The 1,153,433-nt window shown below is 40.0% G+C and overlaps 12 protein-coding genes, 1 long non-coding RNA gene and 1 pseudogene across 17 annotated transcripts; 5 read left to right on the forward strand and 9 right to left on the reverse strand.

The window, feature by feature from the left end:
- Positions 1-246,279: 246,279 nt before the first annotated feature.
- LOC127659000 (cytoplasmic protein NCK2-like) lies at positions 246,280-823,204 on the reverse strand. Of its 3 annotated transcripts, XR_007972482.1 has the most exons (5): positions 823,026-823,204; positions 762,300-762,541; positions 750,206-750,996; positions 747,425-749,799; positions 246,280-246,301 (listed from the first exon to the last, which is right to left on the reverse strand). XR_007972482.1 is itself a non-coding variant. In XM_052148601.1 (4 exons), the coding sequence occupies exons 2-4, from the start codon at positions 762,523-762,525 to the stop codon at positions 749,605-749,607; spliced, it is 1,212 nt and encodes a 403-aa protein (XP_052004561.1). In that variant the 5' UTR covers positions 762,526-762,541; positions 823,026-823,204; the 3' UTR covers positions 746,674-749,604. The 3 variants fall into 3 exon arrangements, 2 of the variants coding, with proteins under 2 accessions (XP_052004561.1, XP_052004562.1); XM_052148601.1 differs by lacking the exon at positions 246,280-246,301 and having other exon boundaries at positions 746,674-749,799; XM_052148602.1 differs by lacking the exons at positions 246,280-246,301; positions 823,026-823,204 and adding an exon at positions 769,990-770,136 and having other exon boundaries at positions 746,674-749,799.
- On the reverse strand, positions 288,820-335,246 carry LOC127658998 (cholecystokinin receptor-like). Its single transcript, XM_052148599.1, has 5 exons — positions 335,099-335,246; positions 324,596-324,844; positions 300,868-301,129; positions 299,147-299,274; positions 288,820-289,352 (listed from the first exon to the last, which is right to left on the reverse strand). Exons 1-5 carry the CDS (start codon positions 335,244-335,246, stop codon positions 288,820-288,822), a joined length of 1,320 nt encoding a protein of 439 aa, XP_052004559.1.
- On the forward strand, positions 338,861-351,954 carry LOC127658994 (Na(+)/H(+) exchange regulatory cofactor NHE-RF3-like). Its single transcript, XM_052148593.1, has 9 exons — positions 338,861-338,940; positions 340,691-340,901; positions 341,210-341,438; positions 341,527-341,663; positions 344,591-344,786; positions 346,822-347,015; positions 347,512-347,736; positions 350,371-350,715; positions 351,304-351,954. Exons 2-9 carry the CDS (start codon positions 340,695-340,697, stop codon positions 351,346-351,348), a joined length of 1,578 nt encoding a protein of 525 aa, XP_052004553.1. The 5' UTR covers positions 338,861-338,940; positions 340,691-340,694; the 3' UTR covers positions 351,349-351,954.
- On the reverse strand, positions 352,345-365,962 carry LOC127659007 (Golgi pH regulator-like; annotated as a pseudogene).
- st6gal2a (ST6 beta-galactosamide alpha-2,6-sialyltranferase 2a) lies at positions 419,795-491,389 on the forward strand. The gene is made up of 7 exons (XM_052148594.1): positions 419,795-419,958; positions 462,326-462,381; positions 464,612-465,591; positions 473,032-473,129; positions 473,503-473,604; positions 482,443-482,617; positions 489,558-491,389. Exons 3-7 carry the CDS (start codon positions 464,664-464,666, stop codon positions 489,824-489,826), a joined length of 1,572 nt encoding a protein of 523 aa, XP_052004554.1. The 5' UTR covers positions 419,795-419,958; positions 462,326-462,381; positions 464,612-464,663; the 3' UTR covers positions 489,827-491,389.
- On the reverse strand, positions 488,327-520,961 carry tmtops2b (teleost multiple tissue opsin 2b). Its single transcript, XM_052148605.1, has 4 exons — positions 520,561-520,961; positions 510,452-510,777; positions 497,099-497,332; positions 488,327-489,053 (listed from the first exon to the last, which is right to left on the reverse strand). The coding sequence occupies exons 1-4, from the start codon at positions 520,928-520,930 to the stop codon at positions 488,847-488,849; spliced, it is 1,137 nt and encodes a 378-aa protein (XP_052004565.1). The 5' UTR covers positions 520,931-520,961; the 3' UTR covers positions 488,327-488,846.
- On the forward strand, positions 588,498-727,409 carry uxs1 (UDP-glucuronate decarboxylase 1). The gene is made up of 15 exons (XM_052148600.1): positions 588,498-589,237; positions 627,096-627,123; positions 627,942-627,990; positions 638,365-638,408; positions 652,616-652,676; positions 653,246-653,426; positions 659,614-659,718; positions 662,466-662,525; positions 669,445-669,566; positions 687,342-687,461; positions 692,840-692,883; positions 723,147-723,207; positions 724,579-724,636; positions 724,720-724,823; positions 725,868-727,409. The coding sequence occupies exons 1-15, from the start codon at positions 589,150-589,152 to the stop codon at positions 725,997-725,999; spliced, it is 1,257 nt and encodes a 418-aa protein (XP_052004560.1). The 5' UTR covers positions 588,498-589,149; the 3' UTR covers positions 726,000-727,409.
- Positions 727,531-732,874, reverse strand: ecrg4a (ECRG4 augurin precursor a). The gene is made up of 4 exons (XM_052148617.1): positions 732,707-732,874; positions 732,034-732,075; positions 731,093-731,256; positions 727,531-727,872 (listed from the first exon to the last, which is right to left on the reverse strand). Exons 1-4 carry the CDS (start codon positions 732,774-732,776, stop codon positions 727,723-727,725), a joined length of 426 nt encoding a protein of 141 aa, XP_052004577.1. The 5' UTR covers positions 732,777-732,874; the 3' UTR covers positions 727,531-727,722.
- LOC127659009 (otospiralin-like) lies at positions 738,541-740,187 on the reverse strand. Its single transcript, XM_052148618.1, has 2 exons — positions 740,114-740,187; positions 738,541-739,154 (listed from the first exon to the last, which is right to left on the reverse strand). The coding sequence occupies exons 1-2, from the start codon at positions 740,175-740,177 to the stop codon at positions 738,928-738,930; spliced, it is 291 nt and encodes a 96-aa protein (XP_052004578.1). The 5' UTR covers positions 740,178-740,187; the 3' UTR covers positions 738,541-738,927.
- A 27,986-nt stretch (positions 823,205-851,190) lies between the features above and the next one.
- Positions 851,191-870,927, forward strand: LOC127659003 (four and a half LIM domains protein 2-like). 2 transcript variants are annotated; one of them, XM_052148607.1, is made up of 6 exons: positions 851,191-851,316; positions 866,254-866,430; positions 867,668-867,842; positions 869,624-869,793; positions 869,945-870,131; positions 870,352-870,927. In XM_052148607.1, the coding sequence occupies exons 2-6, from the start codon at positions 866,275-866,277 to the stop codon at positions 870,501-870,503; spliced, it is 840 nt and encodes a 279-aa protein (XP_052004567.1). In that variant the 5' UTR covers positions 851,191-851,316; positions 866,254-866,274; the 3' UTR covers positions 870,504-870,927. The 2 variants fall into 2 exon arrangements, with proteins under 2 accessions (XP_052004567.1, XP_052004566.1); XM_052148606.1 differs by lacking the exon at positions 851,191-851,316 and adding an exon at positions 864,072-864,294 and having other exon boundaries at positions 870,352-870,926.
- Positions 870,928-873,690: 2,763 nt separating this feature from the next.
- On the reverse strand, positions 873,691-885,347 carry c18h2orf49 (chromosome 18 C2orf49 homolog). Its single transcript, XM_052148608.1, has 4 exons — positions 885,181-885,347; positions 884,850-885,007; positions 883,873-884,245; positions 873,691-874,991 (listed from the first exon to the last, which is right to left on the reverse strand). The coding sequence occupies exons 1-4, from the start codon at positions 885,316-885,318 to the stop codon at positions 874,935-874,937; spliced, it is 726 nt and encodes a 241-aa protein (XP_052004568.1). The 5' UTR covers positions 885,319-885,347; the 3' UTR covers positions 873,691-874,934.
- A 3,356-nt stretch (positions 885,348-888,703) lies between these two features.
- LOC127659001 (high-affinity lysophosphatidic acid receptor-like) lies at positions 888,704-894,208 on the reverse strand. Its single transcript, XM_052148604.1, has 3 exons — positions 893,835-894,208; positions 892,434-892,533; positions 888,704-890,393 (listed from the first exon to the last, which is right to left on the reverse strand). The coding sequence occupies exon 3, from the start codon at positions 890,273-890,275 to the stop codon at positions 889,154-889,156; it is 1,122 nt and encodes a 373-aa protein (XP_052004564.1). The 5' UTR covers positions 890,276-890,393; positions 892,434-892,533; positions 893,835-894,208; the 3' UTR covers positions 888,704-889,153.
- A 19,745-nt stretch (positions 894,209-913,953) lies between these two features.
- On the reverse strand, positions 913,954-916,972 carry pou3f3a (POU class 3 homeobox 3a). 2 transcript variants are annotated; one of them, XM_052148597.1, is made up of 2 exons: positions 915,119-916,972; positions 913,954-914,894 (listed from the first exon to the last, which is right to left on the reverse strand). In XM_052148597.1, exons 1-2 carry the CDS (start codon positions 916,346-916,348, stop codon positions 914,781-914,783), a joined length of 1,344 nt encoding a protein of 447 aa, XP_052004557.1. In that variant the 5' UTR covers positions 916,349-916,972; the 3' UTR covers positions 913,954-914,780. The 2 variants fall into 2 exon arrangements, with proteins under 2 accessions (XP_052004557.1, XP_052004558.1); XM_052148598.1 differs by having other exon boundaries at positions 915,079-916,972.
- Positions 916,973-1,127,846: 210,874 nt separating this feature from the next.
- LOC127659012 (uncharacterized) lies at positions 1,127,847-1,129,672 on the forward strand. The gene is made up of 4 exons (XR_007972483.1): positions 1,127,847-1,127,972; positions 1,128,944-1,128,998; positions 1,129,297-1,129,374; positions 1,129,525-1,129,672. It is a non-coding gene; the product is annotated as an uncharacterized LOC127659012 (long non-coding RNA).
- Positions 1,129,673-1,153,433: the final 23,761 nt, after the last annotated feature.

Here is a 1,153,433-nt window from a genome sequence, read left to right on the forward strand (position 1 = left end):
GAGAATTTTCAACCACTGCAAACCCTGCAACATTATTATAAATTATATTATATATTATATATTATAAATGTGACTCTTTTTTTTACAAACAAACTTACACATGTTGATATCAGGGTGTCTCCTTGAGGCAAACCAGAAATGATAATTCTCTCATCATTTATGCAGTCTTGTGCCATGTCAAACTCATTTGACTTTCTTCAGGAGAACACAAACAAAGATTTTTAATGGAGATATGATGTGTTTGTCCATACAATGGAAGTCAGTGAAGTTAAAAATCTTCAATAACCATAAACTTAGCATAAATGTTATTCACGACTTGGTTTGTGTTCCACAGAAGACAGAATGTCATATGAGTTTGAGAAGGCATAAAGAGAGTGAGAAAACTAAATGACAAAATAAAACGCATTTTTGGATGAACTACTAAAATTATTTGAAAAGTGAACATAAACCAACACTCAGCTAATGTAAGCTGGTTTCCATTTAAGACAAAGGGGTTCAATGAGACATTTGGATGGAAACATGTAGAAAAGTGATTTACTTGTTGAGTATTCTGTTGCCTTCTGAGTTTCTGCCGCGTGAGTGACGCCTGACCAGCAGTTGAAGAATAACCGTATCTCCGGTGAAAAATCTGCAGGAATTCTTCACCACTGCCTGACAATGAGAAAGCAGAGTATTTTCCCATGAGAAAAGTATGGTGCAAGCACCACATACAGAATATTAATTATTGTCATTGACAACCTCAATGTCGTTTAAGGCAAGTGGCAACCACCACAGTGAAACTCATTACAGGGACCGAAATGTATGTTTCACGTGATATTGATGCCTTCATTTATTCATGTTGTCTCAAACACTAACTGAGGCACGATTTAAAAGCATAACCTGAATGCTTAGACGGTACATAAAGCAGCTTTAGGGAGAAAGAACATTTAGCATTAAAACTGTAGATGCAATTGATGATGCTGGTTATAAACAAACACTCAGAAAATGTTAGCAGGTTTCAAGATGTACAATTTTAAGTTTACATTAAACACTTAAACTGGTGTATAAATTCAATTAATGTATTGGAATTACCTGTTGTTTGTTGAGTTTCTGCGATGCGAGTGAGGAGTTGTAGGTAAAGGCCCTGAGCAGTGGTTGAAGATGAAGAGGATCTGCCTGGTGAAAAACTGCACGGGCTCCTTTGTGTTTGTTCTACTGTGAAAATGTACACATCTAATTAGCCTCATTCAGACAAACTTTTAATATACTGTAGATTTGCAAACGTAACATAAGTTAACATAACATCTTTAAGTGAATAGAAACTTGAATACACAGAAAATTGATAGCAACAACAACAAAAACTACTGATTTCACACTACAGTATGTTTAAAGTAATTTACCTTTGAACATTTTGGCAAAAACATTGTGATGTCCACCACAATCTCTCCTCATCCAAAATGGCAGCCAGCCCCAAATATGCTTGCTTAAAATGCAGTCACATTCTGCATCACGTGGTTTGCCATGGACTCTTAAGATATTAGAATGGGTTTACTAAACTTCAGATTATTGTCTCTTCACTCAAAATAACTTGCAAAGTTTCTTTATTATTATGAGTACAGCATAATCTCAATATATTGTGTCACACATATAGTATATAATTAAGGAAAGTTGCCAGTATTACGGTTTCAGTAAAAAAAAAATATTTTAATGAGCAATATTTGCTGAAGCAAGGAATAATTTTTTCAGTGTACGACATCCCATCATCACCCAAATCACATCACATTATTTCCAATACCACGTCTCATTATTACAAATGAAAGCCAACATCATTGTGTAGTCATCGGAATAAAGGAGCACTTCAGTGTCTTGGCATCCTAAATCTCCTTCCTAATGGCAGAAGTTGATATTCAAAAAAGCACATTTTGGCTTTCACCAATGAAGTAACATGCTGGACAAAGCAGCATTACAGTTTTAAGTATTTGTCCTCCTCATCCATGCCCAAGCTAAACTCTTCACCACAATGTGAACCCCCAAAATTACAACATTACAGAAACTCTTCTTCTATAAATCTCAACATAACAAACATAATAATTATTCTCCCTGTGTATTCATCTCAAACAAAAACACAAAAAAATAACTCTTTATTTCAACATTTACTCTCTCCATTCAGTTTTGTGCAAAGCATGCTGGGAACTACAAATCATTGCGGTTTAAGTTAATGCCAACTAAATATGTATGTTGTCTTAACATAAATAGATTAAGTAAAGCACACAAAGCACTTTTTTGTTGAATCAACTTAAGTTCATTAAGTTGGTTACTCATTAAAGCTGATGATAGTAAAAGTTCATTTTTGGAGTGTACCTCTATGTCTAGCCTTGTGCTCTCTAGAACCCCAAACAGAATATGCGGGTCAAAAATGTTATGCTAAATGCAGTTTTGGAAGGCACACAAATATGGTTTGTGTGGATCTAGTGCAGAAACCTCAGCTGTTGTCATGGTGGTGCAGCTCTCCTTATGTCCAGATTATATTACATAAATTCTTCCTGAATTTTAGGGGAACTGCTCATCACTCATTAGTGAAAATCAGTTGGCAGAGCAAGCGGAAATCAAAGATTCACATGGAAAATAACAAGGATTAACAGTGCCAAGACACATCATCTGTCACCATTCTGAACAGAACTCACCCTCCCCCTTCCCAATATTTCAGAGATGGCAAGAAATATCCAGCTAAGATTAACACCAATAATTATTAGATGGCTTGAAACTCACCTGCTTCGCGGAAGAGTTTAAAAACTGCCTGTTCTTCACCTAGAATATTCCAATGCTCTCACTCAAGAATATTGGCATACTCATCAAGTATACCAATATATTATAATTTTCTCGTGTTGTTTCAAACCCATATGACTTTCTAACAAGATGTTAGGCAGAATGTTGTCTCATTCACTGTTCACTTTCATTGTATGGAAGTTAAATAAATATTCCATTAAAGTGAATGGTGACTGAGGCTGTCATTCTGCCAAACATATTCTGAATGGCACTTTTAGTGCTCATACCATCCCCTCCCCCACCTTCAATTTGATCATGTTTATGGACTTATCATGACAAGAGTTCAGTTTCGATGGCCAATCAATAAGTTATGCCAATGTTATCTTGTACCCAGTGGCAAGTAAAATCTAATGATATAACAGCTCAATGAATCCCCTTCCAACAAACATTCTCTAGAGGACAGCTATTTCACTACTGGGCACCGCACACACTGACGTGTTGAGGGGGAGGGATGTTCCCCTTTTACCCATCTGTCACCAGTTGCACGTTCTCTGTCAAACTTTAATATGGGAAATCAATTTAACAACCTCAAGAAACACATCTCTCTTGAGCAACTATTCATTGTAGCATTGAAAAAAAAATGAAATGACCTCTGTATTACCTCTCATTGTCATAGCAACAGCATAGCCCGTAAGACCTGAAAGAACCCCCTGAGGGTCCATATACAATGTTAGTGTTATTTGTCAAACAGAACCAAGGGTCCTCTAGTTCTGTGGGCCAACTGCACTGGAATAATTGACAGTCAAAAATATTACGTGAATGATGTGACTGAGTCTTGGCAATTTCTGCCAAGAGCTTGATCTCTGCCCAGAGAGAATTAAATATATCCAAGCATCTCTAACAACTTACTAGTCCACAGCAAAGACATTTATCCGTTCTACATAATGGAGTAAACATGAGCTATGATGCTACTGTGACGTACATTTTACTGCATTGAGAGATATACGATATTACACAACAATGAGCATATGTCCTGTACAGACCAAATCTCACACTGGATATGTGCCTTAATTTTGTTTTTTATTCTGCTTCAAAAAAAAAATACACTTGCATAAAAGTGTGTGTCAAATGCATGAATGCAAATGTTAAATTGCTTTTACAACTCCAAAGTCTGTTTAAAGATGAACAAATAAATGTGTATTTATATTTGAGCCAACATACAGTAATATTACTTTCACCACAATTAAAATACATTAATTCACATTGAATTATGCACAAGGAAGTCTCAATCAATTAGAGAGTATCATATGGGTTCTGTAATTAAATACATTATGAGTCTCAGGGTCCTCACACGGCCCCCAAGTCACCTGTTAAATAAATGAGCAGATCACAGTGCTGATAAATGAATGCATAATAACACAGAGAGGGACAGGACAGGGCTGCTGACTCAGTCATTCCTTCCATTTTACTAATAATAATGATTGCACATTCTTTCATCTAAAGTATGGCTTGCTTTAAGCTTGCACATATTTTTCATTTGTAGTGTGGTCACGATTATCACTAATAAATCACAGGTTCTTGCCCCATTTGGAGTGTCATAAGGCACATGTACAAGAGAGGCTTGTTTTGCTCTGATGCAGAATGGAAAGCAAGTTGTATTCGTGATCTACAGCACTACGAAAATAAATAGTAGAAGGCTTTTTCTGTGTTTGCAGAAGGCTTTCGTATCTTAATGAAGTTTTCCTGGATGGTTATAGTCATATGTTAATGAGTAGATGCATGGTGAGATATCAAATTATATATATATATATATATATATATATATATATACAGGTGAAACTCGAAAAATTAGAATATCGTGCAAAAGTTCATTAATTTCAGTAATTCAACTTAAAAGGTGAAACTAATATATTATATAGACTCATTACAAGCAAAGTAAGATATTTCAAGCCTTTATTTGATATAATTTTGATGATTATGGCTTACAGCTTATGAAAACCCCAAATTCAGAATCTCAGAAAATTAGAATATTGTGAAAAGGTTCAGTATTGTAGGCTCAAAGTGTCACACTCTAATCAGCTAATTAATCCAAAACACCTGCAAAGGGTTCCTGAGCCTTTAAATGGTCTCTCAGTCTGGTTCAGTTGAATTCACAATCATGGGGAAGACTGCTGACCTGACAGTTGTGCAGAAAACCATCATTGACACCCTCCACAAGGAGGGAAAGCCTCAAAAGGTAATTGCAAAAGAAGTTGGATGTTCTCAAAGTGCTGTATCAAAGCACATTAATAGAAAGTTAAGTGGAAGGGAAAAGTGTGGAAGAAAAAGGTGCACAAGCAGCAGGGATGACCGTAGCCTGGAGAGGATTGTCAGGAAAAGGCCATTCAAATGTGTGGGGGAGCTTCACAAGGAGTGGACTGAGGCTGGAGTTACTGCATCAAGAGCCACCACACACAGACAGGTCCTGGACATGGGCTTCAAATGTCAAACGTCTTACCTGGGCTAAAGAAAATAAGAACTGGTCTGTTGCTCAGTGGTCCAAAGTCCTCTTTTCTGATGAGAGCAAATTTTGCATCTCATTTGGAAACCAAGGTCCCAGAGTCTGGAGGAAGAATGGAGAGGCACACAATCCAAGATGCTTGAAGTCCAGTGTGAAGTTTCCACAGTCTGTGTTGGTTTGGGGAGCCATGTCATCGGCTGGTGTTGGTCCACTGTGCTTTATTAAGTCCAGAGTCAATGCAGCCGTCTACCGGAACATTTTAGAGCACTTCATGCTTCCTTCAGCAGACAAGCTTTATGGAGATGCTGACTTCATTTTCCAGCAGGACTTGGCACCTGCCCACACTGCCAAAAGTACCAAAACCTGGTTCAATGACCATGGTATTACTGTGCTTGATTGGCCAGCAAACTCGCCTGACCTGAACCCCATAGAGAATCTATGGGGCATTGCCAAGAGAAAGATGAGAGACATGAGACCAAACAATGCAGAAGAGCTGAAGGCCGCTATTGAAGCATCTTGGTCTTCCATAACACCTCAGCAGTGCCACAGGCTGATAGCATCCATGCCATGCCGCATTGAGGCAGTAATTAATGCAAAAGGGGCCCAAACCAAGTACTGAGTACATATGCATGATTATACTTTTCAGAGGGCCGACATTTCTGTATTTAAAATCCTTTTTTTTTTATTGATTTCATGTAGTATTCTAATTTTCTGAGATTCTGAATTTTTCGGTTTTCATAAGCTGTAAGCCATAATCATCAAAATTATATCAAATAAAGGCTTGAAATATCTTACTTTGCTTGTAATGAGTCTATATAAAATATTAGTTTCACCTTTTAAGTTGAATTACTGAAATTAATGAACTTTTGCACGATATTCTAATTTTTCGAGTTTCACCTGTATATATATATAATTTAATTAATATATACAGTACACAAATCTTTCATACATAAATTGCATATATATATGTACAAAAAATATGGAATCACCACACTTAGAGGATGTTCACAAAGCTTTTTTTAACTTACAAATAAACAAATCACATGACACACATTTGTTTTTGTTGCTGAACATTTTGGCTTTGTGATTCCCTTATTTTTTCCTCTACTTGATCTGGAAGAAATGTGCCATTCATTAAAATAATGTAATTACATTTGTTTGAGGGATGTTTCACGAAGCCAAAATGTTCAGCTATTAAACAAAAAGAGTTTTGTGTCATATCTGTGATTTGTTTATTTGCTACGAAGTAAAAAAAAATCTGGGTGAACATCCTCTAAGTGTATATATATATATATATATATATATATATATATATATATATATATATATATATATATACATATATATATATATATATACACACAACAATATATAATATACACTGTATATTTAATATATTCGAATGTAAATATACACTGTATATTTCAATTGAATAGTATTTTTACTGTTGTTCTGTCTTTAAAGTATAAAGTTTAAAATATGAAAAAGTAATACAGTAAAAAATTATTCTATCCTGAAAGAAAATACAGTCCAAAATACTATATTACAATAATGAGAATCTAAGGAGAATCGCTGTTGAAATGAATAAGGATTACAAAAAAAAAAAAAACATAAAGCCAAAATACAGCATGGTCTTGACATGTCATTCCTGTGATTCTCAAAGAACATTTCTGCAAATTTAAATGGATTGTATTAAAATTTAGCATAATACTAATGTGTAGTGTTGGTCCAGTCGTGGCACAGACCTCCACAAAACAATGTTTACTTCCTTTAGGCTACTGATTGTTAGAAAGCTCTCCTGGTGGGAGAGGCTCAAAGCATTGTCTGTTCTCTTCACAGCAGCTCCTACCAAACTGTGCTGCAGTAATTTGTCAGTGGAAACAGCAAGCATTCAAACAGAGCTTGTGAAAGCTCAAGGCTCAGCTATTTACTTCTCGAGTTCTGCAGGAAATATCTGAGTTGTGACTTTTGACCTGCCATCCTCTCAGCTCTCAAACACACTCTCACAGCATCATCACACGACTTCCCCTGTGTTTCATATCACAACTTTCAATAGCTAAATCACAGGTACATAATCACGCCATCTTGACTCTGGGCAGCAGTTCATAAAGTTCTCGCAGAGGAGCGATGTACCTGCTGAGTGCCTAGTATGTGAAGCACAGAGGGGTATATGTGTGTATGTGGAGCGAGACTGAAACAGAGTGAAATAAATTAACTTAGCCAAGAGTCCCCATAGCCAACTTGTCCTGAGACTTAATGATCTAACAAAAGCTGTCAAGTTTTGGTGGGTGAAGATGGTTCAGTTAACCCCTCCCTGTAGATGATGTAACTACACCAATGATTATATTTATCCATTGACAGCAATTCAGAAGAAGCTATGTATTCTGACAATATAAAGTGTTTTTGGATGAATGGGAAAGCATCTAGGTTACATATGTAACCTCCGTTCCCTGATGGAGGGACATTCACCTTCAGGGTGGAAGGGGACAGCCTCCCCTCCAGCCTCTCTTGTAGAAATAAGAGCACTGACCTAATTGTGCACCTCTGCAGGTCTTCGGACCGGGAAGAACACCAATTTGCGAACAAGCGCCACTTCAGGGCATACAGATGCCTGTTACAAGGGGCTCTGGCTTGGTTGATCGTGTCTACGACTATAGGTGTTAGACCAGCTAGATCTTCCACGTCCCATCCAGGGGCCAGACGTGGAGGTTCCAAAGGTCTGGGTGCGGATGACAGAGCGTGCCCTGTCCCTGAGAAAGAAGGTCTTTCCTCAGGGGAATTTGGCTGTCGCGAGGAGTACGAGGTCCGAGATCCAGGCCCGGGTGGGCCAATAGGGAGCCACTAGAGTGAATTGTTCCTTTTCCTCCCTGACCTTGCACAGCACCTGTGCAAGAAGGCTCACTTGGGGAAATGCGTACTTGTGCAGCCCCGCAGGCCAGCTGTGTGCCAGTGCGTCTTCCCCGAGGGCAGCCTCTGTTAGGGCATACCAGAGCGGGCAGTGGGATGTTTCTCGGGAGGCAAACAGGTCTATCTGGGCCTTGCCGAACCGTTCCCAAATCAGCTGGACCGACTGGGGGTGAAGCCTCCACTCTCCGCTGGGCAAGCATTGTTGTGACAGCACGTCCGCTATCGCATTGAGGTTTCCGGGGATGTGAGTGGCTCCAAAGGAGTAGACGACGGGCGAGTCGCGACATGTGGCGGGAGCTTACGCCACCTTGTCGATTTATGTACGCTACCGCGGTGGTGATGTCTGACCTGACTAGGAAATGTTTATCCTGAACTAACGGGAGGAACTTCCCAAGTGGAAGTACGCATCCTTCAGGTCTATCGCTGTGAACCAATCTAGATGCCGGACGCAGGTTAAGATGTGTTTCTGCATGAGCATTTTAAACGTTTGAGCAAAGCCTGGTTGAAAACTCGCGTCCAAAATCGGTCGTAAGCCGGCGTCTTTCTTGGGTATAATGAAGTAAGGGCTTCATTTCAGTTGGAGGGACAGGCTCTATAGCGTCTTTGAGCAAAAGAGTAGCGATCTCCACGTGCAGGGATTTGGCATGTTCACGTGCACTGTGGTAAAGCGGACGCCCGCGAAGTGGGAGTGGGGGCCCGGCAAACTGAATTGCGTAACCGAGTCGAATGGTCCGTGCCTGCCAGCGTGACGGGTTGGGAAGTGAAAGCCACGCATCCAAACTCCGTGCTAGGGGCACCAAAGGGACAAGTATTTTTGACGTACCCGGCGGGACTTCGCACCGGGGCAGAGCAGGTAGTACGGCGTTGGGAAGCAAGGGTGCATCCCGAGGCTCTAGTGCTGAGAAAAGACTCAAAGCACTTACCTTGCTCCGCACACAAGGCAAGGGGGCGGGATAGTGACTGAGGAGGAGGTCCGGTGTAGGCGTCCTCTGATCTCGTCGGAACCGGCCAGCCAGGGGACAGTCGTGGGGCTGAAGGCGGGGATCCACGTCCAGCATGCTGGGACTATTGAGATCTGGCGGCAGAGTGCTGTGAGAACAGCATTTGCGGGCCAGGTGACCTAGAGGCAAAGGAAATAGCTCTGTTATTGAGAATTTGGGTACCGCAGCCCCATGTGGGGGCGTGGCAAATTAAATTAATTCAACAAAAGATTCTCCTCCCGACACTCCAACGGGGAATGCAGTGGTCTTACCAGCTCCGGAGGTAACATCTTGGGCTCTGGTTCAAACGTCTCAGGAGCGCCTGGGAGCCTTCTGGGTCCTCGAGGGGGTACATGAGACGTGGGGCGTCTGCTTCATGCGGGGTGCTCGACGCTAGGGCTGAGAGTTGGGCCCAGGTTGAGGCGGAGCAGGGTGCTTCTTAACCACAGGAGGATGCCCTCGGCGAGCAGAAGGGGCATGGCCTATGGCTGCAGGCTTGCAGCAGGGCAGGATGTGAGAGATGGCCTCCATCTGCTTCTTCACCACGGAGAACTGCTGGGCAAAGTCCTCGACGGTGTCGCGGAAGAGGCCGAACTGGGAGACAGGGGCGTTGAGAAAGCGAGCCTTGTCGGTCTCACGCATCTCGACCAAGTTCACCCACAGATGACGTTCCTGGACCACCACAGGGCCATCGCCTGCCCGAGTGTCTGCGCTGTGACCTTCTTGGCTCTGAGGGCGAGGTCGGTCGCTGAACGCAGTTCCTGCAGCACATCGTGATCAGAGCTACCCCCGTGCAGATCTTTGAGCGCCTTGGCCTGGTGGACTTGCAGGAGGGCCATGGTGCGCAGGGTGGAAACGACAAGTCTGGCTGCACTGTAGGCTTTTGCGGTCAGTGAGGATGTTGTCCTACAGGTCTTGGAGGGGAGCACAGGGCGACATCACCAGGTGTTAGGGTTTCCGGGACACAGGTGGATCGCAACAGCCCTATCCACCTGGGGAATTGTACTCGTGGGCCGCTCCGCTGTCAAGGGTAACGAGAGCGGATGAGCGAGTGGCTTTGTGACGAGTGGAGAGGGGTGCTCTCCATGATGACGTCAGCTCATCATACACCTCCAGGAAAAACGGGACCGGGGGGGTGAGGCTATGAGCGGCACCCAGACCTCAGGAACCAGTCATCCAACCGCGATGGCTGTGGGGAGGATGGAGGGTTCCAATCCAGCCCCACGCTGGCGGCGGCCTGGGAAAGCATGTTGGTCATCTACGCATCAGCCTCAGCCTGGGCGTGCTGGCCCAAAGGCGGCAGCCCAGGGGAATCCATCGAGTTCCGGCGAGTTCATCCACCTCGAGCTCCAGAGGATAGGCAGGCTGGCTGTGAGGCAAGCCGCTGTTACCTCGAGCACGGACGGAAGTCAACAAACATGCTGGGGGGCGGGTGGTCTGAGAGGGAATACTCGGCGGAGCTGCACCCGCTGCCATCCCCAGATTGCCTCCATCACCAGCCGCATCGTCCTCAATCAAGTGGGAAGAAGGAGCAATGCGGGGGGCGGCTGGGGTGGCGTGCTTTCTGTTGAAAGCAAGCCGCGACCGCAACATTGCCATGGTCATGCCCTCGCAGTGAGAGAATGAGCCATCCACAAATGCAGCCTCGGTGTGATCGATGCCCAGACACACGAGACAACACCTGTGGCCGTCTAAAGCGGAAAGCACTCTACCGCATCCAGGAACAACACAGGGGCGGAAAGGCATCTTTAAAAAGACGTGTCCTGAAAAATACGTTCAACACCGCTGTGTACAGCTCTTTTAGTGAAATATACTCTTTTATCAAGAAAATCACTCTTTTAAACAACTCTTTTAGAGTTTTTCTGCACTGTTGAAGCGCCCAGGGGTATGCAAATACTGTCTGCCAACTTCTCATTGGCCTTTTTTCATAGATCAGAGGCATATTCAGCGCTCAAGAGAGACCTCTAGTGTCGCTTCTTCGAAACAACTTCGAAGTGAGTGACAGTCGGGGAACTAACAGATATCTGGTAGCAATTCACAATAAAGTGCCATTTGTTAACAATAGTTAAGAACATTAGTTAACGTGAACTAACAATGAACTACACTTTAACAGCATTTATTAATGTTTGTTAATGTTAATTACGACATTAACTAATACAGTTTTAATATCTAAAGTTGCATTTGTTAACGTTACTTAATGAAATATGAACTAACATTAACTAACAATGAAAATGTTTTATATTATTAGATAACAGTAGCAAAGCTTAATAAATACTGCAATACATTTTTTTTAATTGTTAGTTAATGATACCTAATGCATTAATTAATGTTAACAAATGGCACTTTATATTAAAGTGTTACCAGATATCTTTCTCTGGGTGTTAAAGATCTACTTGATCTCATATGCAATATGGGAAAATTCTGTGATCCTGTATTTGTTTCAGACAGATAGAATGTGTAAATATTCCAATTGTTATCGTGATGACATAAGAACTACCTTGCTAAGAATAATAATAAACAAAATTAAGTTTATTGTGTTTTAAAGTCTGGTTCACAACATTGGATTCTGGTTCGCTGGTGTTCCATCAAGGTTTTTTCACTGACCAGCAGGATTTACTTGGTTAACCAACTTTCCATGAAAACTAAACTGGTCAATTCAAAACCAATGTTGTATTATTGGCGAAAAAGCCAGATCTGCTTGATTTGTATTATGCAGTCATACCCAAGGGATAACCAGGGCTAAGAAAGCAATAATGTCAATTATATGATGCTATAAATCAGTTTGAAATTAATTGAGAGAGAGGTTGAGAGAGGTTTACTAAGAAAATTAGAGACACCTTTTAATGCTGAGAGACATAAATGCTGTTCAAGCCAGACATCTCTTGTTAGATCAGGTGTCAAGTTTCATGCCAATTCAGTTTCCCCCCCATATTTCATCATCAAGTCACTGTTACTCAACCCCTCAAGCCTCTCCACTCTCTTCTCACCACCATCCAATTTGTGAACTCGAACACATGCTACCAGCCACTATGTCTACCCACGTGCCCATTCCATTTTCCCATCCTGTTATAAACATATTACATATGAATATCAACACACATACACACAACCCACAACACCTGAAAGGTGGCCAATCATCAACATATGTGTGTGGGGTGTGCCAAAGCCAAAGAGGCATCTCTTTAATTAGCTGCCCGCTGCTTTCTGGCTGTGAGGTCATGCAGGGAAAGTGCCAGTGTTCACGTGTCCCCCATCTGAACTACTCACTGCAGTCTGGAGTTTTCTCCTTTTTTTGACAGGCATGACTCAGCCCCACCAGGAGCGTTGGTGATTTGCAAACACAAAGATGAGTAATGCTGAGATGCCTGATGGAGGGAAAGAGCCATAATGTTTGTATCTGTAACTCATGCAGTGCACTGTATCCTTGTCATATAAAATACAACACTAGAAGCAGAAGGGTTCTGTGGCTTTATCCTGAGATGGGAAAATAAGGATAACTTGGGTACAATTCAAAATGGACTATATGACTTAAAGGAATAGTTCATTAAAGATTGAAAGTTCTGAAAATGTTTTCACCCGCGTGTCGTTCCAAATCTAAGTGACTTTTTTTCTTGTAGGATACATTTTGAAAAATGTGCTGGGCTGCATTTCCCAAAAGCATTGCAAGCTTAAAGGAATAGTGTAGCAGGATCCTGAGTTCCAAGAAATGAGGAAGCGCAAGATGGCAATTCCAACACAGGAAAGTCTCTTTTATTCAATACAAACACATTCGCTCACACTCAAATAATTCAAGATATTTAATATATATAATAATAATGGCAGCGGCCACAAGACAGGTATTAAGCACAGGTGGAAATCATTCACCACGTATCTCACACTGCTTCACTCTCCACAGCACGTTGCTCGGCCACAGCCTGCCACTGACTAATCCCCCCCCCCCCCAATCGCTCCGAGAGAGGAAATCAGCCACAGCCATTTGCACCCCTTGTCTGTGGACCACCAGGAATTTAAAGGGTTTAAGTGCCAGATACCAATGAGTGATCCACGCATTGGTATCCTTCATGCGGTGGAGCCATTGGAGAGGGGCATGGTCCGATCACAGGGTGAAGGCCCTCCCAGACAGGTAGTACCAGAGGGTGAGGACCACCCACCTGATGGCCAGACACACCTTTTCTATCGTGCTGTACCTATTCATGGGGCACTCCTCCCCCTCCACTTTCTGGGACAGCCCCAACCCCCTGTCCAATGTGTCTGGCTGTAAACAAAAGGGACAGAGAAGTCAGGGAGTGCAGCTTTTACTTGTAAGAAAGCCTGTTGGCACAGCTTCATGTACTGGTCTGGTGCTCTCTTTATAGTGAGATCCATCAGCAGGCTGGTGATGTCTGAATAATTAAGCACAAACCTCCAATAATAGCCAGCCAACCCCAGGAACTGTCTCACCCTCTTTTGGACTTGGGCCTCGGACAAGCCGCAATGGCTGCTGTCTTATTAATTTGGGCCCAAGTGAAAGCCCAGATGCCATGCTTCCACATTGTCCAACTACTTCAGATTTGCAGTGACAAACGAAATGGAAGTTTAACAAACTGGTGTAAGCCAAACTGGAAAAGGCAGTGTTTTCTCAGGACTTGGGAGTCAAGGGAAACTGCCAATATCCATTTGTTAAATCCAATGTTGTATAAAAACGAGCCGCACCCAACCGATTGAGCAGTTTGTCAATGTGAGGCATTGAGTGTGCATAAAATGTAGACACCGCGTTTACTTATCTATAATCCAAACCCAACCATACCGTCCCGTCAATCTTGGGTACTAAGACTACCGAGCTGGCCCAGTCACTCTGGGATTCTTCTATTATCCCCATATCGAGCATAGACCTTAACTCTTCCCACACAAACTTTGTTTTGTATTTGGGTAAATGGTAGGGACAGCTGCATTCCACTACCCCTGGGGTCATTTCAATATGGTACTTTATGAGATTTGTATGCCCAGGAAGAGATGAGAACACATCAGAAAATTCTCCTTGCAAGCTGGCAACCTCCGCAATTTGGGATGGTAAGAGATGTTCTCCACATGCGACGGGGGTGACTCGATCAGTGATTTTTACGTTTACCTCCAGACCGAGCTCCTCCCTCTCTGGAACCACAATCACCAAAGTCATGGGGACTGCCTCTCTCCATGGTTTTAGGAGGTTGAAGTGGTAAATCTGATGTGCACCACCTCTATCAGTACGCTTAATCTTATAATCGATCTCCCCTACTCACCATGTGACCTCAAAGGGCCATTGCCACTTGGCGAGTACTTTAGAGCACAATGTGAGGAGTAATTAATATAATGAAGTACCACTATTATACAGCGTGCTTTGACATGCTTGAGCCTGTGGAGTTTTGCTGAAAGTTCAAGAATGTATTGAATTTCGTTTTTGCTGTTTGAAGGTCCCTCCATCCAATTTTCCCATAAGACGTTGAGCAGGCCACACGGTTAACGGCCATACAATAACTCAAATGGGGGGAACCCTGTGGAGCAGGGAACCCTTTTGGGACCTCTTGTTCTGCAAATAATAGGGGCTCGAACCACTTCGAGCATCTTCGTGAACTTCATGAACTTATTAATCATATTCTTTAGTGACTGATTAAATCGTTCGACCAAACTGTCCATTTGAGGGTGTTACATGCTTGTCCAAATCTATTTAATCCCCAGTAATTCTTACAGTTCGTGTTGTGTACATGACATAACTGCCATTCACTTATCAGTGAGGATTTATTTTGGAATCCCCATTTGGGAGATTATTCTGGAGAGTGCCTCCGCAACACTATGTGCTGACCACCTGCGAACATCCTGTGAATGCCTGGCCAATAGAAATGGGACATTAGATGGTTCAGTGTATTTTCTTGCCCTAAGTGACCCACCATCGGATTATGATTAGCCATCCAGATGGCTCTTCGGAATTAACATTTGGGTTATATCTGACTTTTTCTGAGCATCCTGCGTGACTCAATACAACAATCTTTAATAACTTTAATCGCATCCCACACACTGTTGGTTTATTGCAGGACCCCTCCGCACATATTTCCCTCAATAATGATTGAACTGCTGGCCAATTCGTACCCAAAATCAGTGGATGGGTGAGATGAGGAGTAACCACCACCTCAATTATATGTTTTTGCCACTGAAATTTAATAGAAATAGGCACAAAGGGTATTCGTGAACATCCCCATGCACACACCTCACCTTCACCCTACGTGCTGTACACCAACCTGGATACCAAGGCTTGGTAGGTACCCCCTTGAATCTTCACATGCTCTGAACCCCCCAGGTCCATGGAGCTTGTTTCGGGGGAATGAGCCCCCACCTCCAGGGATCAGGGACAGGATGAGGTAGAGGGGGGAAGAACAGAGGGAAAGAGAGAGAGAAAAAAAGCGAGAGAAAAGGCTTGGCGGTCTCCTGCATAAGCCGTCAAGTGGTCCTCAGCTAGCCAGACTGCAACATCCAGTGGTGTCAGGCGGTGGCACTGGACCCACTCCATGGTCCTTTTTGGCAGCCGGTTGATGAACAGTTCCAGTTCCAGTACCACCAAGTTGACAATCCCCCCTGCATTTCTGTCCTCTGCTAGTGACCATCTCCATCAGGCATCCCAGAGCTGCTGGGCAAAGGCAAATGGGCAGCCAAATTCCCGGCTCGCTTCAGGTCCGTGTACTCCAGCAGGTTATCCACAAACAGTTGTTGGGCCACGATCTAGGCCTCCCCCGATAAGAGCGGCAGCAGACGGACCACTCTCTGCAGCTCGACCCCGCAGCAGCCCGCATGAACAAATCCACAAATGCCTCTGAGTCTTCCTGAGGGCCCAATTTGGCCAGGGTGATCTGAGGTGGGGATCCCGTGGCCGGTGCTGTTGCTGGAGTACCCCCCTGCATCAGCAAGCTCTGGAATACCCACCGGTCCTCTGTCTGGGCACGCACGAGCACCTCGAGGTGTTGTTCCTTTTCTGTACAAAGCTCTAGTAGGGCCTGGTGTTGTGTCTGGTGGATGCCAGCGAGTGTCTTGATAATGTCAGCAAGCAGCGAGTACTCCATGATGACTATCTCCCTCAAACCTGGGTTTTGGCACCACTGTAGCAGATCTCTGCCTTCCCTATGAAGGAGGAAGCGGGAGCCAGGTGAACAGTTCATGGAAGACTTTAATTAGACACAGTTTCACATGGACACAACATAAAATTGCTTTTCAGCACACACACGCCGGTGCACACACACACACACACAGCTCTGTGTGTTGTTCATACTGTTGGCCTTCCCTTCCCAATGCAGAATGCACACGTTCGTCGGCTGCATGCATCTCTCTTCCTATGTCTCTTCTTCTTAAAAGCCCCTGTCACTCCTCACTGAAACACAAGACAGGTGTTAAACTCAGGTGGAAATCATTCATCACTCGTCTCTCCCCGCTTCACTCTCCACAGCATGGCACTCGTCCACACCTCTCTCTCATGATTTACTCACCATAATGGCATCCAAGATGTGAATGACTTTCTTCTGCAGAATTCAAATGAAGATTTTTAGAAGATCATTTCAGCTCTGAAAGTCCATACAATGCAAGTGAATGGGTGCTAACATTTTGATGCTCCAAATTCCACTCAAAGGGAGCATAAAAGTAAGTCTAGGTGGTTAAGTCTGGGTTCATAGTGGGTCAAGTATTTTGTAACGTTACTGAGTTGGCTGAAAACACAGGAGCTGATGAAGACGATGAAGTGTGAGAATCCAAGTGCAGTTTATTTACATGTAGTAATATATCCAAAAACGTGAATCAAAAACAAAACAAATATCAATGACTTGCCTCAACTTGACTTGACACAACGTTACATTAACACAATACTTGACAACAGACAATGGCAAACATGAGGGCCTAAATACATGAACATGGGTAACTACAAGACAGAGACAACCAATGACAAGACTAAACTAATAAACATGATAACAAGCCAATTAAACAAGAACCAATGATAAAACAGAACTGATAATCAGACTAATAAACTTTGTCCAATGAAGATACAGGACTAATAAACAGTGGAACAAGTAACAAGACAAGGAACCAATAAGAACAAAACATGTGAAAAAATGGCAGGGACAGGAAATCACATGACAGGAACAAGGAACTTAGTATTCAAATGAAAAGACATGAACAAAAGCATACAAAATCATGGCACCCTGTAAATCCTGTGAATCTCAGTATATGCTCTCGCACATGGTTTCACTTAGTACAACTTGTTTGGCTTGAATTCCTGACAGTCATATAGCCTATATATTTCTTCTAAAGAAAAAGCAAAAGAAGATAACGCAATGGCATTGCTCCGAAATAAAGGATGGTTATTTACTGCAGTAATGTTTTTTTTTAAATATGATTATTTGGAAAATATATATTTTTTTATTTTATATTGTTTTGAAATTGTTTTGGACTGTTATGGTTTATGAATGGCACTTAGTCTGTGGTCTGTGAAAGTTTCTGTTGTAAACAATGATGTGCTTCCGTTCTCCTCCTCCACACGGGTCCATACCAACAAGCTTACGTCATCCATCTCATGAGCGTACTTGTTAGTCCTAATTAAACTTTTATGGAAGCCAAACATTTAAAATATGTACACTTTAAAAAAATAAAAATAATTATTATATTCAATAATGACAAATGTACAAAGATATTTCAGGTAAAATTATGAAAGCACAAAATAAATAAATAAATAAATATAACCATCAGGATTCAAAATTGCAAAATGTAATTTCCACACATTAAATGTTATTTCTAAGCTGACCAAAACATATTCTAACACATGACCAATCAATATGTTCTGAGTTGTGTAGAAACATCCAGAAGATAGCCTGGTAACATATATGTTGCCATATATCAAGAAAATCTTTAGCAAATTTGTCTGACTAAAGTGGCACCTGCTGCTCACTGGCTCTGACCCCGACATCTCTTGGTGGTGGATGTGGCGTGCTGTAACTAGATCACGGAGCCTTTGATATGGAGCCGACCTCCAGATAAGCTCAACACTGATGTACAGCTGCAGAGATGCAACATGAAAGGACATAGCTGACGATGGTGGTGTGTTTGCAGAGGCTTGAGATGCACTCATATACGTCATGCACACACCAACACAAACATAGTTACATGTCAGAATTTTGTGAAGAAAATATTGCTCAGATTCTGTTTCAGACTGGCAAATATTAGAAATCTGTCACGCACTACCCAAATGAATATCCAACATAGTGATCAAACAGACAGGTCTAGTTCTAAATGGCCTAAGCCAGTCTGTCTGAGTGGCTGCATTTAGAGGAATAGTTTAGCCAAAAATGAAAATTCAGTCATAATTTACACACCTGCATGTTGTTTCAAACCTGTGTAAATGTATGCATTCAAAAGTAATTACAAAAAGAGTCCATGTGACATGGGTGTCATATTCCAAGTCTTATTTTTTTTTTATCTTGTTTGTCCATTGTGCTTTCATTTGAGTGCATGAGTTCAGCTTGTACACAGTCGCACACAAGAAATTGTGTTGATTTTAACACTAAACAAATTTTCTATGTACAGGACTTCAATAGTCATGGAAAACCTAGCAATATCAAGGAATTTCAAAATTGCAATTGCCATGCCTGGAAAACATAAATGTTTCTGGTTATACCCTGCTCTAAAATATTGAATTAGCTACATATTGCACTTTGCAGAGCAATTTGCCATTAACCACCATGAGAACATCATTCTGTCTGTTGAGGGCCTTATTGGAGACCTTTGTACTCTAAGAGGTATAATTTCATACATCTATTGATTTAAAAGCTTGGTTCCTAATATACAAATGAAACTCACCCCAGCTGACATCACCCTGCTGCATTTGGGGTACCGACCAAATTGCGTTAGTCCACAACTTTTAAACCATCTACAGTAGTCATTATGGAAATGTTCCCCATTTAAAATCTGGTCTGTCTTTGGCGGTGCCCAAACATTTAATTTGTTTCCTCCTCTTTCTTTTCTTACTGTGACTGCTGATCTACATGGGGCAATGGTAAATAGCTTATTCTCCAACCATGTATGAGATAAGTGTCAATAAACCTATACTTTTAATTTCAATTTGACTTTGTTGTCCTTTTCTCTCCTTTTAAATGTGTTTTACAGTGATTTTCGTTGTTAGTTGTTTTGTTTTCTGTGCTTTTCTGCCAAAAAGGGATAGTTCACTAAAAAATTTAAATTCTGCCTAACATCTCCTTTTGTGTTCTATGGAAGAAAGAAAGTAAGTCATACAGGTTTGGAACAACATGAGGATAAGTAAATGATAACACAATGTATTTTTGGGTGAACTATCCTGAACAGTGTGGATGCTAAAGCTTGTCCCAAATTACACCTGGTATCACCATCCATCGCAGGTGACCATATTACGGGTTATGAAAGACATATCGCCACTTTCACCATGTACTAACATGCTTCTCAAATCCGTCCCCTGTGACCACCTTTGAGCAGATTTTGAGGGGAGAGCTGTTGCTACTAAATGTTATTCCAAATTTTAATCTCACCCTAAACATGACACTTTAGCAGAATTGTTATTTCAACTGAAACCCTTAAAACCCTTGTTCTGCCACATAAAGATTTTGTGTTGAGTTGACAGTCTTTTGATATTGTTGGGGATGCATTAGGATAGATAAGTGTTTATACTGCAAATGTTATGTGGTTATACATAACAAGCATTTGTACCTCCCTCCAAATGTGGTTTAAGTGATTGGATGACTGTATTTAATGTGAACAAATCATTTAGCATATGTGCAGATGATTTTAAGCCATTTGTGTCAAACAAACAATAAAAGAGGCTCCATCTTTTGAGTCATTAGTGATTAAAGTATGGACATGTTTGTGCATGCATAAGTGCATGTGTGTTATTTGACAGATTGAAGTGTACATGCATTTAACACTCATTGTAAATGCATTACATGTCCTCTCTGAAGCACACTGCACACATGGAAGCTTCACATGGCAAATTACCTACGATCTCATGCAGTCAAGCCCTTTAAGCTACGAGGATCCCCTATTGGCTGTTGTGTTGATTTAGAGTGCTGTGATTGGGCAGATCGATAAGAAGATGGGACAGCAATGAAGGTTGAAGCAACAGGGATTACTCTCAAGCTCAAGCATTTCCGCTCCTCTCGCAGCCTTCCTCATTACTTGAATGCACCAGGTGTCTGTCTCCCTGATGTAGCTTGACGACTTGGCCTAGATTCCCACAATCCAATCAGGACCCTCTTCTCACTGACTCTGGTTTCAAACAGGGAGCCCACGCTGGTGCCGACAGTTCTCTGTTGTTCCTTTAGGAGGTCTGGAAGAGTTATTTACCTAGGTCTAAGTGGAGAATCTATGGATTTCTGATCTCTGGTAACCCGTCCAGATCTTAGTATCTGAGATTTGTCTGTTTTTGTTAATGATTTTAAAGGATATTCTGTGGTTGATGTCAATAGACTGTTTTATTATTCTATTCTATCATACTGTTCTCACTTTAAACCTGCCCTCCGGCTAGATTTAATCCAAGAAAGAAACCAAAACTGGCAAGAAAATTCCTTTCAATTGTTCTGGAGAGACTTTGTTCTTTACATTACTTTATAAATGCTACTGTTTACTATGCTTGTTAGGATTTCTATTATGAAATTTCCCCTACACAGGAAATCATTTAATTGCTTATATGTGCTTATTTTGGGTGAGGAAAGTACCTTATTTTTAGCTTGTTTTCCCAAAAATGGTACCTTCTTTCTCCCTTAGCACAGAGTACTGTCATTTTAAAAATAACTGTCTTTTTTCCTTTTAACTGGTAACCATTTAGAAAAGAGGCCGTGGAATGCCAGAACCACAATTAAAAAATACTGTTTCTGTTCAGAAAAAAACCTGAAATGAAATACATTTTGATTTTAATCCCTGGGTGTGACTCCTAAATTGGCTTGTTCATATAGCAGCTTCCAGTAGCAACTTGAATATCATCTGAATGAAAGAATAACCAAGGTCAAGCCCATTTTTTACTCTCACAATAGTGTGCAAAAGTTTTTGTTCAGCGATCTTGGTTCCGAAAGTATTTTTTCCCTTAATTTTTTTTTCCATAGGGATCTAAATATTTATTTCATTTAGTACTTCAACCAACTCCGATGTAAATAACATCTTTAATTTGAAACAAAGACGTATTTGACCATCATACAAAAGACAAAGTTACAAAACTGTAGTTCATTCCCTCGTGAAAGACAGTAAACACAATCACATGAATCATTGGGAATTACGTAATCGAATTAAGAACATTTGAAGTTGTTGATTTGTATTATATAATCAATATATTTAAGAATAGTTAAAAATATTAAAATTAGAGATGTCCTGATCAGCTTTTTTGGCCCCAGATCCCGATCCGATATTTAAATATTAAATATCTGCCAATAACGATTCCCGATCCGATACTTGTATTTGCCTAGACAATAGAGCTGCAGACAGTTTTTTTTTGTTTGTTTACAAAAATAACTAAGTAAACAAAGTAACTAAAAGATGTCTTCAGCTTAATGCATTTTACTTAGTGCAGCTAGCATTTTTATAAAACTCACAGATAAAATCGACTTCTACTTAGAATGGTGTAATAGCTTATTTTAACTTTAATATTCAGGTACAAAAATAAATCACAAATCCAATGAGTTCTTTATGGATGAATAGAAATCTCACATACACTTACAAATGGTGTAAACAGCTTGACTTGAACAGTCACAACAAAAAATGTATTTTATAAAAACAAATTAAAACTTTTGCAATTAGCTACTCTTAAAAGTGACGTAAACAGATACAATTGAACAGGCACAAGTTCAACAATAATGAATTCAATAAAACGAATTGAAAACATATTCCTTGCATCGTCATGCAAAATAACAATTACTTATTTAATACTGCATGCTTAATCAAACGGAGGAATCAATCCAGTGTGCAGTGAGGCTGAGCAATGACATGGGGCAAACGTCAGAGCTCCATATGTCAGTTATAAAACTAACAGCAGTCACATTATGTTTTAAGTCACCTCGTATGTTGTCACAAACCTTACTGTGCAGCTCTGGTAAGGTGGTGTCTGAAATGTAGTGTTGAGACGTGTTGTATTACAAATTTATAAAATGTTAAACACAATCATATATATAAACTGGGAAAGTAGAGTAGACTGCATTTAGCATTTAAGGTATAAATGATAAATATATCAGCTGTTAGAAAGAGTATTCCAGCAAGAGATTTCCTTCCAGTTCTGTTCTCTCTATTGTAAATTAAATTAGTCAGACTACTGACAATCTCATCCTTTGTCTTTTAATGGCTATTGGAGCCCCAGCCCCAGTTGTCTAAATAGTTAGGCTGATTGGATTAGCATCTCTGTATCTGAATAGTTATGCTGATTGGATTAGGACTGGTAACAATCTAGAGTCTAGGGTGGGTTTCCTATGCCTGTATACATCATTTGCATGCTTTAAAGTTATCACCTGGGTGCTTTGTGTCTATCTCTAAGCACTGCCCTCTAAATGCATGTATAAATTACAATGTAAAGTTCCCTTAGTTAGATGTTGGTCCCTGCAGCTGCTGACAGCACGAATTTCTCAATAAAGAATCCTGCTTGAAGATACAACCGAGTCTCCTGGTCTTACCTTCTGAGTCTCCCACTCTCTAGAAGGATAAAAAGTTTACAACAGACGGCAGCGCATAGAGCGGATCCAAAAGCTCCAAAAGATGGCAAAAACCTGCATTCTCTACCACAAAGATGGGCAGTTGTCCAGAGCTATGAATTCAACCATCTTTTTGGCATTTTTGCTCTCTCAATGATATTTTCCCTTCCTTTTTAAAGTTTTGTCGAGTGTTTGTTGCTTCGGCGCAGCAGCCTTTTCCTGTGTTGTTTTAGTGAACACGCCATATTCCGTTGCATGCTTAGTTTTAAGATGTCGTATTAAACTGGTCATATTGAAAGCATCTCTATTGCTATCGTCTTATGAAACGATCGGATAGCAGAAATTGGAAGTGGGTGTTGGACAGTTTTCACTTTCTTGTTTAAAATATTTCCACACTGCTGACAATTTAGCCACGGGGTTGCTAATTGTAAGTTATTTGTCAGTTTACGCTCTGCCACAAATTGTGCAAATTGTGAGTAAGGTGATCGGACTGTCTGCCGATCCCTGATCAGTTAAAAAATGCCCATATCGCTTACGATCTGATACTTGCGATCGAGATCAGGACATCCCTAATTAAAATATAAATAAGTATTTAAATCAGGTGATTTGCATGTGTAGGTCTATTGACTTGACTGCCTATTTCACAGTGTGTCATGATTGCCAGAATACCATCAGGCTCATGGGTGTTGTTCTTCACCAGGAACTTCGCTATTAAACACATTTTTTTAATAGGAAGTAGAAATAATGCTTACTGATTGTTTCAGCAGAAGCATATACAATCAGTTAACAACCTCAGACTTTACAGTAGGTCTGTCTGTTTATAAGTTGTTAATATTCAAATCTCCTATTAATACATTTATTTGATTTTTACTCCCAGGACCCGACTGCTGCACTACATAGCTGTACATAACATCTGTAATCGCAGTGACAGTGTAAATATCAAGGATGGATTGTCATAAATGACTCAACCTTTTAATAAACAAGTGTAATTTTTCATCCGTCAAACCTTAATTAACCGTCTGTGACTTCAAAAACTTATTTTCTTTAGTGGAGTGTTTGGGTAGCACAAAACTGATAAGAGCCTCTGGTGGAAAGACACCATCTAGAACTAAAACCTTTGGATGACAAACAGCTCATAACTCCGTCTCTGTTACTGGAACTACAAATGAAAAAAGAAAATGCAATACACAAGTGTGTGTGTGCAGTGGAGGGTGGCTATTGCACATTATGATGTAACTGGCAACTAGCTGTCCAGTGAGGTTCCATATACACAGTTCAAGTTTGGAATCAGTTTAGTTATTGAATGCAGTTTTCGCACTCACTAATCAAAGCGGGTGTGTATGTAACCATATTTAGCACTCTGAAACAGAACCGACAACCCTAATTTGCTGCTGTGTAGTCTCAGTGTGTGCAAGAGTGTTTAATTAATCCCTCTTCAAATAAGAGTGGGAAGCAATTTCTCATTCACCAAAGATCTCCACGTCTTTGCTTGTACTTTTGGAGGTTGACTTGAATTAATGAGACGTCCACGCCTACATCTCTGATATAATTTGTCTCTCATTTCTCACACCCCTTCTCCTGATCTCCTTTCTGCATCATCCTGTCTCTCTGGTACCACAGGGAGACTTAGCGGTGGGTCATGTCTCTGATTCCTGGCCAGATGGAGGGAGCAGGCCCCTGTTGCTGTCAGTAAAAGCTCTTGCATAAACAGCAGAAGGCTGGAGCTCCAGGGGACCTGGAGCTGAGAGTGTGTTTCAGAATCCCGGTCGAGAGGCCTGGATCTCAGCCCAGATCCTTTGCTCACCCCTGTCTCCTCCACTGGAGCTGTGGAACAGTGAATGCATGTCACCCAGAACACATCACATAATGTAAAGAAGTGAATACATGTGCACTTGCCAGGTTTCTTGAGAGGTTTGAAAATATATATGGCATTAGATTCTTTAACACTTAACACTCCATTCACTCCCATTCAGTCACTTCTGGATATGGGAGAGCAGAAAAAAAGTTTGGTAAACTCCGACATGAAAATCTGGTTGACGAGAAGACCTGTGACCAATAGAATATAGAAACATCACACACTGATGTCTCAATTCAAAGAAAACAATTTCAAAGAGGTTTGTTTTTATTATTGCTGGATATTGAGCAGATAGTGTATTCAACACATCTTTCATTCAAACATTGCCTTGTTAGCTCTTAAACCTTTGTCACACACATGAGTTTCTGCAACAGCCAGTTACGTTACAAGCTACCAGATTCAAATTGGCATTTGTGCAGACACAGGCACTAGTCAAGTGTAAATGTTATTTATATTCTCTCAAACAATTACTCATACAATCTTTCAAACCACAAAATAAGTTAATTGTTTATACATACATCCAAATCGTCACCAAAGTACTACAATAAAAAGTTTGCAGCTCTTATACACAGTCAATTCATCAAAAGCGATCTTCCTCTGAAATATGCTGAAATGTTTGTTTACATTAGTAAAGAGTACTTTCTCAAAGAGTACTTTCAATCACATAGTATGATTATTTTATGTAACAAACAGGAAAATTGTCACCAAAGTACCACGATAACAGTTCATAGCTTGTATATGTACAGCCATCATATCTAAATGCAATTTTCTAATCCTGCTTAGGTGAAGATGCGGTTTTCATCCACACAAAAAGCAACTCAAACAGTCTTTTCAGGCATATAATATATTTGTTTTCTGAAACAGAAAGCCAAACAATCACAAAAGTACCACAATAACAGTTCACAGCTTATACAGTATATGCATAGCCATCTTATCTAAACTCGACCTTCCCACGCACATTGCCAAGTTTGTTTAGGTGTAGATGCGGTTCCCCTTCTATCACTCACTCGAAATTGTGTCGATGTAGTGACACTAGGAGTCACTCTTGAGAGCCCTGAACACCTCCCATTCTTTGAGAAAAGGCCAATGAGAATTGGTGAGTGAAATTAGCATGCCACTTCTCCGGACATACGGGTATAAAAGGAGCTGGAATGCCACTCCATTCAGATTTTTTCTTCAGAGCCGAGCGGATGTACTATCAGCGAGCTGAATACTACCGCTGTTCCATTCACCTCTTAAGAAGAGTATGCTGTTGGATATACGGCACATTTCCAGCAGCTTTCTCTCCTTCTTGCACGACGAGTTCAGATTTCGCCCCCGGGCGCTTCAACAGCACTATAAGGGTGTATACTCCTGTATAAAGAGTATACAGTATTTTCTCTGCTTTTTCTCAGCACACACATTGACATTGAACGTCTTTTTAAAGACGCGTCTTCATAAAGATGCCTTTCTGTCTTTGTGTGATTCCTGGATGCGGTCATAATCTCTCCGCTTCCGATGGCCACGGGCGCTGCCACACGTGTCTGGGCAGCGATCAAACTGAGGCAGCATTTGTGGATGGTTCATGTACTCATTGCGATAATATGACCATGGCAACGTTGCAGTCGCGGCCACTCTAGCAGCCCACTGCGCTGCGCCTTCTACCCACGGGTATGAGACTGGCCCAGCTGGCGCTGGAGGTGCCCGCAAAACAATGCAACCTGCTTTGATCGACCGGTGCTCCCCTCCAGAGCCTGTAGGACTACGTCGTCTCTGGTGACCAAAGCCTACAGTGCTGCTGGACAGGCCGCCTCCGCCCTGCACACCTTGGCCATCCTGCAGGTATACCAGGCCAAAGCACTAAATTAACTGATAGTCCTGATAGTCTGTAGTCCTGATACTGATGTACTGCTGGAGCTGCGTTCGGTGACCGACCTCGCCCTTCGGGCGACAGAGGTCACAACGCAAGCACTCAGGCAGGCGATGTCCACCTTGGTCTAGTCAAGATGAGGGATGCAGACAAAGCCCACTTTCTCAATGCGGCCATCTCCTTTTCGGCGACACCGGAGGACTGAGGACAGATGGAGGCCATCCAGCATATCTTGTCCCAGCGCGGCTCAAGATCCCACACCCAGTCTGCTCACCGAGAGCGTTCCCCTGCGACGGCGAAAGCCCAGGCGGATCCGCCTAAACCCGCGTCTTCACAAAAGTTGCAGAGGTTGCTCTTGCCCAGTTAAGTGAAGTCAACTACCTCGACGACTGGGAGATTCTAGCAAACTCTTGAGAGTTGCTGGATTTGGTGCTCAGGCATCTCAGTCATCTAGGGCTTCGGGTCAACTAGGAAAAGAGCAAGCTCTCTCCGGTTCAGAGCATCTCTTTTCTTGACTCTATCTCAGTGATAACATGCCTCACAAGTGAGACCGTGCAGTCGTGTTGAACTGCCTGAAGTCATTTAGGCAGAGGACAGCGGTTCCACTGAAACATTTTCAGAGGCTCCTGGGGCATATGGCTTCTCGGGATGATGCATATGAGACCGCTTCAGCACTGGCTTCAGACTTGAGTCCCGAGATGGGCTTGGCACCACTGCACACTTCGCGTAGATACCACGCCGCTCTTCCACCACTTATTCAGCCCTTGGACAGATCTTGCATTTCTAGAGGCAGGAGTTCCCCTACAGCAAGTGTCCAGATGTGTCGTGGTCACCACAGACACCTGTGGACATATATGGGCACGCAGCTGCCGGTTCCTGGTCAGGACCGCGATTGCATTGGCACATCAACTGCCTAGAGTTGCTGGCTTTACTACTCGCCCTGCGGTGGCTGTTGCCGTTGATCCAGGGCAAGCATGTGTTGATCCGATCCGACAACACAGTGACAGTAGCATATATAAATCAGCAAGGCGGCATACGCTGTCATTACATGTCGCAACTCGCCCGCCATCTCCATCAACAGGGGCGACTGAGGTCACTGTAGTCCAATCATATCCCGGGCAGCCTCAACGCCACAGCGGACGCACTGTTGCAGCAAGCAACACTCATCAGAGAGTGGAGACTCCACCCCCAGGTGGTCCAGATGATTTGGAGTTGATTCGGCAAAGCACAGGTAGACCTGTTTGCGTCCCGGGAGTTCTCCCACTGCCTGCTCTTGTATTCAGTGACAGGAGCCCCCCTCGGGACAGACGCGCTGGCACACAGCTGGCCCCAGGGGCTGCACAATTATGCAATCCCCCCAGTGAGCCTTCATGCACAGACACTGTGCAAAGTCAGGGAGGACGAGGAACAAGTCACCCTCATTCTGGCCCACCCAGACTTGGTTCTCGGACCTCACACTCCTCACAACTGCACCTCCCTTGCAGATTCCTCTGAGGAAGGTCCTTCTTTCTCAGGTCCTTCTTTCTCAGGGATGGGGCATAATCTGGCACCCACTCTCAGACCTCTGGAACCTCAACGTCTGGCCCTTGGACAGGATGCGGAAGATCTAAGCGGCCTACCACCAGCAGTCATAGACACGATCACTCAAGCCAGAGGTCCCTCTACCAGGTAGCTTTATGCCCTGAAGTGGCGTTTGTTCATGAATTGGTGTTCTTCCTGACCCCCAGAGATGGGCAGTCGGGTCAGTGCTTTCCTTTATGCAGTAGAGGCTGGAGGGGTGGCTGTCCCCCTCCACCTTGAAGGTATACGTAGTCGCTATAGCCCCACACAATGACGCAGTGGATGGTAAGTCCCTAGGGAAACAGGACCTGATGATCAGGTTCCTCAGAGGTGCAAAAGTTTTGTTTTTAGTTGAGTTAAGGTTTTTTATTTTACTTTGCAGTTAACATACTTTGTGGAAAGTTAACTTAGTATTGTATTTTTGTTTAATACATATTTTCATTTTTATTCATAAAAATAATTGAAATTGGCAGACCACATGCTGTACCATTGTGACAGCCTTTTGAAGACCCCTGGACTAAATGAATTTCCCATGATGCTACATCAGCATGACATATAATGTAAAACATAAATGAGAGATCATTAATGGCTGAAATTGTACATACACATAAAAAATGCTGTTGAATTCAATCTGGCTAATCTAGACAGTCACAAAACACAATTTTGATGAAAAGATTTCTTATTCCACATCCAAAATAAAGATGAACACACACACACACACACACACACACACACACACACACACACACACACACACACACACACACACATGTTGTGTTTCCATGTTTTATGGGGACTTTCCATAGACATAATGGTTTTTATACTGTACAAACTTTATATTCTATCCCCTAAACCTAACCCTACCCCTAAACCTAACCCTCACAGAAAACTTTCTGCATTTTTACATTTTCAAAAAACATAATTTAGTATGATTTATAAGCTGTTTTCCTCATGGGGACCGACAAAATGTCCCCACAAGGTCAAAAATTTCGGGTTTTACTATCCTTATGGGGACATTTGGTCCCCACAAAGTGATAAATACACGCTCACACACACACACACACACACACACACACACACACACACACACACACACACACACACACACACACACACACACATTTCCTTTGAAGAACTGGGAACTCATTCAAGTCCTGCTTGGCATGGCAGACCAAGACTTGTTTGGAGTCAACCATCATCAAATTAAAATGTATTGACAAGTATAAAAAGTAACGGGGAGCCCATGTAAAGCTTCTGACCTCTGGCTGGAGGGGGGCCACACCCATCCTTCACTTTGAGGCCCACAAGACCATGTTTGAGGTCGAGTGGGTTTCCCCAACAATGCCTCGTATGCTAAGTACATGCAGGGAGGACTGGGAGAAGTTGTTTTCTTGGGCCTGGAGGTGGTCCCAGGATTTTCCCGTCATATACGTCCATCTCTTGGTCAGTGGCAATTTGTAGGGTTGGCCATTCGATATTGAGGCGAGTGGCCTCCCGCTCACAAAACTAGATGAGGACAGACTGGGGTAAGACCACGAGGATGTTAGCCTGGGGAGTCATGGAAGAAATTATTCCATCCTCATCCTCCGAACCCTCGAGAAGACCAGCATCGTCCTCGTCACCAGAACCAGCCGGCTCATTAGCGAATGATGAATCCCCTGAAAAAATTTCCTCAGAGCACGCTGGGTTGCTTTGCTCGGCCCAGCTGAGAGAGACTTTGATCGGCCCAGCCAGGAGGCCCCCAGGAGCGCGTCGTCGTCACATTTTCCCCCGTCAGAGTCAAAAATTTTGGGGTCGGCGCTCGGTAGCAGCAATATTGAGCCTTTTTGGCAGCACCAGGCAGCGGCTACTGTTTTACAGGAATTCTAGAGCCTTCTCCGCATGTTTGAGTCCATTGCAAATGACTCTGACGGCTATGAGGGTGCCACACACGGCTGGACAGGCACGTGATAGGTTGTCCTCGGGGGTAGCCTTGGGTTTGGCAAATGCCATACTAAAGAAAAACTCAGTAAAATCCGTGGCGAGCAGCAGGGAAGCAGGAGAAGTTGTGAGAGAGAAAGGCAGCCTGACTGGTAGGAAGTGAGCGTGGGCAGCTTGCAGCAAACATAAACAGCTAACCTGGCCGATGTAAGACAGTCACGTCTGGCGGAGGCTGATCAGAATGATGCGTCATCCTGTAGACAAAATTGTGAAAGTCCAATTCCAACCGAGCTGAGAGAAACAGAGGTTACGAGAAGCAATTGTCAAGGAACAGCAGCGCGTGTAAGTCCTTATATGCTTGTAAGGGATCAATGGAAAGGAGGAGGTGAGAACCGGCTTGTCAATATAAATAATATTTATATACAACTTTTATTCAAGACACAAAGGTCCATAGAGACAACACCGTACATATATATATAAATAAATAACAATACAAACAGTTAAAAATGATGCGGAAGTGGCATCATTTATAAAACATATACAGGCTTCGGGTCCAATGTTTCCAAAAGCAAGATGTATACCTTGTGTCACTCTTAGAAACATCAACTATGGACACAATGATCATATTCTTAGACCCTGTCAGTCTGCACATGAATCTATACATACAATTTCTTAAAACAGCATTAAAAGTGGGCACATTGTTAGACACAAACATTTCACAGGCACTACTCCACCTAGGAATTTTAAGCACAATTCTCAGCGCATCATTATAAGCCACGTGAAGTTTTTTCATTTTCGACTTACTAAAATTACACCACAGTTGGGCTGTATATAGTGAAGTGCAATAGGTTTTGAAGAGTGAGATTTTAACATCAGGAGTGCACATATGGAATTTACGTGCCAGCATGTTCACCTGCCCATACAGTTTTCCACACTGACGCTGCACATCATCATCATCACAGAGGTCATCTCTTATCACTTGGTCCAGATATTTCACTTTCTTTACAATGTCTAGGGGTTCACCTGCCAATAAGAAAGAAGGATAGACACATTTCATATCCTCCCTGGTTCTGGCGATCAGCACCACACTCTTCATTGAGTTAAATTTGATATCAAACAATAAACCATATTGAGAACATATTCCAAGAAGTTGCTGCAGGCCAGCACTGGAGGGAGACAGTATCATCAAATCATCAGCATAAAGCATATGATTAATGAGACTATCCCCCACCAAGCATCCAGTTCTACAGCCCTTTAACTCCATAGATAAATTATCCATGTACAGATTAAATAGCAACGGAGACAGAATTCCACCCTGCCGCACTCCATTGGAGACATAGAAAGGTGTTGACAAACTCATCCCCCACATGACTTGCATAGTTTGATGAGAGTACCAAAACTGCAGTATCCTAATTAGGTAAGAGGGGACACCACGCTCAAGTAGTTTACCGAACAGTTTCCCATGATTGATATGGTCAAAAGCCTTTGACGCATCCAGGAAACAAATGAAGACTGTGCTATTGCGAGATCTGTACCTATGTACAATTTCTTTAAGTGCATAAATACACATATCAGTTCCATGCTTGTTCTTAAAACCAAACTGATTATCTGTTGACGCTATGTATTCTGCAAGCCTATCCATAAGAATCCCTTCCAGCACCTTAGATAGTGTATTTGCAAGTGCAATAGGTCTATAGTTATCTATACTAGTTAATTTACCAGTCTTATTTTTGACTACAGGTACTAGCAAGACAGATAACATGGATCCAGGAAGTATGCCATGCTTCATTAACCCAGAAAAGCATACAGCAAGTAAAACTGAAATACTTTGACTAGCGTATTTCAGATGTTCTGCTGCTATTCTATCTTGCCCACAGGCTTTGTTCATTTTAAGTTTGTCAATAGCATAACATACTTCCTCTATATCATCACTGATATCGACTACATCATCACTGTGAGGTATCTCTCCTATGTTAAACACATCGCTCTTCACACAATTAAAAATGTTCTCATAATGACTCCTCCATAGCTCTGCAATGTTTTCAGGTTCAGAAATGCCCTCTATACTAGAAGGCAGTGGAATTTTGCTGTTGTTAACCACTTTCACCTCCTTCCAGAACTCATAAACATTATTAGTTTGTAACTTTCTCGCCATAGAGTTCGCCCTCATAGTCTGCTCATTTCTTTTTATAAAATGCACAGCATATTTAAACCTAGCATTAGACCGTACCTTGTGCTCACAGACTGGGCCATGCCTAGGTTTACCTGCTAAGACCCATCTTCTAAATGCATCTCTTGCCTCCATATGAACATCATGGACATAGTCATTCCAACATGGTCTTACGATATGTTGTTTCACCACTTTACTTCTCAGTGATTCACTTCCATCAACTAAGCAGTTCACAATTCTATCATACATTACACATAGGTCATTATTGTTACTTACATTCTTACAGCTGCTATCCACACACATAATTGCATCAACAGGTAACTCAATATTTCTCAAGTACACATCAGTCAATAACTTGTAATATTGCAGATCATCTTCTGTAAGCCTTGTCCAGTCCAGTATCTCACCTGATTTATGGCTATCACTATAGACAATCTCAGGTAAACCCTTAGTATTTATGAACATAGAGACAGGAATATGGTCTGCTGTAGCCAAACCATATAGGATCTCAGCCTCCTTTATAAAATCATGTGCATCAGCAGTAGATATACGATGGTCCAACCAAGATGTAGTATGCCAGGCTTCACTCACATGTGTATAGCTATCTGCTGGCAGTAATTCCTTAGTGGACAGAATAACCTTGTTATCTTCGCAGAACTGTGTCAAGTGTTGACCAAAAAGTGAATTAATATCTGATATATCAGCATTCAGATCCCCCAAGACAAATATGGATGTACATTCACTTTCCCTTATGTAAGACCCTATAGAAGCAAGCTTATTCAAGTACTCATTTTCATTTTTGTGACATTCATATGGAGTATATACATTTAAGATTATAAAAACATTCTTATTACGCACCACCTTAATTCCTATGCACCAGTCCACATCTAACCTGATCACAGTGACCAAAGGGTCAAATTTCTTGTGCCAGAATATGGCCACACCTCCTGGGATCCTACCATGCAAAATTCTGGTGTTTAAGTCTGTTGTGGATTCCCCTGCCCCATGAAAGTCATTGTCCACAGTGTTGAGTTTATCCAGATCTTGAATAGCTAAAAAAGTCTCTTGCAAACACACCACATCAGCATTCTCAAAGAGCTTGTCAATAACAGTGCGTTGGGCTCTCGCTCCAGCATCCTGCCCAATATGCAAACCACGGGAGTTATAGGACACAACTCTCATAGCAGTTTATCATTGTTTTACATGCAAGGGACGCCCTTTGGTTCAGACGCACTCATCTCTGTGTCAAGCGGTGCTTTAATACTTGCCCCTACCGCAGCCCTATGCTTGCGATTCTCATAGAAGCGCCTTACATAGGTCCCTTCAGGCCACAGCTGCGGCGCATACATCTCTGCTACTTCCTTGCATTCAGCTGTAACTTTGAAAGAACTGTAGCGAGTATACTCAGTGCCAGTCTTCTGACAAGTCACATCTCTGGAAAGCTGTTCTTTTAAATAACTAGCCAGCCTCTCAGGATCTAAGTCAGGATCAAGCTTTGTCACAAAGACACTCAGCAGCTTAGTTGTTACTGCATGTATGTTCTCCACTGCACCAGTTCCAACAATTCCATAGGCCTTCTTCTCTCTAGGAGGATTCATACAAGTCTTGTTCTGTACTGCAGCAGTAGATCGTTTTCCAAAACGTTGCTTGCGCTTGCCATGCTTTAATACACGACTCCATGCAGGGGACATCAGCACCTCAATCCCCCCGCCAACTGTCTCCTCAATGACGGACAACGCCGAGGGTCCTGGTGCAGGATACTTGTGACTTGGTCCATGGAGCTGGGCCTCCTCACTAGCCATGATTGTGGCAGCATTCCCCTTGCTAGCACTGGGTTGCTCAATCACACTCAGTCGTTTGCTAATATCTGTAGTTATTCCACAAAAGTTCTCACATTCAGTCGACTGCTTACACACAGTATTTTTCATGGAGACCAACTCTACATTTAGGCGTTCAGTCTTACTAACCAGGCAAGAGACATCGAGGCTATTAAAAGTCACTGATGGTAGATCATCCAAGTGATAGTACACAAAGCGAGGAACATTCTCACCAACCTCATTCAGTAGTTTTAGACAACTCTTAACATTGTTGACATCTTTCAGTTGCCCTTTGTGAGCTACACAACGCTGCCCAGTGCTAGGACACAGTTCAAACAGGACCTTCTTGGAGTTTTCAATCCACTCTGATCCAAAATGATTTACTGTCATCAGGATAATGTCATCCTGAGGTACAGTCTTCAGTTTGACAGAAAGGAAACTTAACAGTTCATCTTCCACTATAATCTTGCCATCAATAGTTGTGTAAATCTCAGGTTTAAGCCTTTGTTTGATAACATGCCGTGCGGCTCTGTCATCAGCGGCCATCTTCAATTCAAAGTTTATAGTTTAGTTAAACTCAAAACCAAAACACACAAACATAAACACACACATGACGGACATGCCCATAATTCTCTCTCTCTCGAACCACCTTTATCCCTCGCGCGCCCCATCAGGCCGATTGAGGAGCATCGTGCGACATTCTAGCCCGGCCCCACCCCCCTCCGCTCCACACTCCTCCCGGCGTTACCTCAGGCCGGGGTGCCACCGGCATGACCTACAACCCCCCCCCTTTCCCGGGGGAAGGTCGTGCTTTGCACCCCGTCAGGTCATCCCCGCCTTCCTCGACCTGGGAGGAGACAGGAGGGGAAAACAACAACAAAAAATAGGCGAGGGAAAAGGCCAACACGGTGCGACAGAGAGAGAGAGAGGAGAGAGAGAAGCTCACTCACCGGTTCTCTGATGTACCGTCGCGTGATCTTTGAACACTACACCACACTCTCCGGCGGACGACAGCCGCTCCTCTCCGGGCGAACCAGAGTAAAATCTCCAACCCCCAGCGGACAGAACGCCCCTCCACTTTTCTGGCGGCACCTGGGGACATTTCTCCGCCCCTGGCAGCGGCCCTACTGCTCCAGGAGATCGGGGAGTTACTTCCCTCCTCCCCTCGCAGATGGCAGTCTAACCTCGACCCCTCCGCATTTCTGGGGGACGGCAGGGCACTCCTCCGCCTCTGGCAGCGGCTCCATCGCTCCAGGAGGTCGGGGAATCCAGTCCCCACTCGCCCCGCAGACGGCGGCCGTTCCCCGCGTCTGGGCGGTCGGGTTACTCCGTCACCCGGCAGATGGTAGCGGCGCTCCCTTGGGTGGACGGTAGCGTCGAGTACTCTGCGAAGGGCATCCCTCCTCCCCCGGCAAAGAGGAGGTGATAACCAGCTTGTCAATATAAATATTTAATTAAACTCAAAACCAAAACACACACATGACGGACATGCCCGTAATTCTCTCTCTCTCGAACCGTCGTCACCGGCCGCCTTTATCCCTCGCGCGTCCCATCAGGCCGATTGGTGTCTGGGCGTGCGACATTCTAGCCCGGCCCCGCTCCCCTCCCCTCCGCTCCACAATGCTCTTAGGTAAGGGGGCGGGTCCTTATCTGGCATAGGTCACACACTTCTGTCTGTCAAGCCAGACTTGGTGCAATTGGATGATTCTGCAGAGGTCAGGTACGGATGACCTTCCCATAGGTGGATCTCAATCACAAAAGATGATGAAAAAGAACTGAGAGTGCATTCACATCTAGCATATCATAGTTAGAAATACTGTGAGAACCAGAACCTGGAACTCAAAGCTGTGTACCTATATATATATATGGCATGCCATCTGTTGCAGGGCTCCCTGTTCTTCTATTATATTTTATTTGCAAAAGGAACATTTGGGAGTCTAAAATGTATATTTTCTATTGACACACTAAAGCAGAAGATATAAAAAATCATCTTAAGACAAATGTTTGTGTGAAACATCTTATGTGCATAAGACTATTGAAATATATATACATATAGTGTTAGAATTATTTTATTTTCAGTGTAACAGTCTTTTAGTAGGTTATATAAGCATACACACACTTATTCTGCAAATGAAATAATATTAATTTCTCATACTATAGCAGCAAACAATATAGGTTATGTTCCAAAACACTGTGAGCTGTTTGCATAGGCATCATAAAGCACAGCAAAAGTTGCTTTGAGAAGTAAGCAGCATGATTAAGTTGCCTTCTAAGATCTAAGAGCCAAGACAAGCATACTGTAGTAAACAAATCCAATCAAGATGGCAGACAAAGTGATAATAATGATATGCTGTAATGTTCTGAATAGTTTTAAATATAGCCTATAATTAATTAGATAGTGAAAATTATCTATAAATGGTAGCTTAGTCTAATTAAAAATCTAAATATTTTACATAATGTTTGTGTGTTGTGGCATGATGAGAGTGTGTGCCATTGAGAGGCGATGTGTGCCATCAAGGTGGTTGCACCACAGGGACTACAAATCAAGATTGCAGCCCTCACCAAAACTACAATTCCCAGGTTCCCTCACAATTGAGCAAAGCTGTTGCCACTGAAGGAAGTTGCCCTATTTAGATTCAGGTTCTCAGAGGGAGAAAGGTCAAGTGGAAATGGGAGCAATGCCTCTAGAAATACGATGATTACAACTAAAAATGGTATATTGGACATCATTAAAAGGACATGAACTGCTGGGAGTATGAGTTTTCACAGTTAGAATGTTTTGGATGGACTACAAATAGAGAGGCTAAATGTATAGAAATATATATTGTTGATATTAGTCCTACAGTGGCTGTGTCAGTTTTACCTCCTTGGCATTTTCCGATGCCATCAGTCGATCTCCAGCTGCTTTATAAAATTAATGACAAACAAAGGTGTCTCTCAAAGGATGAGGCAGTGAAGCAAAATTTAAACCAGATGTATACTATTATTGTCTACAAATGTATACAGATGCAGCAGTGGTCATTCCTCAATATATATATACATATGGGCTTTAAATCATTTGTCAGTTTATACATCATAAATTATAGCAATTCATTTGGCTCTTCAGTGGGTGGAACAGATTCCTCCATAAAAAGTGGTGATCTGTTCAGACTCATTTTCTGCTCTTACGAGTTTAATGAATGGTAAATCTTCATCAAGACAATATGTTCTTTTGGATTTTCTTCAGATGTTGTTTAGATTACATCAGCTAGGAATAATAATTTTCTTTTTATGGGTACTGGCTCATGTTGGGATGGAAGGTAATAAGAAGTAGATGAAATGGCTAAGAAGGCTTTAAAGTAGGGATGTGCCCAAAGCTGAATACCTTATTCAGAAAGGCACAAATAATGACACTGATAACGAATAATGGATTCATCCAAATAATATAAAATATATTTGTGTGAATGATTATCCAAGAAGCACAAGGATAAAGACACATTTTAAATAAAAATATCAAAAATGTATGAACTTGTGCAGTCAATATTTCTAAAGTGTAAAACTAATTAATAAAAATGTGCAGTGTGATTTCAGATCAGTCTCGACTCCGTTTGTGGTCTATGTAAACTGTGCTCGTCTGGATCTTAAACTAAGATACGGCATCATATACACGTTCCACTTCTTAAAATGTTAATGTATCACACAATTCACATGTGATTGTCATACGTGTAGCCTAAACTTAAGCGCAATGTTAAATTCCTGACCTGAAGTAATTATTTCATATCGGAGCTTGTGATTCGTCTCATAAAGTTGACCACATTTATATCCATATCAGCAATTAAGATTTTTTTTGGATAAGATTTTATTCTGAAAAAAAGTTTAAATACTCCATAAATGTTTTAATGCTCCAGTGACGGGAAGATCAGATCATTTTACTGACTTGGATCTTTGAGTCTCGTTCAGCAAAATTAACTAATTATTTTCAAGTCATTTCGTTCATCATGTGGCATAGGCTCTACAGGAAACAGAACTGATTAGTTCACCTTACGAGTTGGTCTTCGGAGTTTGGATCTGAGTCTTCGTTCATTTGACACGTGACCTCCAGAATCACTCTCTGAGACAACTCGTTCTTCCGAGTCATATAAAATATTTGTTCAAAATGAACATATCATTCATGATCGACCCATCACTAAAATGCTTCGTACAGTATTCTTCAATTAGGAAAAGCCTATTCTTCCTTATGTAAAAAGAAGAAATTGAACATGCTCAGTCTTTTTCTTCTTCTACAATCTGTGATAAATTTGAGAATGTTAAGTGTTCTTGAACTCTGGAAAGGTGCTATATAAATTTAACAATATTATTGTTATTTAACTAAATAATTATGTCCTATCGTAAACATTCCTGATAAACTTAAATGGGACTTTCACCAATTTGTAGGCTATATTGGTTCTCTTACGAGAGGTTCTCTCGTATTGTGTAAGCTAGCTTATGCTACGGGAAAGATTCATCTTTTCTGAGATATTGAAGCCAAAAAATTGATCCTTAATTTTGTATCATTTGTCAACGCAGTGCAGCAACTGCAGACCTTGAGCGGGCTAGCTAGCGAGCTCATTGGTTGCTCTGCGGCAACTGCTGCAGCCTATAGACGAACTTGGGCGAACTCGCGTCCAATGAGAGGCGTCCGCGCGCTTACTGCATCAAAGCCCGCCAAAATGGGTGTGGCTAGAGTGCATATAAGCGTAGTTCGTAGGCTGGAACCCTGATTTTCATCTCTTCAGCGAAGCTCTTCGCATCTCTGAACTGGAAGCTGCGTCGCCATTCGAGGGGCATCTAGCAAGCTTGGACAGCGCTCGAAGAAGCCGGCCGTCTCCGCCACCTTCAGCCATCCTGCGAGCTACGCCAATCCGGCGACGTATCCTTTTTTAGAGCAAGCTAGTTCTTAACGAACTTCACAAAAGAGTAACGAGCGTCTTTTTTAAGATGCCTCGCACCACTTGCGCTTCATGCCGCGCCCCTCTCAGCGCCGGAGACCGCCACATCATCTGCGCTCTCTGCCTGGGACTGGGGCATGCAGAGCTCGCCCTCGCTGAAGGCGGATGCGGCCTCTGCGAGGAGCTTCCGATGTCGACCCTGCGGGCTCAACTCGAAGCGCTCAGAACCGAAGCCGCCGCGCCGCCTTCCGTTCCGCCGCGCGGGAAAAAGCGCCGCTCCCAAAGGCTGCCAGAACCGGTGATAGAAGCGACTGCCTCGCCGGAGCCTCTCCCTCGAGCATCGCTCTCACACTCCCCGCCCCCCCGGGACGCGCAGTTGCCGCCCAGCGGCCGCACTGTGGCCGTCTTGGACGACGAGGCGGAGGATAAGGGCTGTTCCATCATGGCTTCGGACAGCGAGGAGTGGTCAGGCTCCCACGCCTCCTCCTTGGCCCAGGAATCCAGCAGGACCCGCGCCGGAGTCGAAGGGGAACTAACACGACTCCTCACACAGGCCGTCGACCGCCTCGGGCTCGAGTGGTCACCGCCCCCTGAGCAGGCTCCCAACAGACTTGACGGCTGCTTTCTTCAGAGCCGTCGCCGCGCAACACCCGCGGCCCGGGCCGCAACCTTCCTGCCGGAACTCCACACTGAGCTTGCAAAGTCGTGGAACGCGCCTTTCTCGGCCAGGATCCGTTCACGTCTACACCCCTCTCGCTTCGGTGGACGGCGCCACCGAGAAGGGCTACTCCTCCATCCCCCCGGTCGAGGATTCGGTAGCAGCACACCTTTGCCCGCCCTCCGCGAGATGGCGGTCTAAGCCAGTGCTCCCGTCTAAGGCCTGCAGAGCGACTTCCGCCTATGTTGGCCGCGCCTATTCCGCCGCCGGCCAAGCCGCATCTGCTCTGCACTCCATGGCCGTCTTACAGATCCTCCAAGCGGACCTTCTTCGGGAGTGGGATGAGAAAGGCAGGCACCCAGAGGCTGTTACAGATCTAAGAAGCGCGACGGACCTTGCCCTTCGCGCCACCAAAGCTGCAGCCCAAGCTCTAGGGAAGTGCATGGCCTCGCTGACTGTGACCGAGAGACACCTGTGGCTAACGCTAGCCGACATGGGAGAAGCAGAGCACTCCACGTTCCTCAACGCACCGCTCTCTCCGACCGGTCTTTTCGGCTCCGCGGTGAGTGGCATTGTTGACCGCTTTTCAGAAGTCCAGAAAGCCACCCAAGCCATGAACCTCTTCCTGCCGCATCGCGCTAGCTCCTCTGCAGGCCGCCCACGAGACCAGCCTCCTGCACAAGCCTCTTCACAGCGCCCAGCTCAACAAAGTTAGACTTCTCAGCGTCGACAGGGCGGCCGCCCTCGATCGCGCTCAGACCGCCGCCGCAGACCGCCGCCCCCCCCTGCGGGCCTCGGTCTAAGGTTGCGCTGAAACCTGAGCAACCGAAGTCCTCCTAGCCTTGTTGAAAAAACTACGGCTCAGTCCCGCCGCGGCCGGACCACCGTCAAAGCTTCGCCCCCTGTCAGTCCCCCTCTCTCAGGCTACTACAGTGGTGGATTCAGCAGCCAACAAGCCGGTGATACTGCCCGCTTGCCTGCACTCAAACGCCGTTTTCACAGCGACCCAAAGAAATCTTGTAAAGAGCAAACATGCCTTATGTGTAGAAAATGTGCCCACAATCCAGTGTTCACCCCTACACACAAGCATTACACTTCCCGTGTTCCTATCAGAGCCCACTCACATAAAGCGGACACAGCCCGCTCGAGTGTTAGAGTCAATAAACGCGCCCACGAATCCGTGCGCGCGCCCTTCTCTGGCCGCTCTGTCACACGACCAGCCTTATGTGTAGAAAATGTGCCCACAATCCAGTGTTCACCTCTACACACAAGCATTACACTTCCCGTGTCCCAATCAGAGCCCACTCACATAAAGCGGACACAGCCCGCTCGAGTGTTAGAGTCAATAAACGCGCTCACGAATACGTGCGCGTGCCCATTCTCTGCCCGCTCTGTCACACGGCCAGCAAACACTTCTCTGTATGTAAGTCCCATGCCCATGACTATGCTCGCGCATCACTTAACAGATGTGACTCTTTCCCCATTCACCTCAATCGGGAAGTCACTCACAGAACAGCCTGTCCCTGCTGTCTGCGAGCAGTCATGCATAAGCACAGTAAGCGCGCTCACACATTCTGTTCAGCGCGCTGTGTGCAGCAATCAGGGCAATTTGGCCATTCACCCTCTAGCGTTACGCTTCAAAGCGTGGGAAGCTATCCGCTGCCGGGGACCAATATTAGATCTCAAGGGTTTGAACAAGGTGCTTGCAAAAAGACAGTTTAAAATGCTTACAATCAGGAAACTCCTCGCGCATACGCGCCAGGGGGACTGGTTTATCTCTCTCGATCTGAAAGATGCCTACTTTCAGATTCAGATAAATCCCCGTCACAGGCCATTCTTGAGATTCGCCTTCGACTGCCAGGTTTATCAATACACCGTCCTTCCGTTCAGCCTGTCTTTAGCACCCCGTACTTTCACGAAGTGCATGGATGCGGCGCTCGCACCCCTGCGGAGTCAGGGCTTGCGAATTCTGAACTATTTGGACGACTGGCTGATTATGGCACAGTCACATACGGAGCTTCTGTCTCACAGAACAGTTCTCCTCAGCCATCTGAACAGTTTGGGTCTTGCAGTCAATTAACCAAGAGCTCACTACAGCCCAGTCAGGCAATTTCCTTCCTTGGAATAGAACTAGACTCCGTGGCAATGACGGCTCGCTTATCTACACAGTGCGCGTGCCGTGTTCAGCGACTAGCCGCGTCCTTTCAGATGAACAGCCTCACGCCTCTGAAAAAATTTCAGAGAGTGCTAGGTTACATGTCCTCAGCCGCAGCAGTACTTCAGTTGGGTTTACTGCGCATGCACCTGCTTCAGCATTGGCTAAACACCCGCGCGTCTCGCCGGGCTTGGGCCACAGGCCGCCAGCCGATCAAGGTGACTCAGACCTGTATTTCAGCTCTGCAGCCCTGGACAGTGGTCGAATGGTATCAGCGGGGAGTGATGATGGGAGCTGTATCTCGCCGAAAAGTCATCTCGACAGACGCGTCCAACACGGGTTGGGGCGCGGTCAGCGAGGGCTCTCCGGTTTTTGGCCTATGGTCAGTTCAGGAAAAGCTCCTTCACATAAATTGTCTGGAAATGATAGCGGTCGAGTACGCACTTGTGCGCTTTCTCCCGGTCATTCAGGGTCACCACGTCCTGGTCTGTTCGGACAACAGATCTGTGGTATCCTACCTAAACCGTCAGGGCTGTGTCAGATCCAGGAACCTCTTCCATCTGACGAAACGCATACTGAGTTGGTCCCAGTGCCACCTGCGCTCGCTGAGGGCGACGCACGTGCCAGGCCACCTGAACGACGGCCCAAACAGACTGTCCAGAGACAATATTCAGGTAATGCAGAGGATCAGGGAAACGCGTCACTCAGTGCTCCTCATAGCCCCGCGTTGGGAGAATCAGACATGGTTCCCGGAGCTTACGCAGCTGTGAATGACAGCGCCGTGGCCCATCCCAGTGAGAGCAGATCTCCTCTCTCAAGCTCGCGGCACGATCTGGCATCCCCACCCAGAGCCCTGGGCGCTGCACGCATGGGTGATCAACGACTACCCGTCGCTCTGCCAGAAGGGGTAATAAACACCATCATACACGCTAGAGCCCCTTCCACGAGAAGACTCTATGCGTCAAAATGGTCTGTGTTTTCAAAATGGTGCACCGACAGAGACCTGGACCCACGGACATGTGGGGTGTCGTCGCTGCTCGTGTTTTTACAAGAGCTGCTGGATAAGGGCAGATCCCCATCCACGCTCAAAGTGTATGTGGCGGCCGTCGCGGCGTTCGCCGAACCCCTGCATGGCCAGTCACTGGGAAAAAACGAGCTGGTCAGCCGCTTCCTCAAGGGAGCTAGAAGGATGAACCCCCCGCGCCCCCCATCGGTTCCTATCTGGGATCTTTCTATAGTTCTCGAAACTATGAAAGCCCCCCCTTTCGAACCACTTCAATCCGTGGATTTGAAATACCTTTCACTCAAAACCGTTTTTCTGACTGCCCTGTCATCAGTCAAACGTGTGGGAGACCTTCACGCGCTGTCTGTCAGCGCTGCGTGTCTTGAGTTAGGACCAAGTGACTCCAAGGTCATTTTAAAGCCTAGACATGGCTATGTTCCCAAGGTGATTGGTACTCCTTTCACAGCACAGGTCATTTCCCTATCGGTGCTGCCAGCATCCGATAGCGAACGCGACGCCAATCTCCTTTGCCCAGTCAGAGCACTGAGATTGTATACTGCGCGCTCCGCCTCTTTCAGACACTCTGAGCAGCTTTTCGTTTCGTTCGGAGGGCGCACCAAAGGTCTCGCCGCCTCGAAACAGACACTGTCTAGATGGATAGTGGACGCTATTGCTGCCGCATACGCGTCAAAAGACCTGCCATGCCCGTTGGGCATTAGGGCTCACTCCACTAGAGGCATGGCCTCATCGTGGGCATGGTCCAGCGGGATTTCCATTCACGACATATGTGTGGCAGCGGGCTGGGCTTCCCCCTCCACCTTTGTCAGATTTTACAATCTGGAAGTGCCCGCCATGCAGGCAAAAATACTAGCGGTTTCATACGCTACAGCTCCCCTGGTGAGCTGCACTGATGGGACTCATTCCACACAGACCGGCACCGCCGCTCTGTCGTTCCCTTCCCACTATGTGCTTATGTATTACACACACACTGGCCCGCACTCTTGCCGGCCAAATATTATTTCCCCACTCACAAGGGCTCCCCCCGGGTCCCCCCACCCCCGGGGCTCATGCAGTGGATGCTTGGCGCGCACGGCGTTGACAATGGGTTCCCGTAGCGTAAGCTGACTTACGCAATACGAGAGAACCTCTCGTAAGAGAACCAATCGGTTACCTAACGTAACCTCGGTTCTCTCTAGATGAGGGAATGAGTATTGCGTAGCCGGCCGTGCTCGCGCCACCAGCGACTTTCGCTTTATTCAATGAAAACCAGGGTTCCAGCCTACGAACTACGCTTATATGCACTCTAGCCACACCCATTTTGGCGGCCTTTGATGCAGTAAGCGCGAGGACGCCTCTCATTGGACGCGAGTTCGCCCAAGTTCGTCTATAGGCTGCAGCAGTTGCCGCAGAGCAACCAATGAGCTCGCTAGCTAGCCCACTCAAGGTCTGCAGTTGCTGCACTGCGTTGACAAATGATACAAAATTAAGGATAATTTTTTGGCTTCAATATCTCAGAAAAGATGAATCTTTCCCGTAGCGTAAGCTAGCTTACGCAATACTCGTTCCCTCATCTAGAGAGAACCGAGGTTACGTTAGGTAACCGATTCGTTTCATTTTCATTTCTTTTAATGTTTGAATTTGTATATATTATTAAATGCAATATGTATGCTTGACACCTCCTGCCTTCAGAATAATGTTGTTATATATGCATAGACGATTTCTGTTCCATGCAGATATTAATACCAGGAGAAACCACAGCTAACAACATATTCCACAGATTATGTAGCCTATAAATTCAGCATCATCTGGTAAGAAAAAAAAGAATAAAATCTTATTTTTTTAAATAAAAATAGTATAATAATAATAATGATTATTATTATTAGGATAATATTATGAAAAAGCATATACAATCATATTTTATTAATAGAAACTATAAATGTATGAGTAACTTACCTTAGTAACTTAGTAACTTGGGCGTTTCAATTAGTTTTGACGCACTTTCGGTTTAAGCCCCGTCTGCACCCGGTTCTATCCGAGTACAGAGACAGATAATTTTGTCATATGAACAAAAACATATACAAATACAGATAATGGCTTTGCTGCACACCCCTACTTTGAAGCATACAAAAGTAGACAGAGCACTAAAGAGCATTTAAGCACTATTAGGTAAGTGTTAGGGTTACCTTGTCTTGTTTTACCGTTGCCCCTTTGGTTTCCATTTTTGTCCCTTTTGTTTTCCATAGGTTCACGTTTGTCCCTTGTTTAGCTCCACTGTCTCACTAGTCTATTGTTTAAAGAACTACACTTCCCAGTATCCACCTGTCATCATCACTGCCATTTTGTGTCATTGTTCACACCTGTTTATCATTTGTAATCATCCTGTCCTTGTGTATTTATATCCTGGTTTTTGGTTCAGTCCTTGTCTTTCGTTGAATGTTGTTAGCCCGGTGTGTGTTCCCTGCCTGTATTTTCTGTGTTATGTTTATTTCCCCATTGAGGGTTTTCCTTTGTGTTTTTGTGTTTCAATAAAGTAAAGCTTGCACTTAGATCCGCTCTCCTCGTCTGCCTTCGCTGTCTGCATTCGTAACAGAACGAAAGACCACAAATGGATCTAGCAGCTTACCTCATGGAACTGACTCAGGCGGAGTTGACCATCCACGAGTTCTCCCACTTCTTTTCGCTGTTGCCCTCCACACCGGCTTCGACGACGCATCCCTAAAGACCATCTACCAGCTCGGGCTACCAACATACCGGCTGAGGGAATTGCCGAACTCCGGAGACCTCACGTGGAGGAAATATGTGAGTTTAGTCTCGGGAGAACTCGCTGCCGGGGAACCACCTCTCTCGATCCCGGTTTCCGCCTCTGGGCTTTCCGTGCCTGCCACGGCCAACGAGCCGGCGTTGCCAGCTTCGTCCGCCCGGCGGAGGAGGAGAAGAGGAAAGGCTTCTGCTCCCCAGTCTCCGCCTGCCACGGCCAGCGAGCCAGAGCCCACGCCTGCCACGGCCAGCGAGCCAGTAGCCTCCGATGTCAGTGAGCCAGCGCCAGTAGCCTCCGACGTCAGTGAGCCAGCGCCTGTAGCCTCCGATGTCAGTGAGCCAGCGCCTGTCGTCTCAGACGTCAGTGAGCCAGCGCCTGTAGCCTCGACCGCTCCTGAGCCAGCGCCTGTAGCCTCGACCGTCCCTGAGCCAGCGCCTGTGGTCTTGTCCGTCCCAGTGCCAGTAGCCATGACCGTCCAAGAGCCAGCGCCAGTAGCCATGACCGTCCAAGAGCCAGCGCCAGTAGCCGTGACCGTCCAAGAGCCAGCGCCAGTAGCCATGACCGTCCAAAAGCCAGCGCCAGTGGTCGTGCCCATCCAAGAGTCAGCTCCTCCCGAGCCTTCCGAGCTTTCCAGAGCTCCGTCTTCCGAGCTTTCCAGAGCTCCGCCTTCTGAGCTTTCCAGAGCTCCGCCTTCCGAGCCTCCCGAGCTTTCCAGAGCTCCGCCTTCCGAGCTTTCCAGAGCTCCGCCTTCCGAGCTTTCCAGAGCTCCGCCTTCCGAGCTTTCCAGAGCTCTGCCTCCCGAGCTACCCGAGCTTTCCAGAGCTCCGCCCTCTGAGCTTTCCAGAGCTCCGCCTTCCGAGCTTTCCAGAGCTCCGCCTTCCGAGCTTTCCAGAGCTCCACCTTCCGAGCTTTCCAGAGCTCCGCCTTCCGAGCTTTCCAGAGCTCCGCCTTCCGAGCTTTCCAGAGCTCCGCCTTTCAAGCTTTCCAGGGCTCCGCCTCTCGAGCTTCCCGAGGCTCCCAGGGCTCTGCCTCTCAAGCTTCTCGAGCCTTTCAGAACTCCGCCTCTCGAGCCTCCCAGGGCTCCGCCTATCAAGTCTCTCGAGCCTCCCAGGGCTCCGCCCCTCAAGTCTCTCGAGCCTCCCAGGGCTCCACCCCTCAAGCCTCTTGAGCCTTCCAGGGCTCCGCCTCTCAAGCCTCTCGAGCCTTCCAGGGCTCCGCCTCCAGAGCCTCTCGAGTCTTCCACGGCCCTTCTCCCCGAGCCTCCTACGGCTCCACCTCCAGAACCCCCACCGGCTCCGCCTCCCGAGCCTCCTACGGCTCTGCTCCCAGAGACTCCAGAGCTTTCTAGGGCTCCGCCTCTCGAGCCTCCTACGGCTCTGCTCCCAGAGACTCCAGAGCCTTCTAGGGCTCCGCCTCTAGAGCGTCCTACGGCTCTGCCTCCTCAGCCTCCCTCAGCTCCGCCTCCAGAACCTCACGAGCCTCCTACGGCTCCGCCTCCAGAGCCTCCTACGGCTCCGCCCCCAAAGCCTCCTGAGCCTCCCACCGGCTCCACCTCCTGAGCCTCCAGAACGTCCCACGGCTCCGCCTCCCGAGCCTCCTACGGCTCCGCCTCCCGAGCCTCCTACGGCTCAGCCCCCAAAGCCTCCTACGGCTCCGCCTCCTGAGCCTTCCTCGGCTCCGTCTCCTGAGCCTTCCTCGGCTCCGTCCTCAGAGCCTTCCAGGCCTCCTGACCCGGCCCCTGTCCTGTGGCCTCCTCCAGGCCTCCTGACCCGGCCCCTGTCCTGTGGCCTCCTCCCAGGGCCCCTGACCCTGTTCCTGACCTGTGGCCTCCTCCCAGGCCTCCTGACCCGGACCCTGTCCTGTGGCCTCCTCCCAGGCCTCCTGACCCGGACCCTGTCCTGTGGCCTCCTCCCAGGCCTCCTGACCCGGCCCCTGTCCTGTGGCCTCCTCCCAGGGCCCCTGACTCTGTTCCTGACCTGTGGCCTCCTCCCAGGCCTCCTGACCCGGCCCCTATCCTGTGGCCTCCTCCCAGGCCCCCTGACCCAGTTCCCGTCCTGTGGCCTCCTCCCAGGCCTCCTGACCCAGTCCCTGTCCTGTGGCCTCCTCCCGGCCCCCTGACCCAGTCCCTGTCCTGTGGCCTCCTCCCAGGCCTCCTGAACCTGCCCCTGTCCAGTGGCCTTCTCCCCGGTCCCCCAGACCTCCCGACCTGTGGCCTCCTCCCAGGCCTCCTGACCTGGCCCCTGTCCTGTGGCCTCCTCCCGGGCCCCCTGACCCAGTCCCTGTCCTGTGGCCTCCTCCCAGGCCTCCTGAACCCGCCCCTGTCCAGTGGCCTTCTCCCCGGTCCCCCAGACCTCCCGTCCTGTGGCCTCCTCCCAGGCCTCCTGACCCGGCCCATGTCCTGTGGCCTCCTCCCGGGCCCCCTGACCCAGTCCCTGTCCTGTGGCCTCCTCCCAGGCCTCCTGAACCTGCCCCTGTCCAGTGGCCTTCTCCCCGGTTCCCCAGACCTATCCATGCCCTGTGGCCAGCCCCCAGACCACCTGAACCTGTCCTTGTCCTGTGGTCAGCTCCCAGGCCTCCTGAACCTACCCTTGCCCTGTGGCCAGCTCCCAGACCACCTGAACCTCTCCTTGCCCTCTGTGCCCCCTTGGACTTCCTGCCTGCCCTCTGTGCCCCCCTGGACCTCTTGTCTGCCCCTTGTTGCCCCCTGGACTGCCTGTCTGCCCCTTGTTGCCCCCTGGACTGCCTGTCTGCCCCTTGTTGCCCCCTGAACTTCCTGCCTGCCCTCTGTGCCCCCCCTGGACCTCTTGTCTGCCCCTCGTTGCCCCCTGGACTGTCTGTCTGCCCCTCGTTGCCCCCTGGACTTCATGTTTGCTCTTAGTTGCTCCCCTTGGTCTGTCTGCCCACCACAAGCCCCCCCCCCAGTCTATGGACATTTGTTCTTCCTGTTTTTTTTGTTTTGTCAATTTTTGATCATCTGGAATCCGATCCTTGAGGGGGGGCTATGTTAGGGTTACCTTGTCTTGTTTTACCATTGCCCCTTTGGTTTCCATTTTTGTCCCTTTTGTTTTCCATAGGTTCACTTTTGTCCCTTGTTTAGCTCCACTGTCTCACTAGTCTATTGTTTAAAGAACTACACTTCCCAGTATCCACCTGTCATCATCACTGCCATTTTGTGTCATTGTTCACACCTGTTTATTTGTAATCATCCTGTCCTTGTGTATTTATATCCTGGTTTTTGGTTCAGTCCTTGTCTTTCGTTGAATGTTGTTAGCCCGGTGTGTGTTCCCTGCCTGTATTTTCTGTGTTATGTTTATTTCCCCATTGAGGGTTTTCCTTTGTGTTTTTGTGTTTCAATAAAGTAAAGCTTGCACTTAGATCCGCTCTCCTCGTCTGCCTTCGCTGTCTGCATTCGTAACAGTAAGTCAGAATTTAAAGGGATAATTAAAGAGGTTGTTAATGCGATGTGGCAAGACAAATGGGCCAGGGAGGGAAAGGGTAGAAATCAGTACAGGATTCAAAGGGAAGAATGTCAGGAGAGAACTGTTTATGGCAATAAAAGGGGTAATAAACTTATATCAAGTCTTCTTATTGGGCACACTGCACTGAATCATTCATTTTATCTTATTGGTAAACATGACTCTGGATTGTCTAACAAAGGTGGATTACCTGAGACTGTTAAGCATGTGCTGGTAAAGTGCATTCGGTATGATGAAGACAGATACCAGCTCACAGAATTAAAATCATGATGTACAAGTGGATTGTCATTACAGAATGTATTGAGTAATTTCTGAGCAGTGTATGAGGCCTTGCTAGATTACTTAAAAGCAACAGATCTGCTTAATATAATCTAGTATTCGTTTGTTATTATTATAATTCATAATAATTTTGTTTTATATTTATTATTATTATTATTTTCTTTTCTTCAACATCAATGCCTCACACTCCATTTCCAGTAGGGGGGCAAAAAATGTGCCAAAGTTGGTTTGACAACTGACATAAAATTCAAAAAAGTAGAAGAGGGAAAGATTCGGCTGTTTGAATGAACTTGAATGAGTTTTTGGCTGTTTGAGTAATGCATTAAAATATCCCAGTTTGTTTAAATCCCTCTGGACCTGCTTTTTGTTGAAAAACCCACATTTGTTGATGACCGACCTCTCTTGATTTCACATATGGCAGAGAATGCATTTCCAGGTGGGTGACTGTTGATATCCAGGGGAGAAAAGTGTTAGGACCTTACGGCAAAATTCTCTAAGTACAAAAGACCATGACACTACAATGGAGGAATTACAATTCATACTATAACCCCCCCAATGTTCAAGCCAAATCTATGCCCTTGATGATAGCCAATGGCTATGACAGCCTAAAGAAAGAAATTCTTAGCAGAAATGGTCTCACAACATTTGGTATGGCCCAACAAGTCAACTCATGGACTTTTCAAAGACCAACCTCCATGTACAAAGTTGCATGTGCTGATGCGTCTCACCAAGAAATGGCTAGTGCGAGTTAAGATCACAGCTGCAGCTGTGGTGGAGATGTTTGTGGTGGACAAATACATGAGAGATCTGCCACATGAGGCTAAAACAATTGTTATCCAAAGCAATCCCACAACAGCTCAGCAGCTAGTTGAAGCAGTTGAAAGATATCAGGCCAATAAAGATAATCTAAATGACTGTACACAAGCTAGCCCTCGCCCACAGACAAGGAAGGCTCCCAAAGGTAAGCCATTACAATGGTTCAATCAGAGAAAGGGAAATACCAGTCAACATGAGCAACAAAAGGGTTTCTCAGACTACAGCCTTAGAACATGCTACAAATGTGGAGAGTTAGGTCACATCTCCTGGCAGTGTGACAAGCCAAATGAACCCATGATGACAGCATACTCCTCGAGTGACCAACAAACTAAACTTTTTGTGTCATTGATGGGAACCATGACCTTTCAAGCCATGGCATACTCTGTAAATGTAAATAGCCAGGATGTGGAAGATGTATTAGACTCAGGGAGCATGATTACCCTGGTTCACAAGTCACTAGTCAGCCCAGCAGAGATCTCTATGGAAATCTCACTGCCAGTTTCTTGTGTTTTCATTGTGTTTTCATTGAGACACCTATGTGTACCTAACCACTACACTTACACTTAACACCACCATGGGGAAATTTGATGTCAAAGCAGGAGTAGTGGACACATTGCCATTGAAAGTGCTTATTGGCAGGGACTGCCCAATGTTCCATGTTTTGTGGCAAGACATACTAGGGACAAAGACGAGGGAGACTCAAAGAGGTAAATCCAAACACAGGAGAGACTGTTCAGGAGGGTCAGGATGTACATTAAATGACCAAATATTGTTTCCCAGTCCAGACAATTGCAAACCCAGGGAGTGTTCCAGAGGAGACGGAGACAGCCTATGAGAGAATGGAGTCATCAAATGCGAGAGATAAGGGAAGTGAAGTCAAAGCACAACCTCTGCCTCTAGCAGGACAGTATAGTACGGCAAAGTTGCATGACCCAACACTGGCTTATGCATTGAGAAATGTTAGGGTGGTGGAGGGGTAGACAAGAATCAAGGTCCCCAGATACAGTATATCCCCACATTGCAGTCAAAAATAGCCTAATCTATAGGGTAAACAAAATGGGGGAGGACAACCTTGAGCAGCTGTTGGTGCCACAGCCATAGATCAACAGGGTTGCATCTAGCGCATACGCACCTACTCGGAGCCCACTTAGGTGTAGACAAAACTAAAGAAAGAATATTGCAGTGGTGCTTTTGGGTAAGAATTCATTATGAAGTAGAGAATTATTGCTGCAGCTGTCCAGAATGCCAGCAAGTGACACCAAAGCCCACACTGTGGAACCCTCTCATTCCTCAGCCAATTATTGAGACCCTATTTGAAAGAGTTTGAATGAACATTGTGGGACCCCTTCCCAAAAGTGCCAATACATTTTAGGGATGCTGGACTATGCTACACACTACTCAGAGGCAGTGCCCCTTCAAAAAACCACAGCCAAACAAGTGACCAAAGAGCTCTACCTCCTCAGTAGTTGGGTAAGTATACCAAAATAGATCCTAACAGATCAAGGGATCCTATTCATGACAAGAGTTGTCAGGGAGCTGAGTACCGTCTTGAAGATCAGGAATTGACTCCACTCTCTCCTCTTCACCAATATCTGGTGTATGGTAAGCACACAACACACAATGGCCCACAATGGCTGCTGTCATATCATCCAGCTGGATGCTGCATATTGGTGGTGGTAGAATCAGAAAAGCACTATATAAATGTAATGTTCATTCATTAATTCAAGATCAAACAGTTAAGAACCTCAGTCTACCATCCTCAAACTGATGGACTTGTGGAGTGCTTTACAAAACCCTTAAACACATACTTCAACAGCTCCTGCCCTACCTGCTTTTTTCAGTGAAAGAGGTGTGCCAGGCCTCTACTGGGTTCACCCCTTTTGAATTGCTGTACCCACACAAGCCAAGAGATCGGTTTGACCTTGCCAGAGAAGCTTGGGAGGAACAGCCTGTCCTCAAAGGACACTAACTGAACACAAGAGAACAATTTGAGAGAAGATGGCAGAGATGTATCCAATTATCATTGAGCATATGGAGAAGGCTCAGAGGCAACAGCAGGCCACATATAACTGCCCAGCACAGCACAGGGAGTTCCAGATAGGGGACAATGTGGTAGTTCTCATTCCCACAGTAGAATCTAAGTTTCTTGCCACCAGGCAAGGGAAGAGAATTGGGCAGGTGAATTACAGAGTGAAGCAGCTTGGTGAGTGAAAGCCAGATTAGATTTACCATGTAAACCTTTTGAAAAGATGGCATGAAAGATATTCTTTATTAGGTTGTCTCCTTCCCACAAGAAGGAGTGAGAGTGAGTACAGACCTGACACCACAACAGAGGCAGGAGACATGAGAGTTGTTAGACCGCAACAGAGATGCTTTCTCCTCCTTCCCCGGTCACACCCATGTGATCTAACATGAAATTCACACGTTACCTGGCAAAGTTGTAAACCAGCACCCCTACTAAATCCATGAAACATGTTGAGAAGCCATCAGGAAGAAGGTAAGAAAAAAGCTGGAACTGGGGGTCATTGAAGAATCTCAGAGTCCATGGTTGAGTCCCATTGTGCAGGTCCTCAAGCCAGATGGCACAGTGTGGTTTTGTAATGATTTCAGGAAGCTAAATGAAGTGTCACAATTTGATGCTTATCCAATGCCACATGTTGATGAGTTGATTGACCATCTGAGCAAGAGATTTATCACTACACTTGATTTAACCAAAGGGTATTGGCAAGTTTCTCTTTCTCCATCATTAAGGGAAAAGACTGACTTTGCTACCCCAGATGGGCTATACCACTATACGCCCCTACCATTTGGCCTTCACAGAGCCCCTATGAGCTTTCAATGGCTTATGGACTGTGTCCTCTGACCTCATCAAAGGTATGCTGCTGCTTATTTGGATGATGTGATCATCTATAACCCAGACTGGGAAAGCCACTTAACGTGTTCAGAAAGTTTAGGGAGTGAAATGGGCTTTGGAGGCACTTTGTTACTACCTAGGGCGGAAATTTGTGCTGGTGACGGACCATGCCCCTTTGCAGTGGATGGCCAAAAATAAAGAGACCAGTAGGAGTGTAACACACTGGTTCTTCAGCTTCCATACATTTAACTTCTCAGCCATTCAAAGGCCCAGCCCTTGACATGGCAACGCAGACGCACTCATACAAAGAGATGCCCTATACACATTCACCCTGCAACCTTGGGCCTCTGAGCAGAAAAGGGGGGTGTGTGGTATCATGAGAGGGTGTGTAATTGAGTGGAGATATGTGCCATTAAGGTGACTGCAGCATGAGGACTACAAACAAAGAAGGCTGCCATGACCAGAACTACCATCCCCAGGTTCCCTCACAACTGAGCACAGCTGTTGCCACTGAAGTAATTGGCCCTATTAAACGAGACAGGCTCTCTGAGGGAGAGAGTCGGCTGTTTGACTAAACTCTGAGTTGACTGTTTTGTATTGAAGCTTTTTGCTGTTTGAGATAAGCTTTAAAATAACCTAGTTTGTTTGAATCCACCTGGACCTGTATTTTGTTGAGAAATTCACACGTTTGTTGATGCCTTGCCTCTCTTTATTTACATGGACACAAGAAAACAGCTTATTGCAAGAAAGAGGCATTCCCATTTACATGCACTGAATAAGTGGTGTACACTTTACTCTCATATACATGCAGCTAGATCAGTAAGCAGATTTCTCAACAGCAACATCAATTCCAGGTGATGCTTGTATAAATAACAAACATGGCATCCGGGAAAGACTTCACTATTTTATTCTCGGTTGCTTTGCTTTATTACAAGATATTCCAGAGTTGTTGCTGTTTGGTTTCTTAAATTTCCACCTAGTCTAATAGAATACACGTTTCAACTACATTTTTGCAAAGTTTTACGTGCTGCATTCTAAGTTTCATCACAGTTTCCTCGTGAAATGAACACAAGAGGCGCGTGTGTGTTTTATTAACTTACACAAAAATAAAGACTGCAACGGCTGATTATGACTTTATGATCACTTGTTTTTGCAGTAATACACACTACTATGTTATGAAATCTAAACACTTTTACTCTGATGCACAATTTATAATATACAGACCCACCTATTTAGACACTTATTCCAATGTGATTAACTTGTACAGTATCACACCTGATAGAGTTCTGGGCTTTGGATTCAGTGACCTAAACATGAGCCCTTCCTTGTATGCTCGAAACAAAAGTGAAAGTGAAACGAAAGTGAAATAGAATTGATACAAAACTATGTGGTTGCTTCAGAAAATTAACTTTTCATGTTGCATTATTTGCATGTTGGTTTAAGGTAATGTTATCTGTTTTGTTTACCTCTCATTTATCTTTCAGGATACTTTTGGTTAGGTTTACGTTAAAGTTTATTTTAGGGAAATACATTTTACTCAATAAAACATACATAACAAGATTCACCTTAAAAACCTCACCCTATTTAAAACATCATTGCTTTTGGTGCCTCCCCCCACTGGACATTTCACTGGTAAACTGCAGCCAAACATGTAGCATGCAGCATATATCATGTGACATGCAGCATGTAATTTTGTTTTGAATTTCTTTTTGTCATGGTTACATACATTTCATGTGATCAGGCTATTAACTTTACATTGCGACCTGCAGAATAATTGCACTGCAATAGTAAGGTGTCCCTCTTATGTAAAACTCCGGGATTCCCCCAATGTACTTCAGCACATATAAGCAAACCTAAAAAACAGTCAATATTTTACATTGGTGTGTATAAATGGATATAGTTTATAGTGTATATGCTCCCCCCTACTGTACTCCCAGAAATGTTGAATTGTTTCCATGGTGTTGACTTCTTGATATGATGTGTGGCTCTGTCTTATGACGTTTTTTGTCCAGTATGTTCATGCACATGCACACTCCTCAGAAACCTGGAAGAACACCGCTTATACATTTACATGTCCACATAAGCCGCATTCTCTTGGAGAAACATAGGTGTGTTAAAGCACTTTCTCTTAATACCTTAAACGGCACAAGGAAAACAGCGTTCTCATTTATATGATTTCAGAATGCTTTTTCCCCATCAATATGTGTTGTTTTGCTTATTAAAGTATTGCATCCATAGCTTAGCATCTCCATTGAAATCAATTAAGTGAAGCCTTTTGTACACTCTTCACAAGGACGTAAATATGTTTTAAACACGCAATGCTGATCAAGCGACACTTCCTTGCTTTAAACGTAGGCATCGGTCATGGGATTTAGACTGTGTGTACAACCGTTGCCGCACATAGCTTTGATCTTCAGACCAGATATATTTCAACCACAGGAACAAATGACAGTGGGCTAGGACACAACCTCTTCCCTCTCTCCAAGCACATATTCTGCCTTTCTTTCTTGTTTCCTTTCTCCAGTACTTTGGCACTATGTAAATACCTAGCCCTGACAGAGTAAAGTCTGGAGCAAGGTCAAAAGAGATAAATATCATCTCAACAGCTGAGAAAAATGCTGGGAACACAGAAAGGCAAAAAGAAAAAAAGATAAATCATGTTGAAAGGAAAAGTGGTAAGAGAAAGGAGGTATGCAAAGATGACAGTGGGAAGGAGAGTGTCAGTAATGGATGAAAATGAGACTATGATGTTTTGCCAAGCATTACACTGTGGGTAAGATTAAAAAACAGAAAGAGGCAAGAGGTTGGCTCAGGTAAAGTAAAGAGTTGAAATGTGGTTGGAGGACAGATTGAGTGAGAGAAAGAGTGAATGGAAGTTTCAAATGTTTATTTTTTTACAGAGTCGCACAGCTGAATGGTTTTGGTGTTGCTCTTGAGACACATGTGACATTCACATCCACAGTGATCAGTCAAGTGTTTGCATGACCTATGGGGGTAATTACACTTGTTTTTTGCTGATCAAATAGCTATCCAGTCATGAAAAGACCCATGGTGATTTTGAGATGGAGGATGCAACCCGGCGAGGTGCAAATGCATCTGGTTGTTCAGACCACATACATATTACTCCTCCAAAACAGAACAAGTTCAGCATATGGATGTTTTGGAGCCCTGCTATCCACATGCAAGTGAGCAATCATGGATGAGACACACCCGAGAAACTCAAACACTAATTTACATATGGGGAAAATACAGCATTCAGCAAAACCTCTCTTGAAATTATACAGTAGAAACAAAATTGTCTCTGAAACCATGGCAACATTTAACTACATTACCATCATTATGGAAATTTTTTTATTTCTGTTTTGTGGAGATAAATTAATGTGTCCAAGTGTAAATAAAATGTGCATACCCAATCAGGTGACAATCCGATCGATCAAGATGCATGAAAAGTCTGTCTAAAATCTTATGGGATTCATGGTCAATATCCTCAGTGAATACCCCAAGTGTTCTAAATGCAACTCATTATTTACTGAAACATGTGACGAGGCAGGCAAAGAATGAGGATCTAAGTGCAGCTTTATAAAATAAACACAAAAACTCAGCATAAAGGAAAACACAGGGAACTAGCACAGCGCATAACAAAACATGCAAGAACTGACAAATTAACTGGGGGAAACAAGGGCTTAAATACACAAGGGAAAACAAGGAACACCTGGGGAAACCATCAGGGAATGAGAAACAATCAGGGGAAAACCAATCATAAAATGAAACTACAAAGAACTAAAAAACCTAACAGGAAACAGGAACTAAACAAGAACTTCAACATAAAAGCACAAAAACAAAAGACAACAGGGAATATGTGACACATGTTTAGTTGTTATTGGTAGTAAAATAATAAAACAGTAGTGTAATCTTTGAACAGCAACATCACTCCCTGTAATGACCAACACAAATATGTTATTGTTCAGCCTAGAACTTATAGAACTAAAGATCCTTAAGACCTGGTAAAAAGAGCATAAGACATGGCAGTATACTGCACTTCTACTGTATGTATGCTGTCTTTAATTGATCTTTATTTGTGCTTGAGGAATAGCCTACTGCCATAGTGAACTGTGTAAATTCTATGCCATTGGCAGCACCAAAGAAAGAAGATAATTGTATATTCCCTGCTTTAGAGCATTATGCTCCACAAGTCAGCTTATGGTTCTATAAACCTCTAAACACATTGGCAACATCACATAGCTTTTTATGTGTATATAACAGCGTTCTTTTAAATGTCTTTGAATTTAATTTCTTAGTATCCTTCCATAACAGAAATGAAGAAGAAAGAGGTAAAGAGAAATAGTGATGGGATTTGGAATGACATAGTGTAGGGCCACAGACCGTAAATCAATGTGGCCCTAAAGAAGTGGATGATCTAACATTATAAACTTCCATCAGATGCTGGGCTCTGATTTAAGGGATTGCTGGAGGTCAAGGTCATGCCTTTACTGGCTGCAATCTAGCAAAGTCCTCTGAGAGGCAGAAAGCCGGCAGTTTGTAAATCAACCTATACTCAAAGTGTAGCACCGCGGGGGGGTTGTAACACTTTGGGAAAAGAGAATGGCAAAGGGAATTAAAGTGAGAAAATGGAGAGGCAGAGGAGAGAGGTGGTATAGTGGCATGTGGCAAAGAATGAAATGGAACATTAGAGAAAGTGTGGGAGAAGTGAAAAAAAAAAACATCTTTCAACCCCTGGTGCCTTGATTTTTACTTTCAACAATCTCTGGAAAGGTAGTTCTCAAAAATAGCTATAAAAACAAGGAGGTATGCCACCCAAATCCCCTGTACCAACAGAAAACTCAGGTAGCTTGCTGAAAGTGATAGCTACTTTGAGCTGAAGTTTTGTTGTGCCTAGCCCTGTCAATCAATTAAAATGTTTAAGCGCTTAATTAAATGATATGCTGACTAATTTAATTAATCACAGTTAGTAACAAATATAAATATTTGCTGAAAAGGCCCTCACTTACCAATAACTCGATATATTGTGTAATACTGATTAGTGGTTTTAGAAGGCAATATTTTGTTTATTTCCATACTGTTAAAACATAAGCCTTTCATTGGCCTACAATTTCAATGGCCTACAATTTTGGAACTGAATTTGTCAATTTGAGTGTCTCAGTTTGATTGTGTTGCATCATAAACAGCATTTTTAGGTCACTGTGTAATACTAAATGTATTTTGAAGCATAAGTAAACATGTCTCGAGATCCCCTGTATTCGTAAAAATGTATTTAGCTGTTTAAACACAAGAATGCATTCTAATCTTGTGCTGTCCCTAGTGTCAAGCAAGTCTGATTGTGGTTTGTTATCTGTACAACTGTGTGTTGCCTATAAGCTGTAGTTTTGCTTACTGCCCCCTGCTGAAATCAAGTGGTACTTAAAGTTTGAATTAAAATTCACCCCCTCCTCATACTTAAAAGTACTGATTCAACAAATGGTGTGAGTTTTAGGAGGCACTATCTGTTTGTCCAATAGTGTGTTCTGAAAAAACATGTTTTGCTCCACAAGTGGTGCAGAAATAAGACACTTCATCTCTGGAATGCTCTATTACACAAACATGTCTTTCTCTTACACAAGCTTCATTCCAGACCCCTTACTAACAACGGTCATGCCCTGAAATCCCATTTCTTCACATTGACCTATTTTCTAACATTAAACCAGAGGTTCTCAAAGTGTGGGGCGTGCCCCGTTCTGAAATCGCTTTCACACATTCAGTAAAAATAGTGACAATACATGCAAGAACCAATGTGCGCAATTTCTACACCTCTGCTTTTATTATGCAAATAAAGAAGTCTCGCGCGCCAGTTTCAAATGAGGGAAACGGTCGGTCCCTCACACAACACTATCGAATTGCTTCAGAAGAATTGGCACAATAAGGCACAAGATTAAGGATGACTTGTATGGTGCTTTTGGAACATGGACAGCCTATCCCCATCCTCTCATCCCTCAGTCTTGTCGCTGACACCAGAGCCATATAGAGAGAGAGTTGCGACAACGGAAGTTCTAAATGCTTGATTGTCACGTGATTCACGTAGACTTCAGATAGTTCCAGGAAGTGCTTTGGCGGGCATTTCAAACTGTCAGAGTAGAGTGAGAGAACTGCGATTTCTGGTAATTAGTAGTCAATAAATGCATTTATTTTATATATTTATGTAACACACCGACATATGTATGTAGCATGAGTATGTTGTTACAGCGATGTTGTTTTTTAAAGATCAAATCAGCTAATATTTGAGGATTAGTGTTCAGCTACCGTTATTTGCCTCAACTTATTTCAGGCTAGGGTTTCTGTTGCCTTTTTATGTTACCTCATGTTCATTGTTTTCACTAATCTCATGGTAACTAATGTCATATTTATGACTTTTCAGATAGTACAGAGACAGGCTGGTGACAGGTGATTTCCAGCTCGCACCGCACAATGGGTCAATTAACTATTAACTATTAGCAGCAGTTACGTAAATGTAAAATTTAGTGAAATGAAGCTTATTGTTTACAATTCTTACAATTCTATATATAGTAATATAATTATTTATGTATTATAATTATTATATATCTAATGTATAATTCTTACAATACTTATTCATATACACAATATATTCAGCTTTAAAACAACTTAAGCATACTCGTATATAAACTGCCGTTCAAAAGTAATGAGGCTGAAAATTCAGCTTGGCATCACAGGAGTAAATTACATTTTAAAATACATTAAAATAGAAAACAGTTATTTTAAATTGTAATAATATATTACTGACATTACTTTTTTTAAAAAGCGATGGATGAAACTGAATCAAGAGAACAGATTTTACAATTAATAGGGTGTTCGTTACTAACTTTATCCAGCTCCAATCCTTGCCTACTCTGTTAGTTATCCGATAACATCCCTTATCTCCTAATTTAATGAGTAATACTCAACTATAAGGTTTTAATTTACAAGTTATTTTTATTTAGATGTACTGATAATATACAGAATAAGATAATATTATTCTTTAAACGTCTCACCTTTTAAAAGTGCGTCGCAAACGGTTTGTTCTGATGCATCTCTATGGTGTTTGCTGCTACTTCCGGGAACTATTGAGAGGCTCCACGAGCCGCCATTGCTGTAAAAAAAAAATGTTCCATTGGAGTCAATGGAGTTGTCGCAATTCTCTCTCTATATGGCTCTGGCTAACACGTAGTACCTGTAACCAATCACAGTCATGTATTCTTACAGGAAGTTTACTGGAATTTAAAAATTATTTTATAGATACTACTGAGGCAGATTAACATTCACAGATATGAATCCTTTCAATTATTATTATTATTATTATTATTATTATTATTATCTTTAAAACAAAAACAAAGAAAATCCAGTGTAAATGTCTCCATTGAGAGAAAAATGTTCTGCTATTTAAATGCAGATGAATGGAGGATTCGGTTTACAATGTGTTCATGCCCAGGAGTTGCTCCTGCAGCAGTATCACTTTTTATTAATTTATTTATTTTTCCTTCTGTTTTTGTATGGTTTGAAAGTGTAAATGCATAATTTGAAATATTTTATGTATTTATGTAATAAAGAAATTATACACAAACTAACAAAATAATGTTGGTTATGTGACCAATGTTCATTCATTCAGATAATTTTTCAGTTAGGTGTAACTTTTCATTCAGTTTTCATAGTATTTTAAAATTTAGTGATATGAAGATGTACATTTTGATCACCTTCGATTAGTTTTTTTTTTTTTTATGAAGGAGGAGAGTTTTTGCTGTTTCAAAGGGCAGCGTGACCAAACAAATTTGAGAACCCCTGCGTTAAATGCACAAACACATGCACATACATCACATTGCCTCAGGTAGCTGACACTACCTGTCACGGTGACCCCTAAGGTGATACTAAAGACTGGATCTATAATTTCAGGTGGAAGGAGGTCAATCCACACGGTGTATCCTTGCACATGAGGTGACTGGGCCATAAGCCAGGACTATTTTTCACTCAGACTACTGCGGCTGCTGCCTTAGCATTTTCGTCACCACTGATTTATACTAGACCTAGTCTGAGCCTTGGTGGGTGACAAATTCTATTAGAAGTTCACTGTTTCCTCCTAGAATGTATTTGTGCTGACTATGTTGGTTTGGAACTGGAGATAAATGTGTTACAGTGCAGCCAGGCAGAATGGAAATAGAAAGAGCTTTCCTGCAAAAGACAACATTATGACACTTCAAACCAGCATGTGTGCTGTCACATGTAAAGACATTGTATATTGAAGCTTGTGCAACTCTTTCCTCTGAGCTAATGCTAATGATTACTCTATGATTGACTAATGATTAGTCAATGTTTGTGTTAAGTAATTTCAAGCCATTGCAATATTGAAAAAGTAGAACCTTTGCATTAAAATAGTAAATAAGGATCAAGTCCAGCCCAAACAGGTATGATCTTAATTGCTTATATATTCTCTGAAGCACTCTAGCGTGTGGTAAAAACTGAACAGACTATCATAGGCACCAGTTTATATACAGGGATAATACACAGTCAGCCGGTTGTTATCGCACAATAAACCCTGACATGGTGATCAGGACTTCAACGCGAAGCGGAGGAGTCTTGTATTACCCTGAATGGGTTTATTTTGCGATAACATCCGGCTAATTGCACATTATCCCACTTTTTACAAGGCTAATAATCAAATAAATAAATACATAGACATTTAATATTGATATGCCTTGAAATTATGTAATTTGATAAGAAAGAAATTGCTGAACAGCCGTAATCAACCTCAGGTTTGCATCAGAATTCTGTTGGTGTTTATTTTGTGAAAATGACTGTCTGACTGACTCATTATTCAGCCTATTACAAGACTACTTACCAAATAAGCAAATAAATGGACATGAAAAATTAATTTGAGTTGAAATTATTTCATAAGCTCACTTGTAGAGTTCGCACAGTGATCCGAGAAGCAGGAGACATGGCTCGCAGTATCTGGATGAGTGGTCTGATATGTGGATGTACGATTGTTACTAAGCAATATCGTACCACTGAATGGCACCATTAACAAATCAGAATAGAGCATTCCAGAGAGCCGTGTAATAATGAACTACAAAAAACTGGCCTTTCACATGAATATCGAAATATATTTATAAGGTAAATTACTATCACCCAACACCTCTCCCCTCACAAATCCCCCCAACCAGTTACAAGCTGTGACATCTGAAAACATAGAACTTTGCACATAACATACATGCACATTTGCAATAAAAGGACTGAGCTTATATTGCACATTAATGTCCCTGTGAGGTGCCTTGACAAGCGGAGTCTTCTTTTTGTTGGTCTGTTGATACATATCTTACTGAAACATGAAGTTCCCTATCTGTCACTCACTCGACGTTGTGCTGATGTAGTGACACTAGACGTCTTGGGAGCCCGAGACACCCCTGATTTCTGATAAAAGGCAAATGGGAATTGGCGAGTAGTATTTGCATGCCACTCTCCCAAACATACGGATATAAAGGGAGCTGGCATGTGAACCGTTCATTCAGATTTCCTCTTCTGAGCCGGGCAGTCGATGTTCACTGAGCTGAATTCCCATGGCTTTCTATTCACCTCTGCTGGATCTGATGGCGCATTTCAGCGCCTTCTCCCCACTCTGCACTGGTGCACTGCAGAGATCGGCCCTGGGTGCTTCGGCAGAACAACTGAAAGAGTATATTCTAAAAGAGTATAATCCTGAAAGAGTATATTCTAAAGGAGCGGCACACATGGAAACGTCTTTTTAAAGATGCGTCTTTTTAAAGATGCCTTTCCGTTTGTGTGTTATTCCTGGTTGCGGTCATTATCTCTGTGTCTGGGTGCTGCCCACGTGGAGACATCCTTCGTGGATGAGTCATGTCCTCATTACGCGAACATGACCATGGCAACGTTGTGGTCGCGGCTTGCCTTCGTAAGAAATCAAGCCACCCCAGAGGCGCCCCGCCTCCGTCCTTCAACCTACAAGTATGAGGAAAGCACGGCTAGTACTTGGGGAGATTTGGGGACCTCAGTGGGACCACATCTGCAGAGTGTTTCTTCACAGGATTTTCAACTGAAAATCAGCTGTTGTATAATCCAGCAGAGTCTGCGTACTTTCTTGAAGATTACTGCCTTCCTGTAGTCCACACCCTAAAGCACGAATCTGTCTAACCCTACAGCACTTTTCACCAGACATCACTAAGTCAGGCTCTAAGGCTGTTCCTTTGTTTATTATATTGCATATGACAATACAGTAATCATAATCTGCATCATAAGGAGTGGCAGGCTCCCCTGCTTATGGCTGCCTAGAAAGGCCATCAGCAGATGCATTATGCTGTCCTGGGTGGTATTTCACCACAAAATCATAGACGGCTAATTGACCGATCAATCTTTGCTCAGTTGCACAGAGCTTGACCATTCTTAGATGGCACAGAGGAATGTTATCTGTTCTAACCACAAGCTTGGAACCCAGCAGATAACCACAGAATTTTTCAGAGATAGCCCACTTCAGGGCCAGTAGCTCAAGCTTCATGCTACTGTAAATTATTTCATTCCTTTCTGCTTTATGAAGTCTCCAACTGGCATAAGCTATGATTCTTTTATACTCACCCTGCTGCTGGTATAAGACAGCACCCAGGCCTTCAATGGTCGTATCAGTCTCCAATGTGAAAGGAAGATTGAAATCGGCATACCCTAACACATGATAGAAGTAATCTTCTCCTTTAGCAGCTCAAACACTGATTGGCACTCTAATGACCACCAAGCACTAAACTCTCATGTTTTGGTGCCAAACTGCTTCATACATAGGTTCACTAAATCATACAGAGGCCTGTCATTTCTAGAAAAACCCTCAATTAACTTTCTGTACTAACATTAGAACCCTAAGAACGAGCGTTATTCCTTAACTGTAATAGGAATTTTCCATTTCTTGACCGCTTCAACTTTATCTAGATCAGTACCAATACCTCGTGCTGAGATCTAATGACCTGAAAGTTACTTCTTCCTGCAAGAAATTAAACTTTTCTGGCTTAGCTTTGAGACCTGTTTCTTTTAGTCTGTTAAAGACTACTTCCAGTCTCTGCAAATGGTCAGGGAAAGTGTACCCTATCATAATATGAAAAATAAGATCACCCATGGAAGCCTGCATAAGACATTGAAACATATAAGGTCCAATTCAAAACCAAAAGGGTATACAAGAATTCTCCAAGATTCCAAAAGTTGTAAATGTAGTCTCACTATCAAGTATATACACTTGCTAAATCAATGGATTTACAGTACATTTGCTAATTGTTTTGCTTCAAAGCTTACATCTATCCTTAACAGAGGAAACACATCTAATTTGGTCTTTCAGTTCAGCTGCCTGTAATCGACACAAAGCCTGAGACTGCCATCAGTTTTCCTTTCTAGCATGATAGGTGAAGCATAAGCTCTAGTGCTTTCTTGGATCACTCCTTCCTTAAGGAGTTTGATAAAATTTTCTCTGACATCCCTATACTGAGTGAGTGGGATTCGCCTGTTATGCTGGGCCACCGCTACATCATCCACCATGTGAATCTCATGTTGCAATTTGTCTGCAAAACCGAAGTCTTCGTCCTCAAGAGCAAAAACATCAGAGTGCTTCATCAACAAATCACTCAGCTCTGCCAGCTGTTTAGGAGTACCACCAATGTTTAGCTTGTTGAGAAACTCTTTGGAACTGTCCACCAATAAATGTATTTTATGTTTACACTGATCTCTTCAATATCAGCTGAAATTCTCTTAAATCTTACCTCACACATTTCCTTGCACTTCGCACTCTTGACACAAGACAGAGTACCAAGTCTGATTCTGGCCTGTAACCAGATATCCTTCTTAAAGGAAGACCCATGAACCATAATTTAACATAGGCCTACTATTTGCTCACTTGACCATTACCATTGTAATTGATGGAGCAGGGATGTGTACCATGCCTTTTAAAGCTGCTTGGACTACGTTTCACTTCTCTAGACTGCTGGCACTCTGTATCTGCTGAAATACTTCCATCCAATCAGACTGCAACTCTCCACTTAGTGTAGTATCAAATCTGCATGAACCAGTTGTCTACATCTGCTAACGATGTTCATGCCAATGAGGGCTGGTACAGCCAAAGAGTTGTGCGTGTCTGTCATTACTAGAAAACCACATTCTGGTAGGGTGATACCCCATGGTTTCAACCTCCAACTCAAGTTAACTTAGGTAAGGTATGTCTAAACTGTTGGCAGCAGTAATCTTCAGCCAACCTGCTGTGGACATTATAATTTCATCCTCCTCAGAAAGGTGTTCTCTCAAGAAACTCTCAGAAATAGTTCTGACATGGCTTCTTGTATCAAGTAAACAAGAGGCCGTTACTCCACTAATCTTTAGATTAGCGACAGGTTATTTTCTCACAGCACAATCGGGTAGTCGGTCACGACAAGTATTGATACTGGATGAGCGTAAGGACTACCCTCGCACTGACGATTTAGCATTCTCTGTGATAGTCTGTTTGTTTTTTCTTTACACACCTCTTAGCTATCTGTCCTACGCTATTACAACAGAAACATATTGGCTGACCATTATCTGTAAACCTTGGCTGCATCTTGGCTTTACTATGAGCCATAGGTTCTGACTTAGTGCACTGCAAAGGGATTTTCTCGATAGCTTGTGTTAGCTCTCCTATAGATTAGAACTTCTTCAAGATTAGCAGGATTTTTTTCAGGTATTCCAACAGCAGCACACAGAGTTTCTGTACTCAGACTTTTTTTGTGACACGAGATTAAGGATCCTCTAGAGACCACATAAGGGCTTCATTTCACCCTTCAATTAGTGGTGACTTTTCTCTCAAGAACTAATGCAGCTTCCTTTTAAGGCCAGAGTCCCTAATCCCCTCAAAGCATTGATCTCAGATTGCCAAATTCACATTTGATATTTCATTAGATGAATGTTTCATGATTGGTCTCAGAATTTCAAACAAAGAATGAGAGTAAGTACAAACATCCTCACCTTCCATTTGTTTATGGCTATATAATGTTTGCAATAACTGAGACATACTGTGTCTTTCTTGAAAAAGCTTCTCTCAGAGAGGTCACATGTTCGCTTTGGTTCATTCTTTATCCATAATCTGACCTCTTCTAAGGCTGCACCCATTAAGAGGGAGAGTATGAGGTCTAACTGGTCTGATTTCTAGCATGTAGTGCCCTGTCTACTTCATCAATGAACTCAACAACATGTCTACCATCTTTGCTGAAATCACACTAAATGGTTGGATGTGATGTTCTCGTCATGGTCTTGAATCTGTCCCTTAACATCATGCATACTACTACCTACAACATGTTTATCATCAGTGTTCTGTGATACTAATCTATCATCATCAGATTGTGACATTTTTAAAAGTTCAAATATCTCAGTTCACTCAGTAATAAATTGTGTCAGTACTTGTGGGCAAAACAAAAAGTTTCTTAATCAATCTGTAATGTTGAAACCAAAGAATATGTTGCTGAATATCTCTATAATATACTTCTTTTCTTGCTTGTAGAAAGTCACTGGATTGGTGTCTCGTCAACAGTACCCATGTGGAATCAGGAAAAATCAGGTGCTCTCTCTCTCTCTCTATCTCTCTCTCTCTCTTTCTCTCTCATATCAAGCAGTCTTGTCACCTCCCCAGTCTGTATCCCACAGACACCTATCTTCACCTTTACCATATTTAAAAAATAACAATATATATATATATATATATATACACTCACCTAAAGGATTATTAGGAACACCATACTAATACTGTGTTTGACCCCCTTTCGCCTTCAGAACTGCCTTAATTCTACGTGGCATTGATTCAACAAGGTGCTGAAAGCATTCTTTAGAAATGTTGGCCCATATTGATAAGATAGCATCTTGCAGTTGATGGAGATTTGTGGGATGCACATCCAGGGCACGAAGCTCCCGTTCCACCACATCCCAAAGATGCTCTATTGGGTTGAGATCTGGTGACTGTGGGGGCCATTTTAGTACAGTGAACTCATTGTCATGTTCAAGAAACAAATTTGAAATGATTCGAGCTTTGTGACATGGTGAATTATCCTGCTGGAAGTAGCCATCAGAGGATGGGTACATGGTGGCCATAAAGGGATGGACATGGTCAGCAACAATGCTCAGGTAGGCCGTGGCATTTAAACGATGCCCATTTGGCACTAAGGGGCCTAAAGTGTGCCAAGAAAACATCCCCCACACCATTACACCACCACCACCAGCCTGCACAGTGGTAACAAGGCATGATGGATCCATGTTCTCATTCATTCTTTTTACGGTTGGTACCTGGTGGGGTCTTCTGCTTTTGTAGCCCATCCGCCTCAAGGTTGTGCATGTTGTGGCTTCACAAATGCTTTGCTGCATACTGTAAGGTATGGCGGAGGATCAGTGCCTTAACAGATTCCCGAACAAACAAGAACTTACTGTTAAAACCCCCCCCTAATTACTGAAATAGCGCCAACCAGCCTCCACAAGCACAATAAATGTATTGACAAAGAGACAATGAACTATTGACAGAGAACCGCATGTGACATCCGCATGCTCACCACGTGCTTATCATGTGGACAGGAAGGGGGAAACTTTAAACGTAAAAATGTGTGTGTGTTTTCCAGTTAAACACAGAACTGCATATTGCTAATGAAATACGTGTAATCCCTGTATGTTGTGTATTTCTGAGGTATATCAAACTCGTTAGAACTGTTTCGTTGTGTGTTTTAAACTCTGAGGCCTCATATTTAATAGCCTCAGTGTATATTCCCTTTCTAAGTGTACTAAATATACTTTTCTTGGTATCAAATTAAACCTTACGATTTGGCCTAGCTAAATTCGAATATAAGATCTTCAGTAGAATGATGCTACGTTATGTTTTGCCATCTTTTGAGTCATTCAGCCCAAAATCTCTTACCGTCATAAACCCAGCCAGAAACATGCAAATGAGCCGTGACGGAACAAAGGAATCATTCTCCTGCCCAGAGTAATGGAGGCCTTTACGACCTCCAAAGGAATGTTCAGAGAAGTGCTGACCCTCCCTTCATTCTCTTACTGAGAAAGAGAAATGAACCCTGTTAATCCTATATATATATTCTATATATCCATGTGATAAATATTGACATATATCTAGTGTGCCATCTCACATTTTCCCTTAAATGTGCTTGATCTATGTTTTCTTGCAAACTAATGGGTTAATGTTTCAGACTTTGCATACTATGGTTAACCAAAATCATATGTGTGGCATATTTGGTCTCTATAACTTGGTATTTTGAAGATTGAAATGACTGTGTACATGATATGTCGATAACAACAACATATTAGTATTAAAAGTATATTTCCTATTTTCTTTCTTGCACATGCAATGGGCAATTTTACAACAAAGAGCAATAAACCAAATTCCCGCCTGGAACCCAAACCCTTCTCATTGGTCGAGCCAATGAGAGGTGGGACCTGTTTCCCGAGGGTATAAAATTGCTGCGCCCACTTCCTCTCTTATCTCTTATCTTACCAACTCTTATCCTCTTCGCTGCTCTTAGCCTCTCTTGCTCTCTGAGCCTTGTGCTCTCTCACTCTCTCGCTGAATGATGCCAAACTAAAGGCCCCAAGGACTCCCAAGCGTGCGCCAGGCTACCTACGGCCTTGACTGCCCATTCACCAAGATCCTCTGACTCTCACTGGTTCTCTCTCTCATCAAGACAACATCAAAGATCAACTGGAGCCTCAACAAATTGCATCAGGACAGTTTATTTCAAATGGGACATGCAAGTATCAAACTTAGTCTCATTATTTGATACATTAAGTATCCTTAACCCCTTTCTAAAAAGGGCGTGTCAGAACTAATATGATGGTTTGCTCAGGCTGTTGATCTGCTGAACTTCAAACAATGCTATAACTTCTTGCCTTCCTGTATTCTGCTTCAGCCCTCTTTCCCTTGGTAAACTGTATGAATGTATGTATATGTATGTTAGAGTAGTTTAAATGTTTAGTCTAGTTAATAAAGTCTTGTTCATGTCACATGTAAAGTTGTCTGTGTCTCAAGCTCATATCTAAAGTCACTAATCATAGATTTTGACTACTTGCTCTTAATACTTAGTAAGAAAGACATTTCCCTTGCCCCGGAAATGTACATTTCTATTAATTAATTAATTAATTAATAACCAAAATTGAGTGTTCACGGGATGAACCGAGTATTTGGTTGTAATGTTAATGTAGCTACATCAAGTTAACCCGATTAACTGATCCAAATATTCATAATTGATTATAACAAGTTATGATTGATTATTAATATTTCATAGATCTGATTCGCTTCCTAATGGTGGAAGAATATAGAGCTGATTCGCTACATAATGGTGGAGAATGTGGGCATGATTAAACAAAGGTTATGAGCTTTAACCACTGTCAACCTAAAAGTGTGCATTGAATAATTCAGGTCAGAATAGGACATGACATGCGAAACGGCATTTGCTTCACTAGTTGCTGGCTTGTTTGGATGCGGATAAGGTGATGGCTTGAATTGACATCTCTACTGTAATTGAAAGAGTTTTAAAACATTTAAGCATATTTTCAAAAGGTATCAGGGTACGAGTAATATGATTTTAGCGGAGAAACCCTAATTTCAGTATTAAAGTGTAAGTCTGTTTTGATGAAGGAATCTCAGCTCAGCGGCATGTAAACTGTACCAGAATTGATTGCTTAACCTGTTTCTGAGGAAGAAATCTCAGTACAGTGTTATATAAATGTAGATTTGGGTGATGCTCCCCTTTTCACAGTATAAAGGCCTTACAAATTATAGTTAGATTGATGTCCTTCATCTAAACCTTATGTGTGCGTCTAAAAGCTTAGCTTCCTGGTGATCAGAACTGTGTTTCACTCACTGAAACTCTGAAGTGCATTGGTTCCCATGACAACGACTTGTCACGGGAAGTGCTCACTCCAGATAGCGCATGTGTTTCCTTCCGACGCCATTTTGTAAACAAACCAGCCTAGGTGGCTAAGCTAACCCAACTTAGCAGCCCCTTAGCTTAGGCTAAGCTAACTAATAGCTTCAACAGTTAGCTGCTAGCATAATTTACATGAAGCCTTTATCTACAGCTTGTGTGCATGCAGAGTGAAGTGATCTAAACCATTTTCCTTTAACCCCATTTCTGGTTTCTGAATTCGCACTTTCTCTTTCCTTAACTTTAATTCTTCTCATCTAACTTCACCTGCACCTTTCAGGTGCATCCCTTACTGAACGCTGTTCAGCTAAATTTGCAGTTACTTTGTTAATTAAATCTAAAAACTTAATTACATGTAAACTGTTTTAGATAGAAAATAATTTTTATAGTTATTGGGAACTTTCAATGGCACGTTGACTAAACTTTATGGAGGGACAAACACATTGTGTGGTCTTGAACACGCAACAGCTGTGACCAACTATAGAATGATGTCCAAAGCAAATCTAATTGCTGATCATAAGTGCTATTGATCATTCCCAATACAAGGTTATTCTGCTATTTTAATCACTTCTTCAAGTCTTTTTATTATTTTTACTAATAATAGAAGTCAGCTATTCATTTTCCCATTTAACCCTCTTGGGCTAGTGTGGTTTTATTTCCCCATAAAACTGCAAAAGTAACTAGACATACTTCTCGATTTTGTGTTTATTTGCAACAAGTTGCTTAAATTTTATGAGCCAGCTACACTAGTAATCTAGACGATTTCTATGGCATAATTTTGAGCACCACTAATAGATACAATCTAATAGGAAAGCTCTTTTCTTCCTCTTTCTTTCTCCTCTTCATGTGTTCAAAGATCAAGCCTGTTGTATGCTATCAGTAAGTGCTGATAAATAATTTGACCCAAAGAAACATCTTAAGTCATTTATTAAATCTAGGCTTACGCTCTTTTAGCAAAGCCACTCAGATTCACACAAATCTGAGCGTCCTGCTATTTGCAGCTAAGATAGTAATAATCAGGAACACATTTCAATTGTTAACCACACCTAGCAAAACCTAGCTGTACATTATACACCTTGCTGTCTCACTTTGCCTTTAGCTCCAAATTCTGTTTGATCTTGCATTAGTCTCTTGCCCTTACTCTCACCAGAAGTGTGCCAAAATGTTGCAGATGCTCAGCCTAACTGCCCAGATGGCAGGCCAAAAGGACTGGCTAGGTGTTTTGAGGAACACCCTTTTATCCATGGCTGCTGACGACCTTCAGCAACAGAACAAAAAGCAACTGGAAAACGAGGGAAAAGAACTAATGACAGACGACTCAAACCAGAGGTACGAGCACAAATATCTGACTGAGTTTATCGTCCTGGCCCACAACCTCACAGGTTTGAAACAGGAGGTAAACAACCTCAAACGCCAGATCACTGAGTCCCAAACGGAGCTGACACATGCTAAAAACTGCATAGACCAGCTAGAGATGGAGGCTCAGGACAGACACAAGGACCCTGGCAGAAGGGAGTCACAGGAGGTAATCCACAGACTTCAAACGGCTCTGACAGCTGCTAAACAACAAGAGCAGTTGGAAAAGACAGCTAGAGAGCACCTGGAAAAGGTACTTTTTCACAAAGATTCACTGTTAAAAACAGCAAATTCTGAACTCTTGGACAAAGATGCCAGAATCATGGCCTGTGAAGGTCAACTGAATGTGTCCAGAGCTGAAGTTAAAGTGCTGACTCAGCAGCTGGAAAACACCAAAGATGAACTTGACATGGTCCAACGAGAACTGAGACACTCTTACCTGCTGCAAAAGGAACCACAGCAGGAGAGACATCTCACTCCCCACTTGCAATCAGCAGAGAAACCTCCCCCAGCCAAGCACAGAGTTACAAAGGGGGAGACAAACCCCACTGCTTAACACGTCATCGGACAGTTTCCTTAAAGCTTCTGCAGCCGCAGAAGGAAAAGGATTGATTCAGACGAATCTTGAAACGACACGTGTAGCGACACTCAAAGACCTCAACCGAATGGCCAGACATATCCCTGCATTTACACCAGAGCTTGCAGGAGACCACGACGTCCACGCTTACCTGCGAGACATTGACTTTCACCTGCAGTCTTTGATGAGTGTGAACCATCAAGATAGACTCCATCTGATCTGGATCACGTCCAGCCCAGAGTTGCGACGCTTTCTGGCTCGACAGCCAGAAAACATCCAGTCTAACTACCAGCAGCTGAAACAAGCCATCATAAGGGAATTCTCAGAGTCTAAAAACGGACTGATCGCTGCCCTAGACACCAAACAGGGTCAGCATGAAACTCCCTATGTTTACTACCACAGACTCAGACGAGCTTACTTCGAGCTCGCAACATACCTGGGATGGAGGAGGACGCCAGCTTCAAGAGCCTTTTCCTCCGAAACCTCCATCCTATGGTAAGTCACCATTTAGGCATTATGGCCTGCCCCCACACAATGCCTATCCAACAACTGCGTGACCTGACACAGAAGGCCTTTAACAAACACAAGGCCTCACCCAGCAAACACCACAGGACGTCCCACAGCAGTCTACAACAACATCCTCCTGTACACCTTTCAAACAGGTGCCGAACAGAGGCTGCACAAAGACAGCTAGAAACGCCTGTTACTGAGTTACAAGAGCTGCTAGCACTAGCAAAAGAGCTCCTGGAACAGAACTCCCCTGAGGAGTACTGGGAAGAACAAACCTCTGACTCTTGCCCAACACCACTCAGGCAAGCTCAAGTCAGCACTGCTGCCAGAGCAGAGTAACACTGCAGACTTCAGACACCTGGTGACTGGGTGCCGAACCAAGGGCTGAACGGCCACCTGCTGCCCTTTTGCTACCAGTACTAGGTCAGTCTGAAACTCGCTCCACACTACACAATGCCCATAACCACTCCCTGCAGCCACAAACAAGCACCTGCCTCAAACGAACTGACTTCATAATGACAGGTGACACACTGTCAAGGCACCTGCTGCCTCTGCACCTGCTGCAGAGACCTGGATGTGGCTACTGTCTACATCACCCACCGTGGAACAACTACCTGCTACAAAACCCTCATGATTCACCTGCCATCCGCCATTGTGATGATTGTCGTCCGATGATGTCTCCAACAGGGACACCACCTGGCGAAAAAGGGGGACTGTAAGGTATGGCGGAGGATCAGTGCCTTAACAGATTCCTGAACAAACAAGAACTTACTGTTAAAAACCCCCCCTAATTACTGAAATAGCGCCAACCAGCCTCCACAAGCACAATAAATGTATTGACAAAGAGACAATGAACTATTGACAGAGAACCGCATGTGACATCCGCATGCTCACCACGTGCTTATCATGTGGACAGGAAGGGGGAAACTTTAAACGTAAAAATGTGTGTGTGTTTTCCAGTTAAACACAGAACTGCATATTGCTAATGAAATACGTGTAATCCCTGTATGTTGTGTATTTCTGAGGTATATCAAACTCGTTAGAACTGTTTCGTTGTGTGTTTTAAACTCTGAGGCCTCATATTTAATAGCCTCAGTGTATATTCCCTTTCTAAGTGTACTAAATATACTTTTCTTGGTATCAAATTAAACCTTACGATTTGGCCTAGCTAAATTCGAATATAAGATCTTCGTAGAATGATGCTACGTTATGTTTTGCCATCTTTTGAGTCATTCAGCCCAAAATCTCTTACCGTCATAAACCCAGCCAGAAACATGCAAATGAGCCGTGACGGAACAAAGGAATCATTCTCCTGCCCAGAGTAATGGAGGCCTTTACGACCTCCAAAGGAATGTTCAGAGAAGTGCTGACCCTCCCTTCATTCTCTTACTGAGAAAGAGAAATGAACCCTGTTAATCCTATATATATATTCTATATATCCATGTGATAAATATTGACATATATCTAGTGTGCCATCTCACATTTTCCCTTAAATGTGCTTGATCTATGTTTTCTTGCAAACTAATGGGTTAATGTTTCAGACTTTGCATACTATGGTTAACCAAAATCATATGTGTGGCATATTTGGTCTCTATAACTTGGTATTTTGAAGATCGAAATGACTGTGTACATGATATGTCGATAACAACAACATATTAGTATTAAAAGTATATTTCCTATTTTCTTTCTTGCACATGCAATGGGCAATTTTACAACAAAGAGCAATAAACCAAATTCCCGCCTGGAACCCAAACCCTTCTCATTGGTCGAGCCAATGAGAGGTGGGACCTGTTTCCGGAGGGTATAAAATTGCTGCGCCCACTTCCTCTCTTATCTCTTATCTTACCAACTCTTATCCTCTTCGCTGCTCTTAGCCTCTCTTGCTCTCTGAGCCTTGTGCTCTCTCACTCTCTCGCTGAATGATGCCAAACTAAAGGCCCCAAGGACTCCCAAGCGTGCGCCAGGCTACCTACGGCCTTGACTGCCCATTCACCAAGATCCTCTGACTCTCACTGGTTCTCTCTCTCATCAAGACAACATCAAAGATCAACTGGAGCCTCAACAAATTGCATCAGGACAGTTTATTTCAAATGGGACATGCAAGTATCAAACTTAGTCTCATTATTTGATACATTAAGTATCCTTAACCCCTTTCTAAAAAGGGCGTGTCAGAACTAATATGATGGTTTGCTCAGGCTGTTGATCTGCTGAACTTCAAACAATGCTATAACTTCTTGCCTTCCTGTATTCTGCTTCAGCCCTCTTTCCCTTGGTAAACTGTATGAATGTATGTATATGTATGTTAGAGTAGTTTAAATGTTTAGTCTAGTTAATAAAGTCTTGTTCATGTCACATGTAAAGTTGTCTGTGTCTCAAGCTCATATCTAAAGTCACTAATCATAGATTTTGACTACTTGCTCTTAATACTTAGTAAGAAAGACATTTCCCTTGCCCCGGAAATGTACATTTCTATTAATTAATTAATTAATTAATAACCAAAATTGAGTGTTCACGGGATGAACCGAGTATTTGGTTGTAATGTTAATGTAGCTACATCAAGTTAACCCGATTAACTGATCCAAATATTCATAATTGATTATAACAAGTTATGATTGATTATTAATATTTCATAGATCTGATTCGCTTCCTAATGGTGGAAGAATATAGAGCTGATTCGCTACAATACCTCGGTTGTAAGGAGTGGTTATTTCAGGCAAAGTTGCTCTTCTATCAGCTTGAATCAGTCGGCCCATTCTCCTCTGACCTCTAGCATCAACAAGGCATTTTCGCCCACAGGACTACCGCATACTGGATGTTTTTCCCTTTTCACACCATTCTTTGTAAACCCTAGAAATGGTTGTGCGTGAAAATCCCAGTAACTGAGCAGATTGTGAAATACTCAGACCGGCCCATCTGGCACCAACAACCATGCCACGCTCAAAATTGCTTAAATCACCTTTCTTTCCCATTCTGACATTCAGTTTGGAGGTCAGGAGATTGTCTTGACCAGGACCACACCCCTAAATGCATTGAAGCAACTGCCATGTGATTGGTTGATTAGATAATTGCATTAATGAGAAATTGAACAGGTGTTCCTAATAATCCTTTAGGTGAGTGTATATATATATAATAGAATAAAGAAAATACAAAAAAATTTAAAATGGTTCAACGAAATACAGTAGAGTCTAATGAAAAATCTAAGAAAAACAGGGCATTAGCCTACATATATGCTTCAGCATACAGCCCCTTAATGCATGCTTATATCATTTGCAGCATTTTAAACATTTAAGTACTTGCTTAAATCACTCAAAGCATTTTATGAATTTAACACATGCTTAAATCATTCACAGTATTTTACTTATTTTTAATAAGGCTTTGAAGACATGTATTGCAGTTTAAAACAATAGAATTCTCATTACACTTATTTTCACATATAACATGTATTACACTAAACTGGAAAAAAATCTGGCATATTAATCATTAAATAAGATATGAGTAATAATAAAATTACAGACCCACTTCTCGCATAAGCATAAACATGGTCAAACTCCACACATGCTATCCATGTGCATCCTTCAAAAATGATTCATAACAAACACTCAATTTTAACAAATAAAACTTGTGAACAAATATTTAATGCAATTTCTAATAATTTTGATAATTTTATTAACTGATGCAAAAAACCAAAGCTCTCCTGCACAATGTATGCCCTCGGGTCTTTAACACGAGAGAATGGTAGAAATCAGGTGTCGCAAAATTCGGCGGTTCTTAGAGTGGGCCACATCCAATTTATGTCTAGAGTTAAATTACATGAAATTTCTCCACTTGGCTACAAATATATTTCTTGGTGTAAATAGTTGTGATAATCAAAAATATATTTATTTATTTAAGATTTGTTGTCTTGCATAGTGCTATAGCTGCTACTATATAAACTCAATAAGACATTCAATGTTGTGCATTACAGTGATTTTACCATCCTTAAAAGTGAATTATCTGCTTTTGAAAAATATTTATTGTGAAAATCAATACAAACACAAAATAGGACTGAATTGAATTGGGAATTAATTCAAATAGAATCAAACTCAAAATGCTAGCTCATACTGTGAGTGATATGTATTAAACATTTCTGTTATATGACGAACAGAAATTCATAGCTTCTACTGCCCATGTTCATTCATAACTTCACCATAGAGAGGTCAGGTTGATAAAGAGATACACGCACATGTTTGCACACCCACACAAAACGTTACCTTACAAGTGCTGATATATCCTTTACTTAGAAATGTACCTTTAAGCTGTGTCTAGATTTAGAAATGTTTAGGAGCCATCTATGAAAAACTGTGCTGAGATTGAATTCAAGAGCATTCATTCAGGGATCCAATGATACACTTCCCACATGACAGGCTAATAATCTACATAATGTAATTTAATACATACATCATACATTTTAGCTACAGCTAATCATTGATTTAAAAAAAGTTATTCAAAATTAAATGCAACTACAGTAAGCCCCCCAATAAACATAATATAATTAAAAGATATTACATTATTGTGACAAATGAGTAAAGCATTGAACAAAAATGACCAAATGTGGCCTTAGAAGTAAAAATGTTTGTTTTATTTCCATATTACTGAGTATCTGTCCATGGTAGATTTTCAGTAGCAGCTGTCCTCACAGGAACTTTTCTTGCTTTCTGTTTGCTCTATTTTATTAATTGTTGGTCTATACACATGCATGGTGTTGCCTGCTTTTGTTAAAGGGCCATTCACACAGCTAGAACCAGCTAGGCTTTTGTGAGACGGGTTGCCTGTAGATGCAGCTGGGACTGGGCTGACTTCAGAAATGCAAAAACATGTTTTGCGTAAGGGTCATGGGGCATGTTAAAAGACATTTTTTATGGCATTTCTTTTCATATATAACTGTACCAAATTAATGTGTTCAATTGGCAACCCATGTTTTAACCTCTTCTATGCTATATACAAAACTATAGTCAGGGTTGGGGAGTAACGGAATACATGTAGCTGAATTACATATTTAAAATACAAAATACACTTTCTTATGATGTGTTACATTCATACGAGCAGACATAAAGGCAGAAGAAACAAAAGTTTGGAACAGAAGAAATAGAAATAAACCTTGTGTAAATGGTCAGCTTTACGCTATGCTACAATGCTATTTCTAGCCATTTTACGATACCATGCACGATCATATTTTTTTAATCAAGAAACTTCATGTTGTATCACAATTTCTTTTCTCTAGTAAGACCTTTGATATTAGGGCAAAAATGATATTCTTAATAATAACTTTTTTGTTGTTTTCCTGTAAAAAATATCAAAAAACACTGCATAAGATATTTAGGTTTTTTAGAGAATGCATTTTTAACATGTGAATTTTGCTCTGAATTTTGTACTGTGAATTTTGCTGTGAATTTCGTACTGGCAGTAACTGAAAAAATCTTCCACTGCTGAAGAAGTAATCCAAAGTATTTAGAGTACATTACCAACCTTGAGTAATCTAATGGAATATGTTACAAATTACATTTTAAAGCATGTATTCTGTAATTTGTAGTGGAATACATTTAAAAAGTAAACCCAACCCTGACTATGATATATTTCCATGTACTAGAAGAATAACACGGTCGAGTTGAATGTGTGAATTGAACCAGATAGATCATAAAAATGTATCTGAAAATTATTTTTTATAATTCTTGCATTTGTCTCTTAGAAATGTACACAGATGACACACATGCAAACAGCGTGGAACCATAGCACATCATATCATTTGTAAATAGGCTTATAGGAGATAATGAATGTGATTAGTTCAGGATTCAAGGGGACTGTAGCCATGGAGAGGCTGTTTTGGTTGGTCCTCAGGAATCCCTGCAGAATAACCGCAGCTCACATAAGAGAGTTGTGATTACACTGTGGTCAAATCATCTGGCACAGATAGCCATGATTCCATCTCATCACCCTCAGGGAGATTGGCTACATCACTACAGTACCTGCAGTGCAGTACAGATCATGGGCCTGTTACGGCAACATGAACATACACACACAAGCCTTGTTTTATATATATATATATATATATATATATATATATATATATATATATATATATATATATATATATATTACTTTTTAATTGACACTTGATTACCAAAAAATAAATAAACAAATAAAAACATGGCCTAGTTGTTAGACATGGTACCATGATAATACTTAAGTATTCTCTGAAGTACCTTGGAGTTGCATTTAAATATGGTATATAAAAAATATATGATGTTGATCACTCACTACTATGGTGTACAGTGGTGTCCAAAAGCCTTAAACCACATTGAAAATCTAGGATTTTCAAAGATTCAGACAATTTTAAAACAAAAGTATGTTCTGGCAAAAATGGAGAAGGAACAATTTGTCGGTCACTTATTAAATGTAAGGAAATTTGTGACAATTACCATTTTAGCACCTTACAAAACATATTTTTATCAAATTCAATTTCATCACTGTACCATGGTAATGCCACAGACATTTATGTTAGAGGAACGTAATCAGATTTTGAAATATTTTATTTACATTTTTATAATTAAGTAGGGATGTTCCTACACTGATTCTGGTATCAGAATCAGGTCCGACACAGCGCTCATGTACTTGTGCTCGTAAAAATGCTACAATACCAAAAAACTATATCATCTGACATACGAATGTAATTATGTTAATATTTGGCACACAAATTAAAATCACATTATTTCCTTGTGTGATTTTAAACTACAAAGTCTGTGACTTAAGGAGATAAATAAATAGTTTGCATGTGCTGCTCACTTAAAATGTGAACACACGTGAAGGTGTGGAGCCAGTGTAGTGTCGACTACATTGAGCCATCCATGGTCTTTCCTGTGGTAATGGCCTTATTATTATAAATGCCACTGTTAAACAATGTAACACAATGTTAAATTAAATGAAAGGGTTAAAACTTCCATAAATTATCTACAAATTATTGACCTGTTCTATCCTACTCCTGTTGTAAATAACCATGTTTGCCTTTAGATATACTTAAGGTGACTTAAATCATTAGGCCTGTGTCCTGCTAAACTAATATAATTCTCAATCAAATAATACGTCCATACAAATGCATGCAGTTACAGTCTCTGGTTAACTTTATCATCAGGGGCTGGTTTGCGATTTTTGAGGCCCCAAGCAACTGACCATCCTGGGCCCCATTTAAAAAAATGTGCTTAAAAATGATAGAAAATTGATTTTAAATCTTAATTTTAAATTCATCCAATCAGCCATTGTAGTGAAGTACATTCAAAATGTTTAATGAAATAAAAATCTATTTAAAGATGGTTAGTGCATGTTTTCCAGTTTTTCCACTGCACTTTTACCTATATACATTTTTACAAAACACTTTTGTTTTTCTTTTTTAATGAACAAGGTGTGCAAAACCTACAACTTCACTCACTAATATTTTGCAAATAAATGGTCTTTAATATTAATATAATCCAACAATATGTATTGTTGTGTAGTTGTCATTATAATATAGTGCAGTATACAGTATTACTTTGATGACTTCTGTCTTATTTACTTTCACCTGGAGCTTATATTCTGACCCTGCAGTGTATTGTTCGTCATGTTGTAAAAGGCTGTATTTTATGTATTTTATGTAAGCATTGTAGGCAACATTCGTTACAGTATTGTAACAGAAAACATACAAGGCACAACGGCCCCTCAGAACACTTAATATTATCAGGGGACATTTATCAAGCAATGAAACTTGTAAATCTGTGTGGGTGAAACAAGTTCGGAAGGCCTGTATATTTTTTATAAATTACAAACCGAACTTGAAAAACTGACCTGAACCCTATGGACCTCTAACATGAACCGCTCTGAGAGCACTGACAACAGCGTATTCACGCGTGTACCCAGAACAACATGTCACCTCCCAAATGTTTTTTGTGAAGCTTTCCTATCGGGGCAATGTCCGGGGTCCCATGCAATTGCGTGGTTTGCATGGTGGTTAAATCACTACTGTTTATCACTAGGGGGTGGAGGATATTTGAGTGGCTACTGACCTTGGAAACAATGAGCCAAAAAGTCAATTTCAAACACTGACAGAAATATATCACTACTGCATTGCTCACTGTAATACTACTATTAATAATATTATTATGTTAAATCAATAGTAATTGTATTATAATTCATCAATATCTCACATCTGTGATGCTCTTTTATGCAGCACTTTATGTGACTAAAATAACTCCAATGTTGTATTTTGAATTGTGCGGTGATGTTCTGTATTAAATCATGTATTTGGTAAAAATGAAACAATATTATGCTGAAACGAATTGTTCTATTTTCATTTAAATACATTTCTAATTAGTTAATTTACAGTGTTTATAACTGATTTTGTTGATAAGATTTGAAAAACTGTTGATATGTAATAAAAAAAAATATAGGTATCGGTGAGAACTGAAAAGAAAGTATCAGTGCTCATACTTGTTTTTTTTGTTTTTTTATGTTTTCGGGACATCCCTATTATTGAGTATATTCATTGGTGTTACGTCCCATTTAGGGGCAAGGACTCAACATAAACGTGACATCACAACCAGAATAATCATAAATCTGAATTTATTTAAAATGTTTGTTGAAAAGAAAGGAAGCAAAGACTTTGGATATAAGAATGACAAAAACAATAAACAATTTGTTTCCAATTCAGCTGAATGTAAGGCTAAACACTATTAAAGTGTGACGAGACTCGCGCTGCACATGCAAGTCATTTGCATATCACAAGCGATCAGCTATTTAGCCCTTTTCGGTGAATAGCATCTTCAAAATCCTAAAACATTATTTCCAGGGTTTATTTATATTTTGAATAGACTTCAAAATATAAATTTCTCTTTTAATCATTTAATGTTATTTTGAGTGTGACCATGGTTTAAGGAGGGTGTACCTGTATGCTGGTTTGGAAGTCTCAAAGATTAATAGTGGTGTTTCCTTATTACACCATGTGTTGTTCTGAAAGGGAAAAAGATACAAATGAAACACGGAATGTAGACTGTCATCCGTGCAGCCTGACCGAAGCACAGCATGCGCAGTTACTCGTGCGATAACCGAACGTGAAGTGCTGCCAGCCCGTGATGAGCGAATGGCTTGCACTAGTCTGTTGAGTATACTGCAGTCGTGTCACATTTTAACTTTTTGTTTAGCCTCCCATTCAGCTGATGAATACATGCTGCGTGATCATGAGGAAGGATTACATCAAGATGTAGATTGTAATGCAGGTGAGGAATTTATATAAATAAAATAGTCTACTCATCTCTCATCGTTGCTGGTGTGCCAGTGATTACCCCTCCACGTGCCAATGCTGGCACGCATGCCATAGGTTGCCGACCCCTGTGCTAGGCAAATGTTCCCTGATTAGTTAATGCCTGCTTTCACTTCACAGTAGGAGCTCTAATTGCCACTAAAGACATACAGCAATTTCCACCTAATTTATCCCTGGCAAAGCCCACAGAGGGCACCCACACATATACACACACAGACTACACAAAGCAGCCAAAGACACACACAGGGCAGCCCTCTCTGCCAGAGATATGTCCAATTATTACGTTCATCTAATTGAGCCCCAGCTTTGTGCTCAAATTAGTCATCCATGATTGACATGCAGATCAGAAAAATCCACATGCCAGGCCTGAAAAGAAATATGGTTTCCTGTCATTAATTAAACATGTTAGATCCCTAAACCTCTGTTTCACTCTCTCTCCCTCACAGATTACATTCAACATCCTGTCTCCTCTCCCATCTGTTGGACTTCTCCTTTCTGTCCTTTGTGTGTTTCCTTCCATTTTATACAGTCATTTGTTTCCTGTATAATCTCTTGTCCAATGTCAAGGGCACTGTGCAATGGGAAGGAAAAATAAATTGTAAAGTACCGTCTGTACACCAAAACCTGTACAGTCAAAATAAAAGGAAATTAAAGGAATAGATCACCCAAAAATGAAAAGTCTCTCATCATTTACTTACCCTCATGTCATCCCAGATGTGTATACTGTCTTTTGGAAGATTTGGAAGAATTTCAAAAGAAGATTTCATAAAATTTCAGCTCTGTTGGTCCATAAAATGTAAATGAGTGCTAAATATTTGAAGCTCCAAAATACATATTAAGCCATCATAAAATGAATCCATACGAGTGGATTAATTAATGTCTTCTGAAGTGAAATACCAGGTTTGTGTAAGAAATAGATCAATATTTAAAACTTGTTTTAAAGGGGGGGCCTGGGTAGCTCAGTGAGTATTGATGCTGACTACCACCCCTGGAGTAGCGAGTTTGAATCCAGGGCATGCTGAGTGACTCCAGCCAGGTCTCCTAAGCAACCAAATTGGCCCAGTTGCTAGGGAGAGTAGAGTCACATGGGGTAACCTCCTCATGGTCACTATAATGTGTGTTTCAAATCACTTTATTGTAACTCATCCATCTACACAAGTGCAACAGTGGGTGAAGGTCTTGGATGCAGATCCGAGTAACATAGCAGTCATGACAGTGATGAGACATGTACAAATCAACAATAAACATCATATTTACACAACACAATTTACATATCTTAAATACACATAATTACACACAACACAATATAAAAATATACAATTTACAGTATACAATACATATACACACAATAACAATAGTATATAAGTATATAAAATATACAGGTTGTATTGTGCTGTATTGACATTCAGCCAGTGTATTGTTAAGAGAGAATATAAATTATGACAGTCCTGTTTGATATTAATAAGATTAATAAAGTGCAGTGCTGATGTATTTTAATCGTGAGAGATCAAGTGTTCTAAAGTCTGATTGCTTGGGGGAAGAAGCTGTCATGTAGTCTGCTGGTGCGGGTCCTGATGCTGCAATACCGCCTGCCTGACTGTAGCAGTGAGAGCAGCCCATGGCTCGGGTGGCTGGAGTATCTGATGATCCTCTGAGATTTTTTCAGACACCGCCTTTTATAGATGTCCTGGAAGGAGGGAAGCTCACCTGCAATGATGTGTTTGACCACCCTTTGCAGGGCTTTGCATTTGAGGCCAGTGCTGTTGCCGTACCAGGCGGTAATGCTGCCAGTCAGGATGCTCTCAACATTGCTGGTGTAGGAACATGTGAGAATGTGGTGGTTCATTCCAAATTTCCTCAGCTATCTCACAATGGCCTCAGTGTGGACGGACCATGTGAGTTCCACTGGGATTTAGCCAGCAGCCTTGCCACCCTAAAGCTCAATACTGGTTGACCACTAAAGCTAAGCAGGGTTGAGCCTGGTCAGTACCTGGATGGGAGACCTTCTGGTGAAAACTAAGGTTGCTGCTGGAAGAGGTATTAGGGAGACCAGCAGGTGGTGCTCATCCTGTGGTGTGTGTGAATCCTAATGCCCCAGTACAGTGATGTGGAAACTATTCTTTAAAAAGCCACAGTTCTTTTGATGAGATGTTAAACTGAGGTCCTGACTGTCTGTGGTAATTAAAAATCTTAGAGCACTTCTCATAAAGAGTAGGGATGTAACCCCGGTGTCCTGGCTAAATTCCCACTATTGGCTCAATCATGGACTCCTAAAAGTCCCCATCCACTAATTGGCTCTATAACTCTACTCTCTCCTCTCCACCAATAGCTGGTGTGTGGTGAGCATACTGGCGCACTATGGCTGCCATGGCATAATCCAGGTGGATTCTGCACAATGGTGGTGGTTGAGGAGAGTCATCTGTTCAATGAGTAAAGCGCTTTGAGTGTAGTGTCAGAAAAGCGCTATATAAATGTAACGTTCATTCATTCATTCATTTAACAAAACACAAGCTCCTTGGTCTTACTGATGGTTAGGGAGAGGTTGTGCTCATCACACCAGAGTGTCAGAGTGTGCACCTCCTATCTGTAGGCTGTTTCATCATTGTCAGTGATCAGACCTACCACTGTCGTATCATCAGTAAACTTAATGATGGCATTGGAGCTGTGTGTTGCCACACAGTCATGTCTGTACAGGGAATACAGGAGTGGGCTAAGAACACGGTGGGGAGCGTGGTGAGTTGTGCATGGATGCCGTGGAGAATACCATAGGTCTCCACACACAGTGCATCTCTGCGGTAATGCGCTCAACAAGCCATGTGAGAAGATGCTCAGATTGATGGTCTCAGATGCAGAGGCAACTGAGATTCATCCTCCACCATCTGGATTGAGTCACTACGCCACCACGAGGATTTAGAGCGCATTGGGAATTGGGCATTCCAAATTGGGGATTTTCATTGTTGGGTGAACTATTCTGTTAATATTGCAATTACATTTTTCCTTTTTTAAGGGAAGTGAGGATGTGACGAGGAGGAGGCCGTGGCTGGGCCATAATTATGGATGCCTGGCCAAGCCCTCATCCTTGTCACTAACACCCAATGCCCGATTCATGACGGGGACCATCCGGCCTGACTAATCCCCCCCCCCCATTCCTGGAGGGGAGGTGTTGCCCTTCCGGTCGTTCCACCGCTGGCTGGTCTTCCTCGACTCCTGGGAATATGAGCAGGATGAGGGGAGGGAGATGGGAGAGAGTAGAAGAGACCGAGAGAGAAAGGAGAGAGAAAAGAAAAAGAAGAGAAGGAAAAAAAAACTCTGGTTCCCACCCACGCCTCCCACCCGGTCCTCAGCCAGCTGTGCAATGACGGGCGATGGCACTGGACTCACTTAGCCCCCCTGGGGAATGGTCGCTACCTCCTGGTGGATGGCAGCAGGCTCCTCCAACTCCTGGCAGATCACATTGGTAGCCTGCTGAGGAACCACTCCACTACCACCAGATCGTGTATCCTCAGCATTGCGTACTTGAGCCAGCAGCGAGGTCTCTAGGACAGCATAGTCGTCCTCCAAAGTCCTGGGTTTCAGCACCAGTACAATTAAATAAGTTTAATTGTTGGGTGGAAAGGAGGAGGCTGGGACAAGGTGAACAATCACAAAGACTTTTAATCAGACACAACACAAAACTCTTTTTCAGCACAACCAAATATTGACACACACACAGCTCCTCGTGCATCTCTCTCTCAAACTGGCATCTCCTGCTCCTCTTTATCCCCCTCCTGACTGATTGGGGTAACTCAGTTTTTTATTATAGAATTCACATGTGCATTAAATGAAACAGCTATACAATACATTGATGAATCCTGTCAACAGGGGTGTTTACAAATGTAAAATGCTCCTACTAAGCAGAAAGTAGCTCTGAGATACAGAATCATAAGCAAATAATTTAAAAAATCTAACTTGTAAGTCGATTTGACATTAAATCTGTCTGCTAATTTAATAAATGTGAATTTAAATTTGACAGCTCATTCCCCCATTATGTTCCATAGGAAATACAGTGGGGTTCAAGGGTCTGCACTAAACTAACTAAATACATAAATATGATTTACACATTTCACAACAAAATTCCATCAAATTATAATATTAGTTTTTAGTATAATTATTTAATTTTGTTAAACATTACACATACAATTTGGCTGGAATATACCTAAATCTTAAATAGGTTAATTGCACATCGAAAATCAAGGATTAACCTGGAAATAAACAAAGTATTAGGATTTTAAAAGATTTATGAATACAAAGTGTGTGTGATTCTGCACTATTTCTATGTAACTTATCAAATGTAAGCAAATTTGTGACATTGATTATTTTAACTCCTTTGTACAAAAGTTCCAATATCCATGGTTCCATTGAAGCACACAGGATACTCTTTGGAACATTTTAAAACCATGCTGGGACAGCATAGATCATAAGGTGGAGATCATAAACTTGTGGAGTCTATGCTAGCATGAGTGCGTTCTGTCATTAAAACAAAGCAGTGGACATAGTCAATTATGCTAATAATATAACTTGAAGAAAAACATGTTGAAAAATAAATTACACAAATGCAAATCAGAAACATTTTCATGCGGTCTCAGACTGCACTGTACATCAACACAGGGATGAACATTGCATTTTTATTTAAATCTATAAAATGACACCACCATTAAATTTCCATTAGTCTGGGGTCAGATGTTACACAGTTGTAATGTTGCATAGATTTACTGTACAGTAAAAACCAGAGAGAAACACAAGCGATTAGCCAGAAAGCCAGCAGCTACCCAATGGCGCAGAAATACACAAATACACACACATGGACATATGCTCTCTCAGTGGGAAAGGGTGATGGTGACTGGAGGCAGGTTTTGGGCTATCTGGCTGGATGCTCAGAAGCACTTATGTCCAGGGTAATATGGGTAGACAGATGAGTGGGCTGGTGTAAACAGTCCGAGCTGATTTTTGGCAGCTCAGTGACTGCAAAGCAATGATTGCTTCTCAAAGATGCCCATTAGCCCCAAAGCTTTCTATTACATCAGAGCTCTGCCTTGAAAAGTCATCCTCAGTAATGGGACAGAGCTCAATGGGGTGCAATTCATTAGTCCATCCCCAGCAAGGCAGCGTGACCGCTACATGTACGATATTGTGCCTTTAATCACAACACCAGAGAGAAGTCGCAGATGTCCCCCAAACAGTAATCAAGATAAACACACATGCACGCCAGTGGCTCCTTTCTACCATGCTAAGACTGTCTTTACCACATACATAATTAAGTGAGTTACTGTAGATTAAATGTACACAGACAAAGCAGTAGACACATTCACATGTTTTTTCACCTGCACACGTGCTTGCGAGGATACTAAAGCATTATACACTCACACACACACACACACACACACACACACACACACACACACACACATATATATTTACAGTATATATACTACCTTTCAAAAGGTTTTAAACACTCTTTATATAATTTTCTTTCACTTTTTAGAATAATAGTAAAGTCATCAAAACTATGGAATAACATACATGGAACTACAGGAATTATGTTGTGACTAAGCAAAATCCAAAATAAATAAAAACTGGGTTATATTTTAGCATCTTCAAAGTAGTCACCCTTTGCCTACAATTTACAGACATGTACTCTAGACATTTTCTCAACCAACTTCTTGAGGTTTCAGCCTGGGATGCTTTTTAAACAGTATTGAATGTGTTCCTACCTATGTTGGGCAATTATTGGCTTCTTTTCTTTATTATTTGTTCCAAGTCATCAATTTTAAAAACGTTTTATTTTAAATACAATTTTAGTTTTATAATGAAATAAATTAATATGATGGCACAATTATAATTTTTGTCTACAAAACTAATTTAAATTATTTAAACATAAGCCTTCAGATCAAAAGATTTTTAAGATCATGAGTATAATAATAATATAAACAGTATTATTAGACATCAATTTAATTTATTATTATTATTATTCTTAATAAAAACTATTTCTTTATAAAGAAACTCACACTTAAGCATAATTTACATATTGTCTATTATTCAAATTTCAGCATAAGCCTTAAATCAAAAGGTTTGTAAGTTTAGAAACATACACTCGGATGTGTCCAGATTTTTCAACTGTGTATAGGCCTATGAGTATTGCATATTTGAAGTTGCATTAAATAACATGTGTCACCCTGGGACTGTTTTTCATAGTGAATAAATGCTGTCAGAGAGTTTCGGAGCCCCTGGGCTGTGTGGACTGAACTGTCTGCTGTAATTGAGTTGTAGATATGGGAAGAGTGTGTTTGCCAGCTGTCAGTCTGCACTGCATATACTTTATCACTCTCTCCATCACATACACAAACTCATGTGGACAGGCCTGCATGCTTTTATTTCCATAAAGCTCTGAGTAACATCAGTCCGCATGAACGGGGCCCAACATACTATCTCAACTGACTGAAAAACAGACCCACTGTATAGATGCACCTGCTGAGAAAATGAACCAAACGGTTTGTTTGTGTGTGTACAGGTTTGGCAAAATTTGTGAGGGGCAAATGTTCAAAAATATCCACACAAATATAGAGAAACATATCTGAAGGAAAATTGACTACTGAGAACATTTGATGTTAAATGTCCAAATTATGTTATGCTTTAAATCTAATGATGTACCTACACATATTTGATATCTACTATATTTGATATGATAATATCTTATAACACTATAGTGTATATGAGACACCCACTCTAATACAGCTGCTAAGGTGTGTGTGTGTGTGTGTGTGTGTGTGTGTGTGTGTGTGTGTGTGTGTGTGTGTGTGTGTGTGTGTGTGTGTGTGTGTGTGTGTTTAGATAATTTATATCCACTAAAATGTTTCATAAAGTTTTATTGATATATTGTTTGTGCAGTGTTTGTAATATATAGCCTCATAAACGGTTCGTTAAATTTTAAGTAATACATCTTTGTACTGTGTGTGTATATATGTTTTGTTATCTCTGTGGGATGTTACACTTGCAACACATAATTTACATGTCCAGACATGTTATGACCAGTCCATCATTCAAAAACTATTTGCTGCACATCTGCATTATCGCACCAAGCAGAACCGGAAAGATCCCATTAGCGTATTGTAATACACAGATACAGTATGTATGACCCAACTCAACCCAACCTCAAAAAACATGACAATAACCTAATGCTGTCACCATGGTGACTGACTGATACCGTTGCACTTGCCAAGTGTCCAGTCACAGTTCATTATCCTTATGCTGACCTTACTTCAGTGTGCCAGCTGTGACTGCAGTGAGTGCATTTAGAATACTGCCTCACCATTGGCTGAGGTGCGGTATGGTTGTCATTGACTGTGCTGTAAGCAAGTGGGGGAGAGAGACAGCGACTCATGTGTCTTGAAGTGACCAACAGCTGTGTTGTTCTAAAGGTGACAGAGCCACTGAATTTGAGCTTATACTTTAACAGGGATCATCCGTGTCTTAAACTTCAAATGCTGTTGAAATCTTGTCAGTCAGAAATCTTAGAAAGTAAAATCATCACCCTCCTCCAATTGTTTGAATGCAGGATATACAACTCAGTGCTGTAAAAGCTGTGGAAATTGCTTTTTCTCTTTTTTCTTTGTTTGGCTATCACCTTATATTTGTTGACAAAGTCATGTTGCTTTTATATGCAAGCACTTAATAGCTCAAGGTGGCATATGATCGGTTCTTGAACTCACTGTATTGCAGTGGATCACTGATTCTCCTTTGGGAATGTGTGTTTGATTATGGTGATTGTTGGTTTATTTCAATAATGCATATCACAATACCAGGTGTAATTCTCTTGATTTTAACTGAAAACAAATATTTGTGATTTTTATATTATGATCCCCTCCCTTATGAATAGCAGATTAGACACAATATATGTGTGTGTGTGTGTGTGTGTGTGTGTGTGTGTGTGTGTGTGTGTGTGTGTGTGTGTGTGTGTGTGTGTGTGTGTGTGTGTGTGTGTGTGTACAGGGTTGGGGAGTATCAAAAAACATGTAACGGGATTACGTATTTAAAATACTAAATATAAGTATTCCACTACAGTTACAGTTTAAGTCACTGGTATTGACAATACAGTTACATTCAAAAAGCATTTGATTACTGAGATTACTTTGCATTTTATTTTCATTTGTTTCATTTAATATTTAGTCCTTTCAGATGTAAAACTATATAAATATAAATGATGCGATCCAAAGTGCATTTGAACAGCAGTGAAACACTTTCTTATGAAGTGTAACATTCATACGAGTAGACAGAGAAGTAAGTTTGAAATAAGTTTGAGCACAAGAAATATAAATAAACCTTGTGTATCATCTTTATGCTAAGCTAAAATGCTATTTGGAGGCATTTTATATGTACATTACAGACACGATCATATTCTTTATCAAGAAAATTCATGTTGGATCATAATTTCTTTTTTCTAGTAAAACCTTTGATATTAGGGAAAAATTTTTATTCTAGATAATAATTTTTGTATTGCTTTCCTGTATAAATATCTAAAATCCTTAAAACAAGATCAATCAAATTGATCTTGTTTTAAAAACAAGACTGCATAAAATATTTAGGTTTTTCAGAGAATTTATTTTGAATACATATTTTTTTGTTGTTTTTATAGACAAAACAAGCGAAAAAATCTACCAGTGCTAAAGAAGTAATATATATATATATATATTTAGCCAAGTGGAGAAATTTCATGTCATTTTACCCTACTTATAAATTGGATGTGGCTCCTTTAAGAGTTTTGCGATGCCCGCTGTGTTACACAAATGTGTGCTGGTTAGAATGGTTAGAATGACAGCAAATGCTGGGCAAGAGAGCTCCCGGTTTTGTTCATCGGTTGTTAATTCTTTGATAATTTTTTACACATCTATTTGGATTGCATGCAGAACTTTAGATGCTCTGAGGAGCACTTTGTCTGCTTTGGAGGACAACGGAAAGGGAGCACTGTCTCCTAACAGAGGATCACCCACTGGGTCATTGACACCATCGCTTTGGCATATTACGCCCAGGGTGTGCCACCCCCCTTGGGGCTACGAGCACACTGTACTAAGAGTGTGGCAGCCTCCTGGCTCTGATCAACTGTGCCTCTATAGCAGACATCTGCAGAGCAGTGGGCTGGGCAGCACCCAACACCTTTGCGAGATTCTACAATCTCCAGGTTGAGCCGGTTTCGTCCCGTGTAGTGTCAGGTATGAACAGGTAAGTTTGCGGTACAACTGGCAGGGTGTACCGCTTGCACATAGCACCTTCCCCCTCCTGGAGGTGGAGACGTATGCATTTACACCCTGGATGTCCTTCCTCCTTAGCCCTGTGGCAGGCGAGTTGGCGAAGAAACTCGATGCCGGCTGAGTATGTGTGCTAAATGGGCCCTGTACTGGGGTAGATGCTCCACATACACTGGTTGCCTGTATGTAACCCTGTGTGATTTATCTTCCGCAAGATGGTTTCCCCATTGGTAAACCCGCATCTTCCTTGGGCAGAGTTCCCTCTGCCACTGGTCGCCGTGTTTGTAGATCTCCTCCCCTCTCTAGTAGGACCTAGGAAAGACAATGTGATGTTTTTCCACACAATTACCTCCCCTTCATGTAGGCTGTGGTCTCCGCGGTGTCTTCCCCTTGGGAAGGGACACCTCCCTGACATGGACACTTATGGCCCCTAGCTATTTCCATAAATTTTTTGGGAAGAAAAAAGAGAAGAGGCTCCAGCTGGGCCAGCCTGTCCCTATTTTTTGGGCAGTCGAATTGTACCCAAGGTACGGGGGACCATACGACGCTCGTAGATGCGTTGTGGGAGGTTACGTGATGGTTGGGTGAGATGGCTACAATGCACACAACAGCTTGCCCATCCTGCACTGCCAGTTCATGTGACACAGTTCAGCTAGTTGTGGCATTTCGTATAGGGGCCCCTAGTGTCACTACATCGACACAACGTCGAGTGAGTAACAGATAGGGATCGTCCTGGTTAACCTCCGTTCCATGATGGAGGGAATGTGACATTGTGTCCATCCTGCCACAACCTTGTTTCGGCTCCTCGGCACAAAACCTGAATGAGTGGTTGCGAGCCAGCTCCTTTTATACATGTTTGTCTGGGGAAGTGGCATGCAAATTACACTCGCAAATTCTCATTGGCCTTTTTTCAAAGATCAGAGGTTTTTCTGCTCCCAAAAGTGATCCGTGTGTCACTAAATCGACACAACATCTCATTCCCTCCATCAGGGAATGGAGGTTACGAAAGTAACCAGGACTGTCTCAGTGCTGTCTTTGACACTGTCGACCACAACATTCTCATAGACAGATTGGAACACTGTGTAGGGTTCTCGGGGACAGTCCTCAGCTGGTTCAGGTCATATCTAGAAGGGAGGGGTTATTATGAGAACACAGGCAACTATGAATCTGAGTGGACATCCATGATGTGTGGAGTTCCACAAGGCTTACTTAATATATACCTGAACTAACTTAAAACAAAACAGATTTATTTGAGAAGGTAAAATGTATAATATATTTAGAATTGTTTTCAGATAAATATCTTGAATTTAAATATACTTTTCTTGTGTTAAGTGTAAATGTACTAACATTTAGAATACATATAATATTAAAAGACAGATTATTATTATCTTTCCCAATTTTGCTTCTCTTAGTAAAGGTATACTGATGGATGTTTAGATATTTTTTCACTGGAAAACAAGGTAAAATCCTTTTTTTTTTTCACAATTGCAGCATAACAGACTAAAACAACATGATATTTACATATTTGCATATATCTTTTGGGATTAATGCTGTGTGGGGATTAAATGATATTGCATTCAGCAACAGCATGATTTTATTTATGGCACTGTTTTGACAATGTAACTGTAGACAACAGAGTGATTTCTGAGCTGTGCTGCTGTAACCTTTATGTAAAGATCTCCTCTGATCTTTTAGGGTAACGCTTGCTCCTGCTGTCTCAGTCACATGTTTCTGTATTTTCGTCTGTTCCTCTTCCCCCAGAGGAAATTCCAGTTATACATTCTCTGATCTCACTTCAGTATATCTTTCTCTGGTACAAGACACAAGAGATGATACAGTCATCGAGCACCACCTACTGCTGATAGCATGTTTTCAAGGAACAAGTGAAATAATAATAATAACAACAGTATTAACAGTAATAATGATAATAAGAATAAGAAGAATGATAACAAGAAGAATGAGTGGTTGACCATTATGGATTTTTTTCAATGGCCTATATAATGAAATGTGTTATGGGCTAATACAATTTATTTATATAAATTGAAATGTACACATACTGTATACACTGAAAGCACAAGCCATTTGTTTTACACACATTTTCTTTGAATCTGATGAAAAAATTAAAAACAAAGTGCAGATTTCTAAATGGCCAAATATTTGCCAATGTATCAATCTGCCCAATAGCTGTTTATAAATATTAAATAATAATAATAGGCTTATGCACAACATCTTTCATAACACAATTAGATTGGATTCATGTTTGGCAATGGATTAATGAAGGTAAAGAGAAGGGACAGGAAAAGTAAATGCATTTGTTTAAGCAGTGGCATATTCTCAGGGCCAGCAAAGCCTTTCTTGCTGGCCTAACATGCCAATTAAAAACACATTTTTCATCCTTTCATTCTTAATCACTTTTTTTTGTGTAGAATGTATTTTTAATCGCTTTCCACTCTTAGTTAATCTACAAACAAATTGAGAAAAACTAAAAGTTCATCCAGTCAGAATTTATTCCTTGATGCTTACAAGCAAAGTGTGACCACAGTTTCACAAATCGCACGCCTAAATCCGAAGCATGATCATCCACTGATCTACACTCACCTAAAGGATTATTAGGAACACCTGTTCAATTTCTCATTAATGCAATTATGTAATCAACCAATCGCATGGGAGTTGCTTCAATTTAGGGGTGTGGTCCTTGTCAAGACAATCTCCTGAACTCCAAACTGAATGTCAGAATGGGAAAGAAAGGTGATTTAAGCAATTTTGAGCGTGGCATGGTTGTTGGTGCCAGATGGGCCGGTCTGAGTATTTCACAATCTGCTCAGTTAATGGGATTTTCACACACAATCATTTCTAGGGTTTACAAAGAATGGTGTGAAAAGGGAAAAACATCCAGTATGCGGCAGTCCTGTGGGCGAAAATGCCTTGTTGATGCTAGAGGTCAGAGGAGAATGGGCCGACTGATTCAAGCTGATAGAAGAGCAACTTTGACTGAAATAACCACTCGTTACAACCGAGGTATGCAGCAAAGCATTTGTGAAGCCACAACACGCACAACCTTGAGGCGGATGGGCTACAACAGCAGAAGACCCCACCGGGTACCACTCATCTCCACTACAAATAGGAAAAAGAGGCTACAATTTGCAAGAGCTCACCAAAATTGGACAGTTGAAGACTGGAAAAATGTTGCCTGGTCTGATGAGTCTCGATTTCTGTTGAGACATTCAGATGGTAGAGTCAGAATTTGGCATAAACAGAATGAGAACATGGATCCATCATGCCTTGTTACCACTGTGCAGGCTGGTGGTGGTGGTGTAATGGTGTGGGGGATGTTTTCTTGGCACACTTTAGGCCCCTTAGTGCCAATTGGGCATCGTTTAAATGCCACGGCCTACCTGAGCATTGTTTCTGACCATGTCCATCCCTTTATGGCCACCATGTACCCATCCTCTGATGGCTACTTCCAGCAGGATAATGCACCATGTCACAAAGCTCGAATCATTTCAAATTGGTTTCTTGAACATGACAATGAGTTCACTGTACTAAAATGGCCCCCACAGTCACCAGATCTCAACCCAATAGAGCATCTTTGGGATGTGGTGGAACGGGAGCTTCGTGCCCTGGATGTGCATCCCACAAATCTCTATCAACTGCAAGATGTTATCCTATCAATATGGGCCAACATTTCTAAAGAATGCTTTCAGCACCTTGTTGAACCAATGCCACGTAAAATTAAGGCAGTTCTGAAGGCGAAAGGGGGTCAAACACAGTATTAGTATGGTGTTCCTAATAATCCTTTAGGTGAGTGTATATATATAGATCAGTGGCTCCACTCCTTCATGCCTTCAGAATTTCTTCAGAATTCCTCAACAGTGCAAATGAATGGGCAACTAAAGTCAGGTTGTCAGATTCATCAGCCAATCAGATTGATTGATTTGTTCTTGGTGCGTGTGATCTTTTGGATATGTCCCTGTGGAGGCCTTCTAGCTGGCCTTGTGGGACGCAATCACATTTAACAGCGAAATGCATAAGAAACTGTCTGATCTGTCGGTTGTCATCACCGTGTGATTGCTTAATGAATTAAACTGGAAAGGACAATTCAAGTAAACTGGTAATTGCTTTTTGCATTGTTATAGCAACATCAGGATTTTTCTTGTAAATTATGCTGCTTGAGGATTCAGTGTCGGATCAAGTTTTGAAAAGTAGTGCTGCATTCCATTCAACTCGGAAAGTTGAATTTTAGAACTTCCTATTAGGAAAAGTGCAATGAAATGCATCATGAAGTCAGAATTACAACTTGTAGGCTCGTGCAGAAATTCACAACTCCAATTTCGATGAGATGCAGGTGCATGATGTCACACAAACATGTCCACACTCAGGGAGATATACAAAGTAAGTGATAAACATTCACTTTATTAATTAATATCGATAAATGAGTTTGTTTCCACATTACATGATATTAAAGCTTTATTAATAAACGACTGCTGCAGAAACAGCTGTATAAAACATTATAATCTCTTTTGATAATTGTACACCTGTAGCACAAATGCTACCGCTGCAGCATTGTTTATTAGTTGGTTGCTAGGAGACATCTCTAATGAGAGCCAAACCCCTGCTAAGCTAACGGGAGCATTGTAGTTTTGTTTCCTTAAACTTAATCTTCCGAATATTGGGGAATGGAATGCATTTATGATCGGAGATATCAAGTAGGAATTTCCCACATTCAACTTGAATAAACGTGTACCCTGATGGAACAAAATTCATTTCAATTAACATTTAAATCGAAAATATTATTAGATAGATTTTTCCAGGTATTATAGACCTCCTTGGTAGATTCATATGAAAAATTATGATTTTTGAATGTTTTTTCGGGAGATGTTTATTTCACAAAACAGTCATGCTGCAGTTAAAATTAGGCTTGCTTGTGTCGTTTCTAGCAGTGGTGGATGAAGTACACATACCATGTACTTGAGTTAAAGTAAAGATACTCAAGGTAAAATATTACTCAAGTAAAAGTAGAAGTGCTGCCTTTAAACATTCACTTGAGTAAAAGTACAAAAGTATTTGCCTTCAAATGTACTTAAGTATCCAAGTACTATGATTTTTTATGGCCATAATGTCCTATTATAATTTGTCACAAGACTCTTGCTTAACTCAGTCTACATGAAGACTAATGTCACTCTGGGCACACCAATCTATTAATAAAATTACATTAATTAGTCATATATATATATATATATATATATATATATATATATATATATATATATATATATATATTGAATTGAATACATTTTTTGTGTGTTTAATTTTGGAGGGAAGGGACTGTTCCCATAAGGTATAATACATTTACAGTATTTACTGTATATATTTTTCTCGAGTGTCTATGGTCATAATTATTAACATCCTAATGTTATGATACATTCACATAAACCTGCACAACACCATATATATATATATATATATATATATATATATATATATATACATACTGTATATATATACAGACACACGCACACACATATATATATATATATATATATATACACACACACACGCGCGTACACACATACATAGAATATATAAAAATATATATATATATTCTATGTTATGGGAGCAGCCAATTTCCCTCCAAAATTAAACACAAAAACATATTAATGCAGCGTTTCTGCTACTCCCCAGAAAAAAAATGCTATTATATGAGATCACTGTCGCAACCGTCTATGTTCGCAACTCTCATATTTAATGGCTCTGGGGTGCGTTTCCCGTACAACGACGTAACTTGCTGCTCCACTACCGTAGTACGATGCACTGTTGAAGAAATCAACTTGCTAGTCACGACTGTTTCCCGAAACCGTATTGTCGCAAATTGGTTGTTCAACCACGTTGGTTAATGATGTCACACATGTGGTGGAGTAAAAACTACTTTTAATGAATCTGTTTACGATCGAATTAATGCTAGATGTTTTGCTATAAATTACGGACATGTCATCTGAGGACTATCTCATATTTTTCTCAGTTATTTGCTTTATTTCCAGATTCAATCATAGGCTCGTTCTTACGCACTAGAGCACGTTCACACATGCGCACTCTTCAAAAACGGTGCTTTAAATCTATTGATAAACTATAAGACATAAAGGACATTTGTATGTCTTCTAAATAAATGATACTGATTGTACTGAATGTCATCTTGCTTATTTGGCTCAAGATAATAATTTATTAAGCACACATGTTATAATAACAAGAAACTCTGCTTCTAACCACAGGTCGAGAGCTGTCGTTCCAACCACACAACTGTGCGATGCTGTTTGCGAATGTTTGTTGGAACGATGGTTTCGGGAAACACCGACTCGTTGAACTATGATGATAACGACGGAACTTGCGACCATAGTTGGCTAACGATGCTTTTGGGAAACGCACCCCTGGTTCGCGTTTAGTAGATGCCGCCAAGGCAAGTTCAAAACAAAGCGTGCGCACTGTACTGTGATTGATGGCTGGTTTGACCAGTTACGTTTTTATCCACTCATAAATAAAAAGGAACGACTGATTTTGAAAATGTAGTAGAGTAAAAAGTAAGATATTTGACTTTGAAATGTAGTGGAGTTAAAGTAAAAGTCTCCCCAAATTTAAATACTTCATTAAAGTACAGATACGCAAAAAAGCTACTTAAGTACAGTAACGAATTACTTTACTTCGTTACTGTCCACCACTGGTCTCTAGTTTATGCTTTCGTGCATGGATGTGTTTTTAAAACGTAAATTGGTATTATTATTAGTTAGCTGCAACATAATATATGATGCCCAAAGGCATAGGGTGTCTTATTCATTGTGAAACTGTGTTTTTTTAATGGCATGAATCACACTGAAGGCCTAAAATGTAAATGCATGGCCCACCACTGGGTTTAAGGGTAACCCTAACACTAGGCTGGCAAACCATGCTATAAGATGCACACATACAAACTTAATTTACAGAACATTTAAGGGAATACGGCTCATACTGTATAATGAAAGATATCCTTGTTGGTTAGTTTACTTCAATGTGTAATCCTGCAGCTCCACCTGCTGGCCTGGCTGTGTATTTTCCAAGGCTGATCGAGAAGCCATTGTGAACTTGCAACGAACGTCTGAAGTTGTTTTAGCAAAACAAGGCAGGATATTTATTGACTACTTTTATGATACGTTTGGGTTTTTTTTTTTTAAGTTTCAAACTGGTGAACTATCCACAGTCCACTGCAATTGAATTGAAGACAGCCCATAATACACATTAAAACATTTCCTGTTGTATTCTGCATAAAGCAAATCTTAAATGTTTGGAACCAGGGGTGGATCTAGATCTTTGTTTATAATGGGGTGGCATGAGTGGCCTGCACAGACCTCAGCAGGGACAAGGGTGAAAGTATAAAAAACGACACTGATTTTTAATCATTTATGTATGTATTTTTATTATTATTTTTAAAGGTAACACATATACATTGTATATCCTTAACTTATTCTTTACTTTTTGAGTATTTAAGCTTTTTTCTTGTATTATAATTTTTTTTTCCTTATTTCCTTTTTTGACAAATAATTACCTATTCTGTTACATTCCTAACAAAAATCACCATATTTTACTTTCTTTTTTTTTCCCCAGACATGGTCTGTGATAATCCCATATTTTTGACATGTGTCATAGTAAAACCGTGGTATTTTTTTAAGTATCTTGGAGTAGTGCTACTATATCAGTATCATGAAAAATGAATATAATCATTCAGTACCATGGTATATACCTGATAACTGTACAGTGTCTTAATGTTTTATTTATGTTTTGTTATAGGGCTCCAAGCCTTTTCTTGTCTCATCACACTTTTCACTTCTCTCATCTCTGCACACTCTGTTTATCATTTTATTGCTGCTGTTTCCATTCTGATCTCGTCATGGATTTGAATGGGTAGCCAAGGCAAGGCAAGGCAAGGCAAGTTTATTTATATAGCACATTTCATACACAATGGTAATTCAAAGTGCTTTACATAGAAGAGATTAAAATAAGAATAAAAAAATACGAATAATTGAAACAGTTTAGAATAAAATAAAATAAAATACAGTACAAACAGTCGGATACACGGTGGCACAGTGCTCATTCAGTAAATGCACAGGTAAACAGATGTGTTTTGAGTCTGGATTTGAATGTGACTACTGTAGGAGCACATCTGATCTCTTCTGGAAGCTGGTTCCAGCTGCGGCTGGCATAATAGCTAAAAGCAGACTCTCCTTGCTTAGAGTGAACCCTTGGTATTTCTAGCTGATGTGATCCTAATGATCTGAGTGATCTGTTGGGTTTATATTCAGTGAGCATATCTGCAATATATTGAGGTCCTAGCCAATTGAGTGATTTATATACCAGTAATAGTACTTTAAAATCAATCCTAAATGTAATTGGGAGCCAGTGTAAAGACCTGAGGACTGGTGTGATATGTTCATATTTTCTGGTTCTGCTCAGAATCCTGGCAGCAGCGTTCTGTATGAGCTGCAACTGTCTTATGGTCTTTTTGGAAGGCCAGTGAGGAGTCCATTACAATAATCCACCCTGCTGGTGATGAAAGCATGCACAAGTTTCTCTAGGTCTTGACTGGAGACAAAGCATCTAATTCTTGCAATATTTTTCAGATGATAGTATGCTGATTTAGTTATTGCTTTGACATGACTACTGAAACTAAGATCTGACTCTAGAGACACACCAAGATTCCTGACTTGATTTTTAGTTGTATGACCCCTAGCGTCAAGGTATGCATTCACCTTGAGAACTTCATCTTTGTTTCCAAACACAATGACTTCAGTTTTGTCTTTGTTTAACTGAAGAAAGTTTTGGCACATCCAACTGTTAACTTCATCAATGCATTGGCACAGGGAGTCAATGGGGCTGTAATCGTTAGGTGATAGGGCTAAGTAGATCTGTGTGTCGTCTGCATAGCTGTGGTAAGCAATTTGGTTCTTTCTCATTATTTGGCTCATTGGGAGCATATACAGGTTGAACAGGAGTGGTGCAAGAATTGAGCCTTGAGGGACTCCGCATGTCATGGACGTCCACTCAGACTTATGGTCTCCTATACTCACATAATAACCTCTCCCTTCTAAGTATGACCTGAACCATTTTAGGACCATCCCAGAAAGCCCCACCCAGTTTTCCAGCCTGTCAAGAAGTATGTTGTGATCAACAGTGTCAAATGCAGCACTGAGGTCAAGTAGTACCAGTACTGATAATTTGCCTGTATCAGTATTTAAGCGAATATTGTTTATTATCTTTATGAGCGCTATCTCTTTGCTGTGATGCAATCGGAAACCAGATTGAAAATTGTCAAAGTATCCATTTGAGTTCAAGAATTTGTTCAGCTGATTGAAGACAACTTTTTCAATGATCTTGCCTATGAAAGGAAGATTTGAGATCGGCCTATAGTTGCTTAATATGGTCTTATCCAGATTGCTCTTTTTCAAGAGGGGCTTGACAACTGCAGTTTTCAGGGAGTTTGGAAAACTCCCAGAGAGAAGTGAAGAGTTTATCACTTCTAGGAGATCTGCTTCTAAACAGTTGAACACACTTTTGAAAAAAGATGTGGGAAGTGCATCAAGGGCGCAGGTTGATGTTTTGAGGTGCTGTACGGTTTCTTCCAAAATTTTGCCATCAATTTCTTTGAAATCAGACATAGTAACTACTTTCTCAGGTTGTGGTTTCATTTGAGTGACCCCAGCACAACTCAAGGATGTGCTGATCACCTTTCTGATATTATTGATTTTTTCAGAGAAGAAAGAAGCAAACTCATTGCACTTGCTGTCTGAGAGCAATTCACTGGGAATCTGGCTTGGGGGGTTTGTCAGTCTCTCTACAGTCGCAAAAAGAGTGCGTGTGTTGTTTAAGTTGCTGTTTATAATATTCGAGAAGAAAGTCTGTCTAGCATTGCCTAGTTCCATATTAAAAGCATGGATGCTGTCTTTGTAGATGTTATAATGGACTACAAGTTTTGTCTTCCGCCACATGCGCTCTGCTTTTCTGCATTGTCTTTTCATATTTTGCACTGCTGTTGAGTTTCTCCAAGGTGCTTTTTGTCTTCCACTCTTCTTCCTGACTTTCACAGGAGCAATATCATCAATTACACTTTTAACTTTTGAGTTAAAAGAATCAAGGAGAAAATCAACAGAGTCAGCAGATATACTTGGTGTTAAAGATATAGCCTTCATAAATAGTACACTAGTGTTCTCATTTAAGCATCTCTTCTTGACAAACACAGATCTTGCTTCAATGGCAGGAGAGATCAATATATCAAAGAAAACACAGAAATGATCAGATAGTGCTACATCCTTAATAACAATGGATGAAATGTTTAGACCCTTACTGATAAGTAAATATAGAGTGTGTCCATGATTGTGTGTGGGTCCATGTACATGCTGAGTCAGATCAAAAGTTTTTAAAACAGTTATGAGTTCTTTTGTCATATTGTTTTCTGCATTATCTATGTGAATGTTAAAGTCTCCAGCAATGGCAAAACAGTCAAACTCTGAGGTAATTGTTGATAACAGTTCTGTAAAGTCCTCAGCGAAGGCTGGAGAGTATTTTGGAGGCCTGTAAATAATGATAAGTAAAATGCGTGGAGCACCTTTTAACACACTACCCAGATATTCGAAAGACGGGTAATTCCCAAATGATATTTGCTTACATTGATAGACATCTTTAAAGAGAGCAGCTAAACCCCCACCTCTCCTTCCTTCTCTGCAGACACTCAAATAAGTAAAGTTAGGAGGGGATGTTTCATTAAGGACTGTTGCACTACAGCTGTCGTCTAGCCAAGTTTCATTTAGAAACATAAAATCCAGGTTGTATGTGCTTATTAAGTCATTGACTAGAAGTGATTTATTTTTAAGTGAGCGGATGTTTAAAAGTGCTAACTTAACAGTTTTTGTCCCCACAGCAATCTTAGTTTGGCGTGTAATAGGCACCAGATTAGATGGGTTTGCTGTACGGCTTTTGAAGGCCTTAGACATTCTATGATGTAATCGAACAGCAATAGAGATTGATACAGGCACACTGGGTTCCCGCTTGTTTTGTAAACATTTGAGAAAGTTACTGTTATCATAGCGGGGACCCAACACATATCACTGAGAGCTGGTATCAGTTGTTTTTGGTTCACCTCGAGCAGATGGAGGAGGGTGTGAGCCCTGGCGTTGTGGCAGAGGTCGAAGAGCTCTCACAGGAGGAGGGGAGGGCGAGCTGGGCCCGCAGGTGCTTGAGGGGCCTGACGTTTTTTGCTTGATATCTGGGGGCTTGCAGCAAAAGAGTGGGATAGTTTGGTTCCAGCATACACCAGTTCTTCCATTTTCTCTGAGAAACACAGATGTGGAGATGCTGGAGAGAGGGATAACGTGTCTGGTGAGAGGGGCTGTAATATGCTGTCCTGGTTTCCCTGGATGTTTTCCAGAAAGTCGTCCTTGGGTGCTGAATCTTGGAGCAGTTCTAATATGTCACAGTCTGTCTGTGGTGAACTTTGTGGGCAGGGCTCAGATGAGATTGTGTCCATGAGCAGAAATTGTTGTGGCTGAGTGGTGTTATCATTGTCCCTCTGCTCTTTTGGAGTAAGTAGCCCACACAGGGGCGTAGATTCCGGGGGAATCATAAATAAAATTTAATTTATGGATTCAAAAGTATTTATTAAATTATTGTAGCATCAAATATTTGTTAAAAGTATGTAAACATGTGAAGTTACAATTATTTACTATTCATGTTGCCTGAACAATAATACATAAACGTGTTACTTTTTACTTTATACTTTTGACCTTCCATGCTGATAATTAATATCTATTTGCCTCAATAACACAACATTGGTGTCATTTTAAAGACTTAACAATGCATATAGGCAATGTAACCAACTCTTGCGGCAGGTGTCAAATTAGGTGTCAAATCTGACAATTTAGAATTGTTCAGTTTCCATAATTTATGATTATTTACTCTAAACAAACTGTCAGACTTACGGTCAAATCATTGTGCCTATGGGAAAGATTGCGAGTAGAAAACAACACATTAATTCACATATTAAATTAATATCAAGCAATAGCCTGAAGAAAAAAAGCTTTTAGAGTGTATATGCTGTAAACAGATATCTTCTGTAACGTTTAGCTTTTAACTTCATGAAATTCAAACAGAATAAAAAAACAGCTGATGCTCCATGACGCAACTTTTTTGCTCCCTCAAAGGGCACTGCTGCGGGAGGGGACCCCACATGAAAGCTCGTTCTAACAAAGTGAGAAAATGAATCAACCCTTCCACAAGACGAAGGGCACATTCATACAGTAATTCTGTGTTCCCTTCAGAGTACCCACTTCAAGGGCTCTGCTCTTTGGAGTAAGTAGGGCGTAGGAAGGATCACTTGCGATTAGAATCTGCTATATCTGTACACATGGATGGAGAGTGCATGCATATTCAATGCTATTATGCTAATAAAGTCCTGTAGACGTATCCTGTAGACAGCTGGAATAAGCCATTTGAAAGCGAACATTAAAGTTAGTACGGAACTGTACGGAAATTGTACCATGGGCGAGTGCTGTAAAACTAATTAATATTTATAATGTTATGCACAGTAAAGGATTATTTTTAATGACCTGTTTTGATAAACAGACAGTCTTAATGACAGATTCAAGCACTTAAATAAATATTTCACATAATATAGTAATTTCATGTCTACATCTGCCACAATGTCTTGGTATTTTGTTTGTCAGTAGATTAATATGCAGATCAGCACTTTATTTTATGAACATGACTGATTTGTCTAGTGGTAACTTTTTTTTCTTCTAGTTTTAGAGGTTCCGGGTACTAATTTGCCCAAATATAACTTTTTATTTTAATAAATCTGTACGCCAGTGAATGAGTGTTACACTTTAAAAGTAAAATGCAATAAAAGAAACAGAGAGAGACGAGAGTAGCGGAAACACTGACACATTTAATGACAGTTCTGTATAAGATAAAACGGTGAACTCCGAAGTTCAGACAGCGACAACCACAAACTCTCCACTCTCGCAGAAGGAACCAGAAAAAAACTCAATATGTGCCTGAGCACCGGTGAATGAGATGCCGCATCTCAAGAACACCCATCTCCCATTGCACAACCCAGCCATGGAACACTCAGAAGGAGACACACTGCGCCCCATCAATAATCAGCACCTGGTTACCCCACACCTGAACTGAGAGGGATGAAGAGAGTAGGAGAGAAAAAGAAAAACAAGATTGATCTAATAATCATTCAGTGAAGACTTGGAAACAACTGAGAAAAGCATATTTTACCTATTTTTTTCCATGTATTTGTCCATGTTGTCATTGTTGTTGTAGTTGTTGAGAAAATGAGCTCGAAAATCTCAACCCACGAGTGCCCAAACTATGAAGTACATGCAGTAGCAAGTATGCGATTGGCCACTGCTGTAATCAATCACTCGATTGGCAGCTACTGTAATCAATCATGGAACTGGCTACTGCTGTAATAAATCATGCGATTGGTCTGTGTAGTCATTTATGTTTTTCGGTGAGGTGAGGCAGTTATTCAGACATGAAGAAACCCCTACACAATGTCAACGTCAACTTCAATATACTTACATTTATATTTTATACATTTGGGTTCTAATTCTGGGGTGGGAGGTGGCAATGCTTTTTGTTACAGTGGCATTTGCCACCTGATGCCAGTCCATTAGATCCGTCCCTATTTGTAACGACATAAGGACAAGTAAATTATGAACAAATTTTTATTTAGTGGGAACTATCCCTTTATTAAACTACGATAGCATGAGCTGAGGATTCACTTCACATTTTATACACAATACAATTAATTTGATTTAAGACTATATTATTTGTACATTGCGGTAGGGTGGAGGGTGGGGCCAGGTCGTGATGCTACACACCCGGCCCCTAATCTGGCTATTCAAGCCTCCGAGAGGGATAAAGGCCAACCGGAGGCGGCAGAGCAACAGAGAGAGAGAGACACATGTGTGTGTGTTTGTCTTTTTGGTTCAGTTTATTATTAAACTATTATTTATGTTTACTGCTCGTTCAGTCATTTGTCATAACTAGACTGGACTACTGTAACGCTCTCATTGCAGGCCTTCCTGCATGTGCTATTAGACCTCTCCAAATGATCCAGAATGCAGCAGCACATCTGGTCTTTAATGAACCTAAGAGAGCACATGTTACACCACTCTTTGTCTCTCTCCACTGGCTGCCGGTTCATGCACATACTAAATTCAAGGCCCTGATGCTGGCATATAAAACAGTCACTGGGTCTGCTCCAGCATACCTAAAAACATTTTTGCAGAACTACGTTCCCACCAGAAGCCTGCGGTCGGCTAAGGAACGTCGCCTTGTCATACCAAAACAAAGAGGCACCAAAACACTTTCAGTTTCATCATACCATGGTGGTGGAATGACCTTCCCACCTCAATCTGGGAAGCTAACTCACTCTCTATCTTCAAAAAACGGCTAAAAACACATCTTTTCCAAAAGCACTTAACCGGTCACAAAAAAATAAATAAAAATAAACACATTTTTTACAATTCTTGTTGCACTTAAATCTGTTTTGTATACTATTCTGATGGCATTGAAACTTTGTAGTATGGCACTTTTCGTACCACTGTCTCCTTAAGATGACTCGCTGATGTTTTCCTCTTTTGTAAGTCGCTTTGGATAAAAGTGTCTGCCAAATGAATAAATGTAATGTAAATGTAATGTAATGTTGTCAAGCCGGTTCTCGCCTCCTCCTTTCCCTTATACCCTTTACATACATTTTCTTAAGAAAACTCTGTTCAACCGTACACATCTTGGCACTACGATTCCAGGGTGACGCAATAGCGGAGATTATTTTATTTACTGAGACAACAACCCCGCTGCTTTATCATAGGATTTTTATGCTAAGCGTGTATGCTCCCCTTAGTAGAAGGGTTCTGGATATAGACTACTAGGCCTTTGCTAGGTGCTTGCAAGGTGTTAAAGGGATAGTTCACCCATAAAGAAAATTCTCTTATCATTTAATCACCCCCAATGTCATTCAAGATGTGTATGACTTTCTATTTTCAGCTAAACACAAACAAATATTTTTAGAAGAATATTTCAGCAATGTAGATCCTCATAATGCAAGTTAATGTGTACCAAAATTTGAAAGCTCCAAAATGCATATAAAGGCAGCGTAAATGTAATCCCACATGACTCCAGTGGTTAATTCTTATCTTCAGAAGTGATATTATAGGTGTTATAGGTGGGGAGTGGTGGTGGTGTAGTGGGCTAAAGCACATAAGTTAATCAGAAGGTTGCTGGTTTGATCCCCACAGCCACCACCATTGTGTCCTTGAGCAAGGCACTGAACTCCAGGTTGCTCCAGGGGATTGTCCCTGTAATAAGGGCTCTGTAAGTCGCTTTGGATAAAAGCGTCTGCCAAATGCATAAATGTAAATGTAATGTGTTGGTGGAAAACAGAGCAATATTTAACTCCTCCCTTCCCAGTATGTGGTGATATGCACGAAGAATGTGAATCACCAAAAACAAAAGAAGAAAGTGAAAGTTAAAGTGGACATTTATGAAAAAGGACTTAAATATTGATCTGTTTCTCACCCACACTTATCATATCACTTCTGAAGATGTGGAGTCTTTGTTTGTGTTCAGTAGAAGAAAGAAGGTTATGTGTATACACATCTGGGACACAAAATCGATGTTTAAACACTGACCCTTAACACTTACTTTTTTTTAATAATTTTAAACCATGACTTTAACTATACACAAGTAATATTTACATTATTTTCATGATGTTAGCCAGTGGGGAACTGGCCCCCACAGTGAGTCTGGTTTCTCCCAAGGTTATTTTTCTCAATTAATCTACATCTTATGGAGTATTGTGTTCCTTGCTACAGTCGCCTTCAGCTTGCTCACTGGGGTTATTAATACAATTATTATTTAATTACTAATATTTATACACGATTAACAAGCGTATTTTATCTAATTACACAATGATGATTCATCGACATTATAGACATTACAGTTTTATCATCTGTTAATGGTGATCTTCTGTAAAGCTGCTTTGAAACGATGTGTGTTGTGAAAGGCGCTATACAAATACAATTGACTTGACTTGGGATGGCATGAGGGTGAGTAAATGATGAATAGGGGGAACTGTCCCTTTAAAAGATGTTGTTTGTTGTTTGCTTACCTGGCCAAGGTCAACCTTTAAATATGCTGATCCCTAAAAATAGCTTGGGTCCTTCCTTTAAAGTAACTATTTTAAGCATCCACCAGACAAAAATGTGGAAAGTACTAGCACCCCTCCTTAAGATGCACAATGTAAGCTATAATTCATGTCTATAGAACACAAAGGGTGAACATTTTTTCAGAAAAAAAAAATGCCTACCTGTGTGGATCCCAATTCCCAGGCTGCACTATCAGCACAGTAAACTAGTATTTGTTATTTGAACGCAGGTGCTGTGTTCAATCAACTTGCATGCTGAAATTTGTAACAGACGTTTGCCAGTAGATGTCAGTGGAAGCAAAGTAAACATGTCCGCCACAAAGAAGCTTAACTTGAAAGAGCAACTACAGAAATATGAGAAGTTGCTTTTATCAGTTAGAATAAATCTTATAAAACAAAACACTTTCAGAAAATCAGGACATTTTTAAAAGATGCATTTTCTTTTGTTCCAGAGGTATAGAATACACGGAGCATCTGTTCTCTATGCAAAAGAGTATTATGTGGCAGGAAAGTCAGTTAACTGGCCATTGTATTAATATTCTGTATTAATAGAATAGAGTAGAGTCTTTATTACCACATCACATGAAATTGTTGGGATTAAACCTTGTGAGGTGTTACATTTTTCGACCCTTTTGTACTGTTCAGGTCAAATTGACCCAGGACATTATTGGCATTTTAAAAGCAATACAGAAAAAGAAAATTACATAAACTCCTTAACATATATAGTCTTTATCTTAATTCCAAACAATATAGATAACATGTATGATTAATGTTTGCAATTAATATCTGCTAGATCCCATTTAACAATGTTATTCATTTTTTGTGAACAAGAGAATGACTTAGGAGATTTGTGGATTACTGCCTATGAGTCAGATTAGTAAGCAGCCATTAAGAATCACTCTGTTTAATGGTTAATCCACTCCCTAGCAACCATTTAGATCTCCCTAGCAGCCAGCCACTTTAACGTCCATTCAAAAAGGCTGAGAGTGATATCTTCGGATCAGAATGTCCTAGAGACATGAGAGCTGGCATGTTTAACTTGGGTGAGCAATCAGTCTTCAAGTATCATCATGAAAACTACTCAGCCACACCCTAGCAACCATTTGGAGCACCCTAGCAACCAAATCCCATTGACTTCCATTCCAAATCGCTTAGATGTGTATCTCAGGATCAGAATGTCATAGAGACTTTATTGTTGGCTTGTATGACTGAAGACAGAAAGTAACCTTCTTAGTATCACCCTGGCACCTGCCTAGCATCCACATTGGCTTACCCTAGCAACCCAAATAGCAAAACACATATCTCTGCACCAGAAAATTTTAGAGACTTCGGGGTTGACTTATTTCACCAAGGATAGCAAGGAGCCTTGATAAACCAGACGTGGTTACCCTAGTAACCTTGGAACAACACCAATATCTCTGGACCAGAACATACTACTGTCATGTGGGTGGCCCTTTTCCACTTGGGGCAGTTGGTGGGACATCGTGGTGAGGAAAAGCACCACTCACATTTTCTTCAGGAATCTAGTGAGTGAGTGAGTGAGTTAGTGAGTGTGTGTGTGTATGTGTGTGCATGCATGTGTGCATGTTTCTGTGTGTCTGTCTCTGTGTCTCTGTAAGTTCCCACACTACAGAGGGTAAAGAGAGCAGGAAAGCTGGAGCAGACGGCTTCTCTGTGCTTGGATTGTAACATTGTAGCGGGTGTATGTCTCTCTCTCTATCTGTGTGTATGTGTTTGTGCTCTCTCTCTCTCTCTCTCTCTCTCTCTCTCTGTGTGGGTGTGTGTGACATTGACCCGAACATTGTATGTTGACATGAATGTGTGGGGGCATTGTAGCATGTGTACTCAGTAATTTTTTTTTCCTTTTACATGTTCTTCATCTCAGATAATAAGCCAAGGCCATGGAGTTTAAGTTTGAAAAATGTTATCCTTGTATCATTTATCTTTTAGTAAAAATTTGAAATTTGACACAAACACCACATAAAACAAAATAGAGCTATAGAAAATTTGGCATAGCATTTAAGGATACCATGCTTGTTGCTGTAACAATTTGTTAGCTTCTGACTGTAGTCTTTGCTTGTGTTAGTTTAACTTTTATAATAGAGAGAGTTTTCTCTCTCTCTTTTTCAAACACACAGACACACACACACACACATGCACGCACACACACACACACACACACACACACACACACACACACACACACACACACACACACAAAGATAAAGACAAAGATCCCCCATTTAGCCTTAACAGACTGTAGGGGCAAGTGCTGTTAGCAAGCACCTATGAAGGCCGGAACGGTACACGAGGGGGTGGGTGGCCAGCACCAAGCCCCACCGCCTTTGTCTCCCCAGTGGCGATGTTTTACACACCACACCAGGTACTCACTTTAGGCTGAGTCGACCTAGGGGAGGCCCCGAACCGGTTCAGATAATCGTCACTGGTGTTGGCCATGAGCGGGAATCGAACTCTGGTCGCCAGGTTCGTAGCGCTAACCGCTACACACACACACATTTGTTTTTTTCGATGAACTGTTTTTTCATATTGTTATAATACTGAGCTAATTAGCCTACATTTTCTTTCCCCTTACCCTTCCCTCACCTCTGAATCTAACCTTCAAACTATCCTTTTTTGAATTTTATATTAAGACATTAATTGCTATGTTTATTAAGCCATTTTCCTCGTGGGATCCATTGGCTCGCTGCTCCCCACAATGTAGGAAAAACCATCATCACAGCCTGTCATCACAGTGGTCTCATAATCACTCTAAGTGAGACACACAGACCAGGTTAACATTAGCAATTTGATTAAATTCATGTGCTGAGATTTGCTGTGGCAACTATATAGAAACATACACAAAAACTGAAAGAGTTTCAGAATCCCATTGTAAAAATAGAATGTGTGTGCTGCCAGACACTGATTAAGAGGAAAATGGATTGAAAGAAAAGTTTGTTAAACAAGCTGATTACTCGGCAACTTTGAAGAAGTGGAACAGGAAACATATATTATTAAAGTCTTGTGCAGGTAGGGAGACAGCTCTGCAGAGACACAATGTCTCTCTTAGCAATTACTTATTTATTATAACTTTATCCTGAAGAGCATTGGTTCACTTCAATAGAATGTCATAAAAAATTTCAATTTTATTTTGGATGGAGTAAACAACCGGTTCTCAACGCCATAACGTCAACTCTCTGAGCACCGACAATTAATCACACTCTGTGCTTGTGGTTCATTTGATTAGGTTCACCTGCGACCTCTTTTCCATTTCGTCATAAGGGCACTTACTGGACATATAATCTAAGCAACAATAAGAGAGTACATTTTGCTTAAGCAAACCATCCCATGTGACAGATTAGTTTGTCCGTGGAGATGACAATCCTTACTACTTTTCTTTTCACTCCTGTTCCAGACATGTTCATTCTTCAAGAGAGGGAGCCAAGAGAGTCTGACACTAATAGACAGGTACTGTACGTCATTCATTAGCAGAGAGCACAGCTCTTTCTCCCTCTGGTTTCCTCCTTCCAAATCCCATTTATGCTCTTTTCTCCTCTTAGTCTCAAGTATCTTAAGTCTTATGTGGCTTGTGGAGAATTTATAACTGGAGGTGAGCTCTTTATTTACAGCAAAAGCAAGCCTCTTGTGAAGGGTATGCCATGCCTGTGCACTCTATCCTTCAATAGTTCCCAAAGAATGATGTAATAACCTTATGTGACTTCTTATTACTTATCCATTACTTAAGAAATTTTCAGCATGAGGTTTCAGCTGTGTCGATTCACAGGATCCATATGCAGTGTTCACTGCTTCATATTGTCACCATTTCAATTACTTTTAAATAAAGTTAACTGCAATCAGTAACACTTTTTAATAATGGTCCGTCATTAATAGGTAACTATGCAGGAATTAATGCAGGATTAATGAGTAGAACTACATTAACACTTTACTTTACTACTATTAACTAATATGGAAAAATGATTAACCAATCAGTAAGTAATAGCGAACTGATGACTGAGGTAGTTCACTTTTAGGCAATCAATAATTACTGAATTAGATTTTCTTTGTTGAAAACTATCAACTAATTATGGCTAATTTAAAATAACTACTAATTAATTACTAATCAAAACATTAATATGTGTCTAAAATGCAGTGGTGATTTCTCAAGACCAGCAAATCCTTCTCTGCTGGCCTAACATGCCAAATAAATAAATATTTTTCATCCTTTCATTCTCAAATCACTTTTTTGCCAATGTTTTTTTAATCACTTTCTACTCAAACAAATCTACAAACAAATAGATCCAGTCAAAATGTATTCCTTGATGCTTACAAGCAAAGTGTGACAACTGCTTCACCAATAGCATGCCTGAAGTCAAGCTTGTTAGCTGAAGCAGCGTGTGAGTCTGAGCTCCACCGCCTCAGGCTTTCAGAATTTCCACAGAATCCCTCAACTGTGCAAATTAAAGGGAAACTAATGCCAGACAGACAGTCGAGGCCTTCTAGCTGGCCTTGAGTGATGCAATCACGCTTTAAGTGATGTACGTAATTCAAGAGTGAAAAGCGTAAGATCAAGCTGTCTGATGAGTTGGCTGTCATCACTGCTGGTATTACCTTTGAGTAAGAGATCCTTTTAAAACACGAGATGAGAAACGTAATGCTGCATTCCATTCAACTCAGAAAGTTGGATTTTACAACTTCCAACTTGGAAAAGTGCAATGAAATGCATCATGAAGTCAGAATTACAACTTGTAGGCTCGTGCAGAAATTCTAAACTCCAGTTTCGATGAGATGCAGGGGCATGATGTCACACAAACATGTCCACACTCAGGGAGATATACAAAGTAAGTGATAAACATTCACTTTATTAATTAATATCGATAAATGAGTTTGTTTCCACATTACATGATATTAAAGCTTTATTACCAAACGACTGCTGCAGAAACAGCTGTATAAAACATTATAATCTCTTTTGATAATTGTACACCTGTAGCACAAATGCTACCGCTGCAGCATTGTTTACCAGTTGGATTAATAGGAGACATCTCTAATGAGAGCCAAACCCCTGCTAAGCTAACGGGAGCATTGTAGTTTTGTTTCCTTAAATTTAATCTTCCTAATATCAGGGAATGGAATGCCTTTATGATCGGAGATATCAAGTAGGAATATCCCACATTCAACTTGAATAAACGTGTACCCTGATGAAACAAAATTAACATTAACATTTAAATCGAAAATATTATTAGATAGATTTTTCCAGGTATTATAGACCTCCTTGGTAGATTCATATGTCGTCTTTTCAGGAGACGTTCATTTCACAAACAGTCATGCTGCAGTTAAAATTAACATTAAGTGTCGTTTCAATTTTGGCTTTCGTGCGCGGACGTGTTTTTAAAATGTAAATTGGTATTACTAGTTAGCTGTGACATATATTTTTTATGTCCAAATGCATAGGGTGTCTTATTCATTGTGAAACTGTGTTTTCTTAATGGCATGAATCACACTGAAGGCCTAAACTGTAAATGCATGGCCTGCCACTGCTAAAATGTGAGCAATTATTTTTTTATTGTGAACATGATTATGAAATGTGCCTTCAGAGAAATATGTGCCTCACATGTAATCTTTGCTGGAATTAACTGATGAACAGTAGAGCTCACTAAATCATGGCTACAGTGTCTGCTAGAGTATTATTGTCAGCTTACAGATGTATATACCCAACATGTGTATTCCTTGGGATATCTCTTCTGTTCATTAAAAATGATTAACTTTGGCAGGTTTGATATTGCTGGAGGTCTTTTTAAAATAATTTTGGTAACCAATAAGTAATGTGACCACATAAACATGAAGGAATTACTAATTATTTTAATGAATTTTTTATACATTGATACTGTAGTTTAATCGTACAATAAGTGTTTAATTTTATGTGAACAGCATTTTATTTTTCTGAGTAACTTAATGGATCCAATGAAAAAGAAAGAATGAGTGTCACGTCCAGTGTAATCCAATCAGGGTTCACCATATACAATGCTCAAAATATACAAAGCTGAAACTGAAAGAAGAGCGAGTGCGATTTTGCTCCGCCCTCCCATCACTCCACCTGCACACAGTAAACTTTAATTTACATTCTGTTCTGTTCATAACGAACATGGCAAAGGAGAAAACATGTCAAATTAATATGATAAAAACTGTTCTGTATTTACAGAGTGGGCTGTCTAGAGCGGAAGTACACATGTGGAATCGGCCTCATGCTGCACGCCGGTTTTCTCCCAGTTTTCTTATTGAAGTCTTGTGGAGATCTACACATTTGTCCTTTAGACATATCATTTTATTATTTTACTTTATGTTAAGAGATAAGACTTTGAAAAAAATGTTGTAACCTTGAGCACCAACAATTAAAAGCATTATCCTGAAAAAGGTTTGTAGCCTATGCAATTATGGTCAATTATTTCAATGATGCATAATTCAATGCCAAATTCTTTTTTTAATTCTAATACTGTTACTAACTGACAAGTAACACCTCAGTTACTATTAATGGTTTATATTGTGTTCTCACTTTAGAATAATGGTTCAGACTACCAAGGAAGGAAATAGTAAGATCTCATTAATTAATAATGCGTTACCATGATCATCACTTTAAATAATGTTCCAGATCATTAGTGATTCCTTCATACTTATGTGGTAATGCTTGACTAATTACTTATGGGTTACCAGAATTATTTAGACCTTCAGCAATATCAAACATTCAGAAGTTAATAATTATTTAATGAACAGAAGATATATCCCATGGAATACATAGGTTGGGCACATTCAGTTGAAGTCAGAAGATTACACACACCTTAGCCAAATACATTTAAGCTCAGTTTTTCACAATTCCTGACATTTAATCATAGAAAACATTCCCTGTCTTAAGTCTGTTAGGGTCACTATTTTTTTTTTAAGAATGTGAAATGTCAGAATAGTAGTAGAGAGAATTATTTATTTCAGCTTTTATTTCTTTCATCACATTCCCAGTGTGTCAGAAGTTTACATACACTTTGTTAGCATTTGGTAGCATTGCCTTTACATTTTTTATCAAACATTTTGAGTAGCCTTCCACAAGCTTCTCACAAAAAGTTGCCAGAATTTTGTCCCATTCCTCCAGACAGAACTGGTGTAACTGAGTCAGGTTTGTAGGCCTCCATGCTCGCACACGCCATTTCAGTTGTGCCCACAAATGTTCTATCAGACTGAGGTAAAGGCTTTGTGATGGCCACTCCAATACCTTGAATTTGTTGTCCTTTAGCTATTTTGCGACAACTTTGGAGGTATGCTTGGGGTAATCATCCATTTGGAAGACCCATTTGCAACTGAGCTTTAACTTCATGGCTGATGTCTTGAGGTGATGCTTCAATATATCCACAAAATGTTCCTTCCTCATGATGCCATCTTTTTTGTAAAGTGCACCAGTCCCTCCTGCAGCAAAGCACCCCCACAACATGATGATCAATTTTTGTTTCATCAGACCAGAGTAAATTTCTCCAAAAATGAAGATCCCTTGTGCACTTGGAAACTGTTGTCTGGCTTTTTTATGGTGGTTTTGGAGCATTGGCTTCTTCCTGCTGAGCAGCCTTTCAGGTTATGTTGATATAGGACTTGTTTTAGTTTGGATATACATACATGTCTTCCTGTTTCCTGCAGCATCTTCATAAGGTCCTTTGCTGTTTTTCTGGGATTGATTTGCACTTTTCGCACCAAACAATGTTCATCTCTAGGAAACAGAATGCATCTCCTTCCTGAGCGGTAAGATGGCTGTGTGGTCCCATGGTGTTTATAATTGCATTCTATTGTTTGTACAGATGAACATGGTACCCACAGGTGTTTGGAAATTGCTTCCACAGATGAACCAGACTTGTTGAGGAACACAATATTTTTTTCTGAAGTATTGGCTGATTTCTTTAGATTTTCCCATGATGTCAATCAAAGAGGCTCTGAATTTGAAGGTAGGCCTTAAAATACGTCCACAGGAACACCTCCAATTGAATCCAATTAGCCTATCAGAAGCTAACTGGCTAGTTGTCTATAATGTATTTAGAATTTTCCAAGCTGCTTAAAGGCACAGTTATCTTAGTGAATGTAAACTTCTGACTCACTGGAATTGTGATATAGTCAATTAAAAGTGAAATAATCTGTCTGTAAACAATTGTTGGAAAAATTACTCATGTCAGGCACAAAGTAGATGTCCTAAATGACTTGCCAAAATTATAGTTTTCTAATATGAAATCTGTGGCGTGGTTAAAAATTAGTTTTAATGACTTCTAAGTGTATGTAAACTTCTGACTTCAACTGTTCTTCCCTATATTTCTGTAAGGTAAGTTGACTATGAACATGGCTGTAACCACCATAGACATTGTGGGGGACAATATTCATAATATTGGTCTACTGGGTTTTTCCATGCTTAGTTATTACATTATTAAATTTGGTCCCTATCAATCCTGAATATGTGGTTACATCCTTGACTGTGATACTCTACTAGACACTGTAACCTTGATTTAGTGACCTGTTACATTCATAAATTAATTCCCACAAAGAACCCATGCATGATCACAATAAAAAACATAATAATTCACATTTTAGACACATGTTAATGTTTTGATTATTAATTAATTAGATTTAGTAGTTAATTAGTAGTCTGACTTTGAGAACCCCGAATGTACTTTGTCTTGATATACCTTTGACCCTGTCTAAAGTTTAAGTTACCTGTTTGGGCACATGTTGGTTTGGAATTAACCATTTGTGGATCTGTGCCTTCTGCCTTCATTCACTGTTTGGCCAAAGACTGTGTTCAAAGACTTTTTACCTTACCTGAATACTCACCTCGCATTGCTTACCTCCTTTTCCTGTGTTCAGTGCAATGAACTCCCACATCTAGGTTCCCAGCTCCCATGTTGTGTCATTACTCATAAAATGCAATTTAATTTTTTACAGTGTAGAGGAGTCTAGCTAGTTGCCATAGGGGAAAGTTGAGATTTGGAGTCAAAATTGCACAAATGTGCATTTTCTCTAGCAGAGGTTTTGTGTGTTGGTTATAAACACCTATTTCAAATCCCTCTTAAATGATAAAAAACAATTCTGAGAATTCTAGTCTTTAAAGTAAATTTTATATAATATATTTTGTTATAGCTCTTAGTAAACAAGCGAATATACAGTATTCAAAACACACTGGCAAATATTCAGGCATGTGTCAACTGTATTATGAAGGCCGAAGTTTATTCTCAGGATATGTGTAAACGTCTGTTGTTTAAATGTTATCTTAGGACAAAGATATTTTTAAACATCAGTCCGTTTGAGGCATATGTTTATCTGGACAGGTTGTCACATGTGTTTTAAATGTCATAAATGAATGTAATTTATCAATTTCAATAATTGTTGGCTCTTACTATTTTTGTTGTTTCATGAATTGCTTTGTGCTTCAAATGTTTAATTTTTAAACTTTTGGTTGTGATGGCAATTAATTCATAATTACCATGAAAGTGAAACAATCTGTTAAATATTTAAGTTGTTAAAGGTTTAAAATACACTCTTATATTTTTAATAAATGTATCTGTTCTAATAGACCTTTTTCACAGACTGACATGTTTCCGCCTTATTATATATTATATGTTTTTAAAATATTGAGTGTAAATTTAAAGCATTATGATTTTTTTATATTACCCTGGAATTAGTTTTAAAAAATGAATTACCACAGCTGTGAGGGGGTTTCAATTTACAGCTGCTGAAAGAGTGACAGTACATTTGGCATCTTCTCCCATCTGACTCTCTTAATCCACCGATCTCTAAGTTTGAACTCTTCTGGAAAGTCATTAAGATGTAGTAATACAAATTTTTTTTTTTTGCTTTTGGTTTTGGAGCAAATAAGTAAGTGAAAATACTATTTGCTGTGATCTCCAATTCACTGCAAACGTTTACATATGCATCCCAGAACCTGGAGTGTGAAAAAGGTCTATAACACTGTATGTTTGAATATCTTTATCGAAAATAAATGATAGTGTTATTTATACAGTGATGGTGCTGATTAATAGCAGCTGCACTACAATGAGCGAGCTCGTTAACGTGTTGCGGGTGATTGAGTCTTAAGCAGGGGCATTGCTAAACATAAAGCTCTACTGGGGCACAGGCCCCCCATTACTCATATCCCTTTTTTTTTTTTCTTAAAAGCCTTCTGCATGCAAGAACTGTGCAACACAATGCACTATACAAACTTTCCTTGCTTAACCCACTATTGCTACACTGCAACAAGTACTAGGAAAGGTAAACATGTAGAGATATTAATCTTTATGAAAATATCTTCAACATACTGTACATGAACATTCTCAACATGTTTTATGGCATAAAATGCATACACTGTATATGCAAATAACAAAACTGGAGAAAACTTTCTAGCACATTTGCATTCTTCAATATTACACATTACACATCAGGAAAATCTCTGTCAAGTAAGTCTATAGAATTGCATTATCCAACATCAGGCAAAACGGCCTCAGACAAAACGGCTTTAGACAAAATGGATGAGTCTCAGAATGAGTAGATCAGTAGGCACAGTTGGTAGATAATCTGGCGGAGTTTGCTTACTAGCTTGCGAAATTAGCTGAGCTATCTCTGATTTTATAAATTCAGAAGTGGCGTTTCTATAAATTAATAACTAGCTAGCTAACATAATTGTTGTAAGTTTAAACAGCACAGCTGTCAAAGCCACAATCCTTAAACTTACCAGACTTTCCCACACAATACATATTTACAGTTTCACAACTGTGTAGGTTTTCAATAATACAATACAGTGCTGTTTAGATAGTTATGATGACCACACCAAGCTGAAAAGTTGCTTCATACTTTTAGCTTTTTACATGACAGATGAGCAACATAGGCTTGATGTTAACACATCATTTTGTTCAGCAGAATGGTGATGTAAGGGGTGACACGAAAGACATATATTGCAATAACTGATGTGTATTTTAAAACATTGTAAATACAAGTGTATGAAACAAGGATTTGCATTAAATGAGTGTATTAGATAGATATCAGTAAGGCATTAGTGTAATGCAGCACAATACAACATAATTTTAGGCATGAAAATCACAAAAACACAAACTAAGATTTTTAGAAGAATATTTCAGCTCTTTTGGTCCATTCAATGCAAGTGAATGGTGATCAGACCAGAACTTTGAAGGCCCAAAAAGCACAAAGGCAGTATAAAAGTAATCCATAAGACTCCAGTGGTTAAATCCATGTCTTCAGAAGCAATATGATAGGTGTGGGTGAGAAACAGATCAATATTTAAGTCCTTTTTAACTATAAATCTCCATTTTAACTTTCACAATTTTCTTTGGTTTTATGGCAACTTGCATTCTTCATGTATATCACCACCTACTGGTTAGGGCTGGTCAAAGTAATTTATAAAATTTATAGTAAAAAAGTACTTTATTTAAGTGTATTTATCTGTTTATCACCCTCACCTATCATTTTGCTTTTGAAGATTAAACCTCTGGAGTCGTATTGTTTACTTTTATACTACCCTTATGTGCTTTTTGGACTTTTAGTGTTCTGGTCATATGCACTTGCATTGTATGCACCTAAAGAACTGATACTCTTCTAAAAAAAAAAATCTTAATTTGTGTTTTTCATAAGAAATAAAGTCATACACATCTGGGATGGCACTGAACTGTCCTATTAATAAAATGCTTTTTGTGAATAACAGTCATATATAGTTGAGAGCAGTTACTTGTGCATAACATAATAACTTGGAACAGATTTCTAACCAGGTCTCAGAGCAAAAATGCCTCCAAATGTCAAACCGTGGCAGCAAATAAATACATAAAAAAAGGCCCCAAAACAATTGTGATGGTTAAATATTTATTCTGTGTGTATATGTTTTGCTTTTCATTGTTTAATAGATGAATCAATAAAAAATATGTATTACAAAAAAGCCCCAAAACGAGTTACTCTGTTTATTATTATTTAGAACACATGATATATTTCTGAATTATAACGTTATTACATAAATTAGGAATTTTTAATAAAAACACTAACAACAACAGGTCTTGACCACCAAACCTTTCAGAGAAACGTGTATTTGGTCACTTGTTGTTAATCAGATGTTTTTTTTCATCCAGAACGACTTATTAATCATTAATTGCATGCAATGTCCCTTGGGGTGAACTGAGCTTAAGTGCCTTGATCAAGGCACAATGCTGATACTGCTCGACTGTTAACTTAGTAACTCAGTTCCTTGTCACTTCCTAATGAACCTTAATTTGTGTTTACAACCTAGAATGTCAAGCATTAGAACAACATGACCTGAATTACTCTTTAATCAGTCAGTTTCCTGCTATCACGTATCAGACACCGTTTTGTCCCAGTTGTCACAGTCTTAATTTAAGCTTTCGATTCCAAACCAATATCTCCATTATTGGCGGCCATGGAGCTAACATTTAGGAGTGATGTCCTGTTGAAAGTCCACTCAACAGCCTCTAGTCAATAGCAGTGCCATTCCATTCTGTATTAAAAATGCATGATTTAATTTAAGGGTTTCCTTTTCAATGGCCTAACAGTCTCAGATATAGAAATACACACATAAGTCATCTTAATGCTGATGGCTTTTCTAAAGCAAAACATGAATCATGATAATACTACTTTTTTTTCCATATCATCTCCCCATGCTGCTGAGCGAATGATTACAGAAAGTCCACTGATGAAGACTCAAAATCTCTTTTTTGAAGTGCAAAAACATTTGTCATGAATAAGCTGGATAAGCTGAAATGTAAAGATGGAATGACCTTTCAAAAATTAATTGTATCCACCATCCATAAGTCATGGAGGACTCAGCCCTGATTTCTCTTTGTGCCACCCTCATCACCCTTTACATTCCTCTGTTCTGGACTGATGGTTTCAAGGTTTTAACAGGCTAAGCCATGGCTGATAGAGGTTATATGGCTTTGGATACATCATTGTTTATCTTCTGCTTTTTGTTATTTTAAATGCTAAGTGTTTTAATTTTTTTTCTGCTCAGTTTATTTTAAAGTGTTAAATACTCTTTTACAACAATATTATTCCATCTACAGTAGATTTAAAACAATCCCGCATTGAAAATCTGGATAGCGGCAAGCCATAATCGGAGGGGATTTGTTTTCTAAATGATATTTGAGTTACAATCATAATCACCTATGATGGCCTCTCGGCCATATTGTTTGTGTGTATTTAGTGTGTGTTTGTGTATATTGTGTATTTCTCTTTCTTTCCCTCTCTTTTAATCACTCTCAGGTGTGTGGCAACTAGGTGAGCTAATTGTTGATGGGGTGCACCAGCACGTAGTGTGTTTTGATCTGATATAAGTTGAGTGATCCATTGTAGGAGGGTGTGATGGATATTCGTGAGCTGTGCCATTTTTTCACGAGAGCTTGGGGCTTTTGGCTCTTTTCCCTGTTCTCGATGCTGGAGTGCAGAGATCAGGCTTATTGTTGTCTGAACTTCGCTGTTTTTTATATATACAGAACTGTCAATAAATGTGTCTGTGTGACCGGTACTCTCATCTCCAAGCATCGTTTGTTGCATTTTATTTTTAAAGTGCAACAAATGCGGGCTTGACCAGGATGTCTGTGATTTCATGTACTGATTTGGATGGGACCAAGAACTTGTGTTTATTGCAGAGGTGGGAGAGTCTGATTTCTAGATATCAACACATTGAATTAATTTAAGTGATAAAATGTACTTTCCTTTTAAACTTACTGATTAAACTACATGACTAATTATAAAATAAATAATAACTATTTAATTTATTTATTTTAATTAATTAATTGTACATTATAAATTACTTATTATGAAAACCCTATTAAAATAAACTTCACATGAGTTTATAGAAGTGGCTGTTTATAATAACTGTGAATTATATCATTATGTAATTGAGCTGAGAAGTTAAGGTGAGAAGTTAATTATCTTACCTGATGCTGATATTACAGTGGCCAATATTTGCAGTTTCTGGGATTTGTCTTTCCTTGTTGATTTAAATATACATTCGTATTGAAAGGCGCGCAACAGGATGAAGATTGGTCAATCTTAATGGTAGGTCATGTAGGTCAAAACACATTAGGAAAAGCATTGTGAAAATTCAATATCAGCAATCATTCACATTCAGACGGGATTCGATTTCTCACAGAGGAACCTTGAATTAGCCAAAAAAACAGTAGGTGATCTGCTCTGAATGTTTTTTACAGAGGTTGTGAGAAAAAAACAAACAAAATAACAGACTTGTCAGATTTGGACAGGATTAAAATCACAACATATGTCTGTGAAACGAAAATATTCCTAAACTCCTCACGGAAAATTAGTGCTGTCCAAATAGGGCTTTTGCTTAAGTTTTGTTTCATGTCTATTATTTTGATATGTCTGGTCTAGTCTTGTGTTTTTCCTGTATTGTCATGTGATTTAGCCATGTCATGTATTTCTCTGACCTGTCATGTGACCCTCATGTTCCATGTTCATTAGTCTTGTCTTTTGATTGGTTCTTGTTTCAGAGTCTTGATTAGTCTCATTATCCTGTTGATTAGTTCTGTCTTGTGATTGGTTTATGCTCATTTTAAGTCTTGAAATAATGTTTGTATTCAAGCCCACATGGTTGCCTTTGTCCTCTAACGTGTATTGATTTTGGGTGCATTCTATTTCCTTTGATGACTTTACTATCCCCTGTGAGAGCTTTGGAGGGTTAAAACGTGGTGTGGGGTTAAACAATACGTCATTTTGAATTCACTTTTTAAGTCATTTTAATTGGAAATTCAGTTTGAAATGATCTCACAGCATTACTTTTATGAACATTGTCTTCCTGGTTTGCTCTTGTTCATGCACATGTTTGAGTTCATGTTTTTGTTTTGCTAGTTTTACATTTTTGGATTCACTTTGCTTATATTAAACTGCACTTGGTATCAACATGTCTTCAATTATTCTGCTTAACATTACTACATTTCTATGTTTTCAAATTTTAAGAAATATTTAAGATTCTGATTCTGAATTTTAACTGTAAAATCAAAATAATTTTGATGTTACATGGATAGCTCAACCAAAAATGAACATTCTCTCATGATTTACTGCCCTGCCAGGCATCTCAGATGTGCATGACATTCTTTCTTCTGCAGAACGCAAATTATGGTTTTTAGAAGAACATTTCATCTCTGTAGGTCCTCACAATGCAAGTGAATGGTGAGTAAAAATGTGAAGCTTCAAATACCACTTAAAGGCAGCATAAAAGTAATCCATATGACTGCAGTGGTTAAATCCATATCTTCTGAAGCAGTATGATAGCTGTGGGTAGAAACAGATTCATTTGATGTCCTTTTTTTATCATAAATTCTCCTCCCTGTCCAGTAGGAGGCGGTATGCACAAAGAATGTGAATCACTAAAAACAGAAGAAAAATGTGAATATTGATCTGTTTCTCACCCACACCTATCATATCGCTTCTGAAGAAATGTGATTTAACCACCATAGTACGTTAATGTTGCCCTTATGTGGATTTTGTAGCATAAAAATTTTGGCACCTATTCACTTAAGTTGTAAGGACCTACAGAGCTGAGAAATTATTCGAAAAATCTTTGTGTTCAGCAAATGAAAGAAAAACATACACATCTGGGATGGCATGAGGGTGAGTAAATGCTTAGAGAATTTCCATTTTTGGGTGAACAAACCCTTTAATATCTTTACACTTGAATCGTAACGCTGATAAATTATTTTAAATTTTAACAAAATATACAAATTAAAATGGAAGCAGTTTCTCTGCTGGACCCCACTGTACTTCACCTGCATAATAATAATCAAAGCAATATCTTATATTCTTAAATAGGGGAGTAGAGCTGAAGATAGCTAAAGTAACAATACTTTATTATTCTGATGGAAAGTGGCAGCACAAAATATTGCAGGCAGCACCATGTGGCATACGATAGTGACTTTTAGCAGAAGTTGCACATTGAGATTAAGTTTCTTTAGAGCTTGGGGCAGAATTTTCTCATTTTCTGATAACGCAAGTGTTTAGCCATCCAGTTTGCTAAATAAGTGATAGTTTCTGCATGGTGGATCTGCTTCCCATTAAGCAGTTTCTTGAAAAACCTATAAGAATCCCCCATTGCCCCAATGATTAAATCCTGTAGATCAGGAACACGTTTGCTGATAGTAGGTTATACCTTGTCTTGCACCTCTTGGAAATATGAATGATTTTAAATGAATTCATTAAATGAATTAATTAAATGCAGTTCAGATTTTGACTTTGTCCTAAAAGATCCCATGAAATGGCTTTTGAAATGATTTTCTTTCCTGTGTTGGCATATTTCCTATTGAGACAGAAAGTTGAGGCAAGACATAGCGAAGGGCATGTCCCATTTTTTTTTCAATAGCAAATATAGCTTTAAGGTAACGTCACAGCCATGCCACTTAGTATTTGTAGTTCTTGACATGTGCTATTAGGGGCAGTGTTGTGGGTAACGTGTTATAAGTAACACATGTTTCATAATCAGATTACTTTTTTTGAGTAATGAGTGAAGTAATGAAATATTTTTATTTTATTTTAGACCATAATACCAGAGTTACTTTTTAAATAAGTAACACAATGCTTTTGAACCTTTCCCCATATTGCAATAAATCAGGAGTAAATGTGTGCAGACTTCGGGGAGGAGACGTAATGCATAATGGGCATTGTAGTTCTAGAGAGTGGAAGGCTTGATTACCAAAGATGCACAATGAAGTTGTAATAAGTGTGCATGAGGGGTATTGTAGTTCTAGAGAGTATGAGCCATGCTTATCAGCGATGGGCAGAGCACAACAAGTCTTCTTTTAGTCCACCCTGATACATATGTTTGAAAAACTGCAAAATATTGCTGGAAAAGGAATGTAAATATGAACGCTTCAGTGGAATCCAGTTTTACTCATCATCAGCATTGGATTTTTTCATGCACTGGAGCTTGTATGTGCAGCCATCAAAAACTTTGCCGTAGTCATGACAATCACAGCAAGAATTAAAAAATGTGTCCTCTTAAGGCAACATTTTGTCAAAAATGTAATATAAGTGAAACTTTGATTCTCACAAATGATTCAAGTAGGCTGCATTTAAAAGTGTGTAAATACATTGTTGTCATATAATATAGCATAGGCATAAGCCTGGAGAAGTATTCCCTTGGCCACGGCATGATTATACAGTTGCATACAATGTGGAATGATTGCTGACTTTTTGTGCATCCCAATTACTTTGTAAAGCTGCCCGGGATCAGGCTACTTCTCTAGGATCAGTTTGCATCAGAGCTGATCTGTGTTAAAGCATTTAACACAGGGCAACCGACTGTCATGAAATTGATACTGTTCTCACACCACACGTCTCTTTTCTCACTCAGTGAAAATGTTGCTGAGCAAAATGCACACTGACAGCACGCAGACAGACAAGACATAGCAGGCAGCACCGTGCAGTAGAGAGTTATTCAGACCAATCTGGGGAAAGTAGCAGCATCCCAATCCCTCCCATTCCACTCAACAGCTCTCGCTAGCACCCCCCAACAACAACTCTCACTCCAAGCTGAACTCAAAAGTCGCCAGCTTTGTTTAACATTCATTCCCCTTCTGTAACTCACTCGACGTTGTGTCGATGTAGTGACACTAGTGGTCTCTCTTGAGAGCCTCGGTTATCTCTATCTTTCAGAAAAGGCCAATGAGAATTGGCGAACAGAATTTGCATGCCCCTCCCCCGGGCATACGGGTCTAAAAGAGGGAAGCCTGCGAAAGACATTTTTTTTCCTTCTGTACTGAGTAGTTGTGTTTCAGCGAGCTGAATAAATCCACTGCTGTTCCACTCACCTCTGCAAGACTGTATGCTGTTGGAGATACGGCGTAAATCAGTGGCTTTTCTCTTCTCTGCACCCCAGTGCAGATTACGCCCGTGGGCGCTTCGACAGCCACCTAAAAAGAGTATACTTGGATGTTGAATGTCTTTTGAGACATTGATGCCCTTCCGTCCTTGTGTATTCCTGGATGCAGTCATTATCTCTCCACTTCAGACGGCCACGGGCGCTGTCTCACATGTTTTGGCAGAGAACACACTGAGGCACCGTTTGTGGATGGTTCATGTTCTCATTGTGAGAACATGACCATGGCAACGTTGCGGTCATGGCTTTCCTTCTTCCTTCTTTCTGGTGCGGCTAGTGCTGGGGGCGATTTCATGAGTTTAACAGGTGCGGTTCCGACAGGGAAATCCTCACGGACCACCTGTTCCCCAGCACGCTCTTCTGCTTCCGTCCGGGTCGGAGCTGAGACCGTTTTGCCTTACGGCCAGTGTGATGTCTCTTTTGGATCCCCCGAGCTGGATGACAGTTTCGCCGCTGCTTTGTAGAGCATCTGGCGGACTCCGATGCTGAGGACTCAACTGGGCTGGCACCTTCAGCTTGCCTGGGGCGCCGCGAGTGTTGGGCTGAAAAGGAACCCTCCGTACTCCCCTCAGCCCTCGTGGCTAGACGATTGGTTCCTGGGCACGAGATTCCGCTCACAGCCATGCCCCCCCCACCTGGTTACTTCCTTCTCAGAGATGCACGATGAGCTGACAAAGTCATGGAGGGTACCTTTGACTGTCCGAAACAGACTTCCTCGCTTGTCCGCTCTCACTTCCCTTGACGGCAGAGCTGTCCATGTGTACAAGGAACTCCCTCAGGTGGATTAGGCTGTTGCGGTGCACCTATGCCTGCAAAACGCCACCACCTGGTGGGATCGACCGTCACTCCCCTCCAAGGCGACATGCCTGAGTACGTTCATACTGTGCACAGCTCTTTCACTGTAACAATTTCAGAGGCTCCTGGGGCATATGGCATCCTGAGCGACAGTTGTGGCACTCGGGTTGAAGCAATGGAGACTGCTTCAGCACTGGCTTCAGACCCGAGTACCGAGATGGTCATGGCGCCAGGGCATATATCATGTGACCCTCACCCCTTCCTGCCATCACTTATTCAGCCGTTGGATAGACCTCTGTTTTCTACAGGCAGGAGTCCCCCTACAGCAGGTGTCCAGATGCGGCGTAGTTACTACGGACGCCTCCCAGTTGGGCTTGGGCACCTTGTGCAATGGGCACACAGCCATTGGCTCCTGGATGGGGCCCCGGCTGAGTTGGCACATCAACTCAATACAAGAGTTGCTAGCTGTATTGCTTGTCCTGCGCAGATTTCTGCCATTGATCCGTAGCAAGCATGTGTTGATTCGCTCAGACAACACAGTGAAAGTAGAGGATATAAATCATTGTTCACTCTCGTTGCATGTCTTAACTCACCCGCCATCTCCTCCTTTGGAGTCAGCAGCGACTGAGATCGCTTAACACCACTCATATCCCGGGCAACCTAAGCACCACAGCGGACGTGTTGTCACGATAGGTAACGCTCAGCGGAGAGTGGAGACTCCAACCTCAGGTGGTCCAGCTGATTTGGGCTCGGTTCGGCAGATCACAGGTAGATCTGTTCTTCTCCCGAGATTCCACCCACTGCCTGCTCTGGTACTCTCTGGTGGATGCCCCCCTCAGCACAGGCGTGCGCAGCCCCCGTGGCCAGCTGTGTGCTAGAAAGTATGCATTCCCCCAGTGAGCCTACTTGCACAAGTCCTGCGCAAGGTCGGGAAGGATGAGGAACAAGTCAATCTCGTGGCCCTCTACTGGCCAACTCGGACTTGGTTCTCAGATCTCACACTCCTCGCGACAGCACCTCCCTGGCAAATCCCACACCAACAATTTCAGAAACCTTTTGTTTACGCATTGTTTTTTTTTTATTATGTATATCCCTGTAAGCAAACAGGGACAAATCATATATTACGGGAAAACCTGCCATGGCAATAATCAGTTTCTCCTCCATTTTGTCTTCGGAACTATTGTTTGGTGGGAACCAAAGTTTACACTGTTGTGTTCTCTTGACTTCGCTGGAGTGGAGCACTTCTATACTCCAATAGGTTGCCGCCGAACCGCGTCAAAGCTCATTACCGTAATGTTGCCTGCACTTGAATTTTCCTCTGATGCCCACACCACCCAAGACGTGCTGCACCTCCAAGAGACACCATAGAAAATGAATGACTTCTGGTCGATTTGATGCTCTCGATGCTTCTGGTCTGAATGCACCATTAGAGGCACCCGGAGGCGAACCCTCCTAGGCCATGCCTGTTGCCCTCATCTCTCCAATGTTCTCTCAGAGCCTACGGGGAGCCCCGTTTGAGCCGCTAGAATCAGTCGAACTACAGGCCCTCTCCTTGAAGACGGGCCTCCTGATTGCGCTAACTCCATCAAGAGGGTTGGGGACGTGCAAGAGTTCTATTTCAGCGACCCTTGCATGGAGTCTGGTCCGACAGACTATCACATCATCCTACGTGCCCAAAGTTCCTACAACCTCTTTTTTAGGGTTCAGGTAGTGAACCCGCAAGCGCTGCCCTGGGAGGAGTCAGACCCAACCTTAGAGTTGCTGTTTCCAGTGCGTGCGTTGCACACCTACGTGGATCGCACGCAGAGCTTTAGACACTCTGGAAAGTTCATTGTCTGCTTGGGGAACAGCAGAAAGGGAATGCTGTCCCCAACAGAGGCTTTCCCACAGGATCGTGGACGACATTGTGTTGGCCTTCCAGACCCAGACTGTGCCGGCCCCCTTCTGGGTTTGAGCACACTCTACAAGGAGTGTGGCATCCTCGTGGGCACTGGCCATGGCAACTCTCATCTGCAGATCGGTGGGCTGGGCAACACCCAATATCTCACGAGGTCTTACAATCTCCGGGTTGAGCCGGTTGTTCTGTGTTTTGACAGGTCCGAAGAATTCGGTAATACGGTACGGCTGGCCGGGTGTATCACTTGCGCATAGCAACTTTCCCCTTCCCTGAGGCGAAGACGCACGCTCTACTCCACCAGTTAAATCCACAAGCCACAGATCCTGTGTGTCCTTCCTCCCTAGCCCTCTGGCTCCGAATTCAGCTTAGGAAGGTTGCAACCAGACCCACTGCAGCCATCGACTTGCCTGTACTGGAACAGATGCTCCACAGGTTCTGATTACTCCAATATCTCCTGTGATGTTTTTTCCACGGTATAGTCCCCCTGTTGGCGGACCTGTGTCTCGCTTGGGCAGAGTTTCCTCTGCCCCCCGGTCACTGTGTTTGCAGAGCTCCTCCCCGCGTAATGTATAATCATGTAATGATATAAATATGTATAATATGTATTGATATAAATATGTATAATTATTATATATTGAATTATTGTTATATGAGGGGCTTTCTCAGCAAATATTTGTATATGCGATTAATCGCGATTAATTAATCATGTAATTGATTCCATTAAAAATTGTAATCGATTGACAGCCCTAATTTATTTATTAGGCATGTTACGCCAGCAGAGAAGGCTTTGCTGGCCCTGAGAAATCGCCAATGTTAGGTTGGAATTCCCTAGTGAATTTTCTCCTGTCTTCTGAAAACCATCTCAAGTTGACTCTGGCATTGTTGATGGGCACAGCACATGATGGCATATGATACAGTTTCAGATGTTGAAATTGGCTGCTTGAGGTAAGACAGTGGTTAATCTTCATTATTCCTGTCGATGGAAAAACAAGTCATGCATATTCCTGTAATTGAGTCTTTATTATAAATATGACGTGAAGACCTACTGATTGTAGACTTTCTAAATATCTGTTTGTTTAGCATGTTGTTTTGACAAAAGTGTTGTAGAGTAGCTAGCATGATCTCTAATGTGTCTTGTATGAAATGCATGGCTTATTTGTATGGAACGGTGTTGTGAAAAAAAGTTATGCAAAAATGACATAAAAGTAACATAACGCTTTACTTTCCATTACAAGTAACTTTTTAATAAATTTTCGTAAGTAATTTTTTTCAGTTTCCTTGTGAAATGTCCAGCGGGGTTCCAAAAGCGAATGGAATGGCGTTGAAAACAGATAAGAGCTGTGTCCCAAATGACACACTATACACTATACTATTACAAAATGTACTATGCACTCAAATTGATTCAAATTGTAGTATCGTCCCAAATGGAACACGTTTTTTTACTACACGGAAGCATTCACCATTTAACAGCAAATGGAAGTGATGTTTCAAAACCAAGCGTTGTGTTGCCACTAGCTTTATCGCACTATCCACCTTTAATTCAACACTTATATCTCAATAATATACATATTCATACAGTATGGTATTATGGTAAAGCGTTTAATTCACTTTTGTAAGGTGCTGTCTTCACAGAAGTTTCGCTAGATGTCATATTCTCCATTTTTTACAATTGTTTTGCAAGACCACCATCGCTGCCGGTAACTCCGCCCCTTCCGCTTTGTTCGGCAAGCTGCATGCGCTGAGTGCACAAAGTGTCCAACATTCCAAACTCCATTTTGTTGGTTGAAAAAGTGCATCGTCCAGGTACTCGTAGTACCCTTCATTTTGTTGCATTTTCAGTGTAAACATACTACTCGCACTACTTACACTTCAAGATTACGTGAAATAGTGTGGAAGTGTGCGGTTTAGGATGCACCTAAGGTTTTTAAGGTTAATATTTTAAGGTTTTAATAAATAGAATGTACCTCTCTAACCAAAAACTTTAACCTAAATCTAAGCAATAGTGTTCTAAAATCAAATGAGAGGAAGCAAATTTGCCACTTATTATTTTCACATGCAGATGAGTTTGAAATTTGCAGACAATGTTTGCCAGAAGTTTGCAAATCTTCAACAGAAGTGGTAAACCTGCAGCAAATGGTTGGCAACAATGGACAAAAAATCTCATTTGCTTGTGAAAATTATCAGTGGCGAATTTGCTGAAAGATTGCTGCAAATTTGCCATGAATGCAGGTCCGGATGTAGGGATTAGCAGGGGTGGCTGAGTCCACCCAAAAGCAGGTCCGGATGTAGGGATTAGCAGGGGTGGGCTGAGTCCACCCGAAAGTGAATCTTGCCCATCCAATCAAAAATTGGGCAAACATGGTATTGAATAAAATATTAAAAAATGTTAAGATGTGTGTATTGATTAAAAGTAATTTGGGGCGGACTGTGTTGAAAACATTGAGAGCAACAGAAATGTTTCTATTTTTGTCATTGGCCAAAAGCAACAAAACACTCAAGAAGCAGCTGCTGCAAGACAGTCACGTATGTGACAAATGGTAATAAGAGATATTTTTGTGCAATGCATAGGTTTTTTGAGCCCATAAAAAAAGCCTGGCGGTGTCTCTAGCTGTGACTGTGTGGCTTCTGTTAATGTACCACTACCTCTTCCTGCTTATCAAATATCTTCCTCCAACTCAGCTCCCCAAAATCGCCCTGCGGGTGTTTATGAGATACTGGACTGGAATTGTAAAGCACCATCCAGGCTAATATTAGCTGATGGTACTGTTTTTGATCATGGCTGGATATTGTGTTTTGCGGAACAGTTTCCCCCAAATGTTGTCTTTACCTCACATCTCACACATTTTCACTTGGGCTAGAACTTTTTACAGTGCTGTGATAGTTTGTTGTTTGTCACTGCATTTTAAACTTCTCTGTTTTTGCCATAAAAATAACCATTTACATGGCATTACTTTCTATTAATCTATCTGTAAGGGTGCACATGTTGGTTAGATCAGTTTTACTATCAGATATAATTAATAATTAATGTTTATTAATTATTAATTAAATAATAGAATTTAGTTCGTTAAATTCTATCCTCGGGCCACCCCTCTTTGACAAGAGAAAAATGATAGTAAGTGACTGATCAAGTCTCATAAAATTCTACCCTGAAGATTGAGTATTTTGATTGATAATATACATTGTATACCAATGAGTGTTCGAGTTGTAATCAGAATCATTTCATTGTAAAATTCTCAGATGATACAACTGTACTTAGCCTTCTGTATGAGAATTCTGATCCGTCAGTATATTTTTTAGAGGTATCAAGGTTTGTATGTTGTTGTTGAGTTGTGTGATTTAAATCATCTTATCTTAAATACAAAAAAGACAGAAGAGATGATTTTTGACTCCACACATGAAACATCAGTAAAGCAAGTGTGTTCCTACAAGTACCTTGGTATCTACATTGATAATACACTTAGCTGGGGGATTCATGTGGACACAGTTTGCTCTTGTGTGCAGCAGAGACTGTATTTTATGTGTAGACTTAGGCTGTATGGAGTTGATCAGAAAAGTATGTGCTTATTTTATCGGGCAGCCGTAGAGAGCTTAATTAGATATGGCATTACAATATGGTTTGGTAACCTTATGGTTCAAGCAAAGTCTAAGCTTGGGCGCCTGGTTAAAATTGCAATGAAGATTGCAGGGAACAGGGAATATCAGGCCCTTGAGTCACTGTATTAACAGTTAATTCTCAGGGAAGCACATAAATTATAGCTGACCCACTGCATATATTGCACTCAGAGTATGAATTGTTACCCTCTGGAAGATGGTACAGATTGCCAATGTGTAGGTATAATCGTTTTAAAAAATATTTTGTACCTACCTCTATTAAAATGTTAAACAATGAGTAATTTTTATTAAATTTCTTTCTACAGTTAGGGATCTATGTTTTTATTGTATTTGTTTGGTGTATTTTGATCTATTTTATGATCCAATGTAGATGTCCAAAACAAATTTCCCTCTGGGGACAATAAAGTGTAAACAAACATTCTGTAACGAGTAAGCAGCGAGGCAGACGAGGAGGTGCGGATCCAAATGCAGTTAACTTTATTGAATGATCAAAATAAACAAATAAACACAAAGGAAAAACCCTCAATGGGGAAATAAACACAAAGCTGAACACACGGGAAGGGAAAACATACCAGCTAACAACACTCAATGATAGACAAGGACTGAACCAAAAACCAGGGCTAAAATACATGAACATAGGAAAAAGGGACCAATGAACAAACAGAACTCAAACAAGATGATAAGGTGATAAACAGAAACCAAAGAGAAACTAAACGAGGGCAGGTGAAAACAATGAACAGTGAACACGAGGGCTGACAGGAAGACTATGGAGGTACAAGGGTGACAAAAGTGAAAACTAAGGCATAACAAAAGTGACAAAAATGACAAACAAAAGGGCAACAGTGAAACAAGACAAGGTAAACATAACACATTCAATATTCTATCACTAACTTTTTAAACAGTTCGCATCTGTGTTCAAATTTTAGATTCTTAATCTTTTATGTTATTGATCTTCCTATCCAATAGATTTCCTTCCACTCCATCCTTGTAATTATCCTTCATAGTACTGTATTTCTGTCCACTACATCCTTGCATTTGTGGGTACTCTGATTTGTCTCTATAATTTACCTTAAATCTATCATTCTAATTACATATATGGGGAATATGTGTGAGGTATAGGTATAATGGGCAGAGGTGGGTAGTAACACATTACATTTACTCCGTTACATTTACTTGAGTAACGTTTTGGGGAAAATTTTACTTTTAGAGTAGGTCTAAAAAAAAGTGGGTACATTTTACTCTCACTCATGTAAATTTCTAATGATTTTTTTTTTTTTACTTTTACTTCTTTACAATGTGTGGCATTACTGTCTTACATTACTGGGTTTAATTTTAATTAATGTGTAATTTATTGAGATATTATTGAATGGGACTGTCACTCAAGTCATCAGTGCAGCAGCATCAAACTCTTCAAAGTGAAACACTTTCTTTGCTCCACACAGTGAAAAAAATTATAGTTTCATCATTCAGTGCCTTCTTTTAACACCAAGACAAGCTGATATTTCAAGATTAAAGTCACAGCTACAACTTCAGGCAGCATGCTGAGGTACATTTTAGCTCTAATTCTAACGCTGGCTTTTCTGTGTAATGAGATGTTCATTTTCAGGGTGATTCTGTAACTGTCATCAGTTGTTATGACATCAGTTTTAAAAATGTTTAATTAGTGAAGCAATATATCAGTGTGCTTAGTCCCGTGTGTCATAAGCAGTATTTATGCGTTTACTCCGCGCCCTCACGGGGGTAATGGAAATGATCGCAGCTACTTCAAGCAGATTAACTGTATAAATCCGCGTAAACTTCCAAGTTAAGTGTAAATTACTGCAATTCACGTGATCGACAACTGGAGCGTGAACAGAAAGCATTTCTGCGCGTGCACAGCGATAGTGAATGAGTGAACGATTGCAGATACAGCCACTCTTGTGGTGACGAGAGTGGCTGTATCTGCAATCGTTCACTCATTCACTATTTCCTATATAGTGAATGGCAGTTAGTGCACTATATCTCAGCAGTAAGTGAACGAAATGAGTGAATTCGGACGTGAGCTCTGGGGCTGGTGCAGAAACGTCACATGCAATTTTTTAATACTTGGGCCTTATTAGTTATTCTTATTAAATAATATATTAATACAATAAATCTTCATTATGTTTGTCATTTTTAATATATACTGTGTGTTAATATTAAGAGTAAACACATTTGATCAAATAAAGAGTACATTTTAAAATGTATCTGTATGTTTTGTCTCTCTATATGTTATTATGTTATTTTAATCCAGTAATGATTTGTCAAAAAGTAATTTACTACATTCAGTATAAAATAAAACATTGCAGGAGTGAAGGAAGCACTAAACTCCTAGCTCGTATGTCTTCCCCATGGTGGATTGTGGGCAATTAACCATCATCGAGTGTACTTGGCCTGCATGAACCTTTGATTTTGTTAAGGGTAACAACACCTAAACCTAACTGATAGTGTCCAAAAACAAAGTGAGAAATGAAAAGCACATTTTCTGAAGCAACCACGTCATCTCTTGTTGTTTCTTTTACATGTTTTCCAAGCTTACATCTCGAAACGCAGTCTAAGTTGAAAGTCCAACACTCGGGGGTGAGCTACTGTGGAAGCTAATCAAATTGGTAAAAGTGTGTATATGAAGATGGGTCTGTAATTCAAGAGTTAAAATTTATAATTTTCAAATGATGCGTTATAGCAAACGTATTTTAATTTCATAACATAACAGTGTGTGAGTAATAGTGCAAAAAATAAAGTTTATAATTTCATAAACAGCTGTTGTAGTCGTGATTTGCGTGTAAGTGAATAAAACGCACACATTTGTTACGTGGTCATAATGCCTTTAGAGTTCATTTTACCAGAAAACTGTGACTAAATGTAAAGTTTGCCACGTAAAAGTCAGTTTGCCAAAATGTACTTAAAGGTTCAATATGTAACATTTTTCATGTAATATTCACCTTTTTGTTGCCAATGTGTGAATGGCTTGTAATGCAACTTAAAAAATTAGCCCTTCCTGGGCTTCCTAGGTTGCCTATTAAAGACTGTAGACTGATTTTCTTGTGAAGGGAGCGGGTCACTTTTGCCGGGAAAATCCAAAGGATGTGACATTTATGCATTCTCCCGAGAGCCTTGCCTCAGACAGTAGCTTCTCTTCCGCTATTCAACAGCGACAATAAACTACAATACTAGGTAACGTTATCTTAGAGATGGAATCCAGCAAATGGCCGGCTCCCAGCACAACACCGACTCCTACACAAACTCTGAGTAAGCCAAAAATAAAAATGTATATACTGAATCCCTTCTGGCTAAACGGGAACGTGAACGTGGTCGACCGAAAGCCACAGTAAACATCGGCAGGTATTTGATTCCTGGAGGGAACTTCGTTCCTGAATTGGTGTTCTTCTTATTGGACAGGTAAGCTTTCATAACTGCAAAGCATATGAAATATAGTGCAATAAGGATTGATCTGTGTAATTTTAGTTCTAAACTTGTTCTTGCCTGCTAACGAATTGGAAGCTACCTTGCTTCGTAACTTTCAAATAATTTTCAAATCTCTTTATACTAAAAGTCAGGTTTTTGTCAATGTTAATCTGTAATTATTCAGCAAGTTAAACTACAATAACGCATGAAATGAATGCTTGACAACGTTCAAGATAATGCAAAAATCGCCATTCATTAGTGTAATGTAACTTGGTTATACAGAAAATATATACAATCTATTATTATAAAACAATAGCGCATCGATATATCAAAATGACAGTTGTGATGGAATCACGTCAATAATGAATTGTGTCAATTAATTTATAATGTACAGTCTATTTTATAAACAGCTACTGTCATCATCCACCAAATTTAGCTAACAGCTATTGATAAAGCTGGCTAGCTAGCTAACGCCGACATACGCTAGCACACGTTGATGGGATAATCAAATTTTTAGATGTGATCTTGATTATGATATTTGGATATTCTTATATTATATATTATAGATATTCAAATGTAGATATTGCATTCACCTCGTTGGGATATCATATTTTGCCACCCTCTTAGAATGGTGAAGGACATGTTTGAATGGAAGTCAATGGAGGAGATGCCTCAGGCTGCTGCACAAACTGCTTTTGTGTGGAAACGTTTGGTTACGTATGTAACCTCCGTTCCCCGAGGGAGGGAACGACACGTTGTGTCGGAGAAGCGACACTAGGGGTCTCTCTTGAGCGCCGATATTCACCTCTGACCTATTGAAAAGGGCCAATGGGAGTTGGCAGTCAGTATTTGCATACCCCGCCCCCGGACATACAGGTATTTAAGCGGGGCAAATACGGAAGTTTAGTCAGGATTTTTCTGAGGAGCCGGAATGGTCCGGCCACAACAGTGGCTCGGTTCAGTGACATGGCGGAGGAAAGACACAACGTGTCGCTCCTCCCTCGGGAATGGAGGTTACATACGTAACCAAACGTTCCCTTCTGTCGCTCTCTCCACGTTGTGTCGGAGAAGTGACACTAGGGGACCCATTCCAATCTTGCCATGTGCTGAACCATGTACGTGAACCGCCGATACAGAGGCGGGCAGGGATTTCATCCAGTGCCGCGCATCGTCTGTACCTGGCTGCACGCACTCTTCCCCAATGACCCCATAAGAACATCGGAGTCCTTCTAGTTACCCTGGGAGGGGAACAAGGCGATGTTTGCCAACATGGGAACGGGCCAGCCTGGCTGGGCCTCTTTTCTCTCTATGTTTCTCGCATAGAGCAATCACGGCCGGGGCCCTTACACGCATATAGGGAAGAGGGTCTTACCCAGACCCTGTGGAGACCACACCTGCCCTTTTTCTTGGGGAGGAAAAGTGGTAGACACATCACACGGCCGTCTTAGGGCTCGTGTGGAAAGTATGGTGCGGTGGTAGAGCCAGCCTCGAAAGGGGGGAGTTGCTACAGCATGGCGACCGAGGCAGCTGTAACTGCCTAATGGAGACACGGGGGTACGCTCGTAAGGGGACAGAACCGTGGAATTACACACGGGGGAGTCCGAGCAGGAGGCCTTACCTGCGGAGCACCTATACCAGTACAGGGTAGCCATCAGGGTACCCGCAGTGGCTTGGGTCGGCGAGTTCCTCCGCTGAACCGCGGACCCGGAGAGCTGGGGAGGAATCGACCAGGGGCCCGACTCGGAGTGGGGCGCCCTGGGAAGAAGGTGCACTACTTTACCTTGATGTCAGGAAAAGGGCGCTGGGCGCAAACGATCCACCCAGCCGGTCGGTCTCACGTGTTACCGAAGTTCTCACGGGCTCGGACCTGACAAAACACGAGACGCAACCGACTCAACGCGGAGGTTGTAAAACCTCGCGAAGGTGTTGGGTGTTGCCCAACCCGCGGCTCTACAGATGTCTGCTAGGGAGGTGCCCTTGGCCAGTGCCCACGAGGACGCAACACCCCATGTTGAGTGAGCTCGGACCCGCAAGGGTAGGGGCACGGCCTGGGTGTGATAAGCCAGTGTGATGGCGTCAACAACCCAGTGGGTGAGCCTCTGTTTGGAGACGGCAAACAGACGGCTCTTTTGCCGTCCCCCAAAGCAGACAAAGAGCTGCTCAGAGCATCTGGTGCTCTGTGTGCGGTCCAAGTAAATGCGCAGGGCGCGCACTGAACACAGCGACGAAAGGGCTGGGTCTGCCTCCTCCCGGGGCAGCGCTTGCAGGTTCACTACCTGATCTCAGAATGGTGTGGTAGGAACCTTGGGCACATAGCCCGGTCGCGGTCTTAGTATCACAGACGTATCTGCCGGACCGAACTCCAGGCAAGTGTCGCTGACAGAGAACGCTTGCAGGTCCCCGACCCTCTTGATGGAGGCGAGCGCGATCAGCAGGGCCGTCTTAAGAGAGAGGGCCCTGAGTCCAACTGATTCGAGCGGCTCGAAGGGAGGTCTCTGGAGTCCTGCCAGGACTACCGAGAGATCCCAGGGGGGAACTAGGCCTGGCCGGGAGGGATTCAACCTCCGGGCGCCTCTCAGGAACCTGAGGATCAGGTCGTGCTTACCCAAAGACTTGCCGTCTACAGTATCGTGGTGGGCGGCAATAGCGGCAACATACACCTTGAGGGTGGACGGGGACAGCCTCCTGTCCAGCCTCTCCTGTAGGAACAGAAGCACTGGCCTAATAGCACATCTCTGCGGGTCTTCGGCTCGGGAAGAACACCAATCTGTGAACAAGCACCACTTTAGGGCGTAAGGGTGCCTGGTAGAGGGGGCTCTGGCTTGGTTGATTGTATTCACAACGGTTGCCGGTAAGCCGGCTAGCTCTTCCACGTCCCGTCGAGGGACCAGACGTGGAGGTTCCAGAGGTCTGGGTGCGGGTGCCAGAGCGTGCCCTGTCCCTGAGAGAGGAAGTCCTTTCTCAGAGGAATTCGCCAGGGAGGAGCTGTCGCGAGGAGCCTGAGTTCCGAGAACCAAGTCCGAGTGGGCCAGTAGGGGGCCACCAACGTGACTTGCTCCTCGTCCTCCCTGACCTTGCACAGCACCGGTGCAAGAAGGCTCACTGGGGGAAATGCGTACTTGCGCAGCCCCGAGGGCCAGCTGTGTGCTAGCGCGTCTGTCCCGAGGGGAGCCTCTGTTAGGGCGTACCAGAGCGGGCAGTGGGAGGTTTCCTGGGCGGTGAACAGGTCTACCTGAGCCTTGCCAAACCGTTCCCAAATCAGCTGGACCGACTGGGGGTGAAGCCTCCACTCCCCACCGGGCAGGCGTTGTCGTGATAGCGCGTCCGCTACGACGTTGAGCTTGCCGGGGATGTGAGTGGCACACAGCGACTTGAGTCGGCGGGCGAGTTGTGACATGTGGCGGGAGCGTACGGCGCCTTGGCGATTTATGTACGCCACCACCGTGGTGCTGTCCAATCTCACGAGGACATGTTTGTCCCGAACTAACGGGAGGAACTTCTTGAGAGCAAGAAGGACGGTCAACAACTCCAGGCAATTGATGTGCCAACGCAGCGGGGCCCCTTTCCAACGGCCCGCTGCTGTGTGCCCGCTGCACACGGCACCCCACCCGGACCGGGAGGCATCGGTTGTGACCAGAACGCGTCGGGACACCTGCTGCAGGGGCACTCCCGTAGAAAGCAGAGGTCTGTCCAGGGTCGGAGTGTTTTGAGGCAGGCGGGGGTGATACTTACCCGATGCGTGCCGTGGTGCCATGCTTGTCTCGGGACTCGAGTCTGGAGCCAGTGCTGGAGTGGTCTCATATGCATCAACACCAGCGGCGCGACCGCCGCGGAGGACGCCATATGCCCCAGGAGCCTCTGGAAAATTTTAAGGGGACCACTGTGCCTGGCTTGAAGGAAGCGAGGCAGTCCAGCACCAACTGAGCACACTCGCTCGTGAGACGTGCTGTCATTGAGACTGAGTCTAACTCCAACCCGAGAAAAGAGATGCTCTGAACCGGAGTGAGCTTGCTCTTTTCCCAGTTGACCTGAAGCCCCAAGTGGCTGAGGTGCCGGAGCACCTGATCTCTGTGTGTGCATAGTAACTCTCGAGAGTGTGCTAGGATGAGCCAGTCGTCGAGGTAGTTGAGAATGCGGATGCTGGCTACTCGTAGCAGGGCAAGGGCCGCCTCTGCGACTTTCGTGAAGACGCGAGGGGACAGAGACAGGCCGAAGGGGAGGACTTTGTACTAAAACGCCTGGCCGTCGAACGCGAACCGTAAGAAGGGTTGGTGTCATGGCAGAATTGAGACGTGGAAGTACGTGTCCTTCAGGTCTACCGCTGCGAACCAATCTAGATGCTGATGCCAGAATATTTCTGGGAGCCAGGCAAACTGATTTGCGTAACCGAGTCGAATGGTCCGGTGCAGCCAGCGTGATGCGTTGGGAAGCGAAAGCCACGCTTCCCAGCTCTGCGCTAGGGGCACCAAAGGGACGAGTATTTTGGACGTACCCGGCGGGCCTCGCAGCGGGCGGAACAGGTAATGCAGCGTTAGGCGGCTTCGTTGCGGCCTGAGGCTGAGGTGCTGAGAATAGACTCAAAGCACTTACCTTGCTCCGCGCGCCCGGCAGGGGGCGGGTTCTTGACTGAGGAGGAGGTCTGATGTTGGCGTCCTCTGGACTCGTCTGAACCGGCCAGCCGGGGGACAGTTGTGGGCAGGCGGAAGGCGGGATCGCCGCGTCCGGTGTACCGGGACTGTTGTGATCTGAAAGCACATTGCCATGAAAACGGCATTTGCGGGCCAGGTGACCCAGAGGCAAAGGAAATAGCTCTTTTATTGAGAATGTGGGTACCACGGCCCCCGTCAGGGGGTGTGGCAAATGAAAAAACAAAGGTTGGCTGTCTCAGGAACGCTTGGGAGCCTTCCGGGTCCTGGAGGGGGTTCGTGAGACAGGGGGCGTGCGCCGCCTGCGGAGTGCTCGACGCTGGGGCTGAGAGCTGGGCCCGGGTTGAGGCGGAGCAGGAGCTGGTTTCCTCACGGGGGGATGCCCTCGGCGGGCAGACGGGCAGGGCCCGTAGCGGCAGGTCTGCGGCGGGGCATGATGTGCGAAATGGCCTCCGTCTGCTTCTTCACCGCGGAGAACTGTTGGGCGAAGTCCTCGACGGTGTCACCGAAAAGGCCAATCTGGGAGACAGGTGCATCCAGGAAGTGGTTCTTGTCAGCCTCACGCATCTCGACCAGGTTGAGCCAAAGATGGCGTTCCTGGACCACTAGGGTGGCCATCGTCTGTCCGAGTGCCTGCGCTGTGGCCTTCGTCGCTCTCAGGGCGAGGTCGGTCGCTGAGCGCAGTTCCTGCAGCACATCAGAATCAGGTCCACCCCCGTGCATGTTTCTGAGAGCTTTGGCCTGGTGGACTTGCAGGAGGGCCATCGCATGCAGGGCGGAGGCAGCGCGTCCAGCTGTAGTGTAGGCCTTCGCATTGAGCGAGGATGTTGTCCTACAGGGCTTGGATGGGAGTACGGGGCGACCCCGCCAGGAGGTAGGGCTACCGGGGCATAGATGGTGCGCAACTGCCCTATCGACCTGGGGAATCGCGTCGTACCCGTGGCGCTCTCCACCGTAGAGGGTGGAGAGAGTGGAGCGGGTGGCACCTAGACGAGCGGAGAGCGGGGCTCTCCACGTAGACGTCAGCTCATCATGCACCTCCGGGAAGAAAGGGACCGGGGGGATGCGAGGCCACGAACGGCTCGCTGCCCCCAGGAACCAATCATCCAACCGAGAAGGCTGTGGGGAGGATGGAGGGTTCCAATCCAACCCCACGCTCAAGGCAGCCCGGGCAAGCATGTCGGACAGCTGAGCGTCGGCCTCAGCCTGGGCCTGCTGGCCCGAAGGCAGCAGTCCAGGGGAGTCCTCTGCATCAGACACCGCACTCTCCGATGCAGCGGCGAGCTCATCTGCTTCGGACTCGGGAGGATAGACAGCCAGGCCGTGAGGCGAGCTGCTATCGCCGCTGAGCGTGGACGGAGACCAGCGAGCGTGTCGGGAACGGGAGGTTCGAGGGGGTTACCCGGCGAAACTGCACCCGCTGCCGCCCCCAAATCGCCCCCAGCGCCAACCGCACCATCCTCAATCCCGTGGGAAGAAGGAGCAATGCGGGGTGCAGCTGGGGTGGCTTGCTTTCTGTTGAAAGCAAGCCGCGACCGCAACGTGGTCATGGTCATGTTCTCGCAGTGAGAACATGAACCATCCACAAACGCCGCCTCGGTGTGATCACGGCCCAAATACACGAGACAGCGCCTGTGGCCGTCTGAAGCGGAGAGCACTCTACTGCATCCAGGAACGACACAGGGGCGGAAAGGCATCTTGAAAAAGACGCGTCCTTAAAAGGACGTTCAACGCCGCTGTGTTTGCTCTTTTAGAGGAAATTACTCTTTTAGTAAAAACTCTTTTAATACACAGTGTGTGTGTGTATGTGTCTGCGCTGTCGAAGCGCTCAGGGGCAACAATGCACGGCGTGCAATGAGAAGGAGAAAGCCGCTGTTGTGCGCCGTCAAGATCCAACAGCAAGCAGATCGTCAGAGGAAAACAGGAACTTTTGAGTGGTGTGTAACTCGCAGCAAACTGCAGACAGACCATCGGCTCCGAAGAAATTTTCTGACTAAACTTCCATATTTGCCCCGCTTAAATACCCGTATGTCCGGGGGCGGGGTATGCAAATACTGACTGCCAACTCCCATTGGCCCTTTTCAATAGGTCAGAGGTGAATATCGGCGCTCAAGAGAGACCCCTAGTGTCACTTCTCCGACACAACGTGGAGAGAGCGACAGAAGGGGAACAGTTCAACATATAATAAAGTCGCTGCCTAGGGGCTAATTTCAATATGTTTGCAATGACATATTCATTCATAGAGAACTTTATTTGGAGTTTGCTGTAGAAATATTGCTGTTTAAGAAAATAAGTAACTAAAATTTTGCATCAAGTATTAATCATTTACATTTATATTGCAGGTTATTGTTTTAAATATATATGAAAAGAACTTACTACAATATGTGAATGATTGGTGCTTGGGTAATTAATAAAAACTTGTATGATTTCAAAATATGATTTCAGAATAATATCATATAATTTACAATATTGTCAATATTGCAAATCAAATCTTGTGAAAATTGGCTGGAAAAGCCTACAGATAGCAGACCGCCTCTGTTAATTAAATTTTATATGCTTACAGACAGCTCTTAACATTTCCAATATGGCAAACACACTGACATATCGTGGTCCATAGGAACAGCTGCTAATGCGTCAAAGAAAAAAGTCAAAAGACCTGGCAGCATAGACACAAAGCTATAGTATTTACACTTTTTGGGGAAATCAACAAATAAATTACTTTCTTATAGCTAGGTGTGTCTGCATATTAAGCAGTATTTAAACATTGGAAAAAAATAAAAAATACACAGACCACCTAGAAATATCCAAAACATGACAAACATATCATCTAAATAGGGAGCTAAGGAATCATACCTCATATCAAATATCACTACGCATCAAAGACCCAAAGAGAAGCAATACAGAGCACCCTTACAGTCTCAAATCTTTTTAATGATCTACACAGCTGCTGTATAGGAATGAGACCATTGTACCAGTCTCAATGAGTCATTTTTAATGATAGCTTACATGAAAGGGCAAATCTCTGAAATCACAGGGTCAGAAATTACCCAGGGCCACTGAAAGTGATAAAACTGTCCCAGATATTTAAAATGTGAGCGCACAAAAATGCCTTTATTGTGAAGTTGTTATTTTTACAATATGTAATCTAACATTGTTAAATTTAAATATTTTGTATTCTATAAAATGCCTTGTTTATGGACCCTGTGGACCACAGGCATAACTGTGGTCTATTTTGAAAGTGGATACTTTTAAGTGTAATGAATTTTGAATACACTTAAAAAATAAAATTTAACCCTTATAAACCACCCCACTAAAGCCCAAATAAATGCCTTACCTTAAGTGAGAAAGGCGCTTATACACTAATCTCACCACATCAATGCACTTCAATCTATCTATATATACAGGGCCGCTATCGCGATTTATGGACAGGGGGACAACATTTTCCAAATTGGGCCCCCCATCCCAATGTGTGTGTGTGTGTGTGTGTGTGTGTGTGTGTGTGTGTGTGTGTGTGGAGATCTGTGCAGAGTGCTTTTACGTGCTCATTGCCAACCTGGATACAAAAAACTAATATTCTAATAAAGAACGTTGTCTTACTCTTAAAGATTTTAGTTTTTTTATTATTGATTTGTTACCCATCTCCCGCGACCCTGTACACAGTATAAGCGGTTGACGATGGATGGATGGATGGATGTTACCCATCTCCCACTTCCTCCTTGAGAGAGTTAAAAGAACCTTGTCACAGTGGTGCCGAAATCCACTGCCATGACATCCTCACCACTGGAAGAAGTCTTCAAGTCCTTTGCCAGCACCCACCAAGCACAACACCAGTATCAGGAGAAGCATTTGAGGTGCTCCTACAGGCCCAAGCGGAGGACTGGCAGGTGTTGCCTGGGGGCTTCAGCCATAACCCCAGCAGCAGCAGGACCCCATGTGACGCTTGAGAAGATGACACCACAGGATGTCCTGGAGGCCTTCCTGGAGCTCTTCGAGCACACGACCAGAGCCCTGAAGTGGCCACGCTCACAGTCAGTGGTCCATCTGCTACCGCTGCTCTCTGGGGAAGCCCAACTCGTGGCACAACAACTCCCGGTTGCTATCCTCCTGGTGTATCCCGATTTGAAGAAAGCCATCCTGCAATGGGTCAGCCACAGCCCGGAACAGCACCGGCAGTTTTCCACACAATGACGCTGAGCGAGATTGGTCACATGACACCTGCCGGCGGTGGTTGCCGGCTGAGGAGGAGGGCGATGCTGATGACATCATCAACATCGTGGTGCTGTAGCAGTTCGTCTCCCTGCTGCCAAAGTGGACAGCAGATTGGGTCCAGTGCCAATGTCTGGCATCGGTGGAGGAGGCTATCCAGTTGGCCGAGGACCATATAGTGGTGTATCCAGGGGACTGTGACCCTCATCCTGTTCCTGCTCCCCGGAAAGTTTTTGGATTCCGTGGGCTGTTCGTTCCACTGGCAGTCCAGTTCTGAGTGGATTTTAGAAAAGTCAATGCGGTGTCTACATTTTATGTGCATCTAATGCCTCAGATTGATGAAATGCTCAATCAGTTAGAAGTGGCTTGCTTTTATTCAACACTAGATTTAATGAAGGGATATTAACAGATAGTATTTACTCCCAGGACCCGTGAAAAAAAAAAGTGTTTTCCACACCGTTTGGCTTCCACCAATTGTCACCCTTCCTTTCGTTTTTTTGGGGGGGGGAATAAAAATGCACGTTGAATTGTTACCCATCTCCTGCTTCCTCCTTGAGATAGTTAAAATAACCTTGACACAGCTCCACTGGGATGTAATTATGGTAGAACTGGCAGGCAAAGACAGCAATGATGTTCATAGGCTACTGTGTACTGTTAGAATAACTCACTATGCACAGTGAACAAAGAGATGCAAATTTCACAGTGGTGCAGTCTGTTTGCTCGTAAGCTGATTAACATTTTAAACTCTGCTGACCAGCTACTTGATGGTGTGTTCCTTGATAGCCTAAGCAGTTACATACTATAGAGATTAATTTACACTACACCACTACAGCAATTGATTTGAAATCTAATTCTATCTATTTCAGTGTTTGCAATATGTTGGCCTTAAAAAATATGAATTAATCACAGTGGCAGCTGAAGCTTTTAAAGAGTGGGAAGCACAGGCTATGGTTTTTGATGTCAGCAGTGTTGCTTTCAAAGCTGCTATTTTTAAAACAGCTTCAATAGCACTTTAAGGGCTGTGTGTCCACTGACTTCAATGGACATATTCAAAGGCAGATGGCATTGCTTGAACAAACAGTATGATAATGATATGTTTCTCTTTTATTTGCTAAAATATTGAAATACACAAAGGGTAATATCTATATATTATTTGTGCACATATTAAACTTGTCATTGCCACATTTCTTTCACATTCAATTTGAGGGGGAGCCATGCTTTCCATGTAGTCATCAATAATGATTGATCATCATTAGGGTAAGGCCCTGGTGTCCTGGTATTAATATAATATAAAGTGATTCATTTAACTGGTAAGGTTTGTACAGACCTACATGGAAGCAGAGGGGTTGAGACATCTTAAAGATGATGTATGTAATTTTGAATGGTTAAATACGTTATCCTATCCTAAATAAATTATTAAACAAACCATTTGTACAGAAGATTGATTGGTGACACATTAGAATACTATTCTGTCATTAATGGGTAACTATGCAGGATAAATGCAAGACAAATCAGTTGCACAAACATTAACAATCGAATATTTAAAAAAATCTAGTTTAAAATGCTTGTGCAATTTCTTATAAGTATAATAGTTGTTTTCATGTTGGTTTCATACATTTTTAATACATTTATACACTTTTTACAAACAATTTGTGTTAATTAATCTAAATCTGTGAAGTGGTGTAACTGTCAAGTAAAAAGTAGACATATTAAAAAACTAGCATGAGTACGCATGAGTGTTCCCTATCAAAAAGCTACACTTTGATGCTGTGCTGATTTAACGCTTTGGGAACGTCTTTAGGAGTGACCAGCTGTGAATATGTGTGCAACATATATATAGCCTCCTCCGGTGACATCATCAGGATGTGCCGGTACAGGGGCTATAAATAGATGCGCCACAGGTGCATCGTCAGATCTTTTTTCTTCAGATCACTCTGTGTGTGTTGTGCTTCTTGACCTGTCAGAACTTTCTTCTTTCCTCTGTTAGGAGTTAGAATTTGTTAGGCAGTGTGCAGAAACCTTTCTCTTTAAAAGAAATAAAGAATGACTGATCAACAAGGCAAGCGGTTGGCTGCGAGGGACACACACCAGTTTTGTGTTGTGTGTTTGGGGGAAGAGCATTGCGTTGGGGCTTCGCACTCATCTTGCTTACTTCCAAGAGTCAGCGCCCATTCTTCCATCATGGGGCTCTTGTATGGATCTGGCTGAGGAGCGAGAGACTGGTCCGTCCCTTTCTCTCGCTCTCTCCCCAGATCCAATTGGTCCTTCTCCTGATCCTGAAGTGCGCTCCGGCACCTCTTCGGTTCATGAGGGGGACCTTGAATCTGTTGAGTCTGCTGACTTCGAGCAACCCACCTCTGAGCATTCAGCGCACGATAATAAAGTGCTGGTGGAATTACTTGAGGTGGTCACTTGTGCATTGGCCAGGTTTCAAATAGACTGGCCACGTGAACAAGAGACCCCAAGCGCTCCAAACTGGAGGACAGATTTCTGTCTGGTGGCCAAGGGAAGGGAACGCCTCATCAGTCCCTTCCTTTCTTTGATGACCTCCATGACGAGCTCTCTCGTTCATGGAGGAAACCTTATACTTCCCGTGTCTTCATGCCCTCGACGTCGACATATTCGACTGTCATGGGTGCTGAGACACGGGGTATTCAGTGATGTCTTGGGTTACTTAACTGTAACCCTTGTTCCCTGCTAAACGCGGAACGAGATGCTGCACTTCATTGCCGCACTGAGGATGCTCCAGGACTGCTCTTCAGACAAAATACCTGACAATACCTGTGGCGCATCTATTTATAGCCCCTGTATATATTATAGCGCATCCTGATGATGTCACCGGTGGAGGCTATAAATTCTAGTCAATTTCTCTGACGTGTTGCACACATATTCACAGCTGGTCACTCCTAAAGACGTTCCCAAAGCGCTAAATCAGCGCAGCATCTCGTTCTGCTTTTATCAGAGAACAGAGGTTACAGATAAGTAACCCGAGACGTACTTCTTCATTATTCTAAAATAAATTAATATGAAAACAATGTTTTATCATTTTTTTTTTTAAGTTAGAGAATTTGTGTGAATATGTTCATATAATATGTGTATTCCAATTATTAAATATGAAATATGGTGTGGTTGGTTCTGAGAAAACTATATGTATCACTGATGTTTTCCCGACTCTGGCTACTAACACAGAGAGAACAGAAGCAGTGTATGTGAGCAGAGAGTATTTCCCCTTCCTGCTTAAAGAATTCTTTAACTGCTCCGCTTGAACTCAGATCAGGGTTTTACATATCCCATACCTCACTATATTATTAAATGTACAAACAATGGCAAATCTCTATATAAATAGTTGGAAAATAAATAAAAATAGAAATAAAATGGATAAAACTTGACCATGGCTGTGTTTAACGAAGCAAGTAGAAGGTTATTAGCAGGGGCGGATTGGCCATCGGGAGAGCCAAGTGGGCCGGTGGCTCGACTGCGACTGCAGAATGGGCAGCGAAAAGCAAAAATGAGCCGCCACGTTTCTGGCGGCATGTGGGGACACTCCTCCACCCCTGGCAGCGACCCTACCACTCCAGGCAGTCGGGGAGTCCAGTCCTTCGGCTGTTCCCCGCGTCTGGGCTACTCTGTCCCCCAGGCGGATGGCAGCGGCGCTAACCTGGGTGGACGGCAGTGTCGAGGACCCTACGACGGGCATCCCTCCTCTCTTCCTGGTTTTGATACCAATGTAAAGGTGTTATAAGGGAAATGAGGGGGCAAGAACTGGCTTGACAATATAAATAATAGTGTAATGATAAACACACAAACATACACACATACAGGGCAGCTGCCTGTTGTTCTCTCTCTTTCTCGAACTGTCATCTCCGGTCACCTTTATCCCTTGCTCGCCTCATCAGGGTGATTGGGGTCTGGGCGTGCGTCATTCCGGCCCAGCCCCACCCTCCTCTGCAGTACAGTGCTATTACATACTAATGAGTAAATCACAGTTTCTTGTTAGGTAACAGTAGTAACTAAAATTTTAACACTACTCATTTGTTCCTGCGTAGTTAACAATAAATGATGGAACAGTATTCTAAAGTGTAACTGGTTAGTTCCCCTGAAAAGTTGTACACTTCACCTTAAAGCTTTCCCTCAGAATCCTGACAGCAGTAATGTCTATGTGGTAACCCTCTTGCTGCAAAAACTCTATTGACAGCGCACTTTCTGCAATCTAGACATGATTCTTAAATGCCAAGGGTTTACGATCTCACCATCTGAATGGAAAAAGAGTGTAATTTAATGTGACACATTTAACAGAACATTACGTGAACAATTACACATTTAGCTTTGTTTTGTGAGTTCAGTGTGACCTTAGGGTTTATTTGATTACTGTAAATATTGTTTTAACTTTAACTAGCTAATACCTATTCAGTGGGGGTGAGACGGAGAATGATAGTTTATGGTATTATTGATTAGCTGCAAATTTCGTGACAAAAGGTCAGATTTACAATGCTATTTGTTACCTATGCAGTGGAGGACTAACCAAAAAAACTCATTTTAATTGTGCTTAAAGCCCTCAGGGGATCCTATTGATTTAATATGATTGCAAAAGCAAAAACAAAATAAACCGAGAGATGTCAGACTGAAAGAGAAAAGAAAAGACATAACAAATATGAATGAAAAATATGAGTGAAAATTAGGGATGAAAACTTTGGGAGGATGAAAGTCAAAGACAAACAGAAAGAGATAAACAGAATAGATGTGGAAAAAAATTTAAAAACTTTCTATTCTGTAATATTATAGAACAAGTCAGTGGTTTGAAAATCATTGAAAATGTAATCAGTCTTAAAGTCACAGCCAGTAATAACTGTGCACATTTCATACCCATTATAACCTCATGTCAAATGCTTACATGAAAATGGAAACTGCAATGTATAATTTGAATTTCATTTTCTGTATACCGCTGTTCACCAATTCTGAAAAGGAAGAAGCAAGCCCATGTTATAAATAGATTTTCAGGTAAAGTTAATGTGCTTCCATTTTGAAAAATGGAAAAGTAATGCGAAGATATGTCTGAAGATTGTATTGCATGTTTTTTTTTTTTTTCCATTTAGTTGATTTACTTGTTTTGCTAATTAGAATAGACCTTAATTACAAGAAAATCCTAACTGAGCATGCATGTGTAGCTTGTGAGTGTTTCTTCAATGACAAAATAATCCAAAAGCGAGAAAATGCTGTAACACAAACTACAGACCCAACATTGATGTAGAAGATTGCTAATCCCATCTTTTTGTGGTGCCATATTCCATTATATGAGTAAATCCAAGTTCACCTCATAATCTATATATACGTAGCTTTGTGAGACTATTACATAATGCATGGATGGATACTTTATTTCCACCCTGGGGGTAAAAACCTTCCCTAGTGTCATCAAAGAGGCTCGAAGGTAAAATACAATATTAAGGCAGGCATCATGCTTGAGGAATGTCAAGACCACTTCTTTTTCTCATTATCTCTAGGTGTCTGCAGCCCAAGGTGGAGTCAAATAGGACCAGGGCAACAGCATGAAACAGAGAACAGGAAATGGAAGTGAAAAGTGTTGAGGTCCATATGAAAATGAGGGCACATAGGTGTACAACTGCATGCTTCATAAGTGACCAGAGTAAGTGATGTGTGAATGTCAACTGCCGATAGCTGCAAACTTCTGGAAAACATTTGTGTTGAACTGTAAGCTCATTTGCGTGAATTTGAGGCAAGTTTGCCAGAACTCTAGATTTTTTTGTAAGAGTCATTTCAGGAAGTTGACAGAAAATCTTTCTCTCCAGTCTTTCTACACCACCCTTACATGAGCTCAAAACTAAGTTTGGCTTAATAAATTATGTAAAAATTAGTTGAGGCTCTGGCATTTTTGTTCAGTTTAATTCACATCACAAATGGTTGCTAGGCAGTTGTATGTGAGTATACTGTAAAGCAGGCAATAACCATAATAGTGGTCAACTGATATTCTTTTCCCCCCATGGTTCATTATTAAGTTATTACATTTGGTCCCCCTAATCCTGAATATGTGGTTACATCCTTGGTAAAGTGCGCAAGATGTGATTGTTACAATGTTAAAAGTTGCATATCTATTGAGCAAATCACATTTACACTGTGTAGGGTCATTGTGAATTGTGAATCAGAGCTCAGCTTGCTATCTTTCTAGACAGAAGCTATACGCTATTCGCTCGGCCACCTAATGTATTTTTAAATTATAGCATCGATTATACTACATGAGGCAGTCGCAGTTTTTCAGCTGAAGGAAGCAGGGTTGCCAACTCACACATTTTCAGGCTCTCTCACGCCATCCATGTAAATATCACACCAAATACAAATCAACTTATCAGATTTTTTTTCCATCAGCATCAGACTTGGGCTGCCTTAGCAAATTGAGTTATATTCAGCTAACGTTTAGTAGTTTACAACCGTCTATAACCGTTAATATTCGTCAACAAACTGGCATGTTAGCCTTGAGATTTTTGTGTGTGAGTGTGTGTGTGAGTGATTTAGCCCATGTTATCTTAATCTCACTACAACCAAAGTTGGCAATGCTGAGGAAGTGACGCTTCATGTGCTGCATGTGTTGAAGTTAGAAATAACACATTACCCAGCCTCCTCAAACACTTCTATTTAAAATAATGTACACTTTGTATATTCACACAATATGGGGTGATGGTAAAGCATTCACCTGACATTTGTAAGGTGTAGTCTTCATAGAAGTTCTACTAGTTACCACATTTGCCATTACAATAATTAATTTGTCAGACCAGCATTGCAGCCAGATAACCCAATCCCTTTTGTTACAATGTGCATGCCGTGACCGTTGAGTGCATTAAGTGTCCAACATTCCACACTCCGTTATTGCAGTTAAACAAGCACATCATCTGGATACTCATAGTACATTTACATTTATGTAAAAATAGGCAGACGCTTTTATCCAAAGCGACTTACAGTGCACTTATTACAGGGACAATCCCCCCGGAGCAAACTGGAATTAAGTGCCTTGCTCAAGGGCCCAACAGTGGCATCTTGGTGGTGCTGGGGCTTGAACCCCCAACCTTCTGATCAGTAACCCTGAGCCTCAACCACTGAGCCACCACTGCCCCTAGTACTTTAAATTTTGTTACATTTTTTTCAGTGTGAACACACTACTTGCACTATTTACACTACAAAATGGCATAGAATGAAGAAGAAGCCTTTAGTAGAAGCCTTTTTGTCACACATTATACATTTGCACATATATACTGAAATTATTTTCCAGTGTAGACAGCATCATTGAAAATAATGGGGTTCTATTGCTTTGACACAACGCAACGCTCATGTCCGATGTAGACAGGGTGTAAGTGTGCTGACCTGAGGTCCATGTTAAAGCAACCTTATACTGTATATGATATCTAACCTTGTGGATATATATTCCCATCTCAGTGAAAAAATTTGTGTCATTTTTCTCAGCTATAACTGCAAAATAAAAATACAAAAAATAAACAGCTGTAAATGTTCCAGCGTATTGACTGAAAAATTTCTATCACCTCCCCAAAATTTTCATTATAGCAGAAGCACACTCTAGACACTAAAAAAGCTGTTTCTTATGTGTTTGATTGGAATAGTTGTCACTTGCTCATAGAGGTGGGGCAAAACTCGACTGGAGCAAATGAAGCCATAATCTTAATATGTCATATTTTGCATATCATTCAAGACATGTGAGGGATCTCAGAACTGTCAGCCACAGCTCTATGGCCCCCAGATGACATTAAAGATGGCCTATGGTAATATGTGAATGCCAGTTTACATTCGTTTTGATTTTAGTTCAAACGACTTAAATGCCAGCTATAATTCTATGAAAATGTGAGATAATTTGATATTCACTATCTTACTTTCAGACATGTCTAAGCACACATGCATTCACACAAAACATTAGCCATGTGTGCAAAAACACACTAGCCATTTTAGGATTACCATTTACCAATAGTGCATTTGTTCGATTCTCTGCCGATGCAACCAGTTGGTAGAAGTTTCCACTTCCTCTTTTTACAGTACATGGCTGGCTAGAATTCAGCTGCACCAAGACCTGCAAAAATGTATCTCTTAAATATATTGTGATTATTTCCCAAAAAGGGGGTAGACAACTTAGACATTTCTAAAAGTAGAGGGGACATGTCTTCAACATTTATAATGGTTCCTTTACAAAAATCAAGAGTTCATGGTAAATTTTCTGCAAACATGCCACAAATTCACCACTGATATGTAGGATCTCAGTAGTTAGGCAGAAGGAAATTAAGAATTAAGACAGAATTTCCCCAAGATGGCCTTTAATTCTGAGAAATTCCTCATGCATTAAGAAGCTAGAAATTTGGACTGGCGCCAAGGAGTCTGAGCTGACCTGCATCTGGGCAATTTAACTGTCACAAAACAAAGGAACCTGGGGTTTCCGGATATCAAACGAAGCTTCTTTGTTCCGTTCATTCTGTCAGAACACAAGATCACTTAAAATTATATAGTGAATGACCATCATGTGACAGCCATTATACCCATCACATGCTTAAAACATATTGTTCAAGACAACGAACAGACTCTCACTGGATCTGAACTATTGTATTCTATTTTTAGCTGGATACAAAACGTTTGGTTACGTATGTAACCTCCGTTCCCCGAGGGAGGGAACGACACGTTGTGTCGGAGAAGCGACACTAGGGGTCTCTCTTGAGCGCCGATATTCACCTCTGATCTTATTGAAAAGGGTCAATGGGAGTTGGCAGTCAGTATTTGCATACCCCGCCCCCGGACATACGGGTATTTAAGCGGGGCAAATACGGGAGTTCATTCAGGATTTTTCTGAGGAGCCGGAAATGGTCCGGCCACAACAGTGGCTCGGTTCAGCGACATGGTGGAGGAAAGACACAACGTGTCGTTCCCTCCCTCGGGGAACTGAGGTTACATACGTAACCAAACGTTCCCCTTCTGTCGCTCTCTCCACGTTGTGTCGGAGAAGCGACACTAGGGGACCCATTCCAATCTTGCCATGCGCTGAACCATGTACGTGGACCGCCGATACAGAGGCGGGCAGGGATTTCATCCAGTGCCACGCATCGCCTGTACCTGGCTGCACGTACCCTTCCCCAATGCCCCATAAGAACATCGGAGTCCTTCTAGTTACCCTGGGAGGGAACAAGGCGATGTTTGCCAACATGAGAACGGGCCAGCCTGGCTGGGCCTCTTTCTCTCTATGTTTCTCGCATAGAGCAATCACGGCCGGGGCCCTTACACGCATATAGGGAAGGGGTCTTACCCAGACCCTCGCGGAGACCACACCTGCCCTTTTTCTTGGGGAGGAAAAGTGGTAGACACGTCACACGGCTGTCTTAGGGTTCGTGTGGAAAGTATGGTGCGGTGGTAGATCCAGCCTCGAAGGGGGAGTTGCTACAGCACGGCGACCGAGGCAGCTGTAACTGCCTAAGGGAGACACGGGGTCCGCTCAGTAAGGGGACAGAACCGTGGAATTACACACAGGGGAGTCCGAGCAGGAGGCCTTACCTGTGGAGCACCTATACCAGTACAGGGTAGCCATCAGGGTACCCGCAGTGGCTTGGGTCGGCGAGTTCCTCCGCTGAACCGCTGGACCCGGAGGGCTGGGGAGGAATCAACCAGGAGCCCGACTCAGAGTGGGGCGCCCTGGGAAGAAGGCGCACTACTTTACCTTGACGTCAGGAAAGGGCGCTGAGCGCAAGCGATCCACCCGGCCGGTCGGTCCACGTGTTACCGAAGTTCTCACGGGCTCGGACCTGAGAAAACACGAGACGCAACCGACTCAACGCGGAGGTTGTAAAACCTTGCAAAGGTGTTGGGTGTTGCCCAACCCGCGGCTCTACAGATGTCTGCTAGGGAGGTGCCCTTGGCCAGTGCCCACGAGGACGCAACACCCCTTGTTGAGTGAGCTCAGACCCGCAAGGGTAGGGGCACGGCCTGGGTGTGATAAGCCAGTGTGATGGCGTCGACAACCCAGTGGGCAAGCCTCTGCTTGGAGACGGCATTCCCTTTCTGCCGTCCCCCAAAGCAGACAAAGAGCTGCTCAGAGCGTCTGGTGCTCTGTGTGCGGTCCAGGTAAATGTGCAGGGCGCGCACTGGACATAGCAACGAAAGGGCTGGGTCTGCCTCCTCCCGGGGCAGCGCTTGCAGGTTCACTACCTGATCTCGAAATGGTGTGGTAGGAACCTTGGGCACATAGCCCGGTCGCGGTCTTAGGATCACAGACGTATCTGCCGGACCGAACTCCAGGCAAGTGTCGCTGACAGAGAACGCTTGCAGGTCCCCGACCCTCTTAATGGAGGCGAGCGCGATCAGCAGGGCCGTCTTAAGAGAGAGGGCCCTGAGTCCAACTGATTCGAGCGGCTCGAAGGGAGGTGTCTGGAGTCCTGTCAAGACTACCGAGAGATCCCAGGAGGGAACTAGGCCTGGCCAGGAGGGATTCAACCTCCGGGCGCCTCTCAGGAACCTGAGGATCAGGTCGTGCTTACCCAAAGACTTGCCGTCTACAGGATCGTGGTGGAAGGCGATAGCGGCAACATACACCTTGAGGGTGGACGGGGACAGCCTCCTGTCCAGCCTCTCCTGTAGGAACAGAAGCACTGACCTAATCGCGCATCTCTGCGGGTCTTCGGCTCGGGAAGAACACCAATCTGCAAACAAGCGCCACTTTAGGGTGTAAAGGTGCCTGGTAGAGGGGGCTCTGGCTTGGTTGATGGTATTCACAATGGTCGCTGGTAAGCCGGCTAGCTCTTCCGTGTCCCGTCCAGGAACCAGACGTGGAGGTTCCAGAGGTCTGGGCGTGGGTGCCAGAGCGTGCCCCGTCCCTGAGAGAGGAGGTCCTTTCTCAGGAGAATTCGCCAGGGAGGAGCTGTCACGAGGAGCCTGAGTTCCGAGAACCAAGTCCGAATGGGCCAGTAGGGGGCCACCAACGTGACTTGCTCCTCGTCCTCCCTGACCTTGCACAGCACCGGTGCAAGAAGGCTCACTGGGGGAAATGCGTACTTGCGCAGCCCCGAGGGCCAGCTCTGTGCCAGCGCGTCTGTCCCGAGGGGAGCCTCTGTTAGGGTGTACCAGAGCGGGCAGTGGGAGGTTTCCTGGGCGGCGAACAGGTCTACCTGGGCCTTGCCAAACCGTTCCCAAATCAGCTGGACCGACTGGGGGTGAAGCCTCCACTCCCCGCCGGGCAGGCGTTGTCGTGATAGCGCGTCCGCTACAACGTTGAGCTTGCCGGGGATGTGAGTGGTACGCAGCGACTTGAGTCGCTGCTGGCTCCATAGGAGGAGACGGCGGGCGAGTTGTGACATGTGGCGGGAGCGTACGCCGCCTTGGCGATTTATGTACCCCACCACCGTGGTGCTGTCCGATCTCACGAGGACATGTTTGTCCTGAACTAATGGGAGGAACTTCCTGAGAGCAAGAAGGATGGTCAGCAACTCCAGGCAATTGATGTGCCAACGCAGTGGGGCCCCTTTCCAACGGCCCGCTGCTGCGTGCCTGCTGCACACGGCACCCCACCCGGACCGGGAGGCGTCGGTTGTGACCAGGACGCGTCGGGACACCTGCTGCAGGGCCACTCCTGCCTGTAAAAAGCAGAGGTCTGTCGAGGGTCGGAGTGTTTTGAGGCAGGCGGGGGTGATCCTTACCCGATGCATGCTGCGGTGCCATGCTTGTCTCGGGACTCGAGTCTGGAGCCAGTGCTGGAGTGGTCTCATATGCATCAACCCCAGCGGCTCGACCGCCGCGGAGGACGCCATATGCCCCAGGAGCCTCTGGAAAAGTTTTAGAGGGACCACTGTGCCTGGCTTGAAGGAAGCGAGGCAGTCCAGCACCGACTGAGCACGCTCGCTCGTGAGGCATGCTGTCATTGAGACTGAGTCTAACTCCAACCCGAGAAAAGAGATGCTCTGAACCGGAGTGAGCTTGCACTTTTCCCAGTTGACCTGAAGCCCCAAGCGGCTGAGGTGCCGGAGCACCTGGTCTCTGTGTATGCATAGTAACTCTCGAGAGTGTGCTAGGATGAGCCAGTCGTCGAGGTAGTTGAGAATGCGGATGCCGGCTACTCGTAGCGGGGCAAGGGCTGCCTCTGTGACTTTCGTGAAGACGCGAGGGGACAGAGACAGGCCGAAGGGGAGGACTTTGTACTGAAACGCCTGGCCGTCGAACGCGAACCATAAGAAGGGTCGGTGTCGTGGCAGAATTGAGACGTGGAAGTACGCGTCCTTCAGGTCCACCACTGCGAACCAATCTAGATGCTGAACGCCAGCCAGAATATTTCTCTGCGTAAGCATTTTGAACGGGAGTTTTAACAAGGCCCGATTGAAAACTCGCAAGTCCAGGATTGGTCGTAAGCCGCCGCCTTTCTTGGGTACAATGAAGTAAGGGCTGTAGAAATCCTTCCTCATTTCGGTTGAAGGGACGGGCTCTACCACGCCCTTGGCTAAGAGGGTCGCGATTTCCGTGCGCAGGGAACTGGCGTGCTCGCCGTGTACTGCGGAAGCGGACGCCCTGAAGGGGCGGAGCTGGGCAAACTGAATTGCGTAACCGAGTCGAATGGTCCGGTGCAGCCAGTGTGATGCGTTGGGAAGCGAAAGCCACGCTTCCCAGCTCTGCGCTTAGGGGCACCAAAGGGACGCAGTATTTTGGACGTACCCTGCGGGGCCTCGCGAGCGGGCGGAACAGGTAATGCAGCGTCGGGCGGCTTCATTGCGGCCTGAGGCTGAGGTGCTGAGAATAGACTCAAAGCACTTACCTTGCTCAGCGTGCCCGGCAGGGGCGGGTTCTTGACTGAGGAGGAGGTCTGATGTTGGCGTCCTCTGGACTCGTCCTGAACCGGCCGGCCGGGGACAGTCGTGGGCAGGCGGAAGGCGGGATCACCGCGTCCGGTGTACCGGGACTGTTGTGATCTGAAAGCACATTGCCGTGAAAACGGCATTTGCGGGCCAGGTGACCCAGAGGCAAAGGAAATAGCTCTTTTATTGAGAATGTGGGGACCACAGCCCCCGTCAGGGGGTGTGGCAAATGAAAGAACAAAGGATTCTCCTCCCGGCCCTCCACCGGGGGACGGAGCGGTCTTACCACCTCCGGAGCTAACGTCTTCGGCTCTGGGTCGGCTGTCTCAGGAACGCTTGGGAGCCTTCCGGGTCCTGGAGGGGGTTCGTGAGACAGGGGGTGTGCCCCGCCTGCGGAGTGCTCGACACTGGGGCTGAGAGCTGGGCCCGGGTTGAGGCGGAGCAGGAGCTGGTTTCCTCGCAGGGGGACGCCCTTGGCAGGCAGGACGGGGCAGGGCCCGTAGCGGCAGGTCTGCGGCGGGGCATGATGTGCGAAATGGCCTCCGTCTGCTTCTTCACCGCGGAGAACTGTTGGGCGAAGTCCTCGACGGTGTCACCGAAAAGGCCAATCTGGGAGACAGGTGCGTCCAGGAAGCGGTTTTTGTCAGCCTCACGCATCTCGACCAGGTTGAGCCAAAGATGGCGTTCCTGGACCACTAGGGTGGCCATCGTCTGTCCGAGTGCCTGCGCTGTGGCCTTCGTCGCTCTCAGGGCGAGGTCGGTCGCTGAGCGCAGTTCCTGCAGCACATCAGGATCAGGTCCACCCCCGTGCATGTTTCTGAGAGCTTTGGCCTGGTGGACTTGCAGGAGGGCCATCGCATGCAGGGCGGAGACAGCGCGTCCAGCCGTAGTGTAGGCCTTCGCGTTAAGCGAGGATGTTGTCCTACAGGGCTTGGATGGGAGTACGGGGCGACCCCGCCAGGAGGTAGGGCTACCGGGGCATAGATGGTGCGCAACTGCCCTATCAACCTGGGGAATCGCGTTGTAGCCGTGGTGCTCTCCGCCGTCGAGGGTGGAGAGAGTGGAACGGGTGGCACCTAGACAGCTCATCATGCACCTCCGGGAAGAAAGGGACCGGGGGGATGTGAGGCCGCGAACGGCGCGCTGCCCCCAGGAACCAATCATCCAACCGAGACGGCTGTGGGGAGGATGGAGGGTTCCAGTCAAGGCGGTGGAGCACCTCAAGGCGGCCCGGGCAAGCATGTCGGACATCTGAGCGTCGGCCTCAGCCTGGGCCTGCTGGCCCGAAGGTGGCAGTCCAGGGGAGTCCTCGGCATCAGACACCGCACTCTCCGATGCAGCGGCGAGCTCATCTGCTTCGGACTCGGGAGGATAGACAGCCGGGCCGTGAGGCGAGCCGCTATCGCCGCGAGCGTGGACGGAGACCAGCGAGCGTGTCGGGGAACGGGAGGTTCGAGGGGGGTTACCTGGTGAAACTGCACCCGCTGCCGCCCCCAAATCGCCCCCAGCGCCAACCGCACCATCCTTAATCCCGTGGGAAGAAGGAGCAATGCGAGGTGCAGCTGGGGTGGCTTGCTTTCTGTTGAAAGCAAGCCGCGACCGCAACGTGGTCATGGTCATGTTCTCGCAGTGAGAACATGAACCATCCACAAACGCCGCCTCGGTGTGATCGCGGCCCAAACACACGAGACAGCGCCTGTGGCCGTCTGAAGCGGAGAGCACTCTACCGCATCCAGGAACGACACAGGGGCGGAAAGGCATCTTGAAAAAGACGCGTCCTTAAAAGGACGTTCAACGCCGCTGTGTTTGCTCTTTTAGAGAAAATTACTCTTTTAGTAAAAACTCTTTTAATACACAGTGTGTGTGTGTGCGTGTCTGCGCTGTCGAAGCGCTCAGGGGTAACAATGCACGCCGTGCACTGAGAAGGAGAAAGCCGCTGTTGTGCGCCATCAAGATCCAACAGCATGCAGATCGTCAGAGGAAAACAGGAACGTTTAAGTGGCGTGTAACTCACAGCAAACTGCAGACAGACCATCGGCTCCGAAGAAATTTTCTGAATGAACTCCCGTATTTGCCCCGCTTAAATACCCTTATGTCCGGGGGCGGGGTATGCAAATACTGACTGCCAACTCCCATTGGCCCTTTTCAATAAGATCAGAGGTGAATATCGGCGCTCAAGAGAGTGTCGCTTCTCCGACACAACGTGGAGAGAGCGACAGAAGGGGAACTACTGCTTTTCTCCTATCTCCACAAAACCAACATTCCTTCTGCGTTAAAATGCATATACATATATCATGAACTTTAACACTATCACAAGACTCAACTGTACCATTATTTTACACTGCACAATGCACAGTCTATTTTCCAAAACCAAAAATGGACAAATTCATCTTAAACCGATGATTATAACCCGATTGTAACCTTTAAAATATGTTATGACTTGTAATCTTTTTTATTACTGATAAATGGGTGATTATGTTTTTTAATCTTGTACTATCCATGTTGAAATTGTTTGTTAACAATTATTCAGAGCAAATGTATCATGTCTGATATGTGAAGGTTTGACTTCTCATGAGGTGAGCTATGGGTGAATTAATTTATTGTTATAATTTGTTTTATATAAGATATTTAATGCATGATTAGAAAATGTACATTTTCGAGTAGGAATTTTAAGTAATCTTCACATAAAAAACTATAAATCGCCTAGAGACTGGACAGTGAGTTGAGCACTTCTGATAGCACTTAAATCAACTTGAGGGTGAGGCCAGACTCATCTCCACAAAACACCCTGCCTCAAACAACGGTTAGTTATTCAGTTTCTGCTCCTCGGGAAAAGGGCCTTGGCCTGGCTCTGGGGAGTTCTGCTGTTCCAGCAGATGAATTTGAATGTTGTCACCATGTTAATTTCCAAGGGAAACTCAAAACTCATTCATTAATCTGTGTACTATTACTATTTTAATAGTAATACTATTACTATTTTCTATGGCCATGAGAATATTATTACACTAAATGATTAACCATAATGTCATATCAGCTCCGTGCTGGCCACAGGTTGATCAAAAGTAAACATGAATTCGTTCAATATTTCCAGAATTAAGCATAATTTCCTTCTTGAGCTAATTTCCTTGCAAATAAATGATAAACAAATACAACAAGACTGTTGTATTACAAATTTAATGGTGGAGAATTTAGTTCAGATTTCCAATCTACTCATTCCAATCTACTCATTTATCCTGCATATATTTCCCTACATTATTTCAGTGGTCGAACGCGACCAAGATTACTAATTGTTTAAATATAAAATCATCAGTCAGTTTAATTTAAATTGTGAGCAGATTGCAAATCACTAAGTCGTTGCGTTGTATTTAATATTTTTCCTTTCATATAATTTTCACTTGCAAATGAGCTTTGTGGCAAACTTGCATCAAATTGTCCATTGTTGCCAAAGATTTGCTGGAGGTTTACCACTACTGGTGAAGAGCAGCAAACTTCTGGCAAACATTTGCAACGTATCACAAGCTCATTTGCTTGTGAAAATAATGAGTGGCAAATTTGCGGCACATTTGTGGCAAGTTTAGATTTTTGTAAGGGTTGCTATGGTAACCTGCAATTTTTTAGTTTTTTATAAAAAGTGATAATCTGCAATTGTTCCTTAAGGAGCTTTTTCTCCACTATCAAACCCTTAAAAAATGGTTTGCTGGTGTAACCTACAGTAATTTGACAACGTGTGTGGTCATGTAAATGCATTAAACAGCGTTCCCTTATTGTTGTAAGTTAATAAACGGTGTTGAATAAACCAATCAACACGGGTTGATTTTGCCCATTACTGCATGTTTTCATTGCATGTAAACACCTTAACAGACATTTATACCAGCTTATCCATTGTGTGCGCATTTTGTGTGCAGCCTGTTCATGGTTTGACATCAAAAGCGGGGAACTACATGATTATTCCAATTGTCCTATAAACGCAGATTTCTTGCATTTTCTGATTTTTTTATGAGTAATCAGCATATTGCTAATGGTGTGCATTTAAACAAGCTAAAAGTTTGTCCAGATGCAATAAGGGAAATTATTTTCTCATATATTTTCATTTTTTGTTTACATTGTTGTGCAAATTTTCCATCTTAGTACCTCTATGTGTTGCACCTTCTAAAAGACCCTACTGCTCTCCAAAGTGCTACATTCTCTAACCATGCACAGTACCTTTTCCTCTCTCACCCCTGTCATCCACTCCTGTTTCACTCTAATTCCATCTGTCCACTTTGGCTGGCTCCATTCCCATATGTCCAGTGATGGCCAGGCTCCACATTCTGGCTCCCTGACCCTGCACATCAAAGCCCCAATCGAAGCTCTTAGCAGAAGGTAGATGGCCCCAGCAGAGCCCCTTCAATCATGCATTCTAACATCACAGCTCACAGTGCCACCATTTATGTAAACAGGTAGACACACAGACTCACAGAAGAGGACATGGAATGGACTACTTTAAAGTTCAAAGCATGCAGGTTTAAAGGGACACCCATATATTAAAATTCTGCCATTAAATACTCACCCTAATGCTTTTTGAAACCTGCATAATATTACAAATGTAGCCAGTGGGTTAAGAAGAAACAACACAGGATACAAAAATATATTTTGGGAGTTTTATTCTGACAGCTGTTCAAAAAATTATGATAAAGCTCAGCAAACAAAACAGTCAAATGAAAAATGGAAATGGAATACATAAATGAAATACAGTAGACAATCTGTGTATCTTCAACTTGTCTTTTTATGTAGCAGTTATTTACCTTGGTAATTTATTCAATAAAACTGGGTTTTTATCTTTTAAAATATGCATTTGGAAAATTAAGTTTTAGAAAAATGATCTCAATACTGATTTTGTAATTCAAATGTTCCAATGATCTGTACCTCTGTAGGTTATTTCCCGAAATGTCCACAGAAGTTTGCTTAAAGGCTAACGAGGATTGACACTTTTAAACATAGATGCTGGATATTAATTTTGTTTGGGGGTCACGGGGAAAGGTTATAATTACCAGAGTTTCTCCCTGATTTTAATCCCATGCGAATAGGCCATGCCAGTCATTTTTATGGACTGCATGTTCACACGGTGATAAACATTGTAGCGTAACTATTTTACCTTCTTTAAAATGACCCCTGGTTATAATCCCATGACATGTTGGTAAAAAGCCAGTGAATCTTCACTATCCAATCTGTGAATCCTTTAACTTTCATTGTTTCTCAAGTTATTAAAGTGTCTGCAGTGGATGTTGGCCAATAGAAGACACCACTTCAGATGAACTGCAGATAATGCATTAGCTTAACCATATACTTCAACACATACTTGATTGCATTTAAGTACTTGCTTAAATAACTAAAAACATTTTATGCTTTTAACACATCACTCAAAGCATTTTATGAACCAGTATAACAGTAAACAATTAACATAATGTTTAAATTATACACACATACACTGCTTTATCAGTCACAGTACATGCTTTGATAGACCAGATCTCACATGAGTGGTGGGCTTTTGTTTACATTCCCAAAAAGTTCTGAAAGAACTGAGAGTGGGATCTTTCAAATAAAAAATCCTTCAGTTCACCTGTTGTATAACCCGGCAGAGTGGGTCATCTTTCCATGCGGGTTACTGACTTCCTCTACTCCACACGCTTATGCAGGAATCTGTTTAACTCTACAGCACTATTCACCAGCCATCACTAAGTCATTATCTATGGTTGTTCCTTTGTTTATTGTATGGCTGTTGGCAATACAGTCATCGTATTCTGCATCTTCAGGAGTGGCAGAATCCCCTGCTGATGGCTGCCTAGAGAGGGCATCAGCAGCTGTATTATGCTGTCCTGGATGGTATTTCACCTCAAAATCAAAAATGGCTAATTGGGCGATCCATCCTTGCTGAATTGCAATGAGCTTGGCCATTTTTAGATGGCACAGAGGGCTGTTATCTGTTATAACCACAAAGTGGAACCCAGCAGATAACATGTAATTTTTCAGAGATAGCCCACTTCAGGGCCAGTAGCTCAAGCTTCATGCTACTGCAATTTCTGTCATTCCTTTCTGCTTTATGAGACTAGCATTATCTATGACTCTCCTACACTCACCCTGCTGCTGGTATAAGACAGCACCCAGGTCTTCAATGCTCGCATCAGCCTCCAATGTGAAAGGAATGTTGAAATTTGCATACACAGGAGCAGAAGGAAGCTTCTCCTTCAGCAGCTCAAATCCGATGACCACAAAGCACTAAACTCTCTTTGTGGTGTCAAACTGCTTGATATTGTCATGGCAGATTCTTCAAAACAGCAATCGAAGTTTAGTCGAGTCAAAGACTTCTAGGAGGCACAAATTTTCTGATTCCAAAACTAGACTTTATTTGTAAAATAACAAAGCGAGACAGTTCATGAAGCATCCCAAATGATAATTTAGAACATGCCTATGTTAAACAGTTTCTATTCTTCTTACCTCTTTGAGTGATGTCCTCTTTATCCAGTAAAATTATCCATAAATTATCTCATAATTTAATCTAATAATATTATCCAATTAAATATTTTGCCCGCTATTTACGTCACATTAAATAAAAATACACCATAATACACAGATTCAAAAACCCTCAATTAACTTTCTGTAGTAACTACAGAACCCTAAGAACAGGTGTAATTCCTCTACTGTACTGGGAATTTTCCATTGCTTGACCACTTCAACTTTACCTGGATCAGTATCAATACCTCAAGCTGAGATCTGATGACCTAAGTAAGTTACTTCATGCTCCAAGAAATTACACTTTTTAGGCTTAACTTTAAGACCTGTTACTTTAAGTCTGTTAAAGACTACTTCCTGTCTATGCAAATGCTCAGGAAATGTTGGCGGCTACACTAGTATATCAAGGTACACTTGCATGATCTGAAAAATTAGATCACCCACGGATGCCTGCATAAGATGTTGAAATGTCGAAAGACAATTTCAAACCCCAAAGGGCATCCCAGAATACTCAAAATTCCCAAATGAAGACGTAAATGTCTCACTCATGTACAGCAACCTGATGACATCCACTTGCTAAATCAATGTAAGAAAATAACTTTGCTCTTTCTAGTGCATCAAATCTTTAGTCTCTCCAAGGCAGAGGAAACTTTTCACGTCTCGCTTGGCCTTTGAGTTCAGCTGCCGGTTATCGGCACAAAGCCTGAGACTGCCATTAGTTTTCCTAACTAACACAATAGTTGAAGCATTAGCACTAGTGCTCTCTTGGATCACTCCATCCTTAAGGAGATTGGTGACATGTTCTCTGACTATTCTATACTGAGTGGGTGGATACGCCTATAAGGCTGGGCCACGGTATATCATCCACCATGTGAATATCATGTTGCACTTTGTCTGTCAAACTGAGATCTTCATCCTCGAGAGCAAAAACATCAACAAATCACTCAGATCTGCCTGCTGTTCAGGAGTACCACCAATGTCTAGATTGTTGAGAAACTCTTTGGAGCTGTCCCCCAATAACTTATTTTGTGTTTACACTAATCTCGTCAGTATCAGCAGAAATTCTCTGAAATCTCCCCTCACACGTTCCTTTGGATTTAAAGTGGTCATGAATTGAGGAATACAATTTCCTTGATCTTTTGACATACAAGAGGTCATGGTACTATAAAAACATATTGTAAGTTTCAGCATTCAAAAGAGAGTGAAAAAGGAAAAAGTTAGAAAAAAAGGCATTATTGAAACCAATATTCTAAATGACTCACTTCCTCGTCTTTATTACGTAATAGAGATGAATACATCAGCACAAGTCTGCCTTTGCATAAACTGGTCAACGTCTACTTCTTCATCAATGACTCTTTGGCCCGCCCACAGGTTCATGGTTAGAGCAGTAATGAGACGAGTGTCCACACAGAAGGGATAAACACAGGGATTATTGGAGCAACAAGAATTTCGAGATGCCTGCAAAGTTTACAAAACGTTGTGCACTGCCAGGTTGTGGAAATATAGACCCTTTGCATTTGATTCCTAATGATCCTAACATTAGAAAAGAGTGGATGATGTTTATTTTTAATGAAGTCCCAGATCACATGGGTAAGGCAGTGTTTGTATGTTCACTATGCAGAGAGACGTCAATAAAAGTTGATGGCATGCCAACTATATTGGACCTGACAGTAATGACACAACAGACAACTGTGAGTATCCATGTTAATTGTATTGCTTAATATGTTACAGACTGTTAGATATGTACTGACTGTGAGTATTTGAATGTTTTCACCAAAATTTCCAAGCTTAATATTAGAACTTTTTATGAGAAACTATTCACTGGATTTATGTTGATTTGTTTTCTTTTGATTTGATCCTAGTGATTTCAGTCGAACATGTGTATTAGTTTTAATGCTTGCTTTGTGTATCTTCTCGCAGACAGCATTCAATAATAATTGCCCATAGCGCTTTCTCATTGTTTTACTTGAATATTGCTTTCAGAGTGCCACAGATGCACCCAGGGCTGGACTGGTAATCTGGCATACCGGGCATTTTCTTGGTGGGCCTTCAATGTGTTATTAATAGTGTTAATGTAATTCCCCACAAGCACGCAGGTAAATCAGACAATGTCACATTTAGACAGCTACACTGCACTTTTTATGTAGTGCAAGCACTTATTTGTTCAGATGTGGGGGTTGTATTTAAAATTTTTGGTTACAATGTTTTTTCAATACATTTTTGTGAAGTCTTTTCATAATCACACATGCAATATGACATAATATGGATAGAATAGGCTACATGGAATTTGTACATTAATTTGGTTAAATCTTGAAAAAACTAAATTTAAAATAAAATATAAATTTTCACAAATGATATAGCCTATACAGTTAAGTGAAGAAGTTTGCATACCCCATTTATTTTTCTAAGTTTCCACACCCCTATATAGCCTATAAGATATTATGTTTTTTATGTAGTACTACCCTTCAAAAGCTACATAACACAACATATTCTCTTACTTACACATCATACTGTTCAAAAGTTTACACCCCTTGGTTCTTCTTATGTTACCTTCTTGAAGATCTGTAATTGTTTGCACCTTTTGTAATAGTTCTGTATTAGTCCCTCAATTGTCAGAATCTGGACCTAATATATAGCCACTGTTGGGAAGAACTCAAATGTGCAGAAGATGCAGAGAAACCAAATAATTTTACTGAAGTTGTTTTTTTTCTTAAGAAAGGTGGACATCTTCACTGCTCAGGACAAAGCAGGGATTCATGAACAATTATTACACAGTCATTGATCATCAGAATGTAAACTTCTTAACAGGATCATGTGTGTAAATGCAGTTAGTATTTTGTCATGTGGATTATATTTGAGGATGTGTTATGTCACCCCCCCACACACACACACATTGAATTCTTACATTTTCATTAGTTGGTCTTAAAAAGGGTCTTAAAAGTCGTAAATTTTGCTTCATAATACCTCAGAGAGAACGGATCATTAGTGCGAGCTGGATCCATTACACGCGTGCAAAAGTACAGATGAGAAGCCTTTAGCTGATTGCAAGTGTATCATTAAATAGGCTATCACTTGGGCGGCCGCCGAAATATCTTCAATGGGAGAACCATGATATTATTCTTTTCCTGCTGTCCGCGACCCAGTCCGATTAGACCTGCGACCCACCATTTGAGAAACACTGCTTTAACTCACACACACTCACTCACTTAAGTCAGACACCCTTGCATCACTTCTCTCTGACATTTTCTCCGCTGCATGTGTGTGTGTGTGGCACAAGTTGATGAGTCTGACAGGCAGTTGAGGAGGAAAGGTGATGGGCATGCGCAGGTGAGATTCTCCGTTCGGTTGCATTTGTTTTTCCTCAATACCGTAGATAAGCATATGTACATGGTATAAAAACCATACATTTTCATACCGTGGTATACAGCAAACCTAGTCTATGGTTCTTCAGCAGTTTCAGTTATTTTTCATAACTTAATTAGTGTTCATTTAAAAAAAATTACAATAATCTGAATGAGTATTAGCTCGATAGCTTGAATGATTTCAAAAACTGTTTAAAAAAAGAGAGTGGAATATGTCAAATGATCACATATTAAAATGTAATTGGGGCAGAGCCCTCTTAAGATTGACAAAATTACTTTGAACCTTGCAACAAATGTGGGCAATATATGATGTCATGCTTCAGTGCTTCTGTTTTATTTGCTGTTTTTTCCAAATTATCTACAGAGGTGTCATGCACCTATAATTGAAATCCTATAATCGTCCCTGACATGTGCCCCCTAAGATGTTTGAGTCGAGTGGTTTTTAGACTGTCCGCAGTTGCAGAAATCACTTATATTTGTCTATATTTGGTCAGTAGAAAACAAGTCGATCTACCATGGTATCCAAGCGTTGTGATCAGAAATACAGTTGTAATTTTGCTTTAATATATATTTTAACCTGCATCAGTGTGGAGCGGAGGGGGGCGGGGCTGGGTCGGAATCGGCCTGATGAGGCGCGCAAGGGATAAAGGCCAACACGGAGGGACAGAGAGAGGACAGCGAGAAAAAGCTCACTCACCGGGTCTCTGATGTACCATTGCGTGGTCCTCGAACACTCTTCCACACTCAGGCGGACGACAGCTGCTCCAACCCCGGGCGAACCGGAGTCAAACCTTCGACCCCCAGCGGGCAGAACGCCCCTCCGCTTTTCTGGCAGCAAATGGGGACACTCCTCCGCCCCTGGCAGCGGCCCTACTGCTCCGGGCATTCGGATCGTTTCTTCCTCCCCTTGCGGATGGCAGTCTCCCTCGACACCTCCGCGTCTCTGGGAACGGCAGGGCACTCCTCCGCCCCCGGCAGCGGCTCCCTCGCTCCAGGCGGTCGGGGTATCCAGTCCCCACTTGCCCCTCGGACGACGGCCATTCCCCACATCCGGGCGGTCGGGCTACTCCGTCACCCGGCCGATGGCAGCGGTGCTCCCCAGGGTGGACGGCAGTGTTGAGGACTCTACGACGGGCATCCCTCCTCCTTCCCGGGTTTCGGCACCAATGTAACACAGTTAAAGGATGGGCAAGGAGGAGGCGAGAACCGGCCCCGCCCCCCTCTGCTCCACAATCGCTTTGCACACAAAATTTAAAACATATACCACTAAATTAACAAGTTTAAGTTCTTAAAAATGCGTTATGATCATATCTCCACTGTAAAAATGTGTACGTAAAATCAACAGTACCTTACTGGCAACAAATAGCCAGCAATCGTCTGCATTTAATTCCATGGTAAAATTACTAATAATAATAATAATAATACATTTTATTTGGCCAACGCCTTTCTAAATACCCAAGGACATCTTACATGTTTCGGAGGACTTAAAAATACAAATACATTTAAATTCATATTATGCTAATACATGTTACAAATATGACAAATCAACAAAATGCTAAGAACGCCCAAAGAAAGCACTATAAAGAGTGTCAGTAGGGTAACTATGACAATATAGAAAAAATGTTTTAAAGATTAAAAGCTTTCTTAAAAAGATAGGTCTTTAACAATTTTTTAAATGAATTGACTGTGTCTGCCTGTCGAATGTAGGAGGGAAGGGCATTCCAGAGTCTTGGAGCAGCGCAACTGAAGGCCCTGGCCCCCATGGTGGATAGAAGGAATTTAGGGGTGACAAGTAGGCCAGTTGAGGAAGAGCGAAGGGAGCGTGTAGGAACATATCCTGATAGGAGGCCATAAATATAGCTGGGTGCAAGATTATGGAGTGCTTTGTAGATGATGACGAGGATCTTAAAGTCAATACGGTAGTGCACAGGGAGCCAATGTAGAGTGATAAGGATAGGTGTGATATGATCAGATGGTCTGGAACCAGTGAGGATTCGAGCGGCAGAATTCTGAATAAGTTGAAGTCTATTTAACAGCTTTGAAGGAAGACCGATGAGTAGGGAGTTGCAATAATCCAGACGAGACGTGACAAGTGCATGAATTAATGTTTCAGTGCTGGCTTGTGTCAATGAGGGTCTAAGCCTAGAGATATTTCGGAGATGGAAGAACGAAGCCCGGGTAAGTGATTTAATCTGAAATTTAAATGAAAGGAAACTGTCCAGAATGACACCAAGGCTTTTGACTTGAGTTGACAGAGGGACCGTGGTCTCATCTATGATTAAATTTAGATTTTGCTATTTTGAAAGAGTAGATTTGGAGCCGATAAGCATGACTTCGGTCTTATTGGCGTTAAGTTTTAAAAAGTTTGTGTTCATCCAAGTTTGAATGTCTTGAAGACAGTTAGTGAGTGAGGTTGGTGGAAAGGGAGAAGAAGGTTTAGTTGAAATATAAAGCTAGGTGTCGTCAGCATAACAGTGGAAATGAATTTTGTGGTGTCTCATGATCATGCCCAACGGAAGCAGATATATAATGAAGAGTAGTGGACCCAACACTGACCCCTGGGGGACACCCTGAGGCACAGGCGCACAGGCCGATTTAAAATGTTTGAGTTGTACGAACTGCTGACGATCCATGAGATATGAACAGAACCAGGAAAGTGCATCCCCCATGATACCAATGCTGGCCAGCCGTTCAATGAGGAGAGGATGTGAAATGGTGTCAAAAGCAGCGCTCAAGTCAAGTAGGATCAGGATGGACAATAGACCAGAGTCAGCAGCACAGAGTAGATCATTGGTGATTTTAACCAGTGCTGTTTCCGTGCTATGTTTAGCACAGAAACCAGACTGGAAATGTTCATACAGATCATTATAGATGAGATGGTGATGTAGTTGATGTGCCACGACCCGCTCCAGTATCTTGGAGACAAAAGGAAGATTGGAGATGGGACGGTAGCTGTTCAGGTCATCGGGATCCGCGTTTGGCTTTTTAAGGACAGGAGTGACAGCAGCAGTTTTAAGGGTGGACGGTACAATGCCTGTAGTGAGGGAGGAATTAACTAATGTAGTGAGTAATGGTGCAATGGAGGACAAGCATGCTTTAAGAAGACTGGCAGGGATAGGGTCTAATTGTGAAGTAGATGATTTTGATTTACTGACAAGTTCATTGATCTGGTTCTCTGAGACCAAGGTGAAGTTTGAGAGGGAGATGATTGAAGCAGAGCCTTGCAGGGCAGTTATGTAGGTCAGGTTATGAGCTGGAATGCTAGGAATATTAAGCAGATGGTGATGAATTCCTTGAATTTTTGCATGAAAAAAGTTTAAAAACTTGTTGCAGAGATCCGTGGAGGGGTCAGAGAGTACATTTTCAGGTGGTTTAAGGAGCCGGTTTACCGTAGAAAACAGGAGCTTAGAATTGTTATTTCCAGAGGTTATAATGTTCGAATAGTAAGATGTTCTAGCAGCAGAAATGGTATTATTATATTGCAAAAGGTGATCTTTATAGGCCTGTTCATGAGATACAAGGCCTGTCTGTTTATACAGGCGCTCGAGGCGTCTCCCACATCTTTTTAACTGGCGGAGGTCAGGTGTATACCACGGTGCCGAGCGGTTGAAGGAAACAGAACGAGTGTGAATGGGAGCAAGGTCATCAAGAGAGGAAGATAGGCAGTCATTGTAATGAGTGATGAGGCTGGAGGGACAGAGGGAGTCAGTAGTCGAGTATGTATTTATGAGGCTCACAAGGTCCGAAGGAGTGATGTGTTTTATGTTTCTGTAGGCTATAGTGCGTTGATGTTTATACCTGGAAACTGGGACAGAAACTTCAAATAAAACAACTTTGTGATCAGAGATAGGTAAATCAGCATGTGTTACATTACAGGGAACAATACCAGATGAACAAACTAAATCTAGAGTATGACCTTTGTTGTGAGTGGGAAAATGGACATTTTGGGAAACATCCAGACCATCAAGTAATGACATAAAATCAGCAGCAAAGGAACAAGTAGTAGTGGCATCAACATGAATATTAAAATCACCAACAAGTAATACATTGGGAGAATAGACATTTAGCAAAGTCATTAATGCAGAAAATTCAGTTAAGAACACATCAGATGGTTTAGGTGGCCTATAAAGTGTTAAAATTATCAATGGTTGAATGCCATGAGTTTAACACAAACATTCAAGAAGAACATGGTATACGATTGTTTCACTTTGATCGTAGACAACAGCAACCCCACCCCCCGCCCACTAGAGCGAGGTTGGCTGATGTAAGTATAACCAGTGGGGGTTGTTTGATTAAGATGAAAATAGTCATTGGGCAGTTGCCAGGTTTCAGTGAGGCACAGAATGTCCAGTTTACCATCACTAATAAACTCACTTAGCAACAGACCTTTATTTGTAAGAGATCAAACATTAAAAAGACCACATTTAAAACAGTCAATAAAACTAGCATTTGATGTTGCCTTGGTAACTGGAATCAGATGATTTGGATTAACTCCACGGCCGGTGGAGGGAACAGGACGAACTTTAGACCAAATCAAACTAATAGTAGAGGATGACTTACTGGATGTATAAGATCGTCCCGATCTGCGGTGAATGTATCTCGGTCGGAGAAGAACATCACGGTGGGCAAACAGAGCCAGCGGAGTCCTGAAGATCATTGAGTTCAGACGCAATAGCTCCGCTGCCGAGTATTTTAGTGCTGAAGTGGCACTGACAGTAGAGCATAAAAGAATCCACCAGAGACACATATTAATCCTCATATTAATAGCAATATTTTAGAAAACCCCCTTGGTAGGTTGAATTTCGAACACACACAGTGATCCACCTCGTAGATGATCCGTTAGCAGGCAGAACACCACAGCAGGCACAGACGTCAGAGACAGCTTTCATAAACCACGGTCAAGGAATGGTAATATTTCAGTAGGAAGAACCAACAAGCTCAGTGCTGAGATGCCAGAGAGTATCGGCGCGTCACAACCGGCAGCACAGGGCGAACTGGGGAAGACACATGAGCTGCGCGGTGTACATGGATCAACCTCGTAGTTAGCCCGGTAATAAACAGGCCCTCCAAGGAAAGCAGGTATTACCACATCAGAGACGAACGGCACCAGTGACAGTTTTCTCAGACCAAGGACATAAAATGAAGACGTTACAACCGGAGCCAGGCAGTCAGCAGCACTTGTACGAGATGTCAGCAAATGCAACTGTTTTGCACTACTTTTTTGACTAGCGCAAATAAACGTCGCTAGTTTATTTTGTCAAATAAACGTCGACAAAATTAATATTACATCCAATAGTGTTAGATATACACGGAGGGCGAAGCGGTGACCAAACCGTGCCAGCGTGCTCTCCGACCGGAAGAAATCTTACTACAGTAGTTCACAGTATACTGTATAATAACTTACAGTATATTTATATTGTAAAATTAATTACATTTCCTGTTTTTCCTACTGTATTTTAAAATTCTGTAAAGTTACTATCCAGAATAATTGATTACGGTAGTTTTTTTGCTATATTTATAATAAACCATAGATTGTAACGCAATCTGTTAAACGTTTAAAAAAAGAATGAAATATAAAGGCTTGTCTGCAAACAATATTTTGCACAGTGATATTACTGAATATTAGATGTCACACGTCAATTACGACAACACTCAGAACTCCATTTACAAACTTTTATTCAAATTGAATTCATTAAATGGTAAAACACACTCCACACTTGGCAGGGCCATTGCAGATCACAGATTTTTGCTGCCTATAGAGAACAAAACACAAAAATGTAGTTGCACTACATCTTGACTGACATCAATGTGATAAACAGGTTTCATTTAAATTACTGTTTATGGAACCACAATGCACTCAACCAGGAGATGTGCCAAAACTATATAAATACCTTTAGTGTTGTTAAAGTTAAATGTGATTGAAACTATGTGACCAATTTTTCAGTTTTGGGTGTACTATCCCTTTAAACTAAATTCTAGCACCCTGATCTCCTAGATCTATGTTAAATCTGTGTACACACTGCCAGCGACATCGCGTGAGACAGTGACACCATCCCATTCATTTTTAATGAGAACTGTCAACTTCCGACCATTGGCGACCAGATGTGGGTGTGTCCAGCGACGCGACAAAGTTGAGACAAGTTTAACTTTATTCAAATGAAGAGCAACTTACGGGAGCGACAGCCAATACGAGAGAAGACGGTAGAGCTCACGTGATCCTTTTCTCTCTCTCAGCTCCTGCAGTAATAAAAGATCAGGGGACCAACCCTCTGCAGCAGCTCATCAAACCGGACTTCATCCAGCCGCAGCTCCTGCACCAGCCGGTGGTACTCACCGTGCTGACTCCGAGATTGAATGGTTTTGTGGACCCAGACAGACCAGCGTTTAAGTTTTCGCCTCAGATAAACAGCCGCTATGGCAAAGAGCACGCCTTGTTTCTCGTTCATCTTTGATATAAAGCATTTTATGTATTGATTCCATTTATATTTAGTCTTTCCCCTCCAAATTGTTTGTTTTTAGTGGCAAGAAAACTGATTCGCTGTCAACAGCAATGGAATGGCATTCGTGAATGTCATTTATAAATGTTACTAGGCAACCAATAGTGGGAACGCCCACTAGCGACCTAACCGTCAGCCACTGGCGACCTGCAGCAAAAAGTCACTAGGAGTGTGAACGCAGCTTAAGGCTGATTTATATTTCTGCGTTGGACCTACACCGTAGCCTCTACGCCATAGGCTATGTGTCTTTTCTGCGTTGTTGTCCGCATCAATGTGCAATTACACATGCAGACCGCTAGTAGCCAGTGGCCACGGGCATGTTGATGGTGTAACCCAGCATATCAAGGCAAAAGATGAAGAAGAAGCAGCTTATTGTGTATGTTGTTGGAGAAGAAGTAGCAGTGATGGTGGCAAATAGATAGCGACTTTTGTTGCAGCTTGAGTTGAGTTTTTGTATCTAATACACATTATGCATCTCTAGTTGACTAGCAGAGTTAAATAAGAGGCAATCTGGTGCTGGAATTCGTTTTTGAAATCATGAGCAGTGGCTCGTGTACAGACAAGCGCTTCAATCTATTGTCGTTGAAGAGACTCTCTATTTGTTCCATTGAAATCACAAAACAAAATGCACCCAAACGTGTACCTGCTCTTGATATACAATCACTGATGAACATCTTTGGCTTTAGTGAGAAATTCTTTTAAATAAACTATACAAGGGTGGATTAGAACCTAGAACCTCTGGCACGCTTAACAAAAGTCCTATCTGGTGGTAGTACAACCATTAGAACTCAAGTGCATTAACCACAGATCTATGCAGGGCCTAAAATTAACACTCGCCAAGTGCCAAATGTGAGTACAAATCTGCATAGACAAGTATATCACTCGCCAGTTGGCCGGTAACATTTTTATGAATTCTAACAATGCATGAACGTGATCAAATGTGAACGACCCTCGGGACAGTTGACAGGCCAACATGTCATTGTTACTAATGTTTAAGCTTTGACAAGAAGACGTGAAAGGGAGCTTATTTCGTTACTGGCACACAGCGTGCAAATACTAAACTGAGCTCTCGTTCATGTCTTGCAATTGAGTGGACAAATTCACACAAAATAATCAAAAAAGTTTGAGTATCATAAACATAGTCAGTTATGTCTTAAGTAAACGTACAGTATCATTATATTAGATCCGTACATTCACTCTTAAAGTGACAGCATCCTAATATTCCTGCTGCTGTCTCTTTTTAATGTTAATCAAACAACAAAGGACAAAGAACAAAATCAATCACTGCTCTTGACTGCATAACATTTGTAAGCTTAATAAGGATTAATTAATAAGTATATTTAATTTATACAGTGAAAGCTATGCAGTGTTTTTACATTTGCTTACTTTATTAAATGTTTTATTTTGTTAGACCTAACTGAAAAACATGAAAAGCACAGTTTAATTAATTTGTATCTTTGTTATATTGTATTTATTTGTGCTTTTGCTTGTAATTCTTATTCTATATTGCTTAGTTCATATTTTATTATTGACTGTTTACTTGGCTTTAATAATATATAATATGTATATTTGTTAGGCTAGTAGTTTTAGCTGTGGTATCGAAATTGGAATAGAGAATTGCAAATTTTCACTGGTATCTAAAATTTTGGTGTCATTACTGCCTGTTTTTACTGTAGTATAAATGTGGGTATACTAGTGAATGTCATGTGACTGGGGGTGTGTTCTGCACCTGAGGAACATGTATGTGAACGCATGTATGGTGGAAGTAAAAACCTGTTATGTTGTAGTTCAGCACAGCTCTCTTGTGTGTTTATTAATCTCACCACACGAACCCAAAGTACAACATGGTGTCAGAAGTGGCGAACTCCCCAGTCATTCCTGAAGGGAGTGAAGAATATGCCCTACGTGAGTTATAACTGATGCAAGCGAGCAAAGCAGTATATATCATTCAACGATAGATAGAGAGAAGATGAAGAAAAAAAACTTTCTCTTCGACGTGGTGGGTGCTAAAAATAGAACAGGACGATAGCGCTGAAATCGCGGGAGTACAACAGCAAATAGACAGTGAAAATAAAAGGAAAAAATACAGAAGTGCACCACGTGAATGAGAGCACAAAGAAGATAAACATGGATCAGTTCAAACCCCCGTCACCCCTCCTGCTAACGGGTAATATCAGTGAGAACTGGCGCCGATGGGAGCAGCGGTTTGTGCTGTATATGATGGCAACAGGATCGAATGGCAAAGATGAGAATATAAAGATCGCAATTCTGCTTCACACAATAGGAGAAGAAGCCTTGGAGGTATATAACACACTACACATTGAGCATGCCAATCGTGATCATCCTGAAATGAACGAAATCATCAAGTCATTTAGAGAGTATTGCAGCCCCAAGAAAAAAATTTTTTTGAGCGCCACCAGTTCTGGTCACTGACAATGACAGAATCAATGGGAATTGACAAGCTTGTCACAGAAATGCGCCAGAAGTGTAAACATTGTGAATTTGGGGCAGCTGAAAATTATATGATCAGGGACAAAATAGTTTTCAGTATTCCAGACACAAGGATGAAAGAGCGTCTACTTAGAGAAGCTGATTTAACTCTAGACTGATCTGTGGAGATATGCAGAGCAGCTCAGGTTGCAAAAACCCAGATACAGGCCATAGGAATACAGAATGACGCCACTGTTCATGCCATTAAGCATACAAAAAAAATAGATGCTAAACATGGTAAACAGCTGAGTGCAAAATATGTGCCAGCACAAAGAATTCAATTTTCAAAGCAGAACCTATGCAAAAAATGTGGCAAAATGCACGCCCCACGTGAGTGTCCAGCATATTGGGTTTTGTGTGGCACAAGTGTAAAAAGCATAACCATTTTGCTAAGGTTTGCACATCACTACAAAGCAAGGGCACAGCTACACACAAGCACACAGTCAGACAGCAGATGGAAAAAGGCTGGTTCACAATGGTCAATATAAGGAATGTTGCAGTAAAGTTCAAACTTGAAACCTGTGCTGAAGCCAATGTACTCCCGTTGTCAGTGTTCCATAGCATTCCGGGCCCAGTGCTTTTGCAGCCTACCAGCTCCATTTTAGTGGCATATGGCAGAGCAAGACTCAAACCTGAAGGGGTTGTTACATTGTCATGTGAAACTGCCAGCTCGAAGGCCAATATTAAATGTTTCGTCGCCAACCAATCACCTATGCCAATTCTCAGCCGAGAGGCCTGTGAGGAGCTGCAGCTGGTGAGGAGGGTGGAGACACTGAATACAACAGCCCCATCCACCAAAGAGGAACTTGTGGAGAAATACCCCTAGGTGTTCAATGGTCTGGGTGAGTTTCGAGGACAGCACCATATCCACATAGACCCTACGGTAGTTCCTGTTGTAAATGGCTGCAGAAAGATTCCACTATCAGTCATGAGCAGACTGCAAACCACGCTACAACAGCTAGTAGACAGGAAGGTAATTGCACCTGTGTGCGAGCCAACAGAATGGGTAAGTCTAGTCATAACAGAGCCTAGTCATAACAGAGAAAAAGGATGGATCACTGAGGGTGTGTTTGGATCCTCGTGACCTCAACAAAGCGATTCGTCGACAATATTATAGCATCCCAACGCCAGAAGAAGTCCAGTGCAAGCTTGCTGGAAAGTCAATTTTCACTATACTAGATGAGAAAGACGGCTACTGGCAAATAAAGCTTGATGAAGCATCCTCAAATCTCTGTACATTCAACTCAAAAGGTTACCATTTGGAATTAAGTCAGCCAGCGAGGTGTTCCAACAGAAAAACTGCGAGACCTTCGGAGATATTGAAAGGGTGCACATCATAGCAGATGACATGATCATCTCAGCCTATTCAGATGAAGAATATGCAGCCATCCTACACAAGGTAATGGAAAGAGCTAAAAAAGCAAATGTAAAGTTTAATAAAGACAAAATTCAGTACAAGGTGGACTCGTTACTAGTGGTTACTAGTAGTTACTAGGGTGGCGCTGCTCGGCGGCTAACACGCACACGGGAGCTCTGACTGTTTGGTTAATGTTTGTTAGTACGCTGTTTTATTTTCTTTTGTTTTGTCTGTTAAATGGCGGACCTTCTATGTTAATTCGGGTTTTTTGATTTGACTGGATTGCTTCGAATATAAACGCCGGCAATTGGATGTAAACAATCGACAGCAGCATGGCTTACTTGGAACTCTTCCTGGTGATTACTCTACTCTCTCTACTCCTGGCAAACGCTGAGCCATTTAGGATAACTTATGGCAGACATCAACTACTTCAGCTGGGCTTAGCAACGCAGCTGCAGTGGACACCTCCAACAGACTTTCCTTTGGAATGCCTACGTCCAACTGAACAGCGATTTGACAGGACAAAGAGAAAGCGTGGTTCGAGAGGAGGAATTAAACGCCGCGTTCGTGCAAGAGGATTTAAACCCCCACTTCCAACTATAGTCCTCTCTAATGTGAGATCGCTAAGGAACAAATTGGATGAACTCCATGCCTCTACGCAATACCGGTATGAATATAGAGATAGTTGTCTGTTATGTTTCAGTGAAACTTGGTTAAACAATACAGTGAATGATGACAGTCTTTCCCTACCTGGCTTTGGTACACTGTTGAGACATGATAGAGAAAAACAAGCCACGGGGAAATCGATTGGCGGAGGACTATGTATGTATATCAACAACAAGTGGTGTAGACATCATATCATTAGACACACTATCAATTCCCCAAACTTAGAACTCTTATCAGTTTCCCTAAGACCTACTTATTTACCACGAGAGTTTGGGCAATTATTTGTATGTCTAGTGTATATTCCCCCTGACGCAAACTACAAAGAGGCTGCAGATGCGATATATCACCATATACAAGACCTAGAGACAGCGTCCCCAGATACTCCCAAACTTATTCTGGGTGATTTTAACGGCTGCTCTTTGTCATCTGTATTACCTCAATACCAGCAATATGTGAAGTGTGCCACGCGTGGATCAAAAATAATTGATCTATGCTATGGAAACATAAAACATGCCTATAAAGCAGTTCACAAAGCAGCGATAGGCGGATCTGATCATAACATGGTTTTTCTGTTGCCCTCTTATCGACAAAAATTGAAAAGGGAAAAACCTAAAATGACATCGGTGCGTGTGTGGGATGATGACAGTGTGACAGCTCTTCAGGGATGTTTTGACTGCACAGAGTGGAGCGTTTTTGATTGTGCAGATCTCGACGAGCATGCGGATGTTGTCACGTCATATATTAATTTTTGTGTGGACAATGTGACCTCGACAAAACGCGTGAAACTATTTGCTAATTCAAAACCATGGATTACAACAGAAATTAAAAAACTGTTAGTGGATAAAGAAAGAGCATTTAAAGGAAATGATCGACGCGGAGGGAAGCTGATTCAGAAGGAAATACAGAAGAAAATTAAACAGGGAAAAAGACAATATAAAGATAAAATTGAAAGACATCTTCAGGAAAATAATTCGCGTATGGCATGGAGGGGCATAAAAACTATTATAAGTCAAAATCAACACACTAATAGTATGGTACATACAGTTGAGCAAGCAAATGCCATGAATGAACACTTTGCGAGATGCGAGAATGATATGCCAGCTAATCCAATCAGCTTTGAAGGAAGAGCAAGTGCCTCAATCAGGGTAAGCTGTGAGGAAGTGGGGTGGATTTTCTCCCATGTAAAGACTCGGAAAGCTGCCGGCCCGGATAGGCTGGAAGGCACCATCCTTAAGAGCTGCAAAGAACAACTGAGCCCGGTGTTCAGAGGGTTGTATCAGAAATCAATCGACACACACAAAGTCCTAAAGATATGGAAAACTGCAGAAATTGTACCATTTCCTAAGAAACACAAACCAGATGGACTGAATGATTTTAGACCAGTAGCACTCACTTCAGTTGCTATGAAATGTTTTGAGCGGATCATTTTAACTCATCTTAAAAAACAAACCAAAAAAACACATGGATACATTACAGTTTGCCTATAAAGAGAAAAGAGGTGTGGAAGATGCAGTAACAACCCTCCTGAATGGAATTTATAGACATCTTGAAACTCCTGCCTCTTATGTTCGCATCCTATTTGCAGACTTTTCCTCAGCTTTTAACACTGTTCAGCCACACATGTTATTAGAGAAGCTGACACTTATGGGTGTAAACCTTAATCTGGTAAAGTGGATTCAGGACTTTTTAACAGGCAGACTACAATTTGTGAGAGCGGGTCATAGTCAGTCAAAAATCATTATGACAAACACAGGAGTACCACAAGGTTGTGTTTTATCACCGTTGTTATTTATTCTGTATACAAATGATTGTGTCAGCCATCATTCCAAATGTTCATTGATTATGAGCAAATGTTCATGCTGCCTTGGTTGGGCTTTTAACAGATAATGAACAGGACTACAGAACTGAGGTTGACCACTTTTATGAATGGTGTAGTGAAAACTCCCTAATTTTAATAATTAGGGATTTCAAAAACAAAAGAAATGGTCATTGACTTTAGAAAAAAGCCCCCTCCATTGCAACCGGTTACTATTAATGAGACAGTTATTGAGATTGTGGAAGAGTATAAGTACTTGGGTACTATTATTGATCATAAACTCACTTGGTCAGCCAACACATTAGCAAGATACTCAAAAGCACAGCAACGGCTCTTTTTTTTAAGAAAATTGCGCAGCTTTAATGCAGAGACTAGCACCCTGACATTGTTTTATTTAACTTTTATTCAGAGTGTGGTGATTTTTGCCATCCAGTGTTGGGGGGGGGGGGGGGGCTCGGGGGTCTTTCTATCCAGAACAGGAACATGCTGGACAAGGTGACAAAAATGGGTAGGAAAATTACTGGATCAGATGTGAAAAGCATCACAAATCTTACTGACCAGCATACCCTCAATTTGGCACTGAGGATACTGGAGGATCCATTGCACCTACTTCGCACAGAATATTCCCTCCTCCCCACTGGATGTAGATTTAGAATGACCCGAACAAAAACTAAACGACATATTACATCATTTGTGCCGAGGAGCATTCAATTATTAAATGGATCATCTATGGGCACATAGATTTATTTTAAATGTGCATTATTGAATATATATCTATTTATTGATTCTTTAAGCTGTTGAACATTTTAGATGCGTATTATTGAATATATATCTATCTATTCATTCCTTAAGTTGTCGAATTGATAATTTTATGTCACTATTTGCTGTGTTATTGTTGTTCTATGTTTGTTGTGGTTATGTTTATTGTGGTTCCCATGAGTGTAAAACAAATTCCCCATGGGGTAATAAAGGTTTTCATCATCACTCTGTGAAATATATGGGACACATAATAACTTCTGAAGGAGTGAAGCCAGATGATGCTAAGGTTCGTGCCATTGTGGAAATGCCAGCACCTGAGGACAAGCATAGCCTCCAAAGGCTGCTTGGCATGATAAGGTTTCTTACACAATACATACCTGATGAAGCCACATTGACTGCACCGTTGCGCCAGCTCCTCAGAAAATACGTGATGTGGCAGTGGCACCTGGAACAGGATGTAGAACTTCAAAAGCTGAAAGTTGCTATCACTCGAGCACCAGTACTCAAGTTGTATGATCACACCAAGCATCTCACAATATAGGCTGATGCTTAAAAAGATGGCCTGGGTGCCTGTCTGCTGCAGGAAGGAATCCACTGTTCTATGCATCCAGAGCATTATCAGACACAGAGAGTAATTATGCCCAAATTGACAAATAATTGCTGGCGGTTGTTTTCGCTACATCAAAATTCCATCAGTACATCTATGGAAGGGCTGTCACAGTCCAATCTGACCACAAGCCTCTAGAGTTTATATTCACCAAGCCTCTTTGCAAAGCACCTGCGAGGCTACAGAGGATGTTGTTGCAACTGCAGCGATATGATCTACACATTACTTACACACCTGGTAAGGACATGTCCATAGCAGACACGCTGTCCCGAGCAATTGTAAAGGACCAGACAGATGAGGAAAAATCTGACTTGAGCAGTGATAGAGTTGTTTACGGCATCCAGGCAACAGACACACTGAGTGCAGACATGCTACAGCGCTTGAAAGATGCCACTCAGTGTGATGAAATTCTCAAGGCTGTGGTCAGAGTGCATAATCAGGGTTGACCAGTAAGAAGATGTCACCTTGAAAGCAAGCTTCATCACTACTGGCCACTGAGGGACACAATCAGCATCAGAGAGGGTGTGCTGATGACAAATGACAGAATTTTTATCCCTAACAGTGTCAAGCCTCTGATGTTGGAGAGGTTACATTTGGCTCACCAAGGGATGCAAAGAACAAAAGCACAGGCAAGACAGCTTATGTACTGGCCAGGCATGACAAGTGATCTTGAACAGCCAACACATTCTCACACCCCAACTCGTCACATATGGACGCTCGGGCAGGACCCCTTGGCGTCACTTATTGACGCGCTGGGTGTACCTTTGGTGTAATTTTACGATGCGTCCGGTTTTGCAACATAAAAAAACAGTTGGAGGGCCATTGTAGCCTATTCCTTTTTATTTGTATTTATTGCAGTCTTGACTCTCGACCCATTCGCAGCGTGAGCTTACCCAAGACGTGAAATTTCAACGCTACACGCTCCGGTTCAGAGATACATAGAATGGCGTCATTTTACAACGTGTCCGGGTTTTTAAACATCAAAAAACAGTTGGAGGGCCATTGTAGCCTATTCCTTTTTATTTTTATTTATTGCAGTCTCGACTCTCGACCCATTCGCGGCGTGAGCTTACCCAAGACGTGAAATTTCAACGCTACACGCTCCGGTTTAGAGATACATAGAAGTCTATCGGACTACCCTACGCGTTGAGAAATGACGCCAAAGGTATACCCGCCGCGTCAATAAGCGACGAAACTGCCCGAGCGTCCGTATGTGACGAGTTGGGTTGAGAATGTGTTGGAACAGCTGATTGGAGCATGTGAGGCCTGTCAAAGACTACAGTCCAAGAATCAAAAAGAACCACTGCTGTCACATAGCATACCAGAGCTACCGTGGATCAAAATAGGTGCTGACATCTTTGAGCTCAATGGTCACTCATACTTGGTGTTGGTGGACTATTTATCAAAGTTCCCTGTAGTAATGCACTTGTCTGACAAAACAGTACACACTGTGATTCGAAAGATGAAATGTGTGTTTGCAAGGAATGGTATTCCAAAAGAAATAGTGAGTGATCATGTGCCCTTCGCCAGCCATGAAATGAGGATGTTCACAGCAGAGTGGGGCATAACACTCATCCACTCTAGTCCTGGTTATCCACAATCAAATGGTTTGGCTAAGAGGACTGTACAAACAGTTAACTTTATGGACTGAGACAGCCCGCGGACGGGCCCTTAAATGTACAAAATAAAAGTATGCGATAAACAAAACTGCTGTGTGTACATTGGTACACATGCCACATATCTTTGGATAGCTACATTTCTTGATTTTCTATTGATATAAACCATTTTAAGATACAATCACAACAGTAGGTACAATCTATATCTTTGTCAGACCACCAACATATAAACAACCAATAACAAAATTTAGGCAACTCACCTATGAAGCCTCATAGTAGTCCACTGATCCATAACTTCCCGACAAAAACGGTGTTGTTTCATTGTCAAATGTCCAAACGATCAAATCAAGTAAAATGTTTAGTCCAAATCACATTATTACATCAATAAATATCCACAGACTCTAGTTGCATCATTTCAAAGCACCTGGCAGCTGTACCTAATCTTTCACATATTATCGGTAATAACTTCAGTTCAGATGTAAACATTTCCTGGAAGCACGGAATGGAAGCACGCACTCATTTGACACCTCATTTGACCCAATAGGAGCTTCCATTTCCTGTCCAAAGCCTTCAATAGCCAACCACTGTCTGTGTCGAATGTAAGGGACTCCCCACTTTCCTTTGTTCCCTGATCAAACCAATTACATCGAAGAGTGGAAATGACTGACGCATCGTATAGCCAATGAAATTCTGAAAACAGTGATATGCGGCTTTAGTGGGACGATTAGAGCACGGTTCTGTAATGTGTGTGCGCAATGTTGCCTTGCCATTACCGAGTGTTTTGTGCGTCCGTGCATAAAAGGTGAAGTGTTGTTTTGGAACTGTTTACACATTTGGAAATTTAAATATGGTCAAACGGACGCGAAAAACAGGATTTTCACCCCGGGATGTGATATAAGAAGGTTAAATTAAGAGTTTGGAGATGAAATTTCTGAAAACAATACGGATGATTCGGAGGCAGAGGAAATGTTTATGGAGAGATGAGACAATGCTCTGGACAAGTAAGTGTTTTCTTGTGTTTTATAACATATATTACTGTATATTCTGCATAAATAAGCTTTAGTTTGAATAATGAATACACATTTTGTAATTACCCTTTGTCGTGTGTTTCCTCAGTGAGTGTTTGAACCGTTTGTGCGTGTTTTCTGTATTTGTTTGTGCGTGTGTGAGGTTTTAGTTCATTGTTTGTTTCAGATCTATTGACATGCTATATAGATGTTTTGTATATTTACTGTAAATATGTATTTATATATATAAATGGACGCGAAATACATATATAAATAAATCAATAAATATAAGTTGAAAATAAGAATATATGTTGTGTTTGAGAGTCTATTTGTTACAATGCGGGGAGGTGGGGGAGGGGTAGGCCCATCTATTTGTTACAATGCTGAATTCATGGGGGGAGGTGTAGGCCCATCTATTTGTTCCATAGTACATTGGCAAAGTATACAGTATTTACAGTAAATATACATACAATAATACATATTTACACAGTCGAAAAGAAAAACTATATATATATATATACTTCTCCCCCACTCAGCAAGCGGCCACATAAAGTGGAGCAGCAGGACAGCACCTCATCAAGAGAGGAGCCCCATGAACCAGAAGGCTTTCAGAAAGACCCTTGCTGAGGAGCTGGCAGAGTTGGGGTCTCACTCCACAGCCAGACCCATATCTCCTGCTCCACGAAGAGCACATCACAGGCCGTTGCACATCACCAAATCTTGCACCGCTGGTCATCTGAAGTGCAGGCAGTGTCATGCAAAGACACCAGTGAAGTACTCCTCCTGTGATGTGCCTTTGTGCTTTGTACCCAAATGTGACTGCTACAATGACTGGCATGTTGCTAGAAACATGTACAATTTTATAATGGTTTGTAAATACTTTGTGTAAAAATTCATGTAAATAGTTTGTTGTGTATTTTTTATATAAACAAATTGTCCACCATAGCACTAGTTTTGACTCTTTTATATGCACAACATTTAGTTTCAAGAAGGGAAAGGCACTCTAATGTGTTTATGCATCAGTTACTCTGTGTCAGCAAAACTAATAGTGGATCTGGATATGGAATATGATAGCTCTAAGTGTCATCTTTCATTAGAGCCCAAAATTATGACTGTACGTTGAAGCGTTCAAAAGTAGTAGCCTTTTTGTCCTAGGTTACCAAAGGGTCCTTTTGGAGTATCCAAAAGGCACTTTTGTAAACGCCTGGGTGTACCCTTAGAAAAACATGTGTAAAATATTCATTTTTTATGGTATTGTTATAACATTTGAACTTGGACTAGGTAAGGCTTCATGCTGTGATCCCATTGTGTTCTCAAGCTAATAGCTACAAGTTATTGTCATCTGCAGGCATCTGTATGCAAAAAAAAAATTCAGGCGGAAAAACAAACTTCTATTTCATTGTGTTCAAACTTCTATTACTCAAAATCAGTAGCACTTACAGTAATTCTGGAAAAAACTTCAGAGTGTCCCCTTTCAAATGTGACCAAAACCATGCATGTACTCCAAAAGGTTCAAGAACAGCTTTAAATTTAATTTGGGTATGCCTTGATTAGGCGTTTTAGGCTAATTTTACAGGATTGGGAAGAGCAAGTATTAAAAAGGCAGCTTCAACTGGTGTAGATCCTCACCTAGCACTACTTTCGCTCCGCAAGACCCCTGTAACAGGAATGAGTTACTCATCTGCACAAATGCTCATGGGGAGAGTATTAAGGAGCACACTTCCTGGTACTGCTGCAGTGCTGAAACCAGCAACTCCTAAAGGTGTCCACAGCAGATTTATGCATCTTCAAGGCAAGCAGCACTGTTATTACAGTGCCACAGCAAAGCCTTTACCTAACCTGTCCGCAGGTAGTATGGTGCGCATGGAGACAAAGAAAGGGTGGATACAAGCGGTAGTTGTGGAGAAGAGAGTGGAGCCATGCTCAAACAATGTCATGGCTCAAACTGGGCAGCTCTACAGAAGGAACAGACGTCACCTAAGGTCAGCTATAAAAACATCAACAGACACTTTACGACAGCCTGAGTCACCAGAAAGTGCAGGAAGCCGGCTGGATCAGAACCTTGTGAGTGAAGAATGCCAAGAGTTTACAGCAACACCTGTGGCTACTACACATTATTACACTAGAAGTGGTAGAGAGATTCGTTCACCAGTTAAGCTGAAGGACTATGTAGTTAGCAAATCCTGAAGTATCCTTTTGAAACAAGTTAAAGAGTTGAGGATACATAAAACTGACTGTGTATATTTTGAAGCTGAAAGAAAACAACAAGGTTTCTGGTTATGTAGTTTATTTATATATAGACATATAATTTCAAGGACACTTCTAGTCTAAAATAGTGATTGTATTCTGGAAGAGAGGGATGTAGTATATGTAGGTATACTAGTGAATGTCATGTGACTGGGGGCGTGGTCTGCACCTGAGGAACGTGTATGTGAACGTATGCATGGTGAAAGTAAAAACATGTTGTAGTTCAGCACAGCTCTCACAGTTCAGCACAGTGGTGTTTTTAATCTCACCACACGAACCCAAAGTACAACATTTACAAAAACAGTTTCTTGGCAAAAAGTTAGTTTTTTGACCCTGGATCTATGCAAAAAAAAACAAACAAAAAAAAAAACACACTCCTATTGCAGATTATTGTCTACCAATCACAGCGCTTGCAGTCCACATTGTCACATTTTTGGAGAGGTGCACATCAAGCTACGCCGTACGTTTGACGTAGAAGTATAAATCAGCCTTTACAAAGCTAAAATTGCTCTCATTTTAGGATTTTTTATGTGTTCTTCAATCGTTGAACATTACTTACCTCTGTATTAACCAAAGAAGTGATATTCATCAACACTGCAATGTCGAACAACTACATGCATGCTGAAAGAAATGAAAAACACATTAAACACTGCTTAGACCTACCCAGAGATATTCGATTCATATTGCATCCCCTTTCTGAATGACCCTGATCCCTTTCTGAATCTCCTCAATCCATGTTACAAAGCTAAAACTGCTCTCATTTTATGAATTTTAATGCTTTTTTCAATAGTTGAACATTACTTACCTCTGTATTATCCGAAGAAGTGATACTCATCAGCACGCTGCAATGTTGAACTACATACACGCTGAAAGAAATGAAAAACATATTCAACAATTTTAACTATAGATACAGTACTTACCCATCCATATCTGGTGACTTCACCAAAGATTTTTACAAAAAACAATCAACCCGTGTCAATATATATATATATATATTCTTTTTTATAGATATGTAATAACACTCATTTTAACGAATTAAAAACATTAAAATTGTGCTTTGTATTGTATTTAGACCTTATTTAGCTCTAAATTACTAAATTACACCATTTCCATATAAAACAAGCACATTGTATGCTATCGTCACTTCAATAAAAAAATTTCTGGTGACATCTGCTGGAATAAAAAAAAATTACATAAAATAACAACTGTGGCCACTAGATAACTTCAGTGCTACATGTATTGGCTGATCTCTGTAAGCTCATGTTTTAACAAACTTAAGCCCTAGATATCATCACAAGTTATGCACTGGATATATATTTAGACATAAAACTATTAATTGTCATTGTAGCATTTTTTCTAAACCAATTGTTTGTCAACAGTGTCAGATTTTGCAATGATGCTCCAATATGCTGTCAAACATGACAATGCTCCACAATCAAATCTGATTGTGTAACACATAAAAGACTTGTTATCTTGTTACCTGTCATTTATTTCAAACATCCAAATTCAAGCATACATTTTGTCACACAGGGGTCAGACTCAGACTTCATCCTGTGACTTCATCCTGTGTGGAATGTTTGATATATATAAACCAATCAGCCACAACATTAAAACCACCTGCCTAATGTTGTGTAGGTCACCCTTGTGTGCCAAAACAGCACCAACCCGCATCTCAGAATAGCATTCTGAGATGGTATTCTTCCCACCACAATTATACAGCACATGGTTATCTGAGTTACTGTAGACTTTGTCAGTTCGAACCAGTCTGGCCATTCTCTGTTGAACTCTCTCATCAACAAGGTGTTTCCATCTGCAGCACTGCCCCTCACTGGATGTTTTTTTTTGCTTTTGGCACTGAGTAAATTCTAGTGGTCCAAATTGATGAAGTCTACGGTAACAGATAACCACTTTGTGCTGAGAAGAATATCTTCTCAGAATGCTATTCTAAGATGCACTGTTTTGGTGGCATGAGGGGACCAAGATAATATTAGGACAGTGCTTTTAATGTTGTGGCTGATCAGTGTATATAGGTTTGTCTACACCTGTGAGGGTCAAATGTCCTCATCAGAAAATAAATAAATAAATATATATTTGTGTGTTCAGTGATGTCATACAATGGCATTTATAGTAACCATCTCTTCAAGCTTCAAGCAAGCGTGCAAGCATGCAAAAGTATAATTCAGAAGTCTAATAAATTATTCCATGAGACTCACGGTTGTTCTGAAAGCATACAGTCAGCTTTGGTGAGAAACAAACCAAAATTTGACCAACTGTTGCTCTCCTCTGCGTGTACACAAGAGCATTATCACTTGTATGATGAGGCGTTAGAGACCCAGCGTAGCAGAATTGCAGCGTTTTTACAAAGCAATCAAATAATACATAATTGTCATTAAATACTGGTAAAAACTACATGTAACAGTAGCTGAAACGCAGAGCTTCCTCACTACAGTACATCAGTTTAGGTGGGAAAATATTGCATAATAACTGCCACAGTTTGCGTTAGTCAAAATAAAAAGGCTCCAGTTTGCTGACAAAGTTTAACACTTCTGGAACAAATTAAGCCATTTTTCAAGTACCGGTAAGTATTTGACATCAGATTTTTTTTTTATCATGTAGTGATTGAAAAAAGCTTACATGCCCTGAAATTATCAACTTAAATCTGAGACCACTTTTTTAAATGTAGCCAAAATGCAACTTTTTTTCTATATTTCTCACAAAAATAAACTTATTCAGTAAATCACATATAAACTATTCCAAAATATTCTCAGCTCTTTACTGTGCTCATTAATTCATTTGTTTTATTTAAATTGTACTACATATATTACAGTGCATACAGTTGGTAAGAGAAGTGCATATTCAATATCTTTTCAGAATGCCATTGACAAAAGGAGAAAGATGTTTTATTTTCAGGATGTGTTGGAGGCAATTGTTAATGGAGATACAAGTGATTTTGAAATTGAATCAGAGGGCAGTGATAGTGATGAAGAAAGTACTGAAAATTATGTAAGGAAACAGAATCATACTAATGAAAGTGAGGAAGAAGGAGAGGAAGAAAGTCAAAGTGAGGAAAATAAGGAAAGTGAGAATAGTTCCTCTAAAGAAAGGTGTGATTCAGCACGTAGCAAGCAGACATATGCCAGGTTTCGCTGGGACAAGAAACAGTTAATTTCTAATGACTCAACCTTTAAGGGGGCTGATTTGAAAGCTGCCTCATCCTATACTCCAAATGCCACTGCAGTACTTTCAGAGATTTGTGTCCCCAGAAATGCTCCAGTATGTAATGATAAACAGAAATGCAGTCTGCAGAAACATGGGAAAATGACTGATACATCTGTCCCAGAATTTGAACAAAAGATTTAAATGTATCTCAAGATGGGTATTGTTCAAATGCCAAGTGTGAGGATGTATTGGGAAAATGAGACACGCTATGCACCTGTTGCTGATGTAATGCCTCGCAACCGCTTTCAGTCATTGCTCTCCTCCATCCACTTTATAAACAACCTCACAGTAACAGAAGAACAGATGAAAGACAAACTCTGGAAGATTAGGCCATGGTTGAACACATTCAGAGAAAATTGCCTGCAGATATTCCCCGAAGAGCACAATTCTGTAGATGAAATTATTATCCCCTTCAAGGGTAAATTTAGTGGTATACAGTGGTATATGTGTGGGAAACCTCACCCTGGGGGATTCAAATAGTATTCATACTGTCATACTATGTGATATTGATTTGTACCAAGGCAGTGTGAATGGTCGGTGTGCAAACTCAGATCTCAGATTGTCTGGTGACGTGGTCATGAAACTTGCTTCAACACAACCAACAGGTCAAAACTACAAAATATGTGCTGATTATTTCTTCACCTCTGTGTCCCTGATAACCAAACTACTGGAACTCAGACTCCACTTCATAGGACAAGTATGCAATATGCCAAATGGAATCTATTGCTTTTGACGTGACGCGACAAACCACAAGCGCCATGTGTAGACAGGGTGTCAAAGTGTTCCTGTGCTCATCACAGTCCATAAATGATAACGGTGAATGCCTCAATAAAACAGAGATTGTTTTAGCAACAAAAATACACATTCAGCATTTATCCAAGTAACTAGCCTTATACAAACATGCCTGCTCTTTCTCCTGGATCATTGTCTTCAACATCCTCATCATCATCATCATCATCATCATCAGTGTTCATTGTCAAAGTCTCAATACAGTGCAGTTTAGAGTGCTCAAAACACATCACTTTAAACAATTCAAAGAATAAACATGAAAACTGTCTTCTTTATTGACTACTGTAGCAAGTACAGAACATTTTGAAGATGAGATAAGTTATGCTGATCGTTCGCAGTAGTCTCGCACGTGAACTTAAAGCACTTTTTGTCCCTTTAAGAGAGTCTACTAAATAAATACACAAAAATGTTAATTATCCAAATTCAATAAAATGTAATTAACAGTCCATTGTTTTGTCTGGGTTCAACAGCACAATTGCAACCCTCACGATCACACTGCATTAAAGTTGTTTTTTTATTGGACATTTGTTAGACATTTGGCAGGCAAAGTTAGGGACTGTCTAAAGCTTGAAACAGACAAAGGCTGGTGAAAAACAGTTTCCTCTGTGGCTATAAAAACGTGTAGCTTTATGTAACTTAATATTGTCAGACAAGTTAAGTAGAAATATATGGTACAAAAAAAAAAAACAGTTAAAGCCATAAACCGTTTATTCCCCAGGATATGTAATGATGTTGTAACTATGTAACGTAACTGAAAACGCATGTAACTTATCGCTTACAGAAATAGATGCATGTCCGACCTCCTATAGTACATACACCACCTTTCCACCTTACATTACTTTTATTGTGAAATTGAAACTTTTCTTAACTTTTTCATTTTTATTTTCAAATCTATATTTTACATAGGTATAACTTAATGGTCATGTGACCTGATCATGTCACACCGCCTGTAATGCATTCAAACACACCTGACACACATCTTACACAACTTGATTTTTAGAAATATGATTTTGTGTATTTTTAATGAATTTCTGAAATTTTCAAATCTATATAACTTCTTGGTGATGTGACCTAGTGATGTCAGACCACCTGTAATTCATTCACACACATGACACCCATCTTACATGACTTGGGTTTTAGAAATAAACGCAGCAAAAAGAAACAACCCTTTTCTGGACACTGTATTTTAAAGATAATTTAGTAAAAATGCTAATAACTTTACAGATCTTTATTGTAAAGGGTTTAAACTACGTTTTCCAATGTTGCAAACTATGTTTGATCAATGAACCATGAACCATTAATGAACATGCACCTGTGGAATGATCGTTAAGACACTAACATCTTACAGATGGTAGGCAATTAAGGTCACGGTTATAAAAACTTAGGACACTAAAAAGACCTTTCTACTGACTCTGAAAAACACCAAAAGAAAGATGCCCAGGGTCCCTGCTCATCTGCGTGTATGTGCCTTAGGCATGCTGCTTGAAGGCATGAGGACTGGAGATGTGGCATGGGTAATAAATGTGTACGTACTTTGAGGCACCTAAGACAGCAGTACAGGGAGACAGGAAGGACAGCTGATTGTCCTCGCAGTGGCAGACCACATGTAACAACACCTGCACAGGATCGGTCCATCCGAATATCATACCTGCGGACAGGTTCAGGATGGCAACAACAACTGCCCGAGTTACATCAGGAATGCACAATCCCTCCATCAGTGTTCAGACTGTCCGCATTAGGCTGAGAGAGGCTGGACTGAGGGCTTGTAGGCCTGTTGTAAGGCAGGTCCTTACCAGACATCACTGGCAACACGTCGCCTATGGGCACAACCCACCTTCACCGCACCAGACAGGACTGGCAAAAAGTGCTCTTCACTGACGAGTCGTGGTTTGGCCTCACCAGGGGTGATGGTCGGACTCGCTTTTATCGTTGAAGGAATGAGCGTTACACAGAGGCCTGTACATTGGAGTGGGATCGATTTGGAGGTGGAGGGTCCATCAAGGTCTGGGGTGGTGTGTCACAGCATCATCAGACTGAGCTTGTCATTGCAGGCAATCTCAATGCTGTACATAACAGGGAAGACAGAACATCCTCCTCATAACAGAACATCCTCCTCCCTCATGTGGGACCCTTCCTGCAGGGTCATCCTGATATGACCCTCCAGCATGACAATGCCACCAGCCATACTGCTTGTTCTCTGCATGATTTCCTGTAAGACAGGAATGTCAGTCTTCTGCCATGGCCCGGATCTCAATCCCATTGAGCACATCTGGGACCTGTTGGATCGGAGGGTGAGGGCTAGGGCTATTCCCCCCAGAAATGTCCGGGAACTTGCAAGTGCCTTGGAAGGTGGAAGAGTGGGGTAACATCTCACAGAGTGGGGTAACATCCCCCTTGTTTAGGGACACGTTATTCCATTTATGTTAAACACTGGGGAACTTGTTTTCATTGGGTTTTCAATTAATAGTAACAAAAATTTTGTTCAGTTCCTCACTCAAATATAAATACTGTATGCATTATATGGCTTTAGTGACTTGAGATTTATTGCAGAAGTTAAAAGGATAATGGAGTATTACTGTTTTGCTTCTTATGAGCATGACATCCACCAGCATCTGCTTTCATTGTGTGGAAAACATCTGCTTGGATATTCAACTAAATAACATGCATGCAATTGACTTTTGTGTAACATGGAGCAAGAACAACAAGAAGGGTTTCACATGCGCTTACAATGCTATTTATGACAGAAGTTTTAGTTGTGGGTAAACTGTCCTTTGAGTTAGTAATCCAGATGTCATGTAAGCCTTCCAGGTCAATTGGAGTAAGTCATGTAGGTCAATGGATATAGCAGGGACTTGACAACACCAAGAGCATTGGTTCAAATCCCATATCAGAGATCATCCAAACTACAAGTTATGGTTACTTAAATTAAAATACTTGATAACTGCACACTGAGTGACTCAAGCCATGTCTCCTAAACAACCAAATTGGACCAGTTGCCAGGGAGGGTAGAGTCACATGGGGTAACCTCCTTGTGGGTGATATAATGTGGTTCTTGCTCTCGATGGGGCGCGTGGTGAGTTGTGTATGGATGCCGTGGAGAATAGCACTATGTCTATGCAGTAATGTTCTCAACAAGCCATGTGATAAGATGCATGGATTGATGGTCTCAGATGTCTGGATTGAGGCAAGTCACTACGCCCAATGAGGACTTAGGGGCATTAGCGGGATTGGGCATTCCAAATTGGGGAGAAAAATCTTTTTCAATGTAATAATTTTTTCAATCAATTTAATCATATATTGTCATCAACATACAATAGTAAGCAACCATGGGTTTCAATACTAATAAATACAAATATTCTCCTGGTGCAAAATACATCCATTATTGACCCGGATGGGATATGTATTATCATCAATGTATCAATCAACCATGCAACATTTACATTGCCAACATCTATGGCCCCAACAATGATGACCCATCTTTTTTCACAAATTCACAATTATGTGGCACAACCAATATTATCATTGCTGGAGACTTTAATACTGTCATCAACCCCAAAATTGACCACTCAAACTCATCCAATAGTTAAAAAAAACTTGCATTCTACAGAAATCATAAAACAATAATATGACTCATTGTGTTCTTGGCAATAGTTGGAGAATAACACCCTTTATCCAGAGAATATACATACTTTTCACCCATTCATCACTCCTTTTCCCAAATGTACCTTCTCATTAGTAATTCACTCACCCAACATTAATAATAATAATAATCACCGATCATGCCCCCATTTCCCTCATGTTAATCACCTAATCTCTTATTAAGCCCCCTAATAGATGGCGCATCAACACATCATTACTTCAGGAACCAGACTTTGATATTTTAATTAAAAAGAGTGATAATTCTTTCTGGAGGTGAACGACTCTCCAAAAATATCACCATCACTGTTATGGGAAACAGGCAAAGCGGTAATTAGAGGAAAAATAATATCATACTCATCATACAGGAAAAAAACTACAACAACTGGAAAATAACTTAAGCAAATAATTAAACACCTAACAGATTCTTATTCCAACAACCCCATTGAACAAACACAAAGAGAACTGAGCCATATTAAAACACAACTTGAAAGTGTCATACACCAAACACAATACATTATCCAACAACTTAAATATGAACACTATAAATATAGCAACAACGTAGGTAAGTACCTGGCAAATCAACTACAATGTAAAAAGGAAAAAGCAATTATCCCATCCATACTCAATCCTTCAAGTGAAAGTTCAGAATCCACAAGATAATAATATGTATTTCAAACCTTTTATAGTAAATTATACATTTCCGATCATAACCCAAATCAATCAATTTAAAGATATAGAACTAGCGACAACATCAAAAGAACAGGCAAACTTAATAGATGCTCCCCCCACCCCTGATGAACTCCATAAATCACTAGACCAAATAACAAATCACCCGGACCTGATTGACTTCCAGACGAATTTTATAAACACTTCTGGCAAATTTTATCACCATTATTTCACAGAGTATCCACAGAAATCAAAGTTACATCCACAATACCGATACCTATGAATACCGCTGTCATGACACTTCTATTAAAACCCAACAAAACCCAACCTACCCTTCAAGTTATTGTCCTCTCTCATTGATAAACACAGACATAAAAATCATTACCAAAGCCCTAGCCACCAGAATAGAAATGTCTCAGTTACTGTTGTAAAATCCGTTCCCTGATGCCCTCCTCTTGGGAGCGACAAGCATCTCAGATCTTTGAGAAAAGGCCAATGAGAATTGGTGAGTGGAATTTTCATGCCAATCCCCTGGATATATGGGTATAAAAGGAGCTGGTTCGCAACCACTCATTCAGGTTTTGTGCTGAGGAGAAGCGACAGGGTCCCGCACATTTCAGCGGGTTGTACAGCATTGTGGCAAGGGGGACACAATATCTTATTCCCTCCATAAGGGAACGGAGGTTACGATAGTAACCGACATTCCCTATCTGTCACTCACTCGAAGTCGTGTCACTAGGGGTCACTATATAAAATGATACAACTAGCTGAACTGTGTTACACGAGCTGCTGATGCAGGTGCAAGCAGGCTTCTGCGTACGTAATAGCAGATGCACTCGGACTGCACATAGCCTCCCCCAACACCCCAAAAATGTTTGTATAGTTCCCCACATCCCTGAGGTGGGGGAGAGACGTATCTAGTATGTGAGCAGGCCACGCCAGCCGCTGCCTTCTCACTCTATGTTTTCTATCTATTTGGCTGAGGCCATTTAACGCTCAATATATGCACTTTTCCCATTTGTAGATTGTAAAATCTTTCAAATGCTGGCGTGGGTGCCAGATGGTGTCTTGTCCCTGAGAGAGGAGGTCCTCCCTCAGAGGAATTTGCCAGCTAGGTGCTGTCGCGAGGAGTGTGAGGTCCGAGAACCAAGTCTGGGTGGGCCAGTACGGTGCCATGGGGGTGACTTGTTCCTCGTCCTCCTTGACCTTGCACAGGTCTGTGCAAGTAGGTTCACTGGGGGGAATGCGTATTTGCACAGCCTCCGGGGACAGCTGTGTGCTAGCGCATCTGCCCGGAGGGGGGCTCCCTTCAGGGAATACCAGAGTGTGCCGTGGGAGGATTCTAGGGAAGCAAACAAGTCTACCTGTGCTGTGCCAAATAGATTCCAAATCAGCTGGGCTGCCTGGGAGGTGAGTTGACAACAGCGACCTGAGTCTCCAGTGGAGGATTCAACCAATCTTGATGCTGGACGCACGCCAAAATGCGCTTCTGCATCAGCATCTTTAACGAGAGTCTATGTAAGGCCCGATTCAGATCTCGCCGGTCCAAGATTGGCCGCAACCCACCACCTTTCTTAGACACGATGAAGTGAGGCTGTAGAACCCTTTCCTCCCCTCGGCCGGGCGCACAAAGGCAGAGGGACCGCGTTCGCGGGGCCCTGGCTGCGAGTGCTCGGTGTCTGGTCACCGTGATATCGCCGGCTGTGGGCACCAGCTGTGTCACCCATGGAGAGAGGAAGCCACTCTTTTTTATACAATGTGGGCAAACACAAAACAAAATGGAACACAAGATTCTCCTCTCGGCCCTCCACCAGGGGACGGAGTAGTCTGGTCACCAGCTCCAGGGTTCCGGCAGATGTCTTCCTCCTTGAGTCGTCCTCCTCAGGGGTGCTTAGGAGCCGCCCTCTAGGTCTTAGCACCAGGCCGTGAGGTGGGGCACATCAGCTCCTCTGGGGGGGGATCTACGCTGGGGTTGAGGACTCGCCTCGGCCTGGGGCGGAGCAGCCTGGGCCTTTTCCACCTCAGGGGGAACCCTCGACAAACAGGGTATGCACTCTTGAGCCGCGCCGGGGCAAAGTCCTCAATGGTGTCGCCGAATTGGCCGATCTGGGAGATGGGCGCATTCAGGAAGCATGCCTTGCGGAGGAGGCCTGTCCAGCGGCGCTGTAGGCTTTGGCCACCAGAGACGATGTAGTCCTACAGGCCTTGGAGGAGAGTGCCGGGTGACTCCGCCAGGTGGCAGCGTTTTGCTGCGTTTTGCACTGCGACTGCCTTATCCACCTGAGGAATCATTGGAATATCCTGCGGCTGCCACACCATTGAGGGTAGTGTGAGCAGACGAGCTGATGGGTCTGGTTCGGACAGAAAAAGGTGCCCCCCATGACCTCATCATCTTGTCCTGCACCTTTGGCAAGAAGGGGGTGGGGGCAGGGCCGTGGGAAGTAGGGGTGCTGCATGTGCTGCAGCACCCTCCATTGGAAAATGTAGACATTACAGCACTCTCTGACAGATGCAAAAAATAAATAAATAAACATATTAAAAAATATTTTAAATGCTCCTGGTTGTTATTAACCTAAGAAGTTTTAAGCATGAGGAAGTTTTGAGGAAGTTTTGAGCAAAACTAAACAATTATTAATAATTAAAATAACGCAAAGCATCATTGTCAATGTCAACTGATGTCACGTTGCAACCGTTGCAACAGTGAAGGTATCTAGATATCATAATGGCACAGAAACGAATTTTGGATTTCTTTTGTTCACCAGCTTCTAAAAAGAGCACAACGGAAGTCCAGAGAATACAGGAAAGCATCCCGACACCGACCAGCTCTTCACCAGCAGCACCTAGTAGGCCTGCTAGTTTTACCTCAGAGACCTGCGGTAATGACCCTCATGAGCCCGCCGCCATGGTGGTGGATTTAGCACGCTAGCTGCATTTGAGGAGCCTTTCCAGCCATCTAACTTTGTTTTTCCTAGTAGACATTTTGGAACAGAAACTTTCAGTCGTGTATTCACACCAGCTTGGTTTAACAAATGGAAGTGGCTGCATTACGTGACTGAGACCAATCGAGTTTTGTGTTTTACTTGTCTGAAAGCAATAGAAACAAAACTTATCAATCCAGACAGTTTTAGGGCAGACAACCTATTCGTGTCAGGCGGCTTTGGAAACTGGCGTAAAGCCACTGCAAAATTTAAGGAACATGAACGATCAAAGTTACACATGGATTCAGTTCAAAGACGCGCTGCTTTGGGTAATGTGCCTATCAATGCCCTCCTGTCTGCTGCTCTTGCCGAACAGCAGGGGACCGCTCGACATGTTTTGGAACTACTGTTTAGATCCATCATATTCCTGGGCAGCAAGGGCTACCGTTCAGGGGTGACACCACACGTGATGGAATCCTTTACGAACTGATGATGGAACGCACCTATGATCTCCCTAAAGAACGAGAGTGGGTGATGAGAAGAGACAACTGGATGTCCAACACCATACAAAGTGAAATTATCCAACAGTTTGCCCATGCTATTCAGAGGGATATTGTCGCCCGTTCATCGGAATCCAGATTTTATGGATTAACAGCTGATGGGACTACTGACGTGAGCACAACAGAGCAGTTCTCATGTAATTTGCAATTTGTTGACGGCAGCCTGGAGTCTCACTGTTTATTTTTAGGATTTTATAATGCACAGGACAGCACTGGACAAACTCTTTTCTCCTGCATCAAGGATGTGTTTTTGAGACTGAACATTCCAATCGAACGCCTTGTAGCATACTGCTTTGATGGAGCCAGTAATATGTCCGGGTGCTTTTCAGGAGTGCAGGCTCACCTCAAAGAATTGTGCCCTCAGTCAATGTATGTACACTGTAACAACCACGCGCTGGACTTGGTGCTTCAAGAAGTTGCAAGTGAAGTGAGACTTGTGGCTGATACTTTAAACTTTGTACGAGGTGTTGCTACTGTAATTGGAGAATCGCCAAAGCGTAAACAGCTTTTTGAGTCGCTTTTCGGTTGTGATGAGGTTGCGGTTAACATCCTAGGCCTTTGCCCGACGAGATGGTGCGTCCGCGCCACAGCCATCAAACGCGTCTGTTTCTCTTACAGTACTCTTCTGGCTACACTCAATTCGCTGAAAGATGACAAGAAGAGTCTCAGAGGGGATAGCAGATCAAAGATTGGGGTCTGTGGAACCAAGCCCGAAAAGGGAGAACATTTTTCGGTCTTCTCTGTTGCCAAGCACTGTTTGAACCCTGCGAGGCAGTGGCCCGGAGCCTGCAAAGCTCCAAAGCAAGTGCCCTTGGTGCACTTGAATGCGCAAATGTGCTCAAAGATCGCATAGCCGCACTTTGTGATGATGACATTGTAGAGGAGGTGGTCCACAAGGTTGAAGCATGTGCCTCAGAGATGGACCTGAAAATGCCAGACACCACCACAAGAGTGAGCAGAACCCCGGGCCGCTTTCGCCAAACCACGGAACCAGAAGCAGTGGTGCACAACGCAGCAACAGTGATTTGGCGACATGAGTTTTACCAGGCTGTTGACTTGGTGTCAGCGGAGCTGAATAGACGGTTTGATCAAGAGAGTATGACACTAGCAGCGAGCCGAGAGAGAGCAGTAATAGTGGCAGCAGGAGGAGGAACTGTTGATTTGGAGCCCCTTCAGCTTCCCAAGGAGCTGGACACAGACCGCCTTAATCTGCAGCTTAAAATGCTTTGCGATGTCACCAGAGAATCTCAATGTAGCACAGTGAGAGATGTAGCATCGTGCCTATCTAAGCTCCATCCTTAAACGAGAACTCTGTTTACTGAGGCTGAAAAGCTCATACAATTGTGTCTGTGTTTGCCTATATCAGTAGCCTCATCCGAGCGATCATTTTCCAACTTGCGCCGATTAAAAACATGGTTAAGGTCCACCATGACACAGAAGAGACTCACACACTTGTCCCTAATGAATGTCCACACAGACATTTTGAACGCTTTGGACATCCATTCCCTCATGAGAGACTTTATATACTCAACTCCTGAGCGCCAAGCCACATTTGGAGTAATGTAACGGGCTCCCTGCTCAAGGTAAAGCGTTTGGTTTATTATGAGCTTACGATGAGCAGTTTAACGTCACATAAATTACGCATTAATTTCACACTGATAATTTTGCTGCAAAAATGTATTTAGTTATATTATTGTGTGCTGTGCAAATTCGGCTTTTGAAAAAGTGAAAATGTGCCTATATTTGGATATTTTCGTAGCGCTTTCAGCCTGTGGACCGTTTTAATTATGCATAGGCTGAATTATTCTCATTAGCTGTGTTCTGTGAGTGTGTGTCTGCGCACTGACAGAGAGGAAGTTTAAATAATATATATGTGCTGTTAAAAATATAAATATCTGCTTTTGTTGTGAATATGTTCTTGTCCGCTGCCTGTCAGCTGCCTAGCTAACAACCTTTTGGACATGTTTAACTGTCTTGGCTATTTGTATGTGTCTGGCTGTGTGCAACGGAGTCTGGTTACAAGATAAATATGTTTGGTTCTTATTGGTGTGAGTTTACTTTATTATTAAACTATTATTAAGAGGTGTCCACCTGACGCAAAAAAAATGCACCTCCCACTACAGCACCCCCAACTTAAAACCTCTTCCCACGGCCATGGGTGGGGGGCTTGGCCATGAGCGGCTCCCCGATCCAGGAACCAATCATTGAGACTACATAGTGACAGATTGGGAACAGTTATCCCAATGTTCATCCACACAGATCAATGAAATAGATAGAAGTATAATAGATAGATAGAAATAGATAAAAATATCTTATAAATTAACTTAAGCATGTTGGCTCAGTGGTTAGCACTGTCACCTCACAGATTTGGTTTTAGAGAGTTGTTCATCCATTGGATAAGAATACTATACTGTACACTTCACCCAGGGCCACAACAACCACAAATGGATCACATCACAAAGTTTCACTCTTCACCGGGGAACCAGACAAGGATGCCCACTCTCTCCTCCTCTGTTTGCCATTTATATTGAACCACTAGCCGCAGCAATACGACAAAACAGTAAAATGAAAGGAATACAAGATACCAAGTCACAACATAAAATTTGTCTTTATGCAGATGTTTTATCATTATATTTAAAGGACCCCTTCAATTCACTGCAGGAAACCTTCAATAATATAAATATATTCTCCAAAATTTCAAATTACACAATAAACTGGAACAAATGAACCATACTACCACTTTCTGAGAATGCCTAGGATTCTACAGCTCAAAACACCTCTCTCCCACACCACACTGGCAACATTAAATATTTAGGTATCAACATTTCCCCCAGGCTGTCAGAGCTTTTTAACCTCAATTACACCCCTCTGTTAAAAAATATAGAAGATGATTTTAAATGGTGGACCAACCTTCCACTCATGCTCATCAGCCGAATCACTACAGTTAGAATGAAAACTAAAATTAACTGTCTGTTTTCAGTGCTCCTAACTATCCATATCCTAAATACACAATAATAATGCAGATGCATTTACCATTACACTGGAGGTGATCTTGCTAAATATCAAACTTAACCTAAAATAATGTCATCAATATCATACATAAGATGAAGTTCGCAAAACATCTTTGTGATTAGGGCGTGGCCAGAAGAGAGAGACGCATGCAGCCGCGTTACACCAATGACAGGCAATGATTGAGCACTTCAAGTCCATCTTCACAGGCCACTGGACACCAGAGGTGGTACGCTCAAACAATGGATCACAGTTTGCATCAGCATAATTCATATGTTTGCACAAGAATGGTGCTTCAGCCATGTGACATCCAGTCCTCATTCTCCACAGAACAACGGGGAGGGGGTTCAAGCTGTGAGGACAATCAATATCTTCTCAATAAGTCAAATGATTGATGGATCCACTGGCAAATGGATACAGCCCCACTGAGCTCCTAATGGGAAGAAAAATGTGAACACCAGTTCCTCACATTCCATCTCAGCTTAAACCAGAGTGTGCAGATATGGAGGGGCTGAAAAATGAAGAACTAACATACAAAAACAGCAACAAAATTACAACATGTTACAGCATGTGACATGACACACTTGTAACCTGGTGATCAGGTGTGGGTGTAAGACACACTTGAGAGGGGAACTGTTGTTTATACAGCAGGCAAACCCAGGTCTTAACTTATAGAGACGCCCTGAGGCACCTTGAGAAAAAATATATTTCATCTCTCGCCAACTTCAGGAGCACCTGAAACACCTACTAATCTACCGGAGATGTTGACAGAAGTAAACTCCAGACTCAACCAGTACTCTTGTCACACCAGAGATCCAGAAGAAATGCCAGCCATCTCTGGAGTGTGAGAGACAATATCCTTCCAGGGTTAGAGCACCTCCAGGGTACCTAAAGGGTGTCGTGGGCAGACACTGAGTGAACAATGGGGTAGAATAATACCCACACTCTGTTGAAGGCTTTAGATTGTTTACCCCATCCATCTAATTCAGGAAAAAAAAGAATAAAGGGTAATGTTCAAAGATTGATTTGTTGTTGTCTTGATGTGTTACAAGAGAAAAGAAAAAAAAAGTTTTGTTATATTGTTCCAAGTTTACTATATGGTTAGTTGAATCACTGAATGTAAGTTACTAGAAATATTGAAAAAAAAAGTCTGAATTAACATATAACTGGCTGTTGTTTCATCTCCATATTAATGGTTATCGTTGTAGGCTACCGATTAAACAAAAGAACACGACTGAAGTGCAAATAGTCACCGTTCTCCATTCTCTTAACCCTCTAAAGTTCAACGTCTCTGCCCCATTGCAAAAAATATTATAATATGCCCACCTTCATTTGACCAGCAGTTGACCCCTAAGAAATGTGTTGTGGCTTAACATTTTTGTTTGTGAGCTTGGTCTCTGCAACGGTGGTTGGAGTTAGTGTAAATAGTCTTTGCCAACCAGATGGACTACATTATATATCCATAGTAAAAATAGACACTCCATATTTTTGATCTTTATTAATATTTCATATATTGTATGTTATGTAATTATTTAACTTTAATATACAGTATATTAGCTATATGTTATGTATATTGTGACCATGACAAATGAATATTGGTCAAGCGATTGGTTTAAATTGGTTTCCATAAATATTAAATCATATAAAAGCCTTGTTTCTTTACACACAACAAAAATAGGACGTCAGTGAGGTGGGATGACTGGAAATACCCAGCCCTTCCAGTTTTGGGGTCGGAATATCCTATAACTAAAAATCTCAGTGCACCACAAGTGTTTGGATGTTTATGTGACTCTGCACACTTAATCAGGAAATTGCCACACACAGGCCGTACACCTTAAATGTGAAAGGAATTTACCATGTCAGTTTTATCTCAGAAATCTGCGTTTTCATGCAGTGGCTCAGGTGTAAGTGCCCTTACTGCTTCTCTCTCTCTGGATGGGCACTTGAACACACCCCCGCTGCCACAATGTAGTTTGGTGCGAAAAGTGCAAATCAATCCCAGAACAGCTAAGGACCTTCTTAAGGTGCTGTAAAAAACAGGTAGATAAGTATCTATATCCACAGTGAAATAAGTCAACAATTCAATCAACATTTCCCCGAAAGGCTGCTCAGCAAGGAAGAAGCCAGTGCTCCAAAATGTCATAAAAAAGCCAGACTACAGTTTGCAAGTGCACATTGGGGCAAATATATTACTTTTTGGAGATATTCCTTCTGGTCATATGAAAGAAAATTTGCATGTTTTGGCCATAATGACCATCGTTTTATTTGGAGGAAAAAGGGTGAGGCTTGCAAGCGAAGAATACCATCCCAGCCGTGAAGCATGAGGGAGGCAATATCATGTTGTGTGGTGCTTACTGGTACACTGACTGGTACACTTCACAAAATAGATGGCATCATGAGGAAGGAAACTGATGTGGATATATTGAAGCAACATCTCAAGATATCAGCCAGGAAATTAAAGCTCGGTCACAAATGGGTATTCTAAATGGACAATGCATACCTCCAAATTTGTGGCAAAATGGCTTAAGGACAACAAGGTACTGGAGTGGCCATCACAAAGCCCTAACCTGATAGAACATTTGAGGGCAGAACTGAAAAATCATGTGCGAGCAAGGAGACATACACACCTGACACAGTTATACAGTTCTGTCTGGGCCAAAATTCCAGCAGCTTATTGAGAGAAAGAAGATTGAGGAAGGCTAACCAAAATGTTTGAACCAAGTGAAACCATTTAAAGGCAATGCTACCAAATATTAACAAATTGTAGGTAAACTTGTGACCCACTGGGAATGTGATGAAAGAAATAGAAGCTAAAATAAATAATTCTCTCTACTACTATGACGCTGGCGTAACTGGCTGCCGCTGCCGCTGAAACCATTATTATTAAGTTGTTTGCTGTTTTATATATATTGAGACATGGTTTCTTAGGAAGCTCTTAATCTGTGTTTTAGTTGTTCTTATCTACGATGAGCAATCTGACACTGGATGATATTATAAGGTGACTTGCCTGCTTGATTGGGATGTTGGTGCTTTCTGTGGTTGCTGTCCTGCCTGGATTTATTAACTCTGAACTTTCTCTCTGAGGCTCTGGGTTCTGAGCAACAATGACAATTAACGAGCTGTTTGTACAGACTGTATTCTACTGTATCATCCTCTCTTCTATATACTATACAATGGTGTAGATTCTGCGTTATATGGAGGTGAACTTGTTTCACTTGCGCTCTTGCCTCTCTGAACCTCCACCAGCCTAACATCTCCATCTGGATTTTGTGTATAAACCTTGTAGGAAATACATTCACTGTGGGTCGACGACACCCAGCTCTACCTGTCTTCTAAGCACACTTCTTCCCTTCCTCCACCCTCTCTGTCCAGCTGTCTGAAATTAAAAACTGGTTATCATCTAATTTTCTCAAATTAAATTGTGTTAAATCCAAAATTGTCCTTGTAGGCACCAAATCTATTTTGGCAAAAACTGTCACAGTTTTTCTGTGACTATCAATCTGTCCACTGCTTTTCCTTCACCACAGGTTAAGAGTCTGGGTGTCGTATTTGATAGCAAATTATCCTTTAAAGCCCATTTTAATAACATAATTCACTCTGCATAATTTAATTTATGTAATATTAATCATCTTTGTTCCTCTCTCACATTGATCAGCACTGCCATTCTTATTCATGCACTGGTTACATACATACCGTATTGATTACTGCAAAGCGCTCCTCTTCTTGTCATACCATGTATTCTTCTGAACACTATGGGGTCTAGAGCCTTTAGTTATACTGCCCCTCACTTATGAAATTCCCTTCCTCTGGACATTCGTAACAGTGAAGTTCTTCATACTTTTAAATCTCGTCTTAAAACGCACCTTTTTAAACAGGCTGTTTTATGACTGTGCATGAATTGAGTACATACTTTGTATTTTCCAATGTTTTATTGTATATCATAGTATTGTTTGCTTAATGTTGTTATTGTTGATGCTTTCAAGGATGACATTTTTGTGTTCAGTTTGTAAGGTGACCTTGAGTATTGTGAAAGGCACCTATAAATAAAATATATTATTATTATTACTATTATTCTGACATTTCACATTCTTAAAATAAAGTAGTGATCCTAATTGACCTAAGACAGGGAAAGTTTTCTATGATTAAATGTCAGAAATTATGTAAAACTGAGTTTAAATGTATTTTACTACGGTGTATCTAAACTTCTGAAGAATAAGTAATAAGAATTTCAACCAGGGAATTTATCAAACAATTAGATGACAATTAACCCCAGAAAGGATCACACAGGTTCATTCCACCAATGAGAAACAAGAGCCATGGGTAAAGTCACACAAGGTTCTGCTTTTATTTAATAATATGCACAGATTATAAAATCAGTCAAATAAAATTGAAATAAAATGTCACGGTTACTTTTGTAACCTCCGTTCCCTGAGGGAGGGAATGAGACATTGTGCCGAATGAATGAAGCTTCCTTGGGAGCCTCGCGTACCTCTGAACTTGAGAAAAGGCCAATGAGAAATTGGCAGACATAATTTGCATGTCCCCGAACATACGGGTATAAAGGAAAGCGGACGTGCATCTGTCAGTCAGATTTTTGCACTGAGGAGCTGAGAATAAGGCATGGCCGTTTACAGTGGTAGGTCTAGTGCCATGGCAAGAGGGACACAATGTCTGAATGGAGGTTACAACAGTAACCGTGACGTTCCCCTTCTGTCACTCACTCAACGTTGTGTACCGGACACAGCAACTAAAGGGCTGGGTCTGCCTCCTCCCGGGGCAGCGCTTGCAGGTTCACGACACATAGCCCAGTCACGGCCTCAGGATAACGTGAGTATGTGCCGGACCAAACTCCAGGCAGGTGTCGCTGACAGAGAACGAAGCGGCTGGAAGGGGGGTCTCTGAAGGCCCGCGAGGACCACTGAGAGATCCCAGGAGGGGAACATTCTTGGCCGGGGAGGGTTCAGTCTCCGGGTGCCTCTAAGGATCCTGATGATCAAGTCGTGCTTACCCAAGGACTTGCCATCTACTGCATTGTGGTGGGCCGCAATAGCGGCTACATACACCCTCAAGGTGGAGGGGGACAGCCTTACCTCAGCCTCTCCTGCAGGAATAATATTTTGACTCATTGCTGTACCTACCCAATTGTCATTTAGAGATTAGTTTTTGTGTGTCCATGTCTAATACTTGTTCTCAATGTTTGGAAATGGATTGTTCCATTATCACTATTATTCACTTTGCAAATATTCTGTCCATTTTTCATTGATTTTGTTGCACTAAATAAACATTTACTCATACAAGTATATGGGTAGATGACATAAAATGTCAAACATTGTCAGCTGTGTCCTGCTGTGTGACATACTTTCTTCATCTAAAACTATTTTAAACAGCATTTTCTTATTTTACTTAAAGTATTTTATTGGGAAACAGTAACAGTAATTAAATATTTCAGTCACACATCTCTCTTGAATTATTTAGCATGTTAATGTGGGTATGACATATTGATAAGTCTAGGTGGACTTCATCTTCTAAGCTGCTGCAGAGCAAGTACAGAGACTTACTACTGCTAGAAAATACACAGACATGCTGTGTTAAGCTTGAGGACAAGATGCTGCAGCTGCACAATTAGACAAAACATGCTGGATTGAGCATTTATGACATGCTTCAGCACAAATAGACATACAAATAATCCCCATCTAGCAGATGTAGATAAATTGAGCTGGGATTGAGTTTGGTTTCAGACAAAACAAAGAAAAAAAAAAAAAAGAAACTCTCGCAATGCGCTGCAGTGAAACCGGCTTAGCTGCAAAACTGAGCAATTTAAAATTTAGACAAAGAGACGCAAGTTGATTGGTTACCCAATTACATGTAAAAGGATTAATCAGCTTCACCATGCAAGCTGATTGGCTTACCTTACAAAATTGAGAGTTCACTGCAAACATGCCACAAATTTGCCACAGCTAATTTTCACATGCAAATTAGGTCATCTTGATAGAAAATTGGTCTTGGCAGACTAGATCTGCTACCATCCTGCTGCTACTACGGAGCAAGTATGGAGACTTGCAACAGCTAGAAAATACACAGACATACTAATTTAAGCAAGCCAGTGCTGTACAATTAGATAAAACGCAAGACATGCTGCATCAAGCATGTATGACATTACTACAGAGCAAGTATCGAGACTTGCAACTGCTAGAAAATACACAGACATACTAATTTAAGCAAGCAAGTGCTGTACAATTAGATAAAACGCAAGACATGCTACATCAAGCATGTATGACATACTGCTGCACAAACAGACATTATAAACAATCCCCCAACCAAGCAGGAAAGCTGCACTAAACTTACAACACAAATACAAAAAACCCCAACCAAAAAGATCCATCACCAAGACTTGTGCACTGCTGCTGCTCCGAAGAGTGCACTGAGTGTATACTTGCTAGGTGTGCCTTGGTCACTGGCAATTGGCGTAACTCTTATTAACAAAATTTCTATGTGTCTCAGGCTGTTTGGCTGAATGGGAATGAGCTAACTCATAATGTGTAATTGAGCCAAGACAGTCTCACATTTATTTAACTAATGACTTAGATTAGCTATGTGTGGATTTATTTAATCCAATTACCTACATGTATGTACATAAAAACATGTACATACATACAGATTTTTTGAGACCTGGATCTTGTAGCCTAAAGTTTTTGCTACAAAATGTTGTGAAAATCATCCTGATCACTCATTCATACAAAACAATATAGTAATTTAACTTTTGTAAGACACTTTTAGTGTTAGAAATACCATATGTGATGAATGATCATGAATATTAATGTGATTCACACCTAAGGAGACATAGACCCCCTCCCCTGGGAACAGAATAAAATGTAATATCTGATTTAGGGCATATACATATTAAAAAAAAATTGAGGATAGAAAGGTAAAAATAACTGCATTTACCTTAACTGTCGCTTTTGATCGATATAATGCATCCTTGCTGAATAAAAGTATTAATTTATATCATGTTACCATTTGCATTGATCATCTCAGAACATTACCGTATGAATTAGCTGAGCCAGAAGAAACTTTACATTGCTTGGTTTCATACAGATTACATTGCAGGAGAATATGTGTTTTACATTTGAATTGTTTCATTTAAAAGTAGACATTTTAAGCTTTCTTTAGACATATATGTCATGTTTGTGTGATAAGTATTCGATGAGTTTCAGTTATTTTTGTAACGTGTTTCAGAAAGATGCTTGCGGAGACAGAGGCGGCTGAAAGCGCACCCTGTTTATTTTCTTTATTTTACAAAAGCACAAGGTTTTGTTGTTATTGTGAGTGTACACAAATAAAAGCAGACCCTTTATAGTTTCTAATGATGACTTACACTTATCCATATGCCCACAAATGCTGGAATATTTTAAGTTGTTTCCACTGTTATAAGGACACGCCTGCGTGTATATTTCTCTTTTCTATTTCCCGGAAAAGAGCCTGAGCTGCAGAAAAAACTGCTGACACTTAACGACATTGATAACAGACAAATATAATTAACTTCAAAATAACACATTCCAGCACCAGATCAGTAATCAAAACATGCACTGATCCGAAACAGAAACTCCAACTCAAGAACTGGAGATGTTTAACACATGAAATGAGAAATATAGTTAAGTGAAGAATGTAGTTACACACTCTTCAGTTAGCGTTACGTGAGAAAACACTTAACTTGTTCCCCAATTTCTGATTAGGTGGGCATACATGATAAATCTTTAGACATGTAACCTAACCATAATCCATACCAACAAACAACAATAGTTTATTTAACCTTATCTGATATGAAGTGTGCGCTGCAAACGCAATGATCGTTGATGATCGTTTCTGTCCAATCCGCTCATTTTATTGTGTTTAACCACAGCTGTCGTCTGTTTTTTGTCTCGCAGTGGCAGCAGGTATGTGATAAAATTTCAAATAGGAGCCTGTACTCCATCAATTCTGGCACCCAACAACACAACAAGATGACATTTTAAGCTCCTTAGTAATTGATTAAAGAAAGTCAGACTGATTTTGACAAACACAAAGGTGAGTAAATTATCGCAAAATTTTAATTTTTGGGCAACCTAAGAGATATTCCAAGTGAGGATTATTTCTGCCATAACCATAATATCACTCTCAGATTCTTTAAATTATTAAGGATGGATGCTCACAGGACAAGGAACATGAAAAGAGAACAAACTATTTTTTTTAACAACAATTGGAAATTCTTCAGCAGTCACTGATGCAATGTTAATTTAAAGATGCCTTTGTGCTTTTAAATGTTTCTGGAGGCTCCTTTTCATCCTGAGTGTTCCTTCACATATTTGTTTATTAAATCCAGCTTTAATTCCCTGCCTGAGGCCGTGTTCAACCATCCAGTCTGACTCTGCAACCATCCAGACATGTTAAAGGACAGCTGTCTGCAGACAAATAAACTGCCCCCTGGGATAAAAATCCTCTGCCAAAGCCTCTTATCCTCACCTGCGAGTCTATACATGGAGGATGCGAGAATCAGCATTGCCATCCAAGAGTAAATGTCCATAAGCCATCCTAAAGTTTGTATGGAAGAGCTGACATGTGCTCCTTAATTTATAACTGTGGTGGTGCCAAGTTTAGAAAATGAAGATATGGGCAGTCAAACATTTGGATGACTGGAGCAGTTGTTCATAGAAACAGAGCTACTGTACTTTAGTTGTAATGATAGTCCATAAATAAATAAAAACAACTAATGCATAAACTGTATCTTACTAATAGACCACACAGAAAATAGGTTTGGACAGCAGTTGGAAACAGATTAAATAATAATTAAAAATAATAGTAATAATAAATAGCATCAGGATATTTCATTGTATTTGTGGGTGGCTAAATAAATCAACATATTTATGGTAAACCTTATTCAAAGGTTATACTGAATGAATAATTAGGATACAACAGGGCATTTATGCCTAGTCTTGAGACCTTTTTGATGTATTGTTCTTCCACAACCCTAAATGATCAAAAATGATACACAGCAGCCAAGAATGTCACCAAAAAAACTCTTAGGTTAGCAAAGCGTAGAAATGTAGAATGCCTTATCTGCAATAATTTGTTTTGCATAAGTTTTCCATATGCTCCTGTTTCCCCCACTGTCCAAAATGATTTGGAGACTCTTAATTGCCCATAGGTATGAGTGAGAGTGTAAATGTTTGTGTGTGCTAGCCCTGCGATGGACTGGCCACCTCTCCAGGATGTTTCCCCGCCTTCGGCCTGAAAAAGATGAGATCCAGCACTACCCAGCCAATAATCCTACATAGATGGACGGATGGAAATTTTCCAAATGCTCATAATAGATGTGTTTTATGTCCTCCTGTCCTTCCGAGATTGTTCTTACAAGGTTGCTTGGCAAGACTGGTCTTCATAAGAACGCAAGTCAGTTCTTTGCATTCTGATAGGTAGCTGATAGGTTCTCTGAATAGTATCTTTTTACACTGCATGAAAAGGCAGTTTTCTCTTGATATTGCCAGGCTTTATAATAATTTGATTGGTGGAAAATAACAATTGTTTGTGCAATTCAGGTGCTGCCTTTACAATTGGACACTGATATAACTGTTCATGTTCATTATGTGCCTATAACACATTTTGTCTATAGAGCCTCTATGGTGTCTTTGTCCCCTTCTGTGAATTTTAGTTGACTGTAAACCCCGGACCTCATGCCCTAGAAAGCATCTCGGTTACGAACGTAACCTTATTTCCCTGAGAGGGAAGGAGACGTTGCGTAATGTTGCAATCATGCCAATTTACTGTCTAATGGCACTTAAAAAATCCTCATAGGGAGCCAAGTCACAGGCTCTATATAGGCGAGCACTTGGTGCCATCTCGATTTTCTGTAAAAGGCACAAGCCTATGCAGCAACTAGAGAGTATGGCTAGCTACGCAATGTCTCATTTACTCCCAGACAACTGAAGTTATGTTTGTAACCAAGACGTTCCCTTTCAAAGAAACACTGACGTTGCGTAATGACTCAGCTGGGATGAGATACCATCACGCCATGCAAACAGTAGCTGCCAACTCTCTAAGACTTACAGCAGTGCACAAGTGAGCTAAAGAAATAGAAATCTCAAAAACGTACTCCTGATCCAACAGAAAGAACTTGGGAAGCATGAGACAAACTTTCTTCCAAATTATAAAATATAGCAAAAGTATGCGGATAGGACCATCCTGCCACCATACAAATGTCTTCAATGTCCATGAGGATGGGCCCCTTGTAGGACTGGCTCAAATACCCAGCGGCGAAGGCAAACCACTTGCCTCATAAGCAATCGAGATTGCATCCACAATCCAATGAGACTGCTTGGACACTGAAACTGTTGCGGCCACCAAAGCACACAAAAAACTGCCTTGACTTACGCCATTGGCTAGTACGGTCAACATAAAACCTGCAGAGCCCGGTCTGGGCATAGCATATGTAGTCTCTTATGCTCCGACTCAAATGGTGGCGTAGAAAAGGACTGCAAATTAATAATCTGAGAGCAAAAGGATGTAGAGATGACTTTAGTCAAATAGTCCAAATAAGATCTCAGCACAACCTTAAATAACCCTGCAGCAAAATCCATAAACAAGGGATTGATCAACAGGGCATGCAAATCACCAACCCTCTTAAACAATGCCAATGCTAATAACAGGGCCATTTTAAGAGTCAGACATGTATCAGATACTGATGTTCAAAGCTCAAATGGAGCAGTCGAGAATGACTCTAACATCATAGATAAATTCAATAAAAGGGACGCAGACGGGATGAAAAGGTCCATGCCTCTGTGCTCCGTGCATAAAACGTGAGGCAAGAAAATGTCTTCAAATAGAAACTGCATTCACCAGTGCATGCTCAGCAGGTATAGTGGCCACGTAAACTTTAAGCATTGCTGGGGTAACCCCGGCCTCAAAACAATCTTGCAAAATAATCCAGATCTGAACCAAATGGGCATTTGACTGGATCCTCACTCTGTGCGCCACATCAAGAGGTGAAAATAAGGCACTTAAACGTATGTAAGCTTCTTGTTGACAGAGCATTTAAGATGGTATCAATCGCAGGTGGGGATAAAGCATCATTCAAAAAGGGCCCCATTGAGGGGCCAAACCCACAATTTCCATAAATTGGGCCAGGAGTGCCCAATGCTGCCCTGTGCCTGAAACAACTTATCCATTCTGACTGAAATCTCCCAAGGCATTCTATCTAGGACAGAGACCTATGGTGCCACTAACAGAAGGCGAACACGAATCTCCCGAAACCTCTGCAGAACCGAGTGTAGCAGGTTGATCAGTGTAAATGCGTAAAGATGTGCTGTTGGCCACTGATGTGCCAACGTATCGGTGCCCAATGCCTGGGACGAGAGAGAAAACCAGAGGGGACAGTGTGACTCAAACAAGTACACTTCCACTCTGTCGATCCTTATACAGATTTGTTCTACAATCTGCGGGTTTAATGTCTTCTCCAGGCATCCGAACCTGTCTAGCAGGAGATCCGCCCCCAAATTCAACCAGCCTGGAACATTTACTACTCGTAGAGACAGTACATTGTCCTGTGCTCACTGAAGGATGCCAGCCCTTGCATGGCACGAGAGTGCACCCCTCCCTGACAGTTGATGTATACACTACCGACCCTTTGTCCGATCGGATGAGAACATGACTGCCCTGAATTTCCAGAATGAAAACCTCAAAGCCAACAGCATCGCTAGCATCTCCAGACAGTTTATGTACCAATTCAGCTGCTGACCCATCCATACTCCTTGAGCAGTATGGTTCTCGTACACAGCACCACAACCCATAGAGGAGTTGTCTGTCATTATCATCTTACAGCGATTCACCTGTCCCAATGGAACAACTATATGCAGAAAGCAGTTCAGTTTCTATGGTAACGGAGCTTGATAACACACATGCGTCATTCTGAAATTCATGCGTCGGTGGTTGAAGTCCCTTTACAGAGTTCATCCAACACTGAAAAAGTCTCACATCCTACATGCCCAGGGGAATGACAGCGGATGCCGCGATCAAAAGCCCCAAAAGCCTGTGAAGCATTCTCACAGTGAAAATGTGTCCCACTTTTGAACATCGTTAGACACTTGTGGAATGACAAAATGTGAATTGAAGAGGCCTGCCTACATTGTCTGCGAGTCTAGCTCCACCCCTAGAAACAGCGTCTGTTGCCTCAGCAACAAACTGCTCTTGTCTAGGTTGACACAGAGCCCTAGATTGTTCAAGTGACTGAAAACAACATCTCGGTGTTGGGCAGCTAAACTCTCTGAGTAAGCTAATACCAAACAATCGTCAAGATAATTCAACATGTGTGAATTCTCTGAAGCCAAAAGGGCATCAGAGCTGCATCCATGCATCTTGTGAACATACAATGTATTAACGCAAGTCTGTAAAGAAGGATGCAAAATTGGTTAGCTTTGCACCAAAAGCAAACATGAGAAAATGCCTGTGCCTTGGCGTAATTTCAATGTCGAAATAATCATTCTTTAAATTTATTGTCACAAACCAATCCCCCTGTTGCACTTGTGACATTATGCAGTAAAACATAAACACCCAATTCGGAACGCCTTGTAACTGCTGCCAAACCGCCACACAGGAAGGCAGAGGTTTTAATGCATGATTCTATATTGAAGTACAACGAATATCCACAAGATGGCTCTCTAGGCTTACCTTTGGCAGGCCACCTTGCAATCAGTGGCACAGTGGAGGGAAGCCCATGCGCCTCCATAATTGTGACTGACTGAATGGGATTTAACAATGTTTGCCTTATTATTATTATTATTATTATTAGGCATAATGACATAAGTGTACTTGCAGCAGGAACTTATACATTAAAAAAATCTCTTTCCTTGTGTTTTGAAAGCGAAAGAGTGTATGAACATTGGGAAGAGCACTTGTGCTTATTATACATCAAATTCTGTTATGCCTGTCCCGAAACTCTAGGCCATGGGGACAGAGGCTGTATTCAATCAGCCTGTGATGTGCCTCCCAATAAGTGTCACTTTAGCGCCATCAGCCAATAAATTGCTCTGATTGTATACAGGCTTCATACCACGTGAGACCACTGACGTAGTCCCAGTTGTGTCAGTATGTGTATGTATGCAGTAAGTATGTTTCCTTGAAAGGGAAAATTGGGATCTATCAAATATTCAATGATTTTTATAATTCTTAGTTATGTAATTGTTTTTTGATCACACTAGAAATATAATGGACCTCTCTTGTGTATCTCATCAGAATTTGTTAAATATAACTTATTCATCTGCACACAACCACATTACAGTAACTATATAAAGACTGTTAAACTTTCACTGAGCTGCAGGTGTCCCTGCAGAGATGTGTTGGAGAGAGAGGAACTAAATTACAGAACCTGCAGGCTCCATCTGAGAGACTAATCATCTCTGATTTTCAAATGAGTGCCATCTAGATTTTCCTACATTGCGAATCACATCCCAGAAGTAAAGCTTATCTCTCATTTTGTAGAAATAAAAATGGAGTCAAAGGGGAATGCAAAATATATTCCCTTTATCCCTAATTTAAAGGAATAGTTCACCCCAAAATTACAATTCTGTTATCCTTTGCTCACCCTTATGTTGTTATGAAATTTGCATTACTTTGTCTTCTGTGGGAACAAAAAAGGAGAAATTTTGAAAAATGCACTGGTCGCTCTTTTCGGTACAATTTGCATTCCAAGGAATTTATATTAAATCTTACATAAGGATGCAAAATCAAACTAAAAGTTTAGTTGTGTGCTACAGTATATTCTAAATCACTAATATTCTAAAGTCATTAAAGAAGCAGACTAAAATTAAATGTGTTATTCACTAATAATATTGACAACTGCCCTATATTTCCTTCGTTTAGGAGCGGGTTTGGTTATTAGCAATAATTAATCATTATTATTAAAATTATATATTTCCTACTAAAAGAATGGCACTGACAGAGTGTCTTTTTAAAGATGCTTTACCGTTTATGTGTATTTCCTGGTTGTGGTCGTTACCTCTCCGCTTCCGATGGTCATGATCGCTGTCTCATGTGCTTGGGCGCCGGCCACGCAGAGATGACGTTCGTGGAAAGGCCATGTCCTCACTTAGAGAACATGACCATGGCAACGTTGTGGTCTCAGCTTTCCTTCCTTTGAGGGTAAGCTTCCCCAGTGGCTCCTCATGCTGGTCCTTCTACATATGGGTTTCAGGTTTGCATTGGGGGTGATTTGGGGACTCCAATGGGAGCCGCTCCACTGGGCATCCCCCCATGGACCTCACATTCTCCAACAACCTCGTTTGAGATGAGGCCTCCGGCTCATATTCCAAGGAATTTATATTAAATCTTACATAAGGATGCAAAAGCAAACTAAAAGTTTAGTTGTGTGCTACAGTATATTCTAAATCACTAATATTCTAAAGTCTCGTATTCCAAGGATAGGACTGCTGCGAGCGTCGGGCTGGAGTGAACCCTCGCAGCTTGATGATTGGTTCCTTTGCCCAGAGTGCCGTTCACGGCCACGCCCCGGTCCCTTTCTTCCCAGAGTTGCATGAGAACTCGAAGCTATATTAACATCTGAAGTCATGGTGAGCACCTTTTACCAACCAGTCTCGGTCTCTGAGCTCTTCCACTCTCGATACCCTCAATGGTGGGGCTGCCAGGGGGTACTCAGCGATTCCCCAGGTGAATAAGGTGGTTGGGGTGCACCTGTGCCCGCAAAGCGCCGCCACCTGGCAGAACTGCCTGAGACTCCGCTCCAGGGCCTATAGGCTCAAATCATCACTGGTGACCAAGGCCTACGGTGCCGCTGGACCGGCCACCTCCGCCTTGCACTCCATGGCTCTCCTGCAGATGTACCAAGCCAAGGTGCTGAGAGAACTGCATGAGGGTAGTTCTGACCCGGGAATGATTCAGCTCTGGGGCAGGCGATACCTTAGTAGTCCAGGAGCGCCACCTTTGGCTCAAACTGGTCGAGATGAGGGAGGCTGACAAGGTACGATTTCTTGATGCCCCATCTCCCAGGTTGGCCTATTGGGTAACACCGTCAAGGACTTTATCAGCAGTTCTTGGCGGTTAAGTAGCAGACGGAGGCTATTCAGCACAACCTGCCCCCGTCTGCCCCCCCCCGGTTGTGGCACAAACACACCTAAGCCAGGGCGGTTGTGATGGACTACGAGGATGATTTCCCCTCTCCCCCATCCCTGACTGGTCCAATGGTGGATGTCCAGAGCCAGGTAAGTGCTTTGATGTCCCCAGAAACAGCACGGTCGCGAGTTCGCGGTTTGAGCACCCTGTACGTGGCTCCGCCCCGCTGCAAGGGGGCGGAGCCACGTACAGGGTGCTCGAACCGCCCCACCCACCGGTATGTACGACACGATTATCCCCTTGGTTCCCCTCGCCCAGAGCTTGGAGGCATGGCTTGCGCTCTCCAAACCCGTCGCAGTGTCTTACAAGGACCGTCTGTCTCGGCTATGCGATTCAGTTTGCCAGGCGTCCGCCCGGGTTCAACGGCGTCCATTTCACCTCAGTGAAGAGCAAGAACGCCGCTGCCCTGCGTGTGGAGATAGCGGTCCTTCTCCAGAAGGACGCAATAGAGCCTGCCCCACCAGCCGAAATAAAGAAGGGGTTTTACAGCCCGTACTTCATCATACCCAAGAAAGGCAGTGGGATTCGCCCAATCTTGGGCCTGCAAGTACTGAACCGGGCCTTGCACAGACTAAGTCAGACTAAGATGCTGATGCAGAATGCATCTTAGTGAGAGTCTGGATTCAAGATTGGTTCACGGCAGTAGACCTGAAGGACCTGAAGTCTCGTTTGTACCTTGACACAGACCCTTTCTGCTGTTTGCTTTCGAGGGCCGGGCGTACCAGTACAAAGTCCTCCCATTCAGTCTGTCCCTGTCCCCTTGCATCTTCACGATTGAGTCGGAGGCAGCCCTTATGAAGTGGGCGTCCGCATCCTTTGTGCTACATAGCCCCCCGAACATGCTCTAGGTGGCGCCGAAGAGCCCCTTCTGCACCCCCCACCTGTAACTCTGCCACGCCCTAATTGCCAGCAACTCTGATGTGTGTGCAAACTTTCAAGAGTTTTCACGCATGTTATATACCCCAAAAGTACATCCCGAAAACCTTGAAAATAAAAAAATACAAATAATATTCCTTAGAATAAAAATAGGGCTGGGTACTTTCAGTGCTTGGGCTATAATAATAATTTCCATGTTTATTAGGGGCTACTAGTTACAAATCAAAAAGGCAAATGAAAAATGCAAACATAAACACAGACTCACATGCAACGCGGCCACGTGCGTTTCTCTCTTTCAAACCGGCGTGCGTTTCCGGTTGCCCCTTATAGCGCTCTCTCACTGATCAGCTGATGTAGCACAGTCACTGCCTGGCGACACCCTCCTCCTTGTTACACACACCCTTCAGAGTAATACTGAAGTTTTGTGCATGCAACTGGCTCTGGTACCATGAAATTCAGATATCATTTTCTTTATTTTTAATTGTGATGGTACAGTAAATGGTGTGTTATACTAATGTGCTAACTCTCTCTCTCTCTCTCTCTCTATATATATATATATATATTTATGTGTGTGTGTGTGTGTGTGAGCGTGTATTTTTCACTTTGTGGGGATCAAATGTCCCCATAAGGACATTTTTTGACAGTCCCCATGAGAAAACAGCTTATAAATCATACTAAATTATGTTTTTTGAAAATGTAAAAATGTAGAAAGGTTTCTGTGAGGGTTAGGTTTAGGGGTAGGGTTAGGGTATAGAATATATAGTTTGTACAGTATAAAAACCATTATGTCTATGTAAAGTGTGTGTGTGTGTGTGTGTGTGTGTGTGTGTGTGTGTGTGTGTGTGTGTGTGTGTGTGTGTGTGTGTGTGTGTGTTTTCTTATTTTTATTTTCAATCCCACTGGGGTTCTTAAAACCCCTGAAAATTTATTTTAAGAGTGTCTGGTAAATGAAAGGCCTTTAGTTGCTCTTGTCCCACACAATTACTGCTTGCCTTCTCTTAATTGATAGTCTATTAAAGGCACTCCAGGCCATGCAACCTCACAGCTCTCCCAAAGTGTAAGACTAATTTATGGCTGTGCCTCTCATAAAACACTATACAAATCTTTCAACATATCTCCTTTAGCCACATTTGAAACAAAATGTTCTAATGACTAGATTTAATTTCAAATATTCAAACACCCTTGAATATGCAATTGTTTATATTTGCAACAATGCAAGTTTAACACTTCATATGGTTGAGAAAGGTATAAATTGCATGTATAATTATTAATGGGATATTTCACGTGAAAATTAATATTCTGTTATCAGTGACCCACCCTAATACACAAATGGCTTTCTTTCTTCTGTGGAACACAAAGGAGATGTTAGCAGAATCTTTGCCTCAGTAGCCATTCTCTTTCATTATATGAAAATAAAATCTACTTTTTTGTTCCAAAGAAGAAAGTCACAGGGGTTCAGAACAACATGATATATATATATATATATATATAGTGGCAGGGTGCCCAAGAGACAGACACAGTGGGAGTGGCACCAAGGCATTTATTGGAAATAATAATAAACGTAACATAACGTAACGTAAAAGGGAAAATAAGTGTCCAGGGGAAATAGAGTTCATAATAAAGGGGGAATCTGGCATCCTCGCAGTGAGATGGGGCTCCGTGAAGGGCAGGGTAGTGTCTATGGAATAGCCAAATAGAATTTGGATCTCTGCTGTTCAGAGGACCACAGCCTTCTGGCCAGCTGAAGCCTGCTATCATGATTATTGATGGAGAGGATGAGCCCTCATTTAGTGGGTGAAATCGTTCCCTTGTCTGCCCTTCGGACATTATGTAGTCATGTTCATCATTCATTATGCCTCAAATGCTCCAAATTGAGTCTCAGTCGTCCTCCCCTCCTGTGAATTAAGTTGTGCAATTAGTATTGAGCATTCTCAACTAAAATCTCCGCCCCCCTTAACCAAGTGCCTAGTGGCACGCATAACTATCCCAGTGTTTGACCCTCTGTTCATACATTCTTTGCCGTTCAAAATGCCAGTGAAGAGGTTTTATCAATGAGTTTACCTGCTGTAAATTATCAAATTTCACTCTAATGAAATTCAGAATGCTGATACAAAAACAAATAATTTTACAAGTGCGGCTGGTGGAATAGTTTGTGACAATAGATTTGAAAGAAAACTTATATTCACATTCAGATTGCGCCAAAGCACAGGTGCTTCCTCGGATTCATCTTTGGGGGGCAAAACGTTCCAGTTTCGTGTCCTTCCTCCCATTCAAGCTTGCTTTGTCACAACGCATGTCCACAAAGCAAGCTTGAATGGGAGGAAGCGTTGTGACAAAGCAAGCTTGAATGGGAGGAAGGACACGCGTTGTGACAAAGCAAGCTTGAATGGGAGGAAGGAATGGAAGGACACAAAACGTTCCAGTTTCGTGTCCTTCCTCCCATTCAAGCTTGCTTTGTCACAACGCATGTCCACAAAATGCATGAATGCAGCTTTTATGACTTTGAGGCTTTAAGGCATCAGCATGTTGAATTATCTCAATGATTGGTGGCTGATAGCTCACAGAGTGTTTGGCTGCCAAGCATTAAGATGTCATTCTTAGCCATTGAAAAAAAAGTAGGGCTGCGAGTCAACCTTGACAACAGTGTCCTGTTGCCAAGGCAACAGACTCTGTTTCTAGATCTGGAGCTGGACTCGTTGGAAATGTGGGTGCTCCTGTCTCCAGCTCATGCTCAGTCATGCCAGTGTCTAGCAATGTTCAGAGTGGGACGTGTTCTCCCTTCGAGAACTTTTTACAGGCTGTTGGGGCTTATGATTGTGGCTTCCAATGTCATCCACTGGGCATGTTGCATGCAAGACCTTTCAAGTGTTGAATGAGATCCATAAAGGGACTTCAACAACTGAGGCATGCGTGTCATTCCTACAAAATGATGCATGGATGTTGCCAAGCTCTGTTACCATGGAAACTGTCCCGCTTTCTGATGTTGGGCATTCCATTGGGACAGGTGTGTCGCAGTAAATTGATAACAACAGACACCCACTCCTTGGGTTGGGGTGCTGTGTACAAAGGTCATCCAGCCTATGGAAAATGGATGGGCCAGTGGCTAGATTAGCACATAAATTGCCTGGAGATGTTGGCACTGATGTTGGCATTGAGAATTTTCCTTCTGGACATTCAGGACAGTCATGTCTTCATCCAGTCTGACAACATGGCTGTGGTGTCTAACATCAACCATCAGGGAGGGGTGCACTCTCGTGCCATGCTGAGGCTGGCACATCACACTCTTCTGTGGGCTCAGGACAATGTACTGTCTACGTACTGTACATATTCCAAGCCATTTTAATTTGGAGCCAGATCTCCTGTCCAGACAGGGTTTGATACCTGGAGAATGGACAATACATCCTCAGATTGTGGAACAGATCTGGATGAAGTTCAACAGTGCGGACGTGTACCTGTTTGCCTCGAGTGAGGCATCGCAATGTCCCCTGTGGTTCTCTCTCTCTCTCGCTCCAGGGCTGGGCATCATTGCACTAGCGCATCAGTGGCTGATGGTATGTCTCTATGCGTTTCTGCCAATCAACCTGCTGCACACAGTTCTGCAGAGCGTTTGGAAGGATAGAGTTTGGATACTATTAGTGGCACTGTAATTGCCATCTCACATATGGGTCTCTCTCCTGGTGTTAAAGGCACTCTCGGATGCTCCACTTGAGCCCTTAGAATTAGTTTCTGATATGTTTTTTACTCATAAAAATGCCTTGCTTTTGGCATTGGCTTTGATTAAGACTGTTGGTGATTTGCATGCCCTGACGGTCAATCCTTTGTGTATGGATTTTACACCAGGGTTATCAAAGTTTGTGTTGAGACCTTATTTGCGTATTTTCCTAAAGATGTCTGTACATACCGATTATTAATTTGCAGTCTTTTTCTCCTCTTCCATTTGAGTCAGATGAGAGTGAAAGGTTGCATATGCTGTGCCCAGTTAGGGCACTGCGGGTTTATGTCAACCGCACTAGCCAGTGGCATAAGTCAGAGCAGCTGTTTGTATACTTTGGTGGTGCAACAAGTTGTTTCGGTCTTTGATTAGAGGTATGTCTCATTGGCTTGTTGATGCAATTTTGAGTGCTTATGAGGCATGTGGTTTGCTTTCGCTTTGGGTATTCAAGTAGAGTCGAAGACGAATAATAGAATATCATATAATGGGGAAAGAGGGCAACCCTGCTGAGTGTTCCTATACAGAGTAAAATAATCTAAAATTAATCAATTTGTTTGTACCGCCACTACCATGTGTCTATAAAGTAACTCAATTCATCAAGTGAATCAAGTGAGATGGCAGTGACCACATGACATTGATGAAATGCCTAATGTTATCAGAAGAGATGCAGCCCCGAATAAACCCCCAACATTTTTGACAATATTTTAATGTCTAACTGGATCAGGGAAATTGAATGGTAACCCTTACACACGCTTGGATCTTTGTCCTTTTTAAGAATCAGAATTGTGTCATGGTTGGCGGAGGCTTTCCATTCTTTAATGATGCCATATAAACTTCTAGCAAAAGTGGAGCCAATTCTGTAGCATAAGATCTAAATGACCTCATGAAGCTCCTCCAATGCTATCTCAGAATCAAGAGAATTTTTTTGCTCAGTCATCAATTTAGGGAGTTCTAAAGGTTCCACAAAATTCCTAATATCTTCATCAGTAGACGTAGATGTGGAACTATAGAGATCAAGATATAATTTTTTAAAAGCATTATAATTATCAATAGCTGAGGTAAACATTATTGTGTTTCAAAAACAAAATTATAAAGACCAAATTCCAACATAGTGCAATAATCAAACCTTGAACTTCCCCCAGAACCAAACAATCCGAAAAAATAGAAATGTATGCATTAACCCCGCACACGACAACGCCAACCAGTGTCCATCCGTCTAAACTCAAAAAGTCCATGCACGCTTACGAGAGCCCCCCGCGACAAATTTGCTGCCGGATTGCTCAAGTCTGGTGTTTCTATACACATTTTGTGAGACAGAATTACATAAGAGAAGAAAATCTACAAACTCCAGCCAGTAGGCAAAATAAACACAAAAAATGTGTAGATTTATCCGCATATCGATGATCCGATTGATCAATGTACTACAGCAAGATTACTCTTTCCCAATTATTGTTCTGTCTTGCCCTGGAAACATTAGCAGCTGTGATAAGAAATCAGCAACGACCTTCATCAGCATTGTCGACATGCTCGACAGTTGATCCTGAATCGTTTCCACAGTACTGTCCAAATTGAGTCTTGGCCTCCAGAGGGGCTTCAGCTTGAGCTTGATAAGTGTCTTTTATTGTTTCCAGAGCCCAGGGATTTTGAATTCTTTGACATAGTGTCTTCCAAGAAGTTAAAAATCAGGGTGTATCTAATCTCAACAGTTTATGATGCAAAAAGCATTAAAACCAGCCAAGTGTGCAGAGCGTACACACGTCCGAACCTCGCATGGCATCCCGTGAATCCAACCAATTCAATACATTCTAGACCTTAGAGCAAACACTTTGGGGTAGGTAACACAGGAGAGAGCAAGCAAAAATGTGAACACTGACTGTATGACAGGGGCACTCGACTACATGAATTTGCACATGGAGATAAAGTGCTTGTATTGCTACCCACTTTAAAGTCCAAAAAACTCGGTAAGTGGCAAGGACCCTTTGAGGTCACACGACAAGTTGGAGATCTCAATTTTGAGGTTGGGCAAATGGATGGTAGGGGCCAGACGGTAGTTCCGGAGAGAGCCGGAGGTGACTCACAAACCAAATTCATTCAACCCAGTCCCTTGTGAAGACCACCTCTCACTGTTAGAGCTTACAGACATTGCCCGGTTGCAAGTGGAATTTGCAGATGTGTTTTCACTCCTTCCCGGTCACTCAAACCTTATAGAGCACCAAATTGAGACCACCCCAGGGGTGGTGGTATGTTGCCGCCCCTATTGTCTTCCTGAACACAAGAAAAGATTGTTCAGGAAGAATTAGAGGCAGTGTTTGAAATGGGCATATAACAAGAGTTGCGCAGCGATTGGGCCAGCCCAGTAATTCTGGTACCGAAGAGCGATGGCTCGGCCCGGTTCTTTGTTGACTACCAGAAAGTGAACGCGGTGTCCAAATCGGACAATTATCCAATGCTGTGAATTGACTAGTTACTCGACCGTTTGGACATGGTTCAATTTTACTCAACACTGGACTTAACAAAGGTTTATTGGCAGATCCCTTTAACTTCAATATCCCAGAAAAAAAACAGTTTTTTCCACACCGTTCGGATTACACCAATTCGTGACACTTCCGTTTGGATTGTTTAGAGCACCGGCCATGTTTCAGCGCCTCATGGACAAGATCCTCAGACCGCTTTCGGTATATGTCACCGCAAATCTAGACAATGTCATCATTTATAGTAATGACTATTACTGGTGCAACATCTGATGGCTGTCCTGAGAGTGCTGTGTCCGGTGGGACTCACGGCCAACACGAATAAGTGTGCAAATGGGCGGGTGTAAGTTAAGTATCTGGGGTTCCACTTGGGTCATGGACAGGTGCGTCCACAGGTTAACAAAGCAGATCTTGTTGTCCAGAGACTGATCATTTGCCAGTAGAATGCTGGGTAGCGGGGGTCAATTTGCACAATGTCTTAGTCTGACGAGAATGCCGGCTCTCCTTCCCCTTTTCCTGCTATGTTTTCATGGCCGGGCAGACCAGATAAAGGGCTCCGCTGTCATGTTTGAATACAGAGGGTCAGCATTGGGGTATTTAAAGTCTGGTTTTCGGTGTGCTATTGAAGAACCAACATCCAAAAGTGTTTGTCTATTATAGTACCTTTGAGAAGCAGTGTCTTGCGTTTAAGTGGGCTGTTCTTACCTTCCAACACTACATGCTGCGGCGGGCCTTCATCCTGTGTTCCGATCTCTGCAATGGCTCCACCGCAATGGCTCCACCATATGAAGGATAATAATGTGCGGATCACCCGTTGGTATCCGGCTGTTCAACCATTTAAGTTCGAGGTGGCCAACAGACCGAGGGTGCAGACTTTCTCTCCAGAAATGGTGAGGGGGAGTGGGCAGACCAGATGTTTCCCTGGCCTGAGTCGGTGGTGAGGGTATGTAGCATGGGGGGGCGTGGTCATGTGTCTGTCTGTGGGAGACTGAGAGCAGAAAGGCTCATTGCCTGGGTTGTAATTACTCTAATATCTGTCTCTCATTATAGTGATGGCGGAGGGTCAGTGTGGGGGAGAACCAGCAGAGAGCGAGACTGAGTTTATAGCAGTGGCGTGTTCTCCGAGTGTTAAAAATCGAATTAGTTTTTGCAGAGCCTTTTATGTTTATGATGGAAGGGAATTATTGCCTGAGTGGAAAATTAACAGAGAGTGACTGCCTTGTACACCAAGAGTGGAAATAAGGAAATAAAACACTTATGCTGACAGATTGCTGCATCCTGACTTCTCAATTGCCCCAAACTTAAATTTATCACAGAAATTAAATAGAAATGGAAAATGTGGATCACAACATTGGCCCCTGACATTTTGAGGTAACTTTTTTTACTTCAAGCGCATTCATCTCCCTGGTGACTTGGGCAAACAAGGCTTAAGAAGAATGGGACCTGAAAACAGGATTTATGTCCAAACACTTAGGTTACCATCACTGGCTTACAATCAGGCCTGGTCAAGGTTATATTTTCACATAATCCCAACTCTCTGTGTACTTGGATGTTATCAGGGATCAATCTGAGAGCATGGAAAGCCTCAGGGTCAGATTGTTATGTCTTGCTTAGAGTTACAGTGTCATTCTTGGCAGAACTAATGCTTTTTTAATCAGATATTCACCTACTACTGTTCCACCCAAACATATTTAACCTAAGGTCAGGGATACAACTTTACAATAGTATCCATCTTTATGTTGCTGTTTTGCTCAGTTTTCGAATATTTACCGTTTCAGATAGAGTGGTTAGAGTTAGTTAATTCTAATCAGATAGAGTGGTTAGAGTTATTAAATTTTTTTGACAAATTTGAACCAGGTTACCAGTTGAACTTGGTTCATTTTTACATGAAAGTGTTGAAAATTGGCAACATGGCAGAATTAGAATTTATAAAAAATAATAAAAAGATAATGCTAAAACTATAAAAAATTTCAGTTTTATGAGGAAAAACAAGATCAAATTGTTCAAATTGAACGGCGTGTTTGGGATGCCCTGGACCCCCATAAGAACAAAAACATTAAATTTACAGAATAAAGATTGAGTCCCGTTCTGTTTCACTGAATATAATATAATAACTCGATCAATCAATATATACATCAATAAAAGTATAATTTTTTTTATCACTGTTATGCTTGAGTAACGAGCCTGACGAAGAGATGCGGCTCCAAACGCAGTTTGAACTTTATTTAGTCAAGAAACACAAAGTAACAACCCACGATGGGGAAAAGAAACATAAACTAGTTAAGGAAACCACGGTAGACACAAACAGGGAACTCGGGAGGGAAAGATACACCGGGTTAACATCAAACAACGATAGACGAAGACTGAACAAAGACACAGGGTATAAATACATAAACAAGGGAAAAAGGGACCAATGAACAAACAGAACTCAAACAAGATAACAAGGTGATTAACAGAAGTAAAAGGCAAACTAATGAGGACAGGTGAAAACAATGAACAGAGGAAACACGAACGCTAACAATGAGACTATGGAGTTACATAAGGGACTAAAGTGAAAACTAAGAAATGCAAAAGTGACAACAATGGTAAACAAAAGGGCAACAGTGAAACAAGACAGGGTATTCATAACAATCACCAATTCAGAATTTGATATGAGCAAATGTAAGCAGCACAATAAACAAATCAAACACGTATCAATTTACATTGCAGAGGATCAATGCGAGAATTACAACTTGTCGGCTCATTTTTCATTATGCAGAAATCAATGCTCATTTCAGTCATTTAACAACTTCAATTTGCAATTGTCATTTATCATAATATATTGAGAATAAAGTAAAACTTACAAGAATAATGTCGAAGCATTATGAGATTAAAGTCATATTATTTTGAGAATACTTTTTATACTGTTCTCTGTCTGTGCATTAATTTTTTACAAAGATTGACAGCAAGCTAAACTCCATTAATAACAGAGTCAGGAAGCATGCTTAAGTATTTTGATGACTACAGAAATTCAACTCTATAATGAATCAGAGGAAAATTAAAACTAAGAAGTTTTCATGGTCACTTTTTTAACAGAATGTTTAAGGTTTTTAAACATACAAATAAAAATACAACTAATTTACAGATATTACTCTCTTACGACTTCAAAAGCATGAGGATTGATGAGGATTGATTGTCTGAGTGTCTGGCCATGTGGTCTTAATAACTACCTACTTTCTCTTATGCAACTTCTTGCAATGTTTTTCTCTAGATGGCGACAGACAACTAAACTTCTCATATTATTATTTACAGGGCCACATAACCTGATGTTATTAGACAACACTATAAATAATATTACATTTCAGTCCTCCTTAGGAACAGCAGAATGACCTCTGAATTTGGTCTAAAGAATTGTTTGGGAGTGCCTTGAGAGGTAGTCTTAAACTCTATGCTCCACACTTTACCATCAGCACTTGGAAAGGTTGCAGTGACCACTGCCATAGGCCACTCATTACGAGACAGGTTACTGTCCATCAAGAGAACGATGTCTCCAACTTGTAGATTGGGATATGTAACATTTGCATCGGTGTTGCAAGATGGGAAGGTACTCTCGCCTCCAGCCTGTCCAGAATTCATTTGCAAGAGCCTGAACCTGTCTCCATTGGCTCAGTGAAATTGCCAGAAGGAATAGTTGAACCAATCTTTTGAGTGAGCAACATGTTAGGGGTTAAGAGTAGTGGTGACTCTAGGGGGCCTGGGTAGCTCAGCGAGTAAAGACGTCGACTACGAACCCTGGAGTCACGAGTTCGAATCCAGGGAATGCTGAGTCTCCTAAGCAACCAAATTGGCCCGGTTGCTAGAGAGGGTAGAGTCACATGGGGTAACCTCCTCTCACTATAATGTGGTTTGCTCTCTGTGTGGCACGTGGTGAGTTGTGTGTGGATGCCGCGGAGAATAGTATGAAGCCTCCACACGCGTTATTTCTTCGCGGTAATGCGCACAACAAGCCATGCATGGATTGACGGTCTCAGACGCAGAGGCAACAGAGATTGCAAGTCACTATGCCACCACAAGGACTTAAAGCGCATTGGAAATTGGCCATTCTAAATTGGGGAGAAAAAGAGGAGAAAATAAAAAAGAGTAGTGGTGACTATGAATCAGAGGAGACTGGACAAATGGTCTTGCATTGATTATTGCTGACACTTCAGCCATTAATATGACCAGTACCTGATGAATAATTTGGGTATATTTGTTCTGCTGCAAAATACTGTCAAGGATTCTGCGTGTTATCCCTATCATCTATTACTACGCACCTCCCATGTGTGATGCGTGAGGGGGTTGAATTCCCATGCACAACCTTGTTCACTTAAGAACTTCTGAACATTGAAGTCTTTTGTGAATTTCAGTTCTCTGTATGGTCCAATGAAATTTGTTCCAGACAGATCTGAGCTGTTTTGCTGGTCCACGGATAGCATTAATCCTGTATCCATGACTTTGATGTGCACTGCTCTGGTGCTCATGCACGTAAAAAGGATTGCCCAACGTTTGCTGTTTGCTGCACCTCCTCTAGTGCGTCGGGGGATGACAGTTCATGGGCGAATACATCCAAACCCACATAGGTGAAAGAAGGAGACATGTCAAGACGTTCTGGAGGAAGATCTGCCACCTTTTGACATGCTACAAAGGGATGTACGATGGATCTGATGAGCCTTTTACCATTTATGTTCCACAAGCCTGCAACCCTGATGGCTCCTTCAGTAAACTGACGACCTTCATGTCTTACTTCTTGGTGATAGTGTCTCACTAGCAGTCTTATGATTTGGCTGTTCTTTGATGGGATGATAGGATTTCTCTCATCCTGCTTTTAAGGGAGCATTTTCTAGGCTCCCACCTAACTTTATAAGACTGTCTTGAATCAGAGGATTAAGTTTACTAAGTGAACTAAGTGTTTTTCAGTTCCGCCAATGCTCTTAGCTCATCACTATATGCTATATAGTGCACTATATCTCTTGAAAAAGATTTGAGGATAACATGACTTGCTGCTAATGGCTCTTCAAGAGTCTATGCTTATTTGCATAGGTGCTAACCTTTGCATTAATCTGGCAAAGCAGTTGAGTCTGACTTGTATGTGTGCACTATATAGATGAGAAGTGCAATGGCTCTCAGAAGTGATCTCCATGATGAGAACCCCTTAAAGTGTTATGAGGTAATATCCATTTATGTAGTGTGTCTGACAAGACTTGTAACTTGAGGCCTGATATCTACATACAGTTCTGGGCTTACCAACTCAAAGTTTTCCTGTGTGTCTTGGTGAGTTAGCATGGGCTTGTGCAAAAAAGCTGGACCAGTGAACCACTGTGTGTTGGCAAGCTGAGATGGTTGCATAATCAGCTGGGTTCTGATTTGTTCGCACAAAATGCCAATACACTGGAACTGTGCTCTGATGGATACGTTCCACTCTGTTGTTAAAATACACAAAGAAACGTCTGGTCTCATTGAATATGTTGACTTCCCCCATCTTCAGTAATGATTAAAAAGTTAGACTACTGCAGCTACCGCCTTGTTGGATATATCTGAGAACAGACAAAACTCTGATGATTAGATTTAGAGAATGAGTGTAGAATGTAGGTGTGTGGGATATGAAGGTTATTTTATTCCTGTAGTGAATGTCTCCATGTTTAACACTCCTCTCATTTTTCATCTGAAACTGGTGTGTCCCAGTCACCTTCTTCAAGAGAGATTCCTCAAGGTAGAGCTCTTCCCTTTATTGTCACTGGTGCTACCACAGTATGTCAATATTAAGACGGTCGAAAATGCTATTGATGACAGACAAGACTCTACGACGAGTGAAAGAGTTCTCTGTATTTGCTACTTTGAAGGTGAATGTATCAGAATCAATCTCCCAACATAATCCAAGATTCTCTGGCTTGGAAGAGTTTCATTAATGAGATCCAAGTGTTTTATACCTATACCTAGTTCCTCTGAAGGAAAGGCTTTCATCACTGTTAAGTTTGATTGGGCTAGTGCTATCTGGGTGCGCTTTAGCAGGTCATTGGCATCTGCTTCATTTGGCAAAGATATCAGCCCGTCATCCATATTAAAGTGCTGCCGCAAACTGACATGTATCCGACCCATAAATGTGCTAAACTTCTTGTGCAGCACGTCTCAGACCATAGATGTTAGGACTGTTACCAAAGACATGCACTCGCATCTGATACTCAGTGATCTCTGTTGACATATCATTGTCTTTGTGCCACCAAAACCTCAGATACTTCACCACAAAATAATAGAACATCTGCTGTTTTTTGGCAGTTATTGCTATTGGTTCTTGTCAGAAGCATACCAGCACACCCAGGACAGAACTGTTAAAATCTGGAATGAGGGAACTGCTATTTCTTTGAAAATGTGGGTACCGCAGCCCTTCGAGCATGTGGTGAAATCAAAATCAAAGGAAACAAAGGATTCTCCTCCTGGCCCTCACCGGGGGATGGAGTGGTCTGTTCACCAGCTCCAAGATTGTAGCGGGTCTCCATGTCCCTGGGTCACTCATCTCAGGGGTGCTTTGAAGCATTTCTAGGGTTCTTGGTGGCAGACAGTGAGACGGGGGGCGCAGGGGGACACCCCTGGCAATGAGCAGATGGGGTGCGGGACCCTGATCCGTGCCAGGTCAGGATGTGTTGGATGGCCTCTATCTGCTTCTTGACTATGAGAACTGCTGGCCAAAGTCCTTGACGGTGTTGCCAAATAGGCCTCATAGGACACATTGTCGGCCTCCATCTCGACCAGGTTAATCCACAGGTGGCGCTCCTGCAGAGTCCGTGCCCGAGAGTCCGTGCCGTGACCTTCGTCGCCCAAAGGGCGAGATTGGTTGCAGAGCGGAGCTCCTGTATCAATCCTGGGTCAGGACTACCCTCATGCATTTCTCTCAGAGCCTTGGCCTGGTGCACTTTCAGGAGAGCCATGGCATGCAGGGCCTGCCCAGCGGCACTGTAAGCTTTAGTCACCAGGGATGACGTGAGCTTACAGGCCCTGGATGGGAGTCTCGGAGGATTTTATAAGGTGGCGTCGTTTGGCAGGAACAGGTGCACCGCAACCGGCTTATCCACCTGGGCAATCGCTGTGGCCATCCCACCATAGAGAGTAGTGAGAGTGGAGGAGCTCAGAGATCGGGTCTGTGCAGTAAAAGGTGCCTGCCACAATTTCGTTAGTTTCAGTAAGAAAATGATCCATCCACAAATACTGTCTCAGCATGTGTGCGGCCCATGTAGGTGAGACAAAGATTGTGGCCATCAGAGGCGGAGAGGTAGCAACCGCAACCAAGAACTAAACTCAGACAGAAAGGCATCTTTACAAAAGCGCTCTCCATCAGTGCCACTCTTTTAGAGACAATATACTCATTTAGGCTGTCGAAACACCCAGGGGTGTTCGCTGCACTCAATCCATGCACTAGGGGGAGAAACCGCTGTAATGTGCCGTATATCGAACAGTGTGCAGAGGTGAATGGACCGGCAGTGGAATTGAACTTTGTGAATCAACCACTCGTCTCCGAAGAAAAAATCTGAATGAGTGGTTGCGAACCAGCTCCTTTTATACTCGTATCTGGGGGAGTGGTATGCAAATTTGCCAATTCCCATTGGTCTTTTCTCAAAGATCAGAGGTGTTTGGGGCTCCCAAGAGCAACTCCTAGTGACACAATGTTGAGTGAGTGACAGATAGGGAACTACAAAGTCCCTACTAAACCTTACCAGTGTGCAGAGGTGAATGGACCGGCAGTGGAATTGAACTTTGTGAATCAACCACTCATCTCCGAAGAAAAAATCTGAATGAGTGGTTGCGAGCTAGCTCCTTTTATACTCGTATCTGGGGGAGTGGTATGCAAATTCGCCAATTCCCATTGGTCTTTTCTCAAAGATCAGAGGTGTTTGGGGCTCCCAAGAGCAACTCCTAGTGACACAACGATGAGTGAGTGACAGATAGGGAACTACAAAGACCCTACTAAACCTACATTAAAAGTATCTACTAATACACTACCCATCCATCCATCCATCCATCTTCAACCACTTATCCGAAGTCGGGTCGCGAAAGTTGGGGCAGCTGCTCCAGCAGGGGGCCCCAAACTTCCCTATCCCGAGCCACATTAACCAGCTCTGACTGGGGGACCCCGAGGCATTCCCAGGCCAGTGTGGAGATGTAATCTCTCTACCTAACCCTGGGTCTTCCTCGAGGCCTCCTCCCAGCTGGACGTGCCTGAAACACCCCCCTAGGGAGGTGGCCAGGGGGCATCCTTACCAGATGCCCCCACCTCAACTGACTCCTTTCAACTGGCTCTACTCTGAGCTCCTCACGGATGACTGAGCTCCTCACCCTATCTGTAAGGGATAAGCCCACCACCCTTCTGAGGAAGCCCATTTCGGCCGCTTGTACTCGCGACCTAGTTCTTTCAGTCATGACCCAGCCTTCATGACCATTGGTGAGGGTAGGAACAAAAATTGACCGGTAGATCGAGAGCTTTGCCTTTCAGCTCAGCTCTCTTTTCGTGACAACGGTGCAATAGAGCAAGTGCAATACCGCCCCCGCTGCCCCGATTCTCCGGCCAACCTCTCGCACCATTGTCCCCTCACTCGTGAACAAGACCCCGAGGTACTTGAACTCTTTCACTTGGGGCAATACCTCCTTCCCTACCTGGAGTACACACCCCATTGGTTTCCTGCTGAGAACCATGGCCTCAGATTTAGAGGTGCTAATCCTCATCCCAGCCGCTTCACACTCGACTGCCAAGCGATCCAGTGAGAGCTGAAGGTCAAGGACCGATGATGACATGAAGACAACATCATCTGCAAAAAGCAGCGATGAGATCCCCAGCCCACCGAACCACACACCTTCCCCACCCAGACTACGCCTCAATATCATGTCCAAACAGGATTGGTGACAAAGCGCAGCCTTGGTGGAGACCAACCTCCACATGGAATGAACTCGACTTCGTGCCGAGGACCCGGACACAGCTCTCGCTTTGGACGTACAGGGATTGGATGACCCTAAGAAGGGACCCCCCCACCCCGTACTCCTGCAGCACCTCCCACAGTCTCTCCCGGGGGACCCGGTCATATGCCTTCTCCAGATCCACAAACACATGTAGACCGGATGGGCATATTCCCAGGCCCCCTCCAGGATCCTTGTGAGAGTAAAGATCTGGTCCGTCGTTCCACAGCCAGGTCGAAAACCGCATTGTTCCTCTTCAATCCGAGGTTCGACAATTGGCCGAAACCTCCTCTCCAGCACCTTGGAGTAAACTTTACTAGGGAGGCTGACAAGTGTGATACCCCTGTAGTTGGCACACACTCTCTGATCCCCCTTTTTGAAGACTGGAACCACCACCCCATTCTGCCACTCCTTGGGCACTGTCCCAGATTTCCACGCAATGTTGAAGAGGCATGTCATCCATGACACCCCCTCCACATCCAAAGCTTTCAGCATTTCTGGTCGGATCTCATCAATCCCCGGGGCTTTGCCACTGTGGAGTTGTTTGACTACCACAATGACCTCCCCCAGGGAAATAGAATCTGATCCCCCATCAGCCTCCAGCATTGCCTCTAGCATAGAGGGCGTGTTGGGATATAGGAGTTCTTCAAAGTGTTCCTTCCACCGCCCAATAACCTCCTCGGTTGAGGTCAACAGCGTCCCATCTTTGCTGTATACAGCTTGGATGGTTTCCCGTTTCCCCCTCCTAAGGTAGCGGATGGTTTTCCAAAAGCACTTTCGTGTGGACTGAAAGTCCTTCTCCATGGCTTCTCCAAATTTTCACAAACCCACTGCTTTGCCTCCCTCACGGCCGAGGCCGCAGCCCTTCGGGCCTGTCGGTACCTTGCAACTGCCTCCGGAGACCTCCGGGAAAACAAATCCCGGAAGGCCTCTTTCTTCAGTCGGACAGCTTCCCTGACCACCAGTGTCCAACACAGTGTTCGAGGGTTACCACCCGTTGCTGCACCTAAAAACTTGAGGCCGCAGCTCTCAACCACGGCTTCCGCAATGGAAGCTTTGAACATTGCCCACTCCAGTTCATTGTCCCCAACCTCCGCAGGAATGCCTGAAAAGCTCCGCCGGAGGTGTGAGTTGAATGTCTCGCGGACAGGGACCTCCTCCAAACATTCCCTAGTTCACCCGCACTACTCGCTTGGGCTTCCCAGGTCTGTCCAGAGTCTTTCCCCACCCCCTGACCCAACTCACCACCAGATGGTGATCGGTTGACAGCTCTGCCCCTCTCTTCATCCCAGTGTCCGAAACATATAGACTCAGATCCGATGACACGATTACAAAATCGATCATCGACCTTCGGCCTAGGGTGCTCTGGTACTTGTGCCTTAACTTTTCGACTTTAAACAAACCTGTTAAACATGTCTCTCATAAATATTCAGACAATCATTTCCCCCTGTGATGTGAGTTGGAGGATTTTGAATTGGTATGATTTACATAGTAGGTTTTAATTTTTTTTTTAAATAAAATACAAATACATTTGCCAATAATTAATGTTGAAAATGTATTAATTCATACATTATACAGAAATATATTTAAAGAAAGACAGTTTTCAATTTAAAAACATTTTAGTAACACAAACTGCTTGCCTTCAGCATGGTGCATGGAAGGCCTGAGAAACATTAGCTAGCTCCAGTAAGAAGGTATGTTTAATAATTCTTGTTTGTTTGGGTAATGACATGTGCTACTTGATATTGTTAAACATTGACAGCCATGTGATGATAATAATTGGTTGGAGGAGCATTATAGTAGTTTCTGAGTAGGCCTATAAATGTAGTGAGCAAGCTTGGAGCAGGTGCAAGAACAAGCTAGCTCATTTGTGAAGTTCACTAGTTATTTGTGTAACTGACAAACTTGATATTGAATATGGGGTGTTTTCATAATGTCAGTACAAAAATGTTCACCTGCAAAATGTGCTCACAAAAATGTCTCTAATGCATCTTTTAAGTGCATGTTACCTAATTGTATCAAAACTTTTATAAAGTTTGAAACTTTCAAAGCTCACACTTATCGACACAAAGATGGCAAATCAGATGTGAGGAAAGTGTTGTTTGCCACATTTGATTTAGCATGCCATATTAATTTATGCAGTGTCAAGTGTGAGAATTTGAAGAACTTAATATGTCATCTCATACATCAGAGAGGGGAAATCTATTCCTTGTCCATTTCAACAATGTGATAAATCCCCAGTTTTGTCCACTTTCATATCTCATATATCTAGGAATCGCATATTCTTCTGAGGTAAATCTGTCGGAGTCCATTGTAAATACTGCCTGTTATTCAGGGTATGTAGAACAGCAGTTTGATAAATAGCTGTTTGCTCAAAGCAACACTGAAAGTACTGAGGAATATATTTTACCAGAAATTGATGAAGCCCAGTTTTGAGTAGTGTTGCCTTGTTTTGTTTGAAATTGCAAAGCAAGTTGCTGCTTCCATCATCTGTCATGCAAACAATTGTAGAACATTTTCAAGAGCTTCATGAGATAAGCGAGTGTATTACACTTGGAGTTCAGGAGGAAGACATAAATGTGGTCACTGATGTCTTGAAAAGTGAAGATATGTTTTATGCTTCCAATTCGCATCTGCTTAAAACTGACCAAAGAAGGAAAACAGTTTTCAAGAGTATGTTTATTACATTGATCCAGTACCAATTTGTCTAGGGCAAAATGATTCTGGTAAAGAGTGCAGTATGGGCAAATTAAACAAACAATCAAATCTCTCTTTTGGATGAGGTCTTTGGGTTCTGGGAAGAAGCACAAGATACTTTCTGTAAATGCCACTATTGCAAATATTGCACCACACAATAGATCAAGCACTGACCAAAATGCAACTTGTGCATATGTGAGAAGGTTTTATATGATTTTATATATATAAATATATATAATATTTTTATTTTTTTTCAGAGACAGAGACCGTGTCTCTGCAGTTGACCTTTAGCTCATAATATTGGAGTCTTTGTTGAAAATTATAGTAAGAGTATGCACTTCTGCAGATATTGTGAGATTGAGCAGGCAACATTTCAAGTAGATCCTCTTGCCAAATGCTGTATTAAAACAGTGCAATGATACAGTGATTTTGCACAGGCTCAGAGTTGTGGTCGATCGTCATATGGCAATGGAGCTGTCAAATTTAATTCCATATTTAATGAGCTCACATATTTCCATGTGTGTCAGCCTGGGTTACCTCCATGTATTGGCCATGATCGTTTTGAAGGTATTGTGTCATCTGATTTGGCATTATATATCAAGCACCTTGCAATAGTGGAGAAGAATTTCACATATAAAGAATTGAATAGGCGCATCAATCATTTTAAGTACTTAGGCAATGATGCCAACAATAAACCTTGTGAGGTTCATTCCGGGAGTAAAAAACTCTCTGGCCAAGCAGTGCAATACTGGTGCTTGCTGAGAATGTTGCCAGTCTTGATTGGAGACAAAATTGTGAATCCTGGTGATGACAATATATGGCATCTTGTTTTGCAAATGAGACAGATAACAGAGCTCACATGTGCACCAGCTATCTCTGTTGGCCAGGTAGCGTATTTAATGATTTTAATTGAAGAGTATTTATTTCTTCTTTCCACATCATCCATTAAAGGCCAAACACCATTTCATTATTCATTATCCAGGGCTGATTGTTCACTTTGTCCCTCTCATCCATCTGTGGACACTAAGATTTGAGAGTAAACACACATATATCAAACAGTGTGCCCGGAAATTACACAACTTTAAAAATCTCTGTGGAACCCTGGCTGAACTTTTACAGGCTTTCCTCAGTGCTGGCAACATGTTCCCACCAAATTTGGTAGTGGAAAAAAAGCACAGATTGTTTTTTAGGAGACTACAATGATGACATTAAGCAATCAGCTTCTCATCTGAACTTTGAACCTTTGAACTCTCAGTTAGCACACAAGGTTACAGTAATGGGTACAAAGGTCAAAAAATACATGTTTGTTGGTGGTGAAGGTGATGAAGGGTTTGTAATTGGACAGATCAAAGTTGTTTTATAAAGGGTTTAGCAGTTTATTTTATTTATTACTGAGCAGTATAAGGCTGTTCGCTGTCCTGTCATGGGTGTTTATTGCCTTGCACCAATTCAGAGAATGCATTGTTGTGTTAACCATGAGCATCTACTTGATCACTACCCTTTACTCAAGTACAGACAAGTCCATGGCATCCCGCTGCTAATACTTCATAATTGTTTTCTCTTTTGTAGAGCAGTATCAACCTTGGATGATTAGCTAATTGACATCACTCGGAAGGCTTTGCCAAATATTGATGAAGAGACCCAAGTAAAGCTTATCTCACCACTAAGTGTGGTGTAGAATGCAAAGGAGACATGCAGTATGTACATCAAGAGGACGTTGATGTACATTGATGGACAGTTATTCAACTTTGCAAGCTACTGGATACATTTATATTAGGTAATTAGGTACACCAATCATGTTTTTCCCTAGTATGTTAGTATGCTATGAATGTTTTATATGATTTTATGATTATTCCTTTTTTTTTTTTTTCAAAGACAGAGACCGTGTCTCTGCAGTTAATTTCTTGCCCTTACCTGGTATGTGCACTATTTTTAAAGAATTAGGGAAGTAAAAACAGAGGGATTGAACCAGACTCACCAAATGACTTATTCCTGCACTATGTGTTGCATACTCAACAGTATTCAGCATGGTAATTCAAGGTTACCACAAAATTATTTTTTCTAAGATATATTGTTTAAAGTTTCAGGTAGACCAGATCAGTTCTGCATTGAGTGTTGGATGATCAGCTTCGAGGGGCTGGTCATTTGTGAGAGAAAACTTTTTTGACAAGCCTTGCTGCTGTGTTTTCAGTGTACTACATTTTAAGTGTACAGTACAAGGAGGAGGTATGCCGTACACTGGAATTCATTCAGAGGTAAGACATTTCCTATTCACCTCCACTTCAACTTTCATTTGGCACTCAAGCATATAATTCAAAAATGCATTAAAGCCGAAGTGTCTCATTTCTGCGGTACTAGTGTTACCAAACAAAAATGCAAAAATGATACATATCAGCTTCAACCATTATTTTGCTTAAACTCTAATCTAACAATAATTGTAGGAGCCATGAAATCGGTGTGATGACCGTTTAAATTCTAAATGTCATGTGACTGGGATCAGGGTGTATCATTGATTAGCCAGGTTTAAAAACACCTGTGGTTGTATGTGTAGGGAGGAGGAAGGGGGTGAGCTGGGAGCATGTATTTTTTGTTGACTGTACAAATGTTTCAAGGTATCAAAAATGTATTTTAATAACGCCAATCATCTGAATTCATGCTTTTAATTGCAACAAATCTTTTCATGTTGGATGACCATTAAATAAAGAATGAAGATGCAGACATTTTGGACTATCTTGTTGACGAGTCACAGAAGTTAACTCCTTGTTTAGCCCCTCAGCGGCAAATTGTTTGTTTTATTGAAGTCGCTATATCAATAATGTTTTAACAACACAGGTGCTTTATTGGTATAAACCCAGAAAAGGGGTCTAAAACCTGCTGGGCCAAAGTGGTCTCAAAGAGGACTGGAAAAATGGTCCTAAAGAAGACTGTCACAGTCAATCCCCATGTCTCCACCCTACTGAAGAAACTCATAGACTTTGAATGTAGTTTAATTTAGAGAAGTCAGCAATAAGTTCACATTCTTTCTCTCTCTCACACACACACACACACACACTTACCCACGCTATTCTCCACTGCATCCACGCACAACTCACCACGTGCCCCACCGAGAGCGAGAACCACACATTATAGCAACCAAGAGGAGGTTACCATATGTGACTCTACCCTCCAATTGCCAATTGCTATAAGCCAATTTGGTTGCTTATGAGACCTGGCTGGAGTCACTCAGCTTGCCCTGGATTCAAAGACGTGATTCCAGGGGTGGTAGTCAGTGTCAATACTCGCTGAGCTACACAGGCCCCCAGTGAACACTTATTTCTTGAATTTTATGTCAGTTTGTAATGCTGCCATTTTATTGTCACTTGTGCTGCTGGAATTTGATATCTAATGTGAGTCTTTCAGTTAAATGTAATATGGCAAAACTCTCTGTTTAGACTATTGAAGACTATTTGTTGACAACCATTTTTCTCAAATATGTGAATATTTTAGATAAAATAATGTTTTAAATAAAAATGTATACTCAATTTATATACAATTAATAAAAGACCCACGATCGCAAAATAACAATTCAAACTGTGTTTGCATATTAGAATATGCAAACAAAATTTTTTATTTATACTTCATAAAACCAGTAAACAGCTAGCAACCCTTCTACCAGCTCTATACTGTATTTTCATTTACAGTATTTACAGTGGGTACGGAAAGTATTCAGACCCCCTTAAATGTTTCACTCTTTGTTATATTGCAGCCAATAGCTAAAATCATTTAAGTTCATTTTTTTTTTCCACATTATTGTACGCACAGCACCCCATATTGACAGAAAAACACAGAATTGTTGACATTTTTGCACATTTATTAAAAAAGAAAAACTAAAATATCACATGGTCCTAAGTATTCAGACCCTTTGCTGTGACACTCATATATTTAACTCAGGTGCTGTCCATTTCTTCTGATCATCCTTGAGATGGTTCTACACCTTCAATTGAGTCCAGCTGTGTTTGATTATACTGATTGGACTTGATTAGGAAAGCCACACACCTGTCTATATAAGACCTTACAGCTCACAGTGCATGTCAGAGCAAATGAGAATCATGAGGTCAAAGGAACTGCCTGAAGAGCTCAGAGACAGAATTGTGGCAAGGCACAGATCTGGCCAAGGTTACAAAAAAATGTCTGCTGCCCTTAAGGTTCATAAGAGCACAGTGGCCTCCATAATCCTTAAATGGAAGACGTTTGGGACTACCAGAACCCTTCCTAGAGCTGGCCGTCTGGCTAAACTGAGCTATCGGGGGAGAAGAACCCAAAGATCACTGTGGCTGAGCTCCAGAGATGCAGTCGGGAGATGGGAGAAAGTTGTAGGAAGTCAACCATCACTGCAGCCATCCACCAGTCGGGGTTTATGGCAGAGTGGCCCGACGGAAGCCTCTCTTCAGTGCAAGACACATGAAAGCCCACATGGAGTTTGCTAAAAAACACCTGAAGGACTCCAAGATGGTGATAAATAAGATTCTCTGGTCTGATGAGACCAAGATAGAACTTTTTGGCCTTAATTCTAAGCGGTATGTGTGGAGAAAACCAGGCACTGCTCATCACCTGTCCAATACAGTCTCAACAGTGAAGCATGGTGGTGGCAGCAGCATGCTGTGGGGGGGGGTTTCAGCTGCAGGGACAGGACGACTGGTTGCAATCGAGGGAAATATGAATGCGGCCAAGTACAGGGATATCCTGGACGAAAACCTTCTCCAGAGTGCTCTGGACGTCAGACTGAGCTGAAGGTTCACCTTCCAACAAGACAATGACCCTAAGCACACCGCTAAAATAACGAAGGAGAATGGCCCAGGCAGAGCCCTGACTTAAACCCAATTGAGCATCTCTGGAGAGACCTGAAAAGGGCTGTCCACCAACGTTTACCATCCAACCTGACAGAACTTGAGAGGATCTGCAAGGAGGAATGGCAGAGGATACCCAAATCCAGATGTGAAAAACTTGTTGCATCTTTCCCAAAAAGACTCATGGCTGTATTAGATCAAAAGGGTGCTTCTACTAAATACTGAACAAAGGGTCTGAATACTTAGGACCATGTGATATTTCAGTTTTTCTTTTTTAATAAATGTGCAAAAATGTCAACAATTCTGTGTTTTTCTGTCAATATGGGGTGCTGTGTGTACAATAATGAGGAAATAAAATTAACTTAAATTATTTTATCAAATGGCTGCAATATAACAAAGAGTGAAAAATGTAAGGGGGTCTGAATACTTTCCGTACCCACTGTAACTGTGTAGTGAAAATACAGCAAGACGCTGTCAATGTAAAATGGTTCAAACCCTGCAGAAACACAGTATGATGCGAGCACCCCTGATACCAGTATGTTACTATTTATACATATATGTATATATATATATATATATATATATATATATATATATATATATATATATATATATATATTTATTTATTTATTATCATTTTTTTTTTTTTACTGTGTTGGAGATTTACAGCAAGAAACTGTAAATTAAAAACAGCACAATCACTGTAAGACAACAGTAAGGAGCTGGCACCTTTTCTGTATTTTTTCATTTACAGTACTCTACTGATTTTTATAACACAACAAAACACTGCTTGTTCAAAAACGGTACAACCACTGTAGAAAAACAGTTAAGAGCTGGCACCCCTGCTGCCAGCACTTTGCTGTTATTCTACAAGGCAATCTTTTACAGTGTGTACATAGCATCAATTTGAAATGAACAATAATCTGGATTTGGTTTAGTTTCACAATGAATGGAATTGAAGTAGCAGATATTCAATCACAATTGAAATCTGACACAGAAAACCTAATTATTTTTGACAGCAGTGAAGAGCAAAACATAGAGACCCTGTACGCAGAACCTTTGTTTAAACCTTCTTGCTGTATTGCTGGAATGAAACAAAAATGTGTATCTAAAATATGATTTGGGTTGCTCTGTAAGCCAATTCAATGTGTCAGTCCTGTGAGCTAACTTCCATTGTCACAGGCTTGTGAATATCTCCACACACATTTGGTGCAAGTATAGGTAACTAAATTAAAGGTGACAGAGGAGCCTGACCCCTGAGGCTAAGGCACTCTACTTTAGACAGAAATACCTAGACTCATTTTGCCACAATGTTTCATCACAGTTTTGCCAGTAAAAACAATTCTTTCAATCTTCCTGTTTATAAACATTTTTATAGATACCAAATCATGAATCACTGAATCAGGCCTGCGAACTGGTCTCCATCACAGGATTTTACTGTGTTCAAATGACTTGTTAATTGTTTTACTCACCCATTTTTAATATTTATTGGGGTTTTATTGTTCAAATGTTTATATTCATCCTGTTTTATTGTATTTATTGGTTTTGTTTTTAAATCTCATTTATCTCTTTTTCTTATGTATTTATTCAATGATATTGTGATTTTAGTGCAGATCAGATGTATGTTTTCCATTTATGGTGATGTCTGAAGGCAAAAGACGACGCTATTTGCTCCATGAATGTTCTAACTATAGGAGCTCACTTGGACATTATCTTTATACACTCTGTGTAAAGCATAATAATAACATTAAGGGTACGTTTACATGACAACGATGTACTAAAAACAGAAACGTTTTTTCTTTGCGTTTTTTAAAAGTTTCACGTACAGAAGAAAACATTGTCAAAATGATCCCCGTTCACACCGATCCATGAAAACAACTAAAAATGCTGTATTATTCATGCCAGGCCAGTAGTTGGCGATGTCACTTTGTAAAGAAACACTACGCACCTGCACATATAAGCATTCTTCCACAGAGCGGAGAATACAAACAATGAAGATGGCAAAAGCATCAAGCAATTTTGTCTGGACGGACGATGAGGTTGCTTTATTACTACAAGTGACCCTGGACTATAAAGCATGCCACCTTTTTAAGGACTCCAACTGGTGATCTCATGTTGGTCTGATCGCCCTGGAGGTAAGGACGAAGTTCTCGAAGTTCATGCCTATAGACTGAATACTAATACGCGTGCGCATGACGTCATCGTTTTCACAAATTCGCGTTTTTGCATGTTTACAAGGAGATGATATGTCATTGTTTTCGAAAACTTGCACTTTGTAACCCACTTTTAAAAGTTTGCATATTCAGGCCCAAAACACTGTTGTCATGTAAACTAACAGCCAAAACGCATAAAAAGTTTTCAGTTTTTCATTGAAAAAGTTGTTGTGTAAACGGCCCTTAAGACTGAGGAGAGATTTCGTGAATAAATAAATAGACAATTAAGAAAATATTTGGTTTGTCTGTCTTCCTACTATCATTGTTATTTTGTCATTGTCATTGTTATTGAGATCAGTAGAAGCTGTTATAACCACTTGATGATAATTGAAAGTAAGATATGCAGTAGATAATGTGTGATTTGTAATTGTACATTCTGCATTCATGGCACTAATAGCACTCGCGTTGGCCGTAGTATGCACCTGTTACCCTCATTTATTGTATTTTATGGTGGAATTTGTGAAAGAAGTCCAAGTAAGTTCATGAAAAAGTTTTTTACACTTTTTTAAGGAACACATTTGATGCTACTGCAAAGATGGTTTACATATATTTACATGTATGATATGAGTGTTACTATAGAGTGTTACTATGGCAGACAGATATGAGAGACTAATATGTTAGAATACAGACAAAATAATAATAATGAGATGCACATCAATGTGTCATGGGTGTGAGTGTCTTACAGACTGCTGATCAGTCTAAAATGTATGTATGTACAAATACAAATCTGTTAAATACAGATAGTGCAAGAGAATAAAATGGCAGATGAGGTAGGATATGTTTGATAAATGTAAATAGTCTAAGCTGTGTATTGCACATAATTATTACTCAATGGGCATTTTTAACTGCATCATGAACAATAACCATGTTTTCATTTTGTTGTTATTATGATTTTACTCCGAAGTACAATAGTTAAACTATAGTTACTCATGTAAAGCCATGGTCATTTTTGTGAGAGAAGTTTAAGGCCAGCATTAGGGTTAGGAGTTGGTGTAGGATGTCTGTGGGACTCTTAATGTACGCAATAAACATGCCATAGTGATGCCCCATACTGAATGTTAGTATTTAATTAGGTGTGCAAATAGTATCTACCACTATTTGCAAATAGGAGAAAAAAGTATCTAAAACTATTTGTACTTATTGCAAAGAAAATACTTTTGGTTGCTATTTACACTTAGTATAAATAGCCTTTTTGTTTTTTTTCTTCGCAATGTCTTCAACCTTTTTTTTATTATTTTTTTAAGAAAAGGTACAGTAGGTGTGTTATGAGCTACAAATGAGCTTTGCCTCTCACTGGCTATAATCCTTTTTGTGTTTCATGGAAGAAAGACCATTTTTACCTTATTTCCCCTAAAAGGTTTCACACACACACACACACACACACACACACAGTCACGATTCACTGTTGTCTGGCCTGTGTTTCTCCCCTGTCATCTGTTCCCGGACTACACTTCCCATAATTCCCTGCTCTCATCTCTGTCAGCTGTCCTTCATCGTCCTCACCTGTGTTTCATTTAGTCATTATCCTTTGTGTATTTAAGTCCTGTTGGTTGCTCATTCATTGTCAGTTGTTGTATGTACCTGTATGTATTTTGACCTCCGGTTCCCTAGCTGTTCCTGTTTTTGCTGTTTTTGTGTTTTTTCCCATCGTGGATGTTTCTTTTGTTCATTTTATTAAATACTTTAAGTTGCATTTAGATCCTGCTCCTGTGACCTCCTTCGATGTAACACATGCGCTGGTGTGGCTATTCTTATGAGAAACATAAGCACATCAAAAACTTTAGATAAAGACTCATACCAGTAGCCTACTGTCATGTTTAATGTGTTTTTGCTCATGTTTTGTGTTAATGTAACATGTCTAGTTCATATTTATGTTTTGTTTTTGTTTTTCATATTTATAAATAAACTGCACTTGGGTTCTTCACATCATCATTTGCTTTTGTGACATCCAGTTGCAACATAAAAAAAAAATACTGAGTGCTTTTTAAAGGTGTAAACCAATTCATGGGTGATAGTTTACACATTTGGCCTGATGTTTAGACTCGGCACAATGCCTAGGTTGTTTAAAGACACTGTTGCATCTGTGTACTTTATTCTATGCAAACTTGCCTTTTTAGTCTAATAAATGCATTTCAGGTTTTCAAATCAATCTTAAAATATAAATTCTGCTTTAACTAACCTGTTCTTATGGGGAAGACGTCACTACATTCACTTCAAGGAGCAGAATAGAAAAAATAGGGACTGGAAGATTTAAGACTGTGAAATGAGTATAATTATTTTAATTGCACCATTATTACCACAACATCACAACAGTGTGATTTTCCCTGTCTGATAACAGCCATACATAATTCATACTGGACAGAACAGGTCCTGACTGAATTTACAATCAGACACTCGATCATCTTAACTGAGCACATTACCACACAAGATCAGGCCAGAGATGTGGACCTCCTCACCTTTCTCAGGGCTCAAAGAACAGAACGAATGAGACAGTCCGTTGAGAAGTGACATCATGAAAGGTCACCTGTCAGTTTGGGCCACTGTGGATGAAAGGGTCCCCTGCATAATGAGAATTGCACTGCTTCACAACACCCACCCCTATCCTCAGAGCACTGGGCGTTAAATGAGAGGAGAGTGGAAAATGTCAAATTTGTTCCACTATCAGAATAACTCTCATGTGGAAGGCACCATCATGAATTATAATGAGTCTCATAAGTCATTAATAATTACACTTAACATCAAATTGGATGACCACACAAACTCCATTTAATGTTTTAATTTGTGACATGTAGAGCAAAGAGAGTGTGCAAACCTCACAAAAAAAAAAACGATTTTGCCAAACCAACCAACTACACCAATGTAAACTGTTGTAGAAACATCATTAAAACATTCAGTACATAAAGATGGTGTGTGAATTGGCATCTGCAACATCACACAGGAGGTCGGCATGTTGTTTCTGAGAGTTCCAGTACCCTTAGATCAGCCACATTATGCAGACTCACCGACAAGTGGCATCTCCTATAAAAATTGTTGTATAGGCTCCAACATGTTTCCCTTTCCCAGTGTTGCAACCGGAAGCACATTGCTTAACCCTTGCGCTGTTTTTAAATTTTCCCAAGTCAAAAATATTCAGCCTATTAAACACTGATTATAAATCTCACCATATAGTATATTATCACCAAAAATGGTATTAGATCTTTTTTTACTTTCAATTAGGATAGGTTTTGTATTTCTGTTTGGAACTTACTGATCGTGGGCCTCATTGACCTGAGGTTATGCACCTATTTTAAAAAAATTTTTAAAAGCATTATTTGTGGATAATGTTGGCAATATTATATAAAATATGAAAACCTGCTGTACTATATATCACATTAGTGTGCTTTAATGCTTAGACTTTTTTGCACAATATTGCACAAAGGCACTCTATTGCACAAAGTCACACTTGTGGTCTTCCCGGTCAAAAATGACCGGCCTTTTAAAATTGCTTATAAATCTGTCATTATACACCAAAACACCAAAAGTTTAACAAAGTGATTAACATTTTATTTTTATTTTTTATAAATTAGCAGTTTTTGAAGGGGACAGTTTGATACCCTGTGTGAACAAAGTCATAAAGTTTCAGTCCAATAGGATTACATTAACTAGCATTTTCAGGCAAAAGAAAGTTCTCTTTATGGTCAAAATGACCGGAAGACAACATGAGGTTTAAGCGTGGGAGATCCAGATTCAGATTCGGAGTTGAAACCAGAAGTAATCGCATTCACATAATCAGGGTTGAGCATGATTTGGAGGTTGCATATTTACATATTTACAAACATTTATTTTTACTCCACTGATGATTAGGTTTAGGTTTTGGATTTACAGCTTATAAAACATGCATTCCTCTTTACTAAATTACAGCATGTTGTCACGATTCCCTTGTTGTCTGCCCTGTGTTTCACTAGTATTTGTCAAAAACTACACTTCCCACAATTCCCGGCCCTCATCACTGCCAGCCCTGTGTCATTGTTCTCACCTGATTGTCGTTTGTTATCGTCATGTCTCCTGTGTATTTAAACCCTGCTGTTTCTCCACTCCTTGTTGATCGTTGTATGTTTCACTGTTTTGAATGTTTCAGATGTTTCTAGGTTACCTTTGCCCGTCGTGGATGTTTCCCCAGCCTGTTTATTCTTTTGATGTTTTTTGTTTTCCCACCGTGGATGTTTCATTTGTTCCTGTTTGTTTGTCTTCACTCTGATTAATAATAAAGAACCCGCAATTAGATCCCCACTCCTCGTCTGCCCTCGTCTGCATACGTAACACATGTACAGCTGAATACTATTTGCTTCACAACTCACCTTTGGTGCCACTCTGTGGATATTACACATTGAAAATTTTGCTCACACATGACCATATGGCCACTGGGGGCAGTGTTTTGAATTGCATGGTACACAGACCGAAATCAGCTAAAGAAAGTTAAGGTACTCTTTCCGATCTACTCTTTTTCAATGTGACATCAGTCTGGTATAGATACTATACAATACAATATATACAGTACTAAAGAATATCATACAATGTGCAATATACAACCACAGTTCCCAAAAAGTTGGGACAGTATGAAAAATGCTCATAAAAACAAAAAGGAGTGATTTGTAAATTAACACTACAACTGCACATTGTATGATGTTTTACCTTGTACCTACAGTCATTTCAAATCAGATGATTGAAACACTCTCCAAAAAAGTTGAGACAGGGGCAATTTAAAACTAATAACAATTTGATGAGTAAAAATAACAGGGGATGTGAAACAGGAGACGTTAGATAGGTGAGGCAATAAATTATATGTGTGATTTCTAGATTATATTCATCCTTTGCTAAATTGAAAACACCACAACTACAACTATTTTTATAAAAAAACATTATGTACAGAATTTCAAATCGGATGATTTCAACACATTCCAAATAAGTTGAGACAGGGGCAGTTTAAGATTAATAAAATCTGTGCTTCAACAAATAATACAGCACTTTGAGAATAATGTTCCCCAAAGACAAATCAGAAGTATTTTGGTCATTTCACCCTCTCCAGTGCACAATATAAAGGAATCTGGTCAAATCTTGGTGCGTAAAGGGCAAGACAAAAAGCACTTCTGAATATGTGTGATCTCTGATCCGTCAGACATCACTGTCTTAAAAAACATCATCCATCTGTAATAGATATAATGAACATGTGTTTGGGATAACTTTAGTAAACCTTTGTTAGTCAACAACACTCACCGCTGCATCCACAGATGTAAGTTAAGACTTTACTATGCAAAGCAGAAGCCCTACATTAACAATGTCCACAAGCACCGCCAACTTTTCTGGGCTCTGTCTCATCTTAGATGGAAAGTAGAACAGTCCATGTTTCAGAAAACCATGTTTTTTGGTGCGAAGAGTCCACATTTAACATAGTATTTGAAAAAAAAAAACACTGTCGTTTTCTACGGGCCGAAGAGGAAAAGGACTATCCTAGCTGTTATCAGCATATGGTCCTAAAGCCATTGTCTTATGGGGGTCAGGGTTGTGTCAGTGCCCATGGCATGGGTAACTCACACATCTGTTAGAGCACCATTAATGCTTTTTTAAACATTTTGGAGCAGCATATACAGCCATACAGCGCCATCATTTTCAGAAGGACAACTTCAAACCACATACTGGCCAAATAAGCAGAGAGTGCGGGTGCTAGATTGGCCTGCCTGCAGTTCTGACCATCTCCGATTGAGAATTTGTGGTGCATTATGAAGTGCACAATACAGTAACAAAGACCCCATACAGTTGTACAGCTGAATACCTTTATAATGGATGAATGGGGAAAATTCCACTTTTTAAATTTAACAAACTTGTGTCTTCACTGCCTAAATGTTATTAGAATAAATGGTGATGTTTCGCAGTGGTAAACACTCGACTCTCCCAACTTTGTGTGTTGTAATCATTTGGTTTGAAATTAATGTACATAAAAAACAATGAAATTCACAAGGTTAAACATCATATAATGTAGTTGTAGTGCTGTCAATATAGGAAGGGTGAATATAATTTACAAATAAATCATTTTTGTTTTTATTAATATAAAACAATGTTCAATATACAATCTAGGAAACAAACTTGAGAGTGTGTACAGTATGTATAGATTGTATACACTCTATCCCGTTAAGCTAAGATGAAACTGGTGTGCAATGTAAACATGGAACATTAAGTCTATCTGAGGTGCAATAGGAATGTATATTGAGAATTCTGACAGCTATTATAAAAAGCTGTCCTTATTTTCTACAGATTTAAACATCAGCATGTTTTTCAGGTGCTTGTGTCTCTTTATCTTGAGCCAATGGAATAGGTGCTCAGTGAATTCCGAAGTAGCCTGCTGCTGTATGTAGTTAATAATTTTTCCAATAAGTCACAAAGTATTGCTTTGGTTTGTGTTGATTACTTCTAACTCAACTAACTTAAGTATGCTATTTATTCTGACATTAGCAGAATTGATTTCACAGAATTATTAGTGTCATTCTATATATTCATATTGAGCCAAGTGTCCTGCTTAAAGAGTCATTTGACATCCTTTTGTTTATAATGCTTTCTGGTTTGTAAGATCAATATGGTGCCAGTAAAAGATCATAAGGAACATTTCAATGTTGTAGAGGCTGTGGAGATGGTTTGTTTGTGAATGTCCAACCTGAGGCAGTATTACTCATACACACTGGCAGAGATACAAAAGGAGATTCATCTGAGAATGTTGACTAATATTTCAAACTATGATGCTGGCATTTTCATTGAAATTAAAACATTTTTCATGTGATGAATGAGCGGAATGATATACTGTACAGTATAAAACATCTTTATGAAAAATAGCTATTATATAAACTATGTCGATGAGTCATCATTGTGTAATTAGATAAAATACGATTTAGAATTGTGTTTAAAACGCCTTGCCGATCCGATGTCTCGCCCACGACCACAACATAATACATATATTTGGAAAGCTGAGATACTCGTGATTCGAACGATGTAAACCTTTTTAAGATACAATCAACACAGCGGGTACAATCTGTCTCTTTGTCAGACCACCAACAGCCACATAAACAAACCCAAACTGGAAGAAACTCACCCATGAAGCCTCCTGTTAGTCCACATCCATTACATTCCAACAAAAATGTTTTGGTTACACTGTAAAGGGTCCATACAATCCAATTCAATGAAGTATTTATTCCATAACACATTTATATATCAATAAACATCCACGGAATATAGTAGTAGCATTTCGCGTTAGCCGACAGCGCTATCACAACTTCGACGCATTCTATGATCTAGTTTCATTTGAAAAGTAAACATTGAAGAAAATGTGATATCAAAATGGCCACTGACCCCTGAACTTTTGATAGACAGGTCATTTGAGCCAATCGATCCATGACACAGGGGTCACCGGGTATCAATAGCCAAAGAGCGCAATGATCAAGAATGGTACCTCCCTCTCTTTGAGTGACAGTAAATCGACCCAATTGCAATATTGAATGGAAATGACAGTCTTTTATGAATTTCTGTAAAGATTGATATGCAGATTTAGTGGGTCGATTCCTCAGGTCATGCGTGAAATTCATGCGCAAAGTACCATAGTGGTTCATGCGCCCGTGCGTAAACACAGCATTGTATGAGTTGACGAGAGAAAGTAGCTAACAGGTGTAAAATGGCAAAGAGGACTAGTAAAACACACTTTTTACTCGAAGAAGTGATTGAACAATGTACTCGCCGTGACAGTGACGAGTCAGAGGATGACATTTCTGATGAAAAGAGCGATGTTTCATCCATTGTAGCAGAGGATATATTTTTGGATGGTGGCGATGTCACTCTCGACAAGTACGTTTTATTATATTATACAACATAATTGACTGTATATACTGAGGTATGTGTTTGTTTTGAGGTGTATTTGTCAACTTATGTCGTGTGTTTGGTGTTTTATGTCGAGTGTGTGTGTTTTTTACGTGTAACGTTACATGCTAACTTCTTTCGTGTGTGCTTCTGCAGGATTGTTTGTTTATGTGGGCTCAAGCACAGGTGTGTGTGTGTGTGTGTGTGTGTGTGTACGCTCATGAACCGTATAACCTGATTGTTTGTGTGCATGTTGTTCTGTTTATATGCTTGAGAATACAGAAACAATGTAAATGTTTTGTAAATTACTTGTTTCTTTGTTGTTGTTGTTTTATATCACAGACCATCATCTGAAAATGAATCGGATGAAGTCTGGGAGCCTGTCAGAAAAAACAGCATACTGAGGGACAGAATGACAGCACCTCATCAGGAGAGGAGCCCCATCCTTCGCCTTCCCAGAGAGGTTGCAAATAGCCTCTGAAAAATGTTAGGTGGAATCTGTTTTAGAGCACGCATAGTTTTGTTTGAGAACCAGATGTGCCCCTGGAAGAGATATTTTCTTGGATTCTGAAAAAAGAATCATTTGTAAATAGTTTGAAATACATATACATACATGTGTATGTATATATATATATATATATATATATATATATATATATATATATATATATATATATATATATATATATTTTTATTTTTTTTTTTTTTTTATTATTGATTTTATATATATATATATATATATATATATATATAGTGTGAGTTCAAATATTAAAGTGTTTTAGTACCATAGCACTAGTTTTGTCTCTTTTGTAGAAAGTTTGGTTGCAGGAATTGAAAAAAAAACACTATAATGTGTTCATGCTTCAGTTACTTTATGTCAGCAATTATTGACAGTGAATCTGGAAGGAATATAATAGCCCTAAGTGTAACCTTTCATTAGAGCCCAAAATTATGACTGTAGAGTAAAGCATTCAAGAATGGCAGCATTTTATGTGTCTATGGTCACAAAGGGTCATTTGGAGTCTCCAAGTGGCCTTTTTTGAGAAGCGCCTAGACATACACTTAGATAAACATGTGTAAAACACTCATTTTCTAAGGTATTGTTATAAAATTTTAAACTGTGTTTGGTAAGGCTTCATGCTGTGATCCCGCTAATAGCTCCCAGCTGTAGTTATCTGCAGGCATCTGTTTACAAAAACAAATGTAGGCGGAATTTTTTTGGTCCTTTTTCAGTGTGTTCAAAGTTATATTACTCAATACCAGACTTACAGTGATTCTGACTATTTAGGAACAAACCTCTGAGTGTCACCTTTCAAAAGAGACCAGAAGCATGTATATACTCCAAATGGTTCAAGAACAGCATGCAATTTAATTTGGGTAGGCCTTTTTTAGGCGTTTTAGGCAAATTTTGCAGGAACGCTAACAGGTTAAAAATAAATAATTAAATAATAATTGTATTTATAACCCCAGTGAGCAAGCCGAATGCGACTGGCAATGAAAACAAACCTCCATAAGATGTTGGTTAATGATAGAAAAAAACATTGGGAGAAACCAGATTCAATGTGGGGGGGCCAGTTTCCCCTCTGGCTAACATCACAAATATAATGCCAATAATACTTATGTATAGTGCAAGTCATGGTTTAAAATTATTAAACTAAGTAGGTGTTAAAGGTTCAGACAATGGCATATGAAATATCCTGTGTCTTATAGTTAGAGTTGGCATTAGTTCATCCTCTGAAGTCCATCATAATAGACTGAAGTGGTGTATGGCTGGCACCGGCTGCATGTAGTCATCATCACTCAGAGACACGTAGCAGCGGAGTCCAACACGAAGTCCCGAGGTTGAGACAGGGAAACAAATTAAATTATGTAAGCATAGATGCCATTCAATTTATTGCATAGTTATAGATCATGATCAATGTTTCTGGTTTCTGGTTCCGGCAGACCTAACTAAAGCAGCCTAATTGTGTGTTGAAGGATAAATTAGGTGTGTGCCTGGCTTAATAGATGTGTCTTATGTCCAGACTTAAACTGAGTGTCTGCATCTTGAACAATGTTAGGGAGGCTATTCCATAGTTTAGGAGCCAAATATGAAAAGGATCTACCTCCTTTTGTGGATTTTGATATTCTAGGAACTATTAACATGCCCGAATTTTGCGATCGTAATGAACGTGATGGAATATAGCATGGTAGAAGGTCACTGTAGAGCGGAGGGGGCGAGAACTGGCTTGTCAATATAAATCATAATTTATTGAAAACTTAAACCAAAAGCACAAACATAAACACACACATGACGGACATGCCCGTAATTCTCTCTCTCTCGAACCATCGTCACCCGCCGCCTTTATCCCTCGCGCGCCTTATCAGGCCGATTGGGGACCGGGCGCGCGGTATTCCGACCCGGCCTCGTCCCCTTACGCTCCACAGTCACTTAAGTACTTTGAAGCTAGACCATTCAAAGCTTTGTATGTAGTTAACAGAATTTTTATAAAATGGTGCTATTATGATATTTCTTGGTTCTCGTTAGCACTCTGGCTTCTGTATTTTATTTATTTTATATAAAAGTTTATTTATTGATCTTGCTGGACATCATCCCAGTAATGCATTACAATAATCTAGTCTCGAGGTCATGAACACATGAATTATTTTTTTGGCATCAGCAACAGAGAGGATGTGCCGTAATTTAGTAATATTTCTTAGCAGTGGAAACTTATTCCACGATTCCTGATAATATCTCCCAGAGGAAGCATATACAAGGAGAAAAGCAGAGGCCCTAAGACTGATCCCTGTGGCACTCCATCTTTTAGTTTTGTTTGGTTTGACAATTCCTCATTTACATAGACAAAGTGGTAGCGGTCTACTAAATAGGACCTAATCCATGCTAATGCAGATACCAACATAATTCTCCAGCCTATTCAAGAGAATATCGTGATCTATCGCATCGAAAGCAGCGCTAAGATCTAAAAGCACTAGAAGGGAAATGCAGCTGCGGTCAGATGAGAAGAGCAAGTAATTTGTAACTCTGATAAGTGCAGTCTCTGTACTGTGATGAGGCCTAAATCCTGACTAAAATTGTTCATATATACTATTTTTCTGTAGAAATGAATATATTTGGGAGGATACTACCTTTTCTAGTATTTTCGACATAAACGGGAGATTTGAAATCGGTCTATAAGTAGCCAGTTCTCCCGGATCAAGTTGTGGCTTCTTAATAAGTGGTTTGATAACTGCCATTTTAAAGTTACTTGGGACATGTCCTAAGGATAGTGAGAAATTAATAATATTAAGAAAAGGTTCTAAGATTACAGGGAATACCTCATTTAAGAGCCTAGCTGGTATTGGATCTAATAAACATGTTGTGGCTTTTTATGTTTCGATTAGCTTTGTTAACTCTTCTTGACCTATGACAGCAAAGGATTGAAGTTGCATGTGCGGAAAATTATTAGACACTGAGGTGCTATTGCAGATGATTGCGTAACTCCAATTTTATTTCTGATTATTTCAATTTTATCTGTAAAGAAATTCATGAAGTCATTACTCTTGTGTTCCAACTTAATAGCTGGTTCTGTTGAGGCTTTATTCCTAACCAATTTAGCCACAGAACTGAATAAACACCTAGGATTATTGTGGTTATTTTCTATGAGTTTACTAAAATATGCTGACCTGGCAGCTTTTAGTGCCTGTCTGTAGCTATAGACACTATCCTTCCATGCACCACGAAATACTTCTAATTTTGCATTTTTCCACATTCGCTCCATTTTCCGAGCTTCTCTCTTGAGAGCATGAGTGTGATCTTTGTGCCATGGTGCAGGGCTTATTTCTTTAATTTTCTTTAATCAAAGGCAGGCGACACTATCGAGTTCTAGAGAAGACTGCATTTAATTTTTTGTTATTTCACCGTTTCGTTAAACGATAATTACATTTATTAATCGGACAATAATTTGTAACAATTGGCAGACCTAATGTGTATATATATATATATATATATATATATATACACACACACACACACACACAGTATATATATGCCAGTGGCATACTATTGCTCACACTGCCTTTCTAACCTGTTATTTTTCATGTTCAGTCCCGCAGAACCAGAAAATTCCAGGGAATCAGACCCATATTATTAGCTGTCAACAGTGTCAAACTCTTTGGATTGATGTGAGCCATGCATTGTTCAGAAAAACTGATGTGAAGATGACATCTCATTTTGCACATTCTGTGTTTATCAGCTGAGAGGAGATTTACTACAGCTCAGCAGGAAAGGACTAACACACACTGAAAAATCTGAGGTTTTACAGGACATTTAATAATGGAAATGTTGACTTCAGTTTTGCAGTAGTCTCTTCAATCTTCACAATGTTTAATATGGATCTAAGCTCGAAATACCATACATTTGTTATATAGTGAAAGAACATAAACATAGACAGGGGTCTAAATGAAGATCAATAGCAATAAATTGGGTTACATTGGAATAACAAGGGTCCAGAAAGTAAGAATAGTGGGACAATCCCAGAATATATGTAATAGGTGATATGTTCATCTTAAAGGGAGTATTCCAGGTTCAGTGCAAGTTATGCTCACTCGACAGCATTTGCAGAAAATTGATTACAACAAATATTATTTTGACTCCTCCCTCCTTTTCTTAAAAAAAAAAAAGCATAAATCTGGATTACATTGAGGCACTGTCCACTGTAAAAAAAAAAACTAAAATACTTTAATAAATACTTTTAATAAAAAAACGTCTCTGATGGAGTAAACGAGACATTGTGTCGATGTAGTGACACTAGGGGGTCGCTCTTGGGAGCCCGATTCACCTTCAGAACTGAACTGGTCATGTGAACTGCTGATGCAGGTGTAGGCAAGCTACTACGAACCCTCGTGTAGCTCTTTCAGAGCCTTGGCCTGATGGACCTGGAGAATCAGCAATGTAGGCTTTTGTCATCAGTGACGACATTGCTCTACAGGCTCGGGAGGGTAGTGCCGAGCAACTCCGCCTGGTGGTAGCGCTCAGCAGGCACAGGTGTGCCGCGATCGCTTTGTCCACCTGGGGTATCATGGCATAACCCTCAGCCACCACCCCATCGAGGGTAGTGAGAGTGGACGAGCTGAAGGATTGTGTTTGGGCAGTAAAAGGTGCCCTTCATGACTGCGTCAGCTCGTCGTGCACTTCCGGGAAGAATGGGACTGGGGGATGTGGCCGCGAGCACCGCACCGATCACAGGGAACAGTCATCAAGCTTTGACTGTTGAGGGGCGGGTGTAATTTTCCACTCAAGCCCACACCCGAAGGCGGCAGCCCGGTTGAGTCCTCGGCCTCTGACATCACCAAGGTGCTCTCCGATGCAGCGATCAACATCTTGTTCAGCTCACGAGCTCCGGAAGTGCAAGGCAGGCGGTGAGGCAAGCCTGCATCCTCCCAGTGTTGGACGGATGCGAATGAGCATAACGGGGAGTGGGCGGTCCATGGGGATTTACTGGCGAAAATTTGTAGGAGTATTTCTCTAACTTTGTTGGGGATACAAAATGTATATGGTAAGAGCCATGCTTTTTTTCCAGCTATATTCTCTATTAGTCAATTCCAAAAAGATTTCATCTGGGGGTGATTCATTTCCTTGAGAGAAAAACATTTCTTATACGTTTATTACTTCATATTGGGTCATAAATCTTATGACCCATCTTCTACTACAAATTTTTCTTCAGTCTATACAATCTCTCCAAATGATAAATGAGATCTCATTAAATGAACAAGACCACTAGGTATTGCATTTATCACTGTGAGAAATCCCTTATGAACAAGAAGAAAGCTGAGTTTAGACATAAAATCATAATAAGAGTAAATATTCCCTACTGGATCAAAACATATCACAAAGAAAATCTATTCCTTTATCATGCCAGTTCTTAAGGAAAATGTACTTGTTCTTTGCTATAATCATTTATTTATTCCATAACTTCACCTTGTGAGGGGAGAAATTGTGGACAAAACAAAGTTTCCATGCCAAGAGAGCCTGTTCATGGAATTTGGAAAGTTTTATAGGGAGCTTAGAAGGGGAAAAGTTACAAGTTAACAAGAACTTAAGCTCTCCCACCATTTAAAAAATATTTTGTGGGATAAAGTTCCAGATAGAGTCTGGTGAATGAACGCATTGTTTAACCCAATTCACTTAGTGAAAGTATTAATTTCATAAAATACATGTCAAAACCTCCATCAGCTTTTTACCACATAAAACCAGTTTTTTCAAATGTTGATGTTTGTTTTTCCAAAAGAAGTTAAATAATAATCTGTTAATTTGTTTACAGGTGTTATCATGGACAAATAGTGAAATAGCTGGGTATATAAAGCAAGATAGATATTCTGCTTTAGTTAAAATAACTTTACCAAGAAAAGTTAAATCTCTTTGAAGCCAATTGTTAAATCTTAGTTTTGCTTTTTTAAGACCTTAAGCCTTACAGCGTTTTTCTTAGAAATATGGATGCCAAGGTACTTCACACTATTTTGAATGGGTAAGCTATTAATTGAGGTTTCTAGGGTATCATATAAACAAAGCAAACGTTTTTATTAAGGAATATTACATTTTAGGCCAGATGCATCTGAAAAGAACCTTTTCAAGAACCTTTGTTTTCTAAAAACAGCGTTGTATCATTCACAAGTTGTGAGATTGACACACCTTTAATATCAGAGATGTTTCAAACACTCAGGGAGAGTAAAAAGTTAGGAACAGGAAAGGTGAAATACCACAACCTTGCCTATTAGTCTATTAGATGTATCAAATTGTAAGAGAACAGAACTATTAATATCCTTATATATAATTTTAACTAAATTTTAACTAATTAATTTTTCTCCAAAGCCAAATAGATCTAGAGTTGAAAATAGAAAATTATGTTTGATGGTGTCGAATGCTTTATAGAAATCCAAAAACAGTAGAATTGCATCCGAGTTAAAGTGATGTGCATAATCTATAATATCTAATACTAGTCTGATATTAGAGCTTATATGTCGTTTGGGCATAAAACCTAACTGAGTTTCATTAATTATTCCAGATAAACCTGTTTTTAATCTTTTTGCTTATACTAATGAGAAAATGTTTTAATCTATATTTAGTAATGTGATTGGCCTCCAGTTATCAAGGGAGAGAGGATCTTTTCCTGGTTTTGGTATCAGGGTAATAATACTTTGTTTCATTGTAGAACATAATTCTTCATTAATAATACATTCAGTGTACAGTACACTCTAAGCAATGGTACATTGATGATTTCCCAAAAGTGTGCAAAAAACTCAACAGTTAATCCATCTGAACCCGGGGACTTACCCTTCTTCATAGAAAGCATTGCTTTGGAAATTTCATCTAAAGAGAGGTCGTTTTCACAATAAATTCTAAATTGACTTGTATTCACTGGAGTGTATGTTTTGATTTTTTGTAAAAAATAATCTAGCTTTTCCATTATAATTTGATTTATATATTTTGTTAAAAAAATTATATACATATGTTGATTTGAGAGGGGTTCTTATTAATGTTATCATACATTTTTAAGGTTGTTAAAAAATTCATTTTATATATCTTTTTTCCAGAGCAAATAAATAGCTGGTATTTTTCTCTGCCATTTCTAACCATTTGGCTCTAGATCTTAGAAATGCACCTTTAGCCAAATCTAAATAAAGATCATCTATTTTGTTCCAGAGTTTAAATAAGTTTGCTTCCTCCTCTGTTCTAAGAGTCTCTTTGGACAGTAACTTGTCGAGATCATCTAGAATATCTTTGCATCTTTTATAATTGGCTACTTTAAGTTCTTTACGCAACACATTGCCAATTGTCTAACTTTAAATTTAAAGAATTCCCACTTTTGGGCATGACTCATAGAGACATCTTCTAATATAGAAGCAAATTTTGTAACAATTTCTACAAATTTAGCATCAGAAAGAAGCTTAATGTTGAATTTCCAATAACGTTGAATTCTCTTACATCTGTATTTCCATTTAATGAGACTGAGATAAATCTATGATCTGACAAAGTTCAGTAACCAATTGAAGTATCTGAGAAAAACTGAACTGCATTAGTAGATAAGAGCCAAAAGTCCATTTTTGATTTAAGAGTGAGAGCATTATTAGTCCAAGTGTATTCCTTTTTATGTGGATATAAGAAGCGCCAAGCATCAGTAACTTGTAAGTTAAAAACTTTATAGGTGCTATTTCTCGGAGGGAGTCTATCCACAAAGTCATTGGGGGCTTCGTTAAAGTATCCACCTAGCAGTAAATATGCATCTTTGTATTAACTTTTTAGGTCAAATAAGATATGATTAAGTTTTTTAAACATGCATACATTTAATGAGTTGTTATTATGTCCATAAACATCGAAAATAATACATTTCGTATTATCTATGTTTAAGATTTTTATAATCCATCTTCCTACCACAGAATAAACTGTTTCCAATATATCGCCTTTAAATTTATTTAAGAGAACAGCAAACCCTGCTGAATGGTTTGTGCCATGGCAGAAAAATGCTAAATCACCCCATTGAGATTTCCAAAACTTTGAGTCAGTGTCACAAGAGTGCGAAAAAAAATGATTGTTTAGTAAAAAGAAAAAGTGCCTTCCTTTTATCAATATTCCTTAAACTTCTGACATTAAGAGAAAGAAAATGTAGTTTCCCAAAATTAAAAAAATAAGAACAATAAGAACATACCTCCAAAGCTAGTTACTCATTAAAGTGCAAACCAGATAGACCCATCGGGATCTTACACATGCAAAAAGATATCAACAGAATTCTTACAAAACTGTAATATGAAACCTTAGAGTTTTAGAATTATCGACAGAAAACAGCAGCTGTAAATATCAGTGTGTGTCCATATTATCTCAGTATTTACTAAACGTCACTATTAACCCTTTTACTTTCGATGTAAGCAAAGGCACCACTGCATTATGTTTTTTTGCCTGCTTTTTGCACATTTTGGCCCGAGCCGCTCTTTCGTATGGTGACAGGTCTTCTTTAAGCGTAAATGGGCTTCCTCAAGGAATTTTTTACCTCTTGCATCTCTACAAAATATATCACGAAAGTATCGCATGCTGAACTGTAAGATTATAACTCTTACAGAATTACCTTCTTTTCACTTCCCAATTCTGTGCACCGAGTCCACCACCACAATCTTAAGGGAAATCTTGCCAAGAACTTTGATTACCAGATCCCGGGTGTCCTCCTGTTGATCTTTCTCCTCCATGCCGTGCAGCCTAAGCCCCCATCTTCGTCTGTAGCTATTTGCCTGCAGAAGTTGAAGTTTCAGTTGTTTGTTTTCTTCTTTCAGGTCTACTGTGTTCTTTGGGAATGCACTTGTGTAAGAGTTCAGCCACACACACACCCGACACCTTACCGAAATGATTGAACCTCAGCATTACATGAAGACAGCTCGGGACCCAGGTGCCTGCAGATGCGAGAGACAGACACGAAGACTGACATGGATTACAGACTCGAATGCACTGCACCCATGGCAATAACAGACAGACGAGAATGAATGAATGTCCGGGTCCCGACACAGACCAGAACCGATCTAGACAGGAAGTCAGGACCCAGACACCATACTCCAGACATGAAAGACAACAGACAGAAGAGTGTTCGGCTGGGAATAAAACAGGAGCTGTGCGCTCACAGACAGACATGGGTGGATAATTCCATGGTCCTGTCCGACTAAAACCCAGGCTGACAGAGAGATAGAACGTGATAATTACTCACTGTTTCAAAAGTTTAGACACAATATATGTGTTAATATGATTTTAGTGTGATAAAATCACTTAAAGGGCACCTATTATGGAATTTTTAAAATTACCTTTCATGTAGTGTGTAACATAGATTTAAGTGAACAAACACATCCTGCAAATTTTTATATATGAAAGTTCACCGTAAAAAAAGTTATTGTCTCTCAAAAGTAGGAGTCGACTCTGAGTCAATTTAATGAATCGTTTTCACAATGAGTCATTTTCATTTTCGTTGTGACGTCAAGACGAAAAATTATCAAATTGGCCGCGCCCACTCATTGCGCGCAGACACCAGGGAAAGCTTGAAAACATCATGTCGACAACAAGACGCTGTGTTCTCAAGTGCATATCAAAAGCGACCTTTATTTCACTGCCCAGGGACGAGCATGTGAAGAATCAGTGGTTAGAGTTTGTATTTACAACTTTACCACACAAGTATAGCCCGAACCTTGTGCTGTGTTCGCATCATTTAAATGACAATTGCTTTACGAACATGAATGCTTTTCTTGCAGATTAGCGTCTCGCAAAGGAGGGGTTTGGAAAAATGAGTCGTTGAACGAATCATTTGGGAGTCTGTGAGCAAATCAGGTAAACATAAATGCATATTATAAGACAACAAAAGTGTTTTTTGTCATTGCATGCATGTAAAACTGTTGTTGGGACTCCCAAAACAATATTAGGAACATTTTAAATGCCATAATAACTTTTTCTGTGTAATGTACAGACATCTAGTTATAGCCAATTTGACATCTTCATTGCCATGACGATGTAATGTCAACAAACCCTTAAATCCTGAAATGCCTGCAAAAATGATGATTTAAACTAATTTACTGCTCAAATAATAAATTAGTTTTAACAGAAGAATTAATGTAGGTACTTTTATAAAATGATAAGCTTCAGATTTCTGCTTTTAAACCATCAAGACAATTTCCCCTTTCACTTACTTGTCTCCATTCACTTCCATTTTAAGTAACTCACTGTAACCTCCTTTTTTATTGAAAAGGAGGGATGAGTTGAAAGTAATGAAGGGCACTCCATCTTATTAATTCTGTTGATATCTTTTTACTAAGATTTTTGTAACTTTCATGAATCATTTTGTAAAGAGATGTATAAATTTTTATACCCAAGTATGCAAAGGAGTCATTCACTGCGAGAAAGGAGGGTAGAGACATGCTTGCATACAATTCTGACAGACATTAAAGAAGATATTGAGAAATTAAACTTGTATCCAGATACATTTAAAAAAACAAAAAAAAAAAACAATTGTAAAACATGGGGAATACAACGTTTGAGAGATAAAGTAAAATATTGTCCGCATATAAAGAAATGTGGTGACGAGATACAACTAATGTAATTGGGGTGATTGATCAAATTGTAATGATTGCCTGAGCAAGAGGTTCAAGAGAGAAAGCAAAAAGTAGGGGAGAGAGAGGAAAGGCTTGTTACCTTGAGCTTTATGACACATCATATGTTACATTTCAGATTTTGATTTATATAAAAAGGTCCCAATTCATTATTTATTAAAAGTGAGTGTAAAGATCTCCTCCAAGGGATGACACTTGACGCAGTGGCTCGGAGGTGAGGTTCTTTATTATATTAATGTGCACACAGCACTTTTACAAAGAAAGCTTCTTAATAACACACAGTAATTCTTAAGTCAGTCTCTCTCTCCCCATGGAGGCCCTCTGGCTGCCTTTTATGCTGCTCTCCCCGTGCTCACTGAAATTAGAGACAGGTGTTAGACATAATTTAGCTCAGATGTAAGGACCCTAACCGCTTTTCTCTCCCGGTTTGGCGCTTGACCACGCCCCCGCTGCCACAGTGAGATAAAGATTTACACATATATTTGGCTTGCAGGAAGTCTTTGATGGATGAGCTGAGACTTGACCCAAACTCTTAAAGTGTTAGTTCAACCAAAAATGAAAATTATCCCATAATTTACTCACCCTCAAGCCATCCTAGGTGTATATGACTTTCTTCTTTCAGCCAATCACAATCAGAGTTATATCAAAAAATATACTGGCTCTTCCAAGCTTTATAATCAGAATGAAAGGTATTTTGAAGCCCAAAAAAAAGCGCATCCATCCATCAAAAAAGTCATCCATACGGCTCCAGGGGTTAATAAAGGCCTTAGGGAGGGAAGTGATGTGTTTTTGTTAGAAAAACATCCATATTTATAACTTTATAAACTATGATCACTGGCTTCCGGTAACGGCCGTCCATGCGTTCACTGGCTTCCTCTATCCTCTGCGATTTCGCGTTCCTCACATCTCACCGGAGCTTACAATACGCCTACATCATATGCCGGAACTCGATTCTCTCGTTAATGCAAGAGAATCGAGCTATTAAACAAACTATGGATCCAGCGGTTCAACGTGCAAACTACCAGCTGCTCAGACTGAAGCAAGAGGACCGTCCAGTGGAAGACCACATCCGCGACTTCCTCAACCTGGTGAATATCTCGGACTTCCCGGACTCATCCCTGGTGGTCTTCTTCAGGGGCAACTTGCATAGTTCGCTGCAGGAGCGGTTGCCACCGGCGACGCGCGGCTGGACTCTCCGTGACTACATGGAGGCGACTTTACGGGTCTGCGGCTCGCCGTTCACTGTGGCCGTCGTCGAGGAGGACACTGCTACTCCTCCCATAGTGGTGACTCTCCAGTCGTCCATGGAACTTCCTGTCACGCCAGCCCCACCTGTCAGCGAGCTAACCCCCACGCCTTTCGTTGTCCATGAGCCAGCGCGGTCAACTTCGTCTGCCTGGAGGAGGAAGAGAAGATGGGCTTCCCCCTCCCAGCCCACGCCAGCCACGGTCAGCGAGCCTGAAGCCTCGACCGTCCCTGAGCCAGCGCCTGTAGCCTCGACCGTCCCTGAGCCAGCGCCTGTAGCCTCGACCGTCCCTTAGCCAGCACCTGTAGCCTTGACCGTCCCTGAGCCAGCGCCAGTAGCCATGACCATCCAAGAGCCAGCGACAGTAGCCAAGACCGTCCAAGAGCCAGCGCCCCTCGAGTCTTCCAGGGCTCTGCCACTCAAGTCTCTCGAGCCTCCCAGGGCTCCGCCTCTCGAGCCTTCCAGGGCTCCGCCTCTCAAGCCTCTCGAGCCTTCCAGGGCTCCGCCTCTCGAGCCTTCCAGGGCTCCGCCTCTTGATCCTTCCAGGGCTCCGCCTCTCGAGTCTCTCGAGCCTTCCAGGGCTCCGCCTCTCAAGCCTCTTGAGCCTTCCAGGGCTCTGCCTTTCGAGCCTCCCAGGGCTCCGCCTCTCAAGTCTCGTGAGCCTCCCAGGGCTCCGCCTCTCAAGTCTCTTGAGCCTCCCAGGGCTCCGTCTCTCGAGCCATCCAGGGCTCTGCCTCTCGAGCCTCCCGAGCCTTCCAGGGCTCTGCCTCCTGAGCCTTCCAGGGCTCCGCCTCTCGAGCCCCTCGAGCCTCCTACGGCTCCGCCTCCCGAGCCTCCTACGGCTCCGCCCCCAGAGCCTCTCGAGCCTCCTACGGCTCCGCATCCAGAGCCTCCCGAGCCTTCCACTGCTCTGCCTCCTGAGCCTCCTACGGCTCTGCTCCCAGAGACTCCAGAGCCTTCTAGGGCTCCGCATCTAGAACCTACTACGGCGCAACCTCCCTTGGCTCTGCCTTCAGAGCCTTCCAGGTCTCCGCCTCTAGAACCTACTACGGTGCAAACTCCCTTGTCTCCACCTCCAGAGCCTTCCAAGCCTCCACCTCTAGAGCCTCCTATGACGTCACCTCCATCGGCTCCGCCTCCAGAGCCTTCCAGGCCTCCACCTCTAGAGCCTCCTACGGCGCAACCTTCCTTGGCTCCGCCTCCTGAGCCTCCCACGGCGCTGCCTCCTGAGCCTCCCACGGCTCCGCCTCCTGAGCCTCCAGAGCTTCCCACGGCTCTGCCTCCTGAGCCTCCCTCAGCTCTGCCTCCTGAGCCTCCCACGGCTCCGCCCCCTGAGCCTCCAGAGCTTTCCGTGGTTCTGCCTCCCACAGCTCCACCTCCTGAGGCCCCTGAGCCTCCCTCAGCTCCGCCTCCTGAGTCTTCTACGGCTCCGCCTCCAAAGTCCTCCTTGGCTACGCCCACCACGGTTCTGCCTCCTGGTCCACCCAAGGCTTACCACCTGAGTCTGCCATGGCTCAACCTGCCTCTGCTCCGCCCACAGTGTTTCTCACGGCTCTGCCTGCCTCTGCTCCGCCCCCAGGGTCTCCTGCGGCCTTGCCTATGCCTCCTTGGGCGCCGCCACCCAAGTCTTCGACTGCTCCACCTCAGAAGTCCTCCTTTGGCTCTGCCAGCTCCCTTAGTGGCCACTCCTCCTCCCAGGCCCCCTGAACCAGCCCTTGCCCTATGGCCACCTCCTAGGCCACCTAATCCTGTCCCTGTCCTGTGGCCACCTCCCAGACCTCCTGAACCGGTCCTTGCCTTGTGGCCACCTCCCTGGCCTCCTAAACCTGTTCCTACCCGGTGGAGGCTCCCCAGGCCACCTGACCCTGGCCCCGTCTCACACCCCCATAGACTGCCTGCCTGCCCTCTCGGCCTTCCTGGTCTACCTGTCGGCCCCTTGCGCCTCCGTGGACTGCCAGTCTGCTCTCTCGGCCTCCCTGGTCTGCCTGTCCGTCCCTCGTGCCTCCATGGACTGCCTAATTGCCCCTTGTGCCTCCTTGGTCTGTCTCTGTGTCCCTAGTGCCTCCTTGGTCTGTCTCTGTGTCCCATGTGCCTCCTTGGTCTGTCTCTGTGTTCCTTGTGCCCCTTTTGGTCTGTCTTTTCTCCCCCTCTTCTAGCCCCCCCTCTCCTGGAACATTTTGTGTTTGTTGTTTTTAGGTTTCTTTAGACCGTCTGGAATCCGGTCCTTTTGAGGGGGGGCTATGATACGATCCCGTGTTGTCCGCCCCGTGTTTTCTGTTTCACTCATCACTGTTCACATTTCATGTCACGTTTTCCTTGTTGTCCTCCCTGTGTTTCACTAGTCTATTGTCTTAAACTACAATTCCCACAATTCCCGGCCTCCCTCACTGCCTGCACTCATAATTGTTCTCACCTGTGTCTCGTTTAGTCATTATTGTGTTTGTGTACTTAAGCCCGTGTGTTTGTTCAGTCTCTGTCGATCGTTGTTTGCTCATGTTGAATGTTTACGTGTCATGTTCTTTGCCGAGGTACCCTGTTATTGCTGTCTTCTACTTTACCCTTCGTGGATGTTTTACCCAACCTGTGTTCTCCTGTGTGTCGTTTTGTATTTGAGTTAGTTTTCCCATCGTGGGCTTTTCCTTTGTTCCTGTGTTTTGTATTATTATTATTTGTCTGTTAAATAAACCGCGTTTGGATCCGCACCCCCCGTCTGCCTTCTCCTGCTTCCCACACACACATTACAAAGACTCAGACATACTCAGACATACAAGGTGAAGCATGGAGGATATGCTGCTGCTACTACAAGTAAGTGAGGATTAGAGATGATCCCCAAGCAGATCTAGACATGGGATTCTGGGGAGGAGGTGGGTTAACGTGGATAACTCTCTTAGTGTGCAGAGACCGGCTACAGAAGCTGACTGAGGTATGATTAATTTAAAGTGTTGACATAATGAGTGCAAGCAACTGATTGGCTACTGATATTATGTTGAGAGGGTCTATCAGCTGCAGCAGATTGAGTTACATGACTGAACTTGATACGTTTCAGTCATGACAACTCACAGAAATGGTTTTCGAATGCATTTTTTTATGAAAATGATGAGTTAATAAGTTGGGTCTTGGTGGACTAGATCTGGTTACGCTGCTGCAGAGCAAGTAAGAGGACTTGCTGCTGCTAGGAGTGAAACATGAAAGACATGCAGCTGCTGCTGCTGCTGCAGAGCAAGTATGAGGACTTGCTGCTGCAAGGAGTGAAACATGGAAGACATGTTGTTGCTTCTGCTGAAGAGCAAGTGCAATGACTTGCTACTACAAGACATACTCAGACATACAAAGTGAAGCATGGAGACTATGCTGCTTCTGCTACAAGCAAGTGAGGCTTAGAGATTATCCCCCAACAAAGTGGTCAAACACAAACAAAACATAAACCCCTCCCCCAACAATACAGATCTACCGCCAATGCTCAGATGAGCCATGTTAATCGATGTATATTAACTATTTTTGCCTTTTAATTCCCTTTTAAGACTATCGCAGGGGAAATAACTGAATAAGATAGCTCGCAATATAACTCAATATGATGTTGAGATCTCTCTGCATAATTAATGTTGATCACTGAAAATGAAATGCAAAAATCTTAGTGGATGCGCTAAGCAAATAATGATAGAATATGGAATGTCTGACAAATGTGAATAAATATTGGAGCGCCATGATTCAACCCAGCAACCACCTGAGCAAGTTTGATATTTATTACATGGTACTACAAATGTTAAGAACTAATAAACTTTGGAGCTTCGATGATATCTTTAGATTGTGTCTCAATAACTTTCAAAAGCTGCTGATGACCAACATCCCATTTCCTTTAGGGTAGCTGAAGGCACTTTGGGAGCGGCTGTGGTGGCTGCTCCGATTCTGAAGGAGTGTGGTGTAGAATTTGGGATTGAGCATTCTTTCATTTGGCATACTTATATTTTTTCATATATTTGAGAAAACTTGGTTGTTGACAAATTGTCTTCAGTAGTCTAAACAGAGAGTTGTGCCATATTACATTCAACATTAAAAATTCCAGCATCAAAAATTACAATAAAATGGCAGCATTACAAACGTAAATAAAATTCAAGAACAAAATGTTCACTGGGGCCCAGGTAGCTCATTGAGTATTGACGCTGACCACCAGCCCTGGAGATTCCTGGATTGATGATCTCAGAAGTGGAGGCAACTGAGACTGAGACCTGAGGTGAGTAAACATGCCACCACACAGACCTACTAAGTAGTGGGAATTGGGCATTCTAAATAGGGAGAAAAAAAACTAAAAAAGATATGACAATGGGGGTTCCTTTACTGAATTTATCAGATTTAGAGTGCTTTAACAAGAGAGTAAAATGGTTTTTGTCTAAGATAATGTCAGACATGGTGAGAGCATGGGTTGTATTGATTTACAAGTAAACTACCCACATCTTAGAAAACCATAGAAAGCCTGAATCCAGTAGAGTGTATGTACAGTATAAGAACCGAAAACCCCAAGTCTAAGATGGTGTAGCAATTTGTGTAAACGTGGTAATGGATGAGGTAAACTTTTATCCTTGCTTTCTGGAGAAGGCTTCTTATTGCCATTCATGGGCAGGCGTGGCAGGGCATGATTTGGAAGAACAGCCTCCCCGATCTGAACCCGAGTGGATGTTTGTTATTAGACTTCTGTGCTAGTAATGGATTATCTATAACCATGTTCGAACATAAGGATGCTCATAAGAGCACTTGGTACCAGAGCACCCTAATAATCGATTTTGTAATCGTGTCATCGGATCTAAGGCCATGATCACTCGGGTTAAGAGAGGGGCGGAGCTGTCAAACAATCACCATCTGGAGTGAGTAGTGCGGGTGAACTGGGAATATTTGGAGGAGGCCCCTGTCTGCGAGATCTTCAACTCACACCTCTAGTGGAGCTTTTCAGGCATCCTTGCAGAGATTGGGGACATTGAACCAGAGTGGGCAATGTTGAAAGCTTCCATTGCCAAAGCCGCGGTGGAGAGCTACGGACTCAAGGTCTTAGGTGCCTAAAGGGGCGGTAACCCTCGAACACCGCGGTGGACACAGGTGGTCAGGGAAGCCGTCCGACTGAAGAAAGAGGCCTTTCGGAATATGTTGTCCCGGAGGTCACCAGAGGCAGTTGCAAGGTACCGACAGGCCCGAAGCGCTGTTGCCTCTGCTGTGAGGGAGGCAAAGCAGTGGGTGTGGGAAAAGTTCAGAGAAGCCATGGAGAAGGACTTTCGGTCCACCATCCGCCACCTTAGGAGGGGGAAACTGGGAACCATCCAAGCTGTATACAGCAAAGATGGGACGCTGTTGACCTCAACTGAGGTGGTTATTGGGCGGTGGAAGGAACATTTTGAAGAACTCCTAAATCCCAACACACCCTCTATGCTAGAGATAGAGCCGGAGGATGATGGGGATCAGATTCAATTTCCCTGGGGGAGGTCAAAAACCTCCACAGTGGCAAAGCCCCAGGGATTGATGAGATCCGATCAGAAATGCTGAAAGCTTTGGATGTGGAGGAGGTGTCATGGATGACACACCTCTTCAACGTTGCGTGGAAGTCTGGGACAGTGCCCAAGGTGTGGCAGAATGAGGTGGTTCAAAAAGGGGGACCAGAGAGTGTGTGCCAACTACAGGGCTATCACACTTGTCAGCCTCCCTGGTAAAGTTTACTCCAAGGTGCTGGAGAGGAGGGTTTGGCTGATTGTCAAACCTCGGATTGAAGACGAACAATGCGGGTTCTGACCTGGCTGTGAAATGACGGGCCACATTTTTACTCTCGTAAGGATCCTGGAGGGGCCTGGGAGTATGCCCATCCGGTCTAAATGTGTTTTGTGGAGCTAGAGAAGGAGCATGACTGAGTCCCCCGGGAGATACTATGGGATGTACTGTGGAGGTACGGGGTGGGGGGTCCCTTCTTAGGATGATCAAATCCCTGTACGTCCAAAGCAAGAGCTGTTTCCAGGTTACGCTTTGGGCTACGCTTTGTTTCCAATCCTGTTTGTGATATTCATGGACAGGATTTCAAGGCGTAGTCAGGGTGGGGAAAGGGTGCGGTTCGGTGGGCTGTGGATCTCATCGCTGCTTTTTGCAGATGTGGTGTTCACATCATCATCTAAATCTGAGGCCATGGTTCTCAGCAGGAAACCGATGGAGTGCATACTCCGGGTAGGGAAGGAGGTATTTCCCCAAGTGAAGGAGTTCAAGTACCTCTGGGTCTTGTTCATGAGTGAGGGGACAATGGAGCGGGAGGTTGGGCGGAGAATCGGGGCACTCGCGCTATCGCACCATTGTCACAAAAAGAGATCTGAGCCGGAAGACAAAGCTCTCGATCTACCGGTCAATTTTCATTCCTACCCTCACCTATGGTCATGACCGAAAGAACTAGGTTGCAAGTACAAGTGGCCAAAATGGGTTTGCTCAGAAGGGTGGCGGGCTTCTGCCTTAGAGATAGGGTGAGGAGCTCAGTCTTCCGTGAGGAGCTCGGAGTAGAGCCGCTGCTCCTTTGCTTCGAAAGGAGCCAGTTGAGGTGGTTTAGGCATCTGGTAAGGATGCCGCCTGTGAGCCCCATGCTGGAGCTGCTGCCCCCGTGACCCGACTTCGGATAAGAGGTTGAAGATGGATGGATTGATGGATGGATGGATGGACCAGCAATTTGAGACTTGACTTGAACTGCATGAATCGACAATGACTTGAATGTTTTTTATTATTATTATTTTCAATAAGTTATTATAAACAGTAATGAAACGTGTTTAAAATATTGCAACATGAAATGTAAGCCTGCCAGCACCACTGATCTGCATCTGCAGTTAACACTGCACTCAAAACTCGCCAAAATGACAGCTAATTGTAGAGCTCTGTAACCAGGACACACACACATAAGACGAGACAGTCACAATGGAAGTCAAAATACTGCTTTTTATTCGTTAAAAAGCAGGCGAAGGTACAGTAGGGAAAATCCAGAGGGAGAATGGTCGAGGAATGCGTAGGGTCAAAGCCGGGGAATCAAAGAGAGTAAAGGGGGGCAAATCCGGGAGAGTAGTCGAGGGGAACGAGGGTCAAAGCCGGGGTAAACAGGATGTATACAAGAGGGGACTAGAGGGAGCAAAAGACAGGGGAACAAGAGGAATAGGTGGCTGGCAAGCTAAGAGGGAATCAAAGAGGAGTACAAAACTAGGCGAGACTAGCGAGGGGCAAAACACGGGAATCTAAATACAATAACCAACCAGATACAAACGGAAGGATAGTGTATTTATAGGGGCGAGTGCAGGTGTAAACAATGACAGGTGACGAGACGAGTGCAGGTGAAACTAATGTGTGGGGATAGGAAGCGCGTGAGTGCAGGTGGTCATAATGTTCAGGCTGAAGCGCGTGAGAAGCCAGCATGAGCCGGAGGGGGGAGATAGTTTACGAGCGAGAGCTCGTAATAGCAAAACCGGGTGTGGAAGCCAGAGGGAGGAAAAAGAGCGTACAAGCTCAAGGGGGTGGAGCGAGGGAGCGGGAAGCGAGCACGCTCGCGGAGTGTATGTGTGCGTGCTCGAGGAAGCGGAGATGGGGCAGAGGAAAGGGGTTCGTGACAGTACTCCCCTCTCTGAATAGGACGGCTCCTGACGGCCGTGCTCGGCTGCGAGGAGCCCGAGGGAACAGAACGAGCGTGTGAGCACGGGGGGACAGAACGAGCGTGTGAGCTCGCGGGGGGCAGAACGAGCGTGTAAGCTCGCGGGGGCAGAACGAGCGTGTAAGCTCGCGGGGGGCAGAAGGCACAAAAGGGAAATGAAACAGTCCATGGGGGTCAATGGGCAGTTAAAGGCAAGGTCAAGGGGAACATAGCGGACAGGCAGGTGGTCGGGAGATCTAGGGGCCAGCCTTAGGGCAGAGACTGGGTCAGGGGGTCTGGAAGGCGACTGGAGAACAGGGACTGGGTCCGGGGGTCTGGAAGGTGACCACCGGACAGGAATAGGGTCCGGAGGCCAGGGAAGAGGCCACAGGACAGGGAGAGGGTCAGGAAGTCCGGGCTGAGCCGTGAAAGGCGGAGCCGTCAGAGGCGGCACCGTAGGCGGCTCTGGAGGTGGGGTTCTGGAAGGCTCCGGAGGTGGAGCCAAAGGAGGCTTTAGGGGCGAAGGCCTGGAAGGCTCTGGAGGTGGAGCCGAAGGAGGCTATGGGGCGAAGGCTTGGAAGGCTCTGGAGGTGGAGCCGAAGGAGGCTTTAGGGGTGAAGGCTTGGAAGGCGCTGGAGGTGGAGCCGAAGGAGGCTTTAGGGGCGAAGGCCTGGAAGGCTCTGGAGGTGGAGCCGGAGGAGGCTTTAGGGGGGAAGGCCTGGAAGGCTCTGGAGGCAGAGCTGGGGGAGGTGGCGCCGTAGGAGGCTTGGGAGGCGGAGCCGCAGGAGGCTCGGGTGGCGAATCTCTAGAAGGCTCTGGAGTCTTAGGGAGCAGAGCCGTAGGAGGCTCAGGTGGTGGAGCCGTGGAAGGCTCGAGAGGCGGAGCCCTAGGAGGCTCTGGAGTCTTTGGGAGCAGAGCCATGAGAGGCTCGGGAGGTGGAGCCGTAGGAGGCTCTGGAGGGGGAGCCGTAGGAGGCTCGGGAGGTGGAGCCGTGGAAGGCTCAAGAGGCGGAGCCCTATGAAGCTCTGGAGTCTTTGGGAGCAGAGCCATGAGAGGCTCGGGAGGTGGAGCCGTAGGAGGCTCTGGAGGGGGAGCTGTAGGAGGCTCGGGAGGTGGAGCCGTGGAAGGCTCGGGAGGTGGAGCCGTGGAAGGCTCGGGAGGGGGAGCCATAGGAGGCTCGGGAGGCAGAGCCATAGGAGCCTCTAGTGGCCGAGCCCTGGAAGGCTCGAGAGGCTTGAGGGGGGAGCCATGAAAGACTCGAGAGACGAAGCCCTGAGAGGCTTGAGAGGAGGAGCCCTGAAAGACTCGAGAGGCGAAGCCGTGAGAGGCTGGAGGGGTGGAGCAATGAAAGACTCGAGAGGGGAAGCCCTGAGAGGCGGAGGAGCCCTGAGAGACTCGAGAGGCGAAGCCGTGAGAGGCTTGAGGGGTGGAGCCATGAAAGACTCGAGAGGGGAAGCCCTGAGAGGCGGAGGAGCCCTGAGAGACTCGAGAGGCGAAGCCGTGAGAGGCTTGAGGGGTGGAGCCATGAAAGACTCGAGGGATGGAGCCCTGAAAGACTCGAGAGGCGAAGCCGTGAGAGGCTTGAGGGGTGGAGCCATGAAAGACTTGAGGGATGGAGCCCTGAGAGACTCGAGGGGCGAAGCCGTGAGAGGCTTGGAAGGAGGGGGGCCCTGAGGGACTTGAAGGGTAGAGCTCTAGGAGGCTCGTGAGGAGGAGACCTGGGAGGCTCGTGAGGAGGGGCCCTTGGAGGCTCGAGAGGAGGAGCCCTGGGAGGCTCGTGAGGCAGAGCCCGGGAGGGCTCTGAGGGGCGAGCAGAGGCTGACAGAGCCGTGGTGGACTCTGAGAGTGGAGCAGAGGCCGGCAGAGTCGTGGAAGACTCTGAGGGCGGAGCAGAGGTCTGTAGAGCCGTGGAAGACTCTGAGGGCGGAGCAGAGGTCTGCAGAGCCGTGGAAGACTCTGAGGGCGGAGCAGAACCCGGCAGAGCCGTGGGAGACTCTGGGGGCGGAGCAGAACTTGGCAGAGCCGTGGAAGACTCTGGGGCGGAGCAGAACCCGGCAGAGCCGTGGAAGACTCTGGGGGCGGAACAGAACCCGGCAGAGCCGTGGAAGACTCTGGGGGAACCTCTGCGGTCTTGAGCACAAGACGAGACTGGGGAGAAGGGGCCCTCTTCCTTCTCTGACGTCTTCGGCCAACAGGGGATGTGGCCATGGGGACGGTCGAGGCTACAGGTGCTGGCTCTGGGGCGGTCGAGGCTACAGGCGCTGGCTCGCTGACCATGGCAGACATGGGCGCTGGCTCGTTGGCCGTGGCAGACCTGGGCGCTGGCTCGTTGGCCGTGGCGGGCATGGGCGCTGGCTCGTTGGCCGTGGCGGGCATGGGCGCTGGCTCGTTGGCCGTGGCAGGCATGGACGCTGGCTCTCTGGCCGTGGCAGGCATGGCCGTTGACTCGCTGGCCGTGCCATGCTTCGAGACTGGGGCCGTTACAGGCTTCGGGGCTAGGGCCGTGTAAGGCTTCAAGACGGGGGTCGTGTAAGGCTTCAAGACGGGGGCCGTGGTAGGCTTCAAGACGGGGGCCGTGGTAGGCTTCAAGACGGGGGCCGTGGTATGGAACGATAGTTCAGTTTCTGCCTCCCCCACGGTAAACGAGGAACCAGCGTACAGTAGGGCGAGGTCAATAAACTGAGCCAGGTTGAGGGAGCAACGACCACCTGGCATGAATGATGAGGTCGGCTCATTCAGTCCACATCGAAAAATGTCTTTCAGAGCCACCTCATCAAAATTCACCTGGTTAGCCAGGGCACAAAAGTCAGTCACAAAAACCTCCAAGGGTTGACTCCCCTGACGCAACACCAATAGTCGGGCCGCTGGCTCCACAATGTCAAGGGCGGGGTTATGCGCCACACAACCGCTGCCCTGCATAGAAAACCCTTGGTCAGCGTCCGAAGAGCCATAAAACCTCTCCGGGGATGAAGAGCATACGGCGCTCGCGGATGCGTGGAGAGCATCGACGGGCTCAGGGGCAGACACAGGTGAGACAGGGTGAAATAAACCAGACATAGTACATACCTGCTGCCCCTGGGCCGCGAGCGCTTGGTCGAGTTTCCAAATAGTAGCTCCTCGTGCTGAATGTGATGTGTATCTCCGCTCTAGTGAGCTGTGCGAATCCTTAGCGCGGGGCATTGTGACTGTCAACGGTATGGGGTTGGTTATTCTGTAACCAGGACACACACACATAAGACGAGACAGTCACAATGGAAGTCAAAATACTGCTTTTTATTAGTTAAAAAGCAGGCGAAGGTACAGTAGGGAAAATCCAGAGGGAGAATGGTCGAGGAATGCGTAGGGTCAAAGCCGGGGAATCAAAGAGAGTAAAGGGGGCAAATCCGGGAGAGTAGTCGAGGGGAGCGAGGGTCAAAGCCGGGGTAAACAGGATGTATACAAGAGGGGACTAGAGGGAGCAAAAGACAGGGGAACAAGAGGAATAGGGGGCTGGCAAGCTAAGAGGGAATCAAAGAGGAGTACAAAACTATGCGAGACTAGCGAGGGGCAAAACACGGGAATCTAAATACAATAACCAACCAGATACAAACGGAAGGATAGTGTATTTATAGGGGCGAGTGCAGGTGTAAACAATGACAGGTGACGAGACGAGTGCAGGTGAAACTAATGTGTGGGGATAGGAAGCGCATGAGTGCAGGTGGTCATAATGTTCAGGCTGAAGCGCGTGAGAAGCGAGCATGAGTCAGAGGGGGGAGATAGTTTACGAGCGAGAGCTCGTAATAGCAAAACCGGGCGTGGAAGCCCGAGGGAGGAAAAAGAGTGTACGAGCTCAAGGGGGCGGAGCGAGGGAGCGGGAAGCGAGCACGCTCACGGAGTGTATGTGTGCTTGCTCGAGGAAGCGGAGATGGGGCAGAGGAAAGGGGTTCGTGACAAGTTCCCAAAATAATCTCCTTTGGATATAAAGATTTCGTATTAGACAGTTTGAAGTAAAATAAGGATGAAAATATACAACGCAAAACTATCCGATCCAACCATCACAACCTCAAATTTCATCAGACATTTCAAAAACAACAAGGAAAAGTAAATCATTTTGTTATCATTTTATTATCCAGAAAGATTAATATGTAAAATCACTGTTCAAATGTTTAAGGTTTGTCAGTAAATTAAAATGATTCACAATTAATCTCATGTTTTGTAGCGCAACAAGTTTGAAATGACCCCTCTAAATGTGTGTCTTTTCTAAACCTTCTCAACATTCAACAATACACCATAACCATTTGTTGGCAACATAAAAACATAACAGGCAGATTTGCAGTCACAAAATTTAAAAAAAATTGACAAGTAGTTTAAATATACAGAATGACTCCTGATGAAATCCAAGTGCTCTCATAGTGATTAGGACTTTTGAAGACTTTAACTAAAGCCCTTGAATGCAATACCTTTATAATTATTTTGTCATCGGGAAAAGAAATACCTCTGAGGTCCATCTGAGCATTGCTTCCAGTGACTTTGCTTGCTGTACGTAGACACAGCTCAATGGACGTCGATTTTCCTAATAGAACAATCTAATAATGAGACTGTTATACTGTTTGGTTATTAGTCCCTGATTCCAGGGTGGTGCCCTGGTGATATTAATCCTCATTAATATTCTATTGATTATGATAATTAACAATTATCTTTGATTATGGTTGAATTTGAAGGATATATAAGCTAGTGTTAATTCTAATCAATGTTCCATTAATTTTAATAATTGATGATTATCTTTGATAATAATTAATATTCTACTGAATTTGATAATTGATGGTTGTCTTTGATGATTGTTGATGTAAAGGATTATAAAGCTAACATTGATTCTAATCAGTGTTCTATTGATTTTAATAATTGATAATTATCTATGATAATTATTAATGATTGGTAATAACCAAACCCACTCCTAAACGTATAGCCCTACATGACCAACAGAATTTTTTACAGATGTTACAGATCACCCACCTGTTGTGGGTAGATGAGCGAAATTACTTTGGGCTAGGAGAATGTGAACTGGATTGAGCCTTGTCACATTTTGCAGGTGCTACATCACACCCTGGGTGCACATAAAATATAACAAACATTCATAAAATTGCTCGTAGAAAATGCTCTTAACAGCTAAGATCAAAAGTTATTGGCAAATGAGAACTAGAACTCTGTGAATCTGCGTGTCTTGGAGAAGCTTTTCTTTCGTCTGTTCTTCACAATATAATCATGTTTCAGCAAACACATATCTTTCTGTCTAATTTCTTGTAATATATCATTCCTTACAGGTCACCTTCCACAGTGGCTGGTACATCAGCAAAATACTCTGCATGAAAAATCAACATTTGGCAGGTGTTCCTTTCAAACCGTTCACTAGGAGTAGCTATATGACAAATTCAGAAGATAGGAAATCAAAACTGTCATTGACTTCAAGCTTTGCAATCGTACCCACACTTTCTGTTGGAAAATTATCTCAAGAAAGTTTTAAACGTTCATGTGTCATTGAATGGTGAGACACCCGGTGAGCCACTTGATTTTATATATGGTATAATGCCTAATAAAATATTATTTATAAGCACAGGGCTGCTTTGAGTGCAGGCGTTACCAGGGTAACAGCTGTATTTCTGCTGCATAAGCACCACCTACTGTCAGAGAGCGAATTTGCATTTTCATTCAGCCCTTCTGCCATTTTTGTTAGATCAATGTGAAAATCTGACACGCTTTTTTACACAACATACATTTATACATTATACATGTTATACATTTTAGTTATTTCTAAAAATCCAAACATACGGATAATTAGGTATCTAGAAGTATTCACAGTATTTTTAAGTGCCCATGATAAAAATACAGTGCATGTTCATTAACACAAATTACTAATATATATATATATATATATATATATATATATATATATATATATATATACTGTATATATACACACATTACTGTTATACAATTCATATAAAACATTTATGTAAAGATATGTAAAAATAAATATTTTTTTCAAAAATGAACCTCTATTTATTTTAGTACTGTGGCTTGACTCGACTTGACTTGAAACTCATCAGGACTTGACTTTCTTGAGGTGAGTCACTGATTGACTTGCTTGATTTGTCTGCACTGCACTTGAGACTTGACTCGAGACTTGATGGTTAAGGCTTGAGACTTGCTTGTGACTTGAACATGTGTGACTTGCTCCCACCTCTGTGACATTGTGAGAAGTCATTCGGAGTGACTTCCTGGAGGTCTAGCAGGATAGCAGAGGATTATGCATGAGGCTGCGAACAAGGATTTTCCAGAGCTATGATTCTGTTCTCCAGCTTATTAGTGGACTCTTTAATCTCTATGAGTGCTGAAAACACCGGATCCTGGGCAAAAGGTGGAAAGACGCAGGGCCTTTTGTCTGACAAGGTTGAAGCAGATGCAGTGTTCGGGTGTGTACATTTAGCCTTAGCCTTGGCTGGGGTGGGGCCAGGCTAGGGAGGAGAGGGAGCCAAGTCGACCGAGGACAGGAAGAAGGTAAACAAATCTTCATGAGATAATCCAGCTGGAGGAGATATGTTACGAAGGACAGGCCACTTGGGTAATAAAGCTAGTCGATGGGCCAGGTGTAAACTTCGGAATTTAGAGGGGAGGTTACTAAGTTGGTCAACATCTGCAGGCAAAATACCCTGGGTTTCTGCAGATACCTCTTGGTCCAATCCTGGATCGTGAAGGGATAAAACTTTGTCCATATCGGGCTAAGACATGGTACCTCTTTGATTGAAAAAAGAGGCTAGTAGAAACACGACTGCAGTGAGGAGAACACTCACGGAAGCTGACTGAGGTACAATGCGTTTAAAGTGTTGACGTTATGAGTGTAAGCAACTGAGATTACACTTAGAGGGACTATCAGCTGCAGCTAATTGAGTTTCATGACTGAACTTGATTACATTCATGTCATGCACACTACAGGTATGAAATTATGCTTGTCGTTGGTCTATGCTTATGACTATGGAGAGGTGGTGGCGTAGTGGCTTAAGCACAGGGCTGTTAATCAGACGGTTGTTGGTTCAAACCCCACGGCCACCACCATTGCGCCCTTGAGCAAGGCACTTTACTCCAGGTTGTTCCGGGGGGATTGTCCCTGTAATAATTGCACTGTAAGTCGCTTTGGATAAAAGCATCTGCCAAATGCATAAATGTAATGCTTACAGACATTTGAACTGTTGCTCCCAGTGGCCAAAGCTGGAAGTTTTGTTGAATGTATGGGCAACTGTGAGATCCAGTTTCTATTTTTATTAATGCAGAGAGGTGCTAAAAGTGTGTTGTTAAATTAGTTGTTTTTATCTGTAAATTATGTTATACAGTCAAAAGGAATGCATATTTTTTCAAGCATATGCCCTAAACCAAACCATGACCCTAAACCTAACCATCAGTAGAATAGGAAAAATTGCCACATTTGAAATTACACACTATTGCTTATGTGACTGTAATTACTTTCTGGTTTCCATGGGACCAGAACCCATGTCTCTGAGGCTGCTGTCACAAAAAGCTATCAGTATTACCACGGGAACAGGTAAACCCATTTGAAATGAAGCAAAAATGTCTAATGGGAGATTGTGCTTGTCAGTACATTAGACAGAATGGGGTCGATATTCAGTAGCAAGATGTCAATTTCCCCTTTGATCTTGTCACAATGTTTGCGCATTTTCAAACAGATTCCAGACAACTCACATGTCTTCCATTGGTTGTACAAACAGCTTGTGCTGCCCCAAACTCACAGCATTAGTTGAGTCAATGAAGCTGTGTCGGGTTTGACATATTTCCAAAAGCACAATCATAAACAAAGGCATTTTAAATATTTCGCTTTTTTCTTTACTTTCTGAATTCTCACTATACCCTAGCTTTTGTACTACTGTAGCATACTCTTAAAAAAACTTGCCATTGTAATAGTGCAAACACTGTTGTCTGTTGTATAATAATTTGCTTCAGATGTTGCTCATTTGTAAGTCACTTTGGATAAAAGCATCTGCTAAATGATTAAATTAAAATGTAAATATCTTCTAGATCAGTTGTTCCCAAACTCTAGTACGCATACCAGCTGTAGTACGTAGAGTGGCCCAGATGCTTATTCTACACTGCTGTGCCAATTTAAATCTTCAGAAAATTCTTATGTCCACATTACCCAGCTGTAAAATATTCTTGAAATGTTCTTCTCTATGCTCAAATCTCACATCACATTGTGTTTAGACTGAGCAGCATGTTAGCAGTCTATGTTTTGGATATTGTGAAACATCTGTTTGCATTACATTTAATAATAAAAAAAAATTACAAATATAAACTTTTAAACATTTGTCCATACTGGCTGTTTGGACAACAGATAATTTAGATTCTTTGTGGCATCAATGTGTTTCATGGGTGGCCTGATTTGATTGGATGAGGTACTTGAAACCATTCTTCTAGATACGTAGCACCAGGGATTACCAGACACACGCTAGCTGAGTTGTGGGACTTCAGTTTTCTTGCACCTTTGCCACAAAAGATGAGGATGTATTTGGTGGATTGATATTATTACCTCATACTTCACCTCTGTCCCATTTCAGGTCTGAGACAATCACGAAAGCAGTTACACATGCATCGCTCTTTTACTTCTCAGACAGATGTCTCAAAATGAAATCCAATTGCTTTGTTTTCCATTAATTTAATGGACAAAACATTATGTTCCCTTTGTCGCTCAGAAGCTGTCAAGCCACTATAAAACTGTGTTACGTTGGCCCTTTGGCAATGTCACGCTATCTGGGATTTTCACTGGTGATTCCTGGGCATCTCTAGGTTGGATTTTTGTGCTCTGTCCTATATATGTCTCTCCTTGTTTCAACTGTTCACACCAGTAACATATTACCCTATTATCCCATGCAGAGGGTCACATCCTTGGTCTGGCGTAAACATTGTCTGATCCTGAATGTATCATGTTTTTCTCGAAGGTTTATGTCCCTGTTGTATTTTAGTTTTGTTAAATCATTGTTGTATTCCCTGCTGTAGATAGGTTATTTAGCTTAATGGGTTCTTAATGAGTTTAAAACATCTTTTTTACAGGCAGCCCATCAGCTAAAATTGGGTCAAATCTTCAGTCTGGTTATCAACCACATTTTAAATAACAGTGAATGACCAGGGTAAAATCTCGGATGGCTGGCTCCTTTTCTTTTAGACTAGCAACGCCCAATTCCTCATAACTTGGAGACAGCCTATGTGAATGCAGATGGCCTCCTTAAAATGTATGGGCTCAGAACAGATCTTTTTAGTGGTAATCCATTTTACCATCTTTTTTTCTGCTGGTGTCTGAATGTAATCATGAGAGTAGAATCGTAAATAGCACTGTGCACTATCCAGCATGGTTCTGTATTTCACACGTCTTCATAGTTTTCATCTTTTGAGGTCACTAACAAGGTGATTAGAGGACCTTTCTGCACAACTTTGATGTTTGTGATGTTTGTGACAGGTCATTTGATGTGTAGTCTTCCAAGCGAGGGAAGTTCAGTGATAAATAGAAAGAACACATTCTCATTTTTACTTTTGCTGATGTTTTCATCTCTGTGTCTGAACTCCATAAAGCTTGATAAAAACAAGTGTTTGATGTGTTTGCTTTTCTTGAACACCTTCAGTGTCATTACATTTCTAAGCCCCCTTGATGATTTTCAAGGTTTTCAACAACACTTGAAGGGGGGAGAAGAATATATTTATCTCACTATACTGATAAAGTATATTGAGATAAAGATTTAGAGTATCTTAAAGTTTTAGAACCTATTCAAACTTTAGAGAGTTTGTGAAAAAAATGTGGTGGCGTAGTGGGCTAAAGCACTAATCTGTTAAGCAGAAGGTTGTCGGTTCAATCCCCACAGCCACCACCACTGTGTCCTTGAGCAAGGCACTCAACTCCAGGTTGCTCCAGGGGGATTGTCCCTGTAATAAGGGCTCTGTAAGTCACTTTGGATAAAAGTGTCTGCCAAATGCATAAATGTAAATGTAAGTAAATTTCAGTCCCTTTACAAAAAGCTTCACTAGGATGCTGCGCTGAGAAAAGCGCTTTGGGAACAATCCTACATTGCGACCAGCAGTGAATATGTGTGTAACATGTCAATGAACATTGACCGGAATTTATAGCCTCGGCTGGTGAGATCATTGGATGCACCTGTGGCCAGGCAATAAATAGATGCGTCACCAGCGTGTCGTCAGATCTATTTTCTTCAGAGCCATTCTGTGTGTCTCACAAGCCTGTCACAAACTTTCTTTCCTCTGTTAGGAGTTAGAATTGGTTAGGCAGTGCGCAGTTAACCTTTTCTCCTTTCTCTTCTTTCTTAAAAAAAAAAAGAGAGAGAATGACTGAAAGTCAGAGCAAACGATGCGTTTTCCTTTGTTAACGCTCTATGGCCGAGAGGGACACGCATTAGTTTTGCTTTGTTTGTTTGGGGGAAGAGCATGCTGCTCTCGCGTTGGAGCGGGGCGGGTGCGAGCATTGCGATCTGCTTTCGGGCGGAATTCTTCGCGCTCGACTTGCTTATTTCCGGGAGTCAGCGCCCACTCTTTCATCGTGGGGCTCTCGCATATATCTGGCTGAGGAGCGAGAGGCGTGTCCGTCCCTATCGCTCGCTCTCTCCCCAGATCCAGCTGATCCTTCTTGTAAACCTGAAGCATGCCTCGGCGCCTCTTCGTTTCACGAGGGGGGCGCTGAACCTCTTTACGTTCCATGCATAATAATAAAGCGGCTGAGAAATTACTCAAGGTGGTTACTCGGGCTGTGGCCAGACTACAGCTAGACTGGCCACGCGAACAAGACACCCCCCCCCCCCCAAATGCTCCAAACTATAAGACAGATTTCTGTCTGGTGGCAAAAAAAAAGAAAAAAGGAAGGGAACGCTATATTAATCCCTTCCTTTCTTTGATGACCTCCATGATGAGCTTTCTCGTTCATGGAGGAATCTTTTTACTTCCTGTGTCTTCGTGCCCTTGATGTCAATATATTCGACTATCGTGGGTGCTGAGACACAGGGGTATTCAATGATGCTGCCGGTCAAAGACACGCTTGCGGGCTATCTCTCGCCGGGCTCGGAATCGTCATTTAAAAAGCCCTCTCTCCCCACAAAGCCTTGCAGGATGACCACCACTTTAGTGGGGAGGGCTTATCAAGCAGCAGGTCAGGCTGAAAAAATCTAAAGTTGCTTACTGCACACTGAATTGCAAACAGACTGAAAAGGGTCTATCAAAAGATATAAATTTATTAAAATTGAATCCTAAAAAAAAATTAACAAAAGCAATGTGCTAACTTTTTTTGGCTCTACAAACAGCTCAGACCTGATGCTCCTGGCAGTAGCCTGTCCTTGGCGTATTCCCCTGAGGCAGGACCTTCTCATTCAGGGAAAAGGCACAATTGGGCTCCCGTGGCCAGATCTCTGGAACCTCCACGTCTGGCTCCTGGACAGGATGCGGAACACCTAGCAGGCCTTTTGCCAGCGGTGTACACACGATCACTCAGGCTAGAGCCCCCTCTATGAGGCAGCTGTACGCTCTGAAGTGGCGTCTTTTCGCGAACTGGTGTTCTTCCCATAAAACGCTGCCTGCGTATGATCGCAGCCAGGCACTCGAGGCTGCTTTTATGACCATCACAAGTGGAGAGAAATCAACTGCATCCAGGAACTACACAGAGGCGGAAAGACATATTTAAAAAGACGCATCCTGAAAAGGACATTCAACGCCTGCTGTGACCTTTTCTCAGGTTCAGAGGTATGTTTGGCATCCCAGGAAGACCCCTTCATTCGACACAACGAGTGAGTGACAGAAGGGGAACCACCTTTTTTATTTGAAATAATTTCTCCATATTTTTTATTTAATTTATTAAGTCTATCATTAACTTTCCTCATCATATAGAAGCATTTCACTGTGTCCACTTCTCTTTAGTATCATCAATCAAATATTTGATTCTGGAACATGTAGATGGGCAAAACTGCTTAGACGGCAGAAAATTGATATGTGAATGCATTTTCCTCTTTCATCCTATGGGACATTTTAAACACAAGTTCAGAACTTTTAAGTACTTTGCTGTGAGAGGGAAGCAAGTAATCACCTATAAATGTGCAGAGATGCTGTTGGTTTGAAAGATTAATCAATATCCATCTGCATCTCTTCCTCTCTGAAAGGATTTGCTACTCCTAAGTAAAAACACATAAACATCTTCCTGATATGATGCTGACGCACTATGGAAAGTACTTTTTAATATCACATACCCGCTCTTGTCCCTTCAATTAAAGCTTATAAACTTATTGTTATGGTTTTTATCTTTATTTCAAAAGATGTAAACCAAGGTTCATGATGAGTGATGATAAACTACAAAACAGTATTTTGAAACTTTGTATTAATCTGTACTGAGCTGCTAACAACAATAACTCCCAAACAGCCCAGGAAAATACTTCTTTATGTACCTGACTCCTATATCTTGCAGGCCCATGACATCTTCTTGACAACATACCTTTAAACTAGTCATTGTGTTGTGAGTTTTTGATTATGATAATGTAGACAGCAGACACTACAGAGTTTATGAGCTTTATTATATGATTACCATACAACATCACATTACAAAGCATCACCAGTCCATCTGGGACCTCATTGGTTTACATACAGATTTAAACATTGCAAAAGCAACTGGCATCAGTCTCTTGAGCTTGCAAGCACATCATTTACACACAGTCTAGACAGAGGGAAAATGTTTTATCTGTGGGCGAAGAAAATTGATGTTTAGATGTAAGCCAATGTTGCCCTATAGTATTATTAAACAAGTTCCAATATACTGCCTAATATAGTGCCATAGATCCACTTATGTACTCCTTCATAGGAGTATATACTCTCAATGTCAATCATTGTCACATCCTACTCCCCTACTCCTAAATACTCCCCTACTGTATATACTTTTGTATAGTGTCATATAATCCATCATATGCTGTCATTTATTACACATATCCTCTTATACTCCCACATACTGTTGCCATAAATTATTATTTTTTTAAATGGCATTCTATTAGATCGAGCCCAATGATATAAAAAATAAGTACATAAAAAAATACAAATATTCACAAAAAAAAAAGACATTTATAAAATGAGATCCATTCTGTTCAATATTAAGACAAAGTATTTGGACACATATATTATGTTTGCTTAAATTAGCTTATATATTGTCTCTTTACATAAAATAATTACATACAAATATTAACACACACACACATATAGTTTTCAGGCATTGGTGGCCTAAAATCTATAACATTCCACTTTGTCCTGTAATTCTACTTGCTTTCTTTCTTTCTTTCTTTCTTTCTTTATTTATTTATTTCTTCCTTTTTAATTTTTTTAGCTTGGGTGTACATTACACTCCCATAAATCATTATTTTGTAATATTTGTTTACACAATACATACATTTTTAAATAGATTAATTTAAAATCCTTTTCAGGTTCTTACAGCAATACACACACATACACACTTGCACACAAATAATAAACTGTTACTACTGTACAGAAAGCATAACCATGTTCTACATTCATTGCTAAAAATACTCTGTGTCTATACCCTAAAATAATACTTTGTGTCTATACCCTAAAATAATACTTTGTGTCTATACCCTAAAATAATGCTCAAGGATATCATAATTGCATTGTATTAAATATGTGGTGTGTTATTTATAGTAATTATGACCTTCTCACAGTTGCTACTTAACTTCTTATATTTGCCATGCAATTACTTGTATACACATTACATTTTCTAATTAACATAATGCTGTAAGATGAAGACTTACATTAATAATTTTTTTATCAGCCATTGGTCAAGTTGCAGTTACAAAACTATAAAGTTGGAATAATGGCAAGTTTCCCAGACATAATTATGATATACAAAGTCACTACAATCACAGCATGTCAAGTCGCAATGACAAGATAGCATGCGCTCTAATTTTGTACAATATTTATTTATTTTAGCAACTAGATGGGGGCTTCAAAAAATTTTCCAAGTTGCTTTGTCAACAGCGGCTCATCTGTTGCAACACTAAGGCGGTGGCTGTAGACTTTTACAGTCTCCTCGGATCCCTGATTACATACCAACACAAAAAGGCCAGAGCCAACTCAATTTCATTACATGCGTGTAGCATTGCTGACTTTGTACAAGTTGGTAGCAGCATCCAATCTTTAATGATTTGTTGCATGGAAGATGTCACCACAATTGCTGAAGTTGAGACATCAATGCCTGTAGTAAAAACTCCAACTAGAAGGCTGGCTCAGTAATCTAAACCTCTGCAGGTGGTGGAAGCTCCCATCAATCATGAAAAACACTGCTTATCTGCCACACAAGACCTTTAAAGAACATATTTTACCACAACAATACATGGGAAGTTGATATGTCCTATAGTGTGACATGCTGTATACGATTTAAATAATATATAAACAATTAGCCAATTATAAATTGAAAGACTAAAATATTTGTAATTTTTAGAGTTTTAGAATTTTTCACACAACAGGACCATTTAAAATGAACTAGCAAAAGTAGATAATGTAATGAATTGGTGAATAGTGGTAAAAACAATTGTGAAAAGCTTAAAAGAAATAGCCAAAGCACCTAAACTACACACTTTCTCTAATATTTTCATATAATATTGATCTTTTAATGGTTATGTTAAAATATTGATTTAAAAGTTAATATAAAAGATCATACGTTTAAGACTGTATTATAATGTATGTAAATGTAACCGGTCCTGCTCGAGCTTTATAAAGCTCGGATTTAAACCAGCATCAGCCAGCATGTGAGGCAGGCACGCTAACGAGGAGGATAAAGGTTGCACCCTCTAGCTTCAGTCGCTAGTGCGCCTCTTGAAGCCAGGGAGTGAGGTTTTACACAGATATCATGTACAATCTTTACATAAAGATTCACTTTTAATTTGGGATTTTTAATTGGGTTAAATTCAGTTGTAATTCAGTTATTCTGTTTAAGATTAGCATATTTCTACTTAAAATTATCCTTAAAATATTTATGAACCAAGTATGATAATATGTTATTTCCTTGAAGCTGCTGGCGTCACAATAAAATGTATTGTTTGTTTGTTTAACTTGTTTTTAATAAGAATACATATCTTGAAGATGAAATTATTACAAAGGTAGATACGATTCTTCATTATGGAATCTTTGCAGTGATGGATCTCTCACCTGTGTCCTTGCTCTGCACAAATTAATTAACAATCATAATATGTAAATACCATAGTCTTTCTGATTTTTAATAACAGAAACTAAACAGATTAAAAAATATTAAACTCATATAAGCTCTTTAATCTATTTTATTAAAAAAGTGACACCTGTGTTTAGAAGTATTTCTCTAGTTCAGCCAATTATTGGAGTACATCAAGGGCATAGATTTGGCCCGAGGGGTTCAGTGTGAATTTACATGTTTCATTTATAACTGTAAAAATATTGGGGGGGGCTGTATTTTGATTAATGGGTGGGGGTTGCCATCCACCATATATATATATATATGTAGAATATATATATTTCTATAATACATATAATTATACACTACTTCATGCTGATTAACTGTATAAACCATTTAAACATCCAAGTTAAGTGTAAATGCCTTTTGCTCTGCCATTCGCATGATTGACAACTGGAGCGCGATTTCTGCATGTACACAGCGAGGGGCGCGAGGGCGATTATATGGCGAAGAGAGTGGCTCTATTTCACTATTTCCTATATAGTGAATGGCAGTTAGTGCACTATATCTCAGCAGTAAGTGAAAGAAATTAGTGAATTTGGATGCTGACATATACACTGAGTGTCGGAGCTCAATGAACCTCACATATGAACTTTTAAAATACTTGGGCCTTACATTTTATTCTTATTAAATAATATATTAATACAATAAATATTCATTCTGCTTATCATTTCTTATATATACTGTATGTTATTATAAAGAGAAACACATTATATCAACTAAAGAGTACATTTTAAATGTGTCTGTATGTTTTACCTCTCTATATGATATGTTATTTCATCATTATATATTGAATTATTGTTATTTGAGGGGCTTTCTCAGCAAATATTTGTATGTGCGATTAAATGCGATTAATTAATAGGGACACCATGTAATTAATTTGATTGAAATGTTTTATTGATTGACAGCCCTAATATATATATATATATATATATATATATATATATATATATATATATATATACATATATATATATAATTTCCTGTCTGATGCCTTTAGAGACATGTACCAGCCAAACAACTACCTTTGCAATGAATGGTAATGCTAATGAAAAGCTATCTCCAGGTATTGTAGATCTCTACTGAATAGAAAAACTGGATCCAATCCATATATTCCTACACATTTGACATCAGTGATTCCTACATGAGACAATACTACAGTATATTTTAATATTCAATAAGCACTCAATCTCAAATCCACCACTTTTGAGTTTCTCTCCTGCTTTTGGGCTCTAACCTCGAAACTTTATAGGAAAATGTGCTGGTCATTACTTAATATGCCAGTTGTTTTTCCCAGGAAACATATGTTTTCTCAAAGGATCCAAACCTGAGGCAGTCAGTCATCAGTCCTGTTTACAGCAGGATTTGTACCACTGACTATATTGGTTTCATTGGTCCCTCAATAAAAAGGAATAATCATATGTTTGGAAATGTCAGACCTAAATGCATCTGCTGACCTCATTTCTTATCTAATTAAAATAAAACTGAAACATCTGTGAAACAACAACCATTGCTTCTAACCTTTTTCAGGATTGGTTGATACGATGCAATTTAAAGACTGAATGATACTGCACCATGGTTTTTTGACCATTTCTCAAACAACACAATCAGGAACAGTTCAAATGTTACACTTGATTAATCTATGATCACCGTCACCCTTTTCGATCTTAAACCCTGAATGATTGGGCAGCTGAATCTAATGGAAGTACTGGTGTGATCCCATAAAAGTAATCATTGCATGTTATCTTGAGAACAGATCCTGAAAGCAAGAAATAAGCATCACAGGGGAAAGATGCTATTAAAACCCTAGCTGGTATGAGAAAGTTTGGATGACCAAGCTCCATGCATTTTATGGGGGAATTGGCTGTTTTTAAGGCATGCTGTTTGATGGTGGGTAATCAGGGCTGAGCCTCTTGAGGAGGGCCTGTGGAAGAGTGTGGATAAGATGCTGTCACTGTTCACTGGAAAGCAAGCTCAATGAGCAGATGCACATTGATTAGAAAGCTGTGTTTATCCAATAGAAGGACAGAAATAGGAAGTAAACAGACAATTCGAGAAGAGAAGAGAAGAGAAGAGAAGAGAAGAGAAGAGAAGAGAAGAGAAGAGAAGAGAAGAGAAGAGAAGAGAAGAGAAGGTGGTGAAATGATCAGGAAAGCAGTAGGAATACTTTGGGGAGGATTTGTGCTTGTTATTGCTTGGTTAGGAATTGAACCATTTAAGTCCTATCTGACCAATTGAAGCATGTTGTAATGTTAAAAGTATTAGGGCTGTTAAGTAATTACAAAATGTTAATAATTAACTAAATGCATAATATGTTGAACAATTAATCAAATTAACAGCAAATAATTGCATATCTACATTTGCTGAGAAAAGCCCCCAAAATTAAGCCCCCAAATGAAGATAATTAAAAGACATTACAAAATATGGCTTTAGAAGTCACTATTGTTTGTTTCCATATCCATAAGCATTATAACTGTGCATTTATTCAATTATAACATTGTTTACAGTCCAGAGCAATTTATTTTGCAATTGAGTGAATTGTGAATTGCCCTGATGGTAGGAATACTTATTTTTATGTAATTGACGTTCCTGTCAGCAGATGCTATTTTTTTTTAATTGTAATACATGAACCCTTTAAAATGACATCCCTATTGATTATTATATGTTTAGATGTGAGTATTAAAAACTCTTGAGGTAACATGAAAATTAATGGAGTTCCATGTGAATGAATGAAGGGGAAATGACAGCTTGGGGATCTGAATGTAGAGTAATATTTTACATCTAATCTCGGCTCTCTTTGCCTCTAAAAAATCTATTCTCTTTTCTGAAGGAGAAAATAAAACTCCAAATGACATTGCGTTTTAAAGTTTTTGAGCATTTTTTGATGAGGAACATCTGGGAGCATAACTATAAGCTTATAATTATGAAATTGACAAGGGTATGTACTGTGAATGCAACCATAAATCAACCTGTGATATTATGACAGATTGGCATGAGTTCATGCCTATCAGTGTTTTCATGCAACCATTGCTCGGATTTGCCACCACTCAAGAGGATAAGCCACAGACTGTGAGGGGTATGATGGACAACTTTAAAAACAAACAAGAAAAACTCTTTTAAGCCACATAAATGAGTATGAGGTCATTGGCTAATCACTGTCCTATATACCAACAGACATACACAACATTTCAATCATCATTAAAGTCAAAATGAAACAGCATTTGCAACCCATTTAACTTCCCAATTCTGATATAATCAGATTTAGAGTAAAACAGGACATTCAACAAGAAAAAACAAAGTATGGTGGGACATTTATACATTGCGAACTGTCTAGGTTTTGAAAAGTGGATGTTACATATTAGAATGGAGCCAGGTGGTTGGAGAGGACAGGATGAATCAAGGGATTTGTGACATCAAATAAAATAAAAAATAAGAAAGTCACTGATAAACTTTATAGTGCATATAAATACTAAGAAAGTGCATTACTAAAGTAAATATGGTCTAAATTGATTTCACATAGACTTAAATCATCTGATGTGGTCTACTTATTTTAATACTATGTAATAATTATGACTATTATATTAAATTCATAGCTACACTACAACATGTTCTAGGGTTCTAGATAGACAACTAAAACATTTTCTTTAAGTCTTCATATTAGAAAACCTTCACAATATCTCTCCTGAAGTAACAAACACAGAATTTTTTTTTTTAAATACTTGATATACTAAGCAGGATTACTCAACTTCATAAGATTAGCATCCCACTGCTCGATTTTCAGTCTTTAGCTTTATTTACTTACTGTAGTTGTTGGGGATTCAGATGGAGTCGGTGGATGCTAACAGCCCCAGCGACTCAACTTCAACCAATGGACTCTTTTGGTCTTGGAAGTGACCAATGAGCCTCTTCCCACACCAAAAAACTGACATGCCATTGTCCGGCATGGATTCAGCAAATGCAGAGTACATTGCAAACACTGATTGTTATCCATTGTGAATGTGTAACAGAGTGTTTTTCTGGGGTTCAGCTACACTTGAAAAATTACAACGAAACTTAACTCCATCTAATTCAATTGTTTATGTTCACATGGTACTCCTTTTCTTATTGCGGTGTGCTCCACAATGATTTGCTGCCAATTAGATGTTGCAATATGTAAAATGGAATCAAAATTAGATGTTGCAATATGTGATATGGAATAAAACAAAAATTGGATGGTCTGTCACCTATAAAAGGTGAGTTTGACAGACCTCCACAGAAGAGAGCGAGATTTTAGCAAAAACAGCCTGATGGTATGGCATCCCCTCACAAAATGTAGTCATTTTAACCCAGCTTGTGGGATGCTGTCTTTACAGTATACATTTATACAAGTCTCTGGTGAATATTTAACTACATGAGCCATCATGTTTGTTTCAGCCTACAGTAACTGTTTTCGTTTAAATACAGCGACTCACTTTATAAGCCTGTCAACAAAAGTCAAACCTTTACCATTTTGTAGGATACTGTTCAAAGCTGAGCGTTATCTATCAGTCCAAACCATTTGTCAATAACAACTTAAATTCTTCTTTGCCTATTTCAGCCAGGGTCCCAAAGGGGCCTTTGCTCTGAGAATTAGCATGTCCCCATGGTGCTTACAGTGGTATAGTTGAACTTGGACATGGACGCACCAGTACCAGTGACCTCATCATCACCCTCTCTGAAGACCCTACTGCGGCAGGACCAGCAGCAGCACCATGAAAAGGTTGTGAGAAGCACTTTGCGAAAGCGCTTATTCATAAAGCAGTAGATTATGGGGTTGACGCAGGCAGAAGTGTAAGACAGCAGGTGGATGAAAGAGATAGGGGCCCCTGAGAGAGCTCTGTGGGCTGATGGAAGGTCGAAAGCTTTCCAGGTGTTAACGGAGTATAGGGGCATCCAGCAGATGAAGAACATGGCCACGATGACAATGAGCATACGGATTACACGCTTCTTGGCCATTAGTTTGGCCTCTGAAGTGTTGCTGCGGGGTCGGTCCACCTTTGCAGAGCTGATTGGCGTGAGGGCTGACATCTCCATGGAGTTAGGTTGCTTGGACAACTGGATATAGCAGCCATCTCCGTCAGCGCTCCTAGATAAGCCAGTGGCACTGATGCCATTTTTCATTCCTAGAGAGGAAACATTGCATATTCCTCAAAAATAATTAAAAAGGCAGTCATTCATCCATACATCATTAGTAAGATTAAGGACAAGTAGTACAAGAGTAACATTTTAAACCAGGTTTGCATTTTGCTGATGAAAATCTCAATGATTGCAAGCAGGGTTTGAAGTTAACTTTTTGGCTCACCAGCTTCCAAGGTCACTAGCCACTCAACATTTTTACCAGCCAAATTCTCCCACCTTGCAATAAGTGATAAAGGTAACTGGAGACTGTTTCTGCATACATTTGTTTGGACATTACTTGAACAAGTATGATATTAGTTTAACAGTACACAGGCCCAGTGATTTAAGTTACCTTTAGAATAGGATAAAAATCTGTCAATAAGTCCATAATTCATGCAAGTTTTAATCCCTTAATTCTAAATTGTACTTGCCTATTTGAAAGTTTATCGTTGTTCTACCCTTGTTTCACAGTGACATTTGTAATAATAAAGCCATTACCACATGTAAGACCATGGGTGGCCTTATGGATATTCTGCAAGAGGCATGAGCCTCTGCATCAATCAAATCAAATCAATCAAATCACTTTATTGTCACACTACCATGTACACAAGAGCAGCAGTAGGTGAAAGTCTTTTGTGCAGTTCCGAGCAACATAGCAGTCATGACAGTGACGAGACATATACCAATTACAATAAACAACATATTTACAAAACAAAATTTACATATGAAATGTACACATACTTACACAACACAATATAATATACAATGTACAGTAAACAATACACACAATATAGAATACACATACAATAAAAAAAATAAAAATAAGAGTATATAAAATATATATATATTCAGTAGTTCTATTGAGGGGAATATATTTGACAGTCCAGTGTGAGATAATAAGATTAATAAAGTGCAGTGCTGATTGTTGATCGTGAGAGATCAATTGATCAAAAGTCTGATTGCTTGGGGGAAGAAACTGTCATGTAATTGATACCGCCTGCCTGATGGTAGCAGTGAGAGCAGCCCTCAGACTCTGATGATCCTCTGAGCTTTTTTCACACACCGCCTGTTATATATGTCCTGGAGGGAGGGAAGCTCACCTCCGATGATGATTCTGGCAGTTTGCTCCACCCTTTGCAGGGCTTTGCGGTTGTGGGCGGTGCTATTGCCATACCAGGTGGTGATGCAGCCAGACAGGATGCTCTCTACAGTGCTGGTGAAGAACCGTGTGAGGATGTGGTGGTTCATTCCAAACTTCCTCAGCCGTCTCATGAAGAAGAGGCGCTGGTGAGCCTTCTTCAAAACGGCCTCAGTGTGGACAGGCCATGTGAGTTCCTCAGTGATGTGGACACAGAGGAACTTGAAACTGCTGACTCTCTCCACCGGTGCTCCATTAATGGTGATGGCGCTGTGTTCTCTGTCTTTCTTTCTGAAGTCCATCACAAGCTCCTTGGTTTTACTGACGTTGAGGGAGAGGTTGTGCTCCTGAAACCAGCGTGTTAGTGTGTGCACCTCCTCTCTGTAGGCTGTTTCATCATTGTCAGTGATCAGACCTACCACCGTCGTATCATCAGCAAACTTAATGATGGCATTGGAGCTATGTGTTGCCACACAGTCATGTGTGTACAGGGAATACAGGAGTGGGCTGAGAACACAGCAGAACGGAAGAGTGGTTTGATTTGCCAAATGGTGGGTGGGGGAGGGATTTGTAGCCATCCCGGAAAGGAGAACAGCAATGGTCCAAAACCCAGTCCCCTCGTGTGTTGAAGCTGACGTGTTGGTGGTATTTTGGTGCGATTGTTTTAAAGTTGGCTTTGTTAATGTGGCCTCAGGCTGTGCAGTTTCCTGCTCGCTTATACTCCCATACAGTTCTTTGAGTGCCTGGTCTGTGTCGGCTTGTGGGGGGATGTACACAGCTGTGATAATGACTGCTGTGAATTCCCTCGGTAGCCAGAATGGTCGACACAGAAGCATGAGATATTCCAGGTCAGGGGAGCAGAAAGACTTGATAAAATGTATGTTCCTCTGAACACACCATGATTTGTTGATCATAAAACATACACCACCACCTCTGCTTTTACCTGAGAGGTCTTTCGCTCTGTGCACGGAGAACCCAGTGGGTTCGATGGCCGAGTCTGGAATCTCCGCAGACAACCAGGTTTCTGTAAGGCAAATAACGCAGCAGTCCATTGTTGGAAAGAGATCCGTGCTCTCAGCTCGCAGAGCTTGTTGTCCAGAGACTGAACATTTGTCAGTAGTATACTGGGTAGCGGGGGTCGGTTTGCACGACGTCTTACTCTGATGAGAACGCAGGCTCTTTTTCCCCTTTTCCTTCTGCGTTTCCGCGGCTGGGCAGCCCAGACAAAGGGCTCCGCTGGCGTGTTTGTAAACAGCTGGTCAGCATTGAGGAATTTGAAGTCCGGTTTACAGTGTGTAATTGTAGAACCAATGTCCAAAAGTGTTTGTCTGTCGTATACAATAAGGCAGACAACATCCAAGACCAAAAAACTAAAAACTGTAAACAAAACAAACAATAAACTGCAGTGTTGTGTCGGAGCTCGCAACGCAGCAGCCATACTTGGTGCCATCTTGTTCCCACTCAGGGAACCAAGGTTACATATGTAACCGAGACATTCCCTTTCATAGGACCTGCACACTGCGTGATGATGCAATGGGGAATGATATACCATCACACCATGCGAATAGTAGTCTAAGCTAATGTGCCAAGCATACAGGGGTGCAAAAGCAAGCTTAAAAATATAAAAACTATGTCTTTACGTTTGTTCTAACAGAGAGAGCATAGGAATCAGGAGACAAATTCATGTCCAGATTATAACATCTGTCAAAAGTATGTGGAGAGGACCACCCTGCCACCATACAAGAAGAACGAGCCAGAATACCCGTCTAAAGCATACAGACAGCTGTTCTGACTTACGCTACTGGCTAGTATGTGGTCATGAACCCGCATAGCCCCAATAGGGCACAGCACATGCAGCCTTTCACTCTCATCTGACTCAAATGGAGGAGGAGAGAAAGACAGCAAATTAATACTCTGTGAGCAAAAAGATATAGGTCTCAACACAACCATTGATAACCCTGGCGTAAAATCCATACACAAAGGGTTGATTGACAGGGCATGCAAATCACCAACCCTCTTAAACTAAGCCAATACCAAAAGCAATGCAATTTAAGAGTCAAAAACGTATCAGCCACTGATGCTAAGGGCTCAAACAGAGCACCAGAGAGCACCTCTAACACCATAGATAAATCCCATAATGGGATGGACAGGGCGAAGGTATGGAAAGGTATGGACAGGGCAAAAAGGCCAAAATCTACGCACTCTGCCCATAAAATGGAGACAAGAGATTGTCTACCAACAGAAACCCCATTCACAAGTGCATGCTCAGCCACTATAGTGGCAACATAGACTTAAGCGTTGTCGGGGAACCCCAGCCCTGAAACACTCCTATACAGCACTTCCAGCACTGAACCGATTGGGCAGTGAACTGGAACTTCACTTCGCATTGAACACCAAGAGGTGAAAATACGCCACATAAATGTATTTAGTATCAACTACAGTGGGGGATAAACCATCATTCATAAGAGCACCACACTGAGGGGCCAAACCCATAACTTCCTTAAGTCTGGTGAGGGTGCCAAATGCTGTTCCACACCTGACATTCTGACTGGAATCCTCCCGAACCCTCTGCAGAACTACATGCAGGCTAATCGGTAGAATGCATAAAGACACGCTGTCAGTGTTGCTATATAGGACAGTGATTTAGCCGGCGCATCGATGACAAGCATTGGCGGTTGCAAGACAGAGAACCAGATGGGACAGTGTGACATCATGCTCGAAGCAAACAGGTCCATGTCAGCTCTACCAAACCTCCTCCAGATCTGATCCACAATCTGAGGATGTAATGTCAATTCTCTGGGTATCAAACCCTGTCTGTACAGGATATCTGCCCACAAATGTAAGTGACCTGGGACATGCACGAGACCAGAACATTGTCCTGTGTCCAAAGAAGAATGCGATGTGCCAGCCTCAGCATCACCGTCCTGTTGTCAGACCAGAAGAGAATACGATTGTCCCAGATCTCTAGAAGGAAAACTGTCAATGTATATAGCACTGCCAACATCTCCAGACAGTTTTATGTGGCAATTTATCCGCTGGCCTATCCATATTCTGTAAGCTGGACAACCTTCGTACACAGCGCCCCAACCCATGGAGGAGGTGTCTGTCATTATCACTTTGCGGCAACACACCTGTCCCAATGGAATGCCAGACAACAGAAAGTGGGTCCATTTCTATGGTAACAGATCATGGCAACATCCATGCATAATTTTTAAGAGCACATGCCTCAGTGGTTGAAGATTGAAGAAGCTGAAGAGTCTGCAGATCCAAAATGTGGATGGCTTGAAGCCTCAAAGGCGTCAAAGCTGCATGAATGCATGAATGTGCATGGTGTCCAAAGCAAGCGTTGTTCGAAATTACACAATTTGGTATACTTTGCCCCCAATAGCAAATCTGAGAAAACGTCTGTGCTTTGGCGTGTTACAACCTGGCTCAGGAATGCAAAAAAAGAGAAGCCCAAATATAAAAGCCAAAATAAATAGAGATATTAATTAGTGTCTAGGGTTTTTTAAGAAAATTTGAAAATAAATGGAGAAAATTCAACATGATGTTAAGGGGCAGACTTCAGCAGCGGCACTCCCAAGTAGGGAAGTCAAGCCATTCAAACTGGCAGTCGTGCAGAGCCAGCAAAGAGAAGCCACTCGATTTGGAATTCCAACCATGGTAAAATAGGCAAGTCCCAATTAGCTACAGGTGTAGCCAATTTAATCACCTGCTGAATCAAAGAAAGACAAAGGAGTGGAACAGGAAAAAACAAAAGAGGTATAGCCATAACGGGTGCAGTCCGAATGTGGAAATAAGCGTCCTTGAATCTATTGTCACAAAAAAAGTCACCTGGCTGCACTTGTGACATCATTTGTTTTTGCGTCAGCACTCTGAATCCACATTTCATGAGAGTGAAATTGAAATGTCTCAAATCCAAAATGGGACGTTAGCAGCCGTCTCTCTTCGGGATCAGGAGATAACGGCTGTAAAAAATGCATTCTCTCCAAGAAGGGGAATCTCTCATATTGGCCTTTTCTGCAAGAGAGAGTAAATTTCTTGAATTAAGAACGTGGCTTTCTAAACAGAAACCACTGTAGGAATCACCTTGTTGAACAGTGCCGACAACACCTGAACTAAATGACATAACCATGCTTTATCGTTCAAATTACCCAATTCTATACAATCTGTAACTGCCGTTAAGCTGCTAGATACTCTGCTACTGCAGCTGATTGAGTGAGAGTTCATAATATTTTGCCTTTATTATATCTAGGCATGTACACTCACCTAAAGGATTATTAGGAACACCATACTAATACTGTGTTTGACCCCCTTTCGCCTTCAGAACTGCCTTAATTCTACGTGGCATTGATTCAACAAGGTGCTGAAAGCATTCTTTAGAAATGTTGGCCCATATTGATAGGATAGCATCTTGCAGTTGATGGAGATTTGTGGGATGCACATCCAGGGCACGAAGCTCCCGTTCCACCACATCCCAAAGATGCTCTATTGGGTTGAGATCTGGTGACTGTGGGGGCCATTTTAGTACAGTGAACTCATTGTCATGTTCAAGAAACCAATTTGAAATGATTCGAGCTTTGTGACATGGTGCATTATCCTGCTGGAAGTAGCCATCAGAGGATGGGTACATGGTGGCCATAAAGGGATGGACATGGTCAGAAACAATGCTCAGGTAGGCCGTGGCATTTAAACGATGCCCAATTGGCACTAAGGGGCCTAAAGTGTGCCAAGAAAACATCCCCCACACCATTACACCACCACCACCAGCCTGCACAGTGGTAACAAGGCATGATGGATCCATGTTCTCATTCTGTTTATGCCAAATTCTGACTCTACCATCTGAATTTCTCAACAGAAATTGAGACTCATCAGACCAGGCAACATTTTTCCAGTCTTCAACTGTCCAATTTTGGTAAGCTCTTGCAAATTGTAGCCTCTTTTTCCTATTTGTAGTGGAGATGAGTGGTACCCGGTGGGGTCTTCTGCTGTTGTAGCCCATCCGCCTCAAGGTTGTGCGTGTTGTGGCTTCACAAATGCTTTGCTGCATACCTCAGTTGTGTGTGGTTGGAGTGGTTATTTCAGGCAAAGTTGCTCTTCTATCAGCTTGAATCAGTCGGCCCATTCACCTCTGACCTCTAGCATCAACAAGGCATTTTCGCCCACAGGACTGCCACATACTGGATGTTTTTCCCTTTTCACACCATTCTTTGTAAACCCTAGAAATGGTCATGCCATGCTCAAAATTGCTTAAATCACCTTTCTTTCCCATTCTGACATTCAGTTTGGAGTTCAAGAGATTGTCTTGACCAGGACCACACCCCTAAATGCATTGAAGCAACTGCCATGTGATTGGTTGATTAGATAATTGCATTAATGAGAAATTGAACAGGTGTTCCTAATAATCCTTTAGGTGAGTATATATAGGTTGCCCTGATTATCTACATCAGGTACGATCATTGATAAAACACCTTCCCTGGCATTTTGAAAAGGGAAGAATGTGTGAACATTGGGGGAATTGGGAACAAGCTGGTTCACCATAACAGCCCCAGCATTATTGGGGGGTGTTTTGTGTACACTTGTGCATGTTGTACATTGAATTATGTTACGCCTGCCCTGAGACCCTTGGTCCAGGAGTCAAAGGCCGAATTTGAGAAAACTCACTACTCACAAAGCTCCATATTCGGAGGCCGTAGTACTGGAAAATCTGGGGATAGTGCCCCATGGCAAAAAAATCTGAGCCTCTATGAAGTGCCATTCTCCTCATAGTTTTTTTTTACAATGCAGAAATATCAAATTGATCTGAAAGTTAAGCTGTTTCCAATGACGTCCTTACATGTTGCCACTCAAAAGGGAGGAAACAATCCTTCAATGTGAGTCGCTAGAAACAACACAGGCTTAGACAAATTTGTACACAGAAGTAAGAAAATATGAGGGATGGCGCTATAGGCTGACACTTATAAGTAGCCCATGACGTAGCTCCTTAAGTGTCGCTTAAGCGCTATTAGCCAATGGATTGGCGTGATTGTATTAGGGCTTCAAACCACGTGACCACTAACATGTTCTCCATTGCATCATCATGCAGCGTGCAGAGTTCCTGTGAAAGGGAACCTTGTCTGATTACATTTCAAATGCTTTTGGCAAAATATGACCATGATCACATACATTTCAAGAAATCAGACTGAATAAATGGTACTTTAATGTAATAAAAATATTAGTATGTATTAATCTTTAAAATATAGTTAGGACCAGTTATTCCTTAAAAGTACTAAAATAATTGTGAATGGAATCCCTAGTGTTTTTCACAAACCACTAACCTACACAATACCGCACAACAGGTTGTATTTCTGCATTCATGATTTTCCATTTACACAAACTGTTACCAATAAAAATGGAAAAGGAAATGACATTTTGCTAATTTAGATGAAAACATCTTAATGGTGAGAGCGGTGACTCAGTCATTGATGGAGAGTTGTAATGCTAGATTGCTGAAGCACAGAAAAGATGTAGGTATATTTGTAACATTAATAGAATGATTTACCGGTACCTCAAAACAGTGGAATCCAGAATGGGACATAAAGCAATCTAGCAGATATTAACTTCTAAAGGGTTCTGCCACTGAGCAATTTAGAGTAATGTTCAAGTTTGTATTTGCTTGCTTTTTTTAGGGCAGTTAGGGAAATTATGAACAGCTGCATTTCTTTTTTTTAAATCATAGGTCACATTTCATTACTTACTAAATTGAGTCTCTGTAACACCTGAGACTTTTGCCCTAGCGGCCACCAGAGGTCGCTAGGAGTTTAAGAGTATTCCAAACTCCCCAGTGATGCTTCCCTTTTCCATGTTCCACAGTGAAATATTTTCCAGTGCCTTATTCCCTAGTGCCTTGCTCTCCGAGTCCCCTGCAGCTCTAACCTCTGAGCCTTTCATGGCTCCACCCTCCAAGCCTCCACCTCCTGCAGCTCAGCCTCCTATTGTTCTGCCTGATCTGCCAATGGTCTTCTGGCCATCTGCCTGATCTGCTCTGGTCTTCTAGACGTCCGCCTGATCTACTCTGGTCTTCCAGCCATCCATCTGATCTGCTCTTGCCTTCTGGCCGTCCGCCTGATCTGCTCCAGTTTTCCAGCCATCCGCATGATCTGCTCCAGTCTTCCAGCCGTCCACCTGATCAGCCTTGGTCTCCCGGCTGTCCGCCTGATCAGCCCTGGTCTCCTGGGTCTTCTGGTCATCCACCCTCTGCTCCAGTCTTTCGCCGGCCACCTGATCTGCTCTGGTCTTCTGGCCATCTGCCTGATCAGTCCTGGTCTCCCGGCCATCTGCCTGATCAGCCCTGGTCTCCCGGCCGTCCGCCTGATCAGCCCGGGACTACCGGCTGTCTGCCTGGTCAGCCATGGTCTCCCGGCCATCTGCCTGATCAGCCCTTGTCTCCCGGCTGTCCGCCTGATTAGCCCTGGTCTCCCGGGTCTTCTGGCCATCCACACTGGCCCTGACCTCCTTGGTCTCCAGGTCTTCTGCTAGAGCAGCCCTGGTGTCCTTGGTCTCCAGACCGTCCTCATGATCTGTCCTGGCCTGCTCGGTCTCCTGGTTCACGTCTGTCCTTCGGACTCCCAGTTCGCTCCATCTTGGCCGCCTGGCCTGTTTTGCCCTCTCGTTTCCCCTGTGCTTTCTTGGACTTTTGCCCTAGCGGCCACCAGATGTGCAAGAGACTTTTAGTTTGAAGTTTTATGTTTACCCTCTTCTCTGTTCCAGGTTCCTGCCCTAATGGTTCCCAGTTGTATCTCATTTACCTTGTTTTCCCCAGTGTATATAATGTCCTTGTGTTGCTCAGTCTTTGTGTTATTCCTGTTAACCCTTATGGATGTAACGTTTGTTCTATTCCCAAGTTTTGGTTTTGTTTTGTTCCTGTGTATTTCAAGTTTTGTATCTGAACTCCTTTTGCTATTAAATTTAAGCTGCATTTAGATCCTGCTCATTTCACTTCTTCCTGCAATCATTACAGTCTTGTTCACTTTTTTCTTTCTATTTGTCTTAAACAAATGGCCATGACTGTACACACAGACAATTAAATCCTCAAGGTAGGTCATCAAATGCATTCACAGGAAATAGCACAATTAATACAGTTTGTGATTGCCTGGATGGTGCATATTAAAATCAGTACAATAAAGTGGACTGTAGAATACAACAGTTCCGGTTCTCTAATCTGTTTGGACAAGCAGTGTTGATATTTAAAATAATAACTGTCATTAACACTTTGTGAATATGTTACTTCAAATTAACATGTATGTACAGTTACATGTATATGCATGTATGCCTTATATAAATTTAAATATGTGCCAGCCCGAGAAGGAGGGCCTCCCTAGCTGAATCCTGGGCCAAGTTCCAAGAAACCCTTTAGAAATCCCTAAGTTAAAATTGTTAGTGTATTGTCACCAAAGGGGTTTCTAAAGGTATTTCTTGCAACCAGCTTCTGGCTCCTCCCAAGGTTTCTACCTCAGGTAATGAAACGTTTTAGAAAGTCACCCGTTACTGTAACCTTTGGTTTGCTTAGTATGGGGTTTGAAAGGCCCTACTCTTTGCAAAGCTGGTTTTGAATAGCATGTGGTTTGAAAAATGCTGTAAAGGTGAATTTAATTATTTATATAGTTGACTTAAATGTCTCACCACACTGTCCCTTCTTCTGTTCCAATTCAAACTGTATTCCACGGTAGAGCTCTCGAGAAATGAGCCCATAAGCGATGATCATCACAACTCCAGGAATAAAAAATAGAACAAATAGCAACAGAATACACCTGAAACAGAAGGGGAAACACAAATAATAAGATCAACAGAGGCACAGTAAAATTGGATCTCTTTCTTTAAGGCACTACACTTGCATTTTTAATGTGCAATAAACCCCACACCAACAAATCCACAAATGCGCAGCCATTCAAGCCTAAGACAATTATCCAAGGTTGGCCACACTTTTAGACAAGAATAGTTCTGTTTTTATTCATATTTCAACTGCACATACTTTATATCTACAGTTCACATCTTTTTAAGGCTATTTGTCACATTCTGGTAGACCATGTTTTGAGGGTGATTTATAAATGCACTGCAAATATTTAGGCTAACTGTGCCAGGATGATAGTCATTCATAGTAAGTTATCTAGAGGCCATGCATTACTGACATTTTTCTGTCTGGTCTTGACATTACTCAAGAAAAACTATTTAAAAAAAATGTGTCAGGATATGTAACTTTTCATATGTCAAGAAAAGACAAAAATAACTTGTGATTTCAAGGAAACAAGACAGAAAAATAATAATGCATGACCTCAGTGGATTTGCATACTGTATGTTTAGAAACAGTTCATTTTTGCAATTCCAGATGGTGCTACTATGAGCTTCAATCTTATTTAATGTTCTAGGATGATACACTTATCTCACAACATAATCAGTGCTGCACAAGATGTCTCACGGCTTTAATCCATACATGCATACACATTTTTTAGTCTGCCTCTGTGCAGATCTTTTTTTTTTTCTGTCTGCACATAATCACCATCAGAGGTGTGCAGCTATGCACACACAGCTTAGAGGGAGCATTGTTGGTGAACCTAACAATAGCACATACCCATGGTAAAATCTCCGTAATGCACTGCCTCTGGTGGATAATTGAGTTGTTGTTGTCACTAGCTGTCTACCTACCAGTATGATAACTAGTGGATGTCATCAAACATGAATGTGCCACAGGAGGCACCTAGCTGATTTTTAAGACACCTGTTCCTGATCATAGCACTGCAGAGTGTCAGATCCTCTTTTTTTGTCTCCCTTTATGAGATAGACACAGACAAAAAAGCAATGCCATGAGAAATAATGGAATAAAAGGATGCAATTCTCATTAAAGAAGTGTTCTGTGTTCGAACAACTGTTTAACAGTACATCGTGTGTGAGCCATTCTTAAGCATAGACTTTCAAGTCTATGCTTTCAAAACACTATGTATTTCATGGTTTATCCCAGTGCAATGCCGTGTAAGTGCATTTCTCTACACATGTTTTTGTCAATTTTTACAAACTGTCTGACGAGTAAAAATTATTTTCTCTGATAATCGAAAGCATTCTTAATAGGTTGACTTTAATTGAATCCAGAACATTCCTTTAAGCCTACTTCATGCTTGGTGTAAATTCCCCTTTCTAGAACATGAAAGAAACAATGTTGCATCATAAAGTGGCATGGTTTGCCACTGATTCAGTGTTGTTTCTCATCAAAAGTGCTCTTTTTGTTTTTTTAAATAATCCTGTGATCATTTTATTTGATCAATAATTTATTACTCTGTTATTACTGTGTTATTACACATAAAATGGTTCTGGTTTGTTCACTAACCCCAAGATATATATGCATCACTCACCATGCTTTTTCCACCTCACTCTTCGGCCAGTCATGGCGACACATGTGAGCCGTGATGTTGTTGGGTTTAGTTAACTTGACGAGGGTGCTGAAGATGGGATAGGGTGTCATAATGAGGAAGGACAAAACCCAAGTCAAAGCGATGACTTTGTAGGCATGGGAGCGGGTCTGCCATGCCCGCGACTTCAGCGGGTTGCAAATCGCACTGTACCTCTCAATGGCTATAGCCACCAGACTGAAAGTGGATATGCACACTGAACTACCTGTTATAAGACAAAATATTATAGTTTTGATAAAGAACTGGGAACATTTATGGTTTGATCATATGTTGTACAAACTAGAGTCAAACAGAGCTCAAAAGCACAGATTCTCACAACATTTTACAAAAAGGGCATTAGAGGAGTGACATCCAAGTTATATCAAGGCATGACAAATGAATGCCCTATTCGGACAGCAATTATTTTACATGGGGACGTAAGGTAATTCCAGCATTTACAGGGGATAGTCAGTGATTTTATTCTGATTAAATTAAATCCGAAATGTCGGTTGTCTGAAAAGTTGGAGGATTGTGTAACATAATTTTTTTCAATAATTTACAATAATAAAATAAATGAGTGGGAACCCACAAAGGAAAGAAAAATGAGAGCCAGATCACATAAACTTTTGAAATGGCCCATTATTATGGCAGCAATGTAATCATATTTGAATATATAAAATTTGAATATAGAAACGTGTACTATATACATTTATATATGAGGGGCCGTACAAGACATTATTCATTCTGGCCCATTCACATACATAAATTCTCCTTTCACATACATATATTTTCACTCTCACATACATACATTCTCCTCTTACATACATGTATTCTGGCCCTCTCACATACATACATTCTCCTTTCACAAACATATATTTTCGCTCTCACATACATACATTCTCCTTTCACATACATATATTCTGGCCCTCTCACATACATACATTCTCCTTTCACATACATATATTCTGGCCCTCTCACATACATACATTCTCCTTTCACATACATATATTCTGGCCCTCTCACATACATACATTCTCCTTTCACATACATATATTCTGGCCCTCTCACATACATACATTTCCCTTTCACATACAATCATTCTGGCCCTCTCACATACATACATTCCCCTTTCACATACATATATTCTGGCCCTCTCACAAACATACATTCTCCTTTCACATACATATATTCTGGCCCTCTCACATACATACATTCTCCTTTCACATACATATATTCTGGCCCTCTCACATACATACATTTCCCTTTCACATACATACATTCTGGCCCTCTCACATACATACATTCCCCTTTCACATACATATATTTTCACTCTCACATACATACATTCCCATTTCACATACATACATTCTGGCCCTCTCACATACATACATTCTCCTTTCACAAACATATATTTTCAGCTCTCACATACATACATTCTCCTTTCACATACATATATTCTGGCCCTCTCACATACATACATTCTCCTTTCACATACATATATTCTGGCCCTCTCACATACATACGTTCTCCTTTCACATACATATATTCTGGCCCTCTCACAAACATACATTCTCCTTTCACATACATATATTCTGGCCCTCTCACATACATACATTCTCCTTTCACATACATATATTCTGGCCCTCTCACATACATACATTCTCCTTTCACATACATATATTCTGGCCCTCTCACATACATACGTTCTCCTTTCACATACATATATTCTGGCCCTCTCACATACATACATTCTCCTTTCACATACATATATTCTGGCCCTCTCACATACATACATTCTCCTTTCACATACATATATTCTGGCCCTCTCACATACATACATTTCCCTTTCACATACAATCATTCTGGCCCTCTCACATACATACATTCCCCTTTCACATACATATATTCTGGCCCTCTCACAAACATACATTCTCCTTTCACATACATATATTCTGGCCCTCTCACATACATACATTCTCCTTTCACATACATATATTCTGGCCCTCTCACATACATACATTTCCCTTTCACATACATACATTCTGGCCCTCTCACATACATACATTCCCCTTTCACATACATATATTTTCACTCTCACATACATACATTCCCATTTCACATACATACATTCTGGCCCTCTCACATACATACATTCTCCTTTCACAAACATATATTTTCGCTCTCACATACATACATTCTCCTTTCACATACATATATTCTGGCCCTCTCACATACATACATTCTCCTTTCACATACATATATTCTGGCCCTCTCACATACATACGTTCTCCTTTCACATACATATATTCTGGCCCTCTCACAAACATACATTCTCCTTTCACATACATATATTCTGGCCCTCTCACATACATACATTCTCCTTTCACATACATATATTCTGGCCCTCTCACATACATACATTCTCCTTTCACATACATATATTCTGGCCCTCTCACATACATACGTTCTCCTTTCACATACATATATTCTGGCCCTCTCACATACATACATTTCCCTTTCACATACATACATTCTGGCCCTCTCACATACATACATTCTGGCCCTCTCACATACATACATTTCCCTTTCACATACATACATTCTGGCCCTCTCACATACATACATTCCCCTTTCACATACATATATTTTCACTCTCACATACATACATTCTCCTTTCACATACATATATTCTGGCCCTCTCACATACATACGTTCTCCTTTCACATACATATATTCTGGCCCTCTCACATACATACATTTCCCTTTCACATACATACATTCTGGCCCTCTCACATACATACATTCCCCTTTCACATACATATATTTTCACTCTCACATACATACATTCTTCTTTCACATACATATATTTTCACTCTCACATACATACATTCCCCTTTCACATACATATATTTTCCACTCTCACATACATACATTCTCCTTTCACATACATATATTTTCACTCTCACATACATACATTCCCATTTCACATACATATATTCTGGCCCTCTCACATACATATATTTTCACACATTCATACTTTTCCTCTCCTGCAAATGCAGTCAATATATACATGTAATATTATATATAATGTATGGATGTGAGAAGAAAACATATGTATGTAAGAGAAGAATGTATGCATGTGTGAGACAGAGTATAGTGGAAACGGAAGGAGTATAGTGGAAACGGAAGCAGGACATTTATCGTGCTGTGATTGGTTGAGAAGCTTGTACTGGGTCATGTTCAGGACACGATCAGCATGGAGATGAGACGTGAATACTGTAGCAAGCCATCGGGGTGTTACGAAATAATATTTTATCATCCACTGAAACTGTCACATCCTGTCCTCTTCCCTTGAGCGGTGGGGGACAGTCTCATCTGCACCTAACGTTACTCACAGCACGGCGGAAAGTGAGATGAGAGAACTTTTCAGACCTGGCAATTCCCGAGTCGCTTCAGCAGGACAAGAGGTTCCACAACACTAAGCTGGAGGATTACAGCATCCTTTGCGTTTTCAGACTCAGCAACACTTTGGCAACTGGAGCTCCCGGTCAAGGAAAAGGTGAGAACAATGTACATAGAAACTTAACTGACGGTTTGGAACTTAACTTAACTTTGGAAAAAAATATGTGTAGTCTACAGACTGTATAAAAATAAGATGTAGCCGTGGTGTTTCTGTATATCAGCACTGTGCTGGCTGGGCAGGTGATTTTTACAGGGTTTGTGTGCTCTGAAAGACGTAACAGCTAACACACTGTTAGTTTGTCACGTTCACTGTTGTTCTGTCAGGTTTTGTCCTGTTATTTTGAAGTTTAGTTTAGTTCCTGTTTTGGTTTTGTAGTCCTTTTGTAGTTTCTTTTATTCTGTCATGTTCACTGTTGTCTTTTGTTTTGTACTGTTATTTTGAAGTTTAGTTTAGTTCCTGTTTTGGTTTTGTAGTCCTTTTGTAGTTTCTTTTATTCTGTCATGTTCACTGTTGTCTTTTGTTTTGTGCAGTCATTTTGAAGTTTAGTTTAGTTCCTGTTTTGGTTTTTGTAGTTTCTTTTATTCTGTCATGTTCACTGTTGTCTTTTTGTTTTGTGCTGTCATTTTGAAGTTTAGTTTAGTTCCTGTTTCCTGTTTGGTCTTTGTAGTCCTCTGTAGTTTCTTTTTATGATTAGTGTTCCCCTGATTGCTTCTCCTTCCCTGATTGTTCCCCCCAGGTGTCCCTCATTCCCTTGTTTGTTCCTCTTGTATTTAAACCCTGGTTCTTTGTTCAGTCCTTGTCGATCGTTGTTTGATGTATGTTGTAAGTTGAACGTTATCGTTGCATGGTCGCTGCTCTTGTTCCTCTGGTTATCTGTGTTCGTTCGAGGTCTCCCTGCCCTTCGTGGATGTTTTCCCCAACCTGTGTAGCCCCTTTATGTTTTCCCGTATTTAGTTCTTTTTCCCATCGTGGACTTTTCATTTGTTCCTGAATTTGTCTATTTCTTTATCTGTCTCATGATTGTCGTGCTGGAAAAGGGGCGAAAATTAGTGTGTCCACACCGGTGTCATGTTGGCTATGAGCTAATGTTAACACTAGCTCAAGCAGGTAAAGTGAAGAGCTTAAAGCAGTAGCGGGGTCAAAATATTGTCAGAACTTATGTTTAATGCAATGTAGATTACAACTATAGACCATTGTCATGTTGTTCAGCCCTACGTGACAGTAACATTAGCAAACATCTTAAGATATTGACAGTACCTAATTTTAAGTAAAGAAAAATAGTGCTATTGTAGTTTGTTGTAGGACAGCCTTTTCTGTTTTCTAGTTCTGTTCTCGCTTGTTCATTTAAATGTATCAAATGGTTTGATGTACTCTGTCATTTGCAATGTATGCATGATGAAATTAATGAGCCAAATATTTTGAAAAGAGCTGTGGTAAGATTCTTGAAACACAACATTTTGCCATGTTTTATGGATTGCTCAGAATGCAAGTAAGGATGAACAAATATAAAATATAATGTCTGCTTTGTCTTGTAGGTCCAAAACAAGTTATCACGATATTTTCAACAAAGACTTTCTTCCAAGGCCATCAAGCAGCCTTGTCGTAAAGCACCACACAAAGTAACAATTACATGAAAAGGGACATATATTGTTCTGCATTACTCTCTACCTCAACACAACATCAATCAGCAAACTATGATAACTACCTTTCAGTAATGGCTGCACTGTCTGTCATGTCTTCTGATGATTAAGGGTAACTAAACCCTAAACCAACTTTTTTTAGTTAATGATCTGTAAGAATGGGGCTTTATTAGTACTGGTCATTGATTCAAGTAATTTTTTTGACATTTGTGTATAAAGTGTTTTAATTCTACAAATTAACGTGTAAAAACGTCTGAGTGCTGCCCTCTTCAGGTTGAACGGTGGCTACTACAGTTGAATTTTCCTATTGGCTGTTTGCAGTACTTCGTGACGTAAGCGGTGACAGCTGACATAAGCAGGTTCCAGCTCACCACGCCCTTGGTACGAGCTACCACGCCCATGGCAGTATAAAAACCATCTCGTTTCGTCAAAACCACTGTAGCGAGTCAGGAGTTGGAATTGTGAGTATTGAAAACGATCAGGATAGAGTATTTTAGCATCTATTTAGCATAGCATTTATATAGTTATTTAGATTATTTTGTGTAGCCTAGGTAGTTAATTAGCATATTAGTTAGTGTAGTATTGTTAGAAGCATAGTTAGTTAGTAGCATAGTAGTGCGTCAGTTAGGATAGCTTCAAGTTAGCGTAGATTATCTGTATTTAGTACAGTGGTCAGGATGGTACGTAGGTGTAATGTTGCTGGTTGCAACAGCACTGCTGGACTGTATTGCTTTCCATATAGACTTGGAAATTAGGCGCCAGGGGTTGCACGTCCTTGTTCTGGAAGAACGCGAGTTCCCGCCTAGAGCTGTAGGAGTGTGCAAACTGCATTTTACGCTGGATTGCTTCTCCAACGCAATGGAGGTGGAAATGGGCTTCTCCAAACAGCTTGAGCTGAAAAGCTTACGCAGTGCCAAACGCTGCTCCTCCTGCATGGACTCCACCACCTCAGCGGCGCCTTGAGGTGAGTGATCATATATATTTGAATCACAATTTATGGTTAGGCTAAAGTTAATCCTCTGGGGCCGACAAACGCTGTTCGCGATGGCGCGGAGTGTTAAACGTATTGCAACCTTATACATTGTATTACGGTATTGACTACCTGTATAGTTTTATTTGGAGGTATATGGTTTTGTACATGATGACGTTACGCTTTATGTCACATTCTTCTAAGTTGAGAGAACAGCTAACTGATGTTATGTTCAAGTGAAGCTTGCTAAATAAAAATCCTGCTAAAAGGATAAACATCACTGAACAGCGTTTCGTTTGTTTTTTCTGCACGCGAGTGAAGGTGAATGCGCACTCGGATGCTCAACAGGGAGTTAAAACCGCAGATTGAGCCAGCGGCTCGAATTGATATGGCTCCGGCCCTGTGTCCACAGACAATTCACCCTCCTCCACTTCAGGTGAAGGTGGGGGAGAAAGGTCCTCGACTTCAAAAGACCGCTTCGTGGCAAAGCTACTTGTGTCACTCCAGTCACTCTCCATTTTAGAGTCTGACAGCAGCTGTCAATTAATCTGTCACTACGGGTCTCAGGTGCACGCCCCCGATCATCCCCGCCCTCGGTTCGTCCCCTCTATCCCCGCTGGGGTCTGCCCACTTTTCGAGCATTTTTCAAATATTGCTAGTGGGTGGAGTCAGACTTTGAGCAGGGGTTTAGTTACCCTTTAGGAACTGAACCAGGCTATATTAGCAAGCTTACAGAGTGAAAGGTTAGTACAAAATGCAAATTATTTATGGTAGCCAATTGCAAAAATGCAGTTCCCCGTCTGTCGCTCACTTCGACGTTGTGTCAAGAAGCGATACTATGGGTCTCTCTTGAGTGCCGAATATGCCTCTGATTTATGAAAAAAGGCCAATGAGAAGTTGGCAGACATTATTTGCATACCCCGCCCCCAGACATATGGGTATAAAGGCGGGTTCATTCAGAAATTTCTTCAGAGCCGATGGTCGCGTATGCAGTGAGCTGCGAGTCACACACCTGTTCCTCTACCACTGAGCGATTACTGCTGTTGGATCTACGGCAGAGCAGTTTGCCCCTGGGCGCTTCAACCGCACAATACTAAAAGAGTGTTGTATAAAGAGTGATTTTCGCTAAAAGAGCGATACACAGCGGTGTTGAACATCCTTTTCAGGATGCATCTTTATAAAGATGCCCTTCCGCCCCTGTATAGTTCTTGGATGCGGTAGAGTGCTCTCCACTTCAGACGGCCACAGGCGTTGTCTCGTGTGTCTGGGCTGCGATCACACCGAGTTGAGGGTTCACAACATCGAAGTGAGCGACAGACGGAGAATGTCTAGGTTACGGATGTAACCTCCGTTCCCTGATGGAGGGAACGAGACATTGTGTCCTCCCGGCCACGTCGCTGAGCCGAGCCACTGTTGTGGCCGGACCATTTCCGGCTCCTCAGAAAAATCCTGAATGAAGTAGACGTATTTCCCCGCCTTTATACCCGTATGTCCGAGGGCGGGGTATGCAAATACTGTTTGCCAACTTCTCATTGGCCTTTTTTCATAGATCAGAGCTATATTCGGCGCTCAAGAGAGACCCCTAGTGCCGCTTCTTCGACAAATTAGGAGATAGATTTTATCTTCCAGTCTAAGAAAGGGAACGCCTCATGAGTCCCTTCCCTTCTTTGAAAACCTCCATTGTGAGCTTTCTCGCTCATGGAGGAACCCCTAAATAAAAAATATATATAAATATTTTCTTCCCGTGTTCACATACCCTCAACGTCATTATATTCGACTATGGTGGGTGCTGAGGCATGGGGGTATTCAGTGATGCCGCCGGTCGAAGAGACGCTTGCAGGCTATCTCTCGCCTGGCTCGGCATCGTCACTTAAGAAGCCCTCTCTCCCCTCAAAGCCTTGTAGGACAACCTCCACTTTAGTGGGAAGGGCTTATCAAGCAGCAGGTCAGGCTGGTGCTGCTCTGCACAATATGCTGTTTTACAGGCGTACCAGGCTGACCTCCTGGACGACCTGAGTGTGGGTTCTGCACTTGACGAGCAAGCCTCAGACACGCCTCGGTCCTGTCTGAAGGGGGGCTCAAAAGCAAAGCCTGGCGAGTCGTGCTCCTCCTCCAAGGGATTGGGGACAGTCTCGCCGCCCTCGCCAGCCCCCGAAGCAAGACCTCAGGACTATAATTTCTAGTAAGAGAAAACCCTGATGGTCTTGCGCCTAGATTAGGGGGTAGCTCCCCTCGGGACAGTGTTTTCACTGTTCCTGCATTTTATTCAGGACGCGAAACACTCAAACCCCTCAACAGGAAGTGTTAAAATATAATACCCATCTCAGAGATCCTGGCAGCGTGGAAACTTCTGCCAGATATATTCTTTTCTGTGTGTCTTATAAGGGCGTCAGGATTTAATTCGTAAAAAACTCAAATCTCCTGGTTAAAGGGGCCATGGTATGTGTTCCCCTTCCAGAGAGAGAGTTAGGTTATTACACTAAATACTTCCCGTTTCCCATGGAGGGTGGGGGGTGTCATCTGGCTTAGATCTTAAAGCTTGAACTACCCGTGGTGTTCAAGTCCTAGATGATGCCTATAAGACGGTCGTGTCTCAAGCCCTACAACTCGTTTGGCTGGTCACCATCGATCTTATGACGCACTTCTATACTTCATTTAGAAGTTCTGCCACAACATGGAAAGTTCCTGAGGTTCGCTTCCGGGGGCGAAGTCTTCCAGTTTCAGGTTCTTTCACTCGGCCTAGCCCTTTTTACCCGCACATTCACAATGCATGATGTAGCGCTGACTCCTTGTGACTCCGGGGCATCTGCATTCTGAATGATGTAGACGACTGGCCTATCATGTGGCAGTTCAGCACAGGGACATCATCTTAGCTCATCTGTTTCTCTGGGGTTGAGGCACAAAGCCAAGAAAAGCGTCCTCTCTCCCACTCAGAACACTGTCTATCGGGGCATCATATGGAGTTCAATCACAATGTGGGCACAACTGTCTCCCGCTAGGATTGAGTCCATTCAGATCACCTTGAGCAAAGTCAGGCTAGGTCAAGGTTGCAGAGTATCAACGATTTCCAGGTCTCAGGGCGACCACGTCCTCGGTGATCCCTCAGGACCTTCTGCTCATGAGACCCAAAGCCAGGGGATTTCTTCAAAGGGCCAAAACCCAAAGGCTAATAAGGGTTACGTGTCTCAGGCTTCTTCCCTTTCTATGTGGTCAGACCCCGGTTTTCTGCCTTGGGTCCCACTCTAGGTGCATCTTGTTGTCGCAGGCTGCTAACGACAGACACCTCCCTGACGGGTAGCAGCCTTAAGTGGTCGTCCAGCTTAAGGGGATAGGAGGGTCATCAGCTTGGTTGTCACAGTCACTGTCTCGGGTTGACGGCTGTATTTCTAGCCCTGAAATACCTCCTCCTGAGGCTGCCATGTCTTGGTGTGGGTGGACAATACAGTGGTAGCCTCTTACATAAATCATCAAGGAGACCCACGTTCTTGTCAGCTGTATTTATGACCTGTCAGATTCTCCTTAGGGCCCAGGGCAAGCTCCTGTCACTCAGGTCAGTTATATCCCTGGATGCCCGTATGTGGGAGCAGATTTACTGTCCAGACAGAAAATACCAACGGGGGAGTTAAGAACTCCACCCTAAGGTAGTAGTTGCCCAGAGTTCACCAGCAAGGGTTTTTGCCTCTTATTGATAGCACAGCGCTGGCCGAACAGGGCTTGGTTCTCGGAGCTAATTTCTTCCCTGCTCGCCTTGGCCGATTCCGAACAGGAAGGATCTTCTATCTCAGGCACAGGGCAATATTTCATCCCTGCCCCGAATTGTGGAATCTTTCATGTTTGGCCCCTAAGGGTACCAACTGAGGGACACAGGGCTTTCTCCTGAGGTTATCGAGACCTTTTTAAATGCCTGCCGTTTTCCACTTGGAACAAGTTTGGGTGAGATCTTAGGGCAGAAGAGGACCTCTTTGCCTCTATGAATAGCGCAATGTCTCCTCTACTTCTCCCTGAAATCACCCAGCCCCCTTGGGTCTGGATGTTAAGACACATACATGACCCACAATGCATCTGTATGAGTTTCTTTCCCTGGTTTCTCTGCTCCCGGGAGTCTTGGCAATGTTCACCAGGAAGGGTCTTGCCTCCTATTAATGGCGCTGCGCTGGCCGAACAGGATATGTTTCTCGGAGTTAATACCTCTCCTCGACGGCTGGCCTTGGGCGATCCTGAACAGGGAGGACCTTCTCATCCTTGGCCCGAATTGTGAAACCTTTCATGTCTGGCCCCTAAGGGTACCAAATGAGGTTCACAGGGTTTTATCTTGAGGTTATCGAGACCATTTCAAGTGCTAGGGCTCCTGTTGATAGCGCAATGTCTCCTCTACTTCTCCCCGAGTCGCCCAGCCCCCCCCCTCCCCCCGGGGGTGCTGAGCGTGGTGATGCATACACAGCTCAAATGCGCCTGCATGCGTTTCCTTCTACTAAAGTTCATATTACAGAACCAGCTAACTGCCAGTTTGCTTCAGTTCTGGATTTTCTATAGAAAGAACTGTCAGCAGGCACTTGCCTCGCCACTGCCAGGTTCTATGTGGCCACTGCGGTTTGCCACGGCTTGGTGGGCAGGGTGCCCTCTAAGAGGCATCCTCATTATTGCCCGGGCCTACGAGGCGAGCGGTCAAGCTTCGCCAGTAGGTTTTAGGGTGCACTCCACCAGAGGGCTCTCCACCTCTAAAACCTTGGCTAGAAGTCACCCTCTGCAGCAAGTTTGTGATGCGGCAGGTTGTCCTCTCCACACACATTCATTGGACTTTTATAGTTTGGATGTTCTGCACTCCGGGCTCTTATGCCCTTGAGTTGACATCTCAGCTCATGCCTGAACAAGTTTGTGATGCGGCAGGCTGGTCCTCTCCGCACACATTAATCAAAATTTTATGGTTTAGATGTTTATGCTACTCTGGGCTCTTATGCCCTTGAGTTGACATCTCAAGCTCATGTCTGAGACCTCTCGCGTTTTTGTGAGTACACTGCACAACCATAGGGGTCCGGACAGCCCCCAGTGCGGCGGCGTGGGTATTGCGTTCTCCATAGCGCTTAGCAAAAGCGCAGCATCATAGTGAAACTTTTTGTAAAGGGAACATCTCGGGTTACATGTGTAACCCTTGTTCCCTGAAAAAAGCGGAATGAGATGCTGCGCTTCTTTGCCGCACTGGGACGTCAAAGGACTGCTCTTCAAAAAGAAGTATCTGACGACACCTGGTGACGTATCCATTTATAGCCTGGCCGCAGGAGCATCTAATGATTACATCAGCTGAGGCTTTAAATTCCGGTCAATGTTCATTGACGTGTTACACACATTATTTCAGCTCGGTCACAACTAGAATTGTTCCCCATAGTGCTTAGCAAAAGCGCAGCATCTCTTTTTTCAGGGAACAAGGGTTACACATGTAACCTGAGACATTTTGTTGTGTTATTGCAGATTTTATTTAGGTTTTACAGTTGGAACCTTTCTCATTTTGATTGGTTGACTGGTCTGTATCAAATGTAGTGAAGGGGCCAGCTCGCATATGCATATATAATGTGTATATTGGCCCTTGACAGTATATATTATATACACATTTAAAGGATAAGACTGGCAATTTTCTACATTTTTTATATTGTTGAAACTGAGCTTATTGCGCCACATATCACAACCTCTTGATTTTCTACTATACTAAATACCTACAATATACTTTGTACGTAATAATTATGTAGAAGTTCAAAATTGTCAATGATCATGAACAACACACACATAATGCCACCCTTTTAAAACTAGTGTGTATCTACTATTTGTCTTGTTTTCTTTTCCTTTTTTTTTTTCAGAAGGACCACATAAATCTCTGTGCCAGCAAGAGATATTTAGCATGATCTTGCAACAAAAATAAATCATCAGATGAAATGCATGTTTAACATTAACTGATCCACAATCCTGGATGGAGCCATCAGAGGTTTTAAACGAGGGACATATGATCCATGTCACACCATTTATGTCAGGTTTTCTGATGATATGGATGTACCTGAAGAGGCTGTGGACTTTGGTGGACCAAGAAGGGAATTTCTAAGACTTCTAATGGAAGCGTTTCCCTAATCTCAAAGAAGGCAAAATGAATTTGGCCCTTGACAGTAATGGTATACTGACTGTAATGCTGAATGCCAGATAATAATTTATTTAATTTATATCACAACATTTTATATGATGGTATTTGTCAAGTCTTTGTATGCACTGTCAAATAAATAATTTTATTTTAATTTTATGTATTGACTGATTCTCTATTTCTTGAACAAATTTCTCCATACAGCCTCTCGTGAACGAAAAAAATCTATAGCTTCTCTTTGAATTTGTTCGGTACATTGTAAGACATTATTTAAAAAAATTCTAATTTCATTTTCATTGCTACTTACTCCCAAATTGAAAAACTGCACTTGATAAAAGAACAGGATGAATTTGAATAACATCATTGTAGTTAAAGCTGTTTAACATCATGTTAGGATAAGCTAAGCAAGTCTTGCACACATATTTCCTGGTTTGGGAGCGACTTCCTGCTTAAGTAGGAACTTCCTGTGTCAGTGAAAGTAATGGATACTAAAAAGATGAGACAAAATACATGCAAGTGAGTGTCAAGTATATACATGTGTGAAAGGAGAATGTATGTGAGAGGGCCAGAATATATGTATGTGAGTGTGAAAATATATGTATGTGAAAGGAGAATGTATGTGAGAGGGCCAGAATGAATAATGGCTTGTACGGCCCCTCATATTTATACATAGGGCTTGCATGACTACTCGTTTGTACGGATCGACTAGTCCCAGAAAAGTTGCCGGGTCAATGTCTATATTTAAAAGTTTAATTTCCACCTCCACTTTTTAAACACTGACAGATAATTCCAGACACCCTATTCGAACAGCAATTGTTTCTCAGGGTAATGTCTGTAAAAGTACATTTTCATGTCTCCTATGTGATAAAACTCAATCGTTCGGATGACAATTAAATCAAGGGGGATGAGCGAGAATTTTTGTCGATGACATAATTGCAGTTGCGCATGTTATATGGAAAATTTATCAATCCACAATCTGTGTCCTCTGTATTTGCATTTAAATATGTTTGGAAATACGCTAAAGTGAAAAATAAAAATGTTAAGCCATGAGGGAACTGTGCTGCAAAGAGCTTGGGACATTTACAGTGTACATTGTCACATAATGAGCAAGCCAAAATTATTGCGAAAAGCATTTCTAAATAAATGTAGAATTATAAAGCCAAATAAATCTGTCAATGGGGGTGCGCATGTTTCGTCACATGCATCGCTTCAGTTGAGCCGCTCATGCACTCTATCTTAAGCACACGCAAGGAGATATAGAAGCCACACATATGAAGGACAGTAAAGATAGTTCAAATTAAATTTGAGGAGCTATATATGGTAAAAAGAAATGTCCTATGTTTTATCTATCAAAATGATGGACATCATCTGGAATTATCTGTCAGTGTTTAAAAAGTGGAGGTGGAAATTAAACCTTTAAAATATAGACATTGACCCGGCAACTTTTCTGGAACTACTCGACCCGTATAAACGAGTAGTCATGCAAACCCAATGTATAAATGTAATTAGTAAATGTTTCTACATTAAAATGTGATATATTAAAATTGTATTACATTGCTGCCATAATTATGGACCATTTCAAAAGTTTACGTGATCTGGCTCTCGTTTTTCTTTCCCTTCTACTTAAGAGATCCTTCTTGCTGTGGTGGGGCACGGAGGTATTGTAGGGGGTGCAGGAGACTGACCCATTCTCAAATCAATTCACACACATTTGACAAAATTAGTGACAATACATGCAAGAGCCAATGTGCATGATAAATTTTCCTCTACCTTTTCTACTGCCTTGTTTAAACCTTCGCTAGGCACCGCAGTGCTTCCTGCATGAAGCTATCCACAGCCCAAAGCATTTAGTCAGTGTGAGTGTCAGGTGTTCTTACAGCTGTGCTTATGTAAACAAAGATGTCTCACGCACACAAGTTTCAAATGGGGGAAAGAAGAATTGCTACTTAAATTCTGGTTGAAAGTATATAGGCATAATTAAAATGTTTAACGTATGTATGTAACACAAAGCATGCATAAAATAACAGAACAATGTTGTCATTGTGTTCATTCACATCCTTTCTCAATGAAGTGTAACTTTTTATTTAATTTTCATAGTATTTTTAAATGAAGACAAAAGTTTTCTTGTTTCAAAGGGGGGCGTGACCATCAAAATTGAGAACCACTGGTGTAACCAAATGTTTTTGGGTTGATTCAGTGATCAAAGCAGTTCATTTAGACGTTACCACATGAAGCGCATGCAATTTATTGTTTATATATGGTCAGACTGTCTGGCACAAAATTGCCTTGTTTTTATGTGATGTTTAGGGGCAGATTCTAGAATAGTCCAAAATATTATTTAACATATGTTACACTTATTAAAGTAAGTTTAAGGATTACATCAAGTATGTAAGGGACCAATATCACATTACCACTTTACAGAAAGCAAATGGAAATGGAGAGCAAATAAGACTGCAAAATGGGTTATGTGCATGTAGAACCCTCACGGGAAGGAGGACAGGAAACGAAGGTTCCAGGGAGAAAAGGTAAGGTTTTTAATGTCTGTCTCACAAACAATTATAAGAACATCAACACACAATAACATAAGCGCAGTGGGTTGGCTTGTTCTGGTCGACCCCCTCTGCTCTGCGGCCGCTGGCTTTTTCACCGCTCTCCTCACTCTACTGCAATTAGAGACAGGTGTTAGTCATAATTTGGCCCAGGTGTGAGCGCCTTACCGCTTCTCTCTCCCGGACGGGCGCTTGACCACGCCCCGCTGCCACATACCCCCACCGCCCGACTCAGGCCGGGCGTCATCCGGCCTGCCTACCACTCCCCCATTTCTGGAGAGGAAGTCGGCGGCAGCCATCTGCACCCCGGTCTGTGGATCACCTTGAATTTAAAAGGCTGGAGAGCGAGATACCAACGGGTGATCCGGGCGTTAGTATCCTTCATGCGGTGGAGCCACTGGAGTGGGGCATGATCCGAACAGAGGGTGAAGGCCCGCCCCAGCAGGTAGTAACGGAGGGTGAGGACCGCCCACTTGATGGCCAAACACTCCTTTTCCACGGTGCTGTACTTAGTCTCCCTTAAGGAGAGCTTCCGACTAATGTACAGCACCGGGCTCCTCCCCTCCACCAGCTGCGAGAGTACGGCCCCCAGCCCTCTGTCTGAAGCGTCCGTCTGCAAAATAAAAGGGAGAGAAAAATCAGGTGCATGTAAAGCGGCCCCCACAAAGTGCAGCTTTAATCTGCGTGAACGCCTGTTGACACTGCTCCGACCATTGGACCGGATCTGGAGCCCCCTTTTAGTGAGATCAGTCAGCGGGCTGGTGACGTCCGAATAATTAGGCACAAATCTTCTGTAATAGCCAGCCAGCCCCAGGAACTGTCTCACCCCTTTTTGGTCTTAGGTCTAGGGCAAGTCGCAATCGCCGCAGTCTTTTCAATTTGGGGACGCACCTGGCCATGACCCAAGTGGAACCCCAGATACCGTACCTCCACACGCCCAACCGCACACTTCTTAGGGTTTGCCGTGAGCCCCGCCCGTCGCAGCGATCTCAGGACGGCCCTCAGATGATGCATGTGCCGCTGCCAATCATTGCTATAGATGATAATGTCATCCAAATAGGCAGCGGCGTACGCGGTATGCGGTCTGAGGATCCGATCCATGAGTCGCTGGAACGTGGCTGGGGCCCCGAACAAACCGAAAGGAAGCGTCACAAATTGGTGTAATCCAAACGGCGTGGTGAAGGCTGTTTTCTCGCGGGACATTGGTGTCAAGGGGATCTGCCAATAGCCCTTTGTTAAATCCAGGGTCGAGTAAAATCGAGCAGTACCTAACCGATCGAGCAGTTCATCAACACGGGGCATTGGGTACGCGTCAAATTTAGACACCGCGTTGACTTTCCTGTAATCCACACAGAACCGAACCGACCCATCACTCTTGGGAACAAGAACAACCGGGCTGGACCAATCACTGTGGGATTCCTCTATTACGCCCATATCGAGCATTGCATCTAATTCTTCCCGAACGACTTTCTTTTTATGTTCGGGTAAGCGATAGAGGCGGCAACGCACCACCGCGCCCGGCTCGGTCTCGATGTGGTGCTGTATGAGGTTCAGTACGGCCCGGAGAGGGAAAACACGTCCGCAAACTCTTTTTGTAACTCGGAAACCTCTGTGAGCTGCCGCGGTGAGAGCTGGTCCCCACAAGTGACCGGAGTGTTAAGATTGTAGTTTTTGTTTACCTCCGGTCCGAGCTCCGCCCTCTCCGGAACTACCGTGGCCAACGTCACAGAGGCCGCCTCCTCCCTCCACAATTTCAGGAGGTTGAGGTGATATATTTGACGCGCGCCCCTCTATCGGTACGTTTGACTTCATAATCGAGATCCCCTACTCGTCGTGTGACCTCAAACGGTCCTTGCCACTTGGCGAGTAATTTTGAGCTCGATGTTGGGAGTAATACAAGCACTTTATCTCCCGGTGCAAATTCCCGTAGCTGAGCACCCCTGTCATACAGCCGGCGTTGGCGTTCTTGAGCCTGGAGCAAATGCTCTTGTGTTAATCGCCCCAGTGTGTGGAGCTTTGCTCGAAGATCAAGAACGTATTGAATTTCATTTTTGGCATTAGAAGGTCCCTCCTCCCAATTTTCACGGATGACATCGAGGACCCCGCGTGGGCGTCGTCCGTACAACAACTCAAACGGGGAGAACCCGGTGGAGGCTTGCGGGACCTCTCGTACTGCAAATAACAGGGGTCTAGCCACTTATCCCAATTTCTAGCGTCATCGTGTACGCAATTTACGAATCATGTTCTTGAGCGTTTTATTAAACCGTTCCACTAGGCCATCTGTCTGAGGATGGTAAACGCTAGTGCTGAATCGATTTGATGCCCAAGAGCTCGTAAAGTTCGCGAAGTGTTCGTGACATAAACGTTGTGCCCTGGTCGGTGAGGATCTCTTTCGGGATCCCCACCCGGAGATTATCTTGAAGAGTGCCCCTGCAACACTGCGTGCGGAGATGTTGCTCAGAGGCACTGCTTCCGGATACCGCGTCGCATAATCCACTAGGACTAACACGAAGCGATGTCCGCGTGCCGACCGTTCTAATGGCCCGACGAGGTCCATCCCAATTCTTTCGAAGGGGACCTCGATTAATGGTAGAGGGCGCAATGGCGCTTTTGGGGTGGCCGGTGGGTTTACCAGCTGACATTCACGGCACGCCGCACACCACCTGCGGACGTCACCGCCAATGCCCGGCCAATAGAAACGGGCTATTAGACGGAGAAGTGTTTTTCGTTCCCCTAGGTGACCGGCCATAGGATTATAGTGAGCCGCCTGGAAAACCATTTCCCGACGGCTCCGTGGAATCAACAATTGAGTTACTTTTTCCTTTGTCTGGGCGTCCTGCGTCACCCTGTATAAGCGATCATTGATCAGCGAAAAGTACGGATACGAGACGGCGACACCCGGCCGGAGTTGCTGACCATCGATTACTCTCACTTGGTCAAAGGCGTGCTTAAGGGTTTCATCCCGCGACTGCTCCAAGGGGAAGTCCCCCTCCGGAAACTCCCGGAGGGGAGGAGCGTCCACCTCGCCCCTTCCCACGTCACTCGGAGCAGCAGAGGACGGCCCTGGCTCCGCCTCCCCCGCCAAAGCCTCGCACATCACACACCCCTTCACTTTCACGCAGGACCCATCCGCGCAAACTCCCTCCAATAATTTCCTAAAATTTGGCCAATCTGTACCCAGAATTAGCGGATGGGTGAGGCGGGACTAACCGCTGCCTCTACACTATGCTTTTCTCCCTGAATTTGATCGCCAAAGTCACCACGGGATATTTGTGAATATCCCCGTGCACACACCTTACCCTCACCAGTTTAGCTAAGCCCAAAGCCCGGGTTGAACCAAGCGTTGGTGGATGGTGGTCTGGTTACAGCCGGTATCCAACAAAGCTTGGTATGTACCCCCTGGATTCTTACCGAATCCGATACGCTCCAGCTCGATCGGGGCAGTCTGTGGAACATCGGAGACCCGTACCACCGCCCCTATTTCCATCAGCGGACATTGATCCCGGAAGTGGTCCGGGTCTCCGCACCTCCAGCAGACTGGCCCAGGCGCTGCGGCCGCACCCGTGCTGGCGGGCGCCCCACCTGAGGAGGAGAGCGACTGAAGGATGGAGAAGGGCTTGGTGGATGTTCCCAAGACCGGGGAGCTGGGCGCTGAACGCTCCACGCCTGCGGGGGGCAGGAACGGACCCTGGGGAGAGAGCAGAGCGAGAGGGAAGAGGGGAGGGAAAAAAACAGGGGAAGACACAGGGGAAGGGGAGACAGACAGAGAGGGCTCATCCGCCCTCGGAATCGCCGCCATGTGGTCCTCCGCGAGCCGGACGGCTTCCTCCAGCGACGCCGGGCGGTGGCACTGGACCCACTCGGCCGTCTTCCGGGGCAAACGCTGGACAAACTGCTCCAGTACCACCTGGTCGACGAGCTCCTCGACGCCGTGGTCCCGCGCAAGCAGCCACCTCCGACACGCATCACGGAGCCGTTGGGCTGAACGCGAACGGGCGGTCGGATTTCTCCAGTTTTAAGGCCCGGAAGAGTTGGCGACTTTCCTCTGGGGACCGACCAACCCGTTGCAAGATGGCTCTTCGCAGATCGTTGTAAGCCAGGAGGCTTGTTGCCGGCAGTTGTTGGGCCGCGAGTTGTGCTTCCCGGACAGGAGAGGGACTAATCGGGCTGCCCACTGGTCTTGGGGCCACCCCCAAATCTCCGCCGTCCTCTCGAAGAGGTCGATGAAGGCCTCTGGGTCGATCCGCCCGGCCCCATTTTCTGTAACGCGGGTGGGGGCAATGTGGCGCGGGTGTCCGGGGTCGCGGCTGCGGCTGGAGCGGCCTCCTGGCTGAGGAGGCTCCGGATGGCATGCCGATCCTCTGCTTGAGCCCGCATGATTTCGAAAAAACGGCGATCCTGGTCTTGCCGGAGCTCAAGCAGGGATTGTTGGTGGCTCTGGTGGAGTGTCGCGAGGGACTGGAGGACTTCAGCCAGCTGGGAGGACTCTATGGGGCGACTCTGTTCCATTATTATGGTTTTTTTTTTTTCCCGGGTTTCGGCACCAGTGTAGAACCCTCACGGGAAGGAGGACAGGAAACGAAGGTTCCAGGGAGAAAAGGTAAGGTTTTTAATGTCTGTCTCACAAACAATTATAAGAACATCAACACACAATAACATAAGCGCAGTGGGTTGGCTTGTTCTGGTCGACCCCCTCTGCTCTGCGGCCGCTGGCTTTTTCACCGCTCTCCTCACTCTACTGCAATTAGAGACAGGTGTTAGTCATAATTTGGCCCAGGTGTGAGCGCCCTTACCGCTTCTCTCTCCCGGACGGGCGCTTGACCACGCCCCCGCTGCCACAGTGCACCTTATGGAGTAAATTCTACCTGATCATAACCTTTAAAATGAGTTTTGTTGGTGTAATCTAATGTTTTAATGTTGATTCATTGAGGTTAGAAAATTATTGTATTTAAATGAATGTAATATTAACAATAGCAAATAATAAAAAAACGTGTTATAATAATAGCAATAATGATTATAATATAATGATTATAATATAATTATCATAATTATTAAAATAATATTAATGTAGATTTCCCGTATGAAATACGTTTTAACATGGATATTTTTCTGTGTAATTATATGATATATTTTTGGATATGTTTGTTGAATATGTGCATTGAGAGATGTCTGGTAACTGTGTTCTCTGTAGTTGTTGTTTGTTTGTTGTTTTCCTCAAAAGTAATAAAAAAATAAGTATAAACATTTTCCAAAGATCTTAATGCAGGATACAAATCAAGGATTCAGTGTGTAAGGGCTTTTAAATCTGCTTTATCCGCCACATTTTCTGATATAGCTTTTCTTATCGCTAAATGCATTTATTTCACATCTAGGAAAGGTTGACACAGAGCAAAACTGAAAGTGACAAATCCTTAAGATATGCTTTATTCTAAAAACACAAAGCTTTCAAAATTTTGAAATGGCTTGCATCAGCGGTCTCTGTAAAGTGAGATTGCAGATCGCTCCGCATGTTTGAGGAATTACTGTCCCGATGGCCCGAGAGCTCTGATCTGAGCTCAGCCTCTGCACCAGAGCTCATACCAGGGAAATTGTTCTTTGCTTTACAAATCCGCTTCCTTCTCCTCCCCCTCAAAAAACAAACAGTGCAAGGGAGGTAGCAGTTGGCACAGCATGTTGGACACACTGCCATGTCGCTCTCTGACACTGTGTGGGCCGCAGGGCACTTGCACACACTCAAGCAAATAAGATCTGCTCTCTTCTGAACTATGTCATCCCCAGGGATCTCTCAACCAGACAGTGAACATAATGCTGGGAAAAACACATCCTTTAGAAATGCTATAGGATTGCCTGTGTATGCAAGTAAAAAAAGGACCTGAATTTTTTATATTTCACTAATGCACTTTGTGTCATTAAATTTTTGCAACTGCATTCTCTTTTCTATTGTAGTCCGCTACTTTCCAGAACTGAACAGTCACAACTTGAGTCGATTTTTCCCCTCCAATCCATTGTAAAGCAGCCCTTGTGTGTCTGATTTGACCTTGGCATTGATCAGCTAATGCTGAATGAGTCTTGACTATCATTTAGGGAGGTATTGATCCATGAACAAGTGTAGGTCAACTGGGTGCATTTGTACATAAATCTAAACCAGGGGCACATTTTGTTTTCTGAAGAAAGAGACTGTACCAATGTGAACTTTAGTAATACAATAAAACTTGTCATCCTGGTAATTGTATTACAGGCAGACATTAGTCTCATGTAGCCAAACTTTTATGGTGCAAAGAGTTATATAGAGTTGTTTAGTCATGACGTCAATGTGTAGACCAGCCCGGAAGGAAATTTCACCTTGAGTTCCATCTGGAAATTCTAATGGGTTTTTAGAACAGTTTTTGAGCTGTTAACAAGTTACATAAGGACTTCAACTATCACAATGATGCGAATTAATGTGTTTACTTACTACACGATAATATTGTCTGATTCAGATGTAAAGAGACCAAGTACTGTTAGCCATGTTTTTACATGATGTTAAGGGGCAGTAAATCTAAAATACATGATTTCGCAATAATATATCATCATAAAAAAAAAAAAGGAAAAAAAAAAAAAACACTTTGGCAGTCTCTGCAAATGTTTTAACAGAAAACATTGAAGAAATTATAAGAAATATGTGTAGACTTTGTGATCAGAATTATTGTCATTTCCAAGTACTGATTATTTCACATACCGAAAATAAATCAGAAAATGCTTGTGAAAATCTTGCTTGATTTTTTTTCCCCAAATAAAACTTTTTTTACATACATTGCTGTGGTTAGGTCAATGTAGTAAGTCTTTTAAAATATATATATATATATATATATATATATATATATATATATATATATATATATATATATATATATATATATATATATATTTTTTTTTTTTGTTGGGAAAAATAGTAGCCTAAACACATCCAGAAATGTTAACTACAACTGCCTCGGTTGTAATAAAAATTAGGGCCTCCACCCAAAAGACTATTATCTACAGTTACTGTTCCTAAACTGCGATTTATTTTAATAATGATGATTTGTACTTTGAAAAACCCTTTATTTTGGCACATACAGTATCATCTCTTTTCCTCATTAGTGCTGTTTATAATGTCAGGTCTGTCTAGCTGTTTGAGAGGTTTGACTTCCTCCAAAGTGCTTTAAACTAAATAATTCTCACAAGAACTGAAATGGTTGCATCAATGTTGTGGTCTGCACTGCGATATCGAGGGATGCCCGGTTGACGCATGTGCGCTCCAGAGATAGGTTAGAGCGGAGCAGATTATTGACACAGGCTTCAATCGCATCACATTTTCAGATGAGATCAGGGCCGGACGGGGACACAATTTCAGGCCGGGAAATCCTACACCCATCCAGGCCATCCTATGCACCCAAATAAAATTTTGAAACATGGACAACCTTGTTTTTTCCCCCCCAAATTACATTTATTTCACAGTATGACCATAACATAAAAACATAAACAACCAACCTAGAAGTAAAGCAGTCCTAATATCAAATGGGTCTGCACATAACGTCCTGTGCACTGCAATTACAACTGCAATAAATAATGTTATGAGATTGATGTTTTAAATAAATGTTTGAATATAAAAAAAATGAAATACTTAAACATTAAACTAAAACGCCAATAGGTGGCGGCAAGTGACCGTCTTAATTAGTGAGTCATTCATACAAAAGATTCGTTCAAAACGCTGAATCATTCAGTAACAAAACACTGCTGTAGCTTTCCTTTGGAACTATTTTAGCCGGTGAAATAGAACAAAAACAGTTAATATGGTTTGTGTCTAAAATGTAAGTAACTTAATAATAAATATTAACTACGCTACTTGTTTATTGAACAATAAATTTAATGTAACATTTTCAATCGTGATAATATTCAGCAAAACTGCTCCCTTAGTTGTGTTATGTTAAACTAAATCATATGTTATAAATAAAAAAAACAACAATTAGAATTTTTACCTCAGTACATTGCTTCTGTGAGTTTTCTGTGTGCACTCATTTGTTTTGATTTCTCCACGAATGTAACGTTAGACGGGTGCTGCTGGCATTTTCTGTTTAACCTTTGTCTGAGGCGTAAAGTCGAATCGTAGCCTTGCCAGTCAAGACTAACAGATTCATGATTTAATTTTTTTATTGTTATTAATATTAATAATAATTTTATTGAATGACGAATTCAAAAATGATCACTGGTAAAGGTAGTAATATAAAATAATAATAATAAAAAAAAAAAAAAACGCTGGCTGGCAGCAGGCCAACTTAGTCGCCAGGCCAGCGGGAATTGTCCCGGTGCTCCCGATGGTCAGTCCGGGCCTGGTTGAGATACATATTTAGTGCAAATAAAGTGCAGAACATGCAATGATTTTCAATGGAGGAAGAACCCTGGAATTATTCTTTCCCTGTTGTCCGTGATCCTTTCCGAACAGACCTGCGACCCATTTTCGGGTTGTGACCAAACAGTTGAGAAACACTGGATTTAACCATTCGAGTTACATTAATGCTGTGTGACAGGGCGGAGGGTGGGGCCGGGTTGTGATGCTGTGATGCCTAATCAGGCTAATCAAGCTCAGAGATGGATAAGGGCCGACTGGAGAATGCAGTGGGATAGAGAGAGATTTACGGGCAGCTGTGCGACACCTTTGTGTGTTTGTCTTTTTGTTTCAGTTCTTCATTAAAATATAATTTATATTGTCTAGCCGGTTCTCGCCTCCTCTTTTCCAGTAATCCCTATACATGCTGCCTTTCTGTCTTTTTTGGAGTTTGAAAGTGTTGGACCCCATTGTATGGACAAAAACATCTCATATCTCCTTCAAAATATATTTGTGTTGCACAGAAGAAAGTAAGTTATATGTGTTTTAAACGTCACTATTCCTTTTTACTGTCTGTTGTTAGATGAAGAAAAAGTCCATCTTACCCATGAGATAGGCTACAATCTTGCACATGGCAGCTCCAAAGATGAAATCCTCCAGCAGGTTGGGTATGAGAGTGAAGGGAATGCAAAACACAGCCATCATAAGGTCACTGAAGGCAAGGGAGAGGAGGAATAAGTTGGTGACCGTCCACATCCGCTTATTCACCACCAAAACCACGATGATGAGCAGATTGCCAAACACACTCAGCAGGAAAATTATGGCGTACAGAATTATTCGTAGCGAATCCAGTTCTGAAAGATAAAGATAAAGACTCTATAGTAGATCAACACATCAAAGATCCATACTTTTAAAATGAGAGCTTAAACAACATCTGAAGTTAGCTTAGGGTAGGTCAAGTAAGAAATGGAGTGGGCCAGTGATGGGTTTTAAAAAAACATGAGGGCTTCAACCATCCCTAAATTGCTATTGAATTCATATTTTTTATCCAATATCAGCGATTGTTGGAGAAAATATTGAACCAAATCATCTCACTACATTGTATAGGGTTTTATCCCTAATGTCTGACCTCTCTGCTTCTGAAGATATGGTAGCTTTTGTTACACTGATGACCAGACACCTGATTAATTGAAAGTCACTGTCCACCCTGTCTCAACTAGGTTGACTTGATTTTGTATGTTACATGGTTTCTAATCATTCTAATCCAATTAAGATGTTTAATGGCCACTATTTTGTTCAACTAAGCAAGATATACTGTAGATGTATCTTTTCATTTAGTCTTTTCTATGACACTGGTTGTAACGAGTGGGAAATAAAAGATTGTAGGGAATTAATATAATAATAATAGGGAAATACTGTACGTATAATATTTAAAAGAGGCATTTATCTGCTCAGTTTATGCCAAATCACTGAATCATTTTGGATTACTGAAATTCTTTGAAATGCCTTAGCCAGTGAAACTGCTTCAAGCTCATATTATGTTCCACACACCCTCCCATTATTACATTTTGGGGTCTATTTTCTACACCATCGGAAATGTGTTGACGTGGTCAAAATTGTATTTATATTGTAAATTACAGATGATGTGCATAAAAGAGTTTTGGAGTTCTCATCCTCAGATTTGAAATAAAATATATCAAGACTTGAGCTTTGCCTCCATTGTGTTTCTAGGTTCATTTGACACAATCACATGCATTCTTTGTTTTATGTAAAAAAATACTGTTGATTTTCAATGTGTTTCAGCTTCTGTATCACCATTAACAGTTTGAGGAATTATGAATACTAGACAGTGAACTCTTGATTCAAGAGCTCATGAGCAAAAAACATTTTATTTGAGTATGCCAGCTATGCCTTCTCCCACCAAAATATAAAATATGGGAGGCATGGTTCGTAGCATGTGGTTACTTCCAAATTAAATATTACAGCTTCAAAAAGTTTGGGTATATACTGTATGGCGATAACAATTGAGGCAGTGGCTCAGCAACATTGTGTTATGTTAATCAATATATCTGTCATGTGCTATCAGGTTCTTCTTGACAATGTTTAGAACTCATAAATGGCTCTAATGGTCTCCCAAGCAACCTGAAGCTGGCAATAGCTCAAATACAGCAATCATCTAATAATATCGTCAAAATGAAACGGCTCTCTTAAATGAGCTGTGAGTTTGTTTGGATACGATTGATGGATTGTGCTTTTTAAGCTGATCTCTGTGGCCATAAATCACATTTCTATGCAGGGAATCATTCATGAGTTAGAAACTTGATTTGTTACTGAAATGCTGATGTGTAATTGGAAAATTATCAGAGTGTTGATTGATTGAGGGAATAATGTGAAATTTAACTGCAGTGACTAATAGGGTAAAATTGCAGGATTATTGCAAACTTTAGACTGAGAATCTAAACCATGCAGACAAATCATAAATGTCCAATTAATTCATTTAACAACATCAATAAAGGAGCATTTCAAAAAGCTTGGAATATCTTGAGATATAGGTGCACATTTTCACTTTGCTCTGTGTGGGTAACATTAGGCATTTGTCTTAACATCTATTCATATATATTATGTCTGCTATATATATATATATATATATATATATATAGACAGTCAATGCAAAAATAAAATGTCCCTAACCCCAACCTTAACTATGTCTGAATTTAGGAACTACCAAATTTACAGTTTTTTGTTTGTTTGTTTGTTTGTTTGAAATCCTATTAATGTTATTATATTTTACCATCTGACATATAAAATAAAAAAACAGAAAAACAATAAAAATAATTGTTCGTTTGGAGAGCGATAAAAATGCTGATTTAAACCAGATTTAACAACAGATACACGTCAAGGTAAGAAAAATATGAAGGCATAGATACTTAATCAAAACATTCTCTGATACTAGAATTTTGTTTTGGTTAAGATACAATTTGACCAGTGCAATATTCATCAAATTCAGATCACACTGTACCTTCAAATAAGAATGCGACACAGCAATTGGAAAAGAGCTTTACTATATACAGATTCTGAAAATAATTACCTTTGTCAATTTTTGGATTAAATATTTTATGTCATATTGCATTTGATGAGAGAACCCCATTATGTTTATCTCAGACGAATTGAAGAAATTGCAACTTAGCACATACTGTATTTCACCTTTTCATATATAATGCTTTTCTGACTAAAAACCTGTTAAGAGCAGACAATTTAAACCCTAAATCACACTCAGACTTAAATTCCTCCAGGTTTTTAACTGCTGCTCTTTTTAGTCCTGCATATGGAATAAAAGCCATACAAATTATAACAAACCTTCCTGACAGTACTATTAAGCCTTACTCTTTGAGCCCCATTATCAGGCATTGACGGAAATCCTTTTTTTGCCTAAGTACATTGTATTCCATTTGCTTTCAACTACTTCCTCTGCAGAGATCAGTCAATGTGTGGCAGCATGAGCAGAAAGGATCATGGGATGTGAACAGTCATATCCTGTTTGTAGCTTAGTCAGGCTAAAGCAATCAATCAAGGCCACCTTTGAGCACAGCATAGGTTTCAGTCTCTGCTCCATTACTGATTGCCTGTAGCTACTAGTCATAAAGGGAGATATTCACCAAAATATTGCTGAAATTTATAAGAGATGTGGTCCACATGATTGGCTCAACTAAAATCGATGTAATCTCTCAGTTTCTCTCTCATTACTACAAAGAATGCTTTCGTGTTTATCAAATGTTCTCCACATGTAACCATTTCTGTGGGAAGCACTGGCATCACTATGTGGGAGATGTGTGAACACAACTGCTTGCTTTGCTTGGATTGCTTCAAATTCTGTCATAGGCATGGGCTTTACAGGCCTTGGGAAATATTTAGAAATTAGATGTTTGGTTACTCTGGCACAGTTTGTTGGCTTGGGGGAGGGATTGACTTCGTTTAGGGTAAAAACTGATATTTTCAACAGAATGTGTCATCGTTTGCTTTTAAGTGGAAACATATGCTTTTAATTTTGAAATCTCTCTTGTTTTGTGCTTATAAATCTCAACAAGCTATAAAGGCTTCAGGGTGTGCTAATTGGTATTTATAGCATTTGTACATATAGCGCATGTTCATGTTTATAAGTTTGGACTGAAACTGAGACATATAATATCAACACATTGAGAGCTATCTAAAACTTTATAAAACTTTTACAAGGAACCGCTGCCATTGAGTTCAGTACTTAGACACAATCCCCCAGGCTAGGCTTCTGGGGCTTAATCCACTAATGTTTTACGTAAAACCGCAAATGTTTTTCTCACTTTGTAGGGATGTCAGAAGTATCAGTGCTTCGGTCTCAAGTTGATCATAAAACTTATTCGATTTTTTATATTTAAACAATGTATTCTAATATTAAGTCATATAAAAAAATGAATGAAACTTACCTGTCATTCTACAATATCAGTAACATCTAATACAATTCTTGTTGTCAGCTGCTTTCCAGCTCTCATTTATGTGCACACATGCAAAAAAATTATTGCAACACGCATGCGATTGCGGCTGTGTGTGATTATGAAAGGCCAACATTCCTGTCTTGGTAAGATATTGGAAACTATGATAAGTTAGTCAATCCAGGCACAGTAAGTACCAAATATTAAGACATTCTACCCTAAAAACAAAGAGTAACATATACAGATGTAACAGATGTAACAAGAGTAACATATACAGACTTTAAGTCAACCACTAGGACATTTACATTCTTTTGCAAAACTCTTTTATTAGACACTGTGCAATAAACCTGGCACACTTTGGCAAATCTATAAAACAAGTTCCTATATTAGCCTATTTACAGCCTGCAATCTTCTATAAGGTAACTTATAGCATCTGCATCAACCTACTGCAAGCTAAAAGGGACAAATATATTAGCTAAAAATATTATTATATTATTAAGTACGTAGTGTTAAAATTACACAATTTCTGATCTTCAAGCATATCTGAAGGTGAGACAAAAGTTACTGGGACCTTTTGTTTTTAGTTTCAGTAATATTTAAAGATGTAAAATTTAAACCTTTATTGAAAAGTGTATTATATTCCAATATTTCATCAAATATGTATCCACAGAAATCTGGGCTAAGCCCCGAATATCTACTGACCCTAGAGCCGCCGCTGATTGCCGGTACGACTATGGAAATTGGTACTAGTTGTCAAGCTAGCTTAGACTGAACATCCACAAGGACCGAACAGACAGGCTGAGGCAAAGTAGAAACCAATAAATGAAATGAGAAATGCACACTGGTGAAAGCAAAAACGATTCAGTTGGGGGGAGTGTAAAAGATTTTGGGAGAAAGAGACAATAAATTTGATTAAAAAGAACAGAACACTTGTTCCTCCTCTTGTCAATTGAAATGTTATATATCGAATCCAATTACTCTTTTCTCTGTGCTGTTCTCCCAATGGATGAATGTCACTCTCAACATATTTCACCATGCAATTTTAGCATCTGTGACAGCTGTTTGTTTTAGGGTGATACCATAACAGGTCCTTACTCACACAAACCTGTACTTTCAATGTTGCAATTCAAAACAATCATAACCAAGACACCTTGCAATGTAAACTGGCAATAATTTGTGGAATGAATTAATCAAATGTTTGTAGGTTATTGATTATCTCTTTAATAATCCATTCTCATATGTACCACGTTGGTCATGTTGGATCTCTCATGGGTGTGCACACAGCGATGTCTACCATGCAAAACGTTATCCAAAAAGTGCTCTTAGATATACAGATCGTTAAATCTGATGGATTTTGTTTAAATCTGAACAGAGCCTTGGATCTGTGTCCTGTAAACAAAACATAGCTTGGATTTCTCATTATCCTTAGTCCATTTCCATTTTAACACATTGCCTTCACAACCACACATGCAGCTACTGTTTCCATTTACTATTTCATCAATGACTTTGGCCTCATTATTAATTCATGTGATTAAAAATACTGTTCTTAATGACTCATATTCAAACCAAATAAATTATCATCAAGAGAAATCAAGATATCATGAATGTTAGTTGCTTGGATCATGAATCTGAGACCAAATGTTTGCTCATCAATATGTTTTATATGTGCGCAGTAAATTGTGTTTCCCCACAGATACACTCTGAATCATTGTTAAAACTGTTAGATAGGATTAGCAGCAGCACTATCAAAGAAGTGAGGAATTCTGAGATGGATATATGTCTAATCATGGATTTTGGAAGAAAACTTGCCTTTCAAAGAAAGCCTGAAGTTAACAATCCTTTCAGGTTGCAATCAATATTCAACATGCAGAGAAGTAATCCATGCTGTTTCTTGAAAGCATTTTGTAATTGGTGTCCATAGACTGGGCAAATGTGCTTGTGATTGAAATAATGAGCTGTGCGCTAATTAAAATCAACAGGACACAAATATTACTACAAGCATTTGCCAGTTGCTTGTTTTCTGTTAGTCGTGTATTTTGGTGTATGTTGTTGCAGAGATCCACTTAAGGCTATTTGTATTTAATGAATAATGTAGTGGAGGGTTCTGGAATGTTTTAACTAGATTAGAGGGTGCAGAGGGAACAGCAGGCATTAAGGGTGTATGCAGTTACCAGCTACGCTAAACAACACAGGATGACAACGATACAGTCTGAGAATGCTTTAATATGGATTAGGGAAATTTTCAGTAATACAGTCAGAGAATGCTTTAATATGGATAAAGGAAACTTTAAGAAAAAAAAATATAATTTACTGTGGTCGCTAAGGGGCTTTTGATGCAGGATGTGTTTTTGCATTTAAAAATGGCTAGACTGAGCACACTGGAATGATACAGAATGCAGAGGTCTGAAGTTGAACTTGTTTTAACTTGACACACATTCTTAAAACATAGACCTCATGGTGTTATAAAAAGATGCAAAAAACAACAAGCCTTGCCACAACGGTCAAAAATGTCAGTTTACTGCATGTTTATATACTAACAATTATAAAATAGCACTGATGGACACAAGTTCACATCCTGTGTGAATGGCATTAACTCAGAATATGGATATGGATGGATTCTTATCTCTCATACTACTATAATATTCTTACTAGTGCTGTTGATTTAATGTGTTAATTTAGTGTGATTAATTATATAAAAAAATAACACATTCAAAAATATAACGCAATTAATCATGCCCTATGACGTGTATGAAAATTCCATAATAAAGTGCCTATTTTCCTACCAAAGGAGCTATTCAAGCTTGAGGTAAATCTGTTTTTTGCGAGCCACGTCAATAAGTGGCAGCACACCTCAACAAACCTCACAAGCAGCACAGCCAAAGAATGAGAACCTCTCACTGAGGAAGCACAACAGAACAGAACCATCGCCATTTTGATGGAAAAGGGCTAAAGATGGACGAATCACAACAGAAATACAGGAATCTTGAGACGTAATTTTCAAAGTTTTCACTACATTTAACTCAGCACAGCATCCTAAATATGCAGCGTTTATGACGCCGAATACCAGTGAGATGCTCCAAGCATGTCTGTCTGAGGCACGCACATGTACATAGAGCACAATTAAAAATTGCACAGATGGAAAGCAAGAATGTGTCTTGTGAGAACTGGACACATTGACGAACTCAGTGCAAAACAGATTGCTATCAACTGTAGGCGTGTTCAATTATATGAGAATAAAACAAACAATATATTTTTAAGCCACTATTTGTATATTCTACTCAATGCTTTATTAATCTGCCATATATATATATATATATATATATATATATATATATATATATATATATATATATATATATATTAAAGGCTCTACATATTAGTTTTATTAATATTTGAATTATTATGCAATTTTTTATTTAGATTATTTTTATTTGGGGACCTTTCTCAGCAAATAATGATGTATGTGATTAATTGTGATTAATTCAATGAATTAATCGTCATGTAATTTATTTGATTATTTTATTTCTTTCGATTTACTACTCCTGCAGTATATTGTGTGGATAGATATCGTATGACTTAAATCTGATATTGACAGTTCACAAATATATATTTATATATACTGTATACACACATACATATACACACATATACTGTATGTATACAAGTAAATGCATTCAACTTGTGTGATGAATGAAACAAAAGTAATTACAACTACACTTTTTGTGTGTTTGTTTGTTTTGTTTTTTACTCTTTTGATTCATTATTTGATCAGACTACCGAAGTCAGTTTTATTAATTGAACTGAATTTAAGTTTTCATTTATTTTATTACTTTTTTAACAGTTTTGTATCCAATAAAAAGCTGTGTCCTTAGAGAAATGAATGGACACAGCTTGTTCCAAACTGATGGTCTTCAGAGACCTCTCAGTTCGCTCCTCTCACTCTGGATCATTCAAATGCAGTATGTTGCATAAATAAGATTAAATTGTTGTATCAAGCTGTATTTATGAGCAAAACGCAACAAAGATCAACAGAATTCACCCCCACATTATGACATCAGCCGCAATTAGACTTCAATGAGTCAGGGAGCTTTACAGGTGTTGGTAACCATAAAAGTGTCAGAAGATGAGATTACATCTGTAAGTGTAGAGCAGAAGTCGTGTCTAAGAGAAAGCTCTGTGTGTGTGTGTGTGTGTGTGTGTGTGTGTGTGTGTGTGTGTGTGTGTGTGTGTGTGTGTGTGTGTGGATAAAATTAGACGAGCCTACACGTTTAAAAGTCAACTCTCTCAGGTGTAGTTTGTATCCACGGCAACTAATGATGAAGCGCACAATGAATTACACTGCACTGCCAACGTATGAAGACACCTTTCTAATAAACAGTTTTGGCTAGGCCCCTTAATTACAGTGAAAAACAATCTCAATCCAATGACATATAATGTTATTCAAGGGAATTGCGTTCTTTCAACTTTGTGGCAACAGTTTGGGGAGGGCTCAATTTTGTTCCAGCATGGCAATACCCCTGGGCACAAATCGAGGTCCATAAAGAAAATTAATAGTCTTTTGTGAAAGAACCTGACTGGCCTGCACAAAGCGTGCAGTGATATGTGGTAGACAGCGTCTTTACTTGCTGAGCTACCCAGGCCCCATGTCCAGTTCTTTTTTAATTATTTGTATTATATATGAAGTGTGCAAATTATGTGCCTCTAGCAAATTATGATTGTTTTCAAACAGGTTTCTCAAACACTCCCCCCGCCATCTGCCACTTGTTGGGGAAACACCCAGTCCCACCCAAAACGCACATAATTGGTTAAGTTAATGTTTCTATGTGAATGCTGAAGCAAACAGAGCAATGTTTAGAAAGTACCACAGAGCCAGTGTTAACACTTTTCTGGGAAAACAACCAATAAATGGCTTACTTATAGCTGTCTCTGCATATTACTGTAAGCCGGGATAGGAGAAAGTATTTAAACCCTAGAACACATATGTAAATTCACCCTTCTGAAATCCCTATGTGAGTCAAAAAATACCCAGGTGAAATGTAGATGCTTATTCTTTATAAAACTATTTATTTTTTCAAGGAATATTAAAGAGGCCCTATTATGTTTTGGGGGATTTTACCTTTTCTTTAGTGTGTAATATAGCTGTTTGTGCATGTAAAAGGTCTGCAAAGTTACAAAGCAGATTATCATTATAGAGTGACACATATGCACAAAACATTTGTGACTGAAGCATCTTCATAATCCGAAATAGGGTGTGTGGGAATGTGCACTCCATTCTAAAATTCAGAATTTGTGGATATGAAGAGCATTGTCAATGGAGCACTGTGTGATGGCGATAATGACAGGCGAGTGTTTGATGATCAGAATCCATACTGGATGCAAGAACAGAGAGCCCAAAAGTATACTGGAGGAAATGGATGGGAAATATATGCGTGTTGTAGAACATTCTCCGATTAGGCACTTCAGTGGCAATGCTCTAAATTTTGTCTGCCCAGAGCTATAATGAACACTTCCACCATGCCACCCAGTGAGACAAACATAAAGGGAAGATATCACTTGTTTTTACTGTAAAGAAAAAAGGGCAGTTCTTACCATTAAGGAGCTATTTCTAAAATTACAAACTTGTGTGGTGTAACCCAATAGTCAGGTGCATTCAGTCAAATTAAAACACCCTTTTTCTTGAGTAAAACCAATAAATTGTTGATGTTGAAATAGCCTTCAAAAGTCATATTTGTCAAATTTGTTTTATCTAATTTTTTAACATGCTGTGCAATAATGTTTTGTGCCAATTTGAAAATGTATTGATCTAATTACATTTTTAGATTTAGAAATTTAGAAGTTCGTAATCATAGCGCACGGTTAGGGTAAGGGCGTAGATTTGGCTTGAACATGGGTTGCAGCGTGAAGCATTTACATGTTTCCATTGATCATGATATAAATGCTCCTTGGGTTATGGCTCGATATGTAGCCTAATGCGGTCCCTAATCTAATAAACAGTACTGGAATGAAATTGTGTGTTGTCTTTTATTAACATTTAACGCCCTTTTACACTTTTGTAGTAGCGTTCTTTAATATTTTATGTTATGTATTTAAATAATGTTCATGTAATGGATGTTTTAAAATAAATAAGATCGCAACAGAACGTTTGCGCAAGAAACACTATCACTGCGCATAAAAAAAAAAAAAAAAAAAATACATTAAATAAAAAATAAAAAAATAAATAAAAAAACTGCACTTCCCGACATAATGCCCTGAGGATGCACAATAATAAGCTCTCGCGCCGTCTTAATTATTTACGCGCTTTTGACGGTGATTCTCATAGCAGCAAACTCGGTGTTTCCTGAAAAATACCAAATAGCCTACTAATTCCTATTAATTCCTACTAAAAATGAGTTAAATGGCTCGCCTATGTCAAGTTTCCTCGTAAACGCGCCTCGTTTTCTCATCTTGCTGTCCATCTCGCGCTACAAAATTTTCAAAAACACCATCCTTTCAATTACCGTCCACGACGACACATAAACACCTGTGGTGATAACAGAAGTGATTTTACAGTGACAACTTGACCTTTCCTCTACCAACATTTTGGACGAGTGTTTTCACATTCAAACACTGTTTAAGCATCTTGTTTTGTTTTTGAGAGCGCCTCACCTTTGGGTCGCGGAGGTTCTGTCTTGGGCAGCAGAAGCGCGTCTTCGCAGGTGCCGTTGAGAACCTCCAGACTCCCGTTTGCGGTCACGTTCTGAAGCTGGAGACATGCCCAAATCCCAGCCGTTTCATTAAACGTTTGTAAATCCATTGCGCATCTAGCCACAACAATTTTAGATTAGAAGTTCCGCGCAAACATAAAAAGCAATTAATCCATAATGCTTTAGGGATTAAAAAATAAAGATGAAACAAAACGTCAATACAAAATAATAATAAACATGGAGAAATTAGATATAACGATCCGATTAGCTCATATAGAAATGCGTTTCTGTCGTAGTTCAGTTGCTCAGTCGCACTGTGTTGAAGGCATGGTTGCTCTGTGAGAGAATGTGATGAAGCGCACACTGCCTGCGTGCGTCTTCACGCGTGGGCTGAGGGTTTATTGATGAGGTCTTAAACAACAGGGCTGGCAATCTGGGGGTGAGTCGGTGGGTTTCAAGGATTTGAGCTTCGTGGAGAGGAGGCACTGAAGGGAATGAGTGGAAGATAATTTACATTGATAGAATGAAAAGTCATGAATGACGAGACAGTTAGAGTGAAGCAGCAGTGCCATCTTGTGGAAAGCAGAGAATGTTGTATGTACTCCTTTTTTTCTTTCTTTTTTTAATTTCTGTAAGATTTTTTTATTATATCACATGAAATAGCTTTTAGTGTTAATAAATTGCATTATGCCATCTCAACCTAAATCAATAAATATTCCAGTATAGAGGAGACCAGGGCTATATGTCGAACTTTTAACTCCAGTGAGTCATTTCTCAGGTTAGGTTTATTTTGGTGAGTTTTTCATCCATCCATCCATCCATCGTCAACCGCTTATCCTGTGTACAGGGTCGCGGGGGGCTGGAGCCTTTGGTGAGTTTTTATATATGAAAAAAATTTACTCACTCTTAGTCCTCCACAAAAAAAGCAATTGTTTATGTTGGCCGAGATGTCCAACATACTCTTTTTTTTTTTCATACGTCTGAATATGTGCAATCATTTAAATATTTTATTTTTTTAAAAACAGTTTAATGGAATAGTTCACCCAAAAATTCTCTCATCATTTACTCACCCTCATACCATATCAGATGTGTATGAATTTCTTTCTTCTGCAGAACGCAAACGAAACTAAGTACCAAAAAAAAGCACATGAGCGCAGCATAAAAGTAATCCAGAAAACTTGAGTGGTTTAATCCATGTCTTCTGAAGTGATCTATTCGGTTTTAGATGAGAATAGACCAAAATGTATCTTGTTTTGCAATATACTGTCTTCATTTCCGTGAGTGTTCAAAGTGCAGCGCTACGTGCAAAAAATGTGCAATAAACATGTTATCCAATTTTTTGAATATTATGATATTTGTGCCATCACAATTGGGCGTAGATGGGACTGTTTGCACTATCTCTGGGTGCATGCGAGCAAGCTGTGGGTGTATTGTATGTTAATGAAGTAGCGTAAAGCACAAATCACAATTTTCCTGAGAAATAGGTCATTGTGCTAAGATGAATCAAAAGCATGTCTGTTTTCAGCACAAAGTCTAAACTCAGTTCCTACATTTGCTGTTTGGTGATTTCATCAGCGGTTGTAATAAAGTTCATGTCCAAACAATTTTTTTATATATACATATTTTTTGGAAAAAAAAAAAAAATATATATATATATATATGTATATATTGTGGAACTATATATTAAGTTTTAAACAAAACTGTATGAGATTCAGTACTGCCACTCCCTATGGATATATAATGCAGTCTGCATAGGGCACCAACTCCCAAGGGGGCACCATCATACATTAAGGGGCACCAGAAACCCCACCGGCTGCCCTTACTCACACGTTTTACATTATTCAAGGAAATGGTAGCAGTCACGGACACTACTGGGTGATCGCCTTGTGCGTACTCTCGCACTCTTCACTTGCATTGTACAGTATGGACCTAAAGAGCTGGGATATTCTTCTAAAAATCTTTGTTTGTGTTCTTTTGAAGACAAAAAGTCATACATATCTGGGATGAAATAAGGGTGGGTAAATGATGAGTGAAGTTTTCATTTTTGGTGAACTATTCCTTAAGATTTTACAATGAAATACACATAATTCGATAAACATATTACAATATGCAAGTGTAAAAATGCTTGATTTGATTTATATTTATTCTTTTTGTCAAGCACTTTCTCTGTCACATAATTTTGCTTGTTTTGTAAAGCTAATGAGCAGTTTAAACACAGATTGTAGTTCCAAATAAATGGTTGATTAGATGGGCTGAAGGTGGATGCATTGGGCCACCTGTGGAGAGTCCAGTGTTGGGTAAGCTACTCTAAAAAGGTAATTAATTACTAACTACTAATTACATCTTCTACAGTGTAATTAGATTTCTGTACTAATTACTCTTTCTGAAAAGTAATTGTATTACTTAATTCTAATTACTTTCTAAAACCCTTATCAACCTCTACAAGATGAAAAATACAAGACATGAAACTGTTCTTTTAATTATTTCAAATAAATCATATAAAATCAAATACATTTTTTATGAACTGGCCAAAGAATGTAAAGGGGTAGCGTTAAATTAGAAAACATATATTTTAATATTAGACATTCAATTTCTATTTTAAATTAATTAATGTTTTATATAGAATTGTTCTGTAGTCTATACAGTATGTAACTGTAATTAAATTACTGAAAAAATAAGAGTAATCCCTTTACTTTTTTCAATGAAATGTACTTTAATTATAGTAATTAATTACTTAGTAATGCATTACACACAACAATGGGAGAGTGTAATTGTCTTGTGGTCAACAAAGAGATAAAAACAAGGAAGCAGCTTGAGTTACAGTCACTGATATATATCTATATATAAATATTAATGTATCATAAATTACAACCTGTGGGCACTTTAGCCACATCCTTAAGTGAGTGTTGTTTCGCGGTTAAACGGCGCACATGCCCCAGTGCCATCTGTCGGTAGGGAATAGTAAGATGGCCGCCAGAGCACTTCCGGTAGCTTCACCTACTGCTGGCAGTTTAGAATTCTATGAGCAATCCAGTTATATATATAGATCAGTGGTTACAGTACATGACACACAGGCACACACATTTGTACTCTCATGCAAAAACAATACAAACAGAATTGTGATAATATGCACACAAATAAACATGCTCTCCTCATTAGACTCTACCACACTTTCACATTAGGTTGAATGCGTTTGCTCATAAAAATATTAAATAAAAAAACACCAATATGGTAATAGGGCATGATTTGCCAGAAGACTGAATTGCAAAACAGTGCAATGTTCCAAGTTATTCACTCAAGCATCTGCTTTTTGTCAAAATAAACAGAGAGAGGAACAGAAATTGTGTCTCCCATTTCTCATAGGGATTTAAAAAAGTTATTACACATATAGTTTTCCATTCTAGTCTTTCTGTTCAGTATTGTGCAATCGTATTTTGACATGGAAGAGCCACCCATATCTGTCACCAATGTCATAATGCTATGCCTAGAGTGAATGCACTCAATCAAAGTCAATCAAATCAATAATACTATTAAATTGTTGAATATTAATGCACGCTTAAATATAGGTTTGAATATTTGAGGTGGCCCTATTTTTCCATTTGAAATTTGGTAAAGAAAAGTATGGTTACTCATAGCAACAGGGAATATATCTCCAGCCACGAGACATGGTTAAATAACTCACCTTTTAAATGAACCTTTGGCCATTCAAAGTCCTTCACAGATACTTATACACTGCTAGATAACACCTGAGCAGAAGCAGGCAGGTTCCTCCTTTAGGCTGGGACATTGAGGAGACCACAACTGGTGAGTGTTATCCACTTATCATAATATCACAGAATTTCGGTATTCATCATTGACATGTACCTTACAATTTGGGCAATTTAAAGTATTGAGAATGTCTTGTCAGAATAGAATAGAATAGAATAGAATAGGAATAGAATAGAATAGAATGTATAATCATGTAGTGCTGCTCATCCATGCAGAATTTGTCCTGGGCCCCTGATCCTTCAGAGGTTCTCAGAGTCAAATAAACGAGGAAGACATTTAACTGTGCAACCCTTTTTGACAGCTTGAGTGCAATTCTTGTTTTCAGATTGCTTGTAAATAAATTAGGAAATTTGTGCAAGTAGCATTAATTATTAAGCTAGTTTTAGCCATAGTCTAATGATGTGAAAATGCAGTCAGCCCACTGAGCAGTTCATGGACTACTCAAGTGTGAGAAGTGTACTTGAGCTCTCAGCTGATGTGTGAGATATTATGTCATTTATATGGAATCTATAGTGCTTGAATCAACTGTTAGACACTTGCACATATTTTCTTGGTAAAACATTTATCAAAATGAACTAAGGCAGCAGGCAATCTTTTTACAAGCCTGAGTGCATGTTGCTAGCCTGTATGAACCTATAAACCATTTGTCTTTATTTGTTTTGTCAGAATTGGTTAACATGTGTAATTGTAGAGACAAGGTACAATTTTAGAACAAAACATACTTTGAACACTTTCAGCCACCTTGTTAACAATTAAAAATTCTCTCTCTCTCTCTCTCTCTCTCTCTCTCTCTCTCTCTCTCTCTCTCTCTCTCTCTCTCTCATATATATATATATATATTTCTTCATATTTTTTTTTAAACCTCCAGTGACTTAGTTCAGCAGATTCACTCTAACACAGGGTGGTGATTTCATGCCTTTTGATAATTTTATATTACCCATGTTATCTACACCATTATAATGACATTAGATTACATTATTGTAACAATAGGGAAAGGTTCCATTCAGTGTCTAATCTACACTGATTTACTTCCACCTTTTACTACTAAAATTTAATTTCAGTATGTTTTAATCATAACACTACTACATGTACTGAGATTTGAAATCTGTTGCATAACACTTTATTTTTACATACTAGATTGTTTATATAAATTTTATCCCCACATTAATTGTATTTGGGTAATTCACATGAAATTGGCTAATTCTTTAATAATTGTTATGCATGCAGCTGTTATGATTAAAGGGTTAGTTCACCCAAAAATGAAAATGGTGCTATCGCTTTCTCATCCTTATGTCATTCCAAACCCATTATAAATAATATAACTCTTCCACTAAACACAAGAGGATATATTTTGAAGAATGTTGACTGTGCTCTTTCAAGTGGTTGGTCACTGAGGTTGTCAGTCCCTAAAAAACATCTCCTTTTGTGTTCCATGGAAGAAATAAAGCCATACAGTTTGGAATTATATGAGGGTTTTGTACTTCATTATATTCATTTGTTGTACTGCAGGGCCATTGAAAATTAATCAGTGAAGGCAAAAGAAAAAAAAAATTAATAGAAATGTTGACCAATAAGCAGTACATAAAATATACAGTTTTCACCTATACATACATTTTTAGCAAAATCTTGATGATTGAAAACAAAAGTCCATGGACACTAATTACAGAATAATGAAGTGTGGCCACTGCATCTGTGGTAAGGTAGCAAGATGTCCCAAGAGCATATTATCACATGGTTTTGTGAAGGTGACACAATCAATGGACAATCTATTGATGTTTTCCAACAGAAAAATGGCTGCTTCAAAACCACGTATCATCACACTAACCAAGCGTGAGGGACTAAGCTATGGCTTCTACCTCAGAGTGGAGCATGGGGAGGAGGGTCACCTGATTCGAGCTCTGGAGATGGGTGGCCCAGCTGAACTGGCTGGTCTGAAGGATGGAGACCGCATCATCAGAGTCAATGGAACATTTGTGGACAATCTGGAGCACAGCCAGGTTTGATGGATTTGGCCTTTGGTCACTGGTCTTTTTTCCCTCCTATTCCAGCATTATATGCAGGGACAACTATAAGTAACTATTTGTACATTGATTACCCTGAAAACTGTCCCGACCAGTTCTATATATAGCAACATATTCTCAACCAAACATTTTGTGTACAATTTGGGGAAACCTGTAAGAAATCATTATTTCCGAACACTTCATCTTCAACATACTTTCCATTCATTGGGGTAATGAAAGGAAAATAAAGTTTTGTAAAGTTGTAAAGGGGTGTAAAGTTTGCGCTCATCTCTTTCCTGGATTAGGTTGCAGATTTGGTGAGAAAAAGTAAGATGACTGTCACATTCCATGTCCTTGGAGAAGAGCCATATAAGCAGGCCAAAGCCAACGGTGTGAACCTTGCCGAGCCTCAGTCCCTCACTGGTCTGAGCCAACCCATCATGAATGGAGTGTCTATACCGGCCCCTAAACCCAAACTGTGTTTTCTGCAAAAATCCAGCAATGGGTTTGGTTTCTCCCTAAAATCCACGAGAAGTAAGCAACGTTCATTATTATTATTATTCTCTATTTGGTAAATAAACAAATATGTTGGGTTATTTTATCTAATTTTATCGGCCCTCAGGTGATCATGGCACATTCATGATAGATGTAGTGTCTGGAGGAGTGGCTGATCAGGCTGGTGTGAAGCTGGGTGATCGTGTAGTGGAGATAAATGGCGAAAATGTTGAGAGCCTGTCACATGATGAAATTGTGCAAAAGGCAAGTGAAAGCATTTATATTTATGTATATATTGTCTTTTATCACAAGTTTTATTTTATTTACCCTACATCACAGTCAAAAATTAAACAGGGCTTGGGACAAAAATGTATAAATAAAAATGTGAGAGCAACAGATGTCCCCATAGTAAATTTCTGTTATTTTATATTGAATACATTTCACAATATTCTATTCTATTCTATTTAGCTGTATTTTTATTGGTTGTAAAGTATGGGTTTGGTGCTTCTGCAGAGACCATAGTGATCTGTATCAGAGCTGTATCAGAGACAATTGTTGTGTCTAGCTAATATAAGTGTTTATTTTTTATTATTAAATAATTTATACCAAAATTCACTCTGAAGCTAAACAGAAGAGAGCTGTGTAATCTAAAATAGAGACATTTTGTAATTATGTAATTATTTAATTATCATTGAATTATTGTTATAATTATTATTTTGACTTCTTTTGCATTATTTACAGCTACTTTTGTGTTCAATTTGGATTTTATAGAAGGCCCTATTTTAAATGAACTGATTCAGAATATTATATAAATGGGTAATTGATACACAGTGTGTTTTAAGAATTTAAAGTTATAATAATAATAATAATAAATATAGCTGCAAACAGCGATACCGGGTCAGGCCAATTATCAGCACCATGAGCAGCAAAAAAAGCTTTGTGATATGTTTTTGGTTAGAGTCCGATGAACAGTGTATGAGGAGTTCAAAAAAGTAAACTTTCAATCAGAAACAAACAAGATTTATTTTAAAATTAACTAAAAATAGCTAGTTATTAGAATTTTTGTCCAGTATGTGGCACTGTTCTGAAGCTGCTCAGGAAGTATCTTGGCATGATGGTTATCATACAGGAAAGTGTTCAAGAGTTATATGACAAAATATCTATTTTTCTATCTCCTGACCAGTAGGGGGCAGTATTCCAAAATGCAGCAGGTAACCTCAGGGTCTAATGGTGATGATACGTACCATGTGTTATCCCAATCCCTAAAAGCGTTGCGGAGATACAGCCTCAAAATCAACTTTGCGCGTTCTTCATCTAATTTGTTGAAGCGCCATTCGAAAACTGTATAATTTATCAAAAAAAGCTACATTTTCATTTTTCATATCAAAACACTGCAGGTAACTGCAGGTAACTTCAGGTCCTCATATTGATGATACTTACCAAGTTTCCTCCCAATCCCTCAACGATGCTGAGATACAGCCTCAAGTATCATTTTGCTCATTCTTCGTCTAATTCGTTGAAGCGCCATTCGATAACGGTAAGGTTTATCAATATTCTGTGAATACATTTTTGTCGTGAGTGCCACTGATGTATAAAATTGGCCTGATGATGCAAGCCAATTTTCATTCAAATCGGACAAAGTATCTAGGGGAAATTAGAAAAAGTAACATTTCAAAGCATTTCAAAATGGCGGATAGGAAGTTTGCTCGATCATGACATAATTGGGATCATAGTTCTCGGAATGAACCACGGAATCTATCAAGATCAGTCTCGTGACAGAAGGCAAAAGGAGTCAATAGCTATTAGCATTTTTAGAAATAGCATTATATTTTTGAACACAAGGTGGCGCTGTCCCAAAACGTTTTGAGTCCATTCAGAGCATGGTTCCAAAGACACATACCAAGTTTCGTAACGATATGCCAAGGCGTTCGTAAAATACAGCATTTTAAGACTAAATCCAAAATGGCGATGTCCAAAATGGCCGAAATAGGAATTGTGTTCAACTCAGTATGTATCACTTGATCTAAAGAGACAATTTTCGACATTTCAAGAGTTATAAGCCAAAACAAATCTGTTTTTGCTCTCTTCTGGCCAGTAGGAGGAAGTGCGCCAAACTCAGGGCCTAATGGTGATGACACACAAAGTTTCGTTCCAATCCTTCAAAGTGTTGCGGAGATACAGCCTCAAGATACATTTTGGCGTGATCTTCGTCTAATTCGTTGAAGCACCATTTGAAAACAGTATGGTTTATCAAAATTCTGTGAATATATTTTTGTCTGGAGTGCCTCTAGATGATGCAGGCCAATTTTCGTGCAAATCTGACAAACTGTCTAGGATGAGTTTGAAAAGTAGTTTTTTCAGAAAATTCTAAATGGCCGACGTCCAAAAAGGCTGATATAGGAATTGATTTAATGAAGAACTGTTCAGAACTGTTCTTTTTTGTGACCAGTAGGGGGCAGTGCAACAAAAAAAATGCAGGTTAAATCAGGGCCTATTGGTGATGATAGGTACCAAGTTTTGTTCCAATCCCTCAAAGCATTATGGAGATACAACCTCAAGTAAAATTTTGTGCAATCTTCATCATATTCGTTGAAGCACCATTCGAAAACGGTATGGTTTATCAAAATTTGATGAATGTTTTTTTTTGTCGTGCATGCCTTTAGATGATACAGGCCAATTTTCGTGCAAATTGGACAAACGGCCTTGGACGAGTTCGAAAAATTATGTCATAGGATGCAATCGAATCGTATTGAGCCAAGGAATCAGAGAAAACAAATATTTTGTTTCTAGGACTCACGGTTCAATAGTTATTATCGTGTGTGAGTTTGGGCAGTTGGTGGCGCTAGAGAGTTTATGGTAGAGATGCCTAATTTGCTGTGGTAACATATCAGACTGTCCTCTACCTGTGTGCCAAATTTACTATCTTTCCTGCAAGCGGTTCTATGGGCTGCCATAGACTCAATAGCGGAAGAAGCAGAAGAAGAAGAAGAAGAATAGGAAAACTAATGGAAACAATAGGGGTCGTTCGCCCCTTCGGGGCTTGACCCCTAATAAACTTTTGAAAACAAACTTAAGGCATCAAATACACACACACACACACTTTTTTTTTTTTACACTTTTTATTTTTACATTACACTATTAGGGTTTGGAGTAAAAACTTATAATAACAAATACCTATCTCTCTTTGGTAGGTGAAAGCAGCTGGGAAGAATGTCATTCTTCTGCTGGTGGATGAGGACACTGACAAATACTTAAAAAACAAAAGCATTCGACCAGGTGTGTGGCTTGCAACAGTTAGACACCTCCCGCATAAGCCCCGCATTGCAGACATGGTCAAGAGATCTGATGGATATGGCTTCATCCTCAAGGAAGACCCAAAATGTCCAGGTGAGTGTATACTGTACTGTTGCACTCTTGTATCATCACAGCACTGTTGCCTGATAACATGAAAATAAAATTGACCCTATTCACTGTTTCATACATGTTCCTGGTCTCATTTGTGCATGATTCATCTATGCATATTGTTCCAAAGACAAATTGTTTGTCTTTGTAATATTTTGACAAAATATAATAATAATTTGCTCCACCTTTTAAACAACTTTTCTACCCTATCCTCCAACCACATTCTGATGTGTGACATCAACTTTTCATGATCCTATCACTTCCTGATGGATTAATTCATGTCCCATACAGTTTTTCTCATAGAATATCACATTTCACATGGAAATACATCACATTATGGAAAAACATTTGTCACAAATGCCATTTCAAATGGCCATTTTCAAAATCAGTCTAAATTCAATCTATTACAGTTGTCAAAATGGCAGCTTAAAATAGCCTACATTGGTTAGACTTTTATTTGGGTTAAACAAGATGTTCCCAATGTCACATTCCTTTCTTAGTATTATGTTCTTGTCATATTTGTCTTAATGGCTTAAATTGCATGAAAGTTGCTTAGTTTTTAAAACAGTGCACTTTACAAAAATGTTCTGACCAGCAAAGAAATGTAAAGGTAGTTGTACTGTAGATAGTGAACATTATATATACATAATGTAATGTACTGTTTATGTCTTTCCACCAGCTATTTAATTAGCGGTGCTAATGCAAGCATCACTGTTGCTATTCTTCACATTTTGGTTAGGGACCTACAGTATTATTAAATAAGTTGCATACTTATTGAAGTATTAAATTCAAAAAGTATAAAAATTAGGCTCCTAACATTGAAGTGGGGACCTGAGCTGTATCGAATAGAAATGTGGCGTAATATACATAAACATGCCCAAATCTTTTTAGGGACAGCAGAAAAAATTATAATAATAATAAATAAATAGCTTGAATAATTTTTACCCTCAATTTTAGCACATGTAGCTAGCCATTTAGCAGGTGCATTTAATCCAAAGTGATTTACAGTACACTAATTGCATGGAAAATTCCCAGGAGCAACCTGGTTAAAGTCAATGTACGCAGATATTATCCTAAGGGAAATAAAACAAGATGGCCATTTCCTGGGTCCTGAATATTTGGTGTTGACAACCCCAGAGTCCATTGGTTTTATTTATTTCTAGTGTTTAATTGTCTGTTGTACAGCTTGGATGGTGATTCTAACAACTGAGCATACTAAAGTTTATCACAGTGTAAGGGCAATGAGTGTGTTTATAACAGATAATCGACATTGTGATCATATTTTACAGAGGAATTTTAATGACACTGTAGAATGATATGCAGAGGTTGTATACAGAATTGCCTCTATGATGCTGTAATTAAACATAAATGACTAGCATTTGAAAATGATTTAACACAACATGTTGATAACAGAGTTTTCTAAGTAAATGTAGTAGACTGCAAAGGAAGATTTTATTATTATAAAATTACTATTATTGTTAATATATCATTTTTTTATTAATGTAATTTTTTTTTTAAATAACCTTATTAAAATTCATTTATGTTATTTATTTTGAAAAAAAAAATACATTTAATATTAATATAAATAATACATTAAAACGTACTTATTTAAATTAAATATTTGCATACTGTAATAATTAAAACAATAATAAAACACTTTAAATTATTAAAATTATTGCATATTTAAAGTTAAAAATAAAAATAAATTGAGAAATAGAAAAATATGAATTTATATGTAAATTTAAAGGTAAACTGCAGCAGGAAAACTCAATATGTGAGAACTATTTTGTAATACATATATAATATTTAGTTAATATCTATGATATTTAACTAATAATATATCAGACATATAAAAAAGATAATGAATATTCAAAACAGGCATAAAAAATTAAGTATTTTATTCATTTATTCATATTACATTTTTATTAATTGTATGTTGTGTGTTAATTTAGAGAGTCCAGCCTCAGACATAGTGTTTAGTATTCATGGGTAGATGATTGTCTCTGAACTCATGCCTTAGGCCATTACATTGGACAAATCGACAAAGGAAGCCCCGCGGAGCTAGCAGGACTCAAGGATAAGGACCGACTAGCCGCTGTGAATGGAGAGGAAATAGAAAACTACACACATGAACAAGTGGTGGACAAAATACAACAAGGCAACAAGTGCTGCCTCCTGGTGTTGGATGCTGAAACAGACAAAATGTATAAATTGGTGAGTTCCTTACATTCACCAAAATTGGTGCAATGCTGCAGAAACACAGAAATACATATTTGACTTGAAACATTTACACTGAAAATCAAGGCACCACTGATGACAGTGCATGAATCATGAATGAACTTCTTTTTTTCCCCTTTTTCGATTAAAAGCACCTCACCACTGTCACGTCACCTCCAAATATAAAGTTACTATACAGCTAAACTATTAAACTATTTTTAAGGAGAATATCATTAAAAACTCTCAACAAGGATGCAGCTATATTTAATTTTATAAGTCATGTTAATTGGCTCTCAAATATTTCATTAATGTATTGTACCTTAACCAAAGTACTGCATACTTACATTGTATCCAACTTGCACTATTGTATTGTCATGCATTGTACAGTACATTCAAAATAAATTCCACTGTACAAAACACTGTCTGATTAAATCTGTGTACACAAAACTAAATTGCCCCTCTGAGATTAATACTGTTGTATTGTATTGTATAGGGTGGTGCTTCTCCAATTCAATACTGGGAGGAAATGAGAGCATCCCTGCCCAGTCATCCTGAACTTGAAACCAGACCTGCCCCAACACCATCCCTAGCTGTGCCCACACCTGCCCCAGCAGATGTAGACCACAAACCCAAACTGTGCAAACTGGAGAAGACTGCAGCTGGATTTGGCTTCCATCTCAATGGCATCCAGGGAGTGTCCGGACAGTACATTAAAGAGGTGGGGCCTGACTGAGAAATTATATCTTTGAAGTACAGCTAGGCCTCCGCTGACATTTAAGGAAAGCTTTGCTCGTCCAAATCTGTTTGTAAGTTCAGCGTTTGATGCTAAAAGGAATAGTTCAAACAAAAAGTACAATTGTGTCATCATTTACTCAACTTCGTTTGTTCCAAACCACTCTTTTCCATGCAATGAAAGTGAATGGGGACTGGATCTTTCGTTATCCAAAAAAAACTAAACAATAAAAGAACTGTAAAAAGCACCATAAAAGTTGTTAATTTGGCTTGTGTGCTTCATTCCAAGTCTTCTGAAGCCATATGATAGCTTTGTGTGAGGAAGAGGCTGAAATTTAATTAGGTATTCACTGATAATCTTCCCCACTGTCGAAGCACTGAAATGTACTAGAAAATTTGTATGGTCTAGAAAAATGGTCTGTCCGCAGCATTTACAGTGCCTTGCGAAAGTATTCGGCCCCCTTGAACTTTTCGACCTTTTGCCACATTTCCGGCTTCAAACATAAAGATATAAAACTGTAATTTTTTGTGAAGAATCAACAACAAGTGGGACACAATCATGAAGTGGAACGAAATTTATTGGATATTTCAAACTTTTTTAACAAATAAAAAACTGAAAAATTGGGCGTGCAAAGTTATTCAGCCCCCTTAAGTTAATACTTTGTAGCGCCACCTTTTGCTGCGATTACAGCTGTAAGTCGCTTGGGGTATGTCTCTATCAGTTTTGCACATAGAGAGACTGAAATTTTTGCCCATTCCTCCTTGCAAAACAGCTTGAGCTCAGTGAGGTTGGATGGAGAGCGTTTGTGAACAGCAGTTTTCAGTTCTTTCCACAGATTCTCGATTGGATTCAGGTCTGGACTTTGACTTGGCCATTCTAACACCTGGATATGTTTATTTGTGAACCATTCCATTGTAGATTTTGCTTTATGTTTTGGATCATTGTCTTGTTGGAAGACAAATCTCCGTCCCAGTCTCAGGTCTTTTGCAGACTCCATCAGGTTTTCTTCCAGAATGGTCCTGTATTTGGCTCCATCCATCTTCCCATCAATTTTAACCATCTTCCCTGTCCCTGCTGAAGAAAAGCAGGCCCAAACCATGATGCTGCCACCAGTGGGGATGGTGTGTTCAGGGTGATGAGCTGTGTTGCTTTTACGCCAAACATAACCTTTTGCATTGTTGCCAAAAAGTTCGATTTTGGTTTCATCTGACCAGAGCACCTTCTTCCACATGTTTGGTGTGTCTCCCGGGTGGCTTGTGGCAAACTTTAAACAACACTTTTTATGGATATCTTTAAGAAATGGCTTTCTTCTTGCCACTCTTCCATAAAGGTCAGATTTGTGCAGTATATGACTGATTGTTGTCCTATGGACAGAGTCTCCCACCTCAGCTGTAGATCTCTGCAGTTCATCCAGAGTGATCATGGGCCTCTTGGCTGCATCTCTGATCAGTCTTCTCCTTGTATGAGCTGAAAGTTTAGAGGGACGGCCAGGTCTTGGTAGATTTGCAGTGGTCTGATACTCCTTCCATTTCAATATTATCGCTTGCACAGTGCTCCTTGGGATGTTTAAAGCTTGGGAAATCTTTCTGTATCCAAATCCGGCTTTAAACTTCTCCACAACAGTATCTCGGACCTGCCTGGTGTGTTCCTTGTTCTTCATGATGCTCTCTGTGCTTTAAACAGACCTCTGAGACTATCACAGAGCAGGTGCATTTATACGGAGACTTGATTACACACAGGTGGATTCTATTTATCATCATTAGTCATTTAGGTCAACATTGGATCATTCAGAGATCCTCACTGAACTTCTGGAGAGAGTTTGCTGCACAGAAAGTAAAGGGGCTGAATAATTTTGCACGCCCAATTTTTCAGTTTTTTCTTTGTTAAAAAAGTTTGAAATATGCATTCGTTCCACTTCATGATTGTGTCCCACTTGTTGTTGATTCTTCACAAAAAATTACAGTTTTATATCTTTATGTTTGAAGCCTGAAATGTGGCAAAGGGTCGAAAAGTTCAAGGGGGCCGAATACTTTCGCAAGGCACTGTAATGCCGAAAGCCTTTGGTATTTGTCTGTCAACTAAGCAAACATTATTGACATCAATGGCGCCATATTTTATTTTATTTAACTCTGGTGAAGACTTTCAGTTTGTAAACACTTCAGTTCACAAAGACTTCAGAATACTTGAAATATAGCCAACACAAGTCATGCAGACTATTTTTTATGAGCTTGACTGCCCCAGTCTCCTTTCGCTTTCATTATATGAAAAAGAGTGGCTAGCACATTCTTCAAAAATATACTTTTTGTGTTCCACAGAAGAAAATAAGTCTTTTGAATTTGGAATGACATGATGAGTAAGGGTGTGTTCACACCAAACACATTTGTGCACCAAAAAAAAAAGACGGAACAGAAGACAGATATCTTGCGGTGCATTTTTAGAAGTTAAAGTTCTTAACACACGGTCTCAAAAACACTGCATTCATTTGCAAGATGCTGAAAAGGCAGCAAGAAGTGGTGCAACGGTCAAAGGAATTCATCTAGTGCAAAAACATAGTCAGCATGAATGGCCCCTAAGTATTTTTGGGTGAACTGTTCTTTTAATCCGTTTAATCCGTCTAAGGTGGTGAAAGGAGGAGCAGCAGACAGAGCCGGACTGGAGGATGATGACGTTGTTGTGGAGGTGAATGGAGTGAATGTGGAAACGAGCACACATGAGGAGGTTGTGAACCACATCCGTAAAAATGGGGACAAGCTAGTCTTCCTAGTAGCTGGGAGGGCAGCATATGACCACCTGAAATCACAAGGGATCGCCATCACCACTCAACTGCTGAAAAAAGAGCCTGCTGCTGATATCCTAGCACCAGCCCACGCACCAGAGGAGGAGAGGAAAGAACAGCATAAAGACACAGGAAAAGACAACGAGACAAAAAGACCTGCTACTCCACCCCCTCAAACCCGTGCAAGGGTCAGTCCTGCTGCTTTGCATTTCTCATTCTCAAGAGCAGGAAGCACCTTCGAAAATGACATATTTTAGAAAATGTTTTCAGCAATCTCAATACTCAGTAGGATTGAAATGGTATAGCTTACTCAAGAAATCCCCTGATGAGCACAGTTTTCTTTCTTGACATACAGTTGATGCATACCTTATGAAACAGGAAGTTAGCACAGGGAATATAAAAAGCTAATAGCCTTTAGCTTACATTAGCCATGCGGTGCTTCTAAATCTCAGCTGCTATGTCATCAAGCACCTTCGAAGGTCTCAACTGTGAGGACACTTGAACAGCTCCATTGATAGTCAGTGTCAATTGGTATTGGGGGAGGGCCATTTTTATTCAAGAGAGCATTTGATTGGACATAATAAGTCATCAATATTTCAGGTCCATTTTACCTATTTTAAAAGTAGTTATCTGCTAAAAGTTTAATCGACTTCTAGAAGTATGGTAGCCTTTATAATAGATTGTCTTACAGACAAGGACTACAAGCCATAAGACTCCAACTTTAAGGCTAAATCCAAAAAGAGATACTAACTATAATGTTTCCCTTTTCAATCTAGACTTCATCATCATCATCATCTGAGAGTGAGGAGGAGAGACTCTGAGCCTAAACCGACAAATCCTGCCAATATTCTGATTTAGAGACATATTAGTGCACGGATCGACCACAATCCATTAAGAACAGGAAATGCCCTTTGAAGAAGAGACTCTAAGGCCTTTTTATTAAGATTATCCCTGTGCTGTTGGGCTTTCACTGGTGTCTGTAACAAAGATTTTAACTAGCTATATTATAAAAGACAAAGAAAAGGGTCATACACCTGTTTTGTAGCAATTAAAATGAAACAAAAGGCACTTTTCCAAAACTGGTCTTTCAGATAATGCAATACCTATACTATTCTTGATATAAATTTCATTCTACATCAAATTTGTTTTTATTTTTTGGTTGACTACTCCTATTGAACAAAGCTTCTTTACTTGGTGCAAAGCCACGAGACAAAACAGTCAACAATTTTTGTGGAAATGCTTCAAAAGCCTTTTAACTGAATTTGGAGCATCACCCTTTTAACATATGTAAATCACTGACAGTATCAGTTTAACCCACAACATTTTTTTTAGCGTGTTCTGCAATAGTCCGAAATACATCAAATAACCTTAATCAATAACCTTACCCTTTTCTAGATGTGATGTGATTTCAGTAAACAATTTTATGGCATTACTCAATACAGTGTGAATCATTACAATTATTTCAAATCAGAAATGGGCAATACATGGAATGATAGTAACGATTAACAGGCTGGAGAGAAAAACAAGAGTACAAAAAGTCAGTTGCAAAAAGTAGGTGTAGGGGTAATTTTTATTAATGATAAAATATATGCAACTGTCTTGAGATTTCATAGTAGGATAACAAACTAGGATTAGTGTATTCTCCTAGCATGGTAAAGATAGATCGGAGCTGTTTTGTAGAAGGTCACTCTATCTCACACCAGTGTATGACTAATATAGACATTAGTAGAGACACTGAAAAACCACCTGGTTTAGGATTTCATGCTTATTCGATCCATAAAATAAAGACACTTGGGGGGGGGGGGGGGGTTCACCTCCGTTTACCAAACAAGACAGTCAATTAGACATGGTTTCTAATTGACATGCTCATTGCAGGGTGTGGGCATAAGAGTCTTTTTAAAAGAAGACACAAATGAAAGAAACACTTCAGTTCTCTGATGAGGTCACTTGTGAGCATACCTGTCAACACTCCTGTTTTTCCTGGGAGTCTCCCGTATTTCACACCCATCTCCCGCCCCCCTCCCATTATGTTATTTCTCCCGGGAAACTTATGTAATTTGTATGGCCCAAACCGCGTTATATGAATAATCACATCAATATATTATTACATGGTTGTCCAGTTGCCAGATCCTACTCATACAATCGACACATACAAATTTCAACCCATTTGTGACTTCAACCTGGCAACTTACAACCCATTTGCGCAGGTAGTATACGCGGGAAGTTGAATCAAACATCACTGGTAGATGGGAGGAGAAGACTATATATACCTGTAAATTTAACAACAGCTGGATGGAAGAATATTATTTCATATTTCGAAGCCATATCGACAATACCCACGCCTTTTGCAATGTGTCGCACTGATTTTAATATCGGACACGGTGGGGAAAATGACGTAACTCAGCAAAACGGCAAAATTTGTATGTATTTAGCCTGCCTCTGCCTTCCAGCACCCCCTCACCCCCCCACTCATAGGTCTCCCGGATTTTGGTATGCAAATGGTGACAGGTATGTTTGTGAGGTCACAGGGACATGTGCTTCTCAGCCGCCTGTTTATGGGCCAGGTAGAGGATGCTGGAAAGTGCACTGACCAGGAAGATCACATCAAACCAGCGGTGATAGAAGTTAAACTGGAGTTCTTCCAGTACCTCAGTCACTATGGTGCGGTACTCCAAAGGCATGCTCATTCGCATTAGGAGCACAGAGGAGACAAAATACATTCCCTATAGCCAGACAGGAGAGAGGCATGTCACACATTTGTTTGCAATAAGGAATTATGATATTTCTCCTTACATACAGCAGTATTAAAGGGATAGTTCACCCTCATGATATCCCAGGTCTGTATGACTTACTTTCTTCACCAGAACAAATTTGAAGAAAAATAAAAAACATAGCTCAGCTCAGTAGGTCCTTACAATGCGAGTGAAAACAGATTTCTCTTTTTAAGCTCCAAAAACCACAGACAGTCAGCATAAACGTCATCCATACGACTCCAGCGGTTAATGTCTTCTGAAGCGATATGACTGATTTTGGTGCAAATAAGATACATTTTTTAGTCCTTTTTTAACTCTAAATCATGCTTCTATTCTGCAGCGGTATGCATGTGTGATGTAATCTCATTGGCATTTGAAACACACGAGAGAACTGTTGCACGTGCGACACACCCGGAAGAGCTGTTTACAACTGTGTAGGAAGAATGCTGTACAGAAGCTTTGTTAGTTTTGGTTTAGATCTGTATTTATCTCTTTCTTTACTCACAATGGTGCATTTATGAGCTTATCCTGTATGTCTCAACCGAGTGGAGATCATGAGATTACGTCTGTATGATGGCAAAGCAAATACGTCACAAGAGAGACCGCTTGAACTCCACCTCTCGAGAAACCTAATGGAAGCGATGGTTTATAGTTAAATAGTACTTAAATATTTATCTTTTTTTGCACAAAAAGTGATTGTATCGCTTTTGAAGACATTAATTTAAATGCTGGAGTCGTAACGATGACGGTTATGCTGACTTTCTTTGATTTTTGGAGCTTCAAAATAGAAATCTCCAGTCACTTGCATTTTAAGGACCTACCGAGCTGAGATATTTTTCTATTTTTCTTCAAATGTGTTCTGGTGAAAAAAGAAAGTCATACACACCTGGGATATCATGTAGGTGAGCAAATAATGAAAGAATTTTCATTTTTGGGTGAACACTTTAAACAGTTTTCACTTGTAATTTCAGCACATGATTTCACTTAGTGTGAATGGTATTTGTTGAATAAAAATATACAGATGTATAGATTAATAATATCTGTCATCATAATGGTTATTTGCCATAACATAAAAAACAAAACTATCAGTACACTTTCTATATTGCCGCTACATTGATGCTTGGTTTATAGATCTTTTACTGAATGTCAAAAAGTGTAGTTGCTTTTCGTTGTCTATTTCATACAATATCTCACCATGATCTGAGCCAAGACGAGCACAATGACATTGGATGACTTGCTGCTGGAGATGGCATAGAAAAACTGTAAACAAACAGAGATATTAGCCAAAACTGCATATTTGTGTGAATTCAATCTCATTAATGCTTCTCAGAAACTGAACTTGGACAAAACCATGCCACAGAGGTTCAGAAAGTATAATCTTCTCTTTACAACAGCTGAACATGAACACATGGCTGTATACATAATACATGGCTGTTCCCCCTTAAGTGATAAGACTAAATGAGAAAAAAAAAGCTGTTTATCCCTCACTGTCCAATGTTCATCCCCAATTACCTTGGTGAGTGTGATTAAAAGGCCTCGTATGGACGTGACTATGATGATTCCCACCAGGATAAAAGAAATGTGCTGAGACCAGAACTTTACCTGTGGGGAAACAGAGGTTTAAGGAGCTTCTGCACATGAATTAAGAGGCTTTATCCATCAGAAAAGGGATTCACTCTTATCAGAAGAGAAAGAGAGAAGTCGGACGCAGATTACATGTTTAAGAGGCTGAATCATTACCTCCTCATGGGGAAAGATTAAACAGTCATTAAAAGAGCTGTGCTGACTGAGAGCAATTAACTGCCAATGAAAGCAGTAAATGTCAGCTGACACAGCACTCACAATCACGTTCTGCTTAAGTCATAAGTATAAAGTCTATTAAGGTGGATATAACAACAATCGTGTATGTTTGTGTGCTTATGAGAGATCAGAAGTGAGGTAAACTGGACAAGAAAATATAAAGGTAACACAATATGAAAAATACTGTTTCAGCACTTGCACAGCGTTTCCAAATATTTTTTTTTTAATTAAAAGTTCCATATATTAACATTTGTTAATACATTATGAAGTAAAATAAACTAACCGTGAACAATTGTATTGTTATAAATTAAAATTAACCAATATTAATACATTTAATGTCATTTCACATTTTGTTCATTGTTGATTCATGATGCCTATTGCCTTTGCTAATGTTAACAAAAAGAAACTTATTGTAACATATTTCCAATATAACATTTTATTTTTATCATTTTAAATAATCATACAAACAAGCATATGGTAATTTGTCCTGCTGCAACAGTACATCACTACAATCTGATTCTTACAAATTGGCCATTATGAGGCAGAGAAGTTTAACTGGCGTTCAAAATGTACGGTTCAATGTTGAACAGGGTTGCGAATTGAATTTCCACTGAGGTAGGAAAACTGCATGCAAAAACTGGATACAAAATTGTCATTTTCATTTGAAATTAAGTAACAGGAATTCAAATTGAATAAAATTCCAAGAAAATCATAAGGGAATAACCAGTCCAAATTAATTATATAATTATTTTAGTGTTTAATCACAAAACTTGTGCTGAACTGAAATTCCTCAGTTGTGTGAAAAGTTGAGCAAAAGAATAAATTTGGCCCCATAATGTCCAGCAGGGATGCTCAAAGGTGTTTAGCTATCTGAAATACATAAGTTTGTAACACGTACATCAAACTGAATGCCGAGATAGTGACAGTAATCTCAATTCCTCTCGTCACTGGGTCAGTCTTCCCCACACGGTCAAAGACAATGTTTATAGTGGCCTGATATGGTAGAATACGATACATATTATCATGGATTAGGACAGATTATTTAAAATGTTCTAAAATACTGTACATCCAAAAATGGGCAAAGAAAATTCTAACCATGAATATTTTCCACACACAGTAGATGGAAAAGAAGTACCCTAAAAAGTTGAAGTATTTTCCTTGAAATGTTTTTTAGTATTCTATCCGTTCCTTGTGAAAGAGACATCAGAACATTAGTTTAATGTTAATTTATCTAAAGAGTTCCTACACCTTTTGACCAATGAATTCCCATGATTGTTCCAGTCGTTCATGATTAATGATGAAATACTTCTAATGAAATATTTTAGAGGCAAGCATAAAAGAAAACATATATAATATTCACAATAGAATTTTAAATGAGAATTTAGTGATTTCCTTGGTTCTTCAAGGCCTGGAAATCACAATTTAAAAATGTCCTGATATATCCATGACTGGGGGAACCCTGTATATAGACATACAGTGCATTAATCAAGTTTTCAGACTCCTTAATTTTAATTTTTGAAATTTTGTTATGTTGCAGATGTATACTAAAATTCTTAAATTCCCACATCAATCTACAACCCATACCCTATAATGACAAAGCAAAAAACTGATTATTGATAACTTTGAAAATGTATTAATAAGAAAAAACTGAAATACCACATTGACATAAGTGTTCAGACCCTTTGCTATGACACTTGAAATTTACATCAGGTGCATCCCATTTCTCTGGATCATCTTTGAGATGTTTTTACACTTCGATTGAAGCCCATCTGTGGCAAATTCAATTGATTGGACATGATTTGGAAAGGCACACACCTGACCATATAAGGTCTCACAGCTGAAAATAAATATCAGAACAAAAACCAAGCCATGAGGTCAAAGGAACTGCCAGCAGAGCTCAGAGACTGGATTGTGTCGAAGCACAGATCTGGGGAAGGCTACACAAAATTTCAGCTGCATTGAAGGTTCCAAATACTACAGTGGCCTCAATAATTCTTAAATGGAAGTTTGGAACAACCAGGACTCTTCCTATAGCTGGCCGCCCAGCCAAACTGAGCAATCAGGGTAGAAGGGCCTTGGTAAGAGAGGTGACCAAGAATGCAATGGTTACTCTGGTCGAGCTCATGAGATCATGTGTAGAGATGGAAGTAACTTGCAGAAGGACAAACCTCACTGCAACACTCCACTGATCTGGGCTTTATGGCAGAGTAGCCAGATGGAAGACTCTCCTCAGAGCAAGACACATAAAAAAGCACCTAAAAGGACTGTAAGAAACAAGTTCCTCTGGTCTAATGAAATTAAGATTGAACTGTCTGGCCTCAATTCCAAGCGTCATGTCTGGAGGAAACCAGGCACTGATTATCACCTGCGCAATACCATCCCAATGGTGAAGCATGGTGGTGGTAGCATAAGTCTGTGGTGATGTTGGGGGACTGCTCAGGGTTGAAGGAAAGCTGAATGCAGCAAAATACAGAGATATGCTAAATGAAAACCTGGTCCAGAGTGCTAATGACCACAGACTGGGCTGAGGGTTCACCTTCCAACAGGACAATTACCCAAAGCACACAGCCAAGACAATGCAAGAGTGGCTAAGGGACAACTCTGTGAATTTCCTTAAGTGGCCCAGCCAGAGCCGGGTCTTGAACCCAATCGAACATCTTTGGAGAGACCTGAAAATGGCTGTCCACCAACAGTCCCCATCATGCCTGACAGAGCTTGAGAGGATATGTAGAGAATTCCAGGTGTGCAAAGCTTGTTGCATCATACCCAAAAAGACTTGAGGCTGTCATCTCTGCCAAAGGTGTTTCAACCAAGTACTGAGTTAAGGGTCTGAATACTTATGTCAATGTGATATTTCAGTTCTTTAGTTTTAATAAATTTGCAAAAAATATATATATTTTTGATAACTTTGAATGCACTGTAAATCTTAGACCCATTAACACTTGGTATTAAGATGTGTTTCAGGTGATCCGACCACATGTGGTCAGTGCCTAATACAGGTGTAAAAGTGGTGCAATGCCTTCACAAAAACTACATATGGAGTATGTAACCAAATCGCATTTGTTGTGAGAACACTAATCCATCCTGAATGCGTCCCAGACAGCAGTGAAGTGCCACTGTCTGATATCAATATGCAGGGAAGCAGATGAAAAGCACAAACATCTAAAGCTCCTTTAATACAGGTACTTCACTAAAATAATGGATAATTCTGCTTGAAATGTTGAGTTTGTTCTTAGATTAAATTTCAGCTGCATCTGGGAGAAACAGCATGCCAGTTTTGTTTGAGCTTTATTTGTCTTTTCTAACTTTTTTGCACTATAATATCATGCAGTAACACAGTAACATAGTGATTGATATATGTCATCATGAGTTAAGAGACAATCTCCCCAAAATCCGATTACAAGTGGTCAGGAGACGCATTTGAGCAACGAGGTATAAACAGCGATGTGTCTTGCCTGACCAAATTTGATTAATTAACCCAGACACATCTTAATATCAGGTTTAAATGGGGCTTTAGGCAGATGACAGATAATCACTTAATATTTCAGTTGTAAAATACCTTTGTAGCCTGCAGGTCCACAGTCTCCAGGAAAAGCTGTCTACTGAGTTCCTCTAGACCATCTACTTTCTGCTGGATCAGAGACAGATCTGCAGTGCCAGAGTTAAGAAAGATGTCACTAATTTAGGCCAGTAGTTTTAGGCCTTTCGACTTAACATGCACATGCTCACACATACACTCATTAGTAACCTGCCATCAAGCTAATGATTTTCAACCAAATCTAATTGATTTGACAGTAATTTAGATGCAATTAGGGGTGATTCAATGGTGATGGCATGTGATCTCAGTAACTCTGCAGTTCCTATGTCACTCCTCACTGGGATCAAAAAACCTTGCATTACTAGCTGTCACGATTCCCTTGTTGTCTGCCCTGTGTTTCACTAGTCTTTGTCTTCTTCTTCTTCTTCTTCTGGTGTTTAATGGTGGATTGGCAGACCAACATAAATGGTGCATTCCCGCCACCTACTGATCTGGAGTGTGGAGTATACTTGGCTTTGGAAGAAACGAGAGGAGAGAGAGAAAAAAAAAAAAATTTATTCTATTTATTATTCCTGTTTTATTTAAATATCTAAATATTAATTCGTGAAATCTTGATTGTCTTGACCCATTTCCTAACAATACTCTTATTGAAATTGTATCAACTCCCATCCATTGTAGCTCTTGAATTAACTGTTGTCTCTCCCATTTGTATGTAGCACATTCTAAAAGAATATGCTGCACTGTTTCTAAATCCCCACACTTATCACAGTTTCCTGTATCATGCTTCCCTATTTTATAAAGACTATAATTCAGTGCAGTGTGACCAATTCTTAACCTTGTAATAATGACATCTTTTTTCCTATTTCCATATCTTTTCCTCTCATTTCCAACCTGTTCTTGAATTTGATAAAAGATGTCTTCCTTTAGAGTCACTATTCCATATCTTTTGCCATCTTTTATTAATTTCAATTGCTATTAATCTCTTGATTTCTGATTTACTTAGTGATACATTCATTTCTATTTGTGCATGATTTAATGCTTTCTTTGCCAACCGGTCTACCTCCTCATTACCATCCACACCCACATGTGCAGGCACCCAGAGAAAAAATACCAGTATCCCTAACTGCCTTGCTCTAAATAAACATTGCAAAACTTCAAATATTAAATCTTGCCGAGATTCAGATTTTCCACTCATAAGACTAGTAAGAGCAGCCATTGAGTCCGTACATATCACGGTTCTAGCTGGTTGAACTTCTTCAATCCACTGTAGTGCTAATATGATAGCAATTAATTCAGTAGTAAATACCGATACATGATCCGATATTCTTTTTGTAATTTTTAAATTAAATGTAGGAATGAATACTGCTGCTGCAGTTCTTCCAGACTCTGGTTCCTTTGACCCATCTGTAAATACCTGTAATACTGAATAGTACTCTCGATTTACATACTGTTTAACTACTAATTCAGTTGGTATGCTAATTGGTTTATTTATTTCTTTATGTATTTGTAAGTCAATTAATGGCATGGGATACATCCAAGGAGGAATTGCTGGTATTGGAACAGAGGGGGCTATTAAATAATCTTTCAATCCCAAGCTGTTTGCCTCCTTCCCTACTAACCAACCAAAGCTTGCTATTTCTTTGTATTCATACTCCCAACATTCCTTCAACAATATTTTTACTGGATGACTTTCCAGATGTCCACATACACCTGACCAGTATCTCATCCTCAATTGAAGTCTGCGTTGTTCCAACAGTAATTCTCCCAATTCAACTTGTAGTGATACTACCGGAGAAGATTTAAATGCTCCACAACAAATTCGTAAGGCCTGATTTTGTATAACTTGTATTTTTTAAGTAAAGTTTTCTTCAGCAGAACTGTATACCATACTTCCATAGTCTATATTTGACCTGATCACTGCATAATAAATTATTTTCAGTGACTGGCAACTTGCCCCCAATCAGCACCTGACAAGCATCTTAAAACATTTATTCCTTTTTTACACTTTTCTATCAATTTCTGAATATGGACTCCAAAATTTAATTTAGAATCCATCCACATACCTAGAAATCTCACTACTTTAACTTGTTCCAACTGATGACCATACATTTTAATATTTAACTTAGGAATATTTTTCTTATTAGAAAAACAAATTACTTGTGTCTTTACCACAGAAAACCGAAAACCCCAACTGCTTTTTGCATTTTATTTTCTACAAACAGCATATTACGTCCCCTTTTCCACAATGCCCCGTCGTCTGCATACAATGATCTTCCTATTCCAGTTTCAATATTACTAAATATGTCACTAATCATTAAGTTAAAAAGAATAGGGCTGCTCACACTTCCCTGAGGAGTTCCATTCTCAATTGAGAGAATCCTTGAGTATTCAGACCCCACTCTAACTTGAATCGTTCTTCCAAACAAAAAACTTGAAATCCAGTTATACATTTTTCCCTCAATTCCCAAACTTTCTAATTTCATTAACAGCCCTTCTTTCCACAACATATCATAAGCCTTTTCAACATCGAAAAATACTCCCATCAACATTTCTTTATTAATTTGAGCTTTTCGAATTTCCGCCTCCAAACTCATAATTGAGTCCATCGTATTTCTCCCTTTTCTCAATCCGCTTTGACATGCTGACAGAATGTTTTTACTCTCCATTTCATACGTCAACCTATTCATAACCATCCGTTCCATAAGTTTGCATAAATTAGATGTCAACGCAATGGGTCTATAACTAACTGGCTGAGAATGGTCTTTTCCAGGTTTAGCGATTGGAACTATTACTCCATGTTTAAAATTCACAGGAATATTCCCTAAATCCCAAATTTTATTAAAAAGTCTTAAAATTATATTCAATGATACATTTGACAATTGCGTAATCATCTCATAACATATTTCATCCTTTCCTGGTGAAGTATGTTTAACCCCTACAAGCGCTCTCTTTAACTCATATAAGGTACATTTTGAGTCTAACCTACTTCCTGATGTAATCTTCTTTTCATATATATGCTCATTCTCTTTCACTTTCTGTTCCCTATACTTCTTCATATTATCTGTAATATTATCATTACTATGCACCTTAACAAATGCTTCCACTAACATCTCTGCTTTATCACTATCTTTTATCGCTATTTTCCCTTTCCTACTAAAACTGGAATATTATTATTTCTCTGGATCCCTCCCATCTTTCTAATCATGTTCCAAACTTCATTTATTTCAATGTCTTCCCTATTCTATTACAGTATTCCCTCCAGAACATTCTTTTTGCTATTCTTATTTCTCTCCTTACCATAGTCTGAGCTCTCTTAAAAATAATATAATCAGTAAACAATATCGATTTTCTGGCTTTCTTCATTGCTTTATTTCTTTCCCTTACTGCCTTACTACATTTTTCGTTCCACCATGGGACTGCTTTTCTACTACTTATAGTTTTCTTTTTTCCTATTACTTCCTCTGCCGTATTTCTTAACGCTTTAGTTATTTCCATACTTAACTCTTCTATTTCTTCAATTTCTCCCATTTCATTCATTTTGTTATTACACAGTTCTTTAAAAGCTCCCAATTAGCTGCCTTAAATTTCCATCTTGGCATTCTCTCCACCACAGTTTGTACAATATCCATACCAATTTGACACCATACTAGATAGTGATCACTTCCCAATGAACTTTGCTTGTTTACATTCCATTCACATTTTCTAGCTAGATTTTCTGAAACTAGCGTTATATCTAACGCTGAATTACGCCCATTACTCACATCTATTCTTGTTATATTTCCATTATTAATAAATACTAACCGTCCCCAATCTAGCATTTCTTCCACTATCCTCCCATTATAATCTGTTTTAACACTCCCCCATAATGTATTATGTGCATTAAAATCTCCACACCATACTACCTTCTGATTAGGATTACCTCTTATTTTTTCCATCTCATTCTTACATAACCTTTCACATGGATTATAAAAATTTATTATTTTAATACTTTGATTCCCTTCCCATACCTCCATCATCAACACCTCTTGATCCTCACTCACTTCTATATTCCTGTATCCCACCCCATGTTTTATAAATGTTGCTACTCCACCTCCATTACCTTTTTTCCTATCTTTCCTAATTAATTGATATCCTTGTAAAACAAAATTCAACTGAGGTTTGAGCCAAGTCTCCTGTATACATATAATATCTGGTCTTTTCTCCAGATCAGAGATGAATTTTTTAAACTCTTGTCCATTAGCAATTAGGTTTCTCGCATTCCACTGTAAAATTAAAAACACCATTATGAACCACCACATCCTGCTTGCGTATTTGTTAACTGCACCTTTAACTTCTCATTAATCATTTCCACAGATATTCCCTCAATCTCTAGGTATTTTTCAGCTGCTTTTATTATTATTGTAATTCTTTCAGTCCGGCTTTCTGTTTGTGCAGAACAATTTACCACTTCAGCTATAAAGGTAACAAATGCCACATTACTCTTAATCCCGAAGTTCTCTTTAGTTTTTTCCTGAGCCGTTTCCATCTTTTGTTGAGGAATTCCTTTACCACTATCCCCTGATTCTAAAGTCTTTCCTACTTTCTTTACCGCCTCCGAATATGACAATCCTTCTTTTATTCTTACATTTTGCACTTGAACTGCATTTTTCCTCACCTCACATCCTCCATATCCCGCACTATGTTCCCCTCCACAATTACAACATTTGGGATCCACTCCTTGCTCACATTTACCATATTCATGCTCTCCTCCGCATCTCGCGCACCTTTGTTTACCTCTGCATACAGCCGCTACATGTCCAAACTTTTGGCATTTGTAACATCTTAGAGGAGGGGGTACGTAAAGCCTAACCGGAAAACTCATAAATCCTAAGAAGACTTTACTTGGCAGTTTATCTTCATTAAAATGAATCATCACCGAGAGGCTATCTCCCCTTTCATTGTTTCTATTACATTTCAGTCTTTTTACGCCAATTACTTCGCCTCCCGTAAGGCCTTTCTTAATCTTTTCCTCAGTTACATCAGTGGGGATCCCTGTAATTACTCCTTTAACCCATTTCTTTTCTTCTTGAACTGAACAAGTCACACCTTGTCCCATGATCGATTTAATTTCTAGAGCCTTTTTCTGTTGTCTACTGTCCTTACAAAAAATAATCAATCTACCATCCCTCAACAACTTCACACTTTCAACCAGTCCAATTTTTCCTTTAATCGCTTTAGATAATTTCAATGGGTTAATGACACTGAAAGATCCAGCAACAAATGTCAACAATATCTTAAACTCTTCTTTCTTTCTCCTTGTCACTTGTAATCCATTCTCACTTTCAGTTTCAGATTCATTACCTCTATTTTTCTTACTTTTCCGATTTCCTACTGTACTCCATTCACTATTTCCAATCCCTCCACCTTCCACGTCAAAATTTTCATCCTCCATTTCCGGATCGCTTCCGGTTCCACTTCCTGCCATGCACACTCCAGTCACAGATCAGCTGTCTCCCAATCCGCCTCCCCAGAGTCCGCTCTTCCACTAGTCTTTGTCTCAAACTTCTATTCCCTTTGTAAAAACTACACTTCCCATGATTCCCGGCCCTCATCACTGCCAGCCCTGTGTCATTGTGCTCACCTGATCGTCGTTTGTCATCATCATGTTTCCTGTGTATTTAAACCCTGCTGTTTCTCCATTCCCCTGTCCATTGTCGATGTTTATGGATGCTTGTTTCCGTGTTCTGTGATGTTTATCCTGCCTGTTAAACCGTTGTATGATTTCCGTGTTTTTGTTGTATTTTCCCCATTGCGGGTGTTTCCTTTGTTTTGGTTTTGTCTATTTAGTTTTCACCCTGTCCAATAAAGTTAACCCTGCAATTAGATCCTCACCCCTCGTCTGCCTTCCTGCTCATCGTAACACTAGCTGAGGACCTGTACTTTATGTTTCCACTTTGTATTAAACTGGTCATTTAGGATACTTTCACTGCCTGATGGTGATGAGGTCACACTCTTGATCATTCCCCAGAATCCTGTCTGTTTATTCTGCTCCTCTCCACGTTGGTACATCTGCCTTCTTGTCATGGCAATCCTACATAGATATATCAGTTTAAGTTCACCACATTAACGATGTTCCACTAACATTTGACAACTAGAAAGTGTCACAATAATGGTGTTTAACATTTCAAGAATAACACACCTCTTTTGTAACATGTTTTGATTACAGTGTGCATTTGCAATTTTTTTTTTTTCACTATAAATAACACTTGGTTTGATGTTGTCATCTAAAGCAATGACATTCATACAATTCTACACATGGCTTAATTGTCCAAACACTTTTTGGGGCCACTGACTGTATATAGTTATCCATTATTTATTTTTAATTTCTCTTGCACATTCTCTTACATTTACAGTGTATACTGTCTCTTGAAAGAAAGCATTAAAAATTATGTTGTTCCTGATTAGCAGTATATATGGTTTAAATACAAAACATTGTTGTGTGAATGCAGTAATGCTTGACATCCTCTTTGATCCCTCTCTTACCTTTTCTTTTTACTGACAATTAAGTCCATTGTCTGCAGCAGCCTTCTCTCCAGGGCCAGAATATCACTGTCCGTCACATTTCTAATGAAATAAACCAAAGAAATACCTGATATTTTACAATCACTTCTAAAATATGCATCCAAACAAAAACTTTTGTGTGATATTTTATGTGTCTAAGAGTTAGTACCTTAGGAAATAAGACATGTATGTATAAGGGCAGTTAACAGCACCAAAGCCAGACAGGAGAGCCATAAGTGTGACTCAAATGACCCCCACACGACTGCTCAGCTGCTCTGTGGACAGAATGCCTGCGGATGTAAGAAAGAGATACACATCTACAAATTTGGTTGTGAGATCTAAGTGTAGCCATGTTTTAAGAATACACAAAGTCAACATGAACTCAAAATGGGTCCAATTTACTTTTAATGCACATTCCTGGTCTCATGCATGAACCATCAGTGCCTGTTATTCCAAAAGAAAAAGAAAACGATTCTTAGTTTTTCATTAAAATTAATAACTTGCTCCGCCTCTAAAACAACAATACTTTGTGGCTTATGCAACAAATCCATGTTATTTTTCAAGCACTACACAAAACAACTCCTAGTGGATAAAATCTAGCCAAATCCAACACTTTTTTTCTCTCATTGAATATCCTGTTTCACTCAAAAAAAAAAAAGGGCAGATTTCAGAAGAAAAACGGGTTTCAAATTCCAACAGCATTTCATGTTGACAAAATCAGTGCTGTTTCCTACCATGTTTTGGACTAAGAATAGGGAAAGGATTGCCCAGTTTCCAGAAGCAATACATGAACGTGAACCAGACCACTAATGAAAAAAGCAACCTTTATCTATACACTGTAAAAGAAAAGATGCAATGCAATGCAATGCATAATCAAACACTTTACTAAAATAACTTTATAGAAAGCTAGAGATGGAAGAAGAACTTACACAAACATATATTACTGACTACAAAGTAGCCAATGTAGAAAGGTACCACAAATATTAGAACAAGTAATATAACATACAAATTCAGCTTCCAATGGAAATACCTCGACCTGTGGAGAGCCAAACATCATGTGACACATCTTTCATGACTCATCAATGATGATTTCATCACAAAGTGAAAAGTCCTTACGTGCAAAAACCGTTGGAAGAAAATGCCGGAGAACGACGGATAAATCATGTAAATCTCTTTGATGGTATTTTTCAGAATTGATTACTCCATACAGAAAATTTGCCACTTTAGCCATTCAGTAAAGTTTATATTAAAGTTTAAACACTCTACCTATAGTTAAACATTCTGAATTATTAAAAACGAATTATAGAATGAATAAAAACATTTAAAATTATAGAATGAATGAAGTTACAAATGTAACATATCATATATTGAAATGTATGGAATATGGTAAACAGGTCTATCAGTTGTGTAGGACAGCGAAAAGAGTAAAAACAGCTCGAGAAGTTCCAAAAAGGATATAAAAAGCATCATAAAAGTAGGCCTACAGTAGTTAGTAGTTAGTTAGTCTTACAATAACTTTGACGAACACACCATTTAAGCCGTTATCTGCTTCTTTATGTTCTACAGAAGAAAGAAAATCACACTGATTTGGAATTAGGCTACTTATGGGTGAGTAAACTAATGTTTATTGTTCAGTAAACTATTAGTTTAATGAGTGTTTATGAGAAAATAAATGTGTAAAAAGTGAGATATTGTGACACTGAGAAAGTTCTTAGTCTTTAATTCGACTTTGATTATGACACACACACACACACACACACACACATTCATACACTGGAATATACATTCATACATATGATAGTTTTATTTTGTCTAATGTTAACCAGTTAAAATTTGCACCGAATTTGGAACTTTGTGGCTGTTTATTTTTCTGCAACTTATACGATATGATGTCGCTCTGTTTATGGTTACTAAGACTATTTGAACAACTTCTCAACTGGCCAATCGCAGACCGCGTTTAATCAGAGCCATATATAGAGAGAGTTGCGACAACTCCATTGATTCCAATGGAACGTTTTTTTTTACAGCAATAGCGGCTCGTGGAGCCTCTCAATAGTTCCCGGAAGTAGCAGTAAACACATGCCACACCGTAGAGATGCATCAGAACAAACTGTTTGCGACGCACTTTTAAAAGGTGAGACGTTTAAAGAATAATATTATCTTATTCTGTATATTATCAGTACATCTAAATAAAAATAACTTATAAATTAAAACCTTATAGTTGAGTATTACTCATTAAATTAGGAGATAAGGGATGTTATCGGATAACTAACAGAGTAGGCAAGGATTGGAGCTGGATAAAGTTAGTAACGAACACCCTATTAATTGTAAAATCTTTGCAGATACCTCACACATTTTTTTGTTGTTGTAATTTTTAGGCCTACTTATATTTAGATTGCTCCTGCTGACTTGAGCCAACAATTTTTTTCTCCTCTCCATGTCAGTGGGGAAGCCATACATTCGCACACCTTTCACTGAGCGATTGGAGCATCCCCATGCAGCACAGCAAACCATGGTGAAGACTATGCAACGACAACATGAAAGAAAGGACACATACAAAATGCTTGGCATGCTATTTAATTTATTAGAAATGTATTCATGAACTGCTGTAAATAGTTATTGCATTTATTTGAATAAAAATACAAAAAAAGTAATGTCGTAATATATTATTACAATTTAAAATAACTGTTTTCTATTTTAATGTATTTTAAAATGTAATTTACTCCTGTGATGCCAAGCTGAATTTTCAGCCTCATTACTTTTGAACGGCAGTTTATATACGAGTATGCTTAAGTTGTTTTAAAGCTGAATATATGAATAAGCATTGTAAGAATTATACATTAGATATATAATATTTATAAGACATAAATAATTATATTACTATATATAGGCTATAGAATTGTAAGAATTGAAAACAATAAGCTTCATTTCACTAAATTTTACATTTACGTAACTGCTGCTAATAGTTAATAGTTCATTGACCCATTGTGCGGTGCGAGCTGGAAATCACCTGTCACCAGCCTGTCTCTGTACTATCTGAAAAGTCATAAATATGACATTAGTTACCATGAGATTAGTGAAAACAATGAACATGAGGTAACATAAAAAGGCAACAGAAACCCTAGCCTGAAATAAGTTGAGGAAAATAACGGTAAGCGAACACTAATCCTCAAATATTAGCTGATTTGATCTTTAAAAAACAACATCGCTGTAACAACATACTCATGCTACATACATATGTCGGTGTGTTACATAAATATATAAAATAAATGCATTTATTGACTACTAATTACCAGAAATAGCAGTTCTGTCACTCTACTCTAACAGTTTGGAATGACAGCACTTCCTGGAACTATCTGAAGTCTACGTGAATCACGTGACGATCAAGCATTTAGAACTTCCGTTGTCGCAACTCTCCTTTATATGGCTCTGCGTTTAATGAGCTCTAGTCGCCAATCAGAACGCAGGAGGCGGGACCTGCCAGAATACGGGTGGGGAACAAAATAACGCCCGCCACAAGAGAGCGGTATCACTACAAAAACTAGAGCTCCTTGTATAAAAACGCACCAACGGACAAACACTGCTTCAAAATCTGTCATTTGTTTATTTAAAATCTGCTGGTTGCATCGAACAGATCATAATAATAATAACAACAGTAGTAATCATTTGTAAATAATAAGAAAAAACAACAATACAGTAGGCCTAATAATTATCTATATAATTATAGATACTATATAAATAATCAAAGAATATTAGCAGTTAAAGATAAATAATAATAATAATAATTCATAAATAATTTAGTAATATTATAACAATTACAATATTATTATAAATAATGATGATAGTGATAATGATACAAAATAATAACATTATACATTTAAAATGATAAACAAATACAAATTATCTTTTTATTTATTGAACTTTACCTACTTCATATCATATTTTATTATTTATTATTAAGTTATTATGTACATTTATAGGAGTACTGTATATGGTATTAACACTTTGGCACTGCAAACCTTGAAAGAGAGAGAGAGAGAGAGAGAGAGAGAGAGAGAGAGAGAGAGAGAGAGAGCGCGCAATGGTGTGACTGAGGCCAGGGGCTGGGTGTTTCATTAAGATAGAAAATCTCATCGGACTAAGGCGAGGTATGGAGCAGAGAACATGGGAGTCTTGGCTAAATCACATTCTGTAAATGCTGTCACCACAAATCAATCCCAATAGCATATTGTCCCAAGCTGACTACACTACCATTATGCCTGTGGGGCCATTTTTAAAACATGTATAAAAACTTGAGTAGCATAATTTACCACAAACATAATTTCCTGTTCCCTTTTCTGGGTTACTACATTTAGTCACATGTCAAAATCCAATTAAAAATACGGTGTTCTTTAAGATGCACACATTTTAATGGGATTTTGCCTTCATTTGACAGGACAGTGGAGGAAAACAGGAAAGTAGATTGAAATGAGACTGGAACATGATACAGGCCAGATTCAAACTTGCATCCCCATGAGCACATCAGCTATTTTTTCAGCTGTGAAAAAGTCCCTTTCAAGGCAAGTCAGTTCACTTGGTGGCCGTCTTTGGAGTGCACCCGGGACGCTATTTTCTATGTAAACAAGCTGCAGCTCCTCAGAAGAACTAGATGAAATAACAGAAAGTATAAATACTGTTGGGGATTGCCCCACTGAATGCCGTTTTTTTTAAGGTGTTAACCGATTCAGTGCTCTGATAAGGGATGAGTCATCAGATATCTTTTCCAACTTTTATTTGTGCAAGATTCAACCTTGTACACACAGAGGTAGTTTCTGTAATAAACAATCAAACAGAAATAAATAATTTGTCTACATACATACTTTTATGATTCAACAGTAAATTACAAATAAACAATATAAATTTATACGTCTCTCATATATATGCTTAGATAAAGATAGCAAGGGATATAAACTATGGAAAGGGCATAATAACATGGATCACATTATGCAGCATTATCATATTAACAGATACAAAACTGCTGAATATAGCCTAGTATTATGCACATATGGAGATAAATGAACATAGAATCATATTGCAGATTTTAGCGATATAAGCAGCCGCGCTAGCGCGAGTGTTTATATGTGACAAACTAATAATTATACAGATCGCAAACAGCGGCAATACTGGCTTAATGCCAGAACTAGTTGCAACCACTGATCTATATATGTATATATCAGTGGTTGCAACACATACAGAAACATTCCCCGCCCTCCGCCCTGCCACAGACATATATTATGATGCAATAAGTCGCAAGCCAATACGATATAATCTAGATGCAGCAAGCATGCACGCTTGAGGGACAAGCATCCACGCGACAGAGTGTGCATCAGCCGGATGCAGTTTCAGTCTCTCCCCCTCAGATCAGGACATTCTCGCAACTCATAGAAGAGGCGCTGACCACACAGAAAAATGCCAGTTTCGGAGTTTGCAGTTATTTACATGATCTGCTTCCATATTATTTGAACTTTAATAAAGCTATAACGCATTCAATATAACTGCATTTAAGATGTAACGTCGGGTTGTTTTATTTTAAAGACGCTCGACACGCAAGTTTTGCTTCAGCGGAGCGGCAGCTCCACTTATTCTACAATGAGAGTGCTTCTGTATTTACTTACTTGGTATTTTTGCATTATAATTCCCTCATACTTTGCGATCTACATCACCTGAAGCTGTTTGGAAAATTTAGAGTGCATCTGGACTGTGAGCTGTGTAATTCTTCCTCTCCTAAGTCAGGTGCGAGCTGCAGTGCTGCTCTCATCATTGAAATCATCCATCATCAAAAATGTTGTCGACAATTTTTTTTCAGCCCTGAATGACTTTATGAATTTCTTTACTGATAAAATCATCGGAAACAAAATTGGAATTATGCATCCATCTGCCACAACACTCAAGAAGACTACAATTATTTCCTATGAGCAACTTCAATCCTTCGCTGTTGTAGGTCAGGAAGACCTAACAAAAATAATTGAAACATCAAAATCAGATACATGAATGTTAGACACAATACTGACTAAAATCCTAAAAGATGTGTTTCCTGTAATCTCAGAACCTCTTCTTTTTATTATTAACTCCTCATTATCCTTAGGATATGTCCCAAGAAACTTTAAACTGGCAGCTATCAAACTGCTTATCAAGAAACCACAGCTTGATCCAGGAGAATTGTCTAATTACAGACCGATTTCAAATCTACCATTTATGTCGAAAATACTAGAAAAGGAAGTATCATCCAACTATGTTTATTTTTTTTTACAAAGAAATGGTATATGAAGAATTTCAGTCAGGATCACAGTACAGAGACTACACTTATTCAAGCTATAAATGACTTGCTCTTATCATCTGATTGCAACTGCAATTCTCTTCTAGTGCTTTTAGATCTTAGTGCTGCCTTTGACACCATAGATCATGACATTCTCTTGAATAGGCTGGAGAATTATGTTGGCATTAGTGGACACCCATTAGCTTGGTTTAGTTCCTATCTCTCTGACCACTACCACTTTGTCTGTGTAAATGGGGAACAGTCAGATCAAATTAAAGTTAAGTATGGAATGCCACAGGGATCAGTTTTAGGGCCTCTGCTATTATCCTTATTTATCCTCTACTTGGGAGACATTATCAGGAACCATGAAATTAGTTTTCACTGTTATGCCGACGATACCTAACATTATATTTCTTCGAAACCAGATGAAATTTCACAATTTTCCAAATTACCAGAGTGGATATATAATATCAAAGAGTGGATAGCTAGAAATTTCCTTCTGCTCAATTCCAACAAAACAGAAATAAAAATTATTGGAACAAAAACCTCAATAAATAAGATGCTAAAATATAATCTGACTCTTGGTGGATGTACTGTAACATCAACTTCTACAGCAAAACTTTTGGTGTTACATTTGATAGCAATATAACTTTAAAAAACGAATTTCCAATATTTAAAGAACTGCATTTATCCACCTCAAAACTACATTATTGTAATGCATTAATTGGTGGATGTCAAGCAGATTTAATACGAAATATGTAGAAATATGATCATATCAGCCCTGTTTTATCTGTATTACATTAGCTACCTGTTCATTTTTAAATTATGTTAATTACGTACAAAGCTTTGAATGGTCTAGCTCCAAAGTACGTAAGTGACCTTCTATCATGATCCATCATGCTCACTACGATCGCAAAACTCCACCCTGTTAACAATACTGAGAATATCAAAATCCACAAAAGGAGGGAGATCATTTTCCTATCTGGCTCCTAAACTGTGGAATCGTCTTCCTAGCAGTGTTCGGAATTCAGACACACGCTCTCAATTTATCCCTCAATTCATAGTTATGCTGCTTTAGTTAGGTCTGCCAGAACCAAAAACATTTCTCTTATTCTTTAACCCTGCTTTAAATTGAATGGCATTTATGCTCATTTTATATATATATATATATATATATATATATATATATATATATATATATATATATATATATATATAGAGCCTGCCAGATCCATCTCCGGTCCTGCCTGATGTCCGATTCCCACTGTGTCACTGACGATGACCAACTGCAGCATGTGCCAGCCAGACTTCACTTCAGTCTTCTAAGACGGACTTCACAGAGGATGAATTGATGCAAACTCAAAGACATGGGATTCTTCATGAGCCACTGTCTTAAGCATGGGCTCAGGATGGAGTTCACCAAAATGACCTGCCATAAGCTTCCATATGAACTGCGATCCTCCTCAATGAACGATACCTATATCAACTTGGTCAAAGGAGGGACAACACTTTCTTAAACTGCATAGAAAATGAATTAACCAATAACAAAAGCCTTCATCGACCAAAACCAAAGGATAATTAATCTACGTGTATTTCCTCAGTTAATTCTGGATGATTTCAAGGACTTCAACAATATAACTTATAATTAATACATAATAAATGTGTTTAATAATTGACCCACAACACTTATTAGTTTACTAAAATTAGTTAATAAAATAAAATTTACTAATAGTAAATTGTACTTCTTAACCTCAGATCAGCTTTTCCTGACTGGTTCAGTTTATATGCATGCACGTTCTGTAGTTGATTGACAGGCTATATCTGTATCTTAAAGATGACTGGCTCTTATAACTGTAAGACTATATAAAGACAAGACTTTCTTTTCTATCCCCTTTTGGGTGTTCCAATTTCTGTCCTAACTTTTAATGCACATGCTCCGTGTCAGTCTAAATAGTCTGTGAGCATTACCCACTGAGCTACAGCTCTGCCTTATGAGGTACATTTAGAAATCTTTACAAAAAGAATAACACGTAACATGTACAGTAATATGGTAATTTTACAGTAATGAATTCCACCCATTGGAGAGAACATTTTCTTTAATGCAAGTCTGTAACAAATATTTCAATTAAAAGTTTGACTTTCAGGACTTTGTTTAATTTTTGTTTACTTCTTGATTAACCATTTTTGCTACTGTGTTTGGTTGCCACTTGTCCAATGTAAAATATGTGTCCTAAACCAGAAAACCAACTGAGAATCAACATATCATCACATCCCTTTTCTACAGTTCACCCAAAGGAAAACATCTAAATTTAGGCCCCACCTCACTAAGTTTGACTTCATCACAGCTCCTGAAGTGCTCTTTGACAGCTCTTAGGTGTGAATTGAAACAAATGCTCAGTTTTCCCACAGCACTGCTTGCAGACAACTGGAGTTTACAGAGAGTTTTCTAATCCATTGGCTGACTTATATTTATTTGGGTATAGGATTGGTGGTTACTAGGTGGGGAAGGATCCCCTGTGGAGACTTTGAAGGGTGGAAGTTATAAAGCGTTTCTGATGAATTTGGGACTTGGGAACGCAACGTCCTTCAAATTTGAGAAAGCCATCAAAACACACACTCTTTCTGGCCACTTTCAGCTCCCAGCTTTTATTTTCATATTTTCAAATGTATTCATCAGCACATGCTGATTGTCAGGAGGTACATACCTTTTATGCAAATATTATTTATGTATGCTTCTTGAGAAAACTGTTGAACAGAATAACATTAAACTGTTTCGTAAAGCGGTATGCAGCAAAGCAGAATGAGACACATTGATTAGTTAGTCAACTGCATGAGCAAACAGAAGTTTGGGAGTACTAACCACACGTAATTGAGCAATCATGGATGAGACACATGGATGGAGTAACCAAAAACTGAAATACTAACTCCTATTTGGGGTTCAGAGAGCATTAACAAAAACACTCTCACTTTAAACAGCAGAATTCTGTTGTCCAGCATTATCATCAGAATTAAAGGGATAGTTCACCCAAAAATAAAAAATTTGTCATCATTTACATCCCAGACTTACTTTCTTCTGCTGAACAGAAACAAAGATTTTTAAAGAATATCCATACAATGCAAGTGAATGGTGGCGAGAACTCAAAAAGGACTTAAATCCAGCATAAAAGTAATCCATGTCTTCAGAAGCAATATAATAGGTGAGGGTGAAAACAGACCAATATTTAATTCTGTTTGATCTGTTTCTCACCCACACCCATCATAGTACTTCTGAAGACATGGATTTAACCACTGGAGTCTTATGGATTACTTTTATGCTGTCATTATGTCCTTTTTGGAGCATCAAAGTTTTGTTCACCATTCACTTGCATTGTATGAACCAACAGCTGAAATATTCTTCTAAAAAATAAAGTCAATGCAATAGTAGAAATACACTAGCCAGATAGCTATGATTAATTTATTTAGCAAATTAAAGCATCCAGTCACAGGGCATTATTGAAATAAAATTTGTAATATTCAGCTGGTCATATGATCTCAACATGCTGGCGCTTACGAATGTGTGGCCAGCACCATCTATAGATTAATTCTGTTCATTCTGAACACATTTTTGTGAAAAAGATATGTAAATATGCATTAGATGGACATCTTTGACCGTTTTTCTGCATCCTGTTGTTTATTGGTGTCGTATTTTTAAGACGTCATTTCAATTTAAAAGACTTTCTACTAACTTGAACAATAAGCAAGAAAAAAATCACAGAGTAATCCTTAAAAATACACTGAAATACATGCGTTATCAAATTTGTCTGTCTAGCACAAGTTTAGACCAAGTGACCAACCAGAAGAAAAATACAATACAAACACATCCGGTGTGAATACCTGCTAACAGTGATTCACCTTTGACCTTTCTCCCAGGAATAATTTTTATATGTGGATTTTATTTTCCAGGGGAAAATGATGTCTTTAAAGAGGTTGTGTGTCTGTGTGTGTATAAGAGAGGCATAGAGAAAGATACGAGTGAGAGGGAAAGAGAGAGTCTGAATGCATGTTTGTGTATATGTGGGAGGAAGCAGCTGTCACAGACAATCTGTGTCTGAATCCTCTTCTTGTAAGTGCTAAATTAAGCCTGTCCCATATGGGCGCTCCATAAAGACACTTCTATACCTTCGCACTCACAACTCCAACGTCCATTTCATAGTTCAGCACATCAGTTTTAGCACTGATCTTCAGCTGTGGTGATTAATATTATACATGTACAGTTATTTTGCTACTCCACAACATTTGCATAATTTTAAATATTTTTCTTTAATGCACACTTTTGGTTTTGTAATTTTAGGCTGGTCGAGATTATAAGCAGCACAGATAAATTTTTACATTTTCCAGACAATTCAACCTAGAAATGGCTTACGTATAGTTGTCTCTACATATTAAACTGGAATTGAAGAAAGCATTTTAACACTGACAAAACATTATTTTGTTGTTCTGAACTAAAATATAATCAGACTTATTTATGTTAACTTCTTATAATTGTTTTTAATTTCTTATAATTGTTAAAATCTTTTATTTTAACCTCTATATTTTGTCCCCTACAAATTATCACACCTTGTACATTTACAGTACATGTACATTTGAGTCACTTTGACCCAGAAACAAATAATTTGTTTTTATTATTATTTTTCTATTTAGTAAGAAGGAAAGTCTACATTTTTTAACAATAAAAAATTATGTTTCTACTCCATTGTTAAGTTATAATCATTTACTGTAAATGTTCCCTGATATAAACTTTTTACTTTAGTGCATAAAACCTAAATGTGCATGTTGAACTGGGACAAAGTGACTAAAATTATGCAGTAGCTCACATTTATTAATTTGGCTTTTATCCAAAAGGTCTTACAATGCATTATGCCTACTCTGAATTCGGATTGGATTAGCCGTGTTTGAAACCAAATGCAAAGGATTGCACACTTGTAACAGCACATTCTAATAATAATGCGTAATTAATCGTAAACAGTCTGCAGGTAAGCTAATGAACTGTAATACTTGGCAGAATTATTGTTTATTCTGATTATTTTATTAATAAAATTAATTTTATTAAACATTGGTGTATTTTATCATATTTCTGTTGCCACCACCTTATAAAAGTAATAAGCCACTTGAGGCCAAGTTTATTTTATGGTTAAGGGGTGTTCATCCTAAAAAAACAAAAAAGAAAAAAAATGTAACCGTGGTAAAATAACTGCTTCAATTTCTAGATCTAGATCTTTTCTTTATTCTATGTAGGCCTACACATATGGCTGCTCATTAATTGAGCTTCACAAATACAGTATATCTGGTAGATATGGATATATTTGGCTCTGATATGATTCTTTGCTTTTAAAAAGGTTTGAAAAGTGTAATGTGGAGGTGTGTTTGTCCTGGCTGGGTACAGGTGTGATTTCCAGTTGTGCCCAGTGTGATAGGAGACATGTTGAGGCAGCGAATACCCTCAAACACACTGACAAGCAGCTACACCAAACAGAGAGAGATGGAGATAAACGATGCCAACTCCAACCTGCTTCACCTCGGTCTATTGATGGACTACAATCTTGAAATGGAATGCATAGACTAACTATTGCCAACAAAAGCCTTCATCAGCCAATTAACAATGACAATTGCATCTATGTGAACTTCTGCAATTAATCATGGATGGACTTCAAAGACATTAGTCATTAATCTTACAGTTCAAATACAATCGGTTTAAACACTGACCCTTAACACTTACTTAGTTTAGTAATTTTAAACCATGATTTTAACTATAAGTAATATTTACATTATATTCATAATGTTAGGGGAACTGGCCCCCACAGTGAGTCTGGTTTCTCGCAAGGTTATTTTTCTCCATTAATCAACATCTTATGGAGTTTTGTGTTCCTTGCCACAGTCACATGCAGCTTGCTCACTGTGTCACGATCCCCTGTTGTCTGCCCCGTGTTTCACTTGTCAATTGTCATGCACTACACTTCCCATGATTCCCGGCCCTCGTCACTGTGTTATTGTGCTCACCTGATTGTCGTTTTGTCATCACCATGTCTGTGTATTTAAACCCTGCTGTTTCTCCATTCCTCTGTCGATTGTTGAATGTTTCAGATGTGTTTATGTTCTGATGTTTGCGCTGTTGCCTGTCTTGCCGGTGTCATCCTGTCGTGTTCATCCAGTTCCGTGTACCTCCGATGTTTTCATGTTTTAGTTATAGTTTTCCCCCCGTGGATGTTTCATTTGTTCCTGTTTGTTTTGTTTTCACTTTGATTAATAGAGAACCCGCAGTTAGATCCCCACTCCTCATCTGCATTCTTAACACACTGGGGTTATTAATACAATTAAGTATTTTTAAACACGATTAAGAATCGTATTTTATCTAATTACACAATGATGATTCATCGACTTTATAGACATTACAGTTTTATCATCTGTTAATGCCGATCTTCTGTAAAGCTGCTTTGAAACGATGTGTGTTGTGAAAGGCGCTATACAATTTTTTTTTTTATTTAATTGAATTGAGGTAGATGTTTATAGCTCCTGGGCAGTCTGGGGTGAAGAGTATAGACTGGGTGGAAGAGTATAGACTGGGTGGAAGAGTATAGACTGGGTGGAAGAGTATAGAATGGGTGGAAGAGAATAGAATGGGTGGAAGAGTATAGACTGGGTGGAAGAGTATAGACTGGGTGGTTTCAATAGAAAGCTGCACCAGCTTTTTTTTTTTATTTGAATTTTTATTTTATTTAGTTTGTTTGCCCTTTTGATCTGGTGTATGTCATTGCTCTTTTTCATGGATTTGCATTGCAAAGCCAGTTGTGAAATTGGACGAGACGTTTGCATTTAGTTTTGGGTGTACATAAATTTTAAAGTTGGAGTCACTGTTGTATAAGTCCAAACTCAATTCAAAAGCATTGTATTCAAAAGTAGTGCACAGTGTTCCTACAGAAGAGGTGCAAATACCTGAGATTAAGTGATCAGTATGTTTAGAACAGTATTCAGGCAGTATTGTCACCACTCACCAGGGCCATAACCAGAAGCCATTAATGGGGGGCATGTATTCAGAGCAGTGATCAAACCTTGCAGGTTTTCAATGGCATATCCTTATTTTTATTTTACAAATGGGTCACTCCAAATTTTGTAATTCCTCTGTCTCCAACTTTCCCCCTGATAGCAAAGAGAGAGCGAGAAAATGTGATATCTGCATTATATTTGTGTCGTTATAAAATGCTTAGGCCTAATAGAGCGCAACGGTGCCTGCCCCCCTTTTTCAGCCGTCAGGGTTCAGGAAGTATATTCCCCATTAATTTCCTCCATGGACTTTTCATAAAATCCTTGATAAAAGAGTTATAAGCCATGAACCAAACAGCTCTGAGGTGAATCACAACATTACAAACTTTTGAAAATTTGTATTTGAAAATCAGACGAAAAGACAAAGCGTTACCATCTTTCACGAGGGCACAAACTACAATCCCATGAAGCATTGCAAATGACATAAATTAACATAAAACAATGGAATTTTATAAAACTACTGATTTTAGTTCGCATTTGAGTTGATTATACAGTAGTAACAATATTGTTTAAGTTTATTGTGAAATATTCCTATATATTCAAATACATATGTAGTTTGAGGGTGAAAGGAGACCAACTCATTTGTGTCATTCACAGTACATCATGTGAGTGGGTGGTAACTTCCGGACCTTTTTGGCAGGCTTTCTTGGCCACAGTTCTCAGTTGGATCTTTCTCTGCTAGACAACTGATAGTGTAGTTGTCACCAGGAAATTACAGAGACTGATGGCTTCAACGGAAGCATATTACCTCGATGAACATCCTCTGAGCTCATAGCATAGTCTTTAAATATTATCGGTAAAAATCAACTTGTCAATGGAAAAAATAAATGGGATATTTACTTCCAGAACCCAGCACATAAATATGTATTTTATAAGTGCAAATGATTCGGCAATAATGCAATTTTTATAGAAATGCATGATTTCTGCACCACTTGCATTAACAAATAGAATGTTTTCAAACAGGTTTCCCAACATTTCCCCATCTGCCATGTGAAAGAAATAGATAATTCCACATCAAACATGTGACATTGGTTGAGCCTATGTTGCCATGTCAGGCTAGTCAGGACTCCCAAACCAACTTGATTCCCAAATTCTCAAACTTTTTACACAGATCCACAGAGCCAAAGTGTTTGCACTATTTGGGGAAATCAACCAAGAATGGTTTACTTATAGTTGTCTCTGCATATTAACCTGGGACAAGAGAACATATTTTAACATCCAAACAGTAACACATTCCAGCTTTAAAATCATGGCAATAAAATGTTTAGAGAGTGCGAAAGGGATGAAAAAGACCAATACATTCTTGTGATGAAATGCAGCATAAAGGAAGCAGTATAATGAGCCCAGACTGTAAAGTAGGATTTGAAGTGATATACAGTTGGTACTGATTGAGTTAGAGGTGTGTGTGTGTGTGTGTGTGTGTGTGTGTGTGTGTGTGTGTGTGTGTGTGTGTGTGTGTGTGTGTGTGTGTGTGTGTGTGTGTGTGTTGCGTGCGTGTGTGTGTGTGTGTGTGTGTGTGTGCGTGTTTGAAGAAGGCCTTGTGAATACAGGGTGTTAGAGAAGCACCACAGATGAGAGTTCAGAGCAGCTTCCAGAACACTCTCATGTCATTATCACCTCAACTAAACCCCCTTTAATTAATAGATTCATAGCACAGGATGTGCTTCAATCAGAGATTCAGAAACAGCTCGTAAATCAAGAGATATGTGTGATCGACCATTAAGGCCCCTGCACACTTCATACGAAATAAAAGAACAAAATCTGTCCAAAACAAATGTGTTAGCTCTGTTTCAGTTGTTCATAATGGCTTGCCAGGGCAAAATTTCAGGAAACTTGTACTGGCTGATAAACATCTCTTTACTGCCATTGGCCCATGTCATAGGTATGACCTGGAGCTCCAACTACTTTGAGGCCAACAGCTAGTTCCCGCTCAGTCAGTTATGAACACACCAGCATGAAGAGTTATTAGCGAGCTCCAAGATCATGTCATGTGATTATTGTGATTTTTGTTTATTTTGTCTGCTGGGACTTTATTCATTTTGGACTCTTGCCTCAATGTCTGTGCCCTTCATAGTAAGGAAAGACTTAAATGTAACTGTAGTCGTAATTTTTTTTTACATTCTATGAATACGTTTTAAAACCTATCATCCGATTAATCGGATATTGACCTATTCCACCACCTTAGTTATTGGTATCTGCAAAATCCACTATCGGTCGACCTCAACCTTAAATATTAAACATCTGCAATGAATTCTGCCTGAACAGCTTAATGTACAATCAAAAACAGTAGATTGACATTTATTTAGCTAAAACTGGTCTGTGCTTACTGAAATGTGAAACACTGCCTGCAGTGGCCAAAGTGGTAAGTGTTGTTTGGCGAAAGGGCACCTTTGAGCTCTATTTTATGGGTGTAATTTCCACGGAGGGGCACCAAAAGCGAGTTGTGATGAGTGTGGATGAGAGGTGTAAACATAGTGATATCATGCCTTTTCAAATGAAAATGTAGTGTGGATGTGGCCAAAAAGTTGTAATATCTCCCATTGATAGAATGTTTCTCACATACAATCAAGTCTTTTTAAAGTGTCTTCTGTTGTCATCAGTCACACACGTTTCTTGATGTCTCACTCTCTACCATAGTCTCCTTCTCTCTCATCTATTCCCTTCCATCCTGCTCTTTTTTTCCACCCTTCCTGATTGGATTTCCAATGTAAATATGTGAAGCTGCGATTGAATCTTGGGATTTCTTCTACCCATTGTCTAAAGCTGCAAGAAAAAAAGAGGAGCTTGAAAAACTAATTAAACCTACAGATTTCACCCTTGATGAATTCTGTGCCTTAGACTACAGGTCACATTGAACGTCCCAATTTTCATGATTCTCCAATCACATAGCAGTGAGTATATGAGAGTAATCAACATACTTCCAGAGAGAAGTCATCTTTTGATGTTTTTCTGTATTTCTATCCTTATCTCTCATCATCTCTCTTGCTTCGTTGTCTGTGAAGAGGGTGACAGGGATCTGCTTGGGAACAACACTCATCATAAAAAGCACTCTAAAAATAATTAGATTGGACAACATGTTCAGAAAAATAAAAGTTTGCTTTAATGCATTGAAAGTGACAAAAATAGAAGTGCAAGAAAGGTTTTGAGGGGGAAAAAAGAGCTAAAATCAGCTTGAAAACAAACAGAAGAAAACACTCAAATTTACTCTGATGTTAGACAGTAGCAAGCAATATACTCTAACACAGAGACTTGCCAGTTATTTTAAATGTAGTTCATTGTGTTATAATATCTTGTGAATTATTTACAGATTGTGTTTGTTAGAAATAAAAAAATGAAAAACATAATTAAAGTAAATAACGCCCCTGAAAATCAATTCCTGTGGGCAAATATTTTTCAAATATTAAACTACCTGAGGGCCTTGGAAGGTCCTAGAGGACTGCACTGAATATTCTACGATCCCAACCTCATCCATAAACAACTATCTATACATAAACACACAAGCTCATATATATTCTGTATGTATTAACAGAATCAGGGAATCAGATAAATACTCCCTAGAGAAAGAGAGAGAAGTATAGAATACACTTTGAGTTTGAGCTCGTATTAAAGAGGCCTCTTGTGTTTTCATCTATAAAGGGCTATATATCAGTTAGATCCATTCAGAGCCCAACTATGGCCAAATTTATGGCCTTTATTTTGATGAACAGATTCTATCTATCATGTTCACTGTTGTCTTTTGTTTTGTGCTTTTATGTTGAAATTTAGTATAGTTCCTGTTTGGTTTTTGTAGTCCTTTGTAGTTTCATTTTATGATTGGTTTTCCCCTGATTAGTTCTCATTCCCTGATTGTTTCCCCATGTGTTCCTCATTCCCTTGTTTGTTCCTTTTGTGTATATAAGCCCTTTTAGTTTCCTTGTTAGTTCTAGCATGTTTTGGATGCTCTGTGCCAGGTCTCCCTTGTTTTGCTTTCTTCTGAGTTTTTCTTTATGTTTTTTGAATAAACTGCTGCATATAGATCCCCATTCTCCGCCTGCTTCGTCACACTATCAGCCTCTCCATCAGCAATATTTCTTTATGCCTGTCTCACAAAATTAAATCTCAGCATTTTTGGACAGAACAAGTAGTGAGAAATTGAAAGAATGAACTGTAAAATGTATCAACAATAGCATTTTAGCTCTTGACTGTGTTAAATGACAATTTATTTTTATAGGGGTCATATAATTTATTTCCTTTTTTCCCCTGAGGTCCACATATACTGTTAGTAAATTAAATGAGCCAACACCGGAAAATAGTACATTTTTATGACTATTTTCCAAGCTCTTGGTAATTCTTAGAATTAAACATGCAGTTTTTTTTCTACTGGAAAGGCATAGTTCGCCCAAAAATGAAAGTTCAGGCATAATTTACTCACACCCATTTTGTTCCAAACCCATATAGGTTTCTATCCTCTGTAGAACACAAAATAATTTTCATACATTTTTGGAACAAGAGTATTTACTGTAAATGGTAAAAATAATTAAAATTTTTGGTTTTGGGGGAACTATTCCTAGAACAGTAGGTCACTATAAAGACTAGTGTATTTGTAGGTGTTCTGGCTTCCTTTCATCAGCATCAGTGTGGATTCTGGAGCATGTTACAAATAACAAATGTCAATAGGATCAGTTATTGCACTCAAGACTGCAATATGTTTTCGTTCTACCTTTTACTGAATATGGGCTCTGCATCTCACATCTGTGGTGTGACACTCACGAAAATGTCAAGAACTTTCTTGACATTTTGGCACTTTTTTATACCTTCTATTGTGGTATTCTTTTCCCTGCTCGTGATATGTTAATTGTTTTGCCTGCTAGGCTGCCTGCTTCTCTGTTTTTCTTTCTTCTTGAAACGCATATTCTGGTTCAGTGTATGTCATGCCCTACTGGCTCACAGGAAAGGAAAAACAGACAGTGCAGCTGCAGAGCTTTTTCTGCTGCATCAGGGAATATCTCAATGAAATCACCTCAGTATGCCCACACACACAACATCACCAATTCACTTGTTGCTCTGTGTAATACTTTTCCATTACAAAAGAAAATGTATCCATATACACAACATACATACAAATGTCAAATAAATAAATGGTGGTGGCAAAAGATAGTCAGTTAGGTGACGTGAAGTGAATTTCGTGTCAGCCATTGTTTACATACAACACTCCAAGATTGCACGTATTACTACTAAAGCTAGGAAATAGCTTTAAACTGATTTAAACTAACACAATTACAGCTCATCACAGCTGAGAGACACAACAGACTGAACAAACTGAAGGCGCTTACCTCTTATCTTACTTTCCACACTGGAGTGGGCACACTGTTTAAAATGTTGGAGGACATTGCGTTTCTATAGTGAAAGACTCTTGAGCACAGGCTACCACGAAATAGGGAGAAATTCCCCTGCTTGGATGGCTATTTTTCATCTGAGAAAGCTGATCTCCATAAAGCTGACAGCATCTCTGCTTGGGTGTGGCAACAGGTAATCTCACATGCTCTCTCTCTCTCTCTCTCTCTCTCTCAGGTTTGGGTGGTTTACAAGGACATTTTTTTAGGTTACCAACTGGTAATTACAAAGGTATTATGCTAGAAATGTGGTTTATAAGGACATTTCTATAGTCCCCATAATTCAAATCACAAATAAAATTATGTTATATTGAAAATGTAAAAATGCAGAACGTTTTTTGTGGGGGTTAGGTTTCGGGGTAGGGTTAGGGGATAGAATCTATAGCTTATATAGTATAAACATTGTTATGTCAATGGAGAGTCCTCATAATTATTGCTGCAACAACATTGTAGTGTGTGTGTGTGTGTGTGTGTGTGTGTGTGTGAGAGCAGCCACGAACAGCCCCTTTAAATTACATAATCACTGTCTTATACATGGTCATCAGATTTGAATTTGAATTATTAAACACACTTGCTGGCCCAGATTAGGTCAATGATTGTAAAATACAGGGTTGTATGACTTTCTCAAACACTGGATGACCTCAGGGGTCATGCGTCAGTTTCCTCAGTAGTCAAATAGCGTTTGACTCATTCCAGGGCTGGACAAAGCAGGGCAGAATACTCAGAGTATAGACTCCTTTCACATTTACAGGTTTGGAGTGCAAAAGTAAACTATAGTGGGGTAAATGTCTATTGAGGTACATGGGAGACTGTGACGAGGAGGAGAGCGTGGCCAGACTGTGAGGAGCACGGCCAGAGCTGAATCAGCTGATCAGTGGGAAAGCTAAATAAAGGAAAGCCAGAGACACCGGTTCAAGAGGGAGAGAGGCATGTGTGTCAGTGTTTGTTTATGTTTTATGTTGTTTTAAGTTCATTTATATCATCAAACCTTTATGTTGACTGTTCAGCCGGTTCCCGCCTCCTCCTTGCCCAACCTTAAACTCTTACAGAGACAGCAAACTCTTTTACATTTCCATGAAAAAATTTAAATAAATGATTGAAAGCAGTCAGAGTAGATAAAGATGCAAAATCTACTGTGACTCCCTCATCAGCTGTATTTGAATCCCCAATAGTATTTGTTTATTATTACCAGGATAATAACACAAATTATATGCATACAAATGTACATTCAATTATATATATAATATTTTAGAAATAAATTATATATGCTAGAAATAACATTTCTAGCATATATTATTATTATTATTATTATTATTATTATTATTATTATTATTATTATTGTTATTATTATTGAATCAGTGACACTTCTGCATATTAACTTTTGCAGCAACTGATTTGTTCATCTTTGCATCTGGGTCATGTTCTGGCCTATACATTTCACACAACATTTAAAGTACAAGAGATATAAAAGCATCACATCATTCCACATCACATACTGTATATACCATAATTAAAATACACTTTATAACCTCTGCACTAAATGTATAATTGACCATTGTTCGAGGCAAAGGATTTCATATTTAGCTGTGCTTGTTTCTTATCTCTTAAATCACTCATCAGCCACTTTTTTCTCACTTAGTAAACTAATTTTAGCTCATATCAAATCAATATTTTCATGTACATTTTTTATTTGGAAGTCATTATGTAATAAGTAGGAAAGTGTACAGACTTGGGTGTTTTTTTTGATCCAGACTCACCTACCTTTGCAATCTCGGCCTGATTTGCATGTTTGAGTTCACATATTTCCATTTCCACAGTATTTGGGTGTGGCAGGGTGGAGGGCGGGACCAGGTGTGTAGTATCGCGACCCGGCCCCGCCCTCCACCCTGCCACATTGGGCATTGCCAATGGAACAATGTTCATTTTACTTGTAAATTGCTCAAATGTTTTCTGTGGTAATTTTTCAGTTAGCACTTACAATTTACAATTAGAAGTGAGAAAGATTAAGGAATTATCCAGAAACTATTATCCAACAACTTGTTGATTGGATGAAAGGTTATTTTTAAGACAGGACTAACTTGATTTAAATTTTAGACTGGTTTTGCTTCAACCAATATATTACATCCAAAATAGTCTTACATACCAAAATTGTTTACCAAAAAAAAGTAAATACTGCACAGGCCCAACAATAGGCAAACATTTTTTTATATGCCATTGAATATGGAAATCTTGTAAATGAATTAACAGCAAAATTGTGGTAAATCACAATTTTTCTAACACATAGAAAAACACTGGTCCAGATATTACATTAGCATAACTGTAACCTATAACCATTTTACAAAGTGACAGTGTGACATCCACACCGGACTCCCTCTCTCATTCCGCTCTCTCTCCCTAAAGCACTGATCTCTCACACCTGATCCCAATCCAGCACTCGATCACATTCCCTGCACAAATACTCATCCTACCACTCCATCAAGGTCTAGTCTTACGTGATGTGCTTCATTCGTGTCCTTTAATTCCTCATCTAAGATAGCCCAAGGGGTCATCTTCCTCCTTTGACTTCCTGGAGTGGCGCACCTTAAGCAGTCTCCCTAGAAACACTAACTCGGTCAAGATACCAATTCCTATAACTGTTGACTTAACTCAAAAGTTAGTACGTTTACGCAGTTTTTCTCTCCACTGCCAAACTGTAAAAATGTACAACTTTGAGTCTTTCTTGTCTGCACTTATATTTTCAATTATACTTTATAGACATGAATGAACCTAAGAAACACCTGGGCCATAGTTCATGCAATGACAGAGAAATGAAGATGTGAAGCATTTCATTCTGATGTCACAATGTGCTCTGAGGATTATAGCCCACAATTTATTCTCTGAACATTTATTGGCTCTGCACAACTTTTCTTTCCAGTATTAACTTTGTGTACATTTTCTTCTGTAGCAGAACTGAACCAACTCTTTTTAAGCCTTCGCAGTAATTGATTAGTCTAGTGATCTAAGGTAAATGCGTAAAACATGGATCGATGACTACAATCCAGAGCACGCCCATGTTTGTACATGCATGTCTCTTTCCTCTTATCAAAGCTTTTCTCATAAAGCGAATATCCATGTTGACTCATGGCACTATCACTGAGTTCCTAAGGATAAGTCAGGCTTGCGTAAATGGGTGATCTCGTACTGTTCATAATCACCACTCATTTCCTGTTTACTTATTTATTTAATCCCAGTGACGTGCGGTGATGTCTTAAAGAGGCTAGGCACTGAGTTATGAAAGCCAGATTACCTGATTTATTGTTTAAGCTAATAATACGTAATAACAGTGAACATTACGCACAAGCGCGGCATATCAAGAAATGTACAAATCAGGATGTATATCGTGTACACTCACTCACTCTCTCTCACACACACACAAGCGCACAGCCACATAGCCAATCTTTTCTTACATACCAATCAGTTTGAAATGATCGGATAAGTTTTGGGCCCTTTTGCTGTACTAGTCCATCTAAGGCTGGCGTAGACCTCCCTCTTGCAATTAACTCATATTTGGAATTAAAATCGAGCTTGGAAAAATTTCTTAATTCCGTGATTACAGCCGGTGCTGTCATTTTGATTTTGATTTTGGCTAGCTGTGGTGTAATGACGTTAGCTACGCAAATGTCCAGGAATATCTCGATTTTAATTGGTCCATGTCTGATACGTAACGGAGATGATTACGGGCATAACATATTTACGTCAAAAGGCACAGCAGATTTGTGCTTTTTGCCGTAAATGTTAAAGAATACAGGATCGAAGTGCGCATGCGCAACATGGGTTTTCCGCTTGTCGTCTGCAATGAATGGACCGTAAAAGCACTGCTTATTCTACCATTTCTTTTTAGTTGATTATGCGTAACTGCTACATTTGTCATCATAACGTCTAAACAATTGGAATAACACACATATTGCATATATAAAAATCACAAGAATAAAAAGTAAAAATATAAATACAAGTTTATTATTTAATAAACATTTTATTTTTGAATTTTGGCAGGGTAGGCAGTGCCTAGTTTGCCTACCCAGACCGCACATCAGTGTTTAATCCCCTATCCTGAACAGAATTTTAAAGCAGTTCAATGGAAAGGTGGAGGCGAGAACCGGCCTGGCGATATAAACAATATTTTATTGATTAACTTAAACAATAGACAAACACACACATATGGCGGACATGTCCGTTAACTATCTCTCTCTTGTGGCACCACTGTCTGCAATCGGCCTTTATCTCTCTCGGAGGCTTAATTAGCCTGATAAGGGACCGGGTGTCTATAATCACGACCCGGCCCCGCCCTCCTCCCTGTCACAAGAATACACATTAATTCTGAAAATCTTGACTTACAAATTCATGACTGCATGAGAGAAGCTCATTTACTATGGCATTGTTTTTAGCACTAAACACACGTTTCAGGCTGTTTCTCACCTAAATCTATCATATGGCTTCAAGTCTTGGAATATTACGCATGGACTACTTTTATCACACTTGGTCCTATTTTAAGTGAGACACTATCCACTGACGTTGTATTCATAATATGGACTGCAATGTTCATTTAAACATCTCCTTTAGTGTTCAGCATATGAAAGAATGCCATACTGGTTTTGAACAACAGAATTTTCCTTTTTGTTTGAACTATCCCTCTAAAGCATCTTGAAACATTCTACTTGTAGAGCAGCATGATTTGAGTCGATTTAGCAGTTGCCGATATCTGAATGAATTAAAAAAATACTGAACCATACTGCTTTATCAAGTCTTTATTATGTTCTTGATGATTTAGGGGGGAGTAAATGATGATGGAATTTAAATGTTGGGGGGAAATCCCCTTAACTCTGTAATATTAATTTACCAGGTAGGTGCTCTGGTGGATGCCTAGAGAAGAATTTGAACATTGAGCAGAGGTCTAGTTCTCCAATCACACAGGGCTGGTGTGAGCTTTCAGGCTGGAAGAGACTGGCTGCTTCTGGATCAGCCTAAACATGGCTGAATGAATGAGCACAGAAGCCCTGAGGCCATTGGCACTGAGAGATGAGAGTCTTGACAGCAGTTCTTCATGAGAGCATTTGTATAGCATGACAGGTTGGAGCATTCCAAGGTAGAGGCCTACAGCAGCATAGGAAAACCAAGCTTTATGTTGAGACGTTAGTGCTTTGAGCAAGTTTCTCACTTGCTTGTGTATTTGTATTCACTTCTCTGATTGGAAAGCACATACATGGGATCATTTTCTTAGTGTAACCTAGAACCTTAAGGCTTCAGATCTTTGGGTTGTTTGACTACTGTTAAAGGAGAGGAGTGTACATTTTTATTTACTCTCTCCTTTCCCAGCCTATTATACAGAGACAACTACAAGTTAGCAATTTGTAGTTCGATGTGCCTGGAAACTGTATTAAAATTGGCAAAACATAACAAATTTACATAAATCTAGATTGTTCCCAGGATAATCAACAAAGCTGTCTACACTGGAAACACCTGATATGGTGATGTGATACATGTCCAGAAATGGCCCTGGACACAATCTGTTGATAGGCATCCTGTTCCTATATGCGTTGCTCTGCTTTTCCCTGTCTGTCTAAAACAAATAAATATCATATGTGCAAATTCATTGCTATGAATTATATTTGTTATGATTTCTCAACGTTGATTCAAAAGCAGCTTGACGTGGAATTAATCAGATTACTTTGGATGCGAAAACATGTTCTCAAGACCCTTAAACTTTGATGCACTAAGTTTATTTGTGGGCAGGTCACGTAGTAATGTAGTCAGCTACGTCATCATTCAACTTTCTCGTCAGTGGAAACTCGGTTAAGAGAGATTCACAGATCCCCAGTGGCACAAAAACAGCATTGTTTTGGTGGGAAAGGGGTATAAATCTCCCCTATAATAATGTTAAGTCTCTAAGCTGTATCTCTTTTTATTTCCTTCCATATTGAGATGATGCTTATGAATTATTGCTGTATACTGTATTGATCAAACAGTATAAACTAAAAAGACTTCGCAAAGTGAGAGTGTTGGGCTGAAGTGACCCAGTTCACTTTATGACCTGGAAGAAACCAGTTTGAGCACTTTAATGTTTGTGGTGTGTGTGAGCATATTTAATTTATTGTGTATTTAATTAGGCTAGTCCTTACCCAGAAATATTTGCTGTGGAAATTTGATAGAAGCATCCTTATGTTTTTTTATTTTTTTTATTTTTTATTTATTTGATAGGGACAAGTGGGAACAATCAACATGCACCACACTACAACATTTATAGCCAAGGCTAATTTGCAATGTCCGTCCCCAGATGGGTTTTCCACATAACAATACATACAGAAAGTAAAAAAGAATACATTTACATTTACAAGAGCATTACTAAATTCTGACACTGCATAAAGAAATGTGCATTTGAGCGCAAACTATAAATGATTGCATACTTGATCTCTTTTTAAAAACGCTTTAATTCATTTTTAAAAGCCCCCAGATCTAAGTCCTGTTTCAGCTCGGCGGGCAAGGAGTTCCAGAGCTTAGCACTTTGTACAGTAAAAGCCGACTGGCCAAAGGTCTTTTTTCTAACGGGCACTTTCACATTTCCATTAGCAGCCCTCGTGTAATGGAGCCCACTGATCGAAGTGGGACTATGTGACGTCTAAAAACTTCAGGGGCTTGTTTATGCAAACATTTATACATTAATTTCAAGTTACTAAATTTAATACAATTTTCAAAATTTAAAAAGTTCAACCTCTGCAATACTCCACAATGGTGTGTTCTAACAGTTTTTTATCCAATATTTTTAAAGCTCTGTTGTAAATCAATCTTAGGGGCCTGACTGTTGTGTCTGTTGCCTGTGACCAGGAGGTTATACAATAACTTAGGTGAGAAAAAATCATTGTGTGCATAAATGTATTTGCCGCATGAAATGTTAAACAGTCCCGTATGACTCTGAAACTATACAAGTTTGCCCTAGTTGTTCTAGTGATTTTTTTTACATGACTTTCAAATGATAAATGGGAGTCCAGGATTAATCCCAGATATTTTACTTCTTTAACCTGGGCAATTCTTTGACCATTATTTGTCAGATGCAGTTCTTCCATGGGGTGTAATCTGGAAGCAAAACAAACTGACACTGTCTTACTCAGATTAAGGGATAGTCCTGAGTTTTGAAACCATATTGACACAGAATTAATATGTTGCTGTAACTGTTCTGTAATTGCCTCAACACTTTTGCCACTCACAAAAACAACTGCATCATCTGCATACATTTGGAAACCTGCGCCCGGACATACATTTGGTAAATCCGGATATGTGAGATAAAAAATAAAAAAAACTTTGTGAGATCTAGGGCCAAATGCTAAATGTTTAAAATCCACATTATACAGGCTCAACTTTCCAGTTTCAGGTTTAAAGAACATTATACATTTACATTTACATTCATTAATTTGGCAGGCGCTTTAATCCAATGCGACTTATAAAAGAGGAAAACATAAGCGAATCATAAGGAGACAGTGGTACAAAAGTGCCATATTACAAAGTTTCACTGGCTTCAGAATAGTATTCAAAACATATACAAGTGCAATTTCTTTAAAAAAACCATTTTTTTTTTGGTTAGTGACTAGTTAAGTGCTCTCGGAAAAGATAAGTTTCAAGTAATTTTTTGAAGACTGAGATTGAGTCTGCTTCACGAATGGAGTTGGGAAGGTCATCCCACCAACGCGGTAAGCTGAAAGTCCAAGAAAGTGTTTTGGTGCCTCTTTGTGTTGTACTTTGTAAAACAAGGCAATGTTCCTTAGCCGACTGCAGGCTTCTAGTGGACGTGTAGCTCTGCAGAACACCCATCAAGTCCAAGATCCGTAGTGAACTATTTTAAGGGTGTTTATTATATGCATTTTGTTTGTTTGTTTGTGGTGGTGGTGGTGTACCAGCAGAAAATCATTCCTCATTATTCCTCTGTAATAGAGACAGGGATCAGGATGGAAGCAGTTTTAGTAGGACAGCTGATGATGGAGCTTAACTGTTTATTTATTCATTTATTTGCAGCCAAAACTGCTGGAAACATTAGACAAGTATCATATGTGAGATGAATAAGAAGCTTGTATATACCAACACTCTGTATTGAAAGCTGCTTAAAGTATTATACGTTAAAGCTATTTCCGCTACGTAAGTTACCATGAAGCTGATGCTTTTTTTTTTTTATCACAGAACACTTATTAGAGGAACAGTCCTCCTGGAGCAGGGGTTAGGAGTGACATGTGTATTCTTTGCTTTGTTAATATACTTTAAGGGATAGTTCACTCAAAAATTACAATTCTGTCATCATTTGCACACCCTCATGTTATTCGAAACTGCTGTATTACTTATCTTCTTTTGTGTTACACAGAAGAGTTAAGCAGAATGTTATCTTCAGTCACCATTAGAAATAACAAAAACATATTTGTGGCAAGCAGGGCAGGGTCAAGTGGCCTCTGGGCGGAGAGAGGCTTTGAAGATAAGTGGTGAATGAGTTCCACCTGTGTGCCACACTGGTCTTGCTTTCCAGTGAGAGGTGGCAGGAGTATTTAAGGAGAGTAACAGTGGCAGACGTGAGAGAGAGACATATGGAGCTGTGTGTGTGTGTGTGTTTGTCATGTCTGCGGGGAAGCCGCACGTGAAGTAGTTTTATGTTATGTTTAAGAAATAAATGTCTACGTGTTTGTCAAGCCGGTCCCAGCTTCCTCCTTTCCCATCCATGAATCGTTACAATATTGATACATTGTTTATTAATTGGCACAATTTTTTCTCTATATGCTTTTGAGGCATTGATAAAGTATTGTGAATCTTGTCACCATACACAAAAAAGTTACAAAAGGATGTTGCACTTCTTCAAGAATTAATAATTTGATGTTGATGAGTTTGCAGGTTAGTGTATGAAACTGGTGTAACTGCGCAAACCAAAAGATTAGAAAATGGTGATGTTTATTATGCAATATGTATATGTGTACCCTTGAATAGGTTTCATTCAAGCTGTCAAACCACAAAAAGTCTCTGTAAGGTTGGGCAAGGAGGAGGCGGTAACCGGCAGTCAACATAAATGTTTAATGATATACAGTCAGGTCCATAAATATTGGGACATCGACACAATTCTAATCTATTTGGCTCTATACACCACCACAATGGATTTGAAATGAAACGAACAAGATGTGCTTTAACTGCAGACTTTCAGCTTTAATTTGAGGGTATTTACATCCAAATCAGGTGAATGGTGTAGGAATTACAACAGTTTGTATATGTGCCTCCCACTTTTTAAGGGACCAAAAGTAATGGGACAATTGGCTGCTCAGCTGTTCCATGGCCAGGTGTGTGTTATTCCCTCATTATCCCACTTACAAGGAGCAGATAAAAGGTCCAGAGTTCAAAAAAATCAAAACAAACCCATCAGAGAGATAGCAAAAACATTAGGTGTGGCCAAATCAACTGTTTGGAACATTCTTAAAAAGAAAGAACGCACCTGTGGAATAATGAAGGCCTCTTTCAAACTTCTTTTGTTGGGTAGCTGCAGCTGCTCACTGTTCTAAAGATGTTCTAAGGAATCTGTTTCTTGTCTCTCACGTTTCACACATAGCTGAAACATGTATGTCACCCCCATATAAGGTAAAGAACTATTTCATTGGTGGGGGTCCAGTGGAATGTGGTTTTCTGGACCATATAACAGAATGCTGAAGCAATAAACGTTGAAGAAGGGATTTGATACCATTGAGTCTGTGTCATTTCTTTCTTCCCTCAGCTGAGCCGTATCGAGACGGGGATTGCAGATCAACAAATAAATTAAATACATTGGATGACAAAATTATCTAACAGCACCGGTGAGCTCAGCAACACCAAAAGACCACGGAAAACAACTGTGGTGGATGAATTCTTCAGGGAATTCTTTCCCTGGTGAAGAAAACACCCTTCACAACAGTTGGCCAGATCAAGAACACTCTCCAGGAGGTAGGTGTATGTGTGTCAAAGTCAACAATCAAGAGAAGACTTCACCAGAGTGAATACAGGGGCTTCACCACAAGATGTAAACCATTGGTGAGCCTCAAAAACAGGAAGGCCAGATTAGAGTTTGCCAAACAACATCTAAAAAAGCCTTCACAGTTCTGGAACAACATCCTATGGACAGATGAGACAAAGATAAACTTGTACCAGAGTGATGGGAAGAGAAGAGTATGGAGAAGGAAAGGAACTGCTCATGATCCAAAGCATACCACCTCATCAGTAAAGCATGGTGGTGGTAGTGGCATGGCGTGGGCATGTATGGCTGCCAATGGAACTGGTTCTCTTGTGTTTATTGATGATGTGACTGCTGACAAAAGCAGCAGGATAAATTCTGAAGTGTTTCGGGCAATATTATCTGCTATTATTCAGCCAAATGCTTCAGAACTCATTGGACGGTGCTTCATAGTACAGATGGAAAATGAACCGAAGCATACTGCGAAAGCAACCAAAGAGTTTTTTAAGGGAAAGAAGTGGAATGTTATGCAATGGCCAAGTCAATCACCTGACCTGAATCCGATTGAGCATGCATTTCACTTGCTGAAGACAAAACTGAAGGGAAAATGCCCCAAGAACAAGCAGGAACTGAAGACAGTTGCAGTAGAGGCCTGGCAGAGCATCACCAGGGATGAAAGCCAGCGTCTGGTGATGTCTATGCGTTCCAGACTTCAGGCTGTAATTGACTGCAAAGGATTTGCAACCAAGTATTAAAAAGTGAAAGTTTAATTTATGATTGTTAATCTGTCCCATTACTTTTGGTCCCTTAAAAAGTGGGAGGCACATATACAAACTGTTGTAATTCCTACACCGTTCACCTGATTTGGATGTAAATACCCTCAAATTAAAGCTGAAAGTCTGCAGTTAAAGCACATCTTGTTCCTTTCATTTCAAATCCATTGTGGTGGTGTATAGAGCCAAAAAGATTAGAATTGTGTCGAGGTCCCAATATTTATGGACCTGACTGTATATCATCAAACATTTATGTTGACTGCCGGTTCCCACCTCCTCCTTGCCCAACCTTAAACTCTTACAGAGACAGCAAACTCTGTTACATTTCTATGAAAAAAATCTAAATAAATGATTGAAACCAGTCAGAGTAGATAAAGATGCAAAATCTACTGTGACTCCCTCATCAGCTGTATTTGAAACCCCAATAGTATTTGTTTATTATTACCAGGATAATAACACAAATTATATGCATACAAATGTACATTCAATTCTATATATATATATATATATATATATATATATATATATATATATATATATATATTATTATTATTATTATTATTATTATTATTATTATTGAATCAGTGACACTTCTGCATATTGACTTTTGCAGCAACTGATTTGTTCATCTTTGCATCTGGGTCATGTTCTGGCCTATACATTTCACACAACATTTAAAGTACAAGAGATATAAAAACATCACATCATTCCACATCACATACTGTATATACCATAATTAAAATACACTTTATAACCTCTGCACTAAATGTATAATTGACCATTGTTCGAGGCAAAGGATTTCATATTTAGCTGTGCTTGTTTCTTATCTCTTAAATCACTCATCAGCCACTTTTTTCTCACTTAGTAAACTAATTTTAGCTCATATCAAATCAATATTTTCATGTAAATTTTTTATTTGGAAGTCATTATGTAATAAGTAGGAAAGTGTACAGACTTGGTGACACTGTCATGGTTTATTTTGTTATAATAACTGACGGACTGTACGGTACATTATCCCTTACATATTTCACAGCCCAGCAAATTCCTCTAAACTGAACTCATGTAACATATCACAGTAGGAGCAAAACCAGGTTATATAAAGCAGGTTAGTGTTTTTTTGATCCAGACACACCTACCTTTGCAATCTCGGCCTGATTTGCATGTTTAAGTTCACATATTTCCATTTCCATAATATTTGAGCATTGCCAATGGAACAATGTTCATTTTACTTGTAAATTGCTCAAATGTTTTCTGTGGTAATTTTTCAGTTAGCACTTACAATTTACAATTAGAAGTGAGAAAGATTAAGGAATTATCCAGAAACTATTATCCAACAACTTGTTGATTGGATGAAAGGTTATTTTTAAGACAGGACTAACTTGATTTAAATTTTAGACTGGTTTTGCTTCAACCAATATATTACATCCAAAATAGTCTTACATACCAAAATTGTTTACCAAAAAAAAAGTAAATACTGCACAGGCCCAACAATAGGCAAACATTTTTTTATATGCCATTGAATATGGAAATTTTGTAAATGAATTAACAGCAAAATTGTGGTAAATCACAATTTTTCTAACACATAGAAAAACACTGGTCCAGATATTACATTAGCATAACTGTAACCTATAACCATTTTACAAAGTGACAGTGTGACATCCACACCGGACTCCCTCTCTCATTCCGCTCTCTCTCCCTAAAGCACTGATCTCTCTCACACCTGATACCAATCCAGCACTCAATCACATTCCCTGCATAAATACTACGTGTACTACAAATAAATGTCTACGTGTTTGTCAAGCCAGTCCCAGCTTCCTCCTTTCCCATCCATGAATCGTTACAATATTGATACATTGTTTATTAATTGGCACATTATTTTCTCTATATGCTTTTGAGGCATTGATAAAGTATTGTGAATCTTGTCACCATACACAAAAAAGTTACAAAAGGATGTTGCACTTCTTCAAGAATTAATAATTTGATGTTGATGAGTTTGCAGGTTAGTGTATGAAACTGGTGTAACTGTGCAAACCAAAAGATTAGAAAATGGCGATGTTTATTATGCAATATGTATATGTCACATTTTACACAAAATGCTGATAAATTACACCAAATATGTTCTCACAATAGTCGCATTTTAAAATTGAGTGTTTGTTATGTGTTATTTTTTAAGGATGCCTATTAGTTGACTGGATAATGGCTGGCACAATGCCTATGGATTGCATTTGTGGAGTTTCACCACATTTTTGCACATGTAGGACTGGGTATGTGAATTTAGTATTAATAATATCTCAGTTAATGTGGCTCGGGATAGGGAAGTTTGGGGCCCCCTGCTGGAGCTGCTGCCCGAGCGACCCGACGTCAGATAAGCGGGTGAAGATGGATGAATGGATGGATGGAATATCTAATTTAATAATTTATAGCCCAGATTGTTATGTATGTATAATTAGAATTTTATTGTTTTAAACTGTTATATATGTCCTTAAAGCCCGGTTTAAAATGCATACAATGATTTGAGTGATTTAATCATGTACTTAAAGGCATAAAATGCTGTGAATTTTAGAGGTACTAGGCCCTGCAGTACATTTATTCTAAACTGTTTAAATAGGGCATTAAAATTGGAAAAACATTATCTCAAGAACTTCCAGTCTTTGGAATGCTCTTTACTAAGAGCAGTGAAGCAGGGGGCGAGCTCCATTCTCTGGCCCCACACAGATGAGCAAACACCGAAGCTCCTATCCTCCTGTTGCCCCACTCTTTGTAATGGAGCCTAAAGGGAGAAATCTTTTACTGGAAGGCAGTCAGGTGGATGATAGATAAGCAATATCCACTGTGTCTGGGGATCAGTGCTAAACTCGTTACCCCTATTACACACAGAGCACTGTAGGTCATATGGGTCATATATTCATATAATAACTCATTCCCTCCCATCTTTCAAGGATATACACCGTGTACAATGTCACTGGATTACAGTGGTGGAGCAATGCTGTACAGTTTTAGGGTGCTTTCAATTCCAAAGTGCCCTATTCCCTTCAAAGATTTTACCATCCACTCTCAGAGCTTTGAAAGGTTAAAAGAATGTTTTAAAAAATAAGTGTTTCATTTTTTTCACTTCCCTTTGGAGGGTGATTTTTTTTCTGTTTGGAACTCACTCCCAGTATGCTAGATCACAGCAGTCTGCTGCATTATCCACAACCTGGCACTCAGAACTGTCTAAAATATCTAATTCAGCAATAGTTGTTTATGCGTGTTTGCATGTAAAAGATTTGCATAATTCCTTACAGTAAATGTGTTTACATGATCTAGATGTTAGGCTTTGGTGCTGTAGATTTAATTGGATTGGTTGACCTTGCATTACTGAGATCAGATAAAGGCACTTTAGGTAGCTTTGCAGGAATGTTGCTTGACTGATCTCAGATACCAAGAGATACAGAATAGAGAGAAAGAATGAATGATGGGGGGGGGGGGTCGCTGTCCTTTTCTGCATATCGCGCCAGCATTTTGTGGTTTGTTCTGCTTAACACGGCGGCTAATTTTAGCTTATCACGGCCCATTTGGCCCATTTCGCGGCCGACCCACCAGAACGCTCTGTTCTCCCAATGGCCAGTCCGCCCCTGATCGGCCCCAAAGTGCATCGGCCCACCGTGGAATGCCCGGTATGCCAGATTACCAGTCGAGCCCTGATCAGCATTAGATGCTGGAAATATCCTGGCCATTACTGAAATGGAAAATATGATTGGTTCGCAAATATCCAATCTGAAAAGAACGTTTTGATTAGTGGATCAGCCTAGTCGCACTGTCTGTCTTGCTGCTCTGTGCCCATTTAGAGAGAATCTCTGTACACTTTTTTAAATAATCTTAATAATTTAAAAATATCTATATAAAATTACACAATTCACTCAACAGTGCTGCGGTATCATGTTAATAGATTAAAAACGTTCTGGGTCAGAAGACTCATTGTTCTGTTGGCCATACATATCATCATTTATTTTTACTGCATCTATGTATGAATATTCTTCTAAAAATCTTTGATCGTGTTCTGCAGAAGAAAGAAAGTCATACACATCTGGGATGACATGAGGGTGAACTATCCCTTTAAGTGATTCAGGCTTGCTTGTTACAAGTGCCTTGTAAGCACTGTAATATGAAAAATAAAGGTAAAAACAGCAATGGTGAGACACACAAAAAAGAGTGCATGCACATCTCTTTGTGAAGTATTTTCCCCACCACCAAAACCAGTGGTGACATACAACCTTTTCCAGAAAATTACCTGCAATTTTCAGTTTAGCGGTCATGCATGAGACCGCCCCGTTCAGAAATACAGGTAAATTTAGCACTGGCTAATTCCCTGAATAAGAAGTTGTAACTTCCCCTGAAAAGTTCAGTTTTGATGCTATGTGTGAAGTGTGAGTTGTAAGATGGTTTTAATGGTTTGAACACATACACAGTCAAGACGTGCTGATGTAAAACAGGATTATTCAGTTAATATTATCATTAGAGTCAAACAAATGTCATCAAATTAGGCAGATAGTGAAAGTTTTCCATTTAGCGGAGGATATTATAAGAATATTCTCATGTGGGACACGGATGTGTATGGAGAGATTGAAGTGATTGAAGTTGCACTCTGCTCTATCCGTGTGCGTGCACATCAACAGGGCTCTGAGGTCCGGTCACAGGATAGCGCAGAGCGGCCACATGTGCAATTAAATTGGACTTCCCTCAATATCGTGGCACTTGCAACACATTTGGAATCTATATGAGAATTTTTTTAAAGCTCTCTGGAGCAATTCAACCATTTCAAATGTCTAAAGAACTCCAACATTCTGAACAGCACTGAAGAGGGAACAGCAAAAACACTAGCCCAGAACCAACATCAATTACAAGACTTTTCACATCTACACTTCAACACTATTAACTATTATTAACAGTAAACTGTGACAGCATTTTTCAATACAACTGTGGAAGTTTTAGTCTAGAAAAAACACGGATGGCACATACTCTATCTGTCATGGTTGTGTAAGTATTTTGGATTGAAAGACTTGTTTGACTATTGTAGAGATGACAAATTGTCACAGTTGTGTTAACCTCATTCCACAATACAAAGAGCTGACATCAAATGATTGACGATCACATGTATGAATGTAGAATATTTTTTCAATATTATCTATTTTTCTGTATTATTTTTTTCAACAACTGAAGTACCTTATTTTGTTGTGGATGTCCTAATGTGAATACTGGATTTGCAATTTTTAGAGAGCACAATAAAATATTTAGATTTTATTTTGGTTGCATTTTTAACATCATGTAATTGATATAAAAGTTACCGCAGACCCAAGAGAATCAATTGGCTAAGAGAATCGTATTAAGAGCGTATCATGATGAAACGTGATTTACACCCCTACTTGACAGCTGAATTGATAGACAGTCATTTATTTTGTGATGCCCAGTTTTTTTCTCTACCCATTCACAGATTTTTTAATTGTGTGGTACCTAGTATTTTTAGATTATTTTCAGATTTTAGAAGTGGTGTAGTGTAATCCAGCCTAAAAGTGTGTGACAGGGCGGAGGGTGGGGCCGGGTTGTGATGCTACACGCCCGGCCCCTGATCAGGCTAATCAAGCCTCAGAGATGGATATGGGCCGACTAGAGACTGCAGCGGGACAGAGAGAGAGCTTTACGGGGAGCTGTGCGACACCTTTGTGTGTTTGTCTTTTTGTTTCAGTTCTTCATTAAAATATTATTTATATTGTCTAGCCGGTTCTCTTCTCCTCCTTTCCATTAATCTTTTTACAAAGCGCAAAGACATTTGTCGACTGATAAAATAACTAACTACATTTGAGTTTAACAGCATTTTGGTGCTTATATATGAATGCTCGCAAAACAGAAAATGTGTGCAAGAGTTGCATGTGTGAACAGCAGATGTGGTACATTTACCAGTAAAGGCAATCCAAGGATTTTACTGCAATTTACCAGGTTGCGTGTGTGAAAGGAGCTAATGTTTTAAATGACCCTAAATGTTTTAAATGTTGTTTTTTTTTTGTTTTTTTTTCTTCAGTAAAATAAATCCTGTGCCTTCCCCTTTAACCACCTCAAAATGACTGTTGAACTGTGATAAAGTGAGACTTAAATTGCAGCCATATGGGGAAAAAATAAAAATAGCATTTTAAAGGACATTTAAGGACATTTCGGCAGACTGAGGTAGTAAGTAATTTATAATCAGTGCAATATATTCAGCATGGGCCAGAACCATTACGGGGTTCTAGGAGTGGAAAATCTCAGATTTTCTGTTTTCTTGTAACATTCTGATGTCTTTTTCCAATGTTGTGTATTTATTGTAAAATATACTGTGTATATTATGTCAGTTTTGTGCTCTTGTTACTGTGTAAATTGTGTTCCCTTATTTATAATGTATACCTTCTAAATATGTCTGTCTGTCTGTCTGTCTGTCTGAACAGAGCCACAACCTGGATAACTTAATTTCATGTGCAAAGAGTGCATGTTAATAAATGCTCAGGACAAAGAAAGAGTTACTAAGAGAGAGTAGCACTGCACATGCTCTTAGCTGCAGTTCATACAGCCATTAAATATGCATGCACTAACCATTAACCCCACTGTCCTCCAGTCTGCTGCACTCACCAGAGCTCAGTGGAGACGTTCTCTCAGGGCCCTGCTAAATAATCACACAAGCTCTGCTCAAAGTGAGTGTCTTCAGCCTGGCAGATCACTTAAAACATCGACACATGCAGCTGCAAAAGCAGACTATTATCAATAATCATTAAAATGGGTATATTTGATGTACATAAATATGGAAATAGAAAACATAGAGAGGAAGTTTATGCAAAGCGCAAGTATCATCCTCATGCATGCAATGGCTGGAATTAAACATGTCAGCTAAACATATACAAACCTGCATAATGATGTTACAGTTTAAAGGTATAATTCTGGCAAAAAAAAAAGACAATTCTCATTACTCACCCTCATGTTGGTACAAGCACAAGATATTCTTTCTTCTGTGGTTACATGTATTTTTTGAATAGTATGAACAAATTAAAATTCTGTAAACCTAACGATAGTGAAAGTAAAAACCAACAATTCTGTGTAGATTAAGCTTCTAGTCCACTCAGAGGCCGAGACATTCAACGAAACAATGGGCAACATACATGCAATCCAAAATAGAATGAATGTCTATGTTCAGAATGGTATTTTGTGATGATAAAGAAACATTCTTTTTCCTAGTACTTGCTGCCATCAAGCAGGGAGAGCAAACAGAACCAAAATAACATGCGTACGAAGTTAGGACAACAAAAAAAAGCACAATAAAAAATTATGTTTTCTCTATCACCTTCCATCACAAAATACAGATCTGAAATGTAGGTGGCCAATACATGTAACAAAGTCATTTAACTTTGTATTTTCATTGAAAAGGTTTACTTTAATCTATTTGTGTTGGGACAACATGATTTATTTATTTTTTGGGGTTTTTGTAACGTAGTTCAATGGAAAGGAGGAGGCGAGAACCGGCTTGGCAATCTAAATAATATTTTAATGAATAACTTAAACCAAAAGACAAACACACACATGACTGACATGTCCATTAACTATCTCTCTCTCATCGCACCACCGTCTGTCATCGGCCTTTATCCCTCTCGGAGGCTTAATTAGCCTGATTATAATCACAACCCGGCCCAGCCCTCCGCCCTGCCACAGTTTTGTTTACAGAAACTGGGCAGAGCATTTTTTTTAATTCCCAGCATTCTTTACACTCGACAGGGAGATAAAAAGTTTAAATTAGGTGTTATTTTATGTGCAAGATTAATATTAAGGGGGATACTTGTTAGAGTTTAATGTTTTGTTAATGGATGAGGACAGGTACATATGGCACATACTCTCTTTATTGAGCAATTGTTGTGCTTGTCACGATGAAAAATGATGGATCCAAAGGCAGAGATGACAGAAATAACAGTCTTTAATGAAGATATAACGAACAAAGGCAGTCTCTCGTTAATGCACAGAGAACTGGATAGAGTAACTTAAAGAGAAGAGCAGACTCCTGTCACGATGAGAAAACAGATCAGGACTCCCTTGGAGCAGGCTTGATGACAGGAGTAGAAGTCTCAGTCGGGGAGAGAGAACCGAACAGGTTCACATGCAGCAGCAACGGCAGGGCACGGATAATACTTCGAAGCAACACTGATCCAGAAAAACAGGACAAGACAGGGTAAGCAATAAACTGTTCAGACATGAAGGTCGTAGAAGAGGTAACGTGTGACATGCAACAATAATCCGACAAAGAATCTACCAGAACAAACACCAGATAAAGGGTGCGCACTTAGGGAAAAGTAGAAACAGGTGTCAAAGCAAATCAGCGCGAGCGCTGATTGCAGTGACTAACAGGTGCGGGTAGAGAGAGGCCTGCAGAACGAAGCAGAAGAGAGAGAGAGTGTGTGTGTGTGTGGGTGTGAGTCTGCGTGCGTGCGAGTGAGTGCGAGAATCAAAAAGGAAGAAAAACCTGACTCATGACAGTACCCCTCCCTCAACGAGCGCCTCTAGGCGCTCGAGGAAGGAGCCTGACGGGACCGGTAGAAGTCATCAATCAGCGAGCGGTCCAGGATGTCCCGGGCTGGAATCCACCGCCTCTCCTCAGGACCATACCCCTCCCAGTCCACCAAAAACTGGTGACCACGCCCCCGAGGGCGAACGTCGAGGAGCATGCGGACTCTGTAGATAGAGGCCCCCTCGTCGATGGGAGGAGGGGGGAGAGAGGGGCGGGCGGGCGCACGAATAACGGGTTTAATACAAGAGACATGAAAGACCGGATGGACGCGACACATCTGACCGGACAGTCTAAGCCTAACAGCGACTGGACTAATAACCTTGGTAATAGTAAAGGGCCCAATAAAACGGGGCATGAGCTTACGAGACGTCTCTTGAATAGGTAAATTGCGGGTGGATAACCACACCTTCTGACCGCAGACATATCTGGGAGGTCTAACTCTGCGGCGATTGGCGGCTCGACGTGTACGTTCCCTAGTTTGACATAAGGCAGATCTCACCCTCCTCCAAGTACGTTTACACCTCTGAATGAAAGTTTCGACAGACGGAACAGAGGCCTGAGACTCCTGCGAAGAGAAAACAGGCGGTTGGTAACCGAGGCAACCCTCAAACGGAGATAACCCAGTAGCGGACGATGGAAGAGAATTATGGGCATATTCGGCCCAGGGTAACTGATCGCACCATGACACGGGATTCTGAGAGGTGAGGCTACGCAACATGTGACCAAGAATCTGATTGGTCCTTTTGGCTTGCCCATTGGTCTGTGGATGGAATCCTGACAACAGACTGGGGGAAGCCCCTATCTGGCGACAGAACTCCCTCCAGAACTAAGAGGTGAATTGAGGGCCTCTGTCAGACACAATGTCCGAAGGAAGACCATGGATCTTGAATACGTGATCCACCATAATCTGGGCGGTTTCCTGAGCCGACAGTAATTTAGGGAGCGGGATAAAATGCGCAGCCTTGGAGAAACGGTCCACGACGGTGAGAATGACCGTATTACCAGCCGAAAGAGGAAGCCCGGTAACAAAATCCAACGCGATATGAGACCAGGGACGCAAAGGAATGGGAAGAGGTCTGAGAAGACCCGCCGGAGGATTGTTACTAGACTTGGTCTGGGCGCAGATAGAACAAGCAGCAACAAAATGCAGAATATCGCGCTCACGAGTGGGCCACCAAAATCTCTGACGGATAACCGCTAGCATTCCTCTTACCCCGGGGTGCGCGACTAATTTAGAAGAATGCCCCCAGCGAAGAACCGTCGAACGAACGGCCTCGGGTACATACAAAGTTCCCTCAGGAGCGCGGGGTGGTCTAGTAGTGTGCGAAAGAGCATGCTTAACCGCTTGTTCCACTCCCCAGATGGCTGCCCCGACCACACAGCGATGAGGTAAAACCATCTCATCAGTTGAGGCGCCCTCTGACGAGTCGAACTGTCGAGAAAGAGCGTCTGGTTTGAGGTTCTTGGAACCGGGTCTAAAGGAAATAGAAAAATCAAAGCAATAGAAAAATAATGCCCAGCGGGCCTGACGAGCGTTAAGACGTCTAGCAGAGCGAATGTACTCCAGATTGCGATGATCCGTCCAGACAATAAACGGTACACTGGCTCCTTCAAGCCAATGTCGCCACTCACCAAGCGCCAGACGGATCACCAGGAGTTCTCGGTTACCAACGTCGTAGTTGCGCTCCGCGGGCGAAAGACGGTGGGAGTAAAACGTGCACGGATGAACCTTGTCATCCTGGGAAGAGCGTTGCGACAAGACAGCTCCTACCCCAATGTCGGAGGCATCGACCTCAACGATAAACTGACGTTCGGGATCAGGAGTGATCAGGATGGGCGCGGAGGTAAAGAGCCTCCTTAGACGGTCATACGCATCCTGAGCCTCCTCTGACCAAGCAAACTTGGTCTTGGACGAGGTGAGAGCGGTAAGGGGAGCGGCAACCTGGCTAAAGTTTCTAATAAAACGCCGGTAAAAATTTGCAAACCCCAGAAATCGTTGGAGCGAGACTCGAGAATCAGGAACAGCCCAATCGAGAACTGCTCGAACCTTGTCAGGGTCCATACTAATCCCCTCCGCTGAAACAACCGAACCGAGAAAAGTAACCGATTGGGCGTGAAACGCGCATTTCTCAGCCTTAACAAAAAGGCGATTCTCTAATAAACGCTGCAGGACACGGCGAACGTGTTGAACGTGTACCTGGAGAGATGGTGAGAAAATTAAGATGTCATCCAGGTAAACGAAAACAAAAACGTTAAGCATGTCTCTCAAGACATCGTTGACTAAGGCTTGAAAAACAGCGGGAGCGTTGACCAGACCGAAAGGTAAAACCCGATATTCAAAGTGCCCGACAGGAGTGTTGAACGCGGTCTTCCACTCGTCTCCCTCCTTGATACGCACCAAATGGTAAGCATTGCGCAAGTCTAACTTTGTAAATATCTTTGCGCCCTGTAGGATCTCAAAAGCAGACGACATAAGAGGCAAGGGATAACGGTTCTTGACTGTTATGTCGTTCAGCCCTCGATAGTCGATACAAGGACGTAAAGACCCATCCTTCTTCTTTACAAAGAAAAACCCAGCACCGGCGGGAGACGAAGAAGGAACAATGATCCCCGCGTCGAGGGACTCTGTGAGATATTTCTCCAAAGCCTCTCGTTCGGGCGCCGAATGAGAGTACAGTCTACCGCGAGGAGGCATGGTGTCAGGTAGGAGTTCGATAGAGCAGTCGTACGGACGGTGGGGTGGTAAAGAAACCGCCCGGGAGCGACTGAAAACCACCCGCAGATCATGGTACTCCTCCGGGACTCCAGACAAATCCTCAGGCTCCTCCTGAAACACAGAAACAGAAGACACGGGGGAGACCACAGATACCAGACAATCTACATGACAAGATAATTTCCATGAATGAATAGACCCCTTAACCCAGTCAATCTGAGGATTATGTAGGATAAGCCAGGGATGTCCTAAAACAAGGGGGGTAAAGGGAGACTGAAAAACATAAAAAGAAATTGTCTCTTGATGATTGCCGGAAACAATGAGACTAACCGGACTGGTGATGCGACGAATCGAAGTGAGTTCTCTGCCATCCAGGGCAAAGACAGAGGCAGTCTCAGTCAAATCGACCAAGGGAATCTTGTGTTCACGAGCCCACTTCTCATCGATAAAATTGCCCTCAGCACCTGAGTCGATGAGAGCAAGACCAGTCGCAGAGAACCCAGCCCGACGGATAACAGCGGAGATCGTAGTTCGAGACCTGGGTGATGAGGAGATGACGGAAGCGCTCACCAGTACTCCTCCGTCTACTGGTGAGCCTTGGCTTTTAAACTGCAGGATGAAACAAAGTGACCAGCCGTACCACAGTAGAGACAGAGACGGTTAATTATTCGCCGCTGTCGTTCCTCCGAGGAGATGCGCACGCTCCCAACCTGCATGGCCTCAACATCAGGCTGGTTCTGAACGGGAACAGCAGCAGAAGAAAAATTATCACCTGATGTGGAAAAGGGAGAACGAACTCGTCGCCTCTGCTCGAAACACTTGTCCAGGCGAATGGCCAGATCGATGAGCTGATCGAGCTGAGTTGGCGACTCCCGTGCGTAAATCTCCTCCTTAAGGTCTAAATTCAACCCTTCAAGAAAGCAAGCGATTAGTGCAGGCTCATTCCACTCACTAGTAGTTGCTAGTGTACGGAACTCAATAGCGAAGTCGGCCACAGATCTTCTGCCCTGACGTAGGACAACAAGAAGACGTGAAGCTTCACTGCCGAAGACGGATCTATCGAAGACCTTAATCATCTCATCCTTAAAAGACCCGTACTTGCTACAGCATGCAGATTGTGCCTCCCAGACCGACGTTCCCCACTCGCGTGCACGTCCCGTGAGGAGAGAGAGAACATATGCAACGCGAGCCTGATCCTCCGCATACGTCTGAGGCTGAAGAGAAAAAACAATCTCACATTGAATGAGAAAGGCTCTGCACTCAGTAGGCTCACCAGCATAACAGGATGGAATGTTGATTCGCGGCTCTGGGGGCAGCTGTCGGTTGTGAGATAAGGAAGATTCCTGGTGAAGTAAACGAGCAGACAAGTCAGGCACTTGAGCTGTAAGACTCCTCACGGCCTGAAGAATGGTGGCTAACTCCTCCTCGTGTCTGCCGAGCATAGTTCCCTGGATCTGGACCGCCGCCCGGACGGGCATCTCATCTGCTGGATCCATGTGTGTGGTCGGATTATTCTGTCACGATGAAAAATGATGGATCCAAAGGCAGAGATGACAGAAATAACAGTCTTTAATGAAGATATAACGAACAAAGGCAGTCTCTCGTTAATGCACAGAGAACTGGATAGAGTAACTTAAAGAGAAGAGCAGACTCCTGTCACGATGAGAAAACAGATCAGGACTCCCTTGGAGCAGGCTTGATGACAGGAGTAGAAGTCTCAGTCGGGGAGAGAGAACCGATCAGGTTCACATGCAGCAGCAACAGCAGGGCACGGATATTCGAAGCAAGACTGATCCAGAAAAACAGGACAAGACAGGGTAAGCACTAAACTGTTCAGACATGAAGGTCGTAGAAGAGGTAACGTGTGACATGCAACAATAATCCGACAAAGAATCTACCAGAACAAACACCAGATAAAGGGTGCGCACTTAGGGAAAACTAGAAACAGGTGTCAAAGCAAATCAGCGCGAGCGCTGATTGCAGTGACTAACAGGTGCGGGTAGAGAGAGGCCTGCAGAACGAAGCAGAAGAGAGAGAGTGTGTGTGTGTGGGTGTGAGTCTGCGTGGGTGCGAGTGAGTGCGAGATTCAAAAAGGAAGAAAAACCTGACTCATGACAGTGCTAACCATAGCTGTCTGATTTTCAAATAAGTTTTTTTGGGCATAGTTGCACTCAATTGAGATTGCGCCTCTTTCTTAAATCTATTTGCAAGCCAAAATGTGATTGGTCTTGTTGTCCTTCATTTTTAATCTTTTAATCACCTTACCATTGCACTGTGATATTGATGAAAAGTGTGTTTACGTGTATCTTAATAGCTATCAGAAATTAGGTCATTATAAGAACCTGACAATGCATGCTGAGCATTGATACAACAGTAAAAAGGTTCTGATGCAGCATTTAATTCATGCAGAGCTACAGCCTGAAACCTAAGCTTATACAAGCACTCATATATCCTGTAGGATATATAAGCTCAATATGTAGTTAAATGTCCTTTTGTAAACTATGGAAAATATTTTTCACACAAAAAACAATAACAAAAACATTAATGCGCTGAATTGAACTCTGCAATTTCACATGCAGTGGTTACTCATATATGGATAAACAAATATCTCTAAATCTTGGAGGCTAAACATTGGTAAAATATTTGTTGGATGAGTTTCATTTGGAATTGCAATTGCATTTTATTTAAAACACTAAAAGTGCAGGCTGTGGGAAACTGGCAAAGTGGAAGACAAGCTGTAATTCTGCATGTATAACCACAGACTGTTGTAGATAATTACCACATAAATGGTTACCACTCACGCAAAACAGATGTGTATGGCTCTACTGGAAAGGGGGGGTGGTAGAAAAAAGGAATAAAAAATGGCAGTAGTTCTCAACCCAAAAATGGGATGCATGCCTTTCTGATAGGGTCTGGGACAGCAGGGAGAAAACAAAGCTAAATACAAGAAATTAAATGCAACTAACCATACAAACGTACATAATAAGGATAGCAAGATAAATAGGCTTATAAACTTTTAAAAGTTAAATAAAACACTTTGCATCTTCTGGTCTTCATAAGAAATGCATCCTATCAAAACTCTGAAGTACTTTGATGCAAATTGTCACTTGGTAGATGCTAGCCAAATTACAGGTTGACACACAAGGTAAACATACATTCAAATTTAGGACTGCATCGTGATGTCCAATATAATGTCTGGGTTTACAGTTTACACACAAAATTTGCTCTGCTTTTGTTTCATGAATAAGGCCCAATAAGCACAAAAAGTAAGAAAAGGAGACCTGACTTATTGCATCCAGACTGTCTTTTCAGCTCATTCTGTGCTTCCACAGTGGATGAATTCTAATGATTAGATGAGTGTATGTGCGAGTGTGGCACGATTTTTAGATTGCAGGATTATTCACTTCTCCATCCTCATTGGGATTCCACTCTAGGCCACTTTCATGTTGGACCAGCACACATAACGCACGCAGTCGTGTCCGTCACTGCCTTTGTCGCCATGGTAACAACCTAGTTCCTGATGGTTATGGGGAGACCGAGCTGGCTCGTCTAATCACTGAGAACATAACAGACAGTCAGAGGGCTCCAGAGAATGGAGGAGTTACACTAGAACAATTCCCCACCTCCTCACAGTACTTACAGCAACAGCCTATGGATAAGCCAATCAGGTCATTTGCAGCTAAAGCAGCTAATCCATGAAGGGCAGTTTCTCCTGATATACTTTGCGTTTTCATAACACAGAAACGACACACTAGAGATATGAACAAACCTTGTTGGAAATACTGTAAACCGTTCTGGGCTGGGTAAAAATGATGGCTAATACCAGAAGGCATTAGCTGAATGTTAACACTCAAGTTAACGTTTTCTTTCATAGTGCATCGGTTAGGAGTAGTTAATCTGGCAGTGCTGATTTAATCATGAACATAATGTCATAGACCAAGCTGGTAAGTAAATGAGACAGGTCTGACACACTGGGCTGAGACAAGATGCTGAGACAAGAGGATCATGATAGATCTGTGTACTAACACGATTATGATGGTCTAATATGATAAGACATATTTAGGTCAAACTGTATTATATCTCTTTGAATGATCACCACTGAATATATCATTGGCATGGATTCTTTCAGTCAGACCAAAGTAAATGTTGTGTGATGTAAAACATGGTGTTCAAAAGTTTGCTTTGAAAATGTGGGATTCAGAATCATCCAGTGACGTGCGGTGATGTCTTAAAGAAGCTAGGCACTGAGTTATGAAAGCCAGATTACCTGATTTATTGTTTAAGCTAATAATACGTAATAACAGTGAACATTACACACAAGCGCGGCATATCAAGAAATGTACAAATCAGGATGTATATATACAGAGTGTACTCTCTCTCTCTCACGCACACACACACACACAAGCGCGTAAACAGTGAACGTTACGCACAAGCGCGGCATATCAAGAAATGTACAAATCAGGATGTATATCGTGTATTCTCTCTCTCTCACGCACACACACACACACAAGCGCACAGCCACATAGCCAATCTTTTCTTACATACCAATCAGTTTGAAATGATCGGATAAGTTTTGGGCCCTTTTGCTGTACTAGTCCATCTAAGGCTGGCGAAGACCTCCCTCTTGCAATTAACTCATATTTGGAATTAAAATCGAGCTTGGAAAAATTTCTTAATTCCGTGATTACGGCCGGTGCTGTCATTTTGATTTTGAATTTGGCTAGGTGTAATGACGTTAGCTACGCAAATGTCCAGGAATATCTCGATTTTAATTGGTCCATGTCTGATACGTAACGGAGATGATTACGGGCATAACATATTTACGTCAAAAGGCACAGCAGATTTGTGCTTTTTGCCGTACATGTTAAAGAATACAGGATCGAAGTGCGCATGCGCAACATGGGTTTTCCGCTTGTCGTCTGCAATGAATGGACCGTAAAAGCACTGCTTATTCTACCATATGTTTTTAGTTGATTATGCGTAACTGCTACATTTGTCATCATAACGTCTAAACAATTGAAATAACACACATATTGCATATATAAATCACAAGAATAAAAAGTAAAAATATAAATACAAGTTTATTATTTAATAAACATTTTATTTTTGAATTTTGGCAGGGTAGGCAGTGCCTAGTTTGCCTACCCAGACCGCACGTCAGTGGAATCATCCATGTGGATGCTGCACACTTGTGGTATTTGAGGAGATTCCCCCTGTACTATGTGAAGCTAATAATGTTATTATTATTATCTGTAGCTACAAAAAGTCAGATACCCTTGCTTCTAAAGCACACAATGCTCTTTGGAACATTCTGGAATAACATGTATCATAAGTTTAATACCAAATTCTAAAATTCATGTTTTTATTATTATTATTTAACTTTTCTCTCAAATTGATGATTATATAATTTGTAATAATAATAATAATAATAATAATTAATAAAATAAATGCAACTCAGACTTTTGGATTAAATTGTATATTTAAGGATGTTCAGGGTAAGTTTGACACTGTAACATAACAACACAAAACAACAACATAAAAAGCAGTTACTCAGAAATGAGAGCTTATCTCAGTGACATTTGTAATGTTTCCTGTTTCCGGAATTGCATGTTCATGTTAAGTTCGCTTTGCCAGCTTATGCTGGTTCTGCTAAATACCTCCAGCTCAAGGCAGCAGGAAGGGACTGTTGGGGCCCAGTGGGAGGCTGCAGGGGACTGCTAAACTCAGCTGGTGATTTGCTGACTGTTGGAGAGCTCTCTTTGGGCAATAAACAACACCATCAACACCATTTGGCTCTCATTGAAGCACCTTTACTTCAGCAATGAAAGACAAAAACAAAATGAAAGTGAGAGTGAGAGTGAGAAATTTCGAGCCGTGATGACATTCACAATTCTTAGTCCCTGCTGTAACCTTTGAAAGGGGCCTTTTGAAATCTAAATATATATTTTAATATATTTATTTAATCATTTATATATATATTTATCCACTCCTCATCCCAAGCATATGTACATATTATTATTTTTAACATTATCACATGAACCTGTTTTTAATCAGCTGCTGCTTATTTTGTACAATAATTGCACATGCACCTTCCGATGTTGCACATCATGTTGCAAGTATTTTCTAAATAATTTATTGACACTGCATAGTATTTATATTTTTTGTCATATGTCATTATTTGTTGTTTATGTATTGTGTTGCATTAATAATTTATTGTAATTTTCTATTGCATATGCCAATTGCTGTAACACCTAAATTTCCCACCTATCCGATCCCATCCCACCCCATCCTACTTTGCCCTACCCTACCATCTATCCTATCCTATCCTATCCTATTCTATTGTTATGATTCAGATGAGGAGTGAGGATCTAAATGCAGCTTCTTAATGAAAAAGGTGAACCGGATAACACAAAATAACCAAACAATACAGGGAAAAAACAAAACATCCACGAGGGGAAAATAAAGTATAAACCTGATAAACATCCATGGAGGGCACGGACAGGAACACAATCAAGGACAACCATAACATACATTTGACGACCGACAACGAATGAACAAACAACAGGGCTTAAATACACAGGGATAATGATAAATTAAACACAGGTGAAGACAATGAAACTGGCAGTGATGAGGGCAGGGAATTGTGGGAAGTGTAGTTCGGGATGACAAGTGAGAAACACAGGGCAGACAACAGGGGATCGTGACACCTATCCTATCCATAAGCTTAAAATGTGCACGTGTTAAAGGGATAATTCACCCAAAAATGAAAATGATCTAAACATTTACTCACCCTCATGCCATCCTAGATGTGTATTACTTTCGTTCTTCTGCAAAAAATTATATTTCAGCTCTATGGGTCCTCACAATGCAAGTGAATGGTGACCAGAACTTTGAAGCTCCAAAAGGCAGTATAAAACTTAGCGATAAGACTCCAGTGGTTAAATCCACATCTCAGAATTGATATGATCAGTATGGGTGAGAAACAGTGCAATATTTGTTCCACATTCAGCCACCTAATTGTTCGGGCTGGTCAAAGGTGGAGATTAATTGGAAAAAAGGACTAAAATATTGATCTCTTTCTCACACCCATCATATGGATTTAAAAACTGGAGTCTTATGGATTTCTTTTATGTAATTTTTGGACCTTTTTGAGATATTCTTCTAAAAATCTTCATTTGTGTTCTGCTGAAGAAAGTCAGTCATACACATATGGATGTCAAGAGGGTGAGTAAATGATGAGAGAATTTTAATTTTTTTTGGTGCACTATCCCTTTAAGATTCGTAAATACTCACTCTAAGGGGTTAAAAGGGGCCATAGTCTGTTTGCAAACAGAGCTTTGAAATTAACTGACCCACATAACATTCAATCAGAGGACACAGATCAGCGCAGATGGGTCTCAATGGCTGAAATGGCTTTTTCCACTCTCTCCCAAAAGCCACTGGACAGAGTTAGCTGAGTTCTTTCAGTCCCTATGGTTACTGTTAGTCATTTGGCCCTCTAACTGACCTAATTATTATCCTTAAAAGCAACAAATAGAAATAAATCAGGGCATTGGGAAGATGACACTGGAATGACTAAATATTAAACAGATGTAGAATAGCCTGTTCTGGAGATTGTAAGAATCATTATGTTGTTGATGATGATGATGATGATGATGATGATGATAATAAAGCTAATGACTGGAGAGTTACTGGTGGCTCAGATGATAATGAAGATGCTATGTGATCAACAATAACGCTGTTATTCTCTGCAAAAAAAAAAAAAAAAATACGAAAGATCGAGAGAGAGAGAAAGAGAGAGAAAGAGAGAGAGAAAGATTTAAATTTAAGATTTATTGTGTTTAGTGAGAAAAACATGAAAATGTGAGATGGAAAAACAGAGAAACATTACATAAAAATGGGAGAGATAAATAACAAATGCTAAATGTTAAAGATGAAATAGAGTGAAACAATGAATAACACTGAAATAGAGGAAGTGGAAGTCTTCTTGGCATGGTGGGCAAAATAATGAATCCCAACTTAGTGTTTATTCCTGATCCGCAAGTTTACAAGTCAGTGCTAATGCAGCTGAGAGCATGTAATGAAGGCAGAAATGAAAATCAGCTACAAATAAACTATACAGTCAGCCATTATAGTGCAGGATCATTTACCACAGTGGTGAACAAATAGCAATGTTGATAAATAACAGCTTGGTCATCCAGCAAAAATGTCTCATAACTGGCCATTCATTTTTTTTTTAAAGACCTCATTACATACTGTGCTATCTACAAAAGTGTTGTTCAAAGTTATAGGATGCAGGAGCTCAATACATTTGAAAAGTAATGAAGTGGAAGGTCCAGAAGTAGCAGCCATAACTTTGTTCTGCTTCCAACAAGCCAGCCCAGTGAGATGCAAGTAAGTAGAGAGAAGAAGAGCAGGCTTTGACTAATGAGGGGTTAGCAAGGTGGGGATGGATAAAAGGAGGAAGGATGCCTTAAAAAGGGACTGAATATTCAGTGGAGAGTGTAGACAAAGCCAGAAAACTCAAACTGGGCTATATTAAGGCAGATGGCTTGGTAAGGGAACAGAGTTTAAGGATACATACAGTACTTACTATGTAGGGACACTGATCCTCCCTCAAACACCACATGTCCACACCAATAACCATAATATTTTAAGGAATAGTTAACCCCAAAACGAAAATTCTGGATCAAGGCAAGATTTGTGAAAAAAAGTTTTAACCTGTTCCTCAAACAAAGCTATGATATGGTACCTTTGATAGACTTGGTCGACTTTTGGGCTTTTAATTGTATGGAAGAGAGTTGCTCAAAAACAAAATAGCGTAACAGTTGGTAAATGATGACAGAATTGTTGGGTAAACTATAACTTAATTATAAGGATATGGATTCACATAATGCAGCTGGGTACACTGTAAAGCACCTGCGTTTTCCTCAAACACTGGCATACTTGTTAAACAATGCTGACAGTGTTTTGATCATTTATTTCCCCCGCACAGGTGTTCAGTGCCAATGACAAAGATCTGGTTTACTTTTCTTATCACCGAGTGGGACAATTGCACGCTCAACAATATAATCAACACTTCCTTTAATATTAGCATTGGCATTGTCATCTAGGCCATTGTTGACCTTACCAGTCTAATAACGCATTAATTCAGAGCCAGAATTTCACTGTCACTGTTATTGTGCTGGCAATACAGCAATCATTTCTAATGGCACGCAAATGGATGAATAGCTGTAGACTGGCAAGACATTCACTTTTTGGCATTTACTAATGAAACAATTTAGAGGCGGATTGTTTTCAGCAGGGAAGGTTAGGCCTAGATTTCTCATCATATAATACCTAGCATTTGTTTTTGCTTCCAAAATTTTAAATCAAATGACACAACAGCAGTTCTTACCAAGTCTAACTCCATCAAGCCTGATGCATCAAATATGATTAAAAAAAAACTCATTGATTGTCTAGTTTAAAATAAAGAGCTCCATTCAAAAACATTAGAATTTTCTAACAGTTATTTCAATATGTCATTGTCAACACTTGGCCTGATTGAAATATGAGTTATTCGTTACAGTGGTGGTAAAAACCTCAGTATTCCAGGAGGCGATAGAGTTATCTTTAAAGGTGCAGTATGTAACAATTTTCTTTTTTTTTTTGCCAATGTGTGAATGGCTTTTAACGCTACTTAAAAAATTAGCTCTTCCCAGACTTCCTAGGTTGCCTATTAAAGCCTGTAGACTGATTTTCATGCAAAGGGAGTGGGTCGGGTTTGCCGGGAAAATCCAAAAGATGTGACGTTTATGCATGCTCCCGAGAGTCTACAACTGAATCCCCACCCTGAATTGGCTGTTCTTCTTATTGGGCAGGTAAGCTTACATAACTGCAAAGCATGTAAAATATAGAGCCATAAGCATTGATCTGTGTAATTTTAGCTAACTTGATCTTGCCTGCTAATGCTGACGAATTGCAAGCTACCTTGCTACGTAACTTTCAAATAATTTAAACGATCTTCTCTTTATACTTAAAATCAGGTATACCGGATAAATTTAAGCAAATATGCTGGTTTCTTGATCTAGTACAACATATGACATACAAAACATACAATAGTGCAACATAACAGTGCAGTGCAACAGTCTAGTATAGTTCGGTAGTATGTAGCTGTATGTGTGTATCAGTATGCTATGTTAGCTGATAAGTAGTTTTAGTTTAGTCTCAAAGTTTGTAGTAAAACAATCATAGATGTGTAATTTTAATTATGCTACCTCATCTGTCAGCATGATGCCAGTGGATGACATTCAGTCTCTTTGTATGTTATGTTTTGGCCGATGCTCGCTCGGTTGCGTCCCTATGGAGTGTGTGCACGAGCAACAGGTAGCTGGCTGCAGTTCACTTAATGGCCACAGGTGTCATTAATAACAAGGGTTTCTGAATCTTACATACTGCACCTTTAAAACGTTTAATTTATTTGCTTTTTAAATTTAAAACGTTTAAAACGTTTAATTTATTTGCCTTTTAAATTTATTTAATTTATATTCAAAATTTTGCTCATTACATGGATTGACTTGAAAGAGAAAAGTCACCGTAGAAGCGGAGACAGTTGCCACCAATATCTGCTATTGTGCCCGTTGCAGCAAAGTTAAGAATGCAAAGTGTCCTGGCATTATGAATTGAGGTGTGACTCATTTCTGAATGCTTCAATGAACAAAAATGAACTAGCATAGCCAAAGGCAAAAATGTACTCAACACAAGTCAACTACATGAATGCAGATGTGAGCGCTTGGCCATCGCATTGCCAACGTGTGGTATGGTTGAACATGCTTAATGTGCTGTTTTGCGTTACCATGGCAGGAAGAAACCTCAGTACTCAAAGGGCTGATAGATTTGTATGTGCCGTTCAACTTGATGTTTATTATTCATGTAAGTTGCTAAAAGTATATTTACTTTAACTTACTTGTTCAGCAATATTATCTTCTGTAGTTGGCTTGAAAGAGCAAAGCTCACAATAGAAGTGGACAGTTCATACTAATCTAGTTTAGCACCCCTTGTGGCAATGTTGAGAATGCAATACATAGTTGCGTTATGTTATAATTGTGGACTGAGACATTTCAGAACAGGGGCGTGTCTAGGGGGAGGCTGGGGGAGGCAGTGCCTCCCCTGAGAATTTGAGAAATAATCTGTCCATCTGATGATAAATTACAATTTAAAAGTGGATTGTTTTGTGCATATTTTTCCATCGCTAGCAGATGAGTGAGGTCTGACACAACAAAAATCCAGTTTTGGCGCTGTTTCACAGTGCGCACGAGCTCGGCGTACGCGCTCAGAAAAAGTGCATTATGTCAGAACAGAACGCCAATGAAATGTTTACCTGGCAGAGCTTTAAAGCACGAGCAAACAATGAACTTTTGTGATTGCGAATAAGTGCAGTGTCCTGTGAGTGTAACTCTACCGCTGCATTAACATATGATGTGAATGTACGTCGAGTTTTCGGGGACTGATCGAGGCGCCAGAACTGCAGCTGATAGAATGTGCGGCGATGAGAAAGCAGTGTGCAGTGCACTGTATGCGGTGCACGAGCAGCGCGAGATGCTTTCACATATGCTGCGTTACTTTGTAGGCTAACTGATCCGCGGCTGTACTGTACCAGAAACACATAGGCATACTCACTATTTTTTTTATTTCAAATCCAGAAGTTATCAACAACTTTTATTTAAAAAAAAAAAAAAAGTTTTGTCAGCATTGCGATTCTCTTTGTACACATATACACTCTTTGATAGACATATTCACGTTAAAACCCAATTTAATCAACGTATTCAATGCATTACTTCTATACAGATGTATATATTCATTTGCTCGAGCAATTAAGTGGAAAAATATTTAACCATGTATTTATATTAAAATCGCAAACATTTTAAATTAAAACTTAAAATTGACAAAAACAGCAGACTCATACCTTTTCTTTTGCATTTAAATTTTTGCATTTCACAAAGAACTTGTTTTTACACCTCCACGAATGAGACTAGAGTCGTTCATTATCCCGCCTTGTTGAGGTCAATTTTAGTTTTCCTTGCTTTACTCCGGTCTTAAAGTAAAAATGAGACTAAATAGTAGTATTTAATTAAATACATTTATCTAAGTCTATTTTGACTATAGATCTCAAAACTCCTCCAGTAGCCCCTTAAATAAAAGGAACAGTCCTAACTAGAACGTTCATTAAAAAAAATGTAGCCCATTGCTTTTCTATTGGCCGTTATTGGGTGTGTGTCAGTCTGCTGCCGGATCACATTAACAACCAGAGTGCGCAGTAGTCACAGTCGTCAGCACTTACAACCAGAGAATAACATTAAAATACTGTTCTCATACCGTTCAAATGAGCATATCAAAACTTTTTACCTGGGGCCGCATTCACAAAGAATCTTATAAGAGGCTACAAGTAGCTTCATAACTTTAGACTCCTAATGTGTTTTACTAAGAGTAATTCACGAAGCATTTTAGCCCTAAAAGTAGCACCAAAGTCTGGAACAGCTTAGAAGAAGAAACAAATTAATTTACCTCTTGTCTATACAAACGTGACTTCAGATTCATTTAAAAAACTCTCTCGTCTCGGTTGCCTACTCGTGTAGCACGTCTTCTCACAAGCAAACACCTGTCACTCATCACCAGGCAATCACCGTGATCTGATATATGAATCTGTCAATAATAAATAATAATAATATCATCATCATATTATTCATGTTGACCTGGTTTAACTAACTTTTATGTGATAGCCCTATAGTCTAATAGGGGCCCTGTGCCTATCTCTCCTGGCTTAGAAAAAGATATGCACTAAAACAGATTGTGTGTAGTATAGCTTAATTTTGCGCCGATTTTTCAATTGTTTATGCCCCCCCAAACATGATATCCTGGTAACCCCTCTGTTTCAGAATGCAAAGATGCATGAAATCGAGCTTGCAATGCAAGTACTTGTGTAGAGTAGGCTATATGCATCAGGCTTAAAGGGATAATTCACCCAAAAATGAAAATTATCTCATCATTTACTCACCCTCATGCCATCCCAGATGTGTCTGACTTATTTTCTTCAGCAGAACACAAACAAAGATTTTTAGAAAAATATCTCAGCTCTGTAGGTCCAAACAATGCAAGTGAATGGTGATCAGACCTTTGTAGCTCCAAAAATCACATAAAGGAAACATAAAGTCATCATTTGATATGACTCCAGTGTTTAAATCTGTATCTTCAGAAGCAATATAATAGGTGTGGGTGAGAAACAGAACAATATTTAAATCACAATATTTTATAGTCTAAATCTCCTCTTTAACTTTCAGATTTATAAGTGAAGGTGGAGATTTAGAGTAAAAAAGGACTTATATTTTGATCTGTTTCTCTCCCAGACCTATTATATTGCCTCTGAAGATACAGATTTAACCACTGGAGTCTTATATGTATTACTATGTTTCCTTTATGTGATTTTCAGAGATACAAAGATCTGATCACTATTCAGTTGCATTGTATGGACCAACAGAGCTGAGATGTTCTTCTAAAAATCTTCTTTTGAAGAAAAGTCATATGCATCTAGGATTGCATGAGGGGGGTAAATGATGAGATAATTTCATTTTTGGGCGAACTATTCCTTGAAATGCTTTCATCCGAATTATACATGTGAAAGACCACATAGGACACCTATAGACAGGGGATCTCCATCCCCACCTTTGAGGACCTCTATCGGATAACCCATCGTATTCCGATTGCGATTTCGTGTCGGTTTCTAGCTAATCCGATTGAGGGCCTGAGGCTGGCAGAGCTCAATTTGCAAACCAGCGTGCACAGAAGCAGCTCTGAGCGAAGCTCCTCCCCTAAAAAACGGCCAGAGCCGGAGGAATCAAAAGCGCTCATTACACGCTAGTCCTTTACTACTGGAGCATCACAACTGATCCCGCAGCTACCCTTCAGCTCTCGCTATCAAAGCAACGTAAACTAAAGCGGTTTGAAGGGAACGAGAGGAATATATTAGACTCTCAACAGAACAAAGAACGCGGGCTGATTTCAAAGGTAAGCCGCGCTGCGCTTCTGAGTCCGTTATAAAATGACTGTTTTGTGACCATATGACTAAATTAGCCATGAATGACTGCGACCGCTATATTTTGAGCTCGCTTTTATTTATTTAATTGCGTGTTTGTTTTTTACAGCAAATATGAACGCGGCGTCATGTACTCCACGTTGCTCCGTAGCCTCCGTGTATTGGTCACTCATCACACAATTTGAGACAAAGCAACAAACCCAAATAATTTGAGACGTGGTCAGGCTTTACAGCAATTAATTTAATAGTGCTGAATTTTTTTTCTAGTGCTTCTGCTTTTGAAATCATGTGCTGGTGTTCAAAACAAACGCAGTGTTGAATGCCATCTGTATTCACTGGTAGGCTACTTCATTTGCTTTGCATGCTGAAGTTCAATTAAATACCTTAAAAAAAGAATTGAAGTGGGATGAAGTCGGATGTTATCTAAAGAGAAGATGCAAGGTACCCATATCTGCTAGCTGAAATTTGCTTCTTTGATGACAAGGCTGAGTTTTAAAAGGAATTGGCTATGATTTCTTCCATTTAAAGTCTAGTTGGAGCCAGATGTGTGTAATTGAATCAAAATGTCCTCAGAAATAGTAAAAGCTCTTAAAGAATATTCTTATTTTAGTACAAGTTAAGCTTGATCAACAACATTTGTACCATAATATTGTTAACCACAAAACATATCCGTCTCTTACAGAAGAGGATTGCTGGGTTAGGGCCAAGCAATAATAAAAAAAATAAAGCCATCTCGAGATTAAAGTCATTATAATGCGAGATTAAACTTAACGAGTTTTTTCTCAAAACACGACTTTATTCTCGATATTTAATGACTTTATTCTCAAGATTGTATTTCGACTTTTCTCGAAATTTAATCTCGAGTTATAATGACTTTAATCTCGAGATGGCTTTATTTTTTTTAATTATTGCTTGGCCCTAATCCTCTTCCGTAGTCTGTAGTTTATTAAAAAAAAATAAAAATCTTGGTTACAGTGAGACACTTATAATGGAAGTGAATGGGGCCAGTCTGTAAACATTAAAATACTCACAATTTCAAAAGTATAGGCATAAGACATACACATCTCATTATATGTGTTAACATGATTTTAATGTGATAAAATCGCTTACTAACCATACCAGTGTAAAGATATATGCAAAAGCACAACTTTGTTGAAATTACGAATCAATTGCATAAACCCTGTAAGAAATTTTAGCACACTAAAATAATGTACAACAGCGAACTTATCACACAAATAATGTTAACAGGCGTATAATGTTTACATCTTGTGGCAGTGCTTTTGAAACGGTGTGCATTTGAATGTTTTCAGTGGAAGTGCCTGACTATAAATCGTAATTTTGAAATAAACGAGATACGAGTTGAAAATATTTTAATCAACATTATGCCACAAAAGTTGTTGTTTGAGCTTGTCTTGTGTTGAACCTGGAACATTTAAAAAAATTTTTTTACAAAAATTAAATGCATATATATATATATATATCTCCCAATATTATATTTTCTCCTAATTTGGAATGCCCAATTCCCATTACTTAGTAAGTCCTTGTGGTGGTGCAGTTACTCACCTCAATCCGTGTGTCGGAGGACAAGTCTCACTTGCTTCTGAGACAGACGATCCGTGCATCTTATCATGTGGCTCATTGTGCATGACACAGTGGAGACTCACAGATTGTGGAGGATCATGCTATTCTCTGTGATCCACGCACAACTTACCATGCACCCCATTGAGAGCGAGAACCCCTAATCGCGACCACGAGGAGGTTACCCCATGTGACTCCACTCTCCCTAGCAACCGGGCCAATTTGGTTGCTTAGGAGACCTGGCTGGAGTCACTCAGCACACCCTGGATTCAAACTCGCTACTCTAGGGGTTTTAGTCAGCATCAGTACTCACTGAGCCACCCAGACCCCCCTAGGAACATTTCTTTAAGATTGATTTGTAAGGATGGTCATCGCTAATTAAATGGCAACCATATCATGAGTTTGTCTTCTTACATTGAAAATGGAGTACATTTCAAACATTAATAGTAGATAAAACACTTGTATATTGTGGTGATTCAGGAGAGTCCTCTGTTCTCTGTTTAAAAGTGCTTTAAGTGTAGTGTCAGAAAAGCGATTTAAGTGTAAAATTCATTCAAATATGTAAATAAGAGTGTTGTTTATTTTCATCGAAGCGAGTAATAATTCCATTTTAAATGTTTAATCGTATAACAGCAGGGCTCGACATTAAGCAATGACATGTCCTTCGGACAAATAAATTGATCATTCACTTTAAAAAAAAAAAGTTACTAAGTAAGGACATAAGAAAGAAAAAAGTAAAGCTTCCATCGTCATTATTTACACCTAAGAACCATTAAGAAAACAGTGCAGAAAGACGGAAAATCATTACTCACCCTCAAGCCTGTATGAATTTCTCTCTTCTGAGGAACACAAAATTAGATTTTTGGCAGAATGTTAGTCACAGTCACTATTCACTGTCACTGAATAATTTTTTTTTTTTCTTCATAAAAGTATATTGAGACTGAAACTAACATTTCCTTTTGAGTTCCATGGAAGATAGAAGAACAACATAAATGCGAGTAATGTTGGAATTAACATAAACCAAGATTAATAAATTATATAAGTGTTTTTTATTGTTAGTTCATGTTAACAAATGGAACCATTTTGTAAAGTGTTACCAAATTGTCTTCTTTGGGTAAAACATTGGACAATTCTCTCCAGTTGCATTAAAAATGGCTGTTTATTATTGAAAAAATTCATTGAAAATGTTAACCGATAAAATCCAGAGAGACCATTGCTTCTAAATACGTTATGCTGTATATTGAAAATGGATATTATTATACTGTATATTGTTACATAATTATTAAAGTTTACTGATTCACATGGCAGAGAAAATACATCGGATACATTAGATGGAGCTCTAGAAAGATAAGAGATGTAACGGGTGCATAAGTCTGTTTTCAGCATTTCTATTCACTCTACATATGGTATAATTACATAAAGCCTTTTTTCAATTTCTTCTTTTCTTGCTGTATTATGAGGGAGCGCCATGGTGTGACAAGATAAAATGAGATCTCTCCAATGTTGCATGCTTGCAATGAAGACAGCTTTGTTGATAATAAACAGGAGCAATAGTTTTGTCGCATCGCTCGCTTATAGAGATGTGGTACAACCCCATTCGCATGTACAATTAACAGGTTTATACACGTTTATATAAAATCTAAAGTTCAGTAGATACGTGCTTGCCCACTGATCTAGGTTGGAGCTGCAGTGTAATAACTGGATATAGCCTCACTTTATGTTGCATAGTTTTGTTCATGGTTTTCCAGTACAAGGACATGCATGAAGTGACATTATTTTTGTTGTTGATGTCAAAAGTTTTCTCTCCCCCTTTTAAAAATTAATTATCCCATTTGTTACCTAATATTAAATATTTATACACATATTACACAGAAAGAAATGCTCCTCATTACCATGGTTAGGTCAGTGTAGCTAGTCTTAAATAATAGTAATAATAATAATAATAATAATAATAAATTAATGTATTTATGAAAATAAATAGTAGCTGAAACACATCTTGAAACTTTAACTAAAACTTCCACTGTTGATATAAAATGAGGTCTAATAGATTCTACCTTTTAGATTATTTCATAAGAAACTATAACCGTTTGTCAAAATATAAGTTACTTTTACTCATGTAAAATCCTGAAACAAATTTTTAAAGGTGATGTGTGTAATTATTAATATTTTAAACTATTATATGGAAAAGGGGCCACATCGGGCTATTAGTAGTGCATAGGGGGCACATTGTATTGCTTTTGAGATACAATGTTCTGCATTGATTTGGTTTTTGTATCTTTTAAGCCCAGAAATAGTTGTGTACTCAATTTTCTGAAGTGTATCTGTGTATCTCTGGGTTGCTTTTGCTCGTATGTCAATGATGCCGAGATCTACTTTTATATTTAATTTAATCACTGACAAGGTTTACCTGCCAAATTAGTAGCACCAAACATCACAAGCAGCCTCAAGAATGGACACTGAGTAGCCGTATAACACTTTTCCTTGAGCAAAATATTGCTACATTTATTCAAAGGAGAAAGCGAGACGTGCATGGTTGCCAGATTGCACAAAATAAGTATTACATTAGGCAGAATATTTCCAATTTGCGCAAGTATAAATCTCAAACTGGGGGTGTTGCGTCTCTTATCTGGCAACCCTGAGCATGTTAAACGCTTGTGGAGACGCGTGACGTCCCAATGCAAGTTAACTGAAATATCCAATGAAAAAAAAAACGCTTTTACGATAAATGAGCCGCGGGCCACATTAAACCACGTGGAGGGCCTGATCCAGTCCGCGGGCCGTAAATTGCCGATGTCTGCTTTAGCTGTTTGTGAGATTATCATTAAATCTGCCTCGGTAGTCCTAAATAGTCTATCACTTGGACGGCCGCCAAAATATCTTCAATGGGAGAACCATGGTATTGTTCTTTCCATGCTGTCCACAACCCAGTCCGAATAGACCAGTTGAGAAACACTGCTTAAACTCACGCATGTACGCACACACACACACACACACACACACACGTACACGTACGTCAGACCGCCTCGCTTCTCTCTGACATTTTCTCGGCTGCATGTGTTTGTGTATCGCAAGTTGACGAGTCTGACAGGCAGACAAGGAATAAAGGAGATGCGCATGTGAGATTCTCCGTCCGGTTGCATTTTATTCTCAATACCGTAGATAAGGAAATGTATGTGGTATGAAAACTGTCAATTTTCAAATCGTGGTATACCGTGAAACTTGAATACCGCTGCAACCCAACTTTGAATACAGCTAATGTTAAAAAAGGCGCTGTATAAGTGCAGACCATTTACCATTTCAACTCACAACTTTGCAGCATAAATTTATAGCAAACATGATTAAATGTTTATTATTAACTCGTATCATTATAGTAATTGTATCACTAAGAATATATTTGTATTTATGTTGGTTTTGAGTCATGCTTTCATTTAATCCTGTAATCTGTCAAATCTAACACAACAATCAGCGGGCTTTCTGCCACCTCTTACTGTGCATGCGCTGACATTTTTGTAAATAAATGATTGTCCTATAGACCTTATTCACAGTTGCGCCATATTTTATTTTTAATGGGAATGGAAACGAGGCTGTGAGGGATAGACAAACCATTTCTTCAATGGCATGCACAGTGTAAATCTGTAAAAAGCTCCAGTGTACCATCTGATTTTCCACAACTCATGCTGTCTGGAGATTTTTGTCTACAGCGTGTTCTTGAAAATATATTTTTTCAATTTTTTTCACATCTCATCGAAGAGACTGTACGTCTATACCGCACAGCCTTGTTGTCATTGTATTTAAAAATCAAAGTTACAGCTGCTGTGAATAAGGTCTAGCATGTGCTGAATAACATTTATATTTGTTTTCTTGACAGATAACTTTAGCAAATTCTTTAACGGGTAGTTAAAGGGCAGTTTGTTTAAGAATTACATTTCTGTCATCACTGCTCACCCTTAAGTCTGAATGAATTTTGAAAGCACTTTTTCGATATCATCATATCTGACATGGAACAAAAAAGGAGACGCTAAGCAAAACGTTTAGTCTCAGTCTCAATTCACTGTCACTGCATCTTGTTTTTCATTCAGTGTAAGTGAATGGTGACTGAAACTCCCTAATATCTCCTTTTGATATCCACTGAAATAAAGTCATACAGGTTTGCAACAGCATGAAGGTCTGAAAACCAATCAATCTCCAATTTTCATCTCATCAATCTATGTTGATCATTTAACATTTTATCAGCAGCTGTGTCAAAAATATGTAAGCTTTCTGCGCAATGTCACTGTTAACTACATTTCCCTGTTGGTAAAACCATAGTTGTTGCCTAGTTTTGGCTGCCTGTCAATAATTCAGTATACACAAAATAAAAATGTTACTCTTTATTCTAGGCCTTAAACTGGTAGGCTTATACAAACTTTTCTTTACTGTATATAAGATAGTCCTAAAGATGCTGCTACCGCAGATAATAATAAAAACCGTTTCACACAGAACGCGCCAGTTTAGTGTAAATAAAGCGTTTAGCCCACGTAAGCAAACGGAACCGAACTCGGAGAACTTCTGTTACTCTAAGCATGAGAGGGAGTTGTGCAGCACAGAACCGCTCTGAAAACACCGTAACAATGCTCTGACTTAATATAGACCGGACAGAGCAGCGCAAATACACTTTGAAGGGAGCAGACTATTTATTTATTTAATGAATTCGCAGCCATTTGCAATTTAATAATCGCACAAGCTCCTATCGCGGTTTTGATTTTATTTCGATTAATTGTGCAGCCCTAACTAATATCAAATTAATATTATATAAAATATGCCCGTAGATACACACACGCGCTTGAAGAAACACTCTTTATAATATTATTAAGAACATATGACAGAAAAGCCGTCTATGCGCATGTATGGCATGCTGTATGTTCGGAGGTGTGCAGTCTCGTGGAACACGCACATGTAAAAGGTTCTCACTCTTTCTTTGTTTCTGTCTTCTGAATTGTTTTATGCAAGAACAGTATTGTATACGAGTGCTGCAAATAACCTCAGACATCTCAGCTGAAGAGGAGCTTTGAGTTCAGTTCACTTTATTTCCACATAGCAGTTCATTGAGACCACAACTCTGCAGCCTATACATCTTTGATTAAAACAAAAACACATTCCCCTCGAACCATGATTTATATGTCAGTGATTATTATCATCATTATAATTACTATTTTTACATTTATAATTGTTTTTATTTCTTCATTTGTGTAAGTAATTTTCCACCTGCATGTTTAGATGGATTCTTGCCTGATGGTAAATGGAAAGGTGGTTACTTATATACTATTTTAATTACTTTTTTGTTTGGAGTGCAATTTGAATTTAGAAATGTATTTGATTAAGTTTTTCGTTATTTAAATAAATTAATTTAATTTTCAATGCAAAATTGCTAATCAAGTATATTGACCGATCCCTCTGCCCGGGTGTTGCCGATGTAATTGAATATATTGCGATGTATATCGTGAATGAGGGAACAAACAAATGTATTCACACACATGATGTATTTTCTCGGACAACGAATCTGTGCATTCTCTACTGGACATTCTCTACCAGACCGGTAGAGAATGCACAGATGAAGGAGGTTAGTCTCAAAAGAGCCCTTCACAACTGTTGTAAATCATATATCAAAAAGTTGAACGCATTTTAACTGCACAAAATTTTTTTCCAGTTTCATTAGAATGTTTTGTTAAAAATAAATAAATTGATTTATTGTGTAGGCCTAACCCTGCTTAATGAAAATTATCCCATAGAACCACCTAGCATCCAACCAGCGGTAATACCGGTGTTGGTCAGATTCCTGTGGAGTTGTTTTTTTTTCTGTGACCAACCGACCAATCAAAACTTGGTCGACCAAGACTCTTCTCATGGACTAATCTTTGGTCGACTATTAGGGGGCAGCCCTAGTGGACAGTGGGTGAATCTAGGAAATTTTCCAGGATGAGAAGGACAACAAGCACTGTTACAGACTTAATCCAGATGAATTCTAAAGAACAAGGGGTCTTTTTCTAGAATAGGAAAATACTGCTACAGATAGTGGGATCTTGCATACACTTTGGATGATATAGATGTACTACTCTAATTGGTAACGGTGACTAGAGACAAGATGCGGTTTTCAAACAACACCTTAGCAGATGAAAACCGGACACAACCACTTTATTGTTTCAAACCAACACACCCACATTCGCAGGCTGCAAACATCTAAGTGTTCTGCCTGAAAAGTTATGCATGTTGTATAAAGTCGGTCTGAGTATTGATGCGCGCATCAATATATAATATATATATATGTTACATTTTTTATTTATTTTTTTCAGGCATTTATACTGTATACAGTTTTGCGTTTTTGTTGATGCTTTGTGATCATGGTGATTCGGGCAGTGAATGTACAGTATCCTCTTCGTCACTTGTTAATCAGTAAAGTAATCGTTTAGTATGTGATATGACCAGTGTTATGTTGTTGGTTATCAGTGAAAAAGAACAAGAGAACTCTTGTATTAACAAGGATTATGGTTCTTTACATATCCAGATGCCAGACTATAATATAATGCCAGATTTTAATGGACTTTGGAGGGAAAAAATTATCTGCATACATTTGCAGTAGATGCAAGGGCTGTTGTTGGAGTTCAGTTTTACAATAAAACATGACACAGGCCAATTTGGGTTTCACACATTGGCTCATTGAATATTATGGTGTCTTGTAATGTCAATTTGGATTATATGTTTTGTAGACTGTAAGAAGGGTCAATGAAATGCTGTCACCATTAAATAGCCCCCACCCCTCCCATGATTTCAGGCTGTTTGTTCAATTTGTGTTTTATGTATTTTTCCAACTACCATCTAACATATACATATTGAAGCCAATTTTGGTTTCGCCATCACAGTAACATCAATGCAAATAATTACAAACCAGTAGATGGGCCTTTTTTGTTTATTTTTTACATTGAGTGATTTGCATGCACAACAATATACTGAGAACTACCAAAAAATGACTTGTACTAAAAAGCCCACAATGCAAGGAAAACATATTTACTTATGATTTGAAATGATCAGGCTTTTCTGTTACATAGTCACAGATACTGTGACATAATATATCAGTTTCTGTGAGAACATGTGCGTTCTTACTAGGACTTGTTTAATATACAACAATGACAAACCATAGTTTACAGCAAATTCAGTAGCTTCGTCAGGCCAAAGAGGATGTTTACAGAAACTGGGATAAAATTAGATTTTAAAACCCAAAATCAAAGGACTTAATGTCTATGGACCTGTCGCTCTGACGTCTGTGGTCAGTAATTTGAGAGCCTGGTGTCCACCTGAAGGACATCACTTGACCTTTTCTAGATCCCCTTCAGTTTGATTATCAATCAAACAGGTCTGTGGATGATGCAGTCAACATGGGATTGCATCATGTCCTGCAACATCAGGACAGACCAGAGACATATGCAAGGATCATTTTTGTGGACTTCAGTTCTGCTTTCAATAGCATCATCCCAGCTATCCTCTTGACTAATTTACACCAACTATGTGTTCCCACGTCTATCTGTCAGTGGATCAAAAGCTTTCTGACGGACTGGCAGCAGCTAGTGAGAGGGGGGGAATTAACTTCCAGCACATGCACGACCAGCACTGTCACCCCCCCAGGGATGTGTGCTCTCCCCACTACTCTTCTCCCTGTATACCAATGACCACACTGCCAAGGACCCCTCTGTCAAGCTCCTGAAGTTTGCAGACAACATTGCTGTCATTGTCCTCATCCAAGATGATGATAATAAGTCTGCATACAGAGGGAGGTTGAATGGCTGGCTTACTGGTGCATTCAAAACAACCTGGAGCTGAATACGCACAAAACGGTGATATAGTCTAAACGGCACTGTGGCAGCAGTGAAGTCATTCAGGTTCCTGTGAACTATCATCTCACAGGACCTGAAGTGGAAGACCCACATTGACTCCATTGTGAAATAGGCCCAGCTGAGTTTGTACTTCCTTTGCCAGCTGAGGAAGTTCAACCTGCCACAGGCACTGTTGATACAGTTCTACTCAGCAGGCATGGAGTCTGTCCTCTGCACTTTAGTAACTGTCTGGTTTGCTTCAGCAACAAAATCATATATCAGAAGACTACACCGTTTGAACTGCTGAGCGGACATATGCTTGCCCCCCTGCCCTCCCTTCAAGAACTATACACTTCCAGAGTGAGAAAAAGTGCTGGAAAAATCACTCTGGACCCCACTCACCCATCCCACAAACTTTTTGAATTGTTATCATCTTGCAGGCGCTACAGAGCACTGAGCACCAGAACTGTCAGACACAGGAACAGTTTTTGACCTCAGGCCATCTCATAAACCGTTAAAGCTGCCCCATTGAGCAATAATTATGTTCAATACAGAGCTTAGTCTATTTATATTTATCCACCATACCTCTTCTGCCATACATTTCCCTCGCATCTGCAGATTTGTATTTGTATATGTATATACGTATTTATGTCTTATTGTGTCTCTCTCTCTCTCTCTCTCTCTCATATATATATATATATATATATATATATATATATATATATATATATATATACACACACTTTATATATTTTCTTTTTATTATTACCTCTGTCTTGTTGTATTTTTTGTGCACTGGAATCTTGTAGGTGTAAGCATACTTGGCAATAAATTTCATCTGATTACATTCAGAGGGAAATCAAGGTAATGGGCAATCCTCTAAGATGGCTGATCTGGTTTTGCTTTAACACTCATTGTGATGAGATGTGTGACAATTAGGCTGATATTTAAAGCTGATAATGTTATTTTTATCTAACCTAAATGCTATACTCTTTTCCTACCAGTAATTCCAATGCACACCAAGAAAATCAGGCAAAAGCAATTTTCAAACAACCGCAGAAAGCTTAACTAGTGACAGCCAGGGGTGGAAAGAGTACTGAAAAATCATACTCAAGTAGAAGTACTGTTACTACCCAAAAAATGAAGTGTGAGTACAGTAATAACCAAGTCAAAAATATACTTATAAACAAAATACCCTTACTGTATATTTAAGCTATAAAGCAAGTCTAAATATCTTATATGTTGCTTCTCAATTAAATATATCTTGTTAAGGATTTTTAGACATTTTAAATAGAAAACAAGACTAAAACACTTGATAACAATAGGATATTTTGCCGTGAATTTCTTTACTGATTTAATCTCCTTTTAATACAACCTTTTAAGTCAGGGCACAAGCTGAATAATCGGTTAAGAGCAAATGATTAATCGTTGCAATAATCGCCAAATAGTTAATTGATTTATCAAAAAAATCATTGGTTGCAGTCCTAGCAGCAGTCTTGCACAGGATACTGAAAAAACAATATCAACGAGATGTGGTGCCACGTTCAAAGATGTTTGGATGATATGGCCAAAAATATTTTCAAATTATTAATTGTTTTCATATTGTTTGATATTGAAATGTATCACGATATACATTTCATACCAATAATAGGGGAAGAAAGGAATTCCATATGTTTGTTAGACCTCAAGAATGAATTAAACATAACTTGTTTATTTACAACTAGACTCCACAGGGTAAGCTATCTTTTAATTTGAAGTTCAAGAAGTATAATCAGTTTAGGATTTAATCCTACATAAGATTGGTCTCTCTTCGATAATATTTCTATTTCATTGTCTTCAGCAAACGTTTGACTCCACTGAAAGACTCTCTTGAGACACTTCAGCGCAGTAGGTGGCGGTAATGCACCATTAACTGGATTGCCAACCGCCAATAAATATCACAAGAAGAAGAAACACTTTTTTTGCCTGTGTCATCAAGCGGATGTAATGCTTTGGATCATGAACAAAAAAACAGCAATGGTGTTGATGTCAGAGTTGACATTGCAATGGCTGTATTGCACTGACAATGCTGTCTTGTTCGGTACAAAAAGATGTAATTTTAACTATATAGCTAGCTAGATTGTGTTTTCTTACTGGTTTCCATGACAACAGAGTGAGGTAGCTGCTAGCCAGCTAATACTTCCAAACCGGCTGACTTCATGACTGTGATTCAGGTAGGTATCAGAGACTATTTAGCAGAGATGGGTCACTTCTATTAAAATGAATTTGAGAAATTGGAACGCCTAACGGTAAACAGATGGAGAAAGGATGTCCAGCCTTACAGGTAAAAGAGCCAATCACCTTTTAAATGCAGATATCGGCTTTCAAACAACTCAAGAATGTGCATGAGCATTAGCTAATACAAACCATTACATTTTGTTTTTTAGCATAAATCTGTGCTTAATTACCTTAGATTATGATCCAGTGTAGACCGATATTACTGCTGATTTGAAATATGCTCTTTGACCCTAATCTTAACAAACAATTTTGGAGATTTGTCTTTCCCAGTTCAAGTAGATAGGAGCTGCACTGGCATGCCACTTGTTTATATAGAAAAATAGCTGCCCGAGAGCGTTCCAAAGATGGCCGCTGCGTGACTTGACTTGCTAAAATACTTTGGTGTAACTTTACTGAACTGCTTGCATTTTTAGAGACACATACCTGATACAATTGTCTAGATATAGAACATAAGCTAAATATAAAAAAACGACCCTAAAGTTTATCATTGTTGTTTTAAAATACATATCAATATCATTTTATCACCCAGCCCTACCATCTCCTTGTTAAAAAACAGCAGATGCTTTTTTTCATCCAAAATGACTTGCAGTAAGTTAATAATAGTGGCAGTTCCCTTGGAGAAGACAGGTGATTGAATTGTTCAGTGGCATAATAGGAATAGGCTACATTGTGATCACAGTAAAGGGCGATTTATACTACTGTGTCGGTCCTGTGGCATAGGCAACGCGAAACTTCTGCGGTTAGCCGTAGCCTGACGTGGACTATAACCAGATACCTCCTCCCAGGATAATAACAAGGAATTTGGAGGTTGCGTCGCATTTTATCCAAGTTTATTTTAATATCTATGCATAATATCACATTGTATTTGGCCTCCTGACCATTAAAGCAATGGTGTAAATGGTTAAAGCAGAGAAATAATGTATTTTGTATTCTACTTACGAACTTTCTGATCGGCTCAATGATTTGACCATATGTTTGACAGTATGTGTACAGTAAATAATCATATTTCATAAGTTATGGACACTGAACACTTCTAATTTATCAGCTAATTAAAAGTACCTGGTAAGAATTGGTGATATTGCCTATATTCATTGTAAAGTCTTTAAAACAATACAAATTTTGTGTGATCTAGGCATGGAGTTATTAATTCATTTGACCATTTCTTTTTAATCACGGAATGTCAAAAGTATGCCAAAATATTTATGTATTATTATGTAAGTGACTCAAGGGCAAGCATACAGTCATTTCTTCATTTATTTTCTGCCTGCAACCAGGCAACATATATAATAAATATGCAACTACATTTCAACATATTCACATACATTGAACTAATTTTTGCTACTATAAATTAATAAATACCTTTTGAATCCAGAAATTACATTACTTGCATTGCTTTAGTTTTTTTATGAAACATATTGTTAGCATTTGTCTGTATACTCGCATAATGATGCAGGCAGACCAATGCAGAACTCTAAATGCAAACCAATGCATTGGCCGCTATACGTCGAGCCTACGCCAGAGGTTCAACGCAGAAGTATAAATCAGCATTAACTGAGTTACTTAGGATTAAACCTCAGCCTTCAGTATTACTAGTCTAGATCTTTAAGCTACTGCCATCCTACTGTATGACACCATCAGTGAACAAAGATCTGTAATTACATGAGTCTGGAATGCTTGCTTAATTTTTAGCTCTCTTGTGGCTGGTAAAGCATTGTGATTTTAAAAATATATTTGTCTTATGAACCTGTCTAAACAATACATAGTACAACAAATGGTGAACTCAAAACATAGGACATGCAAACATGCTTAATAGACTATAATCACCTACAACTGTCTGCAGTTATGAACATTGAAAATCCTAACCAAGTAATTTTGTCAGAAATAACAACTTGCATTTATGGCTTATGGCCTAAAGACTTGCTGAATCTTTGCTCTTTCTAAACATTACGATAATTGTAATACTATTCTTATTAAATTAACAGGGATACTTTTAAGGTTATTCATACAGTATCTCACAAAAGTGAGTACACCCCTCACATTATTGTAAATATTTGATTAGATTTTTTTCATGTGACAACACTGAAGAAATGACACTTTGCTACAATGTAAAGTAGGGAGTGTACAGCTTGTATAACAGTGTAAATTTGCTGTCCCCTCAAAATAACTCAACACACAGCCATTAATGTCTAAACTGCTGGCAACAAAAGTGAGTACACCCCTAAGTGAAAATGTCCAAATTGGGCCCAAAGTGTCAATATTTTGAGTGGCCACCATTATTTTCCAGCACTGCTTTAACCTTCTTGGGCATGGAGTTCACCAGAGCTTCACAGGTTGCCACTGGAGTCCTCTTCCACTCCTCCATGATGACATCACGGAGCTGGTGGATGTTAGAGACCTTGTGCTCCTCCACCTTCCATTTGAGGATGCCCCACAGATACTCAATAGGGTTTAGGTCTGGAGACATGCTTGGCCAGTCCATCACCATCACCCTTCATAACTTCTTTAGCAAGGCAGTGGTCATCTTGGAGGTGTGTTTGGGGTCGTTATCATGCTGGAATCTCCGAAGGGAGGGGATTATGCTCTGCTTCAGTATGTCACAGTACATGTTGGCATTCATGGTTCCCTCAATGAACTTTAGCTCCACAGTGCCGGAAGCACTCATGCAGCCCCAGACCATGACACTCCCACCACCATGCTTGACTGTAGGCAAGAGACACTTGTCTTTGTACTCCTCACCTGGTTGCCGCCACACACGCTTGACACCATCTGAACCAAATAAGTTTATCTTGGTCTCATCAGACCACAGGACATGGTTCAAGTAATCCATGTCCTTAGTCTGCTTGTCTTCAGCAAACTGTTTGCGGGCTTTCTTGTGCATCATCTTTAGAAGAGGCTTCCTTCTGGGAGGACAGCTATGCAGACCAATTTGATGCAGTGTGCGGCGTATGGTCCGAGCACTGACAGGCTGACTCCCCACCCCTTCAACCTCTGCAGCAATGCTGGCATAACTCATATGTCTATTTCCCAAAGACAACCTCTGGATGTAATGCTGAGCATGTGCACTCAACTTCTTTAGTCGACTATGGCGAGGCCTGTTCTGAGTGGAACCTGTCCTGTTAAACTGCTGTATTTGGCCACCGTTCAGCAGCTCAGTGTCAGGGTCTTGGCAGTCTTCTTATAGCCTAGGCCATCTTTATGTAGAGCAACAATTCCTTTTTACAGATCCTCAGAGAGTCTTTGACTCAACATTCAAGCTATGTTGAACTTCCAGTGACCAGTATGAGGGAGTGTAAGAGCGAAGACACCTAATTTAACACACCTGCTCCCCATTCACACCTGAGACCTTGTAACACTGAGTCACATGACACCGGGGAGGGAAAATGGCTAATTGGGCCCAGTTTTGACATTTTCACTTAGGGGTGTACTCACGTTTGTTTCCAGCGGTTTAGACATTAATGGCTGTGTGTTGAGTTATTTTGAGGGGACAGCAAATTTACACTGTCAAGTAGTGAGTGTACAGCTTTTATAACATTGTAGCGAAGTGTCATTTCTTCAGTGTTGTCACATGAAAAGATATAATCAAATATTTACAAAAATGTGAGGGGTGTACTCACTTATGTGAGATACTGTATATAGCCCATTCCCCAAAAACTGTTAAAATATTCACCTTCAATGATACTTCGTGTGACCTGTGTAATGTTTTGCACAATGTTTGATACTTTTGCACTTTTACATTACTATGTTTGTTGCGGATAAAGGCCGACTGCGAACGATGGTGCGACAGAGAGAGAACGTTTATGGGCAGCTGTCTGTCCTATGTGTGTCTTTTGGTTTATTTCTTCAGTAAACCTATTATTTATATTGTCAAGCCGGTTCTTGTCTCATCCTTTCCGTTGTTCGCTTTAAACTGACATCTCTGCAAGTACACAAATTTGACTTTGTGTTGCTCATACTTTCACATCTGGAAGAAATGCCCTTCAAGCCCAGTGTTTCTGTGGCCGGTGAAGCATGAAGCTGATGAGACGTCCATTATCGCGGCTGAGGGATGGATGCCTCACACACAGAGACCTGCGTGTGACAGCGCAGCACTGCTTTATGCTGCTCACTAATGGGCTGTCAGGTGTCGGGGGAAGCTGGTGCATACCATCAGGCAGACTCTGGCCCTGGTGAGAGAGGGAGTGTTAGTTCTGATGACAGGCAAACACTGAAGAGGGGGGGGTTTGGCCCTCAATGAAACTGACTGAACTTCAGTTAGAAGTACACAAAGCAAATGAAATTGAGTCTAACCGAAAGCTTGTAAAATCGTTATCTGGGTGCAACTTCACACTGTGGTATTTGTTAAGGATAATTGCCAATTCTTCAGTGCCGAAAATGTATTTAAGTGCCGTAGATGACTTTTGTACAGTGGTGACAAATCTTTGATCAAAGAAGCGACGCCTACCGTAATTTCCGGACTATTGAGCGCACCTGAATATAAGCCGCACCCACTGATTTTTAAATAAAATATTATTTTAAACATAAATAAGCCGCACCTGTCTATAAGCCGCAGGTGCCTACCGGTACATTGAAACTTTACTCAGGCTTTAACGAAACACGGCTTGTAACAAAAATAAATAGGCTTTAACGAAACACGGTGTGGCAGCGGGGGCGTGGTCAAGCGCCCGTCTGGGAGAGAAAAGCGGTAAGGGCGCTTACACCTGAGCTAAATTATGTCTAACGCTGGTGTCTAATTTGTCACCGTGTGACAGTTTTCCCAAGAAGGACACGTGAAGCAGGGCACTTGAAATTGGACACTTACAGCTTTTCTCTCCCGGACGGGCGCTTGACCACGCCCCCGCTGCCACACACGGCTTGTAATAAAACATTTGCAGTAAACAGTAGCCTACCAAGAAAGTAATTGGTCACTATCTTCCTCGTCCTGTGCACTGAAACCACTGAAGTCATCTCCTTCGGTGTCGGAGTTGAATAGCCTCAGATTAGTTGTCTTTTTGCACTTGAGTCAATTCCTCACGCTGCTGTTTCCAACGTCTTATCATCGACTCATTAAGACCAAGCTCCCGTGCAGCAGCTCTATTTGCTTTTCCAACAGCCAGATCAATCGCCTTCAACTTGAAAGCAGCATCATATGCATTTCTCCGTGTCTTGAGGGTGACAAAATGACTACCGTAATCAGAATGATGGGAAGTTTGAGCGCGCTCGATTTAATCTAAACAGTAAACAAAAAAAGTTGTTTTGACCTTAACCCGTTCGGCAATTTCATTGGTCTAATGAAAGCTTCACGCTGCCAAAAAAACTGAGCACGTCACCGAATGTTTTTTTTTTTTTTTTTTTTTTATAAAATTTGAAAGCGGGAAAAATCCATATATTAGCCGCGTCATTGTATAAGCCGCGAGGTTCAAAGCGTGGGGAAAAAGTTGCGGCTTATAGTCCGGAAATTACGGTACACAGTTTCTGGACTTGAGTAAAGGTGACGTGTGTATGTTGATGTGTACATCCTGTTTGCCAGAAAAACTAAATATCATTCTCAGATAATGCTTGAATGACTCGATAGACCTCGTTTAATGTGTACATTCTTACTAAGTAGGGTGGAAGCTGTGTGATAGTCCAGTGAATTACATACTTCACAAATGAAAGGTCCTTATCTTTATTTTCTCTTTTTATTTGGAACTTGATAGATCTAGTCTTCCATCACTGCAAAAACAGTTTCAATTTCTTAAGTTAGTTCTGTAAAACTGACATTATAAATCAGATCGTTTCTACTCTTAAAGGGATAGTTAACGCAAAAAAGAAAATTCTCTCTTTTACCCTCATGCCATGCCAGACATGTATGTCTCATTATTATTTTCAGCAGTTTTTCCCAGTTCTGTACAAATCAGTGCAATCATGGGTGCAAACTCTTGCGTGTTGTTTGTTAATTTAAACCCTCCTGTTTTCTATATGTGTGAGTTTGTGGATGACTTTCAGGATCATACTTTAATTTGGGTATGATGGTGGTGTCATTGATACACATGGTCCATCGGTCGTGTAGTGTGCACTTGGCTTTAGGATGTGCGCTTGTTTCAAGGATCTCTGTTTGTGGCATGCACATAAGCGACACAGCGCTGCCACGGTTAAAATTGAACTCCGAATCAATTAAGATTTATTTTAAATTTATACAGAATCTTTGGAGAATGAATCACGATGCATTGGTGAATAGATTCATTTTCTCTCATTCCTAGAGATCACAATTAAAATGATTTTAGAACAGCACAATTCCTACTGCCCTTTTAATCCTGAATTTTATTACCCCAAAATAAATGTAGATTTACAAGCAGGATTAAGAGCAACATTATCTTAACCTTTCTGCTGAATGCATTAGAACAGACATGAGTTTTAAAATATCTAAGTGAACTTGCCATCCGCTGACTTGATGACAGTCTGTGCTTTGCAGAAATCTCTTGAAGACTTTTTTGCTCAGAGGAAGCTATTGAAAAAGCATTCATCCTACTGTCAGTGGGTATAGAAGGATGTCTTTGAGATTTAGAGCTTGAGGTGTTTTGTCAGAGGCAATTGCTGGGATGGTTTGTTTTGTACTTCCCTGGAACTTTCTTCAGTGCTGTGTTTTTGACACAAGCTCCTATTTCAGCCCTTCCTCCTGGAAATACCCTTCTCATACAGATACCATGCTGGCTCATCTGTCACTATTTAATTTCAAAGAAAGCCAAAAAACATTGCTGCTCACAGCTGATTCCATGCCTGCCCTCTAGTTTTGGAAACACTGTTGTTTTTTTGTATTATTGTGTAAAGTATTTAGTTGAGAAGTCATTGTCTGTTATGCTCCTTTAAAAAAAAAATTGTTTGGACTTAATGTACTAGCCTCAGTGATGTAATCAGCATTTCATTTTCATGATAATTTTTTAATTGATTGAATATGTGATTTTAATAATCTTAGAATTATATGCTGTGTTAAAGCAATATCACATGAGCAAAATTGCTGTTTTACTGAATATCAGGATGTAAATTGGATTGCACTCAGTATATTAGATGTAGCCTTTAGTACAACAGCACAATTACTAGCTTGATTACTTTTATACATCAGTTCTATAAACAAAGTAAATATTGAATCATTTGTGATGTGTTGTTGCAGTCATAGGCACTTATAATTTCCTAGTGCTGTTAACTGTCACTTTGTGGTGGTGTGCAGGAATCCTGATTACCTAAATGGTTGACCGTGATGTGTTACTACAGAAATGCCTTTCGACCAGACTTCCTTTACAAAGGGGCCCGGAAAAGGACAACAACTCGATGGGACCTGTATCAGAAAATGGGTCCAGTCCTACTGTTACGAATGAGGCAGCGAGGAGAGAGGATCTAAATGCAGGCTTCTTTATTTATTAAACAAACACAAAGGAAAAACCCTCGATGGGGAAACAAACATAAACTAAGAACTCAGGCAGGGAAACACAGATCAGGATTGACAACATTCAATGAACCACCAGGAGTGAACAAAAAGCAGGGCTTAAATAACCAGGGAGTGATGACTGAATTAGACACAGGTGAGAACAATGAACAAAATGGCAGTGGTGATGGCAGGTGGATTCTGGGAAGTGTAGTACATTTAACAATGACAAGTGAAACCCAGGGCAGACAACAAGGGAATCGTGACACCTACTATACTTTCTGTGAAGTTTTGGTCTTTGACTACTGTTGTGGCCACGTCTTTACTATAGTATGTTCAGACAGTGGCATGAAAGAGGTCTAAATAAACTTTAACAGTCATCAGGAAGTCTGTACATTATCAGACACTCCCTTGGCACACTGGAGGCAATGCTCACCAATCTGCACCCTGTCATTGAGAATGAATGCCACCTGTTACATGGCATACTGCTCAGACAAAAGAGAGCATTCATCTGCAAACTAATTGCACCATGGTGCATGAAAAGAGACAGGAAACCCTTTGTTCCATAAGCCATGGATTGTTTATCAGCAAATTATATGAGCAATCTGTCTGGCCATCACTATTTGTTTTATCTTCGTACAACCCATTTGTAACTACACTTAATTAAGAAAACCCTAGTGTTTTAAATAAATTGTACTTCATTGTAACTTATTTAAATGTTACTTATTATAAATCGTACTTAAATTTAACAAGTTTAACTCAATGTAACATTCAATTTAGTATAAATACAAATATTGAAATATAACGCAATACAAACAAAATGCATTGAGTCATGACCCCTGGCTTGCCAAGTCAAACTTACTGAGACCAGGCAGCAAAATGAGAGGCTTCCACAGGACGTGTTCTTGCATTCAAAATGGAATAGAACAAAGTGGAGGACTCGCATATATTTTTAAAAGTATAACTTTTTAACTTGACGCAGCATCTAATAAACACACTCATGGTGAGAGACGCTGTAACAATGGGGAGATACAACTGTCTGATATATGTATATATGGTACAACAATTGGTAAAACACACAGATGGAACATAAGAACATGTTCTGTGTGAATGGCCCTGAAATCTTGATTGAATTGCTGTGGACTGTAGGCCAGTGATGGGCTTATGCTTAATGATATGGAAATGAACAAAATAAAGCCACTTTTTGTAATGTCTATTAAATGCTTAACTTGTCTGCCACAATAATTTAATGTCTTTGAATTAAGGGATTGATATTTGATAATATTTGTCCACTCTTTTGATTAAATAATTGGCGTATCATGCGATTTGTTTTGATATTTAAAACTGAAAGCGAGCTCTAGTAATTACTTCTAGTCCTTTGTCTTCTATTTACTTTTTGCTCTTGTTTGTCCAACTGTGTAAAGTGAGTCTGCCATTGTGGTCACAATACTACCTTATCTTGTAAACCGAAAAATAAGCCAAAAAACACAGAAATCAGTAACAACAGAAAATTGTGTCGGATGTGTGTGGTGTATGTTGGTGGGCTGCACTGATAGTTGACTTATCACAGCTTACAAGGTGGCACTGTCTGAATTTGGGGTGCATTTGGGGGAAAAAAAGGAAACAAATGTGTGTCTTTGGCCAACCCAGTCTCATGAAAATTCATACATATTTTACGATTTGGCTGTTTCGTATGAGTTCGTTCTTATAAATTTGTTTGATTTCATCACGTGCAAATGCCCGGATGTCTAATGTGAAAGTAAGCACGAGTTTCGCGCACGAGGCATTAAGGACATGCTTAACCTTATGCCCTTACCCAAATGCCTTATCTAAACCTAACCAATCAGTAAGAGTGCGTAAACATGGAGTGGTGGTGGTGTAGTGGTCTAAAGCACATAACTGGTAAACTGGTAATCAGAAGGTCACTGGTTCGATCCCCACAGCCACCACCATTGTGTCCTTGAGCAAGGGACTTCACTCCAGGTTGCTCCAGGGGGATTGTTCCTGTAATAAGTCGCTTTGGATAAAAGCGTCTGCCAAATGCATAAATGTAAACATGATGGGATGCTGTTGTGTGTGACAGAAGCAAGTAATTGTCGGTTTAGAAACAATGTCCGGCAACGTCATTTGCTGTAATGAAAGTCGTAAGTATTCATATGAGTGCAGTCGTGCGAAACCAAATTAGAGAAGTCGTATGAATCCTTTCGATTTCACCGTGAGAGTGTGTAGCTTTGGCACTTACAGACTTTGTTCTTGCTTGAGCCATTGTGGGCGGCAGGGATTTGCAATGCAATCTGTATGCAATGCAATGTAATGTATTGCGTAGAGATTGTTCACCCAAAAATGACATTTCATCATTTACTCATCTTAAGGTTGTTCCAGTGACTCTATCATAAGAGTGGATGAAGAGAATTTAATATAATAATTGTATTGTATTTTGTGTTCCACAGAAGATAGGAAGTCATACAAGTTTTATAATAACATGAGGATAAGTAAATTATTAAGCTGTATAAGGGCCTAAATCTGTCCCTGGTGTGGATTGATGTGAGCGCACTCATTTGTTCATGTGTGCAGTATGGGTGTTTACTCACGTACATTTACTGGTAGATGATTGGCACTGTTGAATTTGTGGGTGGCTATTTGGGTGTGATTGCCAACAGCTATGTAAGAATTGGCCTCTCTTTATCAGAACAGTTTGCATACTGTCAGTTTTTTTTCTGCAGACTTCACACTGTGCCCAAGTAAACAGCGGCACCCCTGCTTCCTGTGGAACAGATGGATCTGGGTATGAGTACAGGTGTGTTCACAGACCTTGTGATTCTGTGTGTTTCTTTGTCACCTGAACAAGCATTGCTCTTGGAAAATTAAAGCTTAGATTACTGCTGTGATCTTTTTTTCCTTCCAGGCTTGTTGTTTGATTTATTTCAGTGTACAGCTTACTTGTAACATTAACACTTTGTTGGTCAGTATTTTATGTTTATCAGATGATTTATCACATTGATGCCATGATCGAGTATTTTTTGATCCATCTGCACTATTTGTGGTTGTTGGTTTATATAAAAATGTGTCTGATGTACATCGGTGGCCATTGTGTCAGTACATTATGTTATGTTTTTATGTTTGGTTTGCATTTATATTTCGACATTGGCATGGCGGCATCCTTCTGTGAGTACATAGCCAAAACGCTAACTACATGATTCATTAATAACCACAATGGTGGTGGCGTAGTGGCTAAAGCACATAACTGTTAATCAGAAGATCGTTGGTTCGTACCCCATGGCCATCACCATTGTGTCCTTGAGCAAGGCACTTAACTCCAGGTTGCTCCAGGGGGGATTGTCCCTGTAATAAGTGCACTGTAAGTCGCTTTGGATAAAAGCGTCTGCCAAATGCATAAATGTAATAAACAAAAGCATTGCAAGCAATGCCATTTCTGGATTCAAAAGTATTTATTAAAATTATTGTAGCATCAAAAATGTGTTAAAAGGATACAAACATGTTTAAATATAGGTATATATTATTTATTAGATATGTTGCCTGCACTGCAGGCAGAAAATAATTGAGCAAATTACTGTATGCTTTCTGTTGAATCGTTTAAATAATACACTAATACATAATATTTTGGCATTTTTTGATGTTCCTTGATGAAAAAGTAATTGTCAAATTAATTAACTACTCCCCTGAATAACACACAATGGGTGTCGTTTTAAAGACTTTACATTTAATTTAGGCAATATAACCACATTTTACCAGGTGCTTTTAATTAGCTGATAAATTAGAAGTATTCAGTTTCCAGAACTAATGAAATAAGATTATTTACTGTACACTACTGTCAAAAATATGGTCAAATCATTGTACCAATCGGAAAGTTCGCGAGTGGAATACAAAGTGTATTATTTCCCTCACATATCAAATTAATATCAAGTAATTGCCCTGAGAAAATGGCTTTTAGAGCTTATAGAGCTAAAGTATCAGTCAACGACAGCAGGTGTAACATTACTAATAGCCTACTAATTAAGAATTAAAGACAATTCTAAAAGTAAAGATAAATATTAATAATACTAAAAAATTAAGCCATAAATATTCCCTTGTGTTCCCAAAATAATGCTGCCAAATGTGATCTTATCGTTTTAATTGCATTTGTTAATACATTTAATGTTGCCTAAAGAAAATAAATTGGAACTCAATTTTAGGTTCAAGGTGAATGTGTCTTGTATTATTTTATGATTTAATCACTTTTGTCTTTGTTTCTTTAATGTGTGTGTGTGTGTGTGTGTGTGTGTGTGTGTGTGTGTGTGTGTGTGTGTGTGTGTGTGTGTGTGTGTGTGTGTGTGTGTGTGTGTGTGTGTGTGTGTGTGTGTGTGTGTGTGTGTGTGTGTGTGTGTGTGTGTGTGAAATCGCAATCTTTATTTTGACCGCTATCGATTCTTAAATCCTAAGATTGATCTTTTACTCAATGCTCAACCCTCTACTACAATGAAAGGAAATCATTTGCATCCAAATTTGAAGCTATGCGAAGTGAATATATTTGGCAACTGGCTGGTAAATGTTTACATTTCACTCACCAGTAATTGTGTAGTTTAGTCGTGAAGTGTTCAGCAGCGAGATCCTTTCACAGAGTATTGAGAGTAAAAGTTGCACCGTGTAATATGTGTCCATGCCACGAGATCCACGCAACCCATTGCTCATTGAATACTGTCTCTTTTAAATCTCTTTCTGTTCTTTACAGTCAGTTGTTGATTAAAAAAAAGAAAATTAATTCTAATCATGCATCGCACAGATGAGGTAAAGCCATTCGAGTCCTCTAGTTAACATGCGCTTATTTAGAGGCACCATTTACAGATGTCATTTTTTTTTTTTCTTTTGCTAAAGAGACAACAAATTATGCAGTTTAACAATAAATATGTAACAAATAATATGAAATATAATATCTTATTTATTGATTGAATACATTCATTTGTTTCTTTTCAAAAAGCCCAAATGAGACCAAAATGATGAAAAAGAAAATGTAATATTATAATTAATATTTTCCTAATGTACCTAGTTAAAAGGTCCCCTGTATAATTAACAGCATTAGCTGGGAGATAATTTATTTTATATGCAAGCAAAAGTGATATAAGTGAAATTAACCCATATTAATCGATATTGAATCAAGGGCTTGTGAATCGGAATCGAATTGAATCTGTAGTGTGTATAATTACCCAACCCTAATAAATTGTTTCTTCAAGCGCATAGCTTTGTGACTAAGAGCATTTATTTTCATGTGTCACTCTGATATATCTTACAGGTCACCTGCCTATTGTGGGTAGATTAACAAAATTTTACTTGCATGAAATATCTGCATTTAGATGAGGAGCTTGCAAACTGGATTCAGCATAGTCACATTTGGTTGGTGGCGGGTGCTAGTTTTACACCTTGGGCTACTGTTTAATATATAACTATATATATACTATGTTATTATAACTATACTGTTTAATATATAATTTCCCAGATCCATGGTTTTGCCATTTCTCCATATTGTTGCTCATCGGCTGTCAATGGGTGTCGTAATTGGCATCGTCATATTTGTAAGATATTGACGATATCTATTTACATCGTCCTATCGCCCAGCCCTAAAAGGTAGTCAGTGTTTTTTTCACAGAAATTTGACCTGACTCACTAATTGCCCTGCTCCCCAGCCCAAACCTTTTTATATTTAAAATAGCATTGTAATGTCTGGCTTACAATACTTCTGGTGCATTCCACATTTAACCAAATACCTCAAGTATGGCCGTCACAGGCCAAGAAAATGGGAAATGTACAACTAAGTTGTCAAAACCAGCCTGAACAGGAAAAATTGTGGCAAATACTATTGCTGAGATCCCAAAGATTTTTTTCTTTGACATGGTCCAAAGCTGTATGCTCTCTGTTTGCTTTTCGTTTCTGTTTGTTGTCCCTAAGATAGTTGTTGTGCTTGGGCGTCACACAAAGGAGGACCCTTACATAGGACTTCGCCTAAAAAGTTTGGCACTTGTATGTATGTGTGTGTGACAGCCTGAGAAATGGCTGAAATGAGGACTAAAACGGTCGCCTGCAGAGTGAGTGCAATACCTCGTGTTGAGCATCAACTCACGTTTTACTGCTAAATGTTTAGGACACAGTACTGTTTATGGGAATTACAGCAACACTTCCTTGTCTGGCTTCTGTAGAAATTCAACATGAAGGTCAAAGCAAAGAGCTCAGTCAGGCTTATTTACAGTATGCATGATGATTTAGTCCTGGTCTAGAATAGTGCTGAAACCAGAGCTCTCTCACTCTCTGTGAGACTAAAAGGGGAAGAGAGGGGGTTGGACTGCTTCACAGCTGTCCATATGTGCTGTGTTTAAAGCCCCTTTGACTTGACTTCATAGGGGTTCTTTCCTATCCCTCTATTCCCAGAACTTGTAAAGTGCTCTAAATTAACTGCTGCAGAGTATACATTGAGTGTGTATGTAATGGTGTCTTATTGAATGGCACCACAACTTAAACGTTCAAATCCACATCACCAACGCTTCTGGAAGTTCGCACATGGAAAACCATTAACGTCAGTGAGTGGTGCTTTTTGTTATCAAGTTGTATTTTATCCATCTCTTTTTACTGTATTGTGTAAAAAAATATGCAGAAACATGAATCATGTCCCCATTCGAGGCTGACAGCATGTGCAATTATGAGTCTGCTCTCATGTTCCACTGAGCCTGAGGAGAGGGGGGTATGCAGTGGGAGTTTTGAATGGCAGCTTGATTGCACTCGTCTTCCTGGTCCCTTTACATGTAGGTGGATTATTCAAAGCAGGGGAAAGATGAACTCTTACCTGGCCTTAGGCTAATTTTGGCACGCATTGCTGGATTGATTTGGCTCATCTTTCCCCTTACATTATTGTCCACCTTTCTTCTCCCTCTATTCTCATTTTCCGGGGGAGGAGGCCATCGGATATCTTGAGCGTTTAGGTAATTTTGACTGTCTAATTTGAAGGTGCTCGTGTTTCTGCCATCATAAACTGCAGACAGATCAATAAGCTGTATGAATTACAGCTCTATAATGAAAGCGTTGCTCTTTTAGTGTCTCAACAGTCATCAAGCCAAAACCTCTACAGCAATACAGGTCATTTTTGTATATGCGAAACAGTCGCAACCCTCTATGGTCATGTTGGAGGAAGAATTACCATTGGCTAGTAAAATTTAGTTTTTACTCACCAGACTTTAGACTACATGTAAGTGTAATGCAACTGAAAAATATATTAAGCAAACCAAGAAAGGGGGCCTCTTCATATACAGTATATACCTTCATGCAATATAGTATGCAATATTGTACATTATATTTAAGATTATGCCTTGACACTGCAGAAATTTTGTAAAAACATTAACCGTTGGTTTTATAGACAGTCATCTACATTTTATCTGCATCCAATTTGAGAACTTTGCAATAAATATTTGTACTTTGATGTTGAAATTTAATTAACTTAATAAAGAAGTTCAATGTTGCAGTCTGTACTCATGGACAAAATGTTAAATGACAACGACAGGCACAAATTTGCGATTAGAACATTTGGCCATGCTGACTTTTCGAAATTGAAAATTCCATCATTTTCTTAAGGAGATATGATCTCATCTTTAGTCATTTCAGAGTAAATGCATAAATATCAAGATATGATATTTGAGTATTGCAAAGGCCAGAAACATACCAAGATATATAGCTAAAATATCACCCAGCCTTATGCATGGGTAGAATTGCCTGTACATAAGTATGCCATCTCATGAAGTGGTGCATTCCAAATGAGATCCATTATTGTAAATCCGTAAACCATCTCTTAATGAGTGAAGTTTAAATGGAATCCATTACATTTCATCTGGAAGCTTGTTTCTCAAGGTCGACGTACTTTTAAAACAAAGCATCCATATTGCTGTTGTATAATCAGATTTCATGTGGCCTCGTACCTTCAGAGAGTGCTTTCTAATTACCTTAAAAAAAGCAAATAGGTTGTTTACGCCCCTGGCAGCCCGTATATATTCCATCACTGAAGCGGCCTGCGAAGCGTGCAGGCTGGGCTTACAGATTAGCTATTTAAATGGATGCTTCACAGTGCTGTGAGAAAATGGACGAAGAGCAATATCTGCTGAAGCTGTGTAATGAAATTCATCATTTTAATGTAAAACGTTTGACAATCCTAAATGTACGGTGCTTAACATTTACAGAAGCATGCTGACAACAACAGAGAAATATATCTCCTCCTCAGTGTTTATATTATTCTGATAGATTATAGCAGATCAGTGCTTCTTGGGCTACAAATGTAACATTCAAGTACCACCTATTCTCATATATATATATATATATCTCCCTCAATTTGTTTTTTCAGCATTTAGCAAATTTACATCTCTTTGATGCATATACAGACTGTTTGAGTGTCAAAACTCATATGTTAATTAATGTTCATGTGGTTAAGATCAATTTTGATTGCCCTTTTTGAGATCTTTAGAAGGATCCTACCAAAATAGCATCTAAAATAATAAATAATAATAAAAAAAAAAACATGTACACCTTGAAAGATTAATACCAAATGTGAAATTTTAGCCTCTAGAATTGTCTCTCTAGAAGTGCTTTCAAGACTTGTTACAAAATCCATATAATGCTAAATGGAGTACTGAATTCAGCATATGGAGTCAAAACCAGACCACGCTTGAAAGCTTGCTTTCATGTAATTGATCTAGATCAGGCATGGGCAAACTCAGATCCGGCCCTCCACATGTTTTAATCTGGCCCACATCGCATTTATCCTGAATATCTTGCAATGACACAACAGTTTTTAAACATGCTTAAAGAGTTAGGTCTATGGAAGCCGAGGTGTGCTAATTAAAAAATAATACGTTAATAAATGATCAATCTATTAATTTGAAAATAGAAATGTGAATAAATGAACCATTTAATTAATGGACAAATAAACAAATGTGTTTAAATGTGTTTATTTAATTTATGTTTAAAATATAATTATATTTAGCAATAAAAGAGTCAACAGAACCAATCCGTTCCACTGACTGAAAGCATGCAGCGCCATGCTCATGCTCCACCGGCGTGAGGTACCGAGCAGCTGGAGAAAGACGCCGGGCCTCCGCGCTGCATTGGACGCTAGATCCTACCTGAAGCAAATGCTTCTCTGTGCAACCAGACCTTCCCTCATCCACTCCTATCAGGTGGTGACACCACGTCCAATTTCAGTGATATCACATTCCACTTAAGACACTTTTGGCCACCTTTTGTAATATTTTAATTTTTTTATTTATTTAAGTCTGTGATTCTTAGTCTTGTGGTGTTTATTGACTATAACCATAGCTATAACCACATTAAATGCACACTGTACATTGGCATTAAAGTGCTTTGTGAAGTAATGCTATTTTTATCACATACCTGTCTTGCAATTAGTAGTCTGGGTGTTATGGATTTGACATCAATTAATTTACAGTTTAATTGTATCCGACCCTATTTTTTTTACATTTAGTTATGTTTAGTTTACATACAGTCATGGTTATTAAAATTGTTTAAATAAGATAAAACTGATGTTTACCATTTAGTTAGGAAAAAGTAGAAATATTCTGAATGCTTTTTACACTATTTTAAGTTTTATAGTAGTTCTGTTAACAGTAATTGCAGCAAATGTGGTATTTTTGTAGAAACTATGGTTATTAAGGTATAGTTCATTTGTGAATAAAAGTTTCAATAGAACAGGAAACAAAAAATCATATAGTAGACAAGCTGACCATTGTTCTTCATACTGATGTCTTTATTTAGGATTGGACTGTGAAAAATGAAGTGCATAACATACAACAGTTGGCTGCAGAGTGATTGTTTGTAAGCAACACTTTTATAGACAGCACTTGCATATTTCTGCTCATGTTCAACATTTACATACATTTTTAACTATTTTCCTAACTTGGAAAAACTGCTTTTCATCTTGTTCTGACAGAATGTTCACTGCTTTTACTTAAGCTGTGGATAACACATGAGGATTTTGTCTCTGAGCAGCCTATTGCTTTGAACTTGCCCATAAAATGCACTGTTGGTGTTCCTCTCAACTTTCTGATCTTTTATATAAAACCAAGACAAACAATTCAACCGTGGAAGTTGTCATCTTGATGTTTGGCTCGTTGTACACATTAATTGTGGTGTCAAGAAAAATGTAGAGTTAAGTAACCTGTTGACCACAGCACTCTCAACTTGTCTGATTTCGTGGAAAAAGAGAGTGTGCCTATCAAATTATACTGTTGAAAAAAGTTGAAAGACATTCCTGACATGCGCAATAGCGTGGAAGATTGCTCTGAACAGGGCGAATGTACTCTAAGTAATTTCAGTTACACTTACTAAGAAAATAATTACACTTATATTAAAATGTGTTGCGAACCAACATGTATGACAATTTGGGTCGCAATGTATAATTTAAGAAACGCTTCTTTAGGCTAAACATTTTCTGAATAAAACAAAGATCAGGTGTTTTACCCCCGATCTCCCCCTTTGCTGCTAGAATTGTGTTAAAATGTTTAACTTTAATTGAATTAAAAAAAAAAAATAATTCTGGTTGTGTACGCGAACAGCAATATTACTCTATAAAGCTATATAAATAGAACCCGTTTAGTCAAGTTTTATCGAATCCTAGTGGTTGTGAATGATCCAGGAAAAGTATGTGGGGGGTTTGTTCACAAAAATGGTTGAGAGAGCAGTCATAGAGTAAAGTCATATGAATAACTGGAACAGAGAAACATTTGCTTCATGTAGGATCTAGTGGCCATTGCAGCCCAGAGGTCCGGTGTCTTTCTCCAGCAGCTCGTTACCTCACTCCGGTGGAGTGCAAGCATGACGGCAATGAGCTTTCAGTCAGTGGCGTGAATCTGTTCTGTTGATGGCATCGCAGTTACCGGCTCCATTGCTGGACACATACCACTTTGCACATTGCGAGAGGACCGTACACAGCATTTAACCATTAACTTCTGAAATGCTGTGCGTCCGTTTCTTTTGCATGAGCTTCGTAGATAGACACGTAAACCTCTACCAATAGCCATCCAATGATAGATCATCTTACATCTCTTTCGAGTGGGATGTGGGAGAGGGGGCGTGTCTTAAAACTGAGTTGTAAGTTCATTGGTTGCTCCCACGTGTCAACTGTCCAATGGCATTTTTTTTAATAAAGATGAGCCAAAGTAGAACAAAAAAGAAAAGCCATAGGCAAATAATGAAGAAAAGCAACCGGCAAATGAAGGAACAAATGTTTATTATTTTAATTTTGTTACATTAATTGCATTTTAAACATTAATTAAATACACACATTATTAATGCAAAATGTTATTGTTAAATATATAATTAAATTTTTAAACGTGAATTAAATTTAAATGTGTCTATATATTTGTCCATTTATAATGTGGTTTATTCACATTCTTTTTGAAAAAGAATAGTCAAACAATCATGAAAAGCATTTGGCAAATGAATGAAGGAAAGCAATTGTCAAATGCTTTTTTTAAATGCACTTTAAATGGTTCATTACAAATTACTTATTAATGTGCTGTTGTATTGCTAAATATAATAAAAATGTAAACATAAATTAAATAAACACATATAAATGCGTCTATTTATTTGCCCGTTTATAAATTTGGTTTATTCACATTTTTATTTTCAAATTAATATATTGATCATTTATTCCTTTTTATACTTTTGTAATTGGCACTCCTCAGCTTCCATATAGTTCACCTAAAAATGAATATGTTCTCTTCATTTGCTCACCCCTCATGCCATCCAAGATGTGTTTGACTTTCTTTCATCTGCCTAACAGAAATGATGATTTTTAGAAGATTTCAGCTCTGTAGGTCCATACAATGCAAGTGAATGGGTGCCAACATTTTTAAGATCCAAAATCCACATAAGGGCAACATAAAAGTTATCCAGACGACTCTGGTGGTTAAATTCATATCTTCTGAAGCCATATGATGGATGTGGGTGAAAAACGGATCAATATTTATGCCCTATTTCTTTCACTTTCACTATCTCCTTGTGTTTTTGGTGATTCACATTATTTGTGCATATCGCCTTCTACTGGGCAGGGAGGGGAATCTATGATAAATGACTTAAATTGATCTGTTTCTCACACATATCATATCTGAACGCATGGATTTAAGCACGGGAGTCATATGGATTACTTGTATATACTCCCTTTATGTGGATTTTGGAGCTTTAAAAATTTGACACCCATTCACTTGCATTGTATGGACCTACAGAGCTGAAATCTTCTAAAAATCATCATTTGTGTTCAACAGAAGTCATACACATCAGGGATGGCATGAGTAAATTATGAGAAAGTTTACCCCAAAATTTTAACTATCTCTTTAGGGTTGCCATGTAACAAGAGATCCAAGCCCCCAATCAAAGCTTACTTGCACAAGTTGGAAATATTCTGCCCAATGTTACACTCCCAATCATGCAAGTGCCCTCTCCTTGCCCTTCAAAAAAAGCTTAGCGATCTATAGTGTGATGTCCTGCTTGAGGACAAGTGTGATACAGCTGCTCGGTGTCCATTCATGAGGCTGTTTTTGCTGCCGCAACTATGTAAGCAAACCTTCTCAGTGATGAACTCCAATAAAATCCAAACATAGATAAAAAAAAAATAATAATAAAATAAAGTATTTTCACAAAGTATCAGTCACAAAAACACTTCAGAAGATTGTGCATTATGCATTAGAATGAGAACACAATTATTTCTGGGTTTAAAAGATACCAGAACCAATCAATGTGAAGCATTGTATCTTAAAATTAATAGCCTACAATGTGCCTTATGTGGCCCCTGTACTAAAAAACTTTGCCCACACTCTATAGATGCTCTTTTTTTGCCGACAGACATATGAACCAAATATATTTGTCCTTTTTGGAGGATCACCTTTGTTTTCTGCTGCTTTGCATTTTAAACTTACTGAATACAATTGTGGTATACGTGGACTTACTAGCATGCTGCTCGAGAACACTCAATTTATCCACATCCTGCACTGCAAAAGAGTTTTAAATGGTCAAAGCTATATTATAATTGAAGATTGGTCTGAAAGGAGTAAATAAACATAGGAATATAAAAATGCCAATTCATTTATTTTTACCAATGTAAATTGTGTATATGTGCCATTTTGTGTACCTTCCACAACACACTATATTGCTGGTGTTAGGCGTACTGCAGTACCACAGTTTGAGGACCACTGCTGTAGATTATTCTGTTCAACGTTAGGAGACGCGTCAGACAGAAATGTATGAATAATGGATGTGTGGGAATTGGGCTTGTTTCTAGGGGAGGTGTAAATATATGTACCAAATTTACATTTTCCCTTCCTCTTCTTTTATATTATTCATTTATAAATTGCTCATGACTGTTTATTTATGCCCAATCACTGGGACTTCAGAGGAACCACTGATCAACACTTCCCCGTTTATGCGGTTTTCTTTGTCCTCGCCTCTGCTTTTCTCGCTATTGTTTCTTGGAGACATGGTGCAGATGGTGGCTTTATTTCTGGTTGCTGGTGAAATCTGTGTTAAGACATTTTTCCAGCTGGATGGAGACAGCACACTTTTATGACTCATGTGCAGTGTTAAATGGACTGCAGATCAGAGGGCCTGTTTACACCTGGTATTAACATGCATCTGGGGTGATCCAATCACAAGTGGCCATCCGAGACAGATCCCCATTTACACCTTGTTTTAATGTGCATCACTCCACCTTGTTGCAACTGCTTCTCCAGTGACCACTTACATTTTGGATTTCAAGGAAAGGGTTTCTGATTTAGTCCCTCACTATGTCAATGTTTAATTTTTTTTTACTGCAAGTTCATAAAGCACAATTAAGTACAAAAAAAGTCAAGAATAAGGAAAGCACTGAAATAAACTGTACAAATACCATATCAAATTGGTACACAAAGTTTGTGCAGTTTGTATTGAACTTTAACACGTAGAAATACATGAATATTTGCATTTTTATATTGAAACATCCCTTTGTAGATCTTCAACCAACCACATAAATCACACTTTTTAAGCCATCTTGGTTCAAGAAGTATTTTCCCCGTTTCATTTTTTTTTTTCTCTTTTCTACCGGTTGTTTGTCACTGCTCTCTGATTGGTGGATTTTCGTTTTCCATATTCACGGATAGTATAGTTCTTCACTTGAATTTCTCCTGTTAAACAAATTACATTTGCAATAACTGAATAATGGCTTCAGCAGAAGAATAAACTATTGATTTAACAACCTGGGAGCTTATGGTAGGTTATCTTTAAAGGTTTACAAGTTTTTTGTTAATTAATTTCTTGAGAAAATTAATGGGATTTTACTTCCTGAACCAGACTGTTGCAGTCTATTTATTGTTAAAATTCATCTACAAAACATGAGCTTGAACAACCGTGCTACTGAACAGTCATCTATATTGACTTATTCTGTAACATTTACAGCAGGGGAGCTCACAATTCTATGGAATGAGATCTACTTTTTCCTCATGTTGCTGCAGCAAGATCTAACATGTATATTATCATACATTATACTATATTTAAATTTAAATGTTTTAAATTTAGTGCTGTTGCACTGTTTGTTAATGCCTGATTAAGGTCGAGTGACCGAAACGTTGCTTAATAAAATGTGATACTTTTTTGCAAGCCGGGATAGTGTGCAGGTTTCATTGATTTTGCTGAAGCTGGTGTCCTACGCACTTATCAGTTGCTTCTCAGGTGTGCGAGGTTAGACGTTTTTAATGATTGCATTATTTTAACAAATTCAAATGAACCTGGAAAAAAATGTGTTGTCAACATCTCTCTGGCAAAGAACCTACTTCATTTGTGCATTCTCTACTGTTCGGGTATTTTGTTATCAGGGAAAATACATTTGTTTTGTTCCCTTTCCATATGGTCCAGCACCCTTGCTGCTGCTGGTTGACTGCCCTAACATTATACCCTTCCTCTTCCATCCTAGTTACTTCCGTAACTACCATTGCTTTACTCAATTTTCGAGAGGCTGCTGAACACCGTTTGGGAGCCATCCAGCATCCAAGTCCTGTTCTTCCTTACTGTGTATTTCCAACAATCTCTTGATGCTTCACATGGTTTACAACCTCCTCTGCCTTCCAAGTTCTGCCTGTTCGTACTTGGACTTGACCTGCCTTCACTGCCTGGTCTGTCGATTACCATAGTCTTTTCCTGCTTGTAGCCCAGAGTGATTGATTTTAAAGACATTTGTTAAGCATGTCTTACAAACAATGCTACATCTGAGAGACAGCGTGGCAGTCCTAGCCACTTCCTGATAAAACTGTTGGCCTTGGTGTCCATCCTTGCCTCTACTGCTGCTGAGGTCAGTTCCTAGTGCTTAATGTATGAGCAGACCAGTAGATGGCTCTATAGGAAGTGTAATCAAGATTGAAATCACGATTGCCAAGGAGACTGGTGATAAGATTTATAGTGAAAAAGGAATTACATTTTGGCCTGTTCTCACTTAACGGATTGGATCGCTTCAGAAGACATTGATTAAAGCATTGGAGTCATATGGATTATTTTTATGTTGCCTTTATCTGATATTTGGACCTTCAGAATTCTGATCATCATTCACGTGCATTGTATGGACCAGAGCTGAGCTGAGATATTCATCTAAAAATATAAATTTGTGTTCCTCAGAAGAAAGTCATACACATCTGGGGTGACATGAGAGAGTAAAAATCAATAACATAAGTTCACTACATAATTTTAATTGTAGATGAGAGACTGAGAAATGTAGGTGAATTTATAGCTTCATTTTTGTAATGACGCAACCGCCCAACACTCTTAGTTTCCATAAATAGTCTGGGTAACTATTGAGGGTGTTTTGCTTGTTGTGAATGTTATGAGGCGTTCACACATATTTTTGCATGTGTCCGCTGTTATTTTCTAAATAGTTTTTCTTTCTAAACATGCTTTAGATCGACGTCTTTTTTCATCATCTCGCACAGGAGCGCCTAGTTTTTAGATGCAGTGTTAAAAATAATTTCCAGACATGGTTTTGTGGTTGCTGAAATGGTTTTTGTGCAAAATTGCATTGCAGGTCTAGGGCGAATTGTGTACTTTGCATAGTTTTCATTTGTCTGAGGTCACCGCAGATGTTACTGCAGAATGAGGCCAGGTATGTATTTATTCTCGCTTGTGCGTCTTACTGCAAAAGTGCACGCGTGAGAGTGACTTGCATAATGACCTGAAAAAGCTCTGGGAAGTCACCCGTTTTGAAGGCTCTTGCGAGTCTAATGAATAATGGAATGGATGTGTGTGTAGCTCCCTCGCTCTTCTGCGCTCTTTTACTGCCTCGTCCCCTTGTTACTTCCTACCTCTGTTTGTACATACTTTCTCTTTGTCTGTTCTTGACACTTTCTTGCCCCTGTCATATTGTCTTGCACTTGGGTTTTATGTAGATTTCTGCTGTTAGAGTATCTGTGCCTGTCTGTCGATGTTTCAGCTCAGGAGAAAGGAAATACAGTTTCTTAAAATCTTGTTCATGTCACAACCCCATCAATGGCCGGTTTTCCTCCCTTATTGTCTGGAATAATATACAGACTCGTCCATACATGTTCTATATATATATATATATATCTCATTTGTGACACCACAGGACCGTTTAATTTAATTGCTAAAAGGATATAAAAACTTGTAAAGACATCTGCTGATAGCACATGCCATTTTAATTTCTCGTGTTTTTTTTGTTGTTTTTTTTTCAAGTTTAGAACATGTGTTCTCCTTCACTTAAAGCGAGAAATATTCCTCTGAGCCACAGCATCTCGTATTCATATAAGAGGCTAAAATCTTAGAATCTCCCCTGCAGTAAAGCAGTTAAATCTTGAACCTTAAATTTAATCTAAGTATTTTGTTAACACTGTACAATAAGGTTCTATACATTATCATTAGTAAATGCATTAGGTGCCGTGAACTAACGATGAACAACATTTTTCAGAGCATGTATTGTTCATTAAAAATATGCTATTGTCCATTGTTAGTTCATGTTGGTTCAGAATGCATTAACTAATGTTAACATATAAAATGTTTATGCTAATATGTGGTATATGAAGAAATAAACATTAAACAAGATTAACATTGCTGTAAAAGTATTGTTCATTGTTAGCTATTGCTTGCCTTATTGTAAAGCTTTTTTTGATAAACATTTTTTTACACCAGCTATATTTGAATGTTTGGCTTCCCCCAACTTTTTTGTGTTTCGTAGTTGGGTTGTGCCATTGTCATGAGTTTTGCCCTGGATGTGGGCATTTTTTCCCCCCGTTAGTTTTTGTTGATTTCTCGTCAACTTCCTCTTTCCGTTAGTGTAACATATTTCAGCGATCACTGATGTCAACACTTTTTTGATCTTACAACACACAGGCTCAAGCTGCTAAATGAGTCTCCAGTTGTATTGTTGTAGATAGAGGCAGATGTCCTCTTGCCATAAATTTTGCTCTGGATGTGGGCATTTTTTCCCCCATTTGTTTTTGTTGATTTCTCGTCAACTTCCTCTTTCCACATGCATCACACATTTAGTTGGTCCTGCTGCACTCAACCCTTCCTTTCCAGATCTTACCACACACAGGTTCAAGCTGCTAAATGAGTCCCCAGTTCTTTGAACTAAATGTTTCTAAGTGAGATAATATTGGCCTGTTTACTTGTCAAATAACACATATGGTCTACATCATTTTCAAGTTCTGGTTTTGTCAAAACTGTTTGGCTTATGTATGCCGGTGCCGCTCTGTAAACAGAAAATATATTGTGTATGAGAGAGAGAGAGAGGATAAAGCAAGTGGAGATGGCAAGTGAAGTGTTTTTACCCTGGCTTTCATTTATTAGTCGCTTAGTAGTAGGGATGGGCGATATGACCAAAATCATATATCACGATAGCAATATAAATCACTATATAGTAATTTTCTAAATCAATAAAAAAAAAAGCCTTATGTATTAAATGGCCATATTGTAATGTCTTTTTTTTTCGGTAATTCTGTCAGTGAATTAAAAACTTGACAATAGTCAAAGTAAAAAAAAACATTTAAGTAATTCTTGTCATAATGTTAAATTTCACATTTATGCCACATCTTGGTCTGCTATGTGGTTGACCAATATTGTTATAAAAGTTCCTTAAGAAACTCAAGATCTTCTAGAGAATAAGACATAAGTAAAAGAGAAAAAAACTAATGCAACGAAAATAAACATCTGGCAGAAAATAAATATATCAAATAAATGTAAACCACTTTTTTCACTTTTAAAAAAAAATGTCAAATATATTGGCTTTCACTATTCTTTTGTGTGCTTCATTTCTCTGTAAAATTGTTTTGATTGTTTTATGAGTGGTTATCGTAGTTTGACAGTTTGAATATTATATTTTTGTTAGGTTTATATGTTGGGTTTTGTGAACCTACACCACACATGCCTTCAAAGATGGCACACGCGATTACTCACATGAAACACAGATGCGCATGTCAGATGAGAAGCATATTAAGCACTTATGAAACCGCAAACACAAGATGAAACTGAATTTGCTTTGGTGGCCACCAACAGTTTTTAAACCCTGTCCATGTTTCTTAAATTCTCTGTCTTGTGTGAAGCCCTGCCCATTGAGAGATAAGCCCACTCTGTGCACATGGATGAGCTGTTTGCATATCGTGATATACACGAGATAGTAAAATCTCTATTGACTGACTCTTTATATTGTCGCCACAATAAATATCATCATATTGCCTAGCCCTATTTAGTAGTTGTTTAATAGTGTTGTCAGACGTTTGACTGGTGACACAATGCCTGGTCCAGTTTGCTGCTTATTTGCTTATTCTAGCCAAGAACTGCCAACTTAGACCGGAAGAGAGCATCTGATACTACCAATCACAGTTTTTGTTTTCACAAGGAAGGGTTTTCCTGAAATAGTTGAGTGGAAAGAACCCAAGAATTCAAACAATTGTACAACAATGTCAGTTTGCAGCCAGGCTTTTCCAAAAGTAATAAGTACAGTTTTGTTCTCACTGAAATTAAAATAAAACACATTGTTATATATACATTACTCTGCTTGGGGATATCTAGTTTACTTGCTACTAAGTGCCTCAAACAAAACTTTCAAAGATGTGCCTCTAACATTGAAACTTTGGCAAAACCAGTGATTAATTCTTCCTCTGAAGTGCTTACTGTGCTCACAGTTACAGCCAGCACTTGCCATTATTGTGTGCAAGATGGATCAGAGAGTCCTGGAATGAACTGTTGATGTCTGTAGGTGTGCCGGCTGAGACTGAGACTAATCATAAGCCTTGAGAGGTTTGTTTGAATCTCAGCCAGTAAGGATCACCTCAGAAAACATTTCCAACCACATCTCGCCACACCAGCAGCTTCTGAAGGTCAGAGCCAGAGCTGTAGTGTGCTGAGGTTGAGGAACGTTTGGTTACGTATGTAACCTCCGTTCCCCGAGGGAGGGAACGACACGTTGTGTCGGAGAAGCGACACTAGGGGTCTCTCTTGAGCGCCGATATTCACCTCTGATCTTATTGAAAAGGGCCAATGGGAGTTGGCAGTCAGTATTTGCATACCCCGCCCCCGGACATACGGGTATTTAAGCGGGGCAATTACGGGAGTTCATTCAGGATTTTTCTGAGGAGCCGGAAATGGTCTGGCCACAACAGTAGCTCGGTTCAGCGACATGGTGGAGGAAAGACACCAAGTCCGAGTGGGCCAGTAGGGGGCCACAAACGTGACTTGCTCCTCGTCCTCCCTGACCTTGCACAGCACCGGTGCAAGAAGGCTCACTGGGGGAAATGCGTACTTGCGCAGCCCCGAGGGCCAGCTATGTGTCAGCACGTCTGTCCCGAGGGGAGCCTCTGTTAGGGCGTACCAGAGCGGGCAGTGGGAGGTTTCCTGGGCGGCGAACAGGTCTACCTGGGCCTTTCCAAACCGTTCCCAAATCAGCTGGACCGACTGGGGGTGAAGCCTCCACTCCCCGCCGGGCAGGCGTTGTCGTGATAGCGCGTCCGCTATGACGCTGAGCTTGCCGGGATGTGAGTGGCACGCAGCTGACTTGAGTCGCTGCTGGCTCCATAGGAGGAGACGGCGGGCGAAGTTGTGACGTGGCTGGAGCGCATACCGCCTTGGCGATTTATGTACGCCACCACCGCGGGTGCTGTCCGATCTCACGAGGACATGTTTGTCCCGAACTAACGGGAGGAACTTCCTGAGAGCAAGAAGGACGGTCAGCAACTCCAGGCAATTGATGTGCCAACGCAGCGGGCCCCTTTCCAATGGCCCGCTGCTGCGCGTCCACTGCACACGGCACCCCACCCGGACCGGAGGCGCCGGTTGTGACCAGGACGCCGGGACACCTGCTGCAGGGGCACTCCTGCCCGTAAAAAGCAGAGGTCTGTCCAGGGTCAGAGTGTTTTGAGGCAGGCGGGGTGATCCTTACCCGATGCGTGCCGCGGTGCCATGCTTGTCTCGGGACTCGAGTCTGGAGCCAGTGCTGGAGTGGGCTCATATGCATCAACCCCAGCGCGCGACCACCGCGGAGGACGCCATATGCCCCAGGAGCCTCTGGAAAAGTTTTAGAGGGACCACTGTGCCTGGCTTGAAGGAAGCGAGGCAGTCCAGCACCGACTGAGCACGCCGCCGTGAGACGTGCTGTCATTGAGACTGAGTCTAACTCCAACCCGAGAAAAGAGATGCTCTGAACCGGAGTGAGCTTGCTCTTTTCCCAGTTGACCTGAAGCCCCAAGCGGCTGAGGTGCCGGAGCACCTGGTCTCTGTGTGTGCTTAGAACTCTCGAGAGTGTGCTAGGATGAGCCAGTCATCGAGGTAGTTGAGAATGTGGATGCCGGCTACTCGTAGTGGGGCAAGGGCCGCCTCTGCGACTTTCGTGAAGACACGAGGGGACAGAGACAGGCCGAAGGGGAGGACTTTGTACTGAAACGCCTGGCCGTCGAACGCGAACCGTAGGAAGGGTCGGTGTCGTGGCAAAATTGAGACGTGGAAGTACGCGTCCTTCAGGTCCACCGCTGTGAACCAATCTAGATGCTGAACGCCAGCCAGAATGTTTCTCTGCGTAAGCATTTTGAACGGGAGTTTAAACAAGGCCCGATTGAAAACTCGCAAGTCCAGGATTGGTCGTAAGCCACCGCCTTTCTTGGGTACAATGAAGTAAGGGCTGTAGAAACCCTTCCGCATTTCGGTTGGAGGGACGGGCTCTACCGCGCGCTTGGCTAAGAGGGTCGCGATTTCCGTGAGCAGGAGCTGGTTTCCTCGCAGGGGGACGCCCTCGGTGGGCAGACGGGGCAGGGCCCGTAGCGGCAGGTCTGCGGCGGGGCATGATGTACGAAATGGCCTCCGTCTGCTTCTTCACCGTGGAGAACTGTTGGGCGAAGTCCTCGACGGTGTCACCGAAAAGGCCAATCTGGGAGACAGGTGCGTCCAGGAAGCGGTTTTTGTCAGCCTCACGCATCTCGACCAGGTTGAGCCAAAGATGGCGCTCCTGGACCACTAGGGTGGCCATCGCCTGTCCGAAAGTGCCTGCGCTGTGGCCTTCGCCGCCTCAGGGCGAGGTCGGTCGCTGAGCGCAGTTCCTGCAGCACATCAGGATCAGGTCCACCCCTGCATGTTTCTGAGAGCTTTGGCCTGGTGGACTTGCAGGAGGGCCATCGCGATGCAGGGCGGAGGCAGCGCATCCAGCCGTAGTGTAGGCCTCGCGTTAGCGAGGATGTTGTCCTACAGGGCTTGGATGGGAGTACGGGTGACCCCGCTAGGAGGTAGGGCTACCGGGCATAGATGGTGCGCAACTGCCCTATCAACCTGGGGAATCGCGTCGTGCCGTGGCGCCTCCGCCGTCGAGGGTGGAGAGAGTGGAGCCGGTGGCACCTAGACGAGCCGGAGAGCGGGCTCTCCACGTAGACGCCAGCTCATCATGCACCTCCGGAAGAAAGGGACCGGGGATGCAAGGTCGCTGAACGCGCTGCCCCCAGGAACCAATCATCCAACCGAGAAGGCTGTGGGGAGGATGGAGGGTTCCAGTCCAACCCCACGCCAAGGCGGCCCGGCAAGCATGTCGGACAGCTGAGCTGCCGGCCTCAGCCTGGGCCTGCTGGCCCGGCGGCAGTCCAGGGGAGTCCTCGGCATCAGACACTGCACTCTCCGATGCAGCGGCGAGCTCATCTGCTTCGACTCGGAGGATAGACAGCCGGGCCGTGAGGCGAGCCGCTATCGGCGCGAGCGTGGACGGAGACCAGCGAGCGTGTCGGGGAATGGGAGGTTTGCAGGGGGCTACCCGGCAAAACTGCACCCGCTGCCGCCCCCAAATCGCCCCCAGCGCCAACCGCACCGTCCTTAATCCCGTGGGAAGGAGCAATGCGGGGTGCAGTTGGGGTGGCTTGCTTGCTGTTGAAAGCGAGCCGCGACCGTAACGTGGTCATGGTCATGTTCTCGCAGTGAGAACATGAACCATCCACAAACGCCGCCTCGGTGTGATCGTGGCCCAAACACACGCAGACAGCGCCTGTGGCCGCCTGAAGCAGAGAGCACTCTACCGCGATCCAGGAACGCACACAGGGGCGGAAAGGCATCTTGAAAAAGACGCGTCCTTAAAAGGACGTTCAACGCCGCTGTGTTTGCTCTTTTAGAGAAAATTACTCTTTTAGTAAAAACTCTTAATACACTGTGTGTGTGTGTGTGTGTGTGTGTGTGTGTGTGTGTGTGTGTGTGTGTGCGCTGTCGAAGCGCTCAGGGGCAACAATGCATGCCGTGCACTGAGAAGGAGAAAGCCGCTGTTGTGCGCCGTCAAGATCCAACAGCATGCAGATCGTCAGAGGAAAACAGGAACGTTTAAGTGGCGTGTAACTCGCAGCAAACTGCAGACAGACCATCGGCTCCGAAGAAATTTTCTGAATGAACTCTTGTATTTGCCCCGCTTAAATACCCGTATGTCCGGGGGCGGGGTATGCAAATACTGACTACCAACTCCCATTGGCCCTTTTCAATAAGATCAGAGGTGAATATCGGCGCTCAAGAGAGACCCCTAGTGTCGCTTCTCCGACACAACGTGGAGAGAGCGACAGAAGGGGAACCCACTTAGCTTCCCCTTTCAACCAGAAATGTTCTGCCAAACGTACATAATCAAAACAGAACCAAAACCAAACATCCAGAGTGTCCAGGCAAAGGTGTCATCATATGCTTTGTGTCTTTTCAAAAGACTATAGTATTGTCTCTAATTGGTATTTTTTTTGTTTTGTTTTTCAGGGTCAGACAAACTATTTAAGAATAAATGAAGTCAAGAAAATAGGGAATACACCAAGGTAAGTCACTTGTGTTTTTTGTGTTAGTTTCATTCCACAAAGTCTTACAGTACTGAAAGATTGTTTTTTTTTTACACAAAATAACGTACTGTAAGACTGTTATGACAGCAGGTGTTCTCGTATCTAAATTGAGAATAGAAACATAGTAGCAAACATATCAGAGCATGAATGATCTCAGGGGAGACGACATTTTCTCAAAGGAAAAAGAAAACGAAACACAAAGAGAGGTCTTTCCTGTTTTTGACCAAATAAGCGGTTGCATATTAGCAGCTTGTGTACAGTGCATCTTTTAGGCTGATTTGTCAGTTTTTGTTCATGGGTTTCTACACCTCGAGCAACCCTGTCTGATAACACAAAGTACAGAATGTGAAATGATGCTAAATTTATATTCAAGTCTCTCCCAATCTAAGCTGATACTTGAAACATGGGCCAAAACAGGCTACAGAAGTGAGAGAATTAAAGTTTATGTACCAATATATTATTTTAGATTAATACAGTGCATCCGGAAAGTATTCACAGCACTTTTTCTGCATTTTGTTATGTTACAGCCTTATTCCAAACATTCTACAAACAATACCCCATAATGACAATGTGAAAGAAGTTTGTTTGAAAGTTTTGCAAATTTATAAAAAAAAAAAAAAAATCACATGTACATAAGTATTCACGAAGTACAAGAAGTGCTGTGAATACCTACCGGATGCACTGTATGTGTTATACATGTTCATAGGTATTCATTTACAGTATGTGTTGGTGCGGCCTAACCAAATAACAATAATTTGCTTATAACACATGTATTAAATGCAGTTTTTCTGATGTCACTAGCTACTAACAGGATCTTAATAAAATGAGTAAAATTAACAATCCCAAACAATTTCTTTACAATTTGGGTGATCGAGTTGACCTATCATGGTTGTGAAAACAGAAGCACAGTTACCATAATAAAAGAATCTATAAAACTCACAGCCTGTCTGACATTGATTAGCTCATAGCAGAATAGAGCACCTGACGAAAACAGACTATGAGCTTTGTTTTCATAAACATTTGATTTGACCGTGTAGATTTAAAATTGGGTACAAATCTGAAACCTTTTAAAATAAATCGATTTTTAAAATTATATCAGAGCATAGTAGTAATCCTGGTAACACTTTACAATAATATTCCATTCGATAACATTAGTTATTTGAAAAACATTGTATCATGAAAAATAAATGAACAATATATATATATATTGTGTAGTATTTATTAATCAATGTTAGTTAATAAAAATACAATTGTTCATTGTTAGTTCATGTTATTTTATAGTGCATTAATGTTAACAAATAATTATAGAAATTAACATTAAGGTTAATAAATCCTTAAGTAATGTTCATTGTTAGTTCATGTTAAACAATTCCAACAAATGTAACCTTATTGTAAAGTGTTACTGTAATCTTTAATATAAACTCTATATAGTAATCTAATCACATGTCCATAAATATTCACAGCCTTACCTGCCATGACACTCAAAATTGAGCTCAGGTGCATCCTGTTTCCACTGATCATCCTTGATGTTTTTACAACTTGATTGGAGTCCACCTGTTGTAAATTCATTTGATTAGACATGATTTGGAAAGGCACACACATGTCAGAGTAGCCAGAGCCCAGACTTGAACCTGATGGAACATCTCTGGAGAGATCTGAAAATGTCTGTGCACCGACGCTCCCCATCCAACCTGATGGAGCTTGAGAGGTCCTGTAAAGATGAATGGGAGAAACTGCCCCAAAAATAGGTGTGCCAAGCTTGTAGAATCATACACAAAAAGTCTTGAGGCTGTAATTGGTGCCAAAGGTGCTTCAACAAAGTATTGAGCAAAGGCTGTGAATACTCATCTACATGTGATTTTTATTTGTAATAAATTTGTAAAATTTTCAAAACTTCTTTCATGTTGTCATTATGGGGTATTGTTTGTAGATTTTTGTGGAAAATAATGAATTTAATACGTTTTTGAATAAGGCTGTAACATAACAAAATGTGGAAAAAAGTGAAGCGCTGTGAATATTTTCCGGATGCACTGTAAGTACTTATTAGAGTACATTTGTGTTCAAAACATTTTAGTGACAATCGCAGATAAATTTCAAAGTAGAAATGTTGTTAACAAAACTAATGACATGTTCAATTTTGAAACCTGTTTTGTCCAAGAATATTTTTCTTTTTTCTTTTTTGAAATGCACTTGTTGTATCTTGTCGTAGGCCTCCTGCCCCTGTTGGGTCTGAGGTGCAGTAGCACGTGGACAGCTGAGAAATGAAGTCCATTCTGAAACAGTGGCGACAGCTTGCCCTTGGGCTTATGCTGCTCTGGGTGCTGCTCTTCTTATTTCTCCTCTCCTACTTTATGGAGTCACGAGTGGATGAGACACATTCTACGGGTGGCCTTACTTATACGGACACCCGCCGTCTGACCTCACTGCAAGGTAACCCCCGCACCATTATGGCAACCCATTTGGGGCTTGCCACCTCATCTATGCCCCCTGCTTCCAGTGATACCCAAAAGGAGCAAAACCAGGATGAAAATCCCAGTGCCACCCAGCCTAGTCCACTCAGCCAGGAGGAATACCCCTATCCAGACCCTCAGAGCCTGGCAGCCTGGTCCTCATTTGGCACCCAAGACGTGGGCTCAAGATCAGGCGCTGTGAGTTTCAATCGTGAACGACAAGAGTACAACCAGGATTCACCTCAAAAGGTTGAAGACGACGATGAGGAGATGATGGGTGGGGAAGAAGATGATGATGAAGTTGGAGAGGAGGACAGGAGGATGACGAAAATTAAACGGGCCACAGTGACTAGGCGGGATAACTCCAACCCAGATGAGTACTACATGCCAAGATCAAAATCCGAAGTACATGGACTTTGGAGAGGGAATTTGTCAGTGGGCATGCTTAGTCCACGTCTCCGGAGAGCAATGAAAGACTACCTGAATAATAATAAACACTCTGTGGCCTACAAGGGGCACCGGAAGGCTCAACAGAGCAGCCAAAACATACTGTGTGAGCTGAAGAAGAGAGGGAAGGTTAGAACTTTGGATGGGGCCGAGATGCCTTTTTCAAAATTAGGCTGGGAGAAGATTGTACCTGCCTTACCCTTAAGCCAGCTCTATGGGCCAGGCTTCCAGACCTGTGCGGTGGTCACCTCTGCTGGAGCCATGCTCCACTCTGGACTTGGCAAGGATATTGGTGAGTGATCGTAAGGTTGAAGGGTTAGTTCACCTAAAAATATACATTCTGCCATTTACTCACCTAGAAGTTGTACCAAACCCAAATTACTTTTCTTTGGTGGAATACAAAAGATAAGTATTGGCTGAAAGCCTCAGGCACCATGTTCATTGTATGGAAAAAGATTCAATGAAAGTGAATGAGATTTTGTGTTCCATGGAAAAAAAGTAATATGGGTTTGAAACAAAATGAGGGTGGGTAAATGATTACAGTGTTTTTGGGATTATTACATAAAAATACAAATAAAATAAATACATTTATGTGAAAATACCAGAAGCTTTGGTTGCCAGAAATTCACCATAAAAAATAGTGACCTTTTTTTCAGGCATTATGGGATGTCATTTTCATGCCTGTATATTTCACAGTTCACTATCGTTAATATTATTATGTGAAATAAACATTGTATCTGAACTTCCTGGAATTATATATAGCAGCTTTTCACTTTCAAAAAGTATTTTTAAACACCATTGCAACTACAGAAGGCCACATGATGACTCAAAGTTCATCAAGAGTGACCATTTCAGGAGCACTGATTAATACACATGTACTGTAGAGAAAGTGCACACAAACAAAAAACACCATCAGGGTAACACATGTGACTCTAAAATAATGCAATAAACATTAAATAAACTACTTAAAATATTACACAGAACACCCCAATGCACGTCTTGTTACAAAAGTACATGTCTTGTGAAATATATATATATATATATATATATATATATATATATATATATATATATATATATATATACATATATATCTATATATTTAATATGTCAGATGTTTGTCAGACAATCCCTCTCTTTGTGGATAAAATATTCTGCATATATATATATTAGTTAGCCTAACTGTAACTTGGTTATATAAATGTTATTGAATTCAATCGATATGTGATCACAGAGTTTATGAAAGTAATTCAAACAGAGTTCGTCCAATCAGATTTCAGAGTCGGAACTATAGTTTTCGAAAGGAAAATTGTCAATAGCTACAGTGTCTACCTAATATTTTCTGAGTATTCTCTAAACTGCTGGGTATTAGTTTTTCATTGATGCTTCAGTTTCCTGATGAAATTATCATTTTCAATCACAATTTCAAGTTATCTGTACTGTTGCTTGTTTGGAGAGATATAGCTTGGATCCAAATCAAAATGTATACTGTCTGGTCTTTCTTAAATGGGCTCCTACAGCCAAATCTTTTTTGTGAAAGTGTTCAAGCAAGGCCTTGTTTTGTTTTGGTAGAGAAGCCATTTTCTCTGAATCTCTTTGCTTGAAGTTTTTGATTTCTGTGGTGATGCCAGTTTCTCTTAATGTGTCAGTGGGATACTGATGCCCTTTACGGTTGCATAATCACGAGTATAACAAGGCACACAAAGAGCCCAAATCCTTCCAGCTTTGGCATCTATGTTGGCAGAGTGGTAATGGGCTGCAAGGAAGAAGTTTCCATGGTAATGGCACAGCTTTCATTGTTTCTCAGAGCAATGGCCACTGTGGAGGCTCATGAACATTTTGTTGATTTTAGTCCTTTTAAATGACCAAATATTTAGAAGGATTTAATATGGATTTTTTCTAACCATCTCTTCTGTTTTCCATAACAATTTTAATTAGATTGGAGCTTGCACTCATACACCTCCTCTTTCTCTTTCTCTCAAGTGCTCATTATTCCACTAAATATCACTACATAAGTATTAAGAAATAATACAAGAATTATTTAAAATTGGTATTTATTTATTAGTATAGTTTATTAGTGTGTTAGATTTATTGTCATTATTATGACAGTACTAGTAGTTCTAGTGTGTAGTATTATTCTATTGCTATTATTAGTCAATTATAAGATGTGTAGCCCCTATTTTTGTATAGTAGCCCATAGAACAGTATCCATCCATCCATCCATCGTCAACGTCAACCGTCAACCGCTTATCCTGTGTACAGGGTTGCAGGGCATAGAACAGTATGATAAAAAAAAAAGCTGTGAAATATATCATACTTGGTTATAGGCAGGGCTGGACTGGTAATCTGGCATACCAGGCTTTTTCCCAATGGGCCGATGCTCTTTGTGGCCGATCAGGGGTGGAATGGCCATCGAAAGAACCTAGCAGGCCGGCCGTGAAACAGTGCCGCAATAAGCTCAAATGTGCTGCCGCGTTATGCAGAACGGACTACAAAACGGTGCCGCGATATGCAGAAAAAGACAGCGAACACCACCCCCGCTCAAGTTTTGGGCCAGATGCCATGTCAAATCCTGGCCCGATTTTGTCTTCCCAGTCCAGCCCTGGTTATTAGGGCAAGGTCTGAAAAGTCGTTTGACCAAACCAATCTTCAAAGCCTTTCAATGTTTCTGCCACTTGTGTGCTTGGCCCCACAATTGCTGCTTGCAGCTAAATCTTTTATATTGCTTATTTTTCCAATAGTTGTAATAGAAGTAGTTCACACACAATATGTCTAGCGCTGATTTGAATCTACACGAAGGTCAGTTTTGGTCCGATTGTATTTTTCTGAAGCCCTATAGCCTGTCTATCAAAACACTTTCCATCAGCTGTGCCAACCTAGTGTGCCCTCCAAAAATACTGAAGGACAAGCAAGACAGCCAGCAATATCACAGCACAGCCAAGAGTAGACCTGCCAATGTGCCTGAGAATGTTCGCTCTCTCATGCTCATGTAATTTTGAAAGCTTATCTTTCCAATCAAAACTCTATCTCTGCTCTCTTTGCTCAGTTTTCTCTTTAAATTTTGTATGGGAAATGCCAGTCTGTTATTATTGGAATACATGCAGTTTATCACATGAAGTATTTCCAGTTATCTGCAGGGATATACCAGATTTGATTTAAATATTACCATCTCAAGCACTAAGATTGCAATATCCCAGTTGTTTCTTGTTTTGGCTCAAACTGTATCTATTACCCTAGTTGTTGGTCTTTATCTGCCTCCTAGTGGTAATACAGTGACTTGCCTCACTACATATATTGAGAAGACTAGGGCTGTGTTTCCCAAAAGCATCACAAGCTTAAGTTGATCGTAGCTTTTGCCACCAATGGTTTCTAAGATCTACTTAAGCTTACGATGCTTTTAGGAAATGCAGCCCAGGCTAGTTCACACTTTCTTACACACTTTCTTGGCTATTTCTCAGGATATATATATATATATATATTTCTTTTTTTTTTTAATATATATTATTTTTTTTTATTTTTTTGGAAAGTCAATTTATTTACGTACACATACCTTAAAGTCTTGCAAAAAATCTGTTGAACTCGTTCACCCTTGCCCAGGAATAAAGATAGTCCACTGAACACACAATGACCATTTTTATATGTTGCTACATAAGAAGTAAATGGCCAGATTGTCAGCTAAATTTAAAGATAAATGGGAAACACAAAACATTTCTTGATATTGCTAAATAAAAAGAAAGTTGTTTTGGTCAACTGAAATTGCAATTGATAAATCTATAACAAATTTATAAAATCTAGACAAAATATGACAACCTGCTCCACAATTACATTTATGAAAAATTACCTTTACTTCAAACGTTCATATCCCTTATTATATTGTTGAATGTTACCTTAGCTATATGTGAAATTGGTTTTATTGTGTTCACTTATTTACCCAACAGCTATAATATATATATATATATATATATATATATATATATATATATATATATATATATATATATATATATATATATATATATATATATTTTAGAATTTTAGCTTGGAGATAATTCAGCATAATTATTGTTATTCTACTTTTAGAGGGTTTTGAATTATGTGTTCTGAAACCAACACACAAAACCACTGCTAGTGTAGAAAACTATTATTTATGTCATTGAACTTTTGACTCCAAACATTTTAGTTACTGCGTTTAACCCTTGTGACAACTTCCCCTGGTGATTTCTACCCTCACCCCTATAGCGCATAATGTGTGACGTGTAACCATTTGTAATATGACAGATTAATGTTGAAGATGCAGAGTGAATTTTTTTTTTTCTTTTACTATTCTGTTTTCTTTTCACACTATGTGTCATCTGTATAACTTCTCAATATATAGAGGTATTTCACACAAAAGCTCTATTTTCTCTCCTGGAGTGACTTGTATTCTGTCATGAGATTGATGTCCCTGTCAAGATTGTGGCAACATGCTCAATGTCAAACGAAAATGTTCTGCTATGAAATATTGCTTGTTGACGAATGTCAATAAACAGCATGCCAACTGAACTGAGAGATGGATGAGAAGACGAGAGGATGCCTTCATTAGATCAGTCTTTGTCACATCACACACCCAGGAAACAAGTATATTCATAATTTGCTACTTATGTCTTTCTGTGTAGTATATGTACTGTTTTTATGTGGCTTTTGAACAAAGCTGTTTTAATGCAGCAAACATTTCATCCACTAGAGAGCACTGTTGCTTTAGACCACAGAAAATAATTGCATGGAGTATGGGTTTATTGCAGTGTTGTTAACTGAATAAATTATATGCTAGTTTATTAACCCTTTAAAACCTGGGGTATTATGTTTGATAATAGATTTTCTTAAGCCTCTACATCTTCAACATGATCAATACTCTGCTGAAAAACCTGTTGTCTGTATTGTACAAGATGTCTACCTCCACCTGGTGAAAGTTGCCTTTCTATATAGTAATTTCTATAATGGCTGAATTCAAATTATGTTTATAAATGTATATCAATATTTGCCTCAAAATTGTGCCAAGTGAAGAACATTCAAGACAGATGAGTAAAGCATAGAACAGCCGTAATGAAAGTGGCTGTAGAAGTCAGTTTATTATTAGTTTTATTTCCATGTATTGAACATATCCCTATCACTGCTATACATTTATCCTTTTCATGAGGAGGGTCTAAATTCCCTTGCAGTGCCCCCTTGAGTGAGTTATTTTTGCATGTGACACTGCACTTTTTATTTCTTGTCATACTGTATATTTAAGCAATATCACACAAGCAAGAGTGCAATATGGCCCTATATCAGCACTGCTGTGATTCGGCCATAGGTAATCACAGCACTGCTGATGTAGGGCCATATAGCACGATTACGAGTCTGATATTGCTTCTATACTACGGTTCAATGAACAAGAAAATTAGAAAAAAAAATTATGAGTAAGGTCATAAAAACGCATTTGTGCATGGAACTACTTTAAGCGACGGATCAGAATCTGCCGTTGCTGGTTCAAAACAAACGATGCGTCCAAGCCTTCGTTAGTAATTCAAAAAGTTCACTGCAGAAATAGTATCCCGGCTTGTGCTGTTTCTAACAATTCATTGGATAAACAAGATCGACAGATGTGAGCGTGAGAGAGATTGAGCGTGTGCGATCACCTGTTGCCTCACCAATCAGAGATGCTGTCAGCTTTCTGAAGATCAGCTTTCTCAGTGGAAATAGACATCAAAGTGGGGGTGTTCCCCTCTATTTCGCTGTAGCCGGTCACTTTACGTCACCAACTGGCTCATATTACACTCAAAAATTATCTTTTGCCACCACCTGCTGGCTAACATATGTAATTTCAAAAATAAAGACAGTAACTCCTAACAGATATGCACTACTCTTACACTTTAGTTTAGAACAGCATGAACATAAATGGAGTGATACACACACAGTGATGCATCCGAGTGCTGATGGTGTCACACCATCCATCAGTGCTCATGGAACGTCTCTCTTCCAATCAGATTCGAGGTCCGGAACTAACTGTTGTGTATATAATATAGTAAACAAGTGAACGAACCGGTCTGCTGTACTGTGTTTTATTTTATTTTTATAGCTGTAAAAAACAAATTAACAAATAGTATCAGCAGTCCGGTTTGCACTGTTTGACTTCTCAGACAATGTGTGTGTGTGTGTGTGTGTGTGTGTGAGACAAGCGCTAATGTAAAACAGAATTGGCTGCGTGCATCGGATAATCACACTCGATCAGCATGTTCGAGTGTGTGTTCAAACTCATATAATCACTGTGATTATATGAGTTTTAAACTGTTATTGTGGTGCATTTGTGATAGTGTGTCTGTCTGTTTCAGAAAACAAACCTGTTATATGCCTAAAAGACTGTTTGAGTTGCTATTTGTGTAAATGAAGAACCCATCTGCACCTAATAAGTAGACGTAGCTGTGTGCATGGGAAAATTTCGTTAAGATATGATGGCAGTGCATATACAAGCTGTGAACTTTTATCATGGTTCTTTGTTTATTTTATGTAACAAACTGCCTAATTGTCACCATTTTATGTGCTTGAAAATACTATTTGAGAAGCTGTTTGTTTGATGAGCCAATACTATGCTACTCTGCGGGTCCAGAAAGTGTTAACATGTTAAATTGACAGCCCTAGTTGTTATGTATTGTAAAACCGTGCACAACTTAAAAATAATGTTGCAACATTTGAAGAATTTTAGAAATGTACTTCTAATTTTTTTAATTTTATTGACATATTGAGGGAGAAATTGTTTGACACACAGTTCACCCAAACATGAAGATTTGTCATTATTTTATCTACCTAGTGTCCTTCTGAACATGCATGATTTTAGCTCTTCCATGTATTATTAAAGGAGATATTTTTCAGAAGGCTACATACTTTTCCATTCAATCAAAGTGAATGGGGGCGAATGATGTTGAGCTCCAAAAAGACAAAAATACAATATTGCGTATTATTTGAAAATTCAGTGGAAGATATCAAACTAATAGAAATCTCATAGTTGAGTTTATTCATAAATACTGTGTAACTTTGTTGCTTTGTTCTCTCTTAAACAGGCTGCTTGCACAGTTCCTTAAAAGGAGCAGGTTTACGCTTTTGCATGGTTATTGATTACGGGCCACTATTCCCTTTCATTTCCAGGAATGCTTGTGACGTCAGTGCAACCCTTCGATATATGGAGTGACTTCCATGTAGTAAAAGCCTTTTTTCATTTTATTAACCCTCATAATCTGTTTGGGATCTGAGCAGTGTTGGGTGTAATCTGATTACAAGTAATCTAAAAAAAAAAAAAAAACAATTTAAAAAAACTTAATTACTTTTAGGTACATTACATGGGTTACACATTTCTAAAATAATATCAGAATAGATATAAAACAAATGGTTCATACGTACAACTGTGTTTCTGTGACAGCTAAAGAGTCATTAACGAGTCATTGTAACGTAGAACAGTGTTGTTCTGTGTGTGACCATGATCTAGGAGGAAGTATAGACAATTAATACAATTGCTTTCCATGTAAGATCATTATTTTGATTGTTTGAAGACTGAAGTCTTTGTTTCTCTTGCCTTGTTACATTTTGGTTCCATTTTTGTTCTCTGTACATGAGTGAGGAAAAAAACATTTGTTTATCTAACCATTGTTTCAGATGTCTTTTTAAATATGGTTCTTTCCTAGGCATCTCTTGATAAACATACTAATTTATGTTATTCCAGACGCCCATGATGCAGTTCTGCGGTTTAATGCAGCGCCTACTGAGGGTTATGAAGGAGACGTTGGAAATAAAACCACCGTACGCATCATCAACTCTCAGGTGAGCGCCGTTTGATGTTTTCAGCTTGCACAAATAGTACTGGAACTTTGTAAATCAGCCCCTTAAATGAACGAGACCACATTTGAACACACTTCTGGTTCGTGATCTGATTGTATGTGTGTTTTTCATTTCCTAGTGGACGCATGCTTGCTGAACAAATTCTTTCATCATTTACTCACCCTCATGTCATTCAAAACCTGTATAATTTGCTTTCAGAAGGCTTAACTTTTCCAGCCGTTTAGGATACGTTAGACAAAAGTGGTATTTTGATTAAAAAAAAAACTATTGTTTTTTGTGGCCAATCCATAATTTGGTGTGTTTTCCCTCTTTTCTTTGTCTTCTCAGCGTAATATATCCTCTGTTCTCTGTGCAGATCCTGGCTAATCCCAAGCATCAGTTCAACACTAATTTATTATATAAGAATGTAACACTGGTGGCGTGGGACCCCGCTCCATACACCCTTAACTTGAACAAAGTGAGTACTGAGCCTATTTATAGTGTTCAATTCTTTTGCATTTAAATTTTGTAGTCGTAGTTGTTGTCTGTTGACAAAAATATCCTTTAAATTTAGAAAGTATTTTGTCATCATATATTCATTAATTTTAGGCAATTTTACTCCGATTGAAATGGCATATCATTTTAGTCAATGAGGATAAGATTTTAGTTGACGATAATGTTCACAATGAATTTATTTGAACCTGAATCAAACAAAAGATGTGACCTTATGGAAAAAAATAATAGCATACAGCTTTTTGCTCAAGTTTGCATACACCTTCCTGAATATGAATTGTTTATATGAATCATGTAAAAGTGGGTGATCATAAAAATTGCTTTTTTATTTTATTTTGTACTGCTCTAATGAAGCTATTTGACTTTACTATGTATATTCATGTAATTAAAATGCATTACATTCTTGTAGCAGAAGAGTTAATCATTGATATGACAATACAAAAAGCGGCTTTAGAATACAATGTATTGTTTACTACCATATTATTGATCATAAGTCAATCATTGGCATACAGTTCACAGCAATCCATTTCACAAGTGAATTTTTCAATCAGTTGGAGATTTATTATGAGGGCTTGTTTAAGGACCCGTCAATTTCAACAAGCGTCAGACATGCTTGTGTAGCGTCTCGGGTGTGTTGCGTCATAAACATAAAATTTTGAGGTCACGGTGTCAAGTTAAATATAGTTTAATACTCAATATATAAACACATCTTGAATATCCCTTAGTTCGAATTTGCACTCCAAGTGTTTGAACGCAAGAACATAATGCATGTCTGTGTTGTCTGCTGGATGGTTGTTTTGTTCACTGTATAAACTACGCGTTGCCACACAGCTGAAATGTCAATTACTGCCCTCTGGAGTAAATAGGTGGTACTACAAGCTTGCATTTCTCAGGAATCTTCCTTATTACAATCCGGGGGCATTACGATTAATTGCGATTAAATTTTTTTAACGTGTTATTTTTAATACAATTAATTGCTCTGAATTAATGCGTTAAATCGACAGCCCATATATATATATATATATATATATGAGATAGATAGATAGATATACACACAAATAGTCCATGAGACAAAAAAAAATTATTTACACAAATGATGCAGTGAAAAAGTGTATATACTGTTGGTTCTTAACATGGTGTGTTGCTTCCTTTAAAATCAATGACAGTTTGAATCTTTTGTTATAGTATGCATGAGTCCCTGCTTTGTACTGAGCAGTGAATCTGCTCACTGTTCTTAAGAAAAATAATCCAGGTACTGCACCTTCTTTGGCTTTTGACATTTAGGACAAGTGATGGAATCGTACACAAAAGGTGAAAACGTTCACTGCTCAAGGCAACACACTACATTAAGAACCAAGGAGAAGTAAACTTTTGAACAGGCTTATTTGTGTAGAGTGTTATTGTTTTATTTTGTGGGATATATTAATATCTATTATTTAGCTTCTGAAGAACAGTACTAATTAAAAAATACCTTTTTATCTCATAATTGAATAAATTCCACAATGGGTGTGGAAACCGTAATTATGTTTTGTGTTTTAGAGACCGTTTAGAATGTTGCATTATGTATAGTGTGTTGTTACAGCAACAGCGTGTTCATATTCTGAGGAGCACTTCCTTTAGTTCACATTTTCATTTGCGTCATTGTTTGTGTAAATGTAAGTTGTAACTTGAAACAATATGATTATGCTGTGGATATTGTGGATTCATCTGATGTAATATAATATTATATAAGATGTGTTGGAGTAAGCTAATTAACCTGTTAGCAAAGCAGTGCCCAATGCATTGGGTTATTTGAACCAGTTATACATTATCTATTCTTCCATGAACATTGTTAGTGCATTCCAGTGCATTGTTAATATTGTGCGGTGTATTTATTTATTTCATATTTTCATCAACAATATGTTTATATTTTAATAGATTACATTGTGCAAAAGAGCATTTCTATAAATGTTACAGGGGGCCTGAACTGATTTATATTTGTCCTTGCACGTGTACAGAGAGCAGGTGATGTGGCCCTTTTGCAATTCAGATGAGCACAGCAGTGTAAGAGTGCAAAGGCAGCAAGCAGAAAGGTTATGCTCATTTGTCTGATCAGAGCCATTCAGCTCAGACATGGCTGTGAATCATAGCTGAGGGAAAAATTACAGATCAAAGCGGATTGCTATAAATGATTTCAACCTGTCCTTGGTGTCCTTACATCAGTGAAACCTTTTCAGAACAATATTACTGATGTCCCATAATCCCCTGCGGGATTGTTGTAGTAGACATGAAATGGGACATTCATAGATGTATTGCTCTTCGAAATCAGTTGAATTTCTTTCCAATTCAGTTTTCTTTTTTTGTTGCTGTAACAAGCTGTGAAAACTTGTTTTCTCAGCAATAGAGGACGACATCTTGCTGATGTGTTTTAATTCAAGCTTTCCAAACAAGCAGCAGCGTCCATAACATTCAACTCAACGACACAATAAAAAGCAAATATTAAGACATTACTTAGCAGTTTCTTTCTCATGACGGTGTGAGCATTTGTTGGCCAACCAAAATTATTTAAGTTGTACCAATGCAAATGGATTTAGTGGCAAATTTAAATTGATTGCTCGCAATGAAATTAATCTGTGACAACTAAAAGACTATTATTGTTTAAATTCAAATATATTTTTTCTGAGTATAAGTTCAAGCCATAATGGCAACCAAACTCCAACATAACAGACACTTCTAAATCTCAGCATAACAAAGCATTAAACACTAACAAGTATCCCTCTTTATATTCAGCTTATTAACATAATAACACTTAATTTTAACATTTACTCTGTTCATTTTTAACGTTTACCCTATCAAGCCTCTTGCAAAGCGTGCATGGATCTAGAAATCTCCTGCCCAGTTTCAGTAAACCAAACAAAAATATTCATTCTGTCCCAACACAAATAGATTGAAGTTAGGGGTGGGTGATATTTGGAATATTAATGATATAATCAAGATATTTTTGCTGATGATGAAAAACTGACAAATGAATGTCGCAATGATTTTAATATGCTTTCTTTTGGCCACTACGTTTCATAAAGCGTGCATAAGTAGACTAATTTCACGATCCTTCAGGGCTGCACTATTAAACAAAATAACATCAAACTGGCAAATTGGTCATATGCTAGTATTAATCCACAAAAGGCTGTGATTTAAAGACAAATAAACATGGTCTGTGTGTGATTCAGAACAAACCAGTGAAGCACACGCTGATCTGTGTGCACGTGCATTGCGAAATCAAAGTTGTGCAGGTCGTGCAATTCCAAACATTAGTAACCATTACAAGATATTATACAAATCTACAAAGGCGGCACATAATAACAGAAAAGGAGGAGATTGCAGAATTTGAGGAAATACGGAATATGGTAAACTGTCAAATACACATTGTCTTTGCTGTGTCAAAATAAAAGCTCCTTGTGAAGTTGAAGTAAATACAACAGCACTTTCTGTGTCAAAATAAAAGCCCCAGATGGAGGTGAAGTAAACAGGATAGAAATACTGTATTATAGTTTTGTATAATGCAAATCTAATAATCATAATAATAATGATATTTCAGCATTATATTATAATAATAAACCTGATTAATTTATTATTATACAATGTTAAACTGGGGTTTCAAAATGAAGTCAGTGAAGTAGCTTTGCACAGTAAAAACATTTGAAGGTAAATAATGCTTTTTAATTAGCTACTATGTATCATTGTGTATGAAATATTAATATAAAGTGCATATCAATGAAAATTATTGAATTTCATTCTCACTTGCGTTTATTTAATGAAAAAGCAAAATATTCTATTTTTATTTAATGTCTTTAAAATTAGTAATCTTATTGGCTACAATGGCTGTTTGGATGAAATGATGGTTCCTCAGATTAAAAAACATTTTACAGCAAATATATAATAATAGATTTATTAAATATCGGCAATAGGCTGAAAAATATCAAGATAGAATTTAAGACAAATTTGCCCTAATTGAAGTGGACTTTGTTTTCATTGATACAACTTATTTAAATTAAGTTCACTTGGTTAAATGCATTTTGAGTAATATTAACAAGGGGGAAGATTCAGTAAACCCAATGATAGTGAACTTTTTATTTTTTTATTTATTCTCCCCAGAAAGTAATGACATGTAACTGACATGATGTTGTGCTCTCGTGACCTCATGATTGCATAATGTAGAGATGTCTTATTGTGCCGTTTTTAGAGCAGGTCTTTAGAAAAGTATTAAAAGTATATTAATTGTATGGCCAAGCAGACCATCTGGAAGCCAATTACAGTGCAGTATTTGAATTAACCTTTCAATAAAGACAGATTTTCACTGACCTTTTTCTCAATTTTGTCCATTCTTTAGGCAAAGTCTCTTTACAGGGACAAGGCTAGTTGTTAAATCTGTGCAATCGATTAAAAAAACAGAAATTTTCACTGCCTCTTTCATTTTCCTAGTCAATGCAAGAATAAAATAGTATTTCCCTATAGAGTACATCATTTATTTTCCGTGGAATGTACATTCAGTCTCAAATACAATGGAAAATATAATCTGCTGAATTCCTATTTATGTAAAAGAGAGCCACTTTGTTTAAGAGAGTGAACTTTTTACCTTTTAAATTACTTAATCTTTGTTAATTAATGAAAATAAATCCTTAAGTATTTTAGATCCTTAAGATTTATTTTCATTACATGAATTAGAAGAGGCAGGATATTCTTTAAATGTTCATCTTGTATGTTCCATGGGGGAAGTCAAATGGGATTGATGCAACACAAGGGTGCAAATGATGACAGCATTTTTGTTTTTTGGGTAAACCACCCTACCTTTAATTTACTAAGAGATAAAATTACTGTATATTCTATTGACTTTGGGGTAAAAGCTGCTCAAAGTAAAGACTCCATTGGTCCAGTTTAAACGGGCATTAATGATTGGCACTGTCATTGTTGATTGTCTAAACTTAATGCAAAGTTATTTAGTGTGTGTATATGTGTGTGTGTGTGTATATATATATATATATATATATATATTACTTGAGCAGCTTTTACTCCAAAGTCAATAGAATATACAGTAATTTTATCTGTTTACACACACACACACACACACACACACACATATATACACTCACCTAAAGGATTATTAGGAACACCTATTCAATTTCTCATTAATGCGATTATCTAATCAACCAATCACATGGCAGTTGCTTCAATGCATTTAGGGGTGTGGTCCTGGTCAAGACAATCTCCTGAACTCCAAACTGAATGTCAGAATGGGAAAGTAAGGTGATTTAAGCAATTTTGAGCGTGGCATGCTTCTTGGTGCCAGACGGGCCGGTCTGAGTATTTCACAATCTGCTCAGTTACTGGGATTTTCATGCACAACCATTTCTAGGGATTACAAAGAATGGTGTGAAAAGGGAAAAACATCCAGTATGCGGCAGTCCTGTGGGCGAAAATGCCTTGTTGATGCTAGAGGTCAGAGGAGAATGGGCCGACTGATTCAAGCTGATAGAAGTGCAACTTTGCCTGAAATAACCACTGTTACAACGAGGTATGCAGCAAAGCATTTGTGAAGCCACAACACGCACAACCTTGAGGCGGATGGGCTACAACAGCAGAAGACCCCACCGGTACCACTCATCTCCACTACAAATAGGAAAAAGAGGCTACAATTTGCAAGAGCTCACCAAAATTGGACAGTTGAAGACTGGAAAAATGTTGCCTGGTCTGATGAGTCTCGATTTCTGTTGAGACATTCAGATGGTAGAGTCAGAATTTGGCATAAACAGAATGAGAACATGGATCCATCATGCCTTGTTACCACTGTGCAGGCTGGTGGTGGTGGTGTAATGGTGTGGGGGATGTTTTCTTGGCACACTTTAGGCCCCTTAGTGCCAATTGGGCATCGCTTAAATGCCACGGCCTACCTGAGCATTGTTTCTGACCATGTCCATCCCTTTATGGCCACCATGTACCCATCCTCTGATGGCTACTTCCAGCAGGATAATGCACCATGTCACAAAGCTCGAATCATTTCAAATTGGTTTCTTGAACATGACAATGAGTTCACTGTACTAAAATGGCCCCCACAGTCACCAGATCTCAACCCAATAGAGCATCTTTGGGATGTGGTGGAACAGGAGCTTCGTGCCCTGGATGTGCATCCCACAAATCTCCATCAACTGCAAGATGCTATCCTATCAATATGGGCCAACATTTCTAAATAATGCTTTCAGCACCTTGTTGAATCAATGCCACGTAGAATTAAGGCAGTTCTGAAGGCTAAAGGGGTCAAACACAGTATTAGTATGGTGTTCCTAATAATCCTTTAGGTGTGTGTGTGTGTGTGTGTGTGTGTGTGTGTGTGTGTGTGTGTGTGTGTGTGTGTGTGTGTGTGTGTGTGTGTGTGTGTGTGTGTGTGTGTGTGTGTATAATATATATATTTACACACATACATGCATACACACACGCATACACACACACTGGCATCCAAATGTTTGGAATAATGTACAGATTTTGCTGTTTCGGAAGGAAATTGTTACTTTAATTCACCAAAGTGGAATTCAACTGATCATAAAGTATAGCTAGGACATTACTGATGTAAAAAACAGCACCACTATTTGAAAAAAGTAATTTTTGATCAAATCTAGACAGGCCTCATTTCCAGCAGCCATCACTCCAACACCTTATCCTTGAGTAATCATGTCTAAATTGCTAATTTGGTACTAGAAAATCACTTGCCATTATATCAAACACAGTTGAAATGAAGGTTCATTAAATGAAGCTTTACATTGTCTTTGTGTTTGTTTTTTAGTTGCCACAGTATAGAATAGACTTTTTTTTTAATTTTTTTTATGCATTTGGCAGACGCTTTTATCCAAAGCGACTTACGGTCAATTATTACAGGGACAATCCCCCCAGAACAACCTGGAGTTAAGTGCCTTGCTTAAGGGCACAATGGTGGTGGCCGTGGGGTTCGAACCAACGACCTTCTGATTAACAGCCCTGTGCTTTAGCCACTACGCCACCACCACTCCTTACCTCGAGACTTGCATGTTTTAAGATCAATATTAGGTAAAAATGGCAAAAAAGAAACCGCTTTCTCTAGAAACTCATCAGTCAACCATTGTTTTGAGCAATGAAGGCTTTACAATGCTTATAATTGCCAAAAAACTGAAGATTTCATAAAGGTGTACACTACAGTCTTCAAAGATAAACAACAACTGGCTCTAACAAGGACAGAAAGAGATGTGGAAGTCCAGATGTACAACTAAACAAGAGGATAAGTACATCAGAGTCTCTAGTTTGAGAAATGGACACCTCACATGTCCTCAGCTGACAGCTTCATTGAATTCTACCTGCTCAACGACAGTTTGATGTACAACAGTAAAGAGAAGACTCAGGGGTGCAGGCCTTCTGGGAAGAAATTGAAAGAAAAAAACACTTTTGAAACAGAAAAAGAAAAGTTTAGAGTGAGCGAAGAACACAGACATTGGACAACAGATAATTGGAAAAGAGTGTTATGGATCTTAACCCACTGAGCTTTTGTGGGATCAGCTAGATTGTAAGGTACGTGAGAAGTGCCCAACAAGACAGCCACAACTTGCAAATGCTACAGGAAGCGTGCGGTGAAATGTCTCTTGAGTATCTGGACTTACTGACAGCTAGAATGCCAACTCTTTGAAGTAGTTGATTTATTTTTATTTTTTAAATTGCAATAGTAATTTTTCACATTATTAATGTCCTGATTATACATTGCAATCAGCTTAAGCTACTTTGGTGAATAAAGAACCAATTTCTTTCCATAAGAGCAAAATCTGTACACTATTCCAAACATTTGGGGGTGTGTGTGAGATATATAAACATATATAAACATAGTTTCATGGATCTGCAAGAATTTGAAAAAGCACAGAATTATTGTTAAAATATGTTAATGTTCTTATCAAATGCTGGTGTTTCGATGTAGAGACAAAAGGGATTATACACACTCGCAGGCTTGCACAAATTTAATGACGCTAGTACCCACCCTCCTTACATAATACGGCTTAATCAAATTATGCATTGCATTATTAGCACTTAATCAAGGCTGCTCATGTTACTGTTCTGCTTGTTCTCTGCTGAATGTGTGGTTAAGTGGGAACGTTAAAGGTGATGAAAACTCATTGTACTGTAATAGGGCATATAGTACGTGGCAAGAACCTCCTAGAAAATTATTTTGCCTTTGTACAATAATATAAAAGTGATTAGGTGGTTAAGAAAATGTTCACCCAAAAAAGGCAGTTCTGTCTTTATTGACTCACTTGAACACTATATTCCAAGTCTTTTGAAGCATACAATGGCTTTGTTTGACAAACTGAGCACAATTTAAGTCGTTATTGTGTGAAAACCTTCCTTTGTGCTGCATTCTCAACGTGATGAGGTCATATGATGATAATGGAGCATATTACAGAAATGTTAAATCTTTCATTATGAAATATGTCAAGTTGTGTAATGCCTGTTTTGCATGCAATTTAAAAAAATACAGAATACAGAGAATATACTGTGCAGTTTTCAGTAAGTAAGCTAGTATTCAATTCTGAACATACGTAGCTAATGAGATGTTTTGGTCTAGATGATTTGTTCTTGAGGACAGCACTAGAGATTGTCTATAGTATCTAGTAACTCACAGCTTTGAGCTTGCCACACAGGAACTGAAATGTATTGATTCACTTGAAAGGTTTCATTCCTTAAACTGAACCGAGTCACATCATTGTAGTTCTTTTAGAATAATTTTGGTCATAATATTATTGTGTTTTTTGTTTTTTAGTGGTACTCTAATCCAGATTACAACCTGTTCACACCATACAAGGAATACCGGATGCAATTCCCTGCTCAGCCTTTTTATATCCTGCATCCTAAATACATCTGGCAGTTATGGGATGTGATCCAGGGTAACAATCTAGAGAACATTCAGCCCAACCCACCCTCCTCAGGGTTCATAGGTAAGATGTCCACATACTGTACACAATTCAGCATTACTGGTTTAAAGGTCATTTTTTATTTCTGCACATTTAGCAACCTCAAATAGAATTGCAGAAATAATGACTTTTTAATCCAGATTCAAACCCTCCCCTATCTTAAAATGTTTGGACAAACAGATAGTTCCGCCCCAAACTCATGCCATTGGTCGAGCTAATCATTATGAAAATAGTTCTTAGTTAATAGTTATTTTGTCTGGCCCAACTGAGCCAATTAAACAAATATGTTGCAATTCAGTTTGAAACATTTCACCCTTAACGTAAGCTGAACAAATGCTTGATTTCAGATCTAAAGCAGTCTTGTAATCCTGTTTCTAAATCTCTTGACGATACAACTACTGCCACCTTGAAGAAGTGGGTGTTTTGAAATATGAACTTTAATATAACAAGAGGTGCTTTAAGGCCAAGGACGTGAGAGTGAACTTTGATGGGGTTACTGTTTATTATTTGCCTCTATTTCATGGTGTTTTTGCATCATCAACATGAATACCACCTTGAGTGCTAGTTGAAACTGTTAGCTAGATAACGATGAAAATGGAAATTCATGAAAAACGTTTTTGTCCCTTTTAAGTTTCGCTACCACAATGCAACATCCACAGAAGTGCCCTTGCATCTGTCTGCTGCTGATGCATTATAAGAGATGTAAAGAATATGAACTGCTCGCTAAGGGCATCTTTTGTTGAGACAAGTGGCAATGAGAGGTGTATTTGTCAGTCTGCTTCTGTCTTGTTGTCAGCAATAGCAGCAACAGTTGGCCAAATTGCTTTTATATTAATTTCAAACCGTTCTTGCGTCCACTTGAAACATACCCCAGACCCCTATTTTCAAGCGGGGGTTTCAGAAACCAATCAAACTGAACTCTGAAGTCAAACAGGCTTGGATCCATACCAAAAGCTCTAGCAAAAACACCTTGAGGCTAGGAACGAGTCCTACAGCAGATTGAGATATCACGATGGGGGTTTGTAGGTTCAACTTCTGCTGGTTTGTTTGGAGGTTGTGGGATATCTGTTCTGTTGTCATCAGGGCTCAGTTTGAGTTGCCTGAAACCACACAGAGTAGCAGATGGAGACTGTGTTTTCATCTAGAAACAGAGCTTGTGCTGGACTAGAGCCAAGGAAAATCTGACACGTTCACCACCAACCAAATTATTCGAAACGTACAATCGCACAGAATTCACAATATTAGTGTCCAATAAATGAACTTAAACCCTTAAAGATCTAAGCATTAATGTTGATGATGTATATATGTTTTTCCCCTTAAATGTGTTTTTAGGAAGCAACTGATATCATGATGAATTTTTCATAACGTTTATGCAGATTTTGTTTCTGGGTGAATTTTAGAAAGTTTCACCACTATATAATTACATATACAAGCATGCTTCATCATGAAATTGGGTTTTATAAATGTTATTTTTATATGAAAGCTACTGATACTAATGCAAAATGGGGGTATAAAAGGGGAGATTGGGCAGAAGTGCAAATGGCTAACAGGCTGCAGACAAAGATATGAATGAGGCATATCGAGCAACAGTGAATTGGCATTAATTTGTATTTGAGTAGATTTAGTTCATTTTGTGGACTAATATAAAAATAAAAATAAAAACGTCTATATGCGAACGAGCCACACTGTTCTCACATTGAAATCGGAAACAGTAGGTTGACTTTTAGCTAAAATCGGTCTGTGGTTACTGAAATATGAAGCACTTCCCCCAGTGGCCAAAGTAGTGAGGGTTGTTAGGCGTATGGGCACTTGTGAACTCCATTTTCTGGGTGTAATGTCCAAGGAGGGGCACCAAAAGCGAGTTGTGAAGCAAGTGACTGATCCTAAATGAGGAAAAATGAAATGGGGAAAAAAAATTGTTATCAAATTAGGTGGAGCATCGGGTTATACCCTCCGATTTCATTGACTGATGGCAGTAAGTTGGTGTTTGACAGCCAATTTGAAGATTTCCTGATAGTTTATGCAGGCAAGCTTTTTTGAACCACCGCAACAAAGCACCTACATTTTGGCCAGATTTAGTTCAAAATGGTGACGCACCCGTTCATTTTTTATTTAACTTAAAGGATATTGGCACATTTAACCGCATTAAAAAAATCATATTTTGAGGCCTGTGGTGTATTTGCATTAACCTTTATAAAAAGCCCTCTCAGTGACCTTGAAGGCTGACATTTCAGTATGTTCATCTCATAGCAGCCCTCTTACACTCTATACAGTTTCATTAGGCTATGTTGAACATAATGTTAAGTAGTGTATTTACCGTATAAGCTCTGTTGTGTGAATAACATTACATTTCACTATTAGGACCCACTGTTCCTTTTCTGCGACATTCAGAATAATTGTCTCAGTTTACATAGGTTATATATATACATATATTACAGGGGGTGGTTCACTAAACACTTAACAGGTCAAATATTTATTCAGGCAATTGCTAAATATAGGTCCCTACTAGGCAGTGACCATCTTCTGTAAATATATTCCTGCCAGAATCATTTCTATGATACATTTCATAGTGTGAGATGATTTTGTTATGTAGTTTTGTGCCATATTTAGTATAAAATAGGAATTCTTTAATTGCAAGTGTTGAAATTGTGCCACAGTGGATCTCATAGGGTTAATAGTGACCTGTAGTATTCCACTGGCCATATTCCACACCAGAACCACTGCCTCTGGTTAGCTTGCAGCAGGATTCGCTCCACTCACCTCTCCTCTTATTAAGGCCTCGGTGTTGCTGCTGGCTCAAGAGTAATCGTCTGCATCCGTTCTTATTGAACAGGTGTTGGATATCTCGCAAACACAGACAGACTCTCAGATGTAGACCCTATTTCTACGGTTATGGCTGAAGGACTGTTGTGTTATATTTATATTATTATATATATATATATATATATATATATATATATATATATATATATATATATATATATATATATATATATATATATATATATTAGTTTGCTGTATTTTGTGCTGCATGCTTTATGTAAACTGGGATGCTAGGTGACACTTTCCACGAACAGAGTACATTTTACTTTCCTGGTACTTTTTGTAAAGTGTTATAGGGACAAACCACATGTCCCTATAAGTGCTTGATATAATTACTGGTATTGAAAGGAAGAAAATTCAGTTGTTTGTGTTAAAAAGACAGCACATAATTCTGAATTTTTAAGGGTTTTTTATGCCTCTCTAATTTATAAAAAATGACAAACACTTTAGTAGAGACAGTACTCATAAGTCTTCTTCTGAAATCAATTGGCACTCCTATAGATTGATCTGCACATGTACTTGAACAAAATGGCACAACTGTATTCTGAATTATTGACAGGCAAATATACTTCTTTAAATGTCATGACAATTAAAGCTGTCGGTCAATTTCTTGTTTACTATTACAAATAAACAAACAGACACTTACACACACACATTGTAATGCCCACAGTGTTCCCTTTTCCATGTTTGGCACTTCTTCATACACAATCAATACACAGGGTTAGTGAACGAAGAGTGATACTCGTTGAGTTTGAGCAGCGTCGCCTAGTCCCCCGAGATGCCATTCAACCCCAGGCATACATTCATCAAGTTTCAAATGTAAAAGAAAGTCCTTCCTTATGTTCCCTTGGAAATCACTAGAGAATTCATCATCCAAGTGAAATGTTCATATATCTATGCATTATGTGTCAGGTATTGACTTTTGGGGATAAAATTTCCCCCTCTCTTTATTGCACTTTACCCCAAACACAGTTGTCTTCACTGTTATGAAGTGCTATGGAATCAGTGGCAGCATAGAGACTCTTTATGGTAGAAGAGGTTTCTATGTCTGACCCAGGATCAGACAGCAGTGTAATTCTACACGTAAAACATAGCATTTTATGACTCATCCTTTAGTTGCTATTCTGCAAAATAGATCCAAATACACAATGGTGTGATGGAACTGTTAAAAAAAACTCAATAGCTACTCATAATACATCGCCTAATACTCTGATTAGTTTAAATGGAATGCAAACAAGATGTTGCTTTTGTTTTCTTGCTTTCCCAAGAGAAATTGTGTAAGAGCAAAAGACCGATTTCTAAACAATTGGATATTGGATAAGTCTTAATACATTTATAATATGAAGTGCTGATAAAACAAACAAAAACAAATAAATCACAGTTTGAAAGCAGAACTGTTTAAATAACGGATGTAGAAATAAAATGAAAGAAAAATAAAACCCTGAGCTCATCACGGTTAATTCTGGGATCTACTACCCAGGAAAGGATACATAAGTTGCGATCTTAGAACTTGGCCAGAACGAGAGATCTCAGGAGGCAGCATAATTAAGATACCTACCTTTTGGACACTCACTAGGTTTTGGAAGAGACCCATTGTTTTGATCATGCTGAATGTGCTCTTTTTCAACATTGTGCACCATTTGATTGATATGCATGTGCAGACACTATGAAGTATTTGAAGTGTAAAGATGACATTTTATTGCCGGCTTACTGTTGGGACGAGAGGTTTTTTGCAAAATGTAAATAATTGCAATATCAGAACAAAGTAAAATGTAATTTTTTTTTTTTTTTTTTGTTTTGTTTTTTGTTTTTGTCCTCCTGAACCACATTGAACAGCTCAGTCTGTGTTTGTAGCAACCTGACATGAAACTATATGCTTATGACATTCTTCAAAGAAAGAAAGAAAGAAAAAAATGAATGCACATTTACTTTTAACTGTGAAAATTAAAGGCATTGTTGAAAGAGTAGTAGTAAATAGGGCTGGGTATCGTTCAAAAAAATTTGATACCGGTTCCTAAACGATACTTTTTTGATACCAATTTTATGAAATCCATTTTAACAGGATTACAAACATTACCTCGATACCAATTTTATGAAATCCGTTTTAACAGGATTACAAACATTACCTATACATATAAAAAATTTGGTTTTATTTTTTCAGTTTGTTGACTTTTTTTACAGACTCAAAAGACTATCTGGTTTCCTCATGCCAGGGTCGGCAAGGGCTATAACATTAATGTGAAGAGAAAAAAAAAACAAGAAAGCTAATCTGTTAATTCAGCCAACCCTAAGGATAAGTACGGTTTAACAAGATAACTAGTTTAATGTGAGTTAAACTTGATCAGTTACGGTCACCCTTAAAGCATTTTTAGCATCGATTTAGCTAACTATCTATAGCCATACATCCAAACAATATCTACGTATGGAGTGGTAGTGGCACTAAACTGGTAAGCAGAAAGTTGTCGGTTCGATCCCCACAGCCACCACCATTGTGTCCTTGAGCAAGACACTTAACTCCAGGTTGCTCCGGGGGGATTGTCCCTGTAATAAGTGCACTGTAAGTCACTTTGGATAAAAGTGTCTGCCAAATGCATAAATGTAAATGTACGTAGATCCCAGTTTATAGCACTATGTCACCTCTCACAGAAATGTTAATTTAACATGTACACAAGCATGTACCACTACAAGTTAGCCGATTTTGTTTATTGGTTTGTTTGCTATACGTTAACATCACCTGTCCGTGTCCCAGTCATAGCGCTGCTGCATTCATCAGTAGTTTTGGAGCAGGACTCATGTGGCGGGCATGTTAATTGAAGCTCTGTGGCAGGAGGATAAAACATTTTTTGATACTCGATTGTTTAGAGGCAATTCGGTCGGTGCCGAAAATGTATCAAGCTCGATACCCAGCCCTAGTAATGAACAAGGTTAAGACAAAAGACAAGAGTGGAATGACAGAGCTATATTCAGTAAAGCAGGAAAAGATTGACCATCATCCACATGGTCTAAATGATGATGATGATGATGATGATGATGATGATATGGCAGCAAAGAGCAAATGCATATGCCAGTGTTTCCACGGTCATGGAAATATCAGGACATTTTGTAATTGTCATTTCCAGGCCTGGAAAAGTAGTCAAAATTCATGAAATCCTGAAAGGTCATGGAAATTTCAAGTCTGTTTAATTTATTATAGTTTTGCTTGGATCTAAAATTTGTCATTAGCTAGAAATTGCTCTTTGCACTATGGAAAGTCGTGGAAAGGTCATTGACATTCTTTGTTCAAAAGGTGAGGGAATCCTTCAGTGAAGTCATAGTACAATCAGGAAAATGCATTGGTCAGATGTGGGAACCCTGATTTGCACAGAGTGGCAGTGGAACCTACAGTGGTAGTATTGTTTTTGCAGGGGCTTCTGGGCTGTGATGGCCCAGTTTAGGGGGTGATCTCTGGGGGGTTGGTTCTTTCTGTAGTACTACAGCCGTTGTTGTGGATCCCAGTGGAGATCTGGGCAGTGCAGGCTACTGTGTTGCTGTAGACTCTACGATGAAGCTGGATGACCGTGGTCTTTGAGGGCATGGAATGACCATTCTGCACTGACAACCTCTGACAGCAGAACATCATTAGAAAACACCTGTAGAACTATGGAGGAAGAACAGGAGATATAAGAACTCGCCTCCCATACACACAAAGACGAAGCATGAATTTTCACTGCAATTGTTTGGTGCAACAATTTATATTTTAGTCTGCAATTTATCCTGGTATGCTGCTAACCTTTTTCAGACAAATATTTGGTCTGTGATTCATTCAGTATGCGATTTATTAAGGTTTAGAAGAATAAAGGAAACACAACCTGCTTTTGTTGAGGTATGCAAATTTTTCATGTTTGGTGTGAATAGTTTTTGCGCAAGAAATTGTGACAATTTTTTTCCTGCGATTCACTCAGATATGCTATCCTTTCTCAGACAAAATATTTTTGTCTGTAATTAATTAGGTATGCTAACCTTTCTTTGCCATTTTGTCATGTCATTTTCCCATTCTCTGACTGTCACAGTTTGAATTTATAAACATTTGTGAATGGGTGGGTGAATCTCATGTACTCTTGTGTGGGCTGGTTTGTTAATGTCCTATTTTTTTGGCTTTCAGGCATCCTGCTAATGATGTCATTATGTGAAGTGGTCCACGTGTATGAGTATATTCCTTCACTAAGACAGACTGACCTGTGCCACTACCACGAGCATTACTATGACGCAGCTTGCACTCTGGGTGCTTACCACCCCCTGCTCTATGAGAAGATGCTCATCCAGCGCATGAATGTCGGCTCCGAGGACGACCTCAAGAGGAAAGGCAAGGTCACACTCCCTGGTTTCAAGAACATCCACTGTGAGCCCAGATCCCAGATAAAGACGCAATAACTGCCTTTGCAAAGCAGACGAGGTCTGCAGACATATGCTGCACTATGCAAAGTCGGACTTGCCAGCTGGTTTGAATTGACCATGTTGTAAGACTGTGGATGGACTTCTGCGGGGCAAAACCATGTGGTGTAGGTCACTTAATGCATTTCCTGAGCCTTTGTTAAAAAAGATGGTTAGAATAGCAATAGAGGTTTCATGCGAATTCATTAGAAATATGTTGATGTTTGTGTTGCCAAAAGCCAACAACAAAAAACATTGTTACTTTTTTATATGAAAAACTCAGTCATCATCACTGAAAGCAGCACTGTCAAAACGAGCATTCACACAAACTCACAATGACATAGGCACCAACTCTTTCATAAAAAATTTTTCATAACTGTGGTAAATGATTTCTTCCTACTCTGCTTTAAAGTTAGATTCCTCTATTTGTAATAGCAAAGGCAGAATCATTTACTCAAACAAGTTGTGTAGTCCTCTTATTGAACAAGTCCGCAAAAAGGAGCTTTTGAAAAAAAAAAAGATTGATTCAATAAAGGAAAATGACAGTTGGCCTAATTTTTTGTTCTTTTTTAGCCATTTTCTACTTTAAAGAATCTGTTGTCATAGGCGATTTATATAGAGGGTTCTCCTTTTCAGAATAAGTGTTGGTTAAGGATTGAATGCTTGTACTGTGGATTAATTGCAGCACTGTAAATATTATCTGGGACTTTAAGGCTGCTTGGCAATATAAAACTTACAGTGGTGTTCTTCGATTAATATAAACCGAGGTAGCCTGGTCTTTTTTTAATGTCTTGTAATTCCTAAAAATAAGAGGTTTTCTTGACTCCTGCTGGAATCTTCTTTAAAGCGAATGAATTACTAAGGCATCTTTGCATCGTCTTCTCTTAAATGTGCAGTTGTTTATTTGAATTGATTCACTCTGTGGTTTGAGGTGGATGTACATAGACTTTTTTTTTAACAGAAGGAAAAACTTGAAGGTTTGTTAATTAATCGTTTGCATTGTTTTAATGTGTGCCATTTAATTGAGACAGAAAACTTTCACAAGCTATTTTTTTCTCTAGATCTGTTAAGGAGAGCTAAAGTCTGTTTTAATTGTTGTTGTATATTGTAGAAGTAAACTAGTACAGTAATTGATGATTTCACTCAGGAGCTAAAAATACTCTGAAATTTGGGTTTTCACCAGAGAGACATTTTTTTATCTTCCTTGTTGTATAGACTGAGGAACGTAAAGCTAATATTCAACATTTCTCTGTCTTGTTTCACCATGTTGGGGTTTTGTAGATGTATAGAAAATGGTCAGTGATTATTTCATTTAACTTTTATTTTTATTTTACACTGGAATATTGAACAAGTTGGATGTAATATACCATATACCCTACACATACCACTGTTATTAAAGCAACTATAAGGCTCTGTTCCGAAACCTAATGAGCTTCCTACTGTTTTAAGGCAGCACCCTAACAAAAATGGAACCTCATATCAGATTGATTTGTGACTACATTGGCAGCAAATATTTCAGTGAAATGCCTGGGAGACTCCACTCGAATTGATTGAGAGTTTGCATTAGCATAGCAAATTTTGTAAAAGAGTTAGTTGCTAATAATTTGAACCACTATTTACAATTAACATTTTCTCTTGCTTTGTTCACCATATTGGATAATTTTTTCCTTTGAGCTGGTCACAATCCATTACAGAATTACCTTCATGTAGGATAGCATAATGTAACATTATCCTACCTTTTGGAATAGCCTTCATGCTGGGTTGCATTTATGATGCCTTAAAATTCTGCTTATGGGAGGCAGCTCACTAGTTTTGGAATAAAGCTGTAGTAGTTTTGGAATAAAGCTGTGTACTGTGTTTTACTAAACCTACAATGTGTCTTCTAAATATGACTCACTGGTTGGGGCTAAATAAACAGACATTTGTGTTTTGGTGGCGTTTTGCCATTTTTATTGAAAGGGTAGTGGATTAAGTGCAGGAAGTGGGGCAAAATGACAAAAACCAAACTCAAGCTTGTGTCACCTGCATGAGCATCCCCACTCAATATGTCGGGACATTGATGGAGCCCAACTGTTATACCATGGCCGTGACTAATAATTGTTTTTAAACATTTGACGGCCAAAATTGTCTTGTGCTTTATGACCTATGGAGGGACTAATACTCTGCTTCCTCTTTTCTCAATTGTCAGATTTTTACTTCACGTTTGGAGGTAAAGTCATACGAGTCCTTCTGTAATGTCTTTTTGTAAGCCTTTAATTTAGCATTTGATATTTTAGCAGCATAAAACCCAGTCGCTGTTTCTTAAAGAGAGAAAGCGACTTCAGATACAAGCATTATTTCAAGAGTATTATTTAAGTGCTTAGTGTAACTTTGATCTGTTTTGCTTGATTTTTTTTTATGTCGTTTGTTGCTATGACTACTTTGGAGAGAATACAGAAAGAAATGTACAGTAAAGTGCATAGAGCATGTGATGTAGGGCTTGTTAGTATAATAGATAAATATGCAGTTATGGAAATGTTAAGATTTAGCCATTTGTAATGGAACAAGCTTGGTCTTTAGGTTTATGGTTGTTTTTGATCATATGGTCTTTGTAAAAAATAAAAAAAAATATTTGCGGGTGATTTCACTGGCGAACTTAAGCGCAGCTTCAAGGATGTGCACAGTAGAATCCAGAGGACTGTGCCAAATGCTAAGTGTTTTCCTGGGTTTGTTCGAGTATGTGAATGGTACTGTATCTGTGGTGCTGTACATCTGTGCCAAGTTTTCTTTTTCTGTATCCCACCTTTTCATGCCATACTGTATTTCTTTCTGCATTTATTTCTTTGTTACATTGCACCACACTGCCCCCCAATATTATACGTTACAGTTGAAGTCAGAAGTTTACATACACTTAGGTTGAAGTCATTAAAACTAATTTTTTACCACTCCACAGATTTCTTATTAGCAAACTATAGTTTAGGACATCTACTTTGTGCATGACACAAGTAATATTTTCCAACAATTGTTTACAGACAGATTTTCACTTTTAATTGAGTATATCACAATTCCAGTTGGTCAGAAGTTGACATACACTACTGTAAGTTAACTGATGTCAAGCCTTTAGGCAATTAGCTTCTGATAGGCTAATTGTAGTCAATTGGAGGTGTACCTGTTGCTATATTTAAGTCCTACTTTCAACCTCAGTGCCTCTTTGCTTGACAGCATTAAAAAAAATTCTAAATAAATCAGCAAAGACCTCAGAACCAATATTGTGGACCTCCACAAGTCTGGTGCATCCTTGGTATCACGTTCATCTGTACAAACAATAGTACACAAGTATAAATACCATGTGACCATACAGCCATCATGCCGCACAGGAAGGACACACATTCGGTCTCCTAGAGATGAACGTAGTTTGGTGCAAAAAGTGTAAATCAATCCCAGAACAAAGGCAAAGGACCTTGTGAAGATGCTGGAGGAAACAGGAAGACAAGTATCTATATCCACAGTTAAACGAGTCCTATATCAAAATGTTACTCGGCAAGGAATAAGCCAATGCTCCAAAACCATTGTAAAAAAAAAAAAAGCCAGACTACAGTTTGCGAGTGCACATGGGGACAAAGATCTTACATTTTGGAGAAATTTCCTCCAGTCTGATGAAACAAAAATTGAACTGTTTGGCCATAATGACCATCGTTATGTTTGTAGGAAAAAGTGTGAGGCTTGCAAGCCGAAGAACACCATTGCATCCATGAAGCTGGGGGACTGGTGCACTTCACAAAATAGATGGCATCATCCAGGAAGTTAAAGCTCGGTCGCAAATGGGTCTTTCAAATGGACAATGACAATGACTTGTGGCAAAATGGCTTATGGACAAAGTCAAGGTATTGGAGTGGCCATCACAAACCCCTGACCTCACTCTGATAGAAAATTTGTGGGCAGAACTGAAAAGGCATGTGTAAGGCCTACATACCTGACTCAGTTACAACAGTTCTGTCTGGAGGAATGGGCCAAAATTTTTAGAAGCTTGTGGAAGGCTATCCAAAACATTTGACCAAAGTTAAACAATGTAAAGGCAATGCTACCAAATACTAACAAAGTGTATGTAACTTCTTACCCACTGGGAATGTGTTGAAATAAATAATTCTCTCTACTATTATTCTGACATTTCACAGTCTTAAAATAGTGATCCTAACTGCCCTAAGACAGGGAATGTTTTCTACGATTAAATGTCAGGAATTATGAAAAACTGAGTTTAAATGTATTTGGCCAAGGTGTATTTAAACTTCTGACTTCAACTGTATATATGCAAATTGTCTTCATCTTTTGACTGTAAATATCTGCAATGTCAATAACAAACCAGTTCACATTTAAAAGCCATGGGATGTTTTATAATGTAAATTTCTCCATATGTTAATACACATGTTTCATTGAATTACTTTTTAAACTACGAAATGTTTGTGTATTTTTTTGACCATTCTTTCTATATTAAAAACTTGACCATTACTTGTCAAAGATGTTGTGTGTCAGCGGAACAGTAAATTTCTCTTTGTAAGTCTAATGTATATGTAAATTTAGCAGATAAGAAATCTTATGATTATCAGCTGAATTACAGCTTGTCCAGAGCTTTCTCAGTAGATGTAGGCGAACATGCACAGTATTTTTATAGACCCTTTTCACATTTCTGGGTTTGGAATTTGAGACTAAGCTATAGCAGGGGAACTTTGCCACTGGCCAATAAAATTATCTTTTTCATTTGCTCCAACAACAAAAGATAAAGTCCACTATAACATTTCTGTGACTTTTATAAATTGAGAAAACAAAGAGTGAGAAATATGTCAGTCAAAATAGACAAAGATGCCAAATTTACAGTCACTCAGCAGCTGTATTTGAAACTGCACTAAATTATTGACTAGTTGGCATATGTTTTTTTTAATACCAGGCTAATATTTCACAAAATAAATTGATACAAATATACATTTAATCATTTAAAAATATGGTTTGCAAAATTGCTTCTACTGGAAATTAGAGGTCGACCGATAAATCGCTTTTACCAATTAATCAGTGCTGATAGTTGTTTTGTTTTTGTTTCTTGGAACTATCGGTTAAAGGAATGTTCCGGGTACAATACAAGTTCAGCTCAATCGACAGCATTTGTGGCAGATTATTTATTACCACAAATTTTTTTTTACTTGCCTCTCATTTTCTTAAAAAGAATATACCTTTAATGACAAAAATCAACACCAATAGTTGCCAATAGTCCTCTGTGGCCAAAAACCCTTCACTGGTGAATATATAAGCTATAAAAATCTTAATTTTGGTGAATTATTTACAATTACTTATACAAAATGTTATAAAAATACACATACTGTATGGACCATAGACATTAGTAAATGTTTATTTATATAACCTTTTATTAATGGTTGAGTTCATGTTGATTTTGTGTGTCCCTAGAGAAAAGGAAAAAGTCTGTTATTATAAAACTGGAAAATTGACAAGTGATCGCTGATGATCTACTCTGTTAATGAATTACTGTTCATGCAGTATTTATTAGCCTCTATGTCAGTGTTGGCTCTATAGTGTTTCTACTGTAATATACTGTAGATGATTGCAAGAGTGCTTGTTTTGTTTCACTTGTGTGCTTGTGTGAGCTGGAAGCACAGACATTTTTTAAATTGAGTTTTGTGATATGCATGAAATTGTATTTTTTTTCTAGGTTTCATTGGGATTTTGGTTGCGCAGTAAAACCGCATCTGGGATTTGACTCATTTTGGATTTATGAAACATCTGTGATGTGTCTGTGCCCGTCACAGTAAGGAAATTATATATATATATATATATATATATATATATATATATATATACACTCACCTAAAGGATTATTAGGAACACCATACTAATACTGTGTTTGACCCCTTTCAGCCTTCAGAACTGCCTTAATTCTACGTGGCATTGATTCAACAAGGTACTGAAAGAATTCTTTAGAAATGTTGGCCCATATTGATAGGATAACATCTTGCAGTTGATGGAGATTTGTGGGATGCACATCCAGGGCATGAAGCTCCTGTTCCACCACATCCCAAAGATGCTCTATTGGGTTGAGATCTGGTGACTGTGGGGGCCATTTTAGTACAGTGAACTCATTGTCATGTTCAAGAAACCAATTTGAAATGATTCGAGCTTTGTGACATGGTGCATTATCCTGCTGGAAGTAGCCATCAGAGGATGGGTACATGGTGGCCATAAAGGGATGGACATGGTCAGAAACAATGCTCAGGTAGGCCGTGGCATTTAAGCGATGCCCAATTGGCACTAAGGGGCCTAAAGTGTGCCAAGAAAACATCCCCCATACCATTACACCACCACCACCAGCCTGCACAGTGGTAACAAGGCATGATGGATCCATGTTCTCATTCTGTTTACGCCAAATTCTGACTCTACCATCTGAATGTCTCAACAGAAATCGAAACTCATCAGACCAGGCAACATATTTCCAGTCTTCAACTGTCCAATTTTGGTGAGCTCTTGCAAATTGTAGCCTCTTTTTTCTATTTGTAGTGGAGATGAGTGGTACCCGGTGGGGTCTTCTGCTGTTATTTCAGTCAAAGTTGCTCTTCTATCAGCTTGAATCAGTCGGCCCATTCTCCTCTGACCTCTAGCATCAACAAGGCACTTGCAACACAGGACTGCCGCATACTGGATGTTTTTCCCTTTTCACACCATTCTTTGTAAACCCTAGAAATGGTTGTGCGTGAAAATCCCAGTAACTGAGCAGATTGTGAAATACTCAGACCGGCCCGTCTGGCACCAACAACCATGCCACGCTCAAAATTGCTTAAATCACCTTTCTTTCCCATTCTGACATTCAGTTTGGAGTTCAGGAGATTGTCTTGACCAGGACCACACCCCTAAATGCATTGAAGCAACTGCCATGTGATTGGTTGATTAGATAATTGCGTTAATGAGAAATTGAACAGGTGTTCCTAATAATCCTTTAGGTGAGTGTATATATATATATATATATACATACATACAAATACATATATATACAATCAATAAAGCGATTTAAAAAAACGAATGGCCGATTAATCAGTTGTTTGCCTTTTCCAACACCTTAGTTGTCCATAACTATCTGTATTGCCAAAATCCACTACAGGTTGACCTCTGGTGGAAATATGCTAAAAATGTCTGTGAAAAGGGTCCATCAGGGATAGAATTTTATCTTATACCTAATTGTTTGAAATGAAATTACTTTTTTATTTTATTTCGTTTGTGCTCTGCAAGAAATCTTACCTGTTTGTTCATGAGGATGTATATTAAAGGGTTAATGACTGTGCTGCTCTTGGCAAGTAGAGAGGGCACCACACTGGCAACGGGTGAAATAATTCCTGGCTGGCCAAATGTGGCCATCATGGCCACAATGCCGTATGGCATCCAGCACAAAAGGTAACACACCAAGGTGGTGATAACCATAAATAAAACATGGTATTCTCTTTTGCGGGCTGCCGTCTTGCGAATCTTCCCTACCTGAGAAAGAGAGACATAGAGACAGTTTCATGTGAATTGTGAATGGGGGAGTTTCTTGGTACAAGTGATTTTGGAAATGGCATCTCTCCTTTATTGTGCACTCAATTTGTGCCTCTTTATAGCAACAATACATTGTCATCAACTATTAATGTGCTATGTTGGCCAACTTCCGCTACCAAAGAATCCATTAATGAAAGATGACTGACTCTCACCCTTTAAAAGCATTATGACACTGTGAGTAAAAGTAAGTTCTTGCATGTCTTTGACGCTATTCCTTTTATAGAACCCTTCAAAAAATTAAGCGTGCTCCTTCATGAAGAGACACCATGCTGACTGATACTCAAATGTGTTGTATAAGCCACAACACTGGAACCAGGGGAGCACATTTTATCATATCTGGTGATGAATGTCTAAAAGGACAAGGTCATTACAAAGAGCGTACATTTATGTAAATTAGTCTGATTTACATTTGAAGTATGCAGAATTTCAGCTTCTAAACCCATGATTACCAAAGCCAGATATTTTGCAAATATGACAATTATTAAAATATTACTGTTATCACTTCTGTGATTTATTTTCAGGCCACATAAAGTAGTGATGAGAATCCTTACATCCACCTTGAAATCACTTCCATGTATGTAGTATCAAAAGACATCTAAGAGGGGTTGGACAAATTCTGAATTTAAGGATTGAGTCTCTTTCAAATTATGATTGGGAGTTTAAATTGAGCTGGCCACGCCCCACAGGATGTTGAATTGTAATGACAAGAAGAGGAATTTACTGCATTGCAATCCAAAGAAGATACATTTTTGTTAGCCCAATACAACAAAATGTGCAAAAACAGACAACTTCTTTGTTCTATTTAAGGTTTACTTCATGTTGATTGGCTCTATTTCAAAGACTCTGGGGTACATTAGAGGATAGGAAATGGTGTTTTTCTGCCATAGTCCATAAAATTAAAGTTAACATATTAAATACAATGATAACACTTTAATTTGGGGTCCAAGCTCTGACGGTGCAGGAACCCTATTGTATTCATACTGATTTTCTGTTTATTATAATTTATAATTATTTTTCTGCCTTAAATGTGTCTGGGTGTCAGAGACCGTAAGTCGCAGAGATGGTGGTCAGAGATCCCCCCCCCCACTACTCAGGCACCCACACACACACACCCGCTGAACACTAGGTGGTGCTATAATAAGCACTTGTGCATTTGTGGTCATAACTCTGGAACCATAAGGGCTAGGATCAAAATGATTTTTCCTCTGAAATTCCTTTTCCTTTTCACTCTTAATTAATCTACAAACAAATAGAGAAAAATTTTATGTTTATTCAGTCAGAATTTATTCCTTCATGCTTACAAGCGAAGCATGACAACTGTTTCACAAATCGCATGACCGAAGCATCGCGTTAGTCTGAGCTCCACTCCGTCAGGGCTTCAGAATATCTTCAGAATCAGATTCATCAGTCAATCAGATTGATTTATTTGTTCTTAGTGAGTGTGATCTTTAGGATATTTCCCGGTCGAGGCCTCCTAGCTGGCCTTGAGTGAAGCAATCATGCTTTAAGTGACGTAATTTGAAAGTGAAGAGCTTGAGATCTTGCTGATCAGTTGACTGTCATTACTGCCGCTATCGCCATTGAGAAAGAGATCCTTATGGATTTAAAAACATGAGATGTTACATTTACTTTTATGCATTTGGCAGACGCTTTTATCCAAAGCGACTTACAGAGCCCTTATTACAGGAACAATCCCCCGGAGCAACCTGGAGTTAAGTGCCTTGCTCAAGGACACAATGGTGGTGGCTGTGGGGATCGAACGAGCGACTTTCTGATTACCAGTTTACCAGTTATGTGCTTTGTACCACTACACCACCACCACTCCACTGTTCTGCATGACCGTGTGATTGCTTAATTCATTAACCAGGAAAGGAGGACTGATTTTCACTTCAAGTAAATTGGTAAGTGCTTTTTTCATTGTTATAGCAACATCAGGAGTTTTCTAAGTGTAAATTATGCTGCTTAAGAATTCAGTGTCTGATCATGTTTGGAAAAGTAGTGCTGCGTACCAATGAACTCAGAAAGTCGGATTTTACAACTTCCTACTAGGAAAAGTGCAATGGAATAAAACATTAAAACATTTTGATAATCATAAACCTGAAGCACAAATGCTAGCACTGCAGCATTGTTTATCAGCTGGGTTGCTAGGAGACTAATGAGCGTCAAACCCCTCCTAAGCTAACGGGAGAGTTGCAGTTCCGAATATCAGGGAATGGAATGCATTTATGGTCAGAGATATGAAGATGGAATATCCCACATCCAACTTGAATGGTATGCAGCATAACCGTGTACCCTGATGAAAAGCACATAACTGTTAATCAGAAGGTCGCTGATTCGATCCCCACGGCCACCACCATTGTGTCCTTGAGCATGGCACTTAACTCCAGGTTTCTCGTCCCTGCAATAAGTGCACTGTAAGTCGCTTTGGATAAAAGCATCTGCCAAATGCATAAATGTAAATGTAAATGTAACTGCGTAGCAACCAGATTGGTTTACCTTAGAAACCAAGTAACAAATAACATTTGAGGTGCCAGAGAAATAAGAAATACAAAGAGAAGAAGCAGATGAGACAGGAGTATTATGTGGTGGTGGTGGTAGTGGGCTAAAGCACTAAACTGTTAAGCAGAAAATTGTCGGTTTGATCCCCACAGCCACCACCTTGAGCAAGGCACTTAACTCCAGGTTGCTCCAGGGGGGTTGTCCCTGTAATAAGGGCTCTGTAAGTCGCTTTGGATAAAAGCGTCTGCCAAATGCATAAATGTAAATGTATTAAGAATGCCTTTACAAGCATTATCAATCTTGGTGCTGAAAAAATCAAGAAATCTACATTTTCTACAGTTACATTTGAGCAATTTGTTAATGGTGTGAAACAGTTGTCAGGGATTTCTTTGATTATTGACAATTATCTGAGAAAAATAACAGGACCTGGTGGATACAATTTCTGCCTTAAGTTGCCTGGTGATGTAAGTTCAGTCCAGAGACGCCTCTATTTTGTGACAAGCTGCCTTCATAGAGCGCAGTTCATAATTATACCAGGGAGCGGAACGTACAACGAGACAGACTGTCCAGAAACTAGATGGGATTACCCTCGCAACTTAGTAACAAATCACATATCTCTGCAGAGAACATCATAGCCACTTCTGGAGCCTTTTCAGTATCACCTTAGTAACTGCCAAGCCACCAGATTGGGTTACCCTAGCATCAGTGTAACAAATCACATATCTCTGCACCAGAACATCGTAGAGACTTCCATTTTCATTCATTTGTCTCAGGGTAGCAAGGAGCCTTTGATTATCACTTTTGTAACTGCCCAGCAACCAGATGGGGTTAGCCTAGCAACCAAGTAACAAATCAAATATCTCTGCACCAGAACATTGTAGAGATTACCGGCTTTGTTAATTTGATTTAGAGTAGCAATGAGCCTTTTGATTATCACCTTGAAACTGTATAGCAACCAGATGGGGTTACCATAGCAACCAAGTAACAAATCAAATATCTCTGCACCAGAACATCGTAGAGATTTATGTCTTCATTAATTTGACTCAGGGGATCAAGGAGCCTTTTGAATATCACTTTGGTAACTGCCTAGCAACCAGATGGGGTTACGCAAGCAACCAAGTAACAAAGTAACACAGAACTTCATAGCAACTTCCAGTATTGCTTATTTGTCTCAGGGTAGCAAGAAGCCTTTTCAGTATCACCATGGTAACTGCCTAACAACCAGACTGGGTTACAAAAGCAACCAAGTAACAATTCACATATTTCTGCACCAGAACATTGTAGAGACTTCCAATATCATTCATTTGACTCAGAATAGCAAGGAGCCTATTGAGTATCACCTTGGTAACTGCCTAGCAACTAGATGGGGTTACCCTTGCAACTTAGTAACAAATCACATATCACTGCACAGAACATCGTAGCGAATTCTGGTTTCATTCATTTGTCTCAGGGTAGCAAGGAGCCTTTTGATTATCACTTTTGTAACTGCCTAACAACCAGATGGGGTTTCCCTAGCAAACAAGTAACAGATCACATATCTCTGCACAGAACATCGTAGAGATTTCCGATTTCATTCATTTGACTCAGGATAGCAAGGAGCCTTTTGATTATCACATTGGTAACTGCCTAGCAACCAGACTGGTTTACAAAAGCAACCAATCAAGGTAGCAAGGAGCCTTTTGATTATCACCTTGGTAACTGCCTAGCAACTAGATGGGGTTACCCTTGCAACTTAGTAACAAATCACATATCACTGCACAGAACATCGTAGCAAATTCTGGTTTCATTCATTTGTCTCAGGGTAGCAAGGAGCCTTTTGATTATCACTTTTGTAACTGCCAAGCAACCAGATGGGGTTACCCTAGCAACCTTGTAACAAATCACATATCTCTACACCAGAACATTGTAGAGATTTCTGATTTCATTAATTTGACTCTGGGAAGCAAGGAGCCTTTTGATTATCACTTTCGTAAACTGCCTAGCAACCAGGTGGGGTTACCCTAGCAACCAAGTAACAAATCACATATCTCTGCACAGAACATCATAGGGAATTGCGGTTTTGTGCATTTGACTCAGGGTTGGAAGGAGCCTTTTCAGTATCACCTTGGTAACTGCCTGGCAACTAGGTGGGGTTACCATAGCAACCAAGTAACAAATCAAATATCTCTGCATCAGAACATCGTAGAGATTTATGTCTTCATTAATTTGACTCAGCGGATCAAGGAGCCTTTTGAATATCACTTTGGTAAGTGCCTAGCAACCAGATGGGGTTACGCAAGCAACCAAGTAACAAATTACATATCTCTGCACTAGAACAATGCAGTGACAAACAGTTTTGTTCATTTGACTCAGGATAGCATGGAGGATTTTGAGTATCACCTTGAAACTGCATTGCAACCAGATGGGGTTACCCTAGGAACCTTGTAACAAATCACATATCTCTACACCAGAACATCGTAGAGATTTCTGATTTCATTCATTTGACTCAGGGTATCAAGGAGCCTTTTGATTATCACTTTCGTAAACTGGCTAGCAACCAGATGGGATTACCCTAGCAACCAAGTAACAAATCACATATCTCTGCACAGAACATCATAGGGACAAACGGTTTTGTGCATTTGACTCAGGATAGCAAGGTGCCTTTTGAGTATCACCTTGAAACTGTGTAGCAACCAGATTGGGTTACCCTAGCAACCACGTAACAAATCACATATCTCTGCACCAGAACATCGTGGAGAATTCCATTTTCATTAATTTGTCTCAGGATAGCAAGGAGCCTTTGATTATCACTTTTGTAACTGCCCAGCAACCAGATGGGGTTAGCCTAGCAACCAAGTTACAAATCACAAATCTCTGCACTAGAACATCATAGAGAATTCTGATTTTGTTAATTTGACTCAAGGTAGCAAGGAGCCTATTGAGTATCACCTTGGTAACTGCCTAGCAACTAGATGGGGTTACCCTTGCAACTTAGTAACAAATCACATATCACTGCACAGAACATCGTAGCGAATTCTGGTTACATTCATTTGTCTCAGAGTAGCAAGGAGCCTTTTGATTATCACTTTTGTAACTGCCTAACAACCAGATGGGGTTTCCCTAGCAAACAAGTAACAGATCACATATCTCTGCACAGAACATCGTAGAGATTTCCAATTTCATTCAGTTGACTCAGGTTAGCAAGGAGCCTTTTGATTATCACATTGGTAACTGCCAAGCAACCAGACTGGTTTACAAAAGCAACCAATCAAGGTAGCAAGGAGCCTTTTGATTATCACTTTTGTAACTGCCTAACAACCAGATGGGGTTTCCCTAGCAAACAAGTAACAGATCACATATCTCTGCACAGAACATCGTAGAGATTTCCGATTTCATTCATTTGACTCAGGTTAGCAAGGAGCCTTTTGATTATCACATTGGTAACTGCCTAGCAACCAGACTGGGTTACAAAAGCAACCAAGTAACAATTCACATATTTCTGCACCAGAACACCATAGAGACTTCCAATATCATTCATTTGACTCAGAATAGCAAGGAGCCTTTTGATTATCACATTGGTAACTGCCTAGCAACCAGGTGGGGTTACCCTGGCAACCAAGTAACAAATCACATATATCTGCACAGAACATCATAGGGAATTGCGGTTTTGTGCATTTGACTCAGGGTAGGAAGGAGCCTTTTCAGTATCACCTTGGTAACTGCCTGGCAACTAGGTGGGGTTACCATAGCAACCAAGTAACAAATCAAATATCTCTGCACCAGAACATCGTAGAGATTTATGTCTTCATTAATTTGACTCAGCGGATCAAGGAGCCTTTTGAATATCACTTTGGTAACTGCCTAGCAACCAGATGGGGTTACGCAAGCAACCAAGTAACAAATCACATATCTCTGCACAGAACATCATAGGGACAAACGGTTTTGTGCATTTGACACAGAATAGCAAGGTGCCTTTTGAGTATCATCTTGAAACTGTGTAGCAACCAGATTGGGTTACCCTAGCAACCACGTAACAAATCACATATCTCTGCACCAGAACATCATAGAGAATTCCATTTTCATTCATTTGTCTCAGGATAGCAAGGAGCCTTTGATTATCACTTTTGTAACTGACCAGCAACCAGATGGGGTTAGCCTAGCAACCAAGTTACAAATCACAAATCTCTGCACCAGAACATCATAGAGAATTCCGATTTTGTTAATTCGACTCAAGGTAGCAAGGAGCCTATTGAGTATCACCTTGGTAACTGCCTAGCAACTAAATGGGGTTACCCTTGCAACTTAGTAACAAATCACATATCACTGCACAGAACATCGTAGCGAATTCTGGTTTCATTCATTTGTCTCAGGGTAGCAAGGAGCCTTTTGATTATCACTTTTGTAACTGCCTAACAACCAGATGGGGTTTCCCTAGCAAACAAGTAACAGATCACATATCTCTGCACAGAACATCGTAGAGATTTCCGATTTCATTAATTTGACTCAGGATAGCAAGGAGCCTTTTGATTATCACATTGGTAACTGCCTAGCAACCAGACTGGTTTACAAAAGCAACCAATCAAGGTAGCAAGGAGCCTTTTGATTATCACCTTGGTAACTGCCTAGCAACTAGATGGGGTTACCCTTGCAACTTAGTAACAAATCACATATCACTGCACAGAACATCGTAGCGAATTCTGGTTTCATTCATTTGTCTCAGGGTAGCAAGGAGCCTTTTGATTATCACTTTTGTAACTGCCAAGCAACCAGATGGGGTTACCCTAGCAACCTTGTAACAAATCACATATCTCTACACCAGAACATTGTAGAGATTTCTGATTTCATTAATTTGACTCTGGGAAGCAAGGAGCCTTTTGATTATCACTTTCGTAAACTGCCTAGCAACCAGGTGGGGTTACCCTAGCAACCAAGTAACAAATCACATATCTCTGCACAGAACATCATAGGGAATTGCGGTTTTGTGCATTTGACTCAGGGTTGGAAGGAGCCTTTTCAGTATCACCTTGGTAACTGCCTGGCAACTAGGTGGGGTTACCATAGCAACCAAGTAACAAATCAAATATCTCTGCACCAGAACATCGTAGAGATTTATGTCTTCATTAATTTGACTCAGCGGATCAAGGAGCCTTTTGAATATCACTTTGGTAAGTGCCTAGCAACCAGATGGGGTTACGCAAGCAACCAAGTAACAAATTACATATCTCTGCACTAGAACAATGCAGTGACAAACAGTTTTGTTCATTTGACTCAGGATAGCATGGAGGATTTTGAGTATCACCTTGAAACTGCATTGCAACCAGATGGGGTTACCCTAGGAACCTTGTAACAAATCACATATCTCTACACCAGAACATCGTAGAGATTTCTGATTTCATTCATTTGACTCAGGGTAGCAAGGAGCCTTTTGATTATCACTTTCGTAAACTGGCTAGCAACCAGATGGGATTACCCTAGCAACCAAGTAACAAATCACATATCTCTGCACAGAACATCATAGGGACAAACGGTTTTGTGCATTTGACTCAGGATAGCAAGGTGCCTTTTGAGTATCACCTTGGTAACTGCCTAGCAACTAGATGGGGTTACCCTTGCAACTTAGTAACAAATCACATATCACTGCACAGAACATCGTAGCGAATTCTGGTTTCATTCATTTGTCTCAGGGTAGCAAGGAGCCTTTTGATTATCACTTTTGTAACTGCCTAACAACCAGATGGGGTTTCCCTAGCAAACAAGTAACAGATCACATATCTCTGCACAGAACATCGTAGAGATTTCCGATTTCATTCATTTGACTCAGGTTAGCAAGGAGCATTTTGATTATCACATTGGTAACTGCCTAGCAACCAGACTGGTTTACAAAAGCAACCAATCAAGGTAGCAAGGAGCCTTTTGATTATCACATTGGTAACTGCCTAGCAACCATGTAACAAATCACATATCTCTGCACCAGAACATCGTAGAGCCTTCCATTTTCATTCATTTGTCTCAGGGTAGCAAGAAGCCTATTGATTATCACTTTGGTAACTGACTATCAACTAAATGGGGTTACCCTAGAAACCAAGTAACAATTGATTATAATATATATATAATATATATAAATCTATATTAACTATGATTTTTAAATGTTGCAAAATTGTTGTTTATTTTTAGCTATTGTTAACTAATACAGTTAATTTAATATAAAAATTGAGGAATTTAAAAGGCATTATCCATTCTACATGTTGCACAACTCCTACAAAAAAGTCTAATCCTCACTTTGTAACCTTCCTCTCTTGTTCAGACATATTTACAAGTCTCCCAGTATTGACAACTGTAGCCACACTTGCTTTGTGTAATTGTGCAACTGGGACAAAACTAGTCCATTTGGTCCATGTGATTTTATCATCTACCAAGGGATATAAAACGCTTCACCTGAGCTATTGATCTTTACTATCCAAGACTGAATGAAGAAAAGCGAGAGGATGTAGAAACTAAATGAGGCTGATTGGATCAGTTACATTCCACAGAGAGCAATGTTCATAGGAGAGTAAAGAGACAGTATTGGAATGGCTCCAGGTTTTTTTGTTAGGGGTGCTAAGGCAGGTGGGGCTTCAGAACCAGAGGGGGTGGTAAAATTATGTAATGAATGCCTAATCTGCAGCTACAAACTCTTCTAAACAACATGCAGTTTCAGCCATCTAGCATTGCTTAGAGACAGCACAGCTCCTTAAAAGACGTGTTGCTGATACATTTTTCTTATCACCTACTGCCAACTATGACACTTCCAAATTAATACTTTATGAAAATACACACACACACACACACACAAAATGCAGATATGTGCACAGCTAAAATATGAAATATTTTTCCATTTGATTAACTTGATCTCTGCTGTACATTGCTAATATCATCCATCCTTCCCAGTTTTTTTTTCAGCTTCTAACAGGTGTAGAGACTTTTCTTATGGGCAGGCAGATAACAGCAGAGGTGGTAGGAGGCAAGGGGGAAAGTTTTGCACAGGCTGGGTTCTGCCTGAAGGAAGTACAGCTGACTTTGTCTGAGGAAATCATCGCTTGTTTTTCCAAGACAGATAAATGCGAAGCACAGCTATGTCAGTTTGGTAAACATTTTAGCCAAGACTGATAATTGGGACAAAATGCATCCCGACTATACCTCCGTCAGGATGGTATTATTGGGACATCTTGTCATGGCGATTAAAGCATATCGTAGATGCTTAAAATTAATCCTTAGCAGAAAGGGCTGGAATATTTGTTCGCTCCCCTTAAAATCAATTAAGTTGATGATGAAAGTAATGACTTGCGCAGCTTCATTCTTTATAATGGCCGCAATCTATGAGGTCACTTTTTGAGCACTTAAAGAAATACACCCAGCTAGACTCTTCATGGCAAACATTCAAGAATTTATCAAAAATTTTGTTCACCTACCAGAGATAAACTATGTGCTACATATTCTACAATTGTTGTTACGTCCCAAAATAAATCCTGGGTATAAACGGACGCAACAAAGCTTACAAGTTTAAAGAGCATTAGTCGGAGCCCTGCCACATCACCACAATCAAACAAATTACTGTTACGGTCTTTATTTATATAGTTACAGAAATAAGGAAAAGGTATTGGAACTAAACAAGAAAAGGGAAGCAATGGCTTCAGGAGAGGGCAAGGCCAAAATAACAAACAAACCTAACTGAAGTAGTAAACCTCTTATCACTCTACAAAGAAAAGAAAATGAATAACGCAATAATACTCTAGCTCCCTTCCTGGTCTCAAAACAGGAAAAAACAGGAGTACAACAAAAATGGCACCCACCTCCCTACATCTTCAAAATAAACATCCAATAACACGTTAGACACTTACAACAGTCAAATAAAGATAGAGATGCAATACCCAAAGTAGAAAGTTAGGCAGTTATCATGTTCAACAACTAATTTACAATCTGCTACAACAAGCTAGGCAGGACCAAGACAATACTCTGGAGAAAACTCATGTGGCAACATTTCTCTCTCTCTGGCAGTTTCTTCTCTGCTTTTATGCTACCTCTGTCTGGGCTGGTAAGCAGGCACAGCTGAAGACAATCAGCTACCTGAGATGGAGTAGGAGGAGCTAAAGGGAAAACAGAGGAAGAAACACAGGAAAAAGCACACAAAAACACGTTAAAGAAAACACTGTTAAAACCAACCATTTGAATACGCCTCTGGACGTAACAACGTTTCCACACGTCTCGCTTCACTGCTTCACTTCCTGAATATCAGGCTCATTCTGAGGCTGTCTACTTGTGTTAATGTCCTCCTCTAAACTATTTTGTGGTGTTTCTGAAGTCTGTGGTCTTTCGCATCATATTAGAATGCGTTCTATTGTGATCGATGTTGATGATTCACTTAACTGACTCCTCCCCTCTAACAAATCCAATCAAGACCATATTGTTTTTTTTATCCATATACACACATATAATCATATTAATAATTTTCAGATTTTTTCAGATTTATTTTTATAATATTTATTGAAAGGGAAAGTGAGAGTAAAAAAAATATAATCTTTAGGAAATCCTTAGTCTGAGTGTGCCAATGTTATGCAAAATTCTTATGTGGCAATAGTCCCGGCAAGCCCCGCCATAGGTTAAGAATCTTAGCTTGTAATGCAAATGCTGCAGGTGTATTCCCAAGCAGTTGTCAAGTTGACTGCAGAACAAAATGTTACTGTTATCGAATTATATCCAGCTGAGCTTTATTAGCCTTGTACAGTAAGCAATGCACCTCACCCTAGGCTTCAAGGTCTAACATGAACACACAGGAAGTTGCCATGTTGTTTCCGAGAGTTCCGATAAATGAGGATTGGCCACATTATACAGACTCACCGACAAGCACCATCTCCTACCAGACATTTTTGCATCGCTCTAGCATGTTTTACCTTCCCCCCTTTGGCGTAATCGGATGCATATTGTGTCAGCAGCATGGGAGACCCGGCATCGAGTCCAGCAATGACACCAGAAAGTAACCACATTCTCATAATCAGTGACGAGCACCCCTCCATGGACATATCACACGGAAAATGAGGCTCACTCTTTCCCATACGCCCATCAATGCCATTGCATTGAAACCTCAACCTAGATGAGAACACAAATTATAGAATGGGTCATGATTTATTGGAGGCTCTTCTGATTTTAGATTAGAGCATTGGGAAAAGTCTGGCTTCAGGGTAACATCCTGATGCATTCTCAAAGAGGTTTATAAAGGAAATAGCCATTATGTGCAGCATCACTGCCTCAGCATTGTGACAGAGCAGAGACAGAGCTTGCATTAAGAATTTTTCAATATGCTACATGAAGCGCTTGTAAAGAGAGCATACAATGGAAAAAAAAAACATAGCTCAGCTGATAGAAAGATAAGTTTTTTGCTAATTTCTGTCACCATGGCAACCTATAGCTTTTTTGTTCTTTCAGTTGTGTTAAAGGTTATCCTAGAGCTGGCCACCCGAACAAACTGAGCTATCGGGGGAGAAGGGCCTTAGTCAGGGAGGTGACCAAGAACCCGATGGTCACTCTGACAGTGTTCCAGCATTTCTCTGTGGGGAGAGGTGAACTTTCCAGAAGAAAATCTCTGCAGCACTCCACCAATCAGGCCTGTATGGTAGAGTGGCCAGAAGGAACCTGAAGGACTCTCAGACCATGAAAACAAAATTCTCTGGTCTGATGAAACAATGATTGAATTCTTTGGCCTGAATGGCAAGTGCCATGTCTGGAGGAATCCAGGCACCGCTCATTACCTGGCCAATACCATCCCTACAGTGAAGCATGGTGGTGGCAGCATCATGCTATGGGGATGTTTTTCAGCAGCAGGAATTGGGAGACTAGTCAGGATTGAGGGAATCATTAATGCAGCAATGTACAGAGACATCCTTGATGAAAACCTGCTCCAGAGCTCTCTGGACCTCAGACTGCGGTGAAGGTTCAACTTCCAACAGGACAATGACCCTAAGCACACAGCCAAGATAACATAAGGAGTGGCTACGGGACAACTCTGTGAATGTCCTTGAGTGGCCCAACCAGAGCCTAGACTTGAACCCGATTGAACATCTCTGGATAGATCTGAAAATGGCTGTGCACCGATGCTCCCATCTAACCTGATGGAATTTGAGAGGTCCTGCAAAGAAGAATGGGAGAAACTGCCCAAAAATAGGTGCGCCAAGCTTGTAGCATCATACACAAAAAGACTTGAGTCTGTAATTGGTGCCAAAGGTGCTTTTATTTTTTTATAAATTTGCAAAGATTTCAAACAAACTTCTTTCACATTGTTATTATGGGGTATTGTTTGTAGAATTTTGTGGAAAATAATTAATTTAATCCATTTTGGAATAACCTAACAAAATGTGGAAAAAGTGAAGTGCTGTGAATACTTTCCAGATGCACTGTAACATACAATCACACTCTTGGCCATTCAATTCAGACCTAGAGTTCTCAGAAATGTGAAGAATTTATACCTCTTATCTTGTGCTGTTTTCTGGCTAAAAAGATACACAGCATAGAATCACAGAGAAAAGTATAGTGTACTCAGTAGATTCTTACCTGCTTGACAGCATGCAGCAGTCTCCCATAGCAGTAGACCATGACGAGCACTGGAAGGCCCAGGCAGAATATAAACAAGCAGATGATGTAGGCATGGGACTGGGTCGTATGCTGGGTCCATGACACAGAGCAGCTTGTTCCCGCTCCCTCCAGCCCATAACTACTCCAGCCCAGAAGGGGTGGTACTGTCCAGATCAAAGAGTACAGCCAGGAACCACCTACTGCAAGCAGAGGTTTGCGATAATCAGGACTGCGTTTATGATACACTGTCAATGTGCTGTAGCGGTCGTAGGAAAGAACTACCAAGGATATCAGAGACACGATGCCTGAGCAAGAGAAAGAGAGAGAAAGTGAAGAAAATAAGTGCAGTCCTTGCGCTCCAAAGTAAAATGAACTGTATTACCAAACCTCAATACAAACACAAATTCGATAAGAACACAGATGTGGTAGCATTATTTTAGGAACACAAGGGAATTTATAAGGCTTTATTATTATGAATATTATCTTTACATTTATAATTGTCAATAGTTCTTAATCTGTAGGCTATTAGTAATTTTCCACCTGTTGTAGGTGATGGATGCTTGCGTGATAGCGAATGGAACCATTGGATATGGTAAATGTTTGGAATTGGGGAGGAGATTAGATTTTTTGATCACTTTGTTATATTAATTGCTTTTTTCGTTTAGTTTAAAGTACATTTAGAAATGTCTTTTGTTTATGTTTTTCGTGTTTCAATTAATGAATAAAATACTTAAAGCAAAATCAATGAAGCAAAAATATTCACAGACCCTCAGCAGGGGGTTGATGGTATAATCGTATATCACAATATTTTTTAAGGCGATAATCGATAAAATATGTTACATATCGCCAAGCCCTAGTGGTATGTCAACTTTTGGCTCTCCCAATACACACACACACACTAAACATTGATGGATTTCACGTCATGTCTTCCCAATAGTCCATAATTTTGGTATCATATTCAAATCCTCCCTCTTTTTTCATAAAAACATCACCTTGCCTTCCATTAACATAACACACCTCCACGCTTACCATGACTGATGGTGTAACTTCGGTTCATGCTTTATATCCTCCCATTTAGACTAAATGCCTTGCTCATTGGCCTACCCAATAAAGCATTACAAGACAATGTTGCGAAAGGATGAGATTTCAGATGGCAACAGAACAGATATTACAAATCAGAAATAAATGTAATACAGTTCTTGTAAAATCTAATCAAATCCCTTTATTGTCACTCAACCATATACACAAGTGCAACAGTGTGTGTGAAAGTCCTAGCAACATAACGATATGACAATTACAATAAACATCGGATTTACACATAACATAATTTACACATCTTGTTACACAACACAATATACATCTAATAATAAACAATTTACAGTATACACAAAATATGAAAATTATACAATATACAGTATACACAAAATAAGAAGACTGTTTACAATAAAAAAACACTGTACCCCCCACCCCCATGTAATCAGTGGAAATAAATATGATGTGTTGTGTTGACATTCAGCTGTCGGTTGATTATCAGTTACCGGTGCGTTATTAAGAGAAGTATAAAATCTGAGTCCAGTCTGATTCTAATAAAAGGTTGGTGCTGATATATGTATCGTGAGCATTCAAGAGTTCAAAAGTCTGATTGCTTGGGGGAAGAAGCTGTCATGAAGTCGGCTGTTGCTGCAATATTGCCTGCCTGATGGTAGCAGTGAGAGCTGCCCATGGCTCATGTGGCTGGAGTCTCTGATGATTCTCCAAGCTTTTTTCACACACTGCCTTGTACAGATGTCCTGGAGGGACGGAAGCTCACCTCCGATGAGGTGTCTGGCAGTTAGCACCGCCCTTTGCAGGGCTTTGCGGTTGAGGGCAGTGCTGTTGCCATCCCAGGCGGTGATGCAGCTGGTCAGGATGCTCTCTACAGTGCTGGTGTAGAACCGTGTGAGGATGTGGTGGTTCATTCCAAACTTCCTCAGCCGTCTCAGGAAGAAGAGGTGCTGGTGAGCCTTCATTACAATGACCTCAGTGAGGACGGACCATGTGAGTTCCTGTGGACACAGAGGAACTTGAAGCTGCTGACTCTCTCCACCGGTGCTCCATTGATGGTGATGGGGCTGTGTTCTCTGTCTTTTCTCCTGAAGTCCACAAGCTCCTTGGTCTTCCTGACGTTGAGGGAGAGGTTGTGATCCTGACACCAGCGTGCCAGCAAGTGTGCACCTCCTCTCTGTAGGCTGTTTCATCATTGTCAGTGATCAGACATACTGCCGTCGTATCATTAGCAAACTTAATGATGGCATTGGAGCTATGTGTTGCCACACAGTCATGTGTGTACAGGGAATACATGTATGGGATGAGAACACAGCCCTGCAGAGCTCCAGTGTTGAGGGTCAGTGATGAGTTGTTGCTGCCCATTTTAACCACCTGGTGTCTGCTTGAAAGGAAGCCCAGGATCAAGCTGCACAGCAAGCTGTTTAAGCCCAGAGCCCAGAGTTTCACATAAAGCTTGAAGGGGACTATGGTAAAAACACCAGCCAGTTGGTTCACGCTCGCTCTGATGACGTGGCCCAGAATGCCGTCTGGACCCATGGCTTTATTCATCCGTCGGAAGGATCGGGTAATGTCTGCTACAGAGACAGAGAGTGAACTAACCTCTGTAGCTTTGGCCGTGGGTGCTCTCTCTGCGAGGGCGGTTTTGTTTCCCTCGAATTGAGCATAAAAAACGAGCAGGAACAGGGGAACAGGAGCCAGCTGGTAAGTGATAACTGTGCAGTATATGTAAAACTTAACTCCCCTGGCCTCAAGAGGAGTATTAGCATCTGATGCAGAGCAGGTCAAGCATGGTTACATTTACACAGAATTTTTAGAAGTATGAATGAATTCCAACAATTGATCATAACTATAGAGTAAATAATAATTCTAAACCACAAAATGTTTTTATGAAACTGTTGATTGATTCACTAAAAAAAGCCATCTTATTAGAGTCATTCTTTTGGGAATGTACTATACAGGGATGTGCTGTGTGTTTCATGCTTTAGATTGCAAAGAACTGGCTCATTAGAGTAATTAATTCAGGAATTGGATTACACTGATCTTGCTGTGTGTTTCATGCTCTGGATTCAGTAATGTGGCAGAGCTTCTGCAGTAGACACTGTCATCATTGTAGTTCGGTATTCTCTAAGCATTGGTGGAAAATTTCAAATTTAGCATTTGTTCATTTTTATGCCCTTTCACACCTTGTTACAGCAGAGATATTGGTCCTATCTCCCCTTAATAACAGAGTCCATTCAATCTTATCTGTAATGAAAATGTAATGAGCAAGGCACTCCAGTTCACACAAGAAAACCCCTGATAAGTATTGACTGATTGAGCCAGGGATAGGTCCACTGAAACATTTTTTTAACTTGCATGCACAGGAGTGTATAAATGCCCTCTCATTTCCATAATTATGTAATATAAGTCCAGAAATGTTGAGGAGCTGAATAAATGAGGTCCCACATCATCAACACAACGTGAGATGACTCAATGGGGTGATTCCGCAACCTGTCCCATCTGGAGCTGATTAAGCCCATCATAATGCAGGTTAATGCATTTCAGTGTGCTCACATAACATTTCTGCATTTTTGATGCATTCCACTTATCAGCAAGGGCTTTCTGACAAAACCAGGCTGTTTTAAAGTGACTGGGTGATTTATTAGATTTATACAAGGATGAATGTCTGAAGAGAGAAGACAGGGGCAAGAATGCATGAAGGGAGATAAGAGGAGTCCCAGAGTGAAGTAGAAATCGATAAGGAGAGAGAGAAAAAAGGGGATATAGAGTGAGCAAGAGCAAGAAAAATAGAGGTAGGGGAAGAACAAAGAATGGAACAGAAACAGCGATTTTCACATAAACAGTACTGTGTAGGGGTTGGTACAGAGCGCTGCTGTAAATTGAGACTGCATATATTCTGGATGGAAATTCAACTCGGTCTCTGACACTCATCTCAAATACAAAGAGCACCTTCACCTCAATTTCCTGTGACAAAGCTAATAGAGACATATGACATAGCTTTATATTCTGTTAAGGCAATTATTTTACAGAATGGTCACAATGTCAAACATTGCCTTGTCTGCTTTTTAAAATCTACTTTCAGAAGTCTGTAAAAAATAAATGGGACAAGAAAAAAAAACACATTATGTATTAACACCTATAAGATATTATTAGAGCCAACAAAATATGCTGGATCAACCAAGAAACACAATTGTAAAGTCTATCTCAAAAACAAACATGTAGCTTGCAATGGGCTCAGTGTTTGAGACAGTGCTTCTAAAGCTTTATAAAGGGTCCCCAAACTAAGGCCCGCGGACCAAATACGGCTCTCTAAAATGTTTGAGCAGAACTATGCCTGTCACACATTTTGACCAGCCACAGTGTAAATGCGAGACTGCTTTAGTTGCTTTTCATGCCTGTAAGACTGACTATAGCGTGAGCCAAAAGCATTAGAGTGCAGTCTGTTAAGGAGCACATCATTGGTTTTGTGAATTCATCATTGGTTTCGGTGAAGTTGGTGTCGATCATTTGAGTCTGCCCAAGATGAGATGTCTCATTCATGAAGGAACTGAAAGGACTGGTACTGCTGTTCATGAATGAAATGCATTAATCAGAATCAATAGTGAGGATCTGCTGAACAACTAAACAAGAGGAGGCAAGTCGTTTGTTCAATTCACCAATCTCGTTCAACAAGAACATGGGCCGGATTAATTATCAATTAAATGGAGTGATAAACAATTTATTACAAAGGCATATGGTCTTTCTTTTTCAGGCTAGTATTGTATTTTGTGTGTGTAGCTTGATAAAAAGTCATGCTCAGCAATTCACATTATGATAGATATGCTTTGTTGTCATTTGTGGGGAAATTATTATGATACTTCAACATTCTGCTGAAGTCTCTTTGATGTATTACTGAGACACAAATTTTAATCAATGATACTTAGACTTTTTTCTGTCACCAATAACCAGGTTCAAAGCGTAAAAGATGGTCATTTGGTGCCATCTAGCGCAAAAGCGAAATTTGCAGAAATGGTCAATGAACTAATCAATTAACTAGTCTGAACAAATCTGTTTAGTGAACAGATTAAAAAGACTCATCACTGAGATTTATAAAAAATCATCACCACTACTGGATAGAGTACTTGTTACAAGTTCTTTGAGCCAATGGATGGATCCACTGATAAGCTTAAATTGGCTAAAACAATAATCCATGTAATAAAAGCAGAAGAATAATCTCTGTGAGAAAAATATTTTTAGGCTCACTCCGGTCCCCCTTAAAAACATAGCAAGGAGACATGGCCCTGGCAGCAAAAAGTTATAGACTACTTTATATGACATAACATAGGCCTAATATTTTAAGGCTGTAAATTTAACGAGTTAATTTAGTGGGATTAATTTATATGAAAAATAACGCTATAAAAAAAACTAATGCATCGTGCCCTCGATCCATAAATTCGGTAATCAGGAATGTTCCTACCTTTAGACCAATTCAAGCTTGATGTACCATAGGGCTGGGACAACGCGTCGACGTATATGCGCGTCGATTCGTCAGACCCAAAACAAAGATGGCGGCGCAGGAGAGTAGTAGCAACACGAGTGGCTCCTCAGACTATCAGACTATCAAGTGCAAGGCACTCGTTCCTCTAAAGTATGGGAATTCTTTTAAATTAAAGGAAACAATTCCGTGATATGTCGTCTTTGCAAAATGGAGATGGCCTTCCATTCTAGCACCACGGCAATGCACCAGCACCTGAAGAGGCGCCACACGCACACACAGTATTCTTAGCCTAAGGTGAAAGGAAAGTGTCAGAGTGAAAGTTGTTATTTGCATGTGAATGAAGATGCTTTTTTTCAGTATGTTCAACATAAATGTTGAATTTTGAATGTTTTTTTTTTTCATTATTTATTTTTGTTGGAAAAGCACTTTCTGTATTAGCTTAAAGCCCCCAAGTTTACAATAGTTACTGTATTCTTTCAATAGCTCTAAGAAAGGGTGGCTGGGTGACCTTTTTATTTTTTTTTATTGAATGCTAGACATCAGAATGCATTATTTTGCTCTTGTACAGTTTTAATGGGGAGATAATCGAAATCGAATTCTGGAAAAATTAATCGTTAGATTAATCGATGCATCGAAAATATAATCGCTAGATTAATAGTTTAAAAAATAATCGTTTATCCCAGCCCTAATGTACCACCTTGATGTGGCAGTAGGGGGCAGTGAGCGCTCCAGATGTACAGCCAACGCACCTCGTCAAACCAACGAGAGCAACAGACAAGAGATTATTTTATATAATGCAATACCATAATCAACTTCAACCATTTGAGTCTTCTAAGCCAGTCATATAATGGCCTGACATAAAGAAACTGCTTTCAGAGTGTTACAACAGTAAATCACAGTTTGAGGATGGCACACAAATTAATGGGTAAAGTCATAAACTAACACCTACCTGTTACATAATTGTCTGTGACTCCACACATAGTTCACTCCAAAATAACTTTTTACTGTAAAACATGTTGATGATTTGTGGACAGACATTCAGTTCATTAAGTGATAAGCTGTTTCCTCACAAAATCAGTTTATTCAGCATACTGAAGCATCTCCTCCATTGATATCATTAAAAAAGAACAGCCTTTTGTCTCCTCGCCAGTGTACCACAACAGACTGCATCTCGAGACAAATTTTTCAAAGTTTCAGATTACATTTAACTTGGCACAGCATTCTAAAAACAAAGCACTTATGACTAGAGACACTAAAAAAGTGCAATTTTTTTCAAGGTTGAATTTTTTATTGACTTCAAATCATACTGAAGTACCGAGCAAATATACATGAGCCTAATGTGAACTTTTTAAAATAATTAGAACATACAACATCAATAGGCTTCATCACCTTTAGAAAATATGTATAAAAGGTTGTTCACAATTGCCTTAACCTCTGCATGAATTAAAAACAAAATGCATTCTGCTTCTTCTTTAAGATTTGACAGTACACGCCCACTGTTCTGATTGGCTCTCTGCTCTTGATTGATTCGCTCACTCAATGCCATCTTACTGCTCACCGCTACTGGGCAGGGTTACAGATGTGATTAGGTAAAGTAGGCATTGATGTGTTGTTATGGAGGTGGTCAGATGCAAATGTCTATCACAGTGTGACATTACGTTGTGGAAGTAGAGAATGAGTCATTTTGGCAGCTTGGTTTCAACAAATGCTCTTTTTGCCATAAGGAGGAAGTTTTGAGTTCTGAAACTTACTGTATGTTTAACATTACCTTGAACTCTTACATGTGAATAGATAAAGGACTATTTAATTCCTCATGTCAAGACCCCTTTGAGGCTGATTTCTGGCTATTTTAAGTAGGGACTAAAAATAAATGTTTTTCATTTTGGTTTGTTCTGAGCAAAAGCAGTATTGTTTCAGTTGGGTTTGGACGTTCTGCAGCTGGTTAGAACAAAATAAAACTATGGTTAATTACTTTCTTTTTCAAATTAAATTACTCTGAGCTAAGGGTGGGTCAAATACCACTTGCAGTGTTGCTAGATCTCGCAAGAGAAAAAAGCCCAAAATAAGCCACTTGCTTTACCAAAATAATGTAATTATTTTCCGGTGTGGTGAATTTTAACAGGATATATCATAACAAGAATACAGTTAATTCAAGTATAATTTTTATTAAGATTCTACTTTTCAGTCAAAACCTGGCCGCATCACATCTGTATTAATGCATCATTTCTAACAATAATTCAGTGAAGACTTGGAAACAGCTGTGAAATGTACCTTTTACCTCTAATTAATATTTTCCCTGTATCTGGATTTGCCGTGTATGTATATGTAGTAATTAGACATAGTTGTTAAAAAGATCTTCATTCACAGATTTCCACATCCACAAATGGCAATTAGGAATGTGTGATGCAGATGATACCTTCAGGATCAAAGCACATGTTTTTTGGGGCAACACAAAGTGGTTTTATTACAAAGATTTACCACATGGTCAAACAAGAAACCAGAATGCTGTTTCCGAAAATACCAGTATATCGGCAACAGTATGCCGACCCACTGACATGCAACATTTCCCACCAGATCATTGAGCCAGTCCATGCACAACTCACCACGCGCCCCACCGAGAGCGACCATGAGGAGGTTACCCCATGTGACACTACCCTCCCTAGCAACCAGGCCAATTTGGTTGCTTAGTAGACAAGGGACACCTTGGGATTCAAACTCACAAACTCCAGGGGTGTAGTCAGCACCTTTAATCATTGAGCTATCCAGGCCCCCAGCTGAAAAGAACTTGCTTCACAGCTAGTTAAGCGACCACTCCTCATATTGGAGATTATCGTATTGGACAACAGCCATGACTGCTTGGCTGATTAACAGTGTGTGCCAGGTCCAAAATCTACCAAGAACCTTGTCAATGGATTGCACACAGGTTTTTAGCATATTTTAAGAGAATATCGTGTAAAATTTGTGTCCTTTTAATTTTAGCAATTTCTACTTACAATTTACTTTCATTAAATGCATAATGTTTTACAGGACTCTGTAAAAAGTGGTAACCTACAATAGTTATCATAAGTAGCTTGAGTATTTGTGAGTGCCAAATTTTTTAAAATGTCTTCACAAATATAGAGACTTGTTGAAAACACACTCGTGAGGACATTTTAGGTGGTCCTCACCAGTAAAAAGTAAATCTGCCAAATCTTGTTTAGCTTTAAATCTGCTGATGTGCTCCGGTTCCTGTGAGGGTTTAGGGCAGTGGTTCTCAACCAGGGGGCCGGGAACCACTAGTGGGCCTCAGCACACTTCAAAGGGGGCCTCAAGTTAACTTAATTTTTATTATTTATTAAGAAATATTAAAATAATTAAACTTGATTAAAATGCTAAAAAAATATTTAATTTAATATATATGGCTACAAATTATAAACGGACTCTTTCTGAAACTTCTCGAATAAAAAAATTATCCATGATAAATTATTTTAATCGGACACATCTAGTTTCTGGTGAGGGGGCTTTCAAATATTGTTTTGGACAGGGGGCCTTGGAACCAAAAGGGTTGAGAACCACTGGTTTACGCTCTGTGCGTGCGTGCGCGCGTGTGTCGACAATGGTTTCCAAAGGGAATACTAAACGGTTAGTAGCGGTTCTGAGTACACACGCTGTCTGGTCTCAAAGCGGTTCACGAAGCAGCCGGGTTCGGGTTTGTAATTTAGGAAAAAGTATGCAGGCCACGCGCTCTCACGGATCCGAGCGAACAGATGAGATAGGGGCCGTTCATACCGAAAGTGTTATTGCATGCGTCTGCTCTGTTTTTTTATGTAAATGTGCTGGACGAACGTCCTTGACTGCTGCACCACGTCTCGCTGTTTCTTCAGTGTCTAAACAGGACCAGCACATTTTTAGACACTGTGTCAAGTTAAAAAGAACTTCAGGTCTTAAAAATACATGTTGAGACATCTGCATTCTGTTTCAGTCGTTGCGCTGCAGATTGTTTTTAGCGCAGGTGTCACAAAGTTTTAACGTTCTGAACAAGTTCAGGCTACAAAGAGGTGACTGTGGCAATGTTTAACATGATTCCAGATTATTCTGCAACATGAAAAGTTTCAGCACTTGATAAATGTCAAATGTTTCCCCTTGCTGCTCTATTGTTCTGAGGGGCCGTTGTGCCTTGTATGTTTTCTGTTACAATACTGTAACGAATGTTGCCTACAATGCTTACATAAAATACATAAAATACAGCCTTTTACAACATGACGAACAATATACACTGCAGGGTCAGAATATAAACTCCAGATTAAAGTAAATAAGACAGAAATTACTATTGTGTACAACAAATCAAAGTAATAATAATAATACTGTACTATATTATAATGACAACTACACAACAATAGCCTACATATTGTTGGGTTATATTAATATTAAACAACTGATTTGCAAAAGAGAGGTCGGTCCTCATATATTTCTAAAAAAAAATATATAGTAAATTACAATTGGGGCACTTTTGGAATTTTAAACACAAAGTTTGAAATAGATATGGTAAAAAATGGTATCTGCCTCCTGAAATAACATCACGTACCGAAGCAGGAGTTGATGAAGCCGTACCACATACATCCGTGCCGTCCGAGCAGCCACCGTCCCCGCACACTGGACGCGAAGCTCAGGGTCGTCCCGAACATACACACCAGCATGTCACTGATGCTGATGTTCAGAAGAAGCATGTTAACCGGGGTCCGAAGCGTCTTAAACCTACAGAAGAGGACTAAGACGATAAAGTTATTGAGAAAGCCGAAAGTCATGATGAATCCCAGGACCACGGACAGGGCGATGAAGCCCGCCCGAGAGAGCGTTTCCAGCGGTGGGTCGCTCCAGTCCTCATCCAGAAGAGATAACCGGTCTTCCTCGCTCATGTTAAAGCTGTAGTTTAAATTAGCCTGTTCGAAAAACATCCTGGGACGTATTTAGAGTGTAACTTTTATGTCAGTGCTAGATTTCTTGAGTCGTTTTTCTCTGTAAGTGAACAGCTCCGCGCAACTCTGCGCATCATCATCATTATGATTAAATACTGACGGTCACTGACAGCTGGAAAAATGTTCAAATTTGAGAGCAATTAGTGAAATTCAACATAGTGGAACAAATGTCAAAACCTTGTCAGAACTATTAGAAGGACATGTGGCATTATTGGATACCCTATAGAGTCTGTTCATGAGCTAGCCTACTTGGTTGTTCCATTTTAGATTAGAAAAAATGTCAAAGCAGTGCGAACGAACGTGTCACCTCATTGTTCCCTCGGTATTCCCGCCGTAAGCGCGAGCTGTGCTGGGCAAACGCATCACGCGCAACAGGCGTAATATAGGCTAAAGCAAACGTGACGTCACGAGAGAGAGAGAGCGAACGATAGGAAATCATCGACAGCCTGCCCCTGAGGACGACCTCCTCATTTATTCATTCAATTAATTAGAATTTACCCCTTTCCTTTACCGACATCATTTCACATCTCAGATACGCGTGCCTTCACCACTGACTGAAAGAAAAACATTATCAGTCATTATTCTTTCATGTTTATATTAGTAAATCAGTAGATTGCTGAGAACAAATGCTGAGAGCACGGATCAGCTTAGAACAATACACATTTAACTGAAGGCTGGTTAGTAATGGGAGATCATCATAGTGTAAGCAATTTCCACACACACACACACATTATAATTTCTCTACAAGTGTAGCTGTCAGTGTCTGAATGATTGATTGATTGATTGGTTGATTGTTGTAGGTGTGTACATGTCAGATATACTATATCTAGTCTAATTTGATTGTATCTAGTCTGTAAATACAATAAAGCTCACTGTTATGTTCTACTATTTTTGTTGTGCATATGTGACATACCTGCAGATCTTCTATGTGTTTTTATATATTATGTTGCTGTGCATCCAAGGGCGTAGCAGCCTTGGTAGATGTGGGAGACACGTCCCCCACACTATTTAAAAAGGTGATTTTTGTCCCCCGCACTTCTCCAAGTTAAACCCATACCGAGTCCAAGTGGTGGATTTGTATACATTATTCTTTGCATCATGTTACTTTGGGCTGATTGAGCGACCATCCAGCCAATGACAGGTGAGTTTCATGAGCCAAGCAACCCTTACGTAATAGGCCGTCAGTCAGACAGTCTAATCAACTAGATTTGTTAATTTCTACAAAGTTGCATTCAGCACTGCTCATTAATCCATGTTTTTTATTGGAATTGATGTTAGAAGAGGAACACACAAGCGAGAGTTATTTATTGGCATATCGTTTTTGATTGGCAGCATCACGTGAAATGCACTGCAGAAAAAAACTATCCTTCTTTAAATCAAACATTGTAAGTGGGATTTATTAGTGATCGACTGATATTGGATTTTTAATAGCCGATGCCAATATCCAGACAGTAGGGTGGCAGATAGGCTGCTTCACATGCAAGCAGGTGATTTTCAAATTGCTCACGAAACAAATCAGCCAAACAGGAAAATGTATCGCCCGATGCCGATTCCATCCATCCATCCATCGTCAACCGCTTATCCTGTGTACAGGGTCGCGGGGGGCTGGAGCCTATCCCAGCTAACATTGGGCGAAAGGCGGGGGACACCCTGGACAGGTCGCCAGTCCATCGCAGGGCCCCGATGCCGATTATTTAAAAAAACAAAAAAAAAAAAAAGTAGGGAGATGATAGGTTTGCTTGGTTCTTACAATGCTTAAAACCTCTATTAAAGTCTCTTTGTAGGGCAGTAGACATACACATTTTAAAGAGCACCTATTATGGTTTTTCAAATATTACCTTTCATGTAGTGTGTTATATAGCTGTTATAAGTGACAATGGATTTATTGACACCCAAAAGAAAGAACTGATTCTGAACACCTGAAACGAGCATATAAGTCAATACCAGAAGCATTTATTGACTGTTCTCAAAAGTATTGGCTTACAAAAGCAAAATAAGTTATCACAGTACAAATAATCAAGGGTGTTCTTTCACATTCCTCAACACTGCATAAACAATCTGCATTTCCATAAACAAATGAAATATCAGCTTGTAGCAACGTTACACGAAGGATGGTCAAGGAGGACACAGGAAACGGGGTTAAATAACTGAAGGTAGGCTTTTTAATTCTCGTTTTACAAATAGCACTTTGTAACAGACTCAAACATACAGCACACTGAGTTGCTTTTTGGGCTCTCTCTCTCGACTGGAGGCTCGGAGTCTGCTTTTATGCCGCTCTCCTCGTGCTCACTGGAATTAGAGACAGGTGTTAGGCATAATTTAGCTCAGGTGTAAGCGCCCTTACCGCTTTCCTCTCCCGGACGGGCGCTTGACCACGCCCCCGCTGCCACATACCCCCACCGCCCGACTAAGGCCGGGGCGCCATCCGGCCTGTCTACCACTCCCCCCCATTTCTGGAGAGAAAGTCGGCGATAGCCATCTGCACCCCCGGTCTGTGGACCACCTTGAATTTAAAGGGTTGGAGGGCCAGATACCAACGGGTGATCCGGGCGTTAGTATCTTTCATGCGATGGAGCCACTGCAGTGGGGCGTGATCCGAGCAGAGGGTGAAGGCCCGCCCCAGCAGGTAGTAACGGAGGGTGAGGACCGCCCACTTGATGGCCAAACACTCCTTTTCCACGGTGCTGTACTTAGTCTCCCTTAAGGAGAGCTTACGGCTAATGTACAGCACCGGGCGCTCCTCCACCTCCACCACCTGCGAGAGTACGGCCCCAGCCCTCTGTCTGAAGCGTCCGTCTGCAATACAAAAGGGAGAGAGAAGTCAGGTGCAAGAAGAAGCGGCCCCCCACAAAGTGCGGCTTTAATCTGCATAAACGCCTGTTGGCACTGCTCCGACCATTGGACCGGATCTGGAGCCCCCTTTTTAGTGAGGTCAGTCAGCGGGCTGGTGACGTCCGAATAATTAGGCACAAACCTCCTATAATAGCCAGCCAGCCCCAGGAATTGCCTCACCCCCTTTTTGGTCTTGGGTCTAGGGCAAGTTGCAATCGCCGCGGTTTTGTCAATTTGGGGACGCACCTGGTCATGACCCAAGTGGAACCCCAGATACCGTACCTCCACACGCCCAATCGCGCACTTCTTAGAGTTTGCCGTGAGCCCCGCCCGCCGCAGCGATCTCAGGACGGCCCTCAGATGTTGCATGTGCCGCTGCCAATCATTGCTATAAATGATAATATCATCTAAATAGGCAGCGGCGTACGCGGTGTGAGGTCTGAGGATCTGATCCATGAGTCGTTGAAACGTGGCTGGTGCTCCAAACAAACCGAAAGGAAGCGTCACAAATTGGTGTAATCCAAACGGCGTAGTGAAGGCTGTTTTCTCACGGGACATTGGTGTCAAGGGGATCTGCCAATAACCCTTTGTTAAATCCAAGGTCGAATAAAATCGAGCAGTACCTAACCGATCGAGCAGTTCATCAACACGGGGCATTGGGTACGCGTCAAATTTAGACACCGCGTTGACTTTTCTGTAATCCACACAGAATCGAACAGACCCATCGCTCTTGGGAACAAGAACAACCGGGCTGGACCAATCACTGTGGGATTCCTCTATTATGCCCATATCAAGCATCGCATCTAATTCCTCCCATAGTATTTTCTTTTTATGTTCGGGTAAGCGATAGGGGCGGCAACACACCACCGCGCCCGGCTCGGTCTCGATGTGGTGCTGTATGATGTTTGTACGGCCCGGTAGAGGGGAAAACACATCCGCAAATTCCTTTTGTAATTCGGAAACCTCTGTGAGTTGACGCGGTGAGAGGTGGTCTCCAGAAGTAACCGGAGTGTTAAGATTGCATTTTTTGTTTACCTCCGGTCCGAGCTCCGCCCTCTCCGGAACTACCGTGGCCAACGTCACAGAGGCCGCCTCCTCCCTCCACAATTTCAGGAGGTTGAGGTGATAAATTTGACGTGTGCCCCCTCTATCGGTACGTTTATCTTCATAATCGAGATCCCCTACTCGTCGTGTGACCTCAAAGGGTCCTTGCCACTTGGCGAGTAATTTAGAGCTCGATGTTGGGAGTAATACGAGTACCTTATCTCCGGTGCAAATTCCCATAGCCGAGCACCCCTGTCATACCGGCGGCGTTGGCGTTCTTGAGCTTGGAGCAAATTCTCCTGTGTTAGTCGCCCCAGTGTGTGGAGTTTTGCTCTAAGATCGAGAACAAACTGAATTTCATTTTTGCTATTAGAAGGTCCCTCCTCCCAAGCTTTGCGGATGACATCAAGGACACCGCGTGGGCGTCGCCCGTACAGCAGCTCAAACGGGGAGAACCCTGTGGAGGCTTGTGGGACCTCTCGTACAGCAAACAACAGGGGGTCTAGCCACTTATCCCAATTTCTAGCGTCATCGGTATGCAATTTACTGAATCATGTTCTTGAGCGTTTTATTAAACCGTTCCACTAGGCCATCAGTCTGCGGATGGTAAACGCTAGTGCGAATCGATTTAATGCCCAAGAGCTCGTAAAGTTCGCGAAGTGTTCGTGACATAAAAGTCATGCCTTGATCGGTGAGGATTTCTTTCGAATCCCCACCGGAGATTATCTTGAAGAGTGCCCCTGCAACACTACGTGCGGAGATGTTGCTCAGAGGCACTGCTTCCGGATATCGCGTCGCGTAATCCACTAGGACTAACACGAAGCGATGTCCGCGTGCTGACCGTTCTAATGGCCCGACGAGGTCCATCCCAATTCTTTCGAAGGGGACCTCGATTAATGGTAGAGGGCGCAATAGCGCTTTTGGGGTGGCCGGTGGGTTTACCAGCTGACATACACGGCACGCCGCACACCACCTGCGGATGTCACCGCCAATAGAAACGGGCTATTAGACGGAGAAGTGTTTTCCGTTCCCCTAGGTGACCGGCCATAGGATTATAGTGAGCCGCCTGGAAAACCATTTCCCGGCGGCTCCGTGGGATCAATAATTGTGTCACTTCCTCCTTTGTTTGAGCGTCCTGCGTCACTCTATATAACCAATCTCTAATCATGGCAAAATATGGGTATGCAATGGCGATGCCCGGCCGGAGCTGTTGACCATCAATTACTCTCACTTGGTCAAGAGTATGTTTAAGGGTTTCGTCCCGCGACTGCTCTAGAGGGAAGTCCCCCTCAGGGAATTCCCTGAGAGGAGGGGTGGCCACCCGCCCCTTCCCTCGTCATTCCGAGCAGCCGAGGACGACCCCGGCTCCGCCTCCCCTGCCAAAGCATCGCACACCGCACACCTCTTTATGCAGGACCCATCCGCACAAATACCCTCTAAAATATCTTTAAAATTCGGCCAATCCGTACCCAAGATTAGCGGTGGGGCGGGAACTAACCGCTGCCTCCACACTATGGTTTCTTCCCCTGAATTTAATCGCCAAAGTCACCATGGGATACTTGTGAACATCCCCATGCACACACCTCACCCTCACCAGTTTAGCTAAACCCAAAGCCCCGGGTTGAACCAAGTGTTGGTGGATGGTGGTCTGATTGCAGCCGGTATCCAGCAAAGCTTGGTAAATACCCCCCCTGATCCTTACCAGAATCCGGTATGCTCCAGCCCGATAGGGGGCAGCCTGCGGGACGTCGGAGACCTGCACCACCGTCCCCACCTCCATCAGCGGACACCGATCCCGGAAGTGGTCCGGGTCCCTGCACCTCCAACAGACCGGCCCAGGCGTTATGCCCGCACTTGTGCTGGCGGGCAACCCCACCAGAGGAGGAGAGTGGCTGAGGGACGGGGAAGGGGAAGGAGCATTCTCCCAAGGCCGGGAAGCAGGTCGCACATACCCTCCATGCCTGCGCGGGGCAGGAACGGGCCCTGGGGAGAAAACAGAATGAGAAAACACGGGAGGGGGAGGAGGGGGGTGGCGACACAAGGGAAGGGGCGAGAGAGAGAGAAGAAGGCTCGTCCGCCCTCAGGATCGCCGCCAAATGGTCCTCCGCCAGCCGAACAGCTTCCTCCAGCGACGCCGGGCGGTGGCACTGGACCCACTCCGCCGTTCTCCTGGGCAGCCGTTGCGCAAATTGTTCCAGCACCACCTGATCGATGACTCCCTCGATGTCGCGGTCCCCCTCGAGCAGCCACCGCTGACAGGCGTCCCGGAGCCGTTGAGCAAACGCGAACGGGCGATCGGACTTCTCTAACTTCATGCCCCGGAAGAGCTGGCGATTCTCTTCCGGGCTCCGACCGACCCATTGCAGAATGGCCCTCTTCAGGTCAGGGTAAGCCAGGAGATTTGTCGCCGGCGGTTGTTGTGCCGCGAGTTGAGCTTCCCCGGACAGGAGAGGAATTAGGCGGGCTGCCCACTGTTCGGGCGGCCAGCCCCAGATTTCTGCCATCCGCTCAAACAAGTCGAGGAAGGCCTCAGGATCATCTGCTGCCCCCATCTTCTGTAACGTGGGTGGGGGTAGCGTAGCGCGGGTGTCCGGGTTCGCGGCTGTGGCCGGCTCCGTCTCCTGGCTGAGGAGGCTCCGGATGGCGAGCCGGTCCTCTGCCTGAGCCCGCATGATCTCGAAAAACCGGCGATCTTGGTCCTGCCGGAGCTGAAGCAGGGATTGCTGGTGTGCTTGATGCAGTGTCGCGAGGGACTGGAGGACTTCTGTCAGCTGGGAGGACTCTATGGGGCGACTTTGCTCCATGCTTGGAAAGTAATTTTCCCGGGTTTCGGCACCAGTGTAGCAACGTTACGCGAAGGATGGTCAAGGAGGACACAGGAAATGGGGTTCAATAACTGAAGGTAGGCTTTTTAATTCTCGTTTTACAAATAGCACTTTGTAACAGACTCAAACATACAGCACACTGAGTTGCTTTTTGGGCTCTCTCTCTCGACTGGAGGCTCGGAGTCTGCTTTTATGCCGCTCTCCTCTTGCTCACTGGAATTAGAGACAGGTGTTAGGCATAATTTAGCTCAGGTGTAAGTGCCCTTACCGCTTTCCTCTCCCGGACGGGCGCTTGACCACGCCCCCGCTGCCACACAGCTGAAAATACAAGTAGACAAATTGTTGAGAGAAGTGGATCTTTAGAACTACATTTTCTGGAATGTAGGATATAACCAATGTGCTACTTAACAAAAGCAAAGTAACGTTGTCCCAAATAAGTGAATGACCAAGTGAGGCTTGACCTAGTGTGGTCTGTGCATCTTGGCTTTACACATTGAAGACCAAACCAGAATGATGAGGTGCTGCCAAGTTTAACTAAAGAATTCTGAAATACACATCAATTATTAAAAAGGCCTCATGGTTGAATTGGAAATATGTGCACCAGAGCATAATTCACAACAAGCGAGCAGGAGCTTTTGATAGAGGCTACCGAAAAAATTGATGCAAGTTATTGGTAATAAGCAATTTGTATAGACTTCCATATTCTGCCCTCTTGTATAGATTTGTGAAAATGAACATGAACAGTGATAGACATTTTGCCTGAAAACAGCATTTGAAAATATTTTCTAGAAAGGTGTAAACAGCTATTTGTATGGCTTTGTAAATATGAACAACCATATTCTGGCCAATTGTATAGATTTGTAAAAATGAACATGAAAAGATTTTTTTTTAAACTTTTTTTTTGAATGAATGAAAAATAACTATTTAAAACAACATCAACTGTGAACTGATTTGGTGTGTGTGTGTGTGTGTGTGTGTGTGTGTGTGTGTGAGCGTGTATTTATCACTTTGTGGGGACCAAATGTCCCCATAAGGATAGTAAAACCCGAAATTTTTGACCTTGTGGGGACATTTTGTCGGTCCCCATGAGGAAAACAGCTTATAAATCATACTAAATTATGTTTTTTGAAAATTTAAAAATGCAGAAAGTTTTCTGTGAGGGTTAGGTTTAGGGGTAGGGTTAGGTTTAGGGGATAGAATATAAAGTTTGTACAGTATAAAAACCATTATGTCTATGGAAAGTCCCCATAAAACATGGAAACACAACATGTGTGTGTGTGTGTGTGTGTGTGTGTGTGTGTGTGTGTGTGTGTGTGTGTGTGTGTGTGTGTGAAAAGAGACACAGGAGAGAGAGAGAGAGAGAGAGAGAGAGAGAGAGAGAGGCTAGATTACTTGTACTGAAACTGTGCTCTTCTCTCTTTCAATGCAGCAAAGCGGTCAATTACATTCTCATTGAAATCAGGCATGTTGAGGACTAGTTCCCTCTCCATGGAAAGCATGGCCAGTGCATTTAGACATTCCTGGCCCATTGAATTTCGCAGGAATGTCTTAACTTGTGTCAAAGTTGAGAAACATCTCTCAGCTTCAGCTGCTGTCATGGGAGTAGTTATGAGGATGTTCAACAGAGTCACAGTCTCCGAGAATGTCTCCTGGAGGTGTAACTCATGAGAACCTGGTACAGTGCCAGTGCACCACAGCAGTCCTTGAATTCAGGATTTTCATAGATCAGAGAGAGTTCTGTCTTGAGCTTTGCCTTGTTCAGCATGGGGTATGCGTTCACAGTGACATTCAGAGCCTCATCAAGAAATGAATGGCAGTACCTTTCAAACATATCTGCTTGCAGTAAGGTAGCACTCACAAGGTGGCCAGTGAAAGAGAACCTTGCTTTGGTGTGATCCAGGATGGTGTCGCAGACCTCTTCAGACAGCCTCTGCTTCTCTTCTCTCAAAGCCGTTCTGAGTCTTTTGGCTCCTGTTGCTACTTCCAGCTGCTATTGAGAGGAGTCCCTGAAGGCAAACAGACCAATGTGTTTGTTAGGCTATGTACAGTACTGTAGTCTATATGATGCACAGGTATATGCAATTTATCCACGTATAGTACAAAGATTTTAGTTCCACTTAAAATGGGTAGGGATGCATAAAGTCTTTAGTGTTTAAGTTAGCCTTTGTGTCTCACCTAGCCTGGATGTTCAGCACAGTATACAGTATTTAAAGTAAGCTAGATTACACCACTGGCCATATATAATGAGAATAATGTAATTTCTAACACAAATGCAGTCTCCTTACATGCATACATTTTCAAATGACAAAGCTCTTGAGAACGATCGAATGATATTGTTTAATCTTACCTTATGGTCTGCACACTGTGAAGCTGTCGAGGGCACGTTTGATGAAGACAGCATCGATGTCCTTCTTCTGGAGCTTCTGGTACAGTGTATCGACGTGGGGCATGATTTTGCGAAAAAAAATGAAATTTTCATCATCCTCACGTAGCCAGATGCCTCTCTCATGGTGGGATGGTCAAATGAACCCAATGAACCCATCCTGATGGCTTCAAAACATTGTATGAGGTCGTCTTCATTCTTGTAGACAGTGTTCACAACTCTGCTGTTGAAGTTCCACCGTGTGGATGAAGTTCTGGGCAGTCTTCGTGCAACAGTCTGGTCAAGAATGCTGGTCCGTTTGGGTGACCCGGAAAAAAAAGTTGCAATCCCACTCAGATCGGAAAAGAAAATATAAACTTTTTTGATGCGAGAAGTAGCTTGCTGCATGATCAAATTCAGCTGATGCGCATAGCAATGCACATAATGGGCATTCTTGACATGCTCACGCACCTTTTGCTGCACACCAGCCTTCTCTCCCCTCATCACACTGGCTCCATCATAAGCTTGCGCAATGAGTTTAACTTTCTCTTCGTCGGCAAAAAGACCATTCAGTCTCTCCAAAAACACACTGGCAATTGAGATTGAGGTTGATTCCGAGATGGGAAGAAACTCAAAAAAGCGTTCCTGCACTTTATGGTTGCTATCGATGTACCTCAGCACAAGCCCCAGCTGTGTCTGTGTAGAAATGTCCGTGGTCTCGTCAGCTTGGATGGCTACGAAGTTCGCCGACTTCACCTCCTCCACAATATGTTCCCTCATGACCGCTAGCATACACTCCAGTAGCTCGTTTTGAATTGTCTTTGATGTGCCCTTGAAATCTTTAGCATTTAGCATTCATCAAACACCTCATCTATCTGTGCCACAAAGTTGACCAGTCCAAGAAAAATACCAGGGATGGTGGAGCCCTCAGTTTCATCTTTGCCTCGCAAAGCTAACTCAAACACTCCGCAAAACTTTACACACTGGATTAGCCAGTTGAGGATGTGGCGGTTCTTGCTAACCTCATCGTTGTGGCGACAGACAGCTTGCCTGTATCCCTCATCCAGTTTAGTGGCAATGTTCACTCTCCCCAAAGCAGATAATCTCAAACAGCTATCCATGTGGGTCTTTGACAGCTCATGTTTCTTTATCTTTTCTGAAAGATGGTGCATGACTGTTACTCCATTCGCTGTCCAAGCAGTGCTGTCTGCCGTGCCGCCTTCGGGGGAAAGAGTAGGCAGGGGTAGCAGAAGACTCCATTGGCTACGTCACAGCCTGCTAGCCAGGTCTTTGGAAAATCCTCGGGTGTAGGACATTCTCCCTTTAGTAGAAACCTGTTGAAGGATTAAATTTGGTCTGGGAGGTCCTTATTGTTTCATTGACAATTTTTCTTGATTTGTTCGCTGACTAAAAGGAACTTCTTTTAAAGAGACAATCGAGTTGCACTGAACGCTAGCCATCTTGACAGTAGTACGTGAATTGATTGACGCTGCTACCTGCTCTTTTCTTAGTTACGTTCATGGTTATGTTACGTATGACAAAAGCGCGTAAGAGCAAGCCCTCCCGGAACCTATAGAGATTGAAAGCTCTGATATTTGAAAAAAAAAATGATGCACGACTTTTGCCTGATTTGCAGATCAGACGTCTAGATTAGAACACTGATAACGACTGTTGCCGTGATAGAATTGGTTAGAAAAAAATCCCTTCCTTTTCCCGTTTGGCAGTGCATCGCCCATATCGCCCTAATGAACACACCGCCCCTGTAAGACACTCATTTGTCACCACCTTCTGGCATCACCAGAAATAGTAATTTAACAAATCATTAAATGGATCTGAATTTTGGTGAAAGTAATCAAAACACTTTAGTCACATGAATACATTTAAATCCCACAATGCACAAGCACAGAGTAAAAAATTATATTGTGCACTTGCACAATTGTCATTATTGTAATCAGAACCAGCTTGTGCTCAGTCTTTTATTGTCATGTGTGAAATGCGTGAAATGCAAGTGCTCCACAAGATTAATGCAGTTATTTTGCAATACTTGTATAATAATCTTTAAAACACTACAAATATTAAAAGTAAACAATACATATATGTTCATATAATACTTATATCATACTTATATATTAATATATTTAACTTTAATTTTGGGTCTGTCTACTGACAGCTGATCCCCCCCCATTCTGCAATAACATAAAACACCATAATGTGGAAGTCTGCTTCATATAAGAAGGTGGTTTTAAGGGATTGAGTCTTAATATTTAAAGTTAGTCTTTTGGTGTTGAAAGCCTTCCATATGTCCCATATTCCATATATCATTGTATTCTCAGTGATGTTGGGCAGTATTTCATTGTTAATGCAGCTTAGGGCAACAAGTTGTACTGTTATTTTTCTGTAATATGGTGTAATACATGAGCCATCTGCATGCTGCATCTCTAGCATTGTACAGTACAGTTCACATAATCTGCCTGCTTTTCTAGGATATATTATCCAGAATAGCAGGATCTCAAAGCCTGTTGGTTGTTCCATGTGCTGTGAAAAAAAAAATGCAAACAGTAGGAAACTGATGTCACTACATCTGTTCACATCTTCCGTCCCCCAGAGAGCTCACATTTTCAGGGATCAGAATTGCAACTAAAGCCTTCTAAAAGATTAGTACCAGATGAATAAGCTTTCAAATACTTATCCATTCAGTATTATACATAGATGTGATAAAGGAATGTTGTCTGGGGAAGAACCTTAAATAATTTGTCCTAAAGTGATTGTTCACCCAAAATGAAAATTCTGTTGTTATTTACGTACTGTACCTTCATGTCATTACATCCAAACCTAGGAACGAGATGTTGTAAAAGGGTTAGTTCAGCCAAAAATGAACATTATCCCATAATTTACCCTCAAGCCATCCTAGGTGTATATGACTGTATAAAAAAATATTCTGGCTCTTCCAAGCTTTATAATGAGAGGGAATGGTACATTAGATTTTGAAGCCCAACAAAGCTCATCTATCCATCAAAAAAGTAATCCATACGGCTCCCGGGGGTTAATAAAGGCCTTCTGAAGTGAAGCGATGAATTTTTTGTAAGAAAACAAATCCATATTTAGAACTTATAAACTATGATCACTGGCTTCCTCTATCCTCTCCGCTTCCGCGTTCGTCACTTTTCACCGGAGCTTACGCTACCCTACGTCATATGCCGGAACTCGACTCTCTTGTGAACGCGCGGACGGCCGTTACAGAAACCGGTGATTATTGTTTATAAAGTTATAAATATGGATTTGTTTAATATAAAAACGTATTGCTTCACTTCAAATGGGCTTTATTAACCCCCTGGAGCATACGGATTACTTTTTTGATGGATGTTTGTGATTTTTTTGGGCTTCAAAATCTAAGGTACCATTCACTCCCAATATAAAGCTGGGAAGAGCCAGGATATTTTTTAATATAACTCTGATTGCGTTTGGCTGAAATATGAAAGTCATATACACCAAGGATGGCTTGAGGGTAAGTAAATTATGGGATAATGTTCATTTTCAAAAATTTCATTTTTGGTGAAATAACCCTTTAGTGGAATGTTAGGCACAGACACGCGCCAGCATTGCGCCCAATTCTGCATTGCCCTTCCCTTCATACATTGCGATGTGGTATTCACAAACTTTTTCAACTTTGACACTGTTGCTGGCCACGGAACATTTAAAGCATCAGCCAATGATTGCTGGGCAATTTACATGTACAGTTCACACAGTCTCTCTTTGCAAATACAGGTCCAGCTTAACACCGTAGTGATTAAAAGTTTTACCTCACTAATTGTCTTTTAGATTTAAAAATATTTTTAAACTGTCAAAATTTTAATTAATTTTTATTTATAAATAGGCTTTTTGCCTTATTGTAATTGAAGACAGAATTGTAATTTTTTGGGTGGTGAACTAACTCTTTAACAATAAGTGTGTGGTTTTCTTCACCTGCAGTCTCTTCTCTTATCTTTGACAGAAGAATTCCGCTGTAAATATAAAGATGTATTTTTGCCTCTCCACAGAGCTGTCCCTGTTTGAAACTTGTTCTCATCAGAAATGCATGTTTAAGTTAATGTTGTCACAATAGTCATGTATGGCAATGACTGCGAGTGCATATCATTATCTTTAAGCTAGAAAGGGCATGGACTGAGGTCTGAATTACATGTTTACACTCAGACAGTATCCACACTTGTCATGCTCTGAGGAGAGAACATGTGAACACAAAGATCACTCTGAACAGAGCTGTGTGCATGATACACAAAGCCAGGAATGCCATCACAAATAAAAGACAGAAAATGGTTAGTCTTAAAGTTTCTTTAGAATTCCATAACTGATTGCCTTGAGTCGCATAGCAAGCTTTTATTCAGAACAGCTGTAGGCCTAATTTCTCTGACTTCATCATAGCGATCAACAAAACAAATACATGTGCTTTTTACATGTGTGAGACCAATGAGTTTGTTAATTTCCTCCCTTTTTCCTTCAGGTCATTTTTGACCTGTTTTGCTACATTCTGAGTATTAATGGAGTAACATAATTTTTAAAGAATTAAAAAATAATAATACATTTATAAAAGTAAAAAGATTTGGCAACCATTCAAAAATTATATATCAATTTACATTTATTTTAATATCTTTGGGTATTTTATATTCTCACAAATATATTAAAATAATAACTGATTTATTCTGCTTGCAGAGAATCAGCACTGTACACTTTACAGTTAGTATGCCTATTTAACAGATGGATCTCTGTTGCCTTTTCCAGCCTTTGCCTTTTCAAAATGTGCCCATTTTGCACATCCATTACAACAAATCCATTACTTCCCACTAATGTCAAACAATTTGTTGCAGTCTATACAGGGGTTTAGAAATGTGGTGTAAAGGTTTGTTCTGCCAACTAATGTTTGAGAAAATGACATTCAATGGTCAGTCTTTTACCTTTGGGGGGCCTCTAGCCCCATTTTACCCTTATATAAAATCTTAATAGTAAACTTATTTACTAACATATAACATATGTTACATATTACCTGTTCCAAACTTAAAACTTAAAAAATGATGGGTATGATGACCCAAAATTGACCCGTTTTGGAAGGAACTAATTGCTTTAAATAGTTAAATCTAAATAAATGTTATTTTTTGTTTGTTTCAATTTTCTTGACAATGTCACAACATTTGGTTCCAGTAACTAAAACTAAAAGTGTATCATTATTTACTTATTGCTTGCATTATATACTTATTACTTACTGCAGGTGCACTCAGTAATTTTTTCACAAAATGAATTGTCATTTTGAAATATATGTATAAAATCATGATCACTCATATGAGATTACAGTCATATTAGTAACCTTAAAAAAGCTGTTTATTCTAAATGGAGAGGGTCCCCTCATGGGGGCTGCCATGTTAGGATCACATGGCCAGCTGAAAACTGCTCTCTTAATCTCAGTAACCACCCTGTTTTTGAACAATTTCACTCAAGTATTAAAGTATTTATGACTGATTCTAAATAGTGAATTACAACAATGGCATCTGAAACTGAAAACTAATGATTTTGAATAAAGCTGCATCCAGGTCCCTAAGAAGGTCAGTGTAAGTCCAAATCAACACACATAAAAAATTACTGAGGTCACCTTTAATGCAGCGATCAGCATCCCCATCTGCTGTAACACTCAAACACAAAATGGATGTACATTTTTTAATGAGATTCGACTGCCTTCATGGTGTTGAAGTCTTTCCAGCCTTCAATTTCACTCTGTTCCTCACATGGAGCCATCGCAGGACTTCTTCACATAAATGCATGAGAGATTTGACTCACAAATGAGTTTGATGTTAGCGTGTTTGTAAGCTAGTTTGGCCAAACAAAGGTACACTGGTGGCCAAAAGTTTAGAATAAAGTACAGATTTTGCTCTTGTGGAAGAAATTGGTTCTTTTATTCACCAAAATGTCATTCAACTGATCACAATGTATAGTCAGGGCATTAATAACGTGAAAAATTACTATTACAATTTGAAAAAAAAAATTATAACTTAAACTACTTCAAAGAGGTCTCATCAAAAAATCCTTCCCGTGCAGCAATGACAGCTTTGCAGATCCTTGGCATTTTAGCTGTCAGTTTGTCCAGATACTCAGGTGACATTTCACTCCATACTTCCTGTAGCACTTGCCACAGATGTGGCTGTCTTATCGGGCACTTCTCACACACCTTACAGTCTAGCTGATCCCACAAAAGCTCAATGGGGTTAAGATCCATAACACTCTTTTCCAATTATCTATTGTCCAATGTCTGTGTTTCTTTGCCCACTCTAACCTTTTATTTTTGTTTTTCTGTTTCAAAAGTGGCTTTTTCTTTGCAATTCTTCCCATAAGGCCTGCACCCTTGAGACTTCTCTTTACTGATGAAAATGAAACTGGTGTTGAGCGGGAAGAATTCAATGAAGCTGTCAGCTGAGGACATGTGGGGTGTATATGTCTCAAACTAGAGACTCTGATGTACTTATCCTCTTGTTTAGTTGTACATCTGGACATCCACATCTCTTTCTGTCCTTGTTAGAGCCAGTTGTCCTTTGTCTTTGAAGACTGTAGTGTACACCTTTATGAAATCTTCAGTTTTTTGGCAATTTCAAGCATTGTATAGCCTACATTCCTAAAACAATGGTTGACTGATGAGTTTCTAGAGAAAGTGGTTTCATTTTTGCCATTTTTTACCTAATATTGACCTTAATGCATGCCAGTCTATTGCATAAAGTGGCAACTCAGAAACAAACTCAATGACAATGTTAAGCTTCATTTAACAAACCGAATAGCTTTCGTCTGTGTTTGATATAATGGCAAGTGATTTTCTAATACCAAATTAGCAATTTAGCATGATTACTCAAGGATAAGGTGTAGAAGTAATGGCTGCTGAAAATGGGGCCTGTCTAGATTAGATAAAAAATGACGTTTTCCAAATAGTGATTATGTTTTTTACATCAGTAATGTCCTGACAATACTTTGTGATCAGTTGAATGCCACTTTGGTAACTTTGGTAAATTGAAGTACCAATTTCCTTCCAAAACAGCAAAACCTTTACATTATTCCTAACTTTTGGCCAAAAAGTTTGTTGACTTAACTTCGGAGTTCTGTTTTTGTAATTTAGTCTTATTCCGAGTCTCTTTGTAATTCATGTCCAGCAATCACACATATGTCATCATAAACTTGTAGTGCCATTTGTATTTTAAAAATAGGTCAAGACATGGAATTATAATGTTCCCCTTCTGTTTCTCACTCAAAGTTGTGTCGATGTAGTGACACTAGGTGTGTCTCTTAAGAGACCCAAAACACCTCAGATCTTTGAGAAAAGGCCAGTGAAAATTGCAGAGTGGAATTTGCATGCCAATCCCCCAGACATACGGGTATAAAAGGAGAAGGAATGCCCACTTTCATTCAGATTTTTTTCTTCTGAACCAAGTGTTTGTGTATCAGTGAGCTGAATACTACTGCTGTTCCATTCACCTCGAAGAAGCGTATGAGGTTGGATACACGGCACATTCCAGCGGCTTTCTCTCCTTCTGCATGCTTAGTGGGGATTATGCCCCTGGGCACTTCGACAGCGCTACTAAGAGAATATATTTCTGCTAAAAGAGTATATTTACTCTTTAAGAGCAAACACATTGACGTGAACATCTTTTTTAAGACGCGTCTTTATAAAGACGCCTTTCTGTTTTTGTGTGATTCCTGGATGTGGTCATTATCTCTCCACCTCCGATGGCCATGGGCACTGCCTCATGTGTCTGGGCAGCGACCACAATGAAGTAGCGTTTGTGTATGGTTCATGTTCTCATTGCAAGAATATGACCATGGCAACTTTGTGGTCACGGCTTTCCTTCTACCGGGGGAAAGCCACACCAGCTGCCCCCGCGCTGCGCCTTCTACCTATGGGAACGAGGCCGGCCTTGCTGGCCCCGGATACGATTTGGGGAGTTTTCTGTCTCCCCAAATCCAAGGCCTGTAGGACTAATCGGTGTCTACGGCTGCCGTTGCCAGGGCCGCCACATACCGAGCACTCGCAGCCGGAACGGGGCCCCCCCTGCCTTCATATGCCTGGCTGCACCACACCTACGGCCAGCCTGTTGTGACGAGTCTCGAGGATGGCCCAAGAAGTCCTCCTCAGTCGCTAACCTGCCCTATCCTGGGTACTCAGAGCAAGGTAAGTGCTTTGAGGTCCCCCTCAGAGCAGCCTCCTCGGGTTGAAGCAATGCTCCTCGACATGGTGTTGCCTGCTCCCCCCGCCACGAGGCCCCACTCCCATCGTCCCCTTAGTGACCCTCGCCCAGAGCTTGGACGCATGGCTAATGCTTTCCAAACCATCGCGGTGGCTGGCCAGGACCATCCGACACGGCTACGAGATTCAGTTCGGCAGGCGCCCACCCTGGTTCAGTGGTATCAGCTTCACTTCAGTGCAGGGCAAGAACGCCGCCACCCTGTGCGCAGAGATCATGACCCTTCTTTGCAAGGACGCAATAGAGCCTGTCCCTCCAGCTGAGATGAGGAAAGGGTTCTACAACCCTTAGTTCATTGTGCCAAAGAAAGGTGGTGGGTTGTGGTCAATCTTGAACCTGCAAGTTCCTGGGCCTTACACAGTCTCCCGTTCAAGATACTGATTCAGAAACACATTTTGATGTGCATCCGGCATCAGGATTGATTTGCGGCGGTAGACCTGAAGGACGCGTATTTTCACATCTCGGTTTTACCTTGACTCAGACCCTTCCTACAGTTTGCAATCGACGGCCGGGCAGATCAGTACAAGATCCTCCCCTTCTGCCAGTCCCTGTCGCCTTGCGTCTTCACAAAAGTCACAGAGGCAGCTATTGCCCCGTTAAGGGAAGTATCCATCCGCATACTCAACTACCTCGATGACTGAATTATTCTAGCACACCCTCGAGAGTGGCTGTGCACACACAGGGACCTGATGCTCACACACCTCAGCCGTCTAGGGCTTCAGGTCAACTGGGAAAAGTGCAAGCTCTCCCCGGTTCAGAGCATCTCTTTTCTCGGCATGGAGTTAGACTCTGTGTCGATGATTGCATGCCTCACAATCGAGTGTGCGCAGTCAGTGCTGAACTCATTCAGGCAGAAGACAGTGGTTCCACTGAAACCCTTTCAGAGGCTCCTGGGGCATATGGCATCCTTGGCGGTAGTCACCCCGCTCGGGTTGATGCATATGTGACCGCTTCAGCACTGGCATCAGACTCAAGTGCTGAGATGGGCATGGCACCACGGCACACATTGCGTGGCTGTTACTCCCCTCTGCTGCCACTTATTCAGCCCTTGGATGGACCTTGTGTTTCTACGGGCAGGAGTTCCCCTACAGCAAGTGTCCAGTCGCGTCATGGTCACCACAGATGCCTCCAAGTCTGACTGGGGCGGCGTGTGCAATGGGCACGCAGCCGCTGGTTCCTGGACAGTACCACGGCTGTGTTGGCACATCAACTGCCTAGAGTTGCTGGCTGTATGGCTCACCCTGCAGAAGCTATTGCCGTTGATCCAGGGCAAGCACGTGTTGGTCCGGACCGACAACACAGCGACAGTAGTGTATAGCCGTGGCCAAAAGTATTGGCAGTAACATAAATTTTGTATTCCGCAAAGTTTCTGCTTCAGTTGTTATGGTGTTGATTCACATTGTTTCTAATTTTTTGTGCAGAGTGATCAGATGCATTTTAAATAATTGCAAAAAGCTTTGGCCAAAAAAATTTTATTTGGCCCTGCCACAAAATGACCAGCTAACATAATTTGACTAATCATACCAGCAGTACCACTGCCCGCTCTGGTATGCAATGACGGGAGCCCCCCTCAGCACAGACGCACTGGCACACAGCTGGCCCTGGGGGCCAAGGCAGCTGTATTCCCTGAAGTGGCGTGTGTTCGCTAAGTGGTGCTCTTCCCGTAGCGAAGACCCCCAGAAATGTGCAGTCGGGTCAGTGCTTTCCTTCCTGCAGGAGAAGCTGGAGAGGCAGCTGTACCCATACACCCTGAAGGTGAATGTAGCTACTATAGCAGCGCACCACGATGCAGTTGAAGGTAAGTTCCTTGGTAACCACGACCTGATCATCAGGTTCCTGAGAGGTGCCAGGAGGAACCATAAACCCTGGCTCGCGAATTCACAGCCAGTCCCACTATGGGTATTAATATGCCCTTTACTGGGATAGGTGCTCCACAGGTGCCGATTACTACGGTAACCCCCTGTGATGTATTTTCTGTGGTATGGTCTCCCTGTCGGCAGACCCGCATCTCCCTTGGGCAGAGCTCAGGGCTCCCCATCACAAAACCTGAATGAGAGTTGGCATTTCTTCTTTCCCTTTATACCCGTATGTCCGGGGAAGTGACATGCAAATTCCACTCGCCAATTTTCCTTGGCCTTTTCTCAAAGATCTGAGGTGTTTTGGCACTCCCAAGCGCGACCCCTAGTGTCACTACATTGACACAACGTCTCGTTCCCTCCATCAGGGAATGGAGGTTACGACAGTAACCGAGACTATGCTTTTTGTTTGGCTTGCCTTCAAATCCATCAGTCTATATCCATAAATATAGAGAGTTGACCGTACACTGTCATCTGTGTTGTTGTTCATAGTGATGGTTTGTGACTTTTTAGTTTGATATAACTCTGTGAAAGCAAAGTCACCCTGATCCTAGAGAGCATTAAGCACTGCCTTGCATTGGATTCTCAAATAAAGCTTTTAAGCCATGTTTATGGTGAGCAGAATGCCCATGTGATCTGAGGAGACCTCTTATTCCTTAACAGACAGGGAGAGCAAACATGAGCTCAGAAGACATGCACATGGCTGTTTATTCTCACGCAAACTTCAATAGAGTCTGAGATAAGTGTGATAAATCCTCACTATGACAGAATTCATGTTACTCATCCACTTCAGTAGAGAATAAATTATAATCCTGTCACAGTATACACACCATAAGGCATTGCAGAAAGGATTATCTTTTAATAAACAGAAAAAGGTCTGGCTTCATAAAATCTATATTAACAGCTATTCTCATTCTCAACTAATTAATTGATCATTCTTTGTGCTTTATTGATTAGCCCTCAGATGCATTGTGTCTAATACAGTGGACAAAATATTATGTAGTAACTTGTAGCAACATACTGTAATGTAATTTTCAAAGCGCACAACAGTTTTAAAAATGTTATAAGGATAGTTCACCCAAAAATGAAAATTCTCTCATCATTTACACACCTCATGATATCCCAGGTGTGACTATCATTCTTCAGCAGAACACATTTGAAAAAAAAAATGAAAAAATATCTCCGCTCAGTAGGTCCTTAAAATGCAAGTGGATGGTGACCTGACAAAGCTCCAAAAAGAACAGATAATCAACATAAACGTCATACAAACAACTCAAACTGTTAAATTAATGTCTATTAAAAATGACATGATTGCCTTTGGTGCAAAAATATATAAGTAATCTTTAACTATAATTCATCACTTCTTGTCAGCAGCCCTATACGCGTTCACATTATGGACGTCATCTCACATTCTTCTCTCTGTTGAAACATCCAGTATAAGCACACAAACGCACCATTGTGAGTAAAAATTCAGATACATATACAGATCTAAACCAAAACCAAAGAAGCTGTACAGTGTTCCTCCTACTCAGTTGTAAACAGCCCTCTCTTCCGGGTGAATCGCAAGTGCCATAGTTCTCGCGTGAATATGCCAGTTCAATAATGTCACACATGCATACTGCTGATGTCCGGAAACAATGCTTTATATTTCAAAAGTAATTCAATATTGATCTGATTGATCATGCCGCTTTAGAAGACTTTAATTTAAGGGCTGAAGTTGAAGGTGTTTATGTCGACTATCTCAGATTTTTGGAGCTTCAAAAGTCTGATCACCAGCCACTTGCATTTTAAGGACCTACTGAGCTAAGATATTTTTCTATTCTTCTTCTTATGTGTTCTGCTGAAGAAAGAACGTCATTCACATCTGGGATGGCATGAATGATCCACAATGAATTTTCATTTTTGGTTGAACAAAACCTTTAAATTTGTATGTACTAAGCACAAATACTAAGTACTAGGTAGCATTGTCTGTCTTTTATTTGATATCTTTTGATTGAACATTGATTGTTATTTTGATTCTTCAGACACGTCTCATCTGTCAAAAATGATCACTTCAGTGCTGTGAGAAATGTGCTTTCCAGGATGGACATAATAGCTCCCCTGATATTATTTTCCATTCACAAGATTAAATTATAACAATTACAGCTCAAACACTTATGTTTACTTTTACACAAAAGTCACTTTATTTATATAGCACAATTAAACACAACAATAGTTGACCAATGTGCTGTACAATAGTAATAAGCATTAAACACAATTCAAATAAAATAAATCAAGTAAAACAATCAGCAATAACAGTCCTCCATTAATTAATTATTTAATTTTGATATAAAGCATTGAGGAAGGATAGATTTTTAGCCTAATTTAAAAAATAGACAATGTTGAGGCTGCTTTAACATGCAGGGGTAAACCGTTCCAAAGCTTAGGTGCAGCTACCACAAAAGCACGGTCACCGCTAAACTTCAGACTACACCTACATAAGTACGGTTAAGAGGAGCTGATCAGAGGAAGAGACCTGTTGGGGGTATGTTGTTCTAACAGGTCTGTGAGATAAGTGGGCGACAAATCAAAAGCAAACATCAAAAGCTAAAAATCTATTCTGTAAGGCCAATGACGAGAGGCTAATATTGGGGTAATATGGTCTTGCGTGGGTGTACCTGTCAAAAGTCTTGCAGTCGCATTTTGTAGCACAACCTCATCACCGCAGGCATTGGATTTTTAAAGAGTTGACATGGTTTTTGTATCTGTCTTTGAAATATGGGTTCTTATTTGAACATCTTTTTGAGTATCTTTTTTTTTGTCTTTGTAAATATTCTTACATAGTTACTGCAATGAAAATTGCAAATCATGCTGCTTTGTGTACTGTACTATGTGTTCACACTTAAGGAGAGCTTTACTGCATTTGGAATAAGCAGAAACAACAACAATTACCCGCAGTCCGTTGACCATTCAAACCAAACAAAATTTAAAAGAGAGAGAGAGAGAGAGAGAGAGATAGGGAGAGAGAGAGAAGGTCTGCTGAATACAGAATAACTCAAAGGTACTAATTAGTTTCTGCCAAATAAGATTGAAGGATATTGATGGTTTCATAAGGCTTTCATCTTTAAAATTTGCTTGGGCATCCTTTGCATGTGGAGTGCAGTCAGGTTCTTGGTAGTGGTAATTTCTTAAAAAAATGGAATCTTGGACTTGGTAAGTCATTAACTCTGGCAAATCAGTTTGAACAAAATAATGTAGAAAACAAGAATATCAGTTAAAAAAGAAAATAAGCACAGCCCTTTCATCACATAGCTAACATAGATGTAGAAATTGTGTGGGGAATTTACTCCTGTCTTATTTTAAAGATGAGATTAACTGTAGAAATATTTGCTGCCTTTGCAATTAGTAAATTAACGCATATATCAAAACTAAACTAAATCAAATTCTTCCATTGAAGAAAACTGAATTGACAAAGTAAACTGGCAACATCTTGGAAAAGTTAGGTGATGAAAAATCACACAACTGTTAGCCTCAAGTGTGAACACTCAAAAGATAATTTTATGATTTACACTTGTCACGTCAAAATTTGATCAAATTTAATTGAGTGATTTCTACAGTGAAAATTGACAATCTACAATGTCAAAATGACAATCTACAGTAAATATTTTACGTTTTATTAATGACATTTAAAAAATATTTTTTTTTTGTAAATCTTAAAAATAGGCAAAAATATTATTATTTTTGTGCATGTAGATAATGTTTTATTGCTAAACAACACAGCACATTACAATAAGCTATAGACGTCATTAAGAATGACCCTATGTTTAATTTACTGCTGAAAGCAAGATAACTTTCTTCAGTGGATAGGAACACAGATCCCATTGTACAAAATAACACTGTTTACAGTAACAGGTACATTAAATCTATATACATTCATCCCATATTTGGCTGTCTTAGAGCACACACTTACAAATTTACCATACTGTGTTTAGCATAAACTGAACATTTATCCTGGCTAATAATGGGCTGATGAGACTCACACAAAATACTTTGCATTGTGTGGAAGGCTGCTACTTTAAATACATTTCCATGACAATTCAGTGTGCAGTTTTTCTTAGAATGATCCTGGAATTCCCAGTCAGGGATAAAAAACACCTCCAGTCAGCATAAGCAACTGATAGATCACTAAAATATATTTATCGATTGCATTTAAAACAACATGCAAAGACTCACTAAATAAAAATGATCTAAAAAAAATCTAAAGATCTAAAAATCCTTTTATGCAATATTTTTTCCCACAAATCTATAAGAGTTTGACTTTCATCTTAACTGCAACTAACTTTCTTTCGGATTGTCAAACACAACTTTTCTACTTAAACCATTTCAAATCACATTTGTAAAACCATTCGATTTTTACAAACATTTTATTGACAGCTGGGTAGCCAAGCTCCTGGCACCCTGAATAGCCCCTAAAACTGCTTAAAACACTGTCTGCAAGAAAAGCTTTTATTCCTTACTTTTTCATAACACAACATTTTGTAGCATTCTGCTGAGCTGATTGTATGGAGCAGAAGACAGCTGTACTTGAAAAGTATTTTCAGAGTTTCTTTTGTGTGGTCAAACTTAGCAAATGTACTCTACAAAACTCTCACTAAATAATTTAACGTGAATTTCATGGTCTGTTATTGATATTTAGCAAACATATTTGTAAACTTATATTGATGATTTTATTTGTTAACATAAATACTGTACATTGACATTTATAAATAAATAAAATTACATTATTTACCATTTATCTTCCCATTACATGGTGGACACACATATGGTTAACATCACAAAATAAAGGAAAACATAAATAAAACAAAAAAGATCTTCAAATAACTCTTGAATAAAGCAGAACAGCTGATGTCCACCTACAGTGTGTATGGTGTAATTTCATAACATACTGTATATCTTTAATGAAAGGTCAGAGTATCATGACAACAGGGTGGGCAATAAATCAAGGCACACACAAAACACCTCCACTATCAGTGTTAAAATTACATTTACTACAAATCAATATGTTAGTGAAAGGATGTAATACTAATCTTAACTGACACAAAAAAGGTCTTCAGTGTGAACATCCCCTCAACTTAAAATGATCAAAGCTATGATAAAATGACCAGGATAAGCATTGGTTTGGCAGTAAATTGTGTTTTTCCCAAAGGAAATTTAAGAAACTCTTCGGTCAAGTGTCCGTGTAAAGCACCAGCAGATATCTCACACAACTCACATGAAAAGTGTGTGTGTGTGTGTGTGTGTGTGTGTGTGTGTGTGTGTGTGTGTGTGTGTGTGTGTGTGTGTGTGTGTGTGTGTTTCAGATCCATTTCTCATGATTTGTGAAACATTCTCAAAAACCTCTAAAACAAATAAGCTGCTAAAATATATCTTGACTTTTGATGAATGTACTGTAACATCATCTGATACAGCAAAGCATTTAGGTGTTATATTTGATACCAATCTGTCCTTTGACAATTTCCACTCAATGTAGAACAGCATTCTTCCACTTCCACCAAATATTGCTTTTGACAGTTTTGACACATGCTCTCTGATACTGGGAGGATGTCCTGCAAGTTCAACAAATAAACTTCAACTGGTTAAAAATGCAGCAGCTAGAGTGCTGTCTATAACCAAAAAATATGATCACATTAGCCCCATTTAATCGTCGCTACATTGGATACCTCTTAAATTTAAGTTAACTACATAAAAAGCTTTGAATGGTCAAGCTCCACAGTACTTAAGTGACCTTCCATTACGTTATATTACATCACCTTCACTACAATTGTACAATTCTGGCCTGATAATGGTACCAAGAATATCAAAATCCACAAGTCCACATGTGGCTCAGTTGGTAGAGCGGGTCAGCTGCCAATCATAGGGTTGGTGGTTCGATTCCCGGCCCACACAACTCCACATGCCGAAGTGTCCTTGGGCAAGACACTGAACCCCAAGTTGCTCCCAATGGCAGGCTAGCGCCTTGCATGGCAACTCTGCCACCATTGGTGTATGAGTGTATGAGTGTGTGTGTGAATGGGTGATTGGGAAACAGTGTAAAGTGCTTTAGTAACCTCTAAGGTTAAAAAAAGTGCTATATAAGAGCAGACCATTTACCATAAATAATCTCCCAAACACTGTTCAGGACTCAGACACACTCTCTCAGTTTAAGTCTAGACTAAAGACTCATCTATTCAGCCAGGCATACACCTAACTTATCCATCAACTCATAGTTATGCTGCTATTGCTATGCTGTTAAAATTACTCTATTTGTTATTCTGTCTCTACCTCAGCATTCGTATCCTGAGGTTTACAGAGCCTGCCAGATCCAGCTCCATTTCTGCTTGGTGTTGGAGTTATGATGACTAACTGTAGCCTGTGCAGCAAGATACACTCCAGTCTATGGCGATGGATTTCACAGAGGATGATCTCATGGCAACTTCAACTGTAAGACATGGGATACTCCATGTGCCACTGCCTGAACCTTGGATTTAGGATTTACCTCACCGAAATTACCTGCCAGTTGAACTGCGATGCACCTAACTGATCTCTGCCAGCATCACCTTGGTGTAATGATGGACTACACTCTTAAAATGGAATGCATTGACAGTCAATTAATTACTAACAAAAGCCTACATCAGACAACTATCAAAGGACAACGCATCTATGTGATAAGATATTAGTTAATCTTACAGTTAGTACAGAATATTGATGTTTAAACACTGGCCCTTAACACTTACTTGAACTACACATAAATAATCAATATTGGCATTAAATTCATGCTGTTTAGCCAGAGATGAACTGGCCCCCACAGTGAGTCTGGTTTCTCCCAAGATTATTTTTCTCCAATAACCAACACCTCATGAAGTTTTGTGTTCCTTGCCACAGTCGCCTTCAGCTTGTTCACATGGGTTCTAAATACAATTATTATTTACTTATTTAATTATTATTTATTTCTAGACACAATTTACATTTTTTTTTATAAAAATGCACAATGATTCACACACAGCTTTTTCTGTTAAAGCATGATTTTCTGTAAAGCTGCTTTGAAACAATGTGTGTTGTGAAAAGCGCTATACAACTAATTGACTTGGTAATGAATTAACAGCTAACATGGTCAGTAATGCTCTTTTTTAACTATCCAATCTTTATTTCTTCTTTCAAGAAAGTAGTTCACACTTACTCGTGGCAAGGGTATTCAAAACCTCAATTCAATAAAAATAATTGATTTGCAATTTCCACACGTCATCAAGTACAACGGCCTTCAAATGTGTCCTAAAGAAAGGTTTGTCAAAATTGCTCATTTTTCATTTCTTAAGGATGAGGTAACACAGGTTTTCTTTTTGTCAGAAGAGCTGTTAAAGCTGGCTATTGTCTCCATAATGTCAGTTCAGTGCTGATGAAGCACTTGTATGACTAGCATCTGTGACACATCTGGAGTGTTCACTTTATTTTGACCTGCTTCCATGGTCATTTACTCTGCGTTCCCAGTCTATTCAACATTTTATTTTAAGCAAGGTGAACCATGTAAATGGATTTCTGTTCTTAAATATGTAATGTAACCACTCTCAAACCATTCAGAACCAAAGCCCAGTGTTTTAGTAGACTGGAAGAATGGCTGCTGAAAAATGGGGCTTTGCAATTACAGTTGATAAAATATGCATTTATCTTCACTGTATTACATCCTGTACTGCTGAAACATCCTGCACTCACTTTACAACTTGCTTTAGCTGCCTCTCAGTGCACATTTCACCCGGAAAATGAAGCTGGCATATGACCATTCGCCCAACTTACTGCTTTGGCCACTGGGGACAGTGTTTCACATTGTGTGTTTCAAAGCACAGACCGAATTTATCCCACTTTTTCTAATTTTACTGCGGGATCAGTCTGGGTTAAACAGGTATGGATTGATCTCATGCAGATCTCAGTCAAAAAGTTAATTTATCTTATAAATACACCTATAAATCTGCATGTGATTTGCTAGAAATAACTGGGTGATTATTCAATTAGCGACACTTTGAACTAATTTAAATATATATCTACAAACTCAATTCTAAAAAATGTGGGACAGTATGGAAAATGCTAATAAAAACAAAAAGAGTGATTTGTAAATTATATTCACCCTGTGCTAATACTGCACACAATTCTATTCACCCTGTGCTATACTGCACTACAACAACACTTTATTTTATACTTTACCTTGTGAATTTAATAATTTTTAAAAAAAAAAATTATTTGTATTTTTTTAATAAAAACTAATTTCAAATCAAATGACTGCAACACGCTCCAAAAAGACAGGGGGCAATTTAGGGCTAATATCAATCTAACGAGTTGAAATAATAAGGCGATGTGAAACAGGAGACACAATCATGTTCTGGATTAAAATGAGCCTCCAAAAATGCCTGGTTTAAGAGCACGGATGGATCGAAGCTCAGCAATTTGCCAGCATATGCGTCAGCAAATAATCCACCCCTTTGAGAACAATGTTCCCAAAGACAAATGAATCGCGGTAGCGTACATGAATCACCAAGGCTGCGTACGCTCCCACCACATGTCGTGACTCGCCCGTCGTCTCCTCCTTTGGAGCCAGCAGTGACTTTAGGAACGATTCGGCAAGGCCCAGGTAGACCTGTTTGCCTCCTGAGAGACCTCCCACTGCCCGCTCTGAAATGCCTGAACAGAGGCTCCCCTCGGGGCAGATGCGCTGGCACACAGCTGGCCCTCGGGGCTGCGCAAGTACACATTTCCCCCAGTGAGCCTTCTTGCAGGGCCGGGCCTGGTTCTCGGACCTCATACTCCTCACGACAGCCCCTCCCTGGTGAATTCCCCTGAGGAAAGACCTTCTTTCTCAGGGACGGGGCAGGCTCTGGCATCTGCACCCAGACCTCTGGAACCTCCACGTCTGGCCCCTGGAAGGGACGTGGAAGATCTAGCTGGTCTACAACCTGCCATCGTAGACACGATCAGCCAAGCCAGAGCCCCCTCTACCAGGCAACTTTACACCCTGAAGTGGCAAATTGGTGTTCTTCCCAGGCATGAAGACCCACAGAGATGTGCAGTTAGGTCAGTGCTCTTATTCCTGCAGGAGAGGCTGGAGGGGAGACTGTCACCTTCCACATTGAAGGTGTATGTTGCTGCTATCGCGGCCCACCATGACGCAGTAGACGGCAAGTCTTTGGGCAAGCACGACTTAATCATCAGGTTCCTAAGAGGCCCCCGGATGTTAAATCCTTCCCGGCCAAGCCTGTTCCCCTCCTGGGATCTCTCAGTGGTGCTCACGGGCCTTCAGAGACCCCCCTTTGAGCCGCTGGAATCAGTTGGACTCAGGGCCCTCTCTCTAAAGACTGCCCTGCTTATTGCACTCGCCTCCATCAAGAGGGTCGGGGACCTGCAAGCGTTCTCTGTCAGCGACACTTGCCTGGAGTTCGGTCCGGCAGACACACACGTGATCCTAAGACCGCAACCGAGCTACGTGCCCAAGATTCCTACCATGCCCTTCAGAGACCAGGTAGTGAACCTGCAAGCACTGCCCCGGGAGGAGGCAGACCCAGCCTCTTCGTTGCTGTGTCCGGTATGTGCTTTGCGTACCTACTTGGACCGCACACAGAGCTTTAGACGTTCTGAGCAGCTCTTTGTCTGCTTTGGTGGACAGCGGAAAAGGAATGCTGTCTCTAACAGTCAGAGGCTCTAACAGTCAGAGGCTATTCCACTGGGTGGTGGATGCCATTTCATTGGCTTATCACACCCAGGCCATGCCCCCCCCCACACTTGTGAGTCCGAGCACACTCAACAAGGTGTGTTGCATCCTCATGGGCACTGGCCAGAGGCACCTCCCTGGCAGACATATCTAGAGCTGTGGGTTGGGCAACACCTAATACCGTTGCTAGATTTTACAATCTCAGGGTTGAGTCAGTATTGTCCCGTGTTTCTCAGGTCCGAGCCGGTAGAACTCGGTAACACGCTGACGGTCTGGCCAGGTGGATCGCTTGCACCTAGTGCCCTTTCCCTTGGCAGAGGTAAAACTGTGCGCGTTCTCTCCCAGGAGATCCAGTACATTCAGATCCCTGGATGACTCCTCCCTAGCCCTATGGGTCCGCAATTCAGCGGACGAATTCGCCGACCCAATCCACTGTGGGTACTCCTTTTTATCTACCACGGGAATTCACCACTGTTTGCATAACCGGAGTTTACATTCCCCCCAGCGCTAACGCTAAGGAAGCGCTCTGTGAACTGTATGGGGCTATGAGCGAACTGCAGAACGCTCACCCCGACGGACTGTTTATTGTCGCCGGAGATTTCAACCATGCAAATCTCAAGACAGTGCTCCTTAAATTCCATCAGTATGTGGACTTTTCAACGAGAGGGCGAGCAGCTTGATCTTGTTTACACAAACATCCCAGGCGCGTGCGGGTGGAGCCCGCCCCCACCTCGACTACTCAGACCACATCTCTGTTATGTTAATTCCAGCATACAGACCGCTAGTCAGGCGCACAAAACCGCTTCAGAAGCAGGTGAAAACCTGGCCAGCAGGAGCCATCTCTGCTCTTCAGGACTGTTTTGAGTGTACTGACTGGCACATGTTCAGGGAGGCTGCAACATATGGCGATTCTACCAACTTGGAGGAATACACAGCATCAGTGACCAGCTACATCAGCAAGTGCATTGATGATGTCACTTTCTCAAGACCATCACCACACGCTCCAACCAGAAGCCGTGGATGACTGCGGAGGTGCGCACGCTGCTGAGGTCCGAGACTCCGCCTTCAGAGCAGGCGATAAGGCAGCCCTAAGAACAGCTAGGGCCAAACTGTCACGGGCAATCAGAGAGGCAAAGCGCGCACACGCCCAGAGAATCCACAGTCACTTCCAGGACAGCGGTGACACGCGGCGCATGTGGCAGGGCATCCAGGCCATCACCAACTACAGGACAACATCAGTTGCCTGTGACAAAGATGCCTCCCTTCCAGATGCGCTGAGCGACTTCTACGCTCGGTTTGAAGTGCAGAGCGGCGTGATGGCGAGGAAGTCCACCCCTCCTCCCAGCGACCAGGTGCTCTGTCTTACCACGGCAGATGTGAGGAAAACTCTACGTAGAGTCAACCCGCGGAAGGCTGCTGGACCAGACAACATTCCTGGCAGAGTGCTCAGAGGATGTGCAGACCAGCTAGCAGATGTTCTTACCGACATCTTCAACATCTCTCTGAGCAGCGCCGTTGTTCCAAGCGTGCTTCAAGGCCACCACCATCATCCCCATGCCAAAGAAGTCTTCAGTGTCCTGCCTCAGCGACTACCGTCCCGTCGCGCTTACACCCATCATCATGAAGTGCTTCGAGAGGCTCGTCATGAGGCAGATTAAGACCCAGCTGCCCCCTCACTAGACCCACTGCAGTTTGCGTATCGTTCAAACCGTTCAGCGGACGATGCCATCACCACAACCCTCCATCTGGCCCTCACCCACCTAGACAATAAGGACTCATACGTTCGAATGCTGTTCATAGATTTCAGCTCAGCATTCAACACAATCATTCCCCAGCACCTGATTGGAAAGCTGAACCTGCTGGGCCTGGACACCTCCCTCTGCAACTGGATCCTGGACTTCCTGACTGGGAGACCTCAGTCAGTCGGATCGGGAACAGCATCTCCACCACCACCACACTGAGCACTGGGGCCCCCAGGGCTGTGTGCTCAGTCCACTGCTGTTCACTCTGCTGACTCACGACTGTGCAGCAATGCACAGCTCGAATCACATCATCAAGTTCGCCGATGACACGACCGTGGTGGGTCTCATCAGCAAGAACAACGAGTCAGCATACAGAGAGGAGGTGCAGCGGCTGACGAACTGGTGTAGAGCCAACAACCTGTCCCTGAATGTCGACAAAACAAAAGAGATGGTTGTTGACTTTAGGAGAGCACAAGGTGAACACACTCCGCTGAACATCGACGGCTCCTCTGTGGAGATCGTCAAAAGCACCAAATTCCTTGGTGTTCACTTGGCGGAGAACCTCACCTGGTCCCTCAACACCAGCTCTATCACCAAGAAAGCCCAGCAGCGTCTCTACTTTCTTCGAAGGCTGAGGAAAGCACATCTCCCAACCCCCATCCTCACTACATTCTATAGAGGGACTATTGAGAGCATCCTGAGCAGCTGCATCACTGCCTGGTTTGGGACTTGCACCGTTTGGACCGCAAAGCCCTGCAGAGGATAGTGAGGACAGCTGAGAAGATCATTGGGGTCTCTCTTCCCTCCATCAAAGACATTTACAAAAAACACTGTATCCATAAAGCAACCAGCATTGTGGACGACCCCACACACCCCTCACACAAACTCTTTACCCTCCTCCCGTCTGGCAAGAGGTACCGAAGCATTCGGGCCCTCACGGCCAGACTGTGTAACAACTTCTTCCCCAAGCCATCAGACTCCTCAATACTCAGAGACTGGTTGACCCGGTCTGAGTTCACTTACTGCACGTATAACTGCTGCTCTACTGCTATGGCTGGTGGCTGAGGCTCAGGTTACTGCCAGAGTGGGTTCCAGCACCAAGATGTCACTGTTAGGCCTTAACTCCAGTTGCTTGGGTTGTCCTGTATAGTGCCTGCAAGTGCTGATACGCTGCAAATGTAAATGTAAATGTGCATAGAACATTATCTCATAGTATGTTATGTTTACATTTTTAGAAACTGTCATCTTTTTGCACTACTGAGTACTGGTCGATGCTGCACTGTCTATTGTCCTGTTCATTGTCAGTAATTTGTTGTACTGTCCTGTACTTTTTGCACATGTTTGCACGTGCACTTTATATAGGTATATATAGGTAGTTTATATAGGTATTTTATTTCGTTGTGTAGTCTCATGTGGTCCTATGTTGGTCCTTTGTTGTTTTTATGTAGCACCATGGTCCTGGAGGAACGTTGTCTCGTTTTGCTGTGTACTGTACTAACTGTATATGGTTGAAACGACAATAAAAACCACTTGACTTGACTTGACTTGAAGTGTCACTCGTTGGGGTCCATTACCGTTGGTGCACTTTTAGCATCTCAACTTCACAGCACCAGTAAGTGAAATCAGATCTGAAACACGTTACTCATGAATCATTGTTATTCACACGCAGCAACGCAATGACTTTTCCCCCCGGCAGATAACTTCCGTGCTGCAATGGCAATATTGAAGAAGAGAGCAACAATGGTAGAAGATCGCGGTTCACGCTGGAGTAGAGCAAACAAGGGAACTCTTTGTTGTGGTCTCTCAATCATGTGGCAGCTGTGACCTGAAAACTTTCCAGGCCCGCTGTTATGATCAATCCTGTTGTGTGAACTGAAACCAACCTGACAAAAACTCAGATATCATTAGTCTCCATGTGCTAAAACGTGATTGGCACAATTCTCCTCTTTCTTCTTCCCCCCTCTGAGTTTCAGTGCTCAGCCCACCTCTGCTGGGCTGAATCTTAATTGGACAATCACAGTCTGTCTCTCAAACTTGGAGAAAGTCCTCATTGGCTTAATATAATGACTCGTCTTTACAAGATATGACTGAAAACACAAAAACAAAATGGTTTACATTAAACATGTTTGAAAAATAAAATACACACCTAAACAAATAAACATCTCAATATATTTTTCTAAATATTGAGTATGTTACTTAATTTGGGGCATTTCACCTCTACAGTGCACAATGTATTTGTGCACTGTAGAGGGTGAAATTCAAGGAATCCTGTTAAATCCAAGTTGAAAACCACTTATGAATGTGCTTGATCTCCGATCCCACAGATGTCACTGTCTTAGAAACCATCATGTGTCTCTAATCGATAACAGAAAGTTCAGCTTGGAATTCTTCAGTAAACTTTGTCAGTCAACACCATTCGCCACTGCATCCAAAGATGCAAGTTAAGACTTTACAAGGCAAAGCAGAAGCCATACATCAGCACTATCTAGAAGCATGCAGAATTCTTTGGGCTCAGTGTCATCTGAGATAGAAAATTGAACAGTGAAATCATATTTTGTTGTTCAACAAGTTTCAAATAGTTTTTGGACAAAACAGCCTTAGTTTTCTCGAGGGCAAAGAGGAAAAAGACCATTCAAGCTGTTATCAGTATCAGGCCGAAAAGCCTGGTGTGAGGATGTCAGTACCCATGGCATGGGTAACTTACACATCTGTGAGGGTACCATTAATGCAGTAAGATATGTAAAAAACTTTTGAGCAACATATGCTGCCATCTAGATGTCATATTCTCCAGGGACACCCCTACATTTTCCAGCAGGACAACAGAAAACCACATACTGCCAGGATTACAACTGCATGGCTGTATAAGCAGAGAGTGTGGGTGCTGGCCTGCCTGCAATCCTGATCTGACTCCAATTGAGAATGTGGGGTCAATTTTAAGTGCAAATTATGACAACAAAGGCCCCATACACGTGTGCTTAACGCAACAAACATGTATCTTCAGTGCCCAAAACGCTTAAGTGTTCTTAAATGAAATTATAATGTTACACATTGGTAAACACTCGAGTGCCCAACTATAGTATATAGTATATTTAAGGTAAATATACATTCCAAAGGTACAACATAAAAAAAAGTGTTTTTGTAGTGCTTTCAATATAGAACAGGGTGAAAAGAAGTTTTTGTTTTATTAGCATATTCCATACTGTCCCACATTTTTTGGAATAGGGGTTGTATTTTAAAACATTTATCACAAGTAATGGATTAAAGGTTTGATCATGGATCAACCTTCAAGTGGTTAATGTGTGATATTTTGGTTGGTATGTTTGGTATTGTGTGAGATTATGTCATTGTTGGGGATAAGATCGGATAAGCCTTGGACTTGCTTACACACAAGTAGCAGTCAGTTAACTTTCTTTTTAGTGATTAACATTTTTATTGATTTTTAAAAGAAAAACAAAACATATGTAAGGAATAATGTGTGCATTATTTTTAAACAATTCAATGGGCCGGAGTCAATTATTCTGCTTATACCATGTTTACCACACTTTAAGACATCGTTCAGGGTTTAATCTCAAGAAATTTTTAGATTTTTATTCCTAAAACACTCTTGTGAGTGGAACTACTTTCTTCCGCCACATATTCAGTGTCTTGTTTTAACACAGTCGGAGCCTTCGTTGCTAATTCCAAAACGTCACATTACAACTAGCAATGGATGCTTGCGCTCTCAAGGACTTACTAGAGTAACAAGTTTGTGCGTTTGTGCATATGAGAGTTCATTTTTGAGGGATCGAAGAGAGATCGCTTCTGGGATTACTTTTTTTGTTGCAGCTCTGGTTAGATGTGACATAGTTTCAAAACTGCCAAGATGCGTGCCACCATATTCTCCTTATAAACCTTAACAACTTTTTTTCATCCTCACTGAGATGCAGGAGTGCGCTGACATGACAACTCTGTTTTTCTCTCACGAGTATGTTTGGGGCTTAAGTGTGTGCATTACGCGTATAGTGTGTGTGTGTGAGAGTGTTTAAAAGAGGGGTGGGGGGGAGGGGGGCGTGAGGGTTTTTCACACAGATATTTCAGATAATAGTAGGAACTGTTGTATTGATCAAGAGTATCTTGCTTTAATTCAGCTCAAGCCTTCATTGCTATGTTAACATCATGTTAGAACTAGCAACAGAGGATGCACTGCTTTTAAGCACTTATTGGAGAAACAAGCTAGTGTGGATTTGTGTGTGTGTGTGTGTGTGTGTGTGTGTGTGTGTGTGTTTATATTTCCCTGTTATCTACAATAATATATGAAACAGAAAAGCCTGTGAGCAAGTATCAGTATTTATTTGTTTTATTTTTCTATTATCTGCAGTTATAAATAACAAAAAAGTGCCCATGAAGAAGTAGGCCTGACAATATTTATTTATTCATTCAATATGTATATTATCAGCATGAAACGTAAAAGACTTTGAACAAGTAAGCTTTTAGGATTTATTTATTACCATTTCTAATGAATTATTCTGTTTATTCAATTTAATTCATATATTTCTTTATTTTATTTGGCTATGGTTTATTTATTGAAATTAAACTGCACGTTTCCATTAATTGTAAAGTTTGACATGGAAAACGGCAGATCAAATGCAGGGGGCAGCCTGTTGGCAGGGTTAGTTTTTTTCTGGGGATCATTGGTTTGGTTTGGTTTTCTGTGACATTTGGACAATTTTCAGTGGCATTTGGGCTTTTGTTTCCCAACAGGATCATGCTCCATTGCTTTCTGTTTTTTGCCGAAGGTGCCCAGTAGCTTCTCAGGCTTGTTTCGCACTTGTGAACAGTGACAGACATGATCTGCCTACTCTCCAGCCCTGCCTCTGACAACATTTGAACTGTGGTGCTTCTCAGGGAATAGTTGGTGTATCTTTTTGTAACCCAACTATCTCGTTGATGCATGGGAAGCATGTTTTCAAGATATTTCACACCCATCAGTTTGTGGGAGTACCAGTACACTCTCCTGTCAAGCTTTTATCTGGGCAAAGAGGGTCACCTGGATTGGAAAATATGAATCCTCAGTAGCTGTCTTTGTTGGGATCACTGGGCTTTTTTTAGTTTTTCGTTTTTGCATTATGAGTCAAGCGAACGTATTCAACACCATCTTCATCTTTATTCATGATGAATTAATGTTTTCTTAACTCTCGATTTCCTTCACGTCCCCTCCTCGCCAGGTTCAGCTGAATGTCAAACCAGACTTTGCGAACCAGCCCGGCTGCGGTTTCTGTTGTTGTGCTCTATTTCAGCAGTGGAGATGGGAGGATGATGAGAGTAGACGTCTTTCCCAGCCTTTCAAAACTTTTTGAAGATGGCCCTGAATGCATCGTCAGATGATCTGAATTCCGTTTGCCCAATGATGTTATATTTAGAAATAGAACAGTTCAGTCCAGTTCTTAGGGAGAGAAAACTTGACACTGAATACTCTGTGTCTGTTGTGCTTCTGACTGTGACATAGAAAGCTTGCAGCTGTGTATTTAGGGTTTTGACCCTCTCTTTCTACCTCTTACACATGTAGTATTATACATGCAGAACAATTGAAATGACATGATTTGAATCTAGGGATTTTCAAACTTTGCAATCCTGGAATTCTTCACCGTCATAAATTAAAAGGCCCAGGCATCATCATTGGTCAGAAAGGCCCCTCAGCCTGACCTTCTGAACTTAAGGTCAGAGTTAAAGCAGACTTTTCCTTGAAAGGTTTCCAAAAGACCATCAGTTTCGAATACTAAGACATTTCATCTTAATCCTGGAACATTTTACACAAAGTCAGAGTACTTTACCGATTTAGCCTTCTAAAATGTACAGAATGCATTTAAATCCACGATTTATACAAGACCTAGACTTGCTAGGTAATTCTGAAATTTTCTTTGAACTGTGGTAACTTGAATAACTGACAAATTAATGATTACAGCCTGATATACCTCTTTAAAATGTGTGTAATGTTTTATCCATGTTATCCAAGGAATTAACCAGTATGATTTGTAACCAGGGATTTTCATGTTTTGTTACCTACATGTATAATATCCATGAAAAAATGTCATGTTTAGTATGTAAGCATTCGCTGGTGTATGCAGAGGAAGCTGATGCCAACGAATATCATGTCTCTTGTACCATTCTCAAGATATAAAAGTTCATGATTAAATAAAATAGATAAACTATTTTTGAGCAGGAGATTTGTAAGAATCTGAAAAAAAAAGGACCATAAATCAACTGTTGGAAAAGTCAGCCCAGTTGACCATGAGACTCTGAACAGTCACTTCTGATTGGCGCAGGACATCTTAGGGGATGTGGCCAATTTCAGTTCAAATGTTTAAAAACAGGAAGAAAACGCTCTCATCCTCTCTCCTCTTCTGTCGTCGTCTCTCGTCGGAACCAGGTCCATGCCATGTGAAGTCCCGAGAAAGCTTGTCACTCTCTACAGTTCACACCCATGAGAAGGCCTTGCTTCAAAGCCAACCTCATCATTCATACAGACAATAACTCTACTATCTTACAGAGGTCCAAAACATCAAAGGAACAAACTTTTGACTAAGCAGCAAGAACCAAGCAACAAAAAGAACGCAAGGAAACACCACTACAGGCAAGTACATCTCCAATATTGTGCTCAAAGTGCTGATGTATTAATTAAATAATTTGGGTAATCCGATAGCAAATCGATGTAGACTCAAAGAAAGATAAATTGTTCTTAAAGAATTGTCAACAGACTCCATAAAGTTCCTTTTCACTGTATTGATCATTTATTTCACATTCTGTCAATCTTCTCACCAACCTGTCTTATGTATATATATATATGTGTTAGATAAGATTAATGTTTAGAATAGCAATAAAGTTTGTCTGTATTTAAAGACAACGTGACTGTGGTATATTTTGATAAATTATCTCATCCCTGTTAGTAAAAGATTTCGCTTCAAAGCTGTACCTAAATATGTGCAATATTATTTTCAATAAGCCATGAGAATAATATCACTCCAATAAGTAAATTAATCATAATTCACTTATTAAAGCTAATTCCTTACAGTAGAAATTGTGAGCTGAACAATTTTAACGGTGGAGAATAATCTAGTTATTTGTCATTTATCTAATTTGTAATGGTTGTCGAACGCGACTAATTCCATTATAAATGTAATTACCTAATAATGTACAATAAGTACAGTTTAATTTAGTTCATAGCTCACATATTTCGAGACCCTAAATTCCCTTCTCAATTTAGCATACCAAATATCCTTACATATAATGGTGTGAGAATGAGGACACTTTAAAGATCCCTTCTAAATGTCACATACTAAATATCCTACACACAGAAGTATTTTTGGCTTTAAGCCAATCGTTAAAAAAATGTACTACCTAAGCTGTTGTTTTTTGGTGTTTACTTCATGTTTTTCACCCTCAAGCCTGTCTAGCTGTTCATCGCTGATTGTTTTATGTTGTTTGCTGTTGCCGGTTCCCTTTGATGTTCTCTGGATCTGGATTGTCCAATTCAGCTGCCGCCAAGTTGTTGAAATTTTCATACTTTCCATAAATATTAAAAGTTATTTCTGGAAAATCGAAATTGTCTGGCATTTTGTTTGATGTTTGATCTTTTTGTTTGTTGTTTGATCTGTATGCTGTGGTGGACTGTAGGTTAGCCTATAACTTTTCCGTTATTTCAGTTAACTTGGTGGAGTGATATGGAACTGTATAGTGGTCAAGATCTGGAACTACTTCTTAGCTGTTTGCACACCTTAGAATGTCTGTCAACCCATCAGAATCAAACATAAATACAATTAATCAACATTAACTCCCACTACTACCCCTCCCCAATCAAGAACCCCACCCAACCCCAAACGAACATCCCAGTGGTCTTAGATAAGTACACACATATACAGAGAATAAAATATATAAATAAATATATAATAAAATATAAATATATACATACACATACATGTTAACTCTTCAAAGGCTGCCACCCTTCCCATCTCCTCGCACCACTCCCAAAATGAGGGTGCTCCCACCGACTTCGGACCCCTTAAAACAATCTGGCTGCCTATCATCGCTCTGGTGAGGACCCAATCATTTATGTATTTGTCACCTACGTTGATGACCACGCCATCACTCAAGACACAGAGTCTGGGGCAAAACGAAATCTGATTGCCCAACACATCACACACAAAACTCTGTACCTTCAACCAAAATTCAAGAATCTCAGTGCACCACCAAAAAACACAGGCAATGTCTCCATCCTCCGATTGGCAACGCCAGCAGGTGGGTGTGTCTTTGAGACCAAGCCTATACAGACTAGAGGTGGTCCAATAGAATCTATGTAGAATATTGAAATGTATAAGTTGCACCCTTGCATCTCTAGATACAGACTTGATGTTTTTTCCCAGCCTACACTCCATCCTCCAGTACCAAATTAAAATCTTTCTCCCATAATCTCTTAGAGGTTAAAGGTCCATCCTCCAGACTGTGAAATAGCAGGGAGTAATACACTGATCCCTCATGACCTTTTTCAAAAGCAGTAATCACCTCTCCCAAAGTATCTGCCGCTTTAGGGGGTGCATCCTACTCCCAAAAATAGTATAGAGCAGGTGGTACAACTGTAAATACCTAAAAAACTGAGATCTGGGAATCCCAAAATGTTGAGCCAAATTACCAAAGGATCTCAACACTCCACTCTCATATAGGTCACCGAGTGTAGTAACCCCTCCTCACAATCCACTCTGCCAAGCAAACTTATCAATACATAGTTTTGGGTTCAGCCATATGCTCGAGGTAGCGTTCAAATAAATGTCTGAATTAAACGCTCTGGACTCTTTTGTCCATACCGAGCGCAAATGCGAGAATACGGGGTGTAACTTAGCTTCTCCGGTTAGTTTGATAGAAAGGCTTTGCAATGGCGAAATAGGGGCAAGGACTTCATGATAAATACGAAACCAGGGAGGAGCTCTTTCAGGTGGATGTGACCAATGAGCCAAATGCCTGGGACTGAACGCATAATAATCTTGGTTTGGCCTAGACCCAACTTTGTCCATCGGCCTATGTAATTTGTTGAAATGTAGTCTGGGATGTTTACCATTCCAAATGAAGGACTTCGAAATGTTATCAAATTGCTTGAAATAAGAGAGGGGGAAATCTATATGGAGTAACTGTAGCAGGCAGTTAAATTTTGGAATACAATTAATTTTAATAACATTAACCTTCCCAATCGTAGATAAATGTAATGAAGCCCACCTGTCCACATCGCTCACAACTAAATCAGACAAATTTGCTGGGAATAAAATACCCAAATACTTAATGCCCTGTTTGGGCAGCTGGAAGGCACCTGGCTGGAAGGCCACTACTGGACAGTATGCTGTCCAGGGCTGTGTGCTCAGTCCACTGCTGTTCACTCGGCTGACTCAAGACTGTGCAGCAATGCACAGCTCGAACCACAACATTAAGTTCGCCGATGACACAACCGTGGTGGGTCTCATCAGCAAGAATGACGAGTCAGCATACAAAGAGGAGGTGCAGTGGCTAACGGACTGGTGTAGAGTCAACAACCTGTCCCTGAATGTGGACAAAACAAAAGAGATGGTTGTTGACTTTAGGAGAGCACAGTGTGACCGCTCTCCGCTGAACATTGACGGCTCCTCTGTGGAGATCGTCAAGAGCACCAAATTCCTTGGTGTTCACCTGGCGGAGAAACTCACCTGGTCCCTCAACACCAGCTCTATTACCAAGAAAGCCCAGCAGCATCTCTACTTTCTTTGAATGCTGAGGAAACCCACTACATTCTATAGAGCAAGCAAGCAAGCAAGTTTATTTATATAGCACAATTCATAAATAGAAGCAATTAATTGTGCTTTACAGTGGATACAACTTGGATAAACTCGTCAGTCCTTTTGTGAGAAAATACCCTACATCAATGTCTAAACAGCAGCACAAGAACTTGCATTATCTGTCATCCACAAATTGTTACATTTACACAAAGGTTATTCTTCTGATAGTACCAGAACTTGCATTATGATTAGTAAAAGATAGCAAAATATACATTTAATAACAAATAAATCAAGAAAAGAAATATAAAATACAGCATAATAATAAAACATAGAATAAGAAAATGGAAATAGAATAAAACTAAATAAAATAAAATGTGGGGGAAAAAAATAGGAAGCTATAAAATCTGTAGGACTAAACAGTGCGATTACATTTAAGTGAGTTTAAGAGCCCAGTCATAGGCACGTGAAAAAAGAAGTGTTTTTAACCTGGATATAAAAATGTATATGTTTGGTGCTCGTCTAAGATCTTCTGGCAATTTATTCCAGTAATGTACAGCATAACTGCTAAATGCAGCTTCTCCATGTTTAGTTTGGACTCTGGGCTCTACTAGCTGACCTGTGTTCATGGATCTAAGAGCCCTGCTCGGTTTGTTTTCTTCAAACATATCAGAAATGTATTCAGGTCCTAAACCATTCAGAGATTTATAAACTAAAAGCACCACTTTAAAATCTATTCTATAACTGACTGGAAGCCAATGCAAAGAATTTTAATAGCTCTCTGCAATCAGGCATTTTCCCAACGTTTCTAAAAACAGCTGCCATTAAGCCCCTATTAAAAAAGAGAACACTGAATGCATCTATAATGAATAGAACCGGAGTGATGTGCTCTGTTTTCTTGGTCCTGGATAACAATCTAGCAGCTGCATTCTGAATGAGCTGCAGCTGTTTTATGGTCTTTTTAGGGAGTCCAGTTAAGAGGCCATTACAGTATTCAACCCTACTAGAAATAAAAGCATGGATGAGCATCTCTTGGTCTTTTTGGGACACCAGGCATTTGATTCTGGCTATATTTTTTAGATGATAGAATGCTGTTTTGGTGACCGATTTGATATGACTGTTAAATGTGAGGTCTGAGTCTATCAGAACACCAAGATTACGTACTTGATCCCTGGTGTTAAGGGCCCATGAATCTAGCTCTTTACTAATACTTGTTCTTTTATTTTTGTTGCCAAACACAATAATCTCAGTTTTATCTTGGTTTAATTGTAGACAATTTTGGTTCATCCAGATATTTATGTGCTCTATACAGTGACACAGAGAGTCTATTGAGCTGTTGTCATACGGTTCGAGAGCCATATATATTTGAGTATGAACGGCATAGCTGTGGTAGTTAATGTAGTTGTTCTGTAGAATTTGGCCTTGAGGTAGCATTTAGAGATTGAACAGTAGCGGTCCGAGAACTGATCTCTGTGGAACTCAACATGTCATAGCCACCCTATCCGATTCATGATTAACAATGGTGACAAAATAACTCCAGCCATCTAGATAAGATCTGAACCAATCAACTTTAATCAGGGCCGTTTCAGTACTGTGGTGAGGTCGGAAGCCTGATTGAAATTTATCTAAGAGACCGCTTGAGGTCACAAAATTGCTGAGTTGATTGAAGACAACCTTCTCAATGATCTTGGCTATAAAAGGGAGATTCGATACAGGTCTATAGTTGTTCATTATAGATGCATCCAGTGTTCTCTTTTTTAATAGGGGCTCAATGACAGCTGTTTTTAGAGATGTTGGGAAAATGCCTGATTGCAGAGAGCTATTAACTAATTGCTGCAGGTCCATTGTTATAGAGTTGAAAATTGTTTTAAAAAAGTCTGATGGCAGTGTGTCGAGACAACATGTAGAAGCTTTAAAATGTCGAACTGTTTGTTCTAGAGATTTTTTTATCAATTGTATTCAATTGCGACATAATAACCAAGTTATGTCATGGTGATCGTAGTGATGGTACAATGACCTTGTTAGACTGTGTAGTTCTAATGGTCTGTCTAATACTTGTAATGTTTTCACTAAAGAAACACGCAAATTCATTTCATTTCACAATGGACATAAATTCTGATGCTATTTGCTTTGTTGGGTTTGAAAGCTTGTCGACCATGACAAATAGAGTGCAGGTATTATTAATGTTCTTATTGATCATTCCCGATAAATGTTGCTGTCTAGCCCTGCGCAATTCATTGTTAAAGCTACCAAGGCTTTGTTTATAGATGTCATAATGAATTTGAAGTTTAGTTTTCCTCCACTTACGTTCCGCTTTCCTACATTCTCTTTTCAGGGTGGTTCTCCATGGTGTTTTCTGTTTGCTCAAACTTTTCTTTATCTTTACAGGTGCAACATGATCCAGGGGTGAGCAGCTGCCTCACTGCCTGGTTTGGGACTGTTTCGGATTGCAAATCCCTGCAGAGGATAGTGAGGACAGCTTAGAAGATCATCGGGGTCTCTCTTCCCTCCATCAAAGACATTTACAAAAAATACTGCATCCGCAAAGCAACCAGCATTGTGGATGACCCCACACACCCCTCACACAAACTCTTTACTCCTCCTGCCGTCTGGCAAGAGGTACCGAAGCATTCGGGCCCTCACGGCCAGACTGTGTAACAGCTTCTTCCCCCAAGCCATCAGACTCCTCAATACTCAGAGACTGACTGGACTGACACACACACACACACACACACATGTTGGTCTACCTATCATTATGAGGACTTTCCATAGACATAATGACTTTTATACTGTACAAACTATAGATTCTATCCTCTAAACCTAACACAACCCCTAAACCTAACCCTCACAGAAAACCTTCTGCATTTTTACATTTTCAATAAAACATTGTTTAGTATGATTTTTAAGCGATTTGAATTATGGGGACACTAGAAATGTCCTCATAAATCACATTTATAGCATAATACCCTTGTAATTACTAATTTGTAACTTACAAAATTGTCCTCGTAAATCACAAAAACATGCACACACACACACACACACACACACACACACACACACACACACACACACACACACACACACACACACACACACACACACACACGTGTCTTGAGTTGCACATTAATTATTGTCACTTTATACCTGGCTGCTACCTCAATAACTGCTATGTGCATAGAACACTATCTCATAGTATGTTATGTTTACATTTGGCATTTTTAGAAACTGTCATCTTTTTGCACTACTGTGTACTGGTCGGCGCTGCACTGTACCATACTGTGCCTATTGTCCTGTTCATTGTTAGTAATTTATAGTACTGTCCCATACTTTTTGCACACGTTTGCACGTGCACTTTATATAGGTATGTTATTTAGTCTGTGTAGTCTCATATGGTTCTGTGTTTGTCCTATGTTGTTTTATGTAGCACCATGGTCCTGGAGGAACGTTGTCTCGTTTCACTGTGTACTGTACTAATTTTATATGGTTGAACGACAATAAAAAACACTTGACTTGACTTGAAGATGCCAGAGACAAAGCTTCAGATTTAGCCCAATTGACTTGTACCCTGAGAACTTGTAAAAAAGAATTAATAATTCTATGGAGACAAGGCATATATCTAGTAGAGTCATTTACAAATTATTAGCTTATGAAGCTTATGTGCCTCAACTCCCACAATCACCCCTGAAAAATCATCCTACTTTCTTAGCGTGGCTTCTAATGGTTCCATGGCAAGACTGAACAATAATGTGGAAATCCTGCCAAGTGTCCCTATTCAGAGTAAAATAATCTTATATTAGTCCATTTGTTTGTACTGCTGCTACAGGGTGTATATAAATTAACTTAATCCAACCAATAAATGTACTCCCGAATCACCATTCTATCATATCAAATGCCTTTTTGGTGTCAAGTGAGATGGCAGTGACCGGAGACTGATCATTCGCTACTGACCACATGATATTGATGAAATGACTAATGTAATCAGAAGAGCTACAACCTCGAATAAACCCCACCTGACCTATATGTTTAAGAGTTGTCATAAGTTAATCGGTTAGCCAAAATGTTTACATCTAACTGGATCAGGAAAATTGGTCCGAAACTTTTTTCACTCGCCTGGATCTTTGTCCTTTTTAAGAATCGGACTGATCCTGGCTTGTGTCATGGTTGGGGGAAGCTTTCCATTCTTTAATGATTCCATATAAACTTCTAAAAAAAGTGGAGCCAATTCTGTAGCATAAGATCTAAGATATTCAGCGGCAAAGCCATCTGGCCCTGGAGCCTTGCCTGTAAATAAGGCCTTAATTACCACGTCAGGCTCCTCGAAGGTTATCGCAGAATCAAGAGAATTCTTTTGCTCATTTGTCAGTTTAGGGAGTTCTAATGGTTCCATAAATGTTCTTGTATCTTCATCAGTAGATCCAGATGTGGAACTATAAAGATCAAGATAGAATTCTTTAAAAGCAGTATTAATATCAATGGCCGAGGTAAATATTTCACCACCAGCAGATTTCACTAAGGTTATGGTAGAAAAAGACTCTCTCTATATTATATATCTAGCCAAAATCTTCCCTGCTTTGTCTCCCGACTAAAAGTGTGACTGTCTTGCTCTGAATAACCAAAGTTCCACCTTCCATGACAAAAAAGTATTATATCTGTATTTCTATCGGGTCAATTCCTTAAGGCCATCAGATGACATTCAGCGCTTCAGCTCTGCCTCTGCACTTTTAATGTTCCCTTCCAACTCCACGAGTTCTCGTGCTTTGTATTTTTTGATGAATGAAGCATACTGTATGATTCGACCACTAAGAAGTGCCTTAAGTGCCTCCCAAGCCATGCCCACAGAGGATTCTGAGGACCATTAAAGGATACATTAAAGTGCCAACTATATTATTTATTTTTCTCTGTATGTGGCAACATCTCTAAACTCACCAGGGTGTGATCTGAGACTAAGATGTTTACAATTGAGCAATCCACAACAGATTAAATGAGGGACTAAAATAAAAAAAAATCTATTCTAGAATATGACTGATGAAAAAAATGTATAGTCCCTACCAGATGGGTTCAAAAGTCGCAAAATATCGGCAAAACCAAGATTTTTACACATACTGTGAAGCATCAATGTTGCTCTAGGGAGCTTACACACTTTTGCTTCACTATGATCAAGGACTGAGTGCATCAATAGATTAAAGTCACCTCCCAATATTTTATCATGAGGGGTGCCAGCGGCTTTCAACATCCCTTCAAGATCTATAAAAAAGTTCTGATCATCAGCGTTAGGTGCATATATATTAGCTAAAATCAACCTTTTCCCCTGAATGTCTGCTAAAACAATAATGACTCTACCTAATTTATCTTTAATCTGTTTGAGATTTGTAAATATAAATGTTTATTTATCAATATAATGACTCCCCTGCACTTATTTGAGCCGGCACTAAAGAAAACATGTCCAACCCATATCTTTCCAAAATGTTCAGCTTCCTGCGAGGAAAGATGTGTTTCTTGAAGAAACACTATATAATATTTCTTATGCTTAATTAAAGAAATAACCTTCCTTATTTTTATGGGGTGCCCCAACCGATTCACATTCCATATGGAGACAGATAATCCACTCATATTAAAATCTGACATTTTGATATAATAGAAAGAATTAATTGTGTGTAAAAAACAAGATTACGCATTCCCCATTAGTGCAACAATCCAACCCTGAATGCCCCCCCCCAAACCAAACAAACAGAAAAAAAGAAAAATGTATGCATTAACCACACGCAGACTGTGCCAACAACCCTCTAAACTCAAAAGGTCTATGTACGCCTACGAGAGCCCCCGTGACAACTTTGCCATCGGATTGCTCAAATTTGTGAGGCAAAATCACAGAACAGAAAACACTTTGTAAAACATACCCCAGCCAATAGGCAGAATAAACACAAAGAATGTGTAGATTCATTCACAGAACTGTCTCGAAGGTGTGTTACTCCACAAAACAAATTCCAACCGATATAAAGTTTCCTCAGACAGACAAACAAGTGTTCAGTGAGCCGGCTGTTTATGAGAGCAGCAGATGACATAATCATTCCAATGTCCCACAAAAATACTCCGCAAAACAAACTCCATCCAACAGGAGGCATATGCACAAAGAATGTACAGTTTCATCCAAAACTGTCCCGAATTAATGTTATTCAACAAACACAAAAAGAAACAAAACAGGCATCCCAGTTCCTCAGATGGTGAAAAGTCAAGTTCAATCTGAGGCCGCTTAAAAAAATTACAATTATAATAAATACACCATGATTTACTCAGTCTGTCAACTTTATAAAAGACATCCTTTGTGTGGGAATGTTGATATTTTGCGGTCATCCATAGTGTCCAATCTCAATCTGGCTGGGAACTTCAGTGTAAAAGTGATCTTCCGTCAATGCAAAAGTTTCTTTAAGTGTTATTCCATAAAACAAACTCCAGCTGCTAGACAGTGCCAATACAAAATTAAACAAAAATGGGGCCTAGCTTCCTCAAAAAGTCGAGTCAAACAGCGAGTCAATCCACTAACATGAGAAACACCCAATGGTTTACTCACCCATTGTTTCTATGAAGGACTGTGCTTGTTTGGGGCATAAAAATACTTTGCGGCCATCCTTGGTCTCTATTCTCAGTTTGGCCAGAAACATCAGTGCAAAAGCGATCTTACGTTGATGCAAGAGTTTCTTGCATTCCTTGAACTGATCACGTTTCTCTCTTGTCTAATTCACAAAGTCTGGGAACAAGAAAATATTGTGATTCTACCAAGAAAGCTTTCCTTTGCTCCTTGCCTGGAGCAACACGAGATCTATATTGGATAATCTCAGAAATTTTGCCAGAATTAATCGGGGCCTTTCTCTCTCAGCAGATCTGTGAACTCGCTCGATTTCCAGCTTATGGCCCGTTATGTCGGGCAGACTCAGGAAAAGCTCGTCCAGGAATTCCATCATATATCTGCCTTCTTCATGCTCAGGAATTTCAACAATACTTACGTTGTTCCTTCGGCTCATATTTTCGAGATCTTGCAGTTTTTCCAATGTCTTCCAGGTCTATTTTGGTTGCGAGCAGATTGGCGGATAATTCCCTTTCCGATAACTCTAGATAATCGATCCATTTCTCAACATCTGCCACTCTTGTAACCAACTCAGAGAATTTTGTTTATATCTCCGTAATTGATCGACGTATTACAGCGAGATCCTCCAAGTCAGCAACAACATTTGTCAGCATTACCGACATGTTGCACAGTTCATGCCAAGTCAAGTCAAGTGGTTTTTATTGTCGTTTCAACCATATACACTTAGTATAGTACACAGCCAAACGAGACAACATTCCTCCAGGACCATGGTGCAACATAAAACAACATAGGACAAACACAGAACCACATGAGACTACACAAACTAAATAACATACCTATATAAAGTGCACGTGCAAACATGTGCAAAAGGTACGGGACAGTACAATAAATTACTAACAATGAACAGGACAATAGGCACAGTATGAGTACAGTGCAGCGCCGACCAGTACACAGTAGTGCAAAAAGATGACAGTTTCTAAAAATGCCAAATGTAAACATAACATACTATGAGATAGTGTTCTATGCACATAGCAGTTATTGAGGTAGCAGCCAGGTATAAAGTGACAATAATTAAAGTGCAACTCAGGACACATGTGTGTGTCAAACCAGTCTCTGTTCAGTTGACACTGAATTTCCCCAGCCGCGCCATCCAAATCGAGTCCCCAGTCTGCAGGCCCATCAGAGGTTTCACCTTGAGCACATGTGCTTTTAATGCCTCCAGAGCCGGAGGATTTTGACTTCTTTGCCATGTTTACCTCTAAGAGCAAATGTGTAGCTGGGTGTATCGAATTTCACCGGATTATAACATGAAAATTATTTAAAAAATAATAAAGTGCGCAGAGCTTGTAGCTCACACGTCCGCTCCTTGCATGGCGTCACTTGACCTCTCGTCATTTCACTTTCTTATAAAAAGTCTGAAATATTAACTGGTTCAATAAAATAAATAAATAAAAAGCCTCAGAAAACATTCTCAGATCATGCTATAAAAATCTTTTACATTTAATTACATTTCTGATCTTGAAACTGTCACTCCTGATCTTGCAGAGATGTACTCCCCTGTCACTCCTCACTGCCTTTATATACTAAAAAACATAGTTCTCAAAAATGCTTAGTGCAAGGAACCGTCTTTGTTATTCAGTCCCACATACCATCATCCCAGCTCCAGGCTACACAAAAACACACAAATGCATGCATTTAGAAGCTCTCGATAATTCTTCCATTCTTGCACAGTAAGAAGTGTGGCTTAATGGAAGGTAAGCAAGAATTTCTGTTCATGCTTCATGAAAGCATTTTAGTCACACTGCAGTTCTGCTGAGTGCATTTCACCCTGGGTTTAAAAATGTAATAACATTCATGTCTGAGACAGCTCTCTCCTTCTTCAGTCTACAATATTAGAAAGTTTGTCAGTGTGGAATAGAGAACAGTGATTTGTAAACTTTCTAATCTGTAAGGGTGCCTTTTTCAGCAGTTGTTGAGATATTAGCTAAAGCAAAATGCTTTGTCATTTCATTACTTTGATATGTGGGGGAATTATTTTGGTCTTTATATATAGCAGCAAGTCTGCCAAGACCAAATTTACTTGTCATAACCATCAATAAACATTTATAAATCATTTAGAGAGTTGTCATGGCTGAAATCAAATTTTACTGATCATTTGTGTTTAAATTGTTTTTTTTTTTAAAGCAAGACACTCATGGCTGTACCATATTGTGAATATATTTGCATTGTGCCAAACAACACCCTTCAGCCTTGAATATACTGTCACATCTATATGTGTTTTTGTTCATGTTTTGATTTCTTGTTGTACTTGCGGCCATGTCTTTTATTTTGAAATTAGATTACTTCCTAGTCTAGTCATATAGCGTAGTCAATTGTTTTCCTGTTTCCCTCATGTTTCCTGTGTCTTGTTCTTATTGGTTCTTGTATCATTAGTCTTGTTATCATGTACATCAGTTCTGTTTTGTGAGAATTGATAGTATGAAAAAATCCCTTAATCATTGGCTTATGAGAGATCTGTCTATCATGGGCAGAATACTCTTGACCAAAGCAGAAGATATATCTAAACTGATTTACCCATGCTACTCTCTGTATGTTTCTCCTCAACTGATAAAAAAGGTAAATTCTATTTTGTTTAATTTTATATGGAAAAACAAAACTCATTATATTTAAAAATCTCAGATGATTAAAGATTATAAAAAGGGAGGTCTAAAAGCCTCTGAATTTGAATCGATGATTGGAGTACTTAAACTGAATTGGATTAAAATGTATTTAGCTCAACCCAACTCAATGTGGTATCATATTCCAAAGTCTATATTCGAGCAAGTTGGAGGACTAGATTTTTTGCTGAAATGTGATTTTGAGGTTTCCAAATTGTCAATTAAGCTTTCAAAATTCCACAAGCAGATTCTGTACTACTGGAAATTGATATTCACTCAAAATGTTTCACCACATTGTTCCACATTGTGGAATAATAGAACCATTACAATAAATAGAAAGTCAGTATTCAAAAAGGAGTGGTATGGGAAAAATGTTATACATGTTGTTGATCTTTTAGATGAAACAGGTCTAATTATTCAACATAATGCATTCATGGAGAAATTTGAGATAAAATGTTCCATTAGAGAATTTAATACACTGTGTAAAGCCATTCCTCTTGCTTTAAAACAACAAATCCAAAGCACTCTTACATACTCAAAGGTAACTGTTAAACTGCCCGAGTTAAAGATTGGTGAAGTATATATTGGAGACAAAAAATGTAGTAATAAAGTAATAGGGGATGTATTAAAATGTAAGTTGTTTTCAGATTACGATAAACCTTCAAAATTTAAACAATTTGAAAATGAAACTTTTAAAAGCAAATTCTGTAAGTACCTTAAATGGCCAATACTACCTAAAATGAAGGATATTCAGTTTAGAATTATTAATAAAGTGTATCCCGCTGCTGAGGTTTTGCGTAAAAGATTCCGTTTTGAAGTAGATCCTTGTGTTTTTTGCTTAGTAGAGCCCGAAACCATTGATCATTTATTTTATTCTTGTCCAGTAATATTGGAATTCTGGCAGGATCTTTTCAGTTGGTTAAACATTGATATCAACACTGATATTCTATCACTAAATTTGTTTCAGATTTTGGTTTATGCAGATGGGTTTTCAAAAAGTTGTCTTATACTTTGAACATTATTATTACAATGGGTAAATACCATATACACAAAAGTAAGTGGAATAACAGTAAGCCCTCTTTAAATTACTTTAAAAATGAATGCAAAAATTATTTAGAATCTTTAAAACATTTATCCAAAGAGAATCAAACCCTTGAAGAATTGTATAAATCCATGTATGAGTCTCTTTCCTTTTAAGTTTGGTAAGATTTAAATGTTTTTTTTTTTTTTTAAATGTTTCCTTGCACCCCTTAGATAATAGTTAATAAATGTTGTTTTGTTTGTTGTTATTGTATGTAATATATACACATATGGACATTTAGAATGGAGATTTAAAAAAAAAAAAAGTGTATATTTGTATTTGACATTTGATTGTTCCCTATTTGTTTTTGTAAATTGGTATTGTTCAATAAAGAAGAAAAAAAATAAATAAATAAATAATAAAAAAAAAAGTTCTGTTTTGTTATTGGTTCATATTTATTAGTGTTGTTATCTTGTTTATTAGTTCTGTCCTTTCATTGGTTGTCTTGTTATCTTGTTTCCCGATTAAACTTTCATGTTTGCCATCGTCCTTTGTTGAGTATTGTCCATTGTACATTCTCTGTCTTTTCTGTTTGTGCTTTTAATTTATTTATTTATAAAACTGCACTTTGGTTCTCTTAAAATGATCATCTTTGTCTGCTACTCCTGTGTTCAGCCTGCACCAACGTTACATATACACAATTTAGCACTACCGTTCGTACCTTATTGCTTAATTAATCACAAAGAATTATGCACTTTCTATGCAAATATAAATCTCTCCAAAGGTTCTTCCCATATATTTTGACAATAACAATATTATGTTTGTGGTCTATTTCTTTTCAACAGAAAAAGGCACGCCACCACATGATACCAACCCAGAAATACACTGCATCGATTTGGGTATCATACTAACAGGCTGCCTTCCTTTACGAATCTCAACTTCCCATCGGTCACATACTCGGCAGTAAAATATTATATTACATAACACAGTGTTTAGATTTCTGGTTTGTTTTTAAATCATAAGGAATAATTTAGGCTATATTCCTCTGAGACTGGCCTGCAAACACTTTCAAAAGGAGGGCAATTAAATGCATACATAAATAAATGACACTCTTAACCCATGACGGACAGAGAACGGAGGTCATAAACACATCAGAGGGAGTTAATGGGTAGGGGACAGACGTCTGTGTGTAAGTGTAATATAAATCAACACTTTCATCTGATTGCATTACTGAGAGTTACATTTCACTAGGGCAACTGATGTTCAAAGGGTTTCCTACTGTTAGATGAGCTTAATTTAATACTATTTAACGTGTTTGACTAAACAGATTAATTAAAGCACAAACAAATTTTTATCCCAGATAAGCTCATATAAATTAGTCATACTGTGTGCCCATTGTGTACATACAAAGAAATGCAGCATAAACTGCAAGTAAGGAATGATGTACAATCAGCTAGTCATTAGGGCCTATTGCAACATAAACCCAGACAGGGTGATCAGGAGGGGTCTTGCATCTCTCTGAAGTGGTTTATTTATGTGTTTGCTTGTTGATTTGAGTTTAAAATAATTTTGTTATGTGAGAAGAAAGAGACTGCAGATTCTCCAGGAGTTCTGAACTTAACCTCTGCTTTGTATGGAGTCCTGTTCAAATGGTCTGTGTTTTTAGTTTTGTTGTTTTTTGGCGATAATGACTGACTGTAAACAAATTCAATTGCTACTTTTTAACAATATCTCAGCTGTGTTGGTCCATAAATTGAATGGTTGCCAGAACTTTGAATAGACAAAAAATAACATAAATCAGCATAAAATAATCTCTATGACTCCTGTGGTTAAATCCTTGCCTTCAGAAGCGATATGATAAGTGTGGGTGAGAAATAGATCAATAAGTCTTTTTTTACTATAAATCTCCATATTTACCAGCCCTGACGATGGCTGGTAGGTGGCGATATGCACAAAGATTGTGAATTGCCAAAAAACAAAAGAAGAAAATGTGGAAGGAAAAGTGGAGATTTATAGTAAATAAATAATATTATATTAATAATATTAACATTTTATATTGATTTGTTTCTCACCCACACTTATCATATCGCTTCTGAAGACATGCTAGACATTAGAATCTTCTGGATTACTTTTATGCTACATTTTTTACATTTTTTAGATTCAACATTCTGGGCTTGCCGCCATTCTCTTGCATTGTGTGGACTAACAGAGCTGAGATTTTCTTCTAAAAATCTTAATTTGTGTTCAGCAGAAGAAAGAGAGTCATACACATCTGAGATGATGTGAGAGTGAGTAAATGATGAGAGAATTTTCTTTTTTCTGTGAACTATTCCTTTAATGAGAATATTATCTTAAACATTTTTTATTTCTCTCATGATTTACTGAGAGAAATCTTTTTTTAATGTTTTAATAATATTATTCTGAATTCTTCTTTTAGAAGAAAATCTCAGCTTTGTAGGTCCATACAATGCAAGTGAATGGGTGCCAACATTTTGAAGCTCCCAAAATCCACATAGAGGGAGCATAAAATTAATCCATAAGACTGTGATTAAATCCACATCTTCTGAAGTGATATGATAGGTATGGTTGAGAAACAGATTGATATTTAGGTACATTTTTGTCATAAATTCACCTCTCTGCCCAGTAGGAGGCAAAATGACTGGATGTCAGACTCATGACCCCCGGCTGTCAGAACGCCCCTCCGCATTCTCGGCGACACTCCTCCGCCCCTGACAGACAAACAGAATCACTCATTTGACCCCGCATGAAATGCTGACAGGAAGACAGGAAGACCTACACTCACCTAAAGGATTATTAGGAACACCATACTAATACTGTGTTTGACCCCCTTTCGCCTTCAGAACTGCCTTAATTCTATGTGGCATTGATTCAACAAGGTGCTGAAAGCATTCTTTAGAAATGTTGGCCCATATTGATAGGATAGCATCTTGCAGTTGATGGAGATTTGTGGGATGCACATCCAGGGCACGAAGCTCCTGTTCCACCACATCCCAAAGATGCTCTATTGGGTTGAGATCTGGTGACTGTGGGGGCCATTTTAGTACAGTGAACTCATTGTCATGTTCAAGAAACCAATTTGAAATGATTCGAGCTTTGTGACATGGTGCATTATCCTGCTGGAAGTAGCCATCAGAGGATGGGTACATGGTGGCCATAAAGGGATGGACATGGTCAGAAACAATGCTGAGGTAGGCCATGGCATTTAAACGATGTCCAATTGGCACTAAGGGGCCTAAAGTGTGCCAAGAAAACATCCCCCACACCATTACACCACCACCACCAGCCTGCACAGTGGTAACAAGGCATGATGGATCCATGTTCTCATTCTGTTTACGCCAAATTCTGAATCTACCATCTGAATGTCTCAACAGAAATCGAGACTCATCAGACCAGGCAACATTTTTCCAGTCTTCAACTGTCCAATTTTGGTGAGCTCTTGCAAATTGTAGCCTCTTTTTCCTATTTGTAGTGGAGATGAGTGGTACCCGGTGGGGTCTTCTGCTGTTGTAGCCCATCCGCCTCAAGGTTGTGCGTGTTGTGGCTTCACAAATGCTTTGGTGCATACCTCGGTTGTAACGTGTGGTTATTTCAGGCAAAGTTGCTCTTCTATCAGCTTGAATTAGTTGGCCCATTCTCCTCTGACCTCTAGCATCAACAAGGCATTTTCGCCCACAGGACTGCCGCATACTGGATGTTTTTCCCTTTTCACACCATTCTTTGTAAACCCTAGAAATGGTTGTGCGTAAAAATCCCAGTAACTGAGCAGATTGTGAAATACTCAGACCGGCCCATCTGGCACCAACAACCATGCCACGCTCAAAATTGCTTAAATCACCTTTCTTTCCCATTCTGACATTCAGTTTGGAGTTCAGGAGATTGTCTTGACCAGGACCACACCCCTAAATGCATTGAAGCAACTGCCATGTGATTGGTTGATTAGATAATTGCATTAATGAGAAATTGAACAGGTGTTCCTAATAATCCTTTAGGTGAATGTATGCCGGTGCCTTATTTAAGAGGGCCATATGAAGGTCCATCCTTGGAACAGTTACAGATGGAACTAAAATCCTATATGAGACAGCTGACCACTATACATAAAAAAATCTGTTCAGGAACAAATGAGAGGACCCAGACAAGAGGAAGAAGCGCCTTGCCCAATAGTTCCTGGAGACTTTGTGCATCTGAGGGTATTCAGACGAAGGTGGAATGAGCTTAGAAGAAAAGGGCCCTACGAAGTAATACAGGCAACTCCGACAGTGGTAAAGGTAAGAGGCAGCAACACGTGGGATCACTTAAATCACTGCACAAGCGCACGAATGAGAAATCTGCCACAAGATTGGAGGAAGAAAGAGAAGCAGAGGAAGGACAAGAGAATGTAAGAGAAGAGTCCCCTGAGACAGAAAGAGAAACTGAAGTACATGTCCCAGAGGAGCAAGAACGGGAAGAAGAAGAACAAGAAGAACGTGCTCGTTTTGCTACATCAGATTCAGAAGCAGCTGAAAATGATGAGGCAAGACAACAAGAACAGATGGTGGAAGAATTGCTACAGGAGGCAGAAGAAAGAGTGGAAACTGAAAGAAATATTGATATGGATGATATTATTGCGGATGTACTTGGGACAGGTGCTGCCCCCAACCCAGGGCCTACCGGAGAAACATCCCAAGATGGTCCAGAATCCCCAGGTGTACAGCCCTCAGAAAGCACACCACAGGATGAGTTCCCTACAATCAACCTCAAGGACCTTGAATGGTCTCTCCAATGAAGCTGAGCAGAAACAAAATACTATAGAGAAAGAATCCAGAAAGAAAAGAGCCCTCGACCCGCCATATAAATATGACTATGAATATGGACTTACCCGCGACGAATACAAGGCAAAGTTTGGTGGGCCAAACATCTTCTCCATACAACTACCTGAGAAGTTGCCCCCTCAAACTATGATGACACCAGTAGACACAGAATATGAAGCAGATTCCATAGATTCAGTAGAAGAAGAACGGTTATTAGAACATGCATATAAAAACGATTGGTACAAATGGGCTGAATATACGGTAAAACAAGGAAAGATGATGATTTGTATAATGTGTTCACCCTCTCCCTTGAAAAAACTACCCCAAATCAATATAACTATAGGCATTGTGCTCGGTACTACGCAGAGAACTGCATTGAGAAAGAGAAAACATTGTTTTGCCCAGCAGAATGCCTAGTGTTTCTGGGAAATCCAGAATACTTTGCAAAAGGCTGGATATTTGTGTAGATAATAGAAAACGGGAAAGCCCTCTAGCGTATACAATAGAAGGACAACTGGAATATGAATGCTTTAACAAATCTAAAGGGGAAGTAAATGTGGCAAAATGTAAGGGAAACTGTAAAGTAACATGGCACTTAGACAAAAACATTTATTATACAGAAGATGTAATCAGATTTAGTGGACCACAATACGCAACAGCATCAGTAGGACAAAATTTCACCACAATTTTAACCCCAATGTTTCTGAGTGTGCTCACAGGAGATTGTCTTACAAACTGTGAAAACCAGACTTTGGTCTCTCCTGTGATAAGAATTTATGAGGAACAAACAGAAACTGTAGCAGATTATTTTTGGCTATGTGGAGGAAGTTGGTTAAATATACCCTACCGAGAAAGTGGAAAGGAATATGTGCCAGAGTTACAAGAAGTAACCATGGTAGCATGGGACCCCTTTGAATCTGAGATCCAAACTGAACCAAGGAAAACTGTCCAAGACAGACACAAAGTGAAAAGAGCATATGCTCCAGACCCTAATGTTTACTTAGATATAATTGGACAACCCAGGGGGATACCTCAAGAATTTAAGGCTAGAAATGAGATAAAGTCGGGCTTTGAGTCAGTGTTTGTATGGATAACGGCTAACAAAAATGTAGAGTGGATCAACTATATCTACTACAACCAGCAAAGATTTATTAACTACACAGATGAGGTAATGAAGGCATTAGGAGATCAATTAGTGGCCACTAGTAAAATGGCATGGCAAAACAGGCTATTGGCGGATAAGGGGGGTGTCTGTGTGATGTTTGGAACTGATTGCTGTACGTATATTCCAAATAATACATCCCCAGATGGCTCCTTTACCAAAGCAATGAAGAAATTACACGAGTTAAGAGAAGAAGTGACTTCCAATGCAGGAAGAAATCAGATGTTTGGTAATTGGTTTGATACCCTTTTTGGGTCATGGAAAACATGACTCGTTAAAATGGGAATAATGATAGCAATAGGTGTGGCCTTGTTTGTATTGTTGTTCTGTTGCGTTATACCCTTCCTCAGATCAATGATGGTTAATACGGTGGCTAAACAGATGGTGACTGTATCAATGAGACCATCTGGAACAAATGTAGAGACCACAATATATACCATGGGGCCTGGGTTGGATGAGTTGGACGAATTCTAGAAATTGATTCATCAAATCAAATCACTTTATTGTCACACTACTATGTACACAAGTGCAATAGTAGGTGAAAGTCTTGTGTGGAGTTCCAAGCAACATAGCAGTCATGACAGTGACGAGACATATACAATTACAATAAACGACATATTTACACAACACAATTTACATATCAAATGTACATATACTTACACAACACAGTACTAATATACAATGTACAGTAAACAATACACACAATATAGAACACACATACAATAAAAATAAGAGTATATAAAAATATGTATGCAGTAGTTTTATTGTGGAGAATATATTTGACAGTCCAGTGTGAGATAATAAGATGAAGATTAAGAAGATTAATAAAGTGCAGTGCTGATTGTTGATCGTGAGAGATCAAGTGATCAAAAGTCTGATTGCTTGGGGAAAGAAACTGTAATCGATACCGCCTGCCTGATGGTAGCAGTGAGAGCAGCCCATGACTCGGATGGCTGGAGACTCTGATGATCCTCCGAGCTTTTTTCACACACCGCCTGTTATATATGTCCTGGAGGGAGGGAAGCTCACCGCCGATGATGTTTCTGGCAGTTCGCACCACCCTTTGCAGGGCTTTGCGGTTGTGGGCGGTGCTATTGCCGTACCAGGCAGTGATGCAGCCAGTCAGGATGCTCTCTACAGTGCTGGTGAAGAACCATGTGAGGATGTGGTGGTTGATTCCAAACTTCCTCAGCCGTCTCATGAAGAAGAGGCGCTGGTGAGCCTTCTTCACAACGGCCTCAGTGTGGACAGGCCATGTGAGTTCCTCAGTGATGTGGACACCGAGGAACTTGAAACTGCTGACTCTCTCCACCGGTGCTCCATTAATGGTGATGGGGCTGTGTTCTCTGTATTTCCTCCTGAAGTCCACTACAAGCTCATTGGTCTTACTGAAACTGAGGGAGAGGTTGTGCTCCTGACACCAGCGTGTTAGTGTGTGCCCCTCCTCTCTGTCGGCTGTATCATCATTGTCAGTGATCAGACCTACCACCATCGTATCATCAGCAAACTTATTGATGGCATTGGATTTGTAAATGTGTTGCCACACAGTCATGTGTGTACAGGGAATACAGGAGTGGGCTGAGAACACAGCCCTGCGGGGCACCAGTGTTGAGGGTCAGTAATGAGGAGATGTTGCTGCCCATTCTAATCACCGGACGTCTGCCTGCAGAGTGAGCTGTTTAAGCCAAGAGTTTCTCATCAAGCTTGGAGGGCACTATGGTGTTGAATGCTGAGCTGTAGTCAACAAACAGCATTCTCCCATATGTTCTTTCCATGTGGGAGAGAGCAGTGTGTATTGTAGATGCAATGGCATCATCAGTGGAGCGGTTGTTGTGGTAGGCAAACTGCAATGGGTCCAAAGAGGTGGGCAGCACAGAGCATGTGATCTCTGATTAGCCCCTCAAAGCATTTGCTAATGATGGGGTCAGAGCAACAGGACGCCAGTCATTTAGGCAAGTGATTTTGGCTTGCTTCGGTACAGGCACTATGGATGACATTTTGCAGCATGTGGGGACTACAGACAGGGAGTGGGACAGGTTGAAAATGTCCATAAAAACACCAGCCAGTTGGTTCGCGCACACTCTGATGACACAGCCCGGAATGCCATCTGGACCCGTGGCTTTACGGATGTTCACTCATCGGAAGGATCGGGTTACATCCGCAATAGAGACAGAGAGTGAACCAACCTCTGTAGCAATGGCCGCGAGTGCTCTCTCCGCGAGGGTGGTGTTGTTATCCTCGAAACGAGCATAAAATGTGTTAAGCTCATCTGGGAGAGAGGCAGTGGTGTTCACAGCGGAGTTTTTATTCCCTTTGTAGTCCATGATGATGTTAATTCCCTGCCACATACTTCTAGAGTCGGTGGTGTTGAACTGTGTTACGTCCCATGGCGTAATTATTTATGTGATACATGGGCAGTGATAATTGTATTGCTTCCTGTGTAGGTGTTGTCTGTATTGTGGCAGTGTTTTGTGGTGTTTTGCTCTCTATTTCTCGTTCCTTCTCAATCTCTCCTCATTGCAAAGGTTAATGGACACCAGCCAACAATGGTTACCTTTTGATTGCTGCCTGGTTCTGATTGGTTGCTGGATGGAGAGCTTGAAGATAAAGCTGGAGAGTGAATTCACTTGACAGAGGCCTTTTTGGTGTCCAGGCTGCTGAGATGGTTTTCTCCTGCCCCAGACAATTAGCAATTGTGCTATTGTTGTTGTTGTTTTGGCCTGGTCCCCTCTTGAAGCCTTTTGAAGCTTCCCTTTTTCATGTGTAATCTTGTTAATAAATATGATTCTATGATTGATTTAAGATTGGAGTGATCTTTGTGAGAGCTGGGACAGGAGAGGACACTCTTTGATTTGCGCAATGATTTACTCTGATGAAAACGCTGGCTCTTTTTCCCCGTTTCCGCGGCCGAGCAGCCCAGACAAAGGGCTCCGCTGGAGTGTTTGTAAACAGCAGGTCGGCATTGAGGAATTTGAAGTCCGGTTTTCATTGTTTAATTGCTGAAACAATGTCCAAAAGCGTTTGTCTGTCATATACAATAAGGCAGACAACATCCAACTTCCTGTTAGTTTTTTTTATTAATTTCTCCATTTTTATTATTACTAGACAGGGAGGGATGTAACAAACTGTCCTTCAATTTTGTGCCTGTACTGGCGTCTGGCTGCACTGATAGAGTTACGGAGGGCATAACTGGCTTGTTTACGCTCCTCCGCGTTCCCGGAATTAAAACCGGAGGTCCGCGCATTAAGTGACGTGCGAACATCAGCGTTAACCCATGGTTTCTGGTTGGGGTAGATCCATATTGTTTTGGTTGGCACAACGTCCTCTACGCACTTCCTGATGAAACATGTTACGCTATCAGCGGAAACCTCGATGTCGTCATCAGAGGCGGACCGGAACATCTCCCGGTCCACGTGATCAAAACACTCTTGTAGTGCAGAGTCTGATTGGTCTGACCAGCACTGGATCGTTCTGAGGGTGGGTGCTTCCCGTTTCAGTTTCTGCCTGTAAGCGTGCAGAAGCAGAATGGAAGAGTGGCCAAATGGTGGGCGGGGGAGGGATTTGTAGCCATCCCGGAAAGGAGAATAGCAATGGTCCAAAATCCGGTCCCCTCGTGTGTTGAAGCTGATGTGTTGGTGGTATTTTGGTGCTATTGTTTTAAAATTGGCTTTGTTAAAGTCCCCGGTAACAATGAACGCGGCCTCAGGCTGTGCAGTTTCCTGCTCACTTATACTCCCATACAGTTCCTTGAGTGCCTGGTCTGTGTGGGCTTGTGGGGGGATGTACACAGCTGTGATAATGACCGCTGTGAATTCCCTCACTAGCCATAATGGTCGACACAGAAGCATGAGATGTTCCAGATCAGGAGAGCAGAAAGACTTGATAAAATGTACGTTCATCTGATCATACCATGATCATAAAACATACACCACCACCTCTGCTTTTACCTGAAAGGTCTTTCGCTTTGTCCGCTTGGTGCACGGAGAAACCTGCAGGTTCGATGGCCGAGTCTGGAATATCCGCAGACATCCAGGTTTCTGTAAGGCAGATAACACAGCAATCTCTCGTCTCTCGTTGGAAAGAGATCCGCGCTCTCAGTTGTCCAGAGACAGAACATTTGCCAGTAGTATACTGGGTAGCGTGGGTCGATTTGCGCAAAGTATTACTCTGATGATAACGCAGGCTCTTTTTCCCCTTTTCCTTCTGCGTTTCTGCGGCCGAGCAGCCTAGACAAAGGGCTCCGCTGGAGTGTTTGTAAACAGCAGGTCGCATTGAGGAATTTGAAGTCCGGTTTTCATTGTTTAATTGCTGAAACAATGTACAAAAGCATTTGTCTGTCATATACAATAAGGCAGACAACATCCAAGACAAAAAAACTAAAAACTGTAAACAAAACAAAACAAAATAAACTGCATTGTTGTGTCGGAGCTCGCAACATAGCAGCCATACTTGGCGCCATCTTGTGTACGAACCATACCAAACATAAAGGAAGGGGAACCTTTTATTTCTGTTGTTTTTAATTGAAAACTTTTCTCCTGTTTTGATATTAAGGGAGATAGCATGATTATTGTATTTTCTTTTATGTGATAAATCAGATAACTCAAAGAAGAGAGGGGTTAAGGGGGTCGCACACCGAACGAGAAGCGCAGCGCCGCGCCACGTCTAGAACAACTCACAGGTATCGCACACCGGACGCGCTCATTCTATTCGCGCGAGCTCAATTTTTAATCAACTCCTGGTAGAAGTCTAGAAGAGCTGCACGATGGGTGAGTTTAACTTGATGTATTATTTATTTTTTATGTTAATTGAATAATAGCTGGTGTTTGAACGTTAATCAAGTAAAAGTGTCTATCACGTTGTTAAGTCTGTTATTTTGTTGTAACGTTTTCCGTTGTCTTGGCAACTATGTTACATAATACAATAGTAAATTTATTTAGCTAGCGTTTAGCTAACCCGAGTGAAAAGGTTAACCAAACAAGTTATTTGATATATTATTTTTTATTATATACGTAACTGACGATATGTTATTTCTTTGTAACATAATGTTATAATGTTATATATTTTTTCCAATATGACTTTATTCAAGCTGTTAAATTAGGAATGTTAAACTAAATGTATATTGCAGCACAGGGGTAAGTCAGTATGTACATTAATGACGATTTGAGACAAATAAATGTAAATTTAATATACAACTATGTAAATGGCGCTCTGTGGCTCGGCAGGGTTTTGAACAAGGTCCTGAGCCGTAGCTGGGCGCCACGGACAGACGCCGAATGGCGCCGCCAGTGTGTGTACGCTCATAGAGAATAATGTGTTCGAATTTTAAAGACATGGTGCTGCGTGACGCGGCGCTGCGCTTCTCGTTCGGAGTGCGACCCCCTTTATTGGATGTTTGTTTGTTGTTTTGATGTATTCCCCTTCCTGGATAATACTACTTATTCATATTAAAGTTAATTATCACTTCTATAGAACTATATCTACAGTAACATTGCAATGTACTTAATCAAGTAGAAATAGTGTTTAAGTAAAATATGCATGGGAAAGTGTTATGAAAAAGGGCTGTCCAGAAAGAAGACGTGTGTAGGAGAAATATGAAGAAAGGATCGGCGAGCACCTCAGTGCTTGGCTACAAGACCAAAAGACTCAACTGGTGGTTTAAAAACACGCAGTCTGCTCCAACACACCACCAGATAGTGCTCCAGACTGCCGGAAAGGTCTGAGAGCTCCTCTGGCTCCAAAGGATGCATATTCATATGTTAAACCTACTACTAATTTACTAAGTATGTATAACTACTGTGATAAGTGTAATCATTTGTATTCTACATCACGCAAGGCTAAGACTGCATGCACATGCTTCATACAGAAGTTGATTTGTTTTCAGAAGACCCCCAGAAAGAAGTTAGCTAGGGGATTGGGATCTTTTACTTTTTAAATGTGGGAGGAGAGGTTTGGTCCTTTTCCCTCCGGAGTGCAGTTCCATAAAGGCAGTTGTGGGTAAAGGACTGTGTGGCCTACATTGGTCAATTAGTGGAAAAAATAAGGGACTGCCTTGTGAGATTGCACTCTGGTTGAGGGTGATAGGATGAGACTGTGAGAAGTCTCAGAGGGGGAATATATGGTATATTTTCTAAAAAGAACTGATTAATATTATGTGTAAACAAATGAGGGTAACCAATATAATGTTATTATAAGGTAAAAGGAGACAGATGTGTATCTGGGTCACCATTAAGACCACGTGTGAAAAGTCCCTTACATTAGGTGTGAAATAGTACATTCTATGGAAAATAGAAAACAGTATATTCCATGGAAGAAAGATAACCTTTTTAAAAAATAGGTAAGTGAAGGACTTTTCACCATTAGATAAAAAGTAGAAGGCCTGAAAGATAATGGTGGCAAGTGGAAAAATGCTGAATGTGGGCCCATTGGTCAGAGATAGTGGACTTGTGAGATTAATAGGTCCAAGAAAGATAACTAAAAGGTATATAAATGAGAACTTAGAACTGTGTATTCAGAACGGACAGCTGACCTTCTCGAGTTTGTTGGTGACACAATACACTTCAACTTTGGCATCTGGAATCATGGACTCTGAGAGTTTTCTTGCATCTTAGAGAGATTCTTCAAAGAATCTTTATGCCTAAAAAGACTTAATAGCCCAATAATATTATTCAGAATTTTTTTTTGTATATGTTGTTTCAGTAAACTGTGATGTAAACATGATGTGGGTGACTTGACTTAATGAAGTTTTTAATCACGATGAAACCGGGTTGCGAGCACCGTCTTGGCTGCACAAACGGCCAGAGCCGGCTCCAGGCTGCGCTCAGCAGGGGGGAATTTATTTTCAATGGGTGGGCACTAGGTATGGGGACTTTTTTCAGATATCAGATATCCTATATTTATTATTGCTACTGCCTTTTCTGTTAGCTATTACCATGAAGTGATGCAACCCATACAATAAACACATAAACTATTACACATTGTTGCAAGCGTGCAACTCTTAAGAAATTTGATTAAATAAGGGTTAAATAGGCCTATAAAAAAAATTGCAAGACCGACTCTGACCACAGCTTTATTATAGCTAACGAACATACACATAGTGTCATACACACTGACAGGACAGTAGTTCTCCACGGCGGGAGTGACATTTCAGGACAACGGACAGCTAAAAAAAAAAAAACTGAACTAAATAGGCCTACTAAACTATTAGTCTCATCACAACATAACGTGACAACACAATATAGTGAACTTTGACAGTACATAATGCCAGTTAGATAAATACACTAACAACCGGTCAGCATGAAACTTTAAATTTAACTTACAGTTAGAAAAGCTGAAGACGCCGCTTGTGAGCTGATTGGAACTTCCTGAGAACAGCGTCCTTCCATGCACCACAACACTTTTTTGTCAAGTCCTTCTCGAATGCAAGTTGAACTAGTCTGGCCTTTCTTGTGTGAAGCATGCTGCTTCTGTGTTCTGAAAACACATTTTTGAGCGTGGAGAACGAATTTTCGCAGGTCGCAGTAGAAGCACCAAATACCAAAGCCAGTTGGAGTGCCGTCAACACATTGGGCATCGCCTTAAGCATTTTGTAATGTTTGGACAACAGTCTCTGAACTGTCCATTTCTCCTCTGAGTCGTCTTCCATTTGGGACTGGAGAAATCGAGGTGCGACGCAGAACTCCGACTCCACTATCTCCACTCCTACTAAATCCATAATGTGTTTGAGTTTTTTCACATCCAGAAAACTTTTATTTTCTGGGTCAAGAGCTTCCAATGCGCTTATCAGCTTTCCATTGCGCTCGCTGAAACGCACATCCATTTCTCCAAGTACGGCATCAGTCGCACTGAAAAAAAGTCTCTTCAGCTCTGACTTGTCGTTATTTGTGTCGTTTTGTCCCACACTCTCCTCAAGAACGTACTCCTCCAGGTTCCTGTTCATAACACGTCTCCTTTTGCTGGGTTGTATGGGCTCGTTGTTGTTGGTAGCAGTACTCCAGAGCTCGGTAAATGCATCGTCGCATCTCAGATCACAAACACAGTCTATCGCACTGTGCACGAGTTTCACTGCATTCAGTAGGTCCATTTCCTTCGCCTGTAGCTGTTTGTTAGGCGAGTCCAGAATCAGTAATATCTTGTGCACACTATGTCCAATGAACACAAAGCTGTGCTCCTTTATCTGGTGTAAAAGGCCAGTTGCCAGCACTCTCACTTCTGATCCAAAGGCCCGAGAGCTGATCGTCTTTGACAGTACCGCAATGATATCCTCCAAGTTTTTAAGGATCACAGAGATAGATGGCTAGATGGCCTGTCCAGCGTTGGTCAAGGAGGCGCTTCAGGGTATCACCTTTATAGTGAGTGGAAACGGTGGGCTTTCTCAGGAAATTATAAAGCATGCCACACACATTAAAGAAGTCACCAATTGCTTCTTCAGCCGACAGAGCATGAACGACCACAAGGTGCAGCTGGTGGTTAAAGCAGTGGATGTAAGGGATTTCTCTGCCAAGTCTATCCTGTAGCAGTTTTTGGACTCCTCCGTGTTTCCCAGACATGAGGGATGCACCGTCATAGCACTGACTCAGTATCTTTGCACTGCTGAGCCCCGCTTTTTGAAGTTCTTGTAATATGGTGTCAGTGAGTGTCCCTGCGTCCCCAGCTTCTGCAGTGGCCATGGTAAGCAGACGTTCTGTCACCTTACAACTGTCCTCTGATATGAACCGAATGACTATTGAAATGTTCTCACACCCAGTGATGTCACGAGTCCCGTCAACTTTGATCGTGAACCACTGCGAGCCTATGTCACGTACAATAGCATCCGTTATGACACTGCTCATTGCCTCAAGTAGTTCGTTTTGTATTTTGTGACTTGTGTATGTTGCGTTGCGAGGTATTGTTTTCACAACTTTATCCAGCTGCTGGTCTTTTCGGAGGGTGTATTCAAATAGAGAAAGGAACAGTCCACTCCCCCCCTCTGACATACTATCAAAGGCATCTAGCTTACCTCTCAAAGGTAGTTGATTTGTTGCCAGAAACTCCAAAATGTCAATAAGGGCAGACACGTAGTATCGGTTCCTTGAAAGCTGCTCTGTGTTAATCAATTTGGAAATCTCCGTGTCCGTCTCTGTACGTTTCCCTCGTTCCCTCCAAGCGGCAAAGCATATCAGGTGCTCTTTGGAAGTGGCATGTTTATGGAAGCCTTTGTTGGATTCGTTTGCATGCTTCCAGTTGCAATATCCCTTTGTGGTAAAAACTGAATCAACATTGGTATATGCTGTCGCTGACCGAAATTTCCTACAAGGAAAACAGAAAGCGCTGTCTGTGTTCACAGAGTATTCCAGCCAGTCTCTCCCATGGTACCATGTACTCACAAATGAGCGTTTTTTCCCATTATAAAGGTGGTTTGGATACTTGTCCAGTTTCACCTGGTTGGGCTTTTCGTCACCGAGATCTTCAGGTGGACCATGAGGTGTAGGAGGGTCTGGTCCAAATGTAGTGGAGCTGCTACAGGTGCTAGCTTGGGAAGCTACGATGTTAGCGGCCACGCCGGCCACGGAGTCACAAATGTTAGCCGGGCTGTCGTTGTCTTGCTGTATGGGGTCAGCAGAATCGTTAATCGGCGTGGAACTTGAAGGAGAAACTGTGGTTTTGAACCATTTCCTAATGTCCATTTTTGGAGAGTTTAGAATGCAGCGCGCCAACTGAAAATCATTTCATTCATGTATTAACGATTTAACGTGCGTGATTGGGCGGCGGCAGGGGGGTTCCTCACAGCGCCACACTGGTTTTATGTTGGCTTTATTATATTTTCAGATAATGAGCAGTTTGTAGACATATATTTTTATTATTTCTCACTGAAATGTAAATTAAATTAAACTGATATTTTTTTGTAAATTATATCATAATTCAATTGGGGGGGGGGGGGGGGCATAAAAGACATTTGGGGGGCATTGCCAATGGCGCTTGCGATTTTACCAGTTGTCAGGTCCCGTGCCATGCAAAGCTACCTTGTAGTTTCTAGTACATTGGCTACATACCTGTCTTTATGTGTTCGTTGTAACAGCCACCTTGGCAATCAATGTTTTATACAGCAGTCTTCGTAGAAACGTTCAAGCGTATTGGTTGACTGAGTACTCTGCAGGTGTGTTTGCTCAACACAGTGAAACAAACTCTGGCTACGTCCATTAAAACTGTACTGGAGTTCCCCAACAAGACCAAACCTCTAGGTTTAGAGGTAGGGTTAGGGGATAGAAATTATAATTAGATCTGAATAAAATCCATAAAATGCATGGAAGTCTATTTAGAGTCCCCACAATTATATAAAAACAAGTTTGTGTGTGCCCGCGCAGGCATGCGTTTGTGCAGAGTGCAGAACAGAGTTTATCCTCTCCAGGCTCAATATTATGATTAGAATTTTGACTTAATTGAGTTAAAATTACACAGTACCCATACTTTCACTTTAGTACAATATCTGCGCAAAGGATGCTCCATAATTGGCACATTGGCTTATAAATAAATTATGTGCCAAAAGTTGAATGATTCACTCAACCTATATAGAGAACAAGCACGAGGCCATATTTAGGTTCCGGGTTTCCAAAGACCAAGAAACAGTCAACGTGGAAAATCACTGAACTTTTTTTATTGATTCACTCTTAAATTATTCATGAATGGGCTACTGTTCACAAGGTGAATAAATCTGTGATTGATTACCTTCTTCTGACAACGCACAAAACTGACTTATAAAGAATGCAGTTTTTGTATTCACCTATACCATGAAAAAAATATAAAAATGTTTGTTTGAGCTCCACTGGTGTATTCTAGTCTTTCAGCTATAAGAGCTGCAAACAAAAGGGCTTTATTTTCTTTGCGGCAGGATAAATAATCGATAGCAGAAATCACCGCTCATGTGATCCTGCTCTGAGAAGCTGATACGGAGTCGCTTTATCGCGTGACTGATTCAGATAAACACAGCGGGACTTCGCGTTGAAAAGCGAGATGAAAGAGGTTTATCTGTAAACCAGGGCCCCTGGAATATATTGGAGATTTAATCAAGAACCAATGATTTAATCAATTTTACTAAGTGAGATTGTAGCAGTTAGTTAGCATCTCTAGCTACATGTCTGCACTCACGACGCTACGTTGCTAACTGAGAAATAACTGCCAACCATTATGCCGTTTTATTTTCTTTAACTTATGAACTGAGTTCACCTGTATGTCTGCAAAAATATAAACGTGTCTGACTAAAACTGTCTCAGATTGTTTAGAGAAGAAATTAGCCTGGTTAGCTTTGTGGAGGTGCTTGTTTTGCTTTACACCCAGTTGGCTTTCCCATAGAAACTGATTTCCCATAGAAAGTCATATTTCTGTATATAAGTCAATTATAACTCATTTGTGAACGTGTATGCTTGGGAACTTAAGTAGTGAAGCGGACTGACAGGTGTTTGCCCTGCCCCATTTGTTTTATTTGAAACTATCAGGCGTGGATCTCACGTAAGGCATATGCATGTGTGAGATAAATAAAGGTAGGATGCAGTAGTGGCGAGGAAGCGCTCAATGCCGTGTGTGCTGGAGGATGATGCGGATGAGCTGGATGATCACAGTTATTAACAGAAGAATGATGAAGATCCTGGTCACCCTCGCTCTCATTGCTTACATCGCCTGTGAGTACTGCAGTATTTAATTTCCTACATGCCACTGAAACACTTCGAGAAAATAAAAGCTATCTTTCTGTCACTCTTTCTCCATTACTGTGGATTCCATACTATTGGATGTTGATGAGTGTTGCTGAATGTTGTTGTGATCGTTACCATATTCATACATCATGTTATTTTCGTTGTGCTTCAAAGATGATCATGTAGGGCAGGCTTTGTGTCCAAAAAGTATGATATTACCAGAGTAAAAGGTCCAAACGAGCTGTGTAGTTCCAGTGTTCCCACATTCATTGAAAACCTGGATATTTAAAGGGTAACTAAACCCTAAACCAACTTTTTTTAGTTAATGATCTGTAAGCATGGGGCTTTATTAGTACTGGTCATTGATTCAAGTAATTTTTTTGACATTTGTGTATAAAGTGTTTTAATTCTACAATATATGGTGTAAAAACGTCTGAGTGCTGCCCTCTTCAGGTTGAACGGTGGCTACTGCAGTTGAATTTTCCTATTGGCTGTTGCGGTACTTCGTGACGTAAGCGGTGACAGCTGACGTAAGCAGGTTCCAGCTCACCACGCCAGATTCATGTACATGTCGTCTTGCGACCGTGTGAGGAATAATAATAATAATAATAATAATAATAACTTTATTCTTATATAGCGCCTTTAAAGCAGCTTCTCAAGGCGCTTTACATAATAAAACAAGCAAAACAAAAATACATCACAGAAAAAAAAAACAAAAAAAAAAAACAAGATAAAATCCAATAAAATAAAAGTCAAATAAAAGCTAGCCTAAAAAAATGCGTTTTCAATAAAGATTTGAAATTACTTAAAGACTGTGCATCTCTAATATTTGAAGGAGTGCATTCCAAAGTCTAGGAGCATAGGATGAGAAAGCCCTATCCCCTACAGTACGTAACCGAGTCTGTGGGACTGCCAATAGACCAGCTTGTGAAGAGCGTAAATGACGCTTGGGTGTGTATAAAGTTAAAAGCGCAGACAAATACTGCGGTGCCAGACCATGCAGTGCCTTATATGTGAGCATAAGTATTTTAAAATCGACTCGAACTTGACCGGGAGCCAGTGCAAAGACTTTAAAATAGGTGTAATATGCTCATTTCTTCTGATTCCAGTCAAGATCCTAGCAGCAGAATTTTGAACACATTGTAATTTGTTCAGTGTGGTTTTGGAACTCCAGCAAGAAGTGCATTGCAATAGTCAATGCGAGAAAAAACTAAAGTATTGATAAGCCTTTCAGTCACAGAGAGGGATAACATAGAGCCAAGTCTGGCAATATTTCTGAGATGAAAATAAGAGTTCTTAACAATGTACCAGCACATGAGAGTCGAAGGACAGACTAGAATCAAATATAACTCCCAAGTTTTTAACTTAGTCTGTGCCTCCAAGTCAGTCCCATCTATGTTCAGAATTAGTGAACCAGCCTTACGAAGCTGATGAGGAGTGCCAATAAGCAAGAACTCAGTCTTATCATTATTTAGACACAAAAAATTTTGAGACATCCATGTTTTTATCTCAGAAATACAGTGTGTTAAAAAAAGAACATCCAGATTTTGACCAGGCTTAGAGTGAATATAAATCTGAGTGTCATCTGCATAACAGTGATAATTAAGTCCAAGTGATCTTAGTAGCAGTCCGAGTGGAAAGATGTAAATGCTAAAATGTAAGGGACCAAGAATTGAACCTTGAATAATAACATAGAGTCTGACAGCAGCTGTCAATTAATCCGTCACTACGAGTCTCGGTTCTTTTCCTCTATCCCCGCAGGGGTCTGCCCACTTTTCCAGCATTTTCAAATATTTCTAGTGGGTGGAGTCAGACTCTGAGCAGGTGTTTAAAATCAAATCAAATCAAATCAAATCAAATCACTTTATTGTCACACTACCATGTACACAAGTGCAACAGTAGGTGAAATTCTTGTGTGCAGTTCCGAGCAACATAGCAGTCATGACAGTGACGAGACATATACCAATTACAATAAACAACATACTTACACAAAACAATTTACATATCAAATGTACACATACTTACACAAAACAATTTACAAATCAGATGTACACATACTTACACAACACAATAATTATATACAATGCAGAATATAGAACAGAATATACAATACAATACAATAAGTGGGAGTATATGAAATATATATGTGTATATATATATATATAGCAGTTGTATTGAGGAGAATATGTTGACAGTCCAGTGTGAGATTATAGCTGAATAAAGTGCAGTGCTAATTATTGATCCTGATAGATCAAGAGTTCAACAGTCTGATTGCTTGGGGAAAAAGCTATCATGTAGTCGGCTGGTGCGGGTCCTGATGCTGCGATACCGCCTGCCTGATGGTAGCAGTGAGAACAGCCCATGACTTGGGTGACTGGAGTCTCTGATGATCCTCCGAGCTTTTTCACACACCGCCTGGTGTATATGTCCTGGAGGGAGGAAGCTCACCTCCGATGATGTTCCTGGCAGTTCGCACCACCCTTTGCAGGGCTTTGCAGTTGTGCTTGCGGTGCTATTGCCGTACCAGGCGGTGATGCAGCCAGTCAGGATGCTCTCTACAGTGCTGGTGTAGAACCGTGTGAGGATGTGGTGGTTCATTCCAAACTTCCTCAGCCGTCTCAGGAAGAAGAGGCGCTGGTGAGCCTTCTTCACAACGGCCTCAGTGTGGACCGGACCATGTGAGTTCCTCAGTAATGTGGACACCGAGGAACTTGAAGCTGCTGACTCTCTCCACCGGTGCTCCATTGATGGTGATGGGGCTGTGTTCTCCGTCTTTCTTCCTGAAGTCCACAACAAGCTCCTTGGTTTTACTGACGTTGAGGGAGAGGTTGTGCTCCTGATACCAGCGTGTCAGAGTGTGCACCTCCTCTCTGTAGGCTCTTTCATCATTGTCAGTGATCAGACCTACCACCGTCGTATCGTCAGCAAACTTAATGATGGCATTGGAGCTATGTGTTGCCACACAGTCATGTCTGTACAGGGAATACAGGAGTGGGCTGAGAACACAGCCCTGCGGGGCTCCAGTGTTGAGGGTCAGTGATGAGGAGGTGTTGCTGCCCATTCTAACCACCTGACGTCTGCCTGACAGGAAATCCAGGATCCAGCTGCACAGCGAGCTGTTTAAGCCCAGAGCCCGGAGTTTCTCATCAAGCTTGGAGGGCACTATGGTGTTGAATGCTGAGCTGTAGTCTACAAACAGCATTCTCACATATGTGTTCCTTTTTTCCAGGTGGGAGAGAGCAGTGTGTATTGTAGATGCAATGGCATCATCAGTGGAGCGGTTGTTGCGGTAGGCAAACTGCAATGGGTCCAAAGAGGGGGCAGAACAGAGCAGATGTGATCTCTGATTAACCTCTCGAAGCATTTGCTGATGATGGGGGTCAGAGCAACAGGACGCCAGTCATTTAAGCATGTGATTATAGCTTGCTTCGGTACAGGCACAATGGTTGATGTTTTGAAGCATGTGGGGACTACAGACAGGGAGAGGGACAGATTGAAAATGTCCATAAAAACACCAGCCAGTTGATTCGCGCGACGCTCTGATGACGCGGCCCGGAATGCCGTCTGGACCCGCGGCTTTACGGATGTTCACCCGTCGGAATGATCGGGTTACATCCACAACAGAGACGGAGAGTGAATCAACCTCTGTAGCGTCAGTCGCGAGTGCACTCTCCGCGAGGGCGGTGTTACTGTCCTCAAAACGAGCATAAAATGTATTAAGTTCGTCCGGGAGAGATGCAGCGGTGTTCATGGCGGAGACTTTATTCCGCTTGTAGTCCGTGATTGTGTTAATTCCCTGCCACATACTTCTGGAGTCAGTGGTGTTGAACTGACTTTCAAGTTTGTGCCTGTACTGGCGTTTAGCTGCACTGATAGTGTTACGGAGGGCATAACTGGCTTGTTTACGCTCCTCCGTGTTAGGAGAATTAAAGCGGAGGTCCGCGCAGTGAGTGCCGCGCGAACATCGCCGTTAACCCATGGTTTCTGGTTGGGGTATATCCGTATAGTTTTGGTCGGAACAACGTCCTCTACGCACTTCCTGATGAAACACGTTACGCTGTCAGCGTAAACCTCGATAGTCGTCATCAGAGGCGGACCGGAACATCTCCCAGTCCGCGTGATCAAAACAGTCTTGTAGCGCAGAGTCTGATTGGTCCGACCAGCACTGGATCGTTCTGAGGGTGGGTGCTTCCTGTTTCAGTTTCTGCCTGTAAGCGGGCAGAAGCAGAACGGAAGAATGGTCCGATTTGCCAAATGGGGGCGGGGAGGGATTTGTAGCCTTCCGGAAGGGAGAGTAACAATGATCCAAAACCCGGTCCCCTCGTGTGTTGAACTTTATGTGTTGGTGGTATTTTGGGGCGATTGCTTTGAAGTTGGCTTTGTTAAAGTCCCGGCAACAATGAACGCAGCCTCAGGGTGCGCGGTTTCCTGCTCACTTATACACCCATACAGTTCCCTGAGTGCCCGGTCTGTGTCGGCTTGCGGGGGATGTACACAGCTGTGATGATAACCGCTGTGAATTCCCTCGGCAGCCAGAATGGTCGACACAGAAGCATGAGATATTCCAGATCAGGAGAGCAAAAAGACTTGATGAAATGTACGTTCCTCTGATCACACCATGATTTGTTGATCATAAAACATACACCACCACCTCTGCTTTTACCAGAGAGGTCTTTCGCTCTGTCCGCTCGGTGCACGGAAAAGCCCGTGATTTCGATGGCCGAGTCTGGAATCTCCGTAGACAGCCAGGTTTCTGTAAGGCACATAACGCAGCAGTCCCTCGTCTCTCGTTGGAAAGAGATCCGCGCTCTCAGCTCGCAGAGTTTGTTGTCCAGAGACTGAACATTTGCCAGTAGTATACTGGGTAGCGGGGGTCGATTTGCACGACGTCTTACTCTGATGAGAACGCCGGCTCGTTTTCCTCTTTTCCTTCTGCGTTTCCGCGGCCGAGCAGCACAGACAAAGGGCTCCGCCGGCGTGTTTGTAAACAGCGGGTCGGCATTAAGGAATTTGAAGTCCGGTTTTCGATGTGTGATTGTAGAACTAATGTCCAAAAGCGTTTGTCTGTCGTAAACAATAAGGCAGACAACATCCAAGACAAAAAAACAAAGAACTGTAAACAAAACAAACAATAAACCGCAGTGTTGTAACGGAGCTCGCAACGCAGCAGCCATACTCGGCGCCATCTTGAGTCCATCTTCCTTAGTTACCCTTTAAGGAAATGTGTGATTTTCAGTAGGGCTGCACAATCAATCCAAAAAATAATTGAGAGTACAGTTACAGTTGTCGCAATTATATAAGCGTGAAAACTGTCAATTACAGCATTCCATTTAGGTGTTAACACATTGCTGCAAAATTTTCTGTTCACAGCATATTTTTTAGGCTGTTGTGTGCCTGAATGCAATGGTAAATCGGAGGTGTTTAAACTAGTCTAAAGGAATATGAGTAATGCTCACTTTCTATTATACAGTGTATAATTTATTTAAAATGTTAAAGGCAATTTTTATTTTTCATGCAATTCCGATACACAGCTTTTGGCTTGTTTTGGATGCATAGCCCACATAAAGATTATGGCATGCAGCTGCCTCACACACCCCAAAAAACTATTTTAATGTAAATTCTATTAATCAGAATGAATTATTTCAATTACAACATCAAAGGAATTAATCCGCAATTATTTTTTTCATCATAATCGTGCAGCATTAATTTCTAGGCCTAGAAAGGTCATGGGAATTAATTGGATCCTGAGAAACAATGGTAATTTCTGTTGTTTTTCTAGTTATGATCAGCTCTAAAATAGTGTATAACCTTAGCTTGAAATTGCTCTTTGTGACTTGTGAGTGGAATCTCAGTAAAATAATAATAATAATAATAAAAAAAATCCTTATTCAGAAATCACAAATACCTGCAAAAGTAGAGAAAGTGTCATGGAAATGTCATGAAAACATTATGCGATTTCTTTGGTCAAAAGGTGTGGGAAACCCTGACATTGGTACTTTTAAGTTAGTCTTTCTTTTTTCTTAATTTGACACCTTGTTTCTGTTGGTAAATGTGCTGGTGGCCAGGGTTACTATCATTTTAGCAGCTGTTACTGTTTTGGCTGTGACATAATTAAGGCCTACACATTACTGGAATTACTGACTACAGACAGGACTGTGTAACAGGTTTTGCAGGTCAGATCAGCGTACAGATATGTCTGCAACTGCTTTTTTATGTGATCAATTTATAGATGATTATCTTATCATTGAGGACATTGAACTCATTTAGTTGATCCCTTTAATTATCTGTAAACTAATTCAACATTATGGGTGTGCATGTATGTGTGCTTTTGTGTTTGTTTGTTTGAATGTCTGCCTCTATGTGGGACTGTAGAGTGACAGAGTTGTTGCTGTTAACCTTTTTTTTAAATGACTTTAGTGAACTTTGTTTTATTTGACAGCCCCTATCATCTCAAATTGATGAGATTTTTTTTTGGAACTCAGAATGTTCTGTTGCCCATGTGGTAAATGGTTAGATCACCCAAAAATCTAAATTCTCTCATGATTTACTTACCATTTAAGCCATCCCAGATGTGTATAACTTTCCTGCTTCAGCAGAATCACCATTTTTCATAATGAAATTATTTTATAAGCCTATTTTAGTTCTGTTTGTCCATACAATGCAAGTAAATGGTGCCATCAGGTTGCTGGCTGTTTGACAGTCCAAAAGGCATTTTTATGCAGCATAAAAGTAATCCACATGACTCCAGTCGATTAATTAATGTCTTCTGAAGCAAACTGATATGTTTGTGTAAAAAATAAATCTTTAATTAAAACTTTGTTAACTTTTAAAAATTACTTTCTGCCAGCATTTGACTCATCATGGCGTGCTCACGCAAGTCGGAAGTGTGCGCTTTGTTTACAACAGAGGAACAAGCGTCTCGCGAGAGTTGGGTCATTTCAAAAAAGCAATCCAGCGCTGGCTGGAAGCAACTTTTTTTAAGTTAAATAAGTTTTAATAATCAATTTGTTTCTTACGCAAACCTATCGATTTGCTTCAGAAGACATTAATTAATTGACTGGAGTGGTGTGGATTACTTTTATGCTTTTGGACCGTCAAACAGCCAGCAGCCTGATGTCACCCGTTTCATGCATTGTATGGCCAAACAGAACTGAAATTGGCTTAAACAATCCTTTATTTTGGTTCTGCTGAAGAAGGAAAGTCATACACATCTGGGATGGCTTCAAGGTAAGTAAATCATGAGAGAATTTTCATTTTTGGATGAACCAACCCTTTGTTAAAATATTGCGCTTATAAAATACAGGCTAATTAGTCTGAATGAGCAACACCCAAATGCGTATTAGGTTATATCTTCTTTACAACTTTGTGAATCAAAATTTTGGACCATTCTGCCAGGTTTAGTGTCTCTAGGATTTTCAGTTTTTGCTGCCCACACGTTTTTAGAGAAAGGCAGAAAGAGAGAAGAAGAAACTCTTATCAAATACCATAGGGTTCAAGCTTTTGGTTCTTGGAAATAACAGAGCTGGCCTTTTAGTTTGCTAAAATAGGTTAGGTTATTTTAGATTACAAGCTAAATTTGTTCAAACTAGAAAAAGTATTGTGTGCGATTGTTTGCCTGAATAAATGTTGTACGATTAATGTTGTTCAATAACCATTTGTGGACTTGAAGACTTACAAAAGGAATATGTAATTGTCAACCCTCTACGGTCATTAGTAACACAGGTTTTAGTTTTTACTCGAGTTTTGATGCCCTGTATGCATAAAGCAACTCTAAAGGTATTTAGCAAACGAGAAATTGTGCCTCTTCGTATATATGAATATGACTTCAGGAATATATAGTATGTATATTGTACATTTTATTTTATTTTAACATTTTGCCTTATCAACTTAATCACATTATAGCTTTTTAAAAATGTACAAATTGATATTCTATCAATTTATATGTTGCCATGAAATTGCATTTTTAATAATGATACAAGCTGTTGGAAGCACTTCACTCCCTTCTGTATGTTCACTTGTGGCGTCAGTCAAACGTTTGGCTCTCCAAGTGCTCTCAATATCTCACCAGTTACTCATCCCGGCACTATTCTGTTAGGATCGCGATTTAAATCAGATTAATGTTGGTCAAATTACCACTGATCACAGCAATAACTTTTTAACCATAATGTGATTAGTGATTTGTGGTACAGCAAAACTCCAAAGACAGTACACAAATCGTAGATATGAATGATTTCTCACTCAAGCTGGAGCTTGTAATGGTTATATTTTTCTTATTTTTGAATGTATCTCTGCTGTGTGTGATGCTCTTATGTTTTTTACTGCTTACCAGTATGTTACAATGACCTTATGATATTGACAGCAGAACTATTCATAACTGTTTCAAACCAAATAAATGCAGGGGCGGGTTTACGATTTCTGATGCTCTAAGCCACCAACCAACTGGGTGCCCTATTTCATGGAATTGTTTTTCCACAATACAGTGATAAAAACCCTTTTGTGTGTGTGTGAACAGGGTGTGCAAAACTACCCAGTAACCTTTTGGAATTCCGTTGTTACAGTGTGCATATTAGGGCTGCAACTAACGATTATTTTGCTAATTGATTAATCAAACGATTATTGTAACGATTAATCATTTACACTTAACCAATTATTCTGCTTGTGTCCCGACTTAAAGGTTTTATTAAAGTGCTTACGAACAATAAAGAGGACAAAATCATATTTGAAAAAGACCGCTAAATGACATTCACTGAATTATAGGGGAAAATATATATTTTTTTATTTAATTCAGTAAATAAATTCCCTGCAAAAAAATCCTATTGTTATCAAGTGTATTTGTATTTCCATTTAAAAAATGTCTAAAAAAAACCTTAAAACAAGATACATTTACTTGAGAAGCAACATATGATATTTAGACTTGCTTTAAGATAATGAATGAATTTTGTATATAAGTATATTTTTTACTTTGTTATACATCTGTGAGTGCGGTAAAGAGAAAATATACTTATATTCAAGATTTATTCTCTAAAAGCAAGTATAAATATCTTTTATGTTGCTTCTCAGGTGAATGCCTCTTTTTTAAAGGATTTTTAGATATTTTAAAATATATTTATTTGTAATATTATATTCATCATTCTCAGATAACAATGTTTTCTTCTACGGTGTAATTACTAAAACAATGTACGTTGTTTTAAAAGAGTTTTACATATTATATTGGAAAACAAGCCAAAAACGAATCAAAAACATATTTTGTTGCAGTGTATAATGTGGCGAAGACTACTCTCTCTCACCACAGCCAGATGCAGTTTCAGTCACTCCCCCTCAGATCAGGACATTCGCGCAACTCAGAGGTGCTGACCGCACAGAAAAATGCCAGTTTTGGAGTTTGTAGATCTGCTTCCGTATTATTTCAACTTCAATAAAGTTATAACACATTAAATAGGCCTATAACTGCATGTTATATGCATTTAATGTAACATTGGGGTGTTTCCTTTAAAGACGCTCGACATGCAAGTTTATCTTAAGCTCCACTTATTCCACAACAAGAGTGCTTCTGTATTTTTGCATTAGAATTTCCTCATACTTTGCGATCTACATCACCTGAAGCTTTTTGGAAAGTTTAGAGTGCATCTGGACTGTGAGCTGTGTAATTCTTTCTCTCCTCAGTCAGGTGTGAGCCGCAGTGCTGCTCTCATCATTAGAGAGCAGCATTGCGGTAGAGAGCATTGCGGTAAGACTCGCGGTGGTGGCTTGTGTGTTTACATCAACACGGAATGGTGCAAGAACTCTATGTTAGTCTCTAGTTACTGTTCATCGCTGTTGGAGCTTGTGACTGTTAGATGCAGACCTTTTTATCTACCACGGGAATTCACCACTGTTTGCATAACCGGAGTTTACATTCCCCCAGCGCTAACGCTAAGGAAGCGCTCTGTGAACTGTATGGGGCTATGAGCGAACTGCAGAACGCTCACCCCGACGGACTGTTTATTGTCGCCGGAGATTTCAACCATGCAAATCTCAAGACAGTGCTCCCTAAATTCCATCAGTATGTGGACTTTGCAACGAGAGGGGCTAACGCGCTTGATCTTGTTTACACAAACATCCCAGGCGCGTGCACGGGCGGAGCCCCGCCCCCACCTCGGCTACTCAGACCACATCTCTGTTATGTTAATTCCAGCATACAGACCGCTCGTCAGACGCACAAAACCGCTTCAGAAGCAGGTGAAAACCTGGCCAGCAGGAGCCATCTCTGCTCTTCAGGACTGTTTTGAGTGTACTGACTGGCACATGTTCAGGGAGGCTGCAACATATGGCGGTTCTACCAACTTGGAGGAATACACAGCATCAGTGACCAGCTACATCAGCAAGTGCATTGATGATGTCACTTTCTCCAAGACCATCACCACACGCTCCAACCAGAAGCCGTGGATGACTGCGGAGGTGCGCACGCTGCTGAGGTCCTGAGACTCCGCCTTCAGAGCAGGCGATAAGGCAGCCCTAAGAACAGCTAGGGCCAAACTGTCACGGGCAATCAGAGAGGCAAAGCGCGCACACGCCCAGATAATCCACAGTCACTTCCAGGACAGCGGTGACACGCGGCGCATGTGGCAGGGCATCCAGGCCATCACCAACTACAGGACAACATCAGTTGCCTGTGACAAAGATGCCTCCCTTCCAGATGCGCTGAACGACTTCTACGCTCGGTTTGAAGTGCAGAACGACGTGATGGCGAGGAAGTCCACCCCTCCTCCCAACGACCAGGTGCTCTGTCTTACCACGGCAGATGTGAGGAAAACTCTACGTAGAGTCAACCCACGGAAGGCTGCTGGACCAGACAACATTCCTGGCAGAGTGCTCAGAGGATGTGCAGACCAGCTAGCAGATGTTCTTACCGACATCTTCAACATCTCTCTGAGCAGCGCCATTGTTCCAACGTGCTTCAAGGCCACCACCATCATCCCCATGCCAAAGAAGTCTTCAGTGTCCTGCCTCAACGACTACCGTCCCGTCGCGACTTACACCCATCATCATGAAGTGCTTCGAGAGGCTCGTCATGAGGCAGATTAAGACCCAGCTGCCCCCTCACTAGACCCACTGCAGTTTGCGTATCGTTCAAACCGTTCAACGGACGATGCCATCACCACAACCCTCCATCTGGCCCTCACCCACCTAGACAATAAGGACTCATACGTTCGAATGCTGTTCATAGATTTCAGCTCAGCATTCAACACAATCATTCCCCAGCACCTGATTGGAAAGCTGAACCTGCTGGGCCTGGACACCTCCCTCTGCAACTGGATCCTGGACTTCCTGACTGAGAGACCTCAGTCAGTCCGGATCAGGAACAGCATCTCCACCACCACCACACTGAGCACTGGGGCCCCCAGGGCTGTGTGCTCAGTCCACTGCTGTTCACTCTGCTGACTCACGACTGTGCAGCAATGCACAGCTCGAATCACATCATCAAGTTCGCCGATGACACGACCGTGGTGGGTCTCATCAGCAAGAACAACGAGTCAGCATACAGAGAGGAGGTGCAGCGGCTGACGAACTGGTGTAGAGCCAACAACCTGTCCCTGAATGTCGACAAAACAAAAGAGATGGTTGTTGACTTTAGGAGAGCACAAGGTGAACACACTCCGCTGAACATCGACGGCTCCTCTGTGGAGATCGTCAAAAGCACCAAATTCCTTGGTGTTCACTTGGCGGAGAACCTCACCTGGTCCCTCAACACCAGCTCTATCACCAAGAAAGCCCAGCAGCGTCTCTACTTTCTTCGAAGGCTGAGGAAAGCACATCTCCCAACCCCCATCCTCACTACATTCTATAGAGGGACTATTGAGAGCATCCTGAGCAGCTGCATCACTGCCTGGTTTGGGACTTGCACCGTTTCGGACCGCAAAGCCCTGCAGAGGATAGTGAGGACAGCTGAGAAGATCATTGGGGTCTCTCTTCCCTCCATCAAAGACATTTACAAAAAACACTGTATCCACAAAGCAACCAGCATTGTGGACTGACCCCACACACCCCTCACACAAACTCTTTACCCTCCTCCCGTCTGGCAAGTGGTACCGAAGCATTCGGGCCCTCACGGCCAGACTGTGTAACAGCTTCTTCCCCCAAGCCATCAGACTCCTCAATACTCAGAGACTGGTTTGACACACACGTGTCCTGAGTTGCACTTTAATTACTGTCACTTTATAACTGTCTGCTACCTCAATAACTGCTATGTGCATAGAACACTATCTCATAGTATGTTATGTTTACATTTTTAGAAACTGTCATCTTTTTGCACTACTGAGTACTGGTCGGCGCTGCACTGTCTATTGTCCTGTTCATTGTCACTAATTTGTTGTTCTGTCCTGTACTTTTTGCACATGTTTGCACGTGCACTTTATATAGGTATATATAAGTAGTTTATATAGGTATTTTATTTCGTTGTGTAGTCTCATGTGGTCCTATGTTGGTCCTTTGTTGTTTTTATGTAGCACCATGGTCCTGGAGGAACGTTGTCTCATTTTGCTGTGTACCGTACTAACTGTATATGGTTGAAACGACAATAAAAACCACTTGACTTGACTTGACTAGAGTTTAAAGTGATCTCATATTACATTAAATTAGATCAAACAACTATTCGACATCAACATTTTGTCAAAAAAAATTTTTATCGATAATGTCAACTAATCGTTTCAGCCCTAATGTGTGTATGTGTGTGTGTGTGTGTGTGTGTGTGTGTGTGTGTGTGTGTATAAATATATATATATATACACACACACATACATTATAACCCAACCATTATTTATTGTTGTCCAGATTGTCATTGTAATAGATACAGTAATATTATTATCGTTTTGAGGATTTGTTGTATACAAAAGTATTTTAGTCTTATTTACTTTCATCTGGAGCTTATATTCTGACCCTGAAGTGTATTGTTCATCATGTTGTAAAAGGCTGTATTTTATGTAAGCATTGTAGGCAACATTCGTTACAGTATTGTAACAGAAAACATACAAGGCACAACGGCCCCTCGGAACAATAGAGCAGCATGGGGGGAAACATTTGACATTTTTCAAGTGCTGAAACTTTGCATGTTGCAGAATAATCTGGAATCATGTTAAACATTGCCACAGTCACCTCTTTGTAGCCTGAACTTGTTCAGAACGTTAAAACTTTGTGACACCTGCGCTAAAAACAATCTGCAGCGCAACGACTGAAACAGAATGCAGATGTCTCAACATGTATTTTTAAGACCTGAAGTTCTTTTTAACTTGACACAGTGTCTAAAAATGTGCTGGTCCTGTTTAGACACTGAAGAAACAGCGAGATGTGGTGCAGCAGTCAAGGACAGTCGTCCAGCACATGTTTACATAGAAAAACAATGAAAAAATATCAATTCAGTGTTAACGGCCCCTCATCCGTTCGCACAGGTCTGTGAGCATGAGCAAGAGTGCGTGGGCGAATCAAGTTCGGAAATGCCTGTATATTTGTTTCATAAATTTCCAAAAAAGTTGGCATGCTGTGTAAAATGTAAATAAAAACAGAATGTAATGATTTGCAAATCTCATAAACCAAAATTGTATTCACAATAGAACATAGAAAACAAATCAAATGTTTAAACTGAGGAAATATGCCATTTTAAGGAAAAAATAAGGTAATTTTGAATTTGATAGCAGCAACACGTCTCAAAAGTTGGGACAGGGCCATGTTTACCACTTTGTAGCATCCCCTCTTTTAACAACAGTCCGTATATGTCTGGGAATTGAGACCAGTTGCTGGAGTTTTGGGAGAGGAATGTTGTCCCATTCGTGTCTGAAACAGGATTCTAGCTCCTCAACTGTCCTGGGTCTTTGTCATATTTTTCATTTCATAATGCACCAAATGTTTTCAATTGGTGAAAGTTCTGGACTACAGGCAGGCCAGTTCAGCACCTGGACTCTTCTACTATGAAGCCATGCTTTTATAATAGATGCAGTATGTGGTTTAGCATTGTCTTGCTGAAATATGCAAGGCCTTCCCTGAAAAAAACATAATCTGGATTGAAGCATACACTGTAAAAAGTTTGCTGTAATTTTTACAGTAACTAAGTTACTGTAAAATTACTGTATTTTAATTTACAGCATATGTACTGTATTTTCATTTATAATTAAATTTAAATGTTATTTAGTTAAGATTTCATTTCTATTTTTTTTTATTAATATTTTCCACCTGTAAGAAAATCTAATTGTAGCAACATCCCCCCAACCCCAAAAAAATCACAATTACTCATGCACATTTTACATTTATTGTCTTTGTTGAACATTTACTTAGTAAAACAAGTTCCAATGTATCTGAAATGTATCAGCTAAAACGTACACATTTTCAAAGTGATACAAGCCAAAATAAAATGCAATAAAAAAATCAGTTTGTTGTTACTTTTTAGTAATTTTGCCAATAAAAGTCAACAATCTCTCTGATGAGAGATGCCACAGGGAGATTCAGACTGATGCTTTTTCTTTTTATCCTCTATCCAGATTTTTGGCTGATGTGTGACTTTGATTGCTATTTGGTGCCATCAGGGTTGATTCTCAGAATGAACCTGCAAGCACAAGAACAAATAAATTATTTCTCATACCAGTGTTTCTCCAACTGTCATAACTCTGTAATGTATGCACTTTGGGGCCAATAAAAGCAATATGTACTGAATACCTACAGGTAAAGTGCATAATTAGTTGATGATCCGTGACATTCAAATTACTGAATCATTCAAATCACCATTAAACAAAATATATTTTGGATTACCTTATGCTGCAACCCTCATTTGGAAATTATTATATATTTTTTTAAATATATGAAAAGATTTATAGAGTCACTAATTAAACTAACCTATATGTGGGAAAAAGTATAGCAATGGGAGGAAACTTAAAGAAAGGCCCTAGCTGGCCAGCACATGCATACCCAGGATGTTCTTACTTCGAGGCAACAATTCTTGCCACTGAGCTGCCCTTTTTCAGCCTAGACAGGTTGGCATTACAACAAAATCACTGTCCATTTTCCCACCAATACACTTCACATCCCTCATCTACTACATTGACGATTAATATCAAAATCAGAATCAACTTTAATGGCCAAGTATTTGTACACATACAAGGAATTTGACCACAGTTATTTTCATTGCTCTCAATGTGCTTGCACAGGATTTATATTATGTTTGATCAATAAAATATATATCAAAGTGGATTGACCCTAACCCTAACCCAAATTAGGAATATAAATTCTGCGCAATTTGTTGTCACACTGTCATTTAACAATTGGTGTTATGCTGCTTTTGAAGTATTTAATGATGTATGAACCTCTGAATAAACTCCAGTGTACTGGCCGCCTCTTCCTGGTACTGCACATTGAATACATAGTTGCAGCCAAACAGGACAGCTAATGCTGATGAAAAATCTGTTAGCTCCTGCGGCTGGATGATGACTTTGCACTCCATAGTTAGCATCCATGTTTTTGCTTGGAGAACAGAATCTCCTGTAACAAACACCATCACAGCAGCTTTTTAGTATTGTCACAGGCTATGTTCAGCCTATGCTTAAGATCTTAAAGCTGGTGTTGTACAGACCCACCATCTGATCATAATCTCAGCCATAGTATCAATTAATTAAATAATTTTCATAGCCTTACCAAGTGCAATCACCTTGGGATGCTGGGAACAGTGAAGCTTCTCTCTACATCTGCTGGAGTTGCAGTAACCTAAGTGCAGCAATAAACAAAAAGTAGGAAGGAATTCATTAAATATATAGAGAACATACTTGTGTCTTTCTTTACAATACTTTCTAATAGGCTCCTCTATAAAGGTTATGCTTATATGTCACTATGTGTTATATCTTGTGATACAACCCCTTGATCAGCTCAAGTATGTCTGCCTATCTTGCAATTCACAGTTAAATTCTATAACAGGCTTATTACCTGTAAAGATTGATTTTTTTGAATGATGCAAATAAAATGGACCCTCAAATGCATGACACATGTATACAAAACAGGAATAGTCTTTGAAATGTCAAACTACGATCCTAATTACAATCAATATTCTCTAGAAACAGCTGTTCAAATTAGTATTAATACTTACATCAGCCAAAAGATAGAGTGAATCCTCTCTCTCTCTCTGAAGTACGTCATTGTGGTAATCATAGATGAAAACTGCAAGGTCAAGTTGTCAAATCTAGAATTAGTCAGGTTCATATTTTGATATGGTGGTAAAACCAGGAAAGCGTTCACACAGATGTTTGTTTGCACACAAATCGCGCGGTCATTTTTAGTAACCACTAACTAGTTGCTAGTAAAATATCAACCACGAAACATAATGTTATGAGAGGCTGCTGATTAAATGGCAACGTTTTAATATTAAAGTCAAATACATTGGTTTAAGTCAAATTTCTCGTTTGCTAAACCAGTTTCTTCCTTTTGTTTGTCTGCTTAACTTACCGTTACGATGGAAACACCAGAAAAGACAAAAGACATCTCCTATCTGGGACTCGAACACGATCCAGACTACAACCTTGAAGAAAAAAAGATGCACTTGAAAACACTGTCTCATAAAATAATAATAAACTCCGTTTGAACATCGGTGTTGCCTAACACTCTTTAGTATTTCACATTAGCTATTTGCGTTGAGTTAAACACTCCTCCTCCTGATTAGCTAACGTTAAAGCGGCAGAGGAACACACAAAAGTTGTGTTTCTCTATTTAACTAAGGGTTTCTTCCGCTAATTTAATTGATATTAACATATTCACCCGTTGATAATATCACCGTTATGTCGGCAATCACCGACAACTCCTAGCCAACAGCCAAAAAAAAAAACAGGGGCCAAAAGACAAAAAGTTACAGTTAATAAAACTTTCTTTAATCAGGTGACGCACGTTAGTATGCTGTTAACATTACAATGTCTAAAATGTCTCTGTTTTATATAATTAAATATAATAATACTAACCTTTTTGATGAATCCTTTGTAAAATTTCATTCTCAGTTGTCCTTTATCTCACTTTCACCAAACAGCATGGAAAAAAATATTTGAAAAGAAATCTCTCTTGCCATTGGTCAGTTTTTTTGTGGGCAGGTTCACTACTGTAAATAGACTTACAGTACAGAAGAATTACTGTAGAATTACAGTAATGACCATTTATTTTCCCATAATCCTTTGCTATTTACAGTAATGTACTGTATACACGTTTTAAAGTATCTTGCTGTACGTATTACAGTAAAATACCGTTCAAATTACAAAAATCAGTTACAGTGTTATATGTTGCTCTAAAACCTGTATATACCATTCAGCAATGATGGTGCCTTTCCAGATGTGCAAGCTTCCCATTCCATAGACACTAATGCACCACCATACCATCAGAGATGGATGCTTTTGAACTGATAGCTGATAACAAGCCGATAGTCCCTCTCCTCTTTAGTCCGGAGGATGTGGCATCCATGGTTTCCATAAAGAATTTAAAATTTTTATTCGTCTGACCACAGAACAGTTTTCCACTTTGCCTCAGTCCATTTTAAATTAGCTTTGGCCCAGAAAAAATGGTGGCATTTCTGGATCATGTTCACATATGGCTTCTTCTTTAACTTGCATTTGTTGATGGCACGGTGAACTGTGTTCACAGACAATGAGTTCTGGAGGTGTTTCTGAGCCCATGCAGCGATTCCATTAAAGAATCATGCCTGTTTTTAATGCAGTGCCACCTGAGGGCCCAAAAATCACGGGCATCCAATGTTGATTTCTCCAGATTTTCTGAATCTTTTGATGATATTATGTGCTGTAGATGATGAGATATACAAAGTCTTCACAATTTTACGTTGAGGAACATTATTTTGAAATGTTTTCACAATTTGTGGATGCAGATTGGTGAACCTCTGCCCATCTTTACTTCTGAGAGACTCTGCCTCTCTAAGGTATTCTTTTTATACCCTTCATGTTACTAAACTTTTACCAATTAACCTTTTTAGTTGCAAAATGTTCCTCCAGCTGTTTGTTTTTAGTAACACTTACTTTTCCAGCCTTTTGTTGCCCCCGTCCCACATTTTTTTAGATGCATTGTGGCCATCAAATTCAAAATTACCTTTTGTTTCTTACAATGGTACATTTCCTCAGTTTAAAAATGTTATATGTTGTCTATATTCTATTGTGAATAACATTTGGGTTTATGAGATTTGCAAATTATTGCATTCTGTATTTATTTACATTTTACACAGCGTCCCAACTTTTTTGGAATTGGGGTTGTACAAACTCGAACCCAAAGTCCTACTAACTTTAACCCGGCGGCTTCGTGAACTGCTCTGAGACCGCAAACAACAGCGTATTCGCACGTGTACCCAGAACATGTGGCGGGGAGGGGCTCCCGATGTCCCAATGTGGCCCCATGCAATTGCGTGGTTTGGGTGATGGTTAAAATCCGCTACTGAATAAATGTTAGCATTTCACAATTAATGTTTAACTTTATAAAAAGGTTAATGCATTAGGTATCATGAACAAACAATGAATAATATATTTTTTACAGCCTTTATTGATTGTAATGATTGTTAGTAAAATTACAATTGTTCATTGTTAGTTTATGTTAGTTCATAGTGCATTAATGTTTACTAATACTACTTTAGATGTAGATGTTACTTTAAAATGTAATAGTAAATGTTGTAACTAACATTAATTTCATCAGTTTATGTTAATTACAGTAATGATGTTAAATGAATGTCACATTTATTTAGCACTTTTTCTGACACTACACTCAAAGCGCTTTACATGGTGAACAGAGGACTCTCCTTATTCACCACCAGTGTGAAGCATCCACCTGTATAATGCTTCAGCAGCCATGTGTGCCAGTACGCTCACCACACACCAGCTATTGATGAAGAGGAGAGAGTAGAGTGATATAGCCAATTCATGGATGGGGATTATTAGGAGACAATAAGCGATATGACCAATGGGGGAATTTGGCCTGGACACCGGAGTTACACCCCAGCTCTTTTCGAGAAGTGTTCTGGGATTTTTAATGACCACTCAGAGTCAGGACCTCGGTTTAATAATGTTAACAAATGGAACATTTTTGTACAGTGTTACCATAATGTAACTGTGTGGGGCATAAACATATAACTTGGAAAAGTGTGGCAGAGGGCACTTTAAAAAAAAAAAAAATCAGTATCGGTCCATCTTGGTGTTAAAAAAAATCTTGCTGCCGCACGATTGGCTGATTAGATAATCGCATGGATGATTGATGGTGCCAGACGGGCTGGTTTGAGTATTTCTGTTACTGCTGATCTCCTGGGATTTTCACACACAACAGTCTCTAGAATTTAATCAGAATGGTGCCAAAAACATCCAGTGAGTGTCAGTTCTGTGGAAAGAAATACCTTGTTGATGAGTGAGGTCAACAGAGAATGGCCAGATTGGTTCGAACTGACAAAGTCTACAGTAACTCAGATAACTGCTCTGTACAGTTGTGGTCAGAAGAATATCATCTCAGAATGCTATTCTGAGATGTGGGTAGGCGCTGTTTTGGCAGCACGAGGGGGGGATCTACACAATGTTAGGCAGGTTGTTTTAATGTTGTGGCTGATCGGTATTTATGATGTTAAGTATTTGAATTGTCTGAATAAAATTTTTCATTATGTATTATATTTAGAATTATTTACATTTTTATAAACTAATCTTGTTTGGGTGATTTCCTCAATAACTTTTGATATATGTGATTGATTGATTTAATTAATTAATTGTCTAGGACCGGGTCAAATTATTGATTTTCTGATACATCACAATCTTCATTTGAACAATTTCAATATCGATTAATTAATCCCAAGATCAGTCTTTTACTCAATGCACAACCTTCTAATACAATGTGAGAAATTCACTCATATTTACAACAACATTTTGTGCTATATGACTAAAAATGTCTATGTTTGCCACTGACTGGTAAATGTTCAGATTTCACTTACTAGTGATTGAGTAGTAGTGGTGAAGCATTCAGCAGTGACATCCTTTCATTGCATGTTGAGAGTAAAGATGGCCAAAGTGATGAAAAACAAATAAAATATAATTAGCAAAATATTGATATTATTTCACCCCAAAAGCTATTGTATCAGTTTAGAAGACATTAATTTGACAGCTGGAGTCTGTATGGAAGACGTTTATGCTTACTATCTGTGATTTTTGGAGCTTCAAAAGTTTGATCACCATCCACTTTTTTTAAAGGACATGCTGAACTTATAAGTTATTTTCTATTCTTCTCCAAATGTTTTCTGGTGAAGAAAGACACCCAAGATATCATGATGGTGGTGAGTAAATAATGAGACAATTAAAATTTTTGGGTGAACTACAAATACAAAGAATCCTGCAGCTTTCCCCTATAAAACGTGCTGGGGGGTTGGGGGTCTTGGGCACCAGCTTTTGTTCACTTAGTAGTTTCTTGTCCATTAGTCTGCAGTCATACTCAGTTGCATTAGTGACTGTCATTATTATTCAGTATTCTTTGCCCATTAGATACCCTTTTGCTTATAAGACCAGTGAAAATAGACCAATTTTCAAATTATGCTGTCCAGTGTGAGTTGCATAGAGGGCTATTCATCACACTGATTTCTAATAGATGGAGCAGATAATTTAGAGATTATCCACTCAAGTTTCCTCTCAATTGTTGAGGTTGTTCTTTATTTAAAAATAAAACGGTTCCATGTTGCGTATTCCCAGAAATCATTGAAAACAAGCAAAAAAACAAAAAAAAAAACTGTCCATGCACACATAATACAAATAGAGTTGAACAACACACAAAATGTTGACAATGTTTAGTAATCATATATGCTGGGTTGAACAATTTGATTAATTTAGGCAATATGCATGTATCAAGACTTATTCTGCAGAGATCCTCTTTTTAAAACGTCGCTGTTTATATACATAGTGTAATTCTGAGTAGAAAAAGCAACTAAAAAGTATGCTTGGATGGATTACTGCAAGATGTTTGGCATGCTAATGCAAGAAATGCTCGTATAAGGTTGCCGACACTGACAAGGTAGAACAATTTTAAGTTGTATTTTTATATAATTTGAATATAAATCTGCACTCTACATCTAGATGCTCAAGGTCACTGTTGGACAGGAAGGAGTTACCAGCATCAGGCTTTATTGGATCGGCAGCACTGTGTAGTTTTGGTTTATGTTTCTAAAGCCCTCGAGATGGAGATTAAAGAGAGAGATTACAGAGGATCATTGAAAAATCAATCTGCTAATGGTCGGTGCTTGACTGTTTCACAGTCAAGCACAGCAGTGCAGATAGCATGGTTTAAACGCCGCAAAAGTAACGCAAGGCATAAAGTCACCCAAAACCCACAAAACTGTATGTCTCTAATATAACAAAGGCTTAAGTTGCCTACTAGACATAGTAATTTTTTTTTTCCCCTTTACTAAGTCTTTGCCTAAATCTGGTGAGACGTTAATGATAATACACAGCTATTTTTGGCATTACTCACACATTTTTCCTTTCAGACAAATGTCCTTTCCACTAATGCATTCCATTCATCTTCTCCATGCTAACTGAACATGGCTAGTCTATATTTGCCTTTTCTCTATATTTAGCCCTCTCCTGTGATTTCAAATCTTCAGCCCAGAGTTTTCATCAACATCAGTAATACCCAGCTGCCAGTGGCTATATTCAAATTGACACACAATGAACTTATAGCCTAGTTTTCTGTCTATTAAAAACACAGGTGAAATGACCTAGATTTGGAACATGAGAGGGAATTCATTTCAGAGACAGTTCATGTTATTGAGATTGCATGAAAAAAACGTATTCCCTTTGGTATAGGTTTTCTGCCATTTAGAGGATTTCGATATGTATTTTTGTCTAAAATATGTTAGTTTTTATATTTGTCTGACTCCGTCTTCTGTCTCTAATCTGCTGATGCCAGCTCTGCCCTTCCCTGGCCACTCTCCACGTCTCTGTGGGATTCGCTGCCCTTTCTGGGATAATCCTTTCTGAAACTGCCCAATAATGTGCCAACATCAATCTGCAGTAATTATCAGTTTATATTGGCCACTCTAAAAAGTCAATTTGGTGAAGTTGTATAGCCTGCCTGCCGAAACAACCAGACAGTTTAAATTCCAAAGTCAACTTTTCTGTTTTGTTGGAACATTGCAGAGCTTAATCGAATTTAGGGCTGTGAACTGGCTTATTGTGTCAATGGTTTACCTGATCAGGGTTTCGCTGCATTCTGATAAGACCGTCAGCACAGTTGTTAATAGGCAAAATAATCTGGAACATCGTTTATTGCAAGAGTCTGCCAAATTCATGCTTTGATCAGAAATTACTCTCTTAGCACCTACAGATATTGCATTATTTTGCTTTTGGAGGTGGAACATGAACACACAAGTGTGGTGGTTAACTTTTAAATAATATGAAACATAGGGCTGACTGTGTCGATGCAATCATATATTTCGAAGCTTTTTCTCAGGATATTTAAGCTATACTTTAGATCATTGTATCAATATTTTTGTATTTATTTGTGCATTCATATGATGTCCGACAGTTCAATAATGAATAACTCTGATACTAGCATTTTTCAGGGCTGTCAGAGCCGTACCACTGTGAATTCAGCTTCAGTAGGTAGATGAAATCAGTAGGTTCAGCTGAAATCAGTCTGTGCATAGTGAAATTCGAACCATTGCCCCAGTGACCAAAGCTTGAAGTGTTGTTGAACGTATGGGCACATGAAAACTCCAGTTTCCAGGTAATATCTAAACAGAGTAGCACCTAAAGTGAGTTTTAAAGTGAGTTATTTGTAGTTTAGTAGACTAAATGATGTAATACTTTCAACAGTAGGGATGGGTACTGTTAGAGATTTTCCCGATTTGATTCAAGTTCACAAGCTTTCGATTCTGATTTCGATTACATTTTTATTCAAGTGGATATATTTCAGTTATAATGTCTTTGCCTACATACGAAAGACATTCTCTCCCAGATAATGATGTTAATTGTAATGGGAACCTTCTTACTATGTACATTATGAAAATGTTAATTTGACTAATTATATTTTATTCGTTTTCATAATATTGGACACATTTTAGTTTTTAAAAAATGTAAAGCTATATTTATGGAATACAAATCCATGTATTCCTTAAATACATATGATATTATATTGCATATATTATATTTTGTTACATGTTTATTGTTTACATGCCAAATTTGAACAGTTTTTGTATTTTCATGATTTGTTGAATGCATGTTAACCAGTAATGTCTCTTTATGAATACTGGCTGTTCTGTAAAGAACGTCTGTAAAGGAGCACATATTAAAGCGAGACGACTAGAGTGACTTGACCTCATCTGTGCTATGTGATTAAAATTAAACAGACTTTAAAGAACAGAAAGGGTAGTAAATGAGACATTATTCAATAAAAAATAAATTGTGTGGATCTCGTCTTTGGACACACACACACATGGAACGAGTCAAACCAAACTTTTACTCAACACGGTGATGAAATTCTACCCCACTATATTGCACAATCACAGCTAATGAAATACATTTTTGTCTCATAGTGCAAAATTTGTTGAGTAATAACCACTCATTCTATAGAGGGTTGCGCTGCGCCTAGGGTAAAAGTTGGAAATTAATAACTGAGACACTCAAAGGAAGATTGCGATTCATTGGTCCTTGTCAGGAAGGTATATTTTATTAACCATACTTACTAACCAAAACACCAATACTAATCAGTGAAGGTAAAATTTAATTTTAGAGTGAAAATATAACTTCCATATCACATTTATTGTTGAATATGTGAATGCAGTTACTTCCTCGGGAACAGATGTCTCTGAGGCTGGTATCAGTTAGTGCCACAGAAAAAGGGAAACATGTTTGAATTGATGTAGAAATGTCAAAGTCGGGGTACTGGAACATTTGTAAGCAACATGTAGACTTTCTGTGTGATCATGTTGTCTGCGAGGAGTAAGAGAGATTAAAATTCAACCTGCAGATTCAGAAGTTCTTTCACAGGCATATAGGAACTTTATCACATATTTGGCGCAATTTCAGTTCCAGCTGTTATGGGATTCTGGTGAACACCTGTTTGAGACTACACGTATAGATTTCACAGGCGGTCAAGTTTACATCATGTCAAGTCACATATGAAGGGGTGTGCTGGAGCAGCATGCTGTAGAAGTGCTAGCACATTGTAGTCTGAATGTAACCTAGACTGTAACCTAAAATGTAAGACATTTTTTAATAGCGTCAGACTTGCCTTTTAGGGATACAGATGGTTCCTCTAGTCCTCATCCCACTTTATGAATATTTATTAAATCTCCTGTTTTGTAGGAATGCTGTTCTGATGTCATAATGCAAACACTGTCTGTGATTTCCTCTGTGTTCTCATGTCATTTACCATAAGAAATGTTTGATTAGTATATTTCTTTCATGAGAGCAAGATCGGCCTGATTTTCATGGTCCTTTATTTAATAATATTAGGTAAAAAAAACAGATTGGTATTTTGAGCTGTAATTCTGAAATTAATCTATTATTTTGAACCAGTTTTAATGAAAAATGAATAATACTAGGGGTGGGTAAATAGTTTCTGATTGACTTGACTTCAAATGAAGCTCGTGATTAGGCATTAACAGACAATAAAACTGTAATGTCTATAATGTCGATGAATCATCATTGTGTAATTAGATAAAAGTTTAGTTGTGAATTGTTCAGCAGCGAGATCCTTTCACAGAGTATTGAGAGTAAAAGTTGCACCGTGTAATATGTGTCCACGACATGAGATCCACGCAACCCATTGCTCATTGAATACTGTCTCTTTTAATACTCTTTCTGTTCTTTACAGTCAGTTGTTGATAAAAAAAAATTAAAATTAATTCTAATCATGCATCACACAGATGAGGTAAAGCCATTCGAGTCCTCTAGTTAACATGCGCTTATTTAGAGGCACCGTTTACAGAAATGTCGTTTTTTGTTAAAGAGACGGTACCGTTTTTAGTACAAATCACAAATCACGTTTTTGTTACAAATCAGTAACAAATCATTGCAAATACCTGTAAATAGTAAAAATTTTGCAATTTAACAATAAATATGTAACAAAAATAATCTATGAAATATAATGTCTTTTTTATTGTTTAAATTAATTTATCTGTTCATTTTTTAAAAGCAAGTGCATCCAAAATGATGAAAAAGTAATAAAATATACTTTGCAAAGTTACCTAATTTTACCTAGTTAAAAGGTGCCCTGTATTTAGCTTAGCTGGGACGTTACATTACGTACATTAACTGGGAGAGAATTTGCTTTATATGTAACAAAAGGGACATTGTAACTGAAGTAAACCCATATGAATTGATATTGAATCGAAATTGGGAAATCTGTATCAATATATATAAACAAAATATTTATAAACATTTACCAAAGTAAACGGTTGCTCCCACTTTTTTGAGCTTGACCTCAAACAGCCCCTTATTAGCTAAAATGCTAGGTATTTTGTATGTTTCTCAGTGCAGTTTTAATATAAGGTTAGCATTGTTGAAGTGCATTCCATATAGTCTGCTGTGAGACAACACACTGCATTCAGGGCATGTACAGGCTCTAATGTGTATGTATCTACACATCGTGAGGATTACATTAAAGGTTGCAACATGGAGACGTACATTTTGCGTAAATAGATAAATTACAAGTTTTTTATTTGTTGGTATGTGCACAATAGTGACTTATTTGGTTTATAACCTCCTTTGTTTGGTTGATAAATTCAGCCAACTTGTACATCAGTTAGACACTAGTGCTCACAAACACATGAGACACATGTAGACACATTGCAAACACTGCACAAGTACACAGACATTATCAGAATGCTTGGCCAAAACATTGCAACCGGATTATGCATCCGTTGTCCCCTTGTACATGATGTGCATTCTTGCTTTACTATGGTATATCAGTTCACAAGGGGATGGCAGTTACATTTAAATGTCTGTTGCATTATATTTGATTAGTTATTACTCAGGTAGCAAACAATAAATATGTGTTATCTGACCTGCTCAATAAGATTCTCTTCAAACTGTTGCTTTGCCATGATAGCCACTATTAGCGCCCCTTGCTGCAATGTCATGTAAATGCCTTAAATGGCTTTCTTTTTTTGGGGTGAGGTCAGAAATGAATTAAGCAAAAAACAATCAGCACATCTAGATTTTTGCCCATTACTTTGTTTTCTCATTGCATATAAAACACATTTTCCAGTGTCTTGGCAGCTGTTAAATGTTTTACATCAAAACCTAGAAAAAACATATAACTTCAAATATCATGTAAATACGGTTTTCATGCATTGTTGGGATTTTTGAAAGTTGTCAGCATAGTGCTGTGCATATAAATGCAATCAATAGAATAAAATGCATACTTGCATCACATTTTGAATTGCACTATAAACAGATTTCAGACTTTGAAGTAGAGTTTGCCTGAGTGTCTATATTTACAGGTGAAACTCGAAAAATTAGAATATCGTGCAAAAGTTCATTAATTTCAGTAATTCAACTTAAAAGGTGAAACTAATATATTATATAGACTCATTACAAGCAAAGTAAGATATTTCAAGCCTTTATTTGATATAATTTTGATGATTATGGCTTACAGCTTATGAAAACCCCAAATTCAGAATCTCAGAAAATTAGAATATTACATGAAATCAATAAAAAAAAGGATTTTAAATACAGAAATGTCGGCTCTCTGAAAAGTATAATCATGCATATGTACTCAGTGCTTGGTTTGGGCCCCTTTTGCATTAATTACTGCCTCAGTGTGGCGTGGCATGATGCTATCAGCCTGTGGCACTGCTGAGGTGTTATGGAAGACCAAGATGCTTCAATAGCGGCCTTCAGCTCTTCTGCATTGTTTGGTCTCATGTCTCTCATCTTTCTCTTGGCAATGCCCCATAGATTCTCTATGGGGTTCAGGTCAGGCGAGTTTGCTGGCCAATCAAGCACAGTAATACCATGGTCATTGAACCAGGTTTTGGTACTTTTGGCAGTGTGGGCAGGTGCCAAGTCCTGCTGGAAAATGAAGTCAGCATCTCCATAAAGCTTGTCTGCTGAAGGAAGCATGAAGTGCTCTAAAATGTCCCGGTAGACGGCTGCGTTGACTCTGGACTTAATAAAGCACAGTGGACCAACACCAGCCGATGACATGGCTCCCCAAACCAACACAGACTGTGGAAACTTCACACTGGACTTCAAGCATCTTGGATTGTGTGCCTCTCCATTCTTCCTCCAGACTCTGGGACCTTGGTTTCCAAATGAGATGCAAAATTTGCTCTCATCAGAAAAGAGGACTTTGGACTACTGAGCAACAGACCAGTTCTTTTTTTCTTTAGCCCAGGTAAGACGTTTGACATTTGAAGCCCATGTCCAGGACCCGTCTGTGTGTGGTGGCTCTTGATGCAGTAACTCCAGCCTCAGTCCACTCCTTGTGAAGCTCCCCACACATTTGAATGGCCTTTTCCTGACAATCCTCTCCAGGCTACGGTCATCCCTGCTGCTTGTGCACCTTTTTCTTCCACACTTTTCCCTTCCACTTAACTTTCTATTAATGTGCTTTGATACAGCACTTTGAGAACATCCAACTTCTTTTGCAATTACCTTTTGAGGCTTTCCCTCCTTGTGGAGGGTGTCAATGATGGTTTTCTGCACAACTGTCAGGTCAGCAGTCTTCCCCATGATTGTGAATTCAACTGAACCAGACTGAGAGACCATTTAAAGGCTCAGGAACCCTTTGCAGGTGTTTAGCTGATTAGAGTGTGACACTTTGAGCCTACAATACTGAACCTTTTCACAATATTCTAATTTTCTGAGATTCTGAATTTGGGGTTTTCATAAGCTGTAAGCCATAATCATCAAAATGATCTCAAATAAAGGCTTGAAATATCTTACTTTGCTTGTAATGAGTCTATATAATATATTAGTTTCACCTTTTAAGTTGAATTACTGAAATGAATGAACTTTTGCACGATATTCAAATTTTTCGAGTTTCACCTGTATGTCTTGTGTAGAGTATGTTACAAGCTTAAGTAAACTGTACTATTTAGAAATTTAATTTTGAAATCAATATGAAGAAATTCAGGTGGATAAATTTGGGTCATGCTATTGCTGCTTTGATGAACGACTGCTCCAGTTCTTGTAGATCCCTAAAGAGGCCCCAGGACTCAGCACAGATTCTCACCAACAGAATGACCTTGGCAAACCAGTCATACCGCTGCTGCCCACCTGCCCCAGAACACAACTACCTTCCCTTCTCACAAACCTACTGATAGGCTGTGCTAAAAATAATGTTGCTGTTGTGAGAACTTGACCAGATGTATTTAGCTAGAGATGTTCCAAGAATTCTGTTTCCTGTTCAATTTAGACTGTCTGTTGGAAACTTTTTATGTTGGTATTTTTATTTTGTAAAAGTGGTCATTCCCTTGCTTTGATACTTCTGTGCTTATGATAATTTAGCCTACTGAAATTTTCTCTTGTCACATTTTTCAAAGTTTAAAACTTCTTTTTACCAGCAGCTATTTAGCAGAGACGGGCCACTTCTATTAAAATGAATGGGAGAAATTGGAACGTTCAACGGTCTACGGATGTAGAAAAAGAAGTCCCTCTTTAGATTTAAAATAAGCCAACCATCATTTAGATACAGTCATCACCTGTCAGTCAACTGGAGAACGGGCATACCCATTAGCTATAAAAGCCAGGAATATAGTGTTTTTAACGTAATCTTAGGTAAAGAAATCTAATTTATGGTACTATTGTTATCAGATTTTACTGCTGATTTGAAATGCAGTATTGTGCAAAAGTCTTTAGGCACTTGAGAAAAATGTTGCATAGTGAGGATGTCTTCAAACTTTATGCCATAATTAGTTTTTGTTTATCAATTAATGTCATACAAAGTCCAGTAAACATAAAAGCAGAAAATATAAATAACCATCTTAAGACAAACGTTTTTGTGAAGCATCTAATGTGTCTAAGACTTTTGCACAGTACTGCATGTTCTTTGATCTTAATCTTGACCAACCATTTTGGAGATTTTTCAGTCTTTCCCCATTCAAGTTGATAGGTGCTGCACTTATATTCTGCCTGTTTAAATAGAAAAATTAGTTGCCTTCCGAGAGCATTCAAAAGATGTCCGCCAAGTGTACTATCTTGCTAAAAAGACTTTAACTTGACACATTGTTTAAAAACACAACATTTATGGTGCTGAAAACCAGTTAGACTTGACACAACCAAAGTCAGACACTCCAAAAGTGTCCATCTGACATGGATATACATAGACCAGCATTTCTGAAACTATGAATAACTGAAATTTCAGTATCAAGTAAATACACTCCATTCAGTTCACTCTTCCATGCTGTTGTCTCGTAGAACCACAAGCTGTATGTGTAAATCTTCTCAGAAATGCTCTTAAAATAAGTTTAAAATAGTGTCAAAAAAATTCTTAGCAAAGCGTAGGACATAAAAATAAAAGCTTTTATAAAGACGCTACAAGAAACTTTCAGCAAAGACTAAGTCTGATTCTTTTTGTCTGATTAACATTTTTTATTAGTTCATACAGATAACAAGTTAAGAAAAGCAAAACATATTTACACAGAATAAACACTCAACCCCCAACAAACATCGCCGTTGTCACACATAAGCATACACACACACACACACACACACACACACACACACACACAAAATATATAATAATCACACAAATTTAAAATTATGCTTCTCTCTCCACTGCCCTTCCCCGAGATCTCCCCAAAAATGCAAACTGTTGCCTCACTTCCCATCAAACAAATCCCAGATCCCCAGCCATATACATGACTCTTCCTTGAAAGCTACCACCTTCCCCATCTCCATGCCCCACCCCTTAAAATAATTTGCCTGCTGATCACAACACAGGCCAGGACCAAATCCTCCATGTTTTATCCCCCTATGCCTTATCGACCAAAACACATAGTCCATGGCAAAATAAAAGCCGAGTGCCCAAAACGCCACACATAAAACTCCAAACCACGAACCAAAATCTCAATGCACCACCAAAAACATGGGCCACGTCAACATCTTCTGATCGGCATGCCAGCAGGTGGGCATGACCCTAAACCCACTTAATCTAGAGGGGTTCCAACAGAATCAATGCAAAATGCCTAACCAAACCGTCAAATGATCTCAACACTCCATTCCCAGACCGGTCACTGAGCACACCAACCTCCCCCACAATCCACCCCAACCATCAGAAAGGGTACCAATCAATACATAACCCTGGGTTCAGCCATATGCTCAAGGCAACACCCAAACAAATGTCCGAACTAAACAACCTGGACACCCCCGCCCAGACTGACAGAAATGCCCTGCAACAGCGAAACGGGCAAGAACCCCCCATTCAATGGCCTAGCCCACCCCCACCAACGAGCCCATGCAACCCACTGAAATGCAATCTGGGACGCCCTCCACTCTAAATGAAGAACCCCCCCATGGAACCAAATCACTCAAAATAAGAGAGGGTTACATCCACAGAGACAGACTGCAGCAGGCAGCAAAACACCAGAACACAACTCTCCTTAATAACACCAGCCCTCCCAACCTGTCCACATCGCCGAAAAACTTCCCTCCAAAGGGTCAAAACTAACTCCAACCAAACCACACAAACCCACCGGGAATAAAACAACCAAACACACAATGCCCTGCCTGGGTCACTGGAAGGCACCTGGCCAAAAAGCTGCCACCGGGCAACATGCTGCCAGAGCCAATGCCCCGGATCCAGACCAACCAACTCTGCATCCTGAGAATCCAGAAAAGGAAGCAACAATTCCATGGAGGCAAGGCACAGATCCAGCAGGGCCAGAGACGAATAATAAAATATAATCTGTGCAAAGCAGTAGCCTATGCGCCACACCTCCTGCCACCATCCCCGGAAAACCATCCTCTCTTCCCACCATGGCTGCCAATGGCTCCAGGGCAAGACAGAACTATAATGGGGAAACCCCGCTGGGCACCCCCACTCAAAGCAAAACAATCTGAAACCAACCCACTCGCCCACACCGCCGCCACCGGGAGTCCACAAAGCAACTCCAAAATAAAATCAAAAATCTCCAAAAGCCTCTCAATTATAAATAAAGCAAAACTATACCTTGATGAGAATGCACTCCGTACTTTATACTGTACCCTGGTACTACCATACCTTATGTTTTGTGTTGAAGTGTGGGGAAATAATTACCAGAAAACAATAAATCCTCTGATCATATTACAGAAAAGAGCTGTGAGGATCATTCATAAGGTTGGTTTTCTAGAACATACTCATAATCTGTTTACGCAGTCAAAGTTGTTAAAATTTGATGATCTTGTAAAATATAATACATCAATGGTCCTATATAAAGCATTTAACAACATATTACCGCCTAACTTACAACGTTGTTTTCAAATTCCAGTGCGAGCGCATAACTTGAGAGGTTTTGGATATTTTTCATTACAAAGAGCCCAAACCACTCGTAAACATTATTGTGTGTCCGTATGTGGAGTGAAACTCTGGAACAAACTGGATTTACAACAAAAGCAATGTAAAACTATTCATCAATTTAAACTGTTATATAAATATCGGGTCTGGTTAAAATACAGAGATGAGGATTTTTAATTTACATTGCTGTTGTACTCTGTCTTAGAGTGTTAACATGTGCTCAATGTTTCCTAACCATCGTTGGTATATTGTCCATTAACATCGTCGGTATATTGTCCATTACCATTGTTGGCATTGGTAATTCTTCTTAATTGTTGGTACTGTTGTTATAATAAATACTTGTTACTTGTGGTAACGCCACCATGATACAACATTTGTAAACAATCCGTGAGCAAAGTAAAATGAAGCTCAATGTATTAATTATTAAATGGGGAACTGGGGTGGGATTAAATAAGTTGTTTCTTCCCACTCCCTTTCAGGCAGATTTCGATCGTCATAGTTTAATACTGTATGTTTGTTTTACACTGTATGACTTAACAATATTTGTTGCCTTGTACTTCTGTGCCATTGCCTGAAATAAATGAAAAATGAATGAATGAATGAATGAATGAACTCCAATCCAACCAGCAAAAGCACTCCCGAACCCGCACACCTCCAAAATCCCAAAAAGACAATCCACTCCACCACACCAAATGCCAAGTGAGACGGTAGTGACCGGAGCCCTGCCTCCCGCCACCGACCACACCACACCGATGAAATGCCTAGTTATATCAGAAGAGCCAGGGCCCCGAAGAAACCCCACCCTATCCACACGTACAAGAGAATCACAACCCCACTCAATCGGCTAGCCAGAATTTCTGACAATACACCAACATCTAGCCGGATCAGGGAAAAACAGATGGCAACTCCTACACTCCCCCGGATCCCCATCCCTCCCAAGAACCAGACCGATCCGGGCACACGCCACAGCTGGTGGAAGCCTCCCACTCGCCAAAGACTCTGCACATACCCCCAGTAAATGTAGAGCCAATTCTGCAGCACAAGATCCAAAAAAACCAAGCTGCAAAGCCATCTGGACCCAGAGCTCCACCTGTAGGCAAGCTCTGCTCCGGCACCCCCAATATTCTCCTCCAACTCCATGAGCCCCTGCACCCCAGATTCTCAATCTGCACAATCAGAGGAGCCAGTCATTCCCCACACAAGCACCGACCTCAGCCTCTGTGCAAGAACCCAGAACCTCACAAAATGGACACCCAAAGTGCCAACTACACGACCTCCCCTTCTCCACACGTGGCAAGACCTCCAAACCCACCAGGATGCGATCTGAGACCAAAGCGTTTCCAACCGAGCAACCAACAACAGCCAAAACGAGGGACCCAGGCACAAAAAAATAAATCCCACAGAACGATGCAAAATAAAATGCGCAGTCCCTACCAGATATGCCCAGAAGTCTCCAAAAATGTGTAAGAACAAGACTCCCACACATTCCGCAAAGAGCCAATGCCGAACCAGGGGCCCGCTATCCACCACAATCAAAGTCTACCAAAAGATCAAAGTCCCCTCCCAACACTACACCAAGAGGGGTGCCAACGACCCACAACATCCCCCCAAGATCCAAAAAAAAGCCCTGATCATCACGCCAGGCACTCAAACATCAGCCAAAATAAGACCTCTCCCCAAACATCTGCCAAAACAATGACTCTTCCCAATCTGTCCGATACAGCCGAACTGCAGATGCCCACCCACCAGTGCAATGACCCTCCTGCCCTACACCTGAGTCAGCACCAAAGAAAACCTGTCCATCCCACATCAACCCCAAAACCTCCAGCCTCCCACAGGGAAATATGCACCCCCTGAAGAAGCACTACACTTAAGAAAAGAAACAACCCCTCATCCCCATGGGGGTGCCCAACCCTCCCACACTCCTCATGAAGAGAGACAATCCGCACACATCAACACCTGACATACGATAAAAAACAGACCGTGCATCAAAAACAAAATCACAAAGACCACACTCTAACACCAGTGCAACAATCAAACCCCGAACCTCCCCCAGAACCACACAAAAAGAAAAATGTTCGCATCAACCCCATGCAAACCAAACTTCAACCGCCAGGCGGAATCAGCACTAACAAAAAAAGGCACTCAGCTTCCTCGGACAGTCAAATGAATGTCCAGTAAGCCGGCCCACTCGGCCACCACACGAGTGCAACAAATGACCCAACCACCTCAATGTTTTGCAATAAACACTCCACAAAACAAACTCCAGCCAATAGGAGGCACAAGCACAAAGAACGTGCAGATTCATCCACAGAACAGTCCCAAAGGAGTGTCACTCCACAAACCAAACTCCAGCCACCAGGCAGAACCAGCACAAAAAGAAACAAAAAAGTTCTCAGTTTCCCCGAAAAATCAAGCAAACTTCCAATCAAGCTGGTCCACTCGGCCACAAAGCGAGCACCATGAAACAGTCCACTGACTCCACGAAGGACATCGCCCACCAGGGACATTTTAATGTCCCACAGCCATCCCCAGCATCCACCCCCAACCTGGCCAGGAACAGTGCAAAAGTGACCCTCCGCTGATACAAGAGCCTCCTGCAACCCCTGAATCGACCACGCCCCTCTCCTGCTGAACCTGCAAAGCCCGGGAACAAGAAAATGCTGCGGCTCCTCCAAAAAAGCCCCCCAACCCCCGCCCATTGCAACACAAGATCCCTATCGGATGATCCCAAAAAGCCTTCCAGAACAGATCAGGGCCCGTCCCCCTCAGCAGATCGCCGAGCTGGAACCCTGTGAACCTGCTATGCCAAGCAGACCCGGAAAGAGCCCATCCAGGAACTCCACCACATCCCGACCCTCTTTGGCCCCAGGAACCCGGATGCCACTCTGCCGGCCAAACACACCCCAGTTGCCAGCGTCTTGCAGCCAACTCCCTACCCGATAAGCCCTAGAAAATCAACTTGTCCCTCAACACCCCCCACAACCTCACCAGGGAACCCCGCCACCACGGCAGCGATCGATTGACGCACAACTGCTAGAGCCCCTATGTCGGCAACGACCCCCGCCAGCACCGCTGACATGCCCAACATCCCCTGCCGAACCTCTCTGACCAAATCGACTCAAGAACCCGAGAAACCCGAACTCCCTGACACACCCAGAATAGAGCGGACCAAATCCCAGTGGTCTATGCCGTCAGCAGCGCCAAAACTAGCAAAGTATGCAGTGCTCGTCGCCCACATGTCCGAACATCGCATGACTCCATGCGACATCTAAGCCTGATTCTTAAGTGCTGACTGAGGTGACATTTAAGTGTTGTGAATGAATTAACGTTATATTTATATAGCTCTTTTCTGACACTTCACTAATTGCGCTTTACACAGTGAACAGGGGATTCTCCTCAACGACCACCAGTGTGCAGCATCCACCCGGCAGCCATAGTGGGCCTGTACATTCAATTGTACACCAGCTATTGGTGGAGAGGAGAGAGTAGAGTTATAGAGCCATAGTGGATGGGGATTATTAGTAGGCCATGATTGAGAAGGGCCAATGAGGGAAATTTAGCCAGGACATCAGGGTTACACCCCTACTCTTTACGAGAAGTGCTCTAGAATTTTTAATGACCACAGAGAGTCAGGAACGCAGTTTAACGTCTCATCCAAAGGACAGTGCCTTTTTACAGTATAGTGTCCCCATCACTATACTGGGGCATTAGGACCCACACAGACCTCAGGGTGAGCATCCCCTGCTGGCCTCCCTAATACCTCTTCCAGCAGCAACCTTAGTTTTCCCTGGAGGTCTCTCATCCAGGTGCTGTCCAGGTTCAAAATTGCTTGGCTTCAGTGGGCAACCGGTCTTGAGCTACAGGGTGAAGCAAAGACTACAGTGATGTCTACACAAAATAGCCACCCTCAAACACTGAATCAGCCAATAGTGAGCCTGCAAGGATATATCAGTCACTTGACACCATTCATTCATTCATTCTTTCATGATTTAATACAATGCATTATAGAACAATATTTTGATAGGTTATTTTATTTTCTATTGATTAATCAAATAAGAGGCTAATTTAATTTCCTGTATTCTGAAACATTATTCCACATCTTGCTGAATGTCCTCTAAACAATTTGCAAATTGAAGGCTACAAAAATCAAAAAAAAAAGTGTACAAAATGTACATACTTGGTGTACAAAAAAATTATGCTGAAGTATAAATTGCATAAGATAATTAGCGCATTAAATGCAGAAAGAATCAAAGCAAAGCAAAGGAGTTAAAGCACCTGACACCCCACACAAAAGCTTCTATAAAATGTTTTATATACAGTGCTTGGGTTGGGCTAATTTTTTAGATGCAGCTCTTTCTGTCTGTTTCTATAATTTTTTTCCTTAAGAAAAAAAAATCACTGACGGAGGTTCGCCATGCTAAAGTTTAGATATCCAACTAATCATGATTAAAATCACTGTCGATCATTTTCATATATTTTTTTTTTTTTAAATTTAAGTGACATTTAGATTGTTTTTATTATTTGTTTCATCCCTCTATAGTCTTAGGCTTGTTGTCTCTGTTATCAGAAAGAGCGAGGAGTGCGCACAATGTGTTATGTGTTTACAAATCTCTGACATACAGTAGACCAATTGCACAAATGGAATGCATAATGTGAGAGACTAATGAACTAAAAATAAAAGTGAGAGTAGGCTAATAATAGCCCTAGGCCCAATGATATGAAAATATTATAATGCAATATATTGACTTCTAAAGCCACATTTGCTTTTATTGTCTAATCAATTATTTACTCATTTTTAACAAAGTATTTGAATTATATGATATATATATATATATATATATATATATATATATATATATATATATATATATATATATATATATATATATATATATATATATATATATATATATATATATATATATATGTATATGTATGTTTATAATTATTTAAATGATAATATATTCAATCCTTTTTAATTCTCAATATTTGCGTTTCTCAGCAAATATTGCTATGTGATTAATTACGATTAATTTAAATAATCGGCACATCATGTAATCAATTCAATTAAAACATTTAATCGATTGACAACTCTAGTTAATGAAAATAACACTGGTCAGAGCTTAACACAATCCAATCCCTCATTGATTTTTGTGGTGGCAAAATGTTTATTCCATCAGGCATCTGGTTCTGCCCCTCTCAAATGGATTGTGTGATTCAAAACTCTCCTGTTTGCACTGGCAAGGCACTAGGCTGCACATGCCAAGTTGGCCGTTCACATGACAACTTGTTATAAATCATGCAGGACCCAGCAATTTGCGGTGACAGCAGCAAGGCCACTGGGAAAGAACTGCCCAGATTGGGAACAGTGATTTGCATAATTATCCTCTTGATAGTAAGTTTGCTGTTTACACTCACCTTTTGCCTTGAATCCTTTCTTTACTGTCATCTTTTTTTAATTAACTGCCAAGGATTACCGAGCTACTTAAAACAAAGATCTATACGAGTTTTCTTGGTGGATCTCACCTTGAGCGAATGTTGATAATATGAGAGATGGATTGGGGGCAGTGGATAATGGGACATGTGCATCTTGTATTTTATTTATGGTGGTGTTTTTTACCTGCTCAATTCCTGGTCACCTGCATGATATGGATTGGCAGGTGGAAGGTATTTGTCTTTTGAAATGTGCAGCCTATTTGGTGTTAGAGAGAGAAATAATGGGTTTCACAATGGCTTAATTAGAGAAAAGGGCATGTGTTTCCTCTGTATTATTAATGTTCATGACACTAATTTATTTATGAAGGTTAGGCCTTACATTCCCAAGTCCGATTCATATTCGTTAAATATATTTGCTTTGATCAGAACAGTAAGATTCATAGAAGGAAACATGATAAGGAACCATATCTGTTATTATTATTTTAGCATGTAAATATTGTTTTTAGACGTTGTATGTTTTTTAGGAACTGTGGTATTGTGGGGGAGATGAGCCCACCCAGAGCAGCCTGGACTAGTATTAATTAATTTGTAAAGTAATTACTATATTGCGAGTCCCACTAGTGACTATTAAAGATCTGCTGTCACACAACTAGAAATTGCATCTGAGGAATTTGGAAATTTAGTTTGAATTAATTGCACATTTTCTCTTTCCTTTCCTCTCCACAATAAATATTGGACATGGCGTACTGAATCTTGATAATATATATGTCCCCACTTTTTAACTGAACAGACTTATTACCACCTGACCAAGGAACCTAACAGGTTGTCCATATATTTATTTATAATCTCTTCATGTTAACGACTGCAAAACTATAAACCAATTTGCATTTGAATAGTATGATGATGATGATGTTGATTTGTTAGTGAGGTTTCATTTCTTCTGTTCTTCTTTCAGCTGTCTGGGGAACCTATGCAAATATGAGGTAATTACGATTTCTTTTTGTGCTTGCAGAAGTTTCAGGTATTTCTCCAGCTCAGTTTATTGCTAAAAAAAATCCAGTTATTTTTCCATACATTGTGTTTAATGTCATATGACATGTTGTTCCTGTCAGTGGGCCACTCAAAACTGTGCTCATAGCAATTAAGGCATTGTTTTAGGCCACCGTTTTAGGTAATGCAGACTTTCTAAGATCATGACAAAAGTTAACATAGTACAATGCTTCTTAACATTAATGCGATAAATGTTTTGCAAATAATGATACATTTGAAAAATAAATAAATACTGATATTGGGATACCATGAGATATGCTGTTATCATATTGACTTTAAACAGAGCTGAGTGTGTCATATTAGTAGCTGAAAGCATGATCAAATTAACCCAAATTATTCAAACTTTGCCTTTTATGTAACAAATTCATAACTTAATTACAAATAGACTTAAACAGGCAATCAACTGGGATGTTTATATTATTGTCAACCGGGGGGGGTTTAAGATTTTGTGGAGCTTTTGTTGGAGTTCTGTGGGAACTGATACAATGTGGGTCTTGTCATGAAGTAATATTAATCAGAAACAGATATTTGGCCCACTCACTGGGCCGTGGTTTGGAACCAAAGAGGGTGATCGATGGAAAGAAAGCTTTAATTTAAATCAACACCCATCATGTGGAATTGTTGGCTCTGTATGTCTTCACCATGTGTCCTAGGCAGAGCTGAAGGAGGGATTGTTGAGATTGTGCAAGTGTGAATGTTTGTTTACATCTTTGTGGGTGTGATAAAGCCTGTCTGTTGTTCTTTCCCACAGGTCTATACAAGAACATGGAGAAATGAAGGTTGAGCAGAGGATAGAGGAGGTTTGTTAACACAAGTTGGTCATGTGGATTTTCATGCTGTTCTTTTAATTTTTATGATTTTGTATTTTCTATTCTTTTCATTATCGTAAACACATACCTCATTTTCATGGGAAATGTGTCCCTGACAGCTGAGATCCACACTTGAAGTCCTGTGATGCTAACAAAGAGTGCAATATAATTAATAGATTAATTGCACTTTGCTCTGATAGCAATTTTTTTCTGCTTGGATCGCTTATTGTTCATATACTGAAACAAAGAAATAGTTGAAGAAATCCCTCAAAATTATTGTGTTGTCTCCTGGCATATACTCTCTCTCTCAAGCCAATTAATGCCTGATTGATCAAATGTAATACATTCAACAATGCAAGAAAAAGACAGGGAGTAGTACACAAGGGGTATATGTACACAGAACTAATGAACAAACTTGAAACACTTGGATACAATCAGGAAGGGATAATAAACTGACACAAGACAAGAACAGCGAAACTATATTTCTAAATAAAAGTCCTGCCTCCCAGCAACCTTTATTGATTTCTAGGGGAATTTACGATGCTTGACAATGTGACCCCCATGGTTGGCTCCTTATGCCGAAAAAAGAGGGAGATTGGAGGCAAGGTGCAGGCTCTTAGAACAGTGGAGCATGAGACCACGGGGGACATGCCGGGCAAAACGGTGACCACAGGGGACCCGGCGGACAACCACGAGACCCTGGTGTTAGCCAAGGACCAGTAGATCAAGGTGGCGCTGAAAGAAATGGAGAAGTAGTGGCCATGGACCAGAGGACTTAGGCGAGGGCAACATCAAGGCAATGGGGGACTCTTGCGAGGGCAATTTCAAGGCAACAGGGGACTCTGGCGAGCTCAAGGCAGCTGAAACACCTGGCAGTATTCAGGAAGGGATAATGAACTGAGAAAAGAAAAGAGAAACTCTTAAAAAACAAAAGTCCAACTTTCTAGCAAACTGGCCGCTAGGGGAAATTCCCATGCATGATACCACCATTCTTTTTAAAATGGGTTGCAAATGCCATTTTATTTATTTATTTATTTTACCTTGAAAAGTTTGATGTGTAGCTTGTCCTGCACTGTTTGTACTATGGACAAAATTCCTCAAATCATGCTGCTTTTTGAAGAGAGTTGTGAAATTAGGGACCAGACTTATGATTCTTGCCTGTGGACAGGTGAAAAAATCCCCCACATTTATATTAAAAGAGGGACCCAAGCCATTTCTAGTGACCAGAATATCATAGAGACTGGGGCGGGGGTCATTTGACTTGAGCCAGTAAGCAATGACCCTAACCACCAAGCAACGTATGAGCAACCAATGAGAACATCCTAACAGCTATAATGCAACGCGCTTGCAACCACATTGCGTCACATTAAGGCCACATTTACACTAAAATATTTTCGATTTAAAACTCTGTTTTCTGTTTCCAAATGCCAGTGTTTTCCAAAGTAGGCAGTACTAGAGAGTGTTTTCAGAATCTGCCCTCATGCAGCATCAAGGTTGTAGGGTATAGTTTGACATATGTGTAGTTTTGGATATTTATTATTCCCAACATGTTTGACAAAGTGTACTTTACGGAACAAGATCACAATAATATTTGTTCAAAACTCGATGAAACTCTTTTTAAGTTGGATTGTGTACACCTACACACACATTTGCATTAAAAGTCAGTGCTATAACGGTGATCTCTCTCATCTCATTACAGAACCAAAATGTCTGCTTATCACTGGCGAAAGCTCATTTCCCCTATCTGCCTGACCTTAAGTTCAAAGTGTTTCCAACACATTCTGATGCTGATTTGTCAGTCTCTGCGATAGCTTTTTAGAAATGGTGACATTTATTTCCCTGCCTGATGTTTGACATTTCATTTAAAGAGGTGGTACAGTTTGGAAATTTGCAGACACAGATCTTTGCTCTCACTCAGAGGCATGTAGAAATGAGAAATATCTGGCGTTTCAGTTATCACTCTTGTTTAACATGATGAGTAATAAGGAGGATATTTGCTTTTAACACAGAAACTCTGGATAATAAGCAATGTTATGCCAACAAGAGTGCTGTAGTACTAACTATCCAACGTGATCTCATGGGACATAAAGTTTGGTTCTAACAAATGTGTGTTTGCTTATGTTTGCATAGATATAGAAACATATTGACAGCATCTAAAACATCATAATTTTAAATATTAACACCTTTAGAAACGTACAAATGTTTATGTGTACTGTTTCAATCAATTAATATTGAATTCATGGAAATGATTAGCTAATTTTATTGAATTTGTTATCAATAAGATAAGTTAAATTCTAAATGTCATCACATTTACTTAACGCAGTTGATGCATTTACCTAATTTGACATTGTAACGGGTTTCTTTCGGTTCTGTGCGATTTCTGCTGCCCTATCAACGTTTTAAAGGTTTATATCTCTTTAACCAAGACTAGTGCATCGAGAAGATTTACAGCTATTAATAATGTAAATTCCACTCTCTGCCTCACACAAAGCTATTTTATGCCGTCAGGGAGCACATCAGAGGTAGTGCATTGCCCTTTGGACTAGTTTTGTACTTAATTTTGCAATTTTTCGGAAAATAAATTATTGTGATTTTAAATTTATCTGCCTATGTTTTTTTTTTTTTTTTTTTTATATATATGGTTCAGAAATGGTTAAAGTTAGGTTTAGATGTAGGTGTAGGATAAGTGGCTGTTAAATACATATAAATTCATATGTTGTATGTAGGCTATGAACATCCACGGCAGACCTGTTTCAATTAAACTAGACCTGCTAAAAGAGTAGAATCAGAACATTTACAAGGTGGAGGACTTTGAGGGAATTTTTAAGGTTCGATTCTTGCCATGTTGCTTCTTGACATTGCCTCCCTGTCAAACAAATAATATTTATTGAATAAAAAAAATCTAAATATCAGGTTGAGAGATGAGACTGTCGAGTTCCGATGCCCTCCCTCCCTCCCTCCCTCCACCCCTCCCTCCACATCTCCACGCAGCAGTGCAGCACACATCGGCACTTCAGACACAGACAGGCAGGCAGCAGCCCCTCCCAGCTCCTATCACAGTTGTGTTTTTCTTGGCTTGTGTGGAGGTGAGTGGTGATGGAAAAAAAGACTAAGCTTCCAGTGCCTCGACATAACAGCTAATTAGCCAAAAGACATATATAGTTAACTTGTGTCTTGCTAACTTGCATGACTCATGAGCTACTAGCAAATGTAATAAGTTAGCTAAAGTTTAGCTAAGGCAATATATCATGGCCATACAGGCTAATGTACTGTACTTAATGGAGACACTACAGGTGAATACAGTAAAATTTGTGTCTAATAACGTCATCACAATTGCATCATTGATATGCAAATTAGGCATTAACTAATTAAAATGCGGTAATTTGCATACATTAGAAAAAAAATGTTTAAATAAATAATTACGAGAAGTGCCCTTTTATTCCACTTGAACCCCTGCCCCCAAAAATGTCTGTTCTCATCCCTGCTGTTGATTAATACAATTGTGAGTTTGATATTGTTCTTATTCAACAGTTGTAACAAGTTAAGAGTGTTTCATGTTCAATTCAAGTTTACCTAAATCTACAGCATGTGTGGCTTAATGTTGATTACAACAAACCCGGCTCTCATTTATAATGTGTCACAAACGCCCACGAAGGCGCCTCCTCGATCGGCCTCCAGAGTTCTAATTACCCACATACCGGGCTTAATTAATCCACAGCTGATCTCCATTCATCTCCCTCTATTTAAGCTACATGCAGTCTCACACTCACTGCGAAGTCTTGTTAGTCCCAACTACTCTACTGAGCGTTCTAGTTACTATCCCTGTTGATTATCTGCTTTCCGACCTTGCTCTCCCTTCTGACTACGATTGATTGCTGCCTACCTACCTGAACTCTTGCCCGCCTCTACGTATTGCCACTTGCTGCCTGCCCTGACATTCTGCCTGCCTCACTACGCTCTCAGCCTGCCAACGAGTGCCCTGCTTCCCCATTGCTTGACCATTGCCTGTTCATGTCTGTGAGTTCAATTAATAAACTGCTTATGGATCCCAACTTACCTGAGTCTGTGTTACAGAAGACTTCGCCAAACATCGATCCAGCGGTAATATCACGCATGGCCGAGGAACTCACCGCCCAAGCGAGTCAGTTGTCAGCACAACATCACCAACTCGGACGCCTCACGTCAGCCATGGAAGAAATCTTGCGGTCCGTGCAAGCGCTACACCAGCCCGCACCGGCGCTCGCCGCGCCCCAAGCCAGCCAAGTGGCCGCCGCCGCTCCTCACTACCAGTCGATCGCCAGCCCACGACTCGCACACCCCGAGAAGTTTGACGGTACGCCCTCGAAGTGCAAAGGCTTCTTCATGCAGTGCACGGTCTACCTCTCTCAACAACTGGCGCTTTACCCCACCGACGAGAGCAAGATCCTCTTCGTGTGTTCAGTGCTCATGGGCAGAGCTCTTGATTGGGCTAACACGATCTGGTTCAACCAGGGTTTCGCCCAAACGACCTTCGAATCCTTCATGGACATCCTGAAGACCGTCTTTGACCACCCCGAGAGCGGCAAGAGCGCGGGCGAACAGCTGATGGCCCTGCGTCAGGGAAATCGCACAGCAGCGGACTACGCAATTTCCTTCCGCACCCTCGCCACCCAGACCGGCTGGCCAGAAAGCCCCCTCAAGCTCCAGGGGGCAGTCCGAACTGGCCTGTCGCGATGAAGGAATCTCCCTCGATCAATTCGTCACGCTGGCGATCCACATCGACAACCTCATCCGCTCCAGACGCCCAAGCCGGTGGGCAGCACCGGCACCTCCGACTCGTCCGATCCACGAGGAATCCGAACCCATACAGGTCGGACGGGCACATCTGACGCAGGAGGAAAAGGAACGCCGTCTCTCACACAACCTCTGCCTCTACTGCGGTCTAGCGGGGCATCAACGCGCTAGCTGCCCGAGACGCCCATCACAATTCGGGGTGAGTCATCTATCTACCTCAGCTCTCCCTGTTTCTTGTCTTGAAGTACCCGTTAAACTCACTCACGTCACTATTAATCTCACCACTCATGCTTTGATTGATTCGGGAGCAGCGGGCAACTTTATTGATGAGTCACTGTGCAGACGTGCTAACATCCCACTGATCTCTTGTACTCCTCCCTTGGCAGTGGAGTTAGACGGGCGCCCCCTGGGGACCGGTCGCGTGTGCTACACCACCACCGACGTGATCCTGCAGGTGGGGGCGCTGCACACCGAGTCAACACGGTTCTTTGTCATTCATTCACCCCACAACCCAGTTATTCTCAGCCAACCCTGGTTACGAAAACATAACCCACAAATCTCCTGGCAGGATCATCAAATCACACAATGGGGTGCCGACTGCATGACAAAATGCCTGAAATCCATCACGCCTACCACCGTAGGTTCAACCAGAATTTCGACAGTACCTCACGCCTCATCCCCGATCCCCACCGAATACGCTGATCTAAGCGTAGCCTTCAGCAAAATCAAGGCAGCACAGCTACCGCCTCACCGCGCGCACGACTGCGCCATCGAGCTCATCCCTGGCTTATCACCGCCCAAGAGCCGCATCTTTCCTCTATTGGAACCTGAATCCCATGCCATGAAGACATACATAGAGGAGGAGCTCGCCAAGGGGTTCATTCGGCCGTCCACTTCTCCAGCCGCGGCCGGTTTCTTCTTCGTGGGTAAGAAAGATGGATCCCTTCGACCCTGTATTGATTACCGCGGCCTCAACGATGTTACCGTGAAATTCCGCTACCCACTTCCCTTGATCCCTGCAGCCCTCGAGCAACTGCGGTCCGCCCAGATCTATACCAAGCTGGACTTGCGCTGCGCCTACAACCTTATCCGTATCCAAGAGGGGGGCGAGTGGAAAACTGCCTTCTCCACCACTAACGGCCACTACGAATATTTGGTGATGCCGTTCGGCCTGTCCAATAGCCCCTCTGTCTTTCAGTGTTATATCAACAATATCTTCCGAGACATGCTTAACCAGTGCGTTATCGTCTACATCGACAACATACTGATATACTCCAACTCCCTTGCAGAGCACATCATGCAGGTCAGAGCCGTACTAAGACGTCTAGCAGAACACCAACTCTATGCCAAGGCATAAAAATGTGAGTTCCACTTGACCACTGTGGCATTTCTGGCGTACATCATCAGTCCACAGGGGGTGGCCATGGACGAGAACAATTTGCGGGCTGTCCAAAACTGGCCACAACCCAACACGGTGAAGGAACTCCAACGATTCCTAGGATTTTCGAATTTCTACCGCCGCTTTATCAGGAATATCAGCACTGTCGCCTCGCCTCTCACCGCCATGGTGAAGGGGGGACAAACCAAGCTTCACTGGTCCACCGATGCACTCCGGGCATTCGACCGGTTCAAAGAACGCTTCACTTCAGCCCCCATCCTACATCATCCCAACCCAGACCTCCCGTTCGTGGTGGAGGTGGACGCATCCAGCTCAGGTATTGGTGCCATTCTCTCCCAGCGCCAGGGCAACCCTCTCAAATTGTTCCCCTGCGCGTTCTACTCCAGCAAACTCTCGCCCGCGGAGCAGAACTAGGATGAGGGCAACCGAAAACTCCTGGCAATGAAAGCCGCACTGGAGGAGTGGCGACATTGGCTAGAAGGAGCTCGACATCCCTTCCAAGTCTTCACTGACCACCGCAACTTGGAGTACCTGCGCTCTGCCAAGAGGCTCAACCCTCGACAGGCGCGTTGGGCGCTGTTCTTCAAACGCTTTCACTTTTCCATCTCTTATCTCCCGGGGTCAAAGAACATCAAGGCAGACTCACTTTCCCGCCAACACGATGCCGCGCCCCTGAGCTCCAGTGCTGAACCCATCATCCCGTCCACTTTGATTCTGGCCCCAATCCAATGGGACATCATGGCTGACATCGCCCAGGCCCAGACGATCGATCCATCTCCGCCCGAGTGCCCGCTCAACCGAACATTTGTTCCATCCAATCTCCGTGAAAGGGTAATTCGCTGGGTACACGATGCCACGACCTCCGGGCACCCCGGCATCTTTACCACCATACGCCTTCTTCAAAACCGTATCTGGTGGGACACCTTGCAAGAGGACACCACCGACTTCGTGAACGGGTGTGCCGCCTGCAACGCGGTCAAAACCCCGAAGCAACCACCCGCGGGTCTCCTTCAACCCCTTCCCATACCTCACCGTCCCTGGTCACATATCACCGTGGACTTCATCACCGACCTACCGGTCTCCCGAGGCCACACCACCATCTTGACCATCGTTGACCGCTTCTCTAAGGCATGTCGCCTTATTCCATTGCCCAAGCTCCCCACGGCTCTCGAAACCGCTGAGCTTCTTCTCCACTGGGTGTTCCACTGCTATGGCCTACCTGAGGATATTGTCTCGGACCGCGGGCCCCAGTTCACCTCCAGGGTATGGCGAGCTTTCTTCCGTCTACTGGACGTCAACGTCAGTCTCACCTCGGGTCACCCTCAGTCAAACGGGCAGACGGAACGGCTCAACCAAGAAATCACCAAGTTTCTCCGCACCTACTGCCACCACAACCAGTCTGATTGGAGCCGCTTCCTCCCTTGGGCCGAGTACACGCAGAACTCCCTCTTGAAACCTTCGACCAACCTAACCCCGTTCCAGTGCATCCTGGGGTATCAACCTCCTCTGTTCCCCTGGTCCGGCGAGCCATCGGAGGTCCCGGCGGTCAACGACTGGCTCCATTGCAGCGAAGCGGTATGGGACCAAGCACACGTCCATCTCCGGCGGGCTGTGGATCGAACTAAGAGACAGGCGGATCGTCACCGCCGCCCAGGCCCTGCCTACTCTCCGGGTCAGTGGGTTTGGCTCTCCACCAGGGACCTACGCCTACGTCTCCCCTGCAAAAAGCTCAGCCCAAGGTATGTGGGTCCTTTCAAAATCATTAAACAGATCAACGCTGTGTCATACCGTCTTCAACTGCCCACTAACTACCGCATCTCTCCCACCTTCCATGTCTTACTACTCAAACCCGCCGGTGGCCCGAGGTCGGAGGAGGAGGTAGCGAACCCCGCCCCCCCCTCACCGTGGGCGGCGAAGAGGCATTCCTGGTACGAGCACTGCTGGACTCCAGACGTCAACGGGGTCAGATCCAGTACCTAGTGGATTGGGAGGGGTACGGTCCTGAGGAGAGGTCCTGGGTCGGAACCGAGGACATCCTCGACCCCAAACACATCTCAGAATTCCACAGAGCCTACCCAGAGAAACCGGCCCTCCGCCCTCCGTCGATCAGGTCCTCGCTTCAGGAGCCGCTCACAGGGAGGGGGCTCTGTCACAAACGCCCACGAAGGCGCCTCCTCAATCGGCTCCTTCGAGTTCTAATTACCCACATACCGGGCTTAATTAATCTACAGCTGATCTCCATTCATCTCCCTCTATTTAAGCTACACGCAGTCTCACACTCACTGCGAAGTCTTGTTAGTCCCGACTACTCTATTGAGCATTCTAGTTACTATCCCTGTTGATTATCTGCTTTCCGAGCTTGCTCTCCCTGCTGACTACCATTGATTGCTGCCTACCTACCTGAACTCTTGCCCGCCTCTACGTATTGCCACTTGCTGCCTGCCCTGACATTCTGCCTGCCTCACTATGCTCTCAGCCTGCCTACGAGTGCCCTGCTTCCCCATTGCTTGACCATTGCCTGTTCATATCTGTGAGTTCAATTAATAAACTGCTTATGGATCCCAACTTACCTGAGTCTGTGTTACATAATGAGAGAGATGATGAAGCACTTACAATGGACACGCACCAGTCCATAAATATCTATTTCAAAAGTGTAGCCACAAGTAAATTGCATTATTTGTGTTAACAACATTTTATGTGATAAAATCTTTGTTGTATATGACTTTAGTATGATTTAAAAACACACAAGGTTTACAGGGTTTTCCGGTGTTATGTCATCATGACAAAGTTGTTTTAAAATTGGAAATAACTTTACTCAGACAAAGGTTATTAAAGCTGAAGGATGTAATTCCTGTGACACAAGCAGCACCGTACGTAATTGCAAAAAACTTTGTTTCAAAACAGCTCTTTGAATACACCTACCATCTGCCATTGGTCAAACAACGAGATAGCCCCACCCCCAACTCAAGGCATTGGTTGAGTAATGTTGTTTGGTCGGGTCTAAGTGGTTTGCTCTTAATAAGCAGATACATTTTAGAGGGCCACAGAAAGACAGCGCTTTCATTTTTGGAGAAAATGTACCTATGAATGGCTTACTAATAGTTGTCTCTGCATGTTAAGCTTGGATAGGAGAAATAGTTTTAACAAAGAAAAAGTGACATGCATCAACTTTAAATGATTTTATGACACGTGTAATGTTTAAGTGTGGTGTGTCTATACTTTTGAAATTGTATGTCTTTAATTGTTTATGTACTGGCCCCATTCACTTCCATTGTTCGTGCATTTCTGAAGATGCAATTTTATATTTTTTCCTATTTTTAAATAAATGAGGGACATGTTGAAATTAGTTTTGTGTTAATTTGCATTATGCCACAAATGCTATCGATTGAGCTGAACTTGTATTGAACCTGGCATATTTCTTTTCAGATACATTTTGGGAAGTTTGTTTGTATTTTTTTACTCAGCCAGTGGAAATACTTCCAAATGAAGCCAAAGCAGGATGAATTACTACTGCATGTCACAGACTGACATCCTTTCTTGAATGCTATGAAAATAGAGAAGCAAAGAGATACAAGCAGTGAAACATTCCAGTGCTGCTAAATTAAATATCTGTGCTCTTTGAGTGCTGTTGTCCAATCAAATTAGAGGACTGGAGCTAATGTATGTATAATTCAAGTATACACTGAAAAGGCTTTAGTCAAACCAGAATTCTTCTGTACAGAGTAACCTTTCTGCTCTTTGATTATTTCTGATTTGTTCCTAAATTAAAAAGTGAATAATGATCGAAATATTAATAATCTAATTTAATAGCTATTTCCATTCCCCTGCTAATGCCTTTTTTTTCTTCTTCTTTTTATTTTTTTATTTCACATACATTCTTTTTTGGATTTGGCTTTAAATCTGTGAATTAATTTGAGGGCTGACTCTAACATGGGTAGTTATTGTAATCGCTTCACTCCCCATAAATCTCCCTCTGATCACACTTAGTCTGACTTTGCAAAAAATGAAACTTAAGTCTGATTTCAGTCGAACTAAAGCGATTACATGACATTTTAAAAAGACAATTTTTTGTTGTTGGACTGAAGTCAAACTTTTAAGTGCATGTAAAGGTACAGAGAATCTCATATGTTTGCATAGTCAATCCTGTACACCTGTTTTTTTACAATGTTCTATTTTATAACTCTTCCTAACAGGCAGTGGCACCTCTCAGGGAGAAGATACAGGAGCTTGAGCTTAGGTATGTTTTTATATTACACCCACAACTCTTTGCTTTTTAAAATTGTCTCTAACATTGCTTTTGCTTATTACATAGTTCTCTGGAATACTAAATTCTGATTGGTCACTTGCAGCATTCTGTGGTCAAATATTTTTTTGTTTTATAACCCTTAAGCCAATCTCCTGCACTGTGCTACAGCTACCACTTTCTTCTAACACAATAAAATATAGGTGTAACGAATTGCTCGTTTTCTCGATGCATCGATTAGTAATCCTGCTGATTCATATGCATCGATCTTGAAATATGATTTTTGAATAGAGAATCGTTAGTGTTGGACAATAATTGTGATTCAGCTAAATATTATACAATATTTTAAAATGTATACACTTACCAAGCACTTTATTAGGTACACCTGTACATCTACTTGTTCATGTGATTATCTAATAAGCCAATTGTGTGGCAACAGTGGAACTTCAAATGGGTTCTCGCACATAAGTCATTATCCAAAGCATCCTCGATATTCGGGTCTGATCAAGAACATATCTGGGTAAATGTATGCATTCCCAGTACTCGCGTTCTTGATTATTGGAATTAAAATCAGCAGGGGATGAAGTCTAATGAGTCCACGAGAATGAAAAACATAAGAACGCACAGTGAGAAACAGCCTTGTGTCTGATCTCTCTTCACGATGGCCAATGACTATTACACAAACTTATGCCATCTCGCTCACTTTCTGGTATAATTGTTCAGATGGGAAATTGGAGTGCAGAAAACATATAAGTTTTAAAACTTTTAAAGTTGAATTTATGTTTTCCATCCTTGGAAAAGTCATGCAAATTTATAAAATTAAAAATCATAGAACTTTTATAGTTTATTATGGAATCCTTTTGAAGTTATTCTCAGCTCTAAAAGAGGGTCAGGTCATGAGGAATAAAATGTTCCTTTCTGACAAATAAGAGGTCTTCTATAAAAACATACTGTGAATTTCAGAAAGCAATACAATATTTATTGAAACCAAGCTGCCAAAATGCCTCGTTCTCTACTTCTGTAATATTGTGATGTTATAAAGAGTACTCATTAATTCATGAATGCCTCAACAGCAACAACATCAATGCCTACTTTAAATCATCGCACCCTTGGCCCTGCCTACTGGGGTCATTTCGTACTCAGTGAGAGATAGAGAGAGAGTAGGACAAACAGGCAGTGTGGCCTAATTAATTCCGGATTCTGCCCATCTGCACTATTTTTAATTGTTGATGTATGTAAACACACACTAGTTGGATGTGTTTGACAGTTTTTATGTGTTTCCATCGATGTGCATTTCAGTGCAGGATTATACTGGAATCTGGATGTGTGCATCTTCATTGTGCTTTGGACTATGTATGTGCGTCATGTGGATGTGTCTTCAGTGTTGATTGCATGTTTTGTCGACTCATATCTGAGTGAGTGCTTGTGAACCAGTCATAAAATTATTCAAGCTTTGCTAAGGAATTGTTATTGAAGGATGGGGAAGTTAAAACACTTGGACTGGATCAAAAACATTATTAAACCGTTCCATTCATGAATGTTTCAAAGTGCATGACTGTTTGATAGTTTATGGTGCTGACACACTGTTTACACCAGGCACGTCCATTGACACGACACAATGGCTTGAGGCTTTAAAAGAGGAGCTGCTGCCAAAACCGAGATTTCAGGACCTGAGACAGGGTGGACTAAATTATATATTACAAAATTATGACTGTTTTAATGCAAAAAAAAAAAATAAAAATAATTCTTTAATAACATTATCAATGGCCCTCAGGGAAGATAATGAAACTATATAAAAAAAAATAAAAAAATCATCCCTTTAAACATTTTATCAGCACATTGCACACTTTGTTGTATTACAATTAGCCTGCATGTACATGTTTTAATTTGTTTTCTTTCAATCTACTTTTGGTGCAATAAACCATCTTAAGTAGTTTGTCTATTTTTCTTGCCTTATTCACATTAGAGGAAGTATTTAAAGGTGCAGTATGTAAGATTCAGAAACCCTTGTTATTAATGACACCTGTGGCCGATAAGTGAACTGCAGCCAGCTACCTGTTGCTCGTGCACACACTCCATAGGGACACGAGCGTCGGTCAATAAAATGACGTAACATACAAAGAGACTGAATGTGATTCACGGACATTATGCTGACAGATGGGGTAGCATAATTAAAATTACACAGTTACGATTGTTTTACTACAAACTTTTAGACTGTATATTATATTTGACTCTCCAGTGCTGGAACAAGGCTTAAACAAAGTTTGGATATAGGTCTGACTATGCAAGACTGTAGTTTGAAATAATCAGTTTACTTTGCATGATTGACTGCATTTGTATGATAGCCTATGTCGGCGTTAGCTAGCTAGCCAGCTTTATCAATAGCTGTTTGCTAAATTTGGTGGATGATGACAGTAGCAGTTTATAAAATAGACTGAACATTATGAATATGTTGACAGTTCATTATTGACGTGATTCCATCACAACTGTCATTTTGATATATCGATGTGGTATTGTTTTATAATAATAGATTGTATATATTTACTGTATAACCAAGTTACGTTACACTAATGAATGGAGATTTTTGCATTATCTTGAACATTGTCTAGCATTCATTTCATGCATTGTTGTAGTTTAGCTAAAATTACACAGATCAATCCTTATGGCACTATATTTAGCATGTTTTGCAGTTATGTAAGCTTACCTGTCCAATAAGAAGAAAGCCAATTCAGGGTCAGTTTTGATCCCCAAAACCAAACAACGGTCCCTCCAGGAATCAAATGCCTTGCTGATGTTCACTCTAGTTTACACTCTACCACGATCAGGTTCCCGCTTTGCCAGACTGGATTCAGTAGATAAATGTTTTTTTTTTTTTTTTGGCTTACTCTGAGTTTGTTTAGGAGTATGTGTTGTGCTGGGAGCTGGCCATTTGCTGGAATCCATCTCTAAGTTAATGTTACTTAGTGTTGCAGTTTGCTGATGCTGTTTAATAGCGGAAGCACTGAGGCAAGGCTCGCAGAAATGCGCATAAACATCACATCCTTTGGATTTTCCCAGCAAAAGCGACCTGCTCCCTTCGCATGAAAATCAGTCTACAGGCAGTAGTAGGCAACCTAGGAAGTTCGGGAAGGGCTCGTTTTTTTAAGTTGCGTTACAAGTCGTTCACACATTGGCAATAAAATGACTTAAACTCAAATCAATATTCCATGTCTACCTATTTATTTATATATTTATTAGGGCTGTCAATCGATAAACATTTTTAATCGAATTAATTACATGGTCTCCCGATTAATTAATCGCATATACAAATATTTGCTGAGAAAGCCCCTCATTTAACAATAATTCAATATATAATGATGGAATAATTATACATAGTTATCTTTAAATATTAAATGATATATATATATATATATATATATATATATATATATATATATATATTCAGATAATTAAAATGCATTACATTCTTGTAGCAGAACAGTTCATCATTGATAAAACAATATAAAATTGCCTTTAGAATACAATATATTGTTTACTACCATATTATTGATCATAAGACAATCATTGGCATACAGTTCACAGCAATCCATTTCACAAGTGAATTTGTCAATCAGTTGGAGATTTATTATGAGGGCTTGTTAAGGAACCTGTCAATGAACACCTGCGTCAGACATTTTTATTTTTTATTTTTTTAGAAACAAGACAGGGGTACACATAGTACACAATACTACAGATATATTTAACAGTAATGTCAAGACATTATATTCATTACATAGTGTAATGGTTTTCAATGCTTTGGAGTTGTTGGAGGTACAAAGTATCTCCAAAATACTACTGCGTGGGCACATTCCCCAAAAAGGTGAGGGGCAGGGACACGAGGGAGAGATAACTTACTATTATTGTACTAGGTGAATAAATATTGATTTTATATTAGATGTATTTTTGCAGTGATGATAAATGTTAATGATGGCGCTGTGCACGTCACTCAGTTTGGCATAAGGTCTACGATACAAACTCATTTTAAAGGGGTCATGACATGAGAAACCATATTTGCCTTGATCTTTTGGCATATAAGAGGTCTTTGTATCATTAAAACGTCCTGCAAGTTTAATATTTTAAGACGTCCTCCCCATTCTAAACGAATCATTTATTTAATCAAGCTCAAAATACAGCTCGTTCTGGATTCATGGTTAGAAGTGACGTGACGGTTAGAAGTGACGTACCAGCGTTTGCATATGACCGCCTCCAGCACAAGATAACTACGCTTTAAGCGCAAGACAACTACGCTCATTTCAGTATCGCCGTGCGCCTCACAAGTGTTCAGTCGATGGACAGCGAGCTCTGACAGAGACTACTTGTGCACAGGAAAATTACGATGCCACACAGATGTGCTGTTCCTGGCTGTGGTCAAACAAAACCTCTGAATAAGCTGCCGAAAGATCCAGACGTCAGGGAAAAATGGATGCAGTTTATTTTTTGCGGACGTCCCAGTCACGGCAGTGTTAACTTAAGCGTTTGTTCTGTACATTTTAAGGATGACTGTTTTGAGAACAAATCTCAATATGATGCTGGCTTTGCCAGAAAACTGTTGCTCAAAGATAAGTCCGTGCCGACTATTCTGGGAACAACGACGACGCAAACTGTAAGTAATCTATTTTAAACTTTAAACTACTTTTTAAAGCGCAATTTCATTCATTATGAATAATCACAGTGTTTTTACTTAGTTTACTTGCATATTGTTCTGGCTGGGGGCGTCAATAATTGATACATAGGCACTGACATTAGCCAATCATAACAGTGGGCGTTAACACTTAAGTCTTAAATGGAAAACGCCCCCAAAACAGACTGTTTGAATCAGAGGATGAGAAACAGGGTGGGAAAAGGTCATAAATCACTAGATTTTAAAAGTTTTTCTTAAAAAAAAATATATTAATACTATAATTGCACCTAAGGGAACATAATAATACAATAAAAAAAAACCCACGTCATGACCCCTTTAACAGCACAGACCTACTCAATGTAAATATAATGAAATGAAAATAATCTAATCGTTAAAAAGCACATTTCAAAATAAGCACATCAATTCCATTATTAAAGACTATAAAGATTAAATGCGTTCTTACCGGGTTTAGTGCATCTTGAATTACATTTTTATCATGCATTTATTCATCAGTGAAAACACCCTCTCCACGAACGCGTTGGTGACAGCTCAAAGCCAAAGATATCAGAGCTGTCATGTTTGGGGCACTGAACTGCTTCAGCAGAGCTGTCCGTGAAACTTCGGTGGCATACCTTGCACTCTCCTTTTTTAGGGTCACCTGTAACTGGTTTTAACCATGTATATATTTTCTCCAATTCTTTATTATACGAACAAAGACACTTTTTCTTCTCGGGAGCTCCGGATAGACCCATTTTTCTGTTGGAGTTTTTTTTTTCTAGTGTTTTCCCGCTCTGGCAAGAAAAACACGGCTGCGCTGCGCATGTTCAGTGTTTTCATATTAACGTTTTTTATGATTGATTTTGTAATTAAAGGACGATGAAATAAAATGATGCTGAAATAATAATAAAGATTCAAAATTATACAAACAAAATTGAAATGCGGGACACTGCTTATGACTTGCGCGACTCGGGACAAAGTTTCCAATTTCGGGACTGTCCAAAATACGACCTACGTCAGACATGCTTGTGTCGCGTCTCGTGTGTGTTGCGTCATAAAAATAAAATGTTTAGGTCACTGTGTCAAGTTAAATATAGTTTAATGCTCAGTCATTAAACACATATTGAGATCCCTTAGTTCGCATTTGAACCATTAGTAACGCATATCTGTGTTTTCACTGTATAAACTGTGTGTTGCTCACACAGCTAAAATTTCACTTACTGCCCTCTGGAGTATACAGGTGGTACTACAAGCATGCGATTAGTTATTTTTTGTATAATTAATCGCGCGTTATTAACGCACGATTAACGCGTTATTAACGCTCGACAGCCCTAATATTTATTTATTTTATTGTTAAGTAGCCATGGTATAAGCTGGCTAATATGCAGTCAGCTGACCATTATCCCAAATTGACCACCCATACCCATGATACAAGACCCCTCCACTTCATGTTGGGATTATCACACTGTCAGGGATTATTTTTCAATGATGACTGGCTGACTGGCCTCGTCTCTCTCTTTTTTTTTTGGTCTCCTTTGGCTGGACAGCAAAGACCATATATTTTGTCCTCACATAAAATATTGTATTCAAATATTTTATTTTATTTAGCAGTAGCACTTTAAAATAAAATGTGGATTTTGTGGTGTGAATCCTGAGCAGTGAAATGAACAATATAGATTAAATACATAAATAAACGATTTAAATATATTGTCATTTTCTAATTGGTCTATACATTTTATCTAAAATGTTAATGTTGAAACTTGGTGTCAAACTACCCATCTACCTCTCTGTATTATTTATAGCATGTACAGTCGAATTCTGAAGTTTATATACACTTAGGTTGAAGTCATTAATACAAATGTTTTAACCACCACAGATTTAATGTTAACAAACTATAGTTTTGGCAAGTCGTGTAGGACATCTACTTTGTGCATGACATGAGCAATTTTTCCAACAATTGTTTACAGACAGATTGTTTCAAAATTCCAGTGGGTCAGAAGTTTACATACACTGCGTTAACTGCGCATTTAAGCAGCTTTGAAAATTCCAGAACATTTAGACAATTAGCCAATTTGCTTCTAATAGGAGATGTACTGAATTGAAGTTTTTCCTGTGGATGTATTTTAAGGCCTACCTTCAAACTCTGTGCCTCTTTCCTTGGCATCATGGGAAAATCGAAAGAAATCAGCCAAGACCACTGAAAAAAAAAAAATTGTTAACCTCCATAAGTCTGTTTCATACTTTGGAGAAATTTCCAAATGCCTGAAGGTATCACGTTCATCTGTACAAATGATAGCATTCAAGTATAAACACCATGCAATCATGCAGCCATCATACTCCTCAGGAAGGAGACGTATTCTCTCTCCTAGAGATGAACGTAGTTTGGTGCGAAAAGTGCAAATCAATCCCAGAACATCAAAGGACATGCTGGAGGAAACAGGTAGACAAGAATCTATATCCACTGTATAATGAGTCCTATAGTGAGATAACCTGAAAGGTTGCTCAGCAAGGAAGAAGACACTGCTCCAAAACGGCCATAAAAAGCCAGACTACAGTTTGCAAGGGCACAAAAAAATTTAACTGTTCGGCCATAATGACCAACGTTATGGAGGAAAAAGGGTGAGGATTGCAAGCCAAAGAATACCATCCAATCCATGAAGCATGGGGTGGCAGCATCATGTTGTGGGGGTGCTTTGCTGCTGGAGGGACTGGTGCACTTCACAAAATAGATGGCATCATGAGGAAGGAAAATGATGTGGATCTGTTGAAGCAAGATTTCAAGACGTCAGCCAGGAAGTTAAAGCTTGGTCTCAAATGGGCCTTCCAAATGGACAATGACCCCAAGCATTCCTCCAAAGTTGTGGCAAATGGCTTAAGGACAACTAAGTCAAGGTATTGGAGTGGCCATCACAAAGCCCTGACCTCAATCTGAAATTTGTGGGTAGAACTGAAAAAGTGTGTGCGAGCAAGGAGGCTTGCAAACCTGTCTCAGTTACGTCTCCAGAAATGGGCCGAAATTCCAGCAACTTATTGTGAGAAGACAGGGAATGTTTTCTACGATTAAATGTCAGGAGTTTAAATATTTTTGAAGTATATAAACTTCTGACTTCAACTGTACCAGCATTCATTGAATGTGTCCATTCAATTGTCAAATTGTTACATCTCCTACCTAGAATCCAGTTGACAAACAGTGGTAGTGTGGTAGTATGAAAAATGCCCCTGATAAACAAGTAATCAGCCAAATTGCATCGAAATTACATACACATTGGGCATTTCACAGCCTGAAATGACTAAAACAGAAATGACTCGGTAATATTGCCTCAGAGCACCACAGGTCTTCAAACAGGCAGACAGGGTTCAGCATCTGGAAATGCGTGAGCAGGGCTGGACAGAGTATGAGACAGGGGGCTGAAGCATAGTTAATTGCTAATGTGCCAGGAACTTCAATTGGCCTGTGAAGAACCAACAGGGTCAGAATCACACTACAATCTTTCCTCCGTCCCCAATTACTTTTTGATGAGGTGTAATATCTCCAGCAGATATGGCTGTCTTCTCCTTGCCACATTCCAGCCTGGGATAGAAGAGATTACTTGATGTTCTTTGATTGGCCCAGAGGCCAGACAAGCTCAGCACTGACATAATCTACTTGTAAATAGCCTGTGTTCGAATACTCCTCAAACAGGCTATAGAATCATGGTAGCAAGATGAAAATGAATCTTGTTTCTGCTAGAAGTAAATCTCTTTGGCCAAAATGACAAAACACGGTTTGGTGATTATAATGAAAACTGCTCTTTGATGTGACATTTTGCACCTTCAAACAGGAAACCTCCAGCATAATCAGTGCTTAAAGATATATTCACCCAAAAATATTATTTTTTCTTCTGTGGAGAATGCTAGAATTTTATTTTTTTCTTGAACTGTCCCATCATTGTGCATTGGTCTTAAAAATTATTTGCACTCCTTCTGTATTGACCTTTTTTTCCTGAACGTTCCTGAAGAGTTTCACAAATTATAACAGAAGCCTGTTTTCCAGTCTCCCGTGTTTTTACTTGCATTGCCATAATAATTATGGCAGATAATGTTATGTTTAGCATTGCATTGCTTGCAGGAACCTAATTTTTTGTTAGATAATCTTCAAATTTTAAACCTAACTACTTTATACTTGTGGCTTTGAGATCATTGTATTTCTCGGTTGTCTTGGCACTTTTATTTTTGTTTAGATAATAAAAACATGTTCAGCACAACATTTTTCCATTACTATAAACTTCAGCTTCTCTAACTAACTAAAAAAATAACAACATATTAATTCTGAAACTTGGGAAATAAAGTCCAAAGTGTCATCTTTCAAAAGATACTACAACTGTGTCCATACTCCAAAGAGTCCAGTAAATACAACCATTTAAAGTCAGGTATGTAATTTTCATGGTTTGTGCTCAAAAAGGGGGTGCGTATCAACAGGTTAAACTAAAATTACTTCATGTACAGTGTACACTCAAAGATAAGAAGTGCTTTTAACTCTATTTTATAACAATTTAAAAAATAATTTTTTGTGTCCTTTCAGTTTTCTGTAGTTTGAAGCACGTTGCATACAACTGACTGTTTTGCATCATTGATTCGTTGGGTGTTTTAAGTTAATTTAGAAGAAAACAGGCTGTAAATTGGCTAAAATAAGTGTTTGGGAAACCTCGTTATTTTTGCAATTCAGTTTTTTTTTTTTTTTTTATTTTTATTTATTTATTTTTTTTGACACTAGTGGTGCTAAAATGTATACACATCAGCAAACCTCAAGATTATGGCTAGGCCAGTATCTTGGCTGTGATGGAGTGCATTATAGTATTAATTATAATGATGCGTACAATGTGAAGCGAGCATTTCGGGCGGTGCGATTACTTACAAAGTCAATGCAAAGATGTGGATAGAAGCGAATAGGCAGGAATGAAGCAAATGGCGCAACTCGAACACGCGAAAATCAGTATTGAGATTGTCCGGAAGTCACTGACGTAGTAGCAGAAGAAATCTGGAAAAATGTAAGAAATAATTGTTGTAGCGGTGTGTGGGTTTTGCGCATCTACTTGATTCCAGCTATTGGTTGTACTTTACTATGAACCAATCCTGTCCTTTTCCGGAAGAGAAGGCGGAATACTCGCAGGTTCGCGTTACTTGCGAACGCAAGTTTAAACACATTTACAATCCAGCGGTCAAACTCTGACATTTTCTTCGCATTTTATGTGAATGCACCATAAGTATTAATTCATTGTAAATTAAAATGTCCTTAGACTTGGATTATGATCAGTTTTTGTTGCATATTTATGTGCCATCAGATGTAAATCATTGGGTGTAATGCTACCCACTGGAGTATTCTGAGCTTTTTCTTATGCCTGTGACATTATCTTATTACTCAGCTCAGTCGTTGATTATGCATTTATCTGAACGAAGTAATGGACAAATTGTGATATGTGTTTTTGCTGTGTGACCCTTGCAGTTTGACATTATCTTATTCCTTTTTCCTTGTTGGTTTAATTCTGTAATCATTCTGTCTTGTCTACTCTGATTCTTGAAGGCCTTTTTTGGTAAAGCTGCACAATGGAACTTGGGGCTCTATAGTGATATCTGTGGTTAAACCCTAAAATTGTAAGCAGTTTGTGAAGTTTTTACACAAGTTGTAATTTAGCACTGCTCTTCTGCTGATGAATCTCATGATTTGAGGTTACCTGCTCGGCCTGTGAGAACAGAGATTTTCACCAGCAGAGTCGGTGTTATAATGTGGTATTTTCATGTTAATATTATGTTATTTTATTAAACATTTATAACCCAGATATGAATTACTTTGAGGAGACTGAACAACACTCTTATTGACATATTTTAATATGATAATTCAAGTGTTTTATCCACTACACAATTTTCATTAATTAAAAACTACACATCTATTTAAGAGGTTAATTTCATGTAATAGTTGATATGAGTTTAATTGAAGATACTATTTACTGTATATTACAATATACAGTCTCCGTTGATGATGCAAGTAAACCATAATACTTCAGTAGTAGGTGTATGTACTGCCACTGTAATATAAAAGAGCTAAAAAAGGATAACATTTTGATGAAATGTACATTATTGAAAAAAAAAGTATATGCAAAAATATGCAAAATAACAATTTCAATAATACACGTTTAATAATTTATTTGGAAGTTATAACAGAGATGGTTTAATGTGAAACAAATGAATATACATTTATGAGGATCTACCTTGTACCTATAGTGGCTTTTATATCTGTTCAAATAGTCTATCTGCTAAAAGGGAAAAATGCCAAGTGTCCGCACACAATAGATTTATTGCTCCAAAATTACTTTATTGACTTACACTTGCTTGCAACGTTTTGACCATTAGGTCTTCAACAGGCAAAAAAAAGGTTTTCATTTATCTACTAAAAGGGCAAAAGAAAGTGACAATATCTTGTGCAGTATAGGGTAAAGAAAAAAGAAAAACAGCAGCACACACTTTGGGTGTCGAAACGGCAGCAATGTTATGAAATACTAAGAATGAATGAATATTAGTAAACATGTTACTGTAACTTCACCGGAAATAAACAAAATTTATAAACGCACCGCAATCTGCAAATGCATTGAAAAATACATGATTACTGTTCGATTCATTAAAGCATGACAACCAATATAAGCTTCAATAACCCTACCAGAAAACATATCCAAGCAATATAGCTGATAAACAACTTCACCATTCAGTTAAAAGCAGTTGAAAATCCATTAGGACAGTAATTTCATGCCTCTGCTGAACAGCTGTTGCACTTGCTTCCTGCTTATCTGACACTGACATAGTCAGTCCTTCTTTCTGAGCTTACTGGCGTGACAAACATGCAAGGACGAATGATGTATGCCTGCGATTTTGCACTAAATCCGACCCAACAGCTCTAAATTAAAATCATTATTGCAGGCTTTCTGTAGTGAATCGGGGTAAGGCCAGGACAGGGTTTTTAATGAGTATTATTTTATTTTATTTGTTATGTACACACTCAATTAACTTCTGTTAATTGTAACCAAAATAATCTTACGTATTCCAGCTTTAATTCATGTGCTATTTCTAACAGGCCACTCGATGCACAGTGTAATTTACACTGTGCATCGAGTGGCCTGTTAGAAATAGCACATGAATTAAAGCTGGACTACGTGATCAGCAACACTAGCTACAAACAGGTTCACTGAACAGAGAGAATTAAAACAAAAATTTTTATAATAATTCTTGAAAGACCCAGAAGGGCTGTGGTTATACAGATTTGTCAGATGTAGGAATTAATGCAGTTTGTTTCTTATGAAACATGCCTAACACATCCTCCATAGACTCACTTATACACAACACCAGGCTTTGCTTGTGGAAGGTAGAGTGCAAACAAAGATCATGAGATCAAACCATGATCTCATGATCTTTAAGAAAATATTGTAGGTGTAGGGTTCTTTGGAACGAACAGGGCAATAGAAATACATTTGAAGATGCTATCAGTTTAGGCAAGGAGTCTGGGAGAGTGGGGTTATACCTGTGGGAAGGTGTATCTTTACTTGTGGTTCTTTAACCAATTCTTCTTCTTCTTGAGTTTCTCAGAGACTGAGATTTTTAAAGGGGTCATGACATTCTCTCTTTTTTTTTTTTTTTTAAATAATTTATTTCCTTCCCTGAGGTCCACGTATAATGTCACAAAAGTTTTTTTTATTTGCACCAAAACAGTCATAATTTATTAATTATGATCTTATTCCATCCTGTCTCTGGCCCTCTGTCTGAAAGCTCTGTTTAAAGCTCTCTTGCCCTTTTAGACTTCAATGTAAACAAGCTGTTCTGATTGGCTAACTTCTTGCAGCCCTTCAAATACAGACATATGTGAAACTCAATTGAAAGAAAATGAACAAACTTTACATTATAATTTATAAAACTTCATTTCAGGGTTAACACGCAACATACAGCCTACACATTTCATGTGATTGTATCACTCAAGCACAGCAAGTGTCAAATAGTCATGACATTTGAAACATTTGTGAATGCAACAGTTTCTCATGGGTCTTGTAGTGTATAACTGCCACATCTTTCAGTTCCTTTGCAAAGCTTGAAACATATTGTGACTGGTTCACAAGCACGCCACTCTGATATGAGCCAAAAAACCTACAATCCACGCTGAAATGTTCTGAATATGCAAATGTAATACAGTCCATGGTGATATTGGGTGCTTCAACAGGCCAAAGCAGAGACGCAGGTCTTCACATCTCACATCTTCCGTGTTTGTTTACACACAGAACGGCATGTGTTTCTCCCAGTAAGTGACAGCAGCAGAATGAGATGCGTTTTTAAAAGTTAAAAGAAAATACATCAAAACAATCAAAGACATCCATCTAGTGCATGCTTACAAAAGACCAACAATTAAATATAGAACAGATGGGTGCAAAACAGTCCAGGATGCCTTCAAAACAACAGGAAACAGCGCAGCTGAATGAAACACAATGGAGGCCTCTTATATAGATTTCGAACTTTTAAAAGTGCCGCAAGATGCATGATTGCTGTCAAAGATGTTCATCTAGTGTAGAAAAGCATTTAATTCCGTATAGGCACATGAAGGTGTCCTGTGTAATTCCCCTTTGCTGTAGATTAATCTCCCATGTCAGGCCTTTTCTCCTCTTCACGTGTGACTGACTGACCCGTGGGCCCAAGGGTGCAATGATGAAAATTAGGCATTGGTGTCATGCTGTCATGTTGAGGTCATGCTGTAGGCAGTCATATGCAGATCACAAGTTCCACAAATTCCAAACGGCCCATTTCTGGAGCCTGGTTTAAATAAATGCTACTTTTCTATTAAGAAGAACATTTTCAGTTCTGAAACTTACAGTATGTTTTATAGTACAATCACCACTTATATGTCAAAATATCAAGGAAAATGTGATTTCTCAAGTCATGACCCCTTAATATTGACAAGTGAATTTGTATGTTTTGCAATGAGAGTAAAAATGTGTTTCTCTATTTTTGAGAAACACATTCTCTCAAAATGTCCTGCTTGATGGTATTTCTCAGTCTATTAGTTGAGTTTAGTATATAAATTTGCTATAAGCAATAGTATAACTTTGAAGAACCATGCATAAAATATCCCTATCAGTCCCAATCTCTCTGAAATAGGTTTCCTGAGAAATCACACCCATCTCTGTGATAGCCCTATGTTCTGTAAACGCAAAAGAGAATCAGGGGATCGGCCCATGCTCATCAAAAAAATCTTCCAGTCAGAAATGCACTCTGCCTCTGAATCATTTTGTGTGTCCAAGTTTGGTGACGTTGGTTTGGCAGACATGTCTTATCGGGTGGGGTTTTAGAGAAAGAGTGTGTTTTTGAAGTTAGCAAAACAGCTGAAATCACTTGCAGCACCTTTATTATTAAAATTTTTTTGTGTGTCTTTATGATGTGCAACTGACTTTTAAGTATCTTCATAAAATAGACATACTGTACAGAAGACTAATAGTCAACAAGTTGCTTCACTCTATGGTACTTGTTTATTTTACAGCTTTACTCAGAAGTACCCACCTGTGAAATTCTTGTCTGAGAAGGATCGAAAGAGGATTTTGGTGAGAAGTCAATCTATTTTCTCAACAGCAGTCTTAAAATATAATAGTCCTGCTCTTTCATTAAAACAATGATTGTGACTCATTAATCTATCGTACTGTAGACACATGACATCCTTTGCACATTACTACATTTGTTCATTGGACCAATAGTGAAGAATTATGTAGAAATCCCCATACATCTATAAGGTTACAGTGACAGATTCAAGCATGATTAGTAAGGATTTTGCAGCTGTATGTTATACTGAAATAACTATATAGTTGGAGAGGAAGTCTAACGATTGGCTGCGTCACACACAGATAATTGAGAGTTGAATTATGTTGAATTTAAGTGGGTAACAGCAGGGTGCAGGGAGGCTGCTCAATATCTCTGATTGCTCCCTGCTTTGATTTTAAACCCATGTTGAGATTCAACATCATGTTCAGAGCCCTGGGGAAAACTGAACTCCTTTGGAGACCACTACTTAATTTGAATGTTTTGTAAACTTAAGGAAATAAAAAGTATTTTTTTTGTAATATGTGAAGATGTCACTTGATTTTAAATTAGATTTATGACTGCTTTTCTCTGGTAGATCACCGGTGGGGCAGGATTCGTAGGCTCTCACCTCACTGATAAATTGATGATGGATGGTCATGAGGTGACCGTGGTAGATAATTTCTTCACTGGCCGCAAACGCAATGTAGAACACTGGATTGGTCACGAGAACTTTGAGCTGATCAACCATGATGTGGTAGAGCCTCTCTATATCGAAGGTGAGACACATGATATGCACAACTGTATCTGAAACATCACAATTCATCGCTTAGTAAAACATGGTGAAACACATTAACTTCTGCAAACTTCTGGCAAATATTTCCTGCAAATTTACCACATATTGAAGGGATGGTTCACCCAGAAATAAAAATTGTCTCATTGTTTACTCACTCTCATGCCATCCCAGATGTGTATGACTTCTGCAGAACATGTATTATGATTTGTAGAAGAATATTTCAGCTCTGCTAGAAATTCTTCTCTAGGAAAAATGTGAACCAAAGTGATGTGAATGACGAAAATGACATCTGTAAAATGAAAATTTTCATAATGCACCAAGTTAGAAGGTCCCCTGTATAATTAACAGCATTAACTGAGAGATAATTTTTTTTCAGGAGTACAGTACTGTGCAAAAGATTTAGGCACTTGTGAAAAATGTTGCATAGTGAGGATGTCAAAAATAATGTCATAAATAGTTTTCATTCAAGCTAAATCAATATTTGGTGTGGCAACCTTTGCCTTTAAAACAGTCCCAATTCTCCTAGCTACACCTGGACACAGTTTTTCTTGGTTGTTAGCAGACAGCATGTTGCCAGCTTCAATCTATTTAGGCTGTCTCAATTTTTTTTTGTCTCTTTATGTAATCTCAGACTGACACAATGTTCAGTGCTCTAATTTTACATATATTGTGAACTTAGATGTAAAAAAAAACTTCAGACATAACGTTTTAGCAAGTCTTTTACGTTAATATGTTGTAAAATATTTGGTACTGATGAATTTAGACGGGAACCGTTGCTACATTTAAAAAGGAACCGTTAAAGTGCCCTCATTCTCACACCATTATATGTAAGGGAATTTAGGGTCTTGAAATATGTGAGCTATGAACTAAATTAAACTGTCCTTATATTACATTATTATGTAATGAAATATATAATGGAATTAGTCGTGTTCGACAACCATTATAAATTGGATAAATTACAAATAACTAAATTATTTGTCTGAATAAAGTTCTCCACCATTAATATCGTAATGCAACGTCTCATTGTATACGCTCACAATTTCTACTGTAAGGAATTAGCTTTAATAAGTGAATTATGATTAATTCACTTATTGGAGTAATATTATTCTCATGGCTTATTGAAAATAATATCGCACGTATTTAGGTACAGCTTTGAAGCGAAATCTTTTAGAAACAGGGATGAGATTATTTATCAAAATATACCACAATCACGTCATCTTTGAATACAGACAAACTTTATTACTATTCTAAATATAAATATAATCTAACACATATATACATAAGACAGGTTGGTGAAAAGTGTGACGGAATGTGAAATAAATGATCAGTACAATGAAAATGAACTTTATGGAGTCTGTTGACTATACCTGAAGAACCATTATCCTTCTTTGAGTCTACATCAATTTGCTATCGGATTACCCAAAGAATTTAACTAATACACCAGCACTTTGAGCACAATATTGGAGATGTACTTTCGTGTAGTGGTGTTTCCTTGCATTCTTTGTGTTGCTTGGTTCTCGGCTCTTGGTCGAAAGTTTGTTCCGTCAATGTTTTTGACCTCTGTAAGATCGGATAGTTATTGTCTGTAAGAATGATGAAGTTGGCTTTGAAGCAAGGCCTTCTTTGCACCATGGAGATTAAGAGGGTTCCTCGGGACTTCGAGACCCGAGCTTCCTTGGACCTCACCTGGCATGGATCTGGTTCCAACGAGATCCAGAGAAGACCACGAAGGAAGAGTCAGGGTGAAGTCTGAGCAGTCAGACGAGCAGAAGAAGAGTCCAGAGAGGAAGAGAGAGTGTTCTTTCTGTTTGGAAACATTTGAACTGAAATTGGCCGCATCCCCAAGGGTGTCCTGTGCCAATCTGAAATGACTTTTCTGAGTCACATGGTCAACTGGGCTGTCTATTCCAACAGTTGATTTTATGGTCCTTTGTTTCAGATTCTTTTACAAAATTCCAGCTCAAAATAGTGCATATTTAATCATTAACTTTATATCTTGCAAATGGTACAAGATGCTTCATCAGCTTTCTCTGCATACACAAGCAAACATTTACATACTAAACGTTTGTACCAACATTACTAAACATGACATTCTTTCATGGATATTATAAGTGTAGTTAACAAAACCTGACAATCCCTGGTTACAAATCATACTGGTTAATTCCTTGGTTATACAACATGGATAAAACATTACACACATTTTAAAGAGGTACATCAGGCTATAATCATTAATTTTTCAGTTATATAAGTTACCACAGTTCAAAGCAATTGTCAGAAATACCTAGCAATCCTAGGTCTAGGTGCATTCTGTACATTTTAGAAGGCCAAATCAATAAAGTACTGTGACTTTGTGTAAAATGTTCCTGGATTAAGATGAAATGTGTTAGTATTCGAGTCGTGAAAATATGATGGTCTTTTGGAAACCTTTCAAAGAGAAGTCTGCTTTAACTCTGTGTGGAAGTTCAGAAGGTCATGCTGAGGGGCCTTTCTGACCAATGCTTTGAATTATGGTGTTTCGAATGTCTTGACCATTTTATTGTCCAAAGACAATCCTTCAGTAGGATTGTTGATGCTTGGTCCATTCATTTATGATGTTGAAGAATTCAGGATTAAAAGGTTGGGTTTTTCCTAGATTCATATCATGTAGTTTCAATTCTTCTGCATGTATAACACTACAGTTGTCAAGGTGTTTGTAGGCCACAGGGAATGCACACAGATAGCATAACAACCCAGTTCACGTTTAATTAATACATTGTCTATCAGCAGGCAGTTTGTATCTAGTCTCAGCCTCTGATAGCACACCCACAAACTGTTTGTACATTTTGTGCACTGTAATGGCAATTACTAGTGAAATCCACCAGTTCCAATTTGACTTTCTTGCCACCTCTGGGAATGGAAGCACAGGGATTTTTCTCAGTCTGACAAAATTTACCTGACTGCCACAGTTAACTAGTTGGGAGAAATAATTGTGAGATTTACGGGATGTGAATTTCATGGAAATGAATCCACAGTCAGGGAAAACCTGGGAATAACAGGGAATTTTAAAATTGTTATTTCCAGGCAGTGTTGTTATAGTTTTGGATTTTTAATTCAGTTTTTATTTCTATTTTATATTCAAAAAGATTTCACATTTTAGTTTTAGTTTAGTCTGTTAGTTTTAGTTTAGTTTTCGCTTTCTCAGTGTTTTGCAGTTTCAGTTTAGTTTTTAGTTTTATTTTAGTTTTAGTATTATTTATGGCTGCCAAAGTCTAACATTACATTTCTCACAGCAGTCTTGTGTTACCTATATCTAGTGGTATTTTCACGTTTAATGTGTATAGTAAATATTGCAAAATTTATAATATAGTGTGAGTATGGGTGACAAAGGACATTTAAGCTTGATCCACATTGTATACTCATGTATTTTCTTAAATTATTATAAATAATTATTAAAGTAGTCTTTGTGGAGTAAACGATTAAAGGGATAGTTCACCCAACATTTACTCACCCTCATGCCATCCCAGATGTGTTTGACTTTCTGAAGATTAAGTTTTTTAGAAGAATATCTCAGCTCTGTTGGCCCATAAAATGCAAATTAATGGTGAACAGAACTCTGAAGCTCCAAAAAGCACATAAATGCAACATAAAGTAACCCATCTGACTCCAGTGGTTATATCCATGTATTCTGAAGTGATATGATAGATGTGGGTGAGAAACAGATCAATATTTAAGTCCCTTTTTACTGTAAACCTTGACTTCAGCAGTATCTGTGGCAATCATGATTTCAGGCTTGATTATATTTCCCAGCGCCATCTAGCACTCTGCGATCACTACTAGTAAGTTTAATCGAGCTTGAAATCATGATCATTCCTCTAGACTGTGTGTGTGAAAAAAGCTCGGAAGATTATCTGAGACTCCAGCCACCCGAGTCATGGGCTGCTCTCACTGCTACCATCAGGCAGGTGGTATCGCAGCATCAGGACCCACACCAGCTGACTTCATGACAGCTTCTTCCCCCAAGCAATCAGTCTTTTAAACTCTTGAATGCTCACAAAACATATAGCAGCACCAACCTTTATTAGCCTCAGACTGGACTCACATTTTAAACTTCACTTAATTACACAGTGTACAGGGGTACAGTGTATTTTATTGTATACAGTCTTCTTATTTTGTGTATATTAATAGGTGTATATTGTGTTGTGTAACAAGATGTATAAATTATGTTATGTGTAAATCAGATGTTTATTGTAATTGTCATACTGCTATGTTGCTTGGACTTTCACACACTATTGCACTTGTGTATATGGTTGAGTGACAATAAAGTGATTTGATTTCATTTGAGACTGCAATGGCAAGATTTACAGTAAAAAAGGAGTTGTATTTTGGTCTGTTCTCTCCCAAAACAAATTGGATTACTTCAGAAGACATCCATTAAGCTACTTATGGATTGCTTTTATGCTGCCTTTATGTGCTTTTTGTGTTCTGCAGAAGAAAGTCAGTCATGCACTTTTGGGATGGCATGAGGGTGAGTAAATGATGAGATAATTTTCATTTTGATGAACTATCCTTTATCTTTTTGAGGTTTTAAATTGATGATCTTTGAGATGTTTGACAGAGCTCATCTCATTCACAATGGTAAAGAAAATAACAGAAATTTGAGGTAAAACCTTGTTAAGGTTATAAAAAAATTAGTTAACTTAATTTTATAATATAAAAGTGTATAAGAAAGTATAAAAATAATTCAAAATACTTTTAAGATATTTTCTAGAGAATCTTTTTCCCTCTGTCCCACTTTACCTGTTCCAAAAATCTGGAATTTGGTCAAAGGGAAATGTTTTTACCTCCCAGGATTGATTTTTATTTATTTTTTACATTTTTGCTTTTGACTAAGGTAGAAGACATACAAAGCTTTCTTGAAAGCTATAATTTTAAGTTATGTGGCTTTTGGATCATAATTAAAAGTTACAAGAAATGTCAAATTTCCAAAAGATTCCCACTTTGCCCATATTCACCCTAGAATGTCTAAAACTAAAGTGAATTCCAGATTTGTATTTTATTTTAGTTAATTTTTAATAAATGAAAGTTATTTTAGTTTAGTTTCTGTTTTTTATTTTTGTTTTAGTTAACGATTTGCATCATGAAAATGATTTTCGTTAACTATAATAACACCGTTTCCATGTTTTGCTCAGCTCTAAAATATTTAAGTATCTAAAAATTACTCTTTCTGTGTACAATCTCTGTAAATAGATTTTTGAGAATATTTCTCCAGTGATCACAGGCAACTGGAAAGGTAAAGGAAAAGTAAATAAAAGTCTCGAGCTACTGCTTATCCAATCTATTTTTTGGGTGTCATTAATGTCAGATTTAACTGCACTAAAATGCCCCGAAAATGAAATGTGATTAGTCATTTTATGCATCTTAATTTTCACTTCCTAGCTAAGTGGAATGTGCTGTAGACTCTTTGATGAAAGTCCACAGAATTTCTGCGAGACTGCTATGAATGTTACTCAACAAGTTGTGCTGTAGACATTGGCTTGTATGTTGGTGCCCTTCACATCTTCCCCTAATATTCTGTATGTCAGACTGCAATTCAAAAATGAAGGGTGGGTATAAAAGGATGGAGATGAGGATGTTAGATATTGTAGATCATGACCTTTATGCCATGTGTCCACGCATGCTATTGGGTGACGTATTTTCATGCTGTATGAGTTGCAATAAGCCTCTCCTTATCTGTGGATTTCACTCGTGACTGCGTCGCAAACATTAGCCCATTGGCTGAATTCCAGTCGCATTTTGAGTGTCCTTAAGTTTCTCTTGGAAGAGTACAATATTTGCTAACTTTGTTGACAAGTTGAAGATTCTTGGACTGATTAAAATGTTTGATAACAATCTTTAACCATAATAGTCCCCCCTCAGGCAGTAATCATTTGCATTAGTACGACACCAAATTTGGCAGATGGTTACTGTCTATTTAGGCTGTTGTGTTGGACTTGTTGTAGGTCCAATTAAGTATCTGCAATCATTGCACAGTTGGTTGATGCTTATATTGGTATAAAAGGTTGTTTTTCTCTATCCAATCTGGAAAAATTATTGGAGCTAAATAATAAAACCTCCTCAATAAACAGTTTTCCCTCTCCATTTTCAATTTCTTACATTCCAAATCACTCTAAATCTCTCCTTTCTTTCCTCAGTTGACCAGATATATCATTTGGCCTCCCCTGCATCACCACCCAACTACATGTACAACCCTATCAAGACACTGAAAACGAATACCATTGGGACTCTCAACATGCTGGGTAAGTAATGTCAGCTAAACTTGAGTGCTGCAATGGAAAGACTGTGTTTTCAAAACATTGTAAAACATAGTAGTTATAGAAAAAGTGTAGGCTTTTTCATAGCAGGACAAAGCAAAGCATATTTTGCATCCTGCATCCATTATCCTGTTAAATTCTGGATACTGAGTCAGCAGTTTCAGACCTGGAACACTCTTACCCCTTTTGCACCAAATGGTGCTGGTCCTAGGCAGGGGATTTCACTGTGATTTCACGGCCAGCGTTTTCACTGACTTGAGAGTTGAACAGTGATGCAACTATGAATATTACTACATAAAATGCCCACCAACAAACCATTCTTACTCTTTAGTTTTAACAGCATATTTAAGTGTCTTTATGCCATAACAATATATATATATATATATTTTTTTTTTTACTTTACAAATGATGTAAAATAATGTTCAATGTAAATATTGAAATTAATTATTTATTTCTGTCTTTGTTTAGATGATCATAGTTTCAGACTTGTAGTAATTTGTATTTTTAATAGATTTTCATAGTTTAATATTAAAAGGGTTTGAAACAAGGCTAAAACAATCAAATTGATACATAAAATGCATTTGAAAAGTACCAAAAATTAATTATGAAGACCTGATAAAGAGCGTCTTTGTCAGTTTTAATGTGACCTTCATGTAACAAAAGAAAAAATGTTGAAATCTGTAAAAAAAAAAAAATCAACTCCAGGGCCATAGAATTAGCAAAAGCAAAACCATGCAAAGATTTGAACTCTAGTGTTAGCATGAATTGTAATTTAAACAATCTTCTATAACAATATGGTCTTACTGCTTGTTGCCAGGGCCACCCATAAGTGGGGAAAAAGGGGACAGCTTTCAGGGGCCCAGACAACAGAGATAGAAAAAGACCCCCGATAGTGCTACAACATCCGGAAAGCGCATGCTGGAGATCACGTGTGCGCATTTCTCGTGACAAATACCGCCACTCCAACATATGACTGCCCACACATCTCACCCCCCACAGCCGGACTGAGGGGTGTCCATTAGATATACGTTTTCAGGGGCCCAGTCAGGAGTTTGGGCAGGCCTGCTTGTGGCCCAATAATGCCAGCACAGTCTGGAGCCAAAAGTTTTAGACCAAGTTCCATACTAATCCATTTTAGTATCCAAGTTGAAACCTCTGTTAATGTCACTATTTTCCAAAGAATGCGGTTATGGAGAGCGTTCCAGTGTGGATGAGACGCATAAATGTAGCAAAATCAATACGCCTTTAGCTGCAGTTCTGAAAATTGTTTAAACTGACAAACAAACTAAAACGGCTTTACAGTTCTGTGTACCACTTGAAAAGGTCACCTGTCTTTGTTAATGGGACTGTGGGAGTAAAGCCAGAAATTGCAACCTGGTTGAAAACCATGTATTTCCATTTGATTTTGTGGCTGTCAATTGGAAAAGGTTAGCCCCTTTTCAATCATGCTCTATTCTGTTTCTTTGCACTCTTCAATCAGATGTTCACTTTCTGTAAGTACAATAGCAAAGGACCAGAATATTGATGGTTTGGTAACGGGGTTGTCTGAAGTCTTGTCTGTGTTGACATGAAATGAACCCTCTCCCCTTTCCTCTCTGGAATTACATATAATTACAAACGGAATCTGTGCCCACAGAAATTCTTCAGATATCTGCAGAATTTGAAAACCTATCATTCATAAAGTTTTACACATGTCTCGGCCATTGACTGTTCATTTAATTAAATACTATACAACAATTAGTTTCAGTCCTCTAATCTGATTGACCAAAATGTGTTCTAAGAGTGACGATATTTAGTATAACATCACTTTGACACTTTTTGGATCACTCCTCTGATTGCGGTGTTCCAGACCAGAGTATGTGAGCAGTGTGGAATGGAAGGAGATTTACATTTTTGCCTCAATCAAAGAGCAGGTTTTTTCGAAGTCAGAGCACACCTGTTTTTTATTTTCCTCCAGGATCTCTTGGAGCAGGGTTTCCCTCACTAATGAAAGTGGACCGAGGAGAAAGGGGGGATGGAAAACCCAAAGTGTAGCTTAAGTGGATTGATTACAGAATGCTTTGATCTGGGAGGGACCATTTCTGTCACTCCATTCCACTTCCAATTTGTGTGTTGCTTACCTTCTTTTAACTTTCTCAGTTTAGCAGTTTTAACATGTATAAATCAATGTCGATTACCATAGATTACCATAGATTTTTCCCAAATATCAGCATCGAAAATGCAATAATGATTGCAGATTCTGTCTGGGCCTGGTAATTGCTTTCATCTGAACGAGACTGATGGAAGTACACATTTCTGACATGTACACGTTGATAAAAGATGTCTTTGGTCACTAACAAGTTGATTGTGTGACGGACAAAAAGTGTAAATCAAATCTTAATGCATCAGTGTGCATATAATCGTTTATATTATCCATTCAATGCACTTCCCACAATAATAGACTGACTATCTCATTGTTGTTACAGCCAAAACGCTTAAAGCAATAATAATAAATGCACTCTTCAATCCAAGCATTGAGCTGTGAAAGAATTGTTGCGCATTAATATTCTTTGGCTGAGATTCTGATCCTGATGTGGTTAGATTGCTGTAACCTTGCAGGCTTTTTCTGAATGATGTCTGTTTTTTTTTGTTTGAATCTCCCAATTGGGGAGACAGGTAAATTGATGAGTCAGACTCTACCTTGTTAGATTCAATTTACCAACTGATTTCCTCATGTCTCTTTCTATTCACAGGTTTAGCCAAGCGAGTCGGAGCTCGCCTACTACTTGCCTCCACTTCAGAAGTATATGGAGGTATGTGCTTATTCATAAAGCTTGCCATTCTAATGCTTACAGTGATGTGAAAAGTAAAGCCAAAGAAAAGTTACATTCGAATTAGGCAGAGATTCTCAAGTCATGGACACAGAGTCCAAGTCTTTTGTCATGAGTCCATGTGAAAATGTTTTTCAGTGTAGACATGAAGACTTACGTTCTATGAAGTTCTTAATTTAGACTTGCAAGTCAAGTGTCAAATCAATGTTTTTTTTTACTCAAGTGTGACTCAAGTCTGTGTCTCAAATTCAGGTTTTCATCTCTGGAATTAGGATATATATAGCATTATAACAGGGGCAAATTATTATAATCTCACTTGAGACACAAAGTTATTTGGAAGGCATTAGACCAGGGGTCTCCAAACTCTTTTGCACCAAGGACTGGTTTCGTTTTAAAACATTCTCACGGACCGGCCTGTCGGTAGTTTCACACTCATATTAACATTGGCTATAGATGAAAGTACTCTGACGTCACACCACATGAAACCCTGTTTCCAGGTTCTTACAAGCAGCAGATTTCAATGGTGGAAACAGGCAGTGCTGCAGTTTTAAGAATATTTTAAGCTAAGTGTTCAGAGGTTTGATGTAAACAATTCATTCATTTTACTGCACGTTTACAACGATACACAGGCGAGAATGCTCCAGGATATTAAGGAAGATTTAACATTTCTTAGACTCTGATGAACATTTGTATTTTGAAGAGAGACTTGATCCAGCCGAGGATACAATTTCAGACGAGTAAGTCATGTAGTTTTCATTAGCTGACACGCTATTTTATATAAACATGTACATATTTTACTAGTGGGACTGTTTACAGACTTGCCAGACAGGATTCAGACATTTGACATTTGAAATATGTCCTAATAAACAAGTTTTAGTTCCATTTAAATGCTGTTTCGGCTAAAGCAGGTATTTAAATTGTATGCTGTGTAATACAAATATGATATGTAATATGATATAAAAATAATATGAATATTTAGATTATATTTTATCTAGTGTTTATAATGCCTCATTATCATCAACAAAGCTTGTGCTTGCAAATTTGTGTTAGGGTTAAATTAGTAAAATGCACTTTAAATATGCCCATATTAGAAAATCAGCATATTATAATGATTTCTGAAGGATCATGTTACATTGAAGACTGCAGTAATGATGCTGAAAATTCAGCTTTGATCACAAATTGCATTTTACAATATATTTAAATAGAAAACTGTTTTTTTAAATTGTAAAAAGAGTTCAGAATATCAATGTAGTTCTGTATTTTGGATCAAATAAATCCAGTCTTGGCGAGCAGAAGAGACTTCTTTTAAATGGTAGTGTAGGTCTAAAATTAAGTGAAGTCTTTATGTAAAGAAAATATATAGTCAGATTACTTCTTTTAACTTAAAACTTGATTTGGATCATTACGTCTCCTCACATTCATTCTCTATCCCTCATTGATAGGCCCAGGGGAGGGTCTTTGTCTCTCATGTATGAATTACAATACATATTCATGATCATTCACTGCTCCTCGCATATTACCTTTCAACACAAAGTGTCTTACAAAAGTTAAATTACTATATTGTTTTGTATGAATGAGTGATCAGGATGGTTTTCACATCATGTTTTAGCAAAAACTCTAGGCTACAAGATCCAGTTCTCAAAAGGCTTTAGTATGTGTTATATGGCCTTATTTCAGTGACTTAAAATTTTAGTTTTTGCAAAAACCATGCATATATGTTATTTTCTCAAAAATACAAACCTGTACATACATGTTGCTGACATATTATTGTAGCCCAGATTGTGCTGAATACAGTGTTATCAGACTTTAGCCATTAATATGTTTTTAGCAACTGAAAAAAGCACAAATGTCAAGGTATGTCAAAACTTCTCCAGGGCCCAAAATACCCTCAGACCCCAGAGGGTTAAACCTGTTTTAATTAGCCTGTATGATTATGTCGGACATGTAACAGGTTGATGAATACACATCCTCACATGTTAACACAATTCTAAAACCTAAGAAATGTGATATAAAAATAAAAACTACTATGCACTACTACTACTATGTGTCTTTAATGCTTACTTTATTAACCCACATACAATAAATAATAATATTCTTCAATATGAAAACATTACATTTCAGAACATAATAACAGACATTTTTATTGAACAGTATTATTTACTGCTTTCAAAATAAATGCAAAGACATAATTTTGAACAAATAAATGCAGTATTTTTATTCACTTATCCCTTCACAAACAGTAGTCCATGTTCTGCGGTGGTGGAGACCGGATCTGTCACTCCCGTCATATTGTATATGGTGATCTTGATCATTTATATGTTAAATCATATTTGAACTCATATCTGTCACTCGACAGCACTTTGGAAATTAAGAACAGCCGTTTTCAGAGTTAGCGTAATGTCTTCATTAAAAAAGTTAATATCCACCAACAATATATCCAGCTGCTGCGGATCATTTGGGTCTAATCGAGCATATGTGATAATGATGGTGACCCGTGAATTATCATCATTTATGTAAAATCCTGTATTTTTCCTGATGCAACGATCTGGTGGAATTTTAAAGAAGCCCTAATCTCCAATAATCTGTTGAAAACCGGGTGTTTCAACCTCAAAAACAGCACTTTTCAGCGCAATTTGAGTGAAGCGCCCATAGACAGCAGTTCTTTTCTGGACGGAGCATTTGTTGTCATCTATAAGAAGAGTGGACCGATGTTTTGTGAAATTGCTGCTTTTATGTACATTTGGATATTAAAGGGCAAAGTGCGTATATCAGTGCTGCACAGAAATATTGCCTAGAATGTTCTCGTGACCCGGTAGCAACTCATCCACGGCCTGGTACTGGGTCACGACCTGGGGTTTGGGGACCTCTGCCTTAGTCATCAGAGGCCTGTGAGCTTATTAGCAGTTAAGATATATGGCTGCATCATATTGAGATCAAAAGGCTTGTAGGAACCCTAGATCAAATAAAGGTATTTATAGACAAGTAGTGCCTCTATCAGTGTCAGAGTGCATTAGTCAGCCATCTGGTGTATCTACAAAGGTAAAGCTTTATGGCCACAATGCTTTACATACTATTTGGGGGGAAAACACATGCTTGAAGTAAGGTAGATTTTACATTACCAAACATTTTCCAAAACAAAAGATTTTGGCAAAGTCAGTAGCCAAGGCCATATGGAATGTGCTGTAGGGGCACTAGAAGGTGGCAGTATATGCTAGAATGTCTTCAAAGTGGGCAATTGAAAAAAAAATCTGAAGTATGAAACATATTTTTGTTTCATATGTTTCTTCTGATTGTCAAAATATAATATATGTAAAACCTTCAACGTCCTCCACGGAAAGAGCCGCCAGACACACGACCCGCCACCTCTCCCACGCGTCCATCGTGTAGCCAGCTGCGAACGTTCCGGCCAGGGCAGACAGGTTCCCCGAACCCAAGCTTCGTCGAGAAGATGGTGTCAATTGCGTTGAGAGACCAGTTGATCAAATCCATGATGACTTAGTTTGAAGAGCAGTGCTGAGAGAGTCTCTCAAGTACAAGACAGTAGACTAGATATGACGAGAGGAGCAAAGCAGGGAAGATAAGGGTAGGGAGAGGGTGAGAAAATGCGACCGCCTTCGTTGAGAGCCAAGAGAGAATATATATAGTTTGAGAGTTAGTTTTTTTTTTCTGTTTTTTTTTTGCTCTAATATATATATATATATATATATATATATATATATATATATATACCCATTTTATATATATATCCATTATATGTTTAAACATATCCCTATATGTTTAAAAAACAAACATATCATTTGATATTTTTCTCACCTTTGTATCCATTGATGTTCAAACAAATGGCCTTAGCCACAAGAAACGACTTGAAATGCCATTCATTAAACATTGATTGCACTGCTGAGAGGTCATGGCTGTGTGCTTACAGTGCGCATGGTCAGGTTTCTGAAACAACAAACCTGTTTGCACCAGAAAATCTCCAGAGACATACTGTGGATTTGCATGCTAGGAAGCAACATGACCTGTCTCACTCACACTTAGCCCACATCCCTTTGAGGAGAGGTTATTTATTACTGTTACTCTGACTGAGAGGAATCCGCAATTGATCTTTTGGATTTTGATGTTTGGATAATCAGCTCAATTGGGAATGTGCACAGATCTCCATCCATGAATGCACTGACAGGGAAATTAAGATCTTACTAGATATTAGTTATGCTCAGTCAGTGTTTGGTTGCCCACCAGAGACTCAGGGGGTGAGCAGATGAGATCAGAGGGCTCTCTCATGTTCAACCTTTGGGCAACACTGTGAATCCAAAGACTCTGCATGCATTGTTTTTTTTTCTCTCAGCCGTCATCTTTGAAGCTCATTTTCTACCACCATGCGCATGTACTTTGACAGCCCCTCATTGCTCTTCTGTTCAGGATCTGTTAGCCAGGCACATGTCATTCATTTAGAAGAGAGACTTATTTTTCTATGAAAACATTCTTACAAAAGGTTGACAATAGCATCAGTTCATCTGTAGAGGAATTGATTGCCTCCTGGGTTAAAGATCATCACTGACCTGCTTACTTTTTTTGCAATATGGCCGGTCATCTGAATGTCCAAAAAATTTATCCTTAACCTTTGCTCCAGCCTTCAAAATCTGCCTTTTGACCTGATACTTATATAAGCCAAGAACATTGCTGAATAAGCCACTTTTGCAGTGGTTAGGACAGTATGTTCACGTCAAGGAGAAGCATTCATAACTCTTATTCCATTCTACATGTGTAGAGCTAATTGAGTGAGTTCTAAATTAAAATGCACAGATCAATTCAACTGCTCTGACCTGCTTACCATAATCATTAAAGCAAAATCATTTTCCTCCCACCTGACTGAAGAAATGAACAAAATTGTTTAACAGTTGCTTGCTGCATCAACCATGCTTGTAATTGAACTGTTTATATAGTGTCTGAGTAAAAAATTCTAACTGGTTTATGCAATCAAGGAATTTTCCCCATTATTATTTAAAACAATTTCGCAGCTTTTAATGATTTGATCAGATATGACCTCATGGATTTGAGCATCCAATAACAATTTCAGCACGCTTATGGATAACATTTTCCTCACTTGAGTGCTCACAGCTGGAATTTGATGAGTGCGTCAGATTGCTGTTCCTTGGGAGATCAGCTGCACGACTTGGTTAATCTGAAGACAAATAATTACAAAAATGTAAATTACATTTTTGAAGTACAATGCTGCTTAAATGCAGAAAAGCAGCAATGGCACCGTTCCCTGTACATTATTAGGACATTAATGATTCTAATTTGACTTTCTAATATGATGTATTCTAAATAATCATGCTTACACCAATGTTTGCCTTTCTAATTTGATTGCACAGACTCAGTTCAATCAAATCACAGCTGTGATGAATGAGAATAACACATTTTTTTTGTTTTTTTGTTTTTTTTTTTGTAGTTTTTCTTGTTGGCAGTTTAGTGGTTTATATTTGCATACTATGTTCCAGAAATGATTCGGCTGGCATGTAAACCTGGAAGAGCAATTTATATGTGTCTACAGTAGTACTAGGAGGGACCTAGTCTTCATAGATCATGTTTGGAGCCATTCACACCAAATGTGTTTTTGTGACCATCTTTGCTATTTTTCAAGATTTTTCCAATTTTAACGTGCTAGATGGATGTTTTTGTTCATTATCCTGTGTCTGGCTGTGTTTAAGAGTCTCGCACGAGCCCTGGCAATGTCAGTTGAGATCCAAAAAGAAAAAGAAAAAAAAAAAACAATAGAGGGAAAAAGAAAAGATAAGCCAAAACAGAATGACACTTAGTCCTTGGGATTCAGCAGGGAATAATCTTTTTATTTTTTATGTTTTACTGTTTAAGTCAAGTGGTTTTTATTGTCGTTCAACCATATACAGTTAGTACACTACACAGTGAAACGAGACAACGTTGCTCCAGGAGCATGGTGCTACATAAAACAACATGGGACAAACACAAAACCACATGAGACTACACAGACTAAATAATATACCTATAGCTTACCCATACCGGTTAATAGTATAGTTAATTTTATAAAAAGCGGTTATGTATTGCTAACGCAATTTGTTTTAAAAGGCTTAGTTTGCGTAAAAATGAGAATTCTTAGATCATTCTTACTCAAGCTCATGTTTTTACAAACCCGTATGATGTACTTCCATGGAACACAAAGGAGAAGCAGAATGTTGGTGCTCTTATAATTAAATTTAACTGGAACTATGACAGTCAAGCTACAAGAGTAGCTACAATAGTAAATAAGGAGAACATAAAGGTAGTTCATATGACACATGAAATTGCTATAAAAGCCATTGCCAAGTGATAGCTTTGAGTGAGAAACAAACCAAATTTAATTCATTATCCACTCAAAATCTTGCCTTCCGCCATTGCTCACGCATTTTCAATTCAAGCCCATTAAAATCTGTCGCATTGATGTCATCAATGTGCAAAGAATCAATCTAATTTATTTGTGAGCTGTACTTTCTGTGTGCATCTGAAGATTGGTGTATGAAAAATGTGATAAATCTGATTAAGCAGAAGGCATACATTTAATTCAATAACCATTTAAATTTCATTTTTTCACACAAAAGATGTATGACTTTAGAACACTTGGAAAATAGTTCCTTCTCACTATCCTTTCATGGAAAAAGGCTGCTTAGACATGATACAAAAAACCTTGTTTGTGTTCCACAGGAAAATAAAAAAACATAGTGGTTGGTGATGATCATTTATTTTGATTTTTTTGGCTAATTTATTCCTTTAACGACCATTATCCTTTTTAGTGACAATAGAATGTTTCAGTGGAACTTGCAATATGTGTTTTTAAGGTAGTCTGTCGGGGATTGTGTTTCATATGTGTGTGTCTGTCTTCAACTAGACCCAGAGGTGCACCCCCAGAATGAGGAATACTGGGGCCATGTGAACCCTATTGGTCCACGGGCCTGCTATGATGAAGGAAAGCGTGTAGCTGAGACCATGTGCTATGCCTACATGAAACAGGTAAGAGTGGATTTCATCCATCCATACTTCACTGCTCAATAGCTCTATAGAAAGTGGTGCACTTTCTGCACTTATGTTGTGTTATTTATTTAGCTCTCAAAGTGTAGTAGAGAATTAGTCATGTGGGATCTACCATCACATTATTATTTCAGACTAGATGTTCTTTGCTGTAGCTTTCTTACCCAACCATCTTACCAAAAAATGTATATAATGTATCACGTTATGAGCCAATTACCATAGCAAGAAGCTCAGAATACATATTAAAAGTCACAAATTGAACTTGAGCCTCAAAAGCTGTGGAGAACTTTAAAAAAAATTAAGATACCAGAATCTCATAATGATTGAATATACAGTATATTGGAGTGCTAAGGTTTCCATATGTGTTAAGAACCCTTTTTGAGAGAAAAAAAAGGAGCCAACTGAAAAGTTTATTCACAGCAGCATGTCAGGTTGTAATGAAGAAATAAAGATAGTGGTGGGCCAAGCAATTCTCAGAAACTAATGACACCAGACCTTTTCTCAGAACTAACCACAATTTTCTTTGCTATTTTTGCAATTGTTTTTAACCTGGTCACGTGGTCATTTTAAGTGGATGTATGAAGTCATTATTCCTCAAGTTCAAACAAGCGTCCTAGCAGATTTGTGTATTTCATCACAACCAATGGATGTTTTAGTGTCTGATTAATGTTTTGGGGGCATAAAATTTATGATGAAATTATGTGCCGGTAAAAAAAACAAAAAAACATTTGATGCGGCTATTTAACAATTGACATAACATATTGTATATTTACATATTAGTAATTACTGTAATTGCACATTTCTATTTATTTTTCTTTATCTACATAAAATTTAAAATTTTAAACTTTCTAAACGTTCACATTATGCAAGGGTTATGTAAACTTATGAGCAAATTAATGTACAATTAGTATTATTATTATTTATTTCTTCAAATACAGCCCCATCATTCATTATCATGGATGCAATCTGAGTGACATCAGTCAGAAAACTTTGTTTAGGTATCATTTAAGGAAGCAGGAAGTGGTTTTATACTGCAGTCAATTACCTTTTCATCGTTGATTTATTCAGAAAAATTCCTGACAGGCTCAAGGGTTCACACACCTCAGCTCAGGGATTTAAACTGGCATATGAACTTACATTGTCAATTTAATTCAATTTCATTAGATGCAAATAGCCCACTACCTAATTCTCAATTGATTTTTTGGGGGGCTGATTATAATAAATATGCAATCATGACTAGATGTGTGGTAGGCCACAAAATCAAGGTTAGTTGGCCACCCAATCAGTAAATTGACATTGAATAACCAAAAGGCTGGTAATATTGGGCATTGTTAATGAAAATGTGAACTCTAAAGTGCTGAAGTTCAAACATAGATCAAGATCAAAATTAACATCTATAAAGATTCAGTGCTGTCTGGTTTATATGACATCTTCATTTCCTGCTTGTCTTGTTGAATATTGTTATATGATTGATGGGCACCAGCCTTTAATGCAGCTGATTGTATCTGTTTTTTGCTTCACTTGGTGTCACACTGTGGCTTTATCGCCTTCACAGTTCCACCAGTCCACACATTTTCAATCTATAACATCATCATAATTTAGTGAAATATTTGTTTTCTGAGAAATGCTCCCTCTCTAGTTTGATTTGAAGATTGTCAGTCACCATGCATCTGGCATGTCCTTTTGAAATTGATTTCAGTGACATTTAAAAAAACAAAAAAGAGGTTTTTATACCCAATGTGATCTTTTGTTTGTTTCAAAGAACTGTTTGCTTCTATTTACTACCCTTTAACCTAGTTGAGGATAATATGATTTATTTCACACTTCCACGTTCATGCAGCAGAGGCAAGGAAGTATTAACCACTGGGCCAATTGGGCCGTTGCCCAGTGGCCTCTAAACCCAAAGGGCCCAGAGTTCTTAATTTTATTTATTTATTTTGAGACATTTATTATAAATCCACATATATGTCAGCCTTATGTGAAATACCATTTGTTCGGCCGAATGCGTGCTGGACTACAGCAGGGAATAAAGAGCACAGTGTGCTATGAGCTGAAATAGCACAATAAACTGATCTTCAAATGAAAAATCACATTAAAGTCAAACAAAAATCATCTCTATCACTTCCTTCAACATAGTAGACCCATGCCTATTCTTAATTCTGCCCGGGGCAAGTTCACTTTCCATGAGGCAGCAAACGCTATGGATTACATGACTTCTTCGTGATGCTTTGATTTTTTTAACGATTTAGCAGTTAACTTGTGTAATTATTGTCTGCACACCAGAGCTGAAACTTTGCCAGGTGAAAAACAATCTTGAATGATGTGTAACAGTCACATTGAGTTCTCTTTTCAACCTAAACTTCATCAGAATGTTGATTTGTAACACCAGCGCTGAAAAATATTGAAATGGTGAAACAGAATACAGGTGTCTCAAGATGCGTTTATACATTTGAAAGTTATTTGAAACTTAATGCAGTGCCTAAAAAATGTGACAGTCCTGAGTTGTGGCGCAGCACAACAATCAAATATGTCTGTCCAGAGCTCGTTTACGTAAAAGACCATTTAAAAACAGTGAAGACGCACATGTGAACAGTCCATAACTCACCCTTAAGCCTACTTTGAAAAACTGACCCGAACCTGGCCCAAAACCTCTAGGGTCAGGTAATGTCAGACTCAGATCGGGTTGAAGACCAATATACACATGCAGAATAACCGAATAGTGATTTTTAATCATTTATAATTAAAAAGTACATATATTTGGCCTTGTCAGACATTGCTACAAACCTTTCTTCCATATTTGAAAATCAGGGCTTAAAGTATTCCGGCACCATGCCGGATCTCCGGCGTGCGGCCGTGAGGGGGAAAAAAATATATATATTTGGGAACCTGCGCATGCGATTTAATATTTTCGAGTCAATTTATTTCACCTACCAATCATATGAGAGGAACGCAGCTCTAACTAACGTTACAAGCCTATCAGAAGCAGAGAAGGGCGGGTCCTGGCAACACAGTATGATTGACACCCATACGTCAATCTCACGTTAGCGTTGTCGGTGAAATGGAGCGTAAGTTTATGAAGCCTGGGGATGATGTCCTAGCAATAGATAAAGGACTCACTAAATGGCGCTGGGCGTGGATTGAAGAAAGTAGAAATGGCGAGCCTTTTGGCAGTTGGTGCCAGAAACTGAGAGAGCCCGGGGCTTTTTTCTGCACGATTTGCTCGAGGAAGCTACTGTATGCCAGCAGCGGTAAAGTGCTTGCTCGTCATGATTTAGACTCCGTTCAGAAAGCCGCTACCCGTGCACTCAAACTTATGGAATGATATTCCGGACATTATTCAAAAGGAATTGCAAATTGTATTTGCAATTGCGTTTTCAATTTGTGGACGCATAAAATGTGACATAATCCAAACGCAATTGCAAATCGCGCATTACCGTTTGCATTTTCGTTTAAGTGAACGCACAGTGACTGCCAGATTTCAAATGGAAAAGCAAAGTCCGTTTGCAACTGTGTTTCCCATATCTTACGAGTTTTGGCCCTGTCATATTTAAATAGCAATTTCAATTACCATGTCTGCTTTTTCACTTTCTCAGCGTCGCGTATGTAGCCAGCCAAAACTCAAATGGAATACTAATTCCCTTAGTATTTCCATTGATGCCTTACACGGAAACCTGTCAATCAGGGTCAAGGGTGGGATTATGCTATGGGGCGTGTTTGTCTTGGGAAGTGACATCACTCACAGTCTATCAGGATCAATAATTAGCACTGCACTTTATTCATCTATAATCTCACACTGGACTGTCAACATATTCCCCTCAATATACTACTTCATATATATATATATATATCATATACTCCTACTTATTGTATTGTATATTGTGTGTATTGTTTACTGTACATTGTATATAATTATTGTGTTGTGTAAGTATGTGTACATTTGATTTGTAAATTGTTTTGTGTAAGTATGTTGTTTACTGTAATTGGTATATGTCTCGTCACTGTCATGACTGCTATGTTGCTCGGAACTGCACACAAGAATTTCACCTACTGCTGCTCTTGTGTACATTGTAGTGTGACAATAAAGTGATTTGATTTGATTTGATAAACCGGCGTCTGTTCAGGGCATCACCTCTTGACCATCGACTGTGAGTGACGTCACTTCCCAAGACAAACACGCCACATAGCATAATCCCACCCTTGACCTGATTGACAGGTTTCCGTGTAAGGCATCGGAAATGGAAATACTAAGGGAATTAGTATTCCATTTGAGTATTAGAAAATCAGTTATTTTGAATTCTTATAATAAAGGTGGCTTAAATTTCATTGATTTTGATTCTCTTAACAATACCTTGAAAATTAATTGGCTTAAACGTTTCCTTCACAATCAATCTTCTATTTGGAGTATAATCCCAAGATGTATTTTTTCTCAATTAGGAGATATACATTTTCTTTTAATGTGCAATTATTCAACTTCCTGTCAAACTTTCCAATTATCATCAGCAGATGCTTATGGCTTGGAAACTTATTTACAAGCATAATTTCTCGCCACACAATTTTTTAATTTGGAACAACTGTAATATTCTTCATAAGAGGAAATCTTTATTTCTTGAAAACTGGTTCAATAATGGGGTGATATTAGTAAACCAGCTATTTGATAGTGAAGGTAATTTATTTAATTATTCCGATTTTGTTTCAGGATACCAATTCCCAGTATCTAGTAAAGAATGTAATATAGTTTTCAGGGCCATCTCTTTGGAAATCTGTATGCTGTTTAGAAACAATAATAGTGCTACAGTGACTTCTGTTTCTCCCCCTAGCCCTGAATCTACTGTGGTTGGTTCTGTTTGTTTTTCAATACATAAATCCAATTATAAAATTAGGTCATTATTTTTGGACCCTGTTACTTCAATTCCTTCCTCCATTTCTTATTGGAATAACCTTTTTGATGATATTAAATGGTCATATGTTTGGTCAATTCCTCAGAAATTCTTTCTAACTAATAAAGTTAAAGAAATATCCTATAAAATTATTCATAGATTTTATCCAGTTAAATACTTTTTAAAGAAATTTAGAAATGATATTGATACTTCCTGCTCTTTTTGTGAAGCCTCCTCTGAAACTGTTGATCATTTGTTTTGGGAATGTCTTTTTACTCGGTCTTTCTGGAACAATATTGATGCTCTGATTGTCCAAATTGTTTTATGTAACTTTTCTTTATCATATAGACACATTCTTTTTGGATTTTATGTTAAAGACAAGAATCTAATTAATGCATGTTTTTGTATAAACCTTCTTTTATATATTGGAAAGTTTCATATCCATAAATGTAAATATATGAAAAGTAAACCCCACTTTAGCTTTTTCAAAGAAGAATTGAAGATACATTGATTAAAATACAGTTTCAACTTCTGTTAACAAGAAACCAATGAAAACATCCAGAATTAGTGCCATGTTTAATATTCTCTCTTAATGTTTTTTTCTTTTGTGCCCTCTTCTTCTTTTTTTTTTCTTTCTTCTCTTACTCTCTTTTCTTTTTAGACTATTGTTGAATATATTTAAATTTCTTTCACATTTCCTCTCTTAATGTATTCTGAACCATAATTTCTCTTTTGTTTTGAAAGATTGTTTATATTTCTTGTATGTATCGTCTTGTTCTGTTTGTTAATATTGCAATAAAAAAAAAAAAAAGAAATTAGTATTCCATTTGAGTTTTGGCTGGCTACATACGCGACGCTGAGAAAGTGAAAAAGCAGACGTGGTAATTGAAATTGCTATTTAAATATGACAGGGCCAAAACTCGTAAGATATGGGAAACACAGTTGCAAACGGACTTTGCTTTTCCATTTGAAATCTGGCAGTCACTGTGCGTTCACTTAAACGAAAATGCAAACCGTAATGCGCGATTTTCAATTGCGTTTGGATTATGTCACATTTTATGCGTCCACAAATTGAAAACGCAAATGCAAATACAATTTGCAATTCCTTTTGAATAATGTCCGGAATATCATTCCATACAAACTTACCACGACGTTGCCGGGAGCAAGTGTTACAGCTGACACACCGTTGTCTATGACTGACCGTGTCTGCGATTTAAAAATACGTGTGTGCACATTTATAGCAGAACATGATTTGTCATTCAGAATTTCGCAGCCACTGGTCACCCTGTGTAGAAAACTAGCAGAAGACAAAAAAGCGTTAACTAGCCTGTCGGTTTCAAATCAACATGCGAGTTACATGAACACTCCATTTTCTGGTCCAAATGTCTTAAAAAGAACGAGTTTGCAGGACTTTGCTTACAACCCGGAAAAAAAGAAAAAATAAGTGATAATGGCCTTGATTTTCACTTCTAATCTTCAGTTTAGCAGTTCAGTTCTTTAGCACTTTGAGCACTTGTTATTTAAGCATTTTAAGCACTTGTTATTGTTCAGAAGAAAACACTTTATTTGACATAGTACTTTTAAATAAATGGTGCAAAGCATAATCATTGAAGAGAAGTGAATCTGTCCATCTCAGTTTACCAGTTTTTTAAGCACTTTAAGCTCTTGTTACTGTATTTTTGTTATTATCGTCATTATTTGAAGATAAGTCCGTCTGTGCAGTTTCTCTCCATATTTTAAGACACACATTAAATTGATAAAATAAAGCATCTCATTAACCCAGAGTAGGGCTGTCACAATTATAAAATTTGACAGACCGTTAATTGTCAAACAAATTATTGCAATTATGACGATTAATTGTCTGTTGTAGGGCTTTCACGATTATAACAATTACTTGTCATAGAAATGGTCATAATTTTTTAGACGTGTGCTTCAAACAAGTCGTCATTTATTCATATTTTACCTTCATATCAAATAATATAGCAAAACAAGTATGCCTGATTTCCTTTAGGTTTTTAAAAACTTGACATGAAAAAATTATATTTTAAATTTCAAAGTATTTCCAAATATTTTAATTAGGGTCAGCTTCTGGTTTACAATATGGTATCTTTTTGGTCAACTTTAGTCTTTGTCCATTTTACATTTACACTGTTGTTTTTAGAACCCAGCCATCCTGATTAAATTATGTAATTTTTTTATATTTAAAATATGTAATGTGATGTGATGTAACGTTATGTGACATGACATTTTATGTGCCATGATGTGGTATGTTTTATGTGTTGTGATTTCATGTTATGCTTTATGTGAGGTGATGTGATTATTTTATGAGACGTGAAGTGATGTTTTATGAGACGTTATGTTACGTTTTATGTGATGCGATTTTATGCTATATGTTATGTGAAGTGAAGTGATTTTATGCTGTTTTATGTGATGCGATTCAAATGATAAAATCTCACATTAAACTCTTACGAAAATAATCAAACAGTCACAGCATGTAGTATGGGCTCTACCCAGTCCCAGGCGGGCTGACATTGAGGCAGCAAATGCTAGCATCATTGTCATGTGCATTGAGTTACACTGCTGTGCTTAAATAGCCTCTTCAAGGGTGCTTTGATTTTTAAACAGTTAAAAACGGCAAATGGCGTTGAACTTGTCTAGCTATTGTATGTAAATATGCACATTAGAGCAAAAGTTGAAAAGTTATAAAGAGCTGAACTTTCCATGGTGAAAAACAACCTGGAATCAAGTTTAATGGTGCAACAGTCACATGAAGCGTCTTCCTTCTCACAAATGGATTCTCTGATTATTGAAGTGTAGACTTAAAACATCTGTGATAATAAATCATTTGAATGACTGATTCATTTTATTTCTGCTTTAACACTGATGAATTGCTTTTCACAGCACAGTGCAACAAATGAAACAATGCAGGTTTTTAAAAAAGACGATTATAAAAATGAAAGTTCTTTTTAACTTTACTAGGTGTCTAAAAATGTGGTGATCTTGTGTGAGACACTGACTGTTGCGCTGAATCTGTTTTCTCTTTCAAAGATGCCCGTACAGTGCGCGATAAGCGTACATTAAAAAAAACAGTGCAGTTGCACAGAAAAGCATGTTTGAACAGCTGGGCTTTGCACGTATAGAAAAACCGGATAGTGATTTTGGTACTCGACTAGTGGCGTGTCAGCCAATACCGAATGTCAACTATCCATCCGCAACCCTACTTAAAAGTCCCAGAGTTGGACAGTAAAATAAGATTGTGAATTGCACAATAATCAAAGATCAAAAAGAGCAATATGATTAATATTTAATAATTGGGACATGCATATTTTGTTGTCTGATTACTTTAAAAGCACTGGTTAAAAATGTGGTTTGTGGTTTGAATGGACGGAGCTTTCAGTGGTGAATAAATGTGTACACAAAATAAATTGCTGAAGCAAGTTGTTACTTGGATGAACACAAATGCTAACAGTACAGTAGATTAACATCTTGCAAACACATTTACAATAAAAATGCTATTTTATTTCATTTATTTATTTTCTCCCCAATTTGGAATGCCCAATTCCCAGTGCACTCTAAGTCCTCGTGGCGGCGTAGTGACTCACCTCAGTCCAGGTGGCAGATGTCGAATCTCAGTTGCCGCCACGTCTTAGAACATCAATCCGCACATCTTATCACGTGGCTTGTTGAGCGTGTAACAGCGGAGACCTAGCACCTGTGGAGGCTTCACTCTATCCTCTGTTGCATCCTCGCCCCCTACTGAGAGTGACCCAACATGACTCTACCCTCCCCAGCAACCGGGTCAATTGGTTGCTTAAGAAGCCTGACTGGGGTCACTCAGCACACCCTGGATTTGAACTTTCAACTCCAGATGTGGTAGTCAGCGTCTTTACTTGCTGAGCTACCCAGGCCCTCAAAAATGCTATTTAAAAAAAATTGAGTTTGCTGCATTTTATTTCTCAGAGTATAATTTTAACAGTGTGCAGCACCTTGGTGTGTCAGTCCAAAGAATTGTGTATGTCTTGTAAAGTCAAGTTCAAATAAGGTAGAATTTATCAAAACTGGCAACCCTCCATAGACAAGAAGGCAGGCAGAAGTTTGTTTACCTTACATGGGCCATGTTCACACTAATCAGTTTTAAAACACATGCTTTTCCTCCAATGAATGAGAATGAGACTTCTGGAAATGCTCTCCAGAAATGCATACTTTGGAAAATGATGTTAGGAATCTGACAACAGAGGTTTTAAACTTAAACAAATAAGTGTAGACGTGGCTTTGGATGTGATATGTTTTTTTTTGTCTGATTTATTCTGGCTTTTTTAGAATGTTTTGGATTCAAGCTGATAAAATGGCACTGACAACAAATATACTAAAGTATGAGTGGATTTGAGAACTTCATCACCATAAACTTGTTCATTAGCACTTTATTTGATTTGAAGCCTGTCACAGTGTCATAATACGATAAGAGTCCAGCGATAAGCTAATTGTCTGTCCACACTGAAAGTGAAAATGCAGGACAATAACAGCCAATCAGAACATATTCCATTTTGAAACAAATGATGCTGCAGAAATAGATTTTTGATAAGCGATTAACAAATTATCCAGTTGTTGTCACAGCTGTTTAGGATAAAAATTCGGATTCACATGGAAGAGGTGATGCTTTGTAGCGTCACAAGTGCAGTGCGAATTGAATTTAATCTTTTTTGCCGTAGTAAATTATTTGAAGTTGTTATTTCGATGAAAGCATGAGGCTGTTGTGAGCTAAAATTACGTTTTCTCTGAAAACTCTGAACATTACTGACAGAAGATCATACTTCTATAAGCTTGTGAGGAGCTAAGCTTTAGATGAGAATGTCTGCTGCTTCACATCACAGGGGCATGCAGGACTTAGAAATGGACCATTCTTTTCTTTCTCTGTCACACGTCTTCCCCTGGCTTTATCTTGTTTTCATTTATCTCTTTTTTTGCCTTCTTACTCAATGTGGTCTCTTCCTGTCCATATCTATCTGTCCATCTTCCTCTTCTCTAACCTGTCTCTCTCCCCCCATATGCTTATGGAGATGCTTCATATGTGCCTTCATTCTTTTCTGCTCTTATTTTCATGCTCAATTTGTTCTATTCTGTTCATGCACTTCCCTCCTCCCATGTCAGCTTGACTTCTCTATTCAACTGATTGCTCTCAGCTTTTGGGTTGTGGACATTCTATATTCTTCTCTGTTAATCACTTTTCCACTTATTCGGGATTCCAGTCATTTGACATATTGAGATTTTCTTTTTCAAGTTTTATTGTGCATGGTTTCATAGATACATGTTATTTTAAAATATGTATTTCTTTGTAATCTACATCAGTTGTCGTGTTTCTTTTTATATTGGATAATAAACCCATTCTGATGTTGATCTAGATATCATATCTACAGTACATTCTATTTTAGTTCTCAAAATTTAGGATGTTAGTGTATTGTGTTGTGTTGTTGCCCTCACTTTGAGCAATCACACTTGTATTACTCTCATTAGTATATCGCTGTAGATACAACCATCTTCTAAATGGATACATGTAAATGTAGATATGAAGAGCGGAATTCTGGACAAGAATCGTTGTGCCATCACAATAGCAGTATTTTTTTCCCTTCTTTTTTTGTGATAAAGTTTAGTGAAAGGAGAACTGGAAAGTTTTGGAGAGAGTGAAGATTGAGCGATCAAGCACGTTCACTACCACTCCACCAGAGCAGACACAAAGCTCACATGATCACACTTAGCCATTGAATGATCCATTCAACTTCAACATCTAAACACTGCTGTGCTCTGGTTTCAATGAACCTCTGTCTCAGTTATTATCATTTTGGCTGAGTAGTTATTATTACATTCTTTGAAGTCCACATTGCTATTTTCTTTTATATCTGGTTTAATCTAGTCTCCTTTCATGCTTCCCTGATTCTCTCTCTCTCTCTCTCTCTCTCTCTCTCTCTCTCTCTCTCTCTCTCTCTCTCTCTCTCTCTCTCTCTCGCTCTCCCTCCCTCCTCTGGTGTCTCATTCATATCTCTCACATTTATAAAAGTATTAAAGTAGCAGGTTGGAGAACACATATCTGTCCTTTTTTTTTTTTTGTCTGCTGCTTCACATCACAGGGGCATGCAGGACCTAGAAATGGACCATTCTCTCTTTCTTTCTCTGTCACATGTCTTCCCCTGGCTTTGTCTTGTTTTCATTTATTTCTTTTTTGCCTTCTTACTCAATGTGGTCTCTTCCTGTCCATATCTATCTGTACATCTTCCTCTTATGCTTAGGGAGATTTAGGCACATTTGTAAATATATTAAAGTAGCAGGTTGGTGAAAACACACATCTGTTCTTTTTTTACCTTTACTTATGGTGAGCATTCCATCCAATTAACTGAATTAGTCCACTTCAATACCTTCTGCTGTCTCTCTGTCACCTTACATTAGCTTTCACGCCCACCTGCTCTCGTTCATATATCTCTGCCATCATTTATCATCATTATCATCATCAAGATATTACTTTAAAATGTACGTTTCATGTATGTTTAATGCAAAGTTGTATTTTAGGTGCTGGCAGTGGTTATCATCATTTTAAAGACCCAATGAAATCATAATTTGAGTTTTGTGGCTTTTAGTTCATGTCTGTTAGCTTTGAGGTCTTCCTTTTGTTTATGGATTTAAAGGGAAGTTTCACCCAAAAATGTAATTCTCTCATCATTTACTCACCCTCATGATATCCCAGATGTGAATGACTTTCTTCTGCAGAACACACATATTTTATTTAAACATTTCTCAGCTCTGTAGGTCAGTACAATGCAAATGAATGGTGGCCAGAATTTTTGAACATCCAAAATTAATATAAAGGCAGCATACAAATTATCTATACAACTCCAGTGGTGAAATCCATGTCTTAAGAAGTGATATGATAGGTGAGGGTGTGAAACAGATCAATATTTAAAATATTTTTTTAACTATAATATAAATTTACTAAATTCACCAGCATTCCTATGTGGGTTCATGAGAGGGCCGAGTTCATCTTCTGTTGTTTAACAATTTTCATTCTTCGTGCATATCTCCTCCTACTTGGCAGTAGGAAAAAAACAGAGATAAAGCAAAGGAAAGAAAAATAGTAAGAAAAAATCAGCATCCCAGTAGGTGCCGATACGCACAAAGAATGCAAATCAGTAAACATGAACGTGCAAAGGAGGGCTGTTGGAAAGTAGGTTTATAGTACTAAAATGGATATAACTGTTGATCTGTTTGAATGTCATATTAATTACTTTTATGCTGCCTTTATATGCTTTGTGGAGCTTCATAGTTCTGGCCACTATTCACTTGCATTGTGAGGACCAACAGAGCTGAAATATTCTTCTAAAATCTTAATTTGTGTTCATCAGAAGAAAGTAAGTAATATACATCTGGAATAAACGATGAGAGGACTTTTTTTATATATTTGTTAATTCTATTGAAAATAAGTAACATTAATCTGACAGTAATTGAAGCACAGCCTCTTTAAACCAGAAAGCCAAACGTAAAAGTGTAAAAAAAAAATTGGAACAGTTTAATGGGGGAAATATTAACCGACTAGTAATTCCAGTGTCGACCTTCAGCATCAAAACTGTTTAGTTGACTAGTCTCACAAATCCCTAGTCCTGACATACACCTCAAGATGCTACTTGGACACATAATCAGTTATGTAATCATCAGACACCTCGCTTGATCCATAGCCATCTTGATGCCCTCTCCGCTGCATCCATGATGTTCTTGATGGCCTTTTTCCTGTGCAGCCCTGTGATGCCAAGGTGCTTGAGTGTTCTGAAGAGAGACCCTCTGGCAAAGCATCTGCAACCAACTTCAACAGGCTCAGATCTAGCCCTTCAACCGTGAATGCGGCATTCACCTACCAAGCCCTCATACCTGGCCCTCTTCCTCTCATACGCTTCTTCAGTACAGTCTTCCCAGGGGATCGTCAGCTTCAGCAGGACCATCTGCCTTATTGTTTCAAACATCAGGACCATGTCTGGCATGAGTTCACTGCAATGGTATCTGGGAATCTGAGCTGTCACCCTAGGTCGACCAGAAGTTGCCAGTCTCTTGCTGTGGCAAGGAGCCCACCTGCTGTTCTTGCATATTAGAAGTGGAAGAATTAGCAATAATGTGGTTCAATATAGTTGAGGATGGAGTATAACCTGTCAAACAGCAGGACATGTTATCTTCATAATAAGAAATATTACATATTAAACTACCCAAATGCAAACACACAATATGATGCTAATTCTATGGCACTTCTGGCTGTGGAAGCATCTCTTCCCATGTTTCGTCATTTTCATATTTTTAAACTTGTTCCATCCATTCATTCAAAAGTCAATCAGTAAGTCATGTCATCTCCCCTACTTCATCTTATTACTGAGGGTACACAATAGTGTACCAATGTGGAAGGCGTTTTACCTGCTGAATTGTCCTCCCTTTATCATTTTCGAGCTCAGTGTGAGCAGCAGAATTACAATTCACACCCTGCTGCTTTTAATAAAAGCTTCCAGCATTTAGCAGTCAATCAGCTGACAGGCCTCTCAGTCCAGGGATGCTGGGATACGTAGGGTTCACTGTGTGCCTTTTTATGTCGATTTATGATACAGATAGTTCCAGCTCTTGAATCTGATTTGTTGAGTCTAGGCTTTTCCCATTTCAAAAAAAGCTGTTGGAATAAGAGTTGCAGCTTTGTTGATTTGGAGGGTTAGGACGGCACGTGTAGTGTAAAATGTGTTTTGTCACACACTTTGAGGTCTAATAACACAGATAGGGGGAATTATGTTTGTCCCTAGAAATTAATGTTGTTTTGTTGTTCTTTTTTCCTCCAAAACCCACTGTAAAGTTAATCTATGCTATGCACACACTCACAGTGTGTTTGTGTGTTGTTAGCATCTGTGTGTAATCAAATGTATGCCTTGCAATCAGGCAAGTGAATTCCGATCTATAAGAAGGCCACTTAAGTATGCTGTCATGGTATTGTCCTCCTTAAGGAAAGTCTGCCATTTTTCTTGTCCGTCCTTCATTTATAATGCTATTCATGAGCGTTTTCATGTTTTTATTCATGCCCACTGAGTTAAATATAGTATTGTTGGACATAAAATCTCTAGCTTATCCAGCTACATTTCCAGTTTCTCTCTGTAAGTGGAGCACAGTGTTTCAAGGCCAGTGCTTCATGAAGACCCCATTCAGTGAGTACATGTGTAGATTCTGCCTTGAGACCGCATACATTTCTTTGATTTATGTAGCTGATATCATACCAATTCTGCTTTTCTAGAAGACTTTTTAATTTTTTTAAACAAAATGCAGTGATGAGCAGTATTATTTTATGCCCACAACTTATAACAGACTGTTTGTTCTGAAATTTTTTGTCTTTATCACTGATATTTTGCTTTGCTTTTATATCAGTCAGGTGACATTCTTTTTGCAAAGTGACTTTCACTCAAGATTTTGTCTTTATATTTATCTGCATGCTTTTATTTTTCCATGGACCACAAAATGTTCACACATGACTGACAAGCTCCAAAAAGAACAACAAATGCACCCTAAAAGTAGTCCATATTTTTTTGTGTTACATTCCAAGTCTTCAGAAGATATATGACGAAATGTATGCAATTGCTCCATGTCAAATAAAATAATTTCTGCTAATCCAGGGTTTTACAGTAAAGGATTAGTCAGGTCAGCAGAGTAGTTCAGATTTTTACTTGGCCTGCATTAACATGTTAATTTTATTAAAAATAACATGTAAAAAAAAATACACAATTAGTCGTAATGCCCCCGGATTGTAATAAAGAAGATCCCTGAAAAAATGCAAGCTTGTAGTACCACCTATTTACTCCAGAGGGCAGTAATTGAAATTTCAGCTGTGTGGCAACGCGTAGTTTATACAGTGAAGAAAACAACCAGACAGCAAAAAACAGACATGCGTTATGTTCTTGCGTTCAAAACTTTTGCTGGAGCACAAATTCGAACTAAGGGATCTCAAGATGTGTTCTAATTATTAAACTATATTTAACTTGACACAGTGATCTAAAAATGTTATGTTTATGACGCAACGCAACCGAGACGCTACACAAGCATGTCTGACGCTTGTTGAAATTGACGGGTCCTTAAACAAGCCCTCATAATAAATCTCCAACTGATTGAAAAATTCACTTGTGAAATGGATTGCTGTGAACTGTATGACAATGATTGACTTATGACTGGCAATGATTTACCACAAGAATGTAATGCATTTTAATTATCTGAATATATATATATATATATATATATATATATTTTAGGGCTGTCGATTTAACGCGTTAATAACATGCGATTAATTTGACAAAAAATAGCGCGTTTAATCGCAATCTTAGAGATTCAAGCTTGTAGTACCACTGGTTTACTCCAGAGGGCAGTAAGTGAAATTTCAGCTGTGTGAGCAACGCGCAGTTTATACAGTGAACAAAACATTAACAACTCTTCAGTGCACACACTTCATAAACGTGCGAACCAAGGGATCTCAAGATGTGTTTAAAGATTGAGTATTAAACTATATTTAACTTGACACAGTGACCTAAACATTTTACTTTTATGACGCAACACACCCAAGACACGACACAAGCATGTCTGACGCAGGTCGTATGGTCTTTACCTCACTATATTTAATTACCAACAAGGTTAAGGAGGGGCCCTTTAAACTGTTACACCATTTTTACCATCAGTAAAATCTTAGTCAATCTTTATTTAAGAAACATGCTCCCTGAAATAGATCCACGTTGCTCCTTCTGTAATGCTGTAGATGAAACTGACCCTCACATTTTTTGGGAATGTGTCCACGCTTGTAGTATTTTGGAGAAAATCTTGTTCGTTTGTACGTACCTCCTATTTTAACTAGTTTTTCTGAATTTTCCAAATAACAAGGGCAACTGCAATTATGTGGTCGACAAAAAGTCTAGCTCGTCCCCCTTGATTTAATTGTCATCAGAATGCTTGAGATTTAACACAGAGGAGCCATGAAAATGTACTTTTACAGACATCACCCTGAGAATCAATTTCCGTCACAAAAGAGCTTTTAGCTATTTCCACCATTTGGCTCTCCTGGTTGATTTCATTTTCTTATTTTTTGTCGAATGATAAAAAATATACATCCATATAGGCACGCAGTAGGCAGAAGATTGGTGCGCATAAGTATGATCCTGACTGTAGTTCACGTTGGTCAAAATACATGAGAAATACTGTGAAAATGAAATATTAAATATTGGATTTCTCAGAAGACCCTTGAGTAAGCCGAAATGCAAGTAATTTTCTTGCTTTTTTTGTTGTTGTGTGAAAAACACTTGTCAGATTCAGACGAAATTAAAATCACAAAGTACATCTGTGAAACACTATTTTCACCAACCTCCTCATGGAAAACTAGTCCAGTCCAAATAGGGCTTTAGACTATCAGAAGTCATTCTCCATAATTTCGATATAAACTTCGTTACTTAGTCTGTTAGCCAGCTAGTTAACATTAGCTTATGACAATTTAAAATTTCTAGAATTTGCAACAATAATTGTACATCACAGGAAATCACATGTAAGATCACACTGGCCTGATTGGGCAAGTGACAATTTACTTTAAATGGCCCAAAACGCTTTGACACTGGACCTGGGCCAGTGTGCCATCCTTATTGTTGAGCTCTGATATCATTACGCATAATGCAAGCTGAAGTATTGCAGTGTGACACTACATCTTGCGCTTAGTGCATGTGACGTCAATTTTGTCATCAGCACAGATGGTGTGGACTGTCCATATGCGGGACCACGTCTGCACTAGAGAATGCATACGTTGGGGCTTGAGGTCAAAAGAGTGTACTTTAAAAATTAAGCATACCCAAGTTTGATGTTATTGACGTCTAACCTGCGTTTTTCTTTTTTTTTCTTTTTTTTTTGGAGCTACAGGCTCTCCATCAATGACTCAACAACTTATATATATGGCAGTCTGGTGCATTTAATGATCAATGTCAGTGTCTGAGACTGATTGTTTTGTCAACACAATTACCATCCATACTTTCTGTGTTTACAGATCAGCCCTCTTTCATTTCTGAAATAATTCTGCTGTAGTCTACAAGGTTCCAAACGTGCATTCATGTCTATTTCTGGATCAGAGTACAAATCCAAACTGCTTGGCATTTAGCTGCATTTAATCAATTTTGAATCGCCACATACATTAGTGAAAGGTATTGATGTCTCTTTGCCAGAGGGAGGCTTTTCAAAAAAATGTATGTAATCTTTATAGACACACACAGCTACTGCTGTGACCAAAATAAAAATTGTAAATGCATACATTTGTTTATAGATAATATGTACTGTGATAATGAGGTATAGATACATTTAAACAACTGTTGGACCAGAGGGTCAAACCCAGTGCTTCTCTTTTGCACCCGGTGTGTCATACTGAATGTCTCCAACATATAATGTCTTTGTGTCCATTGGCTCCATAATTATGTGCTGTTAGACTGTTTTCATAACAGGCTGCTGTAGAAAGAACATGAGATTACGGCTGGGTATTGCCAACTATCTCACAATGCGATATGTCATGATTCAGATTGTTGCCCAATATCATAACTGAATCCCAAATTAAAAGATTTTGGCACTTCACTTTGTCCAGTAATGGCACCTTATACAATAGAAGCGACACTAACCACACTGACTAATGCTATTTTATTTTGTGTATTCAGTTTATCCAGATATCACTATCAGTATCTGCACAGCTCGTTATTCTAGACATTTTGAGCTCCATCTGGTTATAAACCTGTAATATGTATTTTCTCACACAACTTCAAAATAATGCTTACAGCAGAAATTAGGTGGTGCTGATGTTGATGTTTGTGTTTCACAGGAGGGAGTGGAGGTGAGGGTGGCTCGGATCTTCAACACCTTCGGGTCTCGCATGCACATGAATGATGGACGAGTGGTCAGTAATTTCATTCTACAGGCTCTACAGGGAGAACCTCTGACGGTGAATAATATGCACACACACACACACACACACACACACACACACACACACACAGACACAGTTTTAAAGAAATAGTTGACCAAAAATGATAATTCTCTCATAATTTACTGACATCATCCCAGATGTGTATGACCTTCTTTATTCTGCAGAAAATAAAGACTTTTAGAAGACTATCTCAGCTCTGAAGGTCTGTACAATGCTAGTGAATGGTGACCAGAACTTTGAAGCACTAAAAAGCATATGAAGGCAGCATAAAAGTAATCCATTCAACTCCATTGTTTTAATCCATGTCTTCTGAAGCAACCCAATAGTTTTTGGGTAAGAATAGAACAAAATATATTGTTCTTTTCACAGTAAATCTTGAAATCAACTTCTCCTTGGCGATCATGATTTCAAGCTCGATTACGCTTTCTAGCGCCATCTAGCATTCTGAGCATACTTAAAGCATGTGTAATCTAGATTGAAATTTTGATCGCCAAGGAGACTGCTGATATCAACATTAATATTGAAAAAAGAGGGGATTTAAGTACTGAAGTCGTATGGATTACTTTTATGCTACTTTTATTTGCTTTTTATAGCTTCAAAGTTTTGGTCACTTTCACTTGCTTTGTATGGACCAACAGAGCTGAAATATTCCCAGGGCTCGACAATAAGGACTGCCTGATGGCCCGGGGCCAGTGTGAGAGAGGTTCGGGCCAGTTGCTAGATCTGTCACTTGCCCAATGCTGCATTTATAACATTACTGTTAGCAGACAACGAGCGAGAGAGCACAAAAAATACACCGAATGAACAAAGTCTTCTAACTGAGCACTCGGAGACGAGAGAGCGTGATTATATTGAGCTTGCAATGATGCGAGAGTGCATAATATGCTGGAAGCGGTGAGGAATCGTCTTGTGAGCGCACAAGCATGCAAACACCGAACGCACTCTCCTAGAACTGTCCTCACTAATTTCCAAGTGTCTTAGCAGCAGCCATCAGTGATATTAGGTCTTATTTAGGAGGCTTCTGTCCCCCTAAAATTCTGTGACTTTGCAATCAGCACATAACTGTTCTAAACAGCTGCAGCCGCAACACTGCACTTGTTTGAATCGTGAGGCACTTTGGTTGCTTTTCCCACATGTAAAGGCTGACTGTAGTGTGAGCCAATAGCATTGGAGTGTGGGCTGTGACGGATCATATCATTGGTTTGAGCCACTGGACTAATACACCCCATTTCCTCATTCAATTTACGAATGAGCAATGATCAGCATCTTATTATGACCGATTGACAGAGGAGGCATGTCGTTCGTTTATTTAGGTAATCCCGTTTAACGAGAGAAAGGAGCTGGATTAATTAAGAGTAAAATAACTAATGACATTAGGATGTAATTAAAACCTGTGTGTATATATATATATATATATATATATATATATATATATATATATATATATATATATATATATATATATATATATATATATATATATATATACTACATACACACACACACACACACACACACACACACACATTGCACCTACAGGAGCTTTTATGACATCCCATTCTAAATTCCTAGGCATTAATATCGAGTCGGTCCCCCTTTTGCAACTATAATAGCTTCCACTCTTCTGGGAAGGCTTTCTACAAGATTTTGGAGTGTGTCCATTCTTCCAGAAGAGCATTTGTGAGGTCAGACACTGATGTTGGACGAGAAGACCTGGCTCGTAATCTCCGCTCTAGTTCATCCCAATCATGTTTGGTAGGATTGAGGTGTGGGCCAGTCAAGTTCTTCCACACCAAACTCATTCAACCATGCCTTTATGGACCTTGCTTTGTGCACTGGGGCACAGTCATGCTGGAACAGGAAAGGGCCTTCCCCAAACTGTTTCCACAAAGTTGGAAGCATAGAATTTCCAAAATGTCTTGGTAAGCGAAGGCATTAACATTTCAGTGGAACTAAGGGGCCTAGGCCAACCCCAGAAAAACAACCCCATAGCATTATCCCTGCTCCACCAAACGAAGTGTGATTCGTCACTCCACAGAACACATTTCCACTGCTCCAGAGTCCAGTGGCGGCGCGCTTTACACCACTCCATCTGACGCTTGGCATTGTGCTTGGTGATGTAAGGTTTGCATACAGCTGCTCAACCATGGAAACCCATGCCATGACGCTCCCGGCGCACAGTTTTTGTGCTGATGTTAATGCCAGAGGAGGTTTGGAACTCTAAAGTTATTGAGTCAGCAGAGCGTCAGCACTTGGCAACCCAGCTCTGTAACTTTATGTTGTCTGGGTTGGGTTCCACGCTTCCACTTTGCAATAATACCACTAACAGTTGTTCATAGAATATCTAGGAGGGAGGAAATTTCACGAACTGACTTGTTGCAATGGTGGCATCCTATTACAGTACCATGCTCAAATTCAGTGTGCTCTTTAGAATGACCCATTCTTTCACAAATGTTTGTAAAGGCAGATTGCATGGCTAGGTGCTTGTTTTTAAACACTTGTGGCAATGGGACTGAATGAAACACCTGAATTTAATGATTAAGGTGTGTGGCCCAATACTTTTGTCAATATAGTGTATGTATAGTTTTGAAACACTTGACTGAAATGTTTCAAATGATCTTAAAAATATTTTCATCTGAAGGCGTATGCTTAAATGTTTTAAATTTGTTTTGTTAATATAATATAAGTGTGCCATTAATTTATTTAATTATAAAACTAATATTTTATTAATAAAAGTTTTTTTAAATTGATGACTTGGACCAAATAGTAAAGAAAAGAAGCCAATAAGTGCTCAACAGAGATGGGAACTCCTTCAATACTGTTTAAAAAGCATCCCAGGGTGAAACTTCAAGAAGTTGGTGGAGAAAATGTCAAGAGTACATGTCTGCAAATTCTAGGCAAAGGGTGACTACTTTGAAGATGCTAAAATATAATATTGATTTTTAGTCACATCATAATTCCCATAGTTCCATTTATGTTATTCCATAGTTTTTATGACTTTACTATTATTCTAAAATGTGAAGAAAAATTATAATAAAGAATGAGTGTTTCAAAACTTTTGACCAGTGGGGTGTGTGTATATATATATTAGTGCTGCACGATAAATCATATCGTAATTGCGATGTCAGCCTGTGCGATTATATGACGGCAAAATGCTGTGATTATATTAAATAAATAAGTGCACGTGTGGTCATGTCATGTCAGTTTCCGGTGTTCAGCGTGGAAATCAGGTGAAAATGGATGCCGAGCAGACACAGAAAAAAAAAAAAGTAAACAGATCATATAAAAAATAACACCGATCATAGCTTGGCGATATATCTTTATTTCATCCTTAATTAAAGATCATATAATAAGTACAACAATAAAATGTGTGTGTGTGTGTGTGTGTGTGTGTGTGTGTGTGTGTGTGTGTATGTATGTATATATATGTGTATATATATATATATATATATATATATATATATATATATATATATATATATTGGTTTTGGATAGACAAGATTGACAAATGCTTATTAATAATACTCTTATGGCTAAAATGTTTACAGTGTTCAGTGGCTAAAATATCAATATGACTAAATGTTACTAAAATGTGACTAAAATGTCAACTGTTTTCATTGACTAAAACTTCATTAAAAAGCCCAGTAAGCCAAACAAAGCACAATTACAGCTGTTTTTGCGAGTGTCACGCCATATGACAGGTCTTCACAGAGATATAAAGAGACATGATGCACCGTTAGCAAAGTGGGATTTCAGAAGATGATCCACACACTGGACAAGAGGTACCAGTGATAAGTAGAACTTTTTAGAAAGAGGATTTGGAAATACCAGTTGGTCATTTAAAAAAAAAAAAAAAAAAAAAACACAACAACAACAGTTTTAGTGGATTGAGTGAACCACACTTTTATATCCAGTTTCCTTTTCAAACGAGTTTATAGAAAGTCCATGTTACATCCTGATTAACTGTCCCTGTTTGTTTGGACAATCTTATTTTCATGAAAATTTGTATGTTCTTATTTATTGTTCCATTTTATTTAGGTGTAATATTGAGATAATAACAAGTTTGCAGTAATGCAAAGATGTTATTATTTAATTTTGTAAAAATATTTTAACTTGAAAACACTGTGCATTTATAGTTGTTGTTGTTGCTAGTTTGTATGTTTGAGTTGAGAAATACACATTTCAGCATTTTCCTTGATGGACAAGCAAGTTGACTCATAATACCATTTGTTTATTAGTGGGGGGCAGTGGTGGCTCAGCGGTTAAGGCTCTGGGTTACTGATCAGAAGGTCGTGGGTTCAAGCCCCAACACCACCAAGACACCACTGTTGGGCCCTTGAGCAAGGCCCTTGAACCTATCTGCTCCAGGGGCGCCGTATCATGGCTGACCCTGCACTCTGACCCCAGCTTAGCTGGGATATGTGAAAAATAAATAATTTCACCATGTATATGCAGAAATGTATGTATAATGTGTGACAATTGGTCAAATTAAATTAAATTAAATTAAATTATTATATCGCAATCGAATATCGCAATATTAGCCTCAATAATCACAATATGACATTTTCCCCAAATTGTACAGCCCTAATAAATATATATATATATGATGTATCAGCTATTTTACATTTTTGTTTTGGGACCAGTGAAAATATTGGCAGGGAAAGTAAAAGTCTGAAGCACTGGCCCTGACCGGGCCAATAGAAAAAATCCTTAGCGTTGAGACCTGATTCTTCAAAAAATCTTCTGTTGTGCTCTGTAAAAGAAAGTTATATACATCTGGGATGACATGAGGCTGAGTAAATGATGAGAGAATTAAACATTTTAGGTAAACTATCCCTTTAATAACACTCCTAACACTCATTTCCATCAAGATGTTTTTACTAATTTTCTTGCACACATACGTGAAAGTATTTGGACACTTTTGGACACTTGAGCCATAGTTGAAATGAATGAATGTCACTGCATTAGATGCCAAGTGGCATCTTCAAATAAATGCTAAACCATTTCTTAGAACTAACTAGAATTTTCTTAGCCATTTTTGTAGTTACTTGTAACCATCTGGTCTCGAGGCAATTTTTAGTAGATTTATGAAGTCAGTTCCCCTGAAATTCACACTAGTGTCTTAACGGAGTAACCAAAGGTTTTGTTATCACAATAACTATGGACAGGTTTCACCAACGATTGACAACAATAAAGTGTCCAAATACTTTTGTCTTTATTGTTTTATAAGTTGTAACTTAACAAACTTCTTTAAGTCTTGCTTTAAAAGTGTACTGTGTTGTGTTTCATTGACATAAATGACACTTGCTTTACTATTTTGCTTTTTCACGTACATTTATTCAGACATTCATACATCTTTACGTGTGCCTTCAGTGTTAAAATACTTTTTTCAGGTGTATGGTTCAGGATCTCAGACGAGAGCTTTCCAGTATGTAAGGTAAGCACTGATATAACAAAAAAGATGGATGAATGTTTTCTTTAAATGGAATGGCATTGTGTGTGTTTCGTTCAGGAGCGGGTTGGGATATTATCAATAGTTATCAATTATCAAAGATAATTATTAATTATTCAAATTAATAGCACATTGATTTGAATCAACATTAGCTCATTAATACTTCAAATCAACAATTATCAAGAGAATATTAATAAGGATTAATATTGCTGGGGCACCACTCTGAAATCAGGGACTAATAACCAGACAGTAGAGCAGTCTCAATATAGGATTGTTCGCTTAGGAAAGTTGATGTCTGGAGAATATCGTCTTTCAAAATTAAAACAATGAAGGCTTGAATCCGAGCACTGACATCCCCTGCCAGCCCTTGGCACAGGTGCATGCAGAACAATTACAAAACACTTCTCTTTAAAGTATAACAAAGTTTATTAATGCAGTAATATCAATTAATAATCAATGCAATGCAGTTGATAAACTTCTGACTTACAACTACAAACTAAACAGTGACATGATTAGATATGGTAACAGATAAGCCTGAGCTTGTCTGAGAGGATAATAAATAAAATGCATGAGAGGAGGGTGGCTCAGTGGTTGAGGCTCAGGGTTACTGACCAGAAGATCAGGGGTTCAAGCCCCAGGCACCACCAAGATGTCACTGTTGGGCCCTTGAGCAAGGCACTTAACTCCAGGTTGCTCCAGGGGGATTGTCCCTGTAATAAGTGCACTGTAAGTCGCTTTGGATAAAAGCGTCTGCCAAATGCATAAATGTAAATGTAAATGTAAGTTTCCGGCCAGAGAATGTGGGCGGAGAGACTGGTTCATGGCGTCTGCCAGTTTATCGCGTGTCTCTGCTGGTACGATAACTTAGGGTCAAAGCTGTACTCTATCACCAAGTTATCTGTTCACCAAAGGTGTGTGCATGTATGTTTGTGAGGGGTTGTGTGTGTGTGCGTTTAGTATTAGAGAGAGAACAGCTAAAGCCGGTTTAGCGATTGTGGGAGTGATGGCAACCATTAGTTTTATCACTCAGAGACACTGTGAATGGCTTGTAATCTGTCCGCCACGGTAGTTGGTTCTTTAATGATAAACTCAGTGTGCCGGTCTCACCCGCGGTGGTGGAAATGCACAACCAGCCCAACATGGTTGTCCGACAACACAGCAAATCTCATTCGTGGCAACAGCAAGTTACAATAATACCTTGAGTATTATTAGCAGCAATGAGTGGACTCGGTGGGTCCGTAAACTGTACAAGCAATAACCTTGATACACAAGAATAACACACAATAATAATCTATCTCTGCCTATACGTAAAACTCTTACTTGAGTCACGTGAGGGCATGGGTAGTATGTGTGTTCGTCCGTCGTTTGATTCAAACTCGGTTCCTTGAAGCTTGAAAGATGACGGGAGGCCGTTTCCCTGCTCGATTGAAGGAAGAGAAATCTTCTTCAGTTCTGCAGGCAGATGGGTGGGACACGGATTGCTCTGCCGTTTTCTTTCGGATTCGTTAGGCTGCTCGATGGAACATAGAGAATCTCGGCTCGTCCAGTGAGATGGAGATTGTATGGCCAAAGTTCAGATACGTATGCAACGAGGCTACACCTGGGAGCAGCAGTTCTGCAGCTAACATAATTTTTATTTATTTTTTAAATTACACATTTACATTTGATGGAATTTTTTTATTAAATGTATATATGTAAATCTTAAAAGTAGGCTCACATATTTTTTTTAACATAAAACAGTGCAGTCGTTCACAGTAACATTACCTTCTCCATCTTTCCTGCGCTCCACTACAGTCTCTTACAGAAGATGGACCATGTGAGCTCCACTGTGTTCACTCAATAGTAATTTAGGTCATGTTGCTGATTACTCTATCAATTAAATAATCACTGCCTATCATGATCTCAACCGGACTGCAGATCAGATAATTTTGTCATGCGTTGTATTTCTTTATTATTCTTGATCTGACACAGAGACCCGAGCTATTAAATCCTTCTTAAACGTTTAATCGTGCAGCACATCATTATAAAGTCCAGCAAAACAACATTCCACTAGACCCACCAATGAAATAGTTCTTTACCCTATATGGGGTGTGACATATATGTTTGAGCTACATGTGATATGTGAGAGTACAGAAACAGGAAATTTCTATAGACACATCCTCTTGCAGAACAGGTAATAGCTGCTATTGTGTTTTGTGATGACACAGCTAGCTACACCAATAAGAGACTTTTAAAGAGGCCTTAATTATTCCACAGGTCAAACAAAGTTAAAGGGATAGTTCACCCAAAAATGAACATTCTCTCGTCATTTACTCACCCTCGTGCCATCCCAGATGTGTATGAACTTCTGCAGAATTTCTCAGCTCTTTTGGTCCATATATTTCAAGTGAATGGTTGCCAAAAATCACATAAGTCGGCATAGAAGTAATCCACAAGACTCCAGTGGTTAAATTAATATCTTCAGAAGTGGATAAATATAAATAGACTAAGCTGTGTATTGCACATAATTATTGCTCAATGCATGCCCTTATGATAGTGACACAGTGGGCGTGGAATCTCAGATTATGCACACGTTTATACTTTTAAACTCACATCTTTTTTACTCTAGCATATCCAGTCTTCCACTCCACAGATTTGCATTCAGAAGTGAACAAATTGTGTACATTGTACTTTTTCTTTTAATGAGAATTTTTAATACTGTAATATTTTTAATGTAGAACACATTGGAAAAGCCTCCACTCTCTTCATTGTAAGAGTGTAGTGGTGGTGGCGTAGTGGGCTAAAGCACATAACTGTTAATCAGAAGGTCGCTGGTTCGATCCCCACAGAAACCACAATTGTGTCCTTGAGCAAGGCACTTAACTCCAGGTTGCTCTGGGGGATTGTAGTAAGGGCACTGTAAGTTGTTTGTATAAAAGCGTCTGCCAAATGCATAAATGTAAATAAAGAGCTTTATGTATTTATATTTAGTCTTTCTAATAAATAATTTTATTTCATGATATTAATTTAATGAACATCTTTATAAATATCAAAGAATCAATTTATTATGGCACCCACATGCTTTTTATAGTTCCTTCTAGTCAATGAATATTCATGTTATTTATAAAATTACATTCTGTATTATGAATATTCAGGTAATGTCTGCCAATTCAAAGCTTAAGCAATTAATCACTCCTTTGCTAACTAGATAACATGTGATCATTTCACAGACAACTGATATAGCTTAGAGGTTTGAGATTTGATTCCTTATCACTTTAATTCATACACTGTACATATAAATGAACACATTTCCTGACTTGTTCATTGTAATCTCTTTATGATCTGAAAATATAAATGAGACATTTAGAGTGCCTTCATTTAGCTGGTGGTCAAGAGATTCAATGAAAAGATGTCTTTCTGATGCTCAGCCTTCTCTACTCCATTAGAAGCTGTATGGTCCTTCTCTATATTACAAGTTTAATCTGCCTTTCAATATGGACCTTTTACCGTTTCCTTTACATCTAGGAAGAGATGAGTTACTTTTCTCTAATATTGAGATCATGAACATCTATAATGTATAATCAGACACACGATCTTCAGTTAAAACCACATCATTTTATTTGATACCAAGTTGTTGGATGTTGATGGACCCTCTACATGAGACTACACAGCCATTGCCTTTTAGGGGAAAAGACAACAAACAAGTTTTATTGCCACACCAAATAAGAAAAGGACATAATGGTCATATAACACTTTGGGCTTCCCACCATTCTCCACCTATGTTACCGCAGATCTTTAACTTATGAATAATCATGTGTGTCCTACTGATAAACATTACATTCAATCTATGAAACATTTTGACAACAGTGGCAGATACATCATATGGTATTAAAAATAAAGGAAATAGTTTTAATGACGAGACCGTTGCAAAGATGGCCGACAGGCTATAAAGACTTTGGTTCACCTTGAACGTGCACAGACTCAGAGTTTCAAACTCACGTTGAGTGAACTAACCCAGCGTAGGTGTATTGGAACTTACCGCGAGTAAGCAAGTTTTGGGTTAATCAGCTGAAAGTTCAGGGTTTATGTCACAGTAAGTTAACCTTGCTTTCTGGAATACCCCTCTGTGGAGTGATAAAATGATTAAACTAATTCTCATATGTTTTGCTTCATGAGAAATAAGCACTTGTGGGTTTAATCAGAGCATTAAAATAATGTGTGAAAGTGAAGAAATTAGAACAGAAATATTTTACAGTTGCATTATATAATATAATTTTATATAATGTAAATAAAATAAAAAGATTTTATATATTATATTATATATAATATATTATCTAAAAATAACACTGTAAATGTAAAATTGACAAAGTAAAGTTGACCAAAAAGAGATATTTAAGTATATTTTGATATTTTAAAGCCTTAAAATGAAATCATATATCACTATTTTATTAGTTCATTGATATATTTGAAGTTAAATATGTATAAATGTCTTTTTAAGGTGCATGAAAGCACACATGCACCTTTAGAAATATTACAATTAATTGTGAAAGCAGTAAAACAGACAATTAATCGTCATAATCACTGTTTTTTGTTTTTTAATTAATCGTCAGCCAAATTTAATAATTGTGACAGCTCTACTAATAGTAACAAATTAAAAATGAAAAAATATGATTATTATTGTAGTGTGTATATATATATATATATATATATATACATATATACATATATACACAACACACACACATATACAACAGTTAGGTCCGGTGCTCAAATCTGATTGGACAAGCGACGTTCCATTAGCACTGATGGTCTGACAGCATCAGCACTTTGACGCTTCACTATGTATCACTCCGCTTGTGTTCCTGCCGTTCTAAACTAAAGTGTAAGAGTAGTGCATATCTTTTAGGAGTTACTGTCTTTATTTTTGAAATTACATATGTTAGCCAGCAGGTGGTGGCAAAAGATTATTTTTGTGTGTAATATGAGCCAGTTGGTGAAATAAAGTGAACCCGTTAGTCATTGTTTACATAGAACAGCACTCCATGGTCGCTCGTATTACCACTACATTTCTTAAGCTAGGACATTGTTTTAAACGGCTTTAAATGAACAATTTCAGGATTAAGGCTCATCACAGCTGAGAGACACAACAGAGTGTTTGATTACAGAACTCGAGGCACTTACCGAGTTTCCACATTGGATACACACTGTTTAAAATGGTGGAGGACATTGCTGTTTCTATAGTAAATGACTTGAGTGGTTACAACGAAATAGGGAGAAATACCCCCACTTGGATGCTATTTTTCCACTCAGAAAGCTGACCTTCAGAACGCTGACAGCATCACTGCTTGGGAGTGGCAACAGGTGATCGCACACGCTCAGTCTCTCTCTCTTTCTCTCTGTCTCTCTCTCACACACATGCACACACCCATCCTTGTTTATCCAATGACTTGTTAGAAACAGCACAAGCCGTGATACTATTTCTGAAGTGAACTTTTTGAATTACTAATGAAGGCTTGGACGCATCGTTTGTTTTGAACCAGCAACGGCAGATTCTGATCCGTCGCTTAAAGTAGTTCCATGCACAAATGCGTTTTTATGAACGTACACGATTTTTCTTTTTCTATTTTTTATTTACTTGTTCATTGAACTGTTGTATATGTAAGTATATTTAAGTAATATCACACTCGCAGTCGTGCTATATGGCCTTACATCAGCACTGCTGTAATTACCTACTTCACACGGCCTGCGGCCTCGTGTCTGCGGCCGAATCACAGCAGTGCTGATGTAAGGCCATATCGCACTCTTGCTTGTGTGATATTACTTAAGTATACTGTATATATAGCTTTCAAAATTAACTACAATAATAATCATATTTTTTGTTTAATTGGTACTTTCCCCTTTTCTGGCATTTTGATGTCAACAGTAGTTTTATTTTTTATGTGTGATAGAGAGCCTGCGAGTCGGTCTCATCACAGGATTTTACTGTCTTCAAAGGACTTATTTATTGACCCTGATTTGCTTGCCAATTTTCAATATTTATTGGGGTTTTATTGTACAAATGTTTTATCCGCCCTATTCATTGGTTTTGTTTTTAACTCATGTGTCTTTTGTTCTTATGTATTTATTCTGTTACATTGTATTTAAGAATGGAGATGTGAGAGTTAATTTTAAGTTAAACAAAATGGTATGTTCCAATTATTCAAATGTATTTTTTTTTTTTTAACTCTGCTGCCACTAGGGAGAAAATGATGAACGAGTGTTTGGGCAAGGGTTTGCCAGCACTGCTTGTGTGCAAATATACTCCGGCCTCAACTGTGTATGGAGGGGAGTAGGTACTGCAGTTAGTACCAAAAACAGGGCTAGATTTTAGACTTCTTTTTTTTTTTATTTAACCTTGTTTTTCTTATTGCGTTCAAACAATATTTATTTGCACATTTTGCACCTCTAATGGATTAAACATCTTTTTTGTGTGGTTTAAACATTCTCTCTAGTGTGATTCTCCTTGTGACTGCTCCCTATAACATTCTGCTTTCTAATGTTATTGTGAATTTGAATGATAAGAACAAAGAGAAAACAATAGCTGGTCTCTGTAACATCTGTAAAAAAAAAAAAAAAAAAGGGGGGAAAACATATTAAAATGACACTGACTGCATCTGTACGTTTCCGTCTATTTTTTTTTTTTTTGTCTTATGAATTGAAATTGGGGAAAAGCAGACCTTTCCTGACAGATTGCTCCATGGTTTTATCAAGGTCATAGGTCTGCTTTTGATGGGATTACTAATGCTTTCTGGTAATTGAATTGAAGGTAATCAAAGGCTAAACTCTGTTTTGATTTAAAAGGCTGCAGTGTTTGCATACAGACTGATTATGCTGTGCTTTGGCGGAGGCAAATATATTAGTTTATTAACGGTCTTTGGACACATCCTCATGTGATAGCCATGGGATTGTGAAACACAGAGGAGAAGTTAGAAATACAGGTGATGGGGGCTGGGGAAGTTACTGTCATATGACCTTTATTGTTTTCATTTGGAAGGAAATGTGTTCTCTTTGCTGTACAAGACTTTCATAATGCCTTCTTCCTCTGACGATCAAACACGAACACCTTTAGGGAAAAAGAAAGGAAGAAATGATCTTTATAGAAATTACAGCACTGTTTGTAGAAGGTCTTTTGAGTATTATTTAATCAAGCTACTTTCATCTGTCGAGGTGTGTGGTTCTTTGGCTCTCTCCTTAGAAGACTCAGCGCTCAGTGTAGGTAAGAGATCAGAGCCATCGTGGGCTAATTGAAGCCTCCATATCAGCACAGCAAACATTTACCTGGATGTGCAAAGTTCACTTAATTATGATTGTGCAATATAGTACATGGCGATTGACCGCAACATTGCCCTTCTCTGAATCTTTTCAGAGTTCTGGCTTTCTGAGGCCATCAGATAAGTCTTAAGCATCAGACTTTGACTGAGTCTAAGGTGCTGTATTAGCATCTGTCTCGGGTGATCCAGTCTTGAATCATCAGCGGAGTCTGATAGCTGCTTACACTTGGTAGTAATATTTCTTAAATGCGTCTCTTATTTCAGATGTGGGAATCCCTGATTTTATGACTATATGCAATACTAAGTGGGTTTGTCAGCATACTTTAGAGTGCAGAAAAGAAACATGATCACATGGGAAGTCGGCATGTTGTGTCTGAATGTTCCAGTACCATGCCATTGGTCCCATAATGCAAGTTACTGACAAGCGCCATTTTAAATGAGAAAATTCTGTGTCAGTTTAAGTGTGTTTACCTTCTGCTGCAATGCGACTGATAGCGAGTTGCGTCCGCTTCGAAGGAGACCCAGGTTCTCGTCCCGTGATGAAACCACAAAGTTATTGCTTTGGCATAATCAGTGTCAAGCTCAATTTGGAGGTTGCATTTTCCCTCTAAGACTGCATTTTGACTCCACTGATGGTTGGGTTTGGGGTTTTGGTTTGGGGGTAGAGTTAATAAAATCTGCATTCGTTTTCACTGTATTACACCATGTGCCCTTACATTCAAAAACACTTCCCACTTCGGCCACAGGAGGCAATACTTTGAATTTAGGTTAGCACAGACTGACTACCTACTGTTTCCGAATGGAGTTACCATTGAGATTGGCGCTTGTTCTTAGGTTGAGGATGGACTCTCACTTTCAGTGAAGTTTGATTTTAATGCTACTTAGCTCTGTAAGCAGTTGCTATGAAACAGTCAATGTTGTTACTCTTGCTCACCAGGCATGTAATGGTTAATAAAATCACTTTTGTTGGACCAACTTAAAAAAAAATTAGTAGATTAGTAGATCTATTTGTTCTGACAAAATGAATTTAACTCTCTGGGGTCTGAAGGTGTTTTGGGCCCTGGAAAAGTTTTGACATGCCTTGACATTTGTGCTTTTTTCAGTAACACATTCATGGCTAAAGTCTGATAAATGTATTCAGCACAAACTGGGCTACAATAATATGTGAGCAACATGCGTGTACATGTTTGTATTTGTGAGAAAATAAAGTTTATGCATGGATTTTGAAAAAAAATATTTTTTAATCATTGAAACTGGATCTTGTAGCCTAGAGTTTTTGCTACAAAATGATATGAAAACCATATAGTAATTGAACTTTTGTAAGACACTTTTAGTGTTAGAAAGGTCATGCAAGGAGGCGTGAATTATTATGAATATTGATGTGATTCACACCTGAGGAGACAAAAGACCCTCCCCTGGGCCTATCAATGAGGAATGTGACAGAAAGAGAATGAATGTGAGGAGACTTAATGATCAAAATCAAGTTTTAAGTTAAAAGTAGTAATCTGACTATACATTTTCTTTACATAAAGACTTTACTTAATTTTAGACCTACACTACCATTTAAAAGAAGTCTCTTCTGCAAGGCTGCATTTATTTGATCCAAAATACAGTAAAAACAGTGATATTTTGAACAATTTTTACAATTTAAAAGAACCGTTTTCTATTTGAATATAATGTAAAATGCAATTTGTGATCAAAGCTGAATTTTCAGCATCATTACTGCAGTCTTCAGTGATCCTTCAGAAATCATAATAATATGCTGATTTTCTAATATGGGCATATTTAAATTTAATTTTGCTAATTTACATCTGAACAGATATTTGCAAGCACAAGCTTTGTTGATGATAATGAGGCAGCATAAACACTAGATAAAATATAATCTAAACATTCATATTATTTTTATATCATATTACATATCATATTTGTATTATACAGCATACAATTTAAATACCTGCTTTAGCTGAAACAACATTTAAATGTAACTAAAACTTGCTTATTAGAACATATTTCAAATGTCAATACTCTGAATCCTGGCTGGCAAGTCTGGCAACAGTCCCACTAGTAAAATATGTACATGTTTATATAAAATAGCATGTCAACTAAAGAAAACTAAATGACTTACTCATCCGAAATTGTATCCTCCGCTGGATCAAGTCACTCTTCAAAATACCAACATTCATCGGAGTCCCACTCTTCTTCTGAGGAAAATGTTAACACTTCATCAATATACAGGAGTTTTCTCACTTGTGTATCGTGCTGTCTTTCAAACGCTCAGAAAAATGAACTAACTTGTTGTTTTTAAGACAAAGTCGGGAGCGTTTACCATTTGCATTGATCGCTTCAGTACATTAGCATATGAATGGTGCGCTCTGCTGGTGGGTGTGATCACATTAGCTATAAAGAGCTGAGCCAGGAAAACTATACATCGCTTTAATACAGATTACATTGCAGGAGAATATTTGTTTTAAAAGTAGAAATCTTAAGCTTTCTTTAGACATGTTTCATGTTTGTGTGATAAGTATTCGCGGAGTTTCAGTTCATTTTTGTGACGTGTTTCAGAAATGTGCTCATGAATCCAGAGACTGCTTATAGCTCACCCTTTATCTTTTCTTTATTTTACAAAAGCACAAGGGTTTGTTGTTATTGTGAGTGTACTCAAATAAAAGTAGACCCTTTATAGTCTCTAATGATGTCTTACACTTATCTGTATGCCCCAAAATGACAGAGAATTTTATGTTTCTTCCGCTGTAATGACAGCAGGATGTGCCAGCCGTCCGTCGACCCCAGAGGGTTAAGTTTGTGCAACTTGAACTAGAACAAGTCAGCTGAAACCAATAATATTTTTGTTGGAAAAAATACTTTTAATTGCATGGAAATGTTCAGTGAAGTTATTTTAATTTTATTTTTTGGAGTGTGGAGTGACGACTAAGGTGAAATTTTGGTGATAATTCCACCATTTTAGAAGTGAGCAACTTATTGAAAATAATTTAGCTTATTCCCTCCATTGCAATAAAATGCAATTTGATGAAGCTTTTTTTCTGAAATAGCTAAGTGATAAAGCTAACAAGAAATTCATGACATTATCAATTAATTACAAATTAAAGGAGTATTCCGGGTTCAATATAAGTTAAGCTCTGTCGATAGCATTTGTAGCATTATATTGATCACCACAAACATACATTTTAACTCATCCCTCCATTTCTCTAAATAAACGCAAACATCGAGGTTAGTGAGGCACTTACAATGGAAGTGAATGGGGCCAATTGTTTAACGTTAAAATACTCGCTGTTTCAAAGTATAGCCACAAGACATAAACAATATGCACGTTAACACCATTTTATTGTGATAAAATTACTTATTCAGTTTTTCTTGGTTGTTGGCAGACAGGATATTCCAAGCTTCTTGGAGAGTTCTTCTATATATTTAGGGCTGTCTCAATTGATTCTGTCTCTTTATGTAATCTCAGACTGATACAATGTTCAATGGGGGGCTTTGTGGGGGCCATGAAATCTGTTGCAGAGTGCCCTGATCTACTATTCTAATCTTTTCTATTTGCAAAAGTAATGTTTGGGAGTCTAAAATGTATATTTCCTATTGACGCACTAAAGCTGAAGATATATATATAACCATCTTAAGACAAATGTTTTTGTGAAAAATCTCAAGTGCCTTAAAATTTTGCACAGTACTGTATGAGTGCATATACAGTGGGTACGGAAAGTATTCAGACCGCCTTAAATTTTTCACTCTTTGTTATATTACAGCCATTTGCTAAAATCATTTGTTCATTTTTTTTCCTCATTATTGTACACACAGCACAGAAAAACACAGAATTGTTGACATTTTTGCACATTTATTAAAAAAGAAAAACTGATATCACATGGTCCTAAGTATTCAGACCCTTTGCTGTGACACTCATATATTTAACTCAGGTGCAGTCCATTTCTTCTGATCATCCTTGAGATGGTTCTACACCTTCAATTGAGTCCAGCTGTGTTTGATTATACTGATTGGACTTGATTTGGAAAGCCACACATCTGTCTATATAAGACCTTACAGCTCACAGTGCATGTCAGAGCAAATGAGAATCATGAGGTCAAAGGAACTGCCTGAAGAGCTCAGAGACAGAATTGTGGCAAGGCACTGATCTGGCCAAGGTTACAAAAAAATGTCTGCTGCCCTTAAGGTTCATAAGAGCACAGTGGCCTCCATAATCCTTAAATGGAAGACGTTTGGGACGACCAGAACCCTTCCTAGAGCTGGCCGTCCGGCCAAACTGAGCTATCGGGGGAGAAGAGCCTTGGTGAGAGAGGTAAAGAAGAACCCAAAGATCACTGTGGCTGAGCTCCAGAGATGCAGTCGGGAGATGGGAGAAAGTTGTAGTAAGTCAACCATCACTGCAGCCATCCACCAGTCGGGGCTTTATGGCAGAGTGGCCCGACGGAAACCTCTCCTCAGTGCAAGACACATGAAAGCCTGCATGGAGTTTGCTAAAAAACACCTGAAGGACTCCAAGATGGTGATAAATAAGATTCTCTGGTCTGATGAGACCAAGATATAACTTTTTGGCCTTAATTCTAAGCGGTATGTGTGGAGTAAACCAGGCACTGCTCATCACCTGTCCAATACAGTCTCAACAGTGAAGCATGGTGGTGGCAGCATCATGCTGTGGGGGGGGGGGGGTTTCAGCTGCAGGGACAGGACGACTGGTTGCAATCGAGGGAAAGATGAATGCAGCCAAGTACAGGGATTTCCTGGACGAAAACCTTCTCCAGAGTGCTCTGGACCTCAGACTGGGCCGAAGGTTCACCTTCCAACAAGACAATGACCCTAAGCACACCGCTAAAATAACGAAGGAGTGGCTTCACAACAACTCCGTGACTGTTCTTGAATGGCCCAGCCAGAGCCCTGACTTAAACCCAATTGAGCATCTCTGGAGAGACCTGAAAATGGCTGTCTACCAACGTTTACCATCCAACCTGACAGAACTGGAGAGGATCTGCAAGGAGGAATGGCAGAGGATACCCAAATCCAGATGTGAAAAACTTGTTGCATCTTTCCCAAAAAGACTCATGCTGTATTAGATCAAAAGGGTGCTTCTACTAAATACTGAACAAAGGGTCTGAATACTTAGGACCATGTGATATTTCAGTTTTTCTTTTTTAATAAATGTGCAAAAATGTCAACAATTCTGTATTTTTCTGTCAATATGGGGTGCTGTGTGTACAATAATGAGGAAAAAAAATGAACTTAAATGATTTTAGCAAATGGCTGCAATATAACAAAGAGTGAAAAATTTAAGGGGGTCTGAATACTTTCCGTACCCACTGTATGTGGATGTTAGGGACAGTTGATATTTTACATTCATGTGTATAAATGGGTATAGTTTATAGTATATGTGATTTTCCACTGTGTTGACATATTTTTGGGCTCCATCCTATGACATTTGTATCCCAGTCTTTTCCACGCATGCGCATTATTGAAACACCCATCAGAATGTCGCTTATGCATTTACATGACCACAAAAAGCTGCTTTCACTGAGAGAACCCTAGGTGTGTTAAACCACCCAGATAGCAATGAGTCGGTAGTAGAGGCAGTAGAAGCGGCAGAATGGCGATATCGCAAACACGTTTGACGGCGCACCGCCGGCGGCAGCCGCTTTTTAAAAGCGGCAGCCGCCTTCCTACCGCCATCATTCCGCGGCCGGCCCGCTGGCCATCCGCCGTTCCGCCGCCGTTATATCGGCGGCGACCTTCCATGGGCGTCGGAGGCAAACGCTATTTTCGAGCGATCTGTCGCCGCTTATTGTATGTGTGTGTGTGTGATATATATATATATATATATATATATATATATATATATATATATATATATATATATATATATATATATATATAATAACAGAAAAATACAAACATTATATACACCAACACACACTAAAGAACATGCAGGTTTCCAATTCAATTTTGGTAAATTAAAAAAAAAAAAAAAAAAAAAACACTATTGTAACACTTACAATAATTGTTTATAATATAAAGAGGTCAGCTCTGGGATGAAAAGAATTACCAGTAAACATAAGCAATGAGGATATTTGGTACCAAATAAAGTGCAGGATACCAAATAAATTGAGGTATAACGTCATATTTACAAGTCATTTCTAAGAATAGGATAAGTGGTAATAATTTAGAGTAAAGCTCTAGAGTAGAATATACCATTATAACTGCAATGCTGACCTGTGGCACAAGGATTTACCAGCTATATTTAACAATAGAATAACAGTTAAGCACTGTGATGGAATGGAAGTAGAATTTTTGGTACTAGTTAATGTGCAATATCAAGTATCAGAGGTATGAAATAGGATTTACAAACTATAATAGAATCGTTAAGCACTGACGGAATGAAATAAGCCAATACTAAAGTCACGGTAAGTAGAATATTTGATACCAGATAATGTGCAGATATCAAGTATTAGATGTATAATCTAGGATTTACAAGCTACATTTAAAAATAGAATAGTTAAGCACTGTAACAATGAAATAAGCAGCAAATTGTATATGAAATAATTGAGATCTTTGGTATCAAGGAATGTGCAGGATAACAGGTATAATATAAATTTTGACATTCAACTTACACATGACAACAAGTGGGAACAAATACAATTAACAGCAGAAAATCTGGCTGTAGAGAACACAGCCAATCAGAATGTCTGGAGTGGTTGGGGTCTGCGTGGCGTAGTGGGCTAAGAATCACCGGTTTTCCCCGACCTCCGGAATGAGGCAGTGCAAATTGGCATATCTTCAGTGATTCCTTGTGCGCCTGTGTATATATATAAAAAAAAAATACAAAATAAAAAAAAAGAGCAATTTCCACAGTGAACAGGGTGGATTGGGTGAGTGTAGTCTGACACTTTTAGCAGGCTTTTTTAGGGGTCTTGATGTTACTGACTGCAGGATAAAGAAAGGGTTCCAGTTGTCAGTGATGCTGGAGTGTCAGTAGTCAGCCTAGGTTTAAGGGGTCGGCTGTGGGTCCCTCTCAGCTGTGCGGCGCCTTTTTCCACCTTCACGTTCAGATGCTCCTTTCAGGTAACGCGTAACGTTAACCTGGATCGCCCCATCAGTGGCATCCTGGGTTGCCGGGTTCTTCCGGATGGCTCCTGTAGAAAATAAAGATCTGTCATTCCATTTGAATGGCATAAGGTCATACACATCTACTTAAATATAAAAAAAATATCCAACTTACTTTGAACAATGGTCTTCAGGAACATGTCTCTAAAACATGCTTTATCCCCTACACCAGTCCAGGTTGTATTGATGGAAAGGTGATTAGAGAAGATACCCTGAAGCATTCGCCACACGGTTGTCTTTAGGTCCCTCCCACATTTGATTGCCAAAAACCGAAGCTGAAAATAAAAAAGAAACGTGTTACAAATTACATTTCTCTGAAGCTTCTCATAAATTTAAAATGTGACAGGCTGTGGATTCAGACTGTAGAATATGCAGTGTACAATCTTAATTGTACTTTTTAGATTACCCTATGGCGTTATAAACGAAATCAGCACACTTACAAATCGTTGCTGGAGCTCTTTATCCTGCCTCAAACTGTTGTCAAGCAACACCAAATCTTCCTGGGTGTCTAGGGGGAGTAACAGATCCCCTGGCAGGGATAACTCTCCAACAGACACATTGGCACTGAAATGTTGCAGCATAGCGTCCATTTTGTTGTCCATGCTACGCACAACATCCCCAAACTCTCCAAGACGTCGCAGCATTAGGGTTTGATTTGCACCTACAGGGGTTCCCAGAATAAAAGAATAAAGTAGTCAGTCCTGGTCCTTCAACTACTAAACTATGACATTTATATCTAGGTCTACTACATGTACAGGTGGCCCCAGTGGGAATTAAACCAACAACCACAGGTGTTGTTTGCAAGTTGTACCTGATTGCCCAGTGCGAGCAAATGTCTTCAACATTGTCCCAACTTGCTTCACCTGCTCTATAAGTGAGCCGCTGTCACCTGGGAAGTAACAATATATTGATTAGCAATACACTAAATATAATAGTAATATAATATAACCAAAATTATCATACCAGTAACTTTCCCTGTAATTTCTGATACAGTATGTTAGGCATGGCATACAAGTTCATAATGAAGACCCCTTATGATAACATCAATTTCATTTTTTTTCTTTGAAGCAGAATATTTGTTTGTAAAAGGGGAGGAAAAAGAAAATAATGAAATATTGGTATACAGATTTTGGTTGATATATCATACTGTACAGTGAAATTTGCTATTGTTATATCCCTACTCACCTGAAGGATGGATAGATCAGGCAAATCTCCAGTCAGGCCTTTGTAATTTTAATTCAAACATGCAACATATTGTAATAAATCTACAATATTCAGCCTTTACCTTACACCCTAGGTTGTTTCTCTACACTTTTATTATATTAAATACTTATTTATATAGCTTGTTCACTGTATAATCATGATAGCCTAATACTTATAACAGAATATTGCATCTTAAACGAATGACTGAGTTGAAAACTTGAATAAGAACGCATTTTACCAGGAGGGGACCATTTAGGGAAACTTACCTGCCTAACTGTTTTCATTTGATTTGAGTTACATTAAACATGAATAACCTTAGCCGAGTCCCCAGGAACATCGGGCTATTAAAGTAACAAGCCTATAACTGTGGTCTTATCAATTCTAGCTTCACCATACACTCAAACTGTGAGGTTTATCTGCTTTCCTCGTGGACCTGTAGCACAATGCCCTGACAGTGACTTCACCTGTGCCCTGATCTTTATTAGAAACTGAGAGGAGAGCAAGTTAGTACAATTGATATTACAATTATCACAAAAATTAACAAACAGTCTGCTTTAAAACTAAGAAAAAACAAGCTTCTATACTAACCTTACATAAAAAATGAACATGTGGCGAACTAGCTTAGCCGCTATCTGCCGGCACACCACATTCGATTAAAATACTTACCCTTGTAGTTGTGCAGATAACTCGATATGTAGAGTTTAAAGCCCTTGTCCCTCTTGCTTGTCGGCAGGGGACCAGGCATCAACTGTGATGAACATGCTGACGCAATTCGAAGATCCTGAACATCGAAACATTTGTGCGACGCGCAATTAAACCGTAAAAAGATATGCCGACTTCTGGCGACAGCGGAAGATCGTCACTACGCTTGTGCGCGTAGGCTATTCAGTACTCCCACAGTCTTTGTAATGTGTTTTAGCAATACATTTAACATTTATAATGTGTTTAGATTTTTTTTATTGCCTTTACAGGGACTTTAACACTTTCTTAAACATTTGTACAGGTCATAATTGCAAATGAATCCCTTACCTGAAAAAGGTAAAATAAAATAAAAAAAATCGAGGTTTGAAAAAATGTAAAGACAAAAGAAATTTCTGCGCAACAGTGAAACCAGAGGATAATTTCGCTTTTTCATTGAGTTTATCCTTCACGTCAAAACAGGGATTTTCATGTTTATGATAGATATCACCATGGTTGCAAATTAATAAAAAAAAAAATACTAAGTATACCCGAGATTTTGGCCATGTTGCAGATGTCTTTCACTGTTCACTGATAGTCAGGCATTGGTGAAAAGTCTAACTTCATCAATTTATTCTGCTAAATTGTTCATACCCTGTATTAAATATCTATTTTAAAACCTAATCAGAAAGATATTTATTGCCAAGTAAGTTTTACAAAAGGAATTCTTTTTGGTTTATTGGTGCATGTCTCAAATGTGCATCAATCAAAGAAATGTAAACAATTTTCACCTAAGTGCATAAAATAATTCAATATATTTTACACATATTACTGTATAATCGCATCAGAGTTTCAAAGTAATTTAAATGTAATTTCCTAAACCTTACCTTATCATGGAATCAAGAGTCAATACTATGTTATAAACCCTAATGGCTTTGGAGCAAAAAATAATAATAGCCAACATGGCTGGTCGATTTTGAGAGTCTAAGCTGTCCTTGTATTTCAAAGCGGCTTGCCGCCAGCCGGCCGCAGTCGATTGGTGCGAGGCAACCGCCAGAGAAAATGAAGCATTCGACTCGCCAGCTTTTCGCGGGCAGCATCTTGCAAGAAATGGGAGTGACGAATTTGGCAGCAATCGTTTCATCCCCGCCAGTGGCACGCACCTATAGCCGACAGCTTAGGGTCGGCGGCAAAAAGAAGCCGTGTGGACATTTTTTGCTATCTGGGCATTTCTCTTAATTCCTTAAACAATGTAAGGAAATCAGCGTTCTTGCTTTCATGATGTTTCAGAACTCCAATTTCTGCTAAAACCCTGGAATAAACCATTTTCTTAAGTTCATGTGAACATGCTGAAAAATCTCGCCGTCCCAGGACAGATTCAGTGATGACTTTTCTCGGATTTATCGCAGGATCTTTGTGTGAAAGGGGCTTAATTTGCTGTTTAGCTTGCTCTATACTATCTGATTTTTCCAGTGATTTTCAGGTGTTAGCTACATTAACATAATCACCAGGCAGAGGCAGAGGGATACAGAGTACCCATTAGTCCCTCCCAGTGGGAGTTGTTATTGCCTTGAAATGCTGAAAATGCATATCTGGCTTGCTTGTAATTATCACTGGCTGTGGGTGTGGCAGGAACATGCCACCAAGGCTGTGACCAATGAGTGCAGCTCATGTATAGTCTTTTTTTTGCCGGTGGACGGAAGCAAAAATAAAAAATCTGTTCAAAATTCATGAAAACACACTTGTTGGACCTTGCATTAATGCTTGATCTGAGAAGACAAAAAGAGTAAATAAACAAAAAAAAAAAACATAAATAACAATAAATGTCATACAAGTTGTGTACCAGATTAAGGGAGCAAGGTTTTTTTTTTTAATTTATTTGTTTTACTATTGCCAAATTTAAATGTATATTCACTGGTGGCCAAACGTTTGGAATAATGTACAGATTTTGATGTTTCGGAAGGAAATTGATAAGTGAATTCACCAAAGTGGAATTCGGCTGATCACAAAGTATAGTCAGGACATAACTGATGTAAAAAAAACTGTAAAACTCACTTTTTGAAAAGTAATTTTTAATCAAATCTAGACAGGCCCCATTTCCAGCAGCCATCACTCCAACACCTTATGCTTGAGTAATCGTGTTAAATTGATAATTTGGTACTAGAAAATCACTTGTCATTATGTCAAACACAGTTAAAAGCTATTTGGTTCGTTAAATGAAGCTTTACATTGTCTTTGTGTTTGTTTTTGAGTTGCCGCAGTATGCAATAGATGCCTCATATGTCCTCAGCTGACAGCTTCATTGAATTCTACCAGCTCAACACCAGTTTCATGTACAACAGTAAAGAGAATACTCAAGGGTGCAGGACTTATGGGAAGAATTGCAAAGGAAAAGCCACTTTTGAAACAGAAAAAAAAAGAAAAGTTTAGAGTGGGCAAAGAGACACAAACAATGGACAACAGATAATTGGAAAAGAGTGTTATGGATCTTAACCCCATTGAGCTTTTGTGGGATCAGCTAGACTGTAAGGTGCGTGAGATGTGCCTGAAAAGACAGCCACATCTATGGCAAGTGCTACAGGAAGTGTGGGGTGAAATGTCACCAGAGTATCTGGACAAAATGACAGCTAGTATCCCAAGTATCTGCAGAGCTGTCATTGCTGCACATGGAGGATTTTGTGGATGAGAAATGAAGTAGTTTACGAAGTTCTGAATATTTTTTTCAAATTGTAATAGTATTTTTTCACGTTATTGATGTCATAACTTATATTGTGATCAGTTGAATGCTACTGGTGAATAAAAGTACCAATTTCTTTCCATAACAGCAAAATCTGTACATTATACAAAACTTTTGGCCACCAGTGTATATATAAAAAAAAATTAAAATGTTTATTTGTTTTTTTTATTGACTATTTGATGAATTTTTTTGTGACTGAAAAGTCAAGGAACATGTTTGTCACCATATTTTGATAATGACCTGTCTATTTAATCATTTATTCCATATAGCTGTGCAACAAGTTAACAGTTGTTAGCCAGTTTTTATAGCTAAAAAAAACACATCCAAGGTGACAGTACATATCCTACCGTGAATTAATATCGATTCATAAAGGTTCACATGTGTAAATAAAAGCGACTCTTATGGTCGTGTTCTTACCTCCAATTCCAGCTGAAGAACTGCCAAGCCATATTGTCCGAGGCTGCGTAAGTGTGGTTTTGCCCTACACTTTCGGTGCTTTCTAATCTTTCTGCGTGTAACCAGAAATGGCAGCCACTGCCATGAAACACTACTTGCTGTTCATATTTTCCTGTGTGTTCATGTTTCGCTCAGAGGCGGTGCTCTTGCTCTTATTCCCGTGAGCTACAATTTGATTGGCTGCGAAAATGGGCGTGACAGTAAAGCATGAGAAAAGTCTCACGGAGTGGTGGTGGTGTAGTGGTCTAAGCATAACTGGTAATCTGGTAATCAGAAGTACACTGGTTCAAATCCCACAGCCACCACCATTGTGTCCTTGAGCAAGGCACTTAACTCCAGGTTGCTCCAGGGGGATTGTCCCTGTAATAAAGGCTCTGTAAGTCGCTTTGGATTAAAGCGTCTGCCAAATGCATAAATGTAAATGTAAATGTAAAAGTCAAAGGCAGTCGTTAAGTGTGGCACCCATCCCCCCACCCCCCACCTCCACCCAAATCAAATTGAGTCTGCTAATGTAGAGCCAGCTTTATGTCAAGTGAAAGTTGGCGAAACGGCTGAAATTGCTCACAGCTCCTTTAATGCTAGCCAAAGGAAGCACGTGTTTTTCACATTGCTTGTTTATAATTGAATTATTCTACAAAAATCAAGAACTGTTTCATCTTTCACTTCCTCTTATGACTTTAATTTACTGCTTACCCTTTCTGACAAGATAGATCACATCCTACACTTCCAGCATGGTTCTTGGTAGAAATCTTTGCCTCAAGATATATGCTTCACAGATAAAGTAGGCCTTTTTTTCTCTCTCTTCTAGACATTTAATTTTAATTAGTATTGTAATTGTTTTACACTTTGATGATATACACATTGGTCTTTTGAATAGCAGGATGTTGACCATTGACAAAATAGAATGAAACTGATTTGAAGTGTTGTATAGAATTAAAGGGTTCACCATAGGAGGGATGATGACATGCAGTTAGATCACAGTTAGTCAGACCAATCAATCATACCCCAGATTTACAGTTCTGTTGCCTGACACTGAAAACAATGTAGTGTGTTACCACTTGAAAGATGTCCTATACAAGTAGCCTATGGTTTTATTCTCTGTCCTTGTTCATGATACTGGTACAAGCATGATCATGGCCAGAAATTCATAATGTCTATGAAGATTATCAGTTATCCAGGTCATCTTAGAATGTGTACTAGTTAGTCTAGTCATCCGGATGCATGTCATTGTTGCTTAAAGGGTAACTAAACCCTAAACCAACTTTTTTTAGTTAATGATCTGTAAGCATGGGGCTTTATTAGTACTGGTCATTGATTCAAGTAATTTTTTTGACATTTGTGTATAAAGTGTTTTAATTCTACAATATATGGTGTAAAAACGTCTGAGTGCTGCCCTCTTCAGGTTGAACGGTGGCTACTGCAGTTGAATTTTCCTATTGGCTGTTGCGGTACTTCGTGACGTAAGCGGTGACAGCTGACGTAAGCAGGTTCCAGCTCACCACGCCAGATTCATGTACATGTCGTCTTGCGACCGTGTGAGGAATAATAATAACATAGAGTCTGACAGCAGCTGTCAATTAATCCGTCACTACGAGTCTCAGGTGCCCCCGCTCAGCCCCGCACTCGGTTCGTTCTCTCTATCCCCGCCGGGGTCTGCCCACTTTTCCTGCATTTTCAAATATTTCTAGTGGGTGGAGTCAGACTCTGAGCAGGTGTTTAGTTACCCTTTAAGATATTTTGCCATTCATTTAATCAGTTTTAACGCCATTATTATTGTCCTTGACCCTCGTGAAAGCCAAGAAATATACAGCCTTAGCTCTTTACAGAATTTACACACAACATAATTTATATCATTGTCACTGTGAAAGGCTCACAAGATTTATTTTCTAATTATAAAAGACTGACAATGCTCAGGCTATGCGTTTTAACATTTGCATATCCAACTACGTTTACAAGCTTTTTCAAGCACACTGAAGTTGTGCTTTAGCTCAAATGATAGAGCATTGCACTTGCAATGGACCTGTTTATAAGTCCAGAAGTACACTCGAATGGACACGTGAGCCAAAAGCCATGTTTTTTCAGCACTTGCATTCATTTAGGTTAAGCGAATATATCACACAAAATGTTAATTCTCTCGATATTTACACACCCGTTATGCAATCTCAAACTTGTGTGACTTTATTCTATTCTGGGCACAAATGTCAACGAGGTCCAACACTTTGAAGCTCCAAAAAGGACATGAAGGTATTGCATTTGACTTAAGGTTTAATCCATGTCTTCTGAAGTTATATGGTTGGTTTTGTTTGAGAACAGACCAAAATATAACTCCTTTTCACTGTAAATCCTGACATCTCCAATCTCCTTTATCATGAGAATGGTTTGAAGCTCGATTACACTTCCTTGCACTTGAAGCATGAACAAAGGGTGTGTACATGTGCTCTGCACATGCGTCAACTGCAAGAAAGTGTGATGGAGCTTAACAAAGAAGTGTGCGCGTGCGTGTTTGAATGAACATTACATTTGTGTGTGTGTGTGCGTGCGTGCGTGCGTGCGTGCGTGTGCGTGATCGATCAAGCTACCATAACCCTGCTCTCTTTAATGCCAGACAGTGGACATTTTGCATGAGATCAGACTCAAAAAACACATTTCCTTCAATTGTGAAAAACCTGAAAATAGATAAATATTTTAAGAGTGATTTCCAGGCCTGAGAAGTCATGGAAAAGAAATAGTCTTTTTCTTTTTCTAGTTATGTTTCAACTGCTAATCATTTTTAGTGCAATCTCAATTAAAATAGTTTTGTAAAATTAAACTGATAATAAAATTATATTTATATATATATATATATATATATATATATATATATATATATATATATATATATATATATATATATATATATATATACATAAATTTTGTGTTCTGCAAAGTTTGCTGCTTCCGTGTTTGTAGATTATTTTTTTACATGTTTCTATGGTATACTGGAAAACAATGATAAGCATTTCATAAGTTTTAAAGGCTTTTATTGGCAAAAACACAAATGTGCAAAGAGTCAATATTTACAGTGTTGACCTTTGTTCTTCATAACCTCTGTAATTCGCTCTGGCATCCTGGAAATCAGCTTCTGGGCCAAATTCTGACTGATGGTGATCCATTCTAGTCTTATTAGTGCTCGGAGTTGATCACAATTACTCACCTTTTGAGGATTGACCACAGGTTCTCTATGTGATTAAGATCTTGGGAGTTATCTGGCCACTGATCCAAAATTTCATTGTAATGATCGCTGAGTAACTTCATTATCACTCTTTCCTTGTGACATGGAAAATGCACGGATCATCATTATTCCTGGATCATTGGGAGAAGTTGCTCTTGCAGGATGTTTTGATACCATTCTTTATTCATGGCAGAGTTTTTAGCCAGGATTGTGAGAGAGCCCACTCCCTTGGATGAAAAGCAACCCCACACATGGATGGTCTCAGGATGCTTCACTGTTGGCACGACACAGGACTCATGGTAGTGTTCACTTTTTCTTCTCCGGATTGTCAGAACAGTCGGAAGGGGGCTTCATCAGAAAAAATAACTTTGCACCAGTCTTCTGCTGTCCAATCCTTGTACTTCCTGCAGAATTTCAGTCTCTCCTTGATGTTTTCTTGGAGAGAAGTGGCTTCTTTGCTGCCTTTCTTGACACCATGCCATTGTCCAAAAGTCTTCGCCTCACTGTGCGTGCAGATTCACTCACACCAACCTGCTGCCAATATTGAGCAAGCTCTGCACTTGTGGTGACACGATTCCATAGCTGACTCCTCAGATGGAGACAGTCCTGGTGCCTGCTGGACACTTTGGGACGTCCTGATGCCTTCTTCACTGCAGTTGAACCTCTCTCCTTGAAGTTCTTGATGATCTGGTAAATGGTTCTTTCAGGTGCAATATTCTTTGCAGCAATTTCCTTGCATGTGAGGCAATTTTAATGCAAAGTGATGATGGCTGCACGTCTTTCTTTAGAGGTAACAATTGCTAACAAGAACACAATGATTGGAAGCACTTCTTCCCTCCTTTTATAGCAATAAGTCTGCTCTTATAATTCAATCAGAATGATAGAGTGATTTCACCTGACTAGTACTCGTTCACATTTTCCCAGGTGCTGCTGATATGATTAGTGAAATTATGTTAGCTGGTTATTTTGTGCCAGGGCCAAAAAACTGTGAAATATGGGTTTTTGGGATAAAGTTCAATAAAAAAAAATTCTTTTATTTTTGAGAAAATGGCTGATTAGTCAACCATATCACCAGAGAATGCAAGAGAGAGAGAATGGAATCAGAGAGCAGCAAAAAAGTAAAATCTGTGATCTCAAAAGAACATGACTGTTGGTTGGGAAGGTCGCTTCTCACACTTGATACCCATCCCAGGGTCAGAGCAACACCATTCTTGGGGATAGCTTTGCAGCCCTGTTCTGATTTATCCTCAAGATAAATGCCAAAGTGTTATCTCAAATAAGCAGTGCACACTCAGTGAAGAGGAAGCTGAAGTGGTATAATTGATCTGGCTGTCTGATAAAAGGGATCAGACAGTCCATGAATTTCTGTCATCATTTACTCACCCTCTTGTCATTCCAAACCAGTATTCTTTCTTCTGCAGAGAAAAAGGAGAAATTTGGAAGAATACTGCCCCCTCTTTTCAAAATACTGAAAGTGAAAAGGGATTCAAACGTCAGCTGTTGAGCACCAAAATGGCAATGAAAATTACATAATATAGCACTTGCTTTCTCCGTTTATGAATCTGTCTCATTCACACTTTTGAATATTTAGACTTTGCAATCGGCCATGTGACACCTAATCCAGCATCCTAGAAAAGATTGTAAGTGGTTAAGAAGGAATATTCCAGGTTCAATACAATTAAGATCAATCGATAGCAGTTGTGGCATAAAATTGATTGTGACAAAAAATTATTTCGATATGTCCCTCCTATAAAAATAGCAAAAATCAAGGTTAAAGTGAGGGATTTAAAATAGAAGTTAATGGGAGTTTAAAGAACTCCATATAGACCATTTCAAGGACTGTTCGTAGGTGATGTTAAGTGACGTCATTGTTCCATGAACATTTCCTGTGTGTAAAACTTCTATTAAAATGAATTGGAGAAAATGGAATGCCCAACACCAGGCAACGGTCATCAGATTTAGAAAGGATGTCTAATCTTAATGGTAAATAGCCAATCACCTTTTAGATGCAGAAGTCGCCTGTCAATCAACAGGAGAATGCGCATGCATATTAGCTATATTAGCTGTGTTTTTTAGTGTTATCTGAGTCAAAGACCCAAAATTTGCCTTTAAACACTGAGCTCGCCTCTCCTTGGGAGAGACAGCGTTGTGTACCTGCTGGCATCTTCACAGGTTCAGGGATGAAGTTGGAAGGGGCAAGTGCGAGATAGATGTGTTGCCAGATCCACACCCCGGAACCCTGGCGTGAGTTAGATTTTGGAGTTGGAGCACGCATCACGGCCGATGACTGCCCGCTATTCCCCTCAAGTGCTGTGGCCCTTGAAGCTGGGTTGCTCGAGTGAAGCCGGGTTGCTCGAGTGAAGCCGTAGCCCCATGCACTTGGACCAAGGAGGGGACCTGCGTTGCGACCGCCAGGATTCCACCCACTATCACTTGGACCTTCACCTGTCTTCACTACTCATCATTCACATATTCACATAGCCCTTTCCACCGCGAATGCCCCAGATTTTGGACAATTTAAATAAATAAATGCCTCTCTGAGGCATGATGCCACACACTGTGTCCGTCTCTTGCTCACCCCCCACCCCCATACAATGTTTTTATTGAAATATGTACTTTTATCGTAATCTTGACCAACCGTTTTGCAGATTTCGGTCTTTCCCCATTCAAGTAGATAGGATATGCACTTTCATGATGCTTGTTTACCAGCTTTACAGAAAATCATGCATTAACAGAAAGTGAAACTGTAATATCTAGTGTAACTAAACTTTATACTCTGTATAAAAAGCCCTAAAATTATATAAAGGACCACTGCATTACACAATGTAAAGGTTGGAAATACTGTAGGTCTAAGTCTCTTCATTCAGCACCTCCTTAATCAACCTCTGCTGTTTAATTACTGATGTCAGAGACCCCAGGTGTAAAGTGATCATGAATGGCCAGAGTCCTTCATTACTCTCCACTGCATAATGAGCTAGGTAATGTTTGTGTTATATTGATAGTATTTAGGTAAATTACACACAGTCCTGAAAATTGCATATATCTATACTGTTATGTGACAACATGTTCTTTGAAAGCGGTACACAAAAGCAACAGTACATCATATATCGAGGGTCTGAATAGAATAAAATGGATCCTTTTGTATCTCCATACAATGAATTTGTTTCTGCGACTTTCAGACAATGCTACAATAGAACAGCGCTGTTAAGTCAAAAGGTCATTTTTTCTGTATTTTCAGTTGACAGCCTCATTTATAAAATATACAGTTTGAGAACACTAACAGCATCCTAACACATCTATTTGCTGTGAAAGGGATTGTTCACCTGTGAATGAAAATTATGTCATAATTTACTCACTCATGTTGTTCCAAACACTCATGACTTGCCTCCATGGAACCCAAAAGTGGAGTTTTTGAACAATGTTTTACATATAATAAAAGAGAATGGGAACTGGTGGGGACATTCTAAGAAATGTTGCGTATAACATCTCCTTTTGTGTTCCACAGAAGAAAGCCATACAGGTTTAGAACAATAAGAAGGTGACTAAATTATGATAAAATATTATTTTTTGGGGTAAACCATCCCATTAAACTTCCTTTCAGAACAGCTTGCCCGGGCTCTTGTACTGAAGGTGACTATTCATTCCTGACTCTTAATAACATAAGTGCACCAGTTCTGTCAAGATCAGAGGTGTACACCTTCTCCAATAACCTTCATCCATTCCCCTACATTTCTTATTATCTTTTTTGTTTATCATCTGCATTAGTTTTTACATTTACCCATTTATGTTTTCTGCATATCCCAAAACCTTTAATAATGTGTACTCTTCTTAAATATTTCTTGAAAATAAAACAAAACCCAACACACCAACCTTATTCTAATTTTATTGCTTTATGCATGAGCTAATCAGTTATAAGCACATTGAGTTACATATGTGCCACACACATACAAACCTCTGAATAGGTTTAATTTATAATTTCCTCAATGGCAGCTGTCATAAATTTTTGCTTGGCAAATAGTAAAGGTCTAAGACAGTGAATGACTTATGAATTTTGTCAAATAGAGCAGAGTAGTGGGTGCTGCCATGTAGACCATGATGTTGTCAAGGCAGTCATTATGCCATTGTTACATTGGACAATGTAATTTAAATTAGCATTATGCTCTGTGACATTGGCTTGAGGTCAGTGGGGTGTGTGCTGTTTCCCACTTTACGAAGGGCACTATCATACATGTTCTTTTTCAGACTGTCTGGCTTTGAGTTTACCTTCATGCTTAAAGCATTGATGGGGTTTAAATAAAATGTTCTGAATGAGCTGCACATTGTGTAGTCTTTAGGAGAAAATCCAACCTAGTCTCATAGTGTCTCATTTTTGCTAAACATTTTAGACCTGTCTCCAGGTACAATTCCCTGCAGTTTCCAGGAGAAATGAACACTAGAGACTTATTCACTTTCACTCAGATCATGAATTTAATGGCTGATTATAACTTTATAAATACTTATGTGTCTCTCTATTACTCCGACCCTGCTATTTTATGATATCCACACAATTTTACTCTAAAGCATCTTGAAGAGCTTGTGCAGTAGCTCACCTGATAAGGTGTTGGACTTGGAGTCAGAGGACCGCGGTTTAAGTCCAGCCATGAACTCAAGCTGACATGTGACATTACAGTGAGTCGTGAGTCACACGGGCATCAATTTGTGTTGGCTCTGGTGGACTACGTAACCCGATATCTGGAAGCAGTGCCTCTGTGCAGTGGTTAAATTGGCTTTTGTAGGGAGGGGGAGCCCTTATTTACCGTGAATGGTCATCATTCAAAATCCCGCCGTAAAATGACTTAGGGTTTTTACACCAAAGGGGCTCTTTTTCCAGTATTAATGTGTAAGGTAGGGTTGAGTAGTTATTCAAACAAAGACAAATACTTTACAATTCACTTATTTTATTATAATTTTTTATCTTGAATGTTAACAGGCAGGCAACGGATTTCACCCTCGTAAAATGTATGAAAGGAACATGTTTGAAAATATTGCAAGCCAGAGCCGAATATGTAAATGTATTTTTTATTTGTACAATTTAGAAAGGTTGAAGTCCCTTCGCACCTGTATGTAAATGTAACTCTTGCAGTAATTATTTATCATATTCATGCAGCCTGTGTTATTCTGTTGAGTGTTGAAAAACCATCGAGGAGAAACGCATCATGACACTTTTAGCATGTAAACGGGTAAAGAAAAAAAAAAGAGTAAACTTAAGTTTTTTTTATTATTAGTAAAACTGAATAACAAATTAACAGGGAAGTAGAGTTGGAAAAAAAATTATAATCTCCACCTTTATTGAGGTTTGTAATGCCTGATAGAAAAGTATCTATCTTTGTAGCGCAATACAATACATTAGGCAATTGCAGAATAGTCCCATTAGTCACAGATACACTTCAGAAAATTGAGTACACAACTATTTCTGGCCTTAAAAGTTACAAAAACCAAATCAATTCAGAACATTGTATCTCAAAAGCATTACAATGTGGCCCCCCATGCACTACTTAAAACCCAATGTGGCCCGTTTACCAAAATAGTTAAAAATATTAATAATTACACACATCACCTTTACAAATTTGTTTCAGGATTTTACAGTGAAAGGAACTGTTATATTTTGACAAAATATTTCAGTTTCAAATGAAATAATCTAAAGGTAAAATTTATTAGACATCAACAGTGGCAGTTTAAAGTTTCAAGATGTGTTTCAGCTACTATTTATTTTTCATAAATACATTCATTGATTATTATTATTACTATTATTTAAGACTAGCACACTGACCTAACCATGGTAATGAGGAGCCTTTCCTTCTGTGTAATATGTGTATAAATATTAGGTAACAAATGGGATAATAATGGGCTCATATAAGTACAGACAGGAGCAGTCTGGCGTCACTGTCGTGCACCTACATTATATGCAAACTGTTAAAAATCAATATATTACTTTAAATGCTCACGCAGCTGATGTTATTCTTCATTTAGTAGTTCATTTAACATGTAAAATAACATGCTTTAGTTATATAACATGTTCTAGCTACATGCTATTTTTATATTCGATTGCTCTAGCCGTTAGCTATTATTTGCAGTACTAGAGGTCCCGCAAGCCTCAACGGGTTTCTCCTCATTTGTATAATTTTACGGGCGTCAACCAATACGTTCTTGACCTGAGAGAAAAACTCCACAAACTGGGGCGATAAACACATGAGAATTTGCTCCAGGCTCAAGGACGTCAAAGCCGGCTGTATAATAGGGGTACTCGGCTATCGGAATTTACACCAGGAGATAAAGTCCTTGTATTGCTCCCACATCAAGCTCTAAATTACTCGCCAAGTGGTAAAGGCCCTTTGAGGTCACACGGCCAGTCTGGGAAATCGATCATGAGGTTAAACAAACAGATAGAGGTGGGGTACGTCAGATTTACCACCTCATCCTCCTAAAATTGTGTAGAGTGACCCCAGGGGTAGTGGTATGCAGTCTTCCCTACTGAGGGTGACTGGGCCAGTCTGGTGGTTTTGGTTCTTAAGAACAATGGTTCAGTCTGGTTCTGCGTGGATTATAGAAAATTCGATGTAGTGTATAAATTTGATGCATACCCGATGCCTCGAATTGATGAGCTGCTCGATCGGTTAGGTGTGGCTTGTTTTTATTCAACACTGGATTTGACAAACAAAAAATGGAAATTCTATAATTTACTCTTATGTCGCTCCGAACCCCTATGACTCCCTTTCATCCATGGAACACAAAAGCTGAATTTTGAATGAACATCCTGACCTCCTTTTCCATTTAATGAACGTGATTGAGGAACGGGCTGTCAAGCTCCAAAATGATAGTAAAGGCTTCCTCAAAGTATCATGATAAATGGAAAAGAGTGGCCAATATATTCTTAGAAAACTCACCTTTTGTGTTACATGGAAGTAAGTCATAAGCGTTTGGAAAACATAAGAGTGATAAAATCAGATTATTACAGAATTAAAATTTTTGGTGTGAACTATTTCTTGCTAAAACTTACATTGCGGGATTTGTTTGGGTCTGTCGAATCTTTGTGATATGTTGATGTAAACACATGGTTTCTAAAAGCCAATGTCATGAATGTTCTTAAAACGTAGTTGCAAGTTTTGGAGAATGAATGGATAAGATGTGTGTTGGAGAAAATGCAGCGATAAATAGAAAACCTGACGTTGAACAGTTGAATGGCTCTGCTTGTGTATAAGTGAGAGCTTTGCTGCCCCACTGTGTCCATGCCCACTCACACTGAACAGCTGAAGCTGTTGAGGAATTCACATAAGAATGCTGAATGCCCGGAAGAGGAAATGAACCATGTAATTGACTCATTCGTACCACTAGATTAGCAAATTACTAAAGGTCTCTATTTAATTAATCAATTTGAATGCAGATGTTTATTATTTTATTTCCTCTGTTAATTTGCTCAACACATTTACTGCATATTATGTTATCACACTAGTCTTTCACCATGCTTCATCACAATGCTCCACGTTTTTGTTTCTGTTTCTTTCTTCCACAGTGATCTGGTGAACGGTCTGGTGTCTCTGATGAATAGTAACGTCAGTAGTCCAGTAAACCTGGTGAGTTTCGAATTTTGCCTTCATTTAACAAGCCTTAGGGGTTATTCACACTGGATATTTCAATTAGCTGAAAACTGCTAGACGTTGTGCAACAGAATCGAAGAACACATTTATAGTCACATTAACTCCCATACATTTTATTTCAGATACTTATCCCATCCCCATCTGATTGCTCCACTGTTTTAAAACTGACATTGGTTGGCTGGTATTTCCTCAAAAGTGAGATGTCCATTTGACTAATGATTACATAGACCTACAATTAAAAAATAGCACAGATAGAATGCACCCTGTGTGAACACCCCCTCATAAGTAGTTGTGCATTCCACTTTTTATCAGTGTATTTAAATAGATAATTATTTTATTAGCATGGCTGTTCATTTAACATTTTATTTCAGTGTGATTGATTATATAAAAAAAATGTAAATAGTAAAACAATCATGCCCATTATGTATTCAAATTCCATGAAGAATGTGCCTAACAACAGAGAAGTTCAAGCTTGAAGTCCCTCTTTTTTTGTTCGACTCACTGTCTACAGAGGGCATTCAGCGCAGCTCCAGCTGTACAGGCAGCAAATCAACAGCTGTTTAAAGACTGCTGGATAGAGACGAATCACAACTCCAAATGCAAGAGTCTAAAGTCCCGTTTTGGACTACATTTAACTGCACACATTGTTCTTAAAATGCTGTGTTTTTGGTGTGAAAACAGCAATACAACCACAAAAATAGGACCGATAATTATAACGCAAATTGATGCAAGGATGCGCGTGAGAACAGCTTAAATCTATATGGGAAAGATTGACTCAATTGCTCAATTGATAGATTTTTTGGGGACTATCTCTGCAAATATTGATATATGTGATTAATTGTAATTATTAGATAAATCAAAATTTGAGGTAAATGATTGATTAAAAAAATTTTTTTAATGATTGACAGCCCTATTATTCAGACTAGCAAGTTACGGTTGGTGTTGAAAGAATCCATATATAATCAAAGTTATGTTGTTCCACTTTTCAGAGCAGTTTTAAGACAGCAGTTTGACAGAATAATTCTGTCTTGGTGTTACCTGTAATTGAACAGAGAAGTCAGACAGCACATACCTCCAGCTCCTGTGCTGATCGTAAAAAAGATTTATTATTATTATTATCGCTGTATTGTTTGTGCACTTGAAGCTACTGTCACCAAGACAAATTCCTTGTATGTGAAAGCATACTTGGCTATAAAGCTCATTCTGATTCTGATTGTCCCAAGGGTAAATTGCTTTGCCTTCAATGAGAGCCAGTCCATCTTGAAGGAGATATTAAGACCCTCGCTATCACTCTCACCTAGCCATATTGATCCCTCTTCTATATACCTGCCCACTCCTCTCTTCTAGGGAAATCCAGAGGAACACACCATATTGGAATTTGCTCAACTTATTAAGAGCCTTGTAGGTAAGTAGGAATTCTGTAGAATTGCAAATGAGGAATTAAAAACGTTCAGTAAATTAATGCCACATCTCTGATTGCCTCCTCAGTGAGTCGCAGTCATATTCAATTCCTTCCAGAGGCACAAGATGATCCACAGAGACGACGGCCAGACATCCATAAGGCCAAAATGCTTCTGGGCTGGGAGCCTGTGGTGAGCTACATTTCTATTCCATATGACCTATACAAAACCTATCTGAGAATATCCTGATGCCCAGTGACATTTTTTACCATGGGTAAGGAGTGTTGTTAGGCACAATGCAAAGTGGATTCGATACAAGTTAGCCATATGATAAAATGCACATGCAGTGTTCAATAAATACAGGAATAGTTTTATTATTTTCTCTCCCTCATATTGTTCTAAACCCAAATAACATTTTTATCTGTGGAACACAAAAGGAATTGTGAAGAATGTCCCGATGCTTCTTTTCTTTAGAGTTGCAGTGGATAGTGAAAGTTGGACATAAAAATAGTCCTTATAAATCATGCATCGTATTCCAAGGCTTCTTAAGGCATATGATAGGTTCAATGAAAAATGTAAGGCATTATTCACTAAGTAATGGCATAATATAGAAGAACTTGATGACAGCAGGAGGAAATACATCACATTTAATTTGGTGAAATGAAAACTGTGAAAAGTAGGGTTTTAGAAATTAATTTAAAAGTAAAATAAAAAGTCAATTGATTACTGAATAAGTAATCTGACACTGTGACGTAGTTTTGGCTCAGCTATGATCTGATTCTTAGAAACTGGAGAGTGAAAATTGCAGTAACTCAAAATCAAAAACGTACAGTTTGAGCTCCAGTTTGAGGTAATACAAAAGCTGACTGAAGTATCGGCAATTCTCAAATGTCATTAGTTTGGCACAAATCGAATTATGAATCATATCAGTGCGTGTGTTCAAAGCATTTGGTAATCAAAAAAACCTTTGTTGTTGGTGCAGTTATTGTTTTGCTTTTGTAGGGCATTATAGGCAGTTTTGCAGTATAGAAATGTCATGCATGAATGAGTGCATGAACAGTGAGAGTTGTTTCTCCCATTAATCTGATTAATCAGTTACCTACTGTAAGTAATTGTTCATTGCAGCAATAAAAGAATGTATAATCCTGTGTGTGATGATCATCAATTTACAACAGCCTCGAGTCCATCCAGTCTGAATTGAGAGAACGATCTATCCGTTTCACTTTGTGTTTGCAGGTGCCTCTGGAAGAAGGATTGAACAAAACCATCCAGTACTTCAGCAGAGAGCTGGAGCATCAAGCCAACAATCAGTATATTCCCAAACCTAAAGCTGCACGGATGAAAAAAGGGAGGCCCAGACACAACTGAAGAAGTGTCAATCTCAGGGATGTTGGGATCATGGAGGACCTTAGACATCCAGCAGCCATTTCAGAGAGTGGGTTTCCCATCCCCCAATTTTAAAGATCTTTTTGAGAAAAAATAATTATTTTTTTTTTGCAATGCTTTGAAAAGCAGCTCAGGCAGAGAGCTGAGATGTTTTTCAGGAAAACGTGCCTCATAGCTATCCAATTTACAGACTTTGCCTTGCACTTTGATTTTTTTTAGTTGTCTGTCTGTTATTTAAAAACAAGCTTAGATCTTCATGTGCATTTTTTTGATGTGTTTACATTCAGTGCTGTTTTAATTAATGTAATATATTTCTTTTATATCATTGTCAATGCTAGAACTTTTTTTTTTTTTGACATGTATTACACCTAGTAATGTTGAAATGTATAATGGATATTGGTGAAAGAAATGTATTTTAAGATTTTGAGTTTTTGGTCCAGAGCAGGAAACCTCAACCCAGCTCTGCCACGGAAGATATGAGGACCCTGGTGAAAGAAAAAGCTTTGGGAAATGTTGTTTCTGCTTTAACTTTTGTGGTGATTTTGAAAAGCTGTTGTTACCTTTTGAAACTTCATACAGAACTTTGAACCTATAATTGATTTCAGGTGAAAAAAATAGTATTTTAATAAAAAATGTACTGTGATTTGCACTGTATTCCCTTTTTAATCTCACTTTGTCTGCCTTCTCAATGGTCGCATCCCTACTTCCCATTTGTATTAATTTGATCTCTGTGTTTCCAGCTCAAAAATCTTTTAGCTTTTTCTGTCCCTCCTTCCTGCTCTCCCTTCATCACTGATAGTGGAGCATGTGTGTCATTGTATGTTACAAAACCACACTGTTGCTATGCAGACTACGATAGCTATGTGAGGGTTGATGGGAAAGTGGACTGTCAGTAAAAGAGGGGAGTTGCTTTCATGGAACACAAAAGGTACACTGCTAGCCTGACTCCCCATTCATTTTCATTGTATGGAAAAAAAGATACAATGTAAGTGAATGATGACGGAGGCTAACATTCTACCTAACATCTGCCAAAGTGTTCATAAACTTCACCTTTTGAATTCCATAGAAGTTCATACATTCACATATACCATGTCACATTTTCCTGTCATTTTACTCCTCTGCCCTCATTTCATTTAAATCTGCAAAACTCTCTTTAATGAAACATGTAATGTGACATTTTTGAATACTCTAACAGTGCCATATTCAATTTGAGAGCTGCAGCTGCATGATTTTCAAGTGAATGACATCATGCTTATGAAGTCTCTTCATCACACAAACCGTATGCCTTTAGAAGACTTGTAATATATCCCATATTAAGTCATAGGGACTGCTTTTATGATCATTTTATGGAGCTTTTTTGTAATTTTGGTGCTTGACTGCACCCATCCCCATTCACCTTCATAATATGGAAAATAGCGACCAGGATATTCTTCCAAAAAAATCCTCAGAATAAATAAAAAGATTCACAGGCTTTAGAGGAGCATAAGACTGAATAAATGATTGAGTCAATACATTTTTTATTTTTAAAGGGCTTTATTCTTGATTTCTGTCTATTGCCATTTTGCGAAAGTACAAAAAAAAAGGAGTGTATGCTACAAAAGGAAGCAAGTTTATATCTCTGCAAAGTAAATGAAAGAGAGAGATCATGTCAACCACCTAATCAGTTCTTTGCAGCAATGAAGCGGTTCTGAGAGGAAAGGGGGTCTTAGTAGTAGTCATAGTTGACGTTTGCCCCATGCCTGTATGACCCAGCACTCCGAGGCCCCATGGGTGCATTTTCATCATAGTGATGCTGGCGACTCTGATCATTGGAACGGTAGTGGTCCATCCAATAGGAAAGGTCAGCTTCAAGTCTCTGATGGAAATAAAAAAAATCATTATACTGTAGTGTCAATGAGGTATTATTTGTCCGGATGTAGAACATCATAAGTGTGTGTACAATATGATGCTGGGAAATAATATTACAGCGACCCTCGTGACTGTGTTAAGGTTGGTTGTGACACTGGAAGGCATGCTTATGATTTCAAATAATAATCATTTTTAATGTATAAAGGTGCTATTCTTTGTAAGCTCATTTGGAACAATAAATATTGTGAAAAGTGCTATACAAAGGAATTTAAGTTATTTTTTACTATAAAAATGTTTCTTTTGAAAAATAAGATGTGAATACATGGAAAAATATTTTAGTACATTAAAAATGTCAAGTGTTGTAACCATCAAGTTAAGACATATTAAATTAAAATGTGTGTTCAAAATATTAAACGTTTTTCAAAAAGGTACAAAACCACTGGCATACATAGATTACATGTCTAAGAATTTAACACGTTTTAAACTAGATTTTATCTTTTGGATACTAGATTTGCGGTCTGCTGTTGCTATTGTTTCCTCCTCAGGAATGCATCTTCTGTTCACATAGGCTGTGTCTCGTCTCGAAGGTTGCGTGCTAGGTAGGACACGTCCTTTGAAGGCTGCAGTATACCGAGTGTCCTCCTTTTAACAAGCCTCGATTAAACGAGACGGCCTTCGTAGTACAAACTGAAACGGAACTTAACTTGGTTGCTATGACTGCACGCCACTCTTTAACAAGCGCGAGCGCTTTGAGTGAGAAGAAAACAAAGTCCATCTGGAAGGGAATGTATGAGGTAAATTTTAGGAGATTTATAATTATGTAAAGAAAATACATTTTACAGGTGTAGTTTTAGTCTAATGCTTTATTTTAATTATATATTAATATAATAATACAATCTGCACCTATCACTGAGGTACTTCAACTTGGGAATTAACATTACTTGCGTTTAAACATCATATTTACGGGCAAATTGGCGTTTATTTTTCGTTGACGCAAAGAATTGTGGGTTGTGAGTGCCCACAAAGGATACACCTCATGCATCCTCAGGATTCCTGTGAAAGAAGGTTGCATAGGGAGTGTCCAACTCACTTTTCTGAAACGAGACAGCCACGATGACGTATGCGGACGACAAATACGAACTCTGGTGGATGCATTTTTCCAAACGAGATACAGCCAATGTGTATTTGGTGCAAGGTGACATTACACATGGAATTCCTTTTCATGATGTGTTCTTCCATTTATTTATTTTAATTATTGGTTAATTGTTGGACGTCTTTGTCAATTGCAACGTGCCTGACATTTTTGAAGCATCTAACGTCATGAAAGCTGTCAAGTTAAGGGCTGTTCAATGTTTTTTTCCATTCGCCCTACTTTTGTTCAATTGTTTTCCTATGTAACACATCTTTGACCACTGCATCGCATCTCTCAGTTCCTTTCAGCAACTTGTTTTTAGACCAGAAAGTCAAGTGCTAAATACATGCTTGAGACACATGCGTTCTGCTGTGTTCATAGCTCTGCAGCTATCTTTTATTAGTTCAAGAACATTTTCGGTCTGAACAGCCATATAAAGAAGTAAAAAAATGAATGCCTGCATTCTATTTTCAAAAGAACGTCTTGTGTCGACTGCCCCTTAATGGAACTGTTGTGTTCTATGAAATGGAAACAGTGTCATGACAACTCACAATAATCGTACGAGCTGGTGAAATCAAAAGATATCAGAAGACTTGTCTCCTATGAAAATGTACGATTTATATTGCCATACCAATCAACAAACAGAATTTTATATTGATAAAATTCAGGCATCAAATTTTAGCTGGCCTTCTCTTCAACACTTTATTTTTAAGAAAGGAAATGACTCTCTTTCTGTATTTATACAATACAAATGACTGATTGATGTCAATAACCTGTAATATGCCTCCTGTGTCTCGCTCCAAACCCTGATGTTTCACAGTTCAAGACATTTTTATTTGTATAGCGCTTTTCACAGTACACATCATTTTAAAGCACCTTTACAGAAAATCATACTGTAATGTCAGTAATGTCTTAAATGGCTGTTTAATGAACAGCTTCATTGAAAATCATGCTTAATGTCTGACTTCCATTGTACAGAAAAGTTATTTTCGTATAGCATGGTTAGGTTTAGGGTTTATGTAAGGGTTTAGACTTTATGGTTAGATTTAGGTTTGGGGTTATTGTTAAGGGTTACACTTAGGAACATTTATAAGAATGCGCATTCAAAGCCCCAATGTTTCTCTTTCTCCAGTGTTATGGCCAAAGTATACTTCAATTTTCCACCATTTTATTAGTCTTCACATTGGATGAATAATACAATGGTCTGGCAGTAAGCATAAACAGAAATGTAGATGTATGAAAGCCTTTATCAGCCTAAAGTAAACATAAGTTTTTCAAAGCCAGACTGAAAGGGCTGTCAGACCTTTAAGGACAGAGAAAATGGAGAAGAAATAAAATACTTAATTTGAGTCTGATTTTAACTGTGCTGATGCATGGCATCAAGTCAGAATGAAAGATTTCACAAAGAACATTTTTAATAAATAGCATTGGAAGTATTGAAAACGACCTCGGCAGTCCAAATTGCGTGTAAATGTAACAGGGCTTTCACAAATGGGGTTTAATTCTGTATTCATTTTAATATTAATGGAATTGACAATGTCCTTCAAAAAGTTTTCTATTTGTATCCTACTTAAAGTTTAAAAAGGTGTCATGTTTATTTAAAAGCACATCTACAACAGAAGTTGACTCAAATTTCTCACAAATGATTTTTGAAGAGTCAGCTGAAAGTAAAGTAACTGTAACCTAAAGAACTGAACGAACCTAAAAGAAAATTCCTAACAAAGGAACTGATGTCCCTGTTGACTTTGATGTGTACTACTTGGAATGCACCATGCATCAAAAATTCTCTCTTAGGATGCAGAGCTGGGGGGGGGGCAACATTCACTGCTGACAGCAATTTTCACAGGTAGAGGACAGCATTAAAAAAAGAATAATACTTGAAACATGATAGGTGATAGAAAAATCCAATAAAGACAGAGGTACAAGACTTCTTCTGAATGTCATAACTTATTATGGTGGCATGTCCTGAATTACCTGTTAGTCAAGGATATTTGATTTCAATGTATTAGTATCTAATAAACTATTATAGATACATTTTTTAGATCACATAAAAATGGTATATAGGATTTTAAAAAGATTACATCCAAGCACTTACTGCTTCATCAAATCCCATGTACATGAACTGTTGGATCCACTGTTGAACATCTGGGCGGTTGCGGTCCCATAGATTTCTTTTGGGTCTTTTTAGGGATGTCAGGAACTGTTTGGCCTTGGACGGAGTTACCGCCACTGCAGCAGCTGGTTTTACATCACTGTTCACTAGTGAGAGACAAAGCAAAGGGACAGGAGGACACAAATGGGGTCATAGCAGGCCCATAGGAATGTATGGGTTTCTCAGCAAAAATCATATTATTAATGAGTATATTTGCCTTGTTTTCCTGTAAAAATATCTAAACCTCTTTAAAACAAGACAAGTTTACCTGAGAAGAAAAATCAATAAATATTAAAGACCCAGTTAATTCCATCTCTATTATCTTTAAAGCCAATGTAAATTAGTGTACTCTTAAAAGTTGACAAAATTAATATTTTACAGATATATATATGTGTGTGTGTGTGTGTGTGTGTGTGAGCGTGTATTTATCACTTTGTGGGGACCAAATGTCCCCATAAGGATAGTAAAACCCGAAATTTCTGACCTTGTGGGGACATTTTGTCGATCCCCATGAGGAAAACAGCTTATAAATCATACTAAATTATGTTTTTTGAAAATGTAAAAATGCAGAAAGTTTTCTGTGAGGGTTAGGTTTAGGGGTAGGGTTAGGTTTAGGGGATAGAATATAAAGTTTGTACAGTATAAAAACCATTATGTCTATGGAAAGTCCCCATAAAACATGGAAACCAAACATGTGTGTGTGTGTGTGTGTGTGTGTGTGTGTGTGTGTGTGTGTGTGTGTCAAAACAGGCATAAAACAAGACAAAGATACTTATGAAGATTCTTTTAGGCATATAATGCAATGGTCTTTGAATAAGCAAACAGATTTATACAGATATCATAAAACATGCACAGAAATTACTGTCAATGTGTGAAAGTGGCACCTCTTTTCAAGAGTTTTTCCAGCCTGTTTTCGCTTTCAACATCTAGAAAATTGGAAGAGAAGAAAGGAGGGAAATCTTAAGGTGGAGAAGATCTGCTAAAACAAGACTACACGAAGATCAAAAAGATTTAGTCCTAATAACGAGCAAGTAGGCATAAGACTCATATCGTAAGGAGCATTTTTGACATTTGTGTGTGTGTGTGTGTGTGTGTGTGTGTGTGTGTGTGTGTGTGTGTGTGTGTGTGTGTGTGTTTGTTTGATTTACCACTGTGGAGGTTTCATAACTTGTAGGTACTATTTCACAAATGTCACTTCAAATGCTCTTTTCATGAGTTTTGCTTCTCTCCAGTTGTTTATATCTACCTCTCCTGCACTTTTTCCACATTTAATATGCTGTATCGCACGAGCCGTATCAATATAATACCCCACCCCCCCAAAAAAAGATGGGGGTGGGGTATTATATTTTAAATATGCTCCCCACAGATCAATATTCAAAGGAATAAGCACATTCAATGTCACTGACCTTTTCCACAATCAAATGAAAAATACTTTTCCATACTTCATACACTCCCCCATTTCTACTTCAGTCCAAGGAACTGTAGCTGACTGACAGCTTTGAGAGATAAACCCTGAGCTACAAAGTAATGAGAAAAGAGGGATAGAGATAACTTTACCCGAGAGAGCCAATAAGGTCAGTAAGGTGACAAAGGTGAGCAGGCGCAGGTAAAGCTTTTGAGAAACCATGATTTCCAGTCTTCTTCTCCACTGGTTTGTACAACAGTTCTGCAAGCAAGCGAGCAGACATTAGAGGAGAAAGGAGGAGACAAACAGTCTCAATGGAAACTTGCCTGGCAAATTACTTAAAACCTTAGGCTGCTAACAGAAAGGCTGTGTACTCTTGCATATTTAAGTGATTACACATGTGTTCTCCACGTTTATTGGAGTTGCAGATCTTAGTACTAAAACGTGGTTCAAGTTTTATATGAGCTGACTTGTTAAAACCTTCCTCATTGTTATATTCAGTTACGATAAATAACTGTGCAACATTCGCAATTCGATTCTATTAATCATAATTTTTAGGTTGCAAACTAAAGCTGTTTTTTACATCAGTGCGTGCAGAGACTGTGATTTAACAAATTAACAAATGTTTATATTGGTTTAAGATATTTGCCTATAGATGTCCAATGAAACAGATTTGTTGCCACATGCTTATCAATCTAAGCAGTGAAGGGATGTTGTGCAGTCTTGAAGTGACGCTGACACTTTACTGACGCTCTAGACTAGTGCATACTTTTCCTGAGTATAGGGATCATCAGAACTGACTCGCAGACTACAATTTACTTGTTTATTCCATTTAGAAAGATCCAAACTTCACACAAGTGAAAGTTTGATTGAATTGCAGTCATTCTCAGAATGTCAATTTTTTAAAACTACTTTTCCATGCAGGGCTTGCTTTGTGGCTTTCAGAATTGCAATACACCTGTAACACTTGAACTGGAATACAAATTCAGAATGGGTTGAGTACCCGTTTGCACAGTGAGAATAGGAAGTCATTTGTGAGTTTTATTTCACAAATTCAATTTCTCAAACTCTGTGTCCAGTTCACAGCATGAACCAGATATTCCTTAAGATTCCGGGGTTACACCCCTATATATATAGTATACTATATATAGGGGTGTAACCCCCGTGTCCAGGCCAAATTGATCATGGCCACCTAATAATTCAACTCCATTAATTGGCTTTATCTATTCTCTCCTCTCCACCAATGGCTGGAGTGTTTTGAGTATAATGCTGCATGCTGGTGGTGGTTGAGGAGAGTCCCCTGGTCACTATGTAAAGCAATTTGAGTGCAGTGTCAGAAAAGTGTTACAGTATATAAGTGTAATGTTCACTAGGCCATTTTTCTATAACCATGTATAAACACAAACTGTGTGCCTTCTTTTTATGTAAAATGCTTAATTTTACTCTGTTAATTAAAATATATACTGCATCTGAAAATTTTCAATAACTAACTAGAATTAGAAAAGAAATGCATCAGATATTTTTTAAAGAAAAATAAATAAAAAACAAATAATTGGAATTCATTGCGGGGGCAATTTTTGCCATCACATTTTGGTGCTATTTTTGTCACATTCATGGCATTGCCCTGGTTAATATCTGACGCTGGTGCTGAATGAATGATATGTTGTCAGTGGTATTTACCTGAGATGTGCTTTTGGCTTTTAGTTAGAGCATGACAGAAAAATAACCCCTCTGTGCAGTTAAAGGTGAGTCGAGGACACAGAAAAACAGTATGGGAGATCTGATGCTTCATAATTTTAACATCTACACATTTGATATAAACATTTCATGATGGACAAATTATTAAATTGCAAAGGGAAAATAAATCTTAATGTGTATTTTTACTTAAGTAGAATAAATAGGAATATAATCATTAACAATTTAACTTTTATTTTTTTTCCAAAATGATCGTTTTAGACTGACCATCAGAAAGTTAGTCTGAACCATCTCTCTCTCTCTCTCTCTCTCTCTCTCTCTCTCTCTCTCTCTCTCTCTCTCTCTCTCTCTCTCTCTCTCTCTCTCTCTCTCTCTCTCTATAAACAGGGATATGACAGAGCACTGAATAAAACTATTTTGTCAAACCCACAGATCTGAGTTCTAAAGAAGACAAGAGTGGAAAGTGGAAAAGTGCCAGTTACATGTAAAACCAAAGATATTATACTCCCCAGAATCCAGTTCTACACTCAGCAGGGTAGTAAATTGCAATTTCAGACCACAGGCTTATGAGAACACAATTTGGTCTCTCAACAGTGATGGCAAATCATCTGGGTAGGATTGCACCAGCTGTGCGTAAATTCTCACGTAAGTTGGGACGTAAAGATCACACATAGGGCTTAGTAACTACTAGTTAATGTGTAACTAAGTCAGTGCTTAATTTGGTTGCACCACCTGTTCTTAAGGCAAGACTTAAATGGTTAGTTCACCCAACAATGAAAATTATCCAATAATTTACTCACCCTCAAGCCATCCTAGGTGTATATGGATCTCTCTTCATTCAGCCAAACACAATCTGAGTTATATAAAAAAATTCTGGCTCTTCCAAGCTTTATATTGGGAGTGAATGGTACCTTAGATTTTGAAGCCCAAAGAGTATCCTTTTCATCAAAAGTAATCCATTCATCAAAAAGTAATCCATACGGCTCCAGGGGGTTAATAAAGGCCTTCTGAAGCGAATAAGAATAATATCCATATTTATAACTTTCTAAACTATAATCACTGGCTTCTGGTAATAATCGTCTGCGCATTCACAAGAGAGAGTCGAGTTCCAGCGTATGACGTAGGCGTAGCATAAGCTCCGGTGAGAAGTGAACAACACAGAAGAGCACGTTGTTTACAGCAAAGGAAAATGCCAAAAAAGAAGTGAGTTGTTTTAGCTATACTGTAGATTTGTATTTGTCTTAAATTTGTGCGTTTGTGCATCTATCCATTCATTCCAGTCGTCCATTCATGGCAGTAAACACTCTCAGCCCCTGTTGGCATTACCTCACATTTCCTGCATGAGCACCACCACGTCTCCCGTACTCTCCGTCTACCAGATTATTTTGTTTGTGCCGCTGCTGCTGCTGCTGCAGCCTCCTCCATCTCCCAGAGTTCCTGTTTGGTGTACTCCGGTTCAAACAACTAGGGCTGGGCAAAAAACTCAATCTTCTCTTCTCTTCTCTTATATTGAAATCCTCCGACATTTTTCTTTACAAATCTTCGTTGTTGTCTTCTAATTCATGACCAGCGTTTTGTTTTGCTCTATCCTGTGCGCTTCCGCATTTGGCACTTCTCACCGGAGCTTACGCTACGCCTACATCATACGGCGGAACTCGACTCTCTTGTGAACGCGCGGACTGCCGTTACCGAAAGCCAGTGAATATAGTTTATAAAGTTATAAATATGGATATTTTTCTTGCAAAAACGCACCGCTTCGCTTCAGAAGACCTTTTTTAACCCCCTGGGTCTGTATATATTACTTTTTTGATGGATGGATGTGCTTTTTAAAGCTTGGAAGAGCCAGAATATTTTTTAATATAACTCCGATTGTGTTCGGCTGAAAGAAGAAAGTCATATACACCTAGGATGGCTTGAGGGTGAGTAAATTATGGGCTAATTTTCATTTTTGGGTGAATTAACCCTTTAACTAGTAGGTCGCATGCTCTCCGTAAAGTAATGCATATTCACGTAATATGACATTAATCTGTATTGATCCAATAAGCAGCCTTCAAATTTGCAGTGTTAAAAAGCCGTGCATTTTTGTTTTATCTCGCTCCAGTTGATGTCCAATCTTGTTTGCTCACGTAACTGTCAGCTGTAATAAATTATATCCCCATTAAAATACAATATGTAATAAAACAAGATTTCATTAATGGTATATTTAGCCAATGTAAATAACAATATTTAATAACTGTATCTAAAATGACATGGGGGTAATAAATAAATAAGTACTAATACAACAGACTGGAAAGATTTATTCATTTTATCATCTATTTCTTATGTTGAAACTTTACACCGGACGGATTACACAGGACAGTGCACAGTTAGATCGGTTTCATGCTGTAGAAGTACTTTACTTTTGTTTTCTCCCATAAATTTAAATGCATGTTATGCAACATCATCATATATGTGGAAAGGACTGAAGCCTGTCAACCAAAACATGAGCTCATTGATGTCATTAAATGAGTATGCTTTTTTATTCCATCCGTTACTCCTGATCGGAGGCTTCCGTAAATAGATAGTTAGTCCTACCTAAGTTAAATGGTGCAACGCTCAAATATTTAGTAGTGCTTAAATTGTGACTTAGTGCCCATTCACGCCACAATTAGGCTAAGTCACAGTCTAATGTTGATTTCTTCTACACACAAAAGGTGATATTCAAGAAAGACAGATTTATGTTGTTTTACAGTGGCATGAAATTAACTGTTACCATACCAACTCAGTGTAGTTTATTATGAACATTTCTGTTCTTGTGAAATTTTCTAGTTCAATTGCATTTAAAATATATATATATACATATGCTTGGGTGACAAACTCCTTGGGATATTGGCAAAAGCTTTTGGCCTTAAGGCCTTGCACTGTAAAATTCCACGGGTGAAATACAGTCAACTCAATGGGAATCCATGCAATCAGGAATTTTCCCTGATGTACTTTCAGTAGTGAAGTAATTTCCAAAATTGGATTTCATGGGGTTTAAGTTTGGTGAACTTTGACACAAATTTGCAGTGTTGACCAATAAGAAGTTTGGTAGTGACTTTCACTTACAAAGCTGCACAAAATATTCACAATGGACAAGTTAATTCATGATTTCACAGTTCACTCTCCTAGAGTATAAACTACAGCATAAAAAGAGGCTGTTTCACATCCCCTTTAACATCCATCCACTCATTTATTCGGCTGTGGATTTTTGCTGTGTGAAGGTAAATGTGATAGGGACCTTAGTTCAGCAACTTTGGAACTGATTGCTCCTGCAATATGCACTTCAGTTCTACTTTTGGAAACATATAGTTTTCATCATCAACCTAAATAATGAAAAACATTCATTTTGATGATCTTAAGAGCATCATTTACCATGTTACAACCCAGCTTGTTTCACAAGAGATCTATCCTTCCAGAATGCTTCCTCTGAGCCCAGGTGCCGGTTGCATAGAACAATTTGGATTTTTTTTGTTATTATTTGGGTTAAAATCACTAATTTGTTTCATTCGAATCAATTTTGAAGCATATTCTTCCTCTAATAAGCAAATATTTTTTGTGAATGAAAACTGTATTGAGTGTCCACTCTCTACCATAATTTGAAAGCTGTTCAGTGTCTTACTTTTCCCACAATGCAATGCAAATTACAAAATAATCTTACAAAGGACAACTGTGAGCTTGTTTTATGCAATAGGCTTTCTATGGCTTCCATCTTTAGCTAGTCAGACTAATTGTTAGAAAATGTCTATGTTCATGCAACCGGCCCGTGATATTGGTCTGTTTGAGATTGCTTTCTCACATAACACACTGTACAGGGGTACTGTACAGTTTGTTCCAATATCCTCCCTCCAACAATTTAAAATGGTACAACAGCTGTACAAATACAACTGCTACTGCATAGAGTACAGTTCTATAAATAAACAAGATTTTATCTCTTTCCTTCTTTTTTTAAATTCAATTACAGCAAATTGTAAACAATAATCCGCTGTATTGGACAAGTACATCCAAAGTTTGTATAATATACTGCAATTTGTAGTTCAATGATGTCATGCATTGTTAATACATTTTGAGCTGTTTACAAAAACAGGCTAATTAATATTATATACTGTATATATGTGGCAGTGATCAGTCCTCATTATACTTACTTATACTTACTTCTCCCATTCAAACACTCATCCACACTGTTATTATATTTCTTTGGCATGAATGGGCAATTGGGTGAAGCTTGTCTCTTTTTTATTGTTAAATCATTATAACACATGGATAACCTGAATATGAAATAGCTGCTGTAGCTTTGGCTTCCAAACCCCTTATACAATAAAAACAGATGTCATTCATAAAGTATATTTAATGCTGTACATGCATATTTCAAGTCATTGCTTTACAAAGTGTGCTTAATGCTGAACTAACAATAAACAACTTTGAATCTATGGATAATTTTTGCAGACAGTTAGTTTTTAAGCACTCACAATCTCCTAATAAAACAATGAATGGAAGAGCAAGCCAGAGATAGACCTGGAAAAATGATTCACAAAACAGATGGGAGGCTGTAAGATGATGTTAATGAAAAAGCATGTAACAGATACTGTATAGCCCAGATAATAGAAGTGGAAAATAACACTGGGGAAGCCCATTGGGAAAAGACATCACAACATATTTTTCAGTTTTCAACCTCCTGCTCTGGAAGGTCCTCTTGCCCAGGGGTGCTGTCATAACCTAGAAAGCTGGCTATGGGAAAATGAGCCCAATAGGTTCTTGCCAAGTCGATAAGTGTGTCATATCCGCTCTGAGATCGCAACTCCTCCACCCAGCCGTAGAAATCTGAGGACCACAGGTTCCAGTAGGGTAGACTCCTCTTCACCCTGCTCTCCTTTTGAGCTGGAACACCTTTAACACAACATAAAGAAACCTAACTGAAGAAGAACCAACTTCAGTGGCTTAAAGAAAAGGGAGTTTTGTGCCTTTTAGTCTATATCTTTTAGCTTTGTGGCCATCTAGATGCTAGTGTACTCCTAAAAGATGACAAGGCTTTCGTTAACCAGTTATACGCATTTAAAAATTAAAAGTTTTCCTTTTCCAGGACAATGAAAGAAAAATATTGATGACTCATCTAGCACTCCAGGATTTTTGACCAATAAAAAGCTCTATACTATAAGAATGTCCCTCCCCCTGATGCCAACTACTTCTAATTGGCAATAGGAAGTAGCAAATCATGCTTCAAGCTGACAACATTATTGGCCATTGAATATTTAAAAAAGGGGACAAGCCATTTGATATATACAGTATGTCCCCTTTCATCTTCTTCCATATAGGAAATACATCAACACAAGAAAGAAAACTGCTCAACAAGCCATTTCATTAATATGCATCTTAAGGTGCTTTCATTAGATGGAACAATGCACGCAAAATGAGAGGAGACATTTCTCATTATTGCTGGAGAACCTCAAATATTTAAGACTTGTGCCTAATCACATCAAGAAATTGCACATAAATAACCTTCATCAGAACAAAGATATCTCTCGCCTTCCTTAGCTCCTGCTAAAAAGAATCATTTTAAGACAGTAGAGTATGCATTTATGATATAACACTCTTACACAACAGTTAATTAGTTCCAGAGTTTGTTTTAATGTCTTTACTGGCAAAATGCCCATATAATTAGTTCCCATATTACTACTGAGCCACACTTTCTGGCCAAATGTTTGAACTGTTTATTCTGGTAAGAAAATGGATCTGGCTAAAGCTGCAACAGACCAGCACACATGCTAAGCAAGCAGCAGTAAAAAATACCTTAAGAACAGTTAATCACATCAGCGCATGGAAGTAGTGAGAGAGAACTAAGATCGTACCTGCTGCACAGAAGAACATCAACACCATGGTGCAAAGAAGCACTGAGACACGGACATGAGACATCACGTCACTCTGTTTGCTGAACGGATCATGAAAGAGAAAGGTTGCAAAAATACTCATTAAAAGTTTGCATAAAATACCACAAGCATAAACCTGAGTGTGACTTGGCAACCTATACAGAATATATAAAGTAACATTTAATTGTTTGGAATTATTAATAATGCATTGAAATCGTGTGGAATTTCTGAAATTCCAAAATGACAAAATTGGAGATGTTCACGTCCTGGGACCTCTGAAATTATTTGTTTCTATGGCAACACTCATAATACCTATACAGCTAGGTGTGCATTAAATTATTTAAAGGGACTTCACTTCAGGTGGTTTTTGCCTGCACACCATGCATTAAGTAAGGGATAATGTGCAGTCAGCCGGTTATTATCGCATAATAAACCCCAAAATGTTGATCAGGACTCCGACGCTACTACTATTATATTGCTACTATACAATATATAAATACATGGACATAAAATATTGATTTGCATTGAAATGATGTGAAAGAAATGGCTGGACAGCTGAAATCAACCTCCGTTTTTTGTCTGAGTTCGAATGGTGTTTATTTTGTGAAAATAACCATCTGGCTCCTCATTATTCAGCCCATTACAAGACTACTTGCCAAATAAACAAAAAATGAAAATGAAACGTATATTTGCATTGAAATTGTGTAACTATGTGAGAAGAAATAGAGATCACAGAGTGCTATGAGAAGCAGGAGAGATGGCTTGCACAACCCAGATGTGTGGTCTGATACGTGGAGCTGCTGTTGTTACAGAGCAATATCAGACCGCTAGCTAGCGCCATTGACCAAGTTTTAATGCAAGCATTCCAGACAATCAGAAACTGTTTGCAGTTTCCTAACGTCATCGTTTTCCAAAGTATGCAGTAATGCAGAACGTTTTTAAAAATCTTGTTCCAGTGTGGATGAGAGGTGTAAACATAGCGAAATCAATGTGTTTTTAAATGAAAATGTACTAGGGTGGATTTGACGAAAGAGATTTGCTACTGCTAGAAATGACACAGACATACTGAGCATTCTGCAAGTGAAAATGATGCTGCAGCTGAACACTTAGTTTTAACGTTTATTGCTGTACAAATACAAACAATCCCTTATAGCAGAAGTTGACAGGTGTAGCTGGGGTGGATGTGGGTTATGCTGAGTTTACACTACACGATTTTAAGCCCAATTTCCACTTGCCGACAGTTTTGTGGAGATTGCCGACAAAAGCCTGAAATCGTAGGCAAAACTGAGCTCGCTCCCGTGAGCGACGATCGCAATGTATGAATTACTATAGATGCGATCTGAGAGAATCGGCGACGCGTCCACGGAATAAAAAAAAACAACAAAAAAAAAGCAGCAGTAAGCCACAAATAAGAAACAATTTAGAATGTACAAAAAAAAAAGAAAAAATGTAATAATGTTAGAGATATATATATAAAATAAAAATAAAACAATTTCAGACAGAACACAATTACAAATGAACATTAAGGATGGAAGAATCTACTTTTGAGGTGTACACTGTTGTAGGAATTAATTCTTTGGTCCAGGTGAAGTGCCCCACAAGCCAATCACTATGGAAAGTGCTTCAGAAATCACTGGATTAAACTTCTTATTATATATATATACTTACTGCTGGAATGCCCTTAGTCTGCACAGCTGTCCTTGCTGCAAGTAGAGGATTCTTGGATGAACAGAGAGTTTGAAAAATACAATATTTATTTGAAATAGTCTTTTGTAGCAATACAAGTCATTTTTAACACAACCTTGGTGAATAAAAGTATCAGTCTCTGTCATACACAAACATTTAAGAGTGTTTTTAATCTCTAGATAGTGGTGTATATAATTGATTAGCAGAAACATACCTACTGTAGGAGTTAGACCGAGAGAAGGACCATTAATATACAATATACAGACTCTTAAAAACTGTAAAGACACGTGTCTTTCCTTCAGATCAGTGCTCTGCTCCCGAATAGCACATTTTCTTCTCACCATCAAATTCATCTTCCAAGCCAGACTCAACACATCCATGTTACTTGAGCAGTGAAGGACTGTTTTTGACTGCACCGACAGAGGAACCAGCCATGCAGGAAAGAAAAAGCAAGGGGGGAAAACCTTTAAAAGGCCCAGTGGCACATTTACCGGTCACAATGCCAGTCATTTATATAATATATTGACATGACAGATTTCGGGAGTGGGAGTGAAACCATATGGCATCAGCAAAGTCAGAGAGATGGAGACAAACCACATTCACATTCAGGGGCTGGGCCAACCTTTTTCTTCCAATACTGGACATTTCTTGTCCCATTTGTGGAATGCCAAACTCAGGGGCATCAAAGTGTCAAGACTATGTGGCGGGGTGAGCAACAGACAGACACAGTGGGTGTGGCGTCAGGCCTCGGAGAGTAATTTATTGGAAATAATAATAAACAGAACATTTTCAAAAGAAGGTCAATAAAGGTGTGCATGGAGAAATAGTGTCCAAACAAAAGGACTGCGGTAAAGTTAGTTTTATGTTTGACATTCGTATGATATGCAGAATAAAACCCATTTAACTCTCTGCATTGTTCAAACAAAGAAGCAATAACAAGTGAGACATACATAAAAAGATGTCCTTAGGCTATACCACATGGCTTAAATTTCAAAGCCAGTATTTTTTTTCATACCATGTTTATTAGCTCTATAAATCCATTAAACAATTTAACCATTTGAAGTTAGGACATCACACAGGAAACATCCCAAAAATATGTTTGGGGAATATACATTTTATATGATAATATAAAATAAAAAAATATATATACACAAATCTACATTTTAATTTTATTCCAATTCATCTCTATGACCATTTGACCTAAACATGTCAAATGGTTTAGTTAGTTTGTCAATAGGAAATTTAAATGTTAGACTCCCAAACATTACTTTTACCAATAGAAAAGATTAGAACAGAAGATCAGGGCACTCTGCAACAGATGTCATAGCCCACACAAAGCCCCCCATTGAACATTGTGAAAAATAAACAAATAAATAAAAAAATAACATTGAGCAGCTGATTACTACGCGACATGTGACGTCAAATAAACGTCAACCAATTTTCATAATTGCCACGCACTGACATTCACCTATTGTGTAGTAAAATTCTAAGCAATAACATCATAAAAAATGCTGAGAACGATTTAGCAGTAAAAACATAGTCCATTACAGATTTAATAATAAAAAAAAGAGACTGTAATGTGTTCAGACAGAACACAATTACAAATGAACATTAAGGATGGAAAAATCTACTTATATATATATATATAAACTCTGATAATTTTATCTGTGCACTGTTCTGATAGTGACATCCACTGGTAAACTGCAGACATGGCACTCAGGTTTTTAAAACCAGACTTTTAGGTGTGGGCCTGTCAATCAGTGTGCTTTGATGCACTCTTAAATAAGTCTTCTATAGACTTTTTTCACACTCCAGGTTTTGGGGCGCGAGAGTAAACGATTGCAGGGTAAATTTTGACAGAGGTGAATGGGAGATCACAGCAAATATTATTTTCACTTACCCATTTGCTTAAAGACCAAAAGACAAAATTCACTCTTACGTTTGAATGACTTCCCAAAGGAGTTCAAAAGTAGAGAGCGGTGGATTAAGAAAAGATTAAGGAATAAGGATTAAGTCAGATGGGAGAAGATGCCAAATTTACTGTCACTCTCTCCGCAGCTGTAATCGATTCCCCCTCGCAGCTCTGTGGTAATTCATTTTTTAAAACTAATTCCAGGGTAATATAACACAAAACATAATGTTTTAAATTTACACTCAATATTTCAAAAATGTATATAATAAAAAAAAAAATGGCGAGATTTACGCAGATAAATAAAGCGGAAACGCGTCATCACAGTCCGTAAAAAGGGTCTATTAACCATGGAAATAGCTGTCTCGTTTGGAAGGATGTATCCTCCGGAGGTCACATTTATCATCGAGGCTGTCTCGTTTCATAAAAGCGAGTAGGACACTTCGAATGCAGCTTTCTTTCATGGAAATTCAGAGGATGCATTAGATGCATCCTTCGTGGGCACTCACATCCCACAATTCTTTGTTTCAACGGAAATGTGTAAAAAATTCAGGCCAGGATTGTTTTCACTCCACCTTGCCTCTGTTGGTCATGTACATGTGCTTACATGCACATGAAATCAATTGGATTTATGTGATACATTGAACATTGTTTAAAAATTCTGATTTATTTGCCACCATGGTAACGTTATTTTGCTAGCTAACATGCATGAGAATTATCTAAATTGCAAGAATAGTTTATGAGTCTTAAAAGTCTCAGGTATTGTAGAATGGGTTGAAATGTAGAAAAAAAAGACTACAAATAGTAAAAAGGATTAGCATTTTCCTTTTTCTTTTAACAAGTGGTCAGTGGGAGGTGCTTACTCTTCAGAAAATGCTGATTGTCAATCTGGAAATCAAACTAAATATTTTGAGAAAAATTGTGAACACATATTGGGACATGTCTAATTTGCTTGAAACCTGGACTGATTTCTGTTTTCTTTTCTTCTAGCACTAAACATTAAATAAACATTCAAATTAAATAGAAAAATATAGTACAAATTATTAAAATGAATAAAACATGAACAACAGTAATCATTTTGGGATCAAATGTTTAGGTTTACTGAAAAAAGTTGACAAACATAATTTGTAAAAATTGAGATAACAATGAAATTAGGCTTATTTATTTGTCCTTCTTTCTGAATGGTCCAAATGATGTTACTTCCTGGGTGTTTAAGGAATGTTCATTTGTTTTAATGTCACAGGATTGCACACAGAATTGTGGGAAACAGCTTGTAGCAAGATCCTGAGTCCAGGGAATGAGGAAGTGGGAGACGGCGATTCCAAAACAGGAAAGTCTCTTTTATTCAATGTAAACATCTTCGCTTCGATGCGCAACGGTACAGCTAAGACTAAAATAATTCAATATTTTAAATATAAATAATAATAACGGCAGCAGCCAATACACGCAAAGCATGTCAGCTGGGCTCTCTCTCTTTACTGCCACTCTCCTCTCCTTAAAAGCCCATGTCACTCCTCACTAAAACACAAGACAGGTGTTAAGAACAGGTGAAACTCATTCACCATTGTGCTTGAGCTTCAACTCACGGACTGATAACCGGACATCCTTTAGGATTTTCTGTTAGAGAGCAGAATTCATGTTTCCCTCTATTATTGCAAGTCATCCTGAAGCAGCAAAGCATCCCCACACTATCACCACCATGCTTGACTGTAGGTATGATGTTCTTTTTTGTGGAATTCTGTGTTGGATCTACACCAGATGTCACGGGACCCCTATCTTCCAAACAGTTCCACTTTTGACTCCTCAGTCCACAGAACATTCTCCCAAAAGTTGAGGATCATCAAGGTGTGTTTTGGCAAAATTCAGATGAGCCTCAATTTTCATCTAGTTTAGCAGTGTTCTTTGCCTCGCCACTCTTCCATGGGTGGCATTTTTGGCCAGTGTCTTTCTTATATTGGAGTCATGAACAGTGACCTTTATTGATGTGAGAGAGGCCTGCAGTTCCTTGGATGTTGTCCTTGGCTTTTTTGTGACTTTCTGGAGTAGTCGTCGCTGTGCTCTAGGAGGAATTTTGGAAGGTCGGCCACTTCTGTGAAGGTTATCTACTGTGCCAAGTGTTCTCCATGTGGAGATAATGTCTCTGACTGTGGTTCTTTGGAGTCCCAGAGCCTTTTAAATAGCTTTGTAACCCTTCCCAGACTTATCAATTTCAATCATCTTTTTCTTCATCATTTCTGGAATTTCTTTTGACTTTGGCATAGTGTGCTACGGGGTGAGACCTTTTAGCCAACTTCATGCTGCTGAAAAAGTTCGATTTAGGTGTTGATTTGATTGAACAGGTCTGGCAGTAATCAGGCCAGCGGTGTCTAGTCTAGCTGAACCCCATTATGAATGCAGTTTCATAGATTTGGGAAGTTAGTAACTAAGGGGCAAACACTTTTTCACACAGGCCCATTTGGAATTGGATAACTTTTTTGCTTCAATAAAAAACATTATCATTTCAAAATGTTATTTTGTGTTTACTCAGGTTGCCTTTGTTTTATGTTAGCTTTTGTTTGAATTGTTGAAATATATACAAATATATAAACAGAAGAAATCAGAATGGGGACAAATAATATTTTCATAGCACTGTAGTCCCTGACAGTTAATAGAACATTGCTTTGCAGCTAAAATAATGCTCAGCTATGGGTGAAGTGCTGTAATACAAAAATAAACTTTGTGAAGAGGTTCAAAGCTGTGCTTTATCATAAACAAAGTATGGCTATTGACTCTTCAGCTTCCAAGTACGAAACTATCCGTTCATAATGAAATTTTTTTTATAAAAAATGCATTAAAACAATTTTCTGCCACGAAAAAACAGCTCTTCGTGTTTAGTCCTTTAGTTGGAAAAATTAGAAAGGCAAACAGTATTATTATAAGTTATTCTGCAAAACTTTTATTGAACTAAAGTATTTCAATTCTCACCACACTGTTTTCAATACATTACTATAATGCTGGATCAAAACGATTCATATATGCACCATATCTTCTTTTAATATATATATATACACAACCCCAATTCTGAAAAAGTTGTGACAGTATGAAAAATGCTAATAAAAACAAAAGGAGTGATTTGTAAATAATATTCACCCATTGCTATATTAAAAGTACCACAACTATACATAATATGATGTTTGACCTTTTAATGCTTTTCTTTTTGAAAATGTACAGTAATTTCAAATCAGATGATTGAACCACGCTCCAAAAAAGTTGAGCCAGGGGAAATTTAAAACTAATAACAATTTGACGAGTTGAAATAACAAGGTGATGTGAAGCAGGAGACGTTAAACTGGTGAGATAACTGTGTCATAGTACTGTATACAGTATAAGGAGCCTCCAAAAACAGCCTAGTCCTTCAAGAGCAAGGATTGTTTAAGACTTGTCAATTTGCCAACAGATGCTTAAGCAAATAATCCAGCACTTTGAGAACAATGTTATCCAAAGACAAATTGGAAGGATTTTGGGCATTTCATCCTCTACAGTACACAATATAGTTAAAAGATGCAAGCAATCTGGTCAAATCTCTGTGCATAAAGGGCAAGACGAAAACTACTTCTGAATGCAAATGATCTCTGACCCCTCAGACGTCACAGTCTTAAAAATCTTCATTCATCTGTAATGGATATCATGAACATGGGTTTGGGATTACTTTAGTAAACCTTTGTTAGTCAACAACACTCACCGCTGCATCCACAGATGTAAGTTAAGACTTTACTATGCAAAGCAGAAGCCCTACATCAACACTGTCTACAAGCACCGCCGACTTCTCTGGGCTCAGTCTCATCTTAGATGGAAAGTAGTACAGTGGAACCGTGTTTTTTGGTCTGACGAGTCCACATTTCCAAAAAATTTTTTTTCAAAACAGCTGTCTGTTATCTGTGCCAAAGAGGAAAAGGATCATCCAAGCTGTTATCAGCATCAGGTCCAAAAGCCAGTGTCTGTATGGACCAGGGGTGTGACAGTGCCCATGGCATGGTAACATCTGTGAGGGCACCATGAATGCAGACAGATATGTACAAATTTTGGACCAGCATGTACTGCCATCCAGCACATCTTTTCCAGGGATGTCCCAGCATTTTTCAGCAGGACAACTTCAAACCACATTCTGTTCAAGTGCATGGCTGTGTAGCGGAGAGTGTGGGCGCTAGATTGGCATGCCTGCAGTCCTGTCCTGTCTCCAGTTGAGAATGTGATGCATTATGAAGCACACCATAGGAAGGAAAGGAAGACCCTGTACAATTGTGCAGCTAAAGACCAAGATAATAAATGAATGGGGGAAAATTCCACTTTCAAAACTTAAACTCGTGTCTTCAGTGCCCAAATGCTTGATAAGTGTTATTAGAAGAAATGGTGATGTTTCACACTGGAAAACACTCGACTGTCCCAACTTTTGTGGAGCATGTTGCAACCAGCTGATTTGAAAATACTATACATAAAAAAACAATGAAATTCATAAGGTAAAACATCATATAATGGGCGATTATAAATTACAATTCACACATTTTTTTTATTAGCATTTTTCATAGTCACAACTTGTTCGGAATGTGTGTGTGTGTACAGTACACAGTGGAAAGAGGAATTAAATAACATTGCTCAATAACATTCAGACACACTAAAAAAATTAAAAATAAGCTGAAAACCCTTGACCAACATTTTTATTGGCAAATAGAGTAATATGACAAAAGTGAAGAAAATGAAATCATATTTTTGCTTTTTTACACATGAATTAGTGTTCTCAATCAACTATGTGTGTTACTGAAAGCAGAGAATATGCATTTTGGTGAGGTGCAATAAGACATCAATAGTAGCAGAACTGGAAGTGGGTGGCACATTTGGTTGAACGGACAAACATTCATACTCTCTCCTGGGCTACATAAACTACTTTTTCTTAAAAGCTATTATCCCTCTATTAGCTCCCCTATATTCTGAGGCATTCATCTCCCTTTATGAAGCACCCTGATTTTGAAGAATCCCTGAAGGATCCAAGATAAATACCTGGAAAGCTGTATGTCCACAATGTGAAAGCAGAGAAGTCCAAACAGTATGCTGGGCAAACTTTTAGATGCAAAAACAGTCTGTATAAAGGCTCATAGGATGGGAGACCACAGCTTTATTTCAGGGTGAAACCTGATAAAATTAATCTGATCTATAAGTTTGAAACGATTCAGATCATGTTATGTGTTGGACGTACATGGAGAAGTTGAGTGGCCTTTAGTCAAACTCTCTGAATGGAGACATCCCATCTACTGGGAGCAAAATCACACTCATTTTCCACATGGTCTCTTTCTCTAAAGGATCAAGAGTAATACATGCACATGACTCTATTCTCCACTGCTAACTTAGTACAAGAGTTACAAATATGACCAGCCTCTAAAATTGGATAACTTGCCATTTGGGCTCTTTTTGTCAGCAGAAAAGTTAAAAATGTATACCAGTATAATGTGGATTAAGGTGATTGATTAACACTGTTTTACCAACAACAGGAGTGGTACAGATGTTGCTTAGTGAAGATGGCATTATATTCTGTACCAAAAACCTATATAAAACCTGTATAAAAAACATGACATACAGGTATCAGTTAGCCAGTAATATATCTCTGTTTAAAAGAGCGATAAATTGATACTGCTCTCTATAAGACTGGAGGCAACATAGGGCTCTCGAAAACGTTCAAGAATCCTTGACGTTCTCAGAAAAGGAGCTTCCATCTTCTCTGTCACTCAAGGCTTCAGTGGAGCCCCAATAACGAGACAGGCAGAGCACGCAGAAAAAGAGAAAATGGATAGGGGAAAAAAAACAGGTGTAGAGGAGAGAGGTAACAAATGTTGAACAATCGCTGAGTTCAGGCGAGAGGCTTGACCAGGTAGAGTTTGTCTCCTTGCTCACTTGTGAAGATGGGTGCTTTCTTGTAGTGCTCTACCAGCTCATTTATACTGCTAAACCGCCGCTGACCAATGCAATACACTCCATCCTGCAGCTGCACCTTGAAGTGCTTGTTCTTTCCCACTGCCTTCAGAGAAATTGAGAAATCACTAGGCTAAAAAAAAAAAAGAGAGAGACATTGAGTCACAAGAGTGTCATGCTGTTGCTTTCCATGTCTAAACACCAGATGGCAGCATTTACTCATCTAAAATAAGGACAACAAGTCCTGGCAACACAGCCGAGATAAGATCAATAGAGCTTGATCCAATATGAAACACAAGTGCTTGTCCACTTATGAAATTTAGCTAATGGCCATGCTATCAATTCAATAGGTCCAACAAGCAGATCCGCTCAGTGCTATCCAGTGGGTTGTGCAGATATATGGCCACGCTGTGTGGTTCATTTGGGTAGTGCATTTTCCCATACATTTCATTACTAAATAATGCTGTCACTACGAGGAGAACTACTGCAAGTGATATTTTGGCATGCAGATGCAAATGTTCAAAAGCAGTTAAACTTACTGATGACTCGCTGTCTCGTATCAGAAAGTCCCCCTCCATTCCTCTCTCATTAAGTGCACACTCTGCTTGGTGCCGTGTCACACTACCATAGTACCAATCCTTTCCTGCAAATTTGCCTGTATGTGAGGGCCCTGTGTGACTGATGTGAAGTGAACCATGACTTGACTCTAGGCTCTTCCCTGCAGGCCCATCACTTAGCACCACCACATAGTTCTTGGGCACAAGGCCGACTATGCCGTGACTGTTTTTACACCTCCACCACTCTGGGTCGTTCTCCGGCTTCTCCAAAACCTCCATAGTCTCACCCTTTTCAAAGTTCAGCTCTTCCTCTGTAACTGAGCTGAAGGGGTACAGAGTTTGGACTACATGGAGAACAGAGCTTCCTGAGCCCCCTGGCCGGCCATTTGCCATCGCAGTCCCTTGCCCCACCCTCAAGGATCGAAAGCCCCCCAACGTGTCCCTGAAGACCCCATCATGGTCTGCAAATCCCACCTCTTCTTGGACATAGTTGGATGGGAACCAACCAACATGGCCGGCATGGCTACCTCTCCACCAGCCATCACTGCACTTCTCCATGACGACCACCCTCTCCCCTTTAATGAGGTTGAGTTCATCTTCCCGCTCTGCTGTGTAAGAGAACTTCACTAGTGCGGGAATGTTCAGGTCATAGATCCTTTCAACTCCGCCACTTCCACCTCCTCCTGCGCTTCCATTAGACGGGTACTCTGCCTCTGTGCTGGGTGTGGGAGAGGGATCACGGGCACTAGTCTTCCTTTTTGTCTTTCCCAGGCCTGAAAGGAACAGAGAGAGTCAGTACAGTAAAAGAAGGGGAGAATCTGGGAAGAAGCTGTCAAAACAGAAATAAGGTTATTCAGAATAAGTTATTCATTAGTCTTGAAATACCATTAATCCGATGAATCATTAAACCAATTAGGCTAACATTTCCAAGCAAATGCTTTCACCAACCATTAAATACATCTCAAATGAACATCCTTTAAGTTGCATGAATTAAATAAACTCTTTTTTTTTTTTTTTTTTACATCGATCCAATATTAAATTAAATAAATACACTTATCATAGAAACCTACTACAATAAAGCAGATAGAGACTTCAGGGCAGATAGAGGTTAACTTGCACATGCCAAGAGATTTGACTCAGCAGGCTTTACTAGAGGCCAAGTAACAAAGTAAATACTTAAGTCCTGGTGGTGCAGCTGCAACCATAAAAAAGAGAGTTTAGGTATTGATGTCTTTTGTTCCTTATTCAGCTTTTAAAAGAGAGGGGATTACTCTGATCTGGTAATCTAACAAAGGAATACGTAACCTAAGAAACAGACATGTACATCTCATACTGTAAATACACAGACACATGTGCACACTTGTTTACTGACCTCCTGATCTATATTGCACACTAAATTGTAAAGCACTGGTGAATACCCCAAGCTCCAATCAGATTGCATGACAGCAACAACTTCAGGCTGTCAAGGTGTACCAGTTCACATGAAAACAACGTAGCATTTATAGTGATTTTGAGCATGAACTTATCACTGTATTTGCCAAAGTTTGCCTGGTTACTGGCATTAAAACTTTGGAAGATGCTCAGAGTTTAGTTTAAGGCACTTAATAGCAAATTAACCAACTATCCAAAAGCAGAATACTATAGTCTGCTTTGTTTTCAGAGTTATCTGTGAAATAATCAGTCCTTATTTTTTTTTTTTGAATGGGCAGAAATATTGATCTCTAATATTTATTCAGTGTTCTGTACAACCGTTCACATATACGACTGCAATATATTTTATTTTACTTTTATTTCAGGCAATTCTTTCCTAAGTGGATGGATCTTGGCCAGAATAAGCTGCCATGTGGTCTTGCTATGAGTGGTCTTGATATGAGTGACAAATATACATACACACATGCATATACATACATACTGTATATCTCCACACAAACACACACATACATAAATAAATACATACATACATATAACTGGGTCTCCAGATTATATACAAATATACATCCCTCTACACATGCACATACATTATATCCACAGTTCTACAATATATACAATACTCTGCAAAATTTTTAGGCACATAAGATGTTTCACAGAAACATTTGTCTTAAGATGGCTATTTATATCTTCAGCATTAGTGTGTCAATAGGAAATATAAATGTTAGACTCCCAAACATTAATTTTACCAATAGAAAAGATTAGAATTGAAGAACAGGGAGCCTCTTTAGAGACTTACTTGATTGGTAGAACGGGACATTAATTCAGCTATGATTGAAAACAAGTATGGAGATTTCAGGGTTTGGAATAATATGTCTAATGTAGAGAGACAGGGTATTACTGATCTTCAGCAAGACATGGATATTGTGATCCACTTTGCAAAACTACTGGTTTACAGTCTCTAATTGATTATGAAGATGAAATTTACAGACAATTAAATGATGAAAAATTTTATAAAAGAATTTCTGCAGACCCCACTGGTAAATTTAAAGAAATTATACATGACAAACATAAATGTTTGGACGATGGTGAAATCAATAACAAAGAGTTAGATTTTATGAAGATTGATCACCTTATAAAACACGTTATTTATGCGTTATCGAAGATACATAAATTATTAACTCCTCCAGTTCCGGGAAGATCTATTGTATCCTTGCTTGGATCATTAAACGAAAATATTTCTAAATTTGTGGATTTTTTCTTAAAACATTGTGTACAAAAATTGCCCTCTTATACACGTGACACTGGCGATATGCTTCTGTTACTTGACTCCTTGGAAGTATAGAGACTATATACTTGCCACTTTAGATATAGAAAGCTTATGCACTAATATACCACACAAGGTGTTTTAAAGCATAAGTATATTTTCTTCAACGTCAAAGATGGGACACCTAATGTACACTGCTTGCGATGACTGGAGATTGTTTTAAAATACAATTACATTACTATGGCTCTGAATTTGTTATGGTTTATTTTAAGAACGGGTCATTTTTTCCTGAGCAAAATCACTTTTTACAATATACTGTATTAAAGTGTGGCGTCGGTATATTGATGATTGTTTACACATAAATTTAAATATTTTAATCATCCAGATAAAAAAAATGACATCAAGGGTGTGATTAGTTGTAATACATTAATGCCTTTTTTTTTTTTTTTTAAATGTCCATGTAGTTTGGGATAAGTAGGCAAAACTAGGAGACCTTTGAAAATTGGAAAAGGAGAACATCATATTAATATATAGATTGGTAATGTCAATAGCCCGGTGGCAATGCACTTTAAAAACACCCAGTTTCCAGGCTTAGATACTGGGGTATAGAGAGAGTTAACATCCCATGGAGAGGAAGGAAATCTTTGTGAAGGGAAAACTTTTGGATTTATTTTTATATATGTATGTATATGGGGATGTATGTAGATATATATATATATATACACTGTTTATATATATACGGATATATGTTTGTATATATGCATGTGCGTATGTATATGTTTATGTGTGTATATGTATTTATAAGTATAGGCACAGTATACCTGAATATTGTTTATTGGTGCATATTATGATGTCTATTGTAATCATATTTATACTTATAAGTCTCTGTGTTGTCTACATCCACCCTGGGAGATCTAAATGGGTGGAGTCACTAACACCAAATAGCAAGCACCATGAGATGTTTGGTTTGAAATCACAAAGTTTGTTGTAATGTTCTGAAGAAGACTCGACATGAGTCGAAACGTTTACAACTACACTGTTTTGGATTAAAGTTACTGTTGAAGCAATGAGTAAGTGTGGAAGTTTTTCTGTCTTTGATAGTGTCGTTTTTTTGACTTAGCAGCTTACAAAATTTGTTTTGGTGTGTGTGTGTGTTCTTACAAACGTTATGTGAATTGCAAAATCAGAAGCTTCAAGTGTGCGCAAGTGTGCTCAGAAACAGAAAGTGTAGTGAGGTGTGAAAATGTATCTGAGACCTGGAAGCTCTTTGCAGACTCCAAACACCTGCTTTCTGTGAACAACTCGAGTGCAATGGGCCTCCCAGGCAATGGGGGCAGTATGCTGGAGCTGCATCCTCCTGACAAGACAGGGAGAGGTGGATGGGGAAGACAAGAATGCACTTAAAGATCTCATTCTGACATGAGCTGACTGAGACAGAGAAGACAATCTGGCAAGCAATGACCCACAGAGTAACAAAGACATGGAGATGCAAAAGAATGTTTGATGCCTGCCACAGATCTCTAGGAGCCCATCAAATGAACTGCAAAGCTTTCACACATACATGCATGCTTGCACATATGCATATACGCACACAAACAACACTTGCACGCAAACAGCATGCCTCAGTACTGCACAATAACCTGGAAATACCTCTAAATGAAGGCTTTCTGAGGTGTGCATTAACCTAAGACGATTCCTGACTTCGAAGTAAGATAATAACCCTTATCAGAGCATACGTTATGGTAGGAATTGGCACAAGCACCAGAGAAATTGAAAGTAGGACTGTGGCAGGGTGGAGGGTGGGGCCGGGTCGTGATTCCACACATCCGGCCCCTAATCAGGCTAATTAGCCCTAGAGAGGGATAAAGGCCGACTGAAGATGGTAGTGCGAAAGAGAGAGAGATTTATGGACAGCTGTCCGACACCTTTGTTTATTTGTCTTTTTGTTTAAGTTTCTTATTAAAATATTATTTATATCGTCAAGCCTGTTCTCGCCTCCTCCTTTCCATTAATCCCTTTACAGACACCAATGATAAATCATAAAAACACACTGTGACAGGGCGGAGGGCGGGGCCGGGTCGTGATTATACACAACCGGTCACTTATCAGGCTAATTAAGCCTCCGAGAGGGATAAAGGCCGATTTACCCAAACGGAGCATCCACGGCCAACTGCAAGGGGACGGAGGAGCCCGGCCGCCTAGAAGCGGAGGAACGGCCGCCGACCGCGAGGGGAGAAGGGGCTCCTAACCGACCGCCTGGAGCGGTCAGGGCTGCTGCCAGAGGCGGAGGAGTCCCCTACCGGCCACTAGGGGATCGGCGGTCTGGGGCGGGGGAGACCCCTTCTGTTCCCCGAGAACGCAGTGGGGCGTTCCGTCACCCAGGGGCTGGAGGACTGCCTCCGATCCGCCCGGAGAGGCGTGGCTGTCGTCCGTTAGAGGGTGGAGGAGTGGCCGAGGAACAAGCTACGGCGAGTAAGTGTTTTTTTTTTTCATCTCTCTCTCCTATCTCTCTCACTGCCGATCCGCGTTGGCCTTTTCCCTCTCGTTTAAATTTTTCAGTGTTTTTTCTGGGGGTACTACACTGTTACAGGAAGTACCCCCCCCCCCCCATTTTTAATATTTCTGTTTCCCTCCCCTTGTCCCCACCCTCATCCAGGTAGACGGGGATAACCTGCCGGCAGACGGGGCTTAGGGCACGCCCTCCCCCAGGGAAAGGGGGGGCATCATGCCGGGGGCTCCCCTGCCTGAGAGAACGAGGGAGGAATGTAACAGGGTGGAGGGCGGGGCCGGGTCGTGATTATACATTGTGATTATTGCATCACTGTACATGGTTACTTTTAATCTGGGGAGGCAACAGCACTCAACACTCTGTAGAGGATTAGGGGGTGTTCAAACAGGACACATTCTTGTGTTCAAAAAACATTGAGCTGCAGCGCAAAAAAATGGAAAAGTCCCCAGGGGTTTTGAGACATATTTATAAAAGATTAGATCTATTCAATTTGACATTTAAAAATAAATAATTAATTTGACATGGCATCTTAAAAACATGACATTCACTATTTGAGGCACTGTAAAAACAGCAAGATGTGATGTACACCAATTTCACTTTTATGTACATAGACTAACCACCCCTCACAACTTCAGTACTCCGTTGATTTATCGGAGTACTCCAGCAAAACAGCATGAAAATACTTATCCCTACAATAAGGTGGAATAACCTGTACAGCAATCAAGGACAGTTAAGGGTCAACCTTCCAGTTCAAAGGGTTCAAACTTTTACTTATGCTAGAACATGTTGGCTGAGATTGGCATATATACTTCTGAGGCTCGGGCTGACAGGGAATGAAGACTGCAACACAAACAGAACAAAGACCTTCTGGGAAATCTAGAAATAGAAGCACGTCCCACCACCAGTGACACATATGTGAGAGGAATGTCTGAGAAGGCTTACAAAAGGAAGAAAATGAAGATAGAAAATATCTGAAAACTGTGTACTAGTTGTCTTTGAGATGACACAATATAAAAATCCCTGAGAGGGATGAAGCAGTTAACTTGAGTAGAGGACATGTGAAAAACTGCTCTGGTCAATCTCAAGTGACAAAAATATGCCACATCAAACTACTAAAATTAATAAAATGATGAAAACTCCCTGACGACCATTCCAACACAACCAGGAATGCGTATTCATGCACCACTCCACGAACAGCACATACACAATCTTTCCAAATCCATCCTTCATTTACACTTCAAGGCAGGGCTGAACAACTGGAGCTGCCACAAGAACTACCCATTAACTCAAATTTCGGGACAGCATTCACCTCTACACCTACTAAGTCTTCTGTCCAAAATCGACTTGTTAACATAAGATTATCCAACCATCACAAATGTAATAATGGTGCTCCCTATCATTATGCTGTCCATTAAGCTAATTCTAACCACAGTATTACCAAATATGCTTTTATTCAGTTAACTCCCCATCTCAGAATGTGACCCACAGTAAACCTGTAGAACTAATTTACCATTCATTAAGCCCTGCCTCTATTAGGGAAATTCAATGTTATACATCAAGAAGGCTTTCAGAGAGAGACTGTTCCTTTCATAGCACATTTCAACATCGAAATGTCACAGAGATCAGCTATTTAGAAAGAGGTGGGACCCTCAATAGGATCAGTTGAAGGAGCAAGCTAAAACAAATCTAATTAATAAAAATGGCAAGATCACATGATTGGCCAGTGTGAGAAGGCAAGGGTGTAAGCCTTAGACCAAAACTGACCGCAAAATATAACTAACTAGAGTTGTTTTAAAATAAACACCAGAGTAAACCATGCTCGACTCAGCCACAGTAATGCTTTTGAAAAAGCCAAGTGAAATTACATTATTCTTTAAATCACTGTTAAATGAATGTTCTGGAGGTTGTAAGGTTGGCTATAACTAGGGCTGTCAAGATTATGAAAATTGGCTAATGATTAATGAGAACTTATATAGGTGTGTGCCTTTCCAAATCATGTCCAATCAATTGAATTTGCCACAGGTGGGCTTCAATCAAAGTGTAGAAACATTTCAAAGACGATCTAGAGAAATGGGATGTACTTGAACTTGAAATTTCATGTGTCATAGCAAAGGGTCTGAATACTTATGTCAATGTGTTATTTCAGTTTTTTCTTTTTAATAAACTTACTAAATTATCAAAAATCAGTTTTTTGATTTGTCATTATGGGGTATAGATTGTAGATTGATTATAGCAATTAAATTAATGTATTTTAGCATAATAACAAAATGTGGAAAAAAAAAAAAAATGAAGGGGTCTGAAAACTTTCTGAATGCATTGTATGAATAAAACTGATCAAAAGAGATGAAGACTCCATTTAAGTAACCTTGTAAAAAATGTGTATTCTGCATGGACAGAGTCTGTCTCTGCCTATCTTTCTGTCTTTATCTTTTTATTAAGGAAGGGGTATGGAACGGTGATAAACAAGGAAAACGCCACTTAATGTCAGAAAAGTTGCAGACCCCTGCTGTACATTATTTAATGATTATTTCAAAAGCTTTGCAATATAAACATCATAGAGTATGTACATAAAAAACTATACCACACCATTCATGTTTTTATAGGCATATAACACAACACTCAATTTTTTACAATATGTTACAAGGGTTCTGGCTCGTCTCTCTGCCCACAAAGGGATCCTTAGTCAGAAAATTGTTGAAGACCCCTGCCTTATAGAGATTTTAATTTGGTTATTTTTTAGATTGTCATTGATTTAATCTAAAAAAAAATGGCACATCCCTTCAATTGTTTGCTAATAGCACCACACTGTATGGTACCGAAATTAGCAACAAGATGAATTAAATTCTAATTTTAAAGTCAGCTGATTTTTGTATACATAAACCATACAGCACTGTGTTATATTATTGCAAAGAACATTCCTTGCTGTTAAAAAGAGCATTTAATTTTCAACTAATGTGCAAAAATACATAAATAAAAAGTTTTAGTCCATATTTTCAAATGTTAAGTCAAAAGTAAAATGAGGGGGGTAAATGCTTCAATGTATTTCACATGCCGTTACACTTGAACTGATGCCACAGTATACAACCCCAGACTCAAGCTTCATATTAATAGTGAAATAACTACTTTGTTTTTTATTCAGTACAGCTGCATGTAGGGTAGCAATATTCCCAGATAGCAGAGGTATTCAGCTGAACTTGGTGGTGAAGTCGAATATGAACACAGGCCAAAGGCTGTTCAAACAGACAGAACATAAAAGAATGGAACTGAAAGCAAGGCTCTCGAGACACGCATTTCTAAGTTGAAAATCTTTCCTGACAAAGCATTTAAAAAACTCACTGTTTAATCTGAGAAATACTTATCAGAAAGCAAGACGCAACTGCCAATTACCTCCACCAGAATTGTAAGGGGCTGTTAACACTGAATGCTTTTGCAACCATCCATTTGTTTTTCTCTGTAGACGTGCAATAGATGAACATCTTTGCTTCGCTTTTTTATTCAGTGTCTTGTGCAAAAGCGCTGTTTTTAGATGTTGTGTCTAATTAAAAAGAACTTTAAAAAGCATCTTGAGACACTTGCTTTCTGTTAAACTGTATTTGTTGCGCTGTGTCTAGCGCAGATTTAGCATTCGAATTAGATTTTTTTTCCTTAAATTCTACAAATAGTCACATTTTTTTTTTACAGCCCTATATATACCCACTTTTTATTTTTTTTTGTATCACAATCTTTAGTTAGTACTGGTATACTGCGTAACCCTAGTGTATTGGGATGTAGATGGGATGTTTATTGCCCCTGTCCTGTGTTGTTACATTGTAGTTTTCTTACCATAAATGCAATCTTTGTCATTTCCTCTGGTACTCAACATTATTCCACAAATGCTGTAAAAAGAGCTTAACTGAACCAGAACATTCCTTTAAGTAGATCAGGGATTTGCTCTCTCTGGATTAGATGGGATGGCTTATTAAGATATTCCAGTTCACAGTACAATTTTCAAGCGATGCCAGTGGAATGATGCCAAGACGAGATATGTGCATGTATGTTGAAAGTTCTTTAGTGAGATTCTCTGATCTTCAAAGAGTGACAGGTGTTTAGCTCAACAGGACAGAGGGAGGGTTTGATTGCAGGGATCCGTGACAACCACCAATAAGAGGTCTCCGGTGGCCTTGCTGTGGGAATTAAATCCTAATGCAGAATTGATTCAGAAGGTCACGTTCGCATATTCATGAAATTCCTCCGGGAATACCAGGGAACTCTGCACTGTAATCTTTGTTCCACGGATTACAGTGGAATACTAATGTAACAAGGACTCCAAATTAATCAAAGCAAAAAAGAACATAATGTGGAATTACTAATTTTATGAAAGTTCTTGTCCTAAAGATGCTTACAAAGACCAACAGGATGGTCTTCAAAAATAGGCTGCTGAACACCTTCACTTTCTTTGTTCATTATCTCAAACTTGAATGTTCTGCTGTGGATGGACTGATTAAATCTGAATGGGATGTCTCATTTTAAAACTTGTCTAACCTGCTTCAACAACTGTCTCGGAACCTGCCAAGAATTCATACACATTCACTCGCACACAATGGTGCACAATTAAATTGAAGCAGGTACAATGTAACAGTTTAAAGTTGAATGATGACCTACTCAAATTTCATTGGCTGTCTCAGGGACCTAGGCCTACTTGGGGGAAATGCCTTGCATTTAACAACTTTAGTAACCAATAAGCCTCTCCGTGTCTCTACGCCCTGCAGCAGAGGAGAGATTATCGATTTACTGTTTCCTGTTGTTCAGAGCTCATTAACAAAAAACAAAACAAAATGTAGTTTAGAGCTCATTAACTAATGGTAATCACATATTGGTTCAACAAATCATAGAAAGGGCTAAGTGTGTTCACATGTAGGCATACAAATGATTTTAGAATGCCATGAAAATGAAGAAAACATAAATATACATTAGTCATTGTCGTGTGGATTGTATCTTGAGTAAATCAGAATCCAATAAAATTCTGATCTGCTAATGCAAGTGGCAGGACTTTTTAAGCTTTCCATATTCTCTTTACAAACTTTCCAGGTTACATTCTCAAACAGTGCCACATAATTAATTTTCCTTGTCTGCAGCCCCTGAAAATAGGAACACGCTGGCCTAGAACTCAGGCATTTCATGAGCAGGGTAAAAATTGGGATGCACTGAACCAAGAATTTCATTAATCCTCACAAACCTGTAGCGCCTTAACCAAATCTAGGTCTTAATGAAAGCCCATTGGAGAACTGATGAAGAACTCTCACAAATGGAAATGATGCCAATGATGGCAAATATGATCCTGCACATAACTGATTTAGTATGATTGGAAAAATATTAAATATTACATTACTGTTTGAAAAGTAGCCTAAGCAAGCAATACAGCAGTAAGTCAAACACATCAATATATTCTTCTAGATAATGGAGTATGCAATTGAGAAAAAATAACCCCCATTAGATTAAGGTGACTATTTCTTACCAGATCGACTATTATTTAGGTGAGACTGTTGAAAAACTTCAGCAACATAATTCCCATGAATGATGAAACACAGCGCCTCAGCAATACATTTTACACTTGTTATAAAGGGTCATTGCATAACACATTCATATAATCAAACACACTGAACTGGTTCAGATGTTTCCTTGTGCATTTCTGTGCATTTGTTACGTGGCGTTGGCCTGTACACAACTCGCTGAAAAAAGCTACAGTCCCAAGAGTCTTCCTTAGTGCCTTAAGATGACAGATTGAACATTAAAGCATAGCAAGTGCGAGGGCATTTCATACAGATCATCACCTGCTGAAGCATGTGGAGGGTTCACGCTATTCTCTGTGGCATCCACGCACAACTCACCACGTGCCCTACCGAGACCAAGAACCACATTATAATGACCACGAGGAGGTACCCCATGTTACTCTATCCTACCAAGCAACCAGGCTAATTTGGTTGCTTAGGAGACATTGCTGGAGTCACTCAGCTTGCCCCTGATTCGCAATTCCAGGGGTGGTAGTCAGCGTCTTTAATCCCTGAGCTACCCAGGGCCCTTGACTGATCTTCTTTAAAAATCTAAGGATACAAAAAGACCATGATAATACCTGTTCCATTAAAAACTACACCATAGAAGAAGAGGGCAGTCTATGGAAATCTGTTTCCTTAAGGCACCTTGGTAGGACATGTCTCAGGGATCAGGAAACATCATTGTGGATTAAATTATAATGAGCTTTATTGTTGAACTATTTACAAACCTATTTACAAGCACATGAATGCCACAACAAGCTGCAATTAAGCCTTAAGCCATGACTTTCCATGTTAGGCGTGTGTCAATTTAAGAATCTCTGTTGAATCAAATTGATAATGATCATAAGTTGTAAATGTGAATTTACAACTTCACATTGTAAAACGTGGGTTGATGATACAAACTTTGCATGGATTGTGTGTTGTTGTGTGTGGTGCATGGATGAAATCATTGCTCATTTAGGCCCGTGAGACAAAACTACATTTCCCATCATTCTCTGTGACAGCACTATATGATAATATAAACAGATACAGGATCAGTTATACACTGTATGCACACTTTAATTTAAGCTGAAGTTGTAAATGTATGATACCATTGCTGTCAGATTTTATGGGTTTTCATTTGTGGATTTTATTGCGACATAAATGTTGCCAACCATTCTGGATATTTCAGTCTTTCTCAACTCAAGTAGAAAGAAGATCTATTTGCTTGCCTGCTGTTGCCTACATGGGGCATTACCAAGATGGTCTCCAAGGATAAAACAAAGAGCCTTAAAGGGGCTTTGTCAGATCATCAGAACTATGAATTGGTGAAATGCTTCAGTGAATTTTCGAACTTCTTACCGAGAGTGTCCTTTAAGTTCTTCACTAGTGACGTTTTCTTCAGACTGTTCTTGCGCTCCACGTAATTGGAGGGGACGTAGCCAGTGCGGTTGGACGCGTTGCGAACTCTCCACCAGGTCTTGGAGTCATCCAACAGCCACAGGCGCTCGTTCTTCCGGATGTCCAGTTCCTGATCTTGCTGAGCTGTGTAGTCCCACTTGGCTATCACAATCACCTCCTCTGTCATCTTTCATCGAGTCCCACTGACAAGAGAGACAGAGAGAGAGAAACCATTTAATAAAGGAAGATAAAAGAGCAATCCTTAGAACAGATCCTTACAGTACCGAATAATAGGTGGGTGTAATTTCCGGTTGGCTAGTCGAAGAGCGATTGGCTGGCGTTTTGTGTGTAGCTGGTCACTGCTTGCTAGCATGTCATGTGGTTAAAACTTAAGTTTTGACTAAAACAGCAATGTTATGATTAGAAACACATTGCAAACTTTGAGAGCTTGTTCGTTTATATACAGCGCCGGCCTTTGCAAATGCTTCACATGCTTTGTAATGACATTATTACTGAGTAAAAAAACAAACGGTGTTATTAATCCTGAACTGTGAGCAGTGAAGATGTTTCCAACTTTTTTCATGCTGTGATGCCCAATTGACGAATTCCACACTGAAATACCATAATTATTAGATGAGACATGTACTGTACAGTAGTAAGCTGTTTTATGACATTTTAAATTAATTGTAATATGATATTCCTCACTTTCTTATGAGTGTCTTAGCAGGATGTCCTTGTCTTCCCTTAAGGGGAAAATGTGATTCGGAAAATAGTGTGACATTAGTTAGATATAAATTAAATGTATATGTACAGTGCTTTTCATAATACATATTGTTTTATAGTTGCTTTTCAGAGAACATTGAACTTTTGTATACATTGTTTATAATAGGTTCTCCTTCTGTCACTCACTCGACGTCGTGTCGAATGAAGTGACACAAGGGGTCTTCCTGGGGTGCCAAACATACCTCTGAACCTGAGACAAGGCCAATGTCAAGTTGGCAGACAGAATTGTCCTGCCCCGGACATAGGGGTATAAAGGGAAGCGGGGCAGCGAGTGCCAGTCAGAATTTCTCTTTGGAGCCGAACGGTTGTGCAACAAGCAAGCTGAAGTTCACCACTGTTTCACTCACCTCTGTCAGCGAGAAGCATTGCTGTTGGATCTACGGCACGTTTCCAGCTGGCGTTCTCTCTCTCTCAGAACGTCTCTCTGGGCGCTTCGACAGCGCTTTTCACTGTTAAAAGAGTGTTCTCCTCCTAAAGAGTTTTGATTTCTCTAAAAGTGTTTGAGATTTCCACTCACAAAAGAGCAATACACAGCGGCGTTGAACATCCTTTTCAGGACGCTTCTTTTTCAAGATGCCTTTCCGCCCCGGTGTTGTTCTTGGATGCGGTCAATTTCTCTCCAAGACCGATGGCCACAGACTCTGCCTCGTGTGCCTGGGCAGCGATCACACTGAAGAGGCGTTCGTGGATTGCTCATGTATTCATTGCGAGAACATGACCATGGCAGCGTTGCAGTCGCGGCTCTCCTTCCTCAAGGTGAATGCCACTTCAGCCGCCCCCCGCGTCGCTCCTCCTTCCCACGGGATTGAGGATGACCCAGCTGGCGATGAAGGCGATAACGACGGGCTCAATTTCGCCGGGTAAATCCCCATGCACCTCAGCTCGGGATGAGTGTAGTTCGCCTCACAGCCAGCCGGGATTCTCCATTGAGCCCCTGGACTTGGATGATGACGTCGCCGCTGATGATGACGTCGCCGCCTTCGGGCCAGCCCGCCCAGTCTGAGGCAGACGCACAGATGGCCGACATGCTTGCCCAGGCTGCCGTGAGCGTGGGCTTGGACTGGAACCCTCCGTCCTCCCCACAGCCTTCGTGGCTTGACGACTGGTACCTTGGCTCTGGGCACCGCTCACAGCCACGCCCCCACGGTAACGTTCTTCCCGGAAGTGCATGACGAGCTGACGCGGTTGTGGAGGGCACCTTTTACTGCCTGTTACCGACCCCTCCACTCGTCCACTCTCACTACCCTGGATGGCCGGGCAGTCCACGGGTACACGGAAGTCCCCGAGGTGGATAGGGCGGTTACAATCCACCTATGCCTTGAGAATGCTGCCACCTGGCAGGACTGCCCGAGACTCCCCTCCAGAGCCTGTAGGATGACATCATCATTGACCTCCAAAGCCTACAGCCCCACCGGACAGGCCGCCTCCACCCTGCCTGCCATGGCTCTCCTGCAGGTCCATCAAGCCAAGGCACTTAAAGATCTGCACCTGGGTAGTCCCGACCCTGACGTGCTGCAGGAACTGCGCTCTGCCACTCTGGTACCAAGACCACTCCATCCCCCGGTGGAGGGCCAGGAGGAGAATCCTTGTTTCCATTACTTTCATTTGCCGCACCGCCTTCGGGCTGTGGTACCCACATTCTCAATAAAAGTGCGATTTCTTCACTCCCTGGGTCATCCAGCCGGTGCGCGCCGTTCTCACGGCACCCCGGCCCGAAAACTGTACAGTCCAGGCTCCCCGGACGCAGTTCCCTCGCCTCTGGCCCCGTGACTGCTCAGCCATGGCAGGCCAGCGCTGACAAGTTCCAAAGATGCCTCTCTAGGACATCTTCCTCAGTCTCTAACCTCCCCCCTGCCAGGTGCGTGGAGCAAGGTAAGTGCTTTGAGTCTTTTCTCAGCACCCAAGCCTCGGTACACTCTTTTGCCTCCCGATGCGGTGTCCCAGGTTTCGCCCAGCGGAGAGTGTAGGCTCCACCCCCAGGTGTCCAGCTGATATGGGATTAATTCGGCAAGGCACAGATAGATCTCTTTGCCTCCCAAGACAATTCCCTCTGCCCAGGACAGGAGCCCCCCTCGGGACAGACACGCTGGCACACAGCTGGCCCCTGGAGCTGCGCAAGTATGCATTTCCCCCAGTGAGACTTCTTGCACCGGTGCTGTGCAAGATCAGGGAGGACGAGGAACAGGTCATCCTGGTGGCCCCTTACTGGCCCACCCGGGCCTGGTTCTCGGATCTTACGCTCTTCGCGACAGCACCTCCCTGGAAAATTCCCCTGAGGAAGGACCTTCTTTCACAGGGACAGGGCACCCTCTGGCACCTGCACCCAGACCTCTGTAACCTCCACGTCTGGCCCCTGGATGGGATGAGGAAGATCTAATGGATGTACCACCTGCAATCATAGACACAATCAACCAAGCCAGAGCTCCCTCCACCAGGCAACTTTACGCCCTAAAGTGAGCTTGTTCGCAAACTGGTGTTCTTCCCAAGCCGAAGACCCGCAGAGGTGCACAGTTCAGTCAGTGCTTTCATTCCTGCAGGATAGGCTGGAGGGGAGGCTGTCCCCCTCCACCTTGAAGGTGTATGTAGCTGCTATCGCAGCCCACCACGATGCAGTAGATGGCAAGTTCCTAGGTAAGCACAACTTGATTATCAGGTTCCAGAAAGGCACCTGGAGACTGAACACTCCCCGGCCTAGCCAATCCCCCTCCTGGGATCACTCAATGTCCTCTCGGGCCTCCTGAGACCCCCCTTCGGGCAGCTTGATTCAGATGAACTCAAGGCCTTCTCCCTGAATACGGCCCTCCTGATCGCGTTAGCCTCCATCAAGAGGGTTGGGGAACTGCAAGCATTCTCTGTCAGCCGCACCTTCCTGGAGTTCGGTCCGGCACATTCTCACGTTATCCTGAGGCCGCGACCAGGCTACGTGCCCAAGGTTCCTATGACCCCCTTCAGGGACCAGGTGAACCTGCAAGCCCTGCCCCGGGAGGAGGCAGAGCCAGCCCTTTTGTTGCTGTGTCCGGTACATGCTTTGCGTATCTATTTGGACCGCACGCAGAGCTTTAGATGTTCTGAGCAGCTCATTGTCTGATTCGGCGGACGGCCGAATCAGACAAAGAGAAAAGGGAACACCGTCTCCAAACATAGGTTAGCTCACTGGGTCGTTGATGCCATTTCTTTAGCTTATCAAACCCAGGCCGTGCCCGCCCCCTTGCGGGTTCGAGCACACTCTACGAGAATTGTGGCATACTCGTGGGCACTGGCCCATGGCACCTCCTTATCAGACATCTGCAGAGCAGCGGGCTGGACAACACCATATACCTTAGCCAGATTTTACAATCTCAGGGTTGAGTTGGTCTCGTCCCGTGTTTTGTCAGGTCAGAGCCGGTAACGTGGCACAACAGACCGGGTGTTCCGCTTGCACACAGCACCCTTCACCAAGTTGATCCAGTGCGCCTTCTATCCTAGGTTAGCCACTAAGCGTCGCTCCCTGGATGTTCTCCTCCCTAGCCTTCTGGCCTGCGAATTCAGTGGAGCAATTGACGTCCAGACCAACTATGAGTCACAGATGCTCTGTACTGGGGTCGGGCTCCATGGGCTTAGTTCCCTTTTCAGGCAAAATCCCCGAGATGTATTCCCCGCAGTACGGCGGACCTTCATTTCCCTTGGGCAGCCCCGCTGCCCCGGTCGCCGTGCTTGTAGAGTCCCCACTCATTAGGCTGGACCTACCACCGCGCCATTTCCCACGTACGGCTTCACAACCCTCGTGGTGTATTTGCCACAAGTTACCTCCCCCTAGACTGGGTAGGATGTGGCCTCCGCAGGGTCTTTTCCCCCTGAAAGAATAGGACCGGGAAAGACCGCCTTCCCCGACGCATTTCATAGCGCCACTCCACGTCCTATGTGAGATACATAGTGAGAGAGAAGGCCGCGGCTGCTGGGCTTAACCCCATGCTAGTCATGTAGCACCTGTTCCCCCCCTCAGGGGTGTAGGGAACCTAAGTTCTGTATGTGACATCTCTTTGGGGGCATTGGGGAGGGCTACGTGCAGCCGACACAGGTGCCTTTAGCACGCAGTAGCCTGCTTGCACCTGTCTCAACAGTTCACGTAACACAGTGCGTGGCGTTTTTATATGGGACCCCTTGTCTCACTTCATTTGTGTCCCTCCTGCCACAGCACTAGACCTACCACTGTTAATGGCCGAACCTTATTTTCGGCTCCTCAGTGCAAAATCCTGACTGGCACTCGCTGCCCCGCTTGCCTTTATACCCGTATGTCTAGGGCAGGGCATGCAAATTCTGTCTGCCAACGTGACATTGGCCTTTTCTCAGGTACAGAGGTATGTTTGGCATCCCAGGAAGACCCCTTGTGTAACTTAATTCAACACAAAGTCTTGTTTCTTCCCTCGGGGAATGGAGGTTACAATAGTAACCATGACGTTTATTTGTATTGCATGTGGTTCTTTTTGTATGGTACAGTTTTTTTGTATGACCGTTTACGCATCCCGATTACCTATACGAGAACAATACATTCAATCTATCAACAGAAACAGTCATTCTGTTAACACCAAAACATTTAATGTAGGTTTAGGCTAGCAATAAGATATGGAGATTATGTATGTAAACAAACAATTATAAAGCTAGATTGAGCTAGACACTCTCTATTATTTTATTTTATCCAAACAAAAAGCAGCAGCATGACAGTGCCATCTACAATACACAAGCATCCTGCTGTCTAGACCTCTCCTGTTTCTGCAGTAATTACACAAGCTCAGTAAAACAGACTCTTCAGGTTCTGACTAGACTCAATATCTGCTTTAAAATAAAGAATTACCTACAGTTCTCAAACTTTACAGCTGTGAAGTCGCTAAAAGGCTACAGAGCTTTTCAGGTTCGTCGACTCAAGAGTTTATCCATCTCCATTGATGGATGAAGACTCAACAAAGTAACTAAAATGCTTCTGAAACTAAAATTTCATAATTGTTTTTACACATATTAGCCATTGGCCATGAAGCCTATTCTCCAGGTAAGCTATTGGCTATTATGGGCTAAAAACCCATATTTTACAAATAAAAAAGATATAAACATCCACATTTCATTAAACAGTGAGAACAGATATATCTAAAAATAGCTGACAACAGCACTAACAAGTTTTAAAACAAAACAAATAATGAAACCGAGTATTAGAAGGAGGGAGAAAAACGTTCTCGCACACATTCACGAAGGTTAAGCCGCTTAATCCATGCCATTGGTCTCATTACATAAACAGCCAAATGTTTGCAAAGTAAAGCCATTAAAAAATGACTAAGACTCTCAAAGGCTGAGCAGAAGTTTTCAAAATACATGGAACACTCTTGTTCCTCTGAGCAAAATTTGTAGCAGGCAATTGCTGAACCCATAAATGAATAAGTAGGCAGGTTTACACCTTGCCTGTGATGTGAAGGAGAGCTGCCAAAGGATTAAATAGGCACTGAATAGTAATGGACTGTTAAGTATTGATGGTGTTTCAGGCAAGCACACTTAAAACTCTGTTCCCTGCTGAGAAAGGCTTTAGGCATGGCTACTGAGTCAAATGTACAGCCAATCGAAGAGAGAGAGCGAGAGAGACCTAGTGAGTGTATGAACACGTGGGTGTATATACACAAGCAACAGCTTTCATTTCACGCCATGCCTACAACGCACAAGTGATGTAGATTCCATATCCCAGACTTTATGATTTCTGAATGCTGAAAAGAGACTAATTTGTTAAACAAACTGCCCAGTTACAGTTAGTCTAATGCTGCTAGTCTATTTGTGTTAGTCTTTTGGTATACCTTATATACATATATTTAAAAAGAAAAAGAAAAAGAAAAAGCAGGCTGATTTATCTTCTTTTACCTTTTTGTTTTATATATTTAATGAGACAGGTAATTTTAATACTAACAACCAGCACACCAGAGAACATAACTCAATAGAAGCCTCTCCACACACAATTATGGCACATAAAGATTTCATTACCTACGGTGAGATATCCACATTGGGGTACATTTCATAAATGCAAAAGTGACAGCTCAAAAGAAGGGCTAATTTTCTCTAAAAGCGGTCATCAAATGAGAGTTTAATTAGGAAAGAGGCTGGTTAAGACAGGGCAGCAGCTGTATAAAATGTCCCCATGCTTTAAGCTGCGTACACACTGCCAGCGACTTTATCGCTGCAGGTCGCCAGTGGCTGGCGGTGAAGTCGCTAGTGGGTGTTCCCACTACTGGTTGCCTAGTAACGTTTATAAATGACATTCACGGATGTCATTCCATTGCTGTTGACAGCGAATCTCTTTTCTTGCCACTAAAAACAAACATTTTGGAGGGAAAAGACTAAATATAAATGTGATCAGTACATAAAATGCTTTATATCAAAGATGAATGAGAAACAAGTCGTGCTGTTTGCCAGAGTGGCTGTTTATCTGCGGCGAAAATGCAAATGTCGGTCTGTCTGGGTCCATAAAATCCCCGCGATCTCAGATACACCTTTCCACGCAGTATTTTTCTTTAAAATGTCCTTGTACGTGGGAAGAGACATATCATAGAGCACTGGAAAATTTCTAACAGCAAGAATTAGCCTTTCATCCATCTTTCCGTTACTGCAGGAGCTGAGAGAGAGAGAGCGAGAGAGAGAAGGATCACGTGAGCTCTCCCGTCGTCTCTCCTATTGGCTGTCGCTTCCATTAGTCGCTCCAAAGTTGAACTTTTCTCAACTTTGTCGCGTCGCTGGACACGCCCACATCTAGCGCCAACGGTCGCGACAGCTCGTGTCGCCGGAAGTCGCTGTGCTCGCATTGAAAATGAATGGTATTGAGTCGCTGTCGCGCGCGATGTGGCTGGCAGTGTGTACGTACCTTTAATCAAGTCACTCCACTCTATTGGCTGCATGCTTCAAGTTCATCCATTACTGGAAGCGCGTGACCTCACTCACTTTTTTCGATAAAGGGCAGGAAAGAGAGCCATTGGAAAAGACAGAGCTGCTAAACGAGATTCTCTCTCAGGCAAACGAAAGAGAGGAGAGAAGAGAGAGAGGCGGGAACAGCAGGTCAAGGCTTGTCACTAAACCCTCTGCTGAAGAATGCAGATAGGTAAGAATAGGCAAGTAATGGCTAGAAAAGACCACACGGCAAATGCACGAAACAGGAAAAGTTCAAGTGTGTAATCTGCATCACCAAATGGAATTGCAAAAGTAAACATTTTCAAAAACTCCAACATCTGCATAGGGAAATTTCTTTGCCACTGAAAGTGCATCAGGCAGAACTCCTGATCATGCAGATTCACATTGAGATTACAGCATTTCACCTGTGGAATTTCACCATGCAAAGGCTAAAAGTGACAGATTCTTTACAACACCTTTGTACATACTGTAGTATTTCAGCACAAGAACCTGCATCTGATTTACCTACAATACAAGTTATATGTAAATTATGGCTATTTTTATAAAGCCATATTCAAAAAATTCAGCACTATTTGCATGCCGTAATTTACCTGAAACAAGGTGGTGAAGGAAACATAAAGAAAGAAAAAAGATGTTGGTGTACATTTGCTGGCAATCATGGCAGCATTAATGCATCAAACGATAATCAAATGATGGAGAAGAACTTTAGAACTGTAAAAATATCCAAATGGGTGGGGTAGTCAAGGACAAGTTTTGCATTTTAAAGAGCCATTTCAGGTGCCTAGATTGCAGTGGTAGAGCGATTTTGCCCTTGTAAAGTGTGCCAGACTGCAGTAGTCTGCTGCATCCTCCACAACTTAACTCTCAGGATCACTGCAAAATAGATAACTGTGCCAGGCAAATTTCGCTCAGGGCAATTGTTTTGTTTGTGTGTGTGTGTGTTTGGGGGTGGGTTGTTGCCCGCCAAGATGGCTAAGAGACTGATACACCTCCGGAGGGGGATTGAGACACATTAATTTCAAAATTCGGTCAAGTGTAAATGCATCTGGCTGTTCAAACCACATATGTAAAATGTATTCTGGCCAAACAACACTATGTCAGCATAAGGAAAACGCAAAATATAACAGTTGGTACACAGTATTTGCAGAGAGCTCGTGTGGGGGAAGTGCTGCCGAAACTGAAACTAAACACTGACAATGAGTGCAGTTGATGCTAGGGGTGTAAAGGCATATTGTGGCATGATATACAGTGGTTCAAATATGTGACTATATGCATTGTGGAGATTGGAGTTTTTGTTTGTTTGTTATAAATAATTTTACAAGCATCTGAATCAAATACGCACAATACTCTATGCCTACGAAATATGGGCATGGAAATTGTTTCAAAGCACACAAGGAGTTCTAAAAAGTGATTACTAGCTGAATCTGCGAGAAATGAAAGTGAAACCATGTAAGCAAATCTAATACAGAGAAAAGCGCCTTTTTGGCCAGAAGGGATCTGGGAGCATATATGATCTTGATTAAGGATTCTTATCTTACAAAATCATATCTTAAGTTAGGAAATCCTAAACCTACACCTCTCAATAGTTCTATAATTAACTCTCATGTCTGTTGCCAAGCAGCCAATGATGCATAAATGGCTACTGCGAACTGAATTGAACAACATTAGATTAAAATGGAGAAACAAAATCTATGCTCTTTTAATTTCAAGGCTGAATAAATAAAGTTTTTCATAACTGTATTATCATATTTCGTGGCAGTCAGTAATTATTTAGAGTCTTTTGTCATCAAAGTGCAGCACATCATCTGGGACTTTCAAAAGTGTTTCCACCATCAAACATCGCTTTTCTGCATTTTGTATTGCTAATAAATGTAGCGCTGTTCTCGGACAGTGCTATAGTTTTGTTTCATAGTATTGTAATTTGACTAACGTTGGCTTTCAAATAAGTTTTCAGTTAGGACAACAGTGGATTTTTCCTTAAGTTAGGACACTTATTTAAGATTTTTGACATATTAAGATGTTTCTCCAAGGGATCTGCTCCTACTGTGTGAGAGAAAGTATATAGAAATAAACATTTGTATATTTTCATTAAAGTGAGAGACTAGTCTACCAACTAGTAATTTTAGTCTTTCCTTATCCATTCCAGACATCTAATTAATTTTCACAAAATTAGAACAGAAATCGATTTGTTTATTCAATTTGTTTATTATTAAAGGATTGTAACATGCTGATTAATAAAGATACATTTAGAAGGGAAAAAGTTTATGGTCTAAAAGGTGCTTTGAAACCACGTTAACTCAGGCCCTTCATGTATACACACATGCAGGGAAAAGTGTGCGTGTGCGTGCATGCGTGCGGAGCGGGACAGGGCAGAAATGATGCATGTTTGGTACTAGAGAACAATATTCAAGATTACAGCGCAGAAAGATCAGTGCTGTTTTCCACATCACTGTTGTTCTGTTGCGCTCTTCAGCTGCAACCTGTTCTGTTGCAACCATTGTCATGAAATCTTGCGGTGCGGATGGAATCAATCTGGTGTACGACGTAACCTAATTGTTAGCAAGGCAGCTAGCATTAGCAAGTTTATCCAGTCTGACGCTACGTTACCTCTGGCGCGCTGTGAGCGAAGCTGAGAGCGTTTTCATTTCATTCCTATGAAAGCCAAGCATCATGCTCACAAGGTGGATCATAGGATTGGCAGCGGTGTGGAGCAAGCTCTCTCCTAGCGCTGTGAGCGCATTTGAGCAGATTTCATCCGCCCCAGTGGAAACGAAGCCTGAGAAAGCCGAACTGCTTGTGTTTAAGCGACACGCAGTAAATATAGAAAATTCCTCAAAAGCTTATTGTGGATTTTTTCATCGTGATGTATATCGATATCGTTTTATCGCTCAGCCCTACATGTTTGTTATGTGTTATAAATGTTGTATTTACATCAATGTGTAAAACACATGTTAAAACCCAGTCCTTTCCCTTTAAGGTCAGGGACTTTAAAGTGAATGGAGTCAAATGGCTTGTTTTCAGTGCCATGTCCGATTCAAATTAAATGTTTGTAATTGTAAAGACCAAATGGAAATGTAACAGAAATTATCAATGACAAATGGATTCCGTGGATCTCTTCTTTGGACACAGATTACAAGGCAAACCAAACTTTTACTCTCAACACGCAGTGAAAGAATACTGAACTCGGTGATGAACTGGTGAGTGAAATGTGAAATATTACCAGGCAGTTGCTGATTAGACATTTTAAGTCGCATATGTGAGTAATATACATTCTGAGTAAAAGATCGCTTTTAACGATAATCTTTGTGCCACACACACACACTTTTAGCTTTTAGCGATAATCAATATCGATATGATCAAGTGAATCGCAGTTAGTCTGCAAATCAATATGTTTGCTTGGCCCCGATGTTGGAACGCCTCATGGAAGCGTTTCTGACTCTGAGTTTGCACTTATTTAGACAACCTGATTCGTCTTGATTGACTGTTGAACATGATATGAATACACAAATAGTTGAATAAAAATATCGATACAGGGATCTAAAGTATCGATGCAATATCGTGAAAAAGTTTTGTGATATATCAATATTTGATAGTATTGGCACAGCCCTACTTGGAATCAAAAAACACATCACATCTAGGCATGTGACGGTATTCGGTTATACGGCATATCACGGTAAATAGAAGAGCCGAAGAGATCTCTGTTCACACAGCACGGTGATAGCCGACACTCGTTTGCTAATCGGAACCCCACCCCTGTAATTCAAACAGCTTAGTCCACCTCCTTAATAACAAGGACTGTTAAGACTGATGAGTCTGCCACAGGAAGACAGATCAATCGAAGGGCTCAGTGTTCGCTCTCACACCAGAAAGCCACTTGGAAATGATCAATCTCACCCATCTCACTGTCAGCTTATACTCACACAGGAGAGAAGCCCATTAACCGAGAAAAGACAATTAGTCGAGCTATAAACAATTCTCACCACAGGCATAAATACAATTCTACTCCAGTTCCCATGAATAATCAAATGGTTCAGACCTGCCAATAAAGTATTTTCATAGCCGGCGGCCCGGACAAATTTTCTCAGACTGTTCAAGTGCACAATGTTTGCAAGAAGAGAAGGAAGCCACTCTCTGACCTTGAATTGATCTATCCTCCACCAAGACATGTTCCCATAGTCCAGAAGCACTTAGCACTCCTAGCACTCTGAGCTCTGCACTCTAGGGACTAAAAGCATTTAATACGACTAATACGTTGTAGGCTAATGTCCAGCTCATATTCGCTTAAGCTAGATAAACATGTCTCACATGCAAAGCAGTTTCACTCAGTCAACTTCTGCATAAAACTGACAGATTACACAATAATTGTTGTTACAATCTTAGGTTAATTATGATTATACCCCATAGGAAAGATCACAATCATTCTCACAATCCTTAAAATCGGATCTCTTCAATATCTCAACTGTTTCTCTAAGAAAGCAATGAAAGTAAAAGGACAGCAAATAAGACTTTTGCTTAAGTCTGCTTAAGTTTGTTATTTACACAAGCGATGTGGGAAAATTGCATTGCTGTGGAGAAAGCTGCTTAGGGGTAATGAGAAAGCCGCTAACAGTTCATATAAACGCATTTCGATTTCAAGCCTTCGTGTCCATGTAAACGTGTGCAGTGTCTCACTTGTGCTCAACCAAGACACCAAATTCTGCAATCAAATGTCAGATATTTTGAGTGTGATCTCACGTGATTGTGGCAAAATCTTTGCAAAACGATATTACATGGCTCCTTGTATGCATCACGGCAGTTCTAAGGTGAATTGTTCAATGACTGGCATTAAAATCAAGTTACATTTTCTCCCAAACAGAAAAGGTTTTAAAGGTTAATGCTAAGGACTCATACCCTGGTCCTTTGCATCATTTGAGTTACTGCACACTTTAATAGTATTCGAATAAGCTTGTAAATGTAGTCACATTTTGGTCTGGCCCATAATCGGATCCAATATTCATAATTTTATTAATTATCGGAATCATTATTTTGTCTGATCTGATTGCTGAAAAAAAAAATATATATGCTCCGTTGGCTCTGATGTCACCGCCTCTCTCTGAAAGTTTACTGCTTGTAGTCTGGCTCAATGTCCCACCCACAGCATTATCGGATTGGTTATATGTCACGTGACATATGACCAATCAACACTGTACTTTGTATTCATGGGTGTTTTCAAAGGTGAGAATGCATATACTGGTCTTTCAGTGCATTATCTTTGAAAAATTTTCTCTAACACCGAACACGTTTCACTAATGCCCTTCCGCACGCTGCACGTGTTGCCTCTCTCCCCTGGCCCATGCCATGAGGCGCCACATAGAAGGCTGCTGACGCGGTTATTTCAACGACAGTACATCGTAACGGAGAAATACAGTGAGCAGAAATATAGATAGGCGGCAATATAATGACTGATTTATTAGAGTATTCACCCGTATGAGTTGGTGTTTTACATGTTATAACCAGGGTTGGGAGGTTTACTTCTGAAATGTATTCCACTACAGATTACAGAATACTTCTTCACTTTTTTCACTTGTTATGAGAATAAAAACTCTGCCAGTACAGTAAGACTAAGACATACATTACATATTTACATTCTCTGAAAAACCTAAATATCTTATGCAATGTTGTTTCTAAAACAAGATCAAATCAAATTGATCTTGTTTTAAGGATTTTTTGATATTTTTACAGGAAAACAATACAAAAATATTATCAAGAATAATATTAATATCTATGGTCTTAAAAGAAAAAAATTAATTATGATCCAACGTGAATTTTCTTGATAAAAATATATGATCTTGGCTGGTAACATGTGCATGTAAAATGGCTAGAAAGGTTTATTTCTATTTCTTCTGCCCACACGTACTTCTCTGTCTGCTCATATGAATGTAACACTGTAGAGCGGAGGAGGGCGGGGCCAGGATGGAACAACGCACGCACGGTCCATAATAAGTCTGCTGGGGGCGTGCGAGGGATAAAGGTGGCCGGTGACGATAGTTCGAGAGAGAGAGGGAGAATTACAGGTTTATGTTTGTGTGTTTTGGTTCAGTTTTATATCAAAACTATTATTTATATTGCCAGGCCGGTTCTCACCTCCTCCTTTCCACTGAACTGCTTTACAAACACATCATAATAAAGTGTTTCATCGCTGTTCAAATGCACTTTGGATTTAATCATTTATATGTATAAATGTTTTCCATCTGAAAGGACTAAATATTAAATGAAATAATTGATAATAGATTGTGGTTAAAAATTTAAAATTAGATTGCTAAGTAGTCTCTTCAGTAATTAAAATACTTTTTCAATGTAACTGTATTCTAATGACCAATTATTTAAATTGTAACTGTAGTGGAATGTATTTTAAATACGTAATAAATCAAACATTGAAATGTATAACCTTAAGTTATGCGCTATAGTAACAGTTGTTTTGATGTCATAAGATAGCACTGTCATAAGAAGATCAGAGCAAAAAATAAGCATGTATATGTCATTATAGTCGTGATTTGTGTGAATAAAGCAAATAAAAGTCATTGTTGTTTTAACGCCTCTAGTTCTCATTTCACCAGGAAAGTGACGCAAAATGTACAAGCCACATAAAGATTTTGCAAAAATTTTTACATAGTAATGCATTTCTAAAAATTTTATACTAAATTGAAACATAATTAAGAACTCCATTCATTGTCCAAAGCTATAAAAGAGCAACCTCTGAGAATTAACAATACAATTCCCCTTGTGCTAATGGTTTATCCCTCTATCCTAGTAGCTTTCCTTTCTAAATAGCTTTGTCATATATTAGACCACATTGCATTTACTTTTTATTTTGCCCATTCAAAGAGTAAGATGTAGGAGGAATGAAGCAACAAGATAAGAGACAAGAAAGCGAGCACAGAAATAGAGAAAAAGAAGGTTACAGACGGTACCCTTATTCAAAATGCAGCTTGCCTGACCTGCCCCCCTCAGTGCAAATTTCAAGTGGGAATTAAAGAAAGGCTGTTTGGCTGCATCAGCACTCTATAGAGCTACTTTCTTAAGCTTTTTACCCAGCATAAAAACATTGCAAAGAGAGGACCAGAGGGAACACAAAGAAAGAGAGAGCAAGAGACAAAAAAGGCCCACCAGATTCTTCCATATTTGGCATTCAGGTCGAGGACAAATCTACCCATCATCTCATCTTTTATTAACTCTTTTGGATTTCTGTCGTGTCGGTAGCAACAGAGTACCTCTACAATCATCTCCACACAGCAAAAATCTCCTGGCAGTAATGCAGATCCATTCAAAGTCGACCAAATGGATTCTAGAATTAGGCTAATGTGGTGGATTTTGGAGTATCAGGAAAGAGTAAATTTGGCCCAGTGTGAAAGCAATGGTGAAATCAGGTCAGGACTTTACTAAGTAGGGACATGTGTTTCCCCATTGCTTGTGTTAATGATTAGTCTGAACTAGCAGTCCCCCATCGCATACCTCCTCTGTATTTCCTGGCCTGCAAATAAAATGTCACACACACACACACACACACACACACACACACACACACACACGGAGTTGGCCACTTTAATCTGAGAAATTTAAGACATTACATCATACAACAGTAAGAGGGAATCAAGTTTGACAGTGACATGGCGAGACATACATTTCAAACTAGTTATTTGTGAAAATGAGACTAGGATAATGATGAAACTGCGGTAGACTGTCAACACCAGTTGTGCTAAATGACGCCGGGACTCATCAAATTATACACATGGCCAAAGGAACGACATAAAGCTTTTATTGTAAAAGAAGCAAGCTGAAAACATGAACTTTTGTATTAACACCTGCACCGTGCACATCTAGCTAGTGTGTATATTTCTGTGCAGCCCCTTTAAAAAAAAAATTATTGTTATCCACGTACATGTCAGGGACTGTCTCTTCAATGTCTGTCCGCTGCGTGTTGTGCCTAACAACACCCTTTAGCCATGTTTAGGCCTGTGTTTATAATATAACACAACCTCTTTTATGTTAATATTTAAAAATGTATATCTCTGGCCCGCCACCTATCACAAGAGTCTTATTAAAAGTAGGTATGGGCATTTTCGAGTCATTTTGTAATCGAGTACTCTAGCCCACAAAAAACGAGTACCCGATTACCCATAAATTAATTACATGTTAAAAATAACACGTATGACACATACGTGAATCTTGTATTTTGTTAGGGTTATATCTTATTCACAAACGTTACCAAGAACAGCTTCAAAATAAGATATCCTCAACAAACTATGCTATTCTTTTTATTATTTTTCATTATTAATATGTATTTAACTTTTTTATTGTTAATATGCATTAATAAAATTGGAAAACAAAACAAAAAAAAGATGTAAAATTAATGGTCTTACATTAAAAAAAAACAGATGTTACATAATTTGCATTGTTTATGCAGTTTTGTCATTTTTGTTTATTAGTCATGTGATGACAAGTCTTTTGGTATGAGAATCAAAGAAATAAACAAGAATGCTGGGTGTTGATAAAGAAATTTGTTTTGCCTGTTGTTTTATATTTGTGTCACCACACCATATTAAAGACGGCTGCAAGCTGAACTTCTGTTGGAGGCTACACACAGGCTATAGGACAAACACAACAAATCTCATATAAAACATAGGCTTTTATCACTGAGTGATTCAAATGATAAACAATATATTCAACATGCAACTAAATCTGAGAAAATCCAAGTCGATATTCCTAACGAATTACAAAAGACTGTTCTTGTTGATGTAGGATTAGAAATGGCGGAAGGTTGAGCGCATTCTATTTAATAATGCAGGTTGAGTGGAGCGAGCCATTGCTCCGCTCAAATATTCGCTCATGTGCGATCGCTCAACTCCAATGCTCAAGTTCAAATGTCACCCATGAGCGCTCATGAGCGTGAGCGATGTTGGAGCGGAGTGACACATGCTCTGGTTGGCGTGACATATAATGGCCCTGGCCCAAATGGCACCCAAAGTCCTTACGGTCTTCCTCTGACTCCAGACTATGGTGATGCAAGCGTGTGCTTTAAACTAACTCATGGGTATTTGTTTTTATTAAATAATTTCAAACAACACACTGACAATAAAGCATTAGACATATGAATCAAGAACCTCTGAAAAAATAAGTGCAATTGCAAATATAGCAACAACAAAAAAAGCCCATCTTTTTAAATATTTAGAGCACAAATAATCATGACTTGGCAACATGGATGGAACAGGCAAGTGTTTAGAGGACAGTCAAATGTATATGTACAATCTTCCAAGCTACAGCATATGTGCAGGAAGGTCTTATTTTGACATTTTTGAGACTCACAATAATTCTAAATCCTATTTGAAACAACAATAAGAAAGTTCACCATAATTTTTCTTCAGCACAAATCTCCAGTCTGCTATGATTGGTCGAGAGGCTCAGCAGCGGGGTCTCTTGGGTATTAGTCTGCTGTGGATCCCACACAGATGTGGGCTCAGCTGAAGGGTGCATCGGGAGTGCAAATGCGGAGCTTGTGAGCACCCCTCCGAGTGCTAAAATGTCAAATGGGACACCCTACGTTCTCGTAGATTTCACGGTAACGTGTAAATAAGGGCCATGAGACCGCAAGTTCACATCAACTGTCTCTGATGAGGTTAGAGGTTGCTCCTCTTCAGTCAGCAATGAAAGGAAATTAACGACTGTTTGACAGCTTGGTGATGTCACCCAAGAAGCCTTGATGCGACTGGCTTTAAACCATATGTCTAATGGCAAACAGATCTCATCAGAGGTCTACTTTCAAACTTTAACATATCCCTTGTTTCCAGGGAATGAGGAAATGGGAGATAGCGTTCTGCATTCCAAAATAATACAGTCTTTATTTGACAAATCAAGCTTTTCAGCAGAACACTCTCAAAATCACACACACACACACACACACACACACACACACACACACACACACACACACACACACACACACACACACACACACACACACACAGCTTGAAGCTCGGCTCTCTCTCTCGTCTGCCGTCGTCTCCTCCCCTTTTATCTCTGCCACAGCTCACTGGAAACAAGAACCGGTGTTAGCACAGGTGTAAATCCTTAACCACTCAGCTTTCCCAGACCTCACTCTCCACAGATCGGCGCTCGATCACACAAGCATACCACCTCATCAGTGAAGCATGGTGGTGGTAGTGTCATGGCGTGGGCATGTATGGCTGCCAATGGAACTGGTTCTCTTGTGTTTATTGATGATGTGACTGCTGACAAAAGCAGCAGGATAAATTCTGAAGTGTTTCGGGCAATATTATCTGCTATTATTCAGCCAAATGCTTCAGAACTCATTGGACGGCGCTTCACAGTACAGATGGACAATGACCCGAAGCATACTGCGAAAGCAACCAAAGAGTTTTTTAAGGGAAAGAAGTGGAATGTTATGCAATGGCCAAGTCAATCACCTGACCTGAATCCGATTGAGCATGCATTTCACTTGCTGAAGACAAAACTGAAGGGAAAATGCCCCAAGAACAAGCAGGAACTGAAGACAGTTGCAGTAGAGGCCTGGCAGAGCATCACCAGGGATGAAACCCACCGTCTGGTGATGTCTATGTGTTCCAGACTTCAGGCTGTAATTGACTGCAAAGGATTTGCAACCAAGTATTAAAAAGTGAAAGTTTGATTTATGATTGTTAATCTGTCCCATTACTTTTGGTCCCTTAAAAAGTGGGAGGCACATATACAAACTGTTGTAATTCCTACACCGTTCACCTGATTTGGATGTAAATACCCTCAAATTAAAGCTGAAAGTTTGCAGTTAAAGCACATCTTGTTCCTTTCATTTCAAATCCATTGTGGTGGTGTATAGAGCCAAAAAGATTAGAATTGTGTCAATGTCCCAATATTTATGGACCTGACTGTATATACTCCACTCATAAGAAAATCGTTTCATTTGAACACTTTTACTGGACAGGTAACATAATATGTATTAGGGTTGCACACTTTGGTAAAAATAAAAATCTAACTGCAATTATATTGATTTGAACTGAGATATGAAAAACATTTTCACCCAATATTGCTGCTATTTGAATTTCAAGGCTAAAAGCATAAAAACAAACATAAAATCACATAAGATTTCATACTTGCTAAAATTGAGATAGCATGGCTCAGTCCAATTGTCAGTCACGTATGTCTTAGGACACACGTGAACACGCTATCTTATGCTAGATAGACGGAGGTTACCCACATTCCTATGTCATAGGTCTGACAGCTCTCACGCTCATCTCCCAAGGTACAGATTACCACACAAGACAGCGTCAACACAGATCTCCTTTCCCACTCTGAGCATTTTCACTCTGCCTTTTCCTTTCTTTTTCCCTTCTTCCTGGGAATTAAGGCTATTGTTTGCTGGTTTCAATGGATGCTGCGACCAAGCCAGCTCTCTGGCGAGGGACAGACAGGCGGACGGGTGTCAGGACTTTCAAGCTGAACAGCGAGGGGACTGAGCCCATAAAAATTGAAACAAAGGGGTTTACCATCCCCAATACTCAAAAGATACACTGAACAGGTGGTCATGAATGGAAAATTGCATAGTTTGGAGTCTGTAATGAGTTTCCACTGAGGAAGGGACGGAAACAGCAACAGGATTCAGGTAAGGTTGTTTTTAATTCACACACTAATTCACACACTACTACAACACACTAGCTTCTTGGCCTTCATGTCGGGCTCTCCCCTGGGCTCTGTTGCTGCTGCTTTTTATGCCGCTCCCCTCAAGCTACTGCAATTAGAGACAGGTGTTAGACATAATTTAGCTCAGGTGTGAGCGCCCTTACCGCTTTTCTCTCCCGGACGGGCGCTTGACCACGCCCCCGCTGCCACAGAGTCCTTTTCCACAAACCCTGCTCACTCTGTTGAGTCACTTCTCTTTTTATCAGAGCTGTGAAAACTAAATGGTAGATTACATTTAAATAATAATAAAATAAATTGATCAATTGTCACACATTATACATACATTTCTGCATATACATGGTGAAATTATTTATTTTTCACACATCCCAGCTAAGCTGGGGTCAGAGTGCAGGGTCAGCCATGATACGGCACCCCTGGAGCAGATAGATTCAAGGGTCTTGCTCAAGGACCCAACAGTGGTGTCTTGGTGGTGTTGGGGCTTGAACCCCTGACCTTCTGGTCAGTAACCGCTGAGCCACCACTGCCCTATGCCCATTTAGGGGTGGGCATTAAGGCCAAAATCTTATATCACTGACATTTACATTCAGTGGAAAGTTTTCATTCATATGATAGATTTCAAAAACTATCGGGCAATTAATTGGTTATCTGCCTGCTTTCACACCTACTGTAGTTATCGGCAAAACCCACAATTGGTTGACCTCTAATCTGCATGGGTACTACCGCAGTTTAAACAAAATAACAGAACATCTACTGCACACTATGGTATCTATCATCATACTTCTATCGGCTGCTCCCGGTAGGGGGCCGCCACAGCGGATCATCCGTGATCCAAATATTTGACTTGGCACAGGTTTTATGCTGGATGCCATTCCTGACGCAACCCCAGTGGCTGGGGGACTCTCACTCACACCTACGGGGCAATTTGGAGTCTCCAATTCACTTAACCTGCATGTTTTTGCAAACTCCATACAGAAAGGCCCAGTTGGGCCGAGACTCAAACCCAGGACCCTCTTGGCATATATCATCATACTGTCCATCCCAAATCAAATTCAACTGAAATGTGATGCCAGCAACAACTGATTGGTTCCCACTAACTAATCAACATAAACATCTCTAAGATTTAAGTTTGAAAAGAGCTTAGGTAACCTGCATTTAAAACTTGCATAAAAATCCTATGCTTTAAAATAAGCTTATTTGACACTCTTATTCTAGTTCCTGAGTGAATAAAAGTCCTATCATTGCTTGTTATTCAAGCACTTCAAGCAACTCAGTTCTTTCTCGTGTTGTTTGTTTGTTTGGTTGCTCCTAAAAGTGAAGTTCTTTCACTTTTTTTTTTTTTTTGGTTTGTTCTGTTTGTGAGAGTTCGTGAGCTCTGCAATATTCCCACTACTCACACTAACAAACCGGAAAGCACTGATAAACTAAGAATAACAGCTTTGAAGTATTCTCAACTTATGCATTCTGTCTTCTCCCTAAAGAAACGAGGGAAGAACTGATGTTGTCTAACTGTATAGTTTGTTCACAGAACATGTCATGAAAAAGTCCACATTTGTGTAAACACTTGCTCTACTATGGCATGTAATCTACATCAGTTGCACTTTTGGGGTCACAAATCACACAACAGACTATAGGATATTGTCTAGATATACAAGCACATCCTGTTCTACAACCAACTGCTGACCTCATCTCTGACACCATACACAGAAAATTATTCTTTATCTTTTGTTCGAAAGCGAGTGTAATTGTGTAGTTGACATAATGTGACTTTTTTTGTATCAACTTCAAGATATTAGCAGGGCTGTCAGTTTAACAAATACATTTTGTATGATTAATTATATAAAAAATTTACGCAAAGCACAACAGAATATCACAATTTTCAAAGTTTCCACAACTTTTAACTTAACAAAGCATCCAAAGAATGCACGTTTATGGAGCTGAATACCGAGTCTAGTCTTCCCTCCTTTTGGTGTTTATTTCTTCTGTAGTTTAAAGTTGGTAATCAAATCTCATCGCATTCCCTCAGGCTGTTTTCCATGTGAATCAGAATGGAATCTGTCAGCCCGGGTACAACTGTTCCTTTAACACAGATATTTGAAGAGTTTGAAAAGACAATGTGCTGCCATTTAAAAATCTCCTTTTAACATACAAAAGCTAACAATAACACAGCAGGGAATGTCTTGCGGTCACAGTACGCCTGCAGTAAATCAGATCAACTAAACTGAAGTGTTGCAGATAATCATAATACAATTTCAAAGTATCCCAACTGTGATCAAAAGGACCTGGGTTGCAACAAACAAGCTGGCTATGCCCTGCAGTGATGCATACATAATAAACAGACATGTTAAACTATGCATGTACAAAATGCAGCATTAAATCATCTACATTGTCATCATGAAACAGGTACGGATAAAAATACAAAAGGAGCTTCAGCAATGAGGGCCATTTAAAGAAAAATCTCCCTTTACCAGCTCAATTCCCTCATAAAGATTTTGACCTCACCATCACTACAGGCTAGTGTAGGATTGCACCAGCTGTGCGTAATTACTCTCGTAAGTTGGGATGTAAAGATCACACTAAGGGCTTAGTAACTACTAGTTAATTTGTAACTAAGTCAGAGCTTAATTCGGTTGCACCACCTGTTCTTAAGGCAAGACTTAACTAGAAGGTCGTAAGCTCTCCGTAAAGAAATGTGTAGTCGCATAATATGATGTTTTCTTGTATTGATCCAATAAACAGCCTTCAAATTTGTACACAGAAGTGTTAAAAAGCCGTGCATTTTTGTTTTATCTCGCTCCAGTTGATGTCCAATCTTGTTTGCTCACATAACTGTCAGCTGTAATAAATTATATCCCTATTAAAATACAATATGTAATAAAACAAGATTTCATTAATGGTATATTTAGCCTATTTAAATAACAATATTTAATAATTGTATCTAAAATGACATGGGGGTAATAAATAAATAAGTACTAATACAACAGAATGGAAAAATAGACATTTATTCACAGTACCGCCGCTCCCTATAAGCAGACTATGCAGTCTGTAGGGTTACATCCTACCTAGGTTTAATGGTGCAATGCTAGAATATTTAGTAGTGCTTCAATTGTGACTTAGTGCCCATTTATGCCACAACTAGGCTAGGTTTTAACTTATGTACAGCTGGTGCAACCAGCCCCAGGTCTCTGTCAAGTGCCCTCCATGACTTACACAGTGCCAGTGGCAAACCAGCCCTTTCTAGACTACATGGCTTTCAAAATGAGCTAGTTACACTCTGTGTAAATGCAGTGAAATAGAAGGGCTTCAGTACCTGTAAAATAAACATGCCCACTGAGTCAAACAAGAGGAGATCTCTGTCAAGCAGTATAATGAATTCTTTTACAAGACATCTTAGCCAGCCCACTAAATTACCCCCCTTTGCCCCACTCAGACCCTCAGCTTGATTCTGTTTCTACCTGTCCATGGTGTACTGCATACAAGCTCTCCAAACAACAAAGAGGGGTGAACAAGTAACTGTAGTAACTGTAAAGCAAGCTGTATGAGAGATTACTGTGTATATAGTCTATGCATTTATATGATAGTCCTGGGAACACAATTTCATTAATTGATGCATTGCAATGATTTCTTACATGATTCTGCATTGACACAAATTCATAATCAGGATTATAAATCAACTTTTAATCATTTTGTTTCTTGACAAAGCAGCAGTAATAACATTATAGATACAAATAAGTGCCAAGAGGTGTTCAAAATAAAAATCTGTAAAAATAAGAAATCATCCTGTTCTTGTTGCCATCAATTCTGTAGAGATATTCCTCTAGCAAGCATAAAAGCTTTCACATAATTTGGAAATAATTATTCAAATAATTATAATAAATTAATTGGAAACAATAAGTACATTTCAAGATATACGTTGTTCTGTAAAAAGATTTTTGCTTGAAGATATAGTGAATGCACTTTTAACTGCGCCAGGATAGTTCACCCAAAAATGAACATTCTCTCATCATTTACTCACCCTCATGCCGTCATAGATGTGTATGACTCTCTTTCTTCAGCAGAACACAAATGAATATTTTTAGAAGAATATTTCAGCTCTGTAGGTCCATACAATTCAAGTGAATGGGTACCAAAATGTTTACCCTCCAAAAAGCACATAAAGGCATCATAAAAGTAATCCATATGACTCCAGTGTTTTAATTCATACCTTCAGAAAAGACATGATAGGTGTGGGTGAGACACAGATCAATATTTAAGTCATTTTTAAGTCCTAGAAATTCATCTCTCTGCCCAGAAGGAAGCGATATGAATGACGAATGTGAATTACCAAAAATACAAGAAGAAGAATGTGGAAGTTAAATTGGAGACTGACTGAGCAGGGACAAAAAAAAAAAAAAAAAGATTTAAAAATGTATCTGTTTCTCACCCACACCTAACATATCACTTCTGAAGACAGTGACTTAACCACTATAGTATTATAGATTACTTTTATGATGACTTCTTTGATGTTTGGAGCTTCAAATTTTGGCACTCATTCACTTGTATTGTATGGACCAATAGAGATAAGAAATTCTTCTAAAAATATTCATTTGAGTTCATCAGAAGAAAAAAGGCATACACATCTTGGCATAAGGGTGAGGAAATGACGAGAGAATATTGGGTGAACTATTGCTTTATCTCATATTGCTGCTGGTTTGAGATTAAATCTTAAAGAACAAAAAAATATCATATTGAAACGGCAACTCTCATTTTCAAGAGATGTGTGAAAATTACAAACCAGCAAATGATGCTTTCTGTCTCCAAACTGAGTGGTGTTTTGCTCATGCTTTGCTGCCAAATGAGAAAGCTAAGCCTAACATATGCTTGGAATATGCGTAGTAAACGACAGAACAGTCACCCCTTTACTTTGAAGTATGCAGCAGATGCACACTATACACGTATGTAATAAATCACAGCCTTTAGTGGTTTTATAATGGCAAAACTTCATATCTTAATTTCGAGATTAACCTGATAAATTGCACAGCCCTGATTTTCACAGATGCAGAAATACATAACTTGTTTTGTAATAACATTGTGATTCTCTAAATTGAAATCAAAGATTCCCTCCCCTATTATGTGATGGAAGAGAGTTTGAAAAATAAAGCCTATAGACTAGGGACAAATGTTTATCTCTGAAACTGCAGAAACCCCAACTGATATCGCACAGTTTCCTTACCACTCTTAGCCTCATGGCTGCGATAGCTTACAAGTACAACTTCCAAACTCAGATTTTAGGGCATAAACACACAGATGAGATGCTAAAAATATACTTCAGGCTCTGTGTGTGTGTGTGTGTGTGTGTGTGTGTGTGTGTGTGTGTGTGTGTGTGCGTGTGCATGCGCAATTCAGCTGCTTCTGCTGGGACAACTCACTAATGACTCACTATCTGCCCCGCTGGCAATGTATCCACTGCATACATACACACCGCTCTCATGGCTGTACAAATAATATATGCATCCACACACCCGGTAAAACAAATGCACATCTCTCACAGCTCTAAATCAGAAAAGACATGTCTCTGCCCACACACACACACACTAAAAAGCCTGTGGTCTATTATACGCACACATGTGGACAGAAAATAGGATACCTGCGTTCAAATGTTAGAGCATAAACAAACATCCAAAGTGACATGCCTACAGATTCCCATTCTCCTTTCTGTGTTTGTGTATTACATGCGAGCACTCATGGCAGTTGAACCGACAGCTATGATGAAACATGAAGCTTCAATTTGACCGGAAGATTACGAGCACACACTCAGGGGACGGAGACGAACGAAGGAGACCTTGCAGCTGTGAGAGCCAGTGAAGAATTAATTCCTGAAGATTGAAGGCATCTCTGTCTCTGGCTGAGGTAATAAAAAGGGCTTGTGAACATAAGGCATCTGGCTGGGAGAACACAGCTAGACAGAAATGAGAGAGCAGATGATGTTTTCCAGAGCCTGACATGATCATGCCAGGGCTGTAATAGGACCACAGCCATAAATCTCAATCTATAACAGCAGCGCTACACAGACAAATTCACACACACACAGCTGCACATTACACTACAGTGTAACTATTGGAGAAGCAAGACAATGAAACTGCAGATCTGTGGGCACCCATGAATCAGGAAACAGTGCACGTCCCACAAGCTGTGATGTCAAGTAGAGGGAAAAATTATATAAATTGAGAAACCTGGTATCCGTTTCAGGTGATCCAATCACAAGTGTTCGGCAAATACAGGTGTAAACCAATCATAAGTGAACAGACAAGACCCATCACCATTTCCACCTGGTCAATGCCTGGTAATGTGCATTTCTTTTGACCACTTGTGTTTGGAATTCAAGGGGAGGGTGTCCGATTTCATAATGACATACAAGTACATAAATTAGCATATAACTGCATGAAAGTATAGTGCAAAAGTAAAAGAAAAAAGTAAACTTTTTCTCCCAATTAAATTTGCATTTACAGGTGAAACTCGAAAAATTAGAATATCGTGCAAAAGTTCATTAATTTCAGTAATTCAACTTAAAAGGTGAAACTAATATATTATGTAGACTCATTACAAGCAAAGTAAGATATTACAAGCCTTTATTTGATATAATTTTTATGATTATGGCTTACAGCTTATGAAAACCCCAAGTTCAGAATCTCAGAAAATTAGAATATTACATGAAATCAATAAAAAAAAAAAGGATTTTAAATACAGAAATGTCGGCCCTCTGAAAAGTATAATCATGCATATGTACTCAGTACTTGGTTTGGGCCTCTTTTGCATTAATTACTGCCTCAATGCGGCATGGCATGGATGCTATCAGCCTGTGGCACTGCTGAGGTGTTATGGAAGACCAAGATGCTTCAATAGCGGCCTTCAGCTCTTCTGCATTGTTTGGTCTCATGTCTCTCATCTTTCTCTTATAATGCCCCATAGATTCTCTATGGGGTTCAGGTCAGGCGAGTTTGCTGGCCAATCAAGCACAGTAATACCATGGTCATTGAACCAGGTTTTGGTACTTTTGGCAGTGTGGGCAGGTGCCAAGTCCTGCTGGATAATGAAGTCAGCATCTCCATAAAGCTTGTCTGCTGAAGGAAGCATGAAGTGCTCTAAAATGTCCCGGTAGACGGCTGCGCTGACTCTGGACTTAATAAAGCACAGTGGACCAACACCAGCCGATGACATGGCTCCCCAAACCAACACAGACTGTGGAAACTTCACACTGGACTTCAAGCATCTTGGATTGTGTGCCTCTCCATTCTTCCTCCAGACTCTGGGACCTTGGTTTCCAAATGAGATGCAAAATTTGCTCTCATCAGAAAAGAGGACTTTGGACCACTGAGCAACAGACCAGTTCTTTTTTTCTTTAGCCCAGGTAAGACGTTTGACATTTGAAGCCCATGTCCAGGACCCGCCTGTGTGTGGTGGCTCTTGATGCAGTAACTCCAGCCTCAGTCCACTCCTTGTGAAGCTCCCCACACATTTGAATGGCCTTTTCCTGACAATCCTCTCCAGGCTACGGTCATCCCTGCTGCTTGTGCACCTTTTTCTTCCACACTTTTCCCTTCCACTTAACTTTCTATTAATGTGCTTTGAACATCCAACTTCTTTTGCAATTACCTTTTGAGGCTTTCCCTCCTTGTGGAGGGTGTCAATGATGGTTTTCTGCACAACTGTCAGGTCAGCAGTCTTCCCCATGATTGTGAATTCAACTGAACCAGACTGAGAGACCATTTAAAGGCTCGGGAACCCTTTGCAGGTGTTTAGCTGATTAGAGTGTGACACTTTGAGCCTACAATACTGAACCTTTTCACAATATTCTAATTTTCTGAGATTCTGAATTTGGGGTTTTCATAAGCTGTAAGCCATAATCATCAAAATGATCTCAAATAAAGGCTTGAAATATCTTACTTTGCTTGTAATGAGTCTATATAATATATTAGTTTCACCTTTTAAGTTGAATTACTGAAATTAATGAACTTTTGCACGATATTCTCATTTTTCGAGTTTCACCTGTAATCTATGCACAAACATGACATATGGAGTTCAGTGAAATTCTTAAGCATTTAACTTTTTCCAATAAGATGGGTTATTTCCTTTCAAAACCACACATAACCGGCAAAAATTAAAACTAATGTTTTCGCTCAGTGGTTGATTGACATGTGAGTGGGTGGTGCTTCGCTGCTGTCTGTACGCATGCTGCTGTTTGTTACCAGGTCCCATCTAAAACTCAAGGGTGACAGTGCCTTGTCAGTAGCAGCCCCTCTTTTGTGGAATAATTTACCCATTCATATCAGATCTTGTCCCACTTTTCATGTTTTTAAATTATCTCTTAAGACTCATCTTTTCTCTGTAGCCTAGTATCTGTGAAGGTGGATATATGTGTTTGTGTTATATTTTGTGGGTATATGATTCTGTTGTTTGTAATTTTCTTATTGTTGATGTTTTTAACCTATCATCTCATAGATCTGTGTAGATGGATATGCGTTTTTTGTTATAAATGTATGTGTTAGTGTTATAATGTGTGTGAACTTGTGTGTAATTTTTTCTTAATCTCTTATTAATCTTACTAAACAGCACTTTGGTCAACACTTGCTGTTTTTAAATGTGCTTTCGAATAAAATGATTGATTGATTGATTAAAACAGATAAATATTTGCACTACAAGCCCAATGTGGTCACATGTGCTTTTGATAACATTCAAACACCTCCAAATGTGGTTGAAGTAGACAAATCTCAAAATGTTTTGGACCCCGTTTACACCTGTCTTTAGCGCTGACCCATTTCAAACAAATGGCCCAAATTGCATCTTAATACCGAGAGTAAACAGGGCCAAAAGCTTTAACTTTCCTGGGCTGTGCAGATACAATCACATATTGAAATTTCTTTTCTTACTATATTGTATTTATACTTTATATCACTATATTGATATTTTTATTGATTTGTGTATTCATATCACGTGCAACATTTATTGAAGAAGAATAATGAAGAAGCAGGTCATCTAAATAAGTGCCAGCTTTGAGACAGGCATTTCACTGTGCAGTCAAAACCATTTCTATAAGGCATGACAAAATTTAACCTGCATGATCCACTCTTCTGTTTTGGACATGCTGGGTCTCTCTCACATGCTCGGCACAGTTTCATTCGCAATCCAACTGACCTTAATCACACAAGCGCCATCTTTGATTTCTAATGGGAATGACAATGAGGCTGTGAGGGATAAACTTACCATCTTTTCAATGGCGTGAACTGTTTAAAGCTGTATAAAGCTCATGGGCTGGTATACTGCGGAGGCCCCCCATGACGTGACTACGTTCACCTTTATGCGCTACAGGACGCTTGGCAGATTTGTTTGGATTTTTGAAACAGTGGAAGAAAAGTTTGCAGCAATGTCTGACACGGCCAAATATATGTACGTTTAATTATAAACGATTCAAAATCATGCATTATTAACAGGGTTGTGCACGGTATTCAAATATCGAAATCACTATTCGGTTATTCTGCATGTGTATATTGGTCTTCAACCTGATCGGAGTCTGACATTACCTGACCCTAGAGGTTTTGGGCCAGGTTCGGGTCAGTTTTTCAAAGTAGGCTATAAGACAAGTTACGGACTGTTCACATGTGCGTCTGCACTGTTTTTAAATGGTCTTTTATGTAAACGAGCTCTGGACAGACATATTTGATCGTTGCGCTGCGCCACAACTCAGGACTTTCACATTTTTTAGGCACTGCATTAAGTTTCAAATAACTTTCAAATGTATAAATGCATCTTGAGACACCTGTATTCTGTTTCACCATTTGTTGCATCAAGCTTTTTCAGCTCTGGTGTCACAAATCAACATTCTGATGAAGTTTAGGTTGAAAAGAGAACTTAATGTGACTGTTACACATCATTCAAAATTGTTTTTCATCTGGAAAATTTCAGCGCTTGTTAAACAGTGAGCCAATGTTTTTTCCCCCCTTTTGCTCTGGTGAGCAGACAAAATTACACACGTTAACTGCTGAATCGTTTGAAAGTCAAAGCATCCCAAAGAAGTCATGTAATTCATAGTGTTTGCTGCCACATGGAAAGTGAACTTGCCCCGGGCAGAATTACGCATTTTCCATTTGTTAAGAATAGCCATAGGCCTACTATGTTGAAGGCAGTGATAGAGATTATTTTTGTTTGACTTTAATGTGATTTTTCCTTTGAATATCTATTTATTGTGCCATTTCAGCTCATAGCACACAGTGCTCTTTATTCCTTGCTATCTGAGATAGTGTTTGACGCATGCATGGCAATAAACTTCTTTATTCCCGAGTCCCGACAAATAACACAATAACCGTTTGTGAACTACGGTTAACCAAATATCATAAAAGGTTACTGTGCACATATTTAGGGTATTAAGGCATCTTTTGCTTTATCATTAAACATTAAATGCATGCACGACTTTTAAAGTCCTCCATACTCCTCCATGTTGCTTTTAAACCATTTTTAACCATTTAAACCATCAGCTTTGTACACAGCCAGAGTAAATTGGACCTTATCTTTGGAAGCGTTTTTAAATCAGATGCTGTTTTCCGTAGTCCATCAAATAAGCGTGCACTCAAGTGTCTGTGCTGGCGCTGCTGTAGTCCAGTACGTATTATGCTGAACATGGCTGACATTTACGTGGATTTATAATAGATATCTCAAAATAAATAAATAAATATTTGATTTAGAGCTCGGGGCCCTTTGGGATTAGAGGTCCCTGGGCAACAGCCCAAACGGCCCGGTGATGAATCCTTCCTTGCTTCTAGATCACATTTGATTTGCCATAACTCGTGTTGTCTGGAGTTCTTTGTATACAGGATGTTCTTGGACAGATATTTTATCAATGTTTTGTCTGCAGAACGATCCAAAAACACTTTAAACTGCAGTACAGTCCATTGAGTGACTGTAAGTGTGTCCCTCACAGTCTAATTTTCATTCCCATTAATAATCAAAGATGGTGCTAGCGTGAATACAGTCTATTATGATATTGTGATATATCACGATATATTGAATGTATCGCAAAATGCATCATGAGGTGGTTGCCTAAATACAGCCCTATTTACTTCCAATACCGATATATCAGTTTTGCCGATTAATCAGTGCTGATAGTTGGTTTTTAGAACTATTGTTATTGGCAAAAAAAATTTGCTGATAGTTTTTTCATTATTTCTTCACAAATAAGTCCTTTATTAAGGGCCAGTGGTGTCTCTGGCGGTTAAGGCTCTGGGTTACTGACCGAAAGGTCAGGGGTTCAAGCCCCAGCGCCATCAAGATACCACTGTTGGGCCCTTGAGCAAGGCCCTTGACCCTATCTGCTCCAGGGGCGCTGCTTCATGGCTGACCCTGCGCTCAGACCCCAGCTTAGTTGGGTTATGTGAAAACAACTGCATTTCATTGGCTCTGTACCTGTACTCTGCACAATGACAATAAAGTTGAATCTTAATCTTATTCTTAGAAGTCCCACGTTATGCACCAAATCAGAATTTTTTATATAATATAATTTCATTTTGGGGATTTTGAATGTACAATAAACTGCATCTTATATTTTATTCACTTAGGACTCTTTGTCTGTGCCCATCATAATGACAAAATATATATATTTTTTTGACATTCTAAAATCTTTTTTTAGAACTATAGGCTGATTAATCGGTTATCACCTTTCCCTCAACCTTAGTAATTGTAACAGCAAAATCCACGGTTGGTCGATGTCTACTACAAATGCTTACATGCATTTCTGACTACCTCGGAATTTGGTTCGAATGATCAGATCACAAAACATTCTGGACCTTGAGTATTTTATTGCTGTACACTTGTGATCAGAATCTTTATTCAGTACCAAGAATAAACAGGGTCTATGCCAGCTCTAAATTCTCTTTACATCGCTTCCTTCTTTTTATATGTGAAGACCTATTAAGCTCACAATAAATAAGGCTTAACTAGAATCAGTGTGAAATGCAGAGGCCTTGAGGGATCGTCTGCACTGCCTGGCCTCTACCCAATTAAATCCCTATATGATGTGATGAGATGAGATGTACTAAAACTCCTCGAACTGCTGGGTTAGGCTCTGTCTTCATCTCCATTCCATCTGCAGGTCTCTCATGGCACGTGTTATGGACAGCATTAAAGATCTGTTCACTTGCATTCCATCACAGTCCCTCTGAGACGTCCATATGGAGGGTCTTATCATCTCCTTCTCTCTTTCTCATTACTCTGCATACCGTACAGCCCAGTTGGTGCATGTCAGGCATAATCCCATGCTGTAATAAGACATGTGGGTAATTTTTTTAATAGGCTGACTTGGATTTTACACTTCTTCATCTCTCCCATAGGGTAATCCAAATGTCTCAACAATAACCCTCAAATATCATCTATATGCATGGAGACAGAACCGTGAGGATGGCAAAGACGAAGGAATATTCATGTTTCCCAAATAATTGGATGTGAAGAATCACAGAATCACTCTATAATTTAGTAATGCGATCACTTAAAGGCGGGTTACGGGCGAAATAAAAATGCATGTAATGCAAATGTATGCAGTGTATTCTTAACAGCAAGGGTTTTCAATACTCATTGGTGCCTTTAAATTCATTATCATTTGCTCTTATCTCAATGCTCATAAAACCTTACTTGACAAGGTAACAGTATAGCTGGACAGTATTTAGAATATTCTCACTATATTCCTGATGATTTTACTGCTGATAAAAAGTTAATTTGTGAAAAATCACAAAAAACTTTAAAGCACTTTATTTGGCCATTTAGTCAAAACTCATTAGACTAGATTTGCTATCTCCCACATTGTCTCACCACTTGCATGAGAGTATGAGAGCGTTTGGACAGATGTTTTAATAGCATCCCTTATTTCAAATTCAGTTGCAAAAATGATGATTTGGTAAGTTCAATTAATTTTCGGGAATTACTTCAAACTTTTCGTTGTTTCAATGAATCGATTCACAGCTCTGATTCAATCATTTGTTTGCGCCATCGCTTAATGTCTTTGCATGGTATTTTTCATATATTTCAATGTTTCATTAAACTGGGGGTATTTATCACTGTCTTTTACAACTAGTATTGTTATGTTGGTGCATAAAAGTTATTTAATATAATTCTTCATCAAGTTGATTTAGTTAAAAAAGAGTGTAGAAAACATGTTTTGATTATTCCAAAATGATTATTCCTCAAACTGGTAAATGATAAAAAAAATGGTACAAGTTTTTTCAGAGCAAATAAATAAAGAATATATGAATATTGTCAAAAAGCTGAAATAGCAATATAGAAATAGCTACAGTATATACTCCAGTTCTATAACAGAGATACATTAGATTTAATACAAATGATAGAATTATCACTTGAGGAAAATCAGGCTGATTGGTGGAAAAAAAAAACATACACATTTTCAGATGGAGTATGTCAACAGCTCACTACAGGAAACCACAGGAGAGTTATTGTAGAATTAAAAAAAGTAGATTGCCAACAATATAAAGATCTCCTCTATTTCATATGCAAACACACCCTCAAAAGATGCATATGGAGCAGATCCTAATGAGTGAGAGAGTCTGGATAAGCAGTCCGATGTGATTGACAGTTTACTCACATTGAGTGTGTCATTTACCTTCCCTTTGTACTATAGAACTCCCTCTCTATTCACTGCTGAATTATTTATTCCCTTTGATAAACATAAACACACACACATAGAGTGTGCAGACCCACCACAAGCCTCCTCTTCCCTTTCAATGGATAGACCTCAGGGTCTGAAGCTTAGAATTTATCAGGGCATGATCAAATCATGATTAATGTTTACCAAGCTTTCAAGTTCTGTAACAATCTAACTGTATCAGATCCATCTTCTGTACATATGCTCCATAAATCCCGAAGGTGAAGCAAATAGCTTTAAAGACCGATCTTCAACCAATTTCATTCTGGAAACAGATATTTTCAAGATGTTTGGTTCCATTAATGGCTGTTGAATATCTGCATTCATCTGCCATTAAGGATGGAACTTCATATAGAAATACCCTGACAGTGAGTTGTGAGCTTGCAGTATGAATTAAATATGATGAGAAGGAAAGTGTAGTTATTAGGGCTGTGTCGATTCTTAAAAAACCTAAGATACTCTATGCGCAACCCTCTTCAATGCAAGTTAATCATTCACATACAGGGCTCCAGACTGCGACTAAAATGGTCACAAATGCGACCAAAAATAATTGATTGCGACAATTTATGTACAAATGTACAAATCCAATGCATTCCCTCAACAAATATAATTTATTGAAATTGCATATATATAAACTGAAATATGAAAAATGAAACATCCCTTTTTCAGGACACTGTATTTTAAAGATAATTTTCCATTCAAATCCAAAATCCAAATTACTTTACAGATCTTTATTGTAAAGGGTTTAAACAATGATTTCCATGCTTGTTCAATGAACCATAAACAATTAATGAACATGCACCTGTGGAACGGTCGTTAAGACACTAACAGCTTACAGTTTTTTTTATAATTACAGTTATAAAACCTAGGACACTAAAGAGACCATTAATTCTTCTGTTAAAACACATCTACTATTTGAGCTGTTTAAATCATCATTTTTACAGTCAATTTAGGTTTTGTTGACATTACATCATAATGGCATCATAATCATAATCGTAAACCTGGATATTATTTTACACAGAAAAGGTTGGTAAGAAATTTTACCACATTAAAATTATGCTAACACACATATTGGTGTCCAGGGTGTGCTGAGTGACTCCAGCCAGATCTCCTAAGCAACCAAATTGGCTCGGTTGCTAGAGAGGGTAGAGTCACATGGGTTAACCTCCTTGTGGTCGTGATTAGTGGTTCTCGCTCTCAATGGGGTGTGTGGTGAGTTGTGCGCGGATCGCGGAAAGTAGCATAAGCCTCCACATGCTGTTAGTCTCCATGGAGTCCTGCACAACGAGCCACGTGATAAGATGCGCAGATTGCCGGTCTCAGAAGCTGATACTTGTCCTCCGCCACCCGGATTATGGTGTAGTAACCGCGATACCAAAAGGACCTACTAAGTAATGGGAATTGGGCATTCCAAACTGGGCAAAAAGGGGATAATAATTAAAAGAAAAAGAAAAAGGAAGGGCAAGTCAAAATAAAATTTTGTGGTAATCAATATTATGACAAATACTGTCAGTTGATCTTAACTTGTATTGAACCTGGAATATTTCTTTAAGTATTGATAGAGCATTGTGAGACGAAAACAATGCAATATATCGATATAAGGTTGTATCAACACAGCCCTAAATGATATGTCATTGTCCTATGGCGTTAGGGGGAAAATTGACATGAATCATGAGGAAAGCCATTACTTTACTCAAAAACAGCCCGAAATTCATCTCAGAAATTCAGCCAGATAGTTATTCATTTACACTTCAGCTGCAAGACTGTTCTACTTAAAACAGAATAAAGTTTTCACCTTCATTTTGTCATTCCGGCTCTTGATAGAGCAATCACAGGGGAACAAGGTGGAGTCTCTAAAAACCCGCTCGCCTAGTGAAACGGCAACTTGTGAACAAATGACATTTACACCTGCCTTTCAAATGCAAACCCCTCCTCACCTGCCCAAAGAATCTCCACTCTCCAACCTTCACTTTAATACAGCACTCGTCCAAAAATAGAACAGCTAGATTTACACGCACCAGGATGTCAGCACACCGCAAAGGGAATGGAGCAATTAGCTTTGAAATCTAAAACCAGATAAAGGTGTGCTTAAAGGCAGTTTAAATACCAGAACCAAAGAGACACAAATGAAAGAATGTAGTGCTATATTTAGAAACCAAAGTACTGTGAAGTTATACAGAGATAAACAGTCTCAAATAAAATCTGTTCATTTAATTTTTTGTAGCTCTGCTGTGACAATGAAGATATGACTTTAAAAGCACAGTATGAGTACTTGTGAGAGAGAATATCACAGCACTTGCCCTATAGTTCTCATTAATAAGCATTCGGAGACAGATTTACTGTGTGTCTTTCTAAAAAGTATATACTGTATAGACATCACTTGATTGAGAGCCATAGTTCAGATTAATAAAATTAACTTCAAAGAACTAGGGATACCAATTATTATTTAGATTGACAAATCTAATGATTATTGCAACTATTCATTGATGATTTGTCCGATTTACGCACTGGTTAATCAACAGCTCTCTATCAACTTCTTTCATCTTTAGTTAGATGTTGTGCTAAACAAAAATTAAGGCCTGTGCTAAACAAAAATTGAGATGAAACCATCCTTTGAAGGTTTCTTGAGAAAAACTCGTATTACTCTTAAGCCGTGAACATTTTCCATTCCTTTAAATAATTAGAGTAAAAAATTAAAATTCTGTCGTAAAAATCTATTTCACAAAGAAGCCAGGTTTAAAGGAATGTTGAGATTTCATTACAAGTGAAGCTCAATCAACAGCATTTGTGGCTTAGTATTGATTACCACAATAATGTATTTTGGCTCATCCCTCCTTTTCTTAAAAAAATAGCAAAAATCTTGGTTACAATAAGGCAACGGAAGTCAATGTGGCCAATCTGTTAAAATACTCATTGTTTCAAAAGTATAGCCACAAGAGATTTGCATACAAGTTACTTGGTTACATGACGACAAAATGTCAACAAATCCTAACGACTGTAAAAATTACAATTTCAACTTTACACCTCAAATAATAAACTGCAACCTCGATTTTTAGTCAAAATACATTTTTCAAAATACATGTTTGTTGTAAATCAACATTATGCCAGAAATGCTGTCGATTGAGTTTAACTTCCATTGAACCCGGAACATTCAGTTTAAATATCTGAATGAAATTTGAGAGCTGCCCTTACCAAAAAATCAAAAAATTTGCCACAAATGTTTCACCTAAAGAGATGAACTTCCGGTAGTGATGAAAAAAGGTTTGCCGCAAAGCTCATTCACATGTGAAAATTATCCATGGCGAATTTGCGGCAAGTTTGCTGTGAACTCTTAATTTTCGTAAGGGCGAGGTGAATTTTCAGTGAACGCCTTGTATTTCAGTGTATTTCTCACACAAATCTTTCAAACGCCTTCGTAAGACTTGGAATATAGAACAAGTCGTACTACTAGACCTTTTTTTATCATACTTCGTGTTTCCAAGGTCCCCTTTTGGCCTCCAATATTTTTACTTAAGTGTGCCTGGATGGCAAGCTGCATCATCATCTTGCATCCACTCTAAGGCATGTCATACATCGTTTGTGTTTGAATTTTCTTTTGTTAGGTCTTGTGAGATCAATGAAATTGACAATCAACAAAGACTAATGAAATGACGTGACAATGAAAATGTGTGTAGTAGGGCTGGGACAATTCATCGATGTAATCAATTAAAGAAACACGTCAATTTGCATAACATGCGTTGGTGCGTCACAATGGAATAATTAAAATGGCAGCGCCCAGTTTAAGCATGGATTCCCCAAAGAACAAGCTGCAGCTAAAAAAAAAACTTACCCACGGTCATCTAAAGCATGGGAGTATTTTAGCCAGAGACCCAACAATGTGGTGCTGTGTAATATATGCAAATTGGAAATGGCTTATCACAGCAGTACAACCGCCATGAATGAACACTTGAAGCTAAAGCATCCCAGAGCGCTTGTCAAGACGGCAGCACCGTAAGTCCTGTTTACTTTTTTTTTTAGTATTTTTTTAGTATAGTAGACATATTAGTATTACAACACATGTTTCTGTAAGTAGTAGTCACTTCAAATATATTTTCTAAATGTTTCTTCATCAACCCCATGCTAAAAGTAATTTCTGAACCGCTGCTAACGTATCTTTACACCATGCTGCATCTAATTTTGTTATTAGGCCATTTTTTCGGTTTACTTTAACGGCCACGTATGAGTGAGAAAATTGCGTAAACTGTGTGACTTTTACAGTCTGTAAGTCGTTTCAATTATATTCCTTGCCCCATTGAGATTTAATTCAGATTGCAATAGTTTTAGTTATTCCTGTTAGAAGAAAGTTAAGTGTTGCTCGAATTGCACTAATGTTACTCTAAGATGAGGGGGAGGGAGAGAGAGAGGAGGAGAGGCGGAATGTGGAGGGAGGGGAGGGAAAGGAGGAGGGGAGAGAGATTGTGTGTATGTGGTGAGTTGGGTGTGTGTATTACTAAGAGTTGATTAAGAATGCAAAAGTTGTATTTATTCCTGTTAGAAGAACATTTAAGTGTTACTCAAATTGCACTAATTTTACTGTAAGATGATTTTATGTTGGACTGCTAAACTCGAGGTTGCACAATGTTTTGATATTCCTCGTTAAAGTGACTTGAATTTTACATTAAATTTATTTTGTTGTTAGATTGCTAAATGTAGATTGCACTTTCCTTTTACTCGAATTGAAGAAATTCTTACTTAAAATCACTCCAAAATAAAATTAAAGTAAACCCTTGTGCGTTATCTTGACAGAGCAGGTGGTTCTGCAGAGCGAAGTTAGGGTCCATTGGAAAGACAGAAACTTCTCGCTCAGAGCAGATCGTATTCTGGGCTCCTTAAGAGTAGAAACTGGCAGTGTCCAAGCACAGGATGTCACACTGAGTTAAAACTAAACGTATGGCAAAGACAGCAAAAACCATATCCTGACCCTCTACCTCTATCAACCTTCCTCTCCATCCATCACTCAATAATTCATTCATGCAGCCCATTCCTCACTGGACCAGTTCTGTCAAGAAGGGAGGGCAGATAATCAAATATTCTCAATACCGGTATATATTGGGGATGATTTTAGTGGCAATATTAAGTTAAGCAACACTGAATATTGCTGTGATTTGAATGCACTTTTTATTCGGTCAATAAGTTTCCTAAAGACTGTCATTTTACTAGTTGTGTGATTCCTCCATGTATCACATCTAATGAGAATGAGAGCGTTAAGAAGATGATGAGCGTCAGAGATGTTTTAATAGCGTATCTGATCTAAAGTTTTGCACCAAAAATGGCATTGGAGTTGGTAAGTTTAATTTATTTCGGGGAATCAGTTGAATCTGTGTATTTCAATGAACTGATTCAAAACTGACAATTCTTTGCATCATCACTGAGATATTTTACAAAAGACTTTATTTTCATATATTAAAAAAGATTTAGTGAAAATATATGAAGGTACATATTGCAGTTTACTACTAGGTCTGTGTTTTATATTGGTGCATATCATTGTTATGCATTTAATGCATTTTAAATGTATTAATTATTATTCTTGTGTTCATTTAGTGAAGAACAGTGTCTTGATGAATTTTACCTTCTGCATTAAACATTTTATTTCTTCTTGCAACAATGTCTGTTTGGTCAAAATTATACTTCTTCTGAAAACACACCCTTATAAACCATTAAAATACATAAAATATAAAAACACAAATATACAATTACAGCAATACTGCAAATACATACTCATCAATCATGAAAAGGTAGAATTAATATTGAGATATAAAATCTTTATTGGCTATATCGTCCAGCTGTAATGCTGAAAGTCTGTCCTTGGCTTATGTTGGCTCTTTCTGGGTCTCAATTTCCATCTTTATCTTTCCACAGATGATGTCATTGCAAAGTCATGTGCCAACTAAACAAGGGCTGGCAAAGGACTGAATTGTGGGATTTAAGAGCATGCAGTACTACCACGTATGCACACATCCCTCTGTTCACTGCTTTCTTGCATGTCATCTTCGTTTGACCAACTCAGAACAGCGATGGCTGAAGCAGAACTTCAATTACTGTACACACTAATCTGGCTCGGCCCGAGTGGTTCTGGGGGCAGAAAGGAGACTCGAATTATGATTGTTCACTGTGCAAACCCCCCCCCAACATTTCTCTCTCAGCTTGAGGGCGCATTGCAGCTGTCACACTGCGTCTATTCCCATTGCCTAATAAGCCAGTAATGCAAAATATCTCTAAAAAAAAAAAAAACTTTGCCAACCAAATGTCTGTGATGGCTGAAAGAGTCTTTTTATTAGAAGCAGCACCCTATAATTAGCATTCCTCTTCACTGAGTACCGGCCCAAGCAATTAATGTGCCATCCAATTAACCCAGCAAGGGATACGTTAAGAGCCCACCATTGTTACCATGTACTGCATATGACTCGAACCCAGGTGATGCTTATACATTTAAAGGCTCAGTTTAGTATACATCTTATGGCACTTTTCCACTGCATGTTATGGTTCGACTCGACTCCGCTCGCTTTACTTTTCTGAGTTTGCTTTTCCACTGCAGTTTAGTGCCGCCTCAACATGGGTGAGATTATAGGCTGATTGTCATAGTTGCGCTGCCTCTACTGCCGTGACATCATCTTAAACGTGACACAAACATTACTGACCACAAGCAATAACACGACCGCTAGCTGTTAGCTACTAACTCATAAAGCAGTTGTTGCATGGTGATTTTACACATGTGTTACAGTTAAATTGGCCTTGTTGTTTTAGAAGCAAGCTTTCCAGTAGCTGGTCAACTAAATAAAGTGAAGCTTTCAAGCTGAATATAGAGCTAACGTAACAAAACATACCATCCTCCATCGACCATCCACTCTCCCTCCCATTGCTGATATGCAAGGTTTTGACGTCACATTTAGTATCGGCTCGGCTCACTTGGAACCTCGACCGAGGTGATACTAAAAAAGTACCAGGTACCAGTTAATATCCACAGTGGAAAACCCCCAAAAATTGAGCAGAGTCAAGCTGTAGCATGCAGTGGAAAAGCCCCATAAATGTGTGAGTTGCAGTGTATTAGCTTAACTAGATATTGACTCAAAACACTCACTGAAGAGGTGGTCCTCACTATAACAGCCAGATTATATCCAGGGCTTTTGCTCTAAATGGTGTGTGAATTGAGAAAATGAACTGGCCATGAAAACATATTTTGCATTCTTTTCTAATAAATAAAATAATATATATTAGAGATGCACCGATCGACCGGCCAGGGACCGGAATTAGCCGATTGACCGGCCGGTCAGCCTCCCGTCTTGCCGATCCCAAACCGATCCGTTTTGTTGCCAGCAGCACAGGCAATAACGTCACAGCTGCATGTAAACATGTCATTGGCGTGGAAGATCTTCACTGTGAGTGAAGAATACATAAAGTTCACAATTTGTAATAATTGTAAGGCCAAAGTAAACCGTGGGGGAACCACCACAATAACTTTCGGATCAACAAACCTAATTAGACATTTATAACACCATCACCCAGCTGAAAATGCCCATTTAAAAAAGAAGCTAAAAAGGGAAAGCGGCTAAAGCTAGCCAGAGCCAGCCACAAGTCAGCAGCCTCTCCTATCATTCCTTGGAATGAGCAGCAAAAAGACCAAAGCAATTACGAGGAAAATTATGGAATTCATGGCCCTGGATGACCAGCTGTTCTCTATAGTTGAGGACAGAGGGTTCAGAAATCTGATACATATCCTCGATACAGAGTAGGGGATACTTTTCCGACGTCGCGTTGCCAGAGTTGTTTAATCTCGTGTCATGTCACACACGCAGCCGGTTACCTGTCAACATTTGGGTACACAAATCCAGGAGAGGGGAAATGAGGTGATGGATGACAGAGGCAGGCTAAATACATACAATTGTATAGTTGAAAGTAACGTAATTCTTCGACACAGTTTGCAAAAGGCGTGGGCATTGTCGATATGGCTTCGGGACATTAAATTAAATTCTTTCGTCCAGCTGTTTACATGTATATTTAGTTTTTTCACCGGCCCACCAGCTGAGTCTTCTTCTCCCATCTACCAGTGATGCTTGATTTAACATCCCGCGTCTACTGCCTGCGCAGATATCAACAGCGCGAATTGTGATCAACAGCAGATTGTGGTCATAAATGATTTGTAATTTGTATGTGTCGATTGTGTGAGTAGGATGCGTTTCATTCAAGATCTGGCAACTGGACCACCTTGGAATAATATATTGATGTGATTATTCATATAACGTGGTTTGAGTTTTTTTTGGGAGAAATAACAAAACGGGAGACTCCCGGGAAAAACGGGAGTGTTGACAGGTATGGTTTTCAGATCTTTGGACTTGATTTGTTAGACGAGTAATAAAGATAAAAAGGTCCATTTATAATAGTGGAAAATGACATCTGTTATATAAAGCAACTAATTTGCAGTTAATTGTTATTTCTACCTCTTTCCAGTTGTTTAAGTGAGAGAAGATCCTGTAACTTAGTGCAGTTTGGGGGATATTGTAATGTTTAATAATTGATTGTATTATGAAAATACAATTTTGCATTGAAGAAAGGTAGATTTTGTTTGTATATGCGGTCAATAATAGTTCTTAGAAAGAAAATAAAAATAAGAAAAATCGGTATCGGCAGGTCACACTTCGAATCGGCCAAGAAAATTGCAATCGGTGCATCTCTAAAATATATATATATATATATATATATATATATATATATATATATATGTTTTATGTCCATATGACTAAGGGATTGTTAATTTGTTTCCTTGCATATTGTAACCCGTACACACACACACACACAAGACGAGACAGTCACAATGCAAGTCAAAACTGCTTTATTAGATAAAAAGCAGGTGAAGGTACAGTGGGGAAAATCCAGAGGGAGAATGGTCGAGGAAAGCGTAGGGTCGAGAGCCGGGAAAATCAGGATATTACAAAAGGGCAAATCTACAATAGAGTGGTCAAGGAAAGCAAGGGGTCAAAGCCGGGTAATCAGAATAAACGCAGTAATCTAACAAGTAGAATAAACAGGGGGGGCTAGGGGAACACTAGTGCTGGCAAAGTGAAGGGGTAACTAAACAATAACCAACCCGAGTGAGACGAAAGGGTTGTGATATATATAGGGGAACAAACGAGCGGTGCAGGTGAAACGAATAACAGGTGATTGGGACGAGTACAGGTGAAACTAATGATCCCGTGATTGGGTGCGAGCATAGAGCCAGAGGGGGGTGTGTGGGAGTGAGCGAGTGAGCTCGATCGAGGGGCGTGAGCGTGTAAGCTCGCGGAGTGAGCGCGTGAGCTCGACGGAGGGAAGCGAGCTTGTAAGCTCGCGGAGTGAGTGTGGGAGCTCGAAGGCGGGGAGCGAGCGTGTAAGCTCGCGGAGTGAGTGTGCGTGTGTGCCCGACGAAGCGGGGAGAAGCAGAGGAGCGGGGTACGTGACACATATATGTAAAAACAAAAAACACTGCTTATCGTGTTACTTGCTGCACACAAGCTCTCCATCTCTCAATGAAACTACAACAGTCACAAAACTGTAAAGATGACTCCTTAAGATTTTGCTCCACCTGTTTTATGCTTGTTGTCTTGGATTTAAATTTGACATCTAAGGGTGTGGATTAAATATAAAGTAATTTCAAATCAGATGATTGCAACACATTCCAAAATGTTGGGACATTCAAATGATTACCACTATGAAACATCACCATTTCTTCTAATAACACTTAAAGCATTTAGGCCCTGAAAACACACGTTTGTTATGTTTAGAAAGTGGAATTTTCCCCCATTCATTTATTATGTAGGTCTTCAGCTGCACAATTGTGCGGGGTCTTCATTGCCATATTGTGTGCTTCATAATGTACCATACATTCTCAATTGAAGATGGTCAGGACTGCAGGCAGGCCAATCTAGCACCATCTCTAAAGGCGAATTAATGAGAGAAAATTAGCTTTTTTTTACAGTGGGAATAAAACTAGCGCTCTGTCCCTTAACGAGAGCACATGCAAGTTAAACAGACTACGCTGCATGGAGAGAGAGACTTATGAGACATATGCATGGAGAGACATGGATTTTCAGTCCTATAGAATAAATCTGTTGATTTTTTGTGTTCCAATGTGTGGATTGCTGCTTTTTCCCCAAGTGCTTTTACTCCCTCACTAACTTTTTTAAACTGAATTTTAATAGAAGCAATCTTCTGTTATCATTTCTTTTAACACAAATGATGTTGCTCCATCAATAAATAATGATTATTTTTTCCTTACATGCATTTTGTGACCATGAAAAAAGCTACATTTCATTAAGGGGGTGCCTATAGCCCTGTTGTACCCTACTTAACATACCGTTTATAAGGTGATGGTGAGATATCAGGTGAATGTGCCTTTGTGCTTTACCGACTATCGCTGACACAATTGTATGTTGGGATGAAACAAGGAGATCAACAGTGCTTGTTTTCATGTACTTTAAACACACTATCGTGATCTGTGCAGAAAACATTAATGTTAATTTAAAGAGAAATGCTCCAAGCCTGCTTCATCACGCATCTGTGCATTTTCTTCTGTGATCCGTGTAATGCAGCTTTTTGGCATCTGCTGGCTTTATTTCAGAACACATTTATCCTGAAATTAATTAATCGATAAGCTAAATCGATCAAATTATTAATGACAATGAATTGATTTTTGATTAATCATTAACATCCCTATTACTGACACTGTAAATATGCAAACAAGAACGTCAACCTGGGGTTTACGAACTGTTTACGTACATTGTGAAACATTATTAAGTGTGAAAAGACATTTAATGGCCAAATGAAAAGCATGTTAAAATAACAGCGACATTCACAATGTTGCTTGATTTTGTTTATCACCAGTAAAATCATCACAAATATATTGAATATAATGCTGAACATGCAAGTCTTTCAATCAATGCATTTTGTTTACTTGCAAAGCTGTCTGAAAGCATCTCAACAAAGCTATACAGATGTCTAAAACATCATAGGATAACTGCTAACCATTAATCTATAAATAGCATTGAGGCATGTCTTTTTCCCCTAGTAGAATATCAAAGGAAAAATCTAACCAACAAAGGCACAATCTGGATTCGCCATTTGAGGCAGAAGGCCAGGCCAGAGAGTCAATGGCTATCTTAATTAGACTAAGGACACTGCCACTTTAACCCTGCTGGGTGGCCAGAAGCGTCCCATGGCATCGGTCCAACAAACACACGACACAGCTTCATCAGCAAATACTTGCATGTGTTCCTATGAAAGAGTACCGTGACAGGGAAAACTGTGAGTATGTGTTTTCTTTCTCTGTTGGACCCTGTTCAGTCATGAATAAAGAAAAACTCTTTGCACAATCAGCCGACATGCAATTCATGTGTGCCTAACCAGAGCAGGCCAGGAGACACACAACAGAGAGAGGGTGCACAAAGGGGTGGGTGGATGGGCTCAACCATCAGGACATTGACAAAAGGGGGCTTGACAGTTTAACTCACACATATAATCCCCACACAGGACATCCTCAGATGGTACACACACGGGTGCCCACAGTCCGTTCACTGGCCATTTGATGCATATGGCTCAAAAGATGACAGAGCTTCAATCTCATTAACTAGCTGCTACACACCAATTTCAATTTGAACAAATTTCTGTTTACAAGGTACCGGGTTGATAAAATTTGTGATTTTGAGGAAATTGCTAAATATAATAAGGTTCATGACATCAAATCTTTGAAAGACCTTCTGATCTTGTTAAAATCACTTAGTACGAGGTAAACAGGATATTCTTGAACACATCTGTATCGGAATTGGACATACCATAGATCAGTAGTCGTCAACCCAGACTGATCTCACAGTGAAATCAGGAACAGTATGTTGGCTTTTCTTTAGCTAATATCGATCTGTGCTTACCGAAATGCAAAATACTGCACCCAGTGGTCAAAGCGAACTGTTGTTGAGCGTATGGGCATGTGTGAGCTCCATTTTCCATGTGAAATGTCCAAAAAGGGGCACCAAAAACAAGCTGTAAAGCAATTTGGTTTTAGCTTTACAATCTGTAATAAAGTGAGGAGTAATGCATATTTAATAAACTGTCCTATAGGTGTAACGATCCATTGATCTGGATCGATGCATGAATCAATTAACCAACGACGTGATGTCATTGATACAACACGTAATGATCGATGTATACAATGGCGGCCAAACGTTTGGAATAATGTGCAGATTTTGCTGTTTTGGAAGGAAATTGGTACTTTAATTCACCAAAGTCGCAATCAACTGATCACAAAGTATCGTCATGAAATTACTGATGTACAAAACATCATCACTATTTGAAAAAAATCCTTTTTGATCAAATCTAGACAGGCCCCATTTCCAGCAGCCATCACTCCAACACCTTATGCTTGATTAATCGTGCTAAATTGCTAATTTGGTACTAGAAAATCACTTGCCATTATATCAGACATAGTTGAAAGCTATTTGGTTCATTAAATGAAGCTTTACATTGTCTTTGTGTTTGTTTTTTAGTTGCCACAGCATGCAATAGACTGGCATGTCTTAAGGTCAATATAAGGTCAAATATGGCAAAAAAGAAAGCTACATTTCAGTCATTGTTTTGAGAAATGAAGGCTATAAAAAAAAGATTTCATAAAGGTGTATACTAAAGTCTTCAAATATAAAGAACAACTGGCTCTAAAAAGGACAGAAAGAGATGTGGAAGGCCAGATGTACAACTAAACAAGAGGATAAGTACATCAGAGTCTCTAGTTTGAGAATAATAACCATTCATGTTTCATGTACAACAGTAAAGAGAGGACTCAAGGAGTCCAGCCTTATGGGAAGAATTACAAAGAAAAAGCCACTTTTGAAACAAAAAACAAAAAGAAAAGGTTTGAGTGGGCAAAGAAACACAGACATTGGACAACAGAAAATTGGAAAAGAGTGTTATGGATCTTAACCCCATTGAGCTTTTGTGGGATCAGCTAGACTGTAAGGTGTGTGAGAAGTGCCCAACAAGACTAGAGGAAGCGTGGGGTGAAATGTCACCTGATTATCGGGACAAACTGACAGCTAGAATGCCAAGGATCTACAAAGTTGTCATTGCTGCACATGGAGGATTGCACCCCACTCTAATGGCAGCCACATCTGTACGCATTTCTGTCATGTGTTGCGGCAACCTTATAATATTACTCTTGCTTTATAAGTGCAAAATATGCTTCTCATGTGGGACATAGATGTGCACGGAGTGATTGAAGTTGCACTCTGCTCTTTCCGTCTACGTGGGCGTCAACCATGGAGCTATAAAATAAAATACCTGGAGAGGACTATTCATAGCACACTCATTCATCTCTATGACTGTGCTCAGCTAGCGCAGGGTTCCAAGAAAGCAAGCGAAATGGAGGCTGCCATGTTTGCTCATGGGAGCTCAGTTCCGGAATTTGGTGTCACTCATCAATGGGAATAGATAGGGAAAAATATAAATACATTTCACGCTTTTCAGAGCCCTTCAAAAACAATCTGTCACCGAATGACGACGTGCTATAATGTAATGAAATGAAACTATTTCAATTGAAATGGTTCTTGGAAAAAATATTATTTAGTCATAAAACACAGCTACTTTTGAATGGCTGTCTATGGAGAAACATACTTTTTGCTATCCGGTGGTGTAGTTCCAGGATCTACCAGCAGGTGCTAACAGGGACCTGCTAACCAGCCAATTCCTGACCTGATATTCTGAACAGCGCTGACGATAGAAAGAGAAAACACCTGCACCAGCATCAATTACAAGACGTTTCATGTATTCACATCACCACTCTTAATTTTATCACAGTAAACTGTGACAGGATTTTTAAATATAACTGTGGCAGGTGTACCATTGTGGTGGTGGGGGTGTGGTCGAGCGTTCATCTGGAGAGAAAGCGGTAAGGGTGCACACACCTGAGCGCTATAATATCTAACACCCATTTCTGATTGCAGTAAGCACTGGGGAGAGCAACAAAAGGACAAACCATGGCAGTGACAGAGAGAGAGAGAGAGAGAGAGAGAGAAAGAGAGAGAAGTATGTGGCCGTGTTGCATGTGTGTCTTTGTTTGTTTTATTTTGAGTTTCTTATTAAACTTTGTTTACTGTTCAGCTGGTTCCCGCCTCCTCCTTGTCCATCCTTAACTGTTACACACATACTCTCCTGTCGTGGGTATGCAAGTATTTTGGATTGAAAGACTTGCTTGACTATTGTAGAGGTGACAATATTCCACAAGGCAATGAACTGTCATCAAATGATTGATGATCACTTGTATGTGATTGAATGACCTTATTTTTTATAATATTTTATTCATGTATTAACTGAAGTACCTTATTTGGATGCTTACAATGTGGATACTGAATTTGCACTTTCAGAGAGCTCAAATTATTCAAATTATATTTTGGTTGCATTTTTGACATAACAAATGTAACTGATTGTGTACATTAGGCACATTATTTGTTGCCAATGTCACACAATTTTGTGGAATTTATGATGTAAAAGACATTTATGTCGAATCCTTGAATAAGTTTGAGGGAAAGATTTGTGGGTGCTCGTATCATATTGTATTGTATCGTGAGGCTATATCGTATCCTATCGTGAAATTTGTGTATTGTTACATGCCTAATGTTAAATTAATCTAACTTAATTTAAAATGCTCAAAACAGCTTAAAATCAAGATAGGCCTACAACGTGTAAACTGACATAATATTTCTCACTCTGGTGAAAATAAACCCCTAAATTCTCACTTTGACATTTTTTGTTGCTACAGTGTTGAGGTATGCACAGCTTTCAAATATCGTCTTGGACAACAGGGGGCCTTGGTGTCAAAAAGGTAGAGAAATACTGCCATAGATGATCCTGAAGAGAGGAAACAAATAGAGTGAAGGCAAAAGAGAGCAGTGGAGAGAGGGGAAAGACAAGAGAAAGCGAGATTAAAGAACATATAATGGGATTGACTATCAGGCTCTGTCACAGTTTCTAAGAAACTGGGTTACAGTGCAAGCTGTATTGTATTTTAAAAGAACTACTGGAGGAGACATTTCCAAGAAATTGTAGCACTTCAGCAGAGATTTCAAGTTTATTTCAGAAAGAGAGAGCAGATTTGGAGTCATGGAATGGGTAGGAACATGTTTTAACTACCGGAGTAAACATGGCTTAACCAAGATTTCTGTCAGATTAACAACACCCATTCTCTGAACTAAGGGAAAAAGAAAAGTAATGGGAAAATCCAGGGTATCAATTACACAACGACTACTTTTACATGGACACCAGAAAGCAGCTAATCATGAGAAAGAGACTTATTTTGAAAAAGTTGCATTCCCATTTACATACACTCTATAAAGAGGCATCCTCTTTACTCCAGTATAGGCTACATGCGGCTCAGTCCGTGAGCAGCTTTCTCCACAGCAATGTAATTTCCCCACAATGCTTGTGTCAATAACAAATATTGCATCAGAGGAAGACTTTGCTATTTTATTTTCCTTTGCTTCACTTTTTCCAAATATTCCAGAGTCTTTGCTGTGTTTGTTTCCTTAACTTTCCATCATGACCTGCAGCAGAATTGCGCTGCAATAATGGGGTTTCCCTCTTAAGTAAAACTTCCCAACGTATGAGTGCATATGCGCAAACTTGAAGGACAGTTGATATTTTACACTGGTGTGTAAAAATAGGTACAGTTTAAGTGTATTTGCTTTTCCCACTGTACTCCCAGAAATGTTTCATTATTTCCACAGTGTTGACTTGTTGGGCTACATCCTATAATGTTTAGACATTCTCAACATGCAAAATAGTTTATATTTTATATAAGGTTATGATTATTTATGATCTTATTTTGTTAATTGGTAGTAAAAGTTTAAACAAAACTGTGAATATAGTGGCAATATTTTGTGCACTTTCTCTTAGACCATTAATAAACATACTGTGGCGAGCAGGGTGGGGCCGAGCGGTGTCTGGGCAGAGCGAGGCCGGGAAGATAAGTCGTGAATGACTTCCACCTGTGTGCCACACCATTCTCACATTCTAGTGAGGGGTGGTGGGAGTATTTACGTGAGGAGACAGCAGCAGTTTGTGTATGTTTGTGTGTGACTATGTCTTGAACGTTTCTGCTGAAAAAGAGTTCAGGAGTAGGTCACAAGCCTACTAGTAGAAAGGTCACAGGCCAGAGAATTCTCCGATTGGGGTATGTGGCAAGCAGGGCGGGGCCAAGAGGCTATTTCCACCTGTATGCCACACCGGTCTCACATTCCAGTAAGGGGCAGTGGGAGTATTTGAGGAGATGAGCCAGCAGCATACAGGAAGAGAGCGACGCATAAGTGATGTGTTTGTGTGTGACTATATTTTGAACATGTCTGCTGAAAAGCAGCACATGCAGTGAATGTTTCGGCAGAAATGCCTTATTATGTGACACTGAAACGTGTATGTGCAATAAACATCTATGTGTGGTGTCAAGCTGGTTCCCAGCTTCCTCCTTTGCCATCCTTTAACTTTTACACATACCTTCTCTAAAGAGGGTTTCGGTAGGCCAGTTTCATAAGTATTAGAATCCTAAGAGATGTTTTAATAGTGTCTCTGATTTAAAACCTCATTAGCATGGGACGCTTGATTCATTTACACAAATCAGATTCTTCAAACTGTCCGTTTCAGGGAATAGATAGTACAGGTGAAACTCGAAAAATTAGAATATCGTGCAAAAGTTCATTAATTTCAGTAATTCAACTTAAAAGGTGAAACTAATATATTATATAGACTCATTACAAGCAAAATAAGATATTTCAAGCCTTTATTTGATATAATTTTGATGATTATGGCTTACAGCTTATGAAAACCCCAAATTCAGAATCTCAGAAAATTTGAATATTACATGAAATCAATAAAAAAAGGATTTTAAATACAGAAATGTCAGCCCTCTGAAAAGTATAATCATGCATATGTACTCAGTACTTGGTTTGGGCCCCTTTTGCATTAATTACTGCCTCAATGCGGCGTGGCATGGATGCACTGAGGTGTTATGGAAGACCAAGATGCTTCAATAGCGGCCTTCAGCTCTTCTGCATTGTTTGGTCTCATGTCTCTCATCTTTCTCTTGGCAATGCCCCATAGATTCTCTATGGGGTTCAGGTCAGGCGAGTTTGCTGGCCAATCAAGCACAGTAACACCATGGTCATTGAACCAGGTTTTGGTACTTTTGGCAGTGTGGGCAGGTGCCAAGTCCTGCTGGAAAATGAAGTCAGCATCTCCATAAAGCTTGTCTGCTGAAGGAAGCATGAAGTGCTCTAAAATGACCCGGTAGACGGCTGCGTTGACTCTGGACTTAATAAAGCACAGTGGACCAACACCAGCCGATGACATGGCTCCCCAAACCAACACAGACTGTAGAAACTTCACACTGGACTTCAAGCATCTTGGATTGTGTGCCTCTCCATTCTTCCTCCAGACTCTGGGACCTTGGTTTCCAAATGAGATGCAAAATTTGCTCTCATCAGAAAAGAGGACTTTGGACCACTGAGCAACAGACCAGTTCTTTTTTTCTTTAGCCCAGGTAAGACGTTTGACATTTGAAGCCCATGTCCAGGACCCATCTGTGTGTGGTGGCTCTTGATGCAGTAACTCCAGCCTCAGTCCACTCCTTGTGAAGCTCCCCCACACATTTGAATGGCCTTTTCCTGACAATCCTCTCCAGGCTACGGTCATCCCTGCTGCTTGTGCACCTTTTTCTTCCACACTTTTCCCTTCCACTTAACTTTCTATTAATGTGCTTTGAACATCCAACTTCTTTTGCAATTACCTTTTGAGGCTTTCCCTCCTTGTGGAGGGTGTCAATGATGGTTTTCTGCACAACTGTCAGGTCAGCAGTCTTCCCCATGATTGTGAATTCAACTGAACCAGACTGAGAGACCATTTAAAGGCTCAGGAACCCTTTGCAGGTGTTTTGGATTAATTAGCTGATTAGAGTGTGACACTTTGAGACTACAATACTGAACCTTTTCACAATATTCTAATTTTCTGAGATTCTGAATTTGGGGTTTTCATAAGCTGTAAGCCATAATCATCAAAATTATATCAAATAAAGGCTTGAAATATCTTACTTTGCTTGTAATGAGTCTATATAATATATTAGTTTCACCTTTTATGTTGAATTACTGAAATTAATGAACTTTTGCACGATATTCTAATTTTTCGAGTTTCACCTGTATGTGGTTACATCATTAAACACGCCCCTGCTGCCATGTCAGAGGGAGACACCGGTAAACAAAGCACTGTTTCTAATTTTTTAATCTTCCGTGTTCCTCTGTGGCTGGTGCTGGAGTATATTCTACAGTTAAAACTTTTTGATAGCTAGTTTTTTTTTTAGCTATATCACCCAGCCGAATATAGGCAACTCAGCAACAGCACAAAGAATAATTATACTGTTTATTTGGGGATGCAAAACACTTAGAAACAATTGGATTCAAGCAAGCTGAAAAGTAAATCAAATTAACTAGAGCAAAAACCAACGCTGCTCCAAACGAACCCTCCAACAAAACAAAGCAGCAGACACTTACTGCACCGACACAATCATAATTGACAGGGAGAGTACATCAAGTGCTCAGCAACAACTTCCTGCCTCTTGCTCTCCGTCCCATTGGTGCATCTTTGTTTTCTGTGTGAATCTTTCATGTGAACTCCCAGTTCTTTCTTTCTTTCTTTCTTCCTCTCTCTCTCTCTCTCTCTCTCTCTCTCTCTCTCTCTCTCTCTCTCTCTCTCTCAATTGCTGGTCTGTTTGACAGCACAAATCAGTGGTCATGACCTTTATCTGAGAGGCTGACTGTGAGTGGTCAGGCCTTGGGCTCTGGAGTTCTGAAGCAGTCACAGATATCTGCACACAAACACACAAGCTCATCACAGTTCAACAAAGCTCCCTGGTCACCTATACACGATTAACTGCTCTCAACATATGGCCATAGTCAACACGTGTACATCAGCTCCATCCCCTAAAACACATGATTTACTAAGACATCTGGTCTATGAATTGTTGATTGAAATGTCAAGAGTGTTTCCATACTGCACCACTCTGCATATAAGATACATTGTATATGGTTTATATTTTTGTCTAGACTTAGGTCAGAGTAGATGTCATATTTAATTTGGCAGGGCAAACTCAAAGCTGTGATATGTTGTACTGTTTTCACTACTTTGTTTAAAGCCCAAAGTCAGTTTTGGCATGAACGCTTGGCATATTCGTACAGTCGAACACCAGCACACGTAAACAGGCTGTTAGCGCATGCACGCTACAACTGGTATGAGATACTGAACTATTTCTTTTCAGAGGTTAAGGCCCATAGCGATGTCTTTATTTTCCTTCAGACTCGAGTTCTACAAATCAAGGTATCTCCTGACCTCCTCACACATGTGCTGTTGACATGCACATCCACTGTTGTTTGCACCTACATCTCCTGTTGTATAGCGACAATAACATCTTCTAGTGCTTCTAAGTGATAGCAATGGCATCTCTCTGGAGATCTTTCTGACCTATACAGGTATTCTCTGTCATGTGAATCAGTAAATTTTAGTATGTAATAATATACAAACATAAAAATAAAATGGTAATATAAACACTATAATATTAACAACATACATAAAATGAAAATATATGATCTATACATAAAATGAAATATATGACCCATAAAATACATGGGTCAGCCAAAAATAAGGTTCTCCTTAATGAAAATGGAAAATCTACATAAAAAAATTAAATAGAAAATAAATCTTAGAACTGTAACACTATACAATATTTATGTTTGTTTCGAACATATCAAACATTTTGAACACGTCCAATTTTTATTGGAAAATACATATATATTTGTTGAAGTAAAACCAATTTTAACAAATACTACAAATGTTTATGTCATGAATATTATGATTGTTTTGGTGGGTTGTTCCATCTGACATTTGATGTCCTGCTGGGACATCACAAATCTTAAATCATTAAACCAAGAGCAACCCTCCTCAGATGGAATAATAAACTCTTTTTCCCATTTTCCCATGACTCCAAGCCTATTTTGTCCTCTTCAACATCTTGGCAAATCTGTTAATAAACTCAGGTCTGGCTAACCGAGGGGGAGGGGAAGCAAAGGGTCAGGATCAGCAGGGGAGAGAGGCCATCAGGGCCCAAATCTACTGCTCACTCTGAGATGCATGGAGCACTTAGAGGTGGTGTTGAATTTCACACTCCTGTCCTGCACCACCTGCTCCAGTCCAGCACATCCATTCAGCTAAGGGAATTCAAAACCAGCCATGCAGCTTGGAGCAGATGACCCTTAATTACTGCTCAAGGAGCCCTTCCGAGGATGTTTATGACTGTAAATTTAATTAATGATCAGTTAATCTAAACCATCATTTAGATGTAATAAAGATAGTAGAAAAGCAGACTAATTTTAGAGAGCAAATGCAACCTCAGAATCACACTCACCCTTGTTTATGTTAACGCGATTACGTCCTGGTTTCTACTGTGACTGGACCAGAACCAGTGTCTCGGTGGTTGCTCGGTGGTAGCGCCACAGGAAAAGCTGAATACATTTGAACAAATGCAAAAAATTCAGATGGGGTTGGTTCTTGCAGTATTTTGGCAGAATGGGGAATATTTCAGGATACATGAACATTTGGAAGCAACATGTGGATTTCCCATGTGATTTTGCTACATTAGAGCTGAAATCTGCTAATGTAAGAAAACAAACATCTTGCTGGACCAACTGATGGAGTGACAAGTCAGAGGTTACAAATAGGCTGCAATACAATAAGAATAAGCTGCAATATTGGACAGACTTTATCATGAAGTCTAACATCTGGATACGTGAGACTAGAGGAGTGTTAACAGAGCTCTGATAGTAAAGAGGATGGATCGAAGGAGAAACCAGGTCTGCAGATAAGAAATGGCAGAACAAAGGCAGGTAGAGATGCTCAGAGCAGCAATGAGAGTCTGAGATGGTCCACCATGGAAATCATGTGAAAGAACGGGTTCAGCCAAGGGGCAAATTCTAGTAAATATTAAACATTTAATAATAAACATTTTCTAGTGAAAATGTCCTTAACCACTAATAGTTACTCAGGAGAGCATTCCCCATGTTTAACAAACGTTTTTCCTGCTTTAGAGGAACAGTGAAATCTCTGGAATAATGGCTCATGATTACTTTAACAGTCCAATCTCTAGTCTGCACATATGACCTATAAAATCCAGTGCTTACGATAAATGTATATGCACCCTTTCAATCTCATCCAAAACAGAAGAATGACACATCTAATGTGTAAATCCTCTTTCTCACCAGAGACATGATGACCAATCTATTTTCACCTAGCTACAATCGCAAAATCAGCTGTACACGTAATGGCCGCTCCAGATTACAAATGATTATGATAAAAATAACAAAACTGTGGTCTGAGCTTTGACCGTCATCAGTGAATTCAATTACAAAGGGCCGTCTGTCTCCTGGGCCAGCAAGCTGGGCCTTCTCTCTCTCTTATGAAGCCTTGTATTAAAATTAACTTCGACAGCACGTCACAAAAAAAACAATTTACCACTGCAAGCCACAAAATCTGTTGTGTTGTGATGTTTCAGAAACAAGCCTCCCAAAGTGATTTCCCAATCGAAATGTATGGATATGCGAGACAATGACATGTGGGGCATTTGCATGGTTCACACCAACAAAAAACTCTGCAGCTTTTAAATAGAGGTTTTTAAATAGGCTTTGCAAAATAGTGTGCATCATTTTCCAATGCACATCCGCCCAGCATTGGAAATGGGTAGCCTTTAACCACTTGAATGTGATAAAGCAATACATTTACAAAATACTAAACCACAGACTATCTGCGGCTATGCCAAATACTTGCAAGACATTGCCAAATCCATAAACACTATAATTACATTCTTTAATAGCAAAGTAAAAGTATATTTAGGTCAAAGTTATGAGGGAGCCAGAGGCAGAGAGGTTAGCGTAAAACAGCTAAGAGACACAGAGAACACTTGCCTTGCAAGATTTTTAGGGTGGACATAATTACCAATGGATGTAAACTATAATTTCAAACAAATTACGTCTGAAACAACAAGGCCAAACTTGTCTCTAATTGACATTCTTCTGTAAATCACCACATACAACATTTCTGAACAACATCTGACAGCATTAACAGTTTTAAATATCTTGCTTTTACAGGCTGTAACTTAATTTACATGCAAAACAAAATACAAAATAATACATATATACATATATATATATATATATATATATATATATATATATATACACACACACACACACACACACACACACACACACACACACGCACACACACAGTGCATACGGAAATTATTCACAGCGCTTCACTTTTTCCACATTTTGTTATGTTACAGCCTTATTCCAAAATGGATTGGTTCCACAAACAATAACCCATAATGACAATGTGAAAGAGGTTTGCTTGAAATCTTTGCAAATTTATTAAAAATAAAAAAAACGAATAAAAAAATAAATAAAAAAAATCACATGTACATAAGTATTCACAGCCTTTGCAATGACACTCAAAATTGAGCTCAGTTGCATCCTGTTTCCACTGATCATCCTTGAGATGTTTCTACAAATTTGGAGTCCAGCTGTGGTAAATTCAGTTGATTGGACATGATTTGGAAAGGCACACACCTGTCTTTATAAGGTCCCACAGTAAACCGTGCATGTCAGAGCACAAACCAAGCCATGAAGTCCAAGGAATTGTCTGTAGACCTGGGGAAGGTTACAGAAAAATGACTGCAGCACTGAAGGTCCCAATGAGCACAGTGGCCTCCATCATCCATAAATGGAAGAAGTTTGGAACTACCAGGACTTTTCTTGAGCTGGCCTCCCGGCCAAACTGTGAGATCGGGGGAGAAGGGCCTTTGTCAGGAGGTGACCAAGAACCTGATGGTCACTCTCACCACTGAGAAATGCTGGAGCTCTGTCAGAGGAGAACCTTCCAGAAGAACAACCATCTCTGCAGCACTCCACCAATCAGCCCTGTATGGTAGAGTGGTCAGACGGAAGCCACTCCTCAGTAAAAGGCACATGACAGCTCGCCTGGAGTTTGGCACCTGAAGGACTCTCAGACCATGAGAAACAAAATTCTCTGGTCTGATGAAACAAAGATTGAATCTTTGGCCTGAATGGCAAGCGTCATGTCTGGAGGAAAACAGGCACCGCTCATCACCTGGCCAATACCATCCCTACAGTGAAGCATGGTGGTGGCAGCATCATGCTGTGGGGATGTTTTTCAGTGGCAGGAATTGGAAGACTAGTCAGGATCGAGGGAAAGATGAATGCAGCAATGTACAGAGACATCCTTGAAGAAAACCTGCTCCAGAGCACTCTGAACCTCAGACTGGGGTGAAGGTTCATCTTCCAACAGGACAACGACCCTAAGCACACAGCTAGATACAGAAGATAACAAAGGAGTGGCTGCGAAACAACTCTGTGAATGTCCTTGAGTGGCCCAGCCAGAGACCAGACTTGAACTCGAATGAACATCTCTGGAGAGATCAGAAAAAGGTTGTGCACCAATGTTCCCCATCCAACCTGATGGAGCTTGAGAGGTGCTGCAAAGAAGAACTGAAAAACTGCCCAAAAATAGGTGTGCCAAGCTTGTAGCATCATACACAAAAAGTCTTGAGGCTGTAATTGGTGCCAAAGGTGCTTCAACAAAGTATTGAGCAAAGGCTGTGAATACTTATCTACATGTGATTTTTTATTTTTTAATACATTTGCAAAGATTTCAAACAAACTTCTGATGTTGTCATTATGAGGTATTGTTTGTAGAATTTTGTGGAAAATAATGAATTTAATCAATTTTGGAATAAGGCTGTAACATAACAAAATGTGGAAAAAGTGAAGCGCTGTGAATATTTTCCAGATGCACTGTGTGTGTATATATATATATATATATACACACACACACACACACACACACACACACACACAAACACATATCCACACTGATACTGTAAGCCTACTGAATGCACTTGAGGTGAGCAGAGTTGCAGATATCAATCCACTCATGATAATCCAGTTTCCATGTAACGGGTGGACTAAATGTTATGCCAGTGTCTTAGCAATATAGCTGGCAGAGCTCAGATGAGTTATCCCCTCCTTTGCACACACACAAGGAGAGAGGAAAAGTGAGAGCTTTGACTGAGCAGCCTTTTGTTTGGCAGACTGGTGGCTGGTACTCTGCAAGTACCGTGTACACAGCACATTCCTAAATCCGATCCAGAAAACGGCACATTTGTAAATGAGATCAGTAATGAAAAGCTCAGGATAACTTTGGAGTCATTATCTTTGCAATGTTAGGCTAATTTTGACTCATTTTAAATATATATATACTAGATCACAATCTAGTAAAAAAAAAAAAAAAAAATGTATCAAGAAAACTTTGTTAATATATTAAATAACCATGTTGTAATGCCTGTTACTGTATAATCCAATCAGTGAATAAAACATTTCCAAATTCTTTCGCTTATATAATTTTATCTTTATTTGGAACTTGAAAAACATAAAGATGCAGAGCATATCTTTTGGCGTTCTTAATATTCTTTTGCGTGCTTTATTTTGAACACACTGCTTGTGTTACCATGAGTGATAATCGCCACACGACACAGTTTGCAGATTACATTTTTCTACTCTGTGTTGGCTTTTGTGAACCTACACCACAGATGTTGCACCTGTTTTAATAAAAAGCTTCTGTCCATTTTCTTGACTTGTTTAGGAGTTGTCCCATTCAGTGGAGATGTTTTTCAGGGTTTTTCCTAGGTCAAAAATTATTAAGTATCACGAGTAATCCCGCTCTGTGCTCACCTTTAAATATATGGAAGCCAGCTGGAAACAAAACTTGCAGAAAAAATGTAAAAGATACAACACAGTAAAACTTGAAATTTTTGGGTGAACAATGCCTTTAAAGGAGGCACAGATTGTAATAAGATTCCTTCCTTAGGTCTGGATTCAGATTCCTTCCTTAGGTCACAGCAACATTATCAAATGTGAAGTTGGTATATTGTTTCCGAGAGTTCCGGTATCCAAAAATCATATTATGCCGACTCACAGACGAGCGGCATCTCCTATCAGACATTTTTGCTCCAACATGTTTACCTTCTCCTGTGGTGCGACCGGATGTTCATCGAGTATCAGCATGGGAGACCTGGGTTCGGTGTGATGGCTGTGTTGTATTCCAAAATTAAACCAGTTTCATACATTTTAAATGGAATGTTCTTAATGGCAGTATGTGGCTTGTATAACACAAGCTTAGTGATGTAATATTTTGTTGCACAATGGCACGCACTACCTGGGACACTTACAGGAGTTTCATAACAGAAAAAGCAAGCATCAGAAGTAGGGATATAAACAAGTAGTCGAATATTCATTCTGCAATAATTAATCGAATAGTAAAAATACTATTCCAATTTCGCAAAGTTTTGCTTTGCTGGCCATATATACAGTGAGATACATGTTAAATCCAGAAAACACAAACTAAAACCGGCAGTTATAACAGAATGCACTGGGTCGCACTGTTGAGTGCGGACACAAGTTGATCACATTTGTTAAGCAAACTGTTCTGTCAGTATGTTCAGATGGACACCAGAAAAGTGGGTTATTGTGAGAATGTGGTTTACTGTGAGAAAGCTGGGTTCCTGTTTAAATGTACTGGATAAGTGATGTACACTTTCCTCTCGTATATGTGCAGCTCGTCAGAAAGCAGCGTCCCCGTTGCAACGTAATTCCCGCGATGCTTCAGTAAACAACAAACATGGCATCCGAGAAAGACTATGCTAGTGGAGGTACGGGACATTCCATCATTTAAACAGGTGTGTATAAATAAGTAAAGTTTACTGAGCATGTATATACGGTTGTTTTTCTCAACAAAAACATGACATGAGATACAATATAAACATAATAACTATTATATGCTGAGTGTTTATACTCGTCCTGTACATTAACTGCGTCAGTCTACTTCATTAGCGGTTTCTTTTCTTCGCTTTGTGTGAGCTAAAATGCTTTCATTCTATTCTATTTTTGTTTTCACGCATTGCTTGTTTAAATATATATATATATATATATTTTTTTTTTAAAAACACAGGCCATGATATAACCTTGTTTTGATTATAATTAGAAGCTTGTTTTATTTAATGGTGACGCAACCTTTATGACTAAAGAAATTATTTTACAATGTCTCTTTCTCATTAATTACCTCCATTTAAATAATAGAATATTTGAATATTCATTTTTTATGAGTATAAATATTCGAATACCAATTTATTGATGAATACCCATCCCTAATCAGAAGTCTTACAGTCATGCCTAAGATTCCACATACCTGTCACTGCAGGGCAAACACACTACAAATTGTGACTCTGTGAAGCACTGAGTGGGTCTGATGAGAATGTAACAAAACAGTTCGGTAAAAGTGATGAGAATAATGCTTGAGAACTACCCCTATGTAGCAAGTATAAGCAGGTTAGTTCTTTCAATTCATTAAGGATATTAATTGAGAAACTAATAATGGGATTATTGTCTTCAAAGTAGCCCAGTATTTGAGCCACTTACGGCACATAAGCAGAGCGGGTGAAATCCTGACTGGTGTAAAATGTAATCATCATAATGCTGGTAAGAATGTTAGTGTCTGGGAAAGGAAGATGGAAAGGAATACAGGGTCAAGAACATGACCATTAGTGTAGATGTTGCACGTTTACTTTTAGAGCTTAAGAACCTTTTTTAAACAAACAGGTCTTTCTCTGCAGCAAAATGTACTTCTTTAATTGCATGTTAAAAATGTTCATGGTACTGGACTAATGTGTTTCATCATGTGAAAAAAATCAACCTCCAGAGAAATCAGAAACTACATCATCTCACAGCCCACATTTTTCATTTTTTGTTAAGTTTGCTTAAATAACACCACATTATCACAGTCTAAATCAAGATACCCACTAATAACTTAAAGATTTCACACACTTTCAGAGAAGTAATTCACACTTCAGTGGAGCAAAGCACACTTCTTGTCATGCTAACTCATGCATAAAACTTTCACAACCCTGCATAACATTTGTATATAAACAATAAACAACGCTATGAACAATTATCCCCTATGAATATGAATATATGCCAGCTTTTGGCTTACGATCTGAAATGATTCCATGGCGCGTGCACCGAACATGTAGTGAATGACAATGGCCATTCTCAGCAGCCATCATTTCATTCTTTCTCTATTATGACGCCGCCAAACAGAAACAAAACAAAAGCCGCGATTAAACAATATCAACCAAAAGATGATCTGCACTGTGCTAATCAAGCAATGTGTCAAATCTAGCAACTTAAGGAGCTGGTTTTCATTTCTATTGTGGTAACAGAGACACAAAGACGAGTGCGCGAGAGACAATCACTCAAAGTGCTTTTGTTTCTTTCACATCTAACATTAAACCATACACTCGGATTCTCCTCGGTGCATTATATAAGCAATATCGTTCAACGCACACCGGGAAAGCACACCAGGGCAACTTTAAACGACCATTTATTACTCCGGTTGACATTTTTGTCTGTTCTTCTTACCTTGGTGTAACTCCTGACAGATCGGGCTTTAGAACGGCAGGAACAAAAGCACTCTTTGCAGACTAAGATTAATGGAACGATATGTAGCGAATGTAAATCCGTGTCCGTGATGGGTTTTTTCCCCTCTCTTTTTGTCCGTGGGCCCAGGCTGCTGCTCTCTCTAGCCCACGATCTGTTCAACCCCTCGCAGCGCGAGTCAATGCGCGGGTGACGTCACCGCTGCCATGCCACAGCGCGAGGGAGGCGCGAGCGCTCAGGGGGAGATGCTCCTGCTGATGGAGAAACGTGAAAGAGCGGCTCGTCCCTATAATTGAAAGACTTTAGGTCTATAATGTACAAATAAACGGTGTTTCACCAGTTTACAAAATTTTGTAGCAATAGTAACATTAGATTTCTTCATTCACAAACAATAGAGATTACACTTACACACACATACACACACACACACACACACACACAAACATATATATATATATATATATATATATATATATATATATATATATATATATATATATATATATATACACTTTATATACATGTGCTGTGTATTTATATATAGGCTACTGTGTATATGCTGTTCATATAGTATTGTGGAATTATAAGAATTATGTATGATATGAATACTGAATTATGTATGATAATGAAATAAAGTTTTGGTCCAATAATTTTATTCTCCTGCCTACAGTAGCCTGAATGTAATAAGAAAACTAACTGTATAAATGTTACAATTGCCCACAGGTATTGGATGGATGGGTAGATGGATCTACAAACGGATGCGATGGATGGATGGATGGTTGCATGGATGGATGGATAGACTTACAGACAGATAGATAGACAGACGGACAGACGGATGGATTATTTTGACAGCCTAGTGTCCTGTTTCCCTGTGAGCATTTAGCTTTTATCATTGCACTTTCTCTGTGCTGAACATAATTATTCTGTTGTCCTGCCATGTCTGCTGCCAAAACCTGACAGGAACTACAGACTACAACGTAATAAAATGTCACCCTGCCATTGTTACAAGTCTGACTCACCAGAGATTTTTATAGTTTCTGGAAATGGGGAAAAATATGAACACATATTGGATTTTGATGAGTGTTTTTCTCAGCCTGTAGGACAGAATTTTCAAGAGTGCTTTCATGTGAGTTGCTATCTACAGAGTACTGTAGCAATTTAATCATGACACATATTAAAAAATAAACTGTTGTGAAAGTTGTGAAACTGCAGGAAATGGGCTGAGGGATAGAGTTATTACTCATATTTTCAATAGAACATAACTGACTGATTAATCAACTAAAAGGAGCAATTCGAGAACAAACTAAAAGTATATCCATGAGGGACTGTCTGTCTGTCTGTCTATCCATCCAACCTTCCATTTATCCAACTGTGGTTCCTGTGGGCAACTGTAACATTTTACTGTTAGTATTATTTTTACATCTTTACTGTAGACAGCAGAATACAATTTTGGACCAAAAAATAAATAAAAAATCAATCAATTTCATACCACTTAAAAATTGCTTGCTGTTGTTAGTGAAACAATCACTGTTTCTAGAGCAAAAAGTCTGAGCTTATGTTGGTCAGTGTGATCACTTTGTGACTGAAGAAATTTAGTTTTACAATGAAATACAACATTTTGAAATCTGGCAAAATAAATATTAGAGTTAGAAAAGGGAGAAAATGCCTTCTTTTTCTTTTGCTGTTGATGTCAAATACAATGATATCAATCAAACTTTACATTATTTTGCCACAGATTCATCTGTCACTTGGTAAAAGCTAGCCAAATTGGACAGTTGCCAACAAAAATCATCAACAGTAAAGTAAAAAAAGACCCAGACTACTGTACATTACAAATGGGTTTACTTACAGCAAGGGTAAACAGGGCTAGCTGTTGAAATTTAGGAGACAACAAATGTCTTTTGTCAAAATGTGCATGTTGTGGGACCTCTACAGTTCATGGTAGTATAATACATTTCAATGTTTGATTTTAAATACATTCTTGTTTACTTTTGTTTGATCAACAACCTTGGTACTGATTGTCCAATGTAAAATCTGGATCCAAATGCAAAACCAATGGAGAACAACTAGGGAACAGACACATTCAATCATTCTGATAAAACAAACAATGTGAAATGAATGTAAGGTGAGTGACAGTTAATTATAAACTCTTTTATATAAGAAAATGCCAACATATCGGCTTCTCATTGATTTCAACTGTGCCTATCACCCCCACATATCAGTGTGTGCACTGTTGCTGATCACCGAATGTAATAAATATAAATAATTATACTCTCAGCCCCATCCACACACACAGAACACAATATGGATTATCTAAACCAAATATCTTCCATGTATTTACATGCTAAATATCTCTGTCTTAGCATTTCCGTGAACTGACCCAGCCTGCTGTGCTCTCCATTCTCACAACTGGGCATTAGGCCTAATCCTTTGTTTGAGGAACATCATTGGAATCATATGCATGTTATGCAGAATGACAAACATGGAAAACAGTCTAGTCCACTCATGTATTTGTCTCTGGCACATTCTGACAAGTTATTTCACATGTGGAGATGCCGAACAAAGTCGTCCCGCATTAGGTTGTATTTATAGCCTATTTTGAGGTTGTGCCTGAGAGGTGTGCCATTTTCAAGTGGTAAATTCCACTGTAAAAGGCAACGTGAGATATCGGGTGAGAGAACAGTGAAAAGCTGAACACAATGTCAGGTGATATGGCAGTTTATGGCTATGTTCAAAAGAGCATACAAACATACTACACTTACTGTTTCTGCAGTATATAAAATGCATAATGTGCACTATGTGCAAACTTTTTACATGCATAAAATACCAATCAGACTTACATACTGGAGGGGACACCACATATTTTATACCCAATGTTTTACTTACTATTTTGTAATAATATTAAGTGAGTGAACTGCACTGGAAACATTATGTAGTAAGCTATTATTCCATTCTGAACCAAGCTTTTGTGAATGTTACCTCACCAGGCCACCAATGCATGAGAGTTGCAATAGCCTTGTTTGTAGTTTTCATTAAAACAAAAGGCATATAAAGTGACTAGCATCTTATATGTTGTTTCAGCAAAAATGAGTGAGCCAAAGAACACTGATGGCAGGCCAAATAAATACAACACAACTACTCAATGTAAGAATTCCAGAGAAACAATTCAGAAACAAGAAAATAAAGGCATTGTCATCACACAGAGACATAGTGTGTCAGATTAATTCTGCTTGTCGGAATTTTAATAACTGTACAATAACCGCCATAAAGGACTATATATTTGGGTTTGGAATTTGTACCCTTTCCAGCCTGTCTGACATCCATTTCAATAATACTGTTATAGTTTCACCTCAGTTTCCCGACAAAGAAGACAATGACTCGACCTCAAAATCTAAAATCCATTTCCATAATAGAAGTGGTTTGGATGTTGCCATTCTTCTAATGGGAAGACAACAAAGTAATTGAGGTCAATTATCCAGTGTTTTCTCTGTGTGATGAATAATCGGGTTGTGCACAGGCGCAAAGTTACTCAAGCAACACAGTTAATTGATTAATCGGATCGTTTGTGGATTTGGAAAGAGCCCATTTCTCACAATTAAGACCCATTAAATGCAGTCATGGTTAATAGTTTCAAGCGGACTTGTTTTTAAATGTTTGGACTTTTTAAGCAATATGGATTTTGCCTACATAAGTCTTCTGCAAAATGCTCAACATTCTAATTAATGGCTAAGGAAATGTGGAAGGATTGTGTATCGGTCGTTCTGTAATCAAACATGTTCACATCATTAAGTATCCTCATGTGTTCCAATTAGTCAAGGGCAAGAGCTTGGTGTTCTTTCATAGGAGCTTCTCTCAGCCAGCAGGGGATTATGTAGAAATAACATTGAGAGATTGGGGTCCAGTTCACATAAACTGGAAACAGGGAACAACAGAGGTAGTATTCAAGACAAATACCGTCATGGAGTGTTAGACGAATGTGTTTGACTTTGAAACTGTATTCAGGTCTAGTAGCCAATATGTCACCTATCTGACTCCAATCTTCAGTTTTTAGAATTAAATGAGCAAAGAAATAATGAGATACAAATAATTGAATAACACCCTCACCATGTCATTTTTAATTAGATTTAATCATTTTTAGAGTAAGTCACCAACGTTTATTAATACTTTTGCGCCCCCGTGTGATGGATGATGATATTACAGTGAGAAGAACGATTAGGGTTTTATCTATCAGAATCAGAATCAGAATCAGCTTTATTGCCAAGTATGCTTACACATACAAGGAATTTGTCTTGGTGACAGGAGCTTCCAGTGCACAACAATACAAAAACAGCAGCAAGTCATAGATAATTAAAAAAAAAAATAAGAAAATTAAAAATAATTATACATATACGTACATACACTCAGACACACACCTACATACATACCCACATACACACACGTAGTGCAAATCTAATTAAAATCTGTTATATAAAGAACAAAAATACAGTATATTATGTACAGTGCAATTTATGTAATGGCAGAATAGGTATGGTATGTTGGATAAATATAAATAGACTTAAACTGTGTATTGCACATAATTATTGCTCAATGGGGCAGCTTTAACTGTTTATGAGATGGCCTTGGGGAAAAAAAAACTTTTTCTGTGCCTGACGGTTCTGGTGCTCAGAGCCCTGAAGCGTCGGCCAGAAGGGAATAGTTCAAAAAGGTAGTGGGCTGGGTGATCCAGAGTGATTTTTACAGCCTTTTTCCTCACTCTGGCAATGTTGGGGTGTTCCCCCTAAAGTCCACAATCATCTCCACCGTTTTGAGCATGTTCAGCTTATAAACACAATATAAAGATGAATACATAGCCTGTTGATTATTCACTTCTTCACCATTAGCATTAACCACTATATTTCGTATAGCTATATAAGCTGTAATATTTATATGGGACATCATATACATATAGAAGATATAAATATAGATATAAAGATTCTCATCCAAAGTGGTTAATTTCTCCCCTCCGCATTTGTTTGTGAGCGTTTATGAAGCGCAATCTTTGCATTTGCAAGACTGAAAGAAAACAAGTCCTTTCTTTTTGTTCCTTTGCATTTGTACCAACAGAAAGTGCTATTGGTTCAGACTTCAGTTACTGATTTTCTCACATCAAAATGACACATTTGTGCTTTTAAGAGAAGATATGCGCTTTATATATGCTAAGTGAATGACCTAAAATGTTGCATTTTAGAACATGAAGAACAAAACAAGGTTCCAAAACTCTTCTTCCAAACCAAATTCACAAGTTTTTCTGAGGTAAGAGAGCTCTGTCTCTGAAATATTTGATAAAAAACATTTAGATGCTTTCCATGTCCAGCCCCTCAACTCTTGTAAACAATGTCACTGACTTGGAAATGAAGTTGAGATACCAGTTTACTTTTTGTTTTGTTGCATTGCTCTTCATGGTGAAACCCAACAAAAACATTTAGCAGTTCTTTTGCAGCCTCTATTGCCTGGGAAAATTTAATTTAGTTCACAAATCTCATTGCTTATTTTGAAGGCTGTTTTAAAATACCTAGAGTGTATTGTTCCAAAGCTTGTTTGTCCCAGTTCGACCTGTGGTCCATGCCTGTACATGTGAAGCTTAATTCAATTTATAAGTGAACTAACTAATTGAATTAACAAACTTCAAATGCCTCAAATTAGCATTGGAACATTTTATTGTTGTGAGATTTAATTAAACTCTCAAGGCTCTAAAAACTACCTACACACACTCAAATTCTCTATCACATAACAGCAGTTTTATGGGATTGCACGAGCTCCAAGTCCGCCATTGTCATCGAAAATGATTTGTGTCCCAGGGTGTAACCCTATATGCTAACTTCCTTCCTCACCCATTTCTGCTGCTGTCTGTCTGCACACGAGTCTCCTCACCTGCTAGAAGTCAAACACGATGGAGGGATTGATGTTTAGTACAGAATCTTACAGTACAAGTGAAGTAAATAAATGCAGAAAAATTGACCCCCAATACTTAGTGTATTGAAAATGTAAGTTTAAATATGCAAAGTTATCTATAAGTATTAATTAGTAAGTATCTATTATATAACATTGCAAATTCCTCTATCTGTTATTTTTTTTAAACAATTAAAATGAATAGATAATAATAGATAAGACAATAGGTGGGTACACTCTAATGCACAATTGTTCTTAAAATAATCAATGGCTCATAAAGAAAGAATATTTTCTATCCTTGAATCACCAACTCACTATCCTAATATCTTCATATTTTCTGAAAAGCACAACAATGACTGCCAGGATGGAGTGAGATATTTCTTGGATGACAAATCGACTACTTGTGTAACCAGTCATGATCAGTCAAGTAACTGTTATTTTCTTCTTCCGGATCTCTCTCTGTATTCTTCATTTTTTGCATTTATTGAAGGATGATGAATAGAAAAGGAGAACTCTTTGCACTCTTGGAAAGCCCAGGCATAGATACGTTATTTTGACACAGAAAGTTGTTTCAAGCCAGTTGATGCATAATTGCTGTAGTAGAAGTCTATGAGCAGAAATACGACAAATAAAGTGAATTTATTCATATATTTATATATTTAAACTATTGTAACGTAAAAGCAATTTCAAATTTAGAGGGTTGTGAAATGACAAGTCACCATATTACATGGGAAACCTGTTTTTTTGGCAGTTACTGAATACAGTTGAGTGGTAGATGGATTTCAATATTATGTTAATATAGGAAGAATAGTACTGGATGTTTCTACAGATAATCCGAAAACAAATACAAAATTTAAATAGATTAACATTGCAATATAAAGAGAGCAGTATATAAAGAAAAAGTATTTATACAAAGTAAGAGAGAGAGAGAGAGAGACGTTTATTTTCTTATGTTCATAATGTTAAAGGCTTATTTTATTTTATATTGTATATTGTATATTAGTGTATATTGTTATTATGGTTTTTATTTTATTTTATTCATTACCTGGCCCCTTATTTTAATTATATTTTGATTGTTATTTGTTAATTTTTATTATTATTGTTTGTCTTGTCATTATCTTTTTTGTGTATTAATGCTTTGGCAATACTGTATGTAAACACAATCATGCCAATAAAGTACTTTAAATTGAAATTTAATTGAAATTGAGAGAGAGAGAGAGAGAGAGAGAGAGAGAGAGAGAGAGAGAGAGAGAGAGAGATAATTAAATAAGCATACACATGGGATCAAGCATAGTGTTACTCAAGAAAAAAAGACCTCAATATAAGAACAGTCCATGATTATAAAAATGGAGAAAGAATAATGTCCTCATTAAGTCCAGGATTCGAAAGTGCCTTTAATGTGTGAATCCAAAAAGTCTCACATTGCTTCAGCCATTTCAACCTATCTTCACCCCTGATACCAAGTGTTACGTGCTCTATGCCCATTAATTTTTAAGTGCTGTCACTTCCATGTTTGGCTTGGATGTAGTGTTTAGCCATTGGGTATTTTGTGATGCCAGTGCATATTGCACACCTGTGTTCTGCCACACTGTCTCTTAACCTCCTCTTGGTATGACCTATAAAAACAGTGACAGGGATATTTCAGTCAATATACCACATAATGAAATTACAGTTTATATAGTCCTTGATGTTGTATGTCCTAAAAGAGTTACTTTTAACCATGCTAGTACAATAGTTGCAACTGCTGCAGCTAAAATTTCCCTTTGGGTGCTTTAAAGGTGCTGTAAGCGATTTGTTTTTCCATGGAAAATTATGCAAAAAATGTTCTTACTCCCTTAAAGGTATTAATGAAATAAATGTCCTGAGATATCTCATTGGTCCCTGTGACAGCTATAGACTTTGTAAACAGAATAAACAAATGTGTCCGTTGGCACGTCTGTCAATAATTTTGCTCGTTCTCATAGTGTTGTATTTGAAGCCAATTATTGAGGCTATGATTCATTATGTTTGTCAGTTGAGGGCGCTATTTTACCACTGTTGAATTTGACAGCCACAGGGAAAAACAATGCTGCACTATGCTCAGTTTTGGTCTCAAAATTATCTTTGGAGGGTGGGGTTTTGGAATGAGGGGGTGTGGCTAATTCAACAGCTCAGTCACATGAAAGCTTCAGAACACTAAAATCGCTTACAGCACCTTTAACCAGAAATCCCAACTTGGAGCTGAAAGATAACTTGTACCTCCATATCTGTATCTATCTATCTATGTGCCACTTTATCTCACTTCTTTCATGACGGCTTTTTAATTATGAGTCAATGATAAACTCTGGAGTAGCTGCTTTTTGTTCTGGAAAGCTCAGGCAGTTTTTGTGGGCTTTTAGGGAGGAGTAGAGAGCGGGAGAGTGGGGTAGAGAAAGAGAGAGGGGGGATAGAGATTAGTAGATTCATAACTCCCAAAGCTTACCTCTTAAGCATCAATGGCAGGTTTTTCTTTATAAATATATGCATCTCCACATTTTTGGCAGACAGATTGTTCCTCTTCTCATTGTAGCAGACTTAAATTTGAATTTAGTTGAATTGTTGTAACATTAAGTGCCTTTACACTGTACTGTGTATATGTGTGTGTGCAGTACATTTTCCCCTCGGGGCTTGCCATGAATGGTGAGTGGGCATGCGCACAGGGGTTGTTGTTCTGTTGAGTGCTTAAGTCTGGGTTTTCCCCTACTAGTGTGTAAGCTAATAAAGAAAGAAAAAAAGCATGGATTAAAACTCTGGCAGCAGTCGTTTGTTATTTTCTTATTTCTAAGTATCTTGGTGATCTCCATGCTAACGCTCGGTTACATTATCTACAATATCCCCTGCTGTGTTAAAAAGTCGCTTGCTATCTACACTTGTACACGGTGCACAGAGGTAGGCTCGTGCTGCTTGTGCGAGAGCGGGAAAACAGCTTTTATTGTCCTGCCAAAAATTGTCCGCTCAGTGGGATAACTGGCTCTGATAGAGTGAGGTTCATCCGCGATGTTGTTGAGCTGCTGATGTCACTGCCGCCATGTTCCCCATCTTCATCCAAAAACTCAGCAAACATAGCATGCAAGGAGTCAGCTTGTGGTACTTTCTCTGGGGACTCGGAGCAGCTCAATGCCAAACGCGCCTCACCATTCTGCTGCTCCAGTCCAGTGGCCAGGACATTAGAAATCAGCCACGTATCTGGGGCTTGAGTGTGTTGGGGAAATATCTGTCTTTATACCTTTTTATTAACAAGATAAACAAAACATTAATGAATTTATATTAAAAAAAAATCTAAATCAGAAATACTTTATTAATCCCTGAGGGGAAATTGTGTTATATTACAGTTGCTCCATTCTAGAAAAGAAATATGTAACAGCATAGAGACATTTTTAAGAAAAAAAGAAAATAAGACATTTTCTATTTTATGCATTTCGTAGGTTATGCTTGGCTCTTTTTTTTGATTAATCAAAGTATTGGCATCATAGCATACTCCAAATTTGCATTTTTATTATGCATTTTTATTATTAAGTCTGCAAAACCTTATTTTTATAGCACATTTAGCCGAATTTGAAGGAAATGCCAGCCAGCCTACAGCCTACACAAAAGAATAGCACAGCACTGTATGCAATAGTTCCTTTTATCAGTAAATTAGGCCAAGCTAAATATTCTTGCAATATGAATTGGGGAGCCTACTAGAGATATAAAAAATATGTATATACTGCAGATTCAGAATTTAAATGTTTTCAATACTCATTTGCCTTCTTTCTCGCCTGCTCTTTTATTTGCTCTGACAGCTACACAGCTGGTCTCTACACACACACACACACACACACACACACACACACACACACACACACACACACACACACACACACACACACACACACACACACACACACAGGAATGTGAAGAATGTGTGAATTACATTTTCTCACCTCAGATCAAGCACTGTAGCGATCTTATACAGGTGCTCAGATTCATTGTAACTGAATCTGTTCTGGACCACTTCCAACAACATGGCTTTCTAAGTTCCTTATCTGTCACTCACTCGACAGTGTGTCGATGTAGTGACACTAGAGGTCACTCTTGAGAGCCTGGAAACACATCTGATCTTTGATAAAAGGCCATTGGGAATTGTGAATCTCCCCCGGACATACGGGTATAAAAGGAGGGGACGTGCTTATCGCTCATTAGATTTTCTCTTCAGAAACTCAATTCCCGAGATGGGCATGGCACCATGGCACACACTGCGTGGCCATCACGCCGATCTGTCACCGCCTCTTCAGCCCTTGGAACGACCTCGTATTTCTACGGGCAGGGGTTCCCCTAGAGCAGGTCTCCAGGCGCATTGTGGTTACACACGATGCCTCCAAGACAGGCTGGGGCGCCACATGCAACGGAGATTTCGGCCATTGATCCAGGGCAAGCACGTGTTGGATCGAACAGACATCACGGTGACAGTCGCTTACATCAACCACCAAGGCGGGTTACTCTCCCCTCGCATGTCACAACTCGCCCGCCGCCTCCTCCTTTGGAGTCAGCAGTTCCTCAAATCGCTGCGAGACACTCACATCCCGGGCATCCTCAACACCACAGCGGACATACTGCCACGTCAGGTCACCAGTAGGGGAGAGTGGAGACTCCACCCTCAGGTGGTCCAGATAATTTGTAGTCGATACATGTAGGCACAAGTAGACCTGTTCGCCTCCCCAGAATCCCTCGCTCTGACACGCTGGCACACAGCTGGCCAACAGGACTACTCAAGTATGCATTCCTTCCAGTGAGCCTGCTTGCACAGACCCTGTGCAAGGTCAGGGAGGATGAGGAGTAGGTCACCCTAGTGGCTCCCTACTGGCCCACACAGACTTGGTTCTCGGACCTCATGCTTCTCGCATCAGCCCCTCCCTGGAGAATTCCCCTGATGAAGGACCTTCTTTCTCAGGGATGGGGCACCGTCTGGCACCTGCGACCAGACCATCAGAACCTCCATGTCTGGCCCTTGGACGGGACGTGGAAGACCTCAGTGGCCTGCCACCTGCTATGGTAGACACCATCACTCAGGCTAGGGCCCCCTCTACGAGGCGCCTGTATGCCTTGAAGTGGTGTTCTTCCCAACACGAAGACCCCCAGAGATGCACAGTCAGCTCAGTGCTTTCCTTTCTGCTGTAGAGATTAGAGGGACGGCTGTCCCCCTCAACCTTGAAGGTGTACGTTGCAGCCATAGCTGCACACCACAACACAGTGGAAAGCACAACCTGATTAACAGGTTCCCCTTGAATCAGTTGAGCTGAAGACATTCTCCTTGAAGACTGCCCTCCTGAAGTCGCTCACCTCCATCAAGAGTGTTGGGGACCTGCAAGTATTCTCTGTCAGCGAAACGTGCCTGGATTTCGGTCCGGGCTACTCTCACGTGGCTCATACACTCGGCAAGAACATGTGACATATTCCCACTTAATCCCTCCCGCCGTGTCTTCCCCTTGGGAGTGACACCCCCCGACGCGGACACTGATGTCCGGTCGGTTAGCAAATTCTCTTTTTTTCTTGGCAGAAAAAAAAGAGGAAAAGAGGCACAACTAGGACAAGCCTGTCCCCATTCTTTTGAGTACTCGACTCGTCCCCAAAGGGCTGTTCGACAGTCAGAGTGTGTCAGGGGAGATAACGGGCCGGCCCAGCATGCTGGCTAAGTGGCACACAGCAGTCTGCCCATCTCGCACAGCCAACCCACGTAACACAGTTCAGCCAGTTGTGGCGTTTTTGTAGGGGACCCATAGTGTCACTACATTGACACAACGTCAAGTGAGTGACAGATAGGGAACGTCCTGGTTACTTTCGGAACTTCCGTTCCCTGATGGAGGGAACGAGACATGTCCCTCCTGCCACAAAGCTGAACCGGGATCTTATTCTCGGCTCCTCAGCACAAAACCTAATAAGCGGAATACACGTTCCCTCCTTTTATACCTGTATGTCCAGGGGAGGGGCATGCAAATACCATTCACCAATTTCCACTGGCCTTTTATCAAATATAGGAGGTGTTTCCGGGCTCTCAAGATTGACCCCTAGTGTCACTACATCAACACATCTTCTCGTTCCTTCCATCAGGGAACAGAGGTTACAAAAGTAACCAGGACGTTTTTCAACATGGTCAGTCTCTGCTGTTTTCTCAAGAACACGAGGTAAAGCTCTGATGTATGGACGTTTCTGTTCCAGCAGTCTCTGTAGCATATATACTGTACTGTTCCACGTGGTAGGTACATCTTGGTGTAGCCTCTTAATAGGCTGGCCAAGTTGTTTCTGAATACATTCAGAAACGGGAGTAGGCAAGCTGGGAGTGTTTGAAATATAGACTATGCGTCTTCCAGTGGCAATTATATCAGTGATGATGAAAACTCCCTCGGCCATGGTGAGCTGGAGTGTATGAGCCATGCATGGCAGGCTGGGTAGATCCGCATCCCTCATGACCTTTACCATGTTCTTGGCATTATCCCTTAGAATAACATGCACTTTTTCCTTCGGGATTCCACATGCTCGAAACATCTTGCTGAATGCAGCAGCAAGAGCCTCCACGGTGTGTGACCCTGAAAATTCTTGAGAATGAAGAACAACTTTTTGTAGTTTGAAGTTTTGATTAATAAACTACGCAGTTAGTCTCAACATGGACATGGTACATACACTCAAACTCCAAATGTCACTTGTGAAACTGATTGATGTGATGTTTTCCTTCATAAGGCCTTCGACATGCGTAAACACTGTTTGGTATGACTGCGGCAGGCATACATCAGTGAAATATTTACAACCTGGCAGAGTGTAGCGTGAATACAAGTTGGACATGAGTCGCCGGAAACCTTTGTCTTCCACAATAGACAATGGCTGGTGATCAAGGCATATGAATTCCATTATTTTGGCTGATATTTCTTTTTGTTTCTTGCTGTCATTGCTGTAGGGTTGCTGTCTTTGCAATGTCTCTGTTACCGAGTGAGTTAGCCTGCAAAACGGTCCCACTCTCTCTGCCTTAGTGCTAGCAAGCTTTGAAAACTGCTCATATTCCTTTACGTTACTAACCCTCAAATGTCTGATGAGGTTGGTGGTGTTGAAATGTTTTTGGTGCTTTCCGCCTCATGGGATTTCCTTGGCACACACGTTGCAAATTGCTAATTTTTGGTCTTTTTCAGACACCTGGTAGAACTGCCAGACCGCTGAATACAGTGAAGCCATTTTAGCTGCACATAGAAAAATTGTCTCGCAAACCTTTATAGAGAAGGCGGTCAACCGATCGGAGCACCCCTACAATCAATCAATCAATCAATCAATCAATCAATCAATCAATCAATCAATCAATCAATCAAATGTATTTATAAAGCACAAATAAAAACAACAGTAGTTGACCACTGTGCTGTACAGCCACAATATAAAATACAAGGACAATAACAAACAAGTCAATATAAGCAAAAATATAATAAAACACACAAGGTTTAAAACTAATTATATGCCAAACTAAAAAGTTAATGATGGTGCCTATCCATTTAAGGATTTAAAATCAAAAACTAATATTTTAAAATGTATTCTATACCAGACTGGCAGCCAATGCAGAGACATTAAAACTGGAGTAATATGCTCTCATATCTGTACAACAGTTAAAAGTATTGCGGCTGCATTTTGGACCATTTGGGGCAAGAAATTGAGGATTGGTTTGTTCCTATATTGTAAAGCAGTCAATGGAAAGGAGGAGGCGAGAACCGGCTTGACAATATACAATAGTTTTAATAATAAACTGAAACTTAACAGAGAAAGACACACATGACGGACATGTCCATTAATGATCTCTCTCTACCGCACCACAGTCTGTCATCAGCCTTTATCCCTCTCAGAGGCTTAATTAGCCTGATAAGGGACCGGGTGTGTATAATCACAACCCGGCCCGCCCTCCGCCCTGCCACATATAAGGAGTTATAGTAGTCAAGTCAAGATGGGATAAAAGCATGAATGACTCTTTCATAATCTCTAAAAGAGTGAAAAGGCTTGGCTTTATCCAAGAGTTTCAAGTGAAAGAAACTTGACTTGACCCCTGCACTTATTTGCTTATCAAACTTGAAGGAAGTATCAAAAATAAAACCCAAGTTTTTCCACAGACGATTTAACATAGGGTTGCAAATTACCAAGATTAGGCTGTGGGCCCAAAAACAAGAACCTTAGTCTTGCTCTCATTAAAATTAAAACATTTAGGGACATCCTAGGTTCTAAGCCTTTCTTGTCCTTCTGATTATGATACAAAGGCAGATAAATTTGAGTGTCATTTGCATCGCATTGAAAGGAAACTCCATGCATCTTAAAAATAGACCCTAACAGAAGCATAAAAGAGAAAAAGAGTCGGAGCAACAATGGAGCCTTGTGGGACACCACAGGTAAGAGGAGCTGTGGAAGACGAGGATCCACCAGTGCCATCTGAGAAGGTTCTGTTGCTTAAATAAAATTTAAACCAGCTAAGGGCATGTCCTTGAATGCCCACATATTGTTTGAGACATGCAATTAGTATACTGTGGTCAACAGTATCAAAATGCTGCCCTCAAATCCAAAAGCAGTAATAAAGCAGAATCCCCAGAATCAACCACTAACAAAATATTATTTAAAACCCTTAAATGTGCAGACTCAGTACTATGATGAGTTCTGAAACCAGACTGGAATTTTTGAAGTATCATATTGTGGTCCGAGAAAATCTGAAGTTGTAATAAGACCGCTTTCTCTAAGATTTTTCAGTAAAAGGCATATTCGAAATTGGCCTAAAATGGGTTAAATTTGTTGGGTCTTGATTTGGCCTTTTTAACAGAGGTTGAACAGTTGTATGTTTAAAATAATCTGGAACAGTCCCGGTGAGAAGACACTTATTAATTACTGTTAGGATGCATGGCCCAACACTATTAATTACCTATTTTAGGAAATGAGTAGGGAAAATATCACGAGAAGAGTTAGCAGGATTGAACTTATTGACAGTTTCACATAAAGACAGCAACGTGAGTTGCAGTATTTGACTTGTGTCTGCTTCTCTGGAACCTCAAGTCCCCTGGAATAGTTCTCCCTGCCATCCAAGGCCAGTAGTTCAAACACATACACACACACAAACACAAATACATCTATTCGCATACATTCACAGCCCCCACATTCGTGCCTCGCTCAGAGTGTAGTGACTAGAGTTATTTTTTTGGAATTTATACTTTCGAGTGAAAGGGACACTCGAAATCTGCTGATTTTGATTTAAAAATACAGGTACAATAGTCTTTTCAGATACAGTTTTGTATTTTTATTTTAATAACTATTTTTGTTAAAAATTGTGCTTGTGTTAAAAATATATGGGGGTAAAAATATATCATATTGAACTGCATTCAGTTGTTTGTGGTGTTTGATTTTTTTGTTTGGTATATGTAACATGTTTTTTTGTGAGCTATTCTGTAGGGTTTAAATTTTATCAGTTGACAGGCTTGGACCTTCTGGCATCCGAATGATTTAAATTAACTATTTAAATTTCAAAATTAAATCTGATTTTTGGGCCCGCCACCATTACAGTAGAATAGACAGTCTGATCTCAGCAAATTTATTCAGAGAAAATGTTCACACTGCAGAAGACTCGGCAATATGGACATTACCCTGAGGATTAAAGACAGAATTTAAGGTTGTAAAAAGAGTCTTTGGTCTGCGAGAGTTCTAACTTAAGCATCTTTCACAGCTTTCTGATATTAAACAGTGAATCCCGTAGAATGTCAAAAGACACTTGTAACTTGTCTTTTTTCCATCTACGTTCTGCTCTTCTACAAGTTTGTCTTAATGATCTGGTAGTGGGATACTGTTTACCTTAATAAACAGTATCTAAAATATCAGTGCAGATAGAATTAAACAAACCAAGCTGCTCTTCAGCATTTAAATTGCTCGTAGGACAATCAAGCGAATGAGACTGACAAGCCATTGTAAATGCTACAGATAATTCACTACCAGCTGTAATACTCAATATACGAGCCCACCGTGCCGGCCTAATTTGTTTGGTAATATGATGTGAAAGGAAGGCAGTAAACCTGGCAGGCTTATGATCAGAAAAAGTCAGTCACATATCTCAATATCAGGGAGAGACAGGCCATGTGCCAATATTAGATCTAATGAATGACCTTGTAAGTGTGTTCTTCCTTTCAACAAATGTACAAAATCTAAAGCATCAATGAGACTGATGAATTATTTGGCAAATGCATTGGAGTCACAGCAATCCTCATGTTCAAATCCCCAACAATTAAAAGTCTGTCATATATATATGGGATAATGCCACCTAAAAAGTCTGAAAACTCATTGTATCAAGGTTAAAATGGGAAAGGAGGAGGCGGCAACCGGATGAACAGTCAAAGTAATATTTTAATTGAAACTTAAACAAAAAGACACAAAACATAAACACACACATGGCAGGTGTGTGCGGCTCTCTCTCTCTCTCTCAAACTGCCACATCCCACTGCACTTATCCCTCTCCTTGGCTGATTAGCTCAATTGGGGGCCGGGGATGCATAGTCACAGGTAGACTGGAACGAAGAATCCATGTATACTGGCAAAACCATTAATAATGTACTTCCAGAGAACACCCCGAGATGAAAAAAATCATAGTTCAACTCTTTTGCAAGGTACCTCAAACGAAGCTAGAACGTTGATGGAAATATCAGGCAACATTTTAGCTTAACAGCTAGGCCTCCTCTATTTACTCGTCTCCTGTGCATTTTCTTCCAGGAGAGGGCACATGGCAGACAGTGCCGGTATGTTGGTACAGTCATAAGAGAGGGAGGGAGACTGAATCGTGTTTGTGGCAGCGGGGGCATGGTCAAGCGCCCGTCCGGGAGAGAAAAGCGGTAAGGGCGCTCACACCTGAGCTAAATTATGTCTAACACCTGTCTCTAATTGCAGTAGAGCGAGGAGAGCGGATAAAAAGCCAGCGGCCACAGAGCAGAGGGAGCCCGACCTACAGCAACCCAGTGTTTCTGTGTTGATATGTGTGTGTGTGCACAGTATAAAGTGTCAATAAAAAGGCTTACCTTGTGCCGGAGACCTGTTTCCCTGTCCTCTTTCAAGGAAGTTGTCACAGTGTTCCACTAAGGTCTTTGTTGAAGAAATCCTAAAATGTATTTAAAAAATATTGAACAGCATTTGCTGATCATACACAATCAGATTAAGACCATTTTGAATACTAAAAGACACAAAAAACATGAAAACAAACAAGCCTGGTAAAAGTTGGCATGCCACACACACCAGCACCATCTTGTTACTGAATATGAGTGGCCCACCAGTGGTCTCCACTCTGTCTGTCCAATTTCCATTGGCTGCAGACAAGTATAACATATCTGGCCATACTCCTGAACAGAGCCACCAGTATTTCAGGTCCCTGAGGTTCGTGAAACATGGCTACCTTTTTTCACGAACTCCGGGATGCCTGCAGGAAATGTTTGCTGGCTGTGGGAGCTGGTGGAACCATGGAGATCGTTGATCTGGTGACACTGGAGCAGTTCATCTCCCAGCGTCCTCGAGAGATGGCAGAGTGGGTCCATTGCCAGCACCCTGCATCGTTGGAGGAGGCAGTCCAGCTGGCCGAGGACTACATGGTAGCATTTCCGAGAGGCAGCGAACCAGAAGCTCTTCCTTCTCTGTCTCTCTCCCCTGCTTCTCAACGCCCACCCCCCATCCTGTTATGACTCCCCGAAGGTGCCCCACCAAAACACCTTATCTGATCTAGGGGGTCCTTCCCCCACTTCTCCAGACTCTCTCTGCTCTCCTCCCCAGGTTTCCAGTTTGTGAATCCACCGGCCAAGCCAAAAGCGCCATTGTGCTCTCTGCCACTGATTAAGGTCACCTTTGAGAGAATTGGAATGGACCTGAATCGGGCCCCGGTCACGTTTCAGCATCTCATGGACAAAATTCTCAGATCCCATATGCCACCACATATTTAGATTCAATTAGCTATAGTAATGACTGGTGGCGGCACATGCAACATTTGAGAGCTGTCCTAATGTCGCCTTGATGGGCAGGGCTCATAGCCAACACAAAGAAATGTGCAACTGGGTGGGTGGAAGTTCAGTATCTGGGGTTTATCTTGGGCCACGGGCAGGTACATCACCAGGTTAACAAAATTGCAGCGATTGTGGCCTGTCTGAGGCCCAAGATCAGCTGGTGAAGGAAGTACAACCTCTGCAGGGCCTTTTACAAAACTGAGTCTATGTGGGTCTCCCACTTCAGGTCCTGTGAGATTGTAATGCCCAGGAACCTGAATGAACCTGAATGACTGCTTAAATAAACAATTACTTTTTACCACATTATTAGCACATTTGACTGAAAATCCTGATTTTCACAGAAACCAAGTGGGTGGTGCTTAACAAAGGATCAATTAAAAGATCAAATAATTTGAAAACAGATTAATTAGATCATCAGACTATAGATTTGACAATTTAGATTAAAGCCTGTTTCACACAGTCTGCAGTTCTGAATGATGCACAATGGTCACTCGATTTAACCACAGAGCTGATGGGTAAGCTTGATGGGAATGGCACAGCAGAGGATCCATTTGATATCTGGAGCAGTTGACTTTTTCCCCCTTGCCACTCTCGGGTCTTTAATCATAGTGGAGGATTTAGTGGGGATCTGTGTCCATGGTCCAAAATCCTTTGTGTTTAAATATTCAGCCTCAGCTGTCTCCACCGCAACTTGGCCAGATTTACTAGATAAACACTGGAGAGACAGAGTAACTCCCTGCACTATTAATAAAGAAGATCAAATAACTCTGAGAATAAAAGTGCTGATTGGTTTACTCTCTGTTGGGACTGGTGGATAGAAAATGGCTCTGCATTGAGAATGCATCATATTGAATACAATCGAACGTAGGACCATACTTTTCAGAATTGGTTAATTTGGGCAGGTTGCTGGAGGGCAATTGGTAGGTCATCCATTTGTAACTAATTTACCTTAAGAAGTATTTGTAGTGCTCAACCACTATTGATTTTTTTTATTGCAGATGCAGGTACCAATATATCTAGAAATACAGTTTAATCATGACAAATAGGAGGAAGAAAATAATTGTTATGTTAAAGTGAAATTGTATCTTATTGATAATTCACTAAAAACACAAATACACAAAATGTGCAGAATTTACCAATAATGTTATAAGTATAGAAAGTAGGAAGTTACACTTGGTGGAATGACCACTTCTGTTAATTGGCCAATCATGCACAGTTATCAGCCGATGCCAGGATTCTTAAAATGGCCACAAATCATCAGAGTATTTGGTCTGGCTTATATATCGATGTATCATTAATTATTTGCATTGACTTCACCCCTCTTTATCAGTGCCCGTAAAATGCCTAAGATTATCTCAGGGTCATTTGGCATTTGGCACAAAAAACAACCTGGAACTTTCCATGAAGTGAAGTGCTGGACACTGTAGGAGAGCCTGGCGTGAAAGTAGTTACCCCTGTATACTCCCCAAAATAACCAACTATGCTAGGATACCAGGCAGCACAACCACACAGCTTATATCCACAGGGCTTTAGAGGCCAGGACAAAATACATGGCCATGGGACTCCAGATTTTCTGTTATGACTCCATGTCCAAGTAGAGAAACATGAGAGGTAACGCAGAGTCGACTGCATTTGAAAAACAAGTGATTCACACCCCTTTAAAAATCCATCAAGTTCAGAGCTTATGTACAATGTCTGCACCATTAATAATAAAAGCAATATGTGAATTTAATTAATTTAATTGCAAAAATAAAAAAACTTTAAGGTTAGTGATGTCGGGGGACTTGGGTAGCTCAGCGAGTATTGCCACTGACTACCACCCCCTGGAGTCACATGTTTGAATCCAGGGTGTGCTGAGTGACTCTAGCCAGGTCTCCTAAGCAACCAAATTTGCCCGGTTGCTAGGGAGGGTAGAGTCACATAGTGTAACCTCCTCATGGTCACAATGAGTGGTTCTCACTCTCAATGGGGCACATGTTAAGTGGTGCACAGTGACACGTGATAAGATACGGAGGCAACTGAGACTTGTCCTCCACCACCTTACCACGAGGACCTAGTAAGTAGTGGGAATTGGGCATGACAAATTGGGTAGAAAAGAGGAGAAAATAAATAAATAAATAAAAATGTTAGTGATGTTGCAGATTATTTTACAGAACAGTTAATAATATTAGGCTGATAAAAGACAGAACATCTGTGTTCAAGCAGTTATAGTAAACATACCTCCTAAATTGAATTTCAGAACAATGCATGCACTGAAAAATTAGTTAATGAATGGGTCAGCAGCATGGTCAGAATTTAACCAGGGCTTGGGGGGAAAATACCACAGAATGCCTAAAGTCAATACAATAAAATGTACTGTAATGTTTGACAGTATTTGGGAGTCAACCAGTTATTTTAAATGTAGTCTATTGTGTTATGATATCTTGTGCATTATTCCTCTTGTCATATTCCAGCTATTCTATTGTTTAACTTATTAGAAGTATTTTATATAAATAGGCAACATGCTGTGTTTTTATGTGGTGGTTAGAAAATAAATAAAACCATATGCCATCATAAAGATAAAAAAGTCCCAGTAAACTGTATTATTTTTGCACTCTGTACTTACAAAGTTGCATTGTGATGTATTTTAGATTTTTTGGAGATTTACCATGCCAACACCAGTAAAATGTAAAGATCAAGATATATTATGGGAATCATTTGGTACCATCTATAAAAAAACAAAAACATATGAAAAAACAACAACTGAAGAACTTGAGTCTGATGATGTCTAAAATGTAACATGTATGGTGAGAATGAAAGTTTGTTTTGGAAGAAACAGCGTGCCAATTATTATTATAAGTTTTATTTTTAATTTATTTAAAAATTGTTTTTTGCTGTGTTCTGAATCTTTTGGTATGACGTGTGATGCCTTTATATTCTATCATAATTATTAATCCTTGGAAATTGCATATATGCACCCTCAAATTGTAATTACAACTTGGAAACTTGTGAATGTTGTTTTGCTAATTTTAAATGCAGCTATCTTGTTATCACTTGCTGTTTTGATCCTATACACGAATAACCATTTAATGCATAGTTTAAAATATTTTCGAAGAGAAAATAACATTAATTTAAATTAAAAAAATCCATTCAGTCATACAGCAAATAATTAACATTACATATGGTGACAAAATAAGAGTTCCCCAAGAAATGTGCAAGAATACACCTGGTTTCATTCATGTTTCCGAAAACCATTGGAATGTGAATTAATTGTAATTACAAATTCAGATGTGGAAAGTAGAATAATATTGTTAGCACATGAATGCAGCTATACCATAAGTTCTATGGTATCTGATACCATCACTGTATCATCACACCACCATTTTTAAATTGTCTTGAGTGACTGACAGAAAATATGCTTTAATAAAATCATGTTGAAACCATGGTTTTATAATATAAAAAATTATCTTTGTGTCCTCTTTTATCTTTGAGGTTACAGTGAGCAGTGGCATTAGGGTGAACTCTCAGTAGTTGTGGTTGCTTTTAATGCTAAGATTCAGCTTGGTTTTGCATGCTCAAGTCAGTTTGTGTTGGCATACTGAGGAAAAGAACAGCCTTTTGTAATGTTACCTCTTGGCTGGTAAGCCTCTCTTAACCCTGCCGTGGAATGAGACTCTATAAATAGACTCATCATCAGTGCTGGAGGCAGTATTGGGAGATGAGTGAGGCCCAGTCTGGAGGAGACTCATGGAAATGGTTGTTGATCTCTTGTTACGCAGAGGGGATTAATCGAATATGTGTTTGTTCAGAATGAAATGTAGAAGGGTTTGAATAATGGAAAGAGAAGTCATTAGAGTATGCCTTGTTGTTCTTGTTGTTTGGATATGCTACATTCATAGACAAAATAAGATAATTTAAAAGAGAAACATAAAAACACTTCAATAAGGTTTTGCCCAATTGCTTAGTGTTTGCCTTTTAAGCTGAAGAGTGTAAATCCTGTGCCACTAACGTGACTTACAAATGAGGAACATAACAAGCAATTTGTCTACAAAAGTCAACAATATCTTCAGTATTGCTCTGCCAAGTTCTCAAAGTGGCTGGAGAAGTATTGATGCTAGCGCCATAGGTGTATGATGGTATCAGCAGATCGTGTGGAGGTTGGAAGCTCATTCCACCACAGAGGAACAGAAAAAGTAAATGATCCAGTTAGAAGCCACATCAGGCGACATTAGACGTCATCAGACTTAATCAGACCCTCTAGAGACCACATCAGACCCCATGAAACCCTATTAAAAACTATTAGACCTCATCAGACACCTTAAAAGCCACAGCACACAACATTAGACCTCATTAGACTTTATCAGACCCTCTAGAGACCACATCAGACCCCATGAAACCCTATTAAAAACTATTACGCCACATCAGACCCCTAAAAGCCACATCAGACAACATTAGCCCTCATCAGACTTTATCAGATCCTCTAGAGACCACATTAGACTCCATTAAACCATATTAAACACTATTAGACCTCATCAGACACCTTAAAAGAAACAGCACACAACATTAGACCTCATCAGACTTTATCAGACCCTCTAGAGACCACTTCAGAACCCATTAAACCTTATCAAACCCTATTACACCACATCGACCCCCTAAAAGCCACATCAGACAACATTAGACCTCATCAGACTTTATAAGACCCTCTAGAGACCACATCAGACCCCATTAAACCGTATTAAACACTATTAGACCTCATCAGACACCTTAAAAGCCACATCAGACCACATTAGACCTCATCAGACTTTATCATACCTATAGAGACCACTTCAGAATCCATTAACCCTTATCAAACCCTATTACACCACATCAGACCCCCTAAAAGCCACATCAGACAACATTAGACCTCATCAGACTTTATCAGACCCTCTAGAGGCCACATCAGACCCCATTAAACCTTATCAAACCCTATTACACCTAATTAGACCCCCTAAAAGCCACATCAGACAACATTAGACCTCATCAGACTTTATCATACCCTATAGAGACTACATCAGACCACATGAAACCGTATTAAACACTATTAGACCTCATCAGACACCTTAAAAGCCACAGCACACAACATTAGACCACATCAGACTTTATCATACCCTATAGAAACTACATCAGACCACATGAAACCGTATTAAACATTATTAGACCTCATTAGACCCCCTAAAAGCCACATCAGACAACATTAGACCTCATCAGACTTCATTTTACCTTCTAGAGTCCACAACAGACCCCATTTAAATGAATATTCTGGGTTCTACAAGTTAAGCTCAATCGACAGCATTTGTGGCATTATGTTTAACATGAAAATGTATTACAATTTATCCCTCCTTTTCTTGAAAAAAGAAGAAGCAAAAATCGAGGTAACAGTGAGGCACATACAATGGAAGTGAATGTAGCCAATTTTTGGAGGAAGTAAAGGCAGAAATGTGAAGCTTATAATTTTATGAAAGCACTTACATGAATTATTTTGTTTCAGTCATTTCAGGGTTTGTTGACATTACATCAGCATGGCAACGAAGTTGAAAAAATGGCTATAACTTTACACAGAAAAGGTTAGTGGTGGCCTGGGTAGCTCAGCGAGTAAAGACGCTGATTAACACCCCTGGAGTCTGGTTTGAAAAAATCTGTGTAAAATCTCAGCTCTGCACAACCACTTAGTAAAAGATGAAAGTGTGCATGATGAATGGTTCTTTCCAGAAAAAACTAATAAATAGCAAAGCAAACAAAACAAACAACAACAAACAAACAAATATAAAACTTTATTTGCAGATCAATTATTCCTGCAAAGGAATATTTTCTTCTAAGGAAGCTTAAGCATGGGAAGTATAAGGAAGAGCAGATTTTTATTTAATTTTTTTTAGATCAGACAAACACAGGACTCTCCCACTGATCCTATAACAGAATGAAGTGTGCGGGATTAAGGACAGACATCTGACTTAAATTTCCTGCTCTTCCAATCAGTTCAATGTGATCCGGGTTACCTTACAGATCCTCTCCTCAGACCATTTGTCAACACAATTATGAGCACAACAGTGATCCTGACTAGAGGACCAATTCTTTCCAATTAAATTAGGACTAAAATCAATCTGAAATACAAATCACATGCAAGAATGAAACAGACCAGGATCTGCCTTAATGTAGCATTGTGCTTAACCAGGAATATGGATATATTTCAGTATCATACCAATGTCAAATAAATAAATAAAGGTAAGGAAAAACTTCCAAAAAAAAAAAGTAAAACAAAAAATGACAAAAAGCACAATAAATATAGTCCATATGACACTTCATGTGCCAAAGAGCATAATAAAAAATTCTACAAAATTTCTCCTTTTGTGATCCACAGAAATCATATGTCATACATGTTTGGAACATCATTAGGGTGAGTAAATGATGACAGAATTTCCATTTTTGGCCAAACTTTAATTCCTCATCTCATCTGATCTGATTTTGGCTGTCAACTACCAGAATGGTAGCAATGCACAACTGTATGAAATGCCAAATGTTCAACCCTGATTATTCCCCACATGTGTGCGGTAAGTGTATTTCTGCATATGAAACACAAGCAGGATGGCTAGTAATAGGTTGAGCCTTGAGGGTAGGGTGCTTGCCATCACTAGTCCATCTGTTGCTGTGATGATGAGATGACTTCCCAGTCTCCACACTCACTTCCTATTGAATATCACCCATCATCACTCTTCCACAAGAGAGGGAATCCCCAACTAATAGACTTTTAGATTTATGCCATGGCTAATAGCTACTGACTCTGTGACAAATCGACACATAGTAGGGCTTGTTTGACATATAAGTGGAATAGATCCCTAAAATTACATGGCAGATCTGGAAGGGGTCCACAGTTGCATGGACCAGGATCACCCCATACCTGAGAGAGTAAGATAAAGAGGGGTGATGGTGAGTGGGCAGGAGCAGGGGGGTGTGATTAGAATAGAGAGGCGAAGAGTGAGAGATGGAAAGATGCAGAAAATAGCTTGAGAATATTCCCAGACACCAGAGGGTCTGTTATCAGTACGCCTGGAAAGCATCTCCAACACAACTTCCAAAAGCAACAGAAGGATTGGGTCTGAAAAGAGAGAGAGAGAGAGAGAGAGAGAGAGAGAGAGAAGAGAGAGAGAGAGGTTAAAGAGGGCTGGGTGGGATAGTGAAGACAGAAGAGAGACAAAACAGAAAGACATTAAATTTATTATGCTGAGAGGGATATATTCCTTGAAAGCAATCAGTGATAAACTTGCTAAGATTTCTTAAATCACACTTAAAAATGTACTTATATCATTGCATTTGATAACCAGAAAAGTAAGCGGAATCTGCAAACAAATGACGTGAAAAGCTTTGCTTAGAACTAAATTCTCTGGTCATAAACATGATTGCAATTACTTTTAATTAAATGATGTCAAGGTGATTTTAGTGGATGTATGAAGTCAGTTCCCTTCAAGCTCACACAGCTCTTCTGACAGAGTAAGCACAGGTGTAGTTCATCACATTAACTATGGACATGTTCCACAAAATTTTCATAACCAGAAAGTGTCCAAATAGCTTTAGTCTTTAGCTTATACCTGTTGTTTTATCATTTCAAACCTTACAAATTTATATTTGTGAAATCCTTTGCTTGAAAAGTGGGCTTGTTAGTTGCCACTTCCTTTGATAATTTGTTATCTGTTGCAACAACATTTAAGTAAGGCATAATGTAAAGTCAGCCAGTCATAATCAGGTTTATATGATTTCACCCTGAAGTGGTTTATTACATCATCCTGCTTATTACATGACTACCTAACAAAGTGTTTCCCAACCACTTTGCCGGTGTGCTGTGGAAAATTATAAAATTCCACAAATTAAATAAATGCATGAAAATAATAATAATAATAATTTCAGGTACCCAAACTCACCTTTCAGAGAAATATGCTGTTTTGAAACCATAATCAGTCACTTTTGTGATTGTGAAGAACAATGATTAATGTGCAAAAGTACTATTTATATGCGTTAAGGGTCTTTCACATGACTCGCGTCAGCGCTGCAGAATACATTGAAGTCCATGAAGTGTCTTTACAAGAAGTGTTTTTCACACACATGTTTTTGCATCACCAATAATGTCTTTGAGAGTACTAAGCAACAAGATATATTTAAAAATTGTCCAAATTTGTGAAGAGACATTGAATATCTCATCATTTCTGTTTGAATTAAATAATACCTTATCGTTTACAAATATCAGAGACCCCCGTTAATGAACTAATTTAAATTCACCACGAAAACGCTTAGACCTAAACATAAATGAGTCATTTTATTACTTTCTGCTATCAAAGCAACTGCACACTTTTTTTTCTCTCTTCCACATACACGTTTTCAGTGTTTATTGTGCACACCTCCTGCTTTTTTACGTGGCAAACTCGTAAAATCGCCTCTCTGTGACGCTTTCGGCAACTCTTGTCATGTGGAGGGCAATTGATGCTGGGTTCAGCCTCCAGAACCAAATTAAAACTGCCACAATTAAGTTCATGATTAAAAATGAAAATGTGAATGAAAATAAATGCTATTAAATGTCATATTATCATTAAATATGAAAATGAAAATGACGGGTAATAATAGATTATGACTGAATTTTTACAACCCTGTCCGTCAAAATGATGGACGATGATTAAGGCTAACCCAAGGACTGTATGTGACATATTTTATTATTTTTTTTCATAGCTGAATTTCAAACATTACAAGTAAACACGCTACTAAGACGGACAGAAAATATGGACAAGTTCTTGAAAAGGATAAATATTGACGATGGTTAGCCTATGTGGGATAGCGGTGTGCAGTAGAATTTGTTAGTCGTAATAAGTGTGCCATGGCAGACAAAAGGTTGGGAAACACTGACCTAACAAATTAATAAATAAATGGTGGTAAAATATAAATCACCTATTGTGTAAGAAGGATGATATCTCCAGAAACAGCTAAATTCTACCTTTGGAGTGCATCAAAGTTCTCTCTGTGTTTATTTTGGGAAAATGATCTGTCAGCTCATTATCCTGCTTATTACAATACTACTTGCAAATAAATAAATAAATGGACATGATGATTAAGTTCAGATTATTATTATAATTCTTATTATTATTATTAGCATGGAATGATTGCAGAGTGATACCAGAAGTAGGAAAGATGACTTGCAATACCCGGATGACTGGTCTAATATCACTTAATCCCCGAATGTGCGGTTGTTATTCAGAAATATCAGACCACTAGATGGTGCAATTGACCAATCAGAATTGCTTAAGTGTCCAAAAATGATGTTATTCAAGCAAGATGCTGTCTGAAAAGAGCATCTTTTGTGCTTCAATGGAATCAAGGAAATCTGACTTTTTGTACAAAGGACTAAACATGATTGATGTCACAAACTTGCTTAAACAGATCATCTTCATTGTATATCATAACTATTGTAATAATACATCTACTTTACTACATTTAACTACATCTGTTTATTTCCCTGTTTTAAATGAAAAAAAAAATAATACTTTTTTTACCCCCACTGAATAGGCTGTAAATATTCACATATATGGACACACACAACTATAAACAAAATGTCCTGCTACAATGGAAAGTTTTCAGAAGCCACACATGAATGCCTTTTCTCACTTGAAAACTCTTTCAGTGAAACTAAAGCAGAAAAATGCCTATTGTGATGAGAACATGGAGGGAGGTCTGTAAACATTCCCTAAGATGTTTATTTGTTCTGGGTCCCTTCTCTCTCACAAATGCTAGAGGGCAGAGTTGAAGACAAGAGTTACATATTACTATGATGCAGAATTGTTTACAGAGAGATGATACTATAAAGTCCAAGCCCTTTTCTGTGCTTGTCTTTCATTTCTCATGAACTAGCAATGTGACAATAGTTTTTGAAGCTGTCAGACTGAATAGTCTGATTATAAAACTGACATAAAACATACAGTACACACATAAAGATCCGTGTCCAGGTAGTGCATTACAGCATGAATGTAACTATTTCACATCAGTACTAGGCCTTAAAAAGACACAGCACTAAAGAGGAAAGTGTGAACGTCTGTGTGCATGTTTATGAGTACATACGCAAGTGGGCTTTATCTTCTGTGGCATTGCTTTTGGTGCTGTGTTGTATTTATAGCTCATCTTGATAGAAAGAGGCTGCCCAAACCCTACATCTCAAATTAGTCACCCCATAGGTAGAGTAATTTAATCAGGAGTGCATGCAGCTCCAACCAAGGGTGATCGCATTCAGTCTGGCCAGACTCTTCACACAGAAAGGCTGCACTACTTCTGAGGTAAGGACCATAGACGCTTCTGCCCATACACGTAGATTACTAACATCTAACCTCACTGCTACAGCAGAAGACACTCGTATAACCATTCATAGCTAAATTTGTGTGTTATCTGTCAAAATGACCATGTGTGCCACTATGCATTAAGAGAATCTCTCTATCCTCAAGTGCACTTTCTTTTGTGTTTTGGAAATACTACATCTCTCAATACCTCATCCAATTGCTTTAAGCTTTTTTAACATTTGTCATTCTGTGGAATCGCATGTAACAAACTCCAGACAACTGTATGCATTTGGTCTTTCTAAATTAACTTTTTCAAGTTTGGATCAAAGACTGGGTGATTTATGATAGAAGCTGAATATTTTTCAGTAGTTTTAGGAAGAATATATCATGTTACAACATAGAACATGTCATGTGATAGGACAACTTCCCAAAAGTATTTGATGCTGTATTTAACAACATAATCAGGTAGATTAAGCATTTATTTTCTTATGTACAGTAATTTTACACAGTGTGACATTTGTTAAAGTGCCCAAATAAGAAACATTTAATGGAATTTCTTTACCAAACAGTCATCAGTTATGCTTCTTGTGCATTGATATAATTACGATTGGATTTAACACCAGCCTCTATTGCACAAAAGCATTACAGCAAAAATGTGGAGGACAAACTAAGATGAGATTTGTTTGGGGTAACTTAACTGCAATAACATCAGTAATGAAAAGAATGTAGGACATTGTCATCTGTTTTGCTTAGAGAATTCAGCACATACTGACTGAAACTCCTGTAACTGTTAAGAATTCATTTAACAGTGGCATTGACATTGTGTTAACAAGTTGCCATAGCCATCGTATGTGACACTCAATGTATACAGTGTGACAGCTATAAGTCCCCTGTAAAAGCCTTTATGGGAGGATGAAAGCCACGCTGGACATTTATAGATTCATGATGTGTGGTCAGACTCTTGTCTCACTCTCTCCATGGTTATGGATTGTGCTGGAGCAGGAATGAAGTATGAAGGTCTTGGGTTTGGGGGGTGCAAACACCAGGGCTTAATCTTAGGGGAGATAGTCTTCCATCAACCTGTCTGCAATCTCTTTTTAGTGACCTCTAAAAGCATTCCATTTATATTTCAGTCATCCATTATACTCCATTCTTACTAGTGTTTTGTGACGTGTTTATGTGGTAGCACTTGTAAAGATCTCTGAACATAGTTTAGGATGAAAAAACAAGGTTTAGAGAAATACCAGGTCATGCAAAATAGCATATATATTGAGATTATATTTTATATTTAATCTCAGACTACCAAGTGAGTTGGTGACAAAGTCAACAACATTTCTAACAAAATTTTGGAATTTGAAAAAGGGATTGAGTTGCTACAGAAAAAAGATAAAGAAAAAGCAAGAATTTTAAATTACATATAATAAAACTTGACACCTAGGCTTTAACACAGGTTTAACAAATGTGATGAATGGATGGTAGCAATGATATAATAAGATGTTTTGCATAATTGTCTTGTCTAAGACGGAAAATATAATTGTAAGGGTTTTGTATTTAAAGTCTATTTGTTGTTTTCAAGTGTTCAGTGATGTAGTCCTACCAAAAAAATTGGTAGCAAACACAACACAAGTTTTATCAAAAAACTAATATTTCTGTGAAATATATGTGTGGCACAGTTATTGGCACCCTTTTATTAATTAATTTGTGCAACCTCCCTTTGCCAATATATCTGTCTTATCCTGTAATGCCTAATGAGGTTGGAGACCATTTCTCCTTTCAGAATCTCTCCAGATCCTTCAAATTCAGAGGTCCACGCTGGCAGACTCTCCTCTTCAGTTCACCCTACAAGTTTTCTATAGGGTTCAGGTCAGGGGACTGGGATGGCTAAGGCAGAACCTTGATTTTGAACCATTTTTGTGTTCATTTTGATGTCTGTTTTGGATCATTGTCCTGCTGGAAGAACCAACCAGGGCTTTCTGGCAGAGGCAGCCAGGTTTAGATTTTTTAGCTGTTGATATTTGATAGAGTCCATGATGCCATGTGTCTGAACAAGATGTCCAGGACCTCTGGCATAAAAACTGACCCACAATGTTAAAAATCCACCAACATATTTAACCATAGTTATGGGGTACTTTTCCATATGGCTACTTCTCTGTGCGTGCCAAACACATCTCTGGTGTTTGCTGCCAAAAATATCTATTTTTGTTTTATCTGGCCATAGAACCCAGTCCTATTTGAAGTTCCAGTAGTGTCTGGCAAATTGAAGATGCTTGAGTTTTGTTGTTGGATGAGAGCAGATGCTTTTTTTCTTGAAACCCTCCCAAACAACTTTTTGTGATCTAGGTGTTGACTGATTGTAGTTTTGGAGACTTTCTGACTCCAAGACCCAACTAATTTATGCAATTCTCCAGCTGTAATTCTAGGAGAATTTTTGGCCACTCAAACCATCCTACTTGGACGACATTCTAGCCTGTAATTTGGTGTTCATAAACAACCAAGACAATTCCGTCTATTCCGCTGTGCTCCATACAAAGGCCACACGTGTAGGCTTCGCAGCTCTGACTGGGGATGCCAAACTGTGCCTTGTGTTTTAAAGAGAAGATGTTTTACAGCTGTATTTCCCAAGGAGGCCTGTCCAGTATTTCTACCATCTCTAGAAACCAGGACTAATTGGGCCATTTCTTTGCAATTAACAAAACTGTGTCCATGTCCAATCGGACTTTGCTGATGACAGAATGAAGGAGGTGCACCAGGGGAAACAGATACTTGCATTTCGCTGGCCAAACGTGGGCCAGCGTGTAATGACAACATATTTACGCTGCTACTGTTGTGTTGTCCGAACGAATCAGAATGTGGTGATTCACAATACCGGAATGAAAATCTCTCAAAGCTAGAAAGACAGCCAGTAGCTCTAGGTGGTTGACATGTCACAGCCGTTTAGCACCTGTCCAGGTGTCGAAAGTTGGGCATCCAGCACACACTGTGCCTCAACCTGTGTTGGATGCATCTGTGGTCAGCACTTTCCATCTGAAAACTTGACCCAGCATAACACCCTGTTGGTAGAAGTCTGGCACTATCCATGGTGCTAGAACAGCCAGACAGTGGCGAGTTTCTGTGATGCACATGAAAATAAAATACTTCAGCTCGTTCATGAGGTGTGCATGCATGAACTCCTAAAAAGGAGATTTACTGGCTGGGGAAAAGTGTTCAGTTGACATTGGACCAGATTTTCAATATGGCAAAGCAGCAAGTCTCTGTGTTCGCTCAGTAGTGCCTCTGATTGGCTAGTAATAACCAATTGTTGAGGTAATTCAAAATAGTACACAGTTCATTTTCGATGGGGCAATCTCCACATCAATACATTTCATGAATGTGCGGGGAGCCAGAGACAGACTGAAATGAAGGACATTAAATTGATAAGCAGTTTCCTCGAACGTGAATCTAAAAAGCCGCCTGTAACGCGGGGCAGTTGGTACATGAAGTGCACTTCCTTCAGATCCATTGACGCAAATCAGTCCTGAGGACAGATGTGCGATAAGATCTGAGGAAACATTTTGAATGGGCACATCAGAGAGCACATGATTCAAGTGTCTCAGAACTAGAATAGATCGAAGCCTGCATACTGTACACATACATATACACAATAATGACTCGGTTACTAACGTAACCTCGGTTCCCTGAGAGGAGGGAACGAGTATTGCATAAGTAGCTTACGCTATGGGAAAACTCTGTTTCTCGAGAAATATTGAAGTCTTTATGTAAAACGCATTGCAGCTGCACAGCAGACAGCAATGAGCGGGGCAGCTCGGTCATTGGCTGTGCTGCGGCAACTTGCTCGAACCAATGACGGGGCGACTCTGAACCAATGAGCGTGCTTCACGCCCGCGCGCTCAGAGCCCGCCAAGATTAGCGTGGCTAAGGCTATATATTAGGTGCCCTGTCATGAGAGTTCTTTAGGTTCAATCGACTGAAGCGACTGACCAAGCACAAGCACGGCAGCTTACACAATACTCGTTCCCTCCTCTCAGGGAACCGAGGTTACGTTAGTAACCGAGTCGTTCCTCTCCGAGAGGTCTCTCCTATTGCGTAAGTAGCTTACGCTATGGGAACACCATGCAAAACGCCAGTGCGTGCTGACTTCAGCTCGATAAAGCCAGAGGCAGATGCCTGAGCCTTAAAGCAAAGTGATTATTCAACGAGCTGGCCAACGGCGAGCTATATAATGGGATAATACAGAGCGCCTTTGCCCCAAGGTGGCCCATGGTGGGGCGCTCATTGTAAAAACACACGCACATATCTTATGTACAGATTTTTCTTTTTACTGATATGCATAAAAAACTCCCTAAGTCAGTCAGAGATGGACCTTATAAGGGAGGAGATAATGCTCAGCATATATGTACTCCAGTCCATACTACAGTCAGGCTGATAGAATGTTGGAATGCAGTGAGGGGACCTGTAGGTTATAAAACCTGATAAATGTCGAGGCGAGGCCCAGCCTGCCGCCGCACAAATATCCTCAATGGGTATCCCACTCGACCACGCCCACGAGGAGGCCATGCTCCTCGTAGAGTGAGCTCTGACACCTAAGGGGCATTGAAGGCCCTTGGCTTCATAAGCCAGCTTATAGCATCTACTATCCAGCCGATATTCTTTGCTTTGAAACTGCGAGACCTTTAGTGCGGCCGCCAAAGCATACGAATAATTGTTCCGTCTGTCTGAACGGGGCAGAAAGTTCCAAGTATACTCTGAGCGCCCTGACCGGGCAGAGTATATTAGCGTCGCTTTGTCTGCTGAAGACGATAGGCTGCCAGAGATATCACCTGTACTCTGAAGGGTGTGGAGAGCACTTTAGGAATATACCCGTGCTTTGGCCTAAGGACAACTCTGCAGTCGTTAGGTCCAACTTCCAGGCAAGCAGCGCTTGATGACAGCGCGTGCAGGTCGCCCACTCTCTTGACTGAGGCGAGTGCCAGCAAGAGCGCAGTTTTGAGCGAGAGCTGTTTAAGGTGCACGGTTCGGAGAGGTTCGAACGGGGCACTCTTGAGTGCATCCAGGACCGTGGCCAGGTCCCAGATCGGTACCGAGGGGGGGCGAGGAGGGTTCATCCTCTTAGCGCGCCTCTTAGAAAACGAATGATTAGGTCGTTTTTCCCTAATGAGCGTCCTTTATCAGGATTGTGTGACGCCGCTATGGCAGCCACATAGACTTTGAGCGTGGAGGGTGTGCGGCCCGCCTCCAGCAGCTCTTGCAAAAAGGCGAGTACACTTGGTATCTCGCACGATTTGGGGTTCAAGCTCTTGGTATCACACCAGTCACTGAACACTTTCCACTTTTGGGCATATAAGCGCCTTGTAGAGGGCGCTCGTGCCTCAGTGATGGTTCTCAACACTCCGCTGGGGAAGTTCTCTGGAACCCGTTGAGGGGCCATGCATGAAGGGCGAGGATGAAGAATCATCCCGTTGGCCTGCCTGAGGAGGTCCAGCCTCAACGGAATCGGCCATGGGGCAGATTGCATCATCTGCATCAGTTCTGGAAAACACGTCTGGTTCTTCCAGAGTGGGGCTACCAGGAGCACTGCACATTTCACCTCCCTGATTCGACTGATGACCTGAGGTAGCATCGCGATCGGGGGAAAAGCATACAAGGGGCGGCTCGGCCAGACTTGGGCGAGCGTGTCCGTGCTCTTTGAGAAGAAAAGAGGGCAGTGCGTATTTTCCCTGGAGGCGAAGAGGTCGACCTCTGCTTCGCCCAAGGTTTGCCATAACCACTGGACTGTCAGGGGGTGGAGAGACCATTCTCCTGGGAGAACCTTGTCTCTGGACAGCATGTCCGCTCCCTGGTTCAGGATGCCTGGCACATGCGCTGCTCTCAGCGAGCGCAGGTTGTGCTGTGACCATAAAATGAGCTCCCTGGCCATAGAGTGCAGGGAGCTCGACCTGAGTCCACCCTGGCGATTTATATACGACACTACCATCATGTTGTCCGTTCGGACCAGAACGTGTTCATTTTCAGGCACGGAAGCAGGGCTCTGAGAGCCAAGGCGACCGCTTTCATTTCCAGACAGTTTATATGTAGGCGCTTTTCCAGGTTTGACCAAAAACCGGAGACAGGCCTGCCCTCGTAAAGGGCCCCCCATCCTATTTTGGAGGCATCTGTCGTGATAATTTTTCTCTGCGTGTTCACGCCCAGACTCACGCCGGTTTGATACCAGTCGACGTACTTCCAGGGCGTCAGGGCTTTTATACAGCCGTGATTCACTCTGATTAAAAAGTGGCCCGAGCGCCACGCTGTGAGTGGGGACACGGCTCTTGAGCCAGCGTTGGAGAGGACGCATGTGCAACAATCCTAGCTGGAGTACAGCTGATGCCGAGGCCATGAGACCAAGCATCCTTTGAAATCGTTTGACGGGCGTGCGTACCGCTCTGAATGATGTTGCAAGGCCGAATAGCAAGCGGCTCTAATGAGAGGCGCCGTCATCTGCACTGAGACTAGCACTATTCCCAGAAAAGAGATATTCTGGCTGGGGATAGCACGCTCTTTGCAAAATTGATTCTCAGACCCAGACATTCTAGATGACTGATAATCCAAGATCTGTGCGTCGTTAACTGACTCTCTGATTGTGCTAGGTTTAGCCAATCGTCGAGGTAATTCAGTATTCGCGACTCCCGCAGTCTCAGGGGGTAAGTGCTGCGTCCATACATTTCGTGAATGTACGGGGGCCAATGATAGGTCGAATGGTAGTACTGTGTACTGGTATGACTGTCCCTCAAAGCTGAATCTCAGAAATGGCCTGTGATGAGGCGCTATCGAATATGAAAGTAAGCGTCTTTCAAATCCACTGATAGAAACCAATCCCGGGCTGAACTTGCGCGAGGATATGTTTGGTCGTTAACATTCTGAATGAGCCGAATCATTAAAGCTTTGTTCAGATGTCTGAGATCTAGGATGGGGCGGAGGCCACCGTCCTTTTCGGACGAGAAAGTAGCGGCTGTAAAACCCGCCTAGCTCATAGAGGGAGGAACAGTTTCTATAGCTCTTCTCTATCAGTTTGAGCACCTCGGTGCGTAGAACATGTGAAACATCTTTCCTCACTTTCGTCTCGACCACCGCTGAAAAGCGGGTGGTCTGCGTAGCGAATTGAAGTGAGTAACCATGTCTTATTATGTTCAAAACCCATTTCGGCATGTCGGGATTTTTTCCCGGCTTTTGCTCGCTTACAGATATGGGCTGAATGCTGGCTGGGGCGTGTCGCAGTGACGTATGGACCCTGCCGGCGAATTGCCTTGTGCTAACACTGAGCTTACAGCTCTCAGAGGCGCGGGAGCACGCTGAGCAGCTTTGTTGAGTGCCGAGTGCAGGGGTGCGTGTGAGATTACAGGCACGCACGCTATCTCCGTAATGCTCGCAGCATGAGCTGGAGAAATGTTTGAAACTGTATAGACGGTGTTTATGGGTGGGGGTGCATACATTGTGATAGGCACGCATGCCACTTTCATAAAGCTTCCCGTTCTTAGCGGGGAGTTTCTTGGCTCGCACGCCGCATCTGTGATGCATGGGCCAGAGAATTGTTTGAAACTGTATGGGCAGCGCTTATGGGTGGGGGTGCATATACCGTAGTAGGCACGCGCGCCATTTTCATAAAGCCTCCGGCTCATGGCGGGGGTTTTGGGCATGCATACAGTGTTTGTGTGTAGGGGTGCATGCATGACAGCAGGCACGCGTTACCTTTATAGTATTTCCGCTTTTACTGGGGAAGTGTTTATAACTGTGGGAACAGTGCTTGTGTGTAGTGGTGCATACATGACAATAGGCACACGATCTACATTTATGGGGCGTCCAGCTTGAGCTGGGGAAGTATTCGGCACTGTTTGGACAGTATTGATATGTGGGAATGCGACTTTAGTGTGGACACGTGACCCCTTAGTGACACAGGCAGAAAATGACTCTTTTGTGATTTCTGCGTGTTGCCGTTAAAACGGCGTTTGATTGCAGGTGAGCGAGTTCTGTGACTGGCCCATTGACTGCTGTACAGACATTTCCAGCCGCTTGTAAGGGGACTGGGTAATGTTTTACACGTTTTGGAGAGAGTGGTCCGGCTTTTGCGAGACACGCACTCTCTCTCTTCTTCCTATGGCTAGGAAGGCTTACGAGGCTCGGGTTCAGCACGATCTTGGGCCGAGGTCCCCGTCGCTCAGGCGGCTGCTTTCGATTAGTGGAACGCGAGCGGCGTCGAGCGTCCGTTTCAGGTCTGGGCTGGGAGGCGGAGGCGCCGCCCTGGCTCGCTGCTGCAGCTGAGGCGGTCTCTGGCGGCTCTGTGATGAGCTGGAGCGCTTAGGCAGGAAGTGATGCATAGCCTGCGAATTCTTCTGGGCTTCAGTGAAGCGTTCAGCGAACTCTTTTACCGCCGGTCCGAACAGGCCGCTTGGGGCGATAGGCGCGTCGAGGAATGGCGCCTTATCCGCGTCCTTCATTTCTGTTAGCGTCAGCCACAGATGGCGCTCAAGGACAGTCAGGTTAACCATGGCCCGGCCGATGGATTGGGCGGTGGCCTTTGTGGCTCGCAGGGCTACATCAGTGGCGCTGCGCAGGTCCTTGAAAGCTTCAGGTTCGGGTCCAGATTCGTCCATGGTGTGGAGAAGTTTGGCCTGATAGACCTGCAGAACAGCCATGGAATGAAGCGCTGACGCAGATTGGCTGGCGGCGGCATATGCGCAACCGGCGAGAGCTGAGGTAGATCTGCAGGGCTTCGAGGGATGAGAAGCTTTGGCTTTCCATCCAGCGGTGGAGGGTGGGCACAGATGGTTGGCCATAGCCTCCTCGAGGGGCGGGGTTCCCTCATAGCCTCTTTCTCTCGCGCCGTCCACCGAGGAGAGCGAGGAAGAGAAAGAAGGCTTCAGGCGAGCAGAGTGCGGGGCTTTCCACGACTTTGTGAGTTCAGTCGTGAACTTCGGGAAGAAAGGGAGGGTCTCTGTTGAGGGGCCTGCGGCGCTCTTGCAGGAACCACTCGTCCAGCCGGCTGCGGGCGGGTTCTTCGGAGAAGACCAGTCGAGCCCGAGGTCTTCCACGGCTTTGGACAGTATCGCGGACGATTTCTGAGTCCATGCTGCTGCCCCTGCTCGTGTCCGCTAGTGTCAACGGCGCGGGTAGAAGGCCGAGCCCGGCCAGTCGTCGGATGCAGCGTCAGTGGAAAGGCTGTCATCCTTTTCACCGTCCTCCCTGATCGCCAAGCGAGGCGAGACCCAGCGCTCGGAGGGTGCTGGTCTGCCTGCGTGAATAGAACTGGCGGCAGGGAGTCCTCGGGTGGTGGTGAAGCACGCGGAGACTGGCCCGGCGTGGCGTCACTGAAGTCCGCGTGCTCTGGCGGCCTCCGTGAGCGGCGCTTTTCTTGCGCTGGCTCGAACAGAGGGATGGCAGCACGGTGGTAGCAGGCTCGTTCGGCGAAGGCGAAAGCGAGCGCAGCTTCGGTGAGGCCCAGGGAGTCACATTCGGGGCATCCGCCTGAGTGAGAGCAGCTTCTGCGTGGTCAGGTCCCAGGCAGCGAGCGCAGATAATGTGACGGTCCCCGTCAGGAAGAGGGCCTCTGCACGAGGCGCAGGTCGAAGGCATTTTAAACAACGCCTCGAATTTGCTCTTTACTAAGGACAAAAAAGCGTCGCAGAGGCGAACACTTGAAAAGTTATTGCTTAGTAAAGGATATAAGGTGATGCGCGCCGGATGGCGTAGCAGAAGGCTTTGAAGGCGGCTGAAGGCGCCGGCGTCCTCGTAGCAGTCCTGCTGTAGGCTTGTCGACGGCGGGAAAAGACTCCAATAATCCAGAGGATCCAGCGAAGAGAAGGTCTTTGCTGAAGGAGATTAAATCTAAAGAACTCTCATGACGGGGCGCCTAATATATAGCCTTAGCCACGCTAATCTTGGCGGGCTCTGAGCGCGTGGGAGTGAAGCACGCTCATTGGTCGTGCGTTCAGAGTCGCCCCGTCATTGGTTCGAGCAAGTTGCCACAGCACAGCCAATGACCGAGCTGCCTCGCTCATTGCTGTCTGCTGTGCAGCTGCAATGCGTTTTACATAAAGACTTCAATATTTCTCGAGAAACGGAGTTTTCCCATAGCGTAAGCTACTTACACAATAGGAGAGACCTCTCGAGAGGGAACACAATAGCTTATAAGGATACAAAACCCCTGCTGAAGCGCTGTGGGGAATTAGGAAGCTGAAGCAGCCCATTCACCTTCGAAGCGTCAAGTAAATGTTTGCCGGAAACACTACAGGGGAGCGGAGAGTCTTCTCATTGCCATGAAGATTTTGTGTACTTCAACAGTGAAGTAGTAGAGGTCTTCTAGATGAGAGATGAATCGCTTTCGTGAAAGAAAAATATTCTTAGGAATGGTGTTTGCATGCCTGCTTTTATAGCAGACAGGTTTGCGCCTAAAAGGCGGAGCTCAATCATCATAGCCAGTATTAGAATATTGGCGTTATTGTAGAGAGGTTTCAACTAGGTCGCGCAGAAGGACACTCCCCCATATGCGTTAGCAGAATGCAATGCTAAGTGCCAAGAGTCGTAAGGGAAACACTTTAATACACTGACCAGGAAGCCGAGAGAAAGGGGAGAAAATGCTTAACATGAAAATTGTGTATTTCTCTTAGGAATATTGTCATTGTTTTGGCAGTACAAGGAAAATGAAAGAAAATCACAAAATGTTTTGAATTAAAAGTACCCCCCCCCCACCCCCCACTCTTCCAGAAGAGCTCTAACAAATGCTATAAAATGTAATGACGTGACATAAATATGTGCGTTTACTGGTGTTTTACAATCCCAATGGTGGAAAACAATTAACATGCACTTGAATGCTATATGATTTTGTCAAAATGATATTGCTTCTGACAGAAAACATGACAGAACACATGCACTGATTGTTATTTATTTCCCCCATGTAAAGCGGATATCTCACATAACTCCTGCCAAAGGTGTGTTTTGCTTAACTCCCTCTCTCTCACTCTCTCTCTCTCTCGCTCTCTCTCTCTCGCTCTCAAGTTTGTTTTAAAAAGTATTTGATTAGCATTATTGTGTTTACATACAATATTGCCAAAGCATTAATAAAATGGAGTGGTGGTGGTGTAGTGGTCTAAACCACATAACTGGTAAACTGGTAATCAGAAGGATGCTGGTTTGATCCCCACAGCCACCACCATTGTGTCCTTGAGCAAGGCACTGAACTCCAGGTTGCTCTGGGGGGATTGTCCCTGTAAGAAGGGCTCTGTAAGTCACTTTGGATAAAATCGTCTGCCAAATGCATAAATGTAAATGTATTAATAACAAAACAATTAATAACAAATAAAAAAAACATTTATGACAAGACAAATTATAATAATAAAACAGTAACAAATAACAATAAAAATATAGTTTAAATAAGGTGCCAGGTATAAAATTTAATAAAAACTATAAATACAATAAACACTATAGAAATACTGTGACTGAAGTGCATTAAGGCAGTAATAGGTTTCTGAGGGTGTGCAGCTCAAAAAATAATTTTGCTTCAACTGATGCATGATTGCCCCTTCCAGGCCATTTCCAAAAACAGCTCTGGATTAGGTGGTATACAGTCAGCACTGAAAAAAGAATATTTCATCTGCAATGACAACTGCTAAAAATGCTTGAAAACAGTGATATTTGTTAGCTGTTTGACAGACTGGCTCATTTCTGCAAACGCTCCCGATTTCACCAGGCTTCTCCTGTTTTTCCATCCCTCCTCCCGTTGTATTCTTAATTTACAATTAAACTGATAAACTCATGATTTTATGATTGTGACTCACTTTATGAAAATCTCAGTTTGTCATTTTAATACAATGGTCATTGATAGTGACTCACTTTAATGCTGAAAAAGGACCCAGATATTACATAAAATGGTCCATACAGCTCGTGCTTCAAATTCCAAGTCTTCTGAAGGCAGGCAATAGGTTTTGGTGAGAAACAACCTGAAATTAAAGTTGTCTGGCTCTACACATTCTTACTTGAACACGTGTGCCACTGTGGACGAATGAATGAGCTTCTCTCAAGCACTAATGAGAGTGCAACGGACATCTGGACTTTCACTGAAAACTACAAAAATTTGGATTGTTTCTCACCAAAATCTATCATACAATTTCAGAAAAGCACAGAAAGCTGCATAGACTACTTGTATGATGCCTTTGGGTCCTTTTTAAAGCTTTATTGTGAGACACCATCCACCACCACTGTATTGAAAAGTATATTCATTGAATCATCTCCTTTTGCATTCCTCATAAAAAAAAAAGAAAGTCAAATGGATTTGGAATGGCATGAGGGTGAGTAAACTATGATATCATTTTCCTTTTGGGTAAACTATTATTTTATTGCAAAACATGTCTTCTTGACATATTAGTGTCAGGCTCATTTTTGCCATGTGCTTAGAGCCATGGAGAACCTATTTCCATGACTTCAGAGTGTAGGAGGCAGAACTGAAGGATTGGGGTGAGACAATATAAGAAAATATGGCCAGAATGACCTGCAGTTTGTTATTTTGATGGAAAAGGAAAGCAGTGAGATGGCTTGCCAGTTGGATAAGGAACGGAAGAATGCCTGAAGAAGTGAGACAGCAAAAAATGGCAAGACAAACAGGAAGTAGAGGAGGGGGGAGAGATGGACTGACTGTGCAAGAATTTTCTTAGAAGGATTTTAAAAGCGTGCTTCTCCTGGTTTCCACCATCTGCTGCCTTTTATGGTCAAACTCTAGAGGGGGATTTGATATAGTAGTGAAGCCCGGGCCGGACAAGGGCTCAGTCAGACACGCTCAGAGCAGGATAGCAGGGTGCTGGGGAGCAGGGAGGTAGCGTGCAAGGGCCACTGGGGACATCTGAGGCAGTGCCACAGTCAGAGCAGGACAGCTGGCATTGAGTGAGGTGGCACTAAGCGCCACAGGGCTCATGGGAACAATACACACAGGGTCAAGTCCAGGACACAAACAGCTGTGTGAGTAATCTTTATTCCATTCAGTATGAATCACAATCTCTACAGCTCTCTGTCACGTTACCTGACAATAACTGTCTCAACTGCAATGATTCAAACTGGACACCAAGATTTCTTTATTGCTTTCAGATAGATTTGGAATCAGTCTAAAGTTTAATTTTAACAGTAATTGTGTGTCCTATAATAGGAATTCTGAGATTGTTCTCTGAAAAGATCCATTCATGGTGATGTTTATTGCTGATCACATCCATGCCAGCACAGACACACACACACGCACACGCACACACTTGCACACTCAAATACACACAATGTAATCGCTGACAGCTGGAGGTGAGATAATAGGCTGGATACGATGGTATGATGTCGTACACTATGGAATTCCAGCGTGCTCCATCCAACACTGAGAATGAATGGTGCCTGATGAGAACCGACTAAAGACCAAATTGTGACAAAAAGGGCTTTTGAAAACTTGAAATTCTGATGTTGTTGTTGACAAAATCGGATATATCTACTCTGACGTACTAACAATTTAACCTTCATCTATTATGCAATTCTTTCTTTTTGTCATTCTTTCTTTCTTTTTTTCTTGTGGAACTTGGCATTTCCACATTAAGAGGAATGTTATATCTCACAGCAATAATTTGTGAGGGTTTGAGCCAAAGTACTATTAACATTGCTTCTAATCTATGGAAGGCAAAAATACATAAATAAATAAATAATTAAATACAATTAAAAACGAACAATCGTTCAAATTAACACAAATTTGCACCCCAATAGTCAGGTGAAACTACAGAAATATACAACAAACTAACCTATAGCTGTTGCTGCAGTGGTGTGGGGTGTAAAGATGGTGTGTGAATGAGTAATTTTGTCATAGTAGTCGTGGTTCAAATCCGTGTTTTGACCCACTCTTTTTCCCATCCATTTTCCTGTTTCCACTCTTTATATTTCCTTTAATACTACTTAAAATAATAGATACAAATTTATATAAATGTTTAATGCAGAGATTTGGTCACGGTGAATGTCGGGGAGTAGAGAGAAGGGTGATCTAGAGGTGGGGTCTGTCAATCGCACTCGTTCTGGCGGCTCATCATCACTTGTGTGTACATCGTTTTAATGCAATTAAACATGGTGTTACTACAGAAATATGTTTTTAATATAGGAATCATGGTTCATTTTGAGGTTACTGTAAATTAACAACAAAATACCATGGTGAAACTGGTTACTGTAGTAAAACCAAGGTTATTTTTTCTAAGGTAAGGTTAGGTTTAGGGGTAGGGGTTGTTGAATAAACACAATAAACACGCTGCAGTGATGCCCATATATTGCATCTTAGTATTTAAATATGGGTGCAAATAGATTCTGACAATATTTGCACAAGGGTGCAATTAGTATATACTATTAATTGCACCAGGGTTGGGGTGCAAATAGTATCGGCCACTATTTGCACTTGGGTGTTTATAGCATATACCATTTTTTGCACCAGGGTACAAAAAGCATCTGCCTTAATTAAACCATAATAATTAAATCATCATTAAATATTTTTTTCATTTAAGCACAAGCTTTGTGTCTTTTCATTTCCAGGGGCATCTCGCTCAACAGCAGTAAGCTTCACCTTTAAAAGTCCATTTCTTTGGAAAAGAAAATCTCAAAGGAGTAATGATTACACACCAATCTGCTTTGATTATAGCATTGGCATGTCGCTAATGCTAATGCTAATGCTAATGCTCTAAATTGAAAATAGATGCAGAGAGCTATTTTTTTTAATATGAAAAAAGATTCTCCAGTGCTGAAATGAAATACATGGGAGATCGTTCATTATGTATTTCAAGATTCATTAATATATTTATTGACTTGATTTTGAGGCTGATTTGGCCCTCTACAATCTCCTCATCAGAAGGTCTCAAGTTTTCTCTCGTTAACTCAAACTCTCTTCATCACTCTTTCCCTTTGCTAATTCAGGACTGACAGGGAGAAGTAAAGATGACTGAGCGTTATGATTGTCACTACTGTAAGGAATCCCTGTTTGGGAAGATGTATGTCCTTCGTGAGGAGAATCCATACTGTGTGAAGTGCTATGAGAGCCTCTACTCCAACACCTGTGAGGATTGCAAGAAACCCATCGGCTGCAACAGCAGGGTAACATCATTTAAACCCCTTACAGTACCATATACAAAAAAACATTGTAATAATTTGAAAATATAGACCCAGTGAGAATGAAAAGTAACCTCTATGTAGTCTCACAGAGCTGGATTGTTTTTACCTATTGCAGTCTATTCTGGCCAAAAAACACCCAATTAAACAGGAAGAGACCGTCTGAATGACATGTAAAACAACCAACCACAGCTCAGTTTGTTTTTATGTGGCATTTAGGGGTGAATTATATACTGAAATATATTATAAAACAGTTCCGGTCCTCCATTTCACTCACTGATGCGTTCAGTGACCATTTCTGGAGATTGCATATTGCTGCCAGAAGGTGGCGATGAATAAGCATCTTGTGCGTTCTGTGTGAGTCATTCAATCATTGACTCAACTGATTCCTTAAGAAGTTGAGAATAAAAATAGAGTCATGCACCACTAAAACAATTATGCAACAAAAGCACTGCTTCGTAAAAGGGATAGTTCAGTCAAAAAGGAAAATTCTTTCATCATTTACTCACCCACTCGCAGATGTGTACGTCTTTCTTTCTTCAGCAGAACACAACATTTTTAGAAGAATATCTCAGCTTTGTAGGTCCATACAATGCAAGTGAATGGAAACCAGAACAAATTACATAAAGGAGGCATAAATGTAATCCATATGACTCCAGTTATTAAATGTATATCTTCTGAAGTGATATGATAGGTGTGGGTGAGAAACAGATCAATATTTATGTCCTTTTTACTGTCAATCTCCACCTTTGACCAGCCCCAACCAGTAGGTGGCTGAAGTGAAAGTGAAAGAGTAGATTTACTGTTAGAAGAGGACTTAAATATAGATCTGTTTCTCACCCACATCTATCATATCACTTGAGTAGATGTGGATTTAACCACTGGAGTTGTATGGATTTTTTTATATACTGCCTCTTGGGCCTTCAAAGTTCTGGTCACCATTCACTTGCATTATGAGGAACAACAGAGCTGAATCTTCGCTTGTGTTTTGCAGAAGAAAGTCATACACATCTGGGATGGCACAAGGGTGAGGAAATTATGAGAGAATTTTCATTTCTGGTTGAAATATCCCTTTGATGAATTGAAACCTAACTCCTGGAAATATTGTAAAGGCAGCCAATCATATTAGAGCTTGTCAGGCGTTTGTGTGCGATAGGAGACTTTCTCTAATGTAACCTGATATGTCATCAGAACATGTTCTCTTTCTCTTGTGCTGCTGTAGGATCTTTCCTACAAGGACCGTCATTGGCACGAGGACTGTTTCCACTGCTTCCAGTGCAAGCGCTCACTGGTGGACAAGCCCTTTTCCACCAAAGACGAGCAGCTCCTGTGCACTGAGTGCTATTCTAATGAGTACTCCTCTAAATGTCATGAATGCAAGAAGACCATCATGCCTGGTACGAGATTCTTCATTGTGGGAGGAACATTCAACTATTATCTCATATCAATACACAGTTTTATACTCAATGCTACAACAAAAACTACTTTAATTCATTCAGCACTTTCTTTCCATTCAAGCAAAGGAAAATGGCATGCATTCACACAGGGTAGGCATTTGGCTAGGTCTTATGAAGAATGAAGAACTAGCATTGACATACAACAGGATAATTGTTACGTCAAACGTCAACTGTTTTAAGTAATACAGATTCATTCATTAATAAATCACTCTGGTCCTCTGCCCAGTGGATCATCATGCCACTCCCAACCACATATTTGATCACGTTGTTCAATCAAAATTGCATGGATTTGTAGAAATAGATGTAACCAAGTCACAGATTTAAATATTTTTTTTGTTTGTTTCTAATTATTGTAATCCATTTTCTCTGCTCACAGAACTTTGTAATGCTTCAACTCCCAGAAAGTGAAACCTAATATTTTAGGTCTGGAGCACATGCATTTTAAAAATATGAGATTAGAGCCAGACACTTTTAAAACAATAAAACCTCTGTCCTCTCAGTGTGTAAACTGCACCACTACTGGAATTTATAGGATCTCTGTAAGGATGTCTAGAAAAATGATTATACTCTGTCTGATGACTTCAATTAAATAAAATTAGGGTTGTGCACCAGTCAGAGAATGCCTTTTAAATTCCAATCCATTTTGAATGTATTACCATTACCATGAGGTAGTAAACAGAATGTATAAAAATATTAAATTATTTATTTATTTTTATCCCCTTTTCTCTCAATTTGGAATGCCCAATTCCCAATACTTAGCTGGTCCTCGTGGTGGTGCGGTTACTCACCTCAATCCGGGTGGCGGAGGACAAGTCTCAGTTGCCTCTTCTTCTGAGACATCAATCTGCGCATCTTATCACGTGGCTCGCTGTGCATGACACCATGTAGACTCGCAGCATGTGGAGGCTCATGCTACTCTCCGTGATCAACGCACAACTTACCACACACCCCATTGAGAGTGAGAACCACTAATCGCACCCACAGGGAGTTTACCCCATGTGACTCTACCCTCCCTAGCAACGGGCCAATTTGGTTGCTTAGGAGACCTGGTTGGAGTCACTCAGCATACCCTGGATTCAAACTCTTGACTCTAGGGGTGATAGTCAGCATCAATACTCTCTAATACATTCGTTTTATTTTATTATCCATGATGGAAAAACATTTCATTTCCCAAAATGCTTTACTTTATTATTAAAAAATTCAAAATTTCATGTCTGTAAATTTTTATGACGTTATCTGAAAAGAATGTGGTGGATATTTTTGCTCTTTTGTGGGGTAATTGTTTTGAACTTTGGTTTTTTGTTTTCATTTAGAGAAATATGTCTATATGTGTAGTAGAGAAAATATATTCTAAATATCTTGGAATGCATAAGCATAATAGTCATTATTTATCAAATATGAAATTCCTGTTGTGTTACTGTGTTGAATTTCTTTAAATTGCAATTCAGTATTGCAAAATCCAGTGGACGTGGCTAATTAAATTCATATTTCAGCCCATGAATCGAAAGAGAGCCAATTCCTAAATGTGCATCTAATAAGACTATATATGAAAATTTGTATACATATCCTATCCTGTCTACAGCTATAAAAATTATGTTCATAACAAACATTTGTTTGGAATATGGCATAAACTCAATATGGTCTTTACATGCTTCCCTTCATGACCATAATACTGTGGTATTTGGGATTAGACTGGTTTATTTACAATGTCTCTCTCTCAGGCTCAAGGAAGATGGAGCATAAAGGAAACAGCTGGCATGAGACCTGCTTTACCTGCCAGCGCTGCCAGCAGCCAATTGGCACAAAGAGCTTCATCCCTAAAGAAAACCAGAACTATTGCGTGCCCTGCTACGAAAAGCAGTTTGCCATGCAGTGTGTTCACTGCAAGAAGGTAAAGCCCACGTTAAACACAGCTGATGTGCTATTTAATGATTTACTAGCAACATGTACATCAAACATATTTTAATATTAAATCAAATTGCATTTTGATAATTCAGTATGAATCTCATTTAGGATAAATCTTCTCTTCCTTGTCTCTCTAGTCTATCACCACTGGGGGTGTGACCTACCATGACCAGCCATGGCATAAGGACTGCTTCTTGTGCACTGGCTGTAAGCAGCAGCTGTCTGGCCAGCGTTTCACCTCTCGTGATGACTTCGCCTACTGCCTCAATTGCTTCTGCAACTTGTATGCTAAGAAATGTGCCTCCTGCACCACCCCCATCAGTGGTATGAACAAACCAACATACTGTGGCCCCAAAAAGTATTTCGACACTTAAGTCACTCTGAAAATGTTTTAATGTCATTGCATTATTAAACCCCCCAAAATATTAAAGATGTGATATCTGCAAAAAACTGATGATGATTTTCACCTGTCCGAGACGTTTTTTTAAATGACTCTTAACCAGCTGGTGTCAAGGTGACAACATGTTTGTCATGTTTGATGTAGGACTCGGGGGAAGCAAGTACATCTCCTTTGAGGAGCGTCAGTGGCACAACGACTGTTTCAACTGCAAGAAGTGCTCAGTGTCTCTGGTAGGCAGAGGTTTTCTGACCGAGAGAGATGACATCCTGTGTCCTGAGTGTGGCAAAGACATCTGAAAGAGTGCTGTGAAGAATCCAGGCGTGCATGAGAACTAAAATGTTAATTAACCAAGGTATTGATAAATAGCAAAGCATAAAATGGTGTGTAATACATTTAGGTGCTCCATGAAAACATAGTGCACACTGTAGTGGCAAGTATAATAGAGTAAGCATAGCTAGATGCAGATTTTCTTTGTTTGAAGAGAGGTATTAAAGCTTGTATTAAATTGGGAAGATTTAGGAAAGAATATTAAAGATTAACAGAAAACATGCAAGGATAATGAGCATTGCTATCTCTTTAAAAATGTCTAACTGGTTTTCTGAGTTGTTGCTTGTCTTAACTTACTAATTATTTTGGCCTGTCCTGTATCCAACAGATATATATGAAATCTTAATTAATCTTAATATCAATATCAATAAAGCTTATCAAAGCAAATTGACTCGGTGTTGTCTTTTGGGACAAGATAAAACATTAGTGGCATCTAGTATTGGAAAATGACCATGCAGAACAATGTTCAGCCTCGGCACAATATGCTATATGTCTACATTACCTGTACCAAAAATGTGTGACTATTTATTTCATACTGCTATTCACAGCATGAATTAAAAAGATGAGTACAATCACATGTGAACTGGTTTTGTTTAGAAGATTGATAGGATTTGGTAATACCAATAAACATAGTTTAACAAAATTTCAGGAAATTCATCAATAAACAGAATTTGTGTGGCAACAGTCTGTGGGTCCCATTCACAAAACAGGAGCAGATTGATTTTCTGTGTATGTTCGGAAAACTATTCATACTTAAAGGGATCGTTCACCCCAAAATAAAAAATATTCTCATCATTTACATCTCAGATGTGTAAGACTTTCTTCTGCTGAAAACAAATAAGAACAGTTTAGCTCTGTGGGTCCATACAATGCAAGTGAATGGTGACCAAATCTTTGAAGCTCTGAAAAGCACATAAAGGCAACAGAAGATATCCATAAGACTCCAGTGGTTAAATCCCTATCTTCAGAAGCAATATGATAGGTGTTTGTGAGAAACAGATACATTTTTACATACTTTTCCTATAAATTCTCAGTAGGTGGCAATATGCACAAAGAATACAAATCATCAAAAACAAAACAGGAAGAACTCTTAGGAGAGAAGAGTGCTTAGGAGGGCTGTTTTCTTTGGCTGTTCCCAATTCCTAATGTGCTCTATATCCTCATGGTGGCGTAGTGACTCACCTCAATCCAGGTGGCAGAGGATGAATCTCAGTTGCCTCCACATCTGTGACTGACAATCTGCACATCTTATCACGTGGATTGAGCAAATTACCATGGAGAAATAGCGTGTGTGGAGGCTTCATGCTATTCTCCGCGGCATCCAAACACAACTCACCACACGCCCCACCAAGAGTGAACCACATTATAGCGACCAAAGGAGGTTACCCCATGTGACTCTACCGTCCCTAGCAACCGGGCTGGAGTCACTCAGCACTCCCTGGATTCAAACTCGCAACTCCAGGGGTGGTAGTCAGCATCAATACTCGCTGAGCTACCCAGGCCCCCTAGGAGGGCGGTTTAAAAGTGGAGATATATAGTAAAAAAGGATTTAAATGTTGATCTGTTTTGCTTCTGAATATATGGATTTAACCACTGGAGTAATATGGATTACTTTTATGCTGCCTTTATGTGGATTTTGGAGCTTCAAAGTTCTGACCACCATTCACTTTTATTGCAAGAACCTACAGAGATTAAATATTCTTCTAAAAATCTTAATTTGTTTTCAGCAGAAAAAGAAAAGTCATACACATCTTCGATGGCATTTAACAATGCAAGTGAATGTACTCGACAAATAAAGTTCATCTGAACCCAAATGATTGATTATGTTTAGAAGCAAAATAATACTTATATACTTTTTAAATACAAATGTTCGCTTCTGTACATCTCTGTGACGCACGCTCATGAGAGGGATGCCGTAAGCTTGTTGGTAAGATCCCGCTTGGAGGAGGAGTCAGGAAGCATGTAACTGTTTACAAGAGGAACGCTGAACAAAAGGTTAATTGTCTTTGCAGTAGATTTGTATTTGTAGAAGTTTATTGTTCAAAATGGTCGTTTGTCGTGTGTATCCTGGATGCTTCATCGTTCAGAAACAACTTTTCATTGATTGCTTATACATGATCATGAGCAATTGAAGGTCTGGCTTATCACACTGAACCTGGATATCAGTACACCCCTACATTTTCTCAAATATTTGAGGGTGTGCAGTGAACATTTTAACCCTGAGGATTTCAGACATCTAAAGAAACTAAGGGTCAATATCTGAATTCATCGGCTGTGCCCGTACTGTTTTTCCAGCAAACTCAGATATGTGTGAAAACATTCGCCTCTCTCGGGCTCTGCACCGCTCCACTCCTCAACACCCGATTTCTATTTCACTCGCTCATCACTGCCTGCATTAATATGTCTGTGAAGCTTCTCTTCTGTGATATCACCTGTACCATTGATCTCACTGTGTAAACCCTGTGAATCTCAGCTAAACATTGTGTGGCTTGAATTCCTGACAGCCATATAGCCTATATATTTCTGGTAAAGAAAAAGCACAAGTAGATAACGCAACGGCATTGCTCCAAAATAAGGATGGTTATTTACTGCAGTAATATTTTTAGTATTATTATTTGGAAGTTCTTTTTTATTTTATATTGTTTTGGTTTATGAACAGCACTTGGTCTGTGCAAGTTTCTCTTGTAAACAATGACACGCTTCCTGACTCCTCCACGGGACCTTGCCAACAAGCTTACGTCATCCATCTCATGAGCGCGCATCACAGAGGTGTATAGGTGCGAACGTTTGTATTAAAAAAATATTGTTTTGTTTCTCAAAATAATCATCGTTTGGGTTCAGAAGAACTATATTTGTCAACTGGAGTATGCATGAATATGCATTTTGGATGGTCAAAAAATGGAGTACATTCACTTGCATTGTTTAAAAGAGGACGCCTGAAATGAAATCCTAATAATCTTAAATTCTGTTTTGATGAAGAAACTCAGATACATCTTGGATGGCCTGAGTAAATTATCAGCAAATTTTCCTTTTTGGGTGAACTATTCTTTTAACTATCCATTTAAAGTGGTGCATAGAACTGAATGCGTCTCCTATCTCCTCATAAGTTTTACAAATGATCTATACAGACATTCATTCAGCTTGTGTGTCATAAATGATAACTTTAATGGAGTGGAGTGTTTAAATGCAAAATAGAGGTGATAAAGGGAAAATTCTTAAACTATTTTGACTGGTCCAGTATCAACTTGACAACACTTTTGGCCCTCATTCTTGACATCCTTAACACTGGAACAACACTTATCAATGCTCTCAGCTATTTTTTTTTCTTGCAATAAAAACAAAAATTATGTTTCAGTAAAACCCTCCATAATTCACAATGCTGAGAAAAAAACATTTGCATGAACTTGGACTTTTATGTCAATAATGTTTCATTACTTTCATTAAGGGACAAGCCCTTTAATATGTCCCATCTCAACTGCAACTCAACATAGGACAGAAAAAGTGCTCACCATGGAAGTTCCTGGTTTCTTTAATTTTCCTTTTGCAGTTAATTCTTCAAAAGAATGATGCACAACAAATCTACTTCAGAACTGCATTTCGGACTTGTGGGGGCATAAATACAAAATGTGCTTTCGAAAACAGTTTGATAAATCAGTTATATCATTCAGTATCTCTAAATCTTCCTATGCCAGTAAAAACACAGCAACCACCTCTTACATCATGCACTAACCAGGTGTGAGATGGTAAAGCAACGTTTGATAAAAGCCATAATTTAAGCAAATTGTTTGTCCTAACCAGCTGCAACAGTGACAAGAAATTAGCTTTCTGTGGCATTCTGTTGATAGCTCCACCCACTGTGATCTTATTGGTCTAAAAATCCTGTTCCTCATAATTTTACTTTAAACATCACATATATTCTAACTGGCTGCAACTGTGTCACGTCACATTGTAGTTTTACCTTTAGTGTGGACAGACAAATTGTTACTGGAAAATGGTCAGATTGCACCTGGTTAGGACACAGACCAACACAGGCCAAGAGGATTCCTATTTGCAATCCAATTTCTCTTGGCTTGTTTGATTTGCCAACACACTTGGAAAGTTTAATCACCACAAGGAAGATAGTTCAAAAACCATATTGCCAAAAAGGGGAAGAAGGGGGTACACAGTTGATACTTGTTGATTAATTGAGCAGTCCAACATACAACTGCCAGGAATATCTCAGTTCCTTCAACACTAGAAGTCTAATGCTGATGAGTCTCCTGGAGTAAAATTATATTGATTTCATATTAAATTGTCTGAAGTACTGGGGAAAAGCAATCTTTAGAGTTCAGGTGTCTCATTATGGCCCAGCAAACAGTGGAATTAACGGTCCATCATAGTTGATCAGTTGTGATCTGAGATTATGGCCAAGTGACATGCTGAATCCTTTTCTTCATATCCGGTGACTTAATGTCCTTCTGCTTAAAAAAAAGAGAAAAATAAATTAAATATAGAAGAACCTAAAAGGAAACCATGCACAGAATGTTTGTTCAGTTCAGATTTACTGCCGAGCATGGGTTGCATTAATCGAATTCTCCGTCATTTACCGTTGTTTTTTTAAAAACATTGACTGATAATTTCATATGCTGTCTGTCATGTTGTTGATGAAACACAAAAGATAAAAAAAATAAAATAAATAAAAACTATATTTTAACCCATTGCATCAGTTTTGACTTCACTGTGTCTCTTCCGCACACTACCACTGTGTGTGCCCTTATTTTGCCTTGTAGTATTAAGAAGTGTATTAACAGGTGCCATCACCATTAAAGCCTGGCAATACAGGTCTCTTTTGAACAATTGTGTTTCAGATTTTGAGGAGAGGGTCTCTGAATTAATCACTGCATACTTCATCATTTACATTAGTGTGTTGATGCATTGTGTGTTACTTTGTTATAGTAAAGTGCATAAAGTACGATAACAAAATGAAAGCACGCATCTTTTCAGCCAATTACATGGCTCTCTGGAATACTCTATTCTGATTGGCAATGGACTCATCCAGCAGTCTGATGTCCGCTCATTTGGGTTCTGTGAGCCCCCTCTCCTGCTTTTCGGATCATGGTGCAATCTCTACAAGTAAGCTAATAAAATTATTTCAACTCAAGTCAACGTTTCATGTCCTGTACTAAGCTGAATAATGAGTCAGAAGGTCATTTTCAGATGGCCGTTTGGCAATTTCTTTACAAAAGGTCCACTGTTGGAGCAATCATTAGAAAATGGAAGAAGCTAAACATGACTGTCAATCTCCCTCGGACTGGGGCTCCATGCAAGATCTCACCTCGTGGGGTCTCAATGATCCTAAGAAAGGTGAGAAATCAGCCCAGAACTACACGGGAGGAGCTGGTCAATGACCTGAAAAGAGCTGGGACCACCGCTTCCAAGGTTACTGTTGGTAATACACTAAGACGTCATGGTTTGAAATCATGCATGGCACGGAAGGTTCCCCTGCTTAAACCAGCACATGTCAAGGCCCGTCTTAAGTTTGCCAATGACCATTTGGATGATCCAGAGGAGTCATGGGTGAAAGTCATGTGGTCAGATGAGACAAAAATAGAACTTTTTGGTCATAATTCCACTAACCGTGTTTGGAGGAAGAAGAATGATGAGTACCATCCCAAGAACACCATCCCTACTGTGAAGCATGGGGGTGGTAGCATCATGCTTTGGGGGTGTTTTTCTGCACATGGGACAGGGCTGACTGCACTGTATTAAGGAGAGGATGACCGGGGCCATGTATTGCGAGATTTTGAGGAACAACCTCCTTCCCTCAGTTAGAGCATTGTAGATGGGTCGAGGCTGGGTCTTCCAACATGACAATGACCCGAAGCACACAGCCAGGATAACCAAGGAGTGGCTCTATAAGAAGCATATCAAGGTTCTGGCGTGGCCTAGCCAGTCTCCAGACCTAAACCCAATAGAGAATCTTTGGAGGGAGCTCAAACTCCGTGTTTCTCAGCGACAGCCCAGAAACCTGACTGATCTAGAGAAGATCTGTGTGGAGGAGTGGGCCAAAATCCCTCCTGCAGTGTGTGCAAACCTGGTGAAAAACTACAGGAAACGTTTGACCTCTGTAATTGCAAACAAAGGCTACTGTACCAAATATTAACACTGATCTTCTCAGGTGTTCAAATACTTATTTGCAGCTGTATCATACAAATAAATAGTTAAAAAATCATATATTGTGATTTCTGGATTTTTTTTAGATTATGTCTCTCACAGTGGACATGCACCTACGATGACAATTTCAGACCTCTCCATGATTTCCAAGTGGGAGAACTTGCAAAATAGCAGGGTGTTCAAATACTTATTTTCCTCACTGTAATTAAATTACATAATTATAATGCAAATCAATATTTTACATCCATGTATTTATTTATTTGGTTAGAAGCCATGTAATATGTTGAATAATGTACAGTCAGCCAGTTCTTATCACAAAATAAACCCCTTCAGGGTGATACAATTCCCTCCGCTCCCCACCCATCGCGGTTTATTGTACGTTAATAACAGGCTGACTATACATTCTCCATTCCTTAATCAGAGTGCAGCCATTACATTTAGAGCAGAACTGTCAGTTATATTAGAGGAGTACCTGTATTAGAGCTTCAGAGATGTGTGTGCTTCTCATCCGACACTTTCTTGTGATATTAGGCACACTGAAAACATTCTGTGAACTTGTGCATGCATGCGCATATTTTACATTTTCCAATGTCAAGTTAATTTCAAATTTAAACTGTATGTAAACGGCAAAGTTTAAAAATCTTCTTTGTGGTTGATTGACAGGGTTCTTGGGAAGTCAAAAAATGTAAAATTTAATCCAATCCATTGTGATGTATATGACATTATAATGGATGCTACGCCCCTGAATGTAGTAGGCTACTTATAAAATTAAAACAAGTGTGACGGACCATGTAAATAATAACAGACCATGATGGAACTTTCACAACTCAATCCATTAATGTGATGGATAAAGATTATTTCTAGTGTAACCTCTGCTGCCAAGAGATGACAACATCAAATACACCATCATCTACAGAGAAGTATTTGGACACATAAAACACACTTAAGTGTCAATGTGGACGAGTTAATAAAAAATTATTTAGAAAACGTAAGTGAGAAAGTTAGAACTGAGAAACCGTGAAGTATTATTTGTGGCAATAAAATATATTGTGGAGATACTGTGGAAGAGGGGGCTTAGCGAGCGCCAGTTTGTGAATGGAGAGCGAGGCCAGGAGGAATGAATGGTAAGGACTTGCACCTGTGCGTAATTTCTCTAACAGCTGTTCTGTGTTTCAGCGAGTGGTGTTGGGGAGATAAATAGCTGACGAGAAGCCAGAGAGAGAGAGAGAGACCCAGACCTGTGTGTGTGTTTATGTTGTCTGAAAAAATACTAAAATATATATATCCGCTTCCTCATTCCTGTGCTACCAGGGAAGTTACAGTGGTGCCGGAAACCTGAGATTTGTTCAAAAGATACGCCGTCATGGAGTCCTCGCCCTTCGCCAAACTCATCAAGACCATCGGCAGCATCCACCAAACTCAACATCAAGCTCTGCTTGAGCTGCGTCAGGAGCAGCGCTTCCAGGCCCTCCTTCAGGCTCAAGCAGATTGAAACCCCAGGAAGATTCATCCAATGCGACCCTGGCCGCTGCACCCGCCAAGTCAAAATTCACGCTCACGAAGATGGGACCAGAGGACATTCCCGGAGGCTTTGGAGTTATTTGAAAGTGCGGCGGAAGTGTCGGGATGGCCATAGTGGGCGTCCGGCTGTTGCCGCTGCTGTCGGGAGAAGCTCAACTAGCCGCCCAACAACTCCCAGATACCCTCCTGGACTTCAAATGAGCCATCTTGCAACAGGTCGGCTGGAGTCCTGAACAACATCGCCAACACTTCCGCTCCCAGTTTAGCGAGCCTGGCTGCCCATTCGCATTCGCCCAACAGCACCTATTACAGGTGGCTGCTGACAGAGGTGCATGATACAGATGGGGTAGTAGACCTTATGGTGCTGAAACAGTTCATCGCTCTGTAGCTGAGAAGAACAGCGTAATAGGTCAAGTGCCACCATCTGGCATTTATAGACCAGGCTATCCACCTGGCGGTGTATCTGGGGAGGCGAAGACTCTTCTCTCCCTGTGTCTCTCTACCTCTCACCCTTCCTCTTCTCCATCCTCCCTTTTCTCAATCCCTACTCCCCAGAATCGGGTGTCCTTGCCCCCGAAACCCCCTGCCCAGACATGGGGCATCTCCAAACCTCCTATTCCCCATGTGTCTGTCTCCTCTTCCCCACAGAATAGTGACTCCACAGTCACCGGTGCAGGAGTAAAGACTTGCCCTGAGGGAATGACGGAATCCCAGGCATTTCCATGACCAATGTCAGCAATGAAGGTGGGGGCATTGGTTCTGATGGGCACAGGCCGCTGTCGATCGAGCTGGGACATAGCAGATACCGGTGAGTATCCAAGGGGGTACAAATCTAGCCTTGGTGGATTAAGGCTGTAATCAAACCTCGATTTATCAATGCTTGGTTCAAGACGAGGCTTTGGGTGCAGCAAGCTGGGTGAGGTGTGTGCATGAGGCTATTCATGAATACCCTTTATTGTCCGTCATTATTCAATTTAAGGGGCATAGAATAGGCAGGTAGTCCATACCTAAACCATTCACTGATTTTGGAGATAAATTGGCCGGCCTTTCAAACAATATTATGGGGAATGTGTGGGGATGGGTCCTGCGCTTGGGTAGCCCAGTGTGGGATGTGCGCAGCATTGGCTGGGGAGGTGATGCTTGAGGTGTCAAAGTCAGCACCACATCAGGGGGATGTGAAGGAAAGGGAGGGGCCCTGCAATCCTTGGCATTTGTGGAATTCCCCTTGACAACACCCTTAGGCATGCCATAGATCATGTGAAGGTGATTAATGGTCAATGGCTTCAGCCATTCTCCGGTGGTGTGCGACATGCCACGATTGTCAGCTGGTGAATCCTCTGGCAAACCAAAAGTGCCATTGCACCCTCTTCCGCTTACTGAGGTCCACTTCGAAAGAATTGGGATGGACATTGTTGGGCCATTAGGGCGATACGCACAGGGGCATCTGACGCATCCTGAGTTGGGATCCTGAAAGATCCTAAATGGCCAAGTCGCTACGTTTATATCACACGTCGGATAGGGGGTTGGGGGCCGCACTGTCTCAGAGGGTGAAGGGGGAGGAGCACCACGTGTTGCAAGTAAGTCGCAAGCTCTCGATGAGGGGTCCAGCAAGATGAAATGGGTGGTCTTCACCCTACGATACAATTTACTGGGATGAGCCTTCACACTCAGTTTGGAGCACGCCCCGCTCCAGAAGCTTCACCGCATGAAGGATGCCAAAGTGGATCTCCCGTTGGTATCTAGCAGGGTGGGATGGTCGGAGGCAGGCGGTGAGGTATGTGGAAGGAGGGGCATGGCTGAGCGCTGGTTGGTGAATGGAGAGCGAGGCCGTGAGGAATGAATGGTAAGGATATAAAATACAGTCAGGTCCATAAATATTGGGACATCGACACAATTCTAATCTTTTTGGCTCTATACACCACCACAAAGGATTTGAAATTAAACTAACAAGATGTGCTTTAACTGCAGACTTTCAGCTTTAATTTGAGGGTATTTACATCCAAATCAGGTGAACGGTGTAGGAATTACAACAGTTTGTATATGTGCCTCCCACTTTTTAAGGGACCAAAAGTAATGGGACAATTGGCTGCTCAGCTGTTCCATGGCCAGGTGTGTGTTATTCCCTCATTATCCCATTTACAAGGAGCAGATAAAAGGTCCAGAGTTCATTTCAGGTGTGCTATTTGCATTTGGAATCTGTTGCTGTCAACTCTCAATATGATATCCAAAGAGCTGTCACTATCAGTGAAGCAAGCCATTATTAGGCTGAAAAATCAAAACAAACCCATCAGAGAGATAGCAAAAACAGTAGGTGTGGCCAAATCAACTGTTTGGAACATTCTTAAAAAGAAAGAACGCACCGGTGAGCTCAGCAACACCAAAAGACCCGGGAGACCACATAAAACAACTGTGGTGGATGACCGAAGAATTCTTTCCCTGGTGAAGAAAACACCCTTCACAACAGTTGGCCAGATCAAGAACACTCTCCAGGAGGTAGGTGTATGTGTGTCAAAGTCAACAATCAAGAGAAGACTTCACCAGAGTGAATACAGAGGCTTCACCACAAGATGTAAACCATTGGTGAGCCTCAAAAACAGGAAGGCCAGATTAGAGTTTGCCAAACAACATCTAAAAAAGCCTTCACAGTTCTGGAACAACATCCTATGGACAGATGAGACAAAGATTAACTTGTACCAGAGTGATGGGAAGAGAAGAGTATGGAGAAGGAAAGGAACTGCTCATGATGCAAAGCATACCACCTCATCAGTGAAGCATGGTGGTGGTAGTGTCATGGCGTGGGCATGCATGGCTACCAATGGAACTGGTTCTCTTGTATTTATTGATGATGTGACTGCTGACAAAAGCAGCAGGATAAATTCTGAAGTGTTTCGGGCAATATTATCTGCTATTATTCAGCCAAATGCTTCAGAACTCATTGGACGGCGCTTCACAGTACAGATGGACAATGACCGAAACATACTACGTAAAGCAACCAAAGAGTTTTTTAAGGGAAAGAAGTGGAATGTTATGCAATGGCCAAGTCAATCACCTGACCTGAATCCGATTGAGCATGCATTTCACTTGCTGAAGACAAAACTGAAGGAAAATGCCCCAAGAATAAGCAGGAACTGAAGACAGTTGCAGTAGAGGCCTGGCAGAGCATCACCAGGGATGAAACCCAGCGTCTGGTGATGTCTATGCATTCCAGACTTCAGGCTGTAATTGACTGCAAAGGATTTGCAACCAAGTATTAAAAAGTGAAAGTTTGATTTATGATTGTTAATCTGTCCCATTACTTTTGGTCCCTTAAAAAGTGGGAGGCACATATACAAACTGTTGTAATTCCTACACCGTTCACCTGATTTGGATGTAAATACCCTCAAATTAAAGCTGAAAGTCTGCAGTTAAAGCACATCTTGTTCGTTTCATTTCAAATCCATTGTGGTGGTGTATAGAGCCAAAAAGATTAGAATTGTGTCGATGTCCCAATATTTATGGACCTGACTGTATATTAGGGATGCACCGTGTGGCAGGGCGGAGAGCGGGGCCGGGTCGTGATTCCACACACCCGGCCCCTAATCAGGCTAATCAAGCCTGAGAGAGGGATAAAGGCCGACTGGAGACTCAGTGGGACAGAGAGATATATTTACGGCCAGCTGTCTGACACCTGTGTGTGCGTTTGAGTCTTTTGGTTCAGTTTTATATTAAACTATTATTTATATTGTCAAACCAGTTCTAGCATCCTCCTTTCCATTAATCCCTATAAACTGGTGCTGAAATCCGGGAAGGAGGAGGGATGCACCGTAGTAGATTCCTCGGCACTACCATCAACCCCAACGGAGCAGCCGCGGCCATCTGCCGGGGGACGGAGGAGCCCGGACGCCTGACAGCAGACGTACCGCTGCCGACCGCAAAGGGAGAAGGGGATCCTAGCCGACCGCATGGAGTGGTCAAGGCTGCTGCCAGGAGCGGGGGGGGGGAGACCCCTACCCGCCACTAAACGCGGCACGGCAGGGTCGTGATGACCGCCGGCCGCGAGTGGGGAGGGCTCCCGGCCAACCGCCTAGAGTGCGAGAACCGCTGCCAGGTGTGGGGGAGACCCCTTCTGCTTCCTGAGAATGCGGTGGGGTGTTCCGTCCGCCAGGAGCTGGAAGACTGCCTCCGATCTGCCAGGGGAGGCGTGGATGTCGTCCATTGGTGGTTGGAAGAGTGGCCGGGGCCCAAGCTACAGCGTATCGGAGAACCGGCAAGTGTTTTTCTCTCTCTCTCTCTCTACCACTACCGTTCCGTGTTGGCCTTTCCCTCTCTTTTTTAAAATGTTTTGTTAATTTGGCACGATCACAGTTATGGTGTGCCACATTTTTTTTTCTTTCCCTCCCCTTGTCCCTTCCCTCATCCAAGTAGACAGGGATGGCCTGCCGGCAGACAGGACGGAAGGCACGCCCCTCCAACGGGAAAGAGTGGGGGGATGTATGTCATGCCGGGGGCTACCCGGCCTGAGAGAACCACTTTACATTAATGTGTGGAAATAATTGGGTGTGCTCTTTTATATGTAAAGAAACACAAACCTCTAACTACACATTATTTCAATAGAAATGTATAGCTTATTAAGAAACACTTTATTAATAACTAGTATACTGGATAATATAGCAATAAAATTAACAGTAATTCCAGTACAAGTCATCAGTTGAAATGAAGTCGTTTTTGTTTTTTTGGCAAAACATTTTCAACTTGTATCTGGACTTTAAAGGATTCAGATCACTTTTTTGTTCAATTTAGTTGTAAGATATCAGCTCACTTTTCATTCAAACAGTTATTTTTTTGGAAACCATTCAACTTAAATATTACCATTTGTAAACAAATAATAATATATTATAATAGTAATATATCTCAATCATGCAACTTTTTTATTTTGACATTCTGAACTCTCCAGGAAGTCCTGCAAGTGTCTGTTTGTAGGCAAGTTCACAGTAGTTTAATTCACTTCTTATTAAAATTCTGGTAAAAAAAACAAAAAACAATTTCATTCTAAATGCATAAGTGAACCAAACTATTGAGCATCTACATCTGAGATGTTGTTCGTGAGTAATGCTCAAATATTGCGCACCGCATGAAGGCTAAAAATAGCCGCTTGTGTGTAAATAGAGCAGCGCCATTCACTGACGCGCTGGAGCTGTATGGGAATTTTATATAATTACTTATTAAACAAAGCCTTTTGTGTTTTTCAGAGCTATTGCATGTCTTCAAGTGGCTTTGAATAAAATGCACGGGTCATATGAACTACTTTAATTATGTTTTTATGGTTCTTTTATGTGATTTTTTTGAGCTTGACAGTAACAAAGATGACTAACACACAGTATCGGATTTGGATCGGGCTCGTCGGATCGATACCCGATCCATCTAAAAGCTTCATTATCCGAGCAATTCCGATCCAGGTATCGGATCGGTGCATCCCTAAAATATATCCGCTGTGTGCAGTTTTTGTTACGCTGTCTCACGCTTCCTCATTCCTGTGCTATCAGGGATTTTTTTTTTATTAGTATTATATATTCATACATTTTAAATTTGGCTAAAGTGTCCAAATACTTTTTGGGGGGCCCTGAATATCACACAACACAAGTGAAGCTAAACAAACACTTTCTCCAAAATGTACTTCATACTCACAGCAGTGTGAGGTTCTCCATCACTGGGTGCTGTGCGCTTTAGCTTGGGTGTCGCATTGTTAGAATGTACCAGGGAATTGGCAGTGTTAGAATTATTGCAGGTGCCTGAAGGGCTCTTGGGGCTGGCTCCTGGTGTGGATACTGGGGTCTTATTGTGGGAATTTGAGGATGAGGAGGAAGAACCATTTGAAGAGGATCCAGAGAGCTTGCGAATGGGGTTTGACAGACTGACACTAGACACTGGGGGCTTCAGGCGATCTGTGGTAACAGGTGCTGGCGATGTATCAGGTTTCTTCAGCTTAACACTGCCAGTGTAGGTAGAGCTGCCATCAAAAACGATCAATGGCCTCTTCCTGCCACTATCTGAGCTTGAACTGAAACAAAACCATTAAAAAATATATATAATATAAAAAAGGATGGACATTTTAATTAAATTACAAAACAGTTACAACAGCTGACATCAAATCATGCACAGCTGCATGACATCCCTGCAAAAATCAGGACTTTTCTAAACTACTACTAAGGTATACTGAGAAAACAAGGGCAGTCTATAACTCTTTCATTAATTAAATGCTTTTATATGAAGTGACTAACCAAAACAATGACAATTCGATCATCATTATTATTATTATTCACCCTCATATCATTCCAAATTTGTATGATTACATTTTTAAGTGGAACACAAAAATCTTATGCAGACAGTTCATAATGACCACCAGATTACACAGCCTCAGTGGAGGTGACGATTATCAGTGAAAATGTACATTTCAGTCTTTTACTCATACAAAGCTATCGTATGGAAGACTGAATATAGAACATAAACCACATGAATTTGATGGTGCTTTTGGGTCCTTACTTGAGCTTGACAACCATGGGCACTATGAACTGTCACTGTATGGCAAGAGCTATGAAAAACTCCTGCACCTGCACTACTTATGAGGAACTTGTATGCATGCAAAAGTTGTCCTCATCACACACCTGTGTGCACTGGAGGAGCACTGTCGTGCTCTAGTCCTCTCCATTCTCTTCCCCCAGCGTGTGTTGGGAAGATCTCTCTGCGGGAGTGGAATGACATGCCGCAGGTACATATCTGTGAGCCGGTCACGGTCCACATCACCATCGACCGGTATACCCCTCTACAACAAAATATGTTACTACGGTTAACAACTACGGTTGCTTTAATCATTCAAACTTAGGTCAGGTTCGTTAGAAAAAGACTTAATGAGAGTAAAAATATGCATATAGAAAGAACACGTAAATAATAACCAGTCCCGCTTAATTAAAACATCCACGTGCCTCCTCGTCTCACCTCATGTAAAACGAGCTGAATGAATTCTTGAGAAAGGAGCTCCGGGTGAAGAAGAAGGTCGATTTTAGGAATATTTACAGCAGCGTTTGTTGTAGGATTTTTCGTTCTGTCGTCCCTGTGCGACGCCATGTTTCTCATTCCATTTCCGGAGAACGCAGGAAGTCGTCTTCTTCTATGCTGATATGAGGAGCGTTTAACAACAGAAAAACCACTACTGCCATCTAGAGCCAAATGTACGTTAGGACAGAATCAAACACACCTACTTAATACAATGAGCAAAAAATGAACTTTGATTTACTTAACTTTTTCAGTTGGATTGACAGACATTTAGTTATCTCACGAAATAATTCCAAACTTTCATTGGCACATTATTTTAATTCTGTGTTGAATATCTTGAACTAGCTGCAAATGAAAGCTTAAATTAATATTTAAGGTTTAATACAAGTTATTATTTTGTTGGTAATGAACATTGTGCCGTAAATCCTGTCGATTGATCTTAAAATGTATTGAACCCGGAATGTAACAATTTATTGGGTAAAAATCACAATCAATTTGTAATGTATTTTTTACATTCATGGCTAAAGCTTTGTTATGCATGTGTGCCAACCAACTATAACACAATTTGTTTTAAATTATTCCTCTCATCAACAGTAAACCCTAATAAGTTTTGAAGCAATCAGTTACATACATTTTTTTAAAGTTATTAAACTCCCTTGGTTAAGTTAATAGAAATTTCACATTTTAATTTTGTACTTTACATACTGTTGCTCTTAACATGAAAAATTTAATAAGCTAACTTGTACATCATACATTTAACTTGAAACGTAATGTAATTTTTTTTTTTTACTTCTACTAGAAATCAGCTAGCAAGTAGCCTACGAAGTACAGTAAATGCTAGCATACTTAATGCATGCTAAATGGGAACACCGTGCTTTAATTAGCATAGGTATTGCTCAATTAGTAAAACAATATCTGAATATACAACTTGTACCTGTGCTCAACCTAAACTCCACTTTTGACCATAATGGTAATGTCCAAAATTCCAACATAACAGAAACTCTTCTAAATAACACAGCAAGACATTAAACATAACAAGTCTCCCCCTTTATGTTCATCTTGCACAAAGGCATTATAGAAGACTTAATTTTAACATTTACTCTCCGTGTCAGGTGCCATGCAAAGCATTCTGGAAAATAAAAATCCCCTGAACAATTCAGGTTATTTAAAAGGTGTAAACTTAGTAAAATCAAAAGAAAGAGAAAGTTCTAAATACTCATCAAGGTTAATTTATTTGAACTAATTTGTATGATTTGACTTTTCCCTACTCAAAACAATTAAGTCTAGGCCCTCCATCAATGACAGACTCAAATATGTTTGAGTTTAACAGGCATTTCTTATTGAAGTTTCTAAAATTATGGACAGGTTCCCGGGGCACGTTAACACAAATGTGGTCATGCAATCTCGCCATTTTACAAATGCCATCCCCGTGTGGTAAGAGATGAGTCCAGTTATATTTGCGCATCAGTGCCACAAGAACATCTCAATCTTATCTCAAAGTGCATTCATATACATTTTTGAAGCCGACTTCAAAAGCTATTTAAGAAACTATAAGTACATTTACAGCACTAATTCAATTGACTATGAAATTATGTTTATTTGTGCATTTTGATGCGTTTGATGGACAAAACCCTTCCAAAGACATTGTGACATGGTTATATTACACACAGAGTGATTATTTCAATAATACTATAAAAATGTGTTTGAGTTGGTTAGATTTGTGATGTAAAGTAAAACAAAAAAACATGCAAACATACATTCAAATGCTTCTTTAGATTTGATGTAGAATCCTAGCAGTTGACAGGATATTAACTTTTGGAAGACATAGTGATGTTTTGCACGTCTCCTTAAAAATGAAATTATCTCTATGAAATAGACCGCTCCATCTTCACCTAACTGGCTAGTAGCGACTATCAGTTCTGAGTGCAATGGCACACAACCTCTTTCCCTCCCCCTCTCTTACGAAAACACTCAAAGACTTACCAAATGTATATCAGAGGTGTGCTGATTTAGAATTAAAAATTTACAAAATTGAAAAAAAAAAGAGAATGATTAGGATGATCAATACATTATTAAGAATTTAATGTTGTTGCCTTGTTTCTATAATCATGTAATCTTTCAAAAAGTAACTATAGTCCAATTTCATGTATTTTTAAATGTAATTGATTCCAATTACAAGTACTTGATTTTTGTAATCTGATTATGTAATCCAGATTACATGCATACATGCATACATTTTTTTTTGATAATATCCATTAATGAACCAGGAAATAACGATGTGATTACAAACCCCTGTAGCCAGCCCCATCACCCCTACTGTAGAGGCACTGGCATTGAGATGCATAAGTGTGCATACTGTAGGTGAATCTGTGAATCTGGTAAAAAAAAAAAAGGCTTAAAATGGTAAAGAACAATCACAAATATATTGTTAAACAATACAATTTATTCAAGTTTATTTGATAAAAAAACTGAAATAAAACAGCCCACAGTCTGCAGTTTCACTTTGGCAATTTTTTGTTTGTATTTTTAACTGGTTTAACCCATGGTTGTAAGTATTACTGACAATCATAATTAGAATTTGATCATGGTGGTATGTTAGAAATTGATATGGAAAGGCTTATTTAAGTCACATCTGATATTGCTGCCATAGGCAATAGCGGTCTGCTATTACTTCTGTGAAGACTGCAAAAGGCTACTTTCAAGTATATCTTTTCATTAATCCATTCATTACCTTTGCACGTTTTCATTCATTCTTGTCATCATAAATGGCCTGAGTGTGGCAGCTTTGCTAACTAATATGTAGCTGATGAAGCAATTCAGTCATCAACTAATGTTCCTGTAGCTCAACTGTCAGACCATGTTTTTTCCCCCCAGGGAATGCACATATTGATCAAATGTATAGCCTGAAGCATTGTAGGTCACTTCAGATTAAAGAATCTGCCAATGCATCAAATGCAAATTAACTATTCAACCATTTAAAGACCACTTAACCATGAATAAATTCTACCAGACATTCAATGTTTCATTTCATTAGTTACATTAAAACTCTTTTCCAAAAATCAACAGTTTAGTTGCTTTATTTTCAAGTTTCCTTGTTTTAAAAATTTGCAGAACATGTAGAATCTTACAGAAAATAAACAAATTACCCATTTCAGGAACATGAATGTACTGTATATTGCTTTGAAGAACTTCGGCTGATGCTGATTCCTTCATTACTGCAGACAATGACGTTTGGATTTGTAAGTATTCCATTCATTGTGTCCTCATCTTCATAGGATTTCAAGCACGATCCTTTGAAACCAAGCTGTGCCAATAAATACCATGACTGGCAAAAGTGTGTCATATCTAAACATATCAACAACCTTGGCTTGGTCATTTTGAAATAATAGTTCAACCAAAGATGATAATTCTCATCTCAATTCATATCACTTATGGCATCTCAAACTTGTATGACTTTCTTCTGCGCTACATATACAAACATACTTTATGTACATAAAGGAAATAAAGGCAGCATAAAGGTAATCCATACTCGATTGGTTTCAATGAAATGATACAAACGGTTTTGGGTAAGAAACAGGTACAAAGGTACTCAAATGTTGACATCTGCTGTCTCCTTGGTTTGCATTCACAAGAGAAGCTCAGTTACACTTCCTTGCATTTGACGCAACCAATCGCTTGCGTCAGAAGACATGGATGAAACAACACGAGTCGTATTGATACCCTTTATACTGTCTTTATGTCCTTTTTGGAGCTTTAAAGTTTTGGACCCCATTTAATTGCACTGAATGGATATAAACATTCAATAGAAATAAAAGAAGAAACAAAGTCTTACGAGTTTGCGATGGCATGAGTGTAAATTATGAGAAAATTCAAATTTCTAGGTTAACTATTCCTTTAAATATACTTTGGTTCAATCCTAGACTGAAGACTGGGTCTCACTGCTGCACACATAAATTTTGCTGGGTCTTATACGCCTGCGACTTCTTCCAGGAATCTTGGGACAGATCTGAAAGGTCTTTGGCATAAACTCCAGGCAGGCTTCACGAAACTTTCGAATTCTCCAGCAGTATATCACCGGGTTGAAGACTGCTTTTAGGTAACTCAGCCAGAGCGCTCCGATGCTGATCGGGTAAAAAGCTGAGCTGAGGTAGAACTGCCTATTAAACACTGCCAACAGACTCACCACTGTATGTGGCAACCAGCACACAGAGAATCCAATGAAAAGAATGAGGATGGTGGTGAAAGCCCTGGTTTTGAAACTCATGTCCACGTTGACTTGGGGACGCTGCAGAACAGTTAAACCCAATTTGCTGACATGGTTGATCGCAACACTGCCTTCACTGGTATGATTGTGGATACGCAGTGCATTTCGACGGACTGTGTTTAGAATACACAGGTATGAGTACAACATCACACCGAATGGCACAAAAAACACAGACACTGCCAGTAGCACCGTGTAACCCCGGTCCGCCAGTGATTCGCTATATCCGAGAATGCATTGTGGTACTTGCGCCCCAATCCCAGCTGTCCTCCAGCCCACCATGGATGGTAGGGTTACGCATATTGACAGAGCCCATGATGCCGCAATGAGAATTTTTGCCCGATGGGGTGTCAGCTTGTCTTGCCGTTGAACTATGATGAGGAAGCGATCAACACTGATTATAAGAAGGATAGACACTCCCTCCAAAACAAACAGCCAGTAAAGCATGACTGACACACGGCAGAATCCAAATCCGAAGCTCCAGTCCGTTGCCAGAGTGACGGCAGTGAAAGGCATGCACAACAGCGATAGCATGATGTCAGAGAAGGCTAAAGTGGCCAGGAGTAGATTAATTGCTGAACGCATTGCTGGTTTCTGATACACAATCAGACACACTATGGCATTGCCAAGAAAACCAATGGTGATCATAAAGATCATGATGGCAGCCAGTGCCACCCTGAGAGTAGTGGGCATAAGGGAAGTCTCAGCCTCTTGTATCTCAGTTTCCATTGGTTCACGGCCACACCCATCCAATAAGCTGCCATTACATGCAAACATGGCAGCTGTTACCAGGTATCATCCATTCAAGGATGAAATGTCATACTTAAACCTTTGCCATGGTCCTGTCATCAGCCTTTGAGGACATTACTCTCCACACTGAAGATATTGTAAAGATCTGAAACAGAAGACAATAATAGGCATTTCAATAACAATGCATATTTTCACATAGAGTAAGGTCCAAAAGTCTGTGACCACTTTGGATTTTTTTTTCAGTTAAACCTGGAAATGAACATAAAGATTCTGTATTTTGAAAAAAAAAAAAAAAAAAAAGGGAAAAATAAATATTTAAGATTCTGCATTATTAAAGGGGGGCCTAGATAGCTCAGTGGTAAAGACGCAGGGTAATTCAAATTCCAGGGCATGATGAGTGACTCCAGCCAGGTCTCCTAAGCCACCAAATTGTCCCGGTTGCTAGGGAGGGTAGAGTCACATGGGGTAACCTCCTCATGGCTGCTATAATGTGGTTCGTTCTCGGTGGGGTTCATGGTGAGTTGAGCGTGGATGCCACGGTGGATGGCGTGAAGCCTCCACATGTGCTATATCTCCGTGGCAATGCGCTCAACAAGCCATGTGAAAAGATGCGCAGGTTGATGGTGGAGGAAGCTGGGATTCGTCCTCCGCCACCCGGATTGAGGAGAGTCAAGCATTTACACTAGTTTTATGAAAGCATTTACACTAGTTTTCTCAGACTTCTGGAACACACTATATATAATTTTGTAATTAACATATACCTAACAACCTCATTTTGCAGCATCCATGTTACAAATTGGATACATCACCTGTTAGAAGGAAAAGTCTCTTTGTTTTGTCACTCAATGTGTGAATTATAATAGCAAAAGAACAATGGACAATTTCAGCCACTGACATTTCTCTGACACAAGTTAAGAACTGCATAATTAATGAAGTACTTAATTATAGGGGAATCATTGATGGATTTATCAATAAGAGAAAGCAACATATAAGCTGGGGTCCAAATGTCTTATGCATATTGAAAAACTTTTATCTGGAAATAAAGTTTTACAAAATTTTAAGAAAAATAAATGCACCATAGTAGAAAAAATGTCTGTATATTTAACAGTAAAAGAATGTAAAAATGCTGCAGTAAAAAAAAAAAACAACAACAACAACTGTTTATTAGTTAGCAGGCAGTTACGTTAACACACACAGTGAAACAATGATAATACTGTATATTTAACAAGACAATACATATAATTGTATACTAAAATATTGTTTTATTAAATGTAAAAAAAAGTGATTTTACTGTTTAATTAATGGTAAAAATGTTAATTATGTTCAGCAAGAGAATACATGTCCCAGTACAATAACTAGGTGTTCCCAGAAGTCCCTGTGTGACCCAACACATTACATTATATTTTATGGGAATAGTTATACTTATTTTTAATATCAGTTATACACATTGGGGTGTTCTGTGTGTTGTATGTAGTTTAATGTAGCTTAGTTCATGTTTACTGCATTGTTTTAGTGTCACTTGTGTAATAATGATTGCTCCTAGAAGGGTCACTCTTGATGAACTTTGTCATCATGTGGCTTTAGTAGCTACTACATTACATTACATTTATGCATTTGGCAGACGCTTTTATCCAAAGCGACTTACAGTGCACTTATTACAGAGACAATCCCCCCCGGAGCAACCGGGAGTTAAGTGTCTTGCTCAAGGACACAATGGTGGTGGCTGTGGGAGATAAAAAGGTGATAAAAAGTTAATTTAAGGTTAAAAGCAGACTTTTACATTCCCAAAAGTTTAGCATATCAAGTTTCTATAATTTTTTAATATAAACTGTAGTGAACTGTAAAATATACAGGCATAAGAATTACTTCCCGTAAAGGCTAAACATGGTCACTCACCGTATTGTCCACAGTACATTTCTGACAAAAACAGCTGGTAGTATTTCACCATAATTTAAATGGAACAGTTTTTTTTAGAATGTGGTTTCTGACATTAGGACCCCAATGTATGTATTCAACACTTCATCTCCGACATAGAGTCAAAACATTTATGTAATGATTCTTTTGCATTAAACATCTGCAATATGTCTTTTGCTGAAAGCCGTTGTGCATGGCACAATATGGTGAACATTTACAAACATCCAATCATCACTTCATGTTTACAGATAAAAGAGGGAATGATGCTCACTCAAAGGAAGCTGCTGTTGTCATGGTTACTCTTGAGTGGAGATATAGAATGCCGTGCAAATTCCAAGAATTCATCTTAGAACCATGACACCTCCATAATCCTAGACAAGATCATAACAAACACACACACACACACACACACACACACACACACACACACACACACACACACACACACACACAAAATAAGACACATTACAATAATTACAGAAATGTAACAATGAAAAATGGGTCCTTGGAGGGAAAGTGATGTTGGTAGATGAAAAAAATAGTCTTTCTCTATCTCCAAAACTCTATGTTGGTCAACTCCATTCTATTCCACCATCATACTAATGGAGGCTTTAAAAATATTCCATTTATCAAACTGAGTGGGACATTGGACACCAAAGTGGCATAGACAGGGGTTTGTTTTCTACTTTTTTAAAGGTCCATAAAAGTTGGTGTCAATCTTTTTAAAATCCCCAGTAATTACCACATATTTGCCAGGTTTTCTCCATGTAACCTTTCCCTGCGATCTTATGCTGGTGAAACACAAGTGCGGACAGAAGACAAGAAAGGTTTTGAACTCTTTTTGTCCTCAGGCGAATAGTCTTGGGGATTTTGCCCATTCCATAGCCATCTTTGTGAATAAAAATACAATACTCAATGCAATACCTCAAAATACACACACATAGAAGGCAAAACATGAGAACTGATAGTACCATTGAAGAATCCAGAAAGAGGACACTAACATCCTGATTTGTAACATCATCAATAGGTTGCTAAGATACTATGGGAAGCATGTTGGTTGACAATTGATAGGATAGACATCAGAAAAATGTATAGACATCAGAAAAATTATTCCTTTCTGAGGCATAGTGAGGATTTAAATAACCTCACATTTAGGTATGTTAACAGAAACTGGTCATGATGGCTGTTTCAATCCTGGGCTCATCCTGCATGATCATCACCTATTCTACAGGTTCTAGAGTTGAAACACTAAAAACAAGCACTCATATAGTCTAAAAGTAAAAGAACAAACATCTCTTTTCTCATCAGATTTGTTCAAACGGTCTTTATATCATTTCAGTAACAGATAGAAGACATTCGTTCACATGTTATTAACAGAGAACACATACTCCACGGTATTTGGTTCTGAACTCAACCATGTAAAATGGTGAGACAAATACAAGATGTCTTTCATAATTGTTTACATTTCACATACTACAACTGCTTTCTGTCAGATTATTATATCATATCATCGCAATAACACACTGGGGGGAGGGGGGTGTATGCTATGCTACAAACAGGTTAGGTTAGATTATATCGCAGATTTGAAGATTGATCACAGGATAAATCATATTTAATTTCATCAGTTCTCACGTGGAAGATATGTTACAGCTCAAATGTGCAGCGATTTTACCTTTTTATCCACTGAAAGCAAAATATCTGTTGGACGGTGACCGTAAAAATCCGAAACAGGTGAAGGACAAGATGTTGACAGTTGCAGTTTGATTTTAGAGGATTGCTCTTATTGCGAATTCTTGCTGTATGAAACACATCCGACGGGGTGAGGAGCGAGTGTGTGACGACGGCAATAATAATAATAATATTAATAAAATAAAAAAAAAATGCCGAATTAGCGTTATCTTGAGGATTTCAGACAGAGAGGAATTGAGACAAACAGCATCCAGTAGTTCATTCTAGGAGGTCATCAATATTGACGTAAAGATGGGGTAGATGTCCGAGATATCGCGACTGGTTGCATTAGTTTGATGTACAACCATCGGTATTAAAAATGCATAGGCCTACCGTTTTTTGACCTAATGAAGGCATCTCCAGATGAAATAGAATGGTGTAAGATTCAATCTCATTTACGCACACAAACACATGCATGCTATGGAATGATTTTCCGGACATTATTCAAAAGGAATTGCAAATTGTATTTGCATTTGCGTTTTCAATTTGTGGACGCATAAAATTTGACATAATCCAAACGCAATTGCAAATCGCGCATTACCGTTTGCATTTTAGTTTAAGTGAACGCACAGTGACTGCCAGATTTCAAATGGAAAAGCAAAGTCCGTTTGCAACTGTGTTTCCCATATCTAACGAGTTTTCGCCCAGTCATATTTAAATAGCAATTTCAATTACCATGTCTGCTTTTTCACTTTCTCAGCGTCGCGTATGTAGCCAGACAAAACTCAAATGGAATACTAATTCCCTTAGTATTTCCATTGATGCCTTAACACAGAAACCTGTCAATCAGGGTCAAGGGTGGGATTATGCTAAGGGGCGTGTTTGTCTTGGGAAGTGACGTCACTCACAGTCCAGGTCAAGAGTCATTATATAAACAAGCATTAAAAGTAATGGACCAGAAATCTGTAAGATGGCATCACTGCATCATTCTAAGGAAGCATAATATCTTGAGTTTTGACAGTTTTGTACATTTTTCTTTTTTAAAACTAATTTTTAAGTGTGTGAACAACGTTGCACCAGAAATAGTCTGTCAACTAGTAAAAGAGCGGAATAAGAACTAGAGGCACAATAAGTGGAAACTAAAGCCGCAAAACGTAGAACAACATTTGGTCAGACATCATTTTCAGTAAGAGGCATACAGTTGTGGAATGCATCTGAAATTAAAACATTGACAGACTTCAAGGTTTTTAATACACATTTAAAGCAATGGGTGAAACTGAAACAACTTTGTGAACACTGACTGTACAGGACATAACACAATGCATACAAACATAATGTTGCATATGTGAGCACGCACAGACATATGCACCCTTTTGTGTTCTTGTATTGTTAAATGTGTCTAGACTTTGATTTATAGTGACTTCCACATCTACTTAACCCCATATCTTATTTCATATATGGGATGTATTTGTTGTATGTATTTTATTAATTATAAATCTTAAACTCAATACTCTGTAATTTTTGTTTTAAATTTATAAGCCTAACCAGGGACAGGGGTTGCAAATTAGTCATGGCTAGAAACATGTATGCGTGGCATCTACTTTGTAGGCCTATTCTTTATAAAGCAATGTTCTATGCATTTGTCCCTGTCAAATAAATATTAAAATAAATACAAAATAAATAAAGAGGTGATGCCCTGAACAGACGCCGGTTTATTTGATCTTGACTGTCGACTGTGAGTGACGTCTCTTCCCAAAATAAACACGCCCCATAGCATAATCCCACCCTTGACCCTGACTGACAGGTTTCCGTGTAAGGCATCAATGGAAATACTAAGGGAATTAGTATTCCATTTGAGTTTTGTCTGGCTACATACGCGACGCTGAGAAAGTGAAAAAGCAGACATGGTAATTGAAATTGCTATTTAAATATGACAGGGCCAAAACTCGTAAGATATGGGAAACACAGTTGCAAACGGACTTTGCTTTTCCATTTGAAATCTGGCAGTCACTGTGCGTTCGCTTAAACGAAAATGCAAACGGTAATGCGCGATTTGCAATTGCGTTTGGATTATGTCACATTTTATGCGTCCACAAATTGAAAACGCAATTGCAAATACAATTTGCAATTCCTTTTGAATAATGTCCGGAAAATCATTCCATAGCATGGTGTGATCCACTTGGTTATATGCAAATGTGCAGGGGTGTAACTCTGCTCTGAATGTTAGGGGGGAACAACAGTGTTGGTCGATGTTCAGGTATAATCAAAGAACACTATAAAGTACAAACACATGATTTACGCAAAAGTACTTTACCAAATAAAACACACTGTTGTACACACACACACACACACACACACACACACACACACACACACCACACACACACACACACACACGTAGTGTTTCCATGTTTTATGGGGACTTTCCATAGACATAATGGTTTTTATACTGTACAAACTTTATATTCTATCCCCTAAACCTAACCCTACCCCTAAACCTAACCCTCACAGAAAACTTTCTGCATTTTTACATTTTCAAAAAACATAATTTAGTATGATTTATAAGCTGTTTTCCTCATGGGGACCGACAAAATGTCCCCACAAGGTCAAAAATTTCGGGTTTTACTATCCTTATGGGGACATTTGGTCCCCACAAAGTGATAAATACACGTGCGCGCACACACACACACACACACACACACACACACACACAAATAGTTAAGCCTTCACCCATAGGTAAGGAACTGTCTATCAACATTATTATCTGCAATTTATTTTGTAGCCATTAAAAACAAAATAAAATAAAAATATCACAGATTATTTTACATTTTGTTCGCCTGTTCTTGACTGTCATTGAATTGTAAATTAGTTAAATGTCTGTTTAAACTACTCGAGAACAGCATTTTTACATTTTTCAGAACACATGGAATGTTGATGTATATCCTTGTACTAAATGTTTACTCTAATTATGTACCATAGTATATCTATACACTAAAGGGGTGGACACCTGGATCACCACCACCACCTCCTCTTCTTCAATACACACACAAACACATATATATATATATAGCTATAGCTATTATCTCCTTTGAGTGAATTAAATTTAAACTGATCAGCATTTAACCTAATGTGATTAAGTTAATTATTTTAGTGGAACTAATCAATATTTGTATCACATATATACTTTTGAGCTAAAGATGTATTATTCTAAGTATCTTAATATCTGTTCTTTGTGATGTGATGCTCGTACAAGCAGTTTGAGACCATATCTGTCTTAGGAGACAGTGTGTCTTCTGACTAATTGGCCTAGGTCACGTAGGCCACTTCTCTAGTCTACATGACCTAACAACGTACATTAATTGTGAATGTTTTCTGCCAGCTCAATAAGAATACCACTTCAGATGCCCTGAGAGAAAGTACAATTATCTCTATGTTTTGAGTTCCAATATGATAAGACCAGTCTCCAACAGAAGCATTGTAGTAAAAGATCCTGAATAGGAGAAACTGTGTGTATGTTTCTCCAAAAGTATTTCTGGTTCAAGAATTCAGTGAAGTGAGAATAGCAGTCAAGAGGTGAACAACTGGACCTCAGAGATCTACTATTGTCCATAAAGGGAAGAATCTCCATGGCCTATGACCTGACTCGGACCACTGGAGCCTATATACGGAACTAAAGCGTCATGCCAACAATCAATGAGATAAACGATGTACACGATGACCATGTTCAGAAATGTTCTATAGTTATCTATGCTTGTAACTAATCAGAATTCTAGAAGCTATAGCATTAACGTCAACTTGATGCTGTATCTGACAATAAGTGTTGATGTTTTTGGACCTGAGTTCGGTTCGTGATTCTCCTGTCTTCGAACTCAGAGGCTTTTGTACTGCTGACTTCTGCCATTTGATTAAGCAAACAACTGTCTTCAGTAAAATTCAACTAATTTGATTGACACCTCGATTCTTGGTCTTCATTCCAAGCCTACTGGTCTACAGTCCCAAGCTGTAATCCCCTACAACACAAACATAAAATTAATAAAATAAAATGTAATGTTTTTGGTACTTTATGTGCTTTCATATATTGTTAGTATTTTGATACTCTCTTGGTTGGAAATATGATACAATGGAACATTAGAGAGGGTGCAATAGCTAGAGAAGGACCACCTAAATAAATTGTACTTGATCCAGCCCATTAGCGCTTTGTGCACACAATTTTGCCAACCCACTTACGCTTAGACTTAGAGCATCCTTGCACAAAAATACCAAAATTTCAGGGCCATACCTACTGACTTTGCCCATGTAACTTATCGGCAATGTCCCTTTCAAGGCAAGTCCTTCCACTTGGCGGACATCTTTGAAACGCTGGCAGGCAGGCATAAAAGTAAAGCTCCTTAGTCTTTGAATGGGGGAAGACCGAAATCTCCAATCAGGTACACCTCCACTACGAGAAGTCCTAACATACGTCCAAAACCTCTCTTCTGTTAGAAAAGACAAGATACTAAACTAAGCCTACCACCCCTCCAATGTCTATGCATAAAACCAATCCCCTGAAAAATTAAGTAGAAGGGTGATGTGAGAGGTGAGCCACAAGACTGCCTCCATCTTGGCACAGTCTCACTCCTCCACTTAATCCCTCTCCAAAAACTCACAGATAAGGACTGTGTGGGTCCAAAATGGTTGGTCTAAATTATGATCAAAGAACATATTTAAAATCAGCAGTAAAATCTGACAATATTGGTATCATAAATTGTGCTTCTTTGCTTAGATCACACTAAAAACACTATTTTTCAGGCTGTTTCTGCACATGCACATGTGCATTCTCGAGCTGACTGACAGGCGATGTCTGTATCTAAAATGGGATTGGCACTTTTAGCTTTGAGGCGGGACTTCCTTTTCTGCATCTGTCAATTTCTCCCATTCATTTTAATACTAGGATAAATACTAGGATACATCTAGCATAGATATAGAGCTATTAAAATAGGGCCCAGAATGTTTGTTGTGTGCTTAAATCGTTGATCAACATAAATATGACCTTCAGCTATTATTGCATCGGTATATCTTGTTCTCAGCCACTGTGATATGAAAGTAAATAAAAATGTATCAAACCCAAAAAGTGTAATGTTGCAATCTGCACTTTTATCATTTTTATCAATTTAGACAATTATCAAAAATCTGTATTCTGAAATGTGTTCAAAGTTCAGAGTTGCAGACAAATGTGTAAAATGACAAAAACAATCTTTAATTGCATATTTACTTTTGTATTCTAATTCAGTTTCTCAGTACACATAGAGTAATTAAATCTTACACTGAATTATATTTAAATAAACAATATATAATCCAGGTAATAAGTAATATGATCTGTTTTGATTGCCATATATTTTCCAGCTCTTGTGATAGGTCAAGACTTTGTTGGCCCCGCCCCTTGCTCACAACCAGGCTGCCTACCCTCAAATCTCGTATGAAAGTTAATATGTAATACAAGTTTATGTCTTTCATTGTATTTATGTCAATGTCATGTTTCACATTTATGACAATTTGTCTGCAACTTTGAAGTCAGAACACATGTTTTTATTATTGTCTGGTTGCAGATTGCCACATTTGCATTTTTATGCATATTTATTTTAGGCTACATGTTTTTAAATTAAAATGTAAAAGTTCTACATATAGAACTTTAGCTACATATATATTTTTGAATCTTCATACTGTGTTGCCTGTGTTAGGGTCGCTTTAACACACAACAGGTGAGCCATGCTGTGTTTAATTGCACACTTCCAAATTCAAACAACTTTGAATCTAAATATTTCAAAGCTTAAGGGATTGTGTACAGTTTATAAATTGAGTAAAATTCTGCTATAAGAAACCCTATTAATTTAAATAGCAGATTGTTAGTAAATAATACCGTAATCAATCACTTTAATTAATAGATTATAAACATTGATGACAATGTGAAATATGCTATCAGTATAGTTTGATTTGACATCAACTGATTGAAGTAATGGTGCTTATACTATGACCTGGAGTTTGCTCTAAGAATCATAATGCATGCATCTCTATTTCAAAACAGAAGATGGCCACATTGTCCAGATGAAAACTGTACAGTCCAAAAGCAGATTCTTTTCCATCTGTATGGTGAACACTACAGTATCCTGCACAAAGTTGATAAAATAAATAATCCTCATTATGAGTATCCTGAAATCTCATTAAACACATGCACATTTGTTTGAATAATCTATTTTTTTTAATGAAAATTTTATAGTAATTCACATAAATCTGACTTTCAATTAAATAAAAGTAATGTAAAAAAGTAATATTCCTTTAAACTGTACTTTTAAATGCATATAAATTACAAGCTCCTAACCCAGACTACCCAAGCACCACAGTAATGAGCTATTTAGCATAAATATAACGGTTCAATGCAGATTGGGAAGATGCAATTTATATTGATGAACTTATCCTTGATTAAGGGACAATATTTGGTTCTGATTTATTATGATTTTCTGGGGCATTTCGGGGGATTTTATTTTCCTAAACATATAAAATATATTGTGCCATCAATGTATGGCTAATACCTCAAATGAATCAATTCAGTTAAATATATTTTCAATCTGAACAATTATGGCTGTTGATATTAAAATCTAAATGTTGGTACTCCTATCATTACGAGGACACTTATAGACTATTATTATAGATTATTATAGACATAAAGGGAATATTCTATGGTTTCATATGATTTTTAAGCCATTTAAATTACAGGGACAATAGGGGTGTCCTCATAAACCACATTTATAACATAATACCCTCGTAATTTCCAGTGCATAACCTAAAAACAGTCCTCATAAACCACTAAAAACAACTCTTTTTTTTTTTTGCCCCCACAATGTAAATATCCGTTGCTCATTTCCATTGTCAAGCTATTACATTTAAAGAGTGATTTAAAATCATGAAATTCTAAAGCAAATCAGACTAAGTTTCAAATAATCGTGGGTGTAAATAACATTAATACTGTAATTTACACTCTTGCCTGTTTGTGAGGTGACTAACAAGGATAGGATTTAGAAACATTTGTCTTAATTGACATCAAATCCAGCAGTCTGATTTGCTCATCAAGCGTTTCAGAGCACATGATTCACATCCGGTGCTGGCATACATGCCAATCATGCAGAAAGATACTGCCACTATGAGAGCTCATCTCCCTGTCAATTATCTCTCAGATGTTTGCTCTAATATCATCTCAACAGACCTGCTCTAATCCGCCGCTCCTCACAAAAAAGCGAATTTGAGGAACACAATCATTTTCAATAATTGAGTATAAATGGATAAAGTTTAAAGAGGTTCAAACACTGAAGGATAGCTTAAATAACTGCATGAGATGTCATTCAAATGGCAATCAATAAATAGGGATACAATTAATTATGTTGGGCTCTTATTCAGAGAGCTTTCAGTCTCATAATATTTTGTTTAACCCTTGTGCAACTTTCGGGAAATTTTTGTCTTTTTAATTTTAGTTTTTTCGATCACTTTGGTTTTGCTAATGACAACGGCATACATTTCGCCAAAGGTGTGTATTTTTGTGGGAATTTTGTTATTCCAACCTCAGTTCCTATTATATATCTATAATACCCTGTGTACACAAAATTGTTTCACTCAAGACCTTAAGGATAAAAATGCCCCCACTGAAACCCATTAAAACGGCAATATTTGATCCCAGTGCCATTAAAAACGAATTCTAAGATATTATGCTTTTATTAGGCTTCAAAATTTAAATGTTTAATATTTTCCACCAGATGGTGCCAGTTTTCTCGTGTTTAGCCTATGGAGCATATACATGCTTTTTCCTATTTTCTGTTTGCTGAAGAGTACTGCATGCCAAGTGAATAAATTATGCAGCTAAAAATTGTGTGGGTGTGTTGGTATGGATGTCAGAGTGTGTTTTGTATGTGTGTATTGAGAAATTTGTGTGTATATGTGTGTGTGAGGGGTTGGGGTTGGGTGGTTTATGAGGAAAGTCTTTTAGGATACAAACTGGTAATTATGCTATAATTGTGGTTTATGAGGACATTTCTAGTGTCCCCATTATTCACATTGTTTAAAAAGCATACTAAACTAGGGCCTGGGTAGCTCGGTGAGTATTGATGCTGATTACCACCCCTGGAGTTGTGAGTTCAGCCAGGTCTCACAAGCAACCAAATTGGCCCGGTTGCTAGGGAGTGTAGAGTAACCTTCTAGTGGTTGCGATTAATGGTTCTTGCTCTCAATGGAGCACATGGTAAGTTGTGTTTGGATCAAGGAGAATTGCATGAGCCTCCACATGTGGGTCTCCGTGTTGTCATGCACAATGACCGAAATTATACGTGTCGTGGATTGACGATCTCAGAAAAGAGGTGACTGACACTTGTCCTCCGCCACCTGGATTGAGGTGAGTAACAAGCGTTATGATCAGGACTGGTGTTGGTTAAAAACATTTACTGATTGAAAGTGGAAAAAAATATTAATAAAGTAAATTTTTGAAATTACATCACTTCATGTTGTCCAAAAACATTAAACGTTCTTTGGTCCTGAAGGGAATTGCTGCATCACACATTTCTTTGCCTAATTGCCAGTCGTGGAAGTCGCATTCTGTAAATGAAGATCTTTTTGACAACTATGTATAATTACTACATACATGTGCTTTATTACACATTTTTGTATTTCATTCTAACTGGTTACCATTTGGAAAGGAGGCTGTGAAAAATCTGAACCGTAATAAAAATGTTTTTTTGTTTCTGCTCAGAATGAACTACAATGAAAAACAATTAGTTTTTAGTCCTTGGCTTCGAATAAGTAAAGGTGTTATAGCAAATCATATCTGTATGAGCATTGTGCATTATTTCTATGTAGACTGAAGGAAAGACAGTGTGGGCCTAAAAGTCTGAATCCATATTGAAAATCTGGAATTTAAAATTCCGTCTAAACCTGGAAGTATTAGTATAAAAATACAATTAAAATAAATAAAAGTTAAACAAAGAATATCTATACTGAAAAATGAATAAGAATATTTAAGATTCAGCACTATTTGACATGATCAAGATGGTGCTGCAGATGGCTGCCTCGGTGTGGAGCTTTCCAATACTTTTGTTGTTTTAGTTTGTTTGTACTGTGTTTAGTAATTTTTTTCCAATCAGTTTTACCAGGGATGAACTGCTGAACATTCGGCAGCACATACCTACATTTAAGGAAAGCACATGGCCAAGATGGTATTTCAGCCACGTGTCCAAAGTCCTGTGCTGACCAGCTGGACCGATCTTCATGCAGATCTTCAATAGATCACTGGAGCAGTGTGAATTTACCTGCTGCTTCAAACGCTCCACTATCATTCCCAAAATCACAGGTCTCTATGACTAAGTCATTTGAGAGACTGGTGTTTTCCCACCTGAAGGACATCACTGGACCCTTTCTAGATCCCCTTCAATTTTCTTATCTATCAAGCAAACATGTCTGTGGATGATGCAGTCAACATGGGATTGCATCATATTCTGCAACATCTGGACAGACCAGGGACATATGCAATGATCCTTTTTGTGGACTTAAGTTCAGCTTTCAACACCATCATCCCAGCTATTCTACAGACTAAATTACACCAGCTCTCTGTTTCCACATATATCTGTTAGTGGATCACCTTTCTGAAGGACAGGCAGCAGCTAGTGAGACTGGGGGAATTCACTTCCAGCACCTGCACGATCAGCACTGGTACCCCCAGGGGATGTGTGCTCTCCCCACTATTCTTCTCCCTGTCCACAAATTACTGCAATGCCAAGGACCCCACTGGCAAACTCCATACATTTCCAGACGACACTACTGTCATAAGCCTCATACAAGATGACAATGAGACTGTATACAGAAGGGAGGTTGAACCGCTGGCTCACTGGTGCAGTCAAAACAACCTGAAGCTGAACACGCTCAAAATAGTGGAGATGAAAGTGGACTTTAGGAGAAACACCCCAACACTGACCCCGCTCAGCATTCTAAACAGCACTGTGGCAGAAGTAGAGTCATTCAGGTTCCAGGGCACTACCATCTCACAGGACCTGAAGTGGGTGACCAACATTGACTCCATTGTGAAAAAGACCCAGCAGAGGTTGTACTTCCTTCGCCAACTGAGGAACTACAATCTGCCACAGGCGCTGCTGATATAGCTCTACTTAGCAGCCATTGAGTCTGTCCTCTGCCCTTCAATAACTGTCTGGTTTGGTTCAGCTATGAAATCGGACATCAGAAGACTACTAAGGACAGTTCAGACTGCTGAGAGGATTATTGGTTGCCCCTTCCATCCCTTCAAGAACTATACACTTCCAGAGAAAGGAAAAGGGCTGGAAAAATCACTATTCGCCCCACTCACCCTGCCCACTACCTTTTTGATCTGTTGCCTTCTGGATGGTACTACAGAGCACTGAGATCCAGAACCGTCAGGCACAGGAACAGTTTTTACCCTCAGGCTCTCCATCTCATGAACAGTTAAAACTGCCCCATTGAGCAATAATGATGTGCAATACACAGCTTAGTCTATTTATATTCATCCATCATATACTACCTCTTCTGCCATGCATTCCCTTGCATCTGTATATAACAGATTTGTATTTGTATATACATATATACAATATTCTCAAATCATACTGGGAAACTTTTCAACTTTTCACTCAAAATAAAAAAAAACTTTTCACTAGATTTGTATTAAATTAGTCTGGTAAAAATATAAACATTTTATCTTGTGGTTTCAGACTTTTTGATCCCACTTTATCTGTTTCTGATACCTGTCTATGTAACCGGTACAGTTTAACCCACTCCAAGCGGGATTTGAAACGGCGTCAGCTGGCATGGGAGACTGGAGCACTAACGAGGAGGCTAAAGGCTACAGCCCCTAGTTCAGTCTCTAATGTGCCTCTTGAGGACAGGGGAGTGATGTGTACACACTGCACAGCAATCATGTACCAGTTGACTCCTGTTACACTCACCCCCCTACACCTCAGTCCCATCCGAGTTATAGCACCACTGGAACTGTCCAGCTCGACCTGCTCCGAGCGGGATTCGAACTGGCGTCAGTCGGCATGGGACGCGGGTGCACTAACGAGGAGGCTAAAGGCCTCCATCCACGAAGGGAGGAGAGACTCGCTGCCGGCCGCCAGAATGCGGAGGGGCGTTCCATCCACCAGGGGTTGGAGGAGTGGCTGTCATCTGCCAGAGGGTGGAGAAGTGGTCGAGGACCAGGCGATAGCATGCGACTACGCACGCCTGGCCATCCTCCTTGCCCATCCTTTATACGGTTACACATGCAAAATATGAAATTCATGTTTTAAATATATAATTTTGAATATATAAATATGAAATGAATGAAAAATATACAATTATTAGTTAAATATTAAATTAAATTATGAAACCCAAGCTCTATCATGATAAAAACAATGTTATAGGCTGCTCTGAGGTGAGTTAGAGCAGGCTTAATTTATACTGATTTTTATGCAGCATTGCATCTTCACACAGAATTTAAGCAGGCAGAGAGTAGGATAAACTCGGCTGAGTAAAGACGCCTTTTTCCGTTCACACAACAGCATGCATACAGATAGAGATCTGTAGAACCCTACAGATAGAGGCATGAAAAGTTAAGCACTAGGCGGAAGTGGAATTGGTCCACAAACTGTATTTGTCTGGTAGTCCATACAAGGACAGATATCTGAGATTTATTCAACAGCAAGAGGCAATCCAAACTCCTACACTTGCATCTGTCTCTCATCTGGTGCACATTTATCAGTTTCTTCACAGTCCTCGACAGAAGACAAATGTCTCAGGTGTGGGTGAAAATGAAGTGAGGTGCGGGTATTAGTCAGTATTTTACATAATCTAATCTGCTATCTTCATCACCGCAGTTCCCAAACTCAGTCACACTGGCTGACAGCTGCGTCTCTATGACAAATGTCCCTCTAGAGTTTGACCGCAACCCAGCCACTTAACACTTCCACCCTCAGGGGGGCCTAATGGGCAGGTGCCCACTCCCTCCCTGTATCTCCAGCTCTGAGGTGCCATTATACACCTCCTGCTGTTTTAACACCGTCCCTTTTCCAAGCCATCATACATCTGGCAGAGCTGTGCTTAGAGTCACTTTCACTTAGACACGCCCCCATCTAACGAGTCCATTCATTAGCAGCCAGAGGGTAAAGGGAGAAACGACTAGAGGTGATGAGAAATCGAAACAAATCTGCGGGCCATATCAATTACGGGCAAGATTTCTGCTCTGTAATTGCAGATGTGAATTAGAGGCAGAGTGGTGGCCGATCCCTGTCGAGGAAATCTAATTCCCTATTTAACAAACCACTGAAGGGACACCTGCCTGTTAGTGGATGCATACTGTAGGTTAATCATTCTTGCACTTTTGTAGGTTGTGTGCTTGGTTAAAGGACATATGCATACATCTTTGCCCTAAGCTTGAAACTCATTAATGACTTAACCTGTATAATCTCAAACAGAGGAACCTAGACTGTGTGCGTCCATGTGAAAATTTGACTTTGCCAGTTGAAGAATTATTTTCCCCATTAAAAAAGTTTTACTCTTAAAGAAATGAACTGTAATTTTGAAAAATATGTATAAACCATGACTACTCACATGAGATGAGGACTCTAGTCAAATCAGTGACCTTATAAATGCTGTTTTATTCTACATGGGGCATGGGGCCTCATGGTGGTAGCCATTTTACAATCAAATGACCAGCTTAATACTACTCGCTTAATCTCAGTAACCGTTTTGTTACGTAATCATGTAATAATGGCTGAATAGTGAATTTCTAGAGTGGCATCTGTCTGTCTGTCTGTCTGTCTATCTATATATAGAAGATATAGTGAACTAAAGCACATTATGCACATTATGATAATGGTTGCAGTGTATATACACTGAGCTTGAATCATTTACTAGTAACACACTTCCACTGTGATGTGGTTGCTTAATTTCTTCACTGGGCTTTGCACTTGTATATTCTCTAGAAGCTTTGGTGGCTTAAGTCATGGATAATAAGTTTCCTTTCATTCCAGCATGTAGTTGATTCAGCATAGCTTCTCATACAAATTTTTGAAAAGATATTGTTTTGTGGCCTTAAAGAACATAGTTTAACCATTATGCTGTAAATCATGGGGTTGCTAGAAATCCAGTTTTAGAGAGCTGCATATGTTGAAGTGGTTTTTATCAGATATATTTCATCTTCAAAAGACTTTAAAAAACATTTACTGTAATTAGAAAGTATATCTAACAACTAGATATACTTTATCTAATATTGTAATGCTTAAATTAAATCATAGATGTTCTCACTGAGCGATGACATTAAACTGCTTTCCCTGTAATTGAACTAAATTGTGAAGTGCACCCTCAGGAAGTGTTAATCTTGATAAATCACCTCAATAATTTAGATCTTGTGAAATTAATCCTTTTTTCAAATTCAAATCCAGTAGGGGGCAGTGATGATCAATATGAAAAATTATCACTTTATAACACATTGGCATAAAAACACTCCCATTATGATCAAAACTTCCAACCCTATCTATAACACCACCCCTGCTCCATCTGGTCATGTTCAGTCAAAAGCTCTAAAGTTTAAAGGAATGAATTCATTGCTCGAAAAAACACAAAGATAAATACACTCACATTCACACATGTGTGAATGAGTCGCACACTTCAGATGTAGCAGTTGAAACATGAGCCCGTGAGACTTAGGAATGAGACAGGAAAGAGCCACATAGACTTCCTCTCCCCCTCTTCCCCATGCAACCAAAGTGCTTAGTTTGAATATAAAATAGTAGCACTGCCAGCCTGCTCCACTTCAATGTACTTTAAGCTAAATTTGAAAACAGGTTAAAAAGAGGGTTTATGAACAGTGCAACGCATTCTTCTCATCTTTTTAAGAACTTGTCTTATTCGTGTGTGTGTGTGTGTGTGTGTGTGTGTGTGTGTGTGTGTGTGTATACAGTATATGATCCCCTTTAAGTAATTTAAACAATCTTAACCATTTAATCAAAGATAATCAAATCCCCACCCATCAGTCATAAAACAACATCTTGTTGTTTGGATCTTTTCAACTGTGTTACATTGAAGGGAGAGCTAATTAAAAAAAAAAAAAACATAAAAAAAACCAACACCCGTACAATATTGTATATTGCACAATACATCTCTACTGATTTTTTTTTTATTAACTTTGTTTTCAAAACATATTTCCGAATGAGCCCGCTCTGCTGTTGGTCAAACAAAGAGATAGTCCCGCCCCCAACTCACCCCTTTGGTCAAGTCAGTATCATTGTGTTTGTATAAACGGGTCGCTCAAAACAAACAGAGGATTTTCATAGAGATATAGAGACACCATTCTTACCATTTTCAAGAAAATGAACCAATGAATGGCTCACTTTTAGTTGTCTCTGCATATTAAGGTTGGGAATGAAAACGTATTTTTACAGAAAAAGTTACACACCTCATCTTTAAGCATGTTTGTAGTGACAGTTAAAATATTATTGACATTCTCATTGTAATTTCAAAAGCATGCACAATTATGAGCATTCAGTTCTTGGATTACTTTAGATTATGTAAACTCTAGACATCTTTTGAAGTATTTGCCACTGACCTGTCTCAAAAGGCACAGAGGGCAAGAGGGCAAGACTGCCAGGGTGAGAGGGTGGGAACAGTTCAGCAATCAACACACTTCAACCAGACTGTAATTCTCAGCAGGCCAATCACGTTAATCAGTGTTTGTTTCCTGTGGAGCTCCAAGTCTGGTGTTGCAATGTGGCAATAATTAACAGCAAACAAAGGATAACAGAAACCCCACTGTTATAAATATGACATCTGAGGGTGAATTTATACTGGTGTCTGAATGTGTGACAGCAAAGTGAAGAGAGAGAAAAATGAAAAGGATGGCATGAAGTTTCTGTTTGCTTCTGTTTGCATTTACTGTAGGTGTGTGTGGCAGGGGTTAGTAAGTAGGTGGTACTATAATGCATTATGTCACAATTATGAGTGTACATTATGTGTGTGTGAGTATGTGAGTGTATGATATTTTTCCCTCTCTACCACCCTTCTCATGGTACTTTGATACAGAAGCCCTAATGACTAAGCCAGAATAGCAGGATTAACACATGATGCATAATAACAGTCTTGTGTTCATCACTTCTGAACAAGGTTTGGAGAACAATTACCAGCAATTAAACCACCGCCAGTTATTCAAAGAGATAATTATGTCCTTGGTGTATTGCATCAATTAGCTACTTTTATTTCAGCCTGCAAACTCTCTGCTACGTCGCATGTGACATGTTTGGAGAGGTTTGAACAACAGGAATTCCTGCACTTATCCCCTCTAAATACTGATAAGTACAGTGAAATATGAGAACAGAGAAAGTGAAAAGTATCCTCTCATCTATGAAAGGATTTTGTTCTCCCATTTTGTTGTTGGTTATAATAACAGCATGGTCCAAGGAGAAATCTCTCTAAAGTGACAATGTGGATTTGACATCCCGACCGAATCCTTTTACTACGGACGAAATTTTCAAAAATAGAAGATTAAAGCCAAACAATCCTAAATCGGTATTGAGGACGATTTTCTTGAGCTGCGTAATGGCTCATCGTATAGGCCACTTGTGTACATTGAATTCAGTCTCCGTGACAGGCTGGGGTGCATACTGTAATAGCATTTCAGGAAGACCCTGTTGGGGCTGTTTTCTAATGCTAAGACCATATTCTGTGGATTTTTTCCCCTTTCTTTCAGAGGGAGATTGAGGCTCTTAGAGCTTAGCTGAAATTCAGATGTGCCCTTGAAGAGATATGGCTTTCTGCTTTTTGATTACCTCAATACAATTCTTACTCAGTCCTTGCAGACAAAGATTTGACCTTAACAAATTGTGCCTAGACTACAATGAGTTGAATATAAAAGAGCTTATGCTTGAAAGGGCACTTGATATTGTGGAAGTGTTCTTCAGAAAGCGTAAAAAAACAAGCCAATGCAAAAATATTGTGGTGCGAGCAGTTTAAAACATAAAACAGTATGGCAATGAGCATCCATAAGACATTATTTGCTGTATAAAAACACAAAGGTGTCTGAACATGAAGCAGTAGCAGATTCCGTTGAATTATGGTGTTTCTTTTCCCTTTTTGGGGGCCTTAAGGGTATAATCGCTAACTCCAAATACCTGTGTCCAATTGTAAGTAATCTATTAAACCACAGAGCCCACAGCCTATTTCCCCTCTGCTTCACATCCTCCTGTTAATGTGATAGCTACAACAAATGCTGGAACACCTTTCACCTCTTGTTCTCTACTTACACTGTTCATCCTTTCTCCTGTGTTCTCTCTCACACATGAGTTTAGCATGTCTATATTTATGATTATCAAGTATGGAATTAACTACTGTAATTCAAAGTCCTTCAGACTGTGAAAGTCTTATGAAAAAGTGTGTTAAAATCACTTAGGATCACATACAGGGCCTCCAGCTGTAGCGAAGAGGTTAGGGATTTAGGCCCTTGCCACGTGTAGATTGAGTTTGTTGCTAAGCATTAGAATGTGCCGTTTTGCTCCTCACTTCCTCAAGTTCAAGGGACCGGTCAGAAGCAGCGATGCATTGGCTGTCAGCCCCCCATTCTCCTCAATGGGCAGGCTCTGACATGCTGTCACCTTGGCAACTGCTGCCCGGGTAATGTGCCAGGCAGACTAACTGACCTCAGTTGGCAGTGTGCCATGGGCTTGCAGCAGGTGTGTGACAGTGAAGGTCCCTTGGCCACTGATCCAGCCATCTTCTATAGCCTCAGACATTGTTCGGCCACGTCTTTCGGCCTAAGGTCTGATGGGAATTGCTCAGCTAGGTGACCAGCTGGTTTGCATTGAATAAAAATTTACAGACTGTAGAACTAGACTATTAGAAAAAAATACATCAGGCATAAACATTTCAGTTCTCCCTCTCTCTCTAAATCCCTTCTTTGTGGACTCCAGATAAACATACAAGAAGCTGTAAGAAGTTCATTCTTTTTAAAAATGCTTTTTAAAGCTTAGTGGTAACTTTAGTTATTTTATCAGCACTTTGTATGCCCTTTATGTTATCTTTTTTTTCTTCTGTAAATTCTAAGTATATCAATAAGTCAGAAAGGAAATAAGCTCATGGCAAATGCATTACATTTAGGCCTACTTGGGCACAGCTTTTCTAGTTAGCCTATAATTAGCTATAGATAATATTGCTTACAAATTTTCTTTTGATATTTTATCCATAAAATGGTTTGAAATTGATACTATAGGCCTATTATTGCGAGATGGAATACAAAAGATGGCGCTATATAGAAAAATTAAACGGTAACAATTCCTTTCTGTATAGGCCTACTTTACATATCCACTCTTTGATTTGCGTGTAAAAAAGTTGCATGAAAAACATGGCAAAAAACAGATACTTTATAATAGTATAATTAAAACAGTTATGATAATAGTTATACTCTAATTGTTTGATATATTATAATTGTTATACGTCTAAAATGAACATGAAGTCACATTTGTTAGTAAGACTGGATAATATTGATAACAAAAATGTTAGGCTTCGTAGGCTATATAATAAATTAACATTAATGTATAGAACATGTATGGAAATAAAAACTTTTGTATTTCCAAAAATATATATTTTTTATTAGATTTGATATGGCAAACACGATGTTTATTTTTTGTTACTGTTTAGCATGCATGCTTTATAATTACATTTCAGAGACGATAAATAATAATAAATCATTTGGCACGGTTAAACGTTAAAGAAAGTTTTGATACTGTGAATTAATGGGTCGAACGCCGGAAGAAGAAGAGAACATTTCCAGTTTTTTGATTCTACGCATTTCTCTCATTTTTGGTAAGGCCGAATATAGCCTACAGGAAGTCATTCTGCAATTATGAGTGACGGACACGTGTGTTTTAGCTCATAATATGCTTTGCTTTGAAATCGTTAAAATAGGCTAGGTTTACCAACTTATAAATTATATGTGATCAATTATATAAGTAATTATATAAGTAATTATATATAGGCCCTATATATATATATATATATATATATATATATATATATATATATATATATATATATATATATATATATATATATATATATATATACATATTAGTTGTACATATAATGGGCTACAGCTTATTTTCTTATGCAAATTTAGTATTTAAAAAGCAATAAAATAATACAGGATAAAAATAACCTAATAATCACTTTGTATTTTAATGCTGATGTTTGTTAGGTTGACGCCATTAGGCCCACTGCTATAAAAGCGAGTATATTGCATGAAGTGTTGGGGCGCGTGCTTATAACCAGGCCTACAGGTTGAATTTTGTTGCCATGCAACGGATGTACGATAAGTCATCCGCGAAATTTAAATCTTCGAGAGAAGGGACGCGGGTTTGGCTGAATAGACACAACACACAAAAGTTCTTCAGGGGGAAAAAGCAGCTGCTCACTCTAAGTCTCAACAGAAGCGTCGTTCAGCTGAAAGGTTATTGTTGCGCCTTTGCCAATAAAGTGCAAATACAGCTATTTCAAAAATAGAAGAAGACAAAACAAATAGGAGAAATTGCCAAACTTGGCTTGATGAAAATTAAGACCCGATAGTTTTGTTTTTCCCCAGTAGAAACGGTCGGTTTACCAAAAAATCCAGTCAACACAATTCAATTTCAATTCAATTCAGTCACACAATCGTTTTTGCGCGCTTTTACATTGCAATCTGATGGAAGGATCTAGGCCCTTTTGCACTCAGAGAGCTACGTGGCAGGCATACGAATTTCCATGCATACAAATTCACTCCTGCTTTAGAGCGAGCACGGGATGGATTCCAAATTACGTCACTCGCTGTGCGCCTGGGCTTCATTCAAATTCAAATAAAAACGATTTTTTTTTTTAACGAAATAAATTTAGGTTTGCTAAAATTGCGCCAATGAAATATAATATGTTGTAGCCTTATTGTAATTAGAATAAACTAATTCAAATTAGAATTTAAAAAAATATATACTAAAACTATTTTGTCGTTTGTTTTATGCTCAGATAGCAAAATTCAGTTATTAAATGTTATCCAATCTAAACAATATTATATTATTTAACTATAAATAAATAAACAAATATATATAAAACGAATTACGAAAATATGTTGCTGTAAAGGCTTGTCAATTGAAGCCAAAAATCACATCGGTAGTAACAATAATCTGCGAATAAAATACTAATTTAAACCAGAGCATTCTAGTGGCACGTTCTTCATGTAAACGCAGACACGAGTGAATGAATACACAATACCCTTATGACGACAGTTCTGTATAGGGTAATGTTTATAAAACACACATCCCCATGTCACTTTGATATCAGTGCAATTCTGATTTGTAACATGATTTAAAATGCATGTCATGAGCCATTTTATTAGATGCTAAAAGGCTTCCCCCCTTTTATTTATTGTTTCATATATTTTACATTCAGTTAGGCGTAACACGAATCTGAAATCAGCAACGGGTATAATGTACTGTGGGTAAAATAACCTAACAGTACAACTTTATGCAGGTTTAGGACAACCTCCATCCATCCCGGATTATTTAGCCTAGAGTCTCAGGGAGTCTAAAAGTATAGGCCCTAATGAACGAAAAACGTTTTTATTTTTCTAACCAATTGTGAAAGACATTAGGCAACATTATTTTTTAAAGACGATATAATGTCTTTACTTAAATAATAAAAAAAATAACGCCGTTAGAGATAGTAGGCCTATATTGACAGTTACATGCAGCTAATGCTTCTTCTTTCTTAAAAAAATAAAAAAGGTATACACAGAAAACCAGACTCGCATAAATTACCTCAATGATATTTAATTAATTAAATATATTAAAAGGTGAAAACATTTGGGAAATTATTTGACTAGCATATTCAGGCCAACCGTCAAGAGATCCAGGGAGCAGAACCCATCGAAATTCCCTTTTTAGACGTGACAGTGTGTCACTATTTGTCTAGACTCTTCCCGAACAAATCAAACTAATGTCAATATATCATATGTTTGTAATCTGTTTTTTTTTTTTTAATGCATTGTGGATAAAAGAAAGAAAGAAAGTTGCACAGTTTCATCTGAGAGCTAATCAGATTTATTGTTCTCATTCACTCTCGCTGAGTCAGTATTCTGAACTTAAATAACAACCACGGGGAAACGGTTTGTTTCAGATTTGTCAGCGTGTTTGAGTACAATAAGTGTATGTATATAATAACAAATGTAATACTAACAGTATAAAATATAATCAATAGTTAAAATGGCAGAGGGGAAAACGATGAAGGCCTACAAGAAATGCTACTAGGTTGAAAGTCATCACATCGCGAACAAATCTGCCATTGCTCCAGACAATATTTGAAAGATTGATTTTAGTGAAAAATATAAAGCAAATCATTTAAATCAACACAGATAATTTATATTGCCAAATCTACACAGACGTGTTATATCAAAACCCACCAAAACTTCTGCCTGGAAAAAGCAGGAGGGCAATATCCACGATTATTCAGCCAAACGACAACAAAAAGTGTTTACAGGGGGAGGCTGAGATTGGAAAATAAGTGCAGGTGGAGAGTAATCAATATATATATATATATATCTTTTTTTTTTCATTTTCGATTATTTTTTTCTTACGTTTTTTCTGTGTAAAGGCTATTCACAAAAATGTGGTCCACAAAAATACTATGGAGTAGAAAAGTTTTTTTTTTTTTTTTTTTTTTTTCACATAATGTTCCAAGAGTAGACAATTCCTTTTTGTTAAAATGAATAACATAATTCCTGTGCGTCCTGGGGTAAATTCTCCCACTGTTTAATATTTAATGTTAGTATGTAGCCTATTGATCCATGTCCATGTGAGTTCTTTTGTAATTTCCCTTAAAGGGGATCCATAAAGTTTGCGTTGGCTTTTGGTTTGTTATCATTTCAGCGCACCAGAATCTCCTGGCCGTAGGAGCTCGTAGTTGTCCCGTTGTAGTTGTTGTTGTCCGGCTCATCTTTCAAACTTGCACCTTTTAAGTAATCTATCACAAAACTCTCCTGAAACACAGAGCAAACACAGTCAGTCATTTAGCGTTAGGGACATTGGAGGATAAAAAGGGCAGGTTTTTAAAGATGCATTTTGAGTTTAGTTTCGCTCGTAAATACAAAGACTATTTTGGTGACAATCGTCCAATTACTTGGAGTACATAACATAATGTGTTCTACGTCTCAGTGAACATACGTTTGCAGTCCATGGACGGAGGCGGTGTGTCTGCACTCACGTTGCCGGCATGGGCGAACACGTCCTCTGGCGTCTGAGGGACCCCGGGCGGCGTCATCCTCTTCTCTTTCTGCCTTCGGTTACAGAACCAGACCCGAACCACCTCTTTCTCCAGCTGAAGGTTGTCTGCCAGAGAGGTGATCTCCGGAGCCGAGGGTTTAGGGCATTTCAAAAAATGGCTCTCCAAGGCTCCCTTTACGCTCACCTCGATGGAGGTGCGCTTCTTTCGTTTCCTGCCTTGGGCTGCTATTTTATCAATGCTGGTGGGACTGCCAGTGGTGGAGTCGGCCTCCTCCAGCCACTTGTTCAACAGTGGCTTGAGTTTACACATGTTTTTGAAGCTCAGTTGGAGGGCCTCGAACCTGCAAATGGTGGTCTGAGAGAAGACATTTCCGTAAAGAGTCCCTAGTGCTAAACCGACATCAGCCTGAGTAAAACCCAGTTTGATCCGACGCTGTTTAAACTGTTTAGCGAACTGTTCCAGGTCGTCGGAGGTCGGCGTGTCCTCGTCGGAGTGCGAATCGTGGCTGTTCACTCCCGCGTGATGCTGGTGGTGATGGTGATGAGGGTGCTGCTGCTGATGATGGTGGTGATGATGATGGCTTCCGTGGTCCATTTCTGGAGAATCTCCTCGCATCAACCCCGGGTGGACCAAACTCACTGGAGGGTTCAGCATCCCGTTGACCGTGAATCCACCTGGCTGGGAGTAAATGAGAGACTGCTGGGACTGCTGCTGTCCTCCGGTGATGGTGGAGATATGCGAGGATGCGCCGCCACCCCATGCGCCTTGGTGAGACTGGTGAGCACCGAGATGCGAGGGTCTGTGGTGCAACGCCGTGCCAGAGTGCAGGTCTTCCCTGTTTGAATTGTTCTTGACATCTTGTTGCTGTGGGCTACCAGCCATACCAACAGGGCTGGAGGACCACGGGGAGCCGGCTTCTGCAGCTGCGGCGGCGGCGGCTGCAGCAGCAGCAGCTGCGTGAGGCAGCGAGGTAACCCACTGATGGGCATGGCTTAGCATGTGCCCCCCATTACTGGCTGCCATGGCTCCCTGCATGAAATCGCTCTGCACCATCTTGACCGTGGGATCTCCTCTGTAGCCTCCCGACACCGAGGTTACGGCAGCACTTCCCGGCTGCATGCCACCAACTCCGGACAACGAGTGCACGATCGAGGCTGATGAGAGAATACTATTGCTGGCCAGGTAAGGGTTGGAAGCCGCTGTGGCCATCCCCCTGACCACTTTGAACAATTCTACTTATTATTCCCCTCCCCGTATCGTGGTAACTTTTTCCCAACCCTGGAAGCCACGTTCTAGTTCATGAATTATTCAAACAGGGAAAGTATGACTGGTATTTTGATTTGGTCCACCGACGACAACACAGCATAAAAAAAAAATAATAATAATAAAAAAAAGATTATATATATATATATATATATATCCTTCAAAACCTCCTTTTATCATAAGCAGAAGAAGAACGTAGACATCCACATTATTGGAATTTTTTTCAAATGCATTCCATTCTTAATGCCATTTTATAGGCCTTTTAGGAGACAAAAAATGACCACAGAAATGTAAAAGTCCTGCTTCACAACAACTTCATGAGACGATTATACAAATCCTCCACAGAACTTCACCATCGCGCGCTATCTTGGCTTGATGTGGAGGATTAAAAGAAAATGTTCCTTGGTAAACTTCTCTGTAGTCCTTACGGTGTCTTGGTACTCATATTTCTTTTCCTCACAGAGTCCATCGGACATTAATCTTCAATGCATTCAGCGGCACAAAACTCTATTAATGCACGCGCAATGGAGAGCTTTCACTGTCCTCGTGCGCTCTATTCCTCTCTCTGAGAGCGAGAGCACGCGAATGTTTACGTTCAGCCCCCGAGTGCGCCCACTATACATCTTTCACCCAATTACCGCGAGGAAGTTTCTACGAGATTGATGCTCATTGGATATCATACTGGAGAGTGACAGATCTCAGTGCGCAGCTTTGAGACTCGAAAGCAAGGAATCACTTAAAGGCGTTGCAATTTGCTATGTCTAATTTGGATATGTCAACATACGAATAAAACTAAGTGAGACCCAATAGCTGAACAGCAAGTTCATATAATTCAATAACCACGGATTTATACTGCGCTACACTGCATTATTGGGGCCCTATTGGCACCTGCTGTGTGCATACTTTGCCTTTGTTATAGGGACTTTTTTGTATGCTATGTGTGCGCGTGAGATCTTGTTTTAATTGTATTGCTATGTTGGTCTTTTTTTTTTGTTTTTTTTTAAACAAAGGATTAAAAGTTAAGCATTAAGCATTTATAATTTCAGCATCAACATAGGGATAGAGATAAACTAAACATAGATAAGATTCGAAAAATATAAAAAATAAATATATGTATGTATATATATATATGGGGATGTGGGGGACTAACAAAACCAAAAGCAAGGTTAATAGTTTATTCACAATTATTATCATTTAAACTATTAAAGAGACGGTTCAACTTTTGACTGACATATTTATACAAATGTAAAATTATTTCTACCTCATTTTTAACCAAGGGTCTAACTTTGTCTAAACCTTGTCACTTCAAAATTAAAACTATATTTTTTATTCCAAAAATCTAAACACTGTAGACTAGATAGACGTAAAAACCTTTAATACACAACACAATAAAATGCCACAGATCACTGTTTTCCATTGACAAAAAAGAGAAGAGCAAGGACATTCAATAAAGGTGTTGAGATGAGATTTAGTGCCATCTATAGTCAAGAGTAAAAGTTAAGGGGGGCGTCTTCCCCCATCTTACCCTAGGGAGGACAGGGACAGTCCTGCACTGCGAGCGTTGAACAGTTCGTGCTGATTTTCATTTGCATAAATTTTCATATGTTTAAGTGAAAATAATAGCGGAGCAGAGGAGAGCGGGATTCACTAGAGACGGAGGAAGAGAGAGAGGGAGCTGCGCTGGATTCATTCCTGCGGTAAGAGATGTTACGCTCTCTCTTTCTCGGACTCGTTACTCGAATGTTTAGTTTTATTTGCAAAAAACGACATTTAAGGACATTGTTGTTTTTCCAGGACGGCAAAATGTGCTATAAAATTCAAATCTCTAATGCAGAGCTTATTCTCAGATGACCTTGCGTAGTGGAAAGCATATAGATCTTAAAATAAGAATAATCCTAATCATCATAATAATAATAATACAATAACAAATTAAACACTATTAATGTATAGACCTATAAAATGCGGTCTTGCACCATAATTCACAAACAGTATACTACACCATAATCTTAATAATAATAATAATTATAAAAAAATAATGATAGCACAATAATATTTCAGTGGGTTTATTATCATCAACCACTTGACAGTTTTATTCCTCTGACTACACATATTACTTCAAGTAGTTTACAGTATATGGACTTTTAATTATTTATTTTTCAAGTTCCATATATATGACAAATTATTAATTTAAAATGTATTATTAGTGTCACTTTTACTCTGTCAGCAACACAAAAATAAATAAATTAATAGTTTCTAGACCATCTGGAGACGTGCACATGTCTAGCCTACTTTTCATGTGACCAGCAGTGTTCAAACTTCTCTAAAACTCTTTAAAACAATTACTTTGAGTACTAGCATAACATTTAGGAAATATACAAACACAGTAGGCTATAGGCTAAATATGTATAAATAGTGTAATCCATTAAAATGGATCAGAATGTAAAGTTCACTCACTTGCTGTTCTCCCTTAGGTTATTGTGTGACAATATACTCTCTAAAATCAATTCGGTAAAGGATCCTGAAATGTAAAAAACTGATCAATTGAAAAGCAATGAAAAATGTCAGTTGTTTAGATACAATTGTTTAGATACAATTTTTATTTAATTTGCAAAGACTAACATGACCTCCCTGTCACAGGTCATCATATGTTTATAACGGGAAATGTGTTGTGTAATCATCTATCTATAGATGATCGATCCATAAAATGGGATGATCACTTGATCACTTGATTACTGTATTGTTGTGAAGTCATGTTACATTTTGGCATGAAAGTGGCCATATTTTTTATATCTTTGCTCCCACAAGAGATTAAATTAATTGTAAATGTTAACATAATGGTTGGCAGCATTGTATGTATATGTATATGTATATGTATGGAGGGGCATAGATTCTGGGGGCGACAGAACCCTCCCACCCCATTATTTATACCACGTTCAATGTAAACATTGGTAAATGCTTCACACTGCAACCCCCCTGCTCAAGCCAAATCTACACCCTTGGATATACTACAAAAACATTGAAAATGCAGATACTCTCGTGGAATTGTTAATAGATATAGCGCAGTCTCTTACGTTACCGAATAATAAGACACATGCCAGGTTTCTCTTTAGAGATGAAAAAGCCAAGTGTAACTGCCTTTATATATAAAATAATGAGGTAAGAATAAACTATTCTAGCTGCTGCAATTTCATGCCATGTTATAACTGATCAAATAAATTGATGCATTCAATTATCTGTTTTCCATTAACAACCATATGAGGCATGTTTTGATTTAATGTGTTCAAAAATAAAATGAATGAAGGTTTCATGTGCTAAAGTTTCACCCAAAATGATTCCATTATAAAGAAATACACTCCACCAAGCACACACACACACACACACACACACACACACACACACACACACACACACACACACACACACACACACACACACGCACACACGCACGCATGCACACATTCACGCACACGCACACACTCACGCACATGCACACACACACACACACACACCTATTTTCTCAAATCCCTGTATTGCATTAATCAAAGCACATATTTCCCAAAAGAATACACACATGGATCACAGTAAATCCTAGTTAAATTGAATCACACAGAGGCCTAACTCAGCAGCCCAGCTGTTATTTTACATGCATCATTTTTCAGTGATTTCTTGTAAGAGAAAATATGATAAATATTTACACCTATTGACATTCACTACTGGATAAGCTGCTCTAAATGGGCTTCCTGGCTAGACAAGGCATTAGCTAAAAGCGCTGTAACTAACCTCATGATTCACAAACCCGATCTCATGGCTCTTTCGTTTGATTTTGTATGATTTCTTTGTATAAATTAGTAGGAATTCATCACATGCAAATGCCCGGATGTGTAAAGTGGAAGTAAATGCTAGTTCCGCACACAAGGACATGTTTATTAATATTACGCCCTTACCCAAACGCCTTATCTAAACCTAACCAATCAGTAGAGTGTGTAAACATGATAGGAAGCTGTTGTGTGTGACAGAAGCAAGTAATTGTTGCGTATTAGATGGAAACAATGTCCAGCGACGTCATTGGTTGTAGTGAAAGTCATACGAATTCATACGAGTGCAGTTGTACAATATCATGTGAGTTTGGCAAATTTAGAAAAGTTGTACGAATCCTGACTATTTCACTGTGAGAGTGTGATGGATTCACAGACATTTCTGCTAGTCTTTCTCCCTTGAAAACAACAGCAAATGCAACAACCAGATTTACCCTGTACAAGTGCGTATTCCCTACTTTAGGTTTGTTAAGGCATCAGGAATGTTAAACCAATTCAGATGTCTCAAGATGCCCTTAGAGTGGATTATATAGATGAAATCACAGAGATGTGAACATTGTCAGAGAAACAGCTGAAACTATTCAATAGGAAAGTTTCATCTGTGCAATTCTTTCTCCTGCATGTGACTGCAATGCATCTCTTTCCCCCCTGCAGGTAAGAGCAAGTCTCTGTGATATACACAAGACACAAGGACTTCTTTCAGTGAAAGCTCCTTTACAGGGGCAGGATGGCTAGGATTATCTTTCCTTCTGTCCTCCTCTCTCTCTATTGCCATCTCAGCTGTATTCTGTGTATTCAGGCAATGCATTTAACAGAATAGGAAACCGTCACAATGGAGTTTTGGACTGATCTTTATAATATACAGTGTATCGATAGCAGTTTACATGAATGTCACATTGCTAAGGGTTTATAAAGGGTTCATTAATGACCAAAAACTAATTTAAAATGCATTATAAATAATTGGGATTGGCAGATATAACAGCATGAATAAAAAGGGTGACTTTCATGCAATAAATGTGAGCATTTTAATGTCCATTAAAACCATTAAACCATACTTAACTTTATGTAGGTTTCTAATGTTAGCAGCTCCTTAATAAATGCTTCATTTGTGTCCACTTTATATTAAGATTATATAGGTTACTAATGTTGAGTTAAGTGATATTAAGCATTTATAACATGAGAGGTCAGATGTCTCCCTATCTGGCAGGTATTGCATCAAAGTCACTCATGTTGTTATAAACACATATCAGTGATTTATAATGCATTTGTAAATTAATTATTAGTAATTAATAAACCTATTTATAAACCCTTTACAAAAATGATTGTTAAAAATGATTGTTAAGTATTACCTTTGTGTCTTACATATCTCACTTATTGACATGGACATTCTGTATATGAGGACATGCTGTGCACTGTTGACAGTATGATTGGTCAACTTATTGAGAGACTTAAAAAATATTTTTAAATAAAGTTTTTTTTTTGTCTAAAAGGAATGCTAAAGTGCTTCTGAAAAGCTCTGAGCAAAGATGCTATTCAGGCACGTTCAAGCTTTTCGTAAGGATCATACCAGTTGGAGTAAAAAAATCACCAAATCATCCTCTTCTCATTTCTTTCTCAAGTGCTGCATTTGCATTTTACTTACCAAAAGAAATAGCATGCACTGAGAAAACTACTATGCATATTAGAAAGAGGGAGAGAGAAAGAGAGAACATAAAAGAAGTGAAAAAGAACAGAATGGAAATGAGAGATAATCTCCAAGCTACTGTCCATTTCCACTGTAGTCACAAGCCATCATCTGTAATGGGAAAAATGCATCAGCATGCACGCCACTAGATGAGGTGCAATCCATGCATTCCTTTGTCACCTAACCACAGATATCTTCACTCTGTGGTCTTAAATAGTTTTTTGATGGTATCTTGGGACCAATTTACAAAATATCTTTGCCATTATTACATGAGAGCAGAGATATTTTGTTGGCCTGTCTTTTGGGATGGGGGCCATTCAGTGAGTGTGCAGAGTATCTTTACATGTTACCTGAGGACACCAGTGGCATGTTATCATCATCAGACCTCGCTAACTGTATGTGGCCCTGGCTCTCTGACAACTAAAGGGACCCATCAATGTTTCAGCCTACAGAGAATGACTCAAAAGGCATTTAAAGTGAGTAAAACCCATTCTCTTTAATTCTGATTACACTCTGAAAGTGTCTTTAGCATGTGGCGGTTAAATTGGGCTATCAGCGATAAGTAGAAGCGGGGAAGAAAAGAGGCAATTATGCCAGTCAAAGCCAGATGATGATTCTCATCTTTACTTTACTCTAACACACACTCACACAAACAAAGAAAAAGAGTGGGGAGGAAAACGTCACCTTTTGTTAAAAATATAGATATGACACCCATATCTAGTGACATGCTTTTGTAAATTACTGTGTTCTGCATGTTATGTAAAAGTATGGAGAGACACCAATTTTATATTTACAGACTTACTGACTTCAGAATGAGTAATACTGTAACTTAATTTACACAACAATCAACATATTTATTGTTTAAAAATAAAGATATACTCTCAAAATCTACTTTTGTCATTTATTTATTTTATGCAAGATGTATGACTCAAACGCTATCAGATATTTATTTGTGTGGGATAAAAGCAAAAACCTGTAAAACCTTCAACAATGCAGTGAGGCTGAACTTAATTCAAGTGAATATATCCTGAGGGTAATTTGTGCCAAATCTGAGCTCTGCAATGCCTGCATGATTAATGTGCATAGAAGAATTTATCCCTTCAACAAATTCACTCTTTGACAATGTAGCCTCCTTACAAAAATATGGCACTGTTCCATTTCCCTACAGCCCATTAACTTTTTCTGATTTCTTAAAACCCCCACTGTTACTGTTATATCTAGTATACTGTATGTGAATTCATGTGCACAGCATCCACAGTGAACTTTAGTATGTCAAGAGATAAGACTGCTTTTGTGCTCACAACATTGGGACACTTGGAACACACGCCTGAGCAATAAAGAAGAGAACAAGGAAATGAGAGCAGTAACATGTCTGAAAATTGCTGACAATTTCAGAAAAAAAAGAACTGAAACACAAATTCAGAGAGTAAATACAAAATCAATAAAGCCTCTCTGTTCTTATGTATCACCCAGATGGGGAAGTTTGCACTTCTGTCTTAAGATTTGATAACAGAGGGACGTAATGTCTCCTGCATCAATCTATTTACCTCTGACAGCTCGCCCATGAACTTGCCCATGAGCTGACTTGAGGGAAGACGTCTATTGTCCGTCTGTCCGTCCATCCCTCCATCCATCCAGCCATCCATCCATCCATCCATCCACAGAACCCCCCCACCCACTAACCTACAAACCTAGCTATGATGTAGAACGGAAAGTAGAAATGCAGCCAACAAGTACCCAACATACATAGGAACTTCTTCAAGACTTCTCAGGTGGCACCTCACGAAGCAGGTTCACTTAGTACCTGTACACTGTTCATACAAACAGTTGTACATATCATCATCTTCCCACTGCTTCTACACTTTATATATATATTTACTATTTTTATCTGACTTGTTTAATTCTGTGTACTTGTTGTTGTATTCCTGTCTGTATTTATTGTCTGTATCTTTAGTCCTCGCCAATATCTACTACATGTTGCATTGTATTTCCCGGAAGGAACTTCCATTGCCATGCAAGGTGAAAATAACAATAAAGCTGACATCATCTTAAACGTGACACAAATCAATAAACAATAACATGACCGCTAGCTGTTAGCTACTAGCTCATTGTGCTGCATAAAGCAGTTGTTGCATGGTGATTTTACACAAGTGTAACAGTTGGCCTGGTTGTTTTAGAAGCAAGCTTTCCAGTAGCTGGTCAACTAAATAAAGTGAAGCTTTGAAGCAGAGTATAGAGTTAACATCCCTCCAGCCATGGCTGAGTCTCTCTGATCAATCAGTGTTCTACAGGGTTTTAACGTCACATTTAGTATCGGCTCAGCTTGCTTGGAACCTCGACTGAGGTGGTACTAAAAATTTTTAAATAATTTGAAATACTCCTCCTAGGTGATTTATGTGACAGGCACCAAACGTGGGCAACATCATGCCAAGACATTGAAGATGCTAAATTGCAAACAGATTTTTAATATTTCAAACGTTGTTGCCATGGCGAATTTAAAACAGGAAGTGCTCATATCTTTGACGTGCATTGTGCGATTTTTTACAGACTTTGGAATAGCACTCTTATTTTTATCTGAACTGCTTCAAATTGTGTTATAATAATGTCAAGACAGTACAGATTTAAATTTATGAAGGGAATTCTCGATATTTTAAAAACTGTTGCTATGGCAATGCATTAAACACTATTATTCCTTTTTATGTATATTCATATGTTTTTTAGGTACTTGGCATGCTTGAATTTTTATGATCTTTTGCACACACATCAGAATTGTCAGCCATTAGGGCTTGACAAATGTACATTCATGGGCATGTAGAGGGGGCTCTCTAATGCCAAATAGAAAATGGCCATGTTCAGGGGACTCTGTAGCACATTCCTATTCAGCTACAGTCACCAAACTTTGTACATGCTGTATGTAGATCTCATCAAGCCGGACAACTTTCACACCACAGAAATGAACTCAGCCCAAAAGGATGTCGGCCATTTTGGATTTTTGAAAATGGCATGCTCTGGATTTTGAAATACTCCTCATAGGGAATTCATCTAACTAGCACCAAACTTCATGCCAATACATTGAAGATACTAAATTGCAATAAAAAAATGTATGTCTCAAACGGTGTCTCCATGGCAACGCGATAAAGTAACGAAAAAATCGGAAGAAAGAATTGTCTCAAAGTTTCTCCGTGCATCTTTTGATTTACATTGAAATTGACCCGTATGTTTGGCCTTGAGGGCTGATCACATTGATGTATCTACTGTGGGTCACGATTGTAGCGCCACCAACTGGCAGTAGGAAGTGTGACTTACAACATTCTTTAAAAAAACAATTTACAGTTACAATATTTATACACTCACACATACACATGTGAAAGTATATATTTTATTTTAATAAATATTACATTCTGTTTACAAGTGTAGTGGTACTTTGGTGATGAGTTGGATGTATGTATATAAAATAAATGTATGTGTGGTTTAAAAGACAGTATGAGTAACTGTTTGAGCGAATATACATTTCAGATGCTTGACCAGCACATCCTGTGTCGGCGTGAAAGCCGATTTGAATATGGCAGCTTTTAACGTAAATGGCTGTTGCAGAAACACATACTGTATGTGTGATGCTACTCTGTGGGGCCCAGTTATTAACCGTCACATATGTGTGACGTATGAATGAAAGAGTTAAACTACATTAGTTAACAATGAACAATACTTTAACAGCATTTATTAATGTTAATTTCTACATATACTAATATGTTTTATAAACAAATACTAAATTAAAAGTTGTATAGGTTTATATTAGTTAACCTGTTGATACACACCCCCTTTTTGAGCACAAACCATGAAAATGACATACCTGAACTTAAATGTATTTTTAATGTACTTAAATTGTATTTACTGGACCCTTTGGAGTATGGACACAGTTGTAGCATCTTTTCAAATAAGACACTTTGGGCTGTATTTCCCAAGTTTCAGAATTAATATATGTTGTTATTTTTTAAAGTTAGAGAAGCTGAAGTTTATAGTAATGGAAATATTTTGTGCTGAACATGTTTTTATAATCTAAAAAACAATAATAAATGTGCCAAGACAACCCAGAAATACAATGTTCTCAAATTTAAAAATGATCTAACAAAAAATGAGGTTCCTGCAAGCTTTTCTCTCTGAAAAATCGGTTGAAGCGCACAAAGTAAAATTGACGTTCCACCTTTCAAGACTACACAAAATCTGACTGCACTGCTCGGCTATTATGAATAAAACTACACCTCATTTTTAAAAATAGATTTTGGAGACACGTTCATTTTGTTTATGAGACTCTAATATATAAGATAATATACAGATTTACAACATGAATGCTGCTCAGATTGCATAGTTTGTCGAAGAACGATGACGAAGGGTAATTCTTTCAGGCGAGATCTCATGTAAACAATGGAGAATATAACAATATTTCTCAGATTTATCACTTTTATTGACAAAAAGTGCTATTGGATGTTTTTCAATGAACTTTTGTCATGGACAATTAACCCAAGTGTGTTGAACTGGATTCATCTGGCGATCGCGTATTCATAACAAATGTATGAAGTCCCGTTTTGATATTGTATGTTTTAATTTGTACTTCTGGCAAAAATAACTAAATTGCTTTTAGTTTATGGAGCATTGCTATCGTGAAACCCTTAGACCTTTGAAAAGATGTATAATTTGTTAACATTAATTGCATATATAGACGGTAAATTATATATTAAATGTAAGCAGAGTGGCATCACCACCGCGTGCGGGGGATTTGCGTATCAACAGGTTATTGCATTATGAGTTAACATTAACTAAAATTTAATGATTGTATTTATTTTTTATAAATAAATTAATATTAACCAAGATTAATGCTGTAAAAATATATTGTTAATTGTTGGTTTATGATACCTAGTGCATTAACTAACTATCATAAAGTGTTACAGCTGATGTTTTATTATTATTTTACTGGATAATCCTCAAAGCCATGAAGAAGAAGATCCATGAAGGAGTACAATCATATACCGTTACCAACACATTCTCATATTTTATATTGTTTATAAGTAGTTAGGTTTAGGAATAGGGCTGTGTTAAGGGATCTAAAATATCAATATGATAGTAAAATGTACTGTAGCTAAACTCATATTTCTAATTTTTATTAAAAATATTATCATCTGAACTGAGATGAGAACGGCATGGCATACTGATAATGCAAGCAAACAGTTGCTATGGTTACACATTTGTCAAGAGACTGCTCTGACCATGACACTGCCACCAGCCTCTATATGTCTTAATGTAATTGATGCCTTTATCAGGATTAAAGACAATTACATAGCACCCCTTTTACACCCTTCCAGCCATATTTAATGAGAAGTCAAGACATTTAGCAAATTTGTGGAGCAAGCTTCTGAATCAACAAATGTCAGAACCACAAAACCTCTCTGAAGATCAACTGCAATTGTGAAGGTGAACTAACAGAAGTTGAAATAAAGCTCTCTTTACTTCTCTTTCTCTCTCAGACTCCTTCTTTTCAGTGGTTTATTCTGCCCTCCCCTCACTTTCTTGGTCTGTTTTAATGTCCCTTATCTCTTTCTCACAAGAGCTTTCACTGTCTGTGGTGCTCAGTAGGCTGTCACTGCTCAAAACCTGCTTCATAAAAGCACAGACATCACACAGAAACAAACATAAACAATAGCTACACATTCAAACCTTTAAAATACGTAAAATCATGCATTCTAGCACAAAAAATATCTTTGTATATAGTCAGACTCACACATAGTGTTATCACAAACATAGTTACAAAGATGGGTCTCTTCAGGTCCAGGAAACGGGTTACTATGGCCCTTGGTCCACAGGCCCTTGAGATGCCGAGCTGCTAGAAAACGCCGCCAACCACATGTTTTAGATGGGGAAAGGTGTGTGTGCGCCCATCCACCCCCTTCTTTGCACTGCCTATCTTTTAGTGATCATGACGAAAATGCTGCATATAGTTTTATTGATATCACAGTCCCCTTAGACACTTTATTTGCATATTATTATTTAAAATAAGTGACCTTCCGATGGCGTGTACTGTATGTCTTCATTTACATAGATCAATAAGGGGAACTACTGAAATTGGCAAAAGGTGGACTCAAACCTGGATCGTCCACACAACTAACCAGCTGTCTTACAAATGTCACCACATCAGATTTTAGACTGAGAGAGGTCAAATTCAGATACTTATGTCTCCTTGTCTTTTCTTCAAAGCATATGAAATATATTTAATAGTATTGACATGGCTATACTGAACCAGTGGTAGGGGGACCTATGCAGCTGCATATGTCGCTTAATAGGCAGGGTTTTAATGTTTATTGCCTTGACTTGTGCACTCCCATTGTAAATGTCTTCCTGTAACTGCTTTAACTTTGATGTTTATAAAAAATTATAGACAAGTCTAAATTCATTTCCGTGGTAAATATCTGAAGTTCAGACATGGAACTCTATTTGGCACATGCTGATTTTCTGTTATCTGTTAGCCAATTGACTAGCTCAAATTTGATATGTTAAGCCTGTCAACTTGCATAGTGTAAGTTTATAGCTCCATTGACATGTAATCAGGTAGCCAATCAACTTGCTTACTCTCTTTGTCTGACATTGGTCAGTTTTGCAGGAAAGCCAGCTTCACTGCAGCGCACTGTGAGAGTTTTTTGTTCGTTTGTTTTTTCAGAAAATGCCAGGTGGTTGCTGGGGTTTTCTTCTACAACTTACACAGTAAGGTCAGGTTTTGGCCATGACACATAAAGGCACATTTTTTTTTAACAAGGTAAGCCTTAGCCAAATCTGCTACTAACACAGTCTTAGGTCATTAGTGTAAATAAATCAATATGTAGCTAGGCTAAGCCATTAAACAAGGGCTTTTCTGGTTCTGGACTTTCCTGGTTCAGGTACACATTATGAGTCAGGTCACACATTTTTTAAGTTATTCATCCAAGCTTGCCCAGACACACATTGAGATTCAGTAAACTATTTGGCCAAGCTGGCCCAGCCACACAGATATACACTTGGTGCACATGGCCCTTCGGAGCAGCAGTACAAATGTAAAATCTGGAAGTAGATCTGACAATGTGATTGTGGTTCTTGGAATCTCAACAGATGGTATTTGTAGTTCAATGACAGATGATTCTTGTTGTTCTAACATTTTTGCTGGAGTAACATAGTGCAGTTTCACAGCTGATGGAGAGAGTTGGGACATCATCAGTGTTTTCATTGATTGAACGATCTTGAGGGGAATATGTTATTGAACACAGTCTACTCTGGATAGTGGAATAAGACAAAAAAGCTAAACCAAAAAACAAATAGAGTACATACCATCAGGAAGATCACCAGTGAACAGCTGGACTAGATTAAAGATTGTAAAGAGATGTCGTGAGATGAGATGTGATAAGGTTTGGTATAGTAAGAATTAAGTGGTTGTGAGACTTTTGGGATGTAGGAACAGTATTTTCCTCCATACATGATATGAACAAAAGAAAGGACCACAAGCTGGTCTGAAAGAAAACTTTATACATAATGCCATTTATAGCAGATCTAATGATATTGACCTTCAGTTACAAGAGTAAAAAAAAACCTGAAGGGACAACTCAATGACAAACCATGAAAATATGCACGGTCAAAAGTGGATATGTGCTGTGGCTTCCTTGAGGAATAGCTCTATTTGACCTGACCTTTAAAATAATTTGTGAAAATCAACATATCCAAGTCATATTAGCCTATAGTTGACTTTAATAAAACTACTTTATTTAGATGCATCCCAGGGTGAAACCTCAAGAAGCTGGTTGAGAAAATGTCAAGAGTACATGTTTACAAATTCTAGGCAAAGGGTGACTACTTTGAAGATGCTAAAATATAACACAGTTTTGATTTATTTTGGTCACAACATTATTCCATAGTTTTGATGTACATTTGTAGCACATTTAGTGTGTACTGAACTCAAAACTAACTCTAAACATCAGTTCTTAAACACTCTAAATTATGACATTTACCAAACGAATACCTCTACCAATTCACAAATGCGTTCTTTTGTAATTTATGTGTGTTTCACACTCGATGAGGGGAGATATACTTGTTAAATTAAATGCTGAGTTCGGAACTGCAAACAACTATACTACTTATACTATTTCTGACATAGACACATAAGGCTGAAGTAGTAAGAGTAGTATGAGTAGCATGCCATTCCGAACTCAACAAAAGACACCAATCTCAGAGCTGCTGGTTCACTGCAAGAATCTCTGTATTGTCTGAGCTGTGCGTTCCCTCCCCCTCTAGGTGAACACTCAAGGGATAAGCAATCAATTACTCCTTTGGACAACACTGAACAGGAATAATCAAACAATTATTATTAACACAAAATTATATTATTTATTACATACATATATTTCTTTACTTTACTGATTGTATTGTAATATCATAATATATACATGTATACTACATGTGTATATTACAATATTACATTATCAGTATAGTAAAGATATATTTTCTATTTAAATAAATAGTTTTCTTTTTCTTTTATTATTTAATTTTTATGAGTACACTCTCGCTCTTCTTTGCTCCCAGTGTGTATTAAAGTTTGATAACCTGTGGACACAGGATCTTCTTTCATCTCCTTCCCTCTCATCCTGTACTGGAGACTATATGACTAGCTGTCTTACCTGCAGTCAATGCACAGCATTAAACACTTTCCCCTCATTTTAATTCAATGCAATACTATGCAATCATCAGTAGGCCACATCAAACACAATCAACACAAGCTTTGCAGTACACCAGTTCTCATTTTAACGATCAGCTGAAATTTGGCACACAGCACTTGCCATTTGGTCAGAAATTATGTACAGTTTATAAAAGTTCTTGAAAGCAGGACATCTGGTGTGCTAAACATCACCACTGCATCGTCTTCACACACTGCAAAGGCACACCATCTCTGCTGAAGCAGATTTATGGTTTGCCAAGTGTTTTCCAGTAATCCCCTGCTGTGTTCCACTGGATGCTGCAGAGCAGGAAGTGCCAGCCTCACAGAATGTCTGGCATCATGATGTCTGTTAGAAATCCTACGTAGGAATGTTAATCTTTTCTAGTATATGCACAACACGAATATATTCACAAACAAACATTAAAATATTTGCTCAGTTGAAATGAACTAAAGTAACTGAAAATAAGTAAGAGCAACAGTGGACGTCCAAGCAAGTTTAAGTACACAAAGCCCGCCTTTGTGCGAAAATGTTTGCACTGGGTATTTACAGCATGCATTTAGAGGGCATAGCTCACTCTGTGTGTTTGTTTCACACAAATTACCAGTAAAACCCCCTGCCATAGCATTCAGCAGCCAGCTGGCCCTGGTAGCCCATGTTGCCCAGGGACTTTGGAAAGCAAGGCTGGCAGAGTGAGGGCAGCTCTGGGGTAGAGAGGATTGGCAGCTTCAGGCCTCCAGGGGGAACAGAGATTCTCGGAGTCCTGAGAGCAGTCACCCTGTGCTGGAAGAGGAGGATTCGGCAGGCAGCCTGACTCTATGGGGATCTCGCAACTCTTGCCCCACCACTGTCGTCTTGACCCATTGACTCCCCATAGATACTGGCACAGCGCCAGGCCGTAATGGCAGACTGCACAAAAGCACTCTGCCAATGTCCTGCTGTGAGTTTGTGACTGGCAATGAATATAAATCAGCTATGTGTGCGTGTGTTTTCTTTTTAAGCTGTTTGAGTCTTAGCCCTCTAATCCATTGAACCTGAATGAGTGTATCTTTATGAATGTCAGTGCGTCTCACTATGTTCAGCAGTTTTAGGGGTTCATGGCTGAGAAGGTCTGAACACATACACACACACATACACACAAATGCACCCTAAAATAATTTGGAATTAAAGTCAAACCCATGTCCATGAAGATGAGTTATTATCAGAACAGTCTTTTTGTCTGAGCATGGTTTGTGTCCCCCAGATTGTATGCAACATGGAATCTACGCCCCCCGATATTTATACCATGATAAATGGAAATATGGGAAATGCTTCACACTGCAACCCCTCCAATGTTCAAGCCAAATCTATACCCTTTACAGACTCGTCTAGATAATATATATACACTTATTCAATTATGAATAGCTTCCACGGTATCTCACCTGATAGGACATTGGCCTTAGAGTCAGAGGACTGCGATTCAAGTCCAGCCATGGACTCAAGCTGACATGTGACATCACAGAGTCATAGAAGAATGAGGTGGCTGCTTCAGAAAGCTTTTTCATTTTGCTTCTGCATTTAAAAAACAAATGGTTAGATTTAGGCATTGATCAGTTAAGGATGTCTTTTTAACTTCTCACATATATTTAAAAAATGAATGGTTAAGTTTAGGCATTGATTTGGTAAGGATGTCTTTTTAAATGTCTCATATATATATATATATATATATATATATATATATATATATATATATATATATATATATATATATATATATTTTAAAAATTTTAGGTTAAGAAGATATGTTTTAAACGCATCCATATAAAATTCCAATCAAAACCGTGTCTGAATACAACACCATTTTACTCGCTTTTGGCGCCCCCACTTGGACATTTCACTAGAAACCCACACATATATTTTGAATTGCAAAATTGTTGTCATGTTCACGTAAATTTCATGAGACCAGGCAGATTGCATGACCATGTATCCCTCAACCCAGCGCTATCTTCTCTCTGTCGTTTTCTGTTTTTTTCTCGCTCTCGCTCCTGCACAGTTCTCTATCTTCCATGGTGTTCAGGGACTGGGCCAAGGACGCAGGAAGTGGATGTTGACACCGGAGAGTGTCGTAAATGCAATGCAAACATAGGGCTGGGCAATAGGATGATGTTAAACACAAGGCTGAATCTAGCTTTTTATGGGACGATATATGAAAAAACTATTGGGAACTGACAAATTATGGAGCTGGGAAGTCAGCAAATATATTATATAGTAGCGCAGTGTTTGAATTTAGTGAGTTGCTAAATGTGGGTTGCCTATTTCATGCAGTGGTGTGTAATTTTGCTCTAATCTCATCTTCCAGTCACTGTGGCGGGCGACCTGCAAGATGTCTCGGAGTGACACATTACATCAAATGCTGTTAGACATAAAGACACACTAGAAGAAGTACACTTTATTTAATTTTTAAGAACAGATGACAGAAAAGACTGATTCGCAAGTCTGATTCGCTGTTTGTTCAGAGGCATGTTTCGTGGAAGCTCTCACTCTTTCTTTTCTATTTCAGTCATCTGAAAACTGTTCACAAGAATAGTGTTTTATGAGCATCCCACATAAGCAGCTACCTTCTTAGCAGGGCTGGAGTAGGATTCATATTCAGACCGGGAATTTCATGTCCAGGTCAGCAGGCCACCTACTGGGGAGGGAGGAGAATTTATAGTAAAAAACGAAATATTAAATATTGATCTGTTTCTCATCTGCGCCATATTGCTTCCAAAGACATGGATTTAACCACTGGAGTCCTATTGATAACTTGCATTGAATGAACCAACAGAACAGAAATATTCTTCTAAAAATCTTCGTTTGTGTTCTGCAGAAGAAAGAAAATAATTCACAGCTGGAATGGCATGGGGGTGAGAAAATGAGAGGGCATTTTTATTTTTGAACTTTTTAACGTTCCCATTGATGTCAAGTTAATTTTATAGTCTACCTTGGCAAATAATAACACTATAGAGTTGTAACTGTACATATATATTTCAAGATGTACAGACTCACAATTCAAATGGCAAGTGCTTTGTATTTTAGATAATTAGCAAGGCAACAGATCCAATGAAAACATGTGCAGTAATGAAATGCTCAGGAAACAATGAAGGCTGAGTGATTGTCTTTACATTTTTACATGCCATTTAAGAAGTGTCAAATTCCAACAAAAAGAAGATGTACTTTTCTTTTACTTGGAATGTAAATGTTATGGACAGCAGCAAAATGGTTACTTATGGTCTCTTTAAGAGGGTATTAGCACATGCTACAATATTGAAAGCACTCTGCGCAGTTTGTTTCGTCCCATCCATATAAACAAGGTAAGCAGTGCTTAGGAAACAGAAGGTTGAAAAGAAAAATTACAACATGAAATATTTAAATATAATTGTTAATAAAAAAGTATTCACTTTGGTGCTACACTCAGGTATAAGAACTTTATTCTATGCTTTCTCAGATTCCATTGTTTACCACCCTTTTATTCAACACTACTTTCATTCAAATTGAACCATGCCCTCTACTACAAATGGCCAAGGTAAGCATGCTTACCAAAATGAGAAATCCAATCAGAAGCTCCTTCCTTCAGTCAAGCTATCTGATAGGCTATATTTTAGTTTTGTGTCAACACGTTCAAGTTCACGTAACTAATGTGTTATTAAGAGATAAAATGGATATCTGCAGTGTAAAGTTAATTTCAATAAAAAATCGAGAAAGAGAGGCAATCAAAACTACATCAACCAGGGCTGGACTGGTAATCTGGCATACCGGGCATTTCCCTGGTATGACCGAGCACTGCACAAAGGTCACTTCTAAACCAAACAACTTCCTATTGGTCAACGTGGTGAATTCTCCTGTCAAAGGTCACAAAACTTGAACTCCACATGAAATACGCAGGGGAAATTCTTTGCCACCGTAAATCCATTGCACGAAATTCACAATCATGAGGATTTTGAGATGACTTCACCCACAGAATTTCGACATGCAAAGGTAAATGTGATCGCGTCTTACAGCATACAAAACCATAGCACACACAGCCACAGTATAATAATTCATAAAAATTGTATTTGATATTATTATTTAATTTTTTTTTACATTTCAATATTCAATTAAATTCAAGCATATTTAGAATCAACATTTCTCTTGCCTCTTCCATCAACTTTGATAATTTATTTTATTTTATTTTTTACAGATCTTGGTATTATGAATTCTAGAATTGCTTTGATAGGGACCGCACATGTGATTTTGCCTTAGGTGTCATTGGTCAAGTGTCCATCCAAGATACAAATACGTAAATTGTGTCCTTGAGCAAGGCACTTAAGGTTGCTCCGGGGGGATTGTCCCTGTAATAAGTGCACTGTAAGTCACTTTGGATAAAAGCGTCTGCCAAATACATAAATGTAAATGTAAAAAAAACAACAACAAAAAAAAAACATTTGCAAATAAAGCAGCGTTTCCATCCCATTTGTTGAAGAAAACAAAATAATCACTTCTGGGAAAATTGGTGCAAAATAAAAATAAAAATGGAAACAACTTTGATATTTTTGTATTGCTATTGTAATGATGTGAGGAAGAGACAGACGGGTGGTTCGGATCCAAATGCGGTTTATTGATCAACAATAAAAAGAACACAAACACTGGAACAAAATAAAAATCCACGAGGGGAAAAATAAACTAAACACGAGATACATACAACTAGAGAACAGGCAGCGAACATCTACGAGAGGCAGGGAAATCCTCGAACGAATAAAAAGACAGCTGGGAACATGAGCAAGGAACAAGATGCATACGAAAACATGAAACGTCAACATTCAACACGAAACGTTAACGCACGACAAAGGGAAGGGGAAACAGCGGGGTTTAAATAAAGAGACACGGTAATGACAAAATGACAGACAGGTGCGGACAATAACACGCAGACAGGGCCGGAAACGACGGGAAGAAGGGAAGTGTAGTTTTCACAGAGACAGTGGAACACGGGCGGACAACAAGGAAGACATGACAGGGAGCGTGAACGGTAAAACAGAAAACATGGGGCGGACAACAAGGGAGCGTGACATGGAAAGTGACTAGTGACGGGTGAAACAGAAAACACGGGGCAGACGACACGAAACACGGTGCAGACGACACGAAACACGGTGCAGGTGAGCGAGACCGTAACAGCTATATTCCTACTTGCGGTTTAAAGCAAGCAGATAAAATGCTCTGACGAACTTTATATTTACTAGCATTCAGCGGCAGATGCCTTATGTCTGGGAGCAAAACAGAGGGGTTACCAGGATATCATGTTTGGGGGGGCATTTGGCTTGTTTGGGGGGGCAACATAAACAATTGAAAAAATCAGCGCAAAATTAAGCTATACTACACACAATCTGTTTTAGTGCATATCTTTTTCTAAGCCAGGAGAGATAGGCACAGGGCCCCTATTAGACTATAGGGCTATCACATAAAAGTTAGTTAAACCAGGTCAACATTAATAATATGATGATGATATTATTATTATTTATTATTGACAGATTCATATATCAGATCACGGTGATTGCCTGGTGATGAGTGACAGGTGTTTGCTTGTGAGAAGACGTGCTACACGAGTAGGCAACCGAGACGAGAGAGTTTTTTAAATGAATTTGAAGTCACGTTTGTATAGACAAGAGGTAAATTAATTTGTTTCTTCTTCTAAGCTGTTCCAGACTTTGGTGCTACTTTTAGGGCTGAAATGCTTCGTGAATTACTCTTAGTAAAACAAATTAGGAGTCTAAAGTTATGAAGCTACTTGTAGCCTCTTATAAGATTCTTTGTGAATGCGGCCCCAGGTAAAAATTTTTGATATGCTCATTTGAACGGTATGAGAACAGTATTTTAATGTTATTCTCTGGTTGTAAGTGCTGACGACTGTGACTACTGCGCACTCTGGTTGTTAATGTGATCCGGCAGCAGACTGACACACACCCAATAACGGCCAATAGAAAAGCAATGGGCTACATTTTTTTTAATGAACGTTCTAGTTAGGACTGTTCCTTTTATTTAAGGGGCTATTAGAGGAGTTTTGAGATCTATAGTCAAAATAGACTTAGATAAATGTATTTAATTAAAAACTACTATTTAGTCTCATTTTTACTTTAAGACCGGAGTAAAGCAAGGAAAACTAAAATTGACCTCAACAAGGCGGGATAATGAACGACTCTAGTCTCATTCGTGGAGGTGGAAAAACAAGTTCTTTGTGAAATGCAAGATTTATTGTATTAAAATTTAAATGCAAAAGAAAAGGCATGAGTCTGCTGTTTTTGTCAATTTTAAGTTTTAATTTAAAATGTTTGCGATTTTAATATAAATACATGGTTAAATATTTTTCCACTTAATTGCTCGAGCAAATGAATATATACATCTGTATAGAAGTAATGCATTGAATACGTTGATTAAATTGGGTTTTAACGTGAATACGTCTATCAAAGAGTGTATATGTGTACAAAGAGAATCGCAATGCTGACAAAACTTTTTTTTTTTAAATAAAAGTTGCTGATAACTTCTGGATTTGAAATAAAAAAAATAGTGAGTATGCCTATGTGTTTCTGGTACAGTACAGCCGCGGATCAGTTAGCCTACAAAGTAACGCAGCATATGTGAAAGCATCTCGCGCTGCTCGTGCACCGCATACAGTGCACTGCACACTGCTTTCTCATCGCCGCACATTCTATCAGCTGCAGTTCTGGCGCCTCGATCAGTCCCCGAAAACTCGACGTACATTCACATCATATGTTAATGCAGCGGTAGAGTTACACTCACAGGACACTGCACTTATTCGAAATCACAAAAGGTCATTGTTTGCTCGTGCTTTAAAGCTCTGCCAGGTAAACATTTCATTGGCGTTCTGTTCTGACATAATGCACTTTTTCTGAGCGCGTACGCCGAGCTCGCGCGCACTGTGAAACAGCGCCAAAACTGGATTTTTGTTGTGTCAGACCTCACTCATCTGCTAGCGATGGAAAAATATGCACAAAACAATCCACTTTTAAATTGTAATTTATCATCAGATGGACAGATTATTTCTCAAAGTCTCTAGGGGGAGGCACTGCCTCCCCCAGCCTCCCCCTAGACACGCCCCTGGAGCAAAAGCGTATCAGTCAGTTCTGGAAGGTAATAGCAACCAGGCATTTTATGTCAGGCTCTAGTTTCAGCAGGTTAGAATAGCCAAAGCAACATTTCAAATGCTATGCGATAATATTGATCTTCTCTGAGCAAATTATGTGTTCACATAGCTTGTTAAGTCATATAACATTTTTGATTCACATCTATGTTCCTATGTAAATTCTATAAGAATATATTTTCTAAATTTGTTCCATCGTGTTTTTATGCGCATGTCTTTTTATTGAAAAAAAAAGTATGTATATATATATATATATATATATATATATATATATATATATTTTTTTTTAATTTATTTTTTTTTTTGGACAATGATTGAATATCCTTGGAGTACCATGTAAATTTCATATGGTACTACCATATGACAAAATCACTGTACTTATTTCTAAAGGTAGCCAACCTAGCCTTCGGCCGTTAAGTCGATAGTTCATATTGAGATAATAGTTAAGTAACTCATGTTTTATGAGTATGTGCTCTTGGGGGGAGGTTTGGCAATTTTCTTGATTTAAAATGTGAATTTCAGTGTTTCGGTATGAGTACTTGAGAGAGCGTGTGTGTTTGCCTGTATATTTGGCCTAAGGCCAAATGCTGTGTCTCACTGATAAAGCCTCCAAACTTCTGAAAGCCACGCTGTGAGTGGGCCTTCTCAATCACCGTGGCAACCCCAGAACATTCCCGTGGTTTTTCTTTGCCACCTTTTTGGGCTTTCATCATGGCATTGAAGAGATTGCTTACCCATCCCCCAACACACACACACACACACACACACACACACACACACACACACACACACACACACACACACACACACACGCACGCACACACACAAACACACACACTTTGGTGCGGCTATCCTCACGAGGACTCTCAATAGACATAATGATTTTATACTGTAAGAATTATAGATTCCATCCCCTAAACCCTAACCCTACCACTAAACTTAACCCTCACAAAAAAAGCATTTTTACATTTTCAATAAAACATCGTTTTTAAAGATTTGAATTTTTGGGACACCAGAAATGTCCTCATGAGCCACATTTGTAGCATAATACCATTGTAATCACCAGTTTGTAACCTAAAAAAATATAATCGTAAACCCGCCCACACACACACGCACACGCACAGACTGTCATTTCCTCTATTTTTTCCATCAAAACACCTCAGTATAAAAATCAAGAAACAGTTTGCCCAATCCTAAGAAGGGAGAAAGAGAGGGAGCTTTGTAAAGTACAGCTTAACAACTCAACATGACACAGAGCATATGAGAGTACTCTCTCAGTTCAAATCAAGTGCTTTTAGATTATTTCAACTACATTTCAACTCCACAGAGACTTCAAGACACTTTCATCGAATTTCACTTTTAAGTGAAGTCGCGTGTGGCCCTGCATTTGTTTATTATAAATTCCTGCTTCAAATGAGCTTGCTAAGTGTACTGTGCGTGTGCAGTGAATCCCGACAGAATGCATTACAAGTGTGAAATAGTGTCTTCCCACCCAGACATGGTTACCAGGAGCAGTGGCAGTAATTGCATTGTGTATTCTGAGCTCTTTTTAATGGCTTAGCATTGTTTTCATGCCTGCACTCCCTGATCTTTTAACTTGTGGCGGTTTCTCCAATGAACAAGTGTTCTCTTCTTTTCATATGTGTGACCCCATGGCCCTTCTCGCACCCCCTTCCTCTGAACAATAATCTTTTGCCCAAACTTTGCACCACATCTCCATCCCACACTCCAAAGACATCCAGCTTGGTCATATGTTCTGCAGATGTGGATGATATTCTGTATTTATGAAGCTGGACATTGCATTTAGGCATACACTTTTATCCACAGTTCATTCAGAATATGGGTGCATGTGTTCCCAGAAAATTTAACATATGTTTTTTTCTGTTGCTGGTGTGATGCTCTACTATTTTATTTACAGACATCACCATTGGTCTTCCATAGAATATACACAAATACATTGAAACTAGCATAACTTTCGCTCTGTTCTTCCCTTTACATTTTGTCTTTGTCCCATTTCACCCCTCTTTTCCCTACCATTGCCACCTCTTTCGATGGGTTTTCACAATTCGTGAAGACTTCAGACAGAGTGACCTATTGTTTGGGGGCTGTGCCTTTGACCCAGAGGCTGAGCCAGGGCATTCTCCTCTTTGTCTGCTTGTTATAGCGAGCCCCACTTAAAGCAGGGGCACTGCACTCTTGTGTTCCCACGGCAACCCATCCTCCATACCCCTGCACCATAGTGAGAAGGTAGTAGGAAGTATGAGGTAATGTTTATAGAGCAAACTACGATCATTCTGACAGACCTTCCTCACTCTCTAATTAAAAGATCCACTACAAGCTGGCAGTCGGAGTGACATACTAAGCCCTGTCTGATGTTCAAAGAAAAAGAAGAGAAATACAGTAGAAATAGGCAAGGCTGAGGGATTAAGAGATAGAGAGTGAGAGTTATGTGAAAGAGGGTGAATATTGTAAGAAGTAGAGAGATAGATGAAAGGAAAAAGAGAACAGAAGCTCTGATGCTTATATGTGAAGTCTTATTAGTGAGGAGACTATAGTCTAGCATTAAAGGTGGTGATAGCAGAGACATTATGCACTAAAACACCACTTTTGCATGTGGTATTTCAGCACAAACATCTGTATCTTATGCACTTATGGAATTGGCATGGTGTACAGTACACTACTAAGAACCATGGTGTTCATTATGTATTTAAATTAATAGGTGTCATAATAATTTACTCAAATTTTTTGTTAAAAAATAACAAAATGGTATTGAGAGAGTGCAACAAAAATCCATCTTCCAAACCATGTCTTTACCCAAATACACTTTGATAAACCTATAATAACGATTTATATTTTAGAGCTGTCAGGGCAGATTTAACGGGAAATTATATACATACGTCATTCACCCATGTGTGTTCACGTCATATCCGTACACAGATAGAAAAGCTCCGGATACTATAGTGCATGTGTGGGAGTAGCTGAAGCTGAAAGTTTGTTTTCACAACGAATGAGAAAAATTTAACTTGGATTATTCAAAACGGCAAACATCCGGGTAACCACCAGTTGTAAAACAAAGAAGCCACAAACAGAGCAGAGTCTACAAGTAAAAAGGGAAAGCGACAGAGTACGTAATAAAACCCGAATCAACAACGGATGTGCTTTTCAGAGGTGGCGACAACTCCTAGATCTGAAAGGATTGCGACCCAGAGATGGCTTTTGTTCTTACTCAACAGGCAAGATATTTTATAGATATGGTTTATGCGTGTTTAGTGAAATACAATAATTATACTGTAATCGGTACAGAAAGTTTCACTTGCTAACACACGTGTGTATTTTTCTTTATAACAGCAATTATTTATATAAATACATCCTTTAGTACTATGCATGCCAATGACATGTGAGTCTTGAAATTATGTTGACGACTGGTTGGTAACAATGACAATCTGTAAATTAGTTACTACCATGGCCTATTTGGCCAGAATATCCTGCAGTTATAAAAACTTTACAACGTTTGACCTTATCAGACTAGCAATCGTTATGTCTAACATAAACGAACATTGTCAAACTTTTGTCAATAAGTCAAAACAACAGCATAAGATATGGCACTTATCGGCTCAGATGAAATGTTTTTGGATATCCGTCTTTTCCTCTCATTATTTATTTGCCCATTCGTTCTGATAAGATGTTCTGTATCCATATTAGAGGTTAGCAACCCGACCCGGGCCCGACAGGACCCGAGAACCTGATGGGTTTCAGGCCGGGTTCGGTTAAGTTTATAATAAATTTACAGCGCAAATTATGGTTACTCCAGGGAAGCTTGTGCATCAGCATTAGATCCTGGAAATGTCCATTCCCTTACTGAAATGGAAAATATGATTGGTTAGAAAATATCCAATCATGTTTGAAATTAACATTCTGATTTGTGGATCAGATTAGTCAGATTGTCTGTCTTGCCCGTGCCATCAGTTGCGCTCCCGCCTCCCACTGCTCCGTGAGCGTTTAGAGAGAATCTCTGGCCTCTTAAAAATAAATAAAAATCATGTTAGTAGATTGCATAAGTTCCGGGTCAAAAGCCTATTCATTGTTCTAGTGGCCATACCTATCATTTTTTTTAGGATCTGCAAAATCCTAAGGAAGATAGGAGGGCATATGGTGTGACCATAAAACTACAGTAAAAATTGTGTGATAAACAGATCGAAATGATTCATTATTCATTCTCAAAACAAATCTTTAATAAAGTACTCAAATTAAATATGGGGCATTATTTAGGAGAACTAGCACTAAAGGAAGTACTATGCGATAAGTAAAACTTGCAAAGTTTTGGCATTTTCATGCACGTCTGCACTAAGTCTAGGCACAAGTGTGTTTGACAAAATTGCATTCCCAAAGATTTAATGGGCTGGGTCATGTGTAATTACATTTTCAGGTTCTTCTCATGTTATTGTGCTTTCAGTATTTACTATATAGTCCATTCCCTGTCAATTATTAGCAATAAAAAAAGACAGCACAAGATTCCTATATAACCACCGCCCAAAATCACTACGACAACAGAATCTCCATACTGCAAATGCAGGAACTGAGTTTAGACTTTGCGCTGAAAAGAGTACAGTGCAGTGACCTATTTTTTAGGAAATTGGCAAATTGTGGCACTTCATTAACATATAATACACCCACAGTGTGCACAAATACTCTCACCAAGCCCACTTGTTCTGGCACGGACTTTACACTTAGAATTAGTGCTCTTATGAAAATTATATAAGGTGTTGTGCTCTGCCATTGCGTGTTGCATTGTGCCTACAGGTCACGAAAAAAGAGCCCATGGTGTCTACTTTGATAAAGTCAAACCTAATTGGTTCTTGCAACATGACGTAATGGCATTTGGTTACAGATGAGAACCAGTGAGGTTTCATGTATATTATTATTATATTAGTGATTATAAGGGCAAATTGTTCTCGACTCATGAGGAGCTGCACGCTGTTCAGGTAACTCCCAGAGGATGAATGTGTTCTCAACTTATTTAAACCTTTTAATCTGGCTTGTAATATAATGTTACTGTGCCATTTACGTCTCAATTTTAATTGACTTACATTGCATTAAAATCATACAACTGTAGTTCATCTACCTGTACATATTTTGTCACCAGTGAATGCTTCCCTAATCAATAATTACACAATTATTACGTCATAATAACCCCTCCCAATCCATTAAATGAATGATTTCCACCTTTCACCCCTCTTAGCTATGGCCGTGCTAGGGAGGATATTACTCCACGTCTAAAATGATTAAACTAGATAATTTCACAGAAAGTGGTCATTTGGCTTCAGAAGACTTAGAATACAGTGCACGAGTTCATATCGATTACTTTGAAGCATGTTATAGTCATGCTTATATGAAGAAAGCCATCAGGTGTTAAACAACGCAGGCAGCACATGCAAGTACAATTCATTCAAAGACAATTCTCCGCTAATGGATAGTTTCAGATAAGAAAAGGAAATGTTGTTGTAAAATACACTTTCTTTGATTTACATTTTTGTTGTTTTGTTTTGCACATTTATGTATACACTATTGGATAGATGACAGGAAGTTATAAGAATAAGCATTGGAGAAACAGAGTCTAACTTGAATGAGCACCACAGCAAACCGCTACAGTTATTCTAACATGAAATGAAACTTCTACTTCCAGCAATCATACTGGTGTGACAATTGTTCTATCCACTGTCCACACACACACACACACACACACACACACACACACACACACACACACACACACACACACACACACACACACACACACACACACACGAGAGAGAGAGAGAGAGAGAGAGAGATACAATGAGAGTAGAGGGAAGCAGCAACACTGCAAGACAGAAAACCGAGTGGAGCGACTGACACTGCTCTCCCGTCAAGGCCCGCCAGGCCTATTTTTAAAATGTTGATGCCTGGAGCTCAGACACACTCTGTGCAGTTCATCTGGAGTTTCAGCAGGAAAACACTCTGCTTAACTGACAAGTGAAAGAAGCCTGAGATACTCCAAAACACACAATGGCTATTGCTACACTAAACTTCACCACTTTAAAGGCCAAATAAGATGTGACAAACATATATCTGTCTCTATCCCTTTCTCTCTCCTTGAAATGAAGAACAATTAGGGGAAATAGGACAGTAACATCTTTATGATGTTTAGTGCTGGTTTTGAGCCGGTCCAGCTTGTTGACCAAGAGGGTCTTTTATACAGTATATATACTATTAATTTATTTCCTTTTTTTTTATTATTTAACAACAAAAATTGTCTGTTCACCAGGCACTATGAATTAATTTACTTTAATTGCCCATAGTATTAAATAACTGTTACTTACATTGAATAAGCTGTACCTCAAATCAAATACATTTTAATGTGACAATGTTTTTGTGTGTTAAAAGTGTAAACCCTATGTGTCTGTGGTGATATTGAAATATTGCTCTGTTTTTGAGAGCAATGGGGGGGGTCCCATCAATGGCAGAGAGGGGACCCCAATTTTTTTAACTATATCTCTAAACAGCCTGGTAAGCACACCAGCATTCATATCACTTGTATCGATGCTGGTCTTTTCAGCAGGGTAAAGCTCATAAAATGTTATCTTCACTCATTTAATCTCTCCTTCGTCTTTATATCTCCACATCCTCATTCACACCTTCTCTTTTTATTCCTAAATGGACAGCATGCCTTCAAATAAATCTTTTATTTTTTTGACAGACACATACGCTATGGTAAGTGTTAATTGATTATGACAGCAAGACATGGTGAACATGAAACAGATATAATTAATAGCAGCCTTATTAGTGTTGAAACCAATTATGGCAGTCATTACAGTACAATTAGCAGTCATTGTATATGTAGTTATATTGATACATTTCCAAAATTAATTGAGCATCACCTTTTGGTAAACACTTTATTTTATTTTATCTGTGTTACATGATTTACAGCTAGAACTGACTAGGCAATGTAACAACATGAAACAACATGTAATTAATACTTATTTACATCATGAAACAGCCTGAATAGACAGCCTTTATATTAGGTGCCTTTAACTACTCAACAACAAAAAAATCATTGTTCTTATTGTGTACATATGGATTGTTATTACTTTATTAATTAATAATTACACTTTGACCCTACACTTAACCAAAAACCTACTCGTACCCCAACTTGGGCAGCAGCAAATGTGAATCTGACAAGATTTCGGAGACAACACATTTATATACAATAAGTAGACTACACATTATCAAATTATTAATTAATAGTTAATAATTGTTAATTACACCTGATATAATGTCGTACTTACCATTCAAAATTTGGATTGCCTTTCTTTGCCAAGTAAGCAGTACTTTATGTGTAATATGTAATAACACTGTAACACATACATTTAAAAATAAAGTGTTAGCCTAATTCTTTCATTCATTATATTACATGGTGATAACAAAATTGATTTGTTGACATAAAGGGGTGCTCTTCTTGTCCTGCCGTGATGAGTGTGAAAGAGTACAAGAGAGAGAGAAACAGTTGAGAAGATAGAGGTTTCTCAGCACGAGCCAGTTCCTCTCCATAACCCCCCATAGACTGTTTATAACATCCACCACAGAGGGACACAACAGCCAGAGCGACAGAGATGGAGACAGCAGTAGAGGTGAAGGGAGAGAGAAAAAAAGTGATGTGCAGTATAAAAGAAGATTAATCAAAGAGCTTGAATGAGTAAAAGGGAGAGGTTGAATGGGGAATTAGCACATGTGAGAGCAAGAGAGAGTATGAGAGAATAGGAAGGATGTCTCTCTTTCCTCTTGTCCTCTGTGTATAGGCGTGTGCATGTATGCAAGTGCGTGGTGGGCGTACAGAGGGGGTAGCGGTGCAGCCTTCGGGGGCACACGGTTGTTTACTTCACCGGGAGATTTACCCATCACACTCTTCAAACAGCTAACTCTTCCTGTTAGCAGAGCTTGTGTAATTACTGAGAGAACATTCAAAGAGATTGGTTTTGATCTCGCTCTATAGGGCTTTCTTTAAACTCAAAAACCCAGTTGAAAGCAAGTGTAGTCATATTACGTGCATAAGTGTGAACGCATATAGACACATATGTGCACATCTTTGAAAAACAACAGATCTTGTAAATGGAGGGAATCTGTTACACTGACATGGTGTTGGGTCAGTAGATAAGACTGTTAGTGAAAAACGTCCTTAAAGCCGTAAGACAAACATATCAGGTTAAACAAACTGTACACTGTAAAAGTAAAAACTTTCAGTTGTTGACTTAAGGAGCTCTTTCTACATGATCTGACCCTTAAAAATTACTTTTGTTGGGGCAATCTACCACCCTAATATCACGGTAAACTCTGCAACAAACGGATGAATGTTCTGTCTGCTAAAAATTGGTCTATGGGTCTGGACTCTGGCTTGGTTCCATCTGGACCACGAGACGTCATGACATTAGCTGTCCCATCTCACCGTTTCTTTAAGTGAGCAGCACGACAAAACAACAGAGCATTGTGCACCGTAAGCGCTCAGGGGCAATGTTAGCACTGATCTTTCAGCGTTGCATCCTCAAATATTTTTCTCTATTACTGAACACATAGATGTGATTATTTTATAGACAGTAGGCCATAGCAGAGAAATACAGTGAGCAGCAATATAGTCATATTTTTATTTATTATTGTTATTATTTATTTGTGATTATTTTGAACTTTGATTTAATATACCTTATTCACGCTAGTGCCATTTGTTTTATTTTTAATGGGAATGACAACGAGGCTGCGAGGGATAGACTTACAGTCTCTTCATTGGGCTGTACTGCAGTTTAAAAATAAATACAAATATTGTCCCATGGATAAAACATTGATTACAAATGTGTCCAAGAACATTCAGTATACAATGAACTCCACATAACATGAGCTGTGGAAAATCAGATGTGATCTTGAAGTTGTATATAGCTTTATACCGTGTGTACCATTAAAAAGATGGTAAGTCTCACAGCCTCATTGTCATTTCCATTAAAAATCAAAGATGGTGCTAGCGGGAATAAGGTCTGTACCCCCAGAAACCATTTAGCTGAGATGGGCAACTTCTAGTAAAATAAATGGGAAAAATTCACCCAACCAAGAAGCATTTTGCGGCCAACGGTCAGTGGATGTAGAATGGAAGTCCTGCCTTACAGGTAAAAAAGCCAATCACCGTTTAGATACAGATATCGCCTGCCAAACAACTGGAGAACATGCATTCACATTAAATATACAAGCAGGGAAAATTGTGTTTTGTTGCATAATATGAGGAAAAGAAGCACAATATATGATTCCAGTGTTGTCAAATTGTGTTGCTGATAATATGTTCTTTGTTTGTAATCTTCACCAACCGTTTTTGATATTTCTGTGTTTCCCCATTCAAGCAGATAGGAGTAGCACTGCCATGACTGGAAATAACCTCCCGAGAACACTAGTGTGCTGCAGCACAGTGGTTGGGAAACACCGCCTTGGTCTATGCTTTTCGAATGTCTTTGCTGTCTCTAGTGGCCGAAGCTGGAAATGCAGTTGAGTGTATGCGCAACATTATTGAGAGGAAAACAGCATTCTTTCGCTTACTTCTTTGAATGGATTTAATGTAAAAGGCACAGCACATACAACATCTATATATTCTTAACACCAACCATAACAGTACTGAGACCAAAACAGCATTATTTCAATTTTTTCTGCGCAAAAGTCTTTCTCTGTTGTCAGAGATCAAAATATATGTGACGTCAAAGGCACAGCATGGGTGATTTTCAGGGCATGAACATTGGACACATGGTGCCATTTGAACAGAATTTGGCACATTGGGTCCGACTTTAGGTGGAATAACATTTGAAACTTATGTGCTGATTTCTCTTGTGATCATTTCACAAGAAAAATTGACTTGAATAAAAGCAATTACTTTAGATATTACCACATGAATACATTTTTAGGTCAATGTTTTTGGCCTCACTTTATATTAGGTGTCTTTAACTACTATGTACTTCAGCATTTGATACTATGTACTTATTATGTACATGTGTTGTTGCACTGTACTTGCATATAAAGTACCTGCATTTAATTACATCTGTAGTTACACTGTTAACTTTACCCCTAATCCTAAACCTAACCAAACTTTACCCTAATCCCTAACCTTACCCTAAACCCTAACCCCTAACCCTACTCCTAAACCTACCAGCAGCTCAAACTCAAAAGCAACAAATGTGAATCTTGTGATAATTTAGCAGAACAACATTTAGTTACACAATAAATACATTGTATTGCATGCATTTTAAACTTAGTACAAAGTAGTTAATGACACCTAATATAAAGTGGAACCGCATTTTTTTTTTTTTTTATGTAATGTGGTCAGGTTGGTATTTTATGTGCAAGCACATGAAGGGTACCAGACTAAACATATTTTATAGTGTACAAATGCTGCACATTTAATTTTTTATTACTGAGTGGAAAATATGAATGTATTTCCAAACAGCTCAGTGAAAAAAGCGTTAATTGGTTAACTTGTAGTTACCTTAAAATATATGTTAAAGCATTTTTTATATATTTAGAAAGACAATACATACGGTACAATGTTATAAAAAATATTATTTATTTTAATGTAAAAATGATGATTTCTGTATAATTAACAGTAAAAATGTATATTAAGTTTAAAAAGAGAGTACATGTACGTTTTACGGTAAATTATTGATAATAGTATGGTAAAAAAACAAAAATTGGGCATTCCCACAATTCCCTGCATGACCCAGTACATTTCATTATATTTTATTAGAATAGTTATGTTTTATTTTTATATCAGTTACATACATTGGGGTGTTCTGTGTTATATTTGATGTAGTTTAGTTAAAGTTTATTGCATTATTAAAATTGTACATGTGTGTTACCCTGATGGTGTTTAGAGTTTGTGAGTGACACTGAGCATTGTCTCTACATGTTTATTGATCATTGCTACTGGGAAGGAAGAGCCATTATTGATGAACCTAATGTCATTATGTGTTCTTCTGTAATTACTACAGTGATTAATAATACATTATAATGTGAAAAACAGATTTTTACAGTTTCAGAAGGTTAATATATAAAGTGTATTATTTAATAATATAAATGACTGTAATGTACTGTAAAATATACAGGCATCAAATTTACTTAAGCCTGAAACGTGGTTTCCAAATTGTTACGGTGAATTATTGGCAACCACAGCTGCCAGGTTTTTTTTACCATAAATTTAACAAGATTTGTTTTTTACAGTATAAAGGGCAAGACAAAAATGTTTTTATTGTACAATATGTGTCAGCAACTGCTCACTTTGCTGTAGGTAGCAGCCCCATAAAACTGTCAGAAATTTTAACAGGCAGTAAACAATTGGGTAGAAAACAATTGTCTCCCACTGTCAGCTGACATAGTAGAAATGGTATTTGATAGAGCAGCTGCGCTGGCTAATTTCCCTCAGACTCGTTTTTTCTTATCATGACAGCGTGGCCGAGAGGAAACAAGAAAACAATAGCATGTTTTAATTAGCCCTTAGTCACCATGCTTCTACTGTCAGAGATATGAGAGGAAGGAATCCCTATGGACATTACTCATATTATAGCACAGTCTCATACACACACACACACACACACACACTGGGTTTCCATGTTTTATGGGGACTTTCCATAGACATAATGGTTTTTATACTATACAAACCCTACCCCTAAACCTAACCCTCACAGAAAATGTTCTGCATTTTTTACATTTTCAAAAAACATAATTTAGTATGATTTATAAGCTGTTTTCCTCATGAGGACTGACAAAATGTCCCCACAAGGTCAAAAATTCGGGTTTTACTATCCTTATAGTAACATTTGGTCACAACAAAGTGATAAATACACGCTCTCTCTCTCTCTCTCTCTCTCTCTCTCTCTCTCTCTCTCTCTCTACACACACACACACACACACACAGTTGTAAGTTACATACCTTCCCCTCTTTCTTACATTCTCTTTCTCTCCCTCAAGTTGGAAATCCATCTATTCATGAAGAGAGAGCATGTGGTATACATTGCTGTGAAAAAAATATTGATGAGAGAATGGGGAGTGTTGAAACACATATTGTTTCTGTGTCTGCAGTTCCCCGTCTGTCGCTCACTTTGATGTTGTGTTGAAGAAGCGACACTAGGGGTCTCTCTTGAGAGCCTCGAGCATCTCTGAAATTGAGAAAAGGCCAATGAGAAATTGGCTGACAGAATTAGCATGTTCCACCCCGGACATACGGGTATAAAGGGAGGGAAATGCGTCAGCCCATTCAGAATTTTTCTTCGGAGCCGACCGGTTGTGTGATCAGCAAGCTGTATTCACAAGACTGTTCACTTCATCTCTAGAAGAGCGTATACTGTTGGATCTACTGTGGGTTCGGGGTGACAGCGGCTCCCATCACGGCCAGTCTGCTTATCCCCTTGAGCCCCCCGAGCTGGATGATGAGCTCACCGCTGTATTGGAGAGTGTTCCGGCATCTGACGCGGAAGACTCAATTGGTGTGCCACCCTCGGGTCGGCACGCCCAGTCTGAGGCTGACGCCCTGATGGCCGACATTCTTGCCTGGGCTGCTGTCAGCATTGGGCTGGACTGGAAACCTCTGTCCTCCCCACAGCCCCCCCCCCAAGGTCTTTTCTTCACGGAGGTGCATGATGAGCTGACGAGGTCATGGAGGGCACCTTTTACTGCCTGCAACTGACCTCCTCGCTTATCCGCACTCACAACCCTTGATGGTGGAGCGGCCCACGGGTACTCGCCAGTCGCGATCCACCTGTGACCCAAGAAAGCCACCACCTGGTGGGATCGCCTGGTGCTCCCCTCCAAGGCCTGTAGGATGACATCGTCACTGACCTCCAAAGCCTACAGCCCCGCCAGACAGGCTGCTTCCGCCTTGCGCGCCATGGCCCTCCTGCAAGTTCACCAGGCCAAGGCACTTAAAGATCTGCACTTGGGAAGTCCTGACCCCAATGTGTAGGAATAACGCTCAGTGACCGACCTCGCCCTCAGGGCCACAAAGGTCACAGAGTGGACACTCGGGCAGGTGATGGTCACCCTCGTGGTTCAGTAATGACATCTGTGGCTGACCCTGGTCGAGATGCGAGACGTGGACAAAGCACGCTTCCTCAACGCAGTCTCCCAGTTCAGTCTCTGCGGCGACCCCGTTGAGGACTTCCCCCTGCTGTTCTCAGTGGTGAAGAAGCAGACGGAGACCATATCTCACATCATGCCCTGTCATGCCACCAGCACGGGCCGTGCTCCGTCTGCTCACCGAGGGAATCCTCCTGTGGCTTCAAGGAAATGTACAGCTCCGCCTCAACCTGGGCCCAGCTCTCAGCCCCAGCGCCGAGCACCCCGCAGGGAGCGCACGCCCCCCAACTCATGAACATCCTCCAGGACCCGGAAGGCTCCCAAGTGTTCCTGAGATGGACGACCCAGAGATCGAGACGTTTGCTCCAGAGCTGGTAAGCAGACCACTCTGTCCCCCGGTGGAGGGCCGGGAGGTGAATCCTTAGTTAATTTTTTTTTCTTTGCCGCACCTCCTTCAGGCTGCGGTACCCACATTCTCAATAAAAAAGCAATTTCCTCTTTCCCCCCAGAGATCGAGACGTTTGCTCCAGAGCTGGTAAGCAGACCACTCCGTCCCCCGGTGGAGGGCCGGGAGGTGAATCCTTAGTTAATTTTTTTTTCTTTGCCGCACCTCCTTCAGGCTGCGGTACCCACATTCTCAATAAAAAAGCAATTTCCTCTTTCTCAGGGTCACCTGGCCTGCAAATGCCATTCTCACAGACCCCCACCTCCGGACCCATGACTGCTGCCCCCCCGGCAGGGTGCACGACGAAGACACCAACACCCTGCATGCGGAGATCGCAACCCTTCTACTCAAAGAAGTGATAGAGCCTGTCCCTCCTGCTGAGATGAAGAAGGGCTTCTACAGCCCATACTTCAATGTACCCAAGAAAAGCGGCGGCTTACGAACGATCTTGGACTTGTGAGTTTCCAACTGGGCCTTACACAAATTCCCGTTCAAAATGCTCATGCAAAGACACATATTAACTTGCATCCGGCATCAAGATTGGTTCGTAATGGTAGACCAGAAGGATGCGTACTTCCACGTCTTGATCTTGCCTCAACATCGACCCTTTCTATGGTTCGTGTTAGACAGGTAGGCGTATCAGTACAAGGTCCTCCCCTCGGCATGTCACTGTCCCCTCGTGTCTTCACGAAGGTCGCAGAGGCAGCCCTTGACCCGCTAATGAAAGTGTGCATTCGCATATTCAACTCCCTCGACGACTGGTTCATTCTCACACACTCCTGAGAATTACTATGCACCCACAGGGACCAGGTGCTCAGGCACCTCATCTGCCTAGGGCTTCAGGTCAACTGGGAAAAGAGCAAGCTCGCCCCGGTTCAGAGCATTCTTTTCTCGGTATGGAGTTAGACTCAGTCTCAATGGTACCATGCCTCACCAACGAGCGCATGCAGTGAGTGCTGAAATGCCTCAACTTGTTCAAGCCAGGCACGGCGGTTCCTCTAAAACTTTTCCAGAGGCTCCTGGGGCATATGGCATCCTCCGCGGTGGTCGCGCCGCTGGGGTTGATTAATATGAGACCACTTCATCACTGGCTCCAGACTCGAGTCCTGAGATGGGCTTTGGGCCGCGGCACGCACCGTGTGTTTATCACCCCCCTCTGCCGCCAGATTCAAACCTATACAGACCTCTGTTTTCTACGGACAGGAGTCCCCTGAAAGCAGGTGTCCTGATGCGTTCTGGTCACCACAGATGCCTCCAAACAGGGTTGGGGCGCCATGTGCAACAGGCACGCAGCTGCTGGCTCCTGGAAAGGGCCCCCGCTGCATTGGCACATCAACTGCCTAGAGTTGCTGGCTGTATTTCCTGCCCTACGGAGGTTCCTCCCACTAATTTGGAGCAAGCACATCTTGTTAGACAGTACCGTGACGGTAGCTTACATAAATCGCCAAAGCGGCATGCGCTCAAGGAATGCACAGCGGAGAGTGGAGGCTTCACCCTCAGTCAGCCCAGCTGATTTGGGAACGGTTCGGCAAAGCAAAGGTAGACCTGTTCGCTTCCCAAGAGACCTCCCACTGCCCGCTCTGGTACTCCCTAATGGAAGCTTCCCTCAGACAGACGTGCTGTCATACAGCTGGCCCCGGGTGCTGCGCAAGTATGCATTTCCTCCACTGAGCCTTCTTGCACAGGTGCAAGGTCAGGGAGGACGAGGAACAAGTCATTCTGGTGGCCCCCTACTGGCCCACTCGGACTTGGTTCTTGGATTTTGTGCTCATCGCAACAGACCCTCCATGGTGAATTCCCCTGAGGAAGGACCTTCTTTCTCAGGGACAGGGGACACTCTTGCATCCACGCTCAGACCTCTGAAAACTCCACATTTGGAAGCGCCACTTTGGGGCGTAAAGTTGCCTGGTAGAGGGAGCTCTAGCTTGGTTGATCGTGTCTACAACGGCAGGTAGATTCCGCATCCCGTCCAGGGGCCCGCAGAGATGCGCAGTTCGGTCAGAGCTTTCATCCCTGCAAGAGAGGTTGGAGGGGAGGCTGTCCCCCTCCACCTTGAAGGTGTATGCAGCCACTATCGCGGCCCAACACGACGCAGTGGACGGCAAGTCCTTGGGTAAGCACGACTTTATTATCAGTTTCCTTAGAGGCTCCGTAGGTTGAATCCTCCCCGGCCAAGCCTGTTCCCCTCCTGGGATCTGTCAGTGGTCCTCTCGGATCTTCAGAGATCCCCCTTCGAGCCGCTTGACTCAGTTGAGCTCGAGGCCCTCTCCTTGCAGATGGCCTGGATTGCGCTCACCTCCATCAAGAGGGTTGGGGACCTGCAAGCGTTCTCTGTCAGGGACACCTGCCTGGAGTTCTGTCCGGCAGACACCCATGTTGTCCTAAGACCATGACTGGGCTATGTGCCCAAGGTTCCTACGACCCCCTTCAAGGACCAAGTAGTGAACCTGCAAGCGAAGCTGCCCCGGGAGGAGGCAGTCCCAGCCTTTTTCGTCGCTTTGTCCGGTGTGCGCTTTGCGTACTTATGTGGACCGCATGTAGAGCTTTAAACGTTCTGAGCAGCTATTTTGTCTGCTTTGGTGGACAGCGGAAAGGGAATGCTGTCTCCAAACAGAGGCTTTTCCACTGGGTCGTTGATGCCATAGCATTGGCCTATCACACCCAGGCCATGCCCACCCTCTTATGGGTTCGAACACACTCTACGAGAAGTGTGTTATCCTTGTGGGCACTGGCCAATGGCACCTCCCTAGCAGACATATGCAGAGCAGTGGGCTGGGCAACACCCAATACCTTTACGAGATTTTACAATCTCTTTACAAACTCGTCCCGTGTTTTAAAAGTGAACGACAGACGGGGAATGTCTAGGTTACTATTGTAACCTCCCTTCCCTTCCCTGATGGAGGGAACGAGACATTTTATACTTTCAGCCACGTAGCTGAACCGAGCCACTGTTACGGCCGAACACAAGTGCAAAATCCTGAATGGACAGACACATTTCCCTCCCTTTACCCATATGTCCAGGGGCTTTTCTCAATTTCAAGATGCACGAGGCGCTCAAGAGAGACCCCTCGTGTCGCTTCTTCAACACAATCACTCAGGAAATGGAGGTTACAATAGTAAACTAGATGTTCTGTGTTTTTATTTTGTATTTTTTTGCACTTTGTTTCTCAGTATGCCATATACTATTCACATATTTATCTGCTACAAATAAAAGTTTAGAAATGTACTTGTTATCCCTAAAAAAATATTATAGTTTAATTTATTATGCCATAAGTATGTAAGCACCATCCTAATGTGAGCATTTTGAAAAGTAATAACACTTTGTCAAAATATTGATAGCTTTTTGTTATTGGTATTTTTAACCTGTAGCCAAGTTTGCATGGATGTTATATAACACATTATTAAACAAGAGAACTTGCTGATTCAGATGATACCAATTCTAAAAAAATAAAAAATAAAATTATATATATATATATATATATATATATATATATATATATATATATATACACCCAAGCAGAGATGCTGTCAGCTTTCTGGTGATCAGCTTTCTCAGTGGAAAAATAGCAGTCCAAGTGGTGGTAATTCTTCCTATTTCGTCGTAGCCGGTGAAAGAATCTTTCAATATAGAAACCGCCATTTGGAACAGTACTTTTTCTCCTATGTGGAAACTCTAGTAAGACGTAAGCAATGAGTTCTGTAATTAATCTGTCTGTTGTGTCTCTCAGCTGTGATGAACTACAATGCTGAAGTTGTTAGTTTAAAGCCGTTTAAAACTATTATCTAGCTGTAGTTGTGTAGTAATAGTAATACAAGCGATTACAGAGCGCTGTTGTATGTAAACAATGACTGACGGATTCACATCATGTCACCAACTGCTCATATTACACACAAAAATGATCTTTTGCCACCACCTGCTGGCTAACAAAATATTTTATAAAGAAATACATATAAGAGACACTTATACAGTAACTTTTAACACATATGCACTGCTCTTACACTTTAGTGTACATGAACACAAGCAGAGTGATACACACACAGTGAAGCGTCCCAGTACTGATGGTGTCAAACCATCAGAGCTCATGGAACGTCTCTCGTCCAATCAGATTTGAGGACTGGAACTAACTGTTGTGTGTATATATATATATATATATATATATATACACTGGTGGCCAAAAGTTTGGAATAATGTATAGATTTTGCTGTTTCCGAAGGAAATTGGTACTTTAATTCAGCTGATCACGAAGTTTTGTCAAGACATTACTGATGTAAGAAACAGCACCATCACTATTTGAAAAAAAAGTCATTTTGGTTTGAGTGGGCAAAGAAGCACAGACATTGGACAACAGATAATTGGAAAAGAGTGTTATGGATCTTAACCCCATTGAGCTTTTGTGGGATCAGCTTGACTGTAAGGTGCGTGAGAAGTGCCCAATAAGACAGGAAGTGTGGGGTGAAATATCACCTGCGTATCTGGACAAACAGAGAGCTAGAATGCCAAGGATCTGCAAAGCTGTCATTGTTGCAGCTTTGCAGATAGCTGTTTAAGTAGTTTAAGAAGTTCAGCATTTTTTTTTCAAATTGTAATAGTAATTTTTCATATTATTAATGTCCTGACTATACATTGTGATCAGTTGAGTGCTGCTTTAGTAAATAAAAGTACCAATTTCTTTCTATAAGAGCAAAATCTGTACATTATTTTAAACTTTTGGCCAACAGTGTATGTAATATATATATATATATATATCGATTTAATGCGTTAATTCAGTGCGATTAGTTTTATAAAAAATAACGTGTTAAAAAATGTACGCAATTAATCGCAATGCCCCCAGACCGTAATAAGGAAGATTCCTGAGAAATGCAAGCTTGTAGTACCACCTGTTTACTCCAGAGGGCAGTAAGTGAAACTTCAGCTGCATAGCAATGCACAGTTTATACAGTGAAGAAAACAACCATCTGGCAGACAACAAAACACAAACCTGCGTTACGTTCTTGCGTTCAAAACACTTGATGGAGCACAAATCCGAATTAAGAGATCTCAAATGTGTTCTAATTATTAAACTATATTTAACTTGACACAGTGATCTAAAAATGTTATGTTTATGACGCAACGCACCCGAAATGCTACACAAGCATGTCTGATCCGGGTCCTTAAACAAGCCCTCATAATAAATCTCCAACTGACTGACAAATTCACTTGTGAAATGGATTGCTGTGAACTGTATGCCAATGATTGGCTTACGATCAATAATATGGTAGTAAACAATACATTGTATTCTAAAGCTGCTTTTTGTATTGTCATATCAATGATTAACTCTTCTGCCAGAAGAATGTAATGCATTTTAATTATCTGAATACATTTTATTATATATATATATAATTTGTAAATATTTAAAGATGACTATGTATAATTATTTCATCATTATATTTTGAATGATTGTTATATGAGGGGCTTTCTCAGCAAATATTTGTATATGCAATTAATTGCGATTAATTAATCAAGACACCATGTAATTAATTCAATTAAACAATGTAGCGATTGACAGCCCCAAAATATACACACACACACACACACAAAGACAAAGATACCCAAATGTAAGTATAAACGATAAATAAAAATTTTGTTATACCATTTAAGATATTTAAGACTTTTTATGGACTTACATTTTTAAATCTGAATTCAAGATATTTTAAAACTTTTTTAGGAACTTTGGGAACACGTAAGAGGCAGAAAAATATAATCACAATAATTTATTCCATATGATAATAAATACAATAAAATCAACTGATTCAATAAGGATTCTTAAACATTTGTACATCTCTGAAGTTGTTCATACATGAAATGATTAACGTTTGAGAGATGGTCAATAATGTACATCAATATGTTTAAGTGTCTATGCTAACAGAAACAAATGTACTACAACTTCACATTACAAGGAATACTTACATTTGAACCTTCAATTTATCATAAACTTATTACCACCTGAATTTTCCTACTGCTTACAAAAAAAAAATTCAGTCAACTCGGAACTCAAATCACCCAAATTTCCAAAATACCAAATTCCTGTGCAAATCACTCTAAATCTTTCATTTCATGGTTCAAACAAAGCAAACAAAGTAGAGTATTAAGGAATGAATGGATGAGCATAACTGCAAAAGTGAGAGAGGAAGCGATGATGAGGTGACGAGGTATATTTAATTGATGTAGCTCGTCATTGTTGTGATGTGTCCACAAACCAGATAAGATGACTAACCTGTTTATCACTCTGATTGGAATTGCACAAGCAGACACCATCCCCCCTACCGAGCCCTAAATGAACAGGTCTAAAGGACAGGGATAGCAGTTAAAAGGTACTGAGGGGGAGCCCATTATCTGTGAATGGGGGTGATTAATGTGTGAAAATGAGACTTGGCGGGATGCCGCGAGAGGCCAGGGCTGTCTCTGACCCTCATTCACACCCCAGCATTCACCCAAGTGCTCCACAGGAGACAAGGATTGCAACAAACAGACACACACAATGGTGGCTTTTCTACATCTGTTCTCAACCCTGTGTGTGTGTGAGTTTGTATATGAGTGTTGTAACGATCACCCTGTCTTGTTTCTCTGTTGCCCTTTTTGTTTACCATTTGTTGTCACTTTTGCATTTCTTAGTTTTCACTTTAGTCCCTTATGTAATTCCATAGTCTCTTTGTTAGCGTTCGTGTTTTCCTCTGTTCATTGTTTTCACCTGCCCTTGTTAATTTGCCTTTGGTTTCTGTTAATCACATTGTTATCTTGTTTGAGTTCTGTTCTTTCATTGGTCCCTTTTTTCCCTGTCTGTGTATTTATACCCTGTGTCTTTGTTCAGTCTTCGTCGATCGTTGTTTGATGTTTGCCTGATGTTTGCGTCTCTCCCTTGTTCCCTGTTTGTCTCTACCGTGATTACCTTATCTAGTTTATGTTTCCTTTTCCCCATCGTGGGTTGTTCTTTTGTTCATTTAGTGTTTTGTTATCAAATAAACTCTAACTGCGTTTGGATCCGCATCTCTTCGTCAGCCTCATTATTCAGACGTAACAGAACGATCGACCACTATGGATCCAGCAGTTATACGGGCCAACTGCCGGTTGCTCAACCTCAAACAAGAGGGCCGCCCTGTTGAAGACCACATCAGCGACTTCCTCGCGCTGGCGAAGTTCACAGACTTCTCGGACTCAGCCCTGGTGGTCTTCTTCAGGGACACCTTACACGGTTCGCTCAGGGAGCGTTTGCCGCCGGCAACGCTTGGTTGGACTCTCCACGACTTCCTGGAGGCGACCTTACTGGTCTGCGGCTCACCCTACACCGTGGTCTTCGCCGAGGAGGATTCCACCTCTCCTCCCACTGTGGTGACTCCCCAATCGTCCTTGGCGCTTCCTGTCGCACCAGCCCCACCTGTCAGCGAGCCCGTCCCCACGCCAGTCGTCTTCCATGAGCCAGCGCGGCCCACTGCGTCTGCCCGGAGGAGGGAGAGAAGACGGGCTTCCGCCTCCCGGCCCGCGCCAGCCCCGGTCTGCGAGCCAGAGCCCACGCATGTCACGGTGAGCGAGCTAAAGCCCACGCGTGTCACTGTGAGCGAGCCTGAGCCCTCGACCGTCCCCGAGCCAGTGCCTGTAGCCTCAAACGTCAATGAGCCAGTGCCGTTAGCCTCAAACGTCAATGAGCCAGTGCCGTTAGCCTCAAACGTCAATGAGCCAGCGCCTGTAGCCTCGACCGTCCCTGAGCCAGCGCCTGTAGCCTCGACCGTCCCTGAGCCAGCGCCTGTAGCCTCGACCATCCCTGAGCCAGCGCCTGTAGCCTCGACCGTCCCTGAGCCAGCGCCTGTAGCCTCGACCGTCCCTGAGCCAGCGCCAGTAGCCATGACCGTCCCTGAGCCAGCGCCAGTAGCCATGACCGTCCAAGAGCCAGTGCCAGAAGCCATGACCATCCAAGAGCCAGTACCAGTAGCCATGACCGTCCAAGAGCCAACGCCAGTGGTCGTGCCCATCCTAGAGCCAGCACCTCTCGAGCCTTCTAGGGCTCCTCCTCCCGAGCTTTCCAGAGCTCAGCCATCCGAGTTTCCCGAGCTTTCCAGAGCTCAGCCATCCGAGTTTCCCGAGCTTTCCAGAGCTCAGCCATCCGAGTTTCCCGAGCTTTCCAGAGCTCAGCCATCCGAGTTTCCCGAGCTTTCCAGAGCTCAGCCATCCGAGTTTCCCGAGCTTTCCAGAGCTTAGCCATCCGAGTTTCCCGAGCATTCCAGAGCTCAGCCTTCCGAGTTTCCCGAGCTTTCCAGAGCTCCGCCTTCCGAGTTTCCCGAGCTTTCCAGAGCTCCGCCTTCCGAGTTTCCCGAGCTTTCCAGAGCTCCGCCTCCCGAGTTTCCCGAGCTTTCCAGAGCTCCGCCTCCCGAGCTTTCCAGAGCTCCGCCTCCCGTGCCTTCCAGAGCTCCGCCTCCCGAGCCTTCCAGAGCTCCGCCTCCCGAGCTTTCCAGAGCTCCGCCTCTCAAGCCTCTCGAGCCTTCCAGGGCTCCGCCTCTCAAGCCTCTCGAGCCTACCAGGGGTCCGCCCCTCAAGCCTCTCGAGCCTCCTAGGGCTCCGCCTCTCAAGTCTCTCGAGTCTTCCAGGGCTCCGTCTCTCAAGCCTCCCGAGCTTTCCAGAGCTCCGCCTCCTGAGCTTTCCAGAGCTCCGCCTCCTGAGCTTTCCAGAGCTCCGCCTCTCAAGCCTCTCGAGCCTTCCAGGGCTCCGCCTCTCAAGCCTCTCGAGCCTACCAGGGGTCCGCCCCTCAAGCCTCTCGAGCCTCCTAGGGCTCCGCCTCTCAAGTCTCTCGAGTCTTCCAGGGCTCCGTCTCTCAAGCCTCCTGAGCTTTCCAGAGCTCCGCCCTCCGAGCTTCCCAGAGCCCTGCCTCTCAAGCCTTTCGAGCCTTCCAGGGCTCCGCCTCTCAACCCTCTTGAGCCTACCAGGGCTCCGCCCCTCAAGTCTCTCGAGTCTTCCAGGGCTCCGTCTCTCAAGCCTCCCAAGCTTTCCAGAACTCCGCCTCTCGAGCCTGCCAGGGCTCCACCCCTCAAGCCTCTCGAGCCTGCCAGGACTCCGCCCCGCAAGCCTCTCGAGCCTCCCAGGGCTCCGCCTCCTGAACCTCTCGAGCCTTCCAGGGCTCCGCCCCCCGAGTCTCCTACGGCTCCGCCCCCAGAATCTCTTGAGCCTCCTACGGCTCCGCCCCCAGAGCCTCTCAAGCCTCCTGCAACTCCGCCTACGGGGCCTCCTACGGCTCCGCCTCCAGAGCCTCCGATTGCTCCGCCTCTCGATCCACTCAAGCCTTTGACGGCTCCGCCCCCAGAGCCTCTTGAGCCTCCTACGGCTCCGCCTCTCGAGCCACTCAAGCCTTTGACGGCTGCGCCCCCAGAGCCTCTTGAGCCTCCTACGGCTCCGCCTCTCGAGCCACTCAAGCCTTCGACGGCTCCGCCCTCAGAGCATCCCGAGCCTCCTATGGCTCCGCCTCCCGAGACTCCTCCGGCTTCGCCTCTCGAGCCACTCAAGACTTCGATGGCACCGCCTCCCGAGCCTCCTACGGCACCGCCGCTCGAGCCACTCAAGCCTTCGACGGCTCCGCCCTCAGAGCCTCCTATGGCTCCGCCTCCCGAGCCTCCTCCGGCACCGCCTCTCAAGCCACTCAAGCCTTTGGCGACTCCACCCTCAGAGCCTCCTACATCTCTACCCCCAGAGACTCCAGAGTCTTCCTGGTCTCCGCTCCTAGAGCCTCCCACGTTGCCGCCTACCTCGGCTCCGCCTCCTGAGCCTCTTTCAGCTCCACCTCCTGAGCCTCCCGAGCCTCTCCCGGCTCCGCCTCCATTGGCTCCTTCTTCAGAGCCTTCATCGCCCTCGCCTCCTTCGGCTCCGCCTCCTGAACCTCCTTCAATTCCTCCTCCGGAGCCTCCCGAGCCTCTCCCGGCCCCGCCTTCGAAGCCTCCATTGGCTCCTTCTTCAGAGCTTTCTTCGCCCTCGCCACCTTCGGCTCCACCTCCAGTGGCTCCGCCTTTTGAGCCTTCTACACCATCGCCTCCCTTGGCTCCGCCCAACACTGTTCCGCCTCCTGACCTGCCCAAGGCCTTACCACCTGAGTCTGCCATGGCCCTGCCTAAGCCTCCTTTGGCTCCGCCTCCGAAGTCCTCCTTGGCTCCGCCTCACACGGCTCTGCCAGCCTCAGTCCCGTGGCCTCTTCCCAGGCCCCCTGACCCAGTCCCTGTCCGGTGGCCTCCACCCAGGCCTCCTGACCCTGTTCCCGTCCTGAGGCCTTCCCCCAGGCCTCCTGACCCAGTCCCTGTCCATTGGCCTCCTCCCTGGTCCCCCAAACCTGTCCTTGCCCTGTGGCCAGCTCCCAGACCACTGAAACCTGTCCCCACCCGGTCGATACCACCCCAGCCTCCCAAACCTGTCCCTTTGTGCCCCCATGGACTGCCTGGTTGTCCCTTTGTGCCCCCCGTGGACTGTCTCATCTCCCTTTGTGCCCCCCGTGGACTGTCGCATCTCCCTTTGCGCCCCCGTGGACTGTCTCATTTCCCCTCGTGGCCCCCCGGACTTCCTGCCTGCCCTCTGTGCCCCTTGGACTGCCTCCTTGTTCTTGTGCCCCCCCTGGTCTGCTTGTCTGCCCCCGGATTTCCTGCCTGCCCAGTGTTCCCCCCTGGTCTGCCTGTCTACCTATGTGCCCACTTGTACTGTCTGTTTGCCCCTGCTGCCCTCATGTTGTTCTTATGGACTTTTGTCTTTTGTTGTGTGTTTTTTAGGATCGTCTGGAATCCGATCTTTAAAGGGGGGGCTATGTAACGATCACCCTGTCTTGTTTCTCTGTTGCCCTTTTTGTTTACCATTTGTTGTCACTTTTGCATTTCTTAGTTTTCACTTTAGTCCCTTATGTAATTCCATAGTCTCTTTGTTAGCGTTCGTGTTTTCCTCTGTTCATTGTTTTCACCTGCCCTTGTTAATTTGCCTTTGGTTTCTGTTAATCACATTGTTATCTTGTTTGAGTTCTGTTCTTTCATTGGTCCCTTTTTTTCCCTGTCTGTGTATTTATACCCTGTGTCTTTGTTCAGTCTTCGTCGATCGTTGTTTTGATGTTTGCCTGATGTTTGCGTCTCTCCCTTGTTCCCTGTTTGTCTCTACCGTGATTACCTTATCTAGTTTATGTTTCCTTTTCCCCATCGTGGGTTGTTCTTTTGTTCATTTAGTGTTTTGTTATCAAATAAACTCTAACTGCGTTTGGATCCGTATCTCTTCGTCAGCCTCATTATTCAGACGTAACAAGTGTATAGTTTGTGTGCATGTGTGGTTGGGAGAAGAGAAGAGAAGAGAAGAGAAGAGAAGAGAAGAGAGAAAGTCAGCATCACAACTGTACCTCATTAAATAACTGCCCTGCTCCAGTCCACAAAAAATTGCATAATGCCACCTGTTGGCTGTTTCCAGAAAAATATTCAAGTAACAGCAAGCAAACCTAGTGCGATACACTATCTACAAATAAAAGAAAAACACATGCTTCGTGTGCAGCTGCACATCCTAAAAGAAATCAAATCACAACATTAAGCCTAAAAAACAGCTCCCCTCATCTGTAAATTGTTAACCGTACAACATGTTAATGCAAACTGTATGTGGTGTCTTCAACATGTGTGGGTTAAGGGCAGTGGCACACTGCTCAGAAACTGACTGTATAAATAGAAGAAAAGAGGTTAATCTGTGGCAGAGAGGAGCAGGGGGAAGCACTCGCAAAGTCAAAGGTCAAATGATAAGCCAACACAAAGCCATTACAAAGACAGCACTCAGCTGGGCTCTGTTTGTGTGGGTAGTACCAGGGTCAAGCATAGAGCGAAAGAGTGAGTCACTGACAAAAAAACACATACATACACACAAACACGAATGCACACACAGAAGGATAGACATTCTCTTCTTTCTTGAGTTATGAAGTGATGACCAATTGTTTTCGGATGTGGGCTGACCAAGAGTGGTTATGAAAACAGTATCAGTGCGCATTAATTTGCATAATAGCAGGTTCATGAGCCCTCGGTTTTAGCGGTAACTGAATATTGATTGACAGGGAGCCTCAAAGATGAGCGAGTGTGGAGGAGGAAGCCCTTGACATCCTCGGCAACAACCTCCTTCGAGCTGTGTGCAAATGATCACACTGGAGCTGTTGGAGCAACTCTTTAAGTCCTGTTGGTTCTGAACACATATGGACATTGTTTGACATTGAAGAAAAATACAGCAATCTAGTTGAAATTAATTATCGTTTGGCCGAGAAGAGCTGCAAAAACTAATATGTTTATGCCCCTAAACTACGTGGAACTTTCAAGCTACATTAAAGAAGCATTCATGTTCTATAAAAGAGCAAAAGTTACCATAAGGCGATAACTTTTCCCATTCTCAACGTGATCTCATATTTCAGCTGACTGGAGAGCCGACAGGCTAATCGCTAAATAATCAAGAATGTTGTCAGATTGGTTTCCTACTGAGTCTGTGGCAATATGTCAGCCACAACAGGCTAGTTTGAGTTCTTGGCACTACATCCAAAGGGCCATTTCCCCCATATCCAGAGGGCTTTGAAACAGCAAAACCATGTGTCTTTGGACTCAAGCCCACGTCTGTGCAGGCTAATCCGCTAAATAAGGGACCCCATGCCAGGTACGAGGGACCGAACATGGAGCCACGTGACACTGTGGCACAATGCACATGCACAGCACACACAGCTAGAGACTGTGAAAGAGAAATGGCTGCTTACAAGGAATTAGAAACCAATGTAGCAAATGGAAAATGGAAATTAGGAAATGTTAAAAAGGGCATATAAAAAAACCTCACAAATTCTCAAAAACAGAGAGCTAATTATTTGATATAGTTTAAGTTATTTGATTTAGGTTATGGTTAACCATCATTTACCATCATTAACCATATATTGCTAAAACATTTATTCATGTGCATGAAAAGAGTATTTCATGCACAAACACTTAGAAGCACAAATGCACAACTTTCCATAAACATTTATGCTAACATTGCTAGTACTAAGCTTGTGAAGATATTTTCCACATTGCAAAGTAATCTTGACAAACCGTTTTGGAGATTTCTGTCTTTCCCCACTGGAGTAGATACTTACTTTTATGCCGCTTGAATCGATAGAAAATGCTCCCTGTCTGGGAGCATTCCCAAGATGGCCACCAAGTGGACTGACTTGCCTTGAAAGGGACTTTGTTGGGAAGTCCATTCATTATAGTGAATCTGTTAATTCGGATGTTTCATGTAAACAAGGTTAGGAGGGTTATTTTTTTTAATGTATTCCACTACAGATTACAGAATGCATGCTGTAAAATTTAATTTGTAACATATTCCGTTAGATTACTCAAGGTAAGTAATGTGTTCTAAATACTTTGGATTACTTCTTCAGCACTAGTAGATTTTTTCACTTGTTTTGACTATTAAAAACTCTTACAATACAACAATATTTAAAAGGTCTTAATTTCAAAGGTCTTACTAGAAAAATGAAATTATGATCCAACGTGAATTTTCTTGAAAAAAAATATGATCGTGTCTGGTAACATGTGCATGTAAAATGGCTAGAAATAGCATTTTAGTTTAGCATAAAGCTGACAATTTACTCAAGGATAATTTCTATTTCTTCTGCTCCAAACTTACTTCAAACTTACTTCTCTGTCTACGTGTATGAATGTAACGCATCATAAGAAAGTGTTTCACCGCTGTTAAAATGCACTTTGGATCGCATCATTTATATGTATACATGTTTTCCATCTGAAAGGACTAAATACCTTTTGAATGTAACTGTATTCTAATTAACAATTATTTAAATTGTAACTGTAGTGGAATACATTTACTAATATTTAGTATTTTAAATACGTAATCCCATTACATGTATTTCATTACTCCCCAATCCTGCATGTAAATGAAATGGTTCAAACAAATGATTCTCTGATTCTCTCAAGCTCTTTCAAAGAAGTCACATTGCTTTTTTTTTTGCGAAATATTTAGTTAATTATTTCTTTTATCACTATTCTTAAGTTATATAAATAAGGTGTCTTCTAGTTTTATTTGCTGTATTTACTATACATTTACAGTACATATTCAATATAATGCTGTCTCACTGATTGAGATGGCTACTTTTCTTGTGTCACAATGCTGTTTGATTCGAAACATCATTTATGTGTCAAAAGTGTATTACAAATCTTTTTTTAATAAATTTCAGTATATTTTAAATGATATTATAAATATAAATGTATCAATTAAAATTTCTGATTGCAGAATTAAATAATATAATCTCATAGTTTTAAAAGATTTTCTTCCTTAAATTGCTTTAATGTACAGTAGATTTCTTGGCATGTAGTGTAGCTAATTACTTTTCAAAAGTTCCCCAATACTGGTGGTGTATCTATGTGTGCTTCTTGTTTGCATAGAAGAGAAAGAGGGGGAACAAATTGCCGAAGCGCAACCTCCACACATCATACGTATTAAACAGAACTATTTGATTATGCTTTGTCTAAGAATTTTAGCTAATATGAATCAATTATCAGCTTTACGTGAATGAAGAAACTCACATCGCCGCACCTAAAACATGTTTCTCGCTCTTTACCACCCTGTCTTAATACACACACACACACACGCACACACACACACACACACACACACACACACACACACACACACACACGTTGTGTTTCCATGTTTTATGGGGACTTTCCATAGACATAATGGTTTTTATACTGTACAAACTTTATATGCTATCCCCTAAACCTAACCCTACCCCTAAACCTAAACCTAACCCTCACAGAAAACTTTCTGCATTTTTACATTTTCAAAAAACATAATTTAGTATGATTTATAAGCTGTTTTCCTCATGGGGACCGACAAAATGTTTTACTATCCTTATGGGGACATTTGGTACCCACAAAGTGAAAAATACACGCTCACACACACACACACACACACACACACACGAAAAAAAATACACTCAATAAAGCCTCATGGCAGAGATGTGGTAGTGTGTGTGGCTCTAATTGTGTGTGTAATTGCAGTGCGCGAACCCATCACAGGGACACAGTGAGAGTGACACTCAGTTTTAAGAGCCAGCTAAGTGCCTCATCTGCTAAAAACGTTTTTAATGTGTGTGCATGTGTGTTTTTGTGTCTATGTGTGTGAATGCTTGTATATGTGTGTGAAAGAGTATAAATGATGCACCTGTTTTGTCCCCACCCCCCATGCTGCCACTGGCATTTTTCCCCACAAAAGACTGCCTATTCTTTGAAAATCCTCATCTTCTCAATTGTCATTTCTCATAACATTTTTGCTGGAGAACACCAGCTAAGATGGGAAAGTATGTCATGAATGTTGCTGTGCTGTCTGTAACAGACCAATGATGCTCTTTAGTTTCAGTTGCTGACAAATACTCTCCCCATCTTTCTGTCCAAATGGTTTACTACCTTTCGTTTATTGTCTCTGCCTTTCTCTCTCTCCCTCTTTTTTCAATTTCTCCTCACTTCCTCCATACTGTAGCTTGTGGTATCTTCTCCTGGCCATTCACAGCTGCTTGGCTTTGGTGAAGCTAAATAAATGTAACAGACACAGGGCAATTAGGAGCTCAATTCAAGCTCCATTAACTTTATCTGGAGCGCAGCCTTAACGGGCTGCTCATTATGTTTTACAGAAGAGACACCATCAGGTCATTCTCCACCATTATACTTATTTGATGAAGTTTTCAGAATGGTAGGTGAAAATTTCCAAATGCATAATTTTTTTATATGTCCTTTAATCTAAATTTATTTACATGTTTTGTCTGATAGTTAAAACAGATTAAAAAGTTGGCATATTTAATTTTCATGAAATTTTCAGGTTTACCTTCTCCAAAACGATAATGTTAACATAACGTCAGTGCTTGAAGTATTAGGAAAATTTGCGGGTTCTCTCCATATTAGTTCTACACCCAATTTAATTTTGTAAAAAAAAAACAATAGGCCTACTCTGAGACTTTTGTTTAAACATAAAATTGTTTATTAAAAAGAAAAATAAATTTTAATAAATCTGATTACCAGATGAAAACAGAGGCCAAACTTTTTACTGCACCCAGCAGCTAAGCAATTTACATAAATAAATTTGATTGACTAAGATGTGATAAAATATGCTTACCTAAAATTTGCTGGTTCATGTTTCGGAGAGCTGTATTGCTGAACTATGCACAGACAAGATTAAACATGTTCTCTTCTGTCCGGAAAAGGACCACGGACCACGTCTTATGACCACTGATGCAGTTGCATGTGCCGCTGAGTGTTGTTAAGCTCTCTGCTGAGTTTTGTGCAAATAAATTACATAATCTTTTGGTACTCTGTAGATTAAATTATAGAAGTGCAGGTAGCCTACTGCAACTTTTCTTTCTCTCTCTCTCTCTCTCTCTCTCTCTCTCTCTCTCTCTCTCTCTCTCTCTCTCTCTCTCCCACTGCCACTCTGCATTGGCCTTTTCCCTCTCTTTTAAATTTTACTGTCTTTTTGTTGGGGGTGGGGGTACTGCACTGTTACAGGGAATATCCCCCTATTTGTCATTATTGTTTCCCTCCCCCTGTCCCCTCCCAGCTTCAGATGTGGCATAAGGCATGCCCTCCCCCAGGGAAAGGGGGTACGTCATGCCTGGGGCTCTCCAGCCTGATAGAACGAGGGAGGAATGTGACAGGGCGGAGGGCGGGGCCGGGTCGTGATTTTACACTTATCAGGCTAATCAAGCCCCCGAGAGGGATAAAGGCAGACTGCGGATGGTGGTGCGAGAGAGAGAGAACGTTTACGGGCAGCTGTCCGTGCTATGTGTGTGTTTGTGTCTTTTGGTTTTTATTGTTTGATATTTATATTGTCAAGCCGGTTTTCGCTTTATGAATGTTTGAAAATAGTCATACTCAATACTCAGATTATAAGATCCTGCCAGAAGGCGATGATGGCAGGGGAGAGGAGCTTACCCCTTACAGAAATGACAGGACCTAACTAAACTGGTGGTGATGTGGTGGTGGGGGGTGATTGACTGCATGACGAAGTGATGAAATGCCTAAATTGAATGTTTTAATGATGCTTAATATAAGTTTAGCTGATAGATCGATTGCTTACGCTTCCATTTCTGAGGTGAAATGTCCACTAAGTGGCGCTACAAGTCAATTGTTCTCCCAAGCAGATAAGGATGTTGCGATTTACATTTAAATAAACAAAACGTCTTGGTTATGTGGAATTTAAACCTGGTTCACTGAGTAGGAATGAGACACCGCGTAATTGCTATGGGACACATCTGAGTGTCACATGGTCTGAAGCCCTTATACAATCACGCCAATTGTATTGGCTGATGGCACTTAAGCGACAACCCTAGGGAGCAATGTCACGGGCTCCATAAAGGCACTCGCATTCGTGCCATAGAGTCAGATTTTCTAAGGAAGGCATGAGCCTATGCAGCTGTTAGAGAGTATGGCCAGCTACGGAGCATCTCGCTCGCACTCAGGGAACCAGGGTTACATTCCACATGTTCACTTTCATAGGAGCTTGAGCTGAGTAATTGCTATTGGAACGGTATGCATTCACCCCATGCGAACAGTAGCTACCAACTATCTAAGCCCGAGATGCAAGAGTCAAACCCTCATCCAGATTATAAAATCGATAAAATGTATGCGGAGAGGACCACCTTGCCGCCATAAATATGTTCTCCAAGGACGTACCTCTAGCCAAAGTCCATGAGAATGCCATGCTCCTTGTAGAATGGGCTCGAATACCCGAAGAGAAAGGTAAACAGCGTGCTTCGTAAGCACTTGATATTGCATCAATAAGCCAATGAGACAGTCTTTGCTTGGACACCGAATCACCCCTGTTGTGGTTACTCCACTGGCTAGTACGGTAAAAAATAACTCGCAGCGCCTATACTGGGCAAAGCATATATGCCAACAGAGACTCCATCAACATGTGCGTGCTCAACCGCTAAAGCGGCAACAAAGATTTTAAGAGTTGCCGGGGCAACTCCGGCCCCGAAATGCTCCTGGAGAAGTACCCAGTTCGAAATGTCCTTCAGCTGCTGCCAGGCCAACAGATGGGCAGAAAGAGGGATTAATGCATGGCTCTTGCCTGCAGCATGACCAGTAACCACTAGGTGGCGTGCTTGGCTTAATTATTTGAGAAAACTGTTTGCCACAACGGCCCCAGTATTCTATATGGGGGGACAATGTGTGGTGCTTCTGTTCACCACGTTATGCATGCCTCGAGACCTTTGGTCATAAAGACAGAGACTGAATTCAGTTTTTTAATGTTCGCTCCCCAGCACAAACTGGGGGAAACTGAACCATATCCTTGCAAGGATATTACAAGGTTCCTTACATTGCAAGGATACTCAATGTGAACACACCAGAGCTGCAGCAGGCTTTTCTGTCTCTCTGCGAGGAAGCATCTGCTGGAACGTGGCAGTTTGCTGTTTCATAGCACAGAACTATTCCACCACAGACTGGACTGCATCGCTGAACAGTCATGATTGTGACACAGGGGTGTTCATTAGAAAGGCCTTGTCCTTGTCACGAATATCAGTGAGCATAAGCCACAGATGCTGTTCCACCGCCACAAGACCATCATATTCTTACCAACAGCATGAGCAATGTGTTTGGTTGCTCTCAGTGCCAAATCAGAAGCTCAGCGTAGTTCCATGGCGGCCTCAGCATCCAGCCCAGCTCCCTCATCTAAATTCCTCATAAAATGGGCCTTGTAGGCTTGCAAAACTGCCTTCGTGTGCAAAGCCGAAACCGCCTGACCCAAAGCCTGGTAGACCTTGCTCAAAAAGGACAATGTCAACCTGTGCGGCTTCGAGGGAAGAGTAGGCCTCGATTCCCATGTGGTCACCGAAGGAGAGAGATCACCGGGACCAAAGTATATCGTGATATGAAGCTAGACACACATTAGAAAATTCAGAGACCTGAGATACAAACTGATTTGTAATCCTGGTTGAGTAAGGTTTATCCCAGGACTTCAAAATCTCACGATGGAGGTCTGGGGAAAAAGGGAGTGGCCCATGAGGCATAGCTGCACGTTGGCCTGCTAAAAACAGTTATCTGAGATTGATTTACAATCCTCAGATTGAGTTTCATCCAGCCAGTCCAGATACAGTTTCTCCACTACACATGTAATAAACTTTAGCAACTCTGTATAATTTACGGTAGGTAAGGAAATCTGACCGCTAAGAGGCAAGTCTACAGCATGGCCAAGGCTAAATCTTTGGAATCTGACGCCACCATAGACATGGCATCCTCATCTTCAGCAATGAAGGAAACTGCTGTGTGGACCTCAGAGCTAGGACGCATGTGCCTGTGTGTAAATTCCACGAGAGAACGTCAATCCGAATCAGTGAACATTGACAGAGAAAACTGTAGTTCGGCCTGCTTCTCATCTCCCATCTCCTCGGCGTCTGCGCCAGCCTTCCAGGGGTAAAGTGGCCACATGGTGCTGGCAGACGTGCGGCCTGCACCAGTACGTGGCTTGAACAAATATCCAAAGGAGGCAAGTCTTTTGCAGAGCATCCACAGAGGCCACAGAGGTAAGCACTTCTTAAATTCAATCCTGTGTTGCCACGCAATAGGGAGAATACTAATGATCCTCGCTTCAACGTGAGTCGCTAGTACAACAAAGTCGAGATCGTGCACTGAAGAACAAAAAATTTAACTTGATGCTGTATAGGCAAGTGCCTTTATGAAGCCTGTGACGTAGGATCCTCCTTAGATGTCCATTAGCCATCAGCTAATAAAATTGGCATGAGTGAATAAGGCAGTGGTTCCCAACCCTTTTCCTGGAGGCCCCCCAACACTGCACATTTTGTATATCTCCCTTTTCTGACACACCCAATTCAAGTCTTGTCATCTCCAATTATGAGCGGATGAGTTGAATCTGGTGTGTTTTATTAGGGAGATATACAAAATGTGTAGTTTTGGGGGGCCTCCAGGAACAGGGTTGGGAACCAGTGGTATAAGGGCTTCAGACCACGTGATACTCAGACATGACCCATTACGATTACGCAACTTGAGGTCCTATGAATGGGAACCTACTTCTCCACCCTAAACCACATGCTTTGTTCCATTCAAAGTCGGATGTGAGATATTCCTTCTGGATTTCTCTGATCTCTGGCCATAAAGTCATTAAATTGCCAAATGCTCAGAAGATGACATGTTAGTAGAACAAATCTGCAATGCTCCCGCTAGCTTAGCAGGTGTTTGACTGTCACCAGAGATGTCTCCTTGCAACACAATTGATAAACAATGTTGCAACGCTTGTGCTACAGGTGTACGATTTTTGACTCATTAATCAACATTTCATAAAAGTTAATGTTTATCACTAACTTAGTATCTCCCTGCATGATGACATGTTGGTGTAATGTCATGCACCTGCATCTTGGTGAAACCGAAGTTAAAGATTTCTGCACAAGTTTCCAAGTTGGAAGTCAGATTTCAAGTGCCGTTCCATTGTACGTTTATAGGAAGTTGGGAATTCAGACTTTCTGAGTTCAATGTAATGCAAAACCAGTGTTGTCAATTCAACAAAACTAAATGTATGGCAAGTTCCGATGACGTCATCCAATCATACTTCAACACCTGATGGCATCAAATCAAGTCCCAAATATTTTAATTAATTCCTGACAATATCAATACGTGCTGCAGCAGCCACTCTCAAATATAAAACAGAAGCTCCTTATTACACACTAAATACTCTAAATAGTAAACAAACTAAAAACATCTTCATATGACTCATTAAAATACATTAGGCTACCTGTACTGTGCATACAGAAGTCATATGACAAATTGAAATGCAAGCACAGGTAGAAAAATATTAGAGAGAAGAACAACAAAAATGTTAACAGCACAAGTCTTAATTTACTGTATGGCGCACATGCGTCTAAATATAAAATCACATAACTTTGTTCATAACTCAGCAAAATTGCTGTTATAAGAATGAACAAAAATATAACAATAAAGCCAAGTCTTACCTCATGATTATCTTAATTTTAATTTATTTTATTTGAAAAGCAATAAAGTAATCCATTTATTTAAATTTATTTATTGGCTCCTTTATTTAAAATAGTTTAATTTGGTGTAAATATGAATGAATTAAATTAAAACAATGTAGGCTTCAAGTGTTTCTCCTAAACATTGCTTTAAGTTTTTTAAGTAATTATTCAAGAGCCAGTAATAAAGCGTAAAGAGTAATACAATAAAGAACAGAATAAACAGTGCTTTAGGTTTTTCAGTAACAACAGGAATTACATATTTAAAAAGTGTTATAAAACATTATAAAGTAATCTAATGTAAATTAGAACTACTTAAAATATTGATATAATCTTTGCTGCATGATTATTAGATTTATATTAATACAGAACCAATGCATTTACAGTTTGATTGACAGCAGACCTGTCATTGAAATGAATTGGGTTTAATGCTACTGTATCCAGCCAAGAACGGTGAGTGATTTTCTCTTTTTCTTGTCAATATTGTTGCTTGACTAATATTAACAATAGGATTGTACAGCATGTCTATAAGGCAAAGATAGGATAATTTGGGATACAAGATTTTTGTCCTGACTGCATCACATAATACATAAATGGCTGTATTTACATTAAAGGGATAGTTCACCCAAAAATTTAAATTCTATCATCATTTACTCACCCTTATGCCCTTCAGATGTGTTTCTTTATTCAGCAGAAAACAAATGAAGATTTTTAGAAACATATCTCAACTGAGTAGGTCCATACAATGCGAGTGAATGTTGATCAGACCTTAGTAGCTCCAAAAATCACATAAAGGAATCATAAAGTCATCCATATGACTCAATCCATATTTCATCAGAAGCAATATAATAGGTGAGGGTGAGAAACAGAACAATATTTAAGTACTTTTTCTGATGTGAAAGTGAAACTAAACATGCACCACATGTGACTTTCATGAGTAAAAGTGAAAGTGGAGATTTTGAGTAAAAAAAGGGCTTACATTTCTATCTGTTTCTGTGTCTGTATATAAATTTGAAGGCATTTTGAAGAGGGGCATTTTGAAGCGCATTTAAATGTTAACACGCACTGCTCACCAAGAGATAGGAGCGCTCTATAGAGCATGTGCAGACTTACACATGTAACCTGTAGTCAAACAAAAAAAAAAAGTCAGTTAGAATGTATTTTTAACACAAAATAATTTAAAAGTCTGTTACTCCTGCAATTTAAAAATATTCCTTTGCATTGACCAGGCAGCCAAGGTATGGCAGCTGCCATACCCTTACATAGGCAACGACGCCACTGTGCAGCATTAAACCTAACCAGTAGTGTCATAAAGAGCAAATGACAAATGTAATTGCTCAAGCGACCACAACATTTTATGTTGCTTCTTTGTAACATAAAATCTTATGTTGTCTTACATGTTGACTCACATGCTCTTCAGGATTTACTCCCTTGGTCTTCTGCATTTAGGATATAAAAGTTATTGTTTTTGTCTCGCCTCTGGTGTTAATTTCTCAAGAAAACTGCTGTGATCTGAACAACGAGTCATGTAAAATAATTTTGCAAAAAATGTAGTTATAATAATGTCTACAAATTTACATCATGACTGAACAGTAGGGATGTAAAAAATAATCATATCATGATACAAAGCTCTTGATTTGATGCATGTTTGTATCGTTCAATACATAAATAAATACATAACTGGTAGTGCTGATAGGGCTGCTGCTTAAAATCAAGCATAAGGAGAATACAGTCTTCTCCCCTGAGTATATTCAGTTGATATACAACTATCATGGAAGCCGAATGACTGTGAAAATTCTCATCCAGGCCATTGCAAAACATGTAAAAATTAACTACACAGAATCTGGTTTTACCAAACCTGGTTTTACCAAAGTCAGACATCTCTTATATAGTACAAAATATATTTTATTGTTTATAATCACGCTTCAGTATAAATGTCACTTTAATTGTCCTACTTATATTGAACACAGCAAAAAACAAATGGGTTATTTGGCAAGTATTTCTTGGATTCCATTAACAGCTCACTCAAAAAGGAGGTATTAGCGATGCATTCTGAGACTGTCAAGAGTTGTTATGCACAACAATTTTGTCACCTTTTTGTGTATACCAGCAAATATATCCCCACATTACACACAAGCTTAAGCACACACACTGGTATAAACAAACAAATGTTGTTATTTTGCCCTCTACAAAAGTCTTGACCTAGAAAGAGCTTCATGCCCAGTATGAGAGCAGTCATTGTCTAACTGTCTCCCACCCAGAGTGCTTCATCAAGTTTCAAGGACTTTCAAGAGTTGCTGACACTCTGTTTTACTTTACCCTCTATCCCTGTGCAATAAGTGGGCAGTTACCTGCTTAACACTCAATGGTCAGATCATAAGAGTGGGCTGCTCCAATTTCGCTCTAGTGGAGTGTTGTCCCCTGACCTTTGAGAGACGTTCGAAGGTTGCCCAAAGATGGACAATTGAGAGTTTTATCCACCTGCCCCCTTTCTATGGTTTCATGAGTACACCACTGACACCACTACAACAACAATTTATGAAATCCAGTTAAAAAAGCATTGCAGTCAGATATTACCTTGGATAGTGTTTTTTGTACACAAAACACATGTATACTTGTACTTGCTCTCTTTACATATCTTCTCTGTAACACCAAGATTACAGTAATTGTCTGTGTAATTATAAATGTAATAGAGCTTTAAGAAGCCTCACAATTTCGCTCTGCTTGCTTGAGATAATATCGTCTTTAACAAAATTTGTTCCTAACCTTTACATGGTGTTTTATTAACAAAGTTCGGGTGGAGCAAATTCATTTAATCCGACCAAACACATCCAGAATGAGAATATATAAACAGCTGCTTACCTCTACGTAGCATTGAGAGTTTCTGTCATTCGGCCCCATACATTGCCCACAAACAGACCCATACAAGTGACTCCGATCATCGGATTGCGAGTCTGCAGCAAAGCATTTGCCTTCATTAGAACAGCTCTTCCATTTAAATCATCTTGTTTCAACAGAAGCTGCCACAGCAGCTCATTCGTTTCACAGCATCAACTGCTACCACTTTAAGTGCTAATTTTACTCTGTCTTTCCTCCTAACATATATTCGCCGAAGCAGATCATTGTGTGAAGCTGCTTCTGCAACTGGCTGCTTCGATGCTGTACACATGTGAAACAGCTCTCTATCACTGTTCATATGTTCTCATCTAAACTTTTGACCCGGAGTGGCCCGTTTGCGTGAATCTGCTTCCGCATACCGGCTACTTCATAGCCTCATACATGCGAAACAGCTCCCTGCATCTGCTGAAATGTTGTCTTACCTACTTTTCCACCTGCAGGTCCATCATGAGAGCTTGCCTCCTTGAACTGGCGCTGCTCCAGCTTCATGTTAATCCTGCTCTATTACAGCTCTATTTGAACGTGTGAAACAAATATGAACTTTTTAATTCAATCATCATGTCAACGCTCCCCAGCGTTTCAATCCAGTTCTCCTGCAAAGGTGATTCCTGTCAGCATCCTTACCTCGCTGCTTGTTTGGGGCGTTATCCATTTGGCGATTTCGTTCGTCATCTTTTAGCATGAATATCAAGATTGTTCTCCCTTCGAGGTGCCCTTCGGTGTGTGATTTATTCTATTCTAATGCTGGAGCGATCATGTGAACAGCATACTCCTTCCATTCGACCGATGCTGTAAATTACATCTTTTTTCCAAACCAACGCAGACATTTTTAGAATGCCGCAGCAGCTCCTGCTCTGACCACACTCCGCTTGAGGATTCAGTCATTTTTGCATAGGGAGTTTTCTTAAATGCATCATATATCACTTATACAAGAATCTAGTGTCCTACCGTCAGTTGCCATGCAGGCCCATGCCTATGGATTCAACCACCAGCTAAATATTCTCACAGAAATCGCACACTCTCCTATTGAACGCTGTGCAGTTTCGCGCCTGAGGATTCAGCTTGTTCATACCGTAAACACACATCCAAGCATGTACCCTGACATTGCCTCTAATGAGGACATTTATTTTCATTTTCAGTCTGCCCATCCAGCCCTTCCAATTGCTAACACACTATCTCCATTACAGAGGATCCCACTTAAATCCAACATCTCAGGAAAATAAAAAAGGCCTGCCCGAGCACCAAATCCTCTCACTAGGCCGGTGGTCATCTGACGCATTCAATAGTTACATTCGTTCAAACCATCTCCAAATCAAAAAAGCATACCTTGCCCTAATAAAATAAAAGTGGGAAGGGGCTGCTCGCTCTTCCATGTCAATATTTCAGGGGCTTCCCATTCGGATGCTGCGAGGGTCCACCCCGGCTGGCCTGGAAACCCTTCCATTCATACCGCTGCGAAGGCCCTCCATCTTACATACATTTAAGTGCTAACCCGTTCAAATCACTGTTAGGGTCCTCCCATTTAGATGCTGCGAGGGTCCACCCCGACTGGTCCGGAAGGCCTCCCATCCATACCATTGAGATGGCCCTCTCAAACACATACATCAAGGGCTCTCCATTTGAATCACAGTTGTGTCCTCCTGTGCAAATACTGTTTGATTACTCACATTTATTTGTATCGTGGGCTTTCCCGTTCGTACCACTGTGAGGTCTTTCCTGTTTTGAATGCAGTTAGGTTGACTGCAGGATGGGCTCGTCTGCTGGAGTGGCAGCTGAGCCCTACACATGTGGGGTTAGCCTGTTCGCTGTGCAGTCCCCTCCCATCGAACATATTGCATCTGGAGAGATGCTTAAGGTCTGGTCCGGACAGCTCAGGTTCTCCCACGCCTGGGACAGACCTGCCCAATCAGTGGGGGGCAGCATGGCAAAGCCCTCCAGTTGCAATTGCAATAGCTCTCTGTGAGAGCTCAGTTCTATGCAGCTGCAACCGCCACTGTCTTTCTTCACTCTCGTATTCCTCCCTATTCTGCACTTATTGGTTTCCTATCCCCCAAGCGGGCTTCCTCTGCAAGCGGCTCCATTTGTTTTATCTTCTTTGGCACCTCTGCCCATCTGGCATTGGGAGTGGGGTGTATTGTCATTCTCTTATTCCTTCCAACACACACACCTCAAAAAGCTACGTTGCCAGTGAATTGCTGTTCCATTACTTGTCTACATTTGGGGGGCATTAAAGCTCAGGTCAAGTCTCAAGCCTCAAGCCCTCTGCCAGGGACAGCATGCCACATTTGTTTATGCTATCCTCATTGCAGGATTACATTAAATTGCGAACTACTGCCAGAGTAAGAGTGTATAAACTAGGGTTGGGTAAGCAGGGTTAGGGCTAAACCTACACAATAAAGCAAGACACCTTGATTTCAAACTTTGGACTTTATTTTTTTATTTATTTTAACTAAACTTTCAAATGAAACTGGAAAAAATTAAGTGAAATTAAATTGTGTGTGCTTCAACTTTATGAAAGATGGGCTTTACAACAGTTGTGAAGGGCAGCATTTCTTTGGAAACTAACCTACTATAGCCGTGCATTCTCTACCGGTCGATGTCAAGGAAAATACATCAAGTGTGTGAAATATATATATACATATTACATTGCCACACCCTGGGCTGCTGGAACGGTGAATATTCTTTAATTAATTGTAAATTAAACTCATTTATTTAAAACTTAAATCAAATATATTTCTAAATTAAAACGGGTAGCTTAGTGAGTACTGCCTCTGACTACTACCCCTGGAATGACAAGTTCGAATCCAGGGTGTGCTGAGTGACTCCAGCCAGGTCTTCTAAGCAACCAAATTGGCCCGGTTGCTAGGGAGAGTAGAGTCACATGGGGTGATTACCTCATGGTCGCAATTAGTGGTTCTTGCTCTCAATGGGGTACGTGGTAAGTTGCACAATGAGCCACATGATAAGATGCATGGATTGACGGTCTCAGAAGCGGAGGTAACAGAGACGTGTCCTCTGCCAACAGGATTGAGCTGAGTAACCGCGCCACCACAAGGACCAACTAAGCAGTGAGATTTGGGCATTCCAATTTGGGAGATAAGGGGATAAAAAATATATATAATTAAATAAATAAATTATATAACCACCTTTCAGTTTACCGTCAGACAAGTATAAATCTAAACATGCTGGTGGAAAATTCCTTGAATGAACACATACATTTTTTTTAAATAATTATTATAATTATGATAATAATCATTCAAATATAAATCATGGTTCGAGGTGAATGTGAGTCATTTGCAGCACTCATTTTCTTGCAAAACGTTTTTTTAAACAAAGACAGAAACTGAGAATCTTTTACATGCATAGATGGCTTTTTTTCATCTGTTCTTATTAATGTAATAAAGTGTTTTTCTTCAAGCACGTGTCTGTGTGCCGCGGAACAAATTATTTGTCATATTAATTTTATTATAATAATAGCCTAATAATAATAATAATAATTTAATACATAAATGGGAAAACAAGCCAATTATTGTCTTAACATCATCAAAGGCATCAGCTATTGGTGATCACTCTGACCATCGTCGATCCCCAATATCATTGTCTATCGGCACAACCCTAATATAAACAGCTGCTTACCTCTAAGTAGCATTGAGATTTTCCGGCATCCCACCACCTCACCATCATCTCCTATCTATTCCATCAATACTAATCCAGTCAAGGAGGGGGGCGGGGGGCATTCGAACTTAGGTCAAGTCTTGAGACTCAAGCCCTCCGCCAGGTACAGCAAGCCACATGTGTTTATGCTATCCTCACTGCAGGATTACATTAACTTGCAGACTATTGAAATAACATTAGCAAAAGTTGTCCAAAGGTGTATTCTGAGTGCATTCCAAAATGCATCCAAAATAAGCATTTGTTGTAGATAATAATGTTTTGTTAGAGACCAGAAAGACTGATTGGACATAGTATGTACATATCAGCTATTCCAACAGGATACTATTTCTTTCACAAGAACGATTGGGGTGGGGGGTCTGTTCTGTGATCAGCATTTTAGGGTGACATTCGTTAAATGTCAGCACAGTCTCTATTCAAATCTCACATCCTGGGCTGCCCTCGGGGTTGCCTGCTGAAAAATGGCATCTGAGAATAGTGCGACACAGAGAAAGAGGGGACAGAGGAGCATTATGCACGTTTTATGTGCACTGATAATAGGAGGTAAAAGAGGAAGAGCAAGAGTGACAGACAGAGAGAGAAAGAGTTTTACAAAAGGAAGGAGAGATAACTCTGTTGATCCACTGCAGCCACAAAGCTTGAAGGGGCAGGCGGTTGCTATGGAAATGCCACTGGTTTTGCCCAAGGGCGTTAAGTCTGTATGAATCAGATGAAGGTTAAGATGGAAAATAGAGAGGGGGAGGAGGATTGAAAGCGTAGGATGCAGATGAATGTCCATCTATTGTAAACCCTGACAAATTGAAGCTACGCAAAAGGACATCACAGATGAACTGAACCAAATAAATGAGGATACTCTGCTAGTTACTAAATATGTGTAAGGCTCATGTTAATTGAGGGCATCTGAAAAAACTGTGACTGAGCAATAGAGGGGAAAGATGTGCTGTGGAGAATGAAGCAGCTTTTGTTTGGATTTTCAATCTGTCTTTCTAAGCCACATACATTTTCCAACTATTAGTCACATAATCTTTTGTCTGAGTTCCAAGTGTGTTTGTATAAAACCAAATGAAGATAGAAGCAAGCACAAAGCAAAATGATTCCAGATCAATGTGATGATAACAAAGCAATTGTTTGAATAAATGAGATTCAGTGATACTAAAGCTATATTAAACTAGCAAGAGAGTTGTACTGAATATCGGAAAACCACAAATAGTGTTGATACAAACAGTAAGCCTTCCCAGTGGTTCCCAGATAGATAGAATTGCTGCTTGTCCTATCAAATTAGAAGACCAGAACTAATTGTTGTATAATATAGTAATGCATGTACTGAGGTGATTGATTGATGATCAAGATTCTCAAGTGTGGCATCGGACATACGTTACAGAGTCTGTGTAGACTAGAGCCACACAGAGAAACCATGAAAACATGACAGTGGTGGTTCCTGACAGCTAAGTCGGGATGAAGAGCGAGGGGTGAAGGGAGATCAAACAGAGAGATGGATAAAACCTCAAATGATTCGCTCAGTAGATAAAAGTGTAATTTATTACCAACAACTCAAGGGAGATAGAATATTCCTCTCCTGCACTTTTCCTGTCATCTCGTGTCTGTTGGTATGAGGTATGAGAATATGTTGGAAAGCAGCAGTTTCTGGGGATCTGCTATGAGAAAGTTTCTGTTCAATTTGAGGTCAAATAGTCAAGATGGCCTCCATGAGAGCTACCGAAGCATCAATGAATGTATCAAACTTTCCATCTTTCAATGTTGCAGATGGATGATGTTTCATCTGATTCGTCATCTAAACTTTGGTCTTAACACTGAAATATAGACATTCCAAAGATTTCCATCTTTTGGAAATCGAAATAAAAACCTTTTAAAAGTCATTATTTACTCACCCTAATGTCCATAATGTCCAAACCTGTATGCTGTTATTTTTTTCTGTGAAACACAGAAGGAGAGACATGCAGCTCTTTTATGTACATCCACAGCTTATAGTGACCATGTCTTTCAAGCCCCAAAAACAACAAAGCATGTTGTGCATTATATTATAAGTCTTCTGAAGAAAAACGATAGTTTTGTGTGAGGAACAGATTGAAATTTAAATTGCTATTCTCATTGTGACAGGTTTGACGTTTAGTGCAAGACACTGGAGAACATCTCGGTTACGTGGAACGTAGCCTCTTGGTTACAGATGTGACCTCCATTCCCTGATGGAAGGAACGAGAAGATGTGTCGAAGAAGCGACACAGTGTCTCTTGAGTGCCGAATATACCTCTGATCTATGAAAAAAGGGCAGTGAGAAGTTGGAAGACAGAATTTGCATGTCCAGCCCCGGACATACGGGTATAAAGGCGGGGAAATGCGTCTGTTTCATTCAGGATTTTTCTGAGGAGCCGGAAATGGTCCGGCCACAACAATGGCTTGGCTCAGCGATGTGGCCGGTAGGAGACAACGTCTCGTTCCCTCCATCAGGGAACAGAGGTTACATCCGTAACCTAGATGTTCCCCGTCTGTGGGTCCAATTTGGGTCCCGTCTAGGGGTCTAGGGGCGGTGGTAGGTCCCGCCTCTTCGGAGGGAGGAGTTGCTACAGACACGGCGACTGGGGGGCAGTGGGAACTGCCCAAGGGAGAAGCGGGTCTACTTGTAAGGGGACAGTACCGTGGAAAATACACACAGGGGGAAGTCCACATAGCAGCCCTGACCTGTGGAGAACCTATTCCACTACAGGGTAGATTTGAGTACCCGCAGTGAATTAGATTGTCAAATTCCTCTGCTGAATTGTGGACCCAGAGTGCTAGGGAGGAGTCATCCAGGGAGCCGAGTGAGTGGGATCACCTGGGAGAAAAAGCGCACAGTTTTACCACAACCAAGGGTCCGTCAGCGTATTACCGAGTTCTACTGGTTCGGACCTGAGAAAACACAGGACAAAACAGACTCTACCCTGAGATTGTAAAATCTCACAAAGGTATTAGGTGTTGCCCAACCTGCTGCTCTGCATATGTCTGCCAGGGAGGTGCCTCTGGCTAGTGCCCATGAGGACGCAGCACTCCTTGTTGAGTATGCTCGGATCCACAAGGGGGGAGGGCACGGCCTGGGTGCGATAGGCCAATGAAATGGCTTCCACCACCCAATGGGAGAGCCTCTGTTTGGAGACAGCGTTCCCTTTCCGCTGTCCACCAAAGCAGACAAAGAGCTGCTCAGAACGTCTAAAGCTCTGCGTGCAGTCCAAGTATGTATGCAAAGCATGTGCTGGACACAGCAACGAAGGGGCTGGGTCTGCCTCCTCCCGAGGCAGTGCTTGCAGGTTCACTACCTGGTCTCTGAAGGGTGTGGTAGGAACCTTGGGCATGTAGCCTGGCCGTGGTCTTAGGATCACACGTGTGTCTGCCAGACCGAACTCCAGGCAAGTGTTGCTGACAGAGAACGTTTGCAGGTCCCCGACCCTCTTGATGGAGATGAGCGCGATCAGCAGGGCCGTCTTTAGGGAGAGGGCAGCTGAGTCCAACTGATTCTAGCGGCTCGAAAGGGGGTCTCTGAAGGCCGAGAGGACCACTGGGAGATCCCAGGAGGGGAACAGGATTGGCCGGGATGGATTTAACCTCTTAGGAACCTGATAATCAAGTCGTGCTTACCCAAAGATTTGCTGTCTACTGCGTCGTGATGGGCTGCGATAGCAGCTACATACACCTTCAAGGTGGATGGGGGCAGCATCCCCTCCAACCTCTCCTGCAGAAATGAGAGCACTGACCTGACTGCGCACCTTTGTGGGTCTTCGGCCTGAGAAGAACACCAATTTGTGAACAAGCGCCACTTTAGGGTGTAAAGTTGCCTGGTAGAAGGGTCTCCAGGGGCCAGACGTGGATGTTCCAGAGGTCTGGGTGCGGATGCCAGAGCGTGCCCCGTCCCTGAGAAAGAAGGTCTTTCCTCATGGGAATTTGCCAGGGAGGGGCTGTCGCGAGGAGTACGAGGTCTGAGATCCAAGCCCGGGTGGGCCACTAGGGAGCCACTAGAGTGACTTGTTCCTCGTCCTCCCTGACCTTGCATAGCACCTGTGCGTACAAATGCGTACTTGCGCAGCCCCTTGGGCCAGCTGTGAGCCAGTGCGTCTGCCCCAAGGGGAGCCTCTGTTCAGGCATACCAGAGCGGGCAGTGGGAGGTCTCTTGGGAGGCGAATAGGTCTACCTGAGCCTTGCCAAAACATTCCAAAATCAGCTGGACTGACTGGGGGTGAAGCCTCCACTCTCCACTGGACAAGCGTTGTCGTGATAGCGCGTCCGCCACCACATTGAGGTTGCTGGGGATATGAGTGGAGCGCAGCAACTTGAGCGAGTTGTGACGGGTGGCGGGAGCGTACATCACCGTGGCGATTTATGTATGCTACCGTGGTGGTTCTGTCTGATCTGATCAAGACGTGTTTGCCCTGAAACAGCGGGAGAAACCTCGGCAGGGCAAAGAATACAGTCAACAACTCTAGGCAGTTGATGTGCCAGCACAGCGGGGCCCCTTTCCAACGGCACGTGGTTGCTAGGCTGTTGCACACGGTGCCCTAACCCAATTTGGAGGCGCTGATCGTGACCAGGACGCGTCGGGACACCTGCTGCTAGGGGACTCCGGCACGCAAAAAGCAGAGGTCTGTCCAGGGTTTGAATGTTTGGCGGCAGGCGGGGGTGACCATCACACAGTGCATGCCGCGGCGCTATGCTCGTCTCGGGACTTGAGTCTAGAGCCAGTGCTGAAGCGGTCTCATACGCATCAACCCCAGCGGCGCGACCGCCGTGGAGGACGCCACATGCCCCAGGAGCCTCTGGAAATTTCCTGGCCTGAAGGTGGCGAGGCATTCCAGTACTGCCATAGGTGGATCGCAACCGCCCTATCCACCTGGGGAATCGCCGTGTACCCGTGGGCCACTCCGCCGTCGAGGGTTGTGAGAGCGGATGAACAAGGGGCCTTGTGACGAGTGCTCTCCATTCAGTTGTCAGCTCATCATGCACCTCAAGGAAGAATGGGACCGGGGGGAGGGCGTGGCTGTGAGTGGCGCATAGACCCAAGGAACTAATCATCCAGCCACGACGGCTGTGGGGAGGACGGAGGGTTCCAGTCCAGCCCCACGCTGGCGGCAGCCCAGGCTAGCATGTTGGACATCCGGGCATCGGCCTCAGCCTCAGCATGGGCGTGCTGGCCCGAAGGCGACAGCCCAGACGAGTCACCCGTGTCAGATGCCGGACCGCTCTCCTATGCAGCGGCGAGCTCATCCAGCTCGGGGGGCTCCAGAGGTCAACGAGCGTGCCGGGGGGGTGGGTGGTTCGCGGGGGCGTACCCGGCGAAACCGAGCCCGCTGCCATCCCCAGATCGCCTCCATCGCCAGCCGCAGGGAGAAGGAGCGGTGCGGGGGCGGCTGGAGTGGCGTTCCTTTGGTTGAAGGCCCTTATAGCAAGCATATAGCAGTGTACAAGCGAGCTAAAGCGTCCAAATAAAAAGAGGGAATTATGAGTTTACTCCTGTTCTAACAAAGGGAACCTGGGAAGCAGGAGTTAAGCCCTTATCCAGATTATAAAACCTAACAAATGTATGCGGAGAGGACCACCCTGCTTTCATGCAAATGTCCTCCAAGGACGCACCTCTAGCCAAATCCCATGAGGATGCCATGCTGCTCGTAGAATGGGCTCGAATACCCGAAGGCGAAGGTAAATCTTGCGCTTTGTAAGTACTTGAAATTGCATAAATAAGCCAATGAGACATTCTTTGCTTGGACTCTGAAACACCCCTGTTGCGGCCACCAAATCACACAAACAACTTCTCTGACTTATGCCACTGGCTAAAACAGTCAACATAAACTCACAGTACCAAACTGGGCAACCTGTCATGCTCCTCCTACTCAAATGGGGGAGGATAGAAAGTCTGAAAATGAATGGTAAGCGAGCTTAATTACACAAAAATAACCTTTGGAAAATGCCCAGACGAGGTCTTAAAACGACCCTTGAACACCCTGGCGCAAAATTCATATATAAGAGATTGATTGACAGGGCATGCAAAGAGTTTATCATTGACTGTTGCCAAGGGCTCGAACAGATCACCCGAGAGTACCTCTAAAACAACAGATAAATCCCATAAAGGAATGTGGAAGGGACGAAAAGGTCTAAGCTTGTGTACCCCGCACATAAAACGAGAGACAAGAGAATGTCTACTGACAGAGACTCCACTGATAATCATGTGCTTAGTGTCTATAGTGGCAACATAGACTTTATGCATTGCAAAGGGCAACCCTGGCCCTGAAACGTTCCTGCAAAATTCCAGCACTGTACCGACAGGCCAGCAAAATGAATTTTCAACCTCAAGCTGTACACCAAGAAGGAAAAATATGCCACAAGAACATATAAAGCCTCGTAGTTGATGGAGCTCTAGAATTTTGAATAGTATCAACCACAGCGTGGGATAACCCATCATTCAAAAGAGCACCCTATTGTTCGGCCAGGGTTGGCAAATGCTGCTCCGAGCCTGAAACAACATGTCTATTCTGACTGGAATCTCCCATGGCACTATCTCCAGGAGAGTGACCAGAGTCTAACACCGTACTTGAGATGGCCAAAACGGCGCCACTAATAGAAGCCGAAACTGATCTTCTGAACTCTCTGCAGTACTGCGTGCAGAAGACTGATCAGTGGAAATGCGTAAAGCCCTGTCTGAACAGAAGATCCGCCCCCAAATTCAACTGGCCCAGAACATGTACGTCTCATAGAGACACCACATTGTCCCTTGCCCACAGAAGAATGTGACATTCCAGCCTCAGCATGGCATGACAGCACATTCCTCCCTGACGATTGATGTAGGAATCCACCATCCTGACACAGCTGTACTGATATGTTGGGGGGAATCGCCAGCAGCAACGTGAACATCTCCAGACAATTTATGTGCCAATATTGCCACTGGCCTGTCCAAACCCCATAGGCTGGATAACCCTTGTATACAGCGCCCCAACCCGAGGAGGAGGTGTCTGGTGTTATAACCTTGCGGAGACACACCTGTCCCAATGGAACACCCAACATCCGTTTCCATGGTAACAGAGTTTGGTAGCACCCACGTGTCATTTTGAAGAGATGGGACACATGCATTAGTGGCTAAAGTCCCTGTGTGGAGTTCATCCAGCAATGAAAAATTGCAACATGCCCAGGGGAATGACAGAGGCCATGATCATGAGGCCCTAAAGCCTGTGAAATGTTCTTGCAGGGAGAACGTGTCCCACTCTGAACATTGCTAGACACTGGTGAAACGGTGAATCATGAACTGGAGACAGATGCACCTGCATCGCCCACGAGCCCAGCACAACCATTAGAAACAGAGTCTGTTGCCCTGGTTGAAGAACACTCTTGTCTAGGTTTACACACAGCCCGAGATTGCTCAAATGGCTGAGAACGACATCTCAATGTTGGGCAGGCAAAGTCTCTGAGTGGGCTAGAGCCTCTCAGAGCAGCCTCAAGGGCATCAAAACCGCATCCATGCATTTTGTTAAAATGGGTGGTTCTGGAACAAAATTGATATGCTTTGCCCCAGAATGCAAATCTGAGGAAGTGCCTGTGCTTTGGATGAATATGGAAATAAAGGTCCTTCAAATCTGACAGTATAAACCTTTTCCCTGGCATTTTGAATGGGGAAAAGCGTGTGTACATTGGGTGGGGGATGTTTATTTGAAAAACTGGTTCACCAAAATGGCCCCAGGATTCTTTATGGGGGGACAACATGTGGTGTTTATGTTCACTGTGTGTCTTGTGTACACTTGTGCTTGATGAACATTGAATTTTGTTATGCATGTCTTGAGTCCTTAGGTCATGGAGACAGAGGCTGGATGCATTTTATATGTTCACTCCCCAGCGCAAACAGCGGGGGGGAAATTAACCATATCCTGTCTGTCAGGTGTACGAGGCCTGTACAATGGTGAACTCATCCCGAGACTGTCTGAAGGGCAAACAGGAACAACAAAGGTATGTTTGTACGGTCCAGTTTCATTCACTTAATGGGGGCTCGCCCTTCATTTCACTGCAAGTCCGTCAGGCTCGCTTTTGGTGTCCTGCCGGCCATTTCAAAGGGGCCGGGCCAACATCCAAACACCTACGCAGATGCAGAGTGATGGCAAGAATGAACGAGGACCCCAGTCCTTCTGAGGGGGTGCAAAACTTGTGTCTGACAGCAACAGATTGCAGTATCACAGCGCAGAATTTTTCCACCACCGAATGGACTGTATCGCCGAACATTCCGAATTGTGACACAGCATTCATTAGAAAGGCCTTGTCCTTGTCATGAAAATCTGTGAGAGTAAGCCACAGATGGTGTTCCGCTACCATGAGGCCCGCCATATTCCGACCAGCAGCACGAGCAATGTGTTTAACTGCTTTCAGCACCAAATCAGAGTCCAGGGAGAGTGACAGAGAGAACCGTAGTTTGGCCTGCTGCTCAGCTCCCATCTCCTCAGCATCCACACTGGCTTCCCACATGTCAAAAGGCCATGTGGTCCTGGCAGACACACAGCCAGCACCAGCATGTGGCTTGACTGAATTTACAAAGGAGGCAAGCCTTTCGTGGAGCATCCTTACATTCATTAAATCACACTGCTGGCAATCTGAACCCTCCAATGCTGCCTCCACATGGCAAAACCCTAGATAGGCAACGCACATGTCGTGTAAATCTTCACTGACCATAAACCGCGTGCACAGAGGTAAGCATTTGTTAAATTCCATCCTGTGTTCCACTCAAAAGGGAGACTATTAATGATCATTGCTTTGACGTGAGTCGCTAGTACAACACGGGCCAGACGAAATCATGCACCAAAGAACAGAAAATCTGACTCGATGGCGCGAAAGCATTCTTGCATATTTAGGCAGCATACAAGTAATCCACATGACTCCAGTCAATCATTTAATGGCTTCTGAAGCACGAGCTTTGAATATAACAGAGGAAGGAATGTCACAATGTGTTAGTTAATTTAAAACAGAAATACCGTGCAGGGCGGAAGCAACGATTTAAAGTTAAAAACATTTTAATTATTGATTTGTTTCAAACACCAACCCATTGATTTGCTTCAGAAGACATTAACTGATTGACTGGAGTCATGTGGATTACTTGTATGCTGCATAAATATGCCTTTTGGGCCATCAAACAGCCAGCAGCCTGATGGCACCCATTTAATTGCATTGTTATGGACAAACAGAGCTGAAATGGGCTTTTAAAAATCTTCATTTCGGTTCTGCTGAAGAAGGAAAGTCATACACATCTGGGATGGATTAAAGATAAGAAAATCATGAGAGAATAAAAATTTTTGTGTGAATTATTCCTTTAATATGACTTTTGTAGTTTTAAGAGCTGTAAGAAAAGATTATTGGTGAATAACAACTTATATTCCGATCTGTTCCTCACACTAAGCTATTAGATGGCTTCAGATGACTTGTAAAATAGCCCAAATGGATGAATTTGCATCTACATTTAAGGTGCATTTTGTTCTTTTCGGAGCTTGACAGATGTGGACTGTGGTCGTACAAAAAAAAATACCTGCGTAAACTTTCTTCAAAACTTAACAAGTTTTTTTGGAACGAGGGTGAACAAAAATTTGAAATTTTTATTTTGGGTAAACTACTTCTTTAAACATTCACAGGCTGTTTGTGGTATACCACCCTGACAATATCTGCCTCCTTCCAACATTGTGGCAAGCATTTGGAAACAAACAAACACTTTAACTACAGTTGAGACAGGCAGATTTCCAATTACTTTTATGAAAAATGTCTTTAGTTTGGAAACAGATTGTGGATGGTGCCTAGAAGCTCCAACATATCCATCACATCGGTTAAAGACCTTTCCTGTCGCGTCTGCTGATATCCGCAGGGATCTAAGGTGTAACTGGCTAGGCCAACCGCAGCCCCATTAATCTCCAATGTCAGTTTAGTGTTAGCATCCAGAAGCTGGCCACTGTGGGAGAGCTCGTTTAGTCGTGGTGTTTCCGTGGTAGCCATCAATAAACAGCAACGAGTCTCCCACCAGACAAACCAGCGTTGATGAATGAGAGACTGTGCTTAATTGCTGGGTAAATTAAAAGCTCACCATAGTGACAGCGTACTGTTGCAGCAATATTTAAAAACTCATTAAGCATGTGGATGTTTCGTTTAGTGCAAGTCAAGGAGAGCATTTCTGTCTGAAAATGACAAAGGACTGAGGGAGGTTGTGAGGTTGATCAAGCTGATTTTTACTCCTGACAGACAAGTGCTAATTATGAAACCAAACATCTAAAAACATACAGTATACTGTTGTTGTTGGTGTTCAGCTTTGGACATCTTTGGTCTTGTGGACTTATAGAAAATAAACCCTCTTTTCACTTTTCACATTCTCAATAGTTTTATTAATTTGTCTTTAATTTGTTTTATGAATGTGTTTGATAGCACTCTATGATGGAAATTATATTTTAAACAAATTTGAAATACAATGGTTTACTTCTTTGTTTTGCTAAGGCTGATTCCATAGCTTGCATTTTATGTATCATAATGGTGCGTTCGACAACTCAGAACTTGGAATTTCCCCACCACCTACTTAAAAACAAGATGGTGTAGATTAATCAACCCCGACCTCACAAGAAGCTTCATTTGATGTCATTTCCAATAAAGCAGCGATCAACGAGCATGAAACGGAGCTGTTTTGTGAAACATAAAAAACGAACTTTTAAGTATTTTCTCTGCACGAAAAAGTATGTATATGCAATATCCAATAAATACACAAGAGGATGTTTTCTTTTTGTTGCCTTTTTTACCTGTTTTGCAACTAGATAGCTGCTAGCTGAAATCATGTATATGTGACCATGATGTGTGATTGACTGGAACACACATCGAAAGTGAGATATTTCAACTGAGGTATTTTCACCTTCGACTTTTTCTGGAACGCAGCATAAATACACTGGATTAAAAAATATTTTAACATTTTATTGCATAATGTGACAAAATTCCAACTTGATCGAAAATTAGGCAAAATTAGGACATTCTGTTTTGAAATGATATTTACCTTGATGTTTTATCTCAAGCATGCTCATCACGGACACTTTTGTCTCAGGGTAAACAAGTATGCTTTGTTTAGGGGAAAACTGTTTACCATAGCGGAAATTATGTTACAACTGTGGGACAGTAGTAATTTGTCTGAAAATCAAAAGTGGTTTATGCTTATTTCACTCTTTGTTTAGATTATCAGATCTAAAAAAATGTTTTTAATAGTTTATAAATATTTTATGATGGGTTTGCATATTTTAAGATGGAAAGTCTAGGTCTGGTTATAGGGTCAAATGAAGAAATCTATACATGAAAGACATTTTATAATTAAAATAAAATTTGAAGGCATGGTTAAATCTCCAATACATCTTGAATGTGACTTTAATGTAATCTCATAATCAGATTAAGAAAAGTGAATTAGAATAGATGCACTGGTGTTCTGAAAAGACATCAGGTCGGAAAAGAAGAGCACAGTGGTTTGCATCCAAACATCAGTTTTAGGTCAAGTTTCAGAGGTTCATTAGCCTTCTCATTTGTGTCTTAATTGGAGAAGGATCAGTGTTTAGTGGCTGATCAACTCCCTTGTGTGTTAAAAAATCTCTTGACAGAATATATATTAACATTTAAATCGTTTCTTGCTGATTTTAATCATTGCATCTCAAGGGCTTCCCTCTCTGTCTATGTTTTTGGGAATTCCTTAACAATTTGTGTAACGGATATCAGGGCAGACCGATGGACACATATTAGAGCCTGAAATCATCAGTACAGACCAGGTTTACCAGTAATCCAAAAAGAAAACTGTAACCAAAACTTAATTTCTCAAAGTAATCATTGTATGTACAGTGTACAGTCTTAAGTCTATGTTTAAATCAGTGGTGTGTGGTGGAATTTTGAAATGAGGAAGACCGCCATCTCAGCATTCTTTTTTTTTTTTTTCACCTACAGTCCAATGTACATAAATTTAAATTCCATTTGACAAATCTGAAATCTTATTTAACACAACATATGATATAAAAAGTAGGCCTTTATAACACTATATGATGTAAACCTGTCACATATTGCAGAGCCAGGATAATTTTAAACATTTTAAATTTCGAAGGGGGCACAGATTTGCCACTTTACCATAAAATTTAACGTTGCTGAAAATTACAGCTCGGCGGCCATCTTTGGAATGCTCCTAGGGAGATATTTTTCTATGTAAACAAGCGTCATGCCTGTGCAGCTCCTATCTACTTGTATGGGAAAAGAATGAAATCTCCAAAATGGTTGGTCAAGATTACGATCAAAGAACATATTTAAAATCAGCAGTAAAATCTGACTACACTGGGATCAAAACTTGCTTCTTTACCTCTGATTACGCTAAAAAACTAAATTTCTCATCTTGCGTAGCTAATGCGCATGCACGTTCTTGAGTTGATTGACAGGCAATGTCTGTATCTAAAAGGTGATTGGCTCTTTTACCTGAAGGCTGGACTTCCTTTCTACATCTGTTGACCATTGGGCATTCCAATTTCTCACATTCATTTTAATAGAAGTGACCCATCTCTGCTAAAGAGTCTCTGGGCTTTCAAACGACACAGCCCTAAACACCTCCTAAAGCAGAGTGCATGATATACGTTCACTTCCTGGTAACTGTTGTGAAGCAGAGGCTGCAGCCAGAAAATGCTTCTTTAAGGCCCAAACATACTCTACACAAGTACATGAACACACACGCAGCAATGCAAGCTCGATTTCAAGCGTCGTTGCATTATGAAATGTGTCAACGCTCAATTCATAACACAATGCAATTATGCGCTGCATGCTCAGCTTTGCTGCAAGGGGTGCTAGAGTATTTAGGTCATGATTTTCTTCTTTCAATCAACAACTGTCATGGTGGACTTGGGCATCAATTGGAGTTGAATCTTTTAGAAAAATATATACAACTTTTTGTCACAAGTCCATTCAAATGAACTTGTTTTTTTCTCCGTGTCTCACCTCACTCTTCAACTATTGATTTATCTAACACATCTAAGCTGCATCTGATAAAACGTAGGCAGCTGACTTGCTGCTTAATCAGTTAATGGCTTAACTAACCGCTGTTTTGAATTAATAGACCTCTTAAGGAACTGGTCTGGAATTGTTTGAAAAGCACATTATTTTCATCCTTCCTCCATATACAGCCTGAGAAGGCAGCATTTTCCTGGTTTCGGATGCAGCACCGTTTTCGTGGTCATGCCTAAAAAAATCTATTGCCCTCTTGTGGTCTGAGGTTTGTTAATGCCAGAGCAATGCGTTTGTAATTATGTACAAAGGGACCACGTGTTGGCCATGCATTGGCCAAGGGCTCAATGCAAGGGCTCAATAAATCTTCAGTTGCTCACTACAAATATTTTAAGGATAAATTTGCTTTATTTATTTACTTTATTTTTCAATTTAGTTGAATATTTAGGCTTGCAAAAAAATGTAAACACATTTAAAAGATAATAACAAAATTATAAAAATTGGTTCAAATACAACATTTTGACAGAGAGAGCACAGTGATTGGGTTTAGGGGGCACTGCACATTTCAGCTCTGTTGGTCCTTACTACTCTATAGTGACCAGAGCGTTGAAGGCCCAAAAAGCAGTATAAAAGTAATCCATAAGACTCCAGTGGTTAAATCCATATCTTCTGAAGCAATGTGATCGGTGTGGGTGGGAAACAGATCAATATTTAAGTACTTTTTAAAATGTAAATCTACACTTTTACTTTCACATTCTGGTGTGGAAGTGTTTTTCACTTACACATTCAGCCACCTATTGGTTGGGCCTGGTCAAAGATGGAGATTTAAAGTAAAAATACTTCAATATTGATCTGTTTCTCACCTACAACAATCATATTTCTTCTGAAGTCATGGATTTAACCACTGGAGTCTTATGGATTACTTTTATGCTGCCTTTATGTCATTTTTTGGACCTTCTGAGTTCTGGTGACCATTCACTTGCATTGTAAGGACCAACAGAGCTGAGCTATTCTTCTAAATATCTTCATTTGTGTTCTGCAGAAGACAGAATGTCACAAACATCTGGGATGGCATGATATTACTTACACTGTAAATAAGCATACGTTACATATATTTTTACATGTTTTTTTCACATTTTCACATTAACACTATTTATTAAATCAAGTCAAATAAAAGACTCAGCAAGTCTTATGCATTGTATTATAAGATTTATTTTTACATTGTTTCAAAAACAATACTAAAAAGAATATACATCTATCCATGTTCTATAGCCACTTTTCCTATGTAGGGTGGCAGGGAGTGCTGGAGACTATTCCAGCTGTCTCAGGCAGGGAAACACCCTGGAAAGGTGCCCAATCAATCACAGTCCAAGAATACAGCAACAAGAATATTTCATATATATTTAATCTGTTCTCATATTATTTTCATAGTCATGTAATTAATGGATAATTTTTCATCTACTCCTTGGTAAACACTGCAGGTTTCATGAAGGTACGAGCTGCCACATTTAAGAGCAAGCGCTCAATCGGGTCACTAGCACACCATTTCATGTTTCAGGTAATTTCAATTTCATTTTGATTTGGACATGACCAAAAGTGCTGTTGTCCATGTCAATTAGTTGTTTACTGTGCAAATAGTTTCTCCACTTACATCAGTTTGTCCCATTCATAGAAATCTGAGGACACCGGCTGCGAGGACAAGAGCATGAGAGATGGGTATTATTGTATTGATAGACTGACAGTGTATTGAACGAATCAGCGCTCATCTGAGCCAATCTCTCCCTCACATTATTATTATTATTATTATTATTATTTTCTTTTTGTTGTATTCAGCGGTTCTCCCACCTCACATTCAAGCCAAGCTATAGGAGCTCATTGATATTACAATAAGAGAAGCTGCCTCCCTCTGAAACTTTATTTGAGCTCACATTTCATTTTTTTTATTTATGTACAGTTGTTTTATTTTTGTCATGCAAATTTTGTTTTAAAAAAACTGGTTTAAATATGTATGCTGTCAAACAGAATCTGCTTAAAAGTGTGCTTAAAAAATATATTGAAAATATATTTAAGCTGATTTACGCTCACATGAGATAAAGAATATAGTCATATCAGTAGCCTAATAAAACCTGATTTATTTTACATGGAACTGGGCTGCAATTTTGAGATCACATGACCAGCAAACTACTACTCAATTTATCTCGGCAGCCCCCACTTTCACTCATGGCTATTACTTTTGCATGATGCTGCTTCCACATCCTTGCTGTCTTGCAGTGCAACACACACACACACACACACACACACACACACACACACACACACACACACACACACACACACACACACACACACACACACACACACACACACACACACAAAACTGACACCTTTAAAGTGCACCTTTAATATTGTAGTTTTTTCACTGTGTTTTCTGAGGCCAAACAGTTCCCATCCATCTCAAACAATCTCATCTGATTACCAATGTGATACTTGAGAATCTTAAAATCTAAATACGCCCTCTAACTCAACGGAACTAGGGCACAAAATAAAATCGGTGACCAAGATGAAGAAAAGCAGCAACCCTTATGACCACAACTCAACACAGACTCCCATGAGATTTCACCAATTAAGATAGCTCCCTGAGCAGAGGAGAGGTCTCCTGACATGCTGTCATGTAGATGGAGAGACTGAGTCATTACGGAGAGGCGGTGTTACTGGCTAGAGACAGTGAAGATAGTGGCTTTAATTGGCAGAGCATTTGTTTGGGAATCCTGTCTGCTCGGCTTTCTTAAGGTTAGGACTTTTGGGATTTGCTCTTTATGCAAATGTCTCCCAAAATACTCAGCTGAGACTTGAGAACTGTCTCAACTCTTCTCTGACTCTTCTTGACCATCATACCAACATGGATCCCTGGGCAAATTCAATACTCTTAAAAGCTGAACACAATGGGATGTTGTCTTACGGAAGAATGGCATATGAGGGTTGATGCCTTGGAACGGCCATAATGCTGGTATTTGTAACACATTTATGCATTGAATGCTGTACACTATTAAAATGTGCAGATAACATGTCTGTCTTGACTTGAATTTATTCTTAGAATTCCATGTTAAATTTTGAAATAAAAAAAACTGAAAAAGAAAAAAACAACTTGTCTTTTTATTTAGCAATTATTTGCTTTGGTAAATACTAAAACCTTTTTAAAAAAAATGCATTATGCATTCAGAAAATTAAGTATGAGAAAAATGACCTTAATACTGATTTTTTTAATTAGATTCTCCAATTATCTGTATTTCTGTAGGTTGTTATTTCTCGAAATTTCCACGGAAGTTCGTGTAAAGGCTAACGAGAATTGACTTATTAACAAATTTATATTCCAATGTTCCTGTGAGGATCATAGATGCTGGAACTTAGTTTTATATGGGGATGTGGGGAAAAGGTAATAATTACCAGAGTTTCTACCTAATTTTAATCCCGTGTGAAGTGGTTATGCCAGACATTTTTACTGTCTGCTCTTTCACGTGCCAATAAAGATTTTAAGGTTGTAATCCTGTGTAAACTGACATGCTGGTGAAAAGCCAGTGAATCTGCACTGTCCAACCTGTGAACCATTTAACTTAAGTTGTTTCTCAAGATATTAAATTGTCTGAAGTGGATGTTGGTCAAGAGAAGACACCAGAAATTGTTAAATGTGCTTCTCTTCAGATGAACGCAGGCTGTTGTGTTTGGACTGAGTATTTATTTAGCCACAAAATATTTGTTTTTATTGTTTTTTGTTCTCAGCAGTGAATAATTTACCACACAAAACACATGTGGCCTGCACAATCCATATTTACTGTATATTGGGTCAAATTTTATTTTACCCATTTTTTTATGATTTTTGAGGATGAGGGCATGTCACACAACCTGTTCATATTGCCATCTTCCTAAATTTGCTAGTTTCTACCTAGTGACAGATTAATTTGAAACAAAAATACCTCAGAGTTTTAATGGGAGAACAGACTTTTACACCAACATCAAACAATATCAGAAGCATTTTCTCCTCCCCTATAAATGTTGCTAAGCTTATTTTGGTATACCAAACACAATTACAAGGTTAGTTGCATTTAACTGTTGTTTTTCACCCTACAGTGACCTTTGACACATTTTTGGGTCAAGACCCACCAGTTGAGAAGCAGTGTATTATAATAGAGGTGGCCTTGATCATTTGAATGTTTCTCATTTTAAAAATATTTCCCCACCTAAAGTTTTTTCCATTTTTGCCTTCTTTTTCAAAGGCTTGATATTCTGAACTCAAATAAAGACACAAATATATTGGATCCAATGTCTCTGCAGGATCCCCCGGATCAGCGCTATCTAAATTCAATGTCAACATTTGCTTTAGGCCCATATGAAAGACAGAGAGAGGAAATAAAGAGGGGAAATACTGTATTTCCTTTCATTTCAGCACTTGCATTTGCTCTCTAAGCAGTCATAGTCTACCTCAGAGAAATATTTTCTTTAGAATTACCCACATAAAGAAATAGCTGAGCCCTTTGAACAGACAAACAGGGAAAGCGCCGACATGTCACCAGATGCAACTCAGGAACTACTGAGAATGGCTAATGTTAGCTCCACTTACAAGTATAGTGGAGTGGGGGTAGGAGGATAGAGGATAGAACTGTAGCCCAGTAGAGGGGGAGAAAGCTGCTGATGCTAATATTTTAAAGAAAACCAATAGAAAAGCTGACTCTGCCACCCTGTAATTAACAAGGAAATATTAACTCAATCAAAAACAGAAATGGCACACAGGTTCGTGGTTCCAAAACAAAAGGGCAAGAGATGTGGATTCAAAGTACAAAAATAATTATTTATTTTAAGATACATGTATCAGAAGGGCACTGGACACTCAATCATTTAAAAGTGTATTAAAATTATGAGCACAGGCAATCTGCTGCGTGGTTCGCAATAGCCTTTACACTCAAAAGAAAGACAAAACAAGCATATCTATGCTTGTGCAACACAGCTGATGCTAACAAGAAGCAGGTAGGCTAGCAGAGAGCAGCGATCACCCTATAAAAAGACACTTCACCCACAGGTGTACACTTACTCGCAAAGCACACAGGTTAATCAGTTGTGAATACAGAGCACTCAGCACGTGACAGGGGCACCACCAAAATATAGCGGGGAGCGGCTAGCCCCCTAGATTGAGGCCCTCAGGTGATAATTCTGGTGAATAGTTTATTTCACCCAATAATTACATTTACATAACAATTACATAAAAAATAAAGCTACAAATAATAAACCTGCACATGTTTTAAAATTGCCATTGTATATAACGATTTCACATACTGGAAATGTTGGAGCGACAGCCATAGACACGGCCACGAACACACCACAGGCAAACAGACTGGAGGATGGCAAAAGTCACCCAGTGAAGCTTGGTATGAGCCTAACACAAACAACCACTATCATATAAAAAGGAACTAACATTAGCACAGGGTACAAGAGCCAAACAGTTAGGCTAGCATTAAACTACAGCACATAACTTTGGAGCGGCAGCGTCCAATACCAGAAAAAGGATACATGGCCGGACGAATATACCACACAAACGCACAGTGATAGGCTACCTAACCCCACCTAATTCCAAGGGGACCATGCAATAAAACACATGGTCTTCTCCACATGGTATAGTGCAGGTCACATTAGAGAGAAAATGTGTTATGCATAAAAGGAAAATTCACCATTATACACAATACAAAAGAAATGATAAAACCAGGGGAATACTACAAGATAGTAGTCTGTCTCACTACACAAGCACCGTTTGGATCAAAGGATTTGGACACCACACCAATACCACAGTTTCCGTATACACGCATAACTGTTGGTCAACTACTGTACTCTCATTACCTCAGGGTATGAGTGATATTCTAATTATACTGGTTATTCAACACAGATACTACCTCAAGAAATTAATTAGCTGATTCAGGAAGATGAATAATGTCTTACATGCATGTCTGAATATGTCTGATAAATGCACAGGGGTGATGCTAAAAAATGCTATTTGAATAAACATTTCCATGGAGGACATAGTGTTTTTGTTTGTCAAATGGGAGACATTACGCTTAAGGGTAATTCGATTGGTAAAGGATGCTGAGAAAACTGACATGAATTGGTCAAAAGTTCACTAGTTCCTCATATCAACTCAAAACAGACCAGCACCCCAGGCTGACAGGACATTTTGCTTCATTGCGAGTAAAAAAAAAGTAAAATGGAAAAAAACAACAACGAAGAAGTGCACAAAGGCAACATCTGGTTTCATATTCAAAGGCTGTAAAGGAAATGGTGGGACTTCTGTTTTGATTTATGAATTATTTGAGAGCTCTCTCTCTTCCTACCATTCATCCTGTCTACATTCACATTGTCAAAGCTATCAGAAGAAATTTTGATTTCTTATCGGCTTGTCCAAGATGATTGATGCATGGGGTATGTACATATATATGTTGAAGAAGACACATAGAAATTAGACAAGCAGAAAAACATCCCTGATATTCTATTCTTACCAGTCTTTTATCGTATTTCTCTCTGAACAATGCTACAATATTCAAAAAAGTAATTGTCTGTTAATTAGTCCTAACTCTGCACAGTGCTATCATTGTTGTACTCATGGCTGTCATTCGTCCACAGGTTATCATAGCATTGCTTGTATTTAGTACAACAGCACTCTTTCTCGTATGATATTGCATTTAAACAGCATTTCAGCAAACAAGTTCACATCGATTAATTTAAATTTCAGACATTTTATGGCATGATATGTTCCTTACCTTTTCTTCGAAAATAGAAAAACTGCTCAAAAAATGCTAAACCAGCATCAACTGTAGTGTGATGCAAAGTAACGCAAAGATTGACTGAAATTTCACTTGTCTGGAACACAGCTAAAACAGACAAGCAGAATGACACAAACAGTGAAAAGTCCCAGTGCTAATGAGAAATATCAGCACTCTTGTGGCAAATTAGAGAACGAGAACTGTATAATCATACCGATCTCACTGTGAATTTGGTGAAATTACTTAAAAGTTCTGCTGCTGATATTGGTATGCTTAACGAAAGTCGAGCCACTTCTCCCAGTGGCAGAAGCAGGAAGTATTATTGAACGAATGGGCATGCGTGGGCTCCAGTGCCTGGGTTAAATGTCCACAGAGTGGAGCCAAAAGCGAGTTGCAAAATGTGTTGTTTTTAGTTGTAAATAATGTAATACAATCAATAATCAGTAGCATATTCTATTAACTATACTCCCTAACTCAAACCCCAACTTAAGTGGAGTAAAAGTTTTATTTTAGAGTGATAATGCAACCTCTGAGTCGTGCTCACTTACCTGTATGTGAACAGGATTACTACCTGATTCCCAAGGGTCCAAAGCCCAACTCCTTGATCAGTAGGAAAAGGTAAACACTATTGAATCAATGCAAAGTTGACAAATAGCGCTTGTCAGTAACAGAGCAGAATTGGGTAAAATCTGTACATAGTAGCAAAATGTAGTGTTCCTGTGTGATCATGTTGGTTACACATATTCTATTAGGTTTTTACATATTTACATACAGTATATTTAAATGAAATTAAACAATCATCATTTAAGATCCGAAGCCCATTTTTCATTTATATTCCAAAATCTGTCATTCACCTGCCATTCACTGCTCAAATAATAAAGCAGTAAGAAGATCTCAGGGCATTTGACTTTTGACTGAATTTCACATCTTTGCAGTTGGACTAATTCAAAGTAATTCTGAAAGGCTAACAACCCAACCATATATATATATATATATATATATATATATATATATATATATATATATATATATATATATATTGGTGATATATAGGTTAAATACTCTTTACAGCTCAGTGAAAATGATTCAGGCAAGCTTGCACTTTGTCCATGACAGGTTACATCAACAGTACATAAACATATAGAGTAGAAATTAAATGAGCAAGCATGCTATATTTACATGATCATAAAATCCTTGCATAGAGAAATTGCTGGTGGGCAGAAACTTAAGTTTAATAGATTCTGCATGAAAAACAAACAATTTGCTATGAAAATATTTTATCAACCTTTTTAACAAGAAACTACAAGTGAGATTGCTTGTGAGAAACTACATTTGTTTTGTATTAGAAATGACAGGACATTTTAAATGAAAACACCAAAAGAATAAGGCATTTAAAATCTGACATCCCCATCCAACCCCCTAACTCACCATATCGCTTTCTAACATTTAAAATACACTGCATCAAGACTTAAACAGTCATATCAAATCAGAGAGACGCAGAGGGAAAATTTGGGCTGGAAATTCCAGAGGAGCAGCACACAGAGGGGAACACAACTGTGGCCCTGTACCCCAAAACCCACCAGTGGCCAACTAAAACAGCAGCTCCCCATGCGGAAATGACTGGCCAAACAGAAAACAGCATTGAATCTGCGTGGCATGAATGTAAGGATTTCTGCATGCTGTTCTCAGTGCCAAGCAGACTTGTGTGGCTTTAACGCCTCTCTCCAATGAACTTACAGTCAAATAAGGTAAGACTAATGAGGGGGTATGCACTGCAAAAAAATTAAATAAATTAATAAAGAAAAAATATCTTATGCAGTTTTTAAGGGTGTTTAAATATATTTTACTGAAAAACAAGACAACATTTCTGAAAAAGAAAATTAATTTTTGGAGTTTGGATTTGTTTTGCAATTACAATGTTCAAACCAATGTGGTAATTTATTGAACGATTTAACACCTCAGTGTGGTCACACAAGTGCATGTTTTAGTTAATCTGTGCCATGGCTGTGATTTTCTTCCACCTGAAATTCTAAAGGCAATTTTCTGAGCAAATCTGACCTAGACCTAGACCTTGATTAAATTATTTTGTTAACAGTGATTCTCCTCAGACTTAATCTACTATGTTCAAAAAGCTCAAAGTCTGCTCTTGATAATGGTGCAGACTTCCAAAGGATCTGATAAGATCACACAACTGTGAAAACAAAAAAGACTTTCCAGATGAGGGCACATAAATCAACCCAAAATCAATGTGCACTGTCCACATTTTAGCATCTGTTTACCTGTTTATTTGATTCTGTCGAGCATCTGTGGTGAATTATTCTAACTGTACGTAATGCAGATACTGTATATGAAGCTAATGTACACCAATACCTGTATCTTGCCATTGTGATCAATATTAATAAATACCAATCAGATTCTTATCTCTTATTTCAAGCAATTCAACAATATGATATTTTTAAGAAAACAAAAATGAAGCAAAAATACTGCCCGATAAAGAATGACAGCACATGTAATAAAAGGTCAATGTAGAGCCCCCGCGTGAAAGGATCTTGTATCATTTCCCTGAAAGGGTGTTTTTTTTGTGATAATGGCTACTGACTATATAGATTAGGCCTCTTATTACACTGTATTACATATCTACTACCAAATAAATAAATTCATGGATATTAAATATTGATTTGAGTTAAGATTACTTTATTGTTTTACGTGTAGATAAGCTTAAAGCTTCCACACACAAAAAACGTCCATTGCAACATAGAAAAAGAAGGATTACCAACAATATTATACAATAAACATTACAACAATATTGCAATTTTACTGCTCTCAAGTTACATTTTATAACATATTTAGCTACAATGTAACATGTCTTCCTCTATTTTGTAAAGCTCTCTCTCATCCTGTGTCTAAAGTCTTCCAACACATTTTTACTACATTATCTAACCATTTTGAGTCATGGCGCACATTATTGTAACTTGTATTGGTATGAAAAGAGAGAGACAGCAGAGTGATATGAGAGATATTAAAGTAGCACTGGTAGCTCACCTGTAGCAGATTTCTATTCATACTTTTCAACAGCAATTTAACCCAGTTAAAATAACAGATTTTTTGGTCTATCTCAAATTTGTATAGTTTTTGTTGTAAAGAACATTGGATAGTTTGAAATACTATTAAAATCAGATTTTTTGTTAACGTGTCTAAATCTGAACGATTACATTGGATTTATATTGCCGTTATATCAGGTGTTGCGACACGTAAACAAGGATGACAACGAACAGCAACGCAGGTCAATAGAAGACAGCACTTATCTATGGTTGTCTGAAGGTGCGATGATTGGAATGAATTTGACTTCCAGTCTGAAGATGAAAAAATCTTTTCCTTGCATATTTGATTTCCAAATCATATAGCTTGCAATTTGAACAGTCGGTCTAAGAAAAACGGATTATCCCTGCATAGTGAAAAAAGCCTATGAAAAGAGACAACCCTCAAATGTACTCTTTTGCCACCAAACAAAAAGCAAATCGGCTGATGCAGGATCTCTTGTTATCAATACATCATTTGACTCTCTACATTATATTAAGACCTGCATTTTTAGTTTATCACTACTCTATTGCAGATGAGGATTTTCTCAAAATCTGCTATAATTAACAAATTACAACAACATTATCATATGAGGTTGAACTGTGCAGGGACAGAGAAGAAAACAGCAGAGCTCTTCAAAATGTCAGTCATGGCTTTTATTCTCTATTGAATGTTGAGATTTACATGACAACAAAAGGTAACATAATACCAGTTGGCAGAAGTTAGTCCCTTATTAGAGCATCTCTCTCCCTGACTCACCAAAGCCTGATTCACAGCTCAAATCTCATCACAAAGATGAGCTTTAAACATCCATAAACCTGCATGCCCATGAACGCCGCAGCATTATCATGCATGTAGAAACAATGGAAGATAATCACACTATGCAAATGTGATATTCCCCATTTGGATGATACAACTGTTCCCTAAAATCACCTGAGACAATAGGGTTCTGGCAATACCTCAGGTAGCCAAGTCATACTGAAAATCATTGCACATTCTTACTAGTTACTCCACGTGCTTTCCAAGCAGGATTACAGGAAGGACTGCATAAAGCAGAACTAGGGTCACTTCAAGTCAAGGCAATCAAATGCTGGATTTAAAGTATTCAGTGAATCTATAAGAACATGTGATGGAATTCATCACAAACATGTAACTAAACAAACTATCCATACCAAATTTTATATATATATATATATATATATATATAAAAAAGAATACTGGGGGCCTGGGTAGCTCAGCGAGTATTGACGCTGACTACCACCCCTGGAGTCACAAGTTAAAATCCAAGGTGTGCTGAGTGACTCCAGACAGGTCTCCTAAGCAACCATATTGGCCCAGTTGATAGAGAGGGTAGTGTCACATGGAGTAACTGCCTCGTGGTCGCAATTACTGGTTCTCCCTCTCAATGGGGTGCGTGGTAAGTTGTGCGTTGATCGCGGAGAGTAGCATGAGCCTCCACATGCTGTTAGTCTCCATGGTGTCATGCACACCGAGCCACTTGATAAGATTGATGTCTCAGAAGCTAAGACAACTGAGACTTGGATTGAGGTGAGTAACCGCGCCATTACGAGGACCTACTAAGTAGTGGGAATTTGGCATTCCAAATTGTGAGAAAAGGGGATAAAATAAATACAAATGCTCAATTAAATTGGTAAAAAACATTTGCAGAACACTTTGGCTGACAGCAAACCCTCTCAACTTCCACTGCAAAATAACCTCTGGTTTGCTTCTGCTTTTATATTATTTTTTACAAATGAGGTCCGCATTTCCCGAAAAAGTTAGCTTGCTGTCAATCAAGGTCCCCAGATACTTGAAACAGTCAACAGTATCCACCACTTGACCACATAGCGTAATTGAAAAAGTCATTCTGGATGACCTAAAATCAATTCCTTTGTTTTTTCAGCATTTATTTGCAGTAAACACAACTCACTCCATTGTTCCATTTTAGAGACGTGCTCATAGAACTTATTATTAAGAGAGTTCCTATTTAAAAGTGCAACTAGTGCCATATCATCTGTGTATTTAAATAATTTAAAATCCCTGCTATTCAAATTCATTTCATTTGTGCAGATAGAAAATAAGAGCGGTGATAAAACGCAGCCTTGTGAGCCCTTCCTGCTAATACCATCTTAAACCATCCTAAGCTGTTTGGTGGTCATAGCTGGTTTAACCTGATCTGGATGGTCTCCCAGCCTGACCAGCTCAAAAGTGCTCTAAACCCTGCTATAATAGATCAGCCTGACCAGGCTGAGAGACTAGCTAAAACCAGACAACCATTTTAGATTAGTGTAATCTGGTTATTTTCAGCAGGGCTCCCTCATGTATGACAATCTATTTAGGCAGGGTTGTGATATAAAGTGTGTGAGCTAAATTAACTATGCTAAAGTCATGTGGAAACCCAGCATCGGCATCAAATCTCTCTCTGTCGGAAATATCAAGGGATGAGAAGTAATAAATTTTGATTGCCTGCACTCAGCAAATACCTGACCTGAACATCCAAATATTGGTTCAGTTGGTTTTACAATCAGGCACTCATCTATATCTGCCATGTTTCATTTGGCATTTAATGGTACAAATAAAAAAATACAAAAACGTATTCAGTCAAATGCTCATGATAGGTATAATATCTTCCATCCACAGGGATTATGCAGTGGAATAATAACTAATTCACACTGATAAAAAATACATTAAAAAAATTATTGTGTTATTAAGTTTCCTTGTATCATACAGTCTGAGGTGGAGATGTACACTCTCTTTATGGCTGGAAAGCAGGAGAGGAGAGTTAAGTTGGCAACTAATGAGTGCAGAAAGTGAAGGTAACTCTCTGGAGAATTGGGATTCTCTGCTGCTTTTGGGCTCTCTCAAATTATTCTGCATTATCCTCCTACCTGAATAAACGTTTCCAGTGAAAACGTTTTTCCAGCTCACTGTCAGTTAAAAGTTCAATCAGCCTCCTATCAAACTATCACACTGCTCACATACACTGTGGCAGATTCTGAAGTAATGCAAATCAGCTGGAAAAGCAAACCACAGCAAGTTCACAGGCTGTTTTGATGGGTATAATTTTTTAAAATCATGTTTTACATTATCATGCCACCATTAATTACATTAACAGAAATCAAAAGATAGTGATAGTCTACTTATTTTTTGGCTTAAATGAATGTTCAAGTTCAATACAAGTTAAAAGAAGCAATACAAGTTCAATACAAATTAAGCTCAATCAACAGCATTTGTGACATAATGTTGATTACCACAAAAATTATTGATAAAATAATAAATAATTTTGATCTGGGTTCCAGTGAGGCATTTACAATGGAAGTGAATAAGGACCAATTTTTTAATGTTAAAATACTCGCTTTTTCAAAAATATAGCCACAAGACATAAACGATATCTGTGTTAACATGATTTTAGTGTGATAAAATCACTTAAAATCCTTTTCTGTGTAAAGTAATAGCCAATTTTACAAATTTGTTGCCATGACGATGTAGTCAATCCTGTTGTCCTAAAATGACTGTAAAATTACAATTTACACAACTTTATAGAGCAAATAATACTTAAAAGTATTAATGCAAGTGATTTTATAAAATTCTAAGCTTCATATTTCTGAATTTAAACACTCCAAAATTGGCCCCATTTACTTCCATTGTAAGTGCCCTACTGTAACCTCGATTTTTCCTTCTTTTTAAGAAAAGAAGGGGCAAGTCCAATTTTTGTGGTAATCAACATTATGCCACAAATGCTGTCAATTGAGCTTAATTGGTATTGAACTGGAATAATCCTTTAAACAGTAGACCGCATCAGAGACTATTTAGCAGAGACAGGACACTTCTATTAAAATTAATGGGAGAAATTAGAATGGTCAAAAGATGTGGAAAGTAAGTCCCGTCTTACAGGGAATAGAGACAATCACCTCTTAGATCCAGACATCGCCTGTTAATCGGTTCGAGAAAGCATGCACATTACAAGCCCGGAAAATTGCGTTTTAGCTAAATCTGAGGTAAAGAAACCCAATTTATGATACCTGTGTAGTCAGATTTTACTGCTGGTTTGAAATATGTTCTTTGATCATAATCTTGACCAATAATTTTTTCCCCATTTAAGTAGATAGGAGCTGCACTGTCATGACTGGAAATAGATTCCTGGGAGCATGCCAAAAAATGACCGCCAGTGGACTGATTTGCCAGAAAGACTTTGGTTTCATGCACATATTATTTGGATTCCTTCACGTGCGTTTTGCAGTATAGAGCGCAACAGTCTGTTTCTGGAAGTAAACATCCCACAGACAAATAGATTTTTTACAATAACTTATAAAGTTTTCAAATCAGCACAGAGGTTGTTCATCAATGGTATATGCTTCTTTTGAAGCCATCTGTCTGTGTTATTCAACTTCATTGCTTAAAAGTCATGTTTGATAATGGGATTCATGGTAAACAACAACATCACCCATGTTACAGCAAATAACTCAATGATGAACAGTGAATGATGTGATCGTCTCCCTTCACCCTTAAACAACTTATTTATATGTACATATCGGAATATGTTACAATAAATGTAAAATATATTGTTTTTATACTTAAAATCAACAATCTAAAATCAATAGATTTATAAATTCCCTTAATTTTTTATTCAATTAAATGATTCGCAATGCTTCATGGTATTGTAGTTCGTGCCCTAAGTTGTGAAAGACGGTAAGTACACAGCCTTGAAAAGCCTATTGAAAAAATTAATGGGAAAATTACTTCAGCAACCCAGATGCTGAATAAATGGGCGGGGCACTTTTGCACTCTATTAACGTTGTAAGGGGTCATACCAGTGCTCCAATGGTGGTATCCAGCAGGATGGTGAAGGTCTGTGCATGTTCGTCTTTTCAGCTGCGAGTGGTTTTACATCTTAAAGGATTTTATTTCATTTAGACTGAATCTGACTCCATTGTTAATTCGATCTGAATCCAATTTTGTTTTGTTTTCTGATTCTCCTACAGGCAATACAGGCAGCAACCTAGGGACCCGATGTGCCTGAGGGGCCCGTGAACACAAGCAAAGTAAATAAACAAGTCATAAAATTCTGAAAAATTAATAACTTTAATTTTTTAGTTTTCCATTGTTCAGTTGTTTCTAAAGCACACACTCAAAGGAGCAATCAACACATGTGGAACTTATCATTTAACATACAATTTACAATGACGGTGAAAAATAAAAACATCATATTAAGTATAAAATGATCTCTGAATAATCATGAAAAGACAAATAACTGAAAGTTACAACAAATAAAATAACAGCAGTATATCTAAAATCGTCAAGAAGTAAAGCTAAGCACACACTAATCTGCATAATTTATTCATAACGCAAAGCATTGTTTGGAATTTGACTGCGGCTTCTTTCACACAAGAATTAAGGGTAGAGTCACATGGGGTAACCTCCTCATGGTCACCATAATGTGGTTTGCTCTCAGTGGGGCACATGGTGAGATGTGCATGGATGTCACGGAGAATAGCGTGGGCCTCCACGGTAACACGCTCAACAAGCCACATGATAAGATGCTCGGATTGACGGTCTCAGACTCGGAGGCAACGGATATTCGTCCTCCGCCACCTAGTGGAGTCACTACACCACCACGAGGACTTAATTTGGAATTGGGCATTCCAAATTGGGGAGAAAAAACCCTGATCTAAAACATATTAAAACAGCATTTTCTTATTTTTCATATCTTTAATGGTTAACACTCATGGTTGTAAAAGTTAACATTAGTTTATACTATATGAACTAACATGAACAAACAATAAACAATTGTATTTTTATAAACGGACATTAGCCAAGATTAAATAAATGCTGGAAAACTGTATTATTCATTGCAAATGATACCTAATGCAAACGTTACTGTACAATGTTTCCCAGTAATTATCATACTTGCAGTTTCCATGACCTCATATTAATTGAGACACTGGTTTATTTGTACTTCTAGAAAAAAAGTTGAAAGGCGGTCAAAATAAGGCAATAAAATGGTGACTTGTCACAGCACCTAAAATACACATATTCCCTTATGCATGCATGTTAACCTAACATAATGGATAATGGAAGTTTTAAAATTATGATAATTTTCAAACCGGTGGGCCCATTTTCATGATTTCGCCTAGGGCCCCACAAATCCATGGGCCAGCCCTGGAGATTCTAATTATTGTAGCCAAGTGTAGAAATTGCATGTAATTTAACTCTAGTTATTAACATGACATGGCCCTTTAAGAGTTTTGCAACATCGGAGTTTTGCGATACCTGCTTTCTGCTTTCTGTTGTCACTCTGTTTTTCTAGAAACGTGGGAATATATGTTTGGAAAGTGAGCTCCAGGTTTTGTTCATCGGTTGATAGTTCCGAAATTTAAAACACTGTCCCAGTGGCCAAAACGGTAAGTGTTGTAGGGCATATTGTCAAGTGTGAGCTCCAATTATGACAAGGGGAGGTCGCCAAAAGCTAATTGTGTAGCGAGTTCCTTTCAACTATACAGGATGTAATTCAATGAAGGGGAATGCATATTTTATAGACTCAACCTCCCAACAAAAACCCAAATCTAAACCTAACCATTAGTGGAGTAAAAATTAAACGTTATCGGTAAAAGTGCGACCTTCGAACCACACACTGAATCACACATGCGTTGACGGTAGAGCCATGTGGGAAGGTAAACACACTGAAACCGATGCAAAAATGTCTGGTGAAAAATGCCACATGACAGTGTGATGGCACTGTCGCCAATCATAGGGTGCCGGCACTTTCGGAAACAATTTGCCGACATCCTTTGTGATCATTTATCTAAATACCAAATCTTTGTTATGACCAAGTCTACTTCTGTGGGATAGAGAATATAGTACAAGTCGCATTGAAACTTTAATTATTTGAAACGTACATTCATTGTGTACATATGTGGTGAAATGTAGTTATTTGCCTCTATCTTTAAGGCTGTTTGATGCCCACGCCCCTTTGGCATTAACCTATTATTGAGCCACATTTGGGGGGGGGTATAAAAAAAGGCATCACCAGGTCAGCTAGACGGTGTGTCACTTGTTCAGCTGATAGCTGTTTCCGGATTTCTGCTGCTCTGTGTTAGAGCTAGTGTCTGCTCAGGTGTGTTTGCTGTGCCTTATAGTGCAGCTGATCGCTGCTCAATGCAGTTGGATCGTTCTGCAATAATGAATGCTCTTATGCTATGTGTCGTTCGGTGACTGCTGCTCTCCTGCTCGTGAACATTGAAGTATCTGCTGCTGGATAGATGGTATGGTTTTTGCATGTTGGTGAATAAATCAGCCCATTAGCACATCTCTTCCTGCTCTGTCGCTGCATGGCTTGAAGATTCAAAGCTACTGTTTTGTTTCAGGGGTTTTATTTAATTGCTATGCTTTGCTTTGTTTAACTGTTTTGTTTCAGGTGTTTTGTTTAATTGCTTTGCTTTGTTTAACTGTTTTGTTTCAGGGGTTTTGTTTAATTTCTTGGCTTTGTTTAACTGTTTTGTTTCAGTGCTTTGTTTTGCTGTTTTAGGTTTCAGTGTTTTGTTTTGGTGTTGTGGTTGCTTTAAATGTTTTTTTGTTTTGTTTCTGTTGGCTTTTGAGCTTAATTTGTGTTTTTATTTTTGTCTTTCCAGGAGCTGGGGGTCTGAAACGGGCAGTCAGAAGTGTCTGTTTCTTCTGTGTTTTTAATTATTTTATTGTGATTGAATAAATATTTATTTTGGTATAAACATATTCACGTCTCATTGTCTATGTGAGAGAAACCAAACCTGTGTGACCTTATTGGGTATTTCCCTGGGTAATTAGACCAGGGTGGCATAGTCGCTATTTGCTGTAGAGGTAAACCTCCTGAGAGATGTGTCATCTCAGAACTCTCTTTGTATTTTTTTTACTCCCTGGATCTGCTCGCTTTGCCACATTTGGCGCAGTCGGCAGGATTTTCTCTTACCATTGTGACTTGAGACGTGGATTTTGGTTGTTTTTTTGTGATTTCTGTGACTGTCTTTTTGTCTTTTATTCTTTTTCTCTTTGGAAACAAAATAGCAGTGTTCGTTACTGGTCTCAGGACAACCTTTTCGTGGTAAGGTGCTTCTCCCCTCCGGCCATTATATTCTAATTGGTGGTAAGTCTTGTATTTTTTTATATAATGGAAGACGAATTACAGGAATTGCGGGAGTTGAGAGCCCAATTTGAAAGCAGACAATGCAAAATTATGGCAGGAGCAGGCACCAGGTGGGTTGCCTGGTCCTAGTGGTGATTTGTCTGGCATACCTGAGCCATCAGTAGTTTCATCTCCACCTGTTGGCATTGCGTCAACTGAGCGATTTCTTTTTATATCGAAGGATAGAAGGTGTCCAAAGTTCAATGGTAGGTCCGGTATAGCGATCAATGAGTGGGTTGAAGAAGTACAGGCTTGCATGCGGGCCCGTCATCTGTCTGTGGCAGATCAATCTTTCTTTTTGTTTGAACACTTAGAGGGGGAGGCACGAGAAGAGATCAAGTACTGGCCTGTTAGGGAACGGGAAGATCTTACTTAGATTATCTCCGCTCTAAAATAATTATATGGGTGTTCTCAGTCATATGTCTTGTTGCAGGAGGCTTTCATTTCCAGGAGACAACAGGAGGGCGAGACACTGTTGGAGTTTTCCCTCATGCTCATGGGTCTTCTGGAAAAGGTTAAGCAGCAGTCGCCGAACATGCTGTTGAACACGGAAATATTGTTGCGTGATCAATTCGTTGAACATGTTCTGGACAGTACTCTTCGATGTGAGTTGAAGCAGCTGGTTCGCTGCCAACCCACTGCTACACTACTAGACGTGCGTAGTGATGCCATTAGGTGGGAACGTGAGGGCATGCCTAGAGGGGCGAGAAACCGCAGTCATTCTGTTTCATTGGTGCATGGTTTTCAATACGGTGTACAAAGGCGGCGCACGTTCAGGGGTAGATCATTCTCCTCAGCCATCTGAGATGAGTGAGCTTAGGGAAATGTTAAAATTAGAGCAAGAACAGTTAACTCGGCTCACCCAAAGTGTAGCTCGATTACGTGACCCGTCTCGTCGTGGGCCTGTTCATTGTGGTTTGGTTATATGTAGAAGGTGTCAAAAATCTGGCCATTTTGCGAGGGAGTGCGACTGGGAGCATGTTCCCCCTCGCTCTCCATTGTCGCACCGAACGGACACCAGGGCCCCAGAAAATAGACAGCCTCGTTCAGGTCCATCATAAGAAAATTAGTTCCCGCTGAGCTGTTGAGCCACAGCTCGGTTGGGGAAAATCCAGGCTCTAAGTTAGGCAGTTTTGGCTCCATGTCAAATTGAATGTCCTCCTGCCCCCATTCGGCTTATAGGCGGTGTATCTGTGGCCTGTTTGATTGATACTGGTTCGATGGTTTCCACCATTAAGGAAAGTTGTTTCCGTGAACATTTTGAGCCATGGGGCCAGGACCGTCTTAGGACTTTTCAATGGTTGCAGCTTAGGGCTACCAATGGGTTGTCTATTCCTTATATAGGCTACATGGAATTAGATGTAGAGCTTTGCGGAAAGATGGTTCCAAAATGTGGTTTACTTTATTTGAGCCTCCGGAGTTCGGACTCCCAGTAGAGCTGTTGATTTCTCCAGCTCTGGTCCGAGTGATTAGTGGTACAGTTTATGTGCCAGTGGTGAATGTAGGGACTACTGATGCCCTACTGTTCTCTTGCCGAGTGAGAGGCATGTTAACCAGAGTATATGTGGTTAGTTCACCCCCAGGGGTTACTGAGGTTAGGCCATTGTCAGGGACTGCTTGTTCTATGGCTTCCCAAGCAGGTGTTTAGACTGTGCGAGAACCTATTGATGCTGTGGATTTGTCCCTTATGTCAGAGGAGGAGCAGAGCAAGGTCAGGGCCCTCATCCATAAGTATCAGTCTGTTTTCTTCACCTTTGAGGGGAATTTTGGTTGCACAGACCTCATCTATCATGACATCCCTCTCTTTGATGATACACCTGTCCGACAGCGGAACATTAGTCTTGCCTATGCAAACCAGTCCCCAGTTAGTGAGGGGGCTTTCAGACTTGGTTCATGTGGAACCAGAAAATTCTCTTGGTAAGTCTGAGGTGTTAGAGGCAGGTCCCGCATCTGGATCGGTACTTTACCTATTATTGAGCCGCATTTAGCGGTGATATAAAAAAAGTCGTCACCGGGCAAGCAAGACGGTGTCACATGTTCAGCTGATAGCTGTTTCCGGAATTCTGCTGCTCCGTGTTAGAGCTGGTGTCCGCTCAGAAGTGTTTGCTGTGCATCGTAGTGCGGCTGATCGCTGTTTCTGCTGCTCCGTGTTAGAGCTGGTGCCTGCATGGGTGTGCTCGCTGTGCCGTATAGTGCAGCTGATCGCTGCTCATTGGAGTCGGATCGTTCCGCATTAATGAATGCTCTTATGCTGTATGTCGTTCTGTGACTGCTGCTCTTCTGCTCATGAACATTGAAGTATCTGCTGCTGGATAGATGGTATGGTCTCTGCATGTTGGTGAATAAATCAGCCCATTAGGTGAATAAAACAGCCTCTTTCTGCTCTGTCGCTGCATGGCTTGAAGCTTCAACGCTACTGTTTTGTTTCAGGGGTTTTGATTAATTGTTTTGCTTTGTTTAACTGTTTTGTTTCAGGGGTTTTGTTTAATTCATTTTGCTTTGTTTAACTGTTTTGTTTCAGGGGTTTTGTTTAATTGTTTTGTTTAACTGTTTTGTTCCAGTTCTTTGTTTTGCTGTTTTGGGTTTCAGTGTTTTGTTTTGGTGTTGTGGTTGCTTTCATTGTTTTTTGTTTTGTTTCTGCTGGCTTTTGAGCTTAATTTTTGTTTTTATTTTTGTCTTTCCAGGAGCTGGGGGTCTGAAGCGGGCAGGCTAGTCATCCCCATGTGGTGGTGTTTCTCCTTTCACTGAGTGCTGTGTGCATATCTTTGCAATGAATCTCGCTGGAGTGTGTGTGAGTGAGATCTGGTGCACGTGTGGGTATTTATTATTGCGGGCATTATTAAAGCCCTATATCTAGCCTGCCTTGCTACTGTTAAGCCCCAGCTCAAGAGTTATTTTGTAAATTTGTATTGTGACGTTCTATTAAAGCAGCTTTGTGCTGTTTGCCTTTTTATATTGGCACTTTACTCCTTGTATTGAATGCCCTTTTCTTCTGTGTTTTTAATTATTTTATTGTGATTGGATAAATATATTTTTGGTATAAACATATCCACGTCTCATTGTCTATGTGAGAGAAACCGAACCTGTGTGCCCTTATTGGGTATTGCCCTGGGTAATTAGACCAGGGTGGCATAGTCGCTATTTGCTGTAGTGGTAAAACTCCTGAGAGGTGTATCATCTGAGAACTCTCTTTGTTTTTTTTTTTACTCCCTTAATCTGTTCGCTTCGCCACACATATAATCAGATATTTGTTACAAGAATTAGGTGAGTTTCAAGGTGATTCTGATCTGAGTGGGACAGGAGTGTGGAAAAGGGAGAGAGAGAATAAATGTGAAGCAATTCTCGCTCAGTTGGGTGCACTTGACATAGAGATGGAGTCTTTGCCAGAAAGTTTATATGCCGAGATTATAAATTGATTGTCCTAGGTGCTCGTTGTTTTCTCAGGGGGCTATGTTCATTGAGCCCAGATGACAATGTTAAAGCTAAGTTAATTGATTGTTAATTTCCATGATGATCGATTTTGAAAATGTCTGAAGATTTACATCCCTGCTTTTAAGAAAAATACTCTCCAATGTGAGAGCTTCAGAGGGCTGAAAGGTGATAACGGTCATTTAGAAATTACTTTTTAAAGCCCGGTTTATATTGTATAATTCTGCCTTGTGAGACAAATTTTGTGAATCCTGGGGGGATTTCTGTCGTTGGGCAGTCTTACAACGTTTAGTGTGACATGCTCACTGATGGTTGATTACTTGCTCTTGCAATGATCTTTAGGCTTCAATGAAGTTCTGACAATGTCAGAAATTTTGCATCAATGTCCTGTAGTGTGACTACTCCTATGATGACAAAGAATGGCAATACAGCATCTGATGACTGATACTAGCTTGTCTATGTGTTATGACCACACAAATATGGCATTGGCTAGTGGCATCTTCTCCTTATAATCATACTATAAAATTACCTTGAGTTTGCAATGAAGAATGAGCATTCCATGGCATCCCCTTTTAAGTCAAGTCAATTTTATTTGTATAGTGCCTTTCACAACACACATAATTTCAAAGCAGCATTAACAGATGATAAAACTGTAATGTCTATAAAGTTGATGAATCATCATTGTGTAATTAGATAAAATACGATTCTTAATCGTGTTTAAAAATAATTAAATAATAGTTGTATTAATAACTCCAGTGAGCAAGCTGTAGGCGACTGTGGCAAGGAACACAAAACTCCATAAGATGTAGATTAATGGAGAAAAATAACCTTGGGAGAAATCAGACTCACTGTGGGGGCCAGTTCCCCTCTGGTAACATCATGAATATAATGTAAATATTACTTATGGATAGTGAAAGTCATTTTTAATGGTATTAAACATCGATTGTGTTTTAACTGTAAGATAAATGACCAATGTCTTTGAAGTCCATCCATGATTAACTGCAGAAGTTCACATAGGTGCAATTGTCATTGTTAATTGGCTGATGAAGGCTTTTGTTGGCAGTAGTTAGTCTATGCATTCCATTTCAATATCGTTGTCCATCTATAGACCGAGGTGATTCAGGTTGGAGTTGGCACCAGTTCATCCTCTGAAGTCCATCATAATAGACTGAAGTGATGTTAGGCTGGCACCGGCTGCATTTAGTCATCATCATTCAGCGACACGAAGCAGGAATGGAGCTGATCCAGCCGGTTCTGGTGACCTCAGGAAAGGAGTCCCAAGGTTGAGACATGGAAACAAATAAAATAATATTAGCATAGATGCCATTACATTTATTGCAGAGTTAGAGATCATGCTCAATGTTTCTGGTTTCTGGTTCCGGCAGACCCAACTAAAGCAGCCTAATTGTGGGGTGGAGGATAAATTAGGTGTATGCCTGGCTAAATAGATGAGTCTTTAGTCTAGACTTAAACTGAGAGAGTGTGTCTGCATCTCGAACAGTGTTAGTGTTAGTTTAGGAGCCAAATATGAAAAGGATCTACATCCTTTTGTGGATTTTGATATTCTAGGAACTATTAACAGGCCAGAATTTTGCAACGTGTTGGAATATAGCATGAAATATGATAAAATGGGGCTAATATGATCATATTTCTTGGTTCTTGTTAGCACTCTGGCTGCTGCATTATGAACCAAATTGAATTTTATTTATTGATCTTGCTGGACATCCTCCCAGTAATACATTACAATAATCTAGTCTTGAGGTCATGAATGCATGAATTCGTTTTTCGGCATCAGCAACAGAGCATGCGCCTTAATACCCAGCTTTTACCCAGTTTTACCCAATACTTTTACCCAGCCATGACTTACTCCAGACACTCCTTTTTCCAGGCAAAATATGGCAAACATTAGCGCTATCTTTTTTCCGCTTGTGCGGCACCATTTTAGTTTCATAAGGCTAATTAGACCTGGGCTAAAAATAAAAAAAATATTCATTTGAAATATTGCAGTAAATTTATCTTTTAATTGGTAGAAGCTAGCCAAATAAGGTAGATGCCCCTGTCTTCCATTGGTTGTACAAACAGATAGATTTGCCCCAAACTCACCCTATTGAGATATGCCTTTTGCACACTTTTTATTGCTGTTGTTATTGTTGATGTTGTACTGTACTAGTAGTTGCATATGTTTGCAACTGTATTCTGTGTTCTTGTATGTTCAGCATTGAGAATTTTGTTGCTCAGATTACTTGTTTGATCTATGCAAATGACAATAGAAAGCACGATCGCATTACTTCGAAATAAGACCAACAGAACAAATGCCATCAAATATTTTGCCCCTAATTATGCCAATTTGTTCTTGGGTTTCTGGAAAAAGAAGTTTGTATATTCAGATTTAAATGTGTATTTAGAGAAATAGAAAAATGTTTTCTATTGTAAATTGCTTCTTGTATGGTCTGGGTCAGAGATGGAGTTATTGCTGTTTCATTACCATTTAAACAACACCAACATTCATTTAAATCTTAGTTTGGAATTTTCACTTATTGAAATTAATATCCAATATTTTGAGATTTTTAAAGTCTATAATGGTGACTTACATACTACTATCTACAGAAAACGACAGATTGGAATATCATTCTAAGAGACTAATAGAATAGATTCCTTTTGGTCAGTTTCAGAGGTTGAAATGTATCTGTGACCAGTGATGGTCACAAATACATGAAAATGCATTTCAAATAAAAATACCTCAGTTTAAATGTATCAACATAAAAATACCAGATACAGTGTGGAAAACATTTATCAAATCAAAATACACTATTTTGTATCTTCAAAATCAGTGAAGTATCACTATAAGTTATTATATAATCAGAATCAGCTTTATTGCCAGGTATGTGTACACATACGAGGAATTTGACTCAGGATTGTACATTGCTCACGATGTGCTTACTCATACAAAAAATACAATAACAAAATAAAATCAGACACAGGCAACACAAATATACACACTATGAACAAAAAAAAAATATAGACATATTGACAAATAGTGCAGTGATCAGAGTGCAAAGGATGCAGGAGTAAAGCTATTATTATCATCATTATTATGTACATGTTAGAGGTGGCTGTGATATACAGGTACACATACATGTACACCGTGCGATGAAGCATAGTGCAAAGGATGCTGGAATAAATAGTATAGGTATTTTGTGCAGGTGTTGTGACTTGAGGTAGGTGGATTGGTATACAGTATATATTATGACAATATAACAATATGAACAGTATGAACATTATGAACAGCTCTGAAAGAGAGAATGATTAATAAAATTAAGTAGTAACCAGTAAACAGGTGGCTGATTAGAGACAGAGTTACTGGGTTATTGCACAGGAATTGTTCCTGACACTGCGAGTCAGAAATCAGCTGTTCATCAGAGTGATGTTTGCGGGAAGAAATGGTTTCTGTGTCTGTTGGCTTTGGCGTATATTGCTCTGTAGCACCTACCTGAGGGGAGAAGCTGGAACAGGTTGTAGTCTCTGTAAACACCTCATGTTGTGATACGCTCGGTCTCCCTCTGCCTGGGCAGTGATTATGTTAATGAAGCTAACACCTGAAAATCATTGGAAAAAATCAGCTAGTGAGATGCCGCCTTAACACCAACAGCCAATTAGCTAGCAAGACTGACTAGCGATAATGTCAATGTTTGCTCTTTTATTCCTTCATATTACAGAAGGCAAATCTGAACGATGTTCCATTTTAGGTTGTTAGCTAGTGAACTCGCTAACAATACTGTAGTTAGTCTAGCTTGCTACGTGGCTGCAGGCTTGTTTTGATTTCCTCACTGTTGACACGCATTGCATTGGTTGGCGAGAAGTATCATAACTACCTTAATATTTTAATGGAAATTAAATAACAGTTGCCAGCAATTATAATGTTTTTTGCAACAAGTAGAATCGACAATCACATCCTCACCTTATTTTACTCCATATTTCCTTGCAGGAATGCTAACCCAATGATAACTGGAGCCATTCTCTTTGACATCTCAGGCTCACGTGCATGAAAGTTGGGGTTGGGGGGACATTCCTGAACTAGTTGATACAGGAAATCAGCTGATTAATAAAGAGGTTGACTGGCACAAATACCAAACTTAAATGTATTTATATACAAATTAACTTCTGTATTTATTTTTTATTTTTTTCAAAGACTAAAATCAAAATAACTATTTATCAAACAGGTAACAAGGCAAACAAGAGGACGGGGTTATCACTGAAAACAATACAGACACAAATACACAAGGAAATTAGAAAATACAAAACCAAGAGCACTCACAAAACCAAGGGCGCATTAATGCACAGGCTTATACGGGCTGAAGCCCAGGGGCCTACAACTCCCATGGGGCCCAGCGGGAGGAGAGCATTTAAACGCTTTCAGAGGGAGACGCGATTGATGACATGGTAACAGTGTGCAACAGTTAAAGGCATCTGTGTAGTGCTTGTTCAATTCATAGCAGTCCTCCCCCCCCACATCAACTCGAAGGGGCCCGTGGGCCCAGAGGTACCTTAAAGCATCCTTGCACACAACACGACAGAGTAAATAAACCAATCCAGACACAAGACATGAAAAAGACACAAAATGCGTACATGTCAGGGCTCTACCACAAAGGAGGGGAAAAAAAAAGAAAAAGGGCAGAACCCTGACAATCCCTGTCTGTGACTTTTTTTTAATGCTTGAGACATGTATCATAGCATTCAAAAAAGAGGGTATCAATCTAATGTTATCAACAAAGCCTATATTTGCCACTATCACGCCAGGCTCTCCCTCACTCACTCAACCATCACACTCACCTGAGAAATAAGACACATCTGTCACTCATCAACCCTCATCACCAGCACTATAAGAAGAGCACACACACCCTCAGTCATTGTCTGGCCTCATCAGAAGCTACAAGACTACCTAGCTTGAAACATACCTTCTACGATCTCCAACCAGCATTGGTACCTCATTCTAGTTATCCTAAATCGTCATCCAGTCATCTATGTTGACATCCAGTCTTCCTTTGTCCCCTCATCTCCTTCCAAGTGTGTGTGCAATCTGGAAATCTATAAGGCAAACCCTCAATCACTATCATACCATCCTGCATTCCAAGAACCCTGCTACTGATCTCTTACTTGTTTGAACACTATATTCCAGCTGATTCACTAATTAACTAACCTGTTACTTGACCCATCTCCCTTTCATCACTGAGTTTATGCCAGTCTGTGACAGTAATAAAAGACCTAAGCAGAAACCAGTTATTGGCCCAGAAACAAACTCTACAACATCCTGTTGATCAGGTATATTTTGTGACACAATACAGTAGGGAAGCAGGTGGCATTAAACAAATTATCAAAAGAAATGGGATATTCTGATGAGTGATGCTTCCCTTAGGGAAGCTCTTCCAGATGCTCCTTGTAATAGTTTTCAGAGAGCATGTACCATAATGGACAAGCTGGTAAAGAGCCATCTTCCTTCTTTGAAACGAAATACATGGCTGGGTTATAGAGCAGGTAACCACAGATGTGGCAATGGCAATCATTGTGATAACATTATTAATACAAATACCGGTAACGCTTTACAGTAGAGTTCCATTTGTTAACAAGAACTAACAATGAACAATATTCATTAAGCATTTATTAAACTTAGTTCATGTTAATTAAAACATTCTAATACATTTTTAAATCAAAAGTTGTATTAGTCAATGCACTATGAACTAACATTGAGTGGCGGGCTTAATTTGTTTACGAGGAAATTTTTTAGATTACAAACTGGTAACTATGGGTATTATTTCTAGTGTCACCATAATTCAAATTGCTTAAAAAAAAAAAAACACATACTAATAATATATATTTTAATTTAAGAGGACTGGGTTTTTGTGAGGATTAGGTTTAAGGGTAGGGTTAGGGGACAGAATCTATAGTTCATCCATCTTCAACCGCTTATCCGAAGTCGGGTTGTAGGGGAAGCTTCTCCAGCAGGGGGCCCCAAACTTCCCTATCCCGAGCCACATTAACCAGCTCTGATTGGGGGACCCCGAGGCATTCCCAGGCCAGTGTGGAGATGTAATCTCTCCAACTAATCCTGGGTCTTCCCTGAGGCCTCCTCCCAGCTGGAAGTGCCTGAAACACCTCCCAGGGAGGCGGCCAGGGGGCATCCTTACCAGATGCCCAAACCACCTCAACTGACTCCTTTCAATGCAAAGGAGCAGTGGCTCTACTCCGAGCTCCTCGATAGGGTGAGGAGCTCAGTCAATCTCTAAGGGAGAAGCCCGCCACCCTTCTGAGTAAGCCCATTTCGGCCGCTTGTACTCACGACCTAGTTCTTTTGGTCATGACCCAGCCTTCATGACCATAGGTGAGGGTAGGAACAAAACTTAACCGATAGATCGAGAGCTTTGCCTTCCGGCTCAGCTCTCTTTTTGTGACAACGGTGCGATAGAGAGAGTGCAATACCGCCCCCGCTGCCCCGATTCCCCGGCCAACCTCCCTTCTCCATTGTCCCCTCACTCGTGAACAGGACTCCGAGGTACTTGAACTCCTTCACTTGGGGCAATACCTCCTTCCTCACCTGGAGTACACACTCCATCAGTTTCCTGCTGAGAACCATGGCCTCAGATTTAGAGGTGCTAATCCTCATCCCAGCCGCTTCACACTCGACTGCCAAGAGATCCAGTGAGAGCTGAAGGTCTCAGACCGATGATGACGTGAAGACAACATCATCTGCAAAAAGCAGCGATAAGATCCCCAGCCCACCGAACAGCACACCTTCCCCACCTCGACATCCTGTCCATGAATATGAAAAACAGGATTGGTGACAAAGCGCAGCCTTGGCGGAGACCAACCGCCACATGGAATGAACTCGACTTCGTGCCGAGGACCCGGACACAGCTCTCGCTTTGGACGTACAGGGATTGGATCTCCCCAAGAAGGGACCCCCCCCACCCCGTACTCCCGCAGCACCTCCCACAGTCTCTCCCGGGGGACCCGGTCATACGCCTTCTCCAGATCCACAAAACACATGTAGACCGGATGGGCATACTCCCAGGCCCCCGCCAGGATCCTTGCGAGAGTAAAGATCTGGTCCGTCGTTCCACGGCCAGGACGAAAACCGCATTGTTCCTCTTCAATCCGAGGTTCGACAATCGGCCGAACCCTCCTCTCCAGCACCTTTGAGTAAACTTTACCAGGGAGGCTGAGAAGTGTGATACCCCTGTTGATGGCAAACACTCTCTGATCCCCCTTTTTGAAGAGGGGAACCACCCCATTCTGCCACTCCTTTGGCACTGTCCCAGATTTCCAAGCAATGTTGGAGGCGTGTCATCCATGACACCCCCTCCACATCCAAAGCTTTCAGCATTTCTGGTCGGATCTCATCAATCCCCGGGGCTTTGCCTCTAGCATAGAGGGCGTGTTGGGATTTAGGAGTTCTTCAAAGTGTTCCTTCCACCGCCCAATAACCTCCTCGGTTGAGGTCAACAGCGTCCCATCTTTGCTGTATACAGCTTGGATGGTTCCCCGTTTCCCCCTCCTAAGGTGGCAGACGGTTTTCCAGAAGCACTTTGGTGCGGACCAAAAGTCCTTCTCCATGGCTTCTCCGAACTTCTCCCACACCCACTACTTTGCCTCCCTCACGGCAGAGGCCGAAGCCCTTCGGGCCTGTTGGTACCTTGCAACTGCCTCCAGAGACCTCCGGGACAACAAATCCCGGAAGTCCTCTTTCTTCAGTCGGATGGCTTCCCTGACCACCAGTGTCCACCATGGTGTTCGAGGGTTACCACCCCTTGCGGCACCTAAAACCTTGAGGCCGCAGCTCTCCACCACGGCTTCAGCATTGGAAGCTTTGAACATTGCCCACTCCGGTTCAATGTCCCCAACCTCCGCAGGGATGCCTGAAAAGCTCCACCGGAGGTGTGAGTTGAAGATCTCGCAGACAGGGACCTCCTCCAAACATTCCCAGTTCACTCACACTACTCGCTTGGGCTTCCCAGGTCTGTCCAGAGTCTTTACCCACCCCCTGACCCGACTCACCACCAGATGGTGATGGGTTGACAGCTCTGACCCTCTCTTCACCCGAGTGTCCAAAACATATGGCCTCAGATCCGACGACACGATTACAAAATCGATCGTCGACGCTCTGGTACCACGTACACTTATAAGCATTTTTATGTTCGAACATGGTGTTTGATATAGATAATCCATGACAAGCACAGAAGTCTAATAACAAACATCCACTTGAGATCAGAGAGGCCATTCCTCCCAATCACGCCTTTCCAGGTGTCCCTGTCATTTCCCTCGTGTATTGAAGACACCCAGCATCACTATGGAGTCCCCTACTGGGGCCCTATTCAGGACTCCATTCAGGGTCTCCAAGAAGGCAGAATACTCTGAACTGCTGTTCGGTGCATATGCACAGACAACAGTCAGAGTTTTCCCCCCACATCCCGTAGGCGTAGGGAGGCGACCCTCTCGTCCACCGGGGCAAACTCCAATGTAGCGGCGCTCAGCCGGAGGCTCGTGAGTATCCCCACACCCACCTGTCGCCTCACATCCTGGGAAACTCCAGAGAAGAATAGAGTGAGGTTTAAGCATGCTACTGAGAGCCTTGCCTCAGAGAGTAGCTTCTCTTCTGCTATTCAACAGCGACGACAAACTGCAACACTAGATAACAAATCCAGCAAATGTCCTGCTCCCAGCACAACACCTACTCCCACACAAACTCAGAGTAAGCCCAAATACAAACAAAATAAAATATCTACTGAATCCTGTCTGGCTAAGCAGGAACATGATTGTGGTCAAGCGAAAACTACAGTGAACACCAATAGCACATCGATATATCAAAATTGTGTCAACATATTTATAATGTTCAGTCTATTTTAAAAACAGCTACTGTCATCATCCACCAAATTTAGCTAACAGCTATTGATAAAGCTGGCTAGTTAGCTAATGCAGACATTGACTGCATTTATACGATAGCCTATGTATCATACAATGAAGAATGGTTATTTCAATCTACAGTCTTGCATATTCAGACCTATATCCACACATTGTTTAAGCCCTGTTGCAGCACTGGAGACTCAAATATAATACACAGTCTCAAAGTTTCTAGAAAAACAATCATAACGGTGTAATTTTAATTATGCTACCTCATCTGTCAGCATAGTGTTGGTGAATCACATCTCTTTGTACATTACGTCATTGTTTTGGCCGATGTTCACATCCCTATGTAGTGTGTGCACTAGCATGAGCAACAGGTAGCTGGCTGCAGTTCAATTAATGGCCTTATTTGGCAGATGTTATGAATAACAAGGGTGTTTTGAATCTTACATAATGCACCTGTAACATCTGAGTGGCCTCCTGTCCACCAGAGGAAGCCCTCACCTGAATACTGAAATGTCACTTCCTGTTTCCTGCCACATCAGTTCCTGCTATATCACTTCCTGTTTTGCTCTCTATTTAAGCCATGCATACTCACTCTCACCTGCCTTACCAAGCGTTTATCTGTTGCCATGTTATGGTCTACTGCCTGTTTATTGAGTTACGTTTTTGGATTACCCCTTTTGTATTGTTTGCCTGTTTGGATTGATTAATTGTTGCCCACCTCTGCCTGTATTACTTACTACGTTGGTGATTTCTGATTTGGATTTGTTCATTAAACTCTTCCGCCTATAGGATTCTAACCCGACCTCCGGTCGGAGTTCGTTACATCACTTTTACAGTATACTGTTTTTAAAATGTGATTTTATAAACAGTTTAAGTACAAAGTCATAAAAACATGCACACTTTTATCTTTGAGCATATCTGAGGCTGAGACAATTTACTGGGACCTTGTAGCGGTGTTGTAGTCAAGACCAGAGTGTATCGAGACTGAGACAAGACCAAGACTTTGTCGCCCTGCCTTGGTCTCGTCTTGGCCTCAACCCTTCGGAGTTAAGACCAGACCAGTGCGATTCCCACATTTCATGACACACATGTTGAAATGTAGAATATGCAAACCATAGCCACTCCTCAAATTGATCTGAAAGATCCGCATTCCCATATAAAACATCCACAGAAAACAAATGAAGATTCCTCTTCATTCACCTTTTACTACCACTTGTGTGTATATCAGTGTACCATGAGACATTTCTTGATAAAGGCATTGCAGAGGGGTATTTTATGCATGTGAATATTCCTTTGTTTTCTAGGAATAAACAAATACAAACACTAAGGAGCTGAAATCAACTTAAACATCTTTATTCAACACTCCGTTTCAAAGTTTTACCATCCACCTAAAACAATACAATTATGCAAGCAACACATCAGGCTTTCTGGGATGACTCTTCCCCTAGAAACCATCATTATGCACAGAATATATCAAACAATTATTCAATACTCAAGTCTTCACGATCTCTGTCTTAAAACAATATAGTAACTAAGTTGAATGGAATGCAGCAAGAGGCAGATTGCTAATGTCAGCTAGCTAGCATAACTTACCTTTCTTTAGTGCCGATAAAAGTTTGACGTGGTCCCAGTCGTCTCAGTAAGCATTGGAGAATTACATACTGCTGCGGGTTTTCTTTTGGACGCTTTTTTGCAGATGAACTCTGTGGTTTAGGTCATTTTTTGCAAACTTTTATCTTCCACGGTACACCTTTTACGATAAAAAAAAAGAAATTTTTGTGGACTTTCCTTGAGGTGGAGGGATTGGAACAGTGAAGCTTGCATTGAGGAGATGGCCACTGGAGAGGAAGCATTTGGAGTAGAAGCATCGCTGGAGCGGAATCATGCTGGCATTTAACACTGGCAATACAGTTAAGTGAGGCTTTACTTGAAGTTGTGACCAGACACAGAATGGAAGGGGAGTGAGGTTTATATAGAGGAGTTGATTGAGGCAATGATTGGAGGCAGGTGCGTGTGATCAGTGCTCAGGAGAGTGAGAGGGTTGAGTGAAATTGGTAGGTGGGTCAGAAGGATCCGTGACACTCATGTTCTCTTTATGTTTCATGAGAGAAACACGACAAGTAAGCTACATCTGTTCATAACATCTGCAACTCTATGCTGTGCACAAATAAACAGCTTTTAGTCTTTGAGTAAAACAATACTCCTGTTGTATTCTATTCATTAATTTGGTTCACTGACTGAATGTTTTTACTATAAGTGTGATGAAGCATCATTTTATGGGTATGTGAAGAGCTGCGTTTGACAGCAGACTAGAGTTTATTAGAACAATAATGTTATGATGGACAAAATACTTAAACTGGTTGCATAAAATACTTTGTAATGGAAAATATACTGAATTGGCAACTTTAAAACTCTTCTACCATCTTTATGCCTTCACTAAAATACCGGGAAAAAAATAGGAATTTGATAATTTTCCATGGCACACCTGACAATCGTTCATGGCACACTAGTGAGAACAGTAGTTGGGAAACACTGGTTTAAGTAGCCAAATTGTATTACAGAAGATTTGGCTGACATCTCTCAGACAGCCACAGTTTCTTCTCTTGTCTCCCTCATTCACTTTCTTGAAGTGCATGTGAAGGGGGCGGAGAGGGGTGACAGCCATTAACAGTAACAAAAATTTCAAATTAGAAATGAGTCAAATTATTGCTTGCATTTGAAGCAGGAAGTTTTACATCCAATCGCAGTAATGATGTTAACAAATAAATGCACAGGCAATTTAGCGGTATCCCCGCAGTTGTGGTCTTGACCGGTCTTGAAATAAAATCCTGAGTCCTCTTTGTCTGAGACCAAGACTGAGTAAAAATGCGGTCGATTCCGAGATGAGACCAAGACCTACAAAAAGTGATCTCAAGACCAAGACCGATCTTGAGTACCACAATACTGCCATGTAGTTTCACTTTCAGCAATATTGAAAGATTTACTCTATATAAATGACAGCTCACAGATGTAACTTTTAAACTTTAATTAGAAAGTGCATTATATTCTGATTATTAATCAAAGAATGACCCCATACATATTCATAGAGGTCTAGGCTAAGCCCAAATATCCCTGACTATTGTTTGAGATTATGTTGCTGTGCTGTGATTGTGTGCGTGATTTTGCTGTCTTTAATGCAAAGATATCTGGAATGAATGGGAAACTAACTCGCACTCATCTCTGCTACACTCTGACTGAAGAATAAAAAAGTCCAGAAAATGTTACCCCACTCGCGTAAATGGGGCTTGATCACATCTTTGGGGCTCTCTGGGGGTGTCGTTGAGTCTCCCATCTTCTGCACAAGACCTCCTTCCACCCAATGCTCCGTCCTGATTGGATGGACCCCAACATGATCAGCAGTTTTACTCTTTTACACTTTTGTACAATAAAAAATGTTGATACTGTTGTTGAAAATACTACTTGTATCAAATGTAAAAATCCTGTCCTGAAGCAAAATCAGTTGAAAACCACAGTTCTACATGACTACTAATACTTACATATAGGTACAGATAAATCTTTTTGATTGATATCAGAGAAATTATAAATATTTTTTGGGGGAAAAAAAGAAAAAGAAAACAATGTCCAAACGTGTTCTCATGTGCACACATGCCTAAATAGCAATGAATACAACCTTTTCTTCAGATGCTTAAATAGTCATAGAGCTGCATATTTAAACAGCCAAACACACACACACACACACACACACACACACACACACACACACACACACACACACACACACACACACACACACACACACACACACACACACACACAGTAGTTTGTTGTACTTGTTGAACCTGTCAGCAGTTACAGATCCTGCCCTGAGCACTTCACCACTAATTGCCTCTGGTGCTAAATTTAAATTGAGAGAGAGAGAGAGAGAGAGAGAGAGAGAGAGAGAGAGAGAGAGAGAGCGGGACAGAATGTGCAGTCAGATGGAAAAGAGGGAAGCTGGAGACAGGCAGAGAGAAGTATAGAGATAGAGATAGTGAGATCTGGAGCTCCATTGATCAGAAATACAGACTGTAGTAGGAATGCACCCTTTCCTCCTCTTGGGCTGGCAGGCAGTACAGCTCACTCAACAGCCCCTCACACTCTCTCTCTTTCTTTCCCACCCTTTCTCACATTTCCTTGTCTCTAGAGAGAAGCAGAACTATTCCATATGTCAGGCCTGTCAATCAGAGCAGAGCAGGGGATCCCACTCTGCAATCCATCACCTATTCATGCGCCAAAGTCAAAGATGTATTTGGTCACCATGGGTGGTTTTATACCTCCTCTGGACATTCTGCCATGGTATCCAAACAATCTGAAAAATTAATGATGTTAATTGTGCTATTTAATATTGTTAGATTGGCGGAGTGTGAGAGCAATCAAAATCTAGCCCAGCAATAGTGCAAGAACAGCATATGGCTTCTTTCCGTATCAATGACTCGAAATGAGTCATGCATCAGATTTTTGATATTGCTGTTCCTGTTGAAAATCTATTTATTTATGGGGATGAATTGACTGACCTTTTATCACCTGCTTGATTAACATCCCTAGCATGTGCATGCCTTGTCCACAATGTACATATTATACTGCAGAAATTGTTTAAGATATGTGTATTACAAAAAAAAAAAAAAAAAAACAATGTTCAACATTACACTATTACAAGCCTACTCTGAATTGTCACAGAATTTTTTTTCAGTATGAAATTCTTTTAAAATAAAACAGCTCCAATATAAGCCTGAATATTCACTTAATTTACATGTTTTGTATGATAGGCATCGTATCATGGTTGAAACAGTGTTTGTAAATAAAAATGTAAATTGGTGATCATTTTAAAGACACAAGAAAATGATTAACAGTAACCACTGGGAGTTACAATCATTCATGCAGTTCATTAAAGCAAAAAATATCATAGGACATTTTCTCTTTTAACACTTCAAAGAACAAGAAAGATGTGACAATTAGCAGTCATCTCCTCATCAGCTGTCAGAGGAAAGATTCAGCGCTCAACACACAGCCCAGTTGAGAAGTCTAACACTTCAAAGCCTTCTGAGGTGTTCAAATACTATTTGTGTGAGGTTTTTTGTAGATAAGTTTTCTCTCTGACATGCTGTTCCTGTTTCGTTTAGTTTTATTATTATTATTATTATTATTTATGTTATATAATTTCTACTCGATTACTTCAGAAGACTCAGAGTATAGAGCATCAGTCATACTTTTGTTGTTATTTTATTGAGTTGTTGGACCTTTTTGGAGCTGGACAGATGTGGTCACTATGAACTGCTGTTATATGGATAAGAACTGCGTGAGCATTGGGTGAATGATTTCATTTTCACCTTTGCAGCAAAACATTTTCAAAATGACTTATAGTCCCCACTAGACAGCATAAGCAGCTCTGAATTTTCTTAGTTTACTGGTTTAAGCCATTACTTGTTCTATACATAAATTACTAATATTGGCATTATGTTCATGCTGTTTAGCCCAAGGGGAACTGACCCCCAAAGTGATCCTTGATTCTCCCAAGGTTATTTTTCTCCATTAACCAACATCTTGTGGAGTTTTTGTTTGTTGCCATGGTTGCCTTTGGCTTGCTCACAGGGTGTCTAAATACAAATATTATTTACTAATTAAGGCACAATCTACAATAACATTTCTATCAAATAGCACAACGATGACTAAGACATTACAGCTTTATTTTCTGTTATAGCATAATTTCCTGTACAGCTGCTTTGAAACGATGTCTGTTGTACAAATAAAATGACTTGACTTGAATATAAACGCAAAGTTTACATCTGCAGCTGAGGAAAAAAACAAGTTAGAAATGACCACCAGGGTCCAGTGTGGTCCAGCCACCAGCTATGTAATCAATCACAGCAAAAGGGTAGTCACACAAAGGCATGGAAGCTTAAGACAGTGCATACAGTTACAGAACTGTGCCCTACACTGCTGTAATTGATCTGGATTGAACACATGAACAATCCTACAGACACACCAAAAATAAATGACCATTAAAACACTAAAACAGTAATCCACTTCAGAGCTGATCAGAGATTTTTCTAGTTTTTGTTAATGAAAGGGATTTAATTTGTTGAATGAAAACACAGAAAAGTTGACAATGTGCAAGTGATTTATAAGGCCATGTTGGTGGCTAGATTTCTAAGTGGCTAGAACAAGACCTCTGCACAGCCTTGTGTTTTTCATTTGGACACATTTTAGTACAGAAGAGAAGCTCTATAAGAACCTGTAAAGGTATGATGGCAGCTATTTTCACATTGTTGTCCTTGTCAGGAGACTGCTTTATTTAATTTCACTGTTACCTCTTAAGGTTTAATATGTATGAGTAAGATGTACATGCGTACATGTTTGTGTCCACATGTATTCACACACAAATCTCAAATGTGTTTCACACATCCTTGCATGTCTATCACACACACACACACACACACACACACACACACACACACACACACACACACACGTTGTGTTTCCATGTTTTATGGGGACTTTCCATAGACATAATGGTTTTTATACTGTACAAACTTTATATTCTATCCCCTAAACCTAACCCTACCCCTAAACCTAACCCTCACAGAAAACATTCTGCATTTTTACATTTTCAAAAAACATAATTTAGTATGATTTATAAGCTGTTTTCCTCATGGGGACCGACAAAATGTCCCCACAAGGTCAAAAATTTCGGGTTTTACTATCCTTATGGGGACATTTGGTCCCCACAAAGTGATAAATACACGCTCACACACACACACACACACACACACACACACACAAACACACTCACCTTTTAATGAAATAAAAATGCCTGACTCCTTGACTTTATAATAATTAATTACAATGTTCCTTTGACATTGACACTAAGTTAAAAGGCCTTTTCCTTTCTCCTTATTAGACTTTGTTTCTGGTGAAGAGATTGGTCCCTAGGTTTTTTTGACCCCTAATTAAAAACAGAGAAATGCAATAACAGCATTAATGTCAGAAATGCTCAGTTGAAACAATTAACAACTTAAAGACTAATTTCAAAGGTAATCGGCACAAACTCAAAAGGACTGTATATGGCAAGAGAACATCTTGGTAACTGTCATAACATCTGTTCCCTGATGGAGGGAATGAGACATTGTGTCGATGTAGTGACACTATGGGTCGTTCTTGAGAGCCCCAAACACCTGTATTCTTTTGAGAAAAGGCCAATGAGAATTGGTGAGTGGAATTTGCATGCCACTCCCCAGGACATACAGGTATAAAAGGAGAAGGAATGCACACTCTCATTCAGGTTTTGTGCTGAGCTGAGACAATGTCTGGCCATTTCAGCGGCAAGTACAGCGTTGTGGCAAGAGATGGCACGTCTGGGAGATGGGCACGTTGAGAAAGCATTATTTGTCATCATCCCTCGTCTCGACCAGATTCATCCACAGTTGTCACTCCTGGACCACCAAGGTGTACATGCGTAACCAAGTGCTCGTGCCGTGACCTTCGTCACCTGGAGGGCGAGGTTGGTTGCTGAGCGCAGCTCCTGCAACACATTGGGATCAGGACTACCCACGTGCAGTTCTTTTAGTGCCTTGCCCTGGTGGACCTACAGGAGGGTCATTGCATGCAAGGTGGAGGTGGCCTGTCCAGCGGCACTGTAGGCTGTCGTCGCCAGAGACCACGTAGTCCTACAGGCTCTGGAGGGGAGCACTGGATGAACCCGCCAGATGTCAGCATTTTGCGGGCACAGGTGCATCACAACCGCCTTATCCAACTGAGGGACCTCCATGTACCTGTGGACCACCCCGCCGTCGAGGGTAGTGAGAGCGGATGAACCCAGAAGTCTGTTTCAGGCAGCGCAAGGTGCCCTCCACAACCTCGTCAGTTCGTCATCCACCTCCGGGAAGAAAGGAACAGAGGAATCATCAAGCTGCGAGCGCTCAGGGGAGGGTGGAGGGTTCCAGTCCAACCCGATTCTCACGCCGGCCATGGCGGTCAGCACTTCGTCAGTCTCAGACTAGGCAGGCAGACCCGAAGGTGGCAGCCCAATCGGGTCCTCAGTATGCAACATCACCAATGCGCTCTCTGATGCAGTGATCGAAGACTCATCCTGCTTGCAGGCCCCGAAAGAGACATCAATGGCCATGAGGCGGGCTGGTCTAATTTCGGAACCGGACTTGAGCAAATGAGTGTGCTGGGGAACGGGATGTCTGTGGGGAATTACCCGGCGACACCACGGACATTGATCTCCCCAAATCGCCTCCAGCGCCAGCCGGGCTGACATCATACCCGTGGGTAAAAGGCACAGCACAGGGGATGGCTAGAGTGGCTGTCCTGCTTCTGAAGAAGGAAAGCCGTGACCACAACGTTGCCATGGTCATATTCTCACAATGAGAACATGAACCATCCACAAACGCTGCCTCAGTGTGATCGCTGCCCAGACATGTGAGGCAGCGCCCATGACAGCCGGAGGTAGAGAGATAACGACCGCATCCAGGAATCACACAAAGACGGAAAGGCATCTTTATAAAGAAGCGTCTTTAAAAAGACGTTCAACATAAATGTATGTGCTCTAATAGAGAAAATATAGTCTTTAGCAGAAATATACACTCTTTTAGCGCTATCGAAGCACCCAGGCACGAAATCTTTACTCATCCTGCAGAAGGAGAGAAAGGCACTGTAAATGCACCGTATATCCAACAGCATACGCTTCTTAAGAGGTTAATAGTATTCAGCTCGCTGATAGTACAACCGCTCAGCTCCGGAGAAAAAATCTGAATGATAGTGGGCATTCCTTCTCCTTTTATACCCGTCTGTTCGGGGGAGTGGCATGCAAATTCCACTAGCCAATTCTCATTGGCCTTTTCTCAAAAGAATAGAGGTGTTCAGGGCTCTCAAGACCTGCCCCTAGTGTCACTACACCGATACAATGTTGAGTGAGTGACAGAAGGGACATTTTTTTACTGTCAGTCATTACAATATAACATATTGTGCAATCTTATTATCATTTACATCAACTATTAGATAAATGCAGCATGATCTCATAAACATTACTTGACAGTTCGAAATGTACTGCAAAACGAAATTCACAATGAAATCTACAGCAGAGAGTCCCAAAATCGAGTAAAATGGTGTTGTATTCAGACAAAGATTTGAAGGCCAATATTAGATGGAGGTCTTAATAAGTAAATCATACCTCCCTAATCTTAAACTTTAAAATAAACCTAACCAGAGTGATCTAAAATAAAATGAGAGCTAGTCACATAACAGACATCCTGACCCTAAACCAATACCTAAACCTATCGATAGTGTCCAAAAACAAAATGCGAAATGAAAAGGACATTTTCTTAACCAACCATGCGATTTCATGTAGTTTCTGTGACACTTTTGTCTCACGTGTCAGCTTGCATGCTTGCCTGGTCTTGAACTGCAGACTTCTGTGTTCAATGTCCAACATTCTATCAGGTGAGCTACTGTACACGATAATAGAATATTACACGAATAAGTGTGCAAATGTGAGTGGGTCTTTAATACGAGCTTTAAAATGTAGCATTTTTCAAATGATATGTTATAGTACAAGTGTTTAGATCTCATAACATAGCAGTTTGTGAATAATAGTGCAAAACATTCATAATCAGCCATTGTAGTCTTGAATTGTGTGAATGTGAATAGTACAGCTGTTGAAATTGTTTTGTGTGTTAATTTCACCAGGAAACTTTGACGAAATGTAGAACTATGCACATAAAAGTCAGTCATTTATAGTAACATTCATTTTATGAGACTAGGTTGGTAGAATGGCTTGTAATGCAAAGTAGTGTCAATCACTAAAGTGATCTTTTATATTGAAGATCATAATTCCATCACAACAGCAAGTCTCAAATGTATTATTTGTACCTTAAAAATACTAATGCTTAAATGCAAAGCTTATTCTTGAATGTAAACAACAGAAAAAGCCATTAGGTGTCAAAGCCATAGCAGGCAGTGTGGTGCTTATCATATATCCTTAATATCAGGATCATAATGTTGAATTCAATATTTTGTGTCTATTAGAATGATAAGCCTGAGCTTAACATTCCCCCATCTAACAACTTATATCACACATTTTTAATTGACCCCTTAGGTCAATTTACAGTATAATCAAGCAGTGTTGCTTTGCACCATTCACACTGAAATGTGCCCCACAATCTGTTAAGATCAGACTGAAATGGTCAAGGACAAGGTTAAAAATACATTTCCATTGCTTGTTCCTAAGAGTAGAACCCTCTGGAAGGATATACAGAAAGACAGGTGCTACACTCAGCCAGGAACAGCACAAGGTTTGTCAGACTTTCCTACTCTTTACTCTTTAATCATTATTCTTCTGATGCTCAGGAAAAAATATTATATATACTATGTAGGGTTTCTTGGTTCAGGTTTGGGGAATGTACAATTAATATTAATGATTGTAATCAATGATTAATCATACGGTTTGAACGAGATACCAATACATTCTAAATTGCCCCCAAAACAGGGGTTATATAGCCCAAAAGTCTGCTTCAGATATATATAGATAATTAACACAACGAATTATAATTAATTAGGAATATACATCATATGCAGACAGGCTGTATTAATTTTCAGAATACCTTAATGGAATTAACCCGCATCAGCAACCAATCAGTTCGGTCCACCGAACCACTTTGCTCGACACTCTTGATCAATTCTCCATAAGGTTTATTCTTAGTATAAGCTTACTTAATCAAAGCACGTTAACTTACTTTGATAATATCAGCTCGTAGCTTTAGATCGCACATTAAAGAGGCTTTGCTTTATGACCAACAAACACAGACAATCAAGCGTATAATTGGGTTTAATACAAGGAACTAGGATATATCACAAACTTAACAAACGTAGAACACATTTAACAACAAACATTTAACATAGAACAAACAAAGTAGGCTAAAACAGTAAGGAAAATGATAGCAAACTTGTTACAACAGTTAAACCTTAAGAGCCAGCACGGGAATTACACACTTTAACGCATTTGAATTTAGATGAAATAATACTTGCACAATGGACCTTTGTGTCGCTGAACAAGACTGCGTGTGTGCGTGAATGTCCTCGTTGCGTCCGTGAGATGGAGGATTCTCTTGGTGCTTCCTTAGTGTGGATCGCTCGCGGGAAGTTCAAAACGTCTTAAAGGGGTCATATAATGCCATTTTTGTACAACTTAATATGAATCTTTAGGGTCTAAATGAAAACTTTGTAATATACTTTTATTAAAAATTCTCATTAGTATTTTAAGAAAACACTAATTTTACCTGCTCAAAAACAGCTCTGTTTTCAGCACGCCGTTTCAGAGCATATGACTTTAAATGATAATGAGCTTTGGTCACCCCGCCCCTCCGTTCTGGAGTTATTCTCCGTATATCTGTTTTTTTGACATTACTTCTTAATCAGTAACATACACTAAACCAGGTGTAACTTAGTGTTACCATGTTAACTGTAACACCTGCGTACACAGTTTTTAATAACACAATAACCATAACGCGTTGTTCATTATAAACGTGGGATTATGAATTATATTGAGAACGTCGTAACGTTATGGAAAACATGCCGTAATGTACCCTGAGTGTAAACATTAGCCACATTCATTGTGAAGCGTGCAAGCGATTTGCAAAGATTAATATAAAGGTTAATAAAACGTTACACTTACTTCTTCTGGAGGTGCAGAGGGAATATAAATAGTTGGTACCGAATCTTTTTCAGCAGCAGCTTCTTAGCAAAACCAGATTTATACTGACCCTCGCTTATAAAGCAGTCTGGTGAAAAATGATTCAGCGCAAACATGAACGCATTGACGTTGCTCGTGGGGAATATTCCCATCATAAACAAAACTCAGCCACTGCGTCTTCAGCGGTTCAGATTTAGGAACATCAAAATGACTGCTGTGTTCGTTATTACACCGAAGAACAGAACACCACAATCGCTTAGGCGCCATTCTGCTCCAGTGTATCAACAATGATGACGGACTATGATTGACAGCTCGCTCATGAGCGAGGGCGGGTCTGTGTTGAAACACTGCTGTCAATCAACAATCCTGGGAGGGGCGTCCGACCGTGTGACGTCACACGGTCGAACGGCTCGATTTGAGGCAGGGGAAAATATATAAGGAGATTAAAACAAAAACACTGGATGGATTTTTATCATAATAGGATGGTTGTGTACAGGCACAGCCAACACACATTTCAGTACAATCAACTTGAAAAAGTGCATGTACCATTATATGACCCCTTTAAAGAGTAGTTGTTGACTGAGGGAGCTGAGTTTTGTCCGAAGACAAGGAAAAGACTGAGATAAACGGCAAATAAAATAAAAGACAAAGAAAAAAAAATGAGAGAGCTTGAAAAGAGAGAAGCGCGAAGAGCGAAGAGGAAGAGGACAAAAGAGGACGATTCAACACCAGATCCTGACTTCTAAGGTAGGGAGGTCACACCTCCTTTGGGAGGAATGACCCAATGAGGCTCCTCAGTTTTGGCGCGAGAAGGTTCCCTTTGTCTTGTCAAGGCTGGTCTTTTGCCTAATTTATGACAGGGTCCGGATGTGGTTTGAATCACTCAAAAGATGGTAAAACATAGCAGAATACATTTTAATGTAACCTTATATATATATTCAGCTAGGGCGAGTCGTAAGGTTTAATTTGATACCAAGAAACTTGTATTTGGTACACTTAAAAGTGAATATATATTTTAAGATTATTTATATAAGCCCTCAGAGTTTAACTACACAACTAAACAATCTTAACTAGTTTGATATAACAGCAGAAATACCCAAGCATACAGGAATAAAACATATTTCCTTAAAAATAAGCCATTTTGTGGTTTTAAATGGTATGAGTGTATAGATTTTCAGTGTGTAGATGGCGATATCACGAGTGTCTCTGGAGAGGCTCTTTGGGTTGTAAAAACGTCAAGAAGCATTCTAACTCCCAGACTTGCTGGCACTACCTCGTGATTTAGATGGGGAGTCACAGGGTGTGGGGTTTTTAGGATCCTTCGCACAAATGTGTGCATTGCATTCAGAATTAATGAGTTCATGATTTTCCGTTTATACTCTACACCTACATAATCACTGTAACTATTCAGGCTAATTTACTAATAGACACTATTGGGGAGTAGCTACTACATGTAGTGACGCTACTAACTTTACAAAAATTTTCAGTAGCTTGACAGTAGCTCAGCTGCTTTTAAAACAGAGCTTTACCAGTAGTAAACTACTTTTTTCCAGCAAGTTGCAGTGTAGAGTGACCAAACGCTACATCATGTTGGTCAGATTATATCTAATAGTCTTCCTTATTGCGTAGAAGCCATACTTTTACCATCAAAACGTCATACGATCTGGCAGCATATTTCTATCTGCTGATCAGAACCAGGCAGCATCTTCTTCTTCATTTGTAATGGCAGATTACAAACAAAAATAGTGAATTACCGCCATCTGCTGAGAGCTTATTACAGCTCACTTGGATAAGAAGAGATTGTTTAATAGTTATGTAAAGCCAGCAACCACAGTTTGTTTACATTTACAAGACTTACAGGGGCAGGTAAATCAGATAAAAGAACACAATTTTATTCTTCTATGAAACAAAGAATGTATCAGACACTTTATTCTTAATAGATCACACAACAGCATATTTAACTTTACCATTTTAAATAAAATTATTCAAAAAGTTATTATTGCCTATTGAGGGATTTTGTTTCTGTTCTAAATATGTTTATTTCGTTTCTCATCATCTGTGCGTTATTGGGATCAGCGAGTGAATTATTATTATTATATTTATAAATATACAGTATATTTATTATTATATTAATTACTATCATGCAGAACTATTTGATTTCACTATTTCTTAGCATTTAATTAACTATTATTTTCATGTAAAATAAATAAAATATTGGTAAAAGAAATAATTTATGGCATGTATTTTTATGCAACAATCTAGGATGAACACCCATCCACTTTTTTTGGACCTGAACAAAGTGAACAAATATTTGTAGAGCAACATCTGTATGTGACCTGTAAAGCTGGCACTTACATGTCCATCCAAGTGAGGGGAGAAACAAGCCCTGAGTCTTTATTCACATATTATCCACACTAAATATTATGTGACAAGAACAAAAAATGCCAGCCCAAGGAGTGTTTGTCATAAAAATGTTATCTTTAGGGAAGTAGGCTACACCTGACCATAGCATGACTGAAAAGTGTGAAGTATAGTTAAAAAATGGCTCTTTTAAAGAACTAAAGCCCCCTCACTGTAAAGCTGAAATCTAATTTTTCAGCTCTGACTGTACATCAAACCCTCCAGTGAACTGTGGGGGGATGGGGGGGGGCTCTACCTCCCTCTTTTTGTTTCTCCACCCCTGGTCGTACCTCATCACTTCCTCAGGATATAAAATAACCCCTCTCTTATGTCTCTCTCTCTAATGTGTCCCTCTACCTGTTCCCAAACACTTACAATAGGCAATAAAACAAGAGACTGTCTTGTTTCATGCAATTAGTGACCCAAGTATTCTTAGGTGCACCTTTAGAACACTAGGTCCAATTACAAAGGTTTAGTAACTAATTCATCTAAAATTCTAGTTGAGTTTATAAAAGTTATGTAGTGCTTGAAGTAGAAGAATTTTAGTATTAAACTCGATATTTTGCTTTGTTCACAACATATGTTTAGCCTATTTAAAAATACATTTGCGGGTTTAAAGCTACTATACGGCAGGGCTCGTCATCTACTTTCTTGAGTGGCCAAACTTTTCTAAATTTGTCTTACCTAAGACTTTCATTGTAACTAACATGTGACATATGTGTTAATTTACATTAAAACAGTTAGGGTTATTTAATTAACATTTATAAGATCTGGCTAATTATTTCTTAAATTTGGCTGAAGAACAAACATTACTTCACACACTCAAATAACAAATAGGTTTTGATTAACTTTAGTTTGAAAAAAAAAACATTCAATGTAGGGTTATTATTTATGAAAAATGAGGAAGAACATTTAGATCTGTTAGTCTGTAGCCTATCTTTGGAAATATCGACCCACAGAAGAAAAACAATGGCAATGAAATGTCTTTTATACATAAAATAAACAGCAATATGTCTGTTCTTCTTTTTCCTATTTATCCTTCCTTTCAATTAGGGGAAATTAGCTTTCTTTTCTCCTGCACATTTTGTGAATTTGGGGGTTTAACACTTGCACCTGCTGCTAAGTGTTGTTAATCTCACCGCTGAGTTTAGATTGTGATGGGATTTGATCAAAATCAGTCGGAGGGCTGCATCGAATCACCAACTGACTTAAGAAATAACTGACAAAATAAAGTAAATACACAGTACCAGGAGACTCTGAGAAGTTGTTGTACGCAAAAAAACTACCAGTACTCTGTAGACTAAATTAGAGAAGTGCAGGTACTTCATATTGGTGAGTGCCTGCCCACTTCAAGCACTGAAGTTCTGTTAATGAATGAATTTAAGTTTTGTTGACAATACTATTATGTGGGTTCAAATCCACCTTTTTCCTGACTTCTTCATTGGTCCACTGCGGCGAGATACTTCCTCTCGGATGCTCCACACTTCCGATTAGTTGTTGTTATAAGCTAGTGTTATTGGTGATGGCGAGCAGCTAAGGTTCTGGATCATTATTTGCTATTAAAGGGTGTTATAACAACTACAGGTGGCTTAAAAACTACTTGCAAATGAATGTCACAAAGATAAGCCCCTACAAAAGCTACCAATGCTGAAACATTTCAAGTCAAACCAGCAAAGGTTGCTTTAAACTAATTCTCTGTCACTTGCCATTAATAATAGTAATAATTCCAAATACTGTCTGTCATTTTGGAAGATAACAAAGATGAAAAACTTTTAAACCAAGCTCCTTGTTGATTTTTATTAATCATCTTACAAGGTTCATATCTCATGTCGCACTGTGAGTGTATGTGAATGAGGTACAGACAGAGTTGTTGTCAGCAGAGTGCAAGAGAAGGCGGCCCTCGTTAATGCAGCAATAATGCCATAAATCGGAAGATGTTTAAATGGAACCTATGACCATACACCTCTGTTCACGGACATGTCCTCTTTTTATAACCTTAATAAAGCATCCAGTCTGGTTTCTAGATTCCCTAAATGTTCGAGATTTGGCTGTTTTCATGTTGAACTGCTCTGCATGCTGTATGTCTGTCTGTCTGTCTGTTTCTCTCTCTCTTTCACACACACACACACACACACACACACACACACACAGCGTGCGCGCACCCACGCACACACACACGCAGAGATTGCTAGATTCCAGTGACTTTACCTTGCAAAATTGTGTGTGATTGTGTTCTAATCTATTTGGGATTGCCATCAAAACAGAATGTCCATACACTGACATTAGTGAAAAAGTGATTTACGTTAAGTAAACACAGACTGTTCTACCATTTTTTAATTTTTATAGTGATATAATAGTGCTTGGTAATGGGAATAAGTTGCAAAGCGGAGTTAGATAGGTAGATCTCCAGCACCATGGAGAGGTCCCACTCAGGGACAGTTCTCCTAGTAACTGGGAGAGAACGGCGGGCACCCTTCATAAATCTAAGAATAAGGGGGTGCTGCCTTGCCGTTGAGCCATTAAACCCAAAATGACAAGCAGAAATAGCCGCCAGGTAGACCTTAATAGTGGAAAAAGTCCTGCCTTTATCCATAAGGTTTTGTAAAAAACACAAAATATCAGAGACTGAACACTGATATGATGTGGAACCATGCCTATCACACCACCCTTCAAACACTTGCCACTTACAGTCATATAGAATTCTATATAGTGGCAACCACCCGTGGGGGAATCCCAAAGAGCCCACCGAGTGAAAACCTCCTTTTTTTTGTGAACTAGGAGGGTAGAATAAGAGTCCGGGGGGCCGGTGGCCCGAGAACGTGGACTCCAAGCTCCCTGAGGCCGTGCATCAGGCCGGCCGCTTACGTTTAGAGTTACGTTTCGCAGCCGCGGCAATAGACATTCTACCCCAGGGCTTAGCAGAGGATGGGTTACTCTGCTGAGTAGGTGGCTTATTGCGTGGCTTTGTCTTACCTGTCCTCCTTTTTCTTGTCGTCAAGCGATGGCAGGGCCAAAGAGAGACTGGCTAGGCTCTACAGGGGCACCCACAATGCGCCGCTTCTCACTGTCAGGGAGGCCCGACAGATTAAGCCAAAGCGCACGTTCTCCGGCCACTGAGAAAGCCATAGAGCGCCCGACGGGCCTGACGGGCATCACAGAGAACAAGGTCATTGACTGTGACAATCCACAGAGAGGGTGTGAGGGTCCCTTTCTCTAGTTGCTGCCCCATGTCGACCAGGAGTTCAGCCTGGTATGCAGAGAGAAGGGAGGAGACGTTGAGGGCCCTGACAGCCAAGGCCGAGGCTTTGAAAGAGGCCTGGTGTATGGAGGCATAAAATCGTTCCATTTTGTTGGGGTAAACAGGCTTGGGGGGGACAATTAGGCCACCTTGAGAGGTGACGATAGAGGGCTCGATTGCGGGGGGGGGTCACCCATGCCAATGGCGTCATATCCTTCACTTCGAGGCCCGCAAGGCCGTGTTTGAGGTCAAGCGGGTCCCCCCAAAAATACCTCATATGCTTTGCAAATGCAGGGAGGACGGGAAGAATTTGTTTTCTCGGGCCAGGAGGGGGTCCCAGGAGTTTCCCATCGTACACGTCCCTCTCTTGGTCAGTGGCACTTTGTAGGGCTGGCCATTCGATATTGAGGCTCGCTCACAAACCTCGATGACGTACTGGGGGAGGGCCGCGGGGGCATTAGCCTGGGGAGTCATAGAAGACGGGATGGTATCCTCGTTCTCCGAACCCTCGAGAAGGCCTGCATCGTCTTCGTCACCAGAACCAGCCGGCTCATTGGCGAACGAGGGGTACCCTGAGAGAATGACCTCAGGGAACGGCGGGTTATTTTGATTTGCCCAGCTAAGAGAGGCTGCGCCCCGGGAGGGACCCAGGAGCGCGTCGTCATCACCGTTTCCCCCATCGGAGTCAGAGAGTTCGAGGTCGGTGCACTGGGTAGCGGCGATCTTGAGCCTCCAGCGCCAGAGTTTTTTAGGCAGCGCCAGGCAGTGGCTACAGTTTTCCGGAAACTCTAGAGCCTCCTCTGCGTGTTTGAGACCCATGTAAACGACACAGAAAGGATGAGGGTCTCTGGCTGTGATGAGGGCACCACACGTGGCCGGGCAGGCACACGATAGGCTGACCCCAGAGGAAAATGCCATATTTAGGGCGAAACTCCGTAAAATCCTTTGCGTGGAGCAGGGGAAGTGGTGAGAGAGAAAGGCGGGCAGCCTGGTGGTAGTTTAAGTGAGCGTGGGTGGCTTTCAATAAACAAGAAACAGCTAACCTGGCTGAAACAAGACAGTCACGTCTGGCGGAGGCTGATCTGAGTGATTTGTCCTCCTGTAGACAAATTAGTGAAAGTCCAAATCCAACCGAGCTGAGAGAAAACAGAGGTCGCGAGAAGCGAATGTCAACTGAGGAGCAGCAGCGCGTGCAGGTTGTTATATGCCCTTAGGTAAGGGGGTGGGTCCTTACCAAGCATAGGTCACGTGCTTCTGTCTGTCTAGCCAGACTTGGTGCAATTGGATGCTTCTGCAGAGGTCAGGTACGGATGCCCTTCCCATAGGTGGATCTCGAACACGAGATAATGAAAGAGAACACCCTGTTTGCAAAAGATTGTTTGAGATTTGGGCCTTTTAAAAATTTTCATTAGGATCTGTGGATCACTACAAACTAAGGATTTGGCATAAATGATGATATTTCACAGATCACTATTATTGTTATCATATCTGATCTAAAAAGGCCCACTTGTCATACAGCTACTGTTGGTAGATTTGAACTTTTAATAAAGCAAGCATGCAAAATCCATTTGCAAACTACTATTTTTAATTGCCAAAGTAATATCACTGTGAAAGATATGAGGTCAAATATGACTAAACAATGTTCTCATGCCACCATGTACAGTACACTGTAAGATATAATGGGGCAAATGGGACCCCCAACTCCAACACCTTAGTGCACAGCCAACTGTTTGTGAAAGGAAATGTGAATAAAAATAATGTACTATGTCTTTGCATTTATTTTGACTGCAGTAAGTAACTTGTTCAGTGGAAACCGGATGTTTTTAAGTTTGCATGTTGAATATGATGATATTGAAGTCAGATATTATTACTGTATGTGGACATAATTTAAGCAGGAAATTTGCATATTAACATGCATTTTTAAGTCAAATCATTAATTGCACTTCCAACAAAACACCCCACAATATAAAAAAAGGAGTCATCCATAGCTTTTGCATAATATTTCTAGAATTCTGAAGGCATACAGTACTTTTTTGTTGCTGTTATTGAGGAACAGATTAAAATTGTGACACGCGCCCAAAGGAAGGGACGGAAACAAGTCTCTGCTTAAGGGGTAAGCTTTTATTTTTCTATACACTCTCTGGTTCTGCGTTTTTTCTTGGACGGGTTGTCGCTCCCATGCTCCGTCACTGCTGCCCTTTTATGCCGCTCTCCTCATGTTACTGAAATTAGAGACAGGTGTTAGTCATCATTTTAGCTCAGGTGTGAGCGCCCTTACCGCTTTTCTCTCCCGGACGGGCACTTGACCACGCCCCCGCTGCCACATACCCCCACCGCCCGACTCAGGCCGGGGCGTCATCCGGCCTGCCTACCACTCCCCCCCATTTCTGGAGAGGAAGTCAGCGGCAGCCATCTGCACCCCCGGTCTGTGGACCACCTTGAACTTAAAAGGCTGGAGGGCCAGATACCAACGGGTGATCCGGGCGTTAGTATCTTTCATGCGGTGGAGCCACTGCAGTGGGGCATGATCCGAGCAGAGGGTGAAGGCCCGCCCCAGCAGGTAGTATCGGAGGGTGAGGACCGCCCACTTGATGGCCAGACATTCCTTCTCTACGGTGCTGTACTTAGTCTCCCTCAAGGAGAGCTCCTCTCCCTCCACCACCTGCGAGAGTACGGCCCCCAACCCTCTGTCTGAAGCGTCCGTCTGCAAAACAAAAGGGAGAGAGAAGTCAGGTGCATGCAAAAGCGGCCCCCCACAAAGTGCAGCTTTAATCTGTGTAAACGCCTGTTGGCACTGCTCCGACCATTGGACCGGATCTGGAGCCCCCTTTTTAGTAAGGTCAGTCAGCGGGCTGGTGACATCCGAATAATTAGGTACAAACCGTCTGTAATAGCCAGCCAGCCCCAGGAACTGCCTCACCCCCTTTTTGGTCTTGGGTCTAGGGCAAGTCGCAATCGCCGCGGTCTTGTCAATTTGGGGACGCACCTGGCCATGACCCAAGTGGAACCCCAGATACCGTACCTCCACACGCCCAACCACGCACTTTTTCGGGTTTGCCGTGAGCCCCGCCCGCCGCAGCGATCTCAGGACGGCCCTCAAATGTTGTAAGTGCCGCTGCCAATCATTGCTATAAATGATGATATCATCTAGATAGGCAGCGGCGTAAGCAGTATGCGGTCTGAGGATCCTATCCATGAGGCGCTGAAACGTGGCTGGTGCCCCGAACAAACCGAAAGGAAGCGTCACGAATTGGTGTAATCCGAACGGCGTGGTGAAGGCCGTTTTTTCACGGGATATTGGTGTCAAGGGGATCTGCCAATATCCCTTCGTTAGATCCAAGGTCGAATAAAACCGAGCAGTACCTAACCGATCGAGCAGTTCATCAACACGGGGCATTGGGTATGCGTCAAATTTAGACACCGCGTTGACTTTTCTATAATCCACACAGAAACGTACAGACCCGTCGCTCTTTGGAACAAGGACGACCGGGCTGGACCAATCGCTGTGGGATTCTTCTATTACTCCCATGTCAAGCATCGCGTCCAATTCTTCCCGAACTATTTTCTTTTTGTGTTCGGGCAAGCGATAGGGGCGGCAACGTACCACTACGCCCGGCTCGGTCTCGATGTGGTGTTGTATGATGTCTGTGCGGCCAGGTAGGGGAGAGAACACGTCTGCAAACTCCTTTTGTAGTTCGGAAACCTCTGTGAGTTGGCGTGGGGAGAGGTGGTCTCCACAAGGAACCGGGGCGTTAGGATTGCGGGCTTTGTTTACCTCCGGACCGAGCTCCGCCCTCTCCGGAAATACCGTTGCCAACGTCACAGAGGCTGCCTCTTCCCTCCACAATTTCAGGAGGTTGAGGTGATATATTTGACGCGCGCCCCCTCTATCGGTACGTTTAACCTCATAATCGAGATCCCCAACTCGTCGTGTGACCACAAAGGGTCCTTGCCACTTGGCGAGTAATTTCGAGCTCGATGTTGGGAGTAGTACAAGTACTTTATCTCCCGGTGCAAATTCTCGTAGCTGAGCATCCCTGTCATACAGCCGGCGCTGGCGTTCTTGAGCCCGGAGCAAATTCTCCTGTGTTAATTGCCCCAGTGTGTGGAGTTTTGCTCGAAGATCAAGAACGTATTGAATTTCATTTTTAGCATTAGAAGGTCCCTCCTCCCAAGCTTCATGGATGACGTCGAGGACCCCGCGTGGGCGTCGCCCGTACAGCAGCTCAAACGGGGAAAATCCCGTGGAGGCTTGTGGAACCTCTCGTACTGCGAATAACAGGGGGTCCAGCCACTTATCTCAATTCCTAGCGTCTTCGTGCACGAATTTACGAATCATATTTTTGAGTGTTTTATTAAATCGTTCCACCAGTCCATCCGTCTGCGGATGGTACACGCTAGTGCGAATCGACTTAATGCCCAATAGTTCGTAAAGTTCGCGAAGTGTTCGTGACATAAAAGTAGTGCCTTGGTTGGTGAGGATTTCTTTCGGAACCCCACCCGGAGATTATCTTGAAGAGTGCCCGGCAACACTACGTGCTGAGATGTTGCTCAGAGGCACTGCTTCCGGATACCGCGTTGCGTAATCCACCAGGACTAACACAAAGCGATGTCCGCGTGACGTACGTTCTAATGGCCCGACGAGGTCCATTCCAATTCTCTCGAAGGGAACCTCGATCAATGGAAGGGGGCGCAAAGGCGCTTTTGGGGTGGCCGGTGGGTTTACCAGCTGACATTCACGGCACGCCGCACACCACCTGCGGACGTCGCCGCCAATGCCCGGCCAATAGAAACGGGCTATTAAACGAAAAAGTGTTTTCCGTTCCCCTAGGTGACCGGCCATAGGATTATAGTGAGCCGCCTGGAAAACCATTTCCTGGCGGCTCTGTGGAATCAACAATTGTGTCAGCTCCTCCTTTGTTTGAGCATCCTGCGTCACTCTGTACAACCGATCTTTAATAACTGAAAAATATGGATATGAGATGGCAATACCCGGCCGGAGTTGTTGACCATCGATTACTCTCACTTGGTCAAAAGCGTGCTTAAGGGTTTCATCCCGCGACTGCTCCAAGGGAAAGTCCCCCTCAGGGAACTCCCTGAGAGGAGGGGTGACCCCCTCGCCCCTTCCCTCGTCACTCGGAGCAGCCGAGGACGGCCCCGGCTCCGCCTCCCCCGCCAAAGCATCGCACATCACACACCTCTTCACTTTCATGCAGGACCCATCCGCACAAACTCCCTCTAATACACTTCTAAAATTCGGCCAATCAGTACCCAAGATTAGCGGATGGGTGAGGCGGGAACTAACCGCTGCCTCCACACTATGTTGTGCTCCGCGGAATTTGATCGCTAAAGTCACCAAGGGGTACTTGTGAATATCCCCATGCACACACCTCACCCTCACCCGTTTAGCTGTGCCCAAAGCCCCGGGTCGAACCAAGCATTGGTGGATGGTGGTCTGATTACAGCCGGTATCCATCAATGCTTGGTATGTACCCCCCTGGATCCTTACCGGGACCCGGTACACTCCAGCCCGACCGGGGGCAGCCTGCGGGACATCGGAGACCCGCACCACCGTCCCCACCTCCATCAGCGGACACTGATCCCGGAAGTGGTCCGGGTCTCCGCACTTCCAGCAGACCGGCCCAGGCGCCACGGCCGCACCCGTGCTGGCGGGCGCTACCACCTGAGGAGGAGAGCGGCTGAAGGACGGAGAAGGGTTAGGTGGGTTCTCCCACGGCCGGGAAGCTGGCCTGGTGTATCCTCCACGCCTGCGGGGGGCAGGAACGGGCCCTGGGGAGAGAGCAGAGCGAGAGGGAGCAGGGGGGGGAGAGGCAGGGGAAGACACAGGGGAAGGGGAGAGAGAGAGAGAGGGGGAGGGCTCATCTGCCCTCGGTATCGCCGCCAAGTGGTCCTCCGCGAGCTGGACAGCTGCCTCCAGCGACGCCGGGCGGTGGCACTGGACCCATTCTGCCGTTCTCCTGGGCAGTCGTTGCGCGAATTGCTCCAGTACCACCTGATCGATGACTCCCTCGACGTCGCGGTCCCCCGCGAGCAGCCACCGCCGACAGGCGTCCCGGAGCCGTTGAGCAAACGCAAACGGGCGGTCGGACTTCTCAAGCTTCATGCTCCAGAAGAGCTGGCGATTCTCCTCCGGGCTCTGACCAACCCGTTGCAGAATGGCCCTCTTTAGGTCAGAGTAAGCCAGGAGGTTAGTCGCCGGCAGTTGTTGTGCCGCGAGTTGTGCTTCCCCGGACAGGAGAGGAATTAGACGGGCTGCCCACTGTTCGGGCGGCCAGCCCCAGATGTCAGCCGTCTTCTCAAACAGGTCGAGGAAGGCCTCGGGATCATCTGCTACCCCCATCTTCTGTAACGTGGGCGGGGGCAGCGTAGCGCGAATGTCCGGGGTCGCGTCTGGGGCCGACGCAGCCTCCTGGCTGAGGAGGCTCCGGATAGCAAGTCGGTCCTCTGCCTGAGCCCGCATGATCTCGAAGAACCGCCGATCTTGATCCTGGCGGAGCTCAAGCAGGGATTGTTGGTGGCCTTGATGGAGAGTGGCGAGGGACTGGAGGATTTCCGCCAGCTGGGAGGACTCTATGGGGCGACCTTGTTCCATAACCAAAAAAAAAAAATGTCCCGGATTTCTGCACCAATGTGACACGCGCCCAAAGGAAGGGACCGAAACAAGTCTCTGCTTAAGGGGTAAGCTTTTATTTTTCTATACACTCTCTGGTTCTGCGTTTTTTCTTGGACGGGTTGTCGCTCCCATGCTCCGTCACTGCTGCCCTTTTATGCCGCTTTCCTCATGTTACTGAAATTAGAGACAGGTGTTAGTCATCATTTTAGCTCAGGTGTGAGCGCCCTTACCGCTTTTCTCTCCCGGACGGGCGCTTGACCACGCCCCCGCTGCCACAAAAATTAATTTGTTTTTCAGAGACAATCTGAATCATATCTACAGCCTATCCTGGGAGGCCGATCCAATGACTGTTAATATAAAACTAACGATTAATAAGCCTACACTCAAGTCCTGATGAGAACCACATTTTCCATGCGTATTAAAGGAGCGTGCCATGAGAAATATGCCAGAAATTCAGAAAGCATGCAGTTAATGCACAAAAGAATGCAAGTCCATATTTCTATTATTTTAATTCATTGCATAAAGCCCATTTACACTACAAACTTCTTGTGAATGTGCTGTGTTTGTTTATATCACTGGTGCTTGACAGGGAATGGAATATATAATTGGATGCAGATGGTGCAATAACCGAAGAAGAACCTCAGAATTAACCTACTTGCACCTACACTGCACGAAAATAACAAAACTCAGTGGCCATGCCCACTGACTTGGCGTGTATGACTTATCATATACTGTAGTGCTGCACTTAGAGCTTATTAGCGCCCTTAAAATAGGGCTCTTCATTTTCGGGCTGTTTCTCACCAAATCCTTGAACCTACAAGAGTTTCGCAAAATTCCTTTCCTCTTGCGCATGCTCATTAGATTCAACATGACAACTGTTGATTGGCAAATTTAGATTTTTGTGTGGTTGGCTCAGCACAGTTCAATGAACTTAATATAAACTTATGGCGAAAAGTGGCAACGTTATGATAAATAAAACCCATTTTAGGAATTTACACATTATATTGTGCCAACATTTCTTTTTTCTTATTTTTCTGAACATTAATTTTAAATAGAGTGGATTGTAACATTAAGATCATGTAGTGTGCATGTATGTCTTGTCCTTGACAGCCTTCATGCAGTCCAAAACCTTCACACATGACATTAGCAAGAAGACTAATCTTTCCTAATTATAATTCTTAATAGTTAAAACCATAAAAATGTTTGTCATGGTCAATGAAAATGTCTTCAAATGTCTAATTTCTCTCTCCCTTCATCCTCTCTGCCTTCACAAAAGATCTTTTATTTCTCTATTGTGTTCTCTCTGTTGCACACGGTGCACGATTGCATGGGTAGGTGGCAATCCATCCACTCCAGAGAAGACGTTAAATTCTCTTTGGACCTCCCTTGCTGACAAAATGGCCCAGTCCTGCCTCATACCGCCACAGATTTGGCCTCATTTATAAAAGAGTTATGAACAAAACAATTTGTGCTACAGCACTACAGGTTAGTTCTACTGAGAAACAATACATAATCAATTAAAATGAAGGAGACCTTCTCTAAATATCCCTCTATACAGCAGAGAGCTATTATATTTGTGATGCCACAGACCACCACCAGAACACACAGGATAAAGTTGAAAAATGTCCAACTGGATTTTATTGTCAGTTTTGGATCTTTGCATCCTTTATGTGTCACTCACAGATTCTCTTTCACTCTCTCCCTCCTTTCTCTCTGAGGGATTAGGAGTCCACAGCTGCAAGTGACACATTTTTTCTCCTATCCTTTCCTTTCCTTTCATTTAATTATTTTTTTCTTCTGTTCAACTCCATCGCTATTGAAAAACTCTCCTGTCAGCTAGTGGATTTGATCTGTGTGGTCACATTTTTCCAGTGTCGTGGCTGTTTACTCCAGCACCCTCTGAAAAGTTGCTTTTATAAAATAAGCAGCAAGGAATATGACAGTTAAACAATAGAATACAAGAGGTCATGTTATATTGTGAATATAGTTTGGTTGTTATAGTAGCGGCTGAAGGGGTTGGGTACGATTGTTTCGCATCATGCTTAATAACGCCTTTTAGACATGCCTATTTTACCAATATAGAACAGTCTTGACTGCCTTATGGCTTTTATACAATGGCTACTGACAGTGTTGGGGAGTAGCTAACTACAAGTAGCTTGACAGCCCAGCTGCTTTTAAAACGTCTAGGTTACGGATGTAACCTCTGTTCCCTGATGGAGGGAACGAGACGCTGTGTCGAAGAAGCGACACTAGCGGTCTCTCTTGAGCGTCTTTTGCATCTCTGATCTATGAGAAAGATGGATCAAGAGGATAGGCAGGCTGGCCGTGAGGGAGTTGCTGTTGCCTCGAGCCCGGACGGAAGTCAACGAGCATACCGGGGGACGGGTGGTTCGTGGTGGCAAGCCCGCTGCCATCCCCATATTGCCTCCATCGCCAGCTGGGTTGTCCTCAATCCTGTGGGAAAAAGGATCGATGCAGGGGGCGGCTGGAGTGGCGTTCTTTCTGTTGAAGCATAGCCGCGACCGCAACGTTGCCATGGTCATGTTCTCGCTGAAAAGTAGGGGTATTTTTTTTTATACTTTTTTTTTCATGATTCAAGGTATGTGCAAGGAAAGTACTGGTTGCGCCATTAAATTTAGGTATATAACCCTACGTATAAGCTAAATATTTACGGAAGCCTCTGACAAGGAGTAACAGATGGAATAAAAAAGCGGAATGATATTTAATGATATCAGTGAACTCATGTTTTGGCAGACAGACTTCAATCCTTTCGACATATATGGTGGTGTTGTCATTTACACTCATTTACATTTATGGGAGAATACATTATGTAAAAACTTACTTCAGCATGATTCAACCAATCTAATGGTGCACTTTCCTGTGTATGCCGCCTGGTGTCAAGTTTCAACTTATATTAAATACATAAAATATTAAAAAATGAACAACTGTCTATTTTTCCAGCCAGTCATATTAGTATTTATTTATTATCCCTTATTCATTTTAGATACAGTATCCCCCAGGTACTAGTAGTTACTAACCCCTTAGTGTGAATTTTACATCTCAACTTAAGTGAGACCTTACGCACAGCTGGGGCAACCCTAACCAGGTTCATATTATGGCCGTGTGTCCTAAGGGTAAATGAATTGATGCTAATTTTTCTCCAGATCTATTAAATAAAAAATGCAATTCACACAAACCATTTACTTGAATACACCTCTTCTATGATGAATAGTTTTTAGTTTATTTTCAGTTTAGTCATATTGATATTTTTATCTGGGGCTTAAAGTAAAAAATGTCATGTGATGTCCAGAGACAGTAAAAAAGGAGAAGAAGAAGAAGAAGAAGAAGAAGAAAAAAAAAGTTAAAGTCTCATTAGAAGATACATTTCCTGAAAAAATTTATGTTGGCATGACTAGTGCAGAATAATCTTTTATTGTTATTTCTAAAAAAAAAAAATTATCAGTGAAACAATTTTTAAAATATGATTAAAAATGCTTTTGTCCACCAAATCAAAGTCATTGGGTGTAAACAACATGTAAGACATAATTTTTTGTTTCTGTTGACCATAAAACCCATAAAACAGAGCAGACAACTTTATTATTATTTAAGACTGAGTGTGAAGTTTAAAAAAACTTTATTTTTGACTAAAAAATTCATAATATTTATTTTTTTAAAAATTGTTTTTGAAAACTTTTTGGAAATTCATGATTAAGTTGTTTATACTCTCATGTATTCAAGGTGCAAAGAAAGTATAATAATACTTTTCTGTGGTGCAATATGTAACAATTTTCATGTAATATTCGCCTTTTTAGTTTACCAATGTGTGAATGTAATGCAACTCAAAAAGATTTGTCCTTCCTGGACTTCCTAGGTTGCCTATTAAAGACTGTAGACTGATTTTCATGGGAAGAGAGCAGGTCACTTTTATTGGGAAAATCCAAAGGATATATGCGCACTCCCGAGAGCCTTGCCTCCCTAATAGCTTCACTTCCTCTATTCAGCAGCGACAACAAACTGCAACACTAGGTAACGTTTTCAGAGCTCCCAGCACAACACCAACTCCTACCTCCTCAGAGTAGGCTAAAACACTAAAAAACATGTATCTACTGAATCCCGTCTTGCTAAGCGGAAATGTAATCGTGGTCGAGGGCATTTGATTCCTGGAGGGACCTTCTTTTGGTTTTGGGGATCAAAACTGACCCTGAATTGGCATTCATCTTATTGGGCAGGTAAGCTTACATAACTTGTGCATGTGAACAAAGCATGTGAAATATAGTGCAATTGAAAAAGGATTGATCTGTGTAATTTTAGCTAATTTGATCTTGCCTGCTAACGCTGACGAATTGCAAGCTACCTTGCTTCGTAACTTTCAAAAGATTTCAACGGTCTTCTCTTTATACTTAAAGTCAGGTATACGGGATACATTTAAGCAAATACACTGGTATCTAGATCGTAGTACAACATATGACATAAAAAACATACAATGGTGTAACATAAACGTGCAATAGTAAACTGTCTGGTATAGTTCGGTAGTATGTCTGTATGTGTGTATCAGTATGATATACTAGCTGATAAGTGGTTTTAGTTTAGTCTCAGATTTCAATCAATCAATATTTATTTATAGAGCACATTTAAAAAACAACCAAGGTTGGCCAAAGTGCTGTAAAATATAAAAAGAATTACTGCAATAGATTAAACAGAAGACAAAATAAAATAACAATTACTATGTTGAAATTAAACAGTACACAATATTTATGGAATATTAAAGGTAAGAGAGAATAAGTGTGTTTTTAGAGCAGATTTGAATGCTGAAATTGAAGGTGATAATCTGATATGAAGAGGTAGGCTGTTCCACATTTTCGGACCGGCGATCCTAAAAGATCACCTCATTTTTTAAGTCTGGATCTAAGCACGATGAGTAAACCAAGATCGCAAGATCTTAGAGTTCTAGATGGATCATATGGATGAAGCAAATCTGTCAAATATTTATGGGCCAAATTGTTGAGTGCTTTGTAAACTTATAATAAGATTTTAAAATCGATTCTATACTTGTCTGGAAGCCAATGCAGCATGATTAAAATTGCTGTGACAGACTCATACTTACGAGTCCTTGTGAGAAGTCTGGAAGCTGCGTTTTGCACGAGCTGTAATGGAAAAGAGAAGATTTAGAGATACCATAGTAAAGCGAATTGCAGTAATCTAGACAAGATGTTACAAAAGCATGAATCACAGTTTGAAAATTACTCTTTGATAAAAAGGGTTTAACCTTAGTGAGTAGACGAAGGTGGAAAAAGCATGACTTTATAACAGACCTGATCTGCGTATATAATTTTAGATTATTATCAAATTGGACACCCAGGTTTCTGGCACAGTGAGTTTTGTATGATGAAAGATAACCAAGGTCCAGGTCAACAACACAGTTTTCCTTAGGCCCAAATAAGATCATTTCTGTTTTATTTTCATTAAGGTTTAGGAACTTTCTTTCAAGCCATAACTTTAGTTCATTTATATCATAGGTTGTATGGGGTGTTGATAGTTATGTTTTATTGGAATATATATTTGAGTGTCATCAGCATATAAATGAAATGCACTCCATACTTATTAAAAATAGAAGCGAAAGGGAGCATATACAGGGAAAACAATACCAGTCCAAGGATTGATCTCTGTGGGACTCCACAATTTAGCGGTACACTAGAGGATGTGTGATGGCCAATTCGAACAGTAAACCACCTGTTAGTCAAATAAGAGTGGAACCACTGTAATACTGAACCACTAAGGCCTACCGATATCTCTAGATGGGTTAACAGGACCTCATGGTCAACTAAATCAAATGCAACACTCAGATCGAGCAAAACTAAAGCCATATATTTCCCAGAATCAGTCTCAGTAAAGATGTCACTTGAGACTCTTAAAAGAGTAGTTTCTGTACTGTGTAAGGCTTTAAAACCCGATTGAAAAATGTCATGGATAGAATTTACTGTCAAATAAGATTGTAATTGAATCAGTACAACTTTTTAAAAGGTAAATTATAAATAGGACAAAAATTGGACAGAGATGAGGGATCAAGGTTAGGATTTTTAAGATATGGTGACACCACAGCATGTTTAAGGGATTTTGGGAAAGAGCCAGTGTATAAACATTTGTTGATAACCAATAACAGGCTGGTACCAACCGTGTCAATAATTTGCTTAAGGAAAAAATTATGAATAACATCCTTGGGACATATGGTTGGCTTTAGATGGAAAACAACATCTCTAAATAAGACCAAATCAATTGTCTCGAACTCAGACCAGGTGAAGGAGCATAATGGAGCAAAAGGCAAAGTATATACAGAGTGAGACATCTGAGATCCTAATGTTGTCATTTTATCCACAAAGATTTCCCAACATTTTTCACAAAGAGAAACAGAAGACTCTGCAAATTAATGCACAGGAGGATTTAAAACAGAAGTAATGGTAGAAAAAAGAACCTGAGGTCTATGAAAATTATTAGTAATAAGTTCAGATAAGTATTTACATTTTGCTGCCTTTCTGAAACATATTATATGAGTCTCTCAAAATATAATAAGAAACCTGCAGTCTGTCCTTTTTCCATTTGCGTTCTGCATATCTACTTGCCTGCCTAAGGGAGCATGTAGTGTCAGTATGCCAGGGCACTGACACAGGCATTTTGTACCTTAGAGCCACAATGGAATTCATAATATCTGAACAGGTGGAATTAAAAAGATTATAAGTTATGCAGAGTCCATTTCCAGAGAGTTACATACTTCCTGATATGTTGCAGAAAACTCTTCACTGGAGCGCTGATTAAGAGTATGAAATAAGCATGCCAGAGATGGATTTCTGAGGATTCGGCCAGTAAGAGTGACAGAAAATATACTGGCCTGTGGTCAGATAAAGTTTCACTACTGAGTTCAATGTCAGAAATTATTATCCATATTTTTTGCTTAGGTAATTTTTAATCCAGGTCTCCATAACACATAAAAAAAATCCAGAGCTTGTGAGGAAGTCATTTAAAATAACATTTTTTGTTTACTAGAGACCGTGCATTTATAAGAACCATCTTCAACTGCGATGAAACTTTCTCAGACTGTGTTTCTCAGCTCAGTGAACGAAGGTTATGAAGATTCACTCCTCCATGGTGGTACCGAGGAAAGATCCAACGAGGAGCTGCAGAAAAGAATCCAGGAATAATAGGGCACAGCCATTGATATAGGCCATCCTGAGGATGCCGGCCAGCACCACATCAATGGGCAAGCTGATCCACATGGAATGGAAGAAGGTTGCGTGTCACAGTCCCATAACAGAGCCGACGTACTCCCCTTTCCCTGGAGTCACACGGCAATGCCCCGTGCTTTCCGTGCCTCTTTCGTCGTCTTCGAAGAGACAAATCCACAGGAGGCCAACACAGGTATGCAGGGGATGAGAGGATGAAGAGGTGGAAGGCAGAAATGTGGTCCACAAACATCACACTTGGGCAGAGAAGCAACCATACTGCACGCCGTTTTGTTCTCCATAACGCGGTGGCCAATTTTAGCTTATGGTGGCCCATCTCCCCATTTCGCTGCCAACCCACCGGCCCGCTCGGTTCTCCCGATGGCCACTCCACCCCTGATCGGCCCCAAAGTGCGTCATCCCACCGGGAAAATGCCCAGTATGCCAGATTACCAGTCCAGCCCTGGTATCAGGGATATTTAAACTTATGTGACTGATAAAAAATAAACCATGATGGAAATTTAGCATCACATTTTCACACTCTACGATTGCTGTTGGATCTACGACGCATATCAGCTGCTTTCTCCCTTCTCTGCACGGCAGTGCAGTTTTGGCCCTGGGCGCTTCGACAGAGCAGTAAAAGAGTTATTTCTCTAAAAGAGTTATTTTCTCTAAAAGAGCAATATACACAGCTGGCGTTGAACGTCCTTTTCAGGATGCATCTTTATAAAGATGCCCTTCTGCCCCTGTGTAGTTCCTGTATGCGGTAGAGTGCTCTCCGCTCCTGACGGCCACAGGCGCTGTCTCGTGTGTCTGGGCAGCAATCACACCGAGGCAGCGTTTGTGGATGGCTCATGTTCTCACTGCGAGAACACGACCATGGCAACGTTGCGGTTGCGGCTTTCCTTCCTCAGAAGGAACGCCACTCCAGCCGCCCCCGCGTCGCTCCGATGACCCGGCTGGCGATGGAGGTGATTAGGGGATGGCAGCGGGCTCGGTTTCGCAGGGTACATCCCCACGAGCCAACCGTCCCCCGATACGCTCGTTGACTTCCGTCCGGGCTCGAGGCAACAGCAGCTCACCTCACGGCCAGTCTGCCTATCCTCTTGAGCCCCATGAGCCGGATGAGCTCGCCACTGCATCAGAGAGTGGTCCGACATCTGACGCGGCTGACTCGACTGGGCTGCCGCCTTCGGGCCACACGCCCAGTCTGAGGCTGACTCCCAGATGTCCGACACGCTTACCCGGGCCGCCGTCAGCGTGGGGCTGGACTGGAACCCTCCGTCCACCCCACAGCCTCCCCATGCACTTCTAGTTCCTTTCTTCCTGGAAGTGCATGATGAGCTGACGAATTTCGTGGAGGACACCCTTCTCCACCCGTCGAGCGGTTGCGATCCACCTGTGCCCTGAGAATGCCAACACCTGGCGGGGTTGCCCTGTGCTCCCCTTCAAGGCCTGTAGGATGACCTCCAAAGCCTACAGCACCACCAGACAGGCCGCTTCCACCCTGTATGCCATGGCCCTACTGCAAGTCCACCAGGCCAAGGCTCTTAAAAATCTGCACTTGGGTAGTCCTGATCCCGACGTGCTGCAGGAACGGCGCTCAGCGACCGACCTCGCCCTCAGGGCCACGAAGGTCACAGTGCAGTCACTCGGGCAGGCGATGGCCACTCTCGTGGTTTAGGAATGCCATCTGTGGCTGAACATGGTCAAGATGTGCGAAGTGGACAAGACACGCTTCCTTGACGCACCTGTCTCCCAATTCGGCCTTTTCGGCGACACGTCGAGGACTTCGCCCAGCAGTTCTCAGCGGTGAAAAAGCACACGGAGGCCATATCTCACATCATGCCTGCCGCACCTCCAGCGTGGGCCATGCCCTGTCTGCCCACCGAGAATGTCCTCCTGCGGCACCTAAGAAACACACAGCTCCGCCTCAACCCGGGCCCAGCTCTCAGCCCCAGCATTGAGAACCCTGCAGAAGGCGCACGCCCTTGTCTCACGAACCCCTTCGAGGACCCGGAAGGCTCCCAAGCGTTCCTGAGACGGACTACCCAGGGACCAAGATGTTTGCTCCGGAGCTGGTAAGCAGACCACTCAATCCCCCGGTGGAGGGCCGGGAGGAGAATTTTCAGTTAAGTTTATTTACTTTGCCGCACCCCCTTTGGGCTGCGGTACCACAATCTCAATAAAATAGCATGTGGGTCCGAGCACACTCAAAAGAAGTGTTGCGTCCTCATGGGCACTGGCCAGGGGCACCTCCCTAGCAGACATATGCAGAGCAGCGGTTTGGGCAACACCCAATACCTTTTGCAAGATTTTACAATCTCAGGGTTGAGTCGGTTTCGTCCTGTGTTTTCTCAGGTCCGAGCCGGTAGAACTCGGTACATGCTGACAAACTGACCGAGTGGACCGCTTGCACATAGTGCCCTTTCCCTCCGATGAGGTAATACTGTGCGCTTTTACCCCAGGAGATCCAACGGACTCGGCTCCCTGGATGATGACTCCCACCCCTCTGGTTCACGAATTAAGAGAGACCCCTAGTGTCTCTTTCCCACCATCAGGGAACAGAGGTTACATCCGTAACCTAGAAGTTTTTATTTTATGTTGTATTTTATTTTATAGACATTATTAAATGTATTAATGTTACTATTTATTAAATATATTCAATACATTAAATGTATTTATTAATACATTTTTGAGTAAATTTTTATATCATTATAATTGGTATAATTGGTATCATTATAATATTGCCTCATTAAGTAGCTTTAATGTTGCAAACTACCGTTTGATAGTAGCTTGTGTGTAGCTACTTTTTCAGAAGGTTAGCTTGAGTATGGCTTAACTGCTTTAAATTACAAGTAGCTTGTAGCTTGTTAAACTACAGTTTCAAAGTAGCTTCCCAACACTGGCTACAGCATAAAAGAAAGAAAAAATATTAAGCAAATGAATAAACCACCATTCCTCTAGTGGAAGATATAGTTCCTGACATTACAGAACTTTGCTGTGCTCAAAAAAAAAAAAAAAAAAATCCTATGTGAACTGTGTAGTGATAGAGTGAATAGGAGTTTCACATCATAACAATTAATATTGTGGGTATATTATCATGGCCAGGACGTTGTATTAACCAATCACCATCTAGGATTAGAACGATCTATTTTATAATGAAATAAATATGATTGTGTTATTTATTTTTAACAGCGTTAACACATTTATTCAGTTGTGAAACAACTCTCTTTCACTTTCTTTCTCACACACACAAACATTTTTAAACATACATGCATACATACCCATCCCAAATGGAGCAGCTGTTTATCAGTAAGTGATTAAGAGAGACACCTTTTATTTATGGATAATTTATTTATGAATCAAACATTCAGGACATTCAGCAACAGTAAAGCGATTTACACTCTTTGTATAGGGGAATTTAATCATCATTGATGAAATTAAATTATCTTGAATGATAAAGAATATATGTATACAGCAAACAGGTCAAAAAATTCCACACATTACTTTTCAGTTCAAATCATTTGGGTTTAAAACTTGTATCCAGCATCGTCCACTTTTTTCGTCAGTCCATGTTGATTTACTGGAGGTAGACAGGCTGACCTTGGGAGGCTTTACTATGATCACACAGGGGGAGCAATTCTTTGATATGCACAATCAAAGACCTCCCACATCCGTTGCTCTGAGGAAGGTTACTTTTGTAGTTGTTGTTGTTTTCAATAATGTGCTTTACAAAGGCAGTTGACCATGACTTCCATACCAGCTTTCTGTTTGTGAAGGTCAGCAAGGAGGTTTTAATTACCTGGTAGAGGAACAGAAGAACTCAACAGGGGTTTCGCACAGAGGAAATGGGTTAAAACGTCAACATCAAACATGCAACCTGTCCACAAAGCACGCACTGTCTGTGTACACGCATTAATGAACAGCAGCGCAATTAACCTTTGTATGGAAATTCAAATAAGCTTATTTTCATGTTCAAAGTAAGTTTGTATTTGTAACAAAGTTACATCTACACTCAATTGCAACTTTAGATAGGACAACAGCTTTATACTGGAAACATTCCTAAAAGATTCTGTGCTGAGTTGACATGACAATGTCATGCAGTTGCTGCAGATTTGTTGACTGGACATTCATAGTGCAAATGTGCCATTCCACAACATCCCAAGGGTGCATTGTTAGGGCCACCAAACTCATTGAAATTTTTGTGAAAAAATAACATCTGCTGTGTGATGTAAGAATGGTTCAATGGAATTCATATTGTTTACACCAAATTCCGACACTACCCTCTTTATGACGCAGCAATTTTTTTCCCAGTCTTCTGCTGTCCAATATGTTAAGACAGTGTTCACTGTAGCTTTACTTTCTTGTCCTTAAAATAAAACTATAGGAATAAAACTAGTGTGGTGCTTTGCTGCTGTTGTCCATCCAATTCAAGGGTTGATGTTTTCTTCTGCATAGCACTGTTGTGATTTGTAGTTATCACATCTTACTGTTGCCTTCCTGTCTGCTTCAACCAGTTCAGCCTTTAATTTCAAGCTGTTTTCTCCAACATAATCTCATGGTGAAATTGTCAGGATTTGTAAAACTTTTCTAAATTTGGCTAATTTTTATGTTATTGTGAGACTGCACTGGTTTGAATTTATATGACTTTCACTACAGCCAATGACGTCGCTGGACATTGTTTACATCTAATACGCAACAATTTCTTGCTTCTGTCAAACACAACAGCTTCCTATCCTGTTTACACACTCTACTGATTAGTTAGGTTTAGATAAGGGGTTTTGGTAAGAGCATAATATTAATAAGTATGTCCTTAATCCCTCATGTGCAGAACTCATGCTTACTTCCATGTTAGACATTCAGGGATTTGCACGTGATGACGTCGTATGAGTTCACTTATTGGAGTGATATTATTCTCATGGCTTATTGACAATAATATCACATAGAGAGTGAGAGGCTCTCTATGGTCTCAAAAATAGTGCATATTTTAACATTAACTTTTATATCTTGAGAATGATACAAGAGACATGATATTCATTGTCATCAGCTTCCTCTATGTAACCAAGGGATCGTTCGCATTCTAAACTTTACATTCTTTCATTAATATTGTACGTGTAGGTAACAAAACATGAAAATCCCTGGTTACAAATCATACTGGTTAATTCCTTGGTTATACAACATGGATAAAACATTACACACATTTTAAAGAGGTACATCAGGCTGTAATCATTAATTTGTCAGTTATATAAGTTACCACAGTTCAAAGCAATTGAATTATGTAGCAAGCCTAGGTATTGTATAAATTGTGGATTTAAATGCATTCTATACATTTTAGAAGGTTAAATCGGTAAAGTACTGTGACTGTGTAGAATGTTCTTGGATTAAGATGAAATGTGTTAGTATTTGAGTCGTGCAAATCTGATGTTCTTTTGGAAAAAAGAACATGGGCCGCTTAATTTATGATGGTGAAAAATTCCAGGATTGCAAAGGTTGGGTTTTTTCTAGATTCAAATCATGTCAATTCAATTCTTCTGCATGTATAATACTACACAGCTCTGTAGGTCCATACAAAATAAGTGAATGGGTGCCAAAATTTTAACACCCTAAAAATCACAAAAATACAGCATAAAAGTACTCGTATGACTCCAGTGGTTAAATCCATATCTTCTGAAGTGATATTATAAGTGTGGGTGAGAAAAAGATCAATATTTAAGTCAAAACAATGCACAACATAAGATGAAAATAGTGTAAGGATAGCTAACAAAGTTGGGAAATGTAATAATTTATTGAGATTGCCAGAGTTTTGGTTGGTCCGCAGGTTTGTTTTGTAATTTTCTCTCTCTCTTGTTTCGCATGTGTTCTCAACTGGCATGATGCCACTGATTGCTTGTCGAGCAACACCTGTTCTAGCCTGATTGCACTTCCTACATATGGCCTCATGTTTCTCTGTTTCTATGCCAAATTATTATGCTAAATTGAGAACTAACCCTCACTTTTCTAGCTGGTCCTGTTTTGTCACTATTTTGGTTTGTCTGCATTGTTCGGGTTGTGGTTTGCCTTACAGTCTTTGCTGAGTTCAGCCTGGCAATCCATAAAGATATGCCTGTGTGCTGGGGATCTACACTGGGGATCAACACAGCTGGACATCTCTCTCATCGCCAAGACGAACACACTACTCTCTACTATGCGCAGTGGAGCATTACTGACTCTATTAATAAATATTTTTGGAACTGTTACATCTGTCCAGCACCTACTCGTTACAGAGATCAGCTACAGAGGACACTGGAGATTCAGTGTATTTTTCAAGCCTGACCTACTAAATTCAATGCCCCAGTTAGTTAGCTGGCCAGTCGGTGTCCAAATCCAAGACATTGTTGCACTTTTTTTTCTTTCAATTTGGTTATGATGTGTTCAATCGTCTGATTGAAGCAGACTTCCGTAATTTCTTGCCTCTCCTTGTAGACTCTTTTTATACTTTGCGATCTCTCTAGATTATCTTGAGTCAAGATACATAGTGTATCTTGACTCATACATTAACATAGTGCAAGTAGAGTGCTTGTTTCATCCGTGTTTCCAGAACTCTTTTTATATCTGACATTTTAGTGGATTTTTTATTGTTGTTGTTATAAAGTACTGTTATATAATAAAGTACTGTTATATAATAAAGTACTCCTTGCTGCAGATGATAGAAAGTGTTTTTGGCTGGAAAACCTGGTGACAACATTTTTTCCCGCCCTTCACCACCTGACGTAAGTTCCTGTTTAGAGACCAGCAAGCTCTTGGGGCTGGTGTGAAACCAGTTTTTTCGTCCAGAATGGCCTTTTCTGCTGTGGAAACATGCAGAACAAATTTGCACCAGCCCAGGAACCTGCCCCTGAACCATGTCAGTGGAAAAGAGCTATTGGTGGCCATCTTTGGATCACTCCCACAAAGCTATTTTCTATGGATACGAGCCGTATAAGTAATGGCGCCTCTCTACTTAAATGGGGAAAGAACAAAATCTCTATACTGTTAGGCCAAAGCTACAATCAAATAACATAATTCTAATCAGCAGTAAAATCAGTGATATCATAAATTGTACTTCTTTAGCTCAGATGACCCTAAATACACTATTTTCATGCTGGTCCAGCTAATGAGCATGCACATTTTCGAGTTGACTGAAAGGCAATGTTTGTATATAAAAGCTGTTTGGCTCTTTTACCTGTAAGTTGGGACTTCATTTTCTACATCTGCCATATTGGGTGTTCAAATTTCTCCAATTAATTTTAATAACTGATCTGTCTCAGGGCTAAAGTCTCTTGGCAAGAGGGCTGCCAGTTTTAGAGACGTGTGCTGTAGCTACTCTTCACCAACTCCACAATCCACAAACAAAAACCATGACAGGAAACAACTTGATGGTGATACATCGAAACACTCACTGGTTTAGAACCATGACATTTTGTCATTTTTTTACATTTAATATTTGTATGAATTATGTGAATACTCCCTACACCCTGACAGTTTGATCTCTGTAAATGATCTGAAAAGCATTTGTGAAAGCATGCATGTAGTGTTAGACCAGATATGGAGAAAGAAAACCAGGAGTCAAGAAGTTCAATCAAAGAATCCAAAATTTACTGAAGAATAGTTTGCAGTGAAATTGGTAGAGCCTTTGGCAAAGTCTCACGAGGAGATCGAAAGCTAACTCATACGTTACACAAAATCTTACATCAATTATACCATTTGCAAGGACGTACATTCCATTATTTTACTCCTGATTGGCTAAAAGAACATAAAGTCACAACATATAGAGAGCTATGCGGCCTATCAACATTAATCAGCGCACTTGTCGTCAGAGCCGAAAGAAAGCCAGCAAACAGGTAGGTGTGGTGGTTCTTGGAGCTGCTCGCCCACCCCAGCCGCTGGCCACGCTGACGATCTTCCTGGTGGGGCGTCTGTTCTGCCTTGCCACGAACCACCCACCCCAGACCTGATTTAACCAATCGTCCCCCTGATGTCATTAGCGCAGTGGCTGGAAGACTGGTTAGCGTTTTCCAGCCCGTCTTGATGTCTCATCAGGATGATCTGTCTCGGCTACATGATCCAGTTTGCCAGACGACCACCCAGATTCAGTGGCATCCTCTTCACCAAGGTGTGAGGTGAGGATGCCACGGACATTGTTTATCTAAAACTCACTTCTGACGAAGGGTGCGATAGAGCCCGCCCCCTTAGCCGAGTCACACAAGGGCTTTTACAGACCCTATTTTATCATATCCAAGAGAGGGGGAAGTTGAACAAGGACTTACACAGGCTTCCGTTCTACATGTTGACTCAGAAGCGCATCCAGGCATCAGTACGACATCAGGATTGGTTTGTGGCCATCGACCTGAAGGACGCGTACTTTCACATATCGATCCATCCTCAACACACACCCTTTCTTCGGTTTGCCTTCGAGGGATGAGCTTACCAGTAAAAGGTCCTCCATTTCGGTCTGTCCCTGTCTCCTTGCATCTTTACCAAAGTCGCAGAGGCTTTCCTGGCCCCGCTAAGGGAGAAGGGATTCACATCCTCAATTATCTAGACGACTGGCAGATCCTAGCTCACTCATGAGATCTATTGTGTTTGCACAGGGACCTTGTGCTTCAGCACCTCTAACGACTGGGACTTCAGGTCAACTGAGAAAAGAGCAGGCTCTCCCATGCGCAGTGCATCACTTTTCTTGTGTGGAGTTGGACTCGTCACCATAATGGCACGCCTTATGAACAAGCATGCACAGTCGGTGCTGGCCTGCCTGAAAACCTTCAGGCGGAGGGAGTGGTGACATTGAAACAATTTAAGAGGCTCCTTGGGCATATGGCATCCTCGCTGGTGGTACGCTTCCCACGGGGAAGATCCACAGAGATGTGCAATCAGGTATGTGTTGTCCTTCCTACAGGAGGGGCTGGAGAGACAGCTGTCTTCATCCACCCTGAAGGTGTACGTGGCTGCTATAATAGAGTATCACTTTACACTGGATGGGAGACCCTCATGGCAGCACAACCTTATCACCAGGTTCCACAATGGCACGAGGAGGTTGAATCCTCCTAGGCCATGCCTGATTCCCTTTGGGATCTCTCTGTGGTCCTACCTGCCTTTCAGAAAGCCCCCTTTGAGCCCATGGAGAAGGCCGATCTCAGCACTTTGTCTCTGAAGACAACCCTCCTGGTGGCACTCACTTCTATCAAGAGGGTTGGGACATGCGTGCGCTCTCTGTCACCACTGAATGCCTGGAGTTCGGGCCAGCACACCCTCATGTGAGCTTGAGACCCCAACCCTGTTACTTGCCCAAAGTTCCCACCACTCCCTTTTGGGATCAGGAGGTGGACCTGAAAGAGCTCCCTTCAGAGGGGGAAGACCCAGCCTTGTCATTGCTGTGCCCAGTTCACACCCTGTGCATCTATTATTTGGACTGCACGCAGATCTTTAGATGCTCAGAGCAGCTCTTTGTCTGTTTTGGAGGTCAGCAGAAAGGGAAAGCTGTCTCCAAACAGAGGCTGGCCCATTGTATTGTGAATGCCGTTTCCTTGGCTTACCAATCACAAGACCTGCCATGCCCCTTGGAAGCCTGGGCGCACTCCACTAGAGGTGTTACATCCTCCTCAGCACTGGCGAGGGGCATCTCTCTAACAGACATATGCAGAGCAGCGGGTTGGGCTACATACATTTTGTGAGGTTCTACAATCTCCGCGCATAGAACCGGTTTTGACCCGAGTGTAACAACAGGTAGGCCGGTCAGCCGGTCGGTTGTATTGCTTACATTTGTGCCTTTCCCCTTTCAAGGTGACAATGTGCGCTATCATGTCCACAACAGTTCCTCGTAACTAGTGAACACTGGACGCCTTCTTAATTTCTTAAGCGCTATTCAGTGGCAAACTCGGCGGAGGAGTGACACCGCCAGGCCCAGTACTCGTTGTAAGACATGTTTGTCTCGAACAAACGGGAGAAACTTCCGCAGGGCAAAGAAAACAGTCAGCAACTCTAATCAGTTGATGTGCCAGCGCAGCAGGGCCCCTTTCCAATGAAGGTGGCAGCCCAGACGAGTCATCAGCATCAGACGCCGCTGTAACGCTATCCGATGCAGCGGAAATGTCGTCATCCAATTCTGGGAGCTCAAGGGACCGGCCGGCCGGCCGTGAAGCGGGCCACACTCATCCCAAGCTCGGATGGAAGCAAGCAAGCGTGCCGAGGAGGCGGGTGGTTCAAGGGGATTTACCCGGCGAATGGAGCCTGTCATTATCCCCAAATTGCCTCCATCGCCTGCGGCGCCTGCCTCAATCCCGTAGGAAGGAGATGAGGCACAGGGCAGCGGAAAAAAGAAAGCCGCAACCGCAATGCTGCCATGGCACACACCCTATTTTTCTTTCCTGTGTTCATGTATTTCTAAGACGTTTGAACAGGACATATAAGTGCTTGTCCCTTTTTTTTATATTTTACAGCAATGAACCATGATTTGCTACTTGCTATTGCTAATCTGTGGAAGGCAGTATTTGTGGTGGATGTCATTGGTCTTTAAACATATAAACATGATTTCTCTTTGTCTTAGCGCCCCCTAATGGCAACTATGGTACCTGCCCCCCCTCAAAGATAATTAGACAGCTCTAAGTTGGATTAGTCATTTTTCTGTACTCTCTCACAAAAGCGGATGGATTGCAGTACGGTTTACAATGCAAAATGTAGAGTAATTGCAAGGAGGAACAACTTGTCTCTGGGATCAGGAGAAGTTCAGAAAAGACATACAGTAAATGCAAACTTCACAAATTCTGCTCTGAGCTCATCAGAGGCATGACTCAGTTCACAGGAACTGCATTGATGTATGAATGAATTCAGTGTGCTTTCCTGACAGAATTCAACCAAAGAAAGAAATTATGCCTCTGAAATAACTAGATGTGGAAATCTCAATTTTAATTTGATTCCAAATCCGGATTCCAAAACTATTCTTGATGCATCTCAGTTTTTTAGCAACAGTGCAGGAGTATTAATCTTTGTTGCGTTGAGGTGATTTGTTGCCAAATTATTTGTAAAAAAAAAAATGTTTTAAAACCTGTCAATACAACTAGAAAAAATGGTCTAATCATTTAGGAGGCATCTCTGCAGATTCTGTTTTTTTTAACTAACTGGCACGCTAACGAGGAGGCTTAAGGCTACAGCCCCTACAGACTGTACACTAGGGGTTGTACAGACACTAGTGCTACAGACACTAGTGGCTGTAGCCTCAAGCATCCTTGTTAGCACGCCTCTTGTGGCCAGGAGAGTGAGGTTTACACACTGCACAGCCATCACGAATCAGCTGGCTCCTGTTACACTCACCCCCTTAAACCTCAATCCCATCTGGGTACCACTGTAACCGGTCCTACTCCACTCACTCCGTGCGGGATTCAAACCGGGGTCTCCGACATGGGAGGTGGGTGACATAACGAGGAGTCTAAAGACTATAGCCACATTTTAATATTTAGGGTGGGCAGTAGGTTCTCTCATTTCACCATCTGATCAGGGACAGGTGTGTCTGGTCATTTCGCCATTCAACCGGGGTTGGGGGCTTCAGATGTTTCTGGGGGCACAAGGAAAATCCGGTGTTTAAACTTTGAAAAACTTGCATCTTTTTTTCTGTGGCTGTGCATGAAAATGTTCACCTTTTTAACGTGTGATACTTTGTGCTCTGCGATTGTGATTTTTGTGTAAATACATTTTGTTCCCTTTAAATATAGAGTTCATGATGCAGAATGTTGGTTGGTTGTTTCCTTAAAGATGTTGTAAAATAAAGCAAATGATTATTTTTTTTCCTTTGGCTGTAAAATTTATTTGAAGACTTCTGCGTATGTTTGCACACTGTGAGTGCATGTTTTCAAATGCTGCTTTATATGTCACAATTACCAAAATCTTTAACATTTTGTCTTCAATAACCAGAATTAATAATGTTGGAGGGCGGGGCCGGGTCGTGATTATAGACACCCGGTCCCTTATCAGGCTAATTAAGCCTCCGAGAGGGATAAAGGCTGATTGCGGACGGTGGTGCGAGGAGAGAGAGAGATCGTTTACGGACATGTCCGTCATATGTGTGTGTTTGTCTTTTGTTTAAGTTAATCATGAAAGTATTGTTTATATCGCCAGGCCGGTTCTCGCCTCCTTCTTTCCATTGAACTGCTTTACACTGGTGCCAAAATCCGGGAAGGAGGAGGGATATGCCGTAGTAGATTTCTCGCCACTACCATCCACCCCAACGGAGCAGCCGCCCGCAAGGGGAGAAGGGGCACCTAACCGACCGCCTGGAGCAGTCAGGGTGGAGGAGTCCCCTACCGGCCGCTGAAACGTGGCGGGGTCTGAGACCGCCAACCGCGAGCGGGGCGGGGCTTGCTGCCGACCGCCTGGAGCGGGAGAACCACTGCCTGGGACGGGGGAGACACCTTCTGTTCCCCCGAGAATGCGGTGGGCTGGAGGACTGCCTCCAATCTAGCCGGAGAGGCGCGACTGTCATCCGTTAGAGGGTGGAGTAGTGGCCGAGGAACAAGCTAGGTGTATCGGAGAACTGGCGAGTAAGTATTTTTTTTTATCTCTCTCTCCTCTCTCTCTCACTGCCGATCCGCGTTGGCCTTTTCCCTCTCATTTAAATTTTACAATGTTTTTTGGGGGGATACTACACTGTTACAGGAAGTACTCCCTCCCCCATTTTTTATATTTCTGTTTCCCTCCCCTTGTCCCCTCCCTCATCCAGGTAGACGGGGATGACCTGCCGGCAGACGGGGCTTAGGGCACACCCTCCTCCAGGGAAGGGGGGGGGGTACATCATGCCGGGGGCTCCCCTGCCTGAGAGAATGAGGGAGGAATGTGATAGGGCGGAGGGTGGAGCCGGGTCGTGATTATACACACCCAGCCTCCGAGAGGGATAAAGGCTGATTGTGGACGGTGGTGCGATGAGAGAGATAGTTTACGGACATGTCCGTCATCCTTTGGCTGTAAAATTTATTTGAAGACTTCTGCGTATGTTTGCACAGTGTGAGTGCATGTTTTCAAATGCTGCTTTATATGTCACACTTACCAAAATCTTTAACGTTTTGTCTTCAATAACCAAAATTAATAATAATTAACTTAAAATGTAAATTGTAAATTAATTGACAAGAAATTTTGGTGGATCGATCCAGAATCATTTAAGAAAACATTGCATTGCATCAGTGAATCTGTGACCCACCCACAGAAATACACATTAAAAAATGTTTTACATTTTAACCAACCAGTTGGTGGTAAAGGGGCTTGAATGTAAAAAATATAAATGTTTCAATAAAAGTTAGAATCACTTCAAAGGGGAATTGGAAAATGCTCTCGGCACAAGAGAGAACATTTAAGCATTTCTGTAAAGCTTCATGCAGTTACACGTGCACATTAATTTACTCCACAAAAACACAGATGGAGAATCTCACTATTCCTCCATCAGAGTCTGTGCTGTAGAGCGAGGGGTGAGGAGGGCTGAATAGAGGCTCGGTTACAGACCTGTGGGCCAGAGTGAGTGCAGACAATTGATCCAGAGATGGAGAGGCCCAACACAATAGATGGATTACAAATGCCAGGACTGGAGCCCCTCCCCAACACATCAATGTGTCTAAACAATAGGAAAGGCACACAAAATACACACACAGGCAAATTGGAATGAAAGAAGCACATAGAGAAAGCAACATATTGACAAGGAGAGAGAGAGAGAGAGAGAGAGAGAGAGAGAGAGAGAGAGAGGAAGAGAGAGCCACAAACTGACTGTTCAGGTCAGATTCAAAAACACACATTCTTGTTTATGTCTCCCCTGGTTCAGAGAGCTATTCATTAGTCCATCCTGTAAATCAATCTACTGCTTTTTAAAACAGTGTCAATTTAAGCGTGACGCCTGTCAGCTTGACGTCGCTCTGTGGATATTTAACTTGAAGCCCAATTAATCATCATGATTAATTCCTGCACAAGCCAGCTGCAACTGTTCAGTAAGGCACAGAGAGCACAGGGGGAGAGAGAGGGAGACTACCAAGCCTCTTTTGTAATTACTGGTCCCTGGAGAGAAAGGGAGGAAGAGAGAGAGAGAGAGAGAGAGAGAGAGAGAGAGAGAGGGAGACTTGGTGACAAACCAATAGTCATGGGACTGTGTGTATTAAATTCTCTTTTTTAACTCACCTTTTGTTGAGTGACTATACAAGGGGATGATCTATATGTCTGCTTGCATGTGTATGAGTGTGACAACTGGGAATGATTAACCACAAAACAATGAAAACAATTGGAAGACAAATGTGCTTTCAACATATTTCATTTGAAACACCAACCATTCATTAAAAAAGTGAAAATTCAGACAAATATCAGCCAACTGGGGGGGTTCTAATGTTGGGATAAGGACACATCCACAGTCAGTTTTCACTTAAAAAGTTATTTTTCAGTTTTGTCATAATTTTCCAAAATGAGTAGTTCATGTATTTTTGAAACACTCTTTCTTGGTGGAAGAAAATGTGGATGAATGGTGTAAATGCAGCAAAATTAATGTATTTTCCAAATAAGTGTGAATGTGGCCTAAATGTACAATGCTGAACTACAATTGCAATCAATTCAACCAACGGGGAACAAGGAAGATTCTGATACACCTTTGACCTATGAGTGTTATTGCCTTCATTATTAACATCAATCATCAGTCTTCAACAATTAAGATTAATGTTATATTTATACATTTGGCATACATTTAACATTTTATCAGTATATGCATTTACTGGGAATTAAACCATGACTGCTAGTGTCATTCTCTTCCAATTGAGCAACAGCAACACTATATTGCTACATTAATGGTACAGGATGAGAACTGACTTCAATTCTCTGGAACACAGTATGGAGTTAAATTCACAGTCCTCCCACAGTGTCCTTTCTGCAGAAGTCAAAGGTTAAGTTAGGTCAGATCTATCTTCCCCCTAAAAGGTGTGTGACTGGGAGAAACTTTAGACAAATGTAGACACTGTGTTGGAGGAATTAGAGGAGTCAGATTTTAGAAGCCCCACTGTCAGGCTGGGTTAGTAGCTAAACATTTCTTTACATTTACATTTATGCATTTGGCAGACGCTTTTATCCAAAGTGACTTACAGTGCAGTTATTACAGGGACAATACCCCTGGAGCAACCTGGAGTTAAGTGCCTTGCTCAAGGACACAATGGTGGTGGCTGTGGGGTTAGAACCTGTGACCTTCTGATTAACAGCCCTGTGCTTTAGCCACTATGCCACCACCACCCATTTCTTTAATTTTCAATATTATTATTCAAATACAGTACATTGTTGAAAGCCATGGAATTAAATGCAAAAACTACAAGACCTTTTTTTTTTTTTTACCAATAAACCAAATTCAACTAAAGTTCACACTAAAAAAATGCATTAAATCTCAAATCTAAATCCAGGGACCAAACTGTGCTCAAATATGAGATATTACCAAATTTGTCAACCTATTCTATCTCTAACATTTTTCTAAGTGTGTGTAATAAAATTGAAAATGTGATACATTTGGAATTGTCATTTTCTGTTCAAGCCTAGTGCGGAGTATGGTGAATAAAGGTTTATGTAATGTAATTGATAGTGTTGGGTTCAAGTTCAACTCAGTCGAGTCAGAGTTAAGTCTTTAAACAATCAAGTTTGAGTCCAAAGGGAGACTCAAGACTGACTAAAATTGTAACTGTAAACTCAACATCAATATTTTAAGCTTATTTTAAGAAAACTAAGAAAAACAATTGGTCAATATAAATGCAAAAGTGGTTTCAGAATGAAAGCATATGCTTTATGTGTATGAAGACAAAACTGTGTTCAACACATTTCTTATTGCATTCTGTTGACATTTAAATTATTTGTTGCTTTTCCCCTCCTCTCAAACATACACCAAAGAAAGTGAAAGCTGCATTAGTCATTAAAACGTCTAGGTTACTATTGTAACCTCCGTTCCCTGATGGAGGGAAGGAGACATTGTGTCGAAGAAGCAACACTGGGGTCTCGCTTGAGAGCCTTGCGCATCTCTGAACATGAGAAAAGACTAATGAGAAATTGGTACACAGAATTTGCATGTCCCGCCCCCAGACATACGGGTATAAAGGGTGTGTCCATTCAGGTTTTTGCCCTGAGTAGCCGAGAATGAGGTTCGGCCATAACAGTGGCTTGGTTCAGCGTCATGACCGGGAGGACACAACGTCTCATTCCCTCCATCAGGGAATAGAGGTTACAATAGTAACACACAGAGTGGCGCGCAGCGACCTGAGACCTGCTGTCTTCAAAGGAGGAGATGTCGGGCGATTTGTGACATATGATGAGAGCACACGCCGCCTTGGCGATTTATGACATGCTAGCCCCGAATTAGCAGGAGAAACCTCAGCAGTCTTGATGCCGAACACAAGTTAGAATGTATCTTTGCTTGAGCATTTTGAACTGGAGTTTGTGCAAGGCCAAAGATCAGTTGTAACCCGCCCCCTTTCTTAGGTATGATGAAGTAAGGGCTGTAGAAACCCTTCTTCATCTCGGCTGGAGGGACAGGCTCTATCGCATCTTTGAGTAGAAGGGTCTCCGCACGGAGGGTGTTGGCATCTTCGCAGTGCACCGAGGTGAAGCGAATGCCGGCGAAAGGGTTGGGGGCATGGCGAACTGAATCGCGTAGCCGAGTCGGACTGTCCTGGCCAACTAGCGTGATGGGTAGGGAAGTGAAAGCCACATGTCCAAGCTCCATGCGAGGAGCACTAAGGGGATGATTGTTTTGACGTACCTGGCAAGGCTTTGCAGCGGGGCAGGTAGAGTGGCGTCGGGAGGCGGGGGGTCTGCGTCCGGGGAGCTGGGACTGCTGAAGTGTGGCACCGGGTTGAATGGACAGACGCATTTCCCCCACTTTATACCCGTATATCCGGGGGCGGGACATGCAAATTCTGTCTGCCAATTTCTCATAGGCCTTTTCTCAAGTTCAGAGATGCACGAGGCTCTCAAGAGAGACCCCTAGTGTCGCTTCTTCGACACAACGTCAAAGTGAGTGACAGACAGGGAACCAGAATTATTATTATTATTTCGAATTTTAATGTAGTTGTTTTAATTTGTCCATTCAATTTTGATCAGTTTTATCTAAAATTATGGGTGAAATACATTTAATGTAATTAATTAAATACATTTAATGTGTTTAATACATTTAATAAATGGTACTATTAAAACATTTAATAATGCACATCAAATTAAATTAAAAACACAAAATAAAAACACAAAAGATCAGACACCATTAAAAACATATTTATATACTACAGTACTACACTTAACAATTTCCATCATGGTCAGTTTCATACATCATAATAGTTTAAATGTCCCTGATACGTAGTAAATTTGATTTTGTCTCGAAATAGTCAACATTTTCAGTTAGAAATTACTTTGCGTAGTATGCGTGAGTCTGATAAAACGTGTTCAATTTAATAATTTGCAGAGTTAGGGAACTTACTTTTTACAGTATACTTATTTGATTGTTATTGAAATGTTGATATTTCTAGATGAGAGTGGCAGAGCACGTCTGGCGAATGATGATCTCTTTCCCATATACACATACAGCACAGGTGCACAAGTGAGAGAGTTAAAAAACTACTTTGAAAGAGTGCGCGCTGCTGCTCTCAGACAAAATAATCACACGTAAGGACATATACATGTGAAAACTGATTCGCAGTGTCAAATACACAGAATTTATGATAGTATTAACTGAAGAGAGCACATCAATATGAAGACAAAGCCAAATCCCAAACATTTAGAGGCAATTTTTAAATCCCGGCCGGTGTCCTGAAAATATACTACTGTAACACAGTTAAGGATGGGCAAGAGGAGGCGAGAACCGGCTTGTCAATATAAATTATAATTAAATTTTTCCCTCGCGCGCCTCATCAGGCCGATTGGGGACTGGGCGCGCGATATTCCGACCCGACCCCGCCCCCCTCCGCTCCACAACTACCTATCAGGATGTGCTACCAATGCTATATTTGCATAGCTTTAGGGTTGGGTCTAGGGTTTGGGGTAGGATTAGGGCTTAGTACAGCCTCACACCATATCTCACTATCTGATACAAGATGATACACTATCTGATACAAGATGTGCTACCTAGGTTTTTATCACATTTCATGCTGTTGTCGCACATACCGACAGATTCTCCCTTGCATCCCGATGTTTTAACTTTACATATCACTGTTTTTACTACTGGTAGCACATCCTGAGCAGGTAGCACATATTGTCAGAACAACAGACGCTTTTTCCAGGTCTGAAAAAGATGACATGTCTGGACATATTGTCACCATATGTTACATTATTTTTGTTTGTTTGTTTGTTTGTTTTTTGTTGCATCACAAATGCCATGGACTCGGCTGGAAGGCTCAAGTCCGAGTCAAGTCCGTGTAAAATTGCATCTGAGTTCATGGCAAGTCCAAGTTCTTTAAAATTGGACTCACGACTCGGACTCGAGCACCCCAACTCTAGTAATTGATTTGGTCAAGATTCTGTAGTGTCTGTAGTGTGAACAGAACTTCACTCCATCACAGTGCATTCCAGGTATTTAAAGGAATAGTTCACCCAAACATTTTAATGATCTTATCATTTACTCCATCCTAGATGAGTGTTTTATTTCATCTGCTGAACACAAATGAAGATTTATAAGAATTTCTCCGCTCTTTTTGTCCATATAATACAAGAGAATGGGTGACAACATTTTGAAGCTCCAAAAATCACTTAAATCAACATAAAAGAAATCCATGAGTGTGGGTGAGAAACAGATCACTTTTATATTCTTCTTCTTGTGTTTTTGTTGATTTACATTCTTCATATATATCGCTCCCTACTAGGCAGGGAGAATCATTTCATGCTAAAATGACTTAAATATTGATCTGTTTCTCACACACACCTATCATATTTCTTCTGAAGTTATAGATTAAAACACTAGAGTCGTGTGGATTAATTTTCTGATCACTTTGTGTGCTTTTTGGTGGATACAATTTTTGGCACCAATTCACTTGCATTGTATGGACCCACAGAAATTAGATATTCTTCTAAAAATTATAATTTATGTTCTGGAGAAGAATGAAAGTCATACTCATCTGGTAGTAAATGATGGGAGAAATAAAATTTTTGGGTGAACTATTACTTTAAATTTGTTTGTATGTTTGCTTTTGTCAATGTTGGTGTTTATTTATTGTTTGTTCATTTATAAATCACGATGCACCTGGTCTATACTGATAGCACTTTAAAAATATTACCCACACAAATATTGTTTATAACTTCTACCTTTCATACGATTTCCACCATTGCAGTCAGATAGCACATCACAGTGCGTGTGCATGTGTGTGTGTGTGTGAGAGAGAGAGAGAGTGAGAGAGAAAAAGAGTATTATTTACCTGCACATTAGAGTCAAGCAGCAGCCATTGTAAGCTGTATGAATGAAGTGTTATTACATCTGTTACCTGTTATTACCTGTTTCATGTGACATCAATGTATGACCGCACTGCCACTTTGTGACCAAAATTCCAAACACCTTCACTGTGCTGCGCTGTGGGATATGACAAAAGATGGCAACATTTATATTTCTATTTATAAATCTTGAGAAAGCGATACTGCTTTGTAAAAACCAGAGTCTAAATTTATTTTTTATTTCAATCATTTTTTATATCTTTCAAGTGACACGACTTCATTTCAAGTCAAGCAGCAATGAAGGCGGAGAACAAGGATTAAAATACTTGTTGGTCTTTGCTCATTTATTCCGACATGTCAGTTATCTGTGCATGTGTTGATTATATTTAGAAAATAACCCATTGGGATACAATTAAACTGGAAATGTTCATAGGATGATGTTAAATTCATAACACCCAGACTGCATAAAGGTACAATTGTAATACATTGTAATACATAAAAAAGCACTATAATACAATAAATAGTAGTTTGTTTAATGTGTATATAGGAATGTTAATAAACAACACATCATAATATTTAAGACATTACTCACACCAACAGACTACAATAGTAGTCATATACACTAATATATATCTGTTGCTTCTGTGTATTCTTCAGGAGTTAAAAGCAGCTCTTACATTCATACAGATGGGATAATCACAGTCATTTTATAATATTGTAACCAAATCAGAGGAGAAAACTACAGGATTTTTGTTTAATTTGTTTAATTTTTAGAATGAGATGTTTATGGTTATGAATGGCTGGCCGTGTGTAGACGCTGGTCACACATCAGACTCACCCGCATACGGAGATAATTCATTTCTAAAATATTTTTAAATATCTGCAAAAGTTACATTTGGCAATATTTATGCAGACTTCAGAACTGTATACACTTTTCCTGGGACTTGACATGAATCAAAAGCTATTTTTTTATGTTTTTCTTGAAATTGTTTCACAGGTATTTTTCCATCCATCGTCATTGTTTCCTCCTGCTGATGGTCACAGATATGGTGGCTGCGAGGAAAAAGTGACGTCACTGAAACAGGTCAATAAGGTGTGAAGAGACTATATATGTGTAAAAGAGGCAGAAAGCAATACCCTATTGATCATGCAGTCAACTGGATCTCAAATCCAAACTGTGAACGAGCCTGATGCAGCACAGGAATTTAACTAAAAGCACCAAGTCATTGTGCCATCACTTATTTCCAGGCTACTCTTTCTGCCTTAGTATATCAATTTCAGAGGAAATCAGAGGTGCTCCTTCTCGTCTCCCACGTTGCCCTATGAACATAACCAAATGACACACAAGAAGTGAACCGTAATAAATCTTTTGGCCATCGGGGACTACTTGATGCTTGCAATTGTCTCTGGGACATTTCTGTTCATTAGGATTATATTTCCGTTCATCAGTTTTCTAAGAAACACTAGAAAATCGAAACTTCTAAAGACAGTGGTGCATACAGCAAAAGAGACATTGAGCTGATTGAACACTTCTCAATTACATCTAGATTAAACACCATTATAACCAAACGGTCATGTATAATGCAAAAAAAAAAACACACATACACATACACATGCACAATTAGCTTTCATCCTCTGTTGTATCAGAAAGTACATTGTAGCTAAATTGTTGCTGTAGTTTCAAACCTACTGTAGTCCATTTCCAAAATGGTCCCATGTTATATTAGGTGTCTTTAACTGGTATGTACTAATATAAAAATACATCAAATAAATTATATTTATTGTGTAACTACATGATGTTCTGCACAATTCTCACAAGATTCACATTTGCTGATTGACTTTGAGCTACAGGTAGGTTTAGGCATAGGGGTAGGTTAAGGGGTTAGGGTAAGGGTTGGGTTAGGGTTAAGTTTAGGGTTAGGAGTTAAGGTTAACAGTGTAACCACAGATGTAATTAATCACATGTACTTTCAATGTAAGTAATGAAACAGCAACACATATATACATAATAAGGACACTGTATCACATGATTAAGTACATAGTAGTCAAAGACACCTATTATAAATTGGGTCAGAACAATGCATTTACATTCCAGATTAATAATCATATAGGCTTTAAATTAATAGTGATATATTGTTGCTGTGTTAGTCTTATTGCTAGACCAGTTGTTTTATGTATTGTATTGGATTATGTATCAAAAAGCTTTAAGCAAATGTACATAAGATAAGTAAGATAAAAATCTTTTTAAGTCAAATTAATATTTTCTGTCTATTTGCTTATTTGATATAGAGACTTGTAATAAGCGAAAATAATGTACAGTCAGCCAGTCATTATTGCAATGTATTGTATTACCCACATTATTCCATGTGGGTAATACAAGACCTTTTTGTTTTGTGATAATGACTGGCTAACTGTATATTATACTTTAAATAAGGATGTACTGTAAGTTGTTAAAACTGAGAGCAAAAAGTATAGTGGGTGGTCCTTTATAGCCTTATTTCTTATACTTTAGTGAATTAGCTTAACAATGGGGAAAAAACAGCTCTTATTACTAAATATGTCTTGCAGAAATTTAATTAAGTAATTACAGTGGGTAATTTCAGCAATTGCGAACATATTCCTTTTTTACACTTAACAATGCACAGTCATTTCCCAGTAGATAACCTCCTAATTTCTCTCTTTACTGCTGCATTATATTATAATGACTCTTTGTACTTTTATCTCCCACTGTTTCTTTCACTTGAATTTTGTGTGTTCATCTAGTCCCTTAAATATCTATATTTTTTCAAAGTAGCTCAGCTTTGACCAGAATGGTATTTTGTGTGTGTGTGTGTGTGTGTGTGTGTGTGTGTGTGTGTGTGTGTGTGTGTGTGTGTGTGTGTGTGTGTGTGTGTGTGTGTGTGTGTGTAAACAATGCAATTAAAATAAATCACAGAACTGGGATTGATCTGGGGGTGGAGGGACCTAGAGATTTCAAGGATCTAAATAACAAAGGAATTATCACACTACTGGCCTGGTAACACTTCCAGTATCATTACTGGATCCTTTAAATAAGGCTCTGAGTTAACATATTTTCTCAAAGAGCATCAAACATTTTCCTGAAGTGACTTATCCAGATGTGTTGCTGATACAGAGTGTCTACACGAGAGAGGCGTTGAAAGTGTGTCATAGTTTAGATGCTCACCATTATTATCGTTTGCATGACATGCGGACAAGGTAATGATTTATTTTTGTTGTGTTCCTAATTTTTAAGTATTTTGGATAAAAGCGTCTGCTAAATGAATAAATGTATTAGTACATGACTTGCACAGATTCAGTCATTTTAATTGGAGTGATCTATAGTCACTTTTAAAGCTCTACCTTACAACTTCAATTAGTTGGCATAATTAGTTTTTTTATTTATGGATAATTTGTTCCCATACATAAAAAACATTGATTAAAAGGAAGGGAGAAAGAGCAGGAACAAGGTGTCCGCTAATGCAGTTATTCCCAAACAAATATTTAGAAATTATAAAACAGAAATTATGACTTTAAACGAAAATATTAACACAGTCAAAATATTTTATTTTATTTAACAAATTCAGTCACTTTTTAAGTAAAGAAAAAGTGATGTGTGCAAGTTTTGTCAGCTTCTATGAATGACACTTAAAGCAGAACCTATGTACATATGCTGACTATAAAGTCACCTGACAGTGGTAGATTTCTGTAACATCCTTCTTTATTTGTCTCCCTCACACTTCTTCAAAACAATACAACACTCTTTCCTATTTTCCTCCCATCACATGATTCAATCAATCAAACGTGTACAAAATGCAGTTATAAAATAACATTGTATAGTTTCTCAAAGTGCTTCAGTCTGAAATGGCCATTTTAATAATATTGATGACAATGCCAAATGATATCCCATACGATTGGTTAAAAAAACAAAAACAATCTGCTTTGGTGTCGATGAAGAGTCCTTATGCCATTCTGATGTGGCTGTGGGGTACCTAAGACAATACGAGTTGGGAAACACTGGTCTAATCTAACTATAATAAATCTCTTTAACATTTGAAATATAATATTCACTTGTGAGAGGTTTGTGGAGGAACCACAACAATTGCACATCTCCCAGCATCCCTAAATGAGTCAACGTACCTAATCTGAATATCGGAACCACAGTCATCCACTCCATGCGAGGTGAGACATGGGCTGGAAATGGCACTTTGTGTCAGGATCCTGTCACCTTTGTTAGTCATGTTTATTGTGGTGACAGGATCCTGACACTTCTGTTCTGTGTCTCTGTGTGAGCGCACGGCTTTGGTTGTTTTCGTGTGCTCTTCCGTCTAGTCTGTGTTTCATGTTCAGAGCGTGATGTCTGGTTCCTGTCTGTAAGGTTCGGTCTTGATTCTGAGTCAGGATCTGGACACTCATGCTCTATGTCTTGTCTTTTGTTGGAGCACATGGCTAATGATGGCTTTATTTGTTTGCTCTATTGTCTTGTCATTGTGTTGTTCCATGTGTACTCATGTCAGTTTTGCACATGGCTTTGTGTTTGTCTTGCCATGTGCTTCCTAGACTCCGCCTCCTCGTTCACTCATTACTCTCCCTCATTTAGTCCTTGTTTATGTGATCAGTTTCACCTGCTCCACATGCATTGCTGCCTTTATATTTTGCCTTCTTCCCACATGTCTCCGATAGTTTGTTTTGTTCTATTGTGTATGTCACTTCCTGTAAGTTGCTATGTTTTGTTTCAGTTATAGAGCTGGTCTTGTCTTGTATTTGTTTTAGTTTTCTTTTTTTCTTTTTTTTGTTTGCTTTTGTTTGCTTTTATTTTTATTTTAGATTGTTTAAAAGCCTTCAACTTGTCCTCAACATTTTGGTCCTTCCTTCCTTACGGTTGGTGCTAAACCGTAACACTTTGCGAATATCAGGGAGTGATAGACGCTCAAGCACTGATCATCTCATCTTCACAGCAGAAACTTGGATTGAGCTGATAAAGTGGGATGATCTTAATTAAACCACACCCTTCCCTACTGAGATAGAGAGTGGGCTGGTCTGTCCACCATTGCGGCTTCCACTTTCTCTTGGCTGTTTGAAGAATGGAACATGAAAGAAACTGCGGCTCTTTACGTGGGCCTATATCATTACTTGAGCTCAGCGATTTTAATTAAAAGCATTGCGTGTTATGTGCCATAACAAAGGAAAATTTGAGATCATTTAAATCCAATTATGCCCGGACAGTATCTCCAAAGAAGAGAGAGCAATTGCTGTTTGAACATGCAGGCCTTTATTCTATTGCCATGAGATTAATAAATGTGATCACAACACTGTCTAAAACAAGGGGATACGAGAAAGGGCGGTGCATCGGTACACCCAAGGCTTTGATGGCCGGAAGAATTTAGCTCAAAAAGTATGTGAAGTACCTGCTTTTGAGCTGGACCAGACAAAATCTAAAATCTAGATCAGTTGTTCTCCACTGGGGTGGAGAGGATGTGGCCAGCAGGGAAAAAAGTTAATGTAAGAATAAAATAATAAAAGTTAACTAATTAAATACTTGTATATACTAACGATTGTAAACCACACAGGCAACTTTTTAAAAGCTGCAGAATGCGTTCTTGACCTTATAATCGAAAACCAGGAAGAAAATGATATTAGATAAAAGAAAATATGACCCTAACTACATCCACAATGTGATTTGTGTAATTAATTATTGCCTGCAGATAGCCTGAAACCATTGAAATTTAGTTGTACATGATATATAGTTTTAAAAACTATGTTGGGTCGCCACTTGAAAATTTGGTTGCGAACCAGTTGAGAACCATTGATCTGCATACACACTTAAAGCCCATTTGATGTGCAGCTGTAATATGGAAAACATTACCCCACTAAACAGCCGATTCTCAGACAAAATTATGTAATTTTGACACTTTTTTTTTAACCTCAAAATACCCAGTGAAAAAGAAGGGAAATTGAAATCCTCTAAGAGCTACTGTTTAGCCTGACTCTTCACTCTTTTTTTTTTTGTCTCAGGTGGTGGCTGCTTGGGGGGCTGTGGCGAAACGCTACCCTGATCAATACTTTCCCATCTATGGCCTTTAGCACAGAATAAATCATCTGGTAAAGAAAAAGCCCATCAATGGAAAAGGGCCTTCTGTTTTCTGCAGGCTCCTGAATCAGCAATCCTCATGTTTCCCTGCATGCTCTCCTCCCACAATCCAGCCTGTTCCAAACTCTCCTGATCAGACTAGCATTGACCTCTGGCCTCTGTCTGATGACCTATTGATTAAGTCTGGACTTGACTTGGGGCAAATCCATTGATAAACCAAATGGAAGGAGAAGATGCATGTGTGAGGTAAACATTGAATATGAAAATTAATTGAAGATGAAACTAGTTTTATCATGTTGTAAGCACTGCACCAGTTAAACAGTATAATAATTTAAAACTTTGTGAATGAGTGGTGATGAATTATCAGCTATCCAAAACCAAACTGAATTGAACTGAAAGCACAATACTCACCTTTCTAGTATATTTTCTTGTTGAAGATTAGACCAGCATGAATTTTCATGCTGATCCAGGTTGGCTTGTGCTAGTTAGTATTGGTTTGGTGATGGACCAGCGCATTCAACTAAGATAAACCTGCTGGTGGGGCTGCTTGACCTACCAAACATGCTGGTTAAGCTAGAAGCCTAGTGGGGACTCCAGCACACCAGCATGCTGGGCACCAGCAGTCAAAACATATCAGCAGAGTTGACTTTGGTTCATTTATCTTGGTTTTTCTAGCTGTTTGGACAGGGATCCAGGCCTTCATGCCATCAAAATTCCCAAATCTTTTGCCATGGCATGAAAACAAAATATTAAATCTTTCCAGGCTCACATGAAAGTCAAAACCACAGCACAAGATGTAACAAGTCAGATTCAATTTCACACAAGCAGTTTTTGATCTGAAGGGAAGAAAATATACAGTAAAGGTATCTGTCAAAAACAACAAGCAGATAAAATAAAAAGAGAAAACAAATCCATATCTCCAAGGCTCAAATCTGCCTCCATGTGCACTTACTGTACAACCCCTCCCAACATCTAGTCTCTCTCCCTCTGCATTTCTCTCTGCCTCATTGACATGTTGTGTTGTTCTATGATGTGTAAACCTCAGAATCTGACCTGCTGGTCTGTAAGGCCTGCAGCTTTCTCCAGCATGCATGTGCAGCCCCAGTGGAAGAGGTGTAAGTCAAACCTCTATAAATATTTACTTCTATTTTCCCCTGCTACCAGCTTCTTGCACTGAAATTGTCTCACCTTCATTGCCAAAACAACTGTACATCAAGTAACTAGGGAATATTGTGGAAGTTTGAATTTACGACCATGCAACACTGTGTTAAACAGCTAGTTTTAAAATACTTGTATTATGGCATCATAATAAATAATTAGCTTTCATATTTTATTCATAGTATGAGGGTAGGACATGCCCCAAGTGCATGTTTGTGCGAGACAGTTTGTGTGGTATCCAAATCGATATGACCGAGCAACCCAGGATCCTTTAAAAGGAGCTTCTCGCTCTCCCCGCCAATTCGCTGATCTTTTCCATGCACCCTGCCCCATTTTCCCTTCCTGTCAATCTCCATCCTCTCACCCCAATACCCCCCTCCCCCCTCTCTCTCTTTCCAAATAATAAATGTCAAACCACTTCAGACAGAGGACCCACTCTGGGGATAAATCTTGGCCTTGTGAAACACTATTGACTCACTTTAACCCAAATTTCTAACTGCCCAGTGGGCAGGCAGATACCCCAGGGCTTGGGGGAGGGGAGCGTTGTCAGTTTTCATTTGAACAGCATTCGACCAGTGCTTGTACTGTCCTGCTGGCTCTCCCCAGTGCACTCCTAATTCAGCCGAAGAACATGGGCTGGGTTCACAGGTCATATCATAGGCCACAATGCAGCATTAGCGCATGGTCAAGGTGAAATTTCAACGGTCAAACAAGGGATTAGCTGAAGGAGAAGGTGACCAGGGGGTAGGATAGAGGTTGGCGCCAGGGGACATAGTGCAAAGGTCAGATAACTGGTGCTGGCTCATGGTCAAGGTGACAGAGCGAATTCTCCTGAGGGTAAAGTTTATGTCTGCTCTTACCTTGAGTAGATCAATACCAGCACAACATCTGGTTCGACTGCACTGACATTTCTTTTTGTCTTCTCAAAGAGAGCAGTTTTTCCCATCTCTCTGTCTTCCTTATTTAATTTCTAACTATCTTTTTAATCCCATAGCCTCTCTTCATTACATATTAGGCTGTTAAAGAGGCATATTAGGCTGTGTTTTCCAGTGGTTTCCTTTTTTATCTTACACTGTTACACTGAAGTTGTAACATGTTTTACATTAATGAGATTTTTCTAATTGATCTAAACCTTAAAAAGTAGTTTTGTTGATGTAAATTAATATAGCCAGATTCAGTTAAACAATATATATTTTTTAAATAAAACCAGTTCATTTAGATGTTACAACATGAAGCACATTTTGTAAGTTACCAGACAAAACATTTTAAAACTGTTTTACAGTGTACTGTTTGTACCACTATATTCCCATCAATTAGGCTCAAGTATACCCACTGTAATCAACCAATTAGTTCCCTTCAGAAACGTCTGCAATCACTCCCTATTTGTAGCATTCACTGTAAAGAGAATGAATTAACGAGTGAGTGTTTTCCTTCACAGCCAATGTCTGCCCACAGTCACATTTATTTAAGCCAAGTTCTATTCGTGGTTAAACTGTTTTATGGAGAAATTACACATTTTATGGGGATACAAACGCAATACTAACATAATATATTGTAATCTGGGTAGAATGCAACAAAAACTTGCATTGGTCAAATGGATGCAAAGAGTTTTCAGTAATGACATAGAAAGCTGAACTCTGCAGTATCTATCAACCTACATATCTACTGTATCTATCTATCCATCCATCCATCCATTTTATCCTATGTAGGTTCGCCAGGTGAACTCGGCTGCATAAAAAATTCAAAGTGCACTTTAATGTTGTGCTCTGCTCCTTGTCTGCTGCGAGAAGGTTTGTGTAATATGAGACGGACACATTGGGTATTAATATATATTGATAATCGATCCTTAAATTTCATAATCGATGCATCGAAATTTCTTTGGTACATCGATGCACTGCTGTGCATTTTTCCACCCCTAACTGTTATCGAATTGCTTTTTAACAAAAAAAAAAAAAAGTAGTGTAGTACTTACTGTCTAGGTTACGTATGTAACCTCCGATGTTTTGTCGGAGAAGCGACACTAGGGGTCTCTCTTGAGCGCCGACATATACCTCTGTTCTATGAAAAAAGAAGACATTTTCTGAATGTACTCCCGTATTCTGTTTCTGTGACAGCTCAAGGGTGTGCACCCCCTAATGGGTCATTATATGGGGGAATCATGTGGTGCTGAGTGTATGACTTATGTGTGACAATGAACAATGTACAGAAGGAAAATGGAAAAGCATGGAAAAACATAAAAAAAAAACATTTCTGTGAAAAGTGTTTTAGAGAGTAACTTAAAAGTGAAGCAATTAGTAATGTAATTACTTTTAGACCATGTTTACACCTGGTCCCTTAAATGTGTCTCCTGTGGCCACGTGATCAGATTTGGAGGATCTCTGTTTTTTATGATGACATGCATCAGTCACTAAGTCAGTGTGACATGATGTTAATACGCAACAAAGTCAGAAAAGACAAAGTGTGAAAGAAATGGTACGCTGATTCTTGCAGATGCAGCTGAAATGTAATCTTAGCACAAATGCAACATTTAAAGCAGAATTGTGTTAGTGGATTATCTGTATTTTAAGAGCTTCGGGTGTTCGTGCTTCTCATCTGTGTTGATTTCAAACACACTGAAGAAGACCTGTGAAGCTTTTATGCTTATGTATACAGTATGTCTGCTTTTTAAATGTTCTGATCAGATGGTTATATCCTTATAAAGCCAGTCGTAACTGGCAAAGTTTACACAAAAGCGGTTGTTTGGCCATATGAGGGTGGTGCTTCACTGCTGTCAGGATGTATACAGCACAGATTATCGTTTACATCTCAAATGTGGTCACGTGTTTTTGACCACATTCATATGTAGCCAAATACTGTATTCAAGTAAAAATACAATTACTTCAAAAACATAATTACTCAAGTAGAAGTAAAAGTACTAACTGTTACGATCCCTAGTTGTCTGCCCCATGTTTTTCGCGTCACCGTCACCACGTTTCCCGGTCTTCATCACGGTCATTGTTCCCACCTGTTTGTCATTTGTATAATCATGTGTCTGTGTATTTAAGCCCTGTTTGTTCCTCCATTACCCGGTCGTTCGCTGTCTCAACTGTTGTGATGTCGCTGATGTTCCCGTGTTCCGATGTTCGCTCCCATGCCTGTCCTCCCGTGTTCATTCCTGCCGTGTTTTCCCAGTTCGTGTGCCCGTGAATGTTTCTGTTGCCCATCGTGGTTATTTCCTTTGCTCCAGTCTTGCTTGTTTTACTTTGTCTTCATTAAAACCCGCACGTAGATCCAAACTCCTTGTCTGCCTCATCCTGCACTCATAACACTAACATAAATAATTACTTGAGTAAGAGTAAGAAAATATCAAATTAAAAGAGTTCTCAAGTAGTGAGTAACTTGTTACTTTCACAAATGACATAATGGACGTTAACTCCCCTATATTCCATTACATAATACACACTGAACATGTATTACAGAATTATTATTTTTATCATTAATGGAAATTCTGTCATCATTCACCATCATGTTGTTCCAAACCCATATGACTTTCTTTCTTCCATGCAACACAATATGGAGATATTAGACAGAATGTTTGCCTGAGTCACTATTTACTTTCAGTAAATGTTTTATAATTATATATATATATATATATATATATATATATATATATATATATAGAAAGTGAATGTGACCAAGACTGTCAGTCCCTAATATTCTGTCTAACATGTTTTGTGTTCCACATGATACAAAGCATCACACTGGTTTGGAACAACATGAGGGTAGATCAATTATGACAGAATACTAAATTATGGCTGAGCTATCACTTTAAAGAGATAGTTTACCCAAAAATTTCAATTATCTCATCATTTATTCACCCTCATGCCATCCCAGATGTGTATGACATTCTTTCTTCTGCAGAATATTTTAGCTCTGTAGGCCAAGATTTTTATGCTCCAAAAAGCAAATAAAGGCAGTATAAAAGTAATCCATAAGACTCCAGTGGTTTAATCCACATCTTCAGAAGTGATATGATGAGAAACAGATCAATATTTGTCATTTTTTGCTTGACAGCAGGAGGCAATATGTAGAGAAGTATGTGAAAGTGATCTGTTTCTCTGTTTCACATCGCTTCTGAAGATATTGATTTAACCACTGGAGTCTTATAGATTATTTTTATGCTGACTTGTGTTTGTTTGTTTGTTTAGCTTTAAACTGTTGGCACCCATTTACTTGCATTGTATGGAAATTCTTCTAAAAATCTTAATTTAAGTTCAGCAGAAGAAAGAAAGTCATACACATGGGAATTGTAATGTTTTGGTGAACTAACCCTTTAAGGGCTTGTCAGATCTGGATGAATTTGTCAATAAGAAGAGAGGTATGGAACAATTTCTAGTAATTACAACAGTAAAAAAATGAAATAGAATGCCTTCTTTCACTATTTCATAGCTTTTAAAGTCCTGTGTGGATTCTTATTTCAGTGTAGTTACAGTTTTCAGTGTCATAAGTATTTAGATTGTTAGTTCTGTACAGCAGTGCTGCCGCTCTCTTAATGCAGAGTACACAACCTACGTAGGGCACATCCCTGATCGTGGAACATTCGCTGTGTCTGAAACTACCCACTATCAACTATATAGTGTGCACTTTCAAGTTTTCGCTATTTTGTATGAGTGTCTGAATTCTGAGTGAGCCACTTGTTCCCTAATTTTTTTCACTCATTCTTACCCACAATGCACTCTAATTTCAAGTGTCCATTTCAAGTACACTCAATGATGGTTAATTTCCCAATGGAGTTTACTGATTCCTTCACTCCTGCAATGTTTTATTTCATGCTGAATGTAGTAAATTACTTTTTGAGAAATCATTACTGGATTAAAATAACATAATAACATATAGAGACAAAACATACAGATACATTTTAAAATGTACTCTTTATTTTATCAAATGTGTTTACTCTTAATATTAACACACAGTTTATATTAAAAATGACAAACAGAATGAAGATTTATTGTATGAATATATTATTTAAAAAGAATAACAATTAAAATGTAATATATGAAGTTTCTGCACCAGCCCAAGAGCTCCGACACTCTTGTCCAAATTCACTCATTTCGTTCACTTACTGCTGAGATATAGTCGACTAACTGCTATTCACTATATAGGAAATAGTGAAAGAGTGAATGAATGTGGACACAGCCACTCTCGTCGCCAAGACTGGTGCGCGCACTTCGCAGTGCACGCGTAGAAATGTTTTCTGTTTACGCTCCAGTTGTCGATCACGTGAATGGCAGTGATTTACACTCAACTTGGATGTTTACATGGATTTACAGTTAATCCACCTGAAGTAGCTGCGATAGTTTCCAGTACCCCCGCAATATCAGCTTGTCTTGGTGTTAAATGAAGGCATTGCATGATGAATCAATTCTTTTTTTCACTGTGTGGGGTGAAGAAAGTGTTTCACTTTGCAGAGTATATCAATAATCTCTCAATAAATTACACATTCATTCAAATGAATCTCAGTAATGTAACGACAGTAACGCCACACATTGTAAAAAAGTAAAAGTAAAAAAAAAATAATTAGAAATTTACTTGAGTGAGAGTAAAAAGTACCCACTTTTAAACCTACTCTAAAAGTAATTTTTTTCCCAAAAACTTACTCAAGTAAATGTAACATGTTACTACCCACCTCTGGCACTGACCACATATGATCAGATCACCCGAAATCCATATTAATAGCAAGCGTAATCAGGGTCTTAGATTCATATCAGCAATATGATTACAATTTGAGAGAAGAATTTAGTAGTTTGTAGTGGATCACTTAATTTGTGTAATTTATCCAAAATTAGATGATATCATTGTAATGTTGTAGAGAACAACACACATTTTCTGGAAAAATAAATAAATAAATATTATTTATTATTAACAATTATCAATGCAATTTTTTTTACTTACAAAGTGCCCACTGGAACCTGCTAAAATCTCCCCTATGATTAGTTGGCACAAAAATGTGCTCCTTGACCACAAACGTAACCTCCGTTCCCCAAGGGAGGGAACGAGACGTTGTGTCGAATGAAGTGACACAAGGGGCTTTCCTTGGACGCCGAATCGTACCTCTGAATCTGAGAAATTTCAAGTTGGCAGACAGAATTTGCATGCCCCGCCTTGGACATACGGTTATAAAGGAAAGCGGGGCAGTGAATGGCAGTCAGGATTTTGCACTGAGGAGCCGAAAAATTAAGCACGGCCATTTACAGTGCTAGGTCTAGTGCTGTGGCAGGAGGGACACAACGTCTCATTCCCTCCCTCGGGAAACGGAGGTTACGACAGCAACCATGACGTTCCCATTCTGTCACTAAGACGTTGTGTCAAGTGAGTGACAGTGATCCAGCTGCTTGCTGCACAACCATTCGGCTCGGAAGATAAATTCTGACTGGCATTCGCTGCCCCGCTTCCCTTTAGACCCGTATGTCTGGGGCGGGGCATGCAAATTCTGTCTGCCAACTTGACATTGGCCTTTTCTCAGGTTCAGAGGTACGATTCGGCGTCCAAGGAAGACACAACGTCGAGTGAGTGACAGAAGAGGAACAATTCTTGTGGTACATGTGGAATCTTTTGGGTTGTATTGTATGCAGTTTCCACTACCGGCTTCCACTTTGGTGCATTTTGTTGCCAAAGAATGGTAAAAGGCAATTACACACATGACCAAGTTGATAGCCAGACAACTAGCTGCAGCCTTTATCATCGGTGGAGTGAAGGCGCTGCTGTTGCTGTGACCCACTGTTGTAGTTTGCATTTCAATTAAAAATGGATGGAAACTTGTCCTATTTCATTTAAAAAGCAATTGTAGGGCTGAGAACTGGATAAGAGTGGGGGCAAAACAGGTTAGCTGTAATGGAAAAAGAGCAGCGCAAACAATAAAAAAGATTGTATCAAGAGGCAACATACATTGTTTCCTTCATTTCTTTTCAAAACACAATAGAAATGAAAGTGTTTAAATTGAAATCTTAGCAGTTTATTTATATACATTTGTAAAGCAATAGAAATAGCCACTGGTAGGCTAAAATCAATAATGGAAATTGAAAATACATTTGTATATTTGTGTAGCACCTGTTTAAAATCTCAAACAAATAGAAATACCTCAAGATTAAAGATCAAAGGGCACTTCATTATAATCAATGCTGTTCTGATAAATTATTTGGAAATTCCTTAATCAGACCGTAGTTAATATTCATAAGTAATTTGTGAGAGGGTCATTTCATAAACACATTTGTGATGCTCTGAGGTTATGTATGAGAATGCATAAAAATGTCCTTCTACTCCTTAGTCATACTTCTAACAGGCCTATACAGTAAGTGATCATGAGTCTGTATGTGATATACCTATATGAGTATAGGGTAGTGGAGGTAAAATAAAAAGTCTTGGAAAAATCTTATAATTAATTAATTAATTAATGATACATAAACTTGCATAACATAAAGGATATTTAATCCTCAGGCTGAATCCTTATTATAATGCCACTTGTACTGGTTTGCTTAGCAGTTATTCCTATTTTCACTCAGTCCTGTTAAATAACCAGCTCATTCAGATAAGAGATTGGCCAGCTATTTGCATAAATGTGAATAGTTTTGGACATTGGCTCCTCTTTTATTGAAGAAAAACTTGCAAATGCACAACATGCAAACTGAGTCAGGCTGTATTTATCATCATAAATAAAGCAATTGTAAATGTGACTGCAGAGAGGATGTAAAGTTAAACTTCAAGTGTGAAGTCAGCATATTAACTCTGCTGACCAAGCAGCAATGAATGGCAATAATCACTGGCTGTGTAATGGTGAATATGGGTGTGGATAGGACGATTGATTGTGACAGTGGTTCACTACATTTCACATTATAATAAAATATCCTATTACAATTGTATCAAGATGAACTAGATTCACTAACGCCTACCTGTATTACACATATGTAGCTGTTCACACCAACAGTCTGCCTGGGTTTGTGTTTTGAAGCAATTTATTCTTATATTACTGGTGTCTGTTTGTGGTACTCATAAGTAATTATATTACCTATATTACCAATGAGTGTGAACCACTACATCAGTAAAATAATTATGAAGACTAAAGCTGTAACAGTCATTACACGTTTGTCTTATTCATGCACCTAGTTATCTGACTAATAATTATGAAGAGTAAAAATACAAAACATCCTGCACATTATTGATGTGAAAAAGAACATACACCACTTATTTTTTTTTTTTTTACAGTATTTATCCATTGTATCTTCATGAACATTCAGCGGCAATTTTTTTCCATTTCAATTGATATGTGAAAGGAGATCTCTATAGTCAGAAATTTACTTTATGGATATTTCTGTATATGAACTTCTTTATAACGTCCTGAGCCAATACTGAGTAGTGCCAAACACTATCTGTGCCAAATATCACTGGCAAACAGCAGGCCATTGCATCATGACTTCAGTGAGAGAGATGCAAAGCCCTGTGCCTTTGCATTCAGTCCAAAACAGAAGACCAAAGAGACTAAGATGATCAAAGACTAAAATTCAACACTGAGGTCCTCAACAGCAATGCCTGCCCGAGTAAATAAACAAAGACAGCAGTTTTTTCAACAAGATCACTATTCACTTACATTGATTGGATGAGATTGCTCTTCTAAAATTGTATGCTCTTAAGTGTCTGAATCATCTCCTGCACTGGACTCACTGGGATTTGGGAGAACAAGAGGACATTCGGGGTCTCTTTGTAGTGTGACTTTGTCTGTCCCTCCTATCACCCTTGAGGAGAGTTTTATAACTTCAGAGTGAACCGTTTTCTGAACTTCCTCTCACTCTGGCGACTCAGCAGAAAAGTGCTGCATAACCTGAGGACATGTACTATTCCCCCAGTGCTCACTGCTCTACACACTGCCTGTGGGGCTGCCTTTGTATGGGCATTAATGTATTATTTACAGCCAGGGTTGTCTACGTATTTGATCATGCCTTGATTAAAACATGCACAACCTTGAACAATTAAGCCTCTTTTCTTCAAACTTGTTGAGAGCAGATATTAAATTTCTGATGTTTCACTTCAAAACACCGTTCCAAAGAAGACTTATTTCAAAACAAGTGCATAACTACAGAGCTTTATCCTCAAAATAAGATCACACATGAAAATCTAAAGATCACTCTACAGATGACCACAGTGAGGTAATTTAACAATCTAACACTATAGGGGACAGCGAAGCTAGTTGTCACACTCTGGTCTCAGGTATATCAATTAAATTAACTGGATTTATTAATCAAAATATATTTTTTAACATCACTGAATCAATCTGAATACATCAGGCAATGGCGTGCATAGACCTTAGCAGGGACAGGGGTGGAAGGATAAAAAAGGGTACTGATTGTTTTTATTTTTTATTTATTTAATGAAAAAATTAAATGTAACTAATTTCTTTGCTTTTCAGTATTTAACCATTTTCCTATATATATATATATATATATATATATATATATATATATTTCTTTTTTTGTTTGTTTTTTGTTTTTTGTTGCTTTTTTGCTTCCTTGAAGGGCACTGCTATGGGAGGGGACACCACTCGAAAGATCGTTCAAAATATAAGTGAGAAAAAGAATAATTTCTCAAAGGACCCTTCCACAATACTGCTAGCGAAGGGTACATTCATAGAGTAATGTCATGTTTCCTTCAGAGTACCTGCTTCAAGGCTTCGGAGTGAGTATATAGCAGAGGGAGGATCACTTGCAATTGGAATCTGCCCCCGATCTGCTGTAGCCCACGCTCTTAAAGGTACCTCATCTTAATACGCCATAAATATACAAAGAAATTTTATAATAACACATTATTACTGTTAATGTGAGAATATGATGAGATTTTAATGTTGTTTAATTTAACTATTTAAATAGTGTCCATGTTGCCCCCTGTAAAGCGGGTTAAGGGAAAGGAGGAGGTGAGAACCGTCTTGCTCGACCTGGGAGGAGGCAGGAGGGTAAAACAGCAACAAATCGGAATAGGTGATGGATAAAGGCCAGCACGGAGCGATAGAAAGAGAGAGAGAGAGAAAAACAAAAAAACTCACATACCGGTTCTCTGATGCGCCGTCCTGTGGTCCCTGATCACTCCTCCACCCTCTCAGGCAGATGACAGCCACTCCTCCCTTGGCGGACCGGAGTCAGACCGACCCCCAACGGACAGAATGCCCCTCCGTGTTCTCAGCAACCCGTGGTCGCCTCGCGGACAGCGGCCATTTCCCACGTCCGGGAGGTCGGGCTACTCCGTCTCCCAGAGGACGGCAGCAGCGCTCCCCTGGGTAGACAGCAGTGTTGAGGACTCTGTGATGGGCATCCCTCCTCCCTCCCGAGTTTCAGCACCACTGTAGAGTGGATTAATGGAAAGGAGGAGGCGAGAACCGGCTTGACAGTATAAATAATAGTTTAATGAAGAAATAAACGAAAAACACACAAACATAAACACACAGAGCAGCTGCCTGTCATTCTCTTTCGAACCGTCTTTACTGGCCGCCTTTATCCCTCGCGTGCCCCCATCAGGCTGATTGGGGACCAGGCATGCATTTTTCCAGCCCCGCCCCGCCCTCCTCCACTCTACACCTCCATACTGTGCACATCACAGACATCCGGTTACACAATCAAAACAATTTTTAAGGGTTAGAGCAACTTCTTAATGTAGCAATTTAGGCACGGTACTTTAGCTTAAAGTTTTGTCTTTAATAAACAATTTAAAAAAAAAAAAGATGCAATATTGGGGCATGCTTTCACAGTATATTAGGTAAGTTGTCACAAAAGGAACCAGACATTAAATGCCCTGTTACAGGATTTTCAGTAAAAACTTCAGCAGTAAAACACATTTTTTTTTTTTTTTTTTATTTTGTTCATTTGTTTATCCAGGTGGTATTAAAAAAATATAATGATTTTAACATTTTAGTTTGAGCATACATTTCACAAAATAAAAATAAATTGAAGGCAGTTTAGGGCCTCTTTTCTTTCTTGTGACAACTTCCTTATGTGACATCTATCCCTGGTGTCCATTATTTGTAAGTATGTGTAGATGACTAAAGACATTTACTCAAATTAATTATACTGTAAGTTATTGAGGAAGCATTAAGAGTTCCAAGCCTAAATAAGTGAATTAACTAACACTTCCATTAGCAGTCATGAGGGACATATTGCTGCATCGTATTCTTAATTAAAGTACACTCCTGACAGCTTGTTTTCCCACTCTGCTGGTAAATGAACCATATCAGATTCGCCATGTAGGTAATTATGAATGTTAATGCAGAGGGTTCTTTTCAAATGACCCTAAATGAACATTGGTAACATCAACAGCCATTTGTTCCTTCCTGCCAAACATGTTTCAACTGTGGTGTTATATTTCAAACCATGGCTACACTGTAAAAATGGTCACCAGCTATTGTTACCTTGGTGCTATTTCTACCTGAACTAACCCTTAAAACTTAATAGTTTGTATATAGTATTTGTTTAGTTTGAGCTTTTTTTTCATAGCCAATGCCATGCATATAGTAACTGACTTTCAAAATTAAACCTACCCTGACAAATATTCACTGATTTGATAACTAGACCTAGTCTCCCCTATATAAAGAAAGCTACATTAAAGTCAGTGTTTGCCAATAATTTGCATGATCAGAGGAGAAATTAGCTCAGACTTGCTGCTGGTGCTATTTTCCGTTATAGTGTTTCCAATTCATGCACAATGAACCATGTGTCCTATGCTTCACTCATGAAAACTGGAACTACAAACTGAGTTTTATAATACAATGAGCAACTTCATCTCTAAGAAAACATTAATACACCACTAAAACACTCACAAGAAACAATGAAAACACTTTACAATAAAGTGCCCTTTGTCAACATTAGTTAATACATTAGGTGTCATTAACTAACAATGAACAATATATTTATTACAGCATTTATTAATCTTTGTACCTGTTAGCTAAAACATTTACAATTGTTCATTGTTAGGTAAAGGTGCCGTATGTAAGATTCAGAAACCCTTATTATTATTGACACCTTTGGACATTAAGTGAACCTGTTGTTTGTGCAAAACTCCATAGGGACGCGAACGCGCGAGCATCGGCCAAACAACAATTGACCACGATCAAGTTTCCACTTAGCCAGACTGGATTCAGTAGATAAATGTTTTTTTGTTTTGTTTTTTGGCTTACTCCGAGTTTGTGTAGGAGTCCATCTCTAAGATACTGTTATCTAGTGTTGCTGTTTGTTGCCACTGTTGAATAGCGGAAGAGATTACTGAGGCAAGGCTCTCGGGAGAGCACTTAAACGTCACATCCTTTTGATTTTCCTGGTAAAAGTGACCCACTCCCTTTGCATAAAAAACAGTCTATATGCTTTAATAGGCAACCTAGGAAGTCCGAGAAGGGATCATTTTTTAAGTTCCGTAAAAAGCCATTCACACATTAGCAAAAATAAAAAGAAAGGAGAATATTACATGAAAAATGTAAATGTTTAAAGATAGTTCATATTGCATTAACTAATGTTAACAAATACGACTATAGATTTTAAAAATGTATTTATACATTTATAAATTATGTAATGTGTTGTTCATTCTTATTTCATGTTAAATAATGTTGTTAACTAATGTTAACAAATGGCACTTTATTGGAAAGTGTTACCGAAACAACGAACCTCCTTCTTCTCTACCACCTGACACTTTTACTCCTTCAGTCCTCTTCCTCTTTTTCTCCTTTTCCTTCACTTTCTCTTTTCTCTCCATCACCCGCTCACCCCCTCAACATTTGTACTTGCTTGTATTAACTTCTAAATGCAGAATGGACCTACTTTTATTCTTATTTATTCTTATCTTTTTTTAGGTCTTGTTCTTTGGCCTCCTGTTACTTTCATTGTCATATCTTTGCACAAGTACCAAGTTGTTGTAAACATTTGATAATAAAATGTATTAAGCAATTGTAATGCAAAATTAAATGGACTGAAAAGTATAATGAATCATATTCCTAACATTAAGAATTCCTGTTCAGTTAGAACTCATGTCCATTTAATTTGTACAGTATTCAGTAAGTTGATATTATATAATACCACTGGCAGTTCAAATTAATTAAAGCATGCAGTTCAAAATGTCCACCTAGTGTTTATAATGACATTGCATAATGCTTGTCATTTTTTTTGTTATAGAAATAACTATAACAATGTGTAAAGTTCCTCTTGAAAATCCTTACATGCAAAGTACATGTTGTTCATCACTTATACTGTGTAATTACTTATATACTTAACACAGTAAACTTACCTAATAACCTAATGATGACTGAATAATCTCCCTCTCTCTCTCTCTCTCTCTCTCTCTCTCTCTCTCTCTCTCTCTCTCTCTCTCTCTATATATATATATATATATATATATATATATATATACAGGGTTGGGAGGGTTACTTTTTAAATGCATTCCACTACAGGTTACAGAATACATGCTGTAAAATGTAATCTGTAATGTATTCCATTAGATTTCTCAAGGTCAGTAACGTATTTTAAATACTTTGGATTACTTCTTCAGCACTGGTAAAAAACATTTCACTCTGCCAGTACAGTACGACAAAATACATATACAAAATACATTCTCTGAAAAACCTCAATATCTTATGCAGTGTTGTTTCTAAAACAAAATCAACCTTGTTTTAAGATTTTCAGATATTTCTACTGGAAAAAAATAAAAAAATCATTATCAAGAATACGATTTTCGGCCCAATTTCAAAGGTCATACTAGAAAAAAGAAATTATGATCCAACATGATATTTTTTTATAAAAAAATATGATCGTGTCTGGTAACATGTGCATGTAAAATGGCTAGAAATAGCATATTAGCTTAGCGTATAGCTGACAATTTACACAAGGTTTATTTCTATTTCTTCTGCTCCAAACTTACTTCAAACGTAATTCTCTGTCTGCTCGTATGAATGTAACACATCATAAGAAAGTGTTTCACTGCTGTTCAAATATCACTTTGGATTACATCATTTATATGTATAAATATTTTCCATCTGAAAGGACTAAATATTAAATTATACAAATGACAATAAATGTAAAGTAACCTCTTCAGTAATCAAATTACTTTTGAATGTAACTGTATTCTAAATAAAATTGATTTAAATTGTAACTGTAGTGGAATACAGTTACTAATATTTTGTATTTTATATATGTATTCTGTTACTCCCAATCATGTGTATGTATAAATATATATATATATATATATATATATATATATATATATATATATATATATATATATATATATATATATATATATATATATGCAAACATAAACAAAATCATGTTACCAATTTGATTTAAAAAAATATTAAAATATTTTGTCTAATGTCTTAATACATTATTAATTAATAGAATCAGTACAAACAGTAAGCATTCTATAAAATTACATTTTCCTTTTAAACTTTAATCCAGTGTATAACAAATGACTCTGGATTATAATCCACTGTTATAACACATTACGGTGAATAGCTACTGGATGTTTTAAGAGTATTAATACACTATATATATATATATATTCTTGTTTTATTAATATATACTATAGGAGTATTTCATTCTGTGGGTGTATAAATATTTACAAATGATGGTACAACGCACAATATATATATATGTTCACCTATATGTAAACCCTTGGATATTCATTTTAACCATAATATCATTGGAATTATTTCAATTCAAAGTCCCAGTGGTAATGAGAGATACCCTGCTGTGAAGCATGTCTTACTCTTCAGCCTGCAGTACAACACAGCTCAGCACAGCTCACTCATGAACTGATTCCATCACACCCACAGTGCAAAACCACCTAGAAACAATTGGGCTATCATCTCAATCAAAACTTCTCACAACACTTGGAGACACAAGGTGTTTACAGTTTGTAATTGACCCCGCATCCACATTTTCATTCTGTAACAACTTATTCATATCATATCTTAAGCATATCATAGGCTACATGAAAAAAAAGCCAAATCGATAAATAAATCAGCCAAATATACAGTTTAAAATCAGACTAATTCATCATTCTGCCATGTAAAACATAAAATTAATGTCTCCACAGAAGAATAGATTTCTCAGAGAAAATGATGATTAAGTACTGAGGAGACAGAAGGTGCTCCTGAGTTTACTTTCGCAGCTAATTCAGTAGGATGACTACACATAATTTTATCGCTCCCGTTTTTTTAACTTTTTAAAATATAAATCAAACTGAGTCATTCATAACGCTTTTGCTGAATTTGACAGTGCATATGGTTAATTTTATTTCTTCTCCTCGACTTTATGCAGATTGTGTGTTTAAGACTTATGGCAATAGCGGCCAACTTATGTATGCAAATAGATTCGCCTCTCTGCTGGGTGAGATTACTGTGAAGTGCTGCTATTTGCATTTGAAAATGATCCGGATTGGAGTGAGCGTGAGGCGAGGTGCAGTTAGGGATGATGGGTAAAAGAGAGCTTGCCACGATAAGCTGAAAATTGTGTTTGCCTAAATGCTTGCAGCAGCACACCTTGCCAACGCTTTGTAATTTTCCTTTTCTTTCTTTTTGGTATCTGTACGTTTTATGTATGTGGTTTAACGGCAACACTGCTAACAGAATTGCTGTTTAATACCGACCCCTGTTTTAAATATTCAGGGTTGTGTGATACCTCTGGTTGTGGATTACTAGTTCTCAACAAAGTCAGATGTCAGATGCCTGCACAAAGTGCCTGCAAATACTGTATTCAAGATCACGATGAATTAAAAACACAGTGATCCCCCTTTAAACGCTCTACCATAGCTATTCTGAACACACCAGATTCCTCATCACTTTGCCATGCCAAAAATGTTATTCATACAATGCAGTATTTGATGTGGATTTTCTGCACTATGTGACATCAAGTGAAACCTTTAAAGAGAGTGAACAAAAAAGGGACTGAAGTAAAACATTTCTTTCTTTCTCCTATTCTGAATCCACAAACTCAGCACAACCTGAGAAACAAATTTGAATGTGATGTTCTGGATTGTAAGGAGAACAACACAGGTCTTGTTTAGCGAGTGTTTTGGACAGTAAGGGTGGAGAGGCATGTCCACAGATCAAACAGAAGACAAATCAACTAATGTAAGGTGAAGTGAAAGAACTCTACTGATCTCAGTTAATAAACAGATATCAAAGGCATGGAACGTTTTTGTACTTTTGAATAGACACAGAAACATAGAGTACCATCGTATAAACAGTTTCTAAAATGTAAACCCTTTTACGAAACTTGTCAGAACTGATATTACTAGATCTTTTGCAAGGGTAACATTGCAGGTTAAGCTCACAAAATTCCATCAGATGGACTAATAAAAGTAAAGTCATATGCATTCTTTGTATGCCTGAATCATAAAAGTTTAAGTATGACATATACATGAAACACTGTTGATGTTATAGTGCACATTACAGCGTTAACTTGTGTTTTATTCACTGATATGTGTGTATTACAATGGTTTCAACCAATTTTTGTCTAATCATACAGAATTAAACATTTATAATGTCAAATTTAGTAAAAGCACTGACTGCATTAAATACATATGATGCTATTAAACAGAATTAATTCCATGAATTCAATAATTTATTAACCTTTTGTAAATATGTGCATGTCACTAAGGTTGTTTATACATAAAAGGGTTATAAGGCAGTTAATAGAGTTTCATTATCAATCCATTTTCTATAAAAATGCACATGTGCTGGAACCACCCTTTATGTATGAATACTAATGAGATCACGCTGAAATGCATGAGAGAAAGAGAGAAAAGAGAAGAACCCACATAAGCTTCGTGACTCTCAATCCCTATTGTGAGTATTGTCAGTAGCAATACAGCATTACTTTGATATATCACAGTTCCATGAAATCCACACCCCAAGTGTAATTAATCACCATAATCTTGTGTAATGAGTAAATAAAAGTTACATTTATCACCACCCACATAAATCAAACATAGCCTGGTGCCTCATGTCTTTCAATGAGTTAAATATACACAAATGAGGATTTCTGACATCAGCCATTTTTATCTGAGATGCATGGGACCCGCTCATGTGTTTCGTATTTTGGAAGATCGTAGTCGTAGTGGTCGCTTAAAGCCCCGTATGAAATCTCACAGAAAGTGTGTCTCTACAACACACAGACTCCTGGTTGAATCCCATTAAGCCTGCACAGCACTGAGTAATGGGATCGGCCACGGGCCTTTATGTTCCTCCTCCCCCCGCTTCACATCACGGCCTGCGAGTACCCCGCGTCTCAGCCAGGATAACGTGCCACAGCCCAAGCCACCATCACAGATGAATATTCATTACCGCAGCTTTTTGCAAATTTCCTCCTGGATACGGCTACCCCACCGCCCACTCCAACCCCCTCTCTTCCCCTCTGCTCCCTTGGCAAAGCTGACTGGAGGAGAGAGAGGAAGTGGGGTAGTGGGGGAGCAAGACGGGTTGGGTGAAGGGGCGACTGGGTCTTGTAACACCTCGGGGTCTGAGACATGTGTGCACAACTTCGATTTTGTTTGTTTGGCGCTTTTTACGGAAGACGTTAAGAGGATGACACAGAGGATTCAAGCTCATGGAAGCAGAAAATGTGTAACGCAGGACAGTGAAATAGAGCCATGACAAAAAATGACTGGCAGTGTTAAAGCTGAGAAGAGAATGACATGGGAATATAACAATGAGAGGTATAATAATACAAAAATATATAATAAAAAAACTAAACTAAACTAAAAAATGAAGACATGAGAAAACAAAGGCCAACTTTCTGTCTGTCATGATAAAAAAAATCACCTTCGAGCAGCCATGGGGCCACTTAAACAATACTTACAACTACATTTCAACATGTTTTAGACTGTAAAACATCATCATATACAGGGCAAAGTAATCTCATTAGTATTCATAGACATCCTAGCACACATGCATTTTAATTTGAATAGACACCGAAATGTAACATTTTAACTTATTGACAGCTTCTACAATGAAAAACCCCTTTATGTATGAACAACTTTAGAGATGGATAAACATGTATGATTGCTTTGAGGTTTGTAAAATACTGAATTAATTAAATTCTTTGGTTAATGTTATTATATTTATAATAAACTAGATTATTATAAATGTTTAACATCATCACATTTATTTGCTGGGTAGTTACAAATGACATATAATCTGGATTACATAATCAGATTAACACATTTAAGTACTTGTAATTACATTACATTTTAAATTGTTTGTAATCAGATTTACAGTTCCTTTTTTTATACATTATATGATTACAATAAATTGTTTGTAATTTACTGACTATTATAATTTGAATAGAGCAGAAATATGTGCAAAATACAAAAATCTCGGCATTTATCTGTACATTCATTTAGAAATTTACAACAGAAACCAAATGCCCTGTGTGTGTTTGCAGATTATATAGTGATCTTTGAATGCAGTGTATCGATTTTGGTACATGCACACATGACTGATACAAAGAATAATTAGTAAATTAATGCTGAGCTATTTGTATTTGCACGCTGCCTGAAAAAAAGTTACAAGTCTTTCAAGCAAGCCCATGTCTACCTGTCCATAATTCTAGACACTTATATAAAAACATATGTCGTAAACAAATGTTTCAGGGATGTCTGTAACATGCAACTTCATTCTTTTGCATCATGCAAATGCACTTGCTTCAGGATGGCATAAACATTTATAGATTAAGGTCACAATATCTCCTAAAAAAACAACTATTATCTTAAAGTTAAAAATACGGTACAAAATATTGTTCGTTTTTCATGACTTTAAGCACCTTTGTTTTATTCAGCAAATGCTATTTGATTTTATGTTTACTGATATTTAAATGGTAATGTTTATTGATCCTTAATATGTTTAAATTAATGATTACATTTACATGAAAACATGCATTAAGGCATCCAAAAATAATCAGATTATATTACCTAAATGTGTAATCTAAAAAATTACAATTTAATAATTGAACTGATTAAAATGTTTTGTTGTGTAATTTGTAATCAGTACTGGGTTACATTTCAGAGGTAATCCACCCAACACAGCATTTACATAAATTGATATTATAACGGTTTCATTTTGTTCTGTGTGATTCCTATAGACTGGTAGGAATTATTGTGACAGCGCATGCGTACACACACACACACACACACACACATATTCACAAATCAGTAATCAAGTAAAATACACATTAAAGTTACATTGTAAATTAAAATCAATGTTTTTCAGTTTCACTCTGAGTTTTTATGATAATTAAATTCAGCCAATAGAAGGGTGCACATGATTTTAATTCCCATCTGTATTTATTCATATATTTGCATTAAAAAGGTGTTTTCTAAATAATTTAATGATAAACAGGATTCCCATTTTGGGATTGTGTCTGAGTATTTGACTCAGTTACCTGCATGAGTTCCTTCCCAAAGTTTATGTCAGTCTACAGATTTGTATGTCTTTAAAGTTGTACATGCATAAAAGTGCTGTCAATATGTTGATTTTGCAATGAAAATTTGTGTCTACCCAAACATACCAAAAATATTTTTTTACACATTACCATATAAATACCTGCAAATATACCTCTAAGGACCTATAAGGACCTCTGATCCTTAAATTACTCTGTATTTATACTACTGACCTGGACCAGCAAAAACACTGAGAGTTTGTAGCCAGAGCCTGAAGCCCTCTTCCCTAAAGCCAGATTCTGTTTCATTATTACTGCTATCTCAGCAGCCAAATTCAGCTTTGAAGTTTCTGAAAATCTCAAAATAGAACAAAATCATGAATTATTCTTATTTTTATATCTACATTAATACTACAATAAGAAATTGTATAATCTAGTCTGATGGGAATGAATATGAAAACTACTTTTCTGGACAAAATCATGTTTCTTGGTCCATATTAGATTCTCTATTTGGCTTATATGTTATTAATTTACCAAAACATTCTCAGGGTAGACTCAAAAAGGAGAAAAAAAGAGAGAGTTTGAAATAAACGAGAATAATACTGACCTTTGCCAAGGGTGATGGATGAGAGAGAAACACTCACTGGCATCCACGGAACTGGAGACGTCACCATGACAACCCTGACAGCCGTGGCAGTGCACATGAATATGTACGACACACATCTGGACAGCTGCTTTAGCCAATAAACTTCTGCTTAGGGTGTGTATGTGTGTGTGTTTGTGAGCACATATGCATAAAGTGTGTATGCCTTGTGGCTATTCATATATTACTAAGAATTATAAAATAAATTAAATTAAAAGTTAAGTTAATCTCATATTTAAAAACATGATGTGGAGAACAAATGGTTTTAAGTGGTAGGACACTGATTAGAGACAAACAAACTGTGATCAATAACAGTTCTTCGGGCAAGCAAAAGTCCAGCCAAGCCTAGCGGGTAAAGATGTTTTTCCAACATTTCCTGAGGGTGAACTTCACTTGTATTGTAATACAACATGGTCAGAATACATCCGTCAAATCACGGCAGTTTGGCATGACATATAATTACTGGCTAACCCTTGGATGTTTGAAACCATATGGTTTCTGACCTGTTTTCTTTTTTTTGTTTTTTTTCATTCAAGTCATTTTCAATTAGAGAAATGCACAGGAACATCGTGGGCAAAAGAGGGCCATAGCATGTTCTGACTTCATCCATCACACCATTTAATCTGAGGGAAAAAAGGCATCCTGAAAACCCAAGAAAGAAAGCAAGAAAGTGAGTATTCTATTTATACAGCATCTGGACTCTCTTTTCAGATTATTTGTTCTTGGTACACCCAGCAGTGTATGTGCGCACATGTGAGAGAAGCAAGGGATAAAGAGAAAGAGAGAGAGAGAGAGAGAGAGAGAGAGGAAGAAAGAGAGATGGAGGGAGGGAGGATGGTTTTGTTACTCTTACTCAGTTCACCTCATTGAATTGTAAATAAGGTGTGATATTTTTACAGAGGGGGAAAAAACCTTCACAGCCGGTGCACAGCAGACAGGCCGTCTGAATGTCTGAAAGTCTGCCTGTGCTGTGCATTTCCTCCAATGTAACTACACCACTCAAACAAATCTGCAGCCTCGGCCAAGACGTAAGGGAAATTTGAGTTTAAACATGTAATTCTTAATCCCAAAACAAACGGAAAAGAAGCCCCACTGCATAAATCTAAACATTGTGGTTTGAGACCTAAATTCATTTACAAAGCCCTGGACAGATGAGCTGACTATCAGTGACAACTTAATGAAGTTTAAGTATACATTTTAAATATGAAATATTGATGTTACTTTTTCCGTTCATAAACAAGGTATAATAGACTTGCAGTATAATTTCGAGAAAGGTCATAAACGTGCCAACTTGTAATGTCATCATCCAAAAAAAATATATATATATATTTTAATTTTAAACATTTAAGGGTTGCTACTGAAAGCAAACTTGGCCAAAAAAAAGTTCAATAACAAATAAAATAAAATCAATTTTATAATCGTGATGCAGTGTTTCCCCACATGATTTTGTGATACTGTGGTGGGTACACCTTGGACTCTCTCTATGAATGCTCCCCTATAGGAAAATGTTATACATTTTAAAGTAAAAAAAAATCAATCTGGTGCACTTTGAGAGCAAAATTAAGAGGCTAGATCTATGAAGAACTTTGTGCTCTTGTAAACAATGTTGTGCTCTAGTAGTAATTTAATCATAAACATATTGGTTGTATAGAGATGAATGGTGATGAAATGGCAAAAAAGTCACACCCACAAAACATGGTAAACGAGACAGAGTTTAATGCAGTTCACAAATGGTCAAAATACAAAATCGACTAAAGCACACATTTGAGCTATCATAGAGATGAAGCAAAAGTGGTAATTATACATTGTTTTTCACGACAAGCAGCCAGATATGTCAGTCGATATAAGCGAGGAGACTGACAGCTATCATCGTTAGCTAACGTCAATGTTACCTAACTTAGCTAGCGTTTGATGAACGTTTTCTGTGTGCTGCCGTACATTGATAATGATAAAATTGTGTTTGGACTAGTGGATAACAGCAGTGGATACTGTTACGTTAGTTACTTACCTCAAAATGCCTTGGTGTCTCGGATGCAGCCAGGTGGTTCCATTGTGTGTATGTGTGTGTGTATAAGGGTTCTGACTGACTGGGATTGAGAGATGCTTTGCCGAAGCAACGTGCAAAACGCAACGTTAGAGATTGTTTTGTTGTTATGAGAAGTGTACAAATATTTTCAGTTCATTATGAAACTGTGGCAGGACAAATTAGATGGGCCGCCACAGTCTATTTAATTAATGGGAAACACGTGATGAAATTCTGATGTCTCTCTGCTCTATATTAAAACAAAGATTCATCAACACATTTTGAAGAAATGTTATGAGGAAGAAATTAACTAATAATTAAAAAAAACTGCTAAAATGAAGATCCTTATATCTAATCACTGTAAAATTGGTAACCTGCAGTTATTACTTTAAGGAACTCTTTGTATCTGTAATAACCCTTAAAATTAATTAAAATAAAATGTTGTTGGTATAACCCATTGTCACAGTCTGTCTCCATCACCTTCTTTAAGGACTCTTATTTTGAAGTTTTCCCCTGCACTACTTTTCCCGGAATTTACTGCCCTAATCACTTCCATCAGTTCATCGTCATCCCCACCTGTATTCCATTCCCTCATTTAGTTATCTGTGTATAAATACCTTTTAGGGTATTGTTCAGTCTTTTGTCAGTCCTTGAAGTGTTTCGTTGAGTTATTGAAGTGATACTTTTTGTTTAGTTTTGATGTTAAGATCCAGCGTTTGTTCCACTCCAGTGATTACTATTGTTGCGCCTTTTGTTTGTTTCCAATCCAGTGTTTGTTCTACTCCAACGATTGGTATTAAAGGATTTAAAGAATCTGCTCCTGTGTCTCCTCTCTTCCTCTTCCACTCCGAGACACCCAACATTTCAGAAAGACTGACCCAAAAACCCTCTAAGAATACGGATACACTTACCTACTCTAACAAACATCTTCCTCTACTCCAGCAATCCCACTAATCCTCCTCTCCTTCGAAGTTTCATTTCGACAAGCACATCACTGAGCATGGAGCCAACAGAATTCTTCTTGGAGCTGTTCAGGCAGGATCTTCCCCTCTTGGAATACACAACCAAGTTTCTTCACCTTGCTTTTTCGACATGGAATGTAATTAAACTTCCCCATTATCTCCAAGGTAATTCCTCTCCATTCAATTCCCCTAAATTTTATTTGGAGGGGCTCATCCTCTCCAGGTTCTGGTGGTCAATTCCCTGCCGCAGTCAGCAGTAGCGACCACGGTTCACGAGCCAGTGCCCATGCCTGCCGCAGTAAACGAGCCAGTGCCCTTGCCTGCTGCAGTAAACAAGCCAGTGCCCTTGCTTGCTGCAGTAAACGAGCCAGTGCCCGTCCCTGCCACGGTTAACGAGCCAGTGCCTGTGCCTGCCACTGTTAATGAGCCAGTGCCTGTGCCTGCCATGGTTAACGAGCCAGTGCCCGTGACTGCTGCAGTATACGAGCCAGTGCCGTGACTGCCGCAGTATACGAGCCAGTGCCCGTGCCTGCCACAGTATACGAGCCAGTGCCCGTGCCTGCCACGGTTAATGAGCCAGTGCCCATGCTTCCCACGGTTAACGAGCCAGTGCCCATTCCTGCCACGTTTAACGAGCCAGAGCCAGTGACTGTATCCTCGACTGTCCCAGAGCCAGTGCCTGTAGCCTCGACCGTCCCCATAACCATGCTCCCTGCTGGTCAAAAGAGGAAGAGAAGGAAAAGGACACCTTCTCCTCAGTCTCTGCCCATGCTCAAGACCACAGAGGTCGTTCCCCAGTGTTTACCCGAGCTCTCAACCACGGAGGTCGATCCCCAGTCTCAGCCTGTACTCTCTTCCACGTCTATCAGCCCCAGGCCTTCCACGGCTTTGCCACCAGAGTCTTCTATGCCTCTTTCCATTTCCCCAGAGTCTCCTCTTTCAGCAGTTCTGCCTCCTGACCCAGTCCCATGCCTTGCACGGCTTCGCCACCAGAGTCGTCCGTGGCTCTGCCCGCTTCCCCAGAGTCTCCTCCTCCATCGGTTCTGCCACCAAACCCAGTCCCTGCCCTGTGGCCACCATCTTGTGGCCACCTCCCAGGCCTCCAGACCAGGTCTGTTTCCATCACCTTATTCAAGGACTCTTATTTTGAAGTTTTCCCCTGCACTAAGTTTCCCAGAATTCACTGCCATAATCACTTCCATCTGTTCATCGTCATCCCCACCTGTGTTCAATTCCCCCATTTAGTTTAGTTTGTTTAGTTTTGATGTTAAGATCCAGCATTTGTTCCACTCCAGCGATTTACTATTGTTGAGACTTTTATTTGTTCTACTCCAACGATACTTTTTCGCATCGCCAAGGTCATCGGGCCAGTACGAGGTAAAGACTCATTTGAACTTGGCCTGGAAGACGGTGAGGGTTGTTACGAGTACATCGATGCCTTCATGTCAAGTGAATCTTTGCTCGAGACTGAGGATCAAGGTATGAGTGAACTGTTGTCATTGCAAGAGACTGTAAAATCAGCAAAACAGATTTACACGGCTGTATGTACATCTGATGTTGATACAGACACTCACCTTACACATATGTTACATCCACCTACCACTGATAACCCTTATCTGACATCACATATTACACCTGACTCTGGGAGTGTTAAGGGGGCTGTACCTGAAACAAACACACAGACATGCGTAAAATGCTTGCAGAGTACGAAGAAATTAGCAGAAAAATTTGCCAGTACAGGACACCTACCCAGAACACTAACTTGACCCACACTGTAGCACAGGGAGGCGCCACTACAGCACACATGTACCAGACTGAACAGCAAAAAAATGTAGCTCTGTTTAATACAGAGTTGACTTCTTCCACAGCCCCTGTCTCCGCACCTTCCACGACTCCAGTTTCCATGGCCATTATATCCAAGGTAACTCCTCTCCATTCAATTCCCCTAATTTGACTTAATGTTTTACTGTTCCTAAAGGGATTTATGTGCCATTGAGATGATTGTAAATGTGCAGAAACAGTTGATAATTGGCCTATAGTGAATATAAACATCCCATTAAACATTTAACCATGAACAAACTGCACTAAAAAACAATTACCTAAAATGTGCTTTTGGTGGAAACAGCTAAAATAGCCTGTTTGATTCAAGTAAAAAAAAAATAACATCACAGGTTCAACTTGATTTATTAGGTTATACTAACATAACTCATTTTAAAAGGCTAGTCAGGTAGAAATAGCTCCACAAGGGAACAATTGCGAGTAACACTTTTTATAAAGTGTGCTCTTGCTTCAATTGCAGGAAGTTTCTAATTAAAATAAGAATTCAAACAAAAAGGCTATAGACATTAGTCAGGGAAGATCATATATTTAGTTTGATGAAAATGAGGTTGTTAGAGAAAGATGTGTTGTGTTATTTATCATGGGGTTAATTGTTCAACCCTAAATTTCATTCCAGTGAGAGAAAAAAAACTCTTGAAAACACTAGTTGTAAAAAAATTGGTTAAATATATAAATTACCTACCATTAATTAAACGAAGCATAATTTTCTGTGAAGCAGCTTTGAAACAATGTGTGTTGTGAAAAGTGCATTTTCATTTGTGTAAAATTAAATGTGATGTCTAAATTGACCAAATTCTAATATGAGTAAAGACATATTTGCATGTCTACCACAAACTGTAATGTTTTATTGAGGTTCTGACTTATCGGTCAACGCTCAGCCCCAACTTCTCTTTGCAACTGAATTCATACAGTGTACTGTAAATTACTGCTCTTCACTCCACATATAATTTCTCACACAATATTTTCCTCTCTGTGTTTCTAATTTTATGTCACTGTCTTCCCTTTCCATACTCCGATGAGGAAATGAGCTACTCTTTCATTTAACAGGAAGGTTTGAAGATCTCCAGTTCATGTAAACAGAACTGACATTGAGCTTCTCTGCTGCTTTTGTCTTCACTCCTCTTTATTATAGCCAGAGGTCAAAAGATGACAGATCATTCAATCACCTCAGAGGAACCTAGTGTCTGATGTGAACCCAACCTCTGCCACTTTGGAAGTGCATGTCCTAACTCTCATCTCTGTCTTTCTTGTCTTGTGTTGTCTGCTCTAAAAACTCTTCTATCTCTCTTCTCTTTCTCTCCACTGTCTTCCATTCACCTTCTCTTTCACACATCATCTGTCCTTTCATCAGTCTCTCCACTCTTTTTAACTATTCATTCTATTCTCTTCTATCGCTCAGCTTTTTTTCCCTGTGTCCCTATCTCTGTCTGCATCAAGTGGTCTATGAAAGGGCGGCTCTTTTGAGGGGACCAAAGGGTTGAGGGATGACCTTGCTCTGTAGATACAGCACCACTGAAACTGCTACTCCACAGAAGAAAGCAGAAGTGAGTTTGGTCTTACTTGTTTGAAGTGAAGGTGGATGGCCCTTTGAACCACTGTTCTCATAAATAAAGGTTCTTTTGAAAAAGCAGACCTGGTCAAAACAGGAGCATCTCACAGGTGATATCACTAAGATTGCACACTTACATGGAGCAGACTAAAAAAATGGTCAAATTTCACTAAATCTGAACTATATAATTTTTTTTTTTGCTCCATTTTAAATTTTGTTGAATATGGAAATTGTTCACAGGTTTTAAGTGTAACACTTACCACTCCCATAGTACACTGCAAGATTTCAGCTTCACCGTACTAACTGAAAGGCATGTCTGTTTATAAAAGGTCATACCCAGGGTGTTTATGAATATTTAGATGACACATGCATAGTAAATTACAGTTGTTTGCTGCAAACATCTTTGAACCCTCTTGAACCTAATTTGTTGTGTTCTGAGTTTTTCAAGTGGGATTATTGTTGAAGTACAGACAGTTAGAGGCAGAAACAAATAAATGTGCAAGTGTAAAATTCTCTTTTTTTTTTTTCATTTTTTTTTTTTTCATAAAATGCACTTTTTTTTTTTTTTTAAATACTTTCAATATATCAATAAAATAGAGTAAAATTTATAATTAACATGTATGGTACAGTGTAACCATATGGCAACAATTTATTTTCTTTCCTTTCCTTTCATACCTTTCAGAACATGCTAAACATTCTGTGTTTTTGGAAATAAAAGAGCAGCTTTTAAAGCAACCAACAATATGCTGTTTTTAAGCCACATGACATCAGATGTTGTCTCAAAGACCGTATTTCCACAGGTCACCCTTTTCTGGGGAGACACCTGAGAAAGTGCTCTGCAAAATCCTCTATTAAACACATTTCATTATTGTATTTTTTTATTGCTGTATCTTTATTTGCCATAGTTTTTTTTTTTTAAAAAGAGTGAGAAAGAATAAACATCTGGTAAATCTGTATCACATTGGAAAAATTACTGTGTTGTCACACTCTATATTACAAACTCCAACTCTGAATTGCACTAATGTATTAGGAATTTTTATAGATAGTGGCATCTATTATATTTTTGCATTTATTTATTTGGTAATGTTTGCCATAGTATAATTGTATTCATACATAACACAATCATGGTTTGTATTTCTTGTTTTCAGACAAAAATTTACAAGGCAATGTTTCACGGCACAGTGCTCACTTCTGATTGACCAGTAAAGATGAGCTATAATGATAATGAAAATGATCGATAATATTGAAGAACGCGTGTTAATAATTCACTTAATTTTAGGTGAGTATGAGTATGAGTTCCAAACCTTCAATTAATTAAAGTAGTATTCATTTAATTCAAGGAGTAATTTATCATTTTAAGAAAAACTAGTGTTTGGACCATTTTCCATTGTGGTGCAGGTTTGTCATAGAGCAACATTTCCCATATTTTGTATTTATATATATATATATATATATATATATATATATATATATAAAAGAGCTATTTATGTCAGAAAATCATAATTAGAGTATAATGCATACCATACAGGGTTAAATTAACTGATCAAATTAATTTAAAAAAAGCATAATCAAAAAGTATAGAATATTAGAAAGATGTTGTGTTCTTCACACTTACTCATTTATGGGCAGTGTTGAGGAGTTAAAATTAGCAATGCTAACCTACCTACATGTCTCAGTATTGGGACAGTAGCTCAGCTGTTTTCAAAATATTGTACAGTAACATTCCCAATTACGTCCTACTTTTTCCAATAAATATAATGCGTCAACACACTGGTTTTAATGCCATATGTATTGTAAACACCTCCTTACAGACAAGATTCATTCATTCTAGTCAATCAGTTTGTTTGGATGTTTCATGCAATCGAACAAATTTAATGGAATGATTCACTGATTCGAGTCCCTGCAGCATTTTCTTTCTTCTGTTTTCTGTTTTAACAGTAATAGATAAATATTTTAAATGGTGCTATTCATTACTTTGTTTTCAACAAATTTTTTAAATACTTTTAATATGTTCAAGTAATGCCTTTAGTCAAAGCCTTTCACAATAATTGAGATTTAAAATTAACCTTTTTTGTTCCAGAAAAATACTGCTCTTCTTACATTTTATGATCTGCGAGTTGTATATTTAAAAAAGATACTATCTCCTTAGTGATATTAGATACAGAATCCCCATTACCAGTGTAAAATTGCCAATATTTAGGCTTTATCTGCTACTCTGAAACCACCCATTAATCTTTTAATGAACTGACCCTTTGGCCTGCTCACCCCAGCTCATCTCCCCTACCACCACCCCACCTCCCCCTTGTACCTGGAACAGTGCCCCGCTCTTCCCTTTATGTGTCCATGAGAGTTCGCCCCTCCACCCACACCCATAGTGACAACCTCCAACCAGCTCCCCAAAAGTGTCACACAGTTCTCCTAACAAGGGTGAAGGCCATATGTGACTCTCTCATTAACGACTACATGAAAGAGACAAGGAGTACAGAGGGACATCTGGGCCTGACTGAGACACAGAGAATAGCGAGAGAGAGAGAGTGAGAGAGAGAGAGAGCATGCAGGAGAGAGGTACAAACCACCAAGTTGTACATCACATTTATACAAGACTAAATGCCATTTCACATGACTCACATCAGTGTTGCCCAATGCATTAAACACTACAAAGTGAAGCATCAGATACTATTACATCTAGCACCATGTTACGTGCTGGTGAAGCGCTGGCTGTTTATGCCTATGTGTGGGCCATCTCCCCACCACTTTTTTCTATAGCCAATTTTTGTCTTCGTCACTTATTGAAATATCAGTGATATGTCTAATACTGAGGAAATCTCAAGCTCTTCAACAGAAGTTTCCATTCCAATTGTGTGTGTTACAATGAGTTGTCATCCAGCACAGGAAATTGTTATTTGTAGGTCTGTCAATCAATTAAAAATTTCAATCAAATTAATTATATCATGTGCCAATTGACTGCATATGTTTACATTTGCAAATAAAGGAACACAAAAAAGGCAATTAAATATATAGCCCTAATAATTTAAATAATTCTAATATAATATATAATAAAATTAAGCCAAGTGGAAAAATGTCATGTAATTTAACTCATTAAGTCATAAATTGGATGTGGCCCCTTTAAGAGTTTTGCAACACCAGCATTCCAGCACTCTCTCCTATTACACACATGTGTGCTGGTACAAATCAGAGAACATACTTTGTGCAAGAGAGCTCACAGTTTTTTTCATCGGTTGATTATTCTTTGGGTAAATATACAATTCTACACAAAATGTTGTTAAATTGCATTAAATATGTGTTCAAAAGAATCATGTGTTACAATTGACTGTTTGCTATGGGTTATTTTTGAAGTATGTATATGGATTGCATGTGTGGATTTTGACCATGTTTTTGCATACATGTGAGGACAGGGTCTGTAAATTTAGTATTTCTCATATCTCATTTAATTATTTATGGCCCAGAATGTTGTCCAGTTTAGTGAATAAATGTAATACATGTTATATGTGAAAATATGAGAATTAGGGATGTGCAATACCACTTATTTTCTTTTCGATCCGATATCAATAATTTCAAGTCCAATATTGTATAAACCGATACCAATACTGATACTTCTATTAATTGATTTTTTGTTTTGCGATTTCTTTGGGTGAAATGGGTAATTAAAAATATTATTTTGAGTCATTATTCAAGTCATTATTTTATTTATTTACATTGGTGTGCCTAATCAGAAAATTATTAGACTTCTGTTTTGTTTCATTACAACAATATTACTTTAGTAAAACCATGGTTAACTATTATTTTTAACAACAAGTACCTACAATCTCATTATAAGAAATGTTACCTTTATTTATGTTGTTATTTTAGTGTGAATTTACTCCAGAATCAGTTTTTCTGATTTTCTATCACTACCTGTGCAAGGCACTGATCTCTTTTGTCACGAGCCTTGTGACAGCGCAAGCGATTTTCTGCTTATGTCTTTCAGCATGATGAAATAGAAATAGTTCCCATCCTGCACAAGTATTTGGTAATATAGCCTAATGCTTTTTACTTAACTTTGAAGCTTATGTTTATTGTTCATGTTCATGGTAACCAAAATAATAATCTCCCTATTTAAATGTTTCTTTTAGAATCAATATTTTTTCAGTACTTTAGGACTGATCTACCCTATACCTAATGAGAATTCTATTGTTTTCAACTGTAGTACATGTCCTTAAAGCCTGGTTAAAAATGCTTTGAGAGGTTTGAGCAAGCACTTAAATGCATAAATGATGTGAATGATTTAAACATGTACAAGTATGTGTTGAGGCATGTGTGTAGGCTAATGCCCTTTTTGTGTTTTCTTTTGACATTAGCCTCCTCCGTATTTCATTGTACCTTGTTTCTTTCATTTCTGTATTTCATTTTTTTGTATTTTCTTTATTCTTAAAAAATTATACAATACGGGTCAATCGACCGCATTTTTTTTGCCATCAGATATTCACCTTGTGCTCCAGAAAAACTAGCGTGCAGCCATCTTGAAATTTCTGGCTTAAATCTTCCGGTCTTGCGTATTCTATATAGATTTCTATGGTGTTAATGTCTAAGTGTAATTAGCTAGCAAAGTAGATTTACTGGTTATAGAGTTGCCAAAAGCCATCATGAGTATTATAAAGTATTCAGGGGATGGCATAGCAACGGAAAGCATAGTGGGGAGATTTTACAACAAGAGTATTTCATTCATAAATACTCAAGATCCTACCTGTATGCTGTTGACGTACTGAAATGCCCATGTGCTCATTGATCTCCAAGAGATAACACAAATTCATATAAAATATTTCATACAACACCTCTGACCATCTGCTCATGTCATTCACCCATCATGTTATAGTTCAGGTGAGCAGATTTTTTGAGTGTTAATCTGGTACTATATTTTTATACACACACACATATACATTATAAAAAGAGTATGTTTTATTTTTTATTGCATTTAAAACTATTTAATCACATTTAAGCCTCTTAAAAATATGGGGTGAAAAATGAATTATAAAAAATACAGATCATTTCTTTTAATGTCATGAACTTGCATGTAAAATAATGTGAGCTGTCCTATTTGAAAATTCACATCAACTACACATTTTAACACAAATTATTAACAAGTTGAAACCTAAAAATTAAGCAGAATTAAATGTATAATGATTATATGCTTGCATTATGAAAAATGTGCAGTGTGTCATAGATGTCCGAATGTGATCTGCCATGTCCAATTTTCCTCCGTGGGTGTCGGAAAAAAATTAACATTTACAGTGATAGAAAAACAGCTCACAAGCATTTTCACTTAGTTAAGGGGTTGTGTAGACTCACACCATCAACTATTGGGGAAAAATGCTTTCTGTGCTCTCACACGTAATCCATTTTGATCAACTCTTCTAAGTACACTCTAATACAAACAGGATGACACAATTTGAAATAGCGGAGTGCGGAAAAAGGGACGAGGGGGCTGAATAAGGTGAATAGTTTTTAATAGTTTTTTGTCCTGTGTGTTTATTCATAACCCAACGGCTACAAAAAATAATAATTCAGATAATTTAAATGCATAACATTATGGTGGCAGACGAGCAAAGCATAGACTAGAGTAGACCAGTAATTCCCAACTGTGGGGTACGCATACCTCTGAGAACAGGTTCTATGGGGTATGTAAAAATAATTGGATTTTGCTATGTTGAACCTACAAAACAAAACATACAGCGTAAAAAAAATAACAGGCATTGGGATTGGTAAAAATATAGATTTTCCAATTAATCGACAACTCCATCTACACAATCCCTTTATCGATCCTTTAAGTTGCAATGTGTAACTTTTTTTGCATGAATTAGAATGTGATGCTTTCCAAATAAAACGCCCTGTTCTGAACTGATGTGCTATCTAAAAGTGTAACTAATAGTCGACTAGTCGAGCCCATTTTTAAGTCGAATTCTATTAGTATTGATGTCATTCCATCCCCAAATTACCGCTAACCTGAAAAAAACCCATCAACTCCTTGTTATCTATATTACAAAATCTATGTACATAATTACCTATGTAATGTTATCTCTGCGTTAGCAAATTTTTCTTAGAAGTGTGCCGTAATATTTAGGCATACATCGAGCTGTACTGTAACCAAAAGTTTACAAAAGAGTCTGAACATACTTAGCTTAGCATGGAGTACATGTAGCTGCAGGCGGTTCCCAGTCCTCTTGCAGCCACTTGTTTGGATGGTTTCAGGAAGCAGGGGATCTAGTGTGCAGATGACAACGGGATGCATTCCATCATGTCAGTGGATTCCAACTTGAAGTTCTTTTCTAAACTGTCACCGAATCGCATTCTTGAAGGAATGACCAATCATCCAGGTCAGCATATAACTAGTATGTTGGTTACATTGATGGGCAATTAGCAGGTTACGGTAGCATTTGTGTCATATTTATTATTGCAGCCTATGAAATGTTCAGAACATTATCAGTGTTGAGACAATACTATGCACATGTGCAATACAAATACAGAGAATGTGTAAAATTGTTGTTGATACGTAGATTGCTTTGAAGAGCATAGTGAAACCGTAAACAAACATCAGTTCTGAACTGCATTCTGTGTGTGCGTCTTTTAATGTGAGTCTGACAGAACATTACAACCTATATAATTGATGTATTTCCTACAGATGCATTTTATAAATCACGTGGTGAGCGACTAGTCGACTTCAGGCTATGTTAGACTATGTTAGTTGTAGTCAACTATTCTGTGCAACGCTTAGACAGGACATCCCATATTTGACCAAAATTAAGAAGTCCTATATTGAAGAAACAACATGCTCGAGGAGGGCCATCTTTGAACACAAAAGTGTGTAATCGGTGAAGGGTAACCGTTTTAATTTTTTGCTGCCTGCTCTTGTTGGTTTGACGAGGTGCATTGCCTGTACAGCCCAATGAGTTCTAGGTACAGTCTATTCTTTCTAGTTTCAATGGTAGCACACAGCCCCAAGCTGAGGCTGTGCTGGCTGCCCCTTGCTGACTGCAGAATGCAAAAATATCAAGCACTATTACAGAATTTTCATACAGATCAGGGGAATGATTTATTGTGTTATTGAAATTTTTTTTTTTCAATAATCACACTTCATTAATGCATTAAATTGACAGCCTTAGTTATTTTTAATGTTATGATGAGTGTGTTATAGCTGTTATCAGTGGAATTAAGTGACAGGGACAATTTTTACTCAAAAAGTTTTACTCAAAGTGAAAATGTTAAAACTAGACTAACAAGGCATATTAAATAATTGCTCATGCATGCATTTTAGTGGCAAAAGTAGGTAAAAAAAATTATCAAATTAAATGTTAAATGTTCATTTGAGCACTTGAATTGATCAGTAAAAATGTTATTTATTGTTTATACATTTATAATTTGTAATATTATTTGTCACAACCAGCACTTTTGAGTCCCCCCACAACTTTCTTTTTTATCCCCTTTTCTTCCCAATTTGGAATGCCCAATTCCCACTACTTAGTAGGTCCTCATGGTGGAGCAGTTACCCACCTCAATTCAGGTGGCAGAAGACAAATCCATCTCCACTCCGCATGTGGAGGCTCATGCTATTCTACGCGATCCACGCACAACTTACCATGCGCCCCATTGAAAGCGAGAACCCCAAATCATGACCACGAGTAGGTAACCCCATGTGACTCTGCCCTCCCTAGCAACTGTGTCTATTTGGTTGCTTAGAAGACCTGTCTGGAGTCACTCAGCACACATTGGATTCATACTCTTACCACGTTTTGTCTGTGTCCAAAACCAAAGGCAGCTGCATTGATGCTTTGCTGCCCTGTCAGTAGACTAACTTCATAGACAGCATTTCAGTATGAAGATACCAAGAAACTGGTTTCAGACTGCTTTCCAAAATCTTTCAAATCAATGCACAGCACTTGCTTTGAAGCCCTGATGTGAATCACGTGAAAGGGCCTCAAGAGCGTTTAAAAATTGAAGTGTTGCAGAGGGCAGGGACCAAAACAGGAAAGAGGACAGTTAGAATAGAATAGATAAGAGGAACAACAAAACAGAGAGCTACAGCTACCAACCAAAGTAAAGCAGTGCACTGTGATCAGTCAGCACTCTTTTTCAAATGTACTGCACTCGGACTAAAAGGACATCACCACCCGATCATTTCTGCCGTGCTGACAGAGATGTCGTCAATCTCTTCGACAGCCTTAGTGGTAAATACACACAAACATGCAGCACATTGCATGCTGTCAGAAGAACAGGTCTCAGAGCTAAATCAGTCCCTGGATGCAATGACACTCCTGTCATTTTCCCACACCTCCATTCCCCCCGAAGACTCGCAAGCACAGCATGAAACTCCATAAACTAACACAGGCCTCACTCACATAAAGAGCTGGCAGACAGGGGTGTATAATGTGCCCCTCATAGTTGTGAACCAGTAGGGAATATACTGTCTATACTGAACATCTAAACACACAATGCATAAAAACAGGCAGATAAAACCACCTTTCACATAAATGAATGAGGACGTATCACTAATTATACATATACATAAACAGATAAATATGTTTTATAGCACAAAATTTAAACACACTTAACTAATCTGAGCAAAATTAATGTAATTTGTTTGCATATTAAACAAGTCAGTAACATTTAGAGGTATCGTGAACAAACAATGAACAATATATCTTTTACAACATTTGTAAATCTTGGATAATTGTCATTAATAAAAAAATAAATTAATTGTTAATGTTAATTCATAGTGCATTAAATAATGTTAAGAACTACAGTACCATACTTGTAATTAAAAAATGTATTAGTATACTTTATGTTAAAATAAACATAAACCAAGATTAATAAATGCTGTTAAAGTATTGTACATTGTTAGTTCATGTACAGTAAACTAATGTTGACAAATAGAAAGTGTTACCAACAAGTTTTACACAAGGAAATAAATAGATGTTTTGATAAATGTGTTAAAAATTATGTACAGAACTTGGTGCACACTCATAGCTGGCTCCATGTAAAGATCACATGACCAGCTGAATACTATTCACATTTTCTCTGTAACCTCCCTGTTATTTTAAACTTTTAAAGAATAAATGAATCATGCCTGCAAACTGGGGTTTTCTACAATGGCATCAATAACTGAAAAGCATATATTATTGCTGTATCATGTCATTTTTAATTTGTATAGCACTTTTCACAACACACATAGTTTCAAAGCAGCTTTACTGAAGATCATGCTTTATAGATATTGCAGTTTCATTTTCCATTAAAGGCTTAGAGTCATCATTCTACAATTTGATAAAAATATGATTGTAAATTGTGTATAAAAATAAATATTTAACTCAATAGTAATTGTATTTAGAACCCTAGTGAGGAAGCTGAACGCGACTGTGACAAGGAACACAAAACTGCGAAAGATGATGGTAAATGCCGTAAAATAACCTTGGAAGAAACCAGGCACACTGTGTTGGCAGCGGACTCTGTTTCGTCAGGTAAATCCCCACGAACCACCCTCCCCCCAGCACACTCGTTGACTTCCGTCCAGGCTCAAGGTGAGAGGCGCTTGCCTCACGGCCAGTCTGCTTACTCATTCCAGCCCCCCGAGCTGGATGATGAGTTTGCCACTGCATCGGAGAGCGTTCCGGTGTCTGATGTGGAAGACTCGACTGGACTGCCGCCTTCGGGTCAGCACGCCCAGCCTGAGGCTGACGCCCAGATGGCCGACATGCTTGCCCGGGCCTCCGTCAGCGTGGGGTTGGACTGGAACCCTCTGTCCTCACCACAGCCTTCACGGCTAGATGATTGGTTCCTCGGGTCTGAGCGCCGCTCACAGCCCCCCCGGTTCCTTTCTTCCTGGAGATGCATGATGAGCTGACGAGGTCATGGAGGGCACCTTTCAATGCCCGCAACAGACCTCCTAGCTCATCCGCTTTCACTACCCTCAACGGCGGGGCGGCCCACGGGTACTCTGAGGTCCCCCAGGTGGACAGACCGGTTGTGATCCACCTGTGTCCCGAGAATGCCGCTATCTGGTGGGATTTCCCGGTGCGCCCCTCCAAGGCCTGTAGGATGATGTCATCACTGACCTCCAAAGCCTATAGCACCGCTGGACAGGCCACCTTCACCCTGCATGCCATGGCCCTCCTACAAGTTCACCATGCCAATGCACTCAAAGATCTGACCCAGATGTTTTGCAGGAACTGCGCTCAGCAACCGACCTCGCCCTCAGGGCCATGAAGGTCACAGCGCGGACATTCGGGCAGGCTATAGCCACCCTCGTGGTCCAGGAACATCATCTTTGGCTGAAACTGATTGAGATGCTGAACGTGGACAAAGCACGCTTCCTCAATGCCCCAGGCTCCCAGTTCGGTATATGAGGCGACACCATGGAGGACTTCACCCAGCAGTTCTCAGTGGTGAAGAAACAGATGGAGGCCAATTCCCACATCATACCCCGCCACTATACAAGCACGGGCCGTGCTCCGTCTGCTCACCGAGGGCATCCTCCTGTGGCTTCCAGACGACAGGCAGCTCAGCACCAACCTGGGCCCAGCTCTCAGCCCCAGTGTTGCGTGCCCCGCAGGAAGCGCATGCCCCCCGTCTCCCTAATGTCCTCGAGCGCTTGCTGTTTTGGTCATATTCATTTATGATATATATTCCATATATACATATTCCATTCTATGAATAATGTGAATTTTTACACAATGAAAATAGCTTATATTTGACCAAAATAAAAATTTTGTCAGCAAGCTAACTGAGTGATATGTATTATGGTGTAAAACGAAATATTTCCTCACGAAATATGTATGAATGAACCTGGTATATGTTTCCTGTTCTTTCCATCAACAAAGCACGTGAACACGACATACTCGCAATTACCACTTCAGAAGTGGGAAGTAGGTTAATTCCAATAGCACATGAAGGCAGCATTATAAACTAACTAGTAGTTACGAAACCGTTAATGTGAACTTTACATCTCAATTTAAGTGAGACTTTACACACAGCTGGATTAACCATAACCAAAAACTAAATTTTGATCCAATTATACACCTCAGACTAAAATGTGATACTATATGCACAAGATAAGCAAGTGATCTGTCAATGACAATCAGTAAAAAAGGATTATTAGGATCAATATTAATTCTGCAAATGACATCACCTCGTCCGCCATGATTTTTCCTCCAGCTCGGAAACTCCAGTCCATTGTGATTGGTCGAGAGGATCAGCAGCGGGGACTGTTGGGTTGTAGTCCTTGCCCTGCCCTAGATGCAGCTTTACGTAAAACCAAACTTTATTGACAGGACCCTTCGGAGTGTTTGGATTTAGTGCGTCAGAGTGTTTGATCTTGATAAAATGTTTATTTGTTAAGCCTGGTGGTGTTGACTTGTCTTGCCCCTCTCTGCATTTTTTCACCACTCCAAGGAAAACATGTTGCTACTAGTGAATTTGGGATCTTTCAGCATACAAAGACAAACTAAGTGGTGGGTCATTGTTGATGAACCATTTCACTCAGCCAACATAACTGCAGAATCATTACAACTGTCCTTTTCCATTTTTTACTGTAGCATGATAAAACTGCCTCAGAGTTTGGTTGAGCTCTCTTTTGGTGATTTTTTTTTTTTATTTAAAAAACCACCAGATCTATGTTTTTCTCATTATACCAGGTTTATAGCGAACAGCCCACAAAGTTTGCTTAACGGTCTCAGTTTAATTGATTAATTTCTCCAATTCCCCTATTTCCCTCTCAATGTTTTCAGCATGTCTTACCATTTTTTGCTTTCCTCATGTAAATCAATCTCTTCCTACCATTATTAAACTATTAATCCACCATATAAATCAAAACTGATTGCAAAATCTTCCATGCCTGTGGTATAGTATTGTCAGAAACTTAAATCCTCCAATTTGCCGCATTGACGTGAAATTAAAATGTTGTGCGGGTAGAGGTGTGCGTTCATATTCATTTTTACAACTGCTTGGAACGCAGCTCATTCAGTCAAAATGCAGGGTCAGAACCAGAGGTGGGTAGTAACATGCTACATTTACTCCATTACATTTACTTGAGTAAACTTTTGGAAAGAAATTTACTTTTAAAGTAGGTTTAAAGGGGGTACTTTTTACTCTCACTCAAGTAAATTTACATTACTGGGTTTAATTTTAATGTGTAATTTATTGAGAGATTATTGAATAGGACTTTTACGACAGTGGAAGTTCACAGCTGCACGTGCTGTCACAGATTGTCACTGCTGCAGCATCATGCTCTTCAAAGTGAAAAACTTTCTTCACTCTGCACAGTGAAAAAAGAATAGTTTTGTCATGCAGTGACTTAATTTAACACCAAGACAAGTGGATATTTCAAGATTAAAATCTCAGCTTCAATTTAAGGCAGCACGTTGAGGTAAGTTGTGACTCTAATGATAACGATGGCTTTTCTGTGACATGGCGATGGTCATTTTCAGGGTGATTCTGTAACTGGGCTCTTATGACATCAGTTTTTACATGTACAATTTTAAACCAGTGCAGCAATTTAGCAGTGCGCTTTGTCCCATGTCCCACATGTCATGAGCAATATTTACGCATTTACCTTGAGCCCTCGAAGGGTACTGGCAACTATCACAACTTCTTCAGGCTGATTAACTGTATAAATCCATGTAAACATCCAAGTTAAGTGTAAATGCCTTTTGCAATACCATTCACATAATTTGACTACTGGAGCGTGATCAGACAGCATTTCTGTGTGAGCAAAATGAGGGGTGCGAGGTGCACGCATGAGAGATATGTGCTGCAGGCTTAAGGCAATCATATGGTGAAGAGAGTAGCTGTGTCCGAAATAGTTCACTCATTCACTATTTCCTATGTAGTGAATAGCAGTGAATGCACCATATCTCAGCAGTGAGTGAACGAAATAAGTGAGTGAATTCGAACGCTGAAGTATGCAGCATTGGAGCTCTGGGGCTGTCATAGAAACAGCATCACATATGAACTTTTAAAATACTTGGGCCTTGTTATTCTTATTAAATAATATTTTAATACAATAAATCTTCATTCTGTTTGTCATTTTTAATATATATGTTCATATAAACACATTTGATCAAATGTACATTATTGTATTTATCTGTTATATTTTAGTGTCTTTAAACTCCAATACAAGCTGGGTAGCATTTCATTTGATCAAATTATCATAACCTACATGTTATAACTGAATATTTGAATTATCCATAGAATTATATATTTCCACTGTGTGCAGTCTCATGATTTAAAATAATATCACCTCAGTGAAATATTTAGTAAATAAAGAATTTTTCATCTTAATGGCAAAAATCTGTAGAAATGTAAATAAAGAGTAAATTTTTAAAATGTATCTGTATGTTTCACCTTCTCTATATGTGGTTATTTGAATCCAGTAATGATTTTTCAAAATGTAATTTAATACATTCAGCATGAAATAAAAAATTGCAGGAGTGAAGGAAGCAGTAAACTCCCAGTTTGTACGTCTTCCCCGTGGTGGATTGTGGCCAATTAACCGTCATTGAGTGTACATTAAATGTACACTCGAAATTAGAGTGCATTGTGGGTAAGATTGAGTGGACAAAAGTAGGGGTCAAGTGGCTCACTCAGAATTCATACAATCCTACAAAATACCGAAAACTCGAAATAGTGCACTATATAGTGGATGGGGGCGGTTTTAGACACAGCGAGTGTTCCGCGACTGGGGTTGGTGCCCTACACAGGCGGCGTACTCTGCGTTTAGAAAGTGGTTTTCAGAACAAATGGTGTTCAGAACAAATTATCTAAATTATTTAAACTCTGAAACTGTAACTACACTGAAATAAGAATCCCCACAGGACATTAAAATCTATGAAATAGCAAAAAGTTGGCATTAGTAAAGCATGGTCTTGCTTTAGTTTATCTTTCAGCATCATATATAATGTTCCTGTGGGATATCCTGTGGGAGTCTATCGACACTGCCTTAAGAACCATTTCATCCTTCTTTGAGTCTACCTCGATTTGCTATTGGATTACCCAAATTATTTGATCAATACACCAGCAATTTGAGCACAACATTGGAGATGTACTTGCTTGTCTTTGTGGTGTTTCCTTGCGTTCTTTGAAAGGTTCGGAGAGGTTCTTGGCACTTGGTTGAAAGTTCATTCCGTCGATGTTTTGACTTCTGTATGGTCAAAGTTTATTGTCTGTATGAATTAGGTTAATTGTGAAGCAAGGCCTTCTCACTCCTTCTCTGGACATCGAGTCCCAAGTTCCCTTGGATCTCACATGGGAGGATCTGGCCATCAGTGGAGCGACCAGGCGAAGCACGTACAGCCCGAAGATGAGCAAGCGAGGAGAGCAAGAGCAGCTGGAGAGAACAAGATGAAGAGAGGGCAAGAGAGCGTGTTCTTCCTGTTTGAAACTATTTGAACTGAAATTGACCGCATCCCCCAAAGGTGTCCTGTGCCAATCAGAAGTGACTTTTCAGAGTCACATGGTCAACTGGACTATCTTTTCTGACAGTTGAGTTATGGTCCTTTGTTTCAGACCCGTTCAAATATAGTGCATATTTAATCATGAGATTTTCTATCTTGAGAATGGTACAAGGTATGATATTCATTGTCATCACATCTTCATACACAAACAAATGTTTACATACTAAACATGACATGTTTTAATGGATGTTATACGTGTAGGTAATAAAACATGAAAATCTCTGGTTACAAAATCATATTGGATTTAACAATCATTGCATTTTATCAAGTTAAACCTAGTTAGTAGAATAAGATAAATCATACAGAATTAAAGATTACATTTATCAATTATAGGTGATTGCACATTGCTACATGCAATTTTAAAGAGTTCCATCAGTCTATAATTATTCATTTGTGAGGTACAAATGTTACCACAGTTCCAAGTGATTTTCAGCATTATCTAGCAAGGCTAGATTAAGTTGAGATGTCTTAGAGTTGTGCAAGTCTGATGGTAACCTTGCACAGAAGAAAAGTCTGCTTTAACTTGGTGGGGGTTCTTGTGAAGGCCGGTGATTTACAATGTTGAAACATTCCAAACTGAAAGGCTGTGTTTTTTCCTCGTTTCAAATCATGTTGGTGGAATTCTTCTGCAATGATGGAATAATCTTACATCAAGTAAAAGTTCAGTTACTTAAATAAAATAATTACTCAAGTAGAAGTAAAAGAACTAACATAAATAATTACTTGAGTAAGAGTAAGAAAGTATCAAATTAAAGGAGTACTCAAGTAGTGACTTTCGTTACTTTCACAAATTACATAATGGTGTTACCTCCCATTTATTCCATTATATAATTCACATATAACATGTATTTCAGAATTATCATTATTTGTGGAAATTATGTCATTATTCACCATCATGTTGTTCCAAACCCGTATGACTTTCTTTCCTCCATGCAACACAATAAGGAGATTTTATAACAAATGTTTCACTATTTACTTTTAGTGAATGTTTTTTTCCTCCATATTTTGAAAGTGAATGGTGACTGAGACTGTCAGTCCCTAACATTCTGTCTAACATCTTTTGTGTTCCACAGAATACAGAAGGTCACACGGGTTTGGAACAACATGAGGGTAGGGAAATGATGACAGCATATTAAATTATGGTTGAGCTATCACTGTAAAGGTACAGTTCACCCAAAAATGAAAATGATCTCATCATTTATTCACCCTCATGCCATCCCAGATGTGTATGACTTCCTTTCTTCTGCAGAACACAATATTATGATTTTTATAAAAATATATTTAAGCTCTGTAGGTCAGTACGATGTAAATGATGATCCAGAAAGCTCATAAAGGCAGCATAATAGTAATCCAAAAGACTCCAGCAGTTAAATCCAAATCTTCAGAAGTGATATGATAGGTCTGGGTGAGAAACAGATCAATATTTAAGTAATTTTGTTGTCATTTAAATGACTCATTTAAGTCATTTTGTTTTTGCTGTCTTTCCAACCCAACGACACCACATTGACTGCTCGAAACTATGCCTGTTTGGCAGACATCTCGGCCTGGATGAAGGAACACCACCTGCAACTTAACCCAGCCAAGACCGAACTCCTTGTCTTTCCAGCCAACCCTACTGTTGAACACAACATCACCGTGCAGCTGGGTGCAACTACAGTAACGCCTTCCAAAACGGACAAAAATATAGGGGTAACCATTGAAAATAAACTACATTTCTTAGACCACATCTCAAAGGCTGCAGGATCATTTAGATTTACACACTATAATATAAGGAAGTTAAGACCCTTTGTCTCTGAACATGCCACACAACTTCTTGTTCAGTTACTTGTCATAACTAGACTGGACTACTGTAACACTCTCATTGCAGGCCTCCATGCATGTGCAATTAGACTCCTGCAAATGATCCAGAATGCAGCAGCATGTCTGGTCTTTAATGAACCAAAAAGAGTGCATGTTACATCACTCCTTGTCTCTTCACTGGCTGCCGGTTGATGCACGTATCAAAATCAAGGTTCTGATGCTGGCATACAGAATAGTCACTGGGTCTGCTCCAGCATACATAAAATAATTTCTGCAGAGCTATGCACCCACTAGAGGCCTGCAGTCGGCTAAGGAACGTCTTTGTGTTGTACCAACACAAAGAGGCACCAAAACCCTTTCCCTGAATTTCGGCTTCATCATACCACATTGGTGGAATGACCTTCCAACTCCATCTGTGAAGTTGACTCTCTATCTTCAAAAACTTCCAAAAATCTTTTCCATGAGCACTTAACTAGTCACAAAAAAAAAATATTATTGTTAATCTTAGGCTAAATTTAGGCTGTGGTTCCTGCCTGTGGTTAAGTTGTTAGACTTTAATCTGTTTTGAATACCACTATTCTAATGCTAGTGAAACTTTTTAACATGGCACTTTTTCATACCACTGTCTCCTTAAGATGATTTGCTTATGTGTTCCTCTTTTGTAAGTCACTTTGGATAAAAGCGTCTGCCAAATGAATAAATGTAAATGTAAAAAGGAGGGGAGAAGGGGCTCCTAACTGACCACTTGGAACGGTCAAAGCCACTGACAGGGGCAGTGGAGACCCCTACCAGCTGCTGAATTGTGGCGGGGTCCCTCCTTGTGGCGAGAACCGGCTTGACAATATAAATAATAGTTTAATGATAAACTAAACGAAAAACACACAAACATAAACACACAGAGCAGCTGCCTGTAATTCTCTCTCTCTCTCTCGAACCATTGTCACCGGCCGCCTTTATTCCTTGTGCGCCCCCATCAGGCTGATTGGGGACAGTTGTTCCAGCCCGGCCCCGCCCTCCTCCGCTCTACTCTCTCCTAAAATGTACCTCATACATTCCCCTTCAAAGGGAATTTGTTACCTTCTCACTCAAAGCATCAAAGCACTCATGCTTGTTAAAATGTGGCATTCTATCATAGCAACCATGTTATGGTTATGTTAATTTGATACTTACTTACTTTTACTCAAGTAATTATTTATGTTAGTACTTTTACTTGAGTAATAATTTTTTTAAGTAATTGTACTGTTACTTGAGTACAGTTTTTGGCTACTCTACCCACCTCTATTTGTTTTATAACAGGAAATGATGTCTCAGAGATGATCCCTTTAAAACTTTAAAAAAATATATTTTGACCTTTTTAATGACCTTTTTAACAAATGACAAAATCTGATAAACTTTTGAACAGTAATGTATACTTTTTAGATGCCTGTAAGAGGTATTTTAAATGTTTCAAAGGATGTTGTTTTAAAAAATCATGCCACATTTAGTGACTTGTATAATGAGTCCTGTTATATACTGGCAGTCGTGTTATGTACACAGTGTAGGCTAAAGTCATCTCAGTACAAAAATAAAATTTTATAATATCAGAACCTGATTTGATTGCTAATACACCAACAGCATGAATTCAATGAAACCTTTTTCTCTCTTAATGTATCTTTTTTTTTGCCCTGCTTTTTATTTTTCAGTCAGAGTGTGTGTGTTTGTGTGAAACGCTCATCTCAGCCATGGTGTGTGAGTGCACGGTGGCTGGTGGATAGTCCCTTGCACAGGTAAATTATAACTCTCACAGAGACAGAACTCATTAGCCGGTCTGTCAATCAACATGAGGCACATTGGGGAGGCAATCACAGTGTCGCCAGCAAAGAGGTCACCTATGAAGACATTCATTTTCAATTCATCCATCAGATCAGCACTGAAATCAATTTGCCGCACATCAACGACATTGGGCTGCCCCCATGGCGTACCAACACACCAAAAACCACTTTGAACTCAAACTATTCTGATGCATAGCACATCTGATTATCAAAACACACAAATGCTATTGACTTGCATGCACATCAACCTAATCTACCTCTAAAATATAATCAAACATTAAATATATGCTTAGAACTAAGTAAATAGATACCTGATTGTGATTATTATCTACCCGAATAGATAACTCCTTATGGATTTGGCATGAGCAGACTGTATGGATACGCTTGCTGGCTCCATTTGTCTCTCTTGCAAAGTTACTTGTATGTTCTCATTGAGATGCAGTAGGTGGCATGCAGGCCACGGGGAGATTCGGTCAGCTGAGTGCATATTAAATTAGTTGTCTGCGTTCTGCATATGTCAGCACAGTAGTTCATTAATGGTGTTTGTTTTCGAAAACCTTAAGAAATATGATTAAAAAGAAAGAGAGAAGATAAAGGACGGGATGAATGAGGATTGAGAGAGTGTGGCGAGAGGGGGAAGGAACGGCAACAGCGAGGGGATAGAGCTGAGTCATCAGAGCACCAAGGACAGCACATTGCAGGCTTTTCTTAAACTGCATTCAGTAACTTAAAAATTGCAATCTCAAGACTCCATGTTTATCAGAAGTCTAATAAAATAAAGCAATATGCCACAAGAAGCTGTGTATTGCAATGTGTAAGTGGTGTTCACCTGTTTACAATTTTATGTGGCCCTTACCCATGGTAAAATAACTGCAATTAACCTTCTTTAGTGGCTTTTTTTAGTGGCAACAAAAATATGATAAAAGACACCAAAGTTCAATAAATAGTTCCATGCATTAGGGTTAGAGTGAGGGTTAAGGGTAGGGTTAGGCCCATACAATTGTGCTCAAAATTGTTAGATCTGAGGACAAGCCTGGAGCTTGTTTAGGGGTCCCCCTTTGAAATGCATGTCCAATATTCTGGATCCTACCTTACCCATCTTGTACGAGAATTTTTTTTCCCTTTCAAGCAAGGTATACCTTCCAATAATGCTGCTTTCCAAAGATTTTAAGTTGTAAAACAGTAAATAGGCATGGTTTGGTGAATTAGGGTCACTTAGGCCAAAGCATTTTTCAATAGTGCTTATATCTATATAGTTCAGACTGTGCCAATATGCACTAAATACGGCAGTAGCGAGGTGTGGATCAAAAATGTGAGCGTGAGGAAATCATTTGGGTTTGGTGTGGCGTAGTGGACTAAGGCACATAACTAGTAATCAGAAGGTCACTGGTTCAATCCCCACAGCCACCACCATTGTGTCCTTGAGCAAGACACTTAACTCCAGGTTGCTCCGGGGGGATTATCCCTGTAATAAGTGCACTGTAAGTCGCTATACCGTTAGCATCAGTGATATTCTTTACTATCAATTTGGGATAATGTTATGTGATGAGAGAAGAATTGTATTTTTTTTACTTTAGTTTTTACTCTACCCAATTGAAATGGTCCATGAATAAAAATCAGACTGGAAGGGACATCAGCGATATCCGTAGTTAAGCATCATGGTGCAGTAGAGGGAGAGCACTTGCTCAAGTGATAGAGACTACATTTCAAGTATCATTCCATTGAGCATACAGCCTTTTATATTTTCAACTTATTACAGTTTTTGTATTATTGTTCCTTTTAAAGTTAAAATGTTTACTTTGTTTATTTTTTGCTGGTGGATATGACAGTCATCTTGGAATTGTCGGTTCTCATGTACTCATATAGGAAACAAAGGCAGGCCTACATACAGTCATAAAGCCTGACGTAGGCCTATACGAACTCTCAAAGCCTGATAACAACAATGGTGCCAGAATCAAACAAAGGGATTCCAAAACACTCTACAGATCCCATGAAGCCTTGTACACTTTACACCTATGTGTGAAATTCTGAAGTATCGAACTCTCAACTCGATGAATAGCATGACCCCAGATAGCAAAAAATGTCCGCACGGCTTCTTTTTGCCGCCGTCCCCAAGCTGTCGGCTATAGGTGCATCCCACTGGCGGGGATGAAGCGTTTGCCGCCGAATTCGTCACTCCCATTTCTTGCGAGATGCCGCCGGCGGTCAGACGGCGGGCCGCCCGCTTCATTTTCTCTGGCGGTTGCCTCGCGGCAATCGACCACGGCAAGCCGCTTTGAAATAGCCTACAAGGACAGCTTAGACTCTCAAAATCGACCAGCCATGTTGGCTATTATTATTTTTTGCTCCAAAGCCATTAGGGTTTATAACATAGTATTGACTCTTGATTCCATGATAAGGTAAGGTTTAGGAAATGACATTTAAATTACTTTGAAACTCTGAAGCGATTATACAGTAATATGTGTAAAATATATTGAATTATTTATGCACAGGTGAAAATTGTTTACATTTCTTTGATTGATGCACATTTGAGACATGCAATAAACCAAAAATAATTCCTTTTTGTAAAACTTACTTGGCAATAAATATCTTTCTGATTAGGTTTTAAAATAGATATTTAATACAGGGTATGAACAATTTAGCAGAATAAATTGATGAAGTTAGACTTTTCACCAATGCCTGTATCAGTGAACAGTGAAAGACATCTGCAACATGGCCAAAATCTCGGGTATACTTTAATTATTTTTTATTAATTTGCAACCATGGTGATATCTATCATAAACATGAAAATCCCTGTTTTGACGTGAAGGATAAACTCAATGAAAAAGCGAAATTATCCTCTGGTTTCACAGTTGCGCAGAAATTTCGTTTATGTCTACATTTTTTCCAACCTCGATTTTTTTGGTTATTTTACCTTTTACAGGTTTTGCAATTATGACCTTTACAAATGTTTAAGAAAGTATTAAAGTCCCTGTAAAGGCAATAAAAAAAAATCTAAACGCATTATAAATGTTAAAAATGTATTGCTAAAACACATTACAAAGACTGAAATGTGAAGTTCCGCTGTCGCCATATCTGTTTCCGGTTTACTTGTGCGTCGCCCAAAACGTCTGTTTTTACTCGATGTCTCCAGAATCTTCCGAAAATACGCGTCAGCGATGTTCATCGCATTGTTGATGCCTGGTCCCCTGCTCCGACAAGCAAGAGGGACAAGGGCTTTAAACTCTACATATCGAGTTATCTGCACAACTACAAGGGTAAGTATTTTAATCGAATGTGGTGTGCCGGCAGATAGCGGCTAAGCTAGTTCGCCACGTGTTCATTTTTAATGTAACGTTAGTACAGAAGCTTGTTTTTTCTTAGTTTTAAAGCAGACTGTTTGTTAATTTTTGTGATAATTGTGATATCAATTATATTAACTTGGTCTCCTCTCAGTTTCTAATAAAGATCAGGACACCGGTGAAGTCACTGTCAGGGCATTGTGTTACAGGTCCATGAGAAAATCAGAATCAGAATCAGCTTTATTGCCAAGTATGCTTACAAATACAAGGAATTTGTCTAGGTGACAGGAGCTACCAGTCAACAACAATACAAACAATACCAAAAAACAGCAGCAAGACATAGGTAATTAAAAACAAAAAGAACACAAAATAAATAATTATACATATACGTACATACACTCACCTTCATACATACCCACATACACACACGTAGTGCAAATCTAATACAATCTGTATATAAAGAACAAAAAACAGTATATTATGTACAGAGCGATGTAAGTAAAAGCAGATAAACCTCACAGTTTGAGTGTATGGTGAAGCTAGAATTAATAAGACTGCAGTTATATGCTTGTTACTTTAATAGCCTGGTGTTCCTGGGGACTCGGCTAAGGTTATTCATGTTTAATGTAACTCAAATCAAATGAAAACAGTTATTGTAGGCAGGTAAGTTTCCCTAGCTGGTCCCCTCTGTGTAAAATGCGTTCTTATTCAAGTTTTCAACTCAGTCATTCGTTTAAGATGCAATCTTAAGTATAAGTATTAGGCTATCATGATTATACAGTGAACAAGCTATATAAATAAGTATTTAATATAATAAAAGTGTAGAGAAACAACCGAGGGTGTAAAGTAAAGGCTGAATATTGTAGATTTATTACAATATGTTGCATGTTTGAATTAAAATACCTGTAGATATGCAACTTCCCACAAATGAAAGTTTTATTCAAAAGGAGCACACTCTACAAAGGCCTGACTGGAGATTTGCCTGATCTATCCGTCCTTCAGGTGAGTAGGGATATAACAATAGCACATTTCACTGTACAGTATGATATATCAACCAAAATCTGTATACCAATATTTCATTATTTTCTTTTTCCTCCCCTTTTACAAACAAATATTCTGCTTCAAAGAAAAAAAAATGAAATTGATGTTATCATAAGGGGTCTTCATTATGAACTTGTATGCCATGCATAACATACTGTGGATAGAAATTACAGGGAAAGTTACTGGTATGATAATTGTGGTTATATTATATTACTATTATATTTAGTGTATTGCTAATCAATATATTGTTACTTCCCAGATGACAGCGGCTCGCTTCAAGAGCAGGTGAAGCAAGTTGGGACAATGTTGAAGACATTTGCTCGCACTGGGCAATCAGGTACAACTTGCAAACAACACCTGTGGTTGTTGGTTTAATTCCCACTGGGGCCACCTGTACATGTATTAGACCTAGATATAAATGTCATAGTTTAGTAGTTGAAGGACCAGGACTGACTACTTTATTCTTTTATTCTGGGAACCCCTGTAGGTGCAGATCAAACCCTAATGCTGCGACGTCTTGGAATTTGGCGATGTTGTGCGTAGCATGGACGACAAAATGCTATGCTGCAACGTTTCAGTGCCAATGTGTCTGTTGGAGAGTTATCCCTGCCAGGGGATCTGTTACTCCCCCCTAGACACCCAGGAAGATTTGGCGTTGGTTGACAACAGTTTGAGGCAGGATAAAGAGCTCCAGCAACGATTTGTAAGTGTGCTGATTTCGTTTATAACGCCATAGGGTAATCTAAAAAGTACAATTAAGATCGTACACTGCATATTCTACAGTCTGAATCCACAGCCTGTCACATTTTAAATTTATGAGAAGCTTCAGAGAAATGTAATTTGTAACATGTTTTTTTTTGTATTTTCAGCTTCGGTTTTTTGCAATCAAATGTGGGAGGGACCTAAAGACAACCGTGTGGCGAATGCTTCAGAGTATCTTCTCTAATCACCTTTCCATCAATACAACCTGGACTGGTGTAGGGGATAAAGCATGTTTTAGAGACATGTTCCTGAAGACCATTGTTCAAAGTAAGTTGGATATTGTTTTTATATTTAAGTAGATGTGTATGACCTTATGCCATTCAAATGGAATGACAGATCTTTATTTTCTACAGGAGCCATCCGGAAGAACCCGGCAACCCAGGATGCCACTGATGAGGCAATCCAGGTTAACGTTACCTGAAAGGAGCATCTGAACATGAAGGTGGAAAAAGGCGCCGCACAGCTGAGAGGGACCCACAGCCGACCCCTTAAACCTAGGCTGACTACTGACACTCCAGCATCACTGACAGCTGGAACCCTTTCTTTATCCTGCAGTCAGTAACATCAAGACCCCTAAAAAAGCCTGCTAAAAGTGTCAGACTACACTCACCCAATCCACACTGTTCACTGTGGAAATTGCTTTTTTTTTTTTTCTCTCGTGACCCTGCTTTGAGGGCAGCTCCTTGGATGAATATGGGATGGTTTGTCCTTTTATACAGGCGCACGAGGAATCACTGAAGATATGCTAATTTGCACTGCCTCATTCTGGAGGTCGGGAAAACCGGTGATTCTTAGCCCACTACGCCCCACAGTCCCCAACCTCTCCAGACATTCTGATTGGCTGTGTTCTCTACAGCCAGATTTTCTGCTGTTAATTGTATTTATTCCCACTTGTTGTCATGTGTAAGTTGAATGTCAAAATGTATATTATACCTGTTATCCTGCACATTCCTTGATACCAAAGATCTCAATTATTTCATATACAATTTGCTGCTTATTTCATTGTTACAGTGCTTCACTATTCTATTTTTAAATATAGCTTGTAAATCCTAGATTATACATCTAATACTTGATATTTGCACATTATCTGGTATCAAATATTTTACTTACCGTGACTTTAGTATTGGCTTATTTCATTCCGTCAGTGCTTAACGATTCTATTATAGTTTGTAAATCCTATTTCATACCTCTGATACTTGATATTGCACATTAACTAGTACCAAAAATTGTACTTTCATTCCATCACAGTGCTTAACTGTTATTCTATTGTTACATATAGCTTGTAAATCCTTGTGCCACAGGTCAGCATTGCAGTTATAATGGTATATTCTACTCCAGAGCTTTATTCTAAATTATTACCACTTAACCTATTGTTAGAAATGACTTGTAAATATGATGTTATACCTCAATTTATTTGGTATCCTGCACTTTCTTTGGTACCAAATATCCTCATTGCTTATGTTTACTGGTAATTCTTTTCATCCCAGAGCTGACCTCTTTATATTATAAACAATTATTGTAAGTGTTACAATAGTGTTTTTAAAAAAAAAAAAAAAAAAAAGAAATTGGAAACCTGCATGTTCTTTTGTGTGTGTGTGTGTATATATAATGTTTGTATTTTTCTGTTATTTACATTTCAGTGATCTGACATCGTGTTTCAATGACAGTTACTGTACTTTGAAATGTGGAAACGCCAAATGGAAATTTGTCTGGTTTGATCAATCATTATTCTTGATAAACTGCATGCTATAAATATATATATATATATATATATATATATATATATATATATATATATATATATATATATATATATATATATATATATATAGGCCTACAATAAGCGGCGGCAGATCGCTCGAAAAAAGCGTTTGCCTCCGACGGTCCGCCTTCGATATAACGGCGGCGGAGCGGCGGCTGGCCAGCGGGCCGTCCGCGTATCGAAGGCGGTTGCGATATCGCCATTCTGCAGCTTCTACTGCCGCCGGCGCACCGCCAGCGGACCGCCGACTTATTGCTATCTGGGCAGACCGTGACATCATCGAGAGTATAAAAACGTATGTACCTGGAACTTTGGCCATAAAACATCCATCTCAATGGACAAATTCCTCTGTGTTCCACCGAGCATGTTTCTCTTCCTTTTTCAACCGAGTGGACTTTGCTGTTTTCTCTGCCGATACCGCCTGCCGACAGAGCAGGGAATGGCCTCCCATAATCAGCCAAGCTTTGAGGCACCGAGTCATAGTCAAACGATGAACACACATTCTACCCGCTTCCTCACGCAACTCAAGTAAGAGGTTTATGTCTGGGCAGAGATAGATTATGGCAGTGTGTTATTCTTGTGCATCAAGGTTATTGCTTGTATAGTTTATGGACCACCGAGTTCGCTCATTGCTGCTAATAATACTTTAGGGTATTATTGTAAAGTTCTGTTACCACGAATGAAATTTGCTGTGTTGTTGTCCATCTTCGTTGGAATGTTTGTGCAGTTTGTCATCGGAGGTGAGACAGGCACACTAAGTTTATCCATTAAAGAACCAACGAACGCAGCAAACGGATTTCAAGCCTTTCAAATCAAATCAAATCACTTTATTGTCACACTACTGTGTACACAAGTGCAACAGTAGGTGAAAGTCTTGTGTGCAGTTCTGAATAACATAGCAGTACAAATTACAATAAACAACATATTTATGCAACACAATTTACATAACAAATGTACACATACTTACACAACACAATATACAATGTACAGTAAACAATACACACAATATAGAGTGCACATACAATAAAAATAAAAAATAAGGGTAAGGGTATATATATATATATATATATATATATATATATAATTGTGGAGAATATATTTGACAGTCTCTGAGTGATAAACCAACAGTTTCCTTCTCTCCCACGATCGCTAAAACCGGCTTCGGTGACGTCACTCTTTTCTCTCTCTCTCGTACTTAACATACACACACAACCCCTCACAACTTACCCGCACACACATTTGGTGAGTAGATAACTTGGCTATAAAGCTCAGCTTTGTCCCTAAGTTATCGTACCAGTGGAGACAGGCGCTAAATGGGCAGATGCGATTAACCAGTCTCTCCACCCATATTCGTGTGATGATGCACTCCACCCCTTACGCACACATACACCCACTCACACACACATACCTTCCTCTTATGTATTATAGGCTTATTTGTTACCATATCTAGTCATTTTACTGTTTAGATTGTAGTTGGAAGTTGGAAGTTTATTGACTGCATTGTATTGATTATTAATTTTTATACCACTGTTCTGTTGAATGCTTTATTATAATTGGTTCATGAATGTTCTAAGGTGTGCAATTATTTTTCAAGTAAACACACGGTTATAAAGTAGTTCCAAGTCGTGACCGCATTACGGTTCCATATCACTTCGCCAAATTATTTCAGTACCACAACAAAATAACTAGTTAAAACAAAGGGTTTGGTTAAAGTTAATTGGATAAGAACATCAAACAATGTCTAAAATATCATAAATTTATTTCAATTTCGAATAAAAAAGAGCTCTCACGCTCCCTCGTCTCACCCCACACTTACACACGTGGACACACACACACACACACACACACACACAGCGACAGACAAATAGGACCACACCCCCACAACTTGATCAATACAACAATTTATATTATTCAAAATAACATTTTTTTATGTATTTCGCCCTAATCAGCCTCACATAACTGTAGTGGAATCACCGTGCTACCCCTCAACCCCTTTTGCTTTCACACACACACACACACACACACACACACACACACACACACACACACACACATACATACACACACACACATACTCAGAGAGAGAGAGAGAGAGAGAGAAAAGCAGTGCATCCCTTGTTACTAGTTCTAACGTGATGTTTTCGAATTAGCAACGAAGGCTTGAGCTGGATCAAAGCTAGTTACACTTGATCAATACAACAGTTTCTATATAATTTGAAATATCTGTGGGAAAAACCCTCAAGCTCCCACTCTCTCACACACACACACACACTCATGGACACACAAACATTATACGTGTAACACACACACTTAAGGCCCAAACACTCGTGAGAGAAAAACAGTCGTTGTGTCAGCGAACTCCTGCATCTCAGTGGGGATGAAAAAAAAGTTGTTAAGGTTTATAACAAGAATATGGCAACTAACACCTTGGTGATTTTGATGCGAAGTTACTGCTGATGAGAGCTGCAACAAAAAAGGTAGTCCCAGAAGCGATCTCTCTCATTTTCTGAGTTTCTCTCTTTCGATCCCTCAAATACAAACACACACGCGCAACAACTCAATACCTTATTACTCCAGTAAGTCCGCGAGTAAAGCAGTGCAAGCCTCTGTTGCTAGTTCTAATGTGAAGTTTTCGAATTAGCAACAAAAGCTTGCGCTGTATTTAAGTAAGATGTTGAATCCATGGCGGAAGAAAGTAGTTCCACTATAAGAGCGTTTTAGTGATGAAAACGAGAAAATGTCTTGAGATATAACCCTAAATGATGCCTTAAGGTGTGGTAACCATGGTATAAGTGGAATAATTGACTCCGGTTCGTTAAATTGTTGAAAAATAATGCACACCTGAGGTGTAACGGGTGCGTCGTGACCACAGAACCACCTCGGGTGTGCATTATTTTTCAACAATTCAATGGTCCGTCGTCAATTATTCCTTATTTATTACTGCATTAATAAATGTTTTATACTTTAAAGAGAAGTGTTTTGCTATTGTTCTTTATGCACCTGTGTCAAGGGCTGGCACGGGATGTCAGTGCTCGGATTCAAGCCTTAATTGTTTTCCTTTTGAATGTCGATGTTCTCCGGACGTCGACATTCCTAAGAGAAGAATTCTATATTGAGACAGCTATACTGTCTGGTTATTAGTCCCAAATTCCAGGGTGGTGCCCTGGTAATATTAATCCTTATTGATATTCTAATGGTTTTGAGAATTGATAATTATCTTTGATGATTGTTGATTTGAAGGATCAATAAGCTAATGTTAATTCTAATCAATGTTCTATTGATTTTAATAATTAATCATTGTCTTTGATAATAATTCATATTTTATTGAATTTGATAATTGATGATTATCTTTGATGATTGTTTATTTAAAGGTTTAAAAAGCTAATGTTGATTCTAATCAATGTTCTATTGTTTAATTGTTGCTAATAACAAACCCGCTCCTGAACGAAATGTCAACAGAATTATAAAATGTGAGAAAAAAGAGAGAAGAGTGAGAGAAAGAGAGAAACTCAGAAAGAGGTCTGAGAGAGATCACGTGTGGTATTACCTTTGTTTGTTGCAGCTCTCATCAGAAGTGACATCTTTTCCAATGACAGGTTTAGCCGTTGTGCACCTTCGCTGTGTTTACATCAGCATCTCCCACTGAATGCGTTTACATGAGCTCCCTCCCGCGAATGTCATCGAGAGAGAGAGGCACGCAGCAGTTTAGATCTGTTGTATTATACTGAACAATTGTCCCTGACCGATTTAGCGATATTAGCCTTTCACCGATATATCGCATCGGCGTATATATGTATATGTATATGTGCAGATTTGAAAACTTTTTTGGAACATATAATGCAGAAAACAATGCTTGAATTGGTGTCATAATGTAGTTTGTCCAGCAGAGTGTGCTCCAACTCCATTGTTTACAGAGCTGAGCTGACGGTGGCTCTGCAGACAGGGTGGAGTTAAGCGGTGTCTTCTCTTAAGTTGCTAACAAGTTAACAAGTGAAATACATTTTGGAAAGTTAATAAACAATGATCCCTTCATTTTCCCTTTCAATATAACTAATATAACATTAACCTTGTCCCTGACAACCATGACACTCTTCTTTATTACATCTGTTTGCAATGTTGGTAACGTAAATTAGCAGGTAAGCAGAGCATCTCAGCAGACGACAGTTTTACTCTCCGTGACAACGAACTCATATCTAACTAGCTAGCCATGTAGCTACTTTCATACCTTGTCAGCTGAGTGGAAGCTAAAGTGTAAACATGTATTCACCAAACAGTTTTTTTTCAGGATTCACCATTTGGTACACCTTCAACCGAACAATTCCAGTTGTTGCATTTATAAAATGTAATATTTAAAAGTCTGGGTTTTCCACTGTTGAAAGTTTCCCCTGAACTTGTATAGCAGAATACGGTGTAAGACCGCTGCCACTGTTTATAATGTCAAATATTCTTTGATAAAAATATTTGTTTAAGAAAGCAGCCTTCTGAGTGCCTTTGCATAGTCTAAAAACGTTATCGGCCTCAAAAATCCCATATCAGTCAGGCTCTACTGAAAAGCAAGCAGTGTGAGGGTACTGAAAATTGGATTGTTTGCCCGGCTCCAGCTTCCTCCTTGACAACTGAGCAAGAGACTTATCAAATACATCTTTTGATTTTTAAAATGTATTAATATATGCTTAAAATAACAATTACATTTACAGTGGTCATTTACCAGATGCTTTTATCCAGAGCGACTTACAAATGATGAACATAACAAGCATTCTCTCATGCAAAAGTCAACAATATCACTCTGCCAAGCTTTCAAAGTGGCTGGAGTAGTACAGATGCTAGCGTAAAAGAAAGAGACAAACAAGGATTTTTTTTATTTATTTATTTTTAATAGTAAGTGCATTAAGTCTGGATTGGTTAAGTGCTCACAAAACAGATGTGTTTTCAGCTGTTTCTTGAATGCTTGAATACTATCAGCAGATTGTGTGGAAGTTGGAAGCTCATTCCTCCACAGACATACAGAGAAAGTGAATGATGATGAAATAAACTTCTTTGTGACGGGACCACCAGGCACCGCTCGTTCATTGACATTAACCAAGATTAATTAATGCTGTGTATTGTTTATTGTTAATTCATGTTAACTAATGGTGTTAACTAATGTTGATAAATGGAACCCTATTGTACAGTGTTATCGTTCTCTTACATTGGACCCACTGTGCCTTATGTCAAGTTACATCCATTCAAATGTTTAATTGGTATGTTTGTGCAAATTTTCACATTTGTGTGACTATAGTTCCAGTTCAGAAATCTGTAAAAAAAAACAACAACAAAAAAAAAACATTTGACCTCCTGTCACAGATTTTTGCTTCAGATCAGTCTGTTCCATAGAGGGTTCAATTAAATTGCCATGTTAATTTTCCTATTCATATTTGGACACTAAAATGCTGTTCTTAGAGTTCTTTTCTTCTCCACCTCCATACCATAGAACAGATGCCATTCACTCCCCCTCCCCAACATGCAGGTGTGACAGCACCAACAGACTGGATGTGTGAGGATATGTCTGCAGGCCATGACAGGGTGCATAGGGGCACAGATGCACATCAAATTGGTATAGCATAACTTACCCCCCCTTTTTTCACCTCTCTCTCTCTCTGTTCAGCTCTTTGAGAGATAGGTACGAGGAAACCCAGGGAGTGAGGGGCATCTCAGCTGTACCGCAGGCTCATCTTCGAACAATGGAGCATCTGAGATTCAATTAGAACAGGTTAACGGGAGAGGCGAGGGAGCCTCATTAGTGGGCCTCTGTGTTTTGTATGGCCAGGTAACAAGCTATCTATTGCATTATCATAAAAAAGAAGAAGAAAAAAATAGATCTGACAGAATGTCCAGTGGCGTTCAAAAGTCAGACTCCATATCTAAAATCTGGAATGCAAAATCTAATTTAAACCTGAATATAAACAGTAACTAATGTCATAAAGTTAATAAGAAATATTTAACATTTTGTACTATTTTTATATCAAACAAGATGATCTTTGTTACATTCCAAAATCATCCTGAGATAACATAAATAAGGTGGTTCTGCATAAACTTGTGGAGTTCCAGCTCAATATATGTCATTAAAGCAAAAATCTGGGAAATTCTTCAGTACAAATTTTCACTCAAATGTTGAAATGTTATGCTGTTAATATAATTTGTAATGGGAAAACTGTGTTAAATCAGAAAACAATGCAAAACAGAAGAAGTAGACTCTTACTTTTACTGTCTATTCTCACAAACATAGACATATCATAGAGTTAGTGTCCTGATGTTTACGACTGCCATCAAAATGTCATTTGATCAGCGTAATTTGAATAATTATAGAATGTACAAAATCGTAGATAAGTAAATCTTCTGTCTGTCACACATCCCAGATATAGTCTCTGGGCACAGCTATGCCTTTTTGTGAATAATCCTTCTGCTAAGCAGTAAAATACAGTCTCAGGAGAGAAAATCTATCAAATGAGAAGGTTTGGCATGGGCGCAGAGTGTGACACTGCTGGTGCCTTGGCTACTGCTGAAATGGGCTCTGGAGGAATCTGGAATCTTTGCATTCCTGCCACATTGACTGTATTATTAAAATTCATGAATCGCAGGGGCATTCTGCTAAATGCACAACTTTAACCCTCCTGAGACCAGCACAGCAAACCATGCTCAAATAACGCTTCTCTCATCTCAGGAAAGGTATTGTAAAGAAATGCAATGATGATTTTAGATTCTAACACCATAGGAAGAATTGATGAGGAGAAAACTAGACTTTTACAAAATAAGTGACATTAATAAAAGGAATATAATGAACTGAGAGGGGGTTAAACTCAGTAATTTTGTCATGAGAAATCTTGTTTGAAATATCTTTGAATAGCTACTGTGTTTATGCTAAGAATTTCAAACTGATCTGAAATAAAATGAGGTTCACAGCAGGATGTATCACCCAGGAGTGGACTTCATAATGGGTCTGAGGTAGAAAACAGCATTACAGATCAGCAAATGATACTACTTTCGCCTTTACAAAATGTATCTAATTCATTGCAAGAATAATTGTCACAAAATTGGTATGAGAAATACAAATACGGCAAATATAAAATAATTCAGTAAATATCTAAGAAATAAACGGAATAAATGCAATATATAAAATGTACACCAATCAACTTGTGCATCGTCTTAGGAAGAAGAAGAAGATGAAGAAAAAAATCCAAAAAGAACAAATAAAATTATAGTACAATCAGAATTATTTCCTATACATGTGTACTATAGATACAATATATATATATTAAGATAAAATTGTAATTGTGTGAACGCCTAGATTCCTTGATATACTGCCAGCATTCTGAATATGAATAAAATCATTTAGCCAATGAGAATGGCCTATATGACAGTAATAAGCAACAAGTGAAAATGCCATTTTCAATAACAGGACCCAAAGAGTATTCAAAGCAACATGTTGACATTAAGTCAATTAAATATTATGTATGAGTTTATTCCATAAGAATTCTAATAGTATTTTTGTTAAATCATTTATAATGGCTTAATGGTAAAGTAATTGTATTTATACATCTGTAGTAATTGTGCATATGTAATTTAAGACCAAGTTGATTTTCAACAATAGTTTGGGTGGAAAAAAACAATTTACTGAAACTGAAATCTCACTATTAAAAATAATAATAATAATTGAAACAAGAAATCAGGTAGTCTCACTCTGTATTGCACATGACACTCATGCAGGTTTTTTCTAAACATCACTGAAGAAAATGAAACTAGGAGTTTTATTTTGAAGAGACACAAATCGAAGATTGCATCTTCATCAACACTGAGCATGTGATAAAAATGTTACTGCAAGAGGCTCTGAAAAAAATACAAAAATAAATCTGCTATCAGAATAAAAGAGCTGAAGTCCAACCAATGCTTCAACACAGTTATAACTATAAAGATCCTGCCAAACTGTAACGCCATCTAGTGGTTAAAAATTGGGCTGGTATACACAACAAACAACATATAAATCAAATGAAAATGAACCAGAATAAGAAACAAACAACAAAAGTCGTTATGCCATAAAAAGTCGAATATAACTTATCTGGTCATCTTTATTCATAGACTCATAACTGCAAATAAATGCATGGGCAACCTAACATATTTTTTTATATTGACATTTTCAACAAAATAAAGACACACCTTGTGAAGTGCAAATGAGAACAACGTCTAAGTTTCTAACTCATGCACAGATGCATCAACAATCTTTGCAAGAAAAGCCATAATCTGTTATTGAACAATTAACCTCTTTTTACACGTCTTACATCAGATCAATAAGATCACAGAAGTGCTGTTGTAGGACATGATGTATCATCAACATTCTTGTTCTTTCAGTGCAGAGAGTACTACTGTATAACCTCATTAGCTGTAAAGGACAACTTTAAATCAAGCTAGGAGGAGGGATCACTATGCATTTGTTTTGCTCTGCTCCAAGGCATATGAGGTGTAAGATGGGGCGGCAGGGTGTGAGAGATAGATTTTGCATGCAGATATTGTCTTTTTCACGCGGGCAAGCAAGGGTCTCTTTGGAAATTGACTTTTTGATTATTCATTTAGTGTGATAATTAAATAGTCCTTGCCCTGGGAATGAAGAACAAGTGAACCATGTTGAGGATATCTAACAGGGCTTGACGGATCCTTTAAATAATGTTTATTTATCTCCACTATATTTTGCCGCCTAAACAAGGCTCACTGCTGCTCTGTGACCTGTGTCTTTCATATATGAACTCCTGGGTTTATTACATTTATAAGCATTTTAAAAGTGTTTCCTTTGAAAGATGTTGCAAAAACAGAACAAAACAGAATTAGATTGAATAAGAAATAAAATGTACCACTCACTGAGAATTATTGTGGACATAAAATCTGTACATCACATTTCAAATTTATATAAAAATCTCCTCTCTCTCTCTTGAATTAAACGACATCTGCTGTCTAATTCTGAGCCCATCCAATTGTATAAATTAATACATGAATACATGATATTCATTGCGAATCTGCTTTGTGAATGTACATTATGCACTGACCTCAGAATATTTCAGTTGGAGATGTTATTATACTTTAATTATGGCTCGGTTTTACCATTGCCCACCAATCCTGCATCAGGGAATGCAGTTTGTTTGAATGTATTTACCCTTTCTAATGTCAATCCTTTTAGAGATCCACAAAGGTCTGAAATTTGCAATTCCAGTTTTATGTTAAAAACATTACTAGCCAGATGATATAAAAGTAAAGGGGAACAGTTTTGCAAACAGCTTCAAAGTTACGAGTAAAGCGAATGCAACCAGTCGGCAAGGATTACTCTCACCACATTCACTGCAGCTGTGGAAATAACATTCAACTCTATAACTGAACCATTGCAGAGTGCTGGAGAAGCACTCAAGACTGATATGAAGACAAAGGAACATATTCAGAAGCAAGTAAGTCTAGAATTATATTCAGTTTTATTTCATTGTACAGCTCAGAGCTTATCTAAACCTATCAATATATTGCTTAAAACACTACTATATAACTTATTTTAATTGAACTGACAGGACTAAAGCGATCCAAAGTTGTATGCTTTAAAATAGTTTTCACAATAAAACCCTCCAGTGTTCTAAACTTAGTAATTTATACAGAAGTACAGCCTAATGCAAACTCACTATGAAATTGTGATCTGATGTTGTGAATGTCAACATTATAAAATATATATGAAATGTTTACATTGGTAAATCCCAAAAAACTTTTTCTTTTTTCTTTTTTATAATAACATTCAGTATGCACACCACACATACAGCCTCTGAAACTCAAGGCAATATTCTCTCTGTCTGCAAAAGCTAATATTGCCTGGTTGATTTTGTTTACCAGGGCTCACATGCTTAGACAGCTATCCAGCCATCTTCAGTCTAAGCTTTGCTCAGATGAACTGTGTTCACACACTTTACTGGCTTGAGGTGGAGACGTCAACAAAACTGAGCTTGTGGAAATAGAAGAGTCCTTGTTATGCAAATTCAGGACACACTGATGGGCACGTTCTCTTTCGTGAATTACCACCCTTGTCACAAGTCAAATTACATTTGAATAACCTTTGAATTATTTTTTTCAGAGATGTGACTTCCGTGCCAGTCTTGATTTGGCCACTGGTTTCAAAACAGGCCCTGTTGTCCTGTTTGTATAAATTAAGTGGCGTAATTTTCATAAATCTTATTCAAATGAAGTTGTGCTTCATATTCAATTGTACTGTGAATTCATGTGAATAATTGCAACAATGGAAACGCAACAAATTTAAATAAAGCACATTTGAATTGTACATTTGTTCATAATATATGGAAAACACTGTTATTTAGTGTATATTTTTAAATTATTTTCCACATTCTACCATCATCAGCACACAGAGATATGACAGATCATTTCTGCAAGGAAACATTAATAAACATGTTTAGTAGTAATGTCAGTATATGTTTATTTAAAAAAAAACTTGGTAAGGGGCGCGGAAGTAAGGAAATACATTTAGGGAACAAAACTTAGAACATAGACACAAGGATTTGAGGGTCAAACATGAATAAAACCAAGAACAAAAACATGTGCATAGTCCTAACTAATTAAAAGGTATTATTATCTTCCACCCACTCTTTATTGGTGCTGGAAAATGTCCACAAATTTATTAGATCAATCTTTTATATGTTTATCAAATAGAGAACATGTAGTTATTAATAAAATATCTCTTTAAATATTTATCTAGAAATTTAAGTGGAAACATAATGCGCTGGTACAGCTTAATGTAGCATAACAGACAGCACATGTATTTATTTGGTGCTGTCTTACAAATGTAATTTTCAGTGTTTGTACCCATGCCATTCTTTAAAAAAAAAAATAATAATAAATCTGCTTAAACATTTGAAAATCAATAAAGTATTAATTAAAAAACATTCAATTAAAATAGAACTTTAAGCATTTAAATAGAGTATTATTATTTTTTTCCTTCAAGAAAGTGAAAGTATTTGAAAAATAAATGTAATTCTTCATCTATTTAAGTGCCTCTGTGTAGATTTGCTAAGTATTGTTTGTGTTATAAGAGTAAAGGGATCTTTAACTCAGCAGGGCAACACTTATTATAAACAACATACATTATACAATTAAGACATCATTTTAGCTTTCTATCCAACTGTGTATTAACACACATGTATACTGTTTCTGTGTTAACACATGTACAGAATACATGGAATTGCCTATCCTATTTCATCAAGTCCATGTTGCTCACTATAGATATATGTCACAGGCTTTTATCCCACAAAAGTAATGAGTACCTCTGCAACCACTTCTTACCTCTTTCCCCTGCAAACCTTTTTTAAAATTGTTGAGGCTAATTTCAATATTCATGAGTTCTCCACAGGCTCAGTTCAGCAGTTTCCATTAAGCATTAATTAGGTGCCGGAGGGGGAAGCAAACACAAATAAGAAGCTGAATAACTAATTAAGGTGTTTGAAATGCTGGAGGCCTGCAATCCCACTAATGGCTGGTTAGGCTTGAACAAGGTATAGGGGGAAGTGGTCCCACCGACAAATCCCCACCAGCACATATACAACCAGCAGAAATACACAAAACACATGGATGATACAAACCCAACAACACTCGCTAACACACATTTACAACAGTTTGTACCGCTTTGGTGATTAACTGATTTAGGTGCTCTGCGGATTTTTCTTGTTCATTTCGTTGCTGAAATTCTCGTGCTTTGTACAGATGTTGCCCAGATGTGGCTGCTTTTGAGAGAGAGATTAAAGAGTGGTTATTTTCTCTAATTGTGGTTTAGGATATAAAATTATATTTTGTAAAGTCCAAGTAAAATTCAACACAGTCATAAAACAGTGATATGATTACATTGATATGAAATTAACAAATTGATTCAAATTGTGTTGGGACGAAGTGAAAAGATTTGTTGCATCAAAGTATTTATGAAACTGGACAGGGGATTTACATTTCCCAGCATGCATTGCAGGAGATTGGCCTGGGAGTGTACATTTTGAAATTAAGTGTTATTTTAATGTATATCTACACAAAATGAAAGAAGTAGGAGACTTGATAGTGTTTATTGTTCTGTTTTGTTGGGATTTAGAGAAGTTTTTGTCATGGTGGATATTTTTCAAGGTTACCATTGTGGAGAAGAGTGAAGCTAATGCTTAAGTTAAGGATAGGTGATTTACACTGGACTTTGCTGAACAATATGAGTTAAATGCCTTTATCATGAAATAACAAAAGACTGATATATGATCAGCATACAGGCTGGTATTATCCTTACCATACTGAACAATAAGATATCTATAATATTATAATGTGTGTTACTGCCAGCAAGCAGAACACTGTTAAACTGAATAGAATAATTTGGATAGATCTACTTTAAGTGAAATTATATTAATTCCTTTGGGTTTATGTAACACAAAACATTTAGAGGCTACATTTTAATTTCAAATTAAGGAAACGCATTTTCATTATGTAATTGAATAACATAAAACCAACGAAAAAAATTATAATTCAGTGCAGGTGCACTCAGCATTGATAAATCACCTACATGAATTACTTGTCACAGCTTTCAGTATTTTAAAATACTGAATGTACCTACTATAACAATAATAATAATAATAATTCGGTGCATGAATGAGCACTTTCTATTTGATTCTAACATGTTCATATTAACCTAAATACAGATGTTACCGAGGTGTACTCATTTGTTTAAAAACAAACCGTTAACATGAGCAATATCAGAACCCTTTAATATGTTACTCTCATGCAGACAAATTCTCCAAGTGAATGAATTCAATTACCATAATTTGTCTAAACAAGGAGGTCATTGAATGTCAGTTAATATAATCTGCTTTAAGGAACATTGGTATGCATTTTGTAGTAATAATAATGATAATAACAATGCAGTGATGAGCGTGAGGGTTTGGACAGCACACTGTATAAATACAAGTAAATGTTTGTGTATTCTCTCTTGGGCTTTCAGTAACACAAAGCACTATTTATTTTCCCTCCACGTTCTATTTTCGTTAAATCTATTTGTCCCATTTGGCCGAAGCTTTTCAGGCTCAAAGTCTAGTCTTTGAAGAGGATCTGCAATACATGAGCAAAATAAATGATCGTTTTTCAGAGGCACATCTGTAAGCTAAGGAATATGATTGGATTTGACCTGATGAATCCTGATCAGGTCTTTTAGGTTTAATCCCACTGTGGTCACATTACTGAACTCACACCAATACTTTATTTGAGGAACAGGATCAAAATACTAAACCGCACTCAACTAAAATACATTTCCAACTCTCCTTTTTCAGGAACAGATGTAATTGTTTAAACACACTCACATGGACAGAACCATGTCTTGCTTAGCTTGCTTTAATATTTAGTTGTTGTTGTTTTTTGTTTTGTTGTTGTTGTTGTTTTTTGTTTTTTTTAGATTTACTGTAGATATTTAGATTCAATTTGAGAAATCTGTTTTAATCTGTTTAATGCTGACACAAGAGAAAACTTATTCTACTTGTGACAACTCTATGCAGCTATAGTAAGATCATATATATACAGTAAAAGAATAAAATAAAAAAGGAATAATAAAATAAAAGGAAATAAGAACAAAGTTAATAAAGAACAAAAATTATAAAATGGAAACACCAGAGCTTAAACAAAGAAGAAGAAAGACATATGTTGAAATAAAAACCTACACCATGCCCCCTCATTAAATAAAAGTGGTACTATATATGAGTAGCACAATCAATATAACAAAACCAAAATATAATTTAGTGAATCAAACTCCACAACCTGCCATATCACTCAAAATGTTCAGCTTTACAGACAATAACCATAAAGAGCAAATACACCATAAAAATGCAGGAGCCTTTTACAATAAGAGTGGCAGCCCTCTTCAATTCACAGTAATACGAGTCGATTTTGATACCATTTTCAACCATTCAGATAGAAAATGGCACCTGACAAGTACTGATGCCTAGCATCCATAACCTACAATATGACAACTTGAAGCCTATTAACTACCTGCAATATTCTCAGTTGAATAGGTGTTTTCAGATGATGTGGCTCACTATGGTGAACACAGAGGATTGTGTCTGTGAGAGAAGTTACATCGCACATTTCCTCCTCATAGTCTGGGAACCCATTACCCCTTTTAGGCCTCTCCAGACCCATAGGACCCAAGCCCATGATATGCGCTCTCACCCCGACCCACACTGCAGCACCCCAACAGCCTCCAGTGGTCCATTCCTGCCCCTACCTGCTGTGAGGGGAGCAGCTTCAAATTAAACTAATTATTTCAACACCCAACAGTCCGCTTTTCTCCCCAAACCGGGGCAGTGCCCAAAAAGCAGCCTTTTCAATTACTTAATACGACAAAAGAGCAGGGTTTGTATCTCTCCGTCATTTAAAATGCAATAAATCCTACCTCAAACAAAGAGGTCATCGGTTTTCATTGTTCTTCAACACAAAAATCTTACCAATGTTATGTTTTATTTACAGTATTTTAACAATCCACGATTAAACTAAGCCATACAAAATTGATATAAAATAAGTTAATATGTGAATCTAAATGTTTGATATTGTGATAGCAAAAGCACAACTGTGAAGGAAGTATACACTCACCTAAAGGATTATTAGGAACACCATACTAATACTGTGTTTGACCCCCTTTCGCCTTCAGAACTGCCTTAATTCTACGTGGCATTGATTCAACAAGATTCTGAAAGCATTCTTTAGAAATGTTGGCCCATATTGATAGGATAACATCTTGCAGTTGATGGAGATTTGTGGGATGCACATCCAGGGCACGAAGCTCCCGTTCCACCACATCCCAAAGATGCTCTATTGGGTTGAGATCTGGTGACTGTGGGGGTCATTTTAGTACAGTGAACTCATTGTCATGTTCAAGAAACCAATTTGAAATGATTCAAGCTTTGTGACATGGTGCATTATCCTGCTGGAAGTAGCCATCAGAGGATGGGTACATGGTGGCCACAAAGGGATGGACATGGTCAGAAACAATGCTCAGGTAGGCCGTGGCATTTAAACGATGCCCAATTGGCACTAAGGGGCCTAAAGTGTGCCAAGAAAACATCCCCCACACCATTACACCACCACCACCAGCCTGCACAGTGGTAACAAGGCATGATGGATCCATGTTCTCATTCTGTTTACGCCAAATTCTGACTCTACCATCTGAATGTCTCAACAGAAATCGAGACTCATCAGACCAGGCAACATTTTTCCAGTCTTCAACTGTCCAATTTTGGTGAGCTCTTGCAAATTGTAGCCTCTTTTTCCTATTTGTAGTGGAGATGAGTGGTACCCGGTGGGGTCTTCTGCTGTTGTAGCCCATCCGCCTCAAGGTTGTGCGTGTTGTGGCTTCACAAATGCTTTGCTGCATACCTCGGTTGTAACGAGTGGTTATTTCAGGCAAAGTTGCTCTTCAATCAGCTTGAATCAGTCGGCCCATTCTCCTTTGACCTCTAGCATCAACAAGGCATTTTCAGCCCACAGGACTGCCGCATACTGGATGTTTTTCCTTTTCACACCATTCTTTGTAAACCCTAGAAATGGTTGTGCGTGAAAATCCCAGTAACTGAGCAGATTGGGAAATACTCAGACCGGCCCGTCTGGCACCAACAACCATGCCACGCTCAAAATTGCTTAAATCACCTTTCTTTCCCATTCTGACATTCAGTTTGGAGTTCAGGAGATTGTCTTGACCAGGACCACACCCCTAAATGCATTGAAGCAACTGCCATGTGATTGGTTGATTACATAATTGCATTAATGAGAAATTGAACAGGTGTTCCTAATAATCCTTTAGGTGAGTGTACACCATGATAGTATCCCATCACTGAACCATGTTAACCCCTGAGTACTTTTTATTAAGGTAAAGCCGACAAAAGAGGACAAAAACTATTGAAACTATGGAGTGCCACAAACTCCATAGGCCTTTAGGTCTACATCATATTGCACATCTATCATACAATGGATTACAAGAAGCACAGTGTGCAGAAAAACAAGGTTTCTGTGCTGTTTCTGTACCACTTGATTGCAATTAATTATTCAAAAGCCTGTGCCCCTACTCAACTACCAACCACCTGACACTCCACATCATGGCAAAATGGAAAGAAAAAAAAACTATACAGATATAAGCACAACATGTAATGTTGCTGGGAGCAGCTGAAACGGATTGTTTGCCATAACCTTGTAATCAACCTGCCTAGCAGCTCCACCATTAGCCACTCTAAGAAGCCCAGCACAATCGGGGTCTGAAAGAGAGGGGCCCGCCTCTGACGAGCCTCCTCATGGTCTCCGTGATGGAGCACGACGCTGGCCCCTCTATGGTCCTCTCATCATTTGTTTTCAAGAAGCGCAATTTCCATTTCAGTTGGATTACACCTTTTAATGTATCACAAGCTTTAAGAAGAGGGAAATGGGGTAGGAGAGGAGAGAAGAGGAGGGGGTTTATAAAAAAGAAGAAAAAAGAAAACAGCATCTCTAGATTTCAAACGGGGCATTTGAGCCTTTGAGTGAAGAGGAGCAGATGAGTGCAACCGCAATTAAAATCAAAAGCCCAGCACAGTGGCACAACAGTCCTCAATAACCCTTTGTGTGCCATGGAGCCAATGGGATGATATGGGCAGCTGAAACTAGGTTATATGATGAGACATTACCTGCCCTTTTATTGTCACTTCAGATGTGTAATATTCAAATAGGTATTAGAGGCACTTTACTAAGCATAGATCTTCCCCAAATAGGTCCAGAAATAATGTAAACTTTTAAAGGAATATTTAAACCAGAAATTAAAATTCTCTCATTTTACCCACCCCGTGTCATTCCAAACCCACATGATTTTCTTTCTTCATTGAAACACAAAAGGAGATATTCTGAAGAATGTGGCTGGCTATTTTTTTTTTCTTCATATAATTAAGTGAATGGGGGCTGGGGTTGTGAAGCTCCAAAATAACAAAAAAGCACAATGAAAGACCAGTTTGTCCATATACTGTAACAAGTGCACTGTACACCCGGTAGCAGAACTCAAAATCAGTTACATTAAAAAAAACATTTCAAATATAAGTAAGTGGAAAGGTTTTGATTTTATAATACTTATGCATGCTAATTGCTCTTAACTTGGAAAATTGAGTAAGCTAACTCATACATTGTGATAGCACTTGACTTTAGGGATGGGGGGGATCAATACTAAAGTATCGATACTTCCGATACTGATGTGGTATCAAGAATATCGATCCTCACATAAAAATATCATAATAATAGGTTTTTTTGTTAACTAGTTTAACTAGTCACAACTTCTGCTGTCTCTTCTCCCATCCGGTTCACACGATCCTCATCCCCTGAATACTAATCCCTCACTGGACTACAACTCCCATCATGCATTGCCTCCTGCCATTTTCTCTCACACCTGCTCATTATTTGCTCATTATCTGTGGATTTAAGCCCTGAGGTTCTACCATTCAGTGTGAAGTCTTGCCAGTTCTCTCTCAGTTTGCAATGCTAAGCGGTTTTGCCTTTTTATTGTGGATATTGCCTCTGTGTTAAAAATGACAGTTTTCTGGATTTTTGATCCTTTGCCTGTTTGACTACTCTATTAAATCTGCATATGTATCCTACATCTGCCTTTCACTCTGGTTTGTCACAGAAGACTTCGCCACCAATGGATCCAGCAGATCTGTCTTGTTTGCACAAGGCTTTCAGTGATCAGTCTGAACTACTAGCCTCTCACCACCATCGGCTAGAACAACTCTCTACTGCTATGGATGAAGTACTAAGTTATCTGCGAGCTGCTTCTCCCAGTAGACCTCCAGGTCAGAGTGATACTGCTGCAGCGACAACTCCACAATCTGTATCACCTACCACTCCTCCAGCGATGCAGTACTCTCGTCGTCCTCACCTGGCTCTTCCAGAAAAACTTTACAGCACTCCAGGTCAGTGTGAGGGTTTTTTGTTGCAATGTTCCATATATATTGCCCAATGCCCTTCTATTTTCCCCACCTCAGCCTCTAAAGTGGGTTTCATTACGTCACTGCTCACTGGCAGAGCATTAGCGTGGGCAACGGCAGTGTGGAATCAGAATCTGGAGATTCATGATTCGTTTGAAAAACAATATACCGTAATGGGTTATCTCACCAACTACTGACTGAAATGGCCAGTCGTGATGATAACCTCTCCCTGGATCAGTTCATCTCACTCTCCATTAAGATTGATAATTTACTGTGAAGTCGCAGTCCCGCACCTCTACACGCTGTTAAGACAACCCCTTCAACCATGACTTCACCAGAACCCATGCAATTGGGCCATTCAAGGCTGACTAGAGAGGAGCGACAGCGACGTATTAATGATCACCTGTTTTTGTACTGTGGAGAGCTAGGCCACTTCCTGTCTGACTCGCCCTAAAAATTTGGTGAGAGAAAATGTTGTATTCCCTCTAGAAAGTAGAAATTTATGTGTTGAAGTTAAAATCAGTTCCGGTGCTCTATTTCAGTCAGGGCTCTCATTGACTCAGGAGCTGCTGGAAATTTCATTGATTTGTGATCTAATCTCTATAGTGACCATCCCTTGTGTACCTTCAGTGTCTGTTACTGCGCTAGATGGACGACAACTGTACACTTGTGCCACTCAACTCTTAACACAACCTGTTTCTCTGCAAGTAGGAAGCTTACATAAAGAACAGCTTCAATTTTTGGTCACCAACACTCCCTCCAATCCTGTCGTTCTGGGCTACCCTTGGTTAGCTAAACATAATCCACAAATGTCCTGGGTTAATGGAGAAATTACTAAGTGGGGAGCATCCTGCTTTTCTTCATGCCTCAGAACCATCCTACCCATAGAACTCAACATGACTAAAGTCACCCCCGTACCTGTACCAGAACCCTCATCAATTCCAGCATGCTACCACGATCTCCTCTCAGTGTTCCGCAAGATCAAAGCCACCCAACTACCACCTCATTACTGTACAATTGACCTCCTTCCTTGCACTATACCACCTAAAAGCCGCATATACCCCCTATCCAACCCTGAGACCAAGGCCATGGAGGAGTATGTAGAGGAAGCCCTTCGCTGTGGGCATATTCGTCCTTCCACTTCTCCTGCTGCAGCAGGTTTCTTCTTCGTTGAGAAAAAAAGATGGAAGTCTTCGCCCTTGCATTGATTACCATGGACTAAATGCAATTACCATTAAGTTTCCCTATCCTCTTCCTCTGGTTCCCGTTGCCCTAGAACAACTACTTGAGGCTAAAGTATTCACCAAATTTGACTTGCGTCATGCCTATAACCTCATTCGTATCAAAGAGGGGGATGAATGGAAGACTGCCTTCATCACACACTCAGATCACTATGAATATTGTGTCATGCCGTATGGCCGTTCCAACTCGCTCTCAGTATTTCAAGCTTTTATGAATGAAATCTTCAGAGACCTGTTGAATCATTGTGTCATTGATTACATTGATGATATCCTCATCTATTCCCCCTCTCTGGAAGCCCATAAGAAAGACTTCCAGGAAGTCCTGCTTCGCCTCAAGAACAATCACTTGTTCGTCAAAGCAGAGAAATGTGAGTTTCATGTCTCCACTACTACATTCCTGGGGTATGTGATCAGTCCGGAAGGGGCACATATGGACAATGCCAAAATCAAAGCGTCAGCAACGGGCCTCGCCCCAACACAGTTAAGGAGCTCCAAAGGTTTCTGGGTTTTGCAAACTTCTATTGAAGGATTATTCACAACTTCAGTTCCATCGCAACCCCACTCACCTCTCTCTCTCTCTCTCTCTCTCAAGGGCAAGCCTAAAGCTTTAGTCTGGACTTTCCAAGCTTCCTCTGCATTTCAATCACTTAAACATTACTTTACTAAAGCCCCCATACTCTGACATCCTGATCCTTCATTGTAGAAGTTGATGCCTCAAATATTGGCATCGGAGCAGTTCTTTCCTAGCGTCATGGTAATCCTGCCAAAATGTATCCATGTGCCTTCTATTCACACAAACTATCTCCTGCAGAACAAAATTATGATGTGGGAAACTGTGAACTCTTGGCAATGAAAGCTGCTCTTGAGGAGTGGCGGCATTGGATGCAGGGCGCACACCATCCCTTTACTGTCTTGACTGATCACCGCAATCTTGAGTATCTGAAGTCTGCCAAAAGGATTAATCCAAGACAGGTCCGTTGGGCTCTTTTCTTCACAAGATTCAATTCTCTGTTACCTACCGTCCCGGTTCTAAAAATTCTAAAGCTGACGCCCTATCACGAATCTATCCCTCAGCGTCAGTGGAGCCTATGCAAACCATACTTCCCAACTCAATCATTGCTGCCTCGGAATATCATGAGGGATATCGAACAAGCTGCCCAAAGTGAGCCATCTCCTCCCAGTTGTCCTAGCGGTCGCACCTACGTGCCAACTGACCTTCGCCCCCGAGTCATTCACTGGGTTCATTCTTCCATGTCCTCCGGACACTCAGGTGAGAATTGCACCATACAGTTGGTCCGAAACAAATTCTGGTGGCCTACTCTGAGTCACAATGTCACCCAATATGTAAAAGGTTGCTCTGTCTGTGCACAAACCAAGTCTTCTAGGCTTCTCCCCGCAGGACTTCTTCACCCTCTGCCTGTCCCTCAATGACCCTGGTCACACTTAGCAATTGACTTCCTCACAGACTTACCTCCCTCACAAGGTAACACCACCATTATGGTGACAGTAGACCGGTTCTCTAAGGCTTGCCGCCTCATTCCTCTCCCTAAGTTGCCCTCTGCTCTAGAGATGGCAGAGGCCCTCTTTCATCAGGTATTCAGACTCTATGGCCTGCCTAAGGACATTGTCTCTGACCGAGGTCCACAGTTTACATCAAAGGTGTGGAGAGAATTCTGCAGACTCCTCAATGTCAACATCAGCCTCACCTCCGGATATCATCCTCAGTCGAATGGCCAGACAGAGCGCCTAAATCAGGAGGTGAGCCGCTTCCTTCGCACTTACTCTATCAGTAACCAGTACGATTGGTGTCGGTTTCTCCCCTGGGCTGAATATGCACAGAACTCCTTACGTAGTTCCTCAACTGGTATGACTCCTTTCCAGTGCATCCTAGGCTATCAACCACCCCTCTTTCCTTGGTCAGGAGAACCCACAGAATTGCCCTCTGTCCAACACTGGATGCAGCGAAGTGACCAGGTTTGGGAATCGGCTCATGTTCACCTTCAAAGGGCGGTACATCGGCAGAAACTACAAACAGACCGACACCGTAGACCTTTTCCTACTCTCCGACCAGGCCAACGTGTGTGGTTGTCTACTCGGGGCCTATGCCTTGCTTGCAAGAAACTTTCACCCAGGTACGTTGGTCCGTTCAAAGTTATCATACAAATTAACCCAGTCTGTTACAAGCTCCAACTGCCGCCTGACTATCGTATTTCTCCCACTTTCCATGTCTCCCTCTTCAAACCCCTGGTTGAGTCACCTGGAAGTCTCTCCAACAGTCCTCCACCTCCTCTGGACCTTGATGGAGACATTGCATATAGAGTAAATACTCTCCTTAACTCTCGACGGCATGGGGGCCAACTTCAGTACTTGGTGGACTGGGAGGGCTATGGGCCCGAAGAACGTTCCTGGCTACCTGCATTTTGGACCCTTCTCATTGCGGAATATCACCTTGTTCATCCTAATTGTCCCGCTCCCAGACCTAGATGCTGACCCCCAGCACGCCCTGAGAGGGGCCCTAAAGGGGGGGGGTACTGTCACATCTTCTGCTGTCTCTTCTCCCATCCGGTTCACACGATCCTCATCCCCTGAATACTAATCCCTCACTGGACTACAACTCCCATCA

This window comes from Xyrauchen texanus, chromosome 18 (assembly GCF_025860055.1).
Source record: "Xyrauchen texanus isolate HMW12.3.18 chromosome 18, RBS_HiC_50CHRs, whole genome shotgun sequence".
In the NCBI taxonomy this organism is placed as follows: Eukaryota; Metazoa; Chordata; class Actinopteri; order Cypriniformes; family Catostomidae; genus Xyrauchen; species Xyrauchen texanus.

Coding starts and splice junctions, on each gene's coding strand:
- LOC127658998 (XM_052148599.1), bottom strand. CDS start 335,246: ATGGATTTACAAACGTTTAATGAAACGGCTGGGATTTGGGCATGTCTC. Junction 324,845..335,098: donor AGAACCTCCGCGACCCAAAG/GTGAGGCGCTCT, acceptor TTTATCTTTCAG/AACTGGATTCGCTACGAATA. Junction 299,275..300,867: donor AGTGAGGTGGAAAAAGCATG/GTGAGTGATGCA, acceptor CTTCTGTTTCAG/GTGTATTCTGTTGCTATTTG.
- LOC127658994 (XM_052148593.1), top strand. CDS start 340,695: ATGGCTGCTTCAAAACCACGTATCATCACACTAACCAAGCGTGAGGGA. Junction 341,439..341,526: donor CTCCCTAAAATCCACGAGAA/GTAAGCAACGTT, acceptor ATCGGCCCTCAG/GTGATCATGGCACATTCATG. Junction 347,737..350,370: donor CCGGACAGTACATTAAAGAG/GTGGGGCCTGAC, acceptor AATCCGTCTAAG/GTGGTGAAAGGAGGAGCAGC.
- st6gal2a (XM_052148594.1), top strand. CDS start 464,664: ATGAAGTCCATTCTGAAACAGTGGCGACAGCTTGCCCTTGGGCTTATG. Junction 465,592..473,031: donor TGGACTTGGCAAGGATATTG/GTGAGTGATCGT, acceptor ATGTTATTCCAG/ACGCCCATGATGCAGTTCTG. Junction 473,605..482,442: donor ACACCCTTAACTTGAACAAA/GTGAGTACTGAG, acceptor TTTGTTTTTTAG/TGGTACTCTAATCCAGATTA.
- tmtops2b (XM_052148605.1), bottom strand. CDS start 520,930: ATGTTTTTCGAACAGGCTAATTTAAACTACAGCTTTAACATGAGCGAG. Junction 510,778..520,560: donor CTTCATCAACTCCTGCTTCG/GTACGTGATGTT, acceptor TCTCTTGCTCAG/GCATCGTGTCTCTGATATCC. Junction 497,333..510,451: donor TGCTGCATGCTGTCAAGCAG/GTAAGAATCTAC, acceptor TCTCTTTCTCAG/GTAGGGAAGATTCGCAAGAC.
- uxs1 (XM_052148600.1), top strand. CDS start 589,150: ATGATGCGGATGAGCTGGATGATCACAGTTATTAACAGAAGAATGATG. Junction 638,409..652,615: donor ATACAGGAGCTTGAGCTTAG/GTATGTTTTTAT, acceptor TTTATTTTACAG/CTTTACTCAGAAGTACCCAC. Junction 669,567..687,341: donor GCTATGCCTACATGAAACAG/GTAAGAGTGGAT, acceptor TGTGTTTCACAG/GAGGGAGTGGAGGTGAGGGT.
- ecrg4a (XM_052148617.1), bottom strand. CDS start 732,776: ATGGTTTCTCAAAAGCTTTACCTGCGCCTGCTCACCTTTGTCACCTTA. Junction 732,076..732,706: donor GACCTTATTGGCTCTCTCGG/GTAAAGTTATCT, acceptor CCAATTTTCTAG/ATGTTGAAAGCGAAAACAGG. Junction 727,873..731,092: donor ACATGGGATTTGATGAAGCA/GTAAGTGCTTGG, acceptor TATTTCCATCAG/AGACTTGAAGCTGACCTTTC.
- LOC127659009 (XM_052148618.1), bottom strand. CDS start 740,177: ATGTCTCATGTCCGTGTCTCAGTGCTTCTTTGCACCATGGTGTTGATG. Junction 739,155..740,113: donor GATGTTCTTCTGTGCAGCAG/GTACGATCTTAG, acceptor GTTGTGTTAAAG/GTGTTCCAGCTCAAAAGGAG.
- LOC127659000 (XM_052148601.1), bottom strand. CDS start 762,525: ATGACAGAGGAGGTGATTGTGATAGCCAAGTGGGACTACACAGCTCAG. Junction 750,997..762,299: donor GAACTTAAAGGACACTCTCG/GTAAGAAGTTCG, acceptor TGTTCCTTTCAG/GCCTGGGAAAGACAAAAAGG. Junction 749,800..750,205: donor TACGAGACAGCGAGTCATCA/GTAAGTTTAACT, acceptor TTTTTTTTTTAG/CCTAGTGATTTCTCAATTTC.
- LOC127659003 (XM_052148607.1), top strand. CDS start 866,275: ATGACTGAGCGTTATGATTGTCACTACTGTAAGGAATCCCTGTTTGGG. Junction 866,431..867,667: donor CCATCGGCTGCAACAGCAGG/GTAACATCATTT, acceptor GTGCTGCTGTAG/GATCTTTCCTACAAGGACCG. Junction 869,794..869,944: donor AGTGTGTTCACTGCAAGAAG/GTAAAGCCCACG, acceptor TTGTCTCTCTAG/TCTATCACCACTGGGGGTGT.
- c18h2orf49 (XM_052148608.1), bottom strand. CDS start 885,318: ATGAGAAACATGGCGTCGCACAGGGACGACAGAACGAAAAATCCTACA. Junction 884,246..884,849: donor TGCTCCTCCAGTGCACACAG/GTGTGTGATGAG, acceptor GTTTTGTTTCAG/TTCAAGCTCAGATAGTGGCA. Junction 874,992..883,872: donor ATGGAGAACCTCACACTGCT/GTGAGTATGAAG, acceptor TTTTTTAAGCAG/AAGGACATTAAGTCACCGGA.
- LOC127659001 (XM_052148604.1), bottom strand. CDS start 890,275: ATGTTTGCATGTAATGGCAGCTTATTGGATGGGTGTGGCCGTGAACCA.
- pou3f3a (XM_052148597.1), bottom strand. CDS start 916,348: ATGGCCACAGCGGCTTCCAACCCTTACCTGGCCAGCAATAGTATTCTC. Junction 914,895..915,118: donor TGTTCGCCCATGCCGGCAAC/GTGAGTGCAGAC, acceptor TCTGTGTTTCAG/GAGAGTTTTGTGATAGATTA.